Genomic DNA, 1153433 nt, shown 5'->3' on the forward strand with positions numbered 1-1153433 from the left:
CTCTCTTCCCGAACTAACACCCCCCCACACACACCCCCCACTGATCCAGCGGCCCACCGGGATCTGCGCTGCCTCGGGGGAGGAAGGGGCCGAGCGAAAGGCCGGGCTGCGCCCCGCCGCCATCGCCCCTGACACGGGGGTTCGAAGCGGCGGGGGACGAGCGCCTCGCGCCACCTGAGGGCCCGCGCGCCTGCGCAGGCGGAGCGGGGCGGCTCCCCCCCCCCCCCCCCCGCGGTGTGAGGTGCGGCAGCCTGACCCCCCCCCCCCCCAATCCCCCGCAGCCATGTTAGTGCGGGGAGCGAACCAAGCGGGGAGGGAGGGGGGGGTGGGAGAGAGAGAGGGCAGCCGCGCATCCCATGGTGCAGCGCGCCGGGAGGGCGGGGGAGCGGCCTGGAGTGGCCGGGGCGGGCGGGCAGCGGCAGCCCGCGCCGACCCACCGGGAGCGGGGCGGGAGGGCGGCGAGGGCGAGCGGCCTCAGCAGCCGGAGCTGGCGGGATAACTCCGTTGCTTCTTCTCCTTCCCCTCGCCCCAGCCCCTCCGCCCGCCCGGGGGACGGCCGGCCGGAGGCGGCTGCCTGCAGCGCGGTGAGTGCTGGCGGCGGGGGCTGCCTGAGGAGGAGGAAGGGGCGGGAAGGGGCGAGGGGGACAAGTGAGGCGCAGCGGCCCTCAGTTACATAACGGGGGGAAAGGGGGGGCAGTGGAAAGGGGTGCGGGGGAACGGCGGCTTCTCCTTCCGTGTCCCCCCCTCCCCGGCTTGGGGCGCGACGGCGGCCCCGTCTCCTCAGGGAAAGAACCGCCCGTTTCTTCTGTGTCCCCCGGGAGGGGCAGCGGGGAGAGGGCACGGCAGGCGCACGTACACCCCCCCCCCCACGGGGCACGCGTGTGTGCGCACAGGTACGCGCACACGCCGACCGCACGCCGTGGGTGCCCGCGGCTCGGGGGCACCCCGCGGCCGGGCTCCGGGAAGGCGGGTACGGGGGAGGCGGGGGTGGGCTGAGGGTCCGGACAGAGCCGCTTCCCGCGGAGCCTCGCTGGGGGAACGGGCGGGAGGGGAAGGGAACGGGAGCCGAGGAGGCTGCGGGGAGAGGACACCGGTGCACCGCCTGCCCCTTCCTCCCCCGGGGCGAAACCGGCCGTTCCCCTCCGCCCGCCGCCGGCCCTCCCCGCTCCCCGCGGCCGCGCCGGTTCGCTCCCACCGGATGTGGCGGGAGGCGGCGGGGCCGCGGCTCGGCGAGGCGGAGCGGGACGGTCCGTAAAGTAAACAAAGGGAAAGGGAAGGGAGGAGGAGGGGGAGGAGGAGGAGGAGGTGTCCCCTCGCTGCCGGAGCCGGGCTGCCTGGCTTTGCCCCTTCTTTCCAGGCGCGCTGGTAAATCTGCGGTTGCTTCTTAGAGCCTGGGTGGGAGCGCGGGGGAAGTGGTTGAGGTTTCTTCTTTTTGTGCGTTTTGGGGTTTTTGGGGGTTTGGGGTTTTTTTTTGTTTGTTTTGTTTTTTTTTTTTTTTTTCTTTTTGTGTTGGTTGGTTTGGTTGCCGCGCTCGCTGGAGAGTAGGACTGTGCGATCCAAAGAAGTGGCAGGGGCAGCCCTTTGGTCACATACGCGTTTTAACCCGGGGGTAGCCTCCCAAATCTGTAGCGGGGAGTGGGGAGCAAGTGTTCCTCAGCTTGGCTTTTGAGTGACCCAGCTGGTGCCACAGAAGTTGGATTAGATAGAGGAGCCTTTGCAGTTCTTGAAGAAATTTGATATTTCTTTTTCTGGTTGTAAACCCGATTTTGGAGTACAGTGAGAATTGTACTTCTGCAGCTGTAACAGAGTATCTTTCTCCTCAAATCCCTGGGACTAATTTTGAAGCATATGCTGTATACTGCCAATTTTCGCATCCATTCTCTTTCCAAATCTCCTTTACTCAGATAATGTTTTTTTGGAAGAGGGGGTAGTCTTCCTCTTTGATTTCTCCTTTTTTTTTTTTCTATTCCCCGCTGAAAGACTGTGCACTACATTGTTTCTGTGTTGGTCGACTTGCAGTCAGTCTTATTTAAGTCCTCTGAAAGCAGAGTGTATCCTGTAGGCCCTAGCACTCTTGCGGCATCAGCCTGCAGCTCATTCTTTGGCAGTTGGACTAGGATAATAGCAGTGCTGTAGTAAATGCATTGAACAAAAAGTTCACTTGAAAGGAGAAACACTTGGGGATTCATATTGAAGTATTTAATGTAAATGTTAGCTAAAAAGTGAAGTGTTACTGCCGTGTCCCTTAAATTCAGACTCCTTTGGCCTCTGGTTGTTTAATATCCTTTTTTTTTTTTATTACCTGTGTTAATTGGAATAGTCCCACATCCCTCAAAGCTAATCTGCCGTTATCATCTCTGATTCTACTAGACCTGGGTAAGGTCAAGAGCGTAACTGGATTGGGGCCAGAAAATATTAAATGTTTCATAGTTACTGGGAACAGCTTGTTATCTTACTGATGTTGTCCATGTCTGAAATTCCACCACTTCCTTTTTCCACCCGTCTCCTTTTTTGTTACCCCTGAAATCAGGCTGTTAACCTACCTCGTATCTTGGAACACCTTTGCTCATATGGTGTGATTTGCAGATGGGGACCACAGCCTTTGGATTTCTTAAACCAAGGCTTATGGTTGGGATTCTTTAAGGCATGTGTATGTATACCTTTGAGATTGAAGCCCATGCAATAAATTGAATGGACCTAAAATCTGGGGTACTGTTAACAAAAGGGACAAAAAAAAACCCTAGAAGAGGGAGGAGACGCTAGTTGCTGGGAAACATTTTCTCTCACAGGACTGTAAACTCTACAGGCTATTCAACAAGAAAAAAACAGTTCTGAAATTAATTTGTCTTTTGTTCTATTATGTCTTAAATCCAGTTTTTGTAGAGCGTGGCTTGGATTGATGTTTGTGTTCGCTGACATTTTAATTTCCGGGAAGGTTAAAATGTACACGTAAAAGAAAAGATGGCATAGTACTTATTTGTCAAAAGCTCTAAGCTTTATTAGTCCTCAGCCTTAGGTATTATTAAAAGTACTAAGCATGTGTAGTTTACATAGCAACCAACTAGTAGTGTATTGGAGTATTTAATCCAGAAATGAATATTCTTACAATACCACTCTTATGTCCTGAACACGTAATTTGCTGAAATAGCTTTAAAAACTATTTCAGCTTCTAGTTATGTAGAGATGCAAGTTTACTTCAAAGTATGTTACATGTTGTTGAAAGGGTGTTTTATTTGCAAATATAACGGTTTACCACATGATGACTGATAGCTGAATGGGGGAATCTCGGTTTTGTAAATTCTACTAAGTTAATAGATATTTGGGGGAATGATAAGAGGAGAGCAAAGCAGGAGTGCTTTCTGGAGATTAAGTAGTAAATCAGGTGGCTCTGATTGTTTAGGAGATTATCTTCTGTTTTTTAATGTATATATACATGTGGTAGATTTTTTCAGTAGGAAGGTGACTCAGGAAACTGAGCATCTCTGGAAACAAGAAGTTATTTCTTGCCATTTTGTATAACAATGATCTGTGTTTTCTTCCCTTGGTAGGCATTGCCATGTGTGGCAGTACTCTCTTTCATAGGATGTAACATTCATAATAACAATACAGGCTATTCCCATTCCTTTTACATCTCTTAGGATTTGTGGAAAAAGGCTTTTTCACTATGATGGAGAACTTTCTGTGATCTTACAGTACAGATTTGAAGTACATTGTGTTGCTGATTGTTTTTAAATATATCCGTATGTATTTATGCACAGGTGTTTGACACCTACCTACACGGGTGTTTGAACACTAGTAATGTTTTGCAGAATATTGTTAATTGTAAGTAGGCTGTCATTTTGCTGTAAAAATATGTATGTTCAAATCTTGTATGTTTTTAGTCTTGGCTTTAAATGTGATGTAGGTTATTCCATATTCTCACATTCTGGACAAATTTCAATAAATTGATAGAAGGTATTTAAAAAGGACACTCTTATGCTAGAGTATATACTCCAGACTTTTCTTCCTGTGTTATAACTACCACTCTGGTATGGTGTCAGTGAAAGCCTGTGTTTTATTTGCTTGTTACCAGTAAGCTTATGAGTCCTCATTTCAGACAGCTATCAATGAAAACTGAAGTGTGTGACTGATACTTAGCTCCATCAGATGTGGTTTCCAGATGAAATCTGGTTTTCCTTTTATCTTGTTCTAGTGTAGTTCTAAAGTTTCAGATACCATTGAGTAATGTGAAAACATGGCTATATTCACTTAATTTCTTGAAAATATTTTAGTTAGAGGTTGGGATTTTAAAACACACAACAAACAAATCCTTAATGTATCACTTTGAGCTCTTGTATGGAACGATAGCAGAAATTATTTAGGAACACTAAAACTAATGTACTTATTTAGCATCTGAACTACAGTGATTCTTGTCTCCCTGAATGGTAGCTTCTACAGGGTAGTTATTTTCTATTAAAAGCTGTCTTGTAAATTTTTTTTTTTATGTGTTTGAAATAAAATTTGAGGCAGATTAATGCAAGATTAGAGTTTGTAGATTGTTAGGAATTTCAAGTGTGTCTCTTGATTTGTATATGACTGCCACTTAGGAACCTTGGAAATCCAGTGTGTTCTACCAGAGTGTTCACTGAATGTAGTTTTTTGTCTGTTAGAAAGACATGAAGTTGGCAGAATGGGAAATTAACTGGAGAACATAATATCCAGATAGATATCTGAGTTTAAATAGTCTTTTTAGTGTAGGAGAGGAAGCTGTGAAGATGATAGAGTAGGTGTTTCTAAAAGCTCTTGTTTGTATGTCCTGCACTTGACATGCAGTGGTTGATGGCTAATCAGATGAGCTGTTAAAGAAGGTGTCTGTTTAGGGACTGAACAGCTTAAACCCCTGCAGGCTTTGTGCTGTGGGCTTAAATTTTTATTTTCCCTATCCCATTCCTTTGTATATTTGTGTTCTTTCTACCAAGTAAGCTTCCTAAGGTAGGAGTTTGTTGCTTGCTCAGCGTGTAGTGTTCCTGAGGCTGGGATGCAGGTCTTGCCACTGGGGGGACTTTTGAGTGTTAGGTCTTCACGAATAGAAAATGATTTAAAAAAAGCCCCACAACTCCACCAAAAAAAAAAAAAAAATCAACCAAAAGGACAAAAAATGTCAGATGGATCTGATTTTCTCTATTTGTATTAAAGCATCCAGAAGAGGGACAGAAGAGTTGTGATTACCCCAGTGTGTTGTACTGAAAGGTATATGAATTACTAAAATTTGCAGAGGGGTATTTTGAAAACTGTGTCAGAGGAATGTTTTGTTGGAGGGATTTGACTCAGGGAGTCATGTATGTGGAAGAAATTGTTTCAGAGATGGCAGAACCACAGAGACTGAATGCTCTCTGGCTCTGACAGTACTTGAAATCTGGAGATGCAGATATATATGTGTGTATATATATATATATATGCAATTTTTTTTTTTTTTTTTTTTTTTTTTGATGGGAGGGGGAACTGCAAGCACTCGGTTTCATTTTCCTGCAGGGTTCCATCCAACTTCACAGAGTGTACTATAGGTCAGTTTAAAGCTTAAGCCTTAAAATTAATCCTGACCCTTTCCCTGCCCATGGAACTGTAATTTAACTAATTTTAAGACCTTGGACTAATTTCCTTCCTTTTGACCAAAAGTGTATAAGCAAAACATTCATCAGTTGTTCTGGAGACAGTAATAGGAGAGTACATACTCTTTGGCACTGCTATAATTCTAGGTGTGTTGATGAACAGTAAATTTAGAAGCATTTAGACAGTGTACATGTCAAGAATCCTTAAATGAGGCACTTTTCATTGCGTTTGTAGAGATTGTAGTGACAAAGTCAAAGCCGTTCTCACTGTTCGGGACAGTAAGGAAGAGGTCAGAGGGCTCTACTGCCTGCTAACTATTCCTGCTTCCTGCTGCCATGCTTGGGGGTTTTCATTGTTTATCCACACATGAAAATCTGCAATTCCTGCTTTTGTTTTATTTTGTTTTGGGGGAGGGGAGAGGGAGCAGACCATCTGAGGCTACAAAGTATCTTTGGAAGGCAGAGATAATTTTTCCTATAGTCCCATTGAAGTTCCTGGAAGGAGTTGAAGCAGCAGCTGATTTTCTTTTGAGAAAGAGGAGCTGCTACTCTTTCCTGTTTTTCTTGATGCTAGGATAGCAAATAATTTGGTAGCAGAAGTTCAGAATGAGCAAAATATACTTTGCGGATCTGAATGCATCTCTTCAACCAGGTACTTAGCTTTTTTTCCCAGGCCTTTCTTAACGCTGCAAGGAGTGTTTACTGATACAACCTGGGGGATGTAAGATAGCCAATAAGGTTTCTGGTCCGTCAACATTTGATACTTAATTTCCTAGCATTGCCTTCAAGATTACTGATACTGAAGGTACCAGTAAGAGACTTACAGTTCCCAATGCCTGAGTTATACCCAGTGGTGGAGATTTATATCAATCAATATCTGTTTCATCCTGTCTGTTGTAGGTTTTATGTTCAGTGTGAATGCTGAGGCAAGTTTGTCCTCAGTAATACTCTGTAGCATTGAGGTTCAGAAGTTCTGTGATCTTTAAAAGAGAATTTCCTCTTACTGATTTTGGGCAATCTTTTAAATTTGTTTTCTATGAAAGATAGCATGAAAGCATAAAATCTATTGTCCCTTTCTTTTTTTCACGTAGGTATCTGTCCTTGATTTCCTTTTTTGGAATAGGCAGATGTAATATTTCTGTCCTTTGAGGGAAAAATTGTCTATGTTCTTGTTTAGTATACTGGAATTTTCATTACCCACTTTTTTTCTAGTAAAGGTTAATACTGAAAGGAGAAGATAGTGTTTGAAAGAGTACAGTTCCTTTTTATCCTTGGTTAATTAACCAAGCTGTTTACCATTTTTTTTTCCCCTGCAATTTTTAATACACTTTTCTTCAGGCAGAAATTCCTTTTGCTGGTGTCTGACTGCTCTTGTGGTTCTTTTACACCTGTTTATACCTCAGGTTTTAGCAGTCTCTTCCTTCATCCCCTTTGCTTCTTTACTGACGCTCTTCTGTAGTGGAAGCTGTTTAAAGGCAGAGATACTTCTTCCTAATTGATTTTACAGTCCAGGCAGTAGCACACACAAGTAATGTGTGTAACAGGTACTTTCACAGTTCAGTTGTTTGAGCTATTTGTAAAGGGTTAAACTTTCTACTTCTTTTATTTTGAATTAGTCCTTGTCCTGGTTCGGGCTGGAATAGAGTCCCTTTCTTCACTCTTTCCCCCAGCAAGTTCTAGAGCTTCATGTAGGTATTGTATTTTGCCAGTGCCTGTGAGCTTTTGTGCCTGATACCACTGTTTTTGTTAACCAGTGGTGGAAAGAAATAGGAAACACTGATACAACCTCAGTATTGGATATCAAGAGACAAGAATTTTATTTCTGCCTCTTGTGTGTCTTACTTTTTTGATGGCTGAGCTAATATAGCTGCTGTGCTGTTGTTTCTCCTCCTTCTAAAATAAGGGCAGTGCTTTTGCTTAGTCTTTGTCCACTGGCACATAAACACATGGCAATTCTGAAGTGCTTTCTGTAGAGGGATTTGAAATACCCCTCACAAGGAAAAGTAGAAACTGTGATGTTAGATCAAAGCTGTGCATTTAAGGTGCCACGTTACTGCTTGGAAAGAACCGTAGCATGGCCATTGCAATTAATTCATGTTTGTCAGTGTACTTGTTAACCTTTCATGATGCCTGACTCAGAACTGCATTTGCATTTTATTTTATGAGTAGGGGGGAAAAAAAGCTGGTTGATAAAATGTATATAAAAAAGCACATCCTAAGCGATGAGCCACAAGTTGGAGAGTTTTAATATCTGAGTTCCATTTTTAATTGTACTGAAGACTGTTTAATTTTGTTACGTTACTAACTAGTTTTCCACTGTCAGCCTTCACCCAGGAAACCTTTACACACAGCTGACGTGTAAGGGTGTCTTGCTTGCAGTGAAACTCTTTACAAATGTTACAAATTGCAGTTCCTGTTCTTACTCTTGTGTTAACAGCAGCATTACGGGAATGCTGTTAATTAGTGGCTAAAGAAGTAATTCTGAATTTTTATCAGCCATCATTTTCTATTTCAGGCTTAAGCACTATATCCTAGAGGCATATGGATTCCAGTTGGTTTATTAAATATCTTGTCTTTTTCACTTTAATTTGTATAAATCGCAAAGCTGGCTGTTTTCTATATTTGTTCTGGTGCCTCTTAACTCTACAGCCTCTCTTTATACTCCGTGTTTAGTGCATTTTTAACTTTGTTGTTCAAATGTCTACTTAAAACATACTTGTCAGGTTCTGTAAGAGCTGAGTTAGCTGGGATCTGCCGGTTATTGGTTGATTGGTGCTCAGTTTGTGATTAACCTTGTTCTGGTGCATGAAAAGAAATGCTGTACTGTGGTGTACTGTTCCATTGAATTCAGTACTGGTAGGATTTAGTTGGAATGCTGTGTTCAGTTTTGGGCACTGTAGAAAAGGGGTTTCCTCTCTTGGATGCTTTCAGTAGCAGAAGGTACCTGAAGAATATGACACACAAGAACTGAACAAATCAAGATGTTAACTTTTTCTCTCCTTGTAATATTAAATTATTCACATGCATTGGGCTACTGTAAGGATGAAGAAGATAAAGGCTTATGGAGGCTGAAACAAGAAATAATTGACTTGAATAATAAGACTGAAGACTTGGGTTACTGGGGGAGGAAGACTTAATTCTAAGAACAACAAACCATTGGACTAGATTAGGGAGGGGACTCATGTCACTGACAGTATTTAAGAATAAATTAGACATCCGTCAGAAAGGAAATGCTGTTTATCCCTATATCAGGAGCGGCAGATTGAGAAAATAACCTCTGGAGTCTTATCCAGCACTGATTTTAGTGATGCTAACAGTTAAAGAATGTGGGGTTATTTTCAGGTTTACAGTGATAGTCAAAAGGTAGTTGACAGTAACCCCAACAACTGGTGTTTTCCTCAGAGTTCTTGTAATCAAGTCGTCTCTGTTGTTAGCTATTGCCTGAGACTGCACAGCTTTAATGTAAAGCTGTTGCAGGCAAAGCATCTTGTATTTTCTTTGTGGGATGCTGTTCTCAGTTACGTCTGTAAAGGTCATGGAGAGAAGATCTTTTCCATAAATAAAAGAGTCGTGCTCTTCTATAGATGCAGGTGTTACCTAGATATGGCTTGAAAAACAGTTATTAACTGGTTACTGATATTAAAACAATTAGCTTAGCTGCTATTTTGTTGTACACTTACAAATGTCATGGAAGAAAACATGGAAGACTTCTAAGCTGCAAGCAATTAATGAAGTGGCTTTAGAGGATGACTTTCCTTACTCCTTTTGGTATTGCCCCTTAATGAATGACTGAGCTTTGCTTTCGGAATAGTAGGAACTTCTGGTGAATCTATAATTTATTTTTATGTCTTTCACTCTTTAATATGATAGCTTGTATTTTGATGTTGCACCAGTAGGCTTCCTCTTAATTGTGACTCTAATCTGTTTTAAAGCAAGTCAGAAATGTTTCTCGGCATTTTTTTCATGGAAGGAGTAAGTCATTATTGAGATAGGGAAACAGATTTAAGTAATCTTTAGTGAAAATGTACATGGAGACAAAATGTGATATGCATGGCTGTCTGTATGCAGTACAGTCTCTGCTGGAAACTAGTATTAATGATGTACCCTGCATTTGAGATGTTCCTTAGAGAAGTAAAGAATAAATGTATTGATAGCTTTTAAAACACTGTGTTAAAATTTAGAGGCAAAAGCTGCTGGAATTAACGCTTGGTGCTACATCTGAGTTTTAAGGGAGCCTTGAAGTGAAAAGGTGAAGCTATAGAGTACATCTGTGCAATGCGTATAGCCTTTTGTAAGCTGTTTGCTGTGGTCTGGGGAACTAAAAGTAATTAAAAAAAACCTATGTGGTGTAGAGTCATGGGAAGGCTTCTTTTTTTGTCATTTGTATTAAATTCTTTTTAATCAGTTATAAAACACCTAGTCAGACTAGATATTAAGTCTTCATTATCAGGATAATCGTAATAATTTCAGATTTCTGTGGATTTCTTGTTTAGCATTACCTTTGTAAATTGGGTGATTTTGGCTGCTGAGGGTGAGAGGGAATCTCCTCCAAGGAGGATGGCATTGTTATTATATACCTTGGTGCATTTAAGCATAAGTTTTGGACATTAGTTAATGGTTATCAATCCATTTTCAGAAGTGAATAATATTCCTTTAATTTTGCCCATTTATTTTGACAGTACAGGTTAAAGATTGAAGTTTATAAGAGAAAGGGGGGACTGAGGGGGAAGTATATAGTATATGCTTCTCCTGTGCAAATATTCTGACTCTTCTTCAATGCTTTGTGAATATTGTATTAAGTTCATTACTTGTGTTTCTTGGGTTGTGGATGGAAACAAAAACAACAGTCCCTGTAAAACTTAGTCAAAGAATGGAGACAAAAGCAGGAGTGGGATATAACACCAAATACACTTCCATTCCATCTTCTGCCTAGAGTTCGTGTCAATATTTAATTTTTATAAGAAATTGAGCTTTTGTAGTCTGGATTTTGTACCCTTGTTGATGGCAATTTGTTACCTGCATTAAATTAATAAACAACCAAATAGATTTCTTTAGGAGATTAGGCACCTTTAGAGGAAGATGGTGGGCAGCATAGATGATTAATTCTCAGATGGGGATTTAAATGAAGTGAAAGTTTAGTTGTGTCATAAGCTACAAGCCCCTGCTTAATCGGCCTTAGGAGAAGGGGGAGAGCTTCTTTGTGTGATGGCAGTACTGCTTGTCTCCTGCTGTTTCAGTGCTTTCAACAGCTAGTTTTATGCCTTGCTCTCTTTTCATCAAAAGAGGAGAGGGAATTTGTAAAGAGAGGAGTGTGTATCATTGGCTTCATTCTACAACTGAATCAGCTTTTTCTTCTCTTAAGGGCAAACAAAACCTTTAAACTGTTTCATAATCTGAGTATTGAACACAGGAGCTTCCCTTCCTAGGAGGCAAATTTTGGAGTTCTCTAATGTATTTATCTCTGTGGCTTCTTAGAGATAAATGGGGATCGCATTGAAGTTCTTTCTTCAAAAGTATTTGTTACTCTTGTTGAAATAGATCTTGAACTGCAGTATTCTCAAGTGGGAGTAGGAGCATTGGTCATATTATTCCAAGCAAGAGATCATAGAATGGAAGTACGGGAAGGGTGAGGACTGCAGCGAGTTGTGAAAATAAATGTACATAAAGCACACGTGTTTTAATATCTTACTTTTGAAGTTGATAGAAGTAGTAAAATAAGGCAAGACCTTGTGGGTTGCTGCGTCAAGGTCAGTTTTGGAAAGGCAAGATGAAAGTAGTGAGTTTTAAGAAAGGGTTTGAAGCATAGTTGAAATGAGGACTGGGAATCAGTGGTGTCCATGTGCATATAAAGTGAGTACTTAATGCATAGCTGTTGCTTGAAATATGATAGTTTTTTGGACTGAGTCTGTGTTACATTAGTTTTAAATGTTATGTTGAACTTCTGCTATGTGTTGTTAAATCTTTGTCTTTATAGCTGATGTTGTGTGATGCCTCTTACAAATAGGAGGTGGTAGTAAGTATAGATTCCTTTATTTTTTTGGTGTCTTTAATATGGTATGGAATTGAGATCTTACTGAAGTTTGCCCTTCTTGCCCCAATTAAGCTACAACAATCTGGTTTAAAGTTTCTGTCGAGCTACTGGGGGTGAGGCTGACGGTGGCCATATGGGTATGTTTTGTGGTGACGTGCTTAGGATCTATGTTTAGGTCCAATGAGTCTGTTCCAAATTCTGCTTTATAGACTAAGTTCTTTTGGTGTCCAAGCCACTGAGCAACGTTAAGATCAAGTTAGTGTCTATATGCTAATTATCCTGAAACACATAGGATTTCAAGATTCCTAAACCTTCACAGCATCATGTCCATGCACATAATGCCTTTGAGTCAGTCAAGAGTTCAGTAACTGTTCTGGGACTTTTCCTGAAGGCCACAGATCATTTGGTAGTAGGCTGGACTCAAGGCTGCGTTGTATTATTCTCCTGCATAGGTTTCTTCTTGATGCTGCTGCTGAAAGTGCTCCAGACAGGTCCTTTACCCTCATTGCTCGAGGTGCAGAGGAGCTGTGTGTATATAATTGTTCACACAAGATACAGGAGAGTATCTGAAAACCTATATGTACAGCTAACAGGAACAGTAACATTGCAGATAGCTTATAGTTATGTCTCATCTCTGCTAAAGAAAATGCTACTTGTGACCAAAAATTGCTGTTACTGGCAGAGCTCTTGCAGTCCTTTCTCTCTACCATGATCTTTTGTGGAGTTTTCCCATGACTCACAGTAGTGCCAAAGGGGCATCAGTAGAGACCAGATCTGATCACGTTAAATGATTTATAGGGATAAAAATGTTGCATCGCACCAAATTGTTTGTTCGCCTTGCTGCTGCAGATCAGAGGTAGGAGGAAAAGGAAGCGAAACGAGTAATGTTGATTTTTTTTTTAGTGGTCCATCTTTAACTTTGTAAGGCTTGAGATGATGAATCATACTGAAATGGAGTGGAGGATCTGGAAGGGGTTAGGAGAGGAATTCGCAAAGAGTAAATTAATGGAGCGATGAGAAAAGAGGACAAATTTTCTTGAAGAACATGACCGAGGGGCTTTAGAAGTAGCTGAAAACATAAGGAAGCTGAGAAATAAGCACCACACCTAGAAGTTATTTTAAGATTTTTATGCTTGGTTACTAGTAATTGACTTATGTTTTCAGTGGTATTCTTGGTGAAGAGGTCAAACTGGAGAGGGAGTGGAATGATACTAGAAGACAAAACTTAAAAATATTTCAGGCAACATACATGGATCTACAAGTAAGATGTTCTAGTTTTTCACTGAAAGCCAGGTAGAATTATGTGTGATTTTTAAGAGGAAAATAAAGTAAGACAGGGTGGATAAAACTGAGTAAAAAAAGATCAAGGAAACAAATAGAACTGGACCAAATGGGTGACTTACAGCCAGTTGGAAAGAGGCTAAAAAGGAACAGTTTTCCACCACAAAGAATGTGATAAACTTGACATTTAAATATTGTCAGTTTACCAAAAATCCATCCCTTGTGGAAAAAGGTAGAGAAACTTCAAAAGGTTTGGTGGTGGTGTTTTTTTTTTTTTTTTTTTTTTTTTTGGCCTAAGGAGATGTATTCAGGTTTTTTTACTTTAAAGAAACAATTTTGTAATATACCTAGATTTTTTTTTTTTTAACAAAACTTGATATAAAAGCACAGTACTTTGCTTAACCCAAACTGTTTTTTATGCTTAATCTTCTTTTGATGACTTAGAAGGTTTCAGCATTTTTCCCTGTTGAATGAAGCTAATAGATGTTTTAAGAAGTGTTACAACTGGTCAAACCTGAGTTGAGCAAAGGAGAGTTCTTGTCACCACTTGCTTCCTAAGTAATTGATGAATGAAATAAATCAGTGAATAACCTGTGAAAATAAATCATGGGAAGGTATGGCTGGAAATGGCTGTCAGCATAAGGGAGCTGAAATGATCCTGTGTTTGGATTGTGTCTGACTGCCTTACTCCCTTAGTAGCTAATGACCAAAAGAGGGGCCCATTATCTGTGCACTAGGGTTGCCCTCTAACATCAAATCACAGTAGCATCTGTTTGTACACTGAATTTTACACACATGGGTAGTTCTATTGAAAATCAGTGGGATAACTTGAAAATTTAACATGCTTCTAAGTGTTTACATTATTGATGCCTAAGCAATTAAAATAATATTTTTCTAGTACTTGTGTTTGGTGCATTTTTGATGTTGCGTATAAGTCCCATGGTATTACGCACACAATTACTTTAACAAATGCTTTAAGGGTGCTACTGATGTAAATTCTCAGAGTGGGGAAAGGTCATTATATCAACCTTGCAAGTTAAAAGTATCTTTTACCATATCAGAAAACATCTTTAAATCAATAACCTCAGGGGTTTCTCAATCTGAGAAATACTCATGTGCAATTCCCTTTTTGTAAAGGACTTGTGATGATGTCATTCCTGTTGTGCTAATTGTTGGTGTTTTCATTAATTGTCCCAAATCATGAAAAATTCCATAAAAATATTCAGAGCAGACCTATTCTGGGGAAAACTGTCGTTTGCCACTTAGTCGGGTAGAGATAGTGGGGCAGCCAGCTGACTTAACAGATTCTGTGTTAACTTAAAAATTGATATTTCAGGTCAGTACAATTCCTTTTACATGCCACCATAAAGGCAGTTTAAGTTCTTTGTGATATTTTTTCGATCGTATGGAGGTGTTTTAGATGAGTGTCTGTGGCTCATTTCTGTGGCTTTCCTGTGGAAATTTAACTATTTTGGTTTTCTTTTTCACTTTATTATAGCCTAGATGGACACTTAAACTGTGTAGATTTTTTTTTTTTTTTTTTTCTTAAGCTTTTTTGTGTTACTTTATTTCATCAGATTATTTTCTCTTGTGGAAATCCTTTGATGGCCTTTTATGTGTGGGGAAAAAAGTAGCTAAGGTGAATAAAGGTTCAGAAACAGTTCTTAAAAATTGATTTCTAAGTGCTTAATATGTAAGGTTAGGCTTTCTACTGCTGCCGCCTTTGTCCCTATGGTATATATTTGTTTGAGAGGCAAAAGAGCAAAACCAACTAGCTAAGTAGCAAAGCCAACTCTGTAGATTACTGAACTCTGGAGTTCTTTTGAATCAATCCTTTCCTTTAAGGAAAAAACCCACAATTCTTTCTGGACAGTGTATTACGTGTGTGCGTTGAACTATATGTATTTGTTACTTCATCTAAAAACTGTCTTGGCTGTCCTATGATGCACATACCCTGAGGAAATAAATGCTTTTCACTACTTCCTCCCACACACTTTTTTTTTTTTCCAGGGAAGCACTCTTTCTAATTCTGGATCTGGATGCTGCTAACATTTTGAATCACTCATCAGGGTTTTCAGTACTTATTGAATTGTTGTTGCCATTACATGTATGTTAGCTATATTAAAGGTTCACTTCAGAATCCTTCTTTAACTGTCCTCCTTCAAAATACCAAACCCATACAATTTGTGAAGTTTTTAGTTACCTTTCGTGAGACCTACAGGATTGCTGGCAACTTGCTTTGTAAGTTATCTATTTTGAGTTCAAATGTAAGCAAGCCCCTGGCTTATACTGCTACAAACTTCTTTTGCATGTCCCCTCCCCACCCCCCAAGGATTGCAGCTAAATAATCTGCTTGTAAAGTAGGATATGCACTGAAACTAATTTATTTGGAAAGTTACCTTGTCTTGAGTATCAGTTATTTGCTTTTAAGTTTGTTGGATATTTGACTACTTTGATGTTAGGTCAAGAAAATATCCTAATCAATTATAAATTATAATTTCAGATTTCATGTTTCATCCTGTATTGAGCACCTGCTGCTGAGAGCTGGAAAGTCTACTTAAGGTATGTGGAACAGCTAATGATTTCACATTCACACAGGATTTTATTCTGGGTAGAATTGAAATTATTTTCTTTTGTTGTTCTTTCCTTGTAATTGTTGCAAAATGTGATTTTTAAACAGTGGGTGTTAAAACAGGATTTCTTGGTTTGTCATTTTCCCTGCACCTCCTAGAACTGGCCTTTCTGACATGCCACATGTGACCCTTCCATTCAGCCTTAGGGTACAAAGGTGGGTAGCAAGGAGTTTATCCTGTATTGGAGGAATTTGTAAGGTGTTTTTTCACCTACTGAAACTACTTAGCTGGCAGTTGTCTGACCAGACCGATGTGCTGGCTTTGGAGTGAAATGTAAATGATTCCGTATTTTCACTTTTTGCTTTTCTGTAGTACATAAAAATTTGTCTTAAAATCTTCACTGTAGGGGGCACTTAGCTGAACTCTATTTCTGCTTACGGCCTAATCTTAAGTAGAAGTTGGGCAACCACAGTATTCTTTGTATTACAGGAACTTATTTCTGTTCTCCTACTTTTATGATTCCTTGTGACCCCTATTTCTCCCAGGGTGAATGGTTATTTTTGCAAACTTCAGTTTTATTCCTCAAGTATACTTGTTATTTCTGACTTCTGCTTTTATTGCTGCTAACAAATATGGATGTTTGGAATATTCTTACATTTGAGTGTAGCTAGAAAAACTTGTTGGATCCATATTTTTTTTTTTTTTTTTTACTTTTCTGGTTTATGGGGTGTTTTTTTTTTTTTTTTTTTTTTTGGTGTGGTTTTTTTTTTTTTCTTTTGATCTTTCTGCAGCCTTCCCTGTGGTTCCTGACTTGGGAGCCTACGTTATTTTCTATTGTGTAGGCTTTGGCAGGTAACAAAACTCATCTCCTGCTACTTTGAGAGCGCTTTTGTGTCTTAACTTTCTGATGTGGGGAGCTTTATTTAAAATTTTGATATCACCTGTTTTAGATTATGTTACTGTTCTCCTTGCCTGGGCTGTAATATACTTTGGAGTAAAGGAGATGTGGCTGCTAGCATTTCATATAGACTAGGTCCCTAATGAGATTTCAGACTGCTGTCTTGCAGTTCAACTTTAGAGTATTGCCTCTGCAGGATCTCTGCATATTTCCACGTTCAGAAAAAAGTGGAGGGTCACTTGGCATCTCGTGATTATCTAGATTTGCAGGGGCATATGTCTTTATTCTTCAGTAGCTTTTTTGCTTAACTTCTTACTTCATGAGTGGTTTAAGGAATAGTAGTCTTCAGTTTTGTCACCTAAACTGGAGAGACCCCAGAGTACTTCAGCTTGAACAAAAAGCCCCAGTACTGATACTTCTATCAGTTAAGACTTAAATTCGTTGTCTTACCTATCATGTTAATTCTGAATTATGGTTCAGATGGAAACCTTGACATTTTAAAAATATTTCCTGAACATGGAAAACTAATAGTGTGGGAGATCTAGAGAACAAGGAGGACACAAAACAGGCCCCCCCCTCTTCAGTTCATGATCTATAAAGACCTACAAATCAGACCTATGATTTCAGGGTTTTTTTAATGCTTCCTTTGATTTTGTTTGACCTTTTAAAATGAACAGCTATGACTGTCATGATGTCATAGACAAAAAAGCACACTTGTATGTTTTGTGAACTGAAGCCATTTGTTTTTTGAAATACATGGTTTGTAAAAGGCTGAAGTGAGTCATATCCTGGTAAAACCATGACAACTCAGTATTTATTAGTTTGTTAGGTAAATATCTCGCAGTACCTTCCTAGATAAGACTTTATAGAAAACCAGTGCTGTGAATAACAGGGCTGTGAAATACAGTGGCAAGTAAGAAGAAGCAGCAAAGGACCTTAAATGTGAATTGCAAGTACTTCTGACTTGTCAGATTTACATTGAAGTATGTGTATTTTTTCTGGCCGGGGATTTGGTAGGAGGAAGGGATTAGTGCTAGTTACGCTTTGAAATTGGTGTTATATATGCGACTACTAGAATGACAGTTCCAGTGGAAACGACCAAAAAATGTACTGAATGTCTTGCTTACCCAGCTGCTTTATAAACTGTTATTGTAAGTCTTGTATTCATAGCACAAAACTTTAAGCTCTTATGTGTATCACGATAGTCTTTTCATTATGTGATCACATACTTTGTTCCACAGAACCACTACTTTGTTTGGTACCAAAAATATGCTTGTCTATTCATGGCACTCTTCAGGCCCTTCTCTTACAAGATGGATTTCTTCTGTGAGGTTTGCCATGGTAGTGCTGGCTTTACCCATTTATCTTATGGTGGTATTAGTATCTGTATTTGATGGAGGCACAGAACTTAGGATCAAAGGTTTCAATTTCAGATCCCTGCTCAGACATGCCATTTTTTCGTTGTAAGACTTAAAATTTGCACCCAAAGCAGATCTCTCACTGATTTGAACAGTACTTGGTGGTTCTATATTTAGCCCTCCAGGTATCGAAGCACGTGTCCGTGAAAGAAGCGTGGTGATGGCAGAAAACTTGACTAAATGACTCTGCTAACATCATTCAGAAACCCTGAATGCATGGATGACACTTAGTCGCTTCAGCTCATAAAGAATCCTTTGTCTTCTTCCTGATGCTGATTATTTGCTCTGATTATTAGTGAATGCACAAGGCATGTATATAAAGGGAGGGATTATGATCAACAGTTCTGTTTAGCTTTATAATTCTAACTTAATCCTCAGGCCAGTCTTTATGCACTGAATTGGTGCAGAGGTTCTGTGGGTGAATCTACACACATTTGTACAGGTATTTATTGTGTGTGTGTTATCAAAGATGTTGGACAGCCGTTGACAGCAAGTGGTGGTAGCACCTCCACCTGAGAAGCAGCTTCCAAAAGATGTTCTGATTGTATCCCTACTGCAAGTTACATCAGATGCTTTTCAACTTCACAGTTTTATTTCATTTGAAATTAAACTAGTGTTTTACGAGCAACCTTGTTGTATCCAGCATAGCACTCATTTAAAAACAGTATGGTAGATTCATAAATTAATGTTCCTTATTATCTCTTACAGTAAGAAACATTTCCCTAATGAAAATCTTTAAAGATCCATGATTTCTGTATATTTTGGATGTTATGCTTGTAATCTTGTTTTAATACATTCAGGGCTTTTCCCTTGATACAAAATCTGTTTCAAAAGGTTTCAGTATGCACTTAAAACTGTAAAGAATAACCACTTTATTCTTGAGTGTCAAGATGAATGTATGTTGCTTCTTGCCAATAACACCTATGTGCTCATAGCTCCTCCTGGCTTCTGAAAGTGGAATTTTGCTGGGCTTGCTATCTGGTTTATTATTCTAGACTTTTGGGTCACTGGAGAAAGATTTACTTTTCCATCAAGGTTGCGGTAAACTTCAACTTCTTCCAAGCTGGCTCGGCACACAAGCGTGTGTGAGTTCACCAGCAGTTCAGTGCAGAACATGCTCTTCTCTCTGGCTGGGTTCTTGCTGTGAAGGGCTCTCTGCTCTCTCTGTATTGGCAGGCATCACCAGAGCTTTAAAAGCAATGAACTTGAATGTAACGACCACAAACCATGCCACCTGGTGCTTAATACCTTCCTGGACCCTGGCCTGGCCTTTGCTCAGCATAGCTGTTGTTCCTCAGCCTGTTCCTGCAGCAACTGTTGTCTTTTATTTAGAAGTAAGTGGGCTGTGGGCAATAAATTTCAGTGCTTGTGATACTCTCCTTAATTGTCTCATCCCTTGGTGGAGTTTAATAAAACCTCACCCTGTCTGGTTTATCTTGGAATCTGTTACTGACATAGAATGAAGTAGGGTTTTTAGTCTTTCCTCTGGAGGTGCCAAAGGTCATCTGTATACAAAACGAAATTATTTGTTTGGGTTGCTAGCCTTTCTGGTAAATGCAAATGGGGAAATACAAAGCAGAAAACAAAATTTGACTCTGTAATTAATACTCCTTTGTAATACGGCTTGGTTGGATCTGTAGTAGTACATTCTGATGATGCCAGGCTGTTGCTGTTACTTTCCAGACTGTTTAAATTTCAGATTTCTGAACGATTGGCTTGGTTAAATCTCCAAGAAGCTTTCCCCCATACATTAGGGTATTAACCTGTACATTTGCAACATTGTTTCAACTTGGAAATGTTGGGACCTTTTCACAGAATACATTCTTCTTGTCTTGGGGCAACTAATTTTTTCCTTCATCCCTGCCTTGCAAACACATACCTGTTGAAATTTGTGCAACCATGTTGACATGCTCAGATCAGTAAGAGTAGTTCTTGTATCTGAAGTCAAGCATGCCTACACGTGTTTTTAGCTGTTATGGTGGTAGGCTCTTATTTATAGCCTTAATAAAGGTGGATGTCAATCATTTTATTGGTCTAGAAAGCAAAACTAATTCTGTTTCACTACGGCTATTCTGTTCTATCCCAATAATGTATTTATCACTTCTCTAAAAATAGACATAGAGCTTTTGGGAATGCAGGGCTACATTTGCAGTAAAGTTTGCTGTAGCTTTGTTTCTATGAGAACACTTGCTCAGTGGTAATGTGTAATTGTCCTTTGATCCTGTATTTTGGTTAATGGATTAAGATCTGTACTGTTTGTTATTTGCTGCAGGGAATACACAAGACTGTTTAACGCTGTCCTAGGAAAGTTTCTAAAAGCAGCAGGATATTCTGAATCATTCACCAAGACCATTCTTATACAAAATAGTCAATGATAATGTGCTCCTCACTGCTAGGTGGTAGACTTTTTAACTTTCCGCTATGTCCAGATTTCACATGCTTAGTATATCAACTCCACATCAACCTTGCACCTTGGAAAGTCTGTTACCTTCCTGCTTATAAAAAGAAAACTTGAAGAGAATTTTCCGAGTGCATAAAAAGAAAACAAAATCCAAACCAGACCATAATCTTCTCAAGGCTTGGTAAGTTTAGTTTTTACTTGTGAACTCAGTTAGGCTTGCCAGGCTTCCTATTAACCTTTATGGTAGTGTTTGTTATTGGTGTAGCATCTTGAGTTGTAGTTGTAGACCAGGTGGTAATGAGTGTCCTTATAAGAAAAGGAAAATTAGTGGATACAGACATGCTGACAAGTCATAAAATACTGTGGAAAAAATACTGGCCAGCTTGATGGGCAGCAGGACCAGCAAGTGCCAACCCAGGGGTTGCCAAGGTTGGTTTTTGTGTGCTGTAGTAAAGGAAAGATCTGGGTTATTTCCTGGCAGATGTTCATGCAGAACTTCAGAGGAAGAGAAGCAGTCTTGAGTGTACTTCCTGAAACATGTTTTAATTAGCAGTGCCCAAGATGCAGGGAATTTCAATCCTCAGGAAATTCAGGGCTAATAAATACTGTGCTGGGCTCAAAATGCTACCTAATATTCTAGCTTAACACTTATCAGCAATGTATAAAGTGAAAAGATTACTTGTCTTCCTTATTTTTGGCACCCATTGTTCACAAGTCCCAAAATAATATTAGTTTTTAATTTATTTTTCCTCTTCTCTCAGTAGTCTCAGTAGTTCTTTTTCACTTTTGATTCACTAAAACCTCCAGGTTTGCTCTGGTATTACTGTCTTGCTAGTAATCTCATTTTGTATGTGCTAGGTTGATTTTTCTTAACTAGTTGTAAAGCTAGTAGAAAATCATGATGTGGTGTTAGAAGCCTCTGATGGGACATGTTGCTTCTCAGGTATTTATAAGACACATTACCAGTTATATGCGAACAGCCAGTATAAATTCTTTCAAATTGGCCTGATTCTCCTTTATGTCTAGATGCTTGTAGATAATTTGGTTTGCCTATTCTCTTATTCCTTTGGGACCTTGAGTTGCATAAGTCTTCCTAATGCACCATAATTCTTTAGACACCAATTTATTTTGAAACTATTAAGTTTTGGAAATAATGCTGTGTTTTCAAGTGCTTGAACTTCATTAAATTCATTTACAGTAGTAGGAATTGGCAGAAATAGTGGTTTATTTTTGATTACATTGTGTACTGTCCACACATATTGTTATCTTGGATATAGAGTAGGTGACTGTCAGAAGTGATGTGATTTCTTTTGTTTCTTACTGGTAGCTATGAATCAGTACTTTTTTTTTTTTTTTTTTTTTTTTTTTTTCTCCTGTAGCAATAAGCAGGCAACTTAAAGTCCCTGGGCAAGAATCTGGACAAATGCAGCTTGGACAGTGTTTCCTTATAAAGGAGGATTAAAAGGGTTTGTGAAGGCAATAAGAGTCTCTATAACTGCACCCATAAGTGAATGCATTAAATGAGATACAATGCTCTGTACCAAGAGGGAGCCTTGATCACTTACCAGAAGTTATTAATAGCTGTTCCAGGTACCACTGAAATACTGCCCTTTAACAGCACGTGGAAGGTATATTGTAATATATTGTGTTGTCCACTCACAGCTGTATTGTGGAAGGTACGTCTTTAAATTGCTAACGAAGATTCCCATTAATAAATAGAAGGTCATTTCGTATTTTAATAAAATAGTATTTAGAATGTGGAAAGGAAAAGGGCATTTAAAAAGTCATGGTTGTCAACAGGACTCCGGGTTTGGCATTCCAGGTTATATTTGTACATATTGTAAGCAGGTGGTTGTGTTGTCATTTCCCTCTTTCAGGATCAGTCTACTTGGCTTACCTTTCAGGATAGGATGATAAAAGCTTGGCAGAATCATAGTAGGTGTTAAGGTCCACGGGAATTGAGGCAGCTGTGATCGTGGAGTTCTTCCTTTCAGCCTGTTCCTTTATTCTAAATGATCTCTACAAGAACAACCTCCAAAAGAAGTGGTAGGCTTTTTCTCAGTATAATATTCAATGTATTTTTAACTGCCAACTGTTTCTGGAAGTCTTTTCATGTTGTTTTGCTATTAGTAATATTCCTGTGAGTCTGAACCATATTTCATCATAGTTATTTTAAGCAGAGCAATTCAGGTTGTACTCCTCTGCCTTTAATGTATGCTAATTGTTATGTATCACCTTACATGTAAATTTGAGTTGGATTCTTATGGTGAATAACTTACCTTAGAAGTCTCTGCATAATAATTTTTGTTTTTGTAAAACAGACAAGTAAACAGGATGTTAACTTGTACCTCTTTGCATGGTGTTAGAGGCTATGGATTAATCCTTCCTTGATATCATAAAAAAAAATTAATGAGCATGGGATATATTCGTATCCAGCCTGAGCCTTGGGCTTCTGGCTCTGTGCTAAATCCTAAACAGATGTGACCCTATGTGAAGGTGGTCATTAAACAATGACCTCTGCATCTTTCTGGGGTGAGGTTTTTTTGGGTGGCGCTTTTTATTTTAAGCGGCCCACTTTCTCCAGGATATCATGTGTAGATTTAGGTAGTCAAAGAAGAATGGGACATCTGGTGGTGGTGGTGAAATCTGGGCTTCAGTTCAGAGGTTTCTTCTTCATAAGGTTTGAAAAGAAGCCAAGCCAAAGCTACGTGGAAGATTTGCTTTGGGTGTGCGTAAACGTATGTATATGGTGTGAGACTTTCACCAGTTATTTTCCTCCTCCTTGAAGGAACAGGATAAGAATTAGAGCTCTATACTAAATCCAGAGTTCTAGTGACATGAAAATTACTGAAATCTGATACTAATAAAAGGAATTAATATTTTTGATGTTGCTTTTAGTAACAAACACTTAGCTTTGGAGACATAACTGCAGCTCTCCCTCTGGAAAAGAGTAAAGAATGACATAAGGAAAACAGTAAGTTACATTTCTTAGTATACTGATGGTCTCTGTATCCATAGTGATGACAGCAAAAAAAACTGGATGGAACGCTGCTACCATCACTGCAGTAACTGTGTACAAGCAGTGTGAGTAATATGGGTCAGAAGATGCTAGTTTAGCTTTTCTAACTAAAACTCCCACTTGAAGGTGTCCTTATAAAAAGAAAATTTGTGATGGCCATATTCAGGGGAGCATCATGGATTTAAAAATTATCTGAAATACACAAATAGAGAGTTAATTATTCTTTTAGTGTCTAATGCTTTTCTAATGCAAGTTGTGCATCCCCTAATTTTTAATGGGCAAAGTGTGGAAGTATTAAGGTGGGAGGGAGGGTTACATTCAATCAGAAGGCTCATCTGTTTTTAAGTACAATCCCTTCTTTATTCAAGTTCCTCACCTGGTTTGTATTTTTAAAAATATTTAATCCCTAAATTTGCATCTGAACTGTAAAATATTTTTGTTTCCAAATTTTTGTCAAAACAAGGATATATTAAAAAAATTATATTGAACTATTCAAAGTTTAATTGCTGAGGCTGTTGGTAGTGCACATTGGTATTTATTTCACTTTGTGGTTTATAATACATACACTTTGTAGGTAAAGACTGTTACATTTTTAACTCCTAAACTGACTGCAAATTAAATATTGGTTTGTGCATTGCTGGTTTTGAAGCTTCAGGGCACTTCTGAGTTGTGGTTAATTGATCTCCAACTCCACAGTTTTACACAAGGTGGGTCTGAAAGCAAGGTATCAGAATTACAAATAACTGTAGATTTTACATGTGTGCTTCACATATTTAACTGATTTCATGAACTTGAGACTAGATAGTTTTGCTGTGCAAGTTATTCTTTGGAATGCTGGTAAATATGAAGGGAAAATAATGATTGAATGAAATAAGGAATAAGCTACTGCTACCAAGCTTTCTAATATGGATGTAATGTTATTTGCATGTAAAATATTTGGGAAATTTCACATTTTTATCATTCATACCATTCATCTCATGGCATTCAGTTTCCAAAAAATCCAAAAGTCAGACCTCAGTTTTCTGGAGCTTTGTCACAAATGTCTGTATTTTGCCAGTAATCAGGGCTGTAACCTAGTACACAAATGTTCCCAACATAGATTTCTGCTAGCTTATTCTTACATGTGAATTAAATAAATTTCATCATCTCTCATGGTTTTCTTGAATGAGAGGATTTTGTCCCTAAAAATAAATTGTTGCGGCTGTTGTATGAGACCATATGAGTTATTTTTAATAATTGATGCTACTCTAGAGCATTTGGATGTGTGTTCTTAATCAATGTTACAATTGTTTGCCTTTCATTTGATTAACGTACCGATCTTTAAAGGATGTTGGGGTGGAGGTCCGCCAGGTTTCTAGACTTAGTCATAATGTAAAGTTTAAAAGCCCAACAGGAATTCTGTTTCATAGAGGGCAGCTGTTGAATGCAGCAGTAGAAAAGAGCTGCTTACTACCTGGAAGTCTTGCCTCTGATGGGGATAAACTGATAAAAGTTATCATAACATAGTGAGATTGTCTTAAGTTTCCAGCAGGTAGAATGAGGGTTCCTTGTTTGTTCTTTTGTCTTTGAGGTGTCATTGAAAAAGCTGCTGTCAGGAGGGAAAGCCACATTGGCCTTAGGGCATTAGCTGTAGTAGGCTGACTCTATCAACCAGTTCAGAAGGGGACAGGATGTCCATTAATGATCTACATGGAAGGGAGCACAGGTCATTGGAACCATTTTGTGTCTAAACTACTATATTGACTTACCCCAAATGCAAAAGCAACATATTTGCATTTTGAATGGCTTTAGGTTTAGAGTTTGGGATAGAGGCTTTAGAGACTAAATCATGGAAGCCTAAATAAAGTCCTTAGTTTCTCAGTCTAGCTTGGTATTTTTGTACTTTGAGGAAGAGATGGAGGAGTTGGAACTTTATGTTCTCTTAGTCTCTTCAGACTTTTCAGAAATAGATGTTCTGGATGGCGGACAGGTCAGGTAAAACTTGGATGTTCTTGCATTCATGTGAGTGTTTTGGAAACAGGACTCAGGATGAGTCATGGCAAGTCACTGCTGTCTGCCCAGACTCAAAACTGCACTTGATAATTTTTTTGGAACAGGGCCTAATTAATTTGTAGACTTTAACTGGTAGCACTGTATGTAATGTTGACATTGTCTAAAGTCTACAGAGAGATGTGAAGATGTCTTCATTAGAAAAGTCTATGGGGGAAAAACCTGAAATCTTTCTTTATTACTTTAGCTAGTATACTGTAGAGTTCTAGCTAGTATATTTTAATAGTATTTTGTTGGGATAAGCCTTTTTGTGTATGTGGTCTGGAAGAGGTAGTTTGGACAAGATGATGCCCTTCTTCCCTGCACAGAAACTGCCTTGGACAGGATGAAACCACTACGAGTCTCTACCCATGACATCACACTTTTCTCACTGTGGTCATGTCCTTAATGACAATATTGTCCGTCATTGCCTTGCTTTCCTAAATAGTTAGACTTGTGTTGCATACCATCTCTCTGTTATGCTCTCCCCCATGCTTTTTTGGTCATAAACTGGTTCCTACCAAATTCAACACGGAGGCAGATGCTTCAGAACGCAGCTGAACAGAGCTGCTGAGGTCAGGCTGCTGACATCAGCGTGCACACGTGGTGACCCCCAAACTGGTACGCTTGGAACTTCGAACCATCCAGAGCACCATGATGCTTCTTGCCAACTGGTAGCAAGGAGGTGGGGTTGGGGCTCAGGGGTTAGCCAGAATGGTGGTCAGGAGGCAGGTAATGGCAGGTCAAATGAGTTTCATGAAAGGTTTGCTAGTGCACAGATGCACTGGGATAAAGGGGTCACACTGGTGGTTGTGCTTTCTCCTTGCTGAAGGGCGTTGTGAACACTAGGATGGTGTTGACTATATGGATGTATGGTAAATAATGCTTCATTAATCTGTTCAGAAAAGGTTCTTGATTTTTTCCTTTTGTTTCATTTGGTATTTCAAAACAATGTATTCAGGTATTTTGAGAAGGTAAACTTGTGTTGGAAGTGTGTAAGGCGGTCTTGTCATCTTGGATATCCTATTAAGCACCATGCTGTACCATTCATTTGCATCTTAGTCTTGCTTTTTAAATTTGGAAGCTTTCTGGCATTGCTTTCAGTTTTCCTTTACACTGTAAAAAGTAAAGTGAGCTTTACAGCTGCTGAGGTAAGAATAAATCTGAAAACTTGTGAAAGCATCCAGTAAAAGGATGGGATTGATAACTAATGGCTAAATAGGACAGCAGGAGGAATTATTTTTTTTTCTAGAGTTCCAGTTTTGGAAGAACTCTTGCGAGGGGGAAGCCTTAGGACCACGTACTTCAAGAGCAGTACCAGATAGAGGTTTCCAGCTATGGGAAAAAATGTTGTATAGTGTGAGTCTGCTCTAAAAGATTATGCATTTGCACAATGTGTGCTTGTAGCCCAGGAAGCCAACTTTATCCTGGGCTACCTCCAAAGGAGCAGAGACAGAAGGTTGAGGGAAGTGATTCTCCCCCTCTACTCTGCTCTGGTGAGACCCCACCTGCAGTGCTGCATTCAGCTCTACAGTCCTCAGCGCAGGAAAGACGACCTGCTTGAGTGGGTTCAGAGGGGGCCACGAAGATGATCAGGGGGTGGGAGCACCTCCCAGGTGCTCTCAGAGGCTGAGAGAGTTGGGGTGGTTCAGCCTGGAGAAGAGAAGGCTCTGGGGAGACCTAACTGCAGCCTTTCAATATAGAAAGGGGGCTTATGAGAGAGGCAGAGAGACTTTTTACCAGGACCCATAGTGATGGTTTTAAGGGGCAGTGGTTTTAAACTTGAAGAACACAGCTTTAGATTGGATGCAAGGAAGAAATTCTTTACTTTGAGAGTGGTGAGACACTGGAACAGGTTGCTCGGAGAAGTTATGGACACCCCATTGCTGGAATTGTTCAAAGTCCAGCTGGTTCAGGGCTTTGAGCAGCTGATCTAGTGAGAGATGTCCCTGCCCACAGTAGGAGTGTTGAACTTGCATGATCTTTAAAGGTCCCTTCCAACTCAAACCATTCTCCGATTCACTAATTCCAGCCTTGCTGGGTTACTGGGGAATGCTTTAGGCCACTGGCAGACCTAATCCAGCCAGATCTGCTATGGCGATATGAAAAGTTACTGCTCTGCTATCTGGAGATCAGAGTTGCCCAGTTTACCCCAAAATCTTCAAGATTTCTGTGGTTTTTCTCTTAGCTATAGAAACACACTCCATAAGTTTCCTTCTGGCTTTGTGACTTTTGTCAGTGCTCTGGGATTCAGCAAGTGAGAGAAGGGAGATAAATGGACTTCCTTAAATTGCGTTCATGTGGCAGAAGGGTGAACATCCCTGTCATTTAGGCTGAAAATAATTTTTTCACTTTGAGCCTTCTCCAGTTTGCTCTGATCTTTTAGTATCCTGTTATTAAGAACTTGTGCATTTCTTCTTATGTGGGGCTGCAGCAGACAAATACAAAGTAGAAATTATTTCAACTCCAGTTCTGTGACATGTTGTTAGCATATGCAACCCAAAATTCCTTTGTACTGTCACAAATTCTTAATTTGCAGAATGATGAAATAAATATTAACTGTACCAGAGCTGACACTGGAATAAGTACACACTACAGTTCTTTAATTTGATCTCTTTCTGCATATCAGCACAAAATGTATCTGTTCAGAAGTTCCTGAAATACTGGCATCCTCGTGCAGTAGCTGGATGATTTTGTGCCAGAATTACTTTAACATTTTCCAGCAAATTTAAGTTCACATCCACTCTGAATCTGTTTAGATGTTGAAACAGCTTGCACTGAAAATGAGTCTCTTTGTAATAATTACTGGAAATTTGAATAATATTTCTAATTTGGAACTTAAGCCATTTTCTTTCTCATTATACTTCAAGCTTTAACTGTTGTTATATTTTTTGAGGGTGGGTTTTAGGATACCTTCACCAGCTATTCAGAGAGGGAAGGTAGGGGAAAAGAGATCTTTGAATGAACTCAATGTTGTTTCAATATTTTGATTAATTTTAATTTTTTAATAATCATTGCATAAGTATTCTGCACATTATGGGAGATAAAAGATACTGTGACAATGTATTCTCAATAACTTAGTGTGTTAGGGGTACCTGACTCTTCATACATGATAAATCGAAAACTAGATCATAGTGTAATTAAATGTTCACCTTCATGTTACTGAGGTTGAAAGTGCGTGAAACAACTGTCAGTTCAGTTCTAGATAACCCCTGTGACCAAGTGAAATTCTTTCTTCTTGCTCTTGTGGGATTTGATGGCATCTGACTTTGTCCAAGTTGGTTCTGGAGCTGGACAGCTTTTTTTGCTGGGCTCTCCTTCTTCCATGCCCAATGAGTGATGAGAGAAAGAAAAACTTTTTAGAGAATAGTCCTCAAATAATTTATCCTTGTTTGAAATAACAGGAGGTGAGCTGGTGTTGGTTTTTGAGACACATGGAATGATGGGGTGACAAATAAACTACAATATCAGTAAAGAATTTAAATAGCTTAACAGTGCTTTTTCTTGGTTTAGGCTTTATTATTGTTGCTGTAATTTCCTACAGATTATAATGTGGTACAAAAGATTTATATTTTACTACCTCCTAGCACGCACTGCTCAGGGAAAAGCACATGTTTCTTCTGTATGCTTCTTTGTGGTCTTGAATTCTTCTCCTTGTGCAGAAAATATTTGTTCACTGAGTCCAACCTACAGAGGGCTGTACCAAATGTACTTATATAATCACGATCTTTGTGGCCCTTTTCTGTTTATTCTTAAAGGACTAGGTCATATTTCTGCCAATGAGTGTTCTGGCTAACTTGGCTTGCCAAAAAGGAATCGTTATACATCAGCAGTATATGTATTCACTATTGGCATTGCATTTTATCTATCAACAAAGCAAGTTTGAGTAAGATGTAATTGCACAAGCGTATACACTATATGATCCCTTTGTTATAAATGGAAAAGCTGTTGCTGAAATATTTGACTATGTACTTTCCAAGTGAAACAGAACTGTTTATTAACATCATCATCAGAAATAGTAAAGTTCAGACTGTATTTTAATAGTAGATGCATTTTGTATTGGAAAGCTATTTGTTTTTTCATAAGAAGTCACATCTAGATACAAAATCATGGTAGGATTAATCCATTTTAAATAGACCTATAATACTCTGTAGTACTTAGATATTTATCAATATAAGGTAAGTCAGAGCGACTTAGTGATTTTTACCTAAGAAAGTAACGAGTGTGTTTTGAGAACAGCACTCTGTCAGGATTCCTTTCCCTGCTGCTGCCCTTACAGTTGGCTTGTTAGTTATTTGTGAGGAAAATTGGTTTGACAGCCCTGAAGGCACAAGTGTTCATTTCCCTGTATAAATAGTGCTGTTGTGCCATAGCCTTGGCCCTTGGACGACAAAAGCTGCTTCTTGGAGAACCAGCTCCAGTCTCACCCCAGGACTGCTCGGGTATCTCCAGCTCTGGGGCTGCCAGGAAAGGCTGACGAGTAGATGTGTCTTCTGTAACCTGCGTTAACTTCTAGCTTCAAACTCTTGTGTGGACCTCCAAACATTCTTACATGGCTTATTCTGTCATTGTTTTTTGGTATTTCTGTGGGCAATCCGATAAGTTTAAATCAAACCTTAAGAAATTTTGAGTAGGGTTGTAAGCTGTTACCTCATCTGAGACAGCAGGGACCTGGACCTTGAATGCCTTCTGTTCTGACCCATGCATTTATCCAACCTGCTTTTGGCCAGGAACCTACAGAGGAGATGTAAAACATATATAAGTTGAGAGTTGTCTTTACTGCCATTGTTCTATCTCCCTAGTGTCAGTGGAGTCTGTTAGTATTGTATGAAATAATATTTTATGAGCTTTTACTTTAAAAATCACAGTCATGGCATGTGTAGGAGGTGCAACTTGAGTTAGCTGCTGGAGAGATAACTGCAGTGTTAACTAAAAAACCACAGCTCATAGACACGATATTGAGTCTACAGAATAGAGAGTTTATAGCATATCTAATGTTTATCTGCCACCTAAGATGTAATGAATCTTAAGTCTTGCAAGTATTTCTGGCAGTCTTAATCTATCTCATGCCAGAGGCAGAGAGAAATAACGCATTCAATTTTGTTAAATTAAGTTTTTACTTTGCGTTAAATTGATTAAATAGAGCAGCAGATTAAGGTGAAAAGTACTATCTTAAATTGCAATTCAGGACTGATAGAATCTTAATGATGCCAAGCTGAAGTTTTTCGGTGGGTTTGTGGATATGAGAATCCATCAATCACATGATAGACTTTTTGTGTGCTGCTGCATTAGAAACAAACTATGTGGCTTGCTCACTTTGCTGGTAGAAGTAATGGCCGTGCTTGAAAGTCACAGCAAACAGAATATGGAAGTTGCATGCGTGTTGTGTTCTGTCAAGCCAACTGGGTCTCTTGTTTGATCATGTTCTTGCAAAGAGCAGACATGTTGGGGGTTTTCTTTTTACACAAACGACACTGTCTTTTGAGAGTCGCTCTCCGATGGCTACATGACAGAACCAATTAGGAGAAGAAAGCCTGTCTCATGTTGAGTACTGAAATTCCTCTGTCTGCAGTCTTGTTCCCCCAATACCTTCTATTTTTTCCTTTGTAATCTAGATTTCGGCAGTCATCTCTTTTCATTTGTTTTTCCTGGTATATGTGTGTGGGTTTTTTTCTTTTGCTGTTTTTTCTGCCTGTGGTTCCTCCCTACCTCGCCTGTCATCTTTTTTGCTGTCTTAATTCATCCTCTCTGTCCCTTTCAACTGGAAAACTCTATAAAAGGGGACAGAGAAGCTAGGGAAAAGATTTTGCTGTTTCTGCTGGTGCATCTGCGTTGTATGCGTTTGGGAGAAGGGAACGGACCTAACAAATACTGCTATCATAAAACACAGCAAGAAAAAAGAATTCTATCAGTTTAGATGAATGCATAACATATAGTTCTCTGATGACTCTTGCTCTTTCCTGATTTGTTGTCTTTGTTTCTGTTGCCCTTAACTTCCTATTTAAGACCCTGAGGTAGGCTTTGTGTTTTTTTGGCTTAAAAATATTTATGTGTGCTTGTGTAATGATAAAAATAATAAAGTTTGTTTTTATCTCCTTGCTAACTGTGTTACCCTGCATCTGCTCTGGACTTCAGCAAATAGGTTATTCAGTTTAGATTGTCCTTGAAACAGTATTTCTTTGGCCTAGGTTTTGGAAAGCCTTTTTGACTTTTTCTTCCCAAAAAAACCCCAAAACAAACCAACCCACCATTATTACACTTGGTAGCATGTTGTGCCTCCAGACAGTACGGTAGCTGGAAGTGGTGTTATCATGTCCCTAGTAAGACATGGAAGACTTGCTGAAACAAGATTACATTAAAGGAGTTATCCTTGTGCCTGTGGTGGTAAATTTATTGGGAGTTTGTATAGCAAAAATACTGAGCATCCTGTCCTCAGTTCTCTTGTTATTTCTTACATCATTAAGAACCCAAACTGTCATGTCTCATTGGAGGACTTATTTCAGACTCTAGCTCTGGCTGCAAATGCCCAAAGCCATATGCTTGTGGAAATGCCCATGTGTTGTAAAGGGAAGTTTTGCTTCACTTTGGGAACAAGCTCGAATGGCAGCAAATTTTTTCTCCATCCATAGTATCTCTATTAGACTGAGGAAACACTAGTATTCTTGTTACAAATAGATTTAATCTTGTTTATTGGGGCAGATTTCTATATAGAACAGAACTTCTGCAGCTGCTGTCAAGCTCCCTTTGAATGCCTTGCAGTAATCCCATTGAGATCAATAAAACGTTTTATTTTTTAGACACTAAGCTAGTCTTTTCATGCATGCAAGTGTTAACTAGCAAAGGCTCTTTTTTTTTTTTTTTAAGGTAAGTACAATGTATGTGCAAAGGTGATAATAATCTGTTAAACTTTTGGCAGACTACTTTGTGTTCTTTACTGGAAAGCTGTCCTTTAAATTTTTTCCTTCTTCTCTCCTTCCCTCCCTGCTGGCTGCATTGATTATCTTCAGCCTTCTTTGAGTTGTCTTGAATGTTGTGTAACTTCAAATGAGAAAACTTAAAACTTTAATTCTAGTTTCTGAAAAACTGCTGTAACAATGGAATCCATGTGTGGGCAATAACCATGGAAACAGCATAATTTTACAGTGGTGGAACATGAAGGGAAATGACTCTTCAAACTTTCTAAGAATTTGTCTTTTTACCCAACAACCCCAAAAGCTTGCAAAATACTGTTTTAGTTTTCAAAAAAGAAACTTTGGGTGATTTTTTTTTTTTCCTGTTACATTGTTAGTCTGTTCCTCTAAATGTTTTTAACTAGTTATCCTTTTAAAAAGAAAACCAAACCCTCACACCCTTCCCCTCCCCCCCCCCCCCCCCCCCCCCCCCCAAACACTCAAGGAAGCAGTGAAGCAGTTCTGTCTTACATTGTGGTCTGGAATGTGTAGCTCCATTTGAGTTATTTTTTCAGTATTTTGCCTGCAGTATTTTCTCCCAATTCTCCTCCATTCTTGGTTGTGTCCTTGGCGTTCATTTCTGTACCTGGAAAAACATTTATTTTACATTCTGAAGCATCTACGCACTCTGCTGAGTTCCTGTCATACCTAGAGAACAAAACAGCTTTAGTGGCATACGGTGCTAATTTGTACTTGAGTACAGGAACTATAAAATCCTGTCACCTTTTGAAAATGTAGGTGACTTGTGGTGACACACTGCATGTGACGAGTCCATCATGGAAAATGAAATTCAAGAGCAAGCAATGTCAAGACAATGTTTTTTGTGAAGGAAAAAAAAATCCACTAAATTTATTGCTTCTAAGCACAAGCACTCTGTAGTACAAATGGGGGTAGCTAGACACTACAGAGTACATGTCTAGAGCTTTCCCTAAGCTTGCCAGAGGGCAAAAAAATGTCACTGTATTTCCATCAGGATTACCTGATCACAGGTCACAGTGCTGGAGATATTCCCGATAGATATGAACCATTGCTAGCACACAGATGTCCCTCCTTAAGCATCTTAAGTGGTTTTGAAGTTTCCTGGGCTTGTTCAGAATTAAATACGTCTCCTTTTACTGTAAGCCATTAAAGGGTAAGAACTTTCCTATAATGTAGCTGACATATTCTTAAAACTGCACTTCTGACTGAGTAGTTATTCTTGAAGGCTATGTCTAAAGCTCAGGACTGTCCTACATCTTCACAGTGCCATGATGGGGAGTTTAAGAACACAAGAATCATAGAATCATTTAGGTTTGAAAAGACCTTTAAGATGATAAATCCTACCATAAACCTAACACTGCCAGGTCCACCACTAAACCATGTCCCCAAGTGCCACATTGACCCCCAGGGATGGTGACTCAACCCCTTCCCTGGGCAGCCTGTTCCAGTGGTGTTAACCCTTTCAGTGAAAAATTTTTTCTAATAATGAATCTAAACCTCCCCTGGTGCAACTTGAGGCCATTTCCTCTTGTCCTATTGCTTGTTGTTTGGGAAAAGGCTGACCCCCACATTATTACAGTCTCCTTTCAGGTGGTCGTAGAGAGTGATAAGGTCTCCCCTGAGTCTCCTTTTCTCCAGGCTAAACAACCCCAGTTCCCTCAGCTGCTCCTCACAGGACTTGTTCACCAGCTTTGTTGCTCTTCTTTGGGCACACTCCAGCACTTCAATGTCTTTCTGGTAGTGAGGAGCCTAAAACTGAACACAGTATTCACCAGTGCTGAGTACAGGGGGACGATCACTTCCCTAGTCCTGCTGGCCACACTATTGCTGATACAAGAGATGCTGCTGGCTCAGACCAGTGAGCCTCCAGCCCAGCAGTGTGCCTTGGTGGCAGCAGCAGGGGTTGTGTACATAGAGTTTGCATGCCTGGCCCTGTATTTCTCAGCATCCCCATTGCATCAGCGATGCCAGCCAGTACTTCCCTGTTACAATTTTTTTCCCACCCCCCTGCCCCTCTCCTTCCCACCCTCTGTTTTTAAGCTGCAGTGATATTCACTGTGAGCCTTATGGTCCTCCCAATTGAGGGGTCCCAGATTTTGTAGTCTGGCCTTATATGGCATCTGCTTCATTCCTTGATCACTTCAGTTGCCCTGCTGTAGACATTCTCCAACTCCACTTTGTATTCCTTCTGGCGCAGAGACCGGAACTGAACACAAGATGGGAATGCTTTATTGTTTGGTACACTAATATGTTTAAGTACCATGTTTTCACTACCCTTCCTAACGATGCAGAATGTTTGTTGCTTTTTTTTGGTCAGCTACTACACTTTGAGCTGATGATTTTGGAGAAAGCAGTGACTCAGCCTTCCTCCCACAGTTGGAACTGGAGAAAGTGCAAGTGTTAAGTGGTTAAGGAGGTATTGCTCAGAGTGTTTGTTCCCCTAAATGCATTATGTCACATCTGCATGTTGAAGTGTATCCGCTGTCTTTTGGCAACTTTCTTCATTTTGTGAGATCTATCTGGATTTTTTTTTCCCATTGCCATGGCGTTTGCATACTCCTAAGAACTTAATATCGCTTGCAGACTTGGAAGATTTCACTTACCTGTTTTGTGATGCTGAATAAAACCAATTCTTAGGGACCCTACTCTAGTCTCTTCTCTATCCATAGGCAAAAGGTGTATATAGTACTTGTGTACTTGTCGAGAATAAATTCTTTATCTGAGTTGCTCAGATAGTGCATGTTCTGTAACTCAATGCGTAATGAGATTGATCTCACCTGCCCTAAGTAATGATTGGGTAATTACTCTTGCTGCTCTTAACCTCCTTGAATGTATCTTCCACCAGAACTTTTTCATACTGTTCAGTATGCCTGCTCTAAAAGTTTGCTACTGATGGCTGGATAGAGAGATGCAAGTCAGTTCAGATTGCGGTAGTGTGGGAGCAAGCTGCAGGGTTCTAACATGACCAGCTTCTATCCCTTGGCTCCCCAAACTCCACACCCTGCCGTTGGGTAGGTACCACTACTTGCCTGCCAGCACATTAATCCCAATATGTTTCCCTTACAAGGGCTCAAAGCCACTTCCACAGCCATCATTCTCTTTTTCCCCAGGTAGCCAAGGTTGAGTTCGAGCTATGGGACATTTTTCTGCTACACCAGTTACCCCTATCCTGTTTAGAGTTTTCCTTGACTGTCTAATTGCAAACTCATTGGCTTGTAGCTTATTCAAAACACTAATTTGGGCCCCTGTATCAATTAAAAATTCAAAGTGTATTTGTCTTGAGCCCACAGGGGTGGGATATGTATATAAGGTTTCTTGTCGGTGGACCATTGGGAGGAATTCACCCTGCAGAGTGGATGGCCCAACCCCAAACTGTGACTTCTAGTTTAACTCCATCAGTTCATTTTACAGGGGCGTGAAAGGATTAGTTACACTGTCCTGAGAAAGGGAGGTTGCCCATATTTCCTCTTGGATCTTAGTTTTGCCTTCTAGCAATTCCACCAGCTTCTGAATATGGTTGGTGGATTGCCTGTGCAGCATCGCCTTGGGTACTCCTAGTGTTAAAGCTTCACATCAAAGGTCATTTCTTCCTAGATCATGGATCTGATCTGATCTACCTTGGGAGGGGCTCAGGCTCCTGGCTGGGAGACTGTTCAGGGTGGGGATTTCCAACTAGCTTGCCAGACCTTCCTATTACCATATCTGCCACTGCCCAGCTCAGTCCATCCCATCTTGTGCCCCTGAGTAACTATATCATGTAGCTCCTCCACCCAGGTGAGTACAGGCCCAGGGAGATTCTGAAGGTCTTGCTGATTATGTTCAATGGCCTCCTGAATCCTCTCTCTGACTGGACGTGTATTTTTAAAGCATCCAGTAGTCCCCTAATAAAAGGTCTAAGGTGGCTGGAGTCCACCGGTGCAGCCATCAGTATCCCTTACTGATCTCTTTCGTACGTTGCCTGAACACAAGCAGCCTTTCGTGCTCCTTTTGCCAGCTCTGGCACTCTCTTTATCTTAATAGTAATAGGTTCCCCCCCCTCTCCTTGGGGTTCACACCCCACTGGTGCAGTAAGCTATGGGAGATGTTATCAACCGGTCACCTGCTGACCTGTCACTCAGAAACACTCCTGGGCCCCCAAATCACCTGCTCAAAAACATCCAATCTTCCTCAGCAGAGAAAATGCCCACAGATATTTGGTTTCTGTTACCTGGCATGCATGCAAATTTAGCTTGTAATTCACTGAGCTTGGATCCTGCCCAGGGGTGCTACAGACAGTGATTCAGGGGTTCCTGCCCTGCAGGCCCATGTGCTTCTCTGTTTTAATAAGAGGTCGCATGTTCTTTTTCTCTAACTCTTCTACTTCTGAATTATTTTCATCAGGGTCTGCACCCGCAATCAATCTCCGAATTTGGATAATACTGGGAGGCTTTTTTGCTTGTGCTAGCATGACCTCAATTTTTTGTTCTAATAGATGCATGTGTTCTCTTTCTCATTTCAGTTCTCCCTTTAAACAATCTATTTCCAATTGTGGTGGTTTTTTTTTGTTTTTTTTTTTTTTGTTTTTTTTTGGTGTTTTTTTTGTTTGTTTGGGTTTTTTTTTAATTATCCTTTGCTAATCTATCAATAATTATTTTGTTCTTGTGCTTGAATCAAACAGGCAGCTAGGATGGCACACATAGTTCCTTTACCTTAGCCATCTTGACTATTTCTGCAGCATTTTTCTATTCTATGACCACTGATGGGTTGAACCACTTACCCATTTTTCACCTGGGGGAGAAGGGCTACAGCTGTGCCTCTGTAGTAATTCCTCTATTGACATCCTGCCAACTACACCAATTTAAATGTTGTAGAGGCTTACAAAATGAAATTAGGCAGATGACAAACTCAAAGGAAATTTATTTTAACCAAAATCGTTTAGCAGGTGATAAACCAGAAATTAAGCCTGTTCTAATCACAATTGCCCAGCACTCTGACAGACATTAATAAACCATGGGTTCAACATCCCACATGGAATTAATTACTACATAGCCAATTTAAGATCCTAAGCTTGGAATGACTCAAAGTGTGCAATCACTCACCTAAAAGATGAGGGCTCTCAACCTTGAGGAGTTACCTTGGGCAGCATCCCAACCCAAGGGGAGAGTCCTCAGCCACCTCCCCGCTGCTCAGAAGAGACCGGGCTCCGTTTATGCCCTGGTCAGCAGTAGGTCTAGGCAGCTTGACCCCCAAACTGCAGCTTCTAGTTTTGACTTTTCCAATGGTTGAGAAGTTTCTAGTGTTGTTGTGGGGTGGGGAGGGTGCCCCTGCCACATTGGACATGCTAAATGATGTGCTGTAAATGAATTTAAAGTTTCCAGGTGCCTGCCCTTATAGTTCAGAGCAGAGTTCAGCTGAGAAGGAAAATGCATGTGGATTACTCTCAGCATCTTAATCAAGATTTGGATTTTTTTCAGTTTCAAAACCTAGTCTTGAAGAACCATAAGCAGAGTGATTTAGGAAGAGTTTCCCTCAGTGGGAGAGGGGAAACTGTGATTGGAAACTGTTGAAAGGTGTTTGTTTGTTTGGTTTTTTTTTTGTAGATCCTATGAACTAAGGAGACTAAATGTGACTTGCTTTCTTTGTTCACAGTGGGTGGGAAGCAGAAGGCATATATAAACAGAAGACTGGGGACAGTGAGAAGAAAGCACCAGTCAATTAGCTACTGATTTCTCCATTTGTTATCAGTTATGGAAGCAAATCTGAATTGAACATTCCTGAGGGACAAGTTAGCTGACACTTGTACTGTTGTAATAACAGTATGCTAATGTGTGTTTAAAGCTATTTGAGGTATGTCAGATATGGTGGAACTCAAACTGTAAATGTGCCTAGTACCTGTTTTGTCAACCAAACATACAGTCTGAAAAATTCTTAGTGTTCTCTGCAGTACTTCATTTGGTCCTCTAATTTTAAGTTGCGTTAATTTTGTGTTGCTTTTGTGTTTCAGAAGCAGCAGCTTCCTTTAGAACTAATAACTGGTTAAACAGAAGTTCTCAAAAGTACAGCATAGGCTGTGCATCTGTCCCAAGGAGGGTTTCATAGTGGCTCTTGACTACTTGCTAGTTAACTTTTTCAACAAATACAAATGAAAGCATTAAATAATTGCTGCTGATATTTGCAGTTACAGAATCGCAGACTGGTTTGGGTTGGAAGGGACCTTAAAGATCATCTAGTTCCACCCCCCCTGCCCTGGGCAGGGCCCCCTTCCCCCAGCCCAGGGGGCTCCCAGCCCCGTCCAACCTGGCCCTGAACCCTTCCAGGGAGGGGGCAGCCACAGCTGCTCTGGGCACCCTGGGCCAGTGTCTCGCCACCTTCACAGTGAAGAATTTCTTCCTCATATCTAATCTAAATCTGCTCTCTTTCAGTTTAAAACTGCTACCCCTTGTCCTATCACTACGCTTTCTGATCCCTCTCCACCTTTCTTGTAGGCCTCCTTTAAGTACTGGAAGGAATTTGAAGCAAAGATTTAAACAGAGATAATAACGGAGTACAGTGCAATATGGATCTCCTATGAAGTAGGCTTGTAAACAAAAGATATGTGGTTTTATACAGTGAATTTCTTCTGATCTGGCCAAAGCACGAGAAAAATGCTGGGAAGTTTTGTGAATGGAGGTACCTGTTCTATAATTGTCCCACTCTATCTCTTCCCGTGGTAACAGATAAAAATTTGCAGTTAATATTCGATATTCAGCTGCTGCTGTGCCTAAGGCAAATGCAATAAATATGTCAACAGGGGAAAAAACTCCATCTAAGCAAGCAAATGATATTTTTAATGCTGTTACGATTGGTGTATGAATACCGTGTCAGGTATTGGGGTTTGCAAATCAGGGAAGCTACTAAAAGCAAAAGTAGTTTGAGCATTTAAAGACTTGTAAGGATCATCAAATGGTTAGAAAAATGGGCCTTTGTAGTGAGCCATTTCTGCCTCTCATTCTACATAGCTAGTATAAGAAAAGATTTTATTGAGTTGTTCTTTAAAATTGCCCTAAAATTGCCTTAATGGGAAATGATATAATAAAGGGCTATTAACATTCAGTTCTGCAGATTGTTAAATTAGAAGTAGGTTAGATTTAGGTTAGAAACAAGGGATGCTCTTTTAATGATGAAGGAAAAAAATAGATCCATGGAACAATCTAATTGGTGGTTTATGCAATGTTTTAATCATATTGCAAAATGTTTTAACAGCTTTTCCTTAGCGGGTGTGCTGTCAGAATGAATTCATCATATCTCTAAGGTCTTTGCTCGATAGATCAGATGATCATGGATAAATCCTTGACTTTCTCAACAAACATAATTTTACAAAGCTGTCTTTTTGAAAGGTGTCTTGTGTTTTCTGCTTACTTATTTGCTCTTTCAGAACAGAAAAATATTTTGACATAGGCGATGAGATCTCAACTTCATTAAACATTAGTGGAACATCCAGCTGCCTTTTTAGCCTGCCAGAGAATAATAGGAAGGGCGACTTCCAGGCTAAGACAACATTCTTCAGCATCAGTCACGCAAAGGCTAAATGCTGAATATGCGCATGTATTCCTAAATTATTTTGGTACTGGGAAATACATTGGAAAATTGTGTCTTATGTTGAGTCTGTGATATTCCTACTTCAGTTGGAAGGATTGTTCTTGAATGACATGTGCTACTCGGCTTCCTGGAGACTGTGGTCTGTGGTTGCTTGTATGCTGCGAGCCTTTACTCTTTGCTAGAATGAGAGATCAGTTCATGAACTGAATATCTGAATTCCTTTCAAGGGAATACTGTTAGGTTAGAGTCAGTCAGTTACTGCTACAGGAGAACAAGATTAAATTTCTTGTGGTCTGCTGCTTACCACCGCTCTGGAAAGAGATCAGTGCTGCAGATGGGGTGAGAGTCTGAGCTTCTGTAGTTGTCCATGGAGCCATATTCTCATTTTACCTTGAGGTAGGAACATGAAGCTCACAAAATATTTCTGTTTTCGATGATTAGATGTTACTCTTGGAAAGAAGATTTAAAGTTGCGGCTCCATTTCCAAGAAGACATTTGAGGAAACTCTGCAATGCAAAATGCATAGTTTCACAAAAACAAATATAGTGTTAGAGATGTCCGGTACTCGAGGCATCCATAAATCATAGAAAAAGCAATTTGTGATGGGATCCACAAAGCCTATTTGAGGACTATACTGCCCCAAACCATCTCAATGGGTATAGAAATAAAACTAGTATTCTTTCTTTAAAATGCAGTATCTTTTTTGTTCCTCAGTGAATTCATATAGATAATTTGTTTCCTTGGCAAGTTTTTGTTGGCTGAGGAACTTTATTATTTTGTAGCACCTTTGCTGTTATATCTTCTTTCCTGTTCTGCTGTTGTCATCTGTGTATGGTATTACAGAAACTTTGGTTGGAAAGGGCCTCTTGAGGCCATCTGTTCCATCCTCCCAATATCTATTTGAGACAAAACCAGTTTTCCTTGAGAACTGATTAACCTTTACCGGGTATGTAGAAGTTTGTAAAGAACACGGTCCTAAAATCATTTTTCTTTCTGTCTGTTCAAACTGACAGTTTGCTCCCTACCTAGTAGCACAGTAAGACATGTAAGAATATAAATACAGAACATGACTGATCCCTTGGAAGTATCAATAGGAGTAGAAGCGCATGAAGAAGTATGATTAATTGTTAATTCCACTTTGAAGAACTACTTTGGAGCAGACAGGAGATGTAAGGTTGGTTCGTGTTGTAGAGCTGTAAATGTGGTTTGTGTGGCAGCATTCGCATGCATTCAGGAAATGAGAAAAGTCAGACCAGACCTCCAGCGTGTGAGGGAATCTTTACCAACAGGACAGCTCCCCCAAATGCTCTTGTCTCACCTTATAGTCACAAAACAGAGTAGGAACCTAACTTTTGTTCTTTGTCTTAAAATGTCAGCACTGAATGTCACTCTCCTATATAATTATCTGAATGCTATAATGTGCTTCAAAGAGGGAAAAGTTTTGCATGGCAAACAAAGCAAGTGTGTAAACGTGATCTGAAATGCATAGCTACCCAAATGAATAGTTTCAGTTTACTTCTCAGTGAATGAAGTTTTTAAAATGTTGCCAGAATCCATTAGTCTTTTTCCAGTGTTAGATATTAAATGAAAAACCATATTTGGAGAATAAAGCTAAGAAGTTTCAAGCCAGAGAAGATGAGAGCAAGCTGGGGGGGCAGGGTAAACCCAAGGGCAAGGTATACCATCAGAGCTGCTGATGTGACTCTTCAGCTAACAAATCCATGAAGGTAATGAACCTTTCACTGCCTGTTGTGGTGTCTGAGTGCACAAACACACACACAAAGAAATGGAATTGTTTCTTTTATCTTTGGAATTGTGACAGTGTTTGCTTCACATGCTATTATGAGTTGATACTTCTGTGGTGGCTGGTGTTTGCCAAAACTAAGATGTATTAGCCTATAGAGAACATTGTGCTTAATGGAAATCTTTGAAAAATACAAAAAAAAGTAACTTGCTAAGTACATTTATGCAATTTTGAGTAGACTGATATGACCTTCAGGCTTCAATTTCTTTTATACTACTTTTTAAAAATTAAGTGTGTGTCAATTAATCATAGAAAACAGTCTCTTACACTAAATTGTATTAGAAGAACATGTACTTCCAGGAAACTGTTCAGTATACTCGTCCCAGAGGTATAGCATCTCTTCAGTTAATACACTCATGGAACTAATTTTCAGTGGAACATGGAAGTAAGAAATCATTACAGTGTTTGACTTAAATATAGCAACAATCTTCATCTTGTAGTTGCCCCGTTTGGGTAGGTCCCAGTGCAGCAACAGGATCTACGGGAATGCTGGTGCCTGTGCGAGGAGAGAGCCCAGCGGAAGCGGTGGCTCAGGGGTTGGGGATAAGCACTAGAATATGATCAGGTCTTTCTTAAGTTAAAAATATGTGCATATCTTAGCTTCAGAGCTTTCCCTGGAGGTGTTTGAAATTGCATGGCTAAGTTCCTGGAATGTAAATTAATGTTTGCTGCCTATCTGTGTGTATATGATAATGTATTTTTCTGGTGGTTACGTTTACCGGTACTGTCTTGAAATCTGTTGTGTAGGCACACTTAACCAAACAGCCTGCTTCAAGAGTAATAAATGTTGTGATAAAACATTTCCAATAATTCAAGAAATAGAAGAAAATTTTAATGCAGCTTATAATTTTTTGTAAATTTTTTGTAGTAACTTAAATTTTTCAACATTCTTCTTAAATTTTAATTATAAATTAAATTTAGAGATTAGTTTCTATCACTGTAGAAAACTTAAAATTAAATACAGTATTTTCTATTCTGCAATTTTAGTTGGTTTGGGTGGCTACAGTTGTTCATGTTCTATGTCCTAGTGACAAGCAGGAACTTTTTTGCAACTATAAAAAAGTGCACGGAAATGATTAACCATGTAAACAGACAAAAAGATGCAACATTTCTCTTCATTTAACTTTCCAAATAAATTGTCACTGCAACATATTTTTCTACTGGAAGAAAGCTCCATTCCATACGCGCTGATCTGGATTCTGTGCAGGAGCTGCTGCAGAAGGCAACTTAAGGTTTTTCCTTCCTGCAGTTCATGCATCTTCCTCCTGTCTGGGTTTGTCCTATTTTAAGGCATTTCTTATTACCTAAGATGTTTTTTCTCATAAGCAGACAGCATGATGAGCATGTTTTAAATGTACTTTATTATCTTTTTAAACTTTATATTTTCTACCAGAACAAATCATGCAGCATTTTCTCTTGTGTTAGTGGTTTTTTTTGTTTGTTTTGTTTTTGTTTTGTTTTGTTTGGTTGTGGGTTTTTTTTTTTTTTTTTTTTTTTGGTGTCCTATTGCTGTTTTGATTTCATGTTTTAAGTTGGTTTCAACTTTGTGTCTTGCCATTTCATCATCTCCTCAGAGTACTGTAGTTAATTTTTGAAACTTTTAGTAGGCTGCCTTTAAATTTCAGGTGTGATTCTCTTTGGTATTCAAGTTTTATCATGTTTTGCAGCTGCAAACATGTATTGTAAATGAAAGCAAGCATGATGTTAAGAAACTGTTGCTGAGAGCATACATTTATTGCTACCTATTAGAAGTAACCAGGCTTAAAGCAGTGACCATTTGCCCTGATAATCTCTGAATCTGTTCCAGTTGCTGCACCAATGGTTAAAGTTCAGTATCAACATGGATTTTACACCAAATACAACAATTTTATTGCTCAACGTTGCTGCCTCCTTTTAACCAAATAACTGTGCAGACCTTTTTTTTAGGTTCAGTTCAGTTTTACTCATTTGTTTTACGAGTTCCTCTTTCTCGTCCCACCATACTTGTATTTATTTCAGCTTTTGTTAACCCCTTGATGTGTGTCCCCGGTCCTTGTTCTTGCAGACTTTTGAGTAATTCTTGATTTCTTTTTTCTTTGTGGGTTCTAGTTTCTGTTCTGAACTCTGATTGGCACCTCAAGTCCCAGTTACAGTCGTGTACTGAAATGACAAGTAGATGTATAAAATGCAGGCAGAAGGAATATAATGAATTGTAGCTTATATAAGTACCTACTCAGGAAAATTTAATGTATACGTATTTAGATCCATCTTTTTTTGGGTATAATTTTTAATATGATCTATTTAGACTCCGAGACAGTGGTTCTTGTAAAGTTGACTGCAGCTCAAGAGAGCCTTAGCATTGACTATAAAAATGTTCAGCAACCATGTCTCATGGGCCTCAGTGACAAAATGAGTCGCCTTTCTTTTATTTCTTGTGTTCCATACTTATCCACGTGTAAGTTTGTCTACCTTTTCTCTAAAGGTTTGGGAATAAAGAAGACATACAATAATGCCCTCTTCATATACAAAGACTAACCCTGACACTTCAGCTCTGAAATTATGCAGGTGATAGTGGTGAAATCTGTATGTAAGACTTAATTTGTGCTTAGTGACCTGTATTCTGCTGTAGTAATTGCACTCATTGTCTAGCAGTATAATCTTTGTCCTTCAGTTAGGTGGGCAAAATGTAATCTTGTTAATGAACAGGGTGAGACAAGGAAATGTTTTTCATTTGCACGTGGCATGCCTAGCAGCTAGCAAATTGCTTCAGATAATGTGCTTTATTAAACAAGTACGGCCTTGAAGAAAAATGATTAGGCCAATGCAATTTTGAAGCTATTTTTCCTTCTATTTCTAAATGTATTTCTTTATCATTACAGATATTTCGAGACTTTTCTTGCCAGCAGGTAAGCTCTCTTCTTTCACTTACGTCTTGATGTGACAGCAAGCAGCTTTTAAGGGCTTGCTTGAAATATAGTCATGCGTTTATATAATCAGAATATCGGTTCTTATTGGCACTGTCATGGTACTTAGTCATGTGGGGATCTGAGGTCAAAACAAAACCTGTTGAGGTACAGATTTTTTTACATTTAAGTAGGGTATTTTGACAAGGGGAGGAGGTAACAGAGATATATTTATATGCAGTTGTTAAATAAGCGTGTGATATAGTTAATGCTTGAAACGACTCAGCACAGCGTGTGATACAGCTGTCAGAATAACAGATTAGGAGCAGCCACAAATAGTTTTAGTGGTGAATCAGAGGGACAGTTTGCAAGGAAATGTGGATGGATTGTTTATGGGTGGAAGGAATCTCCCCAGGTGGTAGTGGGAAAGGTGACAGACACGTTCACTTCGCTGGGGTCACAGGTGACTTGTGCCAGAGCTGGAAATACCCCGCTGCTCTGTTGGACCCCGTGTCTCCTGTCAGTGGCCTTTAAAAATGAAGAAAAACCCAACCAAAACAACAACAACAAAAACCACCAAAAAAACCCAACCCCACTGACCTGATTTTTAAAAATAGCATTTTTCTTTATTGTTTGGTCTTTAACCAAGTATTAAGCTTTACAAATTCACCTGTGCTGTGGGCTCAAGTTGTGATGTAGAGCTCAGAATGAGGATGTCTTCTGCGTCCTAGCATTTTGTCCATCTATTCACCATTTGTAATGTGAATTCTAGAGTCATAATTGTAGTGCGCTTTTACTCCAGGTTGAGCAAGGAATTGGATACTAATTATCAGGGTTGCTGCCTTTTGTCCTTGCTCTGCATTGATGATTGTGCCTATGTATCCATTATTTCATTTTATTCTTACTGAGATGTGCTTCATAGCTGTCCACAAAATATTTTTTTACAAACGAGTGTCTAAAGTATAATGTTACTCAGTCAATATGAATCTTCTGCTGGGGTAGTTGCTCTTTCCCCTTTGAATCAAATGGCAATTTCAATTAAAAGCTTGATAGCTGCTACGTTGTCTTTCCACAAGAACTTTAGAGTAGCTGTTCTGGAAAAAAAATCACCTTTGCTTGAGGCAGTGAGGAGAACTCTAAATGTGGAAGAAGTTTTCTTTTAAGGAAGACATCTTCAAAATGATTTGACTGTTGGGAGCAGTTGTCAGGAAGGAAAGTGCTTGTGGAAAATACTGGAAAAATAAATGCCAGGTGTTTAGGTCAGGCTGACAGGAAGATAAGGGTTGTTGTGGGTTTTTTTGTTTGTTTGTTTGTGTTCCCCCCCCCCCCTTCAGCTTCTAAAACAAGGATGGATGATGATAATTCTTTTGAGTTTCCATTTGGGTCTTGGAGAAGTTTGGCTGGTACTGTGAACCTGAGTCACAATGAGATTATTCTTTTCAATTTGGATATGTCTGTGTGTGCCCCCTAATTGTACTTTTTAGCAGAGTCATTGAAGTACTGATAGAGGGCAGAAATTTGCCCAGGATTTTGAGATGGTAACCTTTTTCCATGGTATGCCAAGAGACCTTTATAGAGGGTAGAAAAACTGTACACCCTGGCTTGCCTGTATCAGGGGTTTGACAATATTCACTGATAAAAGAGCTAAGGAAACCTGTTTTAAAAAAAAGCTTAAAATTTATTTTCAGAAGATAAGGATGTGTCAAATGGAGTCCCACAGAGGTCTCACTTGCCCTGTGGTATTCCAGTATTTCCACTAATGACCATGGTGACTGACTTTATGTGCCTATTTAATCTGCCAGTTACACCAGTACAAAAAAAGTTATAAGCACATTGGATGATGGGATTAAAATCCAAAAGAAAATTGACAAATTGGACAAATAACCAGGATAAAAGATAGAATGCATTTGAATAAACATGAGGTTCTGCATTCAGATGGGAAGTTTTAATCATCAGAACTCATATTTGCAGTAAATAATGGTATTATGATTTCAAGTTCTGAATAACTTTTTTTTTTCCTGGGTGCCACTTTTAGCAATGGACAATAGATGTCACTAGAAATGCTCTCACTTCTGTCACCTGGTCTTAGTACCCTAAATTTGCATCACGATATGGGGAGAGGGGGGAGGGGGATTTTGTAGTGTTTGAAGACTTTGCCGTAGGGAGGAAGCTACTTAAAATGGTGTTTATTGTAGTGTCTTCTTTGAGGTTGTATTACTTGTAAACTAGTACAGTCAGTGCTATACCAAGGTCATCCAGGATGCTTCCTTTTCACTTTCATTTCATAGCAAAACCTTCTTGTAAAGAAGGAGTGTTTGTGCACTGTTGAATGCATTAATTGATTAGATTATTAGTTAAATTATTACTCAGGAGAGCTATCCTACATTAATCTGTATAATATGTTATTGCTTTGAAGTCTATGGGTAACTTGTTTTTTTAAGACCTTGTAATTGAGGCCGATACGAGCACAGAGAATTTTTGGAATGTGAACCAGCAGGGACTTGGAGGGTAACTTGCTAAAATATTATAATTTCAAAGCTGGATGGAGAGCACAGTACTCCTGTCTATATGTGAAGTTATCTTGGAACACGAGTGTATTCACAGTATGCCTGGAGAAATGAAAGACTAGTTCCCTTTGGTAAATGCAGTTAAACTTTGTCTCTTGGCGCTGTTGGGATTAAAAACAATCCCTCCTGGATTTTGTTGCTCTCTTAAACAGGTATATCATCTGTGTGACGTAGGTAAATTTTTCCTTAGACTCAGTCCTTTGTTCTTGATCCTGTAGTGCAAATAAGTATTCATTACCAGAATCAACAGTAAGGAAGCAAAAAGCTATATCCAGGAACTATACCAGATAGGTAGAGGAGAATGAAGACAAATATAATAAATGAGCATGTACTGGGTTTTCGGTTAAAAATGGAACAAAACATTCTCTCAGGATGGAATCTTAAGTACAGATGTTTGTTCTTGATGACTTTCTCTTTCAGAGAACATCTGGTGAGTCAAGTAAAATAGCATAAGGTACTGAAAAATTAATAGGAAATGAGCATCCTTTGTGTAGATTATTTCCAGATATGCAGTATATTTGAAGTCTGTCTGATGGTTTTGTGTGCACCTTTTTCATGTATAGTGTGCAATTTAGGTAGGCACTATCCACACACAGTCATTGTTATCTTGAAATACTAAATGGTTTTTGAGCTGATTTAAGTTCCAAGTGCTCATTTAGGACCAAAAAAAAAAAAAAAAGTTGTTGCACAATTTTAGTTCAACCTAAAGAGGTTGTACTTTCCGAATGAAAAACATGTCCTCATTCAGTCTTTCATTAGTGTGTATGGCCTTGCTTCTCACATACAGCCTGCTATTTACCCATTTAATTAAACCAAATTAATCTCCTGGCACTTTCCACAGAAGCACACTGCCTCAAAACAACCTGCTGCTGCTTTTTTTTCTTACCCACTGGATATGAGGTGGGGTGTTTAATGCTGTGCTGTGTAATTATATCTTTCTTATCCTAAATCAACACTTGCCTATGTGATGAACTTAAATATAGCAACTTGAAATGCAACATACTTTTTCAGACTAAAATTAAAGAAACCCACAGTGGCATGAATACGTTCTTATGATGTCAAAAGATGGAGAATTAAAAATCAGTTGAGGAATTGACAGATGAAGTTGCAGTAGCAAGAACTGACAGAATTGAGGATATGCAGAATTCTTAAAATAAATGTTCACATGTATTACAGGGGGTAATAAATTATGCAGCGATTATTCATGCAGCTGAGAACAAACTCAATAACATGAGCAGAGAACTGTTAATGTCCTTGCTTAAAAGAGAGTGGGGAAGTAACCAACTTTATAGTCAAAAGTAAAAAAGTACAAAGAGTGGCTTTTTGATTTGTCATGTCAGTTTTAAATAAGAACTAAATATAAGCTGCACAAAGACTGTAAACAGTTCCTCTTATGTCAGAATGTGTGATAGGATGCTTAAGGGATTACAGTAGGAAACCTGAACTGTCTTTTTCGCTAAATTAATACTTTCATCCCTTTGAAAATTGGGAATTGTTTTTTTCCTAGGAATCTCTGCAGATTTTATTAAGAATTCTGATTTTTATCAAACATTGAACTTAATTTTCATGTATTTATAATGGCTTTGGTTGTAATTTTTTAATTTGCACTTAGATTATTAGGTACTCTTATGAATGAAGGAGCACGGAACTGAAATGCTAGTGCTATTAAGTTAAAATAGCTGTCTGCATGCCCCTTATGGGTCAGAAGATATGAGAAGTTTCTTCTCTGCACTCCCATCCATATTTTATAGCTAATGTCCACACAAGTCAATAGCAACAGCATGGTTTGGTATGAAAAAGGTTAACATTGACCTATGTAGTATTGTTGAGATGATGAAACATATTAAAGAACACACTAAAAGTTAGATAACTTAGAATTTCTTCTTTTTCTTCTTGAAATTGGTGTTCTAACTTATCTTTTATTTGTAGTGGTTGGCCTTCACCTGGACTTTAAGTTGCTGATCACAATCCTTTGAGCCTGACAGTCCAGACAGTTTCTAGGTCATTTCACCATCCATTTATTTGGTCCATACTTCATCAGTTTGTCTGTTAGGATGTTGTCATGGGAGACAGTGCTGAAAGCCTCGATGAAGCAAACAACCAATATCCCTCATCCATGAAGCTAGTACTTCCATCACAGAAGTCTTATCAGGATGGTCAGGCATGATTTCCCCTTCATAAATCCATGCTGACTGCTTCTGATAACTGTCTTGACCTCATATGTTTAGAAATGGTTTACAGGGTTATTTGCACCCCTGTTGTCAGGAATGGAGGTAAGGCTAACCTGCCCATAGTTTCCAGACCCCCTCCTTGCCCTTGAAGACAGGAGTTCCATTTGCTTGCTTCCAGCTGTCAGCAACCTCCCCTGTTTGTCATGACAATCTGTAAAATGGTTTATAGTTAAGAAACTTGCCCTGGCTGCAGATCATTACTTTTTCTGGGAGTTTATATAGGGATACAGTGGCGGGGTAGTAGGGATACAATGGGGTAGAAGGAAAGAAGTTTCTTTACAGAGTATTGAGAGTAGGATTAAAAAAAAAAATTAGGACATAAATCAGGAGTTTTGGGAATGATGTGGCACCCCTAATCATAGAATGGTTTGGGTTAGAAGGGACCTTAAAGATCACCTAGTTCCAACCCCCCTGCCATGGGCAGGGACACCTTCCCCCAGCCCAGGGGGCTCCCAGCCCCGTCCAACCTGGCCTTGAACCCTTCCAGGGAGGGGGCACCCACAGCTTCTCTGGGCATACAGTTCCAGTGTCTCTCCACCCTCATAGTAAAGAATTTATTCCTTATATCTAATCTAAATCCACCCTCTTTCAGTTTAAAACCATTGCCCTTTGTCTTGTCACTATATGGCCTTGTGTTTGGATGCTCAAAGAAGGTGAAATTGGATGTATTTATCACTTAATGGGACTATGACATGATTGCATGAGGACATACTAAGGAGTAAAAGCTGATGACATGAAAGGTCCTTCGGGTCCTATGCCTAGTGTTCCTCTAAATGTTAACAAGTTGGTTTAATATCCTGAGAGTTTAAAACAAACAAACAAAAAAGCAGCAGTTCAGCACATTCCTCTGTCATCTTGTCTGTAGTTCTGGCTCCCAAGGTTTTGAGGGTGAGGATTGTTCTTGCTTACTCCTATGCAGTCATCTTGAAGTGGTAGAAGAACTCCAGTAGGCAAGGGTGCATCATATACAAATTGTAGTACTTGAATATATAGCATGTAAGATTTGTTCTTCTTTGTTCTAATTCAGTGGCATTTTAGGACAAATTGGAAATTCTTATCTGCTTCCTTAAAAATTAATATTATAAATGATGTCTTTTAAATAGGAATTTTGCAATTTGGAGGGATATAGATATTCTTCCAAGGGAAAATTGTTCAACTTCTTTTTGCAAGTGACAGATAAACGTGTGGGTGAGAATCAGTTCTGCTCCACTCTGGATAACTTGAAATATCCTGATTCTAGTTACGCAGTCCGGCTTCGAATTAAGGCATCTGCACATTTTCTCTGTTCTTTTAGGTAGTGTACTACTTAATTTTATTCCTAGTTGGGAAGGTTTGTTTTAGAAATACCAATGTTGTGTATATTCTCTCACTGAGGATGATGGATGGGAAACCTGAGCTTCAGTGTCATACAGGCACCTGTTGACACTCCGGCAGGTTTTCCAGGAAGAAGTTTGTCAGTCGTCAGTTTGAGAGGTGTGTAATTTATATCTCACATAGTTAGGGGTGCAGGGAAGGCGGATCGTCTGCTTTATATTAAACATAATGAGAATTGACATTCTTCTTTAAAAAAAAAAAAAAAAAAAAAAAAAGAGAAGGAAAAAAGACAAGTTTTTAGACAACATAGAAGAACACCCTGAAAATAATTTGGGTGCTTTTTTGGAGGGGAGGAAAGAAACCACCTGGGACAGAATCTATTTAATTTTACGGATTTTGGTCAGTAGTAATATCAGAGGAATTGCAGCAGGCCTTAGAACTATATACTACATGCTGGCAAAAAAAAAACCAACTTGTGGTAATGTTTTGCTTAGAACAGGATGCTTATTTGTTATGAGAAGATGTTTACCTGTTTTGGAGTCAAAGGAATGCAAACTGAAAATGGCTATTTGTGGGTTCTGTGCATTAAATATTCTCTTTCATTCTGTTGAAACAAAATGGGTGTCTAGGAACTCACAGTTCAAATTCAGCTGAGGCAGTTTGTAAGTGAAGTGAAGAATGTTCATTCCATACTGTACACCCACACGTATGTTCTTGCTGGCAACGGTAATGCAGAAAAAGCTGAAGGGACATTGATAAGGGTCATCCAAGCGATATACTTGATCTAGATCTAAAGTATAATTTTATCTGGAGTCTGTCAGGGTTACAGAAATGTGACATTTCTCATGTTTCCACAGGAGAAACTAATTCGTGGCTTTGGTGAGTAGCTGTGTAATGAATGCTCTTGCACTTCTCCCAAGTGGAGGCTGCCACTGGCTTGCAGTAGAGAGGTGGAGCTGGTTTACTCATTTCAGTGGGTACCTTTGCAAAGACCTGGCTGAGTGTCCCTGTTCAAGCTCAGTAAATCAAACCCTGCTGGAATGAGACATCCTCATAGTAGCAGAATGTTGTCTGTTTTGTACTTACTGTGTGTAAACAGCAAATTAATTTCCAGTGCTGTAGTTGAGCATCAGCTGGAGAGAATTGCTTTTACATTGTAAGACCAACTGTACTTGCTTTAAGAAGTGTGCCCCTGCTCCATTACCATGGGACACTGATTGCAAATTTTAGAAGAACTTTTAAAGGGTATTTGTCAAGGGGTTAGGAACTTACAGGGGTTTTCTTTGTTTGTAGTGTAAGGGTTTTTTAGATTATAAAAGTTTTTGTATAAGTAAGGTGGGGGGTGGGTATCTGCTAAGAGGACTGGAGAATTCATCTATCTTCTCTTACAGGAGAAAAAAAACCCCACAACTCTAGATGAGAGCCAGCCTTGCAAATGGAGGACAGTGAGCTATAATTAGGACATCATAGAAACATAGAACGGTTTGGTTTGGAAGGGACCTTAGAGATTTCCAGGGTGGTTCCAAACCCCCCGCCATGGGCAAGGACACCTTCCACCAGACCAGGGGGCTCCCAGCCCCATCCAACCTGGCCTTGAACCCTTCCAGGGAGGGGGCAGCCACAGCTTCTCTGGGCATACAGTTCCAGTGTCTCACCACCCTCACAGTGGTTTCTTCCTTACAGGTAATGTGCATCTACTCTCTTTCAGTTTCAATCCATTCCCCCTCGTCCTGTCACTGCACTCTCTGATAGAGTCTCTCCCCATCTTTCCTGTAGCCCCCTTTAAGTACTGGAAGGCTGCTATAAAGTCTCCCCAAAGCCTTCTCTTCTTCAAGCTGAACAACCACAATTCTCTCAGCTTGTCCTCATAAGTTAGGTGCTCCAGCCCCCTGATCATCTTCACGACCCTCCTCTGGACCCACTCAAGCAGGTCCATGTCCTTCTTATGTTGGGGGCCCCAGAGCTGAACACAGTACTGCAGGTGGGGGGTCCCATGGCACTGGAGAGGGAAAATCCCATCCCTCAACCAGCTGACCACACTTCTTTTGATGCAGCCCAGGATACGGTTGGCTTTCTGGGCTTCAAGCGCACATTCCTGGCCTCATAATCAGCTTCCCATCCACTAATACCCCCAAGTCCTTCTCCACAGGGCTGCTCCCAATCCACCCATCGTGCCGCCTATATTTGTGCTTGGGCTTGCACCAACCCATGCGCAGGACCTTGCACTTGACCTTGTTGAACTTCATGAGGTTTGCATGGGCCCACCTCTCCAGCCTGTTCAGGTCCCTCTGCATGCCATCCCTTCCCTCCAGCGTGTCGAACACACAGTTTGGTGTCACTGGCAAACTTGCTGAGGGTGCCCTCGGTCCCACTGTCCATGTCACCAACAAAGATATTAAACCTCACCAGTCCCAACACCGACCCCTGAGGAACGCCACTCGTCACTGTTCTCCACTTGGACATCAGGCTGTTGACCGCAGCTCTCTGAGTGTGACCACCCACCCAATTCCTTATCTACCGAGTGGTCCATCCATCAAATCCATGTCCCTCCAACTTCGAGACAAGGATGTTGTGTGGGACAGTGTCAAATGCTTTGCACAAGTCCAGGTAGATGATGTAAATATCGTGAATGAGAGATTCTCTTGCTTCTTTACAACACAGAGTGTTCAGTGGCAGTCACTGAAAGTATCTTGTTTTGGTGTGGAATTACTGAAGGAAAACATGAAACTTTGAAAACTGAAGAAATGAGTAATTGTGGTGTATAAACATGTTCTTTACTCTGTCCTGTGAGCAATATCCTGATTATGCCCATGATACATAAACTCTGTTTTTTGTAAGAGTACTCCACAGAAAGTACAGTTTCTGTGAATTTCTGTAACCCCTTCAACTCTTGCAGTTCTTTCAACTTAGATGAATAATACACTTAACAGGTTTCTCTGTGAATTTCTGTTAAACCCACACGCCACATTGGTTTCTTAACCAGTTACATTCCTGCTGTGGAAGCAACCAAAATGACTGAGCCTTCGTAAGGTTTTCAAGATGTTACTTTTTTTTTTTTTTTTTTTTTTTAGTTTTTTTGGGGTTTTTTGTTTCTCCCTGCTGCTAAAACACAAAGTTATTGGAAAGGAGGGTTTTTTCCATCCCTCCATCGTGTCAAGAAGTTAATACTAGTGGAATTGGATGAGACCTGAAACTTTATGGGATGATTACATTGGAGATGGTTGCTGTGGTGTCAGAGAGTGTTAGTACCCAAGGTTTTCATAACAGCAACTGTAAAGGAAGGGTGGGGATGACAGTGTTACTGAAAGAAAGATTCTGAAAATCAAGCTGGATCTTGTGTAGCTGGTTTATACCAAATGCTAGTTGTTACAGTATGTTTTTTGTTCTGTGAGACCTGGGTTGGGAGTGGCTTAGGATCTTCTCCCAAAATACACATAAGCTTGTTTGAGGTAGAGCATCATAAGCTACAGTGAACGGAGAGGAAAAAGAGTGCGTGGCTGAAACTTCTGTCAACTACTTTGTTAGAAGTTACGCCTAAAATGAACATAAAGAAAGGTTTATATGAGCTTTCCTTTAGTTTATTTTTACATCCTTGACAGCTCTTAATGTATAGGTCCACTGCTCTGCTTGTGTAATTGGCTAATAACTTTTTATTCCTGCAAGGTTTTTTTGCTCAGCAGAAGACTGGAAAAAGGAATTAGAGAGAAAAATTGTAGATGTACCTATGACTTCTTTCAACCCCCCCTTCCCTTTTTTTATTTTCAGGAGGTAAAGAACATATTTAAGAAAATATCTCAACAGCGTAAGATAGCTGTGATGTTGCCTGCAGGCCTTTTCCCTGGGAATCAATAATTTGAATATGAAAAACTGTAGAAGTTATTTTGGCAGGCATGAAGTGGATGTTCATCATGTTTTCATAAGGAGGGTTCAAACTTAAGCAACAACAACAAAGTCTGTTCTTGTAATAAGTGCTTTTTTCCTCAGGACTTTATTCTAGCAAGTGGTCAGAATAACAGAAGTGGGGTGTTAAATACCTTTGTTTCCATTGGTGGGTTGGACTTACACTTTAGTTGGATATGAAACTAATTAAGAAATTTTCAAGAAACTGTTTAACTATGGCATAAAGATGTTTTCCAGATCATATCTTCATTCACTAATTATCCCTTTTAAAAGATCTGTAAAGTTTCTAGTTAGTCTTCATTCAGATTATTTCTGATTTTTTTTTTTTATAGGTTTATTTTTTTTCCACAGCAGTGTGTGATAACTTTTTCTGTGAAAAGCTTAGTGTAAGAGAAATATTGAAACTATATTTCCAGGATTAATAGACTTTATGTTGTGATGGAGATTTACCTGCTTTTTAATTAAAGCTATAAAGGCTGGCTGGACCAGGGTGTAAGCACACCTGGTTGTGGTTGTTTTTCTGTTTCTCCTGCAGACACTTTACAAACAGCTCCAGCAAAATGGTTCTATGTCCAGGCGACAAGGCTTTTAGTCTCAGTAACATGTTATTGATTAGTATTGAAATTGCTGCTGCCTGTTCCCTGGTCACCTATGCATCCTCCCAGATGAGGAGTAAAAGGTGTTACTGAAACTCGAGGCCTTGTGGTAGAGAAAGGTGGCGGAGCCAAATGATACAGTAAGATGTTAGAGGTAGTCGTGATTGTTGAGGGTCTGGAAACATCAGTAACTGAATTAGAGATTTTTTTATACAGAACTTCTTAAAGAAGGGCTTTAAGTAGAAATTTGAAGGACAGTGATCAGGCTTTGTTTAGTGACCTGCATCCTTTAAAACTTGAGGGGGAAAAGGAAGTCTGTCATTCTATTCCAAGGCAGAATTGAGGAGACTGAAGTCATTCCTTGAAGATATTTAAACTATTAAAATGGCAGCTTCACAGCTCTTTCTGGAATTTAAAAATTATTACTATGCTTTCATTTCGGGGTACTTACGCATCTCTACTACCATATTAAGTTTACTATAGTTTGTTATCTATGTCTTGGTGACAGGACAAGGCTTATAGTCTTCCTTTGTTTATGCATTCACTGATTTTTGTCCCAGTCTCTTGTTCTTTAGCTTTAGTATTGTGTCTTGGTTGAAATGCATCAAATGGGATTGTGGAGACTTGATACCACAGGTTTTTTGGAAGTGGTACTTGACAGTTCAGTACTACACAAGAGATGAGCTCTTGGCTCTGTCAGATGCTGTTATGTGCTGACAGTGTTGTTCTGTGATATTTGGTAATGTAGGTCATTCAGGCTGCCCTCAGAAAGTTTGTTGGGTTTTGGTGGCTTTTTTTTCTTAATGTTTTGTCTACTGTTTGAAGACACAGGATACTTAGTATCCTTTACCCTAGATCTGAAGAAGGGCTGTGCCCCAGAAGTTCGCTCTTTTCCAGCTCTATCAGTTGGTCTTGTAGATCTTGGTCTAGCCTAGTTTAATGATTATAAGAGCATTCTTGAATGTGTTCTAAGCTTCATCAAAACACCGCCTTTCATGCTGAAGTTGTCCTCAAGTCAACAGATAAAGTTTAGTGCACTTAAAGTTCAGCTGCGTTTGGAGCTGCAGAGAAGGGGTTGGATTGGTCTGCTCATAAATTTATGTATTACGAAAGGATGCAGGCTGGGGATATTTGCTGTCTTTGAAATACTGAGTGCTGTTTCATCTAGTTTCACAGCTGGTTAGCTAAACTAATGAGCTTTATTTGGTGGTGAGCTCCTGGAAGCATTTTTAAAACCAAGCGACATGCTCTTGTGTTTTCTGAACACTTTGATACCACTCTGCAGGCATTTTCATAGGTCAACGGAACTTGTTCAACAGAATTGTGCTGACGACAAGCTGTCTTGTGTAATTGGAGAAACAAATGAGGCTGTTTAAGGTGGTGGATTTTGCATCAAATAAAAGGTTTTGTGTTAGCTGAAGATGACCTTTGATTCTCCATAAGAGCATAAAATGACTGCCTGAGGAACTGCTCCTTGAAAGTTTATTTGTGAAGCAGCGATATAGGTGAAAGCTCTTGTAAAGTCAGTGTCCCTTCTTGGTATAAAATTGGGGGAGGGATTGATTAAAGTGAATAGGAATTTAATTTTCTGTGGTTTAGAGGATCAGCTACACCTGGGCTCTATTGGAGGTTCTAAACAAAACATCAAACTCTATTTGTTGGAATTTCTCATGCAACAATTTTGAATCCAGATTATGCTAACTGGAGGTGGAGAGGGGGATTTACGTCTATTCAACAATATTTTGTTATTTTTTAAATACACTAGTCTTTGCTTAATAGGTTAGGCACAGAATTTGCTTGGTTAGTAGAGCAGTCTTATAAAACTTTAAAAAGATGTTATGTAAAAATTAATTTTTAATTTTCTGTTTTCTTAGGCTTGAAGGGTGTCAACACTGGCTTGTTGATTTGATTTGTTACACTGGAAGTTTAAAGTTACATAGCTACCTGGTTTAGCCTGTGTTTATTTATACATAGGGGATTTGTTATGCTACTCCTTAACTAAGTGTATAACGTTAACTGTTCCACTGGTGTGTTCTTAAATGTAAATGGAATAATGTTGCAGTATTGTGAGCTGAAGGATTATTTTTTATGCAGTTTGCAGTTGCATTTAGTGGTTTGGAAGTCTGAGAAATTACTAATGTTATATTTGTGTTTTATGTAACACTGTAACACTTTGAATATTACATACTTCTGAGGTGCAGTGATACATAAATCACATACAGCTCTTAGTTATAAGCATCTCTTTAGCATAAAGGTTTTTGGTAAGCTGTTGTTCTAACTATTTAGCATATGGAGGAGAAGCAGGACAAGGGAGACATGTCTAGATTATACCATTTCTGGTAAAATAATTGGACCCTCTGTGGCGGTACAGCCTTCTTACTTTCTTTTGTGTAACCATTTATTAGATATATGAGAGAGAAAGCAACCCAGATATGAACAGACACTGAAGAGACTTGCTGACCTACAGGCAACTTCGTTTTCATATATCCCTCTTAAAAGATGTGACCAACTATTTCTACGTTACCCTTGAATTAATGAGGAAGGATTTTAAGAAGCATCTGTAAGGTCGACTGATCACCCATGGATCCCTTCCACAGAACAGAAGTAATCCTTGCAGAATGCTTTTCCTTTAAACAGCATCAAAGGGGTGAGGTCCTCCCCCTTCAGATACCTTCTACTGTGTTTACCTCATAAATAGAAGGTTTTCTTAAAGGAGGCTTTATAAAGTTAGGAAAGGTTCTGGTGACCATTCTGGATAGCTTTGTCTCACTCCTCCTGCCACCGCTCCTCTTTCTTTCTCCCTGTCAGAGAAGGTTGGCAAGAAGCTGTGCAAACTGATAAGCACAGTGAGCCTGTCACAGAGCAAAATTATCTGACTTTATTTTGCAATAGAACAAGGAGCTAGGTTCACTTTTTCTCCTCTTAGTTTTTCAGGTCTCCATGAAGCAGATTTTTGCTTTAATCACTGGAATTGTGAAGGAACTTCTAAAAGATTTCTTGAGGATAGCAACATGTTTGTTTGTTCATGGTGTTGTGTGTGTGTGTTTTGGTTTTGATGTTTTTTTGTTTTGGTTTGGTTTGGGTTTTTTTTTTTTTGTTTTTGTTTGTTTTTTTGTAAATAGCCTAGAACATGAAGAGGCAGAAGATTGGAATCTGTGCCCTAAGGAAGGAGTCATTTTAAACCATTCTCAGTTTTCATGGCATTGACTTCATACTTCTCTACAGTAAGCCTTCAAAAAGTAAATGGAAGGAAGTGGGAGAATATGAGCGGGTTAGTCCACCTACAAGAAAATCTGCTACAACTTTCATGCCTGAAAATTAATACAACCCGTATGGATTTAAAAAATGGCTAGTCTTTATTTATGAAATAATAAAAATAAAGTTAACTTAGTGGTCCTTCTAACATCTGTTGTCTTAACAGCATGGGCTAGGAGGCTGCATGCTGTCTGCTCTGTTGCTCAATGTCAGAGGATCCTTTGGAAAGGGAAGTACGGGAAACTTCTTTAAAACTACATTCTTCCAGTGCTCTACCAGCATCCTGCTCTGTCTCCCTTCCCTACCTCACTACTAGCAATAGGTTGAGATTTAAAAATAAAAGCAGTGAATTCTGTCAACAATTATTTTAAAATGTAGTTCAGAGGATGGTAAGGCTAATTAGCTGACCATGGCCCAGAAGGTGATAGTATTGCTTTAAAACTTTGTGCTTTTCAGGAACACCCTAGATGTATTCTGTTAATAGAGCTCACCAAATGCAGAAAGATAACAATGAATTCAGTTCTGGATTGAATTTATGCCAGAAGAACGTCTTAAACTCATTCTAGAACATAAACTGCTTTGAGTCTCTGCTTATGTTGGGATACTGGCATCGTCTGGTCGGTTGAAGCACTGTAATGTGAATCTTGCAGCATATTTTCTTTTCTTCCTGGCTATGGACTGCCCCAGGTTGAAGCTAGGAGGTGTGAGCTTCACACTGTCTTACTCGTTCAAATCTCAAGCATTTTCTGAGCAAGAAATCTTAAAGCAGATGCCACCGGAAATTCAAAATGAAGACTAAAATCACAAATCCAACTTTTTCATGTGATTGATGGGAACCTCACAAAAGAGCACTTAGCTTTAGAAGCAATGGATGTTACTAATAGTTTGCTTTGCCTTTTTTTTTAAATTGTTTCTGCAAGGTTTATTTCCTAAATTGTCTTTACCTTTTTCCTTCAGGAGAGGAGTCTGATCTAGAGCATGGAATTAGTTTGTCCATATTGCAAAGAGTCAAATGAATTCACGGAGATGATGCTGCTTCTCAGTTGCGCTGAATTATTTCTGTCGGAGGACTGAGGTTGGATTTTGACACTCAAAATGTCAATTGTCTTTCAGTTTTATCTGTCAGAATGCTTGTAGTTAAATAAGAGAGAACATCTCCAGTGTTAGTATAATGATGACTGATCTTCTCAGTCTTCAGTGATCCTTTGAATTCATGAAACCTGTCATCCTTGTTCTCTGTTATGCCCTTTGGCAAAAGGTGTTCAGGAGAAGACTGTATACTAGAGAACGTGTGGGTGGAGGCACAAGGGGCTGCTCGTGGACAAGGATGATAGATTTAGAGACCAGGTAATCCAAGGCAGATTTCTAGGACAGCCTTAGTAGGCTTGATCTTTGTGTAAGGTAGACTTCAGGAGCCATGATTCCAAATTTGATGTAATGGTGATGCACCATTTTTCAGTAGTTTGTGTGAACAAAGGAGAAGATGTTGACTCTGGCTAAAGGGAAATTCAGGGCAGATAATCTTTTCCACTCTTACAATATTATGCACACAAAGTAGAGTAATTAAAAAAAAAAAAAAAGACAACATAAGGAACAAGCTTGAGAGAATGAAGATTAATGAGGATTACAGTTCAGTTTCAGTGTCTGGAGAGCACATTTGCAGAATTCTGGATACAAACGTGGAAAAAGCAAATGAATTAGGATGCAGAAGATTGTCACATGAGCAGTAAACATGTTTTAATTTTTAGAACAGTCATCAGGCACTCTTAGCTTTACAGGCTGTTCTGCAATTGTCTCAGTAAAAAGCATTTGTGGCTTTGCAAAAAACCCCTCCACTTTTCCTGAAGGCAAACTTGGTTTGGGAGCTCTCATTTTTTATTAGCAAACTGAATACAATGAAGAAATGTTCTTCCATCTCTTACATCAATATGCAGATCTTCTTAAAGTAAATGCATTTGTTCAGCTTCTAGTAACTACTAGAGGGATAAACAGTATCCCATGAAGTGGCTAAGACTACGAATGATCACGTCCAAAATAATGATGATGATGGTGATGTGATTGCTATTCTCTAGGCTGTAGCTCTTCATTTTTGTCTTAACAAGCGAATGGGCTGCTCTCTTCCCTCTGTTGGAAGATCTCTGTTGCTGATATATTCATCTTGTAGCTGAGATGCTGCAGAAGAGGAACTGAAAAACAAATCTTATTTCTGCTGTCAAACAGTGCTTTGATACAGACCTGTCTGATTTCTTCATGAAGTTGCAGAATACTGAGTTTAGTTTGGTTTCTCAGGGCAATGAAACTCAGGGAAATGTTCTCTGTGTGGCTCTGTCCCATTCCCCTTCCCAACAGTGCTCGGACTTGTCAGCCAGTTTGATCAAAATTTGATGAATAGATATTAACTGATGTGAAAATAATTGGTTGAATGGCAGAAAGATCCTAATGATGCCATTCACTGAGGGAGAAACTGTAGTTAACTCTCTGCTGATTAGATATCTGAGACACCCCACAGGAGCTCAGTCTCTAGACATAACCCTAGAGAAAGCCAAGCTTTGCCAGTTCATCTGATAGGCATTTTAGGTCTTTATTTTTGTTTGGATAAGCTTGAGTGGAAAAAATTATACAACCTTTTATGTGCCTCTCAGTTGTACAAAACTGTTGTTTAACCCTTTATTCCACAAAGCTTTGTGATTTTTTTGCAGTTGACTTCACTAGGAGACAGGATCATCCCTGCAGGCAAAATTAAATCAGAAACTAAATGCCTTGATAAAATTCAAAAGCTTCTGACTTCTTCCCCCTCCTCCCCCGGCCCCCCTCCCCTTGCTTTCAAAAAGCTGATGCTGTAATTCAGTAAGTAGTCTTTAAAACCAGGCTGAAATTGAGTAACTAAAGTCATGGTCACAGTAGAAAAGTCTTGACTTGAATCTCCTTGGAGGCAAAATGCTGTTTCTTAGCTGAGGACCTTGGCCTGTCTGTTATTTGGGTGGTTTGACTTTTTTCTGGTTTGAATGTATATTTTAGGAAAATGGCCAGTGCTTCTACGTGTTCTTAGTATAGACTGATCTTTTTTTTTTTTTTTAAATAAATATATTTTAGAACTTCCTTTGATAGCTGTTAGCATCATTGCTTACGTAGTAACTACTATGCAGATACTATCAGTGTATGTCAGCATACTCATACAACAAGAGCGAACGTTCCTGTTCCACAGTCCTAATTTTTGACAGATCTTCCTTACCTCGGTAAATTTTATAATCTGATTGACATGACTTAAAACAGATTATTTTGCATAAATGGTACTCACGCGCCTACTCGATGAGCAGTATTTATGAAATGTTGCAGATACTTGGTATTAAGTATGCTAGAAACCTATTAAACTTTTCCAGGTGTGTGGGTTGTGTTGTTGGTTTGTTTTTTTGTTGGCTGGTGGTTTGTTTCATGTTTGTTTGTTCATTTTTTTCTCCTTTTTTTTTTTTTAACATACGATCTTGTCTTCTGCTCTATCCTTGCCCCCCTCCCCCTGCTCCTCAGTTGAAACTTTGGGGTTTCTGACTTTCTCCAGAACACAAATTTTATGCTTTTAGCTTTTTTTGTGCAGAAGAACTGATCATGTTTTTCAAAAGAAGAGAATGAGCATATGTTTAATATATATTATAAAAGTACAAAAAGTACATCTTATAATACCTCTTACAATAACAAATAGAGATTAAGTAATTTTTCTAAAGATCTTAGCATAAAGGAAGCACTTATTTTGAAAAAAATTATACTCAGTGTAAAATACTGGTTATCTTCTAAAACGGAATAAAAAAAATTCTCATGCTTTGTAGTACTTCACCTTAATTTTGTAGCCTAATAATACAACAAGAAAGTATGGACATGAAGAGAATGATTATAATATTCACATCATCAATAAGGTTAGCTGTAATGAGCGGACAGTATCTCTTGACACTTGGATTGATAATTTGTATTAGTCTCATCTGTTAAAATTAAAAAAGAAAAATGCAAGTCCACACATTCTGTTTATTAAAATTCTCCTTGGTAATGTGCTTACCAGTTGATTTTTAAAAGGATTTGTTTTCATGAATAAAACTTAATTTAGGCCTTACCATTTTTACCTCTTAATTTTTTTTTAGTTAGCTTTCTGCAAAACACTTTCTTTTTGTGGAGGAATCGTAGACTTTTTATATTTTATACCCTAAAGCACAGACCAGACCAACTTAAGGAAAACTACAGAAATATCTGCAGCTTTCTAGTTTGTAATGAAACAAGACTGACTTGCTCAAGGTCATCACAGAAGTTCGTGGCAGAGCTGGGGGTGTAAAGGCATCTTCCTGGGGGTGTAAAAGCATCTTCCTTGCACTGTGAGCTGCAGCTTGAACCAGAAGGGCACCTATCCTGTGCCTGTGCATCTTCTGTAGACACACAGATACAAGAACTTGTGTTTTAAATATTACTATGGCATGTTTTGCTTGATTATTGAGGGTAAATGTAATCAACCTTGTTGCTGAAAGTACTTGGCTGGCTGTGTAGCACTTAGGGGCTTTGAAAACTTTATGGTGGGGGGGAGGAAGGCATCCAGGCATGTCTTCAGTTCCCTTTGGCTTTCTGCAGCCCCAGAAAGAGCTTTGTGCCTGGGCAGTGATGCAGAACATCTGATGGGCCTGGTTGTGGCCTAATCTCTTTCTCTCTCTCTCTTTTTTTTTTTTTTTTTTTTCCCCCAGTGAATATTTTTTTCTCCTTTAGAGACAAAACCAATACTTTAAAAAAAGCAACAACTGTATTTATCAAGAGTCTTGACATACACCACAGTAGTTCTGCACAGCCAGTGTATTGCGAAGGGAAGATGGCAGTATTACAGGTAAAGAATGGTAATTAAAAATATGCTGTAGATAAGTGTGTGCTGCTATAAGTAGGCAGATAGGTTAAGTTGAAGGCTCTTAGCTTTAGCTTAATTCCCTTTTGGTTATAGTCTTGGATAAGCCTTATGCCTTACTGCTGAGGGCTGGGTGTGAGAAAAGATTACCATGGAATATATAAAGAGCTTTAATGATCTCTTTGTGAGTCTTGTTCGTGTTGATTTTAATATATATTTTAGCTAAAGCAGTTGTTTATAATTTTTGTGAAACCTTTTGTTAGGATTAAAATGAGTATTTTCTTTATTCCTGTATACATATGCTGCCTGAATGTGTGTTTATAAACATAGGCTTTTGCAATGTTTATAGTCACATTTTTAAAAGAAAAAAAAAATGTTGTAGGCAGTTTTGATGTTATGTGCTGCAAAGTTAAAAAGAAACAAATGCCATGCAGCACATGGCGTGTGCGTTTGTGGTAACCTTTGTTTTCTGATTAGAAGTGTATAAAGAAGCCCAGGTTTTAGAGAAGGGCAAGAGCTGGTACTGAGTAATCACTGGCCTGGGCTGTGATACTTGCTCTTTATTTAAGGCAAAGGAACAGTACCAGGGTTATTTCATCAATAACCTTGTAGTTGTGAAGTCAGGCAGGTGGTGATTCAGGGTCTGACCCCCATTCTCGCTGAAGTTTATGAAGTTTTTAGGCTGTCCGTTCCCCCCCGCCCCGTACAGCCGTATGCGGCCATCGATCTGAAAATACATAAAAGTGAGGCCGACCTGTGAGTGCTTGGAGGGAAGGTGTGACGCGGTGCGGTTTGCGGAGCGGCGGGCGGGTTTTGTGCCTGAACCAGCAGCGCCAGACCCCGGCCGGGGGAAGCACATCCCCAGACACGACCCGGGTCAGGCTTGATTTGCAGCTCAGCGGCTTTCAGAAGCGGCTGTCAGTTTGGTAAACAGGAGGCCGCCGGGTGAATTGAGCAGACGGGGGAGATTAGCATATTAATGCGGCTCTCGCTTAATCGCCTCCCCTCCCTCCTCCCCGCCTCCCTCCCCAGCGAAGGCAGGAGGACGGGCGCCCACGCTCACTCCGCTGCCTCCTTTCGCCCTCCTCGGTACCTCACCCACCCCCCCCTCCCCGGGAAAGGATGGTCCGGGCTTTCTCTCGCCGAGGCGTGAGAAGATGAAGCCGCGGCGCGGCCTCCCCCCCCCGCCGCCGCCGCCGCCGGAGCGCGCTGCCCCGGCCGCGCTGAGGGGCCGCCGCCTTCCCGCCGCTCCCGCCGCCAGGTGAGGCCGGCGCGGCCCGGGGAGGCTTCGCGGATCTCCCCCTGGCTCGGTCGGTTGACGTTCAAGCGGCTCCCAGCTCCCTCCCTCCCCTTCCCCTCCCTCCCCCCTGCAGGACCACAGGCTGCTGGAGCACTGAATCGGGACATTGTATGCCGGAGCCTGGCTTGAATCTCTGTACGGTCGTGTGTATGTGGTTGCTGGAAGTGGCAGGCCAGCAGGCCCCGAAGCGAGCAGGTGCTATCTATATGGAGAAAAGCGGCTGTAGCCCATTCCCGATATGCTGGGCTAAAGGTACACATAACTTTTTTTTTTTTTTTCCTCCTTCAGTATTTATTTCCCCTCCCCCCCCTTGTTAATTTGATGTTTTGCCACCTGTGGTCCTATAGGGGTTTTTTTCCTATCAAAGGAAAAAGCAAAGAGAGAGAAGAAAATTATTTTATTCTGGTTATGTGCTTGTAATGTGAAGCAGTCCGCAGGATCTTCTTTCACCTGACAGCTGTAATGCTTTTTTTTTTTTTTTTTTTTCTCTTTTCTTTTTGGAATTATTTGAAATGAAAGACTGCTTGAGCTGTTTGTTTTTTAATTCCACTGATGTGAGGATCTGACGGCTTTGTTTTTGATCTATGTGTTTTTGAAACCACTGCAAGTGTAATTCTGCTTTCCCTTACCTTTTGGAAAAAGCAGTTTTTAAGTGGCTGATCGTAGGTAGCAATTACAGTGGAAGGCTTAACATCTTCCTACTTGATGTCTTAGAACTTGCCACCCCTGTTATTCACCCCCGCCCAAAAGAGACAATAACTAGCCACAAAGCATGCATTTATTACAATGAGAGGGTTTAACTTTAAATTGAGGTTTAACAATAATTAGATCGACATGTGAAAGTCATTCACAGGGTTATTTTAACTTGCATCCCAGGACATTTAATATTTACCCTGTTTAATCTAGAAGGTATTTGTGTGTTGGTGTTGTAGGTTGGGAGTGTGTATATGAAGATACAGTACAGGGATTAAGCTTGAAATCCTGTTAGTAGCCAAAGAATCCGATCTTCCTTAGATGGAAAACAACTGTAAAAGGTTGAGTGTTGCTGATTGTAAGCATAACTTTCCTTGTGTTCACTTTCGTTTCAATGTGCTTTCTTTTTTGGAAGAGAAGCTGGCAGTGAAGTATTGCGTCACCATAATCTTGGATCACAGAGGCAGTTACTTCAGAAGTTCTGGGGAAACGTATCTGAGCTAAGGGTTTGATAGGCATAGCTGATGATTAGTTATCTTGGAAAAATAACAGTAGATTTAGTTAGAATTTTTATTGTCTAGTTATTTGGAAGACACACAAAGGAGCATTTAACAGTCTTTGTCTTGCATGCTTTATGCACTTTGCTGAACTGTTCAGTCTAAACTAGTATTTGCCACCCATCGACATATTATAGTAGCACATACAGTAAAATAACTGAAAAAGAAGAAATCACAGAACACCATATCCTGGTAACATTTCATGAAGTGCAGAATCTTATCAGCTCACTGGAGAATAATAGTTAATAAAGCAGTGAGTAACCGTAGCTGTGCTTTGCTTTTACTAAAACTTGTTTACCATGAAGGAGTAATAGCGATGCCTACTCCTGTGTGTCATAAATTGGGTAACAAAAATATTAGATGAAATTGGGATTCATCTCCTTGGACTGTTCTGAGGGTCAGTGTGAAGGTACTTCCCAAAGAGTAATTTTCAAAAGTAGGGAAAAAAAATCTTTTTCAAAGAAAAAGCAAGTTGTTACCATCTGTTGTTAAGGCTGGCTAATACTGGGGATATCAGTTTCCTCCCTCCTGCTCCAGCACCAGATGATGCCTACATCAGGGCTAGCTGCTTCTTGCAGAAAGATGGCTGCATTGGGCTGTGGTAAAAGATATTGATTCCCCCCACCCACTCCAGCAACTAAAATGAATGGAAAAGGATCTTTCCCTCTTCCCCTGATTGCCTGTAGAGTTTTCTCAGAACATAACTTCGGGGAAGATTGTTTATCCAGCCTCCTCTGCCCCAGAATGGAGAACACCGATGTAATCTCTTTTTATTCCTGTTGAGGGGAGAAGGGGGACACCAGGAGTTTCGTAAGAGGACAAAGGCACCAGCATCTTCCAGGCTGCCAATTGTGGTGATTTCTAGAAAAAGGTACACCTCAGCCTCCAAAAAAAGTAGGACAGATGAGAAATAGCTTGTGCTATATTTGTCGTTGAATGGTGGCCATTCCTTAGTTGATGAATACTCTGTATACTGTTCACCAGCTTAACCTTAGGGAAATGAAACGGATCTGGCCTACTTTGATAAGGGCTGTGAGATATCTACAGTCAAAGAAAGGTAATATATTAATGAGAGAAACATTTATTTTGGATAGCTTTATTCTGGTTCTTTCGCTTTTCTGTTAAAGCTTCAAGTTGCAGCAAAATTTGATAAAACTTTTAAACTTATTTTATAATGTCGTAAAGTGTCATCTTGATGTGTATGTTTTATTATCCATAACTTCTTTCTAAATTGTCTGTTCTCTTTTTGATTGTGACAGATTATGCTTTCGGGGTGTTAGGTGTGATCCCATAGTAAATGTTCATGCTTTGAAATGCTTAAGTGAATCTGTGTTCATGTGGAGTGTGCTTTTTTTTTTTTTTAGTGTTCTTAAATCTAAAATCTTCAATCTTCAATCTTCTTAGCGATACTGTGTGTGACCTAATTGCCAGTTCTCTGTGCTGTGTCTGTAGGAGTGCATCAAAGAATAAGATGCTTTCTTTATAAAGTACTCGTAATCTGTGTTGCCAGGTTTTGCCACCTCTTTGCGTTGAAGTCCCATCCAAGTAGCGTCACTGAATTCAGTAATTTAGTCTGGATCTACATACTCCAGATTTGAGAGTATTTTTACTGGTGAACAAAGAGAAAGTGTGTATTTTGTTTACTGGCATATTTCTTCTCAGCAAGCAGGTCTGTATTACTTAATAGTGATAGGAATAAGACATTTTTGGCTGCTCCCCTCAGTTAAGTAATTTGAAACTTAAAACCTCTGGTTTTGTGGAATAAACAGCCTCAAGCTCAGTTACAGTTTTGGAGGATGCTGAAGTGGGTGTCTTGGTCCCTGAGAAGGTAGTACTTGTTTTCCAGCTAAGTACTGAAAATTTGTGCCAGTATCATACAAGGTTGTTTTCTTTCTGACTGATCATTAAAAACTTTTCACTAACATCTCTAATCTTTGGTAAGATTATTAATGGTCTAAGGTATTGTACTATGGTTTTAGATACTGTGGCTAATGACCCTTTTTCCTGAGTTTCGTGTGGCATGCCATTTTAAACTTAAAAAATAACTTGCTGAAAGAAATGTAAATGTAACAGTTAATGATAGCTGGATAGCTCTGCTGTATAGGTGTGAATTAGACACCCCAAGGAGGAGGAAGTTTCTTGAATATCTTTCATGTGAAGAGCTCTGTTTAATAATTGATGAACAATAAATTGATGTGATGTTGTTGGGTATGTCATGTGAGTAGTTAGTGAAGGGTGATCACAGTTCTTGGATTGAACCACTCAGATTATTATGAGAAGGTCTGTGCTATTTGTTTTAAAATAATCAAGCCCAATTCAGTCAAAAACCTTGTATTGATTTAAATAAAATAAAATTTAAGCTAGCTATGTTGTGAAATGTATTTAATCAACTGGGAAGGAGTTTTATCCTCTATTTATTGCAATCTGATAATGTTACAGTCTTTTTTTAAAGTGGTGAGCAATTCCAAGTTAATTTTTTTTTTTTTTTCCTTCCCTGATGACCCATGCTGTTTCAGGAGTTGTGTTGAGGTGGAACCTGCTGGTGAGCTGTTGAGTATAAGCAAGATAGTTGGATGCATAAGAGAAAGCTGGTTTTCCACATCTCCATCTCATAAGTCTCTAATGTTTTACTAACAGAAGAATACTCTGATGATAATTTTTAGTCCAACAGACCCTTAGATTTTTAGATGATAGATAATCACTAAAAGCACACAGTGGTAGAAACGGAGTGAGGAAAGTTGCTGATACCATGAAGGTAGGCAGGTAAACAGTCTTTAAAACAGGATTTCTTGCTTTTTTGGCACAGACACTGTATATATAGTGTAGAAATAGAACAGCTATTGTGTTAGGAAAGAAAAAAAAAAAAAAAGCCCTTCTATTAGCATGAGTGTTCTGATGCATCTTTGCAGTGAGTGTCAGTTGAGGTGACTGGAGGGAAGCACCCACTCTTGCACTTTTTGCAGATCTATACAGGTAGTTTGGGAGTGCTTTGAAGTGCTTTTCCCTTGATTTCTGAGGGCATAACAACTGGGAAATGCTCTAGTCTGTCATTTGGCAGTTTGTTGTTGACTTACTACATTGTCCACATCAGCTGACGTTTGACACATCAGCCATTTCCTACCAAACCATAAATTTGCCTAAACTTTTGTTAAAATTTGATAACTTAGTGTCTTCCTGAGGTGTGAGATTTGCAAACTGTTAGTGTCTCACTTCATGTGTCCTATTTTTTTGTTGAAAATCTTTGTAGAAAAATAGCATTAATTTAATCAAATCACTGATTTTCAAAGGCAGTTTAAAAACAATTCCTGAAATGTCTGTGTATATTTAAAACTGGAAAATAGTCTGGAAAAGATTTTTATTTTTTTTCTTCCCTCTGGTGTAACAACATAGCATGTGGTAGCATTGGTATCCTTCAAAATGTACAGGAAGTATGCAGCTATGAGAGTACTGATGTGTTTCCATTAGGGTGATTTGTTTCTTACTCAGAGACTACTGGAATAGAAGATGGAGCTTGAGATATTTTTACAAAAAAGGAAAGTAATTGTTTTGAGTGCTGGGGGAGCATTTGGTGTTCCCTGTGTAATGGAGATCTATGATCTTATCAGTTGTAGCACCTAGTAATGAAGCAGTGAACCAGTGTGGAATTAAATTCTGAGCTGCCTGGGAAAAACTAAAACTTATGCAAGGAGAATGAAATGTTTTAAATATCCTTTTGAAGATGCATTAGAAAAATGCTGAAGACTGAAGTCTGGAAGTCAGTATTTAAGAGAATAGTGCATTGATTCTTGCTGAAAAGTTAAACAGAAGTTTATGGCCTTAATAGCTTTCTTATTCAGTTTATGTATTTTTTTTTTTTTAATCACCAGTCACGTTGTATGTGTGTGTCTATATATTTATTTTCTATATGGCACATATATATACACACACAGACAAGTGTGTGTGCACATGCACAGACTCACCATCATTTTCCTTACCCAGTTAGCCTGGCAACATTTGCAGCATTTAGAAATTAGCATCCGTAGATATTGAAGATGCTCTCTTACCTGTTGTTGCATTTTTAGTGAATGCAAATCATTGGGCAACTGCTCTTCATGCACAGCTTTTATTAGAAGGATTATTGTAATGAAATAAGTTTTTCTGACTGGTGTTACATTTGTAAGAAATACTTCAGCTTGTCAATCCTTCCGCTTGTTGAAATGTTGCTTAAATGGAATAGTTTCAAATTCATGTCCTGTAAAAATTTCAGTATGTAGTTTCCACTAACAGTCTGAAAAAAACCCTTCACTATCCTTAAATTCACGACCTGATACAGATTTGTTCATGGTGGTCCATTAAAAACTGGAGAGATCTTAAATTAATATACACTACCACCTTACAGTAGGCACGCCTGTGCAAGCTACTGAATTCTATAAACTAGCACAGCAAACAAAAGTCAGACATAAGGAAATGTCTTTTTAAATGTTACATTAAAACAATCTTAAGTACAGCACATGATAAATGTATTTGTTTATAGCAGTTATAAAAATATTGTAGCAGTCGTGAAGATTTCACAGTCTTGCAAAATAAATTGGATCACTGCAATATCTACTATTGAATCCATGTTGAGAATTAACGATGCTAATTTTTTTCTCAGAGGTTGCAAAGGGTGAGGATTACTAAGGTTATGGAGTCAACTGGTGTTTGCCCAGCACTTGCTGTGATGCTTTATTTACTGACATGCAGGAAGAGTATTGGATTTTCCTCCTCTAATATTGAATATAGTTTAGCAGAGATGTTATTAAGAGTATTTCTGGGTGGAATTAAATTCTGCTGAGTCATTACTTTGAAAATAATCTGTAAACAAACAAACTACTTATTTTTTTTTTTCTTTGGTATCTGATAAGCAAGGTTTGTTTGTTTGTCAGAAGAGAGATTGCTTATTACTTTTCCCAAGCAGCATAATTGCTTTCCAATATAGTATTTCTTCTGCCAATGATTTGAGATGCATAAAACGAAGCACTAAGGTTTTAGTTTTTCTTATTTTTATTGGACTCTGCGAATTAAGTGTTGTCCTTTGCTTTATTGAGGAAATTTCTACAGAAAACCATTTTTTTTTCCCATGGCCTAAGTCTCGTCATCTTGACTAAGTACTAGAAGAAAATCAGTGTGTGAGCTTCACTTCTGCCATTACTTTGTGCAACTGCTCACAGCAACTGAAAACGCTTCAGTGAAGAGCTGTAGGTGTCATATCAACAGATGAAGAGCATAATAAAGTGAAGTGTGGCATTTTGAGACTGAAAGCTAAACTTTGCATTCAATTTGACATGCTGTAGAACTAAAAGTCTCTTTGTCAGAGGAAATTGAATAGTCTTAACTTCTTTGCATCTACTGTTTGATGGTTCATCTTAGGTTAGGTGAATGAGCCCCATGGGAAGTGGCAGCTTCCCTCCAGAATTGGAAGAGGTACAGATACAGTCATTTTATACACGTCCAAAACAGTGATAGAAAGCTTTTGCTTCTCAACCTTGTAGAAGATGCAGATTATCTTCACTGTCATGTTCCTTATAGTATGTGACACCCTGGGGTTGCCTGACTAAGGATTAAAGAATGGCAGTGCCTTCTTTTCATTGCATACTTTTGTTCAAATTCCTATAAGAGTTTGGCCTAAGCCAATTGTAGTTAAAATTGCCAGTAAACCCAGACTCTTCTTCATTTAAATGGTGCTACCTCTTGATGAAGCTAGACTAATTACTTCATTGCCAGTATTTGGTCATAGATTCCCACACTGGTTGAGTTTTCTCCTTTAATAAGCATATAAAGTTTATTGTAGCAAAAAACTTTTTCATCACAAGTAGTTGCAAGTTGAGTAATGGTCTGCAGTCCTGTTAAATCTTTATTTCTAAGGAGGAGGATGGGAAGGAACTGGGATGTATTCTTGAAGCTTCTCAGCTGGCTTCTGAATATAAGGGGAATAAGATTTAAGCTCTTCTCATAGGCTTTCTGCTATTACATTGCAACTCAGCAATGATCTGTTGTCCTTGCTGTTATGGGGAGATACTAGTAGGAATCGTATTCCTGAAATCCTAGTGTGTTCAACTCAAAGGGGGTTTTGTCTAGTCTGTGGCATGATGGTGGGTCAAGATAAACTTAAGAATTGCAACAAAGATACTTTAAAGTAGAGCAACCTTTTCAATTTGATCATAACGGTTGATTCCCATACAACAACTTGCATTGCCAGTCGACTTGAACAGCAGCTTTTTGTCCATTCAGGTGTTTGATTGCAACGGTCTCGAATCATACTGGCAGAATTTAAAGACTGAATTAAAGGGTCTCTGATTTATGGTTGCATGTAACTGTACCTGTGAAAATGGGAGCATACGTGTGCTGTAGATATCCATCCCAACCCTTTACCAGAGGGTGAAGGTACTGCTCAGATGGCAGGGAGTGGTGTATCTGTTCTTCACCCAGTGGTGTTGTCAGTGCTGTGCTAATTGATATGCTGCTTTTATCACGTGAGTGGCGAAGAAATCGATGATTTGCACCCTAACCTGCTGAGCTGCTAGGAGCGCAGTGCCCTCTGCCACAGCGGTGGGACAGGCAGATAGCAGTGCTGCCTGTCAGCTCAATCTGTGAACGTTTTATCAGCTAACAGTAGGTTTTAGCAGAAGGTAGGCTTTACTGTGTGTTTCTAAATCTATGCTTTCTGATATTAAGGGATTTTTACTCTAGTTATACTGTGGGGACTTAATGCCTGGGGTTTTCTTATACACAGGTATATAGGAGAATGTCCTTGGACTGTTCCTGTTCTGCCCTTGAAATGAAGGGTTTGCACCTTTGTACTTTTGCTATCGAGTTCCTTCAGCCACATTGCTTTTACTTTACTATTTTATGTACGCACACACACACGCAATTTTATAGAGTATATAACAAAATAGAAACTACATAAATGTATACAAGATATAATCATTGCTTGGGTAGGAAAATGTCCATTACTTGTTCTTTCTTCCAAAGGCATTTTGGGACTTCTGTGGGTTCTGGTTTGATCTGATACTGAACAAACTTGTTGCTGGTTTTGGATGCAATTACCTAGTTTTACTGAAACAAGCTGTGTGACCTGCATTGGCTAGTAGTGTTGGGCATGATGCTTGAAGTACCAAGTTTGCACATCTAAACATAATTTTAAATATCTTTTACAAATCTGAAGGTAAGAATTCATTTCGACTGTTGCTCTCATCTGTCACATCTCACTTCTTTTCAGAACTCTGGATGTGATATATTTGTACAGTTTAAGTATACTGTACTTCAGTGATGAAAAACAAGGTATTACAGTCGGAACAGCAGCACTTTGTGGCTGTGGCTACCTAATAATTTCTGTGATAACCCCCCCTTCAGGTCATTTCGTGACCTTGGAATTTTCAAAGTTCTTATTGTTTGTGCTGAAATTAATCTTTGGAATCTCTCTGCACCAAAATGGCTCATTGCCTAAATTTGGAAGGGAAAGTAGTTAATGCTGTTTCTGTGTCCAGTCTGTTCTGCAAGGGAGCAGTGACTGTTGGGGGTATGAGTGCAGATGAGCTGATAATAAAATGAGAATAATTTGAATTCGGAAACAGGCACACCTTGATTATGTTCCTGTACGTCACCGTAGCCACTAGTTAAGGCATTTAGCAAATGTGACCTTTTTGTGTAATTCCCATTTTATACTGTAGGAAAAGCAGGGCAAGTTGCTTGGTTTGGCCAGTGGTGGGACTAAATGGCACAGTGTCTTGCTGGAAGCGGGTGGGCCAGGCTGTGTATGGAGCAGCAGTGCTGCTGTTCCTCTGAGCAGTGTTATTATTAGGCCTTTTCTAGCAAAAAAATGTTACAAGTTTTGTGTTTCCTGGTTAGATGTTAAGTAGAAAACAGTTTTAGTTGCTAAATGTTGACTGGAAAGTAGCAATAGGTTTGTGAAAGTTGATACCATAGTGCAAACAATGATGAAACTAGCTGTAAGTGTCTGCTCAGTACTTCTGGCAGGGTATTAGTTCAACAATTTAAGGAACCTGTTATGCTTTTCTTTAAAGAGTGAGGAAAGAGAAAGAAGTATAGTTGAATGCTTCAGTAATTCTGTATCACTGGATACCAGAATCATGTAAGTGATGAATGTCATATACTGGCACAAGCCAGTGAAGATTGCAGGCTGTACCTCCTCAAGACATGCATATTCTTAACCTGATGTGTGATACCCAGCTCACTTCTGTTTAGAGAAAATACTGAGGCAGAGCATTGCTTTTCTGAAACATTCATGGTTTAGCAATTAAAGACGAAGCAAAAATAACAAGTGTGCGTTGATCACCAGTCCATTGTGAAGTTCTTTAAAATCTGATGGCTGCTTATTTTGTTAATAGAAATAAATTTGAGGACTTCTTACACAGAAAGTTTGCAGTAATTCAAATATGCAATTTATTTTATTAAAACTAATGTTTATCCAGCATAGAAGAGCAATGGCAGACACACATTTCTGTTTAATCTAGCTTTATTTCCACTTCGGTTTTTTTTATGTTAAAATCACAGTTCAGTCAAAATAAAATAAACCGGGATGGGCTTAAGAGTCTCAGGAACAAGTAAAATTCATCAAACATGGGGAGAAACCCTCATATTGGAAGCTACATATTTGAAACTGGTTATAAGATGGGATCGTACTTGAGTACATATTTATGAATGCAGAAGATACCATTCAGAAGTTTCCAAAATATTAACTTAAGGATGTGTATATTCAGTATCTCGAGTTTCTGCGCACACCTGCATAGCCATGATCGCTTGCGCATCTTCAGGAGGATGAGAAATTAAGCCAACTTTGAAAGTTGCACTCATGTCTCTTCTATCTTTCTTCAGTATGACATTAGGCAGTACAGAGAAGTTTAGTATGAGCACACTGTACTTGGAGACATAAAAACAAGAGGGCAGACTGGAGGTAGAAAACCAAACCTCAACTTGAAATGGTTTTACTTTTCTGTTAAGTGTGCTTCCTCGTAGTGTGGGTGGATCTCCACAAGCTGCTGGTACGTTATGATGATTTATTTGAATGCTTTCAGTCACTGATCCATTAAGCCAGTCAGTATTTTCCTGCTCAGTGATAGGAACATAAAGAAGTTGAATAAACTTGAATTCTTTTGATTAATGCTACATTTGGGGAAGTGGGAGCCATTCCCTTTCACTAGTGGGGATGATACCTGGACTGAGGATGTGACAATTACAATGAATTTTAGGTTTGTTTCAGTCTCTGTGCTATATGTGATGCTTCAGTCCTGAAATAATCATACAAACCAGGAGTCCATCTATAACTTTTTAAACTTATTATCATAACATTATTGGAGGGAATATTTTCACTTCTTTTTATTAGGCTTTCCTCACTCTTTATATTCCATCTACACTCAGATTTGCTCCACTTCTGTTGGAAATGGAAGTAAAAATCCTTTTTGTTCCTTTCCCTCAATGTGAAGAATATTTCTTAGGGCAGGCAGTAGATAGGACGTAAGGTTCTGTTCTTGCAAGGACAGTCAACCTACTGCAGTGCAATAAAGTGGCTCATAAAATCTGTCCTTTGTGACTGACTGTGCAATTTTTTATAAATTTAGAGGGCTGGGTCTTTTCAGGTGTTGAATGCTTCCTCCTTCCTTATCCATGTGCATGTACATACTCTAGTGCTTATCACCTGAACATAAATATACTTGTATGCTCAAATCTGCTGTTCTCCTGGAGATCCATACATATGATTATTGCTTTGCAGAATTAAAGCTATATTGAAGAAAGGTGGATTGTGAATACTTTAGGTTGTTTATTTCTTAATTATGGCATATGTTTTCTTTGACATAGGCGGTACCGTGTAATTTGGCACTGAATTTTTAGATGGACTATTGTTTCTGGCTCTGATTACTACTTCTTTGTGTTCTTTCCCTTTTCCTCTCACTCCTTTCAGGCCACAGAGATGTTTATTTTATTACTGTGAACTGTTTTGTTTTGCATGTAAGAGTAGATAATATAAATGTTATAACAACTTGATTTATAAGTTCAGAACTTTCTGTCAAAACAAAATGTTCTTAGGAATATTCCCAAAGTAATTTGCTATATCTCTCTTTAATCTTGATTTCATTGCATTAAAACAAACAAACAAGAAGTTTAAGCCTCTCCTGCAAGATGTCCAGGAAGAATCGACGAAACTCTATCCAAAAGAGTTTTCGTGTAAATACCTTGTATGGGTATATATGTTTTGGTAAATGCCTTATAAAGCAAATTAAAACATCAAAGTAAATCTGTAGGATTAATATGGAATACTCCCTGTGCAGCAACATATTCTCTTTTTTTTTAAATTAAACTCTGAAAGAATAAATCCAGGTTTAAAATTATGTTTTACAGCTGGAAAATGAGCAACAAAATATTTGGTCTTTTTCATTCTGTACATTTATCCAAATTATAAAACAGTTCTTCACTTTTTTTTTTTTTAATATCAAGTATTTTGCAGGTGACTGAAGATGAAACAATTGAAGGAAGACACACCAGTGAAATAGTTTTGTTTTGTTTTTTTAAAGTTTTTTTAAATTGTCTCCTTTTAAATACTGTTAAAATGACTGTGCAAGGGAAAATGGATAAGAGATGTTTAAAACAAATAACCTAGTGCGTTATTAATATGAAGAGAAACTGAAACCAGTTTTTGTTTAGTTTTGTTATAATTGTCTTCATCTTTGAAATCTTTGAGCAGCAAGTTTTGAAATTAAAAAAATGAAGAGTCTTCAGTTGTCTCCTTTTAAAAAAAAAAAAAAACAAAAAACAATTTCAGGTTGGGGTTGAGGAAAGTTTTTCAGTTTGAGTTGGCCATAGAAACCTCAGCTTCAGTGAAGAAATCTTAAAAGAAATGCAGCTTTCCGACCTTCAGCAAGTACATGGTGGGGGGTGGTTAAAATAAGTGAGTAAATAAGGGAAGGCTGGGCTGCCACTTTTGCAGAAAAACCTGAAGGCTTGGTTTTTTTGTTGTGTGTGTTTTTTTTTTTTTTTTTTTTTTTTTTTGTGGTGGTGGTTTTTTGGGTGTGTGTTTTTTTTTTTTTTTCTTTGCCAACACTTTTCATGTGTATCTCACTTTTGCTATGAAGTGTAGCAGTAAAGCTGTGCAGCAGAAATTCTTGCTGTGAAAAATAAGAGTGGAACAGGGACGTTTTGAGTCCATTTATTAGCTGACATTTTAAATGAGGAATTAGTCTTGAATATTCATGAATCAGATTTTGCTCTTCTTAAAACTTTATAAATACATAGTCTTGCTGTAAGTGAAAGATGATGGCTTGGAGAGTGTTTCTTTAGCGGGTTTGTCTTTTCTTTACCTGAAGGGGTAGGGTAAACCACAAAGTCTCATCAAGTATGCTGCTCTTTGCTCTTCTTTATATTAGCAAAATATTCTGTTCACTCTTCAAAGTGGGAAAACTAATTTCCTTCCGGAGTGTGAAAATAATCAGCTTATTTCTTTGAAGCAAATCTTAATAACTCTTAATGTCTTAAATTTTACATTTGTGTGGAAGGAATGTTGACACTACATCTACCAAGCCCCAGCAGCAGAGCAGCGTGGATGGTGTCCCACAGGGCTGCCTGGGATGTAATGTCCTAGTTCCACGTTCTCTAGGTGGAATAAAAATGTTCTTGAAGCTTGACAGGATCTGCTTTTGGCTCTTTGCTTTTCCGATCTTCTCTTTCGGTGTCCATCATTCTTTTGAGGAGGGTTGTCTGTGACAGAAGAATATAGCTGCGTTTTAAATGAGTTTTTCCCCTTTGTCTGCCCGTCATCTATGAAACTTGCTTCACTTGCTCAGTGAAATATTCTGCAGCTGATTAAAATGTAATAGAATCATGTTTCAGACAGATGCTGAGCATCTTTAAAAACCATACTTTGACATTTACAAAATACTGGGAAATAATTAGATGTTAGGTGTGCTTAAGCTGCCATTGACTGTGCCAGGCATATTTTACATTAACCTTTTACTTTTACACTTCATTGTAGTTACTTGTTCTGTCCTGTTCAAATGGTCTCTGGCCAAAAAGCTTCTTTTAACAGGTAATACGGTGCTTCTACCAGCTCTTTAAATTCTGATCCCTGGCTGAAGATCTGTAGATGGTGCCATGATAACTATCAGATGTTTTGTTGATTTTGGTGCAAATTACAGGTGGTCATCTGGGGCTGCCTTGAATCAGATACAAACAAGTCTTACTTGTCCATCCTGTTGCTCAGGAATTTCAACTTCTGCCTGTGTCCAAATTATTGGAATTAAGAATTTCAATGGTAAGGATGTATCAAATGATAAAACCTGCTCTAGTATAATAACTGCTGTCTAATTTCTTAGTAAACACTCTGCTCCTAAACAAAGGAAAGTTGTCATTTTTTTGAGTAAACTAGATAATTAGACTATTGTTAATTTTTTTTTTCCCTTTCCTATTGGGCCTTCAGGGCCTTCAGCTCATACACTAATCTGAAACCGCAATCAGGAGATGCCTCAAATTTTAATAGTAAAATTTCTCGAGATAGAGTTCTGATACTCTTTTGCAGACGTGTTCAGTATTTTGCAAATATACTTTCTATACTTCATTGTTCTTCATTCACTTACATTTGATGATACTATCAAAGTGCATGCCGCAAAACATAGCACCAGATTGATTTATTTCTTTTAGTCTTTAAGAAGATACATATCAGAAGAACACCAGATACTAGAGCAGCTGTAATTTTCCAGTTTACAAACACTTCACACTGAGAAATCACTACAAGATAAACTTACGGTGTTGTTCCACTGTTGGGAAATACAAGAATAGTCTTAAATTAATGATAAACAATTAGTGTATGTCTGAGACCTTACATTTAGGCTATTATATGCAATATTTTTAAGTCCGTTATAGAAACAAAACTTTTAAGTTCAGCAAAGCCATTACTGCAAAACCTTTATTTTTCATGATTAAGATGAAACAACTCTGCAGGTTCTGTTCTTTTTTTTTTAATTTATTATGCAGGGTAGGGAGAAGAGGTGATATAGGTCTGTTGATGACCTAAAGAATGGCTCATCTTTATTAAGGAGGTGTACATAGGAGCTTTGTAGATCAGTAAGGTCCTCTGTGGTGGGGTAGGTGAGACACTGGAAGGTGAGTGTTATTTTAACCAGGAAGCTGGACATATTTTTGAACCTGTTGCTGAACATCGTAAAAGTTCGGTCACTCTGCCTTGAGTGTGTTACTTGTTTTTCTTAGCAGCTGCTCCGTTTTCTGTATTCATGTTTGTTGCTTCTTTTGTCCACTGTGACACATACTGGATATTTCTCTATGTCATTTCAGTACATTACTGCTAGAGATTCCTGGTTTCTTTTTCAAATCTGCCCGTTTAGTTGATCAAGCTTATTTGGATACCAACTAATAGTTGATAAGTGCCTTTAAAGGAAAAGGAAAAAAAATAAGATTCAAGTTGAAAAGGACGCTTCAATTTTTAATATTGGTATTTTAACAGAATTATTTTTGCCTTCTTTAATTATTACAGTGGAAGAGTTCCTCTCCTACTAGTGCTCTGCCTTCCCTCATTCTCTCATTCTCCCTTCTTGCCCAGGAATTGAAAATCAGTAAGTGCTATTTTATATTTTAGCATCAGAAGCTCAGAGTTGTCAGATTTGGACTGCAAATGATTCATGCAGCTGTACTTTTTCAACAGTTTCACCAAAACACAGCTCTAATTTCTCATCCTTTTGTGAGTGCAGAGTAAGATGGTTTCTATCCATCTCTCACTGATGGTGGTTTGTGTTTGTGTTTTGGGTTTGTTTTTTTTTTTCTCTCCCTCCCCCTCTCCTTTCCCAAGGTGTAGTCCAAGATCAGTGAGCCAACATACCAGCTTGCAGCTGCCAAAAATGGGAAGTGCCTTCCTTCTCCCTAATGCTTCCTGTGTGCTTTTGCTGTTTATGTTGGAGCTTTTCTGAGCCACTTCACCTCATTTAAATGGACCTCTGCAGAAAAACCTCAAACAAAACAAAAGCACAACACCCCCCCAACACACACACACACACACACACACCCCAAATCCACAAAAAAAGAAGCCTAGACTGATTTCTTCTGTCTTAATAAGTAAAAGTAGCTTTTACTTATTAAGTAAGTATATGTAGCAGAACCTATATAAGAAGCAGCAGGAGGCCTCAGAAGGGAAGCAAGGGATGCAGAGTTAGGAAGAATGGATGAGGAAACGCTTGGCAGGGAGGAAAGAGGTAGCAAGTTCCACAGCTTTAGCAGCAGCAAGGACAAATTGTTTATATTAATTTTCCTATTAATTAATTGGTTCAGCAGCCTGTGGTGACAACTTACTTGCCTTTGAAATATTAACTCAAACCTCTATACAAATATATTCTTCAGAAATAATCATGTATCAATTTTGTAGCTTCTCACGGAGGCAGACCTGAGAAACCAGAGTTAAATTCCTTTTATGATATGTGAACATTAAGCTATACATGAGAACTTGAACTGTGTGCAAGAAAATATTTGACATTTAAAAAAAAAAAAAAAACCTCTGAAAATACTGCATGAGTGATGGGCCATGTTTAATTTTCTCTTTTTTTTTTTTTTTAAATGTACTTACATGAACCCGTATAAGGATCAGAATATACGGTGTATGGTTTTCTGATGCATTCATAGATGTGGGGTTTTTTCTATGATTGTTTAATTTTCTGACTTGTTCCATGCAAGAAAATTGTCAAAATGCTGTTTGACTTTTTTGTTTTCTGACTTGATGCCAGTGTTTTCAAAGCCTGGATATCATCATCCTGACCTGATAAATGTAGTCAATAAAACACAAGGCATGAGAAAGCTCGTAGAGCTGGTGTATTTGTATTTTCATCTGAACTTTCTGGAAATACTGAGGGTCATATTTCAGCTTCAACAGCAGAAGCAAAAAGTTAAGCTTTTATGGACATTCTTAATGTAAAAAAAAATATATATATCACATCAGTGGTCCACTCTCTTTGACAGCATATCTCCCATGTGTGACTCTTTCAGGAGACCACATGATTGAGGCTGTTGTCTGCAGTCCATCTTCCTTGTGTTTCCTCAGCCTCCACTTCATTAGATACTTGTAGAGAACCTTTTAATATCCATTTATGCACCCGTTGTCCATACGTTTCTGAATTTGCTGCCACCACCTGCCTCCACGGTCTGCTGTCCACTACATCCATAGTTTAGGGTTCAGTTTATACATCAACATGAACTTTGTAAATATTGATCAAGCTCTCGGCTGAAGTCCCAGCTTTTTTAGGTTCCTCTCACATGGTTGCTGCTCTGTCCCTTAATCATTTTAGTTGCACTTCTCTGGACTTTCGGGACCGTACTCAAGATGTGGTAGAAAATCCATTGACTCATGTACTCTGCTGCACCTTGGGGTTCTCTGCTGGCAGGGATTGTATGATGCTGAAGATACTAGACGCCCCCCTCTTACCTTATAAGCACAGACAGAACCTCTTCTAAGTTACAAAGATCCCAAAGACCCAGTTTCAGGCTAAAACTAACAATGCGATGAAATACTGTATCCTTTGGTTGGAATGCTTAGTATTTTATCCCCTTGTGTCATTTTTCCTAAAGCTAGCTACTGTACCAGTTCACATGGGGTGTGAGAGACAGTAGGTGCCTCCAATCTGTGAGATACTGCTTCATGGAAAAAATTATCAGTGGTGTGGAGGGTGTGTTACCACAACTGAACAGTATTCTGCTTTTATAAAGAAATGTATGTGTTTTCAAATATATTAAAGTACATGCACTCCTTGTTTAAAGAGATTGTTTTTATATTTTTCTCTCTAGCTAATAGGAAGTAGTTATTTTCAAAGAAGTTTAAACATACTAAGATCACAGATTGCAAGTACCTAAAAGCTCTTTAATTCTTGGAGCTCATGTGCAAAAGTGTTCTAATTAGCAGATCCTCTTGTAAAAGAGATTGTATTTTCAAGCCAGGTAAAACTCAGGCTTTAAAAATATTGCACATGTTTAGGTAGCCCCCCCAAACTAATATTTCTGTTTGTTCTAGTAGGGATTGAAGTAAGATTGGATTGATAGCTTTGTGTGTATTGTTGGCTTACGGAAGTGCCTTGTTTGTGTAACACTACCTTAATTTATTACCACCTGCTGTTTCTGCAAATGGTCAGTGCTGTACACAAATTGCGTATTTCATCACTATGATGTGGTGGAGAATTGATTAATTGCTTCCACACAAATAATTGAATAGAATAAATCATGCACTATGAAGTAACAGTTTCATCTTTGAGTCTTCTTAATGCAGTGATCAGATATAGAAAGATGCAATAAATTAATGTGGAAGTAGTGGAACCTGCTTACTTGATTTCTTCAGGTTTGCCCTAGTTTCTTGACAATGCAGATGTTACATCAGTCATCCCCTGTGTCCTTTGATACCCTCCAGTGATGAGGGACAGCACACACTGGTAGTTTTGAACCTAAGTGAGTGCTGATAGATCTGTTGTCGTGTCTGTGCTCATTAGCTAGCTGATGGGCTGTCAAAGAATGTGCAAAGACTGAATTTCACTACTGATTTTTTTTCAAAATGTGCAGCAACTGAATTACCTGATATTTCTGACCCCATTCCAAGTTGAAAGAACACAGTTGCTTTAATCAAAGTGGCTGAAGCTCATCCTGTCAAAGGCTGTGTTGTATTTATTGCCCGTGCACTGCAAAGCATGGTCTAGTTTTGACCCAGGATGATTCCTATCATGGGAGGGCAGAGAGGAGAGGAAAACAGCACCACATTTACTGTGACCAAGTATTCCTGAGATATTCTTGAGTAATTTCTTCCACACTTTGAAGGGATAAAAATGATGAAGCTTAATAGTAACAAAGCTTGTCTTGGTGTAGGGAATTGAACCCAACTCTTCCAAGTTCCAGTTAATTTTTCTACCATAGACCGATTTCTTACCCTTTCAAGTATTAAGTTTCTCTTTCAGAGAACTATTTTGAAGGAAGCCCTAAAATAAACTTATTTCAACTGGTTAATACCTAGTTTAAGAATTTTTTTTTTTCTTTTTCCCTTGTTGAAAAACTTAAGGAAATAATGATTCAGTTGGAAATAGAATGGTCTAACTGCAGCTGTTTTTTTTAAACTTAGAAGTCTTAACCTTTTCAGTGGCTTGTATCTCATACAAAGATGAATTTTTGGCTGATACAACATATATATTGGAGATGGTTATACAAAGAAAACCTAAAATAGTTTTTCTAAAATTGGTTGTTTGGTAAGTGGTTTTCTGTCTCTATTTACTGCACATTGAGGAAACTCCATTCTGAACCCACTTTATATCCTAATCAAGTTAACCTAAATGACAGCTTTCTCTTAAAACTATGATTTCTTTATTTCTCAGTACAATGCAAATGTTGAACCTCATGACCTCTAGTGTATTAATCATGCTTCTTTAATTAATCTAAACGCAAGGAAGATTCAGTAGACCTGTGTTACTAGATTGGAAATAAAAGACTGAAAAATGCCTTCAGTGGGGACCAAGGTTGTTTTCTGGGACGACACTGGTTTTCAGAGCTTTTCAGTGTGGATGGTTCTATCCAGAGACTTAATGGAGCATTCACTGGAAAACCCCACAAGAATCAGTAGCATAAATTTCATAGATATTAAAAAGAAAAAAGGCAGTGAATGCCTCTCTTTTATGGAGTTACCAAAGCAGCTTCATACAGATAATAAACTTGAAGAAACTTTAGTTTGTAGCCAAATCCATACAGCCAAAACCAACGAGGCAACGGGGGCCACCAAAGCCAAGCTCCGATAACATTTAACAAACTGTAGGTTTGATGTACTAGTTGGGGAAGTTATTACTACATGATAACGCAGAAGGACAACAACACATAAAGAGTGATGGCTTCAAAGTGTGTGCACACTCACTGGAGGTGAAACCTCTCACTCAGGTACCCAGAAGAAGTCTTCACTCACGAAGGTGGATGTGAGGGCACTTAATCCCGGGAAGTTTCCTTGGGTGGCGTCCTAGTCCCAAGGCAAGGGCTTCTGCTCACAGACCTGCTGCTCTCAGAGGAACCACTCCAAGGGGGGCTCTGAGGGGAGCCCATTTTATAGCCTGCTTGGATCTGCATTGTGGTCATATATGGCCAATGTTCTAGAAACTTCTCTCAACTGAGGCATTTAATTGGCTGAAGGCCGTGTTTGTCGACCAGTGGTCCCGCCTCCCTTTTCCCGCTGCCAGAGCTGGTGGCTGCCATCTTAAAAGCCCAAACCCCTGAGGGGGGTGGGTTGCTCCTGCCATGCCCTCCCAGTACATGTACAACGTGCGGTACAGAAGTCCTTAGTTTAGTGGGGTGACTGTGGGGACAGAGACTATGTCCAAGGGAGAATTCCAGCTGCAATGAGATAGTGAGTGAAAGGGCAGAGGTCCTGGGTTTGGATTCAGCCCTCCACAACACATGAAGAGTATCTACCAAGGATGAAAGCAATGGTAGAGAATCCATAAATCTTATTCTTCCAGAAAGTGATGTGGAATCATCGGTATTGACTCCAGAAGTCTGGAAAGGGCATGATGTACTGTTTTCAGTTGTTTGTTTTAAATTGCCTTTTTTAAGGCTATATCAAGTTTTGGTGGTGTTTTTTGTTTTGGTTGGTTTGTTTGTTTTTAAATAAAAATCTTGAAATAGGCCGTACAGTGTGTTTCTATCTGCTCCCAGATTGACTTAATCAGAGTACTGAGATTTAGTAGTCATCAAAGGTAGAGGCTTGGACTTTTGCCTGTTTCATGAGTGTTAGTACGAGTCCTGGAGACCATCAACTGATTTCTTACCAGGTATTATGCTTTTGACTTAACTGTTAAATCAAATGCTGCATTTGAAAAGGTTTTGCTTCTCTTTGACTAATTCAACTAATTCTTCTTACTCTTCTGTCTTTCGGTGCAGTAGATGGAGACTTTAGGAGAAACGAATGCCTAAGCGAAAGAATGATGTGCTGGTCCTCAAACACAGCATGGAGTCATGAGCTCTTGAGGAGCCTAAAGCTTTGATTCCTAAGGGGATCCAAGGCAATAGCACATCTTACTCTGCTCCAGGACCTTATGTGAGGATGCAAGGAGACGTGGTATACGCCCAGTTCCAACAACCACAATTATGAAAATCACTGGGATTTTCTTTGTGCGTGTGGAGATACACAGAAGCATAATCTCAAAAAGTTTGTGATTAGGAGAATTATTATGGTCAGCCAACATTGAACTTCCATTTAGTCACTTGAATAAGAATCACTTTAGTCTCCATTTCTACCTATATACAAGTGACTGTAATTAATGGATTTGGAGAACACTTGAAGGTTTAAGTAAAACTTTACAGGTCATTGGATTTTGTAATAGACCGTTGTCATGCAATGCAACGACATGGCTGTTGTCATGCTCTGTTCCTCTTGAGCACTTACGGGCCTTTTTTTCTGATGTGTGCTGATTAAAACGGTATTAAGGGGGACTAAAAATTAAAAGCCTGTACAGTTGAATGTTTGAAATACAGGACTAGGATGGTGTCATTCAGTAATGTAAAACTAGGAAAGGCAGGTTTAAAGTCAAATGGTAGCCAAACTGAGGAGTGTTAAGCCATGATAGTACATAACCAAAATATCTCACCACTTTCCTTAGCTGCCTCTAGTTTCAGGCACTTCTAGTTTTTCATTTCTGAGAACTGCAGTTGCATTATCGCTATTTCTAATTAGTTTTTACTATTTCAGAAAAAAAAGTAAACTTTCACTGCTTCTGTTTATTTCTAAAGCTGTTTAGAAGAGCTTGTGCTATGTAGGGCCTCCATAGAGCAGTATTTCAGTAAGTAGTATTAGAAGAGATTACAGTTTACTTCATTCTCTTGTTTCGATGTTCATAGAAAGGGCTGCTGCCAACCAGCAGTGCAACTTTTAAACGGATAGAATTTTATTTTAACCTTGATTTTAAAAATACAAAATTCTTAATCGCTCGTTTCTGTGATGCCTTTTTTTTAAGAAAACTGCACCACTATAACTCTCTGCAACTTGCTAGAGAAATTCAAAAGATCAGCAACAGAAGACGTAAGGGAAGACTGATGTTTACTTGGATTTCAGTGGTGCCAAGGGACCACTGTGAAGGTTTGAAGTTCTGTTGAGAAATTAGGCAAGTATCTATCTGGATACCGCGTTCTAATTAAAGCATATACAGACATTGATTTTCTTGTATTCCCAACACAAATGATGTTTCCTCATTATTAAATTTTTTATATTAAAAATAGAAATTGGTGCCAACTCCAAAGGGAATTGCTGGTAGTGCAGATTATGCAATGTTACAGTAAAATTGGGTTAAACTGAGTGTTTAAGGTATGTCAGGACATAATCCTGTAGGATTCTTAGTGAGAAGGATGGGTACTGTTTTGAATGTCGCAGGATGGGCAGAGTGCAAGACATCTTGGTAAATTGGAATTGTTGCTTGATGATACAAGTAGTTCAGCTGAGTGTCAGTACCTTGAAACTTTTCTCCCTCTCTCTTCATCCCAAGGTGCAGTGCTACCCAAGTAACGGGCAACCTCTTCTGTAGCACTTAGCAAAAGTGACTTACAAGTCCTTAAGACAACATGCATCAGTAGCAGCTGTACATGGAAAATGCCCTTGTTTCAATTAGTTTGGGAGATACATGTATTTATTAATTGACTTTTGCTGAGATACGCTTGCCTTGTTTAACAGGCCCAAGGTTGTCATATTCATTTGATTCATGAATCTTGTAGTTCACGCTTTCTTTGAATTCCTCCTTCATGCTCCCCTGAATGCTTAATCTCGTAAAACGTTGATGTAATTGAAATAAATTTTCCCATGTTGGCAACTTGCATTGCTAAACTTGTTTTGACTTTGGTCTGTATTATCTTTTCATGTTGATTTTCTAGTGTATTTCTAAAATACTGAACTCGACAAAGAAAGAAAAACTAGACATTTGTACTGTATTGAGACGTAGAGTTAGTAACTGTTTAGATGGTATTCTCTGGGGGGAAAAAAAAAAGTGTTCAAAGGAATTGCCAGTGCCAGGCCGTTCTTCCATTTCATGTTGATATATTGAAATATTTGGTATGTCAGTTTAGACTAAAATAGATACTAAGAACTCAATTTTTAAATTGTTTCAATGTGGCTGTCCAGGCTGCTTTATACTTTGAATTGGGGGCCTTGATAAATGTTTTGGACTGCAAATAATGTACTTAAAAATACATATATATCTGGAGGAGTGAGGAGAGAGCACTGACCCAGGAGGGAATCAGAGGCAGCAAGAAAAATAAATGTATTCTTGAATGTAGACATAGAAAATATTACCAAGAAGAGTGACTATAACTGAAAGGTCTCTTAAGGAGGAACAAATGATTACTGCTTTTTTCTTTTGCTCTTGAACATCAGCACTAGCTGAAAGAAAGAGAACAAGAAAAATAATCTCAGTAGGAAACAAACAGGGACTTTCTCATGTGACTTAGGAAAATAGCTGAAATTTTTGTCTGTTTCTGAAGTCAAAAGTGATGGTAATAGGAGAAAATACCCTTTCTCCTCTTTTTCTATTCTTGTTCCAAATTTGAAGTCACAAACCTAATGGTTTTCTCAGTTTCAACCTTAAATCTGCATCCTTAAATCTGTAACAAGATGTTAACATCAGGTAAATGCAAAGAAACTTGTTGCACACCTAGCATGCTTGCTGCTTCTTTCCCATGGCATGTATGTGTTCTGGGGGTGCTGCTTTGGCCACTTTGCTTTTTGCACTGCTCCATTCCGTCTGATTTTCTGGGAATTGGGACTGTTTCCACAGCCAGGCACTCCAAGCGTTCAACCACACCACATGACCATCAACATGTAGTTGAATACATTATGACCATTTTCTTAGAAAAAATGTGTCTTTGCTGCTGAGAAGGATTTTAGTGAGTCTTGCACTTCATGTCCAACAGTAAGGAGGATCTTATAATATATATATTTATATCTATATGTATCAGGAGATGGCATACCAAAAGTCAGCAATATACTGACTCTTAACACAGACTCCTGAAAATACAAGCTTTGTCGTGGGGAACATAGTTAAAATTGTACTAACATCCTTACTTTCTGTAAGGTTGAGATAGTCAAGTTAATACTTCCAAGGTGAGCTACAGGAGGATTTAATACAAGCTGTGAAAGTGGATTGAGCTTGAAATTCATGAGATGTTTACTGTCTAATGTGAGATGTATTATGGATAATTCTAAGGAATTTAGAGTATGAAATAGATTCTTAATTTACTCTTAAAAACCAAATCACAGTCGCTGAGGTTGGAAGGGACATGTGGAGATAGTTTGGTTCAACCCCCTTGCTCAGAGCAGAGTCAGCTACAGCAGGTTCTTCAGGGCTGTGTCCAGGTGTGATTTGAATATCTCCATGGATGGAGACTCCACAGCCTCTCTAGGCAACCTGTTGCAGTGATCACCCACCCATGTACTGCTAAAGCTTTCTTTTCTATTTAAATGGGCATTCCTGTTTGTCATTTTATGCCCATTGCCTTGTGTTGTCACTGATATCACTGGGAACAGTCTGGCTCCATCTTTACTGGTATTTATACACATTGGTAAGATCTCCCCGAGCCTTCTTTTCTCCAGGTCAAACCGTCCCAGCTTTCTTAGCCTCTCCTTGTACGACAGATGCTCAAATCCCTGAATTGTCTTTTTAGTCCCTCTCTTCATTATGTCCCTGTCTCTTGTACTGGCACAGCACTCTCGATGCCCCTCACCAGTGCTGAATAAAGGGAAGGATCACCTCCCTCAGCCTGCTGACAGTGCTCTGCCTAACACAGCCCAGGAGGCTGGTGGCCTTTGCTGCATGGACACGTTGCTGGCTCTTGGTTGGCTTGTTGTCCACCAAGATCTCCAGGTCCTTCTCTGCAAAGCTGCTTTCCATCCAGTCAGTCTGGTAGAGCAGCATTGTTTATTAGGGGTGCAAGTAACATAAAAGCTTTTATTTCTTTTAAAAACTTAAAATATTTCAAAGTCTTCTAGGATTATTACACCAGATCCACAGAAAGAAATGTACTCTGAATTTTTATTGTATTTTTAATAGATTCTTATATTTTAAAATATATTTTATATATTCTTACATATTTTTATAGGTTTGATTTGAGAAGGACTGAGTTATTTTGCAGCAATACAACCTAGAAGGGGCTTTAGCTCCTAGATGTTGATGCCTTCAAGCCTGAGAAGGGGATCAGAATATGGAGGTTGACCAACATTATAAAATTTCATAGTATCTACAAAGCACAACATGAAGTCACAGTGTGGATAATTACAGCTTGGTTCCTTGTAACATGAACTCGTTAATGCTGTGTTGTTGGCCATCTGCCAACACTAGTATGAGGAACAGTTTTGTTTATGTTTTCAATTATTTTTTAATATATTATCAAACTGCTAATGTTGAAGACATTACTGGCATTGAAACGATTTCCCTTATGAGACTACTTTAACTTTTCCATCAGTTTACTGATCAATTTTTAGTCAATTTAAACATTTAAAAATTATTTTTACTGTCTCATTAGTGGAAATTATTTAGTTGCTAAGAATTCAGAGCTGGTAGTGAAACATGAGTTTGAACTTTGGTTGTGTTACTGGAAGTCATAATGTTGATTTTGTTCCTGATTTAGTTAGCAAATGTGCAGAATATGCAGTGCTCATAAGAAGTGATAGCAGGAGACACGTTCAGCAGCAAATGACTTGTAGAAGGATTCAGTTATCTCGTCGGTTTGTGGGGTTTTTTTGTAAAATAAAGCAACTTTTATTCTTGCCTAATGTAACTGGTACTTAAGTAATGAAAGTGGCAGGCATTCATGACCCAAAAGATCACCAGTGCTTTATTGTAATTGATTTGAGAAGCTATGAAGTGTAGACTGTTGTTTTGTTGTTGGATTTGTTTATTTTTTTTTCCTGAAAAGCTTTATCTTCTAATCTCAGTTAACTGTCTCCCATACACTTTCCTAAACCTAAGGTACTCCACCACAGTAGAGCAAATCATCTTGAAGGATAACACACATCATAGTCTGATAACAACTGCAGCATCTTAGCAGACCCACTGAACATCACCAGGCCAGGATTGGTTTGCTTCACTCCTCCCCCCAAGCTTGGAATAAATGTTTACAGTACTGAGAAATATGGGTGTTTTTTCTGAAGTGCTGCATTGGGAGAACAATAGTATTTAGTCTCAGAAGCTTGAAGGGATAGCTGGCACACAGCTTTGCATACAAACAAGTTTGACCACACTTGCTTTTAGCCCATTAGTCTAGATGTGCCCCAGCTCTGTTTTCATCACAATATCCAATAAAATAAAACAGAATTAAGTCTCCAGACACAATGTAGAGTTGCACAGTGGTTTGAGTTGGGAGGGACCTTTAAAGATCCTCTGGTCCAACCCTTCTGCCATGGGCAGGAACATCTTTCACTTGATGAGGTTGCTCAGGTTGCCCTGTCCAACCTCAAATACTTCCAAAAATGCGGCACCTACAGATGCAGCCAGTTCCAGTGTCTCACCACCTTCATCGTACAAAATGTCTTACGTCTAATCTAAATCTACCTTCTAGTTGACTGTAGCTTGTTTCTGCTCCATAATAGCATGCTACTTGTCTCTTTAATACCAAGAGTTCTAAAGCTGCTCTTTTAAACTGAGATCTGTAATGGCGGCATTAGAAACCAGTCTGGTTTGAATTTAGAAGAACCCAAATAAGCATCATAGTCTTGAAATCTGAACTTTCTTTGTATCATAAAACAACCAAACACATCTTGTAAAATAGTTGTTTAACTGTCGCTGCACTGAGAGCAGCTATGTTTTACAAAGTTTTGGCCTGGGGCAGAGTTTTACAGTCGCATTTCAAACTCAAACCCAGGGACTGGTTTTAATGGGAATGTTAATAGGTCCATAACCAGTGATATGGCATGTGTGATACCCTGAGCTATCAAATTTATTGCTCTTTTGGTACCTCATAAAGTAAGTGTTGGGATTTTTAAAAGAAGTTGTAAGGAACCCAATGATGATCAAATTCTGAAGGAAAACTAGTTTTGTGTAGGAGGTTGTTTTACCTTTAAACAGCTCTGTCCCATAAAACCTTGTGAAAATTAACAGTAGCTTGTACCCAGTACAGTTAGTCTGATGTTTAATTCCACATTTTCCCCTCAATGTGATGAATATGAAAAAAATTTTAATAGTGTTTTTCCCATCCATTTAAATTATGCTGCCTAAGAGCACTTCTGTATGTAGAAACTGATGTCTTTTATTGCTTTTCTGCTTGCTGCTCCCAAGGGAGGTAGATTGTTCATATTAAGTCTGTGGTCAGACATCTTCTAAATGCTTGTGTCGGTATTTCCCTCTAGCTTTTCTCCCTGTTCTTTTTCTGCCTAATAAAACCTGATGAATTTATATGTTAAGTGGATGGAAGGCGGTGAATTAATATTAAAGCAGGCTTTCTTTTAGTTTTCCTTTACTAAATAATTACTTATCTTGATTTGTTTTGTAGGAAATTTTCCTGCTGTTTGCATACATAAGCTTGAAATAAAGCTTAGCATTTTTACTAATGACTTTGAAGGTAGGGTAGGTTTTTCTGAAGGAGACAGAACATAACACAGAAGTTGTGGCCCATGTCTGAGCCTGAAAACTGCTGTTTCATTCCTAGCAGTTGCACTGTTGAAGGGCTTGTCTACATGAATTTGTCCTGATAAAACTCCCCACCCTGCGGACATTTGGAGTTTCAGGATGGCTACTTCAACCTTACAGGAGAGGAGCCCTGCAGTTAGGAGCAAGTACAGTCATGTCATCTTGGTATTAGCCTGCCACAGGGGAAATTTTTATACTTGCTTCAGCTTTCGAGTCAAGCTTTATATGAAAGTGACTTGCAAGCTCCTTTGGTGAGAAGTCGGGAGTAGCATCGCTGAAGGGTCCACAGCATTTTCGGATTTCGCATTCTGTTGGTGTAGGGTGGATGGGAGGGAAGGTTTTAACGTGGGCATAAGGTTGCCTTAATACATTTGTATTGATTGCCAGAAAAGAGAATACTAAATCAAGGTGCAAAAGCTATAATGGTTTCTTGAGTTTTCAGACAGAGGCAATAGGGGTATGAAACTAAGCTAGCACTTGATAGATGGGGAAAGTCCCTGAAGGGTCAGGCACTGGGAGAGTGTTTGGGATAAATATCTCCTTAGCTTTCTCTTTCCATCTTCCCTGAGGGCAGGACATTAGAGGCTTTTTGTCTGACCCAGTACTGCCAATTTTAAGTTCTTACAGTTCAGTTGGATGAGTGCAATGCAACCATTTATTCAAGAGGTAAAGATGTGCAGATGGACTGTTTGTTTCCTCTTTGTCTTGTGGGAATGAATTACATAGACACTTAAGATAGTTGTGTTAGACTTCAAGTCCTATTTTAGCCTCTAGCAAATGTCGTTATCTACAGTCTGAAGATTTCATGCCTTGATGTTGCCCACGCTAGATTCCTGTTAGCTGAGCTCATGGTGTGGTTTGACTTTACTGGTGAACCGGTGTAAGGGCTAGCTGCTGCTGGAGGGTAGAATGTCTCCTCTCCTGCCCTTGACCACCAGCTGCTGCTTCTCCTCTTCCTCTGTGCTTGTCCAACATCTGTGGCAACTTCAGGCTGGTGCGGTGAAAAACTAAGCCAACCCTGAAAACCAAATCACTTTTTTTTTTTTTTTTTTTTTTTTTTTCCCCTGATAGCTTCCTGAACCAGTTGTCAGAGAGGTCAGTGGAGCATGAGGAGCATGATGGTAGGTGGCAGGTTGGTGGTCAAAGCTCTTTTGAGGGGCAGCCAGGTTTAACAGGAGCTCAGCTGGAAGCATTGCTCTGTTCTGCCTCACAGTGAAGTAAACGAAGGCTCAGGGATTCAGTAGCAGCACTGAAGCAGTTTCACTCTCCTCCAGCCCTCTTTCGCAGGCCAGCTTTACTACCAAAAAGGCATTCATAGTACTGTGCCAAAAAGATCAAGTTTATTTTATTTTTAACATCTCCAGATTTCCAAAACTGCCGCCCCACTGGCTGCTCACTGTGAGGAGGAGGAGGTACAGAAAGCTTGGTACACTTGTCCAAGTCCTGGAGCAAAGCCCTGCAGTTCTTTGCTCTTTCCAGCCAGCAGACTGGAATGATGCTTGAGACTATGTCAGGCGAGGGAGGAGGTATTGTTTGCTCTTTTCCTCTTGTACAGCATTGATTTCTCAGACACCATCTGCTTATGGCTGACTAATTGGCAGCAGTAGCCAAGAGGCAATTTTTTTCTTTGAGATGCAGACTCATAGCATGGTCCATGCCTTTTGCCACCAGACTTGGAAATCACTTGGAAACCAGGCTAGTTAATGATAAAACTTACTCAGTTATTTAGCAGTTGATGAAAGGAGGGACAGTGGTGGTCTTAATTGTTCCTCAGTGAATAATGAATTTAGCTCTGGATGGTTTTGAGTTGCACTGGTTTCCAAAATAGCATGAAGCAAGTGATGTGACAATCTTTTAGCCTTAAATAGGAGAGCCTGGTGGTGTGTGGCTTCTTACTGGAGAGCTTCCAGTTTGGTGACTGAGCTGTCAGGTTTTCCATGTGCTGATCTTTAGAGGCTTTGTTGCAAGACCAGACTTGGCAGATTTTAGGGATGGGAACTTCTGTGAAAAACTGGAAGGCAATATTTTGTCTTGAAGGCTTTGGCAGGGGGCTGAGTTAAGTCATTAAGGAATTAAAGGAAGAAGTCTTGTTAGAGGTACTATTTTTGTTAATGATTGTGTTGTTCAAATTCAAATTACTTTATTCAAGGGGCTTGCAGTTTCTCTCGTAATCATCTGGGTAGGTTTTTTATGTTTGTAGAGGGGCCTCCAAAAAAGGCAACTAAATATCCTTTAAAAATGAGTCTTCATGGATTTCTGGTAAATGATTTGTATGAGTTGGTGTAAGATTCAGTTATAACTAATACTAATTTTATTTTGTGTTATTCTTTCCTAGAATATGACAGATACCTAGCATCTAGCAAAACCATGGCAGCAGCTTATCTTGATCCAAACTTGAATCATACACCAAGTTCAAGTGCAAAGACACACCTCAGTACTGGGATGGAGCGTTCCCCAGGGACCATGGAACGAGTCTTAAAGGTTTTTCACTACTTTGAAAATAGCAGTGAACCGACAACGTGGGCCATCATTATCCGGCATGGAGATGCTACTGATGTCCGAGTAAGTCTGATTTTAGCATTCTTATGCCATCCTTAGGGTAAGCGTTAACTTCATGATCAAAAAAATGGGAGCTAAAAGTCTGGAAGCAAACAAACACAATTTTGTGGTTTATTTTAAAAGAATCTTTACATGTTGTATATTGTAACTCTAGAAGAAGCTTGAAGTGGTACCAACTTGCCTTGAAAACACAAAACCCTGATGTGTGATTGTGTATTATCTTAAAGAAATAAGAGCTCTTCCCTTTTTTTCTGAATAGAAACTTGAAATTTGTAAGAGTGGTTATCAGTCTAGATACTACTACCAATGTATGTCAGTTGACTTTTACCACTTTATACTCCACAAAAGCCTGTGCGGCACCTGATGCCAGGATGGCAGAAATTCTGGGATAAAGGTGACATTAAGTGATGCTTTTAAAAGTTATGATTTAAAAAAAATTTTTTTTACATGTTTAAATTTAAGATGTGTATATGTACATGTTTAAAATGTTTAAATGTAATGTGTACATGACTTGTTAACAAAATAGTCTTGTTTGGAAATTCATTCCTCCTCACTGTGGGGAAATTCAGCTGAAGTGTCCTTTCTTGCCCCAGTAAGTCCCTTTACTGCCCTCCCCCCTCCTGATAGTCACCTGCTGCTTCTATTTACATGTTTTCCTTCAGTTAATCTATGCAAAAATACAGAAGGTTGGGATTTTTTTAAGAATAACTTTAGGTATCTGTAATCTTAGAGATATGTGGAAATGTTATGTATGCATGTAAACCCAGTGTTTACTCTAGTGCTGCAACCCTTACTTACCATTTGCTACAGTTATTATTTCAATTTCTGAGGTGTTGCTGTATTTAAACTGAAATGAAGCTCAGTTTAACATGTCAGATGCTTTTAAATCTTTATAGTTTGCTTGTTTTTTAATTATCCTCCAGGAGCAGGATCTTGCATGGTGGTAGGTGGTGTGTGGGGTTGTTTTCTTCTGTGAGGTTCTTACTGTAGAAGCAGGTTCCCATCTGCTCATTCCTTCTAACATTTGTATTCTCTGCACGGTACTTCAAATTCCACTACAAAAACATGATTCCAATCTGCTGAAGTGTTGTTGGAGTTAAGGAGACCTGTTGTCTCTTCCTGACCACTATTGTTTCCTTTGTGCAAGAGAAAACCAAGTCAAAAAGATCAAAGTATTTTGAATGTTTTCTTTTCTTACTGTTTATTTTCTAGCATGACTGCATATGAAAAGACCTAACAACATTCCTAGAGTGGAGTAGATCTTGTGACATTGATCACAGACCTGTGAAAGTCAAGGATTTTCATTTGCGATGGTCAGAAAATTTCTGTCTTGTCAATTTAATAAGCTCATATCTGCATTTAGGGGATAACCTGATGAGCAGGCAGATTAGAGGTACAACAATGGGAATCATCATCAATAGTGCATATACTTATTTTACATGGAATAGAGTTTTTTGGGTGCCACTTGAAACATCTTTGCTCCCTGGCTTCAGTATAGTGGTTTGATATATCTAATGTGATTGATTCATTTCATAAAGTATACTACTTGGTACAAGGGAAGAGGAACTATGTCTCAGTATATTTTTAACTTTGCAAGCCTCTACTGTGGATGAATGTCTAGGGTTCTTTATATGGTACTTGGAAGTTTTCTTTCCAAAGAAGTGTGTAGAAACTTGAAAAACAAAAGCAGAGATTCTATCTCTGGTTTCTCCAGCTCAGAAATACCTGTGGTTATGGGCTTTAAGGATCCAAAACTTACACTCCCTGTAAGAAATTCAGTGCTGAGTTCAATTTGCAGTTTTACATATCCTTCTTTTAAGCAAAAACGTGTCATTTTTTATAAAAGCAGGATTAAATGAACAGGCATATAGCAGTTACTCAAGGCTTGCCTTAATTTTTAGTTTTCTTACATGCACATTTAACTGGATGGTTGTTTCTAAAAGTAATGGGATTTTTGTATCATTCTCCTTTCCTGATAAAGAAGAATGTGCTGGGTTGCTAATAAACGTTGTTCTTCTGACAGCTGTGGTTCTTTTTTTACTTTGTTAAACTGGGACAATGACTATTGAATGTGCAGGTACTCTGCAGTAAAGATTTAGCAGTGATGTATTACCATGTCCTGACATTTATTTTAGAAACAGTAAACTCTTGTTGGAGTACAAGCCTACATTCCATTGGAATGACTGCTCTTTGACCAAGCCGAATAATTTAAGATTAAAATAGCCTTTAAGGTTTTCATGACTTAGTTTTAGAATTGCAAACTGAGAAGGAGACTAGTGCTTGGTTTGGCCTTTGACTTGTTTCCAGGGAGCTCTGTAAGAATATTCAGAGGTGAATGTCTTTGAGACAGCTCTGCAATTAAAAGGAAAAGAAAAAAAGGCTTTTCAGGACTACTCCCTGGTTAACACTATTTTTGGGATGATATCCGAGGATCCTTTCCAGTATTCAAAGGAAGTCAGACTTGGTCTGAAATCTCCAGAAGAGCCAATTAAAGATTTTTCTGCTGGTAAAGCAGAGGACTTTGTGGAATGTACTAATACCAAGGGAAAGCAAGGGTGGAATTTTGTTTTCTGATTTGTGATTTCTAACAAAGTCAAGTTTGCCTTTGTCAATGGAAAATATGTTTGACAGTCATAAGAAATGAGGAAAGGTGCTTTTGCCTTTAAAAAAAAGGTAATATTTTATGACTTCCTAAGAGTAGAGTGGAAACAGTGCTTTAGCTGTATACCTTACACACAAATCCTTGATCATGAGGTGAAACCCTTTTCATTAAAAAACTCATGTTGTTAAGCTCAGATGAACAGAACTTCGCTTTCGCTCAGAGTCTTTTAAGTGATGAGGCTAAAGGTATGATTTCCTTGCTATTTGACTTGAAATATCTTTAACCAGGACAATGATGTGGCTATACGTAGGCTTTGCTTTCAGGAGAACTTCGGGCTGTGGTCAGCTGTTTATTCTGGATGGATTTAGTCCCTCAAAGACAGCTGTTTCTTCTGAGAGATGAGTCTGTATTCTGCAATGGGTTCAAGGGCAGCTTTTAAATTCTTGGAAATGCTTTCTTGGATTTCAGAGTATTTAAATGCTCTCTTTACCCCTTTTTCCTTGGTATTATACTAAAGACATGCTTCATTTCCAAAAGAAAAAAAAAAAAGGCTTTTATTAATGTGCAAACAGTGGTGTCCTACTGCAAATGTGTGTATGGATAGCCATGCATTTGCCAGAGAAAGAAAGGTTGTTTATCTTCCCCATTTCTTTTCCTATGGCTTGTGTTGCCTACGTGCATATTCACAAAGAGGGATTTCCAGGCTTTGGGTTTGGAGGGGATGCAGGGCATGCTCTGCCCTGTTCACAGCCTCAGGTGTGGCACACAAGTAGGTGGGTGTTGCTGAGATGGAATTTCTTTGGTCTCAAGTGCACGCTGTGTCCTGGTTTCATCCAAAAGTAAACACTACCACGGCATCTTGATCAGCAGTTACAAGTAAATTACCTTTCTGTGTTCAGAAGATGTGGTTGAAGCAGAACTGTAACTGTATTTGCTAGAGAAAGGAGTGCACTGTGTTTAGCAGATTGAGGGGGAAGGGACAGGTTGGGTTTTTTAGAAAACAGACATTAGAAACCTTGTGTGAGCCCTTAAAGATGGCTGTCAGTGAAGTGCCGTTCTGCTCCATGGTCTTCATTCCCACTCCAGATGTGTCCAGTTTGCATCCATTACAGCTTCTTTTAAACTTCTTAAAGCTTATGCTAGATTCTTGAATAGTAGTTGTGAGAAGTAAAGATGGCATTATTTATGTGGAAATAGCAACCAGAAATCTCAAACCAGGTTATTGCCAAACATACGTTGTACCTTGATTCTTATACAGGTTTGTTTTCTTCCAATTTTGTAAGACTGTCTAAAACATAAACTGGATAGAGATAGCATTTTAGCTGTCAGCTTTTTCCTTATTTCTGGAGTTAGAGAGAAGCATGGTTAGAAATCTTTGAGAAATAAAGTTACGGTGTCCAGGGCTCTCTTAACCTGTTCATCATTCAGATGTCTTTTTCTCCGTTTTCTATGCAGTACCACCCAAAAACGTTGGCTTCTTCAATGTTGACAGAACAAGAATTCAGACAGCTGAATAAAAAAAAAGAACAACATCCTTAGCTAAGGATAAGTATATATCTAACTTAAAAAAATTTGAAGGGTCATGTGTCCCATCCCTACATCACAGAAAGACCAGAGCAAATTCCCTATCCACTTGTAGAATTTTTTTTTTCACAGGTAGAAGACATGGGTGCAGGGTTGGAAGACTGTATTCCAGTTAGTTCCCTAATTTGAACATTTTGGGAGGAGAAGGGCTCAACCACATTCAGCAGAGATACCACTAAAGCAGTTTAATAAACTGCATTACTGTGTTAATATTTCTTGCTTGCTTCTTTTCCTGTTTGCCTCTCCCATTCAGTCCATATCATGTTGCTGTAATTTTACCCAGTCATAGTATTTGATTGGAGATCCAGTTTGTGGTGGAGGAATGGAAGGAGCCTCTAGTGCAAAGGTCTACAATTCAAATTATATCGTAGTTAGACAAGAGTTTCTTCTGGCAGCCCTGCCAGCTTCCTTCTTGCTGTTTGTTTTCTCATGCTACCACCTTTGTTGTGCTGGCATAGGTGCTGTGACTATTTGTCAGACTCAGCCCAAGTTAAAATGAATGATTGTTTTAGTGTCATTTTTAATTCAGATCAGTTCTGCAATCTTTTTATCTTCATCACCTTGCAGACTGACACAATTGAGAAGACTGGGGGTAGAAGGGAAATGCCTGTTTATGCTGGCACCGCAGTGTTAACTGCACCACCAGGGAGTAGGGTATTGAAAGCCTTATTTATGAGCATCCCTCATCATCCACTGCAGCATTCCTGGTTTCCAAACACTTCTCAAGAAGGATATTGCCTATCTTGAAAAAGGGCAAGAGGCTTGTCAGTCTAACCTCAGTCACTGAGCAAACTAACTTCTAGCCACGATTCCACCTACTCACCTTTATCTCTGTCCTCCAAGTCTCTTCCCCTTTTTCAAACCCACCTTATTTTGCCCCAGTATCTGAACAAAAGGGAGCAGATGCTGTGGCTAGTTGGGAGTGGAACTGATCTACGTGTCACTGATTCTGATCGACTACCAGGTAGCCAGAAGTTGAATACACTGCTTTCCAGGTGCTGAATGAGCAAGATACACTTTATTGCTTCCTGGTTCCTCCTAAATTAAGCAGATAGCTTGAAGAGCTGTAGGAAAATGGGCATGTGGTAGGGCTGTTCTAATGCACCTACGCATGTAAATGCATTATACAGGAAACTTTTTTTTTTTAATCTCTACTGGGCTTCATTTTTAAAATAGATTCTTATGATAGTATAGTACAGGGGTTGCAGGTTGGTCACACAGAGGTCTGTGGAAAGAGCCTGTGAACACTAGCAGGACTCAAAACCTTGACAGGTAAGTATTTTTGGTGTTGTAGAAGCCTGCTGTATACAGCGATGTTTACATATCCAAATTAATTTCCATATGTATACAGTAATATATGTGCTTTGAGGCAGTAGAACGTTCTGATGTTTAGAAGCAGACTGGAGTGCACTGATTTGTAACATCAGATACGTGTAGGAATGTATAAAATCATTCCTGAGGTAGTAACAGAGCTAAAAAATACATACCATTTAGCTTTTTTTCCTTCCTTTTCTCCGCTGCGTGCCTACATATGTTATATCAGGTGACAAGGCACAGTTGCATTGTTAGTTAATATGTGTGTCCCTTCTGAGAACTTGAAAAAAGTACCAAAAATCTAAACTATGGACCTGCAAATGAAAGCAGTATAAAAAAGTAGGTACATGGTACTGTGATAAGCAGACTAGTTATAAGAGACAAAAATACCCTTGGTCATTAGAATGCCCATTTTACTTGTGCAAAATACTCGTGATATCCTTGGATGAGACAGACATGCAAAATAACATTTTAAAAACAATATAAATAGCCCTTTGACATTTTTTTTTTAAAACACCTAGATCTATAGATGGCTTCATGTCAACAGCACATCCTGCCTTAGTGATTAATCATGAAAGTACCAGACCCAAGGAAGCTCTTAGACTTTACAAGTGCAATTGAGGAAGGGGGATAGTAAGTTCTGGATGTTAAGCTTCTGGAAAACTACACTTACTGTCAATATTTAAAATACTGTTACATTTATTTGAGAAGTGTGCAGTGGGATCAGAAGGGTGCTGATTCAACCAAGGAGGCTGGAAAGCGTGGCTGTACCAGCTCTACTCTGCCAGTACTGTTGTGTGCTCGGAGGTTCCCTGTGGAATTACTTGTGGGTGTGGAGAGGTACTTTGGATGACAGATCTGTGTATGGCTTAAGTGTGAAAGATGCTGAGGCACTTATGTGGATCTGTTGCTTGAGTTGCTGGTGTCTCTGGGCTTGCATGGTAACAAAATTCTAGGCACAAGTGTAACGTGTTTTCAGGCTGTAGTTTCAATATATACTTGTTGCTGGGCTTCAGTGGCAGAGTTCTTGCTCAGGTGGATCAGTTCCCCAGTCTAGTTTATCATGTGATGTACAAATGTGTGTGCTGGATCAGTGCAGGGGAGAGAAAGTACCATGGTAATGAGAAAAAGAGGGATGTGGACTTTTTCCATGTCAGACATAGCGTCATCAGAGGACAACCTGTATTTTGGTCCTTTATGGAAATCGTACATTAATTTGCATCAGAGCTTTGTAGCATACTTTTGTCCCGCTTTTCATTTAAACTCCCCATATAAATCTCATCAGGAGTTATAATACTTGATATATAAATAGCATTTGACATATTTGAAGTGCTTCACAAACATTAACACCGTGTCCCTATGTCAGAGGTGCTGCTTAAAGACTTTTTCTAGTGCAAGACGCTTTCTCCTTCCTACTAAATAGGGAAATTTAGTCACACTGGGAGTATATTATTCCAACTTCAATTTATTCATAGTAGCACATCAGCTTTGTTAATTTACAAGCAAGCAATTCATTTTCACTCATTTATAGAAGCACAAGGTATTACTGATACATAAAGAGAGAGCCTAGGGTAGCCTGTGCCTTTTGGCCTTTCTCTGGTCTGTTGTGATTTTTCAGCAGCCTCCTAAATATACTGTACCGTAAATTCTATTTTTGGACATATTCTCTTAATTTAGGATAAATATTAATCTATTTTTCAAATGAGATATGTTGAATATATCTGGATTCTTCAGATAAATAGGTACAAATGAATGCAATCCAATTTTCTAGCTACTGAAAAAGCTTTTTTTTCTTACTTCTGGGTTAAGGGGAGGGAAGGATGGCCTATCACTTACCTATTACTGATGGGATGTTCCTCTAAAGGCTTTCCATTCTCTTTTGCTCAGCTGTACCAGCCTATTTTATGTTTGGGATGTAAAAGCTAGCTCTGGAAACCTAATTAAAGTCAGTGTGATTATAGTAAACAGCATTCAACTGGGATGTGATTGTATGATTTCATTACAGTTGGAGGGTATTTGTGAGAATGACAATAGATACATGAGAACTCCTCGTAGAAATTTATGTTCATGTAGGTATCCAAAGTGAGATCTTGTTCTGGAGTAGGTTTCTGCTTGAGTCACGGTCTTCTATGAGTATTTCTATCTGTGAGTAATTTGAGGTCACAAGTTTGTAATCCATGTTGGTGTTCCTTACCTGTTTGTTTGGTTTTTTTTTTTTCACTCAAGAATGCATCTGAGGAGCTTCCTGGGCTAAAAGACTGGTGGTGGTGGTAGCAGCATCTGGAGAGATTTCAGATTTCTTTGGCTGTGCTTGTGGTTAAAAGATTGTCATGATTTATCTCAGCGGGATGTCTTGGTCACTATTGTGCAGTGGTTAAGCAGTTAAATTGTTTGTCTGGAAACTTCTGATTAAGCATTCTGATCACTACCACAAAGGACATAGAGCTGGCAAGGATCCACACATTGTAACTACAAAAGACAGAGAAGCTATCACCCTTCCTGGAGTGATGGCAGTGGCTTTGTTTGACACTCCAGGCGTTTCCACTTGGCCTGTGGAGGATGTCCAGAACCCGAGGAGACTCTACGTGTTGTTTCATACCTGATCAGAGTTAAATACACTGACTTGACTATGACTGTGGTGCCAGTAGAACTCTTGGAGATTAATCTTGTACTGTTTGGAAATAGCAGCCAGATAAAATAAACCCTGTCGTGCTACATGGGAACTTACTATACTGTTTATGTGCTGCACTTTCCCTGGTGTGAGTTCATGTTGCTGAATGAACTGCACTGTTGTGGTGCTGGTTTATGTTGATTGAAGGTGTGGCTCTAAATGTGTAAAATTTAAAATGTTTAAAATTCAGCTTCTCTGGTTGATAAATAAAAAGTAAATAAGCAAATAGATGTTTTACTTCAAAGGCTTTCCCTACAGACCAGCCATTTTGAGTGTTTTAATCACCACATTTCCTTATCTCTCCACTTTTTGATTCTGGCTATGATTTGTGAGCATCTGGAATGACCTCTGTGGCATTTCTAAAGAAAAAAGAAGAGAAGCCACTTACTGTGTTTGTTTCGCCTAAAGCATCACTTCTTCCTTTCTGGGCATACATAAGTTTTTAGAATGTATTTTCAAACATTTGCACTTGACCTCCTGTGCACCAGTGCTGCTATCTCCTTAATGTTTACATTTAAGTTGACTTTTTCTTGAGTTGCAATATGTACTAATTGTTGCTAATTATTTTCTTGGAGTGATACTGACCACCTGGCCAGAAGGCATGGGGTACCCTTCTTATATATAAAAATACATTTATGGTTTTATTATTTATTTTGGTTCTGCGATAGGTTTAGAATTTATTTATGACATAAAAAGGGTAGAGATTTTAAAATCTCACTCGCTTTTGGTGGGAATTAAGACATCTGCCTTCTTCAGTCCTTTTGAAATCCCAACCTGAAGATTAGAGAGGTTCTGAGATGTCTGGCTTGATTATTTCCTGAGTAAATACTAATGATTTCAGCTGAGCCATATGCATCAGTTTTCTCGATGGGTCATGGTCAGAGATAATTTTGCCTTAATTATTTTTCTTTCCAAAGCTATTTCTTATCACAGCAGGCATAACTATTGTCTAAGAACACGTATGCCCGATTTAATTATCAACTGACAGCATCAGAAACTGGGGAAGGGTTGGATTTCCAAAAACAAACACTGCATGTTATGTACTCTATGCAGGGTGCAGAAACAGATGAAAATGAATGAATCTCTTCTCTTTGGATGTATATAGAAAAGCTGGCAGTGTTCCCTTTGGAGGAGAGCACGCTTGCCAAAATGTTAGGCTTTACTAACTAAGCAGAGATTGTCCTTTGGGTGAAGAAGAGGTTAAATGTGCCTCTACTTCTGAGAGTACTTGGTGGTTGTTATGTGTTTCCCAGGATACAGACAACTGTTCTCCTTTGCAGTATTTAATACAAAGACCCTTAAATACAGGCGAGAAACAAACTTAACCAATTTTTGTACCCTGTGGTCAATATGTTCAATTCAGATTTAAAACTGTTCACTGACCTGATAATGGGTCTTTGGAACTTGCTGGGGAAGGTTGCAAAAAGTTAACAGCTTTAAGAGACAGGATGAGTAACTGGAAGAGTTTCATTGAAGGTTGATGAGACAGAAACAATGCTTGAAATCCACTTGGATAAAAATAGTCAGCGGCTGGGAGAGCACTTAGCGGAAGGGGTAGTATGTGCTTGCCTGGTGTTGCCTCTTCCCCCGGCACCCATCTGTGGCCACTATGGTTCTGCCAACATACCTGCAGAGAGGTTCCTTTCATTTGCATCAGACATTTGTCCTGGGCACCTTCTGGCTGTCGGGACTCAGCTCTTGCTGGTTGGTCTGTGTGGTGCTGCCAGCTGGTAGTGCCACTCGAAAACTTCGATTCGCCTGTGTGTTTTGAAGCCTCCTTCCCACCTGATACAGTCTTCCATGAGCATCCTGCGTGCTTCACTGTTTGTTGTGAAGGATCTTCCCTCAAGTTCGGGCTTGCCATCGACTTAGCGGATGTTCAGCTCCTGGGCATGGAAGAAGACAAGGGTGTTGGGAGGCACTACTGGTACTGAAGCAGATGATGAGCATCTCTGCTGTTGGAGTCAGTGTGCTGATCCTCTTCTGACTCAGACTGCATGAACTTACTAAAAACAGCTTGTGTTTCCTTCTTGTAGGCTCTAAAGAATTTTTTTTTTTTTTAACATTTCACTATGCACGGTGTTGCTTCTGCAAGATTATTTAAAGGTTATAGTTTGATAAGATGTGTGAGCTCATCTAACAGCTCACTGTCAGCATGATTCCATTCCTACACATGTCATTTTCCCCCTCTATTCAGATTTAGTGCTTCCTTAATTCTCTTTTTGCAGTTACTTCTCTGCTTGCTTAATTTGCAGAATCTGGGTCTTAAACATTTGGGATATAAAATAGTAAATTTGGGGAAATAATGTCATCCTGTAAAAAAGACATTTGCCTGACTCACTCCAGTAGCCCACGTCTGGCTCCTGTAGTACTTAACACTGGCAACGTGTTGATGTTTTCTGAAATTCTGAGCAAGAATCATCAGCTTGTGCACCTCTGTATGTATATATGTGCATGTGTATGTATATGTATATATATACACACTCACACATGAGCATTTTAAGTAGGAAATTTTCAGACCGTTACTGGGTCAGAAGCAAAGGACTGTGAATTCCTGAAAGAAGTGTCTGGGAGCAGTGATAGCCCGTGCTCCTGCTGGGCTCTAAACTCTGTACTGGCAGGGGTCTGCCGCCTTGCAGAGAGACAAGCCTGACCCTTTACTGACTTGTGAGGCAGCAACTCTGATCTCCTGCTGACTTTCTAATCTGGATAAGAGCAGGACAGCTTGGCATGCTGCACCTGAAAGGTTGCTAATCCACTATCTACTAACAAATTAGAACTTTGGTTACCGCGTGTTAGATCTTCCTGACGGTGAACATGGAAGGGAAATGGCAATCTGTTAACAATCTTTTTTTGAAAGGTTCCTTTCTTGGGTGAGAGATCCTTAAATTCTGAAATTTACCTCAGGAGAAACAAGGACATTTATTTTGTTTGAGAATCTTCCCAAGAAATTGTCTCTTGCTTCATTTTATAAGGCATCTGCTGAATCTCAGGAGAAAATGAGTGGGAGGAAGGAGGGAGAAGGAAACCAAGAGATTGTGACATAACCTACCAAATCCTGACTGTTGGGGCACTAAATAGTATGAAAGTCTAAGATGATTTTCCAGGTGTAGATGGAGAGTGACTTTTACAAGCTGGTGGTGTTTTTTTTTTTTTTAAACAAATAACATCTTGCTTTCGTCCACACATCTGCTTTTTATATTTTGACTTTTATATTACTCTCTTTTACGTAGAGGAAATAGTGGCTTAATTCATGTAATGATAGAACGGTTTGGGTTGGAAGGGACCTTAAAGATCATCTAGTTCCAACCCCACTGCCATGGATGAGCCTGATAAGATGCATGGAAATGTATTTACTGATATTTTGTGAAGCCATACTGGTAGAACTTAAGAAATTGTAAATGGCTGTCTGAAACAGTAGCTTACAATTGAACATGTTTAGTATTTTAATAAAGGTGATATCTGATTTATTGCTTAGTATTTTGTGTAGGGTATTACATGGTAATATTTTAAATTAAAAAAAAAATACATACTGCATTTTTACAGCTTGTAAGGAGTGTATGTTTCTCTGTTTTAGGGCATAATTCAGAAGATTGTGGACAGTCACAAAGTGAAAAATGTGGCCTGCTATGGGTTACGGCTCAGTCATCTGCAGTCTGAGGAGGTTCACTGGCTACACCTGGACATGGGGGTGTCCAATGTGAGAGAGAAATTTGAACTAGCCCACCCTCCAGAAGAATGGAAGTAAGAGTATAAATCTGTTCAGTGTCAAAATTGAGTCATATAAGTTTTATTGCCTTGTCTTAAAAACTACTCTATAATTTGCTTTACTAAGGAAGATCCTCTTGTGAAATAGAGGTGATGGAACAGGGGGGAGGGGAAACAAACCCAAACTTTTCACAAGGAGCTGTAAGCAGTGTTTTGTTTGCTTGAAGGGGTTTTTGTTCTTGTAAAGTGTTTCTGCAAAATGAAGAGAGCAGTTAAGTGTAACCTAGGATTTAGAGGAGGCATAAAATAGGAACTGAAATCTCCTAGTCACTTGTCCTGAAAATCCATTCAGTGAACCAGCCCCATTTTAGGTTTAGTTATCCTTAAATGTTTTAGGATGGGAATGCTATTCCTATTTGTGGTATGAGCACACCACTGCAATTTTAAAAGGATAAATCTTGTTCTTTAAATAAAACCAAAAATATATTGTTAAGTACTGGTTGCATTTGTATATAGACTAAGTAGGAGAAAAGTGATTTGAAAAGAGTGAAATGTAGTGAATAAATCAGTTTATCCCTCTGCTGTTGTAGAACTTCTCAGTTGTAAAACTATTTATTGGGTAATGAATCAAGGCCCAGAGTGATGAGTGACATCTGCCTTTCTTCTAACTGGGATCTTTTCCAGTTATACCAGGAGCAGTGACCAATAAAAAGGTAACTGCAGAATTTTGTTTTTCATAGCCTAGGTACATTTGCTGAGATATTTTCATTATGCCAGGTAGTTGGTTAAAAGAAATGTTATGACCTTCTATTGAAGGTTGAGTTTTCTTCAGCTTTTTAGCAGAGTAACATGATGGTGCATTCATGCTCAGGGGAGGATGTGGGCTGGAGAGGAAGGAACGAAAGATTGTCTACTTTCTTGGTAGGAAGCCAAGAGGAAACTAAAGTTTATTGGCAAAAATTCACAGTAGTCTACTAGAGAAGATGGGGAGCTCAGAGTTTTAAAATACTATTAAACCTAGTATACTCCTCAACTCATGTGGAAACACCAAAAACTAGATTAGTATGGTTACTAATTCATTGTAGGGGGTTTGTGCATGTTTTTCTGTGGTTTATGGTCATAACCACAATTTGTGCAGAAGTTGCTAGTTATTTTAAAGGCTACATGTATCTTCTGCAAAATTTTTATAAATGTACATTATTTCTCGCACATGGAGTTGTTATATGCTAGCAGATGTCACAGCTGCCAATCATCAGGTTATAAATTCTCTTTAGGGGCCTGATTTTAACAAATGCAACAAATTAGGAATGTTGAAAACTTAGATTTCAGAAATGTTGAACATTCTATTCTGTGCATGTTACATTTTATTGTTTCTGGGATGTGCATCAGTATTGTCCCTTCTGTACCTCAAAAGAAATTTTTCATTGATAATGCTGTGAAATCACAGTTTAGGTATTCCTCTGAATCCTTTCCATGACAGTAGTGCTGCATATAAAATGTTAATAGTTTATGCTGTGGAAATTTGTTACATAGTGTAAAAGTGCCAGTTCCATTTTTATAAGGCTGTGCAACTTATACTGTACACATTGAAGAACAAAGTTAATTAGTTTTAAAAGCAAGGTTAGATATTGTTTTGAAGTTTGTGGAAAGGAATTGTATAAAATACTCATGAAATAGCTATGATAAGACATAAATTATTCAATACCTTTCCAGAGTGTCATTTAATGTTTTTATCAAATACATGCAGCCTCACATACCTTTTAAACCCATAGAGATTTGCTGTGCATAATCAAAATGCTGCTGTCATATCTGTAATACCATAATGCAGAATGTTTAAGATCATATGACAGTACTTGTAAAAATATTTAGATTAGTAAAGGGAGAGAAGTCTTGGAATGGTTCTTAAATTAAAAGCTTCCTATACTGTTAGTAAACCAGTAACTGCCTCTCATGCAAGTTATTTAGTTAGTTATTTACTTATTTATTTAAATCATCTAAATTAAAAGGGCTGTTTATTCACAGTGTTCAGAAATTAGATCTAAGACATTCTCCTGGACTAATCCAGATACTAGAAGTTACACTGATTGTCATTTGGTTGTACACAAGTTACCAGAATAAAATCCATGTCCCATATACTCAGCTTTTGTTGATGCTGTACTATTTATAATCCAGCAGAGGATGAGCTAATGAAGGGGCAAAACAGGGATATGACTCTGCTTCAGGTGACTTAGCTGTAGGAAGAGTAAATAATAGTGGACTTTAAGGCATGGTCATGCAAAATTCTGTCACTTCAAATTTTCTTCCCTCTTCCTATGGCAAACAGTTCACTTGCAGGAGCACACACAATTGAGCTCTGCCAAACTGTCAGTGTATAACCTCAATTATATTGCAGAAGACGAACAAGAAATCATTGCTTACTGGAAGTCTTTTTCCTCATGTTTCCTTTTATATAGTACTCTGACCTTCTTCTTGATATAAAAAGGTTTCTATTTTTCACTAAATGGTGATGGTTTGAATTATCTTGTGGCAGGTTGGTTTGTTTGTTTGTTTGCTTTAAATAAAAATCAGCAAAGACTTCATTTTTTCCTACAAGAAAGACAAATTGGCACTAGAGGTCAGATAGAACCCTCTTACTGACTGTTTCTGCATCTTCACTGTATGTTTACTTTAAGAATTTTCATGTTAGCTAACTGTATCAAACGAAATACCCTTTTTCCATTTCATTTTATTCTTTGGCAATGAAGATAATTCCATCTAGCATTGAAAAATTCCAAATGTGTCTAAATCATGGTGCCAGAAATGATCAATTATAATTATTGGAACTGCTTGTTTATTTGTTTGTAGTAGTTTGTTCAGGAAGTAAGTATTCTGGAGTCTGCTGCATTTCATGTCACATTGGGTAATGCAGTCTTATTTCTCTGAGTTATGCAAGATTTAGCACCACGGAAGCATTGTATAATTTGAGTGTAATTCCATGCAATTGCTTTAGAATAACTAGTCTTCCAACTGCAGTCTGAGAGTTCTGTTCATTACTGAATTCCCGTGACATTGCTGCTGTTAGGTTTATCATACAGTAGCATAAATCCTTAATTGTTTCTTAAGCATTTGCTTTGGTGAAGGCCTGTATACCTGTGCATGTAAGATGATCCCAGATAACAAGTGAAGTACAAACAAACAAAATCCCTGGGCTTTTTTATGGGAAGGCAGTAAAGACTGGAGTGGATTTGTTTGCTTCAGGTTTCCTCAGTGTTTATGCTAGCAAGGCAAGTGCTAAACTCACTTTTTAATGAAGAAATTCCTCTTCACTGGTAGCATTATTATTATTTTAGTGATGGAATGATTCCAAGGGCATGAAGGAGAAAGGTGAAAGAGCCTTCCTCCCTTAACCTTCATCTTTACCTCTGTACAGCTAGGTGAACTAGGATTAGCACGATAAGGGACTCTGAAATCATAGGTAGCATCACCCCTCGTAATTTACTATAATACTGAGCTTTAAGCAGCAGTCACAGCAGCTATCCTTTCTGTCTCTAGAAGTGGTATGTGCCAAAGCACTGTTCCATTTGATTGTCTCTTTTGTCCCACAAGGGAAATATCAAGAGGTTCAAGTAACAAATTGTGTGTCTTAGAACACACTGTGTTCCCCACAGGGTAGACACCTTCCAGTTCTATGTTTAAGGTTTGTAGGTAAAACAGATCCTTGTAACCAGGTGACATTTGTGCTTCGGCTCTGACAGGTAGAAAATGCCCCAAAGGAAACCCCTGTGCTTAGCAGTTCTGTACTATAAATTTAAAAAGCTTCAATACAGATGCCTTGGCACTGACACAAAGGCCAGAACACCTGTGGAATGATTTATTGAATTGACTTAGTTGATCTATCAGCTCTGTACCTCTCCTTTTCTCAGCCTGTCTTCTCCCCTCTCTTGCTTCCAGTTATCCAGTCCTTTTCTTCTGTGAGCCTTAATGCTTGTCTAATCCTTCAGCAAGCTGATACAGTTCATTAAATTCACACAAGGCTCCTCCTTTGTCTGCCCCTTTTGTTCCCATCTTCGTTTTGGTTACTTTTCTGCTGATGTGAACTGAATTGGAACTGGCTGGAAGCAACCTATGTGGTTGGGACTGGTGAGGTTATTTCTTCCAGTGCCACAACATATTAAGAGTTGGATCATCCTTTTTTGGCTCCATCAACTGCCCAATTAGTGCTGCTACTCAAAGCTCCTAGAACTGCTCAAGAGTACATGCTGTGCTGTGGACAGGTCACTTTGCCGTATAACTTACTAACTGTTGATAGCCACCTCTGTGCAGGTCTGAGTGGAAGCCCATAGTGTGTGTCAGAGCGCTTCTGTGCCCCAGTATAGATGCAGAGCACTAAGTAGAATAGTAGTCATCCAGTAATAGTTGTGTCAAACATAAGGGAGGTGATCATCAGCTGGGAGACTTGCTCAGAAAGCAGACCTGGTTTCTGAGAAAGGAGCTTATCGTCCTCATTGGTTGACTGCATTTCAAAGACAGTAGATTTAGAGGATATTGACAATCAAGCCCATCCTTGAGTTCGACTTTGGAAAGTCAGTTTCTTCATTCCCATTGGCATAGTCAGAGATTAGGTTATAAATAGGTAATGAAGGTCACTCTCGATGAATGTCCCAGCCAAGCTGTTTTGCCTTACCTGATTTTCTCATGAGATCCTGTTGCAAAAAGCAGTACTTCTCATGGCTCCTCAGCTGAGAAGACAAGTCCCTGTAAAGGGGAAAGATTGTTTCTCCCATATTTTTTTTTTATCCCAGAGAGTAAAAGTGTTCTACACCCTTGAATCATAGAATCATTTAGGTTGGAAAAGACCCTTAAGATCATTGAGTCCAACTGTTAACCTAACACTGCCAAGTCCACCACTAAACCATGTCTCTAAGCTCCACATCTACACATCTTTTAAATTCTTCCAGGGATGGTGACTCAACCGCTTTCCTGGGCAGCCTGTTCCAGTGGTGTTAGCCCTTTCAATGAAGAAATTTTCCTGATAACCAATCTAAACCTCCCCTGGTGCAACTTGAGTCAGTTTCCTCTTGTCCTATCTCTTGTTACTTGGGAGAAGAGACTGAGCCTCACCTTGTTACAACCTCCTTTCAGGTATTTGTAGAGAGCGATAAGGTCCTTCCTGAGCCTTATTTTCTCCAGACTAAACAACCCCAGTTCCCTCAGCCACTCCTCATAAGAGGAGTGCTCTACACCATCCACCAACTTCGCTGCTCTTTTTCGGATGCACTCCAGCATTTCAATTGTCTTTCTTGTAGTGAGGGTCCCAAAACTGAACACAGTATTTGAGTAGCCTGGTCTAGATCGCAGCAACTGATGTATGTTGTGGAAGGTCTGAGATCAATTCCACACGCATTTCTTCAGACCTGAATGGTCTTTGGTTTTTGGCTTGTAGGATGACTGAAAAATGGGAAAAGGGGTAGTGTGGAGTGACTACCAGTATTTAAGCAATGTTTGTTTAGTACATTCAGAGACCAAATGATTTGTATAGTGTGAAAATTCAACCCCATTTTTGGTATCTATTATTAAATAAGATGTCTGAAGCACATGCTTTGAATCGTAACACTTCCAGGATTTAGAAGGTCCCCTTGGTCAGGCACTTGATACCCCTGTGGTGGGTTGACCTTTGCTGGCTGCCAGACTCCACCCAGCCCATCTCTTACTCCCCCTCCTCAACAGGACAGAGGGAGAAAATAGGATGAGAAAACTTTTGCAGCAAGACTGAAGACTGATAACTTGCCAAGTATGGTCACAGGCAAAAGAGACTCAAATTCAGAAAGATTACATTTATTGCCAATTAAAATAGATTGAGGTACTGAGAAACAAAGACAGACATTAAAAAAACACCTTCCCTTTCCCCTTTTCCCCAGGCCCTGCTTCACCCTTCACCCCTCCCGACTCCTCTGCCCCGCGGGGCGCAGGGGCCGGGGGTCGCGGCCAGCCCATCCCAGCCCCTCTGGGCCGCTCCTCCCTCCCCCCCCGGCTCCCTGCTCCAGCGCGGGCCCTTCCCCGGGCTGCAGTCCTTCAGGGACAACCTGCTCCCGCCTGGGCTCTCCACGGCCGCAGCTCCTGCAGGAAATATCCCCCCGCTGCGCTGTGGCGTGGGGCCCTCCCCGGGCTGCAGGGTGGGTCTCTGCTCCAGCGGGGTCTCTCCAGGGCTGCAGGGGATCCCTGCTCCGGGCCTGCAGCCCCTCCTGCCCTCCTCCTCCTCCGGCCTCGGGGTCCCTCTGCTGCTGCTCCCTCCTTGGCTTCTTCCTCCTCCTCTGCCTGGGCCGCCTTTGGCCCTTGCTGAAACCTGTTTTCCCCCCGGCGCCCCCAGCTTGGCTGAGGGGCTCAGCTGTGTCCTGCGCTGGGGCCGTTGGAGCCGGCTGGGACCGGCTGGGACCGGCTGGGACCGGCCCGGGGCAGCCCCGGCCTCTCCCCACACAGACCGCCCGGCAGCCCCACATGCCTGTGCCTGGGCACCCAATACAGCTCCTTAGGACAGGTATGCTTACTAACTTACTCTTCTTTGCCTTGAAATCACTGAAAATACGTTGTCCATTAATTGTCACCGCGAAGTGCTATGTGCTGGTATTCTGTCTTGTACACAAACCAAGTATGTAGAAATCTTTTCAGGCAAAGCTGTAGCTTTGTGCCCAAGAAAAGTGGCCAGTGTTAGTTTGCAAGATTCTGAATTTTCCTTAGCTGGCTTCAGTGTCCCGATTTATAAACTCTCTTGTGCCATGCTAATACCCCTGGGTTGCACGTCAGCGTTTGCTATGTGTTTGCCAGTCCCTCACAAAGATTAATCAGGACAGTAATAAAAAAGGTGCCATATTTTATATGAACACACGGTAATCTGACAAAGTAAGGTTTCAATGGGAAGGATGAAATTGTGTTTCAGTTAACTGGGAGATACTGCGATACAGATAACCAGTTACCCCTAGTCACCTTCAAGTATCAGGTCAGTCAACTTTTCTTTGCTCAGAGGTTGGATCTTCGCTTTTGAATACCCTTTATCCTGGTTGCTGTTTCATGCAGCGAGGCTTGAAAGGTGTTGTGGAAACCTGCTGCCAGGGTCAGGAATTCAAATAGAAACAGGTAAAGGATGAGTAGAGAATAGCAGAAGAAAATGCAGCTGGAAAACAATGAGAAATTGATAAGGACAGTTTTCAGACCAACAGTGTTGGTTTTAATCTTAAAATGTAGAAAGACAAGTGAAATGCACTGGGTTATGGAGCCAAAAAAAGTGTAAACAAGTGATTTTTTACATAGAGTTTTTTATTCCATATCATTCTCTGCAGTGGTGTTCAGTGGTAGATTTGAGGCGATATGGCAGAAGCAGATGGTAGGGGAGACTCTGCTTTTCTGCTTCTGGACAGCATGCTTGCACTGCTTTATGTCCCTAGCACTGAAACACCTTCAGGTACAATTTGTCTTGTATCTAAAATTTTAGCGAGTAACTAGATATCTGCTATGTATCATGAAATGTAAATGCTGATATGTAAACACTGATCAGCAATAGAAGGTGGGTGCCTTCTCAATTAGAGACTTTGTCTTAACTGCGACTTTGATATTTTGTTTGTTTGTTTTGTTTTGTTTTGTTTATAGCTGTATCATTGTATCATAGAATGTTTTGAGTTGGGAAGTAGCTTTAAGGATCATCTCGTCCAAGCCCCCTGCCATGGGCAGGGCCCCCTTCCCCCAGCCCAGGTTGCTCAAATCCCCGTCCAACCTGGCCTTGAACCCTTCCAGGGAGGGGGCAGCCAAAGCTTCTCTGGGCACCCAGTGCCAGTGCCTCACCAACCTCATCCTAACAAATTTCTTCCTTATGTGCAATCTAAATCTCTTCTCTTTCAGGTACACCTTTCTGGTACATCCTGTAGTCTGAAGACTCCTTTTACTTTAACAACATGTTTTCTGTGCACATGAAGAATAAGTGTGCATTTTTCTTTATGAAATAATCTTGTCACACTATGAAAAAGCTTCATTCTAAGTATTCCTAGTTTTTTGTAGTGTGTTCATGTGTTTGCAGCTTCTAAATGTTTTCCTTATTTTAATGATTGCTAACAGGACTATATTTTCAAGTGATTTCAAAGTGAAGAAGAATAGTGTAACTTCTATTTGCAGTGGAATCCTAAGTGAAAGTAATTCCTAGTAACTTTTTATCAAATCCCCTTGTAAATCACTTACTGAAAACAAGTTCTTGTCCTGCTGAAACCAACAGATTGAAATGTTACGATGTTTGCTCTTGCCATTATGAGTAGATGGTTAAATATAGTTGTTTTGTGGAAGGGCTGTAAAAAGTTTTATTCTTAGGATATGCTGTGTTAGCACACCCAAAGTGATGAGGACATTTAGTATCAGAAATTTATTGCAGAAATATGTTAGAGAGAGAAAGCATGCAGTGTGTGTCAGACATCATGGGCTGTTACCGCATGACAAGCGATAATACTAAAATTAGGTATTGGAATCAAAAGTTTAGAGTTTGAGAAGTGGTACAGATTGGGTAGAGGTCATGGATCAAAGCTAATTCTGAATCTCCTTCACTCTCTGGTGTACTATTAACTTGAAAAATACGACTGTCATGTTGAAAACTAGTTCATTCAGCTTTTGCATGCATCTTGATGACAAATAAGTAGGAAACCTATGGAACATGTCAGAGGTGAATATTACATTACTTGTTGAGAGAAGGAGGGGAGTCATGCTCCTTGAGTAAGCCCTTGTTTTGTCTGTGGGATGTGGCTCCCTTGTAAGCAACAATGGTTGCCACTCTTGGAGCAGTGGGATTGTGTTTTAAGTACCATGCTTGTGATAACCAAAGATAGAAGCTGTTGCCACGGGGTCATGCCAGTGGTTATGGTAGCTCATCTGGTGTTGTCACCTAACTGGGGCCTCCCTTCCCATGGATCTGGACCTGATAGCTTATCTGCTCCACATCTTGATGTTTCAGTCCTCACTGAAGCTTTGAGAAGACAGCAGGGGTTTAGGTTTGCTTCTATTACAAAGGTCCTTTGTAAACATCTTTGTGAAACACCAGGCTATGACATTCCAGATTAGTTCTCTAAGTAGTCAAAAGAGGAAATTTTCCCTTAGTTTTCTGAGTTTGTTTTGATTTTATCCTTATTTTTAAGAATGTTTGAAGACAGCTTTTATTTGTGAGGAAATCTCAATTACTATTTTTGTCTCATGGGTTTAAGTCTCTTTTTCTTGCTCTTCAGATATGAATTGAGAATTCGATATTTGCCAAAAGGATTTCTAAACCAGTTCACTGAGGACAAACCAACTCTAAATTTTTTCTATCAGCAGGTATGTTCAGTTCTACTACTTTTTCTTTTGCTCAATTTGTTGAATTTTTGCTGATTTTGCTGAATGTGAAAAATTCTGAATCTGTTTATGTGGATAACATTACTACAGAACCAGAAATTGATAAGATTTGACGTTGCATATATAAATCAGAAAGGGCATGAAGCCCATCGCATCTTTCTCTGTGAGAAGTGGTGGGGAATATTTTCCAAAGACAGGATAATTCTGCAGTTGTCTTCGTAATTTGGATAAAATTTACTGTTGTTCATCTGGCTTTTTATAGTTATCTCACACCTTATTAAATTATTGAATTTCTTTATTTTTGCAACTGCAAATAAATGGGCAGTTTCACTACAACCATGGAATGTTTTTTCCATTCATACTGTTAGGTTAGTTTCTTGATTTGAATATCTCTTACTGATTAGTAAAACTGCATAGTAAAAGTTCCTATAAATTAAGCACCTAAATCTTCATTTTGTTCACTTAAATAATTTAAGCCGCTTTTTAGACTGTAAGCTCAAAGTTAAACTTCATGACGATATCTTTTAGAGGATATCTGGACTAGAATGGTTGTAGAATACCCCAAGTATAAGAATCCGTGCATCTGTGAAAATTCAAAGCTGAAGTTACTTATTTGCTACATGTTAGGTGGGCCTTTACCAGTGTCTGGGAGGGACATTGTCTATGTTCATACACTAAAATAATGTTAACGCATAACAAACAGTTGGTGTTACTAATGGTGACAAGTTGGTGAACCAGATATGTTTTTATGTCACAGTTTTAAGCAATACTTTATACTGCTATACAGAGGATTAGTTTTAATGTGGATTATTTAAAGGAGTCATTTTATGGAGTATTGTCATAATAGAGGTGGAATAAGAAAGGAACGAGAGACAGGGTGAAAGGACTTGCGAAGTCAGCTGAAACGGCAGAGCTCAAGAACTACACCATGAACGCTCTGGAGTTTTGTCTGGAAAAGAGGTTATTTTTTTTTTTTTAACCTGACGCATTTTCTTGTGTCTGAGGAACAACGATGATGATAATGTTACTCAAATCCCAAAGGCTTTTACCAAAGAAAACTATTGCCATGCACTATTGTTCTTTTTGTTGTGTCTCTGCAACATTCAGAAATACCCTGATTTTAGGTTGCTTGCTTGGGGCATACCAGAATTCTTGAGCAACATCCCCTAAAATTAGGATATAACTGGAGCTGGTCCAAAGCATGGCACTCTTCAGCCCTTATGAACAGACATGTTTGCAGATGAGGAACCAGGAAACAGTAACTCTGATTAAATTTTCTTTTTAAGTTTCTAAAAGAGGAAAACATAATCCTCCCTTATGTCCAGTGCTTCATCTGAAAGCAAAATATAAACTTAACATGCTCGTACTCATTTCTTAAATGTCTTGTATCCTTTATTGTACACACACACACATACACATATTCCTGCCTTAGGTGAATGACTGACTTTTTTTAATGTGTGATGAAATTTTTGTATTGACATATGATGGAGTTGACTTCTGAGAAGACAATTCTAGTGCAGTGCTTATCTGGACGTAGCATTTTAGCTTAACTGAACTGTGATATGTCTGTTTCAGCGTAAAAATGTCTGGATTTTGGTGATTTTTTTAGTACTGCCAGGCGTTCTTGTAGAAACAATAAAATCACTTTCCTTTTTAATTTAGCAGCAAGTAACTTTCTTCATACTGGCTTTAAAAATAGATTTGTGTTTCCTGTGATACAAAAGTGGGTGATGAGCTCCAAAATATTTCCTGAACTCCATCATTTACCTGTTCAACAGCTGGGAAGACTGTGTCCTCTCATTTGTGCCACAGAGAACAATTTATTTCAAGGAAGGAATTTAAAATGCCAGAGGAATATCTTTTAGCATTTTCTGAGAAACACTTTTTTATTAAATTTGGGGAAATCATTAGAAACAGATACAAATGGCTCAGAATAACAAGAAAGTTTATGAAGGTTGTCAGGAACTGATGCACAGATATGTCAGCTGCATGTATCTCACAATGCCCTGAGTCCTAGTTCTACTATAAAATGAAAATCAGAGATTCTTGTCTCCTTGCTCAGCACACCATACCATTTTTTTTCCTCTTCACCTTCTCATGAGGTATTGCTAAATCCAGTTCTTCAGAAGTTACTGTTCTTTGTTCTAGGGTGCTGCAAGTTATTTGGGTCTCCTTTGTAATGGAAATGAGGTGCACAACTTTCCAGAGCCTTCATTCTCTGTCCAAGGTTCTGGTTTGCTCCATAAGTCTCACTTGGCCTCTTGAATAAATTAGGATAATTACTTTTATCTGGTGAAGTGTTAAGGCAACCCCACTGACTTATGAAAATAAGGCAGGAAAAGAATTTGAGCAGTAACACTGCATCACAGAACAGACCTACAACAGAGAGGGATGTGGAAGAACAAAGAAAGATGATTTTTCACATTCTGTTCCTCTCGTCATTCCTGCAACATTTTAACATCCTCTTTTGCTAACCAAAGCTCTCGGTCAGACACATCATGTTATATATAGGCAAGAACAACAGAAAATACATAAGTCATACATGCATAAATCATAGGTAACTTGAGCTTTCTGCACAGAAATAACTCTTGGAGATAATGAACATAGGACCCAGTTACAGAATTTTTAAAAATCCCAACAAAATAACACTTCTGTAATCAAATTGGCTTGTGTAGATGTGAAAGTCAAATACATTTCTGTCTCATGTGATAAATGAAAAAAAAAGATTTTGAGGACCAGATGTTGCCCGTGACTAAATCTTGCATTTCAAGATCAGGCTGAGAACCTATTACTAATTTGACAACATCTAAACACATGTTGTCTGACTTATTAAAAATGTACAACATCAAATTAGAAAGTTCATGGAGAAGGAATAGAAATACAGTGACCTCTGTCACCCATGCACTGTTCATTGATTTTAGAAAATGTAATTATTTTTCTTGAATTTGAGTTGCAGAGCAGCAGTATTGTTGAAAAAGAAGCTGAAAGTTTGAATAGAGACTGAATCCTCAAGTGATCCTCATCTTCCAGAAAAGCACAGAACATTTGTAAAGATAACAAGATGTTACCTTAATCGCTGTCAACAGACACAGTTTATTCATACAGCTAACCCAAACCACAATTATCAGGCTGTTAAACTGAAAACTGGCACACGTTTGTAACTTGACATGCATGACTGCTCCCATTCACTTCAATGAGTGCATTGCCCTGTATAAATTGGTGTAAGCATTCACATCTTCTCATCTTGGCCTTACCATGGGAAATATTTTTTATTTTCTTTCCCTTCGTCCCCACCTTTTGAATATTTTAAAGGTGCTCTGACCTTTCTTTGGTTTGGATATTCTTTATTTTCAAGAGTTGAACAAATCAAGAACCTATGACCAGAACTGTTTGTAGTTTGACGTACAGCCGTTTGTAATCAGTGGCGGTAATTCTGCCATCTGCAGTGGGCGTAAGCTGTTCTAATTGGAAGTACAAAACCAGAGTGCCCCTGGTTTGCAATCTGTACAGCAAAGGATTAAATTGGGAGGGGGGAGGAGGCGGCAATGGACAACACATGGACACGGGACGCAGACCATGGAACTGGTTTGTAACATCAGAATTAGTCATAGTAATACTGATATCATGCAGTAAATCAGAGCATCTTGTGTTTCAGGCTCTGCTTCAGCTTTGAGACTTGAGATGGGGGTAGAGTCTGATGCTTAGGTCATTCCTCTTGACCGGAGGAGTTGTCTGTTCAAGACATGTCATTTTACATTCCAGTTGAGAGCTTTGAGAACTCTGATCAACAGACTGGTGCTAAATTGCGTTGTTTTGTTTTGTTTTTTTTACTGATCTGTTTGGAAGGAGTCAAAGGTAGTGGGTGACAGGTCTTCAGAGGTCTCTTCTCTTTTTCTCCATTAAGTGGAGCATTTACGTGGTGCTACTGCATTAGTCCCTTGGGCCCAACTGCTTACAATTTCAGCCAAATTAGGCAAATTGGATCCCACCCAGTGCTGTTTGAATTGTGAGGTTAAAGTATTGAAAAATCAGGAAATGCCAGATTTATGATTGTCTGCACAGTTGGCAGATGCTTGCTGCATAGGTTTTATGTGCCAGCCTTCAGTTGTATTGTATACCCAAATCTGAACCAAAGTGAACTCTAATCCTGCTGCCAAAACCATGAACATGAAGTACACAGGATTGCTGAGTAAAAACACTGTAAGCTAATTTTTATCAATAAGCAACCTCCTTTTTTTCCTTTTGTTGTGTTGACTGTTTTGTAAATCTCAATAGATATACCTGTATTTTGTATGGATTTTTACCATTTTTCAAGAAAACTTCAGAGGAAACAAGCATAAAGGTACAAAAGGAGAATTAAATTCGGGAGTTTTTTTCAAGTAATGGCAATTAGACTTCACATATTTCTTGTACTTTTTGGGAGCATTTCCAGTTGCTTTAAATAAGTGTTGGTGAAATTCAGCGCGAGTGTCTTCTTTTTTCCCCCTGTTCCAGTGACATGGGTGTTGGGAGGTGAAAATAAAGGGGGGACAGACTCCTCTCCTTTGCCTTAATAGCTGAGCGAGGAATGAAAGCCGTATCTCACATCAAGATAGAATACAGCTTTTAAAAACATTCATATAATGAGAATCAGACGTAAGCTACTTGAATTGCCTTCCTTTTATTGTGGGACAAGAGCCTGCACACATTTATCCTTGAATAACATGTTAGCCTCCAGTAATTGGAGATGGTTTATCCCTTGATGAAAAGGGAGTAAGTATCTGTATGGGGTGGGGGGAACCAGCTCTTAGGCATCAGCTGTTCCATTGTTACTGTCCTTGCACTTCAAGCAGACGACTTTTAAAGTAACTTTTGGGGTTTTTTAGATCCCAGAGAACATGAAAAGGTTGTTTTCATCAGTGAAGGATTTTTCTCTGTGCTGCCTTGTTTAGCCTATGGTGTGGAGCTGCCCTGGAGGTGTACATATATATAATAAAGGAGACCATAGGACTGGACCATGTTTTAGATTTGCTTTTTAAAATGAGCCAAAGCCTGTGTAATGCACAAGAGAAGGAATTGCAAGCAGAGGGAGAATGATCTCAAAAGTTATGGCAGATAAATTATGTTCTGCAAAAATTGAGCTGAATTCTATGCCACATGGATTCTGTGTTTCACCAGACAAGTACAATGCAGGTTCATTTTCATAAGAAAACTTTTTTAAAAAGAAAAGAGAAAAAAGTGATACTTTTTTTTCTTTTAAAAGAAGGGGGGAGAAGAAGAAAATTCTCTAAAGAAAGAAGAGTCAAAGTTTCTTGTGGACAAATGTCACTTTTTTTTGTCCTGTATCTATAGTGTCTGTCAGGAGAATCTTAACACTTAAAATGTATTTCCTTAAATGAAAATTCTCTTTTATATTGTGTCAGATAAATGTATCATGCAAATAAAATTATTTTTATAACACTATCCCCCAACATGTAGGAAATTTTAAGTCCAGGCAATTACTGTAATATGTTAATGATTAAAGTTTTATAAGGCTTAGGTGCATGAGATATAATTTGTAGTGCAAGATGGGAATTAGGCTCTTTAACCTAATTAAATAACAACATCTCTCATACCCTAATAAAAATAGGAGACCTAGAGCAAATGACTTTGACAGGAAGAGCTTTGAAGAAAACCAAGGACATAGAGAGAAAAGCTGGCATTGTTCCTGATGCTGGCAGCTTGTTTAAAACAAAACAAAAAAAAGATCTTTCAGGAAGAGTTAATGGTTGACACATAAACTGTGCCCTACAGGGAAGTGGTAATAAATGTATAAATTGCAGCTGCTTAAAAAGATATTTTTTTAAAATATTAAAAAAAAAAAAAAAAAAAAAAAAACGACAAAAATATAAATCTCACTGAACATCACCTGCCTGCTCCTAGCTTGCAAAAGTAATTATAAGTGAGATATCCTTCAGAGGGGTCAGTTTCTCGAAACTGCTGAAATTCACAGCACCTCATAAAGTACTCATTTTTAAACTGTAAATGTTGATTTATACTCTCAAAACTATGCTGACATTCTTGTAGATCTTGCTGTTCGTATAGTTACGTAGCTACTTTGGTATCTTCCAAATGTTGTGTGTCAAATATCTGCGTTCTGTTAGCAGCTCTATATGATAGGAATGTAAAACTCGTATTCCTAAATACCTCTTAAATAGTCAGCCAACCTCAGTCCAAAGAAAAATGGCTGCTTTGATTTAAAATTTCCACCTGTCAAACAGAGTGGTGAAAATAGTGCTTGTGGGCTTTCTTGCAGTCATATGTGAATTACTCTTAATTCAAGACGATAAATTTAAAATGCTCACGACAGGTTTCCTTGTACTGATGCATGGATGTCTTTGTTAGTGATCTTGAACAAAATGTTATTCTGATTAGTGTATTAGGTTGTGCATAACGTACATTGGACCCCTGAAAAAAAAAAAGTTGAATCCCACTGATACTTGGACTTACTTGCTCTGTAAAAGCAAAATTCTGTGTCAAAGAGGAGAAGTATAAAATTAGCTGTTAGCAAGGCGTGCTTAGTAGGTTGAGTGCTATATGGCTCCCAAGAGTATAGCCCTACTTTATCGAAGATCTGAGAGGCAGCAGTGTATATTGCAGTGACATCTGGAGATCAGCCCACTCGGACAGAAGGGATCATTTTTAGCCATTCTGTCCGTAACAATGCCTCGTCAGAAGTTGATTTCCCTCCACCCCATCTCTAATGCCCTTATTATTAACAGCGGAGCTTCCAAAATTAGTTAGAGATGTCAAAGATCACCTCTAGATAATACAGAGACTCTGACCTCGGAAGATGAAGAGGAAGAGCAGCTGAGGGCAGATGGCAAATGAATGTTATCCTGATACTGAATCTGTGCTTTTAACTCCACTAGAAGGGGCCAAAGCCTTAATTTTCCCTAATGTAGACTTATCTTCTATAATAAGTCTAATATTATTAGATGGGTAAATAGGGGTGGAAACACATATGTGTTTCTCTCCTGTGCATATTTTAAAAACTACCATTATGATCATTAAGATGGCTCCTAAAAATACTGATGACATTAAAAGCATGCTTTGGGCTTTCGTGCATATGGTACTTCATTCAAAGCAGATGAGGCACAAATCTTTGAGGGGTAATTTTGCGTAAGATTTCTGAAGCTCTAGTAATGCAGGTTGGGACCCTGTTCTTTCAAGCTGATTATTGTGACTCTGCAGTGCGGAAAGTTCCGTGTCCTACGGGAGCCTGCTGTTGGGAAACGAGGGCGGGCTCCGCTGTGAAAAGATGGAAGAGCCATCTCCTTTTGCAGTCTGGTGACTACAGATATAAGCAATTATAGAGTAACTGTTCCGTATTCATCTAACGATGTATCTGTCCCAGGGTATGTGACAGCATTTCTGTGGTGCATTTAATGCTACAAGAAAAAATACAGTGGAAATTACATAATATTTGAGATAATTATGTCTGATTAGGGTATCATGGAAGAGCTGTGTCGTGAATCGTGGTGGACTTGCATGTGGTACTGCTGCAACTGCAGAACAGAAGGCAGTCTGAACAGCAGTACTTAGAACACAGACTAATACTGTTAATTTTCAATGTGAAATTGTTAATTTGAATGTGAAAACAAATGTGATATATGCTTCAGTTGTTGTCTTGGTCGCATAAGTATTTGCTGAAGATCAGCTTTTCCAGTGGATGTGTTGAGGTATTCTGGTCTTTCGTGTTACAGAAGTTGGGAAATGACAGGAAGAAATTCACTCAACTTCCATAGGACCAATGTCACCGTAAGTGGTGTGTGTTAATGTAAAACAAAGGTCCTAGTGAGCAGTTTCTCTGCTGGCTGAAAGTGAGCTATTGCATACAAAATCCAAACAGTAGGATACCTTCAGGTATTGGAAACTTGAATGTTTAAAAGCAGGTGCTGGAACACACTTGAGCTGTTAAAAAGGAGAATACATAAATAAATAATTATTGCAGATACAGGAAGGTTAAGAGGAAGGTTGTATTTGATAATATAAAAGCTACTAACTAAGCACAAGTATGTAATTTCTGTATATAAAAAACATACATAATTTATGAATATAAAAAACACCAGCTAAAAATACCTGGATAAAATAAATGGACAAAGAGAAAATGATGTAATGTGAATCTTTTGTTTTCCATGCTTCATTAAACTGTTATAATTACGATTCTTATGCTACTTAGTAAATGGAGTACAGAAGACATTTTGTTTCTTTGTTTGCTTATCTAAATATATATTGTAGTTGTGATTTTTTTTTTTTGCTATGTACTTAGTTCTTTAGGGAGTACTTAATCACTGAAGTGGTGTTTAAATGCAGCTTTCAAAGCAATGCCAATTTAAAAAAAAAATTTAAAAGGACTAAGTTGTGTAAGTAGGTCATAGACATTGAAAGTAAAGGAAGAGAAATGGATTGCTTCTTTTTAAATTGTCCTCCTGAAAAATTTGAGATTATCCTGTGGGAAATTTACTGGTAACATTAAATGAGCTGGGAAAGCCAGTGTAGTGGCTAATTATTGGTATTTGCCCTTTTTGAGACACCATTTGATAGTACTGTTGCTAAAGAATTTCCACAGTAGTTACACTTGAAAATTCAATAGAAGGAGTGATAATTTTATTTAATGATTTCTAAGGATATAAACAAATTTAAACATAAAATATATTTTTAGGACACAGCAAGTAATTTTTTTTTTTAATCCCTAAACTCCTAGAAAAGTGTTCAGTGCTAAGTTCAGAGTGATTTTACTCTTGTTTTTAATAAAGAAATTTAAATCCAGCATGGTGTTTTTATGAACTGCACTGGCAAGATGGCTTGTCAGCCTGAGTGAACATTTTTCTGAAATACTGCAGCTGCATAAAAAAATCGTGTGCAGAAAAATGAAGCAGATGGCTTTTGAAAGTAGCAGCTGGTATATAAAATACGAGGCCTGTGATAGATTTCTTAAATCATGTGTGGTAGTGTAGGGCTATTCTCTGATTTCTCCATCTTCACAAACGTGGGGTTTCTTATGTCTTCAATTTCTATTTTAAATTGTACCAGCTGGAATTTGCTAGCCACATATATAGCTAGGAAAGTGCCCATTATTTCCTAGTAAATTTTGAAAAGTTAGAAGTTACACCATCAGTAATTTGCCCATTCAAGTAAAAGAACAAAGATTTTTAAAGTCTGATATCAGAAATGAAACTGGGCTTTTGTTTACGTGCCTTTGTTCCTTGTGAAAAAAGCTTATTAGTTCATGGTTCAGTGTTCACCTCCTTTCTTCTGTCGTGATTTAAGAGTATCTTTGAACTTCTAGTGCAAAGAAGACTAGATACGTAAGAGATTTTTGTTGTGGCTAACAAATGAAGAGTAGTGATGAAATAAATATTTTAAAATATTGGTGGAAATAGAAGGTAAAGTGAATTCTTGCTGAATATCAAGACATTAATGTGTCAGGAAATACATTATGGCATAGAATTATATTGGACTTGTAAATTCTTGTTTGTTTTAAATACTACTGCCCTTTTCTAAGCATGTATTCATTGAACACAAGTAGTGTATGTTGGGGGATAGTTTTGTTGCACTTTTTATTTCATCAGGACAAATAAAAGACTTCTTCCTACCTCTGAGAGATGGATTTATGCTTGGCATTCATGTTTTCCACATATTGCATCCTTTCCTTGTAGTGGACCGTTTGTCGCTGTTGTGACCAAGAAGTTAGCTACGAATGTGAAGCGTAGGTCACACTGTAATTCTTATTCACCAGCCTGTGAACAAGAGGATGCAAGTACAGTTACTTTTTCCAACACCGACATTGTAGTAGTACTAGAAGCCTGAAGTAGTTTTCCTTTTCCATTATGCCATGTTTAATGGAACTTAAATAGGCTAATCCTTTCCCCCTGAAGTGCATACCTGCTTGACTGTAAATCTGATTTAAACTTGTTATAAGATTTACCAAAAAAAATCTGAGTGAGAAGATGCTTAAAATCAACACCACAGTTTGCAGCAAGAAATTATTTTTGTCTCTATCTGCCTTTAAACTGTTTTCCAATATATTTTTCTCTGTAAGTTCAGATAAGCACATTCTGCTAGAATGCAGAATGGGTAAGTGAAAACAATTGTGTTACAGGCAACGTAAATCAAAGTGAGTCACTTAAGACATAATACTTTGGGAGTTTGATTGTTACCAAACCAAAAGTATATAGACTTTTAGCAGTGTCACACTTGAATTCATAATCCTAGCGTAAATCTAAGTGTTTGCCTTGTTAATCTTTATGCATTTTTATTGTTAAAACATTGTGACTGTGAAAGATTTGAGATGACTAAAGGCTTCACATAGTCTTATTACCAGAGCACTTGATCTCTAGTATGTGCTATAACTGAAGTAGCACCACATGGATTTAGCAGGAGTACTTCAGAGGCTTTGCTGGGTTGGTGGAATTCAGAAAGGTTGCTGCTTTGCTGTTTATTGTTTGGCTGGTTGTTTTTTTGGGGTGGCTTTTTCAAAACCAGGTTTGTGTGACAAGTTTATATAAATTAGTGTTCTCTTACAAACTAGATAAAATTAAGGTGCATTAAATATCATCCTACAGTTTTTTCTGGTTTAGCCTTTGGAGAGATCTCATCAGAACAATTAAAATGGGGGGCAGAACACCACCAATTGTACTTGTTCTGCTTGAAGAGTATATCTGTGTAGATGACGTACTCTTCAGCCTTCCTCCAGGCATTGCATACAGTTAACTGAACTTTCAAGCTGTAAGCGAAGGTCTGCACATACCACCAAGGATGGCAGTTCTGCAGGTGTACCACGAGCTCAAAGATAACACGATGTCTAAAACCCACAGATCAGGATTCGTCCTCCCAATTCACTATGAATTCAGAGGCATGTTGACAGAAAAAAATGGTAGAATTCTTTACATTTGTCAGATTCATTTTTGTGTCTCAGTATGTATATAGGCTGTATGCTTTTAAAAATAGGGCCTTTTTTCTCTTGAACAAAGAAAAAATATACTAATTTCTCTCATTTAACTATATTAACAACAACAATAATAAAAATAATAATTGAACAAACACAAAAGACTTCTAGGAAAACTATTCAGTTGCCTTGTGGCAGTGTGCTTAATTACCATTAAATTATCTCTTGTGTCTCTCCCATTTAATATTTGTTCAGGCTTTTTCCTTAGGAGGTTATGCAGTTTGTGATGAACCTCTTGCAAAATTCTTATCTAATCATTGCACAAGCATTCGTTCATGCATTGATCTCATGCCATCTCAACAAGAATAGTCAAGAAAAATTAAAGGTGATAAGAGCCATTTTCATTAGCATTCTGGGAGTAGAAATCAAATCTGCCTTTTTTTTTTTCTTCTTCTTTCCCTTAGACTGACTGAAATTTAAAGAAGAATGTGTGCAGACAGGTTTCTGGAAAAAGCAAGATAAAATTAATACCTTCTATCAATTTATTATCTTTGCTATCCATTATAGGACACTGCTCAATCTAATTAGACCAGAAGATTATATCCATAGGCTTCCTGAAGCTTATAATCTCTTGGTATACCTTCTAAAGTTTAAACATGAAAATAAATAAGTGTACATAATGTATATGCAGTGCTTTATGATAACCAAGTGCAACTATTATTTTGATGGGAGGATGTCATGAGTAATTTTGTTAACACTGTTCTTAGTCACTTGTGGACACTGAAGGAGCGTATTTTTTCTTTCCTCTCATTTCTTAGGTCAATAAAGTAATTTTTTATCCCACTCTCTTGGTTGAATAGTGAATTTGGAAGACTTGAAACTCCACATTGCTGTACCAAGGAACTTCAGAAATAACATACACCAACCCCCCTACCCACACCCCCACACCCCACCCCCGCACAGTAGATCAGCAAGGGAGAGTATCCATTGTCTGAAATGTGAGGTGGAATATATGTCATTTACTGCACCTTCATGAAATATTTGTGTTTGTCCATCTCTTCTGGACTGGGAGGTACAAAAAAATGCACCTTTTTATCTGCTTGTCATACTAACAAAATAATGTACTCAAGTAGGCAACTATCTGCTTGCAGCATTATGGTGAAAATGTCTCAATTTGTCTTGCAAATAAGCAGAGAGTTTTCACAATGCTTATTTTTTTCTTCCAAACTGTTGGAATGAGAAGGGTTTTCAAAATTTTCTTTGTCAAGTTCTGGTGCCTGAAGTTGCAGAGTCAAACTGGGAAGACATGACTGGAATTTTGAAATCTCACAAGCCAGAGGGCCAGAGGGCAAGAGGAAAGAAACCCCAACTTTAAATGTTTGGGTAATGTTGCTTATTTGTTTATGAAATAGTAGTTACTTGAGGCTAGCAGCATTTAAAAATATCTTTGCATGAAACTGAAGATGTTCTTAAGCTGTTTAGTTTAACAAATTAAGTACTTTAGAACTGGAATCTACAAGGCACTGAACTATGAAGATAAATTAATACATATTTGCTCATGATATTCTGGTAGCCTCAAATTAGAATAGTTTCTGCAAGGGGAAGTGTTACATGTCAGGATTGAAAAAATACTTTGCTACAGCCAGTTCTTTCCAGTATCTGAACTGAATACCTCAAGGAATAAGTGGATAACAGCTCTGACATTTTCTGGTGATGCAAAATTGTTGAAATGGTTCAGAAAACTGAATGTGTGGGTGTTGGGTTTTTTTTTTAAGTTTAATTAAATATAAGTGAACCAGCCAATGGATATTTGATTTAGATGGTTGTAAGGCAGGCTAGCCAGTGGATTTTGTGAGCAGGTATATTAATATTTTAGGTGAAATAACTTGGTCTATACATGAAGGTGAGTTCTCAGAAAAAGGATAGAATGACGTGAAAGCTTGTATTTAAAGTACAATTAAAATTCATGTAAACCTGTGGACAAGGAGGACTGTTCTATTGTTTGTACATATTCTGTACGTATAGGAGAGGTCGTTTAAGGTAATAACATGGGAGCCTGAAAACTGTGTTCCTTATTTAAGTCCTCTGAGCTTGGGTCTGACAGTTTTAATGAAGGATAGGTTTCATATCCTTACTGATGAAAAGAATTTCAGATTTAATTTTCTGTTTAAGTTATTACATTGTGCTGTTTATGAAGGCATCTAGATGGTAGTTCTGATTTAAGGTTAAAACATTGGTTATAGAATATTTTCTCTCAGAGGAATACTGTACCATTACTAACAGGTGCAGTTCTGCAGTAGGATGAAGAGGAACTGTAAATGGACGCTAGTTGAGATAAGATACTACTCAGAATATTTGCATTTTTTGTTTTGATTTCAGAAGTGTCCTTTCCAGGGAAACTTCTTCCCATTTTGGCACTTAATGACACTGAGCAGTTCAGACAAGTCAGAAATGCCCAAGCTTCGGGTTTGCCAAGTTTCTTGAAAATGCCTCCAGGAGTCATAATGACTTTGAGTACAAGAGAGATCAAGCTTCTGCAGATTCCAGTGAATGGCCATGAAAATGGTAAAGGGTCTGGAGCATCTCTCCTTTGAGGAAAGGCTCAGAGGGCTGGAACTGTTCAGCCAGGAGAAGAGGAGGCTCATGGGGGATCTCATCAATGTATGTAAATACCTGATGGGAGAGGGCAAAGAGCACTGTTGTTGGTTTGAGCTCAGAGGGCAACTGAGCACCACACAGCTGCTCACGCCCTCTTCCCCCCACCCCCAGCGCTGGGAAGGAGAATTTGAGCAAAAGGCTTGGGAATTGAGCTAAGGACAGGGAGAGGTGACTCATGCATTATGATCTTGAGCAAAAGACAGACTCTTTAGGGGAAGAAGAAAACCCCATCACTTTAATTCAAACACTAACAAAGACAACACTTAACAGACAAGGTGGGACAGTGAGAAACATTGCCACATCTTCAAAACACCTTATCCTCCACCCCTCCCTTCTTCTGGGGGTCAGCTCTGCTCCTGATTTCTTTACTTCCTCCCCCCAAGCAGTGCAGGGGGGAGGGAATGGGGAATGCAGTCAGTCCTGTCTCTTATTCCACCTCTGGGTGGGGGCAACTTCTGACATTCTCCCCCTGCTCCAGCATGGTCCCCTTCTCACAGGAGGCAGTCCTCCACAAACCTTCTCTGACATGAGTCTCTCCCACGGGTCTCAGCCCTTCCTGAGCTGTTCCGGCGTGGGACACCCCCACGTATTGTAGTCCTCCCAGCACTGAACTGGAACAGCAGGGGCTTCTTCCCACAGGGTGCTGGCCTTCTTCGGGCACAGTCACATGCTCTGGTGTGGGCTCCTCCGCAGGTTGGCATCTGCTCCACCATAGACCTCCACGGGTGGCAGGGGGCCCCACCATGGGCTGCAGGGGAGGGTGCACCAGCACACCTCCCCCACCTTCTTCTTTCTTGCACCGACCTCGGTGTTGACACAGATGTTCTTTCAATTCCTCCTCACAACTCCTAACTCCTTCTCCCAGGTTCCCCTTCTTAAATATGTTATCACAGAGGTGCAGCTAATTGGCTCAGCCTTGGTGCAAAGGCGGGTCCAGCTTGGAGCTGGGAGAGCTTCAAAAAGCTTCTCACAGGGCACCACCTCTGTAGTCCCTTCCCTGCTACCAAAAACTGACACTCAAACCCACGACAAGGAAGGAGCCAAGCTCTTTGCACTGGTGCCCAGTGACAGGACAAGAGGCAATGAGCACAAACTGAAACCACAGGAGGTTTCTTCTGGACATCAGGAAACATTTTTTTTTTACTGTAGGAGTGACTGAACACTGGCATAGGTTGCCCTGAGAGGTTGTGGAGCCTCCAAGGTTAGAGATACTCAAAAGACATGATCCTGGGCAGCTGACTCTAGGTGGTCCTGCTTGAGCAGGGCCATTTGACCAGATGACCTTGAGAGGTTCCTTCCCTGTGTAGTTCTGGATGATTCAGATGGGAGAACTCTTCCGTCACTTTATAACATTAGGCAGTGTTTTACACCTGATGCTGAAGAATAGGACCTTAAACTTCTCCTGGAGAAAATATTTATGTAGTGCTTTCTTTGCAGAGTCTTTCAGATTAATGGAATGGAATCTGCTGTATCTTATAAATAAATAGATAACATGATCATTTCACTTAGGTTGGAAAAGACCTTTAAGAACATCAAGTCCAACTCTTAACCTAACACTGACAAGTCCACCACTAAACCTTATCCCTAATCACCCAGATCTACATGTCTTTTAAGTACCTGGAGAGATGGTGACTCACCCACTTCTCTGGGCAACCTGTTCCAGTGCTTGACAGCCCTTTCAGCAAAGAATGTTTTCCTAATATCCAATATAAACCTCTCATGATGCAACTTGAGGCCATTTCCCCTTGTTACTTGAGAGAAGAGACTGACCCCCTCCTCGCTATAACCTCCTTTCAGGTAGTTGTAGAGAGCACAAGGTTTCCCCTCAGCCTCCTTTTCTTCAGGCTAAACAATCCCAATTCCCTCAGCCATTCCTCGTAAGAGTTGCCCTCCAGACCCTTCACCAGCTTCACTGCTCTTCTCTGGACTCGCTCCAGCACCTCAATGTCTTTCTTGTAGTGAGGGGCCCAAAACCAAACAAGTATTTGAGGTGCAGCCTCACCAGTGCCGAGTACAGGGGGACAATCAGTTCCCTAATCCTGCTGGCCACACTATTGCTGACACAAGCCAGGATGCTGTTGGCCTTCTTGGCCACCTGGGCACACCGCTGGCTCATACTGAGGCAGCTGTTGACCAGTACACCCAGGTCCTTTTCTTCCAGGCAGCTTTCCAGCTCCCCTTCCCCAAGCCTGCAGCGTTGTGTGGGGTTGCTGTGACCCAAGAGCAGGACCTGGCAGTTCGCCTTGTTCAGTCCGATACAATGGGCCTCGGCTCATTGATCCATATCCACGATACTTTGTCATGGTTTGACCCAAAAACCCTGCCCCTCACACAAACCCCACACATATGTATTGTAGATACATGGTATGTGTGGTCGTATAACTGACAGTTCTCTCTAATTTATACAGGGTTGTTTGTATCTGATTTCATAAATTAGAAGATGTTTCATCCATTACATCAGTGACTCTTTATTTGGCTAATGCATATATGACTCTCCACTGTGGGACCTTCATGGTTTTGAATGAAAATACAGAATCAGAACAACTTGACTTCCTGGAAGATTCATCTCTCTCTCAGTTTATATCACTTACAGCCATTGTAATTACCAGATATATAGAGTCTGTGCTGTTGAGGGTGGGACTTTTTTTTTTAACCTTTAATCATGTAAATCTTTGTAAATGTTACCAAAAAAACTCCATTAGAAAGCTGTTTCACATAACAAGGTGTTGTGGGGTTTTTTTTAAATGGTAAGCATAATGAAGAAAAAGACAGTTATTAATTCTACAGACTTTGTGTATTACTACCATGGGAATACAGAATGAGTATTTCTATATGTGTATGCAAATAGCAAACTACATGATGCTGAAGGACAATTATTTCTTCCGTGTCTCTCATTAGTATTTGTAGGAGTTGAATTGAGAAGATGTAAAAGCTTATTGTTTTGTCATGTTCAGCACCTGTTTGAGTTAAAATGCAAGAAGCTTTCTCCTGGTGTTGCAGCTATTGTAGTAATTTATATTTTCACTCTTTCACATCCTTCAATAACAAAATTTTTCTGGCACTTCATAACTACGAAGGTCTTACGTATTTGTTGCTTTGTAGTCTAGGGCTGGATCCAGCTGTCACACTGGTGGTGAGAGAATGCTGTGATGCATGCTCGTGTGTTACTGGGAGGATGCTGACTGGAGAGAACCTCCAGCTGTTGAATCTGCTGCTGTAATTCCTTATCTTTTAAATTATGGATTTCATAGTGGTAGCAGTATGAAATAGTTTTTCTTGCAGCTTGTCATCGCTCAAAAAACCATTTTGTGAAGTGTATTGCTTTCATAGTATATAATCTTTTTGATCTGCAAGTCAGTTGTGGATTTTTGTGATATTTCAGGACTTTCTGCAACTTTGGGCTTTCTTAGGCTTTAGGATCTCAATAGCAAGTTTATGATTTCATGAGATAGAGGATAACATGAGCCATTAAAGACAAGTTGTACTTCTGTAGAGATATGCTACTGGTAAAAAATGCCTGTTGCACGGAAGAGAGGACTTGCAGAGTTAAGTTCTTCAGCAGTAGTTTTGTTCTCTCTTACTGTCTTTTTTGTTGTTGTTGTTAGTAACTGTATAAAGTGCTTACTCCAATGTGGTGAAAGTATTACTTACAAAATAAACTTTGTGCCTACATCATTGTTAATAAATAAAGCAAGTCCTGGACACGTGATGAAGCTTTGGCCCACCGCAGTCCGCCTTGTTGAGTACTCAGTGTGCTCTGTGGTCCGGCTTTTGCACATGCCGCATTACTGCTCTTGTAGACTGTGCCCCAGCGCGACCGGGGTCCCGATGTGCTGGTTTGGCCTAACCATCCTTTTCAGGAGGGATTACCATTTGACCTCCTCCAGGTCGGAGCACACTCCTTGGTCTATTTTGTGTCCTACTGTAGATGGTAGCCATCTAGTTTCACTCTTGTTTCTTCTTGTTGCTAGTTCAAACATTAAGTTAGGATGTAAGATGATTTTCACATACTACACTTTACTTACCACTATTTTTATTTTCACAGCAATACACATACATTTGTCTGGTTTATATGCCTGATGAGATGCACATACAAAATTAAAAACTGTTGACCAGGATGGTTCAAGCATACAGTGTGTGTTCACATATCTTGAATGCAGGTGCAACCATCTGCTCAGGCTCCTGTGAAGATTTTTATTATATTTAATAAAACACAGGTAGTATTGGTGTAAATAAGGAATTTTTAAATCAATTCATTGCTTTCAAAAGGGTTTCTTACAAAAATGCAACTCATTTGTGGAGAATATGAACGTAATTTCTTTTTTCTCTTCATGCACTGCAAATAGGCATTCCAAATAATTAAACTTAAGACGTATTTATTCTAAAGTTGATTGGGCAGCATTTTAGTCTGTATTGGAGCTGAACTGATCTTTCTGTGATGCATACCTGCTTCTTTTGCTGTAGGTGAAAAATGACTATATGTTAGAAATAGCAGATCAAGTGGACCAGGAAATTGCTTTGAAACTAGGTTGCCTTGAAATCCGGTAAGCTGATAATTTCATTTATTATTCATCATTTTTCTGACAGCATATATACATTAATTTTGAAACTGCTTATATTTCATCGATTTCTGACCAGTATGGTTGAATAAAACATCCTAAGACTTTTTTGCTACAAATTAATTTGAAGAAAAATGGAATAGACTGTATTGTAAACAATTTCAAATTATTTTAAAATTAACATTAATTTTAATATTTTAATTAAGTACATCTTGATACTGCCTTATGGATTAATTCTTCATCTGAATAATTCAAAGGCCCGTAGAATACAGTAAAGTATACTTCAAAAAAATGCATCTGTGGTGTTACTTATCAAATACTCTTGTCACTGTGCATATACAAATCCTAAAGAATGTAATCAAAGATAAATGCTGCTACCTTTTCTCTCTGTGTTTGCTTAATTTTTAATGTACAATTTTCAAATGATTAAGCCTTAAGGATTCTTCGGGTGTTTTTGGTGTTCTTGTCAACTGTACAGACAGCTGGAAAATAAAGATAAATTTATCAGATTAAGAGATCCTTGAGAGAGTTCCCAGCACAGCTTTTGAAATGCATGTTTTGATTTTTGCTAATTTATGGAGAATTTCCAGCCTGAAACATTTGCTTTAGTTATGCTGTTGTCTCACACAGGGATCTTAGGGAAGAAGTAAAATGATAAGAAATTAGTTGCAAATGTAAACTTGTTAACAGAGAATAAAAGTATCCTTTGAACAGTATTTTCCAAAATTAAATAAAATTAAGGCTCATGAAATTTGTAGGTATCGTAGGGGAATCTGGTATCTTTGCTCTAAGTTTTGCTGGTAGCCCCAGAGAAAACAAAAATTCTTTGTGTAATTGCACACTCTGTACGCGCTTACAAAATGATTGGTGCCTTATTTCAAAACATGTAATATATAATAATTCATGATTATTTTGTCAGCCAAGTCCTGCTTTCCATGGTTCTCATGCTGTGGCTCTTCAGGGCAGTTTCATGAGATAGTTCTAGTAGGTGGCTACTAAGACCATCTTACCACAAGCATTACTGGTCCACTTTCTTAGTGAAAACAATGATCCCAGCTGTCTCCCCACAACAGCTACTCTTTATTTATTTGTGTTTCTATGTGAACATGTCTGGATTGAAACTGTTACTTTTCATCACTCCCTGCCTCCTCTGGTTCTCCCTGTTTCCATGCACAGACACAAGCGCTGTTATAAGGGCAGGAGATACTGTGGGAGATAGAAAGGACCTGCTGAAGGGCAGTTTAGATCACTTCTTTTGGTAGCAGGGTAGTTAAGACGGTTTAAAGTGGTTCTGAAACTGCAGTACTGCTGTAGTCCTATGCAACGTTCCACACGTGAAATTATTTTGCAAAATAAAAATCTGATCTGTTGAGGTAGGAGAGTAATGTACTAAGATTTGTATTTTAATTCACTCTGCCAATGTGTTCTAATGGTGTCTGAAAGATTTGACTACATTGATGTTGTAGTTTTAGGCTGGATCATCCAATAATTGTCGCTTTCACATTTTTTTCCTGACTTCAGGAGATCCTACGGAGAGATGAGAGGCAATGCATTAGAAAAGAAGTCCAACTATGAAGTGTTAGAGTAAGTATTGCGTTCTAGCTTGAGGTTTGAACTGTTTCTTAATCAGGAACCTTCAGATCAATAACAGAACATTTCTGTTGTAAGTATTTTAATCCATAAAGTTTGTTGAGATATTTGGGTGCTTTAATATAAGAAAAGGATGATGAAATCTACCAGGGTATAGAAATATGTTGAGCACCTTTAACTCATATCCAGGGAAACAGAGTTGGAGTTGTTTAAACTTGTTCAGGAGGCTTATTATGATTTTTTGAAATTTTGCTAATGTTTATGGGTTATTCAAGTCTAGTTCTAAGGTGATTTTGTTTCTAAATGTTTTTCTCTGCGTAGTTGCATTCTTCAGTTGTGACTCATCTGTGGTAAAGTTTGAGCTACTTGAAAATGTTTGTGGTATTGTTTTTTCTTGTTTGCTCAGTGTGTGATTCCCTGAATTGTGACCTTGCAATTAGCAAGTTTATTAACGTATTGCAAATTTTAGGAAGACCAAGGAGTGTCCTTATACTGAAAGTATTTTGGTTACTTAATCATGTTGTACAGTAGATAGCTTCAGTCTAAACAGTTCAAAGTCCTTTAGAAACTTCAGGGTTTGAAAACTGATTGTATTAATTTAGTGGAATAAATTTTGTACATACATACACCAATGATCTACTCTCCAGTACTAATTATCTTTGTGAAAAGATGCTCTACAGTTTAACATAAAATTGGGATAAAAGGTTGGTGTATCAGTGAAGTCTCTATTTTTTATTTTAGTTTTAAATAAAATGTGTGCTAAGTTTTAGAGGTGTGAAATTAGAGAATTTAGAGGTGGAAGATAAGATCTTTCAACACAATGAATTCACAAGGATTTTTGAGGAAACTGATATTAATAGGTAAATATAACTTTAATTAATTGCCTGCTGATTTATATAGTGCCTGCTATTCATATAGTGCTCCTCTATCTATGCAGAATTTTTAAAGCTTTGGTTTTGTTTGAATTATGGGGTTTTTTTATAAGGACTTCAGTTTTCTGTCAGTAGCCAGTAGTAGTAATATCCTGGTTGAGGAAACACATAACAAAATGAGAAGTGACTAATAGAAATGAATGGGATGAGCAGATAGACAAGGCTAGGAGGTGATATAAAAAGCATTTGAAAATACTCTGAGTTACAGTGGTTGCAGTTTACGTATGTTCCAGTAAGAACTTAAGAAAAGTATTTTAAAGTCAGTTATTTGGCAACTCATAAGCTACAGACATTAGTAATTAGATTAAAAACTTTGGAAACAATGGGACAAAGGAAACGAGGGTCATAACACATGACAGGAAGTATTAATACTTGTAACAGGTGAGAGTTCCTGAAGGACTTCATATGGGGCTGCTTTAACAGTGGCTTATTTATTTCAGTGCATATGTCTTGCAAGCAGTAGCTGTTTTGGTAGGAAATAACTTAAATGCTGCTGTGAAAGACAAAGTGAAGCAAAACCTTGATACGCAAAATCAAACAACTTAATGGCATGCAAAATTGGAAATGTAGAATTGTGCATTTCAAGATTTTTTTTCAAGATTTTTTTTTTTAGAAGAAAACAGTGTTTTGTATGGACTTAGCTGGGAGATGAAGGCTAAAAGCACCTTAAAGTGACTATATTTAATTATAAGCTAGTAAGAGTCTACAAAAAGTGCCAGTGATTCCCAAAATGTACTTATTTGATCTTACCCACCTTAATAGCCTACAAAGGTTATCTGCACAAGTAATGTTTATTTCACAAGTGAAGCTTTTTGTTTGGTTTAGTTTGGGGTTGGGTTGGTTTTTTTTTGCTAGTTTTAGTACATCATGAGGTACTTAACCAGCTGAGTGGAATTTTTAAATGGCACTTTTTTGCATTTGGTGTGATTGCTTCTTGCTTGTCTTTGTCAGATGTCTATTTGATGTATATTCATCTTTGATCAGATTTTCATACAAGATGAAATCTGGATTGGAAATGGTAGATAGAATCAAACTGTTAAGTAGCCTTTAATAGTTGGGCCTTCATGTAATGAAAGAAGAATTTTTTCATAATAAATGTGAAGCCTGTTAGCATAGAACAGGGATAATTACAAGTACAAAAATGGGAGCTATATGAAGGAACAGCTGCAGCCACGATTTTGTAAAAGGCATGTTAAAAGTCTATTATGTTAATCTAACATTACTTTTTTGTTGTAACTTCAATTGAGATGAAAAATAAAGATATATGTTGCCTAAAGCTGCTTATCATTCTATGACAAGTGGTATCATCTATCTGTAGTTGGTATTTTATTAATCCTATTGAAGTTTATACATAAAAAAGATAAATTTACATTTAAGCCCACATGTAGGATGGAGTACATGAGGTTAAATACAAAGCAGTAGTAGAACTGTATGAACCAGGATCATGCTGCTAATTATCTCTTACTGGCAATCAGAAAACAGATGTCTGAGTTCTGAATCTGGAGGACTGAGTCGGTGTGTATCCCGAGTTGGCCATTTTACTCCCACACAGTGCAGCTGAGGAGGGAAGGAGTCTGTAGGGTTGTGTGTTTAAAACTGTTTGTATGTTCCAATTTCTAATGCTTATTCTCTTATTTATAGGTACCCATAGTTTGTTGTTGTCTATGGCATTAAACCTGTATGCTTTTTATGTTAAACTCTCCTCCAGTAAATAAATTTGCCACCTCAGTTAAGCACGGGATATGCTTTATTAACAAATTTTATTGAGAGCTGTGTTTAGTTGTACTCTGCATAAGAATGTCTCCTGAATTTGTTACATACAGATCTGTACAAAAGGTTACTCTACAGCTCTTCTTAATAACAAATCAGATTGTATAGCAATGTGCTGTAGTACTGTTAAGATGACTAATACGGGAGCGATGTAGGGTGCTTCATTTTTGAAAACGCCATTTCTCTCTCAAACGCTTAATGTTAAACTAATATATTCCTTGTCAAAATGTCTTTGCATGTTATTTAGATGGTAATAGTGTGTTAGATTTATTTAACTGGGTGGGATGATAAACCGCATATAATTTGCATTTGAGAAGAAATGCATCAAAGGAATTAACATTTATGAAAGTTTTATAATCTTTCAGCTTACTGTCATTGCACAGATGCCAGCGTTCACTGCTGCATGTAAACGTTCTGCTCTTCTTAACTGAGGATGTTTTTAGTATGTTTTGTGAAAGTCTGTACTAACTTGTCTTTAGAGAGCTTTAAAAATACCCCGTTTTATTATTTTGAGTAAGCTTTTTTTATTGACTTTAATGTTGGCTTTCTTCTTGTGCCGTTAGGTAGCATTAAATACATACTGTATATCTGAGGCTCGCTAACAGCTTTTCTTTTCAGTGCCAAATGTAAGAATTCCAGATGTATTTCTCTTTATGCTCAAAGCATACAGTCATGGAAAGCTTCAGAAGCAGATAAAGGTGTTTGTTTAAAAGAGATTGCAGTATCTTAAATTTAAAGGAAGAAAGTCAGTAACACCTTTGAGAAGCAAGTGTATAAGTCCCTATTTATGTTTTTCTTCTAATTTTTTCTTCTTATGCAGTTTTTCTGCTAATACTATAAAACTAGTTCACAGTCATGCAACAGTTTGTTATACCTGGTTGTACAATGATCATCGTCCGTGCTAATGTATCCGGCAGCTTCTCTGGCATCTTTCTTGAAGCTAATGTTTAGTTATAGTGATACATATACGTCAGACATACGGTGGGTACAGCACATCTGGGCCACAAAAATACTTAATTCTTACGGCTCTGGGTTTCAAACCGGGACTGCAACCCTATTTATAAGTGTGAAAGTGATCTTGGTGTAATTCAGTTTGCAAAATCTGAGCTCATGGACAGAATTAGGATCCTGATATACAGATGCAAGAAGTGAGATTACTTGCATTAAAAAGCTGGGAATTTCGACATTAGATGTTCAATATGAGGAGAAGTGACAGTAGAAATTTAAAAAACTTCAGTTATAGTGCTACAAAGAGTAAAATAGTAGTGGAACATCAGTTAACATGCTTACTGAGGTGATATCATGAGAAGTCCTTTCCTTTATGTTGTATCTGCTACTCAATTCTAATAGATGTTTATTAGAATTTGCCATTTTCATGTTGTTCCCTTCTCAACTGACTACATGCCGTAAGAACATTTTTTCGATATTCTTTAAATTATTAAAACATGTACAAAGAAAAGTTTTATTTTGAAAACTTATCTGTGCTCAAGCCAGCATTTCTAATAATACGCTTTCTACACCAAGTACCTGTTGTTTGTGTTAACAAACTGGTTTTGTTACTCTGAGGTTGTCAAGGACCTTACTATGAAAATCATTTACTATGTTGCATGCGCTAGTTAAAAAACTAAACAAAACAAAAAACTCAAAACACCACCCTGAAAAAGAACAATATAATATTGCACAATGTTTTCTATATTAACACTGTGTTTGGTTTTGTTTCAGGAAAGATGTTGGATTAAGACGTTTTTTTCCGAAGAGTTTACTAGATTCGGTGAAGGTAAATATAGTTCCAGTCAATTGTATATTACTTAAAAAAATAAGTGTCAGAAATCTGAAAATTACTTTATAATTTTCACTGTATGGTCATAAGGGAATTGCCATGCAGTTCCACTAGCAGAACTATGATGGCCTTGAGGAGCTACTGTGAGAGAGGGACACTTCCAACTCTCAAACCTTGTGGGCAAAAGTTCAAAACGAGTCTTCAGACCCTCTGGCATCAAATAACTTTTTTTTTTAATTATTATTTGTTCCACCTAAAAGAGAAGTGACATGTTTGGAGAAAGAGGAAAGGGACATATAAGAAAACAGCATGTTTTCAGTGGCAACTCAGTAAACCATATTCTGCCTTCCTTGCTCAGGACTGTATCCGACTCATTCAAGGAAGTTTTCCAGTAATTTTCACTTACGTTGATCCTAGTTAAAACTATAAATACTGCTTGAATCTCCCTTCCATTGCAGTCCATATGTTCCCAGAGTAAAAATGCAAATTTTTCTCGACATTTTCTGAAAATGGGGGTTAAAAATGCTCACCAGGTATTTTTACATTATAGCCATCTTGATATGAATGTCGTGGTAAAATATCTCTTACTATTCATACATGAAAGTATAAATCATATATTGATATTTTAGAGCTGGTTTTGGTAAATAGTGATGGTTTCATAGAAATAATAGAATTCTGTTTCAGATTTAGAAAGTTTCTATGTTATGATTGAAATGGATAAACAGAAAAGTTCTGTCGTGAAGGGGTTTTGTTTCACAAGACCTTTGAAAATGAGAAGCTAATGAAGTCAAGTGGATTTAAGTAATCCCTCTGAATTTTGATTTAAGCAGTTATCTCAAACTGTATTCTCTGCTACAGAGGGAAATTGTGGTGAAAAGCTCCAGACATAAAAGAATGAATAGCTGTCCTTAAAAATATTAAGGAGCCAGAAAACTGACCAACAAAGAAAACTGCTGTTTAGAAATCATGAAATGGATAGCAGAAAGAAATAGCAAGAGTTACCAGGTGAAGCTGAGTAGACCCTTGTGAAGATATGAAAAAAATGTTGGACATAGGAAGAGGGAAAAAGAAGGGAAGGAAAAACTGGTCTGCTTTTTAATGAAAATTAACTAGGATTGGTTCAAATGATTAAATAACTCTCACTCTTTATGAAGACTAGTGATTTTGAACTGGCCAGCAAAGGAGGGCTGCTGATGGCCATGAAATAGAAAATTATTTCTCTCTATTAGTAAGGTAAAGCTCAGAGTGTAGTGCAGTGTTAGTCAAATTTGTTGATGTTAAAAGTTTAAGAGATTCCAGTTATATAGAGGATATCATTCTATACATAGGATGACCAAAAGGCTGGAAAAATGAAAATCAAAATATTTAACAGTACAAAGTAAGAGGTGATATACAGCGGTATAAAAAGAGGAAGTTCAGCTTTATTTGGAGAGCTCATTAAATAAAGAAAAAAGGAAAAGGAGTTTAAATGCATCTATATATTAGCAGATCACAGAGCGTCTGTAAGACATAACATTGCACAAGAAAGCACACCTGCTGTTCCAGGAGGTGTGTAGGGTCTTGAGGATGAAACATTAAAGTCATTAGACAATACACGATATCTCATATATGCTGCAAATAGTTCCATGTTCAAGAAAGAATAAGTCAGCCTAATTCAAGTACAGAGGAAAAGTTACTGAGGCAACGGGCCTTCCATTTTCATTATTTCACTAGAGAATAAGAAACCTTCCTGCATTTAAATTAGTAAATTAGTAAATGGTTCCTCTTACATAACTGCTAAGCCATGCTCTCCATATGTAGGTATAACAAGTGTGCAAACACCATGGGGGGAAAAAATCTACTTACACTAAACCAACAGTTGGGGGGTGAGGAGAATGTGTGGAAACGGATGTAAGTGTAATTGTGTTTAGTTTGCAAATTAAGAGTCTTCACTGTCACTCTAGAGTATGCCTTGAGCAAAAGTGGAGGAAAAAAAATTGTTCTTAGGAAATATTTTAAGAGTAAATTTTCAGTGCATTTCCCTGAAGTTGCCATTTGCAGATATTTCTCATAAATGGCTGTCCTGTTATGGAAGAGATGTGGTTTTGTATGTTCACACTTTATTAATGATCTCAATGTTAAAGTGAAAAGTAAGTCTTTATGGACTTTAAAGAGTCAAATAACACATGGCATTATGCATGTAAGTCAAGATGATGCTGAAACAGGCCAGGAGAACAAACAGTGGGCAGAATAAAGTATCATTCAACAACTGAGTGGCTGAATTACTTTCAATTTGACAACCTGAGCTAGCAGATTATTTTCCTTTTATAGTGTCTTGCTCCTGGTATTTGCCAGGTGCTCAGTTCAGGCTGAGGCCTTCAGTTCCCTTAACCTCGGTTTTCTCTGTAAAAAGGAAGATAACAGAAAGGTCCAGTTTAGTATGTCTGAGTCCTAACAAAGTCTGAGGCAGTTCTGGGCGCAGTACGGAGGTCTCCTGACTGCCAGATGCTTTCTTTATCCTACCCAAGTATCTGCAGCCTGTTAAGAGTAATGATCTAGCTGGTAGTTGGTAAAAGGTTCTGCTAAAGTGATGCAGTAATTTGAAATTCCAACAAAATGGCAGATTTCTTTGTTGACTTTATAACATAAAGTTTATGTGCCGAGCTGAGGGGTTTTTTTGGCCCATATACACGTCGTTGCAAAACTGATCATGTTTTTGTGTGTGAATATGCAGCACTGGGATCACTGCTACTAGGGTAACTCTTTTCCGAACAGTCCTTTTAAAAAATTCTGGCTATTTAGAGTTTTGAATGTTCTTTAAAGGCTTACTAAAATCGAATGCCTAATCTGACTGGAAGTGCTAATGACACAAAGAAGTTTATATTTGTGTAGTACCTGGAGCTGTTACAGGCAGCGTCAAAGAATAAAGGGACTTAATGCTGTTACAACAGGATGTTTAGATACGTTTTTGTAGAGGAATGATGGTAATTCCTGTCTTAACCTTGTCATATTGCAAAAACAAGCATGGTTTTGCCTTCTATTGTTGTTGATAGTTGGAAGATATATTAGGACTGGGTATTACTAAGGTTTTTTAAATCCATGCAGTCACTTCAGACACAGGTCGAGCTTTGGCAAAGGGAAAAACAATAAATGTGTGTGTGGTTTTGACATTTTGGCACTATATGATGTAAACAGGGATGAAAATACAGTGAGTTGCAAGGCTCTACACTCCTTACAGATCATGCCTCTTTTTAGGACAGATGAGTAGAAGGTATTTCAGTTTTGTCTAAATGATTTTTAGTGTTTAGAAACAGATACTTTTATTCAGGATTCTTGATCGCTTGTTCAGTTTGGGGCCAAGTTAAAGAGGTTGCTTCTCAGATTCTGTTTTTATTATGATATGGGTGACTGCCTTATCAGGCAGGGATTATACATTATATACAGGCAGATACTTCAATTTGCATCAGTCTTATTTTAGTTATCTTTTTTTTTTTTTTTTTTTTTATATGCAGATGTTTGAAAGCCTGCTTCTATCCTCTACGTGCTTTATTTTTCAGGATATGTAATTAGGTGTTTTACTCTGTCCCACTGTCCCAGATGCTGGGAGGATGATTTGTGCTGCTCTTTCTAAGTAGTTATTTCTGCCCTAAAAACAGTTTAAAAAATGATATGCAATATATTTAAAATAGTTTAATTTAAATGTTTGTTTTACTTATTACATTTTTTTTAATTTACTATTTAAATGTTATCTTTTTATATGGAAGTTATTTTGAGTATTATCGGACTTTAAGAATCCACTCTATTATGGATAGTCTAGGATACTGTGTACAGTACCCAAGATACAGCTACACCTGGGTTGTTACTACCCGATATTGGAATGGTGATTTAAGTTTAAAATCTTGTATGAAGCTGTAGGTTGCTCTATTTCTGTCTTGGTTACACGGTTAAGAAGTTGGGAGAAAGGAGGAATCTAAAAAAAATACTTCCTGCAAAAGTTAACATGTTGCTTTCATTATAATCTGTAAAAAACATTATAAGTTAGATAGTCCCTCTACGATGTATAGCAGAAATAATTTTGTTCCCAAGCAGAGGTTAGAAGGCAGAACTGTAACTTATATTTTTGAAGCATTTTTTTTTTCTTCAGGATTGTCTGAATTTCATTGATAAACTATTAGTGGTACTAAGTGACTGAAACACTTAAAATACACCATCATTAACTAGATTTAAAATAATTGATTTTTAAACATTTTAATATACAGGCCAAAACACTACGAAAATTAATCCAACAAACATTTCGACAGTTTGCCAACCTCAATAGAGAAGAAAGTATTTTGAAATTCTTTGAGATCCTCTCTCCAGTGTACAGATTTGACAAGGAATGCTTCAAGTGTGCTCTTGGTGTAAGTAGAGGAGGAATGTGACGGTCACCAGAATATGTACTGTAGTTATGAGTGTAATTGGTTTTGCTTAGTTCTGCAACTGATTGCTTGCTTAGTTCCTGTTTTGATGTAGAGATGAGTCCTTGGATTTCAGTAGCAACAAAATAGATTTACTGATTTTATTTAGAACATTCTCAGTTGACTGTTAAAAAAGCACCATTCATTAGTAGGGTAAGACTTGTATGTTATGACATTTTTATTGGTGCTTTGTTTGTGAAAGTCAAGCAATTTTCAACCTGGTTTCCTGAGGGAATGAGACTTCTCAGTTTCTTTTGTTTGTAAATTTTGCTCTAATGCCTTTTTAAATGTACCAATTTCAAACATATTTTGAGAAAGGGCATTAAGTCTGCAAGCTTTGTGAAAATAAACACTTAGGTAGAAATTAGAACACAAACATCAATGTCCATGAGAAGAGAGGAGGAAATACGTAGTTTTTATGTAGACCTAAGATAAAACACATGAAAATGCATTTTATTATAAGTAGCGTGGGTCCCCAGGAAACCAGACATGAAGACTTTTGCTACTTACAGAATTACTTGCTTTTAATATATTTTAAATTGTTTGAAGAGTTTAAAAGTTTCTAGAGATGAATTACTAAAAACTGTAATTATAACATTGGGGGATAGTGTTCCATAGCAAGGTCTTCTCTTACTATTGAAATTTACTGTCTTTCTCCTTCTATTCTGAAGTCAAGCTGGATTATTTCAGTGGAATTGGCAATTGGCCCAGAAGAAGGAATCAGTTACCTTACAGACAAGGGTGCAAATGTAAGTCTACTTCTGTTTTCTCAGTTACTGTCTTAATAGCCATGACCTGTTGTGAACTGAACTTCACACAAAGGGCAATGACAAGTCTGATCTTTGAGTTAAACAGAGAAGAGCTGAGAAATCCATCATACACAGCTGTTATTCAGATACTAACTCATGATTTGGGATCATCAGAGAAAATGCAGTTGGGTTAAGTAGAGAGACAGTGTCGGCCTTAGCACTGAATTTGTTGACTTTTGTACCCAGTGAAGTGCTCACTTGTGGAATTCGAAGCATTAATGGTGGCTTTTTAACAATGAAATGTGCAAATTATTCTAAATTATTCTCCCTGTACTTAGGGGGAACCTGTAAATTAAGAGCTCATTTAATCAGTTAATGGTTAGCATATGTACAGTCATTGCTGCCTTGCCTGCTTCACTTCATACCCTTAATAGCCTTTTCATTACTTGATATTGTCTGTGTTGCAGTATTTCCTGTGCAACTCTGTGCTGCAGGGAAGTTATGTTCAGACAGGTTTTTCTAGCTAAATGTGCTGGATCTTCACAATCATGACTTAAGTTGAGCCCATGTCCAACGTCTGTTGAAATTAATTCAAAGGTGGTGAAAAGGTTTGGAGATAGAAATACACAGCCAGCTAAGAACATACCTTTTACAGCAGTCTGGAGGTATATTAAGTACACTGTGAGTGCAGGTTCCGTGTGGTTAACCTGTTGAGTTTTCTGTCTTGACTTTCTAGGGGTTGTTTCCACAATGTACTTCAGCATGGGCCTGAAGTTACTCAACAGTGACCTCTGTAGGCAAAGTTGATGCTTGATTTCATTTTGCAAATACTGTGGCTAATTCTATATGTTGTTAGCCAAAGCCTAAGAAAACTGTGGAAAGAAACAAAGGAACGGATTTTGTTGAGTGGGTTGGGTTGGAAGGGACCTTAAAGGTCATGTAGTTCCAACCTCCCTGCCTTGGACAGGGACACCTTCCACTAGGTCAGGTTTCTGCAAGTATAATTTGAAGATCAAAGTCTACATGTGCTTTTGCAACATCAGGAATAAAGGCAAAGTGGTTTGCTGTAATTTTGACATTTTCCCTAATTTTTCTGTTGCCTATCTGCAGCCAACTCATCTAGCAGACTTCAACCAAGTGCAAACTATTCAGTACTCAAACAGTGAAGACAAGGACAGAAAAGGGATGTTGCAACTCAAGATAGCAGGTGCACCTGAGGTATGATATTGACAGTTGTGATAAACTTACTAGCTTTGGTTTTCCTGGGAATGGGTGTAGATTAGTATACTCTTAATAAAATATTATATATATTGTACTTTTTTTCTGGTCTGTAACTTCATTCTGGATTTTTCTAATGTCAGCGTAATTATGATACACTAAATATATACTTCACTTTTGTACATTCACATTTAAGCTGGACACTGACTATCTGTGCAGGTGTACAAAGACTTCAGTTACTGTTAAACTCCCTTACTCCTCCTGTAGTTACAGCCAGTGCATTATATTTGAACATTTTGCATTCAAGGCATTCTGCAGGTGATTGATTTTTTCTTGTTCTTTAAGGGAAAAGGGAGGTTGAGTGTGAGCAGTCATCATTATACTAGCCAGATATTTTTCTTTTTAAAGTAGACTTAGAGCTCACTGCATGTTTTAGGTTTTGCATCAGGTGCTTGTAGACTTTGATATTTGTAGAATAAAGTTAATTTAAAAATACTGGCCTTTAAGTGCAACTTAATAGTAGCCTGCGTGTGTATATGGTGCTATGTCCTAAAGAGGAAACTGAGTAATTTCACTTTCATGAAAAGGGGAAATACGAAAGATGGAAAATTTGTTCTGTCGTATTACATGGAAGCAGAACTGTAAGTGAAATCAAATCTTTTTCTTGGTCCAGTGCACTGGAAAACAGTCACTGTGGTAAGAGGAGCATTGAGGGCAAGTTGGCAGATCTGTGCAGAGGATGATGAATGTTGACAGTATTAAAATTAATAGCTTGTCTGTATATGTCTCATCTCTTTTTCCACTGTCCCTCTTTCATTTTTATCTTTCTTGAAATTAGAAAGGTTACTTTTTTAGGGCAAAGAATAAATTGCTGCAAAAGGGTAAAAAAAAGATACCATTCATAAGAGCTTTAAAGAATAAGCAGCAGCTCCAGAATTGTCATAATTATAACCATAAGAGTCATAGTAGTTGTAATGAACAGTGGTTGACTGAAAGTTTAGCTAGCAAGCCACTTAATAAGCCCATATTAATATTACTTTTGGGTGGAGAGTTTTATCAGCTGTGCTTTCTGAACCTTGGGTTTTAAATTTGTGACATAAAAGGTAAAGCAAGAATCTGGTAGTTCTTTGCTAACCCTCATTTTTCTGTTTACTGTTTGCAAGTGTGTGTAAAGTTCTGATGCAATGACACAGCTGTTCTACTCAGTGTTTGCAACTACAATAAAACCTCTTTGTTGGTGCCTTGTTTTTTTCCTTCTTTAGCCTCTGACAGTGACAGCACCATCCTTAACCATTGCAGAGAATATGGCTGACTTGATAGATGGATATTGCCGACTGGTGAATGGAGCTACGCAATCTTTTATTATCAGGCCACAGAAAGGTAAGGAGATGTTAATTCAGGTAGTTGCTATACTCATATCTACTGTTAGATTATTTTATACTTGAATAGAAGACATAAGGCAGCAACAAAACCCTCATTTGGAGGTCCTTATTTTTCATGGAGGAACCATGAGGTATTTTTGTAATGAGAAACACTGATAGTACATGTCACTACAGCAAAAATTACTGCTTTGCACTATTCTAAACTTCACTAGCAGAAGCAAATTGTGATTAAAAGACACTCTTAACAAGGACATGTTATCTTGAAATGCGATTTCCTAATATACAAGTGGAAATTCAGAGAGGTTGGTTAGAATGCAGTTGGATAGTGTTCTGACTAGTGATAATTTTTAAAAATTTCTGCCTTCCTCCTAGATACTCAAAACGTCTCTGTTAAAAAAGTAAAAATTTTGAGAGGAAAAAGCAGAAGTAAAACAGGTGCATTTTGTAGTGTTGATCAGGCTTTTTGTATCAACCCACAAGCTGGAAGCAGTGAGATGAGGGTGCAGGTACACCTGCAAAGTGTTTAAAGAGAGAATTTTAATTAAATTCCTTTAGAATTTTTTCTACTTTCAACCAGCTTGAATTATTGAAAAACATCCAAGCAAATCTGCTTAAGAATGGAAAGTTCTGTCTTCCTATACTAATCTTTACTCATGGAAATTCATCCAACTTCTGTGGTTTCTAAAACAGTGACTAAACTATTTCCTTCTTCCCTCTTTGTAATACAAGAAAGTAGCTGAACTATCCCAGAAGCTCTCCAATCTGAAGCTGAGTCCTGTTTTAGCCATGTTTCTGCTTTTTTGTGCCACTGGTTTTCCCAGGTCCATGTAGAGCATCCTGCCTGTGCATGGCAGAAAAAACCCCGAAACTGAAACTTGGTCATTCAGTAATGAAGAAATTTGATTGCGGGGTGTTAAGATGTTTTGACAGCATTTAGTAGTTGTTCAAATTATTCTTAAATTTGTATGTTTGTTCCATACAAAGGAAAATCTTCCATCAATACAAACTCAGCTCTTCTAGCCAACCTGGTGCACAACTCGGTGATGATGAACCGTTGGTACCAAATTTTGACACCAAAAGGATAAGCTAGCATCAGTGATAATGATAGTTTATTGTTCTAAAAATAAAATAAGCATCGCAAACCAAGATTTTAATTTCACTAGACTTAGTCTATACCTGTGGGTGATTGTCTTTTGTGCCTCTTCTTTTTTGAAAAATTATGGTTTGGGATTTGTTACAGTTCTTATTATTCATTCCTAAAACTTTCCTTCTAATACCCAGTGGAATAGCTGTTTTTCAGCCTGAGCTATAGTAGCCAAAGTTGAGCTTTTAAAACTTTTTCATATCTTAACACATTACCTGTCCCCACCTCTCAGTCTTACTGAGTTAATGGGTAGCTCTGACTTTATCCTCTGCTTTTTCCTTAGAAGTACACATGTAGAGTGTGTCTAATTCTTGCCACTTCTGCACTGGTGGTATTTCAGAAATTTGGTCCATTTAGTCTACATGGCCAGTGCTATGCTCCTCTGCTACTAGAATGGCTTTTCTTTTCTTACCTATACATAGGTGCTCTTAACTCCACAAAATACCACTGCCTGATGATTTAGAATTCTGTCATTCAAAACAGCAACCGTGGGTAGTCAGGGCCTTCATCAAGTCTTAGTTCATGCAGCGTGCAAGCTTCCAGTGCTGTGCATTGTGACATTGGTTGTGCTCCAGCCACGTGTGTTTCCATTTCTCAGCCAAACCCTGCTCTGCTGTCCTCTGCTGTTCTTGCCCAAGCAAAGGAGCAGCTGCCAGTCAAAAGCTCTACAGGATTTAGCATCTCCTCTTCTATCCTTACTTGTTTCATGAAGCATACAATCAACTGCTGTCTAAGATTAGCAAAGCGCATAGTTCCTGCTGCTGTAGGTGGCAAAAAAATTGACCCACCCTATTTGCACTTCTAATTCTTGTCTTCCTCTGATCTTACTTGCTTATCATTCAGCTGTTATATCTTCTAGAATCACTAAGCTCTGTGAAGAACAAGATCTCTGATTTTTCTGTGTTGCACAGCTCTGCCATGCATTATGGTTTGCTAGTAGGCGTGAATGCAAAATAAATAAATGCATTTAATGGAGTGTGTTTATTTGTATGGTATCCTTAATGGCGTATTTTAACATAGAGTAAATGAGCAGTGATTGAGTTAAAGGAACGTTATATAGTACTTTGAGAACACTCCTCTTTATGCAAACATGAAGAGAATCCCTCCAGTTAAAATAAATTGTGAGGATCTTTTCTCTGAGGTTTATTTTTTTGAAATTCATAGCAATACTCAACATACCAATTACACATTTTTTAGGAGAGCCGTCCTCACCATGATCTGCATTCCCAGATCCCTCCCACAGTGAGCTTTGTTTATATAAGGCACGTGAGAAACAAATCATGTAGCAACTTTCAATCCAACAGATGTGTTTGCTCACCTCTTTGAGCCTTCCCATCCCCTCTTTGTTGTAAATTTACATGTTTATTGCAAGTCTCCTCACAAATTATCCTTCTTGATTAATAAAAGAACATGTGTTTTTATTATATTGTCTGTCCTGCTATCTGTTATTGATCCAGTTTCTCTTAATTTGGTGAGAGCACTTGGTAATGTTTAAGATCTGGACAGTATTTGGCATATTTCCATTTAATTTGGTTTATTCTTCATAAATATTTTAGTATACAGGTCTGTTTAGACCAGTGGAAACTTGAAACTTAGTATTTGTGTTTCCATTTTCACATTAACTCTTAGATGCAAAGAGCACAAATGAGAAATAAATAAAAACTTAAACTGATAGTGACTATTTACTGATTGGACTATGCACTAAGTAGCTTTCCTGTGATCTTGAGTCTAGTGGATTAATTTTGTATCTATTAATCACTTTAAACAAGCTTTATAGGTAATGCAAACTTGTCAAAACTGTTACAAAAGGCTAAAAAGACTGGAAAAAATCACCTGAGCAACTGAAACAGTTATCTGATTGTCATTCATTTATACCAGAACTCACCTTTATGTTAAAACATTCCATTTGAATCTAAAAGGTTTACAGCTAAATGAAAACATAGAGTTTTGAATTTCAAAATACCAAAATTAAATATTCCATGAAGTTCTCCAAATAAGCATTTTTTGTTTTCACGCAAATTAACTGTGAGCATGGTTTTCATTTTAATGGAATGGCAACATGTATTCTAATTCTTACGATGCTGTTACCACTTTGACTAATTTATCCCCTTGCTGATTTTGCTTTCACAATAGTTTCAGTCAGATGCAAGACAGTTTGCACTGTGGTAAATTAAAATTATGTCTCCTGGAGCCAGAGGTTATAGGAGTGCTGGAAGGTACTGGGTGTACATGCCAAGGGTTTGGCTGCAGAGGTGGCTGCTGTGGGAGCAGACCAGGGGCTGCCCCATGCCGGTCACAGCTGCCTCCACACCATTCCACCCTTTGCCTCTGTGACACACATACTTGATAATTATCATTAAAACGTACATTCATCACACATTCTTTACGACTTCCACTTATATCAACAGAAGTTCCCAACATCAAAATCTAAATTATCATGGGACCGGCTGTGTCCGGCCCAGGGCAGCCCCGGCCTCTCCTCACAGAGGCCGCCCTGCAGCCCCGCTCCAACCCTGGACATGAACACCCCAGTGAAATCATGCATATCCTTTTTTTTTTTTTTTAACTGCATATAGAACTGGGCAAAATGTTCTGGGTTTCAACTTGTGAAAAAACAACATATGCTTTTACTGTGATGTTGTTAGTAATGAATTTTGACTCCAGACCTACAAGGGTGCTAATGAATGTTTCGTAGTTTATTTGGGATATAAGCTGTAAACGTATGAGCACCAACTTGGGAAACACTGCCTGAAGTGAGCAGTTTGTATCTGGAGAGCATGTAGGCGTCTATAAGATCGGCTTTGGAATACCATTTCAACAGTAGTTCCATGCAAATAGATTTTTCCTGAATTTTCTTCAGTGAAAAGGGAGGCTTTTCTAATACTACTTGATAGTAGGAGTAGGTTTCTGCTTGCTTATTTTTTTTTTTTTTTTTACACATGTGCTTACTTTTCTTTTTCCCCTGTCCATACCTGGCCCTCCACTTGATGCATATCTTCAGCAGCCAAAAGAGGGATGTTGTCCATGTAGCCAGTCAATGCATACATCAAACTGGCTTAATAGCAGTGTCGTGTGCTCCTTCCTTCTCTCCAGGGCTGAACGTGCGTTGTCCACCCCTCCTACCCCCATCAACCCAGAGGACAAAGCCCAGTTTTGTTCGGTGCATGACAGTGCGTTGCTTTGCTACTAATGAGAACAAAATCACTCATGCCTCATGGAATTTGGCGAAGGACAGTGAAAAGGAAGATGCTTGGATATAACAGTGTGTTAGTTATGTTGGACCCATGCAAGCTGTCTGTTTTTCCAACCAATCTGGAAATAAACATTCATTTAACTTGGGTTAGAGTCTCTGCTTTTTTCTGTCCATCCCCATCGTTTCCTTTCACAGTTTTGCAGCCATCTTCAATTCCTTTCACATTTGTCATTCTCTTTAACCGCATCATACTACTACTCCTCAACTAACTATGTGATACCACTTCTATTCACATCCTTCTTATCTCACAAAATGTGTAGAATGGGTTTGCTAGTAAGATGGAATTAGGATTTTATTGTGAAAGAGATCTCTTACGATCCTTGCTTTATATTTTTCACTGATAAGAAACTGTTCAATAAGTGGACACTTGCAGGAATAGGATGGGATTCTCATCGTTAAGGAAATTTAATACTGTACCGGGAAGTTAGATTCTGTCTTTATCTCTTTTAGATTTTTTTTGATAGGTAATAACTGACTTCAGCATACACTAGCAGTTGCCACCTATGGTATTTCTCATTTTCTTAAGAGGTTCGGGTCTACATTTGCAGGAGAAACAATCTGATCTGCAGCTGAGGTCAGTAGCTTGAACATATGAATCACTGTGGCCCTGCAAATGTTATGATATCATTCACTGATGTTTCTGAAGTCCCCAAATATGTTACTGATGTGCTCCACACGTAAAAAAAAACCCGAGAGGAAATTAAAATTATATCTTTAGAATAGAGTTTGAATAGTATGCAGTTAATATCTGATGGAGCTACATATTAAAGAGAAAGGAGAATTATTTTGAATAGCTGCTTATTAATTGTGAATCTGTTATCTTGATTTACAAATATGGAATGAAGTTAACTGTGCAATTTAACAAAGAGGTTTGTATGTTTGTATCACTTTCTAAACCTTTAAAACCAACAGACTGCAAGTATGTTTTACCAGTAATACATGCAATTCATCAGCAACATCTAAACCACTAAATCCATTGCCAAATGTAGGAGCAGTGTTGGAATAACTGGCAGTAGCAGCAAAGCTTGATGCGATGAACACAGGATGCTTTCACAAATAATGACTGATAGCTGATGTAGATATCAGGTGGAATTTATGTTCTTTGGAGAGTTCTTCACAACCCTAGGGAGGTCTACATAGTAGTGGGCAGGACTCTTAATCCTGTTTCTCCAAGCTTGATGTCTTTTGCCTAGTTTCATCCAGTGTGAATTGCCTAGTGCCTGTGACAGTCTGTTTTTTGGGTACCTACGGCCCAGTCTTTTATTGCCAGGCTGTCACCTTCATGACTTTGATCTCATAGTCATTAGTCCACACTACCTCTAAGGATCTTTGACTTTTGTTTCCTTCCCCAAAAGGTATCATTTATCTTAACATATCACAATAACTTTATCTCCCAACTCATGCTTCTTGTATAATCTTGCTGTCCTTCCTCCGCCCCCTGATTTCAGGTGTTTGCTCTAGTCACTTTGCTGAGCTTCACTGGGTCACCTTCCAAATCACAGATTCTTGTTGACCTTCTTTCCTGCATCTTCCTTTTCAACACCCCTCATCAGACAGATCAAACCAAACCTAGGTTGGTGAGCCAAACGGTGGTCTTCTACCTTTAGACAGCAAAAAATTTGAAATAAAAATACCGTAGTATTAAAGTACATGTTGAGCATGCCTTCTGGGTGTAAGGCATTTCTCTGCTCAATCCCACAGTACACAAAGGTGAGACTGTCGTTTGTTTCTGTAATGTCTGAAATATCAGAAATTTACATGATTTACATGATTTTGTGAAAACGGTATACACCACCAGTTTCCAAAAGCATGGCTATTCCATTTTCTCTCAAGTCACTCTATCAGTGCTACAGCAATTTAGAGACTGAAATCCATTTTAACTGCCCACCTTCTCTCATTCCCTGCACATTTCAATCTACTGTAAATCATTGGTGTCTTACTAAAGGCTTAGTGACTTCCCCCATCATCCTTCCCCACATGGATATCGAGTATCTCATCAAATCCAAACAGGGAGAAAAACCCCTTCAGTATATACATCCAAGCTTTTGTACACAATGCCATTCTCAAAGAAAGACTGGCAGGAATTTGAAAAGTGTTTACAAAAAGCTAACTTAGTTTCTGGCTACTGAGCATTACTATTGTATAATCTCAACCAACTGTGGAATCAATATGATAAAGTTACATGCTTTCATGATTTATTTAAGTTGTCTTACTTGGAAGTCCAAGTTGGCCTCAATTGTTTCATTTATATGTTAGCATTTAGCACATCTTGGAGATAAAAGAAAAGCATTTCTTGGTAGAGAAATGAGATACTGTCATACCTTCTGCAGGTGATTTATCGGAGTTATTTGGTACGAATGAAAAAGAACTTTTATATTCTATATATGTTGTTCTCTCAGATAAGAGTTTGCAGAAAGGTTTGAAAAGGTCTATATCACTGATTAGAAGGAGTTGTGTTGATATGCTGCTATTAATATATGTATGGAACAGTCTTTTGAATCAACATGTTTCCTTGAGGGATTGCAATGATTATTCTTTCAGGCATGTATATATTGCACATTGAGAGAGGTTATTTGGAAACTTTAAAAAATTTTAATCCTGTTTTCTTCTTTACACAGAAGGTGAAAGAGCTTTACCATCAATACCAAAGTAAGTTTTATGCTTTCTTTTCTTATATACTTAAAAAATGCTTTGAAAAATATTTTTGCTTAAGTGATACTTTAGGACTTTTTATATGTGTTTCATTTTTATTGTTGCTTTTGGATTCTAGGATAGATAGCAGGCAGTGATTTGGGACCATGGGCATAGATGACTGAGAGTAGTATTAAACTATAAAGATACCAGAAATAAAATCTGAGGGAAAAAATGTATAAGGCATCATTCATATTTGACAGTGACAAAAGAAGGATGTTTTGGGAAAGACTTGACTGGGATTCAGGCTATTTATTTTGAGTCCCTGAGTAAATTTAACTATGGGAGTGATGCTAAACGGTCTTTGCATTGTGGTTTCAATATGTGAGTCAGTCTATGCTCTTGTTTTTCCTCTTTGTCCCCTTTTCTGCTTATGTGAAATAGAAAAAATACTTCTTTTTTCCTGCTATCATAAATCCGTCGTCTCACTTTTTGTTAATAAAAATTTCCATAGTGGGGCCGGTTTGAGGTGGGATCTCTAGGTTCAGTGTATTAAAGAATACCATTTACATAGCAAATACTTTTTAATCTATTTTTTTCAATATAATAATGTAGTAAAATTCTTCGATAGTAATTGTGGATTTGTGGAAGATGCTAATGTATGTCAGGCAAATAGAGTTGCATTATTTTCTCAAGCTAGTTTTATGGTGATACTGTATCCAGGGTGTGCTGAGACATGCTATCTGCATCTAATAATTCTTATACAGTATGCTAAGATACCTCTCTACATTGTTCTCTTACCCAAGCTTTAAGGTAAATAAGATCTCTAATTTAGCTGTTTGAACTAAGAATACTTATGTTGTTGGAGTTGGTAGTCCATAATGCAGTGGTAGACGAGCTTATTAATTCTTCCTGCTGCTTCTCTACACTCCTGGATTCAGTGGCTAGGTCCCCATCCTATTTGACAAGTTGTAATGGTTGTCTCCTCTTTCCATGTGCAGTTCCTTATTGTGGCCTCCTAAACTTCAGTCCTTTAACCAAGTCACTTCTTTTTTTTGCTCATTTATAATTTGGCTGCTTTCTCAGTAGCCACGTTCAGACCCAGTGTAAAGTCACGTGTCATGAGAGTGTCCTCCTTGAACCTTATCAGGCAGTATCACCAGTATCCAGTAGCAGGAGATAACTCTTGAAATACCACATGAAATTTAGCAGTTTATAGTGTCTTATCTCTTCCTTTTCTCCTTTGGGACACAGGGACTGTGCCTACTTTGACTCAGCCACCTCGTTCTGTTTCTTCCTTGATTCCTGGAAGGAGTCCAGAATTGTTATTATTACTTTATTAACTATTGGATGGTGTATGGAACACAATTTGGTCCTGAATCTGTAAGAAACCAGCCACTTAGATACTAGTGGTTGCTCTTCCTTCACAGGTCCTGCTGCAGTCCTCACTAGCCAGGTAGCTTTGTCATGGTGCAGAAAGAGAGGAGTGAAAATGCAGGGAGGAAAAGAAAATGAAAGTCGAGGATGGAAGCAGTAAAATTGGTAAACTTAGTGTGCACTCATGGAAGAGGAAAATTTTTTTTTTTACTTAAATAGATAGAACCGAGAAACAGAGAATAACTTTCTAATTACATACATTTTATCTTTCTTTTATTTGTAGGGATTTCTGGGATAAAACTAGGTTCGAAGGAAAAGCTTCTTCTCAGTTTTGGAACAGTTTACCAAAATTGAATTTATACACTTGAGTCTGTTTAAACAAGGGCACCACATATGCTCTTACACTGGCAGAAGCTTTTGTCAAATATATAAAACTATTAGCAAGCACTGTCTTGCATGTGGAAAAATTTGCCTTTGCCAGATGAAATTCCAGATTTCTGAAAGCATGAAGTGCATTACTCTTGCTGTTTTACCATGAGAATGATGCTTGTGCATATACATGAAAAAAAAAATCAGAAAAATTCATTGGAATTTCTGTTACTAATGAACATTTATAACTAGCTACATTTAAATTTAATCGTTTTTCTTAATTTACTTCACATGTAAATCAATTTAAAATTGTTATAAAGGGTAAGTAATCTTCCAGAAAAAAACTCAATTCATACTTTATTTCCAGTAAATAATACAGAAAGTAGAAGCACCATCAGATTATATACATTGACAAATTTTAGACATGCATGGATTGATCTTAAAATTTTGTAAAACTTAGGTTATGGTTTTTTCCATGAAGTTTGCTCTGTCGTTGTGAATCGGTATGCTAATTAAAACGGTAACTCATTCTCTCCGCTCTTACTCCCCCAGATGGGTTTGAGATGGTAGATTCCTTTCTGACTTTTCTCCCCCTCAAAATCTGTCACTGTGGGAAATGGATTGGCCCTGCTAATTACAGTAGGTGCCCTGTTAGGATGAATTGCCAGTGTATGTGACCGTGAAGAATGTACAGCATTCAGCGATTCCAACCTCTGTTTTACAGGCTGGCCAACAATGAGAAGCAAGGAGTAAGGTCACACACAGTCTCTGTGTCAGGTAAGACTCATTAAAAAAAAAAAAAATAAAGGCAAGTTTATTTATAAAGCTAGCAGATGTTTAGGCAGATTTTTTCACTTGCAGTTAGCTCACTTCTTGCTACATGGCTGTTGACTTTCCCAAGGCTGTAGCTGTGCTGCCTCTGCAGTGCAGTTTCTAAAGAGAAACTTTTTGCATCTATCCTACACAGTGTCGCTTGTGGGAACAGCCGTATCTGTGCAGTAACACAGGGCCAGAATGCTTCAAAGCAAGGCTGCTTGTCAGTATTTTCACTTAGCTTTGTAATGACATAGAATATCCTGGGCTAGAACTTAAATTACCTGAGTATGTGTTAATTATGAAGGAGTAGTGTTGAAAAGTGAAAATAGGCAATTAAATATTAATCATCGCTTTTTGGAAAGAAGAAACTTAATAGCTATATTTTTGTAGCTGCTGTTTAGATCAAAGCACTTAATTTTTGCTATTGAAAATCAAAAGTTAATTGAAGGATGAGCATGTGAAATAATACATGTTTCTATAGCTTATAGGCTTCTGAGATTTCCATTAGTTACTAGAAAATGCATTTCTAAATTCTTATACATAATATTTATTAAGGAGATTTTTCAATGCAAAATTTTATTTGTATTATGGTATGTTCCTATAGATTTCTAGTATTTGGCTACGAACTTTGGGATCCAATACTGTGACCTGGTGGAATGTCCACCTCTGACTTCCAGGGAGGCTACAGCCCCACTTTAACATTTATGTGAGTGCTTAGTGGCAAATATTCAAAAAACATGTGTATTTCATACAAGAAGGATGAAAGATACATAGGTGCTTGATTAATTTCCTACTTTTCAGATTCCTTTCCCGACCTTTAACCTTTTTTTAAAGGTGTTTGAAATTCACTCTTTGTCATAGGAAGCCCAAGTGAATAGACCTTGTGGAGAAAAATGTATGAGAGGATCTGGAATTAAAATGTGTATCAAGCTACAGAGGTGTAATAGATCTTCATCAGTTACTGTTACCTCTCAGAGTCAAATAGCAGCTCATCTTCTTTCAGTGCCTATCAAGCAAACGTGGTAGATAAGATAGATAAGCATGAAGCATGGTCACCGTGTTCTCTCTTGATTCTTACCTGTGTGGCACATTTTAGCTGTTAGAAAAAGTTTAAATTTCTTACGTGCTTTGCTTTTTAATCACTCCACTCACACAAAAAAAGCTGATCTTCAGGACAAAAAAGTCATATTTCCCTGTCACTTCAAATTTTCTCCCTTTCAAATTTTCTAAGAAAGCTGATATATTTTACTGTTAAGAGTAGTAATAAATGCTTATTTCATGATCCTTTATTGCTGTCACTTTGCCTTTTCAAATTTAGGTGTCTTCTGCTTGATGCATTAGATCTGAAGTACTCTTGTGTCTCAGAGCACAAACTTGCTTCTCTACTCTTTTGAAGTAGTGTTTTGATTTGAATATAAGGTAGTTAGTTGTAATACCACAAAACTCTGGTGTTGGGCATCACATAAAGGTGAATGATGGGCAAATGAGAGCTTTGGTGTAGCACCACAGAAGAAACAGAAGTAGCAGCGCTGGAGATGAGCAAGTTGTTCAAGTGAATGTCAAGGAAGCAGTAAGACACAAAGCTGGCTCTTGATGCCATAAGCAAAACAGTAAAATTAAACGAGAAAATATGCTGTTTATTTCCAATACCAAAATCAAAACCAGTTAGGTGTACTGTATTAAGGCTTTATATCTTTTCACAATTAGACAATTGTGCTTGATGCTTGCTTTTTATACTATGTTACAAACCACTGGAAACACTGACACAATGCTGGAATGATTCAAGCCATTGCATTTATTATTCACTCTCAAGGGTTTGTTCTTCTTTCAATATAATAAGGGTACATAGATCACAAACATACTTTTTTGTTGTTGGGCGTTTTTGCCCCAAAATTATTTGAAATGCATCGAGTGTGGCATGAATGTCAGTGTATTAAATTTAAACCACAAATTATTGAGATGAAGTTTCATGATAAGGGTTTTTCCTCAGGAGATGCTTTCTGTAAGAGTCGAGAGACTTCAGAGACTTCTAAGTCCCCAAAGGAATCAACTTGTTATAAATGAAGGAATACTTCATGTAGACATGAAGAAGTGTCACTCCTGCTCTCACATGTAACTGATCCATCAGTATGGAACAACGGAGGCAGCAGATGTACATAATGTTCAGTTAACCCAAGAGTTACAGGTCAGCAGAGTCTGACAGCTGACAGCATCCAGTGCAAAGCCAGCTGTGGGTGATGCTATCTTGGTTTGCAGAATAAGAGCTTTTCTTTGGTGACATTTAAATGACTTAGAGCTAAGGGCTTCAAATAAGACAAGCTTTTATAACTCACTGACAGCTGTAACATCTTTCATGCCTTTGATAGTTTAAATCATAAATTAACTCTGCCATTTGTTTTTAGAGAGATCGCTCCCCTTTGTTTTGACCTCTCCCAGTGCTAAAACTAAATAGCAAAAATCTGAGACAGACTTTCGGCCAGAAAATTAAGCAGACGTATTTATAGTATTAACACCCTTAATTCTAAAGGAAAGTTTCACAGTGAATTCCCCACCACAACTTAGGGAAACCAGTGATAGCCAAAAACCAGTGTGGAACATGATTTGGTGGTCTAAAAGTTCAGGTATTTGTCCGAAGCTTTGCAAGTTTAAAAACGAACCTGTTAATGAAAGACACCTTGTCTTTCTTATTGAAATATTTATTAACATACCTTGAAATATTTCTGGTCTAATTAAATGAAAACTTGTTCTTTCCAAGTGTTTCAGTATTCCAAAGCATGCAAAGATAGAAGGTTTTTAAATACTTTTTTTTTTTTTTTTTTTTTTATTTAAATAAGGGCCTTTTCAAACTAGTGAAGTTGGTTTCAGGAATCCAAAGCAGCAGATTGCTGAACCTGGGAGCCAAGAAATGTTCTCTTATGGCTGTGTGTCACTGAACCAGGTTTCACCACACACCTCTTACTGCATGCTTCTGTTTCTTCTGGTATTATTTGTCTGCCTTGCATTTTCAAATTTATTGTTCTTTGCAGTGGATGCTGTCTTTCACTCTCTGCAAGTAAGACATCTTCCAGATTTTCACTGGTTTTTAAAGCATAGTAATAATTTTACCCCTTAAATTTTACATTTGCATGTATGTAGGATTATAAACATAAATAAGCCAAATTAAATTAGTTGAATTTTAGATTTCTTTGATACACATAAGATGTTTTGGTTTAAGTTACTGTGATTCACCAAAAGCAATGAGTGTTTTAGCTAATGGATAGTTCCAACTTTTATCTCCTTCTCCCTCTACTTCTGTTTTTACATTAAAAAAGAATTCTTTATGCTTAACCAAGAGCGTACACTCAGGAAACAGTAAGGTAAACTATATGCTCTGTGCAAATAGTATATCAGATCTGTAAGCAGCAGCATACCAGCTTACTATAATTTTATTGACTAGATTTCCTGCTGTTTTGCTTGGAGTCACCTTATTAAAATGCTCTACTCTAGTCTACAGGAACTTATTTTGGCCAGCAGTTGAGTTTGAAATAGCAAACATTAGCCTTAGTAAGGTGATGCATATATTTCCTGATACTTGTATTTCTAAAAATATTAATTTACCTAGTCAATTATGTATTATAAAAAGTTCTTCATAAAATTAAATCAATAAAGCCGTCCTTTGCTTGCTCCCTTTTTACATAAATTCTTTCTGACAGAGAGTTCTTTGGTTTCTTCTGCCCCATCCTTGCTTATATAAATATGTCGAGGAAGAATAAATATGCTTTTGCATCCCTTGGCTAATTGCTGTGCCCTCTTTGCACTAGAGAATTCTATGAACGTAAATTTTTTTAATCATGGCTCAAATGTTACTTTACATGCAGTGCTACAGAATATGACATTTCAGGCCCACTTGTTTCAGCGAGTATTGAACAAACAGAGCATTGACCAAGTCTTGGCAATGTTAGGTTCTTGGCAGTGTTAGGTTTACGGTTGGACTCTATGATCATAAGGGTCTTTTCCAACCTAAATAATTCTGTGATTCTAAGCAGTCACTCTTGGCGTTTGGATATTCAGGTACTGCTGAATAAAATAAGGTGTTTGTAAGGAGGGAACTGTAACTGGAAGGATGAGAGTAAGGAAGAAGAGGAGCCATTCTGCAGGAGCCAGCACAAGGCCTGTGCCTGAAGAGGGTTTTTAGGGCCTGCCAGAGGGTTGGTCTTGGTTCAAAGCGGGTGCTGGTTTTGCAGCTTTAGTGTGTGCTTATTTGGTGAAGGAAATTTAAAGGTGTTTAAAAATACGGCCACTGTTTTCAGATGTTAAGGCAGACTGTTCAAGTCACCTAAGTAACAAAACCCCGGATACATGCCTTTAATGGAGAAATAGCTATCTTAAAGAGAAATTTGTTTGTCATCTTGTTCCCTAGCTGGCCTGGCTGTTGTTACTAACACAAGTAGCATTTTAAAGTCAAAAGGGGTGTAACTGTAAGTGCATAGTAATATGATGGCATAAGTTTCTTATGATGTGCCATTGCCCGTCTGAGAGGAAAAAAAAGAAAATTTATTTGCTTACAGTGGCTCTGTAAGAAATTGTAACTGTATCCCATGGTTTGGGTATATCCAGTAACATGCCCTGCAAAGGAGAAATTGGGTCTCTTGGGAAAAGCTCTCTTGCAGGAATTGAAGGATTTTATCAACCTGAAAGATGTGCTTCTCAGCTAGTTTCCAGGTTCTGCTTTAGAATCACAGATTTAAAGTATAATATCATTACACTTAAATCACATACTGTGGTTAACTCTTGATTGTGTCAGTGAAGTGGCATTAGAGTTCTGCTCTAAGGTGCTACTGATGAGCAGATTCTGAATTTGAAGTAGTTGCCAATTTTGTCATACCACTTAGCTGAAATTTCAATCTGAATTTAAGAAGCTCTCTTTTGAACGAGATAAGCAAGCTTTAAGTGAGATTTCAGCATGCAGAAAAAAAATTATATGGTATAGTTCATCTGTTGGAGAGAATTCCAGTAGATGACCTAGAGCAAACTGAAATATAGCAGGAACCAAATGCCAAAACACAACAAACAGGAGAGAAAAAAACATTAAATCTGTTCACCTGATTTCACCATTACAACAATTAAAAATGTTCTTAATCAAAGAGATATGAGCATACAAAAGGACCTGAATGTATGTGTGGATAATGAGGGCTAATCACAAGCAAAGCTATGAGCAAGAATGGAAAGATATATAAGATTTTATTGAATCACTTCTGCTTTCAAAGCACAGTGCGTGCTCTGTTTTGTGATTCCTGTGCTCAAAATGAAGGCCTGCCCTGTGCTCAACTCTGAAAGAACTTCTTGTGTAGGACTTGTATTTCCTAGTTCCATTTGAATTAGTTGGTAGGGGAAGAAGGTGTTCTTTGCTTGAAATTGTGAAGTTGGGGTTTTTTTCACGTTCATTTTATCAAGTCACTCCGAAAAGACAATGCTGAAAAGTATAAGTAAATTTTTAAGATGAAAAAATTGTTTCTTGAGTACTTATGACTGTGTCTGCTAGCTCAATTATGTCATACCCTACAACTCACTTCTGAGGAGAAAGGCTAACAGTCTTAGCATAAATTACATATTATACATTAAAATTATTAAGTAATTAGGGGAATATAAAGACTCTGCACAGCTGTAACTCTGCCATATGGTCGCAGAACTGGGGGACATTGAAGCCTAAGATTTATTGCAGATTAATTTTACAAACCTTGAGCAAGTCATTAGTCTCCAAGTTCACGAAGGGAGTTACTTCTTAACTCACCCAGCTGTTCTGCTGATTAATAAGACAATATAGTTAAAAATACCCTTCATGTTAATAAATTATAGTATTTCAGATTCCCATCACAGTTGAATTGACTGGTGGTGTTATCTTTTTGTATTTTAAACTGACTAAAATGCTTCTTTTCATGCACAAGAAGACCAGAATGAACTGTTGAGACAGTCTAAACAGGTTTCCTCTGTATCAGTGCCTAGGAAGTTACTCCGTTGCTTTCATCAGTTTGTGTCATTGGTTAAAAAGTTCTTCCCCCCCGAACTTCTCCACTGTGATCCATTCGTTTGATGTGAACAGACACTTCTGCTTTGCTAGTAGTGACACTGTAGTATGACAAAAGAAATGTTCCATGCAGTATTAGGTTTGGGGTTTTGTTGTTTATATATAAAGATACCTGGTCTGACAACTGCATAGTGCTCATTTTATTTCAAAATCTTGAAAACAAATAGATTTATTCCATCTACAGATTTTTTTCAGGGTTTTTCCTCAAACTGGGGACATTATCAGTTGCAGCCTTCCAGTGTTGGTTATCTATTCATACAGTCCTAATGAGGAGCTCCAGTAGTAACTGCCCTCTAGTCTGGTCGCTTCCTTTCTAACAGTGTCTTGTATATAGCAAGTGATTTGTTCTTTCTATACACAATGATTTGAATGAATACTTAGTACTGAAAAGAGGAAGTAAATAAAAAAGGAAGTCCAGTGAAGTCTTCAGTAGCGTTTCTGAACTTTATGGGCGTTTAGGTAGACACCATGATACCCTGGCTGGAAGGGGTATTAATTTCAAGCAGATAGCCTCTGAGCTCCTGAAAAAATGTTGAAATGTCTGCTTGGGGTTTTTTTTAAACTTAGAATCAACTCTTTAAACTCTTTACCTAAATAAACTTTATTTTGTAGCTAGACTTGAAGATGTAGTAAGTTTAGGACAAAGCAGACTTCCATTTAGTATGACAGAATAATTGAACAAACTTTAGACAATAAATCATAAAGGCAAAGTTTGAAATGCAGAGGACGAGTTGGACTGCATATCACAGGGCATCAGGACATGCACATGATGAATGAAAAACACTTTTGTCATTTCAGTGTGCCCTTCATATGACATAGGTGAGTCAGGTTTCAGTCAGCTACTGCTGCCCATGTATCAATGTAACAGTCACCAGCATTTCAGTATTTCAAGCTTAAATTAGCTTTGTAGCCTGAGCAGACAGGTCAAGAGTTGAAACATCTCTTTCCTTCTAGATAGCTTGCATTGCTTCCAGTGACTCTATACCTGTTCTTCTGTTTCAGTACGGAGTATTGGATTCCTTTATTCTCACTTCAGTACCTTTTCAGTAGTCTCTTAAAATAACTGTAGTGTTTTTTTCTTTTCTTTCATACTACATCTAAAGCTTTTTATGAATGTTACCTCAGGTTTGTGTTCGAATGATAGTGCTGGAAATTGTGCTGTGTGGTGTTAGGAAGATAAATCCCTAGGACTGCAGTAATGTGGTATACATAGAAGTACTGATACACTAACAATAATTTTGCTTCCTTTTTGCACCTCTTAGTTTCTAGCAGTGAATCTGATTAATGTTCTGTCATTTTCAATGTCGTAAATTTTCACAATTGATGAATGGTTTCTGTTTAATCACCCCAGTAGTTTTTATAATGGTACTATTTTGTTGTTTAGGATACGGTGATAAATCTCACCCACTTGTTTTAACTGTGGATTAAAATTGCCATTTTAGCAAAGCATGAGTTGTAAATAGTAGTGCATTACCCATTAGATTTGCATGCATGAAATTCAGCATGCAGCCTCCAGATTGGACGGTGATTGAAACCCCACTTAATACGCTTTTTAAAAAATTCCACACATTATCCCTCAAAATCTGGCCACTAAAAACTGCACAACCATGTATAAGGTGGTGCTTTTGTGTAAGTATAGCTGCTTTGATGGTTCATAATTTTCCAGAACCTGTGAAAAATGTGAAGTTATTTTTATTAAGAGGTAATAGTCCTTTTCCACCCTTCCTCCACTCGTCCCACCACTGACTAGTACGCTGTGCCAGTATCCTGATTCTGTGGTACTGGGCTGCTGTTTTAACACCTGTACCTCCTGCCTATATAACTCAAAGTGGCTGGACCTCACTCTTGAGTTTTGACTGTGAAGGACTACCAGCAACAAGATGTGTTTTCAGTTGAGCGGGTTTTTAAACCACCTCTCACAGAGAGGGAAAAGAGGAAAGCAGAGGAGAACGAGCAGGTAATGAGAAATAAAAGGAACCGCTGTCCTCAGGATTTTAGTGTCATTTTGTGTCCTTCTTTCTCACCTTGTGAAATCAGTTGTGGCTTCTTTGTACTTTCTCCTATTCAAAAATCTCTCTCCTCCTCATAGGTGCTTTGCCAGTGAAATGCAGTAGGATGACTAGGAAAGAGGACTGTGAGGACAGTACCATGGGGCATTCACCCAGACATCCTTGGAGAGCTAGAATATCAATTGGCAGGGCTGCTCCCCACTGGCAGTAAAACTCCAGTGGCAGATTTCAGATCATAAAACATGTCAGTGTTGTATTTCACTAGGACAGAGAAACTGTTTTACCTCGTTCTATGTAACCTTAATATGTGAAATACTTGTTTTGTGTTCAGTTCTTTTAAGGGGCCAGAAAGTCATGTTTAAATCTGGTGACTGCCACTTAAATCAGAATTTAGCTATAGTACAGTCTAGTAGAACTTAGGTGGGGAGCTTGCAAAAGTGGGTTACATTTCTGGGATAGACAGTGTTCTTTGCATTGTTAGTGGATGGTATGTATAGTTGAAAAAAGCTGACTTTTTAATAGATTCTAGTCTCGCTTTTAAAAATTGAAATAGGAATAACTTTGCCATAGAAAGGAATTTGAAGGAAAATAGCAGATATGCTTTAGAGTTTCAACAACATTCATATATCCATTTGTGTATACAAATTTGTAATGTAAACCTTTACTTTTATGTTCATTCACTGTTCTCTCCAGTCTCTTTTCTTTTATTTCCAAATAATTTGTTTCTGTTTTTCTCTTTCCTTTTCTTGCCTCTTTGTAAAGGAATCAATCACTGTCAGCATAAAGTAAAGAAAGCTAGACGCTTTCTCCCTTTCGTCTTCTGTTCCCATGAGCCGCCGCCTAAGGGTACTGCACTGCTCTTTGTATAGGGCTGCCTTATTAACCCAAAAGCTGAATATACTAATGCAGTTACTGGTTTTTTACTTTAGCCAGGTTAAACAGAGTTCCAAGAATAATTTCCGTAAATTTCTGCTACCCCTTTCCTTCTATTGAATTGGATTTTCATGCAGTGTATCAAACTTGCTGGTCCCCATTTTTATGGGGAACTTAGTTTTAAGCATCATATTCTACAATGATAAACGTATTAGTAATTTCATTTATATATCTATGCAGCCCCTGCATACTCGTGGGGGTTTTGTTTAATATATTTTTACTTCATTCTTGGACCCCTGATACAGCATGCTTATGAATGAAATAGAATAGCAACAATAAGCATCAACTAAGATCACTTTGAATTAAATATTGAATACATTGATGCTTTTGGCTGCGTACTGGTTCAGCATTTGGTCTGGACCAGTTTGGCTTTGTTAGGGGTAAGAAGAATCGGAGTAATATGTGCATTACTTTTACATTAATGCTAATTTTCCTTTTATTTATAAATAATGTCTAAAGTGCATCAGCTTATGCTGTGGGTATTGGTGTGGAATAGGCTCGCTGCCATAGATTTGGAATATGGTGCTCATTTGAACAGCTTCCCAGTAGAGTTGCTCCATTTGCCACTCATTTAAATTTCAGCTTTGTATAACTGCAGTATGCTCTGTATATTTAATACTTGGTTCCATTTCTGACTTATGTCTTAGTGATAGCACAGGCGTGCATTTCCTTTAAAAGGGTGAACACCAACTCTGGTTATCCAAAGTCATAAGTGTGTGTGAAAAGCCAAATTGTACTGACTCATCTGGCTGTAAGAGATCTGTTTTGTAGTGAACTATTGACTTAAATCAGAAATTAGCATTTCTTAACAATGCATTAAAATAGTTCCACTCCCAAATTTAATTTTTGTGTAAATTTGTGTTTGAAAGTCAGTAGCTCTGTTTCATCATACAAGCTTCTTAGAACTTATCTCTGTCCCTTGGGTTTTAGGTGAGAAGTCTTAAATTCTGCTACTTTTCTGGTTTCTCTTGAGTCAGGTATATTATAACTGCAGTCTGAATTCTTTGGATTACTCATGAATTTAATAGTATATTTTCCCCTCCCCCTTCTCTGTCCCTTCTCTCTCCCCCTCTGTTTTTCTCTTTCCTTGCATGCCACCTGGATCTGCAGATGAAATTAGTGGGGACGGTAATATGTTTTCTAGTCTGTGTGTTACTAACATGCAATATGCAACTCTTATATCCATATACCACTTAATGCACATTTCAGTAATAAATTTTATACAGATTTTAGTATTAAAAAGCAGTCTGCTTTGGACATTAGCCAATAAATATTGTACTGTACAGGCTGTGCAACTAACACTTCCTGCTAAACTGGAATTGAAAAAGGAAAAACTATTTCAAACACACAGGGATGTGGTATTGCATGTGTTTTTAATGAGAGTTCTGGCATGATGCAAAGAAATTTTATAGGTTTGCAGGAGTGTCCATTCAGTTCGATTGAAATGGTTGTATCACAGAAATTTTTTGGTCAGTGGGTGAGATCAGTGGATGTAACACATGAGAAATGAATCTACTAAGTGATGCTTTAAAGATATGGTAGGATCAAAATTCTCTGTAGGCCACTACTGCTCCTTGCTTTAAAAAAAAAAAAGCTGTATGAGGTAGATTAATATAGATTGAATACATGAAATATTAACCAGGTTTCAGCTACTCAAACTGCTAATCGTAAAGACAGATTTTAATGTTTTTCTTCAAAACGTTGAAACTTACTACAAAATATTTAACTTCTCCAGACTTTATACATCTTTTTTTTTTTTTTTTTTCTCAAAAATATCGACTTATTATCCTCTGAAAATAAGATGGGTTTTGGTTTTGTTTTTTAAAGAGATTTTTAGCTTTTTTTCTAAAGGATGATGTCTGATGTTGGATGAAAATCAAACTGCTATTATTGATAGTGTATGTATCTTTATTCTTATATATAGAAGGTATTAAAAGGGCATAAAAAGCAGAATGCAAAGGAAGGCAATAAGAAATAGAGTTAACATCTTGTAGCCTTCCTCAGTAAAATGTGAAGGAAGTATATAACTTTTCATCTCCTTTTTCTCCTTCAGATATAAATCAAAGATAATACTACCCCAATTTTCTTTATTTTCTTAAACATTAAAAACTCAAATGACATTTTTTCTGTCATAAATTCAGAAATTGTTTTTCAGATACTAACCCTGCATAGCTTTTTATTGGTGCTTATCATCTTTTATAAATAACAGGCTCTGTTAAATAGGAAAAAAAATGTGAAAAGGGAAATTTCAAACAGGTGGTTAAGGTCATGAATTAGCTATTGTGGATTTAATATCCTAGGATGTTTTTTTTCTACTGTCTAATAAATGCATTCAGATTTAGTAAAGCTCCAGTTGCCTCATTCGCCCATACCACCAACACTGTATCTTTGTCCAAAAGCAACCTATTCATTTTTCCATCTGGAAGAATTTGGGCTTGACCAATGGGTGAAAAGGTTCAGTGATGATTTTAAAATGTGCAAGACAGCAGCAGTAATGAGCCCTATTTTTAAACCTTAGTTTTTCTAGACCTATCAAGGGCCTCGAAGATAGAACATCTGGAATCGCTGCTTTGTTGTGAGTGTTTAGCTCTTGAGACTGCTATAACACATTCTTCTTTGTAAAGCAGCCTGGAGAGCCTTGCCCGGTGGAGTTTTGCTTTAGACTCCATGTAGGCTCCATGTAGGTTCTGGAATATCTCTTAGCAGACTTAGTTATAGCTTTAGCAGACTTGGTAATAGTCTCATAGTATGTGACTTTAATTGTGGGGCAGAGACTGCACACAAGGGGGATCAGTTATCATTGTTGCAGAACACTTTGAGCACATCAGTGTTAATGCCTTGATTGAATTTTCCTGTAATTCCCAGAAACAGTGCCACACATATATAGGAATTCTTTTCTGAATTCTTATTATATTTTCCTCTCCAGAGTGTTAAATATGTAACAATAAATATTTTTTTGGTTAATTGCATGCATATAATTTATTTGGATTGACCACTGAAGACCCTTTTAGTTTCAGGACAGTTTGGGGCAATGTATCAAAACCATGCGAAGTGCTCTGTGGAGTTCTGATAATGCTTTTATTACGAATTAACATCATTAATTTAAATACAGAATTGAACAAGCCAAACCATTTTGTAAGTGCTGTTCCATAATCTGGTGTGATGAATGTTTGGGTTTTTTAAAGACCAGTGTGACACCAGTTCTAGTTTCCAAACTTTTAAAATTCTTCTCAAATATGTTTATAATGTCTTTCGTTCAGTCCTTTTTTTTTTTTTTTTTGGTTAGATTCAGAACTTTCTGGTATCCTCAAATACTAGCTTGTAACAATAGTTGATACATACCACACTTCAAAAAAGTTAAGTATATCTTAGTGTAATACTGCAAGGAAGCAGAGTGATTTATCCCCATCACATTGGTGTCACACTAACATTTTTTTTCTAATGGTGATTATTTTTAAGTCAAACTGGGGCTTATTTTCTACAAAAACATTAGTTTATAATGTAGGAAGGAAAAGGGATTAGTGCCTCTGGAACATGCTGCTTGTTTAGAATTGTGCACTGTCTTTATAATCAATTGAATTTTCATTAGTTGACTCTGTTTTGCTGTGTCCTAAATAGAAATTGCCTAGCAAAATTTTAAATGGCATCAAATTTCCTAAATCTGTTTTTACAAGGCACTATATATTGCTACAGGAATTTGAAAGAAAAAAATAGCTTTAATTTTATTTTAATAGTATGAAGTTAGGATCATAAAGCTACATTTACTCACTGAAGTGTTTTGCACTTCAGAGGTTATAGGCAACCTGTACTTTCCCAATTGTTAAATATTCAGTTTGTCTGAAAATTAAGCTTCTTGTCTATGTATGTGTATAATATTTATGAGCCTTGCTCTGGTTTCAGAGTTGGCTTAAGTCAGTTGAACTGAGGACTGCTGCCAAAAGGGGTCATCCCATCCTTCTTTCCACTCTCACTGTGGCTTTGTCCCATTGACCATTCAGAAACCATACCTCTAGAAATGGTGCCAGGGAGGTGTAGGGATATACATATGCTCCAGGGCAGTTTGGGAAGAAGGGGGAGTAAATCATGCCTTTCAGAGGTGGCCCAATATGTGATCACCTGAAACCGACCAAGAAAACTGCATACTGGATTTGAAATTACTCAATTTTGAGAACCTCTCTATACATTTAAAGTTGGTGAGTAAATTTTAACAGGCTTGGAGTGAAAAATTACCTCACTGTTGTGGACTGGTTTTGTAACCCCCAGAGGAATTTATCTGACTGTTGGGAAATGATCTACATACACTGGAAGTTCTTTAGAGCAAGAGAAGGACTTTCTGATATGACTAGACACCATTTAAACCATTTTAAGAACAGATGATGTAAAAGTCTTCAATTTTAAACAGAGAAAGAAATGCAGTGTCATTTTTCTGAAAATTTTGAGGACTGGTTCTTTTCAAACACTGTTCATGAGATGTTGATTCTTGACAGCAAAACTGGTGGTGAATTTCCACTGGACGAGGAAAATTAAGACTAATGCAAGAAAAATGTGTGTAAGGCGAGAGTGTGACTTAAAAGATCTGTATGGTCTAGAAGAATATGGAAAATAACTCACCTTGCCACACTGTGACAGTAGGTTGGTGCTGCCCTGGAACATCTTTATTGTCTGTTCTGTCTGACATAAAAAACTTGCAATCTATTATTCACACTATTGAAAATAAAGCAATTTAATCTGTTAATAATATTTTCTCCTTACTGCAGTGGAATTTGCCATTAGAAAGATTTTAAGTCAACAGTGAAGATGGGTTTCAATTACAGAACTTGAACTTTTTTGAATACAAGTGAATCTTCTTTTTATTTCTTGTTGAATGCATCTATGTGACGTAGTATAATTGGCACTGAGGTCATTATCATACCATAAATTATGCATGAGCAAGTTTTATTCATGCTTTTGTAAATGCGTCCCAGCAGTGTTGAAGTTGGGAGTGTGACATATCAGCCTTGATAAATTGGAGATACTGTTCTGGAGAATTGTTTTCATCTGCTTTTCCCGAAACTCTTCAATTCCTCCCTTTACAGAGACAGATGACTATGCAGAGATTATAGATGAGGAAGATACTTATACAATGCCATCAAGTAAGTATGGTAGTTAACTTGAGAACTTGTCTATCTGAAAGCTTCTTCGGTTTAACAGGGACTGAATCTTATATTTTAGCCTTAAGTAATATGTGTGTGAAGAAAATACTCGTTACGATGTTTTGAAAACTCATAGATTCAGTGTTTTTCAGGTTCAGGTTTTGAAGCAAACAAAACCAAAATCGGTTTTGCTGCTGACAGTGACTTCACAGTGAAATTCCTTTTATGTCCTAGAATATAGATTTTTTTTTGATTGTGATGCCAAACAGAATGCTTAAAGAGAGAACGGATAATATTTCTGTGATAAGAGCAAACAATTTAGAAAGCTTCTGTGTACTACTAACTGTATCTCACCCTTGCCCTATGACAGACTCCCTGCTCTCAAATTCCATAAGAGAGGAAAGTCATCTGTACCACATGCAATTTTGTTAAAGATGAAAGGCTTTAGGAACAAAAATAAAAATTCAAAGTTCTTCCGAGTCTTCATCTTTGAATTCAACAAAATGATGTATTAGCCACCACAAGGATTTTGTCTTGAGGCATATTTGAATTATAATCTTAAACTGTCAAGGCTAATTTAGCATGAAATTCTAGTATTCTGATTTTAAAAGGCATGTCTGCAAAATTACAGTTGCGTTTTTGCAACCAACGATTTCTCTAGAAGTAGGCAATCTGTTGATACACAGGCCCGCAAAAATACTGCCTTTGGTTAGTGTAAGAGGGGACAATGGTGCTGAACTGGTACCACGTTCTCCTGAAGAATCATTAATGTAAGGACTTTTGGAGTTTACCTCATGGCAGGAATGTTTCACGATCACTTCAGTGTTTACAACATAGTTTCCACCAGTGTGGAAAGTATTTGAAAAGCAAGAATATATGTTTTGAAAAACATATATTTGAAAATAAATATTTGAATAGCAAGAATATATGTTTTCCAGAAATAAACAATGTGTTTTGAATGTCTTGCAGTAAGTCACTATGTGATTCTACTAAAATAATTGCACTATCAAAAAGTACTGTGATAAATTATATCCTTTATTTTCTTGTTAACATATTAACTGTGTGATTTTTTTTTTCCCCTAATCTTTTCATTTAAATTCATGGGAGTAATTACTTGTGAGCCCAGCCCTGGATGATGCTGAACACTTAAGTATGCATACAATTCAAAGCCCGTGAGATGGGCTGATGAACTGAAATTCATTAAGTGCTTTGGTGGATTGAAGTGGACTCAAGTGTTCAGCTCTCAAAGGACTGAGTCAGTAGCAATCACAAGAACAGACCTGTGACTTCTGCTAATGTAAACTTAAAATTGCATCAGTATATTTCTTCATTTTTTTAAAAAATGTTGAAAAATGTTTGTCCTTGTCTTGATTTTAAGAAGCTATATCTAAGTAAGCATTTGATTTTTCTCTTAATTGCACTGCAGAAAGCTATGGAATAGATGAAGGTAACAGGAGACCCTTTACCCATCCCTGTATGCTTGCAATTTGGAATGATGTGGAATTTTTAAGTTTACTATTCACTTTCATTTAATAAACATTATTTATAGTTAAACCAGTTAGCTTTGGGATTTTAAAGAGGAAAATGCAATACTTAAAAAAAAAAAAAAAAATTAAAAATACACTTACCACTTCCTTATCCAGCTCTAGTTGATATTATTTCTGTAGTGTTAATGAAGTCAAAAGTATCAGTCATGAAGTCCTAAGCTGGTTGGTTATAGTTTTTTTCTCTGAATAATACAAATTGAGGTGAAAACATATACTGTATGTGCTTTTCTGCTATTCCTGAAATATTTTTCCATGTCTGCTAGAAGTTAAATTGCAAATGAAGTAATTCAGTTGCAATTGATTAAACGTTTTGCTGATGTACTGAGCCATTTTTCTCAGTAATTTTCTCAGTCTCTTAGACCATGGAGTTAACAAAATTGCATAAGTCCACAAAACGTAATAGTTTTACTTCAATTATACACTGATAGAGGTGCAGTGCACTCAAAATTTTGCTCTTTCATTTTATCTTTATTTGCCATGCTCTTGTTTCTGTACTTTTTCTTGCAGTTACCTCTTTAAAAATTCTCTGGGCTCATTTGATGGTTCCAATATCTAAAATACCACATAGTGGAATTCTCTTAAACATCTAAATGGGTGTATGCTAAGGTTGTATTTAATATCATCGCTACTGCCCTAGGCTATTTGCGTTCTTTGTCTTTTACTAGCTATAATTAAGAAGGATTCAATTATGTCTATTGCATTGAAATAAATAATGCATAGTAGCTAATTTAGCAAATCAGATTTCACAATTCCTTTTTTCATTGCTTTGGCTCAAACATTTGTTTAAGAGGTTTCCACTGTGCGTATGCAGCATTTGTATAGGGTGGTGTGCAGCAAATGTTAATCTTAGTTATTCATGTGAGACATTTGAGTGACTTACTTTGAGTTTTGTATCTTGTGGATTATTTCTTTGCCCTTCATCACAAATTTAATATTTTAAGTGCATTATATTCTTATAGCCAGAGATTATGAAATTCAAAGGGAGAGAATTGAACTGGGGCGCTGCATCGGTGAAGGACAGTTTGGAGATGTACACCAAGGAGTTTACATGAGTCCGGTAAGCCTTATTTCTGAAACAAAAATAAATAAACAATAAAACCTTTCTAGTTAAAAAACAAAATCAAAAATAAATGTATTCCTTAGATGCCTTGGTCCGAGTCTTCCAGAACAAATAAAAATTGGCTTTGTGATTTATTTTTCAGAATAATCAGCATGTAGATCTGATGTTTCAGGTAAGTAGAAAATTAGCTCCAGAGTAGTTCCTCTGCTCCTATATCTCGATTTTTTGTAGATGAGGAAAGGAATCAAAAGAGCCAAGTAAATTACTCAAGACTGTACCACAGTCACTGGCTGAGTTGGAATTAGAAGTCGTTGTTTTTAACCCCAGCCATACACTGTCTGCATTTTGAGTGTGTCCAGGCATGGTAAGCACACATCCCTTTGGCCATACTGCCCTACTGAGTGTTCAGTGCTTTAGAACCTTTTCCAGAATTTAAAACTGTTTATGGGTGTCCAGCCTGACTTGGATTTAGGTTCAGCATTCATGAAGTGGAGAAGCTGCCAACTGTGTCAGGGTAAGCTAATCTAACTTCTGTGCTGAAACACTGAGAAGAAATTTAAGTCTATTATGCTGGAAGGGCAGTAACCTGCAACAGAGGGACATTAATGTTAAACAAATGTGTCTGTTTCTCCAGCAACCATCTCACTATATCTCTCAGAAAGAAACTTGTATGTTAATAAAGTTACTACTTCTTCCTGAAAGAAAAGATACAAAATATTCGGACGCTGATCCAGCAAAACCCCAATGCACAAGAGTCAGCTCACTGAAACCAGTGAGGTCGACAGGACTTGTGTAATTTAGGCTGATGCTTATGTGTTTTTCTAGACAGTAGCCACAAAAATTAAGATTACAATTTAAATGAATGAAAAACTAAGTTTGTGGAAAAAAGCAAGAGAAAGCTGGAAAAATATTTAATTTCAACCAATTTCAAGCTTATAATAATCTAATTCTGCAAGTGTGAAGTGAAGATTTGTTTCTCATTTGAAGAAATTTTCTGGATTTTCAGTAGATGACTTAATAATTCATGTGGACAGCAATCTAGTTCTAACTTCAGAAACAGTATTTCCCAGAAACAGCTGGTTAGCACTCGGGACTCACTGGGTTAAGTAAATAAATCTTTAATGCAGTATTTAAGTAAGTAGATAAGGATAAATGTTATTTATTACAGACAAGTTTGAAGTCTGTTCTGATACCTTTATTTAGAAAAGCAGATCCTGATATACTTTTCATTAAGGCAGATTCTTACTTTTAATTTAATTCTGTCCAAGTTAACAGGAGTACTTGAGGAGTAATGTTTCACTGAACGTGGGGCACAGTCGATAAATCTAGTGCTCTGTAAAACCAATTAAAGACCCCTTTTCTTAGGGACTATTGTTTTGAAAATGCTGTCTCTCTCTTCCTTTTTCTTGAATTGGAAAACAGATTTTATTCAGTCATCCTTTGTCTAGTACAAACTTTTTAAATGGCAGTCTGCTGATTATTAGTAGAAATTTTACTATATTTAAGACACTTGAATATGTGAAGGGAAACAGAGAGGTATTATTAAATTCTAATGTAGTAGTCCCAGAGTGTAACTTAGACTTTTGGAAGGAATCTTACAGTAGATAAAATATTAGCTACAATAACATGATAGCGTTTCCATCCTTATATATACTCAGTTCACATGCAAAAATATGGGTGAGTTTTCTGGCCTCTTGTTCTGCGAGCTCAAATTTGAATCCAAAAAAATTGAATTTTCCCCTGTTCACTGCAATTGTAATGTTCTTATTCTAGTGACTGTGCAGCATCCACCTCTTCTCAAATGCTGCTTAGTACTAGGTATTCCTGAAATATCACAACCAGCCTGTATTTAGAGGATACCGAATGAAAAATGTATGTATACATATAGGATCTTATTGCTCAGATGTAAGCAATTAGAATAAGACTGTCTTTAAAGGCTGATTTACTGTGGGATTAATCCAAAAGTGTCATTTAAAATAATGTTTGCTGCTCAGTACACAAACTGTTGCCAGTCTGATACATCCTCACTGATTTGTCTCCTTATCTGAAAACAGAAGACCAGCAAAACCCTGATACTGGGCCTTTTCCTATATTCATTTTGCAAAATGTCTGGAGTATTTGCTGGTTGCAGACATGGGAACTTTTCCTTTTGATGCTGATGTTGGTTATGAGATGTTTCAAAAATTTTTATCTGTAACACCAGGAGAAAGATTGGTCTGGCAGGCCTCCAGAGGTCTCACCCAGTGTTGATTATTGAATCCTGATTTCAGACAAGAATAAAATCATGTTAATTTACCACAAGTTTCTCAGTTTATGGACATGTTTTATGTATGAGAAAAGGTTTTAATCAGTATTTTTATGCAAAGTCCATGTGAAGAGCTATGTTATGAGTAACTTAGAAAATAGCCATTTAAGCTTGCAAAATGCACGTATTATTCTAATTCTGATAATGTTTGTCTGTAAGAATAACTTTAAAATAGAGCAAGCATGAGCACAGATAGAACATAACTGAATCTCCAGCTCTCACTGGCCTTAAAAACTAGGTGAGGACATACATCTACCCTGTAGCTGTTTGGGGAAAGGTTCATTTGTAATCTTCTCATTAAGCAAAGCACAGTTCCCAATTTCCCAGTTGGAAGGAAGGCATGCTAGTCCTTGAGCAGGCCTATACCTAATGTAGAATCTTAATTTTAAAACACTTCAGCTGCTTTCAAACCATTAAGAACTTGTATGAGTGACAACATCTGAGCACCGCATGTTACTGTGAGGATACACTATGTTGTAAAAATACCATTTGCTAAGTCATGATGTTTTGAAAACTAGTGAATTTCAAACACCTAAAGCTTCTTCTCAGGAGAAAAACACTTGCAGCTTCTCTGAACTTTGCAACGTATGGAAAGGATATTTGAGAAACACACCAAAGCAAGAGATGAAAGGTGCCGCCTGAGCTAAGAGGCCTCCTTTGGGCTGTCTCAGTGCTTCTAATTTTTCAGTATTCAGAGGATAAGCAATCAGATGGTAAAATCTGTTTCTGATTTTGAATACATGTGTTCTGTTTTAAGCCCTTGATATAACTGATTGTGAAGCTAATATGTAAAATCTTTGTTTTACTTGCCTTTGTAGTTTGAGTTCAAAATTATAGACAGTCTTTGCTCCTCAAGAGCCACAAAAAGTGATTTGTTTGGCTTTCCAGGTTGCTTGCTTGCATAAGCCAATTGTGGTTTTTAGGCATATATCTACTTGTTTCCTCTGCTTTTGCTAAATATTGTCAAGAATATCCTAAATAATGCCAAAAGTTTACAGTACTATTCAGCTAAACTTACAACCTTTTATCATAATGCTTTGTATGATTTAACAGTTAAAACAGATTGTTTCCTAGGTGCATTAGATGTAAATGTTGCATACTAGGTGTCTTGATTATAGTAATACTTTAACACTGAAGCTTTCAAAATGTAATTTCTTAAGTAAAGATATTTTAGTTAATAGTAATTTTCTCTAAAGGAGTTTTGCTAGAATTGTAAAGGACTTGACTTTTGGTGGGCTGTATTCCAGTTATTTCTCAATACTGTTTTTCAGGAAAATCCAGCTATGGCTGTTGCAATCAAAACATGTAAAAACTGCACCTCAGACAGTGTTAGAGAAAAATTCTTACAAGAAGCCTGTAAGTATTAAAATACTTCTTTTGAGGTAGCTTCAGTAACTGGTCCTTGCAAAGACTGCAGCCATCTGTGCCAGAAACTTCTGATACTAATGTAGATCTCTTATTAACATACAGCAGGACGTTTTCCTCTCCTACAGTATGTGCCAGGAAGACTGTTTTACATCCTTGCATTGCCCATGTCTGTGCTTACATGTGGATTCTTTGATTTTCTAAATTGAACTGTGATGTCTGACTCCCATAAGGCTTCAGAACCAGTTTTGGGGTATTAAAGATCTGATCCTCTGTTTCTTTCTTTCTCCTTAATGAATTGAAAAAAGCATAGCACTTGTTTCACTTACTTTAGAAGGTCAGATGGTTCTCTTTGTTAACAAAGTTGCTAAAAATGTTAAGTCTAAGAGATCTGTTTTGAAAATTCAGAATTAAAAATGATGATGGAATTAACCAATTTTCTAAATAATTGCCCAGAAATGTTGCATTCCCCAAATGGTACATTTCATACATGGAGGAAGGCTTTTTGTTGGCATGAATATTAACAGAAAACTTCTGCAAAAATGTTGGAGTTACTGATTTTTCTGTTTAGTTTTGTAAGCAAATTAAGATACAAGACTTAGGCCTTAATTTTTGTCTATTATCCTCTGCTATTGTATATCTATAAATCTCATAAAGGTATTGTATTATATCAGTAAATTATTTGGTTATGGCCAGATGTTACAGTATACTTTTATTCACTGTTCCTTTGTTTGAGGATTTTTTTCTAATTGTTCAGAAAATCTGTGTTCTTGGCTAATGGCTTCTTATTTTTGGATGTCAGGTTTTTCTTAAATTACTATAATTTTTTTCCATTATATTTCTAACTGTTACAAAAGTAAATACAGTTGCTTATAGTAATAACTTAGCAGTCAAAGGTAGGCTGCTGTCTCTTAACAATGTAGAAAATAATTGCTCATTGAATGCTTCTTATTATGCTTTGAGCTTGACAGATTAGGAAATGCCAACGTAGTAGACAGATAAATAGTGCTTTTCAATTTTGATTTAATAGTTTTGCCATTTCTTCTTTTCTTTTTTTGTTCTAATTCCCATCTGTTACCTTTCCCTTGTTTACATTCAGATTGCAAACTCTCTCAGAAGATACTGCCTCCTAGTTTTTAAAATCATTCTTCAAAAGGCCCAAATGCAATATCAGGAGAGGGAGAGTTGGATATTTCACTGAATTAAGAAAGTTTTTTCCTAATATTTTGATATTTATATTATGACTATTGGGTTTTAGTTGTTTGCTTGTGGTACTTTTAGTGTTGAAAAGATTTAGTATTGATTCTTGCAAGGAGAAACGCCTCAGAATAAAAAGTAGATGAAAGAAATTGTTTTTATGAGCAGCAGCTGTCTCTTCATTGCTGTCTGCTTTTGCATAGCAATATATTGCTATTAATGCATTTGTATATACTAAAATACAAACCACCTGATTTGGGTAGATTTGTATTGATCATCCACTGGCTTTTTGGTAAAATGCTCCTTTCTGCAAGTAGTTAATTTCTCTTGTCTCTGGAATCTGGATGACAAAATGATACAATAACCCTCCTACCTTTTAGAATTTGTGAGTTTGTTTGCTTATTTAACTTCTGGGAATTACTTCCCATGATGGAGTATTTTATGTTTAAAACTGGTAAGACAATATGATATAAACCTATTTGTGTTATTTGCCTTTCCATTGCTTTGATAATTAAAACTGTATTACTGCTTCATTTTTACATCAATAAAGCAACATTTCCCATGTTATAAAACATTGTAAATTGTATTAGATTAGATTAGCACAAGAAAACCCTAAAGCTGAATAATTGGAGTTTGTTTGGAATATACACTTCATTTGCTGAGATTTTAATACTAACATTGGGTTCCACTAAACTGGTTTAGCAATGCATACTTTTTAAAGGTGTCAGAAACAGCTTCCCTCTCTGAAATTCTATTTACTGTGAAAGAGAAGAGGGGAGTTGTCTGACTGAGAAATCTAGTGTCAGTCCTGTGTAGTATTTTAGCAGTTGTTATTGCCCATTTGACATTTCACCATATTGTTTATTCTTTTTTATTAATGTGATAAGCTACATCATTGATAGGGATATTTGTTTTATTGATTTTTTTTTCTGTATTATTCGTAAGACATTCATATTTTAAAGAAGATATCTTAAGTTTGCCCATATAGGTTTCTTTGCAGGAAAATATGTTATTAAACTATTACAACATTAGGTCTTGTAAACAGCATTGCCCAGGGACTTTTCTTGGGTTTTGTGGCATTTCAAGAAGTGTTGTTTATACGGCTGCTGTGTACCAGTGTACTGAAGTAGAATTTATTGCTTATAAGAATAGGAATCTAAAAACACCTGCTGGTTTTAGCTTATGATTAATTAAAAGCCAAAAGATTCCATTTTTTATTCTTGTCCAGTTTTAGGCGAACGGAGGTAGTCTTTCCAGTTTGGTAATTGCAGTGTATTTCTATTGACACTACAAATTGTCAATGTAAAACCGACACTACTTCAGGATTAAGTTACGGATGTATGTCATGCATATGTTGGTTGAGAACGACTTAATTGGAGGACTGATACTTCATTTAACCTACCAAATACATCTCCCCAAAACATAAATAAGCACTGAGTCAGTTGCCGAGGCGAGCAGCTCTGATGCTGGTACGATGGGGGAACCTGAGGGGAGCGGAGAGGCCCGGCAGCTCGTGCCACAGCGGCTGAGGGGACCTGGGCAGGGCCGGGAGCAACGGCGGGAGATTGAACCGCGGTGAAATGGAAACCAGCCCTCAGCGGCCGAGGCGAGCAGCTCCGGGGCCGGCACGACCCACACCTAGAAAAGCAACCCCCCAGGAGTGCTAGCGAGCAGGGCGGGCAAACGGGCTGTTGTGCCGTGCTGTAACTCTGCCAGCTCGACCAGGGAGCAACAGTGTCTGCCCGGCACGAGGCCCGGTCCTCTCTAGCTCCGCACCCACCGTGACGCGCGCAGCTTCCTAGTTTTGTATTCTTTCTAAAGTCCACAGAACTCCTCTATTTGAAAATCGCAGTTCAACCTGTATCGCCTTGAATTCATGTGAAATCAATTTACACCAGTTAAAGGTGCAAGCGAGCAGCTCCGGTGCCGGCACGACCGGCCGCGGTGCACAGGGGGGGTTTCCCGAACTGGGGGAACCTGAGGGGAGCGGAGAGGCCCGGCAGCTCGTGCCACAGCGGCTGAGGGGACCTGGGCAGGGCCGGGAGCAACGGCGGGAGATTGAACCGCGGTGTAACCGCCATTAGCAGTCACTCACTGCAGTGGTGAGCTCCATGCCCGCACGCTCTGCATGATGTGCAGGGACGTTTCCTGAACCAGGGCAATGCCAGGGTCGCAGAAAGCCACCAGGAGCTGGCAGCTGACAAGACTTGGGCGAGGCCAGGAGCAACGACGGCCAACCCCCACGGCTGAAAAAGGCAGCGCTGGGAGAGCACTGGCAACCAGGAGTGCTGTGAATACGGCGGGTCAAACAGGGCACAGCATGGCAGTTTGTGTGGCCAGGTGCTCAGGGAGGGTGGCATCTGGAAAACAAGCTATTTTCTTCTGGGGGGCAGACAGAGGTAGCTTCCTGTTGAAACAAAACATCTCCCAGCCACGGCAGCTGCAAAGCTGTGACTGAAACCCAAGTGGAAGTGATAAAACCTTCCTATGTGGACCTATATCCAGGCTGATCTCCCAAGAACTGAAAGAGCTGCCCAAAGTTGCATGACATAGACCTGCTTGAGTGGGTCCAGAGGAGGCCACAAAAATGGTCAGTCGGCTGGAGCACCTCTCCTGTGAGGACAGACAGAGAGCTGGGGTTGTTCTGCCTGGAGAAGAGAAGGCTCCAGGGAGACCTTAGAGTGACCTTCCAGTACTTAAAGGGGGCTACAGGAAAGATGGGAGGGGACTTTTTAACAAGGAGTGTAGTAATAGGATGACTGATGGGGAATGGCTTTAAACTGAAAGCGGGTAGATTTAGATATAAGGAAGAAATTCTTTCCTGTGAGGGTGGTGAGGCACTGGCACAGGTTGCCCAGAGCAGCTGTGGCTGCCCCCTCCCTGGAAGGGTTCAAGGCCAGGTTGGACGGGGCTGGGAGCAACCTGGTCTGGCAGAAGATGTCCCTGCCCATGGCAAGGGGGTTGGAATTAGGTGATCTTTAAGGTCCCTTCTAACCTAAACCATCCTATGATTCTATGATTTGTATGTCTTATTGCATAAAATATACTGTGCACTGCTGAGACTGAAAATTTAATTAACTCCATGGAAAATAAAATGAGATGTGAACATAATGATTAAATGAGATTTATATCTGTGTCATAAATTGACACATTTTTTCCAGACATTGAATTGTACACACTCTTTTCTCCTTCTTCCTCTTTCAGTAAAAGGGCACAAGTTAATTGGTCATACTCTGGATTGATAGGTCATTATGTTAACTTATGTTATGCTCAACCAGGGCACAAGAGCCCTGCACCTTCCACAGTAGTTTACTAAAGCAAGCAGTATTTCATACTGCCTGCAGAATATTAAATAACCAGACATTATTGCTTGCAAGAAGTTGTTTTGAGTCCTGCAGAACCGTGGTTTTATTCTCTGGTCATAGGCTAAATGTTTCTTAACTGACTTTTTTTATTTTTATTTTTAAAAAAGTTTTTATGTAACACAGCAACTTGTTTTTTCCTTTTAGTAACAATGCGTCAGTTTGATCATCCTCACATTGTGAAGCTCATTGGAGTTATTACAGAAAACCCAGTTTGGATAATCATGGAGCTCTGTACACTTGGAGAGGTATGAAGAATCCTCATGCAACTGTGATCTTCTCTTTTTCAGCTAACAGACACCTTTAAAGAAGACTGAAAAAAATCACTTCTCAGTACTAAAGCAAAGGCATGCTCCTCAAATGTGATATCATACTTGTTTGTAGAATTATGGACTCAGTAACAGGAGTGGCAGAATTTGATCTAACTCATCTACTGAGAGAACTGCATCAGCTCATACCAAAGTGATTTAGTCATAGTTTTCAGAGAATTCAATTGCTGTTCCAGACTGAGAGCATGACCTGTGTCAGGATGATGATAATGTGATATCATTTAAACTGCATTTGCAAACATACCTTCTAGAAGTGAAATTACATGGTACATCTTTTATTCTTCCTGAGTAATAGAGCATTTTCCATTCCACTGAATTTCTTCTGGGTTTTTTTCTGTGCAGTCTCCGCAGCAGAGGCCCTAAATAAGATGACTTTCCTCACTATTATGCCTTTTGGATGAATGGTTTAAATGATACTAGATCTCACTTTTTATAATTGATTTGTTTCCTTTGAGCCACATGTTTCTGAAAACGTGAGGTGAAGTGGTTTTTCATACTGCATTGTAAGATAGTCATCGTAGTTATCAAACTGCCATACATTGTCCAAGAAAAAAAAGTCAGAAAAACATGTAGTGGAGAAGTAATTTTCTGTCAAAAAATTACAGATTTCCTTTCCAGTGCCCAAATCACTTTTCAAAGCCTTGTTTTAATTTATAAAGAGACTCTTGTGGCACCTTCCATTAGGTCCTAACTGCCTTATACTGGGCATATAGCTTATAAAAGTTCTGCATTGAGATTGGCTACTGTGAGTTAAATCCAGTTGTAGATTAAAATTAGTGTTTCCTAAACAATACTGATCTAATTGGTGTTCTGATTGGCCATATACTGTGTCCAAAAACATACACAGTTGCCAAGGGAAGAATGCATAAAAAGTCCAGGAGTGCTTTACTCTGGAACAGCAGCAGCACATGCTCTCAGTCTTCAAAAGGAGCCTGAAAGCAATGCACCAATTTTTTTCGTTTGTTTGTTTGACTAACAGTTTTCATGTAGAAAAAACTGCTTGAATTTAACCCAGAGTCAAATTTTTCATGGCAAGTGATTTTCTTTTCTCATCCAGTCTTAAGGGAAGGCATGCCCATTGACACTCACGTAAATTTTACAATCTGAGATGTATCTTGTTCAAATTTGTTATTTTTTTTGTTCTAACTTCTTTCCTTTTTTTTCATTCTTTGTGCAAAAAGTTGAGATCATTTTTGCAAGTAAGAAAATACAGTTTGGATCTTGCCTCTCTGATACTCTACGCTTACCAGCTTAGCACAGCACTTGCCTACTTAGAGAGCAAAAGATTTGTACATAGGTAAGATTTTATACATATATGTGTGTACGTGTAGGTTTTTATTTGTAGCTACGTGAAATTTTAGTGAATACGAGGTGTGTTAAATTACTGGATTTTTTTACTGGCAGTATGCTGGCTATTAGATATATTTGTACAAGTGAAGTCAAATGCTTACAACATATAATTGGATTCTTTGAAGCCTTCCTTTTGTGTTTCTTTTCCTTGATGTGTGTTGAATGTGTAGCAGCAATACTTTGAAACTCCTGAAATCTACTTACCTGTTTTATGTCAGTCTTCATATTAGTATGTCATTTTTTCAGATGCTGGCACCAAAATTACACCCTTTTAAAGAGTGACACCTGCTGGCCCACTCATAGATTGACTTGGAGATGGTGCCAGATGTTAAACAGAATAGATTTCAGCTGAGTGGTTCCTTTGTGGTTACAATATTTTTTAAAGCTGCAAGGCAATTGTAATCTTCCAAATATACAATATCAAACAAGGGGCAGTCAGCTTCTTAGGCAAAGAACAGGGGAAACTAAATATTTACAAAATACAAGTACTTGCTTAACCAGAAGATGAACCTAGATTTCCTTCTGGGTGTGTTTTGAATTTTATTCCCTTGAATTTGAACATGAGCTTTCTGGGGAGAAGAAACTGGTTTTAGACTCTAATTTTATGCAATTAAAAGTTCACAACACTCCAATTATCATGTACCATTTAATTTTGAACTTGAGCGTTTTATGTGTATTTAAATACTTACATTCAAATTATGTGTGTTGTATATATTCTAGATGCAATCGCATATAGATGTAAGTATTAGGTATGTATATATAAATAGCTATGTATATGAAAACATTGCAAATAACAGACCCTTATGATTGTTACAGATACTTGAATTTTGGCCAAGTAGATGTTTATTTTTAACTAGCAATAAAATTTCAAAATACAACTTATACCATACTGAAATGGGAGAAAGTAGCACTGTTGAGTTTGCTTAGTCAAGCCAGAATCAGCAGACACATAAGGTGGGTTGTCTCACCTGGGAAACTGCAAGAGGGAAATGCCCAAGTCTTTTCATAATCCCTGTGGCATCACTAAAAACTGAGCTCCTTATTAGGAAGCCTCTTACAGAACTGAGATCTTAACCCAATTCCTTACCTTTGCAGAGTTAGGAGGCAGATTTTCTTCTTTCCGTCAACTCTAATTGCCAAAAATTGTTCTCCTGTGATAGTTAAATAGATGAAGAATAAAACTTTTTCTTCTGATGTTGACATTGACAGTTATAATTTCGGATGACAGTTATTACTTATAAGGATTAAATGTACTGCAGCATTTCTGCAAGCTTCTCAGAGTCAGTAGACGAATATGTAATTGTCTTTTTCTATATATGTGCAGTCAAACCATGACTAGAAAATAATTCAGTCCTCTCAAAGGAGTTTGATACTTCTGGGTTTTAATAATTTTTTTTCAAATGATATTTCACCACTTCGCATTTTTAAATAACTAGAAATAATGTCTCCTCTGATTGACAGGGATATTGCTGCTAGAAATGTGCTGGTGTCTGCCACTGACTGTGTGAAATTAGGTGACTTTGGTTTATCCCGATACATGGAAGACAGTACTTACTATAAAGGTAAGTTGACACTCTGGACCCTTCTTGCAGACCAGTTAGAACACAGTTGCTTCTCACAATACTGAGTTTGTTCTCAAAAGGAATTAACCAGATTTTCTTGGTCTAGCTGTTGTATTTGTATAAAAAGGCAAGCTATTCAACAATCTAATAAATGGCAGTAAATTCCTACATGTATTCTTAAGAGGAAGAATTACAGGCTCTGATTTAAGTTGCAAAAAGTAGGAAGTTTGTGTTTCGGTAAAATTCCACTGTTTAGGACAAGCTTATAGTGCTTTCTTCACGTTTTTTAGAAGACTATCCACATTTGAAGCCTGTTTGAGATAATATTCATGGCATTATATGGGTAGCCTACAATGAGTTCAAGGTTACCTACAGATAAACTTTGAGTTTGCGCTGACTTTGCATGATGCATACTTCAGATGCCACTGGACTAGGGAGATTCAGTACAGAAAAGTCTTTGAAGCCTATTTTTTCCCCCATTTTGTATGGAAAGTGGCTCCTGCAGCTGAGATGTCCTGCAGTGCCTGATAGATGGGAAATACAACAGGAGAATAGAAAATGCATGTAGGGTACCAAAGAGTAGTGTTTCAAATCTGGCGTATGTTATGAAACCATGTATTCATAAATCTAATCTTCAATATATTTCTATTTTCAGTCATATATTTTAAATTATCCTTTATCCTGTCCTCTTACACTCCATTATGGTTCCTCATTTCATTTGTCTCTTACCACTGTGAGCTACATATTGTTGGTTTGTTGCTGAGAGGGATAATACTTTTACATGATCATTTCTTGTTGTGCTTTTGGGGTTTGTTGTTGGGGGCTTTACTGGGAGGTTTGAGGGATTATTTTGATTTTTATTGGTTCTTTTTTCTGTTTTATGTAATCCCAAATGACCTAGCCTTTTTTGATTAATCATTTAAAAACACCTAATCCCTTGCTGAGATTTTGTGGCGGTTTCAGATTTGATGCTGGTACCTTTTTAACTGCAATTGTTGCATCTTGAAATAAGAATTAATTTAAAACTTGAAGGAGGTCCATCAGTCTGGATATTTAGGCAAAGTGCTGCTCTTCTCTCTAGATAGAGGACTACCAGCAGAACTGGTCAGACAGTGCAGAAATCTCTTGTACAGAATTTGGTAGTTGAAGTGGAGCTCAGTAGTAGGATGAAAGCCTGCCTTGTCTTGCCTTCCCTGTAGCTTCCAAAGGAAAATTACCTATCAAATGGATGGCTCCAGAGTCAATCAACTTCCGACGGTTTACCTCAGCTAGTGATGTGTGGATGTTTGGTAAGTGAACACCAAATGGTGGAGTTTCTTAAGTGTCCTGTCGGAAAAGTTCGATGCTTCATCTTAACTACTGTAAATAATTTCCAGATATTTGGCACTGTTTTGACTTTCTGAAAATCCAGTTTCTTCCAGCACATTTTCCATCTCACTATTTCTCTGCCCTTTTTCTGCTCAGTAAGCTGAAAGTTTCATGTGACTTTTTGCCTCTAATAATAAGCTGACAGAAATGAAGGTACAAGGAAATTAGGTCATAGTCATAACATAGAAGATTTTTTTACTATTGTTTTCCCTCTGTTTTGTTTTTGTTACACCATTGTTATTTGCTGTTTACATTTTATATTTTCACTTTTATGGTGATATGCCTGCTTCCTTGCTCAATGCATAGATCAGCCCATGTGATGTCCCATTTCCAGATCTTTAATGCTAGATTGCCACTTAATTTGTCTTTCATAGCTCCTGCTAGCTTACAAAATATGACCAGAAGCTGAGTAAAAATAAGGATAAATATAAATATCCTGAAGCCTTGATCTTTTTTTCCTAAACATGCACATTTTCATATGAATCTGATCACCTGTGCTCACACTGGTCTGGACTGCTGGTCTGGACAGACAGAACAAAGATAGGCTGTTTAAATGAACAAAGATGATGAGACATAAAATAAGAGCAGGACAGTCAAGTAAGAGCTCACCTTCTTTACAAAATAAAATTTTAATGTTTTTAAGTAAATGTTATATGAATTTTGGCAGGTTTATAGCAGTTTAAAAACTCTTAATACAGTCAGAGTTAGAAAAATTAAGTTTGTGGAACATTCTGGCCAATCCTAAACTGACAGACCATTTTTCCCTTTGTGCTTTTAACATAGTTTCAACAGAAACTGTGTTATTACATAGTTTCAGCACAAAAAATTTGGATCAATGCCAGCGTTAAAACACCCTCAAAGTGAAAATACATGTCCAAACAAGCCGGTTGGAACTAGTCAAAGGGAAAAGCAAACACAGCTCATTTTACCTCATAAAAAAAGTAGATTTGAATATGAGCAACCACTCAGATTTACAATAGGTAAAAGGTGGTTAAATGTGAAGCCAGGCTGCTGTGAGCCTGCTGTGGGTCAGGCTGCCTCATAAATAGTTCAGGTTGCTACAGCGTGTGTAATCCTACTGCACATCACTGCTCTCTGCTGCCAGCCGGTAAGTCAAAACTGATTCTCTAGTTACATGTTTCAGAAGAAATGGCATTGTTTGGCTATACAAAATTGGGTTGCTGTTTTAACAAGTTGTGTTGTTTGCTCACGCTGGGGAAAATCTTTCTGTGTGTGTTTCTCAGGTGTGTGTATGTGGGAGATTCTAATGCACGGGGTAAAGCCCTTCCAGGGAGTGAAGAACAATGATGTGATTGGGCGAATTGAGAATGGTGAGCGGCTCCCAATGCCTCCAAACTGCCCTCCTACCCTCTACAGCCTTATGACCAAGTGCTGGGCATACGACCCTAGTAGACGACCCAGGTTTACCGAACTTAAAGCACAACTCAGGTAGGGTCATACTTCTGAAAGGTCATTTCCTTGTTCAGAAATATTTATTTTTACTGTATCTTCTGTTACAGTATTTTCTTTCTCTGGAAATAGTGTGTTAAGTTTTATCTTCAGAAGGCCACGTTGTTGCTACTCTTTTAGAAATCTGGACCTTATCTGTTGGAGAAAATTAGACTAGGCAATAAGTTCAAATAACTGGAAATATGAATCACCTACTTTCTCTCCCAAGAAAAACTCCAGATTTTGCAAGCAATTTGTTTATAATTTTAGCTATGTGTGCTGCAGTCCTTGGGGAGGGACGTAGACAGAATTTAGAGTGATTACCTAGTCAAACATGTAGTGGACAGTTTTGCTGTGAAAAAGTATCCTTTTCAAATAAATGAACCACCAGGTGAGTGCTGTTGAAAGTCATTTTCATAACATATGTATCACACTAGTTGCCCTGTGGCAGCTGTGTCTGCGCAGTTCTGGAGCTTGCAATAAATGCATCATCATTAACTAGAAATTCTTTTGTCCTTTGTAAACCAGGATATAGACTACCTTATGTTTCTCCTGGAACAAATGCGTGCACACACTTCTGACACCATTCACAGCCTAGTTTATTCTGCAGTAATTTATTCCAGTGTCCATATCTCCATTTCACCATCCCCAAAATGGGAATGATATTTAAACTTTGAAACATTACTGAGATACTGTGCAGACACATTTGGTGTTTGTGACCACCTTTGGGATTTTTTGAGTTCTCAATATCTATTTTGCCTAAGTCAATATAAGCTTCAAACAATATGTAGGTATTGCACACTGTAAATTTATGATTGGATTTGTTGCAATTCATTGCAAATTCTTCAGTTTTTTGTCTTGTTTCAAAGTTGTGCTCTGTGGCATGTTTTATTTTCATAATATCATTTTGTGCTGTCACTGGATGTTCATGGTACAAGATAATTCATAGGTGGTTAAAATACAGGACCATTTTAATATAATTATGATGCTGTTTCAGAGTTGCTGTATGGATAATATATCTGCCTTTAAGTTTTTTCCTATTTCTTAAAATTTCATACAGTTCCACCATCTGTTACTCTGGGAGCTCCTGTGTAGGCTAATAATTTACATAGCTAGGGGAGGATGTAGCCCTTCTCACAAACAACTTATCATCCTATTGACTGTATGGAGTTAACCACAAAGGAAGGAATGGTAGGGCTGGGTAGGGATTGCAAGGAAAAAATATGACATAGTTGTGTGATTTGGGTAATAGGTGGAAATTGGCAATTCACTTGCTGCTTTTTTTTTTTTTTTGGCTCTGGAAGAATAGAATTCTTTTTAATTTGTAGTCAGATTGTACTGATAACTTACAGCTGACTGGCATGGAGGAGAATGAAGCCCTAAAAAAAAAAGGTGACTAGGAAGATGGCTGTGGTGTGTAAACCCAGGCAGGGCAAAGAGTATCTCACCAGCAAGGGAAATGGATGAGTAAATCCTGAGGAAAAGTAATTGTGTTGTGGGGGTGAAGTAAATGTAGGCAGTAGTGAGAGAGAGTGATGGCAACAATGCTTATAACAGTATGAGTCTGGAGAGGGAGAGGGGAAAAAAGTGAAAGATGTGGAAGACTATCACCAGATAAACAGGATAGACCAGTGCCCAAGGGCCTGTCTCTCCCTGGAAATGCACAGCCAAAGGGCGAGAACCAATACTCAAAACATGCAGCAAGTCAAATTCTCGTTAGTTACAAGACAAAATGTTTCCCAGTGTGTGTTGGTAAGCTCTGAAACAGGTCACCAAGAAAGACTCTGGAATTTCCATGCTGGGAGACTTTCAAAACTTAAGTGGAAAAGGCTCCGAGCAACCTGACATCACCGTGTGTGGATCCCAGCTTCACCAGGAGACTGGACTCAAGACCTCCAGGAGTCCCTTCCAACCTAAGTGATTCTCTGGTTCTAGATGAAAATTGCACCAAGGGGGTGGGTTTTTTGCTCTTCTAGTCATGCTAAAAGATTGAAAGTGTTGTTTGGAGGACAGCCTCTCTCCTGGGGTCACAGCAACCCTAAAATCCAGTTTTTACTCTATTCTCACCAAAGCAGAGGGTCTTCTGCCACTCCAAACTGGTGACATTTATCTCCTGGAAGTTAGGCAGGACAGTTGTCCTCAGGGCTTCTTTACACTGCTTACAGACAGTCAGCCTCTCGTTGGAAAGATTGCCAATTCCCTTATGATGAAGCAATCTCAGGCAGCTAGGGAAGATTGTGTTTCAAAACCCAAATTCCCATGAACTTGCAAAAACAAGCCATTTCCCTGGTGGCCTTTTCTGTGTGGTGTTGCTGCTGCTTGTTCTGGATCCTATCCAGGGTAGTCTTTTCAAGCTGAGAGCAGAGTGGCTGTTTGCTTGAAGCCAGTGATACAGCACCGCAACGTTCCTCTCTGTTTTAATGAGAAAACATCCAGGGCTTTGGGAAAAAAATTCTTTTCTGCATCTGAAATAGCATTGGTGGGAGCATAAGCATTTCATGTGTTCTCTCTTTGTTATTTGAAGCTTTTCCCATTTTGTAGTAACATCTGCTTTGCACAAACTTTATTTGCAGCTGCTTGTGCAACATAAAGATGCTGATTTCTGTAGAATTTATATAGTGTTATTAGGGTAGTAACGGGGCCTGTTATTTTATTAGTATTTGATCTGTCCCAATTGGATAGGGATGAGTTAGTCTTCACAGCAAATGCAGAAACAAAGGGGTGGATTGTGGATTTCCAAATTTAATTCCTCCTCGCATCCTAGATCCCTTCTTCAATTTTGGGGAGTGGTAAGGGTGAGAATAAGTGAGGTGCTACCCTGCTAGTCCTGCAATTTTGTCACCGATTGGGCCAGAATTAGAATCTGTGGTATTTTGATCAGGAAGCATGTTTTGCCTTGTCAATTTTGTATAGAAGAGATTTTTAATCTTGCACAACATGGTAAATAATACAAGAGGCCCTTTACAAAGTGTTTAATGTACCCATATCGTGCAATATCGCTTTTTCAGCATTTGTCCTCAGAATGACTCCTAGCCACTTACTAGAAGCAGTCACTTACTATACTATATTTGTATACTGACTATAACCATAGACTCATACATGCATGTATTATTAAATTTAATTTTTTCTTTGCTATGTTGAATACACTGCGGGTGTGTATTACTAAGGTAGCTTTTTTAAAGTCGGTTTCCAGGCTTGTGCTTGCGAGTCGTGCCCTCAGTGTCCCCTTGGTTGGTAATTCTGTTAAAACTGGCGTTGGTTGCAATGGAGGTTATGCTGGATTTTAATTTTGAGCTTTCAGATTAATGTAATTGCAAGACATTGTCACTGCATCATTAAATGAATTTTTTCTAAAGGACCTATCACTAACTCTTTCTCCTAAAAAGAGCAGAATAAGCAGCAGTTCTATCGTTGCTGTGGTAAGAGTGTCGCTCTGGCCCTCTGTTGGTCACTGATGAGGCAGCACAGGTTTTAACCAAGTGGATGAACCCACTAGCATCCTAGCACTGCAGGTCACATTAAATACAGCTCCAAAAAGGATGGGGTAAAAAGTAAAAATTGATTTATGCATTTAAATTTAGTTTTTATGACAGCAGTGACATAGTTAACTGATTGGAACTGGACTTGAGATTTTTTGTCACTGCATTTGATGTAGGTCCTGAAATGTTGCTTATAAATCAGAGACAAAACTGGTAAGAGTGAGGGCACTTTGAGTCCTCTCCTTCTGTGGCATCTTACCAGAAAAATATTGTAACGCATACTTGAAAAACATGATGGAGGCTGCAGAATGCTTCATTAGTCTTTTGCTCTTTGTCAGTGACCATTAGGAATAATCCTATAATCCATATGAAGGTGCTTTTAAATTAGGGCAGTATGTGAAAATATGTTCATCCATATCCAGCTTTGCCCTTCTGATGGCCCAAGACCACACAGAAAAAAAGAAGCTGTGTGTTCAGAGTCAGCACTTACTTTAGGTTCCCATACCATCATAGCAGTAAACACTGGTATTACTGTGCTTTTTGAAATGTAAGGATACTGAAACTCCCAGTAGGTGTTTCCTTTTCAATGTTACAAGCCAATGTCAGTAAAAAGATTTCTTTGTAAATTAATAAGTTTATCAATTATGCAAACATTTAATGGCTGAGATTTTTCATCAGACTTAACATAGCCAAGAAGATGAGTTAAGTTCATCTGTACTACCTCAAGATTTGCTAGGGAAATGATATGAATAGAAATACTTCTTTGCTTGCTCCTCTTTGCTGCTAAAAATATATGCAGTTTGGGAAAATATGCCTAGATCTGACTTTCCTGACCTTCTGCAAATTCTAATAGACTGTTCAGAGTACTTGAGCAGCTGCACTGAGTAAAGGTCAAAAATATCTCTTGGCACGTTTTTACTCCGTCTATGGATTGGTCTTCCCTTTGTAAAAACAAAGACGCTTCTGTGAGTCATTTATATTCTTTGTGTTTTTTTGAGTAATGCTTCTCAGAGGCATTTCTATTTTATATTCTTGTCAGCAGTACTCAAGGGCATCCAAGTACAAATTCTGCTGCAGCTGATCAGCCTTTGACCAGGCTACTTAGTGGGTTGCTGGGGAAAGGACCTACCCATGACACAGGTGACAAAAGAGCAGAGTGGGATGAACTGGAGTTGTAAAGCAAAAAGCTGAGCCTACGTTACGAAAAACAAGTCATTTCGGTAGAAATTTGTAATTTCCAGTGATGTGATTGAAGTTAATGGTATTGTATTGAATACCATGACACCACAAATAAAATGGCTTTGATAGCAAGGCAGATAGGTATTGGTGTTTCATTCCCTTTTACGGAAAAACAGGACTGCGCTGTGACAAATTACACTCATGGCCCGAAATTGTCAATAAGCCATCTCTAAAATTAGTTAGCTGCTTTTAGCCAAGTCCTGTTCCATTCTTTTGCTCAGATTAGAGCAACTCCTATATCAACAGCTTTGTTAGAAATCTGTATTTTATTTGTGCAACGTCTGGGTGGACTTCTTTGTGTTGATTTGTTGTGATTTTTTTAAGTCTTGAGGTATTTCTTGAAAGATCATAGTCATGGGTCATGGCTATTGATGCATGTTGGCTAATTTCTCTTGCTACATAAAGATGCATGCTAAATATCATAAGTGTGATCTAGGTTTAAAACAGTGGTTTTTTGCTAGTTCTTCATGGGTTTAAGTAGGAAATGCTTCATTTTCCTTATTCTGAAGGAAGAGAAAGGTAAAATACAAAGACTTTATCTTTTTAGTTCCCTCTGCTGGGCTATAGCTGGGTTTCCATGGTAATTACACCAGGATGACTTCTGCAAATAACTCGTCTGATTTTGGTTTTGTTCCACATTCTTGTGTTACTTCAGCAATGATGGACTGAAATTGCAGCAATACTTATAAACTTGGTTTATCTGCAGTGAGGTGAGATGACTTCTCGACTTCTCTGCTTTTTAAAAGTGACTTTTTTTTTTTTTTTTGGCCGAGTAAGGAAAGGCAAAGTTCTTGTCTCCAGCCAAGCAGGAATTTATTCTTGAAATAAGCAGTAAAGTTCCAAGATTAGAATAGATTGCTGTAGTTGATCTCATTCCCTGCATGAGTAATTCTGGGTGGTTATTTAGCAGACTGAACAGGAGATTATAAACTCAGAACCTCGCTTTGTTTTTGAAAACTCTTGAGTGATAAAGAAGCTGGAATAGCTCATTTACAGGATTATCTTTTCACTGGGGATAGTGATATGTAAATAATCTGCCTTACTCACATCTCCAGACTACCCATGTAGTGTGCAGCTCCAATGAATTTGCAGCTCTCTATTTCAAAGCTTCATTCTGAGTATTTTTTAAATGGCAAATATCCAACATTAATAATCCACATAGCAGAACTGGGAGGAGGCTGCTGTGGGGGCAGCAGTATCATGCTGAACTTCAAAAAGTCTTTTTAATAGTCAGAACAGTGGTAAGTAGCGAACTAGTTTTACTACTGTCTTGTACTTTGTTAAAAAAGTAGCCTTTTGACCTGAATGTTTAGAAGCTGAGTGAATACTGTCAGATATTTCTGTTTTGCTAAATTAGTTTGCTAAATGTGTTCCTGGTTAGGCTAAAATGTAAGAGCTGAAAACATAGTATTTAAAATGTATTTTGACTGCTTTGTTTAAAAATGAAAAAAAAATCCCAGTGATCTGAAGCTCTGTTAAGTTTCAGTAAAGAGCATTTTCAGTTTGTTTTGAACCTTTGCAGCAGTTCAGTAGAATATTTTCTTGTGAAAAATGAGTTTTTGTGCAAGTAAGTGCTCGATTTATTGTCTTTGAGGATTTCTCTGCGTAATTACACATCAAAAGATCTGTTAACATGCAAAAAAATTTTGTGCAAGATCAACCACAGCTTTCTAAAAGCTCAGTGCTGCTTCTGTTGTTAAAAGCACTCTGATACTGGTTTTCAGAAACCTAACCAATGTAAGTAAAAGAAGTTTGTGTTTCAGTGCTCAATCACTTTGTTGAATAGTGTTCATTAGTCTGAAAAAGTGAGACCTCTGGGGGAGAGGTTTTTTAGACATTGAAGTGGAGTTTTACTTAAATATAATACATTTTTCTTAGTACAATACTGGAGGAAGAGAAGCTGCAGCAAGAAGAACGAATGAGAATGGAATCCAGGCGACAAGTCACAGTATCCTGGGACTCAGGAGGATCAGATGAAGCTCCTCCCAAGGTAGCTAAGACTGCAAATTATATGTGTTTAAAAAACAAACAAAAAAGCTCTTTTTCTTCCATTTATTTCTTCAAAGCCTCCTTTGACAGGTTCGTTCAAACAACAGCATTCTGGCCAGTTTTGTCATCATCTGCTAATACTTGCCTGAAATGACCCGGCTCTACTTGAACTCTTACTAGAACTGATCCATGCTATAATATCACACTAACGATTTTCTGTTTCTTGTTGTTTAACTTGTAAAAGACTATCATAGTTGCCACAGAATTGTTTCCTGGCCTTTTTTTGTTTTTCTTCTTTCTTACGGCACTCCTATGAAACGTTAGCTAGTGAGTTCCCAGATCAGCTTCAAGTTTATTTACAATACGTCAGTGAAAGGGTAGCAGTCAAGTAACTGCATTTTCCTTATTCTGGACAGAAAATTAGCAGTTTGCTTCCAAGGATTTATGTGTTCTGTTTTACACTTAATTTTGTTTCATTACGTGCCTGTCCTGTTTGGATGTCACTGATGTGGTCTGCAGCTGTGGTATTCCACACTCACCAGTTGCCAAGCACTGTCTTCTCCCAGTAACTTGTCTGCTTCTCACTGGACTTATTTTTGCACTTTGAAGGATCGAGTCTTTAGTTTGAAGAATTGAATTTTGGGATGTCACCACTGTAATGTGGAATATTACCTGTGTCCTGATCAGTTTGTGATGAATTCCTGTAGCTGTATACGCAAGCTCTAGTGCTGATGATTTCAGTCGTACTCATGCGGCACCTTCTGCTGCACACATCCCCCAACAGTCACAAGAATGCAAGTTATTTTTATTTTGTTTGTTTCCCCATACCCAAGTTGTTGCCTGATAGATTTCCGAGCTTGGTTCTGCATTTTGATAGCTTTATGGAAACCAAGAAATACAGGCAGTGGAATTGTTGCTTTCATTTCAGAGTTAAAAACAGCAAACAATCCATCAACCTGTTTAGTGCCCTGAGATTAACTAGCAGGATTTGGTGTATATGTAAACAGATGATATTCCAAGTTACAGAAGCAGATAAACTGCATAAATTGGAACAATATGCTACTTAATTATTACAACCTTGTTTGAGGAATTTGTTTAGTCTTGAAGCTTTGGGGCTAAGCCAAATAGAGTAAATACCTTTTACTAATGTAATATATGAGCTACACCATATTAGAAATTACCATCATTAGAGCTTTGTGTGTGACATATAAACTGAAACACTTGACAAAAGATATCTTAAGACTGAAATTAATTCTACCACTGCATATCTTTTTGAGGGGGTCAGTATGTCCTCACTGTACATGGGATGCAGTTGTTGGTTAGGGGTTTTTTATAGTATTTTTGTGTAAAATATGGAAGTGCATACTAATGACATTGAGCAAGTTGAATTCCATAGATAGGAGATCTTAAGTATCTTTTAAGTTACTATCTAATTTTCTTAAGGTGACAACTGATTTTTTTATTCCAACAATTTATTATAAAAGTTTTAGGTCTTTATAGGTCTTAAACTCCGTTTTATTTACAGCCTTAAACTCCTACACATTCTCAAATAATTCACGGATATCACAATTTGTACTATGAAATTACTTGTATCTCACAGTGACTTCCGTTAGAAACCTAAGATAGAAAATATCCTAGTGGAAAATGATAATGACATTTTTCATAAAGTGATAATAAAATAATGTAATCTCAAAATAATGTGGTAGTTGCCTTTAATTTGCAGAAGGACTGAAGGAGTCCATTTGCAGTATGGTGAGGTTTGGGGTCTTTTTCCTTCTTTGGTTGAATTTCTCCCCCTGAAACACTCAGCAGAACTGTTCCTCATCCAAAAAAAAAATATATATATATATATATATATATACACCTTTGTAAGTTGATATCAAACAAAATAACAGAATGCTTCTGCTTGGAAGATACAAGTATGTTGTTCAGAGCAACATTTTCCATCATTACTTCTTTCAGTAGTGTGAGATTCCTATACATACCTATTCTGGCAAAAGGATGATCTGTTCAATGTGTGCAGAAAACCAGGCTCCTTTCCATGCAGGTTTTTGTAAAAGTACTGTCCGAATTTCTGATGACTTTTCACATATATTTCTGTGATTATACATTTTGAGTAAAGTATTGCCCTTCTTCTGAAGGAGTAAAACAAGATATTCAGATAAAGACTCTTGATAGCTGTTCTTTAGCTGTCCTTTCTACTAAGAACTAGTTCTGTCTTGTTTTTTCTTGGCTGGGGATGGGTTGCAAAACAAAGCATGGATAATGAAGCGACCATGGAATTCAGAATATGATCAAAAGCACCTTCCATGCTGAGGCAATTAGTTACACAGAAGTTAATTATCAGAACTAACTTTACTCATAAGAATAACACATGGAAATATTCATGCTAAACAAACCAGTTTGATTTGTGTTCTGGCTGAAGCAAAAGAATTTACTTTTGGGAACAGTCACAAAAGCAACACATTAATAGCAAAACTTTAGGTACTGCAGATCACGAACTTGGAAACAATACTATATGTGTACCTGGAAACTTGACCTAAGAATTACATTCTTAGCTAATATCCTCTCTAGAGTTAAACAGCACAGAGCAGGTCATTCAGTGCAAGCAATTAAATATACACAAATAATCCACAGAGCAAGCATTATTTATTGACATACCTAGCAAATAATTCAGCTGCATCCATTTCCAAGCAGAAATGGAGGAAAACTTAATTTTAGTTGTTTAAAAAAAAATGTTAGTCATTTTAGAATATTTATTTCAGGGGTTTTTTTGAGCATGCTTTTCTGATGCACAATCTGTAAATGTTTGTCTCACTGAAAAGTAATTTTCTGGTTTTAGTTTTTTGTTTCTAAAGAAACTAAAAATTCCTTTACATTTACAGCCCAGTAGGCCTGGTTACCCCAGTCCGAGATCCAGTGAAGGGTTTTATCCAAGTCCACAACATATGGTACAGCCAAATCATTACCAGGTATTACATTTAACACTGTGCATGTATTTTTTCAAATGTGGGGTTTATAACTCAGTTGTGGCTGGTGGGGTTGATTCACTTCTTAGGCGGTTTAGTTTCACTGAGTTCTGTTAAATGGCTTTTTGTTTTACATCAGAACAAACCCTGAACTGAGCCTGGTAAGTTTAGTCCTGATGACAAATATTTTCATAACTGATATGGTGCTCAAATTCCTAAAACTGCAATGAAACACATCAGGCATATTCATATTTATTGAAGTAATGTGGTGTTCATGGTAACATTTATGCTAAGCTATGAAATTACTTGCCTTATAAAATGGCTTTAACTGGTGGACTTTCTTTGGACTTACTGATACTCTGCTCCCTGATGTTTCTCTGAAACATTTTTATTTTCTGTTGGCTGATAGCCACGTTTATATCTACCACATAGTACACTCACAGGTTTTGCTTTTCTTCGCTGCTGTAGAAATTCTTAAAAAAGTTTGTTCATCACAGGACTTTGATCTTCTTGACTGCAGTGGTTAAAACACAGTTCCTAATGATACTCTTTTGATAGGCATTCTCAAATAGTTATAGTTATCCTCAAAAGTTATGGTTATATTTCTATATATTTATATATAGTAATAGTTATCCTCAAGTATCTATGTTATGGTAGGCATCCTCAAAGACTTAAAAAAGAGGGCTTGTGTCATATTTTGGCTCGGCTTACTTCTGATGTTGTTTCCCCTCCTCCCTCTCAGTGACTGCTTAAATTGAGTCATTTCTGCACTCTGATTTTTTGCTCCCTTCAGGAGGGGAAGCTATTAATTATGACGAAGCATAGGTCTTACTAATATAACTTCTTTTCTTTTTTCTTCCTCTCCCTTCCCCCTCCCAAAGGTGTCTGGCTACCCTGGTTCTCACGGGATACCGGCCATGGCAGGCAGCATTTATCCTGGGCAGGCTTCTCTCTTGGATCAAGCAGATTCCTGGAACCATCGGCCTCAGGAAATATCAGTGTGGCAACCAAACATGGAGGTATCGTGAAATTATACATCTGTTGTTGCACTCTGTGCAGTAAATACACTTTTTTATTATTTAGGTGCATCTGGAGATCATTGTAGGAAAACTTAAGTGTTTCTCTGGTATTTCTGAAATAGCCTTACTGCAGTGGATTGGAAGTCATGAATTCTGTTCTTTGAAACAAATCCTCCTATGTGAAATTGGTCATAAAGTATACTCTTTACACAAATTCTTGATGAAGTTATTAGTAATTATCTTAACTGAGTAATAGCAAATATTTTGTGTTTGTTAAAAGAAGGCTTTGTTGAAACTTACTGCTGTTAATAGATATGGGAACATTAATGTAAAAATAAATAGTATCATTACTGTTTAAAAATACCTCTCATGGGAGATAGCCAGCATAGCTAAAGTATCTGAGCCTTCTCCATGACTTATCCAGAACAGAGAATTAAATGGTCTCCAAAACTGTTCTTGAGTTGTATTCCTGTTAGGTGCTTTTCAGCCTGTCATGATTTCACAGATCCGCTGCAAGGAACATCAAATTAATTCCCCCTTTAACATTATGTCATATTTTTTTTTCCTGTTCTCCTCCAGTATTTTATACTTTTTTCATTCCATTTTATCCTCCCACAAAGATTAACTTTGTGCAGCCTCTGTCTTAAATGTTTCCTCTCTAACCAATGCTCTATTCCCTGTGCTTCTGATAAACACATGATAACAGCGGCGTACCCCTTAAACACAGGTGAGCAGATAGGTGTCCAAGTCTTCAGTTTGCTTTTGCTTACTCTGGGTTGATTCAGCTATATATTCTGCTCCTGCAGCTTGCTACCATGCTGCTGTTGTTCACACTGTAGGTAGTTGAGGGTTGCAGTCCCAAGTAGTTCAACATCCCTGACTCATAAAACAATTCAGTCAAACTATCCTGTGCTTGACTAAAGTGTTGGTGGAATGCTTTGCACGTGTTCATAATATTAAGCTATAGCCAAAGGTTTCACAAAAGCTTGGGAAATTGGTTACCTAAAAACAGTCTCAGTGATGTTTGTTACCAAACTTCCCTAGGCTTTTTTAAAAATACTAATTTATACGCTACTTGCTAATGATTTCCAGACAGCATTGGGATATGATATATGGAGTATTGTAAGCTTAAGACATGCATCAAAATTTGTTCAAAAATCCATTAAAAATGTTTTAGTGACAGGCTTTGCAAGTGTCAGCTAAAACTGAAAAGCATATTTGTTTTGGATAAAAATGTATTTGCAGCTTTTAACAACTGGCTAGTTACATCATTGCTCAAGACCGAGAAAATGAAATCTAGTTTTGTTGTCCAACTTAAATGAAGTGCAATATATGAAGTTACAATGTTGCTGAAAAACAAAACAGAATTTTTCAAATCTTTTTGGTTTTGGTGATTAGGAGCAAGGCAGATAAAATGTCTGTAGCTGGAAAGAGTTTCTTCTGATGGTCTGCTTCAGTTTATGAGTTGAAGGAACTCTGCTTGAGTGCTGTTGTGCATTGGGGCTTTTAAAAATCTATTTTATAATCTATAAGTTTTTGCAGCTGTTCATACAAATTTTAAGTTGTTGTGAGACTGAGTAAACTTACTCTGTTTTCTAGGATTCAGGCACTTTGGACATAAGAGGAATGGGGCAGGTTCTACCCACACATCTCATGGAGGAGAGATTGATACGACAACAGCAAGAGATGGAAGAAGATCAGCGTTGGCTGGAAAAAGAGGAACGATTCTTGGTAATACTTTGTTTCTTAGTGCTTCTTAATTCATTCTGATTTTCTTTTTTCATAGCAGCTTGCTAAAACTGGTCACTTCTGTGAAATGAGAATATTTACTGAACACAGGAGTCACTACCAAAATGTAGGTTTGGAAACAGTTTATAAATTAACAGTTCTGCTAGTGAGTCCTGTATTTCAAATACCTTGAACAGCTGTGGTTTTTAGTGACTTATTTCATCCAGTTGAGTATTTATGTGTGGGAAGTTGTGGATATAATTCTGTGCCAATCCGGAGATTTTCTGATTGTTTTTAAGGAGATAGATCTTTGCATACCCTACCCCTAAAAAAGGGATAACCATAAGCCATCTAAGAACCCTGACTGTAGTAGGAGTTGTAAACAGTCTTGCACTGGAGGAATGATGAGACAGGTTAGTGGGAAGAAATAATTTAAGAGAGCGCTCTGTGAGGTGGGGAAAAAGCCCTGAACATCACAGCAGGAGGAGGAAGAAATGCATTGGTAATGGAATCTTTGTTAGTGTTTCTCTGTAGTTCTATGTTTTCTTGTTGTCAGTGCCACTGGTGTGTATTTTTTAGTTCAACTCGCTTCCCACTTGTCAAAATTCAGGTTCTGTGTTAAAACTCTCCTACTCGAGCCTGATGCAGCAGAAGATGGTGGTTAGCATACTCCTCTGTATAGTCTCACACTGGGGAGCCTATGGGTGCATGAGCTTTACTTGACAAGTGGATAATTTACAGTGGTGTGGTATGGTTTGTGATAAACATCAGTCACATGTTTGGTCTTAAGCATATTTCAAGGAGTCTTTTGGTTTGGAAACTTTTCCTGTTCTATGTAGTTACAAAACGTGTCTGTATAAATGCAGGTGCCATAGCTTTTTATGGGAGGTAAGTCTGAATAAATGTACTCTGTATTTAAAGCAGGTGATGGTAACGGTCTGTAGTTTCTGTAAGGGTTCTCGGCACTGTCTCGACCAGGTCTCCAGGAAAATCTTAATTGTACAGATGAATGATGTTTATTTTAGACACCAAAACTGCTGGTCATGATTGTCTCACAGAACTTGAAACAGTCTTTTAGGAATCCTGAAGCCAGCACATTCAGTTCCTTGAAAATAAGAATTTATGCTTTGTTCTATAGGAAACCAGTGCACAGGAATGGAGAGCAGATCTTGTACATAGACACTGTTACCAAGACCTTATTCCTTGCCAATGAAATTGTCTTAGTCTCTCAGAGGTTTAGTTATGTATGGTATTCAGGACTGTTCAGAACAGCTGGTGGCTCTGAAGACAACCGAGGTAGGATAAAAACTCTGCTAGTTCCTGAGAGCTACTGATAGATGCCCCCATGTCCAGTACATGTTCTAGCCAGATTGTGCCAGAGTTAAGATGTTACTTTTGATTAAATCATGTTGAAGCTTGCTTTTGGCTGGTTTCCTTTTAAGTGCACTTGGGAATTTGCGGTTTGCCATTAGATGACTGTAAAGAAACCACTTTACCCAGATTGCTTTGTCCAATTTATTACAAGCTGAAGAGTGGGAGGGGAAAGGAAAATTTCTTCCCTAATTTAGGCATTAGCTTTTCCAGTCTTGAGTGGCACCAGTTGCTTGTGACTTTCACAAGCCCAGGAGGTCAAATTGATCCCACTGTCAGTTAAAACTTTTAAGATGGTCAAGAACTGTTTGAGGAATTAATATGCTTACTGAGAATGAGACACTGTGATTTTAGGTGGCAATAGATTGCATAGGAACTTTCTGCAGAAAACTTTCTGATCTTTCTGAACTTTCTGGCTTTTTCTGCCAGATAATTATTATACACATTATTTAATTATTATAGAAATAATAATTTGTAGTGTTTGTTATTCTGGTTTGATTCAGCTTCTGGACCATTAGGATGTTTACCGTCCCCCACATTGCTGCTTGAGGATGGACTTGGTGATTTTTCTTTTGATCTGTAATAGTCTTAGCATATGTTTGGAAAAGAATTACGGTGTTTTCATTATGTGTTCATTTTTTTATGTGAGGAGACACCATCTCTATTGGCACCCCCTACTCAAAGGAGAACTAGCACTGCTGAACTTGTGAGTAGCTGTATAGCTCTGCAGCTTTGCCAGAGCAGGATTTGGTTGCTGTAAACTCCTAGAGGGTTAAAAAAGCAAAAATCAGAGAAAGTTTGAGTGGAAGTAAGCATGAATTGGAATGGCCAAAATGAAGAATTGTAATCCATAAGAGACTTCAGTTCTTTTTCTTTCCACACTAACGTTTTAACTGTACAGACTTTGTGGCTTATACTTCATTGCCTGTTACAGATTTATACAGTGTCAAAAGCTAAACAAGCTAATGATAGCCACAGGGCATATTGAACCCATGGCAGGATGTATGTCAGAAGAATATTGTGTCTATGGATGGGTGTTTCTTGGAAAAGGAATGCGGTTTTCTAGGTTTAGCCCGGAAGAAATCAAGTTGGTAGAAAAGTCATTATGGGCAGTCACACTCGGAGGCATTGCAGATCTCTTGAAAGATATCCACAATTTGTACATGAGAGTCCAAACATGGGTCCAGTGTAGAAATAATCCATATATTACACACATACGCTCCTTGGCCCATGTCCTCTAGTGAGTGACTAATGGCATTTCTTTGGGGAGAAAGGCCTTCCCTAATTTTACTCCAGATGATTTAGGGAGGAGAAGCAACTTTCTCAAAATTGATGTCATGTTTCTCACTTGCTTTGAGACACCTTTCTACACTAATCTTTAATTTTTGATAAAATGGTTTGCTCAAGTCTGGCTCTGCCTTGCTTTCTATAGGCAGGTTTCAGAGGAATATTTTTGCTTTTGAGCACAGAGAACAATAGAGAGAGTAGAGCCAGGTTTTAATTTTTAACTTATGAAACCATACAGTGTAGTGTTCTCAGTTTAAACTGGATACTTTCAAAAGCAGCTCTATTTACACAATCTTCAGACTCCTAGAGTATATCTCACTTCTACTATTGAGAATTGGGCTCACAGGAGAAGAACTGCAAATCATTTAATGTAGGACACTGCAATAAGAAGAAAAATCCTCAGCAGGGTTTCTGTTTCCCCAGAGTAATACCAACTTGCTCAAGACTTTAAATTTATTGCTGCTTCTACAGGGGAAAAAAATATAACTCAAAGCATGTTAGTACAAGTATTAACAGCACTGATGCTGTGTGTGCTAGAAGAGACACCCTAGATGAAGAATTAAATTTCAGTGGCATTGAAATGGAAATTTGCAAGTCTTTGGAGAGGTTACCTGTGTAAGCAGTTTGCCTGAAACTGGTCCTTTGAGAACATGTGACCAATCAATACTTGAAAGGAGATAGAAATTTTGTTTGCAAGCTGCAGCCTTAACAGAAACCCAAATTCTGAAATTCTGCTGTAAAAAGAGAAGACAAACATATCTCTCTTCATGGGAAGCTTCTGGATGAAAATAAATCTGTTGTATAAAAACTGAAGAGTAAAGGAGATTAATCAAGATGTTACTCGTACATAGTGCATAGCATGGAGAAGCTAAATGAACAACCTCTGTCTCCAAAAGCTGTGCTCCACAATTGCAATTGGCTTCTCTGCTGCTGGCACTTGCAGCTCACTGTAACTAAAAGATTTGGCCTGTTACCCTGCAGTCTGGCAAGCATGCTGCGATACTTGCACTTATGGCCAACATGCTGGCTTTCCTTTACGGTATTTGTGCACACAGAAAATCAGCCCATAAGGATCAAATTACTCCAGTAGGGCCACACTATGTGTATGTTCAATCTTCCAGCCCTGACTTCTCGTGTGTAGAATTAATTTAAACACAAATCAGTTAATTCATTGACTTAAAATAATTTTTAAAGGCCCCCTGAGGATGCTCTATTTGTGGGTTTTGGCAGAAGTTTGGAATTGCCAAAAACGATCCTGATATTTAATTTTTTTTTTTTTTAATTGCTTCTAGGAGAGAGAGTACCTTCTGTATTTTAATACGGAGTTTGACCCAAGAGGAGAATCACCTGTAACCACAGATAGGAAACCAGTGGTGGTGATGATGCCATGAGAGAGCCTGCTGAACTGGTAGCTAGTTAGTTTGCTTCACAGAAGTTGTGGGAAAGCAACTGTGTCATTCTGTCTTTTCAAGGTGACCTTTTAAGTTCAGTAGTGTAGTGAAGTTAGTGACTTTTATGGTGTAACTTTTGGCACTGTCACTAACTATCTCTGAACGTTTTGCAGAATGCTTTTCTTCTTTTGGGCCTGTTTAATCATCTGCTTCCTCATTTATATTTAGTTTCTGGTTTGAACCTTTCTTTTGTGGCTGTATTGATGGTATGTGGTGTTGTTTTTAATCATATAAAATAAAGATATATATGTGCAAGCCTTTTCATAACTCCTTAGCAGACAGAGCAGTGTTCTGCTAAGAAATTTATAGTCCTTTCCCGTGATAGGTTAAGAAGAAATAACTCGCATAGCTTTCTTATCATGTTTGGGTTTGTTTTTTTCTGAAATTCCCACATAGTTGTGGTTTTGTCCTATTTTGACACTGAGAATTGCAATTCAAATATAATTGATGTGACCTGTTGCTAAAATAAGACTTTAAATTTTAGCCTGAGAAAATCCCACCAAGACATTGCCATTTGGCATGTCCTGCGAATGCCGAGACTTACATGTTCTTTTATTAGTGAGTGACCATACTGGAAATAAAGTAGATTATGTTCCAGTTTGTCAACATATGCATCCTGTCTGAGAAGTCCTCATGACATTTCCAAAGATTTTAGATAGTAGACTATTAGAAAAAAAAAAAAACATTTACTTTTCAAGGGTGTTGATTTTCTGCAAGACAAATATTTGATAAAATATAGTTCCTCCCTGAAATATATATCTGTAATTAATATAATAAGTGGAAAAGACTTAGCTTAAACTTGCATTTTAGTTTAGTACAGTTGGTGCGTTCAAAAAAAAAAGTTCAGAGCACTATAGTTTGTGTGCTTGAGAGGTCCCATCATACTATGGGTATGAAACACATCAGAAGATGACTTGTCATCACAGTCAGTCACTGTTTAGCTTCGAGGCTTGAAAAATATACTCACATGTGGCAGCTTTTCCAGGTAAAGCTGAAATCTCCAGTTTCCCGAAGGCTTCGTTTTCTGAAACATTCTTGCTCTGCACAGGAGTGTTAAGCAGGGCCTTTGCAGATGTACAGTCTTACTAGCTATGTTCAGCTTGGGGGCTTCACAACCAAGTGGATGTCTTGAGGGTTTCCCCCCTCCAACTCATCTCCCTGTTGTATGTACACTCTCAAGAGAGTCGTGCTCCGACGAGTGAATTAAAGCTTTTACCGCTGTAGAAACACAAGAATTGATGCTAAATAATATCTTAAAACACAGTAGGAGTTTGATCTTAAATATCACCTTTACTGTAAAATAGTTTGGTTTTTTAAATTTCCACAGCTACACAAATGATGAATAAATCACAATATCATTTACTAAAATGGGAGTTGTTAGAATTTATTGGAACGCAGTCAAGTCACTAGAAATATAATTGGGCTTCTTAGTCATTGGACACAAAAGCGTGTTGAGTATTTCTCTGTTGTTCCTTGTGTTCCCAACCATCCAAGTTTTGATGGGGCAGAAGGAGGAAAATGTTTGGAGTTGAAAGGGCTTGCGTTCATGTACTACTAAAGATTTTCATTCCTTATTTCTAAGAAGTAATTATGCAGATTGCTGAGATGCAGCTGGGTTGTGTAGCTGTACAGACTGCTCCTGGACCCTCTGGTTTCACCCTCTGGTTTGGTGGTACCCGTTGGCACTTGATATCTTCGTTTTCAGATCAGGTTCTTGGAGATGCCTGGGTAACACCACTGTCTTCCATGGCTTTGCTTGCATGGAAATAGCCAACAGGACTTGATATTTTTATTGGCAATGCGTGAAGCAAATGTTTGTCAAGTTAATAATGTAATTTAGACTGAAGCTAGGTGGTTTTATACTGTTCATGTACATGATGTCCTGAAGGCCACTCATGCTGCACGTTTGCTGCTGGTGGTGACTTGGGTAATTGAATTGTTGCTGTGACATGAGGTTGTAGAATTGGGCACTTGGAGAGTTTAGATGCTGAAAGGGAGAACCTTGTGAGTAAGACAAGGAGGGGAGGAGATATTATTATGTCTGTTAATTTAACTTTCTTCTTATACTACTAGAAAAAAAACTGTTGGTTAGGTTACTGTATATTTTTGTGCTTCTGAATCTTTTAAAGTGCTCAATATTTCATTATCTTTAGAGTCTGGTTTACGGTGCATTTCTGGAATAATAAATTGTTAAAAAGTGCAAAGAGCATTAAAGATCCCTGTGATAAAAGTCTTTGACTACATCCAAAGACTTTGGGCACTTCCCTGGCTAGAAACAAACATGAAACAAAGGCAAATTGTGAGGATCAGCGTAATAGAAATGTATTTAGTCATATGCCTAGATAAACAAGGATAGTTACTTGCTTTAGTTTAAAAAATATGAGAATGATGACCTTAAGTATCTAATGTATCTAAGATACCCATATCAAGTGAGACTCTAATTGGAAAAAATCCTTCATCATAATAAAGGAAATAAACTGGAGACTCATCAATGGTAGGTTTCATCATAAGATTTGTCACAAATTCCTAGAGAAGCATGGGGAAATTGCTTGCTTGTGTCTGCTTCTGTTCTTCGTGTTTAAGATGGGGTTAAATATTTCCCTGCCTAGTATGATTTGTCTATTTTTAATCTGCAAGTTCTTTCAGGCAGCGACTGTCTCAGGCTGTGCCTCAGTCTGCAGCAGACTGAATGAAAATCCAAAGTATAAGCCCTTCTGACACACTACCAGCACAACTGGAATATTTTTAATGATAAAAGATCAATAATAGTGTATCTTTGCAAGTTCCATCTATCCTGCTGGCTTTTTAAGGTCAGTTAGCAGGATTTGTGAGTTTGAATTATTCTTTAGTGCTTTTAGAAAGAAAGAAAAAAAGGATCTGGAACAGCTTTAAACAAGAAATGGATATATTTGTCCCCCGAAACTGACCCTGAAAGAACGTGTGGTTAGTTGCAGTCAGTATTCACAGCCTACATTTCTCGAAATAAAAAATTTTCATTATCATGCTGTGTTGTGTCCGTTTTATGTATATATACATACAGACATGTGAAGGAAGTTGTATTTACACTGATGTAGATATGCATTTTATCCATTTTCATTAACTCCTCATCTCGTAGGAGAGTGAATTGAACAGTCAGATAAATTCTCTTTGTTTTTATGTGCCAGACTTAGTGCACTAGAAATGCACTCTCATTTTGCTGAACTTGTATCTTTGGATCAGTGTTAACCTTTGCTTCACATCCACTCTTTGTCTTTCCATGTAATTAATGTCCTCAAAGAATAATGTACCCGGATTTGCTGGGGAGATGAGAAAAATGACTGGTTTCTGTGTGAAAAAAATTGGTGTGGTCTTATTTTTACTTTTTAAAGCAACGGAGCCCCTGGTTCTTAGATGTCGCTTATAACATATAAAATAGAAATTCATTTGTTGCTTGTATCAGGAGAATAGTGCATCTGGATGTCTTTATTAGCTTTCTGTATCCAAATGCAGTGTTTAAAGAGCTCCAGTAATTGGCCCCATTTGCAGGCCTGGCGAGGGAGCCAAGTACATATAAGCCGTCGTCGGGCAGGAAGCAAGAATTACTGAGCAGCATTTCGCATCCCGTGGCTGAGATTTTGCTGTTGGGAAGCAAACAATTTTAAAAAACAAACCCAGCTTTTGCTGCCTTTGAGAAAACTAAAATGCAGGTTTTCCAATGTTGTATTAGGGAAATGGTACTATCAATATTTATAATAAGCATTTTTACACATGTGCTGAGAATGGGTGGTTGAGAAGCAGTCAAGAAGGCTGCCAGGAGTTTCAGTAGCTCCAGTTGCAGAAGCGCGTAGTCGCAGCAGCAGGGGTATATAGAATGAAATGACATCTGTATTTGTCAGTGGAAATTTTTAACAATATTTTCCCGTCTTTAGAAGTATTTTAAGCCTGGGTCGCGTGAATTGGTAAGCAGATCGCCGAATGAAATTTTTAATTTTTGTTTTAGAAACCTGATGTGCGGCTCTCCAGAAGCAGCATTGACCGAGAGGATGGAGGTCTCCAGGGCCCAGTAAGTATGTGTGAGATCTTTTCATCTCCCAACTCTTTCTCCCGTTTCCTGGTAAAACACGCTGTACGCTGTCTTGATTATGGGAGATGATTTAAAGTTTTTGCTAAATGTTTCCACTATGATTATGTGGTTCTACAACTTTCCAGGAGGCTCTGCTTCCGTGGGAACAGCAGCCGTGGCAAACTTGTTCATGCAGCAGTTTGGGGGATTTGGGGTTTGTTTTTATTTTTTTCCCTTGAAGCTGCTGTTGAAACAAATACTAAAATGTTTCCACAAATATGTTGCAATAAGTTTTAAATGTTCATGTGCTGTATAATTGGGCCTTTTATTTAAAAATGTGGATAGTTTTCTGAAAGTTCTGTCAACAGGAAGCAGGATTAAAATAACTGCTGCAGTTGTTTAAATATCTGAAGGGTTTTCTTACAAGGAATGTAAATGTTACTGCTGTATTACCCAGAAATCTGTTTGGGGTAAATGATCCACTATGAAACAAATGGAATAAACCCCACAGCCATTCATTTATTGCCAGACAACAGCTGCAGCTGTGGTATTCTTTCTTAGAGGCTTAACTCCTGTCTGTTTAAGTAAAAATGTCTCTCCAATTGTTTAATTGCCATTGCAATCTCTGAGTCATACTGATCCAAGGGGGTGTTAGGCTAGGGACTGTTAATGATAGAAACCTGATGCTTCATCTGCTGTTTGTCCCCGGGGATCATCTTTAAAGTGTTTAAAGTTAATATTTTAAATTCTCTTTCCTCATTTATTTGGGATGTGATTGTAAACTCCTAGTTTGGCTTCAGTATTCTCTACCTAAGAATTTAGGGACTCTTCCTGCATTTGCAGCCAAAGTACAATTGTGAATTGGTGTATTAATGACTCACTGCAGCATGGTCTCTAGAGACATTCATGTCTGGAAGCTGCTAAATTTTTTTCCATTAAATTGGAGAAGACTATTAGTTATTCTTACATCTTTGCTACTGTTGCATCTTTATATAGAAGCAAGTAAAGCATTGCTGCATTTTGTGCTACTCCTGAAGATGCTTTGAGATAACTGGGAGATTTTGAAGTCATGTCAGAGGTTTGATTCAGATGGCTATCGGTGGCAGTGGGTTTAAAGTACAGCTTCTTGCAGCCAGCTAGTTTCTCTGACTACTGCTTGATTTCAGCATGACTGCCTGGGATTGGAATTAAAAATACAACACCCAGATCCCAGATTGCTTGTAGGGGAAGTCCTGTCTTCCCAGACGAGGTACCACAATTTCACACCACATTTCAAAGAGCATGAAGAAAACACTTAGTGATCATTGACTAAATGAGTTTTAAAAGAGACTCTAATTCGTGATAACTACATTTCTAATTCCAGGATTTGATTTTGCATTTTTATAGTTCTTAATATATTCAGAACATAACTGACTGACTTCATTTGCAGTAGGAAATGTCTAATGCTTCTGTGAGTCAATCTCAATTTCTCACTGAGAAGATGAGAAATAGGAAGTGGTCATTTCTAGGAGAACTAGGATTAAATAATTGCCCAGCGTTGCACAGGGATTTCTGTGACAACAGTGAGGAGAGAATCCAGTTCCCTGAGGTCACTTACGTCTTCTCCACAAAGTGACCTTTTGTTTGATTAGTTGTGGCACGTGGAAGGGTGTAGAGCAGAAAGCACAGCAGCTCTGATTCCTGCTCAGAACAGCAGCATCTGCACAGTTTAGTGGCACTGGGAGGGAGGAGAAGTAATACGAGACCCTGTTCTTGGATAGGATGGTACAAATGAACAGTTATCACCTGCATTTCGTAGTTCCTGACTGGTGAGCCTGTGGCTGTATAACTTTGTGCACATTCTTTTGACATATATGTCTAATATGAAATTTTCTGGAAGTAAAAATGCAAGGATTGTTTTAGTGGAATTTTAGTTTCCCTCCTCACTTCCCCCCTTTCTCTCCCCCAGGGTTATCAGATTTTAAATATTTAGGTTTAACAACACAACTCAGAGTTAATGACGTGACTGATGGTGCTGGCAGAAACCAGATGGTTTTTCTAGGTATGGAGGGCAGCCATAGGATAGCGTGTGGGGTGATCAGCCAGTGGGTTTCAGAGGTATGTGGTGACAGCAGAAGAGTTTCAGGGCTTTGGAACTTTGATTTCTACTCTTAGTTCCTGAAAGTGAAGTTTGATTTGGTTTTGGCTTTGTTTTTTTTTCCAAGTCTGTAGTTACAGACTTGGAGTAGGCAGGGTGGACATACTCGTTTATTTCTAGCCATCACATTTCTGCTCTAAAGCATTAAGTTGATAGAATACCATCTATGAAACTTATAAGAACTTCACATTTCTCCCTATGCAACGCATTTTTATGCGCCCTTACTTTCTGCAAGTTGTGCTTCTTCCACAGTTTTCCATAGTGAACTGATAAAAATTAGATTGAAGTAGAGAGTTAGTGTCACAATTTTCAGTTCATGCAGTTAAAATCTGGCAAAGTTTTGAGCGGCTGAAAGCAGGCCTCATGAAGTGCTAGGCAACCTTAGCTGTAGGGGCCATTGTCAGATCTGCCTGTAATTTTACAACTGCAACATGAATTTCTAAGAATGCTAGGCTGAAGCTTTGAATAAATGCTGAACTATAGTCATGAGTATCCCTCCAGTTTGTTGATGGAAAGATGAGTCAGTTGTTAAGGTAGGAGCTTCTCAGTTCAGTTTGGATGATCTCCTGCAGACTTTCTGCGCGGTGTTGGGAAAGTTGCTTGGTATCCTCACAGTCATCTAGCTCTGAAATGAGGTGGTGGTGGAGTTAGAAACTAAGGAATAGTAAGTATACTGCTGTTGTCCCTGTTACCTGGCTGTGCTTCTGAAAACAGAGGATGTGAGATGTTCAAAAACAGTTACTTTAAAAGGTCAGAAAAAGAAGTTAATGAATTAACATTATTAGATGGTGATTTATGATAGCGTTATCCAGAGCTGAAGGCGAATTGAAGCAAATACTGTAGTTTTGTACCATTAAAAGTGAAATAAGCAGTCCGAATGTCATCTTCAAAGTGTTGAAAAAGCTAATTCCTTAGGTCTGACATGAAGTATTTTGACTTTGCAGAAAATGGTCTTTATTTTATAAGTAAGTGCCTTTTTGAGATGCTTTGGTACTAGACCAATTCTAATTCCTTCAGTGGTTTACTTTGCAATGGAAATTCCTTTATACAGATATGCTTGCATCAAATGTGACTGTTGGGATTGTAATGTTTTTTCATGACACGACAGCTGCAAGTTTTGTGTAAAGTATTAATTTGGTTTTGACCAAACAGATTTTCATCTTTCATAGAATCGTAGAATATCTGAAGTTGGAAGGGACCCATAAGGATTGTTGAGTCCAACTCCCTGCTCCTTGCAGGACTACCTAAAACCAAATAATATGACTAAGAGCACAGTCCAGACTCTCCCTGAACTCTGACAGGCTCGGTGCCGTGACCACGTCCCTGGGGAGCCTGTTCCAGAGACCAACCACCTCCTCAGTGAAGAACCTTTTCCTAGTGTCCCATAAGTACTTCCCCTGATGCAGGTTCATTCCATTTCCTTGTGTCCTATCGCTGGTCACCAGAGAGAGGAGATCAGCACCTCCCCTTCCACTGCCCCCCTTGCGGAAGTTGTAGACTGCGATGTCACCCCTCAGCCTTCTCTTCTCCAAGCTGAACAAGCCAAGTGACCTCAGCCGCTCCTCCTAGTCTTGCCCTCAAGGCCTTTCACCATTTTGGTCGCCCTCTGGACACACACTAATAGTTTGATATTATATTGCCTCTTATATCGAGGCACCCAAAACTGCACAAGTACTCGAGATGTGGCTGCACCAGCGTGATGTAGAGTGGGACAATCACCTCCCTTGACTGGCTAGCTGTGCTATGCTCGATGCACTCCAGGACACGGTCAGCCCTTTTGGCTGCCAGGGCACACTCTTGACTCATACTCAACTTGCCATCAATCCAAACCCTCAGATTTCTTCCCGTGGGGTTGCTCTCCAGCCTCTTGTCCCCTATTTGTATGTGTGACCAGGATTACCCCATCACAGGTAGAGAATCTGGCACTTGGTCTTGTTTCATACAGTTGGGGATTGCCCAGCGCTCTAGTCTATCCAGATCTCTCTGTAAGGCTTCTATGCCCCTGAGGGAGTCCACAGCTCCTCCTAGTTTAGTATTATCAGCAAACTTACTTACTGTACATTTGATTGCTGTGTCCAGATCATTTATAAAAACATTGAAGAGCACTGGCCCTAAAACTGAGCCCAGGGGAACCCCACTGGTGACTGGCCACCAGCCTGACGTAACCCCGTTTTACTAAAACTCTTTGAGCCCAACCCATCAGCCAATTGCTCACCCATTCTATTATGGACTTGTCTAATTGTGTGCTGGACACTTTGTCCAAGATACTGTGAGAGACAGTATCAAAAGCTTTTCTAAAATAGAAAACCACCACAGCTCCTGGCTTTCCTTGGTCAACTAGATGGGTGATCTTGTCATAAAAGGAAATTAAGCTGCCTAAGCAGGACTTTCCCCTTGTGAACCCATGCTGGCTGTGGCCAATGACTGTGTTGTCTCTGAAGTGCTTTTCAATAAACACCTGCACCAAGAAGTTATCACCTTCAGCGTGCTTCAGAAATTTCCTGGACCTGTTAGTGTCCCCTGTATGACAACTCCCAGTTAACATCTGGGAAGTTAAAATCACCCATAAGGACCAGGGCAGCTGATCTAGCGATATCCCTTAATTCCTTGTAGAATAATTTACTGGTGTCACCGTCCCGGCTGGCTGGGAGGTCTCACATCTGCCTGAGTAGATTCCCACAACAACATCCACTTTTTTTGCTTTCCCCTTTCCCCTTACCCAGTCTCTCATCTGTGTCATCACCAGCTGTAAGCACCGTACAGTCCAACCCCTCCCTTACGTACAGCGGCACCTTCCCCCTGGCCTGCCCTGCCTGGCCCTGCTGAAGAGCCTGCAACCATCCATCACCGCACACCACTCACAGGACTCATCCCACCAGGTTTCGCTCGTGCCAACGTCGTAGCTCTGGGACTGGGCCAAAGCTTCCAGCTCCTTGTGTTTATTCCTCATGCTACGCAAATTTGTTTAAAGGCATTTCAAATGTGCTCCAGTGTACTCAGCACATTGTGGAGCAGAGTGAAGGACCTCACTAGCACACTGTCCCTCAAACGTTGGCGTGCCACCCCCAGGCTTATCTCTAGTGAGCCTGGTTTTATCCCTTTCCCCCTTCAGATCTAATTTAAAGCTCTTTTGGTGAGCCCTGCTACCTCCTGCACAAAGATCCTTTTCCCCCTTTGAGACAGGTGTACCCCATCCATTGCCAGCAGGCCTGGTGGTGTGTAGACTGACCCACAATTAAAAAAAAACAAAATTCTGCTGGTGACACCAGTCACGGTGCCAGGTATTGATCTGCTGGGTCTTCCTGTTTCTCCCCTCATTGTTCCCTGCAACTGGAAGGACAGAGAACACTGCTTGTGCTCCCGGGCCCTTAACCAGTCATCCCGAGGCCCTGAAGTCTCTCCTGACTGCCCTTGGACTTCTTATTGCAACTTCATCACTGCCTACATGAGAAAACAGTAACGGATAATAATCAAAGGGCTGCACCAAAGCAGGGTGTTTTCTTGTCACATCTTTAACCCAGTCCCCACGGAAGCAGCAGACTTCCTAAGAAGTGGGTCCTGTCAACATATTGGGACTTCTGTTCCCCTCAGAAGAGAGTCTGCTATGACAATGACCTGTCTCTTGATGGAAGCCATTTTGACACAGGGAGTAGGCCAACTTAACCTTGGCAACACCTCCAACCTAGAGGAACCATTGTCCTGGTAGTTGTTAGGTTCCACTTGCAGAGCCTCGTACCTATCATGAGGGCACCTGGGAAGGTGGGGCAGTCATGGAGCAGGCACACCTGCTGTGCCAGGCAGGAACTTGTCGCCATTGTCTTCTATCCCTTAAGTGACTGCATTCTGCCAGGTGGGGAGAGGATGGGGAACCCTCTGTGTATGTGTCCTGCGGGCCTGGCAGGCCTGTCCCAGGGGAGGCAGGGTGCGGCTCCAGCAGTCTGTCTCCCCCTCGCACTCCCTGACACCCCTCAGCCCCCTCACGCCCTCCCGGAGCTCTGCCCCGACGCGGAGGAGCTCCTCTCCCTGGGCACCTCCCGCGGGTGTGCTCCCTGCTGCCGGCCGGGGCGGCCGTGAGGGCAGGACCCACCCTGCAGCCTGGCACCGGGCTGGCAGCGTGTTCCCGCCGGAGCTCGGTCTGCGAAGGTGGGTCCGTCACGGTGGGTGCGGAGCTAGAGAGGACCGGGCCTCGTGCCCGCGGGCCGCCATCGCGCCCAGCCCTGTGCGCCCGGCCTGCCCGCTGGTGCCCCCTAGCGGCTGCCTTGGTCCGCGACGGGGCCTGCCCGCCATTGCTCCCGGCCCCGCCGCCTCCCTCAGCCGCCGCGGCGGGACCGGCCGGGCCCCCCCCCCGCTCCCCCCGGTTCGGGAAACCCCCCTGTGCGCCGCGGCCCGTCGCACTGCAGCTGCTCGCCTCGGCGACTAAGGTTGGCGCGAAGGTTGTATAAATATAATTACCAAGGAAAGGCACTTCTCTCCATTGTTAAATACTTCTAGACGAGTAAGCAAATTGAGCTTGGCTAAATGCTTTGCAACAAAACCAACAAGTAAACCAGCTTAGAAATCTGTTAGCCTTATGGAAACCAGCAGTGCAGAAATACCTCAGTCTTCCAATTGTTGCACGGCCATCTCTTCATCACCGTGACTTCTGCAGTTTGATCTTAGAATACAGACTAAAACCAAGTGTGACTATGCCACCACATTTGATTAATAATGAAGGATAAACTGCATTGTAGAGGCCAGGGCTGTTGTGAGCAACACAAAATAAATGAAAATTCATTCTTACTCTGTAAATAATATACCTGTACTTAGGAGCTTAGCTAATGATTTTGAATAGGGATGTATTTTAACTGTTGGGAAATGTTCTTAGAACTGACTACTCTCAGTGTTTGAGATTGTGCTGATGAAAGTTTTGAGCACTGTAATAACTAGTTTAAATGTATATTTTATTTTATAGGCTGGTAACCAGCACATATATCAGCCTGTGGGTAAACCAGGTAAGAAGTAAATTCATCTACTGTCATCTTGAATCCTTCATTACAGGTCTGCTGGCAGCAGTAGTGAACAAAAATTTATGCCAGTATTTTCATACAAGGGATGGATTCAATTCCAGATAACTACACATAGAAGTTTCGGGGCACTGTGTGTTTAAATTCCCCGTGCAGTCTCCAGAGTAGTCAGCAAAGCCAAGAAAGTGTTTCATCAACATGCAGGAAGTGTCTAGAGGAAGCTGAGTCACTGTAGGACTGTATCGTGTGTGGAGTTCAGACTTGTAGACCAAAAGTAGACACCTAAATTTAGGTTTCTCAATCTCAAAGTGAATCATACTGAGGATTTCTGGCATGAAGAAGTTGGATTTTCCCAGACATAAGCAGCATGTGTGGCGCTCAGCTGTGGTACTAAGGGACAAGTGCCTCTCAGGTCTGGGGTAGATACACTGAGATGAGTAGCAGTTGCCCCACAAAGGAGTTTTTGAAGTATTTTACTAAAACAGACACGTTCTCATAATTGCAGAAAAACTTGATGAATTTCACAACCTTTTCTGTCTGCATTTCTTTAGTAGAAATACAGATTAAAGTGTAGTTCCTACAAAGAATGGATTGACTGTAAGGCACAGAAAGATGTATATCTCCTCTGCTAGCACAGTAAAGCACGTGTAGCCTTTGTAGTGTTGACAGACCAAAATTATGCAGGTACATCTGATATGTTGGTCCTCTGAAATGCAAATTGTTTTGTTAACCAGATCACACAGCTCCGCCAAAGAAGCCTCCTCGCCCTGGAGCCCCCAGCCATCTGGGCAGCCTTGCAAGCCTGAACAGCCCTGTGGACAGCTACAACGAAGGCGTGAAGGTACATTGCTCAGTGTCAAATGAAATATGCTTCAGAAAATTAAACACTCTGAGATAGTTTGCTGTTCCCAAAGCGGGGACCATGGAAAACGAAAAGCAACAAAACTTCCCAAGTAAATGTTGTCTTGGGGCAGACACGCACTCGCAGCACTCCAGGGAAGTGGGGAGTTAACTGCTAGGCTCATACCCTCCCATCACTGTGATTCAGTATATTCTTCACCTAGAAACTTATTCCTAGTTTGAGGAGCATGTGAGATCTCCTGTATGGACTCAGCCTCCCTGCTCAGCAGCTTTGTTAAGCAGGAAGGAGCACGCCCAGGGTTCACAGTTCTCAGGTAGTACCAAAGTCTCCTGCCCTTGGCCACAGAGAATTGAGACGTGTCTGAACTGCGGTGCTCCAAAAAGCTCTTGCTGCAGCACCAAGGCTCCTAAAACCCTACTAGCTCTGGAGAACAAGGGAAGAGGGGAAGTGGGCTGTCTGACCTGTGATTGAGATACTTTCTCATGTATTATTTCATCTCCAGAAAACAGTCAATAAAGCCAAAAATGAAACTTCACAGTTTTCTAGCAGAGAGATGCTGCAGGGTGCCGTAAAACACAGCAACTTGTCCCATGCTGCAGTTGGTGTCACTGGAACTGCTCTTTAGTATGTTGGTCACTTCTGAAATCGTCCCTCTAGATGTTGTTGCCTGCCTTTGGAACTGTTACCTTTCTAATCTCCAGGAAAGAGAAACCTGAGTGACCTCAGGGCCTCCTGAGGGGAGCAAGTGGAGCTATTTCTGATGCTAGCAGTTTCCAGCAGCTAGATATACTAGTGGTTGGGAATTCTGTCAGTCATACTGTAACAGAAATGTAGCTGATCTATACACATTGCTGGTTTATTATTTCACAACCTTTGCAGCTAGAGGAATAGGCTTCCACAAAGACTGTTGGTCTGACAGCAGTATTAACGACCAGAGTGTTAAAGCAGGATCACTCCTGCGGCTGCTCCCGTGCTGTCAGTTGCTGCCATCAGTAGCACCCAGGGAGGTGATGTCTTTGTGCTCCAGCTGCTTCCAGAGAGGAGAAAGACGGGGTCTGCATTAGAGCACAGGTTTCTGCAAATACACTGGGCAATGCCTGCTGCAGTACAACAGCTACTGCTAGGACAGCTGCTCGCAGAAGAACCTCTCTGGCTAATCTAAGACCTGCCAAACCTGTAGTAAAGAACAGGAATCCATGTTGTGGTAGACACAGCTATTGCGATAAGCGACACTTATTTTAGGTGATTTAAGAAAATACGGGAAGAAAACCCCAAAAAAACAGTTCATCCAACCACAGAATTCAAAACTTGACATCAGAGTCGTATGTTTAGCACAAATCGATCTCAGCCACTGCCTGCCTGTCTCACTCTTGGTCTCTTGTTCTGAGATTATCAGAATATTTAAGAATCGGCATAAATAGACAGCAGTGGCAAATTGGAGTAGGATTATTTATTATAAATTGATGCCAGTGCTTGTCAAGCTGCCAAGCCTCCAAAAATGTCAAAAAGCAGCAACAGATGTGTTACTAAACTTGGCTTCCCTAAAATTTCCTTTCTAAATGCTGATACTGGAACATGAAAAATGTTTTCTGAACTACATCCTTTTGACAACAAACAAACCTGAGCAGTCATCAGTAATAACACGAGAACAAGATTCATGTACTAAATAGATTCTTCAGTAAAAAAGAAGGGCTGATTTTGTTTTTTTCTGTCAAGAGTTTCTTGAAATTGGATTGGTTTATGCCCCTTCAAGAAAACAGCCCATTATTTTTTGATAGCTTTGCTAGTGTCTGCAGTCCTAAACTGAAGATGCTTCTAGGGATCATTTCAGACTCCCTTTTCTGTACATCCATTTCAGATTTGCAGTTCAGCCTCTCTTTTCTGCAGAGTTAATTAAGAGTACAAATTAAGAGGCTTTGAACTGCATGCCGTCGGGAGCCTCTAGGGCACGCACCAGGAAATACATGGTTTTTACTTGCCAGGACAAAGTCAGCCAGTCCACACAAATTTGTGACTTCATAGTCTGTGGAGCGGTAGTGTTGATGTTGGGTATAAGTGATAATCAGGTATTCAGTAACGCAGATGTCCGTGCTGTTGAAACATTAGGGCTTGACTGCAGGAATTACATGGGTTGGGTGGAATCCCTCGAGAATGGGTTCTTGGTAGTTCTTGACATCGTGAACAGGAGCTGCACGATTAGATGACCATGTATTTTCTACCGTGACTTTTCTAAAGAATAAAAGTTTCAGAAAGATGAATACAACATTTTCTTAAATCTATTGATTGTGTAAAGGGACCGGGGTGCCCAGGACTTGTTGTTTCCCACCGCTGCAGAGGCCCTCTACTCCATTTACCACTTTGCTGCTCGCCAGACTGGCTTGCTCCTGTCAAGCTTTGCATGATCTCTTCCCCATGTGTTTAGTAAAAAATAAGCATGGGTGCATGGCAAATACTTCCACTTCCTCCGCGGGTGCACAGCAGGTCATCAGCACACGGTGCTTCCGTAACAAATGGACCAAGAGCTAACATGAATGACTGCCGATACTATTGAGGATGCATTTTTGTTGCAGGCTTTTTAACTGGTCTCTTATTGCTACACATGTTTTGGGTTTGGTTTGTTTTTTTTTTTTTTTTCCTGCTGAGTTTTATTAATATTGTTTTTCTTTTTTCCCTTCTTTTGGTAAATTTCTTTAACCTTCCCCCACATTCTGCTCAACCATAGCCATGGAGGGTAAGCAGTGCGTGAGCGTGTGTGTACGTGCCCTATTCCAAAATGTCTTTGCATGTGACTTTGCCAGATGACTATTTAACTTCTTGATTGCTGAAGCCAATTAGAATCACAGCCTTTCACTGGTGATTGAGGCAATTACAGTGTTCTTCCTGAGGTATTTTCTGATGAATATACTAGATTGAATCTCTAACAGTTGTCAGCACCCACTTAGTGAATGAAATGCAACAAAATGGAATCACCATGCACTAAATCCTGCACTCCTTCCTCAGAGAGTTTCATCTTAAGTATTTTATAGTTTCATCAAGGTAGTATCTCAGGTGCTTCAGTGAAACATCTCTGTAGCCAGGACCAGTTGTAAGAACCAGTAGTAACCCAGTGTGGTGGGCTGAAATGCCGTGAGCCATCTCACATCAACGAGGTGGACGGCTGCTGTGTGATCAGTAGGAAATAAGCAATTTTTTAACCTTCTGCTCCCCCTGAGTGGTTGCTCAGACATCCCATAGCAGTGAAGCGCTGCAGGGAGCTGCGGTACTTGTAGTTTTACAGTTCACGAGCAGAGACACCGAGGACCTTCCCAAGGAAGTTTTTGAAGTTTGTTTCTTTTCTGAACCAGGATTATTTTGGTCTGTCGTGGATTTAACTCTAGACAGAACTGACTCAATGAAAGTTTTGCTTGAGTAAAGACTACAGGATTTTTAACCTATTGTTTTGTTGTTTGGGGTTTTTTTTCTGATCTATTGGAAACAAACTACATGAAAACATTTGGTGCTTCCCACCTGTACTGGTGACACCGTATTTGTTCATCTGGTGTGAATTTTCCCTAACAAAACAGTAATATGTACTGCAGTATTCTCTCTTTACTATATCAGCATGTTAACTATGTACTCTGATATTGTTTTGGACCACAAAACAACTTTCTGGAACGAGGGGCCCAATACGTGTTCCCTTAGCAGTGGAACTTGTCCATCGGTAGTGAAGCACTTAGACGTGTCAAGTACCCTGTACTCCTCATTCCTCAAATTATTTTCGTCTCTGTTGTGGGAGTTGCACTGGAAGCTCTTCAGGGAAATCCTGGTAAAAATTCCCCGGTGCCAGTTCACAGATCAGGTTTGGTCAGAAGAACTAAAGGAAACCTCCTTCAGACAAGGGAGCGGGCATGCTCAGCCAGGACGGGGGATGGGGGGGGGGGGGCGGGGGGGCTGTTGCAAATCTGAGACCGAAACCCGGCGCTCGGCAGAGGTTGGGAAGTTGCTGAGCCCCATCTGCTGGGGACAGGAGGTTAAACAACCCCTCTCTGCTTCCAGATCCAGCCGCAGGAAATCAGCCCTCCTCCTACAGCCAACCTGGACCGCTCCAACGACAAAGTCTACGAGAATGTAACGGGGCTGGTGAAAGCGGTCATAGAAATGTCCAGTAAAATACAGCCAGCTCCGCCGGAGGAGTATGTGCCCATGGTAAAGGTACGGAGGCAGTTCCTAAAATCCCTGGTTTAATTCTCTGAATGAGCTCTTCAAGTGGCGCAGGAGAAACTTTCTGGAGAGTTGAAAATAGAAAAGCTTTTTGTGTTTGCAGGTAACTTGCGGTCGGAGGGCTGGAGCTTTGGATTCTGTTAACAGTATTGCAGGCAGGGGTGCTTTTTTCCCCCAGCTTGCCTGTGCTTATCCAGGGGCAGTGAGGTGTGCACTATCTTCTCTGCATTTCACTTTTTTAAGAAAAACTTTAGTTTTATTAACCCTTTGGCATTTTGTTTTCATGGTGAAACACAGAATTGCAGGTGGGGTTTTAAAATCTCTCAGCTGTGTTCTAACTCCCTTCTTACCAGATGAGGCATTAAGTGTACGTGTCGCTTCCTGCACTCCTACAATTCTCCCATCCATTCATTCCAAGCGTTTATTTCCTTAATTTTTTTTTTTTCTTAGGAGGTGGGTTTGGCACTAAGAACCTTACTGGCAACAGTAGATGAGACCCTCCCCGTGCTTCCTGCAAGCACCCACAGAGAGGTACGTAGAGCTCCACTCACCTCATGCTCAGGCATTACGTTTCAAGTCGGCCTCGGCCACGACTGCTGCCTGGGCATGCGTTGGCTCTCTCTCCTTGGCATATCCAGATATTTTGGTTCACTAAGCAGTCTGGACTCTCGGGTTATAATTCTACATGAAATAAATTTTATTCAAATTGCTGCATGGACATAGGCTTGTATGGACTTCAGTGAAGACAGTGAAACTGGGTGTGATGGAAGAGCGCACAGCACGCACCCGTGGGAGGTTGACATAAAACCGGTTAGCGGTGCTCACACAAAACCAGCATTCTAATGCCGGGAGATCATCTGGGAGTTAATTCTTAGTGCAAGTACAATCCACTAAACTACAGCTTGCACACAGGGTCATTAAACGGGTAGTCGAGAATAGCTTGGTGCAGCTGGAAGGTTTTGATTAGAAGATATCCTGTAGTGACGTAGTTCTGGACGAGAAGTGATTGAGATCTTCCATGTAAGTTCGTGAGTCAGGAGTAAAACCGCTTTCCTCCGAAACTGGAAGGAGTGCGATAATGAGAAAGCTGGAGAATGAGTCTTCAGGTGCCAGCTTAGAGAATCATCCTGCCTGAGCCATGTGGCTTAGTAACATGTATCTGGCTTCTTGACCTGTCTTATTTTTTAGAGCTACTGTTACGCTTTAAAGCTACTTCAACAGTAATAAAGAGAGTGATGACGACAGGGGCCTGGAAACCTGTAACAAGGTGTTAAGGGTTAAAATCAACTATTAGTGATTTGGCTCTTGGTGCCATTTGCCAGCGGGTGGCTGCGGCTGCTCTCGATCTCCACACCGAGTAGAGCAGCAGGAGCCAAAATTCCATCTGCTCCACGTGGTGCCGACAGAAACGGCCCCAGCTTCAACCAGGAAGCTCGGGCAGGGGCTGGGCAGGGCGGGTGGTGCTGTCGCTCTGCATCTCCGCTGCGAGTGAAGTGCTGCTAAACAACTTTGCAGGGTTGACTGAATCTTCTTGTTCCAGATTGAGATGGCACAGAAGCTGCTGAACTCGGACTTGGCCGAGCTCATTAACAAGATGAAACTGGCCCAGCAGTACGTCATGACCAGCCTGCAGCAGGAGTACAAAAAGCAGATGCTCACGGCTGCTCACGCTCTGGCTGTGGACGCCAAGAACTTGCTGGATGTTATCGATCAAGCCAGACTGAAAATGATCAGTCAGTCCAGACCGCACTAAGTACCGAGGGAAGAGGTTCATCAGTCTAAGAATTCTGCTTGCAAAAGGATGTTATTTCACCTTGCACCAGCAGTGAGGATTAACCCAGTGTAGTCCTGGCTTTCCAGCGCCTCTTGCTTCAGCAGACCTGACTGACCGCTGTTGGTTCTCTCTCATTACAAAAGTTTAACCAAGTTTTTATCATAAAGCCAAGCTGGTCTGGGATTCAAGAAGTGGCATTATCACAAGATGAAGTTTGGACAGCAGTCCTCGGGAAATCGCGGCTACGGAGCGCAACTCGGTTTTATACCATCGCATGGGCCCCGCTTAGCCTAGAGCTGCCCCAGGGTTACGGTCCCAGAGCCACAACTGTCCGAGCAGCGCATCGGAGAAAGATATTGTGAAGTGAAGAATTCGGGGAAACCTCAGGGCTGAGAATTCTTGCCCACAGTATATGAACTATCCAGACTGGAATTTTTTTATTAGAACACTTATGTCGCAATATGCTAATCACAATTTACAGAGAAAGAATAAAAAGCTATATTTTCAAGACTTCAGTCATTTCAAGACAAACTAAAGCCCTCTTCATCTTCCTGCCTTTTACTTTTATGTGACTGTGTGAAGCATTTGTTTGGAACTAGCTGTAGGACACAACTGAAAATTCTCTCGTCTTTTTCACCAGAATAACGTGCCAGTTCTTTTGTAGCAATGTTGTTTTCCTTGGAAGCAAAAATGCTGCTTTGTACCAGAGCAATTCAGAGCTGCATTTAGAGGAGTTCTGTAACCATTCATGTCCTCCATTTTTATATAATTTATAAAGACAGATTAAAGCCATGTTGAATATTTTAAACCCACTGTAGTTAACTAACCCATCCTTCTGTCTATCTTGCCTGGGAGGAGTTACAGTAGAGCAGTGTAATTAGATTTTCCTTGGTTTTCCAGTTATGCCATCTGTTCTGTTAAAATAAAAACCACACTCCCTTTTTGCTGTTGAGGGATATAAATTATTCTCAGGAAGAATATAATGAACTGTACAGTTACTTTGACCTATTAAAAAGGTGTTACCAGTGACATTCTGGCTGTATTATTCTCTGTGTGTGCACTGCAAATGAAACCATTGTGAGGTTTCTCCGTGTTTTTCCCCCATCTGAATCAGCAAACTTTTAAGGGTTCACTTACGTGAGACTTAAGGAGCAGCAATAAGCAGTTGAGGAGGAACCCCAGGACTTAAGTAGCCTTCAGAAAGCAGTTTTTGTGCCAGCAGTGGAACACAGGGAACAAGCCCATGTTAGCATCTGTGTAAGGGACCTGCAATTACTTGGTGTCACTCCTGTAGACTTTTAAAGGAAGTTTTTCTTGGGGAAAGTTTCTTTAAGTGGAGTGGTTTGCAGGAACTATTTTGGTAAGCCCAGTAGAGTTCTGAGCAGCAGCAGGGGGTCAAATGGAATAAATTCTTCCGTGGGTGCCTGCACCTTCCAAAACCAGGTAAGCTCCAGTTTGGTGGAAAGATGGGACAACATCAAGCGCATCAATTTTTGGTCTAGATGCAGAACAATCCTACACAACTTCAGAGTCCTCCTTACACACTCAAAACGTTTTGCTAATGTGCAATTTTCATTTAATACTTTACACATTTGAAAGGCAGCCTTTTCCTTGTTCAGTTGCTCTGTGAAAGTCCTGTTCAAAAGTTATTTTAGAAATACATACTTGTTGAGTTACTCCCTTCATATCAGAGTTACACCATCTTCCACACCCACCCTTTCAAAGCAGTTTTCAGAGACGGTCCTTAACTTTTTTTCTGGAAAGGCAAAAAAGTTACGCACCTCAGAGCCTGCACTTGGGGTGCCTAGCACTGCAAGACTCAACCTGCTTTTAAATGGTAAAATTGTATATAAATGACATACAAAATATATAGTAATTATATCGATTTATATATTATATACTCATAAATAAGTAGTAGCCTCATTTTAGCCTCCAGCAGGGGCCTTTACCTGAGAATTGCAGCATTTTCCCCACCTTCCAGCTTGACAGTGCTGGGCTGTAGAACACATGCTGCGCCACGGCCCTGAGCTGCCCCAGAGGGAAGCCGTGCTGCTGCTAAGCCTTTAACCAGACTCGTCGCAGCTTCACTGAGGGGCTGCAGCACCAAGTCGCAGCCCTTCTGGTAACCCTGACCACAACGTGTGGCTGCCAGGCTGCTGCCACAGCCCACGGGCGCTGGGATTGCACCTCCAGCTGTGCCCACGCACTCTGAATGCAGTTTGGAGCTGGAACTGTCACAGTGCTAGCCCTGGGTTAAGTATGAAGGACCAACAAGAAAAGCTGTAAAACCCCGGATTAACGTGCAGCGCCAGCAGTTTCAGTGCCAGCAGGTAACCCGGCCATCCTTCATCCACTCTGCAGGCATCCCCATAAAAGACAGAGTACAAGTACATGTTCTTTATTACAGACAGGTACAAAACTAATTAGTCAAAAAGACCAAAGCCCATGTCATCATCAGATTCCTCTGATTCTTCCTTCTTTTCCTCTTCTTTCTTCTCCTCAGCTGAAAAAGGAGAAAGGAATCAGGATTTTTCCGTTTTATCAGGTCACGAACGCCACATGCCACAAAAGATTTCACATACAATGACCGTAACATCAAGAAGCAAGATGTGAGCAATCCAACAAGCTAAGAACCCATGGAGACTAGTGTTTCCCTCATTAGGAAAGTGGTTTTATGCCTTCAAAATTAATTTCTATCAAATCTGAAAAACTTTAGAGGAGGTCCTGATGATATACAGGAAGATCAGCCTCAACTCTGAGGTAACACCAACGCTGTACACTGACTCGAGTGCAACTCCAGCCTTTCTAAAAGCGAGGGCCTGTTTTGCTCTAGAACCCCCATATGCATACTACAAAGCACAAATCACATTAAAATCGCAAGAGGAAGAGCCACGCCGACTCTCGAGCCAGTAGCAAGTAGCTTTTTAACTGAGTGTTCCTGCCAGCTGAAGATGACAACGCTGGACACAGAGGCCACTTACCAGGGGCAGCACCGCCCGCGGGTGCAGCACCGCCCGCGGGAGCAGCTGCGGCCGGAGCACCACCACCACCAGCTCCTACGTTACAGATCAGGCTTCCGATGTCGATGTTGGCTAGAGCCTAGGGAGAAGCAGCAGCAGTAAACAGCGCAGGGTGAGCAGGGCAGCTTTGCTTCAGTCCTGTGCGCCTGCTCAGTCACGCCATGAGCGCAGTGATGAAGCCACGGTGTGACGAACCGGCAGCCTGCTCCACTTCCACTGGAGAAGTCACCGTAATACGGTGCTTTTCCATTTGCTGAAGGGAGCGTTTTGATGCTAAACATATAGGAATTTATTGCCCAAGTCGTGACCGCCAGGAAGCTACTGTTTGGTTGTGATCTACACCGCTGTGGTGAGACCCCACCTGCAGCACTCCGTCCAGCTCTGGAGACCTCGGCACAAGAAAGACACTGACCTGTTGGAGCAGGTCCAGTAAAGACCACAAAAACCTTAAGAAAGCTGAAGCACCTCCTACATGAGGCCAAGCTGAGAGAGTGGGGATGTTCAGCCTGGAGAAGGCTCCGGGGAGACCTTACTGCAGTCCTTCAATACATAAGGCTCATAAAAAAGGACGGAAATAGTCTCTTTTTAACCTAAAATAAGTTTTCAAATCAAAAAGGATAGATTTAGACTAGATCTAAAGAACAAATTTTTTACTGTGAGGGTGGTGAAACACAGGACCATGCTGTCCAGAGAGGTGGGAGATGCCTGGAAACATTCAAGTTCAGGTTGGACCGAGCAACCTGATCTAGCTGAAATGTCCCCGCTCGCTGCAGGCCGCCCGCACTAAACGGCCTCTACGGTCCCCCCAACCCGGCCTGTTCCACGATTCCAGGCCCCGCAGCCGGCAGCGCCTCCGTTCTCCCCTCGCGCCCCCGGCCCCGCGCTCCCCCTCGCCCACCTTCGCGAAGAGGCCCGGCCAGAACGGCTCCACGTTCACTCCCGCCGCTTTGATCAGCGCGTTGATCTTGTCCTCCTGCAACGACAGCGGCGCTCAGCAGCCGCCCCGGCCCCGGCGCCATGCCGCGCCCCGCCGCCATCTTGTGCCGGCGGGGCCGGGGCCCGCACTCACCGTGACGGTGACCTCGTCGTCGTGCAGGATGAGGGCGGAGTAGATGCAGGCGAGCTCGGAAACGGAGGCCATGGTGGGGGCGCGGTGCCAGTCGCCGGGGTGGGACGGCCTTAGCTTCAGCTGAAGGACAGAGCACCTTGGGCCGCCGGGGAGGGGAAAGGGCCGCGCGCCGCCGAGGGAGCTTTATAACGGCGCCCTGAGCCAATCGCGCGCCCGGCGAGCTGAGACGCGACGAAGTCGTCAGCGCCGCCGCCCAACCCGCGGCGGGCAGGGCAGCCGTCAGCAGCGCCGTCAGGGAGGCGCGCGGCCAATCGCGGCGTAGCGGCGGGGATGACGGGAGTGGCGCGTAGGGGCTGGCAGGGGCCGGGGGGCGGCGCGGAAGTTCTCCGCGTTAAAGATGTTGTCTCTTCGTAGAGGTCTTTTTTCATCCCCTTATTGCCAGAAAAAGAAGTCTCGAGATGTGTCATTATTATACGTGAGAGAGGGAGTGTGGACTGCGAACTACCAAAAAAAAAAAAAAAAAGAAATTAAAGTGACAGAATGCCCATCTGCCACCACTGACGCAACGACAGACCCAGAGGTTGACGTGGTGGCTGCCTGTCCCGCGTGTCGGCTGCTGTTCCCAGACCCTTGCTGGGGATATAAACTACCACCATTTATCTTGGAATACAGAATTGCCAATTTTTGTACATGTTCTCAAAAAAAAAAAAAAAAAAACCAACACCCTCAGTATGCACCATGATCTGGGTTCAATCAGTGCTGTTATTTACGGTGTCACTGCTTTGTTTAAGTGTACAATTTTCTGTAATGCACATACGTGAAAAAAAAAAATAACAAAGGGTGTAGAATGAGCCATTCGTGAAAACTTCACACTTCCCAACTTCTGCATATCTTTGTAACCTTATGAGCCTTAGCAAGTTCTAGCATTTCACTCTGAAAGAATAATCAGATTATGAAAAATAAATGTTCTCTGATTTTTATGGGTTCTTGACAGATGTGCGTCTGGTGGGCACCACTCGGGAGTCACACAGGGCACAGTTTATGTGCCACTTTGCTTGCTCAGAGTCCTGGGACACAGGACGGGTTTAGTGGTTGAGAAAGTGCCTATAGAAAGGGCTGAATCAATCGTGCTCTATCTGTTGCTTTTTCAGCAAGAGAAGTCCCCTTCAGACAGGTAGTGCAGAAAGCAACAGAGGTGTTTCAGCTGAGACAAATGCAGCTGAATTAGGACTGCGTATTTTTATTTTAAATGATGAATTGGCAAGATGGGAATGTTTGTCATTCCTTCAGAAAGATGGGAGATTGGTTTGAAAATTTTTTTTTTTCAAAAGAGGCATGAGAAAATAGTTATTTTGAGCAAGAGATGGGTACTTAACTGAATCAAAATATCTTCCACACCAAAACAGAGCTTTGTTTTCTATTTATATGTAATCAACTGACTTCCAGACAAGAGTGAAGTTACTGAAAATAAACAGCACTTTTTTAAAGAATGTTGTTGAGGCGAGCTGCTCAGGAGCTGGCCTGGTCTGCAGCAGAGCAGCAGATTTTGGTACAGAGGGGCATTTCCTGAGGCAGGGAAATGCCAGGGCAGCGGAAAGACTTGCCAGGAGCTGACAGCTCTCTGGAGAAACGCTGACAGGGCCTGGGCATTGCCAGAGCAACCGCGGTCACCCCCACACCTATAAAAAGCAGCCTAGGACACGCTAGCGACCGGAGTGGGCAAATGGCGTGGTGTGGCAGGAAGGCTGTCATCACCCTACCAGCTCAAGAGGTGAGTTCAGTTAGTGGTTATCAGCCTCTCAGAAGGGGCTTAGTTATGGTATCCACCCAGCAGAAAGCTGTGTCCTCTTCACTCACCAGAACTGATGTGGCAACTCAGACAGGGCTCCCAGGAAAACTTACGGCCAGCCAGGTCTCAGGCTGCAGGGTGGGCCAGAGCCTTTCCCTGGTTAAGTGATGTCAGTAGGAAGAACACCTGCGTGAGGTGTGACCAAGTGGATGATCTGCCCAGCTTGGCAGCAGAGCTACAAGAGGAAGTAGAAAGGTTAAGGAGCATCGGGGAGTCTGAGAAAGAGATAGACCAGCGGAACTGTGCTCTGCACTCACTGAGACAGAAACAGCAACAGAAAAACAGCCACTAGAAAAAGCCCAAGGGAATCCTGTATCCTCCCCCCACCAGGATGAAGGGAGTAGCTTAAAGGAAAGGAGTGAATAGAGGCAAATCCACGCATAGGGTGGCAGGTGAACCCCCCTTCCTTGCCCACCTCGCCTTGCCAGGGGCCTCTGTACAACAGGTATGAGTCAATGTGGATGGTGGTCCATGTACACCACAGGTGTCAGAAAGGCCTATTCCCAGTATCACGACCACCTCCACGAGGAAGAAAAGACGGGTTATAGTAGGTGACTCCCCTCTGAGGAGAACAGAGGGTCCAATGTGATGGACAGACTCTCCTCTTAGGGAAGTCTGCTGCCTCCCTGGGGCCCGGGTTAAGGACATCACTAGGAAACTTCCTAGCCTGGTATGGCCCTTGGACTATTACCCGTTACTGCTCTTCCATGGGGGTGGCAATGAAGCCACAATGTGTAGTCCAAGGGCAATCAAGAGACTTCAGAGCCTTGGGACAGTTGCTAAGGGAATCTGGAGGACAGGTAATATTTTCCTCTATTCTTCCAGTTGGGGGCAGTGACATTGGAAGAAACAAATGGACCCAATCTGGTAATACACGGTTCCATAACTGGTGTCACCACCAGAATTTGGGTTTTTTTTTCAATAACAGGATGGTCTACATGACACCAGGCCTGCTGGCATTGGATGGGATTCACCTTTTGCAAAGTGGGCAGAGGGTGTTTGCTCATGAGCTAGCAGAGCCAACTGAGAGAGCTTTAAACTAGACTTGAAGGGGGAGTGGGCTAATATCAGGCTTGCCCATGACAGACAAGCCATGGGACAATGTGCTAAGGTTAGAGAGATGGGGTGCTAGTGAGGGCCCTCAGCCTGTAGGTCTGAGACTTGCTGGGTATGCTGGAGCACACTTGAAGTCTTACAGAGATGAGCCAGAGGCTCCTGAGATAATAGGATCCAACAGGTGAACACCAGTGAAATACGTCAAAGGAAATAAGGTGTGTTCTTCTAAGGTGACATGGCCAACAGCCCAGCTCAGACCATTCTATGATTCTATGATAAATAAGGTGAACTTTCAGAAATAAGCTTGAGCAAAATAATTCAAGGATTTGCATAAAGCCTGAAAGCTTAGAATCCTAAAATGACAATTTTCCATTACCAGCAAAACATATCCAACAGCCTACTATTGTAATGCTCCTCTATAAAAATCTGAGGATTTATTAGATCATTACAAGTAAAAACTGAGGTAGGCAAGAGGGACTTGACCTTTTATATCCAGTCCTTCCTCACAATTAGAAACAACTCAAAAGTTTCACTAAATGAAGTTTGACACTACTTACTGCTGGAGATGATAAATGCAGAGTGTTGCAGCACTTATCTCATGGGTGCTTAACCCTATTAGTGGTGTCACCAGCTCTGAATTTAAGCATTTACTTAAACTTCCTATACAAGGCACAGGGCAAATATCTACATTTTTAGTACCTTACTCAAAGTAGCAAATAAATGCATCCTTCCATTAGGGTGTAGTATCCTGGGACCTCTGTCATTGTTAGGAGCTTGAGGGTAGGATTTCACAAATGACTTGCATGAGCCTGCCTTGTTTTTTCCTCACTCCTTTGTCATAGCTTCCCATGCCAAAGCACTTAAAACTGTGTCAATAGGCCCATGAGATCTGACTGAAAATTAGCAACATGGAAAGAAAAGATTCCCTTTCAATCAAATTAACTTGCCAGTGATGGTGGCCTGGGAAATGAGTAGCAAACAAACAACACAATGATAGGCTTAATAGAGACCAGGCATAATTTACTTATTAAGGAAGTTCATATATAGTATATAACTACGTTCTAAATATCAGGAAGCAGAAACTGGAGTTTGTTCAAGAGCATCAGAATCTCAGAGTAACGCCTACTACAGCACCTCTGGAAACGTACAGCTTGTCAACAGGCTAAAAAAAACTGCAGGAGATCCAAGCTATTAAAATAAGAAACTTTCCCTCCTAAGTGGATCCCACACCAGATTAAATTTGTATATATGAGGAAGGAACTAAAGATTAAACCAGCCCAAGATTAGAGCTGCTCAGATAGCTATTACATTATGTGTAAAGACACTGCCCGCTAAGAAATCCAGCAATGTTAGATTCAGCATCTGAAGCATCTGCTCCCCTGAAAACATCCTGTGTTAAACAGAAAGTAACTTTTGCAGGATTTAAATAATGGCAATATATCATTTCTCTCTTTGGTCAGTAGAGGAAATCTAGCTTCACTGAACTTCTCTCTTTTGTAGCAATTCTTGTTGCAATGATCAGCATGTTTAGTGCTGTTGTACTGAAACTGAATACATCTGGGGACAGTATGCAAGCATTCCTATTGCTTGTGGATGCAGAGAAAGGTGAATGATGGGGCCCAGCTTTTTCTATTCTGTTTTAGTGGTGAATGTAGGAAGTGAAATTTGTATGGGCCCTAACAGCGGGAGGAAGAACTCTGATAATGGTTCTGATATAAGAGTCCTTAAACTAATTATGATTAAAGATGCTGATGCATTGTTAAAAAGTAAAATATGAAGACCTAGAATTTAAATGTGACATTCACATAAGCTTAGGCTTAGGTTGGTAAAGATGATAATTAAATGAGATTTGCCTGCATCCTTGCTTCATGGCTGTCTTGCTTCATCTATTGAGTGACACTGATAAGGCTGCTCTGGAGGGGCTCAGAATCAAGTTATGATGAAGACAAAGCACTATGTAATAAGTTAGCTAAAACTCAGTTTTTCTGCTTCCCAAAGCTTTTTGAAGCCTAGCTATCCATTCAGGACTGCTGTTTAATAAAGCTGAATTCTGAAGCAGATGAAGGGGTGAGGTCTAGAAATTTGCCGTGGTATGTGCTTTTCACCTCTGATCCTGTAACAGTCTATACTTTCTACAATCTATTTAACACATTGCCATCCTTTTGGAGCAGAACAGTCTCCATTCTAAATGAATCTATAGCAAATAGATGAGGGCTAAACCAAAAAAAGTGTACATGCTTCTGTGTATTCGACAATTTCAGGATAGTGAGTTACTTCCAGGATGATGAGTTACTGGGACTTGGTCCAGAAAAACAATGTTCTAGTTTAGGATGATAATAAAACTGCGTTGCTAGCAAGCTGTTATAGGATAGCACAGGAATGTCCTCATGATAAATGAAACAAGTAACTTGGGTATGAAATGTCCCCGAGGTGGATATTTTACACCCAGAGGATGGTAAAGAGCAGTGGCAGAGATTTAGCTGGATATGCTTGGGCATTCATTACGTACTAGCCAGGAAAGGAAAACATCCACAAGGTGTGAATGAACGGAGATGATTTTTCCTTTCTTAAAACAGCCTTTTCCCAGCTCTCAAGGCTGCACTTCTCCAATGATCAATAACTGACCATAAGTGAGCTATTGATGGTTTGGGGTCCTTTGCCTTGTGCCTGCGCCCATAGTTTCAGGACCCTTGCTGTTATTCCACACTTAAACATCACAGCATGAGACACCTGGTGTCACGTTCCAGTTCACAGAGTAAGGTCTCACACAAATCGGTAACAGGTCTGACAAACCAGGACTGGGACCTTCTGGATTTAGTATAAGGCCTATAGCCCGTTAATAGCAGGACAATAGTATTTTCACCAGACATGGGGTACAGAATTGCTTATATATTTATGCTTTATCAACATGTGTATGTTTGGGTTCAAAACAAGTTAGCATTAAAGTCTACATAGTGATTGTTCTGTGGTTCTAGAAAACTGCATCTTATTCTGACTCAATACTAAGGAAGCAAGACCAAGTAGGGTAGGTAAAATGGCAGTCTTGTACCTGTGACTTGAAGGCAACATTTCAAAACATGAAACAACACATGAGTTAAAAACTTAGCCAGGTATAAGACCAGCAGGTATGGAAGTCATCTGCATGCCTGAAAAGGAGAGAAGATATGACTGCTTGTTGGAAACTTAAAAAACAAAAAGCAAGATTCCCTTAGCCTCTAAATCAGCTTTGTATTGCCAGAATCACATACATCTTCTGTATAGACACCATAGTCTCTTAAAAGCAATCACTGTGTGACAGAGGACTTAAAATTACATAAGCCATTTTAGGTTGTCTTTCTTATTACAGTCCAAATTTATCTCTGTACAGTTCCCTTTCTTTATCTAGTAGTTCATTATTTTTTTCTTGATTAAACTGTTCAAATGGTCTAAATTGTTCATTTGTCCTGGGAGGATCCTTATTTGGCTATACAAGCCTATATATCCTGGTTTTAGCAATTAGCCACACTAATGAATTTCAGGTTGTTGCTCATCATCAACAGGGTAGGAAGGCTCTACAGAAGGCTCTGGACAGGCTGGATCAATGAGCCGAGGGCAATTGTATGAGACTGAACAAGGCGAACTGCCAGGTCCTGCTCTTGGGTCACAGCAACCCCACACAACGCTGCAGGCCTGGGGAAGGGGGGCTGGAAAGCTGCCTGGAAGAAAAGGACCTGGGTGTACTGGTCAACAGCTGCCTCAATATGAGCCAGCGGTGTGCCCAGGTGGCCAAGAAGGCCAACAGCATCCTGGCTTGTATCAGCAATAGGGTGGCCAGCAGGACTGGGGAATTGATTGTCCCCCTGTACTCAGCACTGGTGAGGCTGCACCTCAAATACTGTGTTCAGTTTTGGGCCCCTCACTACAAGAAAGACATTGAGGTGCTAGAGCACATCCAAAGAAGAGCAATGAAGCTGGAGAAGGGTCTGGAGCGCAAGTCTTAGGAGGAACAGCTGAGGGAATTGGGATTGTTTAGCCTGCAGAAAAGGAGGCTGAGGGTAGACCTTATTACTCTCTACAATTACTTGAAAGGAGATTGTAGTGAGGTGGGGGTCAGTCTCTTCTCCCAAGTAAGAAGTGATAGGACGAGAGTAAATGGCCTCATGTTGCACCAGGGGAGGTTTAGATTGGATATTAGGGAAAACTTCTTCACCAAAAGGTTTGACAAGCACTGGAACAGGCTGCCCAGGGAAGTGGTTGAGTCACCATCCCTGGAGGTATTTAAAAGATGTGTAGATATAGGTGCTTAGGGGCATGGTTTATTGGTGGACTTGGCAGTGTTAGGTTAACGGTTGGACTCCATGATTTTAAGGGTCTTTTCCAACTTAAATGATTCTATGACTCATGCAACACCTTCACCTGAAGGCAACAGGTTCAAGTCTTTACCACTCTCAAGGGAGGGAAGGTGCAGGTAGATAATCAGGGTGCCCTGATTTCATCTGAGTCACTGTCTATGTGCTGTTAACCAGAACAGTCATCCCCTCTGTCAGCTGTTTGCCAATGTTCTTTGCAGTTGCACCTCCTGTGCCATACTGATTCTGGTGGGGTTTTTTTGGAATTTGATAAACCAGCTGTAGACCAGTAAGTTGTTTTATCCAAGTTTGTTGAAGAACAGTCTCAGGTACAGTATTTTATTCCTTTATCTTCTTTCTGGAAACTAATTTTCTCCCTAGATGGGTTTTTGTTAGGTTGCTTTGTTTTGTTTTGCTGATAACTAGGTTATTACAACAAAGAACAAATCTGTTGTAATAATCAGCGTACCTGACATATCCCCAATAGGTGGTGCTGCATCTTTTCCATAGTGTTTAATTATTGTGTTGTTGGCCCTGATCACCTAGAAAAGTCTAGTCTTTCTTGTGTGAATTGAAGTTAGTAATCTAATAATAATAAATTGTTTTGGCTTTGTGGTTTTGTTTTGTTTTTTGATAAGTAAGTATTGCAGTTCATTTAGCAAAGGAAATCAAGTGTGGCTTTGTAACTTGGTAATTAGGACAGTCATCTGGTTGGTTGTAGAAAGACAAAAATCAAGTTTTGGTCCCACTACCGTGGATTAATTCTGATTATATTGGTAGTTGTAAAAGAATAAATCATCCATGGGAGGACCAGAATCCTCAAAGTGTTCATAACCATGTGAACACTTTAAATCATAGAGTCATGGTCTTCTTCACTTTTGTTCTGATCTCGCTCATTTTATATTTGTATGTAAAGCAGAACACAGAATATAATAGAATTCTAATGCATGTACTCCAGGATAACATTTTTCTCCAAGGCTTTCGATACAGTCCCCCACAGCTTCCTCCTAGAGAAACTGGTGCGTTATGGTCTAGACAAGTGGCCTGTGCTGTGGGCAGGGAACTGGCTGACAGGCTGCACACAGAGGGTTGGGGGAACTAGCTCCTTTTCAAACTGGCAACCTGTCACAGGTGGGGTCCTCCAGGGATCGATATTGAGCCCAATGTTTATTAATATCCTCATAAGACGGGATCAAGTGCACCCTGATGACGTTTGCTGATGATACCAAACTGAGTGGGGAAGTGGACACTCCAGAAGGGACTGTCACCCTGCAGGAAGACCTGGATAGGCTGGATGAGTGGGCTAATAAGAACCTTCTGAAGTTCAGCAAGGACAAGTGTAAGGTCTTACGCCTGGGAAAACATAATTTAGGAGTGCATACAGGCTGGGATCTGCCTGGCTGCGGAGCAGCTCTGTGGAAAGGGATTTGGGGGTCCTGGTGGGCAGCAAGCTCAGTATGAGTGAAGTGTGCTGCAGCAGCAAAGCAAGCCAACAGCCTGATGGGTTGTATCAACAAGGGCGTCACCAGTAGAGATAAAGACCCTCCTTTACATACTAAGCACAGTGTTACATGATGTGGAATATTTCATTGTCCAGTTTGGGTCCGGTGCTCTGGTTCTGCTCCCTCCCAGCTTCTTGTGCACCTGTGCACAAGCAGGACATGGAGAGTTGGTAAGTCCTTGATCTCTTAACAACAACAAAACATCAGTGTATTATCAATATTCTTATACCAAATCCAAAGCTGAATCCAAAACACAGCACTGTTCTAGCTACTAAGAAGAAAAATTAACTCTATCCCAGCTGAAACCAGGATACCGCTATACAAAAAAGATGTGGCCAGGCTGGAGAGGGTCCAGAGAAGGGCCACAAAGATGATCAAGGGACTGGGCAGCCTGCCGTGTGGGGAAAGGCTGAGAGAACTGGGTTTGTTCAGCCTTGAGAAGAGAAGGCTTAGGGGAGGCCTTATCACCATGTTCCAGTATTTAAAGGGTGGCTACAAAGAAGATGGAAACACCCTTTTTACAAGGAGTCACATGGAAAAGATGAGGGGCAATGGGTACAAGTTACTCCTAGGGAGATTCCAGTTGGACACAAGGGGACAGTTTTTCACAAGGAGAACAACCAGCCACTGGAATAATCTCCCCAGGGAAGTGAGGGATTCCCCAACACTGGGCACTTAAGATTCAGCTAGACAGGGTGATGGGCCATCTTGTCTAGACCGTGCTTTTGCCAAGAAAGGTTGGACCAGATGATCCTTGAGGTCCTTTCCAGCCTGGTATTCTATGATCTTAAAAGTTAGGCCAGTTGAGAGCTGGAAAACATAAGTTTAAATTCCCTCAGAGTCAAGAATAAAATTTACATCTTTCTGCTCTGAGTAATTTTTTTTTTTTCCACTATATCACTGTTATCAAAGATGAATAGAGATTTATAGACTGTGGACTTTTCAAATTAATTTAGTTTAAAAACTGAAGGGTTGTTACTTAGTGAGATCAATGTATTTTTTCTCATCAGAAGAAAAGCCATATAATTTGTCACTAGCCTATTTGTATATAAAATATTTTCCCCAGATTGCTTCTGCTGATACAAATGATTTTTAAAAGCTGTTCCTAAATACCTTCTTTGCTTCCAAAATTATAAGAAAATGCTCAGTTTTCCCAAAATGAATAATTTCTTCTTTGAGACATATCAGTTCTGGGAAATGTCAGCTTGAAATCCAGAAGTTATGATAGGTATTATGTCCAGCAGCCACTCATTTTTTTTCTTTAAAGAAACCTGATTTTAAATGTTCAAGCAGTTCTTCTTATACTACTATATGATCATTAATATAGCATATAAAGAGCACGTATAAAAGAATGGTTTTATAGGGCTTTCAAACCACTCTTTCAAACAAAACACTTTCAAAAACAGGTCTTTTTGGGGTGAAATTGCCTGGTAAAACATAATTAGGTTTCACTATGCTCCAAAACATCATTTGTCAGTGACAGAAAGCATGAGAAATGAAGCAAGTGACATGGCCCAAAATGAGTGTGTGTCCTGTTACTTCTAGAACAGAGGTAGAAGAGAGCTCTAACTCTCCTCAGTAACACAGAAATGCTGCTGGAAGTGTGCAATAGCATAAAAATAGCCTGCAGGAACAGCAGGACTTCTACATAAAAGAACTGCTTAAATAAAACTGATTGTGCAAGTGTGCAGACATGTATACACAGCTAAATCCACAAAAATCAGCTTTAAATCAATACGAGTATATTGCACTCTAGGATGTTCCAGGTATTAATTGCTGTTTTCAGGATTTCTGTTTTCCAGGGAATTTCTGAAATCAGAGTATCATGTGGAGCCCGAGAGAAGTGCGGGATGTGTTTATTGTTTTGTGAAACCTCCCCTCATATTTCACCTATCTTGTTGTTTGTAGGCTTGCTATTTTCAAAATGCTAGCAGAATCTACTTGGGTTTTTTTTCTTTTGCAATTGTATGAGGTATCTGATGAAGTTCCAGATAGGTACAATCCCATCAGCATGTAAACTTCACTGGCTGTTGCTTTCAGGACAGGATTTCACAAGAAGAATAATGTAGAAAGGTGAGACAATTATCTGCATTTATGTGTCCAACAGTCAATTTATTTTTTGTCCATATATAGGATAGAGATGGCCATTTTCCTGGAAGTCTGTATTGAGCTCATTCCACATGTCTACAAACATGACCTGATCGAGGTTAGCTTCAGTGCTGCTAGTGCAAATTAGTCACATGGACTTTTCTAGAAACCTATCAGTGTATTTTATGCTCTTTTGTATTTAAATGCAGAAGGTCTAACAGGCATGATGATATGCATAATGTTAGAGGGAGTTATCTTCCTAATTAGATTGAAGAGATTGATTTAAAAATAGATACAAAAAAAATCAGATGTCAATGCAGGGACTGCATGGTTTTCCCGTCAGCTCGGCATTTAGTACTGTCTAATATAGCAGAAAGGTCAAATTTGCCTCAGATAACTCTCTTCTGGCTCTTAGTTCTCAGCGTGGCTCTGCGCCCCCCCCCTCCCCCCCCCCCTTTTTCAGCCTCTAGTAAGGTTATATAGCATAAACCAGAAATGGTTGATTGTGCAAAAAAGTTACCCAACTTCTCACAGAGATGAAACCAGCAACCTCTTTGCCAGCTCCCTTGTTTATCTTTAAAATTTTGCTAAAGCTACTTGGCTTTACTCTAGAACTAAAGTTGACCCATGATTTTGTCCTTTATTTGTTTATAGTTACTGATAAATCTTTACTTTCCAGCAACTTGAGGAATGTATAGAAATCGAAAATCACTCCAGTGGAAACTCTAGTGGTAAGAATGGTTTCAGGAACAGAACACTTGAAGTGAAAGCTGAGCTGTTAACAGCAACCCTTGAATATCTACAAGTATGACCCAAAAGGAAGAGTAAACATATAGTTGATGTAACTTTGGAACAGTGAGATGTTTCTATATCACTTCAAATATGAACTGATGGAGGAATTAATTTGTTTGATGAACCATACAACATGTTTGCTTCATCCTTTGGCAGATAGTATTTACTGATGGAATTTTGTTGACTTGGGAGGGGCTTGACTGTTCTGGGATGAGAATTGCATTATTTTTTTTCAAGGCTTCCACATCAAAATGGAACAGGTGAATGAAAGTGTGGATCATAGCTGCTATACTGTAATTCTGTAGGTAACACTTTCTGGTGGAAGTGTGCATCATTAACGTGCTTTCTGCCTCCTCAGCAAGTTTAAGATTTTTCTTCTTACTTTCTCCTCCTGAAAGGAAGAGGTACCAATGAGGCGATTACAAAAGGATGACAGTTCCTGCAGGAATCAGCATCACTGATCTCCTGGGTTTCGGTGCATCATACTGACCAATATGATGCCTCTTTCACATCATTGCTAGTTGGTATTCCTCTGTACTAAACTTTACATATGTACAGCCAGAGATTATCTGGTTGTACAAGACAGTAAGGTACCACACCGCCACTGGGTTTTGTAGATACAACAAAAAGTGGATGTGTTATGGAGGCTTGAGATCCATGAGGTGACTGATCTGAGGTTTTCACAGCAGCACTGCCTTTGTCTCATAGAGTGTAGGGAGAAATAAAAGTAGTGAAACAATCAAATCAAATAAAAAGTAAACAGGGCATTCAAGATCAAGCAGTAGGTGTAACATTGATGTAATGCCAGCATCCCTTTTAAACATGCATAACTAGGCAAACTGCCTTGAAGGAGGGGTAGTGGAGAGCAAGCTAGAGGCACACAGCTATTTTCCAAGGTTTCACTAGAAGACAGAGTCCCCTAGCAGTCCTGGCTGCAGCATACACGTTGTTTTAGTTTGACTGTTGATGTTGCACCTGCCTAAGGCAGAAGTTTGGTAAAAGGGAGCCGTAGTTCATCCTGGTGGGTGACTCCTGGGCCTCAGAAAGGCTCCTGCTACAAATGTTTCGGGTTAGCCGCACTGGCAGGCGGTAAGAAGAGCGAAGCACAACGTGCGCGGGTACTGACGGCAGGGGCTGGGGACAAGCCGTTCGCATCCAGTGGATGAAATTCGGGCGGGGGCGGAGAAGGAGGCGGCAGGGAGGCGGCCAGCTCCCATTGGCGGGCTGGAGGCGGGGGGCGCACGGCGCGGCCGGGCTGCGGGGAGCGGGGCCCCTCAGGCGGGCCGGCCGCCCCGCTTCCCGCCCGCCGCGGGGGCCCGGGCGGAGGAGCCGGCAGCGGGCGGCGCGGCCCTTCCCCGTGACCCCGCGGCTCCTCCCTTCTCCCCACCCACCTCCCTGCTCCTCAGTGCCGCCGAGTAACCTGGTTTCACAGCGTCGGCCCGGCCCTCCTCCCTCTTTTATTTTCTTTTCTTTTTTTTTTTTTTCTCTCCTTCCCCCTTTTCTTTTCCTTCCCCCTCCCCTTTCTCCTCCTTCCCCCTTCCCCCAACAGCGTAGCTGGGGCTCGGGCTCGCTCCCTCCCCCCCCCCCCCCCCTTCCCTCCCCTCGAGCTGCTGCCGCGGTAGGAACCTGGAGAGAGGCGCCGCCTCCGCCGCCGCACACGGAGACATGTACCCGGGAGCCACCTCCGCCGGACCCGGTAAGGCTTCGGCCGGTTTTGTTTCCTTCGTCCGGGCCCCCCCCAGAGCCGCCGGAACGACTCTTTCTTTTTCTCTCCCGGGGCGGCGGGGCTCGACCTCGGTGGCCGTGTGTGTGTGTGTGTAGGTGTGTGAGGGGGGTGACCGTTGGCGCACGAGGCGGTCTGTCAGCGCGGGAGGCGGCACGAGCCCCCTCTGCGGCCAACTCTGTTCCCCCCCCCCCCCCCCAAGCGCAGCGAGGCGCCAGCGGCGAGGCGTTGTGAGGGGGGGGGGGGGGTCATGTGCCCCCCTCCCCTTCCTCTCCTCCTTCTCCTCTTCCTCCTCCTCCCTGCCCGGTTCAGGCCTGGCTGGAGCCGCTGAGGCCGCGGCCGGCCGCGCTCGCGGGGGAAGGAGGGGTCAGGCCGCTGCCGCCACCTCGGGGAGGGCGGCGAGCGAGCCTGCGTGTCCGGAGGCCCCTTTTAGGGGAGGGTCGCCTTCCCCTGCCCTCCTCTCCCCTCCCTCTGCCGTGGCGGGAGGCTGGCCCCAGTGTGAAGGGGGGGGGGGGGGGAGGCGAGCCCCGAGGCGGCGGGGAAGGAGGGGCGAGGCGAGGGGGTTGTTCCCCTTCTCCTGGGCGAGGGGTCGCCCCCCCCCCCCGGGGCCTCTGGGCGCCGCGGCGGGGGCTGCTGAGGGCGGTGGGAGACGGCAAAGAGACAACCCCCCCTCGCTGCCTTCCCCGGGGTGTCCCCCTCGGCTGTGCGCTACGTGCTGCCTTTCCCCAGGCCAGCGCTCGGCTGTTCCTGCCAACTCAGCCTCCTGCTGGCAGCGCGGGGTGGACTGGGGTCTCCATTTCCTCCCTCCCAGATCCTCGGAGCGGCTCCATCCTCCCGGGCTCGCCCGGGGTGCCCGTCTCCCCGCGCACAGGAGGTTCAAGGCCGCTGCGGCCGTGTTTCGCTAACAGCATGTTTCTCCGGGACTCTGCTGCTCTGGTTTGCGTTGTTTAGGTGTAGGTAAACCGTATCCAGATGTCGGGTAGGGCTGGAAGAGGTTATCGACTTCATTAGGTGTCTTCAGGCTGCGTCGTGTAGTGAAATCAGGGAGCAAAGGAAAGATGAACGTGGAGGGAGAGAAGAAAGGTTACCAACTCACACTGGGACGTTTAATATTATCTAGGGGAAAGATAGGTTAATAACGTGGGGGTTAGTGTAGTTAGTATGGGACTGTTTTTTCTCTTTAGCATTAGGCTGTTTCTTTGGTGAGAATTCTTATGTAGAAACTATGATGTTTGGGTGACTGGTACCTAGCTTTCTTCTAGAAAAGTTTTGAAATAAGTAAAACTTTATTTTATATTACTGTTCTCCGCAGTTTTGAATACAAATAAAGAGGGATAATCTAGCAAAGAATAGTGTAGTGAAATACAGGACCGGCAGCTGAGATGTCTTTTACTGCTTCTCTTATGAATGCTTCTGCTGTAATTTATAACTTACATATTCATAATCAAGCATTCATATTTTACAATCTGCAGTTAGGTGCTGGCTTTTTTTTTTCTCTGGTTTGATTCTTTTGAAGGGACAAGAATCAAGAAAGACCATCAGGATGATTTATTTATTAGAGTCAGCTCCTCTGTTTTTACTTTCTTGCTCTTCTTTCTACAGTGCACAAAGACTTTTACTAGACACTCCAGGAAGATAGGTGTCTGCGACTGTGTGTATCCAGGCTGATGTTCAAGATTTTGCTTCCATGTATAACGTCATTTGCAGATTTCGGTATCAATAACTGTGTATAACTATTGATGTAACCTTTTGGTGGCTTCTAGTGTCAGGCTGTCTTTCTCAGGTACACGTATACTTCCAGTTTACAGGTATTCATGGTGCTGTTGTTGCTAAGGCTGTTACGTTCACCTCCTATTGACAGATTTTTTTTTTTTAAGTTATACGTAAGGAGCTAAATCACTGAAAATCTTGGCAGTGTATGGGCTGAGAGTAGTTTTACATGTGGGAGCCCCTTTTTCTTACTCGTCCTCTGTCCTGTCCTGCCACTCTCCCCTTTACTCTGAATGATATTGCTTCCACAGCACCAGCACTGATGGCTGCTGTTTACCATAGAGGACCCACATTCAATGTGTAAGGGTATTTTCCCCTTGCCAGAAAAACCCTCTCTTTGCCTCAGGCTCTTGATAGAACAAACATTCTACTTATTACTGAGTCCTAGGTTGCTACATGTTACTGGTATGTGTCTCAGGCTCCTGCTATTCTGCTCCCTCCAGTCAAGATCATCTTCTGCCTTGTTTACTTCCTAGTTTATCTCTCTGTTTCAGCCTTTTCCCTCTGCGCAGAGCTGGGCAGTGATGGTGTCTTGTCTGTTCTGGGGTATGAGCTGCAAGTTTTTCTCCACATCATGAGGCTCTCCGTTTCCTTCCTGTGAAATCATCCGCAGAGAGCCTTAGCAGCACAGCAGCTTTTAGCAGTCCAAACAACTTCCTGCTCCACACCAAATCATAAGGCAGGGCATTTGGGTCGAGTTTTTTAAGAAAGCGTGGCTGTACTGTGAACCAGTCTGGAAACAGGGACTGTCAGCAGGATGCTTAGTTGTCTTTTGTAAGGCTACGTGTGGCCTGCAAGCTGCCAGTGAAAGTCCCATATGTTAATATGATACCTATAAAATGAACATATGCTGCAATCTTGTTCAGAGTGAGCAAGAAGTGTGGTTTACAACCATTCACTGAGCTGCAGCTGCCGTGAATGTGCAAGAACTCCAGCCTCTACATGTCTGTCAGCACATCCTTGACACTGCTTAAACGCTCCATTCATATCTCCTGTAACTTAGATCTTGCCGCTGTTTGCTTCTCCGAACATACAAGCCACTTTGCTCTTCCAGTTCCTGTCGCCAAACTGGGCACTGCAGCCAACCCTGTTCTGAGGGTGCCTGTGGTGCTGGCCTCCTGCCAATGTAATCGCTCAATTTGCCACAGGGTTTGCTATTTTAATCTTAATTCTTTTTCTGGAAACAGTATAAAGCAAGTTAGGAGGACATATCTGACTAATTTTAAAAAACTGCTGCCTAGCATGGAAACTCTGTTCAAACATGCTGTTATGTTAGGAGTAAGATGTTTTTATACAAGAGGGGGACATCATGAAATTGCTGTTTTCGTGGTTAGGAATCGTGTGTTCCCTGTTTCTTTTTCCCAAATACTGTTTGAGTTCGTGACTTAGTGTTGAATTTGCTGAAACATTGCTCCCATACACTTTTTTTGCCTTCAAGAAACTGAAAAGTAAAAAAATCTGAGAGAATTTTTTTTTTTTTTTCAGAAAAAAGTTTGATACTGCTATGTTTTGGTATATCTTTTTCTAGAAGGACAGAAAAATATCAAAGTGGCATAATAAAAATACTGTCATTCAGTTTAAAGAAGTGATTAAAACTTGCATAAGCTTCTGTAACTTAATCTTTTTGGTATTCTAGTATTTATAAATTCTAAACTTTGTACACTACAGAGTCTCAGTCTTTGAAAGGGTATTTGATTTCTGCCTGCTACTCAAGGTTTGAATTTATTATTGAAGCAGCAGTTGTATGAAAAAGAGTCACTTCATGAAGGGGGGGTTACAGCTTTGAATGTAAAATAAAACCTTTTATTCCTAGCACAAGAAACAACTGTGAGCCCTCTGTATCAAACTAGTGAAACAAAGGTTATTTTCTCACTTGTCATTTAGTTCTAAGTTGCCTTTTTAAAATAGTTAAAATAGTTAATAGACTTCTGAGGCTTTTATCTTTATTGTTTTTCAGTGTGCGTACTTGTTTTTAACTCCCATGTATTTCCTTGAAGACATGCGATGGTTGGATATTGACTCTCTTCAGGAGTCTAGTCCTAAAATGTGGTGCAGGGAAGGGTGTGCCCGTGCCTTAGTTGGGGTAGTAGAGATGGCAACATCTTCATCTTGTGGAGCTTAACTCCTGGCATGTGCCCCAGTAGCAGGAAGAACTCTTGTGTACCTCCTGTCGCGGGTCTGGCCATCTCTTCTTAGAAAGGCTCTTTGTATTCTTTTGGGGATGGATCTGGAACTGCCCTCACTGTGCTAGCACTGCTGGTATCACAGATTTGCCCAGTTTCTCTGGCTTAATTTTAGACAGCAAATTATGTTGAAATTCATTGTAAGCTGCCATACATAGAAGAGGAAATGAGAACTTAATGTACAGCTTCAGCTCTCTTCCTTTTTATGTGAGAGTTTTTCGTTAAATTTGAATTGTATTCGATAGTGTTACAACCTACAAATCACAGTGTAACTTTCTCAAGTGTATTGTTGTCATGGTCAGTGTGTTTTTCTAAGGAAGAAGAAGACTACATATTATAATGCTGCTTCAGCTAGCTGTGTAGTTTTAAGGTGGCTTAAAGACGAAGTAGTCATTTGATGAAAAGATAACTGATGGCATAAGTGTGAAACAAATTTCTTCTTTCCTTAGTGATCTCAAGTATATTATTTGTTGTATGAAAAGTGAAACATTTTTTTCAGCAATGATTTTCTTACTGACTCTGCAGTTACGTGGGATTTTGTACGATTATTTTTCATTTGTCTCGAAATTTTCCATTTTTGCTGAATCGTTGTGTACTCACGTATACTTCGTGGTGTATTGTGATGTATATAGAAAGGCTACAGAGTAACAACCAAATTTCCCTGACTTCCAGAAAAGTACTGCTTTCCCAATCTGTATACCCTCTCCTGCAGTGCTATGGCCACCTTCCTTCCTCTATTTCAGAGAAGGGTGGGAAAGGGAGTTAAAGGCTTTAACTCTGTAAGGGAAAATATGTCTTAGATTATCATATGGTGGTCTGTTCTACCCACTTTGAACAGTGTAAGAGGGAAAGTGGTTTTTTTTTTCCTATTTCAGAAAACAGCCCTTCTAAATACTTTTGGCCTTCTGGAAGTTGTAGGGATCAAGTTGATGAACATGGTAAACGTCTAACTGCTAAACTGACTTTGCTAACATACACAGTTCTCACTAATTAGGAACTTTACATGCATAATGAAAGTCTTGTTCGTGTCAGCTAAGCATGTGGCAACAATAGCTTTACAAAACTTGTAAGACTTGTCAAAATTTTGTTGTGTATTGTCTCCCTTATTTCAAGTTCTAGTGGAATACTTGGTCATATTTTTAGTGATGGAATTTCTAATACTCAGACTACCAGAAAATATTACTGAATTTGAGAATTAAGAACAATCAACCTCCAGTATCTTATTTTTGGTAAGTTATGACCTAGAAAAAAAATAGCTGGTGGAAAATATTACGTAGTTTTAACTGTAGTGGCTGTGGGTAGGAGTCTGTTCCATGCATTGTCCAATTAATTTGCTTTACTGTCGTGCATCCTTTCTAGTGTGCACACAAAGCAGCCCACTAGAATGTAAAGTATCTCCTACCCTATCGACTAGGGAAGTGCTGCTCTTTCCAACTCAATGCAAAGCAGTTATTTGTTTTCTTTTCCCATTTATTGTAATATCCAAAGTCGAATTTAAACATTTCCTTTCCTATTTTATGCTATCAAAATTGAGAAAAGTAAAAGACAGAACTGAATAGCATTGTCCCCAGATTGACTGGACTTGTATAGTGTATCTCATGTCTTACACCAGAGTTGTAATTTGTTAGTACACAGTTCTCTTTGGTAGATATTTCTAAGAAGGAGTGCTTTGAAGAGACTTTTTTAGTACTGTCCAGGAGGTGTGTTTGTTTTTTAATGTTCAGACTGAGATGATGCCCATATTTTTGTATACTTATGACTGTTTTAATAGCTGGTGTCTTTCAATGTGTTTAGTGTGCACCATAGGATAGTGCAATTAATTTTAACTTCTCAATTTTAATTTGTTTTGCTTTTACTATTCTCTTTACAGAGTAAACTTGGTGCTTTTAAATAAAAAGTTTTAGTATGAGTTTCTGTAGTCTCTGTTTGCAGAAAAATATTTATCTTAAATATAGCTTTGCTGCAGCTGTGAAGCCATGTGATACCTGGTGACCAGGCTTTGTAGAAAGAAAAGTTCTGTGTTTGTGGTGTTGTTTGTTTGTTTGTTGTTTTTTTTTTTTTTTTTTTTTTTAATTTTGTTTTGTTTTTTAAATGTATGACTACACAAAACTGGACACTGCCAAGGTAGAAGCGAACCATTGAATTAGTTGGGAAAGTACTGTTGATAAAGACATAATCAAGTCAGTCCAAAGCTTGCTGTGATGTTTTTCTCTCGCTGCCAGCAGTGTTGTCTTTTGAATTCTGTTCTCATTGAGCTGTCCACAGTGCTGCCAAATTTTGTTTGTGAAACTGACTTTTTTTTTTTTCTTAATCACAGATGTGGTGAGAGTAGTTCATTCTCTCCTGTTGTAATTTGTTTGTCCTCTTGTATTTTTTGCCAGTGCTGCTCAGTTGTGTTTTGTCTTTGTTGCAGGTTTTACTCTCCATTCAACCATCATTAAACAGGCAACTGAAAAACTCTACATTACTGGAAGCAGTTTTAAAAGCTGTCTGTGTGTCAGCCTGCAGTTTTACGTTGGTCTGGAGCTAGCCTCATCTAGCCCTGCTGCAGAAAGACATGGTCGTGTAGGCATTCATGTGGGAGGCTGCCTTGTGCACTGTTGGGCAGACCAATCCCAACTAAAACCAAGTCCTTTTCATTCCCTGCCTTCATGCCCCCTCCTAGTTTTATGGCTGCTTTGCTTGTCTGCAGGAACACTCATAGTAATACGAGTTTTGGGATCACAGGGCAGACTGAACGAGCTGTGTGAAGGCAGGACTTCTCTTTCAGTGCTAGTTCTGACTTATACCAGCTGAAGTTGTATGTGAGCTTATTATCACCTGAAGTTGTTATGGCTTGGGTCCCGGTGTTAATATATGCCATGATAGCTCTGCAGTTGTGAAAGTCTCTGTCTTTGAAAGAAGTGTTAAAATATTTAACTTTTCAGAGATACAGAATAACTACATACATCTTCACTGTTTTGGGCCCCACATGTCTTTCCTAACAGTTCTTCTGGCAACAACCTGATTGCATTCCCATGTACAAGTTGCTTTATAATCAGAAAGTAGAGTCTGCTTAATGTTAACTCTTCACCTGTGTGAAGAATTAAATCACATTACATATAATTCTATAAAATATGTATAAGTGGGAAGACTGTGTGTTTAAACAGTATGTGAATTTTGTGTCTCATTATGTCGCTTCCAGCCTGTACTGGGGTGTGAGTGAAACAAGGGGGCTGCAGATCAAAAATTGACTCTTCAGTCTTTTGAGGAATAAACTAATCTCAGCATGTCGTCTTGGGGAGCTTGAAGATATAAGTTTGAAACTGTGTTGGTTTTACAGCACAGATTTGCGTTTGGGAATCAAGTTGATGGTTTTGTATGTAGTCTAGAAAAGAAAAATTGTAACTCTTTTCTGGCCAGACGAGGAGCTGACTTGGCAGGCAGTGTTAGATACCGTGGGTGGCTCTGTTCGAGCTGCTAATGTCACAGATTGGAGCTTTAGAACTTTTTGTCTTAGTGGTGCTTTTTTTGTGTTCTTAGTTCAGTCATGAAATTTATGTTAGAGCTTATTAATGTGAGAGAATAATGAAATTTAAATTTTAATTTAGTAGTAGGAAGTATGTGTGGATGTGCTAATTTAGATTTATTTTAAATAAGCCAATTTTAGAAGAATTCCCAAGAGGGGAGGTTTCACTGGCTTAGCTAGATCAATCTAAAAATTGTTTGAAGTTAAATTTGTCATGTAGATGAATAAGGCTTTAGAACATAATCATTACTGGGGCCTTGTTATATACCTTCTGAAACTTGTTTAGCAAGTGTTTACTATTAAAGGACAGGCATCTATTCATATGGAGGGTAAATTCCTATCTAAATGTTGCTGTGTTCTTGGCTTCGCTTATCCTTTGATAATGAACTTATTTCATTGTCCTTTCATACAACTTGTGGTTTGCAGTGAATGCTCCCTTTCTACTGTTTTTATTTTTTTTTTTTTTAACAATCCCACTGTTGGTTGTGCTCTCTTGCCCCATCACATACCTACATCGTTTCTGAAATCGTCGTTTGCTCCCATGTGGAGGACAAGACTTTGGGAAAGCAGGGGTTTTCTTGTTTGAGCTTTTTAACTGCTGGTGAAACGTAAGGTTTTTCAAACCAATAGTACTTGTCAGCTTCAGCTTTTCTGACTTGAATATTTCTGTTGACAAAGCTAAAGAAAGGCATAGGTTTAAAAAGAAAACCCCAAAAACCACCAACCCTCCAAACCACAAACAAATAAAATAGAGAAGAAACCCAAGTTCAGGTAGAAATGACAATACAGAAGAATTAATGTCTCTGTGAACCAGTACATTTCTTTTTGGGAAGAGCTTCAGTGTTTAATGAGGGAACGCTTAAGAGTAATTTATATGGATTCAGAATGTTTGCATAAGGGCATGTTGTTTAAAAATTAAGAGCTTCATTCAGGAGGAGGAAATTTCCCACCAGGGCAAGGAAGTGAAGCGTTATTGTTTGAATCTTGTTATGTAATTGGAACACAGTAGTGGTATTTTTTTTTTCTACTTGTCTGACTTGAAAATCCCCTTTAATGTAAAATTTCAGTGGTGGTATAGGCCTCTCTGTAGGAAACTTGTATGTGCCTTTTTTCTCAACCTTTCACTAAATCCTTAATAATGCACCCGCCAAAAATGGAAATTTACAGGACTAGGTGCCACATGGAGTAAGATTTTGATCATGACTGCAGGCGAAAATTAATTATTTCCAGACAAAGAAATCTGGATTTGGATCTCCCTATAGTAAGACACCATTATTTGTGGTCTCCTCCCATGTTGTCACTGTCAAGGACTGGGGTGCAGAGTGCCACAGTTGAGTTTTTGTTTGTGACAACTAATATGAGAACATAAGATGCTTATGAGAAGCAGGTGGAGGAAAAACCCCAAGATGTAATAGGAAAAAAAAAAAGTCCTCATAGGGGAGTTCTGTGGAAAGCCTATGCTGTCACTGTATCTCAGTTATTCCATTATTACAAACCTGCATTTTACCCCTCTTTTCAGTGATGCTGAAAACCACAGCCCTATCTCTTGAAACCGCATTAGATACTACTGGATCTCCTGCATGTTAAAGATGTCTCTACAGCTGCTTTCACTATCTAAAATGATAAAATAAAGCATAACCTCAGCTCCTAAGTGTGAATTTTCTATTTTGAAACTAAGCCACAAGAGTGTTCATGTTTTTGTAGATTAATCCAATGTGCGTATGGGGAAAGATTTCTTTTTCAAGGAAGGCATGACTGCTTCTGAGTTATAGCTCAACAGTTGAGTTTTGTAAATCAAAAAATATTTTAGGTACGGAAACCGCTTAATTTCTACTTTTAGATTTTACACAAAAATGCTGCTAGCCAAAGCGTGTGGGGGTATGAATGTGCTTGCAAAGGTACAGTGCACAATACAGTCACCCTAGCTTAATTCTTTAATAAGCTGAGAACAAATATTTTTGTTTCATTAAATTGTATACAATGTGAATGTCACAGGGAATGTGGATCTGGGGCCTCTGTGGCACCAGTTTCCATTTGGTAAGGCACAGCACACTAGAAGGACGTGCACCAGTCTCTGGAAAAGGGGAGCAGCATTATGCTGAGATCTACGACTCTAGTTCAGGTGACTTAGTTGATTCGATGTCTTATCTTGAGCTATAATACAGAGACCAGTTCTTACTATTTCTAGGTGGAAAAATAAACCTATGAAATACTGAGATCTGAAGAGACAGAGGTAATGGAGTGTCATAGTGAGATGTACAGTACTAATGTTTTTTTTTTGATGGCAGTTTGAGTGTGCAAAAGGTGTTGAAGTACTTAATGCAGGGGTTTGGGGCTAAGTACCCCCCCTCGCTGAGCTCAGTTCTGCACCGGGCACTTGCTGGAACGGCTCTGCGTTCTCCTTGGGACTGAATGCAAGTGCTTGTTCATTTGGTACTCACACCACGTAGTTCGATGGAAATTTCAGTCTGTACATTGAAGTAAATATTATTAGAAGAGTCAATACTGATGTATAAAGAAGTCATGCTTTACCAGCCTTGTAGTGACTTTAAAAAAAAGAAAGAAAAAAAAGGCAGTAGAGGGTGAATTATGCTGTTTCGTACATACTTATGCAGTTGCAAGTGTCAACTAATACAGAAGGAAGGGGGGGCCACGTTTCTTCCCTAACCTAAATGCAACATTTCAGCAAACAAGAGGTAAGGGAAAGGTAACATGGGGTGACAAATACAGAATTTCTGGTCTTGCCTTCTGTAGGGTAGAAACAGCATGAAGGGAGGAGTAGGTGCTAGCGAGTGGGGCTTTCTTCTCTTAGAAGATACGTATATTCACTACATAGGCCTTTTGGAGTGGCAGAGAGCAGAGGTTGTATTGAATGGAGGCATTGCCCTTTATGGATGCAGAAGATATTTCAGATAGATAGAAAAGACATCTGGAATTAGTTCAGCATGGTTTTCTAAGGTATGGGAAAGTGAATCAATCATTATGGTCAAGTGTGATAAATAGCACTAAATGTTCTCCATTTCCCCCTTCATTGAGTAGAGGTTTGCCTGAAGATGGAGTTATTTTATAGTTTGATTTCACATTTAACTTTAAACTGAGTTGCTGACTTGTGGGTAAGCCATAAGCCTCCGTTGTTTGGATGAGGCTCACTGTTTGGATGCCTTAATTCAACATTGCAGTTTGTAATTAAAAGCATTTTTTCTGCATCCCTTAAGAAGGATTTCAGCAGTACTTTATACAATTTTGTGTGAGGGATCGGTCAAGCCACCTGGCTTAGTAACAGTAAGGGTAGATGTTTTAGGTTCTTTATGCTCTGTGTGTCTCTGATGGTGCTCTTACGCCGCTTGCCCCACTTGTAGGTGGCCAGTAGTGTGTGTGAGAACCAGCTTGTTAGTATTTGAAAATTTGGAGGGTAACTTTGTAGGTCTAGGCTGCAAGGAAAATGTGGGAGAAAAAAGAAAGTACTAATACTTGGTGTCTTTTGCTCATTGGCATTGTCCAGAAGAAGCTTGTGTGCTAGAAAGAACCATTTTTATTTTCTTGCCTGATGCTTTCTGCTAAAGCATCGATCTCTTCTTTTGATTCTCTGGCATTTTGTTCTTGTAGTTTTTCACATATTCTTATTTTAAACGTGGTCATAACATAAAGCAAGCTGGACTGATGTCTTGTTTTTCTCTTTCATCTCTGACTGTAACACAACATTGCTGTCTGGGAGTGATTCTGGTCTCTCTTGGAGCGTATCACTTCTGGCACTATGAAGAGATCGCATCTTTATATTACTGAGGTCAAAAAGTAATGAGGATAACCAGGGGAGCTATAGTTTGGTAACTGATTATTTATTCCAGACAAAGTAATCATAGAATGGTTTAGGCTCGAAGGGACCTTTAAAGGTCATCTAGTCCAACCCATCTGCCATGGGCAGGGACATCTTTCACTAGATAAAAGGGTTGATTTGAGAGTTAACATTGCTTGAATTCTTTTGCAGTAAGTGATAATTACTCAGTAAAAATTGTGTCTAGATTAGGTCTACTGAACATAATGAGACTACAGGTTTGAAGGCAATGATATTTATCTAATACTTTGAAATACTTTGTTAAGGTATTTAATTTCATACTACAACACTAAGAAGTTAGAAACAATCTGGCAGAGCGGGATCCCTAAAAGTCTCAATAGTCATATGTGGGACGTAAAATATGACCGAATATGAGGACATCTCCTTCATTTTTGCTTACGAGTATTGAAGCAGCCCTAGATCTGATAGCCCACCTTGGCATGCACAATGTGCTGTGACTAGAAGGTGTGTTAGCTGGTCACTGAGAGACTGGAAGAACCTTTAGAGGGTGAATCCATCAAAAATTATGTGAAAGGTGTCATATATGAATCCTTGACAGGATCCAGGCACAGTTTGTTTATAGTTAGAGTGAGAAAAGAAATTACAGAAATGTAACATGTGCAGGAAATATGGGAAATGTCAGAAGGTAGTTGAGCTGAGTGTTTTTAGGGGCTGTCTTCCACCTGTAAATGGAGACATGTGGTGCCTGGGCTGAGCAGGTGCTTGAGAGAAGCAGGAGCAGGCTGAATGTGATGGGGAGCCGAGACATCCTATCTGCAAGTGATCTAAACGTGGACAGCATTTTAGGGGTCATTCTAGAAAAATAACAATTTACCAGCTATGGGGTGATACACAGCTAGGAAACATAGTGAATACAAGAGTAAGATGACCAAGTGCATGTTCAGAGGGGGATGTCTGGTGCACGAAGACAGCAAAGATCCAGCCTTCAGGCATAGGAGAGAGAAACAAGGAATAAGTGGGCTTGAGCTTTAAGAAAAGGAAATGGAGATTTGCAAATCCAGTGGTCCCAGTGGCTGGATACAAGTGACAACCTAAACCCATGTGCTGGAGCGTGCATAGGTGTATACAGCTAGGGTTGCAACCTGCTTCAAAGCAGAAAGGTAGCTCTGGACAAATAATGCAAGAGTTGTAAAGAATTGTTAACAGTGATACCTGTTTACTTTGCTACCAAGTGAAAGGACAAACAACTTCAAAAGTTGATTTTGATGTGTCCAATGACCACTTTGCATGCTGTACAACAACTGAGTTCAGCAAGTTGTTAAAGGAGCTGTCCTAGTGACTCTTATATACACTTTATTTGCATAAAAAAGTTAAGAATTGTTTTTCCACTTTGCTCTTTACCTATTTTCATTCCTTCCAGATGCTTATTTGGTTATTTACTGGGCTCTACCAAGTACTGTTTTTGTAGAGGATGCATTATTAGCACAAAAACTTGCCAAATCTTCTGGCAGTCACACTTTAGTAAAGAACCTTCAATAGTTGATAGATAAGATAAAGCTGTAACAGGTATTAGATTTAACTGGTTTTAAATAGATTTAAACAGATTATTGTGATTACATCATCTCTCTGTTTCTCTCCAACGCTTTCCTCATGGTTTATTGAATTATTGGGGATAATAGATAGCAACTTCATTTGTTGTGCATCATATAATCCAACAATACTGTGGGTTGATTGAAGAACTTCTAGCTTCCATACTTAAAAACATGCTTAATAAGCAGCAGAGACAGACATACAGGTTCCATATAGGTTCTTCTACCCCATAATATCAAGGGACTATGAACTGCAGCTTTGAGTTTTCTTATCTCATAGAAAACACTGACAGCCTTTCTCCTATCTTTCTCTAACGGTTCTTAACAGAAAGCCAGTGCGAAAGTTAAACTTCTCTATAAAACCCAGACTGTAAGAAAACTTAAAGACAGCCCAAAGGTTTGGTTTTGTTTTTTCTTAAGTTGGGTCCTAAAAAGAAAGGGTTGAACTCCCTGTATTCCTTTTCTTGCTCTGACCATATATATATGTAAATAAAATACATAAAAATTGTCAAGGATTCATATTGGATGCTTTCCACATTCTTTCTAAATTCCTTCTAACTATTTGTGGAAATGTTCTTTCCCCTGTCATGGGGTGTCCCTTCTCCAAATCTGCCATTCTCCCACTTCAAACTGCCCTCCCCGAAGGGGCCATTACCTGTTTGCAAGCCCAGTAACAGGCCACCAAGGTGGCTACGGGAGGGGGCACATGACATACCAGGAGGGGCTGAGAGAATCAGGTTTATTCAGCCTTAAGAAGAGAAAGCTAAAGGGTGATCTGACTGCCTACGACTACCTAAGGGGAAGCTGTGGGGAAGATGCAGCCAGACTTGTGGCTGGTGCACCAGAACAGGGCAGGAGGCAAAGGACAGAAGCTGGAACACAGGAAACTCCAATTGAGTATAAGGCAAATTTATTTTGCCATGAGGCTGATCAAACACTGGAGCAGGTTGTAAGAGATGTGGAAACTCCGTCCTTAAAGATATTCAAAACTTGATTGGACAAGTCAACCTGGACCCTTCCAACCTACATTATTCTGTGTTCGTGATACTTGGCACCTCTACAGCAGCTGCTGGAGAGCCTTTCCAGCAAATGTGTTTGTTCCTGTGCCAGCCTTGGTTCTTTTTAACCTGTTCGTGATGAACATGTTTGAAATTTTTTTGTTTTCTGCCATTTTGGAGGCAAAATAGCTGATTGCTACTTGAGGACAAGTTATGAAACTCCATTTTTTTTCCAAAGAGCAATGCCTCCTCTCTGTGTCTGTGTGATGGAATCAGTCACTGACCTGGAGGCAGCAACAAATATGCACAATGGTTGTATAGTCCGTGCTGTGTGCAACTCTGGGGTTGACACGCAAGGCAGATAAAATCAAGTGCTGCAGGAGAATTGAATTACATAGCGAATTAAAATTCTGTATCCTAGCATGAAATTTGACCTTTTATTAAATACTTGGGTATCAAGTAATCAGTATATCTGAAATACTTTGAAAAGTGTATCTGTTATTGTGCAGTAGTATCTGAAAGCACCCGTAGTGATGATCTGGAAGAGCTGCCCTGTTTGGTATTAGAAACCTTAATTGAAAGTGAAGCTTCCAAATAAGGGTTCCTTCCTTCGCCTTAGTTTCATTTAGAGACTACATTTTGAGAAAAATGGTTTTAGAAAGACTTCCTATTGACAAACATAGGTTGCGTTAGACCAGTGCGAAAACATGCTTTGAGTTCTGAAAACATCACCTGATTATTAAATATGCGTTAAGACTTGCCACACAAGGAAACTTATTGATATAATTACGCTAGCATAATTATGCTCAGACGATTTCCTGTGTCGACAAGCCCTTAGATGCAACTAGTTTGGCCCCTTCTTATTTAGTAACTCATTAGGCCTCTGAGTGCACATTAAAATTGCATAATTCTTTGCAAAAAAAACTTTAATGTGCAACTTTAGTGCTGACTGGCAGGACTTCCAGGGTGCTGAGCAGACTAGCAGTAAAGCTTTAAAAAATTATGAAGAATGAAGGACAAAAGAAATGAACGCTCAAAGTCTGGGAAATGGTTACAGAATAAACAGTCCTGTAAAATCATCATTACATAATTGCATGGATTTTGGAGCAGATGAACTGTGCCACGCTCATTCAAGACTGTGGCTCACTCACACCTTTTATATTTTAGGAGTGTCTTGACCACCTGACTCACTGAGTCACTCTCTTGTCTCTAGTTTTGATCCACAGTAATGTGCTGTAGTAGGAGCATGCACGCAGACAGCTTTGCGTTTGCTATCATTTTCAGTTTGCAAAATTCAGTATTTGTACTAGAGCAGCATTTCTGTCATTGTGCAGAGTTCCTCTATCACCACCTTTTCCCCCACACCTTCTTCTGACAGTAATTTTGCTCAATTATTAATTTTATTTCATAAAAGTGCCACGAGACTTATTTTTCTGGTATCTTTTCCCAGATGTCTTTTTTTTTGGTAGAAATTACAGTTCTTAAGATTGATAACTATGAACATTTGGTTTATATAAGTTGGGGGAATTATAATAGGAAGTCTGGTTTTCATTATAAAAATAAGCCTAAAGACAGTATACTGGCATCTCATTATTCAGTACCCGGCTTACCTTAATTCACACCTTTAAAATGGAGCTCTTGATGGTCTCAATCATCATATCAAGGCTGAAACATTATCATTATTTGTATTGCCATCTAGCAAATGAGTGAGGAGCTTTTGATACTTATCACATGGATGCTCCACTATATTAGTCTTTCATCTTTCATTTAATTCATTCTTCCCTTGACAGCACTTTAAAAGTAAAATCCAGGTATGCACGTAGATTTTGCAATGATTTGAAATACCGTCTCTCCAAAAGCAGCTCCTGTGTTCGTGAAGGGGTCCCTGAAAAACAGAAATGGAACAAGTAACGCTCATTGGTATATGAATTTTGGCAGGTTTCCTTGGGCAGGGTGTCACCTCGAGCTCTGGTGTCCAGCAGTATCCTCTGTAACACACCTCACAATGCTGCAGAACCTCCTTAGTAGGAACCTTTGCGCTAAGAAATGCGTGCTCGTGTTGGTATGGCTTCGGTCACATTTAAAAGTGGGTGAGTGATGGGAATTATTCAGGAGTGCTTCAACAAGGAGTTGGGACAGCTGAATTCACTTTGAATGTAGCAGCTGTGTTTTATGATTTAGGCTCGTGGTTTTTTCTTTGATAGAAAAGAGTAATAAGACTCTAACCTCTCTTATCATCACCAAAATCAGTATTTTCTGACTCCACGCTTCACAGCTAGTCACTGTAATACATTTCATACAAGATCGATTTTGCATTCTTCATTTGAGGCAGTAGTCCAAAAAGGGAATTTGGACCAACGGTTGTAACATTTAGTTTTTTCCCTTGAAGTTCAATTCACATCCCTCAGTTCTATAGTTAATGCATACGTATCTGTTTTATGTAGCAAAAATGTAGGTCAACTGCTTATCAGGTCAGTGCTGCTGCTTAATAAACAGTACTTATCACCTTGAAGCAACACTCTACCCTAAATAAGTTTGCCGAGGGAGTTGAGCCAGAAATAGCTTTCTTTTTTTAATATTTTTTTTATTTGATTGTAAAAAATAAAAAAATCATTGAAAAAAAAATTAAAATTAAAATACAGGGCGGTAGTAGTCCTGCTGTCTGAACAGCTTGGTTCCTTTTTTTTTTTTTTTTTTTTTTTTCCCTCCATCAGATGTGCAGATTGTAAAACTGTGATCACATCTCTCCCCAGGAGTCTGTGCTTCAGCATTTTGTGTTATTCTCAAAACTGTATATAGGCCTTCACTTTTATTTACTGTTTGCTACTAAAACTCCAGTGGAGGAATGTAATGTTGTTGAGCAATGTGTGATTGTGTTGATCCCTGAACACTTATTGATATGGCTTCATTATGGCCCTGTGAGAAGTGTACTGTGGGAGGAAGATGCATTACTTAATTATAAAATTACTTAATTTTGCAGCATAAATAGCCTGATGGGTGGGTGTGTGCCTGTTCCCCTCTCTGTGATGCTAGTCTTTGTACTCCCAAACCTTTTTTTTTGTTTCTGAAAATTAGTCGTGATGTACCAAATCTGACACAGAAAAAGGAAGGGCAGGGGAATTGGGATGTGGCAGTAGATACAGAAATGTTAGAAGGCATAAAAATAGCAACAAAGAGAAAGAAAATGCTTAATATTGATGAGACAAGAAATGACCAGGTAATAGTGGTAAGGCAATACATAATGCAGCTAGAATGCAGAGTGTGGATAACTAGAAATGGAAATGTTAAAATACAAATGCCAGGAGCCTGGGCGGAAAATGAAAATATTTTTGAATGAGTGGTGCTATGGGGATCATGGAATGACACAAGAAAATTATAGAATAATGTTAATGACTAGGATATGGTTTTCAAATGGAATGTTCTGTTACGAAAAGATGGAAATAAAATGTGCGGTAATGAGCTGTAAAACATTAAGCAATAGAATGGCTGAAATCATAGATGGGAGCCAGATTTCTTTGGGAAAATGATGGTAAACAAGATTCTGGGGGAGTAGAGGTAGATGCTTTGTGCACATCCTCCTGATCTGATTTGGAGGAGGATGCTGGAAACCTTTGTCATATTGCAAGTATAAGTATTTGTGGGAGTATTTTTTGTTACTTTTCCAGCTGCAGTGATAATGCTGTAAATAACTTTGTTAGTTGCCATATCCACAGCAGAGGGTTCTTTCCACATAATGACAGAGAAACTGTGAGTTTGTCATACAAAGCAAGGGGAGGTGGTGACTGGGGGGGCCACCTGAGTAAGGTAATCACCTTCAGAAAAACATTTGAAGTAGCGGAGGTCCTGTAAATGTTGGGAAAAGATGACAAATGCATGTCTTGGAAGTCAAGATGTGCAGGAATTTAAAAAAAAAAAATTGCCAAAGGTTGAGGGGAATTAAATCTGCTAAATATTTTGACTTGTCTTCAGGAATGTAAATAGGAAAGGTCAGATGCAGAGGCAGATGGGCTGCTTGTGGTAAGGACCGGGTTATAGATAAGAGTCTGGAGCTATTGTGTGAAAGCTAAGAAGATACTTTGCTTCATTTCTTGCAAAGGCAAGATAGATGATTAATAAAAATAATATTCAAATGAGAATTGCTATATTTCCATTGAAAGCAAAACTGAAGGAATTGATGTACTTAAATTAGGGAGACAGAATAATCTTTTAGCATGGAAACCTGAAGTTTTAGGTCATATAAATGCAAGTCTTTAGCAACAAGCATCTTTAACATATTGATCAAATTAATGTTGGAGAATCATGGACTTTAATGGTAATGTTTACGAAAGGGAGGAAAAAAAGCAAATTAAACTTCTGTAACATAACGTCAGAAGGGTATATGCCTCAGTATATATTTTGAAGACAAGATCTGAAACAGGCTTCTGAAATGTAAGACAAATGAGAAAACCCAATATTTTTAAAAATAAATAAAATAAAATAACTATTCCCATTCATATTCCCAATGTCAAACCAGACTATCTGGATTCTGATGAAATATCTGGTATGTGTGGAAAAAAAGTCAGGTGCTAAAAGTCAGGTTAGTAGAATGGTAAAAATAAGTGAGGAGTTACTAATGAGTGGGAAACTGGCCATGGGGAGTGTTGAAGGGTAAGGTGGGGAAATGATGCTACTAAGGTTGGGAATGGCCTTGTTTATTATGTCATTAAGGATCTTTGCATAAATGTTAGGAGTAAGTACATGAAACTTTATTGTAGGGCATAGAAGGCATTGTCAGAAAAAGGAGGACCTGAGCATTCGTGTAGAATAACACTTGGTCTTGTTCAGGAAAGGTGAGCTGAAAATGGATTAGCTTGAAAAAATGGCTGAAAGGATGAAAATGAAGCCTGGTTTATGAGAAGTGGCTAACAAAAGTAGTATAGCCTAGGATTAAGAATTAAATGGGAATTTGGTTTAAATCTAAAAATACAATAAGGAGTACTTTAGTCTGAAGGTCAGTGAGTATAACCTGACAATGAATAAATAAAAATGGAAGGATGTTTCTGGACACTAGAGCATCACAGTTCTGAAACACTTTCCCAGTAGTGAAAGTGAGGGTGGAAAAGTGGTGACTGATCTGTTAATGAAAGGATGTGTATTGTTTCTGGTTCTAGCAAAGGACTGAATTTGATAATCCCAGGCAACCACACCTAAATTCTTACATAAGAGAAGCCTCCTGGGTTATTTCACATGTGAAGATTTTGCTGCAAGTTGTTATTGCTCTAGACCATGGAACACCTGAGTAGTGATGCTTCAGGAGTTTTGTATACTCGAGTTGGTACCTTATGCACTTCTCCGTGGATTTTTAATAGAATTTCATAGATTTAAACAACTGCAAGCAACTATTATGCTTCTGCTTCACGCTGTCTGATCTATGGCTAGCGTTTGACCTCAAGAATACAGTACAGCAGCAGTAGACTTTTTGTTCTGTTTGCGTTCTGTTTAAAGGAAGCAGTAGGATATAGTTTAATTCTAACACGTAGTGTTTTCCAGAGAGCTGCTACATGTAGGAGCAGCTCCTGTGCTGTATTCCCCTCCTTGGCAAGCTGTGCAGTGTCGTCATTAGAGTAAAACGTATATAGCTGAAATGCATGCATTGTATTCGCGTCAGATGCATACAACTCATCCAAATGTGATTGCAAAGGTGGTTTAAGTGGTAGAAACTGCATTTTATAGGTGTTTGCTCAAATGAATATGGTTAGGTGTTTCGCTTCAGTGTCTGTTTTGAAATTGAGGTTCTTCCCTGCAACAAAGATCTAGTTCTCACTTTCCCAGCAGCACCCACTTGGCTGCTCAAGTTCCCACCCAGCTGACTTGTAGTATAGGAAAATGTAACTAATTTTAAGATTTTGTTCAGTTACTGGGTCTGTGTAATACAGCAAATGGTGAACCAGCGTGGGAAGAAGACAGTCAGAATTCATGGACTCCTGATAGCAGGGGTTTTGGTTTTTTTTTTTTTTGAGTTTATAGACCATTTTTTAAAAGTTACTGGTTTAAACGTTCTGTGCTTCATTGGTCAAATAGCCTATAAATTTGTTTAACTGTCAGTTTGATGTAGCTGATGGCTAATTTGTGCTTTCTCTTTTTTCAGTGCTTGCACCTCCTCCACCGTTGCCACCACCAATACAGGGATATGCCTTTAAACCCCCTCCTCGACCAGATTTTGGCACTTCTGGGAGAACAATCAAACTGCAGGCCAACTTCTTTGAAATGGACATTCCTAAAATAGATATCTACCATTATGAATTGGATATAAAGCCAGAAAAATGCCCTAGAAGAGTTAACAGGTAATATTGTACTTTGCTTTTCCTCAGTTTATTTACATTCTTGTTTTCCTTTGAAAATGCTGGAGACATGCCTGTCTCCATTGGTCGCTTGAAGGATGTGTCTGTCTTTAGTCATTGTACTGATAGCTTCCAACTTTGCACATCCATCAACAGGCATTTTTTTTTCTCCAAGTCTTTTTGTACCAATCTAGTATTTCAGTGCTAATTTTCCCTTGTCAGCATCTTTAAGATGCTGCTGATCAAAGCTGCTGGTGACAGATAAACTGTATTAACTCTAGTGGAGCTAGGTTAGTATAAGCCACTTTTATAAATATGATTCTTAGTATTGCTTGGTTAAATATTGGAGTGCAATTGGCTGACAAGTCCTTCAGCAGGGAGTTGATGTTACCAGCTTGTTTTCCCACCTTCCCCTACTGTCAAGGGGAGGAAAAACCCATTTGTTTGAGCTGCTGCAAGGATTGTGGAGGGACTAAATTAAAATTGGGTAAGAAATTGTCCTTCATCAGTAGATTCTATATAAGGGAAAGATACGCTCCTGAAACAAATAGCAAGGTGAAAACATGGATCAGTTGGCCAAGGAAACAAGTAATTAGGTCTTGCATTTTGCATATGTGCCCTGTTAGTCACAGTGTGGCAACCTCATTGACTTGAAGAGTGGTGTTGCTAGAAGTGAAACTTGAGAACAAGACTTGGCACTAACTGGAAACCACAAGTGTCATCATCATAACTACCTACATCTTGACTGTAGAGGATCGGAATGGCATGTTTATATATTCAAGAGCAAAACCTTTCCTTATTAAAAAAGGTCACATGGGTGGAACGTGCAGTCATGAGCATGAACAAAGTGTGGAGTCAAAAAAGCCACCCGAAAGCCAAAGTTTTCTTAAAGTATATTAATAAACTGTAGTGGTTTATCCATTGTACTAAAGAGTTGGTAATGATAGCGTTTTCATAAAGCAGCATCACTGTGCTTTGCTGTCCTGTTTTTTTTCTGTGGTGATCTATTATAAATTTAATTTTTAAGCTAGTTGAGAATTTAATTCAATTTTCACTTAAGTGTATGTTTTATTTCTTTTGAGTGCTTATTCCTGAGTGCGTTACCCTGTAGATGTGCATGCAATCACCTGCACCTGGGTATTTGTGAGCCATGACCTTTCAGTCCTACATGTATACTTAGATTTTTGTGTGTGCTTATATACGTATAAGTGTATGTAGGATTATACAGGATGCAGATGTGGTCCAATTCTAAATGATAGTTTTTTCAGCTGGCTTACATATTTCTCGTATTTTAGTTGTATAATTCAGATGTATATTTGTAGTAAACTGTTTTTTATCATTACTTTATATGTTGTAACCCCTAGAAAGAATAGGGTGAGATTTTATTTCCATTTACACTACTCTCTCATCTGTCCCAGCTTTGTTCTTCAGTTTTATTCTAAGATTTACTACAGTTTGGACTATGATCCTGCAGACCCACTGCGGGGATGTGTACATGCAAGTTCCACACTAATGAGATATGAGCTAGAGCAGGACTGGAAAACACATAGCTGAGACAACGTGCTGCTGTGCCAAACTAATACAATCTGGCTACAATTCTTCACATATGGTAGATAGGCCAAATCTATTTAATAGTTAGATAAGCAGAGTGGGCAATGTGAGTTGGGTTCTGTGCTGTGGACGCCCTTGGTTTAATTCACCAGGACAGCTAAGACTTGCACAGGTTTCAAGATGAACACTGCTTGCAGTCGCTGACCCTGAGTTCTTGGTGTGCTTGCATGATCTTGGTAGAGTAGTAATCCCAAAGGGCAGAAGTCAGTGATATGGTAAATAACTTATTTTAACTTCACATGGAGAAAATAACTTTTCATTAAGGTCTCTCCACCCACAGCTGAGAGGCATCATTGCTAAATGTGGTTTGAAGCTTGAAAACTTTTAAGTGGAAGTGATCACTTTATATAAAAGCAGATCACTATTGGAAGAACTTGCTCAGTAAGAGAATGGGATTTCCATTGCTCAATCTAACTCGAGGTTGAAAAATACTTCCTTCCTCCCACCCTCCAAATTATGTACTTGTTCATTCAGCTATTGCAGATCTGAGGCAGATACAGGTCAAGTTTTATTCATACTTCTCAGGAGATCAGAGAAGTTTCTTTCAGTGGCCACATCTTGTGTTATAGCCTTGGGACATAGCAAAGAAATCGTCAATTAAAGCACTCTTTATTCTTTTCTTGAATGAATTCAGAGTTTCATCTCAGAATTTTGCGTTTGCTGTAATATCTAACTGTATGCTGGGTTAATTACCTTTCCAAGTTAAGATGTATGAAATAGTTACCTGCAGCATCTCTGAGCTGCTAGTTGAGAACAGTACTGAAGAAGCAGTGGTTTCTGTGTCATTTTAACTTCTTAATGCCCTTTTGCCTCAAGCTGTGTGTTAAGGATCTCTTAGGCAGTGTACTGCAGACTGCTGATGGATTTCAGATTTTACAGCCTTGTGATGCAGATAGCCTGAAGGATGTCTCTCTGGGACATTTGAACCAAAGATCTTTGGCATCAAAGGGTGTTATTATTCCAACAGACCTCTCATCAGCTGGTGAACCTCTTTGCATGACCAGTGTGTAAACTCTGTGGTTTGACAAGAAATTTGTGAATGGTTACCTCATTCGTACAAATGTGCAACCCAATTCCAGCAATGCTTAAATGAATATGTATTTTTAATATGCATAGGCCCCAGTGAGTGCGCATATCCAGGTTTGTTGGATGGATCCCAGATTTGTTGTGTACGTGAAAAAATTACATTTAAAAGTAATCTTCCTCAGTGCAACGCAAAAAGTTTGCATATCGCTGTCATCATAGAACTATCGTCCTTACACTAAGGCTGTAAGCTTGGATACTGATTTGATTTTTTGTTCTTTTCTTTCAAAGCTTCTCAGGCTACTGAGCTTTTAGTCCATGGTCCTCTGCAGAAAGGGCTGTGGGACAGGGGAGCAGAAGCACCGGATGAATACCAAGAACCTCTTGTTTTTAACTTGAGAGAGCACGAACTTTTGCTTTTACACTTTCAGTAGATCACAGAAAAGAGGAAGGAAAGTTTCAATCTGAAAAAGCTAAAAACAGCTGCTTTAAGAAAACAGTTTAGTCTGTGAAAAGGTTGCTTTAATTCAGATCAGTCAAACAAATCTTGCCTTTAATACCCAACACTGGACAACTCTTTCACTTACCTAATGCCTTTTTTCATAAATATTAGTGTTAGTGTTCATCTGCTACTTAACATTAAAAGTAAAAAGTTGAATTAACATAAACTTTTTGTATTTTCAGAGAAATAGTGGAGCATATGGTTCAGCACTTTAAAACCCAGATTTTTGGGGATCGCAAACCAGTGTTTGATGGAAGAAAAAACCTTTATACAGCTATGCCACTTCCCATTGGGAGAGATAAAGTAAGTTTTAAATAAAAAAATTTTTAATTGGAGATTTTAATGTAATATTTGCAGCACCTTTCTAATAACTGACAGAAACTGATTTTGTATTTCTGACATAGATGTCTCCTCCTGTTGCCAATTTGCTCGGGGTGTCATTTGTCAGGACAGAAGTGTGAGCTTGTTGCCATCAAAATGGTCACTCCTCTTTCCATATCCCTTCTTTACTCCCTCTGTTTCTCTTCACGCGTGTGGTTTCTGCTGGTTTGGTGAGCTGGATCAACTGCCCAAGACAGTGGACAAGCTCCATACTGGCACTAGGGAGAAAGTAAAAGCACGGTTGAGTTTGAGAGAAGGGAGTGGAAGCACTTCCCTGGGCAGCAGCAAGTTGTCGTGTCAGCTCGTTAATCTCATCAAAGCTCACTGGAAGCTGATACTCGCTGTCTACTAGCTGGAAGAAACTCCTCCATCTCTCCGTTGCCTGTTTGGAATCTCTTCCCTAGTCCTTTACTACGTGAGAGCCAAATTAATTCAAACTGCACAGGTTACAACCTGCTATCTTAGCCGTGGGGCAATTGAAGAGGACTGGCGTGATGTGTTTGCCAGCTCTGTATGTGGGGCGGTGACTCTTTGGTCACTCTGGTTGTAGCTGCTAAGTGTACCTATGTCTGTGCCCGTTGACTGGTGAAGTAGACAGGATTGTGTTGAAACACGCTAACACAGAAACCCTATAAAATAATTTAGCCTACGTATCTGTGATCTAATATCAGATTGAATTTTCTGTGGCCTTTTTTATGTAGATGAACACTTGAGGATACAGTCATTCTTGTTGTTTGTACTACAGTAGTTCCCAGAGGCCATTTTACCCTTCTGGTGTGGGTGCAAGGTGAGGCATGCACAGTTACAGGGGAAGACTGTCCTATCCCATAGAAATTGATTACAACCTAAGTAGATAAAACTAAAATGTAAGGGGGAGAGGGAAATACAGAGAAATGTGGAAACTTACTTATGTGACAAAACTGGGAACAGAGCTCAGGTCTTCTGAAAAAAAGTAGCAGTGTGCTATAAAATAGTTCATTCTGTCCTTTGCTCCCTCACATTGTATGTCTGTGTAGTGCTTGACATAGTTAATAGTTCTACCTGAATCAAGCTCTTAATCTCATATGTATAATTTTTATTCCCTGCAAATGTATTTAAGTGAATGTCATTCAGTAAAGGTCAGTTTATATTCCAGTCTTAAGTTTTTTTCATTAACTGATACGGTAATGTGTGGGAAAACTATAAAGGAATCATTAAAAGCATTAGAGATTTTTTTTTTTCTGCTTTCACATACAGTATCCCAGTTCCTACAGGTTTGACACATGAGATTGTAAAGTATTTGCCAAAGGTGAAATGATACTTGATCAGTGTCTCCTAAGGATTTAAATGAGTCCTCTGGACGCACACAGAGTTACCTTATAGCAATAATATTTTCCAAGTTGTTGATGACTGACAGTACATTTTATGACAAGCATGAAGTTTTGCATTTAACAAGTAAATGAAAAAAAGGTTTCTTTGTGGATGAGAAATAAACTGGGATCAAATTAATGCTCCGATCTAATGAGACTCTGAGCTGCAAGTTGGCCCTACTCTGATTGGGAATTAGATAAGATGACCCCCTCACCCTGTTCCTTCTGTATCTGAATGCCTGCTGACTGAACAGGACTCAACTCTCAATGCTTTGATTTTTAAAGCCCGCGTATACTAAATCATACATGGTAAAAATGGCAGTGGGTCAGCAAGAAATGCCTTTGATGCCCCAATTCCTTTGTATCCATGCAAATGAACGTTGTAACCTGCACCTGGGAAAAAGCTGACTTTAATGATTTTGTTAACCATTTTGGTGGGGACAGAATTATCTAGCCAGCTCAATGATCATTGCAAAAGGTGACCACTGAGGAGAGTGTTTTTAGTGGATATTAGCATGAGATGGTTCAGCTAGTTTCATCTATGGCTCAGACTTAGGCTTGCTTTTAATAAAGACATACTTTTCCCCTATTTCTCAAGGGATGTAGAACTTTGTTGGTTGTTCTGCCATACTTATATTATTTCCCTGGAGGAAACAGGTAATAGAGATAAATCTTCAGCTGGTTAAAATCTGATGTGGGGAAATTTAGCTTAATGAGGGAAATTTTTACATGGTGCTAAATTGGTTTAAGCATGGTTTAAACCAGTCTAAAGTTTGTAGGTAGCAGGACTTTTTCCTCTAGCGTAGTTAATTAGGTTTCATTGGAGTTTCTTACATCCATAGGTTGAGAATTCCAAACAAGTCCATGGGAGGTAGGCGTCCAGACATTTGATTTGGAAACCGTGCATCTGTTTTTCTCTGAATCCCTGGGAAGGAAAAGGTCTTAGATTAATAGAGAAAAGGTACATTGTGTGCTCAAAAGATGATTAAAATATTCACATAGCGTTGCATGTATTTTATAGAGAAAAGGAAGTACTGAGAATTCCCCAGAAACACATGGTCAGGTTTCATTTTTATTATTTTTAAAGAGTGATATTCTGATTTGTATGAGTCAGACTACATCAGCTACAAGACCTATTCTTTTTAAGAACGGCTTTCAAATTTTTCCACAGGTTTAATGGTTTTTCACATCCCTACAGTAACATCCCTTTCCTTTAGCTGCAGAATTATATTAGCTGTGTTACAATTTAGCAATGGGTCTAGCAGGTGGTAGGTTAGTGACTGAGATTGTAAATTTTTTATTTGGGGATAGATTCCACCTGGTAAAACTTCAGGAAATCAAACATTAAATTTGGCTTTATAGTTTATTTTTAATAGTGACGTACATGGTAAAATTCCCATTTGAAACTACCTTGTCTTGAAATTTTTCGTATTTTGCCTACTCTCAAACATGAATGTGTTCATTTGGCCTTAAAAATATAGAGTGGGAGAAGTAAGATATTGCTGAGAGATGTAAATCTCAATTAGCAGTGCCTGAAAGTATATGTGACCTTGTGAAAGTGGATTAAGGACACACTTTTTGGTCTTAATGTTGTTTTGTTTTCTTTTCTTTTTTAACATACACTCTTCAGTAGCATGTAATTCAGGTGAGAAAGTAGGAAAACCTGGAAAGTTGGATTTAAACCTTACTTGAGCAGTGACTCAAATTCAGCTATTTTGAAGTGGGGTTAGACTCAGCAGCAAAAACTGTTTGGGCCAAATTCAGCAGTGTGAATTCACCATCACAGCTATGCTAAATTAATTGGTATTTGCAGTCTAGGAACTGGAAGAGAAATTCTTCAGTCATGGGTCTTTTATTTCCACCGGGGACACGAATACTGCGACATGGGTAGTCCCACTCTTCATCTTTTTTCATTCCATCACAGTGAAGGAACTTTGTAAATTGAAGCAAGGAGAGGAAAAATTAACAAGGTTGCTTATTAACAGTATTGGGAATAATAAGAATTATGAAACTTGATTTGGAGGAAGAGAGAAGTTTAAAGGAAAATACAGTTCAGGTGTGACAGACATCTTCCATCTGCTGTAAATGAGGCGCAAGTTGAAGACCTTTTGATGGTGTGGTGGAAAAAAAGGCTTCATAGAAAGCTTCCAACCTGTGTCTGCTGAAAGCCTGTACCTTTATTTGCACAGCTTTTCAGCAGAGTTAACCACCTGGGCCAGATGTAGGTCAGTGACCCCACAATTACAGACTCCAGTTCCCGTTGTTCTCCCACAGCTGTACAGTTCCTTCCACTGCTTGAGTCTCCTGGTGAATGATGTTTGTACTAGAGGAGAGATATGACTGTAATATTAATTTTGACTGCCTAATATAAATTGTCAGCTTGGTTTTTTGGTGTACAGGAAGGCTTATTATTTGTGTTTTATCTTTCCTTCTTATTTTTTGACTGAAGAATCTAACTGTCACAAAAGACCAGATGATTGCATATATTAGTTCGCCATTACCCATGTATTATTTTTGCTAGCCCACTAATTACACTTTGTCTGTTAAGCGGATGCCTTTTATATTTAAATTGTAAGCTCCCTAGGACAGGAAAACGCAATGGTTTTGTTTATATCCTGCACAAAGGATACTCTGATCTTTTTATTTCTTGTAGTCCTCTCAGAACTACTAATCATTTCAGACAAGCCTTAATTTTAGTCTGTTTAACAGCTTCAGTGCTCAGGCTTTCTTTGTTTTAGTAAAGAGGAGAAATCAGCATTGCAAATAATTGGCTAAAGTAATTTACCATAATGTAGTTTGCCAATGTTTTTTAGACAAAAAATTCAAAGTAGGGCATAACATGTCAAGGAGTGCCTGTTTCCTGCCTGATAGCATCACTAGTACTTGGGGTATCGTTTATTCTTTCTTTGGTGTTTAAAAATAAGAGGTTTTTGGGTTGGTTGTTTTTGTGGTTTTTGTTTTGTTTTGTTGGGAGGGTGGCGATGTTTGGGGTTTTTTCTCTTTGAAAGCTCCCTGTAGATTTTATTTTCTCTTGTTTGAACTATGTCTGCAGTAATAGTATATAAAGCACTCCGGTGCTCTAGAGAGTGGATACCAGAAATTCACGAATTTTGGCAGGTAGTGACAGACCATGTTTTACTTTAGGCATGCAGGAGCTGACATGAGCGGTGATTCATTAGTAGGTGTAGAGTGTCTGAAATCAGGTAATTGGATCTTCATGGAGACCTCCCAGTTGATATGCAAGCACCTTCAGATGATAATGTTGCCTGAAAGAGGGAGATAAATGTCAGTTGGGAAGCATGCCAGCTTTCTGAAATACATCTTTGGAAAGATCTAGATGTAAAAAGAGGCTGTACCTAATGTATGTTGTTTCATCATCATTGCTTTTTGTTTCCTCCCATGCTTTATAGCGCTGTTCAGAGGAATCCATCGTCCCTTATAAGCCCCTTCCATTTTCCCCTTTGAATGGAAAGAATCATCTTGGTTTGTTGTTTGGCATTGTTGCAGGTGGAGCTGGAGGTCACGCTGCCAGGAGAAGGAAAGGACAGAATATTTAAGGTGGCTATAAAGTGGATGTCCTGTGTGAGTTTGCAGGCTTTACATGATGCTCTTTCTGGTCGGCTGCCAAGTGTCCCGTTTGAAACCATCCAGGCACTGGATGTAGTGATGAGGCACTTGCCTTCCATGAGGTGAGGGGAAGACCTTGACGTTGTTTAGGAGGTTGCATTGTTACTTGCATCACTTCGGTGGCTTTTTGGGTAGGATGTGCTTTCATAGCTCAACCAAAATAATAGCTGTCTGGCAGATGGCATGCTCAGGCAAGAGGCAATACAGTGCTTTTCTGCTCATCTGGTGGAATTAGTAGCCTCCAGCCTGGACACAAGTTCCTTTCCCCACTGGTCTTCATACTCGTTCCATGTTTGTGTGCTCTCAGGTCAGGGGTGCCCTGCCATCTCACTCGTACCCCATTTCTCTGTAGGCCTCAGAGAAGGGAGCTTTCCTCAAGTGAAAAGTAGTTGGAGGTTGGTAGATGTGTAAGGGTGATTTTAAAACTTGTTACCCTGTCTCTCTGTGTCCTTGGGCAGATGTTTATTGCCAATTTTGTATAAAGGATACCGTGCTAGGGAGATGTTAATGTCATCCAGTACAGCTATTTTTATAGAAAAGAAAAACTTGAAAATGATTTGGGTTTTTTCCAAGCAAGTGGGTTCTACATCATTTGCAGTCAAACCCAAGAGATACTGGGTTTAATTCTGCTGCCGTGAAACAAGTTGCTTAACACCACTGTTGAAATTACATGAAATTGGAAAGTAAAGAACAAAGCTTAGTAGGGCTGAACTTTCCCATTTTGAAGGGCTAAGCAGGGAAAACAAGTTAAATTTATGTAAATATATTTAGCCTTATATTACATTGACTTTATTCTCACTTTAAGGGTAAAAAAAATAAAAATCTCTTTGGTCAGGTTTATGCAACGCAGAAAACAGTCAAGACTAGTTAGTCACACATCTTTGTTCAGAGAAACATTGGTGCTGGTTTTGATTAGTTTGATACTAAGTGTGTAGTACTGAATGACCAAGATGAAAGATGCGTCAAAAATATTTGTTAGATCAGTTATTTACACATGCAAAGTTTCTGTGGATTTCAGAGGAAGCTATGCTCTACTAAGGGGAGAGATTATTGCATTGTTGTTTTAATAACAGAGATGTTAAATTATATTTTTTTACTGAAGCATAGCTGAATTTTAAATAGAGTACCCAAAAAGTTATTAATGCCTTTTTTTTTTTTTTTTAAATTAGTAGGTATATTAAGGAGTATACTGAAAATAAGTTTAAACAGACATGAATAGTAACCAATTTCTTACTGTAACTAGCTGGATTTTAAGAGGTGTAACCTGAGTCCTGACAGGAATCTCAGATTATTGGTAATTTGAAACACTGACATTTCTGTACTGTTGTGACTAGGAATTTGCATTAGTTATGGATTTATTGCTTTTGTTTTCCCTTTAGTTTTATGATCTGAATTTATTTTCTTTATTGCAGATATACTCCTGTGGGGCGATCTTTTTTTACAGCATCAGAAGGGTGCTCAAATCCATTGGGTGGTGGCAGAGAAGTTTGGTTTGGCTTCCATCAATCAGTCAGACCTTCATTGTGGAAAATGATGTTAAATATTGATGGTAGGTTCTGTAAAGATACTTTATTTTTTCTCTTTCAATGGAAAGGCAAAAATTTAGTTCCATTTGTTGTATTTTATAAAAATTTCCTAAGTATTGTCGTAATACAACATCAGTGTTTTTGTCTACAGTATCTGCAACTGCATTTTACAAAGCACAGCCGGTTATTGAGTTTGTATGTGAAGTTCTGGACTTCAAAAGTATTGAAGAACAACAAAAACCTCTGACAGATTCCCAAAGGGTAAAGTTTACCAAAGAAATAAAAGGTAATAATTAAATTATGTAAGACTGCTTTATTCTGCCTGATGATATGTTACCATTACATGTTCAAAATATTTTCTATAGCAGTTGCCTTACTGGGAGACCGATAATCACAGTGAACAGTGCACATACGCTTTTTGAGCGAAACTAAGAGGCAGAATCATTTTATTACTTACATATATTTCAAGACTTTCAGAAGTCTACTGATCCATGTTATGTTTCAGTCTACTTGTCCTTTTTTCTTACTACATTGGTTATTCCCTGTGGCTTGACAAAGTCACTTTGTGAATATAAGCAAAGTTGGGTCAGTTCAGATAAGTATGTGGCTTCAGATGTGGTGAATCACTAGTACAAAAAGTTAAGTGAACTTAATTTAGTTGTTGAAGCAGCCACATTTAGGGCTCAGATGAGCACATAAGTGAATTATCACGTATTCAGGAATCTGTGGTAACTATATATGCATGTGCATTTTGCCTGTGGCAAATACAGGATAGTTTAATTAGCTATGCCCTTAATGAAAGTGCTTTGGTGAAACTATGAAGATGATATGTTTTGCTCTAAGTGATGGGCTGAACTAAAACTTTCTAGCAGATGGATGGTAATTTATTTTAGTGAGAAAATTACTGGCTTGTGACTTGTGCAATCTTCTCATTTAAGTGTAGGATCTCTTGACATACCTTAGGGTTTTTTTGTGCTGCACCACCACTTGATCGAGTGTCATGTCAAAGTTAGTGGTGTGTGTTGGCATCTGAGAGCATCTCAGTGCAGAGGTACTACTGAGATTTTTTCTTTTCATCATGTAGAGCAGCATCCCTTATTATGTCAGTCTCCTTAAAAAAACCCGATTTATCTTCCCAAATGAATATTGCTTTATTGTATTTAGAAGCTATATTTACTATAGTGCTTTAAATCTTCTTGAAGTACCCCCATCTCTAGAGTAAATATGAGTTAACAGAAATACAAAAAATTCACATATTTCACTTCTGAAACATATCAGTAGTGCAAATTTCTGTTCCATGACAAGGATATTCCAGTTCCTGCTCTGATGATTTCAAAATGCTTACAAAGACTGGGATTTCATGAGTTTTTAAAAATTATCTGATCCTAAATCTTTCCAATTACTGATGTCAAGACTTTCATATTCCATATATTACTAATAATTTAGCAATGTGTTTTTGTATACTTAGGTATACTTCATACATGTACTCTCCTGGAAGTAATTTACTATTACATTACCATGTAATGACTGAATCAAATAGTAGGAGAAAGAAATCCTACTGGTTCTGTTCACTGCAGATTCCTTCGGGAAGATGGAGGTCCTTCCTTCATGATATGCTTGATAGAAAGAGAGCAAGTTAAAAAAGAAAAAGCAACTCCCTAAACCTATTATGCAGCTTCCTTGTTTCCACAAAACGTCCACAAAATCATCTTTGCCCAACTGGAAGCTAGCAAGAAAAGTATAAATAAATCTTGAGTTTGTATTGATTGTAAATATTTTGAAAAAATAATCAGGCACTGAATTGCCAGCTGCTATTGTAATTTTTTTCCGTGAGGATTTTCATTCTTCAGATAGAAAAAGTCATCTCAGATTGCAGCAAAGCTAATTGTGAATTGATGTAATAGTTTATCTTTCACTGAAAACACTGTGATACAGATTTCAGAGGTATTCATGCAAACTTGATATTTGTTGAAGGTTTCATAATACATGGCACTTTGAGCCCTAACAAATTACGTGGAAGGATTAGTATGCTGTTGGCAAGTTATTACTGCCTTTAACAAATAGGGGAAATATGCACTGTTATTCAGCAGCAGCCTGAGTTTATATACATGTGCAGATATATAAGGAATTCCTGTCTATAGCCCCCTCCTTCCTATTCCCACACATTCAATTTCCTATCTCTAATAGTCCACATACATCTGTTTCTGCCTGAGCATGAAAGTAATACAAATGAAAATGCTGCAGCCAAGCTTAAATTTGTGGGTAATGGTAAATTAGAAACACTTGTTTACAGGTAGCTGTGTTGTGCTAGTTTCAGATGGATAATTTGTTCTTCTAGAAGTTACTGGCGTTCAGGTGCACTTGACTTTTGTGTCAGTGGGATTTGCAACAGATGTTTGTCTCCAGGAAGAATAAAGCCCTGTGGCCTCATTCCTATGGGCTCCAAGAGGCTGTACCAGTATTTCCCCACCCCTGCTTCCTTTTTCAGGGTTGGTTGCAACAGTTGGAGGTCTCACAGTTACTGTATGTTTAGACATAAGTGTTAACAGGCTTTTTGTTTCAAGGAGGTTGCATGCCCTTTTAGTCCTTCTGCCATTCTGGACTTTCTTTGAGGTACAGAAATGGAATTTACTGAACACATTCTGCTTCATCTGTGAACTCTTGGGACTTGGGGGTTTCATCTCGTCTCTACAATTCTTTGTTGAACTTTGAAGCTCAGGGTTTTTGGATTTTAAGACTATTAATCTGTTTTGGGGGTTCTGTCTAGGGTACCATTCAGTGCTTGGAGAATATGCTAAATAGTGATTAGCTTTATTGCACAGTTTAAGTGGTCATGTGTAGCAATTTAGGGAGCTGATGCCTTGATTTGGAAGAAATGGTGGTATGTCTTTTCCAATTTTTAGGTCTAAAGGTGGAAATAACACATTGTGGACAAATGAAAAGAAAGTACAGAGTGTGCAATGTCACAAGACGACCAGCAAGTCACCAAACGTAAAGCATTTTTCTTCTTTTTAAGCATATGTTTAATTTCAGGCTGGGAAAGTATCCTGCCTGCCTTACATAGGAAAACTTGTCTTGAAAAATTATACTTTCTGTGGTCAATACATTTAAAATACACCTCAAAGTATTTCCCCAATTTTGCTGGGTTTTTTGTTCCATTTTTATTCTATAATGAATGTAATGGCATTTGAATCACTTTGTTTTAAATCCGTGTTTTGTTTTGTTTTGTTTTTTTCATTTATGAATTTTTCTCAACATTGGAAGAACAGGGTGCCTTACTAGTAGCATAACGTTTCCCAGAACTGTTAAGTAGAAATGTAGTGCCAGTTGGGATCTTATTGCCAGTCTATTTTTTCTCTGGAAAAAATGTTTAATTTTAATCACTAACCAGAGATTTGCCGATAACTTGAATATGGAGGTATTTATTTCCATTTTTAAGGAAGTAGTATAACGGACAAAACTGACAGTTTTTTTACTATAAGGTAACTGATCAATATCTGGTATTTAATTGTTTGGGCTTTGTTTCGTGCTCTTTTAGTGACGTATTAAGATAATGATAAGACAGTATTTGTGCCACCTTGAGGTACATATCTGCAAATTGTGCATATACAGAAATATTTGTAATGCACAGAAAGAAACAAATGCATTTCTGAAGCAGTAATTGGTTTTGCGACTCTCGGAGGAGGGGTACTATTTTCTCTGCGTGGCATATCATAAAATGTAGTACTGCAAGTATCCCAGATAAGCACAAAACATTAGTCTTTGTTTCTAAGGCACCCGCTCTTGGGAAACTTAATTTACAGCTTCAGGTATCAACAACGCTTGAGAAACAGCTTTCTGCGGTACTATCAGAAGACACACGGTAGTGGCAATGATGGAATCTTAATTATAGAGGTACACTTGTATAAGTTCAGCAACGTGGCTTTAATATCCAGTAAACTTAACTTGTGCCAAGAAATGCATTGAGAAAATGTAGGAAAGTATTCTACATAAAGTAATGGCTTATTTTCATATTTTATTTCCAACAGATTCCCACTTCAGCAGGAGAATGGACAAACAGTTGAATGCACTGTAGCTCAGTATTTTAAGGACAGGCACAAATTAGTTTTACGCTATCCTCACCTTCCATGTTTACAAGTTGGACAGGAGCAGAAACACACATACCTTCCTCTAGAGGCAAGTAAACTTCTGGATAATACTGTATTCTGGGAAAGGGGTCAGAATTAAAAAGGCTCACATGTAGACAAAGTGTTTCTTGAGTAGTCAACTTTACAAATTGTGTAGTGCAGCAACAAAAAAAACAACAAAAAAAACCCTCAGCAAACAAATAAGCAGTTGCATTGTGTTTTTCAACTTCTTTTGTGTGGGGATATTTTAGGTGTGCAACATAGTGGCGGGACAAAGATGCATAAAGAAACTAACTGACAATCAAACTTCCACTATGATTCGAGCAACTGCCAGATCAGCACCTGACCGTCAAGAAGAGATTAGCAAGTTGGTGAGTGTTGTGTTGAAGATGAGTGAAGCATAGTAGTGGACTTAGTTTTTCTCATGCCATTAACAGACACTGAATAGTTTGTGCAGTACACACAGGTTATGAGCTTGCTTTTATAAGCTTTTCTCAATCAGAGAGAAGTACATTCTTACAAAAGGTTTTCAAGTGCTCTATTTCAAATTTTGAGGCATCCACATATCCAAGTGGAATTAATGGAGGCTCTGGATGTGTACCCAAATATAAGGGGTATGTGCCCAAATACATGTTACCTCAGAAAATTTTAGGTCTCATAAAAAGAATTTATTTTTCTGCAAGAAATGCTTACTTCTTTTTAATTTCAGATGCGGAGTGCGAGTTTTAATACTGACCCTTACGTTCGTGAATTTGGAATAATGGTCAAAGATGAGATGACAGATGTGACCGGTAGAGTCCTACAGCCTCCTTCAATCCTTTATGGAGGCAGGGTATGTTGAACACATACTGTGCAGTCTGTGACAGCTTTCATTACCAGCTGTGTTAACTTCTGTAATACGGTTGTTTTAAATTAATTATGTTGGGTGTAATGGGATAAAATCATCATAGGTGTAGTGTTTAGAACTCACGTTCAAGTTTTGAAAGTCCTTCAATGTAATGACCGTTCTGCATCTCCCTCAATGGCTTCTTTATTTCTGAAAGTAAAGCTGGGTTAAAAATACGTTTATGTAAACTTCAGAGAAAACTGTCTGTACTTTTCCTTCACGCACTGTTTTTTTGTGTGTGTGTTGCAAGAAGAAACCTGCGAATAGTGGTTCAAAGCAATGTGTATGGAGAAGACCAGAGACAACTTCAATTATCACTGTTTATATTTTCCTCCCTTAACTCCAAAATTTTCCTGAACTTCTGGTTGGTTTTGAGTGTTCTGGGTGGAGCAGCCATGTTTAGGACAACTATCTTTAGGTTTTATCTTTACTAGCATGTTTTAATCTAGAACCATCTCTTCCTGTTGAGTATTTACCTGCAGGTTTTTTCTTTACAGTGATTTTTCACATGGCCTTTCTGACGTAATCTTCCTACTGTGGTGTCTTTCAAAAAAAGCTTAAGTTATGGGATTTTTTTTAATCAATTGTATAACATGTCTTGTTTTTATGAAAGATGAAAGCTTTGATAGCTGGGATAACTTTGGAGGCTTCTGACGAACTAGCATTGCCAGCTAGAGATAGTTCTGTTCCTATATACAAATCAGACTGTTAACCCCATAAACCTGCAATGGGAGAGGATCTTGTGTCTTCTACCTAAAGCTCTTCAGACAAAACCAGGCAGATTAGCTCAAACTTTCATTCAGTGATGGGTTAAGATAACGCAGCTGTCTTTGCCTGATCCTGATTAGGGAGAGTGCTCTCATGAACTATTCTGGCAGCAGGGGAGCAAGAACTTATAGCAAATTAATGATGGAGGTACTGCCTTTAGCAGACACAACTCTTTACAAAATAAATTCTCAAATTTGTGTGTGTCCTGAAAAATTCCCATAAATTTTAGCTGCTGCTGCTAAATAAGAAGGCAGTCATCATGGTAACTTGTCTAAAATATCTACAGGATACTATTACTTATTAAGGTAATTAACGTCACTAGAATTACTTTAATCATCTTATTATATCCCTTGTCCTCTAGATAATCTATCACAGTAATGTTTGCCTGATGAGAGAAAAAAATTGTTGCTCAGGTCAAAATTGAATAACTGACCATCTTTTGTCGGCTTGTTCACATTTTTTCTAGAATTGTGTGAGTGACATTGAACCAGTATTTGCTTCTACTTAGTCATGTGTAAAATACTGCTAATACTTAAATTAAGTTGCTCTTGGAAAGGTCACTGAGTGGTTGTAAAGTCACTGTAGAAATGTATGTTCTTGTTAACATTACACACCAAGCACACATCTGACTGACTATCCATATGTAATTTCTATGTGCTGCTGATTTATATAACCAAAGGAAACCATAAACAATAAAAATGAACAATATGAGCTTTATTTTTAAGAGCTTTATTTTTCACCTGGCTAGCAAGCTGTCTTGCTACTCTGATAGAATGATCATTATAAGATGTTTGAACAGTGGAGAGAAAGACCTAAGAATATAAATAGTCTGCTAGTTGGAGAGAAGTAGAAGCATAACTGATTTGTTAGCATGAATCAGTTATTGCATTAGTGTTTTGGTTTTATGTTTTTTTTTTCCTTCCAGAATAAAGCAATTGCTACACCAGTTCAAGGAGTCTGGGACATGAGGAATAAACAGTTTCACACTGGAATTGAAATAAAGGTTTGGGCAATTGCATGCTTTGCTCCCCAGCGCCAATGCACTGAAGTTCATCTTAAGTAAGTGTTTCATAAAATGGTGATTTTATTATTTACATATGGAAAAAAACATAATTTCACTTAATTATTTAGAATACATATTTTGTTAGATTGCTTAACATAAGGCAATACATCTTTAATAGTGCTTTTGAAGTTCTGTCTCTTTGTGTTTTGAATGATGCTGATACGATTTCAATGCAGTCATCGTGAAATTCTCCAAATCAGACTTGTCAAAAGCAATTTATATGGCAGGTTTCTGACCATTGAGGCCTTAACACAGAGTTTTAGGTGACCAAAATGATGTAATGACAAGTGTTTATCACTAAGTATTTGTCAAGAGTGAAAGCTAATAAGTATGTTAATTTAGGTTCTTTTCCTGGTTATATGGAAAAGATTTATTCATGCAGAACTTATTTAAAAGGAAAATTTTAAAAAGCAATCCAACTTTTGTCTAAAACTTTATACCCTCAAGAGTTACCATAATGTATAAGTTGCTGTATTTGCAAGATGAGTAGGACTGGTTCTTTTGTTGACTTCGAGCCTTAGAATGAAACTTTCAAATTTGTTTTCTCTGTCTTTGGATGGAACATGATTGTTGAAAGACTATTGTTAGAAGTGACATCTACCATTCTTAGATCAGGGAAGGTGTGCATGCCTGTGTAGGTGGATTGTCTAATTCCTTCTGTTGCACGCAGTTGCTTTCCCTTCATGCATGGGCAAGTGCAGCTCTTACAGCTGCCCTAGCAGGTGACTCAGCTGCTCTTTGTAGGGTGAATGCAAGACAGTGATTGTTTATAACAACGGTATTGCCATAACAGTGTTCCTTCAGATGATTTGCCAAAAAGCTTGGGAATTTTTCCCTAGCAAATGGTGAGAAAACAGTGGGAATCTTACCTTTTACTTTTCTTCCTGCTGTGTAAGGCTAGGGACTTGTTGTTTCCAGGTACACAGCAGGAACTAAGCGGTCAGAGTATTTTCCCTTCCATGCTTTTGTTTCTTGTGGAAATGGTGTGTAGGACAAGTTGGACAGTTTTGAGAGACAGTCAGAAGTCTTCAACATAATGAGACAAAATAAAATTATTTGATCACTTAGATGGAGTTTGTGCTTACTGTGAAAGGACATTCCTTCATACTAGGAATATAGCTGCATCCAGTTGCGTCTTGTTGCCTCTTGTTACATCTTGTTGAGCAAGTTAGAACTCGGCTGCTGTCGATCCGTCAGAGTAAACACCTTTAAAATCTGCAAAAGTCCTCAAAATCATCTTGCTTTACTTCTCAGGAACAGGGAGAGAATCTTTCCTCTTAGACACCGTATGTACAGATGGGTTTTGAAAGGCTCAAAACCTGTGCCATTTTAGAATGGCATGTTCTGCCACTGACTCTTTCTGCTTATAGTGGTGAGTGCCTGTTTTGCCAGGGAAAATGCTTAATGCTCCCATTTCCTGTAAGAAGCCACAAGCTGCAGGGCTGAAGCTCACAGACTGTTATGATTCATGAAAGTTAACAATGTGTTTGGAAGAAACTAAATCTTCACACCCTCCCGCTGGGTAAGGCTGTATTATCTGGCACCTTCTGGAGAAGACAAGCAACTTTTTGACACCTATGGAAGCAGTTTTAGTTTGGATCAGAAGTACATTTTTGAGCGATGCTCCTGACAGTCAGCAATTGCCATACCATATTCTGCATTAAGGAGCGGTCTGAGTGCACAGTGTGGATTTTTTTTTTTTTTTTTGATAAAACTGGACTAGAGGATGCGCTTCAGCCACTAATGAGCATTCATCCCGCTGCACCAGGCTACAGCCACTGATGAAAAATCCCAGACACATGTAACATGGATGTTGATCCCTCAGCACCAAGTACTTGGGTCTACACTGTGACACCTCACTACTTGCTCATCTTGCCTTTATTTTACGGGTATGGCACTTAGCAGACTACTCATGCACCATTGACTGCAGGCATCTAACCTGCAGAAGCCATGACTTTGAAGATGCTTTCCGGACTGGGTATCGTTTATTAGAGCCCTGGGCTCCTACACTGAAGTGGTTTTGATTGTCTTGCTTACAACAGGCACAGCGTCTTCTTGGTGTCCCTTCAAAAGGAAAGATAGCCAAATGCTCCCAGGCCAACAAGAGCCAGGAGAAGGAGGCACGCTGCAACACAGCATACCCTGCTAGCAGAGGGGCTGAAGTAGTCTTCACTGATAAAAGCCTCTGACAAAATTAGGTCATCTCTGTTTCTGACCAGTTCCATCAAAGGGTGACTTATATTTGCACCGTCCTTGGAGAAAGTTTGTCTTCACCTCCGTGATACACCTTTTCTCTGATATCTAGCAATGTGTTCTTGTGCATTATTACTGATGTTAGATCAATTTGCTGAGATGCAATTGCTGGTAACTTCTGTTGATTGTCTTCCTCACCAAGAAGAAGAAGGAACTCCAGCCATTTGTTTAGTGGTAGTACCCTCCTGGAAGTATGACAGAGTAGGCTATCCAATGTAATCGCTGCAGTGTTTTTGCAGAACGTAGCTTAAACTATATCTCCCGTAGAAAGATCAAATAAAGTAGAATTTGCTTTGGAAATTAAGTTTCTAGTAATAGTGTTATACAGTGTATTTCCTTATCTTCCCCTGTCTTTCCTTCAGTGACCACATAGGTGCAGTCAATCAAAGATGCACTTGTAATCAATTCGCAGGTTTTCGGACAGTGCAACTCTGCAGGTTTAACAGGATTGTTCCATTAAAAATAAGAACGAAAATCAAGATGGATTTTGCTACCTGAGAATCTAATGTATTTATCTATCATCCTTTAGGTCCTTTACAGAACAACTGAGGAAGATTTCCAGAGATGCAGGAATGCCAATCCAAGGGCAGCCATGCTTCTGTAAATACGCGCAGGGAGCTGACAGTGTGGAGCCCATGTTCAGACATCTCAAGAACACTTACACTGGGCTGCAGCTTGTTGTAGTAATTCTGCCAGGAAAAACGCCAGTCTATGGTCAGTAAGTGCACATCATAAGCACGTGCTTTTCAGTCACAATTGAATGTATTTTTTGTGAGGTATCTGACTGAGAGAAGTTTTAATTCTGGTTTAACTACATAACTTCCATTTAGGGAATGGGCTATAAATTTATATTATTCCTCCTCTTGTGCTGCATGATGTTTTATATTAAGACCTTAGTTATTTTCGTTATTTTTGTCTATGGTTTTTATTCGCTTTTCCACATTCTTCCTGTTGTTTGCATTTGAGATGCAGTTTGTGAGTGAGAAAGCTAAACCAGGGGTATTCTGTAATTGATGAAATTGATGTGCAGTGGATTAAAATGTACTTACTGTAATTTGTGTGCTAAAAGTTGTAAGTGGTTGAAGAAATACTGAACTCAAGAACTGTGTAGCTTTTAGAATATCTTTGTTTACTCGTGCCATCAGCCTTTTGCAAAAAAAGTTGAGTGAGGGAGATTTCTGCTAATTGATTTTTTTTTCCCTATTATTTCAGTTTAAGTCTCGGGTTGTGAGGACATAGGTGCATGGAATGTTATAACTCAGCAGCTTAAACTATTTTTTGAAAACAGATTGACAATTAGGGCATTTTACATAGCACGTACACATAGGTTTTAATATGTTTTAGATAAACCATGCATTTTAGTTTTAACTAGCTCTTCTTATAGGCAAGACTGCTCATTTTCCTATCCTGCCTCCATCTTGTTTTTCACTTACATTGCCAAACTGCATCACACCATCCACTGTTTTTCTCCTATAGCTTCATGGACTCTTAGATCTACCACAAAGTTGTAAATTTGGTTTACCCCATCCTTCACTGATTTAATATAGCAGAAAATAATTTCCTAACTTTCTTTTCCCAAGAGTATCCTATATAAGATAAAAAGAGAGATTAAAAAGGAACCTTACTAAAATAGTACCTTTTACCCTTGAATTCAGACTTGCAAAGGAATTGGCTCATCTCTAATTTGTTCAGTAAAACTTGAGTGAAAAATGACATTTTCACTTTTCCTGCTTGGCATTAAAAGGTGACTTTTTTCCTCTACCAGAGAGGATGTGGTACAGCTCTCATCTGCTTTCCTTGTCATTATCTTTAACTACAGTTCTTTCTGCCCCCTCTAATCATATCTCTTTAGTTTCTCCATGCGCTCTTCTATACTCTTGCACTTCCTATACCCACAGTCTTGTCTTTTCTCCTTTTCTCACCCTGCTCCTCAAAAAGCCTCTTTCTCTCTCCTGTTGCCAAAGGGAGGTTGCATCTTGTCTGAGCCTGTCTTGGAGTCTAAACTTCTGAGTGTAAGAGTATGGCTCTCTTAAAGCCTTAAATCTCAGTTTTGTTGCTAACAATAGAATTTGTTTTAATCTTCTGAATAGTACAGTTCTTAATGAGTTTCTTTTGAAGTTTTTATGAAGTTTTCTTGTTACTTTAAGCTCAATGACCACTTTGCTAAAACTCTAGGTGTAGTTAATTGTCACTGAATTAGTCTCCTATGGTGTTTGATTTGCAATATGCATATATTTTTTGTTTTTCCTTTGTTTTTCAGCGGAGGTGAAGCGTGTTGGTGACACTGTGCTGGGAATGGCTACGCAGTGTGTTCAGATGAAAAATGTGCAAAGAACAACACCACAAACTCTGTCTAATCTTTGCTTAAAAATAAACGTCAAATTAGGAGGTGTAAATAATATTTTACTGCCACAGGGAAGGTAAGTAATCTTTCACAGAGGAAGAGGGTATTGTATTGTAAAGAGAACATGCATCATATTAAGACTAACTGGGTGCTTTTATCTGTAGTCATAGCATTGTAGTTTAAGTGACTCTTCAGACAAGCTGTCTTTTGGCTTCTAATAAATACTCCAGCAAAAGTCAGGTGACGAAGACAGGAGAGGAATACTTGTTCCAGTTGGAATTTATAATGAAAATACTGTTACTGTAATCTAACCATTGAAGTATACGATTCTTCATTTGAATGAAGAATTTATAATACTTTATTTGCCTTGAGTTTTCAGAATCAGACACCATCTTGAATAGTAGTGCCTTTTCCTTTATAGTTTAATTGTTGTCAAGATTCTTCAGTTGTATGTCTTAACTTACACAGACATTTAAAAAACCAAAAGCTGAGAGCAGAAAACTCTTAATTGGTTTTCAGGTCCAGTTTACGTTGCAATTTCTTATTAGTATTACACTGATAAATTTTAGTTATACTGTGACTGTATTCTGTGAAATTGCTTTGATACTGTTGAATTTCGTATCTGACATGTTGCTGAAGTCCTGTGTGTAGTTGATTGGGAGTGAAATGAATCTCCTTATTTGTAAAAAAAGGAGTGACCCACCTGTTAAAGACTGAATTTGGTTTGTGTGTAATCTTAAAACAAATGTATTTAAATGAAAACTTTGCATCAGTTTTATTGAAAAATCAATGACAAAAAATTCTAATGGAAGAATGAACAAAATACAGCTTGGTTTGTCTTACCTGTGCAGGCTAGAGAAGGCTAGCATAATGATTTATAAAGTTATTTTAATCAAAATGAATACCTAGGATTCTGTGTCAGTAAATGATGGCATTTTTACAATCATTGCATTTCAAGTTGTAGAGAGCACTCAGGGTATAACCTGCTACATCATTCTTGGGAGCCTCTTTCAAAGAAGTCAACATTCTGTTTTGTGCAGATAAGCAAATTTTCACTTCGACGTATTTAAGCTAGTCAGAAGGCAGCTGCTGAAAAATAATCCAACAAGTCCTTAGGGAGGGAAAAAAAAAACACACTATCAGAAGAGATAGATATTTTTTGTATCTTGTTAAATTCTGTTTATTGAACTAAATATACTCAGGCTGGGTAATGTGCTTGTTGGGTACTCCTATTAAAGCAGTTAAAAAGCATCATATTACAGAGCATGCATTTCAAAGAGGCACAGTGGGTTGGTTTTGGTTTTTTTTTTCAAAAAGGAGTTAAAGGCACTGCCGCGGAAACAAAACAGAAACACACGCACCATATAAGTAGTTTTATGCTGGATCATAAGCATAAGGTCTGGGATAAGTGGCATGTGTTGGCAACAATAAATGTGGCCAGAAAGTTGAATTCTGCTCATTATACCCATAAACCGTGCATTCATGAAAATGGAATTGAGTAAAGGGAAGAATGTGGCTCAACTACACACAACACCTAGGCATTCTGGAAAAGCACATGTTTTGGGTATTTAAAACATAACTCTTTAACTGTTATTTTCTGTTGGTCAGAGGGATAGGAATAGAACAGCTTTTTATTTGTGTAATTGCATTGTAAATTACATTTGTTATAATTACCTTCAAATTCCTTTTTAGAGAAGGCCTGAAAACGGCTGAATCTATCTACATAAGCATTCCCCCCCACATCTACATACACACAAAATAATTCTGGTGGCCTAAGATTTCCTGTTTAAAATTGTTTTATTAAGGAATAGAATTGAAGTTTAAAACTTGCAGTGTAGTGTTTTGGTGTTCCACTCCTAATGCAGTGGATTAGTATCTTAACTTAAAGGTTTGTTTAAAACTTTGAAGTACAGTTTTCAAAAAAAAAAAAAAACACAAAACCAAATCAAAGTAAAATTACTTTTAAAATAATACCGATGATATCCACAATTTTTGTAATTCCTTATGACTGTGTTTTTTGTTCAGAAACAAAATCGTAGCATCTGTTTATGTGTGAACAGTCCTCTAACTTTCTCAGATGCTGTTTGATAAAGAATCAACTTTTATTCTTTTCTATGGCCTTATTAATAAGGGCTGCAATTCTCCAAGTTAAAAAGAAAAAAGGATTTTTTTTGTTTCACTCATGTTTAATGAAAAGTAACAATTAGCTATGCTTTAAAAATATGCCTGAGTGTTTAGTACAAGAACCCTAATCAGGACTACTAATTACTGTCACAGTACAAGTGACTAACTGTTCAAGTGCAAATTGTTGACTAATTCACTGCAAGAGTATAGAGTGATATTTACTTGAGTGATAATGTGCTTTATTAAGCGTAAGTCTTGCTGCTTTTACAAGTTTGCTTTCTCTTTATCAGACCACCAGTATTTCAACAGCCTGTCATATTCCTTGGTGCAGATGTAACTCATCCGCCAGCTGGAGATGGAAAAAAGCCTTCCATTGCTGCAGTGAGTAAATTGTGTAATGATCTTCAACCCCTGCTCTCTCCTGCTGCTCAGCTCTAATGCATTTTATTACCTTCAAGTTTTTTGTGGTCCATTTGTTCTGATTGCCTAATTATAGTATTAAAAATTATTTTTCTGCAGGAATCTAATGAAACTTTGGAGAGCTTGCTCTGATACTAATTACTTAAATGTGTGTATTAGCTTGTAAAATGCCTGAGTTGCTAATACACAGAGGAGCTTTTCTGTTAGCTGGTATTTATCAGCAACCTGTAGTAAGCTGGTGCGTGTTTAAATCTCCTTTTTCAGCAGTGAAAAATGTTAAGAATTTATCCATTGCTGATAGGGAAGTAGGCTGGTTTAGTTCTGTTTTTTGGGGATTCAAGCTTACTGACAACACAAAATGTGCAATAATCTCTTGGTAATATACTCCTTAAATTCAGGGAATGGTCTTTGACTTGCTTTATGTCAAACACCTGTGATGGCTGCTCTGGCTTATTTAATAATGAAGATTTTTGGTGAGAGTATGTGCAGCATCTTAGCCTGTGGTACTAAATAAACAAATACATGTATTTAAAATTTACACACATGTATCCAGGGAAGACCAGGTGGAGATGTGCTTAGTTGTGATTTTGACATATGGAATTTTGATTTTTTTGTTTGTTTGTTTTGATTTTCTGTTTATTTTTAAGTCCGATGCCATGTTTTTGATATATGAATTTTGATGTTTCATAAAGAGAAAAATCCCTTCCCTTGGTGAGCAGTGCCTGTTTGGCGTGGGTATTTCTGTGGTGCCTCACCATTTCAGTGTTATGGATTCATCCACAGTGTGCCAGAAAGGGATTCAGTCTTCAAGAGTTCAAATTCCTATGCTGCAGTCCTAACTAAATGAGTGGTTTCGTGGTATCAGTGCTCCAAATCCTATTTGTATTTTTTTTTTTTAACTGTATGTAGGTGCAAATAGGAAATGAGTCTTTTAGATTTAAAATAAGTTTTCCATTTCAGCAGCGTATGTTACCACAGGTAGACTAATCTCAAAACTCTTTCCAAGCACATGATGATTTTGACTGCAGCTTTGCTAGGCAACCCCTTAGTTTACAAGATGCTGTTAAAAAGATAATGAAGTCTTTGTGAAATACCTGTATTAAAGTGCTTTTAAGTTTGGTTTGATACTAAACATTTTTTTCAACAGGTTGTAGGAAGCATGGATGCTCATCCTAATCGTTACTGTGCCACTGTTCGAGTCCAGCAGCACCGCCAAGAAATCATCCAAGATTTGGCTGCCATGGTCAGGGAGTTGCTTATTCAGTTCTACAAATCAACAAGATTTAAACCAACTCGTATAATCTTCTACAGAGATGGTGTTTCCGAGGGGCAGTTTCAACAGGTTATATTTTTCTTTTTGAGATTTTGATGATGTAGTTTTCTGGTAGTAATCTAGTTTTATGTAATTAGAGTTATGAAAATAAGTATACCCTCAACAAATCTTCCCTCGGGAAATTTGTTGGATTCTAACCAAGCAAAACAGTGAACGTGTTTTCATATTTTTCATGAGCTTTTTTTTTTTTAATGCTTTTCCCTTTTAGAATACCTCCCTTTGCAAAATTATAAATTATAAAGTATAGTTTTAGCACTCAAGTTATGTTCAACATCTGTGACCTAGTCAAGATATATTAGTTAAACTATATCCCATAGAACTTGGACGGTAAAGAAAAACTAAGTGTAAGCTAATTTTCATATTTCTTTTTTTACCAGGATTAATAAATGCTTTACTTTCACATTGTCACTTTAAATTCATTCCCAATAAAATTCAGCAAATACTTCCTTGTATTTATTTAGTTTGATTACAAGTGCCATATTTTATGAAATCTTTTTCTATATATTTTAAAGATACTTACATATACTTTCCTTTTTGGTATATTTATATATAAATTAAAAGATAGAGAATTTAGTCAACTTCTCAAAATCCAAGGGGAAGGGAATAAAGGTCACTTAGTGAACTTGAATTAATACAATAATTTTTGTACGAACTTTTGTGGGGAGTTTTTTCCCCATTTACCACTGTTTTTCATTGAATTTTTAATGTATAAGTAACCCAAATCCCAAACCATTGCTTTCTGCTTTATTACACTTCCCTCTCTTTTGCTTTTTATTGATGCCTGTAGTCCTGCATGAGACTTCACAAAGCTGGGAGAGAGCGTGCGGTTGAGCAATCCTGGATTTCATCCCTTGTACTAGTCTGAAAAATAATTAGCCTGTTGTATATTCAATGTCCTCATTAAATGTTCATTTGTATTTGGCAGTTAAAAAGATTTTGACATACAGCTTATTAATCCAAGCCTCATGCTTGGAGCTGAACAAATATGGAACCAGCTCTTGCCTGGCTTAGGAAACTGGTGATCTAATTTGTTCTCATTAAGTGAAGAAATTAAGGTTTGATCCTGCATGCTTTGACATCTCATTACTCTGAGTGACAGTGCAAGAAGGAACATGATAAAGAAGAGTAATCTGTAGATAAATAAGTGTAATCTGTAAGATAGTTATCTTTCATATTTATCATACTTCTTTATGTTTATGATTCAGGTTCTCCATCATGAATTGCTGGCTATCAGAGAAGCATGCATTAAACTAGAAAAGGATTATCAGCCTGGAATTACATTTATAGTTGTGCAGAAAAGGCATCACACCAGACTCTTCTGTACAGATAAAAATGAACGGGTATGTTCTAATTCTGACTGGCAAGTATCTAGCAGACAGCCAAGTTGCCTGTTACTGCTTATTTAAGCAGGAAGAGACTTGTTTGAAGGACTATATAACCTAGTGGGTGAAATCTTTCTACCTGGAAAGGAAAACCTTAATTTTCTGTCCCGTATAATAAACTGGCAAGAAGCTTTTATGAAACATCAGCAGGGTGTGCCTTTCAACAAGTCTGTTCATCAAAGTTTTCAGGTTTCTCTCCAGTTTTTTTTACTGTCTCAGGATCCTCAAAGGTTGAGATTGATCTGAGTAGTGTAGGGTTTAATGTAGATGTCTACATCTGCAGCAGTTACCTCAGGCACTCTGTGGTAAATGGAGATCTGTTTAGTATTCCCAACACACATTAAGGCACGTTTCATCTGATTCTAGTGCTAGTAAGTTCACTGGTTTGATTGCTATTGAGTACAGAGTGACTCTTGGGTTAGCAGCTGAAATGTAGAGACCTGCACAGTAGACGTTGAAATTGTTAGGCAAGGTGAACCCTATACTTTGAGAATACTTTCTTTGCCATTAACACTACCTTTAAGGCATCTTAGGTGCCTAAAGACACGTGGAGTCTGGTTTGGGCGTATCAGATGTCACAAGACATTATTTGTAGTACTGAACACCTCGAATTGTTTTATGAGCGTTTTGTAGTTGTTATTTTATCTACATGAAGTACAGATAGAAATATTTGATTCCACCTTTCTAGGTGGAGAGAAGACTCCCCAACTCTAGGATGGAGGCATTGCTGTAAATGAAGGCTTCCTAATGGCAAGCCTCTCTTCACAGATAGGGTTTTTCATGGGTTTTTTCCTTCTGTCGGGCTTCTCTGTGTGAGCATTTGAAGCCCACTAGGCTTCAAGGCAATAATTAGTAACTTTTAATGCTAACATGAAGGTGGTTTTTATATTGATAACATGCTATGACCACAGTTATTAAATTGTTTTAGACTATTTTTAAATTCTGCTTTGAAGTAAAGTGTTTTTGAGGGAAGAACAGGCCTATCTTGCAACTATGGATTGTCCTCTTTCAGGTATAAACAAGAAAAGTTAGAGAGGAATAACCTGTCCTGGAATGGGAAGGTGAAAAGAATTTGACAAATCAGTTGCAGGAAATTATTTTTTTATATTAATCAGAAAAGCTAATCTTTGCAGGTAACATCTAAGAAGATTTTGCAGCTTATAATTTTTTTTTTCCTCTATCATAGAGACACTCCAGATTTTCAGTTGAACAAAATTTCAGTTTTGCTCATTCTTTCTTGACTTTTTGCTTTTTACAGATTCATTTTTTTTCTTCTTTTTTTCCTTACTATACGGCTGAAAAAAATCCACTTTGTGTGTGCTTTACTATATTTGCATTTTCTGTTCACACAGGTTGGAAAAAGCGGAAACATTCCAGCTGGTACCACAGTGGACACAAAAATCACCCATCCATCAGAGTTTGACTTTTACCTGTGTAGTCATGCTGGTATTCAGGTACAGCATTTTGTGTGGGATGGTAACTTTCAAAGATAACACTGGCTGTTGGTATGTCCCATGTTCTTTGCACAGGTGACAAATAGTACAACTTCCATCTGTGTATTTTCTTCTTTAAAAGAAATAATGAAACTAAACAGATACGAAGCACATCCTGTGCATTTAGTTTATTGTGCCTCTTTCCTGTATGTGAATTGCTTTGAACAGTAGCAGGGTAGTTGGACTGTTTTACATAGCTGCTTCTTACATTAAATCCTCCCAAAGCGTGTGCCCAGTTCCTAGGAAACAGCTAATACATTTAGGTAGCACCGTTGTAGTTTCACATTTCCTTGTGATTTCTCCTTCCCAGTCAGAAACAGAAGCTATTGAACAACAGCACCACTGAAAGTCAATTTAATACTCTTGAAAAAAGCGTATTCAACAGGTGCCCAAATTAGATTGCCATTAGCTATTAATGTTTTGCCTGAAGCTACTTTATACGACGGCTTTTTGTCAGTTTTAAGTTTCACAAGATGAAAGTGTATTTCAGTAAGATCATTTAATTTCAGTAGCAGGGATGACATTGTAGAAAATGCAATCCTATCCAAAAATGCAAAGGAATTAGTTATATGGGGAGCAAGGAGAGAGGCTGTTTGCCTTTGTAAAGGAAAAATTTGCTGAAGTATGTAAGAATTGCTCACATGTGATTTTTGAGGAAGCAGCCAGTTATACTGCAGGTCACCTGCAGAGGTGGAAATTTAAAGAGATGTTTTTGAAATGCTGATGTCCTGTGTGATCTGCCTTCAGGGAACGAGCAGACCTTCTCATTACCATGTCCTCTGGGATGATAATCGCTTCTCTTCAGATGAACTGCAGATTCTTACCTACCAACTGTGTCATACGTATGTACGCTGTACTCGTTCTGTTTCCATCCCTGCACCAGCATATTATGCACACCTGGTTGCCTTCAGAGCCAGGTATCATCTGGTGGATAAAGAACACGATAGGTGAGTTGTGCAGTTTTGAATTATTACAGAATTTGAAAGGAAGCAGGAAGGAAGTGGGCTTGTTAATTCTGGGCTCAGTGGTAGCTGCAGTTATCAGTCTGAGGGTAAATTTGGCCTTACCACTAAATTATATTGAGAAAAAATGCGCAGATGATGTTCCTGTATGCTTCTGTGCTTTTTTCTGTTTCAGAACTTCAGTAGTGTTTTAAGGGTGATTAACTTTTGACCTTTTTCTGTTCAGAAGAAATTAATGATATGAAAACATTCTATGCAAGGAGAGACAGATTAAATAGGGTTTCTCTTCCCCCCCCCAACCTCTTTTTTTTTTCTCCTCATACCTTCTCTTTCAGTGCTGAAGGAAGCCACACTTCTGGTCAGAGTAATGGCAGAGATCATCAAGCACTTGCTAAAGCAGTTCAAGTTCATCAGGACACGTTGCGCACTATGTACTTTGCTTGACATGTTTTAATGTTTAGCGACTCAGTACAATACAGAGTTGGATTCACATGAGACCAGCTGCACTTAGACCAACAGTTGCCCAGGCTACAGTGACAGCCAGCAATGAGTGATGCATCTTAATTTTTTTTTTTCCCATGTGCAAGAAAGCCTTCCGTCCAGAATTTCAGACTTGATTATGAACTACATTCTTGTACCAAACCCCACTATTGTTGGAAATGTGGTTTGCCAAAAATCTCTAAGCTGCTTGGTATAAAACAGACCCATATTTTATAATTAAATCAAGATCTGTGATCTCAGGGCTTAGGGGAAAAAAAGAAAAAAAAAAACAAAACAAAACAAAACACACACACACACCCCCCCCAAAAAAAAAACAACCCACAAAACTCCTCATTCAGTTTGCTATTCATTGAATTGCTTTTAATAATTTGGAAAGATCTAATTCATACTAAAGTTTGATGGTCTAAAATGCTGTGAATTAGCTTTTAATACAAAGGAAAGCAAAGCATTTTTTGACTATTTATGAAGCTTTGATTACTCTAGATGCATTTACAAAATTTTTATTTTCAATAGAAAAGAGTGACAAAATTCTGGTTTTCAACTGTCTTACAAAGATTACTCTCTGTGTGTCTAAGGGCAAATGTATTTTCTGAAGCTTGTTCTTGAATGTTTTTTATTGTGCTGCATTTGAAAATGTTTTTCATAGACTAAAGAAGAATTTTAAAAAAGAATGAACTTGTACCTAAGCTTTTTAATAGGTCCAGTTAGATTGGCAAAAGAAAATGTGCCATTGAAAAAAAAAAAAGGTAAAGATTTTTTTTTAAATCATACTGACAGCTAACTTTAGAATTTGTCATACAGGACTGTGACACTTGCTTTCCAAAGTCTAAAGAATACGGGTCTGTGGTGATAAATACAGTACAATCCTTTTTCACTGTTTGAGTTAATGTAAATTTTATATATGTTTCACAGTATTAATGTGATAGACTAGACGCTGTTATTTATTTTTATTTACTAAGGAGTGCTCATTATACTTCTGTTAACATATCAAGAATGCTTTGGATTTAGAAATTAAAACCTTATCGTGGGGACATTTACTATTCAAATGCAAAAATATGCAATTGACTTTGTGAGAGTTCAGAGATACATACAGTGTATATTATATAGCTTGTAATTTGTAGAAAGGCTTTTTGAGCGTGCACACAACATAGCAGGTTTTACCTGTGCAGTTCAGAGGCGCACACGAGACCGACATTCTACGTTCATTCAAGCACAAAACAATTGTATTTTATTTATATGTTGAATATTGGTGAAGCAGGAGCTCTAATAGAGGAGAGTGGCTCACTGTTTGTAATTTAGACAAAAGTCAGAGAATCTATGCAGTAAAGATAAATCTTAGGTGACTGAAGTTTACTTATGAAGGGAGGTGAAACTCTCTTCAATATGCATAAGTTCAATAGTAAATGTGAGAATTGTTTGCCATTCTCTTAGAAGAAGCATTAATTAAAACTCATTGTTATTAGACAAATGCTTCTGTTAGTTTGCACACTGGGTTCATTAAAAAACCATAATACATATGTAAACCATTGCACTAAGTATGATGCCACAAGCAGGTTTAGAAGAAAATGGAAAAAGCCTAGGAAACTTGTTTATGCTGACTTGCTTTTGTTTATTTTTCCATAGAATAACTGAAATAACATGCTAAGGGTCAGGTTTTAAAAATTTCATTCTCTTCCACCGATTCATTTTGCTTCATCTTTTCCCTTTTCTCTTAGCAGATGCTCAGTCACTGTTTTGAATACATTTACCTCTAGCCACTGAGTCGGGCGAGTAGCTTTAGCCAATCCAGAGGTCTGTGCCATATAGCAGATAGACTATATAACCAGTTGCTGTTGAATGAGATAAAAAATGCTGCATAGAGTGTTTTAGGAGCATAACTTCATGCAACTTCCGATCTTCACCATGTAGCAGTGTGTTGGTTGTCAGTGTTGTTTAGGTGAAATAACAGTGTAAACCTATTCATAGATGAATTGTATTTGTATTATTCTAATTTGGTGATTAGGCTGCTGGATCAGATTTTCTTCTTGGTCATAGTTATGTAAATCCAGATTTTAAATTACTCTGGTATAACAGAAAGCAAATGCCAGGTCATACTGCCTATCTTTCTGTGTCCCAGCCAGGTTGTACATACCTCCCCTAAAGTCCTGCTAAACTGTAAAACCTTTCCATTGTGGGTATGTTGCACTTTTCTGTGCATTTGCTTGAGAGGTTTCATATTTCAGTGTAGATTTTAATTTGGCAGAGTTTTATATAAGAATTATTTTTTTATATGAATCATTCTTAAAAAGCAGGAAAAGGATCAACCATTTTAAGATGCCATTTAGTTTATTTGCTGTTTGTTATGCAGAGACCTCTTGGATGTGAAATTCATCCTCCTCTTTCCTCTGTGCAGGTCTGGAACAAATGACTTACACAGGTGGTCAGATGGGGCGAGAAGGGCAGAATCTGTCTTAACCTCAAATCTTATTTCTGAAGCAGACTGTGGGACTTCACTGCATCCTATTTAGGATGTATTCTTTGGGCTGAAATAGTTGTTGCAGCCCTTTTTGTTGTGAGAAAAGAAGTATTAGGCAGACCTTTAATCTGAGGTAGCTGCTGTCTGTGTATCCTCTTGGAATAAATAGAAATTTTGTGTAGCTTTCCTTCCCTGAATATGAAGAACTTGGGATGGTTATATGTGTTTCAGGCTAGGGACTTTTTTACCTTTTACAGATCTTTATAAGCCTTTACTACTAACAATTCTCCCTCCTTTCCCTCCCCATCCCACCCCTCTGCAAGTGGTGAACTTGTGAATAAATTAAAGCATACTTTGAAAAGTACAGCGTGCTGTAAGTCCAGCAGCTGTCTTTCTGGGAATATTTTTAATATAAATGATGTATTAAAAAATGTCTCCTGTCAAAAAAAAAAAAAAAAAACCAAAAAAAAAAAAAAAACAAACAAAACAAAACACCACAAGCACCTAAAACCCTACTCTTATTCTTCTTTTCTTACCTCCCATGTGTTTTGTAAAACAGCAATATCTCAGGTACACACAAAGCTCAAGATGTCTCTCACACACACATTCCTGCTGTTGAAGTCACAGTTGAGGTTGACAGTTATAACCACTAAGTCACTATGCAGCTCAGGTCAGCAATAACCAAATGTGTGTTACCCTCTGGCAATTGGTGTGTGCTTTTGTTTTGGTTTGGGGTTTTTTTTTGTTTGGTTGGTTGGTTGGTTTAGTTTGGTTTTGTGGCTTTTTTGTTTTGGTTTGTTTTTTTTTCAACCCAGGCAAGGGAGTTGTGGGACTCCCATTGCAGAAGAGCACTGGGCAGGACCTCATCCCTTGCCTTCCTCTTGCTCTCCATTACATTCCTGGCAATGACCTTTTGCTTGAATTCATCTGTCAGTGCAGGCGGTCCTGGTTCTTAGCAGTCTGAAAACTGACAGTAATTCTCCCCTTGGTGACAAAAATACCTTATTCCCATTGCAAACATGAGTGGTGGTATGGACAAACTGACCACTCCCAATACTGCAGAGTTTCTTTTGTTTTAAGAGTGTGCTTGAGATGAACAGATTAATGAGTTGCCTGCTATGGATTAGTTTTCTCTAATTTTTTTTTTTGGATGATTTTTTTTTTTTTTTTTTTTTTTTGTGTGGAAATGGTAACACTATTGAAACAGATTGTTGAGTCTGTCTTTGGAGAGTCTCAATCTTGGCTGGACAGGTCTCAGCTCACTGGACCTGCTTTGGGCAGGGGGCTGGACCAAGCATCTCCAAAGAGCCCTTCCAAAGCACATTGTTCTCTGGCAAGCAGTAAGCAGCAGCAAGTGCAAAATGCACCTGTTGGGAGGTAAAAAATAATATTGACAAAGGTAAAATACTTTAAAAATTGTCCTTTTTTTTTTATTATTATTTAATGTAGGCACTATAATCCAATAATTGGGGTTGCTTAGTTTTGGAAGTTTCTGCTCCAGTGGCTCAATATTATAACATGTCCACTCCACCTCTTCTAGCACCCAGAAAAGAGAGTTGAGTTAATTCTTAAGAGATGTCCTGCTGTGAAATGTTGGAAGTAGGTGGATTTCTCTCTGCCTTACATGACTTTGGCATTCAGGATAGCCCTATGCAATCTTAACATTTCTAATGTGTATATATGCACTGATGTATGGAGTGAGATCACTTGTTTTTATTAGAACTCCTTATTTTGGCTTGGTTTGGGTTAGAATGTTTCGGCAACCGTATTTGGCTTGCTGAATTGCAATCAATGATCTTCCATGTTACAGAAGCTTTGGCATATTAATTTCCTTGTTTCTAGATCTGTCAGGTTTTGGGTGAGTTGTTAGGTGTTGTGTCTTAATCTGTTGGAGCCAGCATGGCAAATTTATAGGAAACTGTTATGCTTTAACCAAGAAATCCATAATAAATATTTCTGATCTTCATCCAGGCATTCAGGAAATGTTCCCTGATTGTAAATGCAAAAAGGTTGCGTAGGTTTAGCTTTAGTTCTGACTCTTATCAATAACTCCTGTGGCCTTTGTCCATTTTTAACGTAAGTCTTGTTCACGTGTTAGTGGATCATTTTTATAACTAAGACAAGAGAATTCTTCCACAAGGATTTTAAATTTAAACTTTTGAAGGGTAGGTGCAGGGGTTTATGGTTTTGTGTGTCCAAGTTAGTTTCTGGAAAGATTGAAGTTCCTAATTGGGTTTAGATGCTTCTGGTGTTTTTATCTAAAGTCATAGGTGTATGAGCAAAAAGGCTTTCTATTAAATGGAAGATTGTGATCTGGAGGGCTTTGTGCATTGCTGCCAATGCTCTTTTCTTTACTGCAGCAGTAGATTCCTCAAATACAGTGGTCGTGTGTCTCACCTGTAGAAACCCCCAGTCTTATGCCAATGAATCTCTAGAACTTAACTGAGAGCAAGGGTAGGAGGAAGGTCTCTGTTAGCACCCCCAGCCAAATATAGTGAATTGTTTTAGGTTTTTTAGTGTACATGCAGATTGTTTGGGTTGTTGTTTTGTTTTTTTTTTTTTTTTGAGGAAGGGTGTTGATATTTTGAAGTTAGAACAGGTTGGTTCTGCGGGTTATGCTTAGTCAGGACTACAAGTACTAGAAATGCAGGACTGGGACCTTTGGAGATTTAAGATGGGAATACTTGCCTCTTGATGTAATCCAGTAAGCACCACTGGTGGCATAAATAACCCATAAGGGACTTTCTAAAGAGAAATCTTTTACACGTTAAATAAAGGAATGTAAAAAGAGTTGTCGCTCAGTATTTTTCACACTCGATACCAGTGTAATAAAATCACACATTTTCCAATTTTTTTAATACTCTTCTCCTACAGTAGAATCTCTTTTTATGTATTTGTCCTGCCAGTGTGGCTTTTTCAATTTCTAATGCAGGACAGTATGTTCTTTTTGTTTGTGTTTTTGTTGTTGTTGGTTTTGGTTGGTTGGTTGTTTCTTTTGGTTTGTTTTTTTTTGTTTTTTTTTTTTTTTTTACTTTTATATCACATTTGGTAACATGCCTCTTGATGCGTACATGCAGTCTTTTCTAAGGAAAACTTCAAGTAGAAAGTAATTGCACTGATGATTTTTTTTTTTTAAGTCCCTTTTTACTGTAAGACTTTTGCATCTGCTGTAGCTGTTTGAAAATACTGTAAATAGTGCTATGTATAGGAAATACTGAAATGCTGTGGATACCATTCCTTGTTCTTACATTTTTAGGAATATGGCCATATTTTACAGTATTGAGATGAGCTTTGGTTTTAAATGTTGTTATAATTACTGTTTGCATTATGGTGTGAATCCAAGGGCACAGTTGCTTTATTACGGTGGAAATATTTAGGGTTCATCTGTATTTATAAAATATTTCTTCCTTCTCTCCTCTATGCACATTTCCCGCACACCGTAAAGATACAGAGACAGTTTTTAGGCTACCAATGTTCTTGTTTGTGCAACATTCAAATGCCAAACTTTGCTATCACTGATAGATGACTTAACAGCATTAACGTAACGTCTGGACCATCAACTGTAGCTGTCACGCTTTTTCATTGCTTCTTCCAGCATCTGATTCTTATATCATATGAAGAACAACTGGTCTGTGTGGCAGAATTAGTGTAATAATGGAGATTTGGGATCCAAGTTACAATGTCTTGCTCTCTGTCCCTCCACGGGTGTGGGATTGTCAAGTGCAGTAGATGTTTTCGTGCTCTGAACTAAGAGATAGTGTTGCCTCTCTGATTCCCACATTGATAAAGCCGTTGATCTCCTATCCATCAGTAATTGCATTTTGCTTCTGTAACCCTCGGGGGCAGGAGGGACCCAAACTCCAGCCCTGTCATTTAGTTGTTAGGATGCGAAACAGTGAGTTTTGCCTCCTGTTTCTGAGGGTTAATGACTGGAAAGATGCATTCCGCCGAGATGGTTTTAATCCGAAGCATGGTGGGTGCTTGGTGTGGCACGTAATCCGTTTTTTCTCATTTAGTGTGTTTCAGTTGCTTTTTCTGTGTTGTTTCTTTGCCTGAAGTGTTAATATGAATGTAATGGCTTGGCCAAATCACTACAAAAGGTGGTTTTGTAATACTCTTTAGTTAGCAAGCAGCTGTGTTAAAGGCTACCTCCTGTATTCCTCCGCAGATGAATTAATTTTTTAAGTGAACCTACTACTAAGCAGCCAAAATGCTCCCAAACAAACTGTATTTATACTGTTTTGTTTCTTGTTGGAGAACTAGCGGTGCCATACTGTGATCTTGGACAGCTGCTTGTCGCTCCTTCTGTCTTCCTATGGTGTAGATGTGGCTTGTGTTGGTGCAAGGTATTAAGAAGTTGTCAGAAGTGGCAAGGCAAACTGCACACCTGGCACATTTGCTTTTGTGCAGGGTTACTCGATAGCAGTGAGTCTCTATAACCTTGTCCCTTCACTCACTGAGTTTGTATACTGTTGTTTCCAAATGAAAAATGTTTTGGTACTTTAGCTATTGGCTGAAACATGTCAGGCTTTCCTTGAAAATGACATGAAGGTGCTTGAAATATATTTTGAATCTGAGGCAAAAATTATGTATTGGAATATTTTTTTTATGTATTTTTTAGATGAGTTGACATGAGACTGTAACAGTGAAAATACTATGTTCCCTGCTCAGATCATTATAAACTTTAAAAAGAGGGGACAAATCCAAAACAAAAGGGCCAAAAAACCCCAAAACTAGAGTATGTTCATATTGTGAATAGTGTCAGTTATATGCAAAGCCTTGGCCATAACTCCACCTTGAAATAAGTGCACACAGACTAAAGGTGCTTTAAATGACCTTGAAATTAAACTGTAGAAAACTGTGTTAATTCATCATATTTTGTTTACAATGAATCCAAACAAGCTTCCTCATTTTACAATTAACCACTCTGCTGACAGAAACGCTACCTGTTTAAGCACAATGCGCTGGTGTGGTTTCATAGCAATGTTATGGGGGGGGTTATTATTTAAAAGTAATTAGTTTTTATGCTATGGATGTTGGCATCTCAGAAGCAAGTTTGATGGGATTACATGCTACCTGCAATTTCATTATCCTAGTCTTTGGGCGTAGACACTAATGAAGCTTATTGATGGCAGGGAACATTGCTGAAGTTCTGACTTTCTGGGAGCCAGTTCTTGTTGAGCAATGGTGAGTGACTGAATGACTAAGCTCACTAATAACAAGGTAAATTCACCAAAATTTTGTTCCGTTCTCAGTTATAATTCAACAGTGCTCCCCCCACAAATGTGAAGTACAGGGTTTTCCTCTAGGCTAAATGGGTGCTTTTCAGAAAACATTTCACTACATCTTGTATCACAGATCCATAGACACTATTGACATTGCTGTGGCCTGGAAGGGGTTTCACTGTGCAGGGCTGCTAAGCGCACTTCCCCATGAGAATATCCTTATAAAACGACAGGAATAACGTGTGCTTTCTAGACTGGGTCTGCAAACCCAAAGGAGCATCGGAAGGTTTGAGCGAGGAAAGAGCCCTGTGCGATGTGCTTGTCGTGCCTGTGTGGAAGAGAAATGTCATCTGTACCATGCCACCTACCCCATCCCTTGTGGAAATAAGGAGGTGAGGGGAAACATTTTCTTGGAAATCTGCTAACTGAGCACTTGTTAAGGTGACATTTAAATCATACTCTCTTGGTTTTCCTTCTGGCTTCCCTGCGAGGGGCCCTCGAGTGCAGCCAGAGCTGTAGCACAGCCCCTTGCAGATCCCCCACCCAACACATGTCCGTCAGCCCCTGCCCCAAAGGGGAATTAGTGTAGGCAGTTCCCTCAAGTTGACTTCTGGTTTCAGCTCTCCGTATCAGAGGGCTTTGAACTTATTTGGAGCAAGGACAGGGGCGTTCACTGAATTTGGAGATGTGAGAGGTTAGTGGGCACTAGTCTTGGGAGTTTTGCATGTGGCAGCACTAAGGAAGCACAAGATGAAGTCTGGCTCCTCCCTCCCATCTAAATATTCTCAAAAGAGAGTAATAGCTTTAAATTTGTTCATGGACTGCTTCAGCAGATGCATCTTAAAACTACCTGTGGTTAGTCTTCAACCAACCTACCTAGCTATGTTGTTTTGAAGAGCCTAGTATTTGCATTATAAACCTGTATTAAAGCACATACTCATTTTTATATGGCTGTTATGAGTACACAGACTTTTGTTTTTTTCTTTCCCCATCACTTTAGGTGTGCTGTTGTACTGGTCTCATTTAGGTTTTGCTATTTTTTATTCCCACTGTCTCTAAGCGCGACTGAACTACCTGCTGGAGTGACTACTGTCTAATCATCAGCAGGGCTTACAGACATTGCCTAACCTGGGAGCAAGCCTTGAAATTGACCCTGAAATATAAATTTAAACTTTTCTGGCCATTTTATGGTCTTTTGAGTGTGCTTGGCAACCATGAATTGTGAAAAGTTCAGCAAACAAGCTTGGGAGTTTTTAATCCCCTGGCTGGTGCTCTTTGTATTTGCTTTGTTAGGTTACATTTCCTGTCAGGAAAAAAAAAATAATGTGGACTCTATTCTGTATTTATCAGCTTTTCCTGTTTTTAAATCCATGAATAGAGGACGCTTCACTCATGCCAAGATATGTAAAATTGCCCATTTTTGCTTGCCATGTACTTGACTCAAAGCAGATCTGGTCTGTGCTTTATGGGCACCCCAAAAATCAGCTACTTTATCAGGTGCTGTTGGTAGGATCAAACCTATCATATATCAGCGTAACATACAAAGAAGTTTGTTTCTAGATTTCACCAAAGTTGTATCAGCTGTGAGATGCCCAGATCCCACTGTTTCTGTGCAAGAAAAAAAAAAGGTACATCAATGTTTTGTCGCTCCTGGTATGTTTTCTCATGGAATTTAACAAGACAAAGCCCTTAAATTGCTCATATCATTTACAAATGACAACTTTGTAATTTTATTTTCAAGTAAATAGCATGTCTCTAATTGCCTGACCAACTTGAATCTTCAACTGGTAATTCAGTTGTCTGTCAACATTGAATGCCCTGAATGTCTCCCACCAAGAGATTGTTACATTTTCCCAAGTCTTTATTACCTGGTTTTGGGCAGTAGAAAGAATTTGAGTACGTAGGGGGGGAAGGGCTAGATATTATGTGCTTTTCCTTGATGATGTTTACTTCAGGAATAATTATGAGTAGACCATTTGGGAATGCAAGGCCTTTGTTAAGGGAGAAAGAAAAAAAAGGAAAACAAACAGAACAAAACCTAAACAGCACAAAAAAAATTGAGCAAGTTGCAGTGTTACGTATCTTGGAAAATCAAATTAGGTGCAGTGAGGAAGTATATCTGGCAAAGTTATGTTCTATCCTGAAGTGTTACCACTTGTTGTCTGTAATCTGTTGATAAAGCTTAGTAGATTTTATATATGTGTATGTGTATATACACACACATATATGTCAGTGACAGGAAAGCGGGGACTGTTTATAAAAGATACAAAGGCAATATTTTGCAGGAAATAATAAGCACAATGTCAGTGGCTTCTGCAGTACTTCATTAGTTTGTACAGTCACAGAAATCTCAACATTTAGGGCAGTTCATAAGTAAAGATCCAATCCGAGATTTCTGTGCAGCAAAGTGGTTAAGTTGATCTCAGGAGGGTGAGATGGAAAAGAGAATGTATTGATTAAATTAATTTTTTTTCCCCCCTTAATTTTGGTACATTGCAGATTTAACTGACATCTGTTAAGGTTTTAATATTTGCTTAATAGTTTTCAGGTTTTTTTATTTTTATACAATAACTGAAAAAGAACCAAAAACCCATTCCGAAATCGCATATTGTAAATGTTCCCTTGAATCAAAATGTTTTTATGACCATTTAAAGTTTGCTGGTTTTTTGAAAGGAAAAAAACCCACAAACCCCACGATGTTAAGGGCCTCATTTCAAGTGGTACTAAATGTATGTTGACTAGTTTGTATGTGTGTTGCATCTGTATTAAAATGTCTTGTGCTTGCAATATATAAACGATGTAGTGCTGTTTGGGTAAGAGTAGCACTTGTGATACAAAAAGCAGACACAGAAACACCCTCGATTGACTTTTAACCGCCTCAGTGGCGTTGCAGGATTTACCGTGTGGATGGTCAGTGTCGCTTTATGTTACTCAAACGATGAGGTTTCCTGTAGGTGTGTGTAGTTGAAATACATTGTGTGTATCTTGATAATGTAGTTTAACATTTGCATGATGCTGTGTGGCGATGCCACTTTAAATTAAGCCTTAACAAAACGATAAATTCGTCCAGTTTTTCTCAGAGTATGCAAAAATACTGTTTAACAAGAGTAGGATGTTCCTATGAAGCTAAACTAGTAGAAAGGGAGGTCTTCTCACCTGAGAAATAAAGGGAAACTTGTAGATCTGTATACTGTGACCGACCTCTTCAGGCACTGGCTGTCACTGTTGCTCTACAGAAACTGGGCTCTCGGGCATTTCTCTGGCAGTCTACCCAAACCAGGCTTTCTCAAACCTCAGCTTTTTTGTCGTTGTTGTTGTTGGACGTATTCTCCTCCCTCCCCCTGCTAGGAAATCTCTGCCTGAAGGAGGATTGTGATTTAACACTTAAATTTACATTGAAAAAAGCTGTTCTTGAGTTCCATGCTTGCTTCAGATAGTGCCATCATTTTCCACTTCTTACAACTGACGTATAATCCTTAAAACATTTTAAATAGAGGCAAATAAAGTGTTGGGGACCCAGCTTTCTTTTTTTTTTTTTTCGATTTGGATCTACCTCATTTAAACAGTTGGGTGCTATTTACTCAAATTGTCGATGAGATTGGCAAAAGCGACCAAACTGTGTGTGATGACTGACCTCTTCGGAGGTGGCATTCTGCAAACCAAAACCTCTGGGTTTATTGTTCAGAGACAACAATATTGTATTTGAGTTTTATTCTTTGTGCCTTTGTGTTTTTTTCCCAATGCATAACAATCAAAAGTCATATTCTTAATCAAAAACAGCAAATGAATTTTAACCACAAAGTTTAAAAAAAAAAAAAAAAAAGACACAAAACCTAGTTTTAGCAAATTTAAAAATATTTTTTGGTGTATCAAGTCATAAAATGTACAGTATCACAGCAGACTTAGGCAAAGAGAAATACCCAATAAAGAATTTTTTGAAGTATGTAATCCTGACCCTAGATATATACATCTGTGTATCTATCTATATATGCATATATACACACACATATAGTACACAATCTTTTGTGTGTGTGCATGTATATATATATATATATATAAAATGCAGGGATACATGTGAAAGGGTAAGGGAAAAAATGTCATTGACTTTTCCAGAGTTTTGTATGTAACAGTTTACAACTATGTGTAAGTTTTTCTACTATGTGAACCTTTTTTACTTAAAAATAATTCCTTTTTGGAAAATTTAAGTTGTGATATGCTATCATTTTTTGAAGTTTAAAAAAAAAAAAATTGACTTTTTACCAGTACCTATTAGAGCGGGAATCTTTTCTGTAAAATTGTATTTAGTTTAAATATTAAAGAAAAATCTATATATGGAATTGTAAAAGTGCTGACATTCCATCGTGGCAGGACTTCAAAGCTGTTTCCTAAGGCTTTCTGCTGCAGAGAGACTCAAACAAAAGGAAAATGCCTCTGTTAAATGTTTTTATAAAACTGCTCCATCAGGTCTATACTTAAGCTATATTTTCTAAAGCCTAATCATCCTTTAATATGCTGCATATAAATTATCAGCATGGTTGCACTTTCTCAGTAATAATGTATGCCCTGCAATTGGCTCATGATAAGGACTTTAGTTTTTTAACAAAACAAATAGTACTTTGGGCAGAAGGTAATATTTATATAGGTACCTCAAGAAAAAAAAAAAAAGCCTGAATATGCTGCATTTTGTTCCTTTAACATTTTTCATGTAGCATTTGTTTGCTTTTATTTTTTTTTTTTTAGTAGATTACTAGCTACCTGTTTTGCTTTGGGGGGACCCTGGTAGCATTCTTAGACCGCTGTTTTCTATCGATCGTGTAGAATGTAGTATCCTTCCTCGGTTTCACGCAGTAGTTTGGGATGAGATTTGCCCTGCATTGTGTACGCAAGGGAGAGGGGGGACCGTGAGGAAATACACCTTACGTAGACTTCAGGAAAAGGATACTATATTTCTAAAACAGACAATACATGTTCCTAATTCTTAATTTTATGTTTGGTGGGTGTTTTCTTATTTTTCTTTTTTTTTTTTTTTTTGCTCGTACTGCTTTCTTGACTCTTTCCTCAAATACGAGCGTGGAGAGGGGCAGCTTGTTAGCGGAGGAAAACCAAACTGACCGAACTCGCCCTGTTGGTCGATGTTTTGGGGGTGATTTAGAAGCGGCAGGACATGGGCTCAGCCACCCTGTGCGCCAAACTGTCCGAATGCTGGCTTCGGCAAGCGTTGTGCCCCGGGTTAGAGCGGGATCCATCCTGCGCTCTGGATGCTTGCTAGTGTGGGTGCGTCGTCTAGGTCTTTGTTTCCAAGCCAGTAAAAATCTAAAAATGTGCAGAGATGGGGAATTTCTTTGTTGAGAACTGTTGAAGGAAGCTTCAAAGGCTGTGAAATTGAGCATTTATTGTCATGTTTTTAAGCTTAGGTGGGTCCTTTTCCAAGTATGTTTTACAGCTTTCAAGGTAAAATAGTTTGCACTACTTTTGCAATAAACTCATGAAAAACCTAACAGTTTCTGTTTTGGTTTCTTACTGTATATATACAACTAATACTAAAGATTTAGCATAGTGTTTTTCACCTCAAAACATTAAGACTTGTAACAAGCTCAGAATGCTGTAATTCCTGACAAAATAATGATGTGAATGATATTTTATAAAGTTATTTTGTATGGTGTCAATTTTGTTTTGCCTCATAGTATGTCAATAAAATAAAATTCCTCATCTTTACAAGTTTTTGTTTGATGTCTTTTTATTTAATTTGGCCATTTTCTGCGGTTACTTGTGCACTGTGAGACTGCTTTTTCCGTGAGCACACAGCAGGACTTATTAATGGCTTAATTTTCCACAGTGAGTAGAGAATCGTAGAATCATTACATCATTTAGGTTGGGAAAGACCTTTAAGACTGAGTCCAGCCCTTAACCTAACACTGCCAAGCGCACCACTAAACGATATCCCTGGGCACCTCCATCTACAGGTCTTTCACACCTCCAGGGATGGTCACTCAACCCCTTCCCTGGGCAGCCTGTTCCAGTGCTTGACAACCCTTTCAGTGAAGAAATTTTTCCTAATATCCAATATAAACCTGCACCGGTGCAACTTGAGTCCATTTCCTCTTGTCCTATCACTTCTTACCTGGGAGAAGGGACCAACACCCACCTGGCTACAACCTCCTTTCAGGTAGTTGTGGAGAGCAATAAGATCTCCCCCCAGCCTCTGTTTCTCCAGGCTAAACCCCAATTCCCTCCTCTGCTCCTCGTAAGACTTGTGCTCCAGACCCTTCACCTGCTTTGTTGCTCTTTGGACACACACCAGCACCTCAATGGTGTCTGGTCAAAGCGTGGGGGGAGGACATCTCGTGAGCGGGGAGCTGCCGAATGCCACTAAACTGAGAAATCCCAGGATGTGAGTAAAATGTCCCTGTGTACTATGCAAATAACAGTTATATAGCAGCATTAGTGCCGTGTTTTTCTCGCTGCCAGAGGTCAGAATTGAATCTAAAATTACTGACCGCTTAGCCTGTAGCTCAGAAACAGTTGTTAAAAGTCCCAGTGGCACATTGGGGATCATACTGGAGGAGAAATCATTATGCTATACCAAATTTTGCCCTGTCAAGTTGTAATCCAAATTTAAATGTGCTGGTCTGAAGGTTTTTTTTTATTTTTTTTTTTTTTGTGTGTGTGACGGGAGGTGACCTCTGTTGCCTGAGAACAAAAAAGTTGCCCTCCCGTGCACTACACCGCTTCGGTGCGTTCCAGTTGCTTCTGCAGGTGTTCTGCGCCCAGATTTCCAGAGGTAACGTGCTGCTTTTAACTGAGTGTCTTACAAGGTAAAATCCTGTAATTATTTCTGGAAGGTCAGCATTTTGGAAACCACTTGCCTGAAATCCTACCTTTTCTTGCTTTCTGAGTGAATACCTACAGCGATCATTTTTTTAAATAGACAATAAGGAAGCACTTGGCATTTACTATAAAGCATCAAGTGAATGGGGATACCAAAAGAATTATAAGTATGCTGAGGAGCTCCGATTGGGAGCCCAACCCTGCAAACAGAGATTAATTTTACTCAATAGTATGAAATAGTCACAGCCATCTGTTCTGTTGCAGGCAGAGCTTTATTTTTCCCCTTGTTTTTGAAATGTTACTTTGAATTGGACACGGGTTTGCTCTGTGTCAAGCTCCTGGGGAAAACAACTACCACTTACTGGTTTTGATGGCAACAAGCTTTGGCAGATGCAAGACCTTGGAGATGGCTGTGGCAAATTTTGGCAACTCTGAAGTCCCCACTGAGGACTCGGGCTAAATGAATCCAGAAGGGTTTTCAAGTTCTTGTGGCCTCACTAATTGACTGAATATGTTCAGCATCCCCCAGGAAACTTCTAAGAGGGATGAAATATGGTAATTTATACTTAGTAACCACAGTTCTTTTGTCATTTTGCAAGCTTGGGAAGCTTCATCTCCTTTGAACAGCCTTGGCTGGAGGGGAGGGATCTCACAAGCTAGTATTGTAGGGGAAGAAAAACAGAAATATGTATATAATAATAGATTAATCCTGGAAAGTGTCCCCTGACCTGTGTTCCACTGTCTAAAATCCCTGCACACCTTAAACAGGCTAAGATATGCCTAGTAACGCCACCAGCTTCCCGCCTCACAGCTGGCTTCTCTGCAGCACAGGCACATTCAGCAGCTGCAAACTTTGAAAACCAAAAAAAGAAAAAGCAATGTGTCTCACAAGCAAAGCTGGCTGCTTTCCACTTCAAAAACCTGTCTAGGATGCCAGTAATTTTGTCATGATTTAGCCCTTTATAGTAAAGTCTCCTATATTGGATAGGGACTTGATTGCAGCTTTCCAGTACCTTAAGGAAGGTTGTCCTTGGCATCATGGACTTTCCTGTTCCTCCTTGGGGTACAGGAAGAGGCTGTGTCAGCCCAGGCTATGGTGGTTGAAGTACTCACAGTTTTGATGCACAGTCCATAAGCAAGAAGCTCTTTGCCTGAGAGGTTGGCAGGAGAAAAGAAGTCTTTCAAAGTCGGCAGGGGCGGTTATGGCACAGCAGAGGGATCACAGAGGCCCAAGTTGTGCATCATCTGCTTGAGCTCTTCAACAGCAATGGAGAGGAAGAAAACCCTGAGCTGCAAAGGAAGAAGTCCAAGACAATAATTTTTTCTTGCTTTCCCAGTTGTTTCATCTGTGAGTTTAGCGGATGCTAGGCAAACAATCCAGTTGCACGGTAAGACCCAGGGTGTATGCTTTGTTTTATCTGAATGCTCCTCAGTCACTTTTGGAGCAGCCTGAAGAAGTTCAAGTTAAATGATGTGGTTTGTACCTGGAGCTTTCTAATACCTTGTGAATGTGGCTTTTGATTTACTGCAAGGGATAAAGGTGCACTGCAAGTGGACTGGGAAGTGTTGCTTGAAATACCATGTTAGTGTGCCACTGTATGGGTTAGTCTATTTGCACATCTGATTGCACTTCAAATGTATTTTCTTCAGTGTGTAGTCTAGCTTTAATGTGCTGGTTTGGCATTTCTGGTTGTGGAGGGCTGACCTTGGGGTCAGCTGCTCACTCCCTCTCCTCACCAGGACAAGGGGAGAAAATAGGATGAGAAAGCTCATGGGTCAAGATAAAGACAAGGAGATAGCTTACCAGTCACTGTCGCAGGCAAAACAGACTTGACTTGGGGAAAATTAAACTTATTGACAATAGATTTAGATGGTAAGAAACTAAGTCAAAAACTAAAATACCTCCAGGCCCTGCTTCACCCTTCACCCCTCCCGACTCCTCTGCCCCGCGGGGCGCAGGGGCCGGGGGTCGCGGCCAGCCCATCCCAGCCCCTCTGGGCCGCTCCTCCCTCCCCCCCCGGCTCCCTGCTCCAGCGCGGGCCCTTCCCCGGGCCGCAGTCCTTCAGGGACAACCTGCTCCCGCCTGGGCTCTCCACGGCCGCAGCTCCTGCAGGAAATATCCCCCCGCTGCGCTGTGGCGTGGGGCCCTCCCCGGGCTGCAGGGTGGGTCTCTGCTCCAGCGGGGTCTCTCCAGGGCTGCAGGGGATCCCTGCTCCGGGCCTGCAGCCCCTCCTGCCCTCCTCCTCCTCCGGCCTCGGGGTCCCTCTGCTGCTGCTCCCTCCTTGGCTTCTTCCTCCTCCTCTGCCTGGGCCGCCTTTGGCCCTTGCTGAAACCTGTTTTCCCCCCGGCGCCCCCAGCTTGGCTGAGGGGGCATCTTTCATCTGGCATTCAAAGACAGCGACTGTGTAGAGGAAGGACCTCATAACTCATCATCTGTGCTTGCTCCTTCTCCCCAGGTGCACACCACAGCATTTTGCAGCCCGGCTTCAGGGAGAAAGTGACTGCCAGGGCCAGCGTGAGGACATGGTTCATACCAAGTCTCTTAAGCAGCCGCTGCTTGGGCCCCAGGGCCAAGACAAAGGACACATTCCCCTTGGCTGTGGCTGAGTCTGTGTTGCAGGACAACGAAGCACAGTGGTCCGCTAGTGTGGGCTCCTTGTGACCAGGGACACCTCTGCCAGTTGTGAACATAGCCCAGGTATGTGGATAATATGGTCAAGCACTGCACCGGCCTTTTACCACAGCAGCAGGATTTCCTCCATTCAGTTGACCTTCATGGGACTGGCCATGATCTGTCATGTTCCAGTAAAAACGTTTTGACTTCAGTCCCAAGGGTACCGGTACTCCCAGTTGTGTCAGCACAGGCACACACATACTGGATCACGGTGGCAGCTTTTGTCCTGGACAGATTGGCAGATCGTGCTGAGATACTCTCCTCCCCAAGCTCATGAGGGACTAGTCCATGCAATCATTTCTGAAGAATGTGTTGGGCTTTTTTTTTTTTTTTTTCCTTCTTTTTTTAGGGTGTCTAAAAGCAGAGTTTCTGCGTTACCTACCAAATGACAGTGGTAACAATCCATTGACAAGCTGAGTAGCAGCTGAACCAGACTACCAAAAACCCAGGAATGATCAGCCCCTGCAGATTATGAGGGGTGGGAGATACTTACTTGGGGCTGGTGGCTATTTTGGCACTTTTCATCAAGTCGCTAGTACTGTCCTTCATAACCTACACCTGGCACCAGGACTGACTTTTCTAAAAAAAAGAAAAAAAAACAAACAAAACCACCTTTTTAGAGTGTTCTTCATAATGGACAATTGGATCAACTGCAAAGACAGAGTTGGTGGTAGAAAACAGCAGGTCTAAAACTAATCAGACCTATAATTTCTATAAATGTGTGCCCTAAAACTTACCAGCCCTGATGTCTTTACCTCAAAATACCCGTGCCCAGCATGAAGACCTCTTTGCCAGGGCTGTTTGAGGTCACTGAATTCTTTGGTTGTGACCCACCTAGTGTAACTGTAGCAGGTATTGTTTGTCCTCAGCCACAGCACCAGGGAGTTAAGTGCTGGAGATGCTGGCTCTGGGATCAGGCTATTCCTCTGTGACTCTTCAACACAACCAGTGCGGTGGCCAGAGCTTTATGGGCCCCCAATGATTTATCTTGTTGCCCTCTTTATGATACAGAATTACCATGCAGTTTTGTGCTAGAGTATAAATAGCTTTTTTTTTTTTCCCCAAAAAAAGCTGGCAGGTACTAGACCCACCAAGTGTTGAACAAAGCCACACAATTTATATATCCTACTGTAGGCAACCTCCCCCCGCAAGCAGACAGCGTTCAGCCCTGTTTCCTACAAGTCTCCATGCACTTTTAACAGTATTTTTTTAAAAAACAAAACAACCCTTTCAACAATATAGTTCTGCATACTCACTTGGGAATTTCTATAGGGATAAAGTGCATCACTTTACACTCACTGCAGTGTTCCTGATAGAATATGATTTTGATTTATGGTAGCTTTGGGAAATTTTTTTATAGTGAAACATTGATTTTTTTAAAGTAGTATGAGCCTTTCTTGTGTGGCTCAGTAGCTTTACTCCTCTTCCAGTCTCTGATCTTACCTGCCTAACCTCCATTTTTGTTTTCTTAGAAGAAATCTGGAGTGTGCCAGATTATGGCATCGCTAGGGCTCTCTGCCTTGTGTTTCAATAGCAATTTGGTGTATTTGTGCCTTCAACCTAAAAGAAGCTGTCAGTATTATCCTGGCAGGGAGGCCAGACTTTCCCGGTAACTCTTTATCGTGCCATCCAGCTTAGGGTGTTGCTTGAGACATCTCCCTTCCTGACTGGTTTAGGGCACGTTTCTGCCCAGCTTTTTGGAGGGGGAGGCTTTGTTTGTCAGCAATATTGCCATGCTTACTCAAGGCATTCTTCACACGTGGGGAGAAGTCTTGGTCTTTTCTCTCTTGCTCTGACTGACCATGACACAGCATGTGCTAGTTGTCTAACAGCAGAGAATTCTTGTTAACGCAGATAAGACTCTCAAAGCAGACTACATCTAGTTAGTATTGCTGACGGAGACTATTCAAAGCATGACTTAGCCTTTTGTCCACCCTTCCTTCCTGCAAAGATGAACAATGAGCATGCCAGGCTTGTACGCCGATCATGTCCATGACTGAAGCTGGAAAAAACTATAGAAAGTCTCTGCATCACTTGTCAGTTTTCATACAAAACATTTATTTTAAAAAGTTGCATATAAAGTTCTACACAGGACAGTTACCATTTCTATAGTAAAAAAAAACAACAAACAACAAAACAAAAACAAATGAAAAATCCAGCTGTGTCACTCAAATAGTAAAAGGGTTGCTCATTCTCAACAATCCACATCTAATAGACTTCAGTGTGCATTCTGGTAGAACACCATGGACAAACAGCAGAAGTAGAGTTCATTAGAGAAAAAGGTTCTAGATGTACATATTTACATCGTTATCTCACACATGTACTTTTTACCACCACAGCTGCAGAACCATATTAGCTCTTGGAATGGACGTCACCCTCTACCCTGTTTCTGTGCCAACATGGTTATTTAGGCTGCATTACAGAAGTAGCTGTTTTTACAAAAGACTTTCTTAATGGGCTTGGTCCACTGCTAATGCCCTGGCGCTGTTCCAGAAAACTGTGGGAGGATTTGTTTGGTTATTGGCTCCCCAAGGCGGAGAAGGCCAAGAATAGTAGACACTGTGTAGAACACCTCCCCACACCTCATCTTCCACTCTGAGGAGAAACAAAAGCTGGGGCAGAACTCCCTCCTAGTCAGAAGGCAGAAGAGCTTTTGGACTGAAAGCTGCCCATAAGAAATTTTAAATGTGGATAATGATTGTCTGAAAAAGTAATTTTAAATGACCTCAGCAAGTTCTGTTCTCAGCTTTACATTAGCTCTTCTTATCCCTCCAAGTTTCCGAGGGAAGAATCCTGTTCTTCAACAAGTATAAAGTTCAATTTCTAAACTTCTTAAACAAAGCAAAAGCAGATGGCTCAGTATATAAATATATCCAGCATCTGGATTCTCAGTCAGAAAAATAACATCCTTTATACAACAGAAAATGGATCAACTGTGAAGCAATTCTCCATTGGCCTTAAGACCCTACATCTTCATCAACAGCTTCATCTTCATCCTCTTCTTCCTCATCCTCTTCATCATCTTCCCCCACTTCTCCATCTCGCTTCTCTTTTTCAAGCATTTTTAGGTATTTGCTAGCTAGGATCTTCTTTGGCAAGATATCTGGAAGGTAGAATTGTTTCTTTTATAGTCAGTTTGAATACTTACATTGCCTCATTTGTACTGTTGCATCTGTACCTCTGATGACATACGGCTGAAAAGAGGCTTTGTTAAAAGAAATAATATCTAAGAGAATAACCAGGTAAGTTAGTCTGACCTATATAGCTGTAAGAATAAGAGGAAATTACCCACTTATGGTACAAGTAACCAAATATAAAGAATGTATTTTACAACTGATTACTGGCAACTGTCTTTACTATCTGCTCATGTACATTATTTATTGGATGTAAAATAGTGTTCAACTACTCAGCTGCCTCAGATTCAACAAGCCAGCTAGTCCATTTATGTCCTGTAGGAATGTTTTTTCTGCACAAAGGTAAGATACTTGTTCAGAGCAGTAATGATGGACCTGAGACAAGGCAGAACTATGTGCTCTCAAAACATCACGTCCATGGGGAACCCAGATAAAGACTAGACTAGGAGTATCTTATTCTTGACCTGTATCCTAGGCCAATAGCTTTTCTGAGCCAAGTGTTACAACAAAAATCCAAGTATCAGTAAAAACCATGTACACACACATACACGTGTGTGTACATGTGTATATATATATAGATAGATACAGATATATATAAAGGGAGAGAGGAACCATATAATTAATCACTTTGAGAAACAAGACTTACAGATTTAGATGTGTAATTTTGGGGCCACATAACTTCTCACATAAAGATGTGCAGTGATCTTGTTTTACAGGCTGAAAGCTTTCAGATGGAGTTGCTGGAATTTAAGAAATGCTTGAGGCAATATGCTGAGAACTAATTAGCCTTCTATAATTTTGAAGCATCAGAAAAATCCCCATTCACAAAGAAATGTTTTCAGTGGTGTAGTTTATGAGTTCCAGTTGAATGTTATACAAGAGATTAATGACCAGTAGGAGAACTGTGTCCTCACAAAACAATTCAGTAAGAGCAAGATTTTATTTTCCAAATGACATACTTTATTTACCATCATGATATAGATACCTGCAAGGAACTGAAAGGTCTCACACTCTTCTGCAGTATGAGACAGGTCACTGTAAGTTAGAGCATTCTTCTCCTTGCCTCTGCCATGCTTGTAGGAGTATGTAGCCAAATACTGAACAAAAAGCTCCTAAAAAAATAAAAGTGAGTAGTTAAACTATGAATTCGTGTATAGAGCTAGAAGCAGTCTTCTTTAATTCCTATTTGAAGGCACAAGCAGCGTATTTAACTATGTATAATGGGCACCCTGTGCAGAGACTCACTAATTTCAGAAAAGCTTCAGGTCAGGATACAGTTGCGTCTCCTTGGAGCACCAACTGCTGGCTTGCGTTCTGGTACGGAACTTAAATTTGTGCTGCTCTTCAACACTTTCCCCCAGCCCAGCAAATGACCCTTGGGATGAGAAAGCAGCAGAGTATCATTTCCCCCCGGGCTAACTGATGCTAATTGACAGCGGTGGAACGAAGGACCTCGCTGGGACACGGGGAGTTCAGCCGGACAGGAGGACGCCTGAACCCCCTTGCTGCACAGCGGGAGCCTGAGGCGCGATGCTTCATGGCCGCCGAGGGACAGACACAAGGAGGAAGAGGAGGAGGAGGAGGATGAAAAGGAGGAGAGAAGCGCGGTACGAACCGCGAGGAGCGACGGTGGGAGCCCAGCCCGGAGGCAGCGGTACCTCAGGGAGACGCAGGCCCAGCGCGGCGGGGACGGAAAGGAAATGAAAGGAAGAGGGAGGGCGGGTACCGTGGCTTTGGCGGTGAGGAACAGCGCGTCCTGGTTGATGCTGGAGACCTCCGGCGAGCTCTTCATGATCACGCGGATGCGCGACAGGGGCAGAGACACCAGCCGGTTCTCGCCACCGCTCAACCTCGCCGCCATCTTTCCCCACCCCCCCTCCCCACCTTCGGCCGGCTCCAGCCTTTCACCCCCAACCCGGCGAGAAATGGGCGGTGGCGGCGGCGGCACGGCCCGCTGGGAGCTGTAGTCTGTAGCCACGGCGGGACTACAACTCCCACAGAGCCGCGGGGACGCCGCCAGAAGACGCCGGCTGCTGCGGGCCGACCGTGGCCGCCGGCAGCGGCAGCTGCTTCTCGCTCTCTGCGGCGGGGTCACCGCGGGCCCCGGGCTGCGCCCGGAGGAGCTGGAGGCCTCTGGCCGCCTGTTCGCTCAGGGTCGCGGGCTCGCCCCTCAGGGTCCCTCAGGGTCGCGGGCTCGCCCCTCAGGGTCCCTCAGGGTCGCGGGCTCGCCCCTCAGGGTCCCTCAGGGTCCCGGGCTCGCCCCTCAGGGTCCCTCAGGGTCGCGGGCTCGCCCCTCAGGGTCCCTCAGGGTCCCTCAGGGTCCCTTAGGGTCGCGGGCTCGCCCCTCAGGGTCCCTCAGGGTCCCTTAGGGTCGCGGGCTCGCCCCTCAGGGTCCCTCAGGGTCGCGGGCTCGCCCCTCAGGGTCCCTCAGGGTTGTGGGCTGGCCCCTGGGTCCCTGGCTCGCCCCTCCGGCCCCGCGGGCAAGGACGCGTTTCCCCAGGCCAGTGCCGGCCCCAGGAGGGGTCTCCGGACTTCCTTTGCTGAGCCCCTCAACATGCAGCTTCGCCCCAGGCTAGCACCTGAGCTCTGGGGACTTGTTTTTAATGGCAAATAGGCTCACCCTACGCATGTATTGCAATTACAGGCCAGTGGCTACAAAATTGTTAACTCCGACTGTAATTACAGGCTGCTAAATACCTCTTGCTGCTGCAGCACAGCAAAAGGGAATACTGTCTGGTAATACACTTGTCAGAGGTTGTGTTGAGGTGTGGAGGGCACATGTAAACTATTAAATGATTATGGGACTGTGCTATTATTAACACATTCCTCATATACAGAGAGTATTTAACCTGTGTGTCTACTGCGCAGGTGACTTGTGTCAGCCTAGGCCTGCTAAACACAGTGGGGTTTTGCTGATGCTACTGTTGGCTCCAAAAGTTCTTCTGTGCACGTTTGAGAGCTACTGTCCTCCACCAAGAGTGATTTAGCACCTCTAAAAATGACGATGCATGGTTTGCATTCCATTAATGGCTTTAATCACAAGTTTCCAATATGCTTTACAAACAATAGGCCTGATCATTTGTATTGGCAACAAGTCTGCTAAAGCCACTAATTTGATTACTATTTAGCATGAGAGGGAAGAACGGGAGCTTTTCCGTAGCATGCATTAATAGTTCGCATAGGATTTAGGGCAGAAAGGGATGTACCTATAAAGACTCATATTAAATGGAAAATATGGGGAGTTTGTTAACTATTACTAGCTTATACAGAATTTTCCCAGTACAGAAGGGCAAGACTTTCCTACAGATGACACTGATTTATTAATAAAAGATAGCACCTTGAGCAGTTGTAAGCGCCTTTGTGCGAGGGTAGTACAGTGATGTGTTTGGTGGCATCAGTTCCACATTACTGTATTTGGAGACATCTTTTACAGTTAGCTGTTACAGATAATCTACATCTCTTAGACTGCATAATTCCCTTGAGGTTACACCTTCTGTGAGGCTGTTCTGTGGAAGTTGTATCTGAAGTGAAGCATAATGTCCTGTGATGCTATAGGGTTATCTAGCAGGCTGTTTCTTTCTTGATCCTTATCGTCTTGTGACATCTTGTGGAAGCAGTTGACATTACTATGACAGTGAGTTATAAATACCACTGGGGTCTTTCATGATTTCAATATACATATAGACCCCCATCAAACTACCTAGATTTCTGAGGGTACTGAGCTATTTGGGTACAGATTTAGGATTCATATAGATGCCACAGGATCTAGGCACCCGCATGTAGTCATTTTACTCAGCTGTGAACAACGAAATTTAAGGTGGTGTGTGCAAGCCAGGACTCACTTTTTCCTCTCCTCTCGGTCCTCTCCTTTTTTCCTGCACAATGCTCCCTGAAAAGCTACACGTGGGACAACTCTTTTTTATTTCAGTAGCAGGCTGGGCCGATGACAGCTTTCAACAGATAGAGAGAACAGGAGCAGGAGCACAGCAAACTTAAGGCATCTCTCCATGCTGCTGACACAGCTTTAGAATGCAGGAGACAGAATCATGATGTAGCTGTACAGCATATGGTGGGTGTGCCCACACTCTGAGAATACCATGATATTGCAAAAATATTACTAATATTTAATAATGTAACTTTTTTTAGTATATTTTGAAATTGCAAAATTGTCATAACAGCACCAATAATGGAATTGAACTTATTCCTAATTAAAACAAACAAACCAATGCATGGAACAGTTCATACTAGAATTATTTCTGATGATCAGCAACAGGACGTGAGGAGATGGAGTGAACCTGCATCAGGGGAAGTTTGAGTTGGACACTAGGAAACGATTGTTCACTGAGCGGGTGGTTGGTCACTGGAAAAGGCTCTCCAGGGAAGTGGTCACAGCACCAAGCCTGTCAGAGTTTAAGGAATGTCTGGACAATGCTCTTAGTCATAGGGTTTAGTTGTAGGTAGTGCTGCAAGGAGCAGTGAGTTGGACTCGATGATCCTTATGGGTCCCTTCTGACTTGAGACGTTCCATGAGTCTATGATTCTATTACAGAAAGAGCGTGAGGCAACTCTAGCTGCACTGAAGATGTTCCATTTATTCTAGAGAGAATATGAGGACTGTAAATTGCTTGGCAAAGCCAAAAAAACCCTTAAGAATACATTTTCTTTACATTAAAACAGAGCGTGGCCAAAAAGCTTGGCCACTTTGTTGCTGAGAGACATTTTAAAACCAATCCATACACATTTAAGAAGTTAATAGACTAATTAGAGATTCAATTATTTATGATCTGTAATCACACAAAAAAAATGAAATTCACCATTATTTTGTAAAGAATGGTGGATAAGTGCTGGACTAGGGAAAAATCAGACTGTGTCAGCAAACAAGGGAAGCAGAAGCATTTTCTTGCACAAGGCAAAAAAGCTATTCTGAGGGGATTTGATGAAGTGTTATTTGGTAGGGTTAAGAAGGTTGCATCATATCCAAAATATGAGATAAATCTGAGCAGTTGGTAAATTACATGTTAATGCACAAATGCAAACAGAAAATACCTGAACAGACAGTAGTTACTTTAAGATACCTAGATATTTGGAAGTCTCTGGGAAGGTTCTCAGTGCAGAAGTTCCTCCATTAGACTGGCTGGAATGACGAAGATTTTCAAAAGCAAAAATACATTAATGGAAGCCAAGCTTTTAGGCAGACAGCACCATGTATAATCTTCCATTTCCGTTTTTGACAGATACACATTTGGGCAACTTCTCTTCAGAGTTGCTCTACCACTTGGGAGTCTACAGAACATTACATGCCCTCAGCCTGAAGGATCTCAGGAGACTGAGTAGCTTAATGGCAATGATAGGGCTCTAGATCACAGCATTTAGAGAGCCACAATCTAAATTATCTTCTAGAGATGATAAAATATTAGATACTTTAATGCATATTGATTCGTAACTATCTTAATGCAAGTCATAGATTGTCATCACCTTTTTGTCTTGTAGGGAAGAAGAATAAACTGCTGAGATGAACCGTGTCAAAAAAATATTTCTAAAACCCTCTCCAACCAATGCTATAGGGTAGATTCTTGAATAATGCTGAGCACTGGCTGTGTTTATGAGACCAGATCTTTAAGGTATTTTTGTATCACAAATATCACAACTAAATACAGTGTTAGCATTTGCCACCCAGATAGTACTCACATCAATGTTGTAGAAATAAATGTAGCAATCATTTCTCTGTGAGAAATGCTCTTAGTTATATTCCTGGTAAAATTATGTGAGAGAAAAACTGTTATTTATTTAAAACTGTCACTCTGTCCCATCAGTCCTGAATTTGGCCAAGTTTTAACATACCCATCCACCCTCATGAAAGGGGTGCGCAGCTTCCTAGTTTTGTATTCTTTCTAAAGTCCACAGAACTCCTCTATTTGAAAATCGCAGTTCAACCTGTATCGTCTTGAATTCATGTGAAATCAATTTACACCAGTTAAAGGTGCAAGCGAGCAGCTCCGGTGCCGGCACGACCGGCCGCGGTGCACAGGGCGGGTTTCCCGAACTGGGGGAACCTGAGGGGAGCGGAGAGGCCCGGCAGCTCGTGCCACAGCGGCTGAGGGGACCTGGGCAGGGCCGGGAGCAACGGCGGGAGATTGAACCGCGGTGAAATGGAAACCAGCCCTCAGCGGCCGAGGCGAGCAGCTCCGGGGCCGGCACGACCCACACCTAGAAAAGCAACCCCTCAGGAGTGCTAGCGAGCAGGGCGGGCAAACGGGCTGTTGTGCCGTGCTGTAACTCTGCCAGCTCGACCAGGGAGCAACAGTGTCTGCCCGGCACGAGGCCCGGTCCTCTCTAGCTCCGCACCCACCGTGACGGACCCACCTTCGCAGACCGAGCTCCGGCGGGAACACGCTGCCAGCCCGGTGCCAGGCTGCAGGGTGGGCCCTGCCCTCACGGCCGCCCCGGCCGGCAGCAGGGAGCACGCCCGCGGGAGGTGCCCAGGGAGAGGAGCTCCTCCGCGTCGGGGCAGAGCTCCGGGAGGGCGTGAGGGGGCTGAGGGGTGTCAGGGAGTGCGAGGGGGAGACAGACTGCTGGAGCCGCACCCTGCCTCCCCTGGGACAGGCCTGCCGAGAAGGAAACCCGAAAGGGGCAGGAGCAGGCTGTCCCCATGTGCCAAAATACAAGCTGGTGGGAAAGAAGACTGACCTGGCTGAACAGAGAGCTTTGGCTGGAACTCAGGGGAAAAAAAAAAAAAGAAAAAAGAGAGTTTATGACCTCTGGAAGAAGGGGCAGGCAACTCAGAAGGACTACAAGAATGTTGTGAGGTTATGCAGGGAGAAAATTAGAAGGGCCAAAGCCCACCCAGAACTTAATTTGTCTACTGCATTGAAAGACAATAAAAAATGTTTCTGTAAATACATTCACAAGAAAAGGAGCACTAAAGAGAATCTCCATCCTTTATTGGATGCGGAGGGAAACAGTGACAAAGGCTGAGGAAAAGGCTGAGGTACTCAATGCCTTCTTTGCCTCAGTCTTCAATAGTACAACCAATTGTTCTGCAGGTACCCATCCCCCTGAGCTGGAAGACAGAGATGGGGAGCAGAATGAAGCCCCCATAATCTGAGAGGAAATGGGGCCACACACACAAGTCTATGGAGCTGAATGGAATCAACCCAAGGATACTGAGGGAGCTGGCAGAAGTGCTCACCAAGCCACTTTCCATCATTTATCAGCAGTCCTGGCTCACCGGGGAGGTCCCATCTGATGAGGTTAGAAAATGTGACACCCATCTACAAGAACATGGGCCAGAAGGACGATCCAGGGAGCTACAGGCCTGTCAGCCTGACCTTGGTGCCAGGGAAGGTTATGGAGCAGATCATCTTGAGTGTCATCACACGGCACGTACAGGACAACCAGGTGATCAGGCCTAGTCAGCATGGGTTTATGCAAGGCAGGTCCTGCTTGACTAACCTGATCTCCTTCTATGCACGGCGACCTGCTTAGTGGATGAGGTAGAGGCTGTGGATTATGTTTACCTGGACCTTAGTGAAACCTTTGACACTGTTTTCCACAGCATTCTCAGGGAGAAACTGGCTGCTCATGGCTTGGATGGGTGTATTCTTCACAGGGTAAAAAATCTGGCTGGATGACCAGGCCTAAAGAGTTGTGGTGGCTGGAGTTAAATCCAGTTGGTGTTCAGTCACAAGCGGCACTGCCCAGGATGCAGTACTGGGGCCAGTTCTATTTAATGTCTTTATTGATGATCTGGATGAGGGGATCAAGTGTACCCTCAGTAAGTTTGCAGATGATGCCAAGTTGAGCAGGAGTGTTGATCTGCTTGAGGGTAGGAAGGCGCTACAGAGGGATCTGGACAGGCTGGATTGAGTCAAGGCCAATTGTATGAGGTTCAAGGCTTAGTGCCGGATCCTGCACTTGGGTCACAACAACCCCACGCAATGCTACAGGCTTGGGGAAGGGTGGCTGGAAAGCTGCCCTGCAAAAAAGGACCTGGGGGTGTTAGTCAACAGCTGCCTGAATATGAACCATCAGTGTGCCCAGGTGGCCAAGAAGGCCAACAGCATCCTGGCTTGTATCAGCAATAGTGTGGCCAGCAGGACTGGGGAACTGATTGTCCCCCTGTACTTGGCACTGGTGAGGCTGCACCTCAAATACGGTGTTTAGTTTTGGGCCTCTCACTACAAGAAAGACATTGAGGTGCTGGAGCACATCCAAAGAAGAGCAACAAAACTGGAGAAGGGTCTAGAGAAGAAGTCTTAGGAGGAACAGCTGAGGGAACTGGGGTTGTTTAGCCCGCAGAAAAGGAGGCTGAGGGGAGACTTCATCACTCTCTACAGCTCTAAGGAATTGAAGGAGTTAATGCCTCAAACATTCCTTGACACAGCCTCGATGACAAGTTGTGGGGTTTGTGATTAGTCTAAGGAATGCTGCCCAAGGAAGCACTGAGTGTATCAAAGAATGCATGTCTTCACTTCCTGGTGGCTGTATTGCCAGATTCCTTAGATAAGCCTCAGAGGAAGGAAACGTAGCCTGAGTGAAACTGCATGTTCAGGCTAAAAGATTGATAAGAGAGATCTGCCTCTCTTTGTCTAATACGAAATCACCTGATAAGATGAACTGAAAAGTGACAGAAAATATTGCTGTGTGTGCACTCACCACCCAAGATTATGGGACCTGAGACAACGCTGGAACCTGGAATGGTGATCTGGATACCTTGACTCTTTCTCTCCTTTTCTTTTCTTTCCTTATACATTTATTAATAAGAGGCAACATTGCTTACTTTTCTTTTCCAAGTTTAAGTTGTTTCTACTGCAAGTAAAACTTTTTAACTGGTGATTCAGTGTTGTTTCACCTTAATTTAAGCCGAGGGGATCACAGAACCTTTACGACTCCCTGGGATCCCAGTCTGGGTCATAACAACAACTACTTGAAAGGAGGTTATAGCAAGGTGAGTGTCAGTCTCTTCCCAAGTAACAAGCAATAGAAGAAGAGGAAATGGCCTCAGGTTGCACCAGTGCAGGTTTGGATTGGATATTTGGAAAAATTTCTTCTCCGAAAGGTTTGTCAAGGACTGGAACAGGCTGCCCAATGAAGTGGTTGAGTCACCATCCCTGGAGGTATTTAAAAGACATGTAGATGTGGTGCTTAGGGACATGGTTTAGTGGTGGACTTGGCAGTGTTATGTTAACAGTTGGACTCAATGATCTTACATGTCTTTCCCAACCTAAATGATTCTATGATTCTATCTACATGCAATTGTTCATCCAAAATCTTCAAAAACTGAATTCTATTGAAGTTATTTTGTTGGAGTGCCATTGTAAGTCATAACATGCCGCCTTCTAGTCCAACAGGCATCTGCAATGGAAAAATAAAGACAGAGGCTGAGAAGGCTCCCATGCCAGAGGATTTGCACACTGAGGCTGAGAGCAGTTTTCACCTCCCTTGCTTTGGCTGAATATCAAAGGTGGCAGGGGAGGCCTTGCAAGAACAGATCATACAATTCTCCTTTCTCTTAACATTGACACAACAAAAAGATGTTTTGCTTGATGAGCTGTCTTGATAAGTGGATAAAACACTTGGGCTAAGCAGCTCCATTGGAATGGAGTGGCAGCAGGTAGCTCTCTTCTGTGGGGAAAAACAGTAGCATGTTGGAAGAGTTGATGACAACCAGAAATGTGTCTGCTCTCCTGCATTATTGTGGAATATAAAAAAACTAATGAGGAAAATGTTGTCTGTAGTTATTATATCCAATGTTTTGTAAGCAGGGATATGTATATAAAAAGGCATATATATTCAGATTATATATAAGGAAATAAATTTTTATGGTGAGGGAAGTGAAACACAGGAACAGGTTGCCCAGGGAGGTGGTAGATGCCCCATCCCAGCAAACATTCAAGGTCAGGTTGGGCAAAGCTCTGGGCAACCTGATCTAGGTGAAGATGTCCCTGCTTATTGCAGGGGGGCTGGACTAGGTGGCCTTTAAAGGTCCCTTCCAACCCAAACTATTCTATGATTCTATGTATGTATATACACACACACACACACATATATATATGTATATAAAAAGTAAAATTATAGAAGAAAAGTCTGATTGCCGAATGTTGATTTCCAGCTTTCACCATAGCTGGCAGATCAGCAATGTTCAAAGAAGTAAGTTTGCAGTTTGTCCCTTGTGCTTTCACATGTGTATCTAAAGCTAATAAATGTTGTGCATTTTAAAGAGACACACCCACCTCTCAGGTGTCTCTCTTTAAAATGTTGTGTCTCCATGTTTTTGACTGATGTCATTGAGAAATCTATGTTTACCATGTTATTAATGCAATTATTCTCCTAAAATGGGTTAAGACCCTTCATTTGCCTACGTTTACATTTAATGTTTGTGTGTTGGAGGTAGGTCTGTGATCTGAGTGACCCTTCTGACACTTTGTAATCTTTCCCCAGCAATACACTTGTAACAAACTCTCCCTAATAGTAACCTCTGAGGGAGCCACATTGCCAATAATGTAAGTAAATGACAGTCTCTATCTAAAGCTGGTAATTAATTTTTAATATCCCCAAAATGTCTGTATAACTACTTCTAAAATTTATGTTTTAGAAAAGTTAAAGACTTACACTTTCTAAAGTCAGAGATAATGTAACTCATTTTTCCCATTTTTTTTGGGTGAAGGGGTACATTTGCACCACTTATATGAGCTGTCTGTTTATAAATTAGATGGCAATGTTCTTTGGGTTGCCTGCATGAAGAATTGCCTGCTGTCAACAGCAAATGCTTTATCAAACTGTCTTGTGTATAGAAGTATCATCATTTAATACCATAGTTCAACTGATGATCAAGATTTTGGATTACAGAAAATCACTAAGAGTGCAGTCATATGTAGTAGGATCTTAAATGGGAACAGAGGCAAAGATGGAGAGGCTTGCACCACTCAAGAGATTGCTGTTTGGAAAAAAAATGCTAGAAGGATGTTATTTGGGAACCGGAGCTGACAAGTTGCTGATAGGTCCTGTCAACTCTTGCTTGAGTGAAAACCAGAGCATACTGTGAGAATCCATCTTAGCTGCTGTAATGAGGTGCGTCAGTGCTTTGTTTCCTTCACCAAATCTAAGAACTGGTTTCTTAAGTTTGTATTTCAGTGGAACAAAATGTTGATTATTTTTCATTTAAATACTGCCTGATTTCAAGAGTGATTTTAAAGAGACTTGGCAAATAATGAGGTATGAGATGTCATTCTCAGTGAGAACTGCTGCTATAATTAGAATGTCATAGAAGGGTTTGGGTTGGAAGGGACCTTTAAAGATCGTTTAGTTCCAACCCCCCTGCCCTGGGCAGGGACACCTTCCCCCAGCCCAGGTTGCTCAAAGCCCCGTCCAACCTGGCCTTGAACCCTTCCAGGGAGGGGGCAGCCACAGCTTCTCTGGGCACCCTGTGCCAGTGTCTCACCAACCTCACATTGAAGAATTTCTTCTTTATATCTAATCTGAATTTACCCTATTTCAGTTTAAAACCATTGCCCCTTGTCCTGTCGCTACAGGTCTTGGTAAAAAGTCTCTCTTCATCTTTTTTATAAACGCCCTTAAGTACTGAAAGGCTGCTATAAGGTCTCCCCAGAGCTTTCTCTTCTCCAACTCTCTCAACCTGTCCTCAGAAGGGAGGTGCTTCAGCCCCGATCATCTTCATGGACCTGCTCTGGACCCATTCCAACAGGTCTGTATCCTTATGTTGGGGGCCCCAGAGCTGGACACAGCACTGCTGGGGGGGGTCTCACGAGAGCAGAGTGGAGAGAGAGAGAATCCCCTCCCTCGACCTGCTGGCCACACTTCTCCTGATGTAGCCCAGGATACAGCTGGCTTTCTGGGCTGAGAGCGCACATTGCTGGCTCGTGTCTGTCTTTCATTCATCAGTATCCGCAAGTCCCTCTCTGCGGGGCTGCTCTTAATGCACTTAGTCCCCAGTGAGTGTTGATATTGGGACTTGCCCTGGCACAGGCGCAGGACTTGGCACTTCTGAACTTACTGAACTTGATGAACTTCCTCACATCCTCTGCTAGAAAAGCACCCTAATTCTCACACCAGGCTCATCCTTCCCAGTCTTCAGGATTTTTGCCCTTTAAGCTACAAGACACCAAAGACCGATTTCAGGATTCGGAAATGCTAGGAAGGCTCACTTTTGGCCACTGCTTGAGTGTTAGAGCCCCCGAAGTTTTCAGTTACATAGCGGCGAGAGATACCCCCGAAGTTTTCAGTTACATAGCGGCGAGAGATACCGGCAGCTGGGCTTCACCCGCCAGTTGATGCTCATTCCTTTTAACGATTTCCTCACTGGGGAATGTCTCGTGTGTGCAGCCGGGAGCGGAATCCCTGTGGGAACACCGGCGGTTCGGCAGGCAGCCCCTAACGGCACCTCCCAGCCCACAGCGTTCCCGCCAACACTCCGCCCTGCTCTGCGCATGCCCCGCCCTCCAGCGGCCGGGCGGGGCGGGGCTTCGAGCGCCCATTGCCGTCAGTTCCGCCGCGCCCCGCCCCTGCCCGCCCCGCGCGTCCGGCAGCAGGAGGAGGTGGGGGCGGTTCCTGTCCCGGCTGTGAGTGCCCCCCCCCCTCCCCACTCCTCCCCGTCCTTTCCCTCCCCATTCCTGCGTTACCCACCCGACATCCCGCACCCACCCGACCCGAGAGCCCCTGCTCCTCCCCGCCGCCCCCACAGCGGCTCTCCTCGGCCCCTCCTCAGTCCCTCTCTTTGCGGGGCGTGCGCCTGCCGCCTCGCCTCCTCCTCTGCGCTTCTCTGTTTTTAAACACCGATTTCTTCCCCCCCCCCCCCCAAACCTCGCCGTGCACCCAGCTGGGGGTGCGCCTGGGGAGAAAGTGTGTGTGTGTGTGGGGGGGGAAGCGCTCCCACCTTCCCTTCCTTGCCCGGCGGCGGCGGGGCCAGGGCGCTGCTCGGCTGGCGGCGGGGCTGCGCCTCTGCCTGGAGTCGGGCAGCGGCGGGAGGGGAGAGGGGATTTACAGCACCGAGTAGTTGAGAAGGACCCCTTCCTCCTCCTCAAACAGTTGTTTTTCTGCCACCCGGGCTCCCGGGCTCAAAGCTCTGCTGTTTAGTAAAAGTAGCGTCGGTCTAAAGCTGTGCTGCGGGGTTGGTTGGTTTGTTTTTTCTGGAGTTGTATGTACGTTATAGAGGGTGCTTTGGGGCTGAAATCTACCAAAGGATCTGTGTGGTGCGGCAGGTTTCAGAGATGTGAGAGCTTAACTATGCGTGTCTTCATTTAAGACACAGCTGCAGGGTTGTAATCAGTTTGAGATAGCTCAGAGGAGAAGGAATTATACATATTTGAATGTAAAAGCAGAAAACATTGCCTGGTCCTCCTGATGAACCTGAGTGTGTTTTGAGAAAATAATGACTTAACTTTTTCTCAAAAAAAAAAGTGTTCTGGGCCAGATCTTCCTCAGCCGGGCCATGTGCAAGCACTGACTGTGGTGTAAAGTTTGGTCATTCCAATTTGGTGTAGGTTTACTTCCCACTTCACACAATTTTCCGTATTTTCCCCAAGGCATGTTGTGGAGAGAGATTGGAGAGCCTGAATCTCAAACGATTTCTCAGTCGTTTCAGCTGTGTGTGTGCTAGGGAGAGACTCTGCTGCCTGATAGTTTAGGTTGGCTTGCAGAGCTGCACAGGGAATGGGAAACTGATTTGGTTGGAAAAAACTCATTAACAGATTTACGTTTGTGGCTATACTGATACATGACTAAGAACACTCCTTATGCATCGTCAGTAGGTTGCATGATTGAGGATTTAGCAAAATGTTAGAAAGTATTAGTATTGTAGCACATACGTACAAAAATATATACAGGATGCAGAAGTATTTAGCATCGAAGTCCTGGTTTGATTCAGCAACCATGTGTACTTCTGAATGTTAAAAAATAATATACATTTTCCTTTTACTAGCCTGCAGTTGATGCAAAATGAGTGTTCCTGACTACATGCAGTGTGCTGAGGATCATCAGACTCTCCTGGTTGTGGTTCAGCCGATTGGCATTGTACCCGAAGAGAGCTTTTTCAGGATCTACAAGCGAATTTCAGCAGTGAGTCAAGTTAATGTGCGCGACTCTCAGCGTGTGCTGTATATCCGTTATAGGCACCATTATCCCCCAGAGAACAATGAATGGGGGGATTTTCAGACACACCGGAAAGTTGTGGGGCTGATAACTATTACAGACTGTTCTTCTGCAAAGGACTGGCCTCAGACTTTTGAAAAATTCCATCTTCAAAAGGAAATGTATGGTTCTACTCTCTATGATTCCCGGTTGTTTGTCTTTGGGCTTCAAGGAGAGATTGCGGAGCAGCCCCGCACTGATGTGGCATTTTATCCCAGTTATGATGAATGTGAAACTGTGGAGAAGAGAATAGAAGATTTTATTGAATCCCTCTTCATAGTGTTGGAGTCTAAGCGGCTTGACAGAGCTACCGATAAGTCTGGAGACAAGATCCCGCTCCTTTGTGTTCCTTTTGAGAAGAAGGATTTTGTAGGTCTGGACACCGATAGTAGGTAAGCAGCTATTTTTGTCAGCTCATAGGTCTTGAGAAAATGTGTGTGGCAATTGTTAGCCTTCAGAATAAGCCTATTAAAAAGGACAAAGCATACTTTGTTACAACAGAGGTTGTGCCCCTATCTTATTATGTGCAACAGTTGTAAGTTAAGATAATTTAATTTGTAGTCTGACCACATTTGATGCTTTGCGTTTATATATATATATATATATTTATTTAATTTATGAGGCTAATCAATTAGTAGGAAGGGGTCACAGAAAAGGTTTGACAGATTCTGCTATAAAGAGACCTTTTTGCTGGAAAGCTACAAATGGTTTACAAATATACGGTATTAATAAAGAAATTAAATTAACATCAATGAAAAATAACTATATTATGTTGAATAGTATTTGACTAATCCTCCTTACTGTGTTTTTTTTCTGTAAGTCTCTGTCTACTTTTTCATCCTGTGAAACAACAACCATTTATTTTGGTGACTAAGTCCAGCATCTTTCCCTGTCTCTTGTTTTTATTTATTTGATATTCTTGACCTGTCTTGTTTTGCTGCCATTCTTCTCACAAGTATTCTCTTTGGTTTTGTGTATATTATAGGTTGTTTTGGTTTTTTTCCCCCCCACATCTTTCCTTCCTAATCATTTGCATGCTCAGCTGTCAGATTTGAATGTTACATAGTTCTTGTATTAGGGATTAGTAATTCTGGCTTGCTAGCTCCAGGCAGGTGCAAAATCTGTTTGATACTGCTGTTTGCAGTCAAACCAAAGGATGGAAGCAACGGTCTTCTTTTTGTCTTGGGAAAAGACAGAGGTGTGGAAGCCCTATCAAAGTACATAGTATGCACACAAATAGTATTTTGTAGCACTAGGGATGCCAGCGGTGGTTATTGTGTGTGAAAGCTCAGAAGTACCCAGGCAGGATGGTCCAGAGCTGTCCAGGCAGGTCTGTGAAGCTGCCTGATCATGTTAATCAGCTCTGCTTGCATAATTAGTCCTAGCCTTAGAATCTCTCTATAAAAATATGATATACTGGAAGAAAGTATTCTAAATTTCTAATTAGACTGAAGTTCTCCATTAAACGATCTCTGGTTGCTTGTAGGACCAACAGTACCTTTCTCCCCTGCTCCTGGTTCTCTTTGCTGGTGAGCAGTTGGACTTGCTCTGGCTTGTTTACCCAATGTTGTTCCTTATTCAAGCTACTCTTTCAGTGTTCTGGTTAGTTCCTGCACTATTCAACTTTCATTAGCAGTATAAATTATTATGTTAATTGTTTTTTATAATTTGCACGGGTGGTAAAGTTTAGTAGATTAGATGAACCCTCTTAGAATCTTGGCTTTAATTACTCAGTTTGGATGAATTTTGGTTGAACGTAATCACCAAGGTTTCCTGTCCCAATTAGCTAAGAAAATGGCAAGCTTCAGCCAAGAATATAAAAACCAGCATTAATTATGCTATTCAGTTGTGTCTTCTAAATAGCATGCTTCCAAATTGCACTTTGGAAGTCAGTTTCTTGCATAAATTAATTACTTACAAGCAGTGGCTGTGTTGTAGCTAGTGGCTAAATACTTCCTGCGAAGTTCTGAACTGGTGGGGAGCTCTAAATAGCAGGCAGTATGATTGTCCACACATATCCAAGAAGGTATCTTATGCTGTTGAACTGAAGAGTTGAAACAGATTTAGTGTGATGCTTGAATGTTTTGCAAAATGGAAGTTGTATGACCCTGGTTCTGTAAACATATGGGTTTATACAGAATTAAACACTGAAGCAGACATGCATGCAGCCTTGCTGCGTAGTTTGAATATCAAATAGTTTTTCAGTAAGTCTAGATCAATGGATACACTTTAAATGTTTGCTGAACTTAACTACTCAAAGAAAAGGTGTTAAGTATTCCAGTCTTTCCTCTTTCAATTCAATAGTAAGAAAGTTTTTCAACTTTATTTTGCTGTGGAGTTAGTATTTCTGATTGTTTTAAAATTTAGGATTTATATATGGATATCATAAGCAAGCTGAATTAAAAGATCATTACATTCAGTTTAGTATTTTGTGTGGATGAGTAAGAAAATACTCCAAATGCCTGGACTTTTGTTGTAGTTTTTTTTTTTTTTTTTAAATATATTTTTGAGTTTTGTAACAGACAGGAGAAATTTATGTAATCCCCAATAAACATCAGAAGAAGAGTTGTCCTTGACTGAGTTAGAAACACATGTGTGCATAGTGTACTGAGCTTCTCTGCACAGGGACCTTTCTTAGCACCTTTTGTGTAGCATGATGCATCTCTGCTTCTGTCTTCTACTTAGCAGAAATTCAGGCCCATGAGATGTGGTTCAACTAAGATCAGTTTATTAAACCAATCCACACTTTCAAGCCTAAGTCTTCAGATGTGTGATGGTAATATAGTGTCTTTTACTTGGGTTGCAATAAAAGGTTTTTATTTTAGCATCCTTTCTTTTGTAGTGAGAGATTCCCAAATTAAGGGGAAAGCATTCCATTAAGTCATTAACAGAGACATACAGGGCTAGAAAGTACCTTCTTCAACAGAGTCCAGTTTCTGTTTTTGCAAGATGCAATGTTGTATAATTCTGTTCAGAGAGGGATAAAGGTTGTCTGAATGCAAAGAGTGCCTGTGAGAACATCTGGTGGAATAACTTCTGTTACTTTGTTGGTTTTGAGTCTGTCAGTGTAATGAGTTTAAGAATGAAATAAATGATTATGTTACTGAGATACTGAGGCAAATGAAACAGCTTTTTTGAGAGTAGGTGGAAATTTCTAAAGGGTTAGAGGCAAAGAATTGTCCCCTTACTATTTTTTTTTATATACCTTCCATTTTTTTTAAGTTTTTTGTATATCATGTATAGTGATCTCCCAGTCAGAGTGCAACTAACTGGTTAAAAAGGACAAATATTCTACATTAAATTAATGGAAGAGCAGGCGCACTCTCTGCTTGTAACAGAGTATATGTCTCTGCTGTAGTTGCAGATGTCTGCTTAGGCTAAATAAGCATATCTTTTCCTGTAAGTTCTAAAATTGAAGTTAAATTTCACAGTGGTTACAATGTGTGGAAAGCCCAGAGGTATCCAAGCACGGTGGTCCAGAGCTGTCCAGGCAGGTCTGCAAAGCCTCCTGAACATGTTAATCAGCTCTGCCTGCATAATTAGTCCTAGCATAGAACCTCTCTATAAAAATATGATATACTGGACGAAAGTATTCTAAGTTTCTAATTAGTTTGAAGTTCTCCATTAAATGATCTCTGGTTGCTTGTAGGACCAACAGTACCTTTCTCCCCTGCTCCTGGTTCTCTTTGCTGGTGAGCACGGATCTCGCTAGATGTAGACTGCAGCAGTAACCTTAAGCTAATGAACTGGGTTGATATATTGAGTGAAAATGTGTTAAGAAGTTTCATGGGACATAGCAAATATGGTCACGTGATGTGAAGACTAATTGAAACTACAGAACTTTTTTTTTAAATTTTAAAAGAGACTTTAAGTGGTTTACCGTAATATATTAAGGTTAATACTTATGTTTTGATCAGGATGAGATACAAAGAACTGATCTTCTCTCTCACCTAGTTAGTAAGACTAACATTAATTTGGTTGTATAATAATTACAATGTGATTGGCTTCTTTTAAGATGCAGAGTTCATAAATTAGGAAGATGAATTATCATGCTGCATTTCAAATAAGACAATTCTTGGAAAAAGTGGAGCTGATCTTTGTCTTTTGCAAGTCTCTTGTATAATGAACAGAAGAAACAACATTCCCAGAACTCGTACTGAGATAACAGTATACACAAAACCGCTATATTATTTGTGTAGAAGATTTTTTTTGGGTGGTAGAAAACTTTATGTATGAAAAATAGTGGGATTAAGTCCTAAGAAGTTTTGAAGAAAGATTGTCCTGTTAAATAGAAGTTGTAGGACTGGGAGTATGACCTTGGTTTAATTCCTAGACCACTCTGCCAATAGGTGATCTTGGCAAATCTGTTTTTATTTCTGTTTCTTCATCTGTAAATTAGGTAAAATATGTGGTCACAGGGCTGATGAGGATAATTGAAAAAGTTTCTGAAATCCGTTGCACTTGATTGCTACTTGTAGGAGGCTAGGAGACTGATTGAAAAGAATGGAAATGCATGTTTTCATGGTGATGCAAAGGTCCTATAAACTTGAAACTAGGAAATGTACTTGCCAGAAATACCAGAAATCCCATTTGCTTAATTTTTCTATTTTATTTCTGTTTTCAGCTAAAAACATAAACATACTCATGTATGATTTTAAATCTACTTGGATAAGCTCATTTTAATGTTTGCATCAGTTTGTGTCTTAGGTTCTTTCTTTTTTAATACTGGTAAGGCATCCATTGAATACTACTGAGTGATGAGAAAGTAGGTCTCTATTTATAGATGTCTGTCTACACAGTATTGTAGATGGGATTTGTTCACTGATTTATCAAAGTTTATGATATCTCAGTATGTGTATGTGGCTGTTAATTTTCTTTCTGTTCTCTGTCTTTCTAATTTTTGTTTTGTTCCTTTCTTTTTTTTTTTTTATTCTTCTCTCATACTGCCCTGTGAGTTTGTTGTTGGGTCTAAAAAGGTAGGCTGTGATTGCGTATATTTAAAAATAGTTAGCTTTCTTCCATGTACTGCCTTTCCACTCTGCCTTCATTGCATATTTTAGTGTTGCTTTTTATATTTATTTTTCAGTACACACAAAAATAATTGCTGCCTGGAGCCTTACTACTGTGGTTGACCCCTTTTGGCACATTTGGCAATTATATTTGGTAGCAATGCTGAATTTTTTTGTAGGACACACATAATTTGCTTAGGCGGCTGCTGGCCCCTGGAATTTGCTTTATTTTTTAAACTCCAAAGCCATGAAGCTGTTGCTGCCTGTGTTTGGTTTCCAAATTCAAAAGTTCTGGCAGTTGATCAAATGCCATAGCTGTGTCTTTTAAGTCTGGGTGATGTTATGATTGGTGATATCTACAGTTCTGCATGCCAATTGGGATTAGCAGAATTTGATGGAAATTTCTGTTGAAGCATTTTGCATGAATACTTTTGCAAATTCATTTTGCATGTTCCTTGTTTTTAAATTTAGCCACCCTGAAATTTAGAGGATCTAGAAATTTCTTCAAACTTGTTGCTGGATGGTTTGTAGTGAAAATAAATTGTCTTGAAATATAATATTCTTGCTCTGAATTTTCCATAAAATTATCCTGGGTTTCTAGAAGAGAGTTGGGGATGGAGGGGTAAACATTGTATCCTGTAGAGTAAATGAGGTAGAAATGGAAATGGGGTTGAGTAGTCCTTTTTGGTTCCTGGAACAGGTTTATTGTCCTCCAGTTTGAAGTAGTAGTAATGATCACTGATGGTAATGATTGTGCTTATTATTCTGAAGAGAACATAAAGAGTACATGAGGTACCAAATTAACACAACTAAATTTAGAGAGTAAGATTTTAAACTAGTTTTGTAGTCAACTGTATGTGTACATGTGTTGGAGAGGACCTTCTGAAGAGGAGTTTGGATGACTGATGCTATGGAGTATTCCACTTGTGGTCCTGCATTATGTGGCATTGCCTTCCTCGAGGATATTGCTGAGTGCGTCACATTCCAGAAGGGGTTTGTGTATGTCTTTGGGTGATACTTGGGTGTTTCTTTGAAACTTAATGTCTTAAATGATCTTCTAGGGGAAGAATAAATAGAAACCGCTCTTAGCAGTAGGGTACTACAAAGAGCTGACCTAGAAAAAGTAGCATTTAATTTACATGGACTTCCTGTCATCAAATAGGTCAGGATTAAGCAGTAGAGAGCCACAATAATTAAACAGTGTTGTAATAAAAAATAAATCAGGAGATATCAATAAGCTTCTCACTTTCAGCTTTTTGGCCAGATTCTTCAGGTAAAGCTGTGAAGCAAAACTAGCTAGGTATTAAAATGAAGAATTATAATTTTATGCTGATATATATATTCATGTATGATTTTTTTCCATTAAATTTGCACCCCGGTATGCATTGAAGAAATCACCAGTCAGAGACATGCTTTTAATAACCTGATACTGTAGATACTAGACTTTTTTCAAAGCAATCTTCCCAAGTAGGAGGTAAATTAAGTTTTGCTGTCTGTGGACAATAAGTGTTGTTTCAATTAAATCTTTGATTTTTGTTTTTTTGGACATACTTGTAGTAATTGGGGGGGGGGGGGGGGAGGTATGGAAAGGACTGAATTCATTGTACTTAATTGTGAATGCTAAATTGCGGCCCAGTTTATACATTTGTATGGTGCAAACTTACTCTCTAATTAGTGAGAAAATGTTTTTCAGGAGAATGGTGAAGGCTTGCAGGGACTGTAGGAGATAGATCCTTTCTTGGCACCACTTTTAAGAGCCTAAAAGTAGATGGAATGAATTCAGTCTTTCAATAATTAATAGTAAATTTCTTCATCACCAGGAATAAATTATGTTTGCTTATAAATAAGGAGAGTTTCTAAAAGAGAAGTGTTTTGTAGGAACATTGTTTATTGATGTCTAAGTGAATAAATGCATTAAAACTTTGCATATATTGACATATGCATGAATCTGCAGCAAAATTAGATATTGGTTAGGAGGAGCTCTTGGTGAGGCAGTATAATTGAAATGACTCTGGTATTAGGTTCTGATTTAGGAGTTTGGCACCATCTCTTTTCTCTTTGCTGTATGACTCATAAATACGAATTTAAATCTTATGCGATCTGGAAAATCTAGAAAAACTCTTAAAAACTACAGTTTTGAGAGAATAAGAAATGTAATTTGTCCATAAACATAGAGATTACTGGAAAGTGTAGAGGGAGGAACTCTTAGAATCTTTGAAAGGAATTATAGCTGTGTAAGGAAACAATGATTCTCCAATTCCTCTATTTATTCTGTGTAAAAAAGCTAAAAGCAAAGTTACATTTATAGTCTTTATTTTTTTCTGGAATGCAGAGATTAGTAAAACCTAACTTGTAAAGAATTTTTGTTCTCCTGTACAATCCTGTTTCAAGATTACAAAGTAACTTTTTGATGGAAGTATTTCTATATAGCCCAAAGCTGAGACTGAAATCTTGGTAAGATTTGATGCCCTTCCATAGTTTGTATAGAGCAGCTTTAGTTTTCACTTTGAATTTTCTTGCATTTTTTTCTTAAAAAGACCTGTAAAGTACATGCTTGTTGAAAAATAAAAGGAATATTGTAATTTCTTGACATCTCTGAAAGTCAGAACAACAGTTATCTTGTGCTTAGCTGTATTTAATGTCATCTTCACATCAGTTGTGAATATGTTGTGATCAGAAAAGTGGGAGGATTTATATAGGAGCTATTTGTAACTTTTCAGATGGAGAGGAGCAATAGGACACATGCTTTTTGTCTCTTTTTATAATTTCCAAGTTTTCTTGTAAATGGTGACATGGATTCTTATTGCTTTCTATTTAATTTTTATAAGGACATTGTATGTGCTTCCTTATATCTTTTTTAAATTTCTGTCCTCCATGCATATAAATGAATTAGTTTATTCTCATCTTCCTGAGGAACTATTCTTTTTTTTTTTTTTTTTTTTTTTTGAATGAACTGCAAGGATGTTATTTGGTGGCTGAACACTGTGGTTATTGTTTGGACTTGATTCTTCTCTTGGGTGTAAAAATCCCAACCCAAGAAACTCAAAAGCAAGCAATCCAGTATCATGTAATTGTTCATATAATTACCATTTCTCCTAACCTTTCTGCCTTAAAATCTAAAGGAAATAAATTAATATGCTTATTCCTACCTTTATGGTTAATATGATCTGTCCCCCCTTTCTTTTTTCCCTGCATAAGACTTCATTAAGACAGGCTGTTCAGATATGTTATGAGAAATTATTTCAGTTGTACTTTAATTCATTTCTAGGGACCTCTGGGAAGTTCTTTGCTGGAAAAAACCCCACCACTCCAAACTAATTCCAAACTAATTCCAAATTAATTCCATAATTGTGGCATTTCCTCTTATATTCAAGTCTTGCTCTAGGGTATAGTAGTTCAGCATCTGGACTTGTTACCCTGTTGTGTGGTTGTTTTTTTTTTTTTTTGGTTGGTTTGGTGGTTTGTTTTTTTTTTAAACTGTTAGGTTCAAATATGCTAGGTAATTTTTTAAAAGATATTCTGTTGGTCTTAGTTTAATTGAAAAAGTATCACTACATCTACTAAAAGCTAAAAATGTAGAACGATTTAGAACTATGTCAGTCAATCTAATCTAATTCTTTGTATTTTTGGAGACCCATTCAAACCAGATTCTTTGGAGATACTGTATGTATACAATAAAGAACAACACCCAGAGCAATTCTTTTGATTAAAATTACATTCTCATGTAACTTTTATGTTAGTTTAAACCATCCAAAGAAAAAAGTTTATTTTTTTTTCCTCCTTGGCGTGGCATTTGGACAGTGAAATTGTATGCCTTTCTCTATTTTTTTTTTAAATATGTATGTATATGTAAATTTTTATTTTTTATATTTATATTTGGCCAGAAGCCAAACACCACACAGCCACTTCCTTACCCTCCCCTGCCCCGGGAGATAGGGGAAAGAATTGGAGGGGTAAAGGGAGACTTGTAGGTTGAGATAAAAAACAGTTTTATAGTTGAAATGAAATAAAACAGTAACAGTAATAGAAAGTACAGACGGGTAATGTACAGTGCGATTGCTTACCACCTGCTGTGACTGATACCCAGCGATTCCAAAAAACCCAAGATCCTGAAACCACAATCCCAGAAGTGAGAGAACTCCCTCCTTCCAGGCTGCTCCTCCTTTATATACTGAGCATGACATTACATGGTACGGAATCTTCATGGCCAATTTGGGTCCAGTGCTTTGGCCATGCTCCCTCTGAGCTTCTTGTACACCTGCACACGGGCAGGACATGAGGAGTTGGAAAGTCCTTGATCTCTTAGCAACAACTGAAAACATCAGTGTATTATCACCATTCTTTTCACACCAAATCCCATTCTGAATTCAAAACACAGCACTACTCTAGCTACTAAGAAGAAAAATTAACTCTATCCCAGCCCAAACCAGGACAGAACAGAAGGATATGCTATTGGAGTATATAGATAAATGAATAAAATATCTAAGTTGACATGTAAGTTTTCTCTAAGAAAACAATTTTATGAGGTAGAGTGAGGACATTCTTGCTAGGGAATACTTTTGGAGGGAGAGCAGGAGAATTGCTGATGGACTGAGGGGAGCTGCATTGTTCTGTATTGTGACTTAAATCATGAGGTGCTTTGAGAGACTAGTGTTGTCCTTTCCATCTGTTACATTTCTTTAGCAGCAACTTACTAACAAAAATATAAACAGTAAAGTTACTGCATGGATTTGTGCCCACGTTGCCTTTTCTTTTGTCTGATATTTTCAGTAGGACTTCATTGGCCTTAGCTATTAATTTTGTTTGGGAAAGAAAAGAACTTCACCATTTATTTTGATATGTAAAAAAAGGGGAAGCAAGAGAAACCCTGTCAGTTTTTGCTTAAAGTGATAGTGGTCTTGAACTAATCATTTATTTAAAAAAAAAAACCAAACAAGCAAAAAAACCACCTGTTTGAGGACCAGGACATTTCAAAAAGATAGTATTTCTTCACAAGCATAAACAACATGTTACAAACTGTGGGAAGTCAATGTTGGCAGCACCATTAGGAGCAGCAGTTGCAGGTGTGCTGAGGGGAGCGGGAGGCTTGCGAGGTGCCGGGGGTGTCCGAGGCAGTTTCGGGGCCCGCCAGACCCTCGGGCTGTGGGTGGGGAGCGGCCGGCCGGCGAGGCGGCAGGTCTGCCCGGAGGAGAGCGGCGGGCGAGAGCTGGCGGGGCCGGCTGGCCCCACGGCCGGGTCAGAGCGCGGGGAGCCGCGTGTGAGGGGAGAACTAAAATGATCAGAAAATAGGTATTTGTGGAATACAATTACTAAGATCCTCTTAAGCCGTTTTAACCATTGTGCTGCAGACGGGACCACACAAACGCTAATCTTTTGAGGACTAGTTAGAATAACTGTAGGATAAGGAACTCATCAGTAATCTTCCTTGAGACGGTTCGGCCTCGCAGTAGCGGGTGCAAAGAAACACAAAGCTAAGGAGGCTGCAGACTGTCAACAAAACCAGACCAGGCCAGCCATGAAGGACAAGATCCACGTGACCACGGGACTGAGTTTGTGCAGAAGTAAGGGTCAACTGGAGGACATAGACTACGAGCCTTCATGTAAAGACCCTCAGCGACCATCTGGAGACTCCAACAGACATGCGCAAGAGACATTAAGGTGTTCTAATGGGCTCCTGGAAAAGTTATGTATATGATAAAAACCGTAGTGAATATGTATGATTAAGGTAGTGTAAATGTTACTTGATTTTGTCTTTACACGCACACGTTAGGAGGAGCTATCTCCTAATGTGTGTCCGGCGCTGTAAGAAAGAATGCTGGCTTTACAAAACTCCAAATTTGAGTCTTGGACAGTGAATTCATTTCTGCCTTCCGGTGAGGGGAGCGGCGCCAGCGGCTGGGCGGGAAGGGCTGCTCTCTCTGCTGCTGCGCGCTCTGCCTGTCCTCCGGCGCAGCCCGCTGCCCCGACGGCCACCCCAGCTGGCTGGTGCTGTGCAAGCCGACGCAGCAGCGCGGGGGCTCCGGGGAATTAGAAGGCCGATTAGGCCGTGCTGTGAGGTTGGCAGAAGCACGGTGGTCGAGACCGGGCAAGGGCTGTGCCCGGCAGCAGGCGGGAATCGGCTGCCTTGCCCGGAAAGCCTGGGATGAGTGGGGGCAGCCGGCCGGCCGGAGCTCGCTATCAGGGCAGCGGCGGGACAGGGGCAGGGCTGCGGAGGCTGCACCCCCGCCTCCTGGGCGGAGGAGGGTGCACGCTCCCCCTGGGCACGGTGTGCTCTGGTGGGTCACTCAGGCAGCGGGTGGAGGAGCTGCAGGAGGAAGTTGGCAGGTTATGCTGTATTAGGGAGGCTGATCAAGAAATAGAGTTTTGTCTGAGACTTAGCAAGAAGAAATGCTAGGGCCCCGTGGCACTGACCTCCAGAGAATACCGGACAAAGAGCTTCGACTGGCAAACCGACATCACCTTGGAGCAGGAGGTGCCATGGTCTCTTATGCCCCACAGGAACGGGGTATCACTTTGATCCTCGTCCTTTTATGTACCTGTCAGCAACAGACAGGAGGCCTTGGCTGCGGACAAAACCCATGAGCAAATTCACAGGGAGAAGCCGCACCAGCATCACACAGTAAAAGCTGCCAAAGGACACGGCGAGTGCTGGGAATGTGTGACTGCTGAGATGCACCGAGGCACCTACCTGCTGGCCTGGTCTGCTGTGAAAGGAGGTTTGCTGCTTGCCGGGAGCCAAGACCTGGGGTGTCACAAAGAGGTGACTGCCACAGCTGGTTAAACGTACAGGCTACTGTTGCCTGCTGCTTTTCCATGTGGGCACCAATGACATGGTAAAGCAAAACCTGCGCAAGATCAAGCAGGACTTCAGAGCCTCGGAGGCGCAAGTAAAGGGTACAGGGGCCCTTTTCTTCTCTGTCTTGCCAGTCAGAGGTAGGGGTGCAGGCAGAAGTCAATACATTTTGCAGATCAATACCTGGCTTTGTGGCTGGTGTTGTCACTAGGGCTTTGGTTTCTGTGATCATGGGAAGTCCTTCAACAAATACAGCCTACCTGGGAGAGATAGGATCCACCTACCGAGAAGAGGCAGGAGAATCTTCACCAGCATATTGGCTGACTTGCCAGTCTTGCTTTATGTTAACTAATTTGGGGTGGCAGTGTCAAAAACGGTGATACCTGCAAGTTCATAAGCAACAGGGTAGATGACTGCACTTATGAGAGTAGTTAGGAATGCTCCTCAACCTTCTCCAAAGGCAAGAATCAGTATCAGGCACCTTGAATGCGTGTCTACCAATGCAAGTAGTCTGAGCAACAAAAAGGAGGAACTGGAGCTCTGTGCCCAGTCTGAGAGTCATAGGAACCAAAGAAAGATGGTGGAAATACATGACTGGAAGACCACAGTGGATGCCTACAAACTCTTCCAGAAAGAGAGGAGGAGGAGGAAGAGGGGATAGAGTTGCACTTCATGTAAAAGAGAAGTTTGAATGTACGGAGCTGAGTTATGGAGATCATGAAAGTTCAATCAAATGCCTTTGGATCAAGATTAGAGGGTTCATCACCAAGGGACATCTTATATCAGATATCTGTTACCAACCTCCCAGTGTGGATGACAAGGCTGATGAAACCTTCCTTTGGCTGCTTAAGGAAGTTTTGGGCCAACAGAACTTGGTCCTTCTGAGCAACTTCAATTACATGGATATTTGTTGGGAAAGAAGCACAGTGGTGCACAAGTTGTCCACCAATTGTCCACCAATTTCCTGGAATGCATTGAGGACTGCTTCCTGCTATAGATGCTGAACCTGCCAACTAGGAACAGCACAGTACTAGACTTACTGCTCACAAACCAAGAACTCTTGTGTGACAACATAACTACCAATGGTATCATTGAATACAGTGACAACAGCATTGTGAAGCTGAGCATGTTGAAGACGAGTAGCAGGACTAAGACCCTGGACTTTAGAAGAGCCACCTTCAATATGCTCAGAGCTCAGATGTGAGGGATTCCATGGGAAGTGTCCATGGACAGCAAAGGAGCTTGTAAGTCCTGGAAGTTATTTAGAAATAGCCTCCTAGAAGCACAAGAACAGTCCATGTCCTACCGAGGGAAAGAAAGAAGGCAGAACAAGAGAGCACCCTGGCTTAACGAGGAGCTTTCTGGTGTACTTAAAAGCAAAAAAGAAGCATACCTGCTAAGGAAAGGCAGCCAAATACTCATTGAGGACTACAAGAACCTTGCCTTGGAGGTTTTCAAGATGCCACTGGAAAAGATGTTAGATAATCTCGTTTAGGTTCCCTTTCTCATGAAAGGCTGGACCAGGTGATCATTTGAGGTCCCTTCCAACCTGGGCAATTCTATGAATCTGTTTTATTTTAGTTGTGAAAAGGCTGTTAAAGTGCTCTGAAATTCAGTCTTTTAACTTTGTGACTCTATCTGTGTAAATGCTGTGTAGCCAAAACATGATACATTGGGTCTTTTTACACTATCTCCTTAAAATTTTGGTTCTTTTGCATATTACGCTGGTTAGAATTCATACTGGATGTTTGCTCAGAGAAACAGAATAGATCAACAAATGTTGATCTATTAAGGAGCAAATAAAATTGACTTTAGTTATTTATTACCTTAAATAAATGTTTCCTGGAAATAACTGTAAATTGTACCTTTTGTTTTGCAGACACTATAAGAAGCGTTGTCAAGGCCGTATGCGGAAACATGTTGGTGACCTGTGTTTACAAGCTGGGATGTTACAAGATTCTTTGGTGCATTATCACATGGCAGTGGAACTTCTGCGGTCTGTGAATGACTTTCTGTGGCTTGGAGGTAGGATTAACTGATGATAGTGAATCTAATAATCAGTTGCTAAACCCAAGTAAATCAAACTATCTTTTATAACTTCTGTATTATGAAAATTATTTTGGTGACCAAAATATGAATATCAGGTGTGACTAAGAGTGAAGTCAAACCAAAAATTAGGTAATAAGACATGAGAAAGAAATGTGTTTAAGAAAACCTGAAACAGAAAATGTATTATTGTAGTATAAAGCATGTACTTAAATAAAATATTGCATATGACTTTTTAATACATCTCTAGAAGGTGTTTATCTTTTTAGTGGACTGTACAGATGCTTTAAAAATCTTTCTTGCAAATACCTACTATGGACTGTTAGCAAAAGTTTTTTGCCTTCACATCTACCAAAGCCACAAGTGTTTAACTTCCACAAGCATAACTTCCTTCATTCCACATTAGTCCCTAAGCTTCAGTTTTTCTCTGACTTTTCTTTCCTTTTTATTTTTTTTTTCCTGTCTTGCTTTTTTCTATTTGTTGGATAAGTACGTCGTCTTTGAGCACAGCTTCTGCTTCTCAGTTTCATACCCTTTTAGGAAAATTGCTGTCTTCTGTTCTGCTTGTATCTTTCTCACTCTACTTGGAAATCCATTTTCCTTCCTAATGGCTCTGTATGTTACATATTATGAAAACCATAACACCTTCTGACTTTCCACTTCTTCTACTCTTTCAAAAGGTTAAATGGCTCAGGATTCTTTAAGAAGGAAAGGACAACTTTTCTACTTCTGCAGGGCATGAAAATATTTTAAGGCCCATCTGTTGGACTACCAAATTATACTTATAGACTCAGAATAATTTGGACTGGAAGTGATCTCTGGAGGTCCCCAAATCTCGTCTCCTGCTCATATCACATCCAGTTAAATCAGGTTGCTTAGGGACCTGTCCAGTTTGGTTTTAGGTATATTTAATGATGGAAGTTCTACGATCTCTGAGCAACCTGTTTTAACATTGTGCTGCTTGTAGCTTGAAAAGAAAAAACAAAGCATAGAGTTTTCCTACATTACAGCAGAATTTCCTGCATCAACTTGCATTGACCCTTATCCAATCACTGCACCTCTGAGAAGCATCTGGCTCCATCTCTTCTGTCCCTTCCCACTGGCTGTTTAAAGACAGCAGTAAGATCTCCCCTTAGCCTCTTGTTCTTAAGGCTTAACAAACCCAGTTCTCTCTGCTCTTCTCATGTCATGGCCTCCAGTCCCCTGACCGTTTTGATGACCCACCACTGGATTTGCTTCAGGATGCCGATGTCATTTGAGTTCTGGGCAGCCCAAAGCTGGACACAGTGCTCCAGATGCGGTTTCTCAGATGCAGAATAGAGGGGAATAATCATATCCTCAGTGTGTCAAGTTCTCTCTGCACTGAAGTCTTGCCCTACCATTCTCCTCAATTTGGTATGATCCAGGAATTTTCTGGGAGTACTCTATGCAATCATCCAAGCTGTTTATGAAGACATTAAAGTATTGTCCCCAGTATTCATCCTGGAGGGACACCACTAGTAACTGGCAACGATCTGGACTTTGTATTGCCAGTCACAATCATTTGAGCCTGGCCATCCATCCTGTTTTCCACCTACTGTATAGGCCAGCTATCCAAATCTTATCTCATCAATCTGACTATAAGCATGCTATGGGAGACGATGTCCAAAGGTCTTGTGAAAGTCAAAATATACAATATCCACTGTTCTTCCTTTGTCTACTGAGCTAATCATCTAATCATAGGAGGCAGTGAGGTTGACAAGGACTGATTTATCCTTGGTAAATCAATGTTTGCTGTTCCCAGTCACCTTCTTGTCCTTCACATGCTTGGAAATAGCTTCCAGAAGGATTTCTTTATAGCCTTGCCGGGGACCTGAGGTTGACCTGCCTGTAGACCCCTGGTACTTCCTTCTTGTGATGTTTTACTTTGTCCAGTTGTTAGAAATCTCCCCCAGTTGTCATGACTTGTTGGAGGTGATAAGAGAGTGGCCTCACATTGGCCAGCTCTCTTGGCATCCATGGATTCATCTTATCTGGATTTTGTGGATTTGTGCCCAATTGGATTAAGTGCTTTGTATGTCTGTCTTCATCTGCTGTGGCTAGTGCATACTCCTACAGACTCTGCTAGTAGTCTTGGGGACCTGGGAGGTCTGAAGGTAAACCTTACCAGTGAAAACAGGGATAAAAAGGACAGTAAGTATCTCAGGCTTTTACATTACCTTTGTCACTAGGTCTCCAATTTGAGGCAAACTTTGTGTTTGTGTAAATAGACTTTAATACATGATACTTTGCTTCTTGCAATTATCTCTGCTAATCTGTTGTCTTTTTTCTTTACTCTCCAGCTGCTCTTGAGGGGTTATGCTCAGCATCAGTCATCTATCATTATCCAGGTGGTACTGGAGGTAAAGTTGGACCTCGCAGGGCACAAGGAGGTTCTCTTTCTGCAGAGGCAGGCAACAGGCACAGACCAGGTAAGGATGAGATTTGTTTTTTATTGTTGGCCACCACTGAAGATCTGCAAATGTCCTCCCTACTTCCTAACTGTAAAAGTATACCAATGACAGGATAAACTGATGGGATGTTGTTGGTAGAACTGTATTTCTTTTTAATATTTTTACATGAATGACTTTCTTACTGCTTCGGTATTAATGTTGATGTGTGCTTTGCATAGAGTTGCAAAGCTGTTGATCTTTTAATCTGATTATTAGTGTCAGTGATAATTTGAATTTTGCTGGAGGAGGTGCAGACAGCTTTCATGAAGTACATATGATGTGGCAGAGCTACACATATTGAGAAGAATGTTAGGTACATTTATTCAGAGGTGTTTTGCTATTCTAAAGTCAACATTTAATAAATAGATTTGTTGAACTAAATACCAATAAACCAACATAATTTTTAAGATTTTGTATACTTTTTCTAAACTCTCATATTGCATGACTAATATGATTGTATTAACATTGGTATGCTAGACATTCTTTGAGAAATGGCCTGCTTAAACTAATTCAGTCAGGGCTTTGGCTTTCCTAACCTGATCCCTGGCTGCTCAGACAGTTTCTCTGTACTCCTCCCAGTCTATCTGTCCTTGCTTCCGCTCTCTGTAGGCTTCCTTTTTGTGTTTGACCTTGTCCAGGGGCTCCTTGCTCATCCATGCAGAACTCCTGACTGACTTCCTCTTTGTTGGGATGCATCACTCCTGAGCTTGGAGGTGATCCTTGAATATTAACCAGCTTTTTTGGGCCCCTCTTCCCTCCAGGGCTTTATCCCATGTTACTCTGTCAAACAGATTGCTGAAAAGGCCCTTGTCTAATCTCTTGAAGTCCAGGTTAGCGAGCTTTCTGCACGCTGTCCTTGTTGCCCAAAGGATCTTCAACTCCACCATTTCATGGTCACTGCAGCCAAGGCTGCTCTTGACCTTCACACTCCCCACCAGCCCCTCCTTGTTGGTGAGAACAAGGTCCAGCATAGCACCTCTCCTCATTGGCTCCTCTATCAATTAGAGAAAGAAGTTATCAGCAACACATTCCAGGAACCTCCTGGGTTGCTTATACCCTGCTGTGTTGTCCCTCCAACAGATACTTGGTTGGTCGAAGTCCCCCATGAGGACCAGGGCTGGTGAACATGAGGTTGCCACTCTCTGTCTATATAGAGAGCCTCATCTGCTCGGTCTTTCTGGTTGGGTGGCCTATAGCAGACCCCCACTATGATGTCTCCTGTCTGCCCTCCCTTTCATCCTGACCTGTCAGCTCTTCATCCATCCCCAGATAGAGCTCCCTGCACTCCAGCTGGTCACTGACATAGAGGGTGACCTCCCTTCCTTGTCTCCCCTGCCTGCCCTTCCTAAAGAGCCTGTATCCTTCCGTTTCAACACTCCAGTCATGGGAGCAGTGCCAGAAGGAATTATTCTTTATCCAATATATAGGTATGATGTGGAACTCCTTGTTAGGAGTTACTGGATCTGGCAGCATGACAGAGGCAATGCTGATGAAACTCCATGTCCCCAGGTCCAGCCACTCATGAGACTGAGCATGCATTGCTGATAGGTGTACACACACACGCGTAGAGAGTGTATATACACACAGTTGGCTACACAGACCAACAGAGACAGAAAACACAGAACTCATGCAAACACAGGCAGCACTAACAGCCTGATCCTCCTTCCCTCTTTGGCTGATCGGGATGAAAGGCTGTTAGTAGCATGGATCCATCCAGTGGTTGGTTTTAGTCACTCAGTCTGTCCAGCGGCTGGCTGCTGGATTGCCAGGTCTCACCACTTATTGGCGCGTGGACCTACAAGCTTCCAAGACCCAGAGCCCTGTTTCAGTTGTTCATACTTAGACCTACACGCACACGCACTTCTCTTATCCCTCTATTTTTTCCATGCTTGTTCCCTAAACTGCCTAGATCTGTCCTTTTCCCTGTCTTTGGTTCATCCCCTACACATCCCATAAGAAATCCTGGACAATTGCAATATGTTCTTTCCCTTATCCTAGAATAAGCCCCATATCCCTGTAGGCAGTAACCCCCTGCAATCTGTAAGGCAATGCAGAGAGCTGCTCATGTTAACTGATCTCGATGGGTTTCACTCCCACACTAAGTTATTGCAGTTCAGCTGACTGTCGCTGTTCCTCTGTGCTCCTTTGTGTTTGTGGAGATGAGCCTTTAATCGCATAACTGAGCACTTGCCACATGGTCTTAAGGCTCCTGAAAGTTTCTGTGGCTTCCACTAGGGTGGTGAAAGAAAAATGTCAATTATTACTAGCTAGACAAGCCTTTGGTCTAACCCAGCACAGCTGTTTCTATCTATATACTCAGGTTCTTTGACAGTACTGAAACAAACAGAAGCTGCATTTAAGCGCTGGTGTAAGTACTCTTGTGTGAAATGTGATCAAAATTGATTCATACATCTAAAGAAACCAACCACCCATTTTTATTAATCTCTAGGTCACAATCTAGTAAACGCTTGCTTTGTATTATCTTTATTACAAACTGTGTGTGTTGACAGCAGATAATTGTGATAGTAAAATTAACTTATTTCAGGAGAGAATACTAATTTTTTTGTATAATTTCTAGTCATTAAAATCTGTGCATTTGGTCCCGTGACATATGAGTGCATTTTATGTTGGTTGTTATAATATAATTTCACACAGTTATTGACCTTTGTTCACTCTTCGATGAATATTTAAGAGCAGATGCTGCAATCTGTAGTAGATACTCCTTGTTATTAAAGAAGGAAATAAAAAAGTTACAGTTACCAGAATAATTGAATAAAGTATATTTTGGGTATATTGCTGCTGCTTCTCTATATAAGTTGTCTTATTTTTCAAAGTCATGTTTGCAAACTTGTTAGTGTGGTCATATTTTAAAAAATATTCTAATTTCATATAAGATATTTTGAAGGACTTTGTGTGAAGAAAAGCAGATTACAGGTTTTTTGTCATCCTTTTCAGATGAAGATGTTACTTCATGGTCCATTAGATGTTGTTCCCCAACTCTAGTTATGATCTCTTAATGTTTTGTGATCTGAGGTGCTGAACTCTGTCTAGTCAACAGCTATTCTTGTGATGTCTTTTTCCTACAAAGTTTTCTGAAATTTTCTTTTCAATACCTTTTTTTGACTCTGCAGTGCTTTTCATTTAAAATTGTTTCTAACTGCACCTTTGCTTATAATCTACTTTCCTCACAAAAATAATTGTAACACCGTATTTAATCTGGGGAACAAATTCCAGTGTATCTTTCTTTAGGATAAGGCCAGAAACAAAAGGGGTTTCCAAATTCTGTGCAAATCAAGAAATGCCATACTTGGAACTAACATTCAATTTGTGCCTACTTTTGAGGCATATAGATGTGAGAGTTACCTTTATTGCTTCCTGATGTGCCTGGAATTGCACCTCTTCTTGTGCCTGTACTTCAGCCTTGATAGGATGGGATTTCTTGGTACTGCCATTGTGCCCAGACCTGGTTAAGAGAAACATCATTCTTTTGACTCTCCAGTGATTTCCACCATTTGGCATTTTTAGGCTCTAGCACAGGATCTGGCTGCTCAAAAAATGTGGTGTCTTTTATATAGAAACATCTTTGGAAAGAGGAGCATTAATATAATCTCTCTTTAGATAATATTGAGCACAAGTTTGAGGGCAGTGTTGAAGGTGCGTGTTTTTTTCTTGTTTTGTTTTGTTTTTTTTTCCTATTAAGCAGAATTGCAGTCTATTTCTTACCTATCTGTAGCCATCGGAATATTACCTGTTTTTTTGTTGGTGTAGCATTCAACTTCTTTTGAAACTCTTTTGATAGGAATAGTTCATTCAGAAGATAATGAGTTTGATAACAGTGTTTAAAGTACTCATCAGATGGAAGGAGACGTGGAATCTTGCCTGCTCCAAAGACAGGTTTCTTCCTTGGTCATTGTCATGAGCCCTTGGACTGCAATTTCTTGCTGATTGTGAAAAAGGAACTTTGACGTTTTAGGGAAGCGTAACTTCTCATGTTCCTGAAACCTTTTGTTTGTAGAGGGAAGAGCTTTAGGCTGGGTCCCCTTGATCAGCTGGATTTGTCTCTGCAGCCTTCAGTGTAAAAGACGACTTTTGGTTGCTTAGTTCCTGTCATAGTCTGTTTGCTATGCGATTTGTATGTTGAATAAGCTGAGTTTAGTTTCCTTTATGTTTAGTTTACTAGCTGTTTTGGGTTTCCTCTTTTGTGTTTTATTTGTTTGAAGTGTAATTTTGTTACATGACCTTCCTCTTTCCCCAAGCAGAATTAGGACACCTGAGTGAACTGTTGGAGTATCTTTTTGATTTATCTCTAGATCTAGACATCACTAGTCTGGAGTCTGAGCAGATCAACTGAAGGGAGGTCCTGTCTGGCTCATAAAGAAGTGGGTTTTGACTGCTTGAACCTTGATCTTAACAGTTTTATTGCCATCAAAGTTTAGGGGAACAAGATGTTATGTATCTGATAATCCAACTTTACAATACTCTTGGCAACTATTTTATGTGAATAGTCTGGCTTGTTGGATTGGCATGACTCAATTATTCAGAAAATTTGATGGAGTTAATGACAATTGAAAGGGATACAATTACTTGAAAATGTTATTCTAGAGTATTTTGTAGATTAAATGAGCTCCCATAAGGAGATTTAAGTACTGTAGGACCTGATGTTAAAATATAGTAAGTGGATTGTGATGGAAATTTACCAACTAAAGCAAGAATAAAGGAAAAGGAGAAAGAGGATATGGCATTAAATTATACATTCAAAATTCTTCATTTCTTGATGTGTCATAGAGTTCATTGCAAGTTTATGGGATTTTTTAACAAAATGAGATTTAACATATGGTGACTACTTGAATTATAATTGGTAGTCCTTCAAAATAGCAATGATGATCCTAATAAATCTTATAATTTTGTTCAAGCCTGACATGAGTTATAAAACACTGTAAGAGCTTATTTTGTTGGCTATATTTAAGGCTGAAAAAAAAAATCATTTTTGTTCCTCCTTTTAGGGGCACAAGAAGTTCTCATTGATCCAGGTACATTATTTTCATGCATGTTTCCAAAGTCTTATCTTTTATTACTTGCATATGTTTTGCATTTGTATTGATAGTTACTGCCACTTGCCAAAACTAGTACCGATTGCTGATGCTTCAGTTTTTGGCTATAAATCTTGAGGAAGCAAAAAGATGGAAGGGTAACTGGCACAAAATAAATGATGTAGTTCCATGATTCTGTCACTTTAAATTCTAATCAAGATTATTTCTTCTCATGAGTAGTGAGGATTTAAAATTTTTTTTTAACCGACAAACCTGAATGGTCACATGTAGTCTTGTAGTGTCATAGTACTCTTTCAATCATTACTAACAAAGATTTTGCACTTCAATTCTATAAAAACCCTAAGGTGTTAATCTCCAGATATGCACGGTATGATTCTTTAAGGTTGATAAACATAGAAAAAAGTTGCTGTAGCATTTGAGCATGTAAACAAATTACTGAATATATAGAGGGAATAGAAAGTATCTTTCACAGTAGTTTTTAACTGTCTTTTGAGATTTAGGTCCAGCTCTGAAACACAAAGATTTCTTTGCCATTTTATTTGAAGAAATAAATTACTGAATATTCCTGTAGATTAAGTAACATGCAAAAGGGTATAAAGCCTGGCCAACCTTTGATATATGTTTTAAATTTTATTGTGTTAACTCTGCAATAAAATAAAATTTGAGAAATAAAATTTTCATGTTCTTTGTAATATCCCAATTTCCTTGGCTTCTATTTCAGATTCTTATCCCTTATGTATGTAAAGACTCTGCTTTCTGTCTGTCCCCTTCTTTCTTATATAAAAAAAGCAATTTCTTACTGTTTTGTCTGAGCCTCAGGTAATTATTTTTTTTAAATGTGGAAGGCTCAGATTTGGCGGCCTTTGTTACAGCGTAACACTTGGTTTTCTGTGATTAGCTATAGGGAAGAGAAGTATTTGTTTTACATGATTGGAGGAGAATACTTCTGTTCCAATAATTAGTTTATTAAAAAATTTGCACTTTTTTTTTTTTTCTTAGGTGTGCTTTAGAAATACAGTTCATAAATAGAACAAGGAATAATCCAAAGACTAAAATTGCATGTTCAGATGTGGCCATAATCTAATTTTAGCAATCTAATACTTTACTCATAGTCTAAATATTCAGATAAACATAAAAGATTATGAATATATATTTATTACTATGAAGTAAAAGATTAATTCCTGTTTGCTGGTTTATGATTGAATCAATTTTTCATTTATACTCTTTAAAATAGCATAGTAAAACAGAACTAGTGTTTTCTAGGTAGGGCAATTAGTCTTTGTGTAAGCTTTGGTTAAACCTACAGCATATCCTAGTTTTCTTTTTAGATATTTAGTAGTTGCTAAAAGTTCTTCTGCTCATTTCTTGTACTGTGTTGTTCTAGGTGCGCTGACTTCAAATGGTATAAATGCAGACACCAGTGCTGAGATAGGGCGTGCCAAGAACTGCCTTAGTCCTGAAGACATCATAGATAAATATAAAGAAGCCATTTCTTACTACGGCAAGGTAACTCTACTTATTTTTAAGACACTTCAGTGAAATTCTTGTGAATAATGAACTGCTGTGGTTTTGGTTTCAGAGGATCTTCTAAAGCACATGCAATATAGTTTTAGAACATATGGTAATGGAAGAAATAGGAATAATTTATACTGTTGAACTAAGTGCTTTGTTTAGAGTCTGGGAATCTCAGAATTTTGGTCAAAGACAACACCTAAAGCAGCAATGTGCTGAGTAAACTATTTACTGTGCTTGCTAGTACTTGGAGGTTTGGGATGAATTGTCTTACAGTTTTAAAGCACTCTAAGCAGAAGTGTTAGATATTTGAAGGTTTGTTAACTATTACATATGTTTATGGTCCTTAATATATACATCGTCAACTCCAGTGATGCTTCTGTGTGTTGTGTAAGCTGAATGCTTATTTACTGTGCCTGCTGGGGAATTAAGGAGTTTATGAAGAGGTTGCTGCTGATGGATGTGATTTTACAGGATTGTTCAGGAAGGCTAGCATTTAGAGCATGCAGAGAGGTGGGGGGTCATGGAGGAAATGTGAAGGACAAACATTCTTGAGAGAGGATTTAGAAAAATTCAACAGTTTTCAGCTCTACTGAAGCATTTTTTTTTAGGTTTTTGTGCAAATGTTCAGAGCATAATGTAGTAAGGTAGCTTAATATTTCCATTCATAATATGAAGAGAAAAAAATTATTTAATACTGTGACAATAGTGGCTCAGTATCCATATCAACATTAAAGATGAGTCTAATTGTATTGCAGTGCAGTTATTTATGCTTTAATTGCTTTTTAATTTCAGGTATCTCTCTTGTTTGATACTGAAAGTATCTTTAGACTAAGCTATGTAAATATGATGTGGCATTTCCATGTTTGTGTTGAAGGGAGACTCTCCAAATGAAACAAGATAGATTGTGTGGATGAGTTAATTTATGATCAGGAACAATGAAAGGTGATAGTTTTGGGGATGGTTTCAGATAAATTTGAATCCATCAATACAGCAAGAATTATTAAGTGTGCATTCATCTTTTTATGTTACCTTAAAGGTAAGTTGCTCATCTAGAAAGAGTCTGATTTCTTTAGAAGTATAAAATTATTGGACTTTGTTGAACTTAGGGCAGGATATTTATATTTTGATAATAATAATATACATTATGCTCTCATCAAGTAGTAACTATGCTTCACTGCAGCTGCACTTGCAAAGAACAAAGAGCTTTGTCTTGGGATGCTCTCTAGCTGTTCAAGACAAGCATAGTTAGCTTTTGTCTGTTTAAGACCTACAGATAGAGTAACTCCTAGCTCTAAGGCTAAGGAAGCGGCACTTCCTACATATTTTTTATGTTATCACTGAGCTTGAGAAACTTTTGTAGCATCTTCTAAAATGATCTCCAGTGATTTGGTTTTCCTGATACAGATGCACAAGAGATGAGTATGTAACTGCTTTGGTGGAGTAACTCTTGCATTTTGTTCTCAGCTTTATTTCCCCCATTAGATTTCAAACATGATAAATACCTGCAGAGATTAGCTTCAGCAGGAAATAGACTGACTCAGATATCCAATATCAGTATTGTTTGAGGAAGTAACTAGATCAAATTTTTTGTCTAGAAAATACACGTGCTTGTTGTCTTAGATCAAAGAGATCAATGTACATCTCTTCTGACTTTCTTAAGCAAGCTAAATAACTGAAACAATCACAGAAAATGTTTCGTAAATAGATACTAGAAAACTCAGAATGGTTTGTAATTCACTTGTCATCAGTGATACTGTTTCAACTAAAGAGAAAATTGATGCAGTAAAACTAAAGTTCTGTTGATACAGCTTTCTGTGCAATATAGGGTATTACAATAAGTATAAAAGGCAAAATTAATTCTTTGTTCATTGTGATAGAACAGTTTTAGGTGGTGATGAATCACTGTAGAACTGACCTTTTTGCTTACATACTTATTACACTGCAAAGGTAGAATTTCTTTCTTTGTTGCAGACGTACCATCCACACCCACCATATGTATGAGGTTATCCAAAATGATACTAATATTCCCAACTTTTCTCCTTGTCTGAACTCAGACTGAAGCTGTGCTGTGCCTCAAAATAGGAAAAGTGAGTGGAGAGGCTGAAAATGGTTGTTTTGCATAATAACATTTTAGATGACACCTTAATTTTCACTTGGGCATATGTTGATAATTTAACATTATAGTCACTAGCATTAAGGATTTGCTGGGTTTGGAAGAGCTAACAGCTGATTTATGTGTTGAGCAGAAATACTTATCAAATCTAACAGGTGCAATACTTCAATATTATTTTATTTTTCTCCCTCTTCAAGTACAAGAATGCTGGTGTGATTGAACTGGAAGCCTGTGTGAAGGCAGTGAGAGTCCTTGCAATACAGAAAAGGAGCATGGAAGCCTCTGAGTTTCTTCAGAATGCAGTTTATATCAACCTTCGTCAGGTCAGTGCAGAAAGTCCAGTTATTTTTCTCTTGTTTGAGAGATTATACTGAAGTGTGAAAGTTACTTAGATTCAGGAGACTCTGGTTTATTTTCTGTATCACTACCTTCCTTCTCACTAGGATTTGACTTCTGAGGATTTTCGCATCTGTGAGTCTGGTTGAAAAGGTATTCAGAGTTCATCTAAAAACATGAGGACTTTGTTTCAGATTAAAGACTCTATTAGTTATTCTCCCTTGTGGAGAAAAAAAAATCCCATTGTTGCTCTGTTGTTACACCAGGGAGAAACAGCTGCTTGGGACAGATCTGCAGTGGATTTTTTTTTTTTTTTTTTATATTGTATCTTGTTCAGCGAAACTGTGAGCAAATAAGGAATGGCCTGTTGCAAAGTGAGTTTAAGAGTCTGACTAGTGTTGTTAATAAATTTATTTTTTGTTGTGTAGTGTGAAGTGTTGGTTAGGCCACATCAGAAAGGAATCAGAGGAGAAAATCAGTATTTGGAATTGTGAGAAAAAATGCTTAGTACAACCACGAAACGAGACTAACACTTCATCAGTGTCTCAAGCTTAGTGTCACTGGTTACAGGGAGACTGCTGTGGTTGAAAGAAGTCATAAAAAGCTGTTATATTTCTTTCCGTTTTTCCATTTTTTGCTCATTACATCTTGATAAGACCAGCAGTTTAAGTCCACACCATTTAGTTTATTAACGCCAGATGGGGGACAGGAAGTTTGAGGGGGGTAGAATATTTTATTTCATTTGCAGAAAATCCTTTCTGTGGAGTCAATTTTCTGACCCAACGTAAACAATAACATAATTAATTTATAATCTTATCATAAAAATAATAAATTTTGTTGCAGAGTACCTTATCTGCTGTAATCTTTGCAGTGCTAAGGGTGTTCTCTTTAATTCTGTAGTCTGTCTTTCGCTGGGAGCTCTGTAGGCTTTTATGTAAGCTGCTGTGGCAGTATTTTTCCCATCATCTTGCACTGTTATTCTCATGGCCTGCAAACTCCAATATTGCTGATATGTTGATTTTCTTATGGGAGCAATTACTGTTGTGAGAATCACCTGTTCTCCCTGACAACACTAATGTTGCAACTTCCACTTTAGATTAGAGTTAAAAAATAAGACTTAGTGAATGGCAAAGTACATAAGTCATTTAAATAGCTGGTAAGCATTACCTAATAATACACAAACAAAAAGCCTGGCAGCTAGTCAGCATGCAACACATGCCCTGATCAAAGCTTGTCCCAGACAGCTCTAATAGAGTCCCAAATAGAAGCAACCAAGGGTTTGAGTGGATCCTGATGAAATGCATCTAGTGAAAAAACGTTGTGAGAAGGCATCATCGTTTTTGTCACCTGCTGCTCTGGAGAAAACCAGAGAAGGGTGTTTTGGAGGCCTCAGTGCTTTTATTCCTAGATGGTTGGTCTTTTTCTCTCTGCTTTGTTATTTCCCTTGAGGAACTTTGAATTTGATGTATGTCATCAGCTACTGACCCTGCAAATAAATCTCTGTGCATGTAAAGCATATCTCACTGTGCATTCTCACACTATATAAAATATATTCCATAAATGCCAGATCTCCCACTGTCTGGAAAACCTTGAAATAAAACTCAGGTATGTGACGTATTGTATCTTGGTCAGAATATATGGAGTTAATGCAAATATCATCTACCAACTTTCAGCAAAGTGTTTGACAGTTTCCCACACCCTGCTCCTAAACAAACTGACAAGACACAGACTGGGTGGGTGGTCTGTGAGATGGGTAGGGAATTGGCTAACAGACTGTACTCCAAGGGTGCCGATCAAAGGTTTTTGCTCAGGCTGGCAGCTTGTCACAAGTGGGGTCAATACTGGGCCTCACACTCTTCGGCATCTTCAAAAAATGATCTGGAATGATGAGATTGATGATGACACCAGACTGGGTGGTGAGGAGGAGGACACATCAGAAGAGAGAGCCATTTTACAGAAAGACCTGGGCAGGCTGTAAAGAGTGGGCTAACAAGAAATGTATGAGGTTTAACAAAGATGAGTGCAAGGTCCTGCACCTGTGATGACATAACCAAAGAGATCAGGACGAGGTAGGATTTCTGTGTGGCTGGGAAGTAACTTTGATCAACGGGACCTGGGTGTTGTGGCAGACAAGAAGCTGAAGAGGAGTCAGCCATGTGCTGCTGCAGCAACACAGGCAGATTGGATCCTGGGCTGCATCCGCAGGGACGTTGCTAGCAGAGACAGAGATGTGACCACCTCACACCACTAAGCCCTTTCCTGGTCGCACAGGGAGTACTGTGTCCAGTTCTGGTGCCCACAGCTCAAGGAAGACATGGACAGGCTGGAGAGGATCCAGACGGGTGGCACAAAGATGATCAAAGGCTGGAGAACCTGCCTGATGAAGAAGGAAAGACAGAAGGAGTTGGGTCTTTTTCTCCCTGGAGAAGAGAAGGCTCAGAGGGGATCTCATGATAGTATTCCAGTACTTAAAGAGCAGCTACAAAGAAGATGGAGCCTCTTTCTTCAGAAGGAGCAAAATGGAGAACTCAAGGGGCAGTGGGTAGAAGTTGCACTGGTAGAGGTCTCATTGCAATGTAAGAAAAAAAAAATTCAGTAAGTACAATCCTTCACTGGAACAACCTCCTCAGTGACATGCTGGAGATCACATTGCTGGGGTCTTTCAAGCTGTGATTGGACAAGGTTCTCAATGTCAGGCAGATTCCCTTTCCCACAAAAGTTTGCACCAGAGTATGTTTTGAGGTCCCTTCCAACCTTGGCTTTCTGTAATGATTCTGTATCACTGAGTGTAACTCTTATCGTTTGCAGAACATGGGAGATCAAACAAACGGTGATGGTACTCAGTAGATGTGTTCTAGGAAAAAAGATACGTTAAGTTGGATACTCAAGTGATATTGGTATTCACTGTTTTTAAATTTTTTAAAGAAAATCATATTAATATTTTGTATTGGGTCTTTTCCTCTGAAATCTTCTGCTGTACCTTGTATACCTAATGATTAATTGTTTCCTGATGTCAGTTATATCTATTATCGTTATGCCACTGTAGAAGTTCTATATCTGGTTGTTTTAAAAAAACCCAACAAAGCGACACCTTGACAGTATTGATTATTTGGGTATTAAGGCCCAGTACCTTTATTGATTTCAATCAAGGCTGACATTCTTCTAGCTCATAACTGCATGTCTACTATTTTGTCATTTCCTTGATGGAAGTGTTTCTAGAAAGTGTTATTATGAGATACATAAGAGAATCTTTCCATTGTTGGAGAATGTGTTTTCTATAAGGAGGTGTATGGATGAGAATTATATTTCCAGCTCTTCAGGATTTACTGTAAATAGCATGGAAGCAGGTAATAGTTACAGTTTCGATTAACTCAAAGGAGGAGTCATCCTGTGATAGGTTAGGGAAACTGGAATACAGGTAGATAGAACATCAGCACAACCAATATTTGACAGCAGGAAAAAAAAAAACCTTCACAGTATAAAATGTATGTTTCTGATAAACAGGAAAACTAGTTTTTTTTCATGTATATAATCTGCTACACAGTCTAGTAACATTATGTAATTGCTGTTTTCTGATTCTAGGAAAGCTGCAGGGTAACAAGACTTATCTTTGCATTCAGTTATGAGGAAAAAATTGTAACATCTAATTACAAAGAAAGTGAGATTATAGTTTTAATATAGTAAGGAATAATTAAAAAACAAATAAAAAGCTGTCCTCTTGAAAGCCTGTCTTAAAACAAACCTGTGAAAAAACTGACTCAGTTGCTTTGGTGGTGAACTACAGCCTTTACAGGTGCCATTGCTAACTTGGCTTGTTATAAGTTAAATGAAAATCAACCAGCTGGAAAAGATGCTGTGCTACAGGTGTTGGCTATTTTGCAGACACTTTATATGCCTTAAGCTTTTATAAATCTGTAAGGTCAGGAAAGATGTTTGTGAATGCTACGCTAATGGCCTGCAGAAAGACTGCTGTAGCCTTCTCAGAATTAATTACTTGGAGTATCTGTGTAGGTGTTTTTGTTTTGTTTTTTTATTATTATTATTTTACATCCTTGGTTAGAACACATAACTATTTGCGCTGAGGGAAAAGGCAATTTTGCTTTATTTGTAGTGATGAAAAAACAATTTCCTGCAACTGCAGAAAATATTTGAGTAACTTTGTGGATAATCATTAGGCAGTAAGTTAGATAGCAGTGTTAAAAACTTACTCAGATAGGATAAAAATAAAACTTTCTGAGAATCTGTTGCCTCTCATAGTTGTTCCAATTATTAGTGAGTGCTCATGTCTACCTAAATAGCATGATCCTGTCTTCTCTCATCTTAAAAATTTAGTTTCCATAGGTGTGTGAACATTGACAGTATTACGTATTTGAGGAATAGCTTTTGATAGTTTATATTCTTAAGCTTTTTTAACTTTAATATGTGATCATGTGCTCATGCCCTTTTTGACTCTGCTGCCATATTTTTTTATTGTGGTAACCTTTTTAAAATGACATAAATGGAAAAACGAGAAAAAGAAAAGGTGGAGCAGCTTTCTTCTGCTAGAATCGGTAACCTTACTCTGACACCTCATGTTCTTTCTGAATGATAGCTTTTGGGGATTCTGATAAACTGGTTTATAATTGTTCTGTATTTTCTTTTTGTGCTTTGAGTTCTCTCCAGCTGCAGTGAGTCATGAAAGTTTTCAGTTTGGTGCAACTGCCTTTTGTACAACTCTTGTTACAGGGATTGGTCTTTTACATGAATGGGTGGTATTTTTGCTTTGGGTATTGTCTTGTATTGTCAGTTCTGAGGGTAACAGCCACCTAGCTTCAAAAATTGTCTGAAACTTTCTAAAACAATTTGCTGGTGTGTCTGCGTCTCTTCATACCCTGAAGTACTAGGATTTGAACTATCAGATAAGGTCATGTTGCCTTCTGAAAACTCAAGGCTTCTTTGATGTCTCTTATATCCCCATGTCCAAAAATAGAAGTGACTTTTCAAAACAGACTATTTTTTTTTGAGTTACGTTAGGATTTAAGTGACTAAAGGATGTTTTGAAGTTTCATTTATAAGAGGTAATTATTTCTGTAAAAGTTAAACAATGTGGCTGGCATCTTATTTTGACTTTCCAAGTCTTTAAGTATCTGAAGTTAAATGCACAGAATCCACTGATTGATACGTTCAGTTTTGAAGAATGAGTTGCAGAAATGCTGTTTCTGTCCTTTAGTGCTATTTTTGTATGAAGTTTGTCATTTTAAACGCCTTTGCAAAACGTGTTAGCAGCTTCAGTGTAATTTAAAATATTTTATATTTCTTTTGGTTGTGCATGCCAGATACTGTACACTAGGTGTCAGCATTGGTCCACCGTCAGAACTCAATTATTGCTTGCTACTGGGATGTAGATTTGAAGTAGTTGGTAGCTTCCAGAGTTTCTGTGGCACTTTCTTCTTTGCTGTCTGATTTCAAAGCAAGACTGTCATTCAAAGCAGAGGGGAAAGAATGGTTACTTGGGAGTTTGCCAATATATTAATAAGCTAAAGGAGCACATGCTGCTAGTTACTCACCAAGTTTGTTTCAACTTTAAGCCTAACAGGGCTTCACCTTTTGCTGAATTCTTCCTTATTAATTGGCAGTCTGCATATGTATAGTATCATGGAATGAAAATTTTGTGATTTACAAGATCAGAGACATAAAAATTGGGACAGTAGTTTCTTTGCTTTCATAGCTTGAGATTTCAAGATTAATAATTAGATTTAATCTTAAAGGGATGAAAATGTTTAACTTGGTAAATCAATAGATTTTGGAAGTGGTATGTATTTGCATTCTTATTATACACATGAGTGTCATGTTAAATATCTTCCATATAATGTGGAGCTGTTTAGCTGTTATTGACTGTTTTGAGTATTTACTTAGTACTACTGACAAATAAAGTTGCTAAAGAACTCTATCTTTGCTGCCTTTGTTAGCTGTTGAACTTGAAGCAAGTTTAAGTTTTCTTGCCAGCAGAAGCTGTCATGACTGGCTATATGCAAAATCACTGGCCTTCTGTAGTGTTGGAGATATGTCTACTACATTTTTTTTTCCTACTGTGTTTTTTTTTTTTTTTTTTTTTCCCAAAACTCAGACATACGCTTTAAAATTTTGATTAAAAACAATCATTTTTCCCTCTAAATTTCAGCTTTCAGAAGAAGAGAAAATCCAGCGTTACAGCATTCTTTCTGAGCTGTATGAACGTATTGGTTTTCACCGCAAGTCTGCTTTTTTCAAGCGTATAGCAGCAATGCAGTGTGCTGCACCTAGCATCCCTGAACCCGGGTGGAGGGCCTGCTACAAATTGCTTTTGGAAACTCTCCCTGGGTATAGTTTATCATTGGATCCTAAAGATTTCAACAAAGGTAAGTGTCTCTGGGCAAGTATGGCTTAGCATAGTATATCTCTCATCTGGCTTTCTATAACTAATTTCCTTGAGAGATTTCAAATTAAACCAAAATCATTTACCTATTTGAAACTAATTGTGGCAGATAGAACAGTTCTTTAATGCTATACTTTCACTTTTTCTTAGTGGTGCTTTCAATAATTTCAAATTTCTGCAAGCTGCTGCTGAATGTGTTGCTGTATTCCTCTGCAGCAAATAATGATGTTTTATTTATGAGAGCTTAGGTTCCACTCTTTTTCAAAAATGTCTTTGTTTTGATTATATACTTCTCAGTATAAAAAAGGTAATACTTTATTTTTTAGTATTTTTTCAGTTAAAGTGCCTTCAAGTTGTGTATCAAAAATCGTATATCTCTTGGTATTTGTTGCTGTTTAATCTTATAGTGAAGGAAAGAAAGATTCTTTTACATATTTTTGTATGTACACATGCATATAATGTAATTATGTCTGTATCCATGGTCAAATATACCACATTTTCCCACAAATTAGATCAGACTGATGTTATCTGTAAGACTAGCATTTGGTTAAGACATTTCAACAGTTTTTAGATGCTATGTATCATTTGAATTACTGTTTTATTGCATCTGTTAAAAACCAAAGGAAAAATAGTTCGTAAGAACACATGCCAGTTCTTGTAGCTGCTAAATACTGTGTTCGCTTTCTGCCCTTCTTTAGGAAAGCTAGCTCTTTCAATAATTTTATCAATCTTATCTAAAGCTGTATATAAAGTAATAATTTAAAAAATTGTCTAGATTTTACTATACCGTGCAGCATTTTTCTTCTAAAGGAAGAGACAGCTAATATGCTGCTTGGGAACTCCTTTTGAGTAAACCTTTCCACGTTGCCCCCAAATTTGCATTCTTTTGTTTAGTAGCATTTTGGGGACCATTCACTACACGTAGCTGCAGGAGAGGAGCATCAAGCAATGGTCTGGGCATGTGTTGGTGGAAAGGAGGTGGAGTTCACCAGTACGAAAACTCTGAACTGGTTTAAATATGAATAAACAGCAGCTGGAATATTATGCTGCCATTTGTGAGAGTACATAGACTAATGTTGGGATTTCAGTTTGATGTCTTGCAAGTTCATTTGTAAGTTTAGTTGTTTCTGTATATGCTAGGTCACTTAGCCACTGAAATAATGGAGCTATCTCGTCAGTTCTGTCAAAGGAGACTATGGAAAAGCTCATCTGGCTAGCCACTAGTTGAAATTTTCCAAGCTCTCTTAGCTCCATTGATGAAACAGGCATGTAGACAACTCATTGTACATGTGGATGGTTAAGTTTTTTTTAAAACTGGTATGATTTTAGCAGTGACTGAAAGAAATTATATGTGGGACGAGACAGAAAATAGGAAGTGGACTAAGCAGGAAAACACCAAGAGTCTAGGAAGAGGGAAGGTATGGGGGAAAGTATGCTGTGACCTATGACGGAAAAGCAGAGGATTGGGATGGGACTGTACTGGGAGAAGAGGTTGTAGAATTTCTGCAAGAAGTGGTGATTAAAAGTCAGAAAGTTACATGATTAGTATTTATTTTTAATTTTTACCTTACCTTTATATTGCACTGAAGTGCTTTGTCAGATTTCACACCTAAAATGGCTGTTTCAGAGACATATGGGAAGATCACTGTAAATAGTACGAACTACATAATAAGAATGACATTTCACATATGAAAAATAATGAGACTCTTGTGTGCAAAATATAAACTCTCAAGGTTTGGTTGCAATAAATATTTCTAGAAAATATTAGAAGGAATGGTGTTTGGAAGTTTATGAAGTATTGCAAATCTTGGAATATCTATTATATAAAAATTATCACTCTTGCTTACTACTAGAAACAGGCTAAGTTTTATGAAGAGTACTGCATACTACGTTTTTGAAAGAAAAGTTACGTTATGATAATCTGTTTGTTTTTACCATAGGTACTTTGCAAACATTAAATAATTCATAGTCTGAAACTTAGTTTTTAAAGTCTGAAAATCAGGAAATGTACTATGTACTGTAGTTTTATTGTTTTTTACTGACTTTTAATGGCCAGGAAAGCATTTAGAGAAAATATCTTTTGCTTGATCTTTAAAGAGAGTTAAGTAGACCTTGATTTAGATAAAAATGGAGTTTCTGTATGAAATGTCATGTGCATTTCTTGTTCAGAGAACTTAAAAAATACAAAACATTAAAGGTTTTGTGTATCATTTTGTTTTTACTTCATGAGAAGTGTTAATTTTCTGAATTCTACGGATAAATTTATTAATTGATAGACAAGCATGAGGCAAAAATTACTTTCACACTGGAATATTCAAGCAGATGCAAAAATCCTAATTTTTTTTCTGTTTTGAGTGCAAGAGTCGGATTTTGTAATTATTGGCTTCATTAGGTGATTTTTGTAAGTGTCATTAAATTACTGCTTAGTATGTAAAGAAAATCAAAACCAATTGGTTTGTGATGACATCTAGGTTTAAAAAGTATTAAATGACTGCTTGCTTTATAGGAACTCACAGAGGATGGGCTGCAGTACAGATGCGTTTGCTTCATGAACTTGTGTATGCTTCCAGAAGAATGGGCAATCCTGCTCTGTGTGTCAGGCATCTATCTTTCCTGCTCCAGACCATGCTGGATTTTCTTTCTGATCAAGGTATGATTTTAAAAAGAGATATTTGCACTTTTTTCTGTCCTACAGTCAAATAATGTGACTTTGTTTTGTAATATACTTGATTTGAGAAATAATGGAGCGCACAGAAGTTAGGGAATTCTGTGTGTGCATGAGGTAGCTTGTTGATGGTAATTAATCATGTATACAGTGTTATTAGTTATAACTATTAGTGTTCTGACCTTGATGTGTAGTATCTGAAGTAAAACTTCCTTTAATATTTTCCATCTGTAGATTGACTGCCTCAAGACTAATGCTCTATTTCCTCTGTGGATATTCAGAATGTGATCAGAGGGTTTAGTTTGCATGTGAATTTAAAAAAGAAGCATTATTTTAAAATACTAGCAGCTTTCATAAGTGTTATTAATGAATAAATTGAGAGGAGTTGAGGTTGAAAAGTGAATTCGGAAAAGAAGAGTGTGTGATAGTTCAGACTGAATCTACCATGAGTTTTCTGTTGAAATATGTTTCCCGATGAAACATTGATAGTGTGGATACAGAATTCATTTAAGGGAATAGGCATGATTCTTATCTTTCTATTTGAGAGAGTGAACTTGAATAAGCTAAATGTGATGGAATTGAATTAGACAGTTTAACTAAATCAGTAGGATTAAGTTTCTCTAAGTCTCTGTGGTTTCTTTAAAAAGAAAAGTTTTTAATTCAGTACATTTCAGTGGGATTTATTAAATTTGTCAGTGGATGACAATGGAATGAATGTGTCTGTGGATGAGTTTCAGAAATGGTAATGATGTGTATGAGGACTGTTTTGTGGGGGAGGGCCACGCAACATTTACAAAATCACTTGGAAAAGCAAACAGTGACAACTGTTATATTTGTATTATGTTTCTCAGGAAAAGTACTTCAAACAGGTTTGTTTATTGCTCAGATTAATGAGACTGAACTAGTGGTGAAAGATTTTAAAAATGCTTTTGATTCACAGTAAGCTAGGTAAAAAGTGCATTTTTTTCAGTTATTCCCTTGTTTATAACAAAGAGGGTGGGAGAAGAACGGTGTAGTTCTGGTTTGGTTTGGTTTTTTCTCCTTTAGTTATGTTGAAATGTCTCTCCTTGGTGACTGTAGTTGAGCTTTACGTCTTTGCCTGCCAGTGAATTTCCTCTGTTTAGTGGCTCAAATTGGTAGAGGAGGAAGGAGAGGAACTGAGAAGAACCGATAAACTGGAGTAAATTATCTTTCTGTCTGTAGATTTTATTTGCTGTCAAAAGATCCTAGGATTTTCCGAGACGTTTAATGAAGCTTCTTTGATATATGTATGGAAAGTTTGACTGGAGACCAGGATTTAAGCTCTTCTACTATGCATGTCCACGTATGATATTGCTAATCCTTAATGCTAAAAAAGGTTTGAAGTCTTAAATAGAAGCAGCTTTTGTGTTGTCTTCAGACATTATATGAGTAAAGCTTCCAGTTTCATAAGACCTATGGTAACTGTGATGTTTAGTGTCTTTGAAAAATCAAACTAAATGTTCTCCAGTGTGTTTGAAAAGCATATGAATCTTTTTCTCCTTCTTTCCTGAAGACATCCAAAATAGAACTGCTGTTGTGTTTAAAGTCTTCTATTGATAGCATGTTGCTCAGACACAGTGGTGTTTCAGACTAGCTACAGTGTGGATGACAGTGCCAGCAATGTATTTCTGGGTTGTAATTTTTTGGTAATTCTTCTGAGATTTATATTGTGTGATGTTGTGCAAAGGTCCATTTAGCATAGAAAATCACTTTAAATTTATAGTTCCTTTTAAAAAATCAGAATATTAGGAAAAAATAAACCAACAAACTCCCTTCAACGCTGGATTGTAGTAAAGGAGAAAAGCAAGATGATTTGAATACATAGGATTATGCTACTTACTATTTTAATTCTGTAGACTTTCTCCCTTATATTACGAACTTTTAAAAAGTGTTGTAATTAGTATTCTTCTCTGAAAAGCACATGACTGAAACTTCCAGGTTTTCTTAACCAGTTAAAGGTTTAATTAGGAAACTGAAGTAATACAGTAGCATTTGAGTTCAAGAATGCTAAGATATTATTATTTTTCTGTTCTGCATATAAAGTTGCCAAATTACCAGTTACTAGGTGGAGGAAACCTCGTTTTTTAGAAACCAAGTTTTTACCTGAATATGTTTTTTCTAAAATCAAATAAACTTCATATTTTTAAAGCTTGTAATTGATAACATATATAAATACTACACTTGTATTTAAAATTCAGGTAGTTTGAAGATCATCTTTAAAAATAGAACAAATAGAAGTGAAAACTCTAAGCTGAAAGTAAGTTACCGCTTAAACATTTGGCACTGGAACTTGTTCTTCTAACCCTTTTTGTCTCAGGATTAGCTGGCTCTACATAGAAAAGTAATATTCTCTCATTCTCGTTGGGTAATCTAGTTCTGTTCATTTATTGGTGCAGTTGAAGTTGAGATACTGGGACTTCAGAAGACAGAAAAAATTGATTTCTTCTTTACTTCAAGTAAAAGTTCAGAAGATGAGATTTAGTAGTTATAATGAAAGACCTATTAATTAGGAGCATTTGCTTCTAGTCAAAACTGGTTTGTGTTTAAAACAAAATTTTCTTGTATTTTAATTGAATGACACTTGGAAATTATTTTAAAATACAACTTTTGTGTATGTTTACTTGAATTATAATTTCCAACCATGCAGCCTGGCAAATCTGAATAAAAAGTATCATCAAGTAAATGGGAGATGTCAGTCACTATTTTAACAACATGGAAGCTAAGAGTCTGATTTAAAATTAAGCTATTTAGTTACATAAATATGTAAAATGCAGTCTTCTGCTTAGCAAAAAGAGGTACCAAATTCTGCATAAAAGCTCTCTAATCTCAAGCTATTATGTTTTAATGTTAACAAGTCCTTGAGAATCACTCTTTCTTGAAATAAGAATTAAAATGTGCAATCCCAAAGTTGCTTGGAATTAAATCTATCTCTTTTGCATAATGCTTTTTGAAATGTTACACTGCGTGTAGAGCTCACACTGAATTTGGTTTGGGTAAGGTCAGATACTTGGAAAAAAACCCAGTATTTTATTGTGGATCTTTATTGGTAATATCCATACTACTTAAAAGACTGATTTGTACTGTGTGTAAATGCTTCTGAGTCACCTCATCTATTAGAGCCTGTCTAAACACAGAGCTACTTGGAAACAACTTTTATTGAAATGTGAGTGTCCACACAGAAACGACTTACAGAAGGCATGTCCGTCACCCCTGCAAGCCCACATTGTTTCAGACATTCAGTAGGTTTCCAACTGTCATGCCTGCTGTTTTGCTTTTGGTGGCAAGGACCTCAGTGCACCGAGGTGACTTTTTCTCACCATTCATGATATGGGATGAAACTAGGAATGCTTAATTCCTTTTTTTTTGTGGGCAAGTTCAGTTCATTAAAGATCTTTGAGGTTTGTCTGTTTGGTTATTTTGGAAATAATGTACACTTTTCAGTGCTTCTCAGTATACCTCTGCCATGAAGATCTTCCTGTCCTGATTGGTGTTGTGCTTCAGTTCTTTTCAGCCTTCTAGTGAGAGGACAGGCTTCACATCGGAGATCTTATTGCTCTGTCTATTGTGTACTTAATTAAACTACTGACTCTGTTGTCATTCTGCCTTGCATTAAACATTCAGAAGTCATTTTTCATCTGTTGACCAGTGTTCTGGATGTCTTTATTCTTGAGGTGTGTGACACTAGGTGATGGGAGAGAACAATATCTGAAGTACTTTCTGAAATGTCCTAAGGTGCCTTTCTGTCATTCCGGTGTGTGATTGATTCTTACATTGGACACTACTGTTAGTTCCAGCTGCATCCTCTGTTACCAGACTTTAGGACAGAGGTTGGTTCCCAGATTGAGATTGTGGAGGCTAAAATGAAGCTGCAGGTTGGCCTTTTGACACCAGTTCTGCCCGTTGGTCCTGGATGGTCAGCAGGCAAAGGTAACAGAACAAATGACAGTGTTCTGTATTTTATCTTGTCTCCATCATGGTTATCGATTTTGTATACAGCCTACATGATTGTCTGAGCTCTCTTGGGACCCTCTAGGTGCTTCTCTAGCCAGCTGGGTTGTCAGCACAGGTACTATTACAGCATTAGTATGGCCTTTGATATCTCAAAATGTTCTGCTGTTCTTATTCCCTAGATTAACATGAATACTCTCTTGAGAAACAGAACAATGTTGGCTAACAATAGCAAGAATGACCATGTGGCCTCTAATATATGTGTATGTTTACCTTTCAACACGAGACAGACAGAGAATAGTGAATATCATGTGATTCAGAGTCTTTCTGTGATGACCTCTGCCTTTAGTTTTTTCGGCAGTAGCAGTGACCAAAAATAAAAAGGCTGTTCCACAGCTGCGACCAGAAAATGCCTGGCATCTTGGCAAATAAGATACACTTATTGTTCCAGTTTTGCTGATTTGGTTATCAGGGCTTCTTTGGTCATTGAGTATAAGATTTTGAACAATTTTAGTTTATTTATCTTTCTACTGATGCCATGAAGAAATTTTGTTTTAGCAAACTAAAAATTATATCCTGGCCTTCAATAGAGACATGCCCTTCCCAGAGTGGATACTCATCACCTTGGCCACAGCCACTGATTCTGCTGAAAGACTTGAAATCTTTAGTGAAAGGCTTAACTTGTTATGACACTTCAACTAGAGAACAGATGAGGTCCTGCATGTGATGAAGGACTTTGGGGGTTTTCTTGCTGTAGCTGGATATTTTATCTTCAGAAGCAAACCTTATCAACAGAATTCATCAGTCTCCATTAGGAGGGATTTCTCGCTGTGGATTTTAATTTTTCAGTATGCCTACTTTATTATATTTCCATACAGGCATTGCACGGGAAATACTACGGAGTGGTTGAGCTCATTACTTCATCAGGAACTGTTTTTATGGTTTATCTCAAATACTGACTGCATGCCATGGCTACACTTGGTCAGTGGGATGATAAAAACATAGCTAAAGAAAAAGGGTTCTGTTCCTTTGAAGGTCCTGAGTTGAATTTCCAGAAAAATCCCTGGTTGTCTAAACTTCATTGATGTGATTCTGAACTCCATGATGGCAGGATTCCTTCCCTACTGCAGTACTGGATATTACTTGACACTTCAAAATCATGACTTGTTGATCCATACCACGTAAACCTTAGAGGTTGGTAAGTTTGGCTTCAGGCTGTTTTCTCGTGGAAACAATCTCTCACCTTCCAGAAGATGCTTATTCTCAGCCTATGCTGAGATCATCCTCCCTGATGAAGAATTTCTGCCAAAATTTATGCTGAATGCTATTTCAGTTCTCCTCATCCTCTAGATCAGTTGTGATGGACTTGTCAGTGTTGGCTGGGCAGACTGCTTTGATGCCTTGACAGCTTAGAGTTGTTGGTAGTTGGAGGACCAGGGGCTGCATGCCAATAATCTGAGATCGCTTTCAGAACCATTTCATCCTCCTTTTAAGACTGCTGTGCTCCAGTGATGGCTGACATGTCAACTGCCGGGGTGAGGTCTGTGCCTTTTGCAAAGAAGTGATGAGCTTGATCTAAGGAAAAAAAAACCCAAATCTTGTTTATCTTTAGAAATTATGGTTAAGCCTGGACTGATCATAATTTGATGATGTCAGACATGGTGTCTGACAACTCTTAAAATATGCCTTTCTAGCTCACAGCTTGAAAGAGGAAACTATGCAGTATTTTACATTTTTATTTATAGAACAGATTGCATATGCATTCACTTGGTGATATTTAAATTTCAAATTGCTAGGTAGAAATATAGGAAATAAAGAATATTAAACTGGGCTTGAAAAAATTGACAGCTAGACCAAAAGCGAATTGCATAAATGCCCTTAAGTGTAATGCTTCTGCCAAGCCTATATTGGCAGCAAAGACCAGACTCTTATTTCTGAGGATCTTTACTTAAAACATTGTCTCGAATTTCTACCCAAACACCTGGGAGAATGAAATCAAGCTGCATGGGAGCTTGGCGAGTTAGATTTCCACACAGAGATTTGACTAAATGGCATTTCACTGGAGAAAGGGATAAGAATAGCCTATAAACCTATAAATAACTGCTGCTACTCTAGATTGTGGAATAATTTAAAACCACTTTTTGTTTTGAGGGACTGCTGGAGCAACTTGTTACTTTATGTTCACCTAGCTATATCCTGTTCTCTCCTTTATGTCTTGCTATGACTGTCTCATTTTTTCCCTGTTTAGACTGCTGTAACAAGATTTTTGAGAGCTTTAGCTCATTTTTTTAGCTCGAGCCAGTTACTTGCCATTGCTCCCCTCTGTTTGCCGTTCCTCATGCCTATTCCAATAATGCTCCTCTTATTTTTTTTTTTCCCCCCCTGTTTATATTCAGGTTACAAGAAACAAGATTGTATTAGAAATAAAACGTAGTATGAAAAAATAAATATACCCGATTTTAAACTAAACAAACCACCTTGACAGTAGTATTAAACTTTGAAAGGAGGAGATATGTAAAAGTGAAGAAGTTAAAAGGAGTGATACGTTTGCTGGTAGCGTGGAAATTGCTTAAAGATGTCATAGTAGATTCTCAGTAAGTGTATTATCCTTCTCCATTAAAATAAATCAAAAAATAATGATAAGAACAAGGGTAGCTAAACAGCAAAATAAATGCAATTGGTGGAGAAAAAAAAAGTTTACTGTATAAAAGTGAACGTTGTATCCAAACGTAGAAAGTAGAAGGAAATGTCAACCCTGATAGATTAAATAAGGGGGGGGAGGAACATAAGCCCAGAAAAGATTGAGGCGTAACTTGCTGAACTCATGAAAGCTAATAACTTCTTCAAACATATTAGAAGCAGGAAGCCTGCCAGAACTGAAACACAAGTGAGGTATAAAAAGACACTGAGGGAAGATTGAGCTTTACTGGAAAATTTTGATCAAGGTTTTCTTTTTAGGAAGGAGGATTCTGAGGCTTGGACCTTCCTTTACAGAGAATAAATCTATGGAATTCTTTCAAAGTGTAATTAGAAATGGTTGATGGTGGGGAGTGATCTGAACTGTAAAACAAGTAGTAATAAATTTCAGGTACCAGATAATGTTCAAGGATGCTAAAAGAATTTTAAAATTAAATAGTTGAACTACTAACGGTTGCAGTGAATGGATTTCTTAAATGATCTTCATTCTTATTTAAAAATTACAATTAGCAAATGCATCTCTGTGGTTTTTTTGAGGGTTCTGAGAGGGATGGAAGGTCTAACTGGGGTGGGTGGGTCTTCAAAGATGATGTCTGCATCCTAGTGATCCTAATGATCCTGGCTATCCCGGTGACTCTTTTGACAAGATTCATCTCTCTCTTTACACGTACACGGCTGTCTCGGTACTGACTAGGTGTCTGCACCTGAGCTTAGTCATCGATGCTTCTCTCGAAGTAAGGTAAACCGAATTCCATCCTTTGAACCCATCTGAAGTTCAGTAAATTTGGTATCTGTAGTGGGTAAATTATAAGAAACTACAGTAAATAATAGTAGGCATATGGTTAATCATGGTCTAATGGGAAGGAGTTGGAACATCTTTGAAGCATGACTTCTTTTCAAGGAATGATGGAGCATTTAAATGAGTGTGATTTAGTTAATATGATGTTCCTGAATTTAAAAAAAATTCATTTTGGTAAATTGATTAATGATTGATTAGAAGAGATAGAAAGAAACAGTAAGTGAATGACATTATGGTGTTGAGGAAAGAGATTATTAGTTCTGTGGCTTTTGCTTTTCAAAACAGTAGCAAGCTATTAGGAAACTGGCAAAAATGGCAATACCACAATTTGTTGCTGAGTCAAGGCTATTTACAAGAGTTTCTAGAGTACATCTGGTTGTGATCCTGTTTCTTGAGAGTGGAAAGGAAGAGATCCTGTGTTGGAAACTTTCTCTTAGAAGGTCTGCTTATGCTGTCATAAATAATCCCCTGAAGTGGATGTTATGTAGGCACCAACAACTTTGTTCTATAGTTTCTCTCCTTTCATACTGCAATATTTGATAATATACTCATAGCCTGTCAGCACTTCTCAGTGTTTTGTAGTGATAAGGAATGTTATTCCTGAATATGACATTTAAATTAGGACAATGTTTCCCCTAGCATCCTCTATAGCATTTAAATTAATTTTTAGAAAGGTAAAAGTCACTGATTTCAAGGTCTGAAAAGAATGGAAGCTTTAATCAGACTGAACATAGAATATGATGCAAATTAGCACTTGGTGTAAAATTCTGAGTTGAAGTGAGGTTTACTTGACTGACACTAATGAATTGGTTTTAATGCACCACTTTGTATTTTAGTTGACAAAGTATCTATGAGTTGGTTTTGCCAAACCAATAAATCTTTCAAAAGGGAGCTAGTTTGGTTGGTCTTATAATATTAAAATTAACTGATTTCAGGATGGAAACTGAAACCTTAAATACAGTTATCAGGGAATATTTATAGCAGCATAGTAGGTCCTTAGCTATTAATTGGACATCTTTTTACAGCTTCAGCATGGTGCCTTATCTGTGTACATATATGTGTGAGTATATATATAAAAAAATGTAACTGAACAGTGTGCTTAATGTATAGCAGTGGCACAATATGGTGTAAGAATGAATATATTAAAAAAAGCTTGAATGTAAATGCTTTCTGACATATTGTAATAAAAGGCTTCAGAGATTATATATGAAGTAGATAGAAGCTTCTTAGAAGCCACTTAACTCTTCTTATTCATCATGGTGCCATGAATTTTGCTGCTTTTCATTTAGTTCTGTGTTTTCTTCAGTTTCATGTACTATAAAACTTCATCCCTGTTATGTGCTGTTGTTCCTGGGAGTTATCTGCAACACTTTCCTGCTTCTGAACAAACCCTTTTTTAAAAAAAAATTCAAAATAGTAGCAGCAGGGTAAAACTCTGGGCTTGTTTTATTCTTTTAAAGTATCTCCCTGGAATCGGTGTTTTCTAGAGACAAACTGGCTTATTAAGTAACTTCACTGAATCCACTTTATTAAGAAGGCGTATTTTATTTTCCTAAAACACGTATCTTTTAGGCTACATAAAAAGTGAAGGTGGTGGCTAAGAGGAAAGCCACAATACCTATACTTGTTTATCTGTTTCAAATAATGATTCACTTATTCCTTGTGCTTCCTGAATAACAGGTTCAAATCCTAATTCAGTTTTATTATTTTTTTTTTTAAGTGGAATAAATAAATGAGATGGAGTAAACAGCAGTAAAAGATTTAAATTAATTTGAGTAGCACAGTATATGAAGACCAACACTTTAAGTCATATGTTATATTAAAGAAAAAATGATGTACTTCAAATAAAATGAAGACTGGTCCAAATTGTCTAGCATTGTAAACAAACCTCTGAGGGTCTTTCACACATGATTTACCTTTGTTTAGACTTGTATATTGGTGCGATACAGACAAAAACTCCTCCCGATACCATATCCAGATTCATAGGTAAACCAGAAGATCAATCATTACAGTAAAATAGTGCATTTATTTATGACAAAAGTTTCCTATTATTTTGTTTAAAGTCATTCATGAACAAACTGAAGTTTCTGCGCTTTAGCTCAAAATTCCTATTCTTCATGTAGTTGCCTCTGAGTTTTGAAGAAGCATGCTTTGATTAATTGAGGGAAGACAAGTTGCAAAGTTTGTGTTCCAGAAAAAAAGATTTCTTTGGAGAAGACATACTTTAATTGGCAATATGAAGACATGAAGAATTTGTGCTGTATTTTCAAGAGCTAATATTTTTGTATTGAAGGAAGCTATTTTAGGATGTGCTATATTACTAAAATTCAAATAAATTTTATGTGACACTTAACAGACTCAATACTGCTTTCTTTAGTCTAAATCCAAATGAAGGCACTGGAATCACAGCTGCTACTGAATGTAACACCTTATATGTAAAAAGAAATATTAATGTTTAAAAAAGGATCATCCATGTACTTTGAACTCACCATATGACGTCCATTGAGTATGACTGGATGTGCTAAGAAGAGAAGAGTAAAATCTAGGAGTGATATTGAAGAAATATTTTTTCAAAAGGGTAAGGAAGCTCGACTTTATGTTTGTAGAGAGAGCTGATGTTTTTGTTGTATTTTTTCAGACAGTTGTGTAGTTTTTTAAACCATTAAACTGTTCTTTTCTCAAACAAGAGTCTCTTTTCTTTATATCAGTAGTAGAAGCATTGAAACTTTGAATCATGATCATCCTCTGGCCGAATTCCTGTGACTCTGCATAACAGTATATTGGGAAAAATATCCTACAGAACTTAATGTGTTGCTTCTACCATCTTCTGTCTCTCTGCTTCTTCCACCCGAAGTACAAAATCAGATGTATTTAACAGTTATGCCATCATATCTAAATTTTTACAAAGCCAATTTTGCTCAGAAGCAGCTTTGCAGCAGTCCTTAACTTTTTGAATTGTTATGGAAGTTATCTATGCTTAATTTGCTCCACTTCATGTTACGGTAGGTCTTCAAGTATTTCTTAACATGAAAAAATCATTGATATTGTTCAGGGGTTTACATACCGATTTTGTATGTAGAAAAAATATTTTTGTAGTATTCAAAGTATACAGGCATCTGAAGTTCTCAGATATGGGGAGAACAAGATACTGAAATTTTGATAGCATACTTCTGACTTCGTCTATGACTATTTTTCATGAGATTTTATCTAAAAATATTTTTGTGCTAGCTGTGAATATCAAACTGGCTAGGACTTAATGTGTACATATTTTAGATATTTATTAAAAATCTTATAATAGAAGACTGTGGTCTGTTCAGTCAATCTCTTCCCATTCTCTCTCTGTGATGGTCATCGTAAAAGCAGAAAATGTTATTCTGACACACATGTAAGTCTTCTTTTTGTCTATGTTGAAAACATTTTCATCTTCCCCTCCCCCCTCCTCCCACAAATGTGGTAGTAAAGCTGATAATTTATTTTTCAAAGATGAGCTGTTACACAACAAATAACTAAATCCTTTTGCTTGCATTTTCTTCTTTGTATGGATGGAGCTACTTTCTTTGATACCGTTCATGATGATCTGTTCATAAAAGTGGATCTAGCTCTGTGGGTAGCACAGATTAATTATTTGCTTGTTGTTCCTGCTCTTTTCCATGTCAAACTGTGAATTTTATTAGTTTTAGTCTCCACTGTATTTATTTAGAGATTTATTTTGCTTCATTTCTGAGAGAATGAAGATTCATATAATATGCTGTCTGCCAGTGCCTTTCTGGTTTTCCCCATAAGAATAACTTTTGAGTCTATTGACAAAATGTGGTGTGGAGAACAGATCAGAGATGCTAATTTTGTTCCAGTTTCATAACAGTTGGTAATATATAGAAAAGTTAGACGCTAACAGTGCCCTGCGGACGCAAAGGAAAAAAGACCATTAGTCCTCACTTGCTTTGGTCATTTTGTCATCCAGTTGGCCGGTCAGCTTGCAGATGCTTCCTGTCTAACTGATGACCTAATGAATATAGGTAGGAGTCTGAAATGTAGCTGTTCAGGACAGTTTAAAAACATAGGTAAGTGCTGAGATTTATTGCAGTAGAGAATAACAGAATGAAACCCCAGGATTCCATGTGTTGCTTTCAAAGTTACTTGTTCAAATATCAGATCTCTGAGCAGTTTGAAGTTGCGTTTATTTGCTCCATGCGTTTTTCAGAAAGATACTAGAGATGCCGTTTACTAAAACTGTAGAAAGTGCTGTAATTGAATACCCATCAGACTTGATGTAATGGAAAAACAGGTGATGCTTGCCTGCAAATTAGAGACGACCTGCTCTATTCTGAATTAAACAGCTGAAATACTGAATTAGTGGATTGATCATGCAAGTCTAGCTAAGGCACTTCACTTACAGCATCAGCTTGCTTGTGCTAGTGAAGAGTGATGTACTGAATAAACAAATAGGATGCTTACTGTCTGCATCTATCTGAAACTAGGGTTGAGGGACTGCCTGAAAGGTCATGAAGACCATGCTATAATCTAGTGATTAACTTCAAAGTATAAAGTTTGTAGCAGTTACTGTCTGTGAATACTCAATTTCTACTTCAGCTTCTGAGGGTCTTAACATATTTTGTGCCCCTTCTGAAATTCTTTTTTAGTTTAAAGAACACACTGACTCTAGATGGCAGGGTGATGCTGAAGATCTCCCTGGCAGCAGACACTGACTTTTTCTTCTCTAGTTGTAAGGAGGATCAGTGTGTTTGTTTGTTTGTTTGTTTGTTTGTTTTTTTGAGTGTGTGAAGGAAATAATGTTTCTGGGCGCAGAAACTATTGTTTCTCTTGCTGCTTCTGCTGTCAGAATGACTTTTCTTTTGTTACATGCTACTACTAATTTATCAAGATGATGTCTGACTCTTATGTTTGACTCTTGTTCCTGAGAGAGTTGGGTAGGCCAGCTGGCTGCCACTTCTCAGGGACTGACTGCTGCAGGAGGTCTCCTCGGACTTCTCCCTTGTAAATGTTATTTGCTGTTTTCGAGGGGGAAGAAAAAGCTCAGCCAGCACAAAACCTGGGGTACTAGTTTTTTTTTTTGTTAAAATGTTGATTCTGGGCTTATCACCAGGGGAAAATGGAAGTCACAAGGCTCTTAGTTATTTGTTTCCTGACTACATTTTTCAGTATTTTAGCAAGTTGCATAAAGAAACAAAGTTATTTGTCTTCCAGTGTAATTGGCAGGTCAGACATAAAATGTTCCTTTTCTTCATTCTACCTTGGTTGTTCTGCAAGGGACACAATGACTTCATCAAAACAAGATCAATGAGTTGTTTGCCAGAGAACAAATATATTTTTAATATTTGACTTTGTTTTTACTGGGTAGTAGCTGAGACTGAGTGCAGATATTTTAAATTTCTTCAAATATTAAAGAGCTGAAACATACAGTTTTAGCAATTGTGTTCTTCTAGTTTTCTCCATTATCTGCCAAGGCATGAAATGCTGTTTGTGTGATGCTGTTAAATCACAGTTTCTGAAGTGTTTAAAAATGTTAGTTTATAACTGACCTTCTTTTCTGTCCTGGTCTGATATTACAATGGCTCCATTATTGTGAAGTATTGCTTTAAGTTATTGTGAAACTAGCAGAAAGACTTTTCTTTTTTTTACATTTAGTAGCTTTCAGTCACAAATGGTTTCTAACTGTGTGACTGAAGCTTTCAGATTTTTATGCTCTCATATTAGAAGATTCGAAGCAGCTTTGGGACAAAAACAATGTTCATCATGTTGAAATGAAGTAGTTAAGGAAAAAATTGCCAAGAATATTGGTGGACTTGCAAAATTTTCAGTTGTCAGAAGCAGCCAAAAGAAAGTAATGATAATGATTTGGTATGAAATGGGGAAATTGTACTATGAGGTTATGCTGAACAAACTGAGAAGTATGTGCTTGGGTGGCAATACTGACTGTAGCTTTGTTCAGCTTTATTTGGTTGCAGATGTTCTATGATGCTGATCTTTCAGTGAGTCTGGAGAGAAAATGGAGGAAAAAAAAATCATTAATGTGCTTATTCCAGATAAGAAAATAACCTATCATTTCTCACTCAATAAATAAGTCTCTGTAATACCTACACAAAAGTACCCAGTACTGTTTCCAGCTGCAGTCCGGACTTTTACAGCTGTTGAGATGAACTCACAGGTCAAAAGATCAAGTTGTGATTGCTTTCCTGCTGACATATATAAGCATGAAGACACTAGGTGGGTAAAGACCTCCAAGAGTAGCTTTTTTCTATCTCTTCTTTGCAAAGAGAAAGATAAGTACTGGTGATAACTGTTGCGGTCACAGACAGTCTACTAAACTATGGGTCAGGAAACTTAGTTGAATAGATCCTCCTAGGAGGCTCGTGCAGTTTCTGATTGTGTCAAAATACGATGACAGCCAGGCAGATGCTAGGAGAATTCGAGCTGTTTGAAAGTAGCGGGTTTTGGCAACTGTAATGCTTTGCAAATTTGACTAAGTAGAGAAGCTTGTATCATTCATTCACACCACAGAGGTCAGGTAGCAGAGGTGCTCAGCCAAGGCAGGAAGGCTCCAACATTTGCTTTCAGAAACCGTTCTCAGGCAAGATCATGCAGCTCTTCCTCTTTCGCATCATGAATGCTTCTTGATATGTCCTATTGATGCAGATTCCTTCATCATCTCAGCTCAGATGCGGTGCTAAGGAAAAAGTAATAGAGCTTCTGTCTTGGCAGCAGCATGTTTTAAACTGCATTTCATACAATATCAGCATAGAAGAATGTCTTGGTTTAGCCTTGTCTTTGTAGAAAGCATGCTGAGCTTCTACTGTGAAATAAAAATGCGACTCTGAAAATCTATAAACAAATTCTTTTTGCAAGTGGCAGCATGCTTTCTTTGAGTACAATAATTGACAGTGTTTCACCCTAGGAAATGAAAGGCAATTCTTCATAATGACACACCTCCAGTTACAAGCAGAATTAAGCGCATACTGTAGTGTTGTCTTCATAATCCTTGGTAGCTGTGATACTTTCCACCTCAGTGGATTCCATTTGTACTATGTGCCCTTGCTCACATAACATGGCAAAAAACAACCTGAATGCTGTAGCCTGATATTTTTATGTAAATACTCAGTTTTGAACCACTGAAACTCGTGGCTGTGCTACGCTGATCTGGCTGGATGTGTATGTCTAATAATGTATTTTTGGGAGCCTTTCCTACACGCAATTAAAATGTGGTGAGTGGCTCAAGAGACATTTCAGTGAAACATAGACACAAGCAAGGCAATTTGTTAGTTATGTGGCCTTAATTTCACAGTGAAGGCCATTACAATCGGTGTTTATTTACTTTGAAAGTGGATGTACTTATGGCTTACAAACCAAGCTGGACTGATGTGGGCAGCGCAAACATCAGTGGATGTTTGTATCTTCTAAGGCCTGAGGTGGTGTTTTGGGCAGTGGCATGGTTCACAGGGTGTGTTTCTCTCACATTTTTCTCAGTCCTCCCTCTCGCAACTGCTACACGGCATTTTTTTTCCCTTTCTTAAATATGTCATCACGGAGGTGCCACAGGCACAGTTAATGGGCCCTGCTTTGGGCAGTGGCAGGTCCATTTTGGAGTTGGCTGGAAGCTGCGCTCTCTGATATGGAGCTACTCCTGTTCTCTTCTCCCAAATGCCACCCTTACTGCACTGTCACTACCAAAACCTTGCTGCATAAATCCAGAACACTCATCTAAGTAGTTTTTCTTTGAAAGCACTATTTGCTATCACTCTTCCCTTTTCTGTTTTGTTTTATCATTGAGTATTTTGATCTTTCAAGTATTTTGTAGAGACTGTTTAGTTCCTGAATAGTTATTTTCATTGGCAGCACATAGATGGAGGAATGTTCACTGTGCTTTAAAACAATTTAGGTCTGACATTTTTCAGCTATCTCATTCTCCACGCTAAACACATACTCACAGGCTTCTTTCTGTTTGCAGACTCCCATTTCATCAGACAAATATAATGTTGTGTTCAGGCCATATATCTCCAAATAGACATTTCTTTCTGGAGACACAATTGTATATGTTGTTGAAAATAATTGTTGGATAAAATTAATAAGCATTTATATGTATAATTATTGTATAATAAAAATACATAATCGAAGACAACACAAATAACTTATGTGTGAATGTTCTTGTGCTTTTAAGCAAAACCAAAGAAAAATTTTCTTACTGGTTGTTATGATTTAGTAGCATAATAGAGTACAATTATTTTAAGAATTAGGTGGTTTTGACACAAGGTAATATCAAAAGTAATTTGTTTCTCTTCTTTGCCTTTGGTATTGTTTCAGCAAATGTTTCAGAGCATGACTTGTTCACATAATAATCCTATTATTAATAACCTTAACATGATTGAGGCCAATTGTGTTGGATATGTAGATTTACTAGATAAATTGTAGAAATTTTTAGTTTGACAATGAAAAAAATAACAAAAAACGGGTATAGACTGACACTTTAAAAATTCTGAAATTTCCAGAAAATTGTCTTGGTTAAGGTCAATTAATTGTATTTGATCCATCCACTAAGGCTTCTGGAGCATAACGTCAAGCATTGTATGCAAAAATTAGTTGGCATCCATTAGGGTTATTTTGTATAAATATAAAAAAAACAAGTAAAACTTTAGGTTATAACTTCATCTTAAAGTTTTGTTACATGTAAGTTTGAAGTTGTTTTTAAATTTTATTTTAAATAAATTTATTTTATAGAAAAGAAAGATGTAACACAGAGCTTGGAAAGCTACACAGCAAAATGCCCTGGTACAATGGAATTCATCACTCTTCCAGATGGTTTGAAGTTACCTCCTGTTCCATTCACCAAGTTGCCTATTGTGAGGTAAGACTCCAAAATACAATCTTCAACTTTTCCACAGTACCTGTCAAAATGTAAAGGATATTGGATGGATTTAGTCTTCTCAGTTTATGTAAGTTGTTCACAATAACATGGAAAAATGTCAAAATGTCATGTTGTTTTGAGAAGTTCTTAGGCAAAAATAGAGCCTTTGAGCAGAAAATACTTTCTGTGGCCTTTAGTTTCAGAAGGAGAGAGGTGTATTTTTTTTTTTAAACTGTCACTCAAGAGTTTCTGATACAATTGAAGAAAAGTATTTTGTAATTGTAGCCAAGATTTAAGTTAGATACCTGATCATACTGAAGGCCCATGAGTTGGATGCTGTCTCCATCCATGGAGCTTGGATCTCAGCTGGAACTGATGGCTTTTGCAGCTGTTCTTCTCCAGATGCTGCATTTTCAAGCTGGTACCTTTGCTGGCCTATTCTAAATCTATGTTTCTTTTTGTGCCTGTGTGCCAAGGCACATCATTCAGTCAGTCCAGTGAATAATACCTTATTTAGATTAAAGTGTAGCATGAAGTATTAGAGAGTCAGAGAGAAAACAGCCATTGGGCATCAATAATGAAAGAAAAGGCTAAAAGAAAATCTTTGCCAAGAAGTGGCTTTTGGAAGGAAAGATAATTGCCATTCAGAAAAAATATGGTAGAAGTTATTGAAAAGAGTTCTCACAGAGATTTGAGTTCTTAGTGGGATGTCATCAAACATTTCATGAAGCAAGAGTTTTGGTATCACAAAGAGATAATAAGGGGTATAACCAAAGAGTGAAAATTATATTTATTTTCATATTACTTTTAGTCTCTAAAATGAAAACAAATGTTTTATTCTGTGACCATTTTTCATGATACAACTATTTTTACCATGTTCTAACTTCTCCAATTTTTTTCCCCCCACATTTACTGAAGAAAGAGACCTTGTCTAACTATTTGTAGTGCATTTAACATGATAGGTCTGTTCACACTAACAATTTGTTGTGTGGGAGGTGCTCACTTAAGGTGCAGGTTTGACTGGAGCGTATGGTTGTATGTGGTCAGGTGGAATTGTATGCAGAATCAGAATGGTCACACCATTTCCAGTGATGTCCTGGAAACTGGTTTTGCTACTGGTTGGACTAAGTACAAAGCTGTCCACCTGGCCACCTGGATGACCCCGCTTTTATGTGTACTCACGGGGGAAAAATGCATCTTCCCTGAGATCTTCCAGCACTGTCCCCTCAGTGGATTCAGTTAGCACTGACAAATCATCTAGGATGACTTTGCAGATACTTGTTTTGTGTTGCCTGTTCAGTGGTGCAGGGCATACTTTGGAATTGCAGCTGGTATCAGCTTCTTTGCTGGAAAACATGCAGTGTGAACGTATGATCCCAAAACCTTAACTGTTAGAACCAAAGCTACATATTACAGCAGAAAAGTTGAGTAATTTATTATTAACTGACCTCGGAGTCAATTTAGTTTCACAAAAAAAATCTATGTATAGGGCTAAACTAGTCATACTTGACTAACCTAGATCTTAATATCAATCAAGACACATAGGTAGTCACTGCCAGGTTTTTCTAATCTAGTTTAGCTACCTGCTTGAGGATGAGTTGAATTACTGGAGTATGTGGACTGTATTGACTCATTTTCCATTGACCATAAAGATGTCCAGTGACAAGTTCAGGTACCTGTCTGTGTGTTAGGGGAGTTCCCTAGTCAGTACATTCTAAAGTCAGGTTCACAGCTAATGCATGAAGCAGGCCTGTGTTTCTTCTCCTGGAAGGTTTTTAGACAACAAACAGTGTAAATTTTAACCTAGCCTTTTTAGAAAGAAAAATTAAATAGTAATAAAAAAATTGAAGTTAATTAAGCAAATGTGTATAGTCCTTTCTAGTACTTGAATTATGTGACTGTAGAAAGAAGTTAGAGTGAAAGCTTCCATGGAAATGTTTTTAAGGCAAAATGATTTCTTTTGAGAGCAAGAGTGCTGTCAGCCACTTATTGCCTCTTTCAGATCTCTGTTCTAGGAAAAAATCTCAGTATTACAGAGTATAAAACCAAAACTACCTTCCTTAATCTGATTGTGATGGTATCTGTCTGCCTTGGCTGTAAAATAGATGCAGAAAGGCAATGCTAAAGTTCCCTTGAGTGTAACCCTTAACTTGTGCTAAAAAAAGCAGCACTGTGTTTAGCTGTAAAGTGTTAAATGAATTAGTCTCAGGTTTTTGCTTTTTGCCTAGCTTTTAAACCATGGAGGAGGTGTATTGTACTAGACATATTCCATAGCACTATCTTGTTCTTCTCCATGCTGAATACTGAAGAAAATTTAAGTCTGGAAGATACGGGAAATTACAATTGAATCCTTTTTTATAGAAGTTGTACGTATAGAGGCCAGCCAAAACTTTGGCAACAGATTACCAAGACTTCAACAGGAAAGGCTCTGCCTCACTTAAAATGGTTTGTATGCTGAGAGAAATGGACAAGCACGTTACATTTACTTGTTATTCCCACGGCTAGCTTTAACAAACTGCTCACCATCCAGGTGCTTTGGTTACACCATCAGCTTATGCTGACCTGGCTGCGCTTGTAGTGTTGAAAATAGTTGGTGCTGTTTTGCCCTGGGGTGAGGAATCTAACATCAACATTATTTAACAGCTAAGAATTGCTGTTTGTGCTCCTCACCCCCTTCCCCCTTCTTGTCCTTTGAAAGTTCTATAAAAACCACAGTGATAAAAAAATCTGTAATCCACCAAAACACTAGTTGTGTCTAAACATAAAGCCTCCAGTTACATCTACACAGCAGACCTAGTGTGTTATAGAGCTGTTTGGCTAGTTGGAAAATATTCGTGCTGCAGGACTGCAGAGCCTCAGTCGTGTTGATTTTTGAGACATAAATGATAAATGTGTGGAAATGTGGTTTTGATCAATGTTGAATAACCTAAGTTTAAGATTCAATCCACGCTATAGCCCTCTAGAAACGTAAACATTTACTGATGATGATGACCTCTATTTACTTTTGGCATTTCATGGTCTACTAGGTTTTAATCCATTTAATGTGAGGTGCTTATTTTGGATGCAGATTTCTTAATCAAAATACCGTCAAACATTGAATGAAATGCCACAGTGAAAGTGGAACACAGTTACACTGTTAACTTTTTCTCCCTGATACCTATAAAGAAATAAAAGAGATTTGGATTGGCAAAATCTTTATATTTCATTACTCATGTTAACTAGTATTTAATGTCTAGCTGTCCATTATTTAAGGATGGTATTCTTTATAGTCTTTTTGGTTTTTGTGTGTGTATCATGTCTTTTAACTAGATGCTTGATCTATTATTGACATGCTTTAAATATTAACATATTTTTATATATTTTATTTTAGCCTTTGGAATTTGGGGATTATTTTTTTTGACATTTCAAATACTGCAGTGCAATCTGGAAAGCTCCTTGATGAATTTTCATTTCTTTTAATGAAGCATCAGAAATTAAAAGCATCTTGAATTGGGAAGTATTCCATTATAGCATACTATAAAATCATCATCTAGTATTTTCTCTAATACGAAATAAAAGAATTTACTGTCTTTCTAGTCTAATAGATGCACTAGTCCAATTTTCATACTTTAGCTGAGTTAAAACTGTTTTTCTTACTAATATACTTACCTGAAGAAAGACCTTTCTTCCTTTTCACCACTGATGTCTTTTAGTTGTTCTTATATGTGTTTCTTACTGCTTTAAATTTACTTGGCGTCATTTTTTTCCTTCCCTCTGTTTACTTAGTAGAGTGTTTTTTTTTCTCAATTTTTTTTCATTGCCCCTCTAAGCAAGGTTGGTTTTAATTAACACAACTTTTTCCAAATAGAAGATTTTGATCTTCTGGGTAACTAGTGAAATTATTTTGTAATTCCTAATTGTCACTCATTTGAATTCAGTAAGGCTGGACCAGGGGCTAGAAAATGTACGTTGTTGAAGCTTTTCACACAAAGGAATTAATGTACTATGTATGATCTGTGAGGATATAGCTGTCTGATATGTGGTTGAAGAACATTCCTTCCATGGTTATGCATTAAGATAAAAAAGTTTATCCACCAATATTTGTATAATAATGATGGATAAGCCAAAGTACTTTTTTTATATATAAAATAAAACTCCTTTTTTATTAGCACTTTATAAAATTTAATGTTTCTTCAAGTATCATTTACATGATTTGCTTTAAGTTGCATTCTAATTTGTAAAAAAATTCTACCAGAAGAGGTTTCAAAACATGAAATATTCAGTAATCTGTCATAGTTTCTTTTCATTCCTCAGGCTCATCTGTTATTTTGCATTTGATTGTGATGCCGACACTAATTATCACCAACAGATAATATATGGATGTGATTTATTTCTTGTTCCAAAATACTTTTAGTGTTATCTAGTAAGTTCTTACCAGGTGTTTTATATCACAGAGATAACAGGTCTGTGTAGTGTTACTCTCCAGCTTCATTATTTTTCATGAGTAGCACATAATCTTTGTGTAATTGAATTACTAAAATCTTGATTTGGGTAATTCTGAAAACAAATTATTTTCTTGAATGTATGTATTTTTATTCGTGGGATATTGATACAACTGTTCTTTAATGTGCTGAGGACTTACATTATTTTCATGTTCTCAATAATAGTTTATTGTTTTGAAATTAAGTATAATCCTGTAACTTTGGAAATTTAATTACTTCAGTTATATCTTGTAAATAATGAAGAACTTTTTTAACCTGTAAAAGAATACTTGTCTGCTTTTCAGAGTGAAGACACTTGATTTTAAGTTGTTTCTATAACCTATACAGCTGAGGAAGGCAGGTTTGTTTCTTTGTGCTCCAGTGCTCTTGTCATAGTATTTGAAGAAGTTCACAAAACATGCTGACTTAATCATGTACTGTAACATTTATAACCTCTTTGGTTTATTGTGACATTATCAAAGAATTCCAGTAAGATAAGTTTTACTGTTGGAAATGGATGTAGGAAAAGGAGGAAGAAAGGAGTTAATCTTTGAAGAAGTTGGGGTTTTCTAGCATTCTTGCACTTGGCCTCTTAATTAATTTTAGAAGTCTCCTAGGGTTTTATCTAGACTCCTGTTGCTCATCTTGGTACATGCCTACTATATCTTTAAGTATCTTTTAAAAGTTTACTGTAGGGATTTGGGTCTAACAGGGATATAGTCTAATAAATAGTGTGTTTTCTGTCTATTTGTAATTGCTTTCTGGTCAAATTTCAAACCCACTCAAATTTATGGGATGTTTCCTTCCTTTCTTCCAGTAGCAATTCTGTATTTTAACTGCTTGAAAATCTGTTTCATTCACCTTGGAGAAGTTCTTTATTTGTATTACATTGTCCAATTAAATTTTGTCTGGTTTCTAATTTGGGTTTAAGTTAAAAATTTGGTTGCTCTCAACACTGGACTTGTGGTGTATCTGTTACTCAGTCTGCACTTGGCTTGGAAATTAATAGCTGGATTTCAGATCACAGCTCTGATTAGTTTTGGCTTTGTTTCTACAGAAGATGTTTTTCCTTTGGTATTTGATTTGAGAACTTTCTGAAAGTTTGTCTTTAGTTTCCTTGTGTTGGTATTACTTTCTTTTGTACTGTAGGTATTTCCTTCACATTTTCCATTTCAGGTATTTTAATCAGTACCTACTCACGAGTGTTATGTAGTATTTGTCCGTTAATTTTTAACACAACCATCTACTATAAAATAAAATGGAATAAATAAAATTAAATATTATAAAATTATTTTACTTGACAGATCTGTGAAGCTCTTGAACCTCCCGACCAGTCTTCGACCTCACAAAATGAAGAGTCTGCTTGGTCAGAGTGTGTCAACCAAAAGCCCCTTCATATATTCTCCAATTATTGCGCACAGTCGCGGGGAAGAACGAAATAAAAAAATAGGTAAGAATATTTTCTGTTGTTTTGTTAAATTAGAAAATCCTTCTTGGTCAAGGAAAGTGAACCTGAGCATTACTTTCTTGTATATGAAATAATCAGAGAAATCGGGGAAAACTTAGCTCTTACACACTTTGGCACATTCAGTTTGGCAGCAGCCAGTGGTCATCTGTGGTGCCCTCAGGTAGGTGCGCTATTGGGGCTTCCCCTTTTCTGATAATGGTATCATCATGAACAGGAATAAATTAGGATGAACGAGCTGCAATTTCTTGGACAAAAGATGCAAATCCATAGGAAGCTGGCATGTGGTAGTTCATCACCCATAGAATCCCAATGTTACACTACTGAGATTTTAAAATTGGTTTTCAGTTCATCACTTTCAGGAGAAGAAAAATAATCTAGTTTATATCCTATTATGATTTAACTTAAACTCACAATGATTACCTGTCTGATTAGTCAGTTTTTCTTAAAGACAGTTCAGCAAAAATCAAAAAAGCCTTATGACCAATGTTTGGAATAATAATTTTCTGCTAAGGATTACTTCATTTATTATACAGCTCTTCAGTGCAGCGATTGTGTTACTGGAAATAGATTACAAGGCTTGTTTAAAATCTTGGATTAAGTTACAAATATTGGTAATCTTTTTTGTAGCTTTTGTGCATATCACATGCTGATAATTTTTAACATAAGCATTAGTGTCAGCACAAAAAAGACTTGTGTGACTGTGGAATAGAACTGATTGTAAAAACTTGAATACAGAAATTTGCAGAATGTTGTTAATCTTAATTTGGCTCCTTCTGTTATTGTTTTCAGTACTGTAAAATCAATTAAGAAAAAAAAGAAAAAGTAATTTGAAATGTCATTAAGGTTTGTTAGATTTTCTGTATCATGCTTTGAGTTGTAAAATACAAATGTTTAGCAGGTTGTTGTCAGTAGTGACTCCAACTTATTTTTAAAATAGGTAGTTCAGGAATATGTTAGGGCAGAAACTTGTGCGCAGGACAAGTGTGTGCAGTCCTCAGCACCTGAACTTCATTTTCTGTCCCCTGCTCCCTGTCCCTTTCAAGCATGAGTGCATGAGAGAGGTGGGGAATGCTTTACGATTCCCATACTCTCTGTTTCTTGGTAGTGGTAGTGTATTTGTATTGTAGTGTGTTGCATTGCTCTCTGGAACTCCTTCTTTTTTGTCTCTGTTGTGGCAACTGAGCACCATGCAGCTGCTCATTTCCCCCTTCCTCCCCAGCACTGAGAAGGAGAAAATAAGCTTAAGGCTTGGGATTTGAGATAGGACAGGGAGGGCCCACCCATTGTGGTCATGGGCAAGACAGACTTGTTAGGGGAAAAAAAAAAGTACATAAATTTATTACAGGCACTAACAACAACAGCACTTAACAAGACAGAGTAGGAAAGTGAGAAGCATTACCACATTTTGAGAACACCTTCCCCCCACCCCTCCCTCCTTCCCAGGCTCAGCTCTGCTCCCGATATCTCTACCTCCTCCCCCCAGCAGCACAGGGGCAGGGAATGGGGGGTGCAGTCAGTGCTGTCGCTTCTTCCATCTTTGGTGGGTGGAGCTTCTGGGACTTGTTCCCTCTACTCCACTGTGGTCCCCCTCTCACAGGAGACAGTTCTCCACAAACTTTCTCTGACATGAGTCCCTCCCACAGACCGCAGCATTCCCCATGCTGCTCCAGTGTGGGACACCAACTTTCTTGAACTGGAGTGCCCTCCACGTGCTGCAGCCCTTCCTGAGCTGCTCCAGTGTGGGACACCCCCACATGCTGCAATCCTCCCAGCGCTGAATTACAGCAGCGGGGGGCTACTTCTTCCCAGAGGGTCCCGGCTGGCTTTGAGCACAGTCATCTTAATTGCCCATATGGGGCCCCCACAGGCCATAAATCGGTGTCTATTCCACCACAGACTTCCGTGGGTGGCAGGGGTTCCACCCTGCTGTCTCAACACAGGATCCAGGGGGGGGTCTCTGCTCCGGCAAACCTCCCCCGTCCTTTCTTCCTCTGTTACTCCACTGACCTTGGTGTTCATGCAACTGCCACAATTCCTCCTCAGAAGTCCAACTCCTCCTCACCATATCCCTTCTTAAATACATTATCACAGAGGTGCAACTGATTGGCTCAGCCTTGGTGCAGAGGTGGGGCTGACTTGGAGCCGGGGGAGCTTCAAGAAGCTTCTCACAGGGGGCCACTGCTGTAACCCCATCCCTTGCTACCAAAAACCCCACCACTCACTCGAACCCAGGACAGTCTCTCTCCTTTTTTACCCTTCTGACAGTCTTCTTTCACCTACTTTTAAAATTAATTTTCTCCATCAGTGTAGCAACCACTTAGCTTCTTCATCTGGACTGTGCCTGGCCCACAGAGCCAGTACTTGGAGAAAGCTTCATGCTTATTCCACACAGTCTTCTAGGTTAGATGTTAGATTTGACCTGCCTGTGCTGTGGACCCCTGATTATAATTAAGATGATAGCTCTCACCTTGGGAAGAACATGCACATTTTCTAATTTGTTTTACGATGATGTGGTTTTTCAATAAATAGTAGGAACATGAGGAATTAGGGAATATGCAGAGGTATGGATTATTATCTGGCAGTTTGGATGGACATGTCTTAGTGCTACTTTGCTGCAGTACTACTTTGATTTCAAAAGATAAAGTATAAGAAATTTAAAAAAGGATAAGAAATTTTAAAAATTTAAGATGTGTGGGAACATCTTAAGGTGCTTTTGCATTAAAGAAATATTTATTTGGAAAATAGTTTATATTATTTCTCTCAATAATTTGTTGAAAAATATATCACAATTACAATTTCAGCATTTAATCTCTTGGATATACCTTGTCATGTTGTTTTTTTTTTTTTTTTCATTTAAATAAAACCTTATTGCTAACCTTCTCAAATAGTTGTATTCTGCAATAATCTTGTTCCTTGATGGATACAAAAGGAACTTGCATTTTTTTGAAACAGTTCAAGTTAGGATTTGCTGTGTGTACCATAGCAGTTTTATATTATACAGGGCAGTTTCTCTGTTTAGGTTTTTATTTAGCCTAAAGAGATGTCTGAACTGCTTGTGATCCTGTAAAGCATTTGTCTTTTGAAGTACGTACACAGTACTTCACTTTTAAAAGCCTCTAATGTTTCATTTAAAGTTTCACAAACAAAAGAGTATACAAAATAAAATCAGATAATTCCTTTGAAAGAAGCTGAGAAATTTAATAAACTTTGAAACTAATGAGAATACTCTAATGGCATGTATTTAATTAAAAAGAATGACAATAACAAATGAACTGTGTTTTTCTTACATGGAAATATGTAAGCTATATTTTGCTTAAATTATTGTTATAGCAAAGGAAATCAAGTACTGCTGACAAACCAAAGGGAAACAAAACCCTTTAGAAAGTCTCGAGGAAATGTTTTCAGCTTTCAGCTTGATAAGACTTTTTGACTGGAAACAATAAATGGAATAATTATATTCTGGTTAAATTGCTTTAATTGTATGGTAGTTATAAGAATCAAACCTACTGATTTTTGACATAAAGTATTTTTTTATTTTAAAGTGGTGATAGTTCAAAGCAGCAAGAATGTATAATATAGTTCCATTAGTAAATCTAGCAACTAATGTCATACCTATACTAGATGATATAAATACGGCTCTTTAGCTAGGACCATATAACCTGATTTTACCTTTCCTTTTAAAATCATTTCCCCCAGAGAAGCAATCCTGTAGCCTTGCTCTGGTGTCTTTTACATGGAGTAGCTAGACCTTCTGGAAAGGAAAGCAGAGGCACCTAGTGAAATCTCTAGAAGTGGGAGTGTCTTTTTGGTGGTGGTAGGACTAGTCACATTTTCATGCAGGAACGACAAGACTATGTATCTATTTATCTTCCCCCACCCTGCCCTGCAAATAAATAATAGAATCACAGAACAGCCCAGATTGGAAGGGACCTTGAAAGATCTTATGGTCCAACATTTCATGGGGAAGACAGCCTAGATAATATCATCTAGCATACTGTCCAATTGCATCTTGAAAAGCTCCAATGATGTGGACTCTACCATGTCCCTGGGGAGGTTGTTCCAATGAATGATTTTTCTTGCTGTAATAACTTTCTTTCTTATCATGAGATGAAACCTTTCCTGGTGCAACTTGTACCCATTGCCTCCTGCCTTCTCCATGTGGCCCCTTGTGAAAATAGAGCCTATGTGCACTTTGTAGCTGCCCTTTAAGTACTGGAATACTGTGATGACATCCCCCCCGAGCATTCTCTTATCCAGGGAGAAAAAGACCCAGCTTCTTAAGCCTTACCTTCCTCATCAGGCAGGTTCTCCAGCCTTTCATTGTCTTTGTGGCACTCCTTTGGATCCTTTACAGTCTGTGCCTTCCTTGAGCTGTGGGCACCAGAACTGGACACAGTACTCCCTGTGCGACCAGGAAAGGGCTGAGTGGCGTGGGGTGGTCACATCTCTGTCTCTGCTAGCAACGTCCCTGCGGATGCAGCCCAGGATCCAATCTGCCTGTGTTGCTGCAGCAGCACATGGCTGACTCCTCTTCAGCTTGTCTGCCACAACACCCAGGTCCCGTTGATCAAAGTTACTTCCCAGCCACACAGAAATCCTATCTCGTCCTGATCTCTTTGGTTATGTCATCACAGGTGCAGGACTTTGCACTTTGTCACAGCTTTGGACACTACCACCCCAAGTTCGTTATTATAAAGTAAGATTGGCAAGTCAGCCAATATGCTGGTGAAGATTCTCCTGCCTCTTCTCGGTAGGTGGATCCTATCTCTCCCCAATAGGCTGTATTCGTTGAAGGACTTCCCATGATCACAGAAACCAAAGCCCTAGTGACAACACCAGCCACAAAGCCAGGTATTGATCTGCAAAATGCATTGACTTCTGCCTGCACCCCTACCTCTGACTGGCAAGACAGAGAAGAAAAGGGCCCCTGTACCCTTTACTTGCGCCTCCGAGGCTCTGAAGTCCTGCTTGATCTTGCGCAGGTTTTGCTTTACCATGTCATTGGTGCCCACATGGAAAAGCAGCAGGCAACAGTAGCCTGTACGTTTAACCAGCTGTGGCAGTCACCTCTTTGTGACACCCCAGGTCTTGGCTCCTGGCAAGCAGCAAACCTCCTTTCACAGCAGACCAGGCCAGCAGGTAGGTGCCTCGGTGCATCTCAGCAGTCACACATTCCCAGCACTCGCCGTGTCCTTTGGCAGCTTTTACTGTGTGATGCTGGTGCGGCTTCTCCCTGTGAATTTGCTCATGGGTTTTGTCCGCAGCCAAGGCCTCCTGTCTGTTGCTGACAGGTACATAAAAGGACGAGGATCAAAGTGATACCCCGTTCCTGTGGGGCATAAGAGACCATGGCACCTCCTGCTCCAAGGTGATGTCGGTTTGCCAGTCGAAGCTCTTTGTCCGGTATTCTCTGGAGGTCGGTGCCACGGGGCCCTAGCATTTCTTCTTGCTAAGTCTCAGACAAAACTCTATTTCTTGATCAGCCTCCCTAATACAGCATAACCTGCCAACTTCCTCCTGCAGCTCCTCCACCCGCTGCCTGAGTGACCCACCAGAGCACACCGTGCCCAGGGGGAGCGTGCACCCTCCTCCGCCCAGGAGGCGGGGGTGCAGCCTCCGCAGCCCTGCCCCTGTCCCGCCGCTGCCCTGATAGCGAGCTCCGGCCGGCCGGCTGCCCCCACTCATCCCAGGCTTTCCGGGCAAGGCAGCCGATTCCCGCCTGCTGCCGGGCACAGCCCTTGCCCGGTCTCGACCACCGTGCTTCTGCCAACCTCACAGCACGGCCTAATCGGCCTTCTAATTCCCCGGAGCCCCCGCGCTGCTGCGTCGGCTTGCACAGCACCAGCCAGCTGGGGTGGCCGTCGGGGCAGCGGGCTGCGCCGGAGGACAGGCAGAGCGCGCAGCAGCAGAGAGAGCAGCCCTTCCCGCCCAGCCGCTGGCGCCGCTCCCCTCACCGGAAGGCAGAAATGAATTCACTGTCCAAGACTCAAATTTGGAGTTTTGTAAAGCCAGCATTCTTTCTTACAGCGCCGGACACACATTAGGAGATAGCTCCTCCTAACGTGTGCGTGTAAAGACAAAATCAAGTAACATTTACACTACCTTAATCATACATATTCACTACGGTTTTTATCATATACATAGCTTTTCCAGGAGCCCATTAGAACACCTTAATGTCTCTTGCGCATGTCTGTTGGAGTCTCCAGATGGTCGCTGAGGGTCTTTACATGAAGGCTCGTAGTCTATGTCCTCCAGTTGACCCTTACTTCTGCACAAACTCAGTCCCGTGGTCACGTGGATCTTGTCCTTCAAGGCTGGCCTGGTCTGGTTTTGTTGACAGTCTGCAGCCTCCTTAGCTTTGTGTTTCTTTGCACCCGCTACTGCAAGGCCGAACCGTCTCAAGGAAGATTACTGATGAGTTCCTTATCCTACAGTTATTCTAACTAGTCCTCAAAAGATTAGCGTTTGTGTGGTCCCGTCTGCAGCACAATGGTTAAAACGGCTTAAGAGGATCTTAGTAATTGTATTCCACAAATACCTATCTTCTGATCATTTTAGTTCTCCCCTCACACGCGGCTCCCCGCGCTCTGACCCGGCCGTGGGGCCAGCCGGCCCCGCCAGCTCTCGCCCGCCGCTCTCCTCCGGGCAGACCTGCCGCCTCGCCAGCCGGTCGCTCCCCACCCACAGCCCGAGGGTCTGGCGGGCCCCGAAACTGCCTCGGACACCCCGCCGGCACCTCGCAAGCCTCCCGCTCCTCTCAGCAGGCGGCAGGTGCCGTTGCTCGCGCTACCGGCGTCGGCTTCCTGCGGTTTCAGGGCTGTTGTAAGGAGGTAGCTCAGGGAGGTTTCTACACTGAGGGAGGGAGGGAGGGATCATACCTGTAAAAATGAAGAAAAGAGCCCAGAATCCTTTCTTTTTGGAAGGAAAGACAGATATATAAAGCATCAGGCAAGTCAGTGGTTTGCATTTGTTTAGTCTAATACTTGGATGAAATCAAGAGTTTCCAACCTGTTTGTCTGGTCACTGACTTTTTCAGGGTCACTTTTTACACGGTTGTATTGAAAGCATTTCAAGAGAAGACATTCTGGTCTTGTGGTAGTTCTTGTAATGGAGAAATTAATTGGAAGTCCTGAAGCGCCTACTTTGGTTACCACCAGTTTCTGCATTTATCGAGATAATCACCACGGGGCTTCAGTCCTTAGGTCCCTTTGAAGCTCTGGACAGTGGCTTCTCAGAGGAGTAATTGATCCTTCTGGGGACTGCAGGATGCGTAAGACACTGTGGACACTAATAAGCAGTTAAATAAAAATAAATTTACAGAGTATCTCACACCGTTGCGCTTTCAAATGCTTTGTTTTAATCAACAGGTTTGCTTTTCACGTTTCATAGTAACAGAACCTGTTACTATCCCTGAATGTATGCTTTTATTTTCCACTAGCATTAATTGGAGGTAAACATTGCCATTAAGTGCATCTCCCTTGAGCTCTCTAATATTGCTTGTAAAATGTAATCAGATAGAAAATGATTGTGAATGTACCATTAGAGTACAGATGGTTTCAACTGTGAATTACCGTCTTTATGTTAATAATCCTGTGTTTTTTACCAGGGACTTTCTGATATCCTAGTAAAAAAGTGTTAGTAATGTATGTAAAAGTTACTGAGTAAACTAGTAAAAGTGAATCCGGTTCCAGTTTAGATTAGCTTAAAGTCATGATTGATTCAACAGATACAGTTAAACCACCTTTGGTTATTCGGACTGCGGGTCCTCAGCTTGTATAGAGATTCTTGTCACATTCAGTTTTAAGTCTGAAGGTCAGGTGCGTGTCATTACATGTGGGAAATTTGGAAGGTAGATAGGATCTTGTGGGCTGGAAAGATTATGAAGTGCTGATGTAAAATAATCTTTCTGCATTGAACAGTTCCTCAGAACTTGCGCCTCTGCTGCTGACCTCACTTCCATAAATTTCTTGCCTCCTTAAATTAAAAAAAAAATAATTTAAACTTGGCAGGGCAATAGTGTCTTTAAAGCTGAGCCTCTGTCTCTTGTAGTGAGATATAAACTGGAAGTACATCTTGCTACCTGACCTGATCTTTTATTGTATTTCCTTAATATTTTCCAAGTTACTGAAATATTTTCCAAGTTACTGTGTTATTGCTGAAGTCCCCATTTTGTGAACCTCAAAAAAATCCTAGTGTCATCTTCCCCTCCCACAGCATCTCCCAAGGTACTTACTGATTTTCAAAAAAAGTAGTAGTATGAAACTGAAGTGAGCTGTTGTTTCCTTCTTAATTTAGAATCATCTTCAATTTACTCTGTATCATCAGCTGTGTCTATATGAAGACTTGTTTCCATTATTTTTAATTTCCTTCTTCCTGTTTTGTTCTTTCCTTATCTGGTTGCTTTTTGTCCGAGTCTTAAATAGCCAAGGGGATGTGTGTTCTGTACCTAACTCCAAATATCTAAGTCTTTAAGTGTGTAATATTAAGGATGTGCTTAAGTACTGTTTTGAATTAATGCTCAAGTTGATTTTGCCAGGGTAATGTTGAGTATTTGGAGCAAAATTACTGTATTTATGAATGCTTCCAGTCCTTTTAACCCATTGCTTTTACTGAGATTTATAGCTTATGTCCCACAAGGCACTTGAATAGGAATCTATGAAGATTATACAGAGATATTAAATTAAAACATAAAGATAATATAGCTGAGATCTCAGCTGCTACAACTTTTTTATAACATGATGATTAGGTAATTCCTGCATTAATTCTATAATCATTTCATGTAGACTTCCAGTGGGTCCAGGGAGATGTATGTGAAGTTCAGTTGATGGTGTACAACCCTATGCCTTTTGAGCTCCGAGTAGAAAACATGGTATGTATCTTTCTAAATATCCCCTCTATATTAGTTTTCTGAAAAAAATCTCGTTTGGACTTTCAAATATGGTTTTCTATAAATCAAATTGTTTCAAACATCATTTAAACTGGTATAACCTCAGTTTAACAGTGTAGTACTGTCAATTTTCTCATATTTGTGGTTGATGAAGTATTGAAATGAAAATCTCTGCCACTTAGAGTGTTTAAATGCTGTAATGTTACTGACCCGTAAATCAATTCTGTACCTTTCTGCATTGACTAGAACTCTTGCTACATAATTTACATATACTGGTTTTCAAGTAATAATTATATTCTGAAACCTAATAATTAGTGTATACTTGCTACTGCAATTTATAAATCTGCATTCATCTTAGCTTTTCAAATTCACATTTTGACCACGCTTTTAAAAATCTGAGGAATTAAAATAGTTCAGAGAAGCTTTGTTTTTTAATGGAAGCTTCAGCTCATGCATCTGCTGTTCCCAATGACACATGTTATTTGAAAACACCGTAAGGTAAAATGATCAGAAGGGATGAAAAAAGGCTAAAATACCAGAGAAGCAGCTAAGGTTATTCGGATCAAGACCAAGACCACTACTACTTCAGTCAGCTGCTTGCAGTGTATCCTGAAACAAAGTAAATTGGTTTTTATCTCCCCCTCTTTATGCCAACTAACAGGATTTTTTTTTTTGATTGTTACCCATTTAAAGGTTAAAAGTCCTCTAACTACCAAACCAACTTAATCTCCACTTTGTCCTAAGCAGTGTTTTTCTTTCAGTTAAATATTTTTTACTTTTAATAATGCTTTAAAAAATTAATCCCTTCTCTTGGAGTCCACTGTTCTGTTGGGCTAAGTGAATCAGCGTATAATTTTTTTTTTTTTTTTTTAATTAGTAAGTCTACTGCAGTGGCTAGTCAAACAATTTGATCTAAATTACTGATTATACGTCACATAAGAGAAAGGGTTTTTCTATGAACATACCCAAAGATTGTGTGTATAGCATAGTGAAATTCTTGGAAGCTACCCCTGTTTTTTTCAGCAGCATTTTCTCTAACCCTCAAGAAGTATTCCAAATTGTTAGGAATGAGTAGATAAAGTAATTGTAAAGCTGTACATCAGAGAAGACTCTCTATAAGAATTAATTTATTTAAGAACATTTTGATTTATAGTCTAATTTATATTGTGTAAGTAATGATGTGATTGCATATTTAAAAAACTGGGTTTGGATAATTTCTTAATTTCTTAATGAGGAAATTTCTTATGAGTGCTTACATACACTTAAGAACTCAAAATAGTTGTTTGCATAGATGTGCACTCCATCCGTTCCCTAAGCAAATTAATTGTAGTAGCATGAATTCTTCTTTTTACTTTTAGAGTGATAAAGTTCTGTCTTTTGAATTAATACTGAATTTCAGTTTCATTGGTAAACAGAAGAGGAAGCAGGCATGCAAACTAGCTACAAATAATTGAAGTGATTAATGTAATTCTTTAGTCAGTGCTCCATAAATAGAGTGCTTTGAGAAATTCTGCTGTGCACTAATGTCATCTTATTGGTAGAAATTAGTTGATTTTGCTTGATTTGTCTGTTGTATCAAGACTGTAGCCAGCAAGTTGAGGAAAGTAATTATTCCCCTCGATTTGGTGTTTGAGAGACAATGTCTTTAGAACTAAGGCCAGTTCTGAGCTCCCTGTACAATAGAAATATTGACATACTGGTATCAGTCCAGCAGTATTACCAAGATGATTGGCAGGGTGGAGCATACCACAGATGAGGACAGGTTCAAAGAGTGGCATCTGTTCAGTTTGTAGAAGAGAAGAATACTGAGGTAATTCCCTTTGCTTTTCTCTGGAAAGTACCATGAAAGTGGAGCCAGACTCTTCCCAGGGGTGCCCAGTGTAAGGGTGAGAGTCAGTGAACACACTGCAGCAATGGAAAACTTTCCTAGTGAAAAATTCCCTTTTTCTAGTCATGCGGGTGATCGTACACTGGAACTGGTTGCCCAGAGAGAACGTAGCATCTTCATCTTTAGAAATCTTCAAAACTTGAGTGTATAAGACAGTGAAAAATCTAAACTACTGTCAAAGTTGGCCCTGTTTTGAGCAGGGTGCTGGGCAAGAGGACCTCTATCATTTTCTCCCTGCCTAAATTGTTCTGATTTTCCAGTTTCCTTTGTGAGCTTTCTAGAATGTGAGAACAGTCACTGCTTTCTCACAAGAATAAACTATTTTGATTTTATTTTAATAATTCAAAACATTGTTTAATATTTCAAAATGTTTTCTCATTAACATGTACTCATACCTGCAGTTTCCATGCCCTTTTGTTGTCTGATTTCTTATCATGTATCACAGTCTTTCAGATTTAGTCTCATAGAATCATTTTCATAGCAACCATATCCTTTGCTGTCATTTAGTGGCAGTTTCAGCTTGTTTGTCCCACAACTTTTTTCCTTCTGTCGACTTGGTACCTTACCTTTGGAGTATAACCACACATTAAAGCTTTTTTCCAGAGACTTCTTGGAGTTCTTCATTGCTTCATTTCCTTTGTTTTTTACCCTTTCTGTGGTTCACCATTCATCAACGTGTAACTGTCCCGAAATCTGTAGTCTTACTCCTTTTTTCTAATTTTCCTCTTTCCCTCATCTTACAATTTATGATTTGGTTGTTCTCTTAGCCTACTCATTTCATGTTAAATGAACGCTGGAAGCATCAATGCAAACTTTTATTATGGTACTTTTCCTAATGTGTCTTCCTGTTTTTTATGGCTGATATTTGTGACAGTATACAACTTAGTATTGAGCACAAGTTGTTAAGGAGAAGGATTCCCCATTGAAAGGCTTCTCTAGGTTTTTTTCATTATTTGATGTATTAATGCTAAGTACATTTAGTTTAATTGAGGTATGCTTAAATAAAAGAAATCAAATTTTTAGACTCGATATGGGACTATGGACACAAGACTTTGATCAGTGTTGCTCAGATGATAAGCCCTGTACTGTCTGAAAAGTTGATTTTTTTGTTGTTTTATTTTATTGTTCTCAAAGCTCTTTGCCCATCTTTGTTGTTATTCCCTGTCATGCATATTCATGATTTGGGACTCTATTTAAATAGATACCTATTCTTCATGCGTGTCCCATTTCTGTATTACCCCTCTGTCTGTTTTGTGTTTTTGTCTGTGTAGTTAGAAAGCTGATCCATTGAAAGGTGCAATAGAGTTTGTAAAATGATGAATGAAAACATTTAATCATGGAATATAGAAGTGATTAGGTCCAAAACCCGTGCATTTTAGTCAATAAAGCGAAGTAGGAGAGGTCATAAGGGTGATCAAAGGAAGTGCTTCAATAAAACTTAACGGGTACCTTAAATTAACAGATTGAGAGACAAAAATGAGCCTGACTAGCTTTGACTGCAGTGGATTAGACAGAATATTTTTGCTATCTTGGTGGTGGAGCCCAAGTTAACAGGATAAGTTCAGCTGTAAATAAGTGTACATACACACTTTTTCTCCCAGGAATATTGATTTCTGTATAGACTTGTTCAGGTATGTGAATGATAGCCTCTATCCGTTTTGCAGTTACTAAGACTTTTTTTCTATCCAGGAAAAAAATGACCTTCAGATTTCAGGCCTTCAAAAAAAAATCCCAGAAATTCTAGGAAATCTCTGGTATTTTGTATCTTGGGACAAATGTTTAAAGCAGTAAATCATGGTACAGTCTAGTGAGATCTATTAAAATAAAATGCATGTGAACAGGCGCTGCAAAGTGTGTTAAGTCCCTTAAGATTTTAACTATGTTTTCCTCTTTGTTTCTCAAGTTTCATATTAAAGGAAAAAAAAAAAAAAAAAGTTGAGAACTTTTGAGGCAGTGTTATTTATTGAGTGAGAGAATTTTTTCTGTAGTTATTGCAGAAAATATAGCCATGGTTCTAAGAAGGCTGCATTATATACAGAACAGTGTAAACCTTATTTAATAAATTAATATCAAGTAACTAAAAAATACTACCCCCAAACAAAGGGATAATTTAATTTATAGTGTTAAGTTGTTATTCAAGAAGAAAGTCTTTGTTCTGTAATTCTCCTTCTGTTCGGAGTGTGTATTTATTTGAAGACAATTTAAGTGTTGTATTTTGATTAATGATGCTGTAAGAATGGCTGTTACTTTTTCTTTTTTTTGTAATCTTCAAAGCTATATTATTAGACAAGAGCTCTATGTTGATGTTTAAAAATACCATCTAAAATGTTGATAAATCTTTATGTATAATCAGTCCCATAATTTAGCTTACGCTTGTTTAAATTGTTTCCATGGACTGTTCTTTAGGGAGTTCACATCTTTGTACTGTTTCTGCCATCTTGAGAGAATTTTTACTTACTGATAAACTACATGTAATTGAAGCTATATTGGGCAAGAATGTACACAAAAAAGCTGGGGGGAGGGATAAAAATGGTCATGTTTGATGTTTTCAACGTATGCCTAAAAAAAACTTATTTAAAGTGAAGCTTCCCTACTATTTCTAATATTTGACAGTTTTTGTGTGAAGTATTTGACAGCATTGTATAAAATATGTTCAGCCTGAAAACTAACTTGAAGGCAGCGTTACTTTAAAAAAAGAATGATTGCATTTCAAGGTTGGTAAGTGAAGCCTGAAAAAAACAGTTACATACTCATGTTGTTTTAACAGCTTCCCCAAATGCTACCATTTACATACAAGTTGTTTTGTTTCTCTAAAAATAAATCGCGGTTTGAAGTGATTGAAAGACATGCTGTGGTAATAGCATGCATATATTCACTCTTAAGACAATTTAAATTGTTTTATAAGAATACAAGCAAATGTAAAATTGTGGGTTTTTTTGTGTGATTCATATATTCCCTGGAGAAAACCTTGTATATGGGTAAAAATTTTCTATAAGGTTAGAAAGAGCAATAGTTACTAAATTATTATTAAATATTATTATTTAAAATAAGGTATAAGGCTGGAGGGGAAAAAAAAATCTAGCACTTATTTCCTTTTTGTGTATGTGTCTAAAATGTTTAGGTTAGGGATATGACAGTATTTCAGCCTTGATTTGATTTTCACTGTTAATCTAAAAAAATTTTAGGCACCAGAGGGCAATGTTGGGCAGATATTGCTGAATTGTGCTATCCAGCAACTAGCGATATTGAAAATGTCTTTCAGACATTCTGGGCATGTCACTGTCTTTTAAAACTTATTTGTGTGGGTTAAGTTTTAAAGGTAAGTATGTTGATTTCAGTTTGTGTCTGGAACTCTGAAGCCTAACTGAGGTTTATTTTGCGTTCTTCTCCATTTCGACGAGTTTTATACTTTCTTAATACCTTTACTTTTAAAAACTTGAAAGTTTTACTGAGTAGTAAAACTTTCTTCACGAGACAAATGAATGCTGTATTCTTCTTTGTGTGATAATACACTTGAGATTCTTTAATTTCTAGTCCAGGCATAGTATGTGCTTAGTGCAGGTGGTTTGGAATTTGCATTGCATTTGTTCTCTAGAAAAGCTCTTTGTTTTCATGGCTTTTGTTGTTAAAGAATAGACTGAGAATCCATTTTAATGCATTATAAAAAAAATACATTGTGCTGAGAACTTACTTGCTTTAGCAGTTATCTGTGATCAAAATGCTGTGTTTGTGATCAGCATGATCCAAGGTTGTCATTTTGATAGAATTTCAGGGGTTAGGGAACAATGAATACTGTATACAGCTTTCTTTGTTTTGTTTTCTACTGTTACAGAATCATAGAATTGTTGGGGTTGGAAGGGGCCTTAGAGATCATCTAGTTCCAACCCCCCTGCCCCGGGCAGGGCCCCCTTCCCCCAGCCCAGGGGGCTCCCAGCCCCGTCCAACCTGGCCTTGAACCCTTCCAGGGAGGGGGCAGCCACAGCTTCTCTGGGCACCCTGTGCCAGTGTCTCACCACCCTCACAGTGAAGAATTTATTCCTTATCTTAATCTAAATCTACTCTCTTTAAGTTGAAAGCAATTACCCCTTGTCCTGTCACTATACTTCCTGATAAAGTCCCTCCCCATCTTTCCTGTAGCCCCCTTTAAGTACCAGAAGGCCGCTATAAGGTCTCCCAGGAGCCTTCTCTTCTCTAGGCTGAACAACCCCAACTCTGTCAGCCTGTCTTCATAAGGGAGGTGTTCCAGCCCCCTGATCATCTCTGTGGCCCTGCTCTGGACCTGTGCAAACAGGTCTATGTCCTTCTTATGTTGGGGGCCCCTGAGATGAATGCAGTACTGCAGGTGGGTCTCATGAGAGTGGAGTAAAGGGGGATAATCCCCTCCCTCGACCTGCTGGCCACACTTCTCTTAATGCAGCCCAGGACATGGTTGGCTTTCTGGGCTGTGAGCACACGTTGCTGGCTCACAGTCAGTTTTCCATCCACTAATACCCCCAAGTCCTTCTCATTAGGGATTCTCTCAACCCGCTCGTCTCCCAGCCTGTATTTGTGCCTGGGATTGCCTTGATCCATGTGCAGGACCTTGCACTTGGCCTTGTTGCACTTCATGATGTTAGCACTGGCCCACCTGTCAAGGACCCTCTGGATAACATCCCTTCCCTCCAGCGTATTGACTGCACCACACAGCTTAGTGTCGTTGGCAAATTTGCTGAGAGTGCACTTGATCCTGGTGTCCATGTTGCTGACAAAGATGTCAAACAGCACCGGTCTCAATACCAGCCCCTGAGGAATGCCACTCGTCACAGGTCTCCATTTAGACATTGATTCCTTTGACCACACTTCTTTGATTACGACCATCCAGCTAATTCCTTATCTACCGAATGGCCCATCTGTCAAGTCCATCTGTTTCCAGTTTAGAGACAAGAATGTCATGTGGGACACTGTCAAATGCTTTGCACAAATCTGGGTTGATGACATCAATACTCTTCCCTTATCCACCAATGCCATAACCCTGTTGTAGAAGGCCACTAGATTTATCAACCACCTCCTTATTTTCCATGTGCTCTAGCATAATTTCCAGAAGAATCCACTCCACGATCTTTCTGGGCACAGAGGTGAGATTGACTAGCCTGTTCCCTGAATCTTCTTTTTTCCCTTTCAAAAAGGGGGGGGGGATTCCCTTTTCCAGTCATCGGGAACTTCACCAGGCTGCCATGACTTCTCAAAGATGATGGATAGTGGCTCAGCCACTTCATCTGCCAGTTCCCTCGGACCCACAGATGCATCTCATCAGGACCCATGGACTTGTGCACCTTCAGATTCCTTAGATGAGCTTGAACCTGATCTTTTCCTACAGTGAGTGGTTCCTCATTCTTCCAGTCCTTGCCTTTGCCTTCTGCGACTTGGGCAATGTGGCTGGAGCCCTTGCCGGTGAAGACTGAGGCAAAAAAGTCATTGAGTACCTCATCTCTCTCCATATCCCAGGTAACCAGGTCTCCCATTTCCTTCCAGAGAGGACCCACATTGTCCCTTGTATTCCTTTTATCTTTGATATACCTATAGAAGCTTTTCTTGTTGCCCTTGACATCCCTGGCCAGATTTAATTCTACCAGGGCTTTGGCCTTCCTAACCGTATCCCTGGTTGCTGACAGTTTCTCTGTATTCCTTCCAGGTTATCTGTCCTTGCTTCCACCCTCTATAGGCTTCATTTTTGTGTTTGAGCTTGTCCAGGAGCTCCTTGTTCATCCATAAAGGCCTCCTGGTGGTTTTGCCTGACTTCTTCTTTGTTGGTCTCCCGAGCTTGGAGGAGGTGATCCTTTATTAACCAGCCTTCTTGGGCCCCTCTTCCCTCCAGGACTTTATCCCATGGTAATCTGCCAAGCAGATCCCCAAAGAGACCAAAGTCTTCTCTTGTGAAGTCCAGGCTTGAGAGCTTGCTGTGTGTCCCCCTTGCTGCCCTAAGGGTCTTGAACTCCATCATTTCATTGTCACTGCAGCCAAGGATTCCCTTGTGCTTCATGTTCCTCACCAGGTCCTACTTGTTAGTGAGAACAAGGTCCAGCATAGCACCTCTCCTCGTTGGCTCTTCTATCAGTTGGAGGAGGATGTTACCAGTACATTCCTGGAACCTCCTGGATTGTTTCTGCCCTGCTGTGTTGTCCCTCCAACAGATACCAGGGTGGTTGAAGTCCCCTGTGAGGACCAGGGCTTGTGAATTTCTGTTAATTAATTTCCTTTTTTTTTTTTTTTTTTTTTTTTTTTTCCCTTCATGGTTGTGATCTTTAGTTTCTGCAGGGCTCCTTGTCCCCAGTCTGTTCCAAGCCTCAGTACCCTACAACAAGGGAGCTCATAGGTGTCATAGATCAAAACTCTAGCCGGGTGATGAGGTCTGACTGGCAACTTTGGGGTTGTGTGGCAGCCTGTATATGCATGCATGGCTACTTTAGAGGCATTTCTTGAGGCTATGCTCATTTATGGTCCACCTTGAGGTTATTTTTTCCTTTACAGAACTCTAAAAGGCTTTCAGGGAAATGTCTTTCTATTCACCCCTTCAATCCAGCTTGATAGTGGTGGATGCCTAATGGCTGGGATGGGGGACTAATTCACATTAAGTACAAGACGGATTACACTGCAAGGAGTGAAATGAATGTATAAATGTGTGTCCTAACATCCAGATTCGTTAAAAATATGAAGTAGAGGAGTAAGAAGATGGGAGAAAACTTTAGTTACTCATTGCTTCCATCTTCCCATTGCCCCAAGGAAAACTGGGCTAATTATGACCATGTCTTAGTGAGGAGCTTTCCATATTTAAGGAAAGTGACCTGACTATGATTTTGCAACAGTGGTGTAATTTCTTAATGTTTTGTATATTTTTTTTTATAGGCATTTGATATACTGGCTAATTAGGGGAGTGGTTAGGAATGGAAAAGTAGTGGTGTGTGTTAGTTGTTGAAACTTAGGTTCAGTGTAGTTGTCAGGAGAAAGTTTGAACTGGAAAGGCTTTCCAGTTTAACCACTGCATTAAGTTACCTCATCCCCTCTTAGAGACTACCACTGAGGGAAATTCCAAAACTCTCTAGATAAACATGCTGGGAATGATTAATGTGGAGCTGGCTCTGCTTCAGTGTAGGGAGATGAGTTAGATTATGTTTAGGGGTCACTGTCAGTTCTGTTTATTTACATTTGCTACAGCTGATCCTAAACATGACACTGGAGGGTTTTTTTTATTACTGATTTCTTACTACTTTAAGGCCTCAGACGAAAGTACTTAGTTGAGGTGAATCCTGAATAATTCATATATATTTTAATATTTGTCCAAATGATAGTTCAGTGCTTTCTGGACTGAAATGACCTTACAAAACCTTCTGTACCTGTTTCAAAAGTGAGTTTCAGAGTGTGCATGCGGTCACCTTCTGTTTATGTTCTAAGTTTTACTTCAGCGAAAGGAAAAGCAGAATGGTTACGATGAAGATTGAGGCTAAGTGAGTATTAAAGTGTGAATGTTCACCTAATTTCTGTGGGATGAATCCCACTGTAGAAGGTTTTGTGTTCAGTTACATGGAATCAGTTATGTTCCATATTTAAAATTAGTCTGTATTGGCTAGTTATTGCAATAATTATTTTGATCTCCTTATTCTGAAATATTGCAAGGAATATTTCATCAAGAGTGCAAAGCAAGCCTGCTTATGCTCCCAGCTACGTAAAGGTACCTATTTGAAAAGTAGTGACCAGGTTGACGTTTATGAAGTGGGAATCAAAAAGCATCAGTGCTCTGATATACTGTGTGGTGAACAGGAAGACACAATTAAGTTTTACTTATGTTTTTGAGGATTGTTTCTGACAGCTGAAGTCTCCATGTGAAACTGCAGGTAAACTAAGATTCAGTAGGAATGAGGGTTTGACACAGTATTTTCTTACAACTCAAGTAAAGTGATGAAATTGAATTTTGTGCAATATAGAGTTCTCCAACCCATCTTTCTGCAAAGCCAGAGTAGCTGTGGTTGAATAAGGTGTTGTCTCAACAGTGTCAAGTCTACAAAGATGTAATTGCTAGAACAAAGGATTTTATAGCTTTTGGGTATATTACAATCTTGATGACTTCAGATCTTTAGTAGAAGAATAACCAAGAACCTGACAAACCTGTTCAGTTTGCTTTCTTAAGCTTCTGGTGTGTTTAGGACTTCACTGTTAAAAATCTGCACTGTAAAACATTAATTTAGTTGTTATGTAGCATGTGCATAAAAGATAGCTGTTAATTTTCCATAAGGCACACTGCCTTCTGAGGAGGGAAGAAATTCTGATAATGAGTTTTAATTTAGTGGGTTGATTTTGGTTAATATCTAGAAATTGCTTGAAGAAGACTTGCTGGTGGTTAGTCCCAATGCAAATCAGGCCATTAAGGATTTAATGTACATGACAGGTCAAGTTTCAGTCATTGGTTGGGTAATTCCAGTGGTGCCATTTGTGTTTCTTTAAGTACTTTTTATACGAGTATCAATTTTCCTAATTTCTAATTGAGAATTAGAAACATAAGAGGAGTAGTCTGCCTTTTACAGCTGACATGAGCATTAGAGGTGCACCATTAAAAGCCGAATTGAATTAAAAACTAGGCAGTCATAGATGGTTTCAAAGGGAAACAATGCTGGTATTCTGGCACTGTTCAGATAAAGTTGCTGCTTCTTAAACTCCTTCCTCAGTCTTCAATCTCTTTGTGGTTTTCTGAGGCTCAAACCATGAGCTTTTTCATCTGTCTTTACAAAAATAGTATGTACCTCTTTCATAGAGTTTTGAGTTGCTCTGAATCATCCTCATGGAGTTGAGCTTTAATCCAGTTGTATTAATTGATTGGAGATATTTGGATGGCATCTTTATTGAAAAATAAAAATCTGTGTGTAAAGAAAAGCAGCTGGTAACTTAGATGTGTGCTTTAAAACATTAAATTTCTTAATTGTAACAGTACATTCTTTGTTCAATCATCTTAAATTCATTAACTGAGTTTAAAAAAACCCCAGTCTACTAAAGACAGTAATAAGTAATGCTGTGCTTAAAAGTTTGTTAAACAATTATTTTTTTTTTTTGCTTAATTTCTTATTTTGTCCCAAATTTTAAATTTAGGATGCCAAAAGAATTGTCTGACACTAAGTAAATCATACAGTCTAACTGCAGGCATCTGGGCTTGACAGAGGATCAATTTGGCAAAATGAATGCCTTATTCCAGCTCACTGAAATGCTTAAATTGGACAGTAAAGCTAGACTTACTCTATTATCTGTAAATACCAGATTTTTTTTCTCCCCATAGATAAATATCTTCTGGACAGAAACTTTAATCAAAGCTAAGCAAGAGATGCTCTTGATGTTTTATTTCCACTGTCCAAAATATAAGCAAATATATAAATCAGGTCAGAGGTACAATTAAATATAGGTACAAACCACCACCATGCAGATTATATCACTCATTCTTTTTACTGTGCTTGGGTATAAATTTTTATTAGTTTTTTCATACATTGTTCCCACCTCAGATCCTGAAACACGTTTCACTGTTGAATACAATTCTTGCCATAATTCTAGATGCATGCTTCAGTCCCTGGAACTTAAAAACCAAAGTAACCGCTATAAGGAAATTGGAATAAACCGTAAAAGTTTGGGTGATGTAATGCAAGGGATTAAAATATAAGTATATATCATAAAAATGTAAGTGTACATCATAAATGGATTTATCTGTGTAATATGACTTTTTCAGGGTCTCTTAACAACAGGAGTGGAATTTGAATCTCTTCCTGCGGCTCTTTCTCTACCTGCAGAATCTGGTCTCTATCCAGTAACTCTCGTTGGTGTTCCTCAAACTACTGGACAGATCACAGTCAATGGTAAGGGATTTCTTTAGTCATTCTTTTCCTAGCAAAACAGCCATGTGTTCTACATCTCTGTGCATTACATAAGTTTGCATGCCATACATATATATTTGCCACTCTGAATTCTCCTCAGTAAGTAAAACTAAAAACAAACAAAAAAAGAAATCTGTTTTTTATACTAAATTTCACTACAAATATGGCCTGACAAATCACTTGGTTGCAACAGCAGTAATTAACACATATTTATGGTATCTCATGTATAAGAGGAAAAGGATAATGAACTCAAACTTGTCTTTAAAACTTCTGGGGAGGATTACTTGAACTTTTTCATGAGGATGCAGAAGATAATCTTGCAGTTCATTTTTCTTAATTAATTGTCTTCATATAAGATTACAGAAATTTTTGCAGATTGCTTCTGTAGAAACAGTTTAGTCAATGTGTGTAGTCTGTTGCAGTCGAGATACCATTTCTTTAATAAGCCTAAATAAAATTGTGTTGTAGTAAATAAAGAGAATTAAAGAGCTTTTGTAGAAGGCAAGCAGATCAGTCTCCTAGAGAAGGAGATATATGTGAAGATGATAGATTCAACACACAGTAGGACTGAATCATTTTACCAACACACAATTTTAGGTATGTGTTCCTGGAATACAGAGTTATGGAAAAGAACCCCAAAAGAAGATGGCTTGGAACTTGAAGAAACTGTTCTCACCAAGTTTTTGTTAAGTGCTTTTCTGTCTGCTCATAAAATGATTCTTCATTTGATTTTTTTTTTTTCCCTCCAGAAACTATTTCAGTAAATACAGAATACCATCAAAGCATTCAGAACATTTGTGCTGTAGTTGTCTGTTTTTAGTTTCACATACTAAAAATGTATTGCAAGTAGAGGAGTTGATTTCTGTACTTGGTGGCTATTTGTGTGTCAATGTATCATGTTTTCCTTCAGATATAGCTTGTATATATTTCCTGGTAAGGAAATGGTGTGGAGGTACTTTACTACTAAATTGAACTTTTAGAGGATAAGCTGTGGTCCTTTATGTTAGGTGTCTGTGTGTGTATGCCTGTATGCATATATACTTTTTTTTTTTTTCCTAATTAAGTCCCTTTAGGTTCTTTTTTCCTTAGCTTCTGGATACAGTTGAGACTCCTTCCTATAATTTTTTTTGGAGAGGGGAGGCGGGAATAGTGAACTGTTAACATATGTTGAAGGGTAACAAGTTTTATGTGCATCAGTAGATCAGGTGATGTAGTATAAAATGGTGGTCTCTATACTATGACTTGTGATGTTGATCTTTTAAAGGATTCCGCAGAACTTACCACAATGCATGATAGAAATCAAAGACTCTTTTTATTTTTTTTTTATTTTACACGCCACAGATACAAAGGCATACATGTGTGTTGTTTGTATGTTACCATGTAGTTATACAAATTGTTATTCAGAGGGTTTAAAAACATTTTGCATATTTTGTGTCCTGAGAAGATTCTGCTGTAAAGATGATGGTGTTTTGGTAGCAGAAATATTGACAAGATCTGACTAGTAAGCTTAGTACATTTATACCTATCAGAAACCAGAGAAATTCACAGCAAACTGGTGTTTTCTTCTAAAAATCAGGTTACCATACTTCAGTGTTTGGAGTCTTCAGTGATTGCCTTCTGGACAATCTTCCAGGAGTAAAGACCAATGGCTGTACTGTTGAAGTCATTCCAGCTTTGCCAAGGCTGCAGATCAGTACTTCCCTTCCAAGGTGAGAAACGGAATTAAATGATGGTTTTATTTGATCATATTTAAGCATTAGTCCCATGCTGACTAAAAACTCCTTCATCTGTGTTATACAATCAGTGCTTTAGTAAAATAAGACATTAACTATATCTGTGCAATTTACTTTAGAATATAAATCTAAATTTTTTATTTTACTGCTTGAAACTTTGGCATTTCATAGAAAATATTTTGTGATGTAATTAACTGAGGGACGGTAATGGTTATTCAATTCATTTTTAAAGTCATACTTTTGAAAGACTGAATCTTTTAAAGGCTAAACATTCATAAAATCGTGAAGTAAAGCTGTAATCCATGGAATAGTGTAGGTTGGAAAGAGCACCTCTGGAGGTCATCTGGACCAGGAACTTGTTCAGAGCAGGGCCATCTTTGACAAGTGATACGACTTCAATGTTAGACCAGGTTGCTCAGGGTTTGGTCTAGTTAAATTTTAATTATCTCCATGGGTGGTATTTCCATCATCTCTGTGCCCCATCAGTTCTGATGTCTGACCACACTCAGAAGGGCAAAAACCACCCCCTCTTCATTTTTCGACCTTAACAAACCCAGATGTTTGAACCTGCCCTCATATATCATGTACTGTAGCCTCCTAATCATTCTGATAACACTCTTCTGGACTTGCTCCAATATATCAGGATTTCCATTGCTCAGGAGGGGCCCAAACTGAATACCATACTACAGAAACAATATGTTTAAAAGGTACAGGAAGAATCAACTAAAAGAACTTCTTCATTCACTCCACAAAAAGGACACAGTAGCAGCGTGGGGTTTTTGTGGAGCTTTTTTTGAGCTTCTTTTTCATGAAGAATGTGGCTGACTAATTCCATGATTTTAGAGAGAGTTGGTAAGACACTGATTCAATTCAATTTTTGGAACTCCGCAGGTTTCAAGAGCATTCACCTACTAAGCTGCATGCTGATCACTACATCTCAGAGTCATGCCATCCATCTACTGTTTTGCAGATAGTTGTAAAAGTATGGAGTTTCAGTTTTCCTTTTTTTTTGTAGTATTCCTTTTAGTTATGGACCAGGAAACGGCCTTTTGTTATTTACTGCCTTGATAGCTCAAATACCACAGGGATTGTTCTGTTGATTGGAAGATCTCAGCTCCATTTATGATCAGCAGGATGATCATCAGTATTGTATGACATAAAGAGATACATATGGGTGTATATATATATATATTTTTTTTTTTTTCCTTGTGTTCTTCTGTGTGGTTTACTTAGTTAAGCAAAGGAACCAGTTTGGTTCTGATTTGTCCATACTGAATTCCACTTTTTTAATGTGGAATGGGCTGTGTTGATGGCATTGTATTACAAAGATATAAAAGTAACATCCCGATGAAGACAGCAAAATAATAAAGTGCTGCAATTAAGTTACATGTTAGTAAATTCCTTATAGAAATTTTGCTAGATACGGAGTCTGTATAGTTTAGCTGTAATCAAAATTAATGCTGGTTAGCCAAAGTTATGAATATATTAAAGAACATGATGAGTTTGAAATACAGAGGGAATTGCAAATATTCTTAAATGAGCATTATATCTACTCTTTTTGGATATATGTTCAGTTGATAATGTGGAACATTAACAAGATTTTCTTTGTATAATGATGTGCTTTTACTTTTTCAGTAGTGTTAAATTTACTCTTTGTTTCTTTAGATGCATTAGTTTCATACTCAGTCTCAGTTCCTGTAACACCCTGGGAATTCAGATGCCCTTCTGGCTACTTTGCAGTATGACAGAGAGGTCCCTGTTTCCCATCACTTACTCCTTCTCCCAGCCTCTATGATACCAGCAAATTGCCTCATGTTACTCTTGTCAACTCTGTTTTATCCTTTGGGTTCTCCAGAGCATGATGTGCTTTTAAAAGACATGGTGAAGAACTGAAAGAACGAACAATCTTAATTTACAGACAGCAGGATAAAATCTGAATTCAGTGTCTCTCCTTGCATCTTGGTGATGTGCTTTACATTTACATTTCCTTTGACACCCATCATCATGTTAGCTTTTATAGCTCCTTCTACTGGAGCTGAGCTGGTATATCTTAAGTTTTCACCAAATTTATCTATTTTTGAATTATTTGAGATAATCTTATACCATATTATACCAGACCTTTTCTTCCAGGCAGCTTTCCAGCTCCCCTTCCCCAAGCCTGCAGCGTTGTGTGGGGTTGCTGTGACCCAAGAGCAGGACCTGGCAGTTCGCCTTGTTCAGTCTCATACAATTGGCCTCGTCCCATCGATCCAGCCTGTCCAGATCCCTCTGTAGAGCCTTCCTACCCTCAGCAGATCGACACCCTGACAAACTTGGTGCTGTTTGCAAACTTACTGATGAAGCTTGCTGAGGGTTGAGAATGACTTTGTTAGTGTTTATTTTCATCAATATATGTATTTATATAGATATGTGCATAAATGGATGTGTCATATAAAAATATTACATTACTGAGTAAAACAATCCTAATGGAAAAGCCTATAAAATAAGAAAATTGCGGGGAAAAAAATGACATTTATAAACAAGATTGGGGAAGACTTCTCATATGGAAGAATATCAGCCCCGTCCAACCTGGCCTTGAACCCTTCCAGGGAGGGGGCAGCCACAGCTGCTCTGGGCACCCTGGGCCAGCGCCTCACCCCCCGCACAGGGAAGAATTTCTTCCTCATTTCCAGTTCAAATGTACCCTACTTCAGTTTAAAACTGTTGCCCTTTGTCCTGTCACTACAGGCCTTGGTAAAAAGTCTTTCTCCATCATTCTTATAAGCCCCCATACTGAAAGGCCACGGTAAGGTCTCCCGGAGCCTTCTCTTCTCCAGGCAGAACAACCCCAATTCTCTCAGCCTGTCTTCATAGGAGAAGTGCTCCAGCCCCCTGATTATTTTTGTGGCCTCCTCTGGACCCACTCCAACAGGTCCATTGGTCTTTCTTGTGCTGGGGACCCCGGAGCTGCAGGTCAGGTCTCACGAGAATGGAGTAGAGGGGGAGAATCCCCTCCCTCGACCTGCTGGCCACACTGCTCTTGATGCAGCCCAGGGCACGGTTGGCTTTCTGGGCTGTGAGTGCACGCTGACAGCTCATAGCTAATTTTTCCTCTACCAATATCCCCATGTCCTAAGGTCCTGCAAGTTCAGAACAAAGCTGATGGCTAGAGTACTTAAACAAGAACTGAGATGGCTTTTAATTTAAGAAGCTGTGTTACAGAAGAGTATGTGTAATATGAATTAGCTTGGGTTCGGGTTTCAGATGTACACTGATACAATAATTGAGAGTACCATTTGTTTGATTTGCTAGTGTGTAATTCTGTGCTACTTTTGTCTAAATATGAGGGGAGAGAAGAAATTATTTCTTTCCTGTCATTCCAAATGCCCAAACTTCAGAGTGCTGCAATGATAATGATGCATGACAGTAAATTTTAATTTATAAAAAAATATGTATTTTAAATACTTGTTGCCATAGATGCATTGAAAGACTAAAATCTGCTCTTGTTTGTGGAGGCTGCCTGTCTTGTGCTAAGCAAGGATAGGATAAAGAGGAAGGATAGCAGAAATACCTGCCAAAGGAAGTTACTGAACTTGGGTTCACCAGCAGATTTATTGGTCATTCACCTCAGTAGCTTTTGCACTTGTATCCTTGATCCCTTCTGACCACTTTGCATTACCATGAAAAATACAGTCAGAAATTGAACCTATGCCCATCTGACTTGTTCTGCAATCCTCCTTCCCTCATTCATGTTCTAAAGAGTTTGTTTTTATTCATTATTCCACCTTTCACACAGTGAATTTTTTCCAGGATCCACTCCCATGAGGTTTATGCCCTCTTCTGTCCACTAAAACGGCATTCTCTCAACTCCCGTAATAGTTCTTTCTAGAAAAGGTCAAGGTTACTGCTCAATTCTCCTTTATCCATGATGTGTTGTCATAGCACTGTGGGTATCTGCTATTTCAATAATTGACTGGTTTGACGCATTTGTTATTTTAAAAGGAAATGCTTGATAGTGATTTAAATAAATTCTTATGTTTCTGAAGCTTTAGATACCCATGCATTTTCTCTAGCACATATAACTTGTAGAATAATTTTTGTTTCATCTCTACAATATGTTTACAATATATTGCTCTACTAAGTGTATCTTACCTCATATTTCAGATACTGTTTATGATTTTTTAAGAAAACATTTTCTGGGTGAACAGCTGCGTAAAACAATTAGTGCTGCTTATCTGTTATTAAAGGTGTTTTTGTCTTCATTCTGCATATATTATATGATGGTGGAGCTTGGGAATGCCTACCAATATAAGATAATGTATCCTCGCTTGCGAGGACAAATGTTTCATCTCTTTGGAGGTTTCTTCTACTGGTTTACTTTATTCTTGTGTCTGTAGTTTTTACGTGATTATCAGAGCACAGCATGGAGTTCAGGATCTTGCAGAGGACTCTCATCCTCGTTTCTCCTGTGTAGCACTCAACTTTTTATTGTCCTCATTTTTTTTTTTAATTACATTCAGCTCTTAATACTCACTGTTATTCAACTCTAGTGTTCAAACACTTGGTAGATCAGATACCACTTTTAAGTTTGCTCATTTTAATGACCTGCTTTTGCTTTTTTATTCTTTTCCCTTTCTTACAATTTTTGCAGTACTTTTTAACAAGTTTTTGCAATAAGGAATACATATTTTATAGTGTTTGAAATCTGACTTGTCTTATGCATAAAATAGTAACATTTGTCCTCAATGGCTATAAAAAATGACCCTGGCTAAAATTAGAACGGAAAATGATATTTAATATCTTCTAGATTTCAGAGCAGTAGTTTCTGAATATTCAAAGAATAGTTAATAGAATATAGTAACTTGGACAGGCTTTTAACATTTTTATCACAATATTTTGTTTGTCTGTGTGTCATGTTTTGTAGGTCTGCTCATACGCTTCAGCCTTCTTCAGGGGATGAAATCTCCACTAATGTGTCTGTCCAGCTTTACAATGGAGAGAATCAACAGCTTATCATTAAATTAGAAAATATTGGAACAGAACCACTGGAGAAACTAGAGGTCACAGCAAAAACAGTCAACACTAAGGGTGGGTACGCTGATTTATATTTAGAAATAATAATGATCAGTTTTTCCTTGATAAAAGGGGGACTAGTTGTATTATATTTCTTTTAGGTCAGTTCAGAATAAATATCATAATCCCTGTTACAGAACTGGAATTATTCAGTTTGATTCTATTGTAGGCATATAGAAATGAAAGAGAATGTAGAGAAAGAAAATTAAAGAAACTGTAGAACCATCTGTGTGTCAGAGGGCCACCTGCTTTTTTGAAATCTAGATTTCATTTATAATCTTACTTGGAAAAAAACCTCTTGAGGCAATAACTAAAAAGCAAGAATCTTGGGTCTAAATTATTTTCTCCTTATGTCTAAATACACTGAGTAGTTAATTAAATAAATTACCATTAGCAGCAATGTACTCCTACTTGGGAGAGTGGAAGTAAATAAGCCCAGTTCTATCTCACTTTTCAAGATCAATAAGCAAAAATGAGAGAAAAGAGTTTAAAAAACAAGGCAATAAATAGAAAAAGCTAATGTGTGTTAAAAGAATAATAGAAGGTATGGAAGAAATACAGTATATATCCTGCTTCCACTTGCTTCTTTTAAAATACTCTGTACATATTAATATTAAGAAGAAGTCTGATAGGTGAATCTTGCTTTTGTTTTGTGACGTGTTTTATCACATTTGGTTTGTCCTCTGAGGCATCATTATGAAAATTATATTAACAGAAGAACTGCAGATGACAAGCAAGATAATCTTCTCTCACAATGGAAATACCTTACTTTATTACAGGCTTTATTCTGTCAGTGCTGAAGTATTAAAATGCAGTGTGATACCTGGTGATTTTTGTTCATTTCAGTATTCAAGATCCTGCTTTTTTTTTTTTTTTATTAACAGAGTATCCTCTTCTCTGCAGCCTGAGAGAATAGGAGTTGCCAATCATCTAAGAATAGATTTTCTGTCTGAGACTTGTTACCAAAAATAATTTTAGAAGCTGAAAAGTATGATGACTTACTGGTCTTATTTCAGTAATTCCAATGTGCTCCTACTGTGCTAGGTGCTGTATGTGTGTAATGGAAAAGCCAAATACAGCATGCCTATTAAATGGTGAAGTTTATGTAATGGAATGTATTAAATGGTGGAATATATGGGCCTCAGAACCAGATGTTAATCAGATTCTTAGGACATACCATTACACAGTTAATTGGTTCAGAATTTTGAAAAAGAGATTTTTGTCAATTTTAAAACTGTCATTTCTCAGTTACAACTTTTTTTAAAAACAGTGGGGGATAAAGGGGAAGAGTTGATACACTCAGCTATAAGTTCAGTAAAACTTTAATTTCATTTCATTCTTCATTTTTTTTCTCTATAGAAAATGTTTGCAATGAAGCCTCTTTGTGTGTTTGACGGTCTCTTAGATGTTATTAAACATGATAATAATTTTATCAGAAAAAGGAAAATGATTAAGTTATAAATATGCATACTAAAAAAAAAATGCAACACTTAATTTGCCATTTCTGAAAAAGAGAAATGAGAATGAGTTTTGAGAGGCACCGAATGGTATTTGTTCTGAGAGTGTGAGAACCACACCATCAAAATCATAGAATTGTAGAAGTGTGTGGGCAGAGACCTCTGAAAATCATTTTAAACAAACTTATTTTGAAAGCAAAATTTAGATTAGGTTATCCAGAGTCCTGTCAAGCGACTCTTCAGTTTCTTACATTGTCTCACAGTAATGCACCCCTGTGTTTGGAACTCTATGCTTGAGATGAACCATGTTATTGGAGGAAAATACACACTTATAGCATGACTTTTTACATGACTGTGTGCTGTGGGTATGATGTAAAGCACTGAAAAACGCTATCTATGGCAAAAGAACTAATTGTCCACATTCAGCATATAATAATTATGTTATTTCAAATGGGATTGCATGTAGGTCTTGCAAAGGATGGACCTTTGCCTTTTTTAATGGACTTGCGTCCATTTTAGTTATTATCATAAATTGATAAAAATGCATAAGGATGGACTCGCGGTACAGTGTGACATGTGACATGGGACTCTGGTGATCAACAGGGAGCTAAAGATTTGTGATGTCAGCAGTTGAATTTGGTCATGCATGGAAATAATGTGGATATGACATTAAACCATCTCTAATAGCAACACAAACTTTTAACTTGGTATTATATATCAGTTTGAGAGCATATGCTTATGGACTATTTGTAGTGCATTAAGAAGTTGTCTCTTGATGTTCTTTATTACCCCTCAGCTGAAATGTGCCTGTGCTTTAAACTGCTCAAGGTCTCTTGAAATCTGTTAGGCATCTTCATCTGCTGTGACCACAGCTTGCCTGTCAACTTGGGAGCCCAAGAGAAGTTGTCCAATTTCAGCTGAATATGAAGAGCTTTCAATCATCCTTTGTTTCACCTGATTTGATTTGGTTCTTTTAGTCTTGGCAGTTGCTCATAAATCTTCTGCAGCTGATGCATGCCTGCCTGTCTGACTTCCATTTCCTTACCTTCTGTTTCTGGGGCCACAACTTTTAGCACAAAGATGAATGCTGTAAGTGGCAAACGTCATTCTGTTTTTTGTTTGAAATTATGGGATGGGATTAGCTGTTGCAGTGCAGTGACCTGACTTTCCTCCTTTGTTATCTTAGCTATAGTCAGTCACTTTTCTTGAAGAAGCCCACTTCTCTGGCATTGTTTTTAATGGTGTCTTGTTAATGAGAATCTCTGGAGATCAGATTTTCAAATTTGCCTTCCTTCACTTCCTCTCTTCCGCTTCTTTCAGGTGCAGCTCTTTAGCTTTTCCACTCTGGCCCTCAGATAAATGAACAGAAATTACAGCTCACTCTGTGCAGTTCATAAAGGACATCACAGAGTTTTCGAGTCCTTTAGCAGCCATGTGTTACGGAACAGATCCTGAGGCAAATCAGCAAAAGGGACTTGTCATGCTGCCACAATAAACATGTCTGTCATGTTTTTTAATGTCTCATTGCACCACTGTCTACCAGGCTGTGGTATCCGTAGGTTGGAAATCACATGTATACTGTCAAGGTCACCTCTTTGTCACCTCATATTGTCCCTCACCAGGTCAGATGGTCTAATATCTTTTTTAGAATGATGACATGCAAAGTGGGATGCCTTTCCATCCCTTGTCTCCAGTCAGCTCTTGTCAGAGGCTTGTTATGTCTTAGTTAAGGGGTGCGCTCTAAAAGCTTTGGTAACCCAGCTATTTGATCCACCCTGGGGCAAATGTAATACTGATGTTTTCAAACTTGAAGCACTGAGAATAGCGTGCCAGGCATTCTTACCAGCCTCACAGGTTATTAGGGTCTAGAAGTAAGCACCAGCAGCACACACTGAATGAACCTGGATGATGAAGCAAAACCTCCCAGTCCTTCCTTAGAAGTGATTGACCTCTGGAATTTACACAGAAATAAATTCACCTGTCTAACTGTATTCTTCCTGTGGTCTTTGAACACACTGCTTGTGGTCTCAGCTGTTTCGCTGTGCCAGACCACAAATGAAAAATCTACTCTGAGGTCCAGGTAAACCATTTTAAGAACTGTGAATATCCTGAAATGGATCTATTTACCTTTTTTTGCCAAACAAAACTGTAAAATCTTTCAAATTGGAGTTGGGTCTTGTTCCATAGAGAGTTATATATGCAGGCAGCTTTTCTTCAGTTAGTCCAAATGTCCTTGTTGAGGGAGGGCAACAAGGAGTGTTGGTAAGCCAGCCCCAGTCTAGCTGCTGTGATTTTACTATGCGGGTTTCATCAGCTCAAGGCTCTTTCTCTCTGCCCACACTAGTTGACAGCGATCATGATTTTGTGTGATTCTTACTAACTCTATTCTCCACTCGTAGGAAAAAGGTCAAATGGTTCATGATTTTAGAGCATTTTTTTTCCTCCTTTTACAGATACTTGCTAATTGCCTAGAGGAAACTCTGCTAGATGCATTTATATTGTAAAGAACATAATGTCCTGCAAGTTCGTTTCTATCTACAGGGTCTGAATTCAAAATATTTTGGATTGTCTCCTCAAAGAGACTGTTTTTCCCCAATCTCAAAGGAAAATTAATAACAATAATGGTATACTGTCTATGAGCTGATGAACTATTAGTGCTTTTAACCTTGTAATTCCAGTGTGTATACCCCACAGTTCCTCATTTTAAAAAAAGGTGGCAGATACTCTGCAGTGCTAAATACGCCACCTTCATTTTTACTAGAATTTCATGCACTTGGAGAAGTTAAGATGTATGAATTCCAAGGCCTATGCATTTAGAACTGATAGTTATTTTGAGGTCCTGTGTGTTCTGCTAGGAATATATGCTTCAGCTGGTGAGGTGTCAAGAATCAGAAGTGCAGATTACCACAGAAGTCTGAAGAGCTTTGTTACCTTGAAACACATCAGATTTCTGCCTTCAGGTGTCTGATCATACTTGCATTTGGTGTACCTTTGTGCACGTTGAATTCAGAGTTGTGGAGTACTCTGGTCTCATCCTTCTGTGCTGGTTGGAAACTGCTCTTGCATTTATATTTCCTTTCAGCCGCACAGCTTGAGAAGCAGCAGTTGTTTTGCTTACGTTCTACTCAGGTTTCACCTTTCAGCTGTAGTCTGTGAAGTTTTTTGCTACTTCGTTTCTTTTTGTCCTTACCTTTAAATTATTTCTTCCAGTTTTCCAAGTGTTTTAAGTAAACTGTAGTGTTGCTAGCATCTTACTGGACCTCCAGACTGAACTGCATCTTTTTAACCTCCTGTGGTTTTGGGTTTTGTTTTGTTGTTGCTGTTTTTTTTTTGTTTTTTTTTTTTTTTTTTTTCTTTTAAAATCTGTGTCAGGAATCCACAACTGTGCTCAGAACATTATTTCACATATATGCAGTTCCTCTGATTTAAGTTTAGTTTGCAATTTCGAGGCTATCTGTACATCATAATGCTATGGTTAACAGAGGACTCAGTCCCATCCTGTCCCATTCTCCTGCAGAAAGACAAAGACATAAGAATTTAAGAGATGTCCTACTAGGGCTGATGGTCCATCTAGCTAAGTGGTCAGAGGACATGAGGGGATGCTGTTTGAGGAAAGCATGAAAGTCTTGCCACAGTTCTGGTGTTTCTGTTGTGCTTGCTCAGCATCTGTAGTTGCTGTACATACATGCACCTTTTTAAGTTGCCCTTTGTGGACATGCCCATGAATTTGACTATCCCATTCTGAAGCTGACGGTACTGCTTGCCTCTGCAGCCTCCTGTAGCGCCAGATTCCAGAATTTTATTACCAGATGGGTAGAGAAGGGCTGTATCTGTTTTAATCCGATCTCCTACTGGTTTTATCAAGTGTTCCCATTTCTCATAGCAGGGAATTGGGTGAGCAGCGGTTCTGCATTTGCTTTATGTGCCATCTTGGTAATTTTTGTAATCTGCAGTCATCTTCCCCTGCTTAGCTGTTTGAACTTAAAGGTCCAGCTGCTCCACCCCTTCATCATTTTAATTACCCTTCTCTGGACTGCCTCTAGCTCTAGTACGTCCTCCTTGCAGTACAGAGATCAAATCTGCAAACAGCATTTAGGATGTGAGCACACCAAGGTTTTATACAGCGGCAAAATGCCCCACCCTTTGACTTGCCCTCAGTATCCTTCCTAATAATGACCCATTTTTTTCATTTGTTTGTTTGGTTTTATGTGTTTTGTTTTGTTTTCTGTTGCTGCTCACTAAGCAGATGATTCTATGGTGATTCCACGAATCAGTGGTGACTCCAGGGTTTCTTTGTGGAGTTGTAATTGTCAGTTCCAAGTTCAACATACCAGGCATAGCTTGTGTTTTTTTTTTTTTTTTTCCTCCTAGTTGTATTATTTTACCTTTACGTATATTGAAGTCCATTTTTTTGTCTACTCAATTTCATGAGGTCCTTTTGAGTTCCTTGTCTTTGACATTACTAGATCCCTAAATGATTCTGAAATCTAGTCAAGATAAACTCTCTGGAAATTAATCTGATCAAGTGATGGATGTAATTTACAATTTAATGCTGATAGCCTTAAAATTTGTTATTGAAAGAAATGTCTTTGTCGACACTGTTGTTCTATAAAGCATTTTATGAAGAGAAAAAAAAAAAAACCATCTTTGTAGCCCATCAATCTACGTGTTTGCAATCTATTCAATTGAGAAATTAATGTTCAAATATACCAAATACTAAACTCGCATTCCTAGTCTACCTTGAATTTGTTCCTATTTAAGTGAAGTTATTCTTAAATGCATCATTTTATGGTTTTGTTTGTTCACTGGCTGTCTTAATAGCAAATTATTTTGAGAAAAATGGTAGCAGTTCTAATACATACTGTTCTATACAGTAACATGAATTTGTGGTGGTGGGAAGGTACAGATTATGGCTTCTTATAATGGTTTTAATAGCCATGTAAAGTTAAATAACCAAACATACAGTTAAATTATTTCAGTAAAGAATTTTATAGATGTGCTTACTTTAACGATAGCAAAATGTCAGATTTACCTGGGAATTTAAGATTGACAAGAATTGAGGAACCGAGTTTCTTGTGATCTAAAAAGACTTGGTTTTCTATTGAGTGTCTCTATGTAAAATGCCAGTGTGGATTTTTTTTTTTTTTTTTTTGGAGACCTTAAAATCTGTTAAGAGTTAGTCTGGGTTAGGGTAACCCAAAGTTAGATTGTGGGTAAGCTGTTACATGATATTTATTATGGTTTTAGTGGTTTATTATGCAGTAAAATGATAAAACAAGTTACTAATTTAAACTCTTGACTAACACTTGCTTGTAACTTTAGTTGTTTGCTAAACACAGATTTTGGGCTCTAGAAATGACTAAATGTGGGCATGCCAGAAAGAAAACTTTTCCAGTGAACTGAAAGTTTTTGAAGCCTCCTGCCATAGTATAATTCACTTTAATAATGATTACTGAACAAGGTGAAGAAAACATTACAAAACCGTAAACCTATGTCAGATAAATATAAACTAGATTCTTCTCTACAGCTTAACTTTTAGCTTGAGAATTTAGATCTTGTCTTGTAATTACAGGTGTCAAATCAGAGAGTATCTGCAAGGGCTATTCTCACTTGGAAAGTCTTTTCACTTATAATATCTTCAAATAAATCTCCTACTTAATGAAAATATGTTTTGGAAACAATTTGATCATTAAACTGAAGATATGCTCAAGTGCTTGGGATATGTCACTGCTTACACTGAAGGAAAACATCCCTTTAGCATATTATGTTTTTACTTGTCAGGAAAAGGGAATAGAGATTGCTGTACTTGCTAAGCTACTTATTTTCTTGAAAATAGAAGAAAATCAGAACAGTGATATGGTTACAGCTATATCATTAGATGGGGTGGAGGTGACTTTAAGGAAACAATTATTAGGAGGATTTTTTATTTTTACCTCATCTCTGTTCTTGTAAAGAAATCTATAATACTGATTTGACGTGGAAAGACACAAGACAACAATCGGTAGTCTGTGAGAAAACTGTATCTCAGGCAAAGCAGTTATAGTTTAGGTAGAAGTTAATGGAAAAATACTCTTTTTTTTTTTTTTTCCTTCCCTAGATGCAGTTGTTTCTGTGCAAATCAACAAAGTTTGGACTGGAATTCTAATTACTTTTTTTGAAAGATCCTTAGTTTTAGATTGTAGTTGTTGAGGCAGTCTTTCCCACCACATTTTCTCACCTGTAGATCTTGGGTGATGGTCTTGGAGAGGCTCTGAAATGCCAGTACATTAACTTGCTCATAGATACAGTAGCCTGGTATGAAGTAGAGATGAACTGTGTGACTTTCAGCCATGCTATGCAAAGCCGTGCTCGAATGGTGTTTAAACGAGCCTTTAGAAGAATTCTTCAGTGCACTTTGGAGATAGTGTGCATTGCTCCAATAAATTAATAAATATATTTTTAGGATTCTCCTAGTCAAACCACCATGTTTATTTTAAGTATTAATAGACGTTTCTGTAATGTTTAGCATTGTATGGTCTTGCAAATATTAATGAATTTATGGATGTGGTGGGCTGACCCTGGCTAGAACCAAAGCTCCCACCCAGGTACCTGCTTGATCCCTCCATCTTCTCCCCTAGCAGGTGGGGAAGAGAATTGGAGGGACAAAAGTGAGAAAACTTATAGGTAAAGATAGTTTAGTAAGCAAAGGAAAGAGGAAGAAAAAACCAAAACAAGATGACATTTTATGGCATGGAATATCCCTTTGGTCAGTCTGGCTCAGTTGTCCTGGTTGTGTTGCCTTCTGGTTTCTTGCCCACTGCTGGCCTATTTACTGTGGGACAAGAGAAAGCCTTGATGCTGTGCAAGTGCTGCACAGCAATAGCCTAAAAACTGGTGTGTTCTCAACACTGTTTTAGCCACAAACCCAAAGCATAGCACCATGTAGGCTGCTATAAAGAAAATTAACTCCATCCTGCACAATGGATTAGAAGTGAAGCACTGGGAGATTTTTTTTGCTCTCTACCTCTGCCCCCCACCCTGGGATCATTCATGAAGTGCTTAAAATAAATCAGATATTGGAAGATATTTCTTGTGTCTATTTAGTATCTGAAGTAAGATTAATTCAGGAAGAAGTCACTGTGTTACTGTACAATTCTAGTACGTAACAACCTCTACTGTCATTCTGAAAAAATATTTGCTCTTGCATAAAGTTCATAGAATATCACTTTTTAGATCACTCCTGCTGAAGGTACTTAAATGTCCATGACTTCTGGTTTTGGCACACTTTAGAGATTGAAATAACAGATAACTAACTCACACTTCTTCCTGAAGTAGACTTAACCCTCTGCTCCTCTTTATTTCAAGATGGATCTTTTGATGTTACTGGAGTAATGAGGAGAATGAATAACTGGATAAAGTATTTCAGTGTATTGATGAACAGTAAATATTGTTTTTTTTTTTTCCTTGTATTACCTTCTAGCACTTTAGGCTTAGGGCAGAGGAGCTAATAATTACAGATGCCGTATCTCATATAGACCAATGATAAATAATTTCTCAGACAAGTATTTGTTAACATGAACTAATCCTGTCTGGCAACATCCTGAATATTGGGTCTTATGTACTTTATGTTTCTCAGTTTGAGAAAGGACTTTATTATATATAAAAAAAAAAATGAAAGCCAGTCGTCTTCCTAGCTTTCTCCATTGTGTTTCAAAATTGCAGCTGATTTATTTTGATGTAATATTTTGATGAAATGTTTTTTGCATTCATATACCATTTTCTGAGTTGAAGTCTGTATGGTTCAAAACTATTTCAACTTTTAGATCCCCTTTAGGTTGAGTTCTCAAGTATTCAGATTGTGTATTTAATGCTGCCTATTGTGCAGTATTTTTCTTCTGACAGTGTTGTTCTTCACTTACAGTCATGTATTGAGCTCTGTGATCAACATGCTTCCAGGTCAACGTCAGTAACCTCTCTAATATTTTTCTAGTGTTACATTCATTTTTAATGCCTTAATTCTGAGTATTTTAGAATATAAACAGAAAACGACAGATCAGTTAATACTCTGTGCAACTGTTATAAGCCTAAACTTCCTTAAGACAGTGGTTTATGTCCATGAAATTTTTCCTTATTTTAATACAGAGAAGCTGTATGGGGACTTCTTGAGTTGGAAGCTAGAAGATACCCTCTCCCAGTTTCCTCTAAAACCTGGAAAGATTGCAACATTTACTGTAAACATTAAGGTGAAGCTGGACTTCTCATGCCAAGAAAATCTTCTGCAAGATCTCAGTGATGGTGAGTTTTTAATTTCATCTTGTGTAGGAGGGTTGTATGTACTTGTGAGAAACACTTATCCAGTTGTTGTGCCATTTGTCTTAAAATACGGTGTGTGATGTAGCTGTGTATTTTCATATCTGTGTCTTGTAATGGAAAAAGAACTGCTCAGGGAGCTGTATGGATTGAAGACTGAATTTTTGTGACAGTTACGGGCATGATAGTCTGACCAAACTTTCCCATCATGAGACTTTGACCTGCTATCTTTTTAAATCTTTCTTGAGAGTTTTTTTGATGCTTCTCTTTGTATCCTTATCTTACAAAGATAAAGTAAAATAGTTTGCAAACATTGATGGGTTTTAAAGAGAAATAACATTAAGTTGATCATTTAGTTAACCAGGATTGTAGAATTATTACTCCTGTCTGACTTCAGTTTTGCTAGAAGTGACATACTGCAACGCAGGTCAATAATATCCCCTTAAAATTTGTAGTGTAGAGAAAGTTTCATGTGCTTAAACACGTTGTTTCTTTTGAACAAAACCCCCCCAAAGTTTGCTTGTATTAGAATTATCTGTAATTACAAGTACCAGATATTTGTAATAAAGATTTTCTTTTTATAATAAACACACAGTAATTGCTATACTCTGTATTTCTTCAATTGCCTGTTAGTTTTACATTGATAGAATTAACTTGACAAAACAAGATACTCCTGTATTAAAAAATAAAAAAGTATCATTATTAGATGGCTTCCCAGGATCCAGTTGCAGGTATGCATTATCAGTATAATTAATCTTTAAAAAAATAATTATTTTCTATAGAGAAAAACTGCAACAAAATTACATGCATAGGTTATTCAAGTTGAATAGGACTGAATTCTGTGAGTCATATTGCAAATACATTTAGAAGTTATATTAATTGTTAGTAAAAATTAGAAGGCTGCTTTGTTTTTTGAACATGCCTGGTGTAAAATATGCAAACTATAAAAATATTTTAGGATTTAACTGCATGATCCCTATAGTGTTGCTAAACTAAAGTTTGCTTTAGAACTTTTTGAAAAAGTTGATTGTGGAGAAAGACCACACTGATATTTTTGTGAAAACACAACTGCCAAGGAACTGGGGCTTTGAGAAATGTCCTTGATAGGAAATGTAATTCCATACAGCACAAATCTGTGCTACAAATTCACAGAACTGGGAAGGTGGGGGAGCAGATCTGACACTAACTGTATTTAACTGTTTTAGGGGCAAATGATACTGCATTACTTACAGATACATGAACTCTTGGTCCTCATGTACCCCATAGATGACCTCTCTTTTCCATGGAAATTCCAATGTCTTATTGCTTGCTTATTTTATAAGAGCTTTTATTAGACTGTAATTCAACTAATTATTTATTATGTTATATGGAAAAGATATAGGCCAGTTGATTCAAACTTTAAATTGAACTTCAGAAACTTAGCTTTTATTTGTTGACATGTTAACACCAGTGGGAAAGAAATCAGAGGCATGGAAATGAGAAGGAGCTTGATCAATGTAATCAATATAACTTGAAAATAATTATGAAAGTCAATATTTTAAAAGCTAGATATTACTGTCTTTAATGCCAGTTCTGTTGATTTCATTTTGGTAACTTCCAAATTTGCCTTGTCTCCAAAGAGCTTTAAAGGCACTCTGAAGCTGCAGCTGCCCTGCACTTTTTCAGATGAAATAACATGCAAACAAAATACTCTGTAGAAGAAGATAGCATACTTATTTCTCAGTATTGACATCAAACAGCTGTGGGATAGTGGATTTGGGCCTCCATTTTTTACCTGTATCTGGGACTACATATGAACAACATCCTGGAACAACATTTTTACCTTGTTATTTCTGCCTACAGCTTCTTTGAAAGATTGTGTAACTGAAGCCTGGAAGCAATTCAACGTTTTCTCATTCACTGATAATAAAAGAGTAGAATCCATTATTGTTTCTTTAGAACTTTAGTATCTTTGGGTGCTGTATACTGTGTGCACTTTGAAAGTATCATTAGATATGCTAAGTACATTGACATTTTTACTTTCTACTGTAATTTTTCTTTATTGCTTTTAACTGTATAAATATTGTGCTTTCTAAAGAGGTAGGTAAGGTTCTGATGTGAAGAACAGTAAAGAGCTTAGAAAAATCAATGGCAACTATGACATGGCTTTTTATCACATGGTAGCTATGGTACCTTTTTCTTTTGAAGACCCAATTTACAATGATGATCAAAATATTTTTGTCTTTTAAAAGTAATGACCTTAGTAGGGCATCTGTTACTTTGATCTGTTTTCATTTGCTGCTGAAACTGTTTCCTTTTATGCTCTTTGTAATCAGGACATAGTACAGAAAGGACAAATTACTGATGTTTCTGATGATACACTTACCCATTTGGAAAGTAAACTAAGTTATCAATCAAAATTGCTGATCTAATTCTTGTGTGTTGATGATATACTGTCTCGTAAAGAAAAATGTTAGATGTTCTTCTAGATTAAAGGAAGCAAAAACACATGAGTGGCTGTACAGGATCAGATCAATGACCGTCTAGTCCAATATCCTGGCTGTGATAGTGGCTAAGAGCAGATGCCTGAGGGACAATATAGGGAAAATCATGAACGTACATGTTACTTTCCTTAAGGCTTTTGGGCTCCAACTGTTAGCTTAGGAACTTCCAGAGCCTGATACGGTTTCTCTGTTTTTAGGCATTGTTAGTCATCCTTAGTGGGCTTCTCATCCATAAAGTTCTTAACTCTCTGTCAGGACTGTACAACGTGCTGTGGCAAGAAGTATCACAGCTAAATTACTTCTAGCATCTTTGCATCTACTGGTGTCCTCCTGATACTACCTGACTCTTGTATTTCAAGAAACAGGTAACAGTACATCTTCTAAACCAAACAGGTAACAGTACATCTTCTAAACCCTGTACATACAGTCATAATTTTATGCATTTCCTTACGTTATTTTCACAGTGGTCTCTTTCTCATACTGAAAATTTCTAACTGGCTTAGTTGTCCCTGTTATGGAAACAGTTCTGTACATTTATATGCCAAGTTGTCCCTTTTGAACCCTTTCAGTTCTACATGTTTGAGGTAGGCTGTACACACTATTTGAAAGGTAATTGTGAGAGACAACTCAGGATGTGACAGAGATCTGTATATTTCTGTAGTGACCTAACGGTGGTCTTCGTTTTGTTTTATATTACTTTCCTTATAATAATGCAGTAAGGTAGAGTTTGTCATTTGCATTTTTTGACTATTGCTGAACATTGAGTTCATGGACTCACGAATCTGTGAACCATAGCTTCAGGATTTTGCTCCTGAACAGTGATGGTATGCTGAGAACCTGCTATTTCACCTATGAGTTTAGGGTTGTTTTTTCCCCTTTATTTGTACTGGATTTCATTTGACGTTTTAGTGCCCAGTCATTAGGTTTTGTAAGGTCCTAGCTGTGGTGTCAGGAACATGCCATTCTGTCTGTTGTATATGCTTCCATGATGGGAATTGAGTTTATGCAGATACAACCTAATAACCCTTCAGAAGAATGCGCATCACATTAAAGCACGTCCTTTAAGGTTCTTGTCACAATCCGGATTGCATTGTTTTATTATCTTTGTAATTAATTACTTTGCAAACACTTGGACCAGCTGAGGTTCTAGAGACACTTGGTTAATTAGGATTAAGAAGACCAGACTTAGATCCTGAAGGCAGTTGATGAGGATTCAGGGCTGCACTGCAGGAGATCTGTTTGCTGCAAATGCTAATGAAATTTTAGATCTCCTGTCCCTCAGCTGGGTGGTTCAGGGTTCCTTCTATGTATGTTCTTACTTCTCTGGTCAGGAAAGTCAGTGTGTGTTTTTAATTTGATTCTAAGATTATTGCACTAGTTAAGTCAGGGGGAAGCACTCTGCTTGGTACAGCCAGGCTTAAGCTTAAGCAGTAAGGTCTCTGTTACCTGTTAAATCAAAGAGGTCAACAGGATGCTTACACTATAATGATAATCAATTCTCTTTCCCAGTCATTATACTTTAATTTCTGAAATCTAGTGTATCACTGATGCTAAATGGGAAAAGAACAACAGCTGCTCTCTCTGGATTGCATTATAAATGGTAACCTGTTAGTGGGAAGCAGTCTTTTAAAAAAGCTTCTGTTACATGGGGATAATGTTTTGCAAAGTTAATGAATTAATCTACAATGAGTACTTCATTATGTAAAATGTTAGTGTTCATTCATTCTGTGTATAAGGAACCTAAAGACAGGTGCAAGAATATTTAAATTCATAAACTCATCAAAGGAGCTAATTAATTACATGTGAAGAGCAAAGCAAATCTATGCCTTAAGTCTCTCCTTCCCTTCTCTGGGGGAGGAAAGTTTGCAGAGAAATAATAGCATATATTTCTAAAAGCAGCGATCTTGAATATTTTTAAAATATTGATATGCAAAACCATTGTATGTTTCATATTCACTTCATTGCTTTTCTGCTTAAATGGCTAGATTTTATCTACTGAAAGATGTTCCTACACTTATATAGCGTATACGCAACATATTTCTTTGTTAGAAAGATAGTGGCTTTGAATTTAAATGTAGTCTTGACAGGTCTGAAAAACTAAGTAGCCTAGAGGACTGTATTAGGATAATTGTATTACTGATGATGATGGTGGAAGTCCTCAGAGATTTCAGTATGATAATTTACGTGCTACTTGTTACTATGCTTGTCTTTATTACATTATAATAATTCAAAATATTTTTTCAAAGTTACTTAATTTCTGAGAAGTTTTTTGTCTCTGCAGTTTGGAAGATGTCAGTTTTCATTTTAATTGCACTGTTAATCTGAGTAAATGAGTTGTGGGTTGGTTTTTTTTTTTTTTGTTTTGTTTTTTTGTTTTTTTGTTTTTTAACCTACAAATGCTTCTGTGTCCTCCATAAATTCATCACTGTGTTGCTTCAGAAATATTAATTCTTTGAGTACCTTTCTTACAGAGTTCTTGAATTCCAGCTTTAATGCTTACAGAAGATAAGGTGATTTTTCCTCTTGCAACTGCCTTTCAATCTAGATAAATAACTTGTTTTATAATTTGACTGAGACAGGATTTTTTTTTAAACTGTATACATGTGTCGTAGGATCTTAGCCTGTATCAGTTGGACTAGCTGCTATACAAGCATGTAGTAAGAGGTAGTTCAGGCCCCAAATCTTTACAGTGTAAATAGGTAAGACAGGCATGAGGCAAATCTGCCATTTGACAGGCTAATTGACCTGCCACCCTGTTATACTGTTTCCTTGCTGAGGCACTGTATTTTAGCATTTAATGTAGTGTGCATAAATAATTTCTAGTCTTCGATTATGAATTTCTTTACACTTCATTTGTTCGCTTTCATTGTATTCACCCTTACTCTAAATTTAACTTCCAATTCTAGTTTAGTTAGTTTGCCAACCTCTGGAAGGAATCCTTACTTATACTGCATTTGCTATTCTTAATTATTACTACCGTCCTTTTCAAATCCAATGGAGTCTCAAAGAAATGCTGTCTGCTACCTGTCATCTCTGCCTTGCACCTGGAGCCAGAGAGTTGATACATTCCAAGCAGCTTTGTCTGCAGTACTGCTACCTGTGGTCTCTTGTGTGATAGTCTTAAGCATGTTTTTGAGAGAGGGAAGGAACAGCATCTTAATGCCCATCTGTAGTGTGAAAGGTGAAGTGGATTATATTGCCTGAAACTCTATCTACTCGTGTTGTTGCTCTCTTTGTTGCTGCAGGCAGCAAGTTTCTAGAATTTTGCCTACTTTCCCCAGAATACATGATCGTTCTGTTTTTCTAGGAAAAAAAGGACATATTCTGGTTTGGCAGGCATACTCTCCAGTCTTTTTTTTTTTTTTTAATCTTTTTTCTTTATGCTGAAAGTACTTGAAAACTGTTACAGTATTCTTAGGAAAGGTTGCCTACCAAGAGGCTTTTTGTTTTGAAATTTCTCTCAAGCAGTGGATTGACAAAATAAACAAATGGGTTGATGGGGCATTTAGTTTTTGTATTTTATGCTCAAGTTGTATATGTTCCAAAAACTCTGACAAATCTCTTGGGTTGTTATTTCATACTGTTAAAACACTCATGTAAGAAAGAAGTTACTAGAATGTTTTTATATTGTTTAATATGTGGTGGTTAACCTTGACTAAGGGCCAAATGCCCTCCCCGCCTCCAGCTGCTTGCTCACTCCCCATCTTAAGCAGGACAGGGGGAGAAAATAGGATGAGAAAGCTCATGGGTTAAGTCAGGGAGATTGCTTAGCCCTTACTGTCACAGGCAAAACAGACTTGACTTGAAGAAAATTACATAATTTACTGCCAAATAAAATGGAGCTGTGTGGTGAGAAACAAAAAGACAAATATTAAGATGACATCTTCCCACCCCTTTTCCCCATTCCCACCCTCACCCTTCACCCCTCCCGACTCCTCTGCCCCGCGGGGCGCAGGGGCCGGGGGTCGCGGCCAGCCCATCCCAGCCCCTCTGGGCCGCTCCTCCCTCCCCCCCCCGGCTCCCTGCTCCAGCGCGGGCCCTTCCCCGGGCCGCAGTCCTTCAGGGACAACCTGCTCCCGCCTGGGCTCTCCACGGCCGCAGCTCCTGCAGGAAATATCCCCCCGCTGCGCTGTGGCGTGGGGCCCTCCCCGGGCTGCAGGGTGGGTCTCTGCTCCAGCGGGGTCTCTCCAGGGCTGCAGGGGATCCCTGCTCCGGGCCTGCAGCCCCTCCTGCCCTCCTCCTCCTCCGGCCTCGGGGTCCCTCTGCTGCTGCTCCCTCCTTGGCTTCTTCCTCCTCCTCTGCCTGGGCCGCCTTTGGCCCTTGCTGAAACCTGTTTTCCCCCCGGCGCCCCCAGCTTGGCTGAGGGGCTCAGCTGTGTCCTGCGCTGGGGCCGTTGGAGCCGCCTGGGACCGGCTGGGACCGGCTGGGACCGGCTGTGTCCGGCCCGGGGCAGCCCCGGCCTCTCCCCACACAGACCGCCCGGCAGCCCCACATGCCCAGGCATAGGCATGGACATGCAATATATAACATTAAACTCGTGTCTTTAGGAAATACCAACAAACAGTTTTGTACTGCTATTAGAATATAAGTATTTATTCTGCAGAGAAGAAGCACTTCAACCTAAAATCTTAAGCTGTTTTGCATCTCATGTGATGTGATATTGCCAGTTGCCTATAGACTGCCTTGGAATACAACCAAACTTCTGTGGTGTCCTGGCTTCAGTGGTAAGGTTATTTGTTTCGTTGCCACAGAGTTTGAGACCACTGTAATTGTGATATACCTGTTGAAAAGTGTATATATTTTTGTCACCTGGATCAGGCCAGTCACTGTTGTATAACACAGTGTTACAAGGGAGCTGTGGATTAGAACAGGATGGAAGCTGTCCCATGCCAGCATTTTCTTCGGTGCTTATTCATCAGATTGTAAACTTACAGGTTTAACTCCTTTAGTAAACTTTCCCTCATTCAAATATGAGAGTGTGTGGGATTCTTCTGTGCAGTGTGCTGAGAAAGTGGCTAATGACGTTAAATTGACAATTTACTTAACATTTGAGAGGAGAGAGGAAATGCTGGTAAGAGATTTTGCTCTGTTGTGACAGCAGTGACTGTGATGTTGGAAAGGCAAGCTGTGTTTTTGCAGTTACCATGGAAAAAGTGTTGGTCATGTGCTGTTACCATGGAAATATTCAATGTGGATTCTAGAAATTAGGAAGATTTCTGGACAGAGTAGAAAGACAATTGTTCTTTTTATAGTAAAAGGCTGCTCAAGCTGTTTGATAGTATGGATTGACAAAAGAAAATTGTGGAGGATTTATTACCTTCATATGTCTAAACTTAATGGAGAAAATAAAACATATGAAGTCTCAAAAAATATAAATATCAAACAGTTTAAAACTAATTTAAAACTTCTGGTGAACTGCTTCATCAGTGCTCTAAATTTTTCGATTATCTGTTTTCTTCTGCCATCGTTAAATTCTGCAACCTACCAGGGCTTTTAGTGGAATGTATTTCCCCATTCTGTGGTGACTGTTTAATGTATTGCAGAGGAGCTGGACAAGGACTAACCACCTTTGCCTGGTCAAAGAACAGAAACACTAAATAAATAAATAAAAAAAAAGCTGCTCGCAGCAGAACATGATTTTTTTTTTTTTTTTTTTTTTTTTTTTTCCCCCTCCGGCAGAGAAGTTCCCTTGCACCGTCAAAGTTCTGAAGTGGTGAGTCATTTGAAGTATAACACACTGCCCCTGCCACTGGGCTGAAACAAAAAGTTCGACTGCTACAGTGGCTACTGAGACTTGCCTTTTAGTCTGAAGCAGAATCAGTGTTTCCTTTGCTATTGTACCTCTTTTTGCAGGTACAATTAGGGATTAAAAACATTCTTCCCCCAAGAAAATTACCTTTGTCGTCTTCCCCCCGCCCCAAGAAAATGCAAATAGAATGGGTTTTAAAAAGATAAAATAGTTAAGAAAGGCATTAGTTATATGTCCATTATGTTGTTTTAGGCATTATCTATTCCTTTCTTAAAGAAAGGAAAGCTTGTGCCTTATATAAAATGGAAAATCTGACTAACACTATACAATTTTTTCATGCTTGGTTCTTTTTATGTTTTTCTTTGTAATTTTATGTGCCAATCAGTGTCAACTTCTGTTCTAAATATAGAACTGGTGAAAATCATTCATCAATTTGAAAGGAATATTTTTCCTAGGGTAAAACTTTTTATTTTCACTAAAAAGGAGTGGATTTCAAAGCCTGTGATCAAATATATTTATGATTAGTTTGGGTGACAAGCTGTCTTTATCTTTCTTGTGTATTATTGGCTCAAATCTTCGACTAATAAATATGTTTTAGGATATGCTGAGAGCTGGTCTAGGAGTAGTTTGATACCTTGTGATTTCTTGTGCAAGTTAGAAATAAAATACCTATTAGCCCTTACAAAATTATCATGTGCTCTCATCTCCCTTTTCCCTGGTCTTCGCGGGCTAGATTACTGCACGATTTAATCTAATTATAAGAGAAAAGGCTTCTTAATTTTAGTTGAATAATAATAAAAACTGTTAAGTTTAGCTGACGTGTTTTCCACTTTTTCAGGATAGTCATATCTGCTGTGATTGTCTTCCCATTTGTAGCTACCCTATTCAGACATACCCCTTCTGATTTTTTTTATCAGTTAAAGTTAGATGCTACTGGACCTTTTTCTGCAGTGGATCTGCGTGAAACAAATATGTTTTAATATTTAATATTAATAAACAGTTTCGGTGTTCATAGAGATTAAAAGAAGAATTCTAACAAGGAGGAAAACCAGGCTGATACTGAATATGTTTCAAAGTAGTACAATGTGGACACGTTCCCTTTATGCTCTGGTTGCTCTCAATTTTTGTTTTGTTTTGGCTTGTTTGCTTTTATTTTTATAAGTCATTAACAAGTTAACCTGGAAAAGAACAACAGTGAATGTAGAAAAAGAAGGTTATAAGTGGGATTTGACCTAGGTGGTCTCCAAAGGTCCCTTCTAACCCAAACCAATCTATGAAAATACATGGTTTATCATTCAAGCTCATGGTCAAAATACAAACCTTTGGGATGTGTAACTGGAGCTGCTGTTGCTTGAATTTGAGGCATGATATGCCTTGTCTTTGCTGTTCTTATCTGTGATGCCATCTAGAAGATGAAACAGGTATTACATCATGTATTTCTCTTATTTTGATAAGCCTATGAGAGTCACTTTGATGTCTGACCCTTAACAGTAACCTATTAATAAATTTGCTACTGAGCAGTTCAAAGCAATGTTTGCACATGGATAAACAAATCTATGTTCAGTAATTTTTGATTAATTCTTAGTAGAACTACTTTGCACAGTCAGAGTGTTCTTGCCTGCCTGTGCTGCCCTCCCCCAGTAACAGATACAACAGGGTAGTCAAGTGCTTTGGCAGTAGGCTTGAGCAAAGATGTAACAGTCAAAAATAGAGTCTTAGCCTTTCACTTTTAAATTCTTTCAGACTGCCCATTGAGGAATGCTTGATCCATGAAGGCTGTCTGAAGGTGGCTGGAAACTGTAATTTGACGGGTAAAAAGTGACTCCATCAGATGGTTGGCAACCTGGATTAAGTTAGGCAGACTGCAAGTTCTGTGGTTCTGAAAATTCATTAGGGGTTGTGTTGTGTTTGGATCTTACATCTAACAAAACTCTAAATGCCTGGTCTTAAATGTGTAACGCCTGATCACACACAGCTTTTTTCCGTTCTTATACTGCCTGGTGATCTCACTATAATTACTTACTTAGAATTGCTGGATTTATGGACTAAAGGCTGTATCTACATCAAGATGATGCAGTAGGAATAGAGTGGTAGGTAGAAGTGCTCACTGCTAAAGCTCTTACATTACACTGTGGTGTGATTCAGCTATTTTACCTGAAGCCAGATTTATTCTGGCCCTCTGGATAAAATATCCTTTCCACATGTGACTCAAATTTGTCTGAAGGGCTGCTTGTTTGTTCAGACTATTGCGCCTCCATTAGTGGTTGGAGTGCCTTACCTGTACTCTGGGATTGAAGTCTTTGATTTTATTTTGTTTACTCCAAAAAGAATCAAATTTGCATGCACTGACTTACATCTAATGAAGTGTAATCATAAATGTGACAACTTGTGCAGTGGGTGGAGGGGGGAAAAGGCAATTTTTCATGCACTCCACACAAAAATTGGTATGTATTTGATTTAGCTACCAGTTCTTTTGCTTCTATGTGAAGGTCACCAGTGCCATCAAAATAATTTTCCCTCCTTTAATTTTCCCTTCCTTAAAATTCCCTTCCTTTAAATCACTGAGAATTGTTTCTGAGTGTTGGATCATTTATTCCACTGCTTCAGTGGTATCATCTTGTACCATTTTTTGAAGAGCAGTATCCTGGCCCTTGGGAAGCTCGTCGTACACTGTGGCAACTGCAAGAATGGCATTTTGGACATCTTCACTCAGCTTCTGGCACTCCTCTGGAAAAGTCAGCAGAAGCCTTGAGAATGTCATGGTTTAACCTCGGCCGGCAGCTAAGCACCACACAGCTACTCCCTCAACCCCCTCCCTGGTAGGAGGGGAAGAATTGAAAGGGTCAAGTGAGAAAGAAACAAAGTGTGGGGTTTTTTTTTTTTTTTTGCTAGTAAGCCTCCTCAATCAACATCTACAAATCTGCGGTTTATCATAGTGTTGTATCCTTAAGGCTGAATAAAGGTGCATTTCAAAACTAGTTAGGTTAGTGAAGGAAATTGGAAGTAAAGGAGTATGGGAATGGGAATATTGGAATATGCCTTTTGTTTTCTTGTTGGATTTTAATGAAGCAAACCATCATGCTCCATCTTGTTTTCCTGGCTTCTTATTTTGAGGAATGTATCCTCAACAGGTCCAGATTTGAGGTCATATATGGAATTGAAATGTGATATCAGCAAATATAATTTGATAGGAGCAATTTCCAAAAAGGAAATATGCTTGCATTTTGTGTAATAATTTGGTGTTTCCCGTACATTTAAATATATGTCTGCTGCAATATATGAGATTTTGCTTGTATTGAATTGCTATTTATGGATCTCAGTTGCTTTACACAGCATAAAGGAACAAAATCCTGTTCTCTTTGGACTTTGGATGTAAATCTAAATAATAACAAATTGTGAATCTAGTTTTAATGTATGTTAAAGCTTCATTTTTAGTTTCCTTGTTCCTCTGACTTTTTTTTTCTTTTTATTCAGCAGTAATTTTCACATGTTTTATTGGTTTGTGCTTAGAAAGTAGCTTTGGTAGGTTGAGAAACCCAAATGTGCTGCAGTGTATTGATACTACCAAATTGTCACATTGTCTTTTATTGGTATACTATATGCCAATACACAGACTGCCAGTAAATGCCAAACTGAGGACATTCCTCTAAGGATATCCATGTCTGTTAAGCTTTTTGTTGACTATTACAATATAAATCTTAGTATCTATTGTGCCTTTGTTATACATGAGAAATATTTAATGTATTTTTACATCAGTAGATGGTACAAAACATGGCTTCACTATTCTTTTACACAGTATATACTTGAAAAAGGAATCCTCAGGCCTTATATTGGAAGCTAGTTTAAAGATACTAAGCAGTTGATTGGGTCACTATCACGGAAAACCACAAACTTTTATCTTTGATCTTTTTTAATATTGGAAATATTAGAACTAATTTTATATTATTACCTCTGACATCTCTGTTGTGATATTTCAAATGCAATTACTTTCCTTTTCTGTGACATTAGCTGAGTTTTTTGGTGCATTCCTGAGGTTTTTCGGCTTCTAGAGAAGAATATAGCAAAATAATCTTTACCTTTTGTTTTTCCTTTTTTGTATAAAATGTTAATGTTTCTTTTTGTGTACTTTCCCTTTGATAATACAGGTATAGATTAATTGGTATAAAACATAATATTAGGCAAGCAAAAGTAATTTCATTTATTCTTTTTCTAGATGGAATCAGTGTTAGTGGACTTCCACTCTCCAGTCCTTTTCGGCAGGTCGTCAAACCAAGAGTAGAGACTAAACCTATTAATCCTCAGGAAAGCAGCAAAGTTGGTGACTTCAGTCATGTGAAGGTAAGTAAGTGGCATCAGAATAAGTGAAAGATGTGGTTTTCATTGTACTGTGTTATGGTTTGTTGTGTGATAAAAAATAGAGGTTTCTTTATCTCATAAATATTTCCCTTTTTTTTTGTTGTTGTTGTTTTTAGAGCAGCTCGATGTTGTGTGTTTGGATTGTTATACTGGAAAAAAAAAAAAAGTGAAACAAGATCAGGCTAACAGTAGAAATTATGAAAAGTTGGTTATTAGTATGGGACACTCAAGGAACTGTCAGTTCTTCACCTCAAGTTGCTTGCATATGCTGTATACTCCGTAGGAAAGTGCTTCTCTATGAATTATTGGTTTTCTTATATTAAAATGTATGGAAGGATTTGTACCTTCTAAACATTCTGGGACTCAAGTCTTATCTTGACAGTTCCCATAGTAAGCCTTTTAGAGGTGTTCGAAGAAATAATAAAACAGAAAATTTGAGGGAGCCAAAAGTAAATAAAAGTAGCAGGGTAACAGAACAACTGTGTAGGTAGAAGCTGCACTGTGCTTTCTGAGAGTCTTCCCTGGAGTAAGCTACTGTTTGTTTTTCTGTTGAAGATCTTACCAGTTAAAGATGTAAACTTCTTGTTTTGAGCAGTGAAGTAAGAACAGCTTCATACTGGCCAGATTTGCAGAAGATATAATTTGAGCTGAAAATAACAAAATTATAAAAAATGTTCTGTAGCACTTCATTGGTCTCTTCCATAGTTTTGATGAATGTTTTGCATGCCTTGTAATATTTGCTATATTTCCTACATGGATCAGTGTTCTGCATTACTTTGTTCAGTCAGAATTTAGCTCAGGTGCTGTACAGTGCAATGTTTGGCTTAGCATGAATTTGTCTGAAAAGCAAACGTAGACATTGCTTTTTTCAGTAACTTGCTTTGCATCTGAATTTGCTTTCTTCACAGTGAGGTTATTTACAATTCTATTTGATCAATAATCAGGTGAAACTATTAATTTTTAAGCATGTTTCTTTTGGACGATTAGCACTGCTAATTCATCATCATTTTATTCTGGAGTACAAAAAGGGTGATGACAGCATATGAAAGGTGATAAAAATTAGTAAAGGGTTTCTTTGTATTTTATGACATAGCAAGGTATTTTCCAATTGCTCACAAATATAAATCGTCATGATTGAGGAAACAATTTGATATTTAAGTGGGTAAAATGCCCAGCATTAATTTTTAAGTTTATGACTTTGTGTAGACTGTCTAACCTAAAGACACTTCTGACTTAATGGAAGCAAGGGGAATGTTGTTTTGTTATTGGACTAAAAATCCAGAAGTGCAGAATTTATTTGCGCTAAATACATGATAAAAGCCTTTTGGTGCACTTTTTACTTGTCAGCCAGTTGTCCTGGCAACCAAGAAGTTGCAGGTTCACAATGTTCTATGTGATGGTATTACAAGGATGTTGGAGATCTGTAAAGCAGTAACTTAGCTTTAACCAGTGTATAGTGAAACAGTCCGGTGGGCCTTCACATGCTTGATTCTGTTGTTAGGTTTATGGCATTAGTTTTTATTTAATTAAGTGGTATTTTGTGATGGAAGGAACTTGCAGGCGATCAAAACTATGTTCAATAGAGAATACGTATTCCAATAGCATCAAGAGGTTCTTTACTCGGTAAATTTATCCGTGTATTGAGCTTGAATTGTGTGACTGCTGTACAGCTCCCATAGCATGCGTGGAATTAACAATTTACTGTGTTAACATCTATTCTAAAACAGGCTTAATCATTAACCTTGTACTTTTTGTAATATTTAGAAAAGTTAATTTATAGAGGGGGAAAAATAAAAATCAGGGTGTTAAAAAACCCAACAGGATAAAGCTCTGGAGGAGGTCTACAAAGTTGTATTTCTAATTACTTAGATTATTACCATTCTGATCACGTGTTTAGAGGCAACATCCATGATAGGAAAAATATAACTTATATTTTCCCAATATTTGTAAGGTTGGTCTGTTGTAGATGAGGAGAGAGACATCCAGGTGAAGTATCACAATCTGCAGGGTGATTTACTGTCATGGCCCATTCCATTTTAACAAATGTCCATTTCTGTAACTTCCGTTTCTATTTGCCACATGAATATACTCACAAATAGTAATCTTATCCCAGTTTTTTCCAATTAAAGTACTATAAGACAATAATTTGATCTACCTGAATTAAAAATGCTCATGAAGTTCAGAACTATTAAGAATCAAGTAGAAGTATTTTTCAGTTCACCAAACTATCTGCATAATTAAGTCTCTGTGCATATGGACATACATAGTTAGTATTAAACAAATGACCAGAAGAAATTACCTGTCATACCTGAGGAGATTGCATTTAGATGAGTACATTACATCTGACTGCTAGTGATTCTGTGATAAGGTATTATATCCAGCTTTTTCCCCTGCTGTCTACTTCTGTTTAGTACTGTCTGTTTATTTCTGTTTGCAACTTCTCTTCACTTTGACAGTCCTCTTTAGTAGGAAGAAACTAAGAACAACCAGTAGCTTAAAATAAAATATAGACAAATTCCAAATAAACTATCAGGCAGTTATTGTAAATAATTGAGTCAATTAAGCATTTAAAGATATAATTAGAATTCTGTGCTGGTCCAGTTTTCTTAGCTGGATTCTGAGGAATTTGCTGTATTTTTGGTTTTGACTTCCATGGGTTTAGACAGGGTATCTTTCAGAGTACATGAATATATATTCATTGTGAAATGCAAATGCTTTTGCTCAGTAAGAACATTGTTGTTGTTATAGCAAGCTGGGGTATATACAACGGAGATGATCCAAGGTTCGCTTTGAACTCGAGTCTCAAAATATTTGATATTTGTGAATATTTTTGAGTTCCCTAAAGCCTCCGTAAAGATATTTCAGTTTCCCTCTCTTGCTGCAGAACAGTTCAGCCCTTGTGGGCTATTACCTGTGTCCAGCACAGTGTCCATTTGGGATGATTGCTTGATTATGTTTTAAGCTTTATCTTGTAATAGTCAAGCCAATTGAAGTGGTTTGACAAGGACTAATGTAAGAAGAAAGTGGGAGTTAAGAAACAAGCTTGATCTTTAACAATTTGTATGTGTGGTGAAAATGCTCTGCTGTCATTTATTCATGATTTAACAATAGGTGTCTGTTGTGAATATTCAGAAGTAGTAGTTATTTTTCAATCCTGCATACTGTGCATAAGCTAGTCTTCAGATAAAGGTGAATTTTTTGCAGATGAAAATTAGTTTAAATCAATGCTTCCCTTGTTGCTGATTCTGAAATGTCCTTGTTCAGATATTTATAAGTCTTAATGCTTAAACCTTCCCTCCCTACTTGTTTGCCTTACATTTTTTGTGCTTCTGTCTTGGATATTGCCAGTATTGCAGTTGAACTCTGCAATCTACGTTTTCATTTTTGCTACAGGCTGTCTTCTAATAAACCAGTCACTGGCTTCTGGAAATGACTATTATAATGATCTCATAAATTTGGTATAAAAATTGCTTTATGACCTCATCATAAAGCTTGCTTATACCCTCAAGCTAAATAGGATATCATAGTGTAATATTATGTTCAGATGTACTCTTCTCTACAGTTTACTATTGAGTAGTTGTGGTAAGAGTTGTCTAGAAACCTTGGTCATTCGATAGTGCATCTATACGGCAGTTAGCCTCTGCTTAGCTCTGCGTTGCTGTGGTTATACTGGTATGTGAAATAGTCTATTTTAAGGCTGATTCTATTACTTTTTGAGTAACACTGCAATATGTTTAGATACTGAATTATTCTATGTCTTAATGCAAAAGCTGCAGAGAGAAGTTTTAAACAAATACCGTAATCTCGCCGCAAATTTATTTTTAACCTCAGGAATTCTATACTGGTTTTCATGCTCGGAACCTGAGTTTATTTGGCTTAGTCTAATTCTTTGCAGTGATAGAAGAAACACACTCTTATTCCATGCCACATATTGGCAAATATAATACCAAAATAAGATTTAAGATTTAGAGATCAGTCTGATTTATGGAAATTTGGTCCTTAAAGTCACAGTGATTACCATCACTTAATAGTAATTCATTAGTAGTTCCTTTTTGCCACAAGGAGAATTATTCGTCATGGTGTCTCAGTTCAACATAATGTCCGTGGTTTCTTTGGAATAAGTCTTCTGGGATTAAGAAATGCTACATGACCCTTACTGGACAAAAGACCAAATCAAGAGTTGAAATGGAGAACTCTTTTAGTTGGGTGAAGAAAGCTTTGAAAGTGTATTGTGGGTTTTTTGAAATCGCTGTTTAAGCTGCTAAACATAGATAATGATTACTGGCCAGCTGTATGGCAGGCTGAAGGCTGGTTTATAATTTACAAGGGTCTGGGCTGACTTAATTTGTTCTGAAATGTGTATGTTCAGGAGAATTTGCCTCTGCATACTGAACATGAGCTGTAATTCTAGAGATTCAACTGCAGAAACTGGAGAGGTTTAAGTAATCTCACAGAAGTACTCTGTTCCTGCACCATCAGTAAATGGTAGGAAATGTTAGAATATGGTATGTAGAGCTAATTAATTTAATACGCTGTCTTTAGTGTATCTTTTCTGATTTAGTCAGCAGTGTATTAAAATGAGATACAGGCCTTAATTGGATTTTTCCATGCAGTTCTTGGTCTGTGCTTGTCTAGTATGGAAGTATTCTGTTAATGGAGATAAACTGTGTATTGTTGATGCTTTAAGCTCAAACTCCTTTTACTGATAAGCCTTAAATCTATTCTGAGCTTAAACACTTAAGCAGAACAAGTTGCATATTTTTTTTTTTTTTAACATTTAAATAATTCTGGATCCTACTGAAGTTAGCGGGGATGTTGAATCTATAGAGCACAGTGGAAATTTAGAGTCCTTTTTTTTGGTTGGCTAAATGTGAATTTAGGAACCAGATTTTAGGCACAAACATAACCCAAGTTAGATGTTCTACTTCCACACTGTCTTATTTTGGAATTCAATACTGTGCTTATAGTTTCTGTGGTCCTTCAGTATTAAACATGTCAAGTCTTATGAAGAAAAAAAAAAGTAAGACACAAGTCTCCATTTCTGTTTTCTTAATAACTTTCAAGCCTGTAAAAGAGAGGATAAAAAAGTCCTAAACAAAGCTCTTTCACTTCCCAAGTTGATCTTTATCAAAATAACACTTTTTTTTTTTTTTTTTTTTTAAATAATTAATTGACTTTTGTGAGGTAAGTACCAGACAGCTGGTCACATTTCCTGAAGTCTGCTCAGATTGGAGCCATGAGCCAACTTAACATTTGCCAGGTCAGCAAGGTGTGTTTTGTTGCCTTTCTGGCCAAGAATTGCAGTTTCCCTTGATATAAAGAGTATAATATAAGTAGAGTTGTTCTTCAGTAATGAGAGGACTGGATTCTTGGTCAATGGTGCATGCCCGGCAAAATTTGATTATGATCTGGATTTGGATGAAAGCCTGCAGTTTTTGAGCAGTCTGGATCCTAATGCCCTTAACTTTCATTCCCTGCCCAGTTTGGCATTGCTTATGTTCCTTTCAGTGTTTTGGGGTTCTATAAAGGGTTAGTTGAGTATTCAGTGCTATTTCCGCTCACCAACCCCCTTCCTCTTCTGTGAATTGTTCCATCAAGAAATGAACATTCTCTTGAGCTCTAGAGAGAATGATACTTGAGAACACAAAGAAAATATTTCACTAGAGCTATTCTCTAGAGCTATGGGAAAAATAAATTTGCTATTTCCCCTTGGATTTGAATAAATTCAATTCATTCATCTCATCTGGTATTTTACATTCAGTATTATCACTGTAGTACCTGCAATTTCAATTCAACATGTTTTGCAACTTCAAGTACTTCCTATTTTTGCAATTTTATTTGACATGAAAGAAGCATTAAGTTTTGTTCTGTATTGATAGAAAAAATTTTGGATAGATTCACTATCTGCCTGTCAAAAGCACTGTTTTCTCCAAACTTTTTTCATTGTCACTCAGTAAACAAGAGATGATAGTCTACTTAAACCCAAATGTCTTATCTAGGGTAGTTGCAGGAAGTACAGTCTTCTATATAAACCACACTTCATCTATCTTTCTTTGTCTAAAGATGAACAAATAAAAATTAAAGTTGACATCAACACAGTAAACAGAGCTTATGTGAACAGTAACAGACTCTGCAGTCACAAGAGCTTAATTTCCCAAGGAGTCATCCATGGTCATTGTTGGACTTATTACTCAGCTAGAGTAAAATCCTGTTGCTATATTTAGGATGTGTCAGTATTTCTTGAGATGAACAATTTCTGATAGTTTTTCATCAGCTGGCTAGACTACATTTGAGTCAATAATATAGTCTGTAAGCATCAACAGCAGACGTATATATCCGTTACCTGTGTTCAGAATGTTCTGGTACTATCACATTGGAAATATTTCAGACAAAAGGAGTTTCCTCTGAGCAGCTATTGTAACTCAGAAGGTAACATTCAGACCATTTGGGGATGGGGATACCTCAAGATCACTGTTAAGTCTAGAATTACTTTGTATTGTTTATCATGGTAATGCCTAACAAGTGCTTTCTACAAATAGAACAGCAGTAGGTGGTTACTTCCATAATAACATTATGATAAGAAAGCAGAAAATCTTAATACTGAAGTGGGTTTATGTAGGAGGGCATTTTCTGTATAGAAAGCGAAGGAAAAAGTGGAAGGGAAGTTGACTGGGTTAAAGTAATGAAGAAAAATAAAAGATGGGCTTATGTGAAGACTTGCTGAGGTGGAAGCTTGAAAAGGAGAACAGGTTGGAACAAACATTTAGAATAGGGTAGTGAAAGTCCAGTCAGGTCTGTAAGATACTTTAGGTATAATTGGAAATTTAGATATTTGTCTGAATGCTCTGCTTGCATTGGATGATTCATTTCCTTACAACAGCTCTTCCAGAGGACAGACCTCTTGTAGCCTAGAGCTCTCAGAATGTAAACTGCTATGTGCCACATCAAGTGTCATAAATTCAGGATACCTCTGGATACATATGCTTCAGTTTTGTTCTTGGGAGTTCTTCATGTTTAGGTTTCCACTCCTAATGAGAACCAATGAGGTAGGTCAGACACAGGGTTTAGACCAAAGACCACTCATTACTTCAGGGGCCTTATTTATTTGCTTCTCAATCTTTGTACATTTTTACTACTCTTGGTGTTGATCCTTTGGCAATCAAGAGTTGCTGCAGTAGTCCTCATGATTGCTTCTGCCAAATGGAGAATGTTTCAGCACCAAGAGTTATGAGTGTGGTTGATCAGCCTTCTGAAGACTTTATCTACTTATTAGACTTGGTTCGCAACAATGAACTGCCTTTATCAGTACTCAGCCTCCCTGCTCACACTTTGGATTTTGTCTGAATGTGCAATTTAAAGTGCTTTTTCATCTGCTCTGCAGGTGGATTTTGATTCATTGTATGTGCTCCTAAAATGAGAGTATATTGTCCAGGTCTGAATCAGAAGTCTGATAGCATATTGGGTATCATGCTATGCTTCAGCTAATAAACCCTTTCTTTCAACAGTGCTTATTTTATTCATAGTGCTATACTTTGACTACATGTCTTCCAGTTCTTAACTGACTCGTATTCAGTTATATCAGGTTCTGGACAGAGTGAGCTCAAGTACATTTATGAAAAAAGCTGTAGGAAAGATTTGAAAAATCTGTTTTACCCCTAAGTACAGAAAGTCTTACTCTACAACACAAGATTTATTCCAGAATGACTGAAAATGTGGAAGAAACTTGCATTTGGTTGTAAGTAGAGACTCCCTCAAGCATTTGATACTTAGATTTCAATTATAATAGAAATTCTGGGTATTATATTAGCTTTATGGCCAAATGTATTTCCATACTTTATCCTTAAAAAGATCTGTGCAATATTTTAATCTGTGTAATTTATGGGTATTGGTAAGCACAGAATTTTGCCATGCTCACTTACTAGACTCATGATGATAATTTCTAGTGTTTTAACTTAACCAGAAGTGTGGAACTGGCTGGGAGAAAGGCAGCTGCTCTGGTGGGAAAATGTGGTGGCAGAAGCTGAAATGCACCAGAAAATAGAACTGGGGAGATGAAGTGAGAGGGCAGGTTTGATTAGCTGGAAGGTTCTTCAGGGCCTACATAAATTGATCCAGTGAAGTTATTGATGTGCTTTTGAAAGCATAATTGAGATTTTATTTCAACCTATATGTGTGAAATTAAATGCAGAGAGTGTTGTAGAGGTGGGGTCTTACTACAGTTAACTGTAGCCTACCCCAAGGATGTTATTGTTCCTGATGCTTACAACAAGGTAATGACATTTAAGCAACAGTATCTGAGAGAATGTTATTCAAATATTTAGATCTTTGCATAGAAGAAAATGTTGCACAATATAAGATCAGAGTTTCTATGTAATGTATATCTTGCATCAAACAGCTGGAGAAAAGTTGAAAGTGTATTAAAAGTCATTTTATGGATTTGGGATATTCTTTCCTGTATAAAATTCTGAATACAGGGAATCATGTGTTTTATTTAATTCTGAAACTACAGTGGTTTCATTTGTTTCAAAATCCTGTTCCTACTTAGTATGACACAAAGTTGTCCTCAAGTGAATATCTGTACATTCTGTTTAGTAGGTTTGCATTTGTGAGTTGTTCAATGTAAATTTGTTAAAATTCATGGCTGTATTTTCATTTTTAGCTAGATATTCAAATCTTAAACCTTTAAAATGTGCTGTAATACAATCAGTATTCTAAGAACTTGCTTGAACAATTTTTGTTCTACCATAATTGAATTTGGAAGTTCCATAGGTGCCTTAGCAATGCTAAGGGCCTTCCATCTGCTATTCTCCAGCTTGCCTTTCATCTACTGCTTAATTCACCGTTTTCTTCCTCCATTTCCTCTCTTTTCGCCTTGTAGGTGTTTATAACTCCATACTAAGATCCTTATTCTCGTAGCTGTTAGATTATAACTTTAGAGCCTAGTAGATAACACAGTAGGTAAATCATATGCCAAATAAATACTATTCATGTCTTATTTACTTTTTTTTTTTTTGTGTGTATCTCTGCTTCTTGTTTTGCCCCTGAAAATAAGGAGGAGAGTATTATAGCTCTGGGAAACTGCTACCTGGAGGAAATAATTTTTCTGACTTCTAAGTGATTTAGTCAAAAATGTAAGTCTACACTCAACACTGTGAACATACATTATATTTCCTTTGACTTGGATCCTAATAATAATGTTGTAGTACTGTTACAAATCTTCCCCTGAAACAATAACAAATGACCTACCTCAAAAAATCATTCTGATGTGATAGACTTAATCACATGAGTTTGTAAACAGTCATTTAGGATAAAGATGTGTTCTTTGGAGGAGTAGTTGGTGAGAGAGGATGTGTGCTCACCAAGTTATGGTAACTGGAACAGTTACTCCATAAATGTAATACCTCTTCTGATGCTGTGCAGTAATTGCATCCTAATCATCCTCCTTCACATCCAAACCCACTTGTTTAGGCTTTAATTTCATTACTAGCTAGTGGTAGCAAACAATGTCTCCATCCTATTTGTATTAATTTCTGTAACTGCTGCTATTAGCACTTTTTATTTACACTTTATTTACACTAGAACCAAATACCAACAGCCTCTTTGATAATATAGAAGATGTGGATAAGAAAGGGTTGTTTAGGTTCTTTTCCTTCTCTTGGGAGCAATTTGTTCTGATCACTAGAATTTAGTTCTTACATTATGAAACGGCCAAGCTCAAAATGTAATGATTGAAAAATTCACTGCTGAAATTGGTTTCAACCTCATGTTAGATTTTTGCTTAAATATTGCTCATCCTGCATATGATAATCTCTTCTTGCCAAATGTTTGGAACTTTTTTGAGATTCCATAAATTTTATCAATTTAATCTCTTCTTGTGGTCTTTTAATCACAGGCATCCAGTGCATTGACAAATAATGAAGAATAGCTTTTCTGAACGCTGAAATAAACACGATTGCTAGATTAGTTTAAAATTGCTCAGTGTTTATTCTGTTCTTTTAAAAATACATAGATCAGTTATTTTTCTCTCAGTTTGAGAATAAATAAATCTACAAGCCAGTTAAGTTTCTTAAGTTTTCAAATAACCTTCTTCTTGAAATAGTCTTGATTTCTCTATCGCAGGCACAGATCATAGTTATGCATAGAGGTTTGTTCTGTTTTTTGGCAACTAGCCAAAGGAGTTAAAGTGCATCTTAATAAAGAAAGTAGAATCTTTAGACTGCAGACCTTCTGTTTAGCTAAAACTGTCATTCTTAATAGCTGCCTTACACAGGAGTATGAGAAAGAGAATGAAGTTTAGTAATTTATCACTGTGGGGACTTCAAAAGAGTAGGTCAAGTGTGCTAGTTTTCTGCAGAAGAAATTGGAAACACGGAATGTGATAGCTATAATTGATGCCAAGCCATTTTTGAAAGGGCACATCAGAATCTACTTTACCGACTTTGTTTCACCTAGGGAAATGACTGGATAATCATCACAGCAAGCTCCACATTTACTGTTTATGAGGTAAAACAGTATTAAATGTCATAGTTTGCAATTTTTTAGTGGGATGGTGTGTACTATATTCTCACTGAAGGATTGCTTAAGAGAATTCCAGTTTTATTTATTTATTTGTTTAAGGCTTTCTACTGCTATCAGTGAAAACAGGCATAAAATTCCAAGTTTTCATGCAGGTTTATATCTTAGTGTATTACTAGGAATAATGGTGTGCCAACTTTATCACTGACCAGTGTCAAATGCTCACTCTTTGTCGGGGTGAGTAGGACAAGTCTGGTTTTAAAAGCAGTAAATTTTCTGGAAATGAAAAATATCTGAAATTTTCAAAAGCAGAGGAGAGGAAAATCCTAGTACAAAAGGGAAAAAAAGCAAAACTTAAATAAATAAATGCAGTTTTAAAAATTGTGTTACATGAAATAGATATGAGTTATAACTCATATTTTGTTGGTCATTTTATGAAACTGGTTTGTCCATTGTCATTAAACTGCTGGTCTTGCTGCATATTGCAGTGACTGATGATGTGAGAGAGGAAAAACAGCTGATGAAAAAAATTCTTACATGAAGAGAGTGCAGGAATTTTGAGATGCTGATTAAATAAAGCATAATTTCTTTGATTTTTCTCTATGATTGTTTTAGACCTGATTTTCTGTAGGTGTACACTTACAGTAAATTAAATCTCTAATGTTAATGTGTTTAATTGAAATAAAAATTTTGTTCTGTGGTGATAGAATATGTAGAGAAAAGTACTATGACTATTATTGTGGAAAAGTTAATCCTTTGCAGTGGTGCATGTTGTTTGTGTCTAGAATGTTTTCTATGCTCCTTGACTTAGAAATCTGTAGTTTGATGATGTATTAATATAAATATTACTGTTAAGTGACTTGGATGTACATCAACTGTCTGTAGCCATTAAGTGCAGTGAACATAATATATCATTCTCTGAAATTATATTTGTAAAAGTGGACAACTCATAAAGACTAGCCAGTTTGAAACCTGGGACTCTTAAGATGTATTACTGATTTAGCTGAAATAGGTCTGAGCAAGTAGAAAAGACAAACGACTAGAAGTAATTAAAATGCATGTTTTTTAATAAAGTGATTCTCAGGAACAAGGAGGCTTCTAGATTACTTCATGGTGGTAGCTAGTTTATATAAATTTTGTTAAGTTTACTTTCAGTTATGTAGAATCTTTACATCAAATGACTAGCAGACTGAGCAGTATGTTTCAAGTACTATCCAAGTAACTTTATTAGGATTATGTCATTCCATAAAACTCCACTAATTTTTTGTTAGACACTATGCAAATGCAAGTAATAGACAATTTTATTACTATTGCTACCGTCTTATATAGTCTTTGACAGTCCAGAACAATGAGTAAATGACTTGCCCAAGATTTCACAAGATGTACAGTTAAGAATATTTTTGATATAACCACCAAATGTTCCTTGCTATGACGAGGGTGAGAAATAGTGATGTAATCCTGATATTTAAGACTGTATAAAAAAATGTCTAAAATCCCACATTCTTCAGTGCTGGAGAAATTCAGCATGAGGTTTTCTCTGCTCATTGTCTTGGTACTTTTTTCAAAAGCCATTTATAGATTTCGCCCCTTGCCCAATGCTTGTTTCCTATGGGTGACTATCACAGAATCATCAAATGATAGAATGGTTTGGGTTGGAAGGGACTGTAAAGATCATCTAGTTCCACTCCCCCTGCCATGGGCAGGGACATCTTCCCTCAGCCCAGGTTGCTCCCAGCCCCGTCCAACCTGGCCTTGAACCCTTCCAGGGAGGGGGCAGCCACAGTCTCTCTGGGCAACCTGTTCCAGTGTCTCACCACCCTCACAGGAAAGAATTTCTTCCTTATATCTAATATAAATCTACCCTCTTTCAGTTTAAAACCATTACCCCTTGTCCTATTTTCATGTCCTGCTCAGATGAGGGAGACAAGTAACAGATTTGTAAATCCCTGATGGAGTGGTCAACGGTGAGACAAATCTCAAAGACCATGCACAGACATTTATTCATTTCCCACAATGTACTAATTGGATACATGATAACTGGCTAAGTATATAGTGAATTATGACAAGCGATATAGTATGCCTTCCATTACTTAAGGGTAATAAGTGAGAAGGGGAAAAGAAAAGAGAGAGAGAGAATAGAGAAATAGAGATCACCGGTCCAGGGTCCTGTGTTGTTCCCCTCCAAGTTCATCAGGGATGCATCCATCTTGCTTGCTTGTCTGCTTCTATCTATTGCTTGCTCACTTTCTTGCCTGCTCACTTGCTTGCCTCACTCATCGCTCCCTCTCAATTTATACACATTTTCCTCGGGTCCATCTCCTAGGTTGACCCACATAACTACATATTAAATGTATGGGGAGGGGCAGGGTGCTTCATGGGATGATATAGCGTATTCAGAGGTGTCAACTTTAATATACATTTCATGGATAATGAAGCAAAGGTCATTCACTGGACAGATTTCCCTTGAAACTTTACAAGATGCACCAGAGCAGAGCCGTCTTGGCTTCACAAGACTCCCTCTTCCAGCTGCATCCTGTGCTAATCAGGTTGCCTTGTCAGCTCCATTCTTCACATTATTCATCCTGTGACTATAGTTTTGTTACTTGTGTTTGAGGCATTCCTTGGTTCAGAGGGTCTCCATTCCCCTCCATCCCTTATCTCTTTCTCAGGCTGTTTTTCTAGTCTCTCTTTTTCTCAGGCTATTTACTTCATCCTCTGTTTCTGGGAGTTATAAGTTGGCTCTCACGCCTATCCCTACATTCCCTAATAATGAATCCCTCCCCATCTTTCCTGTAGGTTCCCTTGAAGTACTGGAAAGCTGCTATAACGTCTCCCTAGAACCTTCTCTTCTCCAGGCTGAACAACCCCATGACATGATGGTCATGCCTCTCTCGATGCAGCCCAGGATACGTTTGGCTTTCTGAGCTGCAAGCACATATTGCCAGGTCATATTGAACTTCTCATCAACCAACACTCCCAAGTCCTTCTCATTAGGGATTCTCTCAACCCACTCATCTCCCAGCCTGTATTTGTGCTTGGAATTGCCTCAACCCATGTGCAGGACCTTGCACTTGGCCTTGTTGAACTTCATGAGGTTTGCATGGGCCCACCTCTCAAGCCTGTCAAGGTCCCTCTGGATGACATCCCTTCCCTCCAGCATGTTGACCACACCACACAGCTTGGTGTCATCAGCAAACTTGCTGAGGGTGCACTCAGTCCCCCTGTCCGTGTCACCAACAAAGATGTTAAACAGCGCCGGTCCCAATACCAAGCCCTGAGGAACGCCGTTTGTTACGGATATCCACTTGGATATCGAGCTGTTGACTGCAACTTTTTGAGTGCGAATATCCAGCCAGTTTCTTATCCATCAAGTGGTCTGTCTGTCAAATCTATGTCTCTCCAATTTAGAGACAAGGATGTTGTGTGGAACAGTGTCAAATGCTTTGTATTTGTCCAGGTAGATGACATCTGTTGTTCTTACCGATGCTGTAACCCTGTTGTAGAAGGCCACCAAATTTGTCGGACATGATTTGCCTTTAGTGAAGCCATGTTGGCTGTCACCAACCACCCCCTTATTTTCCATGTGCCATAGCATAGTTTCCAGGAGGACCTGCTCCATGATCTTGCTGGGAACAGAGGTGAGACTGACTGGCCTGTAGTTCCCCAGGTCGTCTTTTTTTTCCCCTTTTCCAGTCTGCAGGAGATTCACTGGACTGCCATGATTTCTCAAATATAATGGATAGTGGCTTAGCCACTTCATTGGCCAGTTCCCTCAGGACCCGTGGATGCATCTCATCATGTCCCATGGACTTGTGCACCTTCAGGTTCCTTAGATGGTCTCAATTATCTGTGTCTATTTGTTTTATATCTTCCGTGTTCTTTTATGTTGTGCCTTAATATATTTTTCTACCTCTTGCTTGGCCAGTGCAGTGCTGTGGTAAATCTAACCTGAGTTTATCTGATTGCTTAGACTATATTGTTAGCTCCTGTGCCAATCTAGAATAGGGGGGGAATAGCTAGAAATGGAGAGCAAATGAGTCAAAATACAAGAAGATGGGTTGTTATCCAGGTGCTGCTAATCTGTTGTTGTAGTTGTGGTGGAAGACTTCTACTGATGATCCATCTAAGCTGATCCTGATAAATTTATCTCAGAGGTTCCAGCATGAAGCCAAGAATTCTGAGATGAAACATACACTTTTGGAAGTCATCCAATTTTAATAAAATATTTCAGTGGCAGAAAACTTTCTACATCCTTATAGCAGTTATTTTAATGGTGGCATATCCTTGCCATTCAAGAATGTATTTTACCAATAGCTTTAATTTGTCCACGTTCAGTTTCCACCACTGGGTTCTGAAGGAGGTAAAGGGCCTCCTGTTGTAGGTATCTTTTCTCTACTTATTGTGAGCGAGACCATGTGAGACCAGTTATTTTTATTCTGAACTTTTGTGTATGACAGATGTCAAAATCAGAAGGAAGGAGAACGCTGCCTTTTCAGCACTATTATGCAGCTCAGTGATAATTTTCCAAAGTGCTGGTTTTGCTATTCAGGCTGTATCTCTGTAAAGTTTTAAAGTTTTACAAATATAACGAACATTTTTTTAATGTTGCAGTTTTGAAACTAACCGTTTGGGTTTCCTTTTTGATTGTACTCTCATGCAACTACAGTGCATAACTTCACCCAGATAATGTTTCTACTACAAAAGAAGTAAAATAGTTTGATTGAATTGTAACTGTTCTTTGTACTTGGTGTCCAAGTGTGAGTTGTGATCTCCCAGTCTAGATAGAATGGAGTTGAAATGTTAGGCAATTGTTAGAATTTCAACTGAAAAATTTTAAAAAAATTAATAATAATTGTGTTATCATGTTCTGTGCCACTTAATTCAGTGAGTATTGCTCAGAGTGCATGTTGTTCAACCTAAAAGATCAACTGCGGAAAATAAAAAGCTGTCCCCAGATGTGAGCAGTTTTAATCCTGTATTTAACTGAATAGTAACTCTGACTATGATTTCTGTGGAGCAAAAACCAAAACCCACACAAACCAAAAATCATAATCCTCATGTTAGTGTAGGGGCAGCTCTACTTACCTTATGTCTTTTGTGAAAGTTACTTGCTTTGAAAAGTCCCCATTGCAATAGGTAACTCCTGTGGATACGTGAGTCACAGATGACAGTGACAGCCATATAACCAGTGGAGGGGGCATTTCTAACGGTTACCTAGCAGTGTTTTGTCAGCGCATATTTTGTCAAGGCACTTGGCATTTGAATTTAAAAGCAAGACAGTGAGTATATGGACATTCTCTCTTTATATACTATGTCTAGCTAGAGGACCTTGTTGCCCCTTGAAAATAAGGGGTGGTGACAGAACTGTGCAAAAGAAGACAGGGCATCTCCCTGCAGTGTGCAGTGTCGGGCTGAGGCCTGTTGGGTTGCATGTACATCACCCTGGGCTCCCCTCGTTGTGTGTTGAATCTGCCTTGAAACAGTAAGGCATAAGATAGGGTGTTTATATTCCAAGAACAAACTTCTAGGGGATATTGGCTGAAAGAGAAATGGAGAAGGAATCCAGGCATCAACTTAATAATTTTGCCTTGTGAGAAAAGCACCTTCTGCATCCTGGACAAAATTTACAAGTGCTTCTCTAATCTCTGTTATTGTGATATCCACCTTGCTGCAGGGAGGAATGTACAGGAAATGATACCAGAAGGACAACTTGACAGCAGTAACCTGAAATAGCTCCGTTTATCCTTCATAACAAGGAAGAGATTTCATAATTACTACTGTCCAGTGACAGAAGAAACGGCCCAGATCAGTTCTGATACCTGAGAGTGTCTCCCATGCACAAGGAACATGGAAGAGCAAGGGCCATGTCACTGGTGTGGAAGCATCTTCTTCCACTTCTGTATCTACGTGTTTCTATATGTAATTTCGGACACACATAACATTGCCTTATCCTTTCACTTAGTATTTTCCTCCTTTGTAACACTAGCATGTGTCTAGCTGTTTCTAGAATTCTCTTTGCTGAGTAGGTTAATATTTTTGTAATAAGATTTTTGAAGCTTTTCTGCCTTTTGTTTTTTTTTTGTCTCTTATCACCTCTCATAGTATTTTCTACTCACTGAAGTGCTTTGCCATGCACAAAACCCTGGCTTGCTTTTTCAGGAATCTTACCATCTGTTGAGTACCTTGTACTAGTCTAATGTGCGAAAGTTAGTAAGACTTAGCTCATGTTCTCTTTTTCTCATTCGTTCAGCTTACAGGCTTGCCATCTTAGAAAATCAACTGTACGAACATTAGGCTTTTTAAGAATATGTAGAAGAATATCAAATGGGAATAGCAGTTAGTCTATAATTGAGATTGTAGTTAATTTTTGTTTTACATCTTAATTTTTGGCTTCCTTTCTAGGATCAGCAAAAAAATCTCCTTATTTCAAAATGCTTACAGTGCATATGTTGTAGACTACGACATAATGAAGCCATACAGTTTGGAGTTCAAAATTCAATTTTTCTCATTCATTTGAATATACTCAAATGTGAGTTAGCTGAGAATCACCAAAATAGTGGGTGAACATAAATTTACTGTTAGAATTTTTCCAGCCCTTTATTAAAAAAAAAAAAAAAAAAGACAGATGTTTTAGATAAGTGAACTTCTTTAAATCTTCAAACAGATATATAGTACATTTAGTACTGATTATTTCCTTTATCAAATTTATTTTTCCTCCAGTTGGTATAACAGTGTTATAAAATATCTGATCTGGTGAATGTAATGCATTCTTACCAGCCCCACATCCCTCCAAAAAAGGACCAAAAAGTAAACAGTTACTGCAATCTTTTCAGTAAGTAAAGATTTAATTTCCTTCGAAAAAGTTAGAAAGTCTTTCTGCATATCTCAGGAAGGAGAAGAAACTGCATGGTTGCTATTCAGTGTGCTTTCTCTGCAGACAAACTGAAATTCATAGAAGTAAAACTTGCCTTTGGAAACTGAAGTCTTCAGGTCAGAGGGTTAGGGAAACAATAGAAAATGCCCTTTGTAAACTTGCTCTCTTAGGAAAGAAAAGCTTTTTTGAATGAGTTGAAAAGAAAAACTCAGAATGCTACAGAATGAGGAACTGTTCATCTTCTGTGCTCAAATGGTTAAAGTCTTCAGTATAGTGAAACACTTCATTAAAATTTTGCCAGCCACACTGAAGTGTTAGCTTTGGACTAACCTAAACAAATGTGATGGATTGGCACACGAGTATCTTGCAGTTGCTGCATCTCAAAACAATTTCACAGTTTCTGTAGCGTATTTTTTTTTTCCCTGCTGTATTCATCCTTTGAAGGAAGGTACATTTTATTTTGATCATTTAGTTCCTGTTTTTTATTTATTTTTTATTTTTTTTTCCATATTTGCATGGCTACCTGCTTGGAGCTATGATAGGCCTTTTATTTTTCTGACTGTTAAATAAGCCTTGAATTTTATCTTATTATACAGCATAACCTGAAATTTTTCATACTTCTGTCTGTGACTAGCTTGCTGGTTCATATTTTATTGCTATTTTATGTATTAGGAAAACCTTGCCCCTCTACGGTGTTCTAGTGAGACCCCACCTGGAGCACTGCATCCAGCTCTGGAGTCCTCGGCTCAGGAAAGACATGGGCCTGTTGGACCGGGTCCAGAGGAGGCCACAAAAATGGTCAGAGGGCTGGAGCAGCTCCCCTGTGAGGCCGGGCTGGGAGAGTTGGGGGGGTTCAGCCTGGAGGAGAGAAGGTCGGGGGAGACCTTCGAGTGGCCTCCCAGGGCTTAAAGGGGGCTTATTAGAAAAATAGAGACAAACTTTTTAGCAGGGACTGATACGATAGGAGAAGGGGTAATGGTTTTAAACTGAAAGAGGGTAAATTTAGTCTAGATATAAGGAAAAAATTTATTACAATGAGGGTGGAGAAATGCTGGAACAGGTTGCCCAGAGAAGCTGTAGATGCCCCCATCCATGGAAACATTCAGGTTCAGGTTGGACAGGGCTCTGAGCAACCTGATGTAGTTGAAAGTGTTTGTACTCATTGCAGAGGGGCTGGACTAGATGGCCTCTGAAGGTCCTTTCCAACCAAAAGTATTCTATGAATCTATGATAATAGTACTAGATTTATAAAGAGATTTGCATGTTTTCCTCTGTGTAGCTGGAAATGCATTTCCTTGCAGTTTTGTCTGTGGGTTTTGTTCAGGGCTCTGATTTGAAAGCAATTAAATGGAAAATAGACACTACAGTTTTAGAGTTCCTCTGCAAGTTTCTCTGCAGCATTTGTACTTGAGGAGAAGGTTCAGATCTGGAGTAGCTGGCTCTAGTTGTGGAGAATACAAATGCAGGTTTTCAATACAGGGCATGAGAAGCAGTGTGTTTCTGAGAGCTGAGATTTATCTGGGGAATTCTGAACTGAAAAGGAATATGGATTGAGTGAAATCTACAATTAAATGAATTTTAAGGTGAAGAGATGAGTGATGGCTGCATGCCTTTATAGAATACAATTGTTCCATCATATATTCTGTATTTCTGTAATTATTTTTTTCAGAGAAACAGAGATTAAAATTGACAAGACAGGAAGAATAAGAAAGGGTATTCTGGTTACTGTCATATTAAATTGGATTATATCTTAGGTTTTTCTCCATATTTGAGTCCAGTGCATGCATGGTTGATAATTTGAGTCATGCCTTATATATGATGAGGCAAGGGTGCACCTATGTCATTGATCTAACAGTGTTAGGATGATACTTCTCATCTACTCATTGTATGCAGTTCAGGTATTGTTTTGCTGTGTGCTTATCCTTGCTTTAGCCAGGTTAACTCAATAGCAATCAATTATAGTGTGAATAACTAAGGCTGCAAATGAAAGAAACAGGAAAACCACTGAAATTTGAGTATTACTTGCAATTTCTTTTATATCCCATGTCAGTGCCCAAGTTCTAAAAATAATTGTGATTACTAGTTTGTTTTTTTTTTTTTTTTTCTCTCTTTTAGGAATTCCTGTAATTCCCTACCACTAACACTTATTCAAGTCTTCCTATCAGTTTATGGTCATATAATCTATGGCAAAATCCTATCCTGCATCTTTAATAAATGTTCAGGATACAAAATGAAAAATATTATATGATCTCATAGAAAGAATTAAGATTTTTCTGCAGCTATAGGTTTTAATCTGTAATATAAACAAAATTGTTTAACTGCAAATAAACATAACTGACTTCTTAACATTACCCGTACCCACCAGTTGCATAATTTTGTTTACTTGCTTCTGGGTAAATTTTAATTTTTCCTTTAATTTTTCATTTAGGAACTTAGAAGAAGATGTTATGACTCTGAAACTTATATAGTTCTGTATTGCTGTTGAGATAACAGTGTTATAATAAAAATGTCAACAGTGTCAATGCGCCCATAGATAACTGCGTCTGTGTCACTGGCCTTTTGAAAGCAATCTTGTTAGAAGTGATGTGTATGCTGTTGCTTGTTCTTGAAAATGTAGTGATGCACCTGTTTTGAAATTAATTCAAGAGGACATTTCAGTGTTGTGGCAGTCTTGGCAAGTGTTAAATGCTCTAATCCTTATGTCCTACCAAAACTTGCATGATATTTGGATAAAATTCAGCCGAAATCATCCCAGCATCCCAGTAGCGTCTGGTGTTTGAATTTTTTTTTTTTCCTTCCTTTTTTTTTTTTTTTTTGGACTGCAACCTGAGCCTTCTTTTAAAGAAATCTGATTGAAAGTCAAGCCTCAGAATATGTCACCAAAAAGACACTTCCCCACATTTCCCCATAAATATAATAAATTAATTTTTAATAGATTCCTATTTTTCTTTAATATATGGTTTAAGGGAAACTTGAGTTCAAGTTACAAAAATAATTAATGATAGCTAGAGAAGGCATGTGTAAATTAACTCATCTGTTAGGCTTTAAGGTAGTCACGACTGAGAGTTCATGCTATTAAAAAAAAAAAATCTTAAAGCACACCCAAATTCATTATGCTTTGAAACCTGCAGGTTACCTCTCCTACCACCAACTTGTGATAGATTTTAAAGAGATGACTAGAAAAATGACTGCTAGGAATTGGAAAGATTTGTTACCTACATGAAATTACACCTGATGTTTTTATTTAAGTGTTCTGGTTTTGGCTGGGATAGAGTTAAATTTCTTCATAGTAGCTGGTAGGGGGATGTATTTTGGATTTGTACTGAAAACATTGTTGATAACAGAGATGTTTTAGTTATGGCTGAGCAGCGCTCACACAGAGCCAAGGCCTTTTCTGCTCCTCACACCATCCCACCAGCGAGTGGACTGGGGGTGCACAAGAATTTGGGAGGGGACACAGCCGAGACAGCTGACCCCAGAAGACCAAAGGGATATCCCAGACCGGATGGTGTCATGCTCAGTATATAAAGCTGGGGGAAGAAGAAGGAAGGGGGAGGGGGACGTTCGGGGTGATGGCTTTTATCTTCCCAAGTCACCGTTAGGTGTGATGGAGCCCGGCTGTCCTTGGGATGGCTGAGCACCTGCCTGCCGTGGGGAGCGGGTGAATGAATTCCTTGTTTTGCTTTGCTTGCGTGTGCGGCTTTTGCTTTACCTATTAAACTGTCTTTAACTCAGCCCACGAATTTTCTCACTTTTACCCTTCTGATTCTCTCCCCCATCCCACTGAGGGGGAGTGAATGAGTATGTGTGGTACTTAGTTGCTGGCTGAGGTTAAACCACAACATTAAATTTATGTATGATCTAAGAAAGACTTTCTAATATGAATTTAATATTACAAGGAAGGAGTTTAGATATGATCTAAACTGGAATCTCTAATATTAATTTAATATCACAAGGTGAATTGAATTGTGAATGACAGACTTCTGTCATAAATACATGTAAATGTTTCATCTGGACAATTTGCTAATTTTATTGAAAGTAGTTTATTTTTCATATATCACATACTGGAGTACTTAATTTAAATAAAATGGAATGTGTGTATGCATGCGTATAGGAGGATTGAACCATGAAATGGTGGGGAATACTCCAGAAATAATAGAGAGATCTTCTTTGACAGGCACAGCTGTGCTTCTGTTGGAAGTAACTGATTTATCAGGTGTTAAATAATTGTAACGGAAAGGACTGAAATATCAGTTTTAAGGCCTTTATGAGTTTCTGTACTTTCTGGGATTTCAGTAGAGCATACAAAAAAAAATGAAGAAAATAATGCACCAAAACAATACGGGAATAGTCAGACTGTATAGTATGGCAATGTGCTCAAAAAGACTTTTTTTTCTTAGATTCCATTACAGAAGACAAGTGAAATACCTCGATTTATTTAGTACCCAGTGTACACCTGTAAGCCCATGTATTCTACACTTAGACTTTTCCTTAGTGATTCAAATGTTTGTAAGATTGATCATATAAAAAATGCAACAAATACAGTTTGCAGGAAAAAAACAAGCACAAAGAAAGCAAGGCTTTAAGAGCACACAGTAATTTTAATAAGTTTTAATAAGTACAATAAGTATGTTTTAATAAGTATAATAGTCAGATGTGGAGTAAAGACATTTGGACCTGCTGATTTTTTGAGGGATGTTCATGGAGGCTACCTGGTTAATAAGCTGAGATTGTTGCTTGACGTAGTCTTCATGTTCTCTTGCTGTGTCCTTTCAATTTTGTCATGTAATTATATGGTATATTCCCAGGAAAATGGTACTTTTAGTGTAAGCTTTTAGGGCTTTAATCTATGGCTGAGGTTCTGAGCCATGTAAGCCACAAATAACTTGGAAATTGCAAGATAAAATGAATTAATTCAACATTATGAAAACAATTCTAAACTGATTATGCCAGTTAAAATTGTGTACAAGTAGGTAGATTTAATAAAAGAGAAATATAACTTGCTTTTATAAATGAAACTGAAGATATTTTAGTCTTACTTGATTTATATTTAGAAAAAAAATACTGTGACTGTTCTACTACTTTCAGCTGTCATTTTTGTCAGTTCTTAATTTACTTCTTTCTAAACAAGTTTACAAATTTGTTCATTTAAAGTTGAAAGTTGGCTGCTGCTGGTTTTGTTTAACACATGCTTGAAAATGTGCTACTTTTGAAGATGTTTATTTAGGTGAAAGCTTAAGTCAAGCATTTGAATGTGTTTACTTTCAGAAGTGTTTCGATTGTCTGCCTAACTAGGTATTCCAGTGTTCCTATTTTCTAGCTTTAAATTGAAAGTGGAATAAAAAACCATCTACCATTATTTGTTTAATAAGAATTTGGGGACTAGTTTGTTTCTACTGAGTAACAGGTTACATGAAGTTATACATGTATAGTTATATATAGTCACAGAAAGATTCTTCTCACTTTCTGCTGAGAAGTCCTGAGAAGCTATATCAATCCTTACACTGTAAGAGTTCTGTGAACTGAATTTTTACACTGCAGCTTCGTGTTGAATGTTCTAATTTTGAAACTTTACATGATACATTGTGGTTGGGATGTGGCAGTTTGAATGAAGCTTTGTGGTAAATTTCTCTTGTCATGAGGAAATTTCTTGTTACAACAGGCTACCAATGGTTTGGCACGTGAATAGGCTGGTAGTAAGGGCAAATGCTTGGAGTGGTTCAGCTTGAATCAAACATGAGAGGGATTTTGAATAGATTTTTCCCTTATTATAAAAGTCTACTTTAAGGGTTGACTTGGCCAGTATTTTCTGTTAACTTATTTCTTTACATAAATATTTCTGGGGAACTGTAGAAGACTCATTGGCTTAACACAGTCATTTTGGATCAAAAGTCTCATTTTCAAGAACATAACTGAATTCAGAGCAGTATACTCTTAGTAGATGACTTTTCCATTTTACTGTGGGTTGCTTCATGCTGTTTTTCATTGAAGACCTTCAAGGTCAAAGTGCTGAATAGGAAAAAATGGAAAGCCATTTTTCAGAATCAAACAGTGTGTTCTTGTAGTTGTGTTATCATCTTTCTTCATTTCTGTTGCATTCTGCAGAAAAATTTTGCAGCATTCCTTTGATGTTTTTCACCGGTACATGTAAAAGTCCTGAGACTGTGTGATGCTAGTCATATTCTACATCATAATCAACAATATCAGAGTGGAAAACATAAGTAAAAATATGATTTTTTTTTGAGCTTTCAGGTTCTAATTCATTAAGGAAAATGAGTAATTGCATTACCGAGTTAGTCAATGTCTGGGAGCTGCACAGCACAAACAAGAATGGTATCTGTCTAAAATACAGTACAACTGTGTGTCTAAGACAAGGTAGAAGAACAGAGACAGCTCAGGGAGTACAAAGAAACATACCAATGGCACCTGTTTATTTATCTAGGTATTTATAAGGCATCATTCACAGAATCAGACTCGCAGAATGGTTGAGGTTCGAAGGCATGTCTGGAGGTCTTCTGGTTCAACTCCTTGCTCAAGCAGGGCTATCTAGAGCCAGTTGCCCAGGACCATGTCCAGGTGGCTTTTGAGTATCTCCAAGGGTGGAGACTCCACAACCTCTTTAGGCAACCTGTGCCAGTACTCATTCACCCTCATGGTAAAAAGTGTTTCCTGATATTCAGATGGAACCTCGTGTGTTTCAGTTTGTGCCCATTGCATCTGGTCCTGGCACTGGGCACCAGCAGAATGAGCCTGGCTCTGTCCTCTTTGTACCTTCCCTTCAGGTATTTATATACATTGGTAAGATTCCCTCACATGTATTGTGAGAATATCAAAACTTATGGGCAAAACTGACAGTGGTATGGCAACAAGGAAGAGTGGATGAAGTAGAAGAATAGAAATCTCTGATAACTGTGGCTACAGGTTTGTTGAGAAGATTGTTGCCTATGCACAAAAACAGAGTCACAGAAGGTACAGTCCACAGCTGTCAGATTGTCAGGAGGTGCTATCCTTTATTGCGCTCAAAATCTTTTTTTATGGGCAAAGAGAAAGTACACCTCACATATCTGAGCCAATAATTTATTATTAGTACAGTTGAAATTTAACATTTTAACCATTATTAGTCCAGATCTAATCATTACTGAAATGATAATAATATAATTTGAATTGTCATGCACTGACTTCTCAGCACCAGGAAAAGGGGTAGAAACTATGCTCACCCTCCACTGCTCCTCTGGGTGTAAGGTTGGTCTCTTCCAAGTGCTGGTCAGTTGTCAGCTACTGGCATCCTTCAGTGTGAGGAATATGACATGGATGGTTTCTTCTCTAGGATACACTTGGGGTCCTTTTTATACGTTTGCTAATGTGTTGTTACACCTTGCTTTTTCTTCATTGGTCTGTGACTCCATGCCACACCCAAATCAGTGTATATGCTTCCTTTTACATCTGTTAGGTATTATTTGTTCTCTTTGTTATCCTGAACAGTGTTTTTGTCCAGCTATGTAGCTGCATTTCTTTATCTGACTGTTGGTAAATTACTTACAGCCTTTGGGGTTTCCAGTGTCAAGTATGTATCCTGTCTCTTATATTGCCATGCCTATACTCCACTGTGCTGCAACCATCTCTCAAAGCATCCGTCATCATGCAAGGCCTGTATTTCTTTACAATACATCTTTATCTTATTCATTAATATCTCATTCTGCATAGAGTAATTGCTTCTTACAACTCTCTGTATAAAACTGTGGTTGTACCAACAAAACTAAACCAAATTAAGCATAGTATCCTGATTGATTGAACAAATTATTCGAATAGGTTGCCCAGAGCAGCTGTGGCTGCCCCCTCCCTGGAAGGGTTCAAGGCCAGGTTGGACGGGGCTGGGAGCACCCTGGGCTGGGGGAAGGGGGCCCTGCCCCGGGCAGGGGGGTTGGAACTAGATGATTTTTAAGGTCCCTTCTAACCCAAACTATTCTATGATTCTATGATATTTGAAGTGATTTATTACAACTTGGAAGGAAAATGGTAGCATCTGAAGTAATATTTAATGTTTTACAGATGTAATTCCTTGTGGGTATATTTAATAACAGAAGAGATACCGGACTAGAAATTGAGGTAGTACTAAGGATCATAAGCACCAGTGATATGAATTAATTTTCTAACTCATCAGTTACACACAGTTTGTTTCATATGAAGTTGAGATGTGATTACTCCTACTTAAAGACTGAAAGAAATGTAGTATTACATGACATCTTTTTATTCAAGAATAAAGGAAAGACAGAAGTCTACTTGTAATTGTTGTTCAATAGCTATCTTTTTTTTTGGTAACAGCTTCTGGCTGACTGGTTTGTATTTTCTTAACTTCCAATTGGGTATTATTCTTACAGCATGTTTGTATTAACGAAAAATGTTACCAAGCATATTACAGTACTTCCCTTAATGATCTTCTTTTATAGATATGCAATATATTATAGTCTTGTCACTTATTTTGTTGTGGGAAGGTGTGAGGGGTGAATAATGATGGGAATATTTGTTGTGAGTTTGCAGAAGAGAAAATAATAAAGGTCAGCACCAATATGAGAAATGTTTCTCCCATGTTACTGTCTTCATCAAAGTGTCAGAACTTGGATCATCACTTGTATAAATTGTTAAAAGAGATAAAATATATAATGAGCCTGGGAAGCCCATTTGAATTTTTCATATGTGAACACAATAAGCTGATCAATAAATTTTATACTTGATATTCTAATTTATCTTCACTAAGTTTATTTATCTGCCACCACTTTTAAAATGAAAGCTATGGTAATTTTAGCAGCAGAACTTGAAAAACAAAGTTCAGCAATGTTTGTCCTTGCATAGCTGGCTTTTAGAGGCCAAATGCCAGGGAAAAGCAAATCAAAAGCATACCCTTCCATTTATCTCATTCTTGAGATCATGCTGTTCATTTCCATCAATAGAAACTTTATTATTTTATAGCAATATTCATATGACTTAGTAGTTAAAGTCCAGTATATTCCTCGTGCACTTCTAAGTTTGCAAGAAGAACATGTAAATTGGAAATTTTGAACCATTCCAGTTCACAGAGAATCATTTTTGTCCTCACCTTCAGGTAAAACTTAAGACAAGAGGAGTAGGTTAATGTAGGGTAATGGATGGCATGAGGTGCTTGGATGAGCCTAAAACATACCATCGATTTAAAATGTATAAAAGTATAAATAGTCACCAGATGGCACTGTGACTGAAATTTAAACAAGGCAACCATAAATATAGTCACCTAGATCTTGGAATAGATGTTGGTTTTCTATGAAGTTGTTATATCAAACAGTGGTGGTGGTGGTGTTTTTTTTTTTTTTTTTTTTTTTCCTAATCTGGTGGTTCTGTTTTGTGTGGGTTATTTTTTTTTTTTTTTTTTTTTTTTTTTTTTTCCTGTTGAACTTTAACTCCGCGTTTTCTCAGCTTCAGTAGCTAGTGCTTAGGAACTGCTGGTTTATCCAAGCAAGAACATTTATGTAAATTGGGTCAGCCAATTGATACTTCCTAATGATTAAATTTAGACTGTCTGATTAAATTATAACAAATTCAGACAACTTTTAATATTCTGCTTTTAATTATAAGGGCATACATGCAACAAATTTTTTGACGAAAATGGTCATTCTGGTCTGAGTCAAATGCTACTTGACCAAACATCTATACCAGAACAGAGTCATAAAGTAATAGTCATAGTATTCTGTTTCAATTTGTGCCACAAGTTTAACAGGAACTCTTATCAAACCTTTTACTGCCCTTGGAATAAAAGCAATTTTGTAGTAGACATTGAAGTTAAGTGGAACAAAAATTACCTTCTTTTGCACAGAGGTTTCATCTAGTTTTTGTTTTATTTATAAGAATCAGTTACCTAAATTATGTTTTAAAAGAAGGCTATCAGTCAAGCTATTGCTCATTCTAAAGGCTTATTTTGTCATTAATTTTTCTGTTTGAAAAAATATCTAACCAGATCTGACATCACTTTCTTTTAGTCCTCAGCATCACACTTTGACTGGTTGAGTAAAAATCTTAATGACAGTAATATCACTTAGCAGATACGCAAAAACCCTAGGGAGGTATAGAGTAGTACTTTCAGTATTTATACACATTTTCAGAAGTTCAGAGTTGTAATGTATGCTCTGTGTTCTAATTCCTCTGTGACAAATCTAGAAAAAAGATTGGAAGTGTTTAAACTTTAAATAAAGAACCTATGTGTAGTTGATAACGGACAAATCTGAGTAGAAGTGTTAATTCTTTTTGCCTTGAAGCCTAAGTTCACTGCCATGATCAAGTTGATCCATATGCTTTATGAAAACAGCAATTCTAATTATTGTAAAAGCTTAATTTCCTTGCCTGAATATTAAAGTCTTATACTACTGTATATTTTACTTTTTCAGTCTTTAACTTTTATATGGCAGATTACATTCTCTTAACAAAAAGAAGGCTTTAAGAAGGATACAACTGGTATAAGTTTTTCTATTTAAATTGTAGTTCATCCTTAAATAATCTTCAAGAAAGATGGAAAGTGTAATATAAACCTAATCTAAAACCTGTATTTCATTTTGTCTGGGAGACACTTTTTATTTTCTAGTGTCTTGTTTTCACTTGTATTTGGAAGTGTTCAACAAAGATCTTGCCTTTACTGCTGAAGAATGCAAATTCAGTGTACTTTGGACTTTGTTTCTTATTTTTAATACAGGTAATAGCTTTTAGAACCCTATTACTGAAACTTAATACACACATACACAATTTAAAAATAAAATCAAATACTTATCTTACACCATATTACTCCAGGCAACAGTACAGGCTGGATGCTGAGTGGTTAGAAAGTAGCTTTGCAGAACAGGAGTCAGCAATCCGTGTGCCTTTTCAGTGAAGGCCAACTCCATACTGGGATGTATCAGAAAAAGCGTAGTCAACAAGTTGAGGGAAGTGATTCTTCCCCTCTGTTTAGCACTTGTGAGATCATGTCTGGAGTACTTTGCTCAGTTTTGATTTCCTCAGTATAAGACAGACATGGACATGCTGCGGTGAGTTCAGTGGAGGACTGCCATGCTGGCTAGGGCATTGGAGTCCATGATGTATGAGAAGAGTTATGAGAGAATTGGGTTTCTGCAGTGTTAAGTGGAGATAGCTAAGCGAGTTACATGATAGGAGAGTGTAGGGAGGAGGGAGCCAGGCTCATCTGGGAAGTGCATAGTAAAAAAATAATCACAGAATGGCTGAGATAGGGAGGCACATCTGGAGGTCATCTTGTCCATCCCTGCTGCTCAAGTCAGTTGCCCAGGATTGTGTTTGGATGACTTTTGAATATCTTTAAGGAGGGATACTCTACAGCCTCCCTGGGCAACCTGTTTCAGTGCTCAGTCACCCTCACAATAAAAAAAGTGTTCCCTGATGTTCAGAGGGAACCTCATGTGCTTCAGTCTGTGCCCATTGCGTCTTGTCCTGTCTGTTCAGTTTGTGCCCATTAACGCTGTCCTGTCACTGGGTGCACCACCCACATAACAAGCAGTAGGGACAAGCTGGAACATGAGAAATTGCAGTCAAGTATTAGGAAGATTCTTGTTCACAGGGAGGGCACTCAAACACGAAATGGTTGCTCAGACATGATGCAGAATCTCCATCTTCAGAGATGCGTTCAGAATTTGACTCAATGACTCTCTAAACAACCTACTGTAACTTAGCCCTGCTTTGACCAGAGGGTTGCACCAGATAACCTCCAGAGATTACTTCTCAGCTAAAATATTCAATGATATATGACATCATTTACTCTGCAAGCACATCCTTCTTTGTGAAGACCTTCATCATTTGTACCATTTTTTTTTTGAACAGCCACATTTTCCAGTGTACAGTTGCTTATTAGGAAAATAGCAGTCTGCATTTTTATATGATAATTTAAAGAAATGTAAACATCTTCTTGACTGATAAAGGAAGCTTATTTGGTTTTCATCAGCTGATCTAACTGGCCACAATGGTATTACTGCACTGTTTATCAACTGTGATCACAAAGATTTTGACTTAAGATGATGAAAATACTAAAAGTAGCAAATGAAAGATATCTTCATTTTTTGAGAATGTATGTCTGAATTCATCACTACTGAATTTAGAAATCTGTTTTCATTTTTCCTTTATTCATATTGAATGGTAGCTCATACAGTTGTTAGTAACAACTGTCTAACCATCATTTCCTTCTTTCAGGGATAAGGATGTATATTAGAATGAAGCTGAGCTCCAGCAGCTCAGACAGATGAATTGTGTGCTGTTGATTGCCATGTGTTCTTTTTTTTTTTCCTTGTTAAAAAGATTTTTGATTCTGCACTTGCTTCATGCACTTTGAATTCTAGGCATTGCTTCATGTTTTATAGCAGCCTTTTCAAGATTTTTACTGTTGTGCTTTTATTTGCAGTGTTATAGGGAGAAGGGAGGTCAAAAAATGTCATACTGTCTGTCTCCTTTGTGCCACAGATGTTCGTTTTCAGCTTCATGCAGAAAAAAATTGAAATTCGCTATGTGTATGTGACAAAGTGTTTCTAAGGACAAGTGTTCAAATGCAATATTGTCAAGCTATTTTTAGCCAACTGCTGTCCCTATAGTGCTGTTTAAAGATTCAGCTCAGGCTGCTAATAGATATATTTATAACGATTCTGTCAACTGCCACAGCATGAGTGCTGTTACAGATGATAATTCTATTCTTGGAAGCAGTGCCATGGTTACCATTCCCCTAGCAGCTCAAATAGAAGCTATACATCTGTACACGCTTAGTAACATTTTAATATACTAACATGTTCTTACACTGCAAGAAAGAACAAAGCTAGACATGATATTAAAAGAAATAATACATACAGAAAAGCACATGAAAATTAAAATCAGTGTATTTACTTGTTTAAGAAAATACAGTAACTTCTTCAGTATTACATATTCTGAAGTCTGGGTATGAAAGAAACTATGATGGTTTTTAACTGCGTTTTACTGGCATTTATTTTTAATGCAAGCAGTTTGACTTTACTGGTTTTTGTTTCATGTCAGATTGCTGATGTATAGACACAAGTAGAATATGAATGTGTGTAGGCATGCTTTTGGTACTGTAAAAAGTCATTATGCTGATGAGGTTGGAGTTATGCCTTCTAAGAAATTCAGAATTTTACTAAATTAGAGATTCATCTGCTTAAAAGTGAAATTTGATATGAAAAGTTTCACATGGTTTTACATTTGTATGTTGTGTTCCAAACGTGGGTTCATGAGATGCTATTTCTTTTGGAAGCCTCCAGCAGCGGCTTTAGACTGCCTGGCACCACAACAAGCACCTGGGTCTTGACTGAGGCTGGGTATCATGCAGAAGCCTTGGATACTCCTTCATTTGTGCCTAAAACCCAAATGATAAAGGGTCTGCAGCTTTCTTAGTCTCTGACTCTTTTGGGTAAATATTTGCTGAGCGATAATGCAGAGCCTGGGACTCAACTGCTTTATTTGCTTTGTCTAAGTACTGAGGAGGCTTTAAGTAAGTGCGACTGGAGTGAGGACATTAGGTCCCACATTAGAATAAACTATGTATCTAGTGGCTGCAGTGTAGTGTGCCTGCAGCACTGCAGCATACCTGACAGACACTAGAAAAGAGTGTAGACCTGCATGGTATGGGAGTTGTCAGGGCTTTGGATATTTTTTGTTTTGGTTTTGCTATTAGGTTTTCAGGGAATTAGACTGTAGGACCATGAGTAGCAGTAAAAGGCTTTGAATAATGATGATACAGGCTTTGCGGTAATGTGCTATCATGCATAGTGCTGGGAAAAAGACCTAGTCTAGTTTTATAATCATAGAATCACAGAATGGTTAGGCTTGGAAGGGACCTTAAAGTTAGTTCCAGCCCCACTGCCATGGGCAGGGCCCCCTTCCCCCAGACCAGGTTGCTCAAAGCCCCGTCCAACCTGGCCTTGAACCCTTCCAGGGAGGGGGCAGCCACAGCTTCTCTGGGCACCCTGGGCCAGTGCCTCACCACTCTCACAGTCAAGAATTTCTATGTTATATCTAAATATAAATCTACCCTCTTTCAGGTTAAAACCATTACCCCTCCTCTTATCACTATGCTCCCTGATACAGAGTCCCTCCCCGCCTTTCCTGTACCCCCTTTAAGCACTGGCAGGCCGCTATAAGGTCTCTCTGGATCCTTCTCTTATCCAGGCTGAACAACCCCAACTCTCTCAGCTTATTCTCATAAGGGAGGTAGTCCAGCCCCATGATCATCTTCATGGCCTCCTCTGGACCTGCTTTAGCGAGTCCATGTCCTTCTTATGTTGGGGGGCCCAGAGCTGAACACAGTACTGCAGGTGGGGGTCTCATGAGAACGAATTGGAGGGGGAGAATCACCTCGCTTGACCTGCTGGCCACAGTTCTCTTGATGCAGCCCAGGATATGGTTGGCTTTCTGGGCCGTGAAGGCACATTGTTGGGTCATGTTGAGCTGCTAATCAACCAACACCCTCAAGTCCTTCTACACGGGGCTGATCTCAATCCACTCATCGCCCAGCCTGTTTTTGTGCTTGGGAGTTCCCTGGCTCATGTGTAGGACCTTTCAGTTGGCCTTGTTGAACTTCATGAGGTTTCCATGGGCCCACCTCTCACGTCTGTCACGGTCCCTCAGAATGGCCGCTGAATGGTTTTACTCTGTTGCTTCTGTGGAGTTAGGGGAAGGGCTTCTGTGAATCATGGACAGAAGTGGTTAATTTTTCTTTACCTTTAAATTAATTAGGTAAAGATTAAAAAAAAAGCAATCTTGACTTTTATGCAACTGCTGTAATCACAGAAAGATCAATATGGTTTTTTTTTAGTACATTGTTATTGAATGTATCAGTTTTCTGCTAGATGTTGACATGGATTGCAGATCATGCCTGCCTGAAAAATTGAAAAGAAAATTAACTTTCTTTGTGTAGGCAGGTTTGTTAAAAGATTCGTATTTTGAAGAAGATAGCTGAAAAAATCAGTAATACTAATGCTATTGGAATTATCAGGTGAAGTATGAAAATAATCAAAAGTAAGCTTGTTTTCATAATGTGTATAGTTTAAATTGTAGAATTCATTGCTACTAAACGTTAGGAAGGCTAGAAGAATAGACAGGTTCAGCATGGAACAAGAGAAATTAAAAACTAGATTTGGTAGGTAGCTATTGTCTCAGTGGTCCAAATGCAATGTCTGTGCTATTGAGAATAAATGAGTGATGATAATTCTTTTGCCTTGCTTGTCATATTCCTCCTTAAACAGAATCTGCTGTCCATTGTAGGATACAGAGCTACATGATTGTCTGGTTTGTTCCTGTAAGATAAGCCCTGAATTAAGAAAAAAAGCAACAGGACTCCATGTAGCCAAAGGATTTTGTTACAAAACAAAAAACTGCTCATAAGTCACCAGTATATCAGAAAGCATCATACTGATGTGTCTAAAATACAGAAGCCAAGTTTGTTTGGTTTGGCTGTTCAGAGGAAATTTTCTATTTTTAGGGTTTTTCGTACATTTTACTGGATTATTAAATTGGAGTTGTCACATCTAATGAATTTGCTGAACAAGTGGTTTGGGTTTTTTTTTAATATACTGGTTCATTACTTAATAATTTTACTTTTTGCATATTTTTCAGTAAAGCTTTCAAAAACTATTGAAGTAACGCAGATGTTTTTATGTAGGTGGTAAAGCAATTACTGGTTTCACTAGTTTTCTTGAGGGTAACTTTTGTTGTAATTGGTGCCAGAAAATAGTGTTTGTCTTGTAATTGTGAAGTTGATGAGGAAAGAACAAATAAATTTTCAGATTCTTTTCATAGTTTTGCTCAAATTTTACAACAGAAATGTGAATAATACTGCAATTTGTCTTCTAGTTTATTGTTGGAATTGCAGTGTGCCTGATTGCGTCTACAAATAAAGCAGGTACCCAGCTTATATTGTGAATATGAAATAGTTCAGGCAAAATTGTGTTGAAAAGAGACTAAAATCCAATTTGAGATGGACTGAATATGGCTTGGTGTGCTCAGAATATGTACTCAGAATTTGTGTGTGGTTTCTAGAATGTACAAGAGGCTTAAGTGTTGGGTAAGTTGTGAAAAAATTAAGAGAGCAAATAAGAACTTTATATCCTGGTTTTGCACTTGCCTTCAGATGGAGAAAGAAGGAGCAGGAAAAATGTCATGCCACTGATTAATAGGGATTCTACTAATATGAAAAAGTAATGGATTGGCAGGAGAAGAGTTTATACCTGATGTATACCTTTGTGCTGGGTTTGAGTGGCGGGGTTTTTGGTAGTGGGGTAAGGGGTTACAGCAGTGGCTCCTGTGAGAACCTTCTCAAAAGCTCCTCTGGCTCCAAGCTGGACCCACCCACCTCTGACCAGGGATGAACCAATTAGTGATGGTGGCTGTGCCTCGGTGATGACATATTTAAGTAGGGGAATCTGGGAGGGGGTTGGGACTTGCGAGGAGCTGTTACGAGGACACCTATGCAAACACTGAGGTGAGTGGAAGGAAGGAGGAAGGGAGGGAAGTGCACTGGAGAAGAATCCCCTTGTATCCCATGGTGAGATGGCAGAGCCACCCCCTCTGCTACCCATGGAGGTCCGTGGTAGAGAAGAGTCTGACCTGAAGACTGTGGAGGAGCCCACACCAGGACAGGTGTCTGTGCTTAAAGGAAGCCAAGACTCTGAGGGAAGAATGAGCTCCTGCTGTTGTAATTTGGTGCTGGGAGGACTGCAACATGCAGTGTTCACCCATGCTGGATCAGCATGGGAGCGGCCACATCCCATGGGAAGGAATCACTGCGGGGAAGGTTCATGGAGGACTGTCTCCAGTGAGAGGGAGCCACGTGGAGCAGGGGAAGAATGTGCGGTGTTCACCCCACCTCCTGAGAAGGAAGGAGCGGCGAGCTGACTGTAACCCCCATCCCCTGCCCCCTGCGCTGCTGGGGGAGGAGGTAGAGAGATTGGGAGCAGAGCTGAACTGGGGAAGAAGGGAGGGGGTAGAGGAGGTGTTTTTAAGATGTGGTGGCATTTCTTACTGTCTCACCTTATCTGTTAAGTGTTGTTTTTGTTACTGTTTGAATTAGTGATGTGCTTTTTTTTCTTCCCCTAATGAGTCTGTCTTTTGCCTATGACTGTAATGGGTAAGCCACCCCTCCTTGTCCTTATTTTGATTCCTGAGCCTTTTACTTTACTTTCTCCTTCCCATTTCTGAGAGGGGAAGGGGTAAGTGAAGGGCTGTGTGGTGCTCATTTGCCCTCTGGGCTCAAACCACGACAACCTTAAAGAATATTACATCTGTGAGATTTACTACTTTTAATCGTATAATGCTATCAAAGCTGTATTATGTATTACAGTGGAGGTGATCATGATTAAAGCTGCCCATATTCAAAAAATGCTTGGAATAAAAGTATAAGAGGATGCTGCGAAGTGAAGAGTCTGTAAGGTTGTAATATCTGAACTGCTGAGGTTTTTTTTACATGAGATGGAAATATTGTCACATTAGATTCATTTGGTAGGACAACAGGAAAACGTGTATGAAAGAATGATCAAAACAAACTTTACTGGACAATGAAGAACTTCACTGTGTTAGTTATTGGATTCTCATGCCCCAAACCCTGGGTATATATGCCTATGTAAATTACTGGATATACATACACCTTTTTGTGTGTGTATGTATGTATGTATTTGTATATGTATGCACTTAGAAACAAGTGGGAGAACTTGGTGTTTGGTCCTGGGCATGTGTGTAAAAAGAACGAAAAAATGTCTGAAGATGAAGTAATGATAAAATAAAAAAAAATTGTAAAGATGATGCTGGAGAGCATGAAATAATGTGTTGGTAAAGAGGAGAGCTCTGAAGGAAAGAATTTATTGTTGAGTAACATTTTGTAAATGGCATCCAGATGTGATTTTTGAAGTAATGCAATTTATTTATTGAAGTCTCATGAAGGATATGGTGGTTTTCATTTTGAAGGGACAAAAGCAGATTTGAGATTGGTGACCTAGGAAGGTTCCCGGTGACTGGAAAAAGGTTAGTGTTGTGCCCATCTAAACGAAAGATAGAGGCAGATTCAGGGCTGCATAGGCTGCTCAACTTCATTTCAGTTTCTGAAAAGATAATGGAGCCTTATCCAAACACGTGAAAGACAAGAACATATTTAGCACAGTCAGTATGGATTTACCAACCTCAGCTCAAGCTTGACCAACCTGATTGCCATCTTTGATGAAATTGCTGGTTCTCTGATGATACTGAGGCAGTTATTGTCCATTATCAACAATCCAGATGGTGAAACAGAATGCATCCTCAGCAAATTTGTGGATTATACTGAGTGTTGGGTAGACATTGTAAGTGGTAGAGATTGAGTCCAGAAGTACCTTGGGAAACTTGAAGTTGGGGCCAATAGGAATTTCAGAAGTTCAGCAAGGAAAAATGCAAAGTTATTCTGATGACATGACTTTTGTAGCCACAGTGGATGCCAAGTTTAATATGAGCCAAGAGTGTGTCCTCACTTGGAATAAGGGACAGCTGTCCTTGATTCTGTATATTATGGAGTATTATGGAGTCCTTTGTGGAGGTAAAACAAGTTTGATCATTAAGGTCTCAAACACATTTCATCTACTTCCTCCTAACATACAGAAATTACACTGATTTTATTGATTAATAATATTTTATTAATAATGGAAGATGTCAAACATGAGTGGTGTATTCAGTTTCACTAGCCATAAGAGACGGTTGCCAGATCTCCATGTTATCTCAGTATTTGCCAGAACCATGCTTTAATTATTCCCTTTTTATTATCTCTCAGAGAACTGAGTTGTTTGAAGCAGTTGTTTCTTCTCTTCCAGAAGTTTTCCCATGTAATTTTTAAAATTTCTGCCAACCTTGCCTTTTATGTGAGACTGCAAAGGAGGTTGTGACAGATTGGTTTGCAGTTTCATCAATATGCTGCTAATATTCATTTTTATGTCTCCCTTTCATGAAACACAGATGGTCAGGTTTTTTAGATGATCAGTGTGTGACTGAAATTGGGTTTTGGCTAAGAGCTTGTTGGCTGAAACTCATCCTAAGTGAAGCAGATGACACTGGTTGACTAAGGAGAAAAGATGAGAAAGTAGGAAATTATTTCTACAAGAAGGTGTAGCTACATTTAGTTGTTAAGACATATGATGCTTGGCTTAGATAGTTGATTTTGCTTTTTGGATTTGAAGAAAGAAGAGGCATCCAATCATCAAAAGTCATATGCCATTTTTGTGGCTTTGTCTTCAGATGTATTGAATTCCAATTACCAGGAGTGTATCTGTGATACAAGTACCTTTTTCTGTCTAGTGGTCTGCATAGAATACATTATATATAGCCTTTTGGAAAGAACATTACCTTTCAGAATGGGTTTTATTTCTGTTTGAAGTCCTAAAACCAACTTTGTTTGCGTGTCTATCTCCGTTTCCTGTTCTCTTGACTGAAAACAGAATTCTGAAGATACAGTTTGTAGATTGAGCTTCTGTCATTCATCTTCTGCTTGGCATATTAGTTTCTTTCCATTTCAGAAATAATAATTTCCGTAGCTCAGTTATCAACAAATGTACATGGTAGACAACAGTGTTCATATCAACATTGTACTGAGATACTCTGCTAGATGTATTTTTTTGTAGCACTTCAACAGTTAAATGCCTACAAGTCTCAAGTAAATACCTGGGAGAAATCCTGTATTTGAATTAAAATTTAGAAGAGAGATTAAGTTATATAAAAATCTCTGTAAGCCAAAAATACTGTTTACTCTTTGAAAACATTACTAACTTTATAAAGGGGCATCCAATTCCATTTATTGGAGCTACACATCAAGAATTCCACCCATGTGTGCATAGAAATCATACATTTTTATGCAACTCAACTTAAATTTGTTTTATATGTACTCAGAAAAAGTAGAAATTTAATTTGCAAAATATTCCTTGGCAGGCATTGTCTAGTTTATGTGGTGATTTTCTGTGATCTGTTTAAAAACTGATATACAACATGCAAAATTATGAAGACAATTCTAACTCTTAAGAAAATTCCTTTTAGGTCAAAATCATGGTTTTCTGGCCTTGTTTATTTAAAGTGATGTCCCATATCTCAAAAAATGCAACCTCAAGCAATGTCCACTGTATTTCAACATTGAATGGAAATTGGAGGGTGCTGTGGGGAACTGAAAGGCAGCGATACAGCCGAGTAGGTAGGTTGCAGGGAAGTGACATGAACAGCCATCAGGTGCGGAGCAGTTGTAGATTGCCTGCTCAGACATAGATGGGAGAGCTTCTATTTCATGCTTCCATCAAATATGGAAGCGATAAGACTAGGTGTCCTTTGGATGAGAGAAAGATGTATATTGTGAAGGGGTGAAGTGGCCTTGGCTATTCTTTTTTTTTTTTTTTTTTTTTCTTTAGTAGTAAGGACTTGTGGTACTGTGTAGTTTTGCATAAGATTAACAGCTGCTTCTTTTTTATATTGTAACTATAACTTGTGTTGATATTTGGTAGCCAATATATAACGTATCTGAGTTTGGAAAACTTCCCTTTGTGAAAAATACAGTTCTAGTAGTTAGATTTACTGCTTTTTTTTTTTTTTTTCCTTTTTTTTTCTTTTTTCCCTTCCTTTAAAGAAAATACCAGTGGTTAGAGAAGACCGTTCTTTATGTCTTTCTCTTTCAGAAAGTCTCTTTAAAGACATTATAGAAATTTTTAATTATGATTCCATAATCTGAAGAAGCATAGACTAGTATTTGTATTTATCATGGACCTGCCTTTAAATCTTGACCATAACACTCCTTCCAAGAGATCAAGTCCTGTAATTCCTGAATGCTGGAGAGCAATTTAAAACCTCTAATGCCCAGTCTTTGGAAAAGAGTGAGGAGGAACGTGATTCTCACCCTGCAGATATGGGCCATGCTCCTGGTTCTGCCTAATATTACCAAGGCCTTTCTCTTCAACCTGGTCAGCTAAAGCAGATTGGTGGACTCCTAGGTCAGATTTCTTTGAGGTCGCCAGTTAACTTAATGGCACTCTCAAAACTTCTGTCTGTACATCCTCTGATAGTGACATTTAAATTTTGGCATCTAGATCCTCTGTTCCAGAAACCTTGAATTCCCTGTTACAATTTTTTCTAGCAGAACTGAGCGCTGTTATATTGCAAGAGAAATCCCGCAAATGATTGGTGTTGGGGTTTAGGCCCAGCTGGCAACTAAACACCACGTGGCCACTCGCTCACTCCTCCCCTCTGGTAGGATGAGGAGGAGAAAATAGAACAAAAAGGTCGTGGGTTGAGACAAGGATGAGAAGGGCTTACTCACCAGTTATTTTCACAGGCAAAAGACAGACAACTTGGGAAAAAACCATCAACTTATTTTGAACACCACCACCACTAATTTACCAATCGAATCAGAGTAGGATAGTGAGAAATACAACCACATCTTAAAAACACCTTTCCCACACCCCTCCCTTCTTCCTGGGCTCAGCTTTGCTCCCAGTTTTTCTACCTCCTTCCCCCAAGTGGCACAGCAGGGCAGGGGTGGGGGTTTGCGGTCAGTTCATCACCCACTGTTTCTGCTGTTCCTTCCTCCTCAGGGGGAGGACTCCTCACACCCTTCCCCTGCTCCAGTGTGGGGTCCCTCTCACAGGAGACAGTCCTCCACCAACTTCTCCAACGTAAGTCCTTCACACAGGGCTGCAGGTCTTCATGAACTGCTCCAGCGTGAGTCCTTCCCACAGGCTGCAGCTCTTTATGAACTGCTCCAGCATGGGTCCCTCCTGTGGGTCACAGTCCTTCTAGTGCTGAACTGCCCCAGCACAGGCTTCCCTCAGTCCTGGCTTTCTTTGGGCACAGCCACCTGCTCCAGCCTGGGGTCCTCCACGGGCTCAGCTCCACCAGTGACCTCCATGGGTTGCAGGGGGACAGCCTGCCCTCTCACCACAGGCTGCAGGGGAGGCTCTGCTCTGGCACATCTCCCCCCTCCTTCTTCACTGACCTTGATGTCTGCAGAGGTGTATCTCTCACATCTCACTGCTCTTGTCTGCTCCCCTCTCCATCCAGCAGATTCTTCCCTTCTTAAATATGTTGTCACAGAGGCACAGCCAATGTTGCTAATTGGTGCAGCCTTGGCCAGAGGCAGGTCCAACTTTAGGCTTGGAGAAGCGTTTCACAGGAGCCACCCATGTAGTCCCTCCCCCGCTACCAGAACTCTGCCACACACAAACCCAACATTGTCCCACTGTTCCATCCCTCATCGTTTCAAGAATCCATCATTAGCAAGTTCTCATTTGTCTGGAAATTTGTGGCCACCTCAGCATCTATGTGCTCTATCAATATTTAAGAGAAGATAATTTCTACTAGACTCCTTGTAAGGACTCATCATGTTTTTTAGCACTGCTGATGAAAGCTGAATGCTCCATTATGAGAAAAAAGAGTAAGCTTCTTTGGAAAGCTCTGAGTCATAAGAACTAATTTTTATAGCCTTAACGTAAGGACATCCATCTTTTTTCTTGATAAATGAGCAGCCAAGAATACTCTATCTATTCAAAAGTGCTGTGTAAGCAGATCAGTGCAAAAAGTATTTGTTTTACCAAGGTAAAAGTAATTTATCTGACATACAGCAACAGTACTTTTTTAGCAGACAGAAGTTTCTACAAGGTTATAGAAAGTAGGTCTGTCCAACATCCGTGACAAAAAATGATCCCTTTCATATTCCAGAATTCTCTTGGATTTCTTGTGTCCTGCCATGTTACCTTGCAAGTGGATGCTGAAAGATTTTTGTTCTCCATTAGAACTGCAATTGAGAGATGTCTTTGATTTGTTTAAATAAGGTTTTATCCACTGTCAGGCAGTCTGTATTACAATGTCCACCATAACATTCTTTTGCTGGTCTCCCCTTGGATCTTGGCTGATAATTCTTTCTGTAGCAGAGCTCCATGTATTTGAACCTTTGTATTCAAGTTTTCTCTCTCCACCTTGTCTATACTGCATTTCTTTCTCAAAGTGTCTATATCCATTTATTGCAACACTTTGGTTGTGTGAGCTATACCACTAAGTTTCTGGAACCTCAAATACATTGTAGGTCTATTTATTGCTGGGCACAGACTTATAATTCCTTCTGCTTATTTCTCAAGATGAGCACACTTATCCCTGGTTGCACTGCTTTCTCAAGGGGGATGCAAAAGCATCCTTTGATACCTTATTTCATGATTGTTTCTCTTCAGGCTTTGGTCTCCATCCCACAGTGATCCCATAGCTTAGAAGCATTCCTCACATGGGTAGTTTGTTGGCAAAGATGTGCTTGCCTGCTTCATCAGGTAAATTCTGTGTCTGTAGAGTCATATTCTCATTCTGCAAAGATGTCCTATGGCCATAAAAGCCAAAGTCCAGCTGCAAAATCTAGCTGTGCTGCCAGGTGCTGCATATATCCACTTCTGCCAGTGTGTCTGTCCTGAGTGGCAGGATCCAGGGGAAGCAAAGTCCTGTAACTGCCAGTGATCTATGCTCTAAGTCTCCCTTTGTAGCATCATTTGTGCACACGGGAGTGAGAAATGGAGGGTAGTGATTTAACACTGCATGAGCCTTGGCAATCTTTTTGGCATACCAATTCAGGACACTAAGTGAACAGCAAACGGTACGCTTCCAGGCATATGGGTGCCTCTGTCCTTCACAACTAAAAGTTTTACTACTATATGCATAGTTGAAATTCAATAAAGTGGTTTGGTTACATTTACTAGGATACCTAAAGCAGTCCTGCAGAGAGATGTGGGACTTCTTGTGAACTGTCAAGCAAGTGCTTAAGTAATTTCCTCTGTACTTAACTTGTGTATGTACTAGATGCAGTAGCAGATGATTAGATGTGTGAACAGTTGGTATAGAATAAGTATATATGGAACAATAGGAGAAACTGTGGGGGCTCCAAATATCAGTCAAAGATTTCCAGTTTCATTAAGTAGAGGGTGTAGCTGATCAATTTTGTTCAAAACATACCACTTTGGCATGTTTTACATGAATTTTTCAAATCCTTTTCTGATCTTATGGCCTCAAAAGTATCCTGCTGAAATAGATTTTTTTTTTTTTTTAATCTGTGTGTAGAATTTGTTGTCTGCCAAATAATTATATCAATTAGCCTTTCTTCCCCCCACCCCAAATGGTAGCTTAATCAGTCTGTATTAATTTTCTGTACAGTGCTTATTATTTGATAGACTGCGTTCATATTACCTTTCAGTATTGTCTGTCTACCTGGAGAGTCTCAGTCTATTGAATCTCTGCTTTGGGAACTTGCTAACTACTTAGCAGGTGTTTTCAGAGAGCTACCCACAGTAATTTATAACGAGTTGTGTTTAAATTCTTAGTATACTATTATATCAACATAGCATTAGTAAAATTTACCACTTATCAGCTCCCACATATTCTGATAATGTGACTGTATTGCACAGCATCTGATGAGACAGGACCATCTTAAACCTAATGATAGGATTTCCCTACAGTGTTTTAAAAGTGCCTGTGTGCAGCTGTGTGGTGTTTACTGTCTATTGAACTAGATTTCTGTGAGGAAAACCTTTTCTCTTATCCCATGTACCTTGGTTCCTTAAGTGCTTTTTAGGAAGCTTTTGGAAAATTGGAGCATAGTCATCCTTATTCATGTTGACATCGACTTCCTTGGAGAATAGATTTTTCAGACTTTGTTTCTGACCTGAAAAAATATTTGAGCGTTTCTGATGTATCACTTCATTCCATTTGTCCACTAATTTTGTTTTCTGTTATGGTTCTGGCCCATTTGCCCAGTATAGAAGTCATTTACAGATCTGTAATTTCCTTTATGATTTGCTGAGAATCTCCTTCCTTAAAAAAAAAAAGAAAAGGCACGTTGAACATCCTGTTTTGCAGATTATACAAGTAGTTCACCAGTTTGGTATGTGAGTTCATGTAGGTCTCTAATGTGAATACCACTGCAGCAATTTAGAATCATTGAATCATAAAATGGTTTGGGTTAAAAGGGACCTTAAAGATCATCTAGTCCAACCCCCCTGCCATGGGCAGGAACATCTTCCACCACTAGGCTAGGTTGCTGAAGGCTCGGTCCAGCCTGACCTTGAACACTGCCAATGACTCAGCAACCACAACTTGTCTGGGCAACCAGTTCTGGTGTCTCACCACCCTCATTGTAAAGAATTTCTTCCTTATGTCCCATCTAAATCTATCCTCTTCCAGTTTAATTCCACTGTCCCCTGTCCGGTCACTACGAGCCTTGGTAAATGTCTCTCTCCATCTTTCTTAGAAGCCCCCTTTAAGTATTGGAAGGCCGCTATAAGGTGTCTCCAGAGCCTTTCCTTCTCCAAGCTGAAGAACCCCAACTCTTTCTTCAGAGGAGAGGAGTTCCAGCCCTCAGATCATTTTTGTGGCCCCCATTTGGTACTATTCCACATTACTTACAAAATTTACTGGCCTTCCAGTTTGAAGGTAATTCTAAAGACTTATCCTATATAAACGAAGTTACATGTAGTCTAATATATAGAAAAAAATATTGCTCATTCACTGAGTGGTATGTCAGCCACTGAGGGGTATGCCAGAGAATTTTGATACATTTATGTTGACAATCTTTCTTCGTCTTTACCTCTGTGGAATATGGACGACTAAAAAAATGCTACCGAGTAATGTTTAAATTGGTATGTACTAGAAATGCTAAAAACCTCCTTGATTTGAAGCTTGCTCAGAAACTGGGTTTAATAGTTGGAAACATAATTGTGATCTGCTTAGATGGTAAAAAAAGTAAAAAGGGGAATATTCTTAAAATTTACAAAAAACCTCACCAGAAAACCCTACAGGTTTTTTTTTTTTTTTTTTTTTTTTGTGTGTGTGTTCATAGTTACCTGTAAAGAAAGTTATTTTCTCACCTAATTACAAATAAGGGAAACTACGGAGAGGTAGTGAAAATTACTTTTTGCGTGACTGTTCTTACATTTGTGTGTATTGCTCTATCTTTTAACAGTATTTGTTTGCATACTTTGTTGGTAACAGTTATAATAGTAGCACTTTTTATCAGGAAAGGCTTGAGGGAGAAATGCCATGCTTGTCAGTGAATGATAAATGTATTGAATAAAGGTTAATTACTTTGTGATTCACAAAATAGCTGAAAGCACAAATGAATGCACCATGGAGACTAACTTTAAAGCAGGATCAGAACTGGCCTTAAATGATGGAAGAAATAGTGAAAATGAAGTTTTCTAGGTTAAGAATGAATAAGATAACAGGGATGTGGTAATGCACTGTATTTGAAAAGCTATGGTATCTTTTGTATAAGGAATAATATCTTTTCTCTCATATTTGGGAACTTTTTCTGTAGGAACAATTAGACAAATATCAGTTACATCTCTGTGTGTATTTATTAACAGCATCATTATACCGTGCCATCTTAAAAATTCTGTAATTACTTTTCCACAGTATAGGCTTTGGTAATAAAAAATAATAGGGAAAAGACAGTGACACAGCTCTAGATAAACGTTTGTATCTTCAGACTACTGTGAGTGATAATTCATTACCCCTTAAAGATTAATACTAATTATTTCATATTTTATGAGAAAAATGCAGATGCTAGTTAAGGTAGTTGTATTAGTCATTCACTGACTGAAAGTTGTAGAATTGGTAGTTAACATTATTAGTAGCATTTGATTTTCCTGTTTAAATTTTAGATTCATGACATGCTTCCTGGTACTTGATGTTTCCTTGATCTTATGAATGTTCAGCATAATAATGTGCTCAAAGGTTAGAGCTTGAAAAATTGCAGATTTCCTCACAAACAGTAGATTACTGATGTGGAGACAGTATTACTACAAAATGTTTCTCAGTACACTTTGACTGTCTTCTTTTATTTTAAGAGGCAAGGTAATGTGTTCTGTAGCTGCTGAACACATTGATGTTCTTTTTGTGGCTGATAGGTGAAACCTAAATTATTTTAGAATTCCTGGTTAACAAAAAGTGATTGTGCTGTTTTTATATGTATGCCATTAAAATTAAATAGCTTCAGTTAATAATACTGCTTTATGGCAAGGTTTTTCTATCAGAAACTTTAAAAAAGACTTCTTCTGCCTGAAGATAAAGTAGATTTCTAGGAGAAAGTAGGATTTCAGTTAGCTTGTACTCATTTTCATTACTGACTTCTTGAAAAAATATTCCAGCTGCAGTTGGTAAATTTTCATGTTCATGTTTGTATAAGAGTTGCTAAACAGATCACAGAAATAGGGCTGGGAGGGTCTTTTAGAGTCTAGTCTCTGGCTTGCTGCCTCAAAGGTCAAGTTACATAGAAGCAATGCCTAAGCCGTTCTGGAAGAAGATCTGGTGATGAAAATTCCACAATCTGTATTTATTCATCGCTAGCCTTTCTTTTTGTGGAAAGCAATAGAAAGCTTTTCCTTTTTTCTGTGTTAGCTCATCCTTTTCATGGTTTTCCTATCCACAGGGGAAACTGTTCCTGTCCTCTGTGTGTCAAACTTCTAATTACATAAAAACTGTTATTTGATCTTTTCTATTAAAAGTCTTTGAGTCTTACAAGACAGGAGAAAGGACTCTAAATAGGAAATAGCTAGAGTTTTAATTCAAAACTGAATCACTATTTCATTTGTTGACTTTGGGAGAGATGTCTATCTTTTATTTCAGGGAAAATCTGATTCAAGTTGAAGATCTTCTGCTACATCTGTTTGAGCATATTTAGATTAATTTCCCAGCGTCGAGAGTGTTTCAGTCATAGTCAACAAGCTGTTTCAGATGGAAGATAAAAACGAATTTTAAAAAACAATGCTGTAACTAAAAACTGTGGTCCATATAAGCAGACTCAGACTACTTCCATGGATTAAAAAACTTTAAACCAGCTTCTGGCATTCTGTAGATATATCGTTGATTTGGCAAACTTTTAATGTCAGAATGACTTTAATTATAAGTTAAATAATATCTTATAATTGTGTGCTTTTTTGCCATCAACTGTCAGGTGTAATGAACTAGTTCATGAAACTATGACAGACTGATTTTAGCCACAGTAGAATTCTTAAAATTTCTGCAATTATGATATTTCTTTTAAAAAGGCTTTTAAGCAGTAGTCAGAATAAGAAAAAAGGTCAGTGAGCACTATTAGCATACAGTTTGAGAAAGTACAGGCAAAGTCTTTGTTCATCTGTGATACAGAGTTTAGAGCACCTTTATTTCTTGGATGTCATGTAATTGTAATTTATTTTAAGGCTTTATTCAAAAGGGCATATATTTTTTTTTCTTTATGCTTTTATAAACTGAAGTACCCGATGGCAGAAGGGTCACAAAGCAATAAAAGAGTTGAGAAAATAAATGCATGTTATACTGATTGGAGCTTATGAAAAAAAAGTAATTTTCTTCTCCCCTTGCATTTTTTTAAATTGCTTCACCAAACTGCAAGAAGTAGGAAATATGTGGAATACTCTGCATAAAAAAATATGATATTGTTAATTACCTGGCAGAGTAGTACATAATGCTGACATACACAATACTTGACAAGAAATGCACTTGTGTATGTTTGAACTAAGATGACCAATAATTGTACTGATTATGGAAACTCAATTCAACATGGAGTCCTTCAAATAAATAGTTTGGCCTTTAATATATGGATTAATTATTCATAATTTTCTTTTCACTCAGTGTTTTTTTTTAAACTTCCATGATCAGTTTCAATTGCCCTGATCAATTACAATTTGTAAAGCTTCATAACTAAGCAAGGATATGAAATTGGACAATACGTTCTCACAATTTTCTTTTCCTTCCTTTCTTTTCCCTTCCTTTCTTTCAGAAGATCCTAGGTACTGTTTAAATGAAATGTTGGATGCATTGATTATTACATACAGCAGTTCCTTGCAGAGATGAAGATGGCTAACATGAATATATTTGTTGCCTATATGTATTTTCAACTACCGATACTTTAAGTGAGGCCGAGTTAGCAGTGTATACTGGAAGTGTGTGAAGATGCAGTATTTATTTTATTTATACATGGTATATATGCTTCTGAAATTTATTTTTACTACTTGTGAAAGATTTAATACATCTTCAGTACTAGTTCTATTATTTTTGATAAAAATTGGCATATTGATGAAGACATTTTAATTCAAAGACTGAATTTTTAAAAATTTGAAGTATCAGAGTGATATACATGGAGCTGGTTATTCAGTTTGCCTGAGCAGTTATCTTATTAAGCTGTCACCATGGATAGAATATATTAAATGATTTACTACAAATGAAAGCATTTTTTTCATAATTGAAGTTATAAATATTTTAGAAGAAATTATAACCCATACACTCTGAACCAAAAAGTGCCTTTTTAAGTCAGTGATTTTTAAGTTGCAAAGGTTTTTATATCAACAGTGGATATTTTTTAATTAAGGATGAAATATTGGCTAAAACATTCGTAAGGTTGCAATCTCTTGATGCATTTGATAATGTATGAAATAAGATCTTGCTTTTTATGATGGCTTTGCCTTTTGAATTTTTATTTGAAGGGAGGAAAGATTTAATATAATAACATCTCTTAGTGATGTCAAACTTGTCCAGGTGTAGCCAATGATATTAGTGTTTCTGCAGAGTTTTGAGACTAAGCTATATGTTTTAGTTTAAGTGTTAATTCTTTTACAAGTTGTTAAACATTTTTAACTTAGTCTGGAATTATATGAAGGCACATGATGTCCTGTAAGGTCTTTAGGGTTGTTTGAATTTACCATCTCAAACTTCAGTGGTCATCTGATTTGCTCGTCAGTTCCTGATGTTCTTGTACATAATTACACAAGATAACCTAGAAAAACAGGTGACTTCTTCCTGTATAGCTACATGTTTGCATTATGTGCACAGTAATAATAATTAATAATGTAGCCTTCATTAGATTTTCAGATGTAAAATGGTGATAGCTTGTTGGTTTCTAAGAACATATTTAGTTAGGTTTAGCAGACTCAACTATAATATTGTGCTCACAATTGGCATTACTGATAAGGTTTTTTTTTTCCTGGTTTCTGAAATAAACAGGTACATAGTTATTACCATAAAGAAGCAAAAAGTGTTTAAAGTATCTGCACATATAACTAATGGGAGCTCTCTTGAGAGTCTAACTATACTGTAGAAAAAAATACATTGATTAAGCAGACTTTGAATAGAAGATATCTAAATGCTCATTCATAATGTTGACTTCCATGCACCATGAAGTGCTCAAGGCTGGGGTCTTTTTTTAGACTAGGCCGTGTATACAGACAATGCATACCCCATGTTCTTTCTGCTTAAATGTGTAGTATTTGTGTGATGGTGTTTTTCTGTCTTGGACTTTCTGCCTGTGGAAGTCTGTTGACTTGGGATGGAGCATTCAGTTGATCCTCTGCAAAAAGCCTGTTTGCTTTGACTCTGAATATGACTTTTTCTAAGGAACTTTCTTTCAGGTTGTTTATTTATTTGTTTATAGTTCTTTTTCTTTTGTATTAGCTCAGTGGCTTATGGTGCTATTCTTTTCTTTAATGTAGTAGTTACCTTGGGGCCATAACTCTGAAGAAACTTAATTTCTGTGGGTGTTTCTTAAGACCTTTTACTTTGTTTTTCTTTCAATTTTGTTGTCCCTTGGAGAGTTTGTGTTAGTGGGTTTTTTGAGAGAGGACTAATTGGGAGTTACACTAATGTTGAATTATTATGTTACAGTCAGTACAGTTTTTGGAAACAGTGTTTATTGACTATGAGCTTGCTTAACAAAAGCATTAAAAAAACCAGACTCCAAATCCTGTTTTTGTCTCAATATTGTATTATGTGTCTTAATCTTGCACATTGACGTTGTCATACATAATAATACAGTATCTCTCCAGAGAACGGGAGACAGGTGGAATGCTTCAAAACTAATATTCTGGCCAGTTCATTGAGCCTTCTTTCTTTTCTGCTGGATTGTGTTTTTTTTTTGTTTTGTTTTTTTTTTTTTTTGAGACTGCATATTAACATACTACCTCCAGTGCAAGATTGCATGCTATTGCTTGGGTTTGGCCTATGCAATATTGCTTTAGGCTGTGATTTCTGCAGTGCAACGTGCCATGTCACAATTCAGCAAACTTAAATAGGTTTGGGACTCAGTTTACTCCAAGATTTTATGGTTTTGTAGATACAAAAGGTCAAGAAAACACCAGGTCTAAAATACAGGATTGGCTGTGGAAAAGCTAACCAAACTTGCTTTGAAGACAAGTACTTTTTAAATAGCATGACAGCATGAGAACATTAATTTGATGAGTGATTTAATTAGCTAATTTTTCAGTAGCCTGCTTACTGATTAACTGCTATTAATATTATTGCATTAATAATATTCCAGGTATTGTTTTCATTGCCAAAATTTTAAATTCTTTAGCCATGTTGGACTAGGGGAATCAGTCAGAAAAACCTTGTGAAAGTGGATATGAGCAGAAGAGAATGAGGTTCTTGACTTTTCTTGTGACTTTGTCTAAGCTCACTGACAAACACAAAGCTGTTTTACAAATTCCAAAGTTCTGGGAGTGTCTAATTTTGAAGTCATGCTTTTTGTATCAAGGTGAGCACCTCAAACACAATCATTTTACTTTCTTGTAAATATCCTGTCAGAATGGAAGAACTCTGACGACTTGAAGAAAGAACTATGAAATTCATCTTGCTGAAGTGGTACATAGGTGTATTTTATGGGTCTCAGATGAACGAATTATGTTGCCAACAAATAGAGCATTAACATGCCTTTTTAACATGGCTATAATAAAAATGTAAAATGCTTATATGAGGAGATATCATATTGCAGAGCGATTAGTTTGACTGTTATGCTGGAAATGTTTAACATAACTTCTTAGAAGTGTTGAGGGAGCTAACAGATATATTCAAAATTTGTTGAGAGTCTTTCTCTTTAGCTCCTTCTTTTACAAGTCAGTTTTATATGCCAGGGTTAAAATGTGCTGTTTATTTATTTACATATTATTGAAGTGTTCAACAGGATAAGGTGTTACTTATGGAAAATATAGGTAAATTGACTACGGGAAGAGGTAAATCTTATGTTCCGAGATGCTTTAGAAGCTTTTTCAGCAAAATTATTATGATTTGAATAATGGGTACAGTTGGATGTCGAGTACTGCAGCACTGTTTCAGTGGTTATGTGTGTTTTTAAAATTAGTGATAAGTTATTTTAGTAGGATATTTTATATCACCAGTGCCAATGCAAAATATGTCTTGAAAGTGACTGTAAGTAAACAAATTTACTAAGAAAATATTTTATTATTTTCCTGATGAACTTCCTATACTGCTTTTTCAGATATGTCAAATGGCTGATACCTTAAGAATTGTAGTGCAAGTGCTAAACTTTCCTGTTATATTTCAAAAAGAGAATTTTGTGATGTTCTTTTTGTTCTTTCCTTTTTTTTTCTTATTCCAAAAACCTTGTTTTTCTCAATTTTTTAAACAATGAAAACATCCTTATTCTACTCCAATGTCTTGATGTGTGCAGCTGATTTGAACTTACCAAATTCCTTACGTGAAAAATATTAGTAATATGAAAATAGCACTTTCTATTTTGTCCTTTCTCAAGCTTTTCTAATGTGTGAAATTTTACCTTTGATATCATAGCCTTAACTCTTTGGAGAAATTAAACAAATCTGTTGTATTCCCCCCCCCCCCCCCCCCCCAAGTTTTAAGTGAATGTATTGTTTTGATGTAATGTTCAAGGATGTTTTAGGTCATTTTTTTCATTCTTGCACCTGGTGAGTCATTAAAGCTTATTTTGTATTATTTTTTTTACTCTTTGTCTTATTTGCTTGTTTCCCTCTGGTGCAATATTTCTCCTGTGCTTGTGGTGTTTCTTGTAAGGAATATGGAAGAATTATTCTTATTTCGCTCTCTTGCCTCTGAAAACAGAGATTATGCACATTTAATAGGGCTTTCTTTGGTCAAAGTGCAGAGAGCAACTACACTTAACAGGAGTATACCTTTTGTTAGTAAATAAAGGCTGTTAAAGGAGCCGCTGTCTAAACTAAAACTCAGGTTTTGTGGGTTAATGAATGCAAACTACAGCCTGTGCATATTACTGTTACCAAAGATCCCGCATATTTTTCAACATAATTTTCAAAATTTTTGCCTTAGTTCTCCTTTGTGTTTTATATCCTACACAAAATTGCTTTGTTGACATTTAGAATTGTCTACCAATCTATTGCTGTTTATCTTGGTGACCTACTAGTTCCTTATATTCTGGTCTGAGAGCTAAGGTGTAGTGTAATTTGTTTTGGTGACTCTTAGACATTTGAAATGACCAGAGTAGTTATGTGGAATATAATTATCCAAATTAAATTTGGCCAAAACATGAAGGTTAACAATTCTCTGCTTGCAAAACTATCAGGTTTTAAGAATGGGGGCCAGAGCTCCAGTTTTATGTCTCATCAGTAGTATAATGCTTTCAGCAATTTATTTAAATACTACACTAGGATATGAAGTCAGTGCCTTCTCTTAAAGAAAGAGTGCTACCTTCTGAAAGGTGAAGGATTTATTTTCTTTAAACTGTATTATAGACTTTTAAACTATATACTAATTTTTTCCACAACTCAAATGCAATTCTAAATATTTCTGTAACTTGACCCCCTTCACATTCTGTTTTCTGCTTCCTGCAGACTTCTACTACTTGAAATGTGCAAAGCCTCAATTCTTAATAAAAATATAGAATGTGACTAGTTCCTTTAATTTTTAGAACTGGTAGGGGTGAGTACAATGTAAGTGGCACATGTATTATAGTTCTACACCTATATTTAACTCTGATTTGATGATGTTTCTGACAAGCTGCTTGCATTTAGACCAAGTCAGCAGTTCTCCATGATGACACATGGGCTGAGACAGAAGAACAAATCATTTGAAAAGGACAGAAAATAGAAGATTCAATGGCAGGATGTTAGGAAAGACAATTTAAAGTAAATATTGAAGGCCGTATAATTGTTAATTTTAATCTGTCAATTTGATATCTGAAGTGCTGAATGTTAGCTTTTTTTTTGTTACCAGATCATGACTGGAATGAGCAATGGTGTTGAAGACCCAGAAGGATTTAATTTACAGTCTTTAGAAGTACAAGAATATATTGTTCTAACAAAAAGTTAGGATTCTACATGCTGTATTTACTCATTAGACTTTTTGAGTTCCTATTAGGATCCTCAATCAGAACTTCTGTGCTTGTTTTTCTGGTTATTTCCAGTATACACTTTATTATTAGCAAGTACACTAGACTCCCTCAAGAATTGTTTAAAATTATGACATTGAATTAGTATAATTCAAAATATGAACAAATTAAGGGAAAAGGAAGTTCATGTTAGAGTGCTATTGACTGTCTGAATGCAGATTTTTGTAAGGCAATTGTAAGAGAAAAGCAAACTATCTGTTTGGAGTCTAGCGAGAAGAAAAATATACATGAAAATTATGTTTTTATAGACAATTCTGATGTGATGGCATGACCTTGGCTGACTGCCAGATCCCTCCCAACAGGATGGGGAGAAAATAAGATGTAAAAGCTCACGGGTGGCAATAGGGATGGTAATTGGGAGAGGTAACGGGAAAACTCAGACTGGAAATTGCCAGAGTGGAATAATTCTGGGGAATCTTTTGTTGCTGCAAAGTGGTGAAGAGACAAAGGCTGGTGTTTTATTGTGTATGTAAATTGTCCACCTTTGTCAGTGTTGTGATGATGTTGCTTTGATTTTGTTCAGCGCGGGCCCTTCCCCGGGCCGCAGTCCTTCAGGGACAACCTGCTCCCGCCTGGGCTCTCCACGGCCGCAGCTCCTGCAGGAAATATCCCCCCGCTGCGCTGTGGCGTGGGGCCCTCCCCGGGCTGCAGGGTGGGTCTCTGCTCCAGCGGGGTCTCTCCAGGGCTGCAGGGGATCCCTGCTCCGGGCCTGCAGCCCCTCCTGCCCTCCTCCTCCTCCGGCCTCGGGGTCCCTCTGCTGCTGCTCCCTCCTTGGCTTCTTCCTCCTCCTCTGCCTGGGCCGCCTTTGGCCCTTGCTGAAACCTGTTTTCCCCCCGGCGCCCCCAGCTTGGCTGAGGGGCTCAGCTGTGTCCTGCGCTGGGGCCGTTGGAGCCGCCTGGGACCGGCTGGGACCGGCTGGGACCGGCTGTGTCCGGCCCGGGGCAGCCCCGGACTCTCCCCACACAGACCCCCCGGCAGATCTCGTTGCCAGTTCCCCGGGCACAGACACTCCATTCATCCAGTAAACAGCAAAAATAACGTAAAAAACCTTCAGTCAAGGAATAGCTTCCACCCCAAACTTAGATGCTCCTTTTCCTCCCATTGTTGGCTATTTTCTTGTCAGATGTTCCTGATAAAATTCCTTAGACTCTCAAGTTGAGCATACAGTAATGGTGAAAAAACAGATCATTTGTGAGGTGATGCAGTAAAAAACATCTGAGAGCTCTACTGAATATGTGTGTAAATAAAACATAAAAATATTGCTATGCAAAATACTTATTACACCATCCATCATGATCATTCAAAGGAACTGCTATTTTAATAGCAGAAGCAGATTTTACATTGTGTAGCTGTGAATTTAACGAGCAATTTGCTGTTAAAATATTTGGAAAATTTGAAGAGAGAACATTTGCAGGTCATATTTGGAATACTGGGGTTTTTACAAGAAAGAGGTTTTATCTTTCAAAGATAGGATTTTTAAGTATCACACAGAAAATTAAACTACAGTCCTTTCTCCTGTTTCTTGTGCTCTCCTCCGTGTGGTGCTGTGTATCTACAGCAGTACAAAGCTGAATTTTTTTGCGTAGTTTTTCTATACGTTAAAACATTTAACACCAACTTCTTAGCTTGATTGAAGTAAAAGAAAACATTCCACATCTATAGATAAATCAGCAACCTGGAACTTTGCATGCATGAGTTGTCTGTCACATCTCTTATGTTTTGACTGATATAATAGCACTTAAAAGCACAGGCAGATTAGTGTGTTCCATTAATAATGACTTGAAATATATTAGGTTAATCCTGAATTTATTACCTATCACATAGTTCCAGACTTAGAGATGAGTGCAGGACAGGTATTCCAGAAGTGAGGAACACTCACTGTGTTTGGGATAAGGAAGTCTAAAAGACAAGTCTGTAGATATTTGAGCTTTGAAATCTAGTACCATACCGTACCAGACCATTCTCTTTAGGATAACTATAAACTACAGAGCATCACTTTACAAATTTTGTTACATAATTTAAAGTTTCTGAATATTTCCTCTGCATTACAGTAGTGGGCATTTTAGTGAATACACAGTAGTTTTTTTGATGGTTGTACAGTGCTATGAATTAGAGAAAATTTTAAGCAAATTGGATTAATAAATCAACTGTATCACTGGGTAACACTGAATCTATTTGTTAATAGCTGCAAAAAAAATAACACAGAATTTCAAGTGTGAAATTTCAGTCTTAAGTAGGAAGAAAATCGTAGTGAATCAACACTATGGCCTGCTCGGCATGATGGTACTGATTGTAGGATCTTAGGGGAAATTAGAGAGGTTGTGAATTTTGGATACGGTGGTAAGAGATGACTCCAACTGTTCTCTTGTAAATTGGACCAGTGCTGCACTGGGACATGAGACAGACTAAATTTGCAGGCATGTCTGTTTTGTGGAGCAATTGATTAGAAAGCCAATGAGAGAAAATCGATCTCTGACATTTTCTTGGGGAACATGTAAGACCTGATTCAGAATGTGAGGCTGAAGTGCCACCTTGTAATAGTGGTTTTGGTATGCCTGGATACAGCAACAACAGTCAATGAAGTAGTGCACAGCTTCTTAAAGCTACTTAAAGTAAATATTCATAAAACTGAGGAAAGTTGTTGAAACAAAAGAAACAGAGCAGCTGAGAGGTAAATCTTGGTAGATAGCAAGGAAGCTTTTTGAGGGCACCGCATCAGAGGGAAGAACAAAAATATTTCCATAGGAAATATCTTTCACCTGTCAAGAATGACTTGAGGAGAGGGCAAAAGAAACTGTCATGTCTAAAGAATAAGGCAGAAGAGCACATTAAAAGCAAGACAACATATTTCAGAAGTGCCTTGAAAACATTTTTGTTATGATCCAAATTTATGTGGAAAATAATGTGGTACAAGTGAACAAAACTAATATTGCTGTCAACAGGAGCACCTCTGTGAACTAGTGTTGTAATGGTTGTCAGCTGTAGTTTGTCACCTCCTGCTTTCAGCCATCTTTGTGCTTGAGTATTGATTGATATATGGCAAATACGACGCCAGTACTTTCTGAGAATTCCAGATCTGGGACACTGCGTACTGTTAAGCCTGATGTCTCTATTGGACACTTTGATAGAAATTGTAATACAGAATTAGCAGACACATGAGTATGTCCAATATACTGGGGATAAGACTTTTTTTATTTTTCTTTGGAAGTCAGTGCTTCACAGTCCATATGCTCCACATACTGGAGTTCTTTGAAGATGTGAAGAAACACTTGAAGAAGGGAGATTCAGAGAAACATTGAACAGGATCAGGGAAGACAGGTTCAGTGAGGGTTACTAAATACATAGAAATTACATTTGTTTCAAGGAATCTTATACTGTTTGTGACTGAGAGAGTGGGTTGGGAAGTACTTGGTGTTCTTGATCTCTTCTCTCAGCATCCTGTTTTGGTTATTGTATGTGGCCACTCTTACAAGTATAAACTCATAACTTTTCTCTGCAGACTGTACCATTGTTTAATCTTTATATTGGTTATGATATAAGACTCTGATTTTAGATTATACTAGTGAATCCCAGTAAATTTAGGTGAGCAGATGTCCACCTAGGGAAAGGATTTGACATGCTGCCTAGTGGTCTTGTTTAACTGAAAGAAAGAACAGTAAATGAGCATTAAAAACATGCTGTCTTAAATATTTTTGAAGAAGATGCATCCTATCAAGTACTGAGAGATAGCCAGGAGCTGGATCTTCTGATGTAAAACGTGGAGTAAAAAGCATCTATTTTTTACATTATTGTACTGATCATGAAAAGGTAGGGGTTTGTATTAGAACTGTTAGTGCAAACAAGGATTTATTTTTATTTTATATTTGTATGTTCATGCATTGATTCTTGCACCAGATATTTCAAAGAAGCACTTCAAAATGTGAGAGTGCATATAACATGGTGTTATAGTTTTGAGAGAGTAACTGAAAGCATACAGACACACTTGGCACATTTGATTGTTTAAGTTTGTATTATAATCTCCATTATACAGAAAATGGTTAAAACCTCTAATTATTCTTTCTCCAATTGCCAAGATTAAATTGTATGTTGTGTTGGCCTTTCTGTATCTTTCTGTACTAGCATATGAAAAAGTAAAAGAATTGAATTTGTATGAAGCAGGAGAAAGGGAGAGCAGGGCCTGAAACATCTGAATAATGTGGGCAGAGGGTGAGTAGTGTATAATAACTTACCATATATTTGCTCTGAAGAACAACATTTTTTCTTGACGTCATTCATAAAGCTGTCATACCCACACCACAATAGAAAGATACTTCCCTCTACAAATCTTACAGTATCTTGCAAGCTTGTTTGACAGGGCACATGACAGGTCTATCAAAACTGGGAGTCTCCTGTAACAAAATTCAAGACAAGTGGCAATCCTGTAAATGCAAAAGGTGGATTTTATATATGTCAAAAGCAACCCCATTTTTATTTAAATTTCTAGGAGTCTTATCATTTTTCCTTCTAATTTTTCTAGCTATAGGATTTGAAATATTAAAATGAGGAACACACTAAAAGGCTGTCTAGCTGTAATATGCTTTTATATAATCTTGAACACTTGTCTTATCCTTGGTTCTGTTCCTTTACCTCATTTAGTTGGAAAGAAGCTACAGCAAAATTAAGAAATAAACTTTTAAAAAAAAACCTTTTTCTTGTATTTTTCACCTCAAAATATTAGAGGCTTATGGTTGGTGAAACAGATGGCTGAAACTTGACCTGCAGACTGCTGTGTGCTGACAAAGACTTGTGTGTTCTACTTGACCAGGTGCTCTAATGAAGCCAACTAAAAAAGAGCAGAGAAGCAAAAGGCAGTGATGGACATGGAGTCCATAAATCATGCACAAATGCTGTACTGCAGTACCTGAGGACATGAATGATTTATTTTTATTAATTGAAGATATATTTAGAATGGTGCAGACTGTCATCCATGTTACTTTCTTAGTGTAAAGTGGTGAGGTGGTAGCACGTGCTGATTTTAATACCTAAAAATGCATAGTCATTCACCTGTGTTATTCAACCCAGCACAAACATTCAGGTAAAAGTGGCTGGAGGCTATGTTGCTTTACAAGGGTATGGCTGGGTAGCAGAGAAGGCTACAAGTTCCCTGCTTGCTGTGGCCTGGCTGCTGCGTGCTGGGTTGTTCTGAACCATCTGGAAAGGGAGAGGTCTGTCCTTCTGGGGAAGTCAGAAGGCTTGAGAGGGAAAGAAGTTTTGCAAGTGAGGGGTGGGAAAGGGGAAAAAGGAATGGCTGAAAGGATGGGAGCTCTGCTGTCAGGAAGCCTCGACCTCAGCAGCCAGGGAGACTCATGGGAATAGGAAAAATCAGATTGTCAGCTCTCTCTGGTGACAGAATATATTGTATCTACAATAGTACGTAATGTGGCTGAAAAATGCACATTTTTAAAGTGAAACAGTTGCTGCTAAGCATAGGATGTCTGCACTACCAATGCTTTTGAGGAAGGATGAGGGATTTTATTTTGGACCGTCTCTAATCGGGTATCATGGACTTGAATGCCTAGTAATGGATGGAGTACATCTGCCAGTTCTGTATCGCAGAATCGTTTCTCTTGGAAGGGATGTCTGGAGATGGTCTAGTCCAACCCAGCTGGTCAAAGCATGGTCAGCTAGAGCAAGTTACTCAGGGCCATCTCTAGTCAGATTTTGAGTATCTCCAAAAATGGATACTTCACAAGCACTGTGGGCAACCTGTTCTAGCATTTGACTATGCTAATAATAACGATAATTGGTATTTATAAATTGGGTATTTATAGACATGAATAAAATCTCCTTGAGCCTTCCCTTTTCCAGGCAGAACACTCCAAGCACTCTCAGCCTTTCCTCATATGACAGGTGCTCAAACTCCTCAGTCATCTTCATAACCCTGGGCTGGACTTGCTCCAGTATGCCCATATCTCTCCTGTACTGGGGAGGCCAGCGCTGGGCACAACACTCCTGATGGGGTCTCAGCAGTGCTGTAGAGGGGAAAGATCACCTCCATTGATCTGCTGGCAACACTTCCTAAAGCAGCCCTTCATAATTCACCCTGAAATAATCAAGGTTGCATGCTTCAAGACCACTCCACAATGTGAACAAAGACTCAGTAAATAAGAAGTAGTGTAGATTGACCACAGAAGGATTTTCCTCATCGAGACAAACCAGATCCTGAAAATTCACCCGTACAGACCAACAGTGGATTGTGCAGAGTTTACACAAAATCACCAAGGTGGACTGATAGAATCATAGATGATCTCAAGTTGGAAGGGACCCATAAGAATCATCAAGTCCAGCTCCCTGCTCCTCGCAGGACTACCTAAAACTATACAATATGACTTAAGAGTGATTTGAACTCTGACAGGCATGGTGCTATGACCACTTCTCTGGGGATCCTGTTCCAGTGACTGACCACCCTCTCAGTGAAGAAGGGAAAATGTGGAAGCATATAGTAGGCAGGGGAAACTTATTTACAACACTTGTAAAATTCTGGTTTATGTTTTTTTGTTTGTTTGTTTGTTTGTTTGTTTGTTTTTTGAATGGTACCTGTTCTCAGAAAATTGTAACTTCTAAAGGGTGGAAAGGGAGGCTTTTAGGAGAGAGGTGTCTACATTAATCTATTTCAAATTTTTGGCTGTCTTGAAGCCCTATCACAATTCTGTGGTTAATTTTATCCTGTGATATTTTAAACCTAGATATTTTATTTTTAACATTTTGTTCCTACTGCAGTTAAGTTGGCACAATTTTAGTACCAAATATTTGAAATATTACATATAACTCTAATAACTCAAATTTCTCAGAACTCATTTGGATTTCTCATCTGGTTTGGAAAAGTTAATTTCCTTTTTTAAATCCATATAGCTTCATTTTTCTCTGATACAGGTTGAATGAAGAGATGTTGCCTTAGGCAAACAATTACAAATCAACCCTCAAGCACAGTGCTTAGGAGTAGTTTACGCTTTTCCTATATTAAATCTGTGAGGCTTATATACTTAAACTGAGTTCTTATATGTCTTTATTTCAATAGGAAAAAGTTACCCTCATGTTACCTGGTAAAAATACATCATAAGTTGCCAAACAGATTGTTTACCATTTGGTGTGATAAAATTAGAATGCTAGAGATGGACAAGAACAACTTGATTCTTTATAATTTTATTATTTTTTTTTTTAAAGCAGGGTGTGAAACATTATCTACATGCAAGAATAGGTAGTCAACTATTTATGCTTCATTGTTGCTTGACTTTGAAATCAAGTTTTGACTACTATTTACCTTCTGTTAGGGAGAGTATAATACAAATTTATTGGTAAGCAGTTACTTACTTTTACATATTACAGTTCCTCACTATTCAGTAAAAACCTATGGGCAGTAGAACATGAGTGTGTAGGATTCAGTGTTTGTAGTAACAGTAAGTAACTCCCAGTAAGCAAATAAAAGGAATGAGTTTGTGAATCAGAAGGGAGCACTTCTTTTAATAAAGATGAAATAGAACCATCACCTGATTCTAATCATTCATCATTAAAAAAAAAGGGGAGAAGGCATAGGAGGACTTCTGAATGGCTGAAATTGAATATTTTGATACTTTAAATAACCAAATCTAATTTTAAGGTAATTATATTTTGAAAACAAAAAAACAAACCACCCTCCCCACAGAAAAAAATAAAGAGAAAAAATGTCATTTGGTTTCACATGAACCAAAGCATCATCATTCAGGTTGAATCAATTTGAATAAAACCCCCCATAATTATTTTAATTGCCTTATTTATTTATTTATTTATTTATTTTTAATCTCAAAACTTGTTTCTGACTTTTAGTCAGTGTTGCTGCAATAACTGGGAAGCATTCGGCCTGTGTGTGGGCAAGTACACCAAACACAGTGTCCTGATCTACTGTGGGAAGTGAGTACATAGCAGTGTGTGGCACAGGATGGAGTGGGTCAGGCTCCATTCAGTTCTACATATGATGTTGCATCTTGGGGACTTAGGTTACTTTTGGAGACGTGATCAAAATAGGATTTAGTTAATGGTTAGTTAGAATATCCTTCTTAAGTCTAAATAATTAATTATAGGCTATCAGGTATGTTTTGTATGTTTTCAGAAATACAGGATGGTGTCCCACCCTTTTGTTTAAAATTAATCCCTATGAATTTCAGTGTCACATGCAGTAGTTTTGTCATTTGAGTGATAAATGGGACGAATAGGCATTCTGACTTTTGTTACCATGTGATGATATTAATTTGCATTTTTACATTGTGCATATGTTAGCTTGTCTTTTAATGAAATGATTAATAGTCTATAAAAAAAGCCAGTATTTTACTAAGAAGAAGAATGAGTTTATAAGGTATTCTTCTTGTTCATTTTACAGAACTCACTACCTCTACAGTAATTACATGTATTTTTAATATTGTTAAACTTGGAAAAGATACTCTTTTTAATTCCAAGACAAAATAGGAGCATTATGATGATATTTAACAATAAGCCATTAAACATTTATTCTAAATATTTTAATTCTGTAAGGGTAGGTAGCTAGAAGATGTCAATGCCTTTTGTAACTAAGAGCTCAATAGGATTGCTGAGTTGCAACTTCTAATAGATATACACAGAGTTCTGTGGAGAAGAAACTTCATTGTTGTATGTTCTCAGATCATGTTTCATTTTTATTTTCTCTAGAAAAAAAAAAGTTGGCAAAGTTTTTCTTTGTTTCTTTTTTTCAAATCAGTCACTCATTCTTAAATAAGATGAAGACAAATTCCACCCATGCATCAGTTGTAAAGGAAAGAATTATTGTTGGATGCATGTTTATATGAAATAGTTTTTCCATACAAGCTGTTAAGAATTAGCATTCTACCCAGTTATCTGATTTTGCTCATTTTTTTCATATTATTTCTGTTGAACTTAATGATAGTCAAGTGGAATTCATGGTAGCAGGATGGTTTTGGCTTAGGATTTAATTGAGTATGAGTAACAGTTTGAAAATTCATTATTATTTGTCTGTTTTAAACCTCTGAAGTTATGAGTCACTGTTTGGGAGTTTCCTGCTGCATATTTATGAAGTTCTCTGAGTGAGCTGACTCAGTTTTTTAAACAAGCATTTGTAATCCTTTTAAATGTGTGCTAACCACTTAGATTAGAAATCAAGTTAGCATCCCTAATAGAATCAAACCAGTGATTTAAATATCAGGTACCAGTACCTTCTATCTGTCTATCTATCTATCTGTTGATGTATAGTGTTTATATATAAAATGTGTATATACATATTTGCAAAAATCTCTTAAATTTGCGAATGTGCTTAGATCACTGAGAATCCATAGTGAGTAAAGTGGTCATGTGAGAAAGTGTTTTTTACTTAAATTTTATGCATAAGCAGTTACTGGAAAATTGGGGAATATGTTTAATGTTCTTGAGTGTCTCAGAGAAAGAAGGAAGGAATCAGAGACTGACAATTTTCTATTCACACAGAAAGAAGATTTCTGTTCTGTCTGTTAAAAAGTGAAGAGTTCTGATTTATTAGCATATGATGGTTTTAGATGGTTTTACAACTTAGATTCTGGACTTATATTTGTCATGTTTCCTTCAGGAAAGGATCTCTGAATCCACTCATCAATTCGCTTGCTCTAATGGTGTGTTAGTGGACCTAATGGTAATGATTTCCAGTTGACTTTTGAGAATGTATTTTGTTGGTGTTGGAAACCCCAAAAGTAACAACATACTTTAATCCTTTTTTAAAATGTTATTTTTATAGGTTGTTCTGTTATTTTTAGAGCATAACTGATCTATGTGAAGGGTACAGATGTGTAAGTAGTCGCAGCTTGAAAACAATAATGGTCCAAGTATTGTCCGAATTGTAAGATCATGCTCAGAAATCAATAATAAACGCATATTGCAGACTAGTCTGACGTATGCTGTTAAATTGTCAGTGACTAGCCCTTTATAAATCTATAAAGCAAGCATTTTGTAATGCCTTTCATCTGCTATTAGACCTTTGCCTTTGTAAAATTTGTCTGTTTTCATTGTAACATCACAAAATTTAAAGTGTATTCTCAGCCTGCAGCAATCTTTGGTGCAGATGGGATTTGGAGCAGGCAATGGTGTAGAGCTCACTGGCACAGACCATGTTTACCTGGCTGAATTATGGCAAAATGGGATCAGTGAAGAGAGGAAATTAATTTTAGTGTCATCTCTACTTCTGATTCATATCTGCAATTATCATCTTGTGTTTACTGAAGAGCTAAGTCCAAATTCCCTATATTGAGGAAAAACATTTGAGGAAATCACATACACTGAGTTTATTAAGAGACCTGTATGTTTTAATAATGTGATTGAATGCTTGGTTGCTTGGCATATTAGCTTTCAGATAGCATGCCCAGCAAAAGAAAGATGCATTAGAATGGAATGCGTCACTGTTCTGCAACTCTAGGACCTGATTTCTAGCAAAATTATAGGACAGATTTAATTTCTGAAGTGTTAATCCCTGAAAACTAATTTAACTATTTTTTTATTCTTAGTTTTTATCATCATATTAAGGAGTAGGAATTTGCAATATTCATTCCATACAAAACTCATTAAATCAGTGATATTTTTAGCTCAATAACTTTACTGATTTTGAAAATGATTGTGCTACTAGAGCCTCTATTTCCAACCCAAGTAGCAGCTGAAAAATCTGAAGTACTCAGTCTTCCATATTTATATGTTAATGGCTATGCTGAATAAACAGATCTATTGATTAAGTTGTTCAAGCATTCCTGTTTTAAAACCTCTTTCTTTACTTGCTCCTACTTCTGAACAATTACGTAATTGGATTTATCCCTCCTCATCGAAAGAATCCCTGAAAAAAAAAGAGAGAATTGTTTAACACATGAATACCAAAGAGTTCTTATGTAAAAATCTGATCACTCAGTTTCAAGGATCTTTTATATACTACAACAGATTTTTTTCTGATTTGCTGGATGCATTATTTCTTTTTGAGGTACTTCAACTATTACAGATCAGGATTTGTTTTATCTTTTGAGGTTGTGGGTATAATTTTTTTTGGAGTGCAATACAGCAATATTATGAATAAAAGGTATATGAATAGTGAATGGACCTGGTTTCTTCAGGAGAGAATTTTGAACAGTAAATTAATTTGAGATCTTCAGGAAAGCATTTGTACTTTTTATGTGCCCTTTGTGTGGGATGCATTCGTGTGTTGTAAAGTGGAAACTCTAAATTTTGCTTACTTGGGTAATGGTGATGGTCTTGGACGTGTGTCAGACCATATGCCCATAGGGGAATGCATGTGACTGTTCCTTCTTTGTCTGGGATATAATCTTCATGTTATCTGGTATTTTAAAAGTTTGTAAACTTTGAAAAGTTAAGTTTTTAATTGCTGTTGGGGAAGCAGAGTAACTAATGCAGTTACTTTACTCTTCTTATTGGTAAATATAGTAAAACCAGAAATGTAACAGCAGATTTAATAATAGTAAGGTACTTATGTTGGGATACTTGAATTTTTTTTGGAAGGGCAGTCATGGTAAGCAAATCTGTCAGAATTCTTTGAAGCGTATGCCGAGCTTATGAACAAAGGGAAAATCTTTGACATGGCTTACTTGATTCCAAAAAGACTCTCACAAAAGGCTCCTTAAGAGAAGCAAATATGCTGTGAGATAAAAGTGGAGGTCCCATCATGAGCCAAGAGCTGGTTAAAGACAGGATAAATAGCTCATTTACCCACTGCAAGGTGGTCTTCAGCCTAATTTGTAGGGAATTGCATTGTGCCTCGGCATGCTCATAAAGCATCTGGGTATTAGGGTGTTTAGGATTGTATCAAAGTTTATTAAGGGTAGCATACATGAAAACCAATTTTTAAGGACTATTTTGTGATAGTGGTGGGTTGTTAAAATTTGAGAGGAAGATCAGCATTAATCCAGGTGTGCATTGTAAAGTAATGCACATGAAGAAAATTCAATCTTAACTGCTTGGCAATGGGCTCTGAATTAACCATTGCCATTAAGGATAGAGAAGTAGGATGTATGAAACATTCTACAAAGATGTTAGTTTAATTTGTTATAGCAATGCAAAAGGCAAACAGAATATTAGGAATAACATAAAGGAATAGAGAGCAAAACATAAAGTTTCTTCTGTGTTTACCCCACTTTGTGTGCAATCTCATCCTCCCTTTTTCTCACAAAGGACGTGATAGAAGGGAACTAATGTTGAGGAAGTTTGAAATAGTGTAGAAGTGTTTGCCTTGAAAAAATGAAACTGAGTAACTTAACTGTGTTACCCAGAGACTATAGGTTGTTCCATATGAGCCTATTGAGGCTTGGTGGGGTTGCTTTCAGTCTCTTCCCGGGTAGGAAGGTTGGAGAAGAAAACTTGCACTCACACTTAGAATCTTTAACAGTGTTATACAACTTCCTAAAATTCTCATTTGCTTAACTCAAAATATACACTGAAATATAATACTTGATTGCTGAGTCTGCAGTAGCAAGATGTGGTGGATGGCAATTAAAAAAAGCAGTGTGCTTACTCTCAAAAGTGAGAGTCAACCTGCTTGTTGATGAGTAGCAACATTGATCAGATGTGTCATTCTTAACCAAGGAGTCCCTTCAGCAGCACTTGTTTTTGTTCTTTTGCTGATGTTCTTTCTGGGGTTGTGAATGTTTTTATACCATCTTGTTATTTTTTCTACGATTCCATAACATGTGGGGGGGTTTATGCTGGATACATGTTCTTTGCACCATTATGCCCAAGAATTGGTTTTATCCATCTCTCATGGATGTGTTATTTTAGTCAGAAGATACTTGCCAGCATCTTGTGCCTTTGCTTTTGGGTAGCCTGCTAAAAGGTGTAATGAACAGGTTTCAGTGGGGAAATACATTCAGTGATGCTTCTTTACAACAACCAACGTGTTACGTAGCCATTGCTAGGAGAACCAGACTGACTTGTTGGTCTTCACATAGAGAAATTTCTCCTTTGAAGGGTGTGTGTGATTTGTTCATCAACATCTATCACTGCATTTACTCTCCTTTTGTACCTTCCTACTTCGGAATCGGGGCAGGATTTCAGAATGAGAGAAGTTATTGAGGAGCATGTGTGATGACTTGCCCCTCCATTCCTTCAAGTCCTCTGCGAACAGAAAGCAGGGCTCCATAGTTTCCTAGCACATGTTTTTCTAAGAGGTTGTGCAGTTTAGTGTCAATAGACAGAAATCTCTCAATAGGAATGTTCCACATAGAAGTTACTTGTATTTTAATTATTTTTAATGTCGCATCTGTATCTCAGCCAAGAATGAGATTCTATGATAGCTACGGTCAGCAGTGCTTGTATCTAAGTTAGCAGAGGTAAAACCTTTGAGGCAGTTAAGAACATGTATCAGCCATTTGGGCATTCATCTGCAATATTACTGCCCTGGAGGCCTGGATGCAATTTGCCTTTAATTAAAGAAAGCAGAAATCTGTGATTAATATTACAAGAAGAATTATGTATTATATCCTGAATATTTCCAGAGGGGAGTTGAACTCTAGGTGGGAATACTGTCCAGAGGAATAATGCTGTATACTCCTCTTTCTCCTATCTTTTGGAAGTAACAATTTGTGTTCTAGCTAAAAAATGAACACAAAATAACTTGTGAATGTGTGACTGCAATAGCTAATTAAAAAGTGCACAGTTTAATGCAAATAAATGCTCTTCAGTAAAAGATTGCTGTATATTGTATTTTATCTGTCAATTTGTATATGTTTGTTAGAATGACCTTTGATTCACCCTATTCGTTAATGCAGAATGACTATAGCATGCCTTCCTTTAAACTTAATATTATTCTACTCACATCTCTGTTCTCATTATAAACATGGCTATTTTTAGCTAGCACAGATTCAGAATATGCCTTGTAAGCTTAAGGGGGATTTATTGAGCTCCTGTGTATATTCACTAGAGATTCCTTGTTGAAGCTTACTGATTTAGGATTGGAGAGGGGTAAAATGTACTATTTAATTCCCAGCATATGCCTGCAGGATCTATATTTAGCTTCAGCTACTTGTCGTTGCCATTGTGCTGTTTTTACAAAGGGGTGCAGCAGTTTCATTGTTCAGGGGCTTAACTAGACATAATTGTAGATGGATGAGCTAGATAAACATTGGTGCACTGCAAAAATTGCTACTGCAAGTCAGTGTGTATGCTATAGGTGTACTTGAGTAAAACTGCACTAGAGCATGAACACAACAGGCACCTTGTTCAATAGACTGGTTGTGCAAATTTACCTGATTAATACATGTGTTAAAAATTCTATTTAATTTTGCTTTAGACTGATAAAGTACTTTAACAGGAATAACAGTGTGGGCTTTGTTTGTATTTGTACATAAAAGGGTATGACTTACTGCAGTGGCACAATTTATTTCATTGCTTAATCAGTTGTTAAGAATTTTATCATAGCTTTTGTAGTTGCCATATATATTTTTAATGGAATACAGAGGAGAAAAATTAGTATGGTGATTGCTTGCTGCAGTTCAGTCCTAGAGGATGATTACATATGCACTACAAGATGATTACATATGCATATTCTTATTATAATGCATGTATCAGGACTCTTGCTATCTATTACTATACTATTTGGTTCTTTAAGGAACAGTATCTACTGGGAAAGTCTCCTTTTCCAATTTGAGGAAAATCAGGAATTCTGCCTTGATCAATTAAGTATTCCAGTAAGTTTAGATTTGCGTCATGATTTGCATTCAAAGAAATGTATAGGTACTTTCTGTCCTTTCTTGGCTGGTTTAAGTTCTCCTTAAAAATACAGACTTTATTTTGTAGCTAAAAAAAGAGTTGTTGCATCATTTCTAAAAATACAGAAAACCTAAAGTATATTTTCACAGAATCATAGATAGTTTGGGTTGGAAGGGACCTTAAAGATCATCTAGTTCCAACCCCCCTGCCCCGGGCAGGGCCCCCTTCCCCCAGCCCAGGGGGCTCCCAGCCCCGTCCAACCTGGCCTTGAACCCTTCCAGGGAGGGGGCAGCCACAGCTGCTCTGGGCACCCTGGGCCAGTGCCTTCACAACCCTCACAGGAGAGAATTTCTTCCTTATCTCTAATCTAAATCTACCCTCTTTCAGTTTAAAATTGTTACCTCTTGTCCTGTAACTATGCTCCCTGATAAAGTGTCCCTTCCCATCTTTCCTGTAGCCCCCTTTGAATACTGGAAGGATGCTAGAAGGTCTCCCCAGAGCCTTCTCTTCTCCAAGCTGAGAAACCTCAACTCCCTCAACCTGTCTTCATACGCGAGGTTCTTCAGCCCCCTGATAAACTCGCTCAAGCAGGTCCATGTGCTTCTTATGTTGGGGGCCCCAGAGCTGGACACAGCACTGCAGGTGGGGTCTCACCAGAGTGGAGCAGAGGGGGACAATCATCTCCTTTGACCTGCTGGCCACACTTCTCTTGATGCAGCCCAGGACACGGTTGGCTCTCTGGGCTGCGAGAGCATGTTGCTGGCTCACAGTCAGTTTTCCATCCACTAATATCCCCAAGCCCTTCTCCGCAGGGCTGCCCTTCATCCACTCCTTGCCCAGCCTGTATTTGTGTTTGGGATTGCCTGGGATTGATTTTGTGTATCAGAAAATCAGGCAGGTTAACCGTAAGTGAAAAGACTAATACCCTCCAATGAGAAAGATAGCAATGAGTAGATCTCTTTCTGCAAAGTTGCATGATATTACTGCACACTCATTTCACCAATTATTTTCATGTAAAAATTGAGTTTATGATATAATTCAATTTCTGTGAACTGTAGTATGGTTCATATTTCATATATGGTTATTTATGTATTCCACTTCTGATTTTAATTTCTTGTTGTGGACCTTTCCTGGGCAGCCTAAGATTTGTGATAGATACTGAAGACATCAGGGAGGACTACTTTACTTTCAGTTTTGGATTAATACACAGCTTGAAATAAGCCTTGTGAGTTAAAGACTTGGTGCTCTTCTTACCACAAATGACATATTACACTTCTCCCAAATGTCCTTTCAATACCAGTATTTTAGGTAAAGAAAGGTCTAAGCGTTCGAGGCAATTATGTGAATCCTGCATGGAAGAATCTTTGAAAATATCAGCATCCAAGTCCCCGAAGACTGAGTTTTGCAGTAAGAGACTGGTGCAAAGAGTCATCATAGAATGCTTTGGGTTGGAAGGAACCTTTAAGGATCATCTCATCCAAACCCTCTGCCATGGACAGGGTCACCATCCACTAGACCAGGTTGCTCAAAGTCCCGTCCAACCTGGCCTTGAACCCTTCCAGGGATGGGGCATAAACAATGCTAAGAAGTGTGTGTATCTCAAAAACGATATAGTATATTGTGAGAGCATTTGGATTTCAGTAATGCTGTACTTTGCTTAGCTCTCATCAACCGGGAGCAATAAAAATACAATGCTACTTGACATTTAGTTGGAGGTTTTCTTCTATTAGATTGGAAATTTTTGACCTTCCTAGGAGAATTATAGAATCTCTAGCTAGTCAGCAGTTTCTCTGCTTTTCCTCTTTAGTGGTGTGGGGGTGTGAGGTTTTTTTTTTTTTATCCTCCTGAGAACAAGTGGGCAGGAGGATATTCAGCTTATGTACATAAGGGCACCTGTTGCTTTTCCCAACACTGCTGTTAAGCCTCATTTTGTTTATACAGACTTTATCCTTTAAGCCTGATTTTTATACAGACTTTATCCTTTGTCAGGTTACCCTCTGAAATCATGGACTGTAGGCTCAGTGGTGGGAGAAAGAAGCTAAAATTCCAAGTATTTGTCTTTTGTTAGACTACTGTAAATTAAAACTCAAGAAAGCATTAATCTAAATAAATTTTGATAACCAAATGAATACATAGGCAGAGATGTGTGCATTTCAAAATTCCAGGACTGAATTTTTTCATGAGATCAACTCTAAACATAGACAGTCTTTGCAGTAACAAATCAGTCGAAGGAGTGGAAGCTTGATGTATTTGTATCCCATCTTCCTCGGTTTCAGCTACATAGGCGTCTCCATTTCCATCTCAATGCTCACATTCTGCTCTTTCCCTGAGAAAAGATTCAACTGTGTATGATGTACTACATTTCTGCATGAACCGTGTTTCTGGAGCAGCATGTCTCCGTCTGCTTGGATTCAGAAGCTTGCAGTCGCCAAGACTGGACCTTTTTGCGTTTGGTCCAGTATTGATTTGGCCAGGTATTTTTGATAGTAAAGATGGGAAATTGAGGTATAGAGCCACATATAGAAGCAAGGATAAAAAATTTAGTCTGACTAGGGCAAAAAACCCTACTCCACTCCCTCATAACCGTATGCTCTATGGATGGGGTAAACCCTGCAGCTTCTTAACATGAATGAAGGTGAGCAAATAGGACTGGCCTGAGGCAGCGAGGAGGAGAAGAGGGCTTGAACGCACCATTTGGAACCGTGGTCTTCAGCCTGATGCATCACGGAGACCCTGCGGGGCTGGGTGAGTACCACAGCCCTGTGGAGAGCTCAGCCTCCTGTCCCAGAAGCAGCGGGGAAGCTGTGGAAGGGCAGAGGCCTGGAGATCCCCCCAGTTCTGTGCTGCGGTTCCCAGGGAGCTGAGGCCGTGGGACGCCGTCTGTGCCAGCAGTGTTGGCGCTCCGAGCGCGCTTTCGGCTGGCTGCCTCTTTGCTGCTCTTCCTAGCATATTTATCGCTGGGGTCACCTGCTGCTGTTGAAAAGAGTGGTTAATCTGAGAAACTCACTTTCTCTTCGCTGCTGCCAGATAATTTCATTAGTTACAGTTAGGCAGCTGAAATTCCTGATCCATGATTTATTTTCACAGTCCTCAAAGCTCTTAAAAGAATTTAAACATGGCATCCAATAGAAGAAATTCAGAAATTAATTTTGTAGAAGGAGATTCTCTGTGAGAGGGATATGATGATCTAGTACATTTTCATTCCTCTTTATTACTGATGAATATCACTGGTTGCCCACCAGGGTTGAATATGGGAGTAGAATGGTCAGAGAAGGAAAGAAGTAGTAGAACAGAGAGAATTTAAAAAAATTGGGGTTTATAGTCTATTCAAGGAAGAAAAGCATAACCCAAAAGCAAAAAAAAGCATCGAATGAGAAAAGGGGTTTAAAGCCGGAAAGATCGACTAAACACTCATTAATGCATGGAGCATGTCCTGCTAATGCTAATTTGCATGAGAAGCAGATCAGGAGCATGATGGAATTTGGGAAGAAAACATGTTTACTGTTAGGCAAGTAAAATTTTTTTTTTTTTGAAAGGAAGGCGTATTTGAAGATTACACACCTAGAATAAGTTCTTGTACAAATTTCAAGCCCTAATCCCATGAGGAATAACAATCATTAGTAATAATTGTCTTCTTTAAGCAGTCCAGAAACTAAAATGGAAAGGTTTTAGTCTGATTTTATATATTTTTAGTTTAGTCATACTGATGCCTTTTTTTTTTTTTTTTTTAAATTTTATTTTTTAAAATGTTGTATCTTAATGGAGAGCTTGCAGTGGTACATTCTGGTATTTCTTCATAGTTACTGCAGTCAGTATCTGCAGAGTCTCAGGAGCAAACTGCCTGTAGCTAAGTACTGGCATTTCATTGTGTATTACATGTTGAGATCTACTTAGTGTCATTTTTACTATATTAAGGGAATTTAGAAAAGACCTGAAAATGCAGTGTATGTGAGCCTTTCTTACGAAGTATGATTTGTTAATTTAATTATGGAAAACACTGAGAATAAGTATTTGAAAAATTGATGTTCCAGTTTGGAAAAAATTTGAGGGCAACATCTTGCTTTGCTATCTGAAACAGAAAGTACAGTATGTGTGGTGATGCAATACTGTAACAAGAAATATTATAAGACAGAATCTTTTGGTTCTTCCAGTAGCAAGATATGCACAGGGATAAAATCAGAGTTATTAGTGTTGCTAGTAAAATTCTTTAGGAATAAAGAAACAAAGAATAAAGAAACAAATCTACTAAGCAAGATAGATGATGTGAGAATTAAACCCAGGAGCTCCTGATTTTAATTGTTTCCAACTTTGTAAATTTTACAAACCCCAGAATTTAGATACATAAAAATATTTTTCAGCAGTGAGGAAGGAATTATATGAACATTTTATTGATTCTTTACCCATTAACAATGTATCACTATAAATTTGAGGTTCCTGACTACTAAATTGCCTACTGTGTATATCATTCTTGCTGTTGGTAGTTTCTTTGTTGATTATATCTGATGTCGCTCTTCAGTAATTATTCCTGTTTTTTTTAAAAGAAAATTACTCTTTTAATGTTTTTTATATCTTGAAAGATTTTTTCATAAAAAAGCAGTCTAATTGTGAGAGGTGCTAAAATTAGATTAATCATGTTTATTAGATTATTTTGTGTTCTTCATTGGAATGTTTATTTTCCTTTACATACAGCATGTAATGATTACATTTCTGCAGGTGGATTCTTATATCCTTTATAGTTACCTTAACATACTCTTGGTCTAAGCCAATTTTTGGAACTAAAATAGTGTTCTTTGCTACATATAACTTTGAACACTATTTTGGGGTAGAGCTTCTTGACTTCTGTAGTCAGTCATCCCTCTTACTTGAGAACAAGCATACAGGAAGATTGAGCACCCTGTTTAACTTCCCAGTACACGAAATCCCATTCCTCACTGCTATTTGCCCCTTCATTTGTATGTTTCTTGTGTCATTGGCTGTTTTGGGGAGTTCTTTTCCCAATCACTAATGTTCTAGCTTCTGCCTAAGTAGCAACATTCTGTAGAATTATATGGAAATTCTCTGTAGATTTTACTGTCTACTTCTGGATAGGAAGTACTGTAGTATTCCAGTAGAAATAATCGATCTGAGTTGCAGATTATAATTGTTTGAATTAGCAATTAAAAATCCATATATGAAAGTTAATACTGTTCAGACAGAGACACTATTGAGGGATTGGCAGAAAATTACTAACTGTTGTCGTTCAGTTAGGAAACTTTAATGCCAAATGTGTTGCTTTTCATTAGTGGCTTAGTATTATTCAAACAGCAGTTCTTTTATAATTTGCCTTTTAATTCTGTTATATTAATGAGTATGGGAAGAATTTCCATGAGCAGATTGGAGAGAAAGATTTAAAAAGAAACCCCAAACCAGTACCTGCTCTATGTAGAAATTATGTTTGAGAACAAAATGCATGAGAAACTAAAATGGTAATTTTTTGATTTATCTGTAAAATATTTCTTAGTAGGCGGTATTAATGGCTGGTGCCATTGGTTAAGAGTCTTGTCATCTGGAACTTACACTCAGAAACACTTTCATCTCCTTTTATTCATCAATAGAAGAAAGGACCAATGAAGTAGTGAAAAATTTATTAAGCTGAAATCATCATATAGGTTAAACAATTTATCCAGATTTTCACTATTGTGTTTCCAGAATGCAACTTTGTTAAAAAAGAAGAATCACCCCTCTCCCCTCCACTTCGAGCCCATAGATATTCTGAATTCCAGATGTGTTCGGTTAACAGTAGGCTTCTTTTCCTGGCTACCTGCTTTGAGAGGCCAGTGTACTTCATCCCTCCTTCCTTTTTTTTGTTATGGATTATCTGCAAGCAAAAGTTTGTAGTGACACCTTGCCGTTTATTTTTGATCTGCAGTGATGCAGTTTGCAGAAATCTAATAAATTCTATTGATATTTTTAAAGATAAATAGAACCTGCAGCTCAGCCTTTTATTTGTATAGGTTTGACAAGACCACTGGAGTAAGTATACAACATCATTTAAATAGGAGGCTGTAGCATTTGGACCATTCTCTGCAGGTGCTGTGGGAGAGAGTGGTAAATTGTTTTAAATTGGAGCTTTGTAAATTTATGAAAGTGTAGGGGTTTATTTTTTTTTGGTTGTTGTTTTGTGTTTTGTTTTGTTCTGTTTTGTTTTGTTTTTTTCCCCCCATCCTACAGATAGAAAATCAATCTTTCATATTGTATGGGGAGTCCTTTTCCCAAGTATGTGTGTGTGTACAGGGGTTTAAAGGAGATTGAATTTGGGTTATTTTTGCATTCAGTTCATATTATATGAATCCTAAGCAATAAAAGTTTCTTTGATAACCTGAAGGCTCCTTAAAACATTTCCTTCAGTCATGCTCCCCTGCTACACATACGTCTATAGTCTTGATGAGAGGTCTGCCTGATGTTTTATGTTTTTGCATTTATGTACATTCCTAGGAATGCTGCAAGATATCATGGCCAGAGAAAGAATATAGATTTTGCTGTTCTGTGATTCTCAGAGATTCTAAAAATCTCTTGTGTCCTCACTGTTAAATGCCCCCAGTTAGATCTTCCATTTTGGGTAAGAAGAGATGTCCTCCTGCTGTCTAAATTAATAGAAGACCATTAGGTTTTCTTTTTCCTGTTCTCTACCATGAAGTGTGGGACACACACAGGGTCATCAGCAAGTTTTCTTTGACAAATTCGTCACTACAACAGGGACCAAGATTATGATGATACCCTTAAACTCTACTGATCATCAATGGCAAATAAGGGTTGTATTTTTTAGCCTTTCTTCTGGAGGTTTTTCATTTGGTATAGGATGTTAGGAAAGGTTTTGCATCTGGAATGATAATGCTCTGTGACCTTTCAAACTAACATTTGTTACGTGTTTACCTGTAATTATATAGCACTGGGCTTAATAAAGCAGCTTTGTGCCATGGTTCTGTTTCATTATCCATGGATCTGTACCACAGTAACTTTCCCAAGCAGGATACTATATTACAGCAATAATACAGAAAATATATAGCTAGAGTTTTCACAGATTTCCTAATTGCAGTGGAGGTCCATTCTCACATTATGATGTAAATAGTATCAGATCCCTGTACTGACGGAGTCTGGTTCTAATTTTTATTAAATGGACCAGCTGGTTAATTAGAATGAAGTATGTTTTGAATGGGTCTGTGCTTTTTTATTTTTGTATTTAATGTTGATTACCTCTCCTGACATAACATAAACATGAGTTCATTAACTACAAATTAGGAATTGACATAAACAGAGTAGATGGGTATGTCCACAGTGCCAACTGAAGGTTTTTATTTGTATCATAAGGTGTCTCTTAGAATTTTAATGAAACTAAATTATGAATTGGAGTTAGCCCACTTTACTTAAAAGCGAGCTGGAAATTGGCAAAACTTACAAGTGTGCACATACAGCAAAATATTGAACTCTTGATTTTGGTATTTAAATCACTGGATTGTGGTTATTTAAAGCAATCGATTGTATCTGTGTTTGTATTCCTTCATCCACACTTAGAAACAGAATGGTATCAAACATGAGTGTTTTATTGTAGTTATAAAATCCTTGGATTTTTCCTTAGAGCTGTTAGTTAATGGAGATGAGTATATGTTTACGGGGACTTGTTGAGAGCAGATGCTTTTAGTTTTGTATAATCTTCACTTGTCCACACTCAAAAACTTTAAAGGTTTTCCATGTGATTATGAAGGTAATGATGTGGTGAATATCATTCGAGAGTATGAAAGAGCATATAATTTAATAAACCCTGAAATCTTCTAAACAAAAATAAGCTCTTAATTTTTCTATGTTAAATGTGGTATGAAGAGGAATTATGTAAAGGGAAGTCCAGATGACTTTGGTCTGTACTCTTTAGTTTTTGAAAAGATCAGGGAAAAAAAGAAACGGTTTACCTAAGATGCAGTTATTTGTTAAATTACTGTTTTTTTTGAGATAATAGAATGGGTGGGTTAGGAAAGCAAATTCTTGAGGGCAGAGAAACTTTATTGGTAAATTACTTCTATGGTCTAATTTAATTGAACTTGTGAAATGCACAGTAATGAAACCTAGCTAATAAGTAATTTATTTCTCTAGACACTGGAAGCCATTTTGAATTTTAAGTACTCTGGTGGACCAGGACATGCTGAAGGATATTACCGGAACCTTTCGCTAGGCCTTCATGTAGAAGTAGAGCCATCTGTTTTCTTTACACGTGTCAGTACCCTTCCAGCAACAAGGTAAGCCTTGTTTTGACTCTTGTTTATTTGACTCACGGTCTCTGTTATATTGGCTATAACTTAAAGACCATGCTGTAAACTTTCAGTATCATCAGCAACATGTAGGTAAAGAATTATGTGAACAAATTTTCAAAATTCTTCATTTAAGAGTTTAGCCTCCTTTAACTGTAGGCTATGATTGAAGCAATCCTTGTGCAATGGACAATTTCAGAGGTTCAAACATTTTTTCATGATGGTTTATTTTACAAGGGACAGGATATCTCCTGTTTATTGTAAAATTTGATGACTTCTTTCTATATCTATTTGCTTATGTGGTGTGTTCTGCATTGTTTTGTGCTTGTCTAACAGAATCTTACCTAAAACGCATGTGTAAATTATTGTCTTTGGATGTGAGGAATAAATTGTAATCATTCTCTCCTTTGGTGTTTGCTCTCTCTTGTAAGACACAGATTAGTTTCTGTCACTACTATATAGTAGTGAGTTTTAAAAAATCATGGCAACATGTCATGGTGGTCAAATGCCATAATCACAAAAATATGATCGTCTTAAAACTTCTCAGCCACTCAGTGAAGTCCGTTTTAATTTTTCTTTTTTTTTTGCTAAAATTGTCTGGTTTTGCTGCTAAATACATAGTTCCTATTCTGTATGCTTTTATTTTTGTATTGCTTTACATACTGCTTAAACAAAGCAGATTTTGCAAAAAATGAATTATGTAAATTGATGATTTTCTGATCCTTAATCAACAAGTTTTTGTTAATATAAGTTCACCTATGCTGGTAGTTAAATACTTTACAGTCTTTAAATATTTGTGATGTATTCAAACTCTGGCAATTCCAGAGATGGCCTTTGCATAGCTTTCATTCAAAAGATGAATAAGTGAGGTTGGGTTGTTTGGGAAGAAAGAAGACTGAGAATGGACTTTGATTCAGTGTGCAAGTTGGAGAAAGTCTACAGCAAAAAGTTTGCTAAAATTTGACTTACGCTATAGCATAACTTTAAAGAAACTCTTGGTCTTGCTGAAGCCAAAGAGAAGACTGACAGGGGACTTAAGTTTTGATTGTATAAATGGCACTGCCAAGACGAAAGGTATCTGTTTTTCACAGCAGGTAATACAGCAAATAATGACCTTTTCATATAGCAAGGGAATTTTAGGTTAGGCAAAGATAACAAAACACTGAAAAAGTTTTTGTAACAATTGTTTAAAAATGAGGTGAAAATTTTTTTTTTTTTTTTTAATGGGTAGACTCTGTCTAGCTCTTACAAGAGTGACCTAAAACTATATGGCTTTATTGGTAAGCAAGCTTGTCAAACATTTTGCTGCTTGAAAGTATAGCTTAATAGGCATCATTTTATTCTTTTAGGACCTGCTCTAGTGAAGTAAATCTAATGCTACTTGCAAAGTCAGAACACAGTATCCAGAACAGCTGTTTGCAAAATTCCAGGGAGCTTACAAATGATATTCAGTTTCATCCCTGCAATGGCACATTCTTGGGCCTTTACAAGGTTTTTAAGGTTTAATGAGTGATGTCTCTTTATCAACCTGGAAGTATGACAGCATCTACTTTAAATAGTTTTTGAAAAGATTCATTATACAGGTTTTAAAAAAACCCTCAGTTTGCATTTATTATTTGCCTGTATAGTCCTCTTCATTCAGTGTCAAAAATGTCCTTTGCACTCTGTCTATATATACTTTTAAATGAACAGCGTGACTGCTCTTTCATTCACTGCAATTACTTTCCTATAGTCACAGAGTAGCTTGGGTGTGAAGCTGAGAACCTTCCATAAAAGCTTCAAATACAACATGATGCTTTTATTTGAAACTCTCTTGTTGGTTAGCTGGCTTTTTGTGCTAGGTTTCTCCAGCTGTGTTTTGTGTAAGACAAGGTTATCCTAACCCTGTCTTGTCGGTCTATTCTCAGGAATTTACTATGTATGGAAAGTATTTAATCCTGAAATCTTTAAAAATAGATTGAAGTGCTAATTCAAAGGTAGAGTTTCGGCATTGTTCAGCTGTGTACAGTTTCACGAGTCTCATAGCAGCAGGTGCTATATATAGTGGCTCCAATTCAACCAAGTACTTCAGCTCATATTGTATGCATTTGCTTCGTTCTTTGCTTGTTTATCATACTGATCAGCATTTAAGTCAGTGGAAACTTTAAGTGATTTGCTGATTTGAGATGTATTTACAGATGTGACTGCTTTTAATTAGGGTGCCTTAAAGCTTTACTGAGTTGGGGGAAAATATTGTAATATTTACATTTCTTTCAGAAATGTTTTGTTGCAAGACCTGTCAAAAGGCTATTAAAATCTTTTCTTTTTTTGCTGTTACATTAGGTATGTACTGTCTGCTAAGTCATGAATGCATTTTGTTTTTAAGTGCTTATTATCCCTTGCTCTTTGTTCCATATTATTAGCTTTAGTGATCAGTAACACCATTCCTGTACATTTGTTCTTCCCTGTGTTGATTCCCCATGAGGAGAAGTCATTTGTCATTTGATATTATGTTTTAGAGTGAAAAATAGCAGAAACATGTAATCTTCCAATCTGCTAAGGTTAACTATTTATTGTTAAATGAAACAACGTTTGTTTTTTGACTGTTGATCATCTCTGCCAATTTCTAAGACTCAATGACAGCAACCTGTAAGTAAAATTTTGTACTTTTACTTGCTCTGTTAAAATCTGGAATCTGATTTCCTTTTGATTTACAACTGAGATTTCATTGCTTAAATTCTATCTGAAGTGCTGAGCTATTTTTGTTTAGTCATTATAAGAAACTATATTCTGTGATGTACCTTCTCAGCTGTCATTTCAGAATGGAAGTTATCATTACTTCAATTTTCTGGATTCAATTTCTTCCCTTTCTTTTATGTTTTTGTTGTTTTTATATTACATTTTACCTCAACAAAAGTGAGAAGCAATAGCTTACTCGCTGATGGACTTGAAACGTCAAAGCAAAATAAAAAACTTTGAACATTGATTCTTCTCGTAGGCCTTTACTGAAAAAAAAAAAAAAAACAAAACAAAACAGGAAAAATGCTAATGAAATCACTTCCCCTCCCCTCCGCATTGTAACATAAAGATGATGGTTTACGTAAGTCTTCCAAACTTCATTGTTATTTCTTTTATTTAGCTGCTTGAGCAGATATGCATGGGAAATAACATGGAAACAACTGGGGGTTTTGGTTTGTTTTCTGTTTTTCTAAACACCTAGCCAAAACTATGTCTTCCAGTCATTCACAGGTTTCTGCTTTATAAGGAGAAGTTTCATTAACTGCACCTTCAGTGTAACTTAAAATGCATTTAATCCTGACAAGAGGTCCTTTTAACCTTTATCTGTGCTGGTCCGTAGAGGCATCGTGGTTAGCTTCGTGCAGCCCAAGCTGCAGTGCCTAATCTGTTGCCTAACTCTGATTCAGATATCACCTCTCCTGTTGGAAGAGATGATGTTCTGTCAGTAAACGGCTGTACTCTACTCCAAGGCTTTTCTCTGGGTATATCAACCTAAGCTCGCTCAAATGCCTGCATCTGAAAAGACTGTCAGAACAGCCTTGTGCTGGGAAATTGCCTCTGATCATGCTACCTGTAATCCTTGATGCTGCTCGTTTGTGCTTGCCCAGAAAGGATTGTCCCATAATTCATAACCAAGCATGTAGGTGTTTAAGGCAGCCCAGATATAGGATACAAGAGATAATGAATTAATATTGAAACTTTTCCCAGTCTGTCCTATAGCTCACTGACCTGCAGATCACTGAAGTCTTACGGGGATTCAGAGATCTACTTGCTTGACTGTTTACTTAACATAAAATACAGATAAATCTATATAGTAAAATTGCATTCATTGTCTTCTGTAATCAGGCGTATCATGTTAGTTGATTCCTTATCAGGTCTTAGCCCCAAAACTACTGGTGTGATTTCAGTGCTCAAAACAGTTAATTTACCCCCAGATTATAGACTGCTGGTGGAGATCTGATGCTAACGGTTCAGTGGAAGGAAAACATTCTGTTGACAGCTTCATGTGATATACCCTTCATTTTGACATACAGTTAGCTCTAAGAAAGTCTGCCGTTGAAGCTTGTGCTAGCTAGATTGTCTTGCTCTATCTCCTTTATATGTGTTGATTCTCTCAAAGGCATTGTCTACCAATTTTGGTGGGTACCGAGTGACCTTTCTTATTGCCATTATCAAAGAGCAGAGAGCATGAAAAATGCCAGAAGAAATACTGCTTCACTCCACACATCTGGTAAGAATTCAAGTGAGACGTGCTCTGCAGGCTGTGAGGTGCCTGTTGGTCTCCTTGTGTCCCTTGCCGTTATGCCATCAGTACAAAAGTGTCTTAAATAAGAGCCGTATACAAAGGTTGGAAAATCCTGGTCTTGCTTATTACAAGGGTGGTGAGATTGTCTGAATTTGTAGATGAAGTCAATGCATGGTGCAACAGGAATGCTGCCTTCACTTCTGGGCAAAGTTAGGAAGCCAGATATGTAAGAATATTCTTACCTGTAAATTCTGTAAATTCTAGATGATTAACAAATTAAATTGTTTAATTGTTTTTAGGTAGCAGACTTTCATTCCTCTCTTAAAACCACCATATAGCTGACGACATCAGCTGCAGATCTCTTTTGGCAAATGCAGAGGCTTAGACTCTATTCTTGTAATTGAGTCAGGGAGAAAAAAAAAAAAAACGGAACTGCAGAGGGTCTGACACCATTAAATTCAAAGTGTCAGTTCATCTAAATGTAAGTTCAAATTAGTTTGCCTTCATACCATTAATGTATATAATTTAATGAAATGTTTTAGTTTTGTAAAGAAGGATTCAGTTCATGATAAAGCCTGCATCATGCTCCCTAGTCTAAGATCTTCCATTGTTTTGTAGTTAAGGTTAGGATCCAGTTTATCCATCTTGGTTTCACTGAAGTGTTTGGTGACTGAAAAAGAACAATACTGACTATGTTGAGGATTCTCAGGAGATCCTCGGTTTGGTCGGTAGAATTTTGGGTCATGTTCTAACAAACATTCTTGTTATGCAATAAAAAAGTTCTGTAATGCTTTCTGAAACACTTTTTGGTTTTATGTAGCTGAATTTTTAAATTAAATGTTCATATTTGCTACCTTCAAAATGAGAATCAGCTACCTACTGACAGTCAGCTTTTTCTCATTATTTTAGTGTTCAGATGTCATAGAGCTTTGAAGGGTGGAGAAAAACATTTTTTGGTTGGGTGCTTGAAGAGTAATCTGTTTAGTTGGAGGAAGGCTAAGGTACGACCTATTTAAAATGAGTGGATATTTCTACATGGAGAAAATAATGAGTATTAAATTCACTGTTCTGTTAATGAAAAACAGTAATAATAAAAGCCCCTCAAATGGAAACAAGGCAGGTTCAACTACAAATAAAGCTCTTATTCTGATCAATTAGACAGATAAACCATTAGAAAAATCTGTCAAGCAATGGATTTAATAACCAGTTTTTAATGTTCTCAGAACTGGATGTCTCTCTAGAATATATTCTTTATTTATACACACACCATTGAGCTCAATATAGATTCTATGGAGTGGTGGTAACCCATGACGTGTGGGAGGTTACATCCAATAGTTAAATCATCTTGCTAACAAACTCTGCTAATGGTATAATGTTACAGGGGGTTCACGGAAGAGCAGCAAAAAGTAGCTTAGAGATTGAGAGAATTGATTTTTGAGATCAAAATGTTAAATATGTACAGTTTGGCACATGAAGAAGTGAAAACATAAATCTGCAAATATTTATAGATGTGCTGGGAATATTTAGCATAATTTAAAAGGTTTACGATTGAGAGAAGTCAAATGAGGACAGTTCTTGGAATATGTGAAAAGACCTTTTAACAGTAAGATGGGTAATATGACTTAATCACCTAAGGTTAGTTTCAAAATCTTCAGTTTTAGAGAATTTAATAAGTTGAATTAAAGAAAACCTATTGAAAACACAGTAGCACCACAAAGGTGCTCTAGGTTATTGTTCTGCTCTGTTGCTCTTTGTGTTTGTCAGGGGATTTTGAAGAGTAGTGTTGTCATCTGGCACGCCATTGCCTGTCATCATGTCCAATGCTCTTCCCTTTCTGATGTCTGGTTTTGAGTAGGGGTTCCTGTTTAAAGAAAAGAACCAAACAAAAGTGTGGATGTGAAAACACTGCATGATTTCAGTTGACGGGGAGACTGAGCTGAGTCAAGATGTAGATAACTTGCCAAACCCCCCTGAGCGTTTCTTGTTTAAACTGACTTTGAAACTAAGCTAGAAACAGAACTGCAATAAGATTATTCACCTAAGTGAGCCATTATTAGAGCACAGCAACTGCATCTGGTTTTTAATACTGTATTAAATGTTACTCAAGAATATCCTCTACTATTATTTTAGAGTGGATTGGAATAGTAATTGCAATACCCCTGAAAGAAATTTCTAGATCACAGTGTAATTGTCTTTTGCCTAAAGTTCCCAAGGCCCCAGTTTTGTGACTATTTCTGGAATCATGACTGGTAAGATTTTAAAAATACAGCATGATTCATTATGTCACTAACTTTTGTTTGTGTTATATCCTGAATTCTGCAATTGACTATAACAGAAATTTATTTATAAAATAAATCTTCAAGACACTGTTGAATTAATTTTCAATAAAAATTAAGAATCCTTATTTTTTATTGTTTGAAATTAGTATTGACTTAAATTTGCATGTTTTTCTGACACCTTCAGATTCTAAATCAATCAGTGTTCCCTTGTAATTCTAGTTTTCACCTGTACAACCTTCTGATGTGCATTGTGTTACCTGCAAAAGAAAATCTTGAATGTGAAATTTGTGATAGATTTTTCCAAAGGAAAAATCAGGGAAAAATAAGGGAGATCATGGAAATGGAAAATGTTTCCAGAAGAAAATGGGAGACCTGGTTACCTGGGATTTGAAGAAGTCTGAGGTACTCAATGACTTTTCTTGTCTTCACTGGCAAGTGCTCCAGATACACCGCCCAAGTCACAGAAGGCAAAGCTGGGGACAGGGAGAATGAAGAACCAGCCACTGCAGGAGATCAGGTTCAAGACCGTCTAAGGAACCTGAAGGTGCCCAAGTCCATGGCACCTGATGAGATGCATCCATGGGTCCCGAGGGAACTGGCGGATGAAGTGACTAAGCCACTATCCATTATATTTGAGAAATCATGGCAGTCTGGTAAAGTTCCTGCTCACCAGAAAAGGGGGAAACATAACCCCTGTTTTTAAAAAGGGGAAAAAAAGAAGACCCAGGGAACTACAGGCCAGTCAGTCTCACCACTCTGCCTGGCAAGATAATGGAGTGAATCCTTTTGGAAAGTATGTTAGGGCACATGGAAAATAAGGAGGTGATAGGTGACAGCCAACATGGCTTCACTAAGGGCAAATTATGCTTGACAAATCTGGTGGCCTTCTACAACAGGGTTACAGTGTTGGTGGATAAGGTAAGAGCAACTGTTGTTATATACCTGGACTTGTGCAAAGTGTTTGACGTTGTCCCACATGATATACTTGTCTCTAAATTGGAGAGACATGGATGTAACAGATGGACCACTTGGTGGATAAAGAATTGGCTGATGGTTGCACTCCAAGAGTTGTGGTCAATGGCTTGATGTCCAAGTGGAGACTAGCTATGAGTGGCATTTCTCAGGGGTCAGTGCTGGGATTGGTGCTGTTTAACTTCTTTGTTGGTGACATGGACCCTCAGCAAGTTTGCTGACAACACTAGGCTGTGTGGCGCAGTCAAGATGCTGGAGAGAAGGGATGTTATCCAGAGGGTCCTTGACAGGCTTGAGAGGTGGGCCCAGGCAAATCTCATGAAGTTCAACAAGGCCAAGTGCAAGGTCCTGCACGTGGATCAAGGCAATCCCAAGCAGAAATGCAGGCTGGGCGATGAGTGGGTTGAGAGAAACCCTGCGGAAAAGGACTTGGGGGTATTAGTAGAGGAAAAACTGACTATGAACCAGCAATGTGCTCTCACAGCCCAGAAAGACAACCATGTCCTGGGCTGCATTAAGAGAAGTGTGGCCAGCAGGTTGAGGGAGGTGATTCTACCCCTCTACTCCACTCTTGTGAGACCCACCTGCAGTGCTGTGTTCAGCTCTTGGGCTCCCAACATAAGAAGGTTATAGACCTGTTGGAGAGAGTCCAGGGGAGGGCCACGAAGATGATCTGGGGCTGGATCACCTCCCCTATGTGAACAGGCTGAGAGAGTTGGGGTTGTTCAGCCTACAGAGGAGAAGGCTTTGGGTAGATCTTACAGTGGCCTTTCAGGACTTAAAGGAGGCCTACAGGGAAGATGGGGATGGTGTCTTTTTCAGAGTGCAGTGATAGGACAAGTGGCAATCATTTTAAACTGAAACTTAAACTGCAAGAGGGTAGATACAGATTATATATAAGTAAGAAATCCTTTACTGTGAGGTTGGTGAGGCGCTGGCCCAGGGTGCCCAGAGCAGCTGTGGCTGCCCCCTCCCTGGAAGGGTTCAAGGCCAGGTTGGACGGGGCTGGGAGCCCCCTGGGCTGGGGGAAGGGGGCCCTGCCCGGGGCAGGGGGGTTGGAACTAGATGATCTTTAAGGTCCCTTCCAACCCAAACCATTCTATGATTCTATTTTTGGTATTCTTCCACATAGGCTCTCAAACCATTGGTTTGTCCCAGGTTTATTTCCTTTCTATTAGCAGTTGAAATGGCAGATGGAAAGAAGAGTAAAACCCTTCCAAGAACTTTTGTTCTTTATCCTGATGTTTATATACAGTCCAGCACAGCTTTATTTCCTCTTCATGTAATTTGGACTTTTAACATAATGCAATACTTTCTACATCATTCCATTCAGAAAAGAGTTACTGTGTTTGTGGTGTCTGCTATATTTTTTCTGGATAATTTTAGATTTTATTTCCTAGGGAAGTTACATTTATATCATCACTTTAACTTTTTCCCCTTTTCCCCAGGGACATTTTGACTAATTTCAGCCAGCTTCAGGGAAAAGTTAAATATATTCCTGCAGATTGGTAACTGGACAGAGAAGAGATATCCTAGTTTATGTCCCAGTGAGGAAAGGCAGAAGCAGGGGCTCAGCAGTTAACTGCTCTGTTCCCTGTGCCAGTTGGCATGGATGAGCTCAGGGCCATCAAACACAACTGTGCTGCCTGCCGTGGTTAATGGACAGGTGAGAAAGCTGTGGATAGTTTGGTGGGGTGTATGATGAGGAGATAGGAATGTGGATATAAGGGAGTTGAGATTTTTGTGGTGCAGTAGTGTATTTCTGTCCTGAATCTTCCAGAATAATCCATGAAGAGTGGATTATTAGGGTTTTTCAGAAATGGAAAACTCTGTAATAATTCATACTGTTTTCTTAGATGCTTATAAGTCCTTAAGTATATAGAATAAAACTAGACGATATTTAATTTTTTGTGCATTAATCTGTGATGATACCATCCTATCTTCATAGATGGTTTAGAGGGAAAAAAACCGCCACAAAACCAGAACACTCAAACACAAACTTGGATTATTTTAGATGTGTTTCACCCAAACTTTAAAAAGGAGCTAGCTAGTAATAGCAAAATGACCCCAAAACTCTATAAAGATTGAGTAGGTGTTGATGACCCTGCACATTGTGTGAAATGTTGAAGATGGAATTCTCTACATTCTCTATGTTGAATGGTAACTAACATCTACTTCACTAGACTGAGAGGACTGGAAATCCACTCAAAGTGGATTTTTTTTTCCCCGGTAACTTACTCTGTACCTCCCTCCCCAACCCACTAAATATTTAGTGTAAACTATTACATGGTGGTGGATAGTTTGGAAAAGGAAGAAGAAACTGTGTAAATGTGGGTTAGTCTTTCCCAGTTCCAGGAACCCCTGTGGCTTATGACTGGTATTTCTCAGCCAGAAATTTCACTAGGCCATTATGGTATATAACTTAATCATCTTTAGATCCATTTATTATTTTGAGTGTTTTAAGTTTTTTATAAGCTTATAAGCAACGGATTGCTGACTGGACTTATATGTAGTAGTTCAGAAAATCATACTGGAGTTCCTTTATCACACTTGTGTGAACATGATTTGCCTCTAAAATCTCATTTACTGACACTTTGAGATAGGTTCTTTAACTCCTATCTTGCAAAGGATGGCCTTCTGTAAATTCACCAGTAGCAAAAATCTATATAAATAATTAATTTGGCTTTCTTGCTAATTCTTTGCTTTGCTGGAACTTTCACTTTCCCCCAGATCATGTCAGCCTCATCAGTTCTATACAGTCCTACCGATTGTAGCATTAGTTAAAATTAAAAATTCATGCTAGTTTTCAGATCTTTAGCAAATTGCTCTTTAACAACTTGAGGTTTTTTTTTCTTTTTAATTTTATCATGGTGTTTCCTCTGAGTTTCCAGAGCTTATGCTTTGTCCTGTTTTCCTTACTTGGTTACAGCTTCTGGTATTTGAAGCTTCCTGTTTTAATTAAAATATTTTTGTAACCTTTAATTGTGTTTGTTTTGCATTTCTCTAATAGTGTCTTTAGTGTCTTTGATAATATCCTGTAGTTACTCTAATGCTATCTTTTTATACCTGTGTCTTATTCTTCTAAGTTTTCAAAGGACTGTACTAATTCTGTAACTTTGATTTTTATTTTTTTTATTAAAGATTCCCCTGGAGATTTAACTTAAAATTGACAAGGAAAGAATTATTTCTCCTACATGTCTATTTTGTGTAGTGTTTGAAGACGATGAAATAAATGTCATGGCGATGAATGATTTTCACTACATAGTCCAAGAGCTCATATTTGGGAATTTTTATTATTAGTGATGGTGTTTAGTCCTGAAGGGCTGCTGCTTGTATAGGTCCTTTATATTTATGTCATGAATTGTTTATTTACAAAACTTTAGTTCTGCTGCCAAAAGATAATGCACGAGACTTGAGTTTTATTTCTGGCAATTGTTTGGTTTTGCTATGGGATAAATAAGAAATTCTTTCCATGTTGAAATTTGTAAACACAGTCTACACTAGAAGTCTCTCTTGCACATCATAACTTTGTATCTACTGGAGAGGCAGGAATTTGCTTGTGTCTTTACAGGTCTTGTCCCACTCTTGCAGTGACGAGATAGAAGCCAGGTTTTTTTTCCCCTTTCAGTTTCATTCCTTGCTGGTAACAGGATAGCTACCTTCTCAAATAATGCCCTTCCAGTTAGTTTTTTTTTGGTGAGCTATTAAGGGAGTTTCTAATAAGAGCTATGACTCCTTATTTGTTCTAAATTCTTGAGTTTTGACATGTTTGCTTCAGGCACTCTGCTACTTTTATGCATTCTTCTCTGTGTTCAGTATTCATTGGGATTTTACCCAAAGACAGTGAGAACCACAAGACATTTGATAGACTTATAGAATGGTTTGAGTTGGAAGGGACCTTAAAGATCATCTAGTCCCTACCCCCCTGCCATGGGCAAGGACACCTTTCAGTAGACCAGGTTGCTCCCAGCCCCGTCCAACCTGACCTTGAACCCTTCCAGGAAGGGGGCAGCCACAGCTTCTCTGTGTCAGTGTCTTACCACCCTCTTAAATATGTTATCACACAGGTGCTACCACTGTTGCTGATGGGCTCAGCTTTGGTCAGCAGTGGGTATGTCTTGGAGCCACCTGGCTTTACCTCTATTGGACATGGGGGAAGTTTCTTGCAGCTTCTCAGAGAAGCCACCCCTGTAGCTCTCCCGCTACCAAAACCTTGCCATGCAAACCCAATACACTCCTGTATATGCTCTGAAAATGGTATCTTTTGATTTTAGGATGAGAGTTATTATGAACCAGAGAACCGGTTTCCAAAGTAGAAGAGCAGTTCTTAAACTCTGCCACGTCTTGAGTTTAATTGTCTTTGGAATAACTGTGGTTTGAGTTCGATTGTATATTATTATGCACTAGGATAAATAGACTCGGCTGTCTGAGGCACACAACTGTATCTTACTTAGTTTGAGTATGCATATTGTTCAAAGGATGGCTTTGATGACTCTCACCTTACCAACATCTTCCTCTTTTTTTCCTTTTGGGGAGCTTATGATTTGAAGAGAATTCTCTCCAATTAATGCTGCTGGTGGGTTTTGCTTCTGACACTAAATACAGGTTACTTTTCCCTACTTATTGATTCCGATAGCAATTATATGGTCCGTAATCTTTGCACAATGGCTATACTACTTTTTACTGTAATTCACAATAAGTCACCTAATTTTGGTATTCATGCATTTAAACTTCCACGTCATTGATAGCTAAAGTTAAATTGCAGTGACAATTAAGGCTGGGATATTTCTCTGTTGTTAAGTAGCTTCTTAGGAAGTTTTCAATTTCAGAGTAGACTGATGAAGCAGTATTGCAGCTTTATGACTGTTTGGCATTTTGGTACCTGGTTCTGATATTTTCCCATGTGGATCATATTATAGTCACTCAGTGCTGCTATTTGTGCTTAGTTTCACAAGGAAGAAAAGTTTATAAATAAGAATAAAAATTTACAATAAAGTTTCTTCTCTGTAGCTTTGTCAGTATTATTTCCTAAGGTTACTAGGAACACAGTTGGTATATTTATACTGAATGCTTCTAGGGAAATTTGGATTTGAAAAATAGTAGCTGACAAATACAAAGTTTCCTGTGAGTGGTGCCATTGTTTGCCTTTCTTACAGAAGGGATGAAGTCAACTCTCTCGGAGTAGTTGTTATCATGGAAAAGTACTCTAGTTGCCAGCTTTCTTTGGTCTTCAGACAAACCAGCTATCGTAGTAAATGGAATTGCTCCCTGACACTGGGCAAGGATTTAAATTTTTGTTGTAAACTTCTTTCTTAAAAAGATAATGTCAGGCTAATTTGAAATAATAAAACTGTTTCATGTGAATGCTCAAAGTACTGAAAAAAGTCTGTGACTTTTTCAACAGAACTGAATCTGAAAGCTGCAGAGAATATATACAGATGATCAAATGCTGTGGGGCTTAATATTGTGCAGGTTGTAATTGTCATGAAACTTTAGGATCTACGCTTCTGTCTAGTTTTAGTGAAAACTAAAAATAATCCCGTTATTAAAAAAAGTTATTTTTAGTAAAAGAGTAACATACTCTTAGGGTACAAAATGTGTATGTGAATGTATGTATATTTATGCATGTGTATTTATATTTATATATAAATACTAATTATTATACATGTATAATAATTCTGTGGCGTGTTACTGAAATTGTGATATTCTTTTTCCCCCCTATATGAACAGCACTCGACAATGCCATCTACTTCTTGATGTCTTCAATTCTACAGAACATGAGTTGACCATCAGTGCTAGGAATAACGAAGATTTAATTCTGCATGCTGGGGAGTGTCAGCGGTAAGTGCCTTCAGTATTAAAAGGGCTCTGGTTTTAATATTATTATTTATTTATATGCATTTGATGATATTTGGGGCCTATTATTCTCTTTAAACATTGTACACATGTCAAAGAATATAAGAGTTTTTCTTTCTTTAAGTTATGTCATTGAGTCCTATCAATATAGCAAGTAAATTTATGTTGTCCATGAATCTAATATTACTGGATATAACAAAATAGTTGGTTCTGAGGTGTTCAGCTCATATAACTAATTTTTATAGAATTTAATATAATGTTCATGTACTCTGAATGTAGTTCTGATGTTAAAACCTCATCTCGCTAGTACCCTTTCCTCGTTTTAAGTAGTCATTTCTGTAGTTTCTCAGACATTTCATCAGTTTTCATAGAAGGAAAACTACAGGAAAGAAGAATAGAATTGAAGAAAAAACAATCATGATCTTTGTGGAAAAAATATTCTAGATTAAGTAGACTGTTATGTGCATTGGTTCTTATAACACCACTGTAGTGATGTAAAGGTCATTTTGTAGCTAACTATAACCATGACTTGCCATGATATATCTACCTAGGATTCCTACTGCTGATACTTTAGGTTGCTTGGTTTATCTCCTTCAGATGATCATTACATTTAGTTGACACCATTTTAATCTTAAAAAGATGAGACTGTGAAAAAGGAAATGTTTCCCTTTGGTCATGGGCTATCTGCACAGTTCTCTGGAGGAGTTGTGCTGCAGTCTTAAATCATGTAGTCAATTAACTTATTTAGAGAGTGATATTTTCATGTCTTCAAATCTCAGTCTGCATATTGAGTTCAAAGTAAAAACACATCAATTGTAAAGCATGTAATTGACAAAAGAATTATAAAATATGTAACAATAGCAGTAAATTCAGAATGCTTTTTGCCTTAGTGACTCTGAAAGCACAACCATGATAAAATACATTGACTCAAACCAAGGCTGAATTTTCTCAATTTTTCTTTATTAAGGAATGGACAGAAATATCAGTAACATACGAAGCTTGTTGCTTTTATTTAGAAATAATTGGGTTATTTTACTTTTTAAAAAGCAGTCTAAATCTTTACAAAAATGTTCATGTTCTTATCCATACTGTTTTTTAATTTTGTTTTTAGGTCTCTTGCTGTTTCCCATCATTTTTGTAGTTGGTAAACTCCTTGAAATTTTTCACTCGTATTTTTTGGGACAATATGTAACAAGTAGAAATAATGCTACAAAAAAATTACTTTGTTCCTTGACTGAATTACTTTTATTTTCCTATGGATTTAATAATTTAAGTTTAAATATCCCTAAATCATAATATTGTAATGGATATAAACCCTTTCAATAAGTCTTTTGAAACAGTCTTTTGTCAAGGTGGAATGTGTATATGTTGCAAGTATTTAAACCTTTTAAGGATGGTGATTTTTATTCTTACTGAAAAATACTTTACTGTTTTACCCTTGGTTAGAAATTGTACTGAGTTTTCTATCAGTTCTAAACTCATTTGTTACCTATTTTTTAAATGGTAAGTGCTTTTAATTGTAACAATGTGTATACAGCTCCTATGTTACTTAGAGTTTTAATTTTTATTTTGATCTATCTACTACAGAAACTTAGGTGGAATATACATTGGGCCTTAAAGCCAGGTTCTTCCTCCTAGCAAGGGGCTTTTGTTAATCTTACAAAAGAAGGAAAAACAATAAAGTAAATAGAGAAAAATATCAGAAATCTTCCCCTTTTTTGAACAATGGTTCTAGATCTTTCTAATGTAGGATAATCATTCTCGGGAGTTTGTGTTTGAACCAAGTGTTTTCAGTCCAAATACACAATGCTTTTCAAGAAGGCCTCCTCTTAGATTTTCCTTTTATCATTTTTGCTTTGGACATTGATTTTTGTTAATATCTGTTTAATATTTAAAGAGATGCTTTTCAGTCAAGTTCAGATTTTTTTCCCCTTCCCTGTACCTCCTTGATTTCGCCCTCATTCTTAATGTTTTTCCGATTCTTCTTTTATTTACGTTATAACTTCTTTGCCAGCTCTGGTCACTTTGCTTCCTTTTGTTATTTACTCTCCCTCCATTCATCACCATCATTTTGAAATCTCCTGTCCTGACAAAGTGCAGATAGCAGGAAATTGTTTTCTTCATTCCTGTTCTTACTGCTGGAGACTCTAAGTGTTTTCATGTTCTCTGCCTACAGACCTACAAAGAAGAATAATGCTGCATCTAGCTTATGCTTGCCTCTTTGCTTCCCATTTAGTATGTTTAGAAAGTAAAGTAACTTGGAAGTCTCTGATGTGTTGCTTCTCTTTTCTATATTATGGAAGCCATCACTGTAGAATGTAAGTTTTGCCCTCCTGTACCTGGTGAGAGGGAATTTGCAGGGGATTCTTCTGTTGTTTTTAGGTAAATTGAAGAATGGTGATGGAAAGCTCTGGATGCTACACTTATTAAAGCACTCTCTGTAACATATTTGATTTATAATGAAGGTATACAATTAGCCATCGTACTGGAAGTAGGGAGGGCAGAGGACACGGAAGCAGAAATGCCAAAAGGAGTCTGGAATTATCAGCAGATCAGTACGGGCACTGCCAAATCTTGCTGAGTCCATGCAGGGTAGTCTCTGGTATACATCTTATTTGGTGCATTCTAGCTCCCTCCTGTTTGCTGGCTTATTTGAGTTTAAGTAAAGTGAGTGGAATACTACACCCTTTTTACTTTAAGGCCTGAAGCGAAGTTTGCTTCAGTTAACTTAGAGATAGGGAAATAATAGCTGTTAAAATAACACTGGATGCAGTATGAAAAAATGGTGTTATACTATTAAAGAAAAATTACATCCTTTAGGCCACTAAAATACTGTCTGGAAAATATATGCCTTTTTGTAGAGTAAGATTATTCTGCTGACTAGTGAAGATTATCATTTGAGCTTTCAGACAACCTTAAGCTTACAATTTACTGTAATTTTTAAGCCATTGGTTGGAAGTATTTACTGTGTGCATTGTGACTGTTCTTGCATGTGTATATAAGCAGTGTTTCTGAGAAGCGACATTTTTCCCTCTATTTTAGGATAGAGGAACACATGCTTTGCTCCCTATTATTTTATAGTAAGAAATGATAATTTGGGCTCAGTAATTATTTTGTTCACTCATTTTTCTGTCTTTTATCATTATATGTTCTGCAAACAGATAAATGGAAGGGATTAGCCTTTCATTTTTTTTCCTGTATCTCAAAATGTTACTTAGTGATCTTCATACTCCACTCGTGGTGTCCATATGACTTGAAATGTTCCTTTGTGTCCCATTGTGGGACAATCAGTGATATGTTTTACTTTGAGGTCTTTTTTTTTTCTCAGAAGATTGCGGTGGGGAGGAGAGAGAACTAGGGACTCATTTGTAGGAGAGAAGGAAAAGAAGGGAAACTTGCCCTCTGTCTCCTTTGAGGTGATATGTTGAAGAAAAGTGAGGAATAAGGGTTTTCAGTCCTTTGCTGAACTCCTGAAAATAAATTTAGGGTTCATTACAAAGCTAGATTGAAAATCAAATTACCTTTTTGCTGCTTTAGATCTGCAGAAGTTTTTTTAAGATTTAATATACACAGGGAAATATGTTGGACAACTGATGTTCCAACAAAAAGTTGTCCGACAAGTTACTCTGCTGATGTTCTGGCTACAGTGAGTGAGGCTGAGATGTTGGCAACATCTTAAGTTAATAAAAAATATATTTGGTATACCACACTGTGGTGTCAACGTGTTTTCTTAATCTATCTGGTTGAATGTACTTCACATAATGATCAGGGAAACAAGTTCTCTGATATAAGCTATTGGAAAGTTCAGTGTTCAGATATTTTTCTAGAGTAACAGAGCCTACCCTCTGCAAAGCTATTTCTTGAAGTAGTCAACTGCACACTGTTAAAGAGGCTTTGATATGAATGTAGAAATGGTTTGAATGTAATCAGCAGTAAAACTAAACTTGTTTATCACAGTGATGTGGCATTCAACAGGTTGTTCTGAAATGGAAGTATATAGCAGACAGGTCTTGGAGGGGAATTGTATTATGTATGTTAACAAAAAAGTGTTGTCACTTGCAGTGATTTTAAATTACTGAAAAACTTAGGTATGGTAATTATTGTGTTTCTTACTTGATTATCAAACCATTAAAATTAAATTTCATGACAACCCTCATTTATGCGTAAATCACTTCATAATTTATGGTAATAGATGTTATCTCATTATGTGCCCCAGGATATCTCATTTAGTACAACATATCCTGCATTGCCTTTACATTTCTATTCTGTGCATGGTGTGTCTGGCGTTTGGGAATGGCAAACATCATCGTCAGTGGAAGATTTATCATGGTGATGGTCTGAGGAGATCAATCCTCTCATCTGTCCCTGTGGTGCAACACAACTGAGTTATTAAAGTCTTCCATGTCTACGAGCCTCCACAGTTGTTGGCTGCAGATGTAACACATTTAGACATTAGAGTTTTCAGACTGTTTTGGCATTGATGTGAGGATAATAGGGATTAAAGCTTGGGACTTCCCAGGAATAGATCTGGAGGGAGGAGTTAAGAAATGAAGAGCAAACAGGACCTGGGTAAGAACAGGCTGGAAAAAAATGGTCAAATGGTATCCGTCATAGAGGAGCTGTGAAGGGTCTCTTAATCATTCAGTCATCTTCCCCCCTAGGAAGGATATCTTCTTCACTAGATGCTGGAATGAAATCTGAAATTTTTTGAGAGCTGTATTTCCTTGAGAATAGTAAGTAGCCTTGAAGCTTCTGGATAGGTGTATCGCTGGTCCATGCCATCATAAATGAGGAAATACTTTTATGGGTAATTCAAATGACAGAGGCTTTTGTGCAAAATTTACAAGTTCTGACAAGTCCTAGTTGCCCATGGGAGTGCTGATGTGAAATGACAAGGTGGAATTTTGGCCTTTTTTTAATTGGAAGCTGCATAAGAAAAAAAAGGCTAAAGAAATACTACAGTAGCAAAATCAACACTCAGAAGTTAAGAACGGCCAAGCTTCTTGCTGGGTTGGCAGTTCCTGCCTTTTAGCAGGGTTATAGGGTTAAATGAGTGACTTTACTTATACATATCCACTGTGATGTGTTTTGTTGTTTTTTTTTTTAAGTCAGCAGAAGTATGGGCATTTTTCTCAGTTCTGATAAGTGAACTTTTGTGTGTATTGACTTCACCTATTTTTAAATACTTTTTTGTTAAATTCTAGTGAGTCAAGAATAATTAAAGAAACAAGTTATTATTTTCATTTTTATACCTCTCATCACATAGTATTGTGTAAATAATTTTAAAAATTCCTTTGTGTGCATAGTATTAATGAGGGCCATTGATTACTGCTTAATTATTTTATTTAAATGTGTTGTTTAATTGAGCTGTGAAGTCCATGATGTAGTATATTGAAATTTATGCCGTATTACTTAATAATGCACATAGATATTGAAAACATTTTGAACTACGTCCTCCTTCAAAGGGTATGAGAATTAAAGATTTTGCCCCCTTTTAAACCACAAGTTCCCTTAATAATTTATTGTCCATGTATGTGTAAATCCTGACTTATTTCTCATAGCTGCCAAGTCAGTGTTTCATTTGTGCATTTGTTTATGACAGGGCATGTTGTCTGTATGAGAGATAAATGATTTTTTCCTTACATTGCTGTTACAGTTTATGTTTTAAAGACAAAGATACTATGACTGAGGCTTTGCATGCTGTCATCAAGAGAAAATAAAATTTCACAGCAATTTCCCTGGTCTTCATGTTAAATCCAGGCAAGCTGGAAGCTTCTGAGATACCTTCAAGTCAAATTAAAAAATATCAAAGGTTGTATTAACTAAATCATAAAAATCACATGCTGTTTTAAGGGTAATCATTTTTATTTTGTCTTTTAGTTGGCATTTGTTAAATACACAATTTTTTTAAAGTTTGCCTTTTTTTACTAATAGACAAATCAATCTTTCAATATTCTACATAATTTTGAGTGAATAATTAGTTATTTTCAACAAAGAAATTGTAAAGGAAATGTTTGTTTGGGTAGGGAAGGACGATATATATAGCAATGGTCAGATCCATAGTATGATCCTGTTCTACTGTTCATATTTATTTCAAAGCACTTTGCAAATGTTGGAGATGTTACAGGAAGAATCTGCAAAAGATACAGGCTGGCAAAATAATAAACAGAATAATAAAAAACCAGCAAGCAATAGAAGGAATAATAAAGAGAAATTTCAGTTTTGGACTGCTCTATAGTTAGAGCACTCAAGGAATTGGTTTGCTGAAAGGGACATGCTTCCCATGAAAAGTCAGTCCAGATGCTTTTTTGAGGTCCCTTCCAAGCTTGACTCTTTTATGATTCTGATTCCTTGGTAAGATGCAGAGGCATGATGGGTGATCACAGGGTGGTTGAACATCCTCAGTGCAAATGTACTGCAAAAAAACAAAATGTGATCTTGAGAACAGGAAAGGCAAATGGAAATAGAGAATAATAAGTGAGAGTTATGACACTGAGTTCTGGTAGCATGTGTACAAGAAAGAGATCAAATGGTAGAAGATGCAGATAACTGATGAAAACATAGACATTGAATTTGGTTTGAGAAGTGCAGTAAAATTTAAATGGGGTTGTTAATGTATTCTGTGAAGTCGAAAGCAGAGAAGGGCTCTCTTTTAAAGGTTAAGGGAGGTGAGGGCACAAGAAAAATCAAGCTTTGAGGTGTCTATGATTATAGCTAGAAATAAAGAGATTTCTATGCCTCAGACATTGTCAGATTGTTCAGCAGTCTTCCTTACGGAGAAGTGGAGGTAAAGAACCTGTCTGCTTCTAAGGTGTCCTCAGCAGAATTGCTAAAGACCTGCTTGCAGTTGCCTCACTTTCCAACAGGAATACCTTTTCCAGTGTTCTGTCCATGTAATTGATGATGAGGAAACAAATGCCCTTGTAGGTTTTGTAGCAACAAATACATGAAAAGATGCCTTTTCCGTCCTCCATTCCCTCCCCAGTGCAATATCATCCTTTTGTTCTGAAAATATAGTTATGGTATATTTCTGTAGGCAATGTGCAAGAGAATCTCTTCTCTGTTATTTGAATTTGGATTTAGCATTTCTGTTTCTGTCAAAACCACACATATTTGGAACACAGATCAACCTCCCTTCTCTAATTGCTGATATGGAGACTTTCCCTTTGGATTGGCTTTCTCAGAATTGACTCCATTAGGTGTTTCTCCCCTCCCCTCTGCTTCCCCAGCTTCATTTGGAACTCAGTATATTGATTATATGAATTGGAGGATGCTACACTGGGTAGGCAACTGTTTTGGTATTACATGACTTCTCATAATATTCTCTTCCCACTTCATCAAAAGTAGGTCTAAGCGAATTGACTGTTTTCTTAAATAAGGGGTGACTAACTCACTGGATCTGGCCTGCATGGCAATTTTTCTGACCTCTTTGAACATTGGCTTGACCTCAGGAGATCCAATTTGCACTATTTCTTATTTTTTGTGCATGTATCTAGGGAAACGGGAGGTTTGTGCGTGTAGGCCAAGTTTGTCTCTGACGGGATTTATGAAGTTTAATAGGGTGCAGCATAAACATGGCTAGATAGGTTAGCCCTTATACAAAATATCACACAGATATAGTACGAGTTTGCTATCCTAGTTTTAGATGATCTACAAATCACTGAAAATCCAAATTAGTCATCTTAATTTTCACCTAAATCATAAATAGATCACAGGTTATAGGAAGTGCAGGGTTCAAAACCTACCTCTTGAAAAAAGTCAGAATAATTGAATTCAGAATTCAGATTTAGAAAATATTAAAAAAAAAACAAAACAAAACACTTGGTTTTTTTCTCATAGAAGAAACCAGACTTTTTCTTTCCTTCATTTCTTCAACACTTGGAAAAATTACTTATTTATTGACATTTTTGGGTGCTAGTCACATTTGTAGAAGCATTCAACAAAATGCAGGCCTATTAAAAAAGTGGCTGAAGTGCTAGTACTTTTTTATTGGGTTTTCATTTTTGTGCAAGATATGTGGAAGAAAAAGTAAGAATGTAAGAAAATTCATAAATGTTTCTTTTGTGGGATAACAATGGAGCAACTACATGAACAGGAAAAATACTGCTTCCTGAAGGAAGTCATGGTTGAAATGGCTTGTGTTTGTCCTTAATTCACACATATTCAAGCCAATAGATTCATATTGGGGCTTTAGAAAATCATGTTCCAACACTGGTAAAAAGTGGAGAATTAAGGTGAACATTATCAACCTTTCACTGGGCATTAGTTTCCTCATTAGAATGAAATAAAACATACCAATATTCAGAGGAAGACAGGAGTCCATGGAAATTTGGGGTTTTTCTATTCTCTTTCTAGTGGATTTTCTAAACATTGAAGGAGAAAGGTAAGTAGTATTGATTCAACGTTGTTTTTCTTACCAGTGTTTGTCAGTATTTCTGTGAGATGGAAACTTAATAAAAATTTCTCTTTTGTCTTGAACCTACTCAGTGGTCAGCACACCTGAGATAAGCTGTTGCTGTCTCTCTTCTTTTAGTAAAAAACAAGTTAGAAATCTAGAAATACTTTATGAAATGATGATAGGCAACCACAAGGTAAACAGAGGTGCCATGCAGATGAGCACAGACAGGTAGGGAGGTGCTATCTACAGCTCTACTAATATAGTTGTCATGGCCCAAATTTCTGTAAGGCTTGCCTTGCAGTATAAATTCAAGGTAGGCTGCAAGCATTGCTATTGCAGAGGTTATTTCATAATTCTTTCTTACCTAGTTGAATGCGGCACTGCCTAAGGCACGATAGGCGAAGGAAGCTGTGCTATGCTGTGTGCCTGGATGGGAGCAGGGTTGCAAAAAAATAAGTATCACTTGCGTACTGCTGTGCTGCAAACGTGGGTCTTTCTGGCCAGCTTCAAGGTGAGCACTGCTTTGAGTGAGGGGTCTGAACTGGATGACCTCCAGAGGGTCCTTCCAACCTAAAATATATTTTGATTTTAAAATCTGCCTACACATTGATAAACTCACTCGTTCTTCCCAAAGCCAGCAGTGATATGGATATATGCCTATATGAATTGGTTGCTCTGTCACTTACTTTTGTCCTCCAGGACTTTCTGTCATCCCAACACTTGTCCTATTCTGCCGTTCTTCTCCCCCCCCTCCTTCCACTCCCCCCCAGAGGATTAATTCCTTTCCTTAGCCTTTCTCCCTTCATTTTTCTGCTGTTACAGATGACATAGTGCCAGTTTATGGTAAGGCTCTTGGCTTATTTGGCTCTTGTATTATTTGGGGCAGTGCGTATTTGCACAATCCTCTTTCACAGGTCCAATCAGATGCATTACTTCTACTCACACCTAAAACCTGGTGCCTTGTATGTTCATCTAACAGATTAAAAATTGACATTGAATTTATTTTCCTGATAAACTGCTCTAATACAGTATTTGGAGTCTTGGAAATAGGGAGTGAAAGGCAGCTGGATGTGTAGAACCATTAGAGGTTGTAGGTTAAAATAATGAAAATAGTTGAATAGTTTTATTCCATTTCCTAATTAAACATCATCTTTATTTTCAGTGAAAAAGCTACCTAACACATTTCAGGACATTTTTGTTCATGCTGCCAGTAAAAGAGTAAGCATTTGGGTGTAGGTACAGTTCCGGGTCACACCTGGTTTGATCGATATCTGTAGATAAATAGATTAATTTAGCCTATAGCACTATCTGTATTTAGGAGCACTAGCTGTGTTTTGCGTCTGTGGTGACATGGTGACTGCATTAATGGGATGAAAGAAGATTGTCTTGAGTGGCTGCCAGTTATGCCTGCTTTCATGGCCAAAGGATTTATTAAAGTTACACTGGGATGTTGCACTGATTTGGCTTTCTGCCTGATATCTGATGTTCTGTAAAAGATCATGATGGTATGGTGTAGATTTCCTGAAGTTGGAAATTAAAATACCCAATTCCTATTAATTTATTTTAGATGGTCAAAAGCATAATTAAAATGGCTGTTTTATGAGTCTTTCCTTCAAAGAGATCAGTTATTTAAAATTCATGCTTCAGCAGCTTGAATTTATTCTTCAGTTTTGACATCCACTTACTTCTTCCTTTATTAACTGGAAACAAAAGCTAAAACAACAGTGATCTGAAAAGATTGCTGGAAAGATGTTATGTAAATGCTGTAGTATATAAAGCCGCCTTTTTATGACATTTTAATTTTGCAGTTACAAAGGTCTCTCCAGACGTTGGTTTGAAGTGGAGTCTTTGTTTTCTGTTTTTTTCTCCTGATGCTACTACACTAACTATGATGATAGGTAAAACGTTGGAGCCTTCTTTGAAATAATGCAAGGATTTATAGGTTCTAAATTAAAAAACAAAACAAAACAATATATTGCTAAATTTGAATACAATCTATGATTTGCTCTATGGAAGCATATAATCATGGCAGGGAATGGGGTGATGTTAAGTCCATAACCTTTCCTCTTTGGCCACTTTGTCTCTCCACTCCAACCCACTCTTTTGGTGGCTGGATCTTCCCAAAGGATCCAGCCTTTATCCATGTTAGCTTGGTGTGCTCTTAGTCCACAATGCAGCATTTGAAGCACGTTGGCCCAGTTTTTGAAAATGCATACTGCTTCTAATTTGTTTTCTTAAAGTTGACAACTATAATAAAAATGATGAATTCTGCTCTAGCTTTGGATTCTTAAAGAATAATGGACAGTTCTCAAACAAGACCATGGGAGTTTTTAATTTTCTGATGCTCAGAAGGGCTGTTACTTGAGGGAGAACAACTCTAAATCTGAATCCTGTAGTGCTTTGATTTCTGTCTTGTTCGGTAGGTGTGTTTAAAACCTCCGTATATACACTTCTATAAATTACTCTTTGTTTCATATAGTGCTTTCAGGCTATGAAAGATCTTGACATTATGGAAACGTTCCAGATTTAGTGTGTTGAATCGTAAGTAAGTACCCTCAGGGAAGAGTGTGACTTCTGATAGAGAAGGTTAATTACAGGTTTATTTCAGGTTTTTCGTATACATCTGCATCAGATAGGTGTGCCGAATTGCAAAAGAGTAAACATGGTTTTATGCAGGGAAGATGTAGCTCATAAATCCATTGAGGTTCTGTTAAGGAGCTAACATGCTTCTGGGTAAGGTGAATCTAATTAATATAATTATTGACATATGACAGAGTTCCCCACCAAAAGCTGCTAGAGAATGCAAGCTGCTGTGGGATAAGAAGGGAAAGTTATTAATTGATTAAGAAAAAGGTGAAAGAGGAGTGAATAATCACTTCTAGAGAGCAAGTCATCATTGGAGCCCTTCTGGGATGTGGGCTGGGCCCTGAGCTGCTCAGCCTCTTTGGAAACTGTGTGGGAAGAGGAGTGAGCGGAGGGCTGGGAAGGTCCCTGATAGTAAACTCTGGGATGTAAAGGGAGAAGCCAACTGCAAGGAATTGTGGAAGGAGAAGATGATGAACTGGCATGTGAAATTCAGTCTCAATAAATCCAAAGTAGTGAATAGGGTGGAAAAAGAATCCAAACTTTAAGTAGTGAATGATGAGGTCGGAGCTGTCTTTTACCTCTAAGGAGTTGGATACAGGTTTTAATACATACGTCTATGAAAATGCTGCTCAGGGTTCAATAGTGGTTGAATACAAAGCAACCATCTTTTTGAGCAGATGTAGGGTAGGGTAGGATGTTTTAACTTCTTTGGTACGATCTCACCACATGAGAAGGTGACACTTGAAAACTATTTAAGTTGAAAGGAGCTACTAGGAAGAAAATATCTGCAGAAAGGAACCTGATATGATAGAGGAAAATAGATGATGTTGTGCTTGAGGAAAAAAAAATAAAAGCAAGCAAACACTGTAAATGGAAGAATGAATTATAAAACTATTTGGACTTTAATATCATGAGATGATTGGTAGTATATTTTTTTTTATTTTTTTTCCTTTCAGTTATGGGATTAAAGTTTCGCTGTCTAATATAACTGTTGGTAAGGTAGTCACATGGAAACTGGTTTATCAATTCTTATATTCACAAACTAAATTATTTACTTCTTGGTGAAGGTTTTGCTATTGTCTGCAGATCTCTTCCTGACTTCGAACCTGAAGGTTTCTGGAGTATTCACACACATGCAGTAGATGCAGGATTTGCACTCTTGAAGTGCAGCTTTAAGGAGAGGTACTGGTAATGAGTTGGAGCCCTGTTTATGCTAGATTATTTGGGGATGGAATAGAGATGTTCCCCACCAATAACAAGCACTCTTTCAGATTCTTCAAATACTCTAAGATATTTCTCTGTTCCCTAGTTTCTTATTCTCCTATTCTTTTCAGAGTCTTCTTTCCCATGAATTGTGCTGATACCAGTCAGCTAGTCATAGGTCTGTTCTTTAACTGAGAGGGAAAAGCAGTGGACAAGCAGGAGCAGCAGCCTGTGCTTTAATATTTTTAAAATCAGATGAAAGCATTATAAATTACATGACAAAATTAAAAATTGTCATCTGGATAAATTCAGGTAAGTATTGAAACTAGATGTACGCGGTATAACAGAATAGAGTGTTTTGTGTGGCTACATGCCTTTAATACAATTAAAATAATTTTTCCTCTTTGCTGTATAAGTCTCCAGGAATTAATCTTGTTTTGGAAAGAATCTACTGAGTCATTGCTTGCATGAGGAAATCTTTCTCTCTAAATTGCCTCTGCTATAGCAGTTTACTAGGTCATCTGTATTCTTCCTGAAGTGTTTATTTGTTGTCTTTTTTTTCAGTTCAAACTGAAATATATGTGAACTCTGCAGAACACATGGCAGAATATTAATTCTGTTAATAGTTGCTGTGAAATGTGTGGTAAAATCCTAGCCACGGATGTATCTCAGCTAAATCCTTTCCCTTTGACAAATGAGGGCCTAACATGTAAATTATATGTACTAATCAGCAAAGTTTCCTTCCAGGGTTACTCCATCAGGTAATACTTGTTCTCAGCTCTATCTTTTATATCAAAATGGTGTTAATGAGTTGTGCATCTCCTGATGAGTTGGCAGAGCTTTTGTGGCTTCAAGGAGATCTAACACCTGGTAACACGAGGGCGAAAACTTGGCTGCTAAGTTTCTGAGTCCACATTTAACCTATTTAAATCACAAGCTACCATTGATCTTTTTATTGCGGTGTGTTCTCCTGAGTGTTTTTGTTTTAGGGGATGTATTATTAAAGAAAGATTTTAGTATTTAATTTGCTGTGTTTAAAAGGAGGCAAGCTGCCTCTTTGGGATTAATAAAGGTAACAAAATACAGTTCGGTAATAATTTATTTATAATAATTTCTAAGATCATAAAGAAGATTCTTCTGTAGGAATCTTTTACTACATGAAGATTCAGTTTGGTATGAACAAAACTGGACTTGATCAAGAAGAAACTTCACATGGTACGAAGATAAAGTTTTACTGAACCATATCTGCATTAACAGAGAGGGTAGGAGTAGTGAATGACACTGTATATAAACCAAGTGTATCCCTGTAGTTTCGGCATAGTTGAGTTACCACTTTCAGTTGGCCCAGGTTTTGAGAATGATGGTAGTATTGAACAAACCTTTCCATCCGACGTGTAGTTTGAAATTGTAGAACTATAGAATGGCTTGGGTTCAAAGGGCCCTTTAAAGGCCATCTACTTCAACCCCGGCCATGGGCAGGACATGTTCTACTATATCAGGTTGCTCAAAGCCTCATCTAACCTGGCATTGAACACTTCCAGGGAGGGGGCTTCCACAAGTTCTCTGAGCAACCTGTGCCAGTGTCTCACCAGCATTATTGTAATAAATTTCTGTCTCCTCTCCAATCTAAATCTACCCTTTTTCAGTTTAAAACTGTTACCCTTTGTCCTGTCACTGCAGGCCTTGGTAAAAAGTCTCTCTCCATTTTTCTTACAAGCCCCCTTCATGTACTGAAAGGCCACTGTAAGGTCTTCCAGGAGCTGACTTTTCTCCAGGCTGAACAGCTCCAACCCTCTCAGCTTGTCTTCATAGCAGAGGTGCTCCAGCACTCTGACCTTTTTTGTGGCCTCCTCTGAACAGACTGTAATGGGTCCATGGGTCATTCTTGTTCTGGGAACCCCAGAGCTGGACACAATACTCCAGGTGGGGTACCAAGGAGTTGCAGCAGCACACATTTTACTATTTTTTCACAGTCCTGAAAAATACATTATTTAGGGACCTGATGGCAACTCTGCCATTTTGTGTGTACAGTAACAAGTTAATGCAGGCTTGTCTTTCATGAGGTGGCTTGTGCTGTCAGTGACAGTCCAGATTTGAAATTGTCTTTTTTTTTGTAAACACTAGAATTGGAAGTGAAATTGACTTTGTGTAGAAAAAGGAGGAACCTCATTTTTTTAAAGCTATTCTCAAAGAATATTTGTCTGTGTGTATTTGGAAAAATTACCAGGCATATATTTGAGATAATTTCCAACTGTTAAAATATGCTTTGTAAATATAACAGCTTCACATTTTATTGGCAAATAAGAGAATGTATACTTTTTTTTTTTTTACAGATATTTGTCTTAGTTTCAGAGTATTTTGTTTCATAATACAGTAAAACTATTATTTTACTGCAAGTCCTGTGGCTATATCATTTTGTGTACCTAGGTGAAACATTTCACCTTTTGCTACTTGGAGTTTTTGTATGAGTTGTGAGCTAAATTTATTTTGCAAAGAGTGGACAAACCATGGGTAATGTCTATAAATCTAACCTGTTTAATTTGAATAAAGCTTATGTTGAGGTCTCAACAGTTCAGTGGCTGAAGAAGTGGAAAGAGAATAAAAAATTAGAAAAATACACATATTAAAGCTACTTGTGTAGCAGTTTACTTTCCTGCTGCTCTTTGAAGAAAGGGGGCAGGGAAGAAAACAGTGTCTTTAAATAGCCTGTCAGTCTGCGGCTGCATCTACTTCCTTGTGTGACAGATACTGCATTTCTCATTAATGGTACCTTGCAAGTGCCTGTGGTTGCCATAGTAACTATCTCTGAGCCTTATACCTTAAATTTATCCTGACAAAGGTTATTGTGGCAATTCCTACTAATTGACTTTTTTTTGCTGCTGCTATTTTTAACTCATCCCCTCCTCCTCTATTTAAGTTACAGATCCTAAATGGAATGAATTGGCAGAATGGCTGTGAGTGAGAAAATGCTTTACAGGGCAGGACTAATTGGCAGCTAAACTGTGTGTTTTGTTCTTCAGTCCTTGGTCAGAAAAATGTAAATCATAACTTTCAGTGATAACTAAAATGTTATCTATTTTGTCCTTTAAATGTTTTGATGTGAAATAATATAGATGCTCTTGAAATGCTTTTTTGGTTCATGCAGGCTTCTACTATTGTTTATTACCAAATATTAGTCATGTTGTTTATTACCAGATATTACTACCAGCAGAGATACAAGGAAATAAGCCATATCCTGAAGACCTGAAAAGCTAATTTAAAGTAAGCCTCTAATAAACAGAAGATTGCACAATAAGAAGAGTTAGCCTTGTGCTATATTAGCACCTGGGACAGGTGCTATATTAGTATGAATGCAGTTACCTGGCATCTGCTGGTACAGCAGGTTGAAATAAAAAGTTATTCATATGCTGATGATATCATTGTTTAATTTCCTGTAGGTGTTTTAGAGGACTACCACTACAACATTTCCAGTAGCTAAGAACTCTCAAATTTAATTGCTTGATTGACTTCAGTTATATTTTCCAGGCTCAGGACTGAGACAGCAAAGCAGTGACTTGATGAGCACTCCCAGAGTATTCATTTCATGGGTACAGAGCAGCAGAGAAGAAAAGTTGCAGGTAGAATGGGGCCCTGTCAAGCACTGTTACTTTTGATAGTGTGGAAGGAATAGTTCAGTTCTGCTGAACAGCAAGAAATGTGATTGCAGCTATGATAAGGTACAAAATGTAGCCATAAAGAAGGCAACAAGATAGGAGTAAATCAAACCATGCCATTAGAGGAAGGGAAGGGGCAGAGGATTCTCAACTTTTCAGTAAGGTGAAGGATACAGACGCACATTCAACCCACCGTTTTACACTCAGCCAATTTCTGCGTGGTAGAGTTCACCTTAAGGTGCAGCCAGCAGTCATTTGACCTTCTTTCTGTTGAGATAAATGAGAAAAACTTTTAAAACTTCACAACCTTTAAGCATTGGACTTTCTCATTTTAATATCTTCAGTTCAGTCCTGATGTAGATCAGCACTTAAGTTTAGAGCACAGGAAACTTAAAAAATGGAAGAAATGTTTATTCACAGTTGACTTCTGAAGTGTTAAGGCTGACGGCATTCAGTTGCTTTGAAGCCCAAGAGTACATCTACTAGAACTTCTTAGAACAATTTTTCTTTACATTCTTTGTCAGAAGGAATTTACAAGGACTGTAAATTCATGTATGGGAATGGAAAATTGCTACAAAGCTAGGAAGATCCATATGGAAATTAAAAAAAAAAATGCAGATTTGGTAATTATATACCTCCTCAACGGCTATGCAGGGGTATGTTTCATTCACAATTTTTTTTCTGGCGTATAACTTTGTCCAGAAGTCTCTTTTTCAATATAAAAACAAAAAGGAAAGCTCTGGAAGATTGTCATTGGCTTTCATCATTTTTAGTTCTCCTCCTTCAGCTTGAAGGATATTATGGAGGACAACTCTATGCTAAGTAGGTGGACAGGGTTTATATCTTGTTTACAGTAAATCTGCCTTTCATATAATTGAAAATGAAGGTAACAGAGCTTTGTGGGATATAAAATTGGTATCTTGTCACTATGAAGCCAGTTCAATGTGCTTCTGTAGAAACGCCATTCTCTTTCCTTATGTATTTGATGGGATGGTGCAATTCCTAACACACTGTTGAGCTTTCTAGATTTTCCTGTATTCTTCACTTGGTATGTCTGAACAGGAACAGAATTCAGAACTGATACTTGTTTATTTTTTGGAAACTTCAGTCGTTTAATATAGCAGGTAGTGAACTGGAATAACAAAGTCCGTCTCGCATATTTTTTCACCCATATGCTTAAGTATGTTATAAAAGAGATGTATGTTGTGATGTGGGGCCTGAGAGACAAAATGGTAAGCGATTTTCTGGCTGTCACTTAGCAGGAAAGTGCCAAGAGCAGAAACACAATCTGCCTTTCTGGGTTTGCTGTAGCTATTGCCGTTGAGTGCTGAATTCACTGCCCTGGCAGCAGCTGAACATGTACCATGTACCTGAATGTAGATACATGCAGTGATACCGAAAGCTGGGATGTGTAAAGAGCAGTTTGAAGGTTTCTAGAAGTTTTTACTTTAGTTATATCATCAATAGTGGTCTGAAATGTAAATGATGATTTATAGTTACATAGAAAATTACAGCATTGGTAAAGACAACGCATTTCTTCCTGTGGTCAGTCCTGGAAATGCCAGAGCCCTGTTGGAAATCTAAAATTAAATATGGATTGAAGAAAACAGCATTCACATGCTGTTATAATTTTTCAAGCTTTTGAAGCATTTGAACTTAAATTTTATGTAGCAAATTATACTCATTTGCTGCAATAAAGAATTTCTAGCTGAACACCTACTGAAGAGTTTTTCTTCTTGTGTTGACTTTTCTATTGTGTTGACCATTAACTATAATTTCTGTTCTCAGCAATTTTATATCTTAATTTTGTTTATAAATCCTCTGACAATGGGATGTCTTTTTCCTGTGTGTGTGTTCTCCCTGATACAAAGTGATTCTGATCAGTACTTAAGTTTTATACTTGCTGCTGAAGGAATTACAAAGGTTAGGGAACAATACAAAGTTATGGAAAAATAAGTAAGTATTAATTTAAGTTGCAGCAGAGAATGTGTTCTCAGATCTTTCACTTAGGCATACAGAATGTATCTAATACATCACAGATACTGATTTTATTATTGTTGGGGAAACTAAAAAAATTATTTTTGATAGTGTGATAGAATATAATACATTTTCCTGAATGATGAACTCCATGTTTTATTCTTCATAAAGTACCATTTCATCCTAGGACCACTACAGTCAGTGCCTTGTGCAGTGCCCCAGAAAAGAGGGAAATAACAGAAACAAAAACTGTCTGTAATAAGAAGATTGAATCCTGACTGATTGCAAACAGGCATCATAGTTTTGGAAAGAATGCATTTTCTTGACCAAGTAAGTGTTGGAGTATCTTGATGAATGTACGCAGCAAAGCAGTCTTGTGGTTTCCCTAAAGGAGGAGAGATTTTTAGGAAGAGCTAGTCATGATAACTCAGCAGAAGGCTGGCCTAGTGTGGAAACCAAAGGACAAACTACCTTTTACAAAAACACTGACCAAATCTTTGACAAGCAGAAGGTGCTGAAGAAAAGTCTAGGGTTAACGGTGAGTTTAAGTGGAAGTTAGTCATATACCGGATTTTAAAAGAATTTCAGATAGTGTACAATAAATGTTTAGTTTGATTTTTCAGAATCTGCTTTGCAGTCTGTATTAAGTCCTAGAACTAGATAATTCCAGATAACTAAGCAGACTTAGCGACTGAACAGAGTACTCATGCAGTTAACACATTTCTATGTCTTCTTGCCATACTAATCCATTTTATGAATCACTCACTGTAAGAGGTTTGTGAAAACTCATGGAGGGTAATGGCCTAATAAAATCTGCAACAAAAATTGATTTGTTTAAAATGACATTAAATTTTATCTTCACGCATTAAAATATAAATCATAAGCCCCTGACAGCTTGAGCCATTCAGAGTTTTTCTTTGTATTATTAATGACAATAGATACAATTTAAATATTCAGGACATTTATTTAAGACCATTTTGGTTTGGATGTGAATGGTCCATCAAAAATATTAATCATTCACAGAATCATTTAGGTTGGAATGGACCTCTTGAAGTTGGGTAGTCCAACCCTCCTAGTCAAGCAGGGTCACCTAGCACAGGTGCCCAGGATCTTGTCTAGTCAACCTTTGAATATCTCCATGGATGAACATTCTGCAACCTCTTTGAATAATCTGTTTCAGAGTTTGACCATCCTCACAGGAAAAAAAAAAAAAATGTGTTTTCTCATGTTCAGATTGAATTTCCCGTGTTTTAAAGTGTCTAGTGCCTCTTGGCCTGTCACTGGGCACTACTCAGAAGAGTCTGGCTCCCTCATCTTCATTTTGTATCACATACTTATACAAATTGATGGGATCCCTCCTGAGCCTTCCTTTCTCCAGGCTGAATGGGTCCCAGCTCTCTCAGCCTTTCCTCATATAAAAAATGCTCCAGTTCTTTAATCGTCTTGGTGGCCCCGTGCTGGATGTGCTCCACTAAGTCCATATCTTGTACTAGGTAGCCCAGCACTGGACCCAGCACTCCAGATATGTCTCTGCAGTTCTCAGCAGATGGGAAGCATCACCTCCCTTGACCTGCGGGCAGCACTCAGCCTAATTCAGTCCAGGATGCTGTTGGCCTTTTTTGCAATACAGGCAAGTGGTCAGCTTGTTGTCTGATAAGAAACCAATGTCATGCTCTGCTTTCCAGCAGTGTGGTCCCCATCATGTACTGGTGCCTGGGGTTATTACTTCCCACGTGCAGGACTTTGCATTTCCTCTTGTTCAACTTCATGACATTCCATTCAGTCCATTTCTTCAGGCTGTTGAGGGCCCTCTGAATGGCAGCATGACCCTCAGGTATATCAGCCACTCTCTCTTGTTTTGTATGATCTGTGAACTTGCTAAGGATGTACTCTGTCCCATCAACCTGGTCATTAATGAAGATGTTAAACAGCATTGGACCCAGTATTGACCCCTGGGGTACTCTACTAGTGATAGACATTCAGCTGAACCTTGTACCACTGATCACAACCCTCTTGGCTAAGTAGTTCAGCTAGTTTTTATCCACCTCACTGTCCACTTAGATAAGTCATCCTTTGTCAGCCTGTGTATGATGATGTTATAAGAAATGGTGTCAAAGGTTTTGCTAAGTTTCAGGCAGATATATCTGTTGCTTTTCCCTTGTCAACCAAGCTAGTCACCTCATTGTATAAGGCAATAAGGTTCTTAAAGCACAGTTTCCCCTTCATAAATCCATGCATATTATTCCTGATCATCTTCTTGTCCTTTATGTGTTTGGAAAGGGTTTCCTTGATGAATTTTTTCCATCATCTTCCAAGGGATTGAGGTGAGGTTGACTGGCCTTTAGTCAAAAATATAAGTAGGTCTTTATAACATATTCTGTCCCATGCATTTTTGTCTTTGTACAAACATTATTGCTGTATGTTACTAAGATGTATTGTAGATATCTCAATATTCTTAAGTGTGTCTTTCATTTACAGACATTTGTTTGAGGGCTATTACTACTGGGTGCCAGACCTGGTAAAAGTACCAGACCACTAGAGAGAGAGCTTCCTCAAGTAAAGTATGGCTTTTCCGATGGACCAAAGTGGTGGGAAGACCATTGATAATTCTGGATACCTCTGAAGTATTTTACAAACTGTCAGAAGCTGAGACTCAAGACTTAGCTCTGATTAAATCTGATTATTTTACCAAAAAAAGTCTTAAATCCTGCAAAAGGCAATTAACTTCACGTGCTGTGAGCGACACATACAATTTAAACACTATTATTTTGTTTTCATTATCAGGACCTGTTGTCTACTGTTTATGGTGAGAATGAGTGCTCTGCCTGACCTTTCCAAGGTCCCCTTTTGAATCTGGTTTTCTAGCAAACCAAGTTTGATGCAGTTGCATTTTCTGTTCTGTCACTACTAAGTTTTGAATTCACCAGTAAATTGAACACTAGAGATCTCAAAGACAGATTTAATTCCTAGAAGTTCTGTCAAAATCATTGATGAGTAGAGGGGAAAGAGAAAAATCTCTGTCCCTGTTCTGAGAAAGACAGGCAGAATTTAGTGAATGTATATTTGATTTGACACCTGGAGCTTTTTGGTTGTCTGGCAGGGAACATGGAGAAATCAAGTCTGAGGTTAGGGGATGAAGAGGAGTCAAAGAACACAAATCCTTATGAAACAGACTTTATTATTATTTCTGTTTGTGAAATAACTTCTTTGACTAAAAGTAGTGGTCTCTAGAATTTCCCAGAGGGAAGGATTTTGACCACATACTTCCCGTGCTTCTATTTTACTTTAAAAAAGATTCTGAGTTTTTATCTCCAACTTAGGTAACTTGTTATATTGTCTTTAAGGAATATAGTAACTTGACAAAGAACAGAATCCTAATATTAACTATACTCTTTCTGTTAAGGAACAAGTTTTCTAAGACATGATTCTTTCAAGCTGCTATGTGCCTTCTGCTCCCATGTCTTTGAAGAGCAGTTTTAGAACTCCAGGCATGTATCTCCTCTTCTGATGGGACTCAATCCTGAATGATGAAAGGAGTAGGAAGGTTCCCCACAGAGCAGCTGATGAGTTGTGTAGGATGCTGAAAGTCCTCCCTTAACTGAAAATGATCCAGGAAATATGGTGCCTAATAAAAACTGGTCCTTCTGGGGTTCAGCCTAACGACTTTTTGCCCCTTAGTATTCAAATCTCCATCTTTTAAAAAATATTTTTAAAATTGTTTGTTTTGTTTGATGAATTTTTAATTATTTTTATTTTTTTCAGTTTTTTGCATTTCAGAGATAACTAGTTCCAATATTATATTCTGTTTCTCTGAACTGTTCTTTATCAAAGATGACTTTGTAGGCGTTGCTGATCGGGCATGAAATCTACCCAGTCTTTTTGCATAGATCCAAAAAAACCAAGAGATTCTTTCTCTTGCTTTCAGGGCATCATTTCCCCTAACTCTTTCATGGGTTTTCTTTACACTAGCAAAGACACCTTACTGTTGTTAAGTGTCTAATGGGAAATTTTTGTCATGATCAGATCTTCTCAAAATCTGTATTGGCATCTACGTTTTTATTGATGTGCTTTCTGCAATTCCTTTTAGTCCATTCTGACCAACCTGTGTCAGAGATTGGTGTCTCAATCTTTTGTAGATTATATAGGTATACTTATACATACATACATATATATATATTCACAGTGGTATTTTTCACACTGGAGGTTTTTTGAGTTTTTTCATCTTGTGTATCCCTTAACTTTCCTAGCCTTTATTTGAGGAATATTAGAAGTTTATGGGAAAATCAGAAATCACTTGCTCAATTCAAGATTTTCTTTTAGTGGTATATGATACTTAGAAATTAAATAAAGATTCATAACTAAAAGGTTAATTTATTAATTGTGAATTTGTAATTTTCAAATGACGGCTCTGCTTGTGGTTGATGTCTGATTTCTGAGAGCGAGGATTGTCAGGGTTTTAACTCTTTTCAAATTCTAAGAGATATCTTTGGTGCCTTAATACTGTTAAAATAAAATTTGAGTTTGATTTAAGTGGGTTTCTACCCTCTTCTCAGGTAAAGTAGTTTGCTTTGTTTTGTTGAAGAAAAATTGCAAATAGTTTATGTCCATCTATGCGTGAAAATTGAATAGATGCTGCTTAGGAATAAAATACGTGGATCTAAAAGAAGTTAACGTTTTTTCATAATTACTTAATTTGCTAGAAGATATTTGTCTTGCATCCAAATTACAGCTAAGCTTTGTAGGCAGGATACTGGAGGAAGCACGAGCATTAGAGATATATTTTCCTTTAGTGTTGGTGATATAATAATTTACAGGTACAGCATTACTGAGTACCAGAGCACAATTCTGCATACCCATTTCTGAAGCAGAGGCATCCGTGTGGCTAATTTGCTATGTACAGTCAAAAAATTATGCCACCTCTCTTCTTTCGACGGTGGGCAACTGCAACAGGTTGTTTCACAGTTCTATGCAGTTAATACATGTGATCAATATATAATGGTTGGTTAGCTGCTTTTCTTCAACATCTACCAAAATATCCTGGTAACTAATGCTTTCCAGCTGTGACTCCCTGACAACCTCAGCACATTCCAGTCCTGCATGGCAGGTGTACTTGTTTGAGGGTCTCTGAGTAGGTGAATCAGAATCACAGTCACATTTTTATTATCATGGAGCATGAGTTCTAGAAGTTTTTATACAGTACAAGCTCATTAAAAGAGTATGTAATGGTTTTGCAACTGTTTGTTATTAATACCTGAATAATTACAGCAATGTTAGTAGTGTGTTATCAAACCTGCTTACTTAAACTCATTCAATTTGTGTCAGGTTACAACAGTAGAGCTGGGACCTTGATGCTTTGTCCAAGCTTTACAACAGAACACAGATTCTGGTTATGTCATGTGTACTAAATGCATAAAATACGTATGATTTTGGGGAACAAGAAGAGATTTTTAATATTATTATTTTTTTTTTTAAGTTTAAAAAATAGTAAGTATTTGCTTTGCTTTATTTGAAACTTTTTGATTCTTTTAAGAGCATTCAGATGGAGAGGTAGAAACCGCATGACTGATACAGAATCATATGAAGGAATTTGAGATATAAGATGTTATAGTAGAAATAATTTATTTTTTCATACTTTATTTGGGTGTGGAGTACTGTGGAAATGTTTAAACAGAAATTGTAGGATTTATTCCAGGGACATGGGATTCTATTCCTCACATTAGAAAATTTAACCCAACAGAGTATTCTGTGTTGTACTTCAGTTAAAATGATTGCATATATGATGAAAAATAAAACTGGAGAAGGTAGAATGTAATTTTTGCTCATCTCTTAGGTGTGGAAGATCCCCCAGTGCCAGTGTGCTTGGGCATCTTTAGGAATTTAATGTGTATTAGGGTCTCAGTTCATGTTTGGAAGAGGAAGAGGTTCTGAAGTCCTGATCTATATACTGTGTTTTAGTGAAATATTGAAGCTTGGTACTTCCACTGCATGTCTCACAAAAATGACTGTGTTAGATAAAACTGAATACTGATTTAGCCATAATCTTGTATGTAACTAAAGCCATTAGAAAATTATTTTAATAGAATTTGGTTCACAAGGTGCATGCACCAAATTGAGAAAAAGTTTTAATTTTCGCTTAACATATTTTATTCTGATGCGTTAATTGAACAGTTAGATTGAAGCATGTCTAGTTTTGATTTGGGGTCCCAAAACTTCTGTCAGTACCCAGCAAGCCTATCAAATGATCAGTGATGCCTTGCAGGCTACCTGTGGGCTGTGTGTTGCATGTCATAGTTTAGCTCCGTATATACTATTGACAGTTCTAAAGCCATGAAAAGGTACATATTTACAGTTCTGTAGTTGCAAATACGTTGCATTAAACACTAATAATTAATTGCATATGCTTTTCTGAATCTACGGAAAAACAAACATGCTGAGAGCTAATCACTTGGAAATTCATCATTTTTCAAGTCTGGTTCAGAACATACAAATAAAAACTATTCGCATCTAAGTGTAGTGTCTAATAAGTTTACATAGAAGTAATGATCTTGCACAGAAATAATGATCATCTACAGGGTTTTAAAATAATTTTAAATAAATAATACATATGACAGCATTCTGTTGCTGGTCTGAGATTATTAAAAATAAAGAAAAAATCATCATTTACTGTTACACACATATTTCATTGCATTTTTTGTGGTTTTCCTTGCTTCAGTTCAGAAATTAGGCTGGTAAGTTTCCAAACTCAATCTTGTTCTCTTAGTGTTTAAAGCAAAATTAATTATTGTCAAAAGTCTTGAATAACATGTAGAACATGATGATAAAGAAATAAATTATATAACCTGGGAGAAATAGTACTTCACTTTTCAGAAACAGTAACAACATGCACAAGCTAAAAAAGCAGTTACATGTTCAGCCAGAGTTCTCTGACAAACAACACTGGAACCTCTGCTGTCATCTGTCATTAAACTGCTTTTATACCATTGTATTTGTAAGCAAAAAGGATACAGAACTTCTTCAGCCAGCAAGCGAATAATGTCCTATTTTAAGAAATCCCAAGCAGACAATGTGATCTGTGGGGTATTGTGTCTGGCTAATGGATTAAAGTTGGATTAAATCCAATTTTTCAGACAGGAATAAATTGTAATTAAGCAAGTGCCTGATCAAATGTGTTCAGGACTGACCTGGCCTGAAGATTAGAAAATTAGAGAATTCAAATGTTCTACAAGCTTAGGAATAAGGTATGTCTGTGGCCAGAAGTGAGACTGAAGGCAGGAGACCAGGAGGTTCATGCTGACAACTGTATTGATGTGACAAGAGCAAGGGCAGAGCTTTGGCTAGATTGAATGATCAGAAATGGAAACTGAAATTGGACCTCAACAAGCCAGACATAAAAGCATGGCCAAAAAAAAAAAGTTTCCACAAATTAGGAATTACCTAGTGGGAATAAAGTGTTGCTCTCTCAATTGCAATGTAAATAAAAAGTAGAAAGGGTCATCTGTGTCAAACACAGCACAAATATTATGGATGATAATGATGCAGATGTTCAGATTTGATCTTAATGTTTGTAATCCTTGTTAGGACTGTGAAATGGAGGAAGGAGGGATTAGGTTGGAGAGCATCAAAAACTAGTTTAAGGAAATTACTTCAGAATTTTGGATAACACAGTCAGTCATTTCAGATGTAGGCATAGAGATTGTGTTCAGGGATGGAGAGGATAAGAAGCTGTGGTTTCTTAGACTGGAAAGAAACTTGCATTATAACGAAACAATCTAATAATATGGAAATGTAGAAAGAAAAATGAATGAAAGAAATGAGAATGTAGGAATCTACTTTTCTGTGCAACAGGAAGGTTTGTCTTGCTGAAATAGCAAAAAGCATCAAAGAAGGGTTCAGTAGAGAAGAGTTAATCTTTGTGTGTGCTTAAAAACACAACACCCATGTTTCATAGTGCGTGTTAGGAAGAGAACCAAGAGGAGAATTATGCTTACAAGCTCTCCAGTTCTCAAGAGTAAAATTATCCTCTCTCAGCTGTAAACTCCTCTCTGACATAACTAGAAGACTGGGCTTTGCCTGTGTGGTTTGTGTACCTTCTTAGACTCTATGTTCCTCAGGGTAAGTCTGAGTCATCTTCAAGACCTTGGTCTGCTGAAGCAATAAAACATCTTTCTTGTCTATAAAAGAAAGGTTCAGTTTTGCATGGTGTGCCAGAATAATGATTATATTTGACAGTTTCAATATTTTGATTTCACACCCTGCCCCATTTTGAATTGCATCTGTCAAGGTAAAGGAAAGGTTTTTGCTCCTACAGAGAGTGTTGTCGATAAGACATGAGAGTCTTTATTATGCTTCTCAGCAAATTTGTGTATTTGTTTTCAGCTTTGTTTTCAGAGGGCAAAGAATCAGTTTCATTTTGGGTATGATTAAAAAAAGAAAGAATCAATAAAGAATTAAATGGTCATAAGTCAGATAACGTCTGATCATGATGGAGATCACTGTGTTACAGTTTTCTACCTTTTTTTGCTAGCTAGTGAAATGAAAGTACATGAATTAAAGTTACAGAAAGAAAATAAAAAGAAATACCCAAATTAGCTGAATTACTGTGATTTAATGTTTGGGAGACATGGCCTACCATTAGTTCCGTCTTTTCTGCTTGCACTCATCAGTAGTAATTGATTTAAATAACTTGTTTTGAACATACTGGCATAACTTCAGAAAATTGTTTCAGTTTTTTTGGTAATTTGCTCCTTACTTCTATTATTTTAGCCTTTTACACTGAGTAACACTTATTACATGATGTAGTGTCTTCTAGATAAAAGCAATAATGAGACTGGTCAAGGACTTGGTAGCTGTGGTAAAGACAGAACACTAATTAATTACTATGACATTATTTATACTCTTCAAACCTTTTCAAACCAATATAGACTCTTTCAAGTTTCTTGTTGTGAAATCTCTTAAGTGTCCTCCTGGTTTGTCAGGAGAGTGTCAATGAAGGCAGCCAGTGTTTTGGCCTGTTAATCCAACAAGAGCTGCTGCTGTTGAAGGAGCAGTAGGCCTTCTTGGGTATGCTTGGATATAGGAGGAGATGAACAACAAGAACTGGTTGACACACACATTTCAAGCTCTGATTTAAGTGCTGAGAGTAGCAATAAACAGAAGAAAAATCTGCTTTCATGACCAATCTTTGAAATGTTTCAAATTGTGGAGAGTTGTGTGAAAGAAACTGGATTTAATGGAAACAAGTATAAATGCTAAGAAATGCTTTGTTTTTTTTTTAAAAAAAGTATTTACAACCATTTAACATGATCCTGATATTCACTTAATTTACATAATAGAAGAATTACAGATACTGCTTATAACATGGAGCATTTTGAGGAATAAAGCTCGAGACCTTGAATTTCACCAAGTAGTAGAGGGAAAATACAGATTTGATGAACTTTTAGTAGTCTCTGTTACTGACGTGATTGTTGTCAATGTTTTTTTGTGATGTTAGAGTCAGATATGTGCTTAGGTCTCAAAAAGATAATGAAAACAAGAAGCTTTAAAGTTCTGGTGGAAGAGAGCTGTCTGTAAATGAAGAATGAATGGATACCACATACTGAACTTACTATTTCAAGTTCATGTAACTGTTTTATAAGCACTGCATGTACCTATTGCATTATAATCCACAGTCTGAGAATAATCAAAGAGGAATTTCTTTTTTTCATGAATCCAGCAGAAAGTCATCCCTGAACCCCAATTTAGGAAGACTTATGTGGCACCCCAAGTCTTAGTGTTTCAGGATGCTGCTAGAAGATAAATGATACTGAGATTAGATGCACTAACTTCTATGACCTTCTCAAATAAAAAGAGAATAGAACTTTTACTGTTACAGCAAATACTTCATCTATCTGAAGTTTAATGATGCGTGTTTCATCTGAGCTATCTTGATATATTATGGTTAGTTTTACTTACGACTCTCTGAACCAGCACCCTCCCCCTTGCATGGTAGAATTTAGCACTTCAGGAGATTCCCATTGGAACCCAGTTTCCTATTTATTAAGTACTCCATAAATAATGTGCTCTATTGATACAGAATGCTGTTGAGTAAATTTGCAACCTTAAACACTGTAGTAATTAAAAGCCATAGTAAAATGCAGTTCTGTGATCATTATGATGATTGCGCTTTACTGTTAAAATGCTCTTTAGATTAAGTCCAGAGCTGACGTTGAAAGCTGCTTGGCATTTTGGAACAGCATACCTGTGCGAGTTTACTTGTCTTCATGTTACCTATTTATTTGTCCCTGGGTGCTAAAGTGCTAAATTCTGCAGACTGTGTTCATGAGATGTACCTACTGGGTTGTACTCAGGTGTTGAGCTGGGATATGTATTACATCTGCCTTGTATCAATTCTGAGTATGTTAAGTAGCCACATATAAAAAGCAGCATTATGAAGTTCCCAAGGGGTTCCCTTTTGTGTCTTGCTCCCCTTCTCTCACTTATTCCCCAGTTTAAACTCTATTTTCCTCTTACTCCTTCACCTTAAGCTGCTCCCCATCTCAAACAGATTTCTGAAGTGAAATATTTTCCTTTTTTTTCCCTCTCCCTTCAGGTAATACTTTGTGTAGATGTTGGGAATAACTGAAGGTTGGAGATTTCCTTAAAGATAATTCATTTTTGTGAAATAAATTGAAACAACAGTATGAAATGAATGTACAAGAAAACTTTCTGGTTTTGTGAAGGCAGAGATAATGAGCAGGAGACGATCCCACAAGTTCTTGAGTACATTTCTCTTCCACTGTGTTAACATGTTTTCTGAGCTAACTATGCCTTATGCAAGCAATCTTTCAAGTACTTGAATGTGAAAAAAACCCCAACCCAACTCTGCATAACTTCACCTAATAAATAGAAAATCTGTTCTTTTGCAGGTGACATAAATATTTATTCCTGTAGAGCAATCTTCTGAATGGTTTGTTCTGTGTCTTTCAGCCCCTTTAATGTTTGGGAATATTTTATTTATTATCAATTGAAGATTTTTCATCATTGCTTTCAAATTATTTATTAGGAACCGTAACTTGGAATCAGGCACTATTAGAGAACAGATGTTCTGGAATAACCTTCAGACTGACTTTCTGCCCTTCCAGTCCTCCTAAGTAGTTTGAAGACAAAATTGATTATTTAATGAATAAGGTTAAAGAATCTCACAGAATCATAGCATAGCTTGGGTTGGAGGGGACCTTAAAGATCATCTGGTTCCAACCGCACTGCATGGGCAGGGACACTTTTCTCTAGATCAGGTTGCTCAAACCCTTGTCCAACCTGACCTTGAACACTTCCAGAGAGGGGACATTCACAATCACCGATCTGTCTTCTTTACTCCTTGGACCCTTTAAGTTTTTATTCACATGGATGAGATCCTGCCGAGCCTTCCCTTCTCTGGGTTGAACAGTCCCAGCTCTCTCAGCCTCTCCTTGTATGACAAATCCTCTCATCCCTTAGTCTGGACCGAACTTTAATATGATATTTCTTATTTTTAATACATGGTCAGTCATGTTACTTGAAACAACATCATAATCAGTGAAAAAGAAGTACGGATTTTGGTGAGACATTATTAAGTGGGTGCTGCAGATACTTTCTATCCTGAAATATGCTAGAAGAATTTTTTTAATATAGAGCAAAAACCTAATTTATTTTGACATGCATCAATGTTTGACTGTATTGTCCTTCTTCAAGGATGTAACAGCCAAATTCACCTAATTTAATTTAATGCATAATTCTTAAGGCATTTTGAAATTTCTCCCAGGAAGTTACTCATTCATCCAGTTGAAAGGACAATCTTAAAACAAAGAGGAAAATCTGTTTTAGTGTTCATGACTTGTTTTAGGTCATATTACCAAAAGTTAACAAATCTTACCAATAACATTGAACCTGAAAATCAAATATAATTACCGAGGAGATTAGTATTTCTGTACATAACTAGCTAAAAACATAAAAGAACCTCAGGACATGATGGTGATAAATCTATTTTTAAAAGAGAGCATTGCTATTTAATGAAATGCTGAGCTCAGGGAATGCAGTCAAGGATAATCAGAGACACTTATCACCTTTGACAGGCTGCAGTATTTCTTATGGCTTTGTTTCAGCACCTGACTTGTTACTTCGCTAATCAAATACTTTCTGTGCCCATTTCTAGGGAAAACATTAAAGTTTATAAAAAGTATAGTAAGAAAAAAAGTATAGCTGGAGGGGATGGGAGAATGCTTGAAACATCAGATTCGAAATACATAGACTCCTTAAATTAGAGGTTCAAATCCCCGGAAAATTAATTTAGTCCTTCATCTTTTCCAGGCTAAACTTAATTCGATGCAGAATCATTGAAGTCCCTAAATTGTTGCATCACTTTACTGATGTTCAGAGCACACTTAATGATGGTCTTTTTAGATAGTTTTTCAAGGTCTGCAACCTCTCTATCTTGTGATATGATATTCTACCAAGCGTAGACCTGCTATGGCCAAAAAAAAAAAAAAATATATATCTCAAGGAAGTCTGAGTCCCCATCATTATCACTATTTTTACTATATTTTTTCAACTAGGAGAAGTATGAAGTATGTTAAAGTAATGGTTGTGCTGTGATATGGCTGATTTAGTTTCCAGCAGGAGTCAGAGAAGAATCCATTAGAAGATCCATATGGACAAGGTTTCTGATGTAGTGTGATCAACATTGCATGTGTTCTCTGCATTGATAGTAACGAGGCATGCTGGACTACACTGAAATGTTGAAAATTACTGGTTTCTGCCTTAATGTGTCTCAAATACATATGTCTTTATTCTCCTTTAATACATCATTAGTAAAGAGTGGAAAGGGCACGCACCAAAGTTTAATTTAAGTTAACAAGTTCAAATAAGTATGCTCTGATGTGAGAGCTGACTTGTAACTCCCTGAAACAGAGGGAGAGAAAAACAGCCTGAGAGAGACAGGGACTGAACACCACTAAAGTTGTTCACTGAGAACTGCATATTCAAGATTACTCCTACATCTCAAGCCATTTTAGCTTGAGTGTAAACTCAGCGTGAGTTGACACTGAAGAACTGTATAGAAATAGCTGTGAACCAGTGGCAGCACCTTTGCTTCTGTCAATAATGTTTTCTTTACTGGAAGCTCTTTGTAGAGCTTCAGTTCTTTGCATCTGCTGCCTCTGACCTTGTGGGTAGGCAGCTTAAAGTTATTTTTAGACCATTTGTGAGCATATTTATGTGATACTGACTTTTTTAAATTTGAAAAGCCAAGTAGCTTTTTATAACATTGTTAAAGAGGCAGTGGTCATGGCTCAGTAGTTAAAATTGAATTCTATTTTGCACTTAAAAGCTGAGATTTATCCTTTTAAGACCTGTGCTGGCTTAATGATTCAATACAACTGTATGTTTGCTGGGAAGTGGTTTCTGGCTGCCTTGCTCTGGTTGTGTAGATTTTTTCCTTAAAAAGACCAGATATAGTTTGTACTGTGTATCGTCTTTATGCTATCATTGCTTGTTTTAATGGGTATTAATTTCTGACATTGTAGATATTTTTGATAAACCATGCAATTTCAGGATGAAACCAAAACCCCAGCTATACCTAAAATAGCCTAAGGTTTGAATATACCAATCAGCAATTTAAACAAGAAAAAAACGACAAACAAACAACAACAAAACCACAAAAAACCTCCTACCAACCAACCAAAACCTAAACCTTAATTATCCCCACATAAATCACTGAATTTTCAGTAAATTCAGAATTAAGACAGCCCAGAGAAAGACTGATGTGTAAGTTACTAGAACAAGGAGCAGTTTCACTATGCAGTCTTTCTCATTTTTTTTCCATCATGGAATGGAGAGAAGCTTGTATTGGAACCTTGTAAAATAGCCTGCTGCTTCTGCACACATTATTTGAGCAAAGTCTGGGATCTTCAGGTATTTTTCTGTTAATGAAAACTGACTGTGGAAATGCTGCTTTATAGCAACTGTGGCTGTTCTCTTTGTATAGTTTCCTTCTGATGCATTTATTTTTGTTGTTAAATTATAGTTTTTTTTTTTTCCTTTGACTGATTGCCCCATGTATACTTTCTAACAAGGATGTGTGCGTTTCCAACTGCTTGCCACCAAATACTTTAACTTCACCTGTACTGAATGAACTAATGCTCTTAAAAGTACGCGAGCACCTCCTGAAGGAGACTTCACCTACCTGTGTCATTCTTATCATGACATTGTATCTGCACTTCTCTAGTTTCCCTGCCGTCTCTTTTAGAATATTGCCTTGCTTGTGTTCTGAGTGCTTACACAAAAATATTTATATCACTGAATCATAGAATAACAGCTTGGAAGGGACCTCAAGGATCATCTGGTCTGGCTTTTCTCAGAAGAAGCAAGGTCTAGACAAGATGGCACAGCACCCTGTCCATCTAGATCTCAGAGTCTCCAATGTTGGGGAGTCCACCACTTCCTGGGAAGATTATTCCAGTGGCTGATTATTCTCATTGTGAAAAATTTTCATCTTGTGTCCAGTTGGAATCTCTCCAGGAGTAATTTGTACCTATTGCCCCTTGTCTTTTCCATGTGACTCCTTGTAAAAAGGGAGTCTCCATCTTCTTTGTAGCCACCTTTTAAATACTGGAACATAGGCATAAGGTCTCCCCAAAGCCGCCTTTTCTCAAGGCTGAACAAACCCAGTTCTCTCAGCCTTTCCTCACACGCAGGCTTCCCAGTCCCTTGATCATCTTTGTGGTCCTCCTCTGGATCCTCTCCAGCTTGGCCACATCTTTTTTGTATAGCAGGGACCAAAACTGTTTTCCTAGGTGCAAGACCTTACACTTGTCCATGTTGAACTTTGGAAGTCTTTTGTTGGCCCACTCATCCAGCCTATCCAGGTCTTCCTGCATGGTGGCTGTCCCTTCCAAAGTGTCCACTTCTTGGTATCATCAGCAACCTTCATCAGGGTGCACTTGATCCCATCATCCAGATCACTTATGAAGATATTAAACAGTGTTGGGCCCTGTGGGTGTTTTGCAGTTTTGGATGTCAACATTGAAGCTGCTGGGCCTTGAGAGTCTCACTCATTTCAATCAGTTTCTACCTCTCAATTTCAGTTTTTGATGTTTGATCCCAAAGCACGCCGATTTTCTTTTCCTGATTTCTTCTTTTTAAATGAAAAAGGCAAAAAGTTTCAGCATACTCAGTCTTGAGGAAAGTCATTGGTTAGTGCTCTGTCCTGAATGTCAGAACTACCTTCTCTATTGCCTTATAGCCCTGTAGGTATTTACAGCGTAGGGTGGAGCAGACCTCAGTCAAGCAGCCTTTATCAGCCACAACAGAAGGAAAAAATGGTCTTCATCTACTCTGTTGGTGCTTATGGCTTTGAGCATTTCTGCCACTGATGCCTTACTGCAGCCTTCAGTGAGCTGCACATAGCATGGTTTCAGGGAAATCTCAGACTTTCCCTGGAATTTCCACAGCGTTAAAACTTCCAGGACTTCCCAAGAATATTTTGGGAACGTTTTCTTGGTAATGCAATTACCTTCATAGAAATATATCGTATATCTGCGTCCTTGAGATAACTGCAATTATTTCTATCCATGACATGTTATTTACAATATACCTGTTGTTACGGTTGATGTACTGAATTAAAGCAAACCTGTGTCATTACTCTGTCACAGGTTGATGTGATGGGCACACACTGCATCTTAGTATTTTCTTAGAATCATAAGAGACAAAGTACTCTGCCAACAAGAAACCCTGTTGTAGAAGAGCTGGAGAACAGGGAGATGCAGTCCCTTGTGCTTAATGAGTGCCTCTGAGGCTTGAAGTAACTTTACAAAAGCTGTCATTTGTTCTCTGACCCCCTAATTGGGCTCCAGCAATGATCTTTAGCTTTACAAGATTGTCAGTCTCCCTTATCTGCTTTGGCTGCATTTGTTGATACACCAGCAGTAATGGTCATCCTCATGCCATCCCAGATCTTCAAGGGACCTTGAGTTTAATGGATATTGAGACACCTGTGTAGATAGCAGTGCCAGGTTCTTCATCTTGAGGTAAATCCCACTGTTAGATCCCTTGCCAGTAAGGATAACTACTTTGCCCACCAGCTTTTCTCCATCCTTTTCAAGGACATTCCTCATGAAAACCTGCTTAGAAACACTACTAAGTGTCTTCCCTACCAGGTTTCCTCTCATTTGAGAAGAATAGAGCTTTACAGCAGCTGTTTTCTGGTAACAAAGAGAGAAAAAGGAGAGAGACTTACTCTGAATTTGAGAAAATGGTGAATAGTTTTTGTGGTTCAAGTTAAGTTTGGTGACTGTGGTTGAAAGAGAATTCTATCACTTCATGAGGAAAACTGGTTTATTTCTATCCATCTTCTGGGAGTGTGTGCTTTTTATATGTTGCATGTTCTTGTGTAAATAGAATCAGGTTTTTATAGGTCAAGACCACTGTCAAGTACAAGGACGCATATTTTGGATTCTCTATAACTCTAATACTGTTCATGGAAGTCTCTGCATCAGTAGATACGTAAACTTCGAGTTTAGTGGAGCTACTTTTTATTATTACTTCAAACTGGTACAAAGATTCCAAGAGATGATTGTGCAGCTGTTTTACTTACTGAAGCTAATTTGAACCATGAAGCTTAAGGAGGTGAGGGAAGTACGCTATCCTTTTTTGGGTCATTTCCCATCAGAATGTGAATGGGTCACGGCTTGAGTGAGGGGTTAAGTGACATGATAATGTTGAGGCTAAAAAAGTAGTTTATATGATATAGGTAAGTGTAACCAATATGTAAACTTCCAATTTTTGGTGAATAACCTTCCTTTTCCATATCTTTAAATGCTAAAAACTGTAGCCACTGGAGTGGAAGAGCATGATAAAGAGTTTCATTATAGTCTGGATAAGGTACTATCTACAGAAATGTTAACTGAATTGTAAATACTTGGCCAAATCCTGACCTTCCTTTGCACTTCCTCTTCTTGTGGACATAGCAGAGACTTTGGAAGAACTTGTTATTGATAATGATGAATGGGAGAAAGATTATTCTGAGTGTGGGGATTAGAAGACTGGAGGGGAGGAATTCAATGATAAACAAAATAAATTTGATTTGGAGTCACTGACCCAATAAACTGCAGGATAGTTTTTCAGAATATAAATGCACATTAAACAAAGGTTTATTATCCATCAAGTTAACTTAGTTTAAGTAATGAGGATTATAGGCAAGCTAAAGTTTTGTCTAAAAATTTGTCTATATTTTTGAGAAAACTTTTGTATTACGAAAAATCATTTGAATTATTAATAGAACTGAGATTGAGAATAGATGATTTCTTCACTGAAATAAACAGGGTACATCAAAACAAAATGGTTTTGTACCTTGAGATCAGTAAGCCTACATCTCTTAAAGCTGTCAGAAAGAGTAATTTATTTTTTAGAAAGGCTTGTGACAATAAAAATCATGAAACAATCAAAATTTCCACCCTTAGAAAATAAACTGCATTATTAAATCTACTGAACTTTGGAAGAAATGTGAGTAAAAGAATACAGTGACATCTGTAGATTTAGTAAATATTTCTTCATTGTTAATTCCATGCACTTAAAAATCTTTAGGGTGTTTTTTTTTTGTTTGTTTTGCTTATATATTTGATATCCATTTTTCTTATAAGTTATTGTATTTTAGCTGCTTGATCAGATCTTACTGTTTTGGATCCTGACATGAATGTAACAACTTAGTTGTGTTTCCCTCTCCTGAATTCAGTTTAGATTTATTCCTACACATTACATTACATTCTATATTGTATATTATTCATTATTCACTGGAGGAAAAAGCCAAGTATGTATGTAATATGAAATTAAAGGTGAAAGTTAAGAAGTTCAGAAACATTAATTTAAAGATAGGAGAGCATATGCATCATGCTTGAAATCGTGACCTGAGGTCCTGTTTTTCATTTGAATTTAGACTTGTAAGTACTAAAGTAAACTTAGAAAGTGAAGTTTGTGTTAAGTCATTGAGATGTTTTTTAAAATATTCATAGGCTTAAATAATAGGCTGTACTGTGTTCTGTAAATAATGCTCTGAACTGCTTCTTATTAACGTATTTTTTATTACTCATGAGCAGCCTTTGCCTCATCTCATCCTACGGCAACACTGGCATGTCCAACAGTGTCAGGCACAATAGTTATATCATACTTTAAAATACTGCCTTTTTTCTCCTTGATATATTAGTGGAAAGCATATCTTTAGATGGGTGTCACTAGCAGCTTATTTTGACTGTCACTTATTTTCCTTCTGAATACACAATGACTTGAGTAGGATGGGACTTAATTAAGAATATTCAGTCATGGCCTCTTTAACATGAAATAGAGAATTTCATGAAAGTAAGCTAAGGAGTGATTAGTGACTGCTGATAAAATGGTTCCAACAGGCAATAAGTACATATGCACAGGCTTTAATCATGGAATTTAAATCTAGATGAGGAATATTCTTACGTCAGTACTCCTTATTGTTTGTTTCCCAGGCTGTTCTATGGGATTTCAAGTCATCTTCTTTCTTGTATTCTGTGTTGTATTTTGATGTTAAGTCTCCTTTTCTGGAAAGAACCAGCCATCTGTAATTTTGAAGGAGAGCTTCTTGTCTTTTATCTGGCATTATCTGAGAGACTGTGCAGGCTGGACTCCTGTACAATGATATTTTCAAGCACACAGGGACATTAGACAGTTGGTTATGTCTGTACTACTTGTCCTGAAAACACACCCACCCAAACAAGCCCTGTTTTTTGTCTTTCATATTGCCTCCTACTATTCTCAGTGCTGCAATCAACTACACAACCTTACTTATTTTTGATCCCTTGTGCACAGGAACTGATTTATACAAATAATTAACATTTTTAAAAGTAAGCTGTTTGTTCTTTTGATATAAACTGATTATTTGTTTTTCTAAAGCAATTTAAACCATGTGGCTTTTCATTTTCTTCATTTCCAATTGAGAAAGCAAATCACATTATTTCCTTTCCAAGCCTTCCATTTGTGTACATCTATGAAATAAACAATAAACTGATATTTCCAATAATGAAATAACGTTAATGATTTAACCATGGTTTCAAAGCGTGCTTGGCAAATCTAGTCCGATAGGATAGAAACTTTCTCGGGACAGAAGGCCACAGATTTTCTATTGAAGTGGCATTATCTAAAGAAATATAACATAAAAAGAGGTAGATAAAAAGTGAGTTATTGAGAATTACTTGAAAGAAAACACTGATTTGGATTGGAGTATGCAGGTTGTCCCAGACTTCTGAAACTGTTTGCTGCCCTTGTTTGCTGAACAACTACAGAATTAATTTAATTCTAAAAGGCAATTTGTACGTAGAGCTATTAATCCATATCTGATATTATTAGCTAGATGAACAATTACTGGTTTAACTAAATCCTATTGTATTGTTCTCAAAATGGGATGAATATGCCTTATTTTTTGACTGGTTTAGACAATTTTCAGAAAGGAAAAATGTAGAAAAGCACCTTGTGGAGAGGTAAGTGTTGCTTCTCCTTCTCTTCTGGCTTCTGTAGCCTTGGAGAGTCACTTGCATCTGCCTTATGCAGTATGTTTTGATCCCTGCCTATGTTCCAGCTCCTGAAATAGCTGCCAAGGGCTGGATCAAAATGCCCGTGCAGTGGCACAAGGACAGGGCTCTGGGTGCTGCTGAGTGGTGCCTGCAACAAGCAATAGTTTGTCTTAATACTGAGAATGGCTAGAAAAGAAGGTTTTGAAATCTTGTAAATGAGAACTGTTTGCACTGCATTGCCCACCCCCCCCCACTGCATTATTCTTTTTGATGATAATTGTGATTGCAAGCCAGAATTATTCCTACTTATTGTCACTCACTTTACAGATGGCAATTAAGGTGGTGATTTGATTTAGTGATTTCCTGCGTTATATCGTAGTGTATGGATTTCCGTAAGAGAATAGTCCAACCAAAAAAAAGTGTGTAGGTACCTATTTGAAAGATATTACAAATAAACAAAAAAAAAACCAAAAAACAAAAAAAAACTACTCTTTTATCACTTAGTATCACTTAGTACTCAATTATGTGTCATTAGAGTCTTGTATATTTAGGAAGGAATGCTGCTATTCAGCCCATTTCCTATCAAGTTCCTGGAAGTAACTTGATTTAAAATTAAGAAAACTGCTCTTTTTATTAAAAATCAAAACTCTTAATGTGCTATTTCAGTGACATGTCATACAATGTGTCATGTGCTGATTAAAGTCAAGTTTTGTCCTTTTTGGAAAATGATTCTAATGTAGTCTAGTCAAATAATTTCATTTAATTACATGTGTAATACAACTTTCTGCCTTTTACTTAATTGCTCTCGCCTACGTTGTTTCTGCCTATTAGATGATAATTTAGCAATTTCCAATTTGTATATCCCTGAGGGAGGCTCAGTGGGAATAAATGGGAGTAAAATAATCTCTGCAGCTTTATTCCCCGATTCAGTGCTTGGTGGCGTCTCTTTTTTAGTTGTATGAAAGGAGAGAAATTGAGAACAGTAAGCAGTAAAAAGGGAAATCTTTTGTATAAAAAGCTTAGTTTCAAAACAAAGCAGATTGTGTAGTTTTGCTTAGGATATTTACAGTATTATTTGTTTAGTATAGAATATATAAACCCAATCTTAATAATATATGCTTCTAGTTTTAATATTGGCCCTATAATCCATTTATACCTGTGTAATTGAATAACTCAAAGCAAATTAGCACATTGGAAGCATAGGGGCTTCTCAGCTGTGGATGGGAAGGTGTATAAATCTACTACACAATTCTAGGGTACAATTTGTTGGGTAGTACTACCTTATCATTTTGGGATAATCTGACTGGGATTTGCTATTGTTAAATTGTTCTTTCTAGACAGGAAAGAATTGGGTTTTTTTGTAAACTGTCGAACTGGCCTAATGATCTCTGTGTGAATATGTGTGCCCCTCTATCTATTTGTTTGAGGTTTTTGGCTTCTTTCACAGGAACCGGGAGCCAGGTGAGACAGGATGTTTTATTTAAAAAATGCTGGTGATCTATATACAAATGAATTTAAACTCTCCTATAAGATGGAAGTGGAAATATATTTATTTTTCCTCCCCTAAAAGTGGAGAATAAGGCTAATTCCTAAACTGGGATTCAGTTTCAAATGGATGCCTAAATCTAGATACACCTACATATGTTTTTATTATAGTCAGCAAAATCTAGTCAATGAATGGAAAGTAGATATGATTTTCTTAAAAGAGATCTCAAATCATTCTTTTCTATTTTGGTACCTTTGATTTTTACTTTGCAGTTTGCATTTTTTTTAAAGGAAAATTTGTCTTGCAGAAATTTAGATAGCATCATCTTCAGAGCTTTTAATATCTATGAAGGAATACTACAAAGAAACAGACATTCATGAAATTTTGATTAAATTTTTTTTCTTATTCCATAAAATTTAGATTCATATGGCTGAAAAGATTTTGTAAATTTTGAGGTTAAAAAGAAATACTGGAAGAACACCCACCTTCAACATTTACATATTTTAAAACCTTACCAAAGCTTCAAAATAATATCAAGTTAATTTTTCACTTGAAATATTTTTTTCTCAGTTCATGAAGCACTAAAAAGACTAATCTAAAATTATATATTTTTAAAGTTAGACATTTTAAAGCATTGCCCTTTACCCAAGCTGCATATTCTGTGAAAGCTTCCCAAACATGTTACTGCTCACAGGTGAAATTTTCCATTCTGAAATTCAAACTACTATGTTCAAACTATTTCTGAACCATAGGAAAGAAGAGTAAAAAGCCCTTTGGTCTAGTTTGATTTTAACAGAGTTTTCAAATTTGCTTTAGTTCTTTGAAGATGGTTGAGTCACTGCCTGGACATTAGGCAGGCATGCAAACATGGCTGCGCAGTCTATTGTCTGTATATAATGTGTGGTCTATACCACCATAATTGACTTAATTGACTGAGTTAGGTTAATACGGTAGGCAACTGCTCCAAAATGAGTATTTAAATAATTAAATAAATACTGAATTTCTAGCTGTGCTGTTCTGCTCTGAGCCTGGTGGCTATTTAGCTTCACTGCCCTTTCCCATGGGAGCTCAAGCTCATGGCTCTTTGAATAAGAGGGCAACTGGCAGGGCAGCTATTTGATAAGATGCAGCAATTTCCAAATGTGAAGATGCAGCAGTTGAGTTTTGGCTAAAATAACAAGGTATTTTAGAGCTGTTCTCATTTTCTGACATACTAATCAGGCAAATTGGACAACTAATGCAACACAGCAATATGTGGGGCAAAACGTGCAAAGGTAAATCTATATAAACATGATGAGATACAAGTGAAGAGAATCCTAGCTCTGCATTTTGCTGAAGTTGGATCCGGGGCTGCTAAAGGCTGAGGATAATTAGCAATAGAAGCAATGCCTTGGTCTATTAACCATTATTTCCCGGGTGGAGGGGAAGTGCTTTGAGGCTATCACGTTAACGTTCGGTAAGGATGTAACTTGACAAGAATTGCTAAGACCAATGTGGTCTTTCAGGCTGCTGCACTGCTCAGTGGTAGAGTTTGTTTTCTGAAAATAGCTATTCTCTGAGCATGCTTCTAAACACACGTTTAGGTGTTGTTAATGGAGGAAGCATTAAATAAACTTCTCATGCATACAGTGCTTTTGGGGAAAAATACTGTTTAGGTGAAAATTTTGTGTGTGTATGTGTGTGAGTGAGATGTGTATAATTTTTATTAATAGTGCTGAGCAGTTGACTGCTATGGAACCTGTACACCTCCTCAGGTGAATCTTACTCACTGGGAGCTAAAATTTAGGGAGCATGATTAAAGCTTCTTGTGCCCCCACTTATTTTTGTGAACGTTATCCCTGATCCTAGTTACAAAATAAGCTCTGTAGGTCAGAACTCATGGACCACGTTGCTATGGTGGGAGATGTTTGCTGTTGTACTGATGCTTTGGTTTCTTAAACTTATGTCCTTACCGTCCCCCAACTTTGCTCTTTGGAAGACTATTTTAAGTATGGTGTCACTCACAAAACTTGCTTCTGGGACTTGAGAACTTGTAATGAAATCTGTATGACTCCTTTATATACCAAAAGAATCAGTGAGGCTGGGCCAAAATCAACATTTTAAAGTCTGTGGACTGGGGTAATTTAAATACAAGACTCTTCAAGGAACTAACCAAGGAGTGCTCTGACCAGCTATTGTTTTTTTTAAGAAATCCAGAAAATGTGAAGGTCACATGTGTGATAGAAGTATACAGATTATACATCTAGGAAGGGAAGCTGAGAAAACAGTGACTTGTGTAAGAATTGGTTATCATAGTAAATCATCTTGAGGTGAACTTCTGCAGTGCTCTGGGAAAAGGGCAAATGTGGTCTGTATATAAAAAAATAAGTCAAGCAAAGTAGATTGTAAATTAATAATTCACTATGACTGTAAAGTCTAATTGTATTTTGAAGTGACAGTCCATGGCAAAATGTGTACACTTGCACACTGAGCATTCATGCATCCTAAGATTTTACCTCAAAAATGTTTGAATCAATTCCTTTATGAAAAAGTTGTATGTAAAGCTTTGTATCACTTCATTTCTTCTTGTGTAATTGCTGAGATGTACTGCTTTATGTATGAATGATTTCTTAGTTGATTAGGCTGTTTTTGTGTTTTGACTACTCTGTTTTGTTCTGAGCACTATGAGTTTGGTTTTGACTAGGATCTCAGTATCTTCTCTGAATATAACATTCCAAGTGTGTACAACATGATATGGTTATATTCCTTTAAAAGAGGAACATTGCCACTGATTGCTGATTTATTGGGGATTTTTAAGCTTTTTCTCTGAAGAGAAATGGAGTTGATGCTCCAGGTTTATCTGTAGGCTGTGAGACCCCTCTGAGGGTCTTGATGTCCTACATAGGTCCTACCCAGACCAAGTTCCACGGGTACCACACTGCTGTGCCCTGGGACCAGTATCAACCATCAGTGTTGGGACAGGACAGAGACCATGCTGTGAAGTGGTCTGGTGGGGATTCCTGATCACACTGCTCCTTACCAGTGTTTCTGGTGTCTTTGGGGTGTTCCAAAATCAGAGACACTTGGTGTTTTTGTCCCATGTTCCTTGATGCTAGGTATGTGCAGTCAGAAGGAAGATAAGGGTTGCAGCAGGTCAGTGCCTGGTTCCTCTACTTGAGGCTACTTGGAAACTATCCTCTGAACATAACAGAGATGCTTGCCTTATTCCGCTGTATTTTTTCTCTTTATATTCTGGGGTGGGCAGTCTTCCCAATCTTTTTCTGGGAAGGAAGATTGAGGGAACTGGAATGATAACTAGGTATGATTTTAGAATGAGGTTTTTTGGTCTTGCTTGTTATCTTTGGCCCAAAATACCATGTTTTTAATTTACATATGTTTTCTTTTGAACTTTCTGCCATATAAAGGCAATACTGAATGATACAAATGAGCAACTGAAGAGGAACATATATATTTCAAAATTTATTCTCTAATTATTAGTATTCCACCGAGAGAGAGGTAGGAGGTACAGTATGGCATTATTTTGGATAATGACAGGATTATAATCTTTGCATGGTTCAGCTGTGATAAATAAAGGGAGGACATTTAACTCAATCTTTAAGTATTATCATGCTTATGCTTTTCTAGATTTCCTAATGGAATAAATGATTATTGATTATTAGTCTCTTATGCCCCCTATAGAAATTGGTGTATTTATAAAGTAGGCTATTATTATTATTATTTTAAATTTCTTATTTCATTAAGTAGCTAACAGTTTTGCTGCATGGTGATTGCCATAGAAATCCAAACTATTTAAATGGACAAGTGAGAAAAGATGCAAGTTGAAGTTAATTTCTATGCCTCTTCATTTCCAGTTTATGGTTTTCAGATTTTGAGTTAGGAATTAAAAAGCTAGATTCTCAGCATGCATGGTATAATCTCATTTAAACAGAAGATTTATGTAGCTAACTATCTCTTAACACTGTTCCATTTTCAAATATTACATTATATACAGTGGAACTACTCTTTCCTAGTTTAACTTTTTATCATCTGAAATGTTGTGGATCAGATAAGTATGAGCTGTTAAATTTTACAGACTTCAGCACTATAGTTTGACTTTTATCTCCTCTTCAATTATTTTAAATAAATAATTAAGTTTTAAATGCAGATTTTTTAATTTAATTGACCATTCCAAGATTAATGGAAAAATTTATCTTTTGCTCTTCATAGTTCAGATATTAAAGCAATCCTTTTTCTTTATTAAGTCAGTTTGTGGCCAGGAGGAGAGATCATTACTTATGGGTCGCTTGAGCTACTTATTTCTACAGTTGTATTTTATAGTAGTGAAAGAAATATAGATTTCACTTCTAAAACAGTGAAATAATTAGAAGTGAACACAAAGTATATATTAATTTGCATTACTTTGTTATCTCATTTTTCATTCTAGCAATACATATGTATTCCTCTCACAAGAGATTTGATTCTTGAGGTCCCTCTTTGCCTATAAATTATTATACACTGATGTCACTACTATTTTTTATATCAGCTGCAGAAGTTGTATTTAGGGTAGAATTATGTGTACCTGAAACATGCTGTTATAGAAAGATTATTAGTGAGATTGCACAATGGCAGAATCAGGTGAAGTTTATTTTTTAAAAGTAGGCTCATCTTTATGGATTTTTTTTTTCCTCATGAAAGTGAGAACAAGAATGTCATCCACATTTCTAGCTTTTCCTGAAATATAAAGTCATTGACTTTATAGGGACTATTCGTATACATAAGCATTTTGCATAAGTGGTAGTAATATGATCTGGCTCTGTGTCCCTCCTGTCTACTTTATTTTTTAAGAAAGGAGGATGAACAGGAAGCATAATATTGAATGAAGTCTCCAACTGCTCCTTTCAGCTTCATTATGGAAAGAACTTGCAAGCTCATCTGTGGATGATAGTACTTAAGTAGGTAGTTAGCCACCAGGAAGTTTTTGGGTTCCTGTTATATTGTTTCTTCCTGAAGATAACTGAATAAGGACTATCACTAGGTTTTAATCTTCCACCCTAAGCAGCTATATTTTACTTAATGAAAGACGAAATCTTAACCAGATTGCTACTTTTCTCTTAATACCACACCTGCTTTTAACCCTCTTTTATTTGTAGAGTGACACATATTTAATTTTGCTTTATAGATTCTTCCTCTTATAAGAGGTGAGGACATCAAAACAGCTGAGATTCATCACTGGAGGATAGGGTATGCCTGGGACCTGGTCGCTCTCCTTCCAGGAACAAGGGCAGGAGTTTGTAGCACTACAGGCAATACTCCCTTACTGAATTTTTCACCAATTAATTTTATCTGCTACATGCCACTTCTGTGAAACTATTGGTGTTGCTTAATTTTAACTGTCATTGCTGTAGTAAAGAGGGATGTGCAAGGCGCTGGCTCAGGAGCAGTTGTGCTGCCATTTACAGGAAGGTTTTTCTCCTTGATACGCAGTCCTTTCTGTTGTGCATTTTGTTGTCAGGACAGAGTACTGTTTCTGAGTTGAAGTGGTGAAATGAACTATCTGGTGTCTTTAATAATTCTGTACTGTTACTTTAATATGACTTTAGATAACTGTCATTGAAAAGTCTGCTGCACCATCAGAAGACTTGTCACTTTTTTCCCTGTAAGTCATCCTGACAGGTGACGTGAGATGATACTGTGCAGACACATCATCAGCATTGCCAATGAGCTGACCTTTTCCTCTTCATTCACTTAATTTGTATTTGAATAATTTGCATCCCTGTAATGATGCTTGATCGTCTGAGTAGCTGTCACAACGGCTTGGGCTCCTTTCATGACAAAACCCAGTAGTTTCAAAACACAACTGTTTCATTATTCATGAAAACTGTTGTTACTTGATCCCTCCTCCCACACAAGCAAGGTTAGCCAGAGAGAAACAAAACCTGTTTTGCATTTGCAGGATTGGCTAGTAAATATTTTTACATAATGCAGTGTTTTTATATAAATATCTCATGATTTATTGAAAGCTCTCCTTGTAGGAAATTTAGATAGCTACCCACAATGCAGAGAAGGTTAAAATGAAATTCTAGTCCCTTTTCCTGAAACAAGTATGTGTTTGAACTTTTGCATTGTAAGATCTTTTATCTTTTCCCTGGTATGTAATTACTGTGAAGGGCAAGGTGCTGTGTTTACAGTTACCCTTGCACAACATGAGCCATCGTTATCCTAGCCATTTGTAATAAATTGAATGCCTGTTTCAGTCTGAATTCTCTTTGTTTGCTTTTTTTCTATATAGATTCTATAGATTCTTGTATATCACAACAAACAAGTACAAATTTGGGGAGAAAAGAGGTGCAGAGAACTCTTGACAAGAAAAATAGGTTGTAAAGGAACTGTAGATTACTACAGTAATTTAAGTGGAGAAAGACTTCTACAGCTAAAATACATTTCAGTTTCATTATTTTGATTCACAGCACAGTGACAAAGTTATACCATGGTCAAGAGGCTGCCTTGCACTGCCTTCTGCTTCTTTTAGGATAAAGCCCATGCAGTCTCTACAGATCCCTTAAAAACTGAAAAATCCTTTTTTTCGTTGGTGATTGTAACCCAATGCCCAGTTTATCCATTTTCTCCTTCAGTCAATTGGCTTTGGGAATTGTTCATCCATTTGTTAATACCTCACTGGTGAAATGCTTCCTTTGAGATGGGAGAAATCATCACATTAAAAGTGAAATGAAGAATCTGTATTTGTGTAAGGGTAAATTTTTAAGAATGAGTGACTGATTGAGGTTATGGTATGTATTTTTTGTTTTGATTTTTGTGTAAAGCTTTCCAATTTACTACACATGCCATTGGCTGAGGAATAAACACTGAAGCAACATTATTGATAAAAAATGTAGACATAAAACTTGATATGAATATTTTTAGCACAAGAGGAAGCAGAATACTGATGATAAAAGGCATATATGTTTCAGAAAAGGAGCTAGGATTTAATTTCGTCATGCTTTACTCTGAGTATAACTATAGTCTTGAAAAATTTTACTTTATCTCTGTTTGTTGCTTGCATATATTCTGCTTACAGCTGTATTCGTAATATTGTTTTGTGTGATATTTTTCTCTTCGTAGTTCTCTTTTACTCAGACCTCTTCACTTTCAAGCTGGCAAGTATGCAGTTGGGGGTGTTTTTGTATCTTCTCATGTGACATGAGGTGTCACTGTGTTAAGCACAGTATGCACCGTATAACTAAAAACATGGTTAAAAACTTTGAAAAATTAGTAGAGGTTGTGAGTACTAGGAGCCCTATTTACTAAGGTTTTCCATAACTTTGAGCTTAATAAAAGTTATTTCAAACAGAGCTGTACAATGAACCATTGTTAAGAGTAATCTAGTCTGTATTCCTAAAGCTGATGTGGATTTATTGTAGACTGTTGGGGAAAAATGTGCTTGCATATGCATATTTAATTTCCAGGAAAAAAAATACCATATTGCCAGTAATGATGCATTAACAGAATAATGCAATCTTAATGCCTTCAGTAACATATTAAATATTGTTAGGCAGGAATGTTTTTCTAATATATCGTTCACTTAGAAAAGTGTGGAACGATAATTAGATGAGAGCTGTTTTCCAGCTCCATTGGATTCTAAGTATGTTTGACTGTTCACAAACTAGGTAATTTGTTGTCAAATCACGACTATAGGTAACTAACTGTATTTATGTGAGAATTTAAGCAGTACTGTATATATAATAGAAATCAAGTACTGAATTTGCATATGTTTATGTACCACACAATGATGAAGTAATCTTGGAAACAGAGGCAAAAATGATTTCTTAATGTTCCAGTTGTGTCTTTGTCTTTGACATGCATTGCCCATGCAAAATCCAGAAACTCAACCTGCATTTGCAGAATCAAATCGCAAGTCAATGCTAGTAAGAATTGATGTTGTTAGTCATAGTTTCAGGCCTGATATATTTTTAAAAATACTCTTCACAGATTGTATCTAGGTGTTTTTCATTACATTCTTTAATTCTGGCTTGATTCTGGCAGTTATATGCTTTTGTAGTTCGTTTTAGGTTTTTTATATGACCAGCACTTGATGGTCTTTGCATGCAAATGAAGAACTCTTAATGATCTCTTGCTGTAGGAAAAAATAGCTGAAACAAAAACACCCCTTAGAGAGGAATAGATTAATTCCTCTGCCTTTTCTGATTTTTAAATGTGAATATCAGCAAAGATGCAGTCTGCAGAAGAGATAGCTTATAGAAACAGTAATTGTGCCACCTTTGTCTTGGTACTGTGTTTGTACTTTTTAATGATGAAGGTTAGTCTTGGAACATTAACAGCTTCTCCTGAGATGTCAGGTTTTGCTCAGGGTGAAGCATGATGAATTAATTAGAATTAATCTTTCCACAGTAAACTTCATAAGATCTAGATTATTCCTTGTTGTAATTGTCATCTATTTTCTCCCAGTTTCTTTAGGGTCAAGATTTTCTAAAATTAATGCTAATTATAGAAAATATTTTCTGGTCTGGGGGGATTTCAGAGCCCTTGTTGATGTTTGTTACTAGTGTTTTCCTTTTGACAACATTTATAGAATATGTTTCCCTCTTTATATGTAGAAATAGATAAAGGTATAATAGTAATCCTGTGGTTTTGTGAAATGCCCTTCCTACACCCCTTCTTAGATTGTAGTTGCATTTCATCATGAATGGTTTTCAAAGCTGTTGCTTGGTCTTCTGTTTTCCTTAAGTGCAAAGTCATCTCAAGAGCAATATATTTTAATTCTTCCCTAATTATTTTTCTATTTCAGACAATTCAGGAAATTAAAGCTGTTTTGGCAGCGCAGTATATTAAATCTGCTATAACCACATTTCATGTGATGTGAGCTGGTCTAAATTCCCTTTTATATTAGATTAGTGACTCCAGTTTAACATATAAGTATTTAGTATGCATTATAGTGTAATATATTTAATTTAATTTGCTTTTATGCCTTACCGTACATTTAATAAAGCAATTATTTAACCATTTACTACCAATGAACTATACTATGATATTTCAATGAATATTGCCTGTAATTCATGAAGATACATTAAGCAAGATGGAAGTATCTTCTTAAAAGACAAGGGCCACATTTAGGCCTTAGTACTGTGGTTATTTTGTCTATCCTTCCTCAATTTCCTAAGGAAATTTAAAAGGAAAATTTAGGAAGTTGGCTTGTAAAACCAGTGAAGTGTACATGGCTTTCTGTGTTACTGTTCACTTCAGGAGATGATTTTGTATCTAATTTTTTGCTTCACTTGTGTATGGATTGGAATTAATAAACTACTTTAAATAGTATGTTTACCAGTATTTGATCCAGTCTTGTTGCTTTGTTTCAGTAAGTCTTAAGCACACCAGGAGCTTTTACATACCAAGAGTTAAGGCAGATGAACTTCTGAAGAACTACGATAAAGTCAGCTGGTTGGAACTGCAAAACAGATGTCTTGTGTACCATTCCCAAAGGCATTAAGATGTTGATTGATGATTTGAGAAAAATCTTACCATCTTCAATAGGTTTAGGATTCTGTTTTCAATAGCATAAATCATATGGCTTATGTATCATACAGATGAGACACCGTGGAGACAAATATACTAATATTGTAGTGCTTGGTTTCACAGTGACCTGCATTTTCTGCAGAAGTAATATCTGTACAATTGTTACAGTAAAACCTCTGTTTTTTTTTTCTCTTTTCCCTTTGCTATAGTATGGCTATCCAAGTCGACAAGTTCAATTTTGAGAGCTTCCCAGAATCCCCTGCTGATGGGACACAGTTTGCAAGTGCAAAGCAGCTGGAAGAAGAAAGGCAGCAAGCAAAAGGTCTGGAGATTAACAGCAAGCTGGATATTTGCTGGAAAATTATATCCTTTCACAAAGACTTGCTTTAAAAATATATAAATAGATGCCCTATGACACATTTTATTTTATAATTCAACTCACTTTATAGCAGTGTTACTGAAAAGAAAAGTAATTAGAACTATGAAGCTCATCATAATTATAGACTGTTTAAGGTTAATTGTGCTGTATATTATTTAGGCGATGCTTGGGTCTTACTATAATGGCTTTTTCTGAGTCATTGAGCCTGCCACAAACCCCGTGTGTTTTTCCCAACGTTTGGGGAACTGAGAAAGTATAGTTAGGATTGATGAGTAGTAGTTTTATAGGGTCAGATTTTTCTATTTCCCCACACACTGAGTAACTGAATTATGAAGAAATACATGAAGCTGGATTTAGAGAGTTTTCATATATTTAATTAAATTTGAGCAATTCAGAACATATTAGAATAATTTATTTCCAAGTCCTCTTTACAGATTTAGTAATATATCTAATATCGGGTAGCCTTTTTAAGGCTCTAGAAAGGACTTGTGTGATGCCTTAGTCATTCTAAACATAAAATCCCCATAATCATTCTAAATGCAGTAAAATATTGCCTTATGATTATTAATAAGAAATTACATTCAGTTTAGAGTTAAACCAATGGTGTTTCTGTAAATTTCATAATTTTCTTGTGCTTGGCTTGTCAAAAATACACTTTTTCATTATTTTCATCAGGGAAACATTCTGTGCAGCCAACAGACCCCCAAGCCATGTGTTGATACTCGGCATCTTCTAGGAGATTTATATTTTTCACTCAGATCCTCAAATCCGCATGATAGTGGGTGGCAGGAAATGAGAAAAGAGTGGCAATCACATCATGGTTTATCTTTAGAGATGTCTTCTTGTACCTTTAATTGTACTTTTATCTAGTGATCTGAAATGATTTTTCATTATTAATTATTAAATTAGCTGCACAGGATTAGTCCAAGTCAAGACTTGAGACATAAATGAGATTCCTAGAGCCTGTGTGCATCCAGGCTCTCTGAGGACCATTTCAGAAAGGGTTCCATTTATGCAAAAATGTCAATATTTAACCAGAACTCACTTAGAAAATTTCTGTGTTATGGAAAGATATAAATATTCTTTGATAACACAGTTGAATTCTTATGCTGGAATTGAATGCATAGTTGTTAATAATTTTGTCAGGGTGTAAAAATACATCCTCATTCGTTTCTGTTGCTGAGCAACACTGTTTACATCCATTCTGTGTTCTGTATTTAAACCCAATTTTGATACCAAAACTGTCATGGCTGACATGTAAGTCGGTACCTTAGAAAACCAATAGAACAATGCATGAATTCTCTGTGTTAAATTCAGTGAAAGCAGTTCTGTGGTTTTAAGAGTTGTTATGAATGTTTTCTTTGTTCCTAGAACTAAAACTGTTTTAATGAAAGGCAATGAATTGCATGCATACGCAAAAATTTTTGAAGAAATGTTTACATTGTTTTCTAGATTTCATGTCCCAACTAATGTCAGTCTTTCTCATCCTTTTATTTCTTACAGCAACATTTAGATATGAACCAGTAAAAAAAAAATTTCTTCTCTCACTTCTGCTAAGTTTGAGAAACTTAGTTTCTGAGACATCTTTCCTCCCTCCAGAATAATTTCACTCTGGCCAGCAGAGTTTATTTCAAACATATTGATGGACAGATATACAGAGAAATGGATGGATAGCGTAATGGCATGAGCCTTGTTTTCCTTCAGAAGCCAGCCTAAATGCAGTCAAGAGATAAAAAAGTATTTGCAAAAATACAAAGGGATATAGTTGCTTATATTTCTTACTAGAGAAAGCATTTCTGAAAAAGTGTTTTGAATGGTAAGACCAAGTGATCTTCTTTGTGTCTACCATCTTTGAACTACTTTGAACTCTCCAGCTAGCCCATCTCTGCTAAGTATATGCATGACAAATGTATATTTTAGAGAACACAGTTCAGACAATTTGTTGTAAGTAATCTTATATTGTTTACAAGGGAAAGGCTATGTTATTTAACCTGCAATTCCTTAAAATTCGTGCTGTATTAATTGATACGATATGACACCAATTTTAAGTGTGTGGATTACATTATCTGCAGTCAAAAGTTAGCTATATGGAACTCCCGTGAGAGCCAAAAATAGTTCACAAATTATGACAATTTTAGCCTGAATCTGTATGTCTTGAGGAATACCAGAAGTATTTTCTAGTATGGGAAGTCCATTTTCCATGGCTTTATCCATTGAAATATTCAGGGTTTCAAGTGATGACATTTTCAGTGCTTCATTTGTGAAAATATTGTAAAATTTGATGATTGATTTTCATATACTATCGTAGTTTGAGCCTGGTTGGCAGCCAACCACAATGCAGCACCTCTCTCTCCCTTCCCCTCCGGCAATGAGAAGGGACAGAGAGCCAGGCTTGGGGTTCAAGATAGGACTGGGATGGGGGAAAATCCCCCTTTTATGATCACGAGCAAAAGGCAGACTCGTTAGGGGAAGAAAAAAAGAACATACATTTATTACAGACACTAACAACACATAACAGAGTAGGACAGTGAGAAGCATTGCCACATCTTGAGAACACCTTCCCCCCACCCCTCCCTTCTTCCCGGGCTCAGCTCTGCTCCCGATATCTCTACCTCCTCCCCCAGTGGCGCAGGGGCAGGGAATGGGGGGGTGCAGTCAGCGCTGCCACTTCCTTCATGTTCGGTGAGGGGAGTGTCCGGAACTTGTTCCTCCTGTTCCATCGTGGTCCCCCTCTCACAGGAGACAGTCCTCCACAAACTTTCTCCCACATGAATTCCTCCCATGGGCCGCAGCGTTCCCCACACTGCTCCGTCATGGGTCACTAACTTCCTCCGACTGGATTCTCTTCCACGGCTGCAGCCCTTCCCGAGCTGCTCCGGCGTGGGACACCCCCGCGTTCTGCAATCCTCCCAGCACTGAATTACAGCAGCGGGGCAACCTTTTCTCATGAGACCCCGGCCTTCTTTGGGCACAGAACCTTGATCAGCAAGCAGGAGCAACAGGCCACAAATCAATGTCTGCTCCACCGTAGATCTTCATGGGTGGCAGGGGGGGTCCGCCCTGCCGTCTCACCACAGGATACAGGAGGGTCTCTGCTCTGGCACACCTCCCCCCTCCTTTCTTCCTCCGTTCCTCCACTGACCTTGGTGTTCAGGCAGCTGCAGCGACTCCTCCTCCCAAGTCCAACCGCACGTCACCACGTCCCTTCTCAAATACGTTATTGCAGAGGCGCAGCCGATTGGCTCAATTTCCCAAACAGAAGTGGAGCTGATGTGGAGCTGGGGGAGCTTCGAGAAGCTTCTCACAGGGGGCCGCCCCAATAGCCCCCTCCCCTGCCACCAAAAAACTCCACCACTCACTCAACCCAGGACATATACTTTGGAGGACTGAAGGCAGGAGATAAAGACAACACAGCATATTATTCAATTCAACCTTTGTACATTTTTGATAGAATGAATATTATTAGGGAAGCAGACCTTCTTATGAGAAAGTTACTGCCATGCCATTTCAATTAAGAAAAAAATCTGGAGTAATGGAATTTAGTTTATCTTTGAGATTATAGGTGTATTGGGATATTTTAAATTAAGAACGTTGTGTCTTGGTTTTTAGCATCTGTTAAATGGTATCTGGTATCAGCTTAACAGCTGGGGTTTGTTTTAACACAGGATTTGAACAAATAGAGCATATTTAGTATTAAGGAAGTTAATACTTTCAAATTATGCTTAGCTTCATATTTTATGAACAAAAACATATTTTTAAACAAAATTTATATTTTCTTTAGGGACTTTCTATGCATTCTGACTCGTGGATAAAGGCAGCTGCACTGTGTCCTTTAAAGTTTTTAGAGTGCTATGTCTCTTGTTGAATGCCCTAAGATTTTTATTTTTTTGCTGATACTTTGTACCTGACTTCTTCAAAATCTTGAGCTACAAAACATCATGTTCCCATGTGAAAGATGAAAGGCAAGTTAAACTTCTCTTTGTGATCTTTACACGCTCTGTGTTAAACTCGCCATAGATTATTAACTCTTCAGCATATTCCACTGATTTGTGCCTTCTACGTATTAACTTCAGAAATTCAGATATGCTCAGAATTATTTCAGAGAATTTGTTCACATGCAGGTGGTCCTTATTTTTAGAAGAATAAACAAAGATTTATGAATATTCTGATGACACAAGGAATTTTTCATAGGAAGCACAGAAAAGTTCATCTAGAGGCAGCATCAAGAAGTTATTCAAGGTTCAGTTTTATATCTATTTTAATTTGTCATCACTCTTGCTGTTGCTTAATGAACAGTCTTTCGCTGTCATCTAGCTCTGGGTGCTTCTTGTCACTCTCCTGATGAACTGAGGTAGGAACATCTTTGCCGGAAGACCTGCTAATCTAGTGAGTCTAGCTGTAAACTTGGTACCTTGCAGGATGTACCCCAAAACCTGTAGAGCAGTGCAAGAAAGGGGAATCACGGTCAGGAGAAAGTAATGGGTTAGGATCACCAAATCAGCCCTGAGGTGTGATTAACAGCCCGTGTCAGATGCTTACATCTGAACTTGCAAAAGCATGTAGAGGAGGAATTAGAGGTCAGTGTGCAGTTGCAGAGCTCCGGTGTCATTGGGATTTCAGAGACTTAGTAGGTAGTTTGTGTGAACAGGGTACACTGGCAGGTGGGTATGGATTATTTAGGAAGGTTGGGCAGAGATGACAAAGTGCACAGGGAATTGTTAGGAAATGAGCGATGGGCCACTTGAAAGCTTTTGGATCAAGAACAGAGTTCAACAGGGTGATGCAGTGTACGTTTGTTGCAGACCACTCAATCAGGAAGCAAAGCTGGACGGACTCTTTCTTTAACAACCAAGAGAAGCCATTCAAATGCAGATTAGGAGATTTCTGTAGTACTTTAAGGACGCTTTTTGTGTACAGGTGCTGGATGGCTTGATTTGGCATGTGCTGTGTGGGATCCGCTACTTGAAAATAATCAAGATCCAGTTAAAGGGGTGAGGTTTTATGGCAACCTTGGCTGCAGTCTCCCTGAGATGGTGGAATTTAATATCCCAAGGCAAGTAAGGAAAAGTAGCAGGATGATCGCTCTGGACTTTAGGAGAGGAGACTCTGGGGAACTGTTGGGCAGGATTGCAAAGGAGGCTGCTCTCAGGATCAGAGGGGTCCAGGATAGCTGACAGACCTCCAGGACTAACCTTCTGAAAGCCCAAGAGCTGCAGCAGTCAACAAGGTATATCTGACTCTTCAAGCAAGGCATATCACCAGGTGACAGTAGCAAGCTGCAGCCAGGTAAATTCCAGTCAGGTACTAGGAAAAAACCTTTTCACAATGATGGTACTCAAATACTGAAACAGGTTGACCAAAAGTGCTATAAAATCGATGTCTTTAAAGATATTGAAAAATTCTGGATGAGACCTTGAACAACATGATGCAATTTCAATATTTTCCATGCTTTGAACACAGGGTTGGACAGTAACTCTGGAATTGCATTTCAATAGAAATTATTCTATGATTTGTGCAGCCACACCATGGGCAGGGTCAGAGAATGACTGTTGAAAACTAAACTCCTTTTCCTTCCTCTGTCTCCTGCTCTCCCCGGGTTTGACTGCAGCCAGAGAAATTTTCTCATGTACTGTGAAAGAAATGCTATTTCAGTGAAATGAGACTATAACATTTTGGAGTAATTTTCTTGAAAATATTCTAAACCTGGCCCTAACAACCTTTAAAAAATGAGACTTCCAGTGCCACCTTAAATATCATGTTCCATTTTTAACTTTTCTAATAGTTAGATATCTTTTTATTACTTCAGCATTAGTTTCTGTGGTTTAAATGAAGCCTGTCCTATTTTTCAATGTTTTCTTAACATTTTTGAAGTTGTAGTCTATGTGCCCCTTCCTCAGTTTTTTCTTTTCTATTTTTAAACCTAATTGCCAATCCTTTTTCACGTCACATTTTCTCAGACATATTGCTGATGTTGTTCTGCAGTACAGTCATATTTTTTTTTAATATGTGGGATCCAAAGCTGGAAGCAATACTGCAGGTGAGATTTCTTATAGAATAAAAGCTATTCATTCTGTGTTTCAGATATGATGCTTGCTCTGAGAACTATCCTTGACTTCTTTTGCAAGTGTCCCATGTCTGAATGACTTCTTTGCACGTGATCCAGCATAACTGACTAAATAATTATTCCTAACTTCCATTTATAGATTTGTTGATTTGTTCCAGGGTGATACTTGGAACTTTTCTTCACTGAATTTCATCTAAAGTGATCTTCGTAAGTTCCACTCATTTATTAGGTTTGTGAACACTGACATCTCTTCCAAATATATAAATTTTATGAATGTTATTGTATTTCATCATCTAAGTAGCCAATCACAATTTTGAAATGATTATGTATTAGACGGAACCTTGAGTCATCTCATTTGATATGTTGTCTGGGCTTGACAGCAAACCACTGATAACTGTTACTGAAATTTACTTTTCTGTTTGTCTGTTCAGCTTTTGATGACTTATCTTGATCATAATTATGAATCTTCAGTTACGATATTACATGTTGTGGAACTTCTGTACATTAGTAAAAGTTTCCTAAGAAATACTTTAGTTGGATGGAGCTTTATATTTCCATGAGGCCTCTTAGGATCAACAATTTTTTGCAAAAGTAACTATTATTTAAGAACTTCAATAACTGCATGTAATTAGTTTCAATAATAAAGTGCCACAATAATAATCATGCAGAAAGCTGAAGATACAACTAAGACTACTGCTTTAAGTAAGCTGTTAATTAATCATTTACATTTGTTTTTTATTAGTATAATTTTTATTTATGAACATTTACTAATTTGTTTATGATTGTGTGCATGCTTCCACCTGTATTTATTTGCAAAGGAACTGAGAAATATGTTACTGAAAAGAAATCTTTTTAGAAGGATGCAAGATATGGAATGAGAGAGAAAAAACTTTAAGATAGAAACCATTTTTAAAAACCTATTGTCTTTTTAAGCAGTAGGTTTTAGATGACGTGCTGTGTTATAATTGTGGGTACCTAGCTACACATAAGGCAATCAAGATAGTATAAAAGAGGGAGGTTTTCCTTGGGGAAATAACTAGTTCATTTGACTATTATTCAGGTTTTCAGTATCACACAGTTTATATCATATACAAACTGTTGCTAAAGAAATGTGAAATAAACGTGTTTACTGTGAAAAATTAGGTTTTGGGTTTTATTTTTTTTTTTGAACAGCATCTGGTGGTTGTGTGTTCATTGACTCCGAGACCCACACAAACTCATTTGATTGTGCAAATGAAAATGTCTTGAACTGCCAAATGTGAACAGTTGCACTGGAAACTGGAAGTCAGCTGTTTCAGTCTTGGCTGATGCATGTATTGTTAATAGAAATTTGACTGTTGGAAATGAAGCCTGGGTTAACAAAGGCATTTAACAATTTGACTCCTATGGAAGAGAAGGTTTGTAATCACAGTGAGATTTCTGCAAAATTTTTGGAGGTTTGGTTAAATAGCTAGATTCTACAAGGTCACACTTAACTTTGGCAGTCTGTACTTAGGTAATTTTAAATTCTGGATCTTACACATTTTTTCTTTTATCAGTTTCAACTTTGAGCTAGGAATGAAAACATATATTGGCAATCCCTGTTCCAACTGCTTTGCTTTCCTTGATTTCTAAAGGTTTGTCTTAGAAAATAGGCAAACTCATGAGTTAAGCTTTTCTCTTTTTTCTCTGACATCTTATTACTGCATATTTTGGTTGCTTTTCATCTCCAAGGTGATGAGTTTGCTGCAATGTTCAGTTTGTATTTGCTCTATAATGAGCAATTTCATATTGCCTGATACTGAGTCAGGAGACAAAGATCAATGATATGGAATTCCATGCTATTTGTCTCTGTTAGGAATGGTTAGACCATACCAACTATACTGAGTTTCTCTGTCAACTTCAGTGATTTTTGTCTTTGAGTCTGTTTGGTAACAAAGCTTAAGCCGGACTAGATGCTTAGTGAACTCTCTGGGCAAGATTTTGTGTAGTTAATAAAAAACTATAGATTTTGGGGATTTTTTGGCAAGGTAAAGCATCTTTTCTGAATCAGTTTGTACAAATTGGGCAATGACATTATGTCTGGGACTATTTTGCCCATACCTGTGGGGCAGTCTGAATACTGCACTGAATGCCACTGGCACTGCCAGGTCTTCCTGTGGAGTAATGTGAAGACAGCAAGGTTGAATTGACCATAGAATAATTTGGGATGGAGGGAACCTCTTCAGGTCTGTTATAACACACTTCCCTGTGACTTGTGTCCATTGCCCCTCTTTTTACTACTGTGCTCCTCTGAGAAAAGTCTGGCTCCATCTTCTCTATGCCCTCCCACTATAATAGACATCAATAAAATTTCACCCTAGCCTTCCTTCTCAAGACCAAACCAACCCTGTTCTTTCATCTTCTTCTAATATGTTATGTGCTCCAGGTCTCTAATCTTCTTGGTAACCCTCCAGGCAATTTTATCCCATTTTTCATTGTCTTGAAATGGGAAAGCAAAACTGGACATAGGATTTAATAATTGTAGGTGTGCTATTTTTTTATTAGTTGAGGTATAGCTATGCATACTTTTTGCACCCAATCTAAGAACCGGTTGGTTTCAGAAATAATCTGTAGCTGTGTTGAATTTGAAATTTTAGAATGTGTTTTCCTTGTGAATCATAGAATCGTTTAGGCTGGAAAAGACCTTTAAGATCATCAAGTCCAATCGTTGACCTAATACTGCCAAGTGCACCACTAAACCATGTCCCTAAGCGCCCACATCTACACATCATTTAAGTACCTCCAGGGATGGTGACTCAACCATTTTCCTGGGCAGCCTGTTCCAGTGTTTGACAACTCTTTGCTGCAACTTGAAGCCATTTCCTCTTGTCCTACCGCTTGTTACTTGGGAGAAGAGACTGACGCCCACCTTGCTGCAAGACCTTGTAGAGAGCGACAGTCTCCCCTCAGCCTCCTTCTCTCCAGACTAAACAGCCCCAGCTGCCTCAGCCACTCCTCCTAAATCTTTTTCTCTAGACCGTTCTCCAGCTTTGTTGCTCTTCTCTGGACTCGCTTCAGCACCTCAATGTCTTTCTTGTAGTGAGGGGCCCAAAACTGAACACAGTATTTGAGGTGCAGCCTCACCAGTGCTGAGTACAGGGGGACAATCAGTTCCCCAGTCCTGCTGGCCACACTATTGCTGATACAAGCCAGGATGCTGTTGGCCTTCTTGGCCACCTGGGCACACCGCTGGCTCATATTGAGGCAGCTGTTGACCAGTACACCCAGGTCCTTTTCTTCCAGGCAGCTTTCCAGCCCCCCTTCCCCAAGCCTGCAGCGTTGTGTGGGGTTGCTGTGACCCAAGAGCAGGACCTGGCAGTTCGCCTTGTTCAGTCTCATACAATTGGCCTCGTCCCATTGATCCAGCCTGTCCAGATCCCTCTGTAGACGTGAATCCATGTGAATACATGGATCTGCTGTGATAGCATTTACCAATGATAAAGCATGGAGTATCACCTATTACAGAGTCATTTTATAATGGTATCTGAGACATTAAGCTTTCTATGGAGCTTTAAGCAGTAAAAATTTGTAATATTCCAGGCACCACTGTGAGCCAGTTGTAAGTAAATTACAGTTAGGTTAGTTTAACGTTACAGTTAATGGCAGCCACTGTGTTTTAAAGCTTCTTTTAAATACTGCCTTTTTATTAGTGTTTTCTCTCACTTACATTTCTAACATTAAAGATGTGATACCAGAATTATTTATCTGCTGTTTCTTTGAAGTAATCCAAATTATGTATTCTCTATCCTATAGTTTGTTTTATGGAAATTATTCTGTTGTGCTGGTGTCCTGGGTCTTATTGTTCAGCAGCAATGTTTTTCTGAGGTGATATTCTGCTGCCTTCAATTTTCCAAATAGGTGCTTTTCTTTAACAGTGTTTTCAGCTTTTAGACTCCTTGGGGTTTGTGCTTTCTTAATTAGGAGTCCTTTTAGGGGAAAAAAAAAGCCACTTAAGCTACCTTTTTCAGGGCATAATAAGAATATTAAAAAAATAATTGCAAGAATGCTGTGCACTGTATTGATTATCCTCTTCCGCCATCTCCTTGAGCTCTTGCGTCTTAGTCACTAATTGTTAGATCTCATTTTGATCTGAGGTTTCAAGACTTTTCTTTGAAATCTCATGGAAAGCCTGTAAAATTGTGTCCTGTGTTAGAAATTAGTTTTCTGCAGTGTTTGTTAATTTTCTTCTAAAAGACATCGCTGAGAATGTAATCAGTCAGATTATGTGCCTCTCTTTCCAGAGTTTTGTAGAAAAAGGAATGATCACATTTAGGAACTGTATGTAAAAGTTGAGATATTTTTCTTTTTTTTTTTTTTTAAATCTATTTTTAAAGAACATGGTTCCAGTACTTTTGAAATCGTCAGTTGAAACCTTGATCAATCTTGCTAGTTTAGCCCTTAATTATGGTGGGACACCACTTCACCCAAGGTTGTTTCATTTGAAGATTATGAAGTTGGAAAAGGAGTGTTTTCAAGTCTCAGAGATGATTCTGCCTCTCTTGTGATTTTTTTTGTGTGATTCTCAAGTTCTGGGAAAGCATGAGCTGAGCTGTAAAGATGATAAAAGTTTTGCCAGATGAGTTCCAGTGTAAGTACACAGAAGCTCATAGACTGTATGTTCATCCATGAAGGAGCTGTGCTTGCTCCACCTCCACTTCTTCCTCTCAGCCTAGCTGAGATAGGGGCTTTTTGTGGTACAAAAGCTTGTGCTTTTATTTTAGCACTTGTGTAACCTGTTTTGAGGCTCTTTAAAAATAGAGATTCTGTTTTTCCCAACAGTTTATTCCAGTGCTTCACTGTCCTTAGAGTAAGAACAGTTTCCTAATTTGTTTTCATTTCAGTCTGAGCTTGTTACTGAGCTCATACAAGAGTGAGTAGAAAGGGAAGCTTGCGGGTTATGTGCCTGTGCAATTTGGGTGTGATGTTTGCCCTTGATAACGACACTCTCACTGCATTGTCTAACATCTCTGTACCACGACAGAACTGGCACCGAGACAGTATTCAGAACTATCCTAGCCCACATTTCTTTTGTTTTGTATTGCCCTATTAAATTTTATTCTTTTGGTTTTCAGACTGCTCTTAAATTGTCATGTTGAATTCTGATCCTGTACCACATAGTTACAGGTTCTGCATTATTACAGCTTCCAGACTTTTTTCCCCTTGTGTTTTACTATGGTTCAGGTACATTTTACCTTTGCATCTTCATATTTAACACTCCTCAGTGGAATTACATTTTTATATTCTGAAGATATCAACTGCTCTAATTATTATTGTTAGCCAATTCATGGGTTAATAAACCAAATATGTAACATTAACCTTTAATGAATCTCTAGCTTGAAGTTTTGATTTGCAGAAATAAAAGTTGTACATATTACATGTTCTTTTTCCCTCTGAAACAAAAATTTTCCTTAATTCCAATTTACCCTTCCTTGAAGCGTGAAGGGGAAGCAAGTGTGGAAGGTGTTCTTAATCAACTGGTCCTAGAGCATCTACAGTTGGCTCCTCTCCAGTGGGGTGAGTAGTGTCAAAATCTATTTATGATCTTTTTGAAAGATAGACTGGCTTGTAATTTTTAGCAGCATGAGAATAATAGCATTTTCATTTACTGACAATCTATGATACAGGAGAACTTGCTAGGAATTTTATTTTCTTTTAGATATTTTACTTAGCTGAAGATAAACATAAAATTGATATCTATTTTATTTTAAATATCACTGTTCAGTGACAGTAAATATGAAACCTGAGTACGCATTTTTCCCTGTAATCTGCAGTCCTAGTTGTGTTGTATGAGAAGTAGCTGCTACTTAAATTTTTCCTTTGCCTGACAGTTTGTGTGTTTTTGAAGTAATTTCTCTAAATATTTTCATATGGAGTTGTAATATTCTTTGTGGTATATTTCTTATCAGAATCTAGACACTTGCATTACTAGCATTTTAGGTACAGAAAAAGTTGTTACTCTGTGCAGTGTGGAAGAACTCTAATAATGAGACTTCTGTCTGAAGTTCTTAACAAGGCTTGTTCAGAGACTGGAACATGGGATGTTTTATCCCCAACGCTTCTATGTCAGTAACAAGTTTCAGAAAAATCCCCCAGTTCATCAGACAATTATTTTCAAAACTTTTGCTTTTAAAACAAATTTAACTCCATGCTCCTTATTTTAATTAATTTCGTGACCTAGAGAGGGCCAATTTTAAGGAACAATGACCCATCACTATTGTCTGCATCACCTATTAAAACTAAAACAACCTCAAACTCTAGTACTGGTGTACTCTTTTAAAGCTTGGGTTTTTTTCAAGCACGTGGACCATCCTCAACTCACATGTTAAAACATGTAAGCACTTTGTTTATAGATGAGAAGATTAGACCTGGTAATGGCTTAAAGTTGTTTGTTGTTAAACATGTCGACCTTTAACCATAACCATCTGTCTTTGAAATCACGCTTATTTGGTGTCTGGTTTTCAGAGGATTCAAGGATTTCGTAGCACTTGTATAACTGGATTTGGCTATGGTTGCCCTGGTCCGCATTAATAAAAAAATAGTTTGTATCAGATGTGTGTTGTGAGCTCACAGGTCACTCGAGTGTCATCTTAGTTCTGAGGAGTGGCACTGACCTTCAACAGGTTTGCTGCCTGGGCTCTGTGTTTGTAAATGTTTCCTTGGGACTTTTGCATGGGAGATCGCCTTAAGGATGAAATTTTTTTTTTCTTTTCCTATTTCTTTGGTTTTCTTTTTTTAATTTTCTTTTTATGCCAAATTCCACTATTTTCTTAGTAAAAGAGGCTTTTTGAGTTATAGGATTGTATCTGGTATTCCTGCCTAAATGATGATATTCACAAGTATTTCGATGCACTAGTTGAAAAACATGAATGGAGCACTGATTTACAATAAAATATGATTGCCTGCAGAGTTGGTAATTTCTCAGGCTGTTGCTTAATTCAGTTAAAGAATCCCAGTTACTTTAGTTTTCAGAGTGTATGAACACCAGCCAAAACTCCAGTGTATTCTCTGCCTCATAACAGCAAAGTCTTTTGAGGCACAATCTCTTAGCCGATTGTGGCCTACATGTTAATTTTCTGCATTAAATAAAGGAGGGAAAGGAAGATCCTCTGGGATATCAAATGCTTGGTTTGCCACAACTTACGTATTTCCTTTTGGAAAGTTCTGGTGGCAGAAAATACTGGTTCTGCCAAAGTCTACTTTATTTTTTTTTTGTCTAACATTTTCTCAATCTGAAATTACTATTGAATATATTATCTATTTTGTTTAACACAAAAAGTAAGATCATGTAGAAGCTGTAGCTCACTGCAGAGATTATCAAAAAGGACATTTTGATTAAATACATGATTTTACTTGAAAACAGAAGCAAAAATTGAAAATTAAAAACAATGGAGAAATTTTAGTTTCTTTTAATTAACCATAACTTCAAATATTGAGCAGTTAAATCTCTGCTAGTTGGTTTCGCAATATTGTCGCCAGGTAGCCTTCCTGCAGTTATCATGTGCAAAGCTTACAGCAATCCCTCCAGAAAGTGTACCAGGGCACTACAGGCTAATTTTGCTTTTATTAATGTGTGGGATGGAGGAGGGCTTAAAAGATGTTTTTTTCAGTTTGGTAGCTGGGAGTAATAAGTTGTTGAAATGAGTCTGTGTGTGCATGTGTACCCATGTATTTAGACAAGGTGACATATTGTCTTTTGGAGTTTAAGTTGTCTTTGGGTGCCAGAATGTATTTCCTATTCAACTCTTACAGGCATGTATAATGTTATGTGTTACAAACCATCTAAGATGTAATTCGAGTTCTGCTTTCTCTGTGTTTTTTTTTTTTTTTCTTTATATTTTGAAGTGATTGACCTTAACTGTCTTGTAAGAATCAGCTCTTTTAGTGGTGGCAATCTGTACTGAGTACCAATAATGAGATAAACGTATGCAAGCTGTCTTAAAAGTTCTTTAACTGTTAACATTTCTACTAAAAGAGACGTATGATCTTAATATATATACTAAATAAGGCAATAGTCTACAGATTTTCTTTTATCATCCTACTTTGCCCAATATTTTGATGTCATTGATAACAAAGTACTTTAAAAATACTGTAATATTGTAGTGTCAGCCAGATGTTTTTTTTTTTTTTTTCCTCTTAATCATCACACTGTTTGTAGTCATAGTCTTGCTTTACTTTGAGTTTTGCTTTTCTGTATGTTAAGGATAACCTGTGATTTAATGTAAACCCTTTACTAATAGCTGTCATTGTAATACAGTCTCTTCATATATTCGCTGAAAATTTTGCCTTAGTTTTATGCAATAAAATTGATTCTATGATTATTCAAGGCTTTTTCTCTATTGGTGGTTCCATTGAAGGGTTTACTTTATTATAAGTGCTCACAGTGAAACATGAATTAATATTTAACATGGTTTTGATTAAAAAAATGACTGGCTCTTGTTCAAATTTATAAAAGCTGGACTTTGAAATTCCTTTAAAATTTTGAATGTTTAATTCATATTAGAGTTAATATTAAATTTCTAAAATTATAAAAGCATATTGAAATAATTTTTCATGTCAATTTGACAATCCTGTCTTTTTTTCATTAAATGCAAGGCAAAGAATAGAATTAAAGGTTAGTGGCATTGAAGTTTTGGTCTGAGGGTAAGAAGACAGCTCTGACGGTCATCATACGGGGGGGAAAAAATGGCTCTTAGTGAACACTGTTGGTTGTGATTTCATGTAATTAATTAAGTGTCTGGGGAAGGGAGAAATATTTAAAACATGAGGAATCATAAAAAAGAAAGTATGTCGACGGCTAGAGTGAGAGTTCTTAATATGTTGTTAAAATTGATTTAAAGATTTAGGTCATCTCTGTAAAATGAAGTTGTCTGTTAGGCAGGTTAGTAAATCACATGTAATTTAAAAACATAATCTTGCTCAACAGCACCAAGTTCAATGTTCTCTAAAATTTATGACATATTTTCTTTTTACTGCTGGGCAACAAACCAAATGTAGGAATAGATGTGGTTTTAAGGTGAATATATTAATATCATCAAATCAAGGAAACATAGCCTGCAAAGTTTAATGAGGAGAAGCAAGACTCTTCAACGGCATATGTAATGCAAGTTCCGTGGTTAGATTTGAAAATAATCAGATGGAGACATTTGTAGTTGCTGGCTGTGCGATATTTTTTCAATCTTTATTTGATTTACCTTGCTAAGTTTTGCAAGCAAGCAAAATTCTGAGACTGAACATTTATAGTGTGACAGTATTTTTCTGCATTTCATAGCAAAATTATCATAGGTACAAATGCTATGCACAAATTGTTGTTATTGAACCTGAAATAGACTGAAATTGAAATAGACTGTTGATTGAAGCTGGAATAGGCCGGACTCACGATATTCCTACATTCAAATGAGAAGTACCTCTTAAGGAAGAGGTTCCCAACACTTTTTATGCTGTACACAAATTTCACAACAGAAACTCATTTTGAATTCTCCTGCATAAAGCTAAATAAACTTAACTTCCTTCACTGCCTGGAACCACAAGGTAAAGACGTCTTTTCCTGATGATCTACATACGTATAAGACTGAAGATTTATTAGAGAATTTTGATTTAGGAATTCAGAACTCTAGACTAAAAGTGCTAAATGGTTTAATATATTGGGCAAATACTTTTATTTCTCTATAGAAACTAACTGAATAACTGAAAATCAGTGGTTATACATGAACTCTAAAGATGGCATTTGCAGTAATTCTAAGAAACATACATTTGTCAAGCTTCACGGTGGGAAAAGTCCAGAAATAGCACGTTGCTTTCATTCATTCTTCTATTTCATTCACTCGTTTCATTAATTCTTCACTTCTCTCTTTGTAACATATATACATTTCAAGACAGTTTATAATGTTTAAATTCATCACGGATACCTTTTTATAATGCAGTGCATTTCATTTTCTAGTATGTGACTAATGGAAAACTAACAACACTGCTACTGAATGCTGTCCAGACCATAATTGCGAAAAGTGACGGTTAGTAACCAAAGTCTTAATTATTTATTTACAGGTAGAGAAGGCTACACGTTATGCAGGTGGACTCACAATACTTTGAGAAAACTCAAAAAATGCAAAAGTGAAGGGTGGTTTTAAATTGTCTCTCATGGGTAGTTGAAGTCAATGGGAGAGGTGGATTTAAAAGTATTTTGAAATTTTTATGAACATGTAGCTCATGACAGCTTGTTTGGAAGTTCTGTCTGGCTAAGTTTCACAGAACATTTTATGGAAGCATTACTTATAAAATAAATTATCTTAATAATTCATTGTATGTTTTAGAGAGCACCAAATCATAATCAATTTTAACAGTTTATATATTTCATGGATCTTAAAATTAATTACTGGAACTACTCACCCATTTTATTTTGCATTTTCCAGTCTGACCTTAGACCATAATTAAACATTTCTTTCCACAATTTATGTGATTAACTCTTAGGGATTGCAGCAGTGTCAAATCACTGCATCCTGAATGCAGAAGAATATATTTTAAAGTATCTGTCCATGAGTAGATGATGAAATGATACATCTCTATGGCTGTGTTTTGAATGCTGTCTTGACATCCTGACAGCTTGTTGCCTCCAAGGACCTAGTCAAAAAGAGTCAGATTTCTGCAGACATGATAATTGTTAACAGTTTTGCTTTAGTTAGGGCAGTCCTACAATATTTCTTTTCCCCCATATTTGAAATTCCAAGGCTGTCTTGGAAGTTTGTTCAAAGACTAGTTTTAATGGGGAACTGTAAGGAAGTAGTTTTACTCTCTCTTTTAATAAACAAACCCCTCATAGGACCTCCATGGGAGCATGTAGGTTATATAGATACAAGCTTGGAAATATGAAAGATCAGCAGGGTATATGAAGGTCTGCCCTTAAAAAAATTATGAATGTTATTCTGTTCATTCATCAAACTAAAATATTCTTTAATTATTTCTATTTTAGAATTGTGCTAGTCTGGCCATTATCATCATTAGAGAGATGAAACCAAGAGTGTTAGCCAGAAAATCGCAGGAGTAAGCTCTCTATAAGGTAGAAAATCACAGTCTGATTCATAGGAAGACCAAAACTGAGAAACAATCTGGTGGTAAATGGATTTTACTAGGTAACCAACCTTTCTCATCCATTTAGAAAAATCTTCAGGTTTTTCATTTTTATTTTTAAGATGCAAGAGAGGTGGGAACACTTTCATATCTTAACAGCTTGTGTGCGGGCTGTTTTGGGGGATATTTTGGCAATGTCAAACAAGAAACATGCTTTAGTTACTGGGAAGTGTTAAGGGACTGGGGTAGTACATTGAAAAAACGGACTAACGTGATAAAACTAGGGCATCTGGCACACGAATAATTTTCTTGCATGTCAAAATATGCTATTGTGTGATGTTCTGAATCAGCTGTTGTTTCTAATTCCTACTGAAGCCTTGGTTACTCTTAACTGAAAGGAAAATCTTGCAGAGAAAGGGTTTCAGACATAACCAGACCAGTAGTATTCTCAAAGAAATTATGCTAAGAATAAAGAGAGCACTCTAGAGTGAAAATAAATGAACAAAACCTCTTATGTAAAGACAGACAGCTTGAGACAGGTTGGGTGGAGTGCCAGTGGTTACTTCATACCAGATTTCTAAAAGAACTGGTAGCTGAAGCTGCAGATCCAGCTTCTAAGAAAGCAGTAAGATGAGGAAGGAAGGAAAATGGGGTAATAAATACTAATGAAGTTGTCCAAGTATTGGTCTAGGACCAATTTCACCAATGTGAATAATTCATGATTTTTTGGTTAAAAAAAAAAAAAAAATAAAGCAGATGTGAGGAGGAGGAATAAATTAATGAAATATATTGGTAGCTCAAAGATAAGCTCCACCACCTCTCCAAAAAGAGATCAGACTACTACACAGAATCATAGGATGGTTTGAGTCAGAAAGGACCTTCAAAGATCACCTATCCAAACCCCTGCCATGGGCAGGGACATCTAGGACACTAGATTAGGTTGCTCAAAGCCCCATCCAACCTTACCTTGAATACTTCAATGACAGAGCATCCACAACTTTTCTGGGCAACCTGTTCCAGTGTCTCACCGCCCTCATTGTAAAGAAACTCTTCTTTGTGTCCAATCTAAACCGACCATCTTTCAGTTTGAAGCCACTGTCCTTTGTCCTGTCATTACAGGTCTTGGTCAAAAGTCTCTCTCTGTATTTCTTACAATTTTTCCATAAACTCAAAAACCAAAGTACCATAAATTAAATGGATGAAATGTCAACCAGAAAAGAAGGTTATCTTTTCTGAGACAGAAGTCTGTCACAGAAATCTGCTAGAACTTCAGCTTTCTGAAGTGACTGGAAAGGTTTTGGTTAATTGTTACTCTGAGCTACCAGTGTATGAAGAAAGGTGTATGTGATGTTTGTCCAAGACTCACATGAAACTCCCATGGGAAACTTCTTGTAGAAAAGCTCAAATCACACCAGAATAGGAAAAAGTAACGTTTTGGAGGTGATCAAGGAATGAAGACTTCTTGTTGGGTTTATGCTATGGTGATACTACGCTAAATAAAATTAGAACAATTTCCAAAAGTTGAGTACATCTGGCAGGTATGTTCTGTGTTCACTACTTAGACATCTAATACACTCTTGCCTGGTTTGAGGTGCAGTATGTCTCTGAGACACATTTCTTTAATTTAGCAAAATCAAGAACTGACTGATGTCCAGGAATCTATCAGAGGACTGGGTCTCAAGAGTGGAAAAAAATTGCTAAGTAGGGCAACTTTTGGCATAAGAGCATACTGAATAGAAACTGTCTGTTAATAAATACAGTCTAGATTTTTAAAAGACCATTAAGGTTTTCAACACAATGTTACAGCAGGAATAGTGGTGGAGAGGAAAGTATCAACTAATGGTGTTTAATCAGGTATGAAAAGGAGAAATAGGACATTGTGGTAGCAGGAAAATTAACTCATTCAAGCTTGATTCAGGCACATGTGCCTAATACATTTTGTTATGCTGAATGAGTGACTTTGTTTTCAAGATTTCATTTACAAAACCAGTGTATTTTTAAGACAAAAAAACCCCACAAATAACTATGCATAGTTTACTTCATTGTAGGAATATTGCTTACAACATTTCAGTTAAGCCATAACAGGTGATTGAGGAACACCGTAATGATGATAAATTGTTACACAGTTATGGAAGGTACTTAATTTTCTAGGTATTGTTAGAAGTAAATTGAATAATAGATTAATTGAACATCCAAATTAAAAAATGAAAAGCTATCGAAATAATTATGAAAATGGGTTACACTTTCAAAAAGAGCTCTGAAGATAATTATAAGGAACAAGACTGAAAAGACAAAAAAGCTGTCATGTAAAGCAGTTGGTGAAAAGTATCACTGAATCTACAGAGAAGTAGATTTCTATTACTCTGATGGACACAGAAGATAGCATTTGAATGAAAGCTTAGAAAAATATGATTCAGCTTGTGGACAATTGAAAACAGAAAAAAGAGAAAAAAGATCAGAAGATGTATGTATTAACAAGAGAGGCAAGAAGGATGCTTTGAACAGGCAGGATTTAATTGCCCGGCAATTAAATGAATTGTACAGTTAAGTGTGTAGAAAATGAGAAAGGGAAAATATGCTAACTGTAATGGAGGAATATTCTGAATAGCCTGTGTAGGACAGGTTCAACATGTAATTGGTTTTGGGCAGTAAGCAAGAAGGGAGGCCTTATTCCAGAATGCATATACTGAGCTTTCTGTATCTGGCTTCTGACATTTTTTGCTTTTGTTTTATTTCACTTGAAAAAATAATTCACATGCTTGGAACTGAATGCCATGAATGTTGTAAATGAACGCAGTGTTTTCACTCATTACATTTACTTTGGATCAGCCTCTCTTTTACTAATGAAGTGTGTTATTTGACTGGACCATTACATCTTCTTAGTAGAAGTGCAAATGTACTCTGTTATTGTTTAAAGTTTGTATTTAATCAAGTTAAATGGAAAGTTTTCCTTTTATTTTCATCTTTTACTAAAATCAAAATTTTCCAAGTATTTGCAGATGATCTCCCACCACCCCCATATGTCTTCGCTCATCGGTTAAGGCCAGCGTGACCTATCATCAGTAGAAGTTCTCCAGCAAACAGACATTTTGAGGGGAGGGAATTTGGTTTAATTTTCAGTCTTCATTCTGATGTAGTCCTTTATTTCATCAAGGAAGCAGAAGTGAATTAACGACTGTAAAGAACATAAATCCACCTCAATAAGCCTTATAATACTGAAATTAATAGCTTCCAACTGTCAAAACCTCAACAGTAAGAGCACAGACCAGAACAGACAGATTTGTATGAGGAAACATAAGCTTTGACTGAAGTGTTCTTTCTTTCATGTTCTCTCCTTTTCTCCTTTTTAGTCTGTCTCTCTCAAAATTGGCAGCTAATTGTCTTATTTTTTATCATAAGAGATTTTTTGGTCCATTTGGTGATTTTTTTCTTAGCCTATTCCTTCTCCCCATTGTCTCTGTGGTAAAACAATGTCAGAACTTGATTTTACATTTGTTTTTATTTGTATCGCAGCCCTTGGTATTAATTTTTTTTTTTTTTTTTTTTTAAAAAGAAATGTTGTACAGTTTTAGGCCAGAAAGAAGTTAATTTCATTTGATTGGTTTGAATCATTAATTGATTTGATTCTACAAAGGAAGCCAGTCAAACAGAAAATCTTTCCTGAGCTGTGATTCTGTGTGCTTATGGATACTGTACACTCAGTAGCGAACTTAGACTTTCTACTTTAGTATCTGTTTCCTTGTTAAGCAAAAATTAAGGCTCACTAACAACATTTCTGTTTACCTATGGATACATTAGAAAAAGTTACAGAAGGAGAAGGTCTATCTTTTTTTTTTTTTACATCTTAGATTATAAGAGGAGTCGAACAAATGTGTTCTATAATATTGCTTTTTACAAAAGAGTTTTCATCAAAAGATACTTGAGTTGTTTTCTGTTACTCATTACATTTTGTACAGTATCATATAAAGTTGTGGCTCAATAATATCAGACATGTACAGAGCTGCTACAGAACTATTCTATCAAGGCCAGACACAGGAGATGAAATAAAGAAGAATCTTAATTAAAAATGTTAGTAGTATATAGAAAGGCTAAAATGTCTAAGCAGTGTCTAGAATTACACAGAGAGAAATAATTGGCTACCTCATGTGAAAACTTCAGGAAGGAAAAAAAGGCAGCAGCAGCAGCAATCCTCAATAATTAAAAGAAGTGTTAAGGGATAATTACATTTCTGTGCTTCGATAAACAGTCAATTGTCAGTTATCTGAGTGAATGATGGGGTTGGGTTGTTCAAGCCAAAAAAAACCCCAGGCATTAAGAGTGTTGGAGACCATAAATGGAAAACTTCAGAAACTGAGGGCCACCAGCCCTGAATGGTTCCGGTTGGAAGTCTTCCAACAGTGCTTCCAGCTGCGGAAGCATTTAGTAAATTTGTTTTAGTGGGACATGAAGTCTCAGAGTTGATTTTATGCTGCACACAGGCTCCACACTCCAGCTGGAGCACTGCTGAGTGTGGGGGTCAGCAGCTTAGATCTGGCAGGGCTTCTTGGCTTGGGCTTTGTCTTACTCATAGCTCAGACTGGTAGACTGGGTAAAGCATGACTTTACAACTATATGTTAGACAACTTGGATTCAGATCCCTTGTTTGAAATTAGATATATTTGTAGCTCCTTCATTCTGCCCAGAAATTTAGGCCCTCGTATAAACTCCCTAAAACAGGAGCTGACCCCATGGGGACAGGTGTCCACAGTGTCCTGGCTAGTGGGCTTCTTCATGGCATTTAACTCCCAATATCTGCATCACCACTTGCTTTACTATCACAGTTTTACCCATATATGTTTCACTTCCAGAAAGAAAACGTGCATCTTTATCTCACTAATGAAATGGCCAAATACTGGTAGTGAAAAGAGAAGATGAAAAATGAGTGAGAAATGTAATCTAGGTTTTGAGATGAAAATAAGATCAGTGAACAGCTGTCAGTTGGAGTGAACATCCTGAACTTTGCCTGTTAAAGAGGCAAAATGACCTCTTCTGGTTTCCTAGCGACTACAATTTTGTATAACTTGTTGGAGCAACCAGTGAGTTTCTGAACATCTGTTCCTAATGAAGGTATTAATCAGCAGTGTGCTCACTATTTGCTATTTATGAACTATTTTTGTTAAACAGGCTCTATTTGAAGGGAATTATTCCTGTTTATGAGTACTTAATGGATAGTGATTTATATTGTCTGTATATTGTTTTAAATTAATCTCATAACATGAAATATACATCTTTATGTTATTTAATTCAGAAGTAGATTGCAAAAGGTGTCTCAATATAATTTTGTTTGGAGAGTGTTTTGTAAACTTCTTGAGCTCCATCTGAGAACCTTGCTGCGAATAGGAATTTCAAGATTAAATTTATTTGTGACTCATTTCCAGCCCTTTTGTTCTCATGTCAATATTGTTTTTTAGTCTAACTATCTTTTCTCTGTTTCTGATGTTTGCCTGTTTTTACTGTTCCTGTTTCTTTTGTGCATTTCAAGACAGCAGTTAGGACTACCTCTCCTAGTCTCCTTGATAGCATAGGGGTTTTTTTTTATTGCCAACCCCACAATTATATCAGTAGCCATTGTCTATGTGTGTTGTAAAGTGTGTTTTTTGTTTTCTTAGATCTGGATGACAAGCTTCAGTAGCATTTTTCCTGACATGGATCCTCAATGATCTCTACTTTAATAATGTAAATCTGTGCTTTCATTTTCAAGACTATCTATCTTTAATAAATATCTTACTAAATATCTATAGTATTCACCAAAATTATAGTGAATATTTAGTATTTCACAGAACATGATGTACACTATTCAAACCAACATTGCCTTTCTCACAACCATTAGTTTGAAACAGGCAAAGATGCAGTAAATCCAGCTTATTAAACCTTCTGGCTTATGTCAAAACTTTATGTATGAAAACCAGTGTGAATTTTGTTGCTATCTGGCTACAACATGGTGTTTAGCAAGTTGCTGCTGTCTCTCTAGCATATATCTGGCAGATCTTCAATGTTTAAGATGGATAATAATGTAATCACTCTGAGAAAATACAAAATATTAAATCACCAAAACTTTCAGAAGTAAATTTTGATTAATTTTTAAGTTTCAGATACTCAACACCATGATGAATAGTGTAGTAAAGCAGTACCGGGTCTTATTTCTGTCAGAGATTAATGTCATATTGTGAAGAAGGATTTATAATACTTCAAATGGAGTACAGTTTGTCTGTTGATGTGAAATTCCTATGTTATTACGTTTTTTTCATCACTTAAAGTATTTCTTAGTAAACAGTAAGGAAGGTGCTCCACATGACTTTGGGAGTCATTTCTCTGAACAGCTGGAATGTTGTCATATTCGCCAGGTCTGTGACATTCCCCTAGCTGTGCTGCTGATATTGCTATAGAAGATATTTTCTGAAGAAAAGGCTCCTTCCTGCTGTCATTTGCCCTGATGCTGAGAAAACTGTCCATTTGTGTCTGTAAACCCTGCACCTGGGCAGCTGTCTGGTAAGAACTGGATTGATGCCTGCAGCTCGATCTCTAAATAGTCAAATATATAACAGGTTTTTTTTCCTATTATCTGTGCTTGTATTCTGAGTGACAAAGTGACATTTGTCTATCCAGGTGACTTGTACTGTCCTTCTGAATGTAGAATCAAAGATGTGTTTCTTGTGGTATCCTTTGGTGTTGCTAGCTGAAAATTCAGTAATTGTTAAGAAACCCAGTTATACAGATGCATTTCAGATTTAGGTTAGTTTTCGTTACACAATAGTTACGTTTTTTTGCCATATATGCACAATATCTTGGAGATCAAAATGTATGGGGTGTACATGCCCAGGTGTTGCCTCTGTGGGGAGAGTCTGGGGCTGCCCCGGGCCGGACACAGCCGGTCCCAGCCGGTCCCAGGCGGCTCCAACGGCCCCAGCGCAGGACACAGCTGAGCCCCTCAGCCAAGCTGGGGGCGCCGGGGGGAAAACAGGTTTCAGCAAGGGCCAAAGGCGGCCCAGGCAGAGGAGGAGGAAGAAGCCAAGGAGGGAGCAGCAGCAGAGGGACCCCGAGGCCGGAGGAGGAGGAGGGCAGGAGGGGCTGCAGGCCCGGAGCAGGGATCCCCTGCAGCCCTGGAGAGACCCCGCTGGAGCAGAGACCCACCCTGCAGCCCGGGGAGGGCCCCACGCCACAGCGCAGCGGGGGGATATTTCCTGCAGGAGCTGCGGCCGTGGAGAGCCCAGGCGGGAGCAGGTTGTCCCTGAAGGACTGCGGCCCGGGGAAGGGCCCGCGCTGGAGCAGGGAGCCGGGGGGGGAGGGAGGAGCGGCCCAGAGGGGCTGGGATGGGCTGGCCGCGACCCCCGGCCCCTGCGCCCCGCGGGGCAGAGGAGTCGGGAGGGGTGAAGGGTGAAGCAGGGCCTGGAGGTATTTTAGTTTTTGACCTAGTTTCTTACCATCTAAATCTATTGTCAATAAATTTAATTTTCCCCAAGTCAAGTCTGTTTTTCCTGTGACAGTGACTGGTAAGCTATCTCCTTGTCTTTATCTTGACCCATGAGCTTTTTCATCCTTTTTTCTTCCCTTACCCAGTTGTGGAGGGGGAGTGAGTGAGCAGCTGGGTGGGCACCTGGCAGCTGACCAGCGTCAACCCATCACAAATTGTTACTTCAATGTCTGGATATTGTCTTTCAGTTATTGTCTCCTGGGAGGTTGTAGTGCAGCCCATGCAGTTCCGTGGAACCAGTAATACTCAGAAACCTCTGCAAAAGCAATACATATTACACAAAGGTAAAAATTATGCTAGAATGATGCAAGGCAAGGAATGAAAATGAGACAATACGGGATTGTTTGGTTGTGAAAAATTGTTTTGTCTTTTTAGCTGTCACAGTGCATAGTTTTGGTACAGGTTGTCCATACAGAAAGCTGTGTATAGTTCAATCAAGTAAAAATGAGCAGTGGCAAAGTAGGACTGTGACATGCAGCGATACATGCCTGATAGAGGAGGCAGTTTGTAATAGAGGCTGGTGATGATAATCTGGAAGCTGTTCTTCAGAATTCATGGTGGCAGACAATGAAATTTGTCTCTTATTTTTAGAGTGAAAAAATCCAACTACTTGATCATCATGCAGAACTAACCTTCACAGGTTTCCTTCTGTTCTTGTAATAAATTGTTTCTTAGGCAATGTATTCTGTAAGGTTAAGAACAACTCTGACATACTGTATAACATGACTCTTAATCCTTCTTGTTCGCCTTTAAAGTATCTTTTGTATTTCATTGGTGCTGGCAACTTGGTAATAATTCAGTAGTGTTACCTAATTTATGTAAAACACCACAGATGACGTTTACCTCTATCTTTCACCTGGAGTTTCAGTCTCTGGAGCTATCCGTTTCCCATACAGCATGCCATAATAATCAGCAAACTTTTAGTCAGATTAATTTGGATACTTCGATGGTATGAACTCATCAGAAAATTGTTACATGTCTAAATTTAGATATGAAGGCATTACAGAAAAGCAGAGATTTCATTTAGGCCAGGAACTACATTTTATTCAGATTTTGTTGTCTGTAGATACTGACTAAAACATTGCTCTGTTGGATTTTTGAAGCAGGTTGACTGTGTCTTCAGTTATCTCAAGTTATACTTCAATCTTCTAATTAGAAACTTATTGTATTCATTGTATCCACGATTGTGGACATTTCTCAGTTGCACAGGTTCCAAATGTGACCCTTGATTTTTATTTTAGTTTTTCATAAAATTTCACACTAGCAACATGCATATTCTGAGTATGCTAGTCTTCTGGATATCGTTGGGTAGTACTGTTGGATAGTATTATTTATACACAAACTTGCGGTAATAAAGTCTTTGAACTACCTCTGGGAAGAAGCTTTAAACTGAATTACTGTAGTGATGATTCCTATGCCTTTCGTGACGTCAAAATCTAGAGAGGAGGCTATATGAAGGGCTTTTCTGAGCTCTGAGATAACACTGAAGAAATAAGAGATGTAAGTGCAGGTTCAGGTGTTTGCAGTGCTAAAGTGGAATTGCCCTGAGCATTTCACTAGAAATTGAATACACAGTGTCTGGCAATTAATAGCAAATTAAAACTATAAGCAGGGATTAGACAGTCTTGAATTGTCATTACTTCATATTCTGATGGCAAAGTGAATTTACTAAACTTTGCAAACACTGAAATAAACACAAGTAAATATTTTGCTCAGTAAAACTTTACTCATATGTAATAGTGTCTAGGTGAAAAGTCATTTGGGATTCTTTCTATTTCAAAACAGGGATTAAAATGAATCCAAGTCATTTTACTATTCATTAAATAGCTCACTCCTGATTCATCATAAATAATAAATGATATGACGGGAAGACTCATCACTTGTTAGTGAAATTTTAATATCAGCAAGTAAGTTAATAGATACACATAAAAAGCAAGCTAATGTCAGCATAAAATATCTTTGAAACTTTCTAAAGCTGCATGGTGAAGATCAGGATTGGATACATTCTACTGCCTAAGAAAGTGGAAGTTACTGAGGTCTACCTATGGAGCTGTTTCTTGATTTTTCCATTCCCATACCCCATTGAAAGTAGCTATAATCGGCAAGAATATTGAATATTTAGTTTCTTGGTCTTACCTATTAAACTGGGTGACTTTCAAATGTTCAAATAAGGTCATTCTATAGGATCCTTAAGATGTCAGAAACAACTGCATATTTTTTCCTTTAAACTTCTGTTGGCAGAGAAATGTAATTATTGAAGGTCGAGGCATTATAAGTGGATATACATTAATTACCACAACCCCGCCCAAAAAACCCAAACCTCAGTTCACCCCATAAAATCCCACCTGAGATTTCTACCCCATTTCTGGAGTTTGATATCTTAGAACTTTTATGGGAAATCTTGGCATGCTAGAAGGATGGTGCTGCCAGTAGAAATGCTTCTTTCATTCTCTTCTCTCCCCATTTTCTCCTTTTTGGTGTCCTGTTTGTGGAGGTCTCTTACTGAAGCCAAATCACGTTTGTGAGTTTGAAGATGTGTGGATTAAAATATTGTAGGCTCTGTTGGATGCCTGAAAGCACCAGCAACACTAGGAGATTTATACTTTACCCTGCTAATTGTTGGAATATATGAGCCCTTGATTGGTATGCAATTAGAAGTGTAGCATTCTGTTAAACATATCACACAGCATATGGCATGTTAGTAGCAAATCCTCTAATTTAAAATGAAAAAAGTATGTAGTTCTGCATATTAACAATTTTTGCAGGGAATCAAAATTTGCCATTTGTCTAAATGTCAGAGGGGAAAAAGCCATCCTTAGTTATTTTTGTAATTTAAATTTTGTTTGTGTTTGATGAATTTTCTGTTCTCTAACAATAAACAAATATAAAAGAGGAAACCCCATAATATAGTTAAATGTGCTATTAGTTCCAACTAATCAAAATTATGCCTTTTATTAAAATAAAAAAATAAAAAATTGAATTGCCTTGCCACATCTGCTTTAATTCAAATAAGTTAAAAGTGCTGAAGCAAAAACATTCTGCAGAACCACAGAAAATGTCAAAGGACCATGAGTGGAACTCATTGATGTGCAATTGGTGCACTGTTTTGTCAATTAAAAACATAGAATGGATCCATAGACAGATGATCCTTTCTTTATCCACCTCAGAGATTTGAAGGCTTGATATACCCTCTAGTTTTTCAGTACATATTTTCTGATCGCTTTGTCTTTTGGTGGTGTGTTCTGGGGCGTTTTGGAATAACATATTCATATTGCTTCAAGAAACACCCTTCTGTTAGAGGCTGAAGTCTTGCTTATATGGGCCCAGGGCTGACCAGTGCTTAGAATACGTACTAGCGCATTTATAATGCTAGTTGTAAGCACTGCTAAATGTAGTCATGGTTCATTGAAAGGTGGCTTGGTAGTCCAGGCTAAGATGGGAGCAAGTAAACTGTGTATGAGAATGAAATAGTTTCCTTTCACAGTGGATACACAGGGTTACTGTGTGTCTTCAAATATGATTAGTCTTGGAGGGAATTGCATTTCATTGATTGAATGCACATACAGCACAATTTTTATCAGTGAAGTTTAAAAATCTTTCAGTGCTCCAGACACATTTTTGTTGACAGGGTGCTCAATAACCTTGTTATTTCTAATATTTGTAGATGGCCAATTTATCTCATGTTTGGCAGGTAGTATTTATCTTCTTCCTCAAATCTTCTGACTTCCTAGTCACTCTTTCACTGCTGTTATCTTAGGATAACTCATCACTTAAAAAATGTGCCCTATTTCTGCTTTAATTTACATCTTGTCTCCAGTCTTTTTCCTGTGGCACAGTAATTGTGAGACATCAGTCTAATGGTATATTTGCCAATGTATCTCAAAGTAACCTCCAAACACTGGCTTTATTAAGTGTTTATCCTGAAATGGTGAGTAGGATTCCCAGTCTGCTTGTCTCCTCTTTGTGCCTGCCTTTGTCACCCTCCTACTTCAGTTACTGAGAGTGACTCTTACCGCAATATAGCTGAGCACTGCAGAGCTGCAGCCTAGCCTTGTGAGAATTTGTGTCCCTATCTTAAACCAGGCAGGAAAGAAAATTTTTCTGCTCTAGCAGATAACTGATCATTTATTTTGCTCAAGTACTGACATCAGTTTTGTTGTGACTTTGTACTTCATTTTGACATTGCATTATACAGTCAATTTGGCATTGAACTGGAGAAAATGAGAATACTAGGAAGCTGATTCCTCAAACTATTAATTTTATATCAAAGACAGCTCTCCAAAATGTTGCATGGGGAAGAGGGAGTTCTTTTTCATTCTACTTTACTCACCAAATTACTCAGTTACTTTGGAAATCTTAAATCTTATAAATTTAAAATCTTTGTGCTACAAAGCCTGAGGTTTGGTATTGGTTGTTCCCGTTGTGTGTTGTAGTCACTAATTCTTTTAATGAAGAGCTTTTAGCCTTGAAGAGATTCTATTTATAGTAAAGCCATTAGAGCATAAAGCTCCTCATTGCTATTCTGCAGCATGTAGCTGTAATGTTTGTCAGTGGAGAAAAGATATTTTTAGCTGCAGCATTGAAAAGTGAGGCTGAAAGGTCAAGAATCCTCATGGGGATATGTTCTGCTACATCAGTGCTATCACACAGCTGCTGTTTACTCTCTTATCGTTCTTCAGTAATAAGAAGATTTCTTTATTGTGACACTAAAGGTATAAAGCATCAAAAGGATTTTGTGCATGAAATGAATACTCGGGCAAGGCTGATGTATCCAATCACATTAAATGTTCTACTTCTCCTTAAGTGAATGATTTTATTTTCCCAAAGACTATCTCAATACCTATTTGTCAGAAGATTCATTCTAGGAAAGTTTTTTTATTAAAGGGGCTAAGACCTCATGCAAGCAAAAGGCAATCTGCTGAAATAGCGAAGAATTTTAAGTACATGCTATTCTACCTGATACCTACACCATTCATTTTCTCAACAGTGTAATGCATGAACGGAAGACATAGTGTCAACGTGTAGTTTGCCAAAGAAAAAAGAGTCTGGAGATTTCTATTGGTAATTTGAGGAACGGAATTGTGGGTGATGGTGATTATATCTGCTACAGGACAGCTCGTAGCACACTGGATAGGTACTCAGCAAGCACAAAAAGATCATGTGGTCCTATTGAAACAGGATATGATAGATGATATGTAAAAGGGAGAAGGGAGAAAGCAGGGGAAAAAGGGATAATTATAGGAATACAAGGCTGCATATATTATCTGAGTGTACAGTGTGGAGGCTTCAGAGGATTTTCTAATATCTTTATATAAAAATCAGGGTGAAAAGAGATTAATTGCCACATTGAGAAAATTAGGACTGTGTGATCAAAGGAAAGGCAGAGAAGAAATGGCCTGTTGACAGATGGCTTATAAAAATGAAAAGATTTTACAGAGGATATGAGTCTGGAGTTTTGTGCTGCTTGGAGAGACACAGGCACTGTCATCATATTTTAATAATAATAAGCTACTATGTAACCCTTTTTATTCACCAAATGTTCTGTAGCATAGGAAAATTATGAGTAAAGTAATACACTGATAGGTACACTTTCTTCTCAGGTTATAATGAAATTAATTGTACTTTTCCTCTGAGAATTTCTTCTATGTCTTGCTGCTGGAGGTTGTTATCTTCTGACACATGGATTCCATTATCACATACCTTTTAAAACAGGTTCCTGCATATCCAGATATTATTTTAATTCTACTCTTTCTGCATACACAAAAGAGTTTTTAATGCCATCTTTTCCAAGCTTTTTCTATAGGCAGTATTTGATTTAGTCCATGTGCTTATAACTGCTACATTGTTCTGTCTGCTAGAATCGTGCCAGACAGCAGCACAGAGTAAGCACACATTAATAAGCAGCTCCTGTCCTCAGGATCTCATACATAAATAAACCAAAAATTGAAGGATTGTCAAAAAAGAATTGGAGAAACCGAAGAGATCTCAATTCAACAATTATTTTTTTTTTTGTAATTGAATGAGTAAATGGGTATTGGCTGAAGGGAATGACAGAGAAATGGAGGGTATGGCTTTATGAAGAAACAAGATATTAATGTTTTGTTCCTATCAAAACTGCCAGATGTTGCTTAGTCCCACTGTCTCTCATCTCTCACTCTTATGTGGAAGAAACTCATACGTTTCTGGCTGTGTCACTTCATGGCACAGTGACTCAATTCAACTCACTAAAACGGCATAAAAAAAAAAAGATAAAAAGAAATAGCAGCTTCTCTTTTTTTTTTTTTTTTTTTTTTTCTGGTCGGGGAGGGGTGTCAGGTGTGTGTGTGAGGTTAGGAGGTTAATTCAGTATGCCTTGTGACAGGGGAGGTGGGTGCTGGGGCAAAGGAGCAGCTGACTCAAGTGGTGAGGAGCCAGGAGTGGACAGAAGAGGAGGGCAGGAGGGAGCCCAGCTTCTCCTCCTCCTCCCTGCAGAGGTGATGAGCTCTCGATTTAGCTTCCTGTCATATGAAACACTGGAACAAGTCTGAGGAAGGCCATGAGGAACAGGGACAATCGATGGAGGCAGGCTCAATTGTGCAGGAAGAAACCTGCGTGAGCAATCTTCATGTGGAAGAAAATGTTGTAAGAAAGGGCTCTCAAAAGCTGTCCTGATGTCAGCCAAAGGGCTTGGTATCTGTTCCTCATAGCTTCAGGTCTTCTGGTGCTGGGATATTGTTTTTCTTTTTATTGATTTATTATCTTTGAATATGCATGACTTGAAAAAAGAAGGGCACTACTTGGGGCTTAGTGCTGACTTGGGAGGTTGTTGCTCATATGTGAGATACGCACATGGTATGTGGAATGGAGGGATTGATTCTGAGTTCTTGACTTCATGGTATGTATATATACATACTTAATGAAAAAGAAACCTTATAAACGTCAGTGGTGGATTTAACATGGGGAGAGCTGGAAACTCCTGAGATTTTGATAGTAGCACAAAGATTTCTTTCAAAGGGAAGAATTGAGGATGTTTTTTGTTTCTTTCTATAACTGCTAGATACAGAAGGAATCAGCAGAGAATGTGATAAAAATATTACAGAAACTCATGATCCATGATCTTAACTGCAAGTTAATTTTATTTGTTTCTATCTTTCATTGCCTGTAGAAGTAGTCATGGTGTTTGTGGAGGAAAAAACAAAAAGTAAGTTCTAGGTCACAGACTGATAAAATAGTGTTTAAATCAATTGTTGATATTTTGTGTGAAAATGCATATGATTTTGCTGTTCTAGCTACTGGGGTATTAAAGAAATCCTGATGTATACTGTAGTTTTGCTCAACTTCCATAGTTAATCTTCATGCTTTTTATACTCCCTAATCCTGTGAAATCCCATGTAGGTTTGCTATTTGTGCTGCATTCTCTTGTGCTTTCTTAGACTATTTAATTCTTATTTGGGTTTAGGCCAGCTTTAATTATGGTAGTGGTTGTGTCTTTGTTGCAATTTTGCAATCACTGTGACATCTTTTTTTTTTTTTTTTTTTTTTTTTTGTAGTTGTGTTTTTTACAGTTAGCTGTCAAATACTACCTAATTTGCTTTATTAGCCAAGCATTCTTGGGGGAAACAAAGGGGTTTTTTCTTTTTTTACCATTGGTGGCTCTGGTTAGTGAAAACAAAGGCAGCTCTTAGGGAGTCTAATGGGCTAATGCTCCTGCTTGGTTGTGCATTGGCGTGAAGACTGGCAGATTTTGGTACCTATTGACATTCAGCTTTGCTGTAAATTTGTAAAATTCAATGCAAGTCAGTTACTAAACCACTTTGTTTTTATTAAATTCTCCCCTTGATCTCTTCCATGTGCAGAGATAGGTTAAAAATAATTGCGAAGTACACATGCTGGCCTTTATTGACATAGATTCAACAAACATGCATCAATTGACAGTTGCCTTTTACTGGTTTCATATTTTCACTTTAAATACATAGTTTCTGTGAGAGAGTGGAAATGTCAGAGCTGTATCTGTAGCAAAGACAAAAATACTTGCCTGTAATTACTGTTCTCTGAAAATGTTTATTGTAAGAGAGGTTTTATCTGGTCTCCTTTCTGCTGTATCTGAGACTTGTATATTCTTTTCTTGATTTGTTTGTTAACCAAGTGGAATTTTTATCCTCTTACTGTCATGTTTTGAGATTGTGTGATTGCCTCTAATTTGAAACTTGGCAAATTTTATGAAATATGGAAATGTGACCTAGTTCTGACCTCATATACCTATGCTGCATTTTGTAGCAATGCCCCTGGCACATTTGAGGGCCCTGCAAGTCCTTTTATTTGCAATCTGTCATCACAAAATGTATTTGGCTCCAGGTTACTATATAAAAGGATTAACAATTACTGACACAGCTGAAGTTTTGGTTTAGGAATCTCAGTTTAAATCTCCTTGCAACAACTGAAATACCAAGGGTTGTTATTAGAGAAAGATTGAGTTGCTTTGAGAGATGTGTGGAGACCTGTGCAAAACTGTTTGTACATCGGGGTATCTCATAATTTCAGCTGCACTTTTCTGGCAGGTACAGAGCAGTATCTGGAGAGTTCAGTTTATCTGCTTGAGCTAATCTGTGACTTCAGTTTCTTGTGTATGGAGAGCCTATGCTGTAGATCCAGTTAAACAAAATTAAAATTAGGTCTTAACGTTTTGCTCTATCTGAAGCAGCAGCTGTCTAGTGGTAGAAATGTTGAGAACACTCTTGCAAATAAACCTTCAGGTGGTGGCTAGTATTTTAATTGTTCTGTCCTTTAAATTTGCTCATTCTGGAAGTCTTGTCGATGCTAATGCTGGCTCTGTAATACAAAGCTAGGTTGACTTGTAATTCCAGTCCTGTTTGTTAAGTGGATGTGTTTTGTGTGTAACCAGTGACTTGCTGCTAGTGGATGGTAAGTGTAACTACTGACTTGTTTTATTGTCTGTTTAAAGCTCTCATGAATCTCTGAAAGAGTCTTAAGACACATTTTTGCTGTGGTTTACTGCTTGTCGTTGGGTCCCATTCAAGATTTGTAAGGAATTAAGAGCTATAGGTAAACTTGTCTGACTGCATCTGTTTCTATGTAGCATTTTAGCATTTGGTATCCAGTGCAATTTATGTTAACAAAATCTAAATTGGGATACTTAAAGGTAAAACATTTCTGGAAATGAACTTTGTTGTTCTTACTGTCAATTAAATGACTAGGTCTCAGTGTAAAATGCTCCTCTTTGTTCAAGATTCTGACTTGTGTGCTGTTGACATGCCAGAAATGTAGACAAGATGTGATAAAAGGTACTGTTACTATTGCCTGCCCACATACATAATTTTTTTGCTGCATAAATACACCAACAGGCTTGTTCCGTACAGAGGTCTAAGTAACTACATAGAAACATATATTTGTTTTGTTAATTCACAGAATTTTTCTGTGTTATGTTCAACGTAAATGTAGATAAATAAGCCAAGACTTCATCAGGGAAAACCATGTTTCTGCCAAATTGCATTACAGTAGTCCAAAAAAATTCCTTCCAAAACATTCCTCAACACTTCTGAAGGGAATACTTCAACCAGTACATGCAACTTTCTAAAGTAATCAATCTGTTCCTAGGGAGTAAATGTTGAAGATGAAAGCATAATTTTTCCTTTTCACCCAATAACTCTGAGTCTAGGAACTGCACAATGAATAATCCAAATTAAATTTTAAAAACATGGAAGGAGAGTGTACGTATGATATGGGGGAGCCAAAGCTTATGAAGATGTCTAATTTGGACATCATGCTTTGCATCTAAGAACAAAGTGAAATGCAAGCTGGAAATATGACTATGTAAGCAGATAGCCTCTTTGATAGCTCAAGTTTCTAACTAGCTCCCAGAAGAAAATGTTGCAAAATTCTTCTGCAGAACTGCTAGACCTCCTCTTCCTTACTGTGCATATCTGATGAAGCATATCATTATCAGCCCCTGCAACTGAATTGCCGACCAAGGCTCCAGTGGCATTTTAATAAAATGAATGAGGAAGTCTGTTTAACCACAGAAGCAAATCCTATCTTAACCATTTTATCTGCTTCCTTCCCTGAACTCCTTCTCCCATGTCAGCTTTCCAACTCTGCTTGTGCTAATGTGCTCTCCAGCATCTCCTTCGTTTTTCTTGGCTTGTACTGTCCTCCTGAGCTGACAGCGTTCAAGTCTTGCTATTCCCATTCTCTCTCAGGGTTTGTGGGATGACGTGAAAGATCTCATCCCTTCGGGCTTCAAATTAGAAGTCCTGAACCAGTCAAATGGGTATCTTTCTCTGAGGGCAGGATGAACTTCAGACTTTTCTGGCCAACAGGATGTTTATAAGGCTGGAAGCTGACTTGGGAAGCTTTTTTTTTTTTTGTTAAAAACCCACAAATCTTGGAGAGCTTGATACCAAAGAATGATATGTCTCTAGGTAAAAAGTTAGTTGTAACTTTCAAATTGTCCAACTGCACTAGTATGAGAAGACAGTTGTTTTCACTCTGTTGCTTACCTCCTGTGAATTTATGATGCTATTTTTCTGAGAACACTGAAATGTTTCTTATCATCAGTGAGCAAATCATATCCCTGTGAGAAGCATAATGTGCATATTACATATAGACAGGCTGAGAAAAGATCATTACTTTGCCTCAGGCTACAAAATAAGACAGTAATATAGTGGGAAGCTCAGTCTTGCAGTCTCCTGGTTTAACCGGTGAATGACTCATGATACTGGCTTAAAATGCACTAGGAATGAATGATGGTGAATAAAGCTTAGAAAATGATTGGTCAGAACAATGTCTCCTATTCAGGGCTTAATAATGCGTGACTTTCACACCAGTTTTGAAATTAAACTAAAACTATGGGACTATATTTTGCTTCTGGAAATATTCCTGATTAATAAGCAAAGCAAATGTTTTTCTACGCTGAATTACTTCCAGTATCTTTATTTACACGTCAGTGCGTCAGAGTAGTCCTTTCACTTGTCATTTGGCTGGTTAGAAAATCTTTTTTTTCTTACTCCCTTTAGCTGCCACTGGCTGGACAATGAGGTGGCATTAGGCGTATGTCCTTCTGAACATAAAGACTTTCAAACATCCTCTTCAGCAATATTTCTGTTCAAAGACCTTTCTGATCCTGGAACTGCAAGAAACCACCTCTAGGAAGTGGTTTTGTTTTTAATTGCAGATAGAGCATCCACAAATCTATACTCAGTTTATTTCAAGCCCAGTTCAATATCAAGGCTCAGAGGAACTTCAGAAGGGATGCCAAATTCCTGGCGTTTTCCTGATCCTGCAACCCACTGCTTTCCTTTTCCTTCCTCAAGTGTAGTTTGAGGAGTACTTTTAATTGACCTAAGATGAGGGCTGCTATGGGGGAGTATTTGTTCATTCCCCTCTTCCTGGTTGTATACTCCAGGGTTTTGGCACTAGTGTTTGAGTAGCTGCCGGGTAAGCAAATTAAGGAGTTGATCCCTCTGAAAACAGTTTTCTCCCCTCACTGCCAAGTCTTTCTACAGATTATTTCCTCAGTTGTGCACTTGTACTACCTAATTTGTTCCAGCTTTGTCTCTTGCCAGTCTTCCCTGTGCTGATTTAACACACCAGTCTCACTGAAGACAAACCTAGTGATAAACAGATTTTTTCTGCAGTGTTAGTGGTTTGAATGGCTGGTAGGAAGATTGCCTTGATTTCTTTCAGAATTGCAGACTCAGGTCCTCTGTTCCCCACAAGAGAGTGGAAGTAGTTTGCTAAGGAAGCGGAATCTCCTTCATCCCTATCCCAGCCCTTCTTTATGTGATCCTCATTAAAAATTGTGTCTTATGACCAATGCCCTTTTCTCTGGGCTTCAGCATACCAACTTTAAGACCTTCCACTGCTGGAGTACTTTATAATCCAAGGCTGATTCTGTGCATGTGAAACCCCATCACAGAATATCCTTTGATGTGTACACCTAATCACCTAGATATTTTAAAATACAAAACTCTTAAGAACTGGCTGGTCAATTCTAACCAGATTTTGCAAATTATCTGATGAGGTTTCATTTTTTCCAGATTTGTATGACCAAACACAAGAAGGGAAAACAGAGTAATCATCAGTGAAAATAATTAATGATTTAATAATCCCAAATCTAACTGAGAAAGTGGTATCAATTATTCATACAGGGTGATTTATCTCAAAACTTACCGTTAGACTAGCAGCTGAAATAAAGTCAGATGTTTCTGCTTTGTCCCAGACAGTTGGAAATACAGAATTGGAGTAAAATTTGATATCCACATAATGATCTTGGAGGATGTGGAGGTCTGTGTAGATGTTTGTATATGAAGCTTTTGAATGACAGATGGAAACACTTTTTTCAGTATTTGTACTGCTTCTAGTTTCTTCTATTTGTTGTGTAGCGACTGCACTGTAACATCTTTCATTTAGCACTCTTTCTGCATATTTCAGAACAAGTATTTACAGGAATAAAAACAAATAAAAAATGTATTAAAATTTTAATAGATATTTTAAAATTATGAAATCACTTCTACTAGTTACATTTCACTTTTGAAGAACTTTGCAAATGCACTTAAATACCACAAACCCATAGTTTCAGAATACAAAATTTAGATTGAAGGTTGAGGCACTAAAGCGAAGTGGAGTGAGGAGGAAGAAATACATTTATGACAAAAGATTGAAGTTCCAGGTCTCAGAACATCTGGGTTTGTCTTCCACCTTTATTGTACGTTTATTGTGATTATTTGAGTAAGTTGGTTTTGTTTTTATTGAAAGGAGTATTGTGAGTGAGATCTGAAAGTTCTAAAGAACTTCAAAAGCAATAAACGGCACAGTATGGAATCAATACAGTGTAGCTGGACTGCACCTGTGTCATCATCTGGTCCAGACCCCACTCAGAGCAGGGCCAATCTTAATATTAAAAAGAAATGTCAAGTCAGACCAGGTGTGAGGTGTATTGTTATTGTTTTGCAGCTTCCCAAGGTCAACCTATGAGTTGGAAGCAGGTTTGACAGTGTTTCCACCCCAACTCGATCTTCTGGTTAACTTGCTTATAAATATCTGCAAAGGCCTCTTGCATGCACTGTGATTTTTCTTCAGTAATTAGATTATTTATATTTAGAATTTAAGGTGAGATGAAGGACATAGGGTAATGATGAGGAGAGGGAAAACAAGGTGTGAAAGTTAAATAACATTACTAGAATGGGAGCTTTGAATCTGTTGCCTTACCTAAGATGTTCACAAGGTGCAAGATCAACACAGAAAACCTTGTTCAGAGACAAATGTTTTCTCCTTGTGTCATCTTTCTTTTAAAAGAACAGGTATTTAGAATTTTGACTAGTGATGTAGCTTCTCAGCATGTCATTTCATCTAGTAAAGCATATGGCATCATCTTTGCTTGAAATGTGGTAACATGATCTTTCTTTCTCAAAAACTACACCAAAACAAACCCAAATGCAAATCAACATGTATTTGTATTCAGTGCTTATCTTACTGATCAGTACATTTATGTGAAAATAATCCTGATTTATGTGAGCACATTGCAAAAAGTTGTGGTATGTACATTTACATGTTTGTATTTTTCTTTTTGTCCCTGAATTTTGAGATATGTACTATTACAGATAGAGTTTGTTAATATATTTAAATAAATCATGCGGTGCAACAGAAGGGAGCCAGCAGTGGCCTGCCTAACTCTGCTCTCTCTCATTGTAAAATTTTCTTGTCTTGTACTGAAGGTGTACAGAATTGCAACAGGCACGTAAGGGTATGCAGGCAACTACAGAAAAGTGATGCTGTTTGCCCATTTTAATTCACATTTTTCTTGGTCACCTTGAGAATGTCTCCTACCAGCATCTCCATCTTGGAGATTTTAATGATTTTTTTCTAACTTTTTTTTTAGAGAGTTGTTTTTTTTTTTTTTTTTCTGGAAGCTTGTTGCCAAGCTAACTTCATTATGCTATTATTATTTAGTGCTATTTTTTTTTTTCCACTAAAGAACACCAGAACTTCTAAGAACTTAATTTTGTGAGAGTGGTTGACCTTTCGAGGTATTGAAAACCCACACATTTTCTTTGGGAAGATGGTTGTATTTTATTTGTAGGACATCAGTCTGGAAAGACTGAAGCAACTGCTTGAAAAGAACTTCTTCCAGCTACTTTTCTGTACTGATGACTAAAATAAAATTGGTAATAATTACCAATGCCTCTTCACATGGCTTAATAATAGAACCTATGCTAGAACATCCTATCAACTGAAGATTTCATATATATTTTTTCAAGAGAGAAAACACACATGAAATTTTAACAGCCTCAGGCCTTGTCAAAACAGGCAATTTTAAAAATTTTGATTTTCCGTTGAAGACAGTAGTTCATTTGCTTCAGCATTAGCAGTACTTGGATCACTGACTTAAACACACTGCTAACTATTATTCTGAGCCAACATACACTCAACCTCTTAGCTGTTAGCTAGATTCAAGTGCATGAAGTTGTAGGAAGAAGGCTTTTGGCTCCCAAGTGATTATATTTTATATTTTTCTGCAAAAATAATTTTTGAATTATTTATGTCCAGCTTGTCCAGGAGCATAATTTATTGTGTGTATGTCAAATAAAAACAAAGCATGAGACTAATGGAGGCTTAATCTCCTTGGAAAAATAGTTTTTTACCAAATAATGAATTCTGGGTGAACAATTATTACTGGTATTAGTATTACCTATGGTTGTCACATTGCGTCACATATTTCTATTCCTATCAGCTAAATCAAAGTGACCAAGAGAATTAAATTAGGTATTTGCAAGATTTAGTGCTCTGTGTTCCTTTACCCAAATCATCTTGGTATTCATTTGAGGAGGTTCGTATTTTTTGTCTCAGCTTTCACATTTTTCTATAAAATGTGTTTGTTGCTGTTCCTATTTCTAGACACAGTTTTATGTGTTTGTGTTTATAGTGTTTCTATCCCATGTGTGTTTATGTACGTGTACAAAAAATTTACTGAGGCTGTAAGCAGCTCAGTTTACATGATTAGTGTTTGATTCTGCAAAAAAATATAAATTCGGAGGAGAAAAAAGGCTTATGGACAAGACTATGGAATGCAGGATACAGAAACATGCTAATATAGTCTTTGAAGACACAAGTGGCATTTTCACCCGGCATCTACTTGCTGAATATTCCATAAATAGATTTTATTCATATTTCTCTAGGAAAGACGGGGCTGCAATTTATGGAAACCTCATCATGCTTCATGAAAAAGCTGAATGCTGCAGCTTTAACTAAAGCGCACTGGTTCATAAATGTTGCAATGCTATGAGCAGTATAAAATTATACTTCTTTTTGCCTTTCTGGCAGGCAATATGATTTTATTGCTTGAAGAGTTCAAAGAGAGAAAACATGATCTCAGTGAAGTTTTGAAAGAATTTGATGCTGGTTAGTAAAAAGATTTTCAAAGTAATCTGACAACCTGATTGACAAGGTGTGGTTTCAGTGGACTGTATACTTCTGTTGCTTCTGCTCTGACATGTATACAGGGTCGCGTTGCAATCAAGTCCTCCATTCTTGATTTGCCTGTCAAGAATTGAGGCTCAGAGAGAAACTTATGCTGGGGCCCAGCTCTGGACAGCTGCAAACCTTAGAGCTTTCATACATTAACGGTAGTGAAAAAATTGGTCAGTAGAAAAGACTTTTCTGTGTAGTGATTTTCTTTTTTTTTTTTTTTTATTTTCTGAAGATGAAAGCTGTTAGTCACAACAAATTATATTCTTATACTGACAAGTGTGTATAAGCTGAGCAGAGTACCACGGTGAAACTGGTGCTTTTAGTGTCCCTGTAGTGTCCTTGGCAAAGTGCTTGATAAATTAGCAAGAGAGTGGTTCTATTATTGTTCTATTACACAGATTAGGGGCAACTCATTCTTCATAATAACAATTGATTATGGTGCATTGTTATTTACCATTGTATGCATACAAAATTAAAGTTTAAATAGTTATATTAAAACAATATATTTGGGGGGAAAAAAAAAAAAAAGGCAAAAAGCATTCACTGTAGTTTTAACTTGCTGGTTTTGAGCTTGCGGAGCACTCCCAGCTCTCTGGTGGATCCCACAGCCTCCAGTTCTCTGTACCTTTTTGAGGCTTGGGTGAACACCAAGGATTCTGAGTCATCTTTAAGGAGGGACCAACTCTCTTAGCTCAGATCTTATGTGTTTAAGTGTAAAGAACCCAACATAAAGTAGATGTGAGATTACAGATGGCATATAGAGAGTATACCCTAACAGTGCTTTATATGGGATATAGCCTGCAACTGGTTTCCCTCATTCCTATGACCTGACTCTCACTTGTGTTCCCTCCAAAGCTGAAAATAGCATATATACTTACTGAAAAGAAAGAATGTTGTTGTTGGATTTTGGATTTTCAGTAAATGGAACAATCTAGAGTATAAGGATGATGTAAGAAAGCCCTAAAGAAACACTGAGATTAATGAAAATTTCAAAGGAAGAAGCTTTGCTTTTTTTTTTTTTTTTTTTTTAAAGAAAGTAATTAAGTATCATTAAGCAAATCCTTAAGGGATGAAAATATGCTCTAACTAGCTGCTTTGCAAATGTATAAAATTCATAATGCGTTTGATTAAAACTTCTGTATTGCTTACTTAGGCTTTGCACTGAATTCTACAAAAAATTCATTAAAAGTAGTTCATAAATCCTATAAAGTGCACTTACCATCTCTGTCAAAATCTCATGTACGCACTGGTGAGAATTAAAAAAAAAATAGGAAGTTAGAAATACCGCAAAGAATGAAAAAGGTCATTTTATTACCGAGACCTTGGGCAGTGCCAGGACTTGATATTTTTGCTTAGAATTGCCTTGTATATGTGATATTTCAGATATTCTTAGGCATGCTAGATATATGTGACAAAGGATGAATGGGAAAGTAATGCAGAAAATAGGGCAGAAATATGGAACTTGAGTTCTAAACTGGCAACAGATTGTTGAATGGCTTTCTACTTGATTTATTTTAATATTTTTAAAATAGAATAGTTCGGATAATTTCACTTTCTTTTCCTGAAAACCTTTAATATACTCACCCAGGAAATAAAGATTTTCTTCCCTAATTGTGAATCTGTGGCTGAATGAACTAATGTGATCCTCTCAGTACAAACACTTAGAAATAAAGTCAGAAAATTAGCTTATAATTTCTTCTGCTGAATACATGAATTGGATAATAATTAGAGGTTATAAACAAGCCTTAAAAAAAGTGAGTTTATCTAAATAACACATGTGCTGAAAATGCTGTTAATACAATGTTTTTTAGTAACCTGTTTCTTGAATGATCATCTCTAGGTCACCTGAAGTACCCTTCTTACCTCTTTCTCTGCTGAATTTTATTATAAACCCTAGTGATTTTCCAACTCGGAAATAGAAAGGGGCCATAATGACATTATTGCTGTGGGTTTTGTTGCTGAAATTTTCTCAAAGCCCTTGAGCAAAGTGAAACTGAACCAAAATTGGTGGCATTCATCAGCCACAGCGAACAAACAGGATCACTCTTCACGTCAGAAAGAATTTTAATGTTTCATTACAATCCATAATTAAGTACCTGCTCTTTCCTCATCGCTCTCGCCCCAATCTATTTACTCGGCCATTCATAGTACTGACATTTATGCTGATCTGTGTTCCTTAAAACTGTTTTGTAGGTCTTTAATTCCATTTTCCAGATTACCCTGAGGTGAATACTTTAGCTGTTCTCTTCAATGACAAAGGCTGTTAGAAACACCAGCTAGTCTTAGTATAGCCTTAATCTCAAAATTCAGCTCCAAAAGCTTCAGCAAGAATATTGAACAGAAAAAAGAGAAAGTTGCATGAAAAACAATGTATGATGTTTCAGTTGGAGAGAAAGAAAAATTTATTGGATGTTTTAATATGTTATGATATCTGAAATCTTATGTGATATAGAAAAAATCACAAATGGTAATTCTGCTTTAAGAAAAGGGTAAATCATAGGCAGAAAGGTTAATATATGTAGGTTTAAGATCCCTGAAAAAGTGGCAAATACAATAAAAATCAGTCTGCTTGCATTTCAGATTAAATTTAAAAAAATAGACAGTAAAAGATATGAAATTGAAACAAACTACTAGATGTTTCTGAAAATTTTTGTAGTTAGTTCTGATCATTTAGAAATTTCATTCTATACTTTTATTATAATAAAATCATCATATTTGATAAAACATAGTGTGATAGAAATGTAATGATGATTTTGGGATTCCCAAATGCTGGTATGCTTGTGGCCTGAAAGCTGCTCCAAAGCGTCAAAAAAAGGAAAGAAAGAAAGAAAGAAGGCTATTTTCTTTCCCTGGTCAAAATGAATTGAGACTCTCCTTGTGCACTGTCCAGTGCAGCACTTAGAGCAGCTGCTTCTGGTTTTCACTTTGGTGATTCAGAGCAAATTAAGTTTCAAAGCCCCAGATTTTGCCGCCTTAATATAATTTAATGCATGATACTCCTTTTGAGCCAAAGTATGACCATCAGCAGATCCATGAGAACTTGCAAATTCAAAAGAGTTATGATGCAGATTTATAAGAGATTTCTTTCAATCCAAGAGGAACACAATCGTTGCTTATTTCAGCAGAAATGTGAAAATCTGCAGAAACTGATAATGTTGGCCCAGCCAGCCGATCACTAGGCAGGGGAATATTGAAGGCCTTTGAGGCTTACAAGGCAGTTTTTAAACTATACTTAACAACCTAAATAAAATCTTCCCATAAGAACAATTACCAGTTTCAAACTATAAATGTTATTTGAAGATATTCAGAGTGAGACTTTAGCTACAAACTTTACTTTCAGTTTTATTCTGTGATGCACAGAAGCTTAAAAAAGAAGTTCATGCCTGTTAAGACATACATGTTTTCCTGACTGTAACCTTTCAAGTTGATTTTAACTTTGAGTAATGCATGTAGACTCTACCCTACACAGTACATCTCATCTGTTCAGGAACTTAGTGATGCGCTTCAGTACATGAGATCAGCATATAGCAGGCAGGAAAAGCAATCTGGGAAGTCACATCATCTGGAAAACAAGCAGTGATCTGATTTTAGTTCAGAAATGTCAGGTTATTCTTAATTCTAAATGCCGTGGCATTTGTCTGTTTATGAGATTATGGAAAACTTGTTTTCATGTGTCAACACTTTTTCCTCTTTTGGGCCACTTTCAGTTATGCACTGCAGTTTCATGAGTTAAAAACTGTTAGTAAGAGAAGACTGTGGAAATTTATTAGGAATATTTCCACATTTTGGGACAGTATTGAAGATGATGTGTATTGGAATGATTGATTTTCTATGCTGTTAATTACAGAAATCCATTTGAATTTAACTCACTTTTTATTCCAAGTTGGCGATGCATCTGTATGTGATGGCTGGCACAAGTATTTTTAAAAATACAAATCAAATTGATTAACAAGCATTTAATCCCAGGGGGATTTTTTTTTTTTTTTCTTTCTGAAGACCTTTTATTTATTCCCACTAGTAATAGCTATCAGTATTTTAACAACTGTTCTCTTTAAATATTATACGTTTTTGTTCATAGAGGATTTTAAAAAATAATTTTGCAATGCCTTTTTTAAAAAATCAAAATACATGGTGCACATAAGAGTAGAAAGTAAAAATATTAATTAGAGTATGAAATTGGGTGCTTGCAACCCAGAAAGCCAACCATTTTCTGGGGTACATCAAGAGAAGCGTGGCCAGCAGGTCAAGGGAGGTGATTCTCCCGCTCTGCTCTTGTGAGACCCCCCAGCGGTGCTGGGTCCAGCTCTGAGTCCTCAGCACAGGAAAGACACGGACCTGTTGGAGCGGGTGCAGAGGAGGCCAAAAAGATGCTGGGGGGGCTGGAGCAGCTCCCCTGTGAGGCCAGGCTGAGAGAGTTGGGGGGGTTCAGCCTGAAGAAGAGAAGGCTCTGAGGAGACCTTATAGCGGCCTGCCAGTACTTTCAATAAGGGAGCCTGTAAGAAGGATGGAGAGAGACTTTTTACCAAGGCCTGTACTGACAGGACAAGGGATAATGGTTTTAAAGTGAAAGAGGGAAGATTTAGATTGCATATAAAGAAGAAATTCTTCCCTGTGAGGTTGGTGAGGCACTGGCCCAGGGTGCCCAGAGCAGCTGTGGCTGCCCCCTCCCTGGAAGGGTTCAAGGCCAGGTTGGACGGGGCTGGGAGCCGCCTGGGCTGGGGGAAGGGGGCCCTGCCCAGGGCAGGGGGGGTGGGACTGGATGGTCTTTAAGGTCCCTTCCAACCCAAACCATTCTATGATTCTCTGAAATCGGAAAAGGAATTTGAGTAGTCCATCACACATTAAAAAAATAATTTAGAATATGAGATTTACTTTTTTCTTAATATGTTCTCTCTGGATCTTTTTTTTTTTTTAAGGCAAGGCTTCTCTAAACATGTACTTTGAAGACTTAATGCAGTTATTGTTATGACCTATAATTTTGATTATTTTCTAAACAATTTTATTTTTTACTACTTCAGATTATACATTCCAATTAGTATCATTAAGACTTGTTTCAGAAGAAGAGGTTAACGGCATTTTTCCTTGCTCACTATCTACTTTATATTTAACTTCCCACTAATTCTGGCTGAATGAGTGGGCAACAGTATTTGTTGCAGTTCATTGTGTGGGTACAAGAAAGTAAGAAATGTAAAACTAAATCCAGCAAAGTAATTCTCAAGGAAAACATTTAAAAAAAAATTATTAAAAACAGTGTCAAACGATGCATACACTGAGTCAAAGTTCCCCTAGCTTTTTTTTTTTTTAACATCCCTCTCCATTTTTTTTTTTTTTTTCCTTCCTGTAGATGCTGTCCTACCTAAGAAACCGAACTAAATAAGGCCATTTTCCCTCTAAAGGATTCCCCTGGATAGAGCCAGTTTAGGTGTATTTTACTAGACTCTGGTTGTTTACCCCCCTATGGGTGCCAAGCATACATAGTAAGTCATACTATGGAAAGTATATTAAAGGCCTACATGTTTAATTACAAAATGCTTCATAATGGACTGTCTTACCTGATAATTCAAGCTTCAGTTCTCTAAATACTTGGGCAGTGAATAATTTTACACTTAGAATTATTCATGTTGATGTCTGTGGGTTGCTCACATCATTCCCATAGGTACCTTCCAGGTTAGCAGCATTGCCCTGCTTTAGTCTGCGTGCAGATCTGGGAGCCTGAAGCACTTGTCTTAGTCCTGCTACCACTTTACTTTGAAAAAGTTGCCAAATTCTTGTATTTTTGTTTCTGCCTCCATACACTTCCAGGTTTTTTTTTCCCTAGACCTTGCTTAACTCTTTTGACTTCTGGCTGCCTATTAAGAAATAAAACTGACTTTTGTCTCTGGTCTGGGAGAAATGCAGTGGAGGTCTTTTCAGAAAAGGTGAATGCACTTTGACGGAGAGGTTATACTGATGCAGCAATTTTCATGGTAAGAACTATTTAATGATTGTATAGCATCAGTTTGATACTATCAGAGATTCTTTAGGTTGCACAGTGTTTTGACAGGCCTCCTAAATAAACTGAGAGTATCCAGACCTTGAGCCATTTTGGGGTTCTGCTGATATTTGTAAGGGATTATTCTGACACGGTGTGTCAAAAACTTCCCAAATTCTGCTCCAAGGAATCAGGAGCACAGCAATAAAGTCCTTATTTGTCAGCTCCTCATTCTATGCCTTATCCTGCAAGACCAGCCCTTCTCTGGTTTTAATGGAAGAATTGCTTTTGCCCTTATATTTCTTGCAGGAAAATTGACCTTTAGGAATTCTCCCACTGTTCCACGAATTTATAAATCATTATTTGACAACGTAGTTCATTCTACACTGTGTGTAAATGGGAAAGAGACAGATCTGTGAAGACAGATCCTGAAGGAGACCTGGAATAAAATCACAAAACCAGAAGCAGTCTCACACTTGAGCTAATTTTTCTTAGGGATGCTCATACAGGCATCTTATCCTGGTACACACTGAGCCGCACTATGACTTGCGCTGTCTTTGGCTTTTTTGTTGGCTGTATGTAGTCTGTAACTCTGCAGCAGAACTAACACAAAAGGTATTATTCTAAACTGTTTATTTTACTGTTTGTGTCTGTACCAAATTCTTTCACTGCATACTAGGAGAGCTTAGCTTCTATTGCTTTCTGTGTCCACAGTAAAAAGAATTTCTGTGTCTACATTTTTGCCTATTCTTCCTCTCATAGGAAATGAGTTGACAGAATAGATGTTGGAAGGGGAAATACACACAATATCAAGAATCAGTTCTTCCTGAATTATGTTACAAACCACACATAACTGACTGCTCAAGTATAGGGGCTGTATGGGTGAAAAGGGCATGAAGTGGTATTGCTGTACCATACTTTCTACTGCCTGTGGGAGCAAAACAGCAGGTAACTATGTCCAAACCTCAGCTTTTAGCTCTCCCTTGCCTCCTTTGGCATTTTTTCTGCTTTAACTTTTGCCATCAAACTTACCTAAATTAATAAATTTATCAAATGATGTTCAGCCTGGTGGTTTAGTCCAGGGCTTAAATCTAGGCACTTGCCTAACTTTAGGAAATTGGGGACAACAAAATAATATTTATTATACAAGGTGTTCACTGGTGATAGGTTACTTTTACTTCAATTTAACATTGCATTTTTTCCTGCAGGTTTTTAAGTTAAAGGCAGCTGTTTCAGAGTCAGAACATGCTGATGCTAGATCAGCAGCCTCCTAGATCTTGCTCTTAAATAAAATTGTTTGGAAACATCTTATTTTCATTCAGAACCTTAATGAGTGATGGTGTGACCTCTGCTTCCTCCTTAGGTCACCTAAATCTGCTGCCAAGTCCAATGTTCAGACACCAGTCACACAAAAGACTGCAATGCTGTGTGCTCACGATGCTTGTGAATGAAGTGAGAGAGAAAATAAGTGTATTTGTTGCAGATTTTAACATAAATTAAGGAAAAGGGACAGACTCACAGAGTCTTTATAACATATTTCTAAATGAAAAAATGTGTATTGCAATAAAATGAAGTATTGTGCTATATTTGTATCGCAAACTTGTATGTGCAGTTCCAAATTTAAGATTCCATAATGTAGTTTGCAAATTCAAGACCAGGAGGGCTGTTAGCAAAGGTGCCAATTCTACAGTGAATTAACCAATACTAGGGAGGTGGTTGAGGATAGCTAGTTTTATTATGGGTTTGGGAAATCTTAAAGCAGTCCTGCTTTGCAACTCTAATACAAAGCTATTTGTTCTGTATTGGTTAAAGAGATTTAACTGTGCAGGAATGTGGAGTCCTTAAGGGACAGAGGAAGATTACTCCTCTCTAAACAAGAAAGGAGTTTGAGTTGGAGACTTGCTTCCTGCAAAAGGGGGCAAGCAAAGGGGTACCTCACTGAAGCAGAGACTGCTGGAAAAGGGAGGAGAAACTCAGCCAGCCCCTGTAGCACAGGTGGGAATGGACTGAGTGTTGCCACTCAGAAAAGTGATACAAAAGGGAGACATTCAGAAAGAAGAGCAATTGAAGATGGCGGTAAGACTTGTTTCAAGCTCTATTTTCATTCTTTCTCATCTAGTTGTTCTGAGTAAACTCTATTTAAAGTAAATTTCTAGTTCATATTGTAGAAAAATGTAGTATTGGTCATAATTTCACCAGAAATTCTGAGGGTTGTGTCCTGTCTCACTTCATGTCTGTATTTGAAATTCTATTTGTCCTTGCTTTCCCTGCTAGCTCTTACAGCAGATTGGCTTTTATTACTACAACATATTATTGCAAGTTTACAATTTGTTATAGTAATATTTCATACAAGAGAAGGAATTCAGACTGAAGAGACTTTCAGGAAAAAAACTTATTCTCTCTATTATACCGTTGTGGGTCAGTGTTCAGTCCGTTCCCATGTACAAAACAACTCTTACTCTAGAGAAGAATTCAAGTGAGATCTATCCTAGTTTAAGTGTCATGGTAAGTTTTTCTACAAAAAAAAAAATCCATCAATTACTTTTGAGTTACTTTTTAATCTCTTTCAAATATGTCTTTGGTAGTGGCCAAAGTTGTAATTTTTTTTTGGTCAGAATGCTTGGTGCATAATTTTTTAGCTAGTTGTTAGTTGTTGCTGCTTGCAATCATGTGCAGTGCAACATGTGAAGGACTGCAGAGATAATTTTATTTTGGTATCAAGTAATCATCCTATTCTGGTTCATTATTAGTGATTCTGTACCCAGAAAAAGGTCTTAAAATACTGGGAACCTTTATAAAACTGTCGATATTTTAAACAGCATACTTGTCTCTGTGACTGCTTGACAGTGTGGACAAATAGAATGGTTGTCTTGGCAGAGTTTCTCTTAAAAATTGAAGGTTAACAGCCACTGTATACAGCTGTGGCATGAACATGTACTTTGAAATTCGGTCTTGCCAGTGCTGTGTTTAAGTGTGTTCATATTCAACCAATTGTTTCCCATCAGAGCGATTCTCAGCTGTGAGATCGATATCTTGAGTGGTGATTATTCCTATACACTTGTATTTTACTTGTATACCTTGCTCAGGAAGCTTGGCACAAAATCTAGCCTTTCTCTGACAGGCAATGTAAAAAATAGGGGGATTCTTCAAACATTAAAAAAAGTATATTTTTTTTCTTTCCAGGTTTAAAATTGCATGACTGTCAGAGAGTGCAGTATCACTCTCAGATTCATTCTTATGTCATTACCAGTTAGGGACATGATAATGCAACACATGTACAGAGTTCTCTGGCAATGTCTGCAAAAATTGAAGATTTCTTTTAAAAATCAGAATTTTCCCAAATATTGATGAACTCTGCTTTATATTACTATACTGCACTCCCTGGCTTCCCAATTCCTGAATTTATGTACTGCAGTTTTGAAGTCAGTGACAGGTCTTCTGCTTTCAGTTATGTCCTGACACTTTTTTCAGTATGGGAGAACAGATTTACACTGCTGCATGAGCCTCAAGTCTGAAAGTGGGATATGTAGAGAACTGGGATGTTTCTTACTGAACGTACTAAGCTGTGCAGCTGCAGTACTGCAAATGAAGAGGGAAAGTAAGAGCAAGAGAAAAAAAGAAGACAATAAAAAAAATATTTTTTTCACATGTATTTTATTGGAGTGAAGCCATGGTAATATGATTTTCACTTTGGAATGGGAATTCCAAAAATTGCTGTTAATGTTTGGGACCTCTAAGCAAACCTTTTTTGTAGGATTGTCATATATGAAACCTAAACTGATACCTCTGTGAATCTGAATTCCAAGAAATCATCACTACTAAGGGAAATTTTAGTTTTCAGAATTGGACTGGAAAATGCATGGTTTGCTAACAAGGTGTGTGTGCTATTTTGGTTTAGAAACTTAAAATGGTCTTACCTGCAGTAAACATCAGTAGAAGTAGAAACAATGGCCCTACGAAGTCAAGGGATGGAGTGTGAGCGTGGGAGCTGGCTCAGTCTCTTTCTGTTTAATGTGTACTGGTTTTAAGAGGCATCAAGTGAAGTGCTTGTCCTGGTTCCCCAAGCAAGTAACAAAATATTCCTGCTCATAAAATATAAATGAATTATAAATATATTTTTGTACTTCTCCCCGTGAATGTTCCATTGTAGTATGTGTTCATCTATTTTTTATTATTTTTACCTTAAATTTGTCAGTGTTTGCACTCCTAGGAAACGTATGCTCTTGCAAGGGGAAAAATAATAATAAAAAAGTTTTTAAATGTCGATGGAATAGAAATGGATGAGATATACTCTAATGATGAAAATAGTTTTTATTCAATGATTTCAGACCACCGATGTATTTTACCAAGGATGTTGATAGCAAAGGGAATGGATAGTTTTGAAGTTGAGCAATCTTGCCAAAGGCTCTGATGTAAGTAGAGAGATCTGGAGACACAAAGCAGGTGGTTCTTGTATACATTAATTCAGTCTTTCCTAAGCTACATGTCAACTCCTTCAGTTTGGGGCTTTGTGAATAGATAAGATGGAAGAGGGTGGCTGTGAGTGCCCCTGGCTTTGAAGTAAATGGCAAATACAACTACAGTTGTAAAAATAGTAATTGCAGAAAAAAAAAAATCATATCCATTTATCAGTATGAGATGTCAAAGGGAAAGCAGTGAATCTGCATATGCATTGTCAAATTTGCATAGCACAGAAAAAGGGATTATTGCAGAATACAGTATGTTCTTTGCATCCTAAATTGTCAGAAAGGGACAAGATAAAGAAATCGTATTTTCATTATGAAGCTGTCCAGTTCTTAGCTGTTCTAATAAAACTCAAATATCCAGTAAAGGCCCAGGGGAGTTTCATTGCAGTGCTCCAGCCATGCAGACCTCTTGCAAATTGTGTCATTTGTGTGAAGGGTGAGATGGCTTAGAGAAAACAATACTTACTTTCTTATTTAAAAATCAATTTTCATAAGACCTGGAAGAAGAGAGTATAAATTCAACCTGTTTTCTGAAATATGAATTTGTAACATTTTAAATTATAACGAGTTTCAAGTGACAGTCTTTTACAGTCTAACAGTGCTGGTGGATGCTTCCCTTGGTGATACAGATTTTCTGGGGAAACACGTAGTTCTGCAAATTTTTCAGGTCATTTGGTAATCTCAGCTCCTGAAATAAGAGTCTGCTCTACAGGTTTGGAAGTCATTAGTTATCCTGGGTTAACTGGCTTGTGTCAACAAAGCAAAGGTTAAAGATTATGTTCTATTATGTTTAAATACGTTTGTCTATTATGTGTATTTTATGAAGTCTTGTAGTTTGTAACTTACACACGTAGTGTCAGTTGGAATAATCCCTTAGCATATTTCAGGATAATGAACCAGTGACTTAAAGCTGTCATTTATTGGTAGGATGAGAGAACACTTAATCTGTGGTTTTTATTTTGAAAATGTTCATTAGCATCATGAATTCCCCTTGGAAAAAAAAAAAAAAAAAGGAAGGCCAAAAATGTTAAATTGAAAATATGTCATAAAATGGAAAAACAGATTGGTGCTAGAAATGTGAAGTAAAATGGGATGCTGTAGATGGGTACTTTGTGTTTAGTGTACAACATGAAAATATTATTATTATTAACCTACTGTAGGATGTTGAGGGAAAAAATCTCCAGACTGCAAATGGTATCTCATACATTGACAGAAAGGTCACCATCAATCACCATGGAAGGGAAATTATTGATAGAAAGTTCTGTAAGGTTTCCTTCTCAGATTCAAGCAGAATATTGGCAAACGTGACCTCACTGTAAACCTCTGCTTTCAGAAAAATTTGCCTGCTTTTTGTAGACTGCTATTGTAATGAGCAGTTCTAGTATTTTCTTTGAATGCTTCAAGAAATATCCAAATTGCGTTCATTTAGTAAAGTAGCTAAGTGAATTTATTTTGAACTATTTATCATAGTTCATAGTGAAATGGCTCTAAATAAATGGGATTTTGTCATGATGAAATGATGAATGTGATAGAAATTAGATCTTTAAAAAAATTAAAGCATAAGAGAGAGATAATTGCAGTAAAATGCATTGATAATAAATAATTTAAAAAGAACCCCTAAATGAGTATACAAGATGTATCATTGATAACTAACAGAAGGTATCTAGTTAACGTTAATTTCAGCACAGGAGGAGACAGCTGGCAGAAAACCAGCAGAGGAAAAGTTTTAAGTCCCACATCTTGTCTCTAGTTTTTCTGTTGGTTATAAAGTGGAAGCTTCAACACAGATTTAGAAAATTATTTTTTATGATGTTGATTTGTTGATTTCTTAAAATGACATAGGAAGCCTTTTTTCTTTTTACTTTTTCAAAATATTAGTTTTGTTTTTCAGCTGAGCCCCGAGTGAAAGTAAAATTGAACACAAAGGATTCCATGGCTTATACACTGGACTTCCAGGCAGTTTCAGATCTGAACCAACTCTGATATCTCCCATTTCAGTATCAGACACTTTAGAAAACAAACTCAAAAGCCTGTAACAGCTATTATTTGCATTCATGTAATGTTATCTTTCCTTGATCTTACAGTATGTCAGAGTGCTCTGCACAAACAATGCTGTGATATAACCTATGGCCCATGTCACAACATCATGTGGGAGCAAAACTGTGGTGTGCATGTTTTGGGGGGAAGAAATGTGGATGTGTAGTGGGGTGAAGCTGTAGCTATAATAAGCCTACTGGTCTGAGCAGAAGAGGTCCAGATCTCTTGGCTACTGTGAAGAGCAAAGCTCACTTACCATTAGATATAGCTATTATGAGTTGTATTTATAGTATGGAACTGAAAGTATTTTTTGTTGAAATCCACTTAACATGCCAAAAAATACAGTATATATTTTATTGAAATTCTGTAGACATTCACATAAGCCAACTTTGGCCAGTTTTCTCCTCTCAAGTTCATGACTTGCTGTTATTCATCCAGACTGACTATTCTGGTATAGATGTGAGAGATACTTCACTCTTTCTCCTTAATCGGGCATGAAGGAAAGAGGAGAAAAATAGAAAAGACATGGGGATGCATTTTTCCCCTCCCTATAGCCTCCTGCAACCTTGCTAAATCTCTCCCCAAATGTTATCCTTCTCCTGTCTACCGACACTTTAATCCCACATTTTCATTATGTATATTTTTTCACAATCACCATAGCCATCACAAGGAAGGAATACGTGGTCTGCTATTGAGTTTGATGAGTTTAATTAATAAGAGAAAAAGAAAGAAAAAAGATGAAAGATTGAGCTGAGAGATATTTTAATATTTTTATATCAACATGGTTAACTTTTTGTTGAAAACATGCCAACCAGATTTGACAAAGGACAGGAGGTGACATTTCAGAGATGCAGGGAGATGGATTTTTTTTTTTTTCTTGGTAGGTAAGGATGGAGGGGAGTAGTTGAAAACTAAAGCAAATTTTGTTCTTTCTAACAGTTGGATTTAGTAGCTAGAAGATGACTGCTTTCTTCTTGCCTTTAGCTTAGTGTGAGGATTGGTGGAGTTCCTCTGCTTTTTAACATGCATTTTTCACGAAGCTGTTCATAACATTATACTTCTAAGACTTCTACTCATTTTGTCAAATTTGGTTGAAATAAAACATATTTTTTAAAAAATTACTAGAAATGGACAAATTAATTTGGAGACAGTGTGATTGAATAAACCTTGTTTTGTTATGAAATCTGATACACGTGAGCAAATCTGAGCCAGATACATAGGGATTTTTGCCTTTTTTCTCTGCAAGCATTGTGATCAAACTCAATCTTAGCTGGATTGTCTCCATGTTTTCCCCCAGCCAGTCAATTAGTACAAACATTAATTTTTTACAAATGTCACACTGTTATAAAATTACTTTGTGTTAATTGTTTTTCCCCTAGAACTAATTTTTATTGCACAGGAAGAAGTATTAAAGTGTACAGTATTTTGGATCTGAACATGATTTGTTACAGTAGGACAATAACTGTATGCTTTTAAACAGATGGAATATAATTTATTTTCTTTGGGACTGCTTTCCTTCATCACAACACATTTAATGAAAAATATGACTGTTTATCAGTAGTTTTTCTTTCCACCCATGGCGATGAGATATTGTCATTACATATAAGAATCAAATCACTGTCATGGGTACATCGTAAGCAAGTATCGAGTGATAAAATTCTTTATTTTTCTTGTTCATCCAAAGAAGGATTGTTAGGGTTTTAATGGTCTTGGAGTATGTTAAACTGTTATAACTTCTATTTTGCTACAATTTTTGCCTTAGGTAAAAGTAAGAATTGGGAGCAGAAAGAAAGATGTCTAAAGATGGGTCATTACGATTGACCCCTGATTTTTTTTCATCAAAAGTGTCAAGTTTCCCTGATGTTTCAAACTCTGAAATTCCAGCTGATGTATGTGGCATTTTCTTATGACTACAATGAAATATACTGATCTTCTTGGCATTTTATTTTAATATTTGTAAATTTTTACTATTGCAAGGTGAAGATGTTAAGAACAACTACTATGCTTTTGAACACTCTGGAATAAGTACGGAAAAAACACAACTGGGGACCAACACTCACTGCTTTTCACAGACTTCCTATGACCTTCTCGTGCAGTGGGAAGTGTGGTGCTGAACAGCCTTCCATCAAAAGCTCTTGCCTTGAAGATACACTTTCTTTGCACCTTGCTCAGTACTCATTAACAAAAAGCTATAATTCCCTTTCCTTTTGGGTTTGCAAGCTCTGCTGAGTGAGCTGTGTTAAAGGAGACCTGTGCTTGTGATGTGAAACTAAGAATTCCTGTTAGCTCAGTTCTTAAAAGTGTGAATTGTATTTTATGAAAGCAAGACAAAATGTTTTTTTTTCTTCTCACTTTCGTCTGAATTTCTGTCTCAGGAAGGAGTCTGCAGTTTCTAAAATCTCTGCATTTTCTATAATCCCTGGACTTTCATAAAGCTCTGCTCATAGAGATGATGTGTGTACAGGCAGGAAGATAGAAGTTCATAAATAATTCTGTAATAATATTCCCGATTTCTCCTTAACATTCCCATGCTATTTTTTCTCTACAGTGAATGTAGAGCTAAATTCACCTAGAAAATCCCAGTTTTTGAACTAGGATATGGCTACCTGTCTGCTATACTCTTGCTTCTCATTCTCTTTGATTTTTTGTTTCAAACCAATCAGCTAAAAGACTTTTTACTTTTTACTAAGAATCTCGTTAAGATATAGCATTAAAGAGAAATAATAGTTCAAGAATACTTAGCAGCTGTCCTGATGCATATTTGCTTTCAGATAAGGTAGCTGTACTTCGCTATTGTTTGTTTAGAAAATATAAATCTGTATCATTTTATATAGTACTTTGTGCAGGTATGGTGTATCGCATTCATTCTTTGTGACAGCTATATCAACTTGAGTTTTTTGAGGATACATAATTGGAAAAGTAGGCTGTTAATTGTACACTGGTCAGGTATGATCTACAGTCATTGGCAGACAAGAAACACTGATTCACAAAAATATCCATATTCCTACAAGGCCATTTATTACTGTCTTTTTTAAATTGTCTCATATGATAGAACCATAATGCACTGCACAAAAGGAGACATAAACCTGAAATCCACCAAGAATGAGCACTGTGCTCATACTTTGAAATGGTCAACAACCTATTTCCCATGATTGAGTTGTAAAGAATATAATGTGTGCTATTTGTCTGCTCTTTCAAACAGCTGAATTTTCCAGGTGGAACTGTTTGGCACTTCTAGTGAATTTTGCGTGTGTGCTGCTTATCAAACTGATAGTAACACAGGTTTTGATATATTACTGTGTCCACCTCATCATTTGGAACTATTTTACAGAGTAAAACCATTGTTATCCTTTTAAATTAAGACAGAATAATCAGAAGCATTAATACCCTCCAACAAGGGGATAAAGATCAATGAGTAGGAAGTAGTCAAAAAGAAATGTGTAATTTTTCAGGAAAAAAGCAAGGTAGCAAGCCTCATGGACAGAGAAGAATCAGTAGATGATGTCTTTTGGGAAGTTTAGTAAGATTTTTGGCATTCTTTCTCATGACACTTTAAACTGAAGAAACATGGTTTCAATTACTTTGCTGTATAGCGAATGCAGAACTTATTGGAAAACCACCTGTAGAAAACAGTTATGAGTGATTCATTGAGAGACTGGAAGGATATGTTGAATGAAGTTCAGCAAAGACTGTTTCTGATTAGTAGTTTCATTGCCAATCCAGGTGGTGAACTAGAAGGCATTCTTATGAAATTTGCTGATGCAAGGAAGCTGAGAAAGATTGCAAGTGTGTTAGAATACAGAATTAAAATTCAAAATTACTTGAAGAACAGGACTGAAAAAATCTAAGAACACTTATAGGAACAAGGACAAACTACTGTGTTTAGGTGGGAGCACTTTCTTGATTATCCAGTTTGCCTTTCCAGTAGGATATAGAGAGTTCAGAGTATGGTCATGGTTATGATTAGTCATCTACACAGCATTATCTGAGGGAAGAATGAGAGAACTGGGATTATTTAACTTATTCCCTTATATTATTTCCTTCCGATTCTCTTTGCATCCCACTGAGGGGGGAGTGAGCACGTGGCTGTGTGGTGTTTAGCTGCCTACTGGGATTAACTGCAGCACCTCTGCTTGTGAAAAAGAAGTACAAAAAATATATTTTGTGTTTCTAGTTAAAACAAATGTTGAAATAAAGTTGCAGGAAAAGAGATTTATGCAAGGTATTTGGGAAAAAAAAAAAAAAAAGCAAGTTACCACAAAGTTATGGAAGAGATTGTCTTGGGAGGCTGTGGTGGCTTTACCATGGAAATCTTTGAGATCCAAGTAGGCAGAAGTGTCACGCATGATTAGGTGCAACAAGATCCTCTTAAGGGAAAAGGAGTTGGAGCAGATGTTTTCTTCAGGATCAAGATCTTTTAATTTTCATGACAATCTCACAAGTTTGCCATACGTGGTACACCAGAAATTTATGTGATCATCCATCCTCACCATTTTAATTGGTGGGTGTGTGTTCAGGCATATAAACTTGTCAAGCTGTATCCTCCATTGTTGATGAGTGAATAAATTAGATCTTTTATTTTTACATTTATGAGACTATAAAGGCTTCTCTCGCCTATCAAAACAGAAACTTACACATTTACTAATGGGTTGTAAGAAGCAAATGAAGCTTGAATTCATTTCTTTTCATTTTGACAACTGTTATTGATATGAAGTGTAATGAAAACAGCCTGTCTGTTGTTAGGCTTTTAGTTATTTGGTATGTTGTTTCCAGCCTTTAATTTACAAGGATGAAGTAATTGACCTTGTATCCTTACAGGGCTGACTGGGAATTACTGACTGCAGTTATGTTTTATTTAACCGGTAGCACTGTGCCATTGAGAATAAATGAAAGTGTGTCTTTAATAAACATAGAGGATAGTCTGGTAAAATGTTCTCTTAAAGACTTTTTTTACTTGATAGCCTTCTGATTGCACAAATATGGACTAAAAAAACTTTGTGAATGATGAGCAGTGATAAATTAAAAGGAAATGAAGCAGAAAATATACATTAATATCACTACTGCTGAGTGTAGGTTCTCATGGCAAATACAGAATATTTTGCTTTACATTCTTACAACCAAGCCCCAAGGTACTTGTGAAATAGCATGCTTTTTGGTGTAATAATTAGAATTATTTTAGTGTAGTTATTGTTTCCTTCAGTTGGATCTGATTACTACAAAAGTTCAAACAACTTAATTCTTGTTTACATCACAGATGTGAATATCCTTTGAAGAGAGTCTGAGGATATCTACTAAACATAAATAAGCCTTGCAGAGCTCCCAAGGACATAGCCACAGAATTGTAGCAAGTTACTGGCTTTTTTGTTGCAATTAGGGTAAGATTTCTGTCAGTTTAACAAAACTGAGTTGCGTGTCAGTTGTATCACAGCTAAATTTTGGTGAGAAGATTACATGAGCTCTGTGATCGACATCACAGCGAATACTGACATAGTGAAGGAAATGACCTGGAGAATTTGAGACATTATAAAAACCACTTCTTGATGACAATAACTTGACACCTCCTCCTCCTCTATACACATTTTTGAGCTATGCCCCATCATACTAGGATGCATGTATCGTTTGTGTATGTCTAGTCAGGATTCATATGTAATTATGTTTAATTATTAATTTAGAGAGTTACATAAAGAGTGGGTTTTCTTGGATAAAGAAAGGTTATTGGCAGATGTCAGGAAAGAGTTCTGCTAAATTTGCTATGAAGAAAGCCTAGCATAGTCACTTTGCAAGGAATAATCTAAAACAAATTAAAAGCCTAAAGATTTTGACTTGAAGCACCAAATTGCCTTATGCCATTCCATTACACCAACATTATCATACTTCTTTTGTTTTGAGTTTTTATAAACTATCCACATTGCTGACTGGCAGTTTAATACCAGCCTTTCAAATTTGCTCTACAGCAACCTCAGTTGCTCCAAGTGCCTTTCATCATGCCCTTTCTGTTGGTTTTTTTTTTTTGTTTGTTTTTTTTTTTGTTTTTTTTGTTTTTTTCCATTTGCTCCTAACTACTCATCCTTGAACTTCCCACCTCTCCTCAACTTGCTGGTGTATACTGTATACCTTCTTTCTGTACCTTTTCTGCCATACCTATATAAGTGTTAAGGTACACAACACAGGAGTAAGAAATCAGTTCATCCCATACTATGGCAAGTGTCTTGATGCAATAATTGAGGGAAGTGTCATCCTTGGTTCCTTCTCTTCCTTGTTCCCTGGGACAGTGACCTGTGCCAGGTTATTTTCCCTAGAAAAGTTTACTTTCCTGTTTAAACAAGCAAAGCTATATTGGCTAATGTGTTGGTCATTGTCTACTGAAACTTCATTTTCCCATTTTCTTGCCTTGCATCTGCTCTTCCTCTTGCTTAAATTCTGCCTGGTCTCTTAAATCCTTGCATAGTTTTGCAAACAGATCTATCGTTGAAGGCATATTATTAGTATGGTGGCTAACACAGAGCCTCTGGGTGGCACCACAACATGAATAATGATAATTATAATGAGTCGAGTCAGCCATTAAATCACTTCACCTTCAAATCTTGACTACATGTGGAAGCCTTTTTTATTTCTAGAGCTGACTTCTTCCAAATCTAAAATTCATTACTCTGTGCATTTTTCATCTCCACAGACATGCTGGTGCTCAGAGAAAATTGGGCTGCAAAAAGAAACCAAAAAAGCTTTAATTAAAAAGCAAATAGCATTTTTCAGCAGGGAAAAGAGATGGTGAGATCTCCCCCAGGTTTTTCTTACTATAAAAAGATCGTTCTATTTTTGTTTCACTTGCCTTTTCAAATCCACCAGCTACCTCATTTATTCATCCCCGCTTGGAGTTTACTGATCCAGTTGTAAGAGAGGTGTTCAAAATTAGCAGCTGTGCTGTGGCAGCCTTAAGGGGTATACAACTTCCTTATGTAAACACAAAATTGCAGGCTCTGCACATTACTTGTACAGCTACTCAGCTGGCGGGGATAAAGCTCTAATAGTGTCAGTACGTTTTATTTTCAATATTTAATTGCCCAGTGTGTTAAGACAGATTACTTTTGGCAATAAGTAGAGCAGGTAAGATGCGGGTTTTTTATTTTTCAGAACAGACCAGGCTGACTGGAGAAGACAACATGAAATGCTGTGGTTATCATCTCATTTCAATTTTCAGAATTTCATTTAGGATGGTATGGGTTAGTGTTCCCATTACTGATAATCTGGGGAGAATTAAGAAATTTAGTATATGTATATTTTAAAAGATTATTCGCTTCTTTGAATAAATAATGTATTTATCACATTTCCAAACTTTGCAGACTTGTCTGAGTTGTGGTAGAACTGCTCTGAAAGCCTTTTTATGCAGTTTACTCTTTTGTATTCAAAATCAAAGCGATGAAAGCCCTTTACAATTTATTAGCTATTAGATGACCAATTTGAAATCATCTGTGATCTTCCTTTGTACTTCACAAGAGCTTATCTTGTTCTGTTATATTTAGCTGTAATTGGCAACTTTATTGGCAGTCTTAAGAAAATGAAATAGTGAGGTGGGCCTTGGGAGCTGATTAGACCCTCTTAATTACTGAATGTTTGTACTCCTGGGAGATACTCAACAGTAGCTGTGAAGGGGAACTTTACCCTGCTGTTTATTTTTTTAATTACCTTTGTAAAAATGCAGCAACTAACATTCTGCTGAGCTTTCAGTCCACCATCCTTCATATGAATAAAAAATAAGAATTATATTCTTGAAACCTTTTAAATTTATTTTTGAATGTTTGACAGTGTATTTCTAAGTGCTTCCTCAGGTGTTGAATGTTTCCATGGACTGGTACATGTCATCCATCCCATGGTGTGGTTTGATCTCAGAGATTAAATCCTGGGTTTACTTTAATTGATAAGATTTTGATTTTTGGATGAGTGACAATAAGGATTTCACCTTTGATGTCACATGTTAAGATGGCCTAGCAATCAGCTCATGTGGTGAATGGTGTTTCCTGGATTTAGGGAAGAAGATGTCTTTAGTATTTTTCCTTAATTGACATTCAAGGTTATTGCAGTGTTATACTGTTGGAAAGTAATATACAGAAATCATGTAAAACTTGCTTATCCTTATAATGTTGGAGTTGCTCTGAATTATACTGACAATACCACGTTTTTCTCTGAAATTGTGGTTTATGAAATTCAGAAGTGACATATAAATAATGACTCTAAAATGACTACAAGCTATAGCTTGATTGTTCTGAAAACTATAGTGCTTTTCAAATAATGTTTGGGATTTTGAGGATTTCTTCATTAATAAGCACAATTTGGTTGCTGTGGAAAGCTCTGCTCTCTGCGTGAATGTTTAAAATGCCTCTGTGTACTGTCTCTCTTGAGATAAGATTTGACTTCTCAAATGCGCCTCTTTACAGATGTTTTGAAATGGAGAATTTGCACTTTACATCTTCCAGGGGGCATGGACATTACTTGCAAACACTAATTTTCTGAATAGCATAAACTCTAGTCAATCAATCAATGAAAGAATCAATCAATATTTTCTTCTATATCAGGGCTTTTCTTCATCCTCCTAACTAAGAATTTACTTGGTCCTGATGCTATGCTAACTCAGAATATGCAGTGTGATAAAAAATGCAGCTGAAGGTGATTTGACAGGCTATTTTTTATTTTTTTTAGCTCATTAATTATGATAATCACATATATGAGTCCTCCTTTTTTTGTTAGAACGTAGATGCTAGGTAGTAATCCTTCAGAGTAGTCTCTACATATCTGTCTGTTTTGCATTTGAGAGAGTATAAAACCATGGGAGTTTGCAACTACATTTAACCTTCTGCCATCAAATGTATGTATAAAACTTTAAGGCTTGTGGTTTAAAATCATTTAGTAATATAAAAAATTCTGAAGTAATTAATTATAGACTTTTAGGTGCCTTTTAAGTCTTCTGAGAGACATTACCTTCCTCTTGTCTGGTATACCTGAGTGCCTCTTCTTCTAGTCCTTTAAAACATAATTATTAGTGGTTGCAATGAAGTTTGCATCTTGATTGATGTTTTTTAATAAAAGACTGCTGATAAAATGAACTCTGAAATTGTATGATGAACCGTGTTAAACCAAGTAACTGTGCAAGTTGGAAACTATACTCAGAATTCTTGCAGTAATGGATAACGTAGGCTTAAAAAAAATCTTTTTCTTATCCATGTCATAAGTTGGTTGATCTTATTCTTACCATATAAATATACTGGTACTGGATGTGTTGAATGATAGTGTGATTTTTGTGAACGGAAGTTTGCTATGTTACTAGATTGAAATACTTCAAAAAAACATCCACAAGGAATTAATTGGAGCTCCACCCCATGTCAGAAAGTTATGATATCATACGAATAACTGAAACATGGTGGGACAACTCACATTACTGAAGGATTGTGATGGATGGCTGTAGGCTGCTTTGTAAAGACAGGCAGGGAAGAAGAGGTGGAGGAGTGATGTTCTGTGTTAAGGAGAACCTTGAGTGTTCAATAGAAGTCAACTGTGGTGATTGTGGAAGCCCTATCAAATGTCTCTGGGTCAAGATCAGGGGGGTTGTCTACAAGGTGGATCTTACAGTAGGCATCTTCTACTGATATTGAAACCAAGATGATAAGGCCAATGAAGCAATATTTGGGTCACTTCAGCAAGCTTTGGGTAAACAGAACCTGGTTCCTATGGGTCACTTCAACTACCCAGACATCTGTTGGAAGAACAGTACAGCAGCTCACGTCATCCATCAAGTTCCTGGAATGGGTAGAGGATGGATTCCTCATCCAAATGTTAGATGTGCCAACCAGGAATGTGGCACTGCTGGACTTGCTACTCACAAACCAAGAAAATCTGCTTTGTTGTATCTGGGTTAGTGATAGCCTTGGCTTCAGTGGTCACAATATTGTGCAGTTTGGGATCCTGCTGAGCATGCTGAAAGTTAGTACCAAGACAAAGGTTTTAGATTTTAGAAGAGCAAACTTCAGCTCGCTCAGAGGTCAGTTGGGAGGGATTCTGTGGGAAGCTTCCATGGGGGATAAAGGAGCTAGTGAGTGTTGGGAGGTTTTCAGGGTTTTCAGTAATGCTCTCCTGGAAGAACAAAAACAGTTCATACCCTTTAAATGTAAGGGAAGTAGGCTGAGCAAGAGACCCCAGTAGGCTTAACTGCAAACTTCTGTGTCTGCTCAAAAAAAAAAAGAGAAGCATACCCGAGAAGGAAAAGCAGATGAATACCTGTTGAGAACTACAAGGGCATTAACAGGGCATGCAGAGATGCAGTTAGAAAAGCAAAAGCAAAACATGTCACAAATTACAAGAAAGAGTTCTTCAGGTACAGAAAAACAACAAGCAGAAACAGAAGGAAAACGGTGGCCCACTGCTAAACAGGGTTGGTGAATTAGTCACCAACAGTGCTGAAAAGACAGAGGTTCTCAATGCTTTCTTAACCTCTGTCTTTACCAGCGCTGTTGGGCCACAGGCCTTGGGAACAAAAAACCGGGTCGATGCAAACACAGACCCACTGTCAGTGAAGGAAGAGTTGATATGTGAACTATTACAGGAGCTTAACTCCTACAAACCAAAGGGCCCTGATGTTATCCACTTGAGGGTGTTAAGAGAGCGGGCTGATGTCATTGTGAGGCTGCTCTCCATAACCTTTGAGAAGTCATGGAGATCAGGGGCCATCCCAGAAGACTGGAAGAAGGCTAATGTCACTCCCATCTACAGGAAGGGCTTAAAGGAGGATCCAGGAAATTACAGGCCCATCAAGTCTTCCTTCAGTCCCTGGGAAGGTTATGGAATTAATTCTCCTGGGGGCTATCACAGGTCAAATGAAACACGAGTGGGAAAAGCCAGCACGGATTCACCAAGGACAAATCATGCTTGACAAACCTGATCACCTCCTACAACAAAGTAACCTGCTCGGTTGATGTGGGGTGAGTGGTGAACACTGTCTACCAGAATTTCTCGAAGGCTTTCGATACGGTTCCCCACAGCCTCCTCCTAGAGAAACTGGTACATTATGGTCTAGACAAGTGGTCTGTGCCATAGGGAGGGAACAGGCTGACAGGCCACACCCAAAGGGTGGTGGGAAATAGTTCCTTTTCAAACTGGCAACCTGTCACAAGTGGTGTCCCCCAGGAGCTGATATTGGGCCCAGCACTGTTTAGTATCTTCATAAGTGATCTGGATGATGGGATCAAGTGCACCCTGATGAATTTTGCTGACGATACCAAAATGAGTGGGGAAGTGGACACTTCATAGAAGAATGCCACCCTGCAGGAAGACCTGTATAGACTGGATGAGTGGACTAACGGGAACCTTTTGAAGTTCAACAAGGTCAAGTGTAAGGTCTTGCACCTGAGAAAACATAATCCAGGAATGCAGCACAGGCTGGGATCTGCCTGGTCAGGGAGCAGCTCTGTAGAGAGGGACCTGGGGGTCGTGGTAGACAACAAGCTCCATGTGAGTGAACAGTGTGCCACAGCAGCAAAGAAAACCAACTGGCTGCTGGGTTGCATCACCAAGGGCATCACCAGCAGAGATAAAAAATCATTATCCCACTCTACTCAGTACTTTTCAGGCCAAGCCTGGAATACTGTGTTCAGTTTTGGTCCCCACTTATACAAAAAAGATGTGGCCAGGCTGGAGAGGGTCCAGAGGAGGGCCACAAAGATGATCAAGGGACTAGGAATCCTGTCATATGAGGAAAGGCTGAGATAATTGGCTTTGTTCATCTTGAAAAGAGAAGGCTTAGGGGAGACCTTATACCTGTATTGCAGTATTTAAAGGGTGGCTACAAAGAAGATGGAAACACCCTTTTTACAAGGAGTCACGTGAAAAAGATGATGTGTAATGAGTACAAGTTACTCCTGGGGAGATTCTGATTGGACACAAGAGGACAATTTTTCACAATGAGAAGAGTCTTCCAAGAGAAGTGGTGGATTTCCCAACATTGGACACTGCTAAGATTGAGCTGGATAGGGTGCTGGACCATCTTATCTAGGCCATGCTTTTGCTGGAAAGGTTGGACCACATGATTCTTGAGGTCCCTTCCAACCTGGTATTCTATGAAATTTCACTCCTTTAAAGACTTACGAGAATTCTTTCATAGCAAACTTGGACTTTCAAAAACAATGTCAGCTTGAATCATCAGATGAGAGGCTTTAGGTGTGCCTCTCAGGCTCCTGCTTTCCATTTGACTGCCTTATAATTTATATTTTCTTGGCTTTAAAATGTTTTTCTCATCTTGCAGTTTGAATCAGACTTTTCTACATATACTTTGATTTTTTCATAGTCCCTTTGTTTCTGGCTTTTTAGGTAGTGTCCATCACCTTTGTTATGTCAAGCTTTTTGTCTTTTTTCCCTGTCTAACAATCTGCCTTTGTCTTTATTTGTCCTCTAGTCAGGCCAGTGCCTGCTTTCCTTGTGCCATTCAGATCCCGGTGGAAGCTATCAGAGAACAGTAGAATCATAGAATAGTTTGGGTTGGAAGGGACCTTAAAGATCATCTGGTTCCAACCCCCCTGCCATGGGCAGGGACACCTTCCACTAGACCAGGTTGCTCAAAGCCCCGTCCAACCTGGCCTTGAACCCTTCCAGGGTGGGGACATCCACAGCTTCTCTTGGCAACCTGGTCTGCTGCATCAGCACCCTCAGTGTCAAGAATTTCTTCCTTATATGTAATCTAAATTGTCCCTCTTTGAGTTTAAAACTGTTACCCCTTGCCCTATGACTGCATTCTCTGATAGCAAGTCCCTCCCCATCTTTCTTGTAGGCCTCCTTTAAGTACTGGAAGGCTGCTATAAGGTCTCCCTTCTCCCTGGAGCTTTCTCTTCCCTAGGGTGAACAATCCAAGCTCTCTCAGCCTGTCCTTGTAGGGGAGGTGCTCCAGCCCCCTGATCAACTTTGTGGCTTCCTCTGGACCTGCTTGAGCAGGTCTGTGTCTTTCTTACAGTGGGGGCCCCAGAGCTGAACACGGTACTGTAGGTGGGGTCTCACGAGAGCAGAGGGAAAGAGTCCCCTCCCCCAGTCTCCTGGTTATGCCTCTCTTGATGCAGCCCAGGACATGGTTGGCTTTCCGGGCTGTGAGTGCACATTGCTGGCTCATAGTCAGTTTTCCATCCACTAATACCCCCAAGTCTTTCTCTGCAGGGCTGCTCTCAATCCACTCTTCACCCAGACTGTATTTGTACTTAAGATTGCCTTGACCCATGTGCAGGACCTTGCACTTGGCCTTGTTGATCTTCATGAGAATTGCATGGGCCCACCTCTCAAGTCTGTCAAGGTCCCTCTGGATGGCATCCCTTCCCTCTAGCGTGTCAACCACACAGCACACATCTTAGTATCATCAGTAACCTTGCTGTGGGTGCACTCAATCCCACTGTACATGTCACTGTCAATGCCAACAAAACTTCTGACAAATTATAATGTTTCATTTTAAAGGCATTTATTTATTTTAAAGGCATTTAGTAAAAAGGGGAGCATAAACATACTGCCTCTTTTATTTTAAGTGGCACCAGTCTGTCTAACTCTCTTCTAGTTTTAAATTCCTAAATTTGAACATTGTTTACAAAAAAGAAAAGGAAAAAATGGGAATTTGAGCAGTCTCCACATAACTGTCTTTTAACCGTTATCTTTACCTCCAAATTACCTACAAATTATTTAAACATGTAAGGTCAACAGCTACAAACACCAAAATGTTCTTTAGAAGAGTGTTTGCAGACCTGTTAGGCATTAGCAGTACTCTAAGGTTTGAAAAATTATACTTTAAAATCAGTCTCTGTAATTAAAATAATATTAAAGGAGGGGAAACAATAAAGTGTCAACAGAAGTTAATGGTGTGTAAGGTATGCATGTTGTTAAATGTATATAACAGGTTTAAAATTTTCTTGGAAGTTGTCACAAAGTACTAAGCACTGGAATTTTATATCAATACTTAAAAGTATTTTTGACTTGTTAGGAACAGTGATGGTCTCTCGCATGCTTCAGCTCTTATACCTGGAGACTAATAACAGCATTCCTTCCCAGTGATGAATGACCACTTAGATTTTCCTTTCAGTTAGAATTACTTTGGTGTAAAATGCTGTAGATTTTAAATTGGGAGAGGACACTATTTATCCAGCCCTTGCTATTTGTTATATTTCTCCTTTAATATTGCATGGAAAAATCCCCTTTACACAGGAAAAGATTGTAAGCATTAGACAATTTGGCATCATAAACTATATTTCTGCCCTTACATATTCTGTTGGGAAAGAAGAAGTCACCATCTGAAGTTCTCCAAGAGCAGGAAGATATATCTGTGATATCTGAAGTTCAGTAAATTGAATAGGAAAGGAAAAAGATTTCACAACACTGGAGTACTTAAACTAGGAGGAACTGTGCGGTAACTACTTAGTAAATCAAAAGTCAGATTCTGCTTTGCACACAATAAGAAGGAAGAGGCAGAAGGGGGTTTGTGTAATGTGTCCTTTCAATTTTCCAGTTAAATTGCATCTCCCCTTGGGACTCTTTAGTTCGCTTTCTGTGTGTCTGGGCCCTTCAGTAGTTTCTCTGCCCATCTACCTGATGGGAGCAGCCATATGGGCAGAGGACACAGATATATTGATCTGCCTCACAAGTTGTCTTCTAATGGCCCCCAGTTGTCTTCTAATCCTGGCCAGTGGCTGGTGAGTCAGAAGGGAGTGTAAGGAGCAGGGACAATACAAGGTGATCTTTCTCTTCCCGTATATACATACCCAGGATTTACATTCCAGCTTCTGGGAACAAGCAGGTTTAGGACTTTTTCATCTGTAGCTACAATGAACTTAATAGCTGCTAAAGGTGTTATGCTACTCAAATTAGCCTAGTCTCTTTTTGTGCCTCTATACACTTGGCCCCTATAGTATCCTGTGGTGATGCAGTCCCACAGTTAAGCTGTGCAGTCTGAAATGTTTTCTAGGGTTTGCTTTACCTTTGTCACGCGATAACTTCGTTTGTGTCCCAGTTGTGTCATGTGGAACTGTTAAAGAATTGCTCCCTCGTCATCTTTATTTTATAATTCGTGATTTTATACATCTGCATCGGATCCTATTTTACCATCTGTAAAATCAACATACTATTTTTTTTTTCTCATATTGAAAGTGCCATGTTTCATCTTTTTTTTTTTTTTTTTTTTTTTGTCATCCTGCTTTTTTTCTTGTTCTGCTCTCTTTGAGATTGCTTTGCTTGCAGTGCCTGAGATGGAGGCACACCATGGATTTCTCTACTGTAGCACACTGGTGTTCTCTCTCTTACTTTCAATCCCGTTCTTTATTAATGTCTTATGTGCTGTTTTCTTTTGTGTTGTCTGCTGAACATTCATATTTCTTATAGTTCCCACAGAGCTGACATATCTGAGATCTCTTTATGGAGTGGCAGTGACTAAGAACCTGTTGGTGCTTACGCTACACTTCAAACCTTTGCATTTCCTTTGCATTTGCAGTGCCTTCCTTTGTCATTTTATCACCCCATCACTTAGGTGGTTTGTTGTGGTGGGTTGACACTGGCTGGATGCCAGGTTGTGGTTAGCTTGTCACACATTATCTCTGCTGCTCTTTCCTCCTCAGGGGGAGGACTCCTCACAGTCTTCCCCTGCTCCAGCATGAGGTCCCCCCCATTGGAGACAGTCCTCCACAAACCTCTTCAACGTGAGTCCTTCACACAGGGCTGCAGTTCTTCATGAAATGCTCCAGTGTGGGTCCCTTTCATGGGGTGCAGCCCTTCAGGAACCGACTGCTTCAGCGTAGGTCCCCCATGGGGTCACAAATCCTGCCAACAAACCTGCCCCAGCGTGGGCTTCTCTCTCCACAGGTGCACACGTCTAGTCAGGAGCCTGCTCCAGCATGGACTTCTCATGGGATCTCAGCCTCCTTTGGGCATCCACCTGCTCTGCTCCTCCGTGGGCTGCAGGTGGAGCTGTGCTCCACCATGGACTTCCATGGGTGCAGGGAACAGGCTTCACCCTGGTCTTCACCATGGGCTGCAGGTGGATCTCTGCTCCAGTGCCTGGAGCACCTCCTCCCCCTCCTTCTCCACTGACATTGGTGTCTGCAGCGTGGTTTCTTTCACATATTCTCACTCCCGTCTCATGCTGCAGTTTTTTTCCCCCCTTCTTAAATATGTTATCCCAGAGGCGCTGACACCGTTGCTGAGGGGCTTCAGCCTTGGCCAGTGGCAGATCCATCTTGGAACTGGCTGGCATTGGCTCTATTGGACACGAGGGAAGCTTCTAGCAGCTTCTCACAGAAGCCACCCCTGTATCCCTCCTGCTACCAAAACCTTGCCATGCAAACCCAATACAGAATTCAGACCTGTCTGCCTTCCTTAACATTGCAAGCTGCATTTTATCACCCCATCACTTAGGTGGTTTATGCTACAATTTTTCGCAGCAAGCTTTTGATTTTGATTTTTCTGAACAATTTTCTGTTGTCAGCAAAATTCATCACCGTGCTAGTCAATCATGCTCCAGATAATGTGTTAGTCTTTTCAGATGCACAGGTCCCCTGTGTGTTTCCCTGCTGTGGAAACATGGTAAGTGAGCTATATTTTTAGCAAACTTATAGATTTTTTTCTGTGATATACAAGAACTTTCTCTTTTAGAAGCTTTTCAGTGATCTGCATGTAAAGAATTTGGTGTCTTATATTTGGTCTTCTGCACATTGCTCTCAGCACCATCATGTTAGAGCCAAGAAAGAGCAGGTACTTGCGTAGGTGTTGAAGTAACCTCCCCTCATCTGCTCTGTGATTTGTCTTGGTTAGGACAGAGACTCATTGCGTCTGCAGGTTGTGAGAGGTTCACAAGGCCATGGCCTGGACAGCCTCTCTTTTGTGGGTTAAATGGGTATTTAAGGATGAATTGCCATCAGCCTTGAGACATTGCTCATAAATTCCAAATGCTATTTTTTTTAAGGAAAGTTTATGAAGATGTGCAGTGATTTTTTGCTGGAGCCATTACTGTGTTATGAATCTTTAGACAGAAAAATAGCAAGCAAACAACTATTGATCATTTGATATTCCTCATATTTAGATGAACATAATTTCCCTTTGTTGGTTTGTTCTATGGCCCTAGTCTGGCCATCAGAATGAAGTAATGTTGACATATTTCAGTTTTATGATCCTTTTTTTCAAAGCCAAAACTTTGTTTGATCAATGCTGCTATATTTAATATCCTTTGCTGTATTTCCTTAAGTAGTACGATAGTGTATGCTGCTGTGGCAGAATAAAACTGTAGAACACATAATGTATCAAAAGTTTATATTGAAATATTTTTAAGTAGTATTCCAGCAATGGATTTTAATAACCATTGTGCGAGCTGTTTACCAGATGCATTGACATATTTAGATTGACGATTTTTTTTTTTTTTTTTTAAAGAAAGCCAAATTCTGTCAAGCTGAGGAAAATTTTTACAGAAATGACGGCAGGCAGGGTGCTCTGTCTTCAAACACTGCTTCTTTGCAAGTGTGGCTGCTGTGTGATACTAGTACTGTCTACATACATTTTAAACATATCTTAGTATTTCTATAAGAAGTAAAAAACAATTGTGAAAAGCAATTCACTGTTACCAGGCAGAGATGGCTATGAATCTGTAGTTGACCCTGCTGCTCAGAACAAGAGATGTTTGTAGTATTGTAGGTTTATTCCCATTTATTTCTATCACGTTTTGATGGGTAACAATGACAGGGAAAGAAGGTCCAGTTTCCATACAAGATATCCAATGAATTAGCACTCAGGCTTTCTATGGAGCTGGAATCAGAGGCTTTGCTGGTCCTGCCTTTGCTGCTGCTGTTACCCTTCCTAGCTACAGTATAATTTGATTGAATACAAGTTGTTATGGTATTCCTGCAATAGATCATGTGTAGGATAGTGGTTACTCTGCATGTTCTTTGGAAGCTAAGATATGGTATTATATGGCAGATACTTATCCATGCATAGATACATTCAAGGAATCTCACTGAATATGTGAATGGCAATATGCACTGGCTTTTATTTCATTGTCTACGTTTTGTGCTAGGAAGATTTAAGTGGAACCCCTGGAGGCTCTGCTTATTAGTGTTAAGGCCTGAATTTATGTCTTCTTGGAAGCAGCTAAAAGCAAAAACAACAAAAACTGAACCCATGAAATACTGTTTATTCAAAAAATTATTTTGGATGACTGCTTATTAGAGAAATGCCCACATCAATTTTGAAGACTGTTACATTTTTAGAATTTTGTCACAGAGAAACTCCACCGTGGAAATATATATTTGGAAGTTTATTACATTGTTATAACATTGTACCTAAAGCTAGAGAGATTTTCTATTATGTAAAATGGCATGGAGTATTTAATGGCTGTACATTGAAATTGTTCGGAAAGTCCGGTATAAACCACATGCCGTCGTGACACACTTGTGCCAAATTGCAATTCAGTGTTGCATTGAGGATGTATTGCTGTTAGCTTCTCCTGAGTACTTGTTACTTTCCCTAACACTTAATTTTGGTTTGCTAATATATTTGGCTACTCTTCCCAGTGCTGTAGGTTAGGATTTTAACAGATTGAATAAATTTGGCAGGGTTGTTGGAATGATGAGCTGCGAAGATTTTGCAGGATACAGTTTTGAATCAGGGTGGGGTTTATTCCCCAATTGTTTCTTCCTCTTGTATTGATGCTAGTTCAGTCCTTTCTCTTGTGGAAGTTGTGACCTATCAGCTTTGTAGAGCTTTTGAGAGAAGGATCCATTCTGGATTTGAGGGGAGAAGGCTTATGTAATAATTCTGTACTCCACTGAGAAGAATTTAAATGGATATGCAAAATCATGAAAGCTCCTTTTAAAGATTAAATAGGAAGAGAGTGCAAACATGGTGTATTTTTTAGACATATATTAAAATCAAGCCATAAGTGTCTTATTAGAGAGGTGCAGAGCCAAATTAGAGATGACACCTTTCTGGCATGGTAATGGTTGTTACTTTGTAATGAACGATTGAAAGATTTATAGTTTTTAGAGCTATTCATTACTCTATAGACTAAGACTTCTGAACTACTTGTTATGCTGCAGGTCAGACAGAAGTGTTGCCTTGGATGTGATTCCTGTTACAGATGCAGTTGGCACTTTTGTTCCCGGTCCTATTAGCAGATATTTTCCAGCAGTTTCACTCTACTGTTTACTCAGTTACCATTAGCAGAGCTGGCAGCTCTTGTTTCCCAGGACCCAGTGCAGTATTATGTGGCTGCAGAATTTATTCTAGAACTACTTTCAGATGCTTTCAAGTCCTCTTTTTTTCTCACCCATTTTGTTGCAGCGCTACGGTTAACAAACCTCATTGCAGATATGCACTTGAAGTAGTCTTATACTGAGAACAGCAGCAGTGAGGCAAGGGGGAATGGCTCATACTGGATATACCTATTATGACAGATTGAAATCACAGCTTGGAGTGATTTCCACACTTCTAGGGGAGGTTACCTATTTCTAGGTACTGCAGAATCATTCCTGAAGTGAACAGTATTGCAGCAAAGCATGCATTTTTCTAAGAAGTAGCTTCCTATAAACCCTTTGTCTTGCTCCAGATTGTGTGCAACATGAAGGAGAAAGGAAGGTAAGACAAGAGTGGAGGAGATGCTACTGTAGTTTCTTTACCTTCCTTCAAACCACAAAACATGAATATTGAGTTGTGCAGTAACATACTGCAAGTATTTCCAATACAGTCTATGCATTTGTTTGCAAAAGGAGGTCTGTAGTTTTTTCTCAATGTAAGGAGTTGGGCTCTTGGGATGGGAGATGCTGGCTAATCAAAGGGGAGGTGATGCAATATTCCCTCCTCTAAAGTCTGGGTAAAAGCATCACTGTCATGACATAGTTTGGTTGCACTGCTGTAATGTACAGGTAAGTGTTTAAAAAATAATTTAAAATAATTAAAGCCAGTGTTTTGAAATCTGTAGTTAGCTTAGTGCCTGGATAAACCAATATTTAAGTTCCTAAATAAATAAACAGTTTTCAATTAAGCTAAATCCCAGTGGCTTCCACTGACTCAGTAATGGTTGTGGCTAAATTCAGCTGCGTGTAGCGGAGCTTCATGCCTTTACAGATGACATGGACTCCTTAATTCATTAAGTTCCAGACTTTGGAAAAGATTCAGCACTTAATAACGTATATGCAGGGCTGGCTGAAATTACTTTGCACTTGCATGTTATTTATTTTTCCTAATAAATTCAGAAATTAGTAACTACGACATATCCAGAGACCCTCTGGAGGGAATATCTGGATGAATAGAGCTTTATGGCATGGGATGTGCTTATTTAATTTGTGGCTTTTAGTGTATTCAGTAGTAGTTTTCTCAGAACTTTCTGGGGCTTCAAAGCCAGTCTTTAGGTAAGAGAAGAAGATAGATTTTTGAATGAGAAGTATGTAAAGAATAAAGGGAGGGTTTTTTCATTAATTTTATCAGGATGAATATGCATTTAGACATAGATATTAGAGCCAGTGCTTGCAGAAACCCGCTAAATTTGCCAAGAAGCGTTACCAATTAGCGTAGTTAATTAACAAGAAGCTATGTTAAAATTAGTTTGGGGTTGGAGGAGGGGAAAGAGAGTGAATTGTAATTAGAAAAAGAAATCACAGCTGCTATTTAGAGCACTGGTAGGGAAGTTTGCAGGTCTCGCTGTTGGAAGAAGCACTGCATTGCGGCTATGCCTCATTCATTCATTCCATTCTCAGTTTTCTAGGAAAGAGCTACTTTGGTATTATGTATCATGATTTCCAAGCAATATTGATTACCCTAATCAAATTTAACTTCTCCAGGCTAAAATAATAATAATAAAAAAGTCTAATTTTTTGGAACTTCTCAGAAAGGTGAGACTGAGTGTTTCTTGAGCATCTACTGTTCAAGAAATTATGTTGATTTTCTGCAGTTAAGGATTTGGATCCTGCTGAGTAGAATTTGCTCAAAGAAAAATGCCGGCTTTCCCAGCTTGTATTACCCTCCATGCTGTTACTAAGCAAAGAGGAAAAATCAAGGCATTTATCTTTGCAAATTGAAATGAGTTTCACACTAGAAATGTATGAATGTTACCCATGAAGTATTGAATGTCTCACACATATAATTTTATTTTCCCCATGAAAAATAAGCTACAATTTATTTAATAGATTCCTGAATAGGCTTGATGTTAGCCCAGGGAATTTTGAGGTACTTCTCAAATACATGTCTTTATTTCAAAAATAACATAGAGTATATGAATTAGGATGTGTGAGGCAAGCTTGAATCTTAGGTTCACAACGGCACAATGAGGCACATTACCGATAGTCTACATTACAGAGGTTTTAATAGGATAGCTACTCCCATGGTGGTATAGAGGGGATATAGTTTACCCTGTCAAAAATTGTAATTTCTTGGCTAATTAATTAAACTTTTCCATGAAAGGTACGCACCCTCTCACCAATGTGTTCTGCACATAGAGGAAAGGATTTCCTGCTATGCCCTATGGTCAGAGTTATAATATGATCCATTCAGCTTCAAGAGAGAGCAAACTCCAACCTTGCTGTTGAGGCAGAAACTTGATAAATAGAAGTACATGAGACCTGGACAACCAATACTCTGGTTTCTCCAGCCAGTGATGTTTTGACCATCCCAAGGTGAGATAGTCTGGGTTTAGGTGGTCAGGGCTTTCAGGTTTCCTTTCTCATGTGCCATTCATCATTACAGTTCAGACAAATCCAAATCTTGTGCTCATCTCATGTTACTTTGTAGGTGTGTACTCTGATCCCCACTGGCCTCACTGTAACTATTCAACCAGATTTGAAGTTTGTTGAATATGTGAGTATGTTTACTCTGATCCACCATTCCTATTTGAAGTGTGTTGGGTATATGAGTACACCTAAGCAGTAATACAACTAAAAAAAATTCATTACACAATTCCCAGTTTTCATTCAGACAGACAAAACCAACATCTGTACTACCTTCCTGTATAACAGCTCTTCTGGAGGTCTTTTTAACACCAGCAGTTCACCATCTAAAGCAGGTATTTGTGCCAGAAGAGACCAAGGCTTGAGTGTACACTAGGTTAGCCATGCTACTAATTGGTATTTTTTAAAGGTATGCTGGCAAAAGTTTTGCAGTATAGTTTAGGTCACACATTTTGATATTATTTAAATAAATGGGGCCCAGCCACCAAAGGAATGGGACCTTCTGTTTGTGCCCAGTCCGTTTATAAATAACATCAGTGAGGAACTCTATTGTACATCTGCAGAGACAATATCTGTGAAGAGCTCTTGTTTCTGTATTTATATCTTAAGTATATGGATGAGGCATTCTCTAATGTCTCTGTGGCTCTTGTGAAGTGAATACATGGGTAGTGAAACTAGCCTGGTGTCTTCCAAACACCTTAAATCATTACTTATTGCTCTGGTTGCATTCAGGAAAGGTTAGAAGAGATAATGTTTTTACTCTTTCTTTAAAAAATTTGCTTTTTAGTTTAACATAACATTTATTTGAGTTTTTGATGCAGGTGATACCTTCTGAAAAGGTCTGTATGTACAAGCAGTTCTATTCAAGTATTATTAGAAATTACATTAATAGCAAATCTAGTAGCTTCTGCTTCCCATTCTCCATTAGAAATCATGATCCTTTGGTTTTGCTGACATAGTTACCTCCATATGAACCAGCTCTAACAAAGCAGAATTAAAAGTTCACATTATAACTGAACAGCAGGAACAGATGGACTGAGAAAATAGTCAGGTTTCATGCAAATATCAATAAAGGTGATTAGTAAAGCAATAAAAGCATTTGGCTCATATGTTCCTTCATAGTCATAAATACTGCCTAACTGGAAAAGTCTTGAGTCCGGTTGGAGGCCTGGAGAGTTAGATGTTCTGCTTCTGTACATTGCAAAGTCAAGTTCTGGTCTGCAAGAAGATGACAGTGCCATGAGTGGTGTCACACTGCCAGGCCCAATATTAAAATTCAGCATTTTCACAGATTCATTTAGCTTAAGGGCTGAAATCCTTACATTTTATCCAGTGAAACAGATACTGTGCTGAGGACCTTAATTTGATTAAGACACTGCTGTGACTAGGTAAAATGGGATTAGGGCCCCTTTTGCATGGGTTTCAATTTTCTGGTTTATGAACCTCCACTCGCAGATTCCCCTGGCTATGAACCATCCCACTGTGCCTCTCTCCTTACTCTTTCTGGCAGTATCAGTCTTCTGCAATGCTTTGCATTTGTTGTCTAGTGGTGATGCTGGTAAACTCCAGTATTTCTCTGTACCATATGGATCTATGCCCTTTGGTAGATCTGTTTGTCCTGCATTTTCTCTCACTTCTGTAGCTGCCAGAGACAGAGAGGAGAGCAACAGAGCCTCTGGCAGCACAGAAAATAGGAAACAGCTGGAATATATATCTCAGATGTATAGCACATGTCTACAAATTCCTATCCAGGATTTCTTGGATAGAGATGTCATTATGTAGCATTTGTTTGTTGACTCCCATGTGCTCTGGACTCATTGGAATATCAACACGCACATTTGAACATTGTTTGTGCATCCGTGACAGGTGCTTTGGAATTGCTGACCATGTAGTTGATGTGCACACGCACTGTGGGTTGAATTTCTGGATAGCCGATTGAGTCAGTAGCTCATACTTGCCTCTCAGATATCTGGAAAAATATCCGAAGCCCTCAGAATTCATTTGAATATAATTTCTTAACAGATATCCCAGATAGTCAGCCCGTACCTGAATCAGATTAAGATTACCTCCCTCTTTTTCACACATGCTTAGAGCTACTACGAGTCACGCCAATGTAGACATGTATTTTTTGTGGGGGATACTAAACGTATGCATAAAAAGCTATATTTACTCTGAAGACAACAATGATTTCCCAGTCAGATTAAGCATACTGTATGAAAAGGCATCTGATGATTGTTTTCTTATTTACTAATGTATGAACACTTGGAAGAAAATAACTCTTCACTTGGAATCCAGTTAGCTAACTTCTTTCAGTTGTAAATACAGGAAATGCTCATTGCTCCAAGTAAGTCTTTAAGGCAGAGTGAGGTGCTACAGTAAGATCTTTGATGACAACAGTCTTTTCCATTGTATGTTTTAGCTTTACCTTCCTGGAAGAAAATCTCTCATGACTGTTCCTGACTCTTGTATATATTTCTAGCTCTTTATGTGGGGTCTTGTGATGCATTCAGAGAGGCCTTTGAAAAATAACACTGTGGAGTATTTACATATAATAGATCTCTTGTTGTCTTTGAATCGTGTTGAAATACCATACAGTTAATTATTTTTCATTCCACTTAACATTTTTTTCTCCTCAGTATTAACAATGGATATAAAACCTTGGCTGTAACCTTGCTTTCCTTAGTTTTGCTGTTACCGTTAAGACTTCTAGCCAGAGCCCACTCTAGTTTTTTTGCAGGCTGCTCTGGGAGGACATGAGAGCTTTCTCAACTAGAACCAAAGCTTCATGCATTTCACTTAGCTTTTGATCGATTTTGTTGCTGCTCACTGTTGGTACTGTATTGAAGTTGTATTTTTATTGTGGTAAGCTCCTATGTGCTGTGGTGGTTGGCAATCTAGAAATGTGTTAAATAATATTGATTTATTTTTTTTCCCACTTGGCAAGCATTTTATTCTACTCTGTCTATAATACTATTTTAAGTATAATTTACTGATTTTATTTTCTTTCTTATTTACAACTTGGCATCTTGTAGAGCAAAGGGCCAACACAGCGCCTAGAGAGAAGTCCTAAGCGAAAGGATGCTCACAAGAATATACTTTTAAATTCTGATGCTAACTGCCTTTAGGTAAAAACAAGATGAGTTTGCATATGATATTCTTATGATATCATTAAATAGTAGGTTTGCATATTTGTCTCAGAAAAATAAAAATTATTTTGATTTTCACTGCAGTATATGTAACCTACCAGGTAGTCACCCTAAATGGGTGTTTTGACAAATCAGCTTCCAGAATACATCCCTCTTGGACTTCCAAGGGCCAACAAGATGATACAAGAAGACCTGTCCATTTCTGATATCTTTCACAATAAATACATGCATTTAGGTTTTTTCACTTGATAATAAAACATGGGTCCATCTAATAAAAGTGACTTTTCCTGAATTGTCTTTTTTAGTGGCATATGAAGGTATTGGAAAAGGAAGACTGTCTTTCACTAGGGAGAAATAAAAATTTTCTATGAAGTGCAGGTCCCACCTAATGCTACAGAAGTTGTTACTGCATCTTAGAGCCTTCCACAATGTTCTTGTAGTTTTATCCTGAGTTGGAAACCTGCACTGAGCAGTAAGACATGCTGAGGAGAATAAGGACAGAAAACAGTTGGATGATAAAGCTGTGGTTTCTAACAGTGGTTTTCATTGCAGCTATTAATGGACCACAATGGCCTTTTCAGCTATAGTAATTCTCTCTGTTGCAACGTTTCTTGAAATAGTAGTGGTAGGTTAGTTTTTAAATCAGAAGAGGTTAATATGCTTGTTTATTGTCACTATTTGTTTCACTTTTGCTCTGTACAGATTTGCAAAGCTCTGAGTTGTTTCTGACAATGAAATGTTTCCTTAATAAACAGTGCTTCTATCCCAAATTTCTCACAACTGTTGAAGGGTTTCATTTTGGAGGAACGCTTCAGATCTTAGGTCAGGCTGTTATGGCATCTCCTCTGAAGCTCTGTGTGTGTGTGCAAGGAGAAAAGATTTCACAGAATTGAATACCAGATTGGAAGTGATTTCAAGGATTATCTGGTCCAACCTTTCTTGGCAAAAGCACGGTCTAGACAAGATGGCCCATCACCCTGTCTAGCTGAATCTTAAGTGCCCAGTGTTGGGGAATCCCTCACTTCCCTGGGGAGATTATTCCAGTGGGTGATTGTTCTCATTGTGAAAAATTGTCCTCTTGTGTCCAGTCAGAATCCCCCTAGGAGTAACTTGTACCCATTGCCCCTCATAGTTCCATATGTAAAAAGAGAGTCTTCATCTTCTTCACAGCTACAAGATGAACAGACCCAGTTCTCTCAGCCTTTTCTCACGTGGCAGGCTTCCCAGTCCCTTGATCATCTTTGTGGCCCTCCTCTGGACCCTCTCCAGCCTGGCCACACCTTTTTTTGTATAGCAGGGACCAAAACTAAACACGCTGTTCCAGGTTTGGCCTGACAAGCGCTGAGTATAGTGGGATAATGACTTTATCCATGGTCCAGCATGGGTCCTTTCAGCGGGTTGCGGTCCTTTCAGCGGCTTGCAGTCCTTCCAGCAACAGACTCATCCAGGGTGGGCTTTGCTGAGTCACAGCTTTCTTTGGGTGCAGCCACCTGCTCTGCTGCGGGGTCCTCCATGGGCTGCAGGTCAGCATCTGCTCCACCATTGACCTCCATTGGTTACAGGGGGACAGCCTGCCCTCTCATGGGCTACAGTGGAGTTTCTGCTCCGGCACGCTTCCCCTCCTCCTTCTTTCTTCATCTGACTTTGGTGTTTGCATAGGTATTTCCCTCACAATGCCTCCTACTCACCTGTTTCCCTTCTTAATTATGCTATTACAGAGGTGCTGCCAACATCGCTAATTGACTTGGCCTTGTCCAGAGCATGGTCTGACTTGGAGCCAGAGGAGCTCTGAGAAGCTTCTCATAGGAGCCAATTCTGTAGCTCCGTCCCCATTACCAACACCCAGCACACAGAAACCCAACACACAAGCACTGAGTAGAGTGGGATAATGACTTTTTATCTCTGCTGGTGATGCCCTTGGTGATGCAACCTAGCAGCCAGTTGGTTTTCTTTGCTGCTGTGGCACACTGTTCACTCACATGGAGCTTGTTGTCTACCAGGACCCCCAGGTCCCTTTCTACAGAGCTGCTCCCCGATGAGGCAGATCCCAGCCTGTGCTGCATTCCTGGATTATGTTTTCCCAGGTGCAAGACCTTACACTTGACCTTGCTGAACTTCAGAATGATCATGTTAGTCCAGTCATCCAGTCTATACAGGTCTCCCTACAGGGTGGCATCCCCACTCATTTTGGTATCGTCAGCAAAATTCATCAGGGTGCACTTGATCCCATCATCCAGATCACTTATGAAGTTACTAAACAGCGTTGAGCCCAATACCAGCTCCTGGGGGACACCACTTGTGACAGGTTGCCAGTTTGAAAAGGAACTATTTCCCACCACCCTCTGGGTGTGGCCTGTCAGCCTGTTCCCTGCCGGTGGCTTGTATTCTTCTTTGCTATATCATTATCAGAAAAGCTACTACATAAGTATTCATATTCATAAATACTTCATTTTACCCTAAGTAATTACTTGTTAGTGCTATTATATAAGAATTATGGTTGTAAAATACAAAGAGAAGTAAAACAAATTAGGCGTAGCCACCTACTCATTTAGAAAATTTACTGATAAACTAAAGAAGCTAAAACAAAACTTCATGAAGCCCGCTGCAAGTTGAGACTGGCTTTCTTGGGCTGTACTGCTGTGATGGACGATGATCTTGGTAGACCCCAAAGAGTGAAAAGTAATTGCATTGTATATGGAAATTTGGACCATCTCTAGAAAATAATTTTCTGAGGCTGTTTTGGCTGGTAATTATCATTGATAATTTTGGATATCATCAGTGGCAGCATCAGTTCTCACCTCTTTTCAGTGTACAAACGACTTTGAGACATACTCCTATGGGTGTTTGCACTCACTGCTTCCAAATCCTATTTCTTTAATAAAGACCATGTGGAAAAGGAAAGCTGAAAGGACTAATACCATTTCACCCCTCAGTGGCGCTAGCTGTGATTCACTGTAGGTATACACAGCACAATCAATTGTTCAGGGGAGCAAAGCCAAGGGCACCAAAAAACCCAACCATGACTCCACTCCCTCCTTTGCCAGACCAGCTGATGTCACTTTGGGAGAGCCCCGGGATATGGAGCAGCAGCCTTACTGAAAACGAGGAGACTTGGGGGCTTTCCAAAAGTAGCAGTTTGTGTCACAGTCCTTCATCTGTCTTTCCTGTTCTGGAAGCAGATAAACCTTGACCTGTCATCCTTAGAGCAGCCATACTCTGAGGCATACACTGTTGGGAAGCCTTGAACCAGTGCTACTAGAATCTATTCCCAGCTTTAATCCATTTCAACTACTTGGTTGACATTTGTTTTTTGTTGTTTTTTTTTTTTTTTCTTTGAAATGCATAGTTTTTGTGCAATTCTATACATAGATATAATCTCAGATCTCTAGACTGCCTTTTGGATTTGAAAATGAAGGAAGCCTTTGTGCTTCCCTCCTCTAGGATGCCCAGTGGCACCGTGAACATTAAACATGGGAAAATTCCAGCTGATTTATGGCTGTACCTACTGCATTCAGTCTTTACAACCTTATCTTTTAAAATTTGCATTACTTCATAACACAGAAATAGTCTGTGGGGTTGTTTTGCATAGCTTAACATTAGTTGATGTGTTAAAAAGTAATCTCAATCATCTGAGTAATAAAACAGGCATTTCAAATCAAATGCATCTTATGGATAAACACTATACTATTTCTTATTGAGCCCTAATATTATCTACAGTTGATTACGAAAGCACTGCTCAGACAAGTTTGTTACATCACATCTATGTAACTTACCTTCTAGTTACATTGATGCCATAAAGTACTTATCATTCCCTTTTACAAATGTAAATGGAGACTTTTTCTCAGATCCATTACACAGCTCATTTACAATTTTAATGAAGGCATGTTGGGGGAATTAAACTTTTGAGATAATGTTCATTCAGAGTATTATTTTTGTCTGATGCTACAATTGTGGGCACAGAAATTACAGATGAATGTAAGATGTGAATCCTAATTCGTTTATAATCTAAACTGAATACAATTCATGGTGCAGCACTGGGGCAGTAAGCTAAGGGAGATGGCAAAACAGATGGTGAAGTTATGATAGTAAAATACTGTAGTAAAGGCATATTTTCAGTGTCCATTTCAACAACCTGTGCTTATTTCTAAACCAGACCTGCCCCTTGAAACTGTCAAGAACTCTCAATGTCTGGATGAGTCTTTATTTTAGAATCTATTTGATAACCTAATTCTTCTCACTCAATTGATTTCTGACCTGACTTTCATTCTTGATTCAGTTGGTTTTCTTAATAGCTTAGCTAACTACTGTTGCCAGTAATTGATCCTTATTAAACTTTTTTTTTTTTTTAACATATCTCAGCATTTTTGCCACCCATCTGCTTTTAAACTGCCCATTTGTATGTATTCTTTGCATAAATATTTTGTGGCTCATTTGATTCTCTGCATAATTAATTAATTGCTTCTCACTTAGTTTTCTGCATAACTAATCTACTGCCACATAATTAACAAACTCTTTAATTCCTTATTAATTATTTACTGTTCTTTTGAATATATGAATTAATTGACTGTTTAAATTTGCTGCTGTGCTGATTTGACATCTAGTTAATTGTTTTGATTAATCAATTAATTAGCTGCTTAATCTCTGCTTAAAAGTATATCCCTATGACTGCCTTGCAAATATTCTAGCACCCTTCCCTGTTCTCTTCTCATTCAGTGCTGTCATCATCCACATCTGGATGCTCAATTTACTGTCCAGGCACACATGGTCCTTTTGGGTTTATGTGTATCCCTCCACTGAAGCCATCTCTATAATCCCAGTGATGCCCCTTATATCTCCGATCTTCCTTCAAATGTGTTTTTTTTCCATGTGACACACTGCTCACACACTTGAACCTCAAGAGAGATTCAACTCTGCTTAGTTGTGCCAAAATGAAAAGGGGAGAATCATGAAGAAAGGCGTTAAAATACTGAGGAATGAAAATCCATGAGGTAAATGAGATACAAGAACAGACTTTGAGAATTACGCATTTTTTCAGCACACAGGATGAGGATGTTTCAGTTGCAGTATAACTACTGAAGACATTTGTGGTAAATTGATGTAGCTGATAAAGTTCCTGAAACTTTATATTTATGTATAGCTCTTCCACTAGACAGACTTGTTGAGGCTGTTTTTCTCTGGTTCTTCACTACAGAAGAATTTTAGTAGAAGAGAACCTTCTTCTTCACACTGTGCTTTATTTATGTGTTGAACTTGGATTTACTTAAAATTTCACAACTGGTTGCTATAGAAACTGCTGTTCTCTTTGGGGACAAGGCCTTTGAAAGAGGTGTGGCCTTAAAAAGTAGTTTGGTGTTATATATCATGAATAAGTCAATAGAAAACATACCCAATATTATGCTGACTCCTTCAAAGTGAAATTATTTTTTAAACTTTTCCACAAGCTGTCAGCTGCTCTTCAGAGGTATTAAATGGTGGCTTCTTGGACAGGTGAAAGTATGAGAAGTGAAGTGGCTTTATCAAGCATGCAGTGTGAAACACAGGGGGTACATTTATGCTTTTAAAAGAAGGTGCTAAGTTGAATATTACATTTAATAGCAAGAGAATAACCAGGTCAGAATCCAAATAGGTTGGACTTGCCTGTATGTTTGCTGGATTCTGTCCTAATTTATTGTCGGATGTTGATCAGTCTACAGACTTAATAGTGAGAGTGGTTGCCAGAAATATAATACATTTGGAGCATATGAAAATGTATAAAAACTGTGTTATCAATGAAAATTTTCAAATACGTGGTATGATAGCCTACACTGTTATGATATTTATTTAAAAAGTTAAAGTATGGATGATATGTACATTACATATCTTAAAAGGACAGTTTAGTATGACCATGTGTCTGCTGAACGATATTAGACAGTAAAAGACTGGAGCTGGTAGGGCAGTTCCCTGGATCCTGGGAGCGATACTGTACTGGCTGCACAGCTCCTCCTCCTCCTGCTTGCCATCTGCTATGGCAGGCCCATCTCCATTCCCTTGCATGGGACTTGAAACACCGACTCCACATGGACATACCTACATGCAGATGATTACATTTCGATGTCTTAATCTTGATCTGAATCCTGCCCCCAGCTGGTTTTGATTAACCACTGGTAAGAAGGCACTGGCTGGTCCATGAAAAGTCACCTTTAGCAGTGGTCTTCATGCCCAAATGTATGGGGCTAGATCATCTGGTTGAAAACACTGGACAATGTGCAGAAGTTGTTAATATTTTAAGGGAGTGGATGCAAGAGTTTGCTAATCCTTTTTATCTCAGATTGCTGTGAAACTGATTATCATGCAAACTTGCCATGAAAAGATGCTAGGCAATACGCATAACCTACTAGCTTGCCGTTTTGCTCTAAATGTAGAGGTGAAAAATTTAAAATAGTGTGCTATTTCTTTGTTTACCTTAGGCAAATTAACTAGAGGCTTTTTCAGGGCTGTTTTACAATACATTGAGTCTAATTCATAAAGAATCTGAAACAATTGGATTCCCTGGACAAGTAGTGAATAATAAGGAAAACCAAAAGATGTGGTTGTTATTTCTCTGATGCTCCTTTAATTAGTCTGTGATATAGTGAGTGTGCTGCAAAGCATGGATCATCTCTTGGTCCTATATATATCTCTGAAGAATGGAGCTTTACTTTCAATGTTTCGAGGCAGTGCCTCATACAAAAGCTATTAATAACTATGATCAACATTAAGTGTATATAACTATTACATTTGAGGGAGACTATTCATACAATTAAAATTAAGCATTAAAGTTAGATAACTCAGTGGACTCAAGCCCTAACGCTGTTCACATTGGAGATTTGCCATTGCAAAAAAATTATTTTGAATAGAGATACAATCTGAATGAAAAATGAGTTTTTAAAATCATAGCAGATGTGTCATAATGTGATGTAGGAAAAATATGTAAGGAAGTGGTATAGGTAGGAGAAATTAATTTTTTTTTATCATCAAGAAATATATACATATATATGCACACTTATTGTCAGTATTTCTTAGTAGTGAGAAAAGATATGTCAACAACTTAATGGTCCATAGGAATTATTGGAACAGGTGAAATAGCTGAGCCTGCGGGAATATAGTTCCCATTCAGCTCTGTCTCACTGCATTTTATGTCAGTATAAATCCACTGATTCAGTGAAATTCAGCCCACACCTTGATTTCTGTGTCTAACCGAAGTTGTGCAAGCAGAAGCCCGTACATTTTAGAGTGCCTGTTTTATTTACTGCTGAGAGAGCGTTATTCCAGTGTGGTACAGAGGATAACATGGTTATTCCTTATAATACTTGTTTTCTTTTTAAAAAACTAAAACTTCTACACTGGCTTCCTATATGTTTAGTAGCTCGCTCTCAAATTTAAGTTTGCTTTCATAATGGTGTATTCAAATAGAATTTTAATATTCCTTTTCTTTTGTCTTATTTCTTAAATGTAGAAGAATCACATACAAAAATGTGACTACCTACTTGTTTAAAACTCTGTCACAATCATGACATGTTGTTATTGGTTTCATCATCAGGGCTGGGAGACAACATTTCAAATAAAAACATCTAAAATACTGGCTTCACATGTACACAAATATATTGAATGCTGAATGATCTCTTTTTTTCAGGTGTTTACATTTCTATCTTTCTACTAGAAACAAAAAGTTATGTAAATAGGTAAAATGTAAAAGATACCTCTATCTTTTTGCAGGACTAGGCACATTACTTTGTGTGTGATTGAGCAGTTGCAGTTGACAAAAAGGATGGAGAAAGAGTACCAGAAACCACCGATTTGTCTTGTATTTGTGTTGTACTTCAGCTTCAGTAGTCTGGTTTTCAATGATTATATGTACTTGCTAACATTTGAAAGCTGTAAGAGAGGATGTAGTGTTTATAGTGGAAGAAAAGCAGTCTAAAAATTAGGTTGTCATTGTTTTAGCAAAACTTTGGAAAAACAACTGTAAGTGCTAAATAGGGAAAATTGGCTTTCCTTTGCTGCTTGCTCTTCAATTTAGAATTTATTTAGAATTTCAATCTATTTGAAAATAAGATTTTGGGAGAAGCTTAATGTTCAACAATCTAATACTTTAATTACCCAGGATTAAATTTTGCTTAATTATAAACCATAGTACTTTTTGACATATCATCAAAACATTACCACCAGCTTTCCTTTGAAATCTAAAAATCCACAGGAAGAAGCAGGTGCTGAGACATTTAATAATGCTCAGTCATTTGACAAAACTCCCTTGAAAGAAAATGGAGTGTTTTAATGGATGAATTAGAAATACGTTAGCTGTTATTATTTAATTTCTGAAAGAAGCTGAACAGCAAATTATTTTTGTCTGTGTACGTGCCTCAATACTTTCAGAAAAAATAACAAAAGTCTGTCTTTGAATTTGACTTAAAGTAGCCCAGTGGTGTCTTACAGCTTTCCAGAAATCAGAGAGTTGCCTGTACAGGCAACCCGACAGCATTACCTTGGCCCTGCTGCTCTTGAACATTCAAATCAGATAAAACATAAAAAAAAAAAAAAAAAAAAAAAAAAAAGGACTAATTGAAATACTAAGTTCAGTCTTAGAGGATTTATTTTGCTCAGCTCATATGTAGAGCATTAATTACCAAAACAAATACTAGACTTTTTATTGCAGTTGCAGCTTAGGTGCTCCTCATGATTCATTTCTATGATCGAGGAGGTAGCTGGGTTTAAAACCTGTGGAATAAAACAAAAATACTGGAGCTACCTCTTAATTGTAATGTTTTGGTAGACTAGTGGTTTGAGCAGTCTAAAGGACTGCATGTTCATCTATATAATATGGGAAGTCAGATCAGGCTTCTTCCAGGTCACTTCTATATGAGATGTAATATTGTATTTGATTAAAAAGGTTCCAGAATTACACTTGGTCCTGGCTTGAGCTTCAAGAAATTGAGAGATCTGTTTCCCTTTAATTCCTCTTTTCCACTGTCAACTGAGAGAAGCAGCAACCAGGGTGAAATTGGTCCTTTAAGGCAGCATCAACCCTAACTCCAAGCACCTTAGTTTTCATAGGCTTGTTTATAACTGAAAGGCTCCAGAAAAACACACGGCAATGCTGGATAACCATAACTATGCATAAGTAGTGTTTCTTCGCTGGTGTTGCTTAAAAAAAATGAAATAAAGTACATCACAAAACTTACTACAGTGAGCAGCAGTCGAGTTTTTCTCCTGCCCTGTGGCCTCAGCTGCAGAGAGTGCTGGCAGCACAGTGGGGTCTGTCTCTCCCTGTATTATATCTCATTGAGGCATCCCTGTCTTCTGTCCTCATGGCTCTTTCCTATAAATAACAGATTTTGCCAAGAAACATGCCTGTCAAGGAATTAGGGAAGAGGTGCGGGAAATGACATAGGGCAGAAGGGCCAAGTGAGGATGCTATTAATGGGGACAGGAAATAAGATCATTTAGAAAAAAAGGAAGAACATGGTGATTTAAGAGTTGTTTTCACAACTTGACTGTGTGTTGTATATTACCTTTCAGAAATAGATATTGTTCATAAATAGTTCTACTATTCAAAGCATGCTTCTAGATTTTAAATTCCCTTTGATGGTAACATCTGGCCCTCTGATTATTGTCCTATTAACTGACAAATCATAATCTGAGCTCTGAGCGAGTGCATGGATCCAGCTAAGTTTTGGTAGCAACAGCTTGTTCCTCTGTCTGAGGCAGCCTTCTCACTTTGACAGAGTCCTGGGCTGCCAGATGTTGTCTTTGATCTGAATTGTTGACTTAGTCCTTAACAAATACTTGAGAGTAACACCATGTCCCAAAGTCAGTGAGTACCAGCTTGTTTATGAGGCACATATTAAGTGACTAAAATGAATTTTAGAGGATCGGAAACATAATCTTGTCCTCATATGTTAAAATAAATTTGGACTCATTAATTATGATCTTTAAATTAAAACATTATTTTGGGAGCACCTTGCTTGAATTAATCCAAATCTGCCCCTTGAATCTGGCCTCATTTATATGTGACAAGCAGATACTAAGATTACCTGGATAAACACATGGATAAAAGAGCATTTAGTCTACTGCATGTTTGACTGAGAAGTGTTCATTATCAAATATAGAGCTCGCGCTCCAGTGCGGTGATGGATAATCCAGTTCTAGGTTCTGTTCATCACTCTGCAACTCATTAACTGGTGGTCTGTTGCCTTGGGCAGTCTCTTAGTGTTTGACTTCAGCAAGTGTGGGGTTCCTGAAAGGCACAGTTAAATCAGGAGGATCTGTGGGAGCAGGGGATGGTGAGAGTGTCAAGGGAATTGTGTCCTCTTCTGTGTTCCTAACTACCTATGCAGTCTGCTGAAATAGGACAGGGAAATAACTTGCTCGGTTTCCATTTGTTCTGTGATTTGCTTTGAGGAAGCAGGTGGCAGATAGTCCAACTGTTAAGGTATTTAGTACTATCCTAACTCATGTAAAGTGTAATCCTGACCATAAATAATTTCTGGCACTCCGTGAGAGGTACTAGAAAAAAGGAAAGTCTGTATGTCAGAGCTGGTTTTCCTCCAAGCCTAGTGCAGGACAGTAATCTGTATCTTCTTGCGCGAGTGCCTTCTCTTCTGGATCACTTGTACCAGGTTGGCTGGAGAGGGTCCCATTGGAGCTACCATCTCATGGAGACAGAGCCTTGACAGTATTTCTGCTCTTAGCTTCTGCTCACCAAAGGATCAGGATGTACCCTGATGAGAAATCTCAACAGGGAAAAACCTGAGTTCTTTTATACATTTAATAGAGAGTATATTCTAGTCATAAATGTCCTGAAGAGCATATGTCCTTCTTTGACATGTATGCTGACTATAAAAGGATTTATAAAAGGCCTGGGTATAATAAATAATAGAAAATGTAACCAGTCATAATACGACTGCCATATCTTGACTTTTTTTTTTTTTTTTATTTTGTTCTTCCTTTTTTATTCCTCTTCTGCATGTCTACAGCAGGTTCTGGTAATATTGTCAAGTTCATAAATGAAAGTATAGGAAATGATGGTTTGTGTATTGGCAGGTCTGAACTGCACCTTGTAAAGTATTTCATGTTATAAAGTTTGCTTCTAGTAAAATAAGACCATTCTACATCTCTTTCTAAAAGCATTAAGTTCAGTTCAATGCACTGCTAAGAATCTGTAGAGAAAGTTTTTTCAAACAGTTCTTGTTTAGAGAAATGTCTCGTGCCACAAATTTCTTCTGATAGAACAGGTCAATTGGAGTAGAGGAGGAAATCAGTTGGTGGGAGGCCGAACACCATCGTGCTCAGTGCCTCTGCCTGAAGGACAGCTTCTTTGTAGATGATAGTGAGAAAGAGATTTAGTTCGAAACATCCTGGAGAGCAAAGATGCAGAAAAGTCTAAAAGCAGCTCATGAGGCAATGCTATCTCTTACTATAGTTTGAAAATGAAAATTCAAGCCCCAAAAATACAGGGAGGATGGAGAACATATTATTGGGGAAATTATCATGCAGTCAAACCCAGCCAATTGGTAGTACCACAGACAAGACTTCCCTTGCATTCCTTCCTTGCACATAAACCATTATGAACAAGTAGTTGCCATTACATTCAATACAGTTATCCCTTGTGAAAGATACCTTATTTAGGATTTTCCTTGAATGGCATATCGTGCATTATGGAGGCACCAAATTGTGCTGAATATTTATGTTTGCATCTTGGTGAGCTGCAGCTCAAGAAAACTCAGCTGCTGTTTGGCTTTCAAATCCTCTCGTGATCTGAATGCCAGTTCCAGCTCTTTGGGGATTAGAAATAATCACTGCTAAATAGAGTCTGCAAGGATGAATTTATTTAATGACTTTTTGGATGATGATGAAATCAAAATGGAATTTGTTTAACTTCCCATACCCTTTTTTATTTAAGAGAAATCAAGACATGTATTTGGTTGAATTAGTGAAATATGAAGGTACAAATCAGAGTGCTCTAGGGTACCTCTTTATAGAATGAGCAAGAAGTATTACTTTTGAATTTTGTCACATGATTATGAAAATTCTCATTACAGTACTCCTGAGAACATACCATCTTATTAGGAAATAGCTGGCTTTTCCAACTTCTTCAAATAATTTGAAAAATACGCATATGTTAACAAATGTCTTCTGCACACAGAAAGGAAGGCTTTTATTTTTATTCAGATAAATAATATTTGGCAGAAATATCAGCCAAATATATCAGCCAGAAGGTTCTTGGTTTTGACATTGCCCAATAGGATGATCAAATTGATTTTTTTTTACCTAAGATTTTAGGTCTTTTCATAATACTTCTTCCATCCTTGAGCCACTTCTTAAGCCATGATGATTTTAAATGGAAGAGGCACAGCAAAGCTGCTGCTGTTCCAGTTCACTGATAAATACTCAGTCTGCCTTTTGTAGCTGCAACGTATGATAGGAGTAAACTCAAGTACAAGGGTATAATGCTGTTAAGAGCTGTTCCTTTGCTTTGACTCATTTTACTAGCAATTTGCAATTATGTTTTACTCTCCTTCCAATAGATGTCCTCACATTGGTCCCCAAAATATCTCCTAAGATTCAGTTACCCAGTAGGTATTTTCTTCATAGACAAGTTGATATCAGTAACAGGAACTTCTGGTTGCTTTCCTCCTTATTTTGCTATTGCATTTTAGTAATACACAGTCTAGCAGTGCATAATGGCAAGTAGCTCAGTACCTTTGGCTTTTCTACAGCATCGTGTTTGATAATTGTGTTCTGCCAGCGTTGCAGAATATGAATGTCTTTCTTTTGAGCTGTTAATTAACAATGGAAGCAGGATATGTAGTAAGCTGTACAGATTTAACATCTGATTTGAAAGTCGTGAAGTTACGTTTCAGGTTCTGCAGAACATTGGAGAAGGAGCAATAGAAAGTTTTTATTTTTATTCTTTCTCCAGAAACCACATGCTGAGGTTACAAGAAAGTATCTAAGGATAAATAAGAGAATAGGAAAAGAAAGAATTCCTAAGCTTGGTCATATTGGACTTTAGCACTCAATAGATTTACCAGAGGCTCTGGATTTTAAAATTTAATTCAAATAATGGTTTAAGAATTGCTGAGAGCAAAACCCCACATCTCTGAAAGTTTGCATTTGAGAAAAAGATGACAGTGCAGAAGGTTGCTAAGTGTTTAATAGTCTTGGTTGTGTTTGTACGTTAACACTTGTTTATATTTTTAGTTAAAGGCAGCTAATTACTGATATCTAAACTATAAAACCAAGATAAAGAAGTGAGAGGATTCCAGAGAGAATAGGAAGCTGAGAGGAGGCTTCCAGTACCAAAGTGTATGGCCATGAACAGGAGTCTGCAGCTCCCTGCAGAGCTCAGTGTCTTATGGATTGCTGCCTGTACATGTGAGCCTTGGGAACAGGAACGGGAACAGTCCTGATGCCTATGGATCAGAAAAACTGAGGTTTAATTTTCAGAAAATGGAGATTATTCTCCTGTTCCTATAAGTATTTCTTGCAAAGCTGATGGTCTTGACTTGGAGTCCTAGTTGGATTTGAGCATCTTCCAAAAGTAGCATCAGATCAATTCCTTGTGTGTATGCACCAGCAAAATGGCCTTTTGAATCAGTGAGTGGACCTTACCAACTCTGTGAAAAAGTTAGGGATAGGTGTTTGAGTGATGTCTCTTTTTTTTTTCCACGTTTAAAATTACTTTTGAAGTTAGTTCTTCAGGTACACTAAGAGTTTGTTCAGTTCTCCTGAGCTAAAGATTGGCTAGTTAGTTTAAACTGAGATAAACCTATTAAACTGTGTTAATATATGTGTGTGGGAGTGTGTACTTGTACAGCTGATAAAATGTAGGTTTCTTCAGTCTTGCTTTTGCTTTCTCTTCTTGTTGATTTGAAGCTTTGCAATCCTTCTTGTTTCAAAAGCAGAGATTAAATAGAATCTCACGTTTCTTATTTAAAAAAAAAAAAAAGAGAGAGAGAGAGAAGAGGTTGCAAGCTCTTTGACTTGCAAAGAATCCTGGCTATGTATTTTATATAAACCTATTCCTTAGCCAAAACTTAATTTTCCTAAAAGTCAGAGAGTTGTATTCGCATTTCCCTGAGCACAGAGGACCAGATTTAAAGCTGCAAAAAGCTGTCGGGAATTTTTTTTTATTTTTTTTTTTTAATTGCAGAGGGAGGCTCCAGCTCATTTGGAGGTGCTGGAGTGCCCAGCTCACCCGGAAAAGGTACAAGCTCCTGGCAGGCAGCTGCTGGAGCAATGCCAGCTCCCCTCTGAGCCTTGCAGCCCCTGCAAGTCCAGTGCAGAAGGCAGCCTGGTCCAGCAGCCTGTTGGAAGCATTGCTTCCAGCTGTGATGTTGACTCCCTTGATTGTCCCTTAGTTGTCTTTGTCAAGTTATGTAAGATTTTCAGGTGACTATTGTAATTAAGGCTACTATTATTTTTCAGCTGATACTTTGTGGGAAGAACCTGGCCTCAACCATTGCACGTTCTTATTTTCCTCACTTCCTACATGTGCTCTTGCACCAGATATACCGGAAAACATGTCTGTCTTACATCCATTTATCATCACTAGGTACAATAACACACAGCAAGCCATAAGAAAAAGAATATTGATAAAAATGCCTCCAGCACTATGTGCCAGGGCACATTCACAAATTCCTACTGCATTGTGCAGGCAGATACCGAGGAGATGCTATATACCAGACTTTTCTACAATAGCTTCTACTGTTGCTTTCAAACTTTATTAAACAGCAACTTTTTTTTTTTTTTTTTTTAAAAAAAGTAAACAGTTTCGAATCTTGATGGTTTGAAAGAAAATGTAGGTTTCAGCTTGTTCTTGTTTTTCCTTTTGTGCTTCACCTACTTCCAGTGTAGTAAATTGAAACCTGTGTTTGTCTTTAAGATCTCTTGATTTTCCTGCAATTTCATAAAGCTAAATAAAGGAACAGTTTCAATAAGCTGCATAAATTATTGTTACATTATGAGTAGTGTTCTATGTAGGTTTTTTCCCAGGTAGATATGAAAACCAGGTTCTGGGCTTAGACCACTCAAGAGAACAAGTTACGGTGAAAGAACCCAAAAAGAACAGACTTCAGAGCCACTCTGTCTGCTTTATATCTGTCTGCCTTTTTTTGCTGGTAGCCATTTGCTGTTCTGAACAGTTTTGAGATCTGCCCATGTACTATGTTAAAAAAAAAAAAAAAAAAAGTTAGTCCTAGATTTTAAATCTTACATCCTTTGTAAATTGAAAGGGTTTCATTTGCACCAGGACATAAAGAGTTTGCACAGCATGTGGGTGTCAAGTATCTACTGGGTGACAAGCCAAAAATCACTTTCTTTACAGTAAAATGTTGCATTATCAAACTGTGTCTTCTCACCACTGGAAAAAATATCTCTGGTTGGTTATTCAGAGCTTTTTTTAATGGTACAAAAGGTTATATTCAGAGAGCACTTCTGCTTTGGAGGTAGAAGGGGATGTCTTGTCTGTGTGCTCTTCATGATGCTGTGCTTCAATCCTGCTATGGGAGATAGAGGTGAATCAGCCCATGGCACAGACCTGCTATGGCCAGCCTGGGCACTGATAACAAGATTAAAGCTAGTGTTGGTGTGTGTATAGATATATATTGATGTCTATGAATTTCACTCCCGTCACTTCTCAAGTGGTGGGGTTGACCTTAAGTGTGAAATGAGGCAGTAGCAGCCCAGTGTTAACCGTGTGGTTTCACAAGAGCTCAAGTTAGTGGCTTGCTCTGCTGGCTGGAGGAGCAGGTGTTTTTCCATGGGAATCAAGCTCCCTGCAGGAACTCTCTTTGCTTGCACAACTCCTATAAATATATTCTGAAGAGAGACAGTTTAACGACCTGAATGTGCATCTTGTATCCGACCTAGCAAAAATGAGATCTCAAGATTTAAAATCCTGTATTTTTGGTATTTCACTCCTGAATAGCATTTCTCTCTTCAAAATAGTCCTGAGACTCTGCATAGCTGATGCTCACAATATCTGGGATGCAGCTGCTCCATAAAGTACTGCTGGGAAAATATTAACCCAAAGCCGAAAAAAAAAAAATAGATTTGGCACCAACTTTAGGACTCAAGAACTGTCCCTTTATTCCTCTGTTCTCTATGAGGAAGAGAGGGGAAAAAACATTTACTTTCATGTGATAGGCTGAATATTTTTGGTACATATGAACTGTGGTTCCTTCCAGAGCTATGTAATTACCAGAACAGTAATGAAAGATGGAAGTTTTGTTTAACTCTCAGCAGGTGGATGTACGGTGCCCCAAAAAAGTAAATCACCTTGAAATCACAGTTAGGCAAGCACAGTCAGCACATTGCTGTCATGGGCTGTAGTCTCAGAAATGGGAATCAAAATGATAGCTCTCCTTGGTTTGAAGCTGAGGCTCAAACTCCAAATGTTTCAAGGACTTCATGTGAATTTGTTTGTCTATTATGTGCAAGGTAGTTAAGGATGCTTGACACTTCATAAAGGCACGCTGCTATGCCTTAAATATTCAGCCCCTAAGCTAGAAAGAAGTTATAATAGAAATGCCACAAAACTCATGTTCTTATCCAAAAAATTACAGTGGACAACATGAGGAAAGAGGGTGGAATAGGCTGAATTTATAATGTGGATTGCTAATGTTTGCTTGATCCTAATGCAAACTGCCAGTTTGAATTTGGGAGGCTTGCTACAACATTTGAGACCTGTTTCATCCAGTCTGGAGAGACAGAAACACCTGATTCTGTTGTTGAGGCTCATGTGATCATGATTTTAGTGAAGGGGATTCTCCTCCAAAATTTGGAATCACCCAGGAATTCCTCATAAGTCACTGTCAAAAGGTGCAGAGCAATAAAAGATCAAGTAAGCCTCTGTTGAAGAATTGAGCAATTTTTTTCTTCTTCTACTCCACTTAAAACAGTGAACTCTTTTCATGTAAATATCTTTCAGAACCTGAAGAAATTATTTTTGTTCTTTTTGTGTGCATATTGTGTGACTCAAGGGTTCTCCTTGTAGCTGCTGTGTGGTGCACCTACCTCAGCTATCAGCTGCATTCTGGAGTGAAGAAAAAGTGATGTTTGTTCTGTGCTCACTGCTAATGATAAAAAAAAAAAACCCAAAACAAAAGAAGGATCGAATAATCCAACAAGAAATAAAATATAATTAAATTCTTTGTCTAGTCCATAAAAACTTTCCTAAGCTGTATGGAAGGTCTGGCACAATGAGCTTTGATATCTCTGCTATGCATTAAATATTGAATATATGTTAGATCTGAGAGTATTAAATTTCATTATAAACTCTATTTCTGTCTGTTGTATCCCTTTATGACAAACCACATTTTGTGGATCACAGTGGGATGAAGTGGCTACCATCACTGTTCTTTTCATTTGTACAGTAGGAGTAACTTTTAAGGGCTCACAGATCACCAACATTTATGTATCTAAAATTTTCTGGCTGATTTTGATCCTTTTGGCAGCAGGGAAGTAATTCTGCATATTACCTAAAACTAAAAATCACTATTTCTTGTTTTCTTGGATTAACTTTTTTAACTGTGTCTCTTCGCTGTTCAAAGCTTTATCCATTTTCAGGAAAACACGTGGGTCCTCCCAGGGGGGAGGCAAGGCAAGAAAAACTCCTCCCACTGATGATGCAGGGTGGTTTCTGCAAATCATGCTTTGGAGAGCCTGTTCCTCTCAGCATACAGGGAGACTCAACTCCTAGCATGGATCTTCAGATGCATAATCTTTCACATATAATGATTTTACTTGTGGATGTGTTTATCTAACGAACCCAAATTGAAATGGATTTTATTCAGTCATTAAAACTTAAAAGAGCAAAAAGTCTCAAAGCCAAACAAACAGCCTTCTGAGATAAGTTAACTGTGCTTGTTTTACAGCAAGAAACAAGTTCCTGAGTGATGAAATGTGCTTGCCTAAGGTCGAAGTGAATTGACAACAGATCCCAAACCAGGACCTAGAAACATGGTTTCAAGGCTCTAATTACAAGCTGGAAAGGGAGTAGTTGTCTTAAGCTATTTTATTGCCTTGCATCTTTGACCTGAACATAGACAAGAAAAATCAATATTTTCCATAGACTTCTGGAGTTGGCTTTGTGGGTGGATGAGGATAGTCTGATTTATTTAATGAAGCTGGTGGCATGAAGTAAATGCTGTCATGGAGTTTGTCACCACATATTGGAGGGAAAGCAGTGATTTCTAAAGCGGCTGCTATTTGCATATTTATTGATCTTTTGGTGGAGCCGTAGCTACCGGTCCTTTTGTGAAGCCAGATTACTTTATCAGTGACGCATCATGTGTTTCCTCCACAATCCATTTATATTCCCTTTCGGCATTGGCAGAGCATGGCAAAACGGTCTCATTTTTCTGGCAGAAGGTGGCATTTTCTTTCTAAGTTGGAGCATTCACCCTCTATCATTGCCATACTAAAAATGTCTAATAATTAAGAGTGTAAGTTTGGTTATAAAGAGCCAGTGGGTTCTGACTGCAGGCTTTAAGTTTGTTACTTTATGTACTGTGTCTTTCTAACATAAAAATGGGAGAGTCTCAATCTACTGTTCAGTGAAGAAACACTTCTCAGACACTCAGAGGATCCCAGTAAGTCACAAAAGGCTAAACAAGAGAATCTATATTGTCGTGCTCGACAGCAAAATAAAAGACAATTTATGATGTGTTTTGTCTCATGGATTTAACCACCAGTGGAATTAAGAAAGCCTGTTACAGTGTTACCAGAATGATGATTGCCAGTTGCAAATTTCAGGGCTTTTTAGATCTGCTTACTGTGTGCTCTGAAGTCGCTTACAGAAAGATTGACTTGATGGTATATTTTAATATTGTTAAACTGCTGCATGTACGATATAATGAGTCCCTAACCTTGTTTGATTGAAGTGAATCAAGCAAACTTGTTAAAGTTCTTAAAGTATCATAATTTAGAAAGTTTAAAAATGATTTTAAAAATAGAGTCTAATTGAGGTACATATTGCCATTTCTGTTTCTTCATGCTCCACAAAGCCAATTAATTCTCTCAGCAAACCAGAATGTGTGACAAGGAGGAATTGAGCACAGCCCAAGGGTACTCATATCTTTGAAGGTTTATTTTTGGATGGAACTCAGGCAAGAAACTTTTGAGCCTGTGAAATTTCAGAAGGGTCTAGGTAGTTGCAAAGGCACTGAATGCCATTGATGTCTGAAATCAGGGAGATGCATGAGATGGGGACACTGCCTTAAATGGGAATCTGAGAGGTTGGGTGGGCATCATACATGATGCTGGTGGCGATCATCTGGTGGTGTAAGTTGACCACCCTTGCAGATGTTAGTGTTTGTAAGATCAGATATTCTAGGTAAATCATTTTTTTATCTTGACTAGGCAAGAATAGAGTTTTTATGTGTGACATCTCTTTTAAGGGGGCTTGGAGAGATGCAAACCTTTTCCTAGAGTGTTTCCAGCTGCCACCGCATGATTAGAAGGAAAAAGAGGCTGGTCTAGAGAAATCCTTATCCGGATGGTTGGAGGAGTTTTATGGCCCAGATCAGAGTGGTGCAAAAGGTTATAATATCACAAGAATTTGCTGCCTCAGCGCCAAGTTTTTTAGTTTAGCTTTAATATTCATAACTTTCAGATAGCTTAGGTCAGTCCTCCTAACTCAGAGCAGAGGACAAATAAAATAGTTAATCAGTGGCTCATTAGTGGCATGTGGCGTCATCTTAATCCTTTTCCTCCTCTGAGAATTCATTTTTAAAAAACAGAAGTCCCATAAAACATTAGGCTTGCAGTTAGTTAATTAGCTGAATTAAACAATGGTATTCAAATAAATATTTTCTCTGTGTCTACTACTTTTAGATGTTTGCATCTAAAACAGGAAAGTTGTCTATTTACAGGTCATGGGATAATTTCTTTCCTACCTGGAAAAAAGATACTGATCTTTGTAAGTAGAATAAAACAACCAATTGCTTCTTTACCCTCTGGTGCTCTTTAATCAGTTTACCATCCTGTTTTCCAGCCAGGGTTTTCTTAGTACTACCACTCTGATACTCTGAAGATAGATTTTTTTTCTTTTTTTTTTTTTTTTTAACTAGTCTATCTGTAAAGTGCCTTGAGCACAAAGTCATTACCTGAGAGCTGCAAACTAGAATTGATCTGTTTTAGGCTTAGCATAATTTCCATGTCTGGGCTGACCCAAATGTTACTGTCCAAGAGGTTTCTGAAAATGTCAAGAGCCAGAGGGGAGGTCCCAGTGAAATTGGAGTTCTTACTTCCCCTGGAGTAACTGAATTTTAAAGTACCCAAGCCCTGTAAATAAAAGACAAAAATTGATGATGAGAAAGGGAATTAATAGGGTAGTCTTTCATGCGATTTATATAGCTTTCAAAAACTGTTGCATTATTGTTTTTAAAAGTGCTGGTCTACAGCACTCTCACACTAGGAAGATAAGATTAAAAACTTGAAGGAGCAGCTCTGGGAATTAGAAGCTAGAAGAGCTGATGGATTTGAAATAAAATAAAAGCTGCTATTGGGGGAAATTTATTTTGAAGCTAAAATAGTGTGGCTGCCAATAAAGTATTCAGAGGACTTGGATGTTTACATTGATATAGATGTCACATTTCAATTTAGTACACAAGTACTTTTTTTTCAGCTACTGTTGTTATTATGGAAATCAGCTAAATGAATTTCTGCCATGTAATACATTATAGAGTAAATTGGAATCTGAGGCAAAGTTACTGTTACGCAGATGTGATATCCTGTTTGGATCCGTGTGCAAAGTCATGCCATTGCAACCCTCTAGAATCTACTGCACTTGAACAGGGATAATTTCAACCAGAATTTAGAATGGTCTTTTAATTAAAAGGGAGAAAAAAGAACAGGCACTGATGCATCTGCAGAGCATCTGTCTTTATTAAAGATTTCTTTTGGGGGGAAGCTATTTATTTTAAACTTACAGCATTTACAATGAAATACATCTTTCCAGTGAACCTTATTTTAGGGAAACAAAGACATAGGTTCTAATATCAGAGGTGATATGTTAATTCTTCATGCCTTTATTTATATTTCTGTTTCTCTCAAATATTGTATGTTCTCATTCTTCCAGTGAACATGACTGAATTTGTAGGCATATGCATAGAAATATTGTCTTACTTACAGTTTTACTGTGCAGTTGGGTTGAGATTAAGTTGATTGCTTCTGGAGCAAGGTACTGTTGACGCATTCCAAGTTCCTGCAGCTTTCTGTTTTTTACCAGAAAGTCTTCTCTTTGAATACAGTTCTTGCAAAAAAACCCCACTTTGGTACTTATTTTTGATAATTTTCTGGATGAAAACTCATGCAAAAGGGGTCAATGTTGCTGGAGTAAGGACAGGGATCCTAATTACTGTTTTTAATTGAATACGTGGTCTTTTCATTGGAAGCTTTCTTTTTTTGCATGCAATTTGCTGTGGGGAGTTTTTGCTGAGAGTTTTCATCTCCTGATATTGTTGAGTTGTCTGTCTTTTTTCTTCCCTTACAAGAGCTTTAGAAGTTTTCTAGGCAAACAAATTGATTGTTACACTGCAGTGTAGGAGGACTTTGCGTTGCATTTGTTTGAAAATGTTATTTCTCCTGGAGCTTCATTGTTAAACTAGCAAACTTCTGTAGTCCCTACTCTATTTTCTGCTCCATTTGCACCTTTTTTTTTTTTTTTTTTTTTTTTTTTTGTGCGACTTCATGGAAATAATCTACAGTAGTGTTAAAAGGAAAGTAATGAAGATAACATAAGCGTGCTGTAGGAATTAACAAAACTGTGAGTAGGAAATACACATTCTTAGAAGAAGTTTGCTGTCAGCAGAAGCCAGGATCACAGGATGAATTTTTCTTTTCTTTTTTTTTATTTGTTCTCAGGCTGTTTATCTACAGTATTTAGTACAAAAGGAAACACAATAAAGTTTCTACCAATATTTCCAGGAAAAAAAGAGAAGTTTTATTTTTGTCCATTTAAAAACAAAGTAAAGCAAAGGCATCTAAAGCAGACTGGGGCTAAAGATTTTAGAAATTAACTTAATTTTTCCAGTATATAACTGCAGTTCTGCTTATTAGTAGTAATCCTATTAAGACCATATATAATGCTAAATGTTAGAAAGAAGTGTCTCTAGGTATGTTATACAGCTAACAGTTCCACAGATGCTGTGGATGACATAAAATATATGCTTTGCAAAACCCTGCATACCTGAGCACAACTTCCACCTACCAACAATGTTCCTCCAGGGAGCTCAGCTGAAGTTTTAATGAGCCTCTGCAATACACAGAAATACGGCATACATGCCACAAAACGGAAGGTCCCACTGACCCTAGCTAGTGATTGCATACAGCCTTACATTGGAATATATATTGAAATCATTACAGCATATGCTGGAAGATGGCAACTACCCTCTCTCCAACCTTTCAAACACCTCCCTGGCACTGGCAAACGCATTACCAAATGGAAACTTCACATCAGTGCCAAAAAATAAGAACAGAATACAGCTTGCTGATACTTTTTAACACCAGCGCTATCTGCAGAATCATGAAATGAGTCTTTTAAATGTGTATCCCCTACTCTGTGTTTCTACCAGTGAGCATAATGCCTTGCAGAAGTTGGGGGAAGAGGGAAGATAAGACTCACACAGCAAGACTTCATCACAAACCATTGGTCAGGCAGGAGCACTCATTCATTAGTGGGAGAGTAATTTTCACAAACCATTTCCTTACTTCTGATTTCCAAGAGGGTTCCACAAAAATAACTCCAGAAGATGAACCTGAGTGCTGAAATTCCTGGCCGCTGATGGAAATTAAGGTTTCTCTGAGACAGTGGTTCTATGCCCAATTCCAGTGCTTAGTAGAGAGCTTCCTAATCCACTTGCCTCTATCTCCTTCTCAGGGGGCTGACTTAATTTCTCACCACTAGCCCTGTTGCTACACCTCTGTGCTTTGCTGGATCTGCAAGAGAGGCATGGAAAAAGACCTGGAAGTTAGAAAAGTCTGATTTTAGATAGAATTGGTAGGTATGTGTAGAATGAAGCAAGATGAGTGGCACGCACAGGTACAGTGTTATGTTCTTGCCAAGCCTAGCTACTCATCTGAGCGATTTATTTGCACTGTGGAGAAGCTAACCTCAGAAAATCTACCTCATTGATAACTTTTAATGGAATCAAGGTGCTTATGCGATACAGAACACAAAAAACCTAAATGTGTTGTCATAGTTAAAAACAGGGATTAATGGTCTGATACGTTTCATGCTCCTGTGTCATGTGTTACTGTGATTAGATAAGGGGAGTATTTATTGTCTAAACGCAGGTGAAATGTTTCATCTCAGCACGTTACTCTCAGTGCAGTGGTGTCATTTGTAAAATGCTACATGCATCCCAGTGTTTCTCCAAACAGGACTCGGTGCTTTAAAAAGGATATCATTAGTGACTTGGAGTCTTCTTCAGCAGAGGGATCACGAAAGAACTGATAAGAGGAGGAGAAAGTCCATCTCATGGGAAATCTCACTTTGCTGTAGTTGGGACAGAAGGGTCGACCATGCTTTAAATATTTAATATTTCCCAGAATGAGGTGGAAAACGATGTCATCTTGATGCTATGTGACACACATAGATAATGCATATACACAAGGTAAATAGTACATGCAGTACTTGCACTCTTATCTTGCAGTGCTGTTGAATTCTTAATATTCAGTTTTATAGTGTTAACAGAAAACATATTTGGATTCAGAGTAAGTCAAGCCACACTTTATAAAAAAATGCTTTTCTGGGTAGCAAATCTAAGCATTTGTGCTACAGGAAAAAAATTGTATACTTTAGGCTGTCAAGCAAGCTCTGCCCTTCAACCCTTCCTGCTATGAATATATTCTGTGTCTGAAGCCACAGGCATCAGTCTGACTCCCCTGAAATTATTCTCGTGTCCTGAAATCTTGAGTCCTTGTTGTCTGAAGGAACTGGCAGTCAAGACCATAAGATGCTTCCTGTCCCTACATTGTTTAGTTTAGTTTTCAGCCTTACATGTTTTGTGCTGTTTGGTAGCAGAAATAATTAGCTATATATGACAAGGGCTGCTATCACTGCTTGTTTTTCTGGCAGCATACCTGGTACAGACGATTTCCTCTCTCTAAATAGACTGTTGTCTCATTACCACTTCCCTTCTATTAGAGATTTTTTACTCTTCCCCCTGATGCCATCCCCTGTTTGCTCTATGGATCTTCTTCCAATTGAAATTCATATGTTTTACCCCTGAAGTCTTAATTTCTTCTTCTTCCCTTGCTGTGTTGAGAGGAGATTGCCAAGATGATGAGAGGTGTTGAATTGAGATGGGAGACTTTCATCTGAACCTCAGGTGTGCTGGTGCACGGGAACTCCAAGCAAGGCTCAGTCTTCTCCCTTCATGGATGGGGGCCCGGACTGTATCTATCTCTAGGCTCTGGTTTTTTTCTGTATTTGCATGAAGTTGTTTTGGTAGTTTGGGTTTTACTTCTCTTGCTTTCAAGACGAGCAGAGTTCAAAGTCCCGTTGGGTGTATCAGCAGTGTTTCAAAGAGGCAGAAAATAAGCAGGCATGGGAGCTCTGGAGACTGCAGTGCTGCCCAGCAAACAAAGCGTCTCTAAGAAAAAAATTGAGATTTTGTTCAAGTACAGCAGCAGGGACCACAGCAGAATGGAAGTGGTTAACGTAGTCCTTAGCAATGATTTCCCATGCATGTCAAAAGTGTCCAAATTAATGAACTTTGAGCAAACTATGGTTGAGTTGGACACTACCAAATCTTCATAAAAATCAAAAAAGCTTAGCATTTGAAAAAGGAAACCACCAGTTTGGAAAGCCAACAGGGGCATCACTGCAGAACTGTTATTGTCCCATGAAATTTTTAAGTTCCTTGAATTATCTGAAGCACCGTGATATGCTTAAAAACCCCCTGACTAAAAGCTGAGGTGATCTTCCAAATTGACACAGCACAATCTGTTTAGAGTAACCTTCTCTATCTGGTCTAGTAGTAATAGCAAAATATAAGCAAAGCTTTTGGGAAGAGGAGAAGTAATTAATGAATTACCACTAGAAAAGCTGTTATGGACCAGCACCTGCTTGGTGATGAGAATAGATTTACCCAGAGGTGGGCATGTGGTTTGGCTTGTCCTTTGGACAGAGAATGTCTCCAAAAACGAACTTGCATACATGATGTGTCCCTTACTATGTTGGAAAATGCTTGATTTGGATGTGGTAGGCCTTAAATAGATAATTATTTTAAAATAGAATATATGAATAGAATAGCAAAAATTCAAAAATATCTACATATGAATGTTTCTTTAATTTAACCTTGATAACGTTAGATTTGAAAAACTGGATGAACTGTGCATCAAGCTAATGGTAATGATAATCCCACAAATCAATACAGAAAATACTTATTTAGTAGAAATATCTTAATTGGGACATTCAAAGAATAAAACAAAACTAACCATTTCATCTCCAAATATATTTTGAAAGCTAGATGTATTTTCTAAGATGATTTATGGGAGAAGAGGTTTCTTTTAATGTCAAGTCTTTAGACAGTTATCACAGCAGAGAGCAAAATCCAACTTTTGCACATCTGTACTATGAATTCAGTTGCCGTTCACTGCATTTGTATTTTTAGACTGATTTCCTGTGGAATGAGGCTTTCTGTGATTGCACTTATCTCTGTGGTGTGGAAAGAGTGATGCACTTCACTCACAAGAGAGAAGCAACAATATATTTTATTGATATAAGACAGTGAGTTAACAAATGGTAAATGCAACAGTGGTTTAATAATATTGGATGTCAAGTTACACTTGAATATTTACAGCGTCAGACAAAACTCTCAGGGAGACCCTCCCATTGAGTCATGAGTTTCAGAAAGGACCCCCCTGCATTCTAAATTTCTTCTCAGAGGAGAGTTTAGGTGCAGCTGGATCCAGACTTATTCCCAGAGTTGGTCAACGGTTTATGTCTAATTATATATGTGCAATCAATCCTTTATATCACTTGGCTAATATTTCAAAGTTCCAGTGCTCTTATTCCCAATTCACTTACCAAGTATCTGATGTGATAAGGATTCTCTCAACCTCAAGGATTAACCTTGAGAAGTGTCCCTACTCAAGGGGAGATCCTGGCATGCAGCCTGCTGCTATGCCGGTGAGCTCAACAGGCCCTGGGCTGGCCACTATTTAGGATAAGATGATCGACTGAAAGATATTTGCATACCAATCGTATTGCTCAGCTGGCCCTCAGCTGTTGAGCAAGACTTATAGCCCTTAGCTATTGTGTTGTTATCTGTCTCCCCAGAGTCCAACTTCGACTGGATGCAGTCATCGCAACCACCACTGGTGGCTCTTGCTTAAGCAGAAAAGAGGGGTGGAGGGAGCACACCCCCACACTCTTATCACCCTCTACTACCTTTTTACCCCATTGGGCAACCTAAACCAAATTTAAAAGTGGAGGAGTACTCAAATGTAATTTAAAAATCTGTCAGTCTTACAAAAAAATAAAGAAAGAGTCACCAAATGTTGGTGAACTTGGGAAGAGGCTGAAGAATTTGCCTGTTTTGTGTCATGTTTGGCAGCAGATAATTTACAGGTCCAAATTAACCCCCGTGTTTAATCACTTTTGTTTAGTGAAGGTGACGTTATGATGGAGAGGGGCGCAGAAGCAGATCCCATGTGTCCCTGGAGAACCAGGCTTTGTTAGTTCTGCTGTTTCCTCTGCTGTTTTTTGGCATTTCTTTAGCAATTTATTTTGTGTCTCAAAGCAAGCTCTGAACAAACTGGTGTGGGAAATAGCATCTATCTGGTATGGATACCTGAAGTGCATCAAGGGCTATTTCACCCTGCCCACAAGCAGAGTGAACAAGCCTGTGGCTATACTATACTTTCTACTCAAACTCTCATTTAAAAAAAACAGTTCACTGTGCTGTTGTTTTACTATATGATATTTTTGCTTATATTGTTTGGCAAAAGACCAGGTATTGTTGTGGATAAGTGCTGGACAAAATTATTTCCTTAAGATTGATCACTAGTATCAGAGTATGAAGTATCTCTCTGAAGTATGTCTTTAAGTACCTTCTATACTCTACTTAAAAATTGAGTAAAACCAGTATTCTATGTCTTACTTTAAACCTTGGGAAAAAACCACAGCAGTGTGGTTTCAGTGATATGTGGGAACATGCCAAGCGCTGTCTTACTTAGTACTATCCTTCAGTGCAGGCTGAATTATTTGGCTTTACTTTCTAATGCTCCTTTGTGCTAGAAAAAGGATTGCACACCCAGGTTCTTTGTGGAAGGGAGGCTTTATCCTTTACAAACCAATACAAGATGATTGACGATGCTTCGAAGGGCACAGCATCAGAACAATAGTTTATTAGACGGAAGGTGAGATGAGCAAATGGTTTGTTGTGATGGACATCGAGTACAGAATAAGTAAAGATATCTGCAGTTCTTAGGCAAAACAGTTACATTTTATTCCTTGATTAATGTTGCCCTTAAAAAAACAAATTCCAAAAAGCTCATCAGTTGTTTTGAATTTAGGTAACTAAATTCAAGCTTCTACTGAGATGGCAATAAGCTGTACTAAGCTCGTGATGTACATTAATTTCTTGGCTGATGTAATGAGGCATATAGTTGTCATGCAGGGTCACTCTGGGCATAGGAAATTGTGCCAGTCGGAAGTGATAACTTGCATTCTGTCCTGCCCGGGTGGAATCACAAAGATTTGGCTGCACCAGCCCAGGCTGTAGCCAAGAGCTCATCATGCATGCAGAATCTTGAAAGATCAGATGGTGCCTTATGTGAATGGCAGGGGAGCGGAGATTTGTTGGGAACAGATAGAGTTCGTATGTCAGCATATTTTATATTTCCATTCTTTATTCTTGACTTCATAATTCAAATCCATTGACATCTATCATGCCATCTTCTGCTTATTTCTTTAGGTTATTTGACTACATTTTAAACTTCATTGGTATTTCAGTCCTTTCACTGCTGTGCTCTTGACACAAGCTGAGGATGCATCATTTAGCGTGATCCTGTGTTTTGCTTTGTTCAATGAAATGACGACAGTAGGATGATGTATGTTGTGCTAAATATATCCTCAGGGTTTAAAAATGGCATTTGGTTGGACATATGGGGCAGTGCTGTACAACATCAAAAGTCATGCTTAAAAAGATTGAGTTTCTTCATAAAAATCATACATTTTTGGCAGGTCTCAAGGTGTGTTATAGACCCAGTTATTTCTGCTACTGTTGTGTTCTTCACAACATGTTTCTTTGGGGTCTGACCTCCGCATTCATATGTGGTAAAAAGATGTTCCAACCCATATGTCTAATACTGGAGGACATTAATATAATAAACAAGAGATCTTTTTAAACTCTAACTAGTTTTAACAGCAAATTAGAGTATTTTCTTAATGACTGTTTAAGAACTTGGTCAGCTGTTAATTGAGAGACCATAAATTCAGGCTCTGATTTTTAGAGATATTTTATTTTTTTTGCCTGATTGGCCAAATGACTTTGAGCTGTCATTGAAGGACTTCTTTGCTGGAATCAGTGATTTAGTTAGATGCAGTGCAATATGCTTTGGGTTAGTAGTAATTTTCCATAACTCAGTTTAGCATAAAAATGTAAAGAATTGTTCTTGTCACTTTTTATAGTGGAACGAAAAGAATAACTGTTATTTCAAAGGCATCCTGCATTATTGATGGCTAATCACAAATAGCTATTTTGAATTTAAAAATAAATTGATAAGAAAAAAACCTGTAAAGCCATCTGCCTGTAGAATCCAGACTTATGCTTTTGAGAGATGCTTCATGCTTCTCCTCCTGGGCTGCACACAACTGGTGCCTTGCTGTTCAGCTGTTCAACTGCTGTTGAATCAAATTAATGTGTTTTTTTGATATAATTTTAGTATGTGATTGTGAGTGATTTGCTTATTGACTGGTGTAGGAGAACATTAAATGCAATCTGGAGGTGCAGGGTCATTCTTCACATACCTGTGTACAGCTCAGCCATGCTGGGATATGATAGATTTTCAGCATGTGCTAAGTTAGGCATGGCCTTTATTTGAGCTACTGGGAAGTGATGAGAAGGGGTGGGAAATAAAAGTTTTTTTCTTGGGCAACCCAGAATCCTTCATCCTCTAATGTCTAAGGAGAAAGCATATTATCCCTGGGAAAATAACATGGCATACTTGAATTGCAAGAGGATTGAGCTGAAGACAAGCATTCACATGCTTTTAGCTGGGGAGGACAAAGACATGATGAAAATAAGGAAAGAAGGAAAAAAAAAAAAGTCTGTCTTTCATTCTCAAGGAAGTCTTGCATTCCCAGCCTGGTTTGACTTGCAATAGCAGAAATCAGTTACTATAGAGCTGCAGGGAAGATACTCTCATTGGCTGGTTTAGTGGAGTTAATAAGATGGGTTCACCTTAAGAAGAAGCAATTGCCAGAACAGGGTGGAAGTAGAAATAAGCTGTTCTGGGATTGGCAGCTCTCATTACTGTGGTTGAAGCTACATTTGAGAGCTCCAAAGTTCAGCAAAGAAAAGGCATATGGTGACTAATAGGTGAGTGAGATCTAGTGCAACTAATACTTATTTATTTTTACTCAAAGACATGTCCTTGAAAAAGAAGCCTGTGCCTAGCTGATTGCCCCAAGTAACAGGGTGAAGTTTCTCATCTGTTTATCTCTCCTTCCTCTACTGTGGTGCTCATGTTCTAAATACTTTTATAAGGTTCTTGTCCATTATAAATTTCTGCTTCTTGAAGCAAAATGGGAGTGTTTGCTAACATATATGATAGATTTTTAACTCCTGTGCAGAGAACAGGTCAAAATTTTATTTTAGTTGCTTTGTCTTTCATTCACATAGAAAGGGAAGAGTGCAAACACAGTTTTATCCATTTCAAAGAACAGGTTGAAACTATTGTCCAGTGATGAATTGAGAAATCATTTAGTCAAACTTTTATCTGATGGATTTTCCTGTGATTTGTTATGCTTATGAGCTAGGGGAAGAAGAAGCAGGAAAGCTTTAGCATATGAACTAAACTTAATTTGTGTGTGTGCTTAAAATTGGGAAAAAAGTTCTCTGTCAGCCTTTTTGTGGGAAGTTAGAGAAGCCCCTGGCATGTTAAGCAAGCTGCTGAGATTACTTAGTAATGAATAATACATGTGTACCAGTGGAGAGATCTCACTGCTGATTATTTAAGAGGATATATTTGTGGCCGAACTACTTGTGAAATATGCAGAGAAGTTCTTATTATTAGCAGAAGTGATAAGGAGAAGATTGGACAAAGGTGTTGAATGATTTGGAGTGATTTGTTACAGGAAGTGGCAAACCACACTAGTTACATGATTTTTGGAAGACTGGCCATATGCATTTGCAAGCAAAACTGTTATCATGACCCACAACGTAGAGATTTTTCAACCTACCTGGCTCTGAGGAACCCATCTGGAAGGTAATACAGTGCATCACAGCCATTTTCAATGTCTTTCCCTTTTCTTTTGAATTACTAATACTTTACTGATCCTGAAAGAGATGCAATAGGAGAAGTATGGGTTTCCTGATAGAGAGTTTTCATCCTGGGGACAGTGGGAGACATTTTGGGAGTATCCAGGCAATTTGATGAAGCAAGGATGAACCAGTTCTTCACATTGTGTTTCTTTAGGAAGGCTGACACTTGCCTTTCACTCGGAGACAAATCAGGATTGTGGCTTTCAGGAAAATAAAAGTGCTTCCCTGATGTTTAAAATGATTTTGCTCTCAGTGAGGGGCAAAGTGTAAAGATGGATATGTCACCTCCATGCTTCATTCCAGCTCAGCTTGATGTCTCCTCAGAAGCTTACCTGGATCTGTGGAGACTATTCAACATCAACTCATCTGCCCAGGTGTCCTTCTCACTTTCTAATTCAGGTGTGTGACTTCAGCTGGCCTGAAATTAGATGATGAGAAGGAGTATTGCAACATCTGTTTCTCTTTGTGAATCCAGCTATAGTTGCCTTCTAGTACTACATCAAACAGGAATGCCCCATGTCTTGTTTTTTCATTTATTTGGGCTTCTTTAAAAAATTAAATGTACACACTTAAATAATCAGTTGAAATCAGTTATTTTAATATGCTGTGGGTACATTATTATTGTATTTTTCTTGCTGTATCTCTCTGATTCACGTAACCCTTACAGAAAATACAGAAAATATATTTAAGATTCCTTGTTTAAGTATTTTATGTTATTGCATATTAATGGCAGAAGCTGTGGGTGCAGTGGCTGGGCAGTCTGAACTCCTCTCTTCATGAGCGCAAGTAGGACGGGGCACGCTTCTTCCATGCAGTAGTGCCAGCATCCCCCAAATACAGTTCAAAGGGAGTAACGTTAGCTTGTTTCACATGTGTATTTTGCTTTTGACCTTTGTTTTTGTGTAAAGCTACCATTGTGTGTTATTTCACCCAGGGGCTATTAAAGAGCTTTCATTCCTCATTCTCAAGGGCTGTGACTACACTACAACAAGGTACCAAAGGTCTTGACCCTGCTCAGATACATCTACTCAGATATATTTCTATATCTCAGGTATATTTATTCTGTGTTGGCTCATTGCAATGAGCTGAATTCAGTGTATTGCCTAGGCACTGGATGCAGCATGCAAAACACATTAGAAAATTCAGGTTGTTAGAGAGATTCATGGTAGGGTCCTCCAGCTGCTGGTAAATGCTATTAATTGACCCCCTCGAAACCCTTTGTACCCTTCTGATACCACATGAACTGAAAACACTAAAGTGACTTTCCTTGTTCATGTATTTGACCATATCAAACACTTCATATATGGATTCTAGTTCATCACCTGATCAGATAACAAGAGCTTTGGCTTCACTTCCAGAGGTCTGTGTAGCTCTCACCTCTCAAGTCAAGCTCTACATCCACTGCTTTGCTGTCATCTTGTCTCATTTTATCAGCTTTTCAGCTTATTGCCTACTTTCTTAATTTTACATGGCCTCTAATGTATATCGTAGCTCTGTTTGCCTCATGTAGAAGTTGACATCAGTTCCTTGGCAGGACTATTTTGCTTAAATTGAGAGTTAAAGGTCTCTTTTGATTTCCTTAACCTCTGTCAACCAGACTGTGACTCTATGCAAGTCCTATACCAAACTTTATTTGCTTGCATCTCACTTCAGTTTGTGTGCCTTGTCCCTCAGCTTTTGTGTTTCTGTTTTGCTTTTGGTTCCATAGAGCTTCAGAGGTTTTGAAGCTCATTTATAAATTTGCTTCATCCTCAGAGTGTTTACATCAGGCATTCTCTTCTTCCAGTAGAAGACTTAATCTGGTAGGTTGTTTTTAAGTAAATGGTAATTGTATTGCTAGGAATTAAGTCTAAAATATACTGCATGTGATTTTTCTCCAACTCTTTCCAATAATGACCCCAAATTCTTTCTAAAATTGGATGCTGAAAATATGACTGCGACTAGGAGCAGGAAATACAGCTCTTAACAGAGACACGGTACTTTGACAATCACTGTTTCTGTTCATCATTGCATATTATTCATAGAAGAGTAACTGCCACCTTGGTTTGCCATAGTTCCTACCATCTCCGACTTCTTCAATTTCTACTTCTTCCTCTTCCATAAATCAAAAGCAATGCACAAATAAACACAGTTTATAAATAGAATGAAGTAGAGATAATTAGTGAGACTAGGGGAAGAGTTTTCAGCATTCTTGTGACTTGGTTCATTGGTAACTACTAGATTGTAGCTCAAGAAAAATAATTTTAACAAGCATTTTTGCAATCTCTGCCCATCGCTGCCTGCCCCAGGAAATGCATTAATACTTCAGAGCTTTCATGTGCTCATCTGTGTCTTGCTTTTGGGGAAATTAATGGAATTTACCGTGTAATTTCACTGAGCAGATATATTGCTTTTCTGTCTTATTTAGGTTACATGAAAGAATTGAGGAAGGCAAAAGCTGTGCAACCTTGTTGGAAACAGAGATTGTTAAAGGCACAAATGTTCTTAGAATTATGTCATAATAATAGTTATTTAAAAGAACATGTCAATTATAATGGAACCATGACACTATTAGATATTGATTTTTGTTTTGTGTGCTTGAACATTATTGAGAATACCAAGTTTGTGGTTTGGGATTTTTTTTCTTCTTTTTCTTTTGGAGTATGCTAACAGGAGGGTCATAAATAGAAAATAATTCTCAGAAATATATTGTAGAGAGACGGAGACATCACAATTAACTCAATCTGTAACACAAATTTAAATGTGGCTGACCAAAAGAATGAGCTTAAATCAAGCCTTCAGACAAAATTTATGCGTGAACATAGGAAAAAAAATGTTTTGTGGAGGAGTAACAACAGAGCCAAAGGACTAGTCTGGTTAATCTCCTCTGTGCTTTTACTAATTGCATTGTCCTCCTGACCTTCCATATTACATATTTGTCTGATTAGAGCAGCTTTCTGTGTAAGGCTGGAAGAAGTATTTTCTGTAGATACTGTTTTGTTTTGTTTTTTTTTTTTTTTTTATATTGATTTTGGATATTTGTGAAAAAGTTTGTATGTTCATATAACTTAATCTTCCAAGGAGTTGTAGACATTTTGGTAGACCCGTGGTGGTTATGTAGTCTCATCTCCTAGTTCAAAGAGGCTGTTTCCAACAGTAGAGCATGTCAGATGTCACTTGTCTAGCAGGGTGTTAAAAGTCTCAGAAATTCCTATACCTTGTTCTCCATCGTTCTAAATACCAACCTCTGACCCTTTTAAAGAGTTGTTGGATTATCTGTTCTTCAACTGCTAACCAATGATTTCTGAGTTTAATGACAGCCTATATGAAGCCAACTGTGTCATTTGAATTTCAGCATTTCAGCTCTTGGAAGGCCATAACAGTATGTACCAGGCACAAAGTAATAAACATCAAATGTCTCTACTGCCAAGATTAGAGCACTGGCAAGGGATTGATACAGCTGAGAGAGAACCAGATCATTTGAAGAAATAAGTCAGGTCCTATGCTACAAAAAAAACCTGAGAAAATAAATCCAGAGCTCATCCTTGTAAAAGATTCCTTGGGTTCTACCTTATCAGAAAGTTTGATACACTGGGTTCTGCCATGCAGTGTCCAATGGCTAGCACACTGGCATGAAGCAGATACAACTTTTCACACAAAACTCTACTTTTTGTTGACGTGGTTTTGCTCTCCAGTGAGTTTTTCTCACTACATGTAATCATCCAGACTGCATCTTCCAAGAAAAATTTGTTCATCCCTACAGTAACACCTGGATGACAGAAGTCGGTTGCCAGTTTCAGAGTCTGCTATAACAGAAGAAGCGTTTTATAGAATCACAGAATCATAGAATATCTCAGTCTGAAAGGGACCCATAAGGGTCATCAAGTCCAATTTCTTTCTCCTCATAGGACTACCTAAAACTAAACCATATGACTAAGAGCATTGGCCAGACACTCCTTGAACTCTGACAGGCTCTGTGCTGTGACCAGTTCCACATACAACTCCAGTCATCAGCTGTAACAGTAAGGATGGGGAAGAAAGTTATCTGGCCTTGACCCCCTGAGAGCAGAATGTGATGGCTCAAAGAGGAGATGCAGCAAGGTTGTATGTGGACTGTATTGAGGTTTGGTTACTGAAGCAGTTGTTTTCAAGGAGCAGTATTTTCAAAGACTCTGTGGCAACCTGATGACTTGGTTATACTTGTGAGAAAGCAGCTGTTTTTTGTCAGGGTGACATACTCTAGGATTACTGGAAAATGTTATTTTGTATTAGGTGAACTTGGCTGTTGGTGGGTCGCACTTATTTGCACTTACCCTGAAAGGGAGGAAAACTTGTCACTTTTAGCTGTAGCAAGTTGTCAGTGTCCTGTTGACTTGGAAGAAGTAGACTTTGAAGGCTGAATCCTGTCCGCTGTTCAGTGCTGTCTGCTCCCCTCTAGTTGAACAGGGGCTGACTGGGATGCTTGTAGGTCATAGCTGCGGTCTTTTGAAAGCTAGCCACAGGTTGTGGTTGGAAAAATCAATTTTCCTCTAGAAATAGGTAACAAAGTGCAATACTTCTTGCAGAAGCCCTCTGTGATCTGTAATCATTCTACTTGTCTGTGCTCTTCATTTTGCTGTGCTGGAAGTAGGAGGCAGCTCTTGAGATTTTAATTTTGTGCTATCAGGAGAGTCCAGTCTGAACTGACTTGACCGAAATGAAAAATTATGATGAACTTGCAACCACTGGACAGATACCAAGAAGAAGCAATTGTTAACATTTCCAGATTATTTTATATTTAGAATCTGAATAAACTAAATCCAGGATGAAGGATTACAGAAAACCTTTCATATGGAACGTTGCAACCGTCATTTTTGAAGAGATAAATAAACTGTATTTCTGATAAGGTTTACACGAGGAACCTTTGAATCCTTATACTGTTGCAAATGAAAATTCAGATTATAAGGAAAAAGGGTAATGTAAAAAACACTGCCTTATGTCATAAACCTTAGAGAACAGAACATTTTCATAGCCATTCACAGCCATAATGTGTTCAAGTCACTACATTTGCTATTTGTAAGTTGTCTTGAAGCTGGAGAAGATTTATTGGTGCAGCTCCTGACTGTGCCCAATGCAATGCACAGACGTCAGAGTTTTCCACTGACTTAATTTCTCCCTGCCTGTACTTTTGATGCTTTCATTTTCTTTAAGGTAAACTGTAAATCTGAATTTTCTTGACTTTCTAATATTGGAGTTTATTTGGTTTATCGCTACAGACTTTTAAAATTACTGAAGTTACCAAAATGTGTCTTCAGTCTTCAGTTCATCTTGGCTTTTATTTGCAAGTGTGTAGCATATTGTGATGCATCCTTGTGGTACTGTAAAGTTCAAATTTTAGCAAACACTGAAAGCTTTTATTTGTAAACACCTCACTGAAACAACACTGAGTGGAAACTTTGAGTATCACTTGAACTTTCAGTGGAATATTGTGGAAAATGGATGAGACTAGAGAAAATAATAGGTATTGACAATTACCTCTCTGTCAGATTTTCCCCAGAAAATCTTGCTTTGCATGCTTTTCAAGGGAAGAATAAAAATTTCTTTTCTTGTCCCTAGTCTGTATCATTTAATCATTGCTTGTTGTGTACCGGCTCGTAGAGTATCAGTTATAGTTCAATAGCTTTTGTCTAGAGCTCATTATCTGTAATTGAATGTATGCACCAAGCTGAATATGTTTATTTGTAATTTGATAATTAAGCTTCTGCAGACACTTATTCTGGGAGAAGGGAGGAGAGGAGACAGACAGCCTGTTATCCCACAAACGCTGCTCTGGGCTGAAGTGGGAAAAATAGGATGTATTTGAAGGTGATCAGAGTTCACCTCCCAGCATTTACAACCACAGTTTAAATCTCACTGGGGTTACATTTGTTTGTTTATTAATTGTCTTGTCTCCAAACTAAGTGGGCACTGAGGAAAAGGGGCTTCATAGTTCTTTTCATGGATTATGTTGGCCCAGATGTTACATAAGACCGGTATCTTAAGGTTAAGGTTGCTTAGGACTGATGCTGTCCAATTTTTACCACCAGAACTCCTAATTTTAATATACCTTGTGGGTTAGGAAGTGGTGATTTTACTAGTTCTTAGGCAAAATGGGTAGGATATGTGGGAGCATGTTTCTGTTGTTACAGCTGATATCAAAGTATGTAAAGCTGCTGCTTTTTCTTTTTTTTTTTTTCTTTTTTTTTTTTTTTTTAATGTGAAGAGCAAGTTTAATGGGAGTATATTACATTTTGGTATTTCTTGGTGATGAAAATGAGAGCCTACTGACGTCTGGTAGCCATGGTTGCTAACATTTCAGGAAGCACAAAAGCAGGGATGAATGTTAAAGTCTTCTCTTTCAATTCCTAATTCCTTTCCTATGAGGTTTTGAATAAATCAGATATATAGTGCCACCTGAATTTTTACTAAATATATATTAGTTTACTAATGCTTTCTCAGAACATACCTGAGATGACATTGCAGAACATAACTGCTTTGTTTTTGCTGTAGTTACTCTTATACATTTTTAAAAGTAGCGCATGTTTGGTTGAATTTTTATTTTCTGTCAAGTGTAAGAGTCGGTACTACATTATGTCCCATTAATTATGTTTTAAAAATAATTCCAGATCCTGAGAGGAAAATCACTACATTCACTAGTTGACTCTCTGGCCAACAAAATAGGAAAAAAAAAATAAAATTGCCTTGGGAAGAGCTACCATGCTGCAAGGTCCTGATCACTGGCTGTATTCTTGCAAGGTACTGAAGGACAAGTTTAAAGTCTGTGCCAGAGTTGTCCTTCGAAGGCCAGTGGGACCGGAGAGTTTTTATGAGTCTGAAAGAAAAAAGTTGATGTGACTTTTCAGGGAAGTGTGATGCATGAGAGATGGGTCTTTCTGTTGCTCTAATTTGAAGCCATTCTTATACTCAGGTTTGTAGTGTATACAAGAGAATAATCCAAGGAATTTCTATCACTCAGTTAAAGATTTTGTTAAACTCTTAGTTGAGGTTGGTTAAATGTATCAGGTCTGCTTTACCAAGTATTCAACCTTAGTAGTATCTTTGTAAATAGTAAAACATTGTAGAGAAGAGTATTTTAAGACAGGAACGTGATCACTGAAATCTCACTGCCAGGTTTGCTGGGCTGTGCTGGAGTTGTTGGGTTTTGATTCTGCAGCCATTTTTACAAGCTAAAATGGGCCCTGTTACACTGGTATAGGAGGTGCTGAAAACAGACGAGTGGCATCTGTGTGCAGAAAATCTCAAAAAGGGACAGTTTGGTTTCAGGCTGAACTCCTGCCAGTATTTCTCATTAGCCAGGTAAAAATGAGTTTATGATCTGTATGACATTGTCCATGAGCTTATTTCACAGGATTAGGAAGAGGGAAGAAGTCGCGAAGAAACGGATGTTGTGAAAGTGAGCAATGGTTGTAGAGCACGTGACAGAAATTGGTGGGATTTTTTGCCTAGAATTTACGGTGTGTGCATGTATAAATATGCACATACACAAACATACACCACATTTTGTACACTAAGGCAGGGTTTACTACCTAGGGTTGGTTTATGTCCTGCTTGGTTTGGGGAAGTTTGAGCTGTCGGGTACACTCACAATTGTGTAAGCTTTTATATACACCTTTGTCATCTCCTGCAGCTATCTGTGATGATGGCTTTGGTCCTCTGAGTTTTAATGACAGGACTGCTTTCTGCCTGTTTTTTTTTAATAACTGTTTTTTTTTTGGATGTTATCTTTGTGTCTTGATATAGGATCACAACTCAGGGAGGATTGTTTTGAATATTGACAGTTTCTCTCGGTACTTATTTTAGTTTTTGAGAAAAAATGTACCCAAACCCCATTCTAAATTAGCACATCTTTATGGACGTAAATGCAGAGGAATTTTATGAGGCTGCAGACAGATTTGTGTTTAAAATTCTTAACCTTTTTCTGACACTGTTATTAGAAATCCAAAAAATAGTCATTACTGTTACATTCTTGCATTTATAATCACTTAGAATTAGTGTTATTCTGGAATAAAGCGTAATATAAGGGAGAAATAAATAGCTGCCTCTAAATTCACTTTCTCCCTTGAAGCTATGTAAGTCGAGTCTTTGCCTGGCGTTGTGTTTGAAAAACTTAAAATCATCCAGTTGATATGATACTGTGAAAGTTTTTTTAATTCTGAAAGGTTGCCTTAATGCAGAAAAATTAGCTTCATGTATAAAATGATTAAGACTTCTGAATTAGTAGAATCTTTGAGTATGACAGAATTTTTTTTTGAGTGACCATTGCATCATACTGCTATAAATTATTCAAAGTACCTAGGAAGATGTTTTCTCCACAGGGATTTACCAGCCTCACTTCATCCTGTAATGTATTTGCTTCCTTTCCATAGAATAATTTCAGTAAGGAAGAGAAGGATCTCTGGAGGTCATCTCATCCACCCTCTGCCTATAACAACTCCACCAATTTTCATATATAATAAAAATATTGTGCCAGTTTAAAAAATATGGATAAGAAGTCTCTGTTTTCTTACACCTGCATTTCTTCAATTTTTTTTTGCTAATCTTTTGTAGAACTTATCAGTGAGATATGTTTCAGCAGTGGTCTCTGTATCTTGTGGCTTTTGTCTGTGGTTCTAATGTTCCCCATATGTTAAAATAGTCTTGAAGATTACTCCTCTGTTCATGTCAGTGTAACTTGACAGTCTGTGGTTTTGCTGTTTAGTATTCGTTTGTGCTTGGAAGTGGGCAACAGTTAGGATTTATTTGTGGGTGGGAGAAATGTAGAAGTTAGACCATGGTGGATTTTTTTTTGCCTGTTTGAATGCAGTGCAAATAATTCACTGAAGGATTGCTGAATGCTCAGGAAAAAAAGAAAAAAAAATAATTAAACCCTTTGAATATTTTTTTCTCTTTTCACAAGGATACTGTCTTAGAGACAAAGATAAAATGACACAGTCTTTAAAAGCATCCCATCCAAACACAGCAATATCTGAGCTGAGAGTCAACAGTGGAAATGTGTGTGAAGATCTATATTGTCACTTGCTATATACATGCATACACCTGTGTGTGTATATTTGAAGTTGTGTAATTTAAATGTCCACTTTCCCAATCTGGTTTCTTATCCCATGCCTTACATTTATTTTTATTGCATGCCATTATTTAAATGCCAATGTACACTGTAAATTAGATATGTGATCTCTGATGTTGTGGTAGCAAATCAGTGGAGCAACCGTATTTAACATAATCTGTTATGTTAGATTATACAAATCCAAGAGTATTCCCGAGCAGTGTTGTTTCTTTACCGTGTTTTATTTTATTGTTATCTTGGTGAAGCATTGCAGCAAAGGGGTGGTGAAGCTGCCTTTGTGGTAGATTGTATGATTAGGGAGACTTTGTGCTCCCTTCCATTTGAGAAGGAAGCAGAGCATGCTGCAGCTGCGGCCTTTCAACCTGGGACCTCTCTGACAAATGCCCATTGTACACAAAGAAATCAAGTTGTGATGGTTTCTAAATTAGATGCTTTGAGTCCATGAGGCAGCAGACTCAAGTTAAATTATCAGACAAAATGCTTGACCAGTTGGCTTCAAAGACCTCTCATAGCCACATATTTGTAAAAAACCTGTTGGTTTGGGTTTGTTTTTTTCTTTTTATTATTTTTTTCCTTTTGGCCAAACATATGCACTAGTTTTGTATTCCTACTAACAGGACTAATATCTGTTCCTGAAAATTTACCCACTCCCTATAATGGTATAAGCAATTGAAATAGGGTTTCTTGCCATGTCTTCCTTTTGCTTAAGTCCTGGGTAGATATTAGGTCTTTTCAAGCATAAACTCTGGTAGAAATTCAGCAAGTTTTTACTTTTCATAATTACACTGAATAATAATGAGAGATGGACCTATTTGATGATGATGCCTGGATGGGCATTTTTGGCTTGAATACTTGACCTGTGATTTCCACAGTGACAGCTGGTGATAATCCAACCCAACAACAGCAAATTTAGGCCCTATTTGGGTCATTTTGGTTATAAATTATGTAAAAGACATTTAGTGACTTTTTCTGTGGATTGTGGGGAGTGAGCAGAACAAGGTGCTCCATTTTGATCTGAGTGTTTGAATGGATGTTGCAGGCTGGGACTTGGCTAAACAGCATTTTCAAATGGGCGAGAAGAGCAATTTCAAAATCCTCTGAGCAAAGTTGGGGTTCATCCTGAACTTCTGACAGACTGCTAATGCATTCCCTGTCTGGCTAAGTTTGGATGGCTTTGGTAGGTTTGTACATATCAGAGTTTACAGCACATTTTCCAGTCCTTTTGGAGCAACTGTCTGGATTTCTCTTCTTGCTTGAAATGCAAATGTTAAGATGTATTTGTTGCCAACTGACAGAAAGTAAGAAAAATTATTTTAGGAGAAAGAAATCAAGCAAGCAAGCATAGCCATTCATTATTTAAATGACAGTGTTTCATGGCAATTTTGTCTTGAAATAACCTTCTGGTTTTGTAAATTGTGCAGCACTGTTTTTCAGTAGCCAAAACTCTTTGTCACACACTCAAAACCCTTTGTGATACATGCGTTGCTATCTCAGTAATGGAAAGGTGGGATCAGATAATTGGCAAATAGTATTAACGAGCAGTATGTTCCAGTGAGGGTAATGAATCAGTATTTTGCTTTGGTAAATGCATGTTGGTATCCAAGCAATTTGGCAACCCTTTAGATTTGACCTGAGAAAATAACTAGAAGAGGATTTTTTGTGTGTCCCCAGCATGAGTATCCCAGAGTTGTTTTTCCCAGCCTGCCCTTCCATGCAGAACTGTGGAATCAAGAGGTTATTCCCCACCAGTGCAAAGAAGTTTGTTTGTTGGCTATGGCTCTTTCATTAGGATGACTATGTAAGATGGACATTCTCAGTGAGGATCAGTCCCTGAGCTGAAATCATGGGATGTGCCAATTTTTGAGGCTTCCAAGGTGTTTCAGGATATAAGTTAGAAAGTGGCCACGTTGTACATTCAGTATTTTTTCTTTGCCATCTGCCTGAAAGAAGTACCTTTAAGTAGATTCAAATCAAGGAAGAAATTGCAGTAATTTTTTCCAAAAGCCCTATTTTGTGCAGAATCAGTTGCTTTAAAGATACGATCTTTTACAGCTTTTCTATTAGAAATGTTTGTCTGTCTTTTCCTCCTTTTTATTACTCCACCAGTATTTCATGGGTATTCTTAACATAAAAACAAAGATTATATAAGGTTGGATCTAATTTTTCATTAGGAGACCATCAAAGAGCTAGTTATATACACAAAATGTGTTGGTTCTCCCCAAGCTACTTGTATTAGAAAAGAGCATCTGAAAAGTGTTAGAACATACCTACATGCAGTCATCTAAACACCGCTTTTTCTTGGGTTTTGAGTCAAAATGTCTGACTTTCAAAGCCACTTTTAGATAACAAAATAATTGTCTTAGGACACCAGTCATCTTCTCTTCACAGATGAAGTTCTTTGACTATACCCAGAGGAAACATATTTTGTTCATATCTCAGCTGTTTTGTGTGATTTTTCACCATAGTCTTTTTACTTACAGCATGTTGTCATGTGTGTTATTAGTGAACTCTCTCCGACAGTAATCTCTCTATCTGTTATAATATGGATGAGCCCTACAAAAGCTCTCATAAAAGCTCTCATAAACACTCTGTGAGAGTAACTGGCTCCAAGTGAGGGCTTGTTTAAAAGGTGTGTTGTATTTCTCATGCACTAGTTTTCAGACTCTCAGTTCAGGAATGGTTTACTGGAATTAATTTTATGTTATATCTGACATTAACAAAAAATTACCACTGGTTATTATTATTTCTTTAACCATTTTTTTTTTTTTTTTGGTAATTTAAGCTTGGAAAGGGGGGAAAGCTGTGATACACCTGTGTTAGAGCCCTCGGTTATCTGTGATGACTATAATGCTGGTGTCCATTGACACAGTCCTTGCTCTTCACTGCTCCCTATAAAATCAGCCTAATTTTATTGAGTTATCGTAGATATTTAGTAGAAGAACTTGCTTTGACTCAGCTGTTGAGGAGGAGGAATTGAAGTTGTTGCTCTCTTGGTCCTTCTTGGACTCTGGGCGTGGGAGCTGCCTCCTCTTGGTGTGCAATGATGGAGCAGGGCCAGAGTATTTACCCACAGAAAGTGATAATAAATAGTGTTTTTTACTGCACATTCAGATCTTGAGCAAAGCAATGCTTTATATTGGCTTCAAGAAGTATCATAATAATAAAATTTAGCTACCACGTTTGTTATATTTCATGATAGTGCTGTGCAGAAGTATAAACAAAGAACTAAGCACACCGAAGAAAGAGAAGGAGTTGGCTGTTAGTCAAAGCCTACGCTGGCACTGTTTGTATCCAGCACCTAAAATCATGGCTGTGTCATTGATGGGGCCTCTAGGTATGGTCACCATTCAAAAAAATTAAGTCATTTTTGTTGATCGGGGTCTCAGTCTTATTAAATCAATGTTTCATGACTCTACACAACAAAAACCTATTGTTGCCTGCAGTCAGGTGGGCTGTGTTTTAGACCTAAGAAGGGAAATTAAATTCATTATGATATCCAGATTTGTGCTGTAATTTATTTTTGTCCTGATGCTGAGATTGTGTTATTAGCATCTTATACAGATGCCTCAGAAAACACCTGGTGTTGCAGCTTAACGAACTGAATATTTAATGCTCCACAAAAACATGTGACTAAGTCAAGCAATGAAAAAAAAATAGTCCATCACTGACAAAGATTATACAGACAAAATACATTTTCTTCATGCAGCGGGAAGGAAAAACGCCATCAAGGATGATGAAGACATTCTTAATAAGATTTCTGTTTTCAAATATTCCTCTTTAGACCTCTTAATAAAATGAATGTATTAGATGCACAGAGCTAAGATCAGTGTTGAATGAGATTATACTCTCGTCCATTTAATAATGATGCAGTTGTAGGGTTTTTCCCTACCTTTTCTTGTAACTTTAAATATTTAGTACTGAACAAATTTTGCTTGGATTTAAATGGGTTTATTTATTTTTTTTTTTTTTCTAAATAAGCTTTCAATTTATATAGTCTGAATGGTACCTCATCTCACAAAAGGCTAAACATAATTTTTTCTAGTCATCTTGTGACTTCAGTGTGTCTATTTACTGCAGAGGCCACATGGAAAGGAGCCTTTTTAGGACAGCATTTGAAAATTGAACTTAAAGAGACCATTTTGGTTTAATTTGCTGGGTCAGTTTGTTTAAATAGGCAATAGTCTTGTATTTGTCCTGGTGAGACCTTGGGCAGAGAGTACATTTGGGCATCATTTTTGATGCTGTAGAATATAGCACTTGTGCTAATAACTGCTGGTAAACTGATACATTTATGTATTTTTACTTGGAATGACTGATTTTTGGCTTATGTATTATTTCTGATTGATTGCAGGTTGCCTATTCATTTTCTTTCTGGCTGGGCTATGGAAAGAGAAATTACTCTTTCCCTTTACTTCCTTACTCCCCTCTGTTCTCAGCCGCCTCCCCAAGAGATCAGCTCCAATCTCAGCACCGCGTGACAGTTAGCAGTTGTGACAGGCTAGCCTATTTTTGGAAGTCTGTCCCCACTCTTTCCCCGCTGGAAAAGAAAAGCAAGTTATCTTTAAAAATTAATCCATCTGGAAGAGGAGGAGAAAACTTCATGAGGCACTCGCCACTCAGTGCTTGGGCTGCGGTTTTGCTAATTATTTGTTCAGCTTGTGTCACGGGATCAGAGAGGTTTGCGCTTCGCCTGGCATTGATCACCTGCCCTTAAGCTCTGCAAGAGCCCTTCTGTTCTGTATGGAAAAAGAAGCAGACTAAAATACAGCATGGAGCTGCATGGATGTTGTCCAGTCATGTCTTATAATTCACACATTTCTGAGCTGCTTCTGCAAAACCCGAAATACTACTGCTTGTCTCCAAGGAACAGAAACATAAGTTCAGAATTTGGCAGCTAGGGTGGAAAGATTTTTTTTTTTTACTCATTTATTTTGCCCCTTCTTTAAACTTTGCAGGCTCTACAAGTAGTAAAATATATGTGTTAAATTGTACTCTCAATAGGGTAACATCCATAATGCATGTAACATCCATGTAAAGAAGTAACTGCTGTGTGCTTAGTGATTACATATCTTATTTTGATATGGTCCCCTTATAATCAAACCACTACATCTCTGCATATTGCAAACCCAGCCCAAATAAGGCAGATTTAGTCCTGGAACTTTCTCAGGATTATCAATTAAAAAATATAAAACAAATTCTAATGTCTTGTAGGGAAAGTACAGAGCATAATTACATTGTCGATGGATAGTTTATATTGTATCAAAAAAGCAAAAATTTGGAGTATGTGCAGCTATGACCAAAATGGCTTTTAAATTCTCATTCCATGTGTTGGTGTCCCTAAAGCTCAGGAGCACACTGGACAGCTGATGCTAGTTTTGATCTCCTGAAGCACTATTATTTTGTTTTCTCATAGGTGGCTATTATTGGAACTTTAAAAATAGACTCTGCTGTCTGTCTAATCTATTCATTTAATCTTGTTCTAGATGCTTCACCTTATCTCCTTATATATGATGTGAATACTATATACCTGTCATCACTAGTATATCAGAACACCTTTTTCTGGAAAGTTGGTGCTGAGTCATCTTCAGAAGGTGCTCTTCCTCCCCACATCAGCTTGGTATACAAGAAATTAAATATTGAAAATATCACTGATGTAAGTACCACAAAAGGAGTGGGGAACACTTGCCCATTCAGGGCTGATCCTATATTTTCAAGGAAGTCTGTGTTGTTTCAGGTTCCTGAACCACAAGGCACAGATTTATAATGTTAGTTCACTAATGAGGCAGATGCCATAAAAATCACCAAAATAAATTACCTTTGGAGGCAAGACTGTGATACCTAATCACAGTGCTCTGATTACTTAGATAGCATTTCCTGACTGCGTCTTTTTCATTGCCCCTTTAAAAGATCATGATAACAGTATATGGCTGTTTCTGTCCCCTATACCAATGGAAGCACAAAATATATGTAGGTTTGTTTGGGTGGAATGGGTTGAAGAGAAGGTAAGGCAGTACATTAATTTACAACTACAGTAAAGCTAGTATTGGTTCCTCCACCTCTACCATTTTTTATTCTCCTTTCTACCTCCCACGTAAATAAATGCATATGTTCCACATTTTAATCCTTCAGGGTTAAGACCTTGAGGAGTATAGCTCACCTGAATATATTCTCACCTAAAGGCCTTTTTTTTTTATTATTGTGTTACATTAAATTCACACTTCTCTCATCTATGCCTTCATCACCAGCAGGAGATGTCCATGAGTGTACAGGTACACACACACACACCACATTTATACTGTTCCATCTCAACCAGTGAAATGCATGTTCTCACTGCATAAATTCAGACTGACATGGCCAGCAAACCAGCCCCATGTGTTTGCACATCTTTGTTGTGCATCCCACATGAACTACCCATGTGTAATTCTGTGTGTTTTGGGGACATTTTATCATACCAGTTAGATGTTCTTATAAAACAGAATAGTTTCATTGTGGAGGACAAAGAAACGGGAGGAGAAAAAGATTTCAGGATAATTTTTGGTATGTATGTATATGTGTGTGTGTGTGTGTGTATGTACATATATTCTATCATTTTTCAAGGTAGATCAGTAAGGGGCAGCTTCCTTTGGGTGTTGCATTCCTTCTGCATGGTTTTGTGCATGAAGGGGAAATGTTTCCTTAATTCTACCCTTCATCTCATTTATAGAATAGTAAGCATAATTAAGCCTGTAAATTGATGATTACTCTTTCATATCCATCACTACTAGGATGCAGCGTTTTTTAAATATTTATTTAAAGTACATGTGAACTAGCAAAGTAATGAATGGGCTGTGCTTCTGGACTTTGTCTTTTCATATGCTAAGTAGTAATAGTTAATCAGCATTGATATGTGGTACAACATCAGATAATCAGACCAAAAACATCCATCTGTTTCTCTTGAAGTGAATCATCGTTCTAGCATTCTTGCTCAATATCTTCTGTAGGAGAAAAATGAAACAGACTTCTAGCCTAAAAAGTATTTGCGTGCTTATTCCAAGTGAATATCTAAGAGAAGGAGGAAAAGAAGTGAAGCAGTACAGGTATGTGTGTTTATAAAGCTGGCTGATCTGTAACATTTTCTCTATGTCCTTTGTATTAGTCCACCAGAAACAAATGTGCTTCTTTGGCTTGCCTGGGCATATGGGGAAATGTCTGTCCCTTGAAGTTTTACACTGCTCTTAATTTGTATATTGAGTGATAGACTACAGTCATCTGATGTTTCTAGTTTGTATACTTTTTTTTTTTTAATATGAATTAATTTAATGCAATTGTATTTCAGTTAATAGCTTTCTGCACACAGTGATCAGCAAATCATTCCTTTCTTTTTGGCTGTATGTGTAGTTTTTATCTTTTTATCTGTTCTTCTCCAAACATGTAGTTGTACTAGTCTGAATTTCCTAAATCGGTTCTGTGGCTGTAAAATAACATGACAAATTTCGGGTCAGTGTATATTTGGACACACAGAGCAAGCCCTGGGAAGTTGCTCTGAACTATTTACATGTTTAAACTATTGTCCTCCGCTTACAAAAAATCATTCTTCCTGCAAGAGGTGAGGGGTTTTGCCTTCAATGCTCTGCAGTTGCTTTGAGAATAAATGCTATAAATGCTACTTGTACTGTGTTTTTTTTTTTTTCTGTGGTCAGCGTTTTGGTTTGGTTTGGTTTTTTTAATAATTATTTAAGACAGATGATTAAAATAGTTCTGGTTCTGTATTACTAAATGCCCAATTAAACCTATCAACTACAAGAAGTTGCAACAATTAATGCTGTACATGTAGGCATGTTGCTTGTCTGATAGCTGTACCAAAAACGTAGCTCATTTTTGAATCTTTTTTGAGGATGCTTGATTTTGTTTTACATGATTTTGTGCTCTGAGGTTGTCCTTTGCCAGGTTGTAGCATGAGTGGTGTGAAAAGGGCACTTTGCCCAGCAGCTCCTGCTGTCCCTAGTCCAATTCATATGCTTATCGGGGTTGATTGACAGCCTGGATGGAGTGTCCCAAAAACTCTCCTGGGTTGTTCCTGCTGTAGAAGTGATCAGATTGTACATAAGACATTTATTAATAGTCAGTAGAAACTTTCCCACAGAAATGATTTTGACAAACAGTCTTTTGTATGTTGGTTTGACACTGAAGAGATGTTTTGTATCCAGTCAAGGTATATCAGTAGCGCTAAATTATTCATGTGCTGGTGTGGTCACAGAAGACCATGGTCAGCTGTATTAAATAACTGAGCAAAAGTGATTTGAGGAGTCTCCTGACTACCTCTCACAACCTCCTAGGGGAAGTTTTGGAAATGGTGGAGAAAAAGGAGGCAAAGAATTTATGCAAGGATGTAAGTTTGAGCTGATCATTTTGAGATCTGTGCAAACAGATGTGTAATGTGCCTCTGCACTCAACTGAGGACGTGTGACTATCACTTGGAGCAAGTGAGAAAGTCTACCCAAAGCATCTGGCAGAAGATGTTTGCTTTCCTCCTCTCCCTCCCTTGGTCCCTTCACCTCCCTTGGTCTCCAGCAGTGTCTCCCACCGGGGTTCCTTCTTCCTTCACTGTGTCATGCCACAACCAGTGCAAGTCATTTCCACTGCTTGGAGCCTGAATCAGAGAGTTCACAGTACATTTGAAAATGCAGTGGAGAGGTCACTTTTGCCAGCCTAATGTTAATTCTGTCTTTGGCCAAAGCTTGTCATTTCTATCCACAGGCTCTGTGCTTATCTGGTTTTATTGTTACAAACACTTACCACTTACTTTGTTCTCTTTTTGTTTATTGTAGTCTCATTTAGATATAAGGTGATGCTTGCATATATATTTTTTTAAAAAAAATTCTACTATTTCAGTGGCATTCCAAGGGCTAGTTATGCATATGATTGTAATTCTGCAAATCATGTGTGTCACTGAAATTCCAAAGCATGAAAATTAAAGTGCTTCCATATGGCCATCTCAGCCTTAGCCTTTTGTTAATCAGTAGAGGAAGGGGTCTAGCTGTTTTGTTTTGTTTTGTTTTGTTTTGTTTTTTCCATATGAACACCCATCTGTTGTATGATCGTCCTCATCTCCATGACTTTGGCATCACCATGCTTTGCTCTGGCCCTTATCTGACTGTAAAAAATGCTTCTTTATAGATTCGGTCGTTATACTTATTTCTCTTTGATTACCAGCTTGCAAGCTGATCAGTGTCAAGGACCTTCCATAATATTTATTACAATACAGAGTAAATCAATATCTGTGTAATGGAACAAGAATATATGCATTAAGATAGTGAATTATGGTGATGTCTCTGATGTTATTTAGTGTTCCTGGATTCTAGCCTTTCAGAAGACTGGGATGATGCTGACTGATAAAAGTGTGAAAAATGTAAAATTGCTGGTTCATGTAATTTTCTTTACCTGGACTCCCAGGTGAAGAGACCTGTTTGCTGTTTACATCACTTTTTAACAGGGTAAACCAGGTGCTTGATATTAACATATCTAATATTTTTGTTAACAAAAGTAAAGCTGCAGAAGTTCACATATATTTTGAATGTGAGGACATGACTAGTGTCATCTAACATTTTCTACGGCCTTGGATTAGTGCTCTGAGTCTCCCATTTTCTCCTGGCACTGATGTATCTGAGGAATGGATTTCTTATCCTCAAAATGGTGGTACTGTGATATTTTGGGTGTCTTGACTGCAAATCACTTGGAGGCATTAAAACTGTAGGACTGTGTGATGTAACTGGTGTAGAATTGGGTTTGTGAGATCTTTACTATTGGTGATGCTATGCGAGAACATGATAATGCAGGTTGACTTTTAGATCCCGTTTAGATCCTGAGCTGATCACGAAGCACTAGCTTTTAGGGGAAGTGGAAATGATACATTAAGTATGGCATTATGGATTCTCAGTATGGAAAGCCATAAGGCTTCTTTTCTAGGAATGTTTTTTCAGAGCAGAGTCTGTTTTTCATCTCTTGTGTCCTTCATATCATGTACTTTTATTAACTATTCAAGTAACGTGGGGAAAGATAACCCCACCCTGTTAATTTGGTCTCTGATCTTTCAAATGCTTTCTTATATCCTTATGTTTATTCATGTGAGTTGTTCATCTGACTAGTCTGGTTGCAGAATAAGAGATGCATAAATAGTACATTTTGAGTTTATTATGCAAAGTTAAGGAAGATAAGGGAAAATATGTATGTGTCATTGCAAGCTCATTTATTTCATGGTGTACTATACAGAACACACTAGCATGTTCTACAATGGAATTTATCCTTGTGCTGCTGGTGGTACAGAGGAGTAAATACAATACATTTGTTATAAATCAATATGGAATAAAATAGCATAAGGATCTTGTTATAGATGCTGTGGCTGCAGTATATCCCAGGGCAATATATGAGTAGGTACCATTTGTTATTGTGTGATTTTTATGCTGCTTTGAAAGTGACAAACATTTGACATGTTCAGTTAATGGGTTTAATTAAAATTCAAGATTAATTATGAAGATGAGTAACTCTCCTTCATTACCTTGTAGGAACAAAAGATACTTATATTTTGAGAAAGAAAAGATGATTAACCCAGTAACATGCATGAGAAGGATTGCAAATACTCCTTTACAGGAACAAAGATCATAAATATTAAATTCTGCCTCCCCCAGCAAAGAAGGAATGAGATTCAAAGCAAATTGGGTTTGCAGAACTGCTGGGTTTCAAAAAAGTGATTTTAAAATAACCATAAGTGCACTTGTCAAAGAGGTTGGTCGTTGCTTCAGACAGATCAGAGATGATTAGAACAGAGGAAAGTGTTGGAGTCTTCCTCTAAATTTCAACACATTATTGAAGTATAACTCATATGTAAAACATTGAATGTGGGATTGGTTCCCTGGGTTTAAGTTTTGAATATTCATCCCATGGTCACGTAAAAAACTTGGAAAGAGGGTATTAGACAACTATCCTAATTTCTACTGTTTCCAAGAAAGTGGCAACACCAGATGATGCACTGTAATACGTTATATTTATAGGTCAATTTAGCAGCTTTTTCTATTAAATCTTGTCAGGCTCTGTGATTTATATGGTATTTGTTCAGCATGCCTGTAGCAGATACGACTGGGTAATTTGAAATATGAAATGTGTTAACCTCTGAGTTGAGCTAATGATAAAGTTGAATTAGGCTAATAACAGTTTAAAACAGCCATATGTTTCTTTTCAACTTTGTAGACTTTCAATCTTAGATATGTTTTAGCCCCGTATAAAAATACAAAACATTATTTATTTGTAAGTACAGCATGTTGTTCTGAAGGGTCACCTCCAGGTCTTTGACTTACAAGTAGGAGAAAAAGGATTTTGTTAATATGTTCTGAAAATTCAGTTTTTGAAAGATATCTCCTTCTCGTATTTCCTGTTTTGGTCATCAGTAGTTAGCTTAGATTTTTATTTAATTGCCAGATCTCACAAATGGTTTAAAATGAATAGAATAGTTGTTTAATCTCTGCATCCTTTTCTGTTGAGTCCTTTGAATTAGCTCAAAATAAGCTATGAGCACTGCAACTCTCACACTGTTTTATGGATTTGATGTGACAATGAGACATTGCTGTACCTGTCATACAAAGAAACTCTTGAAATTTGTCTGATGAGAGAAGAGTGCATTTTGGCTAGGATTTAACTCCTTACTATCAAAATTAACAAGCAGGTTCAGCTTTCCAAAGCTGCCCTCTCTTCAGTGACATCTTGGGTGGTTGGTGTATCCAGTCTTCTAGTGTGTGCTGCAGTCAGACTTTTAAAATGTAAAATATGACTGAGTGTCTTTTTAAAAAATGGAGTAGTATTTTTTTGCTCATAAATGATGGGATTCAATTTTTAGGAGTAACATTTGTGTCAGTGTCATGTCTTGAAGGTCACAGCTTGTTTAATGATGTCTCATCATTGCTATTCCTTTTATCCCAGTTTTCCCACTTGTGTATCTCACCAGTTTACATATGAATTCCTAGGGAAACCCAGACTAGGGGGTTTATTTTAGACCTTGCTTCATCCACAACAGTAAATCTTTATGTCTGGCAATGTGGAATTATTAGTGGAGCTATTAGACTGGGGGAAGGCAAGGTGCAGATCTGAAATGGGTTCTTTTATTCTACAGGTTGAGAAATTCTCATTTCAATTAAGAAGTCCCTGCTGGTGACTCCTTGAACTGCTGTATGAGTATCCAGGTGTCTAGCTTTTCATGTCACTCCGAATAAACAGTAATGACTAGAAAATGTAGAAAGTTTAGAAAAGCCCTCCCCCTTATTCTCTTTCCAATAACGAGTTTATATACAAAATCAGCCTTCTTTTCATTGTCTTGAGTAACAGCCAATTTATGCTTTTATCCCCAGTCGCTTTGCGAGCAAATTTTTATATGTAAGTCTAGAGACATTTGCTGTGTTCAGCGTGTTTACCAGCACCCAGAATCTAAGGCGCATGGTCATGAAGATTGGCTGTGATATCTGGTATAGAGGCTGTAGAACATAATTAAGTTCCCACAGAAAAGAAATTGCTTCTGTTAGCTGACTCATCTAACGCCTAGAGGTAACCCTTAAAATCATACATATTTGTGCTGTGTAAATGGTGCTTGTCAAAATGTTTCTGTCGAGGGGATGTGGGATTTTTATGTGGACAAGATTACTGGTTGGGCGCATTAGCAGAGCTGTGCTTTGCCATAGGCAGTGCAATAAACTTCCAGATCTTGACTGTCGCAGCAGAGGTACTGATCTAGGGTGAATTTAGATTGCTTTTCAACACATGGCCATGAGACCAGATTGGAAGAGCCCGGGAAAATCTTCTGAGTGGAGTGTATCAGTCACCCCACGCATCCAAATGTATTTGTATCTCACATAAAAATGTCCTGTAATGTTAAGCAGTGACTACAACATATTTCTGGGGTAAGTCATTGCCTGGTGGCATGCAGTAGATTTGAATAAAATAAAGATTATCTGCAGCACAAATAAAACCAAAATGGAAATCCCTTTGTTGGACACAGCTGTGCTGCAAGTTGTTTAGATATCTAGTGTGTCATTGTCCCCACTTCTTTCTGAACTACGTCATTTATATCAGGGGCTAATGGTCCCTCGGTGTCCTCTATCTGTTCAGGCCATCTTAAATGGTTTCCCAGATTTTTGCCAGCAATGATTTGGAAATTTGCTCAATGATAGTGACTCTGCACTCGGATCCTTCAGCCAAAATGGAAAATCTGATGGGCTTACTCTCCTATTTTATGCCAAAAAAATCCTTCTGATTTTTTTCTTGAAAATCATAGGTCCTAGCCTTGCATCATGGCAAGACACCACTTTAAGAAAATGTAAACTGCCAACCTATACAGGATCACCTCATCAGCTTCCTGATCCACATAGTTAAAACGTTTTTGTAGAAGAATCAGCACTTTCTGGAGCCTCACTAGAATCTGCCTTCTCAGTGTCTTTCAGTATGAAAATGTGGCTCATGGGATCATTATGGCTGTTCTTCTGTTTTACTTTAGGATGTGAGGAAGAGCTTTAGATGCCTATGTTAGCTAGTTACAGTTGATCTAACCAAAGTGATTACCTCTTCTAGAAAACTTGCTCACATCAAATAAATTATTTACTCATAAGGTTGAGAGGCCTAGCTGTTGTTGGAAGATGTCCCCCAATGCCAGAAGTTCAGTGGGAGAAAAAAATAAAAAGAAAAAATATGGCAGTATTCGTCTACAGATATATTTAATGTCATTGAGTGTATTTTGGGGAAGAAGTAGAAAACTTGCATGTTTTCCAGTGTAGACAATTATAGGCTGAATAGGGGAGATTGCAAGGTTAGAGACAAATATTTGTGTGGGATGACAAATGATAGCTTTTATACATTGTTTTACTGTTTATATTTTTTGTGTTAGGTAACAAACACATTTAAACCTAAAGCACGTTTGGATCTTTTTCAAAGTGCCTTAAAACACAGAGCTAGGCTGCATTTTAGTCTTTGCAATGTGTAGTCCAGAAAGTTGGTTACTCTGGCAGAGGGCATTGGGATATGCTTTTAGCTCTGAGGATTTCCTAGAACATAGCACAAAGAAAGTTTTCAGTGAGGGAAGAAGCTCATGCCTTTTATATTTGAAAAGTTCATAGTCTAGCAGCAAATAAAAATAACTAATAGTCTGTGTGTTTCAGTCCCACAAAAGAGGGCATGTAGAGAACTCTTCCATATTTATTTTTTAATTTTTCCTTGGAAGACACTGGAAAATAAACGTGTTTATCCAATTTGGGTTACTGTATATTTTTCTCAGGAAGTTTTCGTATACTTCCGCAGGAAGGTTTGGCCCACAGTCAGATCATACTTCCCTTAAAACTGTTAGTAGGGAGATATAGGAGGATCATAACTTCTCATATTTAGGCAGGGATGTGAAGGCACTTTGAAAAGGAGTTTTTCATTTATTTTCTAGTCAGGGTGATCTGAATTTCCCAGAACTGAGATGCCCTTCTGCCACTTTTATTCTCTGCCTGGTGCCTACATATAAATAACAAGCCATTTTCTACATTTTTGTTCTGAACCTCCACGTAACATTCCCCTATGTCTGAGCTGGTGGGATGTCACATCTCAAAAAGTCTCACCCTTAGTCTCCTGTATTTCCGTCTGCAGGTGTAAGGTGTTTATCTAAATCAGAAATAGGTTCTCATAAGTTACACTGAAAAAGCAGTGTTCTTATACAGCCCTTAAATATTTCTCTTCCCTTCATCTTTTTGTGGTCAAAAAAGAGTAACCATACTAAGATCTGTTTTAGGTGAGACCAGAGGTCCCACCTTAACCCAGTATCCTTTTTCAGACAGTGGCCAGTAGCATGAATCTTTTTTTAGGGAAAAAAAATGTCACATCTTAAATAACAATTTCCCAAATGTGTGCCCTTCTACTTTTGGAAAACTGCATCTTAGGCACTTTTTGAGCCAGAGGTTGTATCCACAACTTTGTGTTTATTAGGTCATTCTGAACTTTATTTGATGGATTTATCTAATTAGTCTTTGAAACCACTAGTACTTTTCAGTGCCTATATCACAGTGAGCAAATTTTTATGCATGTTTTATAGCAGCTTAAAGAACCTCCTACGATTACCTACAGTTTTTTCTGTCTACCACAAATCCTTTTCTAAGTGCATAAATCCAATTAATATAGCTTTTATTCTATCTGTTGACATTTTGGTAAACATCTCTGCATCAACATTTTTATCAACAGGTTTATATAACAAGCCATTATTCCAGTTCCTAAGTACAACTGTCCTTTCTTAGTTGTAGAAGAAGGAAATATTTTTACTTTGCCAAATTTAATAAAACTACCAGTAAAGATTTAAAGCTCTTTTAAAGCATGTAAAATGTAGATATGAACTCATATGTAATTGGACTATCCAGCCTCAACCTCTCCTTTTTCTTTCTGAAGCTGGTGTCAATCCGTAGGATGGTTCGTTGTCTTTTGTGTGAAGTAGTTGTGTCTGTTCCACATAACCCTTCATAAAACATGTCCAAAAACTTCTATTGTTTATTCTGAACTAGTTATCAGATATTTCTCACTATTCCTAATGAATTGACTGGCCTCACTGTTCCTTCTTTTCCTTAAGCTTAGCATCCTATTATTTTCCATACATGGCCTTCCGCTGTTAGAGACATGGTTTCTCTCGCACTTCTCTGTTTTCTTTAAAAAGTTTTAGATCTGCTTGTGCTTTAATTCCAGGGCTAACGAGATTTTTGTCAGATTGCATTCTGTCCTTGGTTTTCAGGATTGGAAGCTTTATCAGTTAAGGGTGCTTTTGACCACAGCCATGCTGGTATCCAGTTCTGGTTTTTATGTGTTCCTTCTTTATCTTTTTCTCTTAGTTCTGAAAAACCTGTTCAGAACTGCACCTGCCCTATGAGGCCGGACTGAGAGAGTTGGGGTTGTTCAGCCTGGAGAAGAGAAGGATCCAGGGAGACCTTATAGCGGCCTGCCAGTACCTAAAGGGGCCTACCAGAAAGATGGGGAGGGACTTTATCAGGGAGTGTGGTGACAGGACAATGGATAACAGTTTTAAACTGGAAGAGGGCATATTTAGATTAGATATAAGGAAGAAATTCTTGACTGTGAGGTTGGTGAGGCACTGGCCCAGGGTGCCCAGAGCAGCTGTGGCTGCCCCCTCCCTGGAAGGGTTCAGGGCCAGGTTGGACGGGGCTGGGAGCCCCCTGGGCTGGGGGAAGGTGTCCCTGCCCAGGGCAGCGGGGTTGGAACTAGATGGTCTTTACGGCCCCTTCCACCCAAACCATTCTCTGATTCTATGATTCTGTAATTTTTGAGGGGCACCAAATAAAGGTGTGCTGAATCTCTATGATTATTACTTGGTTTTTATTTCCAGCCTTTTCATTCTGAGTTGGCGGGTGATCTTGTGTCTACAATGTTCACTGTATTTCTTACCAGCCAGAAGGGAATAATGGGCTTGCTTTAATATTTAATAGGATCTCTCCTGTGGAAGCCTTATGACTTTACATTATTCTTTCATGCTTTTCTTATCATAGGATCACAGAATACCAGATTGGAAAGGACCTCAAGGATCATCTGGTCCAACCTTTCTTGTCAAAAGCACATTTCCATGTTCTCTGTAGAGCACCTCTTTTTTTTTTTACAATGATCTTTATTTTACTTGTCTTGTCTTAGCTGTAGCTTTTCAAATGTGTTTATCTCTAGCTTAGAGACCATACTTCCAATTCCTCCCATCTCCTTGATTCAGTTTTGGAGGTACAATTTCTGATCTCAGCTAATCTGGGACCTCCCTCCTCACAGAGGCTGTTTTATGTCTCTTCTTTTCTATTCTGCATATTCTGTTTCTCACTCAAGCAACCATATTTTATTTGCCAAATTCCATGTGGTATCCAGAGCTGTGATACTACCTGGGAATTTCTTTTGGGAAATAGCACTTGTAATTGCTCCCTGCCATAGAATATCCGTTACATAAGTACAGGAGTAAAGGTAGGGAGTGAACAGTGAGTGGTACTATTTGAAGATTTTGACATCTCCCCCTTCAAACTCCTGCATCAAGCAGTGGCACTGTAGGTCTCTAGTCTCTTAGTATTTCTTTTCCTTTTTATAATTTTTGCAAGTTTAGCATAAAGGTGAGTTCAGAAATAAAAAAAAAAAAAAAAAAAAAAAAAAAACAGAAAACAAAAAACAAAACTGTTTGGATGCTAGTAACAGACAGTTGTAAAAGATGAATACCAGAGAGCATGTGTCTTACAGATTTAAAAGTACCTGAACTTGCTTTTAAATTGCTAAGCCATGATGCCAATGTTCCTTAATATCCAGAATATGTATCCTTATAAACCAGAAAGGAAATAGTAAAAGTTATCCAGGTAATGAGGAGGAGGAAAAATAGGAAGAGTTTTTAGAAACCAAAATTTGTTCTTGTTATAAAGCACTGGTTTTAAGATTATAACGTTAAGTGTTTCCACTTTTTTATATAAAGCAATTTGTCTGGAAATTCTTGAGTTTTTCCTGTAATGACAAGTCCTTTAATGGAAAACCTTGCAGTAACAGATACTCTGCAGTTTCACCTGTGGAAGACTGAGGGAGGATAGCAGAGGAGCAATAAGTACAAAGTGAAGAGAAAATAAGGGCTGTGGGTTTGGTGGCTCAAAGAAGGAGCAAATGAAATCCAAAATACAGGGCAAGTATCAAGAGCTGAGAACATGGACATGCTGTTTTAAATGTGACGTATTAGGTGAGAAGGGAGGACTCTGGACAGTAAAAGCTTACATATCTTGAGAGGAAGAGGAGGATGTTTCCAGACTATCAGACTAGGAAGATAATTTTAGCAGCTGTGGTTTGAACAGGCTGGAAAGGAAGGAACCATGCAGGAATTGGATGCCAGGTAGGAAGTAGTCACAGTAATTGAGGCAGGAGATGATCAGGGCAAGGATGAATGATTTAGCTGGGCTGGTAGAAAGAGTGTTTGATATTCAGTAAATAGCAAAGCAGGCAAATGATGTGACCTGCTGAGCATCCAGATGCCGTGCTGAGGGTAAAGCAAGCAGTAGAGTAGATGGAGGTACTGCAAGGCTGCTTGAGTGAGAGGAGATGTGGGAGGGAAAAGACTTTACCCGTTGTTAGTGTGTGATGTATCCTCCTGGATGTGGGGTCAGGAGGATGTACTAGGAGACCACACAGCAATGTTTGTTGAATTTGCACGTTAGCTGAATAGCAGTTGCTGGTAGCTCGTGAATGAGTGTGCTTGTAGACAAGGGAAGAAATGTGGAGGTGAGAACTTACGCACGCGGACATTTTGCAGGTGGGAGAGTAAAATGGGAGATATGTTGAGCAAGTGCTTGGAGAGGTGGTTAAAGTTTACCAAAACTTATAACTACACTATAACCTCATACTGCAGCAAAAAATTAGCTTTTTAGAGACATCTAATACAGTTTACTCCATCAGGTTCTGATTTTTTTAACGAAGTGACTGTATGCTGTATTTTCAGCTGGAGGGAAGTGACATATGGTGTTGTTTAATAATTTAATTTATTTTAGAGCATCATGTAACATAATTTCGCTGGAAGTACTGTACATACCACTTAGCTGCCTCTGAGGATGAAGAACAGTGCTCGTTTCTTGCCTGCAACTGTGCTGTTGTGCTAGTAGATAGCTGTGAACGTCAACAAGTCAAACAAGTGATGTTAAGTGATGAAAGTGATTCTGGAACCATTTACATCTGGGGAGGTGAGAGATTCTTCCTGGCTTTCTCTCCCCTTTTCTTGTCAGCTGATTGTGACCATTTGCCAGTCACGATAAGACCAAGTTAAGGCACCTGATTGTCACTGGCTGAAAACGGAGTAAATATATGCCCAAGCACTTTTTATTCTTGACTCCTCTTTTTCCATCAATACTTTCATTTGTGAAAATAGACGGGGAAGAAATCGATGTTTATTCCACTTGTCCTTCATGTATCTACAAATTTTTCAGAGTGATTTTTTGGTTAGGCTCCTTTTGTCCTGGCATCCTCTTTTTGACAGGGCTGGCAAATGGGACCACAGAGGAAGGCATTTCTAGAGCTGTCTTGGGCAGCACTTGTGGTGGCAGCAATGCTCTCCCAGCAGAGCTCATGCCCACTGCCTTATCTGTCATTAAAAGACCCTATGCAATGGGGTGAATCTTCAGTTTTATTCCCAGAAGGAATAAAATGTCTAAGAGCTTTGTGACTCTTCCTGGTGTGAGTATCCGGTGATATATTTTTGGTCCTGGATAAAGAAACTTTTGTTCTAATTTGGTTGTGCTAGTGCTTTATTTATGAATATATTTTATAAAATCTTCATTCTGTCTCTTAATAAGATTGAATGTGAGCCATAAACAGCAGGATTGATATTCTGCCTTGGTTAGATATAAATTTTTTATCATATTAGCAATTTTGTTGTCGTATTGGTTTTCACTTTCATTAGTACAAGGCGTTCAGATATTTATTTTCCTTTTGAGTTATTGCAAATAAATTATAATTTAATAAATGCAAATAGCTTCATAAAAACAATATTGGGACTGAGGAGGGAAGAAAAATAAGAAATAATTAATACAGAGGTAAAGATTCTAATTTTTCTCATTCTCCTGATCCCAGAGGGTCCTAAAATAGGCATTCCCATTGCAGTCTGCTTTGTTTTTTACCATGCAAGAAGTTTCCCTGTGAAAGTGACTGCAATATGGTCCTTCCTCACATTGCTCTGAACCCAGTAGGGAGGTGATACAGTTTGCCAAACAGTTTCCCACTGTCTTGGATTTGTGCTTTATTTAGTATAGTGTAGTATACTATGGTATTTATTGTATTGTATTATCTATTATTAATGCTATTAACTGCAGCAAAAAACTTCATTTGTAGCCTTATACATCATGCTCAGGTCCATAGGTCCTTAATAAAGAGAAATTCCTAAATATGTTTGAAACTGCTAAACAGTTATTTCTGGATAATGATTTGGCTCCATAATGTGTTTTTCCAGTTCTGAGTTATATCTGCAATTGCACTTATTTTTGGGGAAGACAGTCCTTTTGCTGAGCTCTCTCAGGAAAGTGTTTGTACCAGTAGATGTTTCAGGAAGGAAAGCCAGAAAATCAAAGGCATCAGTCTCTGTCCATTATGAGCCCATTACCCCTGTGTTACAATGGCTTATTTTAGCTTTTTGGCTGATAAGAGGTGAATAAGAGAGCTAGAGTAGCTGGTTCCTGCTGAGGAATCACCCCTTCCATCCTTCCCTTCTATTTCCTTCATGAGAAAATGTAAAGGACAAGATGAAATATAGTCTCTATATCTGTAAAGATTTCACCAGCAGTTCTTCTAGGCATGGCTGGTAGTCAGCAACACACCATACACATTGCCAGTCTTAGAGAGTGGAATAACTGGGAACTGCTTGTAAGGACGCTGTGGATGTGACTACTGTTTTGTGGAGGAAGAGAGTTTAACCATGTGTACGTGAGACTTTCCATGGCTCTTATCTGCCTGGTCAATTGTATTTGTTTATGTAAATTTATTGTTTTAGACCAACAGAGCTTCTTTAGAAAGCTGAATCTCCAGCATCTTCCAGGAGGGATTTCTATGTGACCTCTTGGAAAGGGAAGACCATAAACTTAAACTTCAGCCTCCCTGGTGAGCAGATTTGTGGCCAAACAGAAATGAGTTTCAGTAGGAGACATGAAAGAGATTGTAAGTCCTAGGAAGTAGAGGAGTTCAGAGGAGAAGAAGATGTAATGTTATCTGTTGGTTGTAATGTCTATGAATCAGGGACAGACTCTCGAAGCATTCATAAATCTGAACTAGTTACCCTGCTCAGTTTATTTTAAGCCAAATTGACGAGTTGACATCTGGCCTGTTTGCATCAGCAGCAAACAGCAGCAAAGTCCCTTCTCTCCACTTGATATATAGGAACCTGAAATCTCAGATTGTGTTTGATGAAATGATAAACATTTCTGACTGATATTTTCCCACTGATCTGCAAGGCTACATAAAAGCCATGAGAGAAGAAAGACCATGCATATAATTTCTTACTTCCTGACCTGTCTAGAGCTTGCATGGCAGGTTAACATAACATTGTACTCTGATGTTGCTACATTGTGATATGCTACTATTTCTCTACAACAACCAAAAAAAAACCTAAAAAGCCCCTCAAAACCAATCCAACATTTGGTATCAGAGGCCCAAAGTAAGGGTATTGGATGAATGGCATATCACTGCTAAAGGCTGTAGAGATAAACAAACAAATCAACAAATTTATTCCATTCAAAACAGGGTTTGTGATTTGAGTAATTAAGAAGAAAGTAATTAATAACCTTGCATTCATTTGAGAGACTTCTCATTTGTTTGTATAAGTATCCAAGAAAAATGATATATTTTTTTTAATTATCTCAGGTAATATTCCATGAAAGAAAGATGTATTCAAACAGAAACAATAAGGACAAGATTCATGTTACTTGGTGTAGGTGTCTGGATCTAATCCTCTTGTATTAGGCTGCCTTTATAACTGAAAGGATAGTAAGAAGCACTTTCAAGGTTTGAGTTGCCTATATAGTTGTCTGGGCCAGGACCAAAGAGTGCCTGTGTCTCCTCATTGGCCTTGAAGTGAGCACTGAAAGATGTAAAGCTGGTTAAAATCAGCTACATTTGCTCATCTGAATTCTGCCTTAGTTGTTTTCTGTACTAAGGAACTAAAGATTTTTTTCTAGCTCTATGAGTTACAGAATACAACCTTGGAACAGCTCCAACCATACAGCATGCTTCATTATGACATAATGGTAAGATCTTTATAGTTATTAAGAAGTCAAGCAAGGTTTGTGCTAACTACCAATCCAAATATTGCTTTACATTCTGCTAACAGTCGTTGGCATGTATGCCATACCAGAGCAATGTTAGTATATAAATATTTAAATGTTAAAGGAAGTATGGATGCACCGTGCATATAAGCTATAAATGAGATAACATTGGTAATACCAAAAGGCAGTATCACTTGAAGAAATCTGTTTAAATAGTTACTTTGTAAATTAAACTAATTTGGAGGATGTTTATTGTCACAGATAAAATTTCACAATGGAATTTGCTTCTATGAAACCTGAAACACTGTGTAATATTCCCAGTGCATCTGAGGGCAGGATTTAAGGGACACACAGACTACTAAACAGGAATGTGAACAAGCATTTGATTCACAGTTTTGTGAGTAAGAAGAGCAGAATGCACATTTCTTTCATAAAGTTATTGTTAAAGCTCCAGCATGTTGTATTTAAAGGATATTTGAAGGATGCAGGTTAGTTTTACTGGATCAGACCCAAACCAGATGGGCTGTTTAATACACAAAATTGAGAGAAGGAAAAGATTTTGAGTATATCTTGAAATCTGACAGCACAACTACTGTAGTTTGCCCAGGGAATATTAAAACACTAATTTGTTTGCTGAAAATGATAAAGTAAATGAAACTGGCTGCTAAACTGTTGATGTTTGCTTCCTTTTTGTTGTCCCCTTGAGGTTTGCTCTTTGGAGGTGTTGGTGTTATTGCAGGTTTGAAGTTGAGTAACTTTCTTTGTTATAGTTTATTTTAAACTGTGTCCCAGAAATTAGATGCTACTCAGAGAAAGAGAGATCATTTCCAAAACAAATGAGGTCTCCTGAGTTGAAGCCTCTGTTGACAGTTCTGTAGCGCTCTTTCTAGAGCATTGCAAAAGTTAGCTGCAGTGTACGATGTTTAATTTCTATAAATTCAGTAACAATTTTGCTTTCGGTTCCTCTGTAAAACCTACTTTTAATGATTACAACTTTGCTTTTCTGCATTGTACGCCATGCATTTTTAAGTGATGCAAAGGAATGTAATTAAAAGCAAAATAAAAATGCTTCCTATTGGGGAGCCTCTTTGGTTGAGTCTTGCTGTGTGGTAGGTCTTATTGCAACCAAGGTAATGGTTGTCCCATTACTGCAGGGCTTTGTGGCTATTTAGGAAAAAACATAGGAAAATATGGACCAACCGTTTTCTGTTTCATAGCTTGAACTCAGCCTGCTTTCCACCCCAAAATGAATTATTCTGCTAAAACTGTCTTAGCCTCATAACTTCCTTATCTTGTTTCCAGATGACTATTTAGCCTGGAATTCTTTCACCTCTCTCACTCGGCAGAATATCTTACATGGTATATTTGTCCACTAGACAATTATCACATGTAATTGTGGATCCAGGAAATTATTTAAAAAAACCCACAAAATCAACAGCCCTAACCCCCTCTGTTCTATTTAATTAGCACTGATCAAGTGATAAAGCATATGTGAAAACAGAGTATGCCCACAGAGAAAAGTATTACAGAAAGTATTAAATTAAAGATGTGAAAGAAAGCATACCTGAGGTAAGGAATTACTTGGATTTCAAAGTACTTTCTGGTTTTGAACAGCTTTTGTGATATTTGAGTGAGTTCATTTGAAGCTTCTAAATGGACTGCATGTCTGCAATATTCAGGTCACCCTTCTGTGTGATTCTTCGTGCTCTTGTGGCTGTAGGAAGGATTCTTGCACACGTTGAGCGAATACTTGTGTGATTTAATAGAGTGTTTTTCTCCTTAATCTCTAAGTTTTTTTTCCCTCAGGTGTTAGCATGTGTCCAACTTTTACTGGGCTTAAATTACTCTCCTTTAAAGGTTCATTTGGTCAACAGCCCCTGCAATGTATACCAACTGTAAAGTGTTCATTGTGACTAATGGCCTCCTTCCAGCAACCAAAAATAGCACTGCTTTTTCTGTCCTTGTCTGTGAATCCTGGTGAGGATTTTGAAAAAACAGCCACTAAGCATAGATATAAATTGTTCCTATTTGACAATGACAATCCCATTGGTATCTCCAAGCTAGACTGTATTTCCATGTGTCTATCTCTAGTAGGCAGAAATAGTTTTATTTATAATATTATGACATTCATATTGGTTTATATTAAAAGAAAGAAGAAAAAGAAGGAGAAACCTAAAATATAGTATCTGATTTTTGAAATAAGAGTTAATAAGTACTAATGTGAGAAAGTAAATTAGAAAATATTATCCATAAAAAATGGCAAAATTACTTATTTATTTCCTCAAACTCCTAAGAAGAAAATTATTTAGTATTATTTCTGCTAGCATAGAACCTATAAATCCTGGTGATCCTGCTGACTAACTCATGCATTTCAAGCAATGGGACAAAACAGGAGACTGTGTCCAGAAATAACCAGTTGTGTAAAAGATGAAAGAAAATTACTGAATGAACTGGGGATGGTTCAGGAAAACAGGGAGATGCTGTGGTTCACTGTGATAGGCAGTGATCTCTAACATGTCAACAGCATTACCCTTGTGAAACCTTTGTGGGCATCACTCCAAAGAAATATTTTAAGGAGGGAGTAAAACAACATAAATCTTCCAAGAGCCAATGGGCAGCACGAGCAACAGCTTGAAAAAAAGCTTGATTTAAAATCAAACAGATGGGCGATGGATGTTCTGACATGCCTGCTAGAGGTGAGCACAGCCATCCAGTGCTGAATGAGAGAGGAAAAGAGATGGGAGGACAGACTGCGGGAGAGGCTGAGAGCAACAAAATGTGGCAGGCATTACATTTCTATACTTACACGACTGTATGAAGTCAGAATTCATTAAAGCCTTTTTATAGGTACAATAGCAACACCATATGGACTATTTAGCCCGTATTCTGGGGTACATCAAGAGAAATGTGGCTAACGGGTCATGGGAGATGATTCTTCGCCTCTGCTATTGTGCAACCCCACCTGCAGTGCTGTGTCCAGCTCTGGGGCCCCCAATTTAAGAAGGACACAGACCTGTTGGAACGAGTCCAGGGAAGGGCCACAAAGATGATCAGGGGGCTGGAGCACTTCTCCTATGAAGACAGGCTGAGAGAGCTGGGGTTGTTCTGCCTGCAGAAGAGAAGGCTCCGGGGAGACCTTATAGTGGCCTTTCAGTACTGAAAGGTGGACTACAGGGAAGATAGGGAGGGACTTTTTACAAGGGCATGTACTATAGATGAAGGGTATTGGCTTTAAACTGGAAGAGGGCATATTTAGATTAGATATTAGGAAGAAATTCTTGACTGTGAGGGTGGTGAGACACTGGCCCAGGGTGCCCAGAGAAGCTGTGGCTGCCCCCTCCCTGGAAGGGCTCAAGGTCAGGTTGGACGAGGCTTTGATCAACCTGATCTAGTGTAAGGTGTCCCTGCCCATGGCAGGGGGGTTGGAACTAGATGATTTTTAAGGTCCCTTCCAACCCAAACCATTCTATGAATCTATAATTCTATGATTTCTGTCTGGCCATGGCCATATGATAGTCTATGAAGAATGCCAGGTGCATTCAGTATATAGTCTGTGACACTGAAACTCTAAATGTGTGTTCAAGTGGTATACTCAGAGAATTAGATTTGTGTAGTAGCCAACTAATATCTAGTAAATTCTCGTACTACTTGGAGAAGTACACAAATAGTTATTTCACAAGGAGGGCTGTGGTGGGTTGACCTTGGCCAGCTGCCAGACATCCCCCAGCCACTCTCTTACTCCCCTACCTCAACATGATGGGGGAGAGAAAATAAGAGATAAAGCTCATGGGTTGAAATAGGGGACACCACTCATCAGTTACCATTACAGGCAAGGGAGACTTGAACTGGGAAAAATGAATTTAATTTCTTGCCAATTGAAGTAGATCCAGAGAAGCAAAGGCAATTAAAACACCTTTCCCCTCAACTTTCTCCCATTCCCACCCTCACCCTTCACCCCTCCCGACTCCTGTGCCCCGCGGGGCGCAGGGGCCGGGGGTCGCGGCCAGCCCATCCCAGCCCCTCTGGGCCGCTCCTCCCTCCCCCCCCGGCTCCCTGCTCCAGCGCGGGCCCTTCCCCGGGCCGCAGTCCTTCAGGGACAACCTGCTCCCGCCTGGGCTCTCCACGGCCGCAGCTCCTGCAGGAAATATCCCCCCGCTGCGCTGTGGCGTGGGGCCCTCCCCGGGCTGCAGGGTGGGTCTCTGCTCCAGCGGGGTCTCTCCAGGGCTGCAGGGGATCCCTGCTCCGGGCCTGCAGCCCCTCCTGCCCTCCTCCTCCTCCGGCCTCGGGGTCCCTCTGCTGCTGCTCCCTCCTTGGCTTCTTCCTCCTCCTCTGCCTGGGCCGCCTTTGGCCCTTGCTGAAACCTGTTTTCCCCCCGGCGCCCCCAGCTTGGCTGAGGGGCTCAGCTGTGTCCTGCGCTGGGGCCGTTGGAGCCGCCTGGGACCGGCTGGGACCGGCTGGGACCGGCTGTGTCCGGCCCGGGGCAGCCCCGGACTCTCCCCACACAGACCGCCCGGCACTGCACACCCACCCCTGTCAACACCCAGACTTGGACACCTGACACAGGGGAACAGGTAAAAGGTCCTATTTATACCCAGAGTTTTCATAAGTGGACACTGCTGATATGCTGGTAAATAAAAATTATACAAAATACCGGATTTTCTACCTCCACATTTACCTGTGGGAGCTTGAAGAATTTCAGAGCCGGACATTTTCAGAATCCCCTTACATGTATCTTATCTATGGAAGTATGAATACGAGAGCTTCTAATTGCTCTAATTTGAGGAGAGGCTACTGAGCAGCTTACTTCTAAGCTACAGAATGGGTTTTCTTTCTGATTGTCCTAAATATTAATTTTTGGTATGTGATAACAAGCTCCTTCAGTAAAGTTTAAGTGAGAATAAGCAGGGCTGCATTGCTGCTGTCTTATTAACAGATCTCTACAACTTCAAAAAATAAATCTGTTATTTAATGTTCTGCTCTTTCACACAGAGTGTGAGGCTCAACCTGTGAGAAATAACCACTTCCATTCCCATGCCAAAACATCCCCTATGCAAATACCCACTCCGGGGAGGCAAGAAGGATGGGAAGGCTTTCTATATTGTCATTACACTGGCTACGTTAGGTGTGGTAGATGCTGTTGGTTAATTAACCTCTTCAGTCTGCACAGAACTTGACATCATGGAGGAGCAGCCTTGGGTGAAAATTCCTGGTCTGAATTTCATATCTCTAGAGAAAAAAAAAAAAAAAAAAAGTCTGCCTGAACGTCTATAAATTTAGGAATGCAAATAATTCAAAACATCAGTGTGGTTTTGTTGCTGCCATTGTTGATAAATATCAAAATACTTGAATTCTACCAAATCAGGGAGTGTTTGCAGTTCTTCATCACGTGAAGCCCGTTTCAAAGCATAAGATAAAATAAGAACGCTGATGCAAGTCTCAGTGCAGATTGCATATCTGGAGCTGAAACCATTTCCATTTTCAGTTCAGCTAATTGGTTTCCAATTGCCTCTTTCATTTCACTGCACCCAAATGCTCATTTTCAAATCTGGAAGCAACTGCATTACTAACTCTCTAAAACAGAAATATTTTTGCTTGTCTTGTTGATTATCTGAAGCATTTTTCTGGTATCAGTGAATTTAGAACTACTTATGACACTGATAACTAGAGTTACTTGATTTACATAACTCCTGCAAAATGTAAACTTAAAAGGTTCCAATGGTTTCCTATTCTCCTATTGTAGTCATGTGATGAAATAAGTTCATCACTTGAAGCTACCATTAAGACAGTAAAAATACATTGATGTTAGAAATGTTTTAGATTTAAAAGAAATTCACACCAAGAAAAGATGAAGGTTTTGTAGGCTGTCTGCCATATAGTGTGGCACACATTTACGTCAGATGCCTGTGTTTGATGTGTACCTTTTAAACATCTATCCCTTGCCAGCCCAGAATAAGAATAATTTATTGATCAGCTATGGTAGACTGCTGACATTTTTATTTCTGTCTTAAATGTTTGCGTGCTGAGGAAGACTTGTTAATTTGGGCTAGAGTTTTACCCCGCTGTCTATGTTTTCAGTCTGCCAGTGTGAGGTTGTCTATGCCCACCCTTCGTATCATGCTCTGTGCCTACTTGCCCCATTGTGCTTTGTATGAACTTGAAGGGTTCATACTTCTTGAACCAGTGAGTTACTGACTCCATTTTCAGTAACATCAGTGAAGATAAAAGACATCAATTAAGCATAATATATTTCATGTAGAAGCTAAGTTGAGCACTGGTAATGTCCAAGGTGGTATTAATCACAAAAATAAGAACAGCACTAATACAGTTTATGGGTTGAAGATTGTTAATGTTTCCCTGAAGAAACTTTTACATTTTTGTTTGCCTGATTTGTGATGCTTTCCTCTTTCATTTTAATATTCCAGTTTTCTCTTTTACTTACCTTCTTGGAGAATGTCTGAAAAAACTGTTTATGTTTATTTCAGCACTTAGAAGAATTAATGCTGGTTTATGCCTCTCAAAGATAATTACATTTTACAATTAACTAAATTTTATTTTAGTTCTTCTGTCTAATTATTTAGATGGTAGCAATACTAAAATTGTCACGGTCTTTCATATCTTCTTTTCTCTGAGTTGGTCCATGTTCCTTACAAAGAAGCCTTTGGGAAAACATTAACCAGCAAAATTTAATTGTTCAAAGGCAGCATGCACCATGTACAGTGCATTAAATTCAGTCATTTTCCAGTTACCTTATGTAACAGCAATATGGAAATCTTGATAAAATCAGAGTATGGTAATCACATATATATATATATATATATATATATATATATATATGTATTTTATATATACTCTTTGCACATTTTCAGTTGTAAGTTATTTTTATGCTTCCTTTTTTTGTAAAGTAATACTTTCATAATAGAGATTTTAAAATGTTATGTTAAAGCTATATAAGTTCCCAGTATGTGAACAGACTTCAGTGTACGTATATCTTTAGACCATCATGTTTACACCCATCCTGTTGTTATAAAGAAAAATAGCTATAGCTTTGAAAAATTGAATGAGATTCAGAAATGCTCAGATGACTAGAAATATATGTTAAAAGGACTGGGAGGGAGCTCAGTGTATTTAGTTTTAAGAAGACAAGGTTATGAGATGTTGATTACAATCTGTGCATATCTTTTTGAGGAACGGAATGCTGGTGATGGCAAAGAAAGATCCAGCAGCTGAAGACTGAAGCTAGATAAATTCAGACGTGAATTGGTTAGCTTTTCTGAACAGGGAGAATAACTCACTAATCACAGGAGCACTCATATGAAGGGTATTAGATTTGCCATCACCCAGCACCTGATGTTTTTCTAAAAGTCTTTCGCATGTGATCACAGATGAATTGGAGTAATCTAGTGGCATGTGTAGTATAGGTCACACTGCAAGTTCTGAGAAAATCTGTTTTCTCTCTGAGTTATGGCTAACGTGAGTGGACATGTTAGAGGTGGTGCAACCTGTAGATGTGCCAGTGTGACCTGTGAATGAGAATGTTTGGTTGATCTGATGTCAGGTCTCCTCAGGGGTGTGATTGCTTTCTGAATTTAAATGTTTTGCTAATACTCCTAATGCCCTAATTCCTTTATGTGTAATAGGCAGACTGACAGGAACAGCAAATGCCTACATCCAAAGAAGATGAAGTACAGTTAGAGGGATGTAGTGTGTGTTCCTGTTCTCCTTTTCATTACTAAGTAATATTCTTGGTATGAAATGATTGTAGCCAACATACATGGGTAATCATTTTTCAAACTGACAAGCTTTTCTGCTCCACTCTCAGGCACATGATTCATCCCATTGCATGACTTAGGTTGAAAATAAGCATGCTACAGTTCGGAATTTTTTTCAATGCAAGCTTAATGCTATAGGCTGAGTTTTCCAAAGGAGGTTAAAAAAGCCAATTCTTTTTGATGGTAAGAATTGTGCCTATTCTGTGTCAAGACATCGTATAAATACAGATTTGATTTATTCATTCTCTTTTATTTTCTTTCTAAATTTAGATCTCCTTCCATACAAGTCTGCTAGGATTCCTTTAATTTCTTCTCATTCATACCTCACTGGAGTTAGTACAATATTGAAAGAACATTATAAGAATTTGGACTCTTAGTTGATTATTGATTCCATGCTACCAGTGAACCCACTTTCCATAAAATTTTGTGGTTTCTCTGCATTTAATTTGTGTTAGTTGCTGAAAAGAATACAGAGACTAGGATGAATAAAGTTGAAATGTTAAATATTTAAAAGGAAATGGTGGGAAATTAAGTCATGGTTTTCATTTGTTACATGGGTACAGCCAATCAGAAGCAGAAATGTCCCTTCTGCATATACAAATCTTAAGGATTCTTCTTGGTATACATTGGTGTACATGATAGTTTTTACTGTAAATAAAAGACTTTAAGGCCTTGAGAAACAGTACTTCTGTTTCACATATTGGTTCTGTACTTTGCAAACAGAACCTGTAGCAGTGACACACACATGTAAATATATCCATATTTGTAACTGTCATTGAATGTAGTTTAAAATGTTTTGGTATATGGATTTAATACTGCTATTTAAAATTATATTATATTATATTACTGCTACTGCTATTATATTATATTACTGACCAATGAATACTAATTCACTAGCCCTATTTACTAGTCTTTACTAATCAGTGACACATGAAATACTATGTTTTCTGTACATTATGTCATCCGTTCTAAGAATATCTAAGATATCACTATGTTACAAACTCCAATACTGACTTTTACTAAACGTGCACTTCAAAAAAATTATAGCAGTATTTCTACCTTCAAATCCCACATCGGGGCTAACAGTGATCAGCTTGATACCATGGAGTGTTAAACAAGAAATGCTAACAACACTCCAGAGAGAAAAGGTTGGCAAGTGGCGACTGGCTTCCAGACTTTCTGGAGAAGGGAAAATAATCTCTTTGTAGAGATAAAGAGGGGAAAAAAAAAAAAAAAAAAAAAAAAAGTTCTTTTTTTTTTTTTTAACAGCTTCTTCTCTTTTTCAATCCCTAAATAATTTAATCATTTCTTACCTTCTTGCAAGTCTCTTTTTTTATATGTAATACATATATTTGCCTTATAGTCCAGGTAGAATGGTGAACCCAACAGTATGAGCTAATAATCATGTATAATATAAGATATATACAGAAGTTGAAATTGATCTTTCTGGAGGAAAAATACTGTAACTCTTTTTGTATTCTTAGATCTGTGCTTCTAAGTGCTAAGTCTTACTGATCAGCATGGGTTTATTGCATTATTTCAACAGTGGAGATAATTAAATGAATGATGACTAGAAGAGGACATTTATATGACATTCAATTATTTAACGATGTAAACTGTCAAAGTGTTTTATTCCAAGTCTCTAAAAGCTGAATTTAGAATCCAATCCAGTGAAGTCTTTGGAATTGAATTTTTCATTAGCTTTAATGACTTTTTTCAATGGTTATTGTATGGGTCATCTGCAAAAGGCAGTAATTAAAGCACTGATGGTAATTATAACTTATGGAAGATAACTGAAACTGAGTTTGAGTATAATGTCTGTCTTTATGCCACAGGACTACACCAAAGGCAGGTATACGTGCTTTGTTTTCAGTTATCATACTTTCCTTTCTATGGTGGAAGCCACTGGGAAATAATTGCACCGAAATTATTAATACCTTTTACCACATTATATTTAAGGTTCAGTTGAGGGTTTTTCCTAGGCAAATTTTAAACTAAGTTCATAGTTGCTAATATCAGAAGGGTGTTTCTGTGCCAGATAACCCCCTTTCTCAGCCCTTGGACATGCTTTATGTACACTTCATGCACATAGTCCCAAACGTTTTGACCATTAATAGATGTGTGAAAAAGAGTAGATGCCCATTTTTCCCTAGAGCCTTCATCCTCCCTCACTCTTCAATCTTGCTTTTAAAAGGTATAAATATCAGAACACAGTATAAAGCTCCTTACCTCAAGGAAATTGGTGTATGTCCTTTGAGTAAACAGCCTTCAGTGATTCAGGTTAATTGGTGATCCTCAGCATATGTTTTAATTTTGACCCCAAATGGTTTACTGTGTTTATAATCCTTAGTATTGGGGGACACTCTGGGAGACAGAGTACTAGACTGAGAGTCGAGACACCTTGTTTTCCAAGTTTTTCTCTGCCCTACTGAATGAACACAACTTTCTGTAAAAGAGGAGGACATCTTCCCCTTTGAGGTACTTTGAGTCGGGCAGTGGAAAAAAAGGGTAATAATTTTAAAAGGCCCTTTTATTATTATTTTACTTCAGACTTTACTCGGAAGAAATGCACCTAAGATAGTCTCATAAATTTACTCTTAGTTTGATTTTGGTCTCTGACATTAATTTATTTTGACTTGCAACAGTCACTTAATGGTATGTTCCTTGGTTTATGTCTGTAGGCATAAAGGTGTACAGGGGAGATGATCCTGCACTGCTGTGCTGCTGATATATCTCAGTGACTTAAAATTTTAAGTGGAGATGGTCATAATTAGTGCATGTTAAATGACCTTCAACATAGTGTCAAAGTGCACATCAAGTGGTTAAAATTAAGGATAGTGTTGCTCCTACTAGAATAACTCTTCCTATTTTGGGGCAAAATGTCTATTTCAGCATCAAGTACAGAAAGAAGGCAAGAGAGGCTGTTTCTGTTATTATGGGCTGCTGACCTGTTGAAGTTCTGCAGCAGATGCCCAGGAATGAACTGTCAATTGAGGTGATAAGGTAGCCAGATTATCCTGTCTGAAGATGCTTTGAGACCCATGAATATGTTTAGCATTGCCATTCAAGGGTTAACCGTGAAGTGAGAAGATCCACAGCAAGCTTGTTGGATAGAACAGAGAAAGCTAGATGCAGCTGGGATTTTTTTTTTTTTCCTTCTTACATCTTGAAAAACAGATGAGATCTGTGTTTGTTTCATTAGTGTGCAGAAGTTATAAATGTCTTAGCTTTGGGGGAGTTCCTTGGGAAATACAGTTATTGTTTTGGTTTTTCCCAGGTTTTGAATCATCTGTTAAAAGTCACAGGTCCTTGTTTACAAATCAAGATCCCATATGTGAAGCAGAATTGTAATTTCTTGGATATTACTCTTATTTTTGTTCACATTTTTACAAAGCACTCTAGTCCCAGGGAATAGTATTATTAATACCTCAGGTTTTTAATTTTTTGGTACTGTGTGGCTTCCAGAATAAGTGCAAACTCTTTTCTGAGAAAGCCTGTTTTGAGTTTATAGTAAAAAGGGATTTAAAATTTGCAGATGTTCCAGTTTTGGAAGCAGACCAGACTAGAGCTGCAAACTTGATTTTATACCCTATAAGGGTAAAGAGATTGGAGAGTTTTTACCAAGAATACTTTACTAATAGATTGGGCTTCTTTTCAGAGAAAGCTGCCAATTAAAAAATGCTGTCCAATACTTATTTATGTATTTGGTTCTAAAGAGCAAAAGTCATGGGCCCAAGTAATGTTATTATTGAAATTAAGGGGATCTGCCCTTCATCAGCATGTGTCATTGTGGTTGGGAGAAGCTTTGCATTCTGTCTGTGTGTCACTAAGCACCCAGGAGTCCAGCTCTGAAGATCTGACTCAGAGTCTACCTCAGGCAAGAGTAAATGGAGAACTTGCCTGATGAATGACTGACTATTTAATATAGGAATCCTTAGGATATAATGTGATTTGTAGTAAACAAAGGGAATTTGATTCCTCATAAAGTGCTGACACACAATTCCTAATGGCTCATCCAGGGAGAATTTATTCCTTCTTGTCTGATCTTGTAAAAGTAATGTCTGTAGTCCCTTAAAAATCCTGCTTTATGCCACTGGCAAGCTGAAGGGGTGATTGCCAGCTTCTTTCTGCTGGTTGGGAAGGAGTGGTTTGGTGCAGAGGAACATTCATTAAAACATTTGATGCGAACCTCAGTGGCATTTTAGAAAACTGAGAAACTTTTGGAAATGGGTAAAGATATGGAAAATTGCTATTGGTCTTATATTTCATAGATGTTCTGTGAAGAAGCTTTCAAAAGGCTTAGTATCATTTTCCAGTCCTTTGTTGGAAAATTCAGGTTTTGTTAAATACCAGGTTTGTTGAAACCAAGGCGGAAAAATTAAGTGTTTTTGTTCTCTCCCCCTTCCTCAGTACCAGGAGATAAAACTCTTTCCTTTCCTTCTGAAATATCTGGTGCAGAGATAGTGTTGGACTGGATGAGTCTTGTGTGCAATTCAGCATAGTGATTTCCACAAACAAACTACCATGAAATTACATCACTATTCTATATGAATAGCTTCTTCCAAAGCATCCTATCCTTATGATGCTTTAAAAAGGCATAATGGCTTTAACACGTATTGTTTAAACTTAAGACTATTGGCTACTTCTGTACTAGCAGGTAGGAGGAAGAAGCAAGGGCAATTCCTTCCACTCTAAGACACTAGAATGTAGTGGTTCTGGGTCATAGCTGTCACCAACTGGAGGTTACAGGCCTTGGTAAGGATGCCAACAAAGGATGAAAATACATATCACAACATCAGTATTTCTTACCAAACCTCTCCAGTGTTTTGAGCCTTCCAGATTCCTCCATGAACTAATGTACCTGCAATTTTGGTGGTAATAGAGAGCTTTGACAATAGCAGTCTCTATTCATGTGCTAACATGATAAACTCCTTTTGACAGAGGATGTAGAGATAAGTGAAATTTCAGGCTTCTGAGTCATACTGGTGGGGAGATTGTGATGGTTTCCCATCTTGACAGAAGAGATTTTAAATAACCAGCTGAAAGCTCTGGTTGAGGTGGTTTTATCTGGATAATGATAGGTTCAAATCTACTTTGCAGCCTAGACTCCCTTTTAATTTTTCTGAGCCGAATTGCTATCAAGAGGAAAAAAGAGTATAAGTAGACTTGTGGCTGGTTTCCCCAGTGGAGACTGCCTTGAGCAACCTGCCTAAGTTGTCAACTTAGTCCACCTTTGAGAGAACAACAAGCCATTCCTGCAGCAGAGCTCAAGCAAACAAGGACAAGAAGTGTGTATCAGGGTGCTTACCCAACTCTTCTCCATGGAGTCACTAGCATATGTATTCAAAAGGATGGATAACAAGACAGTTTTTTGAAAATCTGCTGAAAGTTACTTTGGGTAGGAAAAAAATCTACCACTAATCCTTTCTGTTAATGTGCCCATAGCTGAAAGAGTTTTTTGGCCACCAAATTCTCATATAAAGAAGTTTGAGGTCTAACTGGAACCTCAGTCCTTTGGGATGATTTTCTCCTATGTAACTACAGACTGTCAAAGGTCAATGTTTGAAGTGTTTGACATCTGAAAACTGTTTCCACTTGATATTTGGAACCACCTTTGAGCAAATGTAACATTGTGTTCCCTTTTAAAAGTATAGATTTAGATATTTAAGTTCTTAATTTACAAGGTAAATTCGTTCTACAGTTATGATTGTGTTAAATCTATCTGCAAAATTATTATACTTGGTTTCAGACTGTTCTTTAGAGAGATTATTTTGGTTTTCTGGGAGAATGATGATCGAATTTATGACTGTGTTCTCTATAGCAACATCAATTATTCCAATAAAGGCCAAATAAAAGGAGCTATTTACTTGTTTTCTCAGACAAAGATTTGCTAGGACTTTCAAGTAGCTTGGATGTCTGTATCACAGCAAGCCACCATAACACAATGAATTCTTATATTCTTATGCTCCCTTCACATGTTTTCCCACACTATTCAGTAGAAAGGTCCATGAAAAGACACTTGTTGGTGCCCTAGAGATTAGCTTGCTATCACACTTTTTGTAGACTGCTTCCCAGTTCAGTGCAATAGAACATAAAATAGGAGTCAACAGTGTTGAAAATGGTTTTGGTATTTCACTCAGTTAGTGTCACTTTAGCAGGAGTGTGTCTTTGGTCTGCTGGACTAAAAAAAGAATTGTTGCTCTTAAATGTGAAAAAGTAGGAAGCTCCCTGCTGTTTATTTTGCAACAACAAAGATTGTTGTTGTCTTTCTGTCGGAGTTCATAGTATCCTTGTACTGAATAGAGAGGCACGAAATGAAGTGTTTTTAAAGGATGGTGAAATCTCCATTCCTGCTGATACCAGGCAATTCTATTTGGTATGAAAAGAGGGAACATAGGCCTTGTTCCATGCATGTGCCTAGTGGCTACTTAAAGTTTAAGCATAGAGACAAGATCAGCACGCTAGTTCACTTGGGCTCTGCTAAGTTATCACTTTCGAACTGTTTATTGCAATTGATTGTTTAGCATCAAAGTTACACATGTGAAATTTTTCAGATGTCCTTTTTTTTTTAAAAAAAAAAAACCAACTATGAGGAGAATGTTAATTGACATGGGATTTGTTTATATTTGTTTTTTTCTAATAAACTTCATTTTCATTAAGTCTGACTCACTTATACTGACCATGATTTCCCTTAGCCTAAAATGAGGGAAACTATCTCCTCAATTTAATATTTTCCTTTGATTAAAATTGTGTAACTCATGCTGAGAATAGTAACATGTTTTATAGTATTTTTCTTTATCTGTACCACTCAAAAGACTCCATAAAGACGCAAGTGGCATTAACACCATTTTGTAGATAAGAAACTGAAACAGAGGGAAGGAAATGCCTTTCGTAAGATTTCATTCAATTGACGGGTCTGGTGCCCTCTCTGACAATGTAATGCCATTTATCTGTAAATAACTCAACTTGAATGCTGGTGAATCAGATTATTTCATGCTTCAGTTCTGTCTTTGGTGATTTAGCTGTATGCTAACTTAGTCTTGCTCTGCACAGACAGTGTGGGCTGTGACATACTAGTGGTCCTAATGCTGGTAAAAGAAAAACATAGGTGCTTAATTTTAAGCTCTTTCTTTTCACCCATGATTGTGACAGAAAAGCACATCTTTATGGTAAAATCACACTGAAACTGTAGCAGATGGGAGAGATGAACTGCTAAAATGTCCCAAAGTTCAGCTTCAATGCCTGGGCACCGAAGATGAAAACATAAGGCAACCAAATTTTGAGAGGAAAAGCTGTTATTCTGAGAAACAACCAAAGGAATGACACCTGAGAGATATGGATGTCCAGCAGTATCCCTGACCGTGCTGAGGTTTTCCGTAGCCACATCACTACTGGTTTCCTCGTAGAAGTGGACGTTTTACCAATAGCTTTAGATCTGGTCTGGAGCCTGCTGTTGGTTGATGCTTACAGTACTTGGTTTCCAGTCATGCATTACTTTAATGCTGGAAAAACATCTTCATACACACTATATTTCAAAACACTTAAGGTGAAACAAAACTTGAGTTTCGCTATCTTCATTGTTTTCTGGAAGCAGGAGGTGAAAAGTTGGAGCAAACAGAACAACAACAATACATTAAAGGGGTAGCCTGACTCTTTTTGACTTCTGCTGAGTTTCTGTTCATAGGGACCTTCATGAAGAACTGCCAGCCATACAAGATCATTGGCAAAAAGAGGACTTCAGTAACACTTTACAAGTTTTCAAAGGCAACACCTATGATAAGTTGTTGACTCCTAAATTCCATAGCCAGGTTTGATTAAAAAAATCTCTATTATTTGACTGCATTTACTTATGTGAAAAAGAACTATTCATAGTAACCTTCTTGTAGCCATGATAGTCTGATAGTCTAAGAATATAAATGAGGTGAAGTTTATAAGAAGTCATCTCTTCTATTACTTCTCTCTACAAACCTTTCATTCTCATTAATATGCATTCCTGTTCCCTCTACTATAGAAAACATAATCATGCACCAAAATGACTGTTCCCTTTGAGCTTTGTCACCTCAGGCTTTACAGTGTTACTTCGTTTTGGTTCTCATTTAAGAAATTACTCAAGTAGTGTTTCTACAAGAGGTTTGGAATGTTAATTAGGTCCATTGGGTCTATGCTGAGGCCATCAAATTAATTTTGCTTCTGTCCTATGTAGATATGAATCTCAACTTCCTGAATTGAAAAGGCTCTTACATTATATACAACTCGTAGTGTCCTGGAACTTCTTTATAATGCATTTATAGTCCTTATCTACCCCGAATAAATGTCTCTGTTCATTCAGGATAAGTTTAGAACACCTACTTTGCAGAAGGGTGTCCTTTGTTTCTTTTTACTTCTAATTTGTGGCAAAGTTCTAACTGAAGCTCAACTGAAATAATAAATACGTTCTTATTTAAACCACTGGACTTTTATGTGGGCTTCAGAACTCCAGGACATATAAAATAAAATTAATAAGAAATTCTGCATCTTTAGTTATAATTACATAAAATAAACACTGTTGAGTCCAGGATACAAACTGCATCTAAAATACTTTGCAAAGTTGAGTGGTAACAGACAGAAGGAGAATTGATGTCCTTGGCTTGTTTGAAGGAGGCAGGGCTTTGTATCAGTAGTGTCAGAAGTCCATTCTGATCCTGCCAGAGAGAAGGGTATGACATTAAAACTACTGGAAGATATTATGACAAATTTGCATATATTGTGGTTTCATCTCAGAGGGCAACTGAGGACCACAGAGCTGTTCACTCCCCTCTTCACCCCCATCGCTGAGAAGGAGAAAATAAGCAAAGGCATGGGATTCAAGATTAGGACAGGGAGGGTTGACTCATCCATTATGGTCACGGGCAAAAGACGGACTCATTAGGGGAAGAAAGAATAGAAATAAATTTAATACAGACACTAACAACACCAACACTTGACAGACAGGGTAGGACAGTGAGAAGCATTGCCACATCTTGAAAACACCTTCCCCCACCCCTCCCTTCTTCCCGGGCTCAGCTCTGCTTCTGATGTCTCTGCTACCTCCCCTGCAGTGGCACAGGGGGCAGGGAATGGGGGGTGTAGTCAGTGCTGCTGCTTCTTCCATTTTGGCAGGGCGGGGCAAACTTCTGGAACTTCTTCCCTGTGCTCCAGCATGGTCTCCCTCTCACAGGAGACAGTCCTCCGCAAATTTTCTTCAACTTGAGTCCCTCCCACAGGCTGCAGCCCTTCCCAAGCTGCTCCAATGTGGTACACCCCTGCATGCTGCAATCCTCCCAGTGCCAAACTACAACTACTACACGTCACCTGAGATAGCGTGGGGCCCCCCCGCAGACCATATGTGAGCATCTGCTCCACAGTAGACCTTCAAGGGTGAAAGGTGGGGGCCGCCCTGCCATCTAACCACAGGATATGGGAGAATCTCTGCTCCAATGCACCCCGCCCTGCCTTTACTCCTTCGTTCTTCCACTGACCTTGCTGTTCAAATAGATGTCGCAACTCCTCCTCCCAGGTCCTCTTAAATATGTTATTGCAGAGTTGGGTCCAACTTGGAGCCAGGGGAGCTTTGAGAAACTTCTCACAGGAGGTGACTGCTGTAGCCCCTTCCCCTCCTACCAAAAACCCCACCAATCACTCAAACCCAGGACAACATCCAAGGCCAAAAAGGATAATAATAGTGAACAACTGCTTAAAGAAAGCATTATTCATACTAGCCAAAAAAAAATGCACATTAAAATGTAACCTGTTGGGTAAATTAATGAAATTACAAGTTTCAACCATAATTGCAACTTTCCTTTTAAAGGACATCTGGAACATGGGGCTGTTGTGCATTTTGTGAGGTAGAGAGGATTAGAATTTGTCTCAGGACTCCTTTGGTTCACTTTTCCTCAGTGCCTTCGGCTCTGAGTAGCCTTGGGCATTTACATCATTTGTGAACACCAGCTCGTGCTTCACATCTCCATGTGCTTTGCACACAACTCATAAATATCTCCAATATCCACCTAGGAAACCTAATTTGTTTTTAAAAATAATGTCAGTTGGGAAGGACAGATTTAAAATCTTCCTAAAAATTATCTGTCCCTGGCCCTGATTTGGGATTTACTAAGGAGATAAGCAGTAATTGCTTGATGACACTGGGAGTTCTTACAGTTTAATTAATGAATGACTGTAGAGGCACTGAGAACCTCTGATAAAAGATACCCAAGACATAGAAGATATACTTGTTTTAATGTTTCATTGCAAGGACCCTTTCTTCAAATGAATATATCTGGGATAATATAATTGTCATGATAGTCAATTAAAAGTCCATGTGGTTTCCTCTGTAATTCTTTTCTCTTTTCTAATTGTCACTTTAGGAAGAAATCATTCCAGTTACATTTTTCACAGCCAAGCTGTAAACTGTAAGTTTGGCTTCAAGAAAGTTAATAAAGCAATGCAGTAAGAAGATGCAGTTTTATGTGTGATGTCAGGAAATACAGCATAATTAGGATTTTTCTCTTGGAGAGAGGAGCAATAAAGTTGCTGTCTGAAGCACAGAAAAAAGGAAAAGTTTCCATTGCTGGTATTTCAAATGGGAAAGAAATTTTAAAAATCTGAGATGGAAGCACTTTACTGAGCTCTATGCTCAGAAGACAAGTTATCTAGTGGTAGTAGATGTAAATAGGAGCTTGTCACTGATGTCTTTTCAGGCCTTGAACAAGCTGTTGAACTGTGCCTTGATTTCTTCATCAGCAAAATTAAATTAGGGATTGACATTTTGCTTCAGAATATTGTGATGAACATAGGTGAGCAAATCTGAATAGTTTTTCAAATGTGTTTGCCAGTAAGCTGAGTTTAACCATCCAGGTAATTGCAGCTGATATTAGTAGTATATTAGATCAATTTTACTTCGTAAGTTTTCCTTTAAGCAATCAAAACTAAGACAATATGCCATTTGATTTAATGTCTTTGAAGATCTCCTTAGGGATGTATTGGGGTTTTGAGCCTACTATATACATTACTATTCTGCAAAAGAAATCACAACTCTTTTCCCCAGAAAGTTTACAAAGTAAACGCCATGCTAAAGTCAGTGATACTTACATATTTTGATTTCATACGTGTCCTTTTCCCCACAACCTTTGATGTTAATTCTGAAAACAAATTTGTACAGTTTCTTTTGGGGGATTCAGGGCTATGAGGCTTGGTTTTCCCAGCAGCAGATGGATTTTCATTTCTTTGTTCCATTTAATTCGTTGTTCTTATTAACCTGATCCCTGAAGGTATGCAGCAGTCAAGAATGCACCATTCCTTATTGCTTTCCTTTCCCGGTGGTAAAGTAGCCAAATACATCTTCACTAAAAGTTGTTTTATATATTAAGAATGAAGGAAAAGTTAAATATTACTGCAGAGAGGCTTACTTGACATAGCTAGGAGTGTCTGTTAGGTGGGTGACCAGGGATGGATAGATGTCTTTAACTGTGTAAATGTTATGATGTTAGAGGTCTAAGATGAAATACCGCTGTGTCATGAGCTCAATCAGCATTCAGGAGATGAATGCATCCGTCATTGGTGTTGTGATTAAAAAAGATAAAGTGGCATAAATCCAATAAGTTATTCCACAAGTTTATGAGGTTTTTTGCATCTTTTAAATATTAAAACTTACAGTTACCTTGTGACAGGGCTTAAGAAACATTTCAGCAAACTACAGATTAATAGATTCTCTACTTAAAAGTTAAGATCTATATCATAATGAATATATGGCAAAAAAACCCCATGGCAATAACGGAAGGCGACCAAATCCATGGCAAAAAAACCCTGAAAACATGGCCAATAATATATCCAAAAGAGTACGTGAGTTATCAAAACTAGAGCATAAAAACTGAGCTGGGTCTACTGTCTGTAAATTGGGTGTTTGAGGTAATAGCAAGAACTTAGGTAAATGTATGCTCCAAGGTAAAGCTGTGCTGCTCTGCCACATCCTTCTGTGTCCATGCTTCCTCTAGTGATTTGCATTTTGATTTTTTGCTGACAATGCTTGAAAAGACTACAGTCTACCCAGCAGAAGTCTGCTTTTCCTAGGTTGTATGAGTGCAATATAGATTTTAGTAAATTTTCTATATATTAGTTTTGTTTAGAAGAAAAAAAAAATACTTTTTATCCCTGTATTCTCTGAGATAAACTGACAGCCTGTGGATTCCTGCTATATGTATTAATGTAGCAGGAACACACAGAGGCCTTTGGAACTGATACTGGGATGAAGCATTGTCCCAACACTGTAGAAAAGATATCCAGAGTGGAAATGAGAACAAGTACAGTATGAATTAGCTATTTGAAGGTTTTAATCTTCAGGCAAATTGCTGTATGGCGAATAGTAAATTTTAAGTGCAGACTGGACAGTCAAAATTAATGCATTTAAGAATTAGAAAATAATGTCTTTGTTAAAATGGAGGGTGAAGAGATTCCAGTTAGGAATTCCATACTGTGTGAGCAGTGCTGCTAGAGGACTGTGCATGCACGTGTCTTACAGCGGCTGGTGACTGAAACACATGTGGGGAGATTATGAGGAACATCTCTGTGTCTTCAAGATTTTAAAGTATACACTGTGATACTACTATTATTTGGCACTTTACCCAGTTTCCCGTATCCAATGCATGGTTAAGCCATTAAGGGATCCTCATGATACGTCTGTGAATTAAGAATATTTGCTGATATATTCACACTTTGGCTTAAAAATGCGTACTTTGATCATTGGGAAATTGCCTATCTCTCTGCTAGTGAGTCAGTGACAGACCACAATTTTAACTTAGGTGTGTTTCATACCCAGATTCTACTTATTTAAGCTGTGTATGTTGAGGAGCCATCACAACCTAGTTGGCTTCAAGGAAAAAAAAGGAAAAGATATAAATAAATTAATAAGTAAACCCCAAAGCAACAACCCAGTATGTTCATTGCTACAAATATAAATTCATTTAGCAATAATCTTCTCTTTTTTCCTATCTTGTTTTCATTGTCATGGATACCCTCAGATCTTTCAGTGTTGAATTCATGGCTCCAAGTGGTGTGTCTGCTGCAGTGTGTTAAAGCTGTGAGAATAAGGGTGAGAAGAAGAAACAGGGTAAAAACTTACTAGGACCATCTGCAGTAAAATTCTAATATCTTTCATTCTTAAATCTAGAAAAAAAAAAAAAATGTAGCAGAATGGTTTGGCTTTTTACTTTCTACTGTTCCTTTACGAATGAAGTTACCATCATCCCCCAGTGATTTTTCTACAGCACTTTCCTCATTTAGTTGCAGAGGAGAGTATATATTTGTTGTCTGTGGGGATGCGTTGTCTAATGCCTTGAAGACCTTTCATGATTTGATTATTTTAAATTTAGTGTCACTGCTCCAAAGTCAACTCCCTGGGCATTCCTTCTTGCCCTGTCCTCCAGGACTGGTCCACGTAGCTCTCAGGTCTTGAACTTCATGGTATCCAAGCCACTGGTCATAGACAACATTTCCAGCATTGCTGGCAGACACAGGAAATTAAAAAGCTGAAGTAGAGGCCAACAAGAAGTGTTACACCTCCTGTTGCTCACAGCTTTTACCATTACTGCCTGTGGCCAGTGAAGGGTGCTTACCTGGCTCATGCCCGAAGATCCTGAATTTTCCCTGTAAAACCTTGTCGTGGTTTAGGCCTGATTGACAGCCAACCACAATGCAGCACCTCTCTCTCCCTTCCCCTCCGGCAATGAGAAGGGACAGAGAGTCAGGCTTGGGGTTCAAGATAGGACTGGGATGGGGGAAAATCCCCCTTTTATGATCACAAGCAAGAGGCAGACTCGTTAGGGGAAGGAAAAAAAGAACATACATTTATTACAGACACTAACAACACATAACAGAATAGGACAGTGAGAAGCATTGCCACATCTTGAGAACACCTTCCCCCCACCCCTCCCTTCTTCCCGGGCTCAGCTCTGCTCCCGATATCTCTACCTCCTCCCCCAGTGGCACAGGGGCAGGGAATGGGGGGTGCAGTCAGCGCTGCCACTTCCTTCATCTTCGGTGAGGGGAGTGTCCAAAACTTGTTACCCCCTGCTCCATCGTGGTCCCCCTCTCACAGGAGACAGTCCTCCACAAACTTTCTCTGACTTGATATTCCTCCCATGGGCCGCAGCGTTCCCCACACTGCTCCGTCATGGGTCACTAACTTCCTCCGACTGGATTCTCTCCCACGGCTGCAACCCTTCCCGAGCTGCTCCGGCGTGGGACTCCCCCACATGCTGCAATCCTCCCAGCGCTGAATTACAGCAGCGGGGCTACCTTTTTCCATGAGACCCCGGCCTTCTTCGGGCACAGAACCTTGATCATCTGAGCAGGAACAACAGGCCACAAATCAATGTCTGCTCCACCGTAGATCTTCATGGGTGGCGGGGGGGCCGCCCTGCCGTCTCACCACAGGATACAGGGGGGTCTCTGCTCTGGCACACCTCCCCCCTCCTTTCTTCCTCCGTTCCTCCACTGACCTTGGTGTTCATGCAGCTGCAGCAACTCCTCCTCACAAGTCCCACTGCCCGTCACCACGTCCCTTCTTAAATACGTTATCGCAGAGGCGCAGCCGATTGGCTCAATTTCCCAAACAGAAGTGGAGCTGACGTGGAGCTGGGGGAGCTTCGAGAAGCTTCTCACAGGGGGCCGCCCCGATAGCCCCCTCCCCTGCCACCAAAAAACTCCACCACTCACTCAACCCAGGACAAACCTTTGAGGAATCACACCTTCAGCACGCGTGGTTTTGTCCTCTCACAGGTAATGACAATGTTTTCAGGGCTCAGCTTTAATAAGACAAAATTCTACACAGTTGGAACAAATCGTGTCTGGGAAATAGATTTAAAAAATTTTCAACTGAACCAGTCCAGATCACTTGTGTACTTCCTCTGCTAGTCAGGAGGAGCATTTGTTCAATATTTTTCTTGAATGATTTTCTTGAAATGCTTTTTTAGTGGGAGGGCAGTAAGTCCTTCAGAGAGCATGTGACTTCTTATGGATTTAGTTAGAAATTCTGTTGCTAGGAAGCCTGTAAAGAAAAGTGTGGTATGAATAACATGAATACATACAGTAATCCTCAAATAGCCCTTGTATCCATCTGTCACGTGTCAACATTTGTTTATGGAACTATCCTTTCCCAAATGTCAGTCTACTTCATTCAAAACTTCACAAGTTTCCTGTAAAATTGTCATCCTTAGCTCTGCAGATGAGTCCGAATAACTCTTGTGCAAGTAATAAGCTTTGACCTCAAGCAAAGCACTTTTATTGTTGAGTTTCTGCATTTTGTCTATAGCTTTCACTGCCTTTGTTCAGCTATATGTGTAATTTATTCTTTATTTATTTTTTTTTTCTGTTACAGATTTCATAATTGCAGTTTAAGCATTACAGTGGGACGGGGCAAAGATTAATTTGATTTTAATTAATTTTTTTAATTGCAGTTTTCTCCAAAGCTTGAGTTACATTTCTCTGTGTATTTAGAGTTGCTACATTGGTCTAACATAAATATTAACCTAGTCAAAGCTACATATTACGTTTAATCTTAGAAAAATCCTCTCTTTAGTTTAGGAAGACATTTCATCTCTGTTCACTGTGAAATTGCCACAAATGATCAAGAATAGAGTTGTGCTGTTAATTCCACGTGCATGCCATTGAATCATTATTCTTTAAGGAATTTATGAATTATCCTTTGAATAGGAAATCCAGTTTTCAGAGAAATTTATGGATTTAATGTTATCTCAGAGATGTGTCTGAATTTTCCATGGTCTGTATCTGTACTAATTTTTGTCTGGGCAAGGGCTATCTACTGCCACTTGGAGTCACATGAAAAGGTTAAATGTTTGTGCTAGAAACCAAAGAAAGACTAGAGGATCTGGAATCACTGTTGTCACCAAGTTGTCCCACTGTCCAGATACACTTTTCAACTCAAAATCCAGTTTGGAATTTAAGTTTACAGTGGGATCTCCATCTTTGTTGCCAGGTACCACATGTAAAATAAAAAGATCTTGATTTTGGCACACTGGTAGGTTGGATTAATCTTGGTTTTAGCACACTGATAGGTTGCTAATATGTGCCCATGGTGGTGCTCCTTCTCAAAAATCTTCAGGGTTTAATGTTTGTACCCATTTGTTTCTTATAGGAAAGATGTCCCTATTGTACATTGTTTTTCCTGGAAAGCTAGTTGGGCCAGGACAGATAACAATGCTAGTAGTAAAAAAAATTATGCAAGTCTTCAGAGAGGAGAACTTACTTGACTTCTAAATTTGTCTGAAGAATTAAAATGGCAAAATGATAGTCTGTCATGATAAAAGCCTTTTTATTTCGTGTGATGTTCTGTCCCTGTAAATGTTTCTGTTTTGGAAAATGGTGTTATTTACCTCTCACACAAATCAGAGCACCACCAGGAATGTGGACCTTTTCATTCTCGTGTTAGCAATCATGCTGCTCTTAATAAGAACAAAAGTTCAAGTTAATAACTCTCTCTTCCAAGAACAGGCACGGGTAGGGTTTAATGTTACCTCCTAAGGTTTGGAGTCTCACTCAAGTGGGATCGCTTTGAAGAAGCAGACTACATCTGCCAGCCCTTAGTCATGTAACGAGGCACTAACTGTTGTGTCACCTCATGATGCTGATATGCCTTCCCTGGGTTTGCTTTGCTTTCAGTAGCAATATTTCAAGAAGATTTGTGAGAATTTTAGGTGCTGCTTGACGATGAGTGAGAGCAGAAGGCCAAAGGGTGCAGCGGTGGCCAGTGGCTCCACTGTGGACAGGGAGCCACGGTGACAGCAGGAGTGCTGAGCCAGGATGAGGGGCAGCTGGTCAGGACTGGGTCCAGAGACACAGCTCAGTGTCACACACAGCCCAGTAAGTCCGTAGCCATGAGATAGCTCCAGGGGCAAGCCAGGAATTCCGGGCATCAGGTCCGGGTCTGGATGGGGGAGGCAAGAGACCAGATGCAGATGTAGCTGCTGCACAGCTGCATCCTGAAATCTGTTACAACATTTTTGTTGATTTCACCCCTTTCACCACCTTCCTTTTCTGCAAAGAACAGCATGTTGCAGCATCCCAGCATTGCTATGTGCATGTATTTTCCACTCATGTAGTGTACAGTGGAGAATCAAAGATCATAGCAGGAAACAGGAAGACTTACAGGAACTGTCCAAAGACAGACTTACAGGAACTTCAGACAGGTCCTTTTAATGGATTCAGCACATTATTTAGCCATTGTGAAATATCTTAGTAATGCATCTATTCCCCAGCAATTTAAGAGCCATTTATTAAGGTGTCACTCAAGTGGGTTATTCTTGCCTGTAAAGTGTCACCTTAAGCACTGGCCCTGCGTATAATGTTTCCTACTTGGTAACGAAGCTTTCTGATGTTGTTAGGAATCTGAATATGTACTAGGCTTTAATATAAATACCTGTGTAATTTCTGTAAATTTCCTGGATTTTATGTGCTGTTTTGGGTACTGGCAGTTTAAGTGGGTTTATGGGTAGTTTGTGCTGCCACTATGACATTAAAGCATTTGGAAAGGTTTGGGTGAATCTCTGCCCAGTAGTATGTCCTTCTTTTACAGAAAAGCTTTTTTTGGTAGAGATGAAGAAATAATGAAGGAATCTACAATCTTCATATTTATTTAAAATATTAATATATTTATTTATTGAGCAGGTAATCAATCAGAAGAGGTATGAAGATATAATCTCAATGAACTTTCCCTTTCTAGATAAGGTGGCCTTCCACCACATGGTAATAAATAACATTGCAGAGCTGCCTCTCCAGAAAATTTTACTGCAACCTTGCCAATGTTTTAATAAGGCAACTGGGAGCATTTGGTACTGTTTTACACTTATGCTTTGAAAAAAGAGAAGTAAAATAGGTAAGGATTAAGCCTATTAGTAAAACTGTAAGTCAGAAACTTGTACAGCAAGTGCTGGTAATGTGCCAAGCTATTGCTGTTGTAGACACCAGTGCTTAGCATATTTTAAATTTACTCATATTCATAGTATTTAGGCATCGGCAATGAGCTGTTGTTTCATGTTCCACATTAACAATAAAACCGGAGCTTTGCCTAAGGTTTCTGTGAATGAGCTCAGGGGTCTGTTTTTCTGGTAGTTGAGCAAAGAGATCCAAAACAGGAAGATGAATTTAAAGGGTTTTGGAAAGTGCAGTTTTCCTCTGCTCAGTTGACTCCTTGTGCTTGCACCATGAGTGCTGAAGTGATTTTTTACATTTCTTTTTCTGGTGGTGGGTTTGTTGTTTTGTTTGTTTGTTTTTTTGGTTGGTTGGTTGTTTTTTCCCATGCTACTGGTTATGTATTTTCTCTCAGTGAGGTGTTGAGGGTCGGTATATGAAAGGATTGCTTCTCCAAAATCCATGTAATCTGCATTGTTTGCTATACACTTTGAACCTTCTGCGTGGTCAAGTGTACTTGTTCTGGAAAGATGACAGAAAGATTTCCAGTAAGAATCAGGTGATAAATCAGGATTTTACTTTAACTAAGGTAATTGCAAACCTGAATTTGCTCAAGTGTTTAACTTTTTTATACTATTTTATTCTAAACTTAAGGGTGATCTGAATGTTGATTTTTTTTCAGCAACTGGGATGAGTGGAAATACTTACTATGTAGGTGACTGGCTACAGGGTTTTATCGCATCTCTAAAATAGAAACAATATTCCTTTTCATTTGTGTGCAGACTTTTGCCTGAGGATGTTAATGCAGCTTTATAACATTCTTGGGAAGGAGAAGAACATTATTAAATCTAGTCTGCCAGTAGAGTAGATTTAGTCACACTCCAGCAGAGAGAGAGTACCCCAGTGGGGAGCAGAACTATATTTTCCCCATCTCTAGGGTATAGAGTTTATATTGGACAAAGTCACATGTTCCTAGTGGCAGATATATATTTATTTGTAGATAAATAAGTCCTTTGCAGCATTCGTTCTGTCTCATCAATATGGTCCATCAAATCACAGCAAACTACTTGCAGATCATCAGGATCAAACTGGGACTAATGTACATGAGGCTATGCCATCCTAACAGCAATTCTCCACATTTTATGCAGCAATGAAATCTGACTTAAATCAGGGGATGTCTTTTGTATGATATGAATAAAAATAAAACAGCATAGCACCTATAAGACTTCCCTTTGAAACTCTGAGAAACTGATAAGAGTTGTCTCGTTCAGGAATCAAAGCTCATGGCAATCTGTTTACCAAAGGAGTACACAGGCTCTTTTATGAAGTTTTAAAAGCCACACTATAGGTTTATCTTTGTTAATCATGAAATAGAGATTAACATCCTCAGCTAATGTTAGCTGGCTGATGCCACGGGTAGTTTTCTTTGAAAAACTTATTTCCTTTTCTCGCTTTGAAATACCTTTTCCTACCCCGTCTTGGTTTTCCCCACCTTATTTTTCCTATTTGGCAAATAGAGACTGACAGAAGTTTGTTGATTAGACATGGAGATGATACTGCTTCTTTAGGACATCAGTCCTGGCAGGCCTGTGAAACACTCCTTTCTCCAGTGGCCTTTTCCTCTGGAGGTATACTGGTCAATTTTGATAGAAGATGACATCTTAGCTTTGTCCCTATAGACCTTCTCTGGGGTCTAGTAACTATGCTCAGGTGAAGCATATAACGAACACAAGCTATTTAAGGCATTTACTGAAGACATTCAGGAGAGCATGTGGAAATGTATTCTGTCAATAATTGCCTGAACTTTTTGGGGACTGACAATACATGGAAAATAAAGTGACTGTATGTAAGACGAGGCTGCAGAGGGGATGCAGAGCATGGTGGGAAGGGAGGTGCTGGAGGGAAGGCAGGTTCAGCCGTACTGGGAACTGCCTTGTGCTTCTGAGTGCTTGCCTATGTGCTCACTCCATAAGGCCATCTAAAAAAGCCTCCTTCATCTTTTTCACTTTCTCTGCTTTCTGAAAGGTTCACACAAACTGTACCTGCCTTAGAAATGCCTCGTTGTTTGCAGGCAGGATTTGTAAATAGATGTGTTTATGTGGCAGTTGATTAAAAAAAATGAACCAAATAACAAACTTACTGTGTAATGAATTCTACATACTTGCCTAAGGAATCAATACCTTCTTTGATTTTCACAGTATGGATTCAATGTATATGTGCTGAGAGAAGCAGGAATGCACTTTTTTAAAGGAAACAAAATAATTCTTTAAGATGTTTATATATTTTGTTTGCAGATAAAGAATATCATGTGCAAGTGTAATGGATCTGTCAGTTGCAAATGATTTCTATGTATGTAAAAAGAGAGCAAAGATATAACCCTCCTAAAATAGACCTCTTTATATTATAAAATTGTTATAAAATACTACCACAGGCAAAATAAATAGAGGCTTATCATGGTGATAAAATACTTAGAAAGTTGCGTTCAAGTCTAATAAGGGAAGTATTTTGCTATTATTATTGTTCATATATTTTTATTATTTACAAATGTACTATCAAGAGCAAGGCAGGGGCTTTATAAATAAAAACATTAGAAAGCTGATGTATTTTTCCTTTTTATTTCTTAGACGGTTTGACCAGTATAATTTTGTGCAAAATGTTTTATGTGGACTATCTGATGTCAGTTCAATGCGGGAACGAAATGAGAATAATATAACAGAGATTTGAGTATTTGACTCAAGTGAAAGGAACCAACAGCTAAACTAATTTGTATCATGAAGCATCATTTCAGTTGCTTTTGGTAGGGAAATAAGGTATGAGCTTTCAGCTTGTGTTTTATGAGCAGCTTTATAAAACCCTTATATAGTTTCAGCAGAGATGGAGAAATTAGAGTTAGGATCCTGGAAGCATTTTTACAGAAACCTTAACTTGGCTGTGTAGAAGCACAGATTTAGTGCTGTTTATTAATGTTTCTAGGGCTAAAGCCTAAAAAGAAAAAATAACTAGTACAGTTTTTAGTTCACCCTGTTACCAATATACCAATATAGAAATATGCATCAGAAGATGCAGTAGCTAGATGCATTTCTACTGTTCCTTCCCTCCTGTCCCCTTCCTCAAACGAAGCAGTTGTTCAGTGCAGTCTTTTTTTTTTTTTTTCTTTTTTTTTCAGTTGTCATTTAATTATTATTTGGGAAAGCTGTGCTTAATACAGTATCTTTCATACTAATTTAGACACTCCAGCTTTTGAATGATTAATGTTGACTGTGCTCAGAAATCTCATTGAACCTTTCCAGCCTTGAGGTGTGTTGAAGTGTGTGAACTGGTTCTGTTGTGAAGTCTGCTGTGCCAAACAGGAATAACTAACAAGTCTGGACTGGGAGAATACATGTATTCTCTAAGCAAGCAGACAACCTTGCTGTCTTGGCCAGTTGTAAAGCTGGGTCTGAGTTACTGATTGTTGTTTCTGCAGGGGCTCTGGTGCTGCTTTCAAGCTTTTTCTTGCCTCTCAAATATCTTTTTTATGTTATTCTCCCTCACATGTAATACTTGTAACTCTAATTCTGATCACTCTATATTCATACCCGTATTTTAACCTTTTCCATCTTGACAGTATTGGCAATACACACTCTGATGACTTATATGAAACAATTTCATTTTAACTAAATCCAGGTCCAGCATTTGCCTCACAGCTCTGGTTTTTATTAAATAACCCATTGCCATCTACCATTACCACTTATCTGTCGACCTATTTTTGTTTATAAATAAAAAACTGAATTAATTTTTCATTTTAAATCTAGTAACTCATAATGGGAAGTGCTTTCCCAGAGGTCAGACAGGGAGTTGAATGCACCACGTCCTCTTCATTCACTAATTTGTGTAGGTTGATCAAAATTGCTTTCTGCATGAAATTAAATATCCTGGGAGATATGATGTTTTGAAAGCTGTGTGGCAGGAAATGTTCATATAGTAATTAATATTCAGTGTATAAGGGAAGTTGGCTGTTAATTTTCACACGAGTTTTATGATGGCAGTAGTACTTTAATACAGAAACCACTTCATAGCTAGAGAAAACAGATAACTCTATTATAATCTGTAAACAACAATAGAAACTATACATCAAGTTGTTTATGTAGCCATTGCATTTTTAAGATTTAGTGTGACTTACTTTTAATTTTAGTTTCTACCAAGCCTTCCTGATTTATCACTTCAATGTCTCTCAGTTTATTGTAGTGCTGAACTGAGCGGAGTCTCCCTACCATAAATAAACACACCCCATTATTGTATTGTTTGTTAGTACGAAACTCAGAAGTAATATTTAGGCAATAAACTTGCATAAAATTTGGTTGTTGTCTCTAGTTTGTTCTGTCTTCTCAGTAGCAGACCTGCTTGACAGTAGATGGAAAATAAAATGGGAACATAAAATCTGTCTTACCAGCTCAGGTGGTCCTTGCCACACACTGTCCCTTCTCTAGCACCAGGCTCTCTCAGGTCTTTTGAGCAAAGATGAGCATACCTGAGATCAGGCATTTCTGTGAAATGCTCGCTAAGAGATAAAATGGCTTCATAACCCTCCCACAGTCTCAACTGTTCCCCTAAATATGAAAATGTGCATCTTTGTAATGTCTTCTTTATTAATTTCAATAAAAATTTGGTAGAGAAATGAAAGTTTATAAAGGCTTACTGAGCCATTTGGAGAAATTAGTTTAAAATATTTATATGAAGTTGTCTTTTGATTTTACTGCATCTAAAATACTAATCAGCTAATTGGTATCAACATGGGGTGTTTTCATGTGTGTAAAATTTACACTGGGAATTTTAAAATGTCTTTTGAAATCATACAGTTATCAGATGGCTGCAGTAAAGTTAGAGGCCACTGTACACTGCTGTCTGCTTGGGCTTGTTTTATTTACTCTAACATTGCCCAGCAAATAAATCAGGTCTTAAGTTTTAGGTAATATTGAACTATATTTAAAGGCAGGTTGAAGGGAAGGAAGAATCCACTAAAAATATTATAAATTAATAAAAGAGGAACCCAGTATCAATGACTATTTGTGCTTCCCTCCCCTACATGCGCATCTTTTCTGTCCTGAGTCGGGACCTTCCCATCAGTTTATGGAATTTGATTTAAGTTATAGTTCTGGTCTTTAACCTCCAGAGAAGAGATGAGGTCAAACCTAGAAGAATCATCATATACCTGGTGGGAACCTGTAGATAGCACAGCATCATAGAGATGAGTTGTGAGTGTGATGGGTTATGTTGTTGCATCCTTGTTAGACCTGTTTTTCTCAGAACTGGGGAAAGAGCCTAGCAGTGTAAATGAAAGTGGGTTTATTGCACAGAGAAGTGAATTTGTGGTTGGAAATGTTTAGGGACCACTGCTACAAACTGTCATGAGTATGCATATTTGTCTCAGTTAGAGGCCTCACACAGCCCAAAATTAAAAGATAAACCAGTTCTTTTAACAACTTTATACTTTCTGGATGCTGTGTTGGCTGATCATTCTGTGATGGCAGAATTGGTCTCTCCTTAACACTGGTCCTAGTCTTCAATCTCATCTTCCTTTCTAAATGTAGTGGAGGAATACTGTGATATATTGCCACTTGGTGGGTTGATGTTTCAGTCATTAAACCTGGGAATGAGCAAAGCATTGTGTCAACAGCAGTGAAGGATGGGCATCTCCACAGGTCTCCTGGGAAGATTGGGGAGGGGGTGTGTTGTCTGCACAGACTCCTGCAAATTTGTTTTGAGCACCGTGGGGAGGTGCCTTATGTGTGAGTCAGACTGGATCATCCAAACAAAAACGCTCTCACGAGTGGCCAAAAGAGGATATTATTCCATTTGTGTTTTGACTTATTACTGTGCTTTCTTAAGTCTAATGAATCTCTGCTGGGGGAGGGAGAGAGGTGGGAAGAGCCAGACATACCAAACACTAAGGTAGTGGAGGTCTCAGTGAAAAACTGATTTTTCAAGAAGAAAAATTCGATTTGAATCTAATTAAAGATGATTTTAAATTCTTGTGTAGAAAGAAGCCAAAAAAAAAGACAGAAATTTTTGATCTGATTTGCACGTTCTTCAAAAGAACAATAAAAAGAAAGTTTGACCTCTGAAATGTTATGGAGGTAAAAGCAAGACCTGCGTGTTTTAAAGAAATAGTCAGTGGTACATGGGATTAAAAATTTATTTCCTTTCCTGGATGAGTACCCTAGCCCTTCTGCTGTTTGTATACCTGCATATACAAAGTGCTCTGTATAATGTGCTACTGTAAGGAGGGCCTGGTGGAGATGTATTTCAGGTCATTCACCAGCCAAGTGGTTAACAGTCTCATGAGAAGTGGGAGACTAATAGAAATACTGGCTTTGTGTAGCTAGAGAGTGGCTAGAGAGTGGATATTAATGTAAGTAATTAAATTTGGAGTTCTATCAGTTTTTGAGAACTGAACTTTTGAGACCGAAGCAAAACCTGGCCTATTCCAGCCCCTTTGTGGAAAGCTGCCTTTTTTCTTAAAGTTAATTTTTCATGTACTCTTGAGATCTAGCAATGGGATTTCTACCGCTTCCTCAGCTGGCGGTTTGGAGGTTGATCTATTATTTCTATGATAAGTTTGCCAGGATCTGAAATAGTACTCAGAACTTCCTTGTCCTTCCACGTCCTTATTTCAAATTGCAGCTACAAATTTCAGAAGTAAACACAGAGGTTCTGAAAAAGCAAAAAGAAAGAGTTTTTTTTTAAAGCATCTGGGCTACAGCCTTTCTCTGAAAGAGGAAGGTGATGCAACATCAGTATTTTTACTTGAAATAATGGAGTGTCCCTGTTAATGATGGATAAAATATTAATATTTGCACTCAGTTAGTGACTGTTCTTTTTAGTATTTGTAAAACATGGAAATATTTAGATTTCTCTTGTAATTTATGTAAACTTTGGGCCAAACACCATTCAGCCTCATATCTGTAGAGATGAGTTGAGCTATAAACTGTGGATACAAAGCTGTGCTGTATAGCACCTTATAACCTACCTGCACAGTGTACTACTTTGCAAAGCAATTTATATCACTATTCAAGCCTGGCCAGAGAAAGCACATTACTAGCTTGCAGGTGAGAAGCATGTTTTAAAACATGGCAGTCAGGAGAGTTTTGAATCCTGCTATAATGAAGGCCCTCTAAATGTACCAGAAAGATACTCAACGTGTCTTAAGAAGGAGGTGTGGTCTTGTCTGTAGTCTAGGGAGGTGATATTTGATGAAATTTCATCTGTACTTCCTCATGTTATTTATAGCCAAAAATATTGCTTTCTATGCCTGATATAATCTCTGTGTTATCTCTGGTACGTATAGACTCCCTCAGGCTTCTCAGAAAAATGAGGCATTTATGATTTCCTTAGAAAATTAGATTTTACCTAAATACATCCACACTGATTACAAAAAAAATGCTGCAAAAATCTTCACATTTAGGATTGCATGAATGTTTCCATCCTAATTCTTTGACTGCAACATTAAATCTTCCTGAATTTTCCCTCTGAGGAGAATTCTTTCCTGTCCTGATTTCTGCCTGAAGACTAATAGATGGTTTTTCAACTTTGAGTAAAAGTTGTTCATCTGCTTTTGAACAGAATGGCAGACAGAAATGTTATTTTCTTATTAAATAAACACAAGCAAATAGATTTTACAGCTCAGAATATGTTCTTGATTATATAGTACACCATCACCCACAGCTTGAATACCTTAAGAGTCTTTAAGGGATAATTCAACCCTTAAAGGGTTAAGCAGAATTTGTTAGTGGTATTACAGTAATTTCTTCTTGGTTTAGTTTTTTCAGTTCCTCTACCTAAAGTTTGCTAATGGCTAAAGAGAAAGCATATAGTTTTTAAACTATCTATTATTTAAAATGTGACTGCATTTGAAAGGAAAAGGCTTTTGGGTAGAACTTCAGCAGTTTAGTGACCACTTTGTATCAAATAATGACACTGTAAGTCCTGTAGCCCACAACATGATTTGAAAGAAAGTAGTTTGTAGAAAGCAACCCAACCTGTTATTTCTCTTGGGAATATTCGGCCTGTTAGACCTGTGTTAAAGTACCACCTTAGGGAACCACCAAGAGAGACTTGGCCTAGGAATTTGTTGTGTTAAATGTCGTAACAATAAATGCAACAATATTGTTGTGGGAAAGAACTGGGGCAGTTACTTAGCTCAGTTCAGCAGCTGATATTTCTAGTGGGAAACCATTTGGTTTTGATCACTGGCAGAGTGCTCAAAATTGACAGAATGCTTGGTAGTTAGAGGATTCATCTCGATTTGTATTGCTTTGCTCCGTAAAAAAAGGGGCCAGCAAGGAGATTTCTCTGTCTCCACAGAAGGAGGAAAAAGCATATTTGGCCAGCTGAGTTGACTGGTGAATGCTACTAAAAAGAAACATCCATGCCAATGTGCCACTCCTCATGTTTGTTAAAATGCAAGTGAACAAATTATTACTTCACTTCTAAATCACCAGCAGCACATGAAGTCATAAAGAGGGGATGTATTTTGAGTTTTGACAGGTATGGGTGGAGAAGGAAATTGCTTGCCAAATTTATATTATCTGCCATGGTTCAACCTTTCAATTTTTTCCTATTTAGTTCTTGTGAAGAAGAACAACCTTTAAAAATTAATAAGTGCGGTAATGATAAATACAACAGTAGAAGGGAAAGGAGGAGAGATTAGTTTAAAGGAAGACTTGGCAATAATACAGGAACATCCTTAAGCAAAAATTCAGAATTTTTATGTAAATCAGACCACTTCATTTAAAAACACTTGAAACAGTGTAGAGCCCAAGCCACTGAAAGTTAATTTTAATTTTTAATGATAAATTTTCTGAAATTTACTGAGTGGACTTAGTGGACTAGCAAAGCCTTTGATTTTCAGAAGAAGTATATACTTCATCTTCAGTACATCATTGAAAACTGGTCTGTGCCTACAGTGATGCTTGTTGCTGGCATGCTTCTACCTGTCTCATTCAACATCAGAGCATGTTTGAGGTTCTTGAATAAGTTCTAACAATAAAAGCAAATCAGCACCTTTCAATTTCTTATGTTAAATTCTTTAAAGAATTAGGGAAAAAAAAAGAGCAATAGGGATGTATGTTGGTAAAGCAGATGTATGGTCGTCTACCAGCTACTGCAAAATTCAGTAGATTTGCATGCATAGCTAGAAATATGTCTAGCTAAGTTATCACAAGTAAGTGTTTTTAGCACCCTGTATTTTTAAAGTAGAGCCTGGTTGCAAATTTTTACATGAAACTGATGATCAGGCTAATTGGATAGAGGGAAAAAATACTGGACAAGGTGAGTCAGAATGGAGGTAGATGAATGTTTTACTCGCGATCACTGTACACTGTATAAAAGAGGTGGGATGATGTGGAATAAAGGGGCTTAGACCAAAGAGCACAGTTCCCATTCTGGACACCTTGGAAGGAAAAAGGAAGCTGGATGCAATGGGCTTCGAGGTCAGCACTGGGTAGTGGTTATGACATAGAGGAGATCACAGACAACAAATTTTGACACCCTGTAGAGCTGTGGAAAGAGCTCCCTGATGCTTCCATGCCGCTACACTTTGGTGAGCTCAGAAAATGGGGAGTTTTCTTAGAAGTCCATCAGTAATTCTTGATAAGAGCAAACTGGACACAGAAGGAGCCTCTAAAGTGCATGGCTGAGTGGAGTAAAGATGCCTTTAATCAGTGCTTGCTTTTCTGTATTGTCAAGTCTGTAGCAGTCATGGAAAGATAAATCCAGTCTCAGATTTCTGAGCAAGTCTGAGGTAAAAGTAATGTGCTGTAGTTGCCATGGCTGTCTGACACAAAGAAGGCTCTGCAGTATGTGCTTCATTTGCAATAGGTTGGCTTGTCTTCACCCAGCAGAAGCTGGCTTTTTGTTCTCTCTACAGTTACTTCATGTAAATAGATGTTAAATAACAAGAACCTTGTTCCCATCTCTAAATTGTGGGAAAATTTATGCTGTTGATGGCAGTTTGATAAGAAGTTCATATGCAGGGTTGTTTCTAAGCTCCAGGAATGGCAAAGGTTAATCAGGCAGTGGTCTGGATGCAGCCTTCAGCTCCTCTTGCTCAGCTCTCTAATGGGTCAAATCCAATGGGAATCAGATGTTCGATCCCGGATGAAAACACCTCATGTTAGTCTCTCTGTATTACTAATTTGGATCAGAGTGGTTTCTTTAATCCCATTCCTTTCTCGTCTTGAATGGTGTTTTGGATAGAACTTCTACGGACCTCATGTTTTAAATAAAGCCTGTGATATTATAATTTGGGGTTGCTATCATAGACTTTTTATAAGTGACACACTGAGGAGCTGCTTGCAGAATCCTTGGGAGATCCAAGGGTTGTGAACAGCTCTGAGGTATCTTTTGCATTGGCTTGAGGAATCCCCATGCATGTAGGTGCATACCTACTCCTTCACAAGGCATTCATGGGGTCCAGAATAATTCCCTAGTGAGAAGTAAGCTAAAATCTATTACTGGCAATCCATTGTTTCATACTGTGGAAATGGCTAAGCTGGGGTGTGCTGCTAATTTGCATGCTTCTCTGTTGTGTTTCTTACACCAAATGAAGTGTGCTTTTTGACATTTGTTAGCTTCTCTTGGCTAGTTTTATCTACTTGGAGCACTTTAGTGATCACTATACAGAGGTAATGAACCATCTGTGCTAGAGACCAAAAAATTGATGCTGCTTCAGAAGCGATACAGTATATTCTTTCCCTGCAACACTATGTCATTGGTGTGCCTGGGCAGAGATTTATGGTGCAGACGCTTGTCACTATGGAAGTAGGCAAAGACCACAATATTAAACTGTGAAGGAGGCTGGAAGGCTGTAGATTTTACTCTTTAGATTAGTGGTTTTAGTTATTGCAAAGCAAAGAAAAAAATGCCTGAAGCCTGTAATTGAAGCCTTTGCACTTCTGAAGTACACCAGCTTGTATTACTTTTGAAACTTGTCCCATTATTGTTAATGGAACCTGTTCATAAAATCTGTTTCCCCAAATGCTCACCAGAAAGAAAGCATCACACAACAAAATTTATAATTAGAGAGATGTCTCTTTTCTTTTTTTTTACTTCTTAGTTTATTTGTGCTTTTTCTATTATATAGAAACATATGGAAGAGAATAAATAGAAAAAAGTGTATCATAGGGGGAAGGCAGAGAAATTAGGAGACGTAGCCAAGAGAAAAAAATGTGATTCCACATATGTAATTTCCATCACTACAATATATCAAGTTAGTTTATAATCTGTGTCCTTGTTTATAAGAGTATCACAGTCTTGTCCAGAAGATGATGGTCTGAAGCAGGGACGCTTGAACTGGAAGCACGAACCAGTGCCTTGCAGTGGTGAGCTCCCTGCCACAGCTGAGATGGTCCAGCTGCCTTTCTGGGGTCATGTCCCAAATGGCATGTGAAACACATACTGAGCGGAGCAGTCTGTGGTGAAGGGTTGTTGTTCTAACAATATCTGGGAGGTTTTATGCTCTTTCCAGGGACAGGATATTCCAGAGTCGTCCAGGCTTTTGATTTGACAGTCAGCCCAACTTTGCTTTCTGAAGACTTTGCAGAGATTTAAAATGAAGGCTGGAGACTGAAAGAAATATGAGGAGAAGGTAGATTAAGTATTTTTGTAACCAAGAACCGAAGCACCTGCCTAGTACTGAGTTTTCCTGGCAAGCCAGGCCTAGTCAGTACAAGGCTCTGGGAAATTAAAATACCTCCTTGTGACTGACATGGATTTATAGCTCTCCATCAGTTCTGTTTTAGCTCATAAATATCCTTTAAATACCCTTATTAAGATACGTACCTTGCATAAAATTGTACAAGTAATAAAATATTGCAAATATTTATCTAAATTAGAGCTTCATTTAATTACTCTCTGTGGCTGAAGGACAGTGGGAACAGGGAGAATTTAAATAGGTTGAACTGAAATGAAGAAGGAAGTGGAAAGTTTTCAAATCTCCCTTGTCAAATACAGAAACTCTTGTAATATTGATCCCTTGCTTTGTATTAGTTTAAGTGGTAGAAATGCCCCTTATGAAAATTTATGAAAGTACTTTGGAAATATCTCTTCAGTTTTCAAGACTTAGCTGTAGGATTATTGTTACCATTGATTATAATTTAAAGTGACTCATCTACTTTCCTGTATGTTAAGGCATGAGATCTCTTCATTTTGTATACAGTTCCACTTCTCAGCTTGTGGTTGATGAAATATGTACCCTTTGCCTTAAGAATAAAGAGGTGGCACAAAACATTGAGCATTAGCTGCAAAAATAGTTTCTGCACTGTTGTGTTTAGGACTTGCTTTGTAGAAAATTGTTTCTTTTCACTGCAATTTTTCTGCTACAAAGGAGAAAGATAGCTGCACATTGAGCCATAGAAGGGAAGTCCATTAGAAATTTCTCTCTTTGATCACAGTAAATGCATAACTAATTGCACCTTGCCTTGTCACTCAGTGGATTGAAGCACTTCATGTTGCAGTGGTGTCTGTCCTTTTGAGGCATGGTGTGGCCTGTTAGAGATCCTTTCACTTATAATAAGTGAGCAAATCTCCTCAGTTAGCAACCTGTAAAATGCTAGTGATAATTGTTACCTAGCCAGGAGGACTGTTATGAAGTCTAATTAGTGAATATTTTAGTGTTCATGGGGTAAAAAAAAAAAAAAGAAAGAAAAAAAAAAAGATATACAAATGCTGCTTTGATTTCTCTCTTTTAAGACTGTATCTATTAAATCTGCTATTGTGGAATTGTTCTCAGTACTTTCACGTATGAGGTCAGTAATCTAAGAGGGCTTTGCCATCCTGAAATACTGTGGGTCCTGACCAGCCTTAGGTACAAAGGCTTTTTCTCACAAATGTAAGGAAAGTAATGCTTCAGAGCCCTTCTCTTCTTTTCAATGGGATGTTTTGAAGGGAAACTATTTTAAATAGGAATGCAAAGAAATCATAGCACTTCAATAACAGCCTCATCTTGCCACTGTTTAAGGATGTAAGTAACTTTGTACTTGTGAGTTTTCCTGTAAGTTTGCAAGGTCTACTTGAGAAGTGTTTCCAAGGCAGACAATGTTACCTGCCTTTCTGACAAGCTTAGATGATTCTGTCTCTGATCTGCCTTTGTTCTTTTTGTTCTATTTTTTTTTTCTTTTAATAGTTTCTTTCTATGTCAGTATTTCAGCACTTCCTAGGTAAATCAGACTTATCACAGCAAGCTTCCCAGTAGACTTCATGGACTCTTCTTCCAAGTATCTTTATCCTTATAAATATGCTCATTCAAGCACTGTTACATAAAGTATGGGTAAACTTAACAGTAAACCCCTGAACCCTACAAATTGTCCTCCTGATAGTAAAACATCTCTCAGCTTTGTGTTCTTGGGGAAGCCAATCTGCTGGTCAGAAGTGCCCTAGCCCCAGTTCTGCTGTGTTTAATGTTAAAAATATCTGTTAAAAATATCCTCCCTAAAGAGGACTCTTTCCTGATTGTCATAGACTGGGAACAATAAATAAAATTATAGTCAATGAAATTATAGCCCTGATAATATGAAGAGTTAAAATAGAAGTATCAGTGGAAATGCATTGTAATTGCCCTTCAGTCTGAGATTGCGGTACGGAGCCAGGTAGAGGGCTAGCCAATGTTTTTGGCCTGATTTACCATGTAATCATGGGAGACTGTGGAGTGTGTTGTCACTTAATAGAGCAGCATGACTGGCATTTCAGAAATATGGTTCTAGTTTCTGTTGTGAGCTGTTAACTGAAGGAAAAAGTAAATGAGAAAAGTGACCTCCTTGCCTTCTCCTCTCTGTCCCTCCTCTTCCCCACTGCAGTTCAAACAATCCAAGTGAGACTTGGTTCAATTGCTGTAGCCTCATGTCCAGCACACGATAATGAGGTGTGACATTGGGGATCTGTCTGAAAAAGCCTGGTTAAACTAAAGTTATCCTGGTATTTCATTTAATTAAGTGCAGGTTGCAGTAAGCAGAGGGTAAGATTGCAGCTCTATGCTGTGTTTTCACACATCGCCCCTTTCCATCTTGTGTGTATAAAATAATAAATGGGCTGATTTTTACTTGCTGTTGATTTAATAATGTAATAGTGTAATGGCAGAAGACCCTTCTAATATATTTTACATTTAGGAACAGTTGTGCTTTGGGATTTCATTCCCAGAAACCATACATTGATGTCCACTATTCTGTCTGCCTATGCATTTCTGGTTAAGAGCATCCCCCCTGTACCTTCTCTCACTTAAATGAAAAACTTGCAAGGACATCTTGAAGTTTAGTGAGGTTATTATGGTTCTAATTTAATTGTTAGACAGGCCATAGTATAGTTATTATTTAATTATATAAGTAACTTCCATTAATTTTATAAACCATTAAGGAAATAGAAGCATGGTTAAATATTTGACCATAATTTTGACAGACTAATCCTTGCCTGGAGCAAGGGCCTCTCTTAGCTCTTCTGTCATTTTAAGATTATGGAAGCTCCTCCTTATTTTTAATTTTACACTTGATTAATTCTACTTTGTTTATGAATTTGTTATTTGCGGCTGACTCCCCAGGATGCTAATTGCTACTGCAAACTACAGATACTGCTGAGCTAATGTATTCTGAAAATAGCGGGAAAAGAAAGGATGTCATGAATGTACAGTTCAAAAATGAGCCACTGATTTGTAATTTTGAGTTCTTTCCAAACTAAAAAAAAAAAAAAATAAATAGATCCCTTATTCTTTGCATCTTTTGGAGAAAATGCCCATCTCCACTTTATTTGTATCTGTGAAAGATGAGACTGAATCTGGTAAAAAAGAGAGGTTTTTTTCTGTCTTTGGTCTTGTATTTGATATATTTTATTCCATATTTATTAAGAAGACAGTATGACCTTGCATAATCCACTTGAAATTTCAAGGTTATTTGGACCATAATATTAAGGAATAGGGTCCTGTATAAAATCTTAATCTAAGTGAAAAGAATACAAAAATTGATGGCATCAAACTTACAAGTTTTTTGCATTGTCCTTTCATTGCTGCTTCTTTCCTAGTGAGGAGAAAATAAGATGATCAGTGGAGTGCAGATCAGCTGTAAAAAATACAAATCAAGATATCAGTCTTTTCATAGGGAGAGTTGTCCTATTAGGTATGTGATGATCAGGATGAGGATCAGAAAAAAATTTTATTGCTACGTTGATCTTCCAGACTAAGTCTGGCAGCCAAAGAAGTATCCCATGCAGAAGTTGTCTGTTGGTGGAGGTTTCTGGATGGATATCCAGATCTTGTGAAAGTTTTGAATGGCCTGAGGCAAATCAGTTTGATCAGTTGGACTTGAATTTCTTATCTTCACAATTGTAGGCATATTTATGTTTATCCACTGCTATAAGATGTCCCAGGGAGCTCTCCTTCCTTGCCAAATGTCAGAGAAATTTTCTGAGTCACTCTGGTTTTCCCTCTTCAGTTTTAGGATGGCATCTCACATTTCCTGGTTCAGGATGGAATTTGTCTGCCTTCACCTTTCCTCACAATACAATTTGTCCTTTATTCCATCTTCAACTAGAGCCTTAGCTTCATCATCTGGGCAATACTGAGATATTATTTCCTTCTTTCTTGTGACTGGACAGTGGATTGCTATGTGGCAGTGAGAGGCACTTAGTTGCCTTTTCCCTTCTTCAGTCTTCATTAAATACCTTCATTAGCATGTCTCTGGCTTCAGGCTGCCTTTTCTTATTTGAAGCCTCCTGAACAAACACAAGTAATACTTTATATGTCAGATTATCTCAAATATTTAGACACACTTGTCTTCAGTGTTTGACTATTTTCTTTATGTCAACACTGATTAAAGAAAAAAAAAAAAAAAAAAAAGGGTGCTTAGACCAACTGCAGCATCATCCTCCCCAACAAGCCCTCTGATACAGGATGAGTTTTGCTCTGGCTCATTGCATGATTCCTCTTACACCCACACTTTGAGAGTGTTTTGAGATCAACAAGCAAACAGTTGCCATTAAAAGCATGGTGCTACTTCTCAATGGGAAACACATAAATTAGTTGTAAGATAGATGGAGATCCTTAGAGGAGCTGCTTAGATGGCCATGACTTTTCCCAGTGGGGTTTACAGAGTTTAACAATCAGGGTGGCAAAATTTTTGCCTGGGGGAGCAGACAGCCCTGTCGTGGTAGCATCTGCCAACTGCAGGCAATTCAGGAATTTCATTTACAGCCCTGAAGAACTGTGCTGTGCTGTGCCACATTTTGTCAGTGAATTACTATAGCGAAGGTGCTAATAGCTCATTATACTGCAGACAGGTGGTGCAGATTTTTGCTGCTGTATCTGGAGAGCCTGCTGAAATGTGATGGTTCAGCTAGAAAGGCATTGCTGGCCACTCTGGATTTTCTGTAGTTTCTGCCAATATCTAAGCAGAATACTATTTGAGATGTTTGGCCAGGAGCTAGGGCTGTGCGCTGTGTTTTTATGCTGCGTTTGAGCTGAGACTTTGAATTTTCATTGGAAAACATTAACATGCTGTAATATCCTGAGGATGAAGCAATTACCTTAATAGATGCTTCTGTCTTATTGTGTGGTCTAGAGCATGATACTTGCCATACCTTTCTCAGTGTTGCCTTCTGTAAAATGAAATATTTACCACTAGACTCCTGCAGACTCTTCAAAATAATGAAAAAGTATTGTATTGCATATTAATGTAGCATAATAATAGTAGTATTCAGAGATTAGAGGCTGGCTGACTTAGTTTGTGCAGAAGAAAAAAAAGTAGTTATTTCATTATCTTTATTTAATCTTGCAAATGGGAAGTCTGTGTTGCCTAACATTCATCTCCCTGCCTCTGTTTTTTTTTGTTTAACTTGGTTCCAAATGAGCTGATTTCTAGACCCTTGCTAGCTGATCCTTCATTTTTATGATAACGGGGTTCTCGTGACCTCTGTCCTCCTCTCCTTTGACACCACGTAGTACTTTGAACTTCATTTCTAATAACTGAATGTGGAGTTTGCAGGTAATGAAATCAAATCAAACGTTAAATCAGAATGTGCCCAGTAACTATTTAACTTGATTAGCATTTTGACTGCAGAGGGAAACTGAAAAGTGCTTGATAGATGCAATATAAGGTTTTGCAGTCACAGCAAAAGATATTACTTGTTTAATGTTGGCACTAAATAATGTAACGTTGATACTGTTGTCAAATGTCAATTTTCATTGCTATTTTCAGAGTACCTTGATTGCTGGAAAATTAATACATCACAGTTTCAGAAATTCTTACAGCTTTTCCATGAAAAAGTAATCTTTAGAGGCAGTGTTCTGAAGAAGGAAGACTTCTTCACCCCAAACACCAAATTTTAAAATTAATTATTAGGTTTTATTCATTAAGGTCAACAAGGAGGGAATAAATCTCAGACTTTCAGATTTTAAGTTATAATTTGAAAATCTTGTGATCTGACACTGTTCCTTAGGAAAGAAAAGCAGCTCTCTGCTTTGCATCATTAATGAAGCATCAGACTTCTCAAATAAATAATGTCCTGGCTTAATTAAAAAGTATTTAACCAAATATTTAAATCAGATCAAATGTAGGAAAAATAGCCTCCCTGTTTAATTAGAAAGCAGTTAAGAAAGATTTAAGTCACTGCAAATCTGGGAGGTGAATGAAGTATTAGAAAGTATGGACTCCTGCCTTAGAAACATCAGAGCTTTGAGAGTGGCTGTCACCAATGATTGTTTTGCCCCTGTGGCCAATAAACATCTTCGTCTTCTGTTCCCACCACCAAAAGCTTCTGCCTTTGTACAGACACATCAAGCACTAAAATAGATTTTATTTGAAATGAAATTCAAATACTATCTCCTCCGGTGGCAATCTTGCTTAAATGTGTTTGTGTCAGTTGTTTGCGTACATACATTAGAAATATTTCTTCAGCATATTCTATTCTGACATAATTTGATGGATTTCTTTCAAAGTACAAGTGAATATTAGTCTAATAAATTGCATTACTACTTGGGAACTCCCTTTGCTAGTTTTAATTAGTTATTAAAAATACCACAGCAGTCTAATGCTGCCTTTTACTTAAGCACAGCTAAGAAGCCTTTATTCTCTGAAGTGGGGCACAGGATCCTCAGCTATAATGTGACCACATCAGTTTCTGCAGATGGAAGGAAAATTTCAGTTTCTTATATTCAAGACACTTTCAAGGTGAGGTCATGATTTGTGTAGCTATAAATCCCAGCAATGAGTTTCTTGGTCAGATTTTCTTTGATGCATTGTTAAAACAAGTTGGTGATGAGACACCCAAAAGCCAGTTTGCTGCTGGAGTCAATGTGTGCCTCTATCATTTCTGAAAAAGACACTGAAAGAATGTTAAGTCAGGCAAGTTAAGACTGAATTGCAAAGTCAAATCTTCAAGGAGTTAGGAAATGTAAAAATTAAGGTTTCTTCTACGACTTTGAATCCTGATAGACATTCAAGCTTTTCATAGCCCCCCCAATTATTTAATCACCTGACTCAAAGTACAGATGTGGGACCTACCATGGCTTCATGCTAATTCCTATTATTTTACATGTTCAGACTCCAAGCAGCTTGTATGAAGGCCATCTGTAACAGAGCTCGCAAAACCATTGCTTTGTGTGCTGCAGTTTTTTCCCAACTCCCTTATAAGGTCAAGACATCATGATGTTTTGTTTCAGGTTTCCTTACTTTTCTTTCATTTTCTCAGATGTAGAATTTATGTTGAAAACCATATTGCTGCCAAGATGACAAAGGCTCTTGGTCTTTCTTTCCTGAGACTAAATGTGTGTGTGTATGTATGGTGAAGCACATAAGGGAGGTTTGGACATGCTTGACAGTCATCCTGCTTTCTTTCCACTTTGACATTGCAAAGACCTTGTGAAAAGTATTCTTTTCCCTTATGGAATGGACATACTACACATATGGTCCTTAAGAGAGTCTTAGATATTAAATCTTTTTACTTCTCTGTATATACGTGCAAGATCGTTCTATTTATTTGCTCTGTGAAAGCACTTTGTGCCTCTCCTAATTGTTTTTATCACTCCCAAAGTTATCTTGACAAAACCAGCATACTTCCCTTCTGCCTGAACTTGTGAAAAAGAGAGGAGGAGGAAAGCAAGCAAAATCAAGATTCCTGCTGACTTGCATGGCAACAGCAATCTCCTTCCAGTTAGAATTAATCAATTGTGTAGCTGTTTGAATCAATTTATCTGCAACATCCTGTCAACTTATTATTAAGAAAGTGAAAATGAGTGCTAGATAATCACTTGAAGCAAATGACTGAAAGGGTTAACTGCAGGTTTGGTAGTCATAGAAATAAAATTATTGAAAAAATGTCTTCTTGATATGATGCATTTCTGCCTTAGAATGCACTAATGGGCCAATTGACCATACTACAGAAATACTTGCAATCGGTGCTAGGATATTTTTCTCCAACTTTGAAGAATTTTGTGGCTTTAAGCGAATCTCAGGAGAATATGTTGATTTACATCTCTGATCAATTTAGGGTTAGATGTTAGGCTCCACATTTGAAGCAAAAAGTACAAAACCAAGGACCACTGGGGCAAAAATGGATTCAAGGTTGTTAACAACCATTGCACATGTACAAGGCAGCATTTTTCTGTATGACCTATTCAAGTTGCAAAAATTGATAGGTAAATTCAGTGAGATTAGGCAAATGGGTGGAATTGGGCAAGTGAACCAAACCATTTTTTGCTGTTTGTGGGGCAGATGTGCTCTCATGCAGACAACATGGTTTGGTGATGTTTCCCTTGGCACTTAGCTACCCCGGTGAAAGGTGCCTTAGCAGTGCTATAGGAAGAAAACACATGTATGAATTAGCAAGTCATGGCATTTTGTTGTTGCTTTATTTTTGCTTTTCTCAGTGCATGTACAAACATGGCACTTTTTTCTTTTTTTCCTGCAACTTTTCCTCTACTTCGTGATTGAACTTAGAGGAAAACAACTGCTCACTTTATACTTTAGTTATGGTCTCCATCTATGTCTACAATGAAGATAAACATAATAATAAATGTGACATAGGCACTACAAAGACATAAATGCCAGCTGAAGGAAAACCAGTAATTTTGGAGATTCCTGTGGGAAAATGTTCTTGAGCTACCATTACTGGGGTATTACTATTCTTGATTCAAATACATATATTTTTTAGGGTGTACCAGAAGGTTTCTCACTTATCCCAAGACAGTACATTAAAACTAGTTTCATAACTGTCATTATTATCTCTGGAAAAAATTATTTGAAAACCTGTGGTTTGGGAATAAAAACTGGATAGATCTCCATAAAATCTCTGCTGTGGGGATGCTGATTATTCAAGACTATTCAGGTGATTCAGACCTTTTGTTAATAATGGAAGAACCTGTTGCCTTAAACAATGAGAATGATACGGCAGAGGAAAAACAGCCTCTTACAGCATATAGAAAGTAATTGGAAAAAACCCTCAATGTTTTCTACAATTTGAAATTACCCAGTGTATGGTTTCTTTGTCCAATAGCTTATCATTCCTCCTTTAAAATATGGTAATTGTAATCAAGTATCTGTCTGTGACATTAATGGTACACAGAAATTTTTCATGCGTGTTGATAATTCACAAGAACTGGCATAAAACCTATTAAGTTTTATCAGTCATCTTAAGTATAATATCATCAAAGAATGGGTAATGAAAAATAAGAGGAACTCGAAGAAAAATTGGAGACAACAAAAACTTGTTACTACTTTTCAACTCAGAATATATTATTTTTGCTTCAAAAGGGTGGTATACCAGAAGGAAACTACATATTGGCCTTTTTTTCCTATTTTGTATGTAGATAAAGAAATATGTTTTATATTTAAATACTGTAAGTACAACATTGTAGTGCCAATGATGTAGCATTGTAAATGGGGACACAGAGGTGCCCTCTGACTTTATCAGTGGCTTGTACCGACGTCTTCAAGAGAAAACCCCACTGAGGCTGGTGCAGACGTTTGAACTACCATCCTCTGCAGTCAAGTAAAAATACTGTGCTGTAAATGCCGTGGGAAATGTTGCATGTCTCTGCTAGTAGGTAGTGCCTGTATGTAGGATACTGGACCTTATGCTGTGATACTCAGTTAAAAAAATTGTGAACCCTTCAGATACAAGCAGCCTAACAATTTGGTTAAGGCTAATTTGCTAGTTTATTGTTGAAAGTATATGTAGTTTTCCCCATTTTGTTCATGTGTGATGCTATAGAGAGCTTTAGAAAACAACACTGGTAACCAAAAGCAAAGCATAACATTGAAAATAATAAAACAACTGTTAAGATACCAAGGCTATCAGACAAACAACCAGGCAGTGAATGTTTGCTGATATATAGGCAATAGCCAAAAATATCTCTCAAATACTGCTAAGATAAATTAGATTGATTTTTTTTTTTTTTTTTTTTTTTTTTTAGTACAGGAGGTTAAAAGTTCAACAGGCATATGTATAAAAAGTGATGGACAAGAAGCTTTCTAATACCTTCACAGCTGGCATGTAGCATATAAGATTAAATTTAAGTGATGAAAACCAGAAAAATACTTAATTGTCCTCCCATTTTGATACTGGTTGCTGAGGCTATTCAACAACTGAAAAAAAGCAGATTGGTTACGATATGTTGACGGTTTAGAAAACTTAATCTAAGTGTATGATTTTTTTTTCTATTTCATCTGAGTGAGTCGCAGTAGTTGAGACTACACTTGGTTTGCTCTAAATATGAAATACTTAGGTAGCTTGCATTACACTTAGTAAATTAGGTAGTAAATTAATTTATAGTTGTGAATTTTGGTACCAAAATTGTATAAAATCCAAAGTTATTTTTACTGTCTGGTAGGTTCTTATTTGTGCTGTGCCATCTAAATCAGACTAGTTTGGAAGTTTAGTTCATGGACTTCTTTCAGCTAATTTTTTTTTTTTTTGACAACTGTGCATACTTAGGAATTAATAAACATGCTTTGGCTGTGTTCAAGAGGTTTATCTGTGTTTAGGACAGTGCATGAGAAAGTACTGAAACTGAAATGCCCTTAAATTTTTATTATTTCATAGTGGTTTAAATAAACCTGTAAATTTAGCCTGTGCTTAAGCGTTGTTTTGAATACAAATCTTTTCTTGTATTTTTAATTTTAAGATTTGGCTTTTTAGAGTGTGGTTATGTCTGAGCACCCCCAATTTTTTGGCTGACAGCGCTCTCCTAAGTTAGGGAAGAACTTTTATCTCTGCTGTGCAGCTGAGAAGCAAAGGGAGAGAATTGATGGCATGCCTTCAAGGTGTGCAAGAGTACAGTGGCAGAGCAGGGAATGAAGCCTGGGTCTCCCAAGTCCTTGACTACAGCAGTGTCACTAAATCTTGAAAGTGCGATCTGCTTTCTTGATTCATTTCTTTTCATGCAGCTGCTCAGTCCCACTTGGACCAAGGAGCGAGAACTGATTTTAGGTATGAACATTTACTCCTCGACTCTGATTAAGGGCAGACAGAAAGTGTATGGCGAGTGTGAACAATTGCAGCCAGCACTTGCAACTGCTTCTTGTCTCAATGCTGGAAAAAACTGAGCTATGGCTGACTAGTACTGCTTTTTCTTAAGCTTTATAATCCCCATTGAACTCAATGTCTGTGTTCCCTGGGCTAGCATTTATTAGCCCAACTCTGGGCTAAACCATCCTTTTTTTCCAATTATAGGCCTTGGCATCGATGGCTTTTATAAATCTTCTTTTTCAACAATTTTTTTCCCTGTGGATAAGATTGGGATATTGAATGACTACCTTTCTGTAAGCTAATCTAATAACGCAATGATTTTCAGACTCCTAGGTACAAAACGAGAGAAAAGCCTCTTTAGACTTCCTGCTTAATAAGATTTACAGTGTTTTCTATTAACCGCAGACATAGTTTCATTCCTAGCTTGGAGTATGTTCACTTCACAGTCAGGCTTCCTAAATTAATGCTGGATTCTTTTTCCAGCAGTTTTTCATTCCTTTTAATTGGCACTGGTCTCAGGCCACTCTTGTCACATTTTACCACCTCCACTTCAGCGCCGGCTGGCTGCTGCTCCCTGAGCTCATCTGTTAACCTTCGCTGATCCTCGCCTTTCTCTCCTTCAGCCCCTTCCATTACAACCTACCAGTTCTGCTCCCTGTTGGCAGTACGAGACTTTCAGAGCTCATCCTAGCCGTTTTCATGTACACTGATATCTGAGAAAGAAATGGCTTATTTAGTTCAGTTTACCTTGTTTATGTGAAAACACCTCAGAAAAGTTAATCAAGGTCCAGCAGTCTCTTGTTTCAGATAAACTTCTCATCTTTTTGCAGCTTTTAGGATATCAAATACTGAAATTATAGCTTTAAGGGCAACATTAAATTCTGTAATACTCAATTTCTGTGTTGTGTGAGATTTATCTACAAGGAAAAATGTCAGGTGTGTAACCTTAATTTTCAATTATATAATTAAAATTACAAAACTTTCTGATACATATTTTTAATATGTAATTTTTCATATATAAAAATGTATATTCTTAAATCAGACCCTAACTATATCAATAATAACAAAGACACACCTGCTCCACTTTTCTTCAAGTAGGTGGTTGTATTGCTCTATATCAGACAGCCTGTGGTCTGTTTACTTCTATTTTATGTATTTCCTACTTTTTAAAATGAATGCTTTAGACTTTATACCAGTTTATCTTACCTTACACTGACTTAACTGCATTGACTTCAACAGAGTTAACCATAATCTTCATTTACGTAGGAGGTAAATTGTGCACATTTAGCTAATTCTCTAGGTGTCTGGGCTTGAAATGGAATGTAATGGATCTTAGTCACTGCTATGTTTTCATGAAAACTGTTAAATCAACACTTTATTTGCAGAATTTCCCACAGCAATGGAAAATAAAGAAGTTCATGATCATACTTTTGTCTACAGAAATACGAATCTAAAATGTGCTGATTTCACAGTGAATGGATCTGTGAGAAAGGAAGGAGGTTTAGAAGGACCAGAGAAATCCCAAAATATGAATGGTCAGCTAACATTTCCAGCTGTGACTCCTTACTAAGTATTTTCTTAATAATTTCTTAATACAACCTTTTCTATTTTTATTTTTATTCTCCATTGGAAGCTGATGTAGGTTGAACATGGTCCCTGCACGTGCAGTTAGGAAGTGGTAAAATGTAGCTAGATAGGGAAGATAAACCAGAGCACTTTGTCATTAATGCTTTAATACCAAACATTAAACAAACCCATAAACAGTGCAAAATGTTGAGACAGAAGAATGTAAACACTAATGATGAGCCAGCTGGGAGTTGATGGGTCAGGTTCAGAGGGCAGACCAACGCAGGCAAGACTGCCTGGTCAGAGAGAAGTGGATGAGACTTTCTTCAGACGACTGGAAGAAGGCTCACATGGATAAGCTCTGGTCCTCATGGGGGACCTTAACCACCACAAAAACAGCTGGAGGGACAACAGAGCAGGGCACAAGCAATTCATGAGGCTTCTGGATTATAGTGGTGACAGCTTTCAGACACAGGTGATCGAGGAGCCAGCACGTGGACACGATCTGCCTGGACTGATACTTTAAACAAGGAAGAACTGGTCAGGAGTGTGAAAATCAGGGACAGCCTTGGCCGCAGTGGCCATGGGATGGTGGAGTTCAGGATCCTGAGGAGATGAGAAAAATAGTAGGTTCACAACCCTGGATTTCATGAGAACAGTTTTTGACACTGTTTCCCATAACATTCTCATTGACAAACTGATGAGGTACGGACTAGAGAACTGGGCAGTGAGGCAGACTGGGTTGTAGGATCTGACAATCTCCAGTTCACACAACAAAGCGTCAGAAAGTTTAATGGTCCTCTCTTTCCCTACATCTTTTCTTGGGTACCAGTCACTGTCAAGGAAGAAATTTGGAGAAGGACTCATGTGTTACCCAGTTCACCCTTGCCCACTGCTGAGCTGTTCACAGAAATTATTCAAAGTTGCATGGAGAACTATAACTTCACGCAATATGATTATATTTGGAAAACAAAGGAAACAGCTGTTAGTGAAATCTCTTGGTCCATGGACCAGCCTGCTGGGAGACCCACTGGGTATAGTTATTTAAAATGACATAAAACAATAGAGGAAACACAACACAGTAATGCAATAAGAGGATGTAATCTAAGTTTCACTTAGCAGGGGCAGCAGCAATACCTTCAGGCCCATGCTCTGCTCACAAGAGCCTGAAACTGTTTTTGGCTTCTGTCTCTTGCATGATACAGAGATTAGCATACCGCTTTATACTTCTGAGGGACAACATCTCTGTGTGGCAGCTCAAGTTCAGACGTACCCATCCCTGGTTCCACATCACCTCTGTCTTCAGACTGCTCTCCCTCACGTGCTTTAACTCCCATTTGGTTTTCGATGCTGCTTTCTTTCTTAGTTGGTAATGAATATTTTTATATTCTTCTATTTGTTTTGAAGAAGTCTAGATGAGGTGTTTGCCATTCCATTCTCACACTGTCTTATATTAGCAAACATCCATCGTTCCCTGTTTACCAGCTTTTGTCTCTGCTGTACAGGCATTGTTGAATTGAAATAGCTTTCTGGGGAAACTAGTCTGCCAAATGAGTAAATATGTGAGAGAGTGAACAGTGAATCAGTTTTTATGAAAAGCTCCGAGTCTGAGAAGATGGAAAATTTCCTAGTTCTTGCAGAACTCTAAGTGGATCTCTCCTTTTCTTTACATTCAATACAAACCAATATATATTTGATGTCTCTTTATAAAAAGTTTTATATTTAAGGAAAATATTGGGGAAGTTACCTCCTTTTCTGTAGACAACTCTTTGTTAATCACAGAATTACAGAATGGTTTGGGTTGGAAGGGACCTTAAGGATCATCTAGGTCCAACCCCCCTGCCATGGGGAGGGACACCTTCCTCTAGATCAGGTTGATCAAAGTCCCATCTAACCTGGCCTTGAACCCTTCCAGGGAGGGGGCAGCCACAGCTTCTCTGGACAACCTGTGCCAGTGTCTCACTACCTTCACAGTCAAGTATTTCTTCCTTCTATCTAATCTAAATCTACCCTCTCTCAGTTTAAACCCATTACCTTCCTCTTAGCACTACACTCCCTGATAAAGAGTCCCTCCCCATGTTGCCTCTAGGCCACTATAAGATATCCCTGGAGCCTCCTCTTCTCCAGGCTGAACAACCCCAACTCTCTCAGCCTGTGCTCATAGGAGAGGTGCTCCAGCTGCCTGATCATCTCTGTGGCCCTCCTCTGGACTCGCTCCAACAAGTCCGTATCCTTATGTTGCAGGGCTGCTGTCAATGTCTTCATCCCCCAGCCCATATTGAAACTGGGGGTTGCCCCGATCTACATGCATGACCTCGCACTTGGCCTTGTTGAACTTCATGAGGTTTGAACAGGCCCACCTCTCAAGCCTGTCAAGGTCCCTCTGAATGGAATTGCATCCCTCCAACGTGTCGACTGCACCACACAGCTTGGTGTCATTGGCAAACTTGCTGGGGGTGCACTTAATCCCATTGTCCACCAACAAAGACATTAAACAGCACCAGTCCCAATGCCGATCTATGAGGAATGCCACTTGTCACCAGTCTCCACTTGGACATTGAGCTGTTGACCACAATTCTTGGAGTGCAACCATCCAGCCAATTCCTTATCTACTGAGTGGTCCATCCATCAAATCCATGTCTCTCCAATTTAGAGATGAGGATGTCGTGTGGGACAGTGTCAAATGCTCTGCACAAGTCCAGGTAGATGATGTCAGTTGCTCTTCCCTTATCCAGAAACACCTGTAACCACGTTGTAGAAGGACATCAGATTTGTCAAACATGACTTGCCCTTAGTGAAGCCATGTTGGCTGTCACCAACCACCTCCTTATTTTCCACGTGCCCTAGCATAATTTCCAGGAGGATCCACTCCATGATCTTTCCAGGCACAGAGGTGAGACTGACTGGCTTGTAGTTCCCCAGGTCTTCCGTTTTTCCCTTTTTAAAAATGGGAGTTATGTTTGCCCTTTTCTAGTCAGCAGGAACTTCACCAGGCTGCCACGACTTCTCAAATATGATTGATAGTGGCTTAACCAATTTATCCACCACTTCTGTCAGGACCTGCAGATGCATCTCATCAGGTGCTATGGACCTGGGCATCTTTTGGTTCCTTAGATTGTCTCAAACCTGATGTTCTCCTACAGTGGGAGGTTCTTCATTCTTCCTGTCCCTTCCTTTTCCTTCTGCAACTTGGGTGGTGTGGCTGGAGCACTTGCTGGTGAAGACTGAGGCAAAAAGTTCATATTGTACCTCAGCCTTGTCCATATTCCTGGTAACCAGATCTCCTGTTTCCTTGTGGAGAGGGCCCACATTGTCCCTAGTCTTTCTTATATCACTGATGTACCTATAGAAGCTTTTCTTGTTGCCCTTGATGTTCCTGGCCAGATTTAATTCCATCAGGGCTTTGGCCTTCCTAACCTGATCCCTGGCTGCTCAGACAATTTCTCTGTATTCCTCTCAAGCTATCTATCCTTGCTGCTGGATATACCTGCACTAGAGCTGATTGCCTTGGTGAGTGACAGTTGATGGCAGTTACACTACCACATAATGGCTATTTTGACCCAATAAAATTAGATCCCTGCCAGAGACTTGTTTTTCCAAAACAACTCAAATGTCTTCTATTTTATATCTATGATATCTAGAAAAGCTATAATTTCTGCTATTTTTTTAGGCTTCATGCTCTGTCTTTGTCTTCTCTGTCTTTCGTGGACGTCTTTATGAGTATGTGTTACCCCAGACTCTTATCCTCCCCTGCTGTCTACCTTCAGAAGGTGAATGAGGAGTAGGAACATACTGAAAACCACGAAGGTTTGAGTCTTTATCCCAGGCAAGGGGCTGGTTCCCCATATTCTCTGACATGCCCAAGCACCCCAGCTAAAGCTGCTCTTGTCATTCACTGCTTGGGTCACTTCAGGGATTGCTTTAGTTGAAGTTATTTGCATTCACCCTTCACATCCTTCACTTCTCATTCTCCCACGCAGGCTTTCCAGATTCACCCTTCACATCTGCTAGGTGCTCCTTTTTGTCAGACTCTTTCCCTAGTTTTAACAACAGACTTGCTCTCTTTTATCCTATAGTAAACCCCAGCTCACTGCTGTCTTTCCTTTCTCTCCCACTAACCACTGCAAATGGATATCCTCGAGTCCATGGGATTTATAAACATCTTCAGTGAAAAGATACCATTCAATCTGATCTCCCACATGTTCCGGGAGCTTATCTGTCTCTCTTTGCTAATATGTTGTGCTCAACAGCTTGAGTTTGATAGTAGAAAGGCACTGGTCTTTGTATGAAGATGTCAGTATAGGATTAATCCCACTGTTCCCTGCCTAATTTGAATTTTTCCTGCTCCTGCTTCCAGCCATTACTTTTAGTAACATATTTCTCCACTAAATTAAAGTCCTTTATTGCTCTTCATTTTCTCTCCATAGAGGTAGTTACACACTAATCAAATAAGTTTTTCAATCTTTTTGATAAGCTAAACAGATTAAGCTTTTTAAGTCTGTCACTGAAAATATTTTCTCCAACCTTGTTATTTTTTTTTTTTTTTCTATTCTTCCGTTTTCTGCCTCCCTATTGTTCTGCATGGCAGGAACATAGAAGTGGCCTTTCATGGTTAGAGTAAAGACTCATCTGGTCCAGGATCCTGTCTCTGACAACACCCAGTGGTAGATACTGGGGAGTGGTGTAAGAATAAAGTGAGCACAGCAATTTACAGCAATTGTCATAGCAGTTTATGGCTCACCCAAGAAGTAGTGGTGCTCATTTAATAGATCTTGATGACTCTCTCTTCCGATCCTTTTGTCCATCCACTTTTTTTGAACCCAAGGAAACCTTTTTCATTGATAACATATCTTGACAAGAGACTCTAAAGCTTAATTGTGGACTGTGTGGCGAGTCATATCCTTTCTTTGTTTTCAGTGTGCCATCTGCTACTTTTGTTTGACTTCCTCTTCTGCTTCTGATGGAAGAGACTGTGAGCAGACATTCCCTGCTCACCTACCCCGTGTCACTTGTGATTTTATGAATCTGTATCGCAACCTTCCTACATCAGTTTGAAAACTACAGATTTTCATGTCAGGTCATCCACTCTCTAATAATAACCTTTGTTACTTGAAAAAATACAGATGTATTCATTTCTATGGGTTTGTTTGTATCACAGTAATGCTTTTTTGAATTAACCCAGATATCTGAGTGGTCTATGTTGTCCTTAACAGTTCCCCTGTCCTCATTATTTATTATTATGTCTGTGCTTGCTAAGAAATAAAAGGGCTGTAATATTATTTCTGTGCAGTATTTTCCTCATGAGCCTCTTTCTAAAATTCTGACATTTGGTCTTTTTTATACTTTTTCTCCCAGACACGTTGACAGTAACCGCTCAGTAACAATAATGTTACCTAGTTAAGTCCAACTTGCAATCTTAGATATTTAAACAGCATTAAGCAAATAACGCTGATCTATTTATGATCTTTTAGAGATGAGCTTTCTTACAGATCTTCTAATGTAAAGGATTGCTATACCTAATACGTATAAAAAACTTTTATTAGTTCTATTTTAGGGAGGCAGATTAGGAAGTCTTCATTGTAACTCCAAGACTTTAGGTAAACTTAACACATTGATATGCTGTTGCTGTAGTTTTTTTGTTTTGCATACTTAAAATACATTCTTATCCATATAAAATATCAAGGGTTCATTTTTACATGGTAAGAGCTGCTCTACAACTACTGACTTGTGTGGATAGGATCAGTTATGAACTTCTTGTTGGAAAAAATTAAAAGCAAATCTTGTCTTTTCTTGCCTGCATCATGCACTGGCACAAAAACAACCTCCCAAATGAGTAGCCTGTTCCATATGCTTGGTCTTCTAAGCCAACAGCATTTCATGAAAGAGTTTGGGTGGTGGTGTGTTTTTTAACATGATGCTGGTGATAATTTGAAAGAAACCAACCTGCAAAGTATTTCATAGCCCTAAAAAAGACTCTTACAGTGAAAATAAGGTTATTTCAGTTCTGTACTCTATTACAACAACAACAAAAAATCTGATTAAACTGGGAACATTAGGAAATAATGGGTAATTGCTTGGCACTGGTCTGTTAAAAGTGTTCAGAGTGTAACACTGAATGCACCTTCCCAAGAAATTGAATAATGAAATTAGAGAAGAGCTTTGGAGAGAAGCAGTTTGTTGCAGTCTTGAAGAAGTGACATCCTAGCCTGGTAATGACAATTTCTATGAGGAGGGTGGGGAAAAGACAAGAATGAACGTTAAAAATCGTTCAGGTATCTTTTCAGTTACTCATAAAGGTTGGTCAGAACTACCTTCTTTTCCCAGTTGCTTCTAGTGGAATTTAATCTTCAAATTATGTTGTTATTTATGTTGCTGAGGATTTTGTATTTCAGAATAGTGCAGTTAGGAACCATGTAAGACCTATATCTCTTCTCAATCAGATAGCCTGTTCAGAAGGCAGCTGGTTACTTCAGCGCTTCCTGGGACACCTTCAGGATTTGCATTATCCAGAAGCACTGAAGATGCACATAAAGAGTTTTGACTCCAGTACGTGTGAGTAGGAGAACAGGGATGTTACCAAAGAATAATGCAGGCTCTATGCTGTGTTGTCCTCTTGTTATGATCCTGATACAAATAGGACTGGGTGCCTTTAATGAGAACCTGTACAAAACTGGGAAGAAACATATGTAGAAATTTGGAACAATCCCTGCAATATGCTGAAAAATGTGTCTAGAGCCTGACCATAGCTTGCTGCCGGAGTGAAGAGAGAAGATAAGTCTTTCAGATGCTTGTAGTTGATATTTGTGGGAGACAAAGGTTTATCAGTACTAGCAAGGATGGTAAAGTGTGAGCTTGACTTGTAGCACTGTTGTGAGTGAAACCACAATGTTTAATATTTCAACAGCCACTCTCAGATCTGCCATTACTTACAAGCCTCACAGAATCTGCAGTGCTGTATATCTGAAGATTTTGTGTACTTTATAAAGTTTCATTTAGTCATGAGCTACATCAGCAGTACCTTATGAATCTGCCCTGCCTTTTGTAATTTTTTTTTTTTTTTTAATGTGATGTATAGGGAGGATTGGTAATCCAGATGGGTGTTGGCACTTGATACCGTTACTATACCAAGTAGTGCCTTTGGGATTTTGAGAAGGTGATTTTCCTTCTCTGCACATCAAAGTAGCTTTTTTTTTTTTTTTAATTTAAATTGTTGGAATAACCAATTGGTCTGTTGTTCCAAAATCATAATCCAGTTTTAAAGTGAGAACAAACTTGTGTGTTACTCCATAAAAAAACTAGATGCTGTGAGAATTAAATTTATAGTTAACTATTCATAGCATAAAATTTTTCCTACATAGGATCACATAGGGAATGTTTTAACGTTTCCTTGGTGCAACTAAATGCATATCAAAGTAGTAACAGAGACTCAGACTTGCTATCCCACTTTTCTCTTAGATCTCTAACATGTGTTTTACTAGAGGGAGGTGAAAAGTAGAATATTGTTGTATAGGCTCTCTGTCTAAATTTCTATAAATTAGGGCTAAAAGTAAATAATGAATTACTCTTTCTCCAGTTTCTCCCTCTCCTGTCATATACGTATGCATTCATATTCAGAAACAGCATGCTCTTTATGCAAAGGCTCCCCTGTTTTGAAATAAAACCAATATATTTTTTTAACGTTTCGTAAGCAGCAGATAATTTGATTACCTCATGCTCCTAAATTCAGCAGTTAATTATTTATTTGGAAGTGTTGGGTGGGCTACCACAATTATCCTTGACATATTAAATAAATAGTTTTTTACAGTAATTGGTGGTTGATGCCATGCTGCTTGGAATAGGTTTCAATATTTCATTCCTGTCTTGGAGCTAGCTGTAATTTTTAATTTTGTAAAACACTTTAGGACACCGTAAGAAAAAATAATCACATTACAAGTGAGAAGTGTTGAGTAAATTTCTTTTACAAAAATGCACCCGTTATAAATTTAGCCCTTAATTGGTACCATTACAAAGTGCTGAGATGGAAAACAAACAGGAGGAAACCTAATAATCCGTAACGTCAGGAGTCTGCACCTGCAGCTTGGTCGTGGTCTGCTTGCCAGTTTGCATACAGGCTGTTGAAGAGGTAGAAGCTTTCAGTAGTAAGACCAAATAATCTTCAGATACTCTGTGCCTGTGGTGGAAAGGTGTCCAGCTGAGGAAACAAGAGGTAGGCAATGACCTTTCAGTTCTTATTTACTTTTATGGTCTCAGCCAAAGTGCTTTCATGTGCTGTCGCTTCCACAGCAGCAGGGCAAGTCACTGCTACTCCAGGTTTTCTTTCTGCCAGGCTGCACTCTCTCCATGGGCAAGCTGGCCTCTGTGTTTTATCCAGTCTGTTGTTTGCTTTGAGCTCTAGGCAGGCAACTTGGGCTTCTCACATCACCGCTAACTGGATGGAGAAAAAGCCCCAGATCTGGCTGCATGGTGATACAATTGGGCTGTGCAAGTATATGGATCTGGCTCTGTAATATCTTCTGGCTGACTGGAGGATGTCCAAGCTAAAGGACTCCTTCTGCTCTCACTCTGGTCTTTCTGAAAGAACAAAGGAGCAGCTGGATTTGGGTCTGCATAGCAAGCCTACCCATCCAGGTGCTCATTTGGCATTCCTTATACTGCCTCTCTCCTTCCATCACAATCCAGGTAGTCTCTGTACCTTGAAAGATGTACAAGGATGATAAAAAGGACACTTTGAGAGCTTTACTGTATCTTAGGCTTTCGTACCTCTAAGAGGTTATTGATATATCTTAGTTGACATGCTTCTCAGAGAGCTTCAGCACTCTTGTTCTTCCCGTTTTCCAGGGGTTAGATCAACTTCAGAGACTCCTTTCTTTCAGCTTAGGCATGGGTTCATAATGATAGTTGTCTGTTGTGGTGGGCCTTTTCAGTCACAGATTCCTCCTAGTCCTTTCATTCCATGTCTGGGTCCAAGTTTCAGACATATAGTTCTGGCTTACTCACCAGTTTGATGAGCAGTTTTGTCTTCTGGAGTTCTCCAACCTCTCCATCTCCAGGGAGCTACTGTTTGTTCTCTGTGGGCATTACTTGGGCAATTGGCCACAAGCTTCTATATTGAAAAATGCTGAGATTATAGTTAAAAGTCCCAGAACAATAATTTTTTTTACTGGAAGTCTGTAAGCCACAGAGAGCTAATGATATTTCTGCTCTTTTCTGCTTATAGGAAGCTGCATTTCAAAGGCAGCTTTGAGAGAAATGGTATGCTCTGGTCCACAGTACTGGAGGTTAGAGGGATACACATTTCTGAATGATGGACTTTGTGCAAGGTGATCTGTGTCTCAGCATGCTCAGAGACCAGTTCTTCACTACCATCCCTCAAGAGTTGGCATTAGGGCAGCATTTTTAGCCTTGCCTTCCTTTCCTTACTAATCAGAATTCTGTTTCATTTTGCAAATACATAGTAATTTCTCTGTACAGCTAAAGCCATTGACCTTGCTGTCTTTAAATCTAGTATAACAATATTCTGAGAGGCTGAGAAGAGAGTCAACCTTTTTTCCCTGGTATCATTGTATTTCCTCTCCAGTGCCTTGTGTTAAACTTCTGTCTTCATCAGGCCCTTCAAGAAAGAGTAGCCACAAGCATATTTTATAAAGAACAGCTAGGTTTTGGGGTGGTGGTTTGTGGATGGGTGGAGGGAACTGTATGATAGAGTATCTAATATAATATATAATAGGGGAGCAATACAAATTCTCCTTGGAGGAGAAATTAACTTACTGGCTTTCCAGAAGGCCTATAGTTGTCTTTTTTCATTGTCATGTAAGAGGTAAGAATTCTTGAAAGAGGAGATATGGTAACTTGTGTCATGTGAGGAACCGTGATAGACTTTGCTGCTTATTCTGCACTTCTGCAGGGATAGTGTCTGACCTGGAAGGATTCCTCTTACTGTAAATCCTTGCTGTACCAATGATTTGTGATGGTATTTCTATAATCCATTGCTTAGTCAGTGGAGGAGACAAGAAGAATCCTGCTTTTTTTTTTTTTTTTTCCTCTTTAGAAGTTCCCAGTCAATTATTGTGGCCTCTTATACTGTGTTGTTTCTCTTCCTCTGCTCCCTTCATGTACTAAACTACCCTTTTGAAGGGGATGAACTTTTTGTGAGATAAACTTGTGAACAGACTCTGCCAGACTGTTGCTGTCTAATACTGATAATACAGATAAAGGCTTTTTAGCTTTTATCTGTTCCTTTAGGCATCTGTATAAATTCACACAGTGGTATTTGATGTCATGATTGGTTGAATTTTAGTAGACGTTTGAACTGAATCTTAATAAAACTTTTATAGTGGCAAATAAAGGCAATTATATAAGCAGGTCAGGAAACTGAAGTCATCCACCCATTCAGCCAGGGGATAAACTAACTTCTGCCCAGTGCTCTGTGAATATGCTTCCTTCCTAAATGTAATCAGTTATGCAAATACTTGTTTCTTCCTTTGATTACTCTTCTATCTCTATTCTAACATTGTTAAAAAACATAGTGGAAGAGTATCTACCTAACAAACATCTACCACTTGTAGGTGATTTTGGTAACTCAGTGCCTCATTGCATAAAGTTGGTTTCGTATACTCAGCAGTCCTATGCTAGCAGTAATTTTGGGCTATAGGGCAATGCTTAGTATAAGTCTCAATCACGATTCCCCATTTGGACACGTTTTCTGGTGTTACTATTATTGTAGAGCTCCCTGCCTTATTGCAGTAGACAGCATGCATGTGTAACAGGGAAGATGTAGTGAACATATCATCTAAACACCAAAAAAGAGACTCCAGTTGTTGACAATAAAGAGGAGAGTTGACAAAGATGAGCACAATCTGCTCCTACTTCTGTGTGCTCATGGCCTGGCACGGGCATTTGGGTGAGACATCTCTGATACTACTGCTGTGAACGGGGACAGCTGTCACAGTAAAGGTTTGCAAGACTGTTTAGTTTTAATGCAAAGAGGAATTGAAATATGAATGAATTTCATAAAAAGCTGATATAATCTCTCTCCAGTGTCTCATATCTATTATCTTTCCACTTTTCTGTAACCACTTGAGAATAGATTTTCCAATGGGTTAATTAAAATCCTCCTGTCATATCCCATTCTTTTAAACTCCTGTCCCCTTGTGTGACGATTTGATACTGTCACTGGGAGGATAAGTTTGGCTTGTATGGTCTATATTGCATGGATATAAGCTTCTTTGATGTTGGTCTGGTTTTTCTAGAATGAGACCATATTGGTTGGCTTTAAGAGCATGTCCAAGAGGAGAGTAATGGAAAACTGATAGCAGCAAAATTTAATAAAGTCAAAAGAAAGAAAATGCTGTGCCTATGACCACCCGAAGGGAAAGATAGGAACTAAAATGCAGAATGTTAATGAGGACTGAAGCAGTCTTCCTCATTCACCTCTCAACTGGTCTCTGCAAAATTCTGTGCATTCTGGCTTTCTGCACATAACTCTATTATTTTAACTGAGTTTTGAGGTATTCCCAGATTGCTAAATTTTTTTTCTTCATAAAATTATCATTATTTTTTTTAATAGTGGGTACCATTTTTGGGTAAAGAAGGCAAAATGTTTGCAGTAAATCATGGGAGCTTATTTTCAATGTACAGTTAGTTCCTCCAGTGTGTGGCATTTCCCTTAATATGCTAAAAGTTAAGTTGGATGTCACAAATAATAAAAACAAGTAAGAATTTTTATTTCTTCAGGTATGCTGTACTTGTCAGGTCCCCTGTTTGTGGTAGATTGGTCCCTTGGGGAGAGGAGAAGTCATTAGTAAGTGGTAATAACTTTTCAAAAACTCTGGTTTCACTTTTCAGGCCACATGACCTGGTGAGGTATATTTGTGTGTCAGTCATGTATTTTTGATGGGGAGGATTACCAGAGTAAAACTGACATTTTGAAAAATTGGGTAAGCTCTGCTTGTGTTTCCAACAGTTGTGTGATGAACAGAAGTGATGTTCAACTGGACCCAAAATCATCACTCAAACTTGCTCAATAGCATAGCCAATTTTTTTTTTTCAGAATGGTATTACACATATTAAAATATATTGTATGTGAAGAAAGCCTGATTTCCTGTAGGAATACATTGGGTTTTAGAGACTTAATCTCATGGATCACTTTAATGCTTTTCCATTTCTGTCCTTTCTCTGTAGTCTAAACAATAAATCTTATTATCCACAGGCAGTTTGTATTGCCTCTTTGGGGTCCCCATTCTGGGGATTGCTTTTTACGGGGTTTTGTACTGCACTAAAAATGAAGATAAATAAACTGTCCAGATGGGGCTTTAAAGATATGGACTATGGAAATGTATGATCTACACATGCTGTGCATAGTTTCTGATAGTCCCACAGCATTATAAATGAAGTGCACTTTCTTTGTGCTTCTTTTCTATCTTGGAAGCCAAGTACAACAGAAAACCTTTTTTTACCATCATCATTGGTGCTTTCATTTTAAACAAATCCAGGACTATGACAAGGGTACATGTAAAGGAAGCCTGACAGCACAGGTTTAAGCCATAGATAAGGACATCCCAATCCAGACAGCCAAGAAATCACTGTGATCCCTGTCTTGGGTTGTTTCATCTTCACATCTGCTGCGGTGATACTGAAGCAGTACATGTAAGAATAGTTTCTATGATGGTTTACACAGAACTGCATTGAAACATCTCAGCATTTTCATACTGGGTCCTAGAGTTGCTTGATAGTGATTTTAAGCTGGTCCTTTAAAGATCAAGTCACCTTCATAGTCTCTGCATGGATATTTAAGCTTTAAATGGAGGCTTAAAATGTCACCTTTTAAAGTGCTTCCTGACTAATAAAAATTTTAAATCTCATGACTGTCACAAAGTTGTATTCTGTTTCTCAGTAGTCAGTTACTTTGCAAAAAGAGAGGGAGCCATGGTACACTCCAACAGGACTCTGGTTTAGATTTTGGGGGGCCAGGACTCTGGAGCAGAGCACCTGTGTCCATCACCCAGGACATAATCAAGATGCACATCTGAAAACTAGGCCAGTAGGTCATATAATTCATATTGTGGGAGCAGGGTGACATTCCCATCAAAATGTAATACAGCAGCAAAATTTAGTAGAACAGCACTTCTGTTACAGAGAGCAAATATGAGCCTTATGTTTTACTAGAAACCTAAACTGTGTAATTCTTCAAAAACCATTTAATTTACATTAGATCCTTTCTTAATGCAAGCAAATGTCTCTGTAGTAGTAGTATATTCGCCTAAGTGCTAAAAATCTTGCTTTTGCTTGCCAATACATCAGTGGTTTAAGTACAGTATGTGTTTGAAACAAGGATAATTGTAAAAAAATGTAGATTTTATTAATTACTTGTCAGGTCATACATTAAAAACTTTAAAATCTGTAGCCTAAGTTCAAACTATTGAAAGTTGTGCATAAAATTGCATAGGTGCAGAGATTTAAAAGCTGAAGATGGTTTTATTTTCAAAAGGATATATAGGTTCAGTGACAGTGTTAACATAAAGTTGTTAAGATATGTAGGATAGCCATGTTGCTCAAAGGAATAATGTATTTCGTGGATTTTCATGTCTTTCAATAAACTATTCTCAGCTACATTCACAAATACTTGAGCAGTAACTAATAAATAAAATAATATTAATCGAATAAGTTAGTAAGTGGCTTTTTTGGTGATTACCACTACATCTATGCTCAATTATTTGACAAGCTCACATGGGCAGGTCCTGTCAGAAGCCACATTCACCCAGCTCTTATTCCAGTGCTGATTTAGAGTAGACTGAAATAATCTTTTACAAGTTTATTTTACAGTCTGGTCAAAAGGTTGAGAGCTAAAGCTTAAACTGATAATGTCTAAGTGAATGAAAGCATTAGGTATAATATAAAGCTTTACTTGATAGACATATCTAAAAAAGGGGAAAAAAATGTCACTTGAAGCCAAAGAGCTTGCCAGTAAAATTTCTAGTGAGTCAAGGCTTTTCACTGACTGTTCACCTCATGCATAAGACCATGAGGAAGATGAGCTTTTTCTATCAGTATTGCCTCACCTCAGCCATCTCTTTGGCCATTTCAAGAGGAATATGGGTTTGTAGAGACTACCATCATACTGGCTGGGAGTTGCCTGGTGTACTGCATTGCTTTTGTGCTGACGTGTATCTTGGATTAGAGGAGTGACATTGCCAGATAAACTGTGCTGGGGGGGAACTGCAGAGGTCTCGGTGCTCATAACTGGTTTGCTTCATGAGCCTTGTGCTCCCAGCGCAATGAGCAACATGAGTGGAGAAATTGGAGAAATTTACTGTCCTGTGGTTTGTAAGTATCTGTTTTATGAGTATGCAGGGTGGTAAATTCTCCCCGCCTCCTTTCCTGCTTCTCTTCCCTGGCTGTCTCAGTGATTTATGGGAATTAATTATTTTTTAAGTTATCTTTTTTTTAAAAAAAGTAATTTTTATTGTGACAGTCTTCCTGTCAAGCACACTTGAGCAGAAGGGACCACACAAGGCACTTGCTGCTACCGAACAGATCAGAAAAGATTAAAGTGGGGAGTTAGAAATCTTGTGTGTTAAAGACCTTGGCATTTTGCATTGTTGTTTCTCCTGATGATTTATTTTTTAAATAAACTTTCTGACTAGAGCAGTGTTCCAATGTCAAAACCTGACTTTTTTCCCCTTTAAGTCCCTTTAAAATAGTAAGCAGTGTTCTGCATGCCTGTTAACCATAGTCAGGGTCTTCTTCAAAAGAAAAATACATGGCAAATGCAGTCTAACTGAATACAATTGATTTGGTGTCGTTTGCAGCAAATGCAGCACAACATTTTTAGACAAAAGAGACTTTCAAGTTTGCTGTGTCCCATGGAATGCAGGAACCCAGGGAACCATTATTAGATCAAAAAAGCACATCCAAATTCTCACTGCAGGAAAAATGAGGACAAAAACCAAAATATTTTCTATATTTTTTTGAAAAAGTTGGTTTTATTTTCATTACAGGTGAGCGTTTATAATGACTGTAGGTGGGTGGGATCAGCATATTATTTCATAGCAATACTAAAAGATGTTCCCAACCAATCATCTAATTTAATGCTTGATTGAGGAGCCTCTCCTACTGCATTCTGGAATCCCTAATTAAATGTCAGGCTGTGTTCAAAGACTTTAAGGGATTGGCCACTATTGGTTTATTTTAAAATAGTAGTATTAGTTGTATTAATAATGATATTCTCTTTGACAAAATGTGCAGCAGTCAATGAAACCCTCACTTGTTTAGTTTTCTTTCACTGTATAGGAACCAGTTGCCCAACACTGATAGAAAGCATTCTATAAATATCTTTAGCCTTTGGAAATGAGACCTTTTTTTGTACTTTATATATCCTCAAAGTATTTACTGAAGCAGAAGTGCCTCCATTTTGGAGTGTTTTGCTCGTTGCACGTTTCCCTTCCTGTTTAACAAGATATTAAAAAGATATTCTTCAGGGCAGGCAGTGAAATGTAACAGCAGAAAGGTCACCCAAAGAGCAAGGAGATGGCCTTTGAAGAGCTAATTCTGCAGGAAATATAGAAAAGAAAAATTAGCTTTCTAAACTCTCATTTCAGGAATAAGAGCTTTTTTTCTTCCCCTCCTCCCTCCCCCCCCCCCCTCCCTTTTTTTTTTTTTTTTGAACTCAGCATTTTCAGTTTTTCCCCTGAATGGCTAGAAATTGCTCTGGTTTTAAGATTTTAGGATACTTTTCTTAATATTCTGGATATGGTTTGGGGGCCCAGAGTGCTATGGATTAAAGTTGTGCCTACTTTGTCTAATTTTGGGTTGTGCTTCAAAGGCCTATTTTAGCTTGTGGAAAAATTAATATGCCTCTGTTTTCTTAGAATGTCATTACTTTTTATAGCTTTGATATAAACTTTCCTGTCTGATCATGTTAGCAAGAGGATGCATCCTTCTAAATCTGAGATAAAGGAGTGTCAACAACGACTGCATGTGTAACTGGGGTTGGCTAGAGTTTTAAGATTGATGGTGTCTGGTTTGCCTTCATAAATCCTTTCTCCTTAGTAACGAATACTTGTTCCATGGTGTTGTTAATCCTTCAATTTAAATGAAAGTCATCACACTTCTTTGTGTATGAATACAGGAAAGAAAACAGTGCACAAGAGAAGGAATTGCATCCATGTTTTTGCCCTTTTTTAATTGCCTCAGTTCACCCAAACAATTTAAAGACATTATTGATGGTACAGCATTGGTTGTTGAGAACTGCATGTCTAATTTTAGTCTCAAAGTTATAGAGGGAGGTCACTGAAAATATTCATGTTATCTTTCTTCCTAATTTTCCAGCTCACTTTACTGTTACTGTTAGAGAGATGAGTTATTGGAAATGTATTTCTACAGATGAAAAATCAAAGAATTTCTCTGGTTTGAATGAAAACTTTGCATTTCTGGACACCTTAAAAAAAAAAAAAAAAGTGAGGAGTGGGAAATGAATGAAATACCCTAAATAATTCATAATTTAACACAATAATTGAATAACGGAACTAAGACTGTTTTGATGGTCCGAGCAGATTAGTCAATAGAACAATGATACTTCTCTGACTCACCAGTTAAAGTTAGTAAAGGAGTTATGATAGATTATGTACATGAAATAAAAAAAAAAAAAAAAAAAAACAAAAAAACACCAAACAAAAAACCAGAAACTTTTCATTTAATTTTTATACTTTGATTTTTCTTTCCATTTTCTGCTACCTATATAGAAATACTGTTCCTTGGGGTGCTATACAGGTGCTCTGTTATCGTGAAGAAGTTGTTTCCTTATTACTGTTTTCAGACTGCCTCTTTAGGAACTTCTTAGTAGAGATCACTGTGTGGAAGACCTGTATATATGGTGCTTTATAGCATCATAAGCGTTCAGTTCTTCGGCCCCCAGCATAAGAAAGACACAGAGCTGCTCAAGCGGGTCCAGAGGAGGGCCATGATGGTGATCAGGGGGCTGGAGCACCTCTCCTGTGAGGACAGGCTGAGAGTCACGGTGGTTCAGCCTGGAGCAGAGCACGGCCTTTCAGTGTTTCAAGGGGGCTACAGGGAAGATGGGGAGGAACCATTTATCAGGGAGTGTTGTGACAGGATGAGGGGTAATGGTTTTAAACTGAAAGAGGGGAGATTTAGATTAGTGATAAGGAAGAAATTCTTTCCTGTGAGGGTGGTGAGGCACTGGAACAGGTTGCCCAGAGAATCTGTGGGTGTCCCCTCCCTGGAAGGGTTCAAGGCCAGGTTGGACGGGGCTGGGAGCACCCTGGGCTGGGGGAAGGGGGCCCTGCCCGGGGCAGGGGGGGTGGAACTAGATTATCCTTAAGGCCCCTTCCAGCCCAAACCATTGTATGATATATTCTGTAAAAAATCCAGCTGCTAAATTTGGATCAAAAAATAAAGACATTTAGGTATGCCTTTTTGGTAAGGACATAGCTTTCATAAAAATGAAACATTTTCCATGATTCCAGTATGAAAAGTATTGCAATGAGATAGCCAACTCCTAATTCAGCTGCTGCTTATTTCATTTCAAGTTTTCAGGATGGATGCTTCAAGGTACTAATACTGTTGGTGCTTTTTTTTTTGTTTGTTTTGTTTTGTTTTTAATTTCCCTTTCTGAATTCATATTTCGTATAACACCTGAATGCCTCTGGAACTTCTTAAAAGCCCAAAATAAAATAAGTGCTGTTCCTCTGTGTGTGAAGAAGTATGATAAAAAAAAGAAAAGTAGTTTTACTTTTGCCACCCAAGTTACTGTCTTAATTAGTAATCCTAGGAGAAGAGGCACAAATACTTGAAAAGCTACCTTTCCTTTGTTACTCTACTTTCCTGATCGCCAGAGTGCAGTCCTTCCCTGTACTTTATCAGTGACTATTTCCACAGTGATTTTGCTTTTCTCTTGAATATTTAAAAGAAATTAATCTAACTCCAGATAGTCTAAATTCAGGAAAAAATTATAGTTTTGATATGCCTAAATTCTCTGTTAAGCCTTTGTTGAGGTCATTAAGACATGAGTATTATTGAGGCAGAATACTGAAAATACGATATTATCAGAAAAACATTTTTCCTTTTCATACTCTATTACTCTTGGAGTAAATCTTTGTTAAAGGGTTCTTGACTTAGCAGAGCATACAGATGCTTAATTACTTACATTTACAAGTACAATGGAGGAAGTCTCACCTGTAGCACAGTTAGAGCTATTGTCCCTCAGCCTTGCCTATAGTGAAATTGTTATATGGACTAAATAAATAAAATTATCATACTGATTTGTATTTGTGATCAGGCTTGTGTCTATGTGCTGTTCTTCATAAAGCTTTCTGTCGTTAACTGTGAGTTCTGGAATCTGTCACCTTAACCAAGATGTGATGGGTTGACCCTGGTTGACCCAGGTGCCCACCAAAGCTGCTCTATCATTCCCCTCCTTAGCTGGACAGGAGAGAGATAATGTAACAAAAGGCTTGTGGGTCAAGGTAAGGACAGGGAGATAATTCACCAATTACCATCATGGGCAAAACAGACTTGACTTGGGGAAAAAATAATTTATTATTAATCAAATCAGAATAGGGTGATGAGAAATAAAACCAAAACGTAAAACAAACTTCCCTCCACCCTCCCTTCTTTCTGGGCTTAACTTACTCCTGATTTCTCTACCTCCTCTCACACGGTGGCACAGAAGGTAAGGGATAAGGGACTGTGGTCAGTTCATCACACACTGTCTCTACCACTCCTTCCTCCTCAGCAGGAGGACTACTCACACTCTTCCCCTGTGCCAGTGTGGGGTCCCTTCCATGGGGTGCAGTCCTTCAGGAACAGACTGCTTCAGCACGGACTTCCCATGGGTTCACAGCCTCCTTTGGGCACCCACCTGCTCCAGCATGGGGTCCTCCATGGGCTGCAGGTCAGTATCTGCTCCACCATTAACCTTCATGGGCTGCAGGGGCATCTCTGCCTCACCATGGTCTTCACCACGGGTTGCAGGGGAATCTCTGCTCCAGTGCCTGGAGCACCTCCTCTCCCTCCTCCACTGACTTTGCTGTCTGCAGAGTTGTTGCTCTTATATGTTATCACTCATCATTTTGGCTGCAGTTGCTGTCACATAGCAACATTTTCCCTCTTCTTAAATCCGTTATCCCAGAGGTGCTACCACCACTGAGGATGGGCTTGGCCTTGGCCAGTGGTAGGTCTCTCTTGGAGCCAGCTGGCATTGGCTCTATCAGACACGGGGGAAGCTTCTAGCATCTTCTCACAGAAGGTACCCCTGTAGCCACCCCACTACCAAAACCTTGCCATGCAGACCCAATACACTAGAAAACACCCTGTTCTTCAATCTCTGTTTTTTCAACTTGAAAAGTAGGAGTGATTTTCTAAAATAATTTGGCTAGTAAAGCGATATTGCTGCACAATGTGCTTACAGTGTGCAGCAGGGTGCATGGCAGGGGTGCTAGTTTTCAAAATGATCTAAGCATGACACAGTGAAATAGAGACACAGTTGCTGTTATGAAGAACAGTAGTTCTGTAATTCTCTATGTGCTTGCTAGTGCCGTCTGTATTTTATTTCTTAGTTCTCCCAGAGAGAATACTGGGAACAGAGTCACAGCATATTAGCTGCTTTTGGTCATACTGAGGTCCCCTGGCTGCATGGAAGCTGAAGATGCTCTTTCTCTTAAAACCAGAAGAAACAGGGAGGCCACCTCATCTCTTCTCTAATGAGCAGTAGTTCCTCCCGTCCCTCCATTTCTGGAGTGCTTAAAGATGTAGATAAGTTCTGCCAAGTATAAGTTGTACCCCTATCTCTCTCTCCTTGAAAAATAATGATGGAAACCTGACTCCTTTGCCTGCCTTTGCCTGTAACAACCATCACAAAAAAAGAAGTGCATGAGGACAGACATAGATATTGAGCATCATACAAAATTGGTGGTTGGAAGGGACTTTTGGAATCCATGTAGTCCCACTCCCTGCTCAAAGGAAGCCTAACCTCAAACTTAGGTCAGATATCTCAGAGTTGCCTCCAACAATTTTTGCAAATCGCCAAGGATGGAGAGTCAATACTTTCTCCTAGTGTGAATATTTATTTCCCATGTACCTGATCAAGATTTCCTTTGCTACAACTTGAAACCATTGCCTCCTGTCTTTCTGCACCTCTGAGAGAATCTGACCCTGCCTTCTCTGTAAGCTCCATTTGTGTAGGGATATTGGTGGTGAGAATACCCCTGGGTCTCCTCTCCCAGTTTGTTTAGTCTTTCCACAAACATTGTGTGCTCCAGATCCCAACCATGTGAATTCATTTGAGTTTGTCAGCATCTCTCTTGTACTGGGGGAGTCCCAAAACTCATATCCCAGATGAGGCAGGTGAGTAGAGGGGAATAATCACTTCCAATTGACTTAGCGACTGCACTCTCAGGAAAGCAATCCAGTGTGCGTTTAGCTGTCATTTGTGCTTGGACACCTGTACTGAGGTTGTTCCTTCCCAAATGCAGGACTTTTCTTGTGCAGTTTCTGGCAGCCTGTTCTTCCAGCTTCTTTATGTCCCTCTGAACAGCAAAATCCTCCAGCATCTTGACAGCTCTCCCTCCCCATTTTGGGGTTATGTGCAAACTTGCTGAGGGCACACTGCATCCAATCAGCCAGGTGAAGATGGGAAACAGTATCAGCTCCAGTACTGACCCCTGAGAAACATCTGTTGTAACCACTTGCAAAAAGTTCAAACTCAGTAGCAGCACTCTGGCTATGGGCAGATAGTTTCTTTTTATTCGTGGAAAAGGGAAATGGCTGTAGCAAGCAGAGCCTCTTTTTCCCTTGAAATAAGAAAGCTCAATTCTTAATGTCAGGGTTTTTTTGAATGAGAATGTTCTTTGCTGTTTTATATGGCAATGTAGTAGACTAGAATTATTACATAAAAAAAAGCAGGAAAGGATCTTTCCTGTAATTTTTTTGTATGCAATGTAGTACCCAATTTTGTCCTAATAGGTTTACTATCGCCCCTCATCTATTTCAGTTCAGCTGCAAAAAGTCAAAAGTTCTGCTGCAGTCATTCTAGACAAAATGCCCTTTTGAAAACCAGGTTAAAACGTCACATAACCACTGGTATGGAACTGCCAATACTGGTCCTGATCTGCATAATATTGATTTATCCATATGCCGGTGGAATATCAGCATGCTGAGCCTGAGATGAGTTTGATTGCCAAAAGGTTATGTGCGCTTAGTTGAAAGATTTGGGGAAAAATAGGGGGGATGTCTTCAGGATGTGATTGCAGTCTGGAGAACTGCTCTCTCCTTATCACAGCCTTTGTCCCCTGTGATTGTTTTCATTTAGATAAATTTAATAAACTGACAGATACAAATTTTCATTACTGTCGGCGTGGCACAACCAATATGAAAGTGAAAGATCAAGCTGTGTGCCTCCTCCCCTTCCCCTATGAGCAGTGCGGTTGCCAGCTCGGTTGTATCTCTGGGCTCCTTGGTGTGGGGATGAGGATGGACTGCTGGTGGGGAAAGATCACTGGCTGATCTTTCAGTGCACCAGGCTGAGGTTGCAGGCTGAACATGAAATATCTTGTTTTGATGTATAAACCAGGCAAGCTGAGAACAACACTCATTGGGGGGAATGAGACCATGTAATACCATGGCCGTACGTGGCTTTCATACACAAAGTCAGTGCTTCTCCCCTTCCTTTATAAACATCTTTTTCAAATAAACCAAGATGACTCTTTCTCCTTCTTAATAACACCTCCTGAGACAGCTGACTTTTGCTGTGTGGCAAACATTACAGGTAGAGGAAATCCTCCTCCCCTTGCTCATCCCCACAAGCAGTATTTTCTTCTGAAGTGTGTGTTTGCCACATCTGTCCACCTCCCCACCCGGGGTGCAGTTCAAGGATTGACTTGGCCTCCTGTATTTTTGTGGATGCTGCTGAGCAGTTGTGCTCCAGCATCCAAGCCCAACATTTGGCTTTTTAATTTTTATTGTTTTAATGCAACTGAAGGCACTAAATAGCAGTGCTCAGCTTCTGAGGAGTGCAGGAAGATCGTGTTAGCTTTAGTCTGGGCTGGTTAATCATTGATGGAGAGGCAATAGCTCCAGGGCCCTCTTCTCCTTCACTCCCCTTACTTTCATTCTCTCTCTTACCTACGTGAAACTCAATTAATATGCTACATTATTTCAGGACAAAAACTGATCTTAAAATATGCAAAATAAAGTTTTCAATTTTATGTCTTCAGTCACCTTGGCAGGGGGTATTTTTAGCCCAATTTCCACATGAATATTATATTATAAAAGGGCTGATTAAAATGAGGTAACATGACAGGATTGGCTCGTGGTGAATAGATATGCTATTTGTCCTGTTGAAAGGACATTACTGTAACCTTGACTGCAATCCTGCAGAGTGGTTCCCAGTAAGTTATGTGCCATCTAACCTTCCCTGAAATTTATTCCTAACAATTGACATGTAGATTGTCAATGCAGCAGAAATCTTTTATATTCTCTTTGGAACAGGGGGTGACAAGTAAGCAACTTTTCAAACAAAAGTCCAAAGTGCCCATTGATAAAACTGGAGATACATAATTTAGAATTTTTTAAATCTTGGATTTCAGCAGAGGAGTAAAAGAAAAACATTGGAAGAATTTGCCAGTCAAAAAATGTGAGCTTTTTGTTCTCATTTCAAAGGGTTTTGCCTTCACTTGAGTAAGCTATTTCATTTCTAAAGCAGATACCTGCTATAGTATGAGCCTGTTATTTTAGAAAATAATGACAGAGCATTATCTTCTGTATTGAAGATTTACAATTAACCAATGAAAAGGTTTCCTGGGTTAACAGTAACCTCACTTTAGTAGAATATTTTTCAGAAATAGATCTTGGACTACTAAACAGAAGACATTGGGATCATCCTTTGCACACGGTGAGTGGTGAAACCAAAGCATGTAGTGAGCCACCAGTTTGCCCAGAGTATCAGTGGCATGGCTCGAAACCAAATGCAGGTTTTCAGAGTTCTGCTGTGGCACTGTGTGCTCAGTCATCACTGGAATCATGTGCTGAGGCACAGGGAGGTCTGCAGTTGGTCTTCTATTTTCAAGAAACATCAAGGAAATACTAGAAATACAAACTGCATGTGAAATCTCTTCACAGAACCTGTTGCCGGAGTCTTTTACCAGAATAGCTTTCTCCTTTAGGCATCCTGCTTCTATTCACTCCCTTCTTTTCACAGATCTGATGAGTTGAAAGGTCTGAAAGAGAATTGTTGTAGTCATCCTGTCCGTAAATATCACAGATGCTACTACACTTCTTAATTTTTGCACTGCACCCAGTAAATCCTGATTGATGGACTGCAGGATTTTCAGGATACCAGATTTTATTTGAATTTTCCACATCCTTTAAAAATCAACCACCCCTATGATTCATCTTTTATTTCCCATTCTAATTTCTCAGGTTTAACCTCTGCCACTGGATGTCATTCCACCTTTGCTAGAGTCAAGCACCTTTCCAATATCAAATAAATGAAAGTAGACTCTAATATCAGTTCCCTGAGCAGATACGGTGACCCAGGTGGTGTTTCATTTTTTTTCCATTCTGTCTTTCAGTTTGTGCCCAACAGAGTCAAGACTGGTTGAGAAAAGGACACAAACCTTTTCTGTAATCAGTGGTAAAAGGCTTTGAGAAAGTACCCAGTGTAGTATATTTTTCCTCAAAACTGTGACTTGTTTCTCTGCTGACTGAAAATTTAAAAAGGCCAAAGGATATTTGTGGTCCTAATTACAAACAGATATGTGTACTTTGTGCACTATGTTATCAGCAGCTGTTGTGTTAATGATTGATGTAACTAAGGCTGTGGTTTGTTTCTTTAGCTTGGGTCTAAGTTAGGATTGCTATAGATAGAGCTAGAGACACATAGGGTTAAGGAAGGGGGACTTCTGTCTGGCAATATAGGTAGGAAGCTAGTTTTTAGCTTTATTTCTTATGGAAATTAGTGTCTGCAATGCTCTCTGTCTATATGCCTGTCCCCAGTAATTTTTCAAGACAGTGGTTGATTTCAACAGTATTTGAAATAAGACAGAAATCTCAAAAATAATTACGTACATGAAAGTTGACACAGGTTAGGATGTCAACAGGCCAGAGATGGTTTCTTGTACCCTCGAGAGGTTCACAGGAGACTGGGTGGCAGCCAGGGTGATTGCAGGAGTGATGGTGCTGCATAGCTTTTGCAGGAAATTGGGTGGTTTTTCCTTCTCCTACTTGAAGGAAGACATTCTCTGTGTATGGATGGGAGGGCATTGTGCAAAGCAATGACTGCTGCTGTACATCACATCAGGGCCGCTTTGGGGGGAGCAAAAAGGATGAAACTCCTGACCATGTGCTGTGGTTTTGAAGATGCAGTTTCCAACCTTTTGGCTCGGCGGATGCAGATTTAAGCCATTCAGCCTATGTGGCAATGGGACACAATTTAGTGCAAAATTGTTTTCTATGTTTCTGTCCTTTCATTCTCTTTCTGTGAAGGAAAATATGTTTGCGGGAAAGGATTCATCTCCTCAAACTCAAGGTTTGTAGCCGGTGAAGCCAGATCATCCTTGGGCTAATTAAGGCTGAGTCTCCTGGTCAGGCAATAACGTGCCATTTCTTTTGGCACAGTTATTTTTGCTCATTTGGTTCAACACACAGGGAAGGGAAGTGGGTGCCAAAGAGATGGTTAGGACAAGCTGTTTGTATCTGGTCTTAAATAGGAAACAGTTTCTCCATCTTCGATTTCTTTCTCACTTTATTTGAGCTATATTAAGTGAATGTTATGCACAAGTTATTTTCAGAAAGTGGTAATTATATTAAATTTTCTTCTTCCGGTATTCTTTCATTTTCTAATGTATTCAAATGCTGGTAAGATATTGTCCAGACAAGATGATGATAAAATCTGATCATCTGTTACTGTTTAGTAATGAAAGCAAAATTGGAAGATTGTGTAGCAACTTTAAAAAGGGTACTTTGACAGTTTTTATTTTATTGGAGTTGTTCTAGTCTATTATTTAACAAACCATCTCTTTATTGCTTAAAGAAGTGATTGCAATATTTCACAAGGAGCTCATTCTTCTTCCATTTCTATTCACTTGTGCAGCGTTCTTCTGATAGCTTTGTGCTCTGCTTCTCATGCTAATTCCTTTTACAGCAGCTGCTGGAGAATCTTAATGAAATTTGGCATTTCAGCCCCCTTCACTGCCTGCCATATACAGTGCAGCAGCACAACCTGATCGACCATACACATTACCACTTCAGCACAGGCTAGTGGTAAAGCTGGCCACTCGGCTCCTGAGCCTGCAAACCTTTCCTCTAATATCCTTTATTTAGATGTATACCCCTTTTGAAGTCACTGTGTATAAAGCAAATACTAGAACATCTTTTCAGGACCAAATTGGTATTGCTCCAGCAATGGCCAAAGCTAAATCTTTGTAGCAGAGGGAGAACATGTATAAGGCAGTTAATTTAATGATGGTAGAACATTGTTGCATTTTTTTGACCAAAGAAAACCATCAGTTTACTCTCCAGTGCTATAAACTACTCTGACATTTCAAATCTAGTGAGCGAGATGGTGAAAACTATATTAATACTCATGAAAATCAGCCCTGATTTGAAACTCTTGGTGGGGAGTTCTGCAGGTTAGTTGAATTAGAGTCTGTGTGTGCTGCTTTAACCTATCAATTTTTATCTTTTAGTTTTATTGATAGATCTTTTGCTTGTGTAATCAGGAGAAAATGAACATGAGAGTCCAAACAGCTTTCTAATTCTTCTTCTGCTGTCCAATCATCAGTGTTTTTTCATTTCTCCTCTATAAGGAATGTGATGAAACAGTTTTCCATGTTCCTGAAAACACATCCAGGCAAATTTCATTTAGGCTGCAAAGGTTTGTTAGGTCTAGCTCCAAGCCTGCTACTGCTTAACTGGGTGAAAAGAAAATATTCTTATTTTCTTTACACTCATGGATACATATAAAAATGTACATGAATATGTATGTTTTGTAGAGATAAGAAATTTTGGAATTTTACAGTTGCTAATTTAAGGTGTTGCATCTAACTTATATTTGCTACACAGGCTCTCAAAGCAACTTTTACAGAGGTTAGAAATGGAAGATAAAGGAGTATACTCTCTCAGTATATTCTGTCATTGTCTCTGCAGGGCAGCTCTTCTAAAAGGGTTCCCCTTTTTATATCCCCTGGTCTATACTGAAAATCAGCCCTGAACCGAAGTTGGCAGTCAGTGGTTGAACATGAAGAAAGCTGGGAGGTGGTATTTCTTCAACTGCTTTTTTAATTCTGATCATTTTTTTCACTGACCTGGTGAGGTGAGGGGCTGAGCCCTGAGGGATGCTCTCACTTTTGGTGCCCAGCACCTGGTGCCCAGCGGGCATGACCCGCTCTGGGAACAGCGGCATGTGAGGAGTTTGACTGGGGTGGTACAGGTACATCTCTCAATGTGTAACACAGATGTCCTCAGGAGAGCTCAGGGAGGATGGAAACCTCCGACAGAGCAGGGGGGCAAAAGCTCGCTTAATTCTTGATTTTCAGTACAAATAGAGGCCATGAAAGCAGGACCTCGCGATCCTCCTGGCTTCTGGGGTTTTAAACAAGAGGTGTCAGTAAAGTTCTCACAGGGATAACTGTCTTGTAGTGGCCAAGCGTTCATAGTGACATCGCCGTTTGATCCTTCGATGTTGGCTCTTCCTATCATTGTGAAGCAGAATTCAAGCATTGGATAGTTCACCCACTATTAGGAAGCGTGAGCTGGGATTAGGCCGTTGTGAAACAGGTTAGTTTTATGCTACTAATGATGTGTTGTTGCAATAGCAATCCTGCTCAGTACGAGAGGAACTGCAGGTTCAAACCCTTGGTGTGAGGCTACCATCTGCAGGGCTTATGACTCAATGCCTCTCAGTCAGAATGCCTCCTAGACATAGCAATACCTCAGCACTGCTGGTGCCTGGATGGGCTCACAATAGCTGGCCACCCACCTCATGAGGAGCCAGCCCGGTGCGGAGTGCTGCTCAGGACCAGAGGGGTGGGCAGTTACGGCACCACCTCTCCCCCACCACATATAATTGTGGGGTACTTGGCACTAAATCATTCATAAATGACCTGATTCTGGGTCAGGGTTTTGTACATAGCAGAGCAACTCCCTTGCTGAGAGCTATTGAGAATTATCCCTTGACACAAGCTTTTGCAATTAATTATTTTACAGGTTGCACAGAGAGGTGGTAGATGCCCCATCCCTGGAAACGTTCAAGATCAGGTTGGACAGGGCTCTGAGCAACCTGATCTAGTTGAAGATGTCCCTGCTCATTGCAGGAGGGCTGGACTAGATGACCTTTAAAGGTTCCTTCCAGCCCAAACTGTTCTATGGCTCTATGATTCTGAACCTAAACCCTTTCCCACCAAAGAGCCATTTTACACTCAGGACCTTGTTTCACTTATCTGAAAGTCAAAACCATTGCAGGGGGCATTTAATTGCCTGCCTGCTTTCAGCTCTGCTGTAGCTGTAAGCTTCTTTTAGCTGTCAGTTCTGAGGCTCTTGCTTTTTGCAAAGAAAAAAATAGAATATTTTTTTTATGTACTGTGGTTTGGAGGTTTCATAGGTTGGTGTATATCTTGGGACAATATTTGTTCTTGTAGCCACCAGCCTTCAGATATTGCTTTTCACTATAGCTCTGTATTCCCCATTAGTATTACTACTATTATTTTTGATAATGATGCTGATGCTCTACTTGTCAGATGGATTCTGAGCAAGTACCTTACTGTACTTTACAATTTCCATATAAGCACCACATGTTTTGGAGCCAAATTTACTCTTGCATACACTAGAGTTATATTCACAGGACTTCCCTAAGCAAAGTGCAAGTCCTCTGCTTTACTTCAGGTAGACAGAAATGTATTTAAGGTAGTGGGTGTCATCATGTTTATCCAAGTCTATTCCCTCCCCTCAACCCCCAGCTATATGCTCATAGTATGTCCATTTTGCACTCACAGATTGATAGAAGCTGAAAATTGTTATATAGAGATGAGGTTTTTCTGCCCTGGCCTGAAGGTGAGCCTGAGACAGGAGACTTATGTTCCAAGTCCTCATCAGTTTTTCCAAACCTTCTGCCTGAGGAACATGGGGGATGTGTACAGGCAGGGCCTCAGCAGTGGGTGCAGTGTTACGATGTTGTTACGATGCTCAGGAACAATTCTTGTGGATGGTGAAAGGCACTTTTAATAAAAAATCAATCATTTACCTCATGCTTTTTTGAGGAGCTGGGTTGCCACTGGGGTAGTCACTCTAAAGGAGCTGGAAAGGTGTCGTGCTACAGTTGTTTTCATATTTATGTGGTACTCTCTTTGGCTATTATTTTACTTTTACTGGGTTCACTATTGTATTTCCCAATCGGAGGTAAACACTCCTGAGCCCTGGGGATTTTTGCAATTATTGCCACTGACAGAGCAAACAGGAGCAAGGAATCTAAGCCGTTGCTATAGAGGCTGTATATAACACAATACCCTGGAGCACTGGCCATAATAACTATAACATGAAAAATGAGCTATTGATACTCTGTTCACTTCTAGGGAATGAAAAATTTCCTCCCATCTGTAAGCCAGTGCACTGACAGCATCTTCCTCCTGAGTGCTCGTCTGCGGAGGTCTGACTCTGTCCTCTGGTCACCATTTAGTTTAGACTAATGAAAATGCATATGAATTTGAGGAAAAAACTTGTCCTAGGCTTATTTAGTGTCTGTACAGCGTCACTCATGCAACGATTTCAAGGCACTTAGGCATGAAAAACGCTGGTTTGACTTTGGTGAGTACCAGTCCTGCCTTACATCTCAGGGAGGAGTGAGGGCTGAATCACAGAAAGCGTCAAGTGGCAATTCTGGCATCCTTACTCATTCAGAGCATTGTTTCAACCTCTGCATAGCTGCACTGTGCATAAACATCCTACCTGATGTGAGCAAAGATGTCATAGTTTATGTGATTTTAGCCTAATCACACAGGAAATGTTCAGGAAAGATTAGCTCCCAATCCTATGTCATAAGCAGAGACTATACAACAAGTGATCACTCTCATCTTCACAAGCTAAAATTCATCCGTTTCCTTTGATGTAATCAACTATTTAGTCATGCTTGAAATTTTCCTTTTGCTTCTCGTTACTGTGATTTTCAGCACTGCCCAATGTGGGTTTGCTCCAACCTCTTCTGTGTGTGGTGGCCTGGGGGGTGATGGCCCCTGGACATATCTGCCATAAGAACTGACATCAGTTTGCCTTTCCTTGATATCCCTCTCATTGGTTTTAGGTACCAATTATAAGGCAAATAGCGTGTGCAAGGCAGTATCAGTTCTTTGTGAGCAGCTGAAAGAGAAGTGCTATGTGGATATCAGTAAAACTTGGCCACTTATTTCACTGGCATCGGTGCCAGCGTTTTCTTTAGTTTTCTCCATGCACATTTGGGACCTTGTGTTTCATTTGGAGTTTTGCTTGGGACTGAACCCAAGCTCAGGAGATTGACGCTGCCAAGTTTTCTCTGGTTTTGTGTCAAGAGCAACTTTGGATTGAAGCTGGAACTGAACCAGGCACGTGATCTAACTCCTATGCTGTCTCATACATTGAGGAAAGCCAGTCTTGTCTAGCCAAAATGGAGTCAGACAGAGGGTGTTATATATTCCTGATGTAAGATTAAAGTAACATCCATGGGTGTTTTTACTCTCCCTTTTACTCTCAGGCTCACAAAAGAACATTTGTGGACCAAACCTTCAATGTGAAGGTTATGAATGTTCTTTTTACCCCTCTCCAATTCTGAAGTAGCACACTGAAGGATGTCTCTGCCCTTCTTGAGTGTGTAGTTGAAGGAAAAGGATGCAAGAGCAGTGAGTGAATCTCAGTGGTTGAATACCAGGTGCCTGGAGCTGTTGCATCCCCGTAACCTTGGGGACAGATCCCCAAAAGCAGCATCTGACCCCCTCTTTGAAAACTTTGGTGTGTTCTGCTGGGCACTGTGCTAAAGTCTGTCAGCTGAGGGTAATATATAAGAAGCCAAGTAAATTGATTGATGTGTCAGCATTTCTGTTAATACAAATAATAAATGAGAAGATTGATTTTTGGACCACATTCCTTCTTCTCTCAGGGAGAGAGATGATCTCACTAACGGTATCTCACTCTTTATTTAGGTATTTTGGTACTGCTTGTCACATACCAAAACAGGCATTGCAAAAGAAGATTGGGATGGAATTTTTAAACCCGTTTTCAACAAAATCCATAGCATGAGACTCTCAAATGTGAGCAGTGGCTCTGTGTGACCCCATAGTCAGGAGGAACAGGCAGATGACCGCTCTGTATCTGCAAGCACCTTTTGTGCCCTCCACTTGATCATTATCCCTTCGTTGACTTGTGCCAAATCATCTGTGTGCCACTGTGATGAACATTTCTGCCTCAATGCGGGGTCTCCAAAACCTGGAAGCCCCTTCCATGGTCTTCTGTTGAGCTTTGCCTCCAGCACAGAGGGGAGAACTTGGGCACAGGCCATTATGTTTTATGTTCATGGCTATAGCTCCTGATGTTTTTGCTCATGCACAATATGTGTGCTGTTGACAGGAATTAATTTGCCCAAATTGGGAGGAACAAGGGAGATGTTTTAGGGTATATTTCTGTTTTGCATGGAGATCCAACTCCCACCTGTTCATAACTAACAAGTTTTATTTTTAGCATTTCAATACAGAGTGATAAACAGGCAGGGAAAAAAAAAAAGCAACCTCAAACTCTGTTTTCAAATGTATAGAGATATCACTCTATTTTGTGGAGTTTCTGCTATCTCTTGTCATATCAGTGAGTGTTTTGAGCTCTGAGCTGAATCAATCTATTTGCTTTCCCACTTGAGCTGCCTTTCAAGCAACACCTGACCGATGCTGATCAGCTGAGAGAGATGTGCTATGTGACCTACCCACTCAACTTAAAGCAAATCAGGCTTTGCACAGTCTATTTTTAGAAGTCCAGTTTCTGTGTTAGGCTCCTGGAATTCTGTGTTTGCTTCATCTGGAGTACGACAAAAATCTTTTGATTAATTTTAGAGGCAAAGCTCCTTGGAATAAAATTTGCTTTAATAATGACAGTACATTAAAAATTTATATGAGAAATGAGAATTCATGACTCTCTGGGAACTTAGATTTAAATAAAATCTACCTGAAACAGACATTCAAGATGTAATAAACACAAGATTCATGTTGAACGTTTGAGCCCTGTTGAGGTCTCCAATCCCATCCTGTTAAAAAACCTTTCTGCATAGGAGCTGGTTTCCATGCTTCCCACTCACAGCCTTTTTCTATTTTCTAGTATATGTAAATACACTCCCTCCGGGTTTTTTCTTGGTAAGGTGAAAGCTTCTTACCTTTCTTGTTACCATCTTCTGGCCATTTTTCTCACTGACCCGTGCTGAGTCTCGAAGTGTGGGCCAAACCCAAACCTGGTGTTCATGCTGAAATGACAGCAATGCTGCCTGCAACGGAGCGATGCCCTCCTGGACTTTCCTGCATACATTAGTACAGCTCAGAGGGATGGGTGGGTATTTTGTTATACAAGCCACTTGTGCCTAGTTAGCCAATCTGCTAGCAGAGAGCCCTTGATGAGCTGCTGGTCCCTAAGCCAGGGGTTTGGGTGGGGTGTTTTTAGCTGCTAGATATTTACATTTGCATTCTCTTGCTGAAGATTAGTATTCCGTCCTCATCTTCAGTGAAATGCATTATACTGATTTTTGGGCTGTTACCAAAATCCCATTGAATTTTAATTTGTGTGCTCCAAATCATCAGTAGCATCTTCCAGTTTGAATCACTTTTTCTTTATTTTTTTTTTTTTAATTTCTTTTTTTTACCCCCTAGAACTTAAATTGTCAATGAAAATATTGGCTAGACCTCAGGACTCACCCTCATGGGTTTCACCTCTTTGAAATATCCTGAAATATTTTTGACAAAGATACCAGATTTTCAATGATCTCTCTTTGAATACAGATTTTCCATTAACTTTAAATCATGTGTGTTACATACAGATTCAGGCCACAAATGCAAAAGTAGATAGTAAAGTGCCATGGAAAAGGCTGTCATTGCTGTTCTTCTATCCCAGGTGGAATCAGGAAATTCTCTGATTATCAATAATTATTTTCTGGTTCAGACCTATTTTGTAGACCTGCCTCAGCCAGCCTTTGAGCTCAGAGCTGACAACACACAAGAATTTTATACCTGTGACAATATGAAGCAGGACACCTTGAGGCAGTAGATATTTTTAAAGTTGGGTTTAAGAAAATGAAAAAAGAGATGATGTAACTTAATTCTGGGGTCTAAACACAGGGCTGAGAATTCAGAGCCTTAAAGCTTTACACCTGTCTCAGTGACTTGGCATTGCAAAAGGGAAACTGTGTTCTGGATCACATTGTCTTTTTTTAAAAAAGATGTGTGTGGGCAAATTGCACTAATTTACCACTGTGAAGGCATAACATTTTTTGAATTTACTTGTGCCCACACAAATTGAAATGGAAACTATTATTTTAATGTTAAGCATTACCTTTTCTTTGTTACATTGCAAGGTCTGGACGCTGCACTCTTTTCCAATGAGTGCTGGACTTAAATCAGATTTTGGCATTACATATCAATCTTATTTTTTCTTCCATCTTTTTATCCAGTTTGCTTCTTGCCTTTTACAACTCTTCTAAAATCTATTTAGCTTTTGTGTTATGCTTAATATATTCTCCCAATATTTAATTTCTTGGAAGTTAACAGCATTCTGATTGAAATTTCCATTAGCTCAGAAATAGTATCAAAGGAAAAAATGATAGACAAAAGAAATCTAGGGTATTTTATATCTAAAAGGCTAATTTAGTCTAAATGTAAAATGAGTGTGAGCAACTGCCCTAGGATTTGATGCCATCTGAAAAAAAAAAAAAAAAAGCCCTAATTTCTTTTTATGCTAAAACATTGGAAGGTGTTGATATAGGAGGCAAACTAACTCATTGGAACTAAATTGGGCAGTTCACACTGAACAAAAGGCATTCAACTGGCATTGCATAAAACATGGTCCAGAGACCTCTGGATCCTGGAAAGCAGTGTGTGACATTACCTCAGAACGTTGTGTTTGTTAAATTATTGGTTTTCTTCAAATATCACCCACTTTTGAATTTGTTATTACTGAGATTTTTATGTTTGACTCTCACTTCCAGTGTGCAGACTACAGTAATTGCACCTAAAATTTGGCAGCACAGGACTGGGAGTAAGGAGCTGTAAGTACAGTACTGTTTACTCTGACAGGCTTCTCAACAACTCAGTTGGACATACAGAAAAAAAAGTCACAGCATAAAGTTTTGAATATTTTCCCAAAGATAAAGTTCTTTTTCGCCATGGCGGCAATGGTTTGCCAATGCTATGGTGGTAAGAAATTTGGTCTTGGTTAAGACTGTTGTCTTGAAAATCCTGGAGATTTAAATCCTCTATGGATGTGATTGTCATCGCAACAAAGAGACTCCACTGAAAGATTTTCTATGGAAGTTAGAGAGTGAGAAACATTTGGGTACCAAGAGTGCCTTTTTTCTGATGTATTTTTAGCATTGATCATGAGCTGTTAAGAACAGGAGTGAAATGTTCGCTAGGATATACCAATTTGTTTTTATTTTCATGAGGTATTATTTTTTCTATACGTTATGAATGTGCTCTGTGTGTAGCTAAAGCTTCCTGCCTAGTTTAGTTAAATCCTCTCCAAGGATTGGTCCTTCTTCCACCCGTGACTGTGCTGTAGTCACTTGTCGGCTTGTTTGTTTTTTTTCCCCATAATATATACACCTCAAAACACTCATCCTGTTGCTAAGAGCACAGTCTATAATCAAATTTGGTCTCTAGATAAGCAGACACAGTGAATGACTGGCCTGATTCGGCTCTGTTGATTCATTAACTACACAGATGTGAAGAAGTTGTGCAAATATATTATTGCAAGTAACACCAGAATCAAGCCTACAGAAAAGCCATCCCTAGGACAGTAATTGGAAGATTCAGTCAATGTATGGAATTAATAGATTCCATCAATAAATATTTAAGGTCATATCCCAAACTCTTACTATCAGGAATATACACTATGGGTGAACTTCTTGACAGTTCAGTCACTTTCTAGTCTAAGGGTTTGATCCAATCTCATTTTATGAAGAAAATTGTTTTAAATTTAATTGGTTAGTAGAAGTCAGAGTAAGGATGATGAGGATTAATTGTCTTTGTGTATGAGCTTTTTTGATCTGCCAAATGCCTTTGCAAGAAGATTCACATAAGGCCAAAAAAAAAGAAAAAAAAAAAAAAGGCACTACAAAATCAAAAGAAGAAGGAAAAAAGAGCCCACTGTGTGGTCTTTGAGATTTGCTTTTGTAGCATGATTTATTGGTCTCTCAGTTTTGTTTCAGGCCCCAGCTTGGAGGACAGTAGCTTACAGTGTGACCACGTAGGCTGGCTTGACAGAGATGCATGTTGGATCTGTAATGTATAGAAAGCTGGAAGGAAAGGTGGCTGAAAGTTCAGGGAAATAAGGCAGCCTTTTTTCTTTCTTTCTTGATCTTTTTCTTTGTTTCTTTCGTTTTTCCTTTTTTTTTTTTTTTTTTTTTTTTAAAGGAGCTTGTGCATAGCATCATGCATTTGCTAAACTATTAATTTTCCCAATGGCATTGGAAGTTTGTATCTGCTTGTTCTCGTTGTATTTTTGCATTATTTACTACTTATAAAGAAGACTAATTTCATGTCGTTGACTTCTCTTAATGACCAGTAAGCCATAAATCAGCAACAAGATAAACAAATTCCAGTAGTATCGCCATGCATTGATATTTATCTTTACAGTGGATGTGAAACAAGATGAATTACAGAAACCCCACCTACACTTGCAACACCTACATGTTTCTCAACTGTTTTTGTGCCCATGTTATCTGAAAATGGATTTGGCGTTAGAAATGTGCCTTCAAAATATTGATAACAATAAAACGGCATCCCACTGAATTACTGTAAAGTTGTGACTGTAGGATTTTGTGCATAATTATCTCTCTTGGAGACTATAGGTGATATTTATCTCCCTTAATTTGAATTGCCTGAAAGTCCAGGCTCTGTCTGCCTTCAGTGGAGTGAGATGAGTAGTCCCAGGGCAATTCTTCCCATCCTACAAGAACTGCCCAAAATATGTGTAACAGAGACACCTTGGAAGCGTATTTATCTCCATGAACTTAGAGAGGATCATGCTTTTACTTGACTGCAGTTTGAGGAGATGAATCCTATTGATGGGAATTATTGTATTAGTACTGTACTGTGCCTTATATGTAGAAGACATTGTAATAGTACTTATTTTATGGGGCAGGTCTGAGGAATAACTATATTGTACCTGACTAAATCACTCTCCTGTGTAGAAATGCACATATAGATTCATTAGAAATTAAGGACAGATCATCAAGTCTTTTTGTCACAGGCTGCTAAGTGTCACTCAACTACACTTTTGCCAGCCTGAAGACAGAGATATATGCTTCAGTCTTCTAGAAATTTAAATGTGGGCTTCAGGCAGAAAAAGAAGGAAGAAAAATCCTAGTGCCCATGGCCCATGTTAAATTACTGTGTAGGTGGAGTTCCCTCAGGAGACCCTATCCTCCCAACTTCCAGAGAAAGCTGAAAAATCCCAAAGGAATGGGAGGCTCAGTCTGTGCTCCATCATCGTTGTACATTAAAAATAGCAACAGCTGTCTCACATGATGCTCTCCTGGCCCTCTTCTACCTTGTTTTTGTTAAAAAGTAGAATTTGGTGTTGCCTTCCAAGCTGTTTGGTGTGACGCCTCTTTGAGGAGAGGCTGTGGTTGCTCTGTGCGCCTTGCTATTCCTTCTTGATATTCCTATCATGGCTTTGTATGGGATGAATAATTTGGGGAGGCAATTCAACTGGAATTGTTTGAAGCAACGGATGATTATGATTTTCCACAGCGAATGTAAGTCTTGGCATTGTCAGACAATAACTCATCCTGGGTTCTTCTGATAAATTGGCTCGATCATGGCTGATGAGCGAGTGCTGTATAGCCACAGTGACTGTGGCAGCGAATCTTTCAGAATCATTGCAAATGTGTTCATCTCCGAATGAAGAGTTAGAGGCATTTTTTTCAGTGAAACCTTTGTGACTGATGCCACAGACTGGTTTGGCATGACTAAAAATTCACTCTGTCCATTTTCATTCAATATCTCCTATTCAGCCTCACAATGTCCCTTTAATGAAACCATTTAGGAAAATGATTCTATTTTGTGGTAATACTGGCAGGCCAGGGAGGTTCATGCTTGTTAAGCAAACTGGCTCATACACTGACCAAATCACTGCTGCAGTACTCTCTTTGAGAAGGCATTTACCACTAAGTGTTTGTTAGCACAGAGAGAACCGAAGCTGTTTCTAAACCTTTGCAAATCTAATACAGAGAAGACTTATCCTGGAATATCTTTTTAGGAGGTGAACTCAGGAGCTATTAAGAGGCCAGGGTATTGTTAGCAGAGAGAAGAAAATAAAATACATACTGAAAAGAGAACATAAGATTAAAGATAATAGTTCTGCTGTAGGGGCCCCTTTAGGCAATGAGGAGAAAGAGAATGAAGTTTGTAATATTATTCTCTTTCTCTCATAGCCGAGAGAAGTCTTCATGTGCAAAATATTTTTAATCTCGTTTTCTATTTCAAGACTTTGTTTCACAAAGTCATTTTTATACATCCCAGTATAAACACTGAAGCAGATTTAAGAGGGATTTTGTGTCTGTCAAAATTAAGTGCATCAGTCTGTCTGTGAGGCTGGGAAATGTTAGGAGGCAATCATAGTGAAAAACAAATATAAAAAAGAAAGGCAAACATCAAGTATGGAAGAGTTTTCTTTCAGATAAGTGACTTTATTCCCAAGGCTGACTAATGACAGAGGAGAGAGAGGTTATTCAGTGGTTATCACAGACAATGGATGATTGGGGCTTTGGGGTTCTTTTTCTTTGCTGACTCATTTTCTGGCCTTTAATGAGTCAAGCTCTGTGTCATTGTAGTCTGTAAAAATGGGTGTAATAAGGATGTGTGTCCCAGAAGCATTCTGAGTCTTAATTGACGTTGGCAAAATATTCTGATATTTTTGTTTGAAGACACTAAAATGAAAATAACATCTCTAACACAAGCACCAGTTCTTTCTGTGTGAACATTTCTGCATGGAACCACCCGCTTGTGGACCTAAAGCTTTTGGAATTTCTTTGCTTCCTGTTAGTTTTTATACGTCATGGAACATGCAGAAAGCTGAATGTTTCCACTGGTGCATTCAGCAATGCCACTCAAAACTGCCATATGTATCTTCCCAGGTTTCTCTTTCTTTCTTCAGCATTTATATTGAAATTTAAGGTATATTCAAATTGATCTTTCTCTTTAACAGTTGCTGTAGCTCTGCTTTTATATATGCTGCCAGGTCTTTGGGAGCATAAATGTGTTAAGTCCCTCTCCCATGGAAGTCTGGGACAAAATTCCATTGATTTTCAGTAGGGCAGGATCAGATTTAATATTAAGAAAATTCCATTTCCTGCTAATAATCTATTTTGGTCTCCAGACAACTTGCAGAGTTGCCTTTAAAACAGATGTCTAAATCTGATCATCTGCTTGTTTTGTTCTCTCTAAATAACCTGCAAAAAATTACATTTATAAGGTTCAGTCCTGCAGATTCTTATCAGTATTGTTGATGCTCATTCAAAGGTGACCCTTTTTATAAATAAGGATTACTTCTTAGAATAGAGACTGGCAGTATCAAGCGCTAAAATTCTCACAGCCGTTTGTATTTCAGACCAAATTTCAAGTCAGACAGCTGACTACATTTGCTGTGACTGCAGAAAAGCCTGGTAAATAGAAAGAAGATGAATTAATAGTGAACTCAAGTAAAACAGAAAAGTTTGAAGAGATGCTAAAAGAAAAAAAGGTCTTAGGCAAGTAGAGACCATGGCTTGAATGAGAACACGTATTTGTCATGTTGGAAGGCACCTGGATTACGTGGTCAGTGCAAGACCAGCTCTATTCTAAGCAGTAGTCTGTAAATTGTAATAAATAGAATATAAACAGGATCTACAAATTATTTCCAACTAGGGATTACATAATGCAAATTAAGGGAAGTACTAATAAGGGGGGATAGAACTTGTGACATAGTTATGGTACAAGTTCCAGGAAAGAGACATTGAAGTTCTGAATATTTCTTGCAGCATCTTTGATGAGATTTTGAGAGGTTCGGGGCTGGGCAAACACAAATCATAGGAGAAAAATTGGCAGAGATGTGGGGCCATATTCAGACTGTTTTTCTACAGAAACCTATCTTTAGCATCTGAATTTGAGAAAGTGATCAGTGATTCAGGCCACCTACAATCCTGTGCTGCCAGACCCGGCTGTCTGCACTGTCACTGGAGAAAAGCAGTCATGATACCTAAATTAGCTACTGGGAGCAGATTATTCTGAATACGTCCCTGAATTTAGGAGTGGAAGTAAGTTCTTGTAGTGTTTAACTAAAGGAAGCTGTTGAAACAGCTGGGGGCCCAAAAGGATAAAAGTGTGCATATTGCTTGTCTCTGATTTCCTAATTGAATAACTGTGGAGCAACGTGAAAATCTAGTTTACTTAATGTAAAATTTAGGGGAAAAATTATAACGAGAAAATAGAAAGTAATGGTGGTTTCTCCAGTGCCCCTACGTATTTTAGGTAAGGATTTAAAGTCATGCACAATAGGAAAATTCTAGGTATTCAGTGAGGAACCTTAAAACAAGAAGTTCAGTGAACAGGGCAGCACTGCAGCCTGTAGCAAAAAAGGCCATGTAATTGCAAGTGGGACTGTGTTTAGCTGATATGGTGATTCTGGCGAATGTATTTATCAGGAGTCATGTATTCACTGTTGCTCTTTATCTTTTTAATATGGTTGCTTGTTATCAAGGTGCTTTTGTGTTGTTTTGCCTTTTTGTAGCTGTATTTTGGTTTTAACTCATTGTCACACTATAAAACTAGCACTAATAATAATTACAGATGGATTTTAGTTGTCCCATGTGGGTCCATTATGCTCACTCTTCCTTGTTCTTTTTTTTCCTCCCTGCTTTATCTGGTACATTGTGCTTAGAGTTGTGTACAATAATGCCTAATGAATTTCATGGGTGAATAAAAAAAGTTGTGGAAATAAGAGTAGGAGACAAAGAAGAGAGAAAAGGGGGAAAATGAGAGTGCTTCTTCTCATAGCCATAGGTAAAGCTAAGAAACTTGTAGAAGAAAGCCTGTATTATACAATTCTCTTGTATATCTCTGCCAAAGATTATTTTAGCCTCTTGATTTTAAAAAAATAAAATAAAATCTGGAAGTCAGTGGGTGGCTTTTCTAATGGCTCAGTGGGTTTTGGCTGACTAATACTCTGAGTCTTAAAGAATATGAGCAAAATACTGTTGTTATCTGTCAGGGAGGACCTGATTGCTCTGCCCAAGAATTAAGCAATGTTTATATTGGAATTCACTTGGCCCAATGTTGGGTGGCTACATCTGAGCTAGTCCCTGAACTTATGCCAAACCCAGTGGAAACTTCATCAGATATTTTCTTTCCTTGAGTGGGGCCCCTGAGGTCAAGAAAACGAATGCTGTCAGTCTCTCAATCTCACACTGCACAAAAGATCTGCCTGTTTTTTAATGGTTAATGATAATGTTTTTTAAGGATTTATAATGAGACTTTTTCTAATTCTCCCCAGTGTAAGTGGAATGAGTAAGGTAGATCAGAAAGCTCTGGACACATTCAGCTACAGGTTAGGGATTTCTGACAGTAGGGAACTGCCTCTGGAATGAGCCCACAGGCAGATGGTGTGTATCTGAGCCTTGGCCATCATTAAGAAATAGTGCTGAACTTCTTTCAAAAAAAGGAATTATATCAATGGTATTCACAGTGCTGCTGCTCTTATTTTCCAGGCAGAAAAAAGCCAACCTTGTCAAATAGTAAAACAAAGAAAGTTCAAAAAGCTCTTTCTAATTTTGGGTTGTTATCAAGACAGAGGTTGCTGTCAAGAAGCCCTCAGGATTTTTGGTATTGATCTTATATGGAAGGTTTTGGGAGTTTTTGGTGAAAAGTGGTGTTAAATAAAACACATTTTATCATAGATGGAGTCAGAGCTCAAAAGACTCACTGGAGTCCTGTCTATCTTCTTTTCCTTACCGACTGGGCCAGCATTCCTGCCTGGGAGTGTAAAATGGACAACTAGTCTCTTCCAAGAAAGCCAAAATTATCTTTTCTCGACCCAGTGGATGTAATGGTTGGTATTTCAGACAGCAGTTCATGCACTGTGTGGGTTCACATTGTCTTTATCGTTAAGTGTGGAAAAGACCAATTAAATATGTGAAGTATTAAGTAAGACTTCCAGATTCTCTCCTCGACAACTTCCCAACATGGGCAGCTAGATGTTTCCCACTGAACTCACTGGCTGACAATGCTGCTATTTGTGATGCACATGAACATCCTTCACTCGGCATTTTTATATGCTAACGTTAATTTCTGCTTTAACATCTTGGAGAGCCTAACATTGTAACTCACTTTCTCAACTCAGTCAATACATGAGGCAAAATGCCACTCAGAGGTCATAACATGCTGTTCCATCCGCTCTGTCCTGCCCTATATACTCAGCTGGAATTGCAAATCGGGTCATGGACATAAATATTACATAGGAGCCAGAATGCAGGAATTACAGTACCAGGTCAGAGCAGTTGTCAGCCTCATCTGGGATTATGTCTGGCCGAGTTGGCATCATGGACCTTGGGAAAAGGAGTGTTCTAGAGAGTAGGACCGTACATGTGTTGGGAATATGAATGGTGGGTTTGTGCCTTCATATCTTTATGTTAAGGACCTACAATCTGTCCTGTGGCATAACTTCGTAAGAGCGAAACAAAAAATAAAAGTGTGTGATCATTCCCTTCTGGAAAGAAAGAGAGAATAAGTGTGTTTGCATTTCTGTCTTTCTGTCTCACTCAGTCTCTCTCCCCCAACATCTTTTGAATTTGTTCACCAGTTTTTTATTCATTTTGATAAAGAGGTGGAGAGCTCAGTGACAATGAAATTCCTGATAATCTGGGAAATCCGGAGGAGAGGAGAGAGATTTTAAATGAGGGAAAGGCACTAATGAGCAAACTGCAGTCTGGGCAAAAACCTTTGCAGGCACCACCAAGCCCATAGGTAGAAATGTGCCTTGGAAGGGACTACTGCAGGTCTTCAGTCCATCCTCCTGATCAAAGCACCAAACTACATCAGGTCAGCTTTGCCTAGGCTGAGTCTCAAATACAGCTGCCCCAGATAACCATTTCCAGTGCTCCACTATTCTGTGAGTAAAGAATCTTTTCCTGACATCCAATCTGAACCTCTAGCTTGGGGCCATTTCTCCATGGTTGAAAAGCATTTCTCTCCATCATCTTAACAACTCATCTTGGTGTAGTGGTAGGCTGAGATTAGATTCCTGCTTAGCTTTCTCTTCAAAAAACAAGCTGATGTTGAGTAAATCAACCACAAGAAAAAAGAAGTTGTAGGCATCCGGTACCCTTGGAATTACTTTTTCTTTTATAAATGGGAAGACAGAGGGATGTTACTGCGCTTCCTGAAAAAATGTGTAAATACAGCACTGTAATGCATTGATCTCTATTTTTTCCTGTAGTCCTTGAAGAGCGATAACTATTGCTACAAGAACAACCGCTTTCTTTCCAAACAAATGATGAAGTATCTTACCCTATGTCAACATTAAAGAATAGAAATCTGTCTGCCAGCATTATGTATTTCATGAGAAGTTCAGCTACTGTCCTCTCCAATTCAGTTTCAAATCAGTACCTCATTTTCAGAGTTTATGTAAAGCCTCGTTGATCTACCATAGCGCTCCCTTAATGTTTTAAAGTGTGCATTTCAGAGCTGGCTTTTAAATAATTTCAAAATTGCAAACTTACTATGTTTTGCTATTTCTCTAATTGCCTTTAAAAAATAGTGGGTATATTTCCATTTTATTTTTTCCAGAAAGATTTGTGACAGCTGTTGGTTGCATAGGAATATTAAAGCATCAAGAAAACTGAATAATATAAAAGAAATGTAGAAGTTTGCCGTATTTCCCATTAAATTTCAGTTTACACTGTTTGGGCCAGTGATGGGCTAAGATTTAGCAACTCTATCTCATTGCAACCTAAGAAGTTCCAGTTGGTAGCCTGTGTATTGATTATAATGTAAATTTATATTCTTCTCCATACTTTCACAAGAAAAGGATGCATTGAACATAAGCTGCTGTGGTTTGTGGTGTTCATCAGGATGGTAGTAAACTCATGAGGTGAGAGCAGCTAAGAGACAGCCAACAGACAAGACAAGCAGTTTCTGTGCTTTCCTTTGAATCTCCTGGGAACTTCTAGGCATGTTGGAGGACTCCTGGGAACTCTTTAAGGATTTTCAGGATGCTGTTTGCAATTGGGAAATGATAGCTACAGGAGGCCTGTCTTCCAACAGGCTCTAGCAGCTTCTAATGATCTTGGCCAGCTATTTCTGATCAGAAGGTCCTTTGAGCTTCTTTTTTTTTCAAGCTGACTCCTAGTTAGCGAAGATCAAGCACCCTTCTCCAGCAGGTTCTGTGGAGAAGCCTATATAACTGCTGGCCTTAAAGCACAGCTCCCAGATGTGGTAGCTGGTGCAGAAGTGGTCTAGAAAGAAATTGGCTGGTTCTCTTCTAAGACGATGAAGATACAAAAGCCTGAACCACCAGCTGTACTGAAGGATGTGCTGGCAGTCTGTGTTTATCAGGTTGAGAAATGAAGACTTCCATGATAGCAAAGGCAGAAGCTTGTGACTTCTGGCCTCAGGAGGAAAGCTCCTGCTCCACCTGCAGATCTGCAACTACAGCATAGCTTCAGTTTTCTGGGTGCAGACGTGGGGCTGGGAACTCTGTCCAGTGAAGCATCTCAGCCGTCTGAGCCTGAGAAGGAAGGCTGACAGTAGTGGAAGACTCTCTCTGGGGTGGATGGAGTCCCCATCTGTCACCCTGATCTGCTGTTCTAGGGGTATTTTTTGCTTACTGGTGGCTTGGATCTGGGATGTTGTAGACAGACTGCTTAGGTCTGTCCAGCCCTTGGACTATTACCTGCTTCCCCGTGAGCACCGATGATATGGTTACGGAAACCTGGAGCATATAAAGTATGATTACATGGTTTCACAGGTCATGGTTGAGGACACGTGGCCCAGATAGTTTTCTCCTTTAGGGTGGAGGTCTAGAGAAGGAGTGGTCTGACCTTGTAGGTTAGCAACTACTTGTACAGCTGGTGTCAACAAGGATCTTTTTTTTATGACTATAGAATCTTATTTGGGGATCAAAAATGGCTACAAAGAGACAGGATCTGCCTGACCAAGTGAGACAAAAACTTTGTAGGAATAACAAGGGGGAGCAGTGAGGATCCACAGCAGGTTTTGCACTTTACATGAGAGTGGAGAGGGAATTCATGGAGACCTGCTGTGGGACCAATGATGAGCCATCTGGGAGCTGCTGGGTCGTGCTCAGAGAGCAGGCCGATGCAGGTGATGCTGTGGGGGGGGGTTGCCAGGCCACCAGATCAGGAAGAAGTATATGAGGCCTGCTTCAGACAATGGGACGAAGCCATCCCAGAGAAGACAAAGATCAGGGGATTTTATCCCTGTGTATAAATATCTGATGGGAGGATGTAGAAACAGAGCTGGACTTCACAATGGTATCCAGTGAAAGGACAAGAGGTGATGAGCATGAGTGGAAATTCAGGAAATGCCATTTAAACATAAGAAAACCTTTTTACAGTGAGGGTGTCTGAAAACTGGCACTGGCTCCCCAGGGAGGCTGTGAACTCTCCATCTTTGTGGCTAGTCAAATCTGGCTGGACATGGCCCTGGGCAACTTCCTCTAGCTGACCCTGGTTTGAGCAGAAGTTAGACTAGGTGATTCTCAGAGGTCCCTACCAGCTTCAGTGATTCTGCAGCTATGTGAGTAACCACATTCCTTCTTTTCCTTTACATCAGTGAAGCAGCACACAGCAGTGAGGAACAAGGTACCTAACTTCTGGGGATGTGCTTGGAGCTTACTTGAAGACACAAGTGGGAATGGTTTAGGGCACAGCTTTCTCAGAGCATATTTGCTTAGAGCAATGTAAATTTTCATGAGTGAAATAATCTACCTTGAATTGCTTAATTACTGGCAATAAAAGAAACCACAAGGCTGACCTGAAAATTACAGGGATAAAAAACTAAGTGCAGGTTTAGACTTCACTGAAGCTTTGTTGAAACTCTGTAGGTATTCAGTGTATGTTTAAAAATGTCAAATTAATAAATAACATCTACTTGAGCTATCTACTCTTTTTAACTGCAATTAGTAGTACACTGCAGTCTGCTTTCTGAAAGAATTGGATATCTTCCAAAGACAGAATAGGCCACAGGATTTTGGTACAGTTGGTAAAGATGAAATGATGTGATGTCCTTGCAGGATGGAGGAAGGAAAACCAAAAGAGGATGAACAGACAGATAGATACTGGATGGTAAGTATCTGGATTTCAGCTCAAGCTGGACAAAGGAAAAGATTTCACAGGATCATAGTCAGAGAATAGATGGTGTTACTCTTAAAGCAATACTTTTAGGAGATCATGAACATCTCTTCTGAAAAGAGCAGCATAAAATCAATAAAGACTTTGTGTATTTCAATAACAAATGCTATTCAATACAGAGACCCCACCTGGAAAACTGCACTCAGCTCTGGGGCCCACAGCATAAGAAGGACATAGATCTGTTGGAGCAAGTCCAGGGAAGGGCCACGAAGATGATCAGAGAGCTGGAGCACCTCCCCTGTGAGGCCAGGCTGAGAGAGTTGGGGTTGTTCAGCCTGGAGAAGAGAAGGCTCTGGGGAGACCTTATAGCGGCCTTCCAGTACTTAAAGGAGGCCTACAAGAAAGATGGAGAGGGACTTTTTACAAGGGCATGTAGTGATAGGACAAGGGGTAATGGCTTTAGTAGATTTAGGTTAGATATGAGGAAGAAATTCTTGACTGTGAGAGTGATGGGTTGCTCAGAGAAGTTGTGGCTGCCCCCTCCCTGGAAGTGTTCAAGGCCAGGTTGGACAGGGATTTGAGCAACCTGGTTTACTGAAAGGTGTCCCTGCCCATGGCAGGGAGGTTGGATCTAGAAGATCTTTAAAGGTCCCTTCTAACCCAAACTATTCTGTGATTCTATAGGTCATTTGCCAAATGCTCAGTTCTACTAATTCATATGTTGTGTGCGATTAAACATAGTTTAGGACAGGTACGTTTAGGACTTACAGGAATGGTTTAGAGACCATTCAAGGGCCATAGGAAAAGAAGCTGTTTGTTTAAATCAGAAATGGCAACAAAAGGAAAGGCAGTGTCACATGGCAAACTTATTTACCTGAAGAAAGACATGTTTTGGACTGAAGATAGCCCTGGAAAAAAAGTTCCTTTAGATCCAGGAATTCACCCAGTTTACCTGCAGCCAATGTTGGATGGTAGATTAGATGGCCAAAGACTTGACCAGAGCATCTGCAATAAAAAAGTTGTTGCCAAGTGCTTGAGAGCTGCCTTACAGATAAATAGGATCAGTTCTCTTCTGTGACACCAAAGAAGGAGGTCTATTCCTGTGTTCTGCCTGTGGGGCTCAGGATCACTAGCAATGAAGTGATGTTAAATTGTGTACTGCATTTTTGGTGGTTCCATTAGCATTCTACCTCTTTGCAGCAAAACTATAGCTATTCACTGAATGGCATGCCTGGTCTGTTTCTTCTTCTTCTTGAATGTAGTGCAAATTGCTTATGTGTAAATGGTGACTCATCCCTACAGACTCTCCTACCTCTTGTTTTCCAGTTGCAAGATCTAGCCAGTGCTGATTCAAAGACCATCAAGGTCTTCTTTTTTGCTTGCTTATTTTTCATTCTTCCACTACTCTCTCACTGACAGAATCTTACCACTTTGTTTTCCCCTCTGTACCTGACTCTTTGGCCTTCATTTGCAAGATAATTTCAGGGTCTCCACTCTTGCACCCTCTTTGTTCTTTCTCTTCACCTTGACATCAAGATTTCACCTTTCTTCTTTTCTTCTTGTCAGCTTCATTTCATGAAGTCTGCTTTGCACAGGGCTATATTTCCTTGTGCCCACTTTGTTGATTCCTAGAAAATCCATTATTATTTATTACTGTATTGCTTTGGAAGTTAGCTATAAAAATAGATACACTATGGAACGGCAGCTATTTACAGAGACATAGCAAATAATATCCTAAACCTATGCCAAACAGCCCTACTACAATTCACCCTTCCCTATCGAAGGAGAGAGAAGAATTGTCTGTGTAGCTCATGCCAGTATGGGAAAAAGAAAACAACTTCAAAGGACTGATGAGTCTGTTGGTTGCTCTGCTGAAAGGGAATAAACTATGAATGAAATGAAAACAAACCTCTAAAGGTGACATACTTCTGCAGAAAACTGAATAAAATTGTTTTGCCAGCTGCAAATAAAGTTGTTCTTTTGCTTTTGTGGAGTTTGGAAACAGTTATTGCTTATGTGTGTTGGAAATGAATTTGTTGCTAGCATCTGCATCACTGTGGACAGGGCTGAGGAGTTTTGGCATCCTATTCCCACCTATATATCTGGTGTGTAGTATAATTGTAAGCAAATTGTTTTACCTCTCAGTGCCTTTTTCTCATTATTAAGTAGGGCTAACGATACTTACTTACTTCCTAAAGTCTTTTCAGTCTGACTGGAGAACCAAGCTATGAAGGGTATGTATCCTTGCTGTTATTACACAGTAAAATATCTTGAAGGCTTCTTTTAAAATTTAGGAGAGGACACATCCACATATATCCAAAGTCAGCATGAAGCATTATGGCTGTAATATTAAGACCTAAGAATTAAAATAGAGATGGTGTCCAATGCACATTTTTATGCTTTATGTTGCTGGTTGTTCATATGTATAAGAGGATATTTCTTCTATTACCCACCATCCTCTTTTCACTGCGTAGAGCTTTTTAAATTGCCAAGAATAGAAATGAGTACATAAATGGATGTATTTCTAAGCCACCTTCCCCTTCTTACAGAATTTAAAATGAGGAGGTTATTTCTGCTATGCTATAAAACATGTGTAGTTGCAGTGGCTTTGAGAGGCTTCAGCACTGTAAGCTTTGCAGTTAGTTTAAGGGATATGGGTTTGCTACTAGGAGGCTATAACATCTACCAAAAAATAATGAAAAATATTCCTTTTCTTCTTTTATTTCTCCAAGGCCTTGTATTTGTATTACTGTACAGAGTAATGTGATCTGATTATTTCAAAGGCAATCTGACTTTGAGCTCCTTGTGTTTATAACCATTTGGTCATCACATGTTGGTCTCTCTGAAGGTCTTGGGTAATGATGTTGCCATCAGAGATTTTATCTGTGGGTTAAGTATTTTAGGGAATTCATTCAGAGCACCTCTGCTGCAGAGACAGCATTGACAATCTGTTGTCCTTCTCTGCCTTGCTGTTTGCTTTCTGAGATAGCTGTATTTTGAGAGCAACTCTGTGTGTATCTAAACAAAGAGCTTGGTCACTGTAAATGTATACCAGAAGAGTAAGTTCTGCAAACAAGGAAGACTTTGCAATGTGACGTCTTTTTTTTTTTTTTTGACAAAATCCTTGGGGAGATATATTGGTGGGTAGGAATAATACGCTTCTCAGTACATTGACTTTCTAGAGGGGTTGTAGGTCAACCTGACAAAACCTGGGATCTCTTGAAAAAGATGGCTAAGGAAGAATATTTCTGATGTGTTTGCTGAAAGGGCCTGCGTGACTCAGCTTTGAAATCGGTGTGTTAATCTTAGCTTAATCTATCAGTTGTTATTCAGTGCAGATTTGTTAAGCGTTGTCTTCTGAATAATGGCTGAAGATTTCAGTCCTGGTTATCCATCTGACATCTGCACCTTCTTTGGTTGTCATTTTAGCAGAGAGAATAAGACTTCAGTATACAAGAATACACCTTTCTGAGAGTTAAAATGAGCTTCAAATCCAAATTAATTTCGTGCTACTAGGGCTAATAGTGGTCACATTCCTCTCTGTGATGTTAGGGGATTCAAAGCCAAAACTCATTTATAATTTGAAAAGCTACAAATCCTTCTGTTTTGGAATGTTTTCATCTTCAGATTGCATCTGTCAAAACAGAGAAGTACTATACACAATTGTGCATGAGTTGTGGATCCAGGACAGAGGCCTGCAGTCCCACATCGGGATGTTTCTTTGCCAGGACATGAAGTAATGTTTTCTTTTGTTATCCTTTATGTCTATGTATTAAGCAATGAAATAATTATGAAAAGAGAAAGAAATTAATTCAAATGATACCTGTAAAGAAGTGATGCTTGATGCTCTCTAAATAGCTTTCTCTCTTCAAAAGTTAAAATAAAAGTTAAAATTCATAGCGGAAACCATGTGATAGACCATTATTACTAGTCAAATAGTTTCTGAAAGAGAATGAAGGTTAGGAGATATCTAGTCTGGTCATGCTAATTAATTTCTTTCAGTTGCGCCATAAATCTGTCTGAAAGCAAAGCAGTTGTAGAGCTGCCTTTTACATTGGTCCACAACTACTAGAGATGAGATATAATAGCTGGAAAGTGTTGTACACTTGCCCTTTGTAAAACTTGGAAGTGTTAGTGTCAGTTATTCTTCTTGTCTTGGGTTGGACAGATCTTGTGAGCTCATTGCTTGAGTTATTCTGGCAAATGTTATTTTTGCAGTTTAAGAAAGGACACGACAGTGAAAAGACCATCAAAAATTGCACATTGAAGTTTCAGAATCAGGGAAATCTGGATTGAAAAATTTATTCATTTTCTTGTTTACGGAACTAACAGCATTGAATGTAATGCTGCTAGCCAGTGAGTTAGAAATTACACTGCTCCTTCTGACTTCTGATTATGAGTAAAAAGTATCTGCTAGAAAAGAAGGGTTTAAGTGGACGTGCACTGGTCTGACCAAAGGTCTGAGATAAGAAATCTCACTAACAAAGTTAGTGAAAGCCTCTCTTGGTTCTTATCCCCCACAGATTAAGTGACATAAGAAGATCTCCATGATTTTCTATAACCATACCGTTCCTGAGTGTTTAACTCACTTAATTTGAAATTTCTCACATGGCTTTGGCTGTAGCTGGGGGAGTCCTGAGGAACCAGGCTGTTCTGACCTATGGCACTCTCAGTGGTAATAGGCTGCACACGGAATTTAGGAGGGAAACCTTCCATACCTTGTGGTGCTGGAAATGGGACTACTCAGTAAAGGGAATATAGGGGGTGTCTGGATAAAAGTCTTGACTATGAATACAGAATACATTATTTTACAAAGCTTATAATTTACAGGAATCTGAGTTGAGCACAAAAAGTATCATGCTTAACATGCAGGCAACTGTACTTCCCCAGCCAAATTTCAGCCCCTAATTATATTGCCTGAAAATGCTAGATTTGCTCAGGAAGAAAAGCTATGCAAATTCTAAGCTCAGCTAAGAAACTTTTGAGTCATACTAGATGCTCTACTAAAAAAGCCTGCTGTAATTGTGCCCGAACTAATTCATCTCAATGCTGAAAGACAGAACTGGCATCTTCGGTCAATATTTATCCAGGAATATTGAAAAGAAAAATCTCTGCTGTCACTCAGACCACTGTATTATCAGAAGAAATCTGTGGCAGCATTAAAAAGGCAAAAATTAACCAAAATACAGTTCTCCTTTTAGAAAAAAGCAATTTAACATTTAATTAAAAAAGTAACTTCACTTGAGGGGTGAATCTGCAGCCTATCAAGCCTGCCATATCATTTTAAAATTTATAACTCTCATGATTAGAAAATGTCAAGATAATCAAAATACACGGGAAATTACAACTGCTACAGTAAATGAATGCTCTGAAAGTACTCAGATTATGCGATGCTATAACATCCACGTAACAATCCTAACTTAAAACACTTTTGTCACACACAGGTTTTTGCTTATACATTGCTTGAAGATAGTAAAGATTTGGGTATGATTTCATAGTTGATCTTAAGAACAAGTTATTAAATCCCTAACATTGATACACTGCTCCGATAATGAACCTGTGCTGCAGAGAAGGTGTCAAAAAGTTTAACTTCTTTTGTGCTCAAAGCCTCCATATAAATCTGCGTGGGTAATAAGATTATAATCACATATTCATACCTCTTTGCAAAATAAATGTAATGATACTTTGTATTCCCTTGGTGCCAGCTCTCTCAAGTTCTTCAGGCACTTTATAAACATTAATTAAGACTCGCACCTCTGTGTTGCATAAGTGCCATACTGATCACCTTTATTGTTTTGTAAAGTGTCTGCCATATTTTGATTACTCCAGAGCTGCTTGTTAATACTATCCACATCAGTAAACTGAGGCAGGGCAATTAAGTCGCATGATTAAAGTCTTGCAGTGAATCAGTGATTAAGGTTGAGGCTGTAATTAAGAGAGTTTCGCTTTCCAGTTCCCTGTTGTAACCACTGGACTAGCTCCTGTGGGGACTTCATAGTATTTTCAGTGATTCAGATTGGTTTCTCTGTTGAAAGAAATTTAATTCATAACATTAATAATTGTAAGATTGTTAATGCATTGTCACCTAGTATCTCTTGAGGGCAAACAGTAGGGCAGCCACAAACAGTACCATGGCACCCTTTAAAGGTTCTTTTCCTATAATAAACTGTGATAGGCAGTTGTCTGCAAGCATAAGCTGTTGCTTTATTATGGTGAGTCTATGGCTCGTTTATGACTAAACAGACTCTTTTCCTGATGGTCCTTAGCTTGCAATGTGCTACTTATTCCTCGTTTTCCAGACAAGAAAATTGTACCTTCTCCTGGAATCGGCGTTTCTCTCCTCTCTAGCCAAAGGCTGTTTTATTAACTCTCGTCTGACTTCTGTTTCCTGTCATTTTCTGCTGCTTTTCCATCTGAAAGAAGACAGTGGTCATGTCATAATTATTTTCTTTAGTAATTGCCACAAAGATGCTGAGTGTTTCCTAATTAGATCAGGCAGTGTTCACGGTGAAACCTCAGAGATGCTGTCCGAGGATGCAAGTTTCCTTCAGATCTCGGTAATTGAGTTGTACAGCCCGTGCTTGTGCAACCCAAGTTTCTCTCTGCAGCTCTTGAAGCACAGCAGGGGGTTGGGGATTGTAGTATTTAAAGAGAAAGAGCAAAAATGCTTAACTGGAGAAGTAAAGTAATGGAATAATTTCCCCCCCTTTTCTTTAAATATGCCATGGTGTATCTCATCACAGTCTTATTTTGCAAATAGGAAACTGGAACTAAAATCCTTCTGTATAGGTGAGGATCAGCTGAAAAAATTGAAGACTTAGATAGGTTTTGGGGACAAATGGATAAAACTTACCTAGGGATTGAAAACCCATTTGCAAATGTACCGTTATTTTGATGCGAAATAACTTTACAAAATGTTCTAAATAGTGCCTTATTTTCCTGCTAGAGCGCTGTAAAATTACAGATCATTACACTGTAGATGAGATGTTAATTTGGGGGAGTTTGTGAGCAATACAGAATTCCTGGGTACATTCAGTGTGTTGCTTGCTTTCATTTTTATTAGTCAAAACAGGGTGGTCAGCATTTGAGAGCACTAACAGTGAGGATGTTCCACCGACAGGATTAATTTTCATGGCAAATGTCAGAAGTGATGGGAGAAATGGGAAACTTGCTCTTTATCTAACATTGAGACAGGGGCGGAATATTTGCTTTGCCCTTCTATTTATGTTAAGAACACCTCCCTTCCACCTTTTTGTTTACTGGATAGAAACAGGACATACATCTGGAGACAGGAACGGGATGCTTATCCAGAAATAAACCCACAGGGCACCTGGTGGGGGCTGTGATCTGGTCCTCCTTTTGGCTGCTGCTGTGCGTTTCCTGTGTCATTTCAGCACACTGGCTGCTGGAGCAGGATTCAGTAGTTCTCTGCACTGTGCAAGCATCATTACAAGGCAGATTGGGAGGGAGGGTGAAGCTTGCTTTATCCAGCTTGAACTTGAGGTACGATGAAGATCTAATACCAGCCCTCAACTCCATGTTTCCCTTGAAAATTGTGCTTTTAGCTGTATTTTCTTGAAAAAAAATTTCATCTGATCAACTTCTTGGATTCATGACTTCCATGTAAGACCCATAGCAACACTGTGCCCAGGCATTTTTGGGGAAAAAGGGCACCTTTTTGCAGCATGAAGTTTCTGTGAGCTCTCCCTATTGCGTGATGGTCAGAACCCATGCAGCTTGGCTTGTGACTTTTATTGAGCTTTGAACTCTACAGAGCTAGAAATGAATTTAATCCTTAAAAGAAGGGGTAAAATATGGAAAGTATCACTTAAAACATGACCATGAAGTATGTGGTGGTGTTTATGTTGTGCAGGTAAAATGCTGGAGAAAAGGAAACCACAGGTTATTTAGGAAAAGAAGATAATTTAGTTTTATGTTAATAACTGTGTTTATGAATAAGTATATCAGTTTATAGTTTTCTGCTATGATGATAAAAATACAAAGGCTGGCCTTCTAAGTCTGGAGTGATAGTTAGATAGCCTGTTCATTCTAGTTATTAAACCCTTCATTTGATGAGCTATTTAGTGTAAGTGCCTTCATGTAAAATCTAAAAATTACTCTGAAGCCTGAGCCACAGACAGGCAGAACACAGCTAGTTATTTTGCTAAGGAGGAGGCTGAAAATGCAACCATCCCCTGTAAAACAGACAAAAAGATAGAAAGGCATGAACCATCTGCTTCTCTCCTGTCAGTCCTTGTGGTCTAACATTTAATGATACAAAATGCTACTGAACGACACCGAAGCAAAGTAACCTTTTCTCTGTCCAGCAGGTGATGTCATTTCCAGGGTTTAGTGCATTACTTCTGTTCACCAAAATTTCACCTTGCTGATGCTATGTATGCGATATAATAATGGAGGAAAGCTGTTGCATGCTGCACAAAGAATAGATATGTATATGTATCATCAACCCATTTTTGCTTTGGTCTGTTGACAATGTGATTCAGTCATCTTTCTCTTTTAAGAAAGATTAGGAACAAATTCAAGAAACATGCTACAATTTCAAGAATCATGTCACAGACAGAAACCACTGCAGTCTAGAGGATGACAGAGCTTCTCCATATTAGCAGTTTTTTTTTTTTCCCTTTCTCCAGTTAGAATTTGCATAAATAATTAAAAAAATATAAAACCTAGTTCAACGTGGCTGTCCAGCAGAAGAGAAAATAAATATTTGTAAGATTCTAAAATACATTGTCATAAAACAGACTTGTGGCTGGATTCTTCCCACTGTTTTGTTGTCTCTCTGCCATTCCAAACTGGTTTTGCCACTTAGATGCTCCCTAGAGTCTGTAAGATCATATACATATTTGAGACTTTTAAGCTCTCACTTTGATATGAAAGTAACAATCACTTAACCTGTAGTGACCAAAAAAAAAAAAAAAAAAAGGATGTTTTCCTGCAGTGTGTGGCGAAGTGAATGCAGCTTTTTAAGCTTAGCCCATGACTGAGGATGCTCTTTGTAAAATCAGAATCAAAAGTGTTGGAATTGATATCAAAATTATGCCAGTCAGACCTGTTTTAAGGGTTGGTTGCAAAAATAATTGGCCCTGCATTAAAATTCAGAAAATCTGAATTGATCCCTTTGACTTTCCAAAGACTGGTAAGCATCTGAATTCATGTTTGGGGCATATGCTTCCAACTACAGTCTATCGAGCATATCTTGAAAAGAACTTTTATTTTTTTTAGAAGATATTCTGGACACTGTAGTCTTTCATCATCATGAATAAAGGGATTTTTCTTTATTCAGAATCTATCAGAGCTATTTCATTGCAATCTCCAAGTGAAAGCTGTCAGAATTGTTGCTGTGGACATCAGTTTTTCTTTAAAAAACAGAGTATTGTTATTCAAGTGCTTGCTGTTCATGGTGTCTTAAAACCAAAACAATGACCATCTTAAATCAGGTGCTGAAGAAGCACAAAGTAAAACATAATGATATTTTCTCTTAGACTGTCAATACTATATTGTGGTTTAGGTGTGGGATGTCCTCTAATCTTTCAGGACAGGTGAAGTCATTACATTACACATTTTGAATATTTAAAAATGAAACTGAAATGTCTTTTATGTGCTGCTTATACAAAAGGGAGGAAAGAAGGTCCACCTCCGCACTAGAAGCCCATCATGCCTCAAGTTTTCCAGGAACAAGGCAAATAGGAAGACCTGAAGTCAGCCTTGCTTCCTCTGTGCCTTGTGAGCGGAATTAGAGCATTCTTACTGAAATCATATACACGTGTCAGCAAATGTCTCTCATGTCACAGGCCTGAAGAGGCTGGTAATAGAATAAAGCAAGGTAATTTAGCAAAGAGACAAGTCACTTTGGTTTTCCCCCAGTGGTTAGCAATGACTGTGGTTTTTCCTGCTTTGTTTATGTTGCTAAGGTACCTTATTTGCTCTTAAATCTATTTTTAATTGACCTAACAATGGAGAGTTTTGTTACAAGAAAATGCTTTCTTGAATCTAGATTTGTGAATCAAGGTCATTCAAAGAAACAGAGTTCATTCTAGACTGAGATGTCTGGTATTTTGAAAGCAACTCTTCAGTCCTTAAGACAAATGTATAAAAGTAAATATAGACTGTAACAGACTGAAGCCCATTAGACACTTCTGTAGTTTATTAGTTGGAAAAGTTTAGGAACAACTTTACTGTTCCTCCTTGAGCATCCTATGTTGAAAAAATTAAATTACATGTATCTTGAGGTAATTCAGGTATAACCACAAAGGAAACTAAAAAATCACCTAACTGAAACGGGGCCACTGGTGATCACAGTCATGCTACATGATCTGACTTTTGCAGTATGCATTTAAGTTTATGTTCCCTTTAAAATAACTTTCACGAGACTTACAGATTTGAGATTTTGATGTATTGGTTTCATTTAGACCATCTGTCTTCTGATATCCTGTAATGGTATTTCTTGTAACACAGTTCCTATCAGAGTTGTGGTATTATTAAAAATCAAATTTAATCTTTTTTTTTTTTTTTTTTTTTTGCCAGGCAAAGCTGCTTGGCATCAACACTGTTGGTAAACAAACACAATCAAATATTCTTCCAGTACTGCATTCCCATGTGTGTTTGTTGAAACTGCAGCTCAACTGAGGTTGGCTGAAGCAGTTCTACCTGACTGCAGACAGACACAGCAATATTTCCCTTTGCACTCGGTTTGAAGAAGGCACAGGCTTGACAGGTAATTTTAGTTGAGCCCTGCCCAAGATCTTCACATTGGGAATGTTTGTTGTAAAATGAAGCACATAATTTTCTTAAAAAAAAAAGAAATTAACTTGATTTTTGAGAAATAAATTAACACACCTTCAGGTGCTGCTATGTTAGCATTTTGAGACGTATTGTATAAAGGCCAAGAAATTCTAAATTAAAGAAGATACACAAGAATGTTCTTGACCTTTTGGCTTAGATCACATTTAATATCAGATTAATTTAAGACATTCTGTATTCAGGGACGCATTCAGTAATCTAATAGGCCTTCTCCATTTTTAACTGCTCTAATTGTATTTATTTTTAAATTATCTGGCATTCACTGTTTTTTCTGACAATTTTAATTTATTTTACTATATTTTTCTAATGTCTTCCTATGCCAGAGGATAGTGAAATCTAGAAATATTAGAAGGATACCAACACCATGTGGGAGTGGAATTATTTTGAGGCTAGAATATAGGCTATAAATAAGAGTAATGGAATAAAATGAAGATGGGAACATTTAGACTGAGATGTAAGGATCCTTGACAGTAAGATCTATTGAACTGTGGAGGTATTTCCTACAGAATATGGTGAAAGTCTCATCATTTTGAAGGTACAACTAGACTGGACAAAATAGAAGAGTTATTATACGTGGACTTACAGTTGGAGATTCCCTCTCTTTTCAATCTAAATTTTAGCTATTTCTCCTCCTTTGCTTTATCCAGCTCCTTCAGTGAGACTAGAAAGAATTTATGGAGAAGAAAGGATGCTGTATTTATGTATAGGATTACTTGACAAAGCTCTACTGCAAAAGACATCTGTAGCCTTTTCCAATGGAGCCAAGAAGCCACCAGAGCTCTGATTTTTCTCTATCTCTACTTGCTGAGGAGAGGAGTGCTATGACTGTTCTCTGCCTTGCTACCCAAAGAACTAATAAGATGACTAATTTTCATTGCTAATACAGTTTTTGAGACAAAAAGTGCAGAATGCAGAGTAAGAGAGCTCTTCCTTGAATGGCTATGATGGCACCAATAATATAAGTAAATTTTGATAGTTAAAATGAGAAATGTACCTTTCTGAAGTGCTGAGTGATTCTGTGGGAATTATATTATGAAGATGAAAGTGTAATGCAGTAGCACCTGGATTTAGTGGGATCTGAGCACCTGTGACTGTCAGCACTACATGTGTATACAGCAGAGATCTCTGCTGCCCAAGTAAATTGAGGCAGGTGCAACAAGTGAGGAACACACTCAGTCTGCTAGCCTGGGGAGAGAAGGTCTGGGAAGACTTTGCTATGAAAGTGTATGCAATGTCCAGAAAAAGAAATAGTGGTCAATTCTTCTGGTCACCTCCCAAGCCATTATCTTCTAGTAGTGACCCCAAAAGTGGTGTGCTGGAAGTGCTGTGGGAAGTAAGGTCACATTGCTACATAGTGGTCTCATGTAAAGAGGCCATCACATGTATAACTGGCATTTTGGGAGAAGGCTGGAGAGGAAAAAGCGTTTGAGACCAACCTTGGTGACAGGGCAGAGTATGAGGAAGAACAAGGCTGTGGTCATGGTTGGAGATGGGGGCACAGCTCTAAGGACCAGCAGAAGTAGCCACTTTTTTTTTGCAGTGGAGAATAGGCATTCACGGGCAGGTTCCAAAGAAATTTTAATATGACCAGAAAGATGGCTCAGGAAATAAAGCCAGTTTGATTAAGCTCGCTGGAGTCTTTTCCTTTGAGCCTGTTATGTGTCTAATGTGTAGTGGTCACTGATTTTTGCTATGTTAGATATGAGATACCAGCTTTAAGTGGGAACCATTTCTGAGGCATTTGTTCAGGTGCTGCCAATTTAACAGACCTGTGACAGTGATGTAGTGAATATAAAGGGGAGAAATACAAGAGAAACCAATCAGACAAGTAAAGAAATGTTTAGTCTTTGGAGAAGAAAGGAATTTTTGTCTCCCCCTAACTTGAGTGATCTTTTTGAATAATAACCATTTCAAAAGTATTAGGACTCATTTCATATAATCACAGTTACGTTCAATGCTACAGGTCTCTTTCTGCAGGGCAGTACAGTAACTTGAAAAGCAATGATCATAATAGCGACTCTGCTTATTAGTATAAACAACCTTCAGATAAAGTTGATCTATTTTATTAATTAACAGCTGTACTGTTCTCCCTTGGCAATCTCAACAGAAAGGCCATTCATAGGACTGCCCAGCACAAATTGCTCAGCTGTCAAAGCCAAAGATGGCAGGTGGTTTTCCAGGACTCTCAATAAATTCTGTGTCATATTTTTATTCTACCCAGGCCTCAGAGAGTGGGCAGTCAGGGAAATGGTGTTTCCTAGCTTTGATGGCAATTCACACTATGGCTAAGCAATAAAGGGTCATTCCTGCAAATGATCCAAGAGATTGTTAGAGTCCCCAGTCCCAGACAGTGCATATTCTCATACAGGATTCAAGTATTTAGGACTGTTTTGATAGGATGATAAGTCTAGGTAAGGTAAATTGTTGCTCAGTGTTATTAACAGGCAAATCAGATCACAGAACAAAGATCTGTGTAAATAATGCAGCGGACTGCAAGAAAATTAACCTCATGCTAACTTCAGATGGATTTTCCAGAATGATTTTGCCATGATTTATTTCAAATATTTTTATTGTTGGAATTATTGTGATTCCATGGATTCACAATGCATGAGAAAATATGCATGTGAAATACTCCTGCATTTGCAGGGAAAAGGCTGACGGAGTAAATGTAGCTTTTTTTCCATCTCAGTGTCACATAGAAATATTCTAGATATAACTAGACCTTGTACTTTTAGACAATGAAAAGATGTTACTGGCACAGGATGGAGTCCTTCTGAACAGGCATAATTTGGAAGAAAATTCTATACTTACTGAGCTGTGGACAGGGATAGACAAGGGATGTATGAAAATGCCCAAGATTTTATATGCCACAGTGACTCTCAAATGGCTGGGTCAGTGAGCAAAGGAAGCTGACATTGTGCAAAGCATATCATGTAGTTGTATGTAAAGATAGCTACTAGCAAATAATAGTTAATCAATTAGCTATCATCTTAACTATGAACTTGATACTTGGAATGAGTGTATAGACCTAGTGGATGTGTAGATGGATAATTATACATATCATGATCTCAGTAAGGCCCTAATACCAAATTTAAATAAATGCAAGAGGCCCAAATGCCAAAGCCATACAGGGTGTATAGTCATGTATATTAATTGCAGTATTGTATGTGTCTTAAAACTGGAAGACCCTTCATTTCTAGACCATCAAACTGTAGGCAGGACAAGAATTATCCCCATGGATCCCTATCAGAAAGTATCCCCATGATTTTTTGACCAGGTTAACTACTGTTTGCTCACAGAAGACATAACTACAGTTTATATTTTGTTAACCAAACTATATCTTACGTTTTATGAACCATAGACATGTTCCTAGGTTGGGAAGAGGTTGACTGCTTTGTTGAAATTTTACCTCATTCTCACTTCTCTGAACTTTTTAAATCAAGTTTTCTCATTAGCAGAATATACTTGATTAACTCATTTAATGAGGTGCTTTGGGATGGTAAGACAGCAGTCCATTCTGCTGAATGACTTTGAGATGTTAAAAAATAAATAAAACATTTAAGTGGCAATAGATCTCCTGTTGGTCTTTACTGGTAGTTGTTCTATGATGTGAGGGAATATTCAATTCCAGCTAATGTCCCACTTTAGGAAGCAGATTTTCAGATTGTTGTTAATAAGTGTTGGCACATGGTGGCAGATACTGGTTTCTTTTCTTAGACAAATACTTAAATTAAGAAAGAGTAGGTCAAGCTTCCCTGATTTTCATGTAATTAACAATTTTAGTAGGTTTTTTATCCTACTTTTTAGAGAGAAGATAGTGATATTCATTTACATTAGATCTCAAAGAAAAGTGTCAGAGGAAATGGACTTCTGCTCTTACAAAGCATTTTTTACTTGAAGCTGCCAAGTTCTGGAATGTAAAAATGAAGCCTAGCTACAAATAAAATGCAAAAAGCAAGAGGATGGGTGCTACAGTTGGGTTTTGCGTGATTCAGGTCATTAAAGACAGCTGGAATTGATCTTCCCTGTCAAAGACAGCCCTCCACTATTTTTCTATAATTTTTCAGTATTTTGTTTTGTGGGTTTTTTGCTTCTGTACTTGTGTAAGAAACCTAAGAGTGGTGTTACCTGATTACATTTTACAGTAGCAAAGATCTTGGTTCAGCACTTTTAAGACTGGGAGTGAGTTTCCTTTATGCTGAAAGGTTGAGTGTTTGGAGTTCAGTGTGCTCAACATCTGCATATCACTTCAACAGCTGGCAAACTCCTTGTGGAGCATCTGCTTTCTATTACAGCTACTTTTCATTGAGGCAAGTTGAATGTGGCATCTGAAAGGGCTCTGCATACATGGAGGTTTCATTGGCCATTACTTGACAAAGTGACTATTCAAGGACAGAGATTTTGCCTGTTTTCATACAGTGCCTGGTATGCTGTAGGTGCTGTCAGAAGGAAATGCAAGAGACATAAAGAAATGGACAGGAACAATGTGGAGAGAGAGTAAAATGGTGAAGATAGTAGGGTTCTACATCTGTGGATATTTACTACTGAGCTTCTAAAATGCTTGAACTTAACTTTATAGATTTTGAATGTTTTTCATAGTTTGGAATGAGATGCTTCACTTTAACAGAATATCCTACTCAGATGTTTAAGATTGATGTTATTTTTAGAACTCTTTCAAAGTCAAACCTCTCATGTAGGTGAGTAATTTTTCACCTCTGATTTTTGTTTAATTTGTTTTGACCAGGGATGCTCTATTGATCAATTTGATATCTAAATCTCATGAAATCTCATAAAGTTTCTACAATATTAGCGTGTAACTACGTGCTCATATCACTAGATATGACTCAATGATACCTTTATGGAAGAAGTAATAACTTGGATTTGGCCAGTGATCTTCCCAAATTACCATCTTATGCTTTCTGTCATTTCTCAAGACAGGATTTTAATAGATTCTCATTGAGTGGGTGTTGAGGTTTAAACCCAGCTGGCAAACACCACGCAGCTGCTCGCTCACCCTCCCCCACTGAGGGATGAGGAAGAGAATTGGAGAGGTAAAGGTAAGGAGACTCGCAGGTTGAGATAAAAACAATTTAATAATTGAAATTAAATAAAAATTGAAATAATCATGATAATAGTAATATTAGTAATAATATACAAACAAGTGATGCACAATACTATTGCTCACCACCTGCTGACTGATGCCCAGCCCATTCCTGGCTAGCAATCCCAGAGGAGGGAAAAATCCCCAAACCACAATCCTGGAAGAGCCAGAGGTCCCTAGCTAACCCTCATCTATATACTGATAATGACGTTATAGGTTATCACATATTTCGTTGGCTAATTTGGGTCTGTTGCTCTGGCTGTATTCCCTCCTAGCTTCCCATATACCTGTACACTAGCAGAACATGGGAAGTTGGGAACTCCTTGATTTCTTAGCTACAGCTAAAAACATCAGTGTGTTATTAACATTCTTCTCATGCGGAATCCCATACTGAATCCAAAACGAAGCACTATTCTAACTAGAAAGAAGGGAAATTAGCTTTATCCCCACTGAAACTAGGACGGTGAGCTCAAGCAAGAAATGTCTTCAGACAAAAGGCCTATGAATGGTGTACTAAGAGGTGATTAAATCACTATGGACAGAAGGCTGAAGCCACCTGCACTGATATTATATTAGACCAATAACATCTGAGACTAGAGGTCATGACATTTTGTTGACTCATACTAACATCTATGAAGATTGGATGCACCTTTTCCCTTCCTTGAAAGCATATCTTTGAATCAGCTGTGCCAGCTCAGGCTGGATGTGCTCTGCTTCTCCCCACACAGGCAGTGCAAGTGGCTACCTTCTCCTTGCCCCATCCTCCTTTGTTCTCAGATCATCTGGGAATACCATCTTTATTTGAAGAGTGAAGTAAGAGCTCTCTGCATCCACTCAAACACATACCAGCAGGCTCTTGCATTACGGTCTGCCAAGTCTGGTGCCAGCACTGAGTCAGTCCCCTCTTGGAGCACATGGGCTCATGTTGCAAGTGTTCGATCAGTGAACCTCAAGGGAGCTAAGATTCCCAACTGAAGTTTCTTAAAGCTCACAGTCAGGTCTCTGAATGTGAAGATCTTGTAGGAAGTGATTGCAAGTTGTTTTCTTCATACTACCATCCTGATATTTGGCATCCATTCTGAAACCTTAAACCAGGAGCCACATAGTTTATATTCTCTGAGTGAGCGCAGTTGTATACCCTGGCTTTCAAGGGGAACTATAATATCTATTCAGGACCTTTATGGAAAAATAGTTCAATTCTATTGTCACTTGTTACTACTTCCTCATAGCTGTTTATCCAGTTGTGATGTTCTCCTGTGGTCTTGCCACTAAGCATGCTAATGCCATTAACGGAAATGGATGAGATAGAACTTCATTTGTTTTAGAGAGTTTTCCAGGAGAGGGCAGCCATAGTTAATTCTGGGTCAGTTCATGTAATACAATGTGAATATAGATTACTGGCAGCGTTTGGCTGTGATGCTCTATTGCCCAGCATGGTTTGTGTGCTTAGTTCTTTTAATTTGTTCTTTTGTTTAGATTGCAAGTGCGTGAAAGATAGACTTTTTCACAAATTAATGCTGGAAAAAACAAACCACATAATAGAGTGGTTAACTCCCAATGCCCTGTACTTGCTCGAATTGCAAATGCTCTTGGAAACAGTTTCCATTATATGTCACTGTTTGCTTTATATACTTTCCAACCAACTCATAAGCTTTTCTTCACTGTTTTACTTTACAAATATTTATGGAAAAGTATAGCTCAAACTCTTGCTAGACACCTGAAAATTTCAGGAAAAAAGTTCCCTTGCACTGAAAACTTTTAATTCTTTAGGAATTTAGAGAGGATCAAGACAAAATGATCCTCTCTCCTCTCCTGTTTTACATAATGAGGATACATATAAAACCTCTCTTAGTTTGCATGTAAGGGTGATAAATTAGCACCAAGGAGCATATCCCATAGCCACATTTGGACGCTATGCTCATCCAGACAGCAGTAATTATGTAGATGGCATCAGGAGACATTTTTTAATACTGCCCTCCCAGGGGTATTGCTTTGGCAGAACTGTTTCTGGTACTGGGGTGGCAACCAGGACCTCTTGACATGCACCCTCAATCTCTGTATTGAGACTGCAAGGGGAATTGCCTTTTCATCTGAAATGGATAGCTTCATTTCTTAGAACAGTTCAAAACAGCAAAAGCTATTTTCTCCTTTGCTTCCTTTTTTTTTTTTTTTTTAATATAAAAAAAAAAAAATCCAACTCTATTTGCCTGCACCACTGAATAAAAACTCCATGAAATGCCTTCTGCCAGATCCCTAAGTAATGTAAATCCATGGATTTTTATAAAACTAAAAATCCGGTCCCTGCAAGTGATAGGGTTTGGGAGGATTTTTTGTTCATGCTTTCTAGGAGGAAGCAAGATGCAGTCAGTATCACTTCACATGTAAATCCACAAAACGATAGATGACTTCAGAAGTACAAGGAAGCCTTATAGCCTTTCTACACATTGAATTTTTAGGACTTCTGTCTTCAATTTTGTCAACTTTGTGAACTTCCTATGCTTTACAACCTCTCTTCATTTGTTAGGCATTCCACTGATGTGTGTCAAACAGACACATGTAATCTCAAAACACATAAACCATTGAAAGATTGCACCAGTGAGAGCTTGTCAGATGATGCGGTGTTGCTTTGCCTGCCGTGGAGGCTGAGGAGTTAATAATGTCTCTTCTCTGCTTGTGCATCTGTGGGTCCCTAGAAGGTAGAGCAGACACAATACTGTTTCTGTAGATGAACTGATAGCTCTGGCCGCTCTGCGCACAGACCCCTGTGCAAATAATTCTTAGAAAAGAGACTTAATCAGCTGCTGCACTATGCTGATTTGCACATAATTGTATCTGTCTTCTAAAAGCCGAAGATAAAAGGACAGAATTTGACACCTGCTCATTGATCATTTTTCCAACGGCTTGGCAAGCTGGAGCATGGTTGCAGGGTTTGAGTGAGGAAGGGTTTTGCCACCCGAATGGCCAATTAAAAGGAAAGGGGTTTGCAGGAATGCTTTGCAGCACTTCACAGGTGAAGCCCAAGGCATGGCTTGCAGCCTTGGATACAGAGAGGATTAAATTTTTTACTGTCTCTAGCTGAACTCGGTGTTTCTTTTCTTCTCTCCCTCCAACATTTAATTTGTAGTTTTATTTAAACACAAAGTTTTTATCCTCTCTACACTGTGCTGATATCTGAGGTCTCTATTCCTTCAAAATGCAGTGATGGGAAAGAAAGGATTTCTCGGCTCTTTAACTCTTTTATCAAGTAACTCTCCTTTAAATAGCATTATTTTTATTTCAGTTTACTTTTATTTATGGTTGGATTTCCTTTTATCATGTCTCTCCCTTTCTGCCTATCATATAAATTCTCAGGTTTTAACTTCAGTTTAGTGTAAGACTTATTCCTGTAAGGAGTTGGTATCTCGATGAGCCAGCATAAAGATTTTGAAAGATTATTATTAAGATGCTTTTCTCTATCTTCTGGATGTCTTCTTTCCCTCCCAATTCTATTGGGTAGCTTATGCATTCATTTCTGCCCAATGAAATCATCTGACTGCTCTTCGTAGGACAGGTTAACTCCTTCCTAGAATGTCTGTGTCCCCATTTGGAAAACTGGTACAGTGCTACCTTCCTTGCCTTCACCAGATAGCTTTGAGATTTGAGATCTACAGATACAGGTAGTTTTAATTTATTTAAGGTTATTTCTTTTATTGTTTCTAATTCTCTAGGAGCGCTGGTTGGACATTGCAGGAAAATAAGTCTGTGTAGTTCTAGGTGCCATACAAATTGTTCTCCTAAGATCTTAGGAACATGAGTATTATTGTCCCTAAGATCTTATAGTCTAGTATTATATATATTCTATATATACATATTTATGTGTGTATATATATGTATTTTATATATATGCTATAGAAGTATATATGTTATATGAAGAAAAAAAAGAAGGTTAGCAGGGAAGAGGAATAGGGAAAATAGTGTAACAGTGTAATAGGAGAAAAGTAGTTCTGAACACAAGTTGCAGTCCATTGGTAGCAGTGAGCACAACTTGCTACCTCTGTAGCAATCAGCAGTTTTCTGCAAGTAATTCTGTGTGACCTCAGCAACACGTTTCAGCTTGCACAGGAAAAGTTGGGTCAGTATCTGGGGATTTAGCCTGGACTGAGCTCTACTGATATATCTAGAAAGTAGACAAGGGGGGAATGATGTCTGTGTGAGGTGCCATGTGTACATAACCGGGTTATAGACCTACAGGACGATCTTTGAAGCAAGGTCTTCAACAGCATAGGAAGGAACTAGTTTGGAGGTGTCAAAAGCAGAGAAAGAGAGATATTAATTGTCAAGAATTATAATCCAATTAGATCTTAGACAAGGGTTTGGCGGTGTAGGCAGAGCGTAAAGGTCAAATTTGAAGAAGTTTTGTAGAGAGTGGCATCAGGATTTAATCACAGACTGGAGGTGTGAGTCATGAGAGTAGATCAAGTCAAAGAGAAAGCCAAGATTGGCAGGAAAGAGTCTGATTTTATTTCTGAAATTAAGACAGGCATGGAAAGGAAAGAACTTCATGAAAAATTCAGGAGCTAGGTTTTGAGCATGTTCAGTTTTAGCAAGTAGTAAATTATTAACAGAAAAATCTCAGAGAGAGGCCAAAAGTTGTTTGGGTTGGTGACTGTAGGCTTAAAAATTCCTTATTTTCAGTAATTTTGATTGTTGATTGTTCCTATCCTATCTAACAAGGAAGAATATGGATTTGTGTCACAGATGATGACTGAAAACTTCCATTTACATATATCTATTAGTGAAGTTCTTTTGTGGATTCAAATTGGATTTTGAGACAGGTCGTGATGTAGAAGAAGGATGCAATCAGAATAAAGAAGTTTTAGCACCACAGTAGAACTCAATAGTTTCCAAGTCACATCTACCTGGATTACTGTCTCATGTCTTAATGCAAAATTGGCCGAACGGATTAACCATACATAGGGAAAATAGTAAAAATTTAACTCAATCCACTGGTAAATAAAACAATTTAGAGTCATTAAACTGAAATATGCTGTGACTGAGATTCAAAGAAACTTCATTAGGAATATGTCCATATTAATGTGCACCTCTGCTTTTGAGCAACTCTGTTCATTAGACATTAGCCACATGTAGTCTAGTAACCACATGTCACACCTTCCCTGTACATAAAGTGTTGTGATACAGCGTTTGTACCTGGAGCTGTTTAATATCTCTCATTTAGCTCAGCTCATTGCGTTTCGATCATGGTTGGGCTAAAGGAGGCCCGTGAGGCTCAGTGTCCTGGAGCTTATATTTACACAGTTGCTGAAATGTGGTAAATCATCTACCTGCCAGTTAATAGGGTGTTATATATTATCTTGTGCCAGGGTTTGGCTGCTCTACAAGGACACAAAAATTCTTGTGGCCTGGACATCTCATGCAATATTTCACGGTTCCTTTTTAAGACAAGCATGGAAATGTGTCGTGTACTCACCATTTTTCTTTAAATAATCAGTATCACTTTTTTTGCTTTCTTAAACCATCCTGCCCCTGTGTCTCTATACATCTGGGTGTGGAGATACCTTCTGTCTCATCTCTTCTCTTCTAATCCGCATTTGAGTTCCTTCTGCTTCAGACAGGACATTGCAGATTTCATCATACAGGCCTCAAATATGACAATAATACTACACATACACTTAGTTTAAGTAGCAGTTAAAAAAATAGCTACCTGTTAGGTATGACCCCTTATCTAAGACTCCAGAGCACCATGTGCTCATTGAATGGATAATGAAGACAATACTGTTTCCGCTTGAAACAGTAGAAATTCCAGAAAAATAGTTTCCACTTCCATACTGCCATATTCAGTGAGAGTTTAGGTAAGTAGATTGTGTGGTGAAATCCACATATTTGACTTTGCATGCACAGAATTGTTAAGGAGGCATTACTTCTTTTGTGACCATGTGCTAGCTCCCTATTGTCTCTGTAGGGAATGTACCACAATCACCATCCTTATCACTGATTTCTAGAGCAGGTAACACTCCCTGGAGGTCTGTAATCTGTGTAGTGTCTAGGCTGCTTTGAGATCAGAGTCCCAAACCAGCACATGAGGGATAGACTCCTTTTATACCATTAACTTTTCAGCCACAAGTAACAAACTCTCAGAGTTTGCGTGAGACCTTTAAAAATCTCCTCTGCAGAGGGAGAAGTTTGTCTCACATCCATCATTGCAGAATGGCAGAAAGGAGAAAATTTCAAGTCTCATTATGCAACCAGTGAGGAATAAGGTGATTTTCTTTCACTAAGCCGTAGGTTAAGCCATGTTATTTATGACCTGCAGCGATTTTGCACAAAGCTGCCTGTATACAAAAAGCAGTGTTATATGATACATCCTAGTATGGATTAGTTTTGTTTAAATATAATATACGGCTTTTTTTTTCTTTCTTTCCTTTTTTTTTTTTTTTTTTTTTTTTTTTTCCACAAGGCAGGGTAAGAATGCTCTGAAAGTAGTCCTGCTGCAGACAAGCTATAGAAATAAAGTTTTCAATAACCTAAAATAACATGCAAATCCTGGGATTGTGAAATTTCAAAACACAGGCATACACTGTATGCCAGCCTGACCTTCTGGCTGTGTAGCAGATAATGAAAAGAAGTCTTCTGCAAACCTGCTTGTGATGAATAGATAAAAAGGGGTTGGCCCACATTCAGAAATTAGACTATTAAGCAAGCTGAGGCTATGTCATGGAATATTTTAAAATAAGTCAAGAGGAGCTTGGGCTCACTAGAAAACACAGAGCTTTGAGAATTTTAAAATTTTAGGGGTCTGCCTTTGAGCATTTAGATTAGGACTGGACACAAGCAGTACAAACTCTGAAGTGATTCTCACTTTGATAGCAAATTGGGCAAGTCACCAAATGACAGGTTATCTTGGCTGCCAGAGGAGAAATGAGACAAGCAGGTGCCTTCCGTGTGCCAACAGTTTCATAGGGAATGAGAAATGTCTATCATAAAAGACATGTGCAAAATAAAATAACTTCCACTAAAACCAGAGATGTTATACTGAACAACTCATTTCTTAAAAGTGGCTAGTGCTCGTTCAGGTTTGCTGTTTAAGATCCTAAGTAGAAGCTGGAGGCTGTCAAACCCCAGAGCACTAGTCATGCTAAAGCTTCTCTTTTCGGCTAGCATGACCCTAGTATTTAGAGTTAATTGAAGATGATTGTACTACATCTAAATGTTTACAACCAAGATCAAGTAGCACTGATCACGTGTCTGCCAAGGATATTTTTGGAGATTAAAATTGGACATAAATATTATACTTATTTGGAGGAATAAAACTTACTCAGTGTAAATTAACAAGGTTGAAAAATCCTTTTGCAAGCGAGTCCTATGGGGATGCTGCAGCATCCTCAGTCCATTGTCATCACAGAGTTGAGAACAGACACCAACTCATAACAATTTTGCAAGAATGATAATCAGAGCAGTCGGGATCTGTCATCAGCATACTGGCCACTGCAAAAGAGTGACTGAATAGAAAGACACACACAGTTATCAAAGACTAATTGCTTATTGTTGCTAGAACTATATTCTAAATGTGTTTTTCTTTTTAATTGCTTTTGGATTGAATAAAGTGTCCTTAATTCAATTGTAAAATGTTTGGGAATGGGAAGTCTGCCAGGAATTAGGCAGCTCAGAGGTCTTGTGAAAGCAATTGCTTCTTTCACTAGCCTATATACATGTTCAGTCATCCCATCCTCTGCCAACTTTCTTGTTTTCAGGTTCGTGCCCCTGTGTTAGCTGAAGGTCTCTGGGTTGTTGGTACTTGCAGGAACCTGCACTAGTTTGTTCATACCTTTTCCTGTATTTTTTATTCATCCCTGTCCAAGGGCCTTGACCCAAAGAGGAGCTGAACTCTTCACATCCGTAGGGGTTTTGGATCAGCAGGCTCTGGGTATAAGGGCACTTTTTAGGACAGGACTAGCGGTGGTTGACAAGCTGAGATATTCCTGTAATTTGAACTTGTTACAATGCAGACATCTGTATACATCTGTGCTCTGTTACAATTGATTGCAATGAAATTATGCAGGGGATGGATTTGGCTCAGTATTGTGTCAGTATAACAATGAATGAACATGAGGATGTTATTCCAAGTTAAAATGCTCAGGTTTGGTATGAGGAGGAGATCCAAACCACATACACAAGGTTTTATGCAAACTACTATGAGGCTCTTGTGTTATTAAATAACCGTTCACCGTTTTCATGATGCGAGTGAGAGGGAACACAGTTTTTATATTCATAGAAATATCTTTTGTATGGATGTATTCAGCTCTGAAAATACTGCAGGACCTTGTAATGGACAAACAAACGTAACCAGTGCTGTATCTCTCTGTGTAAATAATTTGCATGAACAGTTTGGAAAATGAGAGGAAACTGGTCTACATGAAGGAGAACAAGTGGGAAGAGAGGAAACAGAAACAGTGTTTAGGTTCATATACTGGAGGAGAGACACAGGAAAATTCAAGGAGCCTTTGTCTCAACAGACAGCTCTGTTAAGCAGTCGACCAAACCTCAAATAACAGGCTGCTAAAACTGTTGCTAGCCTTACACGTAGCACGAGAGGAGAGGACAGGGAACTTGCTTGTTTGGAGACAGGCAGGATCAGCTTGTGCTGTACATAAAGTTTGCCTGTTTACAGTTTTTTTTCTCCATTCTGATCTTTCTTCCATCTGCAGAAAATACCAGAAATGGACAGAATTGTTCAACCTATTTCTAAATTAATAACTAAAAGAAATTCTCTTTACATTGTTATGTTCCTCGCAAAATCTTGAACAAATATTCTGCAGGAGGGGGCAGGAAAAAAAAAAAAAAAACAAAAAGTCGTTCCAGACAACGTGGCTGGCCCTTTCCTTGCTCTTTTAGGACAATTAGAAGTACAGCTGGCCTGGGCAGACATTTTAATCAGCACTTTAGATTTGTTGAACACAGAAAAACTGCATCATTCTGTGAGACTTTCACTGCAGCAAGTCTGGCTTGGGCTCTTCATCTTTGGCTTTCCTCCATCAAAGTACCTGATGGACATTATCTAGAGGTGTCAGCATTGTTACTGATCCTCTCCCCTCAGACCACAGCTCTCCTAGTTCACATACCAAGATGAGTAAAAATAGCGTTTTAGAACAGTTCTAACAGCATAAAAAAATGGTTGATTGACTAAAATTCCCCTATCACAATACAGCCAAGCAAAGCTTGCTTTTCTGGGCTTGAAGATTTTTACCTTTTATGTAAGAAGTATTTACTCATTTAGGTATCTCTTACCTTGAGTTTTGTTGACCTATTTGTTTGTGCAAAGCCATCCCTCTGTGAGGAGTTTACTCAAAGTCTTGAGCCAGATTCTCAGCTGCAGTGAATGGCAGGGACCAGTGCATCTGCATCAGCTGGGGATTCAACATCCAATTTAAAAACAAATATCCAGTGGAAATTTCTGCATCCCTCACTGTAAAGATGAACGCAAACAGTCTGCCTTCCTTTCCAGCCTGTTTTTTAAAATCAACCCAAACTTGAGCAAGAAGAATAAACATTGCTGGAATGTGCATTTCCACTGAGATTAAACATGTATTTGTATGCAGTTTTCCAAAATTAAACTTTGACAGTGGCAAACAGGGAGTTGGGTGTGGAAATGCAATTAGCCATGACTCAGGACTCTTGACATACAGGTGAGCCAATGAGTTGCGAGTGCTCACAGGGGAACTTGACAAAGTATCAAAAACAACTTACTTTGTTACTTTGTGTTAGTATGAGCAGAGTAAATAACACAAAATGTTAATAATGTTTGGTATTCATTTCCAAGCTGCTCTTTTGGGTGATGTAGACAGAAGTACACCTGGCAGGTGATGGTTAATGATGTTTTTCTTGTGGAATATTGGTTGTCTTCCTGTTGGTAACATTCATTTTCTTTTCTGGAGAGTTTTAAGATCCTGAAAGAAAGACAGTATAAGAATTATCATGTATTATTTTCATATAATGGTGTTCCAGACTTCATGTGGTGTCAATAAGCATCACCTATCAACTGGGCATTGAAGTAATTTTTCCAACTTAAGGAGTAATTCATGGAGATCCTAAAAGGCTTTGCTAAGGTCATCAGTGAAAAAGCAAGGCTTTCCAATCACCATTCTCAGTGGCTGGTATCATCTTCATCCTCTGCCTTCCAAAATGTGTTTGACAACATTTGCTTCCTTAGAGAAGGTCCAAGAGATAAAATAGAGTGGTACTGTGCCTGTTCATGGGTGCATGGCAGAGACTGTGTCTCTTTTTTCATGGCTATCAAGCATTTCAGGGTAATGTTGGCATGCAAGGATGCCAACATTGTGGTTGTATGTAGGTAAATGAGCAGGAAAGGAGAGAGAGGGAAAAGAAAAAGAAATAAAAAGCATCATTCTGTTGGCTTATCAAAGTGCTTTAAAAAGGATTTAACTTTTAATTAGAAGGAGATTACTAGGTCTTTGTGCTTTTTTTGCCCTGACAGTCAGAGGTTATGCTTCCACCTTTTTTCTGTACTTTATACATAGTCTTTTCATTAAACTTGGTCCTTCCAATTTTCTGAAGCACTGTTTCTCTTGTATCTTTGGAGGATGGAGATATGGCCACCACTGTCTTCTGTGCTAGCGACTGTATCTTCTGATTCAGAGCTCCTGTATACTGAAGCCAATAATGATTCACTCTCACAGCAGTGGTGTGAGCAGTCTCAGCTTTTATATGCCATCTGTGTGAGTGAGCTGAATCTGCAGAAATGGGACCCTGTACACATGGCTTTTCCTCTGTTCATGGATGAAAATATTAAAGCAAATCCGTATGGTCCATGAGATGTTTTCTGTGTCAGGAAGGGAATAAAACTGCCTGTCAAACCAAGCTGTTCTCTCTGATGAAAGGGGACTGTTTTTAAACACTCCTTTCCATAGTATTTTGCATGCCAGCCATGTGTGTTTTCTCATCTGACATCTCATTGAGATCCTTGGCTTCAGTACTGCAGGAGGGAAGAGTGCGCTGGGAGGGAAGGAAATAATCTTTCAGTATGTACACAAGCATGTGTGCACACACACATTCTTAAATCAATCTTAAATGAATTGAATTTTTAGGAATATGAAAGAAAATTAATCTGGTTGAGCCAGACTTAATTACTTCCCTTTTGTTTGGATTTTCTATTTTCACATGAAGATATTAGGAAGCAGTGCTCTGAGCTATTATTAGATACAAAGGTGGAGACAGAGGGCAAAGGGTTCATTTACAATTCCTACAGCAGAGCATTGAATTTTAAAGCTAAAAGGCAAGTTGATGAGCAGCTTGAAAATAAAGATTCATCCACTTGGTTTATTGAGTATTTCTGAAGGTTCATGCTGGTCTGGGGAGCTAACTGTTTGTGCAGCTGTAAGACCCGCTGGCTGGAGGAGCCAGAAAAAAAAAAAGATTTTTAATTTTTTTTTTTTTTTTAATGAAAGCACTTACCTTGAAGGGAGAAGCTTGAAAACACAAACTATTATAAAGTAATGAGTTGATATAAATGGATTTCTTTTAAAGGAAGCAACTAGACTTCATTTCTTTTGACAGGAAGCTGGGAAGCATAAAAATTATACACACACACACATTTTTGTGTTTTGAAAAATTCAGGTCAGTTAATCCCAGATAATGGGATACCATTATAACCACTACTTCACCTCCACAATCTTAGGGCAGTTCTGCAAGAAGCAATTTGATCATGTTGGGCAGGAGAGCCGATAACATTAGAGTGTGCTATTGCAAAAGAAATACAATGCCAAACAGCTTGTCTATCCCTTTCCTAAAATGTAGTGGTGATTATAGCTTCCTTTAACAGAATCACAGAATGGTTGAAGTTGGCAGGGACCTCTGCAGGTCACCTGGTCCAACCTCCTGCTCAATCAGGGCCACCTAGAGCCACTTGCCAAGGAACGTGTCCAGACAGCTTTTGACTATCTCAAAGGGTGGAGACTCCACAGCCTTTGTGGGCAACCTGTGCTAGTGCTTGGTCATCCTTACAGAAAAAAAAAAAGTATTTCCTGATGTTCGGAGGGCACTCCTGTGTTTCAGTTTGTGCCCATTACTTCTGATCCTGTCACTGGGCACCACTGGAAAGAGCCTGGCTCCATCTTCTTTGCCCCCTCCCTTCAGATATTTACATACATTGATGAGATCCCCTTGAGCCTTGTCTTCTCTAGGCTGAACAGTCCCAGCTCTCTCAGCCTTTCCTGGTTGGAGAGATGCTCCAGTCCTCTAATCCTCTTCACGGCCCTTCACTGGACTCTCTCCAAGTCTGTCTATGTGTCTCATGTACTGAGGAGCCCAGCACTGAACACAGAACTCCAGGTGTGGCCTCACCAGTGCTCTCGTCAAAAACTGGGCACCTCCTTTGGAAAGGAAAGTTTTGACATGGGGACTATTCAAACTGGGACACCGTCATGGGGTTTGGGTAGCTGCAGCTTGAGCACTGCAGGGTTGCTTTGTGCTTGCTCTGCCCAGCCACTTGTACCTGGGACTTGCTGCTGCATTTGGGCAGCTTTGGTCAAGGAGATATTTTCATCTGGGTAGCTCAGCTTTGCTGACCTGACCTCTGGAATAAATGTCCCTTTCTGAACTTGTTTCTTCTTCAGTACTAGTGTGTTTTTTTCTGTTCCAGCTGCTATGCTAAGGCTTGTTCAGTTTTCCAGATGAAAGGGCATCACAAGAACATACATAATTTCATAGGTTTTTGACAAAGGCAACAAACAAAACAAAAATAAGTAAAAAAAAAAAAAAATCACTTTAGTGTAAAATGGTTTGTTTTTGTTTTTGTTTTTGTTTTTGTTTTTTTTTTCTGTGAAAGCCCCTGAAATGTAAAAATAGTGTATTTTCTTGAAGAGCAGATATTACTAATGTAAATCTGACGCTGTTGGGAGAGGAACAATATGCTGTATGCCATAAGGCAAGCGACTGAGGAGGAGCTGGAGTGATCGAAACGCCTCATGGGCATATGAGATTGTGGGAATAGGTATTCACACAGAGGATGCTTTCTTACCTGTGCCCAGGGCTTCCTCTTATCTCTGAACATGAACCCATAGTGAAATAGAAATGTTTCTGTATTAATAGTGCATCAGAGATAACCCTCATCTGAAAAATAGAGTAATACTGTACAACTGGGAACCCTTTCAGAGCAGGGAATTGGACTAGCAATTTCATAGTGTGTTGATAATGAAACATTTTGGTTCTGTATAAGCAAATGGGCAAGGTTAGTGGACACATTACTCTGGCTGTCATTGTCCCAGCAGTAACCAATTTAGAGGCTTTGTATTTTCTGCTATCCCAGTAAGGGAAAGAAAAGTAGAAAGTTAGAAATAGAAATCCCAGAATGAATTAAAGTGCAAAGAGTGAACAAGCTTGTAGTACTGATGTATAATTCTAAAATCCCTTTTTTCCTTTAATATATGTATTACATTGCAAATTCTGGCAGTGTTTGTCCTGCTTCAAAAGGTCACCTCCATACAGGAGGATTTATTCTGGCTGTAACATGTGAACGTGGGCATCAAGCCCTGAATCTATCTAGCTACCATTTATATTGATGGGTCCTGTTTGTATTTCCCTTCACCTGATGCTGTTGATTTGCAGGAGAAGCATGAGAAGTTGTCTGTGGCTTTGGCCTTCAAGGGACGAGGTTAAAAAAATATCTTTTGGTGCTTGTGTGTAGATCGTAATTGGGATTTTTCATAGCTCTTTCAACAGCTGTGGACAGGTACCAGACCTTCATGAACTAGTTTTTGCAAGTTGTTTCCCTGCAACACTACTCTACACAGCACTACAGCGTTGGGTTTTCTTTCTTAAGGTTATTTGTCATATGCTGTCGGTTTCATGGAGGTTACCTTTTCTTGTTAAGTTTCTTCTTGAGATCAGTAAAGTTTCTGAAGCAGGAGTCCAGCATAATGTGGAATTGTGTTCTTCATTTGCAGATATCCTTGTTGACGGCAAACTATGCGACTGTGATATCGTGGTGAATTGCAAAGTGGGAGACCCCATCCCGTTGGAGGTGAAGCTGACCAACTGGAGCAAACACAGCGTGGGGCCCTTTGCTCTCACTGTGACACCCTACCAGGATTATCAAAATGGGGTGCACAACTATGAGCTTCAAGATGCTATCACCTTTGTGGGATCCAATACCTTCTACATCGACTCAGTAAGTCTTTCTATCAGATGTATCATGATTCCGGATTACATGCATTTGCAGAAAATGGCTTCATTATTCCATTGTTCATTTTAAGGCAGATTAATTTTTGGAAAGCACCTTGATTATGGCAGCTATTGCTAAAGGTGCTTTTAAGTTTGGGGGGTATAGAATCATCTCTCTGAAATGGTTTAAGACTGTAATTTCCTATCATGTAGACCACTAGTGAACTATCAGAGACAGTAACTTTTGGTCACTCCAGACCTGAGTAAATGTGAATGGGTAACCTAGATAAAATGTTTAATACCATATTGCCAGTCCCTTGAGCCATCCAGTGCAGCCTGAAGTAATAGATTTTAAGTAACTTTTTCTCTTTACTCCATAAGAAATATTCCCCAGGCTGAGCCAAGGAACTCAGCAAATCACTTTTAGTCAGGTCCTGAGGAAATGCAACAGACTGCAAAAAGAAAATGCTAAACATTAATGACCAAACTGATGAGCTGCTTCATTTCTTTGTCGTTTAGCATGCTCTTACAAAACCGTAAAGTAGAAAACACGCTTAAAGGAGACAAAAAAGTCCCTTTTTAGAACAATTAGGATTTTTATTTTTCTCTCAATTTCTTCTGTAGAAAATTCAAGTCTAGGAGCTTTTTGCTTCTAAGGCAAGACATTGAAAATACAGATAAAACTACTCTCTTCCGCATCCTTCCCCTAAAAAACGCAACAACAAAAAAACAGGAATGAAAAACATACAGACAGTGCTGCAGAGTGGAATAAGCAGTATTTCTGGTAACTTATAAAATAAACATGAAGAAGAGGGTGAGTGCTTGGGATAGTGCTTAGGACCTTTGCTTAGGTCAGCTCTTTGGATTGCTAATAAAATGTACCTGTCAAAACTGAATATATATATTGTGAACCTTAGTAAGAAAGAAATTAAAGGTTAACCACAGGGATAGTCACCATGCATATTTTTCAATTATGCATCATGGGAAGAAAATATTTCAAAAAGCTAATGAGCATGGAATACACCATCAACCTGAATTTTAATGGGGGCTAACTATATTCTTAGCTGAATAATTTAAATATGTCAACAGAAATAATCAAGAGATGGCTTTCTTTGACTCTCTGACAATGTGGATTTTTTAATCAGAGTGGCAGCATTTGGATGCTCAACTGCTGAAGGGCCTGACCCTCCAGGATAATGAAGGAAAAGGGAGATGTCAGTGTGATATATTCTTACCTTCTGATTGAGTCTCCTATGGGGCAAAAAGTCAGGAGGTCACATCTCTTGTGACTGCCCAGGCAGCCTTCTCATACGTTACGGCCCCCACTTTTGCCCCATTGTTCAGTATTGTGACATCTCTCCTGTAAACACAATCCCCAATAAGTTAAAAATAGAGTTGTTTTCTGCTATTTGTCCTCCCTTTCATCCAAAAAGGTGAAATGAAGAAAATGTTGCCTCTTAGACAAGAAGTATTATATTTCACTGTATGTAGTATTGATACTTGTCCTACACAGGCTCCTAGAGAAAATGCTTAGTCATATTTCTTTGAGGCATAGAGTCCTATTCATGGAAGAAAATTCTTCAAACAGTGTATCTAATGCTATCAGAGGCCCTTTCATCCGCCGTAATAACTAATTCAGTAATGGAAAAAAGATTTCAGAAAGCTGTACCTGTTTTGGGGACAAGAAGAAAGTCCTGGTTTGTGCATCTGATGCTTTAGGGGAGAGCGAACATACTCAGAATTGTGTTCATGCTCTGAGTTTGGCAGAAATTCAGACAGACGCTGGTTAAGAAACTGAAGAAGCTCATGGTTAGGTGAGATGAAAGAGATGTAGAGTTTCTCTTTTTTATAAATTAAATCTGAGACACTGGACCAGATTCCCTGCTGGTGTAAGTCAGTTCTGCTCTGTCAAAGCTATTAAACATGTGCCCATTATTTTTATAAACTGAGGTTATGGGCAAACAATTATTTTGTTTGTTTAATGGAGGTGACTTGAGATGCTACCGTTTCCCAGCTGCTTGTTTCTGCCCCTCTGTGGGAAGATGCTCCCTCTTCCCAGCAAACCCAGTGGGAGAGATGGTGTGAGCATTTGTTTTCGTGTAAAGTTGGCCAGTTTAGCAAAAACTATGTTCGTCAGCAGTTTGAGCTAATTGGGCTGACTTTACACTAACACTGGCAAGGAGGTGGTGACATGATTTATTGTGCTGCAGAGCTGGGTGGGAGGAAGGATGGAGAACTAACGTATGGTTTGGCATGTCAGTAGTGTATGGTCAAGAACAACTGGGAGCATCAGGTATTACAGCAAGAGAAGATAATTCTCATGCCCTGAAAATTTGGTCTGTTGTCATGCTGATGCAGAAACTACATTATTGGTGCTCAACTGAATGTGATTTCTCTGGGGAAAAAACAAACAAAACCTAAACCCCCTCTGCTTTCCTAAATGTTAGTTTTATATTCAGCCTGATGCTCAGCAAATCACAATTATTTTTGTTTCCAGACTGAAAAGTTTCCAATCAGTTTCTGCTGCTATCTGGAAGGCAAGGGATATATACTGGAATTTTCAGCATGTCCATGCTGCTTCGCAGTATGAATTTAAATTGTTTAAAGGGTAAAAGTCATACAATTTCGTATTTTATTTTCTTGCAGCTTGAAGTCTGCATTAGATGCTTTATCTTGGAAGTAACATCATGAGTGCTTATTCACTTTTGTGCTCTTCAATTCAATGCAGCAATCTGGGTCTGTGTCACAAAGTCTCTGCTGGGATATACTACTTCAAAAAGCAAATTCTTTTACTGAAAATTTTAAAGGATATTGAGATATTTCCGTGCATTTTAAATTAAATGAAATCTTTATTTTTAAGCACAACTTCTAATTCGTTTAACCTTACCGTTCTATGTCAGTATTTAACATGAAAAGTGAATTCATCAGTTATCATTCATATAGTAGACATTTTTATTCTGTGTGGGTTTTGAAACATGAGATAACATGGTGGATCCCCGCCCATTAAAATAAATTGCATTGATTTATTTTTTATCTCAATTTACAACCTGAAGTTTAGCATTAGACATATTATTGAAAATTCTTTGTTCTTATCAATGTTGGTTTTTTGACTAACTAGTTGATCAGAGTTGCTTCTTGCCAAATTAAAAACAAAAAAATTATCTTCTATGGAGATTCCTGTAACTACCAGCAATTCATCTTTCCTTGTTTTTCCTGCTTTTGCCATTACTATTCTCAAGCAGGTTTCTTTCCTGTGTGTGTTATCACATACTAGCTCAAGTGATTGGTAGTTGGAGATGAGGAGAAATTCATTAGTAGATGGTCATTTTGAATCAGCTCAGAAGCTATGATGAACATTTGCTCACTTCTGGCAGGTCCTCTGTGGCCCATCTGGAACAAATTAGTTTTCTTGGCATGGTTTTACTCGCACTGTAAACTCTTTGGGGCAGCGAACGGTAGCTGGCACTAGCCCTAATCTCCAACTGAGCTCCCTAAGTACTACAGCAGTATAAATAAGTAGTAATTAGTTCTAAGCAATCACAGTCCCACATGGTAGCCTGAGTCAGGGAAGGATTAGGATGGAGCTAGAAACTTAATTTTTCTTCTGTCTCAGTGGAACAGAGAAGTGATGTGGGCATTTTTTTCTTGATTCTTCAGTAATTTTTTTCTGGGATAGAAGCTTACCATCTTTGGTTTCCACGATCTGGTGGACTTTTAGTAATCTGCTTCAACTCCGACTTGACTCAGCAAGCATATATTCAACAGCATCCCAGATCGGCACAACATATAACTACATATCTAGGTGGTGACACTACCAGACCTGCTAGATCAAATGACAATACAAATTTGATCTGGATCTGGCATGAGTATGTGATCTTCATGTTTCTCGCAGGTTGGCTGGATCGTGCATTGCAATCTGTGGGATGGTGTGTACTGTCAGCTACGGCAGGAAAATGTCTGACTTGTGTGTGCATCTGAACAAGTCACCCTGAGCTCCCTTCACAGGCAGTGGAGAGCAAGTCATCAGGGTTGATGGAGTTTAGGGGATATTTTACCTCATTCTACATTTGATCAGATGAATTCTTGTGTTGAACAGCTGGCTCAGATGTGGACATCCACTTTACAGACATTTGGGTGGATTCAGTTCCAGTCTGAGACATCTGAATGAGTAAATGTTACTGTGGATGCTGGCCAGATAAGCTCCCATTAGTTGATGAAGATGTAGTCTTCAGCCGGTAGAACATGGCTTACACTAACATAAACACCAGAGGTGAGATTCAGTTGCCTAAAAGTAGGTGTCTACCATCATTTAAGTGCTGTGGGTATCCCACCTGGCCTCCACCTACTGCCAGAAATACTGTAAATCATCCTGTAAATCGTGCCAGCCCTGTGCAGATGTCTCAGTGCCTTAGGTCATCCCATATGTCACGAGGTGCCTATGTTCAGGGAACTGTATCCTCACGCTATAGGCTGGTTAGTTAGACCATTCTGTGTTTGCTGCACTGGCTGCATTGACTAGATGTCTTCTCACTGCAGTAGCAGCTTGGATACCTAGTGTGCAGAGAGCCACCTAAATGTAGGTGGCTTAGCCCCAAAATTAGTCCTGTACCTAGTATACTAGTCAGATTGGATCTGGCCCTCTAATGACTTGGCTGCTGCTGATGTACTTGTGATCTTCTGGGAATGTTTGTAGGCAGCCCCACTAGAAAAGCAGCCTTACTTTCCAACATTAGTTACTATTTTGGAAGAAACTTCTTGTAACTCTTGCAAAGCCACTTGCATCTCAACAGTGCAAAGATTTCAAGCTACTTTTGCTTCCCTGTTCCTTCCCAAACCACAAGTGTTGATTAGAGTAGTGGTTGTACGAGTGGCCATACAAATGTGGATAGGACCCAAACCATGAATGTTGTTGTCTGGTCTGTGCATACTACACACAGGGAGATGGGCTGCATGCAGAACAGGACACATACCACTACCTGCCTTGCTGGCTTTTCTCACTTACGATGACGAAACTGGTGACTGGTGCAGAGACTTGTGCTGTAAAGGCAAGAGGAACAAGCAACCATGTAGGCAGAACTTCAAACAAGTGTTGATGCTGATGTGCCTGAAGCCATCTTCCTGCTTGTCAAGGGCTCTGATTAATGCTCTTACAGATATTTCTTCATGATGCAGCTAGATTACGAAAAATGGACTGGGAGCTTGAAGAAGGTATGGGTCTTAAGGAGGCTTCATTTGCTGTTTGCCTCCACCCATTGCTGGCAGTAGTGCCTGCCTCTGTCCTTCTCTGGATGCAAGTCTGCATCAGTCCCAGTGAGGCAGAAATAAGGCAGGCAGCCTCAGGAGGAGGGGAAGGAAACAAGAGGGGAGACTGCTTGAGTTTTTTCTGCATGTCCAGATGCAATGCCAGAGGGCAAGAACTTGTAGCCAGCAAGGAGGGGAGGTGCCAAGGACAGGGGTCAGGAGAACAGCTGCGGCTGCTCTGATCGCTCACGGGGATGATATGATGCTGATGGAAGTTTGCCGTAGGTCAGCAAAAGGCTCAGCACCAAAGCCAAAGGAATCCTGCACTCTGCCAGCTCTGATGGAGTTGCTGGTTGTGAACAGACAGGCCCCTGTGCCAGAGCAGAAATTGTGGGAGGTTCAAGAAAGAAGCCCGATACCCCCAGGGGACTATACAGGATGCATGTCTGCTGGCTAAAGGACCCAGCAATGAAGGTCCAAAAAAAACCTAGAATAGGAGAAAACAGAAACAAACAGCTCATTCCCTTCACATCTGAAAGCTACAGAGAACTTCCCTCACTAGCGGTGGTGGCAATTATCAGCTCTCTGGCATATTCCTGAGGTGCCCCACACCCTTGGAAACTTTTTCTAGTGATTTGTCTCTCCCCCCTGCCCCGCCCCATGGTCTAGTCATCATCCTTGTTCTGGTCTTCCTATGCAATGGCAAGATACCCTTTAGCAAAGGGTGTCCATAGACACATTCCCAGTTAATATCACATCGTCCTGGTTGACCATATAACCAAATTTTTTATAGTCATGAAGAATTCTGATAACCTGTCTTGAAGCCTTAGCCTCATCCCTTCACTGTTCCAGGTGGTAATGTCCCATCGGTTCCTAGTGATGTCCCTTGCAAAGGTATTCTCCCTCTGAATCCGATCAAGTCCAGCATATCCAGACAGCTCAGTGCTTTTGGATCAAACACCAAACTTTCTGTTATGTTTGAGCTTGGGTCTCAGCTTGGCTGACCAGTGGTATGTCACACTGTCATTTAGAATCAATGCTGGGCTCTGTAACATGATGGACACCAAAGTGTTTGGAGGTGACCAAAGAAAAGCCCATTACCAATGAGAAGTAAGGCAAAAAAGAAAATACATGGCCACGGGCCTACCTGTGAAAGTAGGGATGACCCCATGAGTATATCTTCAGTTGATGGTTTCAGGGTCCAGAAAGCAGAACTGAACTGGTAAGATGGTCTTGGCTGAGGGAAGACCAGTACTGAGAAGCATCAGGTGCCCTTTATTGGGTCTTTTCTGTTGCGGTGAGGTTGCCTTTTCACAATTTTTTGAATAAATTCCATCCAGTGGAATGGTTTTCTGCTGGTTCTGTGTTTTGCATCTGCAGCAACTTCAACCCAATTCTAGGCACCCTGAAACTGGATTTAACATCTTGTGGAAGCAGATAGTAAAACTTTATCACGTGCTGAACAGTAAAAGTTAGAAATTACTTAAGTGTGTTGCCAAAATGATGGACTGAAATGCATTATTTGTTGTAAAGATATGAATTGTAAATGGTTTTGTGATGAAGGGAGATATAAATGTAGGAACAGTGTGAACTCTGTATTTAATTTGGACAAGTTAAATCAAGGTGGCTACTTTTCATGGGATGTTCCTTGCTAAACTTAATTATTTCAATGATAGTGGATATTAAAGATTCCTGATTAGAATTTGCAGTCAGATTGTGTCTGAATAATAAGTGAGGATACATTTAGTTATTGCTGAGTTGTTAAATGGTGTTTAACCATGTGTTTAACATGAATTCAAAGACATGATTTAGACCTTTAATATAGGTGTTGATAAATGCAGTCTAAGGAAAGATTTTGAGTGACATCTGCCTTAAGCCAACACTGTTCTGTATTCTGGCTTGAGTTGTGCCACAGCTTTGCTGCATGAGAAAATGACACAGGATTTAATTTTCAATGCTCCAGTTTTACCATTGCTAGAATAAGGACAAGATCTTTATTCCTTTTTGTGTGAAGGCAATATTGAGATGTGAATATAGAGTACTCTGAGACCAATTGAAGGAGCTACTGAATTGTGAAGTACAATGATTTTGTTTTGTTACTGGTTTAGTTATACTGATTTGCACGTTCTCTTTTCCAGGTGAAGCCGACCAAAGACTCTGTGTACTTTGGAGCACTTCTCTTTCTCTACACAGGCGATTTCTACTTGAATATCAAATTCCATGAAGACAACTGCAGCAGGGAGCTACCTCTCTCCTGGTTCTGCCTTCCTAGTGTCCACATCCGTGCGATGGAGCCTATGGTCCAAACTAAGCTGTAGACATACTGTGTGCTGTTTGATTAACCACAGTGCACAGAAATGCTTGGCACATCCTCTGCTTGACCCCAGTTTGTTTCCGTCCAACCCCAGGCCACAGTCCCTACTTTGGAGGAACAGCTGAACACTTTCTGAATTGGCTGATAGTCATTTGGGCAGCTGCTTTAGCTAATTTCAGAGAGAGAGAGAGATTATAACTATGCTAGAGTTTTCCTCTCTTTCCAAAAGCCTTTGAAACTGATAATATATGCATTACACTTTCATATACTCTGTTGCTATCAGTGGGTTTGAAAGGGTCTTGAGGGCTGAATTATAAGAGGGTTGAATTTAACCATGTGTTTGAAGGTCTCAATTCCAACTTGAATAATCCTGTTTTAGCATTTTGCAACAGGAGTTGTGTATCTGTATGAAATTCCTCCTGGTTTACACTGGACCCATGGCATGTACCCTTGACATGTAGTTCTCTCTTAGATTTGTTCACAGACTTGTTCTTGTTCACTTGTTTGCTGAGTATTTGGTGTCTTTGGTAGTAAATAGCAGTGGTAATTCTTTTTCCTGTGTTACTGAAAGTAAGAGTAACAAATGTGCCTCCAGTTACTCTCTTCCTCTCCTGAGCCTAGTGCCACTTGCTCCTAGTAAAGTCACTGCCTTTAGTTTGGTAGATCTGTGAACAAGAAATGAAAGAAGGCAATGAAGAGCTAAAGAGTTTTGTCCTTGAGAAAGGAAATAAGCCAACTTTTGAGTTGCCTAGGGCTTGCCTGTGAATTTGGGCTTTCACAGTTCTGATATATACAATCACAATTGCTTGAAAGATTTGCAGGCACTTAAAGAGCAACCAGAATTAATCAGCTGGTCATTAATATAACTTTGCATGAGTTATTGCAAACTCTTCTGATCACAGTTTTCATGCTAATACACTGGACTTGATTACGTGGTTGTTTTTTTCCCTTCTTTTTTTTTTTTTTTTTTTAATGATTAAATTTAATTATTAAGCAATCAAGGCCGTGGAATTCCTGACCGTAAAAGTAGTTGATGAACATACTGAAAATTTATCCCATTGTCTCTCAGAATATGTTTTTGTATAAAGAGACCAGCATTTAACCCAGGTAAAGCAGGGAGATGGCTTAGCTGTATGATTAAGATATTATTTCATAGACCATGTGTTTCAAACCTGTATCAACCTTTTCTTAAATTTACAGCCTGCAACTCTTACATTTGGTGACAGTTTACTTTCAGGGGCGGATACACCAAGAGGTGACAGGGGTGCTTCAGTTACTTCTTTACGTGCTAAATCTACATGCACAACCTCTTCACAGATTTTTTTGTTTGTTTTGGCTTCACCCAAATGTGGGCACACCACTTCATGCCTGACCTGGTCTGTCCTGCTCATGCTGCAGAGCACTAGCCCAGATAGCTCATTCTGGGTCTCTGTACCATGCCCAGTTGTAGATGTGACCTGTGTTTTCCGTAGGAATGACAGTGCTCGAAGATCAATTAATTTCATGTTTGCAAATAACTGTAATGTATTAATCCTAAACATATATCTAATTTGAGGGAACTATGGCTATAGCATGATAGCTGTATTGCCAGTGTATGTGGCGTATTATCTCTAAAAAACTATATTGTGGCAATGTTACCAGTGTTTGCTCTTGAGCTGTGGCTCTGTACACAGCTTTGAATGCCAGAGCGAAAGTCTTCAGTTTTAAACTGATGGAAATCTGAGACCAGTTGAAGATTTACTTGCAATGATGTACTGCTCTGTCAGCTGCCAGCATGCAATGTCCAGTAAGAAAACTTCCTTAGACTTGCGTGGTGGTTCTGGGCCAGAGACACCAATGGAAAGAAGGTCCAAGCAGCTGTGTTGGGCATGGTTTTTGCATTAGTGGAGCTTGCTTTACCAGTTTGTGCCATGAGGCTGAATTCTCCGTCACTACGTAGGCATATACACAGAAAAATAAGATCCCAAGAGAGCAGGAATTAAACCAGTTAATCTTCTCCAGAAAAGCGTGCTTTTGACATGTGTCTGTACTTTGTTACACAACACTGTTGTAGCAAAATCCAAATTGGGTTTTATTCAGTATTCCCAGCAGGTAATCTGCAGATGCTAGGAATACAGCTAGAGCTTTGTAAGGACCACATTGCATTTGAAACAAAATATTGTGAAGCAGATGCTGTTGCAGTCAGGATGCTTTAGCTTAGCCAGCTAAGGGATCATTTCCTTGTTTATTTTTGAGAGCATTCTCTGAGAACAGGGAATACTGTTCTGTGAAACCTATACTGGGATGCAGCACTCCTGTGTCCTTATTTATAAAGGATCCTGATCTACAGCCTGCTGAAGCTGTTGGAATGGGAACAGGTTTTATTGTAACAAAAACAAGCTGCATATTTCCAATATGCCGTTATAAATCTGCCATATGTGCTCATAAATATAAGTTCTTATGTGTGAGTTGATCCTTAATGGTCTATCTGTTCATTATATAGTAGACCACTCTGTCCCTTGTCAACTTTGATGCTTAGTTGCTTTTGGCATTTATGATATCTTTCCCAATTTTCTCACACTTCTACTTGTCTTGGTGAGAGAGATGAAACACAAGAAAGTCTCCCTTCTGGGGATCATTTGTGACTTGTCCAGAAGGAGAATATTTAAGTGTCAGCATAATTTGGAGAAGGGTGAGGGGAAGGTACTTGAAATGAGAATCACTTTTGCTTTTCTTTTTAATGGAAGTTTTCACTGGGATTGCTGTCAGAATTGGTCCTTGCAGTGCTTGAAAAAAGGATGCTACTTTTCTGATCTACTCTATTTTTTTTGGAACTGAAAACTCATTTTTATTTCTCCAAACTACCCAGTTATTATTTTGAACATGATGAGCCAAACTGCGCATTTTTCCACAGATGTAAATCTGATATGATCCCACTTGGTTGAATTAAATCATTCCTAATTTAATTCACTATTGGTGAGACCAGACACTGGTCCAATATATGAATTCACTGGAGAAGCATAAGTTGTGTAAATTTAACTGTCTGAATAAATACTTACATTGTGTTATTTACATCTCTGCCTGTCTCTTCTGTCTATAATTCTTGATAGTGTTCTTTTGTGTTTTTACTGGTAATAACAACATATCTCTTGATGCTGCATTCTGTCTCTGAAAGAATGTGTTCGACCCTGGAGCTGAAATTTCAACTTCACTCAAACTTTCTCTTCCTAGATGAACTCAGAGCTGATGAAAGATGTACGCTCCATGGTGTGACTCGTGTGTCAGTGTCCATTAAACGTCAGCTGAGGGGAGAGAGATGCACTCATGTGAAAGGTTACTTACGCCTCGGTACCCTAATAATGACAGTGAGGGTGGTGAAACACTGGAACAGGTTGCCCAGAGAGGTGGTAGATGCCCCATCCCTGGAAACATTCAAGGTCAGGCTGGACAGGGCTCTGAACAACCTGATCTAGTTGAAGATGTCCCTGCTCATTGCAGAGGTGCTGGACTAGATGACCTCTAAAGGTCCCTTTCCAACCCAAACCATTCTATGATCCTATGATCCTTTCCATCCTCTACAGAAACAGCTTAAATGCCAGAGGTCTTTGAGGAAGGAGGACCATTTTTGGAGGTGGTAGGTCTGAGAAGACTAATTAGAAGCAGTTGTTTTATGTGCACCATCTGATGTCCAACCCTGTTTGAGCTCCTTCCATCAAACAGTCCTGAGGGTCCTGTGTTTGGGTTCCCAATCAAGAAGCTCTTAAGCTTTCCTTAATGAGAGCCAGCTGCACTCTCCCTTCCTTGGATCCTCTGGCTCCCTTCTTGGGTGTGGGCACTTTGTCTGTCACTAAAATGAGACTATGCATGCATCCTACTTGCACTATGCACGCTAGAACAGTGCTATCTGCCAACTCCATGGGATGTTAAGCATACAATCTAGAGCTCTGGGCTTGCAGTTCAGCTGTTTGGGCACAGGTAGGATTTGAAGGCTTTCCTACAGGTACATGCTTTGAGGAGATTTGTAAACACTAATACTCTTAATAGAGAAGACACATAGATATGGACAATTTAATGTTCAGTGTGTTCAATGATATATGTTTACTTCTGCAGGTTAGACCATTCTGGGGCTTAGGTCAGGGTCTTCAGGTTGTCCAGCATCTTTCTACTTTAGCTCTTGGTTTCTCATCTCTTTTTTACCTCATCCTTCCTGCCAACTCTTCCATTCACTGCTTTTCTGTTTTAATTTGGTTGGTTCCAATAGAAAGGATTGATATGTCCATTTCTTTTTCTGTCTTCTTCCTCTGCATCTCCATCAGAGCCCTCCTAACACTTTAGTCATCTACTAGGGAAAAAAAATGCTTCAAACCCTATTTCAGTTGTTAAACTGGAATTTGGATATCATATTCTCTCTTAAAAGCTTCTTAAGATATTTCAGTTGAATGGGACCTTATCTATTTTATTACCATCTGGTGTTGCTTGTTGGAGTGATATTTAGGCTACTACATTAATGCTGCATCAATTCCGTAACATCGGTGGGACTCGTGCTGTACGTAGGTGACGTCATTTAACAAGGATTGATCAGGTTTTTTCCCTGTATTCCTGATTCAGCAAGGTATCTAAGCATGTGCCTAATGCTAAGCGCATTAATAGACCCACTGATTAGAGCTAATTCAGTCACACATCTGCCTGGGGAACTTGCTAAATCTGTGTCCAGATATACAATCTGCTTTTGAACATGCAAATACGAGATTGAGGCCCCTGTCCTATTACATTGCATGGGCTATCACCACTGGCTCCCAGGAACTGTGGTACAAGGAGAAGATATCTCATCAAAATCTGGCACTGTCATTTTAATATGTGAGGGATAGATCTATACAAGTCTGGGAGTGCAGATCCTTCCAGGCCAGTATGTGCCTAGTGTATAGCTGTACCAACCACAGTAATGAACCTTGAAGGTATAAATCATATGCATAGATTTGCTTGGGAAATCACGTTATGCCCAAAGGCTGTGTCCGGTAGCTGTGTACTAGGCGAGCCAGTGCTCAACCACCTCCTGCTTGCACTTGCTCTTCCAAGTGTTCCTCTTCCAAGGGCTGGTACCAGCACAGGCTGCGCTGATGTCATCTCAGCCTCCCCATCTCCACATCCATAGGAAATCTCCCCAGGAACTTGGCATAAGGGAGGACGTATGTTAACAGTGAGGAAACACAGCACTGCTTGTGTAATGAGGGAGTGCTGGATCCTCTGAAGAGAAGAATTTGTTACGGCCCAATGCACTCTGATACCATGACTGAAGAAGGGTGATTTCAGCCCCTTTTCAGCATGCATTCAGTATGAACAAAACAATGTAGACACTGCCAGGAAGAAATCAGCCCAACTATTGAAACAGTTTAACAATGAGCGTCTTGTTAATGGCTGTGAGGATGTCATCACTAATCTATGTCAGAAACAGGGCCCCTCTGCTCTCCAAAGTCTGCCCAAGTCCTTACAGAATGGTCCAGGCCGATGGCTGAAGTGAAGCCATGGTCCCATTTAGGCATCTGCCTACCACCTCCTTTGCCACCAGCTCAGATCCAGAGCACAGATGCCATTCCCTCCCCATCCCTTTGCCTGATTCACCTCTTCTCGTGGCTGCACCTGGCTGAACCCGTGCGATGGGTTTGGCTCGAAGAGGGGAAAGAAAAAACAGGGGAGTGTTTTGCTTTAGTGTGTATACACACATGTGAGGGGGCTACTGATACGCAGCTTGATCATTGCACAGAGTATTGAAGCCTGTGAGGTTGCAGCATTCCTCACAGATATATTTGCCACTCTCTTCAGGGTAGCATAAGGCTAAATAAGCAGTGGGAGGAAGGATAGAAATGCCACAAGAAACGGTACAGGGCTACAACCAGAGACACCTCTGCAAGGTGCCTGAAGTTAACTGAGATGAATCAAGGCCAAATGGGTTACATAACTCCCACGACATTAAAAATAGGTTATGCTGTATATTAAGATTTAATTTATAAATTGTTTATAAAGCATTCATAAATGTTAGATGTGGTAAGCACGTTATGCACATGAATATTTTGTGTTCCAACATTATCGACGGCTGTATATATGGCAGCTGCAGGTATTATAGATGGTTAAGTCACAGTTCTAGAGACCAATAGTTCAATAGCAATATACAATAAATGATTCATCAATCAGTTAAATGTGTATTAAGCATTTATGTGTTCTTTATAAATGGACCCTTAATATGAAGTGTGACCTTAAGAAGTGTGAAACAGGGAACTTTTCCCCTTTCATCTTTTATTTTTCTTTCTAAAAAAAAAAAAAACAGAACAAAACAAAACAAAAAAACCCTCTCAAATCACCAGTTTAAAAATGATTGTGCATTCCCTCACCTCAGGCTTGAGAGGCCACAGGATCCTGAGCATTAAAAAGGGTTCATGGAATGAGTGCGGCATTTGGATGTGCTCCTCTCTCCCTGGAAGTATGTTTTGTGAGAATTGAGGGTGTGGGCTCCAGAGATGCAGAAGAATATCACCTTGACAGCCAGGGTGTCTGCAGATCCCTGAGCAAAGGTAACATGAGTGTAAAGTAAGTAAAGAGCAGATTAGAAGAGCTGTTAATTGAGACTTGAATATGATAATTTAATTTATTAAAATAAACCCTACAGCCAGCTGTGGGCATTTGCTTACGTGGAAGATGCCACCAGAGAAGATGCCACTGTTGCAGACCCCCCGCACAAGGCAGACCAGGTAAGAGGTTTTTCCTTCCCTACCATGACACCTCATCTGCAATGTAAAAAAACCTGGAGGAAGGTGTAAAGGTGTAAAGCTTGCCCATCCCATCCCAGCTCTCACTCCCGTGGAGAGCTGAGCCACTTTAGAGTATTATTATTAGTGGAAAAGATACCAGGTTATTTATATAAGATTATTACAAGATTTATTAGTGGAAGAGATACAAGATGCTCCTATCTTTCCACACTCAGCTGAAGTCATGTTCAGGGATGTGTTTTTGCAAGTCTCTCGAGGAGGGGATTTCAGGGACCTGGCCCAGGTCTGTAGTATTTGAATTGCATATAGATATTAGCCACATCCATGTGGTGTCAGAACAAAGCCCTTAGGTAATGAGCATTTAAATTTAGCACAAAAGTAAGACAAAATATATGCAAATGCTTTGGGATATTATTTTCAATGCAAATATTGGGTGAATCTACCAGATTTTCCCTTTTGTGTAGCTTTCCAAATGTTGCTGCTGTTGGTTTCAGTATAAAATCACAGCCTCTAAAGCTTGTGATAAGTCCATATTGGGGTCTTAGGGTCACAGAAGCTCTTTTGGGAGAAACAACAGGCAGGATCGGTGATGTTATTAACACAAGCCTCTTTATTTAAAACCACTAGATATGAACAGGAGCCACATGATGAGCTGTTGTGATTTACAGGGCAGTCATCTCTGCTCTCCAGGAAGTCCACAGGGGGAAGGGGACTTTGGGAGGAAACACCCACCATGCATCAGAAAAGTCATGTTTCCAACCTGAAATGACTTTTTTTTTTTTTTTTTTTGCAAGCAGCTATAGAGGCAAAGGTGACTAGTTGAGATGGAGACATCCACTTACCAGAGCACTGCAGATAAATCCCCCCTGCCCTGTCCTGTCAAATATGGATGAAGTTAGCTAATGTGTTTAAAAGTTTAAAAGGACCCAGAGAAACACTTCTGCATGCAAACAGCATAAGCAGAGCAGACTCTTCTTTGGAGGTGGGCTAGAGAAAAACCCCTTTCCCTCCCCATTCAGGGTGCAGTTCCACAGGGGCCAGGTTTGTACGTGGGCTCTTCAGCACTGCTGTGCTACAAATACCAGGACTGCAGCTCATTCCCAGTATTTTTCCTTTTTGCTATGCACACCATTGGCCAGGTGCACAGTGACCTTCTGTGTGAGCAGGGCATCACGCGGTATGTCAGCAAGGAGACACATGACAGGGAAATACAGATCTCCTGGGGATCACCGATGTAAAATGTCCAGGGGAAGAGGGAAACCTGCTGCAGCTTTATCTTGGCTTTGTGCAAATCTGCTCTGATGAGACCCTCACCTGAGAGGCATTTTGGGCTGTTAACGAATGAACATGGTCATATTTTCCCTCTCTCTTTTCCCTGCATCCCTTGCTGCACCATAGATAAGGCAGCAGTGTTTTGGCAGCAGGGAAGTGATGCTCTATCTGTTTGCACATATAGGACGCTAATGGAAATGTGCCACCCGTTATCGTTACCGGGGTTTAATTTTCCTCCTCTCATTTCACTGAGGACATCGGCTGGTTTCTTTGGTGGCAATTCAAAGGGCAACAGTGCTGGGCACAGGTCACAGATGAGGCAGACGTCTGCATTCAAAACCGAAGAAGCCCCTGCATCAGCCTTGCTTACTGCTATTGCTGCTCAAGGCTCTGTTGTAAGGCTTCTCTCGAAACTTCTTTCTTCCCCCACCTCTTCAAATTTTCAATTTCAGGGATTTTTTTCTGACATTAACTTTATTTATTTTGTAATCCCTTGCTCTTCTTTGTGTCACTTTTCTGCAGCTAGAGAGTACCATTTTGTACATTTGACCTTACTCTCTGTTTCTGAGTTTGAAGCAGTCAGAGAGAGTCCTGAGGTCCATGCCACAGATGAAGTCCTCCTCTCTGTTTTCAAGTATGTCCTTCACTTACTTACTCAAGGCTTGTCCACCCCCTGCCCTGCTCTTCTTGAAATAACAAGGTTAGTCACTGGGAGGAGAATAAGACCTCTGCTTGGCTGGTCTCTCCCTTCACACCTGACACATCTGGTTTGAATTAGCCCACGATACTTTTGCCCTCTCTTCCCTTATTTATCAGTCCTCCTACCAGCTCCCAACCAACACACGGGTAATACTCTGGCTTCTGGTGACCCTGGCACACTGGAGAGGAGGAAAGGAGATTTAGTATCACCTTTCTATCTCCTGCAAAATCCTTGTTTTGTTGCTTAGTGACAACATCGTTATACGCAGTCCCAGTGCTAAATGTAAAATACTGAACGTGAAGCGCTGCTGTGCAGCAAGAAGTCAAGCTTTGCTAAATGCCATGTCTCCCTGCTTGGCGCTGGCAGAGTGGCTCCTGGCTTCTCATCCAGACAATACGGGGCACATCAGGTCCTAGCACTGCGGGATGATGCAGTCCACACAAAGCCCCCAGCTCCATGACAGCGTGGTGCTTTGCTGAAGCAGTGCTGGTGGTCTTGGTCTCTCTGCCATATTCGGGACATCCTGAATATTGCTGGTGTCCAGGTGGGTGGGATCTGGGAGCAGATTTGGTCTGCCTAGAAATTCCTCAGACCACCCTACAGAGCCCAGGAGTAGGAGGCAACTGTCTCAGACACACGTAGACATGGCCTTGCTTAGCTTGACCTGAAGTTTATTTTCTCTCCACAATCTGTCCCAGAAGGAAAGGCTTCAGCAGCTCTAGTTCCCACTTCCACCTGACAATATAAAGAGGAACTCCTAACTGTTTTCAGGCCTTTGTCTTGGTGATACTATAATTCACATTAAGAGAGGAGGCCCTGGAGCTACACAAGGTTCAACCCTGTGGTGACAGCTGCAATGTGTACCAACCCCAATGACTTGAGCAAGGGAGCACATTTCCCAGTCACATGCCCTTCCCTTACCTTGTGCACCTTGTGCTTGTGGATCCAACAAAACCAATTAGAATGGAATAGAATTAGAATAGAATAGAATAGAATTAGAATAGAATAGAATAGAATAGAATAGAATAGAATAGAATAGAATAGAATAGAATAGAATAGAATAGAATAGAATAGAATAGAATAGAATAGAATAGAATAGAATAGAATAGAATAGAATAGAATAGAATAGAATAGAATAGAATAGAATAGAATAGAATAGGAATACTGCAGTTGGAAAGGGTCTACAATGATCATCTAATCCAACTGCCTGACCACATCAGGGTTGACCAGAAATTAAAGCTTGTTATTAAGGGCATTGCCCAAATGCCTCTTAAACACTGACGTGCTTGGGCATCCACCACCTCTCTAGGAAGCCTGTTCCAGCATTTGACCACCCTCCCTGTAAAGAAATATCCCCCCCTCACCCCGAAACCAGGCAATGTGAATTGACTACAATTGATGTATCGGGATTGGGCTGCCCTCTCCATAGCAAACAGTGGCAGTAAGAAGTGGAGAGGGTTTTCTATGCCTCCTCAGCATTTCTTCTCTAGTAAGAACAATTAGAAGCTGCTCATAACTACAACAAATGAAGCTGGGAGACATGGATCTGGCCTCTGGCTTGTGACCCACATTGTTACTGGTAACAGGATGTGTGAGATAAATAAGCCAAAACCAAAACAGTGGCAAAATCCACCAGCTGTATCAGAGAGAAGAGCTCAGGGATGAATGCCTGGTTCAATCGAAATGAAGCGGCTGCTGTATGAAAATGCATATTTCATAGGCTACCTCTGACTGACAATGCACCAAATATATTTTGGATGGTCTGCCTTGCTAGTAAACTCTGCCTAATCAACTCCAGGGACTGAAATGGTTGAAGCAGCCTTGGCTACACCAACACAATATTCCATTTTTGTCTTGTTTGATACCATTTCATACAAGGCAGCACACTCTCAGCCGAAAGCTGCATTTCTATTCTTATAACAAAAGAAAGATCTCTTCTCGTTTTAGGTGAAGTCTCCATTTGCATTAAGAATGCCCAGGAGATGTGGGTACATGAACATGCTTTATCTGAGGGAAATGTTGAGCAAGGTTCCCGGTAAGCCCCAGCTCATGTGTCTTGGAAAAAAATATAAAAAACCAAGTCAGAGCTGTAGCAACACTGTCGGCCTTTTTTTTATCTGACACGTTGGGCAGCAAATCCGCACCTGCAATGGTGCACAGGAGGGCTGTAACAGCGAGAACATGCTTCTGGAATGGATTTAGAGATAATAAGAAATCATCCTGATGTGACTGTTGAAGGTACAAGGGATCCGGTAATAGTTATCACAGGTACACTTTCATTAACTCCCTTTAATTTAAAAGCTCAGTGTTTGCAGCAATCTTTACGGGCAAGAAAAAGTCAAATCAAATTAAAAAAAAGAAGAATCCTGCTCAACTGCAGTGCTGCTGCTTCCCCAAGGAATTGTACAGCACAGCCTGATATCCCTCTGCAGTGATCCTTCCAGCCAGGTCCCGCATCCCTTCGATGGGCCATGAGGGCACTGTCAGTCCTGAGGTGCCACTAAACACCCAGTGTCATCCATTACCCCCTTATCTCTTTCCAGCAGGGACCCACGCTCACTGCGTACAAACGGGGCTTGGGTGGGACCTTTCCAGTGAGTGAAACACAAGTGACAGCACCTACCACGTCACCAGAGCTGCAGCTTTTCCCTGTGCTCCGGGTGAGATAACAAGCACAGTCCAGGCTTGCAGCAATGATGTTCCTCCACCCAGGAACAACCCGTGTTCATACTTATTGGGGGAAAAAAAAAGAGAAAAAAGAACATAGATGGTTTAATACCCAAACCTAGTACAGTTCTGTGACAAAAACCTAAACTATATAATCAGGATGCAATGTAACTCTCCTGAAAGTTAATGAACTATTTGACCTACCCAATACATTATCTGCACAAATCAGTAAGTGTGCCACAGAAATTAGGGATTTCAAACAAAAGCCTAGAGCTCATGAAACTTGTGATTGCTGAGTGGGGGGACACAGATCATTGCTTCAACATATTACCCCCCTTTCCTCTTCCATTCTCCATGCTCCATCCTGCAGATGTTATACTAAATTCTGACAGAGAACAAGGAGAAAAGCTGACCCAACTACGTGTTGGTTGACTTTTCATCTTGCTGAGCTCTACTTCTAGTTTTTCTGTGAGCAATTCAGCTTTATGAAAGACTGAATATGTATTTATGAAATACATATTCAGGCATTCCAGAGGACAAATGCTGGGAAAGCTGTAGGAAATTTCAGTGCAGTGATGGAGTGTTCCCGTGGCTGCAATAGGAAATGTCTTTATTTGTGGAAGCAGGATGAGGGGTGGGGACATAGAAAGGAAAAATAGTTTGGTTCAGGAAAGGATTATTAAAGGAAAATAGCCCAACTGTTAGATGCTATCTGCGTTGTGAATCATATACATTTCCAGCTCAGCTTCAATGGAGGATACCGCTCCGTAGGGAGTGTGGTGTAACAGCATAATGACCTTTAGGGACAGTTGGGGGTTTTAGGGCTAGATGTGCCATAGCTTCTTTGCTTAATGTGTCCCCTCACCTTGCAGTTGAGCCTTCTGTCGCAGGTGAATTATTAAGAGAAGTCATCACTATAAGGTTAACTAAAAGGGGTTTATTAATGATCAAACAATGATCAAATGGTAATTAATCAATGATTGAATGAAAATCAAATGGTAATCAAATGGTGTTTAAACAATAATTGAATGTTAGTTAAACAGTGATTTAAGAATTATTTGATAGTGATTTGACAATGATTTAACAATGATTTAAATGATGATCTAGACAGTCATTAGACAATGAGTTAGACAGTGAATTAAATGGTGGTCTCTCTACTATTTGCTACACTTCTAATAATTAACCTGGTCTAGTGGAAGGTGTCCCTGTCCATGGCAGAGGGGTTGAAAACGGATGATCTTTAAGGTCCCTTTCAACCCACACCATTATATGATTTTGTAATTCTATGATTAATTGTAGCTGGGTAAATTTAAATGTTGCTAGCATGCAATGTACTTCTAGACCCAATGTAAAACATTGCTTACCTCGTTCTAGATATAAGATGCTGGGTAAGGGGTCTCTCAACCTTGAGAAGTAACATTGAGAGGTGGCCCTGCTCAAGGGCGAGATCAAATCCATGCAGGTCACTTCAGGAACACTCAGTGGGCTCAGAGGAACTATAGATTTTTATAGCATAAAGTGATTGACTCCTAGTCAACCCCTGCTCCACTTTGTTGTATGTGCAGGTGTACAGCTGTAGCAGCTTTAGTTTTGCCCAGTCCCAGCTTGGGCTAGTATTATTAGCTCCTGATAAAACATGGCTTAGACTCCTTAGTTCCTGAGAAGATGCAGCCTAGTGCAGTTCTGGTTTGCACAACAGGGCTCATTTCTGACAGGCCTACTTGTCAGTGATGCCTGAACCAACGTACTGTTCACTCCCTCAGAGTGGGGCAGCCGCACAACTTCCCATGCTCTTTCTGCTTGGAGCACGGGTGAGCATCAGATGGAAAGGCTGACAGTAACACTCACAGGAGGGGGACAAATGGGCAGAATGCACTGAAATAATTTGAAATGAGGAGCCAGAGAGAGAAGTGTGGAAGGAGGAGCAAATAAAATAGGACCCACCAGGCATGTGGAGAGATGTGGGCCTTTGTGTCATGTAGGGGAGTTTGCCTTAAGCTCCTCACAAGAGACCTAAGGCACAGCAGGCAGGCTAAGCCCAAAGACCCAGGTAATGGGCTTCCACTGGCTTTTCTCTGGAAGCTGAATCCCATGCAAGACAAAACCGATTTGGGAGGCTGGAGTAAGAGGAAGCCCATGGTGTAACAGGGGTTATGGCATGCACCCAGGAATGGGTTATACCTACCTTGCCCATGGTTGTGCATGAGGGCTGCTCTGACCCTGATTCCAAAACTGTCCTTGTGAAGTGATTCTGTGTCTCCCTGCACCAGCACTGGGTCTCTGGCAGGACCAGGACTCAGATGTTGGGGCAGAAGCAACTCTGGACTTGTGGGACAGATGTCCCAGTCCAACAGGGAAGTGTTTGAGTTAGGCCCTGTCTGACTAGGGTATCACTGAGCTGGGGGACTTCTGGGATTCTGGGTGGAAACACAGACAGTATTTTGATATATTATGTCTTGGTTTTTGTGGGTTTTTTTTTGGTATTTTTTTTTCTTTTCAGTGCTCTACACACAACTGATGTAAAGTTGCAATTCAAAATAAGCTGCAAGAAGTGTTGGGTGCACTGTAGGTTATTCAGATATGCCTCAGTCTTGCTTTCCTTCATTCTATTCGTCCTTCCTTCTGCCACTCCCACAGCCTGTAAGGACACACTTGGACCAGACACACAGAAAGCTAGTATCTTTCCCCACCCCATCACAGAAGGTTGTAGAGGCTTCCAGCTGGACCCACCTGGAAAAAGCAAAAGTTCCAGGGCTCAGAGTTTTTATGGGTAAAATAAGAATGCAGAGATATTTATGACTGTCAATGGGGAAAGAAATATGTATATATGAGTGTCTTCTGGGTGATTTCTCCATGGTGTATCCTGGACATCTCCTTGCATTTGGCTGGCCTTCATGTCATCACTCCTTGAGAAGAAGCTCACATGGGCTGTGGCATGGGAAATCTGGGATGAAGGGCTTCTCTGGACAAGGGAGATCTGAGCTCTATTCTTCCTCAAGATGAAAAGTTGAGATGAAATGGAGTGGTCATTACCCATTGTTGTGTATCAGTTTGCAGGCAATATCTGAGTAAGGGTAAGGGTTCAACATCAGTGACTGACTCATAAACAGAGCAGTTATTTTATGGGAAAAACAGTGTCTGGAGAAAGGACTTGGCAAGGAAATCTGGGTCACAAACTGAACTTCTCCATGCTGCATGAAATAACGATCAACACAGTCAATCTAGTCTTGATGTGCTAGACCCTTCCCAGGGCTACTCTGGGCATGGCAGCCTGAAGAATGCTGCTATCTTCTCTGCAGTCCTTGTGTTTTCTCACCTCTCCTTTCTGGCTCGTTCACAATCTGGTTTAGCTCCATATGCCATCTGGAGTGATAATGTTCCCTTTGCAGTTGGCTACCAGGACCCTCTGGGCCCGCAGGAGCAAAGAGGAAGACCTTGTATGGAGAAATTACAAAGACCAAGCTGCAATAAGGAGGCCAGGTGGGCCTGATCTCAGCACCTGAAGAGTGGGTTGTCATCCATCTGAGGGCCTCTGTGCTGCAGGTTGAACAGGAGAACAGGCACCTCAGTGGCAGAGAGCTCTGAGAAGACTCCTGTCTGTGAAACCAATCCCACCATGGGCTGTGACCCCCTACAAAGCATCTCAGTATAGGAAATGACTGCTCACCCAAACCCTTCTCTCTTAACCTCTAAAACTTTTCCCCAGGCTCAGCAGGAGCCTCAGAGCAATCAGGCTTGGTCTCTGCAAAATGAAATTAAACCCACTTTCTCTTTAATGGGGCTCTATGGGGCACAGCCACCCCAAGGCTTGGAATTTTATTCACCCACACCCAACTTTTCACATCCCTTCCTCTGGCCCTGGGTTTGCATGGCAGCCCTCCCTACCAAGGGCTGTCCCTTCATACATTTGGCAGCTTTGGCTGTGTTTCTGCAGACAGTGAGGGATGATGGCCTGTGAAAGGGCCTTGCAGGACTACAGCGCTCTAAATACTGATTTTTGCAGCAAAATCATCAGTGCTACCAGAACCTCCTGCAGGCTTCGGGTCCATTGAAGGTTCACAAGCAATGCAAGTGCAACTGGGTCCTTCTGTGAAAGCTGGAGGAAGCCTGTCCCCATGCAAGGGCAGCTGGCACATGAATTTTGTCTGAGCAAGCTGTAAAAGATTTTTTAGCCTTGCAGTGTCTCGTCCATCTGCTGCAGAGAGGCTGGCACACATGTCTCAGCAGGGTGAGTCACACCTGTACTCACTTTCGAACACAAGGCACTACATACAAAATGCTCTCAGGCGGTTTTGGCAAGCGGCTTCATCCTGGTACCCCCTCTGCATCCTGCATCTCCCCTTAGCTACAGCATCTTGTGTAACTGAGAAATATGGCATATTTATCCCATACCTCAGGCAGTCTCTATGCTCTTTCACTGTACCTTGGAAACCAAACTTCTATTCTTGCCAACAAATCACTTTCAGACGAACGGGGGAGTGTGTGGTAGCTTGGATTTTTATTTTTTTTTTTTTTAAGAATTTTTTTGCAATCTAAGAAAAGACTTGAGGATCTATTTTTAAAGATTATATCCCCCCTCCACCCACTGCGCTGCAACAACTGAACACTTTGGCTTGATGAGAATATTAGTAAAGCAGTCACAATCTGTAGAGTGCATGTCTTAAACTACATTGCATAATGGGACAAGCAGTAATCATAACACAACAAAATGCAATGGAGGCTGGGATTTTCTGTAGTATGTGAACTAAAAAGTCATGTCTTCATCCAGGATTGATCACCAACTAGTTTGCAATAACCCACCCCCTGACCTTTCCTGCTTGTATCTCCCCAGATTTAAATCCATCAGTCTTAGAGGTATGCTAGAGCATGGCTAATACAATGTTTTGTGGGAAATGCAACTGCTAAAACAATCTCTTTCTCCTCCTTGATATATTTTGGTATTTAAGGAAACCAGTAAGTACAGTAATAGCAGTGTTACACCTGTAAGATGATTTGAAAAGTGCACTTTTATCATTAGAGTCTGGGGGAATTGCATTAGCTCTAATAAAATCCTATAGGACTTCAGTGAGGATAATAACTTTAAAATGTTCTTATTAGTAGCACTGTCAATTCTATTCTGAGATCTGCAGCGTTAACAAATTACATGTAAGAAAAAAATTCCATTTGATTTGGTTGAAGGCCACTGTGTTCAAGGGAAAATATAGCACTTTCCAGATTTTATTGAAAGTCCTTGGGAATCAGCCACCCACCCGGGGTGTACTGAGTGATTAATGCTGGTCATGTGCTATTTATCCCTTAAAATGTAATCACAAGCTGATTATTTTGTTCAACACATTTTTGGTGATTTGATTAAGAAGCTGCATGGACTTAACAGATTCAAAGGAAAACACATGGAAGAGGAGTTGAACAACAAAGGTTGCCGCTAGGTAAGGATGTTCTTGGGACCTTGGTATAACCAAATATCTCTGATTAAGATTCAGCTTTTGCAGCGCTTTAGGCTCCTGTGTGTTTGCATCTATCTTAAAAGAAGTGGGCTAAGTTGATGAGTGTAGCTGAGGGAATATGGCCTTACTCTGCAGACCTTTGTGCTAGAAGAAATCACATTGCACTTCAGGTCTACAGAACAGAACATGTAGGGGAGAAGGGGGAGAAAAAGGTGCAAATTTGATATGATGTTTAAAATTTGAAAAAGAAAGGTGCTCATTCTGAGCTGAGCTCCCCACCACTCTTTGGGCCTGCCTTGGGATCCAGCAAAGAGGAACCTTTGCATAGTAATTATAAAATAATAATGTTTATGTGGCTCTTTACATTAGCATGTAATGAAGCACTTTGAAAGACAGATATGCGTGACTATCCCTGCTACTGAGATAGGGGTACAAGAGCACAGAAAAAGCTTTCTCTTTTGATTAACTAGCAACCACAGCACCACCAAGTCTTGGGATGGATGTTTTGTAGCCCACTGCTTGTTTCTGATTTCCTGAGCTAATTTGTGCTGGCCTAAAAGAGGGTCAAAGCTATCTGTTTGTTTGGGACAAGGTGAAAAAAGAAAGATGTTTTCTTCTTCACCAACTTTCTGTCATTCTTGTCTCTTGGGTGGTTTTTGTGTATGTTTTTATTTTTGTTTTTGTTTTTTTTTAAAGGGCTGAGATGTGACAATGACAACTGAGATGCCCTTTGCAGCAGGTATTAGATATCAAAGTCTAGAAACAGTCTTGTGAGAACCAGGAGATAGGTCCGAATCAGCCACAGAAAAGTCATGAGGTATATGTCTGAAAATCTGCTGGCCTTATGCTGGCAATTGCAGGAAGCAGAAGAGGAGACCATGCCTGCTTATGAATGTAAAACAGTTGATGTGAGAATGGAAGCTTATCCTAATTAACAGAGTGAAAGCAAATTCAATTTGTCTGGCAACATGTGCATGTTGGATTCAGTTTGCCTAATAATGGTTTGAGTTTAATTCTGTTAAGAAAAGAACGGGGATCCAGGATATAATGCTTGAAAGTTGATGGGACACTTCACCCATGAGGTGTCTGTCCCTGTTTGAGGAAACAACTCAAAAAAAGAAACAAAGATGATGCAAAGAGTTCTCAATTTTTCTCTCATGTGTGGCAACTAGTTTAAAAATAGAGAGACTGACTGTGTCAAGCTTAAAAGACGATTAATGTTCAGAGGTCCACAGACAGTAAATAGTGTTTGGGACTTTTTGGCTTGGCGTGGGCTGAGAGGACATTCAAACACGTTGTGTTCAGCCTGCTAGCTGGAAGAGAGGAGAGAGGGTTTTACAGGCCTTGAGAGTAGCTGGTGTTTTAGCCTGGGAGCTTAAAATGAGGTGAACTTATTCATACAAAAAAATCAACCTTTTGTTGAGTCCTGTCATTCACAGTTTCTCTGAAAGCTATTTGATTTGGAGGCAGTTATTTTGTTGTTTTCAGGACTGTGTTTCTCTTGGAACTAGTTCCTCTGTTTCCTAAGCATTGGCTAAGATTTTCTTGCTGAACAAATGTCTCTGTGCTTTCTGTGCTGAATCCCTTCCCCATCACTGCTCCCTTGCCCTCTTCTGGGCTCTCGTTCCTACCTTCCACTGTGTGCCACCTTTTGGATGCTTCTCCCCACTATGGCAGACACACAACATCAGCCAAGGACCTTTGCAATGCAATGCCTCTCTCCAAGTAGCTTTCTTTATGCGTCCTGTACTCCTTGCCTCCAGGTCCTCCCCAAGAAACCACTCTCCCAATCCTCTCTTGCCTTTCCTGGCCACTCCACCAGCATGCATTTTGTCCTTCTCCGTTTTCCATTTTTTACTGGAGCCGTACAGAAATTCATCCTCTTCTCACATTATATCCAATCAGTGACTCCCCTGGATCTTACGAATGGCATTAACATTTCTAGGTGGATGTTTTTGTCATGATTTGAGCTCAGAAGGGAACCAAGCACCATGCAGCTGCTCACTCCCCCCTTCCCCTTTAGGAATGAGAAGGGGAAAACAAAGCTAAAAGCTTGGGGATTGAGATAAGGACAGGAAGGGATGACTCACCCATTACAGTCATGGGCAAAAGACAGACTCTCCAGGGGAAGAAAAAGAACATCAGTTTAATTCAGACACTAAAAACAACAGTTAACAGACAGAGTAGGACAGTGAGAAGCATTACCACATCTTAAAAACACCTTCCCCCCATCCATCCCTGCTTCTCATGCTCAGTTTTGCTCACGATTTCTCCACCTTCTCCCCTCAAGCAGTGCAGGGGGCAGGGAATGGGAAGTGTGGTCAGATCCACCACTCCTTCCTCCTCACAGGGACAACTTCTCACATTCTTCCCCTTCTCCAACATTGTGTCCCTCTCATGGGAGACAATCTTCCACAAACTTCATTTGACATGAGTCCTTCCCATGGGATGCAACCATTCTTGAGCTGCTCTGGCATGGGTCAACCCCCCATGTTGCACTCCTCCCAGTGCCAAACTACAACAGCAGGGGCTTCTTCCCATGGAGTCCCAGCCTCCTGCTTCCATGTGGGGTCCTCCAGGAGCTGCAGGTGGGCATCTGCTCTACCATGCACCTCCATGGATGGCAAGGGGGGTAGACCTGCCTTCCCACCACAGGCTGCAGGGGAACCTCTGCTCCAGTGCTCCTCCCCCCACCTCTTTCTTTCCATTGACCTCAATGTTTGCATGGGTGTCTTCCTCCCAACTCCCTCTCCTCCTCCCCCGTTCCCCTTCTTAAATACACTATTGCAGAGGCACAATCACCATTGCTAATTGATGTAGCCTTGACTAGAGGCAGGTCCAACTTGGAGCTGAGGGAGCTTCAAGAAATTTCTCACAGGGGCCACAGCTGTATCTCCCTCATCCACTACCAAAACCCCCACCACCCACTCAAACCCAGCAGTTTTGTAGGCACTCCACCCTCAGACTGCTCCTCCTGGTTCATAGCTGCTCACGCCGCACTGTTGGCTGAAATGGATGATGTAGGACTTTTTGTCTTCTCTCTGCCAGGTCTAAAACAGCACTGTTCTTCACACCACTTAAACGCATAACGCAGGTGCCATGTTTGATTTTGGCCATCCCTCCCCCTTAGACCTCTGACCTTGACAAACCACTGGGTCACCACACTGGCGCACTGCTTGTAGTAACAGCTTTACCTGACAGTTTTCTTTACGGACTGTCTGAAGCTTTTAAGGTGTGTGAGAGAGAGTCCAGCTCTTTTCATTTGTGGTGGGAGGTGCCTATAACAGTTCTAGATGTCATTAAGATAATAGAGGGCAGAGATTATTTTTCCCTAAAGCACAAAGTAAGGGATATCTTGCAAGAGAAATATTTTCTCAGGAGATGGCCAGCACAACATTTAGAGGAGAAATAAGTTAAATACCCAAAAGCAGAGCTGCACTTGGTGTAATGTGGCATGGGTCCACTTAAGTCAAAGGAAGAGCTCAGATTCAAACCAGCTGAGTCTCCAGCCCCTAAGAGATTTCATATGAGCTTCAGCTGAGACTGGTTTTGCACTAAATAAGCCAGCAATTTGCAGCCAGAGTCTCTATTGGTTTTGGGGTTTTTTTTGTTGTTGGTTGGTTGGTTGGTTGGTGTTTTTTATTTTTTTTTTTTTTTTTCCAAAGAGTAGAATAACATTGGAAAAGAAGCTGCTAACAGTGATGCAGAAAGCTATTGCAGCAGAGAATGATCCCAGTTCAGGCTCAGCTACAGCAGCAGATTTTAAGCAATTATTGAATCTTATGTGAGATCAAGAGGCTTCTGGAGCATAGCGTGGCCTAGCATGGGACCTGGGGAAGGTGCTGCAGGTAACTGGATGTGCCAACACTGTGCTGACTTTGGCTCAGTGGAAACATGATAGAAGCAGGATTTCAGCTGCTCTTTGAGATTACTCTGTGTCACAGGGTGCTGATGAGATGTGTGTAAGTTAGGTGCTGTCAGGGATCCAGAAGTGTGCTAGGATCAACTGAATAAATCCAAAGCCGTAACTGAGAACCAGAGACAGTGTTTTTAGTACCAACTCCTAAATATTAATGCAGGAGAGTGAGAAATAAGAAACCAGAAAGTGTCATTTATTGCTGCTTAAGAGAGAGAAAGCTGTGTTCAATAGTGGCAAATTTAGTTTTTTTGTTTTGTTTTGTTTTGTGTTTTTGTTTTTTTTTTTTTTTTTGTTTTTTTCTAATTATTATTATTCTTTTTTCCTAAGCATCGGGAAGCTGTTTCAAAACTATTCCTTTCAGGATCGCAAGAGGCTGAGAAATGGTGTTGAACACAGGAGATGGTTGTAATTTCCAGCTAAACCCAAGTAAAGAATTGTTATCAACAAGGCTTCTGCCAGACCATTAAAAAACCCAGCAGCCATTTTTTAACTCCTGATACTGTGTGAGAAAACGGAGTCATCGGCAGTACAGACAACTCCTGCCTCATTACTCTGACACCATGCTCAATAAGTTCAAATAAGTAGCTGCTGGAGGTGGGACCAGAGAGTTTGCAGGGACTGACTGATGCACAGGGGACACTCAGGCAAATTTGTGGAGTGGTCTCAGGCTGGAGACTTCTGTTAGCAGATCTGTTTGGACAGCCAGGGACCAAAACCATGGTGGGGTTGGCAGAGGAGGTTGTTGCAGTTAAAGAATAAAAAATTACCCTGGCTCTCTCACAGCTGAGGTGACAGAGATACTTATTTCTTCCTTTGAAAAAACAGTTTATAAACCATGAACAGTCTCATCCTCTCTAAATGATGGTTTAAACCTTTCATGTTTCTTCTAGTTACTTTAGCAAAGAGAATTCTATGAAATATCATACTATGGCTTAAATTATTTTTAAAGCCTAGTTTGTTAAGAATACCAAAGCCTTTGTTAATTTTCTAGAGCGAACCTCCAGTAGGAGACTTCGGTGGAAGATGTGCCTGTGTAAGAACAAAGTTTCTGAGTGATGACCCTGAGGAGAAGTGCACTACCCGTGGTCTGTGACCCTACCACATAGATTTGATACTGTGCCAACTGAAATGATGGAAAACTCCTATTGCTTTTAGTAGGATTAGATTAAATCCCTAAGGAGAATGGTTTGGAGGCAGAAGTGTGGCCCATGTGGTACTTTCGTTTTCATGTCTCATTAGGATTCCTTCAAAAAGAGTCTGACATGGACAATTCACTTTTAAGCCCCAGGAGACAGTTCAGTTCAATAGTGACTGGATTGGTTGTGCTCTCCTGTGTGATCAGAGGGTTTCGAGACATGGACAAATAGTCCCAGGCCATGTCCCTGCCTGGATGTCCATATCCTCCTAACCAGAGCCTTTGTTGTAGGCACAGGGGTGCAATGAAGATGTGGTTGCACCTGCACACTAAATTATCCTCTCATCCTGTAGGTGATCCAATTAAGCCAAATTTGAAGAGAACCAGAGAAGTTCATGCTCTGCCTTTTTGTGCATGAAGTCAGCAAGTTAATAATGGGCATTGATTTCTAGGGCTGTCAGTCTGTCTAGCCTTGAGTGGAAGAGATTTCAGATTTTTTTTTCATCACATCATTACGTTCCATACTGCAAGCAATAAACTCTGTAGCCTGCAGCTGAGAAAACACTAATTTGAAAGTCATTATTTTTTATATTTTTGAGAACTTGCTGCTGTATTTTATATATATATATACATATATAATTTTATTTTTTTTTTCCCCAAAAAAACTTCAGTAGTTCTTTTAGTTTACTTTTCCCCTTTTCTGATTTTTCTGGACTTTCATATCAGTTAGGCTATCTCTCTCCACCGCTTCCTTCCATTCCCCCTTCTATTTTTTTCCCTCCCCCTCCCTTTAATTGCTAGAGCACCAAAAACCTTCACAGCAGAGAGGATTTACCCAGTACAGACTCTAAACATATGGTGACAGGAAAGTTTTACCTGTTATGAATGTATTACGAGTCCTTCTCATACCTACTCCTCTACTTCGGGTGTGTCAACCTAATATCTTCTACCTTTCTGGGACTGTGATTTCCCAAATCTATTGTCTTCATTCCTGTATCTTCAGCATTGTAAGATCAAAAGAATAGCCCTTAGATAGGACTGAATGACACTATATGGAAAAGGAATTGTCACCCTTCAGTGGCATGTTCAAGAGTTTCTCTCACCTTTTTCTTTTGTGCCTTCACCCTGTGTTTACTCCCCAGAGAGATCTCTGTTTCATTGGTCCCTACAGTTCCATAGTCTTGTGGTAGTTGGTAAAAACAATCTCTTCAGGATAGTTCTCCACCTAATATATCAGAGGGACATCAGTGCAAAAGCTGGCCTTGGAAATAGATGTTTTGAAGGCAACAATAACTTTAAAACTTGAGACAATTTTGTCAGCCTGTGTCTTTTGCATCAATGGTAGAAGATGCAGTTAATTACTTCTCTTTTGCTGCTCTGGGATGGTTATGGTTAAACATGTTGGCATATAGTGCTGGGTGATGAAAAACCACATTTCTGTATGACTTAAATACAGGCTTGGAAAATAATAATGGGAGTTAAAGTGTGACTAAGCACTTCCAAGGGCTGTCATACTTGACACCGAAGGCAGCTGGTCATGAACTTAAAGTCCTTTTTAATAAGTTTATTGTGTTGCTCATTATTCAAAGGTCTATAAAAAACAGTAAATTGTTATGTTCTTATAAAGGTAACTAGCTGCTCAGATATGTCCTTATTCTTCTTGTACCAAGGTTCCTGAAGAACCCTCTTTGTGACAGCCAAGTTGGACCCATGATGTTTAATTTAGAATGCCAACTTCCGTCTCAGAGTTGCATATTTTGTAATGAGCCTTTAGTTTACCAAAGTCCTTAGGTTTGTGCCTAAATACTTCTGAAGTCAGTAGCACATGCTTTATGTGTGCGACAAAAGACACACTGGTGCTGTAGGCCTTGCAGAGCGGCAGCTGGGGAGCTTCCAACACCAACCCTGAACGGCATTGTGTGGTCACCACTGTCCAAGGCAGAGTACAGTTGACAGGAAGGGGAGCTTGATCTGCCCCTGTTATTAATGAACAAAAATAAATATCTCTCCTGTCTGAGTCTACACTGGGCTGGAGAATGAGCCATACAGGAAACCTGACTTTAATTTCCTTTCCAATTCCCATGTTCAAATCTCCATTACTGTGATTCATTACTGAGAAATTACTCTGTTCTACCTTCATATGTTGTATCTAGATTAATATAGCTATTTCACATGTATTGGTGATGATGGCCAGTGGTTAGCACACCTGGGATTGAATTAAAAGCCTCTAGAGATAAGATTGTGAGTCATACATACAGGCTGAGTTCAGGAGTCAACCTTTGTAGCTGGAGTGGAGAAACACGTCTCCTGCAGATGAAGAAGATATGAAGCCTCTGATCTCAGCATCACTCCACTTCTGTCCCTTAGAGGAGAATTACTGGCTCTGCATCTCACCTACCAACACTGACACATTCATGGGACTGGAAGCCCAAGAGTGTGGGGATGCTGGAGTTGGGAGTACCAACTCCTCCTATCCTCTCTCAGGCTCTCTGGAAGGGATAAATACATTTGAGATCAGATTAATTAAGAGGTTAGAAGGTATATCTTTAGTTGCAGAATGTCACTCACAAGAGTTAGCCTCCACCTGAATTAAAATTCCAGTGCAAGCTGTGCTGGTACCACCATGGAAACTGGTGGGAACCGTAATGCTGTGAAAATACCATACATTGCAGCAAGTGGAATCAAAACTGAATTTCATTTGGAAGAGAAAAGGAGCTAGGAAACACAGCTTGAGTATCTGGGTAGATAAACTTACGTACAACGACAGCAATTAAGAGAGGGTTACTTTTTTTGTCCTGGACAAAGCCACCCTACAAAGATGCTGTATTAGACAGCATTTGCTCTTGGAAGACTTTGCCAAGTCATCTGCTTGTATTATCTCTATAATTCATTTGGATCCAAAGTGTGTCCACGTATTTAAGAAGTGTATGTAGCGGGGAAGGCTGGGGTGATGCTGACATTTGGCAGCATGCTCTAATTGCTCTGTTAGGAGGGACCCAGTGCATCCACCTTGGTCCATGTAGAGAAGATTTAATGCATGGATACCTGGTCACTGGTCCCCAGCTGGTCCCATTCAGTGATGCTGTAAACCCTCTGCAGCAGCAGAAGGATCAGCAACATATTTAACTAGTTTCAGTCTTTGAGGGAAAATGCGCATACTACTGAAACTAAAAATGAAATCACAACAGATGTGCCTTGACCACTGCTGGTGTGGACTGGCCAGGCCACAGAGGCTAAATTCCCCTCCACTGCCACTCAGGAGCACCCTTCTAAACTGAGGCTGATGGGAATTTAAGTGCTGTTTGTGTGTATGTTTTCTCTAATGTTATTCGCAAACTGCAAGCAGAAGAAATCACTGTGAATTTTGAAATGAATTCTTTATTTAATGGATTAATCTGCTTTCACATATGATGAATTCAGGTTCATTTTTAGCTTGGAGAATGTGAGTTTAAGCTATCTTTGATTTCTTTGATTTTGTGGAAATAGGAATAAAACATGACCCTTCATATCTTCAGAGGCTCAAACTGAACTGAAGTAGATGATTATTTAAGGTTCAGAACAGGTTAGCTATCTCCTCTGTTGTACTGACAAGTCTCAATCTCTCTCTCCATCTCTTTCTTACTTTTCCTTCATCAGTTCTCTGGCCAAGCCCTGGAAAAAAAGACATGCTAAAAACAAAAACTTGCGTTATATGGGTCCTTACCCAAAACAGAGTAGGAGTACTAGAAATCCAGTAAGAAAATATATTCTTAGAGGCCAAGTGATCTGGATAGTTAACAAAACTTAGGGATTACTTAGTGACTATTTGATGTTTACTATCAGTATTGGTTTTGCTTGTTTGTTTGTTTGTTTAAAGGTGAAGTGTTTGGGGCAGCCTGGACTGAACTTATTTTTATTAATAAGCAGATAAAATTATTTTCAACAGAGAGACATACAGGAAAAAAAATCACTGCCGTGGTGCAGCCCTATCCATCTATGATGGTTCAGTCTACAGGTCTGAACCCGCCATTGAATTTTAGGGTTCCAACACAATTTATTAACTTTCTAACCATTTTTGATGTCATTGGGAGCCCCTGCTATTTGGGATCAATCCATAACAACTTCTAACATCTGCTCTTTGCATACTGGTTGTTTCTACTGGCTCTTTCTGACTCCTGTGTGCGGAAATGGTGTTGAAAAGGTTTTAGTGGCAATCTCAGATCAAGATACAGCCCTTTTTGCAGTAAGAGTCTGGAGTACTTTCTACTGTTGCATTTAACTAGAAGTCACTCTCCCTGCTTTTTTTTTGTGGCAGAAAATCAATGCCATAATAGCTATTCCTTTTTGGCAAGAGACTGATAGCATTGGCCAGCACCCAGAATAATGCAAGCTGGAGATACAGAGTTCTGCCAACGTACCTTAAACCTCCTGACCTTCAACATCTCAGGATTTCCAGGCCTGAGAAGAGAGCTTTCAGGAGAAGAGATTGATAATTCTGCCTGGCGTCCAAGGAAGAACTCCAGTGGGAAACTAAAAATCTCCTCTGTCTTGCTGCTTCTTTCACAGTAAGGTAAATAATGGCGGATGGCACTGAAGCCAAGAGAGCTGACTACCAAAACTAGGGCTAAAGACAGCAAAATCAGTCCTCCTAGGCATATTCTGGCTCTAGGATTGCACTGTGGTGAGTTTGCTCACAGATGTCTATTGGATGAAAATAAGCACATGCTTGGTGTAATTTTTTTTTGCCCTGCAGATCAGCCTGTGTTTTGGAGAGTGACTCCTTGGGGATGCTGATTTGCTGTTCCCCTGTGGGCTACCAACTTTGGGGCAGGCTAGCAGAGGTCTCCCTGATGCTCTGAGCCAGCTGGGCTGTCTGACACTCACAGATTGTCATAAGACTGCAGCTACAGTTCAGCATCTCTTGGCTTCTAGGACTGCAACTTGTGCTAATTTTACCCTGATTAACCTGCTGTGTTGCTGATGTGCCAAGGCAAACTCACCCTGTTCTTCAGACATTAACATTTTACTTCTTGCTGAATGGGAGGGCTTGGTTCACTAGTCAAAGCATGGCTCTGGGAGCCGAAAGTGCTGACATCTCAGTCTGCCTTGAGCAATGACTTACCACATGACCTGGTCCCAGATGCTCTGCCTTTATTTTCCCATCTGTAAAAATGAGTTTATGAATTCTCAGCAATCCACTTTTCCAAGACTGTTTACTAACATGCAGACCAGTAATTTTTCCCATTTACTGCTCACTTGACTTGCTTCATGAACTAGAGTGGGCTGCTGGATGTAATGATGCAAAAGAAACATTGTCCCAGGCTGATTCCCATAATACAATTCCACCATGAAATACGACTTCTGAAGGGATATCAAACACAAAGATACTTCTGCATTGCTATATCTTTTCACTCCTTTCAGTATAAAGCTTGCAGTCCTGTTGTCTACAGCACAGCTGCTGCTCTAATCCTTTACATGTTACTTTCACTTAATCTGAGAAAATTCCTTCACGGGGATATTGGGTTATGCATCTGTACCATTTTTTCTTTGTACTGAATGAAACCATCCTACCCACATGCAAAGACTTATGAGGAGTGAAAGCGTACTGTTATTTCACAGGTCTTAGATCAAGTGCATCCATTATAATTGTAGAACCTGATCTTCTGCATAGCCAGATTACTGAATTTTACCAAGAGACTTCTGCACCAAAGTCTATTTTTTATTTTCCTGAAAAAAATAAGTAGCAGACAGCACTGCTTCAGACACAACTGTTAGGAAAAAAGGAGAAGCAAGAGTTAAGCTAAACTGGAAAGTGACAGTGTACCAGATGCATTGACACTAATGTGCCTCTTTAGAGTTCATGCCTAAAGGCTTTGTGTGCGATAATAAATATATTTGTTTTGGTTGCTGGAGGTGCCCTTAAATTATTAAAAGACAAAACAGAAAAAGGGATTTTCATTTTCTAGCCCCATTAACTTTTCACACTGGCCATGAGAGACTCAAAAAAAGGGTTCAGAATTGAAAAATCAAGGCTCAGACAGCCCTAAATTTAGTTATAATTTTCAATCTTTTGTTGTGTTTCATGTTCCTATCTGTCTAGGTCCAGTTAGCAGTGCCACTTAATCGTAAAACCCACAACCTCTGGCTGCTGCAGAAGTCTTTCTATAATAAAAGAGGAAAAACAGGGCATTTTCGATATTTCTTTCTATTGATTTTGTGTATGTGTTTGTGTGTGAGAGAGAGAGAAAGAGAAAAAATGCAATGGTGATAAAATAATAATACAGTAGCAGTATAATTTTAGCTAAAAGAAAAATGTAAAAGGGGAAGAATACTTATGGCTCTGTGAAATTCTTTGACACAATCAAAGACATATTTTGGGCTAAACTTTTTAAATTAAAGATGCATCTCCAACATGTGTTACCTTTTATCTATTCAGGCTGCATTTTGCTTGCTGTTGCCCATTCATTTAACCATTTGCTCTCTCCATATCTTTCCAGACCAAAGAGCATTTTAAAACGGCAAGATCTCACCTGGATTTTGTGGAGCTTCACAATTACATTTTTTTTTTCCAAATTGAAAAGAAACCATTTGGTTGCATGCTGCAGATCCTCTTGGTATTCCTCCATGGTACACTGAACTTTTGTCTCAATTCAACCTGGTAGTGGTCAATGTATGGCATGTACCTGTCAGCTCTGTATGTCCTTCTACACCTCTGTCCACTTGCTCTCAGGTACAGGCTGAACATTGATAGATACCAAGCTCTGCGTCTCTCAGTTCTGAAAATATTAGCCTTAAAAAAAAAAAAAAAAAAAATTATTTTCACTGATTACTGTGGAAAACATAACTAGGTACAACATAATGAGATAGGTAACAGCTTCCCAGGCTTGGTTAATAATGCAGACTGTCTCAAGGTTCTTGACCATTTCTGACAGCAACCTCCTGACTGATGCCAACAAAAGAACAATATCCCATAGAAAGACATGCACTTCCGGAGATAAAACTAGTAAAGCAGACACATCTGCTTTCACGAGCACTGTACAATGAAGAGGGATGATTCCATGCAACTGAACGTTCCTCAGAGTAGCACAGAGGGCTCAGGATTCCTGCAGTCCTCTATATTTTGATACCAGCAAGGCCTGTAGCAAATATATATAGGACACTAGGTAGGACTGCCTGTCCTGGGACACAGGGGAGTTTATCAACGTTTTCAAAATCAAGGTTAGTAAGATGGTGAATGGGGGATAAACTGAAGACATGGAAGTGATGTGATTCATAGTTAATTAAGCATTGATTCAAAGGAATGGAGGTGACCTCTTCTTTCTCTCTGGCTGGAAGCATTTGCTGTATTATTCACCCACACCTTTGGATACCTTTTCTATATGTCCCATCCCCCCCGACCTCCCTACACACGCATCAAAAGCCTATATTCAAGATCAGTCCTGCTGACACCAGCTGATGTGTACATAATGTATATGGGCAAATCCTCTGATCAGACCAAGAGCAAGAACTCAAAAAGTCTTGAATGAAGAAATATCAGGGAACAGTTACGCCTTGGAGGAAGTTTAGGCAGTGACTGGAAAAGCAAATGCCACAGCAGTCAGCAGTGGTCAGATGCCTGGGGCTGGAGAACAGCACCTGCCTACCCACCCTGAAATGAAAAGCTGTTTCAGGGCTAAATAACACTAAAACCAGCAGTTCCCTAGGTAGATTCAATTGTAAGTAAAGTCTCCCACAAACTTTCAAGAAGCTGTCTTTACCACAGTAAAAGCTTTTTATTTTTTTTTTAAGCTATGTTCTTTCAGGCTAAGAAAGGTCCTTAACTATGATAACCTATGATGATCTTTATCCCATTAAACACATAATAAAACGGTATTGCATCTCCCTTGTTAGTAGTTTGTTCAGTACACTGCATTTTAAAGTATCAAGTCCCATTCATTTCATAGGTACCTTCACCACAGGTAGTGGAACAACATTTTAAAGGTGCTGTGAAAGAAAACCTGGGCAATCAAATATAGATATACTTGAATGCAGTTACAGCAGCAAATGATTGTGTACCAGTGAATCTTGGTTTAATCTAAGCTATGCAATCACCTTCTGTACCCTTTTCAGTATCTTATTATTAACCTCTCATCTATGGAAAAAAACACTCTCAAAATGAAGGAGCAAATGAAAGTAGTTTTAAAGTTAGGCTTTAAATCTTAACTGGGTCTTTATTCAGGAACAAGCACACTCGGAGCTGACAGTGTAGTCTGTAAAGCTACCTAACACTTTCACTTCTATATGAACCCTCTTTTCAGAAGTTTTGCCAGACTTTCGTACAATCATGGAATAGCTTTAACTGCTGTGGGTGAAATATTCTTTCTGCCTGTATTTGAGCTACTTCTTTCTGGGTGGTTTTGGTTGGTTGGTTGGTTGGTTTGAGGTTTTCTAATTTTTTTTTTTTTTTTTTTTTTTTCCCAAAGACCTTTGCCTTAATTTTAGCAAACATGATTTGGATGTAAGATGTAACAAGGAAATGGAAAATCTGCTTCTTTTGCCCAGGTCCTGAGATTTGTTGAGAAGTCGAGCATCCAGATGTTCCAAAGCAGACATGACAACCCCCTGGTGCCAGGGATGTGTCTTCTGCTACTCTTATTACAATTCATCCCCATTAATTTTAGTTATGAGCTGCTGAAATATCTGTTTGCACATACTCAGAAGGGATATATTAGAGTATGCATGCTACATTTTACTAAGATGCCACCCACCCTGAGTGTGCTCTACTCACTCACTATGCCTCCTTGTTGTCAGGACTGCGTGTACAACTATCTAAAATACATATGGCTAAATGTGTTAATCTACAATGCAGCCATCTTTAGCTCCATCTGAGAAATCCACAGGTCCTTTACAAATAGTATAGAGCTGATCTGTATGATCAATGGAGTTCAGGTTCTGATACATTTCACCATACCTTTGGTCAGATCTATCCTGAACCCCGAACTCTCTGTGGGAACAACACTAGCTCTCCATGGGAGCTTAAAAGCTCAGGTGCAGATATCTACACTGCAGACAGGTAAAGTTAGTTGAGATTAATTTTGCTTAAAGTAATGGATTAGTCTGTTACTATAGGGATTGAGCAGTAACATGTCCTGAGAATCTATCATAATGAAATATTTAGAGGGAGAAATTACTTGCCTGAACATTTGTTTAGCATCAGTTCTGGGTGGAATTTTTTACATTATTTTGTCCCAAATTAATTCAAGCTATTAGAGATTTCAGGCCTATTCCAACTTCTGTAAAGGACTGTGAAAAAGAAGAAAGAAACTGCAAACCTATGAAGGTATCAAGCTAGCCAGATGCAGCGAAGCGCCAGTGGAAATTTTTATTGTGCAAGGATTAAGAGAAAAAGGAACAGTGTTATATAAACTGACATTTTTAAACAAAGACTCATATTTCTATAATAAATCTCTCTGAAATAAATATATGCAATTTTTGAAAAAGAGAAAGAGTTTAAATATTTGGAGAATTATTATGGACATTGCTTCTAGGAAGAAATATGACCTAGATTCACATAAACTCAAGTGGGATTGCCCACTGTTAAAATAGATGTCTAATGGATGGAAGAATATGACAACCAAATTCAAGTATCAGTTTATATTGTGGCTCTAGGCTTCCTAGACTCAAATTCTGCTGATGCTTTGGTCTAAGAAGCTTGTTAAATTAGCTTGGATATGCCTTATTAACGGCAGGAAAGCCTGAAAGTAGTCACTCTCTATATGCGTTGAGCTTCCCTCCACCATTTGCTTTCATGATGGACATTATCTGCTGATCAGGAAGCTAAAATGGCACTCCAGAAGAAATTGGTGAAGCACCAATAGTGTCTCAAGTCTCTACATTCTCCTTTCTCCCAGGCCTGCTAACTTAATTTTAATTTCTTCCCTAACTTCTGACCCTTGTTTGAGTTCCAGAAAGAGCCAAGCATGGGGATGATCCTTTCTTCTCCAACAGGCAGGAAAAGCAAGAACTGCAGAGATGCCAGAAGAAATTGCTTTCACTGCAAAAGTTGGACTGAGAAATGCTTGCAGAGAAATTCTGTTCCTTCAGAGGTGGACATACATCTACTCCCTCAGCACAAGAAATAGCTGTTCTTGATCATTCCTCTCCAAGACCCAGAGAAAGAGGAAAGAACAGTCAATTCACAGAGATACTTCCTAAAGGCCACTTAAATATGACCATGAACAACAGACAATTCTGTAATTTTGTGAGAGACTAAGGATGCAGATACACAACCAGCTAATTCCCTGGCCTCTTGATATATGGCTTGTGCACTCCCAGTCTCTCAGTTGTCATTTGTCTGCGTGTTAGTGTTGTAGGAACTGACCTCTCAATAAGCAGCATCTGCTATGTAGTGAGAGCCTTGGAGGAGCGATCTCTAGTGACAGACGGTGGGAAGCTTGACCAAACTGATAGCCTCCGTTGCAGACTCTGTGAACTGCTCATCCAGAAACTTCTCGGCTGTTTGTTAGCTACTGCACTTAAGAACATGACTATCCCTGGTGTTGCTGAAGAGCCTGTTTACTGCTACAACCCTTAATGGGATACAGCATGTCTCTGCTGCGTGTTCTACCAGACCTAACTACAAAAAGGAGGAGGGAAATAAAGAGGAAAGGCTTTGATCCTGCTTCCTTTTTCTATTAGGAGTGTTGGAAGGGAAGCAGTCTTCAGTTGTGAGTGAATTCTGCATGGGGATACTGGGGTCTGCCAGTTCTTTCAGTATCTCCACACCTTGCCCTAAAAAAAATGTGGAAAGATTTGATGATTAACACTGGCCAGTCCTAGGCTTTTCCAACAGCCTTAACATATTCATCAGTAACTTTATAATGTTTGCCATTCTAATATTGCTACAGATAATCATGTAAGTGACCATCATGGTTTTCAAGAATTTTACAGGGTGTCAAGGAAGAGATGGAAAGCATCTGCTGACGCATTTTATTTGCGTGTGCCCTTCACTGGTGACATCATATACTTGGAAGATTGAGAAGGAATCAAGAATTAAATGGATTGCTGCAAATGGTGAAAGATCTCACTTATTGGTCACCGCAAGTGAAGGATGTGTCTTCAGCATCTACTCCTCTCTACTGCGGTTGTTGTCTGGCCTCAGGATACACAGGTATAGGAGAAGATTATTTATTTCTTGTTTGTAAACTTGCAAAAAAATGTGCTGGGGTGTTTCAGGGAGAGAAAATTACTAGAGAAAATTATAGACATGGCTTCTACACTGGAAGACCTTGCAAACTGATTTAAATCTAATGCTCATTGTGAGCAGAGCAAGGTCTAAAGGTGAATGTCAAAGTGGTCAGAATTTTTGGTGAGTTAGTCTGGTGTTTGTGTGTTTGTTGCTGGTTCTCTTCCATCCATGAAATGGGCATCCCAAACTAATGAGTTTGGCTAAGAAATACAGGCTATACTCTTCCTGTCTTTTGAAGTGGGAGGTGTGTGCTGTCCACTGCCAGAACACAAGAGTGTATTTAAAAGTAAAAATAACTCTTTTTGTCCATTCACAAGGAATATAAGTTACCTTAAAATGTGGCTTTATCCCAGAAGATACCATACCAGTGAGGAGAAGGGAGATATTCTCCAACTAGGTGGAAAATTGTAGCTTGAAGAAAGTCACCACATCTCTTCTGTTCCCTGCCAATCAAGTAAGCAGAAAAGTTCTGCATAATTACTAAGTCTCACAGACATCAAGGTACTCATAAGGTTATTTTCCAACCTAGGGAGTCCAGTTAGATGGAAAATACCCCTTTGATTTATGGCCCTGAGATAGTCAGCTCGTAAATAACATTTGCGTTGGCAGCTTCAATATGTGCCTTTTAAGTCTGAAGGCTGCAGGTGACAGAGAGTGACACGAAGGCATCAGAATAAGATGTGTAAAACATACAGAAGCTGTATTTATTTTCCATGTCTCAACTGAGAAGGCATTTTACTATGAGTGTTGTACCATGGCTCTTTAAATGCTTTATTATTTATAGACATGGCTTGGGTAGTATTGAAAGCAAGATTTCTGGGTGACAGTAAATGGTGAGGAGAGGTAAATAATGAAGAACAATGCAGTTAGACACAAAAGGTCTTAGATCATTTAAGTAATTGGGCAAAAAGATGACAAATCCAGTTCGGTACAGATAAATGTAGAATAATGAGACTTGGAGCAACAATATAAAGAGAGGATATGTTAACTAGGAGAATGCCACAGCATACTGACTAGCAAAGAGATTTGGGGACCTAATGGAGAGAAATCTCCTTAATGCTCAGGATATAACTGCTCCTGAATGGGTGGAGTCACAGAGGAATAAAAAAAGGGTCAAGAATTGAATTTTTCATAGACATAAAACCCTCTTACGTTATCTTGTTCATCCCCTTGCATCAGCTGAGAGACAATTCTTTCTGCAAAGAACCCTATTATGTTGAATTATGAGGACTGTCAAGGTGATTTATAAGACAGATTTAGTTAGAGTGTGAACAGTTTTGCTAGCCAACACAAAAAGCTGAACATTTTGGATGAGATTCTGACCTCACTGACACAGATGTAAATAAAGTCACCTGTGCAATTTTGAGCAGAATCTCTCATGCTATACAGAGGTATATACGCACTTATTTATTCTCAGAACTGGAATTTTACCCCAGGCTTTGCAATACTGGGATTTTAGCTACAGCTGCTGCTGAGATGATGCAAAATCTGGTGAAGATGGGTTTTGCTAAAATTCATAGGACCTGTGACGCCCAAGCTAACTTAAGACTGGTGATTGGAATCCTATTCCCTCTCTTGCATGGCTGCTGCACAGTGACCCAGTTCAGATGTTGATCTGGATAAAAGGTTGTCTGCTTTCTCAGCAGGCCCTCTGACTTCAGAAGATATTATTGGAGAGTGAAAATAGTAGGAGCTGACTCTTGCAGTAAGAATATGAACATGAAAAGAAAGAATCAAAGCCCAAAATTGTAAGTTTAAAATCCCACGTTCAACTCCCACTAGAAACATACACATCTTCTATCTGAGTATTTGACACCAAAGTTTTTCAGGTTCTTGAAGTTCTGCTCTGTTCTTGTTCTCGGCTGCTGGAATATGCACCAAATTTCACCTTAGATCCAGAAAAATCTAGATTTCTTGCTTATCTGGGAAGCAGAAGACCTAGGTTCTGATCTTCCTCCAAGGGCTGGTCATGCACTTCACATTTAACAGTCACAGAAACAGTGGAGGAACCCAGACCTCCCATTTTCCCATGAAGTCAGAGCAGACCATAGTCCTCTTGTGCTTTTGCCCAATGGATCAATGAAGGTTGTACACTGTTATTCTTTTGACACAAGGGGTGGAGATCTCTCCTTCTGAAGCTTGGAGTCACAGACATGAGTAAAATACCTCTTGCTTTGTAGAGGGCACTGATCCCAGTATCTCTTCTAAATAACAAAGAAATGACAACTGTGAGTGGTACAGCATTGCTCTAAAATGGAAAGAAACTCTTTCCCATGTCTTTTGGAGGATGGACTTATGTTGCTTCTTCAGGGAGGGTTGGGGGCATTCAAGATTTTCAGTTCTCAGAACATAGAGGAACCCTCCCACTACCCCGTGCTGGGTGAAGGAAGGATGAAAAAAAGATACAGAGGAACTAAATCTCCTGTGCAGTGCTACAAGGAATCAGCACTGGCTGCTGGGTCTTGGACCTTAGATGTCTAGTATCCTCAACACCAGGCAGGTATTGTAGTGCCCACCCTTTTCCAAGGAAAAAGCCTGAGATCCTAAGTGATATCTTAGTGCAAAACAAACAGGGTAATCTAATCATAGCACTGTCATTTTGTTAATTCAGCCTTGGAGAAACTTACCTCTAGGTAAACAATATCTGCAATATCCTTTTTCCATGTCAATGAGGTGTATACTCTACTGCGCCATTCACTTCTGTCACTTCTTATTTCCAAATCTTGATGGGGGGCCAGAAAATGCTTACACTGTTAAACACAGCCAATTTAAGAAACTAACACACAATTTGAATTTGAGACATTAATTAAAAGTTTGGTTTCCTAATCTTTTCTGTTTACATCAGGCTAGACAGTACTTCTGAGGGGGTAAAGCTAATGTTGGGTGAGGTAAAAATAAATAATTAAGAGTGGGATGGAGGCAGGACTGCTCTGCCAATTGAAGCAATGCACATTGCACTACAGTGGGCACCAAACAGCTCCCTTAGTATAAATGGGACCATTTTAACAGGGATTTTACAAGAGATTTTCCACCTAAGACATGGAAAGTGGAGGCAAATCCTTGATCCACCGCAAGCTTTCCATATCACCTTTGCAAAGGTGCTTCTCATTTTGCATCACTGTCTGTAAAATATATACATACACAAACATACAACATGTATAGAGAGCCCTTCCCCATCTCCCAGGGCAGGATATCAATAAATGCATTAAAACTCTCTATTTCTTATAGCTTGGCTTTGGGAGCCTTTGAAATGCTTGAGAGATTTTTTTGACAATTTCTTTTTTTCTAAGAGATGTGTTCCTTCTATACGGTGTGTTGTTTGTGGTGACACACTAGACTCAGCTGAAACCCACTTGCAGCGTTGATGTTTTGTGAAAAAAATAATTTTTCTTTGTGATAAGTTACTGACTTTCTGGAGCAGTATCAAAATAATTCTGTTTTATTTATTATTCTTATTTTCTTTCCAATCTGGGTTTACTGTCTGTGTCTAATAAAGCTGCTAACAAGCCTCTGAGGCCATGTGTTTCCTTCTGAGGTGGTGTTTGCAAGGCCCTTGAAGAGTGTGACATCACATTGGCTTTTCAACATATAAATGAAATGGTTTTGCTGCTTTTTGATCTGCTATAGGTTCCAAACACCTTTATTTGGTTATCAAATGGATGCTTGTGTTCAGTAGCATGGTTATCAGATATTCATTTAACCTTTTTGACACATCAAAACGTCAAATGTTTCACGATGCCTTCCCTTTTTGAATACAAGGCTACAGAAGTTTCTCTGAAATTCTGATGTGCCTTAACAACTCTAGGATTCTGTTGTTTCATATACTACATATGGCTTTAAAATAAAATGATACTCTGCTTAGTACTAACGAACAGCTCCGAAAACTTACGAGCTATATAGAATAAGATAATTTCTGTTCCCTCTGATGGGAAATCTGTGACTATAGACAGCCACAGAGAGAACAGGATGTTGGAGAAGATTTCTGGTAGGCAGCTAGTATCCTGGCTTGAAAATTTATCTTGTGAAGCACAAAGAGCAACTCCTGATGTGGGGTATGAGCGAACTATGAACCTTTTTCTGTGGGCATGGCAGATAACCTGATCTGATGAACCAAATGGTACAATTTTACATGAGGTTGTTAACTATCACTTTTTCCATCAATTAACTGTTTCTGAAGTGCTGCAGATGTCACTCCTATTTTTAGAGGAGACGTCCCAACACATACGTAGTCTCTAATATATAATGATATTCATATAGTCACTTCTGAGATCATATCCAACCCTGCATTGATGTCACTGCGAAAGAAATTCCACATTTGAAAGACATGGTAAGTTTCTTCCTAAAAAAAAAGATATGTCTGAGATTTCTTGGTGAGATGATATATTGTGCTGAGGGAGAAGGAACAAAAAAGAATTGAACTCACAGGGATGCACAAGATAGTAATGTCTATAGAATTGATGTGTGCCATGTGGCACATTTCACTGCAAACAAAAACTATATCTCTAGTAACTAATTACTAGGGACAGTTCTGTAGAAGAGAAATGGTGTTCTTTCACTTTAATTTTTTCAGTCAAGTGTAGATATCTTTCCAAAATATAATTCTTATTTCAAAGAGGAAGGAGGAACTCAATGCAGCAGTTGCTGTCTGGAAATCATGATAGATGGTTACAGTAGACCCCTCTCAACTTGAACCTCCCAGGTGAAGTCCTGATTTCACTAGAACAGGAGCAGATAGGATTTTAACACATCAAGTGATGTCTTGTACATCCACTAAATACATGCACATATCTTTATTTTATATTAAATCAAAATTTGAAACACATTTAATTTGTTTTCTATTGCTCAGTACAGGAAGAACTCCAGAATCAGCTGCAAGAGGCAAGTGCAACTCATGTTTTTAGTAGTGTCCAGTATCATCACAGATGGATAAAGATAGAAGTTGCTGAACTGCTGGAGTTGAGTCAGAAAGACCAGATGATACTATCCACAAGCCTTACTTCTGAACCTTAATAAAAGGATCAGAACAGGATACAAAGTCGTGCTGTTGTAGAAGGGGAGCAATGTGGGCTGATTTTAGAAAAAATGGACTGAGATCAGCTACACCACTGCATTTAGTGTCAAAGAAAGACTTCTAAGTCTGGCACTGTAGTAGGACATATTATCATGCATTGGTATATTTACAATGATGGATATTACTATCTAGGCTTGAAGGACAGTGTATAAGCTGTGTCATAAAGGTAGTGTGTGTATGTGTGTGTGTAAATAGATATAAAAATTTGGTTTGCATTGACTATGTGGTATTTTAAACGTCTGAACATGAAATGCATGTACATGGGACATTTAGACCGCTGGTACATGTTTTGTATGAGAGTGTATGGTGCTGTGAAAGTGAAAAGGGAACTGGATGAGAGCTAAATTCAGCAAAAGAGACCTGAATTTTCATGCAAGCTTTGTTGAGATGGCTTGACCAATGGAACCATCTTGAGCAAAATCAGTGTAAATCTTTGCAGTCAATAAAATGGGGACATTGTAGTGTGGTCTGTGAATATAATGAAATCTACAGTGACTAAAACCTTATGTCTGAGTTAGGAGGCTCAGTATGGATTTGTAGTACATGGCCTTATGGAAGAGTAAATGACACAGTCCTCACTCAAAAGAGGATTACAACCTTTTCCTGCCTTTTACTGCTCCGTCAGGACATTGTTGGTGAAGACTCTGATTAAGAAGCAGTAGTTGAAACATAACAAATTTTCAGTGATTACCATGGGAACCACAAATGATTTCATAAGGGTGGAAAAATTATAAAAATTTCTAATTGAGAGAGGATGAGGCTTAAAACAGTTTCTATGGAAACCAGAGGTGGCATCCAAAAAAAGTGTGTGTACAAATCTGATGGTCTGATTGGCAGGTAACTGGTGCAGTGTTGGAGTGGGGCAGCCTTGGGATGTGGGATGAAGTGTCCATCACAAAAATACATAAAATATATAATCTTCTGAAGTGGAGCTGGAGCCTCAAACTTTTTCCCTCCCAGAAGAATATCCTCATCACTTAATTGAATATTCATCTTCATTCTTGTCTCTGATGAGTGAATCTGGTTTGGTTTATTTTTCCTTTTTTTTTTTTTTTTTTGTACTGCAATGTGAAGCAACTTTAACAGAGGCAATGGATGGAGATGCTCCCTCAACTTATTCAAAGGGTAGAAGTTATGAGGGTGCTTTTATGGGTAGCAGCAGATAGGGTGCTTTTACGGATAGCAGATGTGGGCTCCAGTGTCCTTCTCAGACAGAAAAGAGAAATGAACACAGACTTCCAGCCTTCAGTAAGCACTCTGAATAGTTGGATGAGATACTTGCCTGTGTTTTCCAGGACTTCAATTTCTTCTGACTGACTGGCTAATATCCAGCTAAGCTCGATTCACAGAATTCAAAATTTCTGAAGTACTTTTAATTGTCAGATCACAGTGGAAATCTCAAGAACACAATGTCCTGTATGACCTGTAAGGAACCTATAGGCATAAAATAAACCAACTAACCTAGTATTTATATCTACCAGAATCATTTGCTTTTGGGGCATGTGGAAAACTGTTGTTAAGAGTTTAGGGGAAGACATAGGATGAACAAATCAAATCTTTGCTCTCTCACATGGGGCTACAGCCCAAGTACATTACAATATCCTTCAGCTTGATGCCTGCAGAAGGAAAATAACATAATACTGTTGTCAGTAAATTAGATAAATAACAGGCCTTTGGCCAGCTGTAAGTTGCCGAAGTCCTCAGCAATATCTTTGCCAGCTCAGTGGTTTGGCAGACACATGCTTTCCTCCAGTATTCTCTGAGCTCACTAAATTCATTTCTCCATTCAGCAGATGCAGACAGAAAAGCTTAACATTTTGAAATATTTTATGGATCTGAGGTGTTTTGAAAGAAGATAAGCCTTTCTGTTGAAAGACTGAGAAGGCTGGTCTTCAATCTCTGTGACACTGTGGTTCATTGTGCCCCACCCCTCCTCCCCGTCCCCCATTGCTATCCATAATCATGATCTAAATGAAGTATTGCAAAAGTATTAGGAGAAAAAGCATCCCTTCACTTAGCAAACGTGCATTTGGAGAATTTACTTTGCCCGTTTTCTAATCATAGAATTACCAGTGACAACACGGTCTAGGCTGGAGCCATCTGCAGAATGGTCACACTTCCCACGGTCAGTGGCCAAACTTTTAGGCAAATTTGTATCCAGAATAGCTGCTATATCATAACCTCTGTATGCTCCAGCATAAATTGGATTTAAAGAATAGTACACAAAAGTACTCAAGGACATCAGGAAGATTTCTTGCTCCACTTTTTGTCTTGCCATTTTAGATTAATCTTGGGTCAAACTTCACTCTGTGTTTTATATATAGGACTAAGGTTAGGTGAGTTTTATATAAAACACATCTTTTCAAAACATTGAAATGTCTGCCTGGATAATAAGATTAAACTGTAACCTTTCAAGGATTCTGTCTTTATATTATGATAAAAGAATTATTTTCCATAGCCTAAAGGGCTCAGAGAAGCTATGACGAAGGTGATGGCATCCATGTAAAGAAGACTCTTAGAATAATGCCACATTAACAGTTGTCAGGCAACTGAAGGGGGTCTCAGGTGGCCACCCTGCCTTGTGGTTCAGTGAATCTATCAGTTCTTATCCCTCACGTTCTTTTTAACAACATTTCACAAAACTGGAGCAGTGAATTAAACACAGCAACTGAAGAAAATGATGGATGTATCTCAGTGCAAGAACACCCAGGTCTCCATCCTGCCCACTCAGCCTGGGTGGCCATATTGATGGAGTTTTTCTCTCAAAAACTGTGCATTTTTGAATTTTCATGTATGTTTTTATCCTCATTGCCACTAGTGGGCAAGGAGACAATCAGAGAAACAAACTTGACCCAGCCATACTCCTGGTTGGATGCTTGCACTTCTGCTATTTTTCTTATTCATTCATGGACGGTGCTGGTCTGTGCCCTGGCTATTATGAACCATGAAAAGTTTTCCCAGAAACCAAATCATTAATCCATATTTCATTTCAGATCTTTCAATTGAACTTCTCAGAAGTGCATGGCTGTGGGGGGGAGGTTGTGTAATAAACTTATTTATACACATGCTCAATAGAAAGCAATAGTGAAAGTTTCTGGTTTACACAGGTGAATGTTTCTGTATGGGTTTTGTGGGTGGTGTTTTATCCCTTCCAGAAGAGTGTGCCAGTAGATTTAAGCCCCTCTGGAGACTCTCACATCTTTTCTATGCAAACAAAATGTTCCACTATCTACAGAGCCATCAGGGTTCTGTAGCTGCAAAAAAAGGCAGGAATCCTCTACCATAGTAGATAGAAGACAGCATCTACCACCTTCTGTGGGATCAACATGCAAGAATAACCACTGGGTCAAGATCAGGTGAACTAAATGAAGGAACTTTTGTGGGATTTAGACAGGAGATGTTCAGCCTCTGGAGACTGAGAGATGTTTGAGAATGTGCAGACCAGTTGTTTCACTTAGGAGCAAAGTTTTGAGGGTAAAATAATACTTTGCATAAAAACATAACTGTGCTGCTCTGTAGAGGTTAAAAATGCAAATCAGATGTTGGAAAAGGGAGTTGACATCATAAGAGAGAACTTTGAGAACATAAGAGAACTTTTTACTTTTGCAACTCCACACTGCTCAGATCCTGATGACTGTATGTTGTGTCCTGTCTATCTCAAAAAGGTACTGTAGAGCTGAAGGACATGGAAAGGGTGATGCATCAAGGAATAACTGTGTGAGTGATAATTAAAAGACTAAGAGTCTTCTCCATCAAAAGGGAACAGCAGAGGAGGAATTTTAAAGAGGCCTTTTAAAACCTGAGTGGTATGGAGAAAATGAAAGACGAGAATTTTCTTCATGTCCTCTTTCAGTACAAGGACTGGGGGATAGTGAAACTAGCAGGTTGCAGATTGCAGGTTAAGAGCAGACAAGAGGATACAGTCCCTTATGTAACATATAATTAGGCTGTCAAATTTCTTCCCATAGGATGCTTTAGATGCTAAAAGTTTACATGGGTTCAGGAAGTCATTAAGCAGATTCATATCAGAAAGTATCTGCTAAGGACTATTAAACACGTAGACATGACGTCTGGGTCAGGAATTCCTAGATAACAATTTACAGAAGCTGGGCAAATATCAGCACCTGCTGACTCAGTTATTTGTCTCTGTTAGGAATCCACTTCTGGCCAATGTCAGCGATGGCATAACGAGCTGAAGAAAATTTGAGTCCTACCTGGAAAAGCTGTTGCCTCATGAAAAGTAATGGACTTGTGCAGGGATCTAGCTGTGAGGAAAAGAGAAGCTGAACATAGAATGTGGAGCACAAGAAACTGACACTGGACATTGGTGATCCACTGATTAGAAATGTTGTTCAGGAGTACCAGGTAGGGTCTTAGAGCACTGTTTGCTTCTGTTTGAGTTCAAAATCATAACGCTAACTGCACGGAAAGCCCTTCAGAATTCTTTTCAACATTGTGAATGCACGGCCCATTAGATTAACATTTTGATGCAATTTTTGGAGCTTAGCTAAAGGCATGTTCAAAGACCCTGATGCTCAGATGGTGTACAGTCTCACACCTTTTCAATAATGCCATGAAGCCTAGGAATAACCAGGATCTTGTGAGGAAATTCAGTCGAAAGAGGTTCACAGTCAGATGTTTGTCTGATCTGTACATTCAATACATTCAATTAAGAAACTTTCTGGAGTCTCTCTTTTTTTTTTTTTTTTTTTTTTTTTTTTTTTCTGTTTTCCGCTCTCTCTTCAATCACAGTGCATCCTGTGTGTCCTAGAGTACAACTTCATGCTTTCTGGCATCATAAAACAAGTTTTGGGGGAAGGCAGGGTAAGAGCATTCATAAGATTTAAAGTCTTCATATAATCATGGCTTACATAGAACAGGTGCATTTAAAATGCAAAACTAGACTTTAAATAAGTTTTGGTCTGAACACAGTTGTTATTTAGGCCTTAATGGCCTAGTCACATCATTATAGATATTTGTGAAAATTTAAGCTAAAAGAAAATAATTTAGCTTTTTATTAAAGAGGGAGGGAACATGTGTGTCCACCATAAAAGTGATGATAAATCAAACTTTAAATTAAACAGTGCCTCTTGGCAGACATGACAAGAGTTACATGAGAGAGAAGTCAATGTGCATGTTCCTGAAGACTGCTTACAGTGATTTGCTTGCAGAGTTTGCAAATATAATGATTTGCTCATTTGTTGAGTGACAGTTAATACAGTAGCCTGGCTAATATATTAGCCTTCCTTCCTCCAAGATATGAGGTAAGGTAACATTAATGGAGTATAAGGAGCAGGCAGAGTTGGGAGAGTAATTTGCCATCAATAATTTCACTGATAAATGTTACCTTTTTTTTTTTTTTTTTTTCCTTCTATTCACAAACCGTCCATGAATAGGCTATGATTGGAACTATATGCTGAACAATTTCTGCTACTGTGTCTCCATCATGAACTTTTTTCTATGAATGTATGATTGGAAAAGGTCAAGCACCTTTAACTACACACATATGTTACATGGATTGTTTCTTTTCCATCATTGGATGGCAGGAAATCTCAGAGTAAAGCCTTCTGGAAAAACAGCTGTAGAGACAAATTCTGAGCCTTCCTGGTGATTGATTCAGTTATATTTTCCTGTTCTTTCAAGCTTCTTGAAGTGCATTGCATGTTGCCTTTCAAAAGACGTCATTTGCAAAGAACCTGGTACCTCTTCAACTCATAAGCTGAAGAAACTCATGAGCTCAATATAGAACCCTTCAGATCCATATTTCATGCCATTTAAAATGAATAGTATTGCTCTTTGCCTAAGCACTCTGGACAATAACATTTTCATACAAATATATTTAGAATCAGGGATTACTATAGATTGGAAATGACCTCTGGAGGTCTCTAGTTCAACCTCCTGCTCAAAACAAGGCTAATTTCAAAGTTAGGTGAGGTTGCTTGAAGTCCCTCATTGTGAAAAATGTTTCCTTGTAAATATCTGAAACTTCCCAGTCTGTTGCTCCTTGTCTTTTCACTGAACACCCCTGAGAAGAATCTGGCTCCATCATTTATATAAGCACCCACTAGGAGTTAATAGTCTTCAGCTTTAATAAGGACAAATATGAAACACTGGAAGCAATATTTGTTTGTATAAGGTTATGTCCAAATATATGTCCAAAGGTGAGCTATTTAAAAAAATAATACTTGGAATATTATCCTAGCTTTTAATCCAAAATGCATCAGCACAGATGTCAGGAGGGGACACATGAAAACATAAAAGTAAAGAAAGTAAACAGAGACATATTTAATGAATAATACCGTTTCTACGTCTGTAATGGTTCTCGGTACAGCAAAATTCTTCTCTCCTCCAAAACACCCGGCCCTCGCCCCAACTGCCACTGTTGTGTGTGTGTGCATGCAGTGCTCACATAAATGGTCTCAAATATGCATGACTTTCAGAAATTTTCTATTTCTTTCATGGCATTAAAAGATTCCCATATAGAATATCACAGGAAAGGAAGAAAAAACCACCATGTCCCATTGAAACTGCAGTGCATTTGTTCTGTGGGAAGCAAATCTGCTCCATAGGCCATACCATATGCAATGTAATAGCGGGATAAATTCAGAGTGATTTACACTAGTCACTGTAATAGTTGTAATTGCCAAGGAGGATTTTTCAGATGAGATTAGCATAGACATTGGGGATATACAGTTACAGTATTATGACCTTTAATGTTACTAGTGGTACGGAGCACCGGGTTATTATACACTGCCTACTTGCTGAATCTGGAGCACCGAGGGACAAGGTTTGCTAATGTGGGTTTAAAGCCTGTGGGTGGTGGTTTTCCTCCCCCCTTGAAGGCAGTATGAACACCAATTTTAACTGTCCAAGGGACTTATTAGCTCTGTGTCCCAGCTCCCCTTTTCCACACTGGGAGCAGCAAGACCACAGTATGGTCGTTAATATTCAGATTTCTCTGTGTAAAATTAGCTTTACTCTTTATGGGGAACACTTAGAAAAGGATACCAAATCCCTCAGAAGGCACGCTTGGTTCAGTTACTGCTATCAATACTGAACCGTTCACTTCTGAAAAGGCAAAGAATATACTAGTATCAAGTGGTTCATTTTTGCAAAGGCAAAGAATAAAACAACTGTTAAATACCAAAGCCCTTATTCTCCTGTGTGTGCTAACCTAGCCCTTCAAGAAAATTTCCGGCACATGTGTGTCACTAGTCAGACCCATTATCATTACAGTGCAGCTGTTTTAATGCCTTTCCATAACCCTCATGGATCTCTCCTAGGCACTGAGTCAATACAGTAATTTCAGATGAACTGCTCTATCCAGCTCTCATATTAGGAGTCTTGTGATAAGTCTCGTCGGGGAAAAGTTGGTCATGGGTAGAGCAGTGCTGCTTGCTAGCTATTCATGGACTGTGGGGTGTCTATTGACAATCCCGAGTCTGTTTTAACCAACATCATGAGCAGACAGTCTAAGGGCCACCACTAGGATCAGGAGAGTATGAGGGCAGGTTAAAGCAATCTCAATTCATACCAGATAGTTGCTGTGATGAATTCAGATATTTGGAATAGAAGCTAAGACAACTTGTGTTATATTGTTGAGTGGAGGCACAGGAATACTTGCTCCCATATACCGAAACTACAGCAATTGGTGTAAATCATTATTTTCCAACTCAGTGGTGTCAAATGATTTCAGTTAGATTCAGAGCTAAATGATATCTCTTCTAGCTGATGCTGGCATATGTTAAGTGCTGGGCACCTTCATTGCACTGTATGCTGATGTTAAATTATACTAAAAGAGGGCTTCTGTTAGCAGTCTGGCCATTGACTTTAATGAAATAGCTAATCTGATCATTTTAATTATGAGTTGAGGCAAAGCAAGAGCATAAATGTTAAAATATCATTTCATGCCAGTAGAGAGAAAAGTTGACATTTACCTAAACCAAGGACTAGATTGCTGCGAATGAAGGAGAGAGATAATGAGCCAAGTGCAAAGGAAAGTAGGAATGAAAAGGTGAGACAATCTGAAAGCTGACAAGACACTAGAAGGACATGACCTAGAGCCAGAGATGTCTGGAATAGTCTTCAAGCAGGGAGAAGATGATAAGTTTTGTGAAAAGGTTTCATGTGCTTCTTTAGCTAGGGAGGAAGACTCTTGGTGCTGGAAAATGGAACCTCTATTTCCTGCAGTTCTGAAACAAAGCATTGGATATCACACACACAACAATATCTCTGGATTTTCTTCTGAATGGAATTATTTCTGCATTTATAAAGCTAAATTTGATCAAATTTCCACAGGAAAAGAAGCAGGCACACAGACTGTCTCCTTTTTTTTTTTTTTTTTTTTTTTTTTAATAAATAAAGCCATATTTTAATTGTGAGAGGCTAGCAACAACAACAAGCTAACAACAATGTTAACAGAAAACAGGTTCCTAAGAAAGAAAAATGGGATTACACAATCCCTTCAATACCAGAAGCAGATCAAATTTACCAAAGCACTGCAACTGCAAACCGTTCTGGCACCAAAGCACCTCCTCCTACACAGGTTGAGTTCTTCTTTTGCTTCAGCCATTGATTAGGTGTGTGGACTTCTCATGAATCATCTAAATTCCCTAAGTGAACTCATGACGCTGCTGAAATTAATGAGAATTATACCATTGGTGTCTCTGAGGGTCCAAAATGCTGGTGTAGTTTTGAAAAGGGGGTGTAAGAGTATTTATTGACTTTGCAGGGATGTTAGTCATTCAGCATTTAGTGTTCATTTAGCACTTGGATGGACATGGTGCTATGGGAAGGCTGGCTATGTTTGATGGTTGATCAACTCCTGCTTTATATACCGTATGCTAGAGCCAGATTTTCCAAGCTTTTTTTTTTAAATATTTTTTGTCTTTATCAAGAAGAAAATCTGTGATCTGAATAATTACAGTGATCTGTATCAATACCTTTGTGCAAAAGCTGAGAGGTCAAAATCATCTGCAGAGCTGGGGCCTGGTACTGTCGTTCCCTAGCCAGACTTTACATGGGTCTGGAAAAGTTGCTGTTGATCACTTTCCTCACCAGGAGATCCTGAACGATATCCGATGGAAATACAGAGCTGGAGGAAAGTTTCTTCATAAGTAATTTCTCATGAGAACATGTTTCCTCACAAAGGAAATTCCCCATTCCTAGTAAATTTTGTAGCAATACTGTAAAAAGAGAATCCTTGCCTCACATTAAAATTTTTTGTTCTTACCAATCCAGTAGAGAGAAATTCCCTAAATTCTTAGAGTCTAGAAGACTGCTTTGATCTTATATTAAAGATATATATAATATCTGACAATTTTAGTAGTTTATCATCTGTGTAATTGGATGCAGTGAATGGATTGGACCAAATTCTCAGCAGGTGTATACTGACGTTATTGGCAGCTTTGAAGCTGTGCATTTTCTCCAGCTCCTGTCAGCTAAAGATTTCAGTATGACTGAGACTATCGTGTAGTGGTTTGAAATCTCGTTTGTGTGGGCCTGGCCAGGGAACACTCTCAGGGAAATCTGGTGCCCATAGGTTTTCACTCCTGTCTGTAGCCTTTGTGTCTGCATTGCTTTTGATTGAGGTTTCTGATCTGTACAGATTTCCTGTGTGTTCCTGATCAATGCTGTAATTTCTCTAAAATGCAGTTCTCTGCCTGTAAAATGAGGATAGTAATTCAGCACTGAATTTCTTCTCACTCAAGTGATGCGAGGAGAAATCCATTAATGCAAGGCATTTAGGTAATAGAGTAATGGTGGCTCTGAGCATCACAAATACCTGGGTCTAGTCCTGCAGAGGGATGTATTCTCATATTTATATGGAGATAAGAGCCACGTTTTTCTATCTGCTACCAAACCATTTGATGTTCTGTGTTGAAAAAGCACAAGACAAGGAAATAAATATCCTAACTGCAGTTCCAGAACAGAATCATGTGAAAATAAAGAATGGAAAATTGGAAAGTGCTGTTTTAACTTCTGTTATCGTTGTCATTTGCTCTGTCAAGCTACGGGAAGGTTTTGAAAAATGAAAGTGCTGTTTTGTGGCTCCTGCTCTCTCTCTGTAATCGTCCCCTCCCCTTTGCTGTAAGGCACCATGACAGTGTGGCAGTTAATAGTGATCTTACATAAAATTATCTTCTCCTTCCTCAGGTCCCTCAGACTCTGCTCCTATTCCATTCCTTAACCATACAAGTTGTGCTAGGATGGACTTAATGACATATTCATAATAGATGCTTTGAATTAAATCCTAAATGTTTTTTCATTCATTCTCAGACTCTGTTCATACAAATTCCTAGTGAAACCAGACATTTCCACCAAACCCAGACTTTTGATTCGCTACACCTCAAGACACACAGAGAATCAAGCATCTGCCCAACGTGCTGTTTGATCATGCCATCAGGTTACAGGTTCTTCTTCACATATATGAAGAAACTGAGGCCCAGAGGAGTGCAGAGAGTTGCACCATGCCATACAGGCACCCTGTCCAGAGCCAGGAACACAGACCTATGATGGCATCCCATGACGGGCATCCAGAACTTTTGGCTTCTACATGGCAGAAGTGATTTTTCCTGACAACTTGCATGAGCTAGTAGCATCAGGGGTCAGCAGGCAAACTGAACCCAGGAAAATGAGAGGCATGCAAATAGGTATGGAGTCAGAAGAGGAAGAGCAAGATAAACAGAGCACGAGGGCCAGAGTAACTGTGAGGTGGGAGTAGAAGTTGGACGATGGCGGAGGATGTGATAACAGATGAGGCTGCTATAAGAAGCCTCAACTATTAGTAGTATATCAGTCTTCTGTTTTACTTAGCAGTGTGCTGGAAAGTGTGATGAATTCAATCTTGTGTAGCTTGTGGAAAGGCAGCTCTACATACATTTGAAATTCAGGAGATGTGATGATCTGGAGTGGATCTCAGCCCCTGTTTTATCTTGCACACCTGACATTTACTGTTGAAGGAAGTCTGCAGCAGGAAATGGAGTGCCGTTTATTTCACAAAGTTTATATGAAAAACATTCAATCATATGTCCTGCTGTTCGTACAGTTGCTAAGTGGATGAGATTGATAGTAAGTGGTCTTACGAAGCTATCAAACGGCTTCATATTCAGAGCTCAGATTTCTGCTTTTTCAATCTGCCCAAAACAGGCCTTTTCAGGGCTTTCCAATCTGCCCAATGGGACTGTTCAATCTGCCAGAAATTATTATCCTTGACAAGACATGATCTTTGGGGAAAACAAAAAATTCCCAACCCCCTCTTTCCCCATCTCCTTTGCCTGACTCAGCAGGCCAGAAATACCATATGCTATTTTCTCATAGACTTTTGACCTGTAACACTTGCCTGTTATTTAATGTGGCTTTAGAGCAGGTTCAGTGAGAAAGAGCTCAGCGGCACCCTGAGCACACACACTGTAAAACCAGGGCCAGCTCCAGCCACACTACTTGACCAACACTAACCACAAGTTTTTTGCTGGCCGAACGACATTGCCCGGGGGTGTGAGGAGGTGTGAACTGTGACTGTCTAGCTGTGCTGGCATCAAATCCTAAAAGCAATGTGGTTATATGGCTAAAGCTGTGTGCTGCAATCAGACAGCTTGCTTTGCTGATGGGGAAAAGCTATGAAGCTTGTGCAAAGCTCTGCTTTGCAGTCAGGCGTCTGTGGATACTCAGAAATATACTTTTGCCACTGTAGTTCAGCAGTAGGGAAATGCATCAACTGTAGCCATAAAATTAATCCAAGAGCAAGTCTATTTAAACAGCAATTTTCTCTTCTGAACAGTGTGTCCTGAGCAGTCTTTTCAGGAGAATGGTGAGAAGGGTTGTTTGGGAGGTGCATTAGGGTTAATGCCCCTCAGCTATCAGCACACACAAGGATTCTCCAGCTGTATTCAGGGAGGCTGGGATCAGAGGAGCTGGTGGAGCTCTGGCTCTTTTTTTCCTCACACCATCAGCTTGACATGTAAGCACAGGCAAAAGTCTCTGCAGTGTTACGCCCATGCAAGAAAAAAGCCTTAGCAAGAGATGTGCTCAGAAATCTTCAAGACACGATGCCTCTTGGAAACACAGTTCAGGTCTGAGAGCCTGCTTTGTTTTGCCAGTACAGTGGTAACTTCACCGAATATAACGTGCCTTTCCCAAGAATCCCCTGGATTTTGAACACTGCATGACGGACTATCTGCCCCTCTGGGGAAACTGAAATGCAGGTGCTACCTATTCCCTCCTCTACTTTGTCACCTTCAAGAAAAAATGCCAGGAGGATTCAGCCAGAGTCTCCAGACAGCTGGAAAAGCTGCAGACACAGCTGAAGTGGACATTGATAAACATTTTCTGCAGTTCTGACTGCAATTTTTTCCTGCCCAGTGCCAGATGACTGATTGCACCAACCATCTCCCTCCTAGCGCCGCACCCTCATCTCCTAATTTCTCTGTCCACTTCCTTCTTTCCAGGTCCCCCACACCTTCGTTCCAGGCTTCTTTTTCCACTCATCTAGGTTAGATGCCCTGCATGACAACCGTCACTGTCATGCTCTTCACTCTCTTTCTGCCCCTATGACTGATCTTTTCTGTCTTGCACATGTATATTGTGAGCAGCTGTCCCTAGTCTTAGCTGGTCCTTCAAGATGGCTTTACTGAACCTGGTGAGAAATCAGGCATCTCTAAACTTACAAGTAAATGTAGTTTTTCAACTCCTACATCAGCAACTTAAAAGGAGTGTGGATTGTTAAGTAAAGCCATGGGTCTTGGAGTGATGAGATGTGACACCATGCAAGTATAAAGGCAGCAGTACCATGACAATGCAAAGTTGTCATTTTTGGTAGCTGAGACAAAATCACAGAAATTCTCAATTTCTTTAGGTGTAATTATAACCTTATTTGGTCAGACTGGCGTGTACTGAGCAACCACAAGGAAGAAATGCTGTCCCAAAGCATTGCTATAAGATAGTTAGGATATAGCAACCTGCATTTGGTTCATGCTCTGCCACTAATTCATTTTGGGCTTGTAACCATATAACAATGCTGTGCTCCAGAGCAACCATCTGCAAACTGAGTATAGTACTTACTGAATCACAGGCATGTTGTGAGGCTTCATCAATCAATTGTGGTTTTAAAAGGGCTCTCAACTCCTTGGCCAAAAGTGTAAATCATCATAATTTATGTCCTTGTTATAATTTTTTTATACAAGTCTTTGTCCTATTCTTTTCTCATAACAAATGTACACCAGGTCAATTCTCAGTGGGTTACCCCTGATTTAAATGTGCGTAACAGAGCTGAGAATCAAATCCCTTGTCTTCAGCCAGAAGAAGGATCTTAATACTGTAGCCATTTATGCACCCTTGAAAGTGGAAGCTATTTAAAAGCTTTATTTGACTTCAACAGCAGGAAAATATGCACCTCACTTTCCTCAGCATCAATCCTTTTTAAAGCATATTGTGTGTTTACAAGCTGTTTTGAGCACTGAAATTGATTTTAGAGCTGGGCAGTTATTAAAGGTTCATTTTACCTCCCTCCTCCAGTTTCAAACTAAGTGATAATATGAGGTGGTGGGAAAATCTCTCCATGAGATGGCACTGCCTTTGCCCTGACTCTCTGAGTTTCTCAAGAAAGGTTTTCGCTAGAGTATATATCCTGCCTGATCTCTACAAGTAAAACTATAATCTTCCTTTCAAAGAAACAGTTTAGCCTTGTGTGTACATACAGGTTGGAATTTATTTTGGAAAATAGCTGTAAGAGACTCTGGCACAGCTGAATGTAATTGAATTAGCTGGGGTTTAAGCTACTGCTATGGTCTCACTTCCATTTCAACACAGTCAAATACAGTAATAACAATATTTAACACCAATTTCTTAATTACTATTTAGTCCAACCACTGCCTGATTTTGGTGAGATAAAGCTGACACTTTCAGCATGTATTAGGAAAAGAGGGAAGATGCTTCTTTCAAGTGCTCTACAACCGATTGGCTTGCTTGGCCCTAGTGTGTCCTAGGTGGACTCCAAAGTTGTACCCACAATTGGAGTATTCAGGGATTACATTGGAGTATTCAGGCCTTGGACCATCGAGACAGGTTTGCAAAAGAAGGCAGTGGAGACACCCCGCAGGATGTCCATCTTCGTTTGTGAAAGATCTAGACTAAGGCTGCAGCTGGATACCCGACTTGCCACAGTCTTTATGGCTTTGGTAAATCTCTCTGTTCCCTATCTGAAAAATGGTATATTCAGGAGGAAAATATCTGTTGGAAAAAGTTTTTCCATTACTGGGAGGCGGTCAGGTCATAAATGATGGGAATAGAAGCCAGAAAAAATATTTTAGAACAAAATGCACTCTGAAAATTATAGAGGTATCTGAAGGGTGAATGTATTCATGTGTCCTCAAGCAGGAAAAAATGTAGAAGGAGGTGTGGAAGAGCCCACTCAATCTCTTCCAAATGAAAAGAATGTGTATACATGTGGTGGGTTGTCCCTGGCTGAGTGCCAGGTGCCCGCCAAAGTTGCTCTATCAGTCCCCTCCTCAGCTGGACAGGGGAGAGAAAATACAATGAAAGGCTCATGTGTCAAGATAAGGAACATGGAGAGATTATTCACCAATTACTCTCACAGGCAAAACAGACTTGACCTGGAGAAAAATTAATTTAATTTACTACCAATCAAATCAGAGTAGGATAATGAGAAAATAAAAGCTAAACCTTAAAACACCTTCCCTCCACCCCTCCTTTCTTCCCAGGATCAACTTCACTCCTGATTTCTCTACCTCTTCCCCCATCAGTAGTTCAGGGGGGATGGGGAATGGGGGTTGTGGTCAGTCCATCACCTGTTGTCTCTGCTGCTCCATCTTCCTCAGGGGGAGGACTCTTCAAATTCTTCCCCTGCTCCAGAGTGGGGTACCTCCCACAGGAGATGGTCCTCCATGAACGTCCTCTGACATGGGTCCTTCTCACAAGCTGCAGTTTTTCATGAACCGCTCCACTGTGGGTCACTTCCACGGGGTGCAGCCCTTCAGGAACACATTGCTCCAGCATGGGACCCCCATGGGGTCACAAGTCCTGCCAGAAAACCTCCAGCGTGGGCTTCTCTCTCCATGGCTGCACAAGTCCTGCCAGGAGCCTGCTCATGCACAGGCTTCCCACAGGGTCACAGGCTCCTTTGGGCATCCACCTGCTCCGGCGTGGGGTCCTCCTGGGGCTGCAGGTGGAGCTCTGCTTCACCATGGACTTCCATGGGCTGCAGGGAACAGGCTGCCTCACCGTGGGCTTCACCATGGGCTTCAGGGGAACCTCTGTTCTGGTGCCTGGAGCACCTCCTCCCCCTCCTTCTTCACCTTGGTGAACTTGAACCTTGAAGACCTTGGTGTCTGCAGAGTTGTTGCTCTCACGTATTCTCACTCTTCTCTTGTCTGCTGCAATTGCTGTCACACAGTAACATTTTCCAGTTCTTAAATATGTTATCCCAGAGGTGTTACCACCATTGCTGATGGGCTTGACCTTGGTCAGTGGTGGCTGCATCTTGGAGCTGGCTGGCATTGGCTCTGTGGGACATGAGGGAAGCTTCTGGCATCTTCTCACAGAAACCGTCCCTGTAGCCCCCTGCTACCAAAGCCTTGCCATGCAAATCCAATACAATACATCAATCATTTATTTAAAGGAGATAAAAGCTAGGTCCTGTTGCTCAAGAAGACAACGCAGAGAAGTAAAGTTAATCAGCACATTTTATTCAGCTTTATTTTAAATATTCCAACCCATAAGGAGTCTTTTCTTCTGGACAAGACAATTCCATAGCAAATATTCATGACAGCTCATATTTTCCCTTTAGAGTGACATTCCATTAGTAACAATTGTAGCTCATTACACTAGCCAGGAAGCTCCCTAAGCGATTTATTTCCTTCTCAGTGGTGGTTTTAACAAAATGCACGCTTCCACAAATTCATTCAGAAGTTGTTGCATCAAAATATAGTACCCGTTGCTACGGAAGACTGTTGTATCTCCCAGCTCTCTGGATCTTTGCAGCTCAGTTACCTTTGGTGATGATGGAGAATGCTGTACCAGTACAGGGATCTTCCTTTTTACTTTGCCAGGGTTCTCCTTGAAGACTTATTCAGTGCTAGTTTTGGTACTCAAGGTAGCCATCTAAAGTATATTACACTGAGGCATCAGCTGCAGTAAATGCAAAAGTGACAGTCACACTGTGAGCACTTGGTAATCTACAAATAGATCTGGAAGTCACATTGGCTCAGAAAACTTAGGTGAAGTCAATTCAGTACCAAATACATCAATAATCAACACCTTTGCTGTATTATTTTCTCCAAGACAGCTTGTTCCTCTGTAGTGTGCCTACAAGATGTGCATACATTACCATCAGTGACTGAGGCTGTCCCCTTAGCTGCTCATGTTTAATGAAAGCTTTGTGCCTATATATAAATGCTGTGTTTGAGTGAAATATCTTCCAAATTCTTCACAGAAGTTCTGGAAGAGACCTTTGGCTTGTATACTGAGGAGTGAACTCACCCTTTCTGCCATGCACAAGCTCTGCAGAATAAAAATGATACATGAATATAAAAATAGAACAGAAGAGACTATTTAGGTTGGACCAGATGCTTACATTCCTGCCACCTAGGTGGATTTAATATTAGTGAATTCCCTGTAAAAAAAGAAATGAGTGTGGGGAAAATACAAAGCGTAGGTCTGATCCTGTTCTTTTTTTCTCCCACATGTGAACTTGTTTCACACAAGCACCCTCTCCCTAAGTCAATGAGACTCTTTGTGCATGTTTTCTGTCACTGCTGATTACTTTCAAGAGGACTGTCATGTTGCAGGCACAGGGGGGTGGAGGCAAGAATTAAAGCACTAGTCCTCTGCTCTACCTTCTTCTGCATAAAGACTGCTCAAGGAAGGGAATGCTGTTAAATCATTTGACACCTGCCTGAGTGTATCCAATAGAGGTTGCAGTCCTTTGAACATCAGTGAGAAAGAGGTACAAAGAATAAACTGAGAGCTGCACAGGGAAGGTTCCCTCCTCCATCATTTTCCCAAGCTACTGCTCTAAGGACACAAGTGTATTCACCTAGTAACCTGAGCTCGGCTTCCTCTCACAGTCAGCCAAGTAAGTCCATGGTCCACGAACACTTCAGTGATTGTGTAAATGCACACAGCTGGCGGAAGCAACAGATGTGAAGAGAGCTTGTGAAGCTAAAGGGAAGTTTGGCTTCTTACAATCCAGTCTCTAATACTTCTCGTGATAATCTTTGCATTCTTGATAATAGCCCGGTTCAAAGGCCACCAGCACTGATAGATATGGCTGAAAGGCTTTGAGTCAGGCATTGCATTTTTAAACTGAACCACTTCCCAGTTCTTAAAATTGCAATGTTTACCTTGGTGCTGCAGCTGCTTTGTGAAGGGCAGTCTTCATTCATGGTCAGATCATTTCATGAATGAGTTTTGTAGACTTGAAGGGAAGGATTTTTATGGGGGACCTCAGCGTTTTTCTTATGCAGTGTTTTTCTTATGCATTGCCAGTCTGCCAGGTGTTGGAATTGCTACAGGTCTGAAGCACTCCTCTCACTTAAATATTGTGGCAACGACCACTCCTTTCGTGTGACCACATTGCAAGAGTAATTGCCTATCGTCACTCAAAAGAACATCCACTTCAAATTTCAACACCCATTAGGTGTTGACACTATCTCCTGTTTCCTTAGAGCATGCAGCCCTGGAGAGGACAGTGCCTCCTATGGTACTTTTATTGTAGTAATTCAGAGAAATCCCCCAGGGCAAAGTGAGCCAGGGTTACACCTCTGCTTTGCTTGCCTGTACCCAAAGAGCCTCTTACTCTTATTGCCTTGGCAGACAGATGGGGAAGCCACACAGAGCTGTCACGTTACACCCCTGCATATGGGACAGTGGCTAAAAATGGGACTACCTTCTTGAACTTCAACATCTCTACCAAACCATGACTGGCATGGAGAAATTGCAGTTTCTCTCTTTTCCAGCACGGGGGCTGGGGACCATTGAGGGAAGCCTGATCTGAACAAATAAAAGGTAGAGCTCTTCCTGCTCTGAATAACAGATCTGTTTAACTCCTCCTTAGAGAAGGATGAGAATTTTTGCTGAGGTTGCAAAAATTTTAGCTGGATTCGGGAAGAGAGAGGACAAGTGCTTGGGAGAAAGATCCATCATGGGTCACTAAATAGAGCAACTAACTGAGGGTCAGAAAATCCCCTGAATTAAAATAATCTGAGGTTAGGAGATTACTTAAGGAGCTGAAAAATAATAACACCTGCTTGTTCTGTTCACATTTTTCCTTCGTGTCTGCCACAGCCTCTGCAAAAGAGAGACTTCTGGGCTAAATGAACCTTGTCCCTGAACCAGAACTGCCGTTCTGACTATCTTCATGCCACAGTTTCAAGAGAAAGCAAATGGTTTCTTGACAACCTGTGTAGAAAAATACATAAGCTAGCTCTTTTTCTTTCTAGTTTCAACCAGTTTTTTTGGTTATTTTTCTGGTTTGAGGTTTTTTTTTCCTTATCTGGTTTGTTGTGACTCCTGTGGTTTGGCTGGAAGATGTCTCATGGATTGGCAGCTCTCAGCCCCTTCTTGCATAGAGAGAGACATTAGATCCCCTCAAGGAGCATCTCTGACAGGTCAACAGGAGTGAGTGGAGAGGCCCACAAAAGCGACTCAGAAGCCAGTTGCCTTTGCAGCTAGCACTTGCTGTTGTTGCAGAGTAAACTCAAGGTAAAACAGGAAAGCTGCTATAACACAACAGCACCCATACACTCTCGCCTTGAACGTGGGAGACTTCTAACTCCCGTTGACTTTTTGTGGGGAGAGTAGGTGAAACATCAGGTTAGCACAGCTGTCAGCAGTCAGGGCAACCACTACACAGCTCGGGGCTATCTTCCAGCCTGTTCGCTCTCCCTCAAGTTAGACTAAACCAAGAGGTGCTAAGATATGTGTTAACACTTCGAGTTAACCTTCCTCTTGGTGACTAAACAAGTTTTGCTCCTTCAGTAGCTCTGTCTGCACCAGAATAAAAGACTTATTTTTTTCTACCTTATGGAGATAACTTTTGGCCAGGAAAGATTTTTTAGTCACTTCCATCTATATTAAAGAGAGAAAGCTCTTCATTTAACCCTTACCACTCTGATTCTTTCCATTCCAGCTTTACAAAGAGATATTTTCTTGATTCTCATCTTTACAGTTTCCTTTTCTTTATGTCATACACCCCGGGTCCCAATCCTGCAGTCAGGCTAACAGTGAACTTTCTGTTCCTGGGTGTGTCTCTTCCTCTCCCTTGGGTGATGCCGTCTCAGCCTGGCACTCCAGCAAAGCCTCTGAGCTGAGCCATAGATCATCCTGTCCAACGCTAACCCTTCTCCCTGAAGATTGCCTGACTGCTCTGCTGTAGATGAAAGGATTGAAGGACACTTCTCTTTAGACATTATTTGCTCTGCGATTCAAATATGGACTTCTGGTGGTGAGTCTGGATGGTCCTCCGAGAGGTGGATACTTTCTCAGCAACAAGGTCATCAAAAAAGAAGAAAATCCCGAATTCTTGTAGATGTAAATAGATGTTTAAAAAATGATGGTGACTTTTCTCTAAGCAATACTGAAACCTTTGCAAGTACACAGAAATACAAATATTTCCCATTCCACAACCCCAGAAAAATGCTAATACGCAGATATTTTTTCCAGAAAGCACACCACCAATCCTCAGCTTGACACTGCAGCCTGCTCAGAGGAAGGCTACGAGCTCATGGCCGTGCCTGTTCCCTCCATGACTGTAACATCACTCTACACCCTGGAGTCCCATGGAGACCTCATCCATTCCCAGCTGCCCACAGGCCCTGCTTTGACCCCATGCTAACCACCATTTTCCAGCTAAAGGTTAATTACTCCAGGGGACATTTCCATCGAAGCTGTTGCCCGCAGGTTGCAATCCCTGCCTGAATGCTATTTTTAGACCAGCTCCTTCGTTGCTATTGATCCCAGTCACCCTCTGTTAATTAGATACACACAACACACACAGCATTTGCAACTCATTTATCAATTCTGTTCAGCACCTCCCTCCCCTGAGATGTAATTTGGAGCCCTCCTTGAATCACGCTATTGATCTTTCCCAGCAACTTGGCTATAGGTTTCTCTGTGTTGCAAACTATTTATAGATCATTCTTCTTCTCCTGCTCTCCCTTGGGGAATCAGAAATGGGCAACGGTAATCAGACTTCCATTTTTAAGAAGTTGATCAAAACCAGATATTTCCTCTTTTCTCCTTTCCCCTCCTTCCCCCTATTGCTGTTATATATAGGCTTCCTTTGGCCAGCGAGACTTTTCTGCTCTATGTGGTGCTGTAATGATTCTGGTAATGCTCAGGTGATGTGATACAGAATTTGCCCTAGATGAAATCTTGTTTGCTGAATTAATGAAATGAATTCCTCCTCCTCCCTGCATCCAAGAGTTTCACAAAGGGCTTTGGGACTTGTATGTCTGTTCAGCCTGAGGTGCACCTTTCAGAGGGCTTCAGTCTCAGAGACTGCGTTTTCAACATGCAGATTTCATCAATTTGCAAGGCACTGGGTACCCACTGCTCACTTGTATCTCGGGAAGGGCATCCAAAGGCCTTGAACAATGCGTAATTAGGAGTGAGATAGATGCAGCTGCTTTTAGGGATGGAGGATGACAGTAATGAACCCCGGGTTCCTAGGGTTTGAGAAGGACCTGAAATGAGGGAGTGCCACCCAAGGCTCAAAAAAGTCAGAAGCACGGGGTAAGGTTGAAAATTCCAGCTCCAACGCAGGAGGAGGCCTAGAGTTACCATGGGCAAGGTGACACCAGAAGGGACAGCCTTGTCTCAGGGTGTACATAAAAGCAGTCCCAGGCTTCTGCGGTAACTCCCGCTGCTGAAAATCGGCTGGTGATGTGGGAGAGAGGTGTGCCAGGAGGAGCTGGGGCTCTGGCCTGAAGCCTCAGGCTCGCAGCGGGGCTGACGAGGGGGACTGCAGCCCCCCCCCCATGGCAGGGTGGTGGCTTGGGAGCGATGGGGCTGGGGCTGGGCTGTGTGGGGCTGGGCTGGCTCCTCAGATCCATAGGGAACACGGCACCACCTGCACGTGCGTTGCGTGTGAGGATCCGTAAGTGTGTGCCGGTGCGCTGGGAGGTTGTGCTGGGGTTGGCGAAGGGGCGGTGTGGCGTGTGTGTGTGGGGCAGCGTGTGGAGGGCTGTGGGTGTGGTTGTGCAGTACGTGTGCGGCTGTGTGGCGGGCTGGGGTGTGCACGGTGCTGTGGTGTGTTTGGCCAGGGACCGGTCCCGTGGGGCGGCAGTGCATGGGGCTGTGTTCCGGGGAGCTGTGGTGTGTGGAGGTCAGTGTGTGTGCGTGGAGCTGTGTGTGTGTGGAGTGGTGAGGACATGATGTGAAGCTGCGGTGTGTGGGGCTGTGGTGTGTGGGGCTGTTTGTGGGCGTGGGGGCTGTGGGGTGTGTGTGGAGATGTGGTGTATGTAGCTGTGGGGTGTGTGTGCGGCTGTGGTGTGTGTAGCCATGGGGAGTGTGTGGGGCTGTGGTGTATGTGTGTAGCTGTGGTGTGCGTGTGTGGCTGTGATGTGTGGGCTCTTTGTGGGCATGCGGGCTGTGGAGGGTGTGTGTGTGTAGCTGTGGGGGGTGTGTGTGTAGCTGTGGGGTGTGTGTAGCTGTGGAGTGTGTGTGTGTAGGTGTGGGGGGTGTGTGTGTAGGTGTATAGGGGGTGTGTGTAGCTGTGGGGTGTGTGTAGCTGTGGGGTGGGTGTGTGTAGCTGTGGGGTGTGTGTGTAGCTGTGTGGGGTGTGTGTAGCTGTGGGGTGGGTGTGTGTAGCTGTGGGGGGTGTGTGTAGCTGTGGGGGGTGTGTGTGTAGCTGTGGGGGGGTGTAGCTGTGGGGGGTGTGTGTGTAGCTGTGGGCGGTGTAGCTGTGGAGGGGGTGTGTGTAGCTGTGGAGGGGGTGTGTGTAGCTGTGGGGGGGGTGTGTGTAGCTGTGGGGGGTGTGTGTGTAGCTGTGGGGGGTGTGTGTGTAGCTGTGGGGTGTGTGTGTAGCTGTGGGGGGTGTAGCTGTGGGGGGGGTGTGTGTAGCTGTGGGGGGTGTGTGTGTAGCTGTGGGGTGTGTGTGTGTAGCTGTGGGCTGTGGGTCTCTGCTGCATGGATCTGCGGTGCGCGAGGCAGCCCGCCGCCCGCGACCAGACCCCGGGCGGGCGCCGCGCGCCCCCTGCTCGGGCTCGAGGGCGGGAACGGCCGGCGCGCGCTGCACCCGCCCCGCCCCGCCCCGTCCCGCGCTGTCCCCGAGGGACCGCCCCGAGCCCGGCCACGCCCCCTAAGGCGGCCCCGGGGCGTGGCCAAGGCCGGGGGAGGCGGGAAAGAGCCGCGGGGCGGGGGGGAGTGGGAGCTCCGCCGCTTCTCCCTGGCAGGGCGGCGCCGAGGGGGTTAACCCGCTCCCCGCGGCGGGCCGGGGCGAGCGCCCGCCTCCCCTGCCAGCGCCGGAGCGGGCACCGGCACTCACACTCACACACACACGCGCAGGCGATGGCTGAGCGGGGCGCGGGCTCGGTTTTCCCCGAGATGATGTCAAGAGCTTGGGAGAAGGAGGAGGAGGAGGAGGACGGTTGCTCTTTTTCTTAACGGCTTTGTTCTAAAATCATCCTAAATAAAGCAGCCCCGAGCGCCGGGGGAACAGCCGTGAAAGTAGCTTTTTTTTTTTTTTTTTTTTTTTCCTCCTTTTTTTTTTTTTTTTTTTTTTCCCCTTAAATTTTCTCCTCATCTCTGGCTTTGTGTCCGCCCTCCCCGCGCCGCTCTCTCTCCCCGGGGAAGCCGCCGGCTTTTTTTTTTTTTTTTTTTTTTTTTTTTTTTCCGCTCCTCCCGGCACAAACCCGAGACCGGAGGCAGCGCCCGCCGCCGTCCCGCCCCGGGCAGGTGCTCCGCGGCTGCCGGCTCTCCCGGCGGGCGCCTCCTCGCTGCCCTCCCCCGGGGGCCGGGGCGGGAGGAAAGGGCGCTGGCTCCCCGCCGCCGGGGCCACGCCGGCTGCCCGGCTCCCCCGCTTCCCGCCGGAGCGGCAGTTCGGCCCGCCGCGCCCGGGGATGCTGCCCCCAACTCCCCGCCCGCCGCCTGACACCGCCGCCGCCGCCGAACCGGACGCCGCTCCGCTCCCCGCGCCGCGGCCACCTGCAGCAACCCGGCTCCCCGCCGCTCGCTTCGCACCGCGGCGGAAGGAATAAAGCGCCCAGCCCGTCCCGACCCGCCCGGCCGGCCCTTCCCCAGGCAGCCGGGGCCGGGGCGGGTCGGGCCACCCCCGCCCGGACACCCACCGCCCCTCGCTCCCTTCGCGGACCTCTCCCCCCCCCCCCCCCCCCCCCTTTTCTCCATCACCTCCCGCGGATGGGAGCGTTGCCGCCGCCCGGCCCCCCCCGGCCCCGCCGCGCCGCCTGAAGAAACTTGGGACGGCGGCGGCGGCCCCCGCCTCTCCGCCGCGCCCCGCCCGGGCTGCGGGGGCCCCTTCCCCGCTCCAGCTACGCGGGGGGGGGGGGAAACCCACCCGCCGCAGGACTCCGCCGCCCGGCAGCTCCCCCCCCCTCCCTTCCCGCGGCGGGGACCCCCTGCCCCTGGCCTCGGTGCTGGGGAGGAGCGGGGGGGGGGTGCCCTGAATGGCCCTGCGCACTGGGACGGCTTGGTTTGGGCAGGTCCTGCGCAGAGTTTCCCGACTCCAAGGCACCTGGTCCCGGCGCTCCAGCAGCCTGCTGTGCCTCTCCTCCCAGGAGCCCGAGCAGGCGGGCGGAGAGCGGCCGCCGCCGCCGCACAAGCTGCCCCGGAGCGGCGGCAGCCGCCAGCCCCCCCGGCAGCTGCCCCCCTGCTGCGGCTGCTGCGGCCTGTCGGATCCCCGGGCGGCCAGGGGGGGACATGGTCCCCTCACTCGTCCCTTGCTGGCGGCCATGAAGAGGCAGAACGTGCGGACCCTGTCCCTCATTATCTGCACGTTCACCTACCTGCTGGTCGGGGCTGCCGTCTTTGATGCCCTGGAGTCCGACAACGAGATGCGGGAGGAGGAGAAACTCAAAGCCGAGGAGATCCGGCTGAAAGGAAAGTACAACATCACCAGCGAGGACTACCGGCAGCTGGAGTTGGTGATCATGCAGTCCGAGCCGCACCGGGCCGGCGTCCAGTGGAAATTCGCCGGCTCCTTCTACTTTGCCATCACAGTCATCACAACCATCGGTGAGTGGCTCACCTTGGGGGAGACCCTCTGGGGCCAGGGCCAGAGTTGGGGTAAAAGCTCCCCTGAATGAGAGAAAGGGAGAGGGGCAGGAGGGGCCATGCCGTGCAAAGGATTAGGAGTCAGATGAGTTTTTTGTCTTCTCTCCCACGTTATGTAATTCCTTGCTCTTCACTGGCACTTGTTGGACTTGGCAGTGTCCCGCACCTCTTCCCCTGGAGACGAGGTGTGCGTCCTCTGGGTGGGACTGGAGAGGAGTGGGGCTGGCCTGGTGGGGGGAATGGTTCTGGCCAGGTGGTTACCGTCGAGCTGTGGCTTGGGTGGCAAGGAGGACGGGGGAAGAGGTAGGGTGACACACTCCTGGGGATCCCGTCAGGAAGGAGGAGGCCCTGTTGCCACATTTCTCCTTGCACCTTTGCTTAAGAGGCATGGGGAAAACTTAGGTGAAAGGCAGCTGGATGAAGATGAAAATGATGAGGGCATGGGAACTGGATCAGCTGGGAAAGCCCTTGGTGTAGCCAAGCGTAGCCCTGCTTTCGCAAACTTTGTCTTGGTGTTGGCAAGGGTTGTGGTGGAGGGTTCCCACATAGGTGGTCCCACCGCTGGGCCTCTCCTGGGCATTCCCAATGTGTTCCTGAAGTTTTTGTTGCAGCTGGAGTGTCTGATGTGCCAACAGGTCATAATCTGAGTCTTCTCTTTGTGGGCACATGGTCAAACAGGCAAAACCATACCCATTGTCAGTCTGTGCTGCCCAGCTTCCCAGACGTGCCATTTCCCAGGAAGGTCGAGGGACAGTAAATGGACACAGCCCCAGGCTGTCATTTTGTACTTCTCCACTTCCTGCAGCTAAAGCGGAGCGTTTTGCATAAAGTTTGCTTCCCTGCTGTAAAAATAAATACCACGATAACTAGAGGCTGCAGAGTGCACACAGAACTGTGCCACAATTCTGGCTTTGGCTTGATGAGCAGGTTTGTTTTTCTGGGTTTTGTATTCGTTAGGGTGGATTTACTGAGGCAGTTGCTAACGTTCTTCTCCCAGCATTTATAGATGTTCCCCCCTAACATCTGGGGGGATCTGAAAAGACCTTTCTAGCTCAGTGGCTGTTTGATAGTGCATTATATTGAACAGGACACAAAAGACTAGTTCTCTTATTAATACAGAAGGACTTGATCTTTTTTACCATTTAGGGCTTGTTACAAGAAATTTGCACATTGCCATCTGAAGATACTGACAGTTTTCAGCAGGACGTGCTGTCCACTGCCCTTTGAGCAGTGTCTAGTTATGTTTGTATTTGACAACATTATACCCGGGGCAGTAAAAAATTTCCTTTGAAAGACCATCTGACAGCATAAAGCCTATTTGCCCTTACAAAGATAAGATTCTTAAGGAATAATTTCCTTTTCTGTTATAAGATATACTTATATAAAATGCATGTATGGTAATAGGCTATAGAATATAAAGTAGAATGTAACTTTGGCTGATGACTTAGATTTCCTGCTGTTCATTGCCATGTCAGAACTCTCCTTCCTCATCTGGTCACTGATTCTTTCTTCCTTGATCTGTCTCGTCATTTATTTGTGCTAAGTGAATATTGGACTGATGTGCCCCTCTGGATAACAACAAGGCTTCCACACACACGCACACGCCTGTATATTCACAGTGCCCTATACTCCCGCCTAAGAGGTGGCTGCAATACTTTCTGTGTTCTTAAGCTCAGTCGGTGACAGGCAGAGAGAGCTGTTGGTAGAGTAGTTCACTGTTTTGATCGTATTTTACCTAGAAACATGTACAACTTCCTTGGGAAGCTTTAGCATTTTCTCCTGCAAAGAGCTGGGATTTGTTTGGCAAACTCAGAGCACCTCAGCGTGCAGAGTATAGCATGAATTTATGTAGGCAGAGGTGCTCTTTGGGGTGTCTGAGTTGTTTAAACTAAAAATGTGTATAGCAATGGGGAGCCACTGGGAGGAAGAGTGATAATAAAGAATGGTGCAGAAAGACAGGTATTCTTTAATGATTGTTCATTTGGGAAACTCTGCTCCTGGAGAATATGTGATCTGTCTTTCCAAAGTTTATTCACAGTTACTATCTGCATCTTGTCAAATGCACTTCTATTTTGCTTATCATCTCTTCAGTACTAACGCAGCTTTGTGATGTTATCTGATCTACTGGTAGTCTGTAAAAGTAAGCATGGAATGTTTTTCTTTAATTTCTTACTTATCCTAAAATAATTTGGTTCACAGAGGGGAAAAAATTGCTTTCCATGTTTAAGTTCTCAGGACAAAAAGAGAAGGTTTCTTCTCTATGTTTCCTGTGCAGGTCAGTGGTCTTAAATGATTATATTCATCTTCTGTGCTGGTTCTTATTTTTAATATGACTGTATATACACTCTCACATACATGTCCTCCTCCCTCTGAAACCTTCCAGACAAGACTTCAAGAAGCACATTCAGTGTCCTATGTATTAGTGAACGCTCTGTAGTCAGCTGGTGCTCCTGCAAAAGTGCATCCAGCTAACCATGGCAAGCTGGTTTTTGAAACAGACTGAATAAAAACCTTCATTGCCTAATCTAGAGGAGTGCATCTATCTCCACAAAACTTCTCTTTCAGAGAAGCGCGATAGGAATCTGCGGGCCACGAAGTCTAGTGATACGCGGATGAGAGCAGACTAACGTCTAACTCGATCGCTCTCCGGGATATTGCCGTGCTAGCAACATGTCTGAAGCGATTACCGATTCGCTGTGTTGATTTAATTGACGGTGGCTGGTAATTCTGTGAAAGGCGTCGCTGGCTGGCCCGGGACCGGGAGCCGGCGCGCTCGGTGGCCCGGCAGAGCCGCGGCCCGTGGTGCTGAAGGGACAGCTCCCGCCACCGCCCGTGGTGCTGAAGGGACAGCTCCCGCCACCGCCCGCCCCGGCCGCCCCTCCCCGGGCAGCCCGGGTGGCTTCCCGGGACGGCACATCCTCAGAGCCCTCCTTGGAAGGGAGGGTGGGAAACCGAAAGCCTCCCATGGGAAGGCGAAGCGCCGGGATTTGGTCAGCTCCCACATTTCCTCTGATCTACGGCGTCTGGCATTTAGCAGAGGGTGGTAGGGGGTTGTTGCTCAATTGTCAAGCTGAGAACTCAACAAAGAAGCAAGGGCTGATCAAGTAAATGTAGACTTTTTTTTTTTTTTTTTTTTCACCAGGGACACATTTTTTTCTACTCCACAGGTGCAATGTTGTTTTTTTCCCCTGCTTTTTTACCCGCGCCCCCCCCCCCCCCCCCCCCCCCCCGCCCCAAACCCGAACAACCACAGCTGCTACAACATTCAATGAGTCTGCTTCTAACATCCATTATCAGAAGAAAAATACCCAGCTTTCACAAAGTTTTGGTCACATTTGAATTCTGTGAAAGTTTTTAGGTGATCAGAAAGAATTAATAAGCTGTTCTTGGCTCTCACTAGTTGCTGAGTTTATTTCGGGGTTGTTCTCACTTTAGAGTTAGCTAGTATAATTTCCTATCCATTTCCAGTTACATAGCCATTTCCAGTTACACAGCCAAAATGATGACAGAGAGTGATTTAACCAATTTCTCCATCCAGCTACTTGTCTTTTATGAGATACACTGTAGAATATACCACACAGCTCCTCAAGAGGCTGGATACGATGAATGAAAACACCAACTTTTGAAAATAACAGTTAATTCCTACATTTCCTACTAAGTTTTAATGTCCTTTTCTACAGGTTTATAAGAGTGAGTAAACTGCTTTTATGTAAGAAGGTGTCAACACTGTCAAAATGTGTTATTGGTATGGATATCGCTCCATCATTTAGGCCTTAAAGGGTGATAGTCATACTTGATTTAACACCACCGAGCTCTAGTAAACACTGAATATTTCTGGAGGCTTGTGCAGAATGTAAAGAACTGAAAGCTGTTTATGTCACCCTAAAATGAACTGAAACAACAAACAGATTGAAGACTTTTATTTATTTATTTTTTCCTGAGAAGTGACTATAAGGCGAGCAAAATTAAGACAGTGTGTTCTGTGAATTGCTAGTCTCTTTTTTCTAGCTTATAGGCCTTTGTTTTCAGTTCCAAATCTACTACAGACAGTGGCTGAACTATCCTGATGAACACAGACAAAATGTTTTTTAAAAATGTGGTAAAATACCTATAATGGTGAATGGAATATGCACCTATTAACAGCTGTTTGGCTACCACGTACCTAAACTCTTGGAGATATTCTACGTCCAGATGAGGAGATTGCATACTTCTGGCAGACGGTGGCCTGACAGGGAGTTTGAACCTTCATTTGAACCAAGCAAACACATGCTTAAATCCATTTCGGGATAGTAGTTGAGTCTCCATATCTTTTCTCTGCATCACTTTGCCCTTCTGTAAAATGGGTATAAAAATACCAAGCTGGTAGTGTTGCAATATCTCTAATTTGGGTTAGAAAGAGACGTGTTTTCGTGTGTGATTTTTTTGGTCAATCTCACTCCTCCTTTAAGACCAGCCTCTGGTGTTTTGAGTCTGCTCTTGGTTTTTGATGGTTAGTAGTATTAAAAGGCAGTCCACTGAAAAGCTTTGGGTAGGAAATCATGGCAAATGGACAATTTTGAATGGGAAGAAAGAAAATAAAGGAATAAAATGAGACATGAAAGGGGAAAGATAGAGAATAAGGGCAGTAATGTTTTGGTCAGTTAACTGCTGCCTTCATGACTTACCAGGACCATGAAGGTCATAGCTCATATAAAAAAAAAAAAAAAAAAAAAAAAACACAAAACAACAAACCAAAACAAAAATAAACCAACAAACAATCACAGAGTAGATTAAATCCAGTCTATTATTAATAAAGTCAGGTGAAACTAGAGAGCAAGATTTTCTGGCGATATGAACGCTTGTAGATGCACTGGAGTAATGAATCTATTCATTCATACCATCTGAAGCTTCAGTGGAGAATACTGGATGATCAGGACCTCAATATCTGTCAGTAGTATCTCCCAGGTGAGGAGGAAGTCAGCTTCAGTGAGCCACATGAAGATGAACTGTGCGTAGGATTTTGCTCCCCTGCATAACTAAGATGTTCTGCAGAATCTTTTCACAGTGTATTCTTTGTCTTGTAGAGATTTTAAAATGGAATAAATATCCAAAATAGTGTTCTGCTAACACAGAGGGGACTTTTTGGCTACTTAGCTCACATGTTCATAGAAATAGTTCCTGAGTTCTTGAAAACTGGTTTTGCAATGATACCTCACATTCCTGCCAGAGGCACATTAGCAAAAGCTTTTTAAAAGTCACTGATAAGCAAAGCAAAAATACAGCTCAGGCTGATGCTGAACTGCGACTTCCCACTGTATGGCTTACTGGCAGTGCAAATGAAATATCCAGTAAGAGTCTGAAAACAGTTTTTGGGAAGCATCGAGAAATCTCTAGCCACTCAGCTGGGTGATGGTGTCATCAGATTTCCTTAGTGTAACCAGGCTTGAGAAATTAGTGACTTGTGTTTTTTTTAGGATTTGGTGCTCTTTCATTTCCTCCTAACTGTTCATAACTTCTTCCTTTAACTGAAGCAAGTGAGATTTAGATTAGGCATGAGGAAGCTCTTTCCAGCTGTCAGGGTGGTTGCGTGCTAGAAGAGATTGCCTAAGGAGACTGTGGAATCTCCATTGTTTGAGCGTTTTTTAAAAGAGTTTAGACAAAAATCTGTCAGGAATGGTTGAGTTATAGCTGCTTTTGCCTTTGGGGAGGTAGATGGACTGGCAGACCTCTTGAAGTCTTTATCAGCCATATGTTCTATGGTTTTCTGAATCTTCCTTTCCACTATGATTTTCTGAATCTTCCTTTCCACCTCTAATAGTTCCTGGGTTAGCTTGTTTTTCTTGAGAAAGAACACCAAAGACCTTTGAAATTCCATTTTCTCAACTGTATGGTCTTTGCTTATTGACCATTTTTCTATGCAGTAAAACCATTTATGTATCTTTGCAAGTATCAGCATAGAAATATCTGTGTTTATCTACTGACGAGGCTGCAAGTTAGAAGTGTCAGTGAGTCTTCTGAGAAAGAAGTTAGCTGAAGATGAAAATGATCCCACCGATAAAAGGATGGCAAGCAGAATGTACAGGGAAGAATTGTGAGGTAGAGGAGGTGTTCTAGACTAAGAATGAGGGAAGAAATTTAGCTGCTAGCTATGGGTTTATGCCTACTTCAGCTGAAAAGAATAAAAATCCATTTGCTTTCTCTGGGAACAGCATCAGAACTATGAGGCTTGATCTAAACAAAAACTGGTTAATGGAGAGCTTGCCTTTTGGATACCATGAGTTTTGGGACAGACGCTGCTGGTCTGGGACCAGAATGCTGCTGTCTTCCCTTGAAGGCAATCTGAGCTGAGGTGCTTAGTTCCTTCAATGCCAGAGCATATTCCTTCATAAATGCTGAAAGCCACACTCATGGCTTTGAGCTGAAGTTACACAGCACTTTATATTCAGAATGCTGTACTGACATTAGGTGATTCATCTTCACAACACCTCTGTGTAAAAATTATCCTCAATTTAGAGACAAGAAGATAAAATGACTTTCTGAAGATTCAGGTTGGGAACTATTTCTAATTGCCAAACAGCTCACTTCTCTCTCTTTCAGACCACATGGCATTAGTTTATAGACAGATTAAATAGTGAAGATGAACCAAGGACAGAGATCCATAATGCATTCAAGATGATACTAGCAAACTCCTGCAGCCTAGGTCTTCTGACATACAATAATAGCAGAACCTGGAGCTTTATTACATGAAGGAGCATATACAATTCTGAGTAATTATCTTGGTTATTACTATGTGTCTTCTGTCAAAGGCGCTTTAGGTTTTTAGGTACCAAGTTTCTATGGATTTTACTGAAGATCCTTGACTGGATCCAGATAAAGGACGCATGAAATATCCCCTTCCCCTGTAACAGATGCTAGCAAGGACGCTTGCTGGTGATGCAGAACTAATCAGTAAGAGTCCTTGCTGCTTTTAAGTTGAACTAAGATGTTACTGTGGACTTGCAACAGCTGTTTGCTGTGTATAGCAGGCTTATTCATCTCTTTTTGGCTTGCGGATATTTTTGAGTGAAGCCATGGACTACTTCTGAAATTTCACATATGTAGATTGCTGTGATGAAAATTATTTTGAATTTGTTACTTTCTCTGGATTATAGTCCATGGAATCTACTGACTTCAAGTTAAAATGTATGGATAGAGTCCCTCCCCTGGGCTACCTATACCCTATCAGGTGTCTGTGACTTGGTTAACTACAAGTAACTGATATTGTTGGTGTTGTAGCTATGATGGTTTTTTGATTAAAATGAGAGGGTCTATTGATTAAGGAAAGTTAAGCAACTTCCCTGCCCTGCCCCCCCCCCCCCCCCCCCCCCAAATTAAGGCCTGATCCAAAGTCTGTTGTAAATAGTGGAGAGAATATTTTGAGTCACAGTAGTTTCAAATCAGGCTGTTATTTGACATGAGTTCTTGTCATGGTTTGAGCTCAGAGGGCAACTGAGCACCACACAGGCACTGACTACCTCCTTCCTCCCCAATGCTAAGAAGGAGACAATAAAGCAGAAGACTCAGTGGTTTGAACTCAGATGAAAACTGAGCACCATGCAGCTGCTCATTCCCCCCTCCCCGCCCCAGCACTGGGAAGGAATAAATAAGCAAAGGCTCAGGATTCCAGAGAGGACAGGGAGGGATGACTCACCCATTATGGTCACAGGCAAAAGACGGACTCGTTAGAGGAAGAAAAAAAGAACATAAGTTTAATACAGACACTAACAACAGCAACACTTAACAGACAAAGTAGGACAGTGAGAAGCATGATCATGTCTTGAAAAACACCTTCCACTACCCCTCCCTCTTTCCCGGGCTCAGCTCTTCTCCCAATGTCTCTATGACCTCCCCGCAGTGGTGCAGGGGACAGGGAATGGAGGGTGTAGTCAGTGCTGCTGCTTATTCCATCTTGAGGGGGAGATCTGGAACTTCTTCCCTCTGCTCCAGCATGGTCTCACAGGAGACAGTCCTTCACAAACTTTCTCCAACTTGAGTTCCTCCCACGGGCCACAGTATTTCCTGAGCTTCTCTGTCATGGGACACCAACTTTCTCTGACTGGAGTCCCTCCCACAGGCTGCAGCCCTTCCCGAGCTGCTTCATCATGGGACACCCCTGCATGCTGCAATCCTCCCAGTGCTGAACTACAACAGTGGGGACTGCTTCTTCCCACAGGATCCTGGCCTTCTTTGGGTTCAGTCACCCTAAATAGCATGCTGGTGTCTGCTCCACCATAGACCTCAATGAATGGTGGGGGGGCCGCCCTGCCATCTCACCACAGGATACAGGGGGGTCTCTGCTCCAGCGCACCTCCCCCGTTCTTCCACTGAACTTGGCATTCATGTAGATGTCGCAACTCCTCCTCATAGCTCTCAATCCTCCTCCCAGGTCCCTTCTTAAATATGTTATCACAGAGGCGCAGCACCATTGCTAATTGGTGCAGAGGTGGGTCCAACTTGGAGTTGGGGGAGCTTCGAGAAGCTTCTCACAGGGCGCCATCATTGTAGCCCCCACCCCTGCTACCAAAAACCCCACCACTCACTCAAACCCAGGACAATGCTATATTCTATAGCAAACCACTTCCTGGAAAATATCTGTAATAGCAGTTTTCAGATACTTTTTTTTTTTTTTAATAATGAAGAAAACATAGTTTGTGGAGTTAAAGCACATGTTGACTTTGGCATTTATACTGATTTTTATTTTTTTAATTGAATGTGAAAAGCTAAACTACATGCTTTCTGCATACCTTAAACTTTGAGCAAAGAGAAATCTTGAGGAAGAATATTGATGCTTTTTATTCCATTTATTTGTTTTAGTAGTTGTTTTTTTTTTTTTTTTTTCAGTTTTATTTTGCTTTCTGTCATTGCTGCCAGACAGTTAACCTCTTCTGATCCAACCTCTTCTGATCCACCGAGATGCCTTTTTTTTAAAAAAAAGTATACTGCACACTTACTTCTTTTCTGTTTCAATGGAAGAACCTCCTAAATTTCTTAGCAGTTTTTTTTCTTATTGAGGGGTTAAATGACCTTTTTTTTTTAATACCTGGCCAATTGCCACAAGTGGCTTATGCAGTCATCAGCTGGTTAAAGGGTTCAGTATCCTTTTTAACTGCTTTCATTATGGAGATGATTAGGGCATGCCAGTGAAAGACATATCTCTATTAAGGACACATATATTTGTTACTTATTAAGATGATTAGAAGGGAATAGACTATATTGTCCTTTCATTCCCCTGCACTAGCAAGAAAGAAGAGCTTCAGAGAAAAGAAGGCAAGTAGTGGGGTTAAAAGGGATCTGATGGAAAGTTGATTGTCTCCTTGCTCTCTTGTCACAGAAGAGGATCACTCCCTTTGCTAGCTGCGTGAGCCTTCTCAGACAGGAAAATTTCACAGAGAGCTTTAGGGTACAGATTGATGAATGAAACCTGAAGCAGCTCTCTCTAATTGTGTAGTGCAGGAGATTAGCTGCGAGGAAATGTTCGTAGACTCCCAATTTAGGGATATTCTTGACATATTGAAGAGAAGGTAGAAATAAAAGAGATCTACTCCCAAGGCAATTGGCACTGTCAGCAATTTCCAATGCATGCTATGATTAACTCATTATAGAGGTGTTTTGGGTGCAGTTGGAATATTTTATTTCTTCCATCCTCTTTTCTTTTGATGTTGTCTAGAGAGGATGTCCTCCTCCTATGTTTAAACCATCACAGGCCATTGCTATGGGAACTGTATCAGAAATTTACTGTTGTAACAAACTTGTTACCACCTGGAGTTTCAGGTTGTCACTTTGCTGCATTTCACACCCATCTGGAACTTCTCAGGTCCAAACACAGCAGGAAAAGGTGTCAAATACCCTTGTTTCAAAGGTCTTGGCCTACATTACTTGAACTAATGAACACTTGCTGTTAGCTGTTAATAGTTCAGATTGTATGGTGAAACAGGTCTGACTTCACTTGATGAAAATAGTGTTACTGACATCAATAATTTTTAAAAATCTGCAGTTTGTTACTTAGATTAACTTTTCTCTGGAAACTAGGGGACCTGCAATAAAATTAACTCCAGCAGCAGGAAGGACATGGAGCCCTGACCATAGAGCTCTGCATGAAGTCTGTGACATATAAGATACTGCACCTGAAATGTTTTAAAACTGTTTATGAAGTAAAGATGATTGAACTCACCATTACAAACTCATCAGAGCAACACCTTATACTTGCAGAGGTGACTTGAAGTCTTGATGCTCCCCTTACAGGATAAAGCATATCATATTTTCTGCTGAGGACTAGAGACAGTAGAAGGATGCCCTCTCAGCATTATTCAGGATTGTTACATATGCAAGACTGCCAAAAAAACTGGATTGCCCTAGACTGCCAAGGAAGGAAAAAGCGTATTTTTGGGATGTGGAAGTCTGAGGATAAACGTTTGGGGAGTGAGAGTCTCTCCCATGATTTGAAGGGATCTACCCACCATCACTCTGACATATGCTCCATAAAAGTCCCTGATCTACTATTTGTTTGCTCCTGGACACCGAATATGAGTTATAATTGCAGTTCTTGTTTTTCAATATTACTTAGGTGTGTTAGAAATGAAATAAAGCAAGTTCCAGGCAACTGATAGTTGAAACAGCGACACTGGATCTGTGCTATCAGAAGCACCTGGAAATCAGTTATTTGACCTAAATTCTTCGGTTGACCTTTCAACTGATATATTAAAAATTCAGTGATCTCCTCAAACTCCTTCAGAGTTTCTCCCCTCCTTTGCTGTTTCATATGGGAATGAACATCCCAAGAAGGGAAAGGAGATGGTAGGTGTTTAGTCTATACTGATGCCCTATCAGCTTTTGAATTCCTTTCTGGTATTTTTATCTGACAAACAAATAAATGATCATGCAGTCTTTTGGCAGCAAAGGCCTAAGCTCATGATTTGCTTTTAAAACTCATCCTGCTTAGTAGTAATAGGCCTGTTATTTAAAGGGCACTTTTCAAAACAATTAGGACTTTAGTAGCAATGTGTTTGCCTTAATGAGTGCAGTCTGCCAGTCACAGGAAACAGCATAAGCTGATACCTACTGATGTAGGCCAACAGAGGCAAATTAGCAGTGTTACAAGTCAGTTCATGAATGTACTGCACATCCAACAGATTTATTTTAATGCTTGAGAAGCACTAGGTATGATTCAGAATAGCTTCATTTTTGTTTTCTTCCCAAATATCCACCCCCAATTATATTTTCCTTTAGAAGCCTTCTTACCATTCCTATGCTTGTGATAGCTTAATCTCTGTGGGTTGCATTCAGCTCTGGTTTGAGTTGTTGGACTGGCACCAGAGATAATTTTTCATAAAGCCTCAGTCTTACTTCATTGCCGTTGTTATATGATGTTTGAAGTTAATGTCCTTATGATCTGGGTAGGTCAACTGCTGGCACCTTGGTATGACATAGATTTCTTTAAAAAGGTTTCAAGAGGTTTTCCTTTTCTCAAGATGGGCCACAATAAAGGCTGGTGGTACTGAACAGGTAGATGCATGGGATGCAAGCTTGGCTTTCTGTATCTAGTGATAGGTACCACAATGAAAGTTGCTGGCTCTTGAGCATATGTGGTCCTGATTTAGGTGACTAGCTGAAACCTGACTGTGGCTTGGGTGATGAGCAGTTAAAAAATATTTTCATGATCTGTCTGAAAAGAATCCAGCCTGGGGTGCTTTTCAAATCTGATCAAAACCGAGGTCTGTTCCCAAAGAACTTGAGTGCGGTACAGTGAATAAGAAAAGCTGTTAAACAGCAACAAGGAAGTGTTAGAGTGTCCACAGAGAAAAAAGTCTTTCTAACCATGATACTAGTGAAACACTGAAATACATTACCTGGGGAGGGTGTGGGCTCATTGCTAGGTCTGGAAGAACAGGATAGCCAAGCATCTGTCAAGAATGGCCTATGCATACTGTCCTGCCTTGCGGCAAGGTACAGACTAGCCTCCTCTTTCCTTATTTTTAATGGTTCTGTACACACACAGGCTGTTTGAAGTTTGTCTTGGATCTTGCTTGGGATCTGTATAAGTTTATCTTGTCCTTTTTTGCTGAAGGTTCCTTCTTCCTTGAGGGATTATCAGTGCATCCTACAATTTTGTCTCCAGCTGAATATCTGGATAAGAATCAAACCTCTTCTCAAAGCAACAACTGTTCACTGTCAGCAGTGTCACCAGTTTTTTATGGCTGCTGTTTGAACAGCTCTACCAGTGGCTGTTGCAGGGAAAAACAAACATGCTGCCTATCTTTAAAAAAGGGACAGGAGAGAACATGGGGAGTTAATGCTCAGTCAACCTAAATTTGATACTCAGAAAGATATTTGACCAAGCTGTTAAGCAATCAGTGTGAAAGTACCTAGGGGATAACAAGGGACAAGCTGGAACAAATGCAGATTTTTCTTGAGTAACTCATGTTGGACTTCTCTGGGTTGTTTTTTTTTTTTTTTTTTCAGTAGATAGCTGATAATGGGGGAACAGCAGATCGGGACGTTTATTACATATGCGGCAGTATAATAGCACTGAGTTCTCATAATTACAGTAGAAAAACATAGACTGGATTGAATTGCCACAGGTGGGTGCAAGGTCTGGATGCACACACATCGTGGACTAAAGGTTGCTCTGTGTCTGGACTTATAACATGTGTGAAAAGCACATACACTGCACAGGTGGTTGTAAATGGGTCAGAAAATACAAACCCTGTTGCCCACTGATTCATCTGCCACCAGATAATTTCACGGCGGGATAAAAGAAAGCAAAAATATTTGTCATTAGTTTTCTGTCAATTTGAATAGACATAATATGTACAGTCTTACAGGGGTCTGTCTTGTGGTTGGTACTATTCAATTTTCCCATTAATAGCTTGGCTGGTAGAACAGAGAGTACACATATTAATTGTGAGAGGGGTGGCTAGCACTTTGGAGGGCAGAAGTAGAGTACAAAATGATTTTGATAAATTGGAGAAATGGTCTGAAATCAATATGATGAAATTCAATAAGGACAAGTGTGAAATATTACATTGCAGAAGGAAACCTTAAATGCACACATAGAAAAATGATACGAACTGACTAGATACAAGTACTGCAACATCACGCTGATGAAGTGTATTGCAGTCTAAATATGATTCTGTGGTGTGAGATGTTCAAAACAGGCAAGAGTTGGGTGTAAGTCACAGAATGTAGCTATTCTGTGTTCTTGATACTGGTAAGGCTTCACCTTGAAAACTGCGTCCAGTTTTGGGCACATAGTGTTTTGAGAAAGGAAGAGAAATACCAGAATGTTAAGAGAAATCTTGACCTGTGTTCAGTGTGAAGTGGACAGAGATTCTTTAGTCTGCAAAGTAAGTATATGAATGGATGAATAATAACACTCTTCAAATATGTGAAGCATTGTTGTAAAGAGAACACTGATAAGTTTTTTCTACAAATATACCCAAGGTTTACTCTTCAGCACAGCAGATGTAGGTTCATTGTCAGCTGTGAACAGCTGTAACATGATCTGTAAAGAACCTCCAAAGTGCCAGTAGTAGGATATTTATCTGAATGGGTTAAACTGTTGTCTGACAAGCATGGGCTTGGTATACTTCAGCCTGCCTCAGATCTGAATGGACTAGGTTGACAGTTGAGGTCCCTCCAAACTATGTGTTCCTAGGAGTGTGTGGCTAATAGCTGTTATACAGGACCTGACTGGTGAGTTGAGTAACCCCTAAGTGATGGTCTTAGGAACTAAACATCCTGAAACAGGTCAAACGGTTTACTGAGGATTCTCCCAGCCCACAGATTCTGGGATTATACACTCTGTAGGTGTTTCTGAATACTGCACTGAATGTAGAGGGCATTTGCCATCTGTCAGTGGACTTCATTATGGTCAAGGCTGAACTTACTTTCAAGAGAGCAGTTCTGCTAGAACAGGCATCAATATGCACCTTGCAACCCCCGCTCATTTTGCATTTTGGGTTACAATTTCTGTCATGCTGAAACAAAGAGGTTTCTTCTCTTTCCCTAAATCCCATGTGTACAAACCAGCAATTTCCATAACACAGACAATCATCCAATCTGTTATCTTGGCAGACACCAATGCCTTTCCACTTTGGAGGAAGGAAATCTATCCCATAATACACCTGTGCAATATATGGCAATGGTGATTTTGTTGCTAACCCCCGCAGCAATCAGTTTATGCCCTCAAGCATGGGATTTGATTATCCTTGTCATTATCTTAGCTACAAATGTTATTAGCAGCCATAAAATTGTCCATTAAAGTGAGAGGAATTACTTGCCTGCACCAAGGGGAGAACAGATAATTTACTACACTGATTTTAAGCCCAAATGCTCTTTTTTCTGAAAGAGACCTCTAAGCCTTTGTATAGTCTCCATTTTTGTATTTCAAAACCTCCTCCATGGGCTTCAAGTCTGGGTCTTTTACCATTACAGAGGGATAGATACATGCTGTTCTTGAAATAACCTGAGATCATGACCATATATTTCTTCATGTTCCATAGCTTCGGTAGATTCTTCCCTAATTCTGGAACTGCAGATACTCAAACTTTGGTTGGATTTGATAATTTGTAGACTTCAGTGTTGGTCTAGGCTTCATTTACACACAAACAATTCTGGATGCCTTGGGCTGACTTGGCACCCATGGACTGACTGTACATCACTGATTGAGTGTAGGATCAGTTTTATATGCTCCTGGCAGGGTCATTTTTATAGGTTTTCTTCAAACTGCAATACTAGGTTTTTATGAGAGGAAGAGATGATGTATCACAGGGGCCAAGAAAAGATGCTGTGTCTGAGTGGGTGAGATCCAGGGTAGTGTCTGAAAAATTTCTTTGTCTTCACTGGGACAAGCTGATTCATTCCCTTCCCACCACCCTGTTAATTCCTGTTCATATATCAGCTCACCGTAAAGCTGCTTTTTTATTCCCATGTGGTATTGTGTTCCCACCCCCTTCCATCAACAGAGAGTGGGAGAGACCACCTACGTCTTTCCCAACAGACAAAAATGGTGGACCCTGACAGACTGGGACAGATTCTGATCACCATTGCTCTCTGTAAATCGTGTGGAACTTGCTTGTTTTGGTGTGTTTGTTGGCTTTAAACTGAGATGAGTGTGTGCAGAATCTGGTCTGGAGAGCCTGTATTTTGAAGGAAGCATCCCCTCCTACTCACCCAACAAATTCACACACACATGGTGTAGCATCAATATTAGCTCCTGTAGCAAATGGAAAATGTGGCAGTAGCCTGAAAGGAACAGAAAATGTTCTCAAACAGGGCTTAAAAAAGTAAATAAACAACATATAACCAACAAAATCAATACAGTTCCATATTAGCCATTACAGATATCTCTGTCTGTGTCTCCATCATACTGTGCACATTTCAGTGCTGTGGAAAATGTATAACACAGAGGAGCTCATTTCAGAAATTGGAGATGATATATTAAATGCAGTATCTGGGATAGAAGGCCTGACAGAGATTATTGTTAAATAACAGAAGAGGTTTTCCCCTTCCACCCCCCAAAAGAGCATTAACTGGACCAAAGAAATGTAAAGATACATATTCAAAATGGATATATATTCATAGGTGTTACAATGTTATTAGAAACAAGTCCTCAAAAGCTCTTTTCTCCTGAGTCATCTCCACTGACTTAAAAAATTACTTCGCAAGAACAAACGTTAGGTTCAGGATGTCCAAGAGGGGACAGCCTTTCAGCTTTTTGCATTCTAAAAGCTTTATATTCCTCAGCTGCTCTTCTGCTTGGAGGGAATCCTAGATGGAGGAATGTCTTTATGCTTTCCAGTCTACACCTCATGGCCTTCTTCCTTTACTCTTCACATCTTCCAACACAATCAGTAATATTCAAGCTATTCTTGTGGGCTTCTTTCTTGAATTTGTTCAAGCCAAACTGTTCTTGGCTGCTGAAGGCATTCCCTCTTCTCCCCTTCCTTTGAGAACTTGATGTCCCTGTTGATCCAGGAAGCAACAGTCAGGATTGTGGACTAAGCATGGCATTCTGGTTGATCTTCCCAACCAGAAGACCATGTCATCACCTGTCTCAGTGGAAGTTGTGTTAGATTTAAAAGGAGGAAATGCTCCTGTGACCCAGGGCCATTCTTTGGTTTCTTGCCTAATATAATGCACATAATATTGGGCGAACATCCTGTGTCTTTTGAATGATGACTTTTGCTTCCATTCACAGTGCAGAGGAAGGAGAGAGAGAGTTTTTCACAGGAAAACTTGCCAAGGAGAGGCTGGCACGTTTTCCTGCACAGCACATTGGTAGAGACTTTGAAGAAGAGGAAGAAACTGGAAACATCTGTTAGGACAAAATGGACCATTGATTGGAATCCTTCATTCAGGTGATTTCCTGAAACAGAAATGACTGGTTTCAGTGGTCTTCAATCTTCTAGTGTTTTAGTTCTGTATATCAGAAAAGGTGTGCACACTTACTGAGTCTGTTGGAAAGCCACAGGAACCATGCTTCATTGTGTTTGCTTTTCTATTAGAAAGATAGTATTACATGAAATGTAGATTGATAGATAGACAGATAGATAATTTTCTTTTGTTTGTAGCCTTTTAATGTGACATGCTCCAACCCTTTTACATGTGTCCACAGGCCCTCTGGGAGGTCCACAGCCTTTCATCTCAAATGGGAGACTGAAGGCTTTTGTCTCTTCTCTGGCTTCTCCTTCACCTCCCAACTGCAGTACTTGATGTTGATCTTGCTGCTCAGAGTGCCTGCAGCGTGTGTGAGACCTGGAGGCCTGGGTTTCCTTTCTCTTTAATGGCATTCTCTGAGCTTGTGTTCAGAGAGAGACAGAAAGATCAAAGGCTGTGCAAGTGCACTGTGCTTGATTTTGCTTACACCAATATGAATCGATTGACTTCACTGAGTTATGAGGGATTTACAGCTAGGGGAGAACAGATTTTGACCTAATGGCTCCAAAAGAGGCTTTTCTTGGATGAGCAATGTAATTAGAGCACTGGAACAGACAGATTTTGTGACTCATTTGTGGGTCTCCAGTCTTTTCTTTGCTTCTAGTAGGGTGTTCACTAGTGTCACCACACTTCCATTTTACCCGTGGGCTGAGATAATGAAGGACCAAACTTTACTTGAACAGAGATCTTTATTCAGCTGCAAAGCATCCTCCAATCTTCATGTCACTGTGCAGACTTTATTTACTGCAGAGCATGCTAGGAAAGGACAAGTAGGCTCAGGGCAAGACACTAGGCTAGTTGAAAATTTCCACTTTCTTGCTTTGTTGGAGTAAAGCAGAGGACTACAAGAAATAGAAGGAGTTGGGGACCAGGGAGAATGGATTGATGACTACGTCCACTTATGAATCCGAAATATGTGTCTTAGCAAGGGACAAAATGGTGGAGCACATGTGCCAGCATCAGCCTTCTCTATATAACCAGCTGGAAAGCTGTATATACATTTTGAAATTAGTAAAGCTTCTTTTCAGAGCTTGTTGGAGGTCTGGGGATGAAATATTTTTGTTAGAAGATACCAATTCACTGAGACTGCAAGACACTAATTTGGGAAACTGCTGAGAATGTTCCCTAAGTTTGGGGATGGGGAAGTAATAATGGTCAGTGTAAAAGGGACTAAGCACGTGTTTCGAATAAGTGGAGGTGAGCATAGTCACAAGGCTTGGACTTTGTCTCCTCCAGATGCCTGGAGGCTATGCTGGGCATAAGGGCCTGATGGAGGGGTGGCAGCACTCGGGAGGTGGTGCAGCTTTGGCTGCTGGTTCTCCTTTGGACCCAGTGCAACAGGAATTGGAATCAGGGGCCAGCTGTTGCAGTTTGGCTGGTGGCCATGACCATGACAACAACAGTAACAGGGTTGTGTCAGAAGCCCCTACCCTGCTGCATACATAGTTCCACCTCTTTCTCATCCACCTCTCATTTCAGATGAGCATGAGCTGTGAGATCTCTTCGACACCAGGGCTGTTGCAGTGACAGGCAGCAGTAGCCTTGCTTTGGTCCATCAAAGTAACAAGAAAACAGTAGTTTCAGGAAAGGGTAGGGAGGCAGTGATGCAATGGACTAGAGTTTAGCATGGGATGGGAGAGGTGAGGCAGAGACACCATATCTGGCATTGTTGAGGGTTCCTCCTAAAAGACTGGGAGCCACTGATATAGGGAAGCCAATGGACGTGCCTACATTACATGCAACCCTATCCTTTGTGCCTGTGTGCTAGCTTCTGAAGCCTTCAAGATGCCAGTGTGCATCTGCTCCAAAATCACAAACTACTGCAGCTATACCTGTGCTAGATTTAGCCTTCCTAAGTGGGTTGCTGTTGGTGCCATACTCAACACAGATTGTAAGACCCACCTGGGAAGAAGGTGAATTGCTGTGTGCTGAATTGTGTGCCTCACCACTTGGCAGTGACAATAGCACAGCCATATCTGCAATTGGATTGGTTTTCTTCTGATTTGCCACTCACTGAAACTTAGAGCCAGTCATGATGATTGGTCCTGTCCTTGGATTCAAGCCCTGCTGCATCGGGCTCTGTACCAGCATGAAATTCAGGGTAATTTCAAAAAAGTGTCTAGAAGACCACAGAACTAAATCTCCATTTTCAAAAGTATCTTTTGCACTTAGGATGATAGTTTCCAAGCCAAGTAAGCTCATACCTGCCAAATACGGGTTTAGAAAACAGGTTGGTTGGGGTGTGAAGTTATTGAAGAACATTTGAAAAATATGCCTTTTAGGACAGTTTAAAAAAAAGAGGTACAGGTGCCTGGTAACTCTGAGTCCTCTGGTAATCCACCTCTTCAGCTACCTGTCACACAGACTTCCCTTTGAAGATTTTCCTCTCCTGTTACTCCTGAGGGTGTAAGTTACCATGTGAAGTATTAATGAAAGCTGCAGCAGGTGCTGATTTGCCTGTACACAGAAGTTAAAACTGCTCTTTCTGCACGTTGACTCATGAGGTACCAACTGCTGAAGCTTGATGAATACCTGTTAAACATAAGAGTAAGTCACTGCCTTGGAAAAATTTGTTGCTTTGAAACAAGACACAAATGAGCTCAACAAGTAATAGGATGGAAGGAGAAGAAATAATTAAAATAATAACAGCTATGTTTTGCTAATTGCTCTCAATTGCCACCATCATTGACTAGCTGAAGAATTTATCCCAAGAAAGATACTGGACTTGTGGGTTAGTTCAGAGACATCTTTTGTGTCCAAGATGATGTGGGAAACAATGCCTGGAGACATTTTTTGAAGAAGCCAGAAAATACTAGTCACAGCTGGCACAAATGGCATTGCAGATGGGGAAGTGGGTGATGAGAAACAGGAGCTGGAAAAGAGGGAGCAGGACTGTGTGGTCATGAAAGGCTTGAAGATGTGGGAAAAGGATAAGTCAATAGAGAGGAAAGGGTGACATTCTTGAGGTATTGTGCTGCTCAGAACAGAATTGTTGACCTTGGTTTCCTTTAATGATTTTTTGAAGATAGGTGAGGATGTCCCACGTGAATGTGGTGGCCTGCAAGTATAAAACATCACAGCTTATGCGAGTGCTATTTAGAACAGTTAGGACTTGATTGACCTCCCCTGGGATGTCAGTGGTAATTGTACTTGGCTGAGGGATTTCTTTATGTCTTGCATGGTTGTAGGGATCTGGATGTGGGATGCACTGTCCTTTCCAAAAGACTCTGACACTACTTATTTTTTAAGCCTCCAGAGGTAAGCACTACAATATGTTCCCAGGCTATTTGCTCTTCACAGCTCTCTGTAACATGGTCTAATACAACATAAGAGGTTCACACAGCTCACCAAGCTGCACCATCGGCAGAGTTGAAGCATCCCAGCCCAGTATTGCCTGAACCTATAAGTTTTGTGTGCTCTCTGCACTAGGTTTATCATCCTAGCATCAGCCTCATTGGTAGCATAACTTTTTAATGGTCATCAACACTTTCCAGCAAACTTTGGGCTTAAAACTCTGTTGGGAGAGTTGTAAAACCTTTCCCACTGTCCTGACCTGTGGACGTATTTGGCTGTGGAAACAGTTGTACCTCAGCAGGATTAGACAATATCCGAGTAGAAAGGCTAGCCCTATGGCATTGAAGTCAGGTCATCAATCAGTAATCTGCAATCCTACTTTTTGAAGCCCAGACACTTCTTAATGACTTCAGATGAATTTGTGGACACATTCTACCTTTGGGTGTCTTGAAACAGAACTCTAAGGAGGGAAGCCACTATCGCAAATGTGTGGTATATATGCTGATGCTTCTGTTATCAGTGGGGGGAGGGCCATGTAAGCCTTTCTGAAGCTGTTCTCTAGGTTAAACCACGCTCAGTGAGTACTAAATATTGTCATTATTACTTGTGTGACTGAAGAGAGCAAGATTACCTTGGGGAAGAAAGAACCAGCCAAATCTACTCTCCTAGCCACGTCGCCCTGAAGAAGAATTTTGATTGTGAGCCGCACAACTCCAAGCTGCCGTGATGTTCAGCTGCTGTCATTGTAATGCTGAGGCAGACGTGCTGCTTCCTTTCCGAATTGTGTATTTTGAGCACGTTTCAGTAGTGCTCTGAGTTAACATTTTTTTTTTCTTCCTTTACAGTGCCAGTCATTGCCTTTTCTTCATTTTAGTGATTAATTGCTCTAAATACTCCTGCTCCTGGACTGCTGGAGTACAATTTCTGAGCTGTATTTCATTTGAACTTGCTATGCAAGTACAAGCGAACTTGGGGGAGTGCACACACCCACGTATTGCTAGGTAGAGATGGTTGCCAAAAGGACACCAAGTAAAAGAACAGTTAGTTCTTAAACAAGGGTATAATCTAATAAGCCAAAAAAGAGAAAATTACATACTAGAATCTTCAGTGCCTTCCCCCTCCCCCCAGTTTCATAATTTACATCTAGTACAACCCCTGACTAGAGCAGTGATTTAAATATATATAGGCATCTGTGCTTCTAAGAAAAGGAAGTGTGTCTGTTTGGGGAGCTGTGTGGAATGAGTTGGTGGATCTCAGTCCAACTTCTGGCAGCCAGGTTTTCGCATCACTCAAAGCCACCTCCTCACCCAGCCCCCCTCCAGGGCTTGTGCCAAGCTCTTCATCTCTTCCTCATCTGATCCCACCTGCCTTAGCACCTTCTGCAGAGATGGAGTGTTTCTCATTTTTGATTGTGGGCCTTCTGGGCTGGCACTGAGACATGTTGCTGGCCTGTCAGCCCTGCACGTGGAGGGTAGGGTTGTCTGCCTTCTTGGTCTCTCCCCCAGTGCGGGTGATCCTTTGCATATTGCTCCCTAAAATCCCCAAGTGTTAGACACTTTTAGCCATCCCCATGAATGGTTTTGCCTGGCATGTAGCATCATCTTTCCAGCATGCTGAATAGAGGCTGACTATAAGGCATAGTGCTGCCTTGTGTTAGGGCTATGGCACATCCCCTGTCATAAAGTGGACATGCTGACACGCACCTTTCCTGGGTATGGTGTGCCAAAATTTATCAGGAGCATGGATTTTATCTGGGATGTGGTAGGACAGCACTTCTTCACCCTTTCTATGCTATGGCTCTGTTTTGTTACAGGCAAAAATCTTCGGACTTGCCACAAATTTAGCAGCTCAGAAATAGAAGGTTATTTTGTGATGCCTGGAGGTTACAATTTCCTCCTGAGCTTCTAGGTGAAAAATCCATGCCTTGCTGCTACCCTCCTTCATCTGTTCTTAGGATGTCCACTGCCAGGACCCTCAATCTGGTCTTGTTTATGTGCTGTCTTCCAAACCTCACTGTGTGAATTATTTCTTACAAAGCTGTCGCTATGCCTGGGTGTATTTAGCTGTTTAATGATCCTCTTGTGCCCCTTGAAATGCACAACAGCCCTTTCTGATGAAAGCAGCACTCTGCAGGCTGAATGCTTTTACCTTGACTCAAAAACTTAAAAGGAAATGTTAATTGCTTTAGTGGTGTTATTGTTGAAAAAGGTACATCAGGCAGACTAGCTCAGAAAGATGAGTCCTGGCGCTGATAAGGGAGAGAGCAATCAATGCAAGTCTGTGAAAAGTCAGTAGTGCCCAGGGCAAATTCAAAAGTGGAATGAAAATATCTCAGTGATTTTCTTCCTTGTTGCTTCTGTCTGGAGATGGTGGAACTGACTGGTATCTCAAGGCTGTGTTAACTTCTGCACTGCTTTGTCACAAGCTCTGAGCTTTTTTAGTGTGCTGCCTGTGCTGCTTTTCTCTATTATGGCAAGTGGCCAGCTACAATGGAAATGCAAAAGGGAGAGGGAAAAGAGACTCTTTAGGGAATGGATTAGTTACAGGAGTCATGAAGGACATGGGCAAGGTGTGTGCTTGCTCTTCTGCTAGACTCGGAGTTGCTGTAGATGGAACAATCAAATTCAATATTCATTCAAACCTGGGGGATTGAATAGGTCAGGAAAAGGCGACACAACTCTCTGGAAGCCTGCGTTCAGAACCAGGGCATATGACCCCAGAAACATGAAGATGTCCCAGCAAGTTCCCTTTCCCAGCTCCCATCTGCCATAAAGCCAAATCAACGTGGCCTTGTAGTTGCTGGTGGTTTGAGATGCAGACGATGTGTCTTCATGTCTTGGGCTAGCTCCCTTTGTTGCTCAAGTGACCTGACCTATACTCTTCTGATGCCTTTGCCATTTTGTTTATTTCTTTCCTTGAATTTTTGAGCTCTTCCAGTTAGAGTAGTTGTATGTGTACAGAATCACCCCTCTCGCCATCTCAACACCTAACACATACTTAGACATCCCTGGAATATTAAATAGAGGTTACTAGAATCAGGTGGAGGTAGGGAATGACTATTTTCTACCTGTGCTGTTAAAAAGGAGCCATTCTATAGGAAAGGATCAAGCAAGAGAGAGTAGAAGGAAAGGAGAATGTGATGCTGTAGCATAGTGATCAGATGAGGAGGAAGTCTTTGACTCTGTTATTTGTTCCCTGCACTGATTCTGGATTTTTTATTTTAATAAAATACTTTAACAGTCATGACAGTCACATCTCCCAAGCTTTTGAGACAAGGTTTTGAATTTTACTCTGTGAATTTAACACATAAAGCATACGCATTGCTATAAAGGACCTTACTGCTCCTACCCTTTATTTGACTGGATCTCAGTTTCCTACTGTGTTAGGTTTCTGTGTGTGGGGTGGGGGGTTTCTAACGGGGGAAGGGGCTACAGAGGTGTCTTAGACAGTAAGCTGTCTTAGCTACTAAGAAGGAAGGAAAAAAAAAATAAATTAACTCTATCCCAGACAAAACCAGGACACCTACGAGTGAAATGTGTACAACAGTGCTTCCCACTTCCCCTATATGTGCAGTCTACACTGAGAAAGAAACCTTCCCTTGTCTTTTACTACATTTGTGCAGTACAAAATATATAGATGCTTAGCTGGGGTTTTAAAAGCCCAACACAAATCCAGTGAACTAATGTGTTATTTCAATTTCTGTGTGCACCTGTTATTGTTCTCTAAATTCCTGGATTATTTTTTTTTCTTCTATGAATTCATGCTCCTTCTCCCCAGAGAGGTTTTAATGGGCAGAGAGAATTAAGGTAGACAGCTTATAAAAATCCAGACACTTAAGAAAGAGCAACAGCCTAAATTATCATCTCAAGTTATCACTGTACGGTGTTACTTCTTATACTACAAAGTACCTTGAGCTGTGAAGAAGCAGCTGGTTTATAATAGTGGAGCTGATCGGTATCAGGTAGAATCAGAATTGCCCCACTGTGTGCGATGCGGTAACAGTGGTCTTCTGCATGAAGATTTCTTATGTGGCCACAAACTAGCTATAAATGACATTTTTTTTAACAGGATCTCCAACTCATACTACAGAATACTCAGAAAGATAGTTTATAATCAGTTAATCTTAGTGCTGGCTGGTGGGTCAGGAATAAAACAGCCTGAAAAGTATCCTACTGGGTAAACGGGAAAGGAAAGAATCTAGTTTGTCGAGTGGGGAATAAATTGGCCTGAGCCAATCTTGGAAAAAAAGGTAGCCTTATTCTCTGCAGACTTTTAGGCTGCCAAGTTGTCCCCTATTTGTTTTTTCTTGCTCCAGCATTCACTGATAGGCTCACTTTTTGCATTACTCCTTTTTTTTTGTTGTTGTTTTGTTTTGTTTTCTTTCCCACTGTATCTCAAGCTATCCTCCCTCCTCACCTTTACTCTCTTTTTGATCCTTAGCCCATGTTATGTCTAGTTGATGGAACTTCTACCCAGGATCTGAGGCCGAAGGGTTATACAGCAGGCAGCTGTTATGCATCAGAACCGTTGCTGGTAGGTGAACAGTGAGGGCTGTTAAAAAGTACCAATTAATGCTTGTTTGAACTATTCAATAGCCTTCAAAACTGGGCACTGACCGGAGACATTCATAACATTCCCAGAAAGACCTGGGATTCCACTTTCACGGGAAACTGGGAGTATTTAATCCTAGCACAGGATAATGTTTTTCCTGCCCTGTGACTTTTTATTCATGAGTGATGAAGACTGTGGCAGTGTGGTAATAGTGCTATGGCAGAATGTGGCTGCTTGGGTTTAACACCAAAGTTGTGATGGTGTTTGTGTGGGTTTCCCCTGGTTTTCAAATTGGTCTCTTTTTCTGGGATGGTCATTTATACTTGTCATTGCTGCAAAGAGAGCGAGCATTCAAGAGGTGGATGGACTAACCTGGTAGTAAAGATAGCGATCTGGGTGAGATTAATGTTACTGCTCTGCTAATGGCTCAGTAAAATGCACAGAGAAGAGTAAGTCTAAGGGAGAGGGAAGGAAATACTGTTATTGGAAGCTTGCTGGTGGGACACCAGGATTCAAGTCCTTCATGAATGGAGCTCTGTCACTCACTCTAATGACAATGCTTTTCAGCCTGAAATTTCATCCTGCTCCTAAGAAGTTCTGTATGCCAAAAGTGGTATATTCCCAAGCAAGGGGGCAAGGGCTGAATTGACATTTTTAATTAAAAAACCCCAAGAATATTACAGTATATTCAATATCTGTCTTCATTGCTGCAAGGGAATCCAGCTGGGTGTCCTGTGTGTCTCCCAGAAAAAGCATCAACCTTCTTTCCAGTACTGATGTTGAGCACAATCCCAGTGCAATCAGTTCTGCTCCTAAAATGAGTGGAGGCTCCTTAATATGTCCCTGCAAATACAACAGGAACCCTGGAAGTGCACATTTAGATCTTCATCAGTAAAATCTAATTGGGCAGAGAGGAAGAGAGAAGAGTGAATGTCTTGTTCAGCTCAAGTGATGGGGACAGGTCTGTCTTCACAAATTCACTTCAGATTTGTGTTGTAGGCAGAAGAGTGACTGCTCCCCACACTCTGGAAGAGCTGTTACTGCTGGGCAGCCCCAGAGGGTAATCTAAATAGCTGTCACAGTATTATGAATGTTTGAGGAACTTAGCTTTTTTGGCCGCTTGTAAGCCAGGCAACTGTGAAAGGATCCTAAGAAAACTGTACAGTATTTTAAAAGCTGTGGATGCGGTCACAGGGATCCTGGGCAGTGGGGAAGGTAGCTGGCAGGTGGGACCCGATGGGCAGATGAGAACTCCCCCAAAACATAACCTGGGCTGTTGAAGTAGGAACTTTGTTAAAAACTTCAGAGAGCCTAGTATTGTGCTTCAGCCAATTCGAAGTCATCTAATACGTTTTCCAATATCCTGTGAGCAGGAATAATGTTACTGTAGTGCTTTTTCTTTTATCCCTGACATTCATCACAAAGACGAAAGCAATGATGTTGTGACTCAGCCAACCTGAACGAGCCTGACAGTTTGTCTCTCTGATGGGTTGGGACTGGGTTATGATATGGAGTCATTTACTCTTAGTTGGCTTTCAAGCAGTAAGGACTTCAGAAATGTCCCTGGTGAGGTAGGGATGAGGGCACTTAGCAAAAGCCGTTTCTTATCTAACTGACAAAAAAAAGCTGTAAGAAGCTCCTTATTCCTGGTAGAAATGTAACATTGACACAAAGACGACAGAGTTGGAAAAATGCCTCATTCCAAAGTGTGTTTATCCATGGTAAAGTGCTTCTATAAAAGGCATCTTGGGACTCCATGTTTATTCCCCCTCAATGACTTCTAGACTGGGTTTGCTTGATTTTCAAGTCAACATTTTTTTTTTTCCTATTGCCAACCATATAAACTCAGCTGGGTTCTGGAAATCAAACAGTGCTTTCTCCCTCACGACTGTCGCCTCCAGTAATATCCTGCAATCAGCACATGGGAAACAGCTTTATTGGTGATACGTGAGCCAGTTTAGATACCAGTTCATTTCCCACCACAGTGACCCTATCATGCTAAGAATAGTAAAAACCGGTCCCTCTAAACAAAATCAGAAGACCTAATTTGGCGACATGCCACTTTGAGAAAGAAGGGGCTGCTTTTTACTTCTATATAGTGGTAACTGTGGACTTCTACCATTTTTTTTCCTGCTTCCCACACTCATATTCTAAGTTTTCTGTGGTGAAAAGCTGATGCATCTGTGTCTGCTTTGTGGTGGAGAAGAAGAAAGCCCATGCATGTACATATTTTCCCTCTTTTCAGATAGTTGTGTGGATTTCCCACTTGTACATTACAGAATCTGTAGGTTGAGATGTGCTGTGTCCTCAAGGTAGCAGCTCGGGGAACGATTCCCAAAGGGAAGCATGCAAAGGTGGCATTAGATTTCCATCTGTCTCTGGAATTTTGAGGGATGTCTGGGACAGTTTGGGTCTTCAAAAGTGTTACGAGGAGGGGAAGAAGAAGAATGATTTCTATGAGTTGTGTCTGATCCAGCTCTAAATCCATTTTGTGCTTCTGAGGGCTCTTGCTCCCAGTTTTGTTCTTAATTTTGGTTCAGGTGAGCTCCTTACATAGAACCTCAGAATGGCTTAGGTTGGAAGGGACCTCTGCTGCTAATCAGTCCAAGCCTCTCCTCAAAGCAGACCTAGTCCTGAGTTAGTTCAGAGTTGTCCAGTTGTTTTCTGATCATGTTGAAGGGAGATTTTTAACCAGCTGGAGACTTCTCAGCTTCTCTGCCCCTGTTTGATGTTTTTGTAAGCATTTTTATCCTAATACTGAACTTGAATTTTTCCTATTTGTGAGTATTGCCTCTCATTTTGTGGTGCACCTCTGGGTATACAGTGCTCTCTTCTCTTGACCTGCTACTTATGCTGTTCCTGATGCAACCCTGTGTGGTTGGATCTTGTGGGTGCAAGGGCACACCACTGACTCCTCTTCAACTTGTTGTCCACAAGGACCCCCAGATCTTTTTCTGCTACCTATGCTCCCTTCCAGCTTCTTGTGTACCTGTGCACTAGCAGGACATGAGAAGTTGAAAAGTCCTTGATTTCTTAGCAACAACTGAAAACATCAGTATAATATCAACATTATTCTCATACTAAATCCCATACTGAATCCAAAACACAGCACTATTCTAGCTATTAGGAAGGAAAATTAGCTTTATCCCAGCCAAAACCAGGACACTAACTAGCCGTGATGGTTTTCAGGCCCCTCATGACTGTTTCCAGCACTTGCACTTCCAGAGGATCATAGGGGCCAGAGCAGAGCAAAGGACCAGGAATCCATCTAGATGAATATTAGAAAGAAAGAATGGAAAACATTCAGCGGGGGATCTGTCACTGAGGAGCAGAGCAGAGAAGCTTCCTTTTGTAACTGGAGTGATGTTTTTTTCCTCCCTTAGTGTAGAGCTGCTAAAAAATTGCACAGTATCAGTTGTAACAGCAGCGTTACAATTTGCAAACATGCTATGTTAAGCAGTTAGTGTAAGGCTGCACGCCGGAGCCTGCAGGTTCCTCCACTGATTCCGGCTGAATCCTCGCAGATGTCAGATGGTTCTGGGAGACTACGTCTGTATTAAATAAAATCTTTGCTTTTTCCGGGAAAGAACACTTTCCTCGACAGACTGTTCCACTCATGCATAGGCCCAGCATTTGGATTAAGCTCCTAATTTTTAGCCTGCATTTCATGTTTCATAAACTCCTTCAGTTCTTGCTAGTTTTACTGCTTCAAGAAAAGTATTTGCATCCTTCCAGTATTTACAGACTGTTATAAAGTCCTCACTATAGGTTATATTTAGCCAAACTATATATTTATTTGACTGTTAATCTCCCCGTGTTAGTCAGTTCTTTCCAACATTTAAATAATTTCTCATGCCTTTATTTTGATTTCCTTATCTCATACAATTAGTTATCCTCCCTTTCTGGGCTAGGGAGTACTGTGGAGAAGCAATCACAGGCAAGCCTTTCACCTCTTCTTTTTTCACCTGAACATTCACGTCACTTATATTCCATCAGTGATTTTAGTTTTAAATTTTGCTTTCCCTGATGACAGTGTGAATGCAAGAGTGGTGCAACTACATCAGTAACTACCGCATAGAACCAGGGACTTCTGGAACCAAAAGCCACATCTATAACTTAGGCTGAGATGGAGGAGCAACATACTGACTGGCTGCCATCGTATTTCCTTCTGCTTTTCAGAAACATGGCTTTAGCCCAGCTCAGCTTAACTAACACCAAGAACCATCACAGCTATAAGCCCAAAGTCCGACTGCAAGTGGGATGGGGACAGGAGGGTCACAGATTCATGTCCCTCATGGAGTAAGGGGTTGCTTAACTTCTATTCCATATAGGCTTTTCTGAGCAAGTGGTATTGAAGGAGCTGTGTTTCACTGAGACATACAAACAGACTGCTGTAGTCCTCAGTGATAATACTGATGGAGGTAGCTGGGATGGGCGGTGAGTGACTAAGGTAGAAGATTTTGATATTAACTCAGAAGCCGTTCAAAATGCTTGAGACTCCAAGGGATGATCCAGGAGCTGGTAGATAATGTGCCACCAACTTCAGCATTGCTGCTGGTACTCACGGCGGTGGCTGGGGTGCCTTGGCTGGGGATCCAGCCCTTGCACATGTGATCCCATACACAGGTCCAGCTGGTAGCACCCCAGAGAGATACTGTTGTTGACAGCAATGCTGCAGGGCCTGATACGGGTTTGCTCAGCCCTCATCTATTTATTTTCAAGCTAGCTGACAAAATGCTGTGAAATAGGTACCTGCATTTCCAAACTGAATTTCCAGGGGAAGAGGATGCTTGTTTCTCAGGTGAGAGACAAAGGTGAGAGAAGGCTGCTTTCCCCTCCTCTCCTAATTTCACAGCAGAGATGAGGAGATGGAGACAGCCCCGGGGCGGGGGGGGTGAACCGCGGTTCCCGAGCTCCCCCCAGAGGCACGCCGGCACCCCGCTCCCCACCAGCCTCAGCAGGGTTTCAAAGACTCTTTTTCTTATTTTTCCACCTCCTTTCCTTTTATTCCTTTCCCCAAGAAAGCCATAGGTAAGGAAACCATTTCTCATCTTCAGCACAAATGTGGTCCCCATCTCTTCTTTCCCTTCCCTACGGGTGGATTTTGTTTGCAGAATAAGGCATCCACCGCTGTCTGCAATGTAAAGAACCTGCAACCCAGGTACTCTTTGATCAATCAGTTGATAAGCCTGTTGTGGATTCTGGGATAACAAAAAAAACCCAAAACAAACAAACCAGAAAAGGAAAGAAACCCCTCCAAATTTTATTTTAAACAATTTAAACTTCCTTATTTTTGGTGTTAGCTTTTTAGGAGAGACTTCAGGTTAAAAGAGATTTGCAGATGGCTGAGAGTATACAAACACTTCTCATTTAGCCTGTCTGTTTTAGTACAAGCCATCATTGGAGAGAGGGTATAGAAGGCAGAAGGGACACTTGTGAATAGAACTTTGAAGGATGTGGTTGTAATTGGGTTTTGCCTCGTGCAGCATTTGGACATCCTCATACTGGATATTCCTATTGACTCTGGATTCAACCAAACTGTGGGAGCACATTCTCATGTCTCTAGGTAACGCTTGTTTCTGAAGGAGTTGGTAGGACTTAGTTGCTTGATTAAGCTTGTGTTTTTCTTCTGATTTTGATGGCAAATTTTGGACTGATTTCTCCTAACATCCCACTCCTCTTTCTCTCCTCCCCAAAAGGGTGGCTTATTGCCATGAAGAAAAATGAGCTGCAGAGAACATCAATGTCAGTTAGACTACAGTCTGGGGACAGTTTGGTCAAGCTTGTGAGTGGGTGCTGTGGAGGAGAGGGATGATACAGGCATTAAATCAGTGTTTTGTAGGGGCTTTTCAAATTACATGGTTTTCATGCAAGGGATTATAGGAGGAGATGCTAATGCTTTGTCAGTACTCATCTCCCAAGCCTGTGTTACGGTGTTAACATTATGGTGACATTTGTATGGTCTCATGAGCCTCTTTGAGATGAAGGAGGAGAAGACAGAAATCTTTGTGTTGTCAGCAAGGCCTTGGCCAAGTCCTGCTGAGTCAGTGAACTGAAGGCAAAGTGCAGTTGGGGAGCTATGGGGATGCCAATTTATTTGTAAAGAGTTGCCATTTCAGGATGTTTTTTCAACTATCCTTACTCAGCTTCTATTTGTTTTGCTTGACGCTCTGTGGACACAGACTTTCCCCCTTTTAAATTTATTATGTATTCAGCTGGGACATGCACAGGCTGATGGATTCTCTATTGGATTTCTTTTTGGCACCTGGGCTAGATTTTTACAATGGGCTATGTACTTACCAAGAATTATTTTCTGGTATTTCCCTCTTCATTTTATGCAGTCTGACTGTATCTGTCCTGCTTGAGCACAGTCTTGAAATCACTCACCCAATGTGATTCCAGCCACTTAACTGCTTGTAATAGGCAGTTTGATGTGGTTTCTTCTTGTCCAGTGAGGAGTTTCTTCACTTGATAGCAAACTTTTGTATTGCAGATTTGAAGTAGAATGGGAACCATTGTGAGACCATTTGGGAAGTCTGAGTTCAGGCCCTGAGTAACCCCATCAGTGAAAATGTTCTCAGGATACTTGCATTTTTCATCAAGAAGATGTTTTGTGGTGGAGACTGCTCCATGCTGTGCGTGTCACCCAAAGTAAATCTCTAAGGTGCTGTCAGGAGGTTCTCCATCAGCATGAGAGGAAGGAGTAGGTACATTTTTAGCCATTATGTTTTCCTAATCAATGGGATATATGTAGAAATTTTTTCTCCATGTATGGCTTGAGTCCTAAAGACTGGGAAATGTTCTTCAGCAACTATTTTGGTGTCAGTTCAGCTCCCCTGAAGAATTGTGCCTTGGGGTCATTGCAGCTACTGAGTAGCAGAATAATAGCCGTGGACATCAGAGAGGCTTTGGCACCTGTTACAATAAAATATCTACCGGAGCAGACCTGAGCTGAAATTAGCTGGTCTGACATTTCTTACCAACAAACTTGCCTCCCTCTCTGTCACAATGAAGCTCAGTGGGGATAGAGTTGGAGTGCCTTTATTTTTCTTTTTTAAAGTATAATTTAAAAATTTTTGGTAAATGATAAAAAATTAACAAGCTTTCAGGCAGTGATGTGTAAACAAGAAATAACCTCTGAATGCCATGAGTAGTAGTGCTGTGTTAGATTAAAAAGACAATGATACCATGTAAAATATTTTCAGTATGTGTAGATCTCATACATAATAAAATATTACATCCAAAATGTGCTGTTTGTTAGGCAGTATCTAGTTAAATTTGATCTGTTTAGTGACTATAAAACACCTAGAAAGTAAAAAACCTTGCACCTCATTGAATGTGTCAGTAAGTAAATACAAATCATATGTTCTGATTAATAGATGTTTAATAAAACAGGGTAAACAAATGCTGCTTTTATACTTTTCATTTAGCAAACTACAAAAAAGCATAAAGCATTGTGGAGAATACACAATATTTTCTAACTCAAGGAGGTTTTAGTACCAGAAGTCATGAGAAAATGTGCACTGAAGTACTTCTTTTAAGTACATAGTTAAAACCATGTTCAAGATGACCAAAGAACTTCACAGAAATGATGCAGAATTAAGTCTCTGTTGATATTTTGTTAAGGTAATGAATTTTTTTTTACTTTCCAGACCGTAAGGTTTCAATAAAAGAAAGTGAAATTGAAGAACAACAGAGACATTCACATTCTGATGGAATTGACTCAAATAATCAATTCCCTTGTCTGAATCATTCAACTTTTCATCAACAGATTCATTTATCTTTTTTTCCCCCCTTGATTTGACTATTCAGAAGTGCCACTAGTTTATCATAATTGTAAGTGACCATTTTTAGTATCTTCAGCAAAACGATGTTTGGTGGGAAAAGGAAATGAAATAGTGAATCCTAGCGAAGATAAACAAAGGTTTTGTCATCTGTTTTTTTTTTTTTTTTTTTTTCCTAGCAAAGGTGCTACTAAAATGTTAGGTGAAAATTATGAGATGTTTAAAATTGAAACAATGCTTGCTGTTTGCTCTTTCAATTAGGAGTATCAGTCAGTCATGATCTAACTTCCACTCCAAGCCCTCAGTATGAACCAGTCACACACATGGGATCAGGAGTCCTAGAAGTGCCTACACTGACATAGAATCATAGAGTATCTCAAGTTGGAAGGGAGCCATAATGACCATTGAGTCCAACTCCTTGCTGGACTACCTAAAACTAAACTGTATGTATAAGAACATCATCCAATGCTCCTTGAACTCTGACAGTGTTGGTGCCATGACGGCTTCCCTGGGGAACCTGTTCAGTGTCTGACCACCCTCTCTATGAAGAACCTTTTCCTAATGTCCCATCAGAACTTCCCCTGATGCAGGTTCATTCCATTTCCTTGTGTCCTATCGCTGGCTATCAGAGAGGAGATCAGCACCTCCCCTTCCACTGCCCCCCTTGCGGAAGCTGTAGACTGCGATGAGGTCACCCCTCAACCTTCTCTTCTCCAAGCTGAACAAGCCAAGTGACCTCAGCTGGTCCTCCTAGTCTTGCCCTCAAGGCCTTTCACCACCTTGGTTGTCCTCCTCTGGACACACTCTAATAGTTTGATGTCCTTCTTATATCGAGGCACCCAAAACTGCACAGGTACTCGAGATGTGGCTGCACCAGTGTGATGTAGAGTGGGACAGTCACCTCCCTTGACTGGCTAGCTGTGCTGTGCTTGATGCACCCCAGGACACGGTTGGCCCTTTTGGCTGCCAGGGCACACTGTTGACTCATACTCAACTTGCCACCAATCCAGATCCCCAGATTTCTTTCCACGGGGCTGCTCTCCAGCCCCTTGTCCCCCAGTTTTTATGTACAATAGTAACTGCTGCTAACACAAGAGTGTGATTAATTCATTGTTACCTTATAGGTTTCATTTGTTGGCACTATCTGCCTAGCTCAGGAAGTCTGTCGGGCCTTACACATGGAGCCTTCTCTCAGGAGGAGCAGTGAAAGGTCCTGGGGCAGCTAGAGCTGCTCTGTGCTCCAGAAATTCTACCCCTGCCTACAAGAGCCTCCTGTACCTGTAGCAAAATTAAACTAGTGCTCAAAAGCTGGAAGGAGAACGTTTCTCCTGGAAGTCATGTGAGAAGTCTGAACTGCCAGAATAGCCATGCTGGTGTTGTTCTGGCTTTATCTTTCTCTCTAGAAACATTTAGGACAGAGAAACCTCCCTGAAAGGTTGGTGTCTGACCTAAGAATCTGGTTCAGTGGGTAGATTTGGGGTAGAGATCCTCTTAGTTTTGCTCCTTCTCTCCTTTGTTTTATTGGGTCATTCTGGGCAACTGGCTTAAATTTTCTGCCTCAGTTTCCTCCTCTAGCTGCAATGGTACCCACTGCCTGCCTTTCTGAATCCTTGCTGAGGATTATTTAGTTAATGTTGGTACAATTCTGTGGGAGTGAAGAAATACCTCCAAAAGTCCGAATTGTTAACCCAGGGGATGAAATGCCGTTGTGCACAAAAATTAATTTTTTTTTTTACTGGATGAATTGGCTAGTGGCAAATTAGCTTGTGTTCAGAACAATACACTCCAAGGTCCTACTTAGCTGGGTTTATAAGGCATTGAATTATTAGCCAAGCATATTGTTACGTATTATACAGTGAAACCATTGAATATGCATCAGCAAAGCCTCTATTAGCAAGACAGGATGGGTGTAATGCTGTAAGTTGCAGCCAAGCCCAATTACCACACGAGAATGCCTCTCCTGTTCAGTGGCTGCCAGCCATTTTGATTGCATATTAATGGCATTTACTCCATTTAAGTAGCTTTGCCATCCAGTTCCCAGCTCCTGTTTCTCTGGTGGTGTTGCACGGCTGTAAGCAGTGACAGGCGTGTTCAGAGGTTGTTTCAGCTTAAAGGTGAGATTGGTTGTCCTTTGAAGACCAGGCTGAGGTTGGGGGCTGACTATGCTCAACAGCACTGGTTGCTGCCCCAACCACCTCCATCGTTTGCATGGGGTAGGAGTAGCAAGCTTGCTCTGTGACCATCTCCTCCAAAACTTTCCTTCCTACCCCCATCTTCCCTCAGTTTTCAGTTCAGTGTTCACTCTGAAGAGCTCCAGCTTGGCTTCTGAGCAGAGAAACCTGCGCAGTTGGACTTCTCCGTACCACCTTTTTAAAGCCAATGTGAGATGACCCATGTGAAGGGGTTTCCTCCATTTCAACCCTCTGGCTGCTGGTACAAAAGAGGGATTAGGCCCACATCCGATCCTCCCTGGTAATCTGAGGCAGACCTGGTCTTTTCTTTCAAGAACAGTTGCTGAAAAGATTTTAAGGATGTTGTCACAGCTATGCTCACAGGCAAATGGAGCAGTTTGGCTGCTTCAGGCTGTGAAGATTTAATTGAGCTCTGAGGGAAGGCTTGAAGCTGAATTCAATCTTTTTCTGATGGAGAGGAAGGTCTGCCATAAAGAAATTCTCCTGATGCTTGCCTTCCCTGCGTGCTGGCTGTACTGACCCCGGACCAGCTCTGACCCCATCCTGAGCAGAGTTTATACTGATAAAGGGGCTGTTTGCCCTGCTGGAATACTCCCCACAAGCGAACAAACTATTTTATTCTCTGTTCAGCATGTGAAAAAGACATTCAGAGCAACTGAACTGCCATCTTTTAATTGCTGTTACTCTGTAGCTAGAGATCGTGAGATTTGCAGGCTTTCAGCTGAAATGTCATAGCAAGATTGTTCCTTATAATCATGTAAGAAGCAGCAGCACTACGTATGGGAGAGATGGTTAAAGAGAGAATAGTTTATCTGTTTTCCTTAGTGATATAAAAATGACATATATATTAAAATTGGAGCAGACTGTGGAGATTTGTTGTAGGACCTCATGGGTTTTACTCCTGAATTTTACTCCTGAGTAAATAAATACTCAAACTCTAGCATGTTTTGAGTCTTAGGGCAATTTTTCAGCCTCCTTACTACCAATTGTACCTTCTTCTCCATCCCTGTAAGGATTAAATTTGGAGATTCTAAGGGACTAATTTTATGCTGGTTACTTAGAATCAATTCCCCTGGATTTCTGCACAGTAAACACCTCTTAAAATGGCTTTTAAAAAATGCCCTCAGCCCTGTGTTGCTGTTGATAGGTTTGGAAATTACATCCTCAGCAGACAGTATGGAACATGGATTTGTGGGATTCTCCAGAGATGGACAAAGGCTTTACTCCTGAACCTCAGAGACCCTGTGACATATTTAGAGATATGTCGAGAAGTGCTTCCATGGAAGGAGGTCTTTATACAGAGTATCATCAGCTGACTTGGGTTTGTTTATGCTTTGTGAACAGGAGAATTTGTGTTGTTTCTGCAAAATAGTATGTTTATGTTTAGCATCTGCATTTTTTTAAAAAAATGAGGAAATACTCAAAATCTCCTAAAAAAACCCCCAACCTTCTCTTTTGAGCACTTTGGCAAAAAGAAGAGGGTCAGATGTCTGAGTAAGGATCAGAACTGCAGGATATTGCTGTGAATTAAACTTTTGGGAGTTTGTTAGGTACCGCTTTTTCTTACTTAATATAGAGAGGTCCTTGCTGAGAAGATTGTTTTGCAATCATACAATCTTTACGTGGACTTAACAGGAATTCAGAGAGGTCTCCTGGTATCATATCAGTTCATTAACATACCCCCAAATTTCAAGTATCCTAAAGACCTCATCTTTCTGTGTTTTTTTTTGTTTTTTTTTTTTTTTTTTTTTTTGTTTTTTTATTTTAAAAAAAAAAGATCCTCCCTTTTTGTAACATGTCTGAAAACATTTTAATTCAGATGTAACTAACCTGAGACCAACACTAAGGTGTCAGGAGTATTTAAACTAGAAAAGAATTATTACAGAATTCAACCTTGAACTACCTGGGGTTACAGGAAAGCACAGAACTGGGCATGAATTACAGGGAAATAGATGTGAAGTGAGTGATAGGTAATATTCTCGGAGGCTTTATGATTCCAGGAAAGAGGGAAATGAGAAATGGAAGGTAAGCCAAAATTAGAGACCCTTCAGAGCCACTAATAAATCTGACAGGTGCTGATTAGTGCAAGGTTTGTGAGCAGCTTCCCATCTTTTGTTCAATCGAGGGAGAATTCTTTCTAAATCAGTGCATGCTAACCTGGTTCTCACCTTGTACCATCATTTACACAAGCACAAAAGGTGACATAAATCATAGAGGTTATCTGTTTTGGTAGCATTTTGCCAACCTTCTGGACAGATAAAATGAAAGCAAGCATCACGGTGGCTATACCGAATTTTGCCCTGTGACTGTGGGATTTCATTGCACAGTTCTGGATCTTAATCCTTTTGTATTTGCTTGACATGTCAAAATGAAAGGAGTTGAAACCAGACAGACTCATCCATAACAAAACTTGAACCAAATCCTATGCAAATATGGTGCCAGTGTCTGAAGCTTGCAGATGCCTCACCCCTTCTTGTGCTAAAACAACGCTGGGAAGGGATTACCTCTCCTGTAGGAGATCCAGGGTCCCATTGTGTGTTAATTCTTCATAGTGATTTAAGTACTGCATCAACTAACTCTGCCTGTAGCTTCTTGCTGGAGCTAAGGCTCTCTGTGACCTTGGTGAAGTTAATCCTCATGTGTGCTAGTGTGAAAACAGAATCCAGTCCATATGTTCAGCCTTGCATGCGGCTCCGGGAAGTGCCATGGATGGGTTCAATATTAGAGTCATATTGCTGTCTCCTTGGGTAGATGGAAGCTTGCCAGGAGTGGAGAGGAAATTATTAGCTGATATTCATGAAAGCAAGGACATTAATGATTTTTCCTTCTCCCACCTAGGTTAGACACCTGGAGAACCTGAGAACTTTTCTTTTCTGTTTTGCTTAGTTTAATGAGTGAAGAGATAGAAAGATTGATTTTGTTTTAAATGTCAGACAACAGAATTACAGCCTTGCCAATGCCTTGGGTGCCCTTTTGTTTAAAAGAAGCATCTGCGCAAGAATTGGTACCCGCAACAAAGTCAAGGTCTCAAACAGGAAAATTAAAGTGACTCTAACCAACCAGTAAATGCAAAGTACAAGTATGCCTGAATCTGCCTTAGAAACTTCTCTTCAAGCTGCAGGATAGGGGCAACAGATCTTCCTAATCCTCTGACTCACATATCAAATTGTTCTGCAAAGCCTGTGAGCCGTGGGATGTATCATTGTCCCTGGGAGATGAAGGGATGGGAAGATTCAGGAATAGTTTACAGTGGGAGATAGTGTTGCTTTCTCAAGGGTCAGCTGATCATTTGGCTCTGCTGGGTAATCTGATGGGGTTGGTCTCAAGAGTCCTGGACAGTCTCAGGGATCCTGTGTCCAAGTCTGGGTTCTCCAGTACAAGAGATACATGGACATATCAGAGAGGGTCCAGCAAAGGACCACAAGGGTGATTAAGGGCCCAGAGCATCTCTCCAAGGCTGAGAAAGCTGGGACTGTTTAGCCTGAAGAGAAGGCTCAAAGGTAATCTTAATGTGTATAAATACTTGATGTGAGGGTGTGCTAGTTTTGTCTGGGATAGAGTTAATTGTCTTCATAGTAGCTGGTAGGGGGCTGTGTTTTGGATTTGTTCTGAAAACAGTGTTAACACAAGGATGTTTTAGTTACTGATGAGCAGTGCTTACACAGTGTCAAGGCCTTTTCTGCTACTCACACCTCCCCACCAGTGAGCAGGCTAGGAGTACAAAAGAAGTTGGGAGGGGACACAGCTGGGACAGCTGACCCAAGGGATATTCCATACTATATGGCATCATGCTCTGCAAGGAAGACAGAGCCGCACTTTTCAGTGGTGTTCTGTGACAAGACCAGGAGAGGGTCCATTTGAACATCAGGAAACACTTTTTTTACTGGGGGGGTGACAAAGCACTGGCACAGGTTATTCAGGGAGGTTGTAAATTCTTCACCCTTGGAGATGTTCAAAAGCCATCTGGACATGGTCCTGGCTCTAGGTGGTCTTGCAAGGGGGTGGGGCAAGATGACTTCCAGAGGTTCCTTCCCACCTCAAATATTCTGTGATTCTTTGTAAAACTAAGGGTTCAATTTATTGAAGTCTGTGGGTCACCTGACCTTGCTCCTGAAATGTGGGTGGCTCTTGAACTATTCAGCTTGTGTGCTGCTCAAAAGCCAAAGCCTGTCCTTGCCTTTCTTGGGTTAAAAGTAGACTTCACCAAACCCCAGATCTTAGCTATTCCAAATGGAAAGGAGAGCACATTTCACACCTGGCAGCCCTTTCAAGGATAGATCTCACCTTCCGTAGAGAAGGAATTACATCCCTCTAACCACAGCTGTATGACCTTACCAATATCTTTGTTCGAGAAATCTCTAGCAGAACGTATCTCACTTTCTAGAGCTCCACTTGGAAACTTGAAGCTAGACCAAGTTATTGGACAAGGATGTGTGGGCTGGTGTTGAAGCACAGGCTCTGTGAAGTGACATTTCACTGGGCTTTGCTCTCGTAACTGGGCTTTGATGGAGGGAGTTTCCTGCGGTGGAGGAACCCAACAGCACCTCAGGTCTGGGTAGTGGCAGTGTCCTCATCTGAGGGGTGAAATAGCAAACTCTCAACCTCCATCCCAAGTGGGCTCGTTGGGAGCTTTGCAACACATCCAAAATAGCAGCACAATTCATCTGACTCACCTTATATGCTGCTGAAACGCCACACAACATTGCAGGTGACCCAGAAGGGGTTAAATAACAAGCCCACTGATGTCTTCTGGAGAGTTCTAAACTACTGGCAGCGTGTAGCATAGCAGAATGATAGGAAATGAGTTTTGGTGGGAGAGAGGGTAACAGCAAAGACAAAATTCCCTTCTAGATCAAGAGGTTAATACAGGCCAGGCCAATGAAGCATTGCTGATAGAGGTGTGGATAGGCCATGAAAAATTCACAGGCTAGCATCTCAAGCCCCTGTCAGACTGCAAAATGTTGACCTTAATCCCCTGAGCCTGTGATGCCATTCTCAGGCAGTAGATACTGAGCCTTTGCAGAAGAGTGAGATTGGTGCTGATGGTCAGTCTGCTTTTCCTGCAGTGTTCCAGGATATGCTAATCTCTGTGTCTCACTCAGTGTCATCCTGAATATGGCTGGATCTCTGATCCGTTGGCAGGAAGGTGGGAGCTAACTGGTCTCTGTGCTAGACCCTCTGACCTGTGGGATTCACTGGAAACACAAAGAATATATCTAATCCTAGAAGGTCCTAAATATCTGCCATTCCACATCAGGCACAGGTCTTTGACATAGCCATGAGATTGTAACTGCTTAACGCTTCTTTCTCTTCATTGATGCTTTGTCTTCTTCTTCATAAAATTGCTGAGCATGCTTCTCTTTATCTGAAGGAAGGGAAGACTCACTAACTCTGCTGGATTAGATGAATACTAACATGAAGTGTTCAAATGTTGTTTTGAGGATACTGATTTAATACCTTGTGCCTTGTCTAAGCTCTAGGTGATGTTGGCAATGGAAGTCTAGGCATCTCCAAACATCTCAATCCCAAAGAGAAGAGAACTGGTTGGAGGACCAGGGTAAAAATTAACTCAGCTATGTTTTCCTCCCAGTTCTGATCCTGACTTGCTGTGATGGTTGTGTAAGCACTCTCCTCCCCCTCCAAAGCAGCTCGCTGTCTCGCCAGTGTCAGAAGGTCTGATTGCCTGGTGTTTATAAAATGTTGGAAATCCTCCAGTGAAAGGTTGAGTGCTATTTCACTCCTTTAACAACGCACCATCTTGCGTGAGCTGTAACCCCAGTGACAACAGTATGTCATTCTTATTTTAAGCCTAATCTGATTTAAACTTGCTTATACAAAAGCAGAGAGAGAGATGAGGAGAGTTGACTCCATACATATCTACTTAGATTTCCAGTTTAAAGACAGTGTAAGTAAAGAGTAAAATTTGAGTAGGGTCTTCAGAGCTTGACCCCTTGGGAGCCATTTTTTCCCCTCACGGACTGAACATATCGGTAATGGGAGTCCATTGTCTAACATCTCTGGGCCCACTTCTTCACGTGCTCTTGGAGACACAGGTTGTTTCCACCTCTCTGAGATGCAGCCCTCACCACCATGTGCTGTCTCACCTGTGCACAATCAAGCCATGACTGAAAAAGCCAAATCCAGATGATGTCTTGGGGTGCATCAGCTGGCAACTTACACCTGTCTGCACTGAAAATGTGGTAGTCTCCAGCTGGTGTGCAAGGCACTAGCACTGGAGATTTTGACCATGCTGCTTGGCAGAGGGGTAAATAGGTGAAAAAGATACAACCCAAGCCAGCTGGGGTCTTATTAGTGGTCTCCAATCCTGGTAGTGGTCAGGCAGCTGTTTGTCTTGTGAAAGATGGAGTGTCTACCTGCAGAGTATATCAGAGAGATATGAGATATCCAGCTGAAAAGTCTCCTAACACATACAGATTGAGTTTTGGCTAATAAAAGCATAGATTGCACGGCTTCCATTGAACTATGTGACTGTAGACCTCAGAGATTTTACTGATGGAAGTCAGGGGAAAACTTGGGCATGTAAAATGGTAATAAATCAGAGCCTGAAAGGCTTTTGGATTTACTGGGGTAGTGAACAGCACGGAAACAAGACCAAGTATTTCCCCTTCTTCCATATCTCTTTCTCTCCCCCTCTCCCTTCAGTTTTTATGCTTTGCTGTAAGGTGGTACTGAGGGAGGCTGCACAATATGACTTTTTCCAAAGATGAAGTCCCCAACTGCTGGTGTTTTTTTCCATTCTACAGATAAAAAATTATGATTACAATAAATCAATGGTGGTAATATGCTCCCCAATTTATCCATGAGTTCATGTATAAAAGTGAATGTGAACTACAGCATTCCCACTGTTGACAAGCTACAAGCAAGGCAGCCAGAAACTATAACCCCCCTTTCCATAGCGGTGGGGACCCCTCCTACTGACTTCATTAACGCGGAGGTGATCAGGCTTCTCACAAAGCTTTGTGGGCTTCAAAGTGATGCATCATTTTCAAATTCATTTCCTGCTTGGGTTAATAAACAGTTGATTCATCTCCTTCTTCCTACTTGCAGGCTAGTTGCAATGACTCTAAATACTGGACCATCAAGGTGGAAGGGAGGCAATCATAGGCAATAAACAGACTGCAGAGGAGTTCAATTACTTGTTTACATCAATCTTCACTCCAAAACTGTGTTCTTATTGAATTGGAAAGGGTTTGGGTGGCAGGGTGAGAAGAGATGTGTGGGAGGGAATCCCTTTCCTCTTCTGAGTTTTTATTTCTGAGTACCATTGAACTATTCCTACAAGCAAAGCTCTGTGAACCAGAGTATTTCTGACATAATGTCTCCCCTGTGAGTGCATCACATCAAACCAACTAAAAGATTGTCCTAACACTGGGGTTGCAGGTAATCCAGGATCCCATCTTGGACAGTTTTTCCTTCTTTGCTCATGCTTTGCCAATAGAATAATTAGAGGGAGGAGGGCAACACAGAGCCTGAGAGAGGGAGCCAAAATCAACATGGCATTGGAACAAATGGGGATTGTAAGGCTGCAGTGTGGCAAGGTGCGCATCATGGGCACATCTCTGTAGTACCCTGCTGGAATTGGCTGGGCACAGGTTTTGTTCCTAGGGATGAGGTCCCAGAAGAGAGGCACAGATCAGGGTAGTGGGGAAATTCTTGGTGTCTTGAAAGAGCCGAATAATTCAGTATTACATGGGAGATGACTAGCCATTCTGTTTAGCATCAAAACCAGCTGGAGAATTGGAATAGTAATGCAATTAAAATAAAGTTATTGTTATTTCTGACTGAGCTCTTGACTTCACTATGTTTTCTTAGTTCACTTTACACTGTTTGCAAGTATACTGAGAGGATTTGGGAAAGCATCTTCCAGTCTTCAAAGTCCGGTGATGATACATCAATTTATTATTGATCAATGATTTTCCAGTGTGTGGCTTCTTTAATAAAGCAGTTACAAAAGATCATGGACATGGGGAACCAACGAGGAACCAACCATTAAAACTGAAGAATCAAAGAAAATTGTTTGCAAATAACTTAAGGTCTATTTGCCAAGTGCTTATAAACAATCAATACATTTAAAGAAAATCAGGATTGTTCCCAAACATTCTTCTAACTAAAATGGGGCTTTATTCATAATAAATACTATTTTTGATGAGTAATTTGACTAGGGAGGACTGGAGAGAGGCCAATGAATCCATCTATTTAATAGGAACTATGGGTGATCCAAAGAATTATAGACTTCTCAGTCTTATTTCAGTTGCTGAAAGAATAACTGAGAAATTAATTTAAAAACAGGCAATAAAACATCAGGGTAAGTATAAGTTGAAAGTAGCAAAACTCCATGGATTTTAAGGGTAAAATTCTGAATGCTTTCATTCACATTTTCTAGAGTCAAGGTAAGAACTGTTACTTTCGCTGACATTTCTGTATCTACTAAGATCATGAACAAACAGAGATGGGGACTTTCACTCGATGTAGACAGCTTAGCACATTGCCACCTAATCTTTGCTGATGTCTTTGAACACTGCAGCACTTGAATACAAATAATAAGTTATGTCTCTAATGCTAATAACCCGTCAATTTCTTTGGAAAGATTAAGAGCAGAGCAGATAAAGGAGGATTGGCAAATACAGTTAATTTAGATTTCAAGATGCTTTTGAAAAAGTGCCTTACAAGAAGCTATTAATGAGATTTGGTGACTATAGAGGGAGAAGGAAGGCAGAGGCATAGCTTCAGCAGTGGTGAAGAGGAGGGACAGAAATAGGAGGGCCAAGAGTTCAATTCTCAGCATGGGAAGAGGTTGGTAACAAGGTCCACCCAGAATCAGGTTCATGAAGACTAGTGAGGAGCTCCATAAAGGCATAATAACCTCAAAAATTGCCAACATGAATTGCAATATAGATGAGCATAAGTTAATACTGCTCGAAATAACTGATTTAAATGTTTCGTGCATGCTGATGATTTCTGTGTTCGTTTTAACCCTTCAGACCTTGGGACATCATTGCCAACAGCTAAAAGAAGGGACTCGAGCACTATGCAGCAAGGGCTTGCAGTGGTGAAAGGACCACCCAGCTGAGTTAAGGAATGAGTGAAGAAAGATATGTCTAATAATAATGATGTGGCTAATAATGATCCAATGAACTAATTCTTCATCTGTGTCACCTGCTGTATTGACTTCAGCTCACCCTTTTGTTGACAAGAGGAATGGTAGTGCAAATAGGAACAAAATGAGAGTGATCAGAAGCATGTGGTTCCTCTGTGCAGTGAGAGGGGAAGGTGATGGGGTTTAATCTGTAGGGAAAGAAGGTGATTAAGTTAGAACTAATTCATTTTACAGGGTTAATACTCATAGAGAAGAGCTTGTCTGCCACTCTCCAGTTTTGCTTTTTGTCTTTTAATCCTTTTTATAAAGTGATGAGTACAGAGAAGTACAAAGAAAGCTAAAGACAGTTTGTTTCAAAGAGGAACAGTGTTCAGAGTCTGCATGACAACTATTTTCAGTTTGTGGACCTTGGTGGGGGAAGTATTTCTTGGAGGCAGCTGTATATTTTTGCAATACATGCTTATATACATATGGATATATATTTTTAGTTAAGGATATAGTACTTTAAGGATCTAGTACTTTAATACTCTAAAGGAAAGAAAAGGTCCTGGGCTGTTAACTTTCAATGTCCATACTGATGTTGAACTAGGAATGGAAAGGGATATCATGCCATAGAAATATCACCTTGTTTACAAGTGCTGCTATACACAAAATCCCTTGAAGACAGCAGCAATTATAGTGTTGGTTACCTCCTTCAAAACTGCACATGGTTCAGATTTGCTGTCAGTTTTGGGCGCTAGGTCACGCTTTCTAGAATTCACCTGTGCCCAGTGTGTGGTGTCATGAACCCATCTGAAATGACTTGTGCAGGGGTGGGAGGCTTTGCCTGTGTATGACTGCAGCTGGGAGAGACCCAGCAGTTTTGATTCAGTCTGAGGCTCAGTTTTTGAGCTCATTTGAACCCCAGGAATGAAACATGGACAGGTCTGTTCATCCCAGCTCTTGGGCAGAAAAGCTCCAGATCAATTTTCCTGAAGGGATGCAAAGTGAAATCCATCCAAACCTGAAGAGTGTCTTGAGAAATTGTTTGTGACCTGACACTCCTGTGTGTGCTGACAAAGGCTGGGACACTGCTGCTGTGCATGCATATGCTGGTGTGGGAGGGATACCAAGCTCCAGGCACCTGCGAGATGCTTGCTGATGGGTAGGACTGCTGCTGTGAGTGAGATGTCAGTCCCCCATGCCATCGATGGGAACAGGTTGCTAGAGGACTGAACATGTGATGTCTATTCTTCTCTTTTTTCCTGAAGCCACTTGATGTGCATGTTAAGATGTGACTGCCAGAGGCACATGATATATCTGTTTTGCCCGTAGTGGTGCTTGCTGCCTCAGCCTTATGCTAACTGGAGTCCTCCAGCTGGTGCTGAGAAGTCATCTGCTGTCCTCTTGCCTTACCTCCTTTCTCCACGGCACTGTTGCTATTGCCGTTAACTGCAAAGGTAGCAAACAGGACAAGGAAGGTCTAGCTGGATGCTGAATAAGCACTGAAGACACTGATCAAATGTGACACAGGGATCATGTCTCCCCTTTGCCTGAGAAGGCAGGAAAGTGCTCCATCCTTCAATTATCACTGGAGAGCTGAGGCACAGAAAATGTCCTGACCAAACCCTGAAGAAATTCAATGCCAGCAAGTGACTCTGGCTTTCCTGGACCCCAGCCCTGGGTATAAAGTAGAAGCTTGACCCTTCATCAAGGCTGTCTTCTCCCCTCCTGCTGGTTTGTCACCATGCCTCATTGCATCATGTTTAGCATTAGCATCCACATGTGCTTTGGACAGGTCAGGTCTTTCTGGGGTGCTCTGTGGGGAGTGAGCCTCACTTCAGGGCTGTTATGCAAATTCATAACAACAATGATCCAGAAATAGTAATCCTTAATCATGAGTAATTTCAAAAATGAAGCAAACACACTTTTCTTTCCAATGAATAATTCTCTTAGTGCTGAGCATTAGTAATGATAAGGATTTTCTAATGTCCCTACAATATGTTTTTAAAAGGCATTGGTCTCTTCTTTTAATAAATCCCCTTTGGAAATGGTTTGTTTAATTTGAAAACTTTAGAAAAACAGAAGGGTCTGGTCAAAAGCAGCCACTGCTGTTCAGCCTTAATCACATCAAGATGGTTTTCATCTGCAAATTTAATGTATGTGTGTGGATGTGTGGCTCAGACCCTTCCTTAGGCATGCACTGACTTGATAAGCCTTAATGGCCATATCAGTGATCCATGGATGATAGGTGACTGGGAGATGGGACATTTTGAAACCACACCTTTCAATCCATGCTTCTGCACCTTTGGGGGGTTTCTGAGGCAGCCACAGGAACCAGCCAGTGATTTTCATCATGGAGCATCCTAGAAACACCTTGGGCAGTGACTTTCATCATAGCCCTGGCCTTCGAACAGCTCTGAAAGACAACTCTAAACCGTGGGAAGTTGAGAAAAATCAGAAGGCCAGGCGAGGTAACATTGAATCACATGGCCCTGCACTGGTATTTCTTAGCTAATAGGGGATAAAGCCACTGTGGGACTGCTGAATAAGCCTAGAAGTAAATGCATGAGCATAGTCTGTCCTGGAGACACTGTGGAGTCAGTGGAGGGTTGCCAGGAGGCATCTGGCTGTAGATCTCTGCTTTGAAGTGCTTGGATTTTAAGAGGGGACATAACCGAGCCAGGCTGGAGAGACACGGGCAGTCACACACATGCAACACATGCACATGCACTCACTGTCAGGAATGTAATGCTTTCAACTAATATTGATCTTTCCTTACTGCCCTTCTACTATTTCCTCCTGGAAGTCTAGATGAAAAAAAAGCAGATTGTTTCCTCAGAGCTGTGATGAGGAAAGACCAAGGGAGGAAAGTTTAATGGATATCATCAAGGCTTGAAATACAGAAGGGCAATCAAGGAAAAACACAGATGCTTGTGGCTCTGCAAATGATATGGTAACTGCATGTTCAAAATACCTGTGTGCACCAATATGCCAGCTGCCCGCTGCATGGGGAGGCATGATTTCATGCGGTTCGCCACTCGTGCCCACAGGACAAGTTTGTGGGTGCTGTGGTTGTGAACACTCAGTCCCATCTTCAGGAAGACAGAGTTACATGCAGGAGTTCCTGGCACTTTTATTCATACTTTTCCCATAGGATGCCCTGACTACCTGGCACAGTAGTTATTTTGCCAACTTATTTTTGGTAAGTCAAAAGTAAGAAGGCGTGGAATTAACGACAGAAAACCTTTATCCCTTTCAGGAATATGTTTCACCAGGTATTGAGAGCATGTCCCAGTGTGCAGTGCCTGAGTGAAGTCCATTACCAGGGATGCAAAACTTCTGCTTCTGCAGTGTGGTTGCATTAATATCCAGCATGAACAACTGATACAGGTTTTTCCCTCAGTTTTCAAGGTTGTCCTACAGACAGCAGTGAGATCTCTACATGAAAATGCAGCATTAGATTTGAACTCTTGCTCTATGTCACTATATAGTTCACTCCTGCATGAAGCGTATGTAGGTAGGGGGGATATGGCCTCATGTTACAGACCCAGAAATGTGAGTTTGAACTTCCCTTTATGCCCCTACTGAAGGTTAAGCATGTTTCATGGTGGTGTGAAGAAAAAGCCCCTCATCTAAAGAGCTGATGATCCAAATGGACAGCATTCAAAAGCAAGGGGAGTGAGGGAAATGAACATCAAAACAAAGAGCTGAATAGGGAAACTTCCTGCCCTTCTAGCTGTTCCAGTGTTGGTTGGATGTTGGTCTCAGTGCTTGGGTCGCTGCAGCTGGTAGCCTTTGATAAATAAGCTGTAAGAAAGTGGTAGCTAGCTTAAAAAAATCAAATCCTTGTGTTTAAAGGTGAGGAAAGGTAAGTAGCTTATGGTGAATTCTCTTGGTTTGATGGACTTAGTTTTTTTAACATATTTGTTTACTTCTGGCTTGGACAGATGAACTGGGGTGTATATGGCAGCAAGAAGAGGGATAGATGAAGGCAGGCAGGCAGCAATGTGTGGTTGGGAGCATGGCAATCTTTAAAGCTGGATTTGCCTCTGGAGATGTCATATGAAACTTCCCCCTTCAATATCAGTGTATCAGGATGGTCATCCTCCTTCCCCATATCCTTTGGGATAACCTAGCCAATTTTGCAGTAGTTTGCTGCAGTTTAAGAGCTGCTGCTCCTTGGCTTTCCATTTGCTGCTCCATGCTGCACAGAGTGTGTAGATCATGGGACAGGCCGTTCCTGGGCAGTGCCCTATTCTTCTCTCAATCTTCTTACTGCTCTGTTTCCCTTGCCTGAGACTGCAATCCCTGGGGTTCATGTGGGTTCTCCACCTGGGTCTGCTCTCTCCCTGCTCTCACCCTGCCTATGACAGAAAGGACCTTTAACTGTGGGGTTAGTGGGATAATTTGACTGAAAATTATCCTTTACCTGGTTTGGATGTCATGCAAGACCCAAAGTGTCACTGTAGGATGCAAGTGACAATTACAGTCTTTGTGGGAGTCTAGGGTTAAATAATGCATGGGGGCTTAGAACTGCAGAAGGCAAGCATCTACTGACAAATTCTTCCTATTCTGTCCTCTAACATTCATTCTGTACATGCTCTCTTACAGAGAAACTGTTCTGCAAACATTATAGAGCACTGTAATGTATTAAAATTAGGTTTAGATTAGCATCCTCCCACCTGGAAATCCAGGTGCTTTACTTATCATGAGTTGAGCTCTCCGGAGCTTGGCGACAACTATAAAGCTTCTGTGAACATCCTTAAATAGCTGTTCTGCACATATAAGTGCTGCTCCTTTGAAATCAACTACCTAATTTCCAAGGCAAGTGATATGTATTGCTGTGCATAGCTCTCTCCTTCCCTGGGTATGAATTGCCCTATTCTTCTGCTGAAGAGCATGGACCAGAGCCCTGAGTGGCACTTTTTGTATTACATACTTCTGTCTGGTTGAATTTTCCTTCTCTATTTAGTGGGAGATGCATGTGGGCAAGAGAGAAGAAGTGCTGTGTTGGAGAAAAAAAAGAAGGAAACAGTGCGTGGAAGATTTAAAAAATAATAATCAGTGGTAGTCATTTGGAGGTGCCCAGAAAAGATGGTGGAGGGGTAACATCACAATGTATGAGTGTTCTTGTAATCATCAGTGTTATCCTAATGACTCTCCAGCTCATCACAGGGGTATCATTTCCCCAGGTGTGGAGTATATCAATTATTTTTAAGGGCACTCTGAAATCTAAGATGTGTCTTCAGCTGGTGTGGGGTGGCATAACTACATGACCTCAGCAGAAATCTGAGGATTTATTCCAGCTGAAGTTCTGGTTTATTGTCCAATTTCCATAAACTGCCCTGCATGTCAGTTCGAGGTGGCAAGTACAGAACGCGGCAACCGAGGGAAATTTTAGGGGAAGCAGAAATAACACAAAGCTCACTCACCACAGCTGGCATCCTGCCAGAATACTGGGATTAAGCCAGTGAATGCTTATAAATGGTGTGGCTGGCCCTGGTTGTAGCTTTTCCCTTAATCCATATGGCACGGTTCCTCCCGAGCAGCCTCTTGAGCTGTGGGGTCAATATTGCTACTGAGGAAGAAAAGCTGCCGATGAAGGGGCTGGTTGCCTGCTGGCCACTTCTTCTGGCTTATGTGTTGGGAGGCTAATTGTAGAGAGTTCCCAGCTTGAGGGGGAAAAAGTGGAAAAGGTAAATGGGGAAAGGGTGATTGGATTTTGCTGTCAGCCTGAGGAGGTGAATAGTTGGAGTGTGGAGTTTATTCTGAAATGGAGGACTAACCCAGTGCCCTTTGAAATCAGTAGAAAGTCTCCAACTGGCTTCAGTGTCTCTTTGTTCTAAGCAAGGTGAAGACCATGGAAATAGGAAAGCAAAATTATAACAGGCTTTAGACCTGCAGAATGCATACTTATCCTGGACTCTGTGGAGAAGCAATTACCTGTCTAGGCTCACGGAGAGACAAAATAGTGATGTTTGCCTTAAGGGAAATTACTTAAAAAAACAAACCAAAACCAAAACGAAATAATGCATTCAGGGGAATTGTACAGAAGATGAGGATTAAAGGCTTGGTTCTGCATGTTGCACTCCTGCCCAAACCTCAGTTTAGAAGCAATGCAAAACAGTTCAGGGAGCAGAGGATCCAGTTCTAGTTCTACAGTGAGATTGTGGGTATCATTAGCCAAAAGATAAAGGAGACTAAATAAAAAACAACCAATAGTTTCCTACTGTAGAGTCAAAACTGAAAAGATCTGTTAGAGAGTATATAGGAGGGAGCAAACCCTAGTTGGCAATAAACTGAGGACAGACAGGTTGTCTTGGGAGTCTTCAATCTACCTGGCTGTTAGTGCACATATCAGTCATCTTTATGTGTGGCATCCTATAACTACAGTAGAAAATCAGAATAGTCCATAACATACACTGAGGGTCTTGCTTTGCATATATATACCTGAACAATGCCTGTTTACTATGGCAATGGGCACTACAGAAAGTGTTCATATGGATCCCTTGACAATTTGTAATCCACTGGGGAGAGAGAGTGGTCTGAGAGGGGGTCTTTGCCTCTAGAGAACACCCCTGCAGGGTCTTCACTAGACACCTTTGAGTCATATGTTGAATTTAGATTCTTTAACAGAAATAAAATGAGCTCTGAATACCCAGTCCCTGCACTAGGATCTTTGCTGGCATGTGGCTAGACAATGGCTCAGAAACTTATGGACACCTGAGTAAATGCCCTAGATTTTACATTTAATGAGGCCCATCAGGTATTTAAACATGTATCTGCTTTTAAACAGCTAAAGCCATTATGTATGTGATATTAATATCCTTTAACAGCCAATGAACTCGGGTGAAAATCACGGAATCACAGAGTCATGGAGGTTTGAAGAGACCTCTGGGGATCATCTAGTGCCCAGCTCAAGAAGAGTCAGCTAGAGGGGGAATGCTGAGGGCCCCAGCCAGCTGGGGGTTTAATATCTTCGAGGAAGGAGACTCCACATCCTCTCTGAGCAACCTGTTCTGGTGTTGACCACTCTCAGAGCAAATTAATTCCTTATGTTTGAATGGCATTTCCTCTATACCACTTTGCGCCCATTATCCTGTCAGTGGGCACCACTGAGAAGAGTATGGCTCTGTCTTCTTTACATTCTCCTGTTAGATATTTATACACACGGATGAGATCTCCCTGAGCTTTCTCTTCTCCAGGCTGAACAGTCACATCTTGCTCAGTCTCTTCTTGTGTGACAGATATTCTGATCCCTTAATCATCTTCATTGTCCTTTGCTGGAGTTGCTCCAGTATGTCCACGTCTCTCTTGTAGTGGGGTGCACAGCACTGGATGCCTTGGCTACGAGCACTGTCCTTTGGAGAGCAGCCACACTGTCTATCTGAAGATGATCAAGGGAGGCAGGATCTGGACCCATGTGTCCCAACTCCCTGCTCTGACAGCAAGGCCATGTCTCCTAGCCAGGCTTGTTGATGGTTCCCTTCTCTGGCTTCTCTGCCTTGCTGTAATGAAAACCTGGTTGGACTGATTATCAGAAGTGGAGAAGTTGATGAGTCACTGTCTTGTAGAGCAGTGCAATTTTGTGTAGAGCGCTGCACTGATCTGCCTACCCATCTCGGGTGAAGATTTATTTATGGTGCTCTCTGAAGTGATACTGTAATATCCTTTTCTAGCCCACATTCCCTCTGGTGCCTGCTCACTACGAGATTTCTTTTTTTTTTTTTTTTTTTTTCCCCAATGTGTTAAATAAGATTATAGTGTATTGAGGTTGAAGGGAGCAGGATATTGTTAGGATTTTTATCATCAAATTACTACTTTAAGCAAACTGGAAGTCTCTGATCAATCGTGTAGAGCACAGTGTACTGGTCCTGGCCTTGACATCCTCTTTCCTCTCAAAGCCCCAGCAAGATTCAGTGAGGATCTGGAGGTTACCTGAGGTAAAGGTGGAAAACATATTGGTGTGAACAGCTGCTCCTGGTGCTGGCTCCTTCACTCTCAGGGAGAGTTCAGAGGCAATAGATTTGTTTCAGTGAAACATTCCTCCTGCTTGGTAAGTCATGCTTCACTAATGTACTCATCTACCAGGAGGCTATTTTTGGTTTATGCCCATTCCAAAAATGAGAGCACATCTCCACACTCCTCCCCAGCTTCCTTGTTCTGCCCTGGGAGGGCTCTAGGGGCTGTTGGAGGCATCTGATGCCTGCAGGGAAATGTGGGTGCTTCACCATCTTCTTCAATGCAGCGTGAGAAAAGTTATCTGCTGAAGATGTCTAGGGCAGGCAGAGCTGGCTGGCCACTAGTTTCTCCTCATCTGCTACAGGCATGAAGGTGGTCAAGTCATATTTAATTTTGATATAAAATTAGAATGTGTTTAGAGGCAAATTCAGTGTGTTGCCTAACAGGGAACCTGCACTGCAGTGATAAAGTGGTACTTTCCCTGCTTCAGAAGTCCAACATCTCTCTTTCTACAGTGAGATGGTGGATGCATGGTGGTGATGTTCCTTTCACCTACCTCCTGAAACACTAAATTTGCCTTATTTTGCCTTATGCCTTCCTTCAGTCAGTATATAGAGGCTACTCAGTTTAATACCCAAAAAGTTAACCCAGACGGACAGCAGTGAAAGGGTTAAAAAGAAGGTCAGAGGAGTGCAGAGAGATGGAGATGAAAGGGAGATGAAACGGGATTATCCAGGACAAGTTGTTTCAGTTTGCTGCAGGGGGATGAGTCATTGGTGGTGGTGGCTAATGTAGATTACAAGAGATGTGCGTCTTTTTTTTCTGAGTGAGATTTTCAATGGAAAATATGGTTTAAATGTGGACTAATGTCAAATGATGCAATGGGGACAGTAAAGTGCATATGTTAAACCAAACAGCTCTGCAGCCAGCCACTCAGTGAAAGTATTGATGGGTTATTTATTGCAGATTATATGACAAGGGAAGAAATCTGGCTCACCAGGGGCTAGGGAAATTAAATGTTATTCTCCTGTCACTGTAGGTGCTGAAATCAGTCTGTTACCTCCTGTTACCTCTTTTGATGAGCATGCAAAGCAGCCTGTTGCTTAGTGGATGAGGCCAAGTTTTTAGAGTTGTAGCTGACTAATTTGGAGGGCAGCAATAAGATTTCTCATTATGAATTTCAGTGCATAAAATGTTTTCTGAATAGATCAAGAAATATGACATCCCTGTCATGTAAAATATTGATTACCCATTATGAAAGTGTTTTTACATAGAGGGAGCTTCTTTGAACCTTCAGATAATGGTACTACTAGAAGCATGATGTTGAAGCAGAACTGTCTTCTTTTTTCCTGTTTTGTGCAAAATTTTGACTTCCATAGGTTTCAAGAGAGATCACCTATTTTACATCCCTATAAGGGGTGACCCTGTTTCTGTGTCATATAATTCTGTGCCTTTATCTGAATACTGTGTTTCTACTCCTTGTGGACAGGTAACAACATATATCAAAGTCCAAAACCACGTGTTAGAGATGTGTTAGCCAGTGCAAATACAGTTCTGTGCTTAGCATCCAATCAGTCAGCGATACTGCTCCCCAAACCCTTCTTAGATCTTTAAGCCTGGTTGTGGTGAGGGTTGTGCACACACAGTTGGTGCCCTTGGCTCAATTTTTCTTAAAGCAGGAAAAGATATTTCCTGCTTTGAAAACAAGAGTCATGTCTTTGATCATCTGCCAATATCTGTTGCTGTGTGCCAGTCACAATTTACATGTCTTAATCCAAAGTATACCATGCTCTAACACCTACCAAATCCCAGGCCTAAATGGACTTGGCTCATGTCCGTGGCCTTTGAGGACCATTGCTATACAAATGCTGAATAGTGATAGCATACATGCCGTGACCGTCTGTGGCTGTTAATTCCAACATCTGGCAGATTTTGGCAAGAGTGCTGAGCATTGAGGGTTGCCTTGTGTCTGTCCTTGATGTGTTACATGGTGCAGATAAGTGCTAAGAAGTACCTAAGCAGGTAGATAAAGCCAGAGAGATGTGACTGATGGTTTTCCAGTGGAGACAGAGACCAGAAATCCAAATATGTTACCCTATGGTAACATACAGCTAAGTTTTGGGGGGGATTTATGTGCAAATAGATTGCTTTGTACTAGAGAGACATTTCTTCTGCTATAAAGAACCTGGTGGCTAGTACTTGACAATGGGGTTCATTGCATTCAGCATATAAAAATATTGTTTATGTATTATCAAAGATTAAGGACCTGAGTCTGTTCCTACTGAGACGGCTGCAAGATTACCAAGCAAAGAGCAGCCAGCATTACGAAGCGATTTGGTAAATCTGAATGAGATCAGCAGTTGTTGTTGAGAGCAGCCTAAAAAACACCACAGATGAGGCAATCTGAATGCAAGTTGAATAGATGGGACATATTGCTTTATGCAAGAGACAGTCATATGGAGTCAGGACATGGGCAGAAAGCAAGGCTAACCAGCTTAGTGGGCAATTAGGCTGTGGCTGAGTGGAAGGAGATAGTCGTGTGATTTAAATGCCGGCAGAGCTGTCAGATCAGGGTTCTGCTCCTGACTCTGCCGCAGGCTCACAGGCTCCTCCGTTTGCTATTGATGCTCTCCTCTGCACAGTCTTGTTTCTGCTTCAGAGCTGCTGAAGTACAGGGGTGGCCATATGGGGAGCAAAATGTTTTACTAAAGACTTTGAGCTCATTGCAAAAACAGTCAGGTCTTGGTTGAAAGAAGGATGCTGGCAGCAAGGCTGGTTCCTACAGTATCTATAGCTATATATGCATATATATGTGTATATATGTATTTATATAGCCATGTATGTATGTGTATCTGTAAGGCTGTCAGTCTTGCCTCTGCTGATCACAGACTTGGAAGTGCTTTTTAGGAGGTGATAGGGGAGGTAGGAGCATACCTGTACCCTCACCTTCTCTACCCTGTTCTTTCCTGATGTCTCTGGCTGGCCACGGAGAGAAGATAAGGGAAGCTGCACCAAGGTCTCCAGCAAGCTAAAGCAAAAGCTGAGACTGTCAGCTTTACAGCAAAGAGTATTGTAAAACAAGGAGTTGGTGGCCTCTTGGGTAGAGGAAACTGCTCACTGTGATCATCTAGCAGAATGATGGCTCTTTTGAAATACCCTTGGTATGTGGCAGACCCGTGTTGGAAAAATAGATCAATTATCTGCTCAAAAGGCAGTATTTGCCAGCAAGTTTTATGCCAAAGTATCTGATTCAGTGTTCTGCACGTGGGGAGCTTCTGGGTTTCCCGATGCAGCCCCAGTGGCCAGTAAAGCCCGGCGGCACAGGAGCTGGCAGTGGTCTTTGGAGGCATCCAGTCTTCCTGCCCCACCACTCACCAGCACTGTGGAGGGGCTGAAGCCTTTTGCTCAATGACCCTGGGAAGCTCAAAGTAATTCGTTCTTGTCTTGTGCACACAGAAAGCACCCTAGAAGCACAGAGTTTGCTTTGGAAAGGGGAATGGAAGGGAAAGGGAGGGACAGATGAGAAAGAAGATGGAAGGTGGGAGAAGAGAAATAGGGCAAGTGCGGGACAGACTTGGAGCCAGTGGTGGCCAAACTTGCTAGCTAGAACATGCCAGGAAGAAGCAGAGATCATGACCAGCCATCAAAACATCCCTGAGATCCCTTGCCAGTCATTTCTCACTGGAAAGACAAAGTAAATAGGAGGCTCACTGACTTCATGTCATCCCAGGAGCCTCCAGCACAGTGTCATCAGCTGTAGCATGCCATAGGCTGACCACCTTCTCTGCCCTGTCAGACTTGGTCCTCTCTTGGTTTGGAACCCCTCTCTCCAATGGCCCAGAGATCAGAGTACCAGGAGTCAGAGCGTGAAGGACTCAACAGGCCGTGATGGTCATGTCCTGCATGGCCAGGAGCAAAAATGAATTGGACATGGCTCTCCAGCTGAAACACAAGAAAATGCAAGGAACATTGTACCTAATTTGTCAGTCAGGCAGAGATCTGATGATGTGAGGAATGGGAGGTGACACCCCGTGGCGCAGCCACCATTAGGGAGGAGAAGGGTGTGAGCATGTGCTCAGCCCTGTTCAGCATCAGCAGGGTAGTTATTTCCTACTGGTTCCCCCTCCCACAGATGTACCAGAAAAGATCTGCCAAATAAGCTGAATAATCTGTTTGACTACAAAAGCCAGTGAAATAGTAATTTTGGCAAAGAACAATTTTTCTGGAAATCAATTACCTAAAATTCAACCTCCGGCTGGGTAAAGTCCTGCAGATTCTAGTATAGTGTTTGTGTTGCCTGATGGATTTCTTGCTCTGGGGATTGCTCTCTCCTCTTTTTAATTACAGCCACTTTCAACAAATGCAGCAAGGAACACCCCTTAAAACCAAATCAGGCAGCTCTTCCCCATGCACCTTTCAAATATGGGCAATGAGGCTCTTGATCTTGCCACCTTGTTACATCCAGAGATCATAAAATGAGACTCATGCTTAAGTGGATTATGTAGTTTTGCTCAGTGGCTTCATGTGGAGAGCAGAGACTGGGAGCCAAGATTTCTAGTTCCCTGCATTGCCTCTTGGCAATGTCTGGGCTCTTCTGCAGTGTGTGACATGGCCACCTGTTTTATTATTTGGTAGAAAGCTGGGGCTTCCTTCGAATGCACCTTCTTAGGGGACTGTCTTGAATCCATCCCACAGAGCTAGATTTCTTCCCTGTTTATTTCCTTCCTGTTTTCTTTATATGCTTCAGCCTTTAAATCTGCAGAATGCAACTGGAGAAATGCTACACAGATGAGTTTATTGATTGCAGCTTGTGTGTGGGTTCCCCCGGACTCTTGGCATGACCTCCAGATACGCTGTAAGTGCTAGGAGACAGGGAAATGGCTTCATGCCATGGTATAAAATGTGCAACACTTCCTGCAAACAAAAAGAAGAGATTAAAGGTGTTGTACTGTATTAAGAGAGCGGAGTCCTCCACTCATAGCTTTAGTAAGGGCAAATATTCAGACCTTTTTACACTGTTACCCAAAAAAATATAGATTTCCAGAAAATGCTCAAAAAGCAGTGGGAAGGCAATGCAAAATACTAGTGGAGGGTTAAATCTGGAGAGCTTGTCCGAGGGATGAGTAAAAAGGTTTGTGCTACCTAGCTACAAAAATTTAATGGATCTAAAAACCAAAGAAAGAAGGGAATGATTTGGCTTACTCAAAGGGCATAGCACTTAGCAGTAATGGGGGGAAATTATGGAAGGTTAAAATCCAGGTTGAGTACAGTACAAATTTGCAGTCAGATGTGTTGGTTTAGAGAATAGCCTCCCATAGAGATGTGTGGCACTTAGTTGGCATTTTGCAACTAGGTAAGTGCACAGAAGGGATAAAGATGAATGGACACCTGGAGAAAGGAACAGTGTATGAGCAGGTCTGTTGAGATGTGAATGCATATGAAGCTGTGTTGTGAGGACCCATGGGTATTTTTCCAGTAAATAATATGAACAGAAGAACTGGGAGAATGCAGTGGGATGGTTTCTCAAACAGCTATCCCAAGGAAGACTCTTATGGGAAAAATCACAAATCAGCAGAGTTTATTGGAACATTTTTATGTCCAATGCAAGCTGTTCAGAGATCCCACAACCATTTTCACTTATTGATGGACAGGCACCACTATTCCAAATTTATGGAGGCAGTAAAGAGAAGACTTGGAAGGCTCTGACACTCTGTATTCACTTGGTTGGTTAACAGCTGACCTGAAAAACATTATTATTTCTTATCATTTAGGCTTTTCTCCAAAGCATACCATCTCTGAAGCTCATATCTTTTTTTCTTTTCTCAACTGGTATTGGAACCTGCTGTACCAAAGTGCTGCTGGGAAGCTGTCTCTTGGAGAGGGGGTAATCTCCAGCTGAATCACAAGAAAGATCGTACCTGTCAGATTTACATCACAACTTTTGAGAGTTTTTAAAATGCTTTTTAAAAATATTTGAAGCCGTAGATGGTTCTCCAGACCCAAAAGGAGAAATATCTGAGGTCTTTTCAGGAATCACACTGGCAACTTCATCCAGGAAACAGCAGTTTTTTTGGCTTCTTATGGTACCTGTTGTTATACCCAGTCCGAAGGAGCTGCTATATTCCAAATTTACAGGAATCCACAAAGTTCATGTGTTTATTAATTTATTTTTCTTTCATGCACTGAGCAGCAGGAAGCCAACAGCTGTTGGCAGGATCCAGTGAGGGAGAGAATGGCAGAAAATTGGGGGTTATAGATAAGTCCCTTGTCTGGTTGGAAGTGTAGCAGAATTTCCAGGTGAACAAGTCAGAGACACAGACATCTGTTATTGCTAAGGAACCAGTCTGTATCTAAGAAGTTGGTCTAGTGAAGAGTCAGTATGGAACTCCAAAGAAATGTCCAGAGAACCACAGCCTTTTTAAGTCTGCAAATCCTGGAGCAGTTTTGAAATTGTCCTGAGACAGAGAAGTACAGTGGTGACAAGAGACATTACATTTTCTTTTCTTTCATTGCTCATTTGATTTTCCTGTTTATTCTTAGCATCACATACAAGACACAGCCATTTTATCCATCTCTTTGGGAGAAGATTAAAGCCCTAGGATCCAGTTCTGCTTATTCTTCATTCTGTATTTATTTAATATGTGCAAGCAGAAGTAGGTTGATGAAACATGCAGTTGAACTGAATAGGCCATCACAGGAGAATATGGGTTTATATTTTCTCCTCAATGACAATTCAGATAAGTAGGCAATGACTCCTGAAGGATTTTGCATTGAGATTATGGAGTTACAGGCAGCTCTCCTTCCATAGTTCCCCTCAAGGCCCCAGCCTTGGTTCTAATGTGTCATGTTCATATGTTTTGACCTCTTGGTACTGATGATGTTATGCAGCGAGCATTTGGGACATTGAACAAAACATCTAGCATGAACCTGACGTTCAAAGATCCCATGTTGATTATCAGACCCACAGGTGGCAGTAAAAAAGTATTACCCAAGCACCACATCTCTAAACCTGAACAAAAACATGGAGCCAAGCCCTTCCTCTTAATCTGTGTGTAATATCAATTGATGACAACAAAAAAGGCGGTGTCTCTCTTACCTAAGGCCCACGTTTGAGCACAGTGGTCTCCAGATTAGAATCTGGAGAGACAGCGCCTCGAAGGCCATGAGCATACAAAGGTGCTAGCGTGATGGTGCAAAGACAGGCTTTGGCATACCTACAGTTGGCAGCTCACATACCTACTGCACTGTGATGGTTGGTGGTTGGCATCATGGCTAACAGATCAGGGGTTTAACCAGCTACACAAGATTAGGTTAAAGAAAAGCTATGTAGTGTTAAGACTTCCAGGACTAGCCATTGAAGAGGATATATAAGACACAGTGGTATGTCTCCAGATCTGTATATGACTATGTCTGACACCCTTTACTGCTTAACTTACAGCCTTAGCAGGGGAAAATATCTTAGGCATGCAAACAGCAAGATCTTCTTCCTGTCTGAGATGGGATGTTTTTCTAAATTGGCTAATGCCAATTGCCTGTGCTTCCTGGTAAGCTAAATAACTGCAGTTGGGATCATCTTCATGGAAATTTCCATATGCCCCTTGCAGAGAAGCCAATAACCAGCTGTCAGGCAATGAACCTCAGCCCAAACACCCAGCCAGGCCGGCTGCTAAATGGGTGTGGAGTGAGTGATGACTCCACATCCAACTCATGGCTCTGCGTGATGGCAGAGTTGCAGGGTTGCATGACTGCTTGCACAGTGGGCTTGGGCTGCTGCAGAGTGGCTGTCCCAGCTATGCAAGAAGATCCCGGGTGGCAATATGGAGACTGCCCATAAATTCAGCCTAATTAGGGATGGAGAGGCCGTCATCTTCATTTGGTCCCCATTCCTTTTTCAGTGCAGAGGTGGAATAAAATGCTGTGATCACCAGTGCTGTGTTATTGTAGCCCTTCCTTGGTGGCCAGCAGTCTCTAAAGGTGGTCTTGTCTCCTCCAGCCCTGAAAGCACCCCTCATGATGGACAGCAGTGTGAGCTTTGCTTTTGTCACTTATCAGCTCTGCAGCAATACAGTTTTTATTGCAGCTTTGTTCTTTGTTTTCATGAAACATAGGCTAGTGTCTCTTATTTCCTTTATGCTACTCAAGGAGTAGTAGAGATGGTGTATTTGGAGTATTTAGAGTAGAAGTTTACAGTTATCTAATCTGCAGCTTGAGAGAACTAATATATGTCATTCAGGAGTATAGAGAGTTGTTTTGTTATTATTTTATTAAAAGTGCATTTTTTGGTAAAGGGGATCCTTAGCCAATAATCAAATAAGAGAAGCTGCAGATCATTAGGAAAACAATAAAGGATCAGACTAATGACTCTTACGGCCTCATTTGCTCTCCAGTTAATTAAACAGACAACACAGATGCTGCTGCTGTTAATAATATCATTCAATTACTGTGCTGCTAAGTATTATGGTCCCTAGGAAACCATTACCCAGTGCTGATTGAGAAGGGGAACTGTGAAGGGCTACTTAGGGGACAATAAACCATGTCTCTGTTGAAAAGGGGGCTGGAAGCAGTGTTTACTGGAGACACTAGGTGCTCTAGTGCAAGTAGGTGCAAGGTTGTTTGAGGTGATGGAAAAGCTGAAGGGCTAATCTGACAAAGCTGTGCTCCTTCTTCAAGTATGCTACTGAAGCTCAGAGCAGCTGGTCAGGGGTCAATGGGAGGCATTTTTGGGAAGAAAGGCCTGGGAGGAAGGCTCTTTGCTTGTGGAAATAAGAGAGTGTGTGTGTACAGCAGCTGGGTGATAGATTGTGAATAAAAGGGAATTGGAAATGGAAATGAATGTATCTCAACACCCCAGAGTATAATAAGCATCTCTTCGAGGGGAACGGGGGATATCATAAAAGCCTCATTGAGCAGTGCAGGTAATAGATTCACTTGTCTAATATTTCCACTCTGCTAGTTTGAGGGCAAGTGTAAAATCCAGGGCTGCCAGTAGAAGACCTCATCTCAGCTCTTGTGACTTTATCAAACTCAGCTTTATCATCCCAGGCACTGCTGCAACATGCACAATCGAGCTTAAGGAGCATAACACAGTGCAGTCCCAGGTGGCTCCTATATATGGCACAAACCTGCTTCCCCCGGCATCCTGGAGGTGTGATGCATAAAGGTGTGGGAGGGCAGAGGAAAGGTGTCAGAAGGAAACCTGGACCTTCCGCAGAGTCCAGATGTCTCCTTGCACTGCTTCCTCTGTTCCAATCCATTGGGTATCCTGCATTTCACCCACCAAGGCCAGAGGGTACTATTTTTTTTTTCTTTTTTTCCATTTTTCTTCTTTTTTTTTTTTTTTTTTCTTCTGTGTTTATTTGTGCAAAAGGAGCTTTTGTAGTATTTATCTATACTGTGATAGCACCTGGAGAGCCTGACCATAGATGTAGGGGGGTTTGTATGCTGTGATGTTCAAGCTGGCAGGTAACAACAGTGTGGGGTTAATGGTCAGTGTGGTTGGTACTTTCAGCTGTTCCTTGGTCCCCAGGAAGTGCATTGGGTCATGGTCATAACAGCTTAAGTAATATGAAGAAATGTGTTGGAAAATGCTTGGCAGTAGCTCTGTGTAAGAAAACCTCTCCGGTGTGGCTGCACTGACATTTTGAGCACAATGCTGAGGAGTTTGCTTCTGTATGAGGCTGCTTCTTTGCAGGTTCTCAGGGTAAGGATGTGTCACAGTGTCGGGTGCTGCACTGCCATGTGGTGACACCAAGCTCTGTTATAACTGGTTATGCTAGTTGCAGAGGGGTCCTTTACTGGCCTCTCCTGGAGCACTGTGCCAAGAGCAGAGTTTCATTTCACATGTTATAGGGTAAAAAAAAAATGTATGTTTGTGTTTGGATTTCTTCATGATCCAAAATGATTTAACTCCAAGCCAATAAGAATGGAATTATATTCACTTCTGGAAGATGCTCTGGGAAAAGTGGTTTCAGTGGTGAGACACCAGAACAGGTTGCCCAGAGAAGCTGTGGTTGCCCCCTCCCTGGAAGGGTTCAAGGCCAGGTTGGACAGGACTTTGAGCAACCTGGTCTAGTAGAAGGTGTCCCTGCCCATGGCAGGGGGGTTGGAACTAAATGATCTTTAAGGTTCCTTCCAACCCAAACCATTCTATTTTATGATTCCATGATTTTCTTTAATGCTCATTTTAAAAAACTATATAATTTTTACCCAAACTTGCATTTATTCATTCAGGTTCTCCTTTGTCACTGTCTTAACATATTATGCCAAAATAACTTCAAATGGCTTTAATCCCACAGACACCTGTACCCTCACTGAATTAAAGCCTGAGCACCTCAAATCCAGAACATAGACTGTTCTGGCCCCTGGGACTTGTAGTGTGACCTGGCAGTTAGCATCTCTTTGCTCTTCTGCCATAAGCAAGGTATGGACTTGGGAACATGCTGGGATCTGAGACCTGGGCATGCACCAGCGTCTCACCAGCCCTTGGGCTGGAGGGGACCCATGAAAGACCAAGGCCAACCCAGATCTGTTATCGTTGCCAAGGGGTGGACGTGCTACTTTGTCCTCAGACTGGGACCATCCAGATTATTTCAGTAGCTCCAACTCACTGAGGTTATGTAGTACCTCTTTCTGGAGAGTGGAAAAGTGTCTTGGTGGCCAGGACGTTGCATGTTCCTTAGCCCGAGGCAGTGGCCAAGGACAGTGCAGTATAAGGCTAAATCTCTCAGGATGTGTCCTAGCACCGTGGCAAACTCAGGGAGAGAAAAGTTTAAACCGGAGAATACAATGAAGCAGTAGCAAATGAGATTTGGATTCAGTTCTGAAGTTCTCAACTTAAAACATGGTAAATTGAGACTAATGTCAATCAGGGGAATTAAATACAAGAGCCCAGACCCTTGCGATCACCACTGCTGAGGAAGGAGATTTATTGTGAATGAAATCATTCTCCAGGGTGCTTTGGTGGAAGCAAAGCATCTCCTTGTTTCCGTACAGTCTGTCTCTGCTGGCACTGGCCAGTCGAAAGGCAGCTCCAGATCTCCCTTGTGTCAGCAGGACAGGGATCAGCCTTGCAAGGCAGGCACACGCTGCTACACTCGTCCGGTCGCTTGGAGTGCATGAGGTGGGAAGGGGCTGAGGTGGCATGGGTGAGCAGGGCCAGGTCTGTGCTTTGTGTTTGAGCAGATGGAAACCTTTTGAGGACACCATTTTCCTTCTGTCTCAGCAATTTCTCAGCTGCCCGGAAAGGGGCTGGCAGATTGTGCCCCCAAAGACACTCGCTTCCTAAATTGTCAGGTTCTTGGTGACTGCAAGCCTTCACGGTGCTCTGGTTTATTTTTTGGTGACCCCTCCTTTATTGTGGATGTGTTCATGACTTGCTAGATGGTAATAAAACTAGTGAAAGGGCTGGAAGGCATGTCCTATAAGGAGCAGCTAAGGACTCTGTGTTTGTCTAGTCTGGAGAAAAGGAGGCTGAGGGGTGACCTCGTTGCTCTCTACAGCTTCCTGAGGAGAGGAAGCAAAGAGGGAGATGCTGATCTCTTCTCCCTGGGATCTAGTGTTAGGACGGATGGGAATCGTTCAAAACTGCACTGGGGAGGTTTAGCCTGGACATAAGGAAGCATTTATTTTCCAAAAAGATGGTCAAACACTGGAACAGGCTTCCTAGAGAGGTGTTCAATGCCCTAAGCCTGTCAGTGTTTAACAGGCATTTGGATAGGGCCCTTAATAACATGTTTTAACTTGGTCAGCCCTGAAGTGGTCAGGCAGTTGGACTAGATGATCATTGTAGGTTCCTTCCAATAGATATATTCTATTCTATCACTGTGTTGTGGTTTAGGCCTGGTTGGCAGCCAACCACAATGCAGCAGCTCTCTCTCCCTTCCCCTCCGACAATGAGAAGGGACAGAGAGCCAGGCTTGGGGTTCGAGATAGGACTGGGATGGGGAAAAATCCCCCTTTATGATCATGAGCAAAAGGCAGACTCATTAGGGGAAGAAAAAAAGAACATACATTTATTACAGACACTAACAACACATAACAGAGTAGGACAGTGAGAAGCATTGCCACATCTTGAGAACACCTTCCCCCCACCCCTCCCTTCTGCCCGGGCTCAGCTCTGCTCCCGATATCTCTACCTCCTCCCCCAGTGGCGCAGGGGCAGGGAATGGGGGGTGCAGTCAACGCTGCCACTTCCTTCATGTTCGGTGAGGGGAGTGTCCAAAACTTGTTCCTCCTGCTCCATCGTGGTCCCCCTCTCACAGGAGACAGTCCTCCACAAACTTTCTCCAACTTGAATTCCTCCCATGGGCCGCAGCGTTCCCCACACTGCTCCATCATGGGTCACTAGCTTCCCCTGACTGGATTCTCTCCCACGGCTGCAGCCCTTCCCGAGCTGCTCCGGCGTGGGACTCCCCCGCATGCTGCAATCCTCCCAGCACTGAATTACAGCAGCGGGGCTACATTTTCTCATGAGACCCTGGCCTTCTTTGGGCACAGAACCTTGATCAGCTGAGCAGGAACAACGGGCCATAAATCAATGTCTGCTCCACCGTAGATCTTCATGGGTGGTGGGGGGGTCCGCCCTGCCGTCTCACCACAGGATACAGGGGGGTCTCTGCTCCGGCACGCCTCCCCCCTCCTTTCTTCCTCCGTTCTTCCACTGACCTTGGTGTTCATGCAGCTGCAGCAACTCCTCCTCCCAAGTCCGACCACACGTCACCACGTCCCTTCTTAATTACGTTATCGCAGAGGCACAGCCGATTGGCTCAATTTCCCAAACAGAAGTGGAGCTGACATGGAGCTGGGGGAGCTTCGAGAAGCTTCTCACAGGGGGCCGCCCTGATAGCCCCCTCCCCTGCCACCAAAAATCTCCACCATTCACTCAACCCAGGACACACTGGCATCCCACTTTTGTCTCAGGAATGGAAATATTAATGAGGATCAGCCCCACTGTGAGGAGTTATGTGTGTGCTTGCAGGGATGGACCCTCTTTCCAGCAAGGCTTTGGCTTCTCTGCCAGTTGCCTGGCCACCACCCCATGTCTACAGCCTGCTGAAATCTGTGGATCTCTGCCCTTGCCTTGGGGGGTCTTTCCTCTGACATTTCTTCACTTACTTGTTATTGTACTAAATGATTTTTTGCTCATAAGTTGCCGCAGACATCTCTTTAACCAGTCATTAACTGGTTAAAACACAGCCATTAACTCTTTCTAGGCTGATCCTTTCCCGTCCCATACAAGATGTTGACATTTCTTATTTAATTCTTCAGCATTACTCATTTTCATGAGGGATTCCCTGGGGGGAATATTAATTAATCTCACTGGAGTACAACAAGAAACACAGCTGCAATTTTTTTTTAATGCTTTATTTATTTATTTAATTCTGATATATGGATATTTGATTTCTACATTTGAGCGTATGGGGAGTTGTTCAGGACTTGTTACCAGTTCTCTATCCCAGTTCCTGGTCTCTATCTGAACTTTACCTGCGCATTAATTAACCTCCTTTTTGCTGAAAAACAAAGTATTGTTCCAATGTATGGCTCATCCTCATCCTACCCCTGTTCCCTAGCTGCCTTCTTTCCTTACACATCCAAAGAACCCTCTTCTATTTATTTTAATGTTCATTAGGCAGTTCTCATCTCACTCCTATTTGTAGAAACTTAGCAGACATGGATTTGTTGTTTTGTCCTTTTCCTACTCCTTTAAATTTCCCTGTCAATTTTTCCCTTGCAATAATTATTACTGTAATCTTGCAATAAGTTGCAAGATCTAGTGCAATAAAAATTATTGTAATCTAATCCTGGTATTCTTTGTGCATTTGTTATGGAGAAATCTCAAGCTGCTTTTTTATCATCCTTGCGTTATTCGTACCAAGTGACTGAGTTACTAATCCCTTTAATTTTTCACCATTGTGCTTTGGAAATTAAGCACTTGGATACCTGCTTTTGCTTTCTTTTTAGTTTAAACTGTAGTCATGAACATTTGATCAAACACTGTTCCATAGTGTCTTCACTGTTGATCTAAACCAAGTATAAAATAGAATTGCTTTTTTTCTGGCTCTGATGCTGTTTCAGGGGGGGGAAATCTATTGCCTATTACATCCAGGAAGGATTGAGCTGAAGTATCGCTAGTAACAGTAATTCTCCACTTGCCATCTAGAAAATTGCAAAATGACACATTTCCTAGTATTATTTATATTTCTAATATTTTCCCATAGATCTCTTGTCATGTCTGGATCCAGTGGCAGAGATCTGTAACAGCTTCCCAGAAAATTAATTATATTTGGATGGATCCTGTTATATGCATGATCTCATCTTTTAAATCCTTATGAGCTACTCTGTTATTCACCTGCACTGCAGTTTTGTCATTGCAGCTTTTATTTCTCTCTCCTATCATATCCTCCAGTACTCAGTACTGATCATATCATGTTTCTGTTATCACAGAAATACTCTGTTTCATATCTGGCACCTGGAGTTCTTGTTCTTCCAAGCATTCACATTGCATATCTGCCATTTTCCATGAGCAAATTTTCCTCATTTTTTTATTTCCTTCTCACTTTCTCTTGTTTTCTCTCCTTTCTCTTTCTTCGTATCCTTCTTTCTCTTTTTCACCTCTTCTCTCTGCTGATTTAATGTTTTTTTCATACCCTTTCCCATCTCATTTTGCTCTTTTTTTCCCCCCTTTCTCTTTTTCCTCTCTTGCAGTGAAATAGCTCCCATGTCCTTACAAATCCATTTGTGCTGGTCTCCTTGCTTTAGGCTAGCCTGCAAAAGAGTTGCAGGGAACGACACTTTAAAGACATTTAAGATGTGCTTAGTCTATAAAATATGGAGCATACTCAAATACAGTGAATCGGTCTCAGCTAACGTCCCGGTACGTCAGCAAGAGTTAAAAGTCAAGGTGAGTGCAGTTCAGGGCTTGTGTGCGCACTAGATTACTCCAAGTCCTGCACTTAGTGACACTTGTTATCTCTGCTGGCTGTGTTTAACTATTTTGCTTGCATTCCCAAATCCTGATGATTTTTACACTGAACGTCCCACTCCAGGCTACAAGTGGAGGAGGGAGAGGATGGGTCCAGTCTGGGAAATGGGAGAGAGGGTGTAAGAGCTGAGAAATTATGAGAATGAGGACATGAGAAGAGGCTGGAAGGTATTGGGGGTGGAGAGGGGAAAGTTAAGAGGGTTTGAGGGGAACCACAGCGGTCAGCACGGGGTAAGAAGCACCATTTGGGTACCCAAATTACACTGGAGATGGTATACTGGCCAAGATGAGCTCCAGATCTGCGCTGTATTGTGTTTCTGCATGCAAGGAGAAGGAAGCAAAAGGGTCACAAAGTGAAGGGGAGCAGACGTTTGAAAAGAAAGGCATGGAAAGGGTCTGAGGGTTATAAAATGTACAGAGGGGGCTGGAGGTGGAAGAGGGGCACCCCTGATCCCCAGTTCATCTCTGTCTCATAGCAGGAAGCTGCTGTTCTCCTCCCCAGTGCCTCCTGGTCTCTAGGGGAATGGTGGCACCACCTTCATGCCGCTTGCCTGCTGAACCTGATGAGTGCTGCCTGTCCGAGGCTTCAGCGCTCGCTCCCTGGATCGGCATCGGCAGCACTGGCAGCAGCAGCGAAGTAACGGGGCCAGCCGCTGGCAAGATGCTATGGTTAAAAAACAAAACAACAACAAAAAATTATATACATAAGAAAAGGAAAATGAAGCAATGATGGGTTGGGCAATTAAGCTAAAAGCATTTGAGAGTGTAATCCAGCTCTCTCTATCAATAATTCAGGAGTCCAAGATCAGTCTAATTGATTGAACACCTTCCACAGTAGTCAGCCACTAATAAGACAAATGAAATGTCTTTTTTATTGTCAAATCTCCATCTCAGATTTGCACAGGCAGAATCCTGCAGGGCTTTTCATTTGAGGAGCTTGGGTATTTTTTTTTCTCTTGATGGAGATAAATTGAAGACCAGCATCTGTTTTTAAACAGCAGTAAATTAAGCCAGTCTGCTCCTTTGGCTGCAAGTGGGTGGAGAAACAGATCTATGCTGAACAGGATTCACACATAAAACTTGTGTGGTTCATTAAAAGTTGAACCTGGTTCCCAGAGGATGTGTTATCACTGTGTAATGATTTAAGTGCCTAGGGCATTTGGCATTGATAGACACCAAGGGGCTTCAGATCTTACCCTAAAGCCAGTGTCTCAGGCCTCCCTTCATCTAAAGAACTGCATTAGGATCCTTGGTTTCCTAATAGTGGCATGGATGCTTACCTTTTGACATGGCACAGGTGTTTAGAGAGAGTTGGACAAATGTTTAACGTTTCTAATATTTGTGAGCAAATCACACTGCAGGTAGTGGAAAAAAAAAAAAAAAAAAAAAAAAAGGTGGGTTGAAACAGTTCTGTGTTTTATAGCTTTCTTCCAAAATCATGCCAAATGCAGTGATTTGAGGGACCTCTGTGATAACAAAGTAGGGCATGCTCAGCAAATTTGCTTGATTTTGTTTCTTTTGGACTGTATCCCTGCGTGGGGGTAGATTACCCCAGCAGGATGGAACTTGTGGACACCAATTCCGGAGCATTGTCCATCACTAATCAAAAGGTGGTTTTGAGAAGTGAGTCTTGAGTTGCTACTGATGTATATCTAAATGCCTATCTGCATGATGAAAATCTGTGGGTGAATAGGGCTTCTTTAAGCCCAGATACTCACCAGTTATGCTAACACATCCTCTTGTATGCACAGAGGCTCTGGGACTGGATTTTTAGCCAACATAAATCAAAGTACCTCCTCTGGGGCATTCTGCTGACTTATACGAGCCAAAGATCCAGCCCCGGGGTGAGGGAGCAGTTCTGATTATGATGTGTGCATGTGTGTGTTTAATTAGGAAAGACCACAGGCAGTGTGGATGCTCCGGAGTCCCCACTAAGTTAACCTTTTCGCTGGTGTGGCACAAGTTACCCTCTGTGCAAACGCAAAGTCTGGAGATCTGATAGTGACTTTCCTCATTTATTGTTATTACATGTGCTCCCCTGTGGCTTGCTGGCATGGAAGGGAAGGAGGAAAAGTGCCTGAAAGAGGTTTCATTTTGCCTGCATTACCTCTGAAACATTATATAATGTGTTTGAATGCTTGATCTAACCAAGGAGTAGTTGTTTTACTTCCTAATCTAATAACTTCATGTCTGTCTCCTGTTAGCTTTAATCTCTCTTGCCTGTGCAAATGCCATTTAATTGTGCTCTTGTGAAAACTAAAGGCCAGTAGCTTTGCCAAGGATGGCTAATTTTATAATGGACCACACCAGAATTAATCTTGACTGCAAAGATAAGGGTGATGGTTTATAGTTGGCAATTATGGTCACAGAACAACTGTTGTATAGGATGGTTATAGGCTAAGAAGTTCTTTTAACTCTTGTGCATTGCCTAAGGAGGCAGGTGTTTGCCGTAGTCAAGACAGAAGAATGAGTAATGGGGAGATGGGAATAAAAGAAAGTGGGCAAGAGAGAGGAGGGAAATAGGACCCCAAAAAAGGGGGTAACAGCAAATGAAAACAAATAGGGTAAAGGCACGAGAATGGCATGGGAATTACATATAGGTGGAGCAGGGGAAGAAGTGGAATAGATATGGCCATCAAGAAGGGAGAGGGTATGGAAAAGAAATAGAAAGCAACTGATGGGAGAAATAGGCCAGAGAGTACAGGAGTCTATCTGAGCTTCAGTGTAGTCAAAGACTTTTTTTTTTTTTTTTAATTCTGAAGGATATTTTCATCTTCTCTGTCTTTATTCCATGTACCACCTAACTGCCTAGTAAGAAAAGCAACTTGGTTACTACATAGTAGATATGCTGATGCTTACTGGAGTCTTCTCCCTGGGACAGGTTCTTTCAAGCTGAGAGCCGGTCCTCTGCAGAGACAAATAAAACATTGCTGGGTTTATAATTCTGCTGCTGCTACACAGCCAGGAAGTCAAGAGGTCTTCAGGACTCAGAAATAGCTTCAGCCTCAGTGTGAGCACTTGAAGCTGGTGACAACAGCTCCATCAAACTGCTTACGGTTTTGCAAGGCAAATGACACCTAGCAGCAAATGAGATAGCAAGTCTGGAAGTGGAGTTGTTACTTCCAAGACTTACAAGCAAGCAAGCAAGCAAACAAAAAAAAAAGCTATTGATCTGTACTGGGTTTATGTACCAAGGTTTTGGTAGCCAGGGACTGCAGGAGTGGCTTCTGTGAGGAGACACCAGAATCTTCCCCCATGTTGGACAGAGCCAACTCCAGCTGGTTCTAAGATGGACCCACCACTGGCCAAAGCTAAGCCCATCAGCAGTGCTGGTGGCACCTCTGTGATATATTTAAGAAAGGGTAAAAAATGCCAGGCAGCATCTGTAAGAGAGGAGTGAGAATACATGAAAAAAACAACTCTGCAGATGATGAGGTCAGTGAAGAAGGAGGGGAAGGAGGTGCTCCTGGCACTGGAGCAGAGATTCCCCTGTAGCCTGTAGTGAAGACCATGGTGAGGCAGATTGTTCCCCTGCAGCCCATGGAGGACCCCATGCAGAATCAGGCTCCTGGCAGGAGCTGCAGCCTGTAGGGAGGAGCCCACGCAGGAACAGGCTTTCTGGCAGGACCTGTGTCCCCACAGGAGACCCATGCTGGAGCAGTGTGTTCTTGAAAGACTGTACCTCATGATAAGGACTCACACTGGAGCAGTTCTTGAAAAACTGCAGCCTGTGGGAAGGACCCATGTTGGAGCAGTTCATGAAGGACTATCCCTTGAGAGTGATCCCATGCTGGAGTGTGAAGAGGAAGGAGTGGCAGAGATGAAGTATTACGGATTGACAACAACTGCCATTCCCAGTCCCCCTGCACCGACATGGAAGGGCAGGAGAAGGTAGAATCGTTGGGAATGAAGGAGTGAAGTTGAGCCTGAGAGGATGGGAGGGGTAGAGGAAAGCGGTTTCTAGTTTTTATTTTGTTTCTCACTATGCTACTCTGTTATTAACTGACAATACATTAAATTAATCTTCCTCAAGTTTAGTCTTTTTTGCCCATGATGGTAACTGGTGAGCATTCTCCCTGTCCTTATTTTAAGCCGCAAGTTTTTTAATCCTATTTTCTTGCCTTGTTCAGCTTGAGGTGGGGTAGAGGAATAGGGTGGCTTGGTGGGCACCTGGCAGCCAGTCAAGGTCAACCCATCACATGATTATATATCTGGATTCCCTGAAACTTGCATTTGAGGAAACTTGACTTCCACAAAACTGTGCTAAAATCCTTATTGAGAGTCCAAACTTGAGCACGTGTCTGCAACTCCAGTCCCAAACTAAAGAGTGAGAGATAATGCCACACTGGAAGTACAGGGTACGTATGGGAAGGGGTAGTGCGATGGAGAGTTGTTATGTCTCAGACAGGGACTCTAGTGGACCCTCAGCAGTGCTGCTCCTTATTTATATATGTTTCAAAGCTTCAAAGTGAAGCTAAACTGACACTTACATACCTACAGGAATGGTTCTGGAGGATGTTAGTCAGGGTTTTGCTTTAAATAATCCTAGTGGATTTTCCTCCCTGTTGAACAGATTCATAATTTTCCTCATTAAATGGCCTTTTTTGGGGGGTGTCAGACTCTTGGTCTGATCTGTATTCTTCATGACTAGGCCCTCTCCCTCTCTGGTATCCTTGTCTGGAAAGTGCAGATGGCAGTTTGCAGTGTCAGGGGGGAATTATGAATAGTCAGGGACCATCTCATGTTATTCTGCGTCGTTTGTATAGCCCCTGCCATTGTGGGGTCTTGGACCACAGTGAGGGGTTCTCAGGTATAAAAACTGCAAATGATGGTTATGACTACTCATAAATGTCACATGAAGTATTTTGTCAGACTGATTTCCTGAGCCACCTTGTATGGAGGAGGTCAGGAATGAAATAAAATAAGAAACGCTTGGTTATGAAATGAAAATAATATAGTAGGACATTGTTTTCCACCCAGAAAAGGAACAATGATGAGGGGTAGAGTTGTGAAGTTTTGTTAGGTGGCTTCCCATTTCTTCCTGCTCAGTTTGACTATTCCTGTTGGCTGGGAGCAGGAAACTGAAGTGATGGATTGCTCTGATTATGCCTAGTCAGGTGCATTAAATGGTGTCTCACTCTACTGCCTCCTGCAATCTTGCTTCTCGGTGTGCTTATCAAGGCTGATGTGGGAAAGGTAGAGGACTGTAAACAATAAAGAAATAAAAGGTGGAGGTGAAAGATCTCAGATTGGTCTCAGCAAAAGAATTTGTTGGGAACAGGAACTGTGTTGAGGAGATCAAACCGAGCTACCTTTAGAATAACTAATTGGGATATGTCTGTCAGCTTCAAGACTCAGTAGCACACATAACCCTCATCCTGCTTTTCATGGGTCATTTATTGGAGAGATGCTTGCAGTATATGGAAAGTTTCTTTTTAGCATCCATCTGTTTAATGCTAACATAGAGTTTAGCTCAAACACTTGTCTCTAGTTAAGCCATGAACTCATGTGTACTTGAGTTACAGTGCTGTGAATGCAGAGTCACCAAGAAAGATTACTCTATTTTCATCAGTGTGAGGCAAAATAGGATCCCATGGATTTTTAGTACTGTAAACCAAAGACAGGTAGGTTTGAGATGCAGTACTTTATTTCAAGTTTTGTGTCAGTGTTGTATACAAGATCTGTCTAAAATTGTATGAAATACTATTCAAAATCTGTACAAATGGAGCACTGAATTTCTGTGTGTCTGTATCTAAATTTGGGTGTTGATGTACAAGAAAATTGAATTCAAGCTGGAAAGGTACAAAATGCTATGAAAGTGAAGCTGCTTAATGCAACAAATAAGCAGTGGCTGGTTTATTCATCCTAGGGAAAAAAAAATAGGCTGGTGAGGTATGGCTGATCTTTATTAATCTATGAGAGTAGGGAATCCAAACTGGGAGGATTGCTGTTTGAGCTAAGGACTTTAATTTTATGAGAAGAAACAGACCATGAACAAGTTTGGATTGAAAACAGGAAGACTTTTAGCTATAAGAGCAGTGACTTTAGAGACAGCCTTACAGCTTAATTAGTGGACACAAAAGCCCTAACTGAGGTGGACCTCCATCTTTTTAGGAAGGAAATTTTCACTGCATGCAAACTCAAGTTCTGAGTTTAATATCTGTTAGGCTCAAGTTCCTAAAACACCTAACTTATCTTGGACAGTTTCTTCTGGCTGAAACAGCATCCCATGAGAAACACTTCTGGTTTTATCATGATGAGGAAAGGTGCTGATAGTCTCTATGCTCCTGGTGTGTGCTTGCTTCTTTGAGATAAAAGTTTCTATCAGAAAAAAAGATGAGGTGGCTTCATTTAAAAGTGCCAACCCAGTGAGTTAGACCTGTCTAGTTCCAGCTGTGTAATTACCCTGATACTGCAATTCCAGCAAATCTTCCCATAGACAGCCCTGAACAATGTTGCAAAACTTTGACCTTCGCATTTTAGCTCAGCTCTTCTGTCTTCAAAGTGCAAAGATAAATGTACCTCAAAGTTAGTACTGGCTCAGTGGAAAACTAAACAGGACAGTGGAGTTGGGCAATATATTTCTATTATTTTTCTTGGTTTCAACTTCCAAAAGTGCTGTCTCAATCAGAATTGAACTTCTTCCTTCACTGAAGTTTTGGTTGAATTATTTCAATTTTTCAAAGACAATTGACAGAACACACTTGAAATTTGTAAAGGAAAATTTAAAAATCTCTTTTTGCTTGTATTTTCAAGCATAAGCCTGTTTTGGGAATAAGAGCAACAAAAATTTAAAAAATTGTGCATTGGTAAAATAAACTCAGTCCAGAGCAATTGAATAAAATGTATTTATTTATTTATCTATTTATTTATTTATTTATTTATTTATTTATTTAAATAAATTAAATACATATTCCCCTTTGATGAAATCTATGTAGCCCCCTTTAGGTACTGGAAGGCCACTGTAAGGACTCTCCATATCCTTCTCTTTTCCAGGCTGAACAACTCCAACATTCTCAGCCTGTCTTCATAGTAGAGGTGCACTAGTCCTCTGATCATCTTTGTGGCCCTCCTCTGGACTTGATCCAGCAGGTCCATGTCCTTCTTACAGTGGGAGCCCCAGAGCTGAACACAGTACTGCAGGTGGGGTCTTATGAGACAAGAGTAGAGAAGGAGGATCTTCTCCCTCAATGTGATGGTCATGCTTCTCTTGATGCAGCCCAGGATATGGTTGAATTTCTGGGCTGTGAGCATGCGTTGCCAGGTCATGTTGAGCTTCTCGTCAACCAACACCCCGAAGTTTTTCTCTGCAGTGCTGCTCTCAATACACTCATCTCCCAGCCTGTACTTGTGCTTGAGATTGCCTCAGCCCATGTGCAGGTCCCTGCACTTGGCCTTGTTGAACTTCATGAGGTTTGCACAGGACCACCTCTCAAGCCAGTCAAGGTCCCTCTGGATAGCATCCCTTCTCTCCAACATGTCAACCACACTACACAGCTTGGTGTCGTGGCCAAGCTTGCTGAGGGTGCACTCAATGCCACTGTTCATGTCTCCAACAAAGACATTAAAGAGCACTGGTCCCAACACTGACCCCTGAGGAATGCCACTCATCACTGCTCTCCACTTGGACATTGAGCCATTGACCACAGCTCTGAGTGTGAGGAGGAATTAGTGGTTCCTCCGCACTTGACCTGCTGAGATAGAGACTACCCTGGAGGAAGCACTTTTGTAAACGTATAACTTTATCTGGATTGGAGCTTGTACCACTTTATCTGTATTAGTAGAAGTAGTGTCTCCTAATTGATTTCCTGGCATGTTTTTTTAGCAGGGACTGAAGCTGAGCACAGTAGGACTTGCTACCTGTTCCTTTAGCTGTCCTTGTAGATGGAGAAATCCCTGGTTTCTCAAGCAGCAGAAAGCAGAATCTCCTCAAAACACCATGTGCCTACTAGTATTTTCTAAAAGATTCAAAAATATCCTTTTTTTCTTCTGCATGGGAACAATCTGCAGTAGATACAGCATGAAATAAAAACAGACAGGGGAACAAACTCATGGCACGTTGTCTGTGCTCTTCTAAGTTTCTTAGTTGCATAGAGAGGAGAGTTGTAGAGGCAAAATGCAATTGCTTCAGTGAAAACACAGCTGAACCACATCCCTAAATGTTACCCTGCATCTCTCACTGGATGTACTGCATTTTGCCAGACCAGCTCTGACAGTATTTGATAGCACACTGATTTGCAAACAGATCTGTGGACTGCAGTGGATAATGACATCACAGGTTCGGAGGACATGATTACTATGTCATTAATGATTTGAGCCACTTTGCTTCATGCTGCCCTTTGGTAACGTTTGTTTAGCAGGGTTTTTGTTGAAATCCAGCTTCTCAAGCCCTGGCAGTGTCTGAGAGCTGTCTCAAGCATTCAGCAGGTCTGAGAACAGAATACTGTTAACCCTGCGAATGCTCAGACTTGATGTGTTTTTACTCTCCAAACAAAGAGAAATCAGAAATTTCTCATGCCCCTTTTTTGTCATCACAGCAAGTAAATACAGAAGAAACCCACTCATTTTTGGCTTCTTCTTAAGACGTGAGCCCCAGATCCCTCAGAGTGCTGTTTGGATCATCCTGCCAACTCTGCAGGTGGTGAGTCCTTCATCTTCCCCCCCTCATGGACGGGTCTCAGATCATTGCCAATAATCAAAATCACTTACAGAAAACCACTGAAATTGCCCAAGAAGGCCCTTTATAGAGGGGATTGAGGGAAAATAATGCTTATTGCAATCACATACCTGTAGTAGAAGGAGCCTTTGGGATGTAAAGAAATGACAGCTTCAGGAAAAGTTTGCTATACAATGAAGACATAATGTTATAATGATGACCAGTCAGACTTACATACTCAAAGAGGATATTTTGCAGTCCAGGAAATTCATAACCCTGTTACCATGGCCCTGCATCTATAACGTCTGTGCACAGTTCTAGCAAAGATACTGAAAGTTTCTGAAGAGCTTGTAAGGAGCTGCTTCTGAAGAGACATTTAAAATGAATCTAGGTATATGTTGTAAAACACCTATTGTCTTCCTTGCTGCAGGACTCTGCCTCAAAGAGCTCTGTTTATAGCTAATGTTGACTAAGGGGTGAAGCTGGGACTATCTCCAAGAAGTGTAAAGGAGTGAGTAATGGTGGAGAGAAATGGGGTGTGTTGCTTTGAGGGCTATAAAAGAACACTGTGATAAAAGGAAGCATAGAAAAATACAGGCTGTGTGTCAAAAAAACCTTCCTAATAGCTGGATCTGCTAGACAGGGGAATAATTTCCTAAGGGAGAGAGTAGAAGCCCTGTTATTTCAATCATTTAAACAAAACTGGACAAAGCCCTGGAGAATATATTGTAGGGAACAATCATATGACAGCCTCTGGGAATGGATAACATGACCTGATAAGTCTTTTCCTAGTGGTTGCTACGATTCTTTTCAGACTGAGAACTTGTTCTAGGCATGATTTGTCTTGGGACTAGATGTGATGTGAGCCTCGGGTCAATCCTCTGACTGTTTCAGAGAACAAAACGAAAAGGATGAAGGGGAGCAAAGGCATGCAGGGGCAGTCAGAAATAGAGAACATGGGAAAACATTGGCTCAGATGGGCTACAGGGCTTTGTGCAGTCAGGTATCTCAGTGCCAAAGAGATAGAAAACACACTCCTGTCCAGATGAAAATGTTTTACACTGAGCTGCTGGCATGTAGGCTTCAGAAAACCTGATTAATTCTTAGCAGAAAGATCCTAAGATGTATGAACCCGAAGAGTCACAGTCAACCTGCTTGTCCTTGGGCTTTGGAAGTTTGTTTTTCCTGCTATTACAAGACTCCAGCTTGTTGGCTGATCTGTCTTGCTGCATCCCTGTGATGCACACACTCTCTCCTGGTGATGTGCCTGGCTGCTGATTTGTACTGCTGTTGATTTCTTCAGAAATGTGACCATGCTCAGCTGCAGTCCAGGGAACTGTCAGCTACTGCCTAGCTGGAAATCCAGAGCAGAGTTGCTGTTGATTTCAGGAGGAGTTGGGAAATGGTATACCAGAAACATGGTCCAAATCACTGTTTTCAATGCTAGTCTCCTCACAGAGCTGGAGAGGAGCCTTTTCCCTTTTCCTAGCCTCTTTTCTGAGGCAGAGAAAGTTGAAGAGGTGAGTAGAGATAATGTTGGCATGTCTGGACAAAATCAACTGGCAAATGTTGGCATCCTTGATTTCCTGGGGGTTGGTACCCCAGGTGGCAGTTACCTTGGATGCTCTGTCATCTTATTCAAAGAATTAACAGTGATCTCAGACATCTCTTATCTAAGCAGTAAAAGTAGAGGCTGTTTAAGTTCAACAAGAGGAGGTTTGAGATGGTCAGGTCTTGTGTGTCATACAGATGAGCAAGAAGATTGTCAGTGGTTTTACGTGGTCATTTGAAAGTTTCCACTCTCCCTCATTTACTGATGTTTTTTAGTTAAACCCTTTACAGTATAAATTTCACAGAGAAAAAAAATTTAGAAGGTTCACGCGCTCTCAATTTTTTTTTTTTTTTAAAGCAATATTTTTCAAGTTTTGTCTTTTTCTAGGAACAAGTAGTTTCTTAAACAGCAGCAGTAGTCAAGCCTGGCTTCCTGTGAATTCCAAAACATCCACCAGTTGTCTTCAACCCTGATCTGCATCCTCATCCTTGCAGGCTGATAGGTATTCCATCACAGGCTGTCTTATAAGATGACGGAGACATACTGTTCCTGCAGTTCTCTCCCAGGCCCCTATGTCTCACCCCACCTTGCAGGACCCCCAGCTCCCGTTTTTTTCCCGTAACTGCCCAGAGAAAGAACTAATCACATTACAGCTGAATCTGCACTATGAGTGATGAATTTTTGGCCTTTTTTTGTGTATTCTGCATTGGCCAGATGGCAGGCCCAGCAGAACAGATTACTATCAAGTTCACATTAGAGCTTCTTCTAAGTGGTGGGAGTTGGTGAGCAGCTTCAATCTACTGGGGAGAAAAAACAGACGAGCAGAGATATAGATATAGGTGGCTCATCCTTATCAAGAAATGAGAACAAAAGCAGAACTGATTAGAATAAGTTTCTTATAGCTTGGTTTAAACTTGTGAATGTATCCTTCATGCAGTAATCCAGTGCGTATCTGAAAGGGCTGAATGTTGTGACCAAATCTGTGCTTCCCCATTAGGCAGAAGCAATATCTCTCAAAATGTGGGAGCAGTGCCTCATTGGGGTTTAAGTTCTGGAAGAATACAGGATATTTTCCAGGAGAAGGAAAGAAGCTCTCCCGGGTGTCTCCAGCTGTGGGGATGGTGGAACCTGCCTGGGCACACGCTTCTGACGGGCATGTGACTAAATAAACAGTACTTCTGACTACTCCGCCCCAGTGAATTGAATAGATTTGTCCCTCACCATTCCAGGTAGTCATCCAACAGGACAGAGGAGAGGTCATCCCTTGCACATGCTGGTGCTGGAGTCCAGGTAGGGAAGGAGAAAGAAAGCCCAATCTAAGCAGTCTGAGAACCTTGGAAACACATTTCTCTAACATGTCCCATGGATGTGACCTTACTGAGAACCCTACTGGGACTGGGACACATTATTTGCCTTGATCTTTTAAGAATCCAAAGGAAGCCTCCTCAAGAGGGGCAACTTCTTGCAGGGAATGCCTGACTGTATTGCATGTGATCTCCAGATGAAACAAGCCAAATCTGAAGTCCTAAGTCCTACCCTGAATTACAAATGAGCATGGCAGTGCATGGCTGTGTTTCACTAAATTGCTGTCTTTGGATCACTGTAATTTAAGGTAATGTGAGAAACATACTGTCTTCACAAGCTACACTCACAAGAGGGACTACCCAGAGGTGGTTGCAGCTGATGGCCTCAGAGATTGCTCCATCATGGCTGTAAGACTTCAGGGCTGTGTTCTTAATCAGTTGCCCAAGCATACTTGATGTAGTACTTTATGCTTTTATCTTTCAATGGGACATGGTTTAGCAATGTCTGCTAATGGTCAGGGGTGGGAATTTTTACCAACAGGCAGTTTGGGCAATTGAAAGCCTTCACCATGATGATACTTACTGCAGCTTGGTATGGCTGGAAGAGAAGCTATGGGAAAAGATTGCTATCAGTATATGCTCCAGAGTGGGAGGTTTCATAAGGCAGGAGGTAATATGTGATGGCTGCAGACCAGGCTAATGGAGGGAGTGAGGAAACGTGGTGGAGGGATGAGTGGCACAGAAGCTGGCATTGTGCTGACTCTGCAGTAGTTATCAGTCTTGTCAGTCATTTTGGATGAGTCCTTTAGGTCTCCTTCTGGGCTATCATGCACAGCATTTGTTGACAGGCAGCAGATTCAGTGTGCTTGGTGAGCTTATAGAAATTGTATGTGACAGGGGTAACTTCCAAGGCCAAGGCACTTGTCTGTCCTGGCTCAAGATGTGCATGGGTCAGGGCTGGCCTCGTGCCTGCAAGAAGGCTGGCTTTGGCTGCTCCTTCACCAGTCAGTGGATCACAGAGAGAAGACATTTCTTCTCCTCCTCATTTCCTTGCTGGACACCGCCTGTGCATATCTGGTCAGAGCTGCTTTTGAAGATGTTTTCCCTAAACGTCTTGAAAGTTTGGTTCCAAGATCAAGAATAGACATCTGTGCTTGTGGTGGGAAAATAACGTGAGGGAAGCCTGCTGCATCCCTGTGTCCTGACTAGAATAGGAGGTCTTCTGAGGGTCTTGATACAATGCAGTGATGAGTGTAATTTCCTAGGTGGCATGGCCTTACCCCTGCAGTCAGGACATGGAAGCAGTAAGGACATAACAGAAGGGGTGAGCTGGAGTGAGAAGCTGTGTTGACCTTGTCGAGGGATTTCGGATTTGAAGTTGTACCTGAGGGTTGGTACATCCTTCTTCTCTCACACAATACCCATGTCTTCACAACACGGGATGATATCAGCCCATATTGCTGTGTGTTCCTGTAGGGAGCTGTGTGCCATGCTTTGACCTGATATTAGAGACTATCATTTGCATATGGAAGGGGAGGATGTCTTTGAGGATGGAAGGGGAAGCTGTGCAAAGTGAAAGAGATTATTCAGTTGATGTGCTGCAGTGAGATCAGATAACAAGGGAATGAAAGAAAAAGGGGGGTCTTGGAGGTGTTTGGGAAGGGAGGCAGCAGGATTTGAGGAGAGCCCAAACATGAGAGAGAGAGAGAAAAAGGAGCAGTCAGAGGTTCTTGTGTGCCGGGAGGCTGGTGTAGCTACATGGCAGCTTTCATCCAGGTACAGCAGCATCCATGATGTGCCCTGCATTTCCTTTTAAGAGAAAGCCTTTGTCCTGGTAAATGAGTTACTACTAGTTAGATGAAGTATCTCCCTGATCCTTACTGAAAACTCTTTCATCTGCACCATGAAGGCCATGTTGTTTCTTCTGCCTGTTGAAAGCATGAGCAGCAAATCCAGCGGAGAGCCAGGCTGTTCTTTGAGGCAGTTTCTCTGACGTAGATGAACTCCTGAAGTGAAGTGTGTGACATCAGGAAGATGTTTTAATCTGAATTATGCTTGCCCATCTGAGTAACAGGTGCTGTTATCCTCTTTTCATTATCTCATGGCCAGGGCAGCTGCCAGCATGAGTAAGAAAGGTTTGAGTCACGGGGATGGAGTAGTTCATTTCTTTCCAGAGGCTGTTGCCGGCAATGACCAGGCCCAAATGTCCATCACAGGGATGAATGATTTGTAGATAAATGAGGGGAGAAGCCTATTCCTGAGAGAAATAAAGCATCCCTCATGAATAACGCAGAGTGTTTCTTCAAGATTCAAGACATCTAAAATCTGTTGTACATTGATGGTGAATGTGAATGAGGCTTAGCTGCGCTGCAGTTACACACTGGCCTGAACAGGAACTATAAATAACTTACCACTGCCACATTTCATTTTCATTTTTTAACACTGACCATATTTGGCCTGGTACCAATGCACATCTAGAGACAAACCTCTCCCAATCTTTGGCAGAGCCCAGTGTAGAAAACCACCCTTTACTATGCACCATGCAGACTCCATCTATGCTACTAGGTAGAGCAAGACCTGTGTTTTATAAACATGAAGGCCAGCAGAGATGGCATGGAGAATGCTGGTAACCGCTAAACACATGTACTGGCCCAAAGTGGCGCTCAGCTGCAGTGGTCCCTGGCCAGCATTAACCTCCATGGGTGGACCAGGCATGGACGTTGACTAGGACAGTGCTGGTTGGTCCAGGGTGAAGTCATGTTGGGAACTATGCTAATGATATAACAGTGCGGATAATCATGGGTTGGTTGTAGAATCTTGTCCTGGTTTAATTTGCTAGAGTCGACATCATCTTTCAGTCTTGGAGGTGATCAATAAGTAGATGTAACACACTGAAAGTATTCAGGATTTTTTTCCCATAAAGTTTTATTTTGTTACAGATTTACTTATTCTAGGAAGTCTGCATCACTGCAATAGCTTGAAAATCTTTACTGAGGCCCTTTTTGTCCAGAAGCAAACTGTTATTCAAGAGACTTCATGGGCCTGTCTATACCCTGCAGCTGACCGTGGTGCAAAGATCACTGATGTAGATCTAAGCAAGCTGGACTGACCACATGAGGCTACACGGTGCCTGAGATACTTGCTTAGGGCCTCAGTGCAGGCATGGCATTTTTGTTGATAAAATGTCTATAAAACCATGAGTGACACAAAGAAGGGGAGTAGGGAATGATTGTTCCCAGACTCTTCCACAGAGGAGGTGGGGACATCAGGTGATAGTAATGGGAGAGAAGTTCAAAATAAAGAAGTGATGGTGAATTTTTTTAAAGAACACATGGTTGATCTATGGACCTTGTTGCCACAGGGTGTTGCAGGTGGTAAAAGTTGATATGCATTCAAGGGACAATGCCCGAGCACATGGAGGGGAAATCCACTGTGTGTTACTAAAACCAGTGAAACTCTCTGGCTTAGGAAAACCCTGAGCTCCAAATGATGAATCTAGGTACATGAACACTTGGGGGAAATGTCACACACCGTTATACCAGTCCTATACTCTTCCTCAGCCATCTGCTGAGAAAGCTATTTGGGTCGTCCTCCTGAATGGACCTCACATAGATTGTAATGAGAAGTTTCTCTCTGTGTCTCATCTGAAAGGCACCATAGAAAAATAAACTTTGAAGGAAGCTGAGTAGGTTTTCCACAGACTTTCAGAGCTACACCCTGACAAAGAAGAAAACAGTGATCCTTTTTTTTCTAGAATTACATATAGACACACGTGGTCTTGGGAGTTTTCCATTGGAGAATGGACAAGGCCTGGAAAAATCAAAGGCAGGAAAGACGTCAACAGAATACTCATTTGATGTCAGCCCATACGGTCCGATCCTTTGCCTCCCTTGCCTACACCTTCCTTCAGTTCTGCTTGATGTCTGTAGCCCAGCCCTTCCATAACTGGGAGGAGATGGCTTTTGCAGTGCATTGGTGCTCTGCAGTCCAGAATTGGAGTAACACTCTGAGACATGACATTTCTTCATGCCAAACTATTCTTGTTGCCAACCCAGACGAGATTTGTCTTGAAAGCCTAAACAGCTGGGACGAATTATAAAAGAGAGAGAGAGTACTAATGACATCACTTGCAGTCAAGGTGAAAGGTATTTAGACTGTCTTTGATCATTAAAATTTTATCTATAATAATAATATGTATAATATTATATATATTACAGGTAGTATTTACCTAGGTGTGGTCCAATGTAAAGCTCCATATATACCTTTCTCATTGATATCTCAGCCCCATGACTTTTTAAGGGATGCATTTACTATACCTAATTTTAGGGTTTTTAAGGTCTTCTTTCTTCTTCACTACAGAAGAGTGAGAAATACCGGTGTCATGTTTAACTTTTCTATTTCTCTTTCTCTTTAAGCCTTGTGTTTCTTATGGTTCACATGGAGTCAACTTTTTATACTCTGGTAAAGGGCAGTGACATTCATGTAGAGGACGTTAGGCTGAATTTTGGGATCTGAAATCTTCTACCAAGGCACTTGCTTCTGCTTCTGACTTTGCTTGACATAAGTAAAACCCAACTGCTTGGAGACTGATTCTGTGCACTGTGGAGGGCTATTTTCTGGCATTAATGACCCTCTGTGCCCCTCTTCCTCTAGCAATTACTGACCTTCTCATTTTGCCCAGAGCCAGTCTCTGCTGTTAAGAAGATAGTGCTTTGTTTTGAATTTGAGATTTACTGAATTTCAGAGAACATGTACTGTTTACTTTTCATGCATTGCCCTGTCTATTGCTGGATAGATTTTGTAATGCTAAAGTAATGGAGAGTTAAGTCTTTCTTTGGTGTATTTTGAAACCCCTCATTTCAGAGTGTTGAAGGAAATGACTAAGGTGTCTGTTCTTTAAACCTTTGTTGTACTGGAGAAATATGTGATTCTGATCCCCTGTACACGAATCTATTTGTAAATTCTTATTCCAGCTTCTTGAATAAAGTCCTTTCTTTACCCCAGCTTCATGGTGAAAATACCGTAAAAGGCATTCATCTGATATTGTGGAAAGTGAATATGACATGGGGCAGAACAGAAATCAGAATTTCTGGATATTCTGTCTACCTGTGTGGATTGGAGAGAAGTTATAGCCTGCTGATGTCTGTGCTTTACTATCTGTAGAACAGGGATATGGATATATTCCTATCTTATGGGAGAGCTGCAAGTCCCAAGGTAATTACAAAGTCTGTGACAAATCTTAGATATTCAATTGTGAGATAGTGTGTAAGTATATAATATTAATGTTTTATAATCTCCCTAAACTGTCTCTGTGGATATCTTTAGTGAGAGGGATATAGCGATATCAAAAGAAATCTTTTTTCACCATAATCATTTTCTTTAGAACCCAAAGTGAAAGCTGTTTCCACCAACTGCCATCTCTGCAACCATCTGGAAAATCACATTTTCTGAAGCTTTCCTTCTCTTTATCAGCTGTAACTAAAGCTATAAAATGGGAAGATATCCCTGGTTTAATTAACACCCCTGTAGTTCAAAAGCTGATCTTAGTAATGAGAGGCAATTATAGCCTTTATTGAGGGACAGTCAGGTGGAACAAACCCAGCATCAATCTACTAAAGACACATCCCTTTCCAGGTAATTTTGAAACTGCTTTTTATGATGAACAGGCTACTTGGCCCAATACAACAGGTGAATCTCTATTTTTTTGTAACCTGAAGAGAACTTCTTATTTTGAATTATGTGCTTTTGTTGTAAACTGTTTTTCACATCCCATCCATCTGCCAACAACAAGCAACTGAGCTACAGAAATACCTGTTTCTTTTTGGAGGGCATTCTTGCTGGTTTTCTCATTTTATTTCACTTGTCCACTGTTCCTTTTCATTTTGAAGGTTGCCTCGTGTTCATATTTTTTTCTAGCAAAACTGCCAACACCATAGTGTACCCACATCCTTAGGGCTATGAAGAGTTTCTGCACCTCCAAAATGATGTGGAAGAGCTGGAGAAGGTCAAGAGGAGGACATTGAAATGATTAAGGGAATGTGATTTCTGCTATATAAGCTAAAAAGGCTGTGGCTCCAGTTCAGACAGGAGAAAACTGAGAGCAGAGATAAGGCTGAGTTTAGCTTTAGGTAAAAACAGGGTAGATCTAGAACTTTAATACTAGATCTAAGGGACACTAGCTGAAACAAGATCTTTTTGAAATTCTGAAGTACTTTTTTACACAGCAGAGAGATTGAGGAGGTGGGCAGTGTCAACAGTTTCAAAGTAAGGATTAGGTCAAATTCAGAGCATCAGGTCCATGATCTGAGTCTAAAGGTGATGGGCAGGGCTGAGGCAGTGCAAGGGGAATGGTCCTGCTTCAGTAGTATCTCAGGTGCTGTCTGGCCTCCAGCTTCTGATCTGTGAGAGGGTGGGTCTGCTGTATGCCCTGTGTTTCATCTGCTAGCCCTCTATGGATATCCTGATATCTCAGGGGTCTCAAATCATGATAGATGCCTATTTCTGTAAAGCTGATTTAAACCCTTAGTGTCTACAATGCAGGCACCTACACTGGAGCTAGTCACTGAAGGTGGAGCTCTACTCTTGATTAAGATGCCTGCATTCAGCTGTTTGCATGTAGTAGTCTACCTGTGCAGTAGGTGTCTAAATTCTGACATCTTAAGTCAACAGATGTCTGATCAGTCTAGTGGGGACCTAATGAACACAGTTAATGGAACAGTCAGTACTGTCATTTCATCTCACCGTTAGGTAGACTTGGGATTGTCAGTTAAATAGCTCACTACTGGCTGTTTTTCATTAAATCTTTGTGGACTGTAATGGCAGCATGGACACCTAGCACACATGTAGGTACCAAAATTTAGGTATTAATCTTGAACTGAGTTCTATCCCAAGATTTCTATCATTACTGCAGAGAAATATGTGTCTCCTGAGAATAACTCATTGACCTGTTTTAGACACTTAGGTGTAGATGAGATAAACTGCACTTGGGAAGTGCATATTCATTGACTTTAAGGGGAGTCTAGATAGTGGCACCTACATGGTCAATGCACACCATGGCCAGGTGAATCCAATCTATCTCATTTTAGAGACTTTGCTACTGTCACTTAGAAACGTAGCTTAAGAAATATATATTTTTAAAGCAGTGTGATGTGAAAAAGTAAAATTATAATTTCAAAACAGATGCCCCCCCCACACACGTATGGTTTGATTTAGAAAAAAAGTTTAGTCATGATTTTACTGTCTGTAAACTATGGTGTGAAATGTGCTACATCCTCTGTCCTGGATTAGTTTACAATCCTGACAAAACTGCCTTTGCCGGACTAGCTGTAAAAGCTGCAAAACTATAAAACAAGCTAGTAAGTTGTTTATTCTTCAATAATTAAAGATAGAGCAGGCGTGAAACCCCTAAAGTCCTACAGTGTTCTAGTGGTGAGTGGCTTTCATAGGGTGTCCAGGAGAAAGGTTAGTTCAGTACGGAAGAGTTTGTCAAGGAATTTCTTTGGTTGGTGGGTCTGTGGATGTTTTTAACTCCATGACACCAGCAAGCACAGAATTTGGATGCCATTAATGTACTCTGGTTTTGAAACTTGGTAACACCAACTCCTCTCAAAAATACTGTGGACAAGTCAACCTATTTCCAAAGTTTCCACTATTGCATGTGATACAGGATGGACGTGAAAATTCTTTAGTGAATTAATGTGATATAATCTTGTTTAGGAGACATCACAGTTGTTTGAGGTAGGATGGATTGCCCATTCTTTCATCTTTCCCACTCCTGCACGTACAACTTTGTTGTTCTGTGTCTCATTTGCTTTGGATACAGGATGTGGGTGAGAAGATAGGAAGACTGACTCTGTTGTTCCTATAGCTTTGGATCTGGCTGCGGCATCTGAGTCTCTTCGGTTCATGTGGCTTGCATGAAGGGGGAGCTGTGGTCATCACCTGCCTTGCTGACTGTCCTGTCTTTTCACTCCCCCTCCCAGGTTATGGACATGCTGCTCCAGGGACGGATGCGGGGAAGGCCTTTTGCATGTTCTATGCAGTCCTGGGGATCCCACTGACACTCGTCATGTTCCAGAGCTTGGGCGAGCGCATGAACACCTTCGTCAAGTACCTCTTGAAACGCATCAAAAAGTGCTGTGGGATGAGGAGCACCGAGGTCTCCATGGAAAACATGGTCACTGTGGGTTTCTTCTCCTGCATGGGAACACTCTGCATTGGAGCAGCAGCCTTTTCCCAGTACGAGGAATGGAGCTTTTTCCATGCTTACTATTACTGCTTTATAACGTTGACTACGATAGGGTTTGGAGACTATGTGGCCCTGCAGACCAAAGGGGCCCTTCAAAAGAAGCCTCTCTACGTGGCTTTTAGCTTTATGTACATTCTAGTGGGGTTGACAGTCATTGGGGCATTTCTAAATCTGGTTGTTCTCAGGTTCTTAACCATGAACAGCGAGGATGAGAGGCGGGATGCTGAGGAACGGGCGTCCCTGGCAGGGAACCGCAACAGCATGATTATTCACATCCAAGAGGACTCCCAGCATGGTCGGCCACGCTACAAGGCCGAAGTAACAGACCTTCAGTCAGTTTGTTCCTGCATGTGTTACAGGTCCCACGAGTACACCAGCCGGGTGGTGTCCCACCAAAATTCCTTCAGCTCAAAGCTGAATCCCCAGTACTTTCACTCCATCTCTTACAAGATAGAGGAGATCTCTCCAAGCACATTAAAAAACAGCCTTTTCCCATCTCCTGTCAGCTCCATCTCACCTGGGTTGCACAGCTTTACAGATAACCACAGGCTGATGAAAAGGCGAAAGTCCATTTAAAGGGATTTGTCTTCTTTTGCTTTCCTTGTTTTCCCCAGTTCTTCTCTGTTGTTTTGGGTTTTTTTTGTTCCTTGAGTGAGACGGAGAGAGGCCAAAGGGAGTAGAGAAAGCCAGTCCTCCTCTGAGACTCAGCTCTTGAGCATGAAGCATGGATTATTACTGTTCCAGCAAAGTATGCCTTACATTACCCCCTCGGTGGATGTCAGAGGATTCAAGGTGACATGAAGTGGGTACCAAATCCAAAGTTGCACACACAGCTGGGAGCCTTCATGTGCCACTGGCACTCCTGACCTAATAAACTATTTTCCTCACGAGCAGGTTGCAGACTGCGTGTGTGCTTGTGTGTGTGTTGTGTGTGTGTGCGTGTGTGTGTGCGTGCAATTCCACAACTAGTGCCATGTGACAAAAATTAAAGCATCAGGTATTATTTTTTTTCCCTTGAAGCAATTGTGTTCCAGCCTGCTTTTAACTTTTAAATTGCTTCCAAAAGGAATGGGGAGGGTGGGAGGGGAGCCAATTTGTTTTTTTTTTTTTTCTTTTGCCAAGACAAGCATGCGCCATAAGCAGTCAATATACCAGGTGTATCATGGTAAATTTTTTAATGCTAGATTTTAGATTGTATTAACATTAAAAAAAGGCAGGAAAAGATGGATCATTTTAGCTTGCCAGTTCAAAATTTAAAAAAAAATAAAATAAAGCATGCACTTTGTAAAACTGGTATGCATAATAAAAACACAAGAAAAACTAGCAATGGAATTAATAATCAAAAGCAAATAATCCTATTGATTTAGCTATATTTACTTTTATCGTTTTCAACTGTTCCAACAATTGGCAAGTGGAATTTTTAAGAGAAATTGGGAGAATTGTTGGAACTAAAGAGTGTCTTTTGTTAATTTTATTTTATTTATAAAATTATTATTATTATTATTATTATTATTATTATTATTATTATTATTATTATTATTATTATTATTATTATTATTATTATTATTATTATTTCGTGCAGCAATTACCTGCATGAATAGGAATTATATTTTTTGGAATGCTTGGATTAGGATGGGTATAAATAGGTGGATGTATATTTTTTCTTATATAATAGTGACAGGGCATTCCTTGTTTTAAATAAAAAATAAAGATGATTGTCTCTACATGCTTTTGATTTGTAAATAATGGAAAGCCTTTGTTGGTCTCAGGAAGAATTCAAGGGACAGTATCTTGTGTTTGGCTCACTGGGAACTTGTGAGATTAGATGTGATATTGCTTTTTTGCTAGGCAGAAAGGCAAAATGCATTTAGCAGTAATGGGCAAAAGCAGTTTTACTCCAGTGTTTGGAGGGTAACATTGGGAGTGATTGCATTGGCAAGTTGTAGTGGAGGATGTTGAGACCATGTTGTATAATTGTTCCTTGGAGATTGTCCATTGCTTGGTTGTTCATTTGGACCAAACAGACTTTACAGAACTGAATTAGAGGCCTAATCCAGCTCATATTAAGACAATAGGAATTTGCAATGATTACATAGGATTTAGTGCTTTGGCAGATTTTTCTTTGATTTGACAGGCGTAGGACCGGGAGGTTTATAAACCTGCACCTTTGTCTCTGATTTAATCCTAACTTTTAAATCGATTTCTGTGTTAATTCACCATATAAACCCCATCCTTTTTTTGGCACTAATAGCCTACTGCTGATTCTACCACTTTGTGTTCTCAGTGTAAAAGCAATAATCCTCTTTTTTTCCTTAAAACTAGATGGTGTGGTTTTGTACAAGTCCCATCTCTGAGCTCTGTGTGCTGATGGATGTTGATATCCTTTCAAATAGGCATTTATAAAGAACATTAATAGGGAGAAATAAGGAATGACATTCCTCCCCTGTTCTCTTCTCACTGGCTTTAAATTATTAGATATATAAAATACACTCATGTTCTCCTAATTTTCATATCTGTGTTTCAACAAGTAAATGAAAAGCAAGTATCCATGACTTCGGCTCCCCTATGCAGCTTCCTTTGGGATTATATATTGCTGCGGCATGAAAACCTCCATTAAGATTAATGAAGAAATAACAGGATTCTTAATGAGGATGGATGAGGATGGACTTTTTCTGCCTAACGTGTAGGGATAACATCGTTCAACACACTAGGAGAGCATGCTGGGTGCGGTAATGCTGTGCTGCTGGTACCATATCCTAAGGCAAATGCTGATGGCAGAAATACTGAAGGAAGCATACCTAGAAAACTAGTTTCAGGATGTGTTAAACCACCTCATTGATGGCCACCTAGAAACTGATTTCTGTGAGCATGGCCCATAGGGGTCACAGTGCTGTCAAAATTCAGTTTTGTAGTCTTTGCTGGTGGTATCCCAGAAGTGCAAATAAATATAGGGGATTTTTCCTCCTAAGGAAATAAGAAAAAGAATGCCTGGAATATACACATCTGTATCATGTATGACTGGTGGGTGTATCTGACACTGGAGAAAAGCAAGAAAATTTTGAGATTTTGCAGAACTTGAGTGAAATTCTCTCTGACTAGCAAAGAAGAACTTTTGTAACAGGACTTTTAAGAAAAAAATTAAACAGTTTTGTGAAAAACAATTACATCATATCAAGTATTGATTAGCTTTTTCCTTATTTTTTTTCCTTTAAGAAAAGAGGAAAAATCTATTTTTGCTGCATATAAAAATAATCTTTAAATGTCCTATGTCGAACTCCAGAAGTTCAAAGCTGCTACATACTCTAGCTGATTTGTTACTCAATCTCCCCTCTGTAACCATAAATGAAGAGTAAATTTTAGTAGAGGGGGTATTTAACCAGGGGAGCAACTTACCTTGGCACGTCATGGGTTATCTGCCACTTAGAGTCTTTTCATTAAAACTCAATGGCTTTATAAAAGCTCTGATTTAGCTTAGATGAAGTTTATAGATGTGGTTGAAGAAATCTATGTATGTTGATATGAAGGAGCCAGAGTAGATGTCCACAGTAGCACTTTTAAGTCTAAAAGTTCTAATGAGCGTGTATGTGGGAAAGAGTTTTGCTAATATGTATCTGCATTCCTTATGATTCTAAAATATGTTTGTTTGTTTTTATTTTCTGCCTGAAGAACTCACAATTCTGTCAAATCTATATTTTTGTTACACATGAGATTTTAAAGTGGCAAGACATTTCCTTTGCAAGCCTGCACACATTTAGACGTTTGCATGAGCTCTTGCAGGACTTTGCTTTTTGAGCAGCCACAAATACAAGAACTCTCATGTGTACACATCAGTACACCAGGCAAAAATATGCTCAAAATACCTCTTCTTAACTGATGTGTGAATAGTGACTCGGGCTGTCTGGAACTGGAATATATAGTATCGTGAAAAGGAAGCTTTTGTCCAAGGTTAATCCCTGATTTTCAGTTACACATGAAAAATCAGTCCGTGAAAGGTGAGCTGATTTTTGTCTGCTCTATCTCTGACTCCTTATTGTCTTACATGAATACCAGTTTTCTTCCTACAGCAATGCTTTTCACAGAATATTTTATCTGGTACATTATTAGTTTTATTCCACTGTTGTGGTTTAAACCCAGCTGGAAACTAAGCACCACACAGCCACTTGCTCACTCCTCCCTGGGTGGGATGTGGGAGAGAATCAGAAGAGTAAAAGTGAGAAAACTCGTGGGTTGAGATAAAGACAGTTTAATAAGTAAAGCAGAAGCTTTGCACACAAGCCAAGCAAAACAAGGAATTCATTCACCACTTCCCTTTGCAGGCAGGTGCTCAGCCATCATCAGGAAAGCTAGGCTTCATCAAATGTAACGGTGACATGGGAATACAAACAGCATGACTCTGAACGTCTCCCTTTCCTTCTTCTTTCCCCGGCTTTTATTACTGAGCATGATGTCATGGAATATCTCTTTGGTCAGTTGGGGTCAGCTGTCCCAGCTGTGTCCCCTCCCAACTTCTTGTGCACCCCCAGCCCACTCACTGGTGGGGTGGTGTGAGAAGCAGAAAAAGCCTTGGCTCTGTGTAAGCACTGCTCAGCGGTAACTAAAACATCGCTGTGTTATCAACACTGTTTTCAGCACAAATGCAAACCATAGCCCCATACTAGCTACTATGAAGAAAATTAACTCCATCCCAGCCAAAATCAGCATATCCACTTACGACTATTTCTTCCAGAACAACCTCTCTTGCTCTCTACTTGCTCTTTTGAGATTGAGCTAGAAGCAGGTAGTAGTGGTGCTGCTTATGACAAGACATCCTAATATCCAAAATACCTAATCCGTGTTTCCGTAGGACACAGATGCCTGCTATCACTTTGTGATGCACCCTTATTCCCCAGAGTCTCATTTTCCTACCCTTCTCTATTATTAAGCATTAGAAATAATAATAATAAATCAGATTAGTCTATTTATGTCACACTAATGTGCTCTTCATCAAAACAACACAAATTTAGCTCCCTGCTGTCGACTTTGATTATATAACAACCCTATTATCCTATCATATTTCATATTATCATCAAAGGGAAAAATCAGTTTCATCAGTGAAGCACCAAAATAGCTTTGACTGAGCATGCTGTGATATGGAAACGAAAGAGGAAACTTAATAGAACAATGCAGGCATAAGTCTCCGCTTGGTCTTCATTACTGTATAAGGAAGATCCTGACTGATCTAACTGGGGCTGCTTTGCCAGAACTTTGTACATATACATGCTTTACAGATATTCCTGTACTGGGACAGGTCTATAAGGGATGTTTGGATGTTATTTAAAGGGTCCAAAATAGTTTCTTGGTTGTTAATGAATGGAGAAGATGTACAGTGACCTTCATCAATAGGCTTCTGTTTGGACTCCTCTATAACAGCTCATTAAGAAAAAATCACCAACATTATAAAAAAAGAGAAAAGAGGGAAGCGACTAAGTTAATCTACCTTATTGTAGGCCGTCTTATTAGTTTCCTAGGGCTTTGACTGAAGAAATGCCAGTTTAGTAATCAAGATTATTGTGAATCAAACCTGAGCAAGGTAATTCCTTGTTTTCTATGACAGATTTGAAAGCTTTTGATATAGAAAAAAAGCATCATTTGCTGCTAAAAGCTTAAAAAAGAAACCAAGATGGAGAAAGAGCATGTTTCAGAACGATTTGGTGTGTGCAGTCCAGAGGGCAGGGGCTTGGGTGGAAGTAGCTTTCAGCTGAAGTTTATGTCCTCATTTAGCTTTATGTAATATTCCTGTGAATATTAGATCTAATTAAGACAGACATTTAAAATCTTTATGAGGAAGCCAGACCAGAGATGTGTTGGAGTGTGTCCATTACACTAATGTTATGGACTTTTTAATGCATATTTCAACAAGATACTATTATTGACTGGACTATTGCACAAATTACAATGAAAATCACACCACCACTACTTTCATCAACTAGAAATGCATAACACTCACAAAACTACAAAAGAAATACTGCCTTTCTGACCAGCCTGCTTGTCATCTAACTTCAATATCAAACTTTATTTTTGGGAACTTCAGCAAGATAAAGTGTATGAAAAGGATTAGCTATCATAATGATACACCAAAATTGAAACAAATGGAATAATGACATTGGACACAGGGGAACCAGTTACAAATGGAAGGTGCTCTGGGACTCCTATGCTAGTTAATCTGAGCTCAGAGGCTGAATTAAAACCATGAAAACTGATGGCACCCTTTGCCAAAATGCAGTTTTCAATTATTTAAGAAATAGGTAATGAACATGGCAAAGGAACTTTCACTCAAAAAAAGTAGTAGGAGGGCAAAAAGAAAGTTGGAAAGAAATAAATTGTTCTCAACAGCAGGAGTAGTTGTGTCATTTCCAGCTGAAACTGCTATGAGGTGATACTGAGGACTGCTGTGCTTTGATCTGGGTAGAATCAGTCTGGGACACTGACTGTGCTCTGGTCAGTCAAGGTCTACACCACAGTGTTTCACTGATTACTGCTGACAAGGAGATTCATTGAGTTCCTGATTCTCCAGTCAGGGTTTTGCTGCTGGCTTCATTGAAACCAGGATTTTATTCAGCTAGCCCATCCTGAGCAGTGCTGGTCCCTGTGATATGTTAGTGATGCTATTTCCTTTACTGGTGCTCCCAAGTGCAAGGGCTCAGTAGGATGTAAGCAAAGTCTTTCCTTCTCTAAAGCCAGGAGTGGCAGGACCTTCCTCTGAAGCCAATGGACACTTTACTAAGATGAACTTGTTCAGACTGCCCCTAAGTCTTTAATTTCATTAGAATTTGTTTGATGATCATTACTATTTTTTCCTTTTTCCCAAAGAGGCTTCTCCAAAGCCCCTGACCGATGCTCAGTCAAACTGTAGTGTCCTTTGTACAAATTTCCAAGTCATGTACGTGTACACATCAGTATTCCTTTTGGGGAAAAGGCCAACATAAAGCTTCAAATTGAGGAGCTCTCAGCATTTATGTCCCTGTTACATTCGGAGCTCCACAAAGTTTCTCCTTGTGTGCGCTGGAAAACAGACATGAGAAATACATGATGGTTGGGTTTGCACAAAACTTAGGTGGAAGTTATAGCTGCTGAGCTGGCTCTTGCTGGACTGTTTTATGATGCTGGTGGGTTTATATTGCTGTGAATTGGTAAGCTGCAGAGAAATCAAAACGCTGTAAGGCTATTTTTTTCTCATGCAAATTTCCAATGTGGTAACCTGTTTGGGTGCAACACAGTGGGTCCTGATTTATACTCCTTTACTAAAAGTGAAATGTGAGCCTTTTTCTATTTACTGCTAGATACTATGTCAGTGTTTCCAAGTACTGATTACCATGAACAAACTTTCCTAAACCTAATGGAGAGCAGAAAGACCTAAAGACAAGTGTCAACCTGTATAATTTATGCAACTGTATTTTGCTTTATGGTATCCAGTCATCCAAAGCTGCTTGCTAATTTTAGGTTGGAAATACTATCCCTGGAGCTTTCAGCCTTCATTTGTCTCTCCTTCTGAGAATATTGTAATTAATAAATATCCCAGAACCCTCCCTCACCTTGCTTTCTGACAATTTAAGGAGTGTTGCCATACATTAATACCCACAATGGATTGGGGGGGGGGGGGGGGGGGGGGGGGGGCAGGGGGGAGGGTGGGGAGGGAAAAAGGAAATAGTCATGCTGTTGTTTTATTGGCTATTAATATTCACAGTTCCAGGCTGTGTTGTCTTTTAGTTCACTTTGAGAAATGCAGAGCAAACAACAGCATGATAACATTTATCATAGCTGGCTAATTCACAAGTGAAGCTAGAAAATATAATAATTGAAACTATGCTCTATAATACATCTTCCTCATGCATGAGTTCTGATACCAGTAGCCCAGCTTTGATTCATTGTTTATCTTGTCTGTGGAACAGCTTGCAGTAATTGCTGTATCCAGAGCTTGATACTTGAGGATAGAAGAGAGATCCATTTCACAGACAGTGGCCCTCCAGCTTTTTCCATATGCCCTCCCCGCTTTCGTATCCAGACATTAACTCATTAGCTTGCCATTTCGTAGACGGATGTTCAGACCCAAGATCACCACATTCTGTACTTTCCCCCCATATCTATTAATGAAAAGCATTATGCTACAGAATTGCACCCTGGGGAAGGAAATGTTCCACTCTAATTAACTACTGACAAAGGAAACCTACAGATTGATTTAAAACAATATGCAAGGAATCAAATAGGAAATGCAAAGTGCATAAACCTGCACAAATAAGATCCACTTCTTCCCTGGCTGGGATGCATTGAATTAGCCTGTGAGCAGAATTTGGGAGCGTGTTTGTTTGGGAGAAGGCCATCAGGAGAAAGAACAGCACAAATGACATGAGCAGGCAAAGAGACAGTGTTTTGACTCATTGTCTATATGTGATTGGTAAGGTATGTGGCACAGCTTCAAATTAAAGAAGAGCCATGGGTCTTCTGGGTTCAGGCTATTTGCTGGTCATCTGCCAGCATCTTCCCAGGCAGGAGTAGCAGGAGGTGTAGGAAGGGTGGACCGTGGCTGGTTCATTGTGGAGTGGATTGTCATTGGAGAGAGCACATTACTGATTTTGGTGTCAAGCAGGAAGCTTGTGGCTTCTTGAGCATCTTCCCCCTACTATTCCTTGGAAGATATCAGTTACAGCATCCTTCCTATTGCCTGCAGCAAGTCTGTACTGTGGCTCAGAAAGACCTGGATTGTAGTATCCTTGCCCTTCCTTGATAACATCTCCCCACACCTGTGCCACAGAAATATGTGGGAAATGCTAAGCTTCTCCAGCTGGATTCCAGAGGTCACAATATAGCAAACAAGTTGCTTTTTATTGACGTGTGTTTGGACAGTTTATACATGCCAAAACATAATCAAAACTGACCTTTAGAGAAATAACATTAATTCATTATTGCTGTCTCTCCCTATAGCATGGATATGCAACTCCATAATCATAATTATTGTTAAGAGGCTAATTAATCTGTTAACAGTATTTAATTAGATTAGCTGAAGTAGAGTGTGTAAATGATTTTAGCTTCCCAGAGTCTAAAATTGCAAGTCTACAAAATTATTTCCAAAAGGTCTGTTTGATAATATCACTGCTGACATGGGGGTCACGCCACATCTGTGCTATTGACAAACATCATCCTGGCACATTGACTGGAGCTGGTCATGGGAGTATCTGGGAAAAGGCTTTTAGCTCAGATCCAGTAAGAGCCAGTGAGGCTCTTAATTCCCACTGAACTAAATAGGTGCTTAAATGTCTTTGTGAAGATATGCTTTGGGCCTGATTTTGTCTTACCTGTAGAAGAAAGAACGAGTGTTGTGTCTTAGAGGGATGGGATGATGCAGATGGATGAGCACGGGGCTGTATTTCAGGATGGCCCATGGTTCTGGTACCTACTTAGTGTAATGGCCAAAGTGTCTCAGCTGTGCTGTCTGGGATACATTCTGCTTCTAGGAGCAAGGGATGCTGAATACATATCCAAACATGTCTGGACCACCTGAGGGATGGGAAGATACAGTTGAGTTTGTTTCACAAGCCGGATTGATGAGAATACTGATGCTATGCTATATCCTTCTCCCAAACCCTCTCTGAACAAGGTTAAAAAAAGGCAGAGCAAAAGATCGGGTTTCTTGGCCTCTGGGTGAGCATGATTGAGGATAGCGCTGATTTTTAACTTGCACACTGGGCAAGAGTGCAGGTTAGCATTCTCCTTAGGAACCAAGACAAGGAACTTCAGTGACAGAGCCTTCAGATTGCTCCATAGCTGTTCTTTCTAATGTTTCCTTTAAAGTACCTAGTACATTTCTCTGATTTACAGCTCTTATTCTGAGATCCCCTTCTGAATGGTGACATGGCTGAATTAGAGTTTCTTGTTCAGCACTCAATAGTGGACGCATCTCATTATCTTCTTCATGCCAGTCATCCAAATGGATCTCTGGGGCAAATCACAGCTATTCATCATGGCTATGGCCACCAGAACCTGGCCAAATTCTTCTGGTTGCTCTGGCAGCTGTTGTTTTGCCAAAAGATTGGCCAAGAGCAAAGACATATATGTGAGATCCTTTTAGCAATGCACAGTTAGTTGTTGTGGTCTTTTTTATCTTCACTGCACATTCTTTTCATGTTCTTCAGCACCTAAGTCCCAGTTGCTCTATGGTGACTTATCTTTCATGTGACTTCTCTTTCCTTTGAAGAATTTCTTACCATCACACACATTTTCCAGAAAATATGGATGCCATATTGCTTCTTTTTAGCATAGCTTTTCAATTCCCAGCATGGATAGATAATGCAGTCAAAGGCAGCAGTCGGAAATTCCTCTTCATTGTTGATACTGCACCCTTTTTATTCTCCTGGTAAGATTAGTAGAGTGGAGTCTGGTGTGGTCACCACCAACCAACACAACCAGTATGCTCTACACAACCTAGTGATCATCTCATGACGGTTTACCTCCTTGTTGACTGCTCAGCTGCATTTACATTGTGGCAGATACTTTCTGTATAAGTTGCTAGCACGGGAATATTATTTAGATATTGGAGGACAAGTATAATAGCTACATAACAAGAGAGGGATCCTAGTGTCCAGTAACAACAGGTTTAAGACTGTAGACCTGGTGGTTGGATTTATTAAGTCATTTCCTGGGTACCATGCTGAGCACTGCTCTTTTGAACTTTAACATTAATAAATTTGGTTAACTCACACAAAGTTAGTCTTGGTGTAAGTACTGTTGGGTTGACCCTGTTTGAAAAAAGGGCTAGTATATGCTTCAGAAAGAGTCCTGTCTATTACAAACCTTTTTAACAACTAACTAATAAACAGAAAGTATGAGAGACTGGCTCATTTTTTAGAATCTAGCTTTTACAGAATGTAAATTTCCTAAAATAGGCTATACAACCAATACTCCATCTGTTCCTTTCTTGCAAGGTCAGGAGTGAACTGTGGAAGACAAAAAATGTTTTTTGTTTTCCTTCTTCCCTTGAATTGTTAAGATTTGTGGGGCTGTTTGTTGCCATTGAGGTGTATTGACTAAAACTTTTGATCTTAGTGATATGATGGCAAAGGAAATTATTTGGAGCTGGATAGGTCAATGGGGAGTGGGAGGAGGGCTTAAAAGTTGTTTCCAGTAGGCCAAAAGAATGTGGATACTGTCTCTTCAAGGTGCAATTTCTTACTTCAACAAACTGTTTATCTATGAGAAACAGGGATAAAAGTGTTCAATTTGGGACCTAAGGAGTTTATGTGGAAATTCTTGGATTTCTTCCAAACACACATACATGTTGAAATTAAATTGTGATTCCTACTTTGGAGACTGAGCCTTCCTGCTCAGACAGAAGCGTGTGTGTATGTGTGTGTTTGTGAGTGTGTGTTGATGCTATGTCTCTTTTGGATCTCTTGACACTTTTTGGTGCATTTTTGTACTTCTCTGAATGTGCATATGCGGACTTACCGATGGTGTATTGACGGCATTCTAAAGGCCCTCAACAGCCTGAGATAGAGCAAAAATCTCTAAATTTCTACCCTGGTTGATACATTTTCTGTGCAGCGCACAGAGTACTACAAGCATGGTCATCTAGAAAGAGGAGCTGCTTGGCTGTGGAGACTGCACTGGGAATTTACCTCCTGGAAGCTGTTTTCTCTGCTCATTTCAGACCTCTAACTTCAACATAGTTGTTGAGCTGGTCCTAGCAAAGGAGAAAGAACAGGTCATAAGCATCAAGATGCGATTTATTAAACCAGTGATAACTTGATTACAAAGAACCAAATTAAAGACTCTTTTGTGTTTTCATTTCTTTTTCTGGCCTTCTCTGTAATGAGAGATGATGCCTTCACACATGGCCTTAGAATGCCGTACTGGAGTTAGAATGCAACAACAGACAAATGAAAATAAGATGTATTGCAGCTTACATAAAGAATGAAAACTGTATCACACAAATGTTTACAAGTCCAAGTAGACAGCGAACCCCTGTACAATATGTAATTTATGCAAGGGATTGCATCTTTCTTTTGTAATGAATGCACTAAGCAACCCTGTATATATTTTACAATGTCTTTACAGAGAAAAAAAAAAAAAAGAATCATTTACTGTAGTGTTGTAAAATAATGCACTTTTCTAATTTTTTCATTAAAAATCCTATGGCACGTTTTCAAATGTATATTGTTTCTTTTATATTGAATGTGGAAATGTTAACTTCCTGTAATATTGCACTACAGAAGTAAAATCCACTGATGGAACTTATTTTGTTAAAGAAAAGTCCCTTGACAACCAACATATGTTGATGATTATACGATATGTATGTGTGTGCATATATGTGTATATAGTGTATATGTAATGTATATATGTATATGCACACACAGACATATATCTAGTGATAAGTGTATATATATATAAAATGATATAGGTCCAGATTTATATATGATTGTATTAATATAATATCTATAGATTGATAGCTATATAGATATGTATATATATTCATACATACACACAAGAATCACAATGTACAAACCCAGAAAGGATTACTCATTAAATTTAAGTGAGGGGGGGAGGGAGGGGAGAGAAAGATGTCATATACAGAAGATATTTTGCATTGCAATAAAAGCTTTTTTGACAAAAGTATGTGCAGAGTGAAGTATGAACCTTCATCACATACCCAACCACGCTGTTCCCTGAAGACTACAGTACAGAATGAGCCAAAGCGAAGTGCTTAGGGGAGCCATAAGAGCAGAGTGAGTGCATGGTGGACTGGAGTTAGCTACTGAGATTTCCCCCACCTTAACTTTGTGGAGCTGGAGGGCAACATCTTAGGACACCAAAGTGAACAGCATAACTTCTCTTGACTTGAGAAAATCAGTGTTTCACTCACAAAATAATTAATCTAGTGCTTCCTAGCTAAAGAGGGGAAGTGGGTCTCAGTGCCAATTTTAGCTGGCAAGGCAGGTGTTGCCATGAGGCACAAGAACGATTTCTCTTTTGGGATGGAGCGTTGGGCAACTTGTACTGTTGTTGCCATCCAGGTAAGTCACAAGTGAGGTCAGGGACAGGACCTCGCTTTTTCCTTACGATGTGATTTCTACACACTGCTGCTCATGGAGAAATTCTAAAAGTTTCCAGAGATACTATTTCATACTTGATAAACACCTTATCAATAGGAAGAATCCCCTCTTTTATTTATTTTTTTTTTTTCCCTCCCCGATGATGCTGTGGTCAGAAGCTGATTCCAGACGCACAGTGACAGAGAATGAGAGGTTTTATATTTCCTTCCAGCAACCTTGATGAAAGAAAATGTCTACATGAACATTGAGAATAGTTAACTGTTAGAATACAAAACTAGTTCTGGCAAATTTGCCATAACATGCAGTGGTAAAACAGAGACCAACTACCTTGTGCACTCTAAAGGAAGAAACCACTGTCTTAATTCAGAAAGTACTTGGTAGAAGTCACTGTTCTGTATTATAAAGAGAGTGAAATTAGCTTGTTTTCATAGCCTTTATCTATTCTTTCTGTGTATGAGATTTGCTTACAAATGAGTCAAAAGCCAACACATTCTGTGTGTTGGGACGCAGTCAGTGTTATATACAACCTATAGTTAGCCCCTGGCCTACATTAAAACAACAAAAAATGCTTGTAAAAACTTAATTTTCTAATGGTGAAGACAGGAGTTATTATGGCACAGAAAGGAGAAAAATAGATTTAACAATAGAGAGAAATATACCAAAGCAATCTCATGCATTTTTTTTTGTGCTGCATAAGATAACATCTCTGTTAGCAATTAAGATCAACAATTTATTTCTTTCTGGAGTGGTATTTGCCAACATATTTTATCATCTCAATTTATCCAGCATGCATAGACAAGCCAAAGTGTTGTTGAACCCCATCCACCCCTTCTGCAAGCAAAAAAACCTTTTAGAGTAATTAATTAAGCAATCAGTAATATAGACCAGAAGACCACATTTTAAAGGGCTCTCAGTAGTGCATCAGCATGCCCAGGAGAATTTGAAGAAGACTTGCGTGCTGAACTTATCTTAACAACCACAGGAATGTTAGACTTAGGTGGATGGGGGGAAAAAAAAAAAAAAACCACAGAAAATACTCTCCAATCTTTCATCTATAAGTGTATAAATATCTTTATAAATCTGAATCAAAGTCACAGGCGCCTGATTGTTCAGGGTTTGGCTGCTGCCATGTGCCTGGGTCCTGTCTTAGAGGATGAAAGAAATTAAGCATCCTGCAGCAAAATGCAAGAGCCTGCTCAGTACACATCAACTACTTGGTTGACAGCAAACAAAATATTTCTGTCGCTGAAAATAGGTTTGTGTCTGTAATCATGCTGTGACCAAATCTCTGCATCTTTCTCACCTAAGGCAATGTCTTCAGTTCAGCTTACCCATTGTAAAAACAGTGATTTTTGAGAGGGGACAAATGAGGGAATTGTACTGGGAATGTACAAAATAATGAGCAGTACAGAAAAGGTAAATGAGCTCTTCCCTGTTGTGCTTTCTCACTTTCCAAGCACAAAGCAATACCCAATTAAACAGAAACCAAAACATTTAGAATTAAGAGAAGGAAATATTTTTATTTCCATTATTTTTTTTTAAAAAGGGTTTTTTTAGGAAGAAAAGACAGACATACTTCTAGGGTCTTCAGAGCCAGGAAAAAAACTGTTAGTTGATTAAAAGGCAGGAAACAGAAGCACTGGAAGACCTGCAATCAGTGTATCAGTCCAAGTTCAGCTACTGAAGGAGGTATAAAAGACTAGTTGCATGTTTATATGCAGATTATCCTTGGCTCCAGAATTTGACTGCTGGACAATTTTGACTGTTGAAGTAAAGGGAGAAAATGTTCACGTAGATTAAGTCAATGGACCGTGCCACTTACATAGTGGCTATTAATGGAAATTCTTGACTTTAATGCTTGATATGGATTCAGATGAACTTCCATGTCTTAGCACTAAGGTTATTTGTTCCAGGTCTGGCTGGGGTGGGAGTGTGTCACTTGGTTTCTAAGAGGGTGGAAATGCTAGACAGAAACTGCTGACCTACACCACCTCAGATTATATAGACTCTAACTGGAGGTTAGTCTTTCCCTTCTACCTCCTAGTCAAGGTTGAAAGAAAGAAAGAAACCCTTTGATAGCCACACTGCTTCTACATACCTTGTACACTAATGATATTGTGTCATAACAGGCTCCAGTTTCACCCTGGAAGTTCAGATCATATGAATGAACTTGGTATTTCCAAATGGAACAACCCACAGCTGTGACATTAGACTTAGGTTTGAATAAAAGGAGAACTTACCTGCTGGAGAGGACCTGTGAAAAAGCAGACTGTAGATTGCTGGTGACATAGGGCAGGAAGAACCTCCTCAGTGTGCCATACCATAGTCAGCTTAATCTGGTGTCCTCCTCTAGACACATGCCAGCATCTGACTTTTCAAACAAGGAAGAAGAGTTTACACCATCCTCTGCTGTCCTGTGCTGCACAGTGCATCATGAGCAACAGCTTTTATCTCATGTTTCACTGTTGTAGTGTCTGATGAGTGTTACCAGCTGCATTTTGAATAGCAGGATGCAGAAACAAACTGCAAGATGCTGACATATCTGTAGAGGTTTAGGACAGGGGTTTGCTGTGTGGCAAACAGAAGTGAGAGGAAAAGAGGCCAACTTGCAATGTGAGTGATCTTGATCTCAAACTATGAGTTTCGCCTCTTGATGATCCTCACATTTAGTGCTATTGCTGTTCCTTTCTTCTGTTATGTCTACTTCATGAAAATATAAGAAATTACATGTATAAAAAGGGGCCTGCTAAGACAAGCAATGATCCTGCTGCTCTAAGATTTTTTTGGGAATGTTGTCCCTATCTCTGTTTTTAAAGATGTTAGTTGAAATAATTTTCCCAAGAGGCAAAAGTCAACAAAGAGCAAAGATGAAGTGAAAAGCAACCACGCTCCATTCTAAATTCATGTTGCTGTTGCAAAAAACCATGCAGTACAAGTGACCCCATCTTGTATTTCTGTGTTAGTCTGTCTCTCCCCACACTGTTCACGGGGTCTGATTATTATGGTATGCACTCTGCATTTCAGAATAAATCTGATATTGGCTGAATGAATTTATATTACTGTAGACAAGATGCATATTTGGACTGACAGGTTTAATCAATCTGTATTTTGGTATAGGAGCCTGTAGGATAGAATGAGCCAAACTGTTAGGCAGTAGTGTAAAAGTCAACATCACCGAGATAGCATTCATTTGAATACAGATGTGAAAAAGAAAGGAGAGGGTAGAATAGTAATTAATAGAGTCTGAATTATTTAACTAATCAGATTTAATAAGAGAATTTACCTTATTGCAGAGAATTTTCCAGCATTGCACTAAGCAGTTTAATCTAGGTGTAGCCTACACTGGGGCTAAATTTTTCTTGAGTCAACTCAGCAAACTGATACAAGCTATAACACCTTGCTAACTCTACCTGATTGGTCTTCCTGTCTGGGCTACTCATGCTGAGCAGGTGAGTACAGTTCACATCACCAACAGCCTGATTCTGCTCTCCTTGGCTCTGATTTCATGCTCATTATACACTTCTAACACTAATAAAATTGCCTATTTTTTTTCCTTCACAAAATGTCTGCAGAAAAGGCTTTTCCATTCATATTGTAAATTTTCCTGCCCAGAAGATGTGGTCACCAAGGAAGATCCCTCCTGAAAATATAAAACATGTGGTGGGTGTGGATGCTAATAGCTTCTGGCTCATTAGCACAAGAGCAAGTATCTGCGGGAGGTAATTGCTGTAAGGGTAATAATGTAGGAAACATCCAAACCATCGATCTCTGTGTGAAGGTGAGTCCCCAGGTGCTAAATCACTTAAATTAATCACCCACTGCTGTTACAGGCGATGATTAGTGTCTGCTCTTCTGAGGGAGAGGGATGGAGAGAGGGAGAGAAATCTAGAACGCAAATCATGCTGTGTTTGTTGTCCTGAGGGCATTCGCCATCTCCTTGCAACAGCTTGTAGGCCAATACAGCTTTACAAGACATGGTCTTGTCAGGATTCCCAAATGCAAACAAGTCAATCAAGTTTGGCAGATCCACTAGCAAGAAGAACAATAGGTGACCAGATGCTGTTTTAGTAAAAGGAAAAGCTCTGTGAGCCCAGTTGGTAAGTAGAATCCCAAGTGCAGCCTGTGGCGATTGCGGTTGGATAATTTCAAGATTATTTTGGACTGCCTTTGATCATTTAAATCCATATTGTGTTCATGTCAGGAGCAAAGGTCTCACCATTGAGTAACCATTTAGTTTCTTGTAGCAGGTGAGTTTTCAAATTTGCCATCACTTCCATGTGCTTGAGATAATCTGACAGGGTTTGGGACTGAATGAGATGTAGAGTCAGAAGTATTCTGTAGTCTTGAGCTGCAGTAAAACAGCATCATCTTTTGCGTGTCTGGGCCTTTAGTGAAATGGCTGAAGAAAGCGATGGTCTGGAGGTGTTCCTGGGCTCTCCAGACTTTACACAGCTAGACAGACAGCACAAGGGTTCACATCCATCATAAAGTTCATGTCTTAACAACCTGTTGTGTATCAGGTGAGCTGCAAAACCTGGCCTCAGGTCTCTTATTGGCCTATGGCCATGCTGTATGGAGCTTTCCAGTCAGTTGTGATGGAGTGTGTGTTTCTGGACAAATACACAGAGACATTTATTCTGCCTCATATTTACTGGGGAGCTGTTTGGCCTACTACACTCCAGTTAAATCTCTGTAGGAAACCAGTGTACTTTTTTATCCATTCAAAGAGTTTTACATAGGGAATCCAGTTTAAAACCCATTCGGCCAGGATTAGAAACACTCTTTCCATTTCAACTGCTACTAGCTCTTAAAAAGTTTGGGATGCCCAGAGACAATTAATAAGCCCAACTGAGGAACCAGCAAAATTAAGGGGCAGCAGAGGGGGGAGGTGCTGATCTCTCTCTGGTAACCAGCAACAGGACACAAGATAATGGGGCGAAGCTGTGTCATGGAAAGTTCAGCTGGGACGTTAGGAAAAGGTGTTTGGTCACTGGAACAGACTTCCTAGGGAAGTGGTCATGGCACCAAGCCTGTTACAGTTCAAGGAGCCTCTGAATGATGCTCTTAGTCATATGGTTTAGTTTTAGGTAGTCCTGTGAGGAGCAGGGAGTTGGACTTGATGATCCTTATGGGTCCCTTCAAACTTGAGATAATCTATGATTCTAAGTTTGTTTTAAACACACAACTCTTCAAGGCAGACCCAGACAGACTGGGAAAAATGCCTTCTGTTCTTACTTTGGTCTTACATTCATGATTACATGTTATTTTGACTGAAGTTGTGATTAATTCCAAGCAAAAATGGGGCCATTCAGCTTGGTATTGTACACAGACAACACTGAGGCGAATTGCCCCCTCAGAATGTTTATAAACTATTATACTAATATGCAAAAATCTCCTGGGAGGGTTACCATGGATTAATGATGGGAAAAAAAAAAAAAAAAACAAACAAACCAAACAACATATTCTGATACTCTGGTACATCAAGAAACTATAGACAGGTAACTGCTGATGATGATGTGTCAGAGAGGGAGTGAACATCATCTAGGGCTGTTTGTGGTGAAGATCATAATTCAAAATTTACTCCAAGAATGGAGGGCACATGTAGGGAAGACATCACAGGGATGAAAAGGGTGAGAGAGCAATTGTCCAGAGCTGTTGAAGAGTCAGCACCTGTATTGTTTGTCTGTGCCCAGGTGGAGGAGGATGAGGTGCTGCAGGCCCGGAGCAGGGATCCCCTGCAGCCCTGGAGAGACCCCGCTGGAGCAGAGACCCACCCTGCAGCCCGGGGAGGGCCCCACGCCACAGCGCAGCGGGGGGATATTTCCTGCAGGAGCTGCGGCCGTGGAGAGCCCAGGCGGGAGCAGGTTGTCCCTGAAGGACTGCGGCCCGGGGAAGGGCCCGCGCTGGAGCAGGGAGCCGGGGGGGGAGGGAGGAGCGGCCCAGAGGGGCTGGGATGGGCTGGCCGCGACCCCCGGCCCCTGCGCCCCGCGGGGCAGAGGAGTCGGGAGGTGTGAAGGGTGAAGGTGGGGAAAGGCATGGTGGGAAGGTGGTGTTTTAGTTTGTTTCTCACCATCCAAATTTACTTTAGTTGTCAAGAAATTAAATGTATTTTTCCTTGACTTGAGTCTCTTTTTCCCATGACAATAACTGATAAGTGATTTCTCTGTCCTTACGTCAAGTCACGAGGTTTCTCATCCTATTTTCTCTCCTGTCCTGTTGAAGGAGAGTAAGTGAGCAGCTGGGTAGAAGTTTGGCCCTTAGCCAGGGCCAACGTGACGCATCATGACAAATCCACCATGTAATTAAAAGGATCTATTGCTTTTCTTTACTTCTCAGACAATATCTTTCCTTATGATTACATGTGCAAAACTCCAGTGAAAGTGCTCAGTGTTCACTCTTCTGTAGGCAGCAAAAGCCAGTGTTGTCAGTGTCCTAAGATGTAATGACTGAAGATCTTTGCTGTATTAATGTAAAGACACCAGGAAAAGCAAAAGTTTGATGGTAAAGGAGCTTGTGTGTGGAGACATTTAGACTTCATGAGAAATGTTTAGTATCAGAAATGCTTTTGAAAACAGGGCTAACTGGCACACTGTTGAGGACCCACTGGGTCCCCTGTCCTGTTGAGGAGCATGAGTGAGAGAGCAGCTGGGTGGGAGCTTGTCCCTTACCCAAGGTTAACCCACCACAGTGCTCAAGTGCAAAAAGCCCTAAACATCTTAGTTTGACTTTAATGTTGGCCCAACTTGAAGCAAAAGTTTGGGCAAGAGACCTGAGGTTCATCCCATCCTGAGCAAGGCTTTGGCTCTGTGTTTGAATCAGTCTAACACAAAGGAGACGTGGAATCAACACTTGTCCCATAGATATACCAGTGGTGACAATGGCTGCTTAAACATAGTCTCTCAATATCAGGAATGCTTCTCCAGAAATGATAGATCTGTCACTCCAGATGGACACAGTGGAAGATTTGACCTGATGCCCATGAATTAGGAGGAAGTTTAAATGAATCATAATCTGAAGAATATTTAAAATAAATCTTCTGCAAAGCATAGTCTCTTTTTCATAAAACCCTGGACTTCTCTGGTAGTGATCACACATTCATACCAATCTTCCACTGGTTCCAAAACATCGTATATGCAGCTTCACTGCCTCCCAGGGAGAGCTGTGTGCAGGCTCTAGTAGGTAGACATTAATCATTCAGGACAGCGAAGTGACGGATGGCTGAGTGAACAGGGCACAGTGTGCTTTCATTCTTGAAGAAGGCTGTGATAAGCAGAAGCCAGGGTTGTAAGGACATGATTATTAGTGTTGTTGTCTGATTACCAGAGAAACAGCAACAGAAAACACAATCTGGTTGCAACTGCTACCTGAACACCTCTCTTCTGTAACAGCTGAGGTAAAGGTGAAGTCATGCTGGAGACAGATGGCCCTGCAATGGTTTCAGCCCTGTGAGTTGCCTGTGAAGCAGTGTTATATGTTAAGCAGAGTGCAAGACAGATTGTTCCCTCTGCTTCTAGAGGAAGAGGTGACCCTGTACCTTAGGACTGTTCCAAGTCAGCCTCTCCTGGACAACCTGACTCTGTGGAAATTCATAAAGAGACATAAACTCTTTGACCACTGATTTGGGAAAGGGCTTGGGAAATCAGGCACAAAGAAACAACTGCACTCATCGGTGTTGCTACATCTTGCCTGTCCCCTGGGAAGCTTCCAGAAGCTCAGTGGTGACTCTGGACTATCCCTTCAAGCCAGGGGGGAATTTCCCTGTGTACCACAACACTGATACTAGTGCAGAGAGCTATACCCCATCTCGGAGAGACAGGTTGTTGACAGGCAAGTGTCTAGCTCATAAAAGCAGTGTTCAGAATGATGCCAAAAGTTTTCCTTATTGGGTATCTCAATGCAATGAGAGAGATCAAAGATGTGAAGAGAAATTATTTTCCTTCTAGCTACCTCCTAAGATGGACTTAGATCTCTACTGTGGCATATAACTTGAAGAGAGACTGAGATCCTTTACAGACCTCAACAGGCAGTGGGGAGAAACGATGTTATACACAGACCTTTTGCCTCCTTCAGATAGCTGACTTAGATGTTGTAACTACTTATCTCCACCGACTTTATCAAAAACCAAGCTCTGGTGCCCCTTATTAGAAAGCAGTCTGAATAAATCAGTCACATCCGCTGGGAAGCTCATACTCCTGCCTCTGCAAACAGAAGACTCAACTTTCCAGTCCAGCAGTGCTTGACTCAATTGATTCACAGAGAAAGTGACCACAGAGGAAAAATATAATGCTGGTGTGTTTATGAAGACTCTCCTACACACCCCTATCCTATACAAAAAAATCACCTTTCCCAAAACAGCTGGGATGTTGTTGTGTCTTATACAGCCTAGATTCTCTTCTAGCAGCTGATTTCACGTCTCTGTTTGTCTCCAGTACATATCACCTTCTGTTTTGGTTCAGCCTGTTCTTTTATCTGTGCCATCCATGGCTGAAGGACAAGGATTTTTCTCATCTACTTAACTTCTGGACAGGAAGCTACATGAACTCATGCACCACCTCTATGGATATTTCTGAGGGCATACGCCATGGCAGTGATTTAGAGCTGCAGAAGAAAGAAAAGAAACATTTGCATTCAATTTTCAATAAGCAGATGGTACACGGCTTGTTTTATACCACAGTAAATTTTCAAGTCCCTACTGAAAAATAAGAAAAGCAAGCGTATTCGTTTTTATTTCAAACTTTCCCTGTTTCCATGGCAATATCCCAGTGAGGTACCAAGAGTAGATGCTGGGATATGAGGTATTAAATAGTTCTTTTTCTCTGCATCATGAAAGGCAATGCTGAGATCCATGCGTAAAGAAAAGCAAGTCGGGAAATGACACAGGGACATTGAAGAATTATTACACCGAGGATGAGCAAGTTTCAACATTCTGTGAATCCACAGAAGGATGAGCTAGATTTTTTACTTTGTTTTAGCTCAGTGCAACTCAACTGATTTTCAGTGGAGCTATATCAGCACTAAAAAGATGGGACCATTCCTACATTATATGGGTGGTTATGAAGAAGATGGAGCCAGACTCTAGTTGGAGCTGTGCAGCAACAGACACAAGCTGCAGCAAGTGAAATTCCCATTGGGTACCAGGGAAAAATTAATCACAATGAGAATGGTCAAACCCTGGAACAGGTTGCCCCAGTACTAACCTTGAAATAATCAAAGCCTGACTGGAAAAGCTCTTTAGCAGCTTGATACAACTTTGAAGTTGGCTCTGCTTTATTCAGAGGTTAGATTATCAAGTTCTGCTTCCAAGTGAAATTATTTTGTTATTTTATGATTCCCTGTTGCAGGCACTTCAAGAAGCCTCCTTTTTGCTCTTGCACTGTATATTCAGCCTAGTCTGTATTTAAGATAACTGAAATGATTCTCCTTTTGTTGCGTCCTTTTGCAGATCATTCTGCAATTTCATAGATTTTGCTTACAGCAAATAAGTAAGCTAAATTTCCCCACTGTTCCTTTCTCCTCAGTTTTAGTATTGCCCTTGGCTGACACATTACATTTGACTGAGCTCTGTATTTGCTATTTGCTTCAGTAATTGGAGACCTTTGACACCACAGCAGCCAGACAGCAAGACACCTCTTCAGATAAAATGTGTAGCCCAAGTATCATTAGCCAATTGCAACAATATACAGGATCATATGATAATTCACTTTGCAAGGGACGTCAGGAGATCATCTAGTCCAGCCTCCTGCCTGAAACAGGAGGCAAGGGAATATGATTCGTACAGACTTATTGATTCAGGGAAGGGTGTGGAATATCTTAAAAGAATCAGAGGACCTGAAATTTATCAGGCATTGGATTACCTTCTCTAATAACGGTGGAAATATACATAGTAATCTGTTGTTGTTGTTATTAGTAGTACTAGTAGTAGTATGCATCAAAGTCCTAACCCTTTAAATGAAAAGGTATCTCCTTATTAAAATCTAGATGGGGAAAAATACAAAATGGAGATAAAAAAGAGTATATTAGATTAATTATTTTACAAACTGACAAATTACATGACATTTCTGAAGGATGCATGCTGATCACACAGCTGGAAAACACACTCACACTTTTCTCAATCACAGATCAGCTCCTATAGGTAAGACCAATCTTCTCCCTAATTACAGGTTTTGTTCTATGAGGTGTATGTTTGCCCCAGCAGCACTTGCAAAAGCTTAGGATCCTTCAGCAAGGTAGAGGATATGAAGAGGACACTGCCTGTGACTTGGGAAAAAAATGAGATCTCTTTTCTTCCCCGTCTGTATGTGGTAAACCTGAAGCTTATTTTTTAAATGGGTCAATTCTATGAATATCTGTTTTTTCCCAATTCCAAGTTTGGTCAAGATTGCAAGTGGTCAAGATTTCAGTAACACTGTGTGCTGTTAACATGGAGGCAAATGAATGAATGAAAATCTCCACAGCACTTTGTAAAGGCATCTGTAGCTCTTTACTCATTGTAAAGTCAGTGGATCAGACCTTACTCAGCTCCTACAAATTCACCTTTAGTGATAGGCCAGCTTCTGTAATAACTCTGAACTGGATACAAAACGGAAGAGTAGCTGAGTTTCTGGGTTCTGTAAGTCAAAGACTGTCCTGGTACTGAGCCCAGGATGTCTAGTGTATTCCTATCCCTCTGTTCTTGTTCCTACTGTACTTAATTTATTACTTCCATGTTTTTATAATTATATTCAGTCTTATTTTTTTATATATTTATTGCTGATTGATTGTAGACTAAATATGCTTCTCTAACACGGTCTGAATGTTTCTAATGCATGTACAATGTACCGTTTCTCCAAACACAGAAGGCAGCAGTGTCTTTGCTCAGTTTATAACCTCTTTGCAACCAGTACAACACCACATCTCTCCTTGTTTCTCGCGTGGTCACACTGCCAGTATTTCTCGTTTCCCCTTTTTACCAGCACTTCCATCTGTCATTCTGTGATTGCTTCTGTTAACAGAGGTCTTGTGCAGTGCCTCCCCCATTAGTCCCTTGTGAAATAGCCACTGGTTTGTGCTTTGAACAGTGACAGATCACTGAGATTGTTTGCTTCTGTAGTTAATCCTGGAAGAAAGCTGGTTGTGATGCATACCACCTTCCCGGTGGTTCTGTCTAAGGATTGATGTAGAGGGCTGTGAACGCTCTCTGTTGAAAGGGGATCCTAAAACAAGCAATGGCATTGATTATAGTGAATAGTTGAAGTATAATCTGAGCCTACATTCCCAGAGAGAGATGCACTAGCTGGGCTCTCTGGACCTACTAACCTTTTAGCCCATCACATGAAGAGCTAAAGGATCCCCATAGGTTTAATGCTCTGGGAGCGCAAAAGATTCTTGGCCTGCAGAATAACCCATCAGAAAAGTGAGACAGAAACCCAGTTGGCACAGTCCCATCTACTAATACAGGAACAACACCTTCTTCTGTAGTACTAAAGAAACCACAGCTTATGAGGTGGGCAGTGATCCATGACACTGGGAGTGTCCGAGTTCTGCAAATCATTTGGTTTAAACCACTTTAATTGTTGAGAAGAAATTTAGAAAGAGCATGAGTCTTGTTCTGACTCCAGAAAAGACATCTGTAGATTCAATTGAACATCTGCTGGGAGCTGGCCAGATCTTGAGGCGAGTGTGTCTTAACACAAAGCATGACAGAAAGTGTTAGGCTAGACAGGTCTTGTTTGAACACCGACCACCCTCCAGGAATACCCCAAACACCAGACAGCACTGACTGTTCAGTAACTACTTAGGAAAATATATGCTTTCAACAAGCACTTCTGTAGCAACGGATGGCTTGAAGCTGCTGCAAGTAAGAATTCCTAATTGAGGTCATTCTAGTGGAGCTCCTGCAAAGGGCACAGGAGGTAGAGAAATATGCCCTAGATTCACAAAAGTGCTCATCTGCACTCATGCTGTCTTACTCTGATCAGCTATAAGGGAAGAAGCAGAATCTCACTGCCTCCTTGCAGATATTAACCTCAATCAGCAAAGTCAAGCCAATGAGACAAATACAAAATGAAGCAAATAGTTAAAAAAAGACATGAGCTATAAGGTAGTTTGTTTTCGAGGTTCATTGTTAGCAGATTTTTATGGCATGTGGAGATCTGGGATGGAGCTTTCATATTTGCGAAAGCAATGACGTGTGAGTGGAGTGTTGTGCATAGAGCATGAGGCAGAGACCCCTTTGCCATCTCTGCTGCAGAATTTCAAAAATCAATACTAATAATATTAACATTCAAGGAGGCTGAAATAAAGTGTATGCACCAGGGCTGTGATATTTAAATATGGTCTTTTCAGAGAGCAGTGGAAGATAATGAGATATGACAGGGAGAACAGTTCTCAGATCCAGAACTAATAAGGAACTTAGACTCCTGAAGTTACTTTCCGTGCTACCTAATTTTCACTCTTCTGGCGCTAAAAGCAAAACTGAGATGTCCTGTGTGACATTTCTGGGTGTACTATGTCATGTACATAATACAAAACTGGGAGGGATATTTGAGAGACCGGAGGGTTGTGCTGACTTTCAGAGGGACTCCAACAGGTTGGAAAAATGGACTGACAGAACTTCAGTTCAGCAAAGGCAAATACCAAGTCCTACCCCTGGGAAGGAATAACCTCAGGCACCACTAAAGGCTGGAGAGCAAGTGTCTGGAAAGCAGGTTTGCAGAAAAAGACATAGAGGTCCTGGTGGACAAGTTGCACATGAGCTGGCAATGTGCCCTTGTAGCAAAAAAAGGCCAACAGCCTCCTGGGCTGTATTAAGCAGAGTGTTGCCAACAGATCAAGATAGGTGATCCTTCACCTCTATTCAGTGCTTGTGAGACCCATCAGGAGTTCTGTGTCTGGTTCTTGGCTCCTCAGTATAAGGGAGACATGGGCATACTGAAGGGAGTCCAGTGAAGGGCTACAAAGATGGTCCAGGTATTAGACTGTCTGAAGTACAAGGAGAGGCTGAGAGAGATGGGACTATTCAGCCTCAAGAAGAGAAGTTTCAGGGGGATCTTATTGATGTGTATAAATATCTGACAGGATGAAGTAAAGAAGATGGAACCATCTTGTGATGTCCAAGATGTCCTCAATGCTGTACAGTGACAGGACAAAAGGAAATGACAAATTGAAATAGAGGAAATTCCATTTAAACATAAGATAAAAACATTTCTATTGGAAAGGGGGAGTTTGGGAGGGGGCAGACTCTGGAACAGGTCATCCAGAGAGTTTGTGGTCAATTCTTTTAGCTGATATGCAATCCTATTGACAAATTAAACAAATGAGATTTTGAAACTGAGAAAGGACAGTCAAGTCCAAGACCTCAGAGAGTAAAGACTCTTTAAATGAAGTGAGATATAATAAGGTATCCATTGCCAAATTATGTGCCAAAGGAGTAATGCCCATAGAGCCAGTAATGGGCTTCTCTACACTCAGTGTTCAAAGAATTGAATGTCTCTGTCTGGTTAGACTCCAGGGCTGAGACTCTCTTTAGACCCATTTTTTTCTAATGACGTTCTCATATTTGCCATAAAGAAACTCACCAACTGGAGTGCTGTGTGATTAGTAGTAGGGTGGGACTAGCATAGTTCTGCTGATGTTTCTCTCAAAACAGTAATTCACAAATTATTTAATCACAGATTCCTTAACATCATAGTATAGTTTTGACCCAAATCCAACAGTAGGCCACACACATCAGTACCATTTATTTAGCTGGATAAAATGTGGTTGCCAATTTATATGGCTCTGTGGAATTTGAAGATTAATAACGAGGCTTCACTCTGGATTTGACTATAGCTGTTTCAGGGAGGAAGATCAGTTTTCTTTTACAGTGACTTAATAATATATCCTCTGACCACAGGAATATTCATTGAATATCTTTATTGACCATCTAGGCAAACAGAAATTGCACTAGGCTATATCCATAAGACATTACTCTTTTGAATGTTAGTGGGGCCAGGCCATCATGTAGGGATAGGATGCTGCAACACTCTTCTTGATTGAGTAGGAAATCTTTGAATTTGAAGAAACCGCAAACTTAAATTATAAAAGACCGAAGGGCTCTATGCACGGGTTGCCTTTTGTGAGGCAGCCAGATGGTGAATGGGTTGTGCAAGTCCTTGAATGAGAAGGCTGAGCTTATTAGCTGAATCAGAGTGTGAAAGAAACTTTGAAACCTGCTAGACTAGAAAGTAGCATATTTATAGAAATGTCTCTGTGAACTGTATTATCTATTCCTACACCATGTACTCTATCTGGTATTACTACTATTTGCTCTTATCTTAGCACAGATTGAAAGAAAGTGATTTAGAGATAATGGACTAATACCAAGTCTTTTCAGCTTTTTGGCCTGACAGTCCTTAAAATGAAGTAGCTGAGATACTCCAACAGCACTCAATTCCTGGAAAATCCCAAGAAAATGGGAATGTATGTCCTCTCATACTCCACAGGATGCCTGGCAGTATGGTACTTGGGTGTAAGGAGAATCTTCTCATGGCCGCTGTTAAGCCAGAAGGACTTTGATGTGCAGTAGACCCAGGAACTTTTTGCTGAGATTATTGAGTTTGCAAGGGCTCTAAGGTAGCACTGCAGAGATATAAGCAACAGTCTGATAGGTCAGGAACAGACTCATTCCACTAAGACTGTGTCCTGAGATGATCCTCTACCTGGAAGAATTGCTTGTCCCAGAGCTCAGCTGCTTGAATTACAGGTCTAGCCCATTAATAGTCTGGGTTTGGGGAGGCTACAGTTCATTTATTTCAGTTTGCCTGAGAATCAACATCAGTGAGTGCAGCACATGTCACAGTGATAGTCCTGTTTTTTTTTTTTTTCATAAAGCAGTTTTGTAGCAGATATTGTTACCAGTAAAAAAAAAAAAAAAAAAAGTAGCTGGGCTTAATGGGCTTGGCTATGGAGCTATATGTTGTTGGATTTTTAGATCTCTCCCTGAGTGTCTCGATACTTTTCTTGATGCCAAGGTTAAGAAGGTTAGTGGTAGTGTGAGAAACAGTTACATCCTTAATCAATCAAAGCCTATTCAATGAGAAACAGATCAGTGTAATGCAGAGGATTATCCTAGCAAAGGTCCACACCACTGCAGAATAGTAAAACCAATTCCCATGGTCCTCAGGGGATGTGCAGCGAACTATTCCTGTAGCAAGCCAAATGTCCTGGCAGAGAGATTAATTCACGTGAGTAATATCCCCCAGGGAAACAGAGCACATAAGGCAGGGATGTACCAGGGCCCAGAGAGCATCTCCTTACTGGGAGATCTGTCTGCCACGGTGGAGGCCAGCTCAGTGCCAGGGCAGCTGAGGGGGGCCCTTCCCATGGGGAGACACTGTCAGGGAACTCCTTGGTGGACAACCCAGCCTTGCTGTGCACTGGTGGGATGGAAGGAAACAGAACAAGAGAGAGAAGCCCTTCATGCAGCACCTGGCAGAGGAGTGTCCTGGTTCTAAACACAAACCCAAGCCAGAAATCCAACTGCTGTTTCCTAAAGAGTAACATGTAGTGAAGTTCTCAGTGGATGTCACAAGGCAGACACACAGATGTACAGCCCATATCAGACATAGAGAAGGGTGCAGTATAAGAAAACAGCAGTGAGAAGACCAGAAGGAGCAGTGAGAAGAATCTGGAGAGAAAGATACAGTAGGATGACCAAGGAGGACTGGCATCAAACAGAGAACTGGAAGCACCTTGTGAGGGAAGAGGAGGCACCATTTATCCTGCGAAGTCTTTATCTCAAGCCTCTTTTAGTGTGCGGTATCAATTAACACTTATCTGCTTCCCGTAGCAAGATGGGTCCTGTTCTTGTCCCCATTTATACAGCCCAGCTGCTTTCAAAGTCACTGCTTTCCTCACCGAATTACTGCTGAGTGGAGGAGGTTAATCAGCATATAAGTAGATGTTTTAAATCAGGTCTGTCTTGTGGTCAGATCTTGGTATGGGTGGTATTTGGGGGTGGGGGATTACATGTTTCAGCACAACAGTGTGTTATAATGCTGTGGTATAACAAATGATTCCTTGGGATGGCGGGTCAGTGCATTACTCTTCTGCCATGTGATCACTACTCAGGGCTGGAGTACAAGGTTCATAAACAGGAATTCAGAACTGCTATGAAAGTAGGAGTGACCTAGTTACTGCAGAAAACTACTACTCTTTGGGGTTCTTCTTAGGTTTGGTCCCTTAAACACAGCTGTGATGTTTAAAATCAAGACAAAAACTACCGCTTTGCAGAAAAAGGATAGAAAAAATAAATGAGTTGAAAACTCAGAGTTGAGGGACTAAAACTCTCCCTTGCAGGCATCCCCTGAAACCACACGGGATCCTGGGCTTTTGGCTTTGAATGTCCGTACTCTGCTGAAAGCAGAAGACAAAGCCAGGTCTCCTGGGCCTTGATCAATGCTTGCGTTCCCTTGTACATAACCCAGCACTGCTGAGCAAAGGGTCTCCATCCATCCTAAATAGTAGCTGCAGATTCACTGGAAAGAGGCATACCTTGATGTCAGGAAACTCCCAAGTCACAAATTCTAGGTCTGACATGATTTAGTCTCTACAAGGACTAACACTTTTTCATCTGGCCCTTTGTCTCAATTCATTTGCACCCATGCAAATGGCAGAGGAGATTCAGCAGTCTGTTCCCTGGGGTCAGGTCTGGCTCCAGACGTTTGAATGCCAGGGTTGGCAGTATTGGATAGTATCCCTTTTCAGTTTCCCTGCCTTGTTATGCGGTGCCAAGAAGGTTTGGAGAGGTGTTTGACCTTCAATGCTTGCCTTGTCAACCTACCCGAACAGATGAGGTTTAGATGCCTGAGAGGAGTGAAATGCGAAACTCAAAATCATTAAAGAAACAGTCTAATAATTCAAACAGCAGTGTAAGCAAGGATGAGCAAAAGCCAAGACCTCACATCCAAAGCCAGATTTTAGGTGTCTGGGGATGCAGAAGTCTGGACTATATTGGATTTTTCTCCCTCAGTGTGTGTTTTCTGGGCAGGGCTGGGCTTTCTGCCTCAAAAGTAATTTTTACACAGCCAGGACATGGTCTAGTTCTTTAAATGCAGTACAGATTGTCCAAGGAGTCAGCAGTACCATGTCTCTCCCTCAGACCTGTGCATTTGCAACTTCTTTAACTCCCTTCTGCAAGGTAGATATGCAGCTTTTGCAATAGGAGGTGGCTAAATCTCCCCAAAAGAGCCAAACTCAGCTCTGTGAAATGGGCTTGCAGCAACATCCCTGCTTAGGGCTGACAGGGGAAGCAGGACATTTCTGACTGAGTAGGTGTTTGAGTTATTGGGGAATTTAATTTTTTTTTTTCCTTAGGACTCCCTTTCCTTCTATGGAAGTTATTTTTTTTTTTTTTCACTTGCACTCTTAGTCTGCTGTTCAAACTGATGCAAAGTACCTGACTGAGATAGCAGCATCCAGGTCTGCTGCAGGTATTAATGGATAATTGAAGCAGTAGTGAAAGTGAATGGTGAGTGTCCTTCAGCGTGTAACTGACTGATGCCCTCACTTCTACAGAAACTCACTGATCACCAGCTGATCCACGGTCTATTGGGCAGGAGGAAAAAAACACCTACATACACAAACATAGATTCTACCTTGTTTTAAGTCTTCCTGAAGCTTACTGTGAGATTTGAATAAAAACATTATTTCTGAAAATAATATCTTCAGTAGTTAAAAAGAAATATAGGAAGGCAATGCAATCTCCCTGCAGGTGCAGATAACCTTCCAGGACTTACACCTGGGACAGAGAAGGTAAAGCATAACTCACAGACAATGGATAAAGGATGAAAAAAAAAAAAAAAAAATCTCTGAAAAGCTTTCATCAAAGAAAATTGAATTTAGGGGATGAATTTGCCCCATAAATCTAGGAGTAAAAATAGCTAAGGCTGGCTGATAGTGGTCTGAAAAATGAGTTCAGTTAGAATGGTCACAGCTGTGATGGATAGGGGAGCTGCTTCTTATCAGGTCAGGCCAGTAATGGAAAGGCAATGGGATAATCATCAAATAATTCTTTTTACTACCTATCAGTTACACATAAGTGGTTGCCTTACAGAACCAGTTAACTGGTGACAGTAAATCTGAGCAGAGCCTGTACACTTTGAATGAGGATCTCCTTGTGCTCCTTCCTTACTCCTTTGAGTGCACTTTGTTTTTTCATCTCTGATGTTGCCTAGGTTAGCTATGACTAAGTGCTGTTGCCATCTGATATTGTCTTGGTACCTATGAGAAATGTGCTACAGATGCCATACTAGTTTCAAGCAGACAAGCATCACCAGCAAGCCCCTCTCCTCAGATTTAACTGTTTTTACCAGTGCGACTAAGTTGAGATGTTTTAAGAGATTTACTTTTCAGATAAGAATAAAGCTGAAATCATGATTATGGCTCCTAAGAATAATGATTTTGTTACTATTGTTATTGTTACTGCTATTACTAATACAGGTGATATGGCATACCTAGTAGGGCTAATGAAAAAAGCAACAAGGAATAATAATAATGAAGACATTTCCTTCACTCTTCCTGAGCCTTATAACTTCCCTGGCAAGATTAAGAATAATCACACCGACGTCCTGGTACCATCTGACCTTGGAGAGCTGCAGTTCATCCATTCAGGAGTTCCCTGGGGAGTCACTTTGGAGCTGGTGTTCTTTACATTTGCTGACCCTGTGGGTAATTTTGGTGTGTGCTGAAAGGGTGCCTTTAAAATGGACGGTGAAGATGGGGGGTTGGGTATATGTGTGAAGATAAATAGACTAGTGGGAGAGGATATGTTGGGCTATAAACAATTACAAGCATGTTATTAGAGTCCATATTGTGACCATGGCCACATTCACATGGATGTGCAATGCATCTCTGAATTTTATTTACAATTTTCAGAGCAGAAATTATGATATATCACTGGATACCTGGTTGCTCCCTGTGTTTCCAAGTTGAAATACACTCCTGTTTTGTAAAACATGGACCCTTGTAGTATTCTGTGTCAACTGTTGTGTTGAGGTATGATGTATACATAGAACAGTGAGGTCAAGGCCTTGTCTGGTCCCTGACACTTACTGTTTTCTGTTTAAAGGAGATAACCTCAGAACTGGGCAGAAAGGGTAGCTACTAGTATGACTTAGTCCCAGTTCTTTCTATTACTTAGAATGGTCTTTAGAAAACAATCTTTTAACCTAATGGCATATTCTTGGTCATGACAGGGTTACATCCACCAGTGAAGTTACCAAGCATCTGTGAAGCAAATGGAAACCTAGAGCTCTCTGCTCCCTACTCTCAGCTACAGAGTAGAAGACATTGACCTTCCTTACTGAACAGGGTCTGTATTTTACTTTACTGCTTATTAACTTATTCAGTGGAGTCCTAATTTTATTTGGAGTTTTCATGCTTCTATATTGTTGATACAATAATTGTTCATAAAAGAGAAATGCTCACTTCTCTGTGCATCTCAAAATCTCAAAAATTCTTCATGAATTTTTAACACACAAAAAAAAATCTGCTGAAAGAAAAATACTATTTGATTACTAGTGATGTTGTCTTCCTAGTTTTCATCAGCAAATCATTGTCTTCAGAGCTTCATCTATTCACAAAGCTTTGCAGTATTCCTTCCAAAGCACCACACTATTTGGTGAAGATTAAGCCAATTCATGAGTTGAATTAGTTATGTGACTTAGAGGAAAACATGGTTGCAGTTTCCTACATGCCATGTCACACTGCGCATCTGTCAAATAGGCTGTGGGTGTCTTCCAAGAAGTGCTTGCCCTATTATTCAGAAAGCCAAGTCCTTTTGTTCCCTTCAGTGACAGCTTGACTTAATAATGAATACTTTTTTTTTTTTTTACTATGTAAACATGAGTTGACGAATCCTCACACTACCCTAAGGATTATTGCTTCCCGTACATGAAGGGGAAGACTGGGCCACATCAGGCCCAGTTATGTCTTCTTCTCCAGTTATGATGGCCCAGGAAACTTCAGGACAGTGATGCCCATATAGAAGAAAATGGCTTTAGACAATGAATTGAAACAGGAGGTTTTTTTATTCAGGGAGAGTAGGAAGAAACACTGAGTACAGTGAATCTGTGCTTCTGAACCGTGATCTTCTTGCTGGTGCAGCAGAAGGACATGATACCCACCCTTTTCAGATATAGGCAGGAATTCATCCTGCTGTGAGTGGCGTTGGCTAATAAAAACTCAGCTTTCATGTCAAAATTATTCTTAGCGTACCATGACTCTCATGGCAGCTCCTCCCTGACCTTTTTGAAAGTCTGATGTCATACACTGATGCACAGTGATTAGTCAGTTTTGTCACTCTCATCTCATAAATCAAGAGAGATAGTGGAACCTTAAAAAATTCAATAGTTAAGTGCAGTTGCCAGAGTAAAATAGAATACACAACTCAGGTCAAGGAGAAACAATCCAGGTTCAAATAAATAAAAAACTCAGTCAGATAATAATCCCTTGAGCATTTCCTTTTAGGAATACAAGAGATCACTTGAAGTCTCCTGCTCCACAGAATAACTGTGTGTAGTTTAGAAAGATACAGATGATGCCAACAATATGTTCCTCTTCTCTGTCTTTTCCCATGTATCACAATCCCCTAAACATTCACCAGTGTTCCTGAACTGTAAGACTTTCAAAACAAAAATGCCATACCCAGAATTCAAACCTACTGATAAGATAAGCAGAACAAATCTGGTCTCAGACACCTGCTCCATAGTCTTGTTTTGGACTAGCTCTACAAATGTCTTATCTGCTGAGGTGGTGTACAAATACTGGGATTTTTTTGAGCACATCTCTGGAGGAAACATATGTTCCCAAGATACATAGGTTAAGTGAGGTCTGATCAGTGGTTTTCAGTATATTGATGATGCCTAGGAAATGGCTTGAAGTGCGTGCATGGATAGGAGGAAAAACTGGGTGTCTGTGATATAACCAATTCACTCAAAGCTCTGTCAGAGCAAATAACTGGATCCCAAACTTCCAATATCTTCCTGTGTCCACACACCTAGCTGGACATAAAACTGAACCACAGTTGTGAGTCTGTGCACTTTCATCCTTTTTTTCAATGATATAAAAGGCTAAAACACCGTAGCCAAAACCCTCCTTTCTTACGAGGCTGTGGATGACTTTAACTTCTTGCAGGTCAATGCAAATCTTGGCAAGGAAGGGACTCCAGGGGAAGAGGAGGCCTCTTCCTCAAAGCAGCTTAATCCTACTAGGGAATTGCTTCTCAGCCCACTGCTGGATGTCATCCTCCCCTGCCCGCCTCAGCACTCTGTTGAGGAGTAACTCAATGGCTTAAGCTTCTGCCTGTGACTCGGGCGTCTCCCCAATGATTGCAGTGATGACGCAGCAACAGCAGCTCATCACTGACTCACTCCATCGACGTCTCTTAGAGAGCAGGGGCAGGAGGGAGACCTGCGTTTCCTTCATTTAAATTCCAGATTTTCTGTGAAGCTGGCAAAGCATGCCTGAGACTGTCTGCATGCTGTGCTAGAGAAACCTTCGCACTCCCTTCCTCTGGGAAGCTGCCTGTGGCATCCAGCACCCCTCTGAGTCAGAGCTGGCAGCTCTTCTGTTTGTTTGTTTTGTTGGACATAGACAAATGCATCACGTGGGAAAATGGGAAATAAAAATACATTCAAAGGATGGTCACTGGCACAGTGGTGAATGCCATAGCTTTTCACACAACACAAAGGAAGGTAAGACTTAACAACAGCAGCATTAATAACACATACGTGTGCCAAAGCACCACAAGCAACCAGAAACAGCTGCATGTTGCACAGTCTTCCCCAGTTTGTGGCAATTGCCTTGCAATGTCTGATAAATCACCTTTGTCTCAAACTGAATTTAAAAAGGTCTCTTTTGTCAGTGCATGTGTTACTACAAAGTTCCCAATAGTCTGATTCCTCGTCTGCAAAGCTACCATGCAGCAGGGCCTCCTGGCATCCTTATCTTGGTGTCTGACACAGTTTTGCCCTGAACATGTTGTGCCTTTGCAAATTATAATCCGATTTGAAAGTGATACTTATCTAAAGTGGACTAAATGATTTACAGTTCATAATCCTGGACTTCAATAAAAGTCTAGGTATCAGACACACAATATCTCTCTGTCCAGAATGTAGTGTTATAATCTGTCAAGGGCCCTTATTTAGGAGAAGGGATTGAATTCCTTGTGTGTAGCACAGACATCATTGCTTGCACGATCCCCTAGCTTTCAAGTCATTACACCACTGACTGCTCCATTTCTCAAGCAACCTCTACAGCTTCGTTTCTATGCCTGATCCCAGGAGTTTTATTTCCCTGGTTCACAGAGCATCACAGAAGCAGCCTTCGTCATCAAACCATTGGTGACATTGATGTCTCAGAGTTCAAAGTCTTATCCAGCTCAAGTGTCTCTGCAAACAAACTTCAGCCAAGGGTTTTTTGAATAGAAAAGGTATTGTCACACTCATCAAAAGAGGAGGGTTCTCTATTACAGGCTTTTTTCAGTATTTTCTGCAAAATGGTGTTTTCATCCATTAATGGGAGTCATACAGAGCTCCATACAATGAACTGTTGTTAGGACAAGCATTTGGAAGATGACCTCTGTGTGCTGGTGCCCTGATGCTCTGTGCCAGCTCTTGCTGTCACTAGGTGTCCCTGTGAGGAAAAATGTTCCTGATGTGGTGTTGCTGGTAACTGGCACTTGCTGGCATACAAGCTCCTGTGATAACAGCGAGCCTAGGAAGATTCTGGAAGGGCAGCAGATAAATTGTGGCTAAGTCTGTCTACACAGCCATGACTTAACACTGCACAGATGAGAGTTCTCAAAAGTATTGTTCTAGGGCAAGGAGATGCAAAACCGGTATTGTGAATAGAAAGTGATGTTTAGCATTGGAAGGCAACAGCAGATATGTTTGATTATAAAGACCCTGCAAATATGAAACAGAGGGGAAGGCATATGAGGCAGGAGCAGGCAGGTAAAGAATGACTGAGGTGGATCTGGAGATTCGGGTTGAATCTGTGCCTTTCTGCGTCCAGGCAGCCTCAGACTGAGTGAGGATCAGCTCAGCAGGACATCAGGGTCCCATCACATTATTGAGTGCAGTCACCTGCAGACACTACTGAGTTCAGCTCAGTGAGTGCCTAGGCTTCAGAGAGACACTGGATTGGCTTGTGAGTACATTGCAATATTTTTCTATAAAGCACTACCCTTCTCCAAATCTAGACAACCTTGAATAAACTTTCCTAGGCAGCTCTTTGCCTAATTCTGAGGTGGTTTTTTTTTTTTTTTTTTTTTTTTTTTTTTTTTGTAATATGAAAAGAAGACAAGAGTTTCTTGTTCTAGGCTGTTACTGTCCAGACACATAATGGGAAGTATGTGCTTTGTTTCTGCTCCTCTGGTTGTGGTAATAAGACATATTGAAACAGGTCTCCAAGAAGCTGCAGTGAGGAGGAGAGGAACAGAGTGAGTTTTGTTGCCTTGCATGGCTTCGAAATGTATTTGTCTTCCTTTACTTTGGGCACTGACCTTGTGGTGTTAACGGGGTATATACTTCAATGTCTTAGGACATGGGAATGATATCCTCTGCTTGTGAGACCCATTTTATCCATATTTTCCACCACTATATAAATCCATGCAGGGATAGCTTCCTCATCTCCTGTAGACCCCACCTCTATTTCCTAGTGTTACTGCTATGCAAGACATCAGACTTCAAACAGGCTGTTGGGGAAAGTCTTGTCCAGTAACTAGGTAGGTAAGAGTGGGATGAAATCCCAAGTTTTATGGCGTTTAATTTTTATGGCAAGCAGATTTGATTCCTCCAAGGACATTTGTTGACTTTGTTAAATTAGACTGTTGGAAATAAACTGGCTAGAGATTAACGCATGGTTTGAAGGCAAAATGAGGTGTTGTTACCAAACATGCCATCTAGGCAGTCTCTAGAGATGGGAGATGGGAGTTGGGAATTCTGTGACTGGAGGGAGATTTGGAATTTCCATTTAACCCATGAAAGGCTTCATGGCAAAGCTTAAGACACCTGTATTATTCATGAGTGGCTCTTATACTCCTGTTTTGTTTACGCCACATATTCTTACGGAAATATTATGAGTTAAAGAGTTATAAAACATTTTATGGTCTGCACATCCCACTATAAATCCAGGTTGCCTTAGTTACCATCTGGTTAACTGCACAGGTGAGGCGAGAGAGAGAGAGACTGAGAGGGAATGAGAGAGACAGTAATAATACATTTTTAAAATCTTGGAAGATCTTATGCATTATAATGTTGTAAAGTTTTCAAGACCTGCACAATACAAGAGGACTATGAAAACAAAGATTTGGAGTGGCAGCTCTCTGTCAAGATAGAGAACACACTTACAGATCTTTTTATTAAGGAAATAATGAATCTGAATATTGCCTAATCAAAAGTTTTAGTGAAGCTAATAGTCCCTTCCTGAACACTTTTCATATTTAGGCTGCTGAGCTTTGTCTTCACTGGTAATGAAATGTGTTTCAGTCTGATTGTGAGAGCAGGTAGCGTGACACAACTTATTTGCATATGATTAAATCATCTTCCCAACCCTCTTGTCCAAACTCTGTTTTGGTACCAGTCTAGCCTCTGCCACCTCCTGAGCCTAGTGGTTAGGCTGCACTGTCCTGTGAAGCAGGCACAGGCACCATCCATGTTAGTTATTATGGACCAAAATCATGCCATGGGGTAACCTGATGACTAAACTATAAAGTGTGGATGCAGGATGGCATGGTCTGGTCCATGATCTGGTCTGATTTAGTGTAAATGGAGGCACAAGGAGAAAATACATCTTCCGAATGCCTTAAAAAATGGTATGACTAGGTGAACAAAGCAGGCTGGAAGAGTGGCACTGATATTCCTGTGAAGTTCTGTGACATGGTTGAGTCACATAATAGTTGATGTTTTTCATAGGCCAAGTCCCAGCTGCCAGAATCAACAGCAAAGACTTGATATTCTCAGCCTTCATTTGAAAAGAAAAAGGAGAAGATTAAATCAAGTAATTCTAGCGCACACTGTTGTGAAGGAAATTTGGCATGAATGGAGTTCCCCCTGTGGGCAGAAAGGCCAGAATTTCATAAAAGCTTTTTTTTTTTAAACCAAGCTCATCATCTTCTGAGAACAGACTGATTTCTTTGTGAGGAGTACTGCTAGGAGGTTAGATGTCTCTGACTCCTAATGTTTTCTTCGTTCAACGGCCTTCCTTTGCATCCATGGTAAACCAAATTTGATTTTTATTTGTAAGTCAAAATGCACTTAAGCTGGAAGAAGTTTGGAAATAAAAATAGAAGTGCCTGTTCCATGTCTGTTCTCTCCACACAATCTGGAACAGTAGTCATGGCTCATTAGGTCCATGGATTGGCTTTTTGGTTAACTGTTACTGAGTAATAAGATCATATAGGCTGAGAGCTGTGTATTGACTTACATGGGAGTCTGAGCCTCCAGGGAAGCTGAATACAGATGTTTTCAGTCACTTTTCTCTAAATGATACCCTGGGGATCGTGGATATTAGTGATGATAGCTTCTAACTGTGTCCTGCCAAAAATAGTTTCTCTAAATTAGAATGAGGAGAATGGGTAGAAATCATGACACATTTATTTTATTTTTAGACTGAGTTTGTACTGAAATCAGTAGGAAATCTGACTGTGTGGACACGCTGGCTGTTTGTTAGACAGGATCCCCTAATCCCTTGTAAGTTTTAACCCGATGGCCAGATTCAACCAAATCTAAAAGAAAGTTTGAGATGTCAGATGTCAATTTTCCATGTGTCTAGGATAAAAGATGCTAGGAATGTTCTCACAGAAAGGTCATAGGCATGGTAACTCCTACTAGAGGTAGGACAATTCATACAGGACTGCAACATGGCATCCATGCCTATTGGTTTCTCGCTTAAGGCCCTACTAGTTTCTAAATGAAGGAGCAGAGGATAGGATCCCAAATTCCAAAACTGATACTGGGATTAAATGGAAGAATTTGTTTGAAAAAAATATTTATTTTGGGGTAGGAGCGAGCTGTGGTGTTTCAAAAGAATCTGTATCTTCTTCCCTTAACATGTTCAAAGGAGTGTCTGTACTACATTATGTCAGAAGTATGAAAAATTCAGCCACCTAGATCAGGTTCAGGTTAGTGTGTTACATCTCCCTGAGTTTTTTTTGACTGTTCATGTCTAGCCAATATTTTTCAAGATTTCTTGACTCACTGTGTTAGGTTAACCCCAGTAGACAGCTGAGCACCACATGGTCACTTGCTTTGCTCCCCTCTACTGGGATGGGGAAGAGAACTGGAAGGGACAAAGTGAGGAAACTTATGGGTTGAAATAAAGACAGTTTAACAGGTAAAGCAAAAGCTGCACACACAAACAAAACGATATAAGGAGTTTATTCACTACTTGCCATTGGCACACAGATTTTTAGCCATTTCCAGGAAAGCAGGGCTTCATCACTTGTAAAGATTACTCAGGAAGACAAACACCATAACTCCCAATGTCCTTCCTTCCTTATTCTTCCCTCAGCTTTATATACTGAGTGTGACATCATATAGTATAGAGTATTCCTTTGGTCAGTTGGGGTCAGCTGTCCCAGCTGTGCCCCCTCCCAGCTTCTTGTGCACTCCCATCCCACTCACTGGTGGGGTAGTGTGAGAAGCAGAAAAGTCCTTGACACTGTGTAAAAACTGCTCCACAGTAACTGAAACATCCCTGTGTTATCAACACTTTTCATCAGAAATCTGAAACATAGCCCCACATGAGATACTATGAAGAAAATTACCTCTATCCTAGCCAAAATCATTACACTCACTAAAGAGCTCAAATATTATATGTATTGATTAAAAAGTGCCCCGGATCACTTTCTTCACTGGTAGTCATAGTAATGAACCATAATAGGTAAGAAAATCAGGAACTCTAAGTTGATGTGCTTCTTGGAAGGAATCAGGATCCTCCATTCAGGTGAAGGTGAAAGGGGTACCCAGGCAGGCACTTGCTCTTCCTGCAGTAACTCTAGCTTCCTGGTGGTATTAGCTTTACCCATGATGTAATGACTCTCTTCCAATAAACCTGCTCTCAAGCAGGGATGTGCTTCTTGGGAAAATAAGACCAAACCACCTCTTTTGTCAACAGTGCATGTTGAGGGCAGAGTTATTGAGGTTCACACACAGACAGAACACTTGGACATCAATCCTCATTCTCAATTCTGGCATTGAAGATGTGGTTGCTCAGGGCTTCTTTTTACACTTTCCATCATGAATGCAACCACAACTTACTTGTCTTATCTGTTGATACTTTCATAAAGAGATTATAACATAAAAGTAGTTTTCAAAGTGTAACTAAGAAATATTTATTCTCACTGATCACCGAACTAGGTGGGATCAAGTATTAGACTGGAATACAGGGTTGAGCACAAAATAGTCCCCAGTTCTTTCTCATGGTCCCCAGTTTCCTTTATTGACTTGATGTCTGAAATATACTGGACAGGTACTTTTTCTAACAGTGTTAAACATAGATGAGTAATTCTTATGGTCTTTAAAAATAGTTCAGGCAAAGAACTACCCATCTGCACAAGTAATGCACTTATAACCACCACGTCTTGAGATTGTCTGGCTTCCTTTAAGGGCTTCTTGTTCCAGCAATTGAAGATTACTGAAACAATAAATATGGCAGTGTTGTCATTTATGATGGGGTGAGTAGCTCAGAACTGGTTAGTGTTAATTTACTCCTTGAGGTGGTTTGAATTTTGACAAAAATATAGTGTTTTGCTGTTGCTGTTTCAGACTGCTGGCTGAGCATTTCTTTAAATGCTTACTGCCTCTGCACAGCAATATAAAACCAAGATTGCTTTTTGTTGCCATTCTCTCCCAGCACAAGATTGTGTCTGGGTCTCGTACAGACTTAGGTAAGCTTGTCAATATCTGAGAAATTAATATGTAATTTGCCAGGAGCCGTCAGACCAGGAGAGGCTGTAGATTCACCCTTAGGAGTGTGAGATGACAAAGGACCAGCATGCATCCCCCTGTGCTTGTGGTGCTGTGGTAGGTGGGCTCCATGCTTTCCCTTGTGTCCCATTCATGTTGGGACTAAGAGAGCAAGCTGCAGGATCCCAGGGCAATGGTACAGCTCAGGGCATTGTATTTGCTGTTCTGAGGACTGTTCTGCCCCAACCTTGTCTGCTGATCATTCCCGTGCTGTTCCCTTCCCCTAACTGTGGTTCTCTATTCCCCAGGCTCCTCATACATAATATTCCCACTCACAGGCTTGTTCTTGTCCTTTCTGCTCCTTTTGGCTGCCTGGGTGTCAGCCACCCTGCTTTCAGTTCCATAACTGTCCCTACCAGCCAAAAGAAGCAACTGCAGGAAAAATTCAGCCCATTCTTCCAAAATCTGGTATGAAGCATTCTTGCTAGGCTGAGAGTTCTAGAAGGACCTAGAAGCTCTGTGCAACATATTCTGCTGAAACTGCAGCTCATCAGGCACAAGGAGAATGGACAATACACTGCTTCTAAGTGAGGTGTGGAGGTGAGCATAAAGGTGTTAAAGAATCATCATTAAAGCAGTGACATAATTACGTTAAATCTGTGGAAGATTTACTTCCCTAGATTTAAAATACTTGAAATCTGCTTCTTTCCTTTGACTCATTCCTTCAAACAGCAGAAACAATTTTGCTGAAATTTTCTAAGGACTCTGCTTTTTCCACAATTGAAACATACACTTTAGGGAGAAGGTTTAAGCTTTCCAAACTCCAAGCTTGCCATTTGTAAATAACAGTTAGGGTGTGATAAGAAACTTTCTGTTGATCACAATGAAAGTTGAGGACAAAGAGAGAAGGCTGAGACAGGAGCACAAGGGGCAAAGAGGAGAGATCAGTCAAAATGTGTCAGATCAGTGAACACATGCAATCCTGCCTTGACGGCTCACTTTTGCTTGTTTTCCTCCAGAAAAACAAAAAAAAAAAAAAAAAAAGTGCCTTTTGTGCTCTGTCTGTGCTTGTGTCTCACTGAAGATGCTGAGAGGGGGAAGGGAAGGCTCAGAGAGGAGCTGAAAAGTGAAGGGAAAATTCCACTCATTATTCATTTCTGTGCTTGGAACTTGAAATTCAAAGTTCAAACTTCATTAAAGGGATATGAATAAAGCTTGGAGAGTTTCCTAAGGGATTTCTGCATACAGAGATTGATAAGGGTATCTCACAGCACTTGCAAAAGGACCTAAGCAGGGTGGGTGCCTAATCCTCTAAAATTCCCTTCTTAGGCTCTTTTGTAGATCATACTGAGTTCCTATCTCACATCTTAATATAACTTTGTAAACCTTATGTAATCATGTATTCACCAAATTCCTTTGCTCGGTTAAAAAGCAAGCAGTTATTTGCATCAATGTGCTATGAGAACAGCAGATGCTTTAAAGTAGCATTTCCCCAGAATAATTTCCTTTCTATAAACTGTTTTATCCTCCAAGGAATAACAGCAGCCCTTTAGGAAAAGCAAAGCACCAGGGCACTGCTGATACTGAGCGTTCCCTGTATTTGTGCTGTACTGAGGCCAGTATAGTATGAGCTCCTTCTCACTTTACCCAACATAACTCCAACCTGGTATTCATTCACCAGTCACTGAAGTCTCTTACTATGACATCTTCTCATCATGCCACTTCTCCTTCTCACTTCCCTCAAAAAATGAGCACTTCAGCATCCAGCTGTTCTCTGCTTTTGTTTAGTCTGAATCCTGAAATTATGTAGGTGCATCTTTTTTTTTCCCCAGCTTCAATGTTTGAAATGGCAGAATAATTTTTGCTGAAACTTTAAAGAGATATATATATATATATATATTTATATCTCTTCCCATTTTGTAGCCTATTTTTAGATGCTACTGCTGAGTACCATGAGCTACTGCATGTGAACAATGCATTACATCTTGATATATATTGCCTTTCCCTTGTTTCTCATCTTCTACTGCAACTGTAAAAAAGAATGTGGCTTGAAATGAAGTAAATCTGAGTAACTCAGTTTATGATTACTTGGAAGAGTCAATCAGTTTTTCAAAAAAGTTGCAATTGATTTTATATAAGAAAGTAACTCTCTAGCTAGAGGATTAAGGGAGAATTCAGTTCTGCAAGAGTACTGCATTTGTCTGAATCTCTTTATAGAGTGGCCTGAGTCTCAGACATTGCAACCCCCTCCCTAAAAAAAAAAAAAAAACAAAACAAACCCAAAACCCAACAAACCCAAGCAAAATAATATAAAACAATGCAATAAAAGGTGCTGAGAACATACCTAATTACCCTTTTGAAAAAATCCAAAGGCAAATAAATGTTTCTTTAGCCTAACGATTCTCAAGCATTAAGTTACAAACAAAGGTCCTGGTCCCTCTCGTGCTCTATGAAATGTGAAGAGGCCTTTGGCAGGAGCCCTCACTGATCAATTTCATGTGTTTTTTTGTATTTTACTGCCCCCTTTTCCTGTTTACCTTCCTCAAAGCTTCTTCCTCTTCCACACCCATGAAACAGCCATGACACCTAGTTGGGGAGATAGATAGGCTGAAACCTTCTTATTCTACTCTGTACTGCTTTTGTCTGGGATGGAGTTAATTGTCTTCATAGTAGCTGATCTAGTGGGATGTTTTGGATTTGCAATACAAACAGTGTTGGTAACATACTGATGTTCTAGCTATTACATTGATGGGACAGCTGAACCCAATTGGCCAAAGGGATATCCCATGCCGTATGATGTCATGCTCAGCAATAAAACCTGGAGGAAAGGAGGAGGAAGTGAGGGACATCCAGTGTTATGGAATTTGTCTTCCTAAGTCACCGTTATACATGATGAAGCCCTGCTTTCCTAGAAACTGCTAAAAATCTGAGTGCCGATGGGAATTAGTGAATGAATTCCTTATTTTGCTTTGCTTGCACACACAGCTTTTGTTGTCTATTAATCACAGAATCATAGAATACCAGGTTGGACAGGACCTCAAGGTCAACCCATGAGTTTTCTCACTTTCACCCTTTTGACTGTCTCCCGCATCTCACTGGAGGGGAGTAAGCGAGCGGCTGTGTGGTGCTTAACTTCCTGTTGGGGTTAACCCATGACATACTCCCCATTTTCACCTGCTTTTACCCCTGTGCAATTGTGAGCAAGCTCAGCTTGGCAGGAGTGCTGTGATGGCTGTGAAGGTGTGACATGATGAGAGGCTGGACAGGGGTTGAGAGAGTGAAGAGTGAAGGGAGTCCTTGCTGGATGTTGGACTGGGACTTGAGTGTGGTTGTGCTGAGTATGACCAGAACCTACTTTTCAAGAAGGTGGGATTAAAGTCTTTTTGGGGAGAGGATAGACAATTCACATTGCCAGAAGAAGATAGATTGCTGGAGAATACAGGGTCTGGGATGACCAGAGGGTGCGAGTTATTTGTATGGAAGAAGGTGGGACTGGATGGTCCAAAGTTATTACAAAAAGAAGGTGGCAGATTTTGACCTGAAGCAGGGGTGAAAGAAGGAATGATGAGTCCTGATCTAACCTTACCAGTGGCTTTTCCTGACTCCCACCACCACCCTAGACATTCTCTTGCAGTGTTTCTCCATGTCATATCTGTCAGCTTTGTGTGCTTGTCCTAGAATATTTCAAGTGGCTCTACACACTTACTTTTTGGCAACTGTGTCCTGGTTTGGGCTGAAATAAAGTTAATATTCCTTTTCGGGGACTAGATGAGTGCTGTGTTTTGGATTTAGCTTTGGGTTTGGTATGAGAAGAATGCTGATAGCACACTGATGTTTTCAGCTGCTACTGAGACTTCAAGGACTCTCCAACTTCTCATGTTCTGCCCGTGCGCAAGGGCACAGGAATCAGGGAGGGAGCACGGGCAGAGCACCAGACCCAAACTGGCCAATGAAATATTCCATATCATGGAACATCATGCTCACTCTATAGAGGAGGGGTGGTCGGGAAGCAGCTCTCTCACTTCTGGGATTGCGATTGCAATCCCCTTAGCCAAAAAGAGCAATACAGTTCATCCTAAAGTAGCCGCTTTCTGATTGGTCATGCAAATTTCTCTTTTGAGTCCATTCACTGTCTGACTGGGTTGGACTAGATTATAATGAGAGTCTCTGCTATAGCTGTAGACATATCTTAGTTCGGGCTTGGTCCCACTTAAGATGTCAGAGGACAAAGGAACAACAAAGGAGCCTGCTGTTAGCACTTCTTGGTGTTTTCTCATCACATTGGGTTTGGATTTCCACTGGCATGTCTTTCCAAAGCTGCACTGAACCAACAGCTTCTAAATATGTCTCTGTTGCACGCAGACACCATCCTCTGTCCCTGAGTTATGGCCAACTTTCCCATTCTTAGTCTGCAGGAAGTTCTTCATTTAGAGTTTCTTAAGGAATAAGGGTTAAGGCCACAGCTCCAAATGGTAAGCCTTATTACTTGTTTTCTCAACATTCTCCAGCCTGATTCCTGAGCTGTCTGAATTTGGGATCTGGCTGTTCACCACAGATCAGGTTATATGCCCCCACATAAAATTATTTCACAGACTCTAACCTTACTATCAAACATCCCTGGCATCTTTTAGGAAGGCATGTTTGCCAGACTCCAAACAAACCTTTTAGCTCTCCACTAAGTCCCTTCTATTTTTTTAATTTTATTTTATTTTTAAAATGTAGACATGAAAACTGCACATAGCACTGCAATAGTGATTTCTCCAGTGTTCTATGTGAAAAGTAGATAATTCTTCTCTCCTACTGCTATTTATGTTCTTCTGCTTATACATCTTATGCCTGAGTGGAAAAGAAAAAAGACACTGATCACACCGATGTAATCTCTCATCAAAGTTCTTAATGAGTGTTCTCGTAAACAAACAAAGAAATGGAAAACATTATGTTTTCTTCTTTTGGTTCCTTCTGCCATATGCCAAAAAATGTTGTTCTGCACATTATCAGCATTATAAATCTAATCCTGCTTAGAAACACTTGTTTAAGAGATAAGAACCAGAGACCAAAATACATAAAAACTTGACGCTGGGTCTGCAACCATTGCTTTACAACAAATGATAGGAGGGATTCATTTTTCCTTATTTCTCCTCTCAGGGAATTCATAGCTTTTTTTTTTATGACAGATAAAAATATTTTTAATAACCTTGCAAAGAGGAATTTGGTGTGTGACTCTTAAAACTAATGCAAGACAAACAAAGCCTTCTCTGCTTCAGGAGCATGGGTGATCAAAGAGTGCATCAGAAATACCTCTGGTGCTGCCTGGTACAATTCCATTCATTGGTGGCTCACTCTTTTCATAAAAGTGTAAAAAAACAGAAACATTTAATGCATTCATATGCAGTCCCTTTTTTACACTTCATTTCCTGTTCTTATTATGAAGCATTGTCAGACAGCTAGATCTCTGTACTTTATGGTTCATTAGCACCCTTGCCAAAACAGTCGCAAGATTACCAAGTGCTGAGGCAGACTCACTATTTGCACAAACACATACACACCCGTATACACACAGGCTATTCAGATTTAATTATTATTCATTAATTAGTCTTAATTAGACAGTTCATCAGTCTGAGAGATCATGCTCCCCTGTTATAGCTAGCATTCAATTACTTCTTAAAATTCATTACCATAGTTTGTTTTGCTTGTTTTTCATGTGTGTTTTCCCCTACAGTTTCAAAATAACATTCTTGTTGATGAAACAGTTGATAAGATTTTGACATTGCCCAGCTTGGCATTATCTCCACAGTCCTGGCTGCTCTTCCAGGCAGGGTTACTCATCTTGCATAAGAGGGGAACAGTTGTGGGACAAGATGTTATTGAGCAAAACCGGCTGACAGGGAAATGAAGCGATCAGGATCTGGCCCAGCTTGTATTCCCAGAGGTCTCATACATGTGATTCCACATCTACATCTTAGGCAGACCCTTACACTTCCACCGGTCTCTTTGAATGGTAGCTTCTATCTTAAGGAGAGGGTTTAAATAAATAAAACATTAAGATACTTAGATCCTGAAGAGGAGAGACCTATTTCCTAGCACAGGTGCTCTCAGCTTTCATGTGTGGCTTTTATAGATCCCTTTCAGAAAGATCCTTCCCCTCTGCCCGGACCTTGAGCACTTTTCCCAAGTGCAAGGTTTCTACTATAAAACCACACACCAAAATAGGATTTGCTATCCTGAACCTCACAGTGACTGACTGAAACTTTGGGAGGTCTTGGCCAGACAGAGAGGGTCAATGCACAGGGTTGGGGAAGCCATTTCTTTTTCCTATGGGCTGTCTCATATAATTTAATGCCTGCTCTTGACTTCACAGTGCAGCTGTTTGCAAACAGTCCAGGCTCCTGTGTCTGTAAATGGGTTTTTCGCACTGTCATCTGCAGGGGCAGCTGTATCTTTCCTACCTTTTTCACTAGAAAGTAGCTGCTTGTGATGCCTTCAGCCAGGCAGTCAGTTTGCCCTCTTCTCCATGTTTCCTAACAGACTGCACCATCAAATGTTTTTTTTATTTTGCTTGTGACACAGTAATGCAAGAGGCAAGAAAGCTCAGAAAAAAAGAAAACCTCACAAGCAGCCAAGAAGAAGAAAAGACAAAATAAATCCTCCCACTGAGGCAGAGATCTCAGAGCTCATTTATTTCAACTTCCAACTTACACTGAGATTTTCCAATTTGCTGACGTTGAAAAGTATATTGAATCTTGGCTGAGGTACAAGATCTCAAAAAACTCTTTTTTTTTTTTTTTTTTTAAAAAAAAAGCAGAATTTACACCTACATCTGCACATGAGACAGGTAAAACAGCAGGCAGATGAAGCCTGCCCTTTACAGGATAGGGAATTTGTGAACGCTGCGATAAAGTTCAGAGAACGAGAGTTGTTTCCTTTGAGTTTCAGTTGTGTTTTGGCATTGAAAACTGTCAAAGCTAATTTCCTTGTGGTTAGAACTCTGAGGAAGGAAAGAGTCATTGCTGGGTTATTTACTTAATTGCTACCATTTCTTGCCTTGGGATTTCAGCATCTGTGATCTTTCTTGATGATGTCCAGCTTGTCTAACTATGATATTAAAGTGTCCTGCCTATCTATCATCTCTTTTCAAACAGGGTTCCCAGGTACAAGGAGGACCAAAAAATCTACTGTCAAAGTGTGCTAAACTTGCTTTTTCTCCACTTAAGAACTGCTTTAGCAACATGCCATGTATCCAATTCAAGTGAACCCCAGCAGTACAGCAGGAACCAAACAGTGGGTAAACCAAATTAAGGGTCTGACTCACGGTTGCTCTGGGGAGCAAGCTAAGATGTTATGACTGATCCTTAATGCTTGGTTCAAGCAGTCCTGGTCCACATTCAGAAGAGAAGAACTTGCTGTGCAGTGGCTGCCTGTCTTACCTCATTGCCATACCCGTGTGATGGTCTTCAGGGTGTTAGTGAAGGGCATGAGGCTTATTTCCTGGCTAAGAAGCGAACTTGTACTTATTCATGTTTGCTGTAGGCTTGTACAGCTTTTGCTGACCTTAACATGCTGAAGACCATAAGAGCTTTGTGACTCTGACCTGCCTACTCAGCAAGGAACCTCTGGAGTTTATCTATCTGTCTGAGCCCACAGTTTGAAGAGAGGAGACTAAACTTGCCCCACAGACGTGTCTTAAATATCCCAAGTTATTAATCTCCTGTAAGATCCATGAAATGTAAATTACTTCTAATTATATAATTTTCCTTCATTTTGGTCACCTAGTATTGTATCTTTATAATTGATTTTTAGGCTAAAACAGATTTATAATGTTTCTTAAACTTTAAATGCCTTAGTCCTAGTGTAAGACTTTTCTTCTCATGTGCATTTTGTGTCCGTGCCCATGCTCAGGCATGTGGGGCTGCCGGGCGGTCTGTGTGGGGAGAGTCCGGGGCTGCCCCGGGCTGGACACAGCCGGTCCCAGCCGGTCCCAGGCGGCTCCAACGGCCCCAGCGCAGGACACAGCTGAGCCCCTCAGCCAAGCTGGGGGCGCCGGGGGGAAAACAGGTTTCAGCAAGGGCCAAAGGCGGCCCAGGCAGAGGAGGAGGAAGAAGCCAAGGAGGGAGCAGCAGCAGAGGGACCCCGAGGCCGGAGGAGGAGGAGGGCAGGAGGGGCTGCAGGCCCGGAGCAGGGATCCCCTGCAGCCCTGGAGAGACCCCGCTGGAGCAGAGACCCACCCTGCAGCCCGGGGAGGGCCCCACGCCACAGCGCAGCGGGGGGATATTTCCTGCAGGAGCTGCGGCCGTGGAGAGCCCAGGCGGGAGCAGGTTGTCCCTGAAGGACTGCGGCCCGGGGAAGGGCCCGCGCTGGAGCAGGGAGCCGGGGGGGGAGGGAGGAGCGGCCCAGAGGGGCTGGGATGGGCTGGCCGCGACCCCCGGCCCCTGCGCCCCGCGGGGCAGAGGAGTCGGGAGGGGTGAAGGGTGAGGGTGGGGAAAGGCATGGTGGGAAGGTGGTGTTTTAGTTTGTTTCTCACCATCCAAATTTACTTTAGTTGTCAAGAAATTAAATTTATTTTTCCTTGACTTGAGTCTCTTTTTCCTTGACTTAATTAAAAGGATCTATTACTTTTCTTTACTTCTCAGACAATATCTTTCCTTATGATTACGTGTGCAAAACTCCAGTGAAAGTGCTCAGTGTTGACTCTTCTGTAGGCAGCAAAAGCCAGTGTTGTCAGTGTCCTAAGATGTAATGACTGAAGATCTTTGCTGTATTAATGTAAAGACACCAGGAAAAGCAAAAGTTTGATGGTAAAGGAGCTTGTGTGTGGAGACATTTAGACTTCATGAGAAATGTTTAGTATCAGAAATGCTTTTGAAAACAGGGCTAACCGGCACACTGTTGAGGACCCACTGGGTCCCCTGTCCTGTTGAGGAGCATGAGTGAGAGAGCAGCTGGGTGGGAGCTTGTCCCTTACCCAAGGTTAACCCACCACAGTGCTCAAGTGCAAAAAGCCCTAAACATCTTAGTTTGACTTTAATGTTGGCCCAACTTGAAGCAAAAGTTTGGGCAAGAGACCTGAGGTTCATCCCATCCTGAGCAAGGCTTTGGCTCTGTGGTTGAATCAGTCTAACACAAAGGAGACATGGAATCAACACTTGTCCCATAGATATACCAGTGGTGACAATGGCTGCTTAAACATAGTCTCTCAATATCAGGAATGCTTCTCCAGAAATGATAGATCTGTCACTCCAAATGGACTTGAGTCTAATTTGAGAGTTACCTGACTGGGGTTGCACGCTTGGTGGAAAGGGGATTATATCTTTGGCATAGCAGTGTCAATAATGACAATGATGAAGTGCTGAGCAATATGCCATAGTCCCCTAAAGGAATCTTTAGACAATTTAAAACCAAGATAAATGGAAAAGTGGAGCAAACACTGTGGGAAGGCTCATGCATTGACATTGCAGTGACTGTCATGCTGTCTGTCTGGAAGTCTGCTGGTCTCATATTGGTGGTTCTTCCATTGGTTGCTTTCTGTACCAACATGGCTGAGTGCAACCTGAGACATGAAAACACTAAAGAAAATGTGAGGGAATGAAAGCCACAGCATTATTTTCACTGAGGGCCAGTAGCAGGAAAGAAACGTTAGTGAAGCAGAGAACAAGGTAAAAGAGCACAAAGTCCAGGAATTTCCCCTAAGAGTAAGAAAAACCTACAGGTAAAATTAGAATAATATGCATGAGAACATAATAGGAATGAATATGAAATACAAGTTGAGTCAGGGAGAAAATGACCAAGGGGCAGGATTAATGGACGTGGAGCTAAGCTTTGTAAGGTCTCTCACTAGTTCAGTCATGATTTACCCTCAGGTGAATTACTTGCTTTCTCTGGACATATTCCCTTTCTGCTTTTTATCTACCAGCCTTTAGATGTAAGGCTTACTCCAACAAAGCCCCTCTTCTGCAGCTGTGTGAGCACTGGCACGGTGGAGTCCTGATTAGTAACATAAATAGCAAGGAGAGAATACAGTTGAAGAGAGCCTACGTCTTGGAGAGATCTGGGATCCAAACCAAGCAGGAGGTGGGTGGGATTGAACAAGAACAGCTGGTTATAGAGGGTGCCCACCTTTTTCAATGCACCAAGATCCCTGATGAACTCATGGATCAGCAGTTGTCTGGGTCCTCCAAGTGCAGTTGTGACCCTTGACAATACACCAAAGTTCACTTCTCCAGAGTGGCTTCAGAAGGTCAGGAGGGGGACAGTTTGCTTTTTACTTTCCTGGTGTTACTCTCCCGTGATTACTATCTAAGTAACTGTCATAAAGACATCAGAAAGTCATTGGATATGGAGCAGCATCTGTGGCAGGAGTGGTGGGACTTACCTATGGAGAAGTTTAAGGATGACTAAATGTGATGACAGACTTCTCTACCATCTCTACTTACGTCCCTTCTCAAGTAATTCATGCTTAAGTTTGCTGTCCACCTGTATTCTAGGTGTGCTCTGGCTGCATGGACTGTATGGTTTTAGAAACCTCCTGATGTGAAATAATAATAAACAAATGAGAGAGGTTATTGAAAACATTACAGGCCATAATTTTAATAAATGTTGGCTCCTGTCACTATGTTATCTAGTATTTATAGTTTTATATACTGCCAACAGATCCAAGTGTTTTGTCTTTTTGATAAACATTTCATGCAATCATAAATTAACTCATTTTTCAGCAAAATCTGACATCAGCAGTTGAGCCGTCAGTATATAAAAGTACTAGGGTTGGCAAATCCTCATCTCATAATGAAAACAAAGAGCTTTAAATGCATCCCAGACAGTGAGCTAAGTGCGCCCAGGCTGACTCTGCTATCATAGGCCACATTGGTCACAGATCTGACAGGCAGTGATTCTGCAGCTCATGCATCAGCCAAAATGGCTCTGACAAATGTTGGCTTTATTAATAATCCTGCACAGGTATGCAGGAGCATCTCCTGGGCTTTTGATGAAGCCAGGGGACTTAAAGCTTCTTCATTGTTTCTTGCGGGCTTGTGTTGAGCTCCATGTGTTGCTAGTTTATATCTTAAGAGAAGTTCTACACCAGGTGGGTGGGTTTTTTAGATAGTGTTAATAAAAACAGACTACAGACTGATAGAAGAATAATTTATCCACTTGATGCTGGGATTTACCCACTTTCTGATTGAGTAGGACACTTTGGGTAGATAGATATGCTGCCACCTCTTTTCAAGGAACTGCAGAAGAGGCAAAACTGCCCTGGTCTACATAAAAGCTGAGGAAGAGCTCTGTTTATAGCTCTAATCCATATGAATCTTTCATTTCTGAGCAGAGGCTCATGCTTAAAAAAACCCAGTAGTTTAGTCTCATTATCTGTTCCGTTTCTGATTGTTCTTGAAGAGAGGGCTCCTCCACAAACTTCCTCAGGGGGACATCTTGCCTGCAGAGACCTGTCTAAGTGTAGTGCTGTTAAGGCACTCCTTAAGAAGGCAAAACATTTAACCCTTCCAGCACCCACAAGGTGGAAAACACGTCTTATATGCACAAAGATGGTAGATGAAATTGTACCAATGAGTCACTCCTTGAAGGAACTGGGACAGAAGGCTAGAGAGAGGAAATGTACCCAGGATACTACCACCACAGCTGTAGTTGACATGGAGGTACAGAGGCTGCTGAAAGAGCACTTGGCATGCTTGAGAGATTTGAGTGTCTACAGACTCACATAAATCCTTCCAGAAGTCTTGATATCAATGAGTACCACCCAAATTCAGACTTGAAGGTCTGAGAATAAAATTGAGCAGGAATTTAATCCCAGTTCCAGGCTTGCATCTCTTACAGGAAATGGTTGATGTTAATATCAGGGAATATTAATAACAGAGAGAGTCCAGCTCACATTGTCTGGACATCACACTGGCCACATGTGTGCCAGATCCAGGATCTATGAGCATATTAACGGGTTTCTTGGGAGACTGATTTTCCTACTCTGGGTGTGGCACTGTACCAACACAGCTGAACATCTGTAAACTGATTCATGCCAAGATAACTGTGAGCTGGACAGAGCAAATTCAGTTTGCTGATGCATGTTGAAAGGGAATGACTGTTTCATTTGGAATGGTAAAATGTCTAGGTCAAATTTTAGGAGACAGTGTGAAGGGATGGTGACAAGACTCCACTCATAATTCATTTAATGCCCACTGTGTAAACCTAAGTACTTAGCAACATCATAGACTTTTTGGAATATCCCACATGGTTTCTGTTGGATCATGAATCTTCCATGGGACCCATGACATATTTGTGGATGTCTAGGACATGGTAGGACATTTCACAATGTTTACAGAACTAAATGAAACCTTAAGGTCCATGGAAACATTACCAAAAAACGTCACTGTGCTTCGGAGCCAACTTTCAAATTACTGGGGGAATTCTGACCCAGGAAAATTCTCCACTGAGGAAAAGGTTTCCATAACCCTCTCTTGACTTCAGATTTCTGCTTTCATAGGAAAGAAGAATGTGCTGGGTTCCTGCTCTGGGAGCCAATATGGAGCAGCTCCCTCGTGCATCTCAGGAACCAAACAGCAGCAGCCTCTGTGGATACCTTTAACATTTTCCAGTCTGTCTGTTACGGACTAGCTGTGGAAGTGGTGGATGTTTAATTAAAGATAGCCACCTTTCAGTTTATATGGAGTTAACTATTAGATTGAAAAAAAATAAGCGCTCATGTTTTAATAAGTGGCAGACTTCAGATTTGCTAGAGACAATAAAAGCGGTACCATGCCGATGCCGTGCATTTTGCGTTCAGTGTTCCTGCTTCAGCTAATGTCTACTCTCATTCATCATCTTTTCAGCATTTTGGCTTTCCTCCCAGGCAGGATAAGTTTGATTTTTATTTTTTTTTTTTTTTCTAAAAGAAATAGAATATAATAGGAACCATTTTTGTTTAGTTGCAGTGAAATATACAAGGAGATAAATAACTGAATCAATAAAGGGTGAGACCACAGGTCTTACAGTTTAAAGATTTAAACACTGCTTATTTTGTCATTCTTATAAAGTGAAAAAAATGTGTTTCTTTAATCATTTGAAAGTGGTTATGGACATATGTTCGGATAAGGCTTTTGTTTGTTTATCAGTGTCTCTAGTGTGTTGTGTGCCTCTTGTCTTCACTTGTTTAATACAAAGCCTCTCAAGATTTTTTCTATCAACTATTTTGTTGGGAAGTGCATGGCATACTTAATATAGTATAATGCTCAAAGTGCCACTGACATCTCACTTTTACAGTTGTAAATTAAGAACTTTGAATTTTTTTGCTTAGGGAAAGAAAAGAAAGCAAGATGGCAAGTGGGGTGTAATAACTTCCTCTAGCAGAGCTGGGCTAAGAGCAGATTTGGCAGGTATTCAGAGCTTTGGCTCCAGTGATTCTGAACCTTTTTTTACTTCAAATCATGCTGAGAAATCTTCTTACTGCCTGACTTGCAGTCTGGGCTTCTGCTGTTGACCACCCAAGAGAATGATGAGAGGAGCATGAGAAAGATGTTCCTGAGAACAAGGTTTTGGCAGGAAAGGAATATAAGAAAGGTTAGGCTGGCTTGTAACCTTTTGCCCTGTCTGCTCCTTAATAATTTCTGTTTTCTGGTAAAGTAAACTACAGGTCATTTAAATAATGCTGTGGATTCAAACCTCCCACTGGAGACTCCAGGCATTGCCCAGGTATTAACCCAGTATATTATCATAAAGGGTCAAAACAAGTGTAAAAGTCCTAGCAGGAAACAAGAATGAATCCTGGTATGTTCATTACCATTTATCCTCCACAATCTAGAAAGAGTGGGAATATTTAGAAACAGAAGTGTCTTTTACTCTTACAAACAGGTTTGTTTTTATCATAGCTTTGTGGTGGGTAGAGTTACAGGATATTTTGTAGTGGAGAAAAATAGGCGTGAAAGAAACTAAGACTCTTGTCATGGTATCACACATGGAGGAAAAGTAAGGTCATTCTCTAAACTACAGGACCTTTAGCATTAGGGAATCCATAGAAATTCAGAGCTCTCTCAGAAAGAGTCTGAAAACACCAAAGCAGCTGGAAGTGACCACTGAGTCAGGCCAGATACATCTGTGCTGTAAATTCAGCAAGTCAGATGAGCAGCTACAGTTGCACCACAGCCAGGAGTATGAGTGCTTTCTAAGGCAGTGATTTCCCCTGCCCACCCAGTAAATCTAAACCCGGTTGTTTAATTAGTTTCCTACCTTTCGATGCATCTGATCAAAGTGCTAGTCACATCATTCCCTGGTACTCTGTTAACTGTAAATATAGGGAGGCGTTAACTGCATTATCCCAGTGTCCTGTTTGTCTTGGAAATCTTTGCAAATCCAGCCATCATAATCCCAGTCATCTCCAGCAATTATTCTTGAGTTGGTGCTTAAATGTTTCCCTGAAATGGGATTGTTTCCTCAGCTGGGCTCAAGTAGCTTATCTAAATGCAGATGGTACTGCAAGTTCACCACTTCAACAGGTTGTTAAAACTTGGACAAGTCAAGCTTGTAGTAGTCTTTACACAAAAAGGAATGCAGCAATAATTAGAAATCAATTGCATAAGGAGATTTGAAAAATCCATTGAAAGAGTTTGGCTGATTAAAGAACTGATCACACCAAAGTGAACATAACACTGGACTGGACTAGTTGGTTCAAAAAGTTTGATTCCTTACGATTATAACCAAGTGTTTAATAAATATGTAGTATAGAAAGGTCTGTAAAACATTTATTCCACCTGCATTCATGGGCCAATAAACCATTTATAACAGACAGTGCCAAGACTTATGATCAAAAAATCAAATGCCATCATTATGGTATGGTATGTAAAGAAGACTAAGGGCTTTGCCATGGCATCCTCCAGTGTTCTTAGGAGGCAGGCAGTGCAAAATGCTACAGGCAAAGGCAAAAATCCTACTCCGGCACTCTACACCACTCTGATCTGAGGGGCATATGCCCTCCTCCAAGGATATAAGCATGTCAATGAGACTCACCACCAAAGAGACTAATTATCACCTATGCATGTCTGTAGCAACCTGCAGTGATCAGAGAGAGGTAAAATCTTCCTCTAAAGTATCCCAGGAGACAAATTATACCTAAGAAGGGAACAGTTCCTCCATCATCACTCCAGGCAACTGACAGAAACCCTGAAGAATGACAATATTACATTCAGTGATTTAGGCTTTCTTGTCAAACCAATGGCATCACCTGAAAGCATCAGCTGCTTCAAAGAAAGTTGAAAGGAATGAAATTGGCATCTGAAAAGAAATGAGGGGATAAGAGGGGTAGGGGTGGGGAAAACTACATTTGATATGTAGGTCCAGATCATATAAGTATACTATGGACAGATGCTCCATGAGATATGGAGGAAATAAAGGAAAGAAAAAGACAACATACTTTCTGGCCTACAAGGAGATAAAACTACTCTGTGGTACTGCAGAGGTAGGAGTATGGCATGGACATTTGAAATGTTCACATATACGTATGTAGGTTCACTCAAATGTAATTGCAAATATGCACAAAAGACATTTAATCAGGGCAGAGACAGTCTCAGAAAGTCCCTATCAGTGAACTATCTTCTGATTGCAGAGGCTTATAATGAAGTTAATGAGAATAACACTTTAATCATAGAGAGCTGCTGTTGTGGGGAGTATAATAGCCACATTATTTAGGCTGGATTTTTGCTCTGACAAATAGAAATTTAGAACATAATGGTCAGATGTTTGGTTCTCAATTCTCAGATGAGTCAATTAAAAATAGAGAGAGTAGGAGAGTTCTTGCTGAGAGATGAATGGACACAAACTATTTTGAAAGACAAATCTTTTTTGTTCACATCTCTACATATTGATTTAGGAACTTAACATTGGCTACTGAATTTAAATTAGGAGCCAAAAGATACTGCTCTGCCTTATGAACACAGTTAATGAATTAAGCTTCCCAGTAGGCCCTCAAGGTAAGTAACAGTCACTATCTGAATTTTGGAAATGCAGAAAGCTAAGGCCAAGTAATGTCTGAAGTATCCATCGATGTGCCTAGTTCAGGATACCTACCTTTTAGTTTTCCAGAGGTTTGTTTAGCATTCTGCTGACAGTAGGTGCAAAAATTAAGTCAAAGGACAAGATCTGGAAAAACACCACAAGCACTTCCAATTTTGGTGTCAGAGGATGAAAAACTGTATATCTGTACCCCCTGCCCTGCCACCCTGAATGGTGAGAAAAAGGAAGCATGTGGCATCTAGGATCCCTGCAAACTCAGTGGAGAGAGGTTACCTTGCCATGGGGCAGACAGTCGCACAGCCTGGCATTTAACAGCTAAGTAGCGTTTGAGCAGAGGAGTGTGTTCAAGTGCCCTCTGTAGAATGCATATGTCTGAACTGAGCATGTAGCTTAGATGCCTCCATCCCCTTGGGGTCCCTGGCTGAGGGAAATATTGCAGTGCAAGAAGGCTTTTCTCTCTTTGAAGGTGATACTATGATGAATGTGTATGTAATGAAGTAGTGGTCAGAACCTCATCCATAGCACTGTCCATGTTGCCTCTAGGCCTAATCCATCTTCAAATATCATGTCACTGAAAAGAAAATCTTAATTGTATCTTTCAATGAAACTAGTTTACTGTTTGGTCAAAGATACGAGAGACGTTGGATTATTAATTGAACAAAGGGGTCCTGGTCCGACTGATATAATATACTTCACATTTGCTAGTAGCCATGGTTAATAATTGTAGCTATAGTTACTGCACATATGGGACAATTACGAGGTTTTGAAGCTTGGTCGAGTGAGACTTGAACAAGCTAATCTTGATTAGTGGTAAGAAATTCATAAAGAATAGGCTTTGATTACCAAGCCCTAGACAATATGCAGAACATCCTGGACCATAAAGAGAATGGTTGGGGATGAGTTATTTGACAACCTGGCAAAGTGACTATTCAGTTAAGTAACTTGGCCCTTGGCAATGAAACTAACTTTTGAGTGTCCTGAAAGTGAACTACCTTTACTATAATACTAAAAAACATACCCACAGGTCAAGAAGACCCCTGTCCAGGTTAAGACCCTTCCCCTGAACATGTGTAGTAGTAGAAGCATTATGTAAGCTGTATTATAATTGTATGTTAATTGCTAACCAATCAGTATTAAGGAGGCATGTGTGGAAAAGTACTAACTTCTGATTTTTGTATATAAAAGAAGCACCAAAACCTGTTTTTGGAAATGCTTGATTTGTGGAAAAGTTCAACAAGCACCCAGACCTGAATAAATACAATCTTTCCTGAGCATGTTAAGATTGTCTTATTGCATACTTGTCATGAATCAGCTTTTCAGGTAACGTTACCTCTGTTTACATACTTTTAATCAAAGATTATCTAATGTGACATGCACAGAGGAAGGGCTGGAGGGAACCTTCCTTTCAACACAGTTGAGTCTTCCAAACAGCGCAGCCAGGAGGCCAGCTGAAGCGGAAGAACAGATATATCCCCAGGTCTGAGGTTGTCATTGGTCCTACTCACGTTTAGGAACTAAACCTGAGGCTGAAGCAGTTATGTCTTGCACCAGAAATCTGTGCCAAAAAGAAATGCATTGAAGATGCTGAGCTGGTAGAAGAGGGTCACCTGTCAAGTGAAAACTTATTTTCTGATAAGTTTAAATATATATATCCTGAATGTTCTGTATGGTATCCGGATTTCTAAGAGTGTGGCAGCAAGGAAAATTGAAGTTGTAGGGGGAAAATCTGAGGGGAAATAGAACAAAGTTGGAAGTAGGCACTGTCACTCTTTTCCTCCTAAGCGAGTCAGCAACCGCTATCAACACAACCCAGTACTCATTTGAATGATGCCCACAGAGCATGGTTTCAAAGAAGTGTTTAAAACTCTAACAGAAGAAAACACTGGGAGGGAACATTTTCCTGCTATTCATAAGATAGAGGGAAGACATCTTCATATGGAAAAAGTTATTCCACCACTTGTTTCAATAACAGCAGCTAGCAGTTTTCCCTTGCCTCAGTAGTGATACTGTTCTACTGCACAGGAAAGAGTTATCTTTCCAGGGCACATAAATCCCTGCTAAGGTTAACAGCAGTCCTTTGGTAGCACAGACCATCCTGAGGACAGCAAGCTTCATCCCTGTCAGATTCCATTACTTGCATTTTAAAAATGATCTTTTAATAGTACATATTACAGCTGCCTACCTTATCCACACAACTGTGCAATAGAAAAGGAAAAACACTGAAAAGATTTCAAAACCTTCTTCCAGAAATATACCACTTCTTGGAGAGAGAGGTAAGCAGTATGAAGAACTCAGTGGTCCTCCACAGCTGTCTGGTTTGGCTTTTACTATTGAGCTGACATCCAAACTTAAAACCTTAATCCTGAAATTCAAGGTGAAGGGAAAGCTGACACAAATTATTTCATCAGTAAGTGCTTTCAGAATGAAGCTCAGGCTTAGATAACCTAGTTCAACACAGATTTATTTTCTCTACTTTTCAAAAGAAAGTCAAAGAAGCAATAAAATTTCCTTAGATGATGTAGTCAGAGTATTTGGAAAATGCTAAAGAGGATTTAGAGATGTGTCATTCTGTCTTCAGCTGCAACATACTCACCTCTTTGCTAGATTCTTGGTTGCTAGACTTACATACAGAATTTTTAATCAGACTGGAAGTGTCTTGAAAGTAAATGTCAGTGACCTGCAATGGAAATTATAACCTTGCAAACAGATGTGCAATTAAATGCACAGCCATGTCAACCATATTTTTAGCTATTACTGGAAAAAAATCACCTTTCTCTTTCTGAGTGGAGTTCCCTTTTCATTAAATGCATGTTTCAGGTCAACACATCTGAGTGAAGCTGAAATTTCCATGATGAAAATATTGAAGTCCAAGTTCAGGATTGTCAGATGACCTCCTTAATGACTGCCGACAAGTGGCAGTGATATATTACATATCCTGAAAGTTGGCTGAGAATATGCAATACTGGAGTTCTCATTATTGCTTCTCTGAGAGCAATTTTTATGACACTGATGGCAATAATATACCTGTAGGTCTATGACCGCACTGTATATTTTAATATAGTGTTATGAGAAATTTAAAATTATGTAAAAATGAGTTAATTATTAGCTACATATTATTTTAACCTCCCATTTTTGTGTGAAGTGCAGGTTTTACTGAAAAATCTCACCCTGGCATTGGCCCTGAAGGAGAGCACAGTGGAGGCACACCCCAGACACACAAAGCAAGTCATAGAAGAAATTTAGAGGCGTCCACAGATATCAGTGTTGAAACAGATTTCTTGATGTTAGACCTGAACTGACATTTCCATATACTCATGATGGGGTTTGTGAACTTATTGGCTTGTTCGAGGATCATTTTTCTGCACTTCATTTTGTGCTGTAGTTGCACCAAGATCTCAAATGTATAGATGGCACTTGGCCAATGAAAGTTTATCCCCCAAGCCTAGTTCTATGTTTGGATGAAATCAATGGGAAGGAGAAAGAAAACAGAACCCACCACAAAAACCTGTGGTGTGGAGAGTGAATAATGTTCCAATCAAGTGAGCAATACTGGCTCCCTGGAGTAAACTGTTAGAATTGGCCATCAGTAGTCAGGTGGTACATTTTGTGGACATCCTTGAAAAGGTAACTCTTGAGGGAGGGATGTGGAAGAACCAGAATTGGTGACTTCACACTTCAATATGATGTTCTCTTTAGTAACAAAATGTGATTTAAGGAGGAGAAACAGCTGTGACTTGGTTGATGGGTAGATGTATATAGTAAAAGGACCTATGGTTTGATCGCAGTGGCTGAATCACTTTGCTTTTTTCCATGGCCTGGGGGTGTGGCTTTCTAAATTCTTCAGAACAGAAGAATAGGTCTTTGTTAACCCAACTCACTTTTTCTAAGATAGGTTGAGGTGTACTGATTCTATCTGCTCTTCTGACAGGTCTGAGGAACCAGTAGCACCTATAAGGGAAGAATCCGGGGCCTTCAGGCATGGTAATCTCTACCTATATCTGGCATAGGATGTTGTTGAAGGCCCCAGGAGGACAGCAAATACCTAAACTCCTTCTGACCTTTGTCCAGTGGAGTGACTGAAAAATCTCGTTATTTCTGTAAACAGGCATTTATATCTGTATCAACATCAACAGAACAAAAGCAAAGTATCTTGAAATAACACTCATTCTGTCTCCTGAATGCAGAGGCTCCACAGTCTGTTGTCAATGGCCCCTCCAGTTTGATAGAACCTATTGTTCTCATGTAAGTATTACATTAACTCAAATTTCTACCAAAATGGGTTAGCCACTCCTGGCTTCTCCTTTATGAGCTGTACCAGGTTAAAAATGCCTCAATAATAAACACCTGAACTTAACCTCAGTGCTACGATAATCTATTGTGATCATACATTAGAAAGTATTGGATAATGCATTTTACAGTGCAAAGCAACTTTACTATAAATGATGAGACAACCTCATCATAAAACCCATAGATGATGATTCTTCAGATGAATATGCCATCATTATTTTGTCATTGTTTATTACGCTTCATAGCACAATACATGGCCATAAATATTGCTCAAATGACTAGCACATAACAGGCTGTACAGTAATACTATACCTCTGTGCAGATGTAGATGTAATCACAGCTTTAAACCACCTTTGAGTAGGTCTGTGGAGGACAGTGTCTGGTTCCTGCTATAAGGTAAAGCAGCCTCCAGCCACTGCACTCTACATCCAGTGCATGTAAAGCTGAAAAGATTAACGTATTTCAATGACCTCTACTGTTCTTGCATCTACAGGGGACTCTTGTTTTTATTACTATCCTGGATTTTTGCATGTTTTTTCTAGATCCTGGGTTTCTCATAGATCTTAATTTTTTCACCCTTATTCCTTTCATTGATTTTGGTGGAACTACTCTTGGCTACAAGATATCAGGATCCCACCAGAGAACCAAAATATTAATCCCAGCCTGGTAAAGTATGTCTTGTGATGTTTCTCAAAGAGGGAGAGTAGGAGCATGGACTACAGTTCTAATTTTCTGTGAGAATGGAGCCAGCTGGCTGCTTTTGGTAAGGATTAGTCAAGAATATTTTCTTCACAGTACAGCAGAAAGACATATTATAGAAGGTGAACATATAATGAAGGATGTTTTATTACCATGCAGTGTCTGGAAGAGTGGAGCACTGGGAACATAATCTGGGATCTGACTTTCCTGCCTGAATACTCTCTCCCCAAGGAAGAGCAAGCAAAAATTTTTGGAAGGTAAGGTTCCATGTAATCTAGTACTCTACAACACCTCAGAATGTATTAGCTATTTCATAAAGAATTTATTAAAATATAGCTACAGCCCTGAACGAATTGCAGTGAAAATAACATACACACAACATTACTGCTGTTGTCATTATCAATAACTGATGTGGTCTTTTCACAGCAGGGCTGATTCAGCTGCTCTGCCTGTTCAGAGAGATGAAGGCAGGTAGAGCTGCCTGGGCTTGTCCTGGAAGCTGGTGAAGTGTTGACCCACACTCATTTATTCTAGGGAAATAAAAAAAAAAAAAAAAAAGAAAAAAAAAAAAAAAGAAAAAAAAAAAGAAAAATTGCTTTTAAGGTAAGTAAACACCTTTTATTGATTTATCCTGATCCCACACCCCTTATGAAGAAGAAGTGGAGTTTACTAGTTATCTGATTATCACAGGGTTTTCCTGTTTTTCCATTTTCTGCAATGCAAACAGACTCTTCACTGTCCTAAGCATTCCTGGATGATCTCATTGAACTAATTATTTTCCTGCATGTGTAATAGGAAACGTAATTTAGAAACACTTGATCTTGCAGAAGGACAGTCCAAATAGGCTGGTCAGTCTTATGCAAACAGGAATTCAGGTGGATGCATGGTGAATGGGAAATTGATGTGGGACAAAGATCCTTGAAAGATGTTATATGACTGTCTGTTTTTCCTGAGTCAAATATAACACGGTCCCCCAGTTATATGGTAATGGTGACTGCATATCACTGTACAAATATGACCCTGTTATATGCAAGAGGCAAAGGTAAGCTCAAGGCAGAAAAATCCCTTGTGCTTCCTGCAGGAATAGTGTTTTTGGCTGTTCTGTGCTGTTGAAATTCCAAGGTTTTGTTACAGGAAAACCCAGCTTCCTAGCATTAAAGCATGCCTGTCCCCAGTATGACTCTCCCTAGGTGCTGGCATGTTTTCCTTCTGGTGCAACGTGCTCTGCATTATTAAAAGGCTTCTTGTTTGACCTCATAATTAGGTTTTTATTTTACTTTTTGATTGTAGTGACTAAATATAACAATAAATGATTTAAAGAGGAGACAGAAATAAGTATTAGAGAAAACAAACAGCTTCCCCCCTGCCAAAATGCTGAGTGGCATAGCAGTGAATGGTTGAAAGAATCAGATTTAATTAGGGTTCCTTTCAGCACTGAAAATTCCATTTATGCACACTATTAAAATAATCTTCTGCATTAATACTAATTTACATCATCAAAATAGCACTTCATCTATTATTCATATGGCATTGTAATTTCTCCCAACTGAGAGGGTAAAGCGTGGTAAGACTCTTCTGCTAAATACTGCACAGATATTAAGATATCAGTAATGGCTTAGGTTTTTTTTTTCCTACCGCATTAGATATCCCACACAGTTTCCTCTCTTCTTTGGATTTAGGTAATGACCACTGAAATGACCATCATAATTATTACACTCTTTCTATGCCTCTTATGGCCAAAGGGTCTCCCTTTCACAGGCATTCTTGTAAAATCAATCTCCCTTTGCCTGCTGTCCAGCTGCCGACTTGTTCAGGGGAGGGTGCAGGAGGTGTTTAAGCAAGAGAGTAGCTCTTGAAGGACAGCAAAGAAAAATCTCCTTTCTTCTTGAGTTTGAAGGACAATAGGGAGAGTTGATGTGCAGAGTGCAACACAGATGTAATTTCATGCAGTCTTGCTTTGGAGATGTCAAACTCTTGCTTTCTGTACAAAAGCAAGTGAATGAAGCTAGCTTGCAACTTTTACTCTCTGTGGCAGATTTTCTGTGTGTGTGTGTGTGTGTGTGTGTTGGTGTAGCTCCATGTTCCCAAAGGGCATCATGGCATGCACCTACTTCATGCTACACTACATGTCAGACTAGGGCCTATGGCTTTCTGAGGATCAAGTGTAATAGACATCATGATAGTTTTAGATTTCTGAGCCTGACTCTCATTATGCTAAGACAGAACAAAGTTGTCTTTAGACTACTCTGGCAGGTCTTTCAACAGTGTAATTTTCATCTACTTGAAATCACAGTTCCCTGAAATGTTTACTGGGCAGATTCTTTCATCATCTAGACACTTCTGAAGTGAAAATAAAAACTTCTAAATCACCAGTTGAGAAGGAACTTCCCAGATAACTTATCTATTAGGCTGAAAAAAGAGTAGGTAGAGATATTTGAGCATTGACTGCACTGAGCATCAGGTTACATCTCCAGCTCCAGTGGAGGGAAGGGCAGAAGACCTAGCAGGACTTTCATGTTCTGTGGTGGAATGAATTATTCTGCTCCTATTGATTAATACAAATGAATGAATAATTGTCTACAAGGACTGCTGCTAATCATTGAATAACAAGCTGGAGTGAGGAAGGGAAGTAGGTGGGATGTAATTTTATTTTTGACAAAGCAAGAGGTCTTAAACATAAGTTTCATGTGTCAGTTGAAGATGAAAAAAAAGACCTCACATGATATTTCTTGGCTTTGGGACTCAAGTGGCCTTTCTACTGCATGTTGGTTTAGAGTCTGCAGCAAAGCACAGTATGACTCTGCAATGTTTAAAGAGCAATAATCATGTAGACTTGGAAATCAATAACTAAGACAAAGACATTCCAACCTCAGTAACCCTAAATATCAGAAATCTTATAGAAGGGATTACTTTTTCCATGAGTTGAAAGGTCTTGCTTTATTTCCCTTGCAGTTTTATTAATCTCTCTAAAGTTATTTTGCACCTAGGCTGGTGTTTAATAATTACTGTTTGCCATATTCTTTTCTTTTTAGAATATGTTAAACGCTGTAAAGCAGTTGTACTGTAAAGTGCAACTAAGCCTGACTGGTCATCATAAAACTGCCCATGGGAAGGATACTTCGATAAAAACTTAAGTGTAGAGCCACCATAAACTTGTGGAAACAGATTGTGTTTTCAATGCACTTAGAAAATCATTAACTAACATATTATGGACAGATTTCCATCATTGATATCTTGCTGATACATGTGATCATAATAACATAAAAAAAGACCTCTGACAGAGTAAAAATTAAGCTTCAGAGTGGATTCATATGATTGAAATTAATATATTTTTAAAAAAAGATATTTTAATGTGCTCTGTATTATCTCTCACAGTGTGAGTTCTATGAACTTCATGAGTTCTTTGTTAACTTATTGATGCATGACACTATAGCAGCAATTAAATCAGGGTCCTCACAATAAGATATACTGCATTGTTTTATTGATTAATTGGTCTTTATAGCCAAGACTTTACCACTTCAACAGAGAAGATAAGCATGTAAAAGATGTGTGAAATGAGTTTAGATAAACATCTGGATATTTGTAGAAGAAGATATAAAATGACCTTTTGCTCAAGGTCTCAGAGAATGTTTGTAGAAACCAGAAGTGGATACTTGGGAAAAGAGATCCAAATTAGGCAGTAAAGATTGGTTAAGGAACTAGGTTTCACACGCTTTCATCAGCTTGAAGCTATATTGTCTGGACAGAAGGCAGCTGTTCTGGAAAATCAGAGCTGCCTTTAGAAAATGTCAGTATCTTTGACAGAGGAAGCTTGAACAGACGGTTAAGATTTCTCTAGCCCATTTTGAGAACTTTCAATGAGAAGCTGAAGGATCATGACCTCACATTATACTCAAGATTCTCTGTGAAACTAAAAATTCTACTCTCCAGCCTTTCTAAAACTTTCAACATCAGATTTCTAATGTAAAATATGCCCAAACAGTGATAAATCTATACATACACAAATACTGGAAACAGTAAAAATGACAGAATTCACAAGACACTGTCTTATCAGATACTCTGACCACAACAAGGACACCCGAGTTGTCTACTCAAGTTTTAATCAGGAAAATGCTGCATGATAATCCTCAAATCCCAGTTATGACTCTCAAATGTGTTGCTATTTTCCTACTGTAGCATCTTTTAAAGCCAGAAGGAACTATAGTAATTATCCAGTGTGAAATGCATAGACCGAGCCACAGGACATGCTTTAACTGATTCCTGTTTTAAAGGCCATTATCTCTCCTGGAGTTGCAATGTAACTTTCAGAAAAACATTCAATATTGATTTAAAATTTTCCAGTGATAGAAAATCCATCATAGCTGTTGGTAAGTTGTTCTGATGGTTAATTACATTGCCTGTTGAAAGTTCATGACTTATTTCTTGTCTGAGCTTGTCTAGACTAGGCTAGATCTTTCTGTGTGATTGCCTGGGAGATAAAGGAATGTTTAAATCACTTTTCAATTCTCTATGTAATAACTGGTGGGCAGCTTAAGTTACCCATGTGATCTTCCTAATATTTTGATACCCATCCTGAAATGTAGAGACCAGAACTAGCAAGAGTAATCCTACAGATGTGATACCTTATCAGATTGAGAGACTGTATAATTTCTGTTCATACACTGAAAAATCCTCAAATTTATGTATCCAGTAGTCACATTAGCTCTTCTGACTACGTTACACTCAGAAGTAATGTTTTTTTACAAAGTCACTAATTTCCAAAACAGAAGGGGCTAATACTTTGTTCTTCATTCCTTCCTGTATAACTTGACAGTTGATAAAAGTGTACTTTTAGTGTGTCTACTTTATTAGGTACCTCTCAGGGACCTCTCTTTTCAGTATTGTCTGCTTAGAAACCCAAGTAAATATACACTCTGTTTGCAATTATATGTCAAAGTCTATCAGTCAACCAGTTGTAAAAAGTTCAACATCTACATATTCATTTCATATCCTCCTAGTTCTTGTACAAGTTGTTTCTTGTGCAAAGTCAAATACCATAGCATTTTTACTGTTTTGACATTATTGTCTTTCTCATCCATGCCTGCAGTCTCAGGAAAAAATACACTATTTTATTTTAGCAAGATCTGTTCTTACACTTGGATTCTGATATACATATTGTCATCTTTAATTCCTTATTAATCAATTCTCATATTAGACAGGCTATTTTCTTTTTGCCCAGGATAGATGTCAGACATAAACTTAGACCTGTAATTACATGTTTATTTTCAAATATTGAGTCATATGTATCTTACCCCAGTTCCTTGGAATTTCCCTAGTATTTTAAAATATTTTGAAAATAAATAGAACACCACTTGTCCTAACATATTCTCTTTTGAGAAGCTTGGAGGCAACAAATCTGTAACAATGGATAAACATGTCTTAAATTCGCAGCTAGCATTCCAAAATCCACCAAAACCAATAATGGTTTTTCTTATTACCTATATAAAGAACTCAACCATGCATAGCTTTTTAGCATAATAACTTTGGATAGTTGAATTAACATACATATCATTCTTTAATGCCAAGGAGGATGGTTCATTATGGCATTAATAGTTCTTAGTGGTCATGGTTTAATGATCAGGTGCTCTGCTATATTTCTCTTCAGGAGTAGGCTGCAATTTGATGTACCTTCATACAGGAGTGATGGTAAAAGGAACTGTGGTTAATAGGAAGTTAATAGATATTTCTGTGGGTTTTCATTGTTAATGTACTTTTTATTTTATTGATCAAGTAAGTATGAATCAGAATAAAGTAATAAGGTTTCAAATGGTAGGTGATGAATGTCTAACTTGCATGATAAAGCTTTAGTTCCTGAGAGAACAAGGGAAATAGAGGTCAGCTGGTCTAGGCACTAGCCTGAATTTTTAATCATTTGTATGTACTACCTGTTAGGAAATGTGGGGTCAGATGCTTCTAACTGTAATATTTGTTTTTTACTTCAGCACATGTGTTCAGTCATTTGTTTTCTCATCAGTTGCTTAGTACCTTGAGGACAGTCATTGCCTGGTATAAGCAGAGACAGATACATCCTTGTACAGAACAGGAGAAATGTGAAACTGCATGGGAGCTCCCATGTGATGTGACAGGGAATGTGTTTGCTGAAGAGAAAATAAATAGGTACCATTAGACAAGTTCCTCTGATGTATTTAGACCAACTGAGCATTCATCCTTGATTGCATGTTTTTACTTTCTCCTCCCCTCCCCTCCCCTCCCCTCCCCTCTCCTCCCCTCCCCTCCCCTCTCCTCCCCACCCCGCCCCTCCCATAAGGCCACCAGGAACTAGTTGCCCAGGATGGCAAAAGTCCAGGTGACTTTTGAATATCTTCTAGGATGGAGACTCCACAACCTCCCTGGGCAACCTCTGTCAGTTCTTGGTCTCCCTCGCAGTAAAAAAGTGTTTCCTGATGTTCAGAGGGGATCTCCTGTGTTTCAGTTTGTGCCCATTGCCCCCGGGTCTGACACTGGGCACCACTGAAAAGAGCCTGGCTTTATCCTCTTTGCACCCTTTCTTCAAATATTTATATACATTAATAAGAAGCCTTCTCTTCTCCACATTAAACAGTCACAGCTGTCTCTGCTTCTTCTTTCTCCTTTCTCCTTTCTCTTTTTTTTTTGGATCCAAATATCAAAAGGACTTAAGCATATTGAATCATCACATGTTATGGAAGAGGTCAGTTACAGTGACTAGAGTTACAGCTGTCATGACTAAATTGTAAAATAATATTACAGAGCCGTTAGAGACTTATGAACTCAAGATATGACACCGCTATTTCAGGTGAAAAAGGATGCATTTTCCCATCTGTTCTTTCAGTCCCAGTAGTTAAATTACTGACATCATGATTTCAGTACTTTGATTTGCCTGATTTTTATTTTTTTTTTTTTTATGTTATTGAAGAACTGTAATGAAGCATATAGTATTTCTAAAATAAAAAGCAATAACCTATAAGATCTAGAGAATGTGTTTCAAATCTGCCTTAATTTACTAGTCCTTCACTGTCTGAAGCATGTCCTTGGTGGGCATTTACCAGTGTATCACCAGATGATCTGTTGCAGTGCTCAGAAACTGCTGAGGGCTCTAACAAGGCAGAGGGCTGCCAGCCAGGTTACAGTGTAGACATATTGCTTTTTCACTATTGCTGTCTTCTAATATGAGAATTCAACTGAGGCATACATAAAAAATAAACAGCTACTCCAAGCTATGTTGAAGATTTCACAAGACACATTTGAATCATACCTGTTTTAAACACAGGGGCTGTCACAACATTCAGAGGAGTTCTGGCACCAGTCATCCTATGTCCTGGCTAATATTGTCTCACCAAAGCTGGGACCCAGCCTATGCAGACTAGTGGAGGAGCTTACCCCTGACTTCTGGATTTCCCTTGATATGGTGTGGGATGAAGGACTCACCCCTGTTTCTGTTTTTGTAGATCTCTTTGGAACATTCTCTCTGGCTAGCTTGGTTCTTGCAAGCACTCAGAGCCAGACAGCTATTATGGTAAAAGTAGAGGATATATGTACTGATATAATTCACAGTTTACACAGCAACAATGTAGGAAATGAAGCTGTTATTTTATGACTGTGTGTATTAATTCACCTTGAAGGTATTCACTCTGTTTCAGACCACTTGCTAAACTCTCCCAGCTGTTATGAAATCCTTCAGCAAGGCTCTAGTATTTGGAATTCCTTTAAATGACTGGGGTCTTGATCTTGATTGTCTTTGGAGACAAACATTTCCCTACAGACTCATTTTGTGCTTGGGACTCTGCTCAAGTTCAAACCTTGTCCCTTGAAGCACACTCTATCATTAATAAAATTGATATATAATGGAGATATTACATATTCACTTTTCTTCTGAAGGGTCTTTCCTACATATTATTATCTTCAGAGGTGCTGGTGCCTTTTCAGTGTAGACAGCCAAGTAGATGGATCTCCTGACAGACTGTAAACAAAACTTACTAATTGCAGCTAACAGTAATATACCCTGTGAAGGAAACTCTGAATGGGCAATGAGGTTCAAACACACTACTAGATTCTATAAAATACTGAAAAGTTTCATACATGGAAACATCAGTGGAGAACTATATTTATGAAAGCATACATAGGAAAACAGCATTTGCAAGTGGTTGATTTGACTGTGATGATGTACTACAGAAGCTAGGTATAATTTTGATCATTGTAGAATTGATATAACCCATCAACTCACCTTTGAAAAATACCACAATATGGACGTTCCACATAGACTCAGTGGCTAAGTTAGGATAAAGGCTGAATCTTGATCTATGTTTCCTCAGAACAAACAGGATATTGACATACTGCCACAGTTTCATTTTTATTGTTTGATGACTTGATGCACTCTGGAGTTTTCAGCCATGAAAAACCACAGAGAGGTAAGGATGCAAGGAGAAGGAGCTGACAACATCAGAACATGTACTGAAACCTGTTGCCTTAAACAAGAAAACAGAATGGAGCAGCCAGTGAGCAGAGAATCTTTACACAGTATAGATGTCATGGGAAGAACACACCTACTTTGTGTCATTTGCCAGTCTGACAACCAAAAATCAAACAAGGGGGGAAGAATCAGTGATACAGGATCCAAACAAGCAGAATTGAAATAAAACTTTCTTACCTCTAAATTTGAGATGTATGGGTTCGATGGAAGGACTGTTGCATAAGGAACTGCCTGGATGGCAGCATGCAAAAGGTTATAGTCAGTGCCTCAGTGTCCAAGTGGAAATCAGTAATAAGTGGTGTTCCTCAGGGGTCCCTATTGGGACGAATATTATTTTATGTCTTCATCAATAACAGACAGTGTGATTGAATGCATCCTCAGCAAGTTTGCAGATGACACCAAGCTGAGTGCTGCCATTGATATGCTTGAAGGAAGGGATGCCATCCAGAGGGACCTTGACAGGCTTGAGGAGTGAGCCTGTGTGAACATCATGAACTTCAACAAGGCCAAGTGCAAAGTCGTGCACCTGGGTCAGACCAATGCCCAATATCAATACGGGCTGGGGGATGAGTGGATGGAGAGCAGCCCTGCAGAGAAGGACTTGGGGATACTTATCGATGGAAAATTGGATATGAGCCAGCAATGTGCACTCACAGCCCAGAAAACCAATTGTGTCCTGGGATGTATCAAAATAAGCATGGCCAGCAGGTCAAGGTGGACTCCCCTTTTGTGAGACCCCACCTGGAATATTGCACTGTGTTGTGGTCCCCCCATCATAAGAAAGACATGGACGTGTTAGAACAGGTCCAGAGGAGGCCACAAAGATGCTCTGAGGTCTGGAAGACCTCTCTGATGAAGAAAGGTTAAGAGAGTTGGGGTTGCTCAGCCTGGAGGAGAGAAGGTTCTGAGGAGAGCTTATTGTGGCCTTTCAATATTTAAACGGGGGCTTATAAGAAATTTTGGGACAGATTTTTTACAAAGGCCTGTAGCAACAGAACAAGGGGCAATGGTTTAAAACTGAAAAAGGCTAGATTTAGATTAGAGATAAGGATGACATTTTATTGCATTGAGGTCAGTGAGACGGTGGAACAGGTTGCCAAGAGAAGTTGAGGACGCCCCCTCCCTGGAAGTGTTCAAGGCCAGGTTGGACGGGGCTTTGAGCATCCTGACCTGGTGAAAGATGTCTCTGCCCATGGCAGGGGGGTTGACTAGATGATCTTTAAAGGTTCCTTCCAACTCAGATCATTCTATGATTCTATGAAATATAGTTTGGGTAAATTATGTAGGGTTCTTCTAATACAGCAGAACAATTGTGCTTTTTTCTCCCTCAGGCCCTTGCCTGACTACTTTCTATTTTATATTTGCAAGTAATGTGTATTTGATCTTTTCCTTCCTTTCACAATAATTACTAGAAAATACTTAATCTTTAAGATAGCCACACTGGTAGAAATGATCAATCAGTTATGGGAAATCAGAAGGCCTAAGGTAAAAGAAGAATAATTTATCGAACGATTGCAGTAATGCCACTGCCAGGCTGTGAGTTTTGGCATCTCTTCTAAACAAAGAAAGGTAGGGCTAAATCAGTACCAAGATGAGAGACCACCAAATAAAACCTGACTCAGTAAGAAGCACTTCATCTTTATAATCAGTTTAGTTCAGCTTTTCAACACAATGTCATTAGATGCCATTCTTTTTTTGAATTAATAGCTATTGGAAAATAATCATGCTCAATCCCTTGTTGTCTTTCCTGTACGCTCATTTTTATAGAAAGGATTCTTTTTAGTTTCAGGAAAATTAAGAGCTGCTTCAATATCCCAATGAATATATCAATATTCAATGAGTATGTTGGCTGTTACTGTCCCTATGATGCTGAAGTGGAGTTTTATGTCTAGAGTGACTGTTATGCACTATCTCTTGTTTACTGCTTATGAATGCCTCCCTCCTAATATAAATTGAATTTACAAGCAGAGAGTTGACTTCATCTTGAACACAAATAAAAACCTGGTTTAAAGACTATTTTTTTTTTTGAGCTGAAGCTGAACTGAATTGGTCAGTATGAAATCTTTTTTGAAACTGAACCACTTTGGTTTTCTTATTTTTTTTTTTTTTCCCCTTGAAATGGAGTTAAAGCCAAACTGTTCTTTTGAAAAATGTTGAATTTAAATCTGTATTAAAACAGAACAGCTCAGGTCATGCTTGAGACAAGATAAGAGTTGAATAAAAAAGTTTCCTTGTGTGACTCCTTGTTTGCAGGTAAGAAGGACTCTAAAACACAAAGCCCTGAAAAATATAGGTGTATGCCAGCTCTGCAAAAGCAGGCAGAAATGAGATGTAATTTTCTTTCCTCATGTATCAACACTAGAATCATAATTTCTTGTGCAAAGAGAGACTCCCTTTACCTGGTGCCCCTGTCAATGACTTGCCACCTCCCTGCAAGTTAAAGAATGAGGCAACTCAAGTGTGGAGAGCCTTGTTGAAAGTCTGCTCATGTGACACTGGTCACTGACATGTCTGATGTTTGGATTAGTCTCTGAAACCACAAACACATCCAAACTCTCTTGAAGAGTTTGGGCTCACTCAGTGGATTCAGGGATGCCAAGGGCAGTACAGTTTGTCTTCCCACTGATTTTATCCAAAAAAGTTAAAACATTGTCCTCAAACAAAATGTTTGGATATTTAAACATCACAGAAACCGAGAGTATCACATCCCTCACTTACTGTAGCTACTTCTGGGGAAACTTTTCTAACAGGATTTAACAGTCTGTTACACAAGGAAGCCAGTGGCATTTAAAAAAAAATCTTCATTCCTCTCCTCTCTCTCCTTTGTTCAAACATGTCATATTGAAGTTTACTCAGTAAATATGCAAAGACTTAAAATTACCTTTCAGTTAGCATGGACTGAAATGGGAAAATTCTAATTTACTGCTAGTATCGAGTGTCAATAGAAAAGAGTCATCAATATGACGTGCACATGGAAAAGAATTAATTTCTATGTGTTCCTAGGTGGTTGTGGTGCAGATGCAGTGGTTGCTTGTGTCCCATAATCAAGTCCCAACAGCTTTGCAAGTGTATTATCTTACATATATTATCCTCAAATTGTCTCCTTTCTAATGATGTATCTGACTGATATACTGCTAAACAGATGACATGAGGATGATGATGATGTAACACTAGTAAAATGAATCTTTTGTTGCACACACTAGGATGATATATAACCCTATAATGGCTCTGTTTAAGCTGGGGAGAAAGCATCCAGGTGGGACAGGATGACACAGGTGGAGGGTTTTGGGGAGCTTGGAACAATCTCCCATTTAGGATCTCTCTAGCAGTTTCTGCTGGTTTTATAACAGTGGATTTCTAAACCTGTCTAACTTCCCTCCCTTCCTTTCTCCCTCTTTCCCCCCACCTCCCTCTTTCCCTCCCTCCCTCTGTCTCTCACTCTGTGTTTAGATAACAATATTTAACTTTTTTACAGCACTGCAGTAGCAGGGATAAACTGTGACAATCATTGCTGAAATTGGAGAGAAAGTAGAACACAAACCTGTTCAACAGAAGATGACTATGCCTCCCAATTCAATAGCGCATTACATTAAACCTTCTTGTCACTCTCTTCAAAGCTCTGCATAACCCTTCCATTCCCTACTGCTCCCCCACTGCCAGATTCCGAGTCCTCTTCACCCCCATGACCACTCACTGTCTGCCAATGCTTCTAGATATTTCAGGTTGTTGATCAACAACTCCCACTGTTGCCCATGAGCCCTACCACTTATAGCCCTCTATATAAATGCCCCAACTTCCATGACATCTCAAAAACTTATTTGTGCTACATTACTGAAAATTCCAAGGCAGAGGATTCAAAGGCTGACAAAGTAGATGATTTTCTAACTGAGATATTAAGTGCAACAAGTATTTATTATTTGGTAGCAAATAATTAAAATTTGCTAGAGTTAAAAGTCTGATCCTATTCATATTTGATGGGTAGTTAGTCTACAATCTTGGCATTGGTACTGCTGCCTGCTCTTAAAAGTAGGCTAAAATTGGCTGTGTGCCTGATTCTCTTTCTCTCCTTTACCCTACATCCATACTTAGATCATGAGCTTCTGGGCATAAAATACGCCCTCTCTGAAACTAGCAAAAATTGAGCATAACTTTAAAGAAACAATTTTCTTTTATATAAATGATATCTCATAATGCTTTACTGGTTTAAGGGAAATCAACTGGTATTAAAAAAAAGAAGTAAAAAATATGGCAATTTAATAGTGATGGAAAGTATTTGTAGCTAGGGTTTGAAATGAGACATCGCACAGGACACATGGAAGAGGTCTATATGGAAAGGAAGTTCAGGTTGCTGCAATGAAAAGAGCTATTGTATTCCAGAAGTCAAACTTGTAGTGAGGAGGAAAGGCTCTGAGTGAAAGGGTTGCTGGGGTGAGTGGGTGACTGAGGTGGAAATGTCCAGTTACAGGAAAAGCTACTGTGAGGAGGTTAGGAAAACATTCTCTAAGGTAACTTTCTAAGAGAGAGACAGTGATGGTCTTATGGTCTTCGTGATACAAAATGGAGAGGTGCAATGACATTAAAAACAAAAAAAGGAAGCTCAAATAAAATTGTACAATTTGAGGAAATTGCATAAAATATGATGGTAGATTTCTAGACCTGGAAGCTGGGAAAGAGACAGGATTAAAAGTTAATGTGAGCAGACACTGCAAACACTACAGTAATTCTGGATGATACAAAATTAGTCCGTCTATAGACTTTTTCTGCACACGGTTCAAACCAACATAGTTGTCCATTGCCAAAAAACCATGTACATGACAGTTACAAGGAGAGGTGAGCTTTTCCAAGGTGTCTGATTGCATCTTATTTTTCTCATAGCAACACTAATTCAAGATTTCAGTGGGCATTATACTGGAACAGATTTACTCTTCTCTTAGTCAGGCCTTTGGGTAAATTTTCTTGGTTGATCTTCATCTAGCTGTTTTATGCTGCCCTCGGGCCCAGTCCAATACAACAAAAAATCAAACTGAGCCTTCCTACCAGTTCAACAGATTTTTAAGTCATGCCTTTAAAGTCATTAAAAAGGTATTTGGGATCACCTCCATTGTTAATTCAGGGGACAAGACTAAGAGATCAGCAGATTTTGTACTGTGTCCCCAAGGTCAGACTGCAAGACACTTCCTCAAATGTAGCTTTAGTGCCCCAATGCCAGGACTTTGGCTTCTGTGCCTTTTTTTTGTTTGTTTGTTTGTTTTCTATCTGGGTTAAAAGGAACTGCCAGAAACTTAGGAGAAGTCAATAAAAATTAAATGACTCATCCAATAAGGCAGTAAGAGATTTAATTAGATCCCAAAATAAGTAAGTCTGGTTGGTCCATGACAGTGTGGAGCAGGTGACAAACATGAGGGTGGAAAGCCCTGTCTGTTAGTACAGAACAAGGTGTTGAGGAGTGGAAGGTGCCAAATATCTGTTGATAACTCTATACAAGGGAATATGTAAGGGGAGTCAGAGACATGCCGTCAATAAGTTCTACAGCTAACTGTGTCTGCCATGATCCCTAGAGCAGTAACTGATTGTGAAAGTTCCAGCATGCAGTGTACTATGAGATACTGCACCAGGGCTAGCAATTTATTAACTTTCTCTGTGACAACCAGGTGAAAAAGAAATGAAAAATTTTGAACAATAACAGATTGAAAATCCAGGAAACTGGAATGCCTAGTAAATATCAGTTCAAAGACATTTAATGAACTCTGATTAAATAATTTATATTTCAATTAGGGCCTAAATGAAAGTGAGTTCAGGTCCACACAAAAACTACCAGTGACTTCAGTTCTGGCCCTTACCTTAATGTTTAAGTTTTACCTATAATGTCTGTTGTGTAGGGAAGTTTCACACTGGGGTCTAGTCTGGAGGTTTGCTAACTGTTTTGTGTATTGGTGTTAAAGGAGGCTGAAGGATGGTTACGTAGTGCCCTTCAGGCATTCCCTCTTGGTGTGAAGAAGAAGGCTCCCAGGGTTTTCTCACACAGTGATCAGATGGAGGGCAGCTCAGTGGGGACCCCGAACAATCATTTCTCCAGGAAGAGAAAGTCTTGTAAACATAAACACACGGTTCACTTAACTCTTGCTATTATGAGAGGAGTGAATAGCTCCCCATTTCATATAGCTTGGTTAACTGCATGTTTACAGCAGAGGCCACTTGAGGTTCTTTCAATTCAAATGCTTTTGCTTTGTTCCTCCTCCTGCCACAGCACTCTGGTGTATTCAATGACTGCTTTATTTCCATTACAGAGTTTATCACCCTTTCACTTCCTTAAACAGCTGCTACAACTTAAAATGAAGTATTTGCACAGATCATGCCTTTTAAAATTTAGTCCTGTTCAGTTTGCAATCTCTTCTTTTCCAAAAAGCTGTACTTTCAAAAATTACATATTGGAAAGTAGCAGATATAAAGTGATTGTAAAAGGAAAGTGATTTAAAGATTTCAGTATAATTTAATGTAATTCCAAACAGTATTCTGTATAATTTTACCTATAATAACTTATCTTTGATGATGGAAAGTTTCTGTAACTCTACCCTACTCTCTGGCAATTATTCATATCCTAGTTGAAAGGCTTTACATTCCTATAACTGTAATCTTTTATATTAATGATTTGCACATCAGCTACATAGTAATATTTTATAGAGGTATCTTTCTCATTCTACCAAATTCCTTCCTGCCTTTTACAACTATTCAGAAACCAAAGAGCATAAAATGTGCCATTTGGAAAGGAACTTGTTGATACCCCTTAGTCACTGGAGATTGTCATCTGGAAGTTCCCCAGAACTAACAACAGTCTTCTTTTTATAACATTGCATTAGCTTCAACTACAAAATACTGAAATCAGGAGACAGCTAATTTTTCCATGGAGTCAAAGATTACAAAAGTAGGCTTTTGGAGAGTTGTTCACAAATATTTTGAAACTAGCTGGAAGCTGTTTGGGGCACCTATGCTTATAAGCACAAAGGCTGAGAAAAGGCCACTTCTTCTGCTTTGGTTGTCATTAATGAGAGTTTTTTCCTCTTTCTAAACAACTTTGCACTGATTGAAAAACAGAGTTAAAGAGGAAGAGTATCTGAGCTTCTAATGAGCCATCATCTACGTGATCTCAAAAATTGTCAGGCACAGGGCACAGTGTGTCTAGATGTTTGGTGACCATCTTATTTTCACTGTTGGAGAAGACAACAGTGTACACTGTTTAGAGATGTGCTATCCATGGTGGTTTCAAAGTGTTTGTTATAGGAACCATTTATTTCTTCTGCCTGAGAGGACTTTAATTGTGGAGACCACCTTGGCATTAATCTAATGAAATTATTATAATTTGGAGAGACTGAGTACCTGGGGTGAAGGCGAAGCTTCATACAACTTGAAATTTTGTGCTCTTTATGGGACCATGTTGGTAAACCCTGTCTGGAAAATATTGGAGAATAACACAAATGAAATCAATTCCTCTAAATGTGATACATCAAAGTTATTAATTCTATGAGTCTGTGTCCTAGAAGTTCTTCTTCCAACAGATTAATCGAACTGAATGAAAAAAGGAATTCTAACAATTCAGGGGGTTGCTTCTGTAGTAATAACATTGTGGTGTAACTAATTATAATCATTTGTATTTAAAATAAATTAACATCCTTCCTGTAAATGGCAGCTAAATTTTTCAGTCCCTCATACTCAGTGGAAGAAAAATTCATGTCACTGTTGTAGCAATTATGTCAAACAATAATTCAGGTTGGCTTTATCTTTCAGGACAAAAAGGAATATCAAATATGCAGTTGCAAATGGAGTCAGATCAATTTACCAAGGAAAGAGAACACGACAGTATGCTGCTTCTAGAGGAGTCCTAACTTAATTTTTCCCCATTCACATTTGTGTTCTTGAAAAAAATGATTCAAGTTGTGAAATAATCAACAAAAGATTCAGAGTAAATTCCAGTGACTGATATTCCTGGTAGCTGAGAACACCTCATCTTTCTCCTACCATGCTTCTAATCTCACAGGCTGAGTTTTCTTCCCTTCCAGTACCACAGCTGCATGCAGCATAACTGGAATTTCTGATTTAATTATGCACTGTAGTTGTGCAAGGAGCTAAGCTTATTCGTGGAGATAGAATATCAACTACAGGCTCAGAGATTCCAGAACTGTCTTGTTGCATCGTACATACCTGGGGACCTCCCTGATTTTACCAGTGTTAGAACAAGACGACATGGTTTCCAGCTCACTGTAATTTGTCTGTAAGTGATGTAGAATCGTTTGCAATTGCTACTGCAATCTTTCTGTACTAAAATTGTGGGTCTCAGTCTAGCTTGGTTGTCCAACTACAAATGCCTGTCTATAACTTTTGTCTACATGATTGAAGAGCTCATTATCCACAAATATGTTCAACTCCTACCCATTTCTACAGATATGAAAGATTAGTAATGAGCTGAATAAAAGGAATATTTGAAATATTAGGCACTCAGTATTTATTCCAATATTGTAAGTAAAGTATCGTGACTCCCCAAAGCAGCCCCAACTATGAATTATACTGTGTGTTTGCAAACTTTTTCACTCACAATTTTTGAGGCTAGAAAGGGCAGTTATGCATGTAAGTAGCAACATTTCTGTTGAAGATATCCACTGCTGAGTGAAGAAATTGCAGAAGAGAGACATCTGGATGCTGAGAAATGGGAGAATTAAAGCAAAAGTCCCATGCCCTGTAGTATGAGGGTCCAGAATTGTTTATGTGAGAGAAAAAAAGTAGAAAGTTCTTTAAAATAGCTTCAAATATATCACTTTCAAGACTGAGGTCATTGTCAGCAAAGTCGTGTTATTCCCCATAGAAGCTCTGTTTAAGTTTTTCAACATTTCACATTGTACAGAAAAATGAAAAGATAATGCTCAAGAGTTGGTTGCTGATATATTGATGCATTGATAATGCTGTGCTTCTCATTAAAGTTCTGGCATTTTGGTTCTAAGTAGTTTTCTTCTGTCATTGGAGCACCCAAAGGCAATGCAAATAGTAAGTGGACAAGTGTCCTCCTACTTTTATGTAAGTCAGTCTTCCATTACGGTTTGAGACAGGCAAGAATGGTGGAATAGGAAAGACTGACACCCATTTATTGCCATTAGGAATATGAGAAGTACATGTGCTTGTCCTGCAGACCTGGTTACCACCTGGCACCCAGGACTGTGCCTCAGTTGCCAGGTTGTGCTTTCTAAACAGAGTAAACATGAAATGAACCACAACTCTGTTTTATGTCAGGAAAGCAAAAATGTTGTGGCTCTGTATCACCCAATTGCACATCAAAATTCATATTTAATCTTTCCAATACGAATAAATTTTTAAAGGGGGGATAAAAATTTTTAGCATCCAGAAAAAAAAAAGAGAATCTCTGAAGACTCGTGCTGGCAAGTGTTTAGCTTTGATCCTATGCCAGCAAGCAAACAGAGGATGTTATTTTCATTTACAGTGAGGTTATAATTTTAAACTGCAATAACAACAGTATCAAATTGAAGTTCATACAATACTAACTCTTGCTTTAAGGACTTGATTGCATCTCATAATGCTCAAAAGCATGCAACTTAGAAAAATATCATCTTCAGGCATATGATTTTTCAAAATTTGTAAAAGGCCATAATAGTGTCCATTCAAATTCCCTGTAAATCATGTGTATCCCAGGATGAATCTTTGATGCTTGATGTTAGATGCTCATTTCTGTACCTTGTGAGTTTATGATTCATATTCCTTTCTGGTTTTCACTCCAGCAAAAACATATGCTTAGTGGTCTGCCGCATGCAAAATTCTTCTATGTATCTGGGTTAAAATATCACTGAAACATCATGTCTAGACCTTTTTTGTTATTAGTTGTAAAAATGCTAAATATATATTATACCTTAGAAAAGAAATGAGACGATATTTATACTGATTTAGTCCTTAGCTGTTCCAATCATGTCAGGGCACTATTAGGAAGGGTGCTGTACAACCACCAACAAGAATGGCTGAACCATCAAGAACTCACAAATTAGATGCAAGTGTAGACACAAGGGGTGGTTATAGCACAGAGGCAGGAGGAACATTACAGAAATGTCTTTCTTCCCCTGGAGTCATATGTGAAATTTGGCCTTTTGATTTTGGGGGTACTATTAGGATACCACATGGTCATGGGCTTTTTGCAGAAAGCTCTGTTACCCCATTTCTGGCCTCAGCCAGATGTATTTATTGAATAAGCATAGGTTCCAGAATTTCAAGGATGTATGGAAATAAAACAAAACCACCATCAACAAGAAACAAAAAAGCAACACCAAATTCTTATTCCAAACTTCTCACAATTGAGAAGAGAGTGGGAGGGAGTGCATATACAGGAATTGTGCATTGAAGGAAAGTTGTCTTAATAGATTTTTGGAACATTTATCTGAGAAATACAGTGTTACTGAGTCTCAAGGATTGTTGCTGTGTTATTGTCTAAGGTGTTTGTGGTAGGACAGTTTCTGTGCACTTGGTTCTTCTCTCAGGCATCTCATGAGGCATTCCACTGGTGGTTGTGGTGTTGCACCAATTATTGTTTGTGTAAATAAGATGAGAATCTACCTCCTCTTAACGATTTTGAGGTGATGAACCAGTAAAATACAAACTAGAAATACTTCTGCAGCAGCATTTTTATTTTCCTTGTCCAACCACCTATGGTAAATCTGGGTAGAACTCTCTTCACTAATTGCCTTTCATAACAGACCAAACTTACCTCCAGCTGGGAATGTTGCAGGGGCCAAAAATGTTTAGGTGTTTCATTAGAGGAAGTCTGATAGAGCACACACCATGGTCATGGTGTTGAGCATGAAATTGGATAAGCAAGGAATATCTGGTACCAACAAAAAGATCTTTCAAACTATCAAGTTATGCAACAGCTTTTATTGAAGTAAGATGTATGGATATATTCCCAGGAGGATCTGCTGGGGAGTCTAAGATAGGCATGAAAAGGAAAATCTCTGGAGATCCTGTGGAAGTACTGGGGCTCCTCTCAACTATTCAGTGATGCTGCTACCAGAAAGCCATTCCGACTACACCAAACAGGAACGGACAGGGAGAAAAAGTGGGACAGCATCTGTCATAAGGCTGATGTGGTTGATTGATGGACTTGTAAAATACTTGTAAAATAGTATAAAGTTCTGCTTTATACTTTTTGATAAGAAAAGGAGCCTTTCAAAAGGATGAATGACAAACCTGCTTATATCCAAACTCATAGCTATTGATGTAAACCTGGAGTGAGAGAGTTGAGGGACTGGTTGTTATCATATATGTTTACCTCTTTCAGCATACTTTGTTTCAAAGACCCCTTTGAAGCTCATGTACTGTGATGAGGGAAGGATAGGAGGAAAATAAAAGCCTAGCTGTAAAATAAAAATCATGCTTCACGTGTCAAGGATCTCTTGGATTTCTTTTTGTTAGTCTTTTGCAAACTAGGCTTTCATAAATTCTTCTGAAAGGAATGTATGAAAGAGATGCATCTTGGAATATCATCTTAGATACAGCAGTAAATTGCAGCTTCATACACATTTGCAGTGAATTTCCTATCCATGAGACAATTAGTTATCTGGTAATGTTTCTCTTTTGTCTCACTTGTACCCTGATATGATAGCTTTGAGCTTACTCATTTACTCACAACTGAGACCTGGGAAACCTTATCAAATAGTAACCGTGTAAAGCACACCATTAAGAACATCCTGATCAGTTTTTGTACATCCAGTAATAAGTGTCAAACATTCCTTTCATCCTCCTCTTTACACTGTTGTGTAGAAGGTCTTCAAAGATGCCCTCTTCTGAAGAGTAAGGAGATAATATATTAGTTTGTCTTTGGCTTGATAGAAAAGAATTAGTTGTGATAGTGACGCATACAAACCTTGTGTTGAAACAGCAATAGAGGCAGGAGTAAATGTAGTAGCAGCGGTATTTTCCATGTGTTTTTTTCATTCCAAGTGTGTGTGCATGGGGAAGTTTGGTTGTATCTTCAGCTGATATGCAAAATATAACGGACTTCATTCTTCTTTGTTCTCTAATTTGTGGCATAATCTTCTTCACTGTAATGTCCATGTGAAAAGCTACAAATGAGTGTGATAACATTACACATTGCAAGTGTGATAACATATTGCATCTGGTTTAAACTGATTTTTATATAGGCCTTGTATCTCCTTGCACCCTCATAAAAGATGGGGTAAAATAAGACAAGTAGCTTTACCATATTGCACCAATATGTATTTTACACCCCTCTAAGGCAAATTACTTGGTTACATAGAATATCATACCTTTGGCTTCACTGTCCTCAAAAATCCCATGCTGAATCCAGATTTAGGGTTTAGGATTATAAATACTGCATTTTAGGATAAAACAAAGTGTGAGGTACATCTAACAAGAAGCTATTGAATTGGAAAATCAAACTGAGAGATAAAGAAGATAGGAAAGGTTGGAGGAGAGGAACAAAATTATATTTCTGATGAAATAACTTCTTTGTCTTCCTTAACATTGTATTCTCTTTCTCCCCTGGGTGTGTCCTCTTCCATTCTAGTATCTTCAATCCTTTGATTTAATATGATATTTGCTCCCTCTTCCAAATCATTAATGAAAGTGTTAAATATTCAGTTCACTAATTTAAACTGACCTTGATAAGCACAGTTTAGATCTACATTAGGGAACGAAAAGCAAGTATCAGAAAATCCTACTCGGTGAAGATTTCCAAGTCTGAGAGTTTCAGGAGATAAAAATTGAATATCTGAGGTCAGAGGAAGTGCTGAAGTTCCTCAAAATTTGGTAAAGTGTCACAATTAACCAGAAACAAACATCTTATCCTATGTTTAGACCAGAAGTTATGAAATCCCTGTGGTACAGTGATTACCAGACAGGAGTATCTGGAATTTGGTATCCTGAGTCTGGCAGCAGAATTGACTACGAGTTTTCCAGTAAATCTCTGTTTACCTGAAAGCATGGTCTTTCAATAAACACTATTTGTGAGTAAGGATTAAAAGGGGCTTCATCCTGATGACCATATTCGTGAAAACAAATAGTATTTGTGAATAAATCAGGATGTTTGCCCAGAAAGTCAGACAAATGTATTGCATTCATCATTTGATACTTGCCCATCTGAAATTTTCATTACAGAAACATGAAAATATATAATTTAAAAAGAGAATAAAAGTAAACAGAGTAATGCTGAAATAAAATCATTTATTTGGAGGATACCATGAGCAAAAAAGCCATCATACTTATCAGGTAAGACACTGATGAGGAAGGATATGAGCCCTTTAGCCCATACATGCAGCCCAAGATAGAGAATTTCTTTTATAACATAAAATGGATATTTTAAAATTTGTTTCTTTCTATACATAAAGTTATTTGTTAGAAATATGCCATGCAAGAAAGAGTCCAGTTAATATTCTATTAAAAGATAACTACTCTGAAAAATAAATATAAATTGATCTTCCTCCATTAGCTGTTGGTACAGCAACTTTGAAATCACCTGAAGTATCTTCTAAGCTGTTGTCCTGGTTGGGGCTGGAATAGAGTTCCTGTTCATTTTAGTAGCTGGAGGAGTGCTGCAGCACACTGAGACCCCAGGGGCTCTCCAAGTCCTAGTGCCCTCACCTGTGTGCGGGGGCGGGGGGAGCACAGCTGGAGGGCTGAGCTGGGATTGGCCGATAGTCCATGTCATGTGACATTGTGCTCACTATATAAAGGCAGGAGAGGGTTAGGAGAGGTGGTCACTTCTGGGAGTGTTGCTGTTGTGGCTTTGTGTTCAGGATCACTGGATGGGAGCAGGTGGGTGTTGGTTGGCGGGTGGTGAGCAGCTGTATTGTACGTTACCTGCTGATATTGCTGTCAGTGTATTATTCTGTTACTATTATTAAACTGTTTTTATCTCAACCCGTGAGTCTCCCTTTGCCCCTCTGATTCCCTCCCCATTCCCAAGTGGGGGGAGGGTGGGTGAGTGGCTGTGTGGCATTTAGCTGCTGAGTAGGCTCAAACCACCACAGTCCTTTTGGCGCCCAATGTGGGTACAATTCTTGTTGGTCAGAGGGAGTTTGCCCCTCACTGCAAGAAAGACATTGAGATGCTGGAGCATGTCCAAAGAAGGGCAATGAAGCTGGTGAAGGGTCTAGAGCACAAGCCTTATGAGGAGCAGCTAAGGGAACTGGGGTTGTTTAGCCTGGAGAAAAGGAGGCTGAGGGGAGACCTTATCACTCTCTACAACAACCTGAAAGGAGGTTGTAGCAAGGTGGGTTTTGGTCCCTTCTCCCAAGTAACAAGCCACAGGATAAGAGGCAATGGCCTCATGTTGCACCAGGGTATGTTTAGTTTGGATATTAGGAAGAAATTCTTCACTGAAACAGTTGTCAAGCACTGGAACAGGCTGCCCAAGGAGGTGGCTGGGTCACCATCCCTGAAGGTATTTAAAATACAGGTATATGTGGCACTTAGGGATAAGGTTTGGTGGTGGACTTGGCAGTACTAGGTTTACGGTTGGACACAATAATTGTAAAAGGTCTTTTCCAACCTATATGATTCTAAGATTATATGATTTGTCTTTTCAGTATACTGTCTCCCATGACTTTGCAAATTTTACCTGGTGTTCTCAGAAGCAGAAATACATAATAAAGCTTAATATCTTGCAGCAAGTTATTAGAAGATTTGAACTTCAAAAGGTGATATATTAGCACCAGGTAAGAAAGTGAACAGAGGGTGTCTGGATTAAGTGATAATAATAATAATAATAATAATAATAATAATAATAATAATAATAATAATAATAATAATAATAATAATTCTTAAAAATTAACCAAGTGATTATGTGGCAGTGAGATAACACAAGCAATCTCCAGTAAAACGTCTGCAGTGTGCTGACATAGGTTCTGTAGCCTCGAGTCAGCCTTGGTTTGTTCAGTTGCAGATCCATCTGGCTAACAACTTCACTAGCTTGAATCATAAAACATTAAAAAGTTATTCTGTTATTCAAGGCACTGATGCTCCAGTTTGTTGATGCTCTTCTCATCCAGGGGCACAGAACAGCTAAACAGGTCATTGTTTGACTTATGCAGCACTTCTAAGAGAGGTTGGTAAAATGTTCAGAATCGTTAATGCTTATTATGTGTCCATTGGCAATGACCTTTCTGTGAGATACTCAGAAAAGCACAGCTCGTGCTGAGATTTACCACTAGGAGAAGCTGAAACCTCTGTTGTTGCTAAGCAGATGTTATGGATGAAGGTAATGTTAGCTGTTAGTTAAGCAAGCGATGTTTGAGATAACCATATTTCTAATATTTTCTCTTTTCCACCCATTCCTAATACTCATTGCGCATGTGTGTGCTGGAATTTCCTGGGTGCACATTGTATTCTTGCAACACTCCTCTGATAAGTACTTATTATGGTCCCCATACTCCCTACCACCAATGATGGTTCCAAAACTGCCTCTCATAGAAATTCCCATCAATGTATGAAGGAATACAAGTGAAGTAAGGGAAAAAGGAACAATGATAATGTCTGTAGCAACATCATGAAAAGCAGCTGTGAATGTATCAGGTCTGATATGTGACCAGTATACATTACCAGAGAACCCTGCTACCAAGTTCTCATGCTGTGTTGGATGTTCATCAAGACAACCTTGGTCCTGGGATGGAAGATGAGGGAAGTGAGCACACATGTTGTCATGTACACTGACCTTATTGATGTTCCTACCTAATTTGCTAGACTGTTACTTCCAATCGTTGACGTTAATTGATGCTGTTTCTACAGATGATTCAATGAGATATTGTTTAGGGCTAGCAGCTTGCTATGCTGAGGACATGGAGTGATGAGAAGGATATGTAAAGCTTACACATCTGTCAGACAATAAGAAAGATCTCCTGCACTAAAAGCAAGTCCAACCAAATAAAGACTTCTACCTTCATTGGCCCGCCCAATGAAAAGGATGACAGAGGTGAGTTGTTTAATATGGCTGAGCTGTAGAAGACACCGGAAAAATCTGGCACATATATCAGTAATGGGTAAATTTCCTATATAAAGGGAATGAAGGGACTTTCAGCCATGATGTGTTTGGAGAAGCAGCCAGTGAGTGACTAATGGGTGAGTAACTGTGCATATTGACTTAATAGAAGTGTCTGGATTTGTACATGTTGAGTCTTTGTGGAGACTTTAAATATATATCTTCAGCTTTCACTCTACTTCTGAGCCTCCCATTTGACTGTTCAGATCTTCCCCTCACCTATAGTCCTCTGAAGCACGCATGCAAATAATACCCTTCTCCAGAGAACACCCTGGGCCATGAGAGGGGCAAGCTCTTCTAAATCTGTAGTCTCCCTCTATAAAATCCAGTCTAAGTGACTTTTCCGAGCTCCCTTCTCCGTCTGTCTTTGCTCCACTATACCACCTACATTTTGCATAATATCTCTGGGGTAAGCTGCAATCTTAAATTGCTGCACAGAGATAAAGAATGAGCAATGCCACAAAGAGCACAATCATGGTACCAGGCATGTGCAGGGATCTGGGGCTGCAGGTAAAATCTGCAAATAAATTGAATGGGTAAATGGGTGACTGCAAAATTGCTGTACCTGCTTCAAGTGTGGGATATCAGCCAGAGCTGAAATACCCCAACCCAGAGCGGTACTGCTGTCTGCTTGAGCACTTCAGAAGGCCAGTTTTCTCTTGGTTCATAATTTTTAACGGTAAATCACAGTATATAAAGCTGACTCTGCCATTAAATCAAGAGTCAAATAATCTGGCTATTCACTTGGAAGGAAACTTCCTTGTTAATTAACATAAATAGAGCCTTTGGGGCTCCTAGGTGTCAGAGCCAAAGCACAAGGGAGAAAGTGATAAAGGCAGTCAACTGTCGATGGCAAAATGGGAGGACCATTAAAATGGTTGGAAATGGAACTGTCACATTTAGTTTTGTTGGTAATTTGATTATTAAAAGAATTAAAATTTGATGATCTTAGAGAATAAATGACTTGTTTTACAGGGTTGGAAGGGAAACGTAAAGTGGAGTGAAGAAAGCTGCAGATTCCAATATATCATATTAATCTTTTTTTTTCAGTAAATTGGAGGAAAAGCTCTAATACTGATTATTACAGGAATGCTCACTAGGCTTCATCTTTAGAAGAAGAAAAGTGTCTTATCAATGGCTCAGCTTTTTTTATTCTTCCTCCATCACACCACTTCTTTATCATAAAAATGACATCTGGGGCTAGTTCAAGCACCAGTGAAATGCCCTGTCTAGGAATATGATCAGTGATACTTCCTTGGGGAAAAAAGTTATAGAGCTGATTATAGAGACTGACTTCTAAGTGGTAAAGGGTAGCGTGGCAGTGCAGACTCAAGGTGCAGCTGGAGCAATGAGAGGAAAAAGGATGTGGTTTCCCTTTGGTTCCTCTCTCAGGCCCACTGGCCTCTCCTCTCCATTTGTACAGTGGTGGTGATGCACACAACCATAATCTGGGAAAGATACATATACTCTAGTTTGAGAAGCACTGTTTGGATGATACCAAGCTGCAACAGCAGCTCTTCCCAGAAAGGGCATTTGTGAATTCCTCCTGCAGGAGTTAAGGCAGCTAAGTGTGACCAGCTTTAGCAGCTTGAAAGAAAATCCACAAAGGGCTCCAGCTCACAGGTGTCTGACTGTTTCCAATCTCTGTTTCATCTGGCTTTGGAAGTAAACCAATTCAAGAACAAAACTGGCACAATACGCTTGGGAAGTTACCCAGAACCAAACAGCCTGGTGTCAGTAGGATTGCGAACATCAAGGCATGGCAGTAAGATATCAACTTAAGCTGAGGCACAAGTACATCAAGATCAGACAAAAGTTTGCATGGCTACTCTTTTACTTTTTTTACCTTCAGTCCCTTGTTTTCATCAAAAGAACTCATAGGAATCATTTAAGAAAAATAAAAATCTCTTGACCTAACATCCCAGAGTGGATTGATTTTTTTTCTTGCCTTAACAGAGACTGCTGGTACTAACAAGTTACTTGTTAAACTTTCCTCTGAAGCATCTCTTTGTATGTGAGGGGAATAAAGGGGAGTTTTCCTAGAAGAAAAGTGATTTGACTTTTTTACTCAAAGTATTTGAAATTTCCTTCCTTTAATTTATTTCTTTATGTATTTCAAACTGTTTAAAGGGATTGCTGTACATCAGCCACTGTGAGAGAAATGAGTATTTTTTTCAGTTGCCAGTTAAGTATATAATTTTTTAACAATGAAAAGAACTTATCTTTTAGTGGGAAACTTACCTTTTTTTTTAGTAAGTTTTTTTGTGAAGACTCTGAAGATGGAAAGATTAAAATCTTGGAACCAAAAGGTTTACCTATGAAACACGTGAAAGTTTTCAGGGTTGAAATATCTCTATTTTCTTCTCCATGATATCTATCACTGGAAATGGTGTGATTTTGTTTGAGACAACTTGGTTAATTCACAGCAACAACATCCCAGAGCTTTAAGTTCAGCTGGTTCCTTGACAGATTCTGGTTGACCTTTCCTTTCATAAACATGAAACTACTTCGAGTGAAGGTCTGTCAAACTGTCCTTCTTCATTCAGAAACAGGCATTCAAAAGGGTATCGTTACTCCATAGTGTAGGGACTGACACCTTCATTACAAGGTGGCTGTAACTACTAGGTCAGAAAAGCCAATCAATAAATCCTCTGAAAATGGTGACAAACTTTACTGTTCCACATTGTTGAATGCTCCAGGTCACTGAATAGGGGAAGATCTGAAAATTGTTTTCAGTCTAAGGTTTCACTCTGCTAGGGAAGTCTTTTCCAGGGCAAGAGAGTGTTTTACAATCCTGAAATATAAGCAACAAAAATCTGGACTGTAATATAAGCAAAATATAGGGGAAATGTCTTTTTGTGGACTAAAGGGGTTAGTTAATTACTGCTCTTGGAAAAGTCCTTTTCTCTGGTTCAGTATCCTGATTGGGCATAACTTATGCTCCAAGTTTCTCAGTTTAGGTAGTTTCTGGTGCACTCCCAGAAGAAGAGGGAGACGTTGGGTGTTATGGTCCTCTCTGAGCAGTGAGTCAGGAAACAAGAGACATCGTTCTCTCCGTGTCTGTTTGGAAAGGCACTGGTTTGATTTAGGTAGTCTTGGTCCCACTTAAGTCCTTGTGCTTAGTGTTTTCTACCAGCTTGATGTATCTGAAAACCAGGATCCGGCCCATGGGAAGCAAAGTCCAAGGCCATAGATGTGGCTTGGGTACATGAATTGAAGTGGGAAATGAAGTTTCCTTGTGCAACTGTGTGTGGGGAAAGTAACTGAAGCTTCAGTCTACCAAATGCCATAACCCATATGGGACACAGCATATAAGAACTGCTCTTCTAACTTGAGCTGTCTTGATGGGAAACTATCACAAAAGGAATTTCACTATGGACCCCCGAATCAGTGGCTATGACATGAAAAAATAAGCTAATTATTGAACTGCAAGTTGCTATACAGGCTCCAGGGAAATGAGCATCACCATGAATGCATGGATCTCTTCCCGCAGAAAGCACTATGGTGCTTTCAATATCAAAAGCTTAAGATTCAATTAGGCTAGCATGAAACAACATCAGCAATTGCAGTATCTGATTGCAGTTGTATCGGTGCAACCTTCTTAGTCTGAAGGATTTCTAAACACAGAGACGGGGGTGGCCATGCCCCAAGTCAGTGAGGAGAGGAGGGGAAGAGGTCTAGGCAGGTCGCTAGAGTTGAAGACCAGAAGATTCCACATACACAAGAGATGACTGCAGTACGAAGTCTGTTAATTCAGGGGGAAAAGTTCAGGTATTTCCATAGTAACAAAATTAAAGAAACAATTCCTGATAGATCCCCTGTCACCATAAATGAAGATTTGATTTGTTCTAGCTACCATGTATTAGATAAATTGATATTACTAGAAGGTCTCCAACAGACATTTCACTGAGTTGACTGTATGTAATGAAGGGCAGTGACATGAACAACTTTTGCACTCTGGAATTAGATAAAGGAAAGAGAGGAGTAGACTCTCATTTGGAGTGGGAGTTAGGTTCAGAGTTATCTTTAAAATTAAGAAAAACTTTAGGAAGTCTTTTAGTCATAGAAGGTGGGGTAGGGAAGGCAAATAAATATTGATGAAGAATGAAGCTAAGCATATAACATCACATTCATTAGCTTTCTCTCTCCTGAGCTCCTGTGATGTTTTATGCATTTTAAATTAGCCAGTTTAACAGAGGCCAGGTTAATTCCTGCCACCTGGATATTTATTTATATATATATATATGTATGTATATATACACATTTTGAAGGTATTTCTGGAAGCAGGAGGTATTCATCAAGTGTATGATTTGCTCTGCAAATTTTCATTTTAAATTGAAGAATGTCTCATAAATAACGATTTGAAGCCTCAAGAGCATGAGACCAACAGTAATATAAAAAACCCTGAGGCAAATAAACATACTCACATGCAGAGAGAGATGACCACAACCAGGTCTACAGAATACATTCAGACTATTTTATGGCAACCTTGTTGTAATGCTTGTGCCCCAGACTGCAGAGAAATTAATCCATTCAAAATTTCCCGTGGAGTGCTTGGAGAATTTTTATGTCAAAACTGTGTTAAAAAAAAAATCTAGTTATTTTTTCACATATATGCTTCCTTGCTCTTATCCCAGTTTTTACAGTGATTCCTCCTGTTACCATAGGCAAATTCCATACATTGATTAAAACTTTGAGCTTTTCTAGAGTTGGTTTGCTGCCTTTGTGAAGAAATTAATGAGTGATAAGGTACTGTTCATCACACATGAGGTCAAAAACATTCCTGCTGGTTGGCTTTGAGATATAACCTTGAGATGGGACTTTGCTCTTTGATATCCTTCTCACATAGCAGAGATTGCATAAGCAAATATTTTATCCAGGTGAAAATGTAACAGAAATGTAGAGAGGCAGATCAGGATAGCTAAAATGTTGAATACTTATGTTTCAATGTGGTTGACAGGATCATCCCAGTCCACATATACATATTGGCAATGTTTATATTGCCAATCTATTTTGCTGTGATGTTTGAGGAGAACCCCATTTTCTATTTCTACAAAATGCCCACCCATTGAAGCGGATGGATAATTGAATTGTCATTTCTTGGCATCATTTTGAGCGCGGAGTAGCAGAAATAGTTGCTGATTTTGTGAAATAAGAGAAGGCAGGGATGTTATTCATATCTTCCTGGGGAACTCCTTTATTTCTTCCAACTGGAATACTGTGTCAGACTCAGAGATGAATCAGACTGTAAAAAAAAAAAAAAAACAAAAAAAAACCAAAAAACCAAATATAACAAATGCTTAGGTGTGCATAACTGATAGTACAGATTTACAGTTTGTGATATCAAAATCTATGTAAGAATTAGAGGATTTTCCAATCAGATTTACAGTAAGAAATAATTGAGGATCTAGATGCAGCTCTGACAACAGTAAAGGTCCTTGAATGCTTTACCAGTTTTAGTGCTAGCATTCCCATTACCACATCAGTCCCCATATCATTGTGAGACTAAACTGAAGTCGGTTCTGACAGAGCCCAATTCATTGCTTTCACTTTAAAATGAAAGTCAAGCTGCCAAACTGCTGAAATGAGCTGTTTGTTGAAGCTTTTGGGTGGTGCCTGATGGCTTCCTAATGTGTCCGTAATGGTAGAGTCAGTGCATTGGCCTGATCCTGCCTCCTCAGACCTGGGTCTGGGGGAGATTGCAGCAGAATTAAACATGAAAGAGATACCATCACTTACGTCTTGTGGTATCTCAGGTTGGCGCTTGGCTCCACTCATCTATTTTTCAATCTCAGTGGTCTGTTTCAAGTGATGGATCAATCCTTAAATTCAGAGAAGCTTTGTATGTACCCAGAATTGCTGCCTGTAGCAGTGTTATAATGGCTGGCACCTGGCATTGCCTCCAAGTTCATGTAGCCTGAGAAAAGCCAGGCTACACGAACCTGTGATGTATACTGGTCATTCTTCTGATTTGTTTCCTTTTGTGGGGGCTTAGAAAGTCCATGTGCTTTCCATTACAGGAAATGTAGTGTCAGATATCAGATGCAGGAGTATCCTGCATTGTACAACCACTCTCACTTCCCATGTATTATACATTAAAAGAAATTCAACCTTTGATATGAATTTATTACATTTAATCACTACACTGAGAATCATCTTGAGAAACAGAGACCCAGCAGAGTTAAAGGTACAACCAATTAAAGAGGAGATGCATGCCCCAAACCTTCATGTGCTTAAGTCTTATTTTAATTCAGAAATGTTTCCTGACTTTCATGAATGTGTTATTTATAAGCTTTTTCTAAATACCATTGATGAAAACTTTTCAATCTGTGCACTGTTTGCAAACTGTTCACTTCATATCATCACTATTCATCATATGTGCTAGCTCACATGGCCTGTTTTTGGTTTTTTGTTTTTTTTTTTTGTTTTTTTTTTTTTTTCATCCTGCTTGAATGCCTGAGACACATTCATAGGAAAATAATGAGTAGTACTTCTTTGGTACAATCTGTTTAACATTCAGAAATGTTTTCCAGAGTGGGAAACTGTTCTCCAATTCACAAGTATGCAGAATATGAAGTGTGACCTGTTGGCAAGAAGAGCTCTAAATTAGAATCTAAATTAGATTCGATTATTCTGAAATATATTCATGAATATTTTACGTAGTCAAACGTATGCAGTAAAATATTTAAAAAGGTAGGCCTGACCCATGCTAGAAATAACTTCAGTGTTCAGTATGAATAATGACAGACACTTTATGCAATAGAATTTCTCTCTGCATTCACATGCCTGTGTACAATACTAGCATTTTTCATTTCTATAATACGTGGCATTGCAGAAATATATAATCTTTACAAGCAAATGTGCTTCAAGCCCAAGGTCCAACAGCAATAAAACACATGGGCATTTTAACTCAGATGACTTAAATTAGGCTTACCATAATGTTCTGTCCAGATCTAACTTTTCTCCAAGAACTGTTTCCCAGAATAGCAGAATCAGAACCAGGTTCTCGACTTTCCAACATCATACTCTGAATTTCTTTGAAATGGTAGCTTCTCAAAGTTATTATTTCCTAATCTAACTTTATCAAAAATATGGTTTTTTAATAGTCCAAATTATTTTTTTTTTCTTAAGGCTTACCATCATGTAATCTAGTTGAGTTAATTTTCATTGATAAATTAAATGAATACTTTTGACATTATAATTTCATTGTGGCAATAATCTGTAACATCAAGCATATGTTTGTTTGAATAGTTTTTAAATTATTCAATTATTAAAAGAATCTGATTTATGCAGTACTTTTGCACTCTTTACCAAAAACAGTTTGTGTAGAATTTTTATCAGAAAAAAATGGGAAGTCTTTCAGAAATGAAGAAGTATGTTTTGACAGTTATTTGAAAAGAAGAAAGAAATGATAGTGCCAGAAAATGAGAGCTGCAAAATGCTGAGCTTTCAAAAATGATGTGGAGATCATATTGAAGAGGATGAAATAGAGTAAAGAAGACAGATAGCTGAAGAGTAGAAGCTGGACAGAAAGCGCACTTTGTCATGGTAATTTGTTGAAATTCTCAAAAAGTGAATCAGAGCTCTATTTTAATAGAATATGAATGATTTATTCATATCTCACAATCTACTGCCCAGAAGCATAAGCAAAAAAAAACTTTTTTAGCCTTTTGACATGATCAACTCCACATCACATCTCTGTTGTGAAACTTTAATGTTCTTTCAGTCTTATCTCCAGCTGCAAAATTATTATGGCAAGTACCAGAACATCTTTAGCTAGTCTTACAACAGCTCTTTTTATTTGTTCCGCTTTGTGGTTTTTGCAAGTAAAGTACACTGTCAGCACCACTTAAAGGTACTGTTTGAAGTTAGATGCCTTGCAGTTTTTTCAGTGGCAATAACTATATATACTCTAGTAAGTAGAAGATATAAAAGCAGATGTGTAAGTGAGAAACTTTGATCTGTGCAGGCTTCTGAGAGAGAAGCATTTAGGCATTAACTCAGGAAGGAATAGTGTGGAACTCTTGCATATTCTTTCACTATTAATTTCCTCAGTACCTAAAAATATTCCTTTGCTTCACCATTAAGTCATGCGTGATGAGAGCAAGGTGAGCCAGCATAAAATCAGAGGATGCTTTTCTATTTCAGAACCAAAATATCCAAGTAGATCAGTATGTACTGACATACATAACCAAGGATCTGGGTTGTGTTAAAGGAAGCTGTGAGCTGGGGGTGATTTCCCTGGAAGTGGAAGAGGATTTGTGTAACTTTTGGGAAGGAGTAAGATTTTGGGAAAGGGATTCTTCTAACTGCAAGGAGCATATGGAGGGTCCCATTGCTTTGAGCAAACACCAGCATCCAACAATAACCAAATACTTGTTAGGTACTTTTTTTTTTTTTTTCTCTGACTATATTCTGCATGGTTCTGTCTTCTCTTTTATGCATGTACAAATGAAGACTACAATGATTTTTTTTTTTTTCAATTACTTTTTTTTTTTTTTTTTGTAGTGAAACAAATTAATCAGAACTATTTTTAAAATTTATTTTTTCCTCTTTTCTGTTCCCTCCAAACTTTAGTTGACAGGTTTCCAAGCCTGCTTTCTCATGTGCTGTAAATAAAACAAAAGAATTAGAATTGGAAGATTTCTGCTACACTTATATAAGATGCACAGAGAACAAATTGCAAAGGAGACAATCACAGATGTCCTCAGTATGGAAGACTACATTTGGCTTAGGTTCCAGGATTAATGACTGTGCAGTTAGTTGTTGTCAAAATTGGATTTACTGCCAAGTTTGTTAAAAAGTATCAGTAATTAAACTTGAAAACATTTTCTTCCTATATGAACTAATGCTGTCATATCTGTGAAGTCATCAAGCGTCATGATTTGATTGGTACATCCCAGATTTTATAGGAAACCTTGGCTATTCTTTTCAAATAATTGAAATGTCTTAGTGTTTTCATCTGATCAGTTAAATTTTTAGTTACTGAAAAAAAATTAGAAATTCTGATGCCAAGAAGAAATAGCTTATGTGTAACAGTAACTAATAATTCAGTGGGATGGCTGTTCTTGATAATGAACACTGCTTGGAGAGAAAACCTGAGGACCACAACACATTGAAAGTTGTTCAATGGAGTACAAATGAGTCTCCTTCACCATAGTATAATGAAACAAATGGGACGTAAAGTTATTCAAAGAAACCCTTCCTGTTAAGACAGGGGAGTGTGTTACTATTGAATCAGATACTGACAGCAGAGAAATTCTGCAAAACAAATTAAAAAATACCTCCTTTTCAAACTACTTTTTTTTGGACTAGAAATTATATAGCAGTTAGATGTGATCTGCAGGGCTGTGAACAGTCAGGTTGGGACATGCTGGAGAAGGTCACAGCAGGTTTTGTTATCCACAGCAGGACTCAGCTCAGTCTCAGTCAAGATTATAATGATGGTAGAAATTCTAGACCCTCCTTACTCTGTCTGCTCATATGAGGAAGGCAAGATACTCACTTGAAAGACAATATGTCTAGATACAACAGGGGTACGTGGAATTATCAGCTTTAAGCTAGGCAGACAGATTTTGTAGCTGGGTTTGAGGTGTGGTTTATTTTAATTGTTGCCATTGCTGCAAAACTGGGTAATTTTATGACTGTCTGATGTAGGAGTAAGACTCGAGTCCCATGTCCAACACTCAGAGATACTATGGTTTAATAACTCCCAAGGGTCAGACAAAACCATTCAGTGAACCACCCATCTTCTGACTCGAGTTGTATAGCCATGTTTCTCTTCCTGCTAAAATTCTGATGAACTTTCCCTTGAACAGCTGCATGGAAGAAATATTTGATAGAAGGCTCAATTTCAAACTGACGCAATAGACTTCAAATTACCTTTCCAGAACCAAGGTCTTGCTAATTACCCTATAGCTTCTTCTTAATGTCTGAGAATCAAATGGTTATACAGATTCCAAATTGCTCCTCTTGAAAGCTGAATATTAATTAATCTTGCTCCTATGAAAGTACCTTAAGCATCTTTGTCCACTTTCTTATTTGTTTATGCACTTGCACTATACAAATAGTTCATTAAAAGAAAAATAGAGATCATATTCAGATGCAGAATAAAGTCAGTTACTGAGCTTGAAATATTGCCATAAAAAACAATGCTTTCTGATGAGACATATTTTGTAATGTTTAATGAAAGGTAAAATGAAGACTTAAAAAAATGATCGATCATATAAAAGTCCATACTTAGTGGAGCACAAGGGAGAGACATTCATGGTTCTGGTGCATGCATATTTAGGAAGTGGTTTCTGTGGCATATCTGCTTTAACTCAGTTGAGTTCACAAAATATGTTTTAGATGTAGAGAAGCACTGATTCCTTCTTTTTTTCCTCATGTGTAGTACTGAATTCTCTCTCTTTTTTATATTTTTCTATACATATATATATGATGCGTGGGCTACATACATATATATTTGTCATATTCATGTAGACATCTTGACAGAGCATTCTCTGTCTTATCATTCTCTAAATTTCTACAAATATGTGGGGGGTTTTGTGTTGTGGTTGGGTTTTTTGTTTGTTTGCTTACTTTTTTATCTAATGGAAATGCTTTTTGTTGAGATCCAGTGAATAGAGCATCTCACTGATCACATGGCCACAAGAGGTAAAAGATCCTTGGAGACATTCAAAACTTGACTGGACATGGATCTGAGCAACCTGGTCTAGTCTAACCACCTCTGAGCTGGAAGTTGGATTAGGGACCTCCAGAGGTCCCTTCCAACTCAAATCATCCTGTGATTCTGTGATATTTAATTTTCTGTAAGGCACCTGGGACAGATTTAGTGCTACTATACAGTTGTTAACAAGACTAGATTCTTTATATGGCTTATTTTGGAAGGGAAGAATTTAGAAACATATGTCCAAAATGCAAAGGAAAGTAATCAACTCTTCTATAGAAAAGACCCGAATAGATTATCTTGGTTCTTTTAGTTTAAAAGCAATAGAGAATTATGAGTTTTAATTTGTTCACAAGATATTAAAAATTAGTGCAATTCAGAGACAACTGATTGATGATAAGAGGAGGCTATAGTAGGATTATGAATAAATAAAGTGAAGGTAGTTCATTTTGGTTCAGAAGTCTTTTGGTGAAACTAAACAAAGTGTGATGGCAAGTGTGACCCAGGTTACCGGACTGTTATTGTTTGCCTCCAAAAGATCCAATCTTGTAGTGAAAAATTTATCCATTCTGTTTTGTTCTAGTCACCAGAACACAGCAGCATTTCAATAAAAACCTTCTCAACTAAATGAATTGAGATGTGTCACACACTGGAAAGATCAGAGTTTATATGTCATATATATAAACTCTTTCCTCTAGTATACAATTTTAAAAACCTAGATACCTTTCAAAGTGGCTACAGGCTCCACATTAAAATTTGTGTCCTAAAAATTCGGTATATAATTAACTCAGAATTTTACAAAAATATTTTTATGAATTTATTTCTAAAGTAAACATGGTTTAGTACTCTTAAAGGCCACATTCTTTCCAGAAGTTAATCTCTTAATCTGTCAGTAAAACATTTGATAATTCTGCATAGAAAACTATGAAGATGGAAGAGAGAAAGATTTGTAAAGGAACTAAAAAGTCTAGGAAATTACTGTGATGGAATTTGAGAACTGTTTGTAATTAGAAGAGAATCATCAGATTAAGAAGATTATTTCTGTAGTTATTCAAGGCTAATTCTTGCAGCTCATGTCATCTATTGTTTTCACTATGGATATTGGCGCAAAAAATAAGACTCTATGAACAAAAGATAGTGATGACAAAAAAATTCAGATTAATTACCAAGGTAGAGGAGTATTGAATTAACATACAAAAGGAATTTCTGGTCATTAAGACTGGAAAAACTGCTGTAGGATAAAATTTTGAGGAAGGTTTAGAAGTTTTTAAAGTCCGTTATAAGATGAAGTCTTCTCAGCAGATAACAAAATAGAGGAAATATACAGACATATTAGCTGGCTCACAATGGCTGTGACCCATCGAGTAAAGATGTCAGGAGGAAGCACACTGGGATGTTTTAGGTGGGATTCTCCATATAAAGAGGGAAATTTTAATGCTGTTGTAACAGACCTGGAATATATTATACACCTCTCATCAGCATTATTCAAGAGAAGTATTAAAATTTGAACAAGGTTACTAGAATGGAAGAAGAGAGAAACTACCTTAAAAAAATAAAATAAAGCTCGCTTTCTTCAGACTAGCAAAATGAAAACTAGCAGAGGATGTAATTAATGCTTATAAATATCTACAAGCAGGTAAATTCCAGGAAGAGATAGAAGCCAAAGGACAAATGGGGTATAAACTGATCATAAATATGGTTAGGCAGGGAATTAGAAGAAGCCTTAGAGGAAGATGATTAATGCAGATCAGCTGTTCACTTGGAGTAGTGGATATAGACCACATAACGACTTTTAAGAGGAGTTTGATAAATGCATGAGTGGGATGATATGACATGACTTCCTGTAATGACTGAGGACTGAAACTGATTACCCAGGAGATCAGGTCCTAAGTGTATAGATAATTGGTGGAGTGATGAGGGAATAATCCAAGCAGCACATAGTGTTGGGTTCTGAATAGATAGAAAGCCAGAGATTAGATTTAATTTAACCATTTAGGAGGTAGATATACGAAGAAGAGAGTCTTCTATGTTCACCATGTAGACAACGCAAAGGGATCAGAAATTTCAAAGGGCAATTCATCCCACTAAAACAGAAGCATATAAAACCAGAGTCTGAATTATCTTCTGGAGTGAGTTATCTTTTTCTAAGTCTTTCTGCATTGAAAATAACATGAACTTAAAAGGCAATCTTAGATAGCTAAGCCCAGCTTTTTGATGGCTGTAGTTAGTTGAAATAAATCTTGCCATATCTAATGGAAAATGTGAGTATATCGGGAACAATAGAGGGAGATGTGAGAGATTTTGATGCAGAGAGGCAAATAAGGACAGTGATTTAGCTTAATTCCTGTAGTTTTATAATAACCTTGATAACTATTGAGCATTTAAATTACTTTTGCAAGTGATTTCCTTGGCAATAGAAGTGAGTTGACAATGACAGCATGTTCATCAGAGAATGCCTGATAGAGATGCGTGTTGGAAGAGTTTAAAGGTGAACATACCATCTAAGGTTAAGAAAATCATTCTCTTCTCATTTTCCGTCACTGTTTCTTAAAGTTACAAAGCTGATGGTACCTAATTTTCCATTACATTTGATATTAGGAGAAATAGAAATTTATACACAGATTTTAAGAAATTAATTTTTGGACCAACTATATGTCCTTTATCACATTTACTATAAAACCACAATATTTTCTTAGGCTGAGAGCTGAGTTTTCACAATTCTGCAACTGCGCACAGGATATTTTCCTTTAATATTGTCCTTTGGTATATTATAGACAATTACCATAATACAGAAAAGGCACTTAAAACAGCAATTTGCAATTTCCTCAAAACCATACAGACATCAAAGCTTGTGAGACACATGAATGAACAATTCCAAATGCATGCCAAATTGGGCAAAAAGACAAGGGGCAAGATCAATAGCAAATACCAAGGAAAAGGAAAACGCTTATTTCTTATGTAAAGAAACAGTGATTCTTAGCAAAGATCATTAAATATTTTATTGTCCCTGCCATGTCATGCAGTTGAAAGCTTTCTATTTAATTTCTGTTGGGAGCTGTTTTTCTGTGAGGGTTCTTAGCCATGACCAAAACGCCACTTCAAACTTACCTTGAAAATATCTGTCACACAAGCACACACATGCACACCCCTTGCCCTTTCACTTCTTGGGGCCATACTCTTCACCTGGGAAATATTACATTTTCCTACCTCCCACAGTGCCGTTATCCAAACTATTCAAATGGAAGAACTACTGATATCTCTGGGAAATGGCTGAAATACCAGTATCAGCTGTCACCTTCTTCCAAGGTAGATGCCAATAGCAGTGGTTTGCTTCTTGTGTCAGGTGGCAGAAGCCAAGAAAGAAAACACCTGCCATTGTTTCCCATGGTTGCCTTCACCTTGTCACAAACTATGTAGTCCCAGATGAAGCGATACAATTCCTCATGGTAGAACTGGGTTCTTCTCACCAAGAAGGTGAAAAATCACAAACTTCATGTTCTGATCATTGCAAGTGATGTCTCGACTATGTCACTGTTTCTTTCAGTGGAGAAAATGTGGGGATTTTGTCATTTCAGAGATAAAGAAATTGAACAGAGATATATGAGTTTCTGCTGCTATCTCCACTGATGCCACTATTTCCATTTCACCTGGAAGCAATAATTGATGTATAAAATTAGTATAATACTCCTTTGTATGACACATGTTTCAAGCACTCAAGCTACAGTAAGTAATACACAGTGTTATCTTGGCAAGAGTGTTACTTGTCTTTAAAGAAGTGAATGCCCAGTTGTCTTCCTAGAGCTATTGCCTTGCAATTGGCCATTTTAAGGAATATTCACAGCAGTGAATTTACTGAGCCTCGACAAACTTCACAGAATCATAGAATGGTTTGGGTTGGAAGGGACCTTAAAGATCATCTAGTTCCATACTCTCCAGCATGGACAGGGACACCTTCCACTAGACCAGGTTGCTCAAAGCCCCATTCAACCTGTCCTTGAACACTTCCAGGGACAGGGCAGCCACAACTACTCTGGGCAACCTGGTTCAGTGCCTTACTACCCTCACAGTGAAGAACTTCCTTATATCTAATCTAAATCAACCCTCTTTCAATTTAAAACCATTACCCCTTGTCCTATCCCTACACTCCCTGATAAAGATTCCCTCTCCACTACATGCCCTTGTAAACAGTTGTCTTGGTTGGGTTAGTTTGTTGGTACATTTGCATTCTGCAGTAGACAGAGGTTTGTTTTAATTACTTAGAAGTGTTACATGCACACAAATCATTACCAACCATTTGCTTGTAATGCAGACACACCAGGGGAAAAACTTCTGCCAAGCGAGTATGACTGGGACAGTATTTTACTCTGATTGCTATCTTGCAACTGAAAAATCAGAGGGTTTTGCTACTTTTTTGATTATTTTTGGCCTCCTCACACCCCTAACGTTCTGGTTTATACATTTGACCTGAACATCTGCAGTAGAATGAGAAAAGGAGAGGACTTTCTTTACACGTCACCCTCCCTCCAGCACTGGAGCTGCATTGTATTTTAAATGTTTCAGAACAAAGGAGGACAGAGTAGGTAGATCAACTACAAAAAAAAAGAAACTAGTGTTTAAATTATTTTTTTCTGTCCTAAAATTTTCTCAGTGTACATTAATGTATAGATACTTGTGGTTGGACAGTGACTGGAGGAACCACCAGTAATAACTTATATATAAACAGAATTAGTGTTCAAACATTTCATCTGCAGTCATGACAATTTTACAAATACAAAGTAAATGGTTGCACCTACTCTGAGATGCCTTTTTCTCGATGGATGAGACATAAAAGGTGGCTGACACAAACAAGAGGACCAGATGGAAGAGAAAAGGAAAAGCTTTTGGCTGCAACAAGCTGCAGAAATTCACACCAGCTGTGTGCTCAGTTTTTAGTCCACTGGTAGCAGAAAGCACACCAGTCCCAGCTTACTGCATAGACAGTCTCTGATATGGTAGTCATGAATTACTCAGTCATACAGAGTTTTTTTCTCACAGACAACCATTTTGTAGGATTTATGCCAAACTGGAGAGTAGATAGGGTCAGACTCAATACAAAGGCTGAGGAGATCCAGACATTTCGGCTGGTCTACTTAATTGTTTTGGAGGAGATGGGGATGGTCAGGCTTAGCACTGCGTAATGAATTATTGCAAGTCATCGGAGCAGTGGTAACTGTCTGTGTGCATCCTCTTAATTCATTGCATTTTGTCTTTGGTAAAATTCAGGTTTGGTTAAATGCTGCTGGATAAGAGCATGATCAGACTGTTACTAGAGGCAGGAAACATGTGTTGCACCAAATCAGACTGGCACAGGAATTTCACTGTTCTGGACCAGCAGGAGGATAACCCACAGCACTGAGTGATTCCAGAGAGTGTGTTTGAGAAGCTCAACTTTATTCCCAAAATAATTGAGTCACAGCATAATTCCTTTGCTTGCTTGGAGCACCCCACAGCATGTAAGACTTCTGTGCAGTGTTGGCTGATACAGTGCAGGATCAATAGGAGACTTCTGATTTGCTAATGGTAGTTAGAGAACAGTCAGAACATGGTGGGACATGTGAATCTGGAGATGATCTGTACATCACGATATTTAATGTGAGAAACACCAAGTTTCAAAATGTAAAACCTAATGGTAGAGTTTATTACCAAATTTGAACATCTATACATGGATGACATGTCTGTTGAAACTTCCATGATAGTCACAGGAGGAGTAGAACTCCGTCGTCTAACCACAGTTATCTGGTATCACCTGAGATATATTTGAGGTGCATCTCGGACATCTGTATATGGCTGTCAGATATAACAGAGCGGCTGGAGGAGATTGTTTAATTTCTTGAGAGGAAGATGAAGAAAAGACAGGATACCTAAGAGCATCTAAACTGCATTACTGTGCCCATGTAACAGAATGGTGTGAGATCTGGTTAATGCAATTTAGCAATCCTGGACTCACTACAATACTGAGTTGCACCTAGTTCCCACTGACTACATTGTCTAGATCTCATTAACTGGAATGGGAGCTAGAGTATCTTGCTGACATTTAGTAACCTGCATCCTAACACCTCAGTTTAAGAGCCTCAGTCTGGTCTACTTCATCCAGTCTTTCCCTGCTTCATTTCTCGCACTTATAAAATGTATCTAACAATATGTATTTCTGTCAAAATGTTCTGTGCTGCCTATGTGGACTATGTTGTTTCTGACCAGCCCATCTCCTGCTATGTATTTGCAAAGAACCTTTGTCCTATAGAGAGGTTTCTACAAATGATTTTAATACAAATAATCAATAAGTACTTTATTACTTCAAACATTCATATAGATATTCAGAAGTAAAAATACTTCAGGTAGTGCCATGGGCATACTTTTCTATTCCTCTGTTCCTCTTCCAGTCCTCAACACCTGTCTGTTGTGTCTGGCTATTTCAGATCTTAATTCTTCAGAAGACTCCTCTTCACCCTCACACAGTGTTTTAACACTTCAGAATTACTTTTCCACATTGTCGCAGCAACTTTCAATGATGTGACAGGCATGAAAACTCCCAATTAACTTTATATAAGCCCTTCCACTAATTCCAATAAAAATGTAAATTACCATTAACAATTCCTTTGCATGGTTAAATATGAAAAAAGGAGAAGAATGGCTCTTCTGTTTTAATAGCCTAGACTGAAAATAAGGGTTTACTATGCTGATCAGAGATTTAAAATAAGCGTACCTGCTTTAAAATCTATCCATCAGTTCACTGTACAAGTATGATATTTAATCACAGCAGTCTGGTCAGCCTTCTGGGAATGTTATGGCTCTGTTAAAACTAAAAATAGACATGAGTTAGTACTAAATTTCAGTGATGTGTACTCAAATTCTAAGCATCTTAACCTAGTGTCTTAAAGACATGTGGCTTGAATATTTATTACATGAAAAGGATGAAGACATCTCATGTAGTGTTTGTCTCTGGTACAGCATTCACTGGAGGTAGAACTTTTGTATTTTCTCTTACCAAGCTCTTGTTTACACAGAAAATAAAAACCTGCAGATCAATTTGAGCTGGGTTTTATACTCATGCAAACTGCCTGTCCTTGGCTGATCCCCCAAGCTGTGTGCAGACCTTGAGGGGAGTTTGGGTACTGAACCAAGGCCAGAAGAGTGGATGGGAAGCTTGGAAGGAGGAGGGCTGAGGTTGCCTAAGATTGTTCCCAAACTTGCTATTCATCAGCAGGGAAGAGATAGCTATGATGCGTTCTTTGGGCTTGCATAGCAACAACCATGTCTTTAGGCTCTCTGATGTGGTTCGTGTAGCCATTAGCAGTGTATGTAGCTTTGGGCAGGACCGTCAGCTTGCATGAAGTGCAGGGAAGACGTCTGTATGGGCTGGAACTGATTGCAATAATCATTCTCCAGGGAAGACAAAAGTACCTCTGTCCCCCTTTTCTGAGTCAGTCCTCAAACCTGTGTGCTATTCTGCATACCTTGGTGGCAGAACATGGTGGCCTGACTGCAATTAGCACTTTTTGGAGCCTTCATCTAGTACGTTCTGGTGAAAACAGAATTATACATGTTCTGGCTAGCAAGAAATCATTTTGTCTTACCACTCTACTGTTTATGAGTGCTGGAGACAGCACCTGGTTTGGGAAAATCTGGAGAAAACAGCCAAGCCTTGGACATATGAGTCCTTGTGTTTGTGCAGCGGGAAGACCAGAGAGAGTGCTTCCTTAGAAGTTTCTTACATCTTTCCAGAGACACTGCTGGAGCTTCAGAAGGATTAATGCTACTAACTACTTGTGGGATCTGAGTTCAACACATTTACTGGGAAAAAAAAATGTTGAATTAACTTCTTTTGTGATTGTTCCTCTTTTGCGATTGCTTTGGCAGACCTTTTAGTGAATAAGCTTACTGCACGTTGCTACATGGATGACACTTCTCCCCCAAGTTTCTTTTAACTCAGTATTGACATTTAAAACAGGCATTGTAGTTCTCCTAAGTTATTTGTTAAATTTCTAGCATTTGTGACGAAACACAATCATATTTAGCCTGGGCCTGAATGTCAGTTTTTCTGTTTGCTCCTTAAATGGGTCTGTATTTGTTGTCTGATCTCTGTTTCTTACTACCTAAATTTTATTAATTTCTATGCTATATCTTTTTAGGAAAGGGAGGTTTTGTGTCTTCAGGTGCTCTTTAAAGTGAAGGTTTGTGATCTCCAGCTTCATCTTTTCTGTTGCTTTGTCCACTCTCTAGATGAGGACTTCCCTATGGTGCCTGTAGGTTGATTCTGTTTTGGTGTTGGCCTTGCTCCATCCTTTCCAGGATCTACTACAGTTGCTAATAGATCTCTACCTTTCTTTCCACAGCTTCTTTTGGTCAGGCATTAGGACTTTGCTTGTAGTCATGTCTGGGGTTGGCACTGGGAATGGTTCAGAAGATGTTCCTGTGGAGTCCTGCTCTACAATTCTTACCAACAACTTAGCATTTGCTTCCAGAAGCACATTTTCTCCCCTCCCATAACATGTGAGCCTTCATAGATAGGAATAGAATAAACTAGACTATTTCAGTTGGAAGTGTCCTACAACAATCATCTAGTCCAACTGCAAGTACTATCCCTGACCCAACATGCCTGCTAGATGTAGTGAAATATATAGCAAAGCATGCAGGAAAATAAAGCTTAATTCTGCTTTACTGTGAGGTTTCCTGTGACAGTTGTTTAATTTATTTGTTCCTCCCACCTAACCCCTCTTGAGTCTGTGAATTGGGGGAGGGACGAAGAGAAGGGAGTATTTTTCATGAGGAATGCACCGTCCTGTAAACTCATCCCACAGCAGCTAAGCTCCGGGTTGGGAACGTTACACTGCTTTACTGACAACGTGCAACATCCCAAAAGCATCACTGGAGATATGAGTGCTGTAGCTGACTCTGAAGTGCCCCTTCCAAAGTGTTTAATCCTATCTATTGACCTGCACTGACTTGGTTATTACCTAAGTTAGATGGTTGAAATCACGCTGCTCGTTAAGCATTACAATAGATGCCCGAAGTAATCACTCTATAGATGACCCTTTCTTTCACAGACATAAGTGGGGATTTTAGAATTCCTGTGTCTAATGGAAACGTTATTAGGATATCGTAAGATGCTTTGCTGCCTGTCTTAGAGGAGTTGTATAATAGCTGGGAATGATGTGTGTTGACAACAGAGATCATAGCCTGAATTATTATTCATATTACAGTGAAATGTAGAGTGCTTAGCTCTATTGTGTTAAACCATGCATGAAGATAAAACAAGAGAATATCTGTTTTTTGCGGACTTGGAATAAAGCAAGCGAAGGATACAACAAAGAGAGAAGGAATGTTACTTGGTGATCATGAAATAACTGGTTGCTGTGATTACTGGACTGTTGAAAGAATGTCCTCATTTTTCACACCAGAAACTATTTGCAGAAAATATTCAGCAGGATTTTTAACACAATGAATTAAAGAAAATGGTGTTCTTCTGTACTCACAGGGCACAATTCACAAAAGGGAAGTATTTCAATTTGCTAAATAAATTATTCACTTGGAAGTAATTGCTAGCTTGACTTTTTCTGATGTCCTTCATGGCACTGAGGTATGAACTCATAGCTCAAAGACACTCAGGAGTAAATTTAAATTTAGCTGAAGAACAGCATTATCCACCTAAATGGGGTGTTTTGGTGTATGTTTCAGTGTGAACTCACTCACAACAATGTGACAGCACTGTAACTTCATCATTTTTCAAGATAACACGTTTCATGAGCAGATGAACAAAAAAGCCTAGTTTTCTGTGGATTCATAAGAGAGAGTGGATTCTCTAACTTTTATTAAGAGTGAGGCCAGGTTGGAGTGACTGGTAGGTTCTCTCTCATTCAGAGGCTTTCTAGGCAGGCAGGCAGTTGAGATGTACAAGGATTCATACTCATAGGCACTCACACAGCATAAAGGCTTCAGCCTTGTTTTCTTGAGAAAACAGGCAGAAAATAAAATAAAAAAAGCCCACTGTTTTTTCCAGTCCTCACAATTTTATTCATCTCCTGTGTACTGTACCTGTTAGTCATTTGAATGGCTGAATTCCCTACCTTACTTACAAGCTCTCTTACAAGAAGCGCTGGCTTCAGGTTTTGCACTCACAGTTGTCCTATTTCTTCACAACATACGTTTCTTCTTGAAATAAGTATCTGAAAAACAGCAATAAAGAATAAAAAAAAAAATAAGAGGAGCATGGGCTAATCTTATAGGATGTCAAGTTCTAAATAAATTTTGAAGGAAAAGGTGACTGGTGATAAATGGGGTAGAAGGCAAGTTGGACTTACTGTTGGGATTGTGTTAAGTTAACCAGTAGCCTTCTCGCATAAAAGAACTAGGTATCAACCATGTAGTGTATTTTCTACAGTTCTTCAATGTAAATTAGCACTATAACTGGAGAAATTTAGATGGGTACAATACTTTGAGAGCTTACAGAGAAGTAACTAACTGGTTGCAGTGACAATGAAATATCAGCACCAGTGGGTGTTACTATAGAGTTCCTCAAATACACAGTTTGAGACTAGTAATGTCTAACATTTTCTTTCATAACTTGGCACAAAACTGGGGGTTTGAGAGTAACATTATCTGACGATAGTATTGACGCATCCTCCATGCAGAGGGAGTTGGGTCTATCATGTGTAACATAGGTGTTGGATGACTTAGAAGGCTGCAGTATGAGAATACAGTGAAATCATATACAATGAGAAGAATGCCCAGGTCATGTGGGACTGAAGACAGAAACTCTTACAATGTGGCAGAGCTCATCAGCTGGAAATGACTGAGGAGGAGAAAAACATGGTTGTTTGTAGGTAAGCAATGAAATATAAAGGTTGCAAAACCATGGAAAATGGTATTAGAGGGTACATGCATCTCAGGGTATATCTGCTGAAGTTATATCAGTCTAGTAGATAAAGGGAATTAGAGAGCACGGAAAGGATATCTTTCTGCTGGATGCAAATGAAGTCCAACTGGAATCTGTAGAGAGGAGTTGCTTCAATGTTGATGAAAGTGGATGACCTTTCTTAACTGGAGGGTCTGAAAGAGCTTGTCTTGCTCAAACAAGTAAAACAAGCTGACTGGAGGTGAGGTTGTCTTTTAGCTTAAATAGTTATTTTACCACTGAGTTATTTACCCTCCCAGTGTATTTATAGGCAACAACGTTGTCAAGAGAGCAAACAGCTATAAAGTCACCAGAAATGCATTTTGGCTGGAAACTGGCAGAAAGTTTCTTTCAGAGTAATTAAAGCTGTTCAGAATGAAAAATGGAGAAGAATCAATTTGATTTATTTCATGAGGGTGGTACACTCTAGGTCTGAGAATAAGGGAGACAAACTTGCTGACATAGACAATGTTTTTGTTCTAAGGTCATAAAAAATTGTTTCACATAGATATTTAATTTTGCACTGATTTCTGTAGTGCCAGAAGACTGGCTGTATGATAATTCTCATGAAGTTCTCTGTTTACTAGTGTACAGAGCATTTATTGAATATCTCCCTTTGCCTTTTTAAAAGGCACTTGTGAATGGACTTGGACTTGCTTGTGGATTTATTACTTATGACCATCTCTGTGGGAAAGAAGATAAGCAAGGAATGATTCAATCACTATTTCTGGTGATAAGTCCCCTAATTCACGTTGTGCTGCTTCTAATGTTGACCAAGGTCAGCATGAGGCTAATGGTGAAGGACTTTGGCTTTTCTCAGGAAGGCAGAACTGGACATGTGGGCTGCATGTGTCATGGGTGTTATTCTTTATCCAATATCAAATGTGTATGCTGCAAAGCTCCTGTTTGCTTTGACCACCACTCACCTTAGGCATAAGCATTCAACAACTATGAGGGTATACATATAAACAGAACTACAGACAAGTAGTTATTGTTGCATCAGACTTCCACGTAGAGGTTTAGGGAACATTTCACCATGCCTTTCACTCTGAATTAATTCTCTATAGATCTTCTGTTTCTGTTCTGTCCCTATTAAGGGAATCAAGCAGTCCAGAAGAGAGACAAGCATGAAAGAAGAATAAGTCCCCATGTTTATGTGCCTATGTAAATACAAAAAAGTTATTTAATGTGGATTTAGATTGTATATGAAAATGGATTGTTGTGACGAGTGTGTGCATTCAAAATGGTTTGGATACAAGCTTTTGGTTTTTAAAAAGGAGCTCTAGTTTGTGCACTAACCCCTAGTATTCATTCTCTGTCTTCCCCTTGTACAATATGTCTCAGGCTAATGCTTGAAGTTTGGAACAGAATATCTGCAATAAAAGGTCTATTATGGCATTTTGGGAATTATTAGTGCTTGCTGTATCTTCAGTTCTTCCCTTTGGGCTGTTCTCCTTTTGCACTGCTTTTTCTTTGTTGTTTTGAAAGGGCTGATGCATATGCACAATGTCATGTCTTCTCAAGTATACTCAGGAAAGGGACTTCCACCAGCTCCCTTGGCAATGTATAAGAGGAGTCTTTCTCTCCAAGCAGTGACTTTCAGAAAGTTACTGGAAATTTCTCTAAGGTCACCTTATTCATCTTGCCCACAAGAGCTTTAATGCTGTAAAATCTATGTCTAAAATATGACAATCCAAGGCTGTCTTTCATTTTTGCAGATTATCTTCTCTATAAATATTACTTCTCTCATGCCAGATCTCCCCCCATTAGTAGGTATTAATGTCTTAATAACACTTACATTCATTAGGAAAATGCATTTCACCTTCTATCACATTCAGATCAGAACAGATCTTTTCTTTAAATTCAGAGAAAAGATTTTTTCCAGGAGATGCTTGCTATTCAGAGATTGTATTTCACATTGCAATTGAAAGGGATTTAATGACCCATTTATAATAATTAGAGCTGTCGTGTTTTTGTTCTTAATACATTTTGTGAATGACTAACTGCAGCACCTCCCATCAGGCCCCAGTAATGCTTGATGGGGCTCTTTGCCCCATCGGGTCTGGAAAGTTTCATAAAAAGAGTAATTTTAAATAATGGAAGTTAAAAGGGTGATGTGTAAGTCTTTATTTGACACACCTATTCAAATAATTTGTCATGGTTGGAATTGCTGGAATAGAACTATAAAAATGGAAAGAATTAAAAGTGTTACGTTGTCTTCCACAATTCAGTGTTTTATTTATTCCATGACATTATTTTTCAGTAACATTTTAGGCCTACCAGACCTAACACAACTAGAAATTGTAGCCTCAGGCTGCATTTGCCAGCTAAAGAGCATGACTGTATTATACCAGGCAAGTCTATAATGGTATAATAGCTTCATAGGCAGTCTAAAATGTAATTAATCATATATTAAGAACTAAGATATAACTGTAATTGGTCACTCGGTATAGCAGGAGCTGGTTAGGAAGAGAATTCATGAGTTTAAAGTTATGTAATTTCTCTCACTACTTTACCTAAACATCTTACTGTAGTAATTTACTCATTCATTGATATTCTCAGCATCACCAAACATCAGTCTCTTGACCTTGAAATCTTTGTTTTCTTCTGTTTCTGTCAATTTTCAACATGTTACATGGGCTTGTACTTAGGTGTTCTGATGAATGGAATATAAAAGTGCTAATGGAAGAATAACTCTTTACCTGATTAATCACATTCTAAAATTCAGAGGAAGGAATAATTAAACAAGGATGCCAGTGAAAAATATGATTGTGAATTGGCTTTATCAGCACCTAGGGCATGCCAGATCCATCTGGTTACTTTCCTGATAAAAGAAATAGTATATATCCTGTTTCTGGATTTCAGTAGAGTGATTGAATTGATGTGATGTCAAACTTTTCTAATGATGCAAGAAAGATTGGCAGTTAACACATGCATTGTAAAATGTGCAAGGAACTGGATAAACTAGGGGTTAATGTGGATTATATGAAAAGGAGAACTAACTTGTTTCAAAAGGGAACTTGATCCATTTCCAGAATAGATTAGATGACGTGTGTGTCCTACTGGAGGAGTCTTGTAGATCTGGAGACTGAACAGATTCTTCCCAGACCTGCCTTCTTGTGGAGGGGAGGAAGAAGATGACCTATTCAGAGTCACAGCGCAGGAATAAATCTTCAACAGTAGCATCTTGAATACAACTATACACCTGAGGTTGTAGTAGACAAAGACAGAGAAAACTTTTCTGAGATGAGGGACACATCTGCACCTGGACATGTTAGTTGTGTAGACTCAGAAGAAACATGTGTCCCAGAGGTATTGCTAGACTAGGTGCAAAAGCACTCATACAGATAGAGCAAGAACACCAACACTTAGATGTTTTAACGTTGTAGTAAGTGCTCAACATGTATATTATTACAGGGGGGCACTGGATCCTTCAGATACTGTTGGGATAAAAAGAATAACCATAATACAAACAATGGCATGCACCAGTAGACTTTAGCAGGATGGGGTGTTTCAGGCACTGTCTTACACTCTGATAGTCTTAAGCAGATGAGCACAAATTGAATTTCATGCTAACTTGCTCTGGGCAATGAGCACCCAAGTTTTTAATTAAGTTTTAGTGAATTAAGGTAACTTAATTAATTTTTTTCACACAGTTCATAGGAACAACAAAAATATTTTGACAGCAATATTAATCTGCTCCACAGTCTGCATATACAGCAGGCTATGTTGCTGATGTCATTAGTGATACTGGTGAAACAACTGCATACTGGTTGTGAAAACTGGCAAAATAACTGTAACAACTAAACATCCTGGTATAGAATAAATTGGTAAAACCAACAGAATTCAAGTATTTAGAAGCAACTAGATGAGGATGGGAGGAAAATCGCTGAAACAGAAAAGGAGAGACTAATGAAACTTTTTACTGTGAGGGTGGTTGAGTACAGAAAGAGTTTGTCCAAAAGGGTTGTTAAGTTTCCATCCTTGTAGATATTCAAACCCCAGCTGGACATGGCCCTGAGAAACCTGCTCTACCTTTCTGCACTCTTAGCGGATTGGTTAGACTAGATGATCCCCAGAGTTTCCTTCCACCACCTTCAAACTTAAACTAATCTGTGTGATTTTGTATGAAATTATGGTTGCATAGAAACCCTCACTTCTGATGCTTGCTCATTTTTGAGTGCTTGATTTTGTAACACTCTGAATCTTTTAATGTAAGATGTATATGTACATGTGTAGAGATGGGGAGTGTGGACATGAACACATAGATACAAAAAAAATACAGTAGTGTGTGCTAACACTCACATATAACATGTGACATACAAGTTGCACATCAGACTTGATTGCCAGCCCTGTGAATTTTAATACTTTCCCTCAGGACAGACAATGGGGAAAGCGCTGATTCAGAAGGGAAAAAAAAAAAAAAAGCTTTGTTTCCAGATCTGCTTTCTGATCTGCAGCACAACCATGAAGAAGTCTCTGAGTTTATATTGTCTATTGGTAATGCCAGAAAATCTACTGTTTCTCAACATGTGTGTACAGAGTAAGATATCCATCTCAGCAGAAGCTGCCAAAGTTGCCTGATATTGACTCAATCCTTTGCTGAGTGAGTGAGAAGAACAAGGAATCTCTCTCAGAAAAGAATGTTGTGTTGGTCCATTCACCATGTCAGAATATGCTTGAGGAATGGTGTGGTTTTGAGAGATGCTGTGAGGTAAGGGCTGAGGCAAGAAGGTAAGTACAGCCCCATTTACTTTTTTGTAGGGTGTCTGGATTGCTCTGGTTTGTCCTTGTATGCACCTTCCTCAACCAGAGCCACAGGGAAATAAGCAAGTATTGGGCTCAAAAAGGTAACTAACTAGTCAAATCATTTTTCAGTTTCAAGGACAGACAACTGAATGGATGGCCTGTAAGCTCCATCACCTTTTCCAAAGCATTTGTTCAAAATTAGAGTGGGTCAACATTGACCAAATTGTCTTCACCTAAGGAGAAAATGAATACTTGATTAGGGTCTGTTTTAATGGAGACTGTGTGTCTCCACACATAGATTGCTGCTCTCACCTGTTATACCTACCAATCTTTATCTGATCACAGCGGAAAATTGTGGTGCAGAGCATGGGGCTGTGGGACTGCAGTCCATCCTACATAAGTTTTCCTTTGTGATATAGAAAGAGGAAAGGGTAAGAAAAGCATTTCCTGGAAGTAATCAGATGGAGTCAAAATACAAGGGAAGAGAAAAGTGGGTTTATGTCCTCTGATTTTCTGTGTATTTTCTGATTAATGTTTCAATTATAAATGTACTGCTTATGGCCAGTTATGTTAGCATTTTTCTGTTTGAAATCTCTTTATACTTTTATTGCTTTTCATTTTAAACAGTATTTTCCTTAGGGAATCTTGAAACAATGGCTGAGTATTTTTCATCTTCAGAGACATGCAAAATATTAATAGGAAGAAGAAGCATGTCCAAAAGAAATATACAAAAGAAAAAAGAAGAAAAAGAACAAGCTAGAAAACAAAAAAAAACTGTTGAGAATTTCAAGAGAGGTGTTCAGCATTAGATATTTTTTTAAAATTAGGGGCAGGGGGAAGCAAGTATTGTTCAGGTATGTAAAAGAAATATAATTTTTAGGTTCTATAGATGAGAATTCTGCATGAATAAAGGGCACAAAACTGCCAGAACATGGGATCTGAGTGCCAAAGTCACAAAGGAGATAAGGAACAAAAGGCAGCATCTGCAGACCGGCTGAGTGCCATGGAAGGAGAGACAATCCTGAATTTGAATGGGGAACCAGATTGCAGAAAGAGCCTCATCTGGTCTTCTGCAAATATTTGACTGTCAAAAACCAACTGAGCTGTTTCCATTTGATTTTATTGTCACTCCTAATGAATAGGGGGAGAGAAAATGGCTAAAGAGGGAAAGAGGATGGTACATAAAGCTTTTAAGAGATGAGGAAATATCTGAGTGTTTGGACAGTCTTGAAGGTTTTGGAGTCAGATGAGAAGGGAGTCTGAAAAGGAATAGAGAAAAGTGTATCTATCTCATTAATGCACAGCAATTTTCATAGAATCATGGAAGAGAGAAGTGTGGAGAGAAGAAGGATGGGAAATGTTCCAGTGAAGATGTGGAGCCCAACCTGGCTGCCTGGAAGAGCAGTGTTATCTCAGTATGGCAGGATTTTAGTCAGAAAAGAAAGAGAAACATTTTACAACTTCAAAGAGGGCTGAATGTTCAAATAAAGGAATAAAGAGACCTGTGATATATTATGTTGAACTAACCATCTTAATGACCAGACTGATTTAAGGCTGTTACAGAAGATGTGCCCAAGACGTAGGACAGTGTGAAATGTGAGCCAAGATTACAGATGTCACTGAGAAAAAAGGGAGTAAAGCCTGATGGGACACTAACCATGGTCTGTTGTAAAAAAATTCATGAGGAGGAGTGGGGGAAGGAGTATAGGGAAGGTGGACTCTGAAGGAGGAGAGGTGGCTGAAAAACCCTCAAAAAGGGAAATAGTAAAAAGAAAAGAAACTAGGAGGAATGGCTGTTAAAGCTGAAGGAAGCTGGCAATCAGATATGCAGAAATAACAACAAAATATCTTAGTTTTGTCCTTATACAATAATCTTCCAAGAGACATAGTAAAACAATGTCTCTAAAAGCATAGAAAATGAGAAAAAATAAGGCATGTAGTGAATATTCATTAAAGAAAGAAGAGTCTTGTACCATTAGAGATTTGTCTAGAGATGAGATGTTGTCCTCCTGCCTCTAGTTATTACAATTCTTGGACTGAAGTCCAAAACAAAAGCAGAAAAGGAAGATCCAGCCAAACTGCAGTTGGCAGATTATTGCAGATTCCTGGCAAACTACTGTGAATGTGCCTCGCTTGCATTTTCTTACATCCTTCACCAGCAGCTACTTCAGCTTCTCCAGTAATGAAGATGTGTCTCTCTCATTTACACATATTGAAGCTGTTCCATTTTAGCATAAATAATTATTCACTGGAGCAGGAACTAGGATAAAGTGTCCTGCATCCCAGGTGAATGCCCAAACTACTGTATTATGGAGAAATTCCCATTTTCTCTTGCTCACTAGGTCTTAATACAGATATGCAAAGCAGAGCAGTGTCAACAGAAGTAAATTAAATGGCTCTGTCCCAAATATCCATATAAGGCACTGAGGAGGGTATCTCCAAAGAAGGTGAAAAGCCTAGTTTCACGCTCTCGGTGTACTTCATTTGAAGCAGAGCTTTGAACACTTAGGAAGATTGTCCTGGTTTGGGCTGGAATAGAGTTAAGGTTCTTTTTTGGTAACTAGAATAGTGCTGTGTTTTAGATTCAGCATGGGGTTTGGTATGAGAAGAATGCTGATAGCACACTGATATTTTCGGCTGCTGCTGAGATTTCAAGGACTCTCCAACTTCCCATGTCCTGCCTGTGCGCAAGTGCGCAAGAAGCAGGGAGAGAGCACGTCCAGAGCACCAGACTCAAATTGGCCAATGAACTATTCCATATCATGTAACGTCATGCTCACTATATAGAGGAGGGATGGTTGGGAAGGGGCTCTCTTGCTTACAGGATTGAGATTGCAGAATCTTGGTATTTCGGGATTGCTAGCCAGGAACGGGCTGGGTATTGGTCAGCGGGTGGTAAGCAATTGCACTGTGTATTGCCCGTTTATATTTTCTATTGCTGTCATTGTTTTCACTTTTTTACCATTATTAAACTGCTTCTATCTCAACCTGCGAGTCTCCCTTTACCCCTCCAATTCCCTCCCCCATTCCCAGGTAGGGAGGGAGGGCAGGTGAACGGTTGCGGGGTGTTTGGTTGCTGACCAGGCTCAAACTACGACAAAGATGTAGCCACATGAGTATAGATTTTTCTCGGGGTGAGGTCTTTTGCTTATACCTGGAGTGTAAATTGGTTAAATTACAGATTTATTCACCCATGGAAAACAAAAATATATGTGTGAAGGCACATCTTTTGTCACAGAACTTAAGTCTCTCATCTTAAAGAAGAATTTCTAAGATAGAGAGAAAACATAATACATTGAGACTTTCCAATCCTCTATGTGCAGGGATATCAACAACTTTTGTCTATTGACTCTTTTTCTCAAATGAAGATTGCAGGTTGAAAAGAGAAATAAAACAGCAGGAAGAGTGAGTCAGAGTGATACTGCTTTGAATATGGGTGTTTCGTGTGCCTGCTGTACCTCCCAGTGCCTTGGTACACTACTTAGAGCACCGTGGAACATCTTTGCAAAAGGCAAATCAAAGTACAGCAGAACAAATCACGTGATTTTCATGTTTAGGCTTGTCAATGAAATATGGCCATGTAAAACTTACATCAACATGTAGCAACTGATGAGCATTCTGAGGAAAATTAGATGTCATATTACCATTGCTCTGAAAGCCAGGTCTTTGGGAGCATGAGTCACTAAGAGATCTTTACAGACTGAATCCTAAATGGCACAGTTTCAATGACCCCATTATCTCCTCCAGCCTCTGTTGAGGACTTCTTCACTATAAACGCTGACTGAAAGTACACATCTTTGTCCATACAGAAAGGCTCCCATGGCATTATCTGTGCAGAGCAGAGAGGAAGGTGGAGGAACATCATCAGGAGGAGAAGTGCAGGGAACAGGTTTGGTGCCAGGACTGAAAACTTTACCTGTACCTGGTCACTCTGAGTAATTTGTCATACCAAGATGAGGAAGAATGGAAAATATTTGACACACACTTTGAGAGGCATAGAATCATAGAATGGTTTGGGTTAGGAGGGATCTTTGAAGATTATCTAGTTCCAATACCTGTGCCATGAGCAGGGACATCCTTCACTAGGTCAGGTGCCTCAAAGACCAATTCAACTTGAACTTGAATGTTTCCAGTGGTGGGACACCCACAACTTCTCTTGGCAACATGGTCCAGTGTCTCACCACTGTTACAGTGAAGAACTTCGTCCTTATATCTATTCTAAATCTACACTCTTTCAGTTTAAAACCATTGCCCCTTGTCCTGTCACTACAGGCCTTGGTAAAAGTCTCTCTCTGTCTTTTTTATAAGCTATATATTGAAAGACTGCAATAAGGTCTCCCTGGAGCTTTATCTTCTCCAGGCTGAAACCCCCCAAATTTCTCAACCTTTCTTTGAAGGAGACGTGTTCCAGACCTCAGAGCATCTTTGTGGCCTCCTCTGGACCTGTTCTAACACGTCCATGTCTTTCTTATGATGGGGGGACCACAACACAGTGCAATATTCCAGGTGGGGTTTCACAAAAGGGGAGTCCACCTTGACCTGCTGGCCATGTTTATTTTGATACATCCCAGGACACAATTGGTTTTCTGGGCTGTGAGTGCACATTGCTGGCTCATATCCAATTTTCCATCGATAAGTATCCCCAAGTCCTTCTCTGCAGGGCTGCTCTCCATCCACTCATCCCCCAGCCTGTATTGATATTGGGCATTGGTCTGACCCAGGTGCACGACTTTGCACTTGGCCTTGTTGAAGTTCATGATGTTCACACAGGCTCACTCCTCAAGCCTGTCAAGGTCCCTCTGGATGGCATCCTTTCCTTCAAGCATATCAATGGCAGCACTCAGCTTGGTGTCATCTGCAAACTTGCTGAGGTTGCACTCAAGCCCACTGTCTATGTCATTTATGAAGATATTAAACAGTACGGACCCCTGAGGACACCACTTGTCACTGAACTCCATTTGGATATTGAACCATTGACTAAAACTCTTTGCATGCAGTCCTCTAAGTGATTCTTTATCCATAAAATAATGCCTCCATCAGATGTATATCTCTCCAATATAGACAGATGGATGTTGCGTGGGACCATGTCAAAGATCTTAAAGAGATCAAGATGGCGTCATTTGTATGCACCTCTAGTGACTCCAGGTCTGTCAGATTCCTGTGCCTTTCTCTCCCCTTGAAATTGGGAAGTTAAAAAGAAGAACTGTTCTGCTCTGAATGTGACTAGAAGGGAAATTGGTGGAATTGTGAGATGTTGAATGCCTGTTGTCAGGTCAGCTTGGATTTTGCAGGCATTGAGGAATGTGTGACAAACTTTCACATTTCCTATCAAAGCCATGGACCAATTTCATATTGGAAATTGAATCCCTCTTGCCTGATGATCAGTGTATAAAAAGAATATTTTACAGGAGGTTACCTTTATTTTTTTACTGTATTTGCTGTTGCAAATATGTCCTGCACCTTTGTTTTCTATTTCTCATAACAGCCTTACAATGTTTTCATCAGCCTTCCATTGCTTTATTCATCTAGGGCCACCCCATGGGGTGTGGATGCTTTTTTCAGATAGTGCCAGTGACAAAAATGAGATTTGATGATGAATGCAGTCAAGCAAATCTTTAGAAGTGGCTTGTTACTTCTGAGTTATTGTACAGACAAATTGATAGCACACCCATATTTTAAGATAAAGGAGGCTTTTTCTCAGGAAAAAAATACAAGTTAGTCAAACCCAGTGATTTTATGCATTTGATACTTGCTGTTGAATTTGAATACATGATGCCCAACAAAACAATCCCCCTAAGTCCGTTACATGGGAATGCTTGGGAGTTATGAAAATCAGATGTGTCATAGGGGAAGAGTGAAACAGCTTTACACCCTACAAAAGTGAGGATACTTAGGAGTGCTGTGTGAAGATGGGAAGTTTCTCTTTGCAGAGCACAGTATCAGGATGTTGCTGGCTATGTGACAAGCTTTGCAAATAGTTTTAAGCATTGTCCAGATCTGACTGCTGCATGCAAAGCTACCTAATGCAAGCAAGAAAGTGCTGTTAAAGAGATGGGGTGCTTCTCTCTTTGATAGCAAGCAGCATCCTATATATTGATGCAGGATAAAGGACCTTTTGCATTCTGCACCATGATCTGGTGGGTGAAAAGGCACTTACACTGCCTGAAATGAAATGCTTTTTGTTTTCTCTTACCTTCATCTGCTGAAGCATTTTCTAGCTTAGTCTGTTTATGGTCACACTTTCTGTGAATTTTTCATTATAAACAGCTAAAGTTGTAGTAAATAATTAATTGCTCCTGTAAGCATCTTACAGACACAAGCACCTGGATAAGAGGCATTTTTAATTATGAAAAACTGTGGTGTGGGCAACCTATCGGGCTTCTGGGCTTTCTAAAAGCTAATTTCAGAATGCTTATCTAATGATCGGTTCTAAATTAACCCTTTACAGGTAATCATCAAGGAATATTTGACCCCATTTATTTTCAAAATGAGCATTACAGGGGTTTTGGGCAGTTGCTCCAGGCTCCTTCTCTGTCCTACCATGAAAACACCTGTGATGGAGCTGGTCTGGATCCAGTTTCAGATCAAAGCTGGTTGTATGAGCCCTGATCTGCAGTGGGACTGGGGGTGCTGTGAAACTTTGCTTCTTAGCTCTTTGGAGACATATGTCTTGTGGAGGTTCTGGGGATGACACAGCTGAAGTCTTGGTCTGGAGAGAGAGGAACGGCCATCATGTTCTCCTGGCCATGTGCCATGCAGAAAATGAGGAACTGAAACAGTCCTTTACCTGTTCTGTGCTCGGTTCACTGCAACCAGCTCCACTGAGTCACAGTGAAACTTGGGATCTTGTCCTAAATAAACAAAAATCTTGTTACGACAAAACAAATGTAAAGAATTAGATCATAAGAGGAAAAAAAGAAACTCGTCTTGAAAGAGGAACCAAAACCAAACCCGACCACTGTTCTATCCCAAGAACCTTTCTGCCACAACCAAAGTCTTTAGACAGAGACTTTATTTAACATTAACTCTAAGGTCACTCCCTCATTCCCATTCAGAAACACACCTGTGGGAAAAGGACAGCAGCTCTTTCCACCAATTACTTTACCTCTCCCCATCTGTATCCCAAAAGGTTTCTCTTATGCTGAGCCCCTAAGATGGTATGGTTACATGGAAAGGGCAGGGATCAACATCTCTTTCTGGGGTTCTTGATCGTGACATCAAGGCTGTAAGAGGTGGAAACTCAAGCTGTCCTTGCATGTTTTAAGAGCCTGCAGTGGCTTCAGCCCCTTCTTCTTTTGGACTAGATATTCCTTTTATAGTCAATCCCTTTCACACATTGATAAATGGATGTTGTTAGAGAATCTAAGGAAAAAAAAAAAAATCAAAAAAAGAGAGAAAGCTTCTCACCTCTTTGAAAAATTGCTTCACAGGCCAACAGACTCCTCTCTCTCCTCCACCCTTCCTCCTGTGCCTCTCAGCACCTTGCTTGGCTGCATTATTCCCGGTTCAGCTCCCCTCTCCCCTGCTGAAGCCAGTCACCTTGTACAAAGTCAAGTGCCTGCAGAAGTCATGTAAGCAGGTCAGTGCCTGGGCTGTCTGCTCTCAGGGGTTAGATCCTGCATGGGAGCTTGGCTTGGGCTGCTGTGTTGGAGCTTACCTCAGCACCTTTCCTCGTGCAGCAGGAAAACACAAAAATACAAAGCCAGATAGATGGAGATGTCAGAAGTACATTTTCCCAGAGGTCAAGTAAATTCAGGTAATGATGCAATGCTGCAGTGCACTCCTCCTAATCCAATCAAATAACGTAATGGTTGAAGCTCTATCAAATCAAGTTCAAGGTAAGCATGTGAAACGTGGCTGCTGTTCAGCTGCTGGCAGCTTTCCTGAGTGCTAAGAATCAGAACAGAGGAAGAAGAAAGCCTCCCATCTCCAAAGAGAAACTTCCATGCAGACATACACTTGGAAAAAAGACAATACTTGACTACTTGACTGTAGGTTTCTTTGCCAGGCTTTTTTTTTTTTTTTTTTTTGGTAATTATTTTTGTTTTACTCTCATCTTCCTATTTTACACTCTATTTATTTTAGGTCCAGGTGATTTCTAAAATTGCTGGTGAATTTGGGTGCCTCAGTTTATGGGTTGAAACTATGTCTGGAATGGGGAGTCCTGATTTGTTCTCAGATGTGAGCAGACTCAATACACTGGGGAAACTCAAGCCCTTTTTAAAAGACCTCACATTGAGTGTCCAGAAGTCGGTATTCCAGAAAATAATGTTAATTTCTGGAATTCTTCAGCCTTCCCAATGTCACATCTTTGCTCAGTAAGGTCATTGCTGTTACTTAAGTAGATCAAAATATTGGATCAGGGAATACAAGTCTCTATAATTCTGCTGGTATTGGGTAAGTACTGCAATATTGTTTCCGTATAAATTTAATCCATCGAGCAGTAAATGCACCAGCTAAAATTCACACAGCTATTGGTCTGATTTACTCCTTATTAAATATTAATTGAAGTTTCTCCATCATGTCCTATGAAAGTTGTCCAGCTGCGTGAGAAATATATGCATATTTATCTTTTATCATTACTTATGTAATGCAGTGCATTCATCCAAACAGCAGGCAGCATTGACTAACACACCAGTTATTTCCCCACAGAATATCTGAATAAAAACAAATTGGAGGTGCTCTAAAGGTCTATCTGCTACCTCAGTTTAACCCAGTACCCCACCGAAAAGGAGATTTTTCTGCCTTTGGAGAGTGCCTGTCCCTCTCCTCTCTTTGCGTGTTCTGCTCCCCAGTGAAACACATTGCAATGGTGTCATTTAAGTGTCCATGGCTGAATTTTCAAGGGAGTGAAACTTAGAACGATCCTCAGGTGGTTCCAAGATATAGTCAGTTCTTAATTACCTGTGAGGGAATTACACAGGGCATGGACTAACCCTGCTGTGACTGCAAACCACCGAGGCTGGACCTGTCTAAGCTGGCTCAGATCTGCCGACCCGCTATAGACAGGTTAGGCTTTGGCCTTGTTTGGGCTCTTGCTTTTGCGTATTACCTTGCAGAATGAGGATAGAACTGCAAATCACTGTCACGGCAATGAGTTAATTGTACTGAAACCCTGCTAAAACCAACTTCTGAATATAAAACCTGCTTTGAAGGAAAATAAAGCCCTGAACTAATCGCTTAAGACTGGATTCTTCCTTCTGTTTCAGAGTCCCTGACTTTTGTTTTCTCATGAACCCAGTGTGCTAATCTCCCCATTTACAAGCACTTTCCCAGCTTCAGCAGTGTTGTTGCACTGGTGTGATGTATAAGGATTGAAACAGCTCCTCTCCTCTGATTTAATTTTGTTTCCTGTGAGCTCAGGGGCCTGACTCTGCCTGAGCAAGTGTTTCCTTGGAATCCGCTTGCTCTCTCTGAGTAAACTATGTGGTTGCTGGTGTTTACTGAAGGGATTTGTTGACTGGGAAGTACAACTATTTCTTCCACGTTGATTGCAAGTCTCAGCAGCCACTGTTTTGAACTATGCATTGTTTTCTGAAGAGCTCATTACCCTGGCCAATACTTTTGTTTCACTCAAGTGCAGCTTATAAATCTGCTTTGTGGGTCTCAGTTTTTAATCTGTTGGTTTTTTTGTAAGCTTGTTATTAGATTACTCTCTTCAGTGCTATAGAAGAGTTGACCATAACAGCTCTCTCCAGTCATCCTAGGACTAAAGATGAATGGTCATAGGGCAGTGGACAATGTATCAGCCTCCATCCTACATCCAGATCTGGTCCCTTCTGGGCACCCCTGAACACTCCCTTGAGAGTGCCTGATGGGACAATCAGGATATATCAGGGAGAATCTGTAGTAGTGTCCTGGTTTTGGCTGGGATAGAGTTTGTGGTTTTTTTTTCCTAGTAGCTGGTATAGTGCTGTGTTTTGTATTTAGTATGAGAATAATGTTGTTAACACACCGATGTTTTTAGTTGTTGCTATATAGTGCTTATACTAAGTCAAGGATTTTTCAGCTTCTCATGGCCAGACAGCAAGAAGGCTGAAGGGGCACAAGAAGTTGGGAGGGGACACAGCCAGGACAGCTGACCCACACTGGCCAAAGGAATATTCTATACCATATGATGTCATGCCAAACTGGGGGGAGTCATCCAGGAGGGACGAATTGATGCTTGGGAACTGACTGGGCATTGGTCAGTGAGTGGTGAGCAACTGCATTGTGCATCACTAGTTTTACATATTCTAAGACTATTATTATTACTGTAATTTTATTATTATCCTTATTATTGTTATCATAATTATTATTATTTTCTTCTTTTTCTGTCCTATTAAACTGTCTTTATCTCAACCCAGGAGTTTGATTTTTTTTTGTTGTTTTTTTTTTTTTTAATTTTTATTTTTATTTTCTCCCACTTCCCACTGGATAGGGGGAGTGAGTGAGTGGCTGTATGATGCTTAGATGTCAATTGGTGTTAAACCACAACAGGTAGGCATATGCCTTATTCTGGGCCATATGGGCTTTGATGTTGAGATGGAAGTGTCTTGCTGTTTCTGAATGATCAAGACACTCCTGGATGTTGGCAGATATTTCCCATCTGCTGGCCCATTTCTCTCCCCTGCTGCTGGAGTACGCCAACCTCAGCTGCAGAAGCCCTGGGAAAACAGGGATCACCCTCACAATCTTGTGGGCCCAGCTGAGCAACCATGGTGGTGGCAAACCACCAATTGCATAGAGCATAAAGCTGCAAAATCAGATGTTGGTTTAGTAACAGCAATGCAAAGCACTATGCTAGGCAGAAGTCCTGGATCAGTCTTCTAACCACACCCCGCTCTCCCCGCTTCCTCGCATGGTTAATGAAACACAGTATAAGAACTGTCCTACTCAGGTGGGGGGCTACATTAGATGACACAGTTGGTTTTATTTTTTACTAAAGTTTGATTCTATAAAGGAATGAACCAACATATCCCAAGGTCTGAGAAATTCGAGGGAATTTGATTTCGGCAAAACATCTTTGGAACAGTCTTTTGAAGGCATCTTTTCTTTGGTTACATTTAGTTTTTTTAAGTATACTCCAGAATTAAAAATACACTTCGGTGAAGTAATGCATTTAAAGCTAAACTTTACCTTAAGATATTCATTTGTAATGCCTGTTGACTGGAATAAGACACAAGTGCAGGAATCTCAAGTCAGAAGCTGTCTCTCATTTCTCAGAAAACAGACATTAGGGTAACCTCTGGTTTATTCTTGGGAGAAAGTAACTGGGACAGCTTTAAAGTACTGTGAGAACCGTTCATGCGCATGATTTAAATTATGCTGTTCTGCTGACAAACTGAAATTTACTAGGAAATGGGTTTTACTTGCTCTTTAAGTAGATAATTTGGGCGGTGGGGGGAACTGAAATAAGAGAATTTGACAGGAGCTGCAGTTGTGATGGTGGCAAAGACAGACAAATTTAATAAAAAGTATGTTCACTAGGCATTCAGAAATAAACAATTCTTTACCTTCTGAGTAAAAATGACATTTCTAGATAATATTCCCTGGATGCTTATTTTTGTTTCTGTTTTTTTTCTGACAATTTTGTGAGTGAGAACTTTCTTACCTTCTCCCCACTTTACTGGTCCATTCAGCCACAGGGTAGAAAAAAAGTGCCAAGACTTGAATTCAATGGATAAAGGATGAGTGTGAATCAGAAATTGCCCGTTCTTGGCCTCACCGTTGACTCCTTGCTTTCTCTCTAACAAGTTTCTCAAGGCCATACACAATACAGTATCCAAAAGATTAGAAAAGTATCCAAAGCATGCAGCATGCTGGGTGAAGAGGGGTCTGTCATCCCTTGCTCAGCATGCAGCTGTCCAGAGTGAGCCAGCAGAAGGTGCTGACAACAGGGATGTTAAAATCTTGGCTGTCCACTGCTTGATTCAGAGCTGCAGAAAGGTGCCTTTGTTTCTTCTGAATCCAGCCTTCAGCCATGCCTTGAAAGTGTCACAGCTTCTTCCTGACTCCACATTGTGTCCAGACACATAAAATCTTTCTGGCTTCTCTGTTTTGATTTACAGGGCTCCCTCCCAAGTATAGAAATAGAGTTTTTAGGCATGAGGGAGAGGGAAGGGAAAGGATCTTTCTTTACCCAGGGGTGTGGGAGCTGTAAAGATATTTATTCCTGCACAGGAGAGGATTAAGCATATCTTTATCTCATCAGTGATAAATATCTGTCTGACATATTCTTTAAAAGCTCTGTAGGAGCTGTTCTCCAAATTGTCTGAGGTCTTTCTGCTGCCCTTCTTCATTAGCATCCTCTAACAATCTAATGTAAACCGTCTATTCTGCAAATTTCTCTTTCCCCATAGGTCTCTTTCATATCAGACCTTGTACAGGCTGGAAGACCATTGATAGATCCCTCTTCATATCATCATTTCCTCAACAAAAGAAAGCCATTTTCCCCACAGGTCATTTTTAAACCTGTTATCCCTGCTGTTATCCTCTGGATTCTCTGCAATCTTACTAAATCTTAGTGGGATGCTGTCACGGATGAGAGTGTTTTCATGACTTAAAGAATCACCATCAAAACTATTAGCAAAAAGTGATTTTAATGTGAATTTGTAAAAGCACAAATTAACAAAGTTTGAGGTCAATGTTTGTTCTATTACGCACTACATGGAAGAAACATACAAAGGAAAATCAAGTTAGAATAAATTTAAAATTATATACACAGAGACAGGAAACTAAAAAGGGTAAGGGACACCCTCCTGTTAGGTCACAGGTTTCAGAATGGACCCCTCTTCCTTTCTAAACTCCTTCTCAAAGAAGAGTCTAGGTGTGGCTGGATCCAGACTTTAGTCCTAGACATGGTCAATGGTTTATGTCTAATTAAATTAGTATAAAGGGTAAAGATAACATTCCATTTAGTTACTATGCCAATTTTCCAGGGAATAAGTGATTATGGATCCTACACAACTTTGAGATAGCAGCAATTTAAGATTTTTTTAGCACTATTACTGTAAATCACAAGATTAGGTTATATGATTTTTAACAATACCTAAACATCAGTCAGTTATCAGAGTAATTTAATAAAATTTGCTATAATCAACACTACAAAGTTCCATAAATCACACTGAATACACACAAACCTACAGACAGGGATACAGAGGTTAACCTTTAATCAAGATTTTTCTCTCTTTGCCAGCTGTAGCAAATTATTGATACCAAATAATCTTTGAAACTTTGTGAAATCTAACTGTACTGAATTACTCACTATTCTCCTTTGTCAACATTTGTCAGCAGATGATCTTTGAGCCCTACTTTGTCAGCATCTATCAGCAGAAGATCTTGAAAATCCTTGCAAAGCCTACTCTTCAAAATCCTTGCAAAATCTACCCTGAGAGTCATCCCGACTTGGCGGGAGATACTGGGTCACAGCCTGCTGGAATCCCAGGGGCTCACTTAGGATCTTTATTTACAGGATTGTGAGATTACTGACTTGGTCAGTATATTTTCATTCTGGCCACAATTCTTGTCAGGTAGTTCTGGCACCTTCCACAATGCAGGCAACAGGAGTTTCAGGTACGATTCCAGGCAACGGGAGTTTCATGTACAGTTAGGGAGTACAGAATTGTCCTAACTCACTGTATCATAACCAGGACAAAAAAGTACCAGATTGTCCCAACTCACTGCACTTGTAGCCAAAACAAATATACAAAGTTGTCTAATCCTGACATCTTAATGTGGTCCAGGGGTCTGCACCAACACAGATGCCCAATACTAGGCACAATACTCCAGCTGAGGTTACCACAAGGATAAAGGAGAATAATTCTAATTACCTCCAGTGTCTTCCATATGTTGATTCAGTCAGGAATGAGATGTGCCTTTTCTGCAACATCAGCATATTGTTGAATCCTATTTAGTGGTCAGTTCTTACCTTTTTCTACAGTATTACTGCTTAGCCAGTTATTTCCCATTTTGAATTGGAATTCTCCTTCCTAAGCAGAGCACTTACATATTGATTTTGTTTTTATCAGAGAAGCTCCTCAATACGTCAAGATCATTTTGGTTTGTGATCCTGTCCTCTGGGGTCCCTGCAATACCTCTCAGCTTGACTTCATCAGCAAATTTTATGGGTTTTTTCTATACTATCATCCAAGATATTAAAGATAATATTGAATGAGCCACATGCATGAAAGACCCTCACAGGACCCTTTGTAGTGCCCTCTGAATTTGATAGCAAGTTCCAATTAACAGTTGAAATGCTGGATTTACCAGAATCCAAGACGTCTGTAATCTAAACTTCACCCTTGTGCACAGGGTTCATTCAAGAGAAAGTTTTTAATGCACGAACACCACTCATTAACTTCACCAGGGCAATGACCACTTCCTATACACAATGGCAGATAAAGGAAGTTGGGGTTTTTTGCACCTCCTGAACTGTCATTGGGAATAAACAAATTAGATGTTCTCATCCAAAGCAAAAGATGATAAATTACCCTTCTTTAATAGAGGGGCAAGGGACCTCCAGATGCCTTACATTTATCAATGAGAAAAGGACTGTATAAGACAATTCTTGTGAAGCAGCTAATGCATGGCAGCTTCTTGTTCTTCTATCTTTCCCCAAGGGAGCTGAGATAGTTTGGCTAAACACCATTTGAATGGGCAGAGAAAATAGCATTCTAAGTGTGAATAAATATGCTTGCAGTGATCACACATTTTAGAAATATTCTCTATACTATTCCTCTCAACCGCTTATAGGATATTATATGAGACTGGAAGAAAGTCTCACTGAAGTCATCTTAAATCACATCCACCACTACCTTCTCATCCAACACTTGTGAAACTTTGTCAAGGAGGAAATTTGGTCAATCTAACATGGTATATTCTTTGCACATCCCTTTTGGCTGTTTCCTATCACCTGTTTTTTTCCCATTATGCCTATAGATTGTCAATAATTCCTTCCAGAGTCAGCCTAGGGATAAAGGAGAAGCTGGCTGGTCTCATGGTTTTGGGTCCCCATTTCTTTATGTGCTCTACTTTCTCTGCTTCAGTCTTCTGGCATCTCTTATGTCTTCCAGAAGTCCTCAGAGGTAATTGCAAATGGTTCACAGATTCTTTTAGTAAACTCATTCAAAATCCTTTGGTGAATTCCATTATACCTTATGAAGTTGAATAGCTCTATCTTATCTACATATTCTTTAACCTATTCATTTTCTGTTTGAGCTTGTCCTCTTGTTCTCATTGAAATTAATTGCCTTAAGTAGCTGTTCATAATTAATTTTTTAGTGTAGTTTGCAGCAAATAGAGTATTGAATTCTTCAGTCTTCTCTGGATCATGTGCTATTTATTCTCCTTCTCTGTTAAGTAATGGACTGGTACTTTGCTATGTTTTTTCCTACTCTTAATGCATTTATAAAACCTTTTCCTATCACTCTTTATGTTCCTTTCAACCTGTAACCCATTTTATCCCAAACCCTCCCTGAGGTTTTTATCCTTCGTCCTTAATGACGCACTTTTTTGGGGGCTTTTGTGTCATTCTTTTTTCTTAGTTTATTTTCAGGCTCTTAAAAAGCTCTGATGCAGTCATAACGGCTTCTCACTGTGCTCTCTGTCCTTCCCCCGTATCAAGATAGGCTGCTATTGTGCCCTTAATACACTCTCTTGCTGTAACTGCTAGCTCTTCTGCCCTCCTTTATCCTTTAAATTATCTTCCCAAGAAACCCTACAGATTAGTTCCCTGAAAACTGCTTTCTCTTTGGGAGGGATAAGTCCATTATCCTCACCTTTTTCCTCTGACTCCTTCATTTTTCTTATAATAATGATGTACAGTCCTTTCACCTGTCACCTTCCCTTTTTAGATTCTTCAGCAGTTCCTCTCTATTGGAGAGAACTAAATCCAAAACACTTCCTCTCTTTACAAGTTCCTCCACAATCTGATATGTCCCTGATTCATTTAAATGACTTTCTAGGTAGTTTGAACCCATTATGCTTTCCCAACAAATATTTGGACACTTAATGTTCCCTATTGACACTACAACCTGTCCTTCAGGTATCCAAGGTCTACAGAAGACCCATTTCCTCCCATTACTCCTTCTCATTCTCATATGGACACAGTAGCAAACCTGAATCACTTCTGAACTTCATGGAAAATGCACATGTTATTTATGTAAAACACAACACCCTTCTTCATTTCTATCCTTCCAGAACAAGCTGTCTCCCTCGTAAAGACATTAGTTTTCCTGATTATGCCACTGTTAAGGTGGGATGGTACTTCTCAGTAAGAGGGCACATAAAGGATTGAGTTCCTTCACAATTTCTTCATGATTTATCTTCTTTTTTAAATCTAATGATTGCCGTAGTTTAAAAGTCTGGAATGATCTGGAAGGAAAGACCAAGATCAAGATAAGTGTCCACACTGCCAGTCTGCAAGAACAGACTGACTTGCTTGTGTCTGGATGCATGACAGTCTCAGTTCTGGCTGATTCAGACATAGTGGGAGCGCTGGAAGAGGTGTTTCTTAAGGTAACATCTCATGTGCAGATATATTTGAGGCTACAGGGTGGAGTTAAGACACCAAAGGGTCACGTTGCATCATATGACAGTCCTTTTGTCTCAGTAACCTGTGTTTGCCCATGGTCATAGAAGATGCCTAAGGAAAGAATATCAAAATAGAGCAGGAATATGCTGATATTGCCCACTTCTGTGGAATACTCTCCCACCCTCAGGCAGACTCCAGCTTGCCCTTTTCTAGTGCTGCAGGTTGTAACTCTGCTTTTTGTTTAACAGGCCCTGATAGTCTTTTATTCCAAGCAGTGCCTAATTGCTTTTTGAACCTATTTATAACTTCCAGAGCATTTTATTGCAAATTCCATGATTTAATTATGCACTGCATGAACAAGCACTTCTTTGTGTAAATCTTCTGGCTGATCATTTCATCTGGTACTCACTAGTTCTTGTGTAATGACTTCATGCTGTGCAAAATTCTGTTATAACCTCTCCACATCTCTTCATTTCCAAGACTAAAGACTCTCCTTGCTCAGAGCTGTTCTTTACCTCTGATCCCCTCTCTTGTCCTTCACTGCAGTCTTTCAAGTTCTTCTGCACCTTCCTTAGATGGGATAACCAGAAATGCACATGCTGCACTGAGAACACTAGTAGTGTACAGAGAAATGGAAGGAAATGTTCTGGCTTGTTCTGTATTCTTTTATTAATAATCCCTAGTACTCTTTGACTGTTGTCCTCCTGCCGACATTGTGTTGGCATTTCCATGGAGCTGTATGCATTGAATCAACATCTCATTCTGGAAGTATATTTCAAAATTTAGAGTCCACTGTTATGCAGGTACAGCTAAGCATCAGGGTGTTTTTCTTGCCACATCATACAGTTATTTGCATTTATTGACACAGAATTTAATTCTCCAGTTTCTCTCCCAGCACCAGAAAACCATTCTGCAATGTCTTGAAACTTTTATGACATCATGTAACATCATATATGCAGTAAACTTTGTTGTCCTATTACTCAAGATTTGCTGTCTCTAGTCAGGTGTTGTCTTTATTGATTACAGTTATTCTGGACTCTTACATTTATAATTTTTTTTTTTTATTTTTTAATTTTGTTTTAAATCAAGCAGTCTAAAAAAACTGATTGGAAAGAGAGCCTTTCTGTAAGCACTGTAGACCTACATTCAAAATTCTTAAAGTGCTTTTCTGGATGCCCTCAAATAATCCCAATGAAGTAGCAGAGTTTTGTTTTATTTGTGGCTGTTCAAAAACAGCTCAAGACTGGTAGTTTAAAGTCTTCCAGTGATCTGGAAGCTCATATAGCTCTGACTTCCCTAAACTACCCTTAGTGATGAAAAGGTGGTTTTCATTTAAGAGTTCATATAATAAGTGTTAAGGGCACTGACAACAAGGAAATTATTATCTTCGCTTTGAGGAACTGTGACATTTTTTTGCAGCTGCAGTTGCAAGCAAGGGTTTAGTAAGTGGGAGGCACTACAGAGCAAGTCCCTTTATCCATCGCATTACCCTAATAATTAAACTGTCAGCTGGGGATGTCAGGCTTTAATAGGGAAAAAAAAAAAAAATGGAATCAAACAGTGGTAAAAAAATTGTGACTATTCCTCCAGTTAAGCCTATAGGGTTTTTTTTATCTTAATCATTATGTTTGCATAAGGCATTGCTCAGAACACAGATTTTAAATGTTTTTTTAATACTTTTTATATGTTTTAAAATAACAAGAAGTTATTTAACCACTCTCCATTGTTCCTGTGACTCTGGGAAACAATTATCCTAAGAATCTTTGCTAATATTTTACTGTAGTTTATTTCTAAAATGAACTTCAGAGGTATTTTCTAGAACCCCAGGCACCATTTCCTTGAGGATATAAATCCACGTGGTGGTCTGATGCTTCTGAATTCTCCCTGTGGGTTCATTCTCCAGGCTGCCATGTCAGGTCTCTATTAGAGGGAGAAGATACCCAGCTGCTCTGGTCCCTTTGCAGCGGGACGTGGATGGCTGTCCCTGGTATTTTTGTTCTAAACATTGGATTTTCCAGGGTATTTTTCCTGCTTACTGTTTTGCAGCTTGTAGTTCAGGTAGCAACATAATTGTCTATAGTGAAATGGGTGGCGCTGGACTAGGGCCACACAGCCTGATTAAAAGACCATGAAAAACATAGCAGTGAAGTGAGGTATTTGTCCCTGGTGGGTGGCACTGCCCTGACTCAGGGGCATCATCCCTCAAAAAGATATTGTTCTTCTTCTCTCACCTTCATCTTCAGGATCTGCCCTGATAAATATTACCTAACCATAAGGATGAACTTTGAGATAAGAATAGTTTTCCTCTGGGAAAGAGACAAAACCCCCTGAGACCTTTTTCTCTGATCATTGAGGCCACTGGACACCATCATGCTTGGCCAAAAGTATTTAATCCGGAATACTCGACGCTGTATCTAATCCAAATGATACCACTGGCCACAGAGGGCTGAATGGTATTTGTGAATTCATAACTAAAGAAAAACACCAAAAGTCAAAATTATCATCTATCCTTGGAATAGTCATGAAGAAGATAATAAAAATTTCTGCTTCTACATTTTGACCCATATTTTTCTACACTTGGAATAATAAAGGAATACAGCACACACCACACTGTGCGTATAGCTGGAAAATGCTGATTTCTTTATGTCATCACTTTCTTTATTGGATCCCTGTGGTATACGACATTGTGACAGTCATCGCCTTTGTCCTTTTCTAACTAGGACCAGAGAGAGAGGAGTGCAAGGTTTTAGTATCCCATTACCAATTTCCTGAGCAACAGAATGCCAAGTTCCAATTTGCGTTCTAATTTTAACTACAGTATAGATTTTTAAATAAGCCTCAAGCTTCCTATTAGCATGATCTGTCTGCTTCTTTGGTGCTCTCTCATCCCATTCTGATCGACCCATGAATGGACTCTCTGTATTATTCATTGTACACTAAATTAAGCTTTTAGTGTTAAAGGCTTTCAAGTGTAGCGTTCCTTCCGTAGAACTCATTACCTGTGTCAATACACAAAGCAGAAGTGCTTAATAGATTTAAAACATCTAGTATCTGCCCTTTTTTTCCAGCTGTTATTATGACTCAGGAGCATTTGTTATTCTGGTAATATTCTTTATTGTCCTGATATTAATTTCGTTAGTCAATGAGTGGGCACTATGGAGTTCCAAAGTGTCTTTGCATCACATGAACTTTAATTAGTCTTGAGGTTTTCTAAAAAGTGTTAGGTAAATGAAAATTATTATAGCTGATCATGGCTTTGTACACCTTCAGAAATTAGGAAATCTGTTTTCGTAACTTGTGTGAAAGTAGGAATAGTAGCATAGGAAAAACTCCATCTACAGCCCTCATTCCAACCACAAAATAAACAAAAATGAAATACAGGTTTAGATGGTATATTGCTGGGTTTTGTTATGGTCCTGGAACTTAGATTTTGTGGGGAAACATTTGAGTAAGTGTATAGCTTCTTAGCTGCATTTCGCTGCACTACTTACTGAGGCATCCTACAGAAGATGTCTCTGACACATAAGCGACCCCTGACTCACTCTGGCAAGAAGAATCAAAGACTTATCTTGACTACATGTTTATGAACCACTCAGGTAACATAACACTTCATGAAGATGACTGGACAGGTTACTTTTCTCAAAGCTGCTGTTCCAAGCCTGTACAGGGCTGTGGCTCTAGTAATACTGAACATTTTATTTCCAACCCCTTCAATGTTCAAACTAGGTCTCCCTGCTCTGAAGTTGCAATGTACTGTCCCTCTGCTTTACCTATGCTACCATTTATGGGCCGTGCATTAGACTGAATCACTGAACCCAAGACTTTTAAAACCTGGATAATTTCACAGAGGTAAGTTACAGTGATTTTGGTTCAACATACTCCACTTCTTCTCTTGCCCAAAGAACCAATTTCCAGTAAAGCCTCACAAACCATTTTAGTAGCTCAGCAGAAGCTGTGGAATTAAAAACTGTCATGGGGAAGAAATGGCCAGTGGGGCTCAAAAGGGGAACTGGAAAGACGTGAGCTTATCTGCTGTGGGAAAGAAACATTAATAGAACAACACCCTCAGACACAGGTCTGTGAGTAAGATTTTCTTCACAGACACAGCATGCATGAGTTATGGGCATTCGGGGGTTTGCTTCATTTTCAAAGAAAGCTGAAATACAAAAGAGCAGCTTGCAGAGCAAATGAATACTACCAGCTATCTCAAAACTTCAGTCTGCTATTTGATCCAAAACTAAACCCTCCTGGGTCTTCTGCCAAGCTGTTTCACTTCTGTTAGTTGAGGAATAAACTTGTATTGTACAAATAATGGCCAGCCAATGTCTTGTTTAATTGACCTTGATGTAAATGCCAAGGAACCAGGCAGAAACATAGCTGCTGCACATCATAGGGGACCACTGCATGGGAAGAGCAGAGCTGGTATTTAGAGTCAAAGTATGAATGAACAGGAAAAGTTAACCATTTTGCTCATCTCAGCTCCTAATGTGAGCTTCTTTTTGTTAAAGGATGACAGGACCATTCAAAAAAAGGTTCACCAAGGGTGTCCGTGTCTCGTGGCTAAAGTACTCAAATCTTCAGGTTTGTGACTCATGATCACAGCCTCTGTGTCTTATCAGTGGCTGCAATCAAACATTTTTGTTGTGGATTTGGTTTTTTTTTTCTTTTTTTTTTTTTTTTTTTTTTTTTTCAGAAAAGCATGCACAAGATCATTCTTTGCAGACAAGTTTTTAAAGGAGACTGACATGTCAGAGTTTGCCTCCTCCCAGAAGAATCAAGTACTTTCCATTTTTTTCAAGTTAATAGCTCTCATAAGACATTTAAATGGTTAAAGCAAAGACCAACATCTTTTTTTTTTTTTTTTTTTTTGAAATAACAGAAATAAAACAGGGAGAGAGAAAACATTAGGGGTTTAATGACTGCATTGTTTGGGAGTTGGTAGTCAGAATCCAGGAGCTTAAACAGATGACCTAAGAGGAGGTGGGTGTAATGCATTCTGTTGCACTGGGTAATGTATTCTGAGCCTCTTGGATCCAGGGAAGAGAATGTAAAAAAAAAAACAAACCAAAACAAAAAAACAAACTGAACCAAAACCCAGAAATAATCCTGGTTAGCGGAAGAAGTGGTTTCGGCTCTGTTGCTCTTGAGCTGCCCCTCCCTGCTTGTCCCCATCTTCACTCCTATATCAAGGTGAAAACAAGAAATCAGTAAGCCAGGAGTAGTGTCAGCATGGAACATCTTCCAGGCTGCTTTTGTCTGCTTGCTAATAATGAAAGTCTATTTATAGCTCAGTGCAGAGCAGGGAGTGTGCTGTGGGTGACAACGTGATATGGATTTCACAGTCCATCAGTTTGGATTTCAAGTTTACAGTCCTCTCTTGGACTAATTGAGAAGTCAGACACTGTTTTGAGATGTTACAGGCAATGCAAAATAGGGCACTTGGTGCTTGTTTAGCGAGCATTTGGGGTCAGGTTGGCTGAGGTGACGTCAGAGCACTCTGAGATCAGTCAGGCTTTACACAGTGGCCTGAGAAAACCCATCTCATGGAGAGAGGTTTTGCATGCTGAGCATCAAGGTGCTTGTGGGCTTGATATCTGTCATAGTCCATCACTTCATGGTAATAATTAGCAGAAGTCCAAGATTAGACTGCAACCTGGCCCTGCGACCAGGCACTGCAGACACAGTGGGGGCATGGTCGTACCCATGCATCAGAGCCTCCCAAATACCTCTCTTCTTTCTGCCCCTCCTGGGCCTGGCCATTCGGGCCACCAGTGCCCTGTTCCTACAGCTGTTTCTGAGGTTTCACAGTGAAAAGGTAGCAAAACCCATGCAACAACAAAAGGGAAAGGAGAGGAGATGTTTTGGCACAGCCCAGCATAATTCCCCCTTTGCTGTATTGGTACAGCTGAAGGGTGGCATCAGGACAAAAATGGGGAAGTACTGGGAGAGACATGCAGCTCCCCTCAGAGAGGAAAGGGGACACACCGGGAGCTGGTAAGCAGCAGATTGCACTAGTGGCACTGTCCTGAAAAACAGCTCCTGCTCCACAAGATTAACATGTTAACATTTTAAGTTGGCAAAAATTGGAAAGAGAAGCAGAGGCAGAGAGGCTGATTTGATTTCCTGGAAGAGTGAGAAGCAGAAGTTGAGTCTTCTCCATCTCAGTCCAGTCTATCACATTGACCCACTCATGAGTGGACCCTGCCACCACCTTGCAGGATGAGAAATACACTTATTCTTTCTGTGGAGAGGCAGAAGACACAATCCCAGACAAATCCACGAAGTTTGTGCCTGTTGGGACCACAGTGAACCATGCCCCAGAAGCTGGCCTGACCTGATGTGGTTACTGGTGTGGTCATGAGGACGGATCGCATCATGTCTGCAGTTTCACTACTGTGCTGGTGCCACAAAGCTGAATGTCTGTACTCAGATTAGTGTAAAAGGGGCCAAACTAACAGGGAAAGGAAATAGGTTGGATACCCTATGGTCCTGAATAGCTCTCCAAACTGCTGGGAGCAAGCTGCTGTCTGTGTTGCTGGGACTTGGGTGCTTCTGCTTCAATTTTATCTTGCTACAAGATCAGTTCTTTGAGTTTAATTACATCCACTTGCATCTTTCTGGACATGTTTTCAGTGCAGTGCTGTCAGACAAGTGTCCTGATGAAACACTCCTGTCTGGTGCCTAGTCTTTTGCCACTGCCATTTCAGCTGGTAACACCTGCACTCGAGGGTGAAAAACCCACACTTGGAGCTCCGGCTCCTAGTCCTGAGGAATTGAGGATGGAGTTCATGCCAGGGACTATTTTGTCCAAACACTTAATTTCCACACAGGAGATGCTAAGAGTCATAAGTTGAAGTGCAATTGCCTATAGCTAGGCATTACATACCACAGAAGTCTGTCAGCTCTAAGATATGGGGTCTTATGTATTGAATGCAGTGCCTAATTTTAAGGCCCTGGATTTCAGAGTTTTAGATTCTGTTTTTCAGGTTTTTCCCTCTTGAAAGTGAGTGTGATGTTATTTCAAGCAAAGGTAATGCTAGCTTGGGGCAAGTAGACAGACTACTTGAACTTCTGCATTTTGACCCTATATTCTATCTAGGAAGACCATGGCAAGGCTCAATAGTTTCATATAAGAAGAATCTGTCTAAAGCACTGCAAGTGATAGATCTTTATTTAAGAGTAATTTCCAAACGGTTTTACTTTTCTCTAATTCTTTAAACACAAGGGAGTACTAGCTCAGTTAACTATTTATGACTGCTGAAATGGCTGCTCTCAGCTTCATGGGCAACTCTTGAGGAATTTCAGGGTTCTATGGGATCCTGAACACATTCAACACTGAGATACCAGTATGCACCTGAAGGAGCATTCACAAGCACGTTTAGATACTAAATTTCATCTGTCCAGTGGAAATTCAGGTGCTTATCCTCTTTGTGGGTCTGGCCACTACTGATCTGGCAGTTTGAAAGCTGCTTATTGATCAAGTGTCAAGGTTTGTCTTGAGATAAGCACTCACCCCACTTTCCACTCCCAGGTTGATGACCGCGTGAGGAACCTGAACATACATAACTCTATGGGACCTGACAAGATGCATCCCAGATTCCTGAGGGAATTGGCTGATGTAGTTGACAAGCCGATCTCCAAGATATTTGAAAGGTCATGGCAAACTTGGGAAGGCTGTCTTTAAAAAGGGTGGAAAAGAGGACCCTGGGAACTGACAACCTATCAGCCTCACCTCTGTACATGTCAAGATCATGGAACAGATCTTCCTAGAAACTATGATAAGGTACATGGAGAACAGGATGGTGATTTGGGACAGCCATCATGGCTTCACCAAGGGAAGGTCCTGCCTGACCAACATAGTGGCTTTCTGTGATAGAGTGACTACAACAGTGGATAAGGGAAGAGCTACAGCTGTCATCTATCTGGACCTCTGTAAGGCCCTTGGTGTAGTTCCCCACAACATCCTTCTCTCTAAATACAAGAGATATGGATTTTCTGGATTGAGTCTTTGGTGGATGAGGAATTGGTTGACTGGTCACATCCAGAGGGTAGTGGTCCACAGCTCAATGTCTAGATGGAGATCAGTGACAAGTGGTGTCCCTCAGGGGTCCATATTGGCACAAGTACTGTTTAATATCTTCATAAATGACATAGACAGTGGGTTTGAGTGCACCCTCAGCAAGTTTGCGGATGACACCAAGCTGAGTGGTGCAGTTCATATGCTTGAGGGAAGTGATGCCATCCAGAGGGACCTTGGCAGGCTGTGTGAACATCATGAACTTGAACATGGCCAAGTGCAAGGTCCTGCACCTGTGTCAGGCCAATGTCCAATATCAATACAGACTGGGGGACGAAGGGATTGAAAACAGCCCTGTGAAAAAGCACTTGGGGGCATTGGTGGATGAAAGACTGTACATGAGCTGGAAATGTTTGCTTGCAGCCCAGAAAACCATCTGTATCCTGGGCTGCATCACGAGAAGTGAGGGCAGTAGGTTGAGGGAGGTTATTCTCCCCCTCTGCTCCATTATCATGAGACCCCACCTGGAGTTCTGTGTCCAGCTCTGGGGTCGTTAGCACAGGACAGACATGGATCTGTTAGAAGTAAGTCTAGAGGAGACCACAAAAATATTCTGAGGTCTGGAAAATCTGTCCTATGAAAAAAGGTTGAGAGGGTTGGGGTTGTTCAGACGGGAGAAGATAAGGCTCCATGGATACCTTATTGCTGCATTTCAGTACTTAAAGGGGACTTATAAGAAAAATGGGCACAAACTTTTTAGTAGGGCCTGTTGCTATAGGGAAAGGGGCAATGGTTTTAAACTAAAAGAGGGTAGATTTAGCCTAGATATAAGGAAGAAATTTTTTACAATGAGGGTGGTGAAACACTTGAACAAGTTGCCCAAAGAGGTGGTAGATGCCCCATCTCTGGAAGCATTCAAGTTCAGGCTGGTTGGGGCTCTGAGCAACCTGATCTAGTTGAAGATGTCTAGCTGAAAATGCAGGGAGTTTGGACTAGATGACGTTTAAAGGTCCCTTCCAACCCAAATCATTCTATGATTCTATGTTCACTTTTCATTTGGATCCAGTATTTTCTGCAAATAGATTTAGGGTTGTATTAAAGTTGCCATGTTTTGCTAGTTTTCACTTGTGATGTGGTAGAGAGCGCCATCCCAGACTCGGTCTCCTGAAATGGTAGTGAGTTATCAGCATTCAGTTCCCCTCATTTCAGGCCCATGATGTGGTTTCTCTGCCACATCTTCTCATCTCTCTCCTGCTGCTCAAACATACCCACACAGTATTTTTCCAGCCTTAGGAGGAACAACACTAGAGCCACAAGTTACTAGTTCCATGAGCTTGTAAGGTCAGTTATCTGATAAAGCATCCACACCTCAGATGACAAAGACCCTGAGTTGCATCCGATAAAGGAAAAGTGCTGGATTATTCTGCATCTTTGCTGTCAATGGCTTGCAATAAAGACATTAAGAAAGCAGAAAAGGTAGCTAATTTAGTCAGTGAGGCTAAAAATACACTCTTAGAAAATGTAAGAAGTAAATTCCTGATTTGTTACATGTTCTGATAAGAAGCAGTCTCAATACAACACATTGCCACTTGTCAAAAGCAGTTTGCTTCTTCCCTTTGCTGAGTAGCCTTTGGGTTCTGCTTTTGCACTGGGTAAAATGTAACCTAGATCATATGGTGATAACTGTACCATTTCCTTTCTATTGAGGAATAAACCAGGCCCCTGCTAAGAGAAAAGTACAGCAGCTTCAGGTTTGCCAGTTTTATCACTTGTGTTCCAGGCTTGTAAAATCTCCTGCTATCAAGAACAAGGTGAATACCTGTATGGCTCTGTATTTGCTCTCAGTCCATGGGATTATTTTTTCTTCCCAGAATCCTAATCTTTTTTTGCTAAATGCTTGCCTTCCAAAACCAGCATTTCATACTAGGTCTTCTTACTGAACTTGTGCAGGGACTCTCTATCCTGCATAAGCCTCCATGTTTTAGCATTACTTGAATGTGTCCATCCTCAGGTAGAGTTCTAGGCAGAAGAAGCTTATCTAAGAATTGGAAGGACATTGAGTTTACTCTCAAGCCCTTGACACTAAAAGTAAAATTTTGCCTATACCAGGTACAAGATTCATCATTTGCATTGACTCCACTCTTCTCTGTAAAAACAGCTGTTACTTGCTCAAAGTAACTTGGTCTTGTTCTAAGACTGGTTTGATATTCATAACTCTCCGCAGCTGACTTCCCAGAAAAACAACTGTTTCAGTGCAACTCTTGGTGATAATCAGTACTGATTTATTTGTCCAAGCCTTGAACCTCCATCCTCTCACAGTCACACATAGCATCAGAGCACTCTGAGTCCCTTATTTTGAGGGAAGTATCCAAAGAGTCTTCAGAGGCTTCCAGTATCATCTTCATGCTTTACATATAGATACCAACTCATAAAGATAATTCTCTTTCGCACTTTAATTTTAATTAAAAGGCTGTCACTAGGAGAATCAGTAAGATAATATGGTCTATAGCATTACCAATAAGCAGTTTAGTACTGTAAAACTGATACAGGCCTGGACAGTGTGATGTACAGAAACCAAGTGTAGAGCCAGGCTGGTGCAGCCATGCAGTACAGTGTTTGACACAGATCTGATAAAGGTCTTGGGAACCATACTAGTATGTCACTATGCTAAAATGTTTTGTTCATTAGGGGCAGAGTCTGTCATAATGGGTTAACTGCTTCTATTTTTAGAGTTACTGTGAGCTCTTCTAGCTCAGACACCATGAGACACCCCAGAACTCAAGCAAACAATTACGGCTATGGGCACCATCGGAGGTTGTTTCCCAGCAGAAACCATTGGTGTTGGCACATGAGTTGGGGCAAACAGAGGTAGGCGTAGTAATCTTTTTTTTTTCTTTGCCAATTTTTTTCTTCTTCTGTGTCTCTTGGAGGACATACAATGCCTTCTCCTACAAGGCACAGATGGTTTGACTGCTCCATACTGAGGGTTTCTCTTCTTAAAGGTAAACACTTACTCCTAGGAGGTGTGTCATGGGGGAAGACAGAGGCATACTTGTGGGGAAAAAATAAAGTGATGATGCTTTTGTTCTCTGAAAGCTGTAGGTTCTACAGTTGTGTGGAAATAGTGATTTGATGTAATTAGCACAAGGAAACTGTGTTGGTTCAATGTCATCAAGGGTAGAACAACTTCTTTGATCCACTCAGGGTCTTGATTTTTACTGTATTTTCCAAACCTGCAAGTGGTGAGGGGTGCAGGGGAGGGAGATGAGGGGGAGCCTGAGAGAACTGGCAGTAAGTAACAACATCTCCAAGCTTTGACAGACTCTGGTGGCATAACTTAATTAACTAATGGCCTGTATAGACCTGTAATGGGATCCGAAAACAGAAAGCTTTTAAGCAAAACTTAAAGCCAACAGCATCAATAACAGTGAGCTGAGGGCACTTACTCCCTGTTTTTTCCTGTAAAACTGGTGACACAGCCCCTCACCTACGCTCTATCCCTAAAGGCGTTTCTCCATCTAGTGTCCCCGGGCAACAATTACAGCCAACTTGGTCCCAATATCCCTCTTTTGGTTCCATATGGCTCAGAGGCTTCCTCATAAATCCACAAGACCTTTAATCAGAAAGAAAGAAGATGGATTCTCCATGGAGCTGACCTGGGCTACAGCCAGCTCTGTGTCTCCAGCCACTGGCTGCTTCTCTGACATTTGGGGGTAATTTGGTTTGTCTTGTTATCATGGAACACATGTAAATTTTGTTCTTCCGTTTTTCCTTCAATGGTGGTCATCCCTTTGAAATTCTTGCTTTCTCAAATCTGATCATTTGGCATTGCTTCATCAAGATGATATTGAAGCCAGGGTTTCAGACTCCTGGGGCACCCCTTGACTGCATGCATCTATCTTTGAGGGGGATTTAGTGTATTGGAACTGCCTGCTGCTCCCTTGCATAACCTGCAAACTTCCCACAGCATTATCCCAACTTGTGGCACACACATGGGTGTATATTCACATAGATGTGAAGTCTAATGATGCATGTGTTTTAGGCAATATCATGTCTAAACTAGCAGAATCTGTCACGTCACTTTCGACACTTGCCTTCTCTGCTGAGTTTTAATGGGAGTAATTAAACCACAGTCTTTATTTGCACCCCTATTATTAATTTGTTGGATGAAGATGATGCTTTTCTTCCAAGTGTAGTATCCCTGAGGCCATGAAGTGTGCACATATGGTGATACACTGGTCTGTTCCATCAAGGTAGGTGGTTGTGCTGTTCTTCCTCTTCTCCCTGATTTCCTCTCACATGCATACCTCTTTTTTTAAAGGTGAAGGTTACAGGCTTCTTGTCATGTTCCCCTTTCAGCACCAGTTATTTACGTGAGGCCAAATGCAGTTTGTTCTGCAGGCATGCGGGAACTTGCTGGGCATCAGCAACAGCAGTGGCAGAAAGTAACTGTGGACAGATGGCTCTCGGCCGAACCTCCTGCCTGTCAATGGCTGGCAAGTCCTCTGATATATCTGGTGTTTCAGGGAGAACAGGAGGAGCACTGCCAGCTCCTACATTTAGTGTTTCTGGTTGCAACCTGCCAAGGACAACATATGGTCCACAGTACCTACAGAGAGAGTTGGACAGGTCCCCCACTGCGATTGAGGGCATGCCTTATTCTGCTGGCTGGCAGCAGTTGAAATGCCACACAGCAAAGTGGCTTGGAGTGCTCCTAAGAGGGCATCCCACAGTCAGTCAGAAAAGCAGTGAAGACATCAGGGAATTAAAAATACTGAGGGTGTACTCTGTCTTACTGAACAACATTCCACCAAAGGCTTTTGGGAACCAGGCTGCACAGGTTTCTAACGAAAACATGACACCTGAGGATTATGTACTTGCTCTACCTGTAGCTGAGAGGAGGAAAATCCTGCTACAGCATCGACAGTGCAGTCATTTTCTTGCAGAATGATATAAACTAACAGTTCACATTCTACTTTGAGGTAAGTATATCACTTGGGGGTCTGTCAGCTTTATATGTAAAATCAGAAGACAAAACTCTCTGTCCCATTAGGATGTAAGGGAACTGCTATATGGGTCCACAATGCATGCTTCCCAACAACACAGCAATACTTTGGAGCTCCAGGAGTAAAACCTTACTCTGGGATATGTTAAGACACTCTCAACTGTGTTATAGGAATCCCATTTAATATATGGGGAGATTTGGTCCTGTGGCTCTAATGGAATTGATATTCTAGGGTCTATCAGTGAAAGCAGAGTCCTGGCTTCTTCTCTGGACCTTGGATCGATCCCATTGCATGGCTTTACAGATGTTCTTGGAGGTTAAACTTCTGTCCATTTGGGTGGAGGGCAAAAAAGGAAGATTTTGTTCCTCTGTGAAAATGATGTGACTCTGTACTCTTCCCACAGGAAGAGGAAACCTGTCAAACTTAGGGAATTTTCATTCCAGACACAACTTCCATAGCTGATCACAAGACAGCAATGGCCATAACCCAAACACAAGGATAGATACTGCTGCAAAGGAGTAGCAGACTCAAAGAACATCTCCACTGAGGCTGGTTCATATTGCACATAATTGATCAATATCAAGAGCAGAAATGCTTCATATTATGGGTAAGACTTCATGTCAATCAAAACTGTGGCTGCATCTCTCAGGCACATACCTGAAACAGCTTTTAATTAAATAGCATCAAGGAGCTTAGCACAAGATGTCTCCAGAGTCCCAGGGGGATTGTGTTATGACTACGCTGTAATTAGTACTTAAGTTATCTGATTTAGAGTTTACTCACATACCTGTCTCCTGCTGTACTCACCACCTCTGTGTGGACTGGGTATATTCACTGGAAAGAAGTGGTGCGACATCTTGGCATTCATCTCTCTAAAACCCACCAGGAAGAGAGTAAGATACTCTTGACATTTCTGGCCAGAAGAACTAGTGGTGTCAAGATGAGAGATTCAGTCCTGTAGTCATGAGTCTGTTTTATTAGTGAAATGACTCTTTACAAAATAGTTAAGGTTTCTGATTTCCTAAACAGTTTTTGTTTAGGTTAGACAAGGCACCGTGTCCTTCTGTATTGAGATGCAGAGTTTAGCACAATAAGGTCCAGATCTCACGTGGGTAAAGACAGTGTTTCAGCATAAAGAGGTGAAGATAGTAATTGTCTGGATCAGAGAGATGGAGACCCTTTGTGATAGTCAATAAGACTTCCACATGCCCTCTGGTTGTCATTAAGTGCACAGCTTTCAAAGCATCAAGGAAGTTAGCAGTTCTAGAAAACCTGAAATCATTAAAAAGGGTTAGTTCATAGTTAATCACAGTTTCCAAATGAAAGGTGAAATGCTAATTATTTCCCCCTAATTACTCAAAAATCTTCAGAGGATTCAAATATTGGCATGACCTATAGTTTAAGGAGACCCAGATGACACCCACATACCACCTAATTAGCAATAACTTTCCACAGAAGGCATCTCTTTGAAGCATTACATTTTCCACATGCTTTTTCATATTAACACTGTGAAAATAACCCTCCCTTCTTGCTACAATAGTGGATTAGTCAGACACATCATCGTAGGGCTCCCAAAATCTTCCCCAACCAGAATAATCCTTGTAACACTTGCTAATAAGTGAAAGCAGAGGGGTTCTGTTCTGATCTTGCTGTCAATGGGAGTTAAGTGTGTGTAGGGAGGAGAGAACACAATTAAAATGAGTAATTTGCATTAGATTCACATTATAATGAATATACACTAGCCATCAGGGAACTATCTGGCTGTATTAGTAACCAGGTCATGCTTTGGTCCATGGCCCTGAAGCCACAAGATATGACTTGTCTTGGTTTTGAAAGAGCAGCCATGATTCCGAGATATCCAAGTTGAGCTCACAGCTGCTGGGGAGAGCAGAGCTGGCAATTAAACATTAGCGTCATCCCTATGTACATCCCTAAGCTCAACTATTATTTTTTTCTGCCCTAGTAGGAGGCAAAAAGCATGGAACTTGACAGGCACAGTGGTCATGCTTTCGACTGGTTACCTTATGAAGCAGCATCTTCTTTTCCTGTCTGAAGCCTACAGAAAGGAAGCAGGAGTTTCACTTTGTGTTCTTGCTGGATTTGTCAGCTCTACAACTTGTTCTGTTTTGTCTAGGATTTAGTCAGTACAGCAATGTGAATAAATCATTCTAATGACAGCACTGAAATACAGACACTTATGCATGCTTAGGAAGCAGGGGGTAAACAACAGGCAAAGCTGGAAGTCAAGCTGCACGGAAACATGTGTGTCTGCTGAAACCATTTTCTTATGTAAAGAAGATTGACATTTCCTGCAGGCTGATGCTCCTAGTTGCAGTTACCAGTAAAGAAAAATCTCCAGGTGTATCAGACTCTGCCTACGGAACCTAGCAGGAGAGAGGAAAACTATGAGTGATATAAGGCTGATGTAGAAAAAGTTTGTCCTTACCTCTCCAGTCTGTCTCCCCAAATCTGGTTAACACAGATAACAAAGGCATAAAGAGAAGGCACTTTACTTACACAGTTTTTGACTTTGTAAAGCCACAGTCCATATTTTGACAGAGACTTTTTCATGTTTTTCTACACCTGCCTAATCCTAGTGGCAGTCTGGGACATGGTACAGCAGCCAGTGCAACTAGGATGTGTGCAAATATTTCTCTCCTGCAGAGGACCTTAGTGGGGTGGGGTAAAGCACTATCAGGAATGGGGACTTCCACTTGATTCTGAAATTTTTTTTGTCCTTTATCCTGGTATAGAGTAGATTCACCTGCCTTAAAAGAGATCGCCATCAGGAAAATATCACCACAGGGGAATGAGAACACAAAGGAGGTTGTTGATTCAATGTGGGAGCCATGTTTACTTTCTCACATAAGGAAGCAATGTATGTAGAACTCATTCCAGTCTGAGAAGGAGGAAAAAAAAGAAGTTAATTCTCCTAGCAAGTCTTTTTAAAATGAAGTACCAGACATTGGGATCCTAAATCCATGTCATCTAAATGTTTAAAGAAATCTGCATTATTGTACTGGTTTTGGCTGGGACACAGTTGAATTTCTTCATAGTAGCTTGTGTGTGGTTATGTTTTGGATTTGTGATGAAAACATTGCTGATAATACAATGATACTTCAGTTATTGCTGAGCATTGCTTACAGAGCATCAAGGTTTTTTCTGATCCTCACATTTCCCTAACAGTTTGTAGGCTGGGGGTGCACAAGAATTTGGGAGGAGACACAGCTTAGACAGCTGATCCCAACTGACTGAAGCGATGCCCCATACCATATGACATTTCTCTCAGCAATAAAACTGGGTGTGAGGTGAAGTTTGGCCAGGACTGCCTTTGCTGGGTGACTGGCTGGGCCTCAGGTGGATGGTGGCAAGCAATCGGGGGTTTTTGCATCACTTGTTTCTTTTGTTTTCCTCTTTGTTGTTTTCTTTTATTTTTTTTTCCCCTCACTTTTTAAAATTATGCCTATATTCAACTGTCTTTATGTCAACCCATGAATTTTCACACTTTTACATTCCAATTCTCTCCCCCATCCCATTGGACAGGGGAGTGAGCAAGCATCTGTGTGGTGCTTAGCTGGCTACTAGGGTTAAACCACAACATTAGGTAATCTAAACATCTGACCTAGACCTGTGAGGATCCTGGGCACCCCACAGCCCATCACTGATTTCAGGTCATTGAAGACTGTGATTCTTCAAACGGTATTTCACAGAATGGTTGAGTTTGGAAGGGACCTCTTGAGATCGTATAGGCCATCTCCCCTGCTGAAGCAGGGTCAGATACAGCAGGTTGCTCAGGACTGTGTCTGGTTGGGTTTTGAATATCTCCAGGGATGAAGACTCCACAACCTCTCTAGGCAACCTGTTCCAGTATTTGATTGCCCTCACAGTGAAAAAGTTTTCAGTGTGTACTTTCTTTCTGTATTGAACTCCTCCGACATGAGGTGGGATTCTTAGGGGAAATCATAGAGCAAAAAGCATGTAGATCAGTAAAAAGTGATTCCTGTGCTGCTGGAGGGCTACTTATTTTAGTCTTAATCTTGTAAATTGTTTCTAATGTGGTAAGTGGAGGTCATCTGCTTTTTCAGGTGCCTGTGGCTAGATGAGCACTCTTTTGCTTGAAACAAGAGAACATGCACTTACACAGGGAAAGACAATTAAACAAACTAATACGTCCATTATTAATAAACATTAAAAAATCATATTTTCTAGGAAGAGATGATTTGATAGAAAATGAATCTTCTACCATCAAGGATGAACAACAGTACATTGGGTTGGAGCATCCTTTACACCAAAACAGAGCAGAAGTAAAAAAAACATACTTCATCTTATTTTTGAGTAGTATTTGATACTTGCAGTTATAGATGTTACTTTACATGGAGGTACCATGCTATTTTTAGGCCATTAAGTGATCACTTACTCAGGATTGGCAGATGCTCCCAGAAAGAGGCCTAAGTTCTGGACTAACTGTCAGATGTTATAGAAGCCAAGCCAAGATGATCAAGGCCATGAAGCAGGAAACACAAGGATTGCCTAGGATTATGCATTAAAATGTCCTATTGTTCCTGGACTGCCCCTGTCCCATAGGACAGGAAAGCTCTTGAACATTTCTAACCCAGTAACTATGTTTTCTTCATGGAGGTAACACTTCTTCCAGCAGATTGCTCTGAACAGACCTGGGTTCAGTAGACATGGGCCTCCTACTGAAAATTTTAGAATAGTACAGTCCACTTCATCAAACCTGCTGTAAGTTAGAGTTGGTGATGAAGATGATAAAGGATGCATTTTTAACCTTTTTTTTTTTGTATTTGGCAAATGGATTATTTGATGTGTTATTAGTTTGTTCTGTGGCTTGCACAGTCTTATTTTATTGAGTAATTTATATGACATATAGTAGGTACATTCAAATAGATAATATTTGGCATTATTTTTCATGTTCTTCGATCTCCTCTTCTATCTTCCATGAGCAGAAATGCTTACACCTATTATATACAACATCCATTCACTCATTTTAATTCACCCCTCCCTCTAAACAAAGGACTTGAATAAAGGAACAATTTTATTGAATAATTAGCGTCATTAATCCTTGCCTATTGATACCTGAATTGTCACTCCAGACCATAAAATTGCTTATATAGCATCTTTCATGCAATGCATCATGAAACACTTTACAAATAATAGCTTAATGAAACGCAATAGAACAACAAATCATTACCAGATCAAAAGGACATGTCATAAAATCTTTTTTAACAGTGCAAGCAATATCAAACGATTTAAAACCAGATACAATCTGTGCTCCTTGTACTTCTCAGCAGAAAGCAATTCCGTGCATGAGGTGCATAGCAAGTAAGAGCTTTTGAGCCATGCAGGTTTCAGGCAAACTTTTCTGCAGGTAAATTTTCCTTTAATTTGAAAGGATGCCCGTAGATTTAGAGAGGCAGTTTGTGCTTCCATTTAGGACTTATTTTGCTAAGAAATTTATGATTTATTCATATATGAATATAAACAGGACAGGAATTTAAATCATATGAGTATTCCTAGCTAAATTCTTTGTATCTGGCCTTTAGTTAATTCCAAGCACTCCATTTCCAAAGTGGAGGAGGCAGTTTTGCACTTATAGGTATCCTTGTAGGAACAGGCTAAGAACTGTATATTCAAGAACATCCTCACTGAGTGTGTAGTGAGTTTAACCTTCAAATATATCTCTGATCTGCTAAATTTCAGGGATTTATTCCTAAGCAATACCAGGAGGAGAAAACATAAAAGCCTTGTTCTTCTGGTCCTTAAGAATCAAGAGACAATGCTGAATGTGATATAAACCTGCTATTTCTTTCCGTTAATTTGTATAAAGACAGATCTGAACCACAATCAATCATAGATGAGCTGTTTCTTTTGTTTACGTTGTTTGTTCAAAGGAGCAGAAGTAACCAATGTGCAGTGACAATTACACTCTGGCAAAACCAAAACTGCACCAGCAGCCCTGATCCATCCTGGTACAATAAACAACAATGCCTTGTGTCCTCTTACAGTAGGAAACATAAGAAAGTTTTTCAAATATGAAAGATTTCTCTCCAGGAATAAGTAGAAAATGCTTATGATTTACAAGGTGCTGAAAATGCTTCCCAGAGGCTGTAATCTGGTACAGTTGTGGACAACATTGACAAATAGTCCCATTAAGAACTGCAATAATAACCATGTGAAATACGTGGATAATGTTTTCAAGTCCCAGGTTAGACACCAGTAGCCACCGCCCAGCAATATGACTTCAATAAGAAAAAGATAATATATATAGCAGTACTCACTGCACAGTTGGTTATGCTGAGGCAGCCTCATTGTGCTGAATGGATGAACACCCTCTGACAGACACTGAATCAACTCTTCCCTTTACTGCATAAGGGCAAGGGAGGATTTGCACAAACTGAGGAAGGATTCAGTTGTTCAGAGCACAAAAAAGGTGATCCAGTGATATTACGATACAAAAGATTGTATTACAAAAGCATCTAGAAAATCTATCTGAAGGTAGAACCGGGTGCTACAATGATATAGAGTACCAGGCAACGTCTAAGCTTAGCAGAGAAATGGGGGAGAAGTGATTTTCTTAAAGTCTCACAAGAAGTTTGTGGTTTTTTTTGATTCCAGTGTCAACAGCCTGATTTCTTGGCAATGCTATATCTCTATGTATTGTATGTAACTGGTTCCTAGTCAGAATAATGTAATTTAAATGGGAAAAGTTACAAGACAGGGCATGGGTTCTAAGTCTCTGCTAATAATGCCTCTATGGATGCAGACCAGGATCCAACTTGCCTTTGACACTGCAGCCATACACTGCTGACCTCTGTTCAGCTTGTTGTCTACCAAGACCCCCAGATCCCTTTCAGCAAGGCTGTTTCCCATTCACACAGATCCCAGCCTGTATTGGGCTCCTTGATTATGCCATCCCCAGCTTGTAAGCCAAATGAATTGCTCTCAATTATATGTATGTTTTAAATGTTGGTGTACTGGCATATTTCTGCACTAAACCCTATTCTCTGAAAAGCTATGTTCCCTTTCTCTCAGATTATAACAGCCACTACCCAGCCAAACAGAGCAGTAACACAAGATCATAGAATCATAGAATCATAGAATGGTTTGGGTTGGAAGGGACGTTAAAGATCATGTAGTTCAAAATCCCCTGCCATGGGCAGGGACACCTTCCACCAGACCAGGTTGCTCAAAGCCCTGTCCAACCTGGCCTTGAACCTTTTCAGGGAGGGGGCAGCCACAGCTTCTCTGGGAAACCTGTGCCAGTGTCTCACTGTCCTCACAGTCAAGAATTTCTTCCTTACATCAGTTTAAAACTGTTAGCCCTCATCCTATCACTGCACTCCCTCATAAAAAGTCCCTCCCTATCTTTCCTGTAGGGCCCCTTTAAACACTGGAAGGCCTTTAAGATGGAGGAGAACAAGCACTCTATAACTTTGAGTGGGCCCAAGTACATTCAGCAGTGCAATATACTCTAGACCTGGTAGTATCCTCCAGAATAAGTACAGTGACATAACTCATACAAACAGACCTTCTACTTTTATAGTTTGCTATTATGCACTCCACTCACACTGAATATACTCAATAACTTCATCTACATGGATTTCAGAAATATGGCCTCATTCCAAGCATAAAAGTAAGGTAACAGAAGATAAAAAGTGTTTTAACAAAGTCAAGGACAATGATCTCAAAATGTTGGTATATAATGGGGAAAAAAATTTCCCAGTTTTTCCCTTTCTTGTTAAGGATTTCGACAACACTATATATGTGTGTCCTTCCATTTAGCATCAATTTAATTAACACATTTTATATTCTTGTCAAATCAGTTTTTAAAATACATGAGATTCAGCATCCAAATCAAAACAGGTCTTGAAATAATAATAAAAAAAAAAAAAAAAACCCTCTTTGCAATTGAAGTGTGTATGGACTGATGGGAAAAACGACACATTGGAATCACAATGGTGTGTAGGCTCTTAAGTCATATCCAGCACTTACTTTATCTTATAACCAGGAATTGTAGGTCTTGATCCTTATCTTTCACAGGCCATAGAAAACTGAATTAATATTGAATAAACAATCCCTTGTTTTCCTCTCTGGAGTGAAAAGGCCATTGAATCTTCTGTCTGACAGTCAGGCAGCAATGGTCTTTCCATTTACTTGCAGTGACTGGATGTCACATTGCTTCATGTGGATAGAGATATTATGAACTGCATGCACAGAACTGAGAAAATAACCTCATCTATCACGTAACAATCCCAATAATTATCTGTGCACCCAAAGCACTTCCCTTCCACCCACTTCTGCAGATGTTTCTGCGCTTGAAAGTACTAACAAATTCATATCTTTGAACAACATGACACAACAGCTTAGAACATTTGTCCATCAGGCTTAATATTCTCTCTGTTTTAGGGGTCAAGACGAGCTTTTAAGAGGAAAGATCAACAAATTATCCATATGACAACAGGGAAATTCCTTCCTGTCTTCTCTACCCATTGACTTCCGTCTCAAAACAGGACAGGAAAATGAAAAATACCTGGGACCTCATAGTATTTCTTTAACTCAAGTGCCATGCAACTTACCCAGCTGGCATGCCCTCATTCTCCATTGCCACCGGAATGATCCATCACCTCTGACAAGAAACTGGAAATGAGCTGTGATATTGGCATGATTGGGCCTGTTTGCTGGCATCTGCCCCCCAAAATGTGCCATTCTCCTGCTGGGAGAAGGCTGCTCCTGGCAGATTAATTCTCATTATTACCTCTTGACAGCCCCATGCTGCTGTCACAGCAGTGCTGTCCTCTCTACAATCATCAGTGGTAAGTTCCTTATCTTAACAATGGCAAAAACTAAAAATGAGACAGAGAATCGCGAAATCTCCCCAAAGCTCTCACACCCAAGGAAACACTCTTTTAATTGAGAAAGGGGTGTTTGAGCCCATAACTCTGGCTTTGTAGCTGCAGTGCTTCTTTCCTGCAAAGCCCCTGGGATGCCTTGTTGTCTGTGAACCAAATCCTGGGGTACCCATGAAATCTTTACTCAGGCAAAGGTCTTATTGACATCAATGGCCACTTAGTCAAAGATGACACTTCACTGGGATATGAGAGATACACAAATATCTTTATTTTGATTAAATCCAGACACCTTTGGGGTGGCAAAGGAAAGAGGAATAAAAACAGTGCAGATATACAATGCCAGAATAAAATCAGGAAAAAAAAAAAAAAAAGTAGCTGTTACTTGAAGAACAAATGTCTATCTTTAAGAGAAGTTTCAGAGAATGTTTGCTTGAAAATATCTATTTTTTGTTCTCTTTAACTAACTGGTAATTAATAAATTTAAAATTAAATAAGTTTCAGAGGGTTTAGTCAGTTTATGCTCTTTGTGCTCCATACATATAACCATTATGCAAATAACAGCAGCATACAGATGTTTATCTGCATTAAAATCACCACAGAACTGAAAACTTCTATGCAATCCTTTTCTCTAGAACTAACATTTTTTGTAATTCTCACTTTCTTTCTCCATTCATTTTCTTCCTCCATCTTATATAATGTGAAGTGTGCTGAGTCAGTCACATAATTTTAATATTGGTTTAGAAGTGTCCTGTAAATATTCTGCAGAATAATGAAAGCAGAATTCTATGGACACATATCAAATGAGATATCTTCACAGAGCCCACCCCATGGATGACCAAAAAAAATCAATAAAACATATTGAAATTAATAAACTGTGAAGGGCAGGATTTAAACCTCTGGTTGTACAGAAGCAAACAGTGTCCTCTCTTCTGAATAGACTAAGAAGACTTCTTCCAACATCTGTAGCCTCTTCTGAGGGGGTTTTGCTGGGCTAATTTGGCTGGTGAGATCAGGCAGGAGTGGGTATGAGGTCAGGTCTCACCACTAGAAGTGTCAGGGGCATTTTGAGGTAAGCAGAATGCAATTGAATGCAGTTATATTGCTGTAAGTAGGGTGGATGTGGATATTCACATCTATTCTGGAAAAAAAAAACAACACTCAGACAGGGGTATTAAGCTATCAGTCATTGCAGTGGACATGTGATGTGTCTTGGTGCTTTTTTGAACAAGGATATATGGGAAAGAGAGAGTGCTATTACAGGCAGATTCGGTTTGTTTTTTCTTTTTTAGCTCTGGCATTAATTTCTCACCCTGTGTTCCTTCTCTTCAATTTCTAGGAAGAAAAGAAACAAAGCTAACCATGCAAATGTCCCTCTGCTCTGCCTCCAGCTATAAGCTTAAGAGTTACAAGCTTAACAACACTGAATTGTAGACAATCCCCTCTTCAATACTTTCCAGCTCAGTGGCTCTGTGAAGACCTCTTTGAAGGTGTAGCTCTTTAAAAAGACTGCGACAGCATAACAGAAGCGTTTGTTGCTAAATATAGAAATGTGCTTGCTTTGAGTGTGGATTGTTTGCTTCAGGTTCACCTTTGGAGCTGCATTTATAGATACAGTATAGATTTTAAGAAGAAAAAGTGAGAGGTAGAAGAAAAAAATGAAAGAATTGGATGGTGAGAGTGCCTGTTGAGGAGAAAAAGGTTTGGGCTAGTGAAGCAGGGCTACTGGCCAGCAGTTTGAAGTGGTCATGGGAAGGCAAACACATGAGAAGACATATTAGTCAGAGGTTTTTTTTTAATTCAACATAGCCAAATGCTAATCCTGTCACTTAAAATACTGCAAAATGGTGCCTGAAAATATTGTGTACAGCTGTCTGCACCAAGTTTGAAGAAACACATGTTTAGACCAGAAGTGGAGGAATAAAAGGAAATACTGTATGGGAATGCAGGAGGAGGTCAGTAAAAGCTGACACTGGGGTCTGAAAGAATCAAATAATTCTCAGGACAATAATCACTGATAGAGAAATTTTCTCCTTCTTTTAAGCTGTAAATGGTAGGCAACTTCAGTTCAGTATGCTGAAGTTTCCTATCCTTTTTCCCACAGGAAAATTGAACCCTTTCTGATGGTTTCAAACAGGGGCAACATTTCCTTATGTTATTTTTGCTTTTGAAGAAGCCTTGTACTCTCAGCCATGGTTATGTCTGGGTTCAGACAATTTAAGACAGGTAAAAAAAATAAGATTACTTCAAGCATGCATATTGGTCACAATTGTTTCATATCAGATCCCCATTCTGGGCAGCAGCAGAGTTTTCAGTCTGTTGGGGTGAAGAAAAAAGGCTGAGGCAGGTGACTTCTGAGGGAACTGAGGAACAGAATTTGTGGAGGCTTTTTCCTGTTTAATACTGGTGCAGTGTTGTCCATGGGTACATGTGGGACTGGCACTAAAAAAAACAGACAGGCACTCGCCTAATATCACTCTCCTAACCATGTGTTATCCCATTCGGATGTGAATTGTGCAGAAGCAGGACCCTTTCAGAGATGCAAACCATTTTTACATCACGCAGCCATTTGGCACCTTGCTCTAATTCAGAGCTGACATATCATGCCTGTACCTTGCTAAGGGAAGTGACTAAGTGCTGATGGTTTCATGTCTCTGTGCAATATGCACTATAACCTCCTTTATATCACCCATGTGTTAATCCTATTCACATCTGCATATTCTCAATGAGTCGTTTAAATGTATGAACATGCAGAAAATTTGTTATAAAGTGTACAGAGCAGAGGGATTGGCTCCTCACCATCTTTTCCCATACAAGAACGGGAGTCATCAGGTGAGAAACATGGGAGACAGTGAAATCAAGGGGAAATAATTCTTCATGGAAGGATAGGAGATCGGCAGGGTTCCCTGCAAGGGGTTCTGAGCTGCAAATCTACAGGGGTTCAAAGGAAAAAAATATGTGGAAGAATCAAAGAGAAGAAAGGGAAGGGGAGAGGAGAGGAGAGGAGAGGAGAGGAGAGGAGAGGAGAGGAGAGGAGAGGAGAGGAGAGGAGAGGAGAGGAGAGGAGAGGAGAGGAGAGGAGAGGAGAGGAGAGGAGAGGAGAGGAGAGGAAAAAGAAAAAGAGGAAATCCTTGAGTTGAAAAGGATCACAGACCGTTAGAATGTTAAGAGGACAGGGTATACATTCCCGCTTTGCTCTTACTGTTCTCTGGACATCTACTAATGGACATTATTTTCCATGTGGATGAATTCCCCACATCAGAAAACTGGCGGGAGTCAGGATGGTGGTGTTCAGGGAATGAACTGGACACACAGCCTGTGTGGTCTGTGCATCTGTCCTGCCACTGCTGGCTGGGCTCTTGTCATGAACAGTGTGGATATCCATATAGCCTTAGATTTGCTTGTGTTTCTGTGTGTAGTTTGAAATGTGATGCTCCGAGTACTATTAAGAGAGTATCTTTTACTAAGCAGTGTATTATGTGACTGTTTTTCTCTTTTTTTTTTTTTTTTTTTTTCTCTTCCCTCCTTTAGCTTACTTTGGTATTTGTTATGAACAAAAAGTTCCATCACAATTAGTTGCCTTGGCTACTAATGATCTTTTTGTATTCATATATAGCTTCTTGTATTTAAACATAGCACCTAATCTATCTGCTTTCTGTTGCTTAATGTGACAAGTCCCTAAGCCACAGTAAGCTGATGGTTACTGTTTTGATTACACTAACGGCATCTTCAATTTGGTCTTGGTGGGGTGGGAATTGTTTTTCTGGAAATATTATTTAGCATAGGGAATTGATGCAATCATATTGAACCTCTTATATTGTTTATGTTTGCATATATGTTTATACACTCAGAGGAACTATTCTCTGGCTACCTTATGGCTAACTCAATGAAGGCAACTCTGCCTGCATACAGGTGTCTGGTACCTGGGAACTCGTAAGGCTGTGGATTTCTGCTATGAGTTACAACAAAAAAAATAAAAAGGTGGTGCCCAGCAGCGCTGGCACCCCATAGTGCCAGGCACCTGCAACGGTTCTGAGCAGATCCTGATGTCTGAATAAACAGTGCATTTTTGTGCAGTCATTTCCCAGTAAAAATCAAGTTAGCTGACAAGACACGTCTGTTCCCTGTGATTTAATCCAGGTCATATCAAATGTCTATATCCAGTCCAGGAGCTGTGCCCAGGTCCCCTGATCAGGCCAGGGGTTTTAGCAAAAGGTAAACTTACTGTCTTGGAGCTGCATGCTCGAGGGAACATATATTCAGAGGAGGCTTATGATAGTCTCTCTAACAGTGAGGCCGGGGTGATTAATGCACAGGTTAATTTTGCGTGATTTATGGGAAAGAAAGATGCTCACTAAAGAGTTATGCCCTGATATTTTCATTGGAGAGAGACTAAGGAAAGCGTCTGTGTAGTCAGGTGCCTGAAGTTAGTTTTGTAGCTTGGTGAAGTGACCCCTGGCCCCAGAAGGGAGACACAGTTGTCATTCCAGCTGAAGTCAGTGGGAGTCAGGGAGGCTCAGTGCCTTTGAAAATCAGGACATTTAGCCTCAATAAAGTGAGGTGAAAATAAATGAGAGACCATCTTTTCTTCAAAACAATGCCACAAGTTTTGCTCAGCTAGTGCCTGAGACCTCCTGCCAGCAGCACCTGTGCCACCAGCTCTCTGCTTTGGCTTTGTGCAACTCCAGTTTCACATTTGAAGAAAAGTGAGAAAAAGCTTTTTGTGCATTTTTTGTTTGATGGGTGAAACTATTACCATGAGAGTAGGCAGGATCAATGTAAAGGCTTTGCTATGTATGTGTCATATTATATATCACTAGTACATCTCATTTGTCATGCTTAGAAATAAACACAATGCTTTGGTAAACAGAAACACAAAGCAATAGAGATCTCAGCATCTGAAATGGATTCATCCTGGCTATAAGTGTTGCTTGTTCAATCATGTTAAATTTTTGCCCTTGAGAACTTACTCATATCTGTGTTCAGTCTTGATTGGCTCCGGAGACAAGATCATGCATTGGTCAAGGCTTGTGACTGGTCAGAGAAATAAAATTGCAGCATGAAATCTTAGCTCTGCTGAAGCAACAAGGAGGTTTGCCATTAAACTGAATGATTTGCACCTGAGGCCAGAAGAGGGGCTGTTATGACCATATAGACCCTTACTCAGAGGTTCCCTCAGCTGATCCTCATAACACATGGCTGAACACAATGTATAATGTCAAAAAGGCATAGCATTAATTTACTACCAGATAGCAGGATAGTTAACTACTTGAAATACTTAATGAAGGCATTGGACCTTACATTACGTTTCCAGTTTGAACTTCATTGACTTGATCACAGTCAAAATACCTTGCTATGCCCTTTACCACAGGGGATATTCTTAGGAGGTCTTTTTCACTTATACAGAATTGTTTCTTTTTTTACAAGAGTAGAGGGAATTTTAATATCATGACTCTACTTTGAAAGGTAGCCCTTTGGAAAAGTCACGTTTGTGCTGAACAAAGTTGCTGCCCACAGTTTTTCAGTCATGTCTGCTCATGAAGATGATCCTACTCTTTTGCCCTGCAGAAATTATCTATACATTGGAAAAAGGGGGAATGCTGTGCTGGCTTTCCTTCATTATCCATGTTCTTAACTAAAGTTATGTCTACATGGTCCAGTGGAAGCTCATGCAGAGAACCTAGTTCTCATTAGGTTAGCTCACTAGCAGTTGCTAGACCAGTCAGAAGTGCTCTAAAGCAGGAGCTTTTACATTAATGGTCCTGACTACAACAACCAAACCCTGGAGGGGGGTTCAAGGACAGACAAGACTGCTTCTGCAAATAAGGTCTGTTCTTCTACCAATCTCTTCCAAAGGTAGGTCTGGGAAAATAGTACGTATAGTTAGAAGCAAAGCCTTGAGGATGTAGTAGCCCCATATCTAATCCTCCCCAGTTTCCCTGTCCTCACTCCTCAGTCAATAGGGACAGCAAGGCGCTTTCTATGGGCAATTCAGTCTGGCTGGTGTGTGAGCCAGCTGCTGCCTCCAGCCCTTACCACTGACAACAGAGAGATCTCAGCCAGCTGCCCCCTAAGCAGAGATATTTGGGTGCCTACAGTCAGACAGGATGAAACCAGGACCAAGGGATGTGCCAGGATTTATCCTGTGGCACAACTGTGTTTCTTCTCAGAACTACTCTGAAATATAGATGTGTATAATTGTTTTTAAATAAATGTTTCAGTGCAGGTGTAAAAAAATCTTAATGCCTGGAGCACTGCACTTGCAATGAGCAGCCCTACAATAACTAAACAACAATTTGTGTATGTACCCAAGGCAAAAGGGGCTAGTAATAACTTAGTGTCAAGCTTCTAGGGGTTTAATATATGAACATTGGGTTAAACATACTTTATTTTTAAAAACACTCAGGCAGCATCTTTCTATGCAGCATGTTATTAAAATTGACATGAGTGACTATTAACTACTGTACATCAGCACACTCATGTCATAACTCATGCTTTATTATGCAACTACAGGTAAGTACATAAAAATTCAATGTACTGTATTACATCTTATTTAGATCACTCTTCCAGTGAAATATAAAGTGTCACTAATAGGTTTGCTCTACTAGCAATTCCATAGTAAATTACAAACAGATTCAATGAAGCTAATCCTCTTGTAATTTATTTAACATGATTTTTTCCATTTATATTCAAGGTGCATTTTGACAAATATGCTACATTGTTCAAAGAAAAAAAAAAAAAAAGCCAAAAATACCAACCCAACACTTAATATCTCATGAGAGTAGGATTAAATAGCTACTGACCTAGAACCTCTGCATTTAAATTAACTTCAAGAGAGTGCCCTTCGTCTATTGTGTTTAAGGATATAGACTACATGAGAGTGCACATAAGAACCACCACAGCAAAGGGCTGCCTGGTTTGTGGTCCCAGGGAAGTTCGGAGAAAGGATATTTCAAGCATAGTGAGTGCCAAGGGAGTCTTTTCCACTTGGAGTCTAGCAACCAATAACCTGACTGAGTCAAAGACTTCATCAAGACCACTGTACTTAGCAGATTCACCTATCTTCTGTAAAAGTGTGGAAACTCCACATGGACAGTTTTCCACTTTTAGGTACAGTTATGTCCTGTGGCAATAAGTTGGCAATTTAATTATGAGTTTTCTGAAGAAGTAGCTTCACTGGTTCACTTTAAATCTACTACCTGAGCATTTCAGTTGATGTTTTTAATCCTTGTATGATAAGAAATAGAAAATAAGTATTTCCAATTCATTTTCTCCAACCCATTCATGGATTGTTTTCTCTCTTGAATTTTCTCCAGGTGTCAAGTTCCTCCTCTGTTAAATGTGTATGCTGTATAAATCAAGTATTCCTCTTGCCATTCCTGGAGTTCTTGGGAGTTAAAAGGATAATATGAGGGCACTTTGGCACTGACTGCCCATGAGTTCAATCCAAGAAGTGCTATACAAAATGGAAATCTGAACATGGGCACAAATTCTTGACTCATAAGAGGGTGATGTCTTTATCAGATGTCTGCTCTATAGTATCTATGTAATATAATCTGATCAACATTAGAGTTAGGTAGGGATTAAATGAGACATAAATAATTGCCATGAATTCGGAAGGATTGTTTGCTTTTAAAAAACAGTAGCTAAAAGAAAAATGTCAGAGATCAAAAGTAATATGAAGAAACCCACAAACATTATAGAGAGGAACCTAGAAGATCAGCATCAATGGTTAGTCAATGTAGATGAAGAAGCAAGATGCTTTTTAGGGGCTACATAGATAAGAACCATATAAAACACTCTCCCCAAATGATCACCAGATAAAACAAATGGGTTTTGGCAACCTTGGTGATTTTAAACAGAGATTTTCACAAAACAAATTCAGAGTTTATAACTAATGAGAAGTGTTGAACTGGTCAGCCTGTGGTCCCTTCTGCAGCAGTTCAGAACTGTAATGTCAGCTGCAGTGCTGTATTGAGCAAGCACCTAGGTCTGCAGGGTTTCCTGGGATTCACAGAAATTATGTGCCAAAATCCCAACAAAATTCCCCTGCAAATAGGCACTCCACCCTCCTTGGCTCTTTGGAAAATCCCATCCTTGAACCTTTCCAGCAGTACTGTCTTTGGCTGATTTCTGTGTTAATCTGAGTGCAGAAGTGAGCTGTGCACATTTATTTGAGAATAGCTATAAAATCTGCTTCAGAAAAGTATGCAGTTGATTACTTAGTCTCTGTCCTTAAAAGCATATTTTTAAAGTTCATTTATTTTTTAAAAAATGTTCATTTATGTATACACAGTAATATCATTATAACTCACTCAATTCAATTAGCAGCACCATGAAAAAGGGATGGAGGTTTTTGTTTGATTCAATTGTAAGCAAATGAAGCAGTAATAAACCCCCAATTAGCACTGAGGAAAATAAGCTGAAAGATTTTTTTCCCTAGCATTTCACTGTAAACAAAAATGTGTGGCTGGCACACACAGAGGAAGGAAAGTACATTTTGAAGACACTTTAAATCTTCAGTGATTAATGTCATGCCAAGTGACTCATTAAAATTCCCATAAAAATATGACCATAGAAAAGAATTCTCTTCTGAAGAAAAATCAAATGTCAGTAAGAAGAGAGATATAGAAAGAATGGGGGAGGAATTACCAGCCAAAATCAAGTTAACCTCAGCTGCCAAATAACACGTTTCAAGGGAGATGACCAGACCCTTGTTGAGGGCATCAGGCTGGGACTCAGGTGGAGAGCACCCAGGTCTCAGTGTTGACACAAATCCTTTGTGTGACATCTGTCAAATTGCTCATTCGTGGCGTAGTGTCCTGGGCATGAAGTGGAGATGATGACAATTCCCTTCTCCCACCCTTGGACAGTCCTGTTGGTTTTGATCAAGGGTTTGTGCCAAATGTGTGGAAGATTTAGCCTGAGGCAATGGTAAGATTAGAAGTGCCTTTCTTTTGGTTTGATGGGACAAAATCTGGATTGATTGCAAGTTATCAGAGGTGTTAGGACCTCTTCCTGCTGACAAGTCTTGAGCATCAGATCCAAAAATATTGTGTTCCTCATTCCTGTAACCAAATATATTTACAAACCACCTCGGCATTACAGCTTGAACTGATGCTGGGTTGCCTTGCATCACTGACTTGCACTGCTGGGTGTCCTTTAGGGGTCTCATCCACTTCTGAGGTCATTTCTGTCATAGAGTACAGTGCAGAACCAGGTTTTGTGAGGAACTTGGCACTAATATCCTCTGCCCTGACCACTCAGATTTTTGTGCTGAAGCCCCCAGCTATTTGTTGAAGGTTTGGCTTTAATCATGTTGTTCAGCAAACATGCTAATTTGTATCTGGATTCAGCACACTCCATGCTATTTCTGAATCATGAAAAACATATTCTTAAGGTGACAGGTGGTCTGGCAGAGCAGAGACAGGTCTGTTGTGTATGGAAAAAAATAAAAACAACCAACCAAACAGTAGATATATCTTGATTTCAGCATTTCCTCCTTGGTTAGTGAATCCTTCAGTTTGATTATCCTGGGCAAAATGCTGATCACATTTGATCTCCCAGTGGTTTGTTTTTTTCAGGATTTTTTTTTTTTGTTTGTTTGTTTCTGAAAAGGAAAAAAAAAAATCTGTTTTATAAATGGTGCCACGTATCGCAGATGTCCTACGAGGATTCAATGTGAAAGAAATGCTTATTGAATGCAGAGTGCAAATAGGGAGGGGAGAAGGAAAGGGACCAAGTGCTATTTATAGCCTATATTCAAGTCATCTGGGCTAAGTATTGTGACTACTTGTCTCTGCTGGCAGTACAGGGACTCATACTGGTAAGCCTAAACTGGGCTGTCCACACTGCTCTTGAACAGAAACATCATGACCTTTATATGCCTCAGCAAAGCACCATTCTTAGGCTGCTTGATAGGGCCCCAGGACTCTCAAGCTACACCTAACACCAGCCAAGGTCTGTTGTTTGCCACTGAGGTCAAGCACACAGCACAACCCATGCCCAGAGCTGCATGCCTGCCTCCAAATAGCCAGCTGGGCATGATCCTCGCTGTGGTGGTGCCTGCATCCCTCCTGAGCATTGACTGGGAGAGTTAAAGTAGTCATGGGCTGCAAGCCCACTGGGATCATTATAAAAGTTGAATTGCTTAGGATGATGAGAGCGCTGAAGCGCTATGTAATATGAAAAGTCATTTAGCTGTCAGACCAAGGAGTAGCAGCTTAGATACTGATCTCAAGGCCAAATATGGTTGACACAAATAACTCGTGCCCCTCGTAAAGTGAAATTTTCCTTCATTAAACATAGATGCATGCAGTGCAGTGTTCAGCAGTTTGCTCTTTTATATTCAGGCTCTGATTGTTTTATTTTTATCCTTTAAGAGAAATCAGATGTTAGAGAGGAAGCTATTCTTAGTCTAACTGTACAAGTGATCAAGCCAAGCATATCCATATAAGACAGCTGCTGGCAAATGATAATCCAGGGTTGTGCTTTCATTGCAGAAACAGCAGTGTTAGTGCTGGGCATGCGGACATGGCACCCTTGGGGAACAAGAGAGAAGCTGTCATTGTGCTTCTGGTTCTCATCTCAGGTCCTCAGAAGTGTAAGAGTATAACAATAATCCTTATGAGAAAATTAATTCCTTGATGCCACCACCTCCTTTGTATAGCCATTAGTCCTACTGTGGATGTTGGTTGCACCAGTGCTAGCCCCAAGGTGATAAATTGTGCTGGAGTGAGAAGTCTCTGCTCCATACTTCCAGGTGCCTCACTCGTAAGTGCCTGAGTCTCATCAAAGAAAAGTCTGTGACATGGTGGAGAACCACTGCTCTTCCCTCCTCTCTGTAGGAGCATCTCCCTTAGCTGGTGTGGGCTGCAGACCAAATAGGGGAAACATACTCAGTCACTTAGTAGATCAGAGAGGCAAGGAAAACACACTTGAAAGAGTAGGTTTATGGTAGCAATAATTCCAGGTTCTCTCTGCTGCTCTTGGCTACATGTCAGTTCCCTGTAACGAAACATAGACACTGTTCCTTTTGTCTATTTGCAGTAGACTCTATCTTTTCCTGTGTGCCCGTACAATATCTTGCACAACTGCCCTTTGTTCTCATTTGGAATCTTTAGGCATTGTACCAAGAAGAAATCCAACAACATGTGAGAATGCATGTACCCAGGCACTGGGAATGGGCTTTGGCCAACAGCTCAGGGGGTCCAGTTGACCCACCCTGTCCCATGTCACGGCTGCAAGAGCAAGAACCTTCTGGCACACCAGAGTGGCACGGGGCAGTCTGTTACTGTATGCATGGTGTAGCACAACGGTGGTTGTGGTTGGCCTAGAAGTGTCAACACTGAAGCAGACTATGGGTACTGGGTCCTCAGAGACTGTAAAAATGACGTGTGTTAGTAAAGGTTGTTTGTTCTCTTGCTCCTGAAGAATTGCTGATGACATCACATAGTTTTTCTGAGCTGATGATAATGAATCAGGTCAGCCTAGGTGAAGGTAATTAAAAATATTAATGCTTTGGTAGGCTCACACAGGGCTATATAAAGGGTCTCATACCTTTTTTTTGCTAGAATTTCCACTCTAGCTTGGGTGTTTTTTTTATTAACCTCATCTTAGCAGCAAATCAGGCAGGCAAGTACAGTTGTAAATTTGCTTACAGAGACATGGTTAGCTTGTAAAATACAGACTATCATCTCTGAAGCTTCACAGTATTTCAAAACATCGTTACCTTTTAATAAATTTAAAGGATTCTGGGTTTTATTTAGATCTTTTTTGCAGCTGAATAATTTCAGAGTCTCACTTCCATAGATTAAAATCTTCTGGTAGAAACATGTAAAAGGAGGGAAAAAGAATGAGAAAATAGGTCAAATAGAATAAGGGAAGAGCTGGAATAATGAAAGTTTCTTTATAACTGAACATTAAATAGTGCTTGTGAGAAAGGTAATTAGTGATGAGCAGAGTCTCGTTCTGTCAGTAGATCACTTCTGTTAGCAATTCATTGCAATTGGTTAAACCAGGTTTGATTGTGCACCTGTAATAACTGGTTGCTTTGTCTTTCTAAGTGATCAAATACTGGAGAACAGATAGTGCCCAGTAGGCAAGTGCTGAACCAAGCCCAAATCTACCCAACGTTATTGTTGAAATTTGCATTAAAAGTTGAGATAGGACAGATGCAATGGCAGCAAACATGGGGAGCAGCATCTCTGCAGTGCTGGAAGTCCACAGTGCACAATCATGGCTGCACTGGTGTGTGAGGACAGAAGGACAGCAGGACAGCAAATGAGTGAGGACCCACAGGGCAATGCTGTGTGGTCAAAACCTATGGAGGCCAATGGAGTTATCTTAGAGTGGAGACTGGAAATGACATAAAGGTGTAGACCAATCTTTTCCTACTGCTCTTTATTTACCACTGACCTTGAAAATATTGTGTATAGAAATGACCAGTTTCCTCTAAGTGGCATTTTTTTCTTTTGGAACAGTGGCAAAAAAAAAAAATGATTCAAGGAATTGGGGTTTCTCAACCTGGAGGAAAGGAGTATGAAAACAGAAATCACTCTTGATGCAGAGAGTAACACAATATACTACTCTCCATCCCAGAGTGTATAGGGCAAGAAGTAGAGCACTTAAATCATAACAAAGGAGATTTAGATCAGGAAAAAGTTTTGTAACAGTAAGGATAATAAAGAACTGAGGAAGATGGGAGTGTTCTATCACCAAGTTTTTAAGAACAGAGTAGGCAAATACTAGGTGAAAATGGCTTAAGTGTACCTAATCCTGCCTTAAGGAGAATGAATGGATTATATATGAGTTTAGCTTTATTTTTATGAGCCAAATCCTCCTAATTTGCAAAGCAATTTGGTTCCTGGCTCCAAGGATTCCCTTTAAAAGTGCCAGACTAAGAGATTCTGAGCGTTTTTGCTAATAGCTTCACTATTAACTACATTAATATGAGTTAATCATTAGTGTGTCTACTCAGCTGGCAATTATTGGCTTTTGCCTTTGGAGGGTGTGATCCCATCACATACCAAGGTCTGGGTGGTGAGCATTAGCGACTCACTGGAGTCAAAAAGAGTCAAGAGTCTTCATTCATGCCCCTGGACATGCCTTAATTTCCATTAAAATCCTTAAATATTTTATTTATGTCTTAAGAGATTATCATATGAATCTCTTAAACTACTACCCTGCTGATGACGCTTTTGGGAAATTGCCAGAAGAGATGTATTCTTTCCCTTTACCTGGGTACAAAATTAATTTAGATTAAACTAACCTCAGTTTCTTCACTCTAATGAATGCTATATTTAACTGGCGTTTTATCCAGCCAGGGGCTTACACCCATGTATGTGAGTACTGATTACTCATGTGACTGGTCCTACTGAAGCCACCGAGTAACTTGTAAAAGTTTTTCTTCAAAGAATAAATTTTCAATTTCTTTTCTCCTCCATAGCCTAGTCTCAAAAGTAATCCTTTTGCTTGGATTCTCAGTCTACAGCTATAAAAGAACCTGCTCTTGGGCTTCAAAGGAAGCATTGGTCATCTTGACAGCATTTTTCCTCCAATGGCTCCTGCGGGGTCTTGTTTTGTGTTGGACAAAGAGCCAGAGATCGTGAGTCTTTCCAGTTCCCAGGCCTTCCTGCATGGGCAAATTGCATCTTATTTTTCAGAAAGAATAGGTCATACCCATCATCTCTTGATCTGCAATGCAGAGAATTTGCAGAAAAAACTACTTCTACATGGATTCTCTTAATCCTCAGTCTGGCTGGTTTGGTTTTCTCTTGTTTTTGGTGTGAGCCTCACTACCTAACTTCAGCAGAAACTTTTAACCATATTCAGAGGGGTTCCAAGGGTTAAACTATGTACTGTCCTTTCCCATCACTTTTATTTAAAGGCTTTCTTTTTCCTGATGAGACTTCTGCTCATTAAATACCCTTCTGTAATTACATTTCCCTGGGGTCTTTTACCATCAGTTCTGGAAACCATGTTCACAGGTGAAAATAGTCCTCTGCGTCCCTCACTGTATCTATCAGGGAAGCTGCCAATATTTTATTTACCCCCCGAACTGGCGCTTCTGTCTTGCTAAATGAGGTCTTTCTCCCTCACCTCATAACACACACTCTGCATTTGCATGGTTTCAAAAAGATAATAAAAGCACTCATATCCATTTACGTGAACCCTGCTATAAATCTCCATGTAGCAGAGAGTGCAGCCTTTTGGCAGGAGCAAAAGCATGACTCGATTGCTTGCTGAAGAAGAGCGTAACGGCTGCCGACATGCTCTTTTGGCAGGTGCTGTTGGGAATTATCTCGTCTTCCAGAGCCAACTCTCTGCCACAAAGCGAAGCCCCTTGAGTCTGAAAACCGCCAAGATTCCTGTTAAGAGTCAGGCAGAAGCCGGGAATTCACTGAAGAGCTTGAAAAAGAGGCTGAATAATATCAGGTGATGTCTTTGGGGAGGGAAGTATTGATTGGGAACGGGCAGGGAAGGTTATTGATTCAGATTTTTACCTTTCCGTAAGATGAGTTTTCATCTGGTTCCTCCCCCCTCCTCCTCATGTCCCCATGTCCCCAGGCTGCTGATTGAGCCACTTCCCCACTGTAAAGACTGCTCCTCTGTCTGATCTGTTTTTTTTTTATTAGATGGTAAAGGCGCCTAAAGCTGTCCTTAATGCCATATAAATCTAAATAAGTGCAGCTCATCTGCTCTGCCAGAAAGTACTTGGGCAGCCCAAGAGTCTGGGTACTGGTCAGAGATGTGTCCTCATAGCACTCTGGTCTGGTAGTGGGGCATCCTGTGCACAGGTGAGATGAAGATGGGGAGGAACATTCAAGAAGCTGTAAGATTTCCCCCTTCAGAAATACTGGGCTCAGAAAACTCTAGAAGTACTGCAGTCCATGAGGGGAGGCCCTCATATACAGAAGATACTGGAAGTTTGTGATCTATTGAGGAGCCTTTCCCACGTGTCCATGATCTATCTCAGTCTCTATGATGCTTCCACAATGTAGAACACAATATTATAATTACCTAATTGTTATTTCCATCGGACACCACAGAGGTCTGCTGTGGGCCAAAGGAAGTATGTGATGCATCAAAGCCTTTGATGTCACCTTTGAGTGCAGAGCCCTGGGAGAAGGCCATCCCCTATGGTTCTTCAAACTATGCTTTATGGAGTCAGTGGAAAAAATTCCTAGCAAGGAAGACAAATCTTCTGACTCCCCACTCCAATTTATGAAATTTCCATCATGTCTCTTTCCAAGCTCTGTGTGTCCTCCAGCAGCAAGGGCAGGTGAAGGATTCCTGGGAAATATAGGGTTACTGGAGCAGGGCATTCCTGAGGAAGGGCAAGGACGGTGCTATGTCCCTGGGCATCTGGCACACTCTCTGGGATCAACAGTCAGCACAACATGGCAGCAGCCTTGGACTGGTGTGTAAATAGGTTTGCTGTGCTCTGCATCCTACATCTCACCCAGCCCCGTCTCCTCTGCCTTATCCTGGGAAACTATGTCAGCAACAAAATAAATGCACACGCTTCGTTCATAGCAACCCACTTTGCATTCCTGTAGCATCATCCAGCAATCAAAAATTCAGTTCCCCAGCCACAGGGGAATATTAATTTCTGTCAGGTTGCAGATGGGAAAAACAATGTCTGCAGAGATGAAATGGAAGGCTGATCGTATGTCTTCCTTCTGCCAAGGGCTTTGCAGTGAGCTAGCATCTGAACAAAGAGCAGGACTTGCTTGTCTTGATCTGTGTGTATTCACAGCTCTCACTCCTCTCTAAGGGTCTGC

General features: G+C 39.3%; 6 protein-coding genes across 33 annotated transcripts; 4 read left to right on the top strand and 2 right to left on the bottom strand.

The window, feature by feature from the left end:
* The first annotated feature begins 377 nt into the window (after nucleotides 1-377).
* Nucleotides 378-223287, top strand: PTK2 (protein tyrosine kinase 2). Of its 24 annotated transcripts, XM_042786022.1 has the most exons (38): nucleotides 378-584; nucleotides 15404-15462; nucleotides 44386-44412; nucleotides 93665-93891; nucleotides 105637-105803; nucleotides 114998-115085; nucleotides 133135-133214; nucleotides 134751-134813; nucleotides 139244-139298; nucleotides 143540-143680; nucleotides 144409-144486; nucleotides 145597-145704; nucleotides 146967-147084; nucleotides 154102-154132; nucleotides 156585-156637; nucleotides 165512-165595; nucleotides 166793-166810; nucleotides 170758-170814; nucleotides 172241-172261; nucleotides 173321-173418; nucleotides 173564-173593; nucleotides 176998-177082; nucleotides 181798-181898; nucleotides 183161-183276; nucleotides 184791-184891; nucleotides 186091-186180; nucleotides 187504-187708; nucleotides 194305-194416; nucleotides 197301-197387; nucleotides 198266-198403; nucleotides 200003-200134; nucleotides 208220-208282; nucleotides 215371-215410; nucleotides 216157-216263; nucleotides 219007-219015; nucleotides 220320-220475; nucleotides 220935-221015; nucleotides 222025-223287. In XM_042786022.1, the coding sequence occupies exons 4-38, from the start codon at nucleotides 93697-93699 to the stop codon at nucleotides 222235-222237; spliced, it is 3321 nt and encodes a 1106-aa protein (XP_042641956.1). In that variant the 5' UTR covers nucleotides 378-584; nucleotides 15404-15462; nucleotides 44386-44412; nucleotides 93665-93696; the 3' UTR covers nucleotides 222238-223287. The 24 variants fall into 24 exon arrangements, with proteins under 24 accessions (XP_042641956.1, XP_042641957.1, XP_042641938.1 ...); XM_042786023.1 differs by lacking the exon at nucleotides 44386-44412; XM_042786004.1 differs by lacking the exons at nucleotides 378-584; nucleotides 15404-15462; nucleotides 44386-44412 and adding exons at nucleotides 52242-52253; nucleotides 64345-64691.
* Nucleotides 223288-224640: 1353 nt separating this feature from the next.
* Nucleotides 224641-226536, bottom strand: RPLP1 (ribosomal protein lateral stalk subunit P1). The gene is made up of 4 exons (XM_033011736.1): nucleotides 226348-226536; nucleotides 226177-226251; nucleotides 225240-225357; nucleotides 224641-224761 (listed from the first exon to the last, which is right to left on the bottom strand). The coding sequence occupies exons 1-4, from the start codon at nucleotides 226417-226419 to the stop codon at nucleotides 224682-224684; spliced, it is 345 nt and encodes a 114-aa protein (XP_032867627.1). The 5' UTR covers nucleotides 226420-226536; the 3' UTR covers nucleotides 224641-224681.
* Nucleotides 226537-239285: 12749 nt separating this feature from the next.
* On the top strand, nucleotides 239286-293121 carry AGO2 (argonaute RISC catalytic component 2). Of its 2 annotated transcripts, none has more exons than XM_042785925.1 (19): nucleotides 239286-239658; nucleotides 259654-259849; nucleotides 263165-263285; nucleotides 268217-268401; nucleotides 269752-269888; nucleotides 270017-270151; nucleotides 272769-272856; nucleotides 273894-274041; nucleotides 274244-274363; nucleotides 274702-274824; nucleotides 276572-276705; nucleotides 279492-279676; nucleotides 281223-281382; nucleotides 283721-283811; nucleotides 284998-285192; nucleotides 286389-286523; nucleotides 287918-288019; nucleotides 288806-289005; nucleotides 289356-293121. In XM_042785925.1, exons 1-19 carry the CDS (start codon nucleotides 239628-239630, stop codon nucleotides 289462-289464), a joined length of 2595 nt encoding a protein of 864 aa, XP_042641859.1. In that variant the 5' UTR covers nucleotides 239286-239627; the 3' UTR covers nucleotides 289465-293121. The 2 variants fall into 2 exon arrangements, with proteins under 2 accessions (XP_042641859.1, XP_032867705.2); XM_033011814.2 differs by having other exon boundaries at nucleotides 268220-268401.
* Nucleotides 293122-308740: 15619 nt separating this feature from the next.
* Nucleotides 308741-311728, bottom strand: CHRAC1 (chromatin accessibility complex subunit 1). The gene is made up of 3 exons (XM_033011817.2): nucleotides 311564-311728; nucleotides 310823-310949; nucleotides 308741-309806 (listed from the first exon to the last, which is right to left on the bottom strand). Exons 1-3 carry the CDS (start codon nucleotides 311696-311698, stop codon nucleotides 309661-309663), a joined length of 408 nt encoding a protein of 135 aa, XP_032867708.1. The 5' UTR covers nucleotides 311699-311728; the 3' UTR covers nucleotides 308741-309660.
* A 10622-nt stretch (nucleotides 311729-322350) lies between these two features.
* On the top strand, nucleotides 322351-840944 carry TRAPPC9 (trafficking protein particle complex subunit 9). 4 transcript variants are annotated; one of them, XM_042785807.1, is made up of 23 exons: nucleotides 322351-322415; nucleotides 323774-324374; nucleotides 337664-337809; nucleotides 340152-340280; nucleotides 345305-345331; nucleotides 346737-346858; nucleotides 349178-349303; nucleotides 355477-355693; nucleotides 358217-358360; nucleotides 374571-374697; nucleotides 380462-380607; nucleotides 389409-389494; nucleotides 401140-401266; nucleotides 402861-402993; nucleotides 407921-408084; nucleotides 417648-417800; nucleotides 430261-430385; nucleotides 504851-504993; nucleotides 518230-518340; nucleotides 566919-567072; nucleotides 578597-578687; nucleotides 830122-830345; nucleotides 837718-840944. In XM_042785807.1, exons 2-23 carry the CDS (start codon nucleotides 323791-323793, stop codon nucleotides 837895-837897), a joined length of 3459 nt encoding a protein of 1152 aa, XP_042641741.1. In that variant the 5' UTR covers nucleotides 322351-322415; nucleotides 323774-323790; the 3' UTR covers nucleotides 837898-840944. The 4 variants fall into 4 exon arrangements, with proteins under 4 accessions (XP_042641741.1, XP_042641740.1, XP_042641743.1 ...); XM_042785806.1 differs by having other exon boundaries at nucleotides 322372-322391; XM_042785808.1 differs by having other exon boundaries at nucleotides 322395-322415; nucleotides 323781-324374.
* A 58742-nt stretch (nucleotides 840945-899686) lies between these two features.
* Nucleotides 899687-987042, top strand: KCNK9 (potassium two pore domain channel subfamily K member 9). Its single transcript, XM_033011804.2, has 2 exons — nucleotides 899687-900254; nucleotides 986106-987042. Exons 1-2 carry the CDS (start codon nucleotides 899687-899689, stop codon nucleotides 986945-986947), a joined length of 1410 nt encoding a protein of 469 aa, XP_032867695.2. The 3' UTR covers nucleotides 986948-987042.
* Nucleotides 987043-1153433: the final 166391 nt, after the last annotated feature.

This window comes from Tyto alba, unplaced genomic scaffold (genome assembly GCF_018691265.1).
Source record: "Tyto alba isolate M040663 unplaced genomic scaffold, T.alba_DEE_v4.0 Super-Scaffold_9, whole genome shotgun sequence".
Classification (NCBI taxonomy): domain Eukaryota; kingdom Metazoa; phylum Chordata; class Aves; order Strigiformes; family Tytonidae; genus Tyto; species Tyto alba.

What these genes read in the sequence shown, in the direction of transcription:
- AGO2 (XM_042785925.1), top strand. Translation starts at nt 239,628, where the DNA reads ATGTACCCGGGAGCCACCTCCGCCGGACCCG. An exon ending in ACACATACCTTCCTCTAGAG is followed by an intron (nt 274,042 to 274,243) that starts GCAAGTAAACTT and finishes GGGATATTTTAG; the next exon opens with GTGTGCAACATAGTGGCGGG. An exon ending in GTACAGATAAAAATGAACGG is followed by an intron (nt 286,524 to 287,917) that starts GTATGTTCTAAT and finishes CTGTTCACACAG; the next exon opens with GTTGGAAAAAGCGGAAACAT.
- KCNK9 (XM_033011804.2), top strand. Translation starts at nt 899,687, where the DNA reads ATGGCCCTGCGCACTGGGACGGCTTGGTTTGGGCAGGTCCTGCGCAGA. An exon ending in CACAGTCATCACAACCATCG is followed by an intron (nt 900,255 to 986,105) that starts GTGAGTGGCTCA and finishes TCCCCCTCCCAG; the next exon opens with GTTATGGACATGCTGCTCCA.
- CHRAC1 (XM_033011817.2), bottom strand. Translation starts at nt 311,698, where the DNA reads ATGGCGGCGAGGTTGAGCGGTGGCGAGAACCGGCTGGTGTCTCTGCCC. An exon ending in TCCTCACCGCCAAAGCCACG is followed by an intron (nt 310,950 to 311,563) that starts GTACCCGCCCTC and finishes TTATTTTTTTAG; the next exon opens with GAGCTTTTTGTTCAGTATTT. An exon ending in GACCTTTCAGTTCCTTGCAG is followed by an intron (nt 309,807 to 310,822) that starts GTATCTATATCA and finishes TCTACCTTCCAG; the next exon opens with ATATCTTGCCAAAGAAGATC.
- TRAPPC9 (XM_042785807.1), top strand. Translation starts at nt 323,791, where the DNA reads ATGAGTGTTCCTGACTACATGCAGTGTGCTGAGGATCATCAGACTCTC. An exon ending in ATCAGTACTTCCCTTCCAAG is followed by an intron (nt 402,994 to 407,920) that starts GTGAGAAACGGA and finishes CATGTTTTGTAG; the next exon opens with GTCTGCTCATACGCTTCAGC. An exon ending in GTGACTTCAGTCATGTGAAG is followed by an intron (nt 430,386 to 504,850) that starts GTAAGTAAGTGG and finishes TTATTTCTCTAG; the next exon opens with ACACTGGAAGCCATTTTGAA.
- PTK2 (XM_042786004.1), top strand. Translation starts at nt 64,550, where the DNA reads ATGCCGGAGCCTGGCTTGAATCTCTGTACGGTCGTGTGTATGTGGTTG. An exon ending in GAACTTAAAGCACAACTCAG is followed by an intron (nt 187,709 to 194,304) that starts GTAGGGTCATAC and finishes CATTTTTCTTAG; the next exon opens with TACAATACTGGAGGAAGAGA. An exon ending in TCAGCCTGTGGGTAAACCAG is followed by an intron (nt 215,411 to 216,156) that starts GTAAGAAGTAAA and finishes TTTGTTAACCAG; the next exon opens with ATCACACAGCTCCGCCAAAG.
- RPLP1 (XM_033011736.1), bottom strand. Translation starts at nt 226,419, where the DNA reads ATGGCCTCCGTTTCCGAGCTCGCCTGCATCTACTCCGCCCTCATCCTG. An exon ending in ACGACGAGGTCACCGTCACG is followed by an intron (nt 226,252 to 226,347) that starts GTGAGTGCGGGC and finishes CTGTCGTTGCAG; the next exon opens with GAGGACAAGATCAACGCGCT. An exon ending in CGCGGGCGGTGCTGCCCCTG is followed by an intron (nt 224,762 to 225,239) that starts GTAAGTGGCCTC and finishes CTCCTTTTTCAG; the next exon opens with CTGAGGAGAAGAAAGAAGAG.